General features: G+C 39.0%; 4 protein-coding genes and 1 non-coding gene across 13 annotated transcripts; 2 read left to right on the top strand and 3 right to left on the bottom strand.

The window, feature by feature from the left end:
• Positions 1 to 18,955: 18,955 nt before the first annotated feature.
• Positions 18,956 to 65,039, top strand: RSBN1L (round spermatid basic protein 1 like). Of its 2 annotated transcripts, XM_065658448.1 has the most exons (9): positions 18,956 to 19,574; positions 32,174 to 32,287; positions 40,600 to 40,860; positions 41,179 to 41,243; positions 52,644 to 52,781; positions 52,979 to 53,121; positions 56,900 to 57,067; positions 61,570 to 61,678; positions 61,772 to 65,039. In XM_065658448.1, exons 1-9 carry the CDS (start codon positions 18,974 to 18,976, stop codon positions 62,426 to 62,428), a joined length of 2,256 nt encoding a protein of 751 aa, XP_065514520.1. In that variant the 5' UTR covers positions 18,956 to 18,973; the 3' UTR covers positions 62,429 to 65,039. The 2 variants fall into 2 exon arrangements, with proteins under 2 accessions (XP_065514520.1, XP_065514519.1); XM_065658447.1 differs by having other exon boundaries at positions 40,600 to 41,243.
• A 6,480-nt stretch (positions 65,040 to 71,519) lies between these two features.
• On the bottom strand, positions 71,520 to 76,211 carry TMEM60 (transmembrane protein 60). Its single transcript, XM_065657905.1, has 2 exons — positions 76,051 to 76,211; positions 71,520 to 72,370 (listed from the first exon to the last, which is right to left on the bottom strand). The coding sequence occupies exon 2, from the start codon at positions 72,326 to 72,328 to the stop codon at positions 71,924 to 71,926; it is 405 nt and encodes a 134-aa protein (XP_065513977.1). The 5' UTR covers positions 72,329 to 72,370; positions 76,051 to 76,211; the 3' UTR covers positions 71,520 to 71,923.
• Positions 76,212 to 76,728: 517 nt separating this feature from the next.
• PHTF2 (putative homeodomain transcription factor 2) lies at positions 76,729 to 146,567 on the top strand. 4 transcript variants are annotated; one of them, XM_065658449.1, is made up of 19 exons: positions 76,729 to 76,808; positions 91,390 to 91,466; positions 104,194 to 104,250; positions 104,659 to 104,670; positions 107,728 to 107,797; positions 110,391 to 110,549; positions 115,131 to 115,296; positions 115,981 to 116,145; positions 121,202 to 121,403; positions 123,521 to 123,679; positions 126,029 to 126,247; positions 128,790 to 128,918; positions 130,027 to 130,299; positions 131,336 to 131,467; positions 134,205 to 134,291; positions 135,222 to 135,377; positions 139,014 to 139,109; positions 143,146 to 143,271; positions 144,045 to 146,567. In XM_065658449.1, exons 2-19 carry the CDS (start codon positions 91,422 to 91,424, stop codon positions 144,063 to 144,065), a joined length of 2,274 nt encoding a protein of 757 aa, XP_065514521.1. In that variant the 5' UTR covers positions 76,729 to 76,808; positions 91,390 to 91,421; the 3' UTR covers positions 144,066 to 146,567. The 4 variants fall into 4 exon arrangements, with proteins under 4 accessions (XP_065514521.1, XP_065514524.1, XP_065514525.1 ...); XM_065658451.1 differs by lacking the exon at positions 76,729 to 76,808 and adding an exon at positions 77,344 to 77,502; XM_065658452.1 differs by lacking the exon at positions 104,659 to 104,670.
• A 26,087-nt stretch (positions 146,568 to 172,654) lies between these two features.
• Positions 172,655 to 931,353, bottom strand: MAGI2 (membrane associated guanylate kinase, WW and PDZ domain containing 2). Of its 5 annotated transcripts, XM_065629412.1 has the most exons (24): positions 931,016 to 931,353; positions 699,920 to 700,036; positions 474,265 to 474,384; positions 425,707 to 425,922; positions 414,908 to 415,121; positions 403,261 to 403,340; positions 332,275 to 332,332; positions 325,196 to 325,317; positions 324,448 to 324,567; positions 323,571 to 323,753; positions 291,726 to 292,361; positions 265,277 to 265,308; positions 260,457 to 260,646; positions 251,519 to 251,560; positions 245,931 to 246,022; positions 240,107 to 240,299; positions 239,044 to 239,130; positions 236,767 to 237,015; positions 221,901 to 222,086; positions 219,037 to 219,211; positions 215,794 to 216,034; positions 213,869 to 214,012; positions 194,158 to 194,296; positions 172,655 to 173,993 (listed from the first exon to the last, which is right to left on the bottom strand). In XM_065629412.1, the coding sequence occupies exons 1-24, from the start codon at positions 931,314 to 931,316 to the stop codon at positions 173,197 to 173,199; spliced, it is 4,734 nt and encodes a 1,577-aa protein (XP_065485484.1). In that variant the 5' UTR covers positions 931,317 to 931,353; the 3' UTR covers positions 172,655 to 173,196. The 5 variants fall into 5 exon arrangements, with proteins under 5 accessions (XP_065485484.1, XP_065485500.1, XP_065485517.1 ...); XM_065629428.1 differs by lacking the exon at positions 324,448 to 324,567; XM_065629445.1 differs by lacking the exons at positions 239,044 to 239,130; positions 324,448 to 324,567.
• LOC135984658 (U6atac minor spliceosomal RNA) lies at positions 688,201 to 688,331 on the bottom strand. The gene has a single exon (XR_010605703.1). It is a non-coding gene; the product is annotated as a U6atac minor spliceosomal RNA (small nuclear RNA).
• Positions 931,354 to 1,141,913: the final 210,560 nt, after the last annotated feature.

Here is a 1,141,913-nt window from a genome sequence, read left to right as displayed (position 1 = left end):
TCTTTGACTGTGGATTGACCGCTGGGCATTTGGGCCACATAGACCCATTCCGGTTGGAAGAGACCCTCAAGATAATCAAGTCCAACCACAACCTAACTCTGGCACTAACCCATGTCCCTGTGAGAGACTGCTGAGCTCAGCAGCTCTTTCAAAGAACTATATGCCCTATAAATACTTAACTACACACAGTTTTGCAATTATTCATTTAAAAATAATTCAATTATATATGCCATCTTGGATAATCTAATCAACTAGATTCTTGCTTTGTAGACAGTTGAGACAGCTGGAACGTCTCGCAGTTGGCAGAATAAAGTTGGCCTGAACTTGCTCCTCTCCGCCTGCACTGGAGATGGTCAGTTTAGACTCACTCTCATGGGCCTCCTGTGGGTCTGTAATGCACAATGGGCTGTCAGTGCCACTTTTTGAAACAACTGCTAAATAAGAGAATTTCCGATTATGTTTTGGATGTACTTTTTAAGGATCATTTCCATATTTTTCTACCAAGACAATATAGAACCGTGCGGATTGTAGATTTTCCGTGTTCCGTGTTTGCTGTGGGTGATGGTGGCTCCTCCTGCATTATCTGGTGGATTTGGAGGGAGGGTTGTGCAGCAAGTAAAGCCACTTTTGTCCAAGTTGAGCAGAGGGTTTGGGTTGCAAAGGAGTTGCTGGGCAAGGGCTGTATCTTAGAGCATCTGCTCTTCGTGCCTGAGGATCAAGGAGGGGGTGAGAGGATGGATGGTGGGGAGGCAGAGCTGAGATGGAGGAAGCTCCATGTAGCCTGGACATGTCTGGGACTCTTTGGCCCTGGGCCAGGCAGACTGCTCACAATCCAGCTGTAGCCATTTGTAATTTATTCAATAAACTCCTGATTAGCGTATCTGTTTAACGTAAGACTTTCCAATGATAATCTGTCAGAACAATTATGATGATTGAAGCAAGGGAATAACCTGGTAAAAAGTCAAGATCGTGAGTGGCATCCAGGAAAGAAAATATAAAAGTTGATTTTTTTGTTATTATAATTTGCAATCTGAAAATATTTTTCCAGTGCTGGATTGCAGAAGAAATGAGAACTAAGACTTCCTGGCTGGAAGGAGGAGGGAATGGATTGTCAGCATTAAGCAGGTGATAAGCCTTGGACAACACTGAGCACACTGCAAACAAGCCCGTGTTTCTGCCAGTCTGATTTGGCACTTCAGCTAGTTAAGAAAAGCTTGCAAACACTGGCAAGGATATCCAAAGGTATAATGACTCAGACATATAAAGGCTTTTCTGTTATTTTTGTCTCTGCTGATTTGTACGTAGAGCAAGGGAATGAGAGACTGAAGAACTTTGCAAGTGTAATTTGAGTTTAGGAACTGACTCGCTGCTTTCAGAGCACTGGGGTGAAAGGGCTGATGTGCCGCAGGGGCAGCTGTGAGGGTGGGGAGTGAAGCAGAGTGCTTCTGAGATCTTGTCCCAGTAGCTGGATGATGCCTTTGAGTGGGAAGGAGAAAAAGCCAGGACCGCTGCCTGGGAGGTGTGCTCAGGAGAACACAAGGGGAACTGAAGATCAGTTTTAACCTTTAGAAAAAAAAGTTTGAACAAGTCACAGTAAGTAGTTATGAATACAAACTGGCTTTAGAATACACCAAGTTTCTTGAAATTTATGAACTCAAGATTTAACACAGAATATGTCCGCGGTGAATATTACCCAGAGGCAAACCAGTGTGTTTTAGGCAATAATAAATGCACAGCTATAACTGGATTTTGTTGCAGTCAGACTGAATTTGTCTGACTAGTTGAATAACTATGTATTTATTTTGAAAGTATTTTCTTCTTCCTCTCCCATAATAGGAATATGTGCAGGTTAATAGCCTGAACTGGTAACAATCACACCTCTTAAGCATATGGTGCCTGGTGGAATACTAACTTGATTTGCTGGCCCTGTTAACGGGAGCTTATGAAGCCAAGTAGCCCAGTCATCCTGTCCGGGAGGTGGGTAATGTGGGCAGATGCTGGCTGCGCACACGGCCGCACCAGGAGCTGCTGGTTCTCCTATGGGTGCTCCTGGCTCTGCTCCTCCTACCTTCTCTCTTGACTCAAATTTTTCTTTGAATTCACTTATTTTCTAGCTACCATGAGAGCAGTACCTTTTTTCTAATACTTGTCTCGATTTTAGCTGTTTGGTATTTTGCTGTGCCAGATTTTATTTTGCTAAATCTGGCATCTGCATTTGTGTTCTCTTCCTTTTAGCCACCTTGGTACCATGTCTTTGTGGCCAGGTTAGTTACTCTTATTTAGGCAGATATAATACCTGATATAATGTGTGAGAATGGACCTGAATTCAAAAGTTCAGGTGCTTTATTCTACACAAATCTTACTTCGTGGACTCTGCCATAAACACATAATCCCACATGGGATACTTTCTTCCACTGGCCTCATAGGCTCGGTCACTGGGTTATAATTGGTATGGGAGCAAGACTCAGATTTATGGGGGTTTGACATTTAGGTCATGGTGAGAATAGTGTTGTGTATAGTGTAACATCAAGTCAACAGAGAAACACCATGATACAAGTTAAATAGAAAACTGACACTGTATCCTAACAGCTGTTATTGTATCCTCTTTTTTTTTTTTCCTGTTATTTTTCACTCATGCAGCCCTAAACTGGAGAGAGCAGAGATAGCCCACTCCTAAACAAAGTTTAAGTACAAAGTGTAAATACCTGAAATGACCATGCAGTGACTTTTTTCTTTGTTTTTCCAGGGTATCAAAATACCTAAAAACGAATTTCCTTAGCCTTGCAGGAGCTTGTGCGCTCGGAAGTTGGACATGAATCCTGCCTAGAAAGGCAGCTGATAGAAAGCTGCATACTTGCCCAAAACAACTGGTTTTGGTTTGAACACACTTCTCTTTTTTCAGCTGGGATGTAAATGTGGGGTGATTTAACTTGGGTTAGATGATAGTCTGCTGTTGCTCATCTCCCATCTGGCAAAATGATTTTTCTTATTCAGCTGTAGTAAGGAGGAATCCTCCGCCCTTGCTAGTAAATCAGTAAAGCAGTCATGGGCAGGAAGGTCAAGTGCAAGCAGGGGAGTACAGTGGAGGAGTGTTGGACATTTAGAAACCAGCCGTCTTGCAGCAGGGGAGAGAACTGTATCGAAGTAAATTTACTTTAGCAATGACAAGATAACTATTTGACACATGTGTGAGGAATACACCTTCAGTCCAGACCTGGCACTTCCAAATTGAGAGCGTGACTCTTGGTGCCAGGCAGGCGCCTTGCCTTGGCCAGCAGCCGGCTTCTGGGCCCAGCGCTTCAGAGAAAACAGCATTTTAGCATTTTGGCTGCCAAGCTGCTGGCCAGGCTTGCTTTAAACATCCCTAATCCCCTGCACAAGTCAGTTATTAATTTCCTCAAGCTGAGGTATCTTTGTGCTAATCACTCCTTGGTATATCTTCTCTCTGAAAATATTTGTCCCGCAGTTGCGTACTTTGTACTTGCCCTTCTCATATAGGACCTGGCAAGTGTACGAGGTGCTTGCAGATGGTGTTGGTGACACCTGGGGTTATGGGACTGCACTGAAGGCTCTGTCAGGCTTCTAAACAGGACCTGCTGTGCTAGAGGCTGTACAGAGCAAAAAGATGTGGGTTCTCCCCACCCCGAGTCTCAGACAGAAGTGCAGGGAACATGTAAGAGCGCTCAGAGATAGGAGACCAGAATGATGTGCTATCTAAACAAGATTGTGTTGTGTCTCAGTCAAGGTAAATTCTTAGAGGAGGAACATAAACAGTGAAGTGGCTTTGGAAGGATAGAAGGAAACTTGCAAGATTGAAGGGCAGCATGGAAGAAATTACAAGGCAGGCCTTAAAGCTTGGAGAGGACCGTGAAGGCTGGTGTAACAGGTTGGTCGTGTAAAAGCTGATCGCTTAGAACAGCATGGAGGGCAAAAGTAAAGGTATGGAGAACACTGAAGCTGAAAACAAGTAGTTAAGTGTGATGGAAAACAGCAGAGCAAGAGGTAAGATAAGGTTAAATTCTGTACTTAGTGAAAGCCGGGAGGGCAGCTGTTCTCTCATGGGTATAATCAAGACATTTCATTTGTGAAGGTGAAATGAGATGTGAGATGGACAAGAACTCCAGGAAGATAAGATCTTACATGTTCAGTAGGAAAGACCTGCAAGATCTGACTGGCCTAAGAGCACCTGGAGAGAAGTTCAGGTGGAAGGGAACAGGTGTCAGTGACAGCTGGGGTGGTGGCAGCAAAGCAAGATGATGGGAGAAGTGGGAAGAAGAAGGAAAACAGGAGAAAAGGCCTGACGAAGCCAAATGGAGTTCAGCTAAGGGCGAGGTGTCTATAAAAAGAGAGAGTAGAAATTGTGCAGCACCTTTGTGCAGGAGGACACAAATCTGGATTATAAGAGCACACCTGTGTGATATTAGTTTGTTAGGGACTGCTCAGAGTGCCCATGCTGCTAGAAGGCTTGGGACAGGAGTCTCCTGAATTACAGTGAAAGGGTTAAGAAGATAGAAAAGAATCCCATGCACAAATACAGGCTGGGTGAAGAATGGATTGAGAGCAGTCCTGAGAAGGAGCTCAACATGAGCTGGCAATGTGCGCTTGCAGCCCAGAAAGCCAATTGTATCTTAGGCTGCATCAGAAGTGAGACCAGCAGGTCAGGGAGGTGATTCTGCTCCTCTGGTGAGACCCCACCTGCAGTCCTACGTGGACCTGTTGGAGAGGGTCCAGAGGGGGCCACAGAGATGAAGAACAGCTCTCCTATGAGGACAGGCTGAGAGAGTTGTGGTTGTTCATCCTGGAGAAGAGAAGGCTCCAGGGAGACCTTACAGACCTTCCAGTACCTAAAGGGGATCTACAAGAAAGCTGGAGAGGGACTTTTTACAAGGGCATGTAGTGATAGGACAAGGGGAATGGCTATAAATGGATAGAGGGCTGATTTAGATTAGATATAAGGAAGAAGTTCTTCCCCATGAGGGTGGTGATGCACTGGCACAGGCTGCCCAGAGCAGCTGTGGCTGCCCCATCCCTGGCAGTGTTCAAGGCCAGGCTGGACGGGGCTGTGAGCAACCTGGTCTAGTGGAAGGTGTCCCTGCCCATGGCAGGGGGTTGGACTAGATGAGCTTTAAGGTCTCTTCCAACCCAAACCATTCTGTGACAAGTCAGAAAAAGCAGGACAGTGCAAGGAGGAAAAGGATCCTGCATTTGATGTGTCTGAAATAAAAAAGCCTTTGGAAACTGTTTTGAGAGAGAAGTCGGACTGGACATAGTTCAAAAAGAAACTTCAGGAGATGAATGCAAGGAGTGAACATGGAGGTGAAAAGGTAAAATGCTAAATGTTCAAGTATTACATTCATGTGTATGCACCCACACAGAGACTAAAGAGTGCACTGTGAGGGAAAAGGATAGCTTCAGGGGAAGAGGAAAAGACAACAGCAAGATGGAGACCAAGGTTAGGATGGAACTGAGGGCAAGCAGAACAACTTGAGGAGAAAAGACAAAAAAATATATGCATTGGGTGGTAGAAAGGTGAGATGTGAAAGAGGTAAATCAGTGGGAGAAAATGGTGCAGTTCGAGGTTCCCCACAGTCAAGGGAAAGGCAGAAGTTGAGAATTTGAGCTCAATCAGGGGTGTTTCAGTGCAAAGCTCACTTCCATGTTATCCCTTAAAGCTGTGCATGTGAAGATTTAAGACAGTTATTGAAACAGTTTACTTCCCTTTTGTTGAGGGTGAACTTTGTGGCGTATGTATAGATGTGCAGTGAAAATCTCTCAAACCCAGATAAAGAAACATCCTCTAGCTCAAAGCTGCTTCACCTGCGCTCCCAATTGAACTACAAAACACAACTGATTTTGAGCTCTGAGCCTTGTCTGGGGTGTTACCATTAAGATAAGTGTGTGGAAGCTCTGGCTCACTCTTTCTGAAAGGATTATCGTAATCTTTGCTGTCAACAACATGGAAACAATGTGCAATTTTGTGTACATATTCATTGCAGCCGTTAGCTCTCTTTACATATAGAATTGGAAAACAACATTAACCTCGTTGGCTCAGATGGAAAGGAAGGGTAATGTGAAATCAGAGGGGATGAACGTGATGTGACACCGATGTAACCAGGCTCAAAGACAAGAAAATTTACGATCTGAGGGCTTTTTGAAGCAACATAAGTAGAAATCACTTCAAAATGATCTAACTTGATAAAGCATAAGCTGACATTTTTTAATAAGCTGTATAGAAGTGAATTCCCTACATTGTAGGGTTCTCTGTAGGTACAGGCTGGAAATAAGGGCATGGCTTTTCTCAAAGTCAAGTGCTGAGCATCATCAGGGTTCCACTAATTCAGTCTGAAGGTCTTTAAAGCTGCACTTGACACTGAATGTGAGATCAGTATGCGTCTAGACATACCGTGAAATCACTGGTGTTCCTACTGCAGCTGTGTTTGAAAATACACGCCTGCTTGCACAGCTTTTTACCAGACTGCTCCTGCCCTGTGCTCTGTGCCAGACTGCAAAAGCAGCCTCACCCAGCTGCAGGTTCTAGGCCGTGCTGTTTCTTCTGATTTGGAGCCTTTTCTTGCTTTCAGAGTATCTTTTTACCTCCAAGCACGGCAAGCAGCGCTGAAGAGGCCATGCTCAGACTCTGCTTCTAGGGGTTTTATTGCTGCTGCTGCCGTGGGCGTGATGTGGCACTGAAAGCTCAAACCCAGCTGGGTGATGTGGATGCGAGTGCTCGGGGCGCAGGCTGAGCCCCGGCAGCCGGCCGGGCCGGTGCAGCCCCCGCTGCCTTCCTGCTCCGCTGGGCTTTGCCCACAGCACTGGGGAGCCCCGACCTGCAAAGCTCCTGCCTGCAGCATAACCCCAGCTCGCTGCAGCCGGAGAGAGAAAACTGAGCAAGAGAGGGGTGGTTTAGAGGTAGACTAAAAATTTAAATCACCTTGAAAAGGGGTGTTTGAGGAGGAACAAAGTGTTAAGGACTTTAGACAATGCAGGCTTCATCTAACTGAGCAATAAGTAAATGTATACAGTTGCGTGCAACTACCACTAAGAGAGTTTTCTCAGTGCTTGAGGGAGAAGTAACATCTCAGCAGTATAAACAAGTTGCAATTACCGCAGCCCTTCACCAAAGATAGGCCTTTGACGTGATCTCAACATGCTCTTCACATGTTACCTGAGGAGTTAGAACAGCTTCCAGGGAAGGATATGCTGTATGGGCTAAAAAGCAGGGCTGAACGCAAAGAGCACGTTGCACTAGGACACAGGGCAGTTGGGGCAAGTCTGTGCAATGCACTGGCCTCCTGGAACCCTCAGCACATGTTATGCCTGGTAAGATAGTAAGAAAGTCTGCAAAGCCGCTGGTAACAATCTTAGTAGCATCCAGTAACAGCCAGGATGTCTCTGATGTGACTTTTTCTGACCATTTTGATGCATGCACTTAAACAAAACACGGGTTTGTTGAGTGTTGGGTGATCAGCTAGAGCTAGAAAATACTGGTTTATCTGCAGCAATACCATGCTATCCCCAGTCACTCTCATTATCTCTACCAAATGCTGAACTTCATCACCTCTACGGCTGTATGTGGCAAGAGCTTAGTATTCATGGTCTTAAAACAGTGAGTGAATAAAATGTTTCCCTGTGTGCTCACATCTCACAGTCTGAACTTCTGAGGTGAATGGTCTTTCCTTGAAGAGACTTAGCTGAAAACATCTTCTGTTTTGATCTATTCAGTCATCGTGGCTGTAACATTTGCTTTCCTTAAGCACTTGACTCTCTCCTCTGGAAACATATGGTGTCTGTATGAAGAACTTACTGTGGTGAAGCCAAGGCAAGAAATTAGTTTTGCATTTTGGCTTAAATCCTGCAAACAGTTAGGTGAGTAACTGCATGTATGCATGTAAACAGCCGTAGTGGGCTCAATGGGGCTGTTCATCCGCAGAGCGAGTGTTTGCAGTCCTGGGGCTCTCGGAAGGAGAGTGGCGGCTCTGTCTTTGGCAGCGCGACTGAACTCCACGGATTTCAGCTGGTGAAGTGGAAGTTCTCTCTCACATCTACAGTTCCCCCTTTGATCCACGGAGTTGCAGTCCTTAGTGTAAAAGATCACAGGCATGTGAGAAAATCGATCTTTTGGGTAGGTAGGGCCAAAAATCTCATGGAGAGCTTAACTGTCAAGTCAAATGAAGAGCTGGACTTGGCTCAAAAGGATCCATCCCCTTGTTGAAACACGGAGCATCAAAGACCGCGCTGAGCTTTTCTGCTCACTGACTCTGCTCACTTCAGCAGAAGATGTCTGGTGTGGTTCCATCCCAGCACGGACTCCACCTGCTGCATCTCTGGCCTGATGTCAGAAGGACAAAAAAAAAAAAAAAATCAGGTTCAGGAATCGAAAAGTTTTAAATCTCTTGCTATACTTGTTTAAATTTTTATTAGCTCTCTTGCTGTTTTGTTTGTTTGTTTGTTTTTAAAAAAAGCAATGTAGTCATTGTTCAGGCGAGCCTGGCGAATGTGGCAGGAAGAAGACACAAATCTGACAAGGAAACACGATGCCCGTTGGCAGTAGCTGCTCTCCTTTTACTTACTGCATCTCCAAAATAGTTTCATCATTCACTGCATATGCTTTGTGGTTAATATAACTTTGTAATATCACTTACACATTTCATCAGCACTGCCCAGTACACTTCTCTTTTTGGGATTTCACTCTTATGAAATGTTTGTCTTGCCTGTACTGAACACAATTATTTTGCTGTAAGTGAAGGAAGGTTGGGTCTGGTACAGTCTAATGCCACATGTTACTCTGATATCTGAACACAGTTGAACTCACTGGTAATCACCACTATGATGGCGATTTTGTTAAAAAATAGTAATGGAGCTTCTGATCTGTATTTTATTAGACACAATTAAAAACTAAAATAGCCATCACTGTGAACTCCAATGAGGAATCCAGGGTTACATTTGCCATTGATGTGAACAGTCCACACCATCAGGCTTTTATGAAAAAGAACTTGTATGTTGTTTTTTTTATAAAAGTTAATTTAAAAATGACTCATAATTCAGCTCATGAGATTCTGTGGGGAGTCATTTGTGAGCACTTCAAAAGTGAAGCAAGTTGCCTGGATAGAGAACCTCATCCAAAATACGTTCATGAAGTATCATGGTCTCTGCTTGGTGTGTGGCAAGAAGCGAGTGCAGCAGAGCTGGGAAGATCCAGGAGCACGTAGCTGAGGAGGAGAGAGGTGGGAAGAGCTGAACTGCAGCAACTCCAAGGAGGAAACTGTCTTTGCCTGTGGGTAATAAAAGGCTGAAGTGAACTTGTTAGGCAGGTTCCCAGTTTAGTAAGATCCTCAGAAGGGCAGAAGAGGTGTGGCTGGGTAATAGGAATGCAGCACAAGGAAGACGCTTCTTTAAACAAATTGTTGGGGTTTGAGTTTCTGCAAAATGTGCAATTGTGTACCAGCCTTTTTGGTTTTGCTCTATCAGGCCCTGGGAAAGACTACTCCCCAGGGTGGGAGAAAAATTAGTGGTGGACTTAATAAGGATAACCCGATCCTTGAACCGTCCTGGGGGAGTGGGAGGTGGAAAAGTGAAGAATGACAAGTTTAGAAAGCACCTGTTGTCACTTGTAGATTTTGAGACTGTGAAGTGACACCTGAACAGTGGCACTTTATGATATCACTGCCATATAATGAATACACATATTTATCTAAATGTCTGCTGATATGTAATCCACTGATAAGAATGAAGCAATACAAGTAATTATTTTGGTAATATAAATCAATCTTTATTGTACTTTATGACTAGTGGGACAACTAACAGTTCAGAAAAGTGTTGCTGAGCAGCTCTTTCTCCTTCTGTGTCTTCAGACGGCAAATTGATACAAGTTAAGTGATGCTGGAAAGAACACTCCAGTGGATTTTTTTTTTTAATCCAGCCTTTTTGGAAATACATTTTCAGACCCTACAAAAATATTTCTACAGAAAAATAAGTTCTTTACAGTGTGGTGGTCAAGGTTGTCTTGAATTTACCTCTCCATCATTTCTGCCTTTCACTTTTTCAGTTTAGAAAAACCGAACTCCCACTCAGGCAGCAATTCCACAACGGGGAGGGTGGTCTCAAACGCTTTGATTCATAAGATAGGGTTTCTATTCTAATCAAAAAAATGAAAGAAGTCAGACCTCTTTTGCACCTCAGGCAACTGCCAGCCTTCCCTGGGTGACAAAGTTGGAATGCAGGGAGCCAAAAAGGTCTCTTTTATAGATCTTCTAGAGCTCTTCTCTTGGGCCTGTCCGCACCGCCGAGATCAGGCGGGAAGTATTTTGGAAGGGACTGGCATTTGTCACTAAACTGAATCTTTTGATTTGGCAGTTCTGGGCTCCTCTCCTCACCACTTCTGGAGCATCTGACACACTCTAGGGGCTTCCTCATAACTCACAAATGTACAGAAGCTCTTCCAGAGCCCCATGTGCCTATCTGATTTTATAACAATGAAGCAAATCCTCACTTTGCTGCAGACCAAAATATATGTAATGGTAAGATCCAGACACAGGACACTATGGGATGTGACTTTTGTAAACTCACTGCACACTTCAGTTACATGATTCAGAAAGCTGGCTGCAGTAGATTTTTATCTCAGTGGTATTTCTGTAGATATATCAAGCAAATACTTTTCAATGTCTCTTCCCTCAGGGATTACGATGCATTTTACGTATGAAGAATTTTTCCATCTATTTCTCCTTCTCCCTCCCCTCCTCCTCCTCCCTCCCCATTACCTCTGAGCATCCGAAACAAGCAGCACAAGGGAGCTCACTTGGAGCAGCCTCTGGGCCAGAGTCTGTGGAGAGATGACAAATCCTTTCTACATGTTTACTGGAATTTGGGTTATTCGTCACGTACGCTTCACATTCCTGCCTCTAAGCCAGGGCAAGACTGTACAAATACAACTGCAATTTTACGTAAACAGGCTGGGAGGAGACGGGTTATCTCCTCTGTTCAAGATAGTGATCCAAGGCTGATAGTGATGTGTTACATGTATGTTAATGATATTAATTCCATCCTGAATGGATCCTGAAGCCCCTAACTGCCATCTAGTAGATAAACATTTTTGGATGACTTATTTAACGTAAATATGTTCTAATGAGAAGTAGGTACAGCATCTTCCACTTAAACCCAGCCTGCAGTCTCTGTGAGATGCTTTCCTAATCCTGTGGTCTAGAAACTTCAGGTATTAATATAATTACGTTCCAGTTACATGGATTCATCTGAGAAAATCCAAGGATGTTATGGGAAATGTGGTTTTACTTGCAGCAGTTTGTCTTGAATTAACTGTTTCCCAGAACCACCAAGGCCACTGATCTGAAGAGCTGCTGCCTCTAATGTGGAATAAAAATTGTGAACAGACAGAAAGCTCTTTATCGTGGATTTTTCCATGTAGAAAATGGTTCAAAAGTTTTACAAGAGGGGAAGCTAACAGCAACGCCTCCTCTCCAGAGAGTTTGGACGTGTGTGATAGAGATGGCAGCTTTATGCTAGAATTCTGGCTTTCTCTGTAAAATCTTTCTAAGTAAATGAGATAAAGTTTTTTATGGTCTAGACATTTTTAGTATAAAACTTCTGTTTCCTTTTACTTGCTGACAGCTGCTGGATTGTGCTTTATTCTCCTTGGGGTATAATGACTATATGAAAAGATGCTTCCAAGATTCATGATAAAGCCTTTCAGATGTCACTTGCTTTTACTTAACACCATCAGAGGCCAAATAAGATAAAGTTGCAGTTTGCATTAATCACGCTATCATTTAAACAGGTTTGCTGGGTGTTGTTTGTAACCAGACAGCAGTTGGATCAGCTCTGACTTCTCTGTTCATGACACAGTGCACGAAGTGTTTGAGGTTATGTGGAATCCCAGGACCTCAGCTGCTGCAAAGACTCCAGCTTTGAATTTGACACTAAGTATAACCCAAATACTTCCTCAGAAGGGACAATGCATTTTGGAAAAATTCCAGTTACTGTACCTGTCATCTTTCAGAGAGATAATTATCCTTTTGCCCATCAAGCTCTACCTGTGCATCTGTTATGGAATCACAGAGTGGGTGAGGTTGGAAGGTACCTCTGGAGGTTGTCTGGTCCAACCCTCCCGCTCAAGCCAGCCCATCTAGAGCTGGTTGCTCAGGACCATGTCCAGACGGCTTTTGAATATCTCTAAGGATGGAGACTCCACAACTTCCCTGGGCAAACTGTGCCACTGCTTGTCACCCTCATGGTGAAAAAGCGTTTCCTGGTGTTCAGAGGGAACCTCCTGCATTCCAGTGTGTGTCCGTTGTCTCTGGTCCTGTCACCGGGCACCACTGGACAGAGCCTGGCTCCATCTCCTTTGCACCTGCCCTTCAGGTATTTATAGACATTAATGAGATCCCTCTGAGCCTTCTCTTCTCCAGGCTGAACAGTCCCAGCTCTCTCAGCCTTTCCTCGCAGGAGAGATGCTTCAGTCCCTTCATCATCTTTGGGCCCTTTGTTGGACTCTCTCCAAAGAGACTTCACTGGACTTTCTCACCAAAGTTTAAATTCAGCTGAGCTGTAACTGAGGAGAAGTTACAAATAGTAAGAAGGAGCAGGAAAATATCTTTAGCATCAAATAAACTAATTTCATGAACTTGTAACTTTGTCCCCGCATTGTTCGTGAAGGGACGGAAATTTAGGAACAATCAAAAGAGCTGTTGAGGGTATATGATGAGAGACTGGTAATTGAAGAAATGTGTCCTATATTATGCGTTAATTTTACCCTTTACATGCAAAGATTTGAAAATCTACATTCACAGTTTAAACACAACTAAGGAAGGGCTGGTAGGTTATGTAGGCATGTGCAACTGATTGTAAGTAACAGGGACTGTAACTGACTGTAGGCTTGTAGGCTGATCGGGAAGAACTTGACTAAAATCTAAGTAATATTCAACTTCTAAAAAAGATCTTGTGAATACATCCTAATCGTCAAAATTATCTTGGTATTTTCACTGTGTCAGTACAACAACAAATTATTAGACTGAAGGACATGGTCCTATGAGGACATTTGGTTAAACTAGGATTTATAGAATTATTCAGCATCGCTGTAACAAGACTATGTTAAAACTTAAACCAAAAAAAAGCCCTTAGTCAAAAACAAACTAGATCCACAATGAGTTGTCAAGCCCCCAGATTCTCCTGATGCAAGACTCCTGTAGAATTTCCAAGCTGATATGAAAGAAAGGATGGGTTATGGTGCTATTTTAAGCCCAGGAAAATACAGTTCAGTTTATTTGTTCCTGGAAACGTGGCCACTGTAACTCCTTGTCATAGCAAATAGATATTGATTCCTGTGCCTGCTTAAGCAAAGGAGATGACTCGCAGGACCTTCTGTCTGTGCCATTTGGAGGGGGTCACAGCCAGAGCAGCAGCCCGAGGAAAAGACGGTGATTTCCAGCCCCAGCCTCCCTTCTCCTGCAGCCCCTGGTCACCAAGGAACGGGTTGCCCAGAGAGGTGGTAGATGCCCCATCCCTGGACACATCCCAGGCCAGGCTGGATGGGGCTCTGAGCAACCTGATCTGGCTGAAGATGTCCCTGCTTATTGCAGGGGGTTGGACTAGATGAGCTTTGAAGGTCCCTTCCGACCCAAACTATTCTATGATTCTATAATAGGGCCAACTGTGATCTTCCTCTAGCAGCTGTGGTATATAGACTGCAAGAAAGTTTAGGCTCCACATTGTATTTTTAAAAATGCAGATAGGATATGGTGAATAAATCTTAAGTTAGACTCTAAAGGAATTTAAGTTAAGGTAGATATAGTGGCAGTGGATACTAAGGGAAATGAAAAAAATGATAGATCTGTGCAGACCAGAAAAAAACCCAGGTATCTCAAACGGTAGTGAAGGTGTTAATCTGTAAAACCTCCAGAGTCGCAAACCAGCAGCTTCATTTGAAGAAAATTAATTTATAAATTAATATTTACTGAAATAAGAAAATGAGTAAGACTTTTACCCAATTCCCCCTACCCTACACGCAAGAAAATAGAGTTTTGCTTGACTTGCATCCTCTTGCTTCCATACTCAAGTTTTAGTTATTAATGATGTTCCTTTTGTATTGAAAAATCCTAAGGACCTTTCAAATGGTCTAAATTTTTTGGATGCTATGAAGACAACAACAAAGCAAGTTATCTTTTCCACTGCAAGAAGATATAATTTGAAATTGTGTATATCAATACTTTCCCAGTTTGCTCCATTGCTGTAATTGTTATTATACTTCAAATAAGAAATACAGGAATTAAGGCATTTCACATTAAACACAAGTGAGAAAAAAAATGTTAAAAAATGTTATAAAGACTGAAGAGCTGTTGCAACAGTAATATGTAGCTATTTGAAAAAACATTAAACAAGAATCATTGTACATTCTCTCTGAAGCATAAACTCCCTTTTGTGGTTTTTATGTATTCTACAAAGTGTTGGCAGATGAACAGTGTAATAAAAACCATTGCCGTCCCCTGTTGTTTGCTCTGCCCCTCTTCCAGATGTCTATCCCACTACTCCTGAGCGGTCAGAAAAGACACATCAGCTGCTTCTGTGGAAAAAAAAAAAAAAGGCGTTTTAGCATAAACCCAGCTTTGTCACCTGTTTAACAGAAGATGCTGGGCTGCACATCTGTGTCGTTTAGGCATGGGGACACTGTCCCCTGCAGAGGACAATGGGGCTGGAAATTCTTACCCCCTGCCACAAGGCTTGTCAGACTGTCAGCAGCTCCCGGTTACGCACCAAGTTAGTCCCAACTCTCTCATTTAGTTCAATTGTTTGGGGGGTAATTACAAAAGAATTTGGATACACCACTGGCTGTTCTGAAAACTTTGACTATGGAAAATGAGGCTTTTCCAGGCTTTTCTAAAATAAATCACATTTTTACATGATGAAGCTACCTTTGTAAGTATACTCTGTGCACATAAGAAGGTTGGTTTTCACCTCCGTTTCCAAAAGCGAATAAATTTGCTTTTAATAAATTATAAGAAAAAAAATGAACAGCATTAAAAATTACATTTAGCTAATTTTGCAGACAAAAACCAGCATAAAGATGTCTGATTTTATTGAATGTTTTCAATTTACTCTTGGCAAAATTATTTCCATGCTTGAATTAGGAACTGAGCAGATGCCAAACCAAGGAAGTAAGTGCATGGAACACAAACTGTTGAAACAATAAAGAGTTTAAATAACATTTCTGAAAATTGTATTTCTATTTGGAGACCTGAGCAAGGTTCTGGAGCATCACTTTGGTCGGTAGCTAAAAGCATAAAGCCAAAACAACGTAACTCAAGCTGTGTACAGCACTTCTAGTTTTTTATTTTATAGGGGATGACTGAAATTTGACAAAGTTTAGGTGAGCATATACACTAACTTCTTCAGCTTCCTTAGTTAATGAAACAAGATAGGTATTTAAACAAATATTTTGATTAATAAGCAATTATATCAGCATTTCATAATTATTCTAATCAAAATGACAACATGTTTGTAATAAGCAGGTCAATACTCTGGTAAGCCTATCCTTAGTGCATGTTGGACACTGGACTGATACATGCTCGGCATTTTTACTGTTGTGGTTTTGCCTCTTTGGAGTTTTCATGGTCTAGAATATCTTCACAGATTTCCCTAAGTGCATATAAAATTATAGAGAAAAGCACATTGATACCATTTTCACAGTCAGTTTAAAGTTTCCTACAAACCCAGATAAGCTTCTCTGGTCTCTGTGTTTCTGGATGGTACATACTATATGCTATATTCTATGCTGCAGTCACTCCACCACAGACCGATCCCCACAAATACTGAGTTCATAAATCTCCACGGTCACTGTGGGGGACTGGAGTTGTGACACGAGATGCTACTATATTTCTCTATAATAGTTTCGTTTTGGGGGCAATTTTTTGGACAATGTTTCTCAAGATTGTGTCATTTTATTATAAGCATACTATTCTGCTCTTTCCAATTAACAGCAGAACAAATTTGTGATTCTAACTTGCATTTTATGCAAGGTATATTGCTTGTATTTATCTCCTTTTTTTCAAAGATACTTTTTATTCTGAAGCATTTTTGGTGTTTCTCATTTTGTCTGTGTCTTGCTCACAAGCGTCTGTCTGTGGTTCTCACGCCAGCATCCAGGCATTTAATTAAAGTAAAAAGCAGTAGAAAGAAAGATGCACTGAAATTTGGCTTGAATATCTTGGAATGCATGCTCACCGTAGGTACAGTGTGGCACTTTAATGCATCCATGTGATCGGTGACAAAAGAGCCACCAGGGCCACCGCCTGTTCCTCCATTCGCACACCGCTGCAGGACGGTGGGACCTGCAACACGGGGCCGGCTTCCAAATTTCAAGTGCCCTATAATTTCCCTTGCTGACAAACTGGTATGAGATGGCAGCAGCAAACCTCTCAAACATTAGTCACGCTGCTTTCCAACAAGCAACAATTACACCTAATAGGTACTCAGTCATCTTGGTCCAGTTGAATTTTCTAAAGAATTCACTAATAAAAACTTGACTTATGCTTACAAGCATGATATACTACTTCAAAAAGCAAAGGAAACCATAGCTTGACTGAAGTTCAGTAGCATAGACAGACCTGTCTGTTAAAGTTTGCTGCACATTTATTAGTTTAGATGTCAGTTTTTACATCTAGTTTTGGGCTATGATTCCTCTTCCCACCAGTTTTATCTTCATATCTATTTTCACATTAACATGTTGCATTATGATCCAATGCATTTTTTTTTACATCCAGCACGCCCAGTAAGAAGTTCAGAAATATGAAGAGTTGTCTTAATTATTAACAGTATTAATGTAAGTGCATTTTTGAAGATATTCAGCTATTTATATAGCTATCTAGCCTAATTAGTGTAATAAATATTGGAAGGCCTGCCGCATGGAGAAAAGTGCTGTTGTACTCCCAGGAGACTTTGGCATTTCACAGAGGTTGTGGTCAAGCTTCTTGGACCAGAAGCATGCCCCAGAATTCACTCTAGTTGAGGACCAATGCCCTCAGGAAACACTGTTCTGTTTTTCAAAGCCCCCAAAAGTGAGAGTGTGAAAATATAGTTGCAGCTTATCTGAAGTATAAGTTTATTGAGTGAACTTAGTATACTGTTGATTTGGTATCAATACCAGCATAGAAGATGAACTGGGTTGTAAAGCCTGAGAGGTTGAGACGGTGGCATGAGGTGCCTAAAATTTTGAATTCTAAAGGTATTAAAACACACAGGTTTTTCTCATCTATTAATACAAGTAATAAATTTCTAAGGGAGCTGAAAATAACCTTTGAACTCATAGGCCTGTTCTAGTTATACCAGTACATCCAGGTAGATTTGTACCTGGATTTCAGCCTGGGATTGGACTGACCACTGCTCCAGTACGTGCTGTGAAATGTTCTTCCCGTGCTTTGACACAGATCGCATTTCCCCCTCATGCCCAGAAATGCGGTTTGGGGACACATGCTCACAGTAGTGAAACTTGAATCATCTGAGCAAAAATAGTTTAAATGCAGTTGGCTGGATACAGAACATTTTTTCTTTGCTGCTGTTGAGATGAACATCGAACTGAATTCAGCCTGCTTTAAAATTTGCAAAATCCGAAATAGATGAGGAGACAGACCGCTAGGAGCAAGCCGATTCTGGGGGTGACTGGTTGTGGCTCAAATGAAAAGCGACGCTAAAAAAATCTAATCTAAAAACTTGGTCTGTCTGCTAATACATAATACACAAGACTTGACAGAGCAATGTGACTCGGCGGCAGCCTGCCAGATCGAGTTTAACGCGGCAGCTTCTCTGTTCTTTCCGCTGCAACGAGGAGATTTTCCGGTACGACTGAGGGCAGCAGGAGACCAGCAACGCAAACGCTGCAGGAAACGCGGGCTCACCTGCTCTTCACCTGCTCTTCACCTGCTCTTCTCTCCTGCGGCCGCTTCCCGCTCACACCGAGTCTTGGGAGAACCAGTCGGCACCCGAACAGCAGCTACGGCAGCCGTGGATGCCACAGGCTCGGCTGGGGGCTCCTGTTCGTGCCCATAAACTCCACCGCACAGCCCCTGGAGGCAGCAGCAGCGCAGCGATGGGACCGACACCCGGCTGTTCGCTGGGACGGCATCTCAGCGCAGAAGCCTCGGCAGCCCCTGGCGCTGTCCCCGCAGGAGCCCCCCGGCCTTCAGCCGCCTGTGCGAGGGCGCGGAAGCCCCGGGTTCGGCCAGAGCCGCCGCCGCCCGCTCAGCCCTGTCCCCGCAGCGCCCGCCCGGGCGAAGCCCGGCAGCCCCGGGACGCGGCCCGGCAGCCCCGGGACGCGGCCCGTCCCCTCAGGGCCCCTGTCCCCGCACCGCCCGGGAAAGGCGCCATTCCGAGCTTCCGTTTCTGAACAAAACTCCTCCTCAGCGCACAGCCCGCGGGGCTGCAGGGACCCCCTCAGCCGCCGCCGCGGTCCGCAGTGCCAGGAGGCAGCGGGGAGGCCCCAGCCCTGAAGAATTAAAAGAAAAAGCAGCTCCCGGCTCGCTAGCGCCTCCAGGACCCGCCGCAACCTGACCGCCCGGGGCCCGGAGAAGCGGCCCCTCGGGCCAGGGCCTCCCTCTCCGGCTGCGGCGGCCCAGCCCCGCCCGCCATCGCTCGGGGTGACGGCTTGCCCTGTCCCCGCTCCCTACCACACCCGCCGGGCCCCAGCCCAGCCCAGCCCACCCCAGCCCAGCGCCGCCTCCCCGCCCCCGAGCAGCTGCGCCCGCCCAGACAGCGGCGCCCCCATCCTCTCGCCCCCGCTCTCCGACTGCGCACTCAGCCGAGCCCGCCGCCCCCAATCCCCTGAGAACCCGCCCCCCACTCGCACTGCGATTGGTCGATCCTGCTGTCTCTCCGGTGCCTCCCCTGCCCATTGGGCGAGGCGGGGACACCACCCCGCCCCTCCCGGTTCTGTCGGTTGAGGCGAGCCGAGAGTAAATAGAAGCAGGAGCCCAAAATGGCGGAGCTGCCGAGCTCCGTTCGTGGCGCGGCGTCGCCCGAGCAGGAGCCGTTCGGCGCCAGGCCGGCCCCGGACGCGAAGGTTTCGCGTGGGTCCCAGCCAGCCGCCAAGAAGATGAAGGGAGCTGACGAGAGGAGCCTGAAGGGCACTAAGCGCGTTAACGGTGAAGGGGGCGGCGGCGGCGGGAGCGGCAAGCAGTCGCTGCCGCTGCCAGCGGTCGTGCCGACCTACAGCAGCCCCGCGGCGTGGGGCTTCCCCGCGCTCCCCTCCGGCAGCACCGGCGGCTTCGCCTTCCCTGCTCAGCTGCCCCGGAAGCTGCTGTCGCCCGCCGTTTTGCTGCCGTCGTCCGCCTCCTCCTCCTCCTCCTACCAGCAGCACCAGCACCGCCACCACCGGCACCGCCTGGCCCTGGCGGTCGAGGTGGGCGGCAGCGGCGCGGCCGGCGGCGGGAGCGCCAAGCCGAAGAGGCCCAAGGAGAAGCGGGACAAGGAGAGGAGGAAGCACGGGGCGCTGCCCGCGGCAGCGGGAGATGGCGGCGGGGGCCTGAGCGCGGCGGGCCGGGAGGAGAACGGGGAGGTGAAGCTGCTGCTGCCGAAAGGTGAGGGGCGGGCGCCGGGGCCGAGCGCGGCCCGCGGGGGATCGCCCGGTGCCCGGGGGGAGGCCTGGAGGGGGCAGCCGTGCGGTGCTGTGCGGGAAGGTGCTGGGAGCTGCCGTGAGGGAGCAGGAAATGGGCGCGATGCGCGGGTCGAGCCGCTAGAATGGCCGCCCGGCCCCGCCGCGGGTCGGCGCCGCTCCCCGGGGGCCCCACCTGCTGCCCCCGCTCGGCCCGGCCCGCCGGACCCTGCCCGGAGGCGGCTGGCGCGGCGTGCGCTGGTGAAGGCAGCGGCGGCTCGTTCTGCCGTCAACCCTGTCAAAAAAGGGGGTGTGGAGTTGGCGATGGCGTCAGCTCGAAGCTGCCAGAGGCCTTAGGTTTTCTTACCTATTAGGGAAATATGGGTGCCTAGTAATTTGCTAGAGATCTGCGAACGCAACTGAATTTCTGTCATTGCTCTTAGTTTTTACAAGCCGAGTCATCGAGTACTAGAGAGCATGCGGTTCAAATTTAGGTACTTAGACTTTCGACATCTCATTTGGTGGCTGTTGTTTCAGGTTTGCTTTATTTCCTGAAGATAACTAGGCTAAAATCTTCCAAGAAATGCTTGAGGCCTTCAAGAGAAAGGGAGGAGTGCTGGGCTAGTTTATTAATGGGGCTGGACAGAAATGGCCATACCAGGTAAAACAAGAGATTAGGCTAGGTTCTTGCTTAGATTCTTGCTGACTGTGATCAACAGTAGATGCTTGGGAAGTAGAAGACAATGTAAGAATATATGAAGACACTACGAGAATATGTGCTTTTGTTTCCAGTGTATGCTTTGCCAGTCTGCAGTGACCTTAAAACAGATGTGGATGCTTTTGCATTTACCTTGAAATACGAAGAACTTAAAACATTCACTGCATTTTCTTTCTTTCAAAGGAAAGATAAATTATAGCTGTTGTGTAGGCTTAGGTAACTTTAATTGTGGTCTATATCTGTATTTATGAGATGAGCCAAGCTTGTAGAGAACAATTATTAATATCAGTATCCCTTTTTGTCTATTGACTATGTTCTCTGGCTGCCTTATTTCCTTTTCCACTGGTATCTTAGTCTCTGATTCGCTTACCTTTGATTTTTTTTTTTTTTTAAATTACTTGTTCTTTTTGGTCAGTATGTTGCAGGCATCTTTTTGTTTTTGGAATCTCAATAGCTGCTGTACAAGTGGACTTTAAGTATGCCATTTCAGTGCTTCCAAGTATTTCATACTAGGGTCTTTTTTCTTGTTCCTGTCCAAAAGATGACTTAGGAAAACTCTTCAGAAATAATACTCAGTACACGTTCGATATTGGTGAAGCCTTCTTGTTTTCAAGGATCGCTGCTAAGAAACTCCCCCAAAGTCTTTCTAGCAAAGCTATGGAAATAATAACCCTATTCACTCAGGTTGCTAGTGTTACACAATCATGTTAATAAATGTCAGAGAACAGTATTATGATAACAGGATGAAATAATTTTTGCACATTGGTAAAAGAAATGTTGACAGGGATGGTGTCAACTGAACGATTGCTAATTGAACCCTCCTGGAAGCAGTGATTTGTTTTTTAAAGAGGAGATTCTGCACCTTGTATCTGGAAAGGATATTTTCTCAGAATTTATATGCTGACAGGCACAAGTACTTGACATTTTCATTCTTGTTTGCTCAGAACAGATCTTTTAACCTTTCTTTCCTTTATTGCTTGAAAACCTAAGTGCAGGCAACAAATAATATTTTCCAAGGTAAATGGTACCTGTATGGCATCTGAGTCTCCAGATTTCTGTTTAGAGGAAGTGGTTTCTTTAACTAAAATTTTGTGGCGTAGTTTCCCATATAAATGAAAAACTTTATGTTCATTAAACTGTATATTTTTGCAGAGAAGCCTGTGAGAAAGTGAGGGATGCTCCGAGTCTTCTGCTGAGAGCAGTCAGCCTTTTAAAAGTGGTTCTGTATTTGACTGTTGATTAAAGGACGTTTTTGTGCTGTTAATCCTGTGAATAATTTACTTTTCAGAGAGGAAAGGAGGAATGCAGTTATGATGCAGGGAGAAAAGAATGTTGGGGGGAGCATGCAGAATCTTAAGTACAGAGGAAAACTAAGAATGATATATTGGGGTGGGAGAGTGGAAGAGGCAGAACTTGTGCATTGAGATTGCTGGGCAATGGCATAGACTAGAAATAGATGCTGTAGGGATTCTAGTTGCAGCAGTGAATATGGAATGAGTGAGTTGGAGATACTGACATGAAGCAGGGAGGAAATAGCATGCAAAAGCTGTGTCAGAGGGAGGTGATTCTGATCTTGTTTGGGGGCAAAAATCATATATGTAGGTGCTGTAAAAAAACCAAGGAAGGTTAGAGGAAGGGTAAGATAGAAGGAGACTGAAAAATTTAGGCAGCCTACAAATATGACATCAGAGAATCCAGAGGGTTTTATATAATAAAAAAACCAGAGGCTTGCACATGCAGAATATATGGGGGGAAAGCAGGAATAAAATGTGCCTGTAGGTGTGATGAGATGAGTTCATAGAAGCTGTCATATGTGCAGCTGGTAGTACTTTCTAAAAATCAACCTGATGCAGGCAAATGCGGTCTCCTTTCCCTGGAGTCTGCAGTTAGACAAGGATTTTGCTTTTGATGCTGTGGGAAATGAGCAGCAACATGGAATTGACAGTATTGATTGTTTTGCTTTCATAGCAGTCAGAACTGATACATATATCGGTGTTGCACCTGCCAGAAAGAAAATTGTGCAGATAAGGAGACTAAAGGTGCAGAAGTCTCTAAAAGAGGCAAAATATAAAAAGATAAGCAGGTGGGACAGTTGAGATTTTCCTGGTTGTTTGTGTGTTTGGTTTTGTTTGTTTGTTTGTTTTGGTTTGGTTTTTTTGAGGCTCTGAAGATGGAAAAACTTCATCCTTCTCTTGGCAGCTGAAGTAGAGATGCATTGCATGTGGGTACATGGGGTGGAGTGGAATTCCTGACTGAACTTCGTACTGATAAGGGTTCCAGTGTCTGTGAACTGGGAGGAGTCACGTTTCTAATTAGTGAGCTGTGCATAACTCTGCTACATACAGCACTTGTGATGCGAGGAGAGAAAGCTATACCCTGGTGAGGGAGAGAGGGAGGGAAGGAGGGCCTGTGCAGACCTTAGTACAGGAGAAACTGAGGAATGCAGCAGCTAGAGGGGTTGGGAGAGAAATGGCAAGATTTGTCTCACGGGATTGCTGGGATTGCAGTGCAGACATAGAGGGAATCGGGATGTGAACTGGTGCAGAGTGAATGAACGTGAGACCTGGACTTGGAAAACTGTCGTCATAGGACTTTGAGTACTACTAAGAGCATTTACCTAATTCTAGTTTAATTACTGCGATGATAATAAGGGATGTTGACACTGAGGAGGAAATGGTGAGAATTTTTTTTCACCTACCATTCAGAAGAGCTGATTATAGGAGCTGATGTGTGTCCTTTGCTTGCAATACTGATTGCTAGGTAAAAGAGCCTGGTTTTGAGGCACCTTTCTTTCCTAAGTTATAGGAAGATGTTAAGCGTGGTTATAGCCAAGATGGATGATGTGTTTAAAGCCCTTTAAAATTTTTGTATTTTCTTCCTTGTACAAGGCTTCATTTATGGATTTCTCTGGTCTTTTAATTCATTGGAAGGACCTTTAAGTTGCAGAGTCATAACCAGGCCTTACAGCATGTGTTTCAATTAAATGAGTGGAGTTGTAGCATGCAGAGAACCTGGAAGACCATTTCGCCATATGCACGATTTATCCTGCAGATCCAAGGTTTAGGCTGTTTAAAATAAGCTTAAATTTCACTTGTCAAGTACATTCTGATAGTAGAACTAAAAGTTGTATATCTATTTTTGTTTTAAAACATGATGTGAATCTGACAGAAATTATTACTGTTCCAGTTTATGACTGTACTGATTCAGTTAGTCATTTAACTGATACTCTGCTCTAGCACTTCATAGTTGAAATTGTTTTCTCAGCAGTGCAAAGCTCAGCTCAGCCACTCGCCACTCCATCAGATGATGCCTGACCAAAGTTTTTGTTTTGGTCCATAGACTTGCTGCAAGGTGCGATCCAGATGCACGAACCATCTTTTTTTAAATTTCTGTGTACAGTTTCCCTTTCTCTCCATTTTTTTCAGTGATGCATTTGCTGATAAGATTACTTTAGTGTGCAAGCAATTACAAAATGAGAATGGTATTTTTAACTTGCAGACGGGAGTTCCCCGTATGAGCAAGAAAGCTGAATATGTTACTACTGTAAATCTTGTTTTTACTTCTAGTCTTTTTTTTTTGGGCTTTGTTATTTTTTTCCCCATTCTTTCTCCTGCTGTCTTTGAAGGATAGATTAGATTTCAGGTGGGCATTTTCCAGTGATTGTTCCGATAACTTTGTTGCTTTGAGTTGCATGACACTTCTGGGTTTTAAGGTTTCAAGAAATTGCACTTCATGGCTTGTCAAATTTGGTTTGCATCTGGTAGGATGCTCATTTTGTAGTCTGATGTGCTGAAGTAGGTTGGAGGAAGTTTTGGATCTTCTTTTCCCCTTCTTTAGAGCTGGGAACGTGCATCTTGCTAGTGAGGTTGTCTTTTTTTCTGCTAAACATTTCATTCTTCTGCTTACTTCTATTTCCTTTGCCTTTTTTTTTTTTTTTGTACTGTGTAGCTTGACTTACTTCCCACTCCCCCCTGCCAAACTCCTTAAATTCGGCGGTTATTTTCGTGCTTGTGAGGCCTCTTGATCACTTTCTTCTGAATGGTTTAATATATTTCTATTTAGATACCCCACTGTAACCAGCAATGTCTGGAACGTGTTTGGAGTTTTAATTGTGGTGTACAAGAGCAATAGGGGCTTCTCATTTCTTGTTGGAGATTTATATGTGATTTAGTTTTGAGAGCTGATAGTGACATTAAAGTGAGTGTCCAATGTTGAGATGAATTTGGAGGAGTGTACCTTTCTCCTGTGGGACCCTGTCCCCTTCTCGTTTATATGAAATAACTGTGAAGCTTTGCTAGACAGAACAAAATCTTTCATTTTTTAAGCTAGAGAATAAACAAAGCCCCTCTTGTACCTCAGAGTCCAGCTCCGTGTGTAATTTACACAGCAGAAACTTACTCTGGTTGTAGAATAATAAATAATTTTTCTTAGTTGAAACAAGATCAGTAAGCTGGAAATTCAGATCTGAAACCTCTTGTAGGAGCCTTGTTTGCAGCTGTCACGGTCTCCACTGCCGATTGCTGATGCAACTCCCCAGTGCTTGAGTTTAAACTTGGCTCACTCAGTTCTGCATGTAGAAGGTCGTCTTTAGAAGTGCAAAGATTAGAGCAATTGCAAAGATTAGATCTAAATTTCTTGGAAATGTTTTGATTCTGAAAGGGGTCTGTCTTCTTTCCCAGTCACTGGAGGGCTTGGGGAAATGTTATTGATTGGTAAGGGGATTTCTTTAGTCATATATTGATTTTTAAACTTTAATTACCGAAACGGATGTCAGCCAAATATTCCTGGTTATCGGAAGGAGAAAGCTATTGTGTGTGTTGTTGGTTGTGGGGGTTTTTTTGTGTGTCAGAAATACTGGATATTTTTTTTTTTTGGTGTTCATTAAGTCAGGAAGCCTGCTCTCCAGTGTACCTTGTATGACTTGATAAAAGTGCAGGTGTCAAAACCGTTAATGTAGTGGTGTTAAACGTACTTCATATATCTGCATAACCAGATAAACACGGCTTCTTGAGGTTTTATTTTTATGGGTGTTTGTATAAAGAGAGGAGAGTGGTGAAGGAAGGAACAGTGGCTGATGTTGTTGTCCTCCCCTCCTCCTCCTCCCCCTTCCCTTCAGTTACAATTCTGTTGGTGTTAACCATATTGATGGTGTCCGTTAGCAGTAGTTTGTAAATATTTTGCCTGATGTGCAGTGACAACCCTTAAATCAAAAGGAAGAGAGAGGGGCAGAATACTTCGAACGTAATCTATGACTGACTACTAATGTGGGTTACCATCTGGAAAACCGATGCAAAGCAGCTGTGCCTTTTGGCATCTGACAAAGCTGTAAAGCTTGACTCTTTTTGTGCTGAAATGGGTTTGCTTGAGCTCCTGCATTGGCTTCAAGGTGCCAATTTCACAATGTGACAGTGACCACGTTGCACATACAGAGCGTTTCCCACTTGTTCTCTATGCACTCCATTTCCCTTTTTGTCTGTAGAAAGCTTGCAGTAGAGGCAGAGATCTGGTTAAATTTCTGAAATCTGAATGATGTGGTCTTTGAATTTGTGTTCTTGTAGTTACTACTTATGAAATCACTTCAATCATTATGAAAAGGTATCTACCTAATTAGGAAATGGAGAACTTTTTTTATAGCCTGTAGTTGTAAATGTCTGTTTACCTTATACATACACTACTTATTCCATTTCTTTTATTTATGTATTTAACCCAACATCCAGATAAAGTAGGATAGAATCATAGAATCATTTTGGTTGGAAGACACCCTCAAAATCATTGAGCCCAACCATAACCGAGCTCTAGTACTAAACCATGTCCCTAAGAACCTCATCTACACATCTTTTAAACACCTCCAAGGATGGTGACCCCATCACTTCCCTGGGCAGCCTGTTCCAATGCCTGACAACCCTTTCCCTGAAGAGTTTTCTCCTAGTATCCTGTCTAAACCTTCCCTGGTGAAACTTGAGGCCATTTCCTCTTGTCCTATCACTTGTTACTTGGGAGAAGAGACCAACCTCCTCCATGCTACAACCTCCTTTCAGGTAGTTGTAGAGAGCAAGGAAGTCTCCCCTGATTTTGGGTTTGAGGAGGAAGTATGCATATCACTCTGAATTAATTCAGTTAATCATGTGGATTCATGGTAAAGTGAAAACATTCTTCAGGTGCCATTTAGGAAATTGAGGTGAAACACTTCCTAATGGAATTCTTCCTGTCTGTACATAGCACTTGAAAAAATAAACTTTATTGCTACATTCTGTTCATGAGTGTCCTGTTTCTGTGACATTAAAATCAAAGAACATGGATTTTATGGTGACACTCATTTTGTGAACTTGAATGAGACACCTAGAAATCTCTTCATTCCTTGGGTGTTGTATTTCCTCCAAACAGGGATAATTATTCCTACAGAACTCTGTATTTTAAAAAGTATACACATGGCATTGCCTTATTTAGTAGGGTAAAAAATAGCTCTATAACAATGGGGACTTTTCTTCTTCAGACAGTAGAGCTTGAAAGCTGAGGAGCAAGGCTAACGCTTACTTGGACCTTCTGTAGCTGATCCCACTGTGCCTGGATTTTTTTTTTTTTTAAATCCTAGTAGGGAGTATTTAAAAGCTCTGTTTTGTCTGTGACCAGTTATTTTCTGGGTAGTGTACTTCTCTGTCAAAAGTATAGAAAACAAAAGAGCATTTTGATAGGGGGAAAAAACTTCATGGAAACATCCAGGGTTCTTCCGTCTTTACTTTGGGATATGAATTACTTCAAACTTTTGGCTTTTAATTTTAGTGTATTTAGAGGTATGTATATGAATAGGAAGATGGCATGTGTGCAGAAGAGCACATAATACAATGAGTAATGATGTGAGAAGACTCTAAGGGTTACTATGCTACAGTAATGCTTGTATGTATGAAAAGTTTGTATGTAATGATTACTATATTTTAGTCATAATTGTCCCTAATGTAGTTAACAACAACAACAAAAAAAAACCAAAACCAAACAAACAAAAAGGAAAATATGGATTAATGTGGAGAGACCTGATTATATCATCTGTTCTTTGGGGCTAGCTGCTAAAATTCATCAAATGAACAATAAGATAATGTTCTGAGGACCAGTGACTTAGTGTTGAATTTCACAAGGAAGCTGTTGCAGCAGCAGCTTTGGGCTGAGGAGAAGCGGCTGTCGACTGCTTCGGTACAGTGTGGGTGAGTGGAAATGGAGACATCAGCCACCCAGCTGTGTTCTGGCCAAGGTGTTAATTTAAATCTGTAGTAGAGGAACTGGTATTTTCCCAGAGATATTTGTTTCATTGCACTTTTTGTTAGTATCTTATATGGCTATTAAGTATCTTTCCCATCATTTCAGTTGTGAGTCATGGCATCATGATAGACTTTCTCCCACTGGAAGAGTCAGGATACCAGCTTTTAAGATTTGCTAGACCAGACATAAGAGGATGTTTTTTGTCTGTTTTGATCCAATAATAATAATAATAAAAAAGCCACTCACAAAAAAAAAAACCTCCAACAAACAAGTGAAACGTTAGACAAATCCTAATATTTAGTACCTGACTAATCTTATGATTATCCTTTGCCAGAACAACTTTGTTAAAAGGGAGCAAGCAAATACCTGAGCTTGAACTGAAGTTTATATTGCTGGAATGCTATTTTAAAATATCTGCTAAAATGGAAAGATAGTTATTGAAATGTAAATATGCCTAGGTAGCTTCACTTAAAAATATTGTCTAATGTTGCTGAATTTTGAGAGGGGTATTGTAAATGTTTTTGTGATTTCCTGCAGAACATATGCTGTGCCGATTGCCTTTTTTTAAAATTTTTTTAAGTTAACCTTTTATTTAGACTAGAACTTTTTAAAAAATTCCCCACCCAACCTACCACCAACCAAACAGTCACACACCAAACCAAAATACCCACACCCTTGTGGAAAAAGTTCCAATAATTGACCACAACTATTTGGTAAGTTGTTCCTGTGACTAACATGTGCCTTTGTTTACAAAAAAAAAAAAAAGAAAAAAAAAAAACCTGTAATGTGATAATTTGTGGGCTAGGTATGTCAGACTTTAGCTTCTAGTCACTGGTACATCTATATATGTTGTTTGTTTTAGAATGAAGACCTTTTTATTAAAACTTGTCTTCCCTGGTTGAGTCAAATTACCCCTTCACTTTACTTTGAACTCAAATTATCTTCTTATTAGCATATGAAAATTAAATTTGTTAATTGCTTTACTGAAGCTTCAGTTTTACATCATTGTGAAAACTGAAACTATTCCAGTGGCAATTGCAATGCTGTGACACACAGAAGTAATAGCTCTTGGTACGTGGTGTTTGTATTCCGACCATTTGGGTTACATTATTTCCCTGGGGATTTATTTAATTCTGTTCCCTGTTCCAGCTCAAGCTACTTTTTTTTTTTTTTCCTTGATTTGCTAGCAGTAGTATTGGTGAAAGCTAATTGCAGAATAATCTGTGGACATGGAAAATTAATATAAACATCTTTCTACCTTTTACTCCTTTGAGATGCTGTTGCCCTACAAATGCAGTGGAAGACTAAGGTTTTGGATCAGTAGTAGCTGTCACTAGTAAACTTCAAAAAAAAGCTATGCAAGAGAGTTCCGAGTTTTCTTGTTCAAAAGAACAAGTTCTGCCTTTTTTTTCCCTTGCCAGCCTCACTTACTGGTTGTTTATTCTGCAACACGTAGATTTTAAATTGCATAATGTTGGAGGCATTTGTTTTAAAGCAGGATTTTTGTGAAGAATTTTCATGTTTCTTGGTTGAGAAAGATTTGGACTGAAATTATATATGGCTGGAGGGGATTGTTACCTTATATCAGAGAAGACACTTGGAGAGATACTGGTCTGTGGCATTTTGGGAAGTCCCCAAGAGCTCTTGCTTGTATTGAACTGTATCAGCCTTATGGGGCAGCATCATATGGTGGCAGCAGTTAATATGGAGACTGTACTTGGAGAATTGCACTTGCCTTTCCTTGTTAGATATCTGTGCCGTAGGCATATTTTAATCACTTTTATTGACTATGATGACTATTTGATGCTTCTAAATGTACTGACTTTGCAGAGCCAGCATAACTAAGTTGCAATAGGTTTTTGTGGTAAACTCAATCTTAAAATAATTTGGTTGTTTTTTAATCTCTGCGTGGCACTGAAAGCTGTGAAATGGAGTATCTATGACTGAGGAGAACAATCTGCAGAATTTTGTTTGAAAGCTGAGTTCTGCCAGCCAGACTAGAAAATACTTATTTTTACTCATAAACTGAAGACATTTGAGCTGAGAATGAAGACCAAGTGTTAATCCATGGAATTACTCTTTTAGACTTTTTTTTAATGATAGAATGTTTCGTTTTTATTTTAATATTTATTTATGCTTTTTTAAGGAGAATGCTACCATCTATTGCTTATTTATTCTGTGGGCTTTGAGGGAGGAAACTTGAGAATGTGTACATTTAAATTGGGATTCTCACATGTTCTCTATTTGCCTCAGGCTGTACACTGGTTTCGTTATTATATTGTGATTTCCAAAAGGGAAAGAGTTAAGTTTAATTTATTTCAAACCTCCCTCAGCTGTGGTTACATTGTATTTGCAATCCCTTCAGGTATGATTTGCTTGTAGCTGTTGCTGGAGGAGGTCCCAGGACGCTTCCATTGTTTCTTTTGTCTGGAAGGTCCTACCATTGACTCTGCCAGTGGCTTTCTAGATGTGAAATAAACTCGAGCCTCTTTAGAAGGTTTCAGTTTGTTCTCTGTCCTTATGTGTTGCTTCTGACAGAACTGGAGGATTCATTGGCTATTCATGAACCTGCAATAAAGGACTCTTTCAGTCATTCTGTCGTCCTCTTTCAACAAGGCTGGGCATTTGTATATGCTGTTCAATCTTTCTTTGATTCGTAAGTGATAGCAAAAGTCAAGTGTGCTTCTTAACAGTATGCAAATGTTGAGATAAAATCTAGGTCTTCCCATGATAATTACAATCCTGGCTGAGTTGAACATTCAGTGCAGGTTACAAGTCAAGCCTGGTGTTACTGTCTGCTTTCAGAGTGCTACTTAAAACTCCTGTTGTATAATTTATTTCCTACTCCAAACTTTTAAGTTGCAGGGAATTTAAAATTGGGGGGTTTCTTTTTGGGGAGAAGCAGGCTGGAGAGGAGGATTCATGTCTGCTTAACCTCTTCCTAGAAAGTACAGGTTTGTGTTGCTTAGGAAAACTTGTTTGGATTCCACGGTCTGCTACACAGATGAATCTGCTTTGTCATTCCTTGTCATTGAACCCTTAGAGGGCTGTTCTTGGACGGGACTGTTTCAGCTGCTTGGAACTAAAACTTCCAGACGATGTTAAGCACAGCTACCTTATTCCTAACTGTTTTTTGCCAGCATAGTTTCTGTTCTCTCCCCACTGCTTATCTGGATCTCTGGATAGAAAACAGATATATCTCAATTGCCATCTCTTATGGTTCTTATTTTCTTTCTTAGGCTCTTCCCAAAATACATTCTTCACCCTAACGACTGCTAGGGTCCGAGTTCTGTAGCCTTACTAGAAAACTCCTAAAAGGAAAGATGTGAATGTTGTGGAGTTATTGTTACAGTATTAATCCATGTGGATTACTGTTAACCCTTTGCACCTTTTGTTTAAGTATTAACATGCTTCATAAATAGTCAGTTGCGGTACACTCTATATTGGATTCTAGAATTGAAGGCTTTCTCTGGTTTTATTCAGATGAGTATTTTTATTTGTTAGTAGTGAAGATACTGCTGCGTCTATTTTATGTGAATGCTTGAGGAAAAGTAATTAGATTTCTTGTTGCTTCCACATGGGGTTTCTCATGCAAGTACCATAAATAAAACATCAGGATTTTCTTTCAGCTGTATTATTGAGACAGCATTCTGAAGCATAACATTATGTAGAAGCCTGAAATCAGATTTCCTATTTCCCTGCGGAGGTTAAAGAGCTCAGTAAACTCTTGGAGCAGGTACTTGGCTTCAGGCCAAGAAACTGGGCATGAAATGCTGGCTGCACTGTGTCTAAGCCCGGTTACATCTGACTTCTCTAAATGCCTGGCCTCAAGAGTACATCTAAACTCAGCTTGGAAAGATCACTTCTTGAAATAACAAATTCCTCTGGGTCTCGTATTTTACATGTAGAAAGCATACCTAAAGGCTCTGCTTTTGTATACAAAACAATGATTTAAAAACCTGGAGTGACTTGACAAGAAAGTAAATGAATAATGAGACTGCTCAGGTCAGCTGTTGCTGATTGTAGGTAAGCAAGGGAAGTGCCAGTGCATCTGCTGTGCAAACACAGCACATTTCATGTGTCTCTATTAATTACATCTAACTGCTATTAACGCATTAGTGCAGCCTGTGAACTTCATGTAAAAGATTTTGCAGCTGTCAAATTAAGCCACCATTCCAAGCTACCTGTAAAAACCTTGAAGTTATGTGAGCTTTTTAGTGTGTATGTGCACCCAGGAAAATACAAGCCTTACTGTTTTTCCCCATTTCTTCTCTAATGCCTGTATTTAGAATTTCAAGAAATAAGAGCTGATTTCAGATGCAAAATAAGAGCAGAGGGTAGTAGGAGTAAGCAGAAATTGTTAATCGTATATAGTTAACATGCTGAGTCATTGCATACAGTTCTAACATAATAGAAACAAAACTTGTCTGAGTTAAATAATGTTATGCTGGATTATGCAAGAGAGAAATATTAGCATGAAAAGCATATTATAAGTACTGGGATTTCCTTGTAACTCCTTTTATCCTCTTAATAGAGCTTACAGAAGAGTAATATGAAACGTGCATGCAACAATTTGTTTTCCATTCCTACTTAATTGTAAAATATTTGCATTTCAGCTCAACTCAAAGACAAAATTAAAGAAAGGGAAAAGAAGCAAAAAGAGAAGAAGAAGCACAAAATAATGAATGAAATCAAGAAAGAAAATGGAGAGGTTAAATTACTGCAGAAAGGTAGGTTCAAGCTATATAGTAGTATTTCATTCTAGTGCTTTAAAGTCTTTGTGATTGGATTGGTTGCTGAGTTTTAATACTGTGGTTTTAATTTAATTTAAATGCCATTTTCCCTGATCAGTTGGTATGCGGATTGTAAATTAAAAATTAACTATAAATATTATTTTTTGGTCAACTGTGTTATGTACTGGAGATTAAAAATATAACTATTCTCAGAATGCTGCTTATACAGTAGTAGTAAAGAGTAGTACTTCAAGGAATAATATTGGTGATACCTACATATCTCTGCAGTTACTGAAGAAGGTTATAATTTTATATATTGTGGAGAAGAAAAATGAATCCATGTCAAATTTTATATCTAACATTACATGCACAAAACTGAATAAATACAGAGTTATAATTCAGGATTTTTGTCAAATACTAAAAAATTTTGTGCAAGAGGCAGTCTTAGTTTTGGCTAATTTCTTCAGCTTCATTTACTGTAATGCAAAGTAATTAAGATCATGTTCTCACACTTGCTTGTACATCCATTGAATCTTAGAACTGTGCAATAGTTGAGGTTGGAAGGGACCTAGTCCAATGCTGCTGCTCAAAGTAGGGTCAACTAGAGCAGGTTGCCCGTGACTATCAGATGCTGTGTATTTCCAGTGGCGGAGGCTCCACAATCTCTCTGGAGAACTACTAATAATATTTGACCACTCTTGCAGTAAGAAAGTGTTGTCTTATGTTTAAAAGGAATTTCTTTTATTTCAATTTGTACCGTTAACCTCCTGTTCTGTCAGTGGATGTCTCTGAGAGTAATCCTACATGTTGGGGAGAATAACCCCAAGCGCTGGTCCGTACCGGGGCTGACCAGCTGGAAAGCAGCTTTGCTGAGAAGGACCTTGGGATTCTGGCAAACAAGAAGCTGACCATGAGCCAGAAATGCAGCTTCATGGCAAAAAAAAGGCCAACAGTGTCCTGGGCTGTACCGGGAAGAGCATCGCCAGCAGGTTGAGGGAGGTGATCCTTCTCAGCACTACCGAGGCTGCATCTGGAGTACTGTGTCCAGTTCTGGGCTACCCAGTACAAGAAAGATATGGACTCACTGGAGTGAATCCATCACACAGCCAAAGATGAAAGGACTGGAGTGTCTCTTGCGTGCAAAGGCTGAGAAAGCTGGGACTGATCATCCTGGAGAAGAGGTATTTCATCAATGTGTATGAACATCTGATAGAAGGGAATGAAGATGATAGAGCCAGACTCTTCTCAGCAGTGACAAGGCAGGAGGAATGGACACAAATTAAAACTTGTGAAATTCTGTCTGAATGTAACAAAAACCTTTCTTATTGTATGGGTGGTTGAGTACTGGCACAGGTTGCTACAGGCATTGTAAAACCTGACTGGATACAGTCCCAGACAGGTTGCTCTAGGTGACTGTGCTTGAGCAGGGGGATTGGACTAAATGATACCACGAAGTCCTTTCCAGCCTCAGTGCTTCTGTGAGTGTCGCTACATCTTTACGCCCTCTCACCAGGTATTCGTATACACTGATAAAATTCTTCTCCCTCCCTCACTTTCTTTCCTCCAGGGTGAACAATTCAATGTTCTCAGACTCTCCTGTGAGTGATGTTCTGCTCCCTTGATCATTTTTGGGGCCCTTTGCTAGACTTGCTCCAGTATGCCCATGTCTGTCTTGTACTGGTGAACACAGAACTGGACGTGATACTCAGATGTGTCTCACCAGTGATGAGCAGAGGGGAAGAACCACCTCCCTCAGCCTGCTGGCAGTGCTTTTCCTCATCCAGCCCAGGAGGCTACTGCCTTACTTTGCCACAAAGCCACATTGGTGGCTTATGGTCAACTCATCATCTACCAGGACCTTGTCCTTCTCTGTCAGGCTGCTCTCCAGCCTGTTGGTCCCCAGCCTGTGCTGGTGCACGGGGTTATTCCTCTCAGCTGCAGGACTTTGCACATCCCAGTGTTAACCTCATGAGTCCACTGAGTTGACCCATTTCCTACAACCACTCAACGCCCCTCTCACAGTCAGCAAAACCCTGTGGTGTGTCAGCCACTCCTCCCAGTTTTGTATCACCGACAAACTTGCTGTGCGTGCGCTCTGTCCCACGATGCCAGCCGTTGATGAAGATGTTGAACAGTACTGGCAATAGGTATCAATGTCTGGGTTATTCCAGTAGCGACCATCCTCCAGCTGGACTTTGTGCTGATCACAACTGTTGGAGCTCAGCAGTTAAGCCAGTTCTTGACCTATCTTGCTCTTCACTTATCTAGGTCATGCTGTATCAGTTTTTCTGTGAGGATATTGCTTATTTAAGTAGACCAAATATTTTTTCATTTATTATTTTTCGAACTGGGATTTCTGCGTTGACTATTTAAAGACTCAGCCTGAAGAGCTGTAGCAGACCTGAGTCATCATTAATTCCTAATATGTCAGCTTTAATTTGAATTACTGTGAGAATGCTAGAAAATACTTGAGCTGTGTGCCTGGCCATGTGGGACTATGGGAAGAAAGTGAAGATCATTAATTGGAGGCTACTTCTTATCTGTCCCGTTACTGGAGGGCACTAGGCACGACGTCTCGTAGTACTGCAGTAGGCGATAGTTGGTACAGGACCAAGCCAAACTTAAAAAATGTTTTGTAGCTGGTGACAGGAATAGCCAGGCTGCTCTGTTGCTGCAGAACGAGTAGCACACCTGCAGCTGGTTGATATTGTTGTGACTTTTCATCTGCCATAGAATGAGGAGCAAGATGCTGAGTTCCAGTCCTGTTCACTTGGAAAATCTAGGAGATGTGGTCCCTGTTTAGGCTTCTTTGCATTGATGTTCTTTCCTCTGGGCTCCTATCCCCCACCAACTGTTCCTCAGCTCTATTAAATATTGGTGACTGAGTTCTCCTAAAGCAGGGAAGTGAAAACTAGCTTTAATTACTGGCTGCAGTTAAAAATGTTTGTCCCTTCATATTACTAGCTGTCAGCTAGAAAACATCAGTTTAAATTACAAGTATGTATCATTTAGTAATAACAGATTTGGATTATTTGCATAAAATTTGAACTGTTCTGAATCTTAGTCCCTAGTAATAGGTCCTGTGCTGTGAGTGACAGGCATATTGTGACACTACAAGAAATAAATTTACTGAGTTACCTTGGAAGATCTATCCCGTAGATGTCTGTGGTGGCAGAAGTATTTGTGGTACGTATGGCTTGGCTTGCCTAGAAGATGGTTAAAAGCTGTTTAGAGGTAGTTCTGTTATTACTGAGTATATGCATGCATGAACAGAATAAACACAGATTTCCATTGTTCTAATTTCTTTAAAAATACGGTGCAAGTTTTGTAACTCCATCTGTGTGCAGATATTGCTAGCTAAATAAGAGCAGAAGCAAAATTAGAATTTTGTGGGGGTTTTTTTGTCTTTTACACTGCAGTAAAGTGTGAGCTCAATCTGCTTTTTAAAGTCAGATCAAAGGGAAAGGTCCTGTAAATGTCTATGGGTGCTGAGGTCCCCATCCCCTGCCCCTGTTATTCCTCATTCCTGGAGTCCCAAAGCAGTTCTCTGACTCACCTTAACTAAAAGACTTTTTTAATACAAGTGAAAGTTCTTACTTCTGTCTTGTATTTCTGAATCATGCAATGGAAGAAGTGTGTTGTTTTGTTTCTGGGTGTTTCAGTAGCTGTGCTTGTTTAAATCCCATCTCAGAACACAGAGACGGAAGATGCCATACATTTCAAACTGGCTACTGCCTTGGCTGGAATGAGATTCCAGAAGTTGTATGTATATAGGTGTATGTATGCACCTGTGTTGTGATTGCTAGGGGAGACTCTGAAACATCCATCTCAAAGGTTTTGAGTAACAATAGTAACAACTTGAGAGGGGAAATAAGTTGGCTTGCATCAAGCACTGCACTGCTGCTGCCAAGTCTTGCTAAAAACAAAGCGAGTTTGGATATCTCAGTTGTACAGTGTTTGGATCTTTATTTAGCCTTTTGGATTGCTGCCTCTTTCACCAAATTCTGTATGTCTGTCTGCTGTGAGGCAATGTAATGATTGCCCTGGGGAGACCCTGAAGGCATCTGTTCTTTTTAGGTGTATGTTAGCCAAGTGTTAAAGCAGTGTTACTGATTTTGGAAGAAGCAGCAGCACATTTTGCTTTAAAGTATTTTGATCTATCCAGCAGAGAAGTGACTGAACGAGTGTGTCTCTGCTCCTTTCTACAGCTAATGCAAAAGAAAATTAAGATGAAAGCACTTTATGGGGCACTGCTGATAGCAATCCCAGTATTTCAGCAAACTGATTCCTTTTGCTAGTGAATTCTGCAACTTCTGAGCAGCTTTAAACACCTACTTCAGAGTGGATCTTTGAAATTCAGCAAAACAGAAGCCTTAAGCTAAAAACGTACCTCCTCCTTGTTATGTGCAATGCTATTCAGGCTTTGCTGGGAAATTCTACTTCTAGAATCAGTTTTTCATTTTGTATTTGTATTCCTCAGGAAAACTTGGGCTGTATGCTAAAATAATTGAACACAAATATTCTAATGTTGGGTGTAGTTGTCAAAGCAGAATTTGGAACAGGCGCACTGTACAGTGAGTGTGTGTGGGTAGTAAATGACGGGGAAAGAAATTGTAGTCTGATCTGTATTACAGTTAAATATACTAGAATGTTTCCTTTAAAAAAGTAAGCTGAGAAGTTGTATAACTTTAATGTTAAATTTAAAAGTTCAAGATTTTGGATTAGGAAACTTCCTATTTGGGTTTGCTAGGAACTTGATCCTATCTCATCTCATATGTATTAAGGTAATATGTGTATGGGGAGGGATTTTTATTTATTTATTTATTTAATTTTTTTTACCCCTTAAAAATTCAGACTTGTTTGTGTGAGCAGGTGAAGGTGTGGTGGGCAGCGCAGCTGAGCAGATGGAGTGGTTTGCCACTGAGGGGTGGGTTCTGCTGCTCCTCATTGCCTGCTCCTGATGGTCTCCGTGCTCTAGTTCTGTTCACAATTCTGTTCACTTTTCTAGCAGCAAAGCGAATAGTTTTCTGCTGAGCCATTAAGTCAATTCAGATGAGCATGGGTCAGTATGAGGAAGGGTGGAGGAGTGTGCGCCACAAGCAGTGGCAGAGGAAAGCGGGGAGTTGGACTCTACCTGTCTGTGGCAATGAGACCTTAGATTGCGCAGCTCTATCCTATATCCACATTTGCAGGCCAAACAAATGATTATGAATTTGACATTTTTCCAGCCTTCCAGTATTCAGTTTAACATTATAATATAAATATGATTTTCTCTGTGAAACATGGTATCCAAAGTATCAAAAAAACCCTTTTGCTAAGTACATCATTTGCTGCCAGCATGAAAATGAAGTCGAGTTCTTGACAGGATTTGTCTTGTGTGTGCAGTAGCATAAGCTTGTGTGAATTTGAAAAAGGCTCATAATGACTAATCAGTTTTTGAAGTCATGTTATCTTTGAATTTCTGGTTGAAGTGCTTTTAGAGAACTAAGTTTTGCTCTTGTTGGTATGTAATTGTTTTTAAGTCTTCGATTCCAGTAATGTTTTGAAAAAATCCCATTTGGAATCCCCATTCTCTTCTGACTTCTGTGTTTTTACGCTTTTTTCCTCTTTAGTGGCATTAGTAATTCAGACCCTCTGTGTTCAGAGACGAAAGGCTGCCAGCAAATATTTATTTGGTTCCGAATTGTGTGCACCATTTTTGCAACTTCTTACCATCTGGGAAAGTGTATACTGATGAACTTTTAATACTTGATATATGTGTAAATACCATAACCCTTGTAGTATGTGATCGAAAGTAAAAACGGTCTATATTATTAAAATACTTGCATTTAAAGCGGAACAGGAAGTTTCTTTTCAAGCTGGAAAGAGGACTGTGTTGGATACCAGAGAAAGAATTATTTTCATTCTGTGGTTAAGAGCTTTTTTTTTCCCTTCCAAAGGTTTCGTGGAAATGGTGTGAAAACAAACAGGGAATGATAAATGTTCTTCATTTTAAAAATGTCTTAGTGTAATCCCTCTTAAGAAGGTTTTGAGCACTTGTGTAGGTGTATACCAAGTTAACGATAACGCGTTCTTACAACTGGTATTGAGTGCGAACCTTTTTGGATGTACTTATGTGAACTTTGAATAAGTTGATACTGATGTACGTTCTGCCTGTCTGATTTTAATAGTGTATGTTACATTTGTTGTTGTTTCTCTCTTAAAAGCACTGCTGCTTTTGAGACCATGGCTTTGCTCTTTTTGAGTGCTATTTACTGACTATTAGAATAGAACGGTATTTCAGTTGGAAGGGACCTACAATGATCATCTGGTCCAACTGCCTGACCACTTCAGGGCTGACCAAAAGTTAAACCATGTTATTAAGGGCATTGTCCAAATGTCTCTTAAACACTGACAGGCCTGGGGCCTCACCCACCTCTCCAGGAAGCCTGTTTTGTAGTTTAGTAGTTCTGTAACTTTGGAAGTGTGTTGATTTTTTTTTTTTTTTTTTTTTTTCTTTCCATACCTGCATCTGTGAAATATATTGATAGATTAAAAAAGCCAGCCACCACATACTACAGGAGGAGTTGAATGAAATTGATTGTTAATCAGTAAAACTTCTCAGAAGAAGTAATCAAAGGCAGGGAATGGGACAGATTGAAAGAGGAAATCACATAATCTTCCGTCTCATACTATAGAAACAGAAGTCAACAATTTCTGAGGTAGTTATGCACAGATACATGTTCACACCCATAGTTTATGTAAGTTCTTTACATTTCAACTGGTAATAATGGAACATAATCTAGTAGCTGGATGTTCAGCAAGGATGTATAGACACTGATCGTCAGTTGTAAGATTTTCTTTGGTGATTATAGACATGCTAAAGTACGAGAGAGCAATATGGCTGTTGCCATAGCAAATAACTTCTTGCTTTAAACTTAGAAGTTGTTGTATTTTGTTGCTGGTTGTATTACTGCTGATTGTGGCCCAACAAATATAAATTTCCATCCTTTTTCCTGCTATGCATGAAGTCCCAGGTCTGAGTGACCAGTCCACACAAAAATCGGAGCTCCATTTGAGAATAAGTGAAGTGGGTTGACAGGTAATCCTCGCTTCCCCTGCTTCACCTTGCTGCAGCATTCAGGGCTGGAATGCTGTATTTTCTATATTAGTCTAATATACTGTCTGGAGTTGTTTGACTTCTTTATGATACACATCAGCGTAGTGATGAATTTTTGTGTTTAGAGTGAAAAAAATTTAAAGTAGTAAGTTAAAGCATTTTTAAGAGCTTGAAATACCAGTAGACTCCTGGGTACTCTTTAATTGTGTATTCCTGCAGTTAGGAGGAGGGAAATATTGGCTATTCTCTAGTCCATATTTTGAGGTTTGGATTGAGATTTCTGAACCTATAATACAGAACTTCCCACTGTCATAAATAATTTCTTTGTTTTTATTTCCCCTGAAATGGAACTGCTGCGGTAATGACACCATTACAATACCCCAGAATGTGAGTAGTAAGTGGTTTTTGTCAGATGACGTTTCACCCAAGTACTCTGGCACTCTCAATGAACTATTTTCAGGACTCCTCTTAGGTTGAGGTAGTTGGTTGTTTACGTTGGGCATCACTTGAACATGTTACCCCCAAATGAGAACTTTTGGCTTTAGGCCATTACAGTTTTTCAGTTCAACTTGCATATTATATACACTTGAAGCTAGTTTCTGTTTTGTGAGGGTTTGGGTTTTGGTGATTGGTTGGTGTGTGGTGTTTTTGTTTTGTTATTTTTAAGAAGTACGGGGTCCATTTTTAGATGTTTCCACATGTATTTCAAACAAGTTTATTTGCTTCTCAAAGAATGACCATGTAAAGCCATTTGCCAAGGAAGATTCTGGCAGTGGCATCCTGTGAACAGCTTGCTGATGGTGGTTGATAATCACTGACTGTTTGTAAACCCTTTGTTTGGCAATGTTTGTTGACAGCTGTTGTATAATGTTTCTGAACTTTTCTGGAATAGTAATTGCTGATGACCAGTTAAGGGGTATGATTAAGGATTGTGACTCATCATGAAAGCAGCCTTGGGAAACTTGTTTTTCTTGTGATTTTTTTCTTCCCCTCCCCCTTTTCTTCCCCCCTGCTTATTTTTTAGTCAGAATGTGAACATGGCAGGTGTCTCTTACTATTCATTTTCAGTAGGATACACGTTGTGACCCTCAGTATTGATCTCTGGTCTTCGTAGGCCGTAATGAGAGTTTTGGTAACTTCAAATCCTCATCTTTAAATACATATTTTTGTATGTGAATATACTTAAGAGATCTTCTTTTCCTCGCAACAGGTGGGAAGGAGAAACCAAAAACCAATGCCGAAGAGCTACAGATTAAAAAAGTTAAGAAGAAAAAGAAAAAGAAACATAAAGAGAACGAGAAGAGGAAGCGTCCAAAAATGTACAGCAAATCCATTCAGACCATCTGCTCAGGATTGGTTTCTGATATTGAGGATCAGGAAACCAAAGGCATCATAGATGGTCATCTTAAGGATTTCAATGGGAAAAATATGGATCCCAAGAAGGACTGTGAGTCCAAGATACCAGAGAACAGTGAGTTTCCATTTGTCTCGTTAAAGGAGCCACGGGTTCAAAATAAACTCAAAAGGTTGGACACATTGGAGTTCAAACAGCTGATTCATATTGAGCACCAGCCTAACGGAGGTGCATCAGTTATCCATGCCTACAGTAATGAACTCTCCCACTTATCTCCTGTGGAGATGGAGAGATTTGCAGAAGAGTTTGTGGGTCTGGTTTTTAGTGAAAATGAAAACTGTGCAGCTTACTATGTTATGGGTATTGTTCATGGGGCAGCTACTTATTTACCTGACTTTTTAGACTACTTTTCATTTAATTTTCCCAATTCACCAGTGAAAATGGAGATTTTGGGAAAGAAAGATATAGAGACAACGACTATGTCAAATTTTCATGCTCAGGTAAGAGGTTATACATTTTACTTTCTAAAGTCATATAATAGTTTCAAACAACTGTGAATGGGTTGTGGTTTTTTTTTTTTTTTTTTAAGAATACAGTTACTATTAGCTGTGCTGTGTGGATGATACAGAAGACTGGAAGCAAGGGAACTCTAAGTTAGCTCTGCAATATTAAATATAAGGAGTCTAATAACGGAGACAAAGTTGGATTTTATGGGGGAGGGGAATTATTTGCATGTGTGTGTAGGTTTATTTGGATTTGTTTCTGTAGCTGAAGCTTAACCATGAGTTTTGGGGTGTTAAATGATTTAGCTGTGGCTGTCTGGGTGTCTGAGCTGTAGTTTATCTGTATGAACTTCTTTATAAAACTGAAATGCTTGAATACCTTAGTTATACATAAAACCTCTTATAGGGCACAGTTAATTAGTTTCATTTGTACTTTGATGCTTCTAAACCCATTCTTAAAGGAGAACTTAATGGTGGTTAACATACCTACTAATTTGATCCTTATCCCTTCGCATTTCACTCCAGTTGTATTCTCTTGAAAGGTGTTAAGTTACGTGGTAAAATGGCAGGTGTCTTTTGAATGTATTTTTTTTTTGATGTTTGTTTTCCAGAGAAAACTCTTAACAGATACTGATTAAATATCACCTCCGCTATTTATTAGCTTGCTGTGGAAGATACATTACTGTTCCATATAAATTATTTATATTTCAGGCCTTTTAAAGTTTTTCAAGGGGGGTGGGGGAATCTAAGATTGTCATCTTGGTGATGAGGGCATTATGTGAAGTCTGTACAGATATTCTGAAACTATTCATGAAGAAACTCAATCCTGGTTTTCATTGTATCCACTTCGGCTCACAATTGCCTGTTTAACTCCCTATTTGTGAACTTAGATGTTGTATGGAACACCTTTAAACTGTTTTAGTCTTCAGTTTTTAGACAATTATGAAGAGTTCAAGTGTAAGTTACACTGTCAGCTTTTGATGAAAAACATGCTTTTGTTTGGCTACATAAACATTTGCATGGAACGCTCTTGCCTTTAGAGACCAATTTCAGGTGTGTGTATCCACAAGGGTGTACAGAACTGAAATATTGCTGCAGGAGAACACTTGCATTGCCTGTTAAGAAAACATGCACTGCCACGGAATATGAATATTCTATGAAATATATTCACTTCTTTTTTTTTCAGTACATAAACTGAGTCACTAATAGTAAAAGTCACAGAATGTATTATGGGCAGCTGCTCTGTCCTAGGTCATTTTATATAAGAAAAGCTTGATCTGTCCTTGTAAGCGTGTTCTATAAGTTCAGCCTGTTATCTTGGGCAGCACTAATGGAAGTACAGCTGTGTGCTAGTTTCTGCCCTAAAGACATAGTTAAGAAAAGACCAAATTTTATTTTTTGTGAATTAAAACGGAATTATTTTACTGAAATGATGGATTAACTTGGTATTACAATGGTAGCATCAATACTTGTAGTTAAGTTGGTCCTGTGCTCATTGGTTTTGAGATCATAATTTCCCATTCTTCTGTAAGAGAAGCAGGAACAGAGAGACAACGTAGTAGATGAAAGAAGCCAAACTGTGTTTGATGGCATTCAAATGCTCAGCTTCATAATCTGACTTTTGATCTGTATTTTACTTGACTGGAGGTTTAGTTCTGGTATCTACCTTTGTTTTCTCTCAGTTTTTCAGTTGTTTTTTGTATCACTTGACAGAGTTTGGTTGCTTGATAGAAAATGGTTGGCTCCTTGTATTTTTGCTAACATCACGGGCATAGTGTGCATAAATAATGTATAGAAGCGTACACCAGACTTAACTTATACAGTCTTCTGTGCAGCATTGCTGCTTCCTGGAATATTTAAGTCAGTATCTTGGTTGCCTGGCTGCTGATTCTATTTTTCCTTATTATTTCATTATTTTTTTGTCTTATTCTGGCTGCTGCTTTTATCTTACTCAGGTGATCTGCTACAGTTGCAAGGTTTTGTTGGTATTATCCTTTCTGACTAGGGCCAGTATCAAAGATTTCTAGGAAGGAATATGAGAATCTCATCATCATAGTGTTCCTGTGTGAGAATGCTCATCCTCCAGGCATATGACAGGAGCTTTCAGAGTCTGAGAATTGTGAATTTTGTGGTTTTAACCTTCAACCGTATTTGTGTATGTGTGTGTAAATTTGATTGTAGATTTGATTCATCAGTACCAGTTACCTCTCTCTGTTTTCTGCCTCTACCTAACTTTATAAAAAGTACTAAGCGATTGTATAACTTGTTACATTTCGTGCAGATTGATAACATTTTCCTGTCTCACTGAGTTCTTTGTGAATCTGAAAAGGTGTTTTAATGTGCTGTTTCATTATATTTCAGTGAAATTTTTAATGTGGTTTTCTGTTCCTACATTGCAAAAGCTTTGTGCTGCTGTGTTCTCTGTTGTCCTGAGCAGCGTTTTGCAGTTGTTGTATAGTCCCAGTTGAGAGGTGAGTTGTTTTCTGATGTCTTAAGTAGGAACTTAGTTTTATCGAGTCTGCTTTGACGATCTCAACCTTCTTAAGCCTTAAACTTGGGTATTGCATTGCTAATTTTCATGAAAACACTGAAATGAGACTCACTTCAGGATATAAGCTTCTTTAGGTGTTTTTGAGCATTGTAGCACGTGCCATCAGTCTGACAAATATAAGTATTTAAAAAGATCTTTAAAAATATTGACAACAAAAACACCAAACCAAACAAACCAACCCCAAGTAAAAAGGACACATGAGCTATGCCTTAAATGGAAAGTATTACAGAGTATTTTATAAAAGTTTGTTTCTCAAGTCGATTCTTCCAGTATTAATCAATAGTCTTCCAAAACTTTGGAGTCCTCCTAAGTCTCCCTGGCAAGTCTGCATCGAGTAATATACTTAGATTTAACGATTGTAGGCTTGAAGATGAACTCCTCTCAGCGTTCCAGTATACCTGTGTCAGACCGAAGTAATAGTCTCACTTGTTAGGAGATTAGAAATGGGCAGAAGCTTGTAAGAATAGTTAGAGCAGATACAGGAGAGAGGAATTTGTGTTGTAACTGATTCTGTCTCATCAGAATAAGCTTTTAAATTTTGGAGGGAGAAGGACTGGGTTGTTTTTCATCACCTAGGTTGGGCTGGTGTTTTAAGTACTCCTTCATTCTCTTTTTTTTTTTAGGTTAGTGGAACAGCTCAGTTGCTGGGAACTCTCTGTAAGGCTTAGTCAAGTGTTTTTATAATTGAGTAAATTGGAATTAGTCTGGGTATCCTTGTAGCCGGTAAGTCACTCTTTCAGGTGGTGGAAAACTCTCCACTGTAGGTACATCCCTGGGCTCCAGCACTTGTGTAGATGGCAACAGCTGCATCAGTTACCCGATAGCTGTGAATCTTACTTGTCAGGCTCTTATGAGGATTTCAAAGAACGTAAATAATCATCGGCTTTTGCCACCTACTTGCAGCTTACATCACTTCAGTTAAGCTATTTAGTGCTGTTGAGGCAAATGCCTCTAATATTTTGAACCCATTACTGTGCCCTTATGCTGGGCAAATGTGAATTTGTATTGCTGAAACCCCAAAGCGCACACTTCGTGTTTAACCATAATAATGCTCAGTGGATCAGTTTACTGTGCTTCAGTCTCGTCCCAGAGGCAGCTTCTTAGTACAGTGAAGTAAAATGCTGAGCAGTACCCAACAATCCCTGTGCTTCAAGACAAGATTGACTATTTTTTAAAAGTATTCTGTGACAAATGCTTGTCTGATGTGTTTGCTGGAGATCTCTACTTGATTCCAGACTTCACAAAGAAATCTGTTGAACAATATTTTTTTTTCTTGTTTGTCTTCTTATCTTAATCATCCTGCCAGTCCTTTTATTTTGATCTTTAGTGAACAAGGCAGACAGTTTATCCTTTTCTTTCAGTGTTCCCTGTATTTGAAGATTGCTCCTTTTAGTCCCCTCCCTATATGAAGTAATTTGAGTAATTTCGGTCTACCATTACACATTATACTCTTATCGGTCTTACTGCTCCCCCCTGATGCTCTCTACAGTCATCATTTTTTATCTTAAAATACTGTACTGAAAATGGACAGTGTCTGCCTGGTGTATTGTGTCAAGTAGTATGAGAAGATTGCTTCAAGTGTCCTGCAAATTATTGCTCTTTGTTATCCATTCCTGCCCTTTCCAGAGCAGTTTGTGATCTGCTGTAGCTGCAGCTCCTGCTGAGTCACTCCCCTCTTTGTATTTATGCAGTTAATTATATATTAGTGTAGTTCTTTGCATTTATTCAAATTGAATTACATCCTGTGTATTCAAATCTGTTATCAAAGACCTTGTTAGTTTTGATCCTTCCCTGCAGTAGGCTTGCAGCTCTGTGTTACCTGCAGGTTTAAGAAGCATACATTGTGTTCAAAGGAAAGATCCTTGCTTTGTGCCACAAAAATTGGTCCTTTCAAATTGATAGTTATGTGAACACTGACAAATGAAAACTGCCCACCGTTTGCTGTTATTAGACCATGTTTCTGTAGTAGCTTTGAGAACATAATGCAAATGTCAAGTGTGTACTGGTCCTCTGAAAAACCCTATCCTGTCATAGAAAGAAAGGCTGGTTTGGCTTGATTGTTTGGGGTTTTTTTGGTGTGGTGTGTGTGTTTTTTTTTTTTTTTTTTTTTAGTAATATGTCCATATTTATTAGCTTTTACCATCTTATATACCAGGCAGTTAAGATAGGAGTATCTAGCTAACTGTTTGTTCTGGAAATTGAAACTCGCCTCTCTTGACATTTTTTTAAGATGGGATGTTTATTCTCTTCCAGTGTTGAAGAATCTGTTTTGTGTTTTGAGTTCTCATTGATATATTAAAGCTTCGTTTCTTTTTAGCTTACTGCCTTCATTTTGCAGGGTGTGTGAGGATACTCATCATTAAGCCCATTCAATTTAGGAACAGTCACTTGTGTTTTGCACTGCTCAGTGTACAGTTAAACAAATTGTCAGAGCCCATCTAGCACCTGTTGCTGCTAAAAGAGAGTGTCCTCCATGCTGCTTTCCTCCCAGTTGCATGTTCCTGTGCCAAGCTGTGGTGCTTCTTCGACTGCTGGGCCAGTTCGCTTGGTTAATCCAGCAGAAAACTTAACGTGCTCCCGAGTGATTTGGTTTATTGCTGAGTTAGCAATTTATATGAGTTTGCTATGCCCGAGGTAGCTCACGGGTGAGTGTGGGACTGCACAGTCAGCCCCAGAGAAATAATTTTTGGTGTGTGTGTGTGTGGTAGGGTTTTTTTCCCCTTCTCCTTCCCCAATAACTTATTCTGTGTTACCTGTGTTAACAATGATGGACACTGGATATTCAGATAAGTGTAAAGAATAACAGAAGTATTTTAGAGGAAGCAATACAGTAGTAATGATAGTTCATGTTTGTGTTGTGACTATTCAGACGGGTGATTGTCCTCACTTCTTAAAGTTCTGGACAGAGAGTTCTGCGTTCCAGTTCTTTTTTAGCCCCTTTTAATATCATCTTGTCTTTGCTGTCCTCCTTGTGTAGCTCTTAAATGTTTATCTCTTGCAAAGAGCTTTTTGCCATTTACTCCTTTCCTAATTTGTGAAATCCTGCTTGCTTGAAAATATTCATTCTTCTAGTATTTGAGGGGAATTACTGAAAACATTTTTCTTTAAAGGAAATCTGAAATAATTGGTTAGTGTTTCATTTTCTTATCATCAAAGATTTGTACGGTGTCTTATTTCCATATATTGTTTAATTTTTCTGTGTTCTGGAAAGAATTCTTTATACTGGAACTATGTGTCTTGTCATTTGTGTTTCAGTAGCTTTCAGCAGAATTTTCCTTTCAATGGAGTCTGCTCCATTTAAGCTCTTTGAGTCTTGGTTAGTTATTAAAATGTTTTAATGATTCTTAGCAACTGCTTGCTGTCACACAAGTTCCCCAAAGTATATCCTCTTTTTTTTCCCCCCCCCCCCCCCTTTTTGGATGATGAAAAAAGTTGAATTTTAGCTTTGTTAAAGCATATATGTTGGCCCCCCTTTTTTTAAAAGAAAAAAATCAAATAATCCATAAGACTACGTGTAAGAGACTTTTTTGATGGATGATTGCAGCCTATTGTCTTCCAAGCAAAAAAAAAATCACTTACTGAACAGCGTTGAACAAAGAATTGGTTCACATGGGCTGACACTACAAATCTGCAACCTATGCTTAATTATTTTCCACTTAGAAAACAGTTACCTTTCCAGATTCCTTCTTGACAGTTTCAGCTAATAAATATGAAATGATGTTCTGTGTTGCTCTCATTGGTCACATATTCTGTATTAAGAAAAAGCAAACCTAATCACAACCCTAGAGGTTCATACTGACAGCGTGGACAGGATCTGAGTCTGAACCTTGTCACAAATCTTCCTGAGTTATGAGAGCTTAGTAGCTGCTTTGCTTTTACAGTATTATTGTCCATGAAGATAACTAATTGATGCTATTCTTAAATTATTTTTTTTAATTCTTTATCAACTGCTTCACTGGTTTTGTGTCACTGGAATTCAGAGTAACAGGTCATCTTGCTTTCAAAAATGTCTGTCCATCCATCATGTTATTTGAGGAATTCAGCCGCAAGGTGAAACGTGTGAAGTGATACACAAACCGCAGGGGTAAGAGAACACTGGTGGAACTCTAATACAGTAAAAATACTTGGGGTTGCATTTCCAGAAACTTCCAATTGGGAAACGGTATATTTATTAGGATTAAAGCTTTAATGGTAATGGATTACATTTGAGTAATGCTAGAACTGTGAAGGCATCTTATTCTGATACCAAAACCCTGACTTAAGAAAAATAAGTAGTATGAAGTACTTGTGGTTTAAAATTGAAAAGTAGCCAAGTAGTAAGTATTTTTAAGCTCAGAGTAAGTTTGAATATTTGTTCAGTGAAATTTTGATGCTTCAGTGTTAGTTTGCATTTGGAGCTGAAAATACACATAAGCTTTTAAGGATTTCAAAAGAGCTGGCAAGGAACAGAAAGCCTTTTGGGCACTTTGTCAAAATGTACCAAATACGAAAGAATGCCACGTTTCCTCTTCATGGCTGTAGCGTTTGAGATAACAGATTAGAGCAATAACAGTGAATGTGAAGCTAAGATACAAATGTGTACGTGCATTGCTTGTGCACTTGTGTGGTGACATGGAAGCCCACTATTCCCTCTGATCTCTCAGCATATTTTTATGGTGATTAATGTTTTTGTTGGTCTTTGGTGGGGTTTTCTTTTGTGGGTTTCTTGAAATTATTTTTGGTTCAGTGGATTTGCATTTTTTTTTTATTCTGTGAGGACTGCTTTTCCAGACTTCCTTGTTTTAAAGCTCAAAAACCGAAAGAAATCTAAACCTTTAAAATTATTGTAGAAAAATGTTAGAACTTCAACTGAAAGAAACCCTCCTGCTATTAAAAATAGAAATTCAGTTGTGACTTGCCCCAGTTTACATTTTTAAAATTAATCTCCTGAAGTACTTGGTTTCTCTTTGCTGTTCCTTCCAATTTGTGTCTTTTTCAAACAGAAAATGGAAACATTTAAAATAGCATCTAAAATCTTTCCTATTTGTAGGATGTTGATGCTGAAGTGTCTTATTGTTAGTATTTTGTGTATTTTTTTGTTTAGGTGACATACTTCATATTTAAGCTATATGAGAATAATGAAGTTAGGCTATGTTGCATTTATTCAGTTATGTTTGTATCTATTTTACCTGTCCATTGTATTATACTGCATTTAATTGGTGATTTTTTGGTATGTGTGTGTGTTGACTCTGATCATGTTGACACCATGGTAGAAGAACTGCATGTCATCGATTCCTTCGTTTATTCTGGATTCAGGTTGTTCCAGCTATTTATTTAAGCAAATTTGTAACATTCTAAAAACATAATCAGACTGTAACCTGTAAAATTACGTTCAGGAAAATTACCTTATACAAGCTGTATAATATTCGATTTGTGGTCAGCGCATAATTTAATGTATAGAATTTGAGGAAGAAGTACTGGGTTTAGTACATCAGCATTGGTTTTTAGAGTTTAGAAATATAAAGAGGAATCTTTTCCTATGAAAAAAACAGCCAAAAGATACTGACAGTAAAAGGAAAGGAAAATGTTGCTGTTATCTAACATGCCACAGCATATATTTGTTTTGTTGTTGTCTTTAAGAGCATTAATTTTGGTTGTCACTGGTCAAACATTAATAGCAGGTTTTTGTATTTTCACACTATTACTCAATAGCAGTCTAATTTTGGAGTGAGTGAAAATTAACTTTGCTTGCTAGCTAGTTCTTCCCTCTGAGAATGACCTTACCTTTTTATATGTGTTTTTCTAATTCTTTACCCTAATCTAAGATAGTGTCATTTAAATAGCAACCCTTGACCTGAATCGAGGATTTAGGCTGCTGTAACTCAGTCTGTGGGCGAGATGAGACAGGAGTCCCTCTTCACTGCCACCTGACTCCCCTTCCAGGCTCCGTCTTGTTCTTTCTGGCCAAACATTAGTCTTTATGACCTATGTCAATTCAATTCTTATTTATATAAGTTAAAAAAAGAAAATTCTTCACGTAATCTGTGGATTAAAATCAGACCAGTTCCCTCAACTGGCTCCTTGTTCACCTTTGGAAGACCTAATACTAGCAGGAAAGAAGAGCATGGATTCAAATCACCAACATGGATTTCCTTTCTTTTTATACTGGGTCTGGATGGGTAAGAGTTAATTTTCTTCATGGCAGCCGATTATGGGGCTGTGTTTTGGATTTATGACTAAAACTGTTGATACCACACTGGTGTTTTGGCTCTTGCTGAGCAGCACTTGCCCACTGTCAAGGCTTCTCTTTTCCCCATTCTGGAGCCTTGGCGAGTAGGCTGGGGTGGGAGGGGACATGGCTGGGACAGTTGACCCAAATTGACTGCAGGGATATTCCACGTCATATAACATCACGCTTGGCAATAAAAAATTGAGTGGGCTAGAGGGGATGGTTTGGATCTGGAAAGTAGCTATTGCTCAGAGAATGGCTGGGGATCCACTTGATGTTTTTTCCTCTTCACTTACTAGACTGTGTTTGTCTCAGCCCATGTGTTTCCTTGCTTCTCCTGTTCTTTCCCATGTCTCTCACCGTTGCGGGGGTGGGTGAGAAAGGGGCTGTGAGGTATTTAGCTGCTGCCTGGGGTTAACCCCCCACAGAAATCTTAAACGCTTAAACATCTCGTACTGTGTGTTTCCAATGATGTGACTCTGAATACGGTCCTAGAAGAAACCACTCAACATGTTTAACTTTGACATTATCTTAGCATTATTTTTGATATTTCACCTCTCCCCAAGCAGGATCTTGAAAATGAATCTGTTCTACCTGGTGAATGAGGGGAACAGAACTGATCAGGAGAGGTAGGATTGAGTCGGGATGGACAAATAGTGCTGAAAAAAGTTGCATTGATCTTTCAGTTTTAACTTTCAGTGACATGGTGTTTTGGGGAGTATATAAGAAAGTTCTTAACTGAGCCACCTTAGGCAAGGATTATATTGCACTGGAACAGTTTGCTGACTTCATGCTTCACTACCAATGCCAAGTGGCACATGATAAGCCAGATGGGCGAGCAGATCAGCTGAAAGCTTCACAGCCTCTCCTAACTTCACTTCAGCCAGTATTTTTGGGGGAAGTTGTAGAGTTTTCAGTTGGAGTAGTTCCACAACTAGTTTATCATGTGCTGTGTGAGTGATAGTGGTAGCAGAAGGAAGCAAGGGAAAAGGCAGAAAAATGGTTCCTTTTTAATCAGGGGTGTGGATAAAAACAGCAGCTTAACATACTGGCCTGGAATGGTGGAATACTAAGCTATTTATGCCAGTGGAAGAACCATCCTTTTGCGTGTTAGGTTTGTCAATAAACTGTGAGTAACAGATTTATGACTATCTGTAGCTTCATAAAATGGTTTTAGGGTATTTTGGAATTGGTCTATCCAGTGAGCCAATAATGACAAGTGAGTCTTCCTTCCTTGTCCCAGTGCTTTAGTTGTCTGAGCTCCTGATGCTTTGTGCCAGTGCAGATACAGCTGAGGACCAAGCTGGCGCAGATTCAGCAGAAATCAATGTTTTCTGATGATTTCTACAAAATTACCAGCTGTCAGTGCAAAAAAGGTACATAAATGTATGATGAAGGATTTGGGGAATATGGGAATACTGCTGTCTAGCAGTACTGCTCTTTTCAGTATGGCTGTGGCAGCTTGCCACCACATTAGCTCAGACACTTTGTAAAATCCTACTTGTAGTCAGTCCTGCATTTCCTGGGTGTGTATAGTCTGAGATGATCTGAAGAAGGGTGTTTGGTTCTGCATTTCTGGAATGCATCTGGTTACATCAGTCTCTCTTCTCAGAAGGGCACAGCATTGTTCCATGTTGAATGATTTAGTTCTTTTTTCAGGAACTGCTGCTAATTCTTGTCTGCGCTGCCATCATTACTAGGAATTGTAATGGTCTGTTTGGGTGAGGACCATAGCTCAGCAGTACTTCATTAACTGTTTTCCTCTAGACTTTCTGCATGCAAAGCAAGAAAAGAAAAGGAAAAAAAGGTGCAAGAGCCTGTGCAGTAATCCATCTGCTCTCTCCTCTGTTCTGATCTGATCATGTCTCATCTACTAATACCACTACATCTTTCAGCCTGTTAAATAGGAGATCCAAAGTGATCCTCATAATTCTCATGCCTAAGTATTTTGTTGATGTAACATGATAGATCAAGTTATTGAAAAACACCTTATAACTGTATGTATTTTTGTTCAATTAAAAAAAAAATAATGAGAGTTGAATGTCACAGTCCTTAAAACGTTAAGGCAGCACAAAATGTGTTAGCACAGCAAAAATGGAGTAACTGTCATTCTCTCTCTCTCTCCCCCTCCATACTCACTCTTTGAGCCTCATCTTCACTGTCATAATTAGCTCCAGTTAATGTGCTCACGTAGAGGCCATAGTGGAGGGGATGATTAGCAGAGGAAATGCATAGAGTTTAATCAGTTGTAACTCAGGGCTCTGCCTGTTACAGGAAAAAGGTAAAAATTCAGCTATACTTGAGTAATCCAGGTAAGAATCCTTATTTACTGGTCGTTGAGTAGAATGTGTGTTAATAGCTTTTCACACTTCATACTTCAGAATGTTGTTTTCTTGAAAGGCAAAAAAGAGTTAATCTTACCTTCAGACTTCAAAACTAAAAATAGAAGGTTTTTTGTATCTTCAGTTAGAACTTCTGTCTTTGAGTTCATAATAATTGACTTCATAATAATCTGAAGTATACGTAGGACTAATATCATTCAGAAAACATAAGCATAGAAGTTAGAGGTGCTTACTGAACGTAGATTTCGAGCTGTAGTGGACCCAGGATAACTTTTGCTGTCATATTCTACTTGTAGGTAAAAAGAACATACTCTCACGGTACGTATAGAGCTGGCCCAATGAGACAGATCAGCCTGGTTGGAGCAGTTGATGAGGAAGTGGGGGATTACTTCCCTGAATTCCTTGATATGTTGGAAGAATCACCCTTCTTAAAAGTAAGGACAGAAGGGAATGGGTTGGGAGAAGGGGGGCAATGTACTGTCTAGTACTGTTATAATAAAGTGAGAGTAGGTGATACTTGCTTAGATAACTGAGTGGTCTAATAAATATTTTCTTTGTGACAGATAAAGGCTGATTTTAAAAAAATATTTAAATAACTCACTTCAAAATTGTGGCTTGTATTTCCCATTAGTGTACACTGCCATGGGGAACACTTTCTAGTTTAAAATTAGAGAGTCGTAAAGACAGTGATGATGGTCCCATTATGTGGGTACGTCCAGGAGAACAGATGATCCCTGTGGCTGACATGCCAAAGTCACCTTTCAAAAGGAAGAGGTATGTTGAATTATGTTGCTTGATGAATGCCTGGTTAAATGTTCTTTCTCTACAAGTTCACTTTATCCCAAACCTTTTAGTGGTTGATACTGTATTTTAATATACATTTTTGTATATCTTCATCTCATGATATAAATCTAAGTTGCTTTGTTTTGTAAAGATGTGGATGATTTTTTTTTTTTCTTTCTATCTGGCCAAGTAAGGTGCTGGTTCTTTTTGGAGCTTTAGTAGAATTTAAGGTGAAAACTGAAGGGAAATGTGAACAGGCATACAATTACTGGTGTATGTCAGGAGACTGGAATTAATACCCCTGTTCTTAAATGTGCATGGATGTTTAAAGACATCAAGGGACAAGGTTTTGTCTCTCATCTGAAAGGCAGCACCTCCAACGTTGAATGACTTCTTTAAGCTTTGCTGTGGTACTGAGTGTAAGTACCAGCTTAAGAGTAGAGATGCCCTCTGCAGAACTTGAATATTATGTATCATGGGAAATCATGTCTATTTGGAGTTCTTGTTCAAAATTCAAACATAAAAAGGGAGCTTACAAGAAGCGGAAGCAGGATCAGGTTCCTCAGAAGGAGAGTAGAGATGCTATTCAGCCATGAAGGGGATGCAGTTAAAGCCAAAGACCATCTGGAGCTGAATTTGGCATGTGAAGGGCAGCAAGAAGGACTTCTACAGGCATATGGACAGCAAAAGAAAGACTAGGGAAAAGGTAAGGCACCTGTTCAATGGGCAAAGGGCCTGGAAACAAAGGACAAGGAAGAGGCCAAGATACTCAATGCTTTCTTTGCTCTTGTATTTGCTGGTGAGATTTACCTTCAGGAATGCAAGGTCCTGGAGGCAGAAGGAATGTCTGGAGCAAGGGTTACTTGCCTTCAGTGGAGAAGGATCAGGTTAAGGGATAGATTAGACATATAGATTGGACAGACACAAGCCCATGGGACTTGATGGGGTGTACCCAGAAGTGCTGTGGGAGTGGCCAGTATCATTGCGAGGCCACTCTTGATTGTCTTTGAAAGGCTGTGGCAATTGGCAAAGGTTCCTGAGGACTGGAGGAAAGCAAATGTCACTCCAGTCATTTAGAAGGACAGGAAACAGGACCCAAGGAACTGCAGACCAGTCAGCCGTACCTTCATCCTGGGAAGGAAGCCATTTCAAACATGAGGGACAAGGTCATAGAATCATAAATCATTTTAGTAGGAAGAAACCCTCAAAATCAAATTCCAACCATTAATGTAACTCTGGCACTAAACTATGTCCCTAACAACCTCATCTATATGTCTTGTAAACACCTCCAGGGATGGTGACTCCACTACTTTCCTGGGCAGCCTGTTTCAGTTCTTCACAACCCTTTCCGTGAAGAATTTTTTCCTAACATCCACTGTAAACCTCCCCTGGCACAACTCGAGGCCAACCCGTTACTTGCTACTTGGGAGAACAGACCAACACCCTCCGTGCTACAACCTCCTTTCCGGCCGTTGTAAACAGTGATAAGGTATCTCCTCAGCCTCCTTTTCTTAAGGCTAAACAGCCCCAGTTCCCTCAGCTGCTCCTCATCACACTTGTGCTCCAGACCCTTCACCAGCTTCATTGTCCTTAACTGAACTCTCTCCAGTACATCGTTGGGAGTAGCTTGCATTGATTTACAAAAGGGAAATCATGCCGTATCCACCTGGTACCATTCTACAACCAAATGGCTGTTTCACAGGATGAGGGGAGTGCCAGGGGTGATGTTTAGCTTGACTTTAGCAAGCCTTTCCACACTGGACACCTATCTCCCATAAGATGTTAATAGACAAATTAATGAAGGACAAACTAGACTGATGAACAGTGAAGTGGTTCAAGAACTGGCTTAGCTGCTGTGCTCAAAGGGTTGTGATCAGCACAAAGTCCAGCTGGAGGATGGTCGCTACTGGAGTAACCCAGACATTGATACCTATTGCCAGTACTGTTCAACATCTTCATCAACGGCTGGCATCGTGGGACAGAGCGCACGCACAGCAAGTTTGTCGGTGATACAAAACTGGGAGGAGTGGCTGACACACCACAGGGTTTTGCTGACTGTGAGAGGGGCGTTGAGTGGTTGTAGGAAATGGGCCAACTTAGTGGACTCATGAGGTTAACACTGGGATGTGCAAAGTCCTGCAGCTGAGAGGAATAACCCCGTGCACCAGCACAGGCTGGGGACCAACAGGCTGGAGAGCAGCCTGACAGAGAAGGACAAGGTCCTGGTAGATGATGAGTTGACCATAAGCCACCAATGTGGCTTTGTGGCAAAGTAAGGCAGCAGCCTCCTGGGCTGGATGAGGAAAAGCACTGCCAGCAGGCTGAGGGAGGTGGTTCTTCCCCTCTGCTCATCACTGGTGAGACACATCTGAGTATCACGTCCAGTTCTGTGTTCACCAGTACAAGACAGACACGAGCATACTGGAGCAGGTCTGATGATACAAAAGGTGGGCATGGGACAACTGGGATTTACTCTTGAGAAAAGAAGGTTCAGTGGGATCATATCAATGTCTACAGGCAGCTGATAGGAGGCTGCAAGAAGGACTCTTCTCAACAGTGATCTCTCCCCTTTAAAAGAAGGGGATGAAAAGCTTACTGTATGGATGGACAGGTTACCCGAGAGCCTGTGAAGTCTCTGTGTCTGGAGTTGCTCAAAACTTGACTGGACACGGTCCTGAGCAACCTGTTCCAGTTGAGTGGAGGAAGTTGGACTACACAGTCTCCAGATGTCCTTTCCAACCTTGGCTACCCTATGATTATAAGCAGCTCATGGAAAAATGTGACACAGTATGTCGGCTCCAGGTGGCAAAGAAAAGGATCTTGTGGCTCTGCTCCTGCTCGGCAGTGTTTCTGTCACCTTCATTAAACCCTGAAGAAATAATCTTTGATGCTTCTCTTTCCCAGTTCTACAACATGGGACTAAATATATAAACACACTTCCCAGCTGTTTGGTAGAAAGAGGAATGGTGAAGAACAACGTCAGGGACAACTGAAACAGATATCTAACAGTCGGGAACAGTACAGGCGGGCAGTTCCCTGCCAGGGGCCGATCAGGGCAGGGCCCAGTCTCACAATGCCTGAGGGAGGCAGGTAGGGACACCTGGGCTTTGGGGACCAGATTCAGCCCGGACTGCAGCGCGTCAGGCACGTGTGTGGTGATGGGGCAGGTCCAAGGTCAAGCCAGGAGGTCAGTCTGCCAGTGAGGAGCAGGTCCAGTGGTTGCCAGGCAGGTCCATTGTGGCAAAGCAGTCCTGAGGTTCAAGTTGGGAAGCAAGTCTGTGGCCCAGCACATCTCTGGCTGAGGTGAAGACGGGTGCTCCTGCAGCATGGCTCAGGCCAGGACTGAAGGCTCAGCCTGAGCTTGAATAGAGCTCCTGGGCTCTTTGGGTTTGAGGGCGGAGACTGCAGGTGAGGCTGCTTCATTAGGGCCTCTCCGTGAACTCCTGGGCCCTGACACGGTGGTGTGGTGCCTTTTGCTGGCGTTTTGGTTTGTGTGGTTGCTTGGTTGTGTTTTGGTTTTTTTTTGTGGTGGTTTTTTTTGGTGTGTGTTTGGTTTTTTTGTTTTTTTTTTTTTAATCATTGCATAGGTGTTCTGATTTTTTTTTTTTTTTTTTTTAATAGCTCGCTGCATTTTTAATTTGTCTTAAGTGTTACTTTCTCATTTAACTATATGTTCTCCCTGAAGGGAGAAAAACAATGCTGTTCTCTGTGGTGAATATCAGGTAATTACAGAAATTTCTGTATCATTAATATTGTTTTTCTTATACAGAACTACCAATGAAATAAAAAACTTGCAGTACCTACCTCGAACCAGTGAACCACGTGAAATGCTATTTGAAGACCGGACACGAGCCCATGCAGATCACATCGGACAAGGTTTTGAACGACAGACCACAGCTGCTGTGGGAGTATTGAAGGCTGTGCACTGTGGAGAGTGGTATGTGTTGAGGGACTTATTCACCTAGGTGTTTGAAAAATATTTGCCTACATTTCTGTTTGTAATTGGTAGGAGGAGTGTGGAATAGGTTAATCTAGTTTTAGGTATTTAATGAAGATTTCGTAGATTGTGGAATTTTTTTCCCCTTCTGTGTCTGTGCACTAGATGTGTTTGTCCTCTGCTACATACTGCATACACTTGCTGTGTGGTTGAAACTGGAAAGGTGCCTTACAATAGCAGTTTAATAGCTATACTTGAGTTGCTGTAACTGAGTTAAAACTAAATGTAAAAACACTTCACACACTTTATTTTGCTTTAAATAGTGTGTATAGACTGACGTGACTTTCTGCCTCAGAGGTGCACATGAAGACCTTTTAGCAATTCTTTGTCTTATCTGGAGATAAGCAGAATTTTTATGCTTCTGCTTCAAAGTCATGGCAGTTACAACCCTGATTTATTTGTGGTCGATCACCCTTGAAGAATCCTGTTGGAGGTTGTGTGATATTCTGTGGTGTTTGTCTTTGGAATTCCCATATAAGATTCAAGAGATGAATATATCTCATTTGAAGTGGCTCACATTTTAGCCCAACAGAAAGCCCATAGTCGTATAGGCTTCCTGGCCCAGATCTAGGGAGCATTTTTCAGGATCTTCTGACCTTGGTTTAGGAGAATGACCTTAGTTTTGGAGGTTACCTTTGCATACATAAGCACTAAACCCACTTTTTGCTCTTTGTCTAGAAATTAGAAGAGTGAACTCCCTTTGGATGAAATGACATGGATTTGTGTTACAGTGCATGAGTTTAAGATAGAGAATGGAATAATTGGTAGTAATTTAAATGTCTGTGGGAACATCCCATTCTCATCCTATACCTTCATAAAAAGATTTTCTTCCCTTGGCAATCATTACATATTCATTTACATTCTAAAAATAAGTTTTCTTGCTTTTCAGATCTAAACTGTCATCTTCTCTCGTGTGTTGGAACTTGTGGAAAAGGGTGTCTATTCAGTCTGCATTAAAACTCCTATTAAACTTGAAAAATGAATGGAATTAGTCAACGTAGAAATTGTGTAAATTAAAAAGTGATCTGAAAATAGACACTAGGGAAAACTGCCCAAGAAACTTGAAAGTACTTCAGTTTGGGGAAAAAAAAGTAACAATATTTCACTTCAGTGTAAGGACTGAAAATGTAGTTTTTAATGCAGAATAAAAAAATTTGAGACTGGCATGTAGAGGAGGAAGGTGTATAACATAATCAACACAACAAAAATTATGTATTTCAAACTTGACCTCAATGATAATTGCTTCTTTCCCTTTCCATGTTTTTGTATAATTTTGACAAGCCACTTCACTGTAGTTACATGAAGAGAACTAATCAGGGCTTAATTAATGATGCTTCATTATCATAATGTAACACATTAAAATAATTTCAGGTATTAGCTTTACCATAATTTGTAAGCTGTGGGTAGATTTATTTATAGGAAACAACAGGCATGGAAGTGTTGAAAAATCTGGGGGTGTGTTTGTGTTGTGTTTTGTGTCTTTTTTTTTTAAATCTGTTTGAGTAGTTGAACAAAACTGAAAGTTGGAGATGTTCCAGGGGTGAGTAGGGCACTATGGCAGTAAAAACGCACATGTTTTGATGATGAGATACCATATAGAAAATTCATGTTTTCTGTGAGGAGAAAATAAAGCAATTCCTAGACTTGCTGAACTGAGTTGTTAATTTGTGTTTAGTATAAAAATGAATTGAGTGTGCAAAAAAAAAGCAAGCTTTGTAATCAAGAAGTTGCTGTAGACTTAAAGTGGGATTTATTTAGTAATTGATAGGCATGAATGTTAGTAATGTTAAGACAACCGGTGTCTTTCAGAAAAGACAGGAACAGAACAGTTGAAAGACAAAAAACAGCTCTTGGGGATAGAGGACAGAACTGGAAACAAAACATAGTACTTGGAACAACATAAAAATAATATTTGCCTTCTGAAATATGACAGGCGGTTGATTTGAGATGTTTTGTAAAATTACTGGGTTATGATCTGTTATTATTTCTGTGAATATTTACAAATTATAGCAGAGCTCTGGTTATTGCTAGCAACCGTTTTAAAGACTGCACCGCATTGAAGCCTGATGAACGGTGCTGTGGTCATGCTGATTGCTCAATGCCATTTTAGTAGGTGATACCAAGTGTGCCAGCAACATTTTAAATTATGGAAACTTTGAAGATTTTTATCTAGGAAAGTTGAGTGGGTTTTTACAGGGCCGGCAAAAGGCACTTCATGGCATTGTTGTTGGCCAAATAAATGCCTCTGTCCTGCGCTTCAGTGAGCAGCTTTCAAGTTTGTGTTCCAGAGCATGAAGTTGTTAATGCTCCTCTGTCTGATCATAGGAATTTGTGATATACTGCCATATTTGTTGCATTAGGTCAGAAATATTCACGGTAAAACCTGTAATCTCGGATCTATTTTGAAAAGTTATAGAAAAAAGAGTCCAGCTCTTTTGAAGAAGGAGGTTAAGGAAAAAAAAAATGCCAAAAATAGTTCTAGTGGTGCTCTAGGAGAGAGTTAAATGGATTTTCTCTGAAGTCATCTTACAGTTCTGTTGGATTTAACCTTTTTTTAGACATCTAACTAAACTATTCTGCTAACATTTTGCTTTGGGGGTAGAGACATCCCCTAAGCTTCAGGTTTTACAAAATATAATCTCAAAGCTGTGCTAAATATCAAATCCGCAAATGTAGAATTAAAAATTATCTGGCAATAATTTTTCTCAGTGTTTGCAAAAGGAGCGTCATGTTCTATGATAGAATTGCAGCACAGGGTTGGTGAAGCACGCTGTTGTGTGTATATATATATATATATATACACATATATATATAGGAACTGAGAAAAGGAGTGGTTTAAAAACATCATTAACTATACGTCGTCCTGTACAATGCATAAAACAGAGTAGACACTGCTGTGAAAACATCGCTTTGTATTGAAGTTCTTTTAGTATGCACATATTATTTCTATTTAATTCTTTATTTACAAATATTGTGAACTCCAGATGCATATTATGAAAAAAAAACCCAAACCAAAACAACAACAACATATCTGCATTATAAAAAGCAGACTAATGTAGCTAATATTTTTTTTATGCCACTGATTAGCTTCTAGAGAAGCTTTTTGTGTTCAGTGCTTAAATGTTCTTCAGGAATATATAGACCAAAATATAGAGTCATTTTAATGTCTGTAAAATGCTCTGAAAATTCTCCTTCACATACTTTCAGTAGTTGATCTGAAATTATTTTTTTTTCCCTGAAAACAGCCTCAAACTGTGGGTGGGTTGTTTGTTTGTTTGTTTTATTGTGAGCCTGACCTATATAAAATAAACACGTCTCCTCAGTTTAAAAAACCCGATAAACTGTACATCGTTGCCTACTTCTTAGAACGTTAGTAACAAAATATACATCTTGCTTTTAAAAAAGTGTATGTGAACATGGTTAAATAAACTCTGAAATGTACTGGGCCCTAGTACATCGGAGCTGGCAGAGGTAGGAGGGGGATCCTGGGGAAGGCGGCGAGGAAGGAAGATGATCATCAAACAGGCTCTTTCTGGCTGATAGATTTTCCTTGCCAAACCACTCTTGTGTGAGCTTTATCCTATGTAAATGAAATCTTTGTATCACCATGTTTTGAAAAAAACCTTTTAAAAACCAAACATCCTGCAAAAACAAACACGTGGAGCTTAGTTTGATATGTTTCCCTTGAAGAACTGAGTTTGGCTTTCAGATCAGAAAGTGATAAGGATTGTAGCTGGTTTAGCATTTTGTTGGCTAATTCTGGATAATGACTCTAAAGGAATTACAGAAGGGTGTGCATTTCTTCGAGGAGATATTGTGGGTTGAGAGGTGAATTCTCCTAACAGTTTGAATACAGAGATGAACCTTAATTCAGATTTTGCTCTTCTGTAGCTCTCTAGGGAGCACAGATAGGAATGCATTTTTTAGGAATGCATTTTTAAGGAATGTTTTGTGGAGGATGCCAGCATTTGCTCCTTATCAGCACTGTAGCAGCTTCATGTAGGTTCAGCTTTACTACTAAGATACTACATAATGTTTCCCATAATACTAGTCGGACTGCTGCGTGCTTTGAGGTACCTGATGGGCATATCATGTTAGTGTTGACAGAGTAAGCCCAACGGATCTGGGGCATGTGTCTTTCAGCATCAAGTAAGACAGAGGTCAATTAAAAATAAAAATTAAAAATACTGGGTTTTGTTGACCTTTCATTGCTGCTTTTACTGCCCCTATAAAGAAATTATGGTTAATTCATTTAACCAGTTTAATGAGGTTGTGTTTGAGAATTAACCATTTTAGTCAACCTTTTCTTCTTAACATAGGTTCTGCTAGAATTGGTGGGTTTTTTTAATCATTTGCTTTACTCTTGCTTGCAGGTTTTCTTTATTATTCTCCGTAGCATGTTAGTTTCAGCCTCTGACTGTTCAATTATTATTCTTCTGTAGGTCTGAGCAGCCTCGTATAACCAAAGATGTAATTTGTTTTCATGCTGAAGACTTCTTAGAGGTAGTTCAGCGAATGCAATTAGATTTGCATGAGCCTCCACTCTCACAGGTAAGTGTGCTATCAACTGTTGATCAGGTGTATTCTAGGTCCTAAATCAGAGTTTTCACCGCCCCCCCCCCCCCCTTTTTTTTTTTCCTCCAGTGTGTCCAGTGGGTTGATGATGCAAAACTTAATCAACTGCGAAGGGAAGGCATTCGATATGCCAGAATTCAGTTATTCGATAATGACATTTATTTTATCCCAAGGAATGTTGTGCACCAGTTCAAAACAGTTTCGGCTGTGTGCAGTTTGGCTTGGCACATCCGGCTCAAGCTGTATCATTCAGAGGAAGAAATTTCTCAAAATACAAATACTGTTGAAGCAGGGACCTCTGCAGACCCCAAGTCTTCGGTTATTGGACTTCAGACTGACAGCAGAATTTGTACGATAAGCAAAAATACCTCCGAAGACACCAAATTTTCAGATGCTCTGCAGACAAAGTATCTGCAGCAGGAATTTATGCCGATAAAACATGAACCTATTGCACCTCACCGAATAAAAGAAGAACCCATGAATGTTGATCTTGCTGAAAAGACAGTGGCACCTAATGACGTTGGGGGCCAGAATGTTCAGACTAGATTGGATCACATGGAATTAACGGCGTTTAAGTTGGAAATGGATTCTAAATTTGAACCTGGCAACAAAGACTTACAAGGCAAGTTATGCCCTGGAGGTCATGTACATCCAGATGATACAAGACAACATAGTTCGTCATACCCCAAACTGCATGGACAAAGAGAGGATGATTTTTTGTGCTGAATTTGTATATATGGTTTTAAATTCCTTTTTAAACTTAATGATGTAATAATGTAAAGATTCATAAACTCTGTGAGGTAAGTTTGTGACTTGCCTTCGCATCTGTTACAGAAAATAGTTATGTAGCTTTGTAACATTCCTCAGTGCCTGTCCATAACTGTGAAGTATCAAAGCACTTAGGGCCAGATGCACTGTAAACACTGCAGGTTTAACATACAGAAGTCTTTAAATAATTTTGAGTTGTAGGTTTTAGAGTAGAGCTGACATTTAACATATATATTTTTTGTAAGATGAGCCAGAATTCTTTTTGACAATTCCAGGCTTTTCCATAGAGCTTATTTATACCAATTTTTTCATTTTAAATGTGTCAGCACTGTAGTGTAAATATCTTTTTTAAAAATCTTTTTAGTGTGATTTATACTGAAATGTGAGCCACTTAATAAAGGTTCATAATAACAGATTGGTTTTATTTTTGGGTCTGCAAAAAATAATTCAGTTAAACTGCCTCTCTGCATGGTTCTGTTTCTACCTGCACTAAGGCATAGGATGCCCTTACGCCGTCGTGAGGCGAGATGTAGCAACCTGAGGTAGAGCTGAGGCATTCTTTGTAAATGGAGATTAGTCAGTGCAAAATCAGTCCTCCCTTGATAGGATCCCTTACAGTTGCTCGCTAAACACTCCCCAAACTGCTGTGGTCAGATGCTGGGGTGGAACTGAGCGGCAGCCCTGGCCCTGCTGCGAGCACAGTGGGACGGGCGGTGGGCTCGGCACGACCCCGCGCTTCTGCCCGGGGGCTGGGGTCCCCCCTGCGCTCACCTCTGCCCCTGCTCAAACCACAGCTGGAACGGCTCCATTTCACAGCAGAAAGAACAACCCCCCTCAACTTAAATCAGTTATCTGACTAAAATTAAAGAATGTTTAAATCTTTACTGATCGACCTGTAAAGGCCTCAGGTTTAGCAGTGGCCTGTGATTCCCAGGAATCGCTCCCTGCGCTGATAGCGCCAGGCAATAAAGATACTTGCCAGTATGTCTAGTAGGAAGATTCCTCCTCAGTTCAGTTTGTAAATGAGTTGTTTCATTACGATAATAACAGTGGTGTCCAAGTTAACTGCTCTCTCTCCCCACCTATGGAACGCTTGAATTCTCTTAAGCCATGTTCTGAAGGAAGAGGATTTCAAGGCTAGCTAGCATCTCATGTGGTAATGGCAAAAACTCCGGCATTTAACTAATTTGATTCTTTGTGTAACATATTACTGTATAGTTCAAACACATCTGAATGATATTTCTTTTTCAGGTAGCTACAAATAGCAGTAAACTGTCCTACAGCCTGTCTTTCAGCTAAATATTTCAAATTTAAGCTCCTTAGGCCTATTGTTATTTCCAAAGCCCTATCTATCTCAGATTTTTGTTTTATTTTTCCCTATAGCTTTCTGAAAGTATGTTCCCAGTGTGTACCCAGTTTATAACCTTTGATGCACTTAGTTGATCACTTTGGCTTCATTTGTAGCAATAGAACAATACAATTTCCAGGTGATGTCCAATTCAACTAGCTGAGGCCCTTTTGTTGCAAACGGTTTTTGCGTCTAGGTAGTTAAAATTCAAAATGTTACTGAGTACTTATGCCTGGCACTAAAATCTGCCATTTAACAGATGAGTGCCCTGATTTGTTTAAATCTAAAATAGGTCTGGCGAGGAATTATTAATTAAATCAATATTTGAATTGCTAAACATTACTCCTACATAGCCATAATTACATATTAGAGAAGCAATAGAAACATGGATCTTTTGGATGTGGCTAATATGTCCTTAAGTCTAACTGCTGGATTCTTGGATGCTGGCTAAGAGGTTACTACCAGTTTTGCAGCCTCAGGGATCTTGCTTTCCCCTCACACCAGGAGCAGATGATTCATATGTGACATGGTTATTCCTCTAGCAGATTCTGATTTGAAAACCTATTTGGTTTGTGTAACAATTTGAGCCTTTCTGATAAAAATGTGGTCTCAGCTCCCTTTGTGTTTTCTGAATTATCTGGAAACTTCCACCTGTAATCTCTGACTTTCTGAACATCCGTACACAATTACGGAGCCTTCCGTCCCTGTTCTCTCTGCCGGCCGTTGGAGAGCAGTGGAAGAGAAGAAAAAGCAGAGCTGCAGGTTGTAATTTGCACCATGCATGCAGCTTTCCAAGGGGGTTAGCAGAAGGCTCCACCTTTAGCAAAACCAGCCTTTCCAGATACTGGTTTTTTAAAAAAAAAAAAAAAAAAATTGTGTGCTAGTCATCCATATGCTGATTGTTCATTCAAGTTTTTTGTGGGGTTTTTTTTGGTGGTGGGTTTTTTTTGTTTGTTTGTTTTTCCAATTGGTCAGATTTTAGTAAAGTGTATGCATACATCCCCTTGGCAGCAAACATCTTCCTGCATCACAGGCCCTGTCTGGACTGAAAAAATAAATCTTTGAAAATGATTTAGCAAAAGCATGTCTTTATAGTTAAGAGTAGAACTTTGTTTCCCTTTGAAGACCTGCTCAGTGCCATTACGGCCTCAAACTTCTGCTCAGGTTATGTCATGGTTCTGAAATTGTGCTTCTGAACTGCCTACAGCTTCAACTCTTTTTTTTTTTTTTTTTTTTTTTTTTTTTTTTTTTTTCCCCATCACTTTCAGAATTTTAGGAGCTTGAAAGAGAGTGGCAGGTTTTGCAGTTATTATGTATCCTTTATTTTGATTTTTGAGACAGACTAGATTCTCATTTTTGGGCAGAATTCCTTATAGGCACGATATGAACAATACAGGGATTACCAATGGCTCTCAGAACTCCCGTCGCATTCAAAGGTGTGAACGGTTTGGGTTGACTGGCTATATTAGTGTGTAATTCTTACTTTGCTTTAAAAAGAAAAAAAAAAATTCTTTGTCCTCTACCTGTGCTGTACTCATTTTGATGCGGTTGCTCTTTAAGAGAGGAGTACGTTTTCTGAGAATTTCAGCTCCCAAATTGTTCATTAATCTGACAAGCTCTTGCTTTGGTTTCCAGTGGTCCTATGCTATAACCTTTACTCCTGCTGCATACGACTTTATATTCAGACTTTTGCTTCAGCAATAAATCTTTCATGTCTTCTGATGTACTGAAACTAGTCTTTGCTTATTGCTTTTCCCCCTTCCCTGGATTTCAGTTGTATGTAAATATTTCTGTTATTTTGGCTGAAATCTCTGGTGTTTTGTTGTCTCTCTTGGCCCTTGTTCTTCTGCAGATTGGAAAAACCTGCTTAAGGCCTCTTGCCTGTACTGCAGTGGTGTTGACATCTGTGTGTTTGCAGTGGTGTTCCAGTTAATGACATGATGTGCAGAAATTTAAACATGTTTTCCTAGATATTGGTACCGTATTTGTGGATAGCAAAGAATTGCATTGTTGCCGTCACTACCAATAGCTTTCAAGATGGTAGCTACTTTTTTTTTTTTAATTACTGGATCTTTTTGCATTTCACTGGCAACTGACTTCACGTGTTACGTACAAGTGTTACTCAGTGTTGTGTCATCCCCCAGCCCTCCAAATGCCTGCAAATTGACTCTGAAACAGCATTTTCATTACAGGTACTGCTGGCATGCAGATTTTCCCTTCCTTGTTACTCTAGTGAATATTTCAATACTTCTTTAACTGAAATATTAATTCTATCTAGTATTAGAAATAAAGTATTATTTGAGAGGGTGATGATTTAAGTATTCATCTGTGAAAGAATTCCTTGGTGATAAATAAAATTGATTTTTAAGCAGAAATACATGTGCACATTGGCATTGCAAATGGTGTAGAAAATGGAAACATGAAATAGCAGAATGCTGTGAAACAGATCCGAACGTTACAGATTGGGAAAATTGAGTAAGTCTTCCAAAAAACACAGGACAGGTATTCATTGATCAAAATGACTGTTTTCTAATATCTGCATGTGAATAAGGATGCTGAATTGATTGAAATAAATGCATTTTTTCTCCATGCTGCTTGGCAAAATAAACTATTGAAAGATGATAGACCTGACCCTGCTAGGATGAAAACTGTACTTGTTCTGATCAAAAGATAAAAGAACTTTTCAGGCTTCTCATGTGTAATTTTATTCGTGGGGTTTTTTTAGCGGTCAGATATTTAGAGAACATTTTCTATAGGCAGACCAGCGCCTTTTACCTTACTGTGAATGTGTACAAGTTGGAAATGGAAAACACAATTTTTCTTTGATCTGTGCTTTGCTGTGAATGATGCTGTTGAGAATGTTTTCTTAGATAGTAAGTCACTGTGTTCAACTGGTATTTTATTAATTTCTCAAATGGATGAAATGCACTTTAAAAGCTGTATAATAGGCAATACTGATATTTCATGCAGATTCCACTGCATTTGCAGCCCACATGGGAAAATCTGGGGAACTTCGATTCCCATTGTCACTTGTCTCATTTTTCTTAGAAATACAAATTGTGTTCTGTTCAGAAGCCGTGATTTAACTTAACAATATCTAGGTTGCTGTTTCTATTAGAATCATCAGGGACATTGACTTTGCAGATTTAGTGTATTATATTCTAACCACTGTTTTTCTCTGCTGCGATGCTGGTATTTCCTCTGCTCTGGAGCCGGGAGGTACCTGAGTGCCAGCTAAACACTGATCTTCTCACATTCTGGTCATGCTGGTAGATGAGCCTCCTGACGAGGGCATCAGTCCTAAGTAGTCCTGTGCTGCTTGGTTATGATACAGTTACGATAGTCCGATAACAAACATTGATTAAAACAGCAGTTTAAACTTCTAATTTTATCAGGTTTTATTTTTCAATTAGTATTTTGATATTATGCTGCCTTTTACCAATTAATTTCCAGCCCACCTGAATGAAAGTGCAGTGGTTGGTAGAGCGTAGGCGTGTGTTTAAGGTTTTTAATCTGGTTGTATTGGACAAAATAGGGCAATTACCTGAGAAAGCTGTTCCTTAAGTATCTCAAGAAGAAAACCTTGAGAATCAGACCTGTCGGTGGAAAACTAATGTAAAATAAATCAAGATTGCTAAAGCTGTATCCTAAACATGCAATAACCCTCAGGTCCTTGTCTGTCTGTTCAATGTAGTTGAGAGCTTTTAATCTCAGAAATCAAACTCTTAGCCATCTTTTAGCAGTGATTTCTTGATAAACTTCAAAAAGAACACTGATGTTAAAGCTAACACAGATAAACTAAGCTTGAGTGCTCATTTCTTCCCTGTTTCTTGCTATTACACTATCATTCTGCACTGTAGTAAGATTTTTCTTTCTTTTGCCTGCTTGTGATTTTGGTTTTGTCAGAAAAGGCAGATGGAAGGAAATAGCATGATTGAGTTGCAGATTTTTCTGGTCTTTATCCAACTTCAGTAGAAGGAGAAAATGTTGAATTAATATTAGTAGTACTGTAGTGGTCCCACTTGCAGTGATTCCTTTGTGGCCACAGAGCTTGATGCTTTCCAAGTTCAGCAGCCAGTTGATACCCAGGGCTGTGCAGGTTTAAAAGGCTCATATGGGAGACTAACTCCACCCAAACCTTAATAACGGTACAACAAAAAGGTACAAACACCCTTTTTCCAATTTGGTGTAGTTATTTTTACCTCAATTTAAAAAAAAAACCACAACCAAAACTGTGATGTGTTATGTAGTAATGCTATGCTTCCCATGATAATTAATTTAATACATTCAAAGAACTTATATCTGAGGATGCAGTTATTCAGGAGCTTTATTACTGAAAAGCAATGTTATTTGTTCCCAAAATATAGTGGTGTTAAAACAGGTCACACCTAATGTTGTTATAATGCGAGTCTCATCAATTTCACTTTTGTCAATACCTTTATGTCACCCAACTTTTAAACTGGGCAAATGTGAAAACTTCCATGAGGTTACTCTTAAGATTTTGTTTCTGTACCACTATGCATATACACCAGAAAATAATTCTGCTTTCATCTCTTAAACTGTTGTGTAACTTAGACCCTGTTTTTAACATTGTCACCCCTGCCTAGCAATGCATTTTGGATGTGTTTACACATGTTCTTAAGAGTACTTAAGTTAAAGTTTTTTGAGGGTGGGGATGTGTGGGGATGCAATTGTATTTTTCAAGTATAAAAAGAAGAGAAAACTGGATACTGGTCTAAAACGGTGACAAGTCAAGAAAGTCAATATGAATAGGAAAATTGGAAATTATCGTTTCATGACCTTTCACACATATGCATTGAGAATTTTCCTTAATCAGAGAAAAGTAAATACTCACCTACAATGCATGCTGAAGTGTTCAAGCTTGTATAAATGATCTGAAGAGAAATAAATGATGTAGAATATGTATCTCCATATATCTCTCTATATATTATGTATATAATATATATTATTAACAGATAAGTACTTTCAGTTTCATTTCAGAACAGCAATCTTTTGAAATGCATTTGAAAACAAAGCTATTGGAGGCAGAGTCCTCCCCTCCCGTCCCACACGCACTGCTGCAGGAACCGAGCGAAGGTGCCGCCGTGTTCCCCACCGCACTGGGGACTTGGATCCGCTTTCTCCTCTGCCCATTTCTTGCAAATCAGTGTGAGCTGTCTCAGCACCATCTCCCCCTTTTCCCTGCCAGCTTCATCAAATCTGCTTTTCACTCATTGTGTTCTATTTAGCAAAGATCAGTTGACCAGGCTGTAAATCTCAGAAAAGGTGTGAGTGGAGCTTGTTCCATGTTGAAGCTGCCAGCAGCACCTTTGAGAACCTGGGTAGTTACCAACAGCTGTAATTCCTGCAACGACCTGGGAAGGTCGTGGTGGGCTGCAGTGTACTTTGTGTCATAAATCCTTTTGAATGAAGTTCTGATATCACAAAAAAGCCCGACTGTGTGTACAAATGTGTCAGTATAGTTTAGGTCTGTTAAATCTGATATAAAATATTGTCAAAAGGGATATTTCTCTTATCGAAATATCTTTGCAAACAAAGCTGAGCATTTGCATGTGTTTGTGTCCTAAAAACACTTTGTGCCAAAGGAAATTAATTTGTGTGTGGCTCCTGTAGGACACCAGAAAGAAACATCTGCTTCAGCTTTCAAAACCATTGTGATTTATTTCAAGGTTTATAAACCTTTAAAAAACACCACCAAAAAGAAGAAAAACCCAAACAAACCCCCCAAAAACCCCAAACCAAACAAACCTGAAATACCAAACCAAATAACAGACAAGCCAAACCCACAAGCAAAACACTGCAATTGTTGGTCTTGTTCTCTTGAATTAGAGGCAGCAATTAAAAGGAGATTTGGAACAACTGTGTTCAATTCCAGTTAATTAGAGATGCCAAACTTTCAGATAATTGTTACATCTGTGGAATAGAAGGAGTTTATTAAGGGGGCAGATTTCACCATTCGTTGCCCATCTTGCTAATAATATACCAGGTCCTAATGAGGGTAGTTCTTATTCTCTCATCATTTGTTGTGATAAGTTGTTATGATCTGTTAAAAACATCAGCTTGACTGAGGAAAGCTGCCCTCCTCTTCTGAGCAGCATGGGGGGTTTTGGCATCATGTGAACAGGGCCTTTTTGCTTTTTATTCTGTGATAATCATCAGATGTGGGAAGACTGTGGGTACTTGGTTTTATACTTGGTTCCATAACATACCAGAAGGGTGTGTGTATGTGTATATTTGTCTTAAGTGCTTAAATGCTTGTTATGTATTTGCAGAGATGTTTAAGTGCTTCATAGAAGTTTACTTTAACTGGAGGTAACTCTTCAGACACTTCCTTCTCCATAAATTCTTAAAGCATCCAATAAAAGCCACACCTGAGGTCTAGCTTGCCTGCCAGGGGCTGTACCTGGACTATCGCATCCTTGGCAGCTCAGTGACCGCAGTTTCCATTTGACAGTGCTGATGAAGTGCTGAAGAGGGCTAAACTGGGCATACAGATTAAGCATATTCTCTATACCATATATATACACATATATACTTACATATAGCATATAAATGTGTGTGCTCACTCTCACATTTTCTGTATTCAGCAGGCCCAAGACCAGTTTGTCCCAAGAATCCTGTGTGAGTGGGCACAGAGCAAGGTCCTTCCATGAACTATTGTTCAGACCTAAGTAGGGCAGAGATACACACCTCCCAAAAAGAGCTGTTCCTCATAGGCACTGAAGGGAAAAGAACTTTTTCAATGGTAGTTTCAGCTCTCTATAAATTATGTGATGTTTATAAACTGGGGCTGAGTACATGGATTTGTTTAGTAAAAATTGACATGTTTTTATTATAATAAAGGGGATGTAAATATTTTGAATTTTTTTAACAGCTAATGATTAGAATTTTTTTTTGTCATTCCTTGGTTTCTCCTTTAGCAAGGTAGGACAGTTAACCACTCTGAGGCAAACATGATTTAAATTCTTTTTAAAGCTCATTTGTTACCTGATGTTCTGAATTGGGATCCATTGTCTTAGAAGGGAACAGGTTGGTTTCTTAAATAAAGCCCTTTAAGCAGTTTCCACCAATATGGTTCCCATGTATGTATGCCCACATCTGTGTAGCTGAAGAGCAAACAGAAAATCCAAACACTGTAGGAACTTTTTTTTTAAAGACAAGTACAGTTGAATGCACATAATTAAAATTTTATTTGAGAGACACTTTGACCTTATTACTTCCTGTTACCTTAGGGTGTTTTTTTCTGGGCTCTTTTCATTCACTAGACATTCTTTTGTACCTAAGACAATTTAAATGCTTCAGTATTTTCAGCATGCATGTTAATTATGTCCTAGACAACTTTTACATTTGACTTTGGTGTTACTGTAGCTCCTAGAAGTGCACTTTCAGTCCATAAAATATGCTTATGGTTCCAGCTCTACCCAGAAGTCCCATTCATTGCCTTTGTTACTTTAAATTTCAAGTTCATTTACTCACATCTGAGTTTGCCAATATTCCATAAAGCCAAGACTTCACCCCCAGAGATTTAATGTACTAGGGCATTAAAATACATCTTCCTAAAGTACTACTTCTGCATTCTGGATTCTCACTATCAGAAAGGCCAAGTAATTTCATTATTTTTTTGCTCTTACTTGGCAGCTATGAATTGTTACTGATCCAGCACATTATACAAATTACTGTTAACTGGTTACTCCTTGAGTGACAGCATCAAGTAGCAGAAGACTTAAGTCCTTATTTCAAGGATTACCCAATGTGCTGAATGCTCTGGGATAGAACACTTGTGGTTCCTTTGAGAAGATCTCCCTGTATGTGAAGAGCCAGTATGTTATTCTGTGTAACAACAGTAATAATCATATTAGAACATCTTTTATTGAACAAATACTTTTATTTACAAGAGCGTCAGTGACAGTTTTAAAATAAAAAATGGAACAAGTTTACTTCCACTCTTCAGCCTGGTTTAGGTGAAGTCTCCAGCTTGATCGATTTCTTATTTGGTGTTCTAGTTTGGAGATCAAGTTTGTGGCAAAACTGTAATAATCCAGTAATTGGTACCAATCTCATTGTTGAAAACCACATAGTATAGCTTAGTCTCTTCGTACATAGAAGATATTATATCCAAGTTCAATCATACCCCCAATAAGCAAGGCCCACAAGGGGATAAATACATAGGCCAGCTTCATTGTTGTAAATCGTTGCAGTTTAGCACAGAGGGCGAGGCAGAAAGCCAATTTAAGTAGCATTGCAATGAGATACCAGGTTTTTTTCTTGATGTTTTGGGAGCCATTGCGAGGGTCAAAGCCAGACTTGCAACGTCCAGCCATTTTTACAATTAACATAACTAGAAGAATAGTATCAAATATCCAGACTGGAATAAAAATGAGGAACCAGTTCCATGGTGCTTTCTCATCCAACTTTAGCACCAGCATGATGAGGAACAGTAATGTAAAAAGCCATGTCAGTAGTACTCTCTGCGCCAGGGACATTCTCATTTAAACAGCTTTCAGAGGAAGTCTTTCACTGTCAGCAACAACCTAACAAAACAAGAGGAGGGGGAAGCCATCAGAAGATGCCACTACACAACCATTAGGCATATTCCTTAAAGGAGCCTCATTTCTTGTTCTTGCTTTCCCAGCCCTCCTAACCTCACGTACACACTTAGTGTTTCTTTTGTAACCACCACCCTCAGTGAAGCACTCTTCTGGCCCTTAAGTCAGCTGTGTAACCTACCTTAATGTAAATTTGTTCTGTGAAACAAATGATGCTTTCATCCTGAACTAGCTCCTTTAGGGATTTTTGTATGCTAAGAATATGTTTAGATACATTTTCCTCCAGCACTAAGGCACTCATAATTAGCACTTGAAAATAAACTTAACAATTCTCTCTCTATAATGAAGAATCATAGTGAAACATAAACCAAATAACAAGCACGAGTAACCAACCACCTGAAAGATCCTGCAGCTGAAATGCCCCAGGCTGAAGCCAAGCCAGGCAGCACTGCCACTTGCTGTCAAGCAGCAGACTACTAAAAGCTACAGATAATGTTGGCATTCTGGCAGGTATCTGAAGTATGCAGACAGGAACACTATTGAGGTTTATTGGCTTGCTAGTGTATTTATATTTCTATGTAGTCATGGCAAAAGAAAAACAAGGAGGATATCTGGCACTACAGTCGTGAAAGGTAGTGTTGATATTCCTAACGGAAAGGCTTTTACTACTGCATCTGTCAAAAGCCTTTCACTGCAAGTGCAAAAAGCAGAGGAGAATAACTACAATCTTAAGACAACACACTACAAATATACAGATAATCTGTATCAGTGAAATAGTGCTGAAATAGGTTTAACTATTTTAAAAAATGATAATTCCCTTTGGAACACTGATATTCTTTCATTTGAAATAAGAAGCTGAGCTTTGATTTGTTCCAGGTTACAAAAATCCTTAAGTAACTGAAAGCGAGACAAGGTGTTCTGAAGCATCTAACCCTCCCCGCCAGACACCATGAGGGAAGGACAAGAGCTGCTTCTCCCTTCTCCTCGGTGCCCACAAGCTACTGCTGCTTCCTGTGTTCTTACTGATCCTCACAAGATCACCCCATTAACCCTGTTAAACTCACTGAACAAGCAGAAATCTATCGGCACCTTTTTATTTTTAACTGGGTTAGTTTTTTGCCAGATTGTCAAGTTGAACCAGCTTTGTACTCAGATAAGCACTGGAACCAGAAGGGAAGTAAAAGCTGCTGGCTTAGAGGATAACTACTTTGTACACCACTAAAATTATCCCACAATTTCAATCTGGGTCTTCTGACAGTTCAACAGACCTACTTTTTTTTTTTCAGTCTGGGCTTGAAGTTTCAATGCATTTGACTTGGTGGATAGTAGTGGGATTTCTCTCAAGGAAAAGATCCAGTTTAGCCTAAAATAATCTAAATTGGAGTTACTGTCAGTGCATCTCTTCCCTTGTGTTAGGGCTGACACTTGTGTGACCCAGACCAGGGCAGTTCCTTGAGCAGAACCAGCAAAAAAAAAAAAAAAGTTTAAAATAGGATTTTTGTAGTTTGCTTCTTGCTGTCTCAGTTCTGCTCAGATCATCAAAGGGTCTGGTGACAGCCAGTTACTGGCCGGGTAGATCCAAGACCCCCCTCCTTAGGGAAGGGGTGAAGGTGAGTAGAGACACTAATGTCAGAGGTAATTCCTAAGCAGACAAAACACTGGAGGAAGTTTAGACAGCATTGCTCTTTTTTTGTTAGAGAAACAGACCTAAAGCAGCCGGCAAGTGCAGAGGATTACAGAACAATTACTGTGACCTGCCTGAAGTTATTTCCAGTATTTTAAAAATATTCCCAATATTTTCAAGTGCCAGACTGCAGCTGAAGTGAAGCGGGTAGTGATCTGAAATGAAGTCTGGACATTCCTTTCATGAGAAATTTTTTGATAACTAGTTCTAGAAATCAATGCTACGGATACTACAGGAAGGAAAATCTCCTATTAGCAAACTGGAGAAAGTGGAAACCAAAGAAACAAGAGTGGAAACTTGGGTCTGAAAGGAAAAAAGGAATTCAACACTGTGATAAAGTATCTGGTTATCAGATACTCTAAAGAAGGTGCTATCAACTGTCTCAGAAAGAAACAGCTATTAAAGATACAGTAGATGAGGCTACTGAATTTGAACGCTGATCACTTGATGAAAAGATTTGCAGCTTTCCTAAGTGTTGAGAACCACTTTGTAACAATTTTGTAAAAAGCACAGGCAGAAAACTCAGTATGGGACATTATACTGCCTTTCTTTGACCTAACTGAAGAGATGTAACCACAAGATTGGACAGGACTGCAAGACTCCAACATTAGCAGCTATTTTTTATGAAAACTCAAGAAAATCCACATGTTCTACAGTCTGAGTAAAGGAAGCTACCAAATTCTGAAGACTAACAGCTGGGAATACAGCTGACATAAGGATGAAGGCTTTCATTACATGGAGCACTTGACCATCTCTTATTATGAAAGAAAGGAGTTTCTCAGCAGGTTCTCAGCTACAGACCAGCTATCACAAGATGCTTAACGCTGGAAAAAGGATGCAAATATGGTACAAGTCTAAACTAGCTCTTCTGTGAAAACACTGAAGAAATATCAGAGTGTAAAAATAAAAAAAGCTCTTGACTCCTTGTAGGACTCATATAATTAGTAGTAAGTGAAACATTTCAGAAATGAGAAACACCATTACTGACCTTGGTGAGATGATCTGCATAATTAGAATACTATGATAGCTAATTATATCCTATTTAGAAGGAAAAAAACAAAGAAGAGGGAAACTTACACATAACATTCAACTCGATATTAATGATAACACAGATCTATACATTTAAATTTAAACCTTGACCATTGCCTAATAAAGGCCAGAAAGTGATATTATACGGAAACCAAATTAAATAGAACTCTAGCTTAATTAAACGACATTTTAAAGACAATTCCAGTAGGTATGAGTAATTTAACACCTAGAGAAAAATATTCCTGTAGCCCCATTTTAAAACCACATTAAACTAGTCTGATAGGAATACAGGTCTGGTATTCACGAGTTGTCCTTGCAGTTGGTTCCTTCTTAGTCCGGCTCATCTGTGTAGATTTGAAAGCGTAAATAAAGTAAAACTACAACATCCCCTTAACTGGAGGAAAACCGTAATTTAAGAGTCTTTATGAGTCCCGGGTGCTGAATTTCGCTGAAAAAAGAAAAAATCTATAATTCAGAACCTACACCAAGAAAAAGGCTGAGGCAACCGGCGAACCAGGCGAGGGTTTCGGGCCCGGCGGAGCCTGCGGCAGCGCTGGAACCGCCCGCGGCGCCCCGAGCACCGGCCGCTGCCCCCGGCCCTGCCCGCCGGGACCGCCCAGCGCCCGCTGCCCTGGCGGCGGCAGCGGCTCGGGGAGCCCGGGCCGAGCCCCGCGGGGCTGCGGCTCCGGCAGCTGCCGGACCGGCAGGGCCGAGCCCGGAGCGCCCCGGGCGGGGGAACCGCCCGTCTGTGCCGCCCCCGCTCGCTAAGGGAGGTGCGGACCGGCTGACCCCCCCCGCCCCACGGCACCGCTGCTCCAGCTTTCCGCACCGGGCCGCCGCCCCGGCGGACCCGCTCCGCCAGCCGCGGCGGGGCCCTGCCCGCCTGCAGGAGGACGGGCCCGACGCGGGACCCTGAGGTGGAAGCTCTCGCCCTCCCTCCTCCGCCACCTACCGCACGGGCCCGGGCCGCCCTGCGCCGCTGCCGCCCTCGCACGGACCCGCCGCCACCCGCGCAGGGTCGCGGCGCATCCCCCTCCCGCCCGGCTACGCGGGGCCAGACGCGCAGCTGAGGGGGCGGCCGGGCTGTCCCGGCCCGTTCCGCCACAGGAAACCGAGCGCCTGCCTCAGCCCCCGCCCCCGGGCTGGCTATTGGGCAGCGGGGGCGCACGTGCTACTGCGCCCCGCTGTCACTGGGCAGCGGCGAGGTCGCTCAAGTTAAATCCCGCCTCCCCCTCGGCTACTCGTTCGTGGCGATGCCCATCAAGGTCTGCCCGCCCCTCACAGCCGGCGGCAGCTCAGCCTTGAGCCCACCTCCCTCCAGTGTCTTTGCCGTCAATTCGTGCAGAAGGCTGTCTGTCACACCGGCCCCGCCCATGCCCTCCGGAGAGGTCCGTCCCTAACAGCCCCACCTCCCTCCCGCTCTCATTGGGCAGCGCCACCGCCAGTCATATCTGGGGGAAGGGGAGGGGGCGGGGTTGGCTGCCGACCCGCTCCCGGCCCCGCCCCCGGCTCGGCGGCGCGCGCCGTCTCCGGTGGCGCGCTGTTGCTGCCGCCGCTGCCTCGCGGGCGCGCGCGCCTCCTCATCCTCCTTCCCGCGCCGCCCCCGGCTGCTGCCTCGCGCGCGCCCGCCGCCTCCCCGCCGTCTCGCGCTCCCCTCGCTGCCGTTGTCTGCGGCGCGCGCGGGCCCGCTCCGCGCGGCACCGGCGGCCGGTAAGGGCGGGACCCCCGGTCAGCGGGGAGAACGGGGCGGGGGGGGCGGCGGGGAGGCGTCCCCGCCCCGGCGGGAGCGGGAGAAGCGGGGCGGCAAGTTCCCCGCGCGGCTGGGGAAGGGGCCGGCCGGCTCGGCGGGAGCGGGGGGAGGCGGCCGGAGCGGCTTCGGCTGGGCAGCCGCGGCCGGGGCGAGGCGGGGGTGCCCGCTGGGTGAGGGGCGGCAGGGCGGGGGGCGCCCGGCCGTGCGGGGCGGGGGCGCAGCTGGGCGGTTCGCGCATCCCCGTTTGCCGCCGCTCCCCTCACCCGTGGCCGGGCGGCGAGAGCGGCTCCGCTGCCGGCCCGCCGGGGGCCTCCCCCCGGGGCAGCCTGGCCGAGGGGCGGGCAGGAGGCCCGTGGTCCCTCAGGCGGGAGGTTGCGCGGGTGTCCGCGCCCCCGGGCCCGGCCCGCCGGGCGGTGGGTCCGAGCGCGGCTGCCGAGGGGCCCTTCCCGCCGCGCCGCGGGCCGCTCCACCGCGGGGGGGCTGCGCCGTCCTGGGGAGCCCTCGGCAACCGGGCTCGTTGGCCTCCGGTGGCTGAGCTCATTGCGGGTGGCAGGCGGTCAGTTACGCGTTGAAGCCTTGAGCCTCTGACCGTTTCCGTCCCTGTTACTCCTGCTGGCTAAGTCTGACTTGTGCTGTTCCCGCAGCTTTTCCCTGGTAGGTTGCTGTAATGCATCTTGAGCTGCTTTAATGCCTGTGCCAGGTGACGGGACTTTTTTTCTCCTTTCCTTTAAAGGTCCTAAATTTCAGCATCTTCACCTTCATGTCTGACCTCATCTACTTTTGTGTTCTTGTATTTCACACACTCTCTTCTTCCTTGGGTGCTTTCTTTCTATTCCTTACCGCTTTTCTCCCCTTTGCACCCTAACCCAATGACAACCTGTCTACAGCTTGTATGTCGTTCGTGGTTCTCAATTTGGGAAACTAAATGTCAGGCTACTTCCTATGAGTTAAAATTTCTTTTGACAAATTCATTTTCCTGGTAAGTGCTGTATTTGCTGTCTTTTCTATCAGAAACCAAGTGACCAGTGGGGAAAAATGATCATGCAGTAGTAGAACTATCCAGGTGTCATCTTCTTTACTTTTGTTTTTCACACATACTCCCTGGATGCATGTGACTTGGGTGTATCAGATTCAGTGGCAGTTTTAGTCCATGTTCTCATGCTCTGTGCTTGGTATTTTGTCTCTTACTGCTTTTACATGTCATTGGTCACTTGAAAGGTAATGCTGCTGAGTCTTGCATTTTATTCCAAACTTGCCAATGTCTTAACCATCTGTCATATAATTAACTGGAAAAAGTAATTAATTGGAAAACCTGACTTGTTGAAAGTACTTTAATTAATGTTCTGAAATTCTTTGTGATGAAAGATTCCTACAGAAAATACAGCTGGTTTTACAATTTTGACACACGAGCTCTCTAATAGTAATGAGACTAAATATAGTGTGTCATCAGTAATTTGCCCACTTCTATCTTCCTGTTGATGCTGTTAAATAGATGGTGCTGTCTGTTTTGTCAGGGAGAAGTGCATCACTTGAAATAGCCTCTTAATCCTAGGAAATGAGTCCTAGTATCTTCAGCTGCACAAAGGGTAGTCAATAAGTGTCAGGATATATTTCTGTTATATACATTAGCGCTTGGCATGAGGCGTTTTTGTTTTCCTGGAGTTAGAGGCTAAGAGAGTTCTGTGAATAAATCTCTGGGTTATAAGTAGCTGTATGTATTTGGCTATTTCTGTAGCTCTGAAGGTTTTGATGATCATCTTTGATTTGCTTCTTTATTTGTGACTCCCTGGAAAAGATAATCCTTTCCTCAGAAGTCTTATTTTTGTTTCAGTAAGGTGTTTATGAGCTGATGTATGTACGCACACCATACTTCTGTCAGTTTTGACTTTTTTTTTTTTTTTTTTTTTTTCCCCCAGAGCTCTACTTTACAGTATTTACAAACAGTTTTCATTTCTGAAGGTGAAGGTTGAGAGCAATACTTAGAACTGGTGTGCTTAAGATCCTGATCCGCATTTGAAGTGGAATGTTTGTGCCGTTGAGTTTTCTGTTGCTATGTTTTGCTGCCAGTGTATGTTTTTATTCTGGATATAAATATTATAAAGGATAAAAATGAGCCTGAGTCATCTGAAAAATAATTTGGAAACCTAGTTGATTTAGTTCAATGTTTGTAGTAGAATTTTTTCCTCTTGTACGATGTGGAATGTGACAAACAAATAAATGGTCGGTAATTGCTGGGAACTCCACGGAGCGTTTCAAGTGTTCTGGTGGTACTGGATATCTCCCAAAGCAGAGTTAGCTTGGCTCAGGAAGTTGCTCCCAGCTGTATCTATAGCTTCTGAATGTCGGTGTGAGTTTTGGGCAAACTCAGAATCCTGTAGGCTCTGAAACAGGGACACAGGGTACTGATGTTGTATTGGAAGGGAGGCATAGATGCATTGAAAAGACTTCAGTCAGCTTTGCTTGAGGCGGTTAACCAGGCAGCCAAGGGTGGAGTGGCTCTTGGAGGTGAATAATGCTGTTCCTGTCGCAGCTGGCAGGGGTCACTGGAAAGCAGTGGACATTATTTTTTTTCCCCCAATTCTCCAAAGTTACATATACTGGATTTCCAGGCTTTTTCTAAATATCATACTTGTTTATGGTAGAAATTTTGTTAAAGAAATAAAAACATCATTTATTTTACTTTTCTCAGGACCACTGTGAGTGAGAGTGATGACAGTCACAGGGTTTATTTTTGTCTGTAAGGAAGTTCTTTTCATAATAAACAGCATGCTCTATGGATTCATCACCGACCAGTTTGTGTGAATTTTTCGCTAGGCTTACAAAGGGCAGAAAGCTTGTACAATTACTTTTTTTGTCCGTCTTCTCCTGTTTGAGTAACTTCTTCAGTCAGTCAGATGGTGAAGCCAAATTTAATGGCAGCTGAAAGACATTAAATACCTACACAGTGAGAGATTTTTAGAAAACTTTTGACAGGTAGTGAGTCAATATTTCCACCTGAAGAAAGGCAGTTATAATTGAGTCACTTCTTTCCTCAGATCAACTGCTGGCCAGTCTCTGTGCTGAGTTCTGAGCCATCGTGGTGCCCACTGCTGCTGGCCCAGCCAAACACTTGAGGCAGCTAGTCAGATAGGTGGGGGGCAGGAAAAAAGTGTTGAGTGAGGTGGAGAAGGGCGATAGGGAGCCACAGGACACTGGTAAATGTAGGCAGACTTAATTGCTTCTGCCCACAGAACAAGGCAGGTCTGTTTTTTCTGTGATTTTGTTGTTGGTTTTTTGTTTGTTTTGGTTTGGTTTTTTTTGTTTTATTTTACAAAGGAAACAAACCAGAAATCTTTTAGGATACCTCTACCAGAGGTAGCGCTCCTTCTGACCATTCAAGGGCTTTAAGATATGTACTTTATATACTACTTTAAGACATGTAGCGACATGAAAAACGAAAGACTTTGAAAGCTTTAGATACCATGTGTTCTCCCTTGAGTTTATTGTGCTGTTATTCATAAAAGTCCTTGCTGGTCACAGAGGAAGCAGTTAACTACTTGAAGAAATTATTTTCAAGTTCTTAAGGAGAATACAAAGAGCTTAATAAGTTGCCTATAGGGGAAAATAAGAGTTAATAGTAGTTAGGGATATAATGTATCACTGTGTAATGTTTGGGCATACTCTACATGTAATCATAGAATAATTTAGGTCGAAAGGGCTCACTGGAAGCCATCTATCTGGTCCAACCCCATCTCAAAGCAGGACCAGCTTCAAAGTTAGAGCAAACGTATGCATATATAGAGGTACCCTTTATGTTGTCAAGAAATGTGGAAATACAGCTTATGTTTGTGGGGTTTTTTTCAGTTGAGGGGAGGATATCAGACAGTTCATAGAGCTATTCTCTTGGCTCTTAATTTACATGTGTAAAGAGGATTTTTTTCCAAATTCACTTCTGCTGGGAATACTCTTTAAGTGAGACATGTAGTGTTCAGTATTTAATTCTTTGTTCATTTGAGGTGGTCTTGGTAGACGCACTCCAGAGAGACTAGATGGCTTCCTGGAATGACTCCAAGCATTGGATTGAACTCCTATTTGCAAATACATTTGTGGTTCTCGTTCTTAAAAATTAAAATACAATTGCAAAGTGAGAGAAGAAATTAAAGCAATGTAGCATCAAATGTGAAGTCATGCAAGCCTTGCATTTTGGAAGCTGGCCAGCGCCAGATGCTTTTGGGGGTTAGGTGGTTGGCAGATGCCAGTGTGGCGGCTAAACACTCTTCGTGTTCAGCTGTCTTAAGGGACAGTTTGTTCTTAGCTTGCTCTATTGCTCGTCCCCTTCCTTGGTATTAGTTACTGGCCATTGGGAGGTCAGGCTAGGCAGAGTATTCGTGTGGCCAAATCAGCCCGGCGATGTCTGTGGATGTTTTCTTGCATCCTCGGTCACAAAGCTTGAGATTCCCTCAGCTGTGGGTTTTTTTTTTTTTCTTCTTATTGTGTGTTTAAATAGCTGCTTTCTTTTTGACTCTGAGTAAAATCTTGGCTTCAGTGACTTCCTGTGGTACTGAGTTTAACAGTCTATTTATGTGTTGTGATATAATATTTCACTGTTAAAAGCTTGGCTTTGCTATGCTTTAAGCTCAATTAATGAATGAAATTCCCTTTATTATTGGAAGCTGTTGTTTTCTTGACTATATTTTCTTTATATTTATTGAAGTCTCATTTAATTTATAATTCCTTATTTTTCTGTTTGTACTTGCCTGTCTCAACAGGAGATTCTTTCGAGCAGCTCATAATTTATAGCCCTTCTCAAAACACCTCCCCCTTCCCCAGTATTTTAATATTCTTCTTCAAATAAAATACATGCATTTCAGATCAGATCACACAACTGATTTACAGAGCTGTACTGTGCTGTTTTCCTTGTTATTCCTCTTCTCTTCAGGTGTCTCTGTGTTTTTCCGACTGTGGTATATTGAATGGAAGAGCTCCCTGAACCACCAAATTCCCTTTTTTGGATTTGATATATCTGATTTTAAAGCCTTGTGTGGTATACATAGTTCACTCCCCTCCTCCCCGCATTATAGATATAATTTGCATTATTGATACTGAATTCTGGTTCTGTTGCTTGTTGTTAAAGTTGATCCAGTTCATGTTGATCAATACTCTTAAGCTTTGCTGATATTAGATTAATTGTCACATGGAAATGTTACTACTTCAGGTTTTCTTCTCTGATGTATAAAAGGTAAATATAGTACTGCTGAACTTATTTACAGAAGCTTGAAGTTTGGAATAATAGGGCAGGGCTCAGTTCACACCATGTAAGGACTTAATTTAGGCAGTACTTTGTAAAAACTTTACGCTACAGGTCTAAACAGGCCGAGGAAGAGAGGGGAAACGGTCTTAATTAGTCCAGATTGACTCCGTTAATGGTACTTCGGAAAGTTCGCAGGTAGAGATCCAGAGTGTTCAAGTTGGCTTCAGTCAGAGCTGCCTTACTACAGGCAGTGGCATCAGCACTTGCCTTATTCCGTGGTCCACAGATCTGTAGAGCTAATTCAGATGACAACTATTCATTTACTTAGTAATGGCAGTCATTTCCTTGGAAATGTCTCCTGTGCTCTGATGCTGGTAGAAGGGAAGGAAGCTGGTGACCGAGGAGGAGGGTGGTCTGTGGTAATATTGGTTTAGAGTGGTTAAAACAGTTGCAAAGCCTTACTAGGCCACCCTGACCTTCTCCATCGCTCTTTGTGGGCCTTACACATCTTTAGTGAGTGATTTCTTCTGCTGAAAGTTCCCTCTTAAGAGAGAACCAGCAGGAATGTGAAGCATCTCTATTTGTAAGCTAGCATTAGCTATCAGCACCCGATGAAGCAGTGGTATGATGAGCGTCTGTGCTCATCTTTCTCATAAAAGGCTAATGATTAGCGTACTTAGAAAATTGGAAGCTGTGATTTCTGGCTGCTGTGATCCTGAATGGCTTTAACAGGAAACCTCTGGAAGAAGCTTGCCACCAGGGCACGTGTATATTGAATGAGATCCCACATGTCTGCATCTGTCACTGCAGGGTGGTCAGATATGTGGCAGCTAGAGGAACATAGAGAATACAGACTAGCAAGATTCAGTCTGAGTTTAGTTTTGGGATTAAGATGCTTCTGTGTGAAGCAGAATGGCGTTTTGTGTGCACTTCACCTTGGACTGACACTAAATGGTAAAGCTATCAGGCTGGCAGTGTGTGATCCACCTGAGCAGGCAATAAATAGGCTGTTTTATTCAGAGCGGATGTTGCTATTAAGCTTTATTATCCGTTTAGCCTATTGTAATGGAGAATGTTGAACTCAAAATTTTGTTCAATTTTCTGGCTGGTATTTGATCCATAGCAATGTTTGCTTTTCACAAACAGCAGTCTGTTTAGAAGTCTTTGACATCTTTCCAAAGGCTTTTTGAAAGTCCACATATGTTTTATCACTTGCTCTTGTTTATCAGTTAGTTTGACACGTTCAGAAATGCTGATAGACCAAGACATGATCTTCCTTTGCAGAACCTGCCGATTAGACCCTATCAGATAGTCTTTCAGGTATAATGGTGTTCTATTTTTAATGATCGTTTTGAGGATCTTGCCAGATACACATGTAAGGCTTGTTACTCTGCAATTCCTTTTCTGGATCACTCCAGAGACTTTTAAAAAACTATAGGCTCAGCATTCGCTACTATGTTCCTATAGAACAGTGTCTGTTACAAGAGACTGCAGCTTTTTCTGACAGCTCAGCCACTTCATGCCTCAGCTGCTTCAAGAACTTGCTGGATAACTATTTGTAGAACATGATGCAAACTTGATTATTTAGGAGTGGTTTTCAGCTTCCTGACTGTACTCATCGAGAAGCCACAACTCTGCTGTGCATTGCCTGGTGACAGATAAACACATCTTCCTAAATACCAAGTCAGTATTTTCACTGAGCAAGATTTATTGTTGCAGGAAATTGCTGTTGTGTTTAGAATCACAAAGAGGAGAAAAGGAGCATAGCATTTTATTTCAAGGTGGCTGCTGTATATTTTTTTGACTGTTTGTTGAGAAGAGTGTGTATATAAATGAAAAAATGATATTTATAGAAATTCTATTCCTTAAAAAAATTGTTACAGTTCTAAGAGCAGATGTATACGTGCAGTATTTCTGGGATTTCTCATTATACGTTTGTAAATATGTTTAATGGGATATGTATTTATGTGTGTAGTATTCAGTATAAAGACCAGGAATTAAAAAGAGCAGAACTTGAGATTGACCATATACTGTGTTTTATTTGTCTTTTATAAGATGCAGCATTTTCAGAAATGTCTTGGCTTGTAGATCTAGCATGCTAGCAGCAATTACTGCATTTGGATTGATGGGAATCAACGTCCTTTAGATAAGATGCAAAATTAACTTGATTATAGTCCACTTTAAGGCCGTGAAATTTTTTCACTTCCTTAAACAGTACAATGTATTTAAATATTCGGGGCCTTTTGCTAGTTAGTAACCACTGCAGCAGACTCAGGAGTAAATTATGACAGGTGTAGAATCCTGGAATTCTCAGTACAGAGTTCTTCCCCCCCTATTTTTACAAGTAAGGTAACTAGGAAACTGTGATATTACTTCAAGTGGAGCCATGAACAGAAAACAGTTATGGAACAAAATTAGGAAATTTGCACAGACCTTAAAGCTGAGGGCATAGAATCCAGAAAAGGCTACAGCAGTTGCAACAACTGCACACAATGTTCTTTTCCCAGAGCTTGAAATAAATCTCAGAAATCCTGATACTCAACATTTTGCTACTATTTCAGACAGCTGCGTAATTGACTGGCAAAACAAGTATTCCTTGGGGACAGTAATTTTCTGTGATACCTCCTTGCTAGTTTGTCCTTCAGATATTTGTGTTTTTACAATGGAAGTGAAGATGGTTAAGTGGAGTCTGCTTTCCATCAGAATTTGAAAACTGATTCTTGCTGCATGCTCAATGCTGCAGCTGCAACTGTGGGAGCTTCCTGCTTGGGATGGTAAGTGATAAAGAGCATGAGCTTATAAGGAAGATAGTGTATGCAGTGGCAGAAATGGGATCAGATACTGTGGTTTGTGTGCAAAATACAGAGGCCTGAGAAAGTATCTGTTTTTCAGTAATTGACATCTTAACTGGAGGCACAGGTAGGTATGGACATGCTGCCAAATGTCTGTGTGTGTCATGATACATCACGTTTGGTATGTCTGTGTATATAAGAACAGGGCTTGATACACAGCAGCCAGCATAAGGTCTGATTAATACTTTATTGTTGCTGTTGTTGGCCTGATAAACTCCTCAAACAAACATCAAAACTCCTCAAACAGGTACCTAGGGATGTTCAATGTTTTTTTTCACCAGTTGTTTGGGGGTGGTTGTTTTCTAGTGGTGTTTTTTTGTTTGTTTGTTTGGGGGTTTTTTTGAGATAGAGTGAAGAACAAGGTTTGAAAATTCATTCTCTTTCATGAGCAGTCTTAGGAATGGTGGTATCCAAATTTAGCAGAGTTGTCAGTGTTCTTTGGGGAAAGCAAATATGGTAATTCCTTTTTATTTACAGAGTATCATGCTGTTCTTTGGGAAAGCAAGTATGTTAATTCCTCTTTATTTACAAACTGTCATGGCCTTGGATTGCAAAGCAACAACTTGGGAGGGCCTTGGCTGGCTAGGCAGCAAGAGTACTTTTCATGCTGGCTGCCGGACATGTTCCTTAGGTTATCAATGTCTGATATTTTAATTTTATTTTCTTTTCTGCCTTCCCTTTGGCCACTTCGGATTTTCTTAAGGCTAGCTGAAAGGAAGGTGATAAAACTTTCACTGAAAGGTGTGAACCTGGGAGTGACAAGTTTTTCATTTGCTTGTATACAATTTGCAATTCTGAAATGCTGCTTTGAGAACAGGGATGCATAGATAAAGTACTTAAACAGAACACTGAGCGCATTATATAGTGTTTGATGTTCCTTTTTAAAATGAAGTGTAAGTGGTTTATTTGTAATGCACGTGAAAAGAGTGTGTCTTTTGAAACACTGGTTCAAAGGTTTGATCCCGTTCTCAGTGACAGTGGCAGAGCTCCCGTAGATTTGAGCACAGGAAGGATGACTGAGTTTAGTGGTGTATCTGCATTGCATTCATATGTGTGTTGGTTTGTTTCGTCATGGCAGAAACAGCTTTTCAGTCAACAGCAGATGCCTAATATGACTAAGATGTTTATTGAGCTCATTTAAAATTAGCTTAAAATATCAAATAATGTCAACAATTTGACGATAATGTTAATTTCTATTTTTATGTTGAACCTGGAGAGTGAGGGGGTTTTTTCCCAGTTAAAGTTATTTTCTAGCTGTGTATGAGCAGGTATAATGTTTTACTTTTAAGTGAGTTTGTGTGTTACAAATGTTGCCACAAAATTAGGAGTTCAGGCCATAGGTTTTCCTATTTTGATTCATTGTCTCTTCTTACTCTTCATACCAGGAAATCTTAGTGAAATTATGCCTGTGATTGTGAAACTATAATATGGAGGATCTAACATAATGGTAAAAGAGTTCCATTGTGGAAAGCAGTTGAAACCAAGTTCTGATAGTCCCATGGCTTTATGCAGTAACATTTTTAAAACTGCCTTTAATTTGCTGCTAAGGGAAATTAAGCTTCTGGAGGTAATAAAAATCGATGGTGTTTTGAAAAACATTTGAGCCAAATGCCATAGCTCTGCAATTTTACTTCTAACGATGTCTAGTGAACATACCAAGTTCATCATTCTGTGATCATAATGAGCTGAGAAGGACATTCAAGCCTTGACTCAGCAGCTGGATGGTATCCTGACCATTCAGGTTAGGATTGTTACAAAGGAGGTTCCTTGAAATACTTAGTGATTCACATTGTTCACAGGCAAGGAAAGCAACTACTGGCCTATGTTTCCTTGCTTGTGTTATGTTTTTAATGATGTCCTTTTGCTAGTTGACACTGCTTAGACCTGTATATTCTTCTAAAAAATGTCTTTTTTTTTTCCCTTTGTCACTATGAGGAGCACAATTTTATTTTGAGCTTCTGTCAGTTCAGGATAGATTTTATTTTCTGTAGACTGTCATTTAGAAATGTCTGCATTTATGTCCGACTTGGGTCACCAAATCTCTGTGGATATGAATAAAATTTTTAAATATAGTTACTTTGAATTTATTAAAATCCGTGTTGTAGTGTCTAATCCTGTCTTATACAATAAGTGCTGCATTGCTTGGATGAGCATTTAACTACCTGAAGACATCTAAGTATAGATTTCTGTGGCTTTTGTGGAACTGCTCATTTGATTTTGAGGTGTAATGTGTACTTACTTAAAATGGAATGTGATTATGCTCTGAAATAGAAAAGAAATAGCTAAGAAACCCTGCTTCTAGATAGGGATCACTAAAACCAGGTAGTCATCTATTTTTAGTTTTAAAGAAGCACTGCAGTTTTGATTAAAAACAAATGTTGCTTGTTATTTGTAGTATTAACTGTGAGTTTGATGGAAATGTGATGAACAGCTCTGTTGATCACAACAACCCTGAGATATTCAAGCTTTTATATTTGGATGTCTAATCTCTGAAGTTGGGAGTGTTTTTTGTATTACTACTAAGTCTCCAACTAGTTAAGATTAAGTTAATCTTGCTGTAGTTACTCTGCACAGGACCTTGTACAACTGAGTGCAAAAGTCGGTCCCTGTCCCAGATGTGGGTATTTGACGGAGAACATGAAACAAATGGCTGGATCCGCAGAGGATGGGAGGAGAAAAAGGCAGAGCAAGAGGCCGTGCTCTATGGTGCTTGTGGGCGTGCATCAGCACTTTTGATTTGTTCACTTTACCCATGTGATACTGATGTGCCTTAGAGCCCAGCTTGTATAGTCTGACTTCAGGATCAACATCAGTACAAACTGTCAGCTGAATAACATATTAACTTGTAATGAATACGCAGAATTCTGAAATTGTTGTGGTGCTTAGTCTCCTCTCTAGGTGTTCAGTGAGCTGTGGGCAGATGCAGAGTCAGAGCCAGGGCTGCAGAGTTTAGTGCCTTGAATTAACAGAATCACAGAATGTTAGGGATTGGAAGGGACCTCGAAAGATCATCTAGTCCAATCCCCCTGCCAGAGCAGGAACACCTAGGTGAGGTTACACAGGAAGGCGTCCAGGCGGGTTTTGAATGTCTCCAGAGAAGGAGAATCCACAACCTCCCTGGGCAGCCTGTTCCAGTGTTCCGTCACCCTCACTGAGAAGAAGTTTCTTCTCAAATTTAAGTGGAACCTCTTGTGTTCCAGTTTGAACCCATTACCCCTTGTCTTACTGTTGGTTGTCACCGAGAAGAGCCTGGCTCCATCCTCGTGACACCCACCCTTTATATATTTATAAACATTGATGAGGTCACCCCTCAGTCTCCTCTTCTCCAAGCTAAAGAGCCCCAGCTGCCTCAGCCTTTCCTCATAAGGGAGATGCTCCACTCCCTTAATCATCTTTGTGGCCCTGCGCTGGAATTTGAATTGCTACCATCCATTTCTCATCAGATAAGTTACCTTCAGGCCAAGACGAACTCAGTATGCCGTCGCAGAAAAAAAAAAACCAAATTGACCAAAAAAATCAAACCACAGACAAATCCCAGGCCCTGTAAGCAGAAACACTGTCTGGAAATAATTAAATGAACCTTTTTACTAAATGAACCATTTTGTGCTGTCTCAGAAATTGCTGTATATCTTTTGAAGAAAGCATATGATATTTCCTTGTGGAAGTATTTTTACTTAGCACTCCAAACTCTGTTAAAGTCTTTTGAGACATGCATCCCACTATTCTGTCATATTTACTTTTGTAAGCATCATATTTGCATTTGTGTATGCAAATTTGCTTTAAACACCACCAAAGTAGACTCTGTGGAGGATTTAATGTAGAGAATTTTTTAAATATCTGAAAACCATGGGTAATTTAAATATCAGGTATGTTGACAGAAATCAAATAAATTAATAGTAAAAGTACTTCATTATAACTGGTTCATAGTTTTGTGATGTAATTGTTTCTTGAGGGGTTTTGAGTAAATTGGAGAACTGCAAAGGGTTTTTGAGTAAATTGGAGAACTACTGCAAAAAAAGGTGCTGCCTTTAAAAAGACTTGTCCAATTTTAGCCATATTTAACACAGTTGGAAGTCTTGGATTCACAAGTTAGTGTTCATTTCCTGAAAAATCATTGTCCTCGGAGAGAGGGAGAGAGAGATCAAGTTAATGTAGCTGTTGAGGGAAAGGTTTCTGTGCAGGTTGAACATTAAGTTCTGTACTTCTGATAATGAGTTTCTCCAACCCTTTTCTCATCCTATAATTATGGTGGTAGGAAGCAGAGTATGTTGTATATAAGAGGGGATGTTGGTTTAAGAGAAAGGGTGCCAGCGTGATCCAAATCTGGGTGGCATCCTTCCTGCATTGGCGCCTCCATGAGCAGTGGGGCTGCTCTCGCTGTGACTGTGCCATGTAGGTCACATTATATGTGGAGACTATGTATGGCTAAGGGTTTTATGTGGCTTCGAGTCTGTAGTTCGGTGTAGCAAATGATTTTAAATGTAAGTTCACTTCAACAAGTTTTCAAGCAAGAAAACATCCTATTTTGAGCTTTGTATGGGTGAGAAAGAAGGGTAGTCAGTCTATGGAATATGCCAAGTTACAATCAAAGTCTCTGTTGGGCTCCACGCTTTATGTGACAGAAATGTTTTTATATTTACTGTGCCAATGAATTCTTCATATCTGGTACTTGCTCTTAGAAAAACTGCTACTATTATCAGAAACAAATGGGTCAGAAACAATTACACATGTTGACACAGTCATGACTGCTGGCTTTAACTGACTTGATGTGACTTACACAATGATATTATCAACAGTGGAAAAATCGCACTGTTTGTTTACTCAGTTGTACCAAAAGTCAGTGTCCTGATATTTCTGAAATATGTTAATGACTGTTGAAGCTCTCTCAGAGACATTTCTTTCTATTGTGTTGTAATTTTGTCTGAACATGTATAGAGGGTATTTGAGTTACACTGTTAGAAATCTTAAATATGGCTCCTTTTGGGTATTTGATGTCTCTTTTTTGAAAAAGCTTTGTGAAACTTGAAAATGTATGGCATTATGTTTCTTAGAAATCCTTGGGATCTGGTATAAAATGTTTGTACTGTTGAAGGTTTGTACTATAGTCTATATGATACATATCTAAACTTGCTAAATACGGTGTCTTTAAAGGAATGAACTGTGTAAAATACAAGTACATCCATACATGAGTCAGAGAAGGCAATAAATAGGTGTCAGTGCAGAACCGAGTCTTTTGGGGGGTCATCTTTTCTTTCTGAGAAATGCCTCGAAAGATGGTAGTGTTGATAGGGTGTTTTTAGAGGGACTATTTGTGATTTTTGTACAAATAGCTGTTATGATCAGGTCATCCAGTATCTACTTTTTTTTTAAAAAGTGAAATTTTTGGTGATCAACAATGTATAATACATAAAGTGTCACAAGTTCTTCTAATGTTTAGGTATTTCATAAAGACACTTCTAATTTAATCTATTGCACAATTTCAGTTTCCATCCCATTTGTTGGACAGTGTATTGTTCTTTGCTTTTCTTATCTGTGCAAATGCTATAAACAAATGTCTTGTCTTTCCCTTTGTTTTAAAAGACAAGGATCACCTTTAATCTTTCACCATAAAAATTGCCTACAGGTGAATAACTTTTGTTTCCTTCTAATGAAGAAATATAAGGTGCAATATTGTTGTTGATATTGACAGTATTATGATAAGTGTGATATTTTTATCAGAAATCATAGAACCATAGAATAGTTTAGGCTGGAAGGGGCCTTCAAAGCTCATCTAGTCCAACCCCCTGCCATGAGCAGGGACATCTTCAACTAGATCAGGTTGCTCAGAGCCCCGTCTGGCCTGGCCTTGAATGTCTCCAGGGATGGGGCATCCACCACCTCTCTAGGCAACCTGGGTCAGTGTTTCACCACCCTCATCATAAGAAATGTCTTCCTTATATCCAGTCTCAATCTTCCGTCTTTTAGTTTAAAATCATTGCCTCTTGTCCTATTGCTACAGGCCCCACTACAGGGCTGATCTAGCACTGGTTTTTGTCTCCTCCAAAAATAAGTAATTGTCTGTATGAAGTTTTCTTGCATTTTATAGCGCAATTATTCTTGGACTTCAGAATACTGTGCTGTGGTAATAACTATAGGTTGCTTAACTTATTTTTAAAAAAATACTGCATGTAATATAACTCTCATGAGGTTCTTGTGAGGCAATTACAGATCGTCTCTGTGCCATCTGTGTTTTACTGAGAAGAGTGGCCAAAGCTGAGGCTTCTGATGTCCTGTAGCAGCAGTTTCATAGTTTTTTGTTTACTTACAGGAGAAAACCCTATTACTAAAATCGTAATTAGGCACAGTGTGAAGTAAGGATAGCTGTTCAGTGCATTGCAGGTAATGGGAGTGTTTCTACATTCCCTATGTTGGCCTTCATAGAGAAGGTGGAAGTAAAGTTCTGTCTTTTTCTGTTAACAGCCTAAAATGACTGTGTGAATTCAGTGGAATAAATGGCGTCCAAAGTAACTGATGCTATAGTTTGGTACCAGAAGAAGGTAAGCTTTCTATTTGTTTTTATGGTGGCTTAAAAAAAAAAAAGTTGGCCTGTTGTGTTTTATGTGTAAAGTATAATAACCATAAAATACTATTGCATTATTGATTAGCATTGTATGGGAGTGAGTACCTGGAAACTTTTCTTCCAAAAGTAAATGAATATTTAGTGACTATATCTAATGAAACAGAATAGCTTTTTGGTCTATGTTGAAAACTCCTCACTCCCTTGGCTACTTGTGCTATGGAAAAAAAAATAAAAGAAAATTTTCACTCATTAGAATGTTAACATACAGGTGAATGTTGTTTCTATAGCATATAAACGAATCCTTGTATTTAAGTAGAAAGTAAGAACTGAAATGTATTTTCTGTCAGTAACAAGGAACTGTGTAATCCGTACCCAAAAGAGATAGGCTAGGGCTTTTTGGAAGTTAATTAGGGAAAAAAAATCAGGGGTGAGGAAAAATATGTCATTTGGAGATACATAGTTACAGTACCACCAGATACTGTACCTTTTGATTCATGTGTGCACATAGAAATGTTGATGTCTCTTTCTAATTTATTATTTTGACAATTTCAAATCATCATATCCTCTTGACGTTAGTATGCCAGTTGCCTTATTTAGTTAAATTGCTTGTAAAAAAGCTGAAAAAATTGCTACGTTTTGAGGTATGCTTCCTTACTAAGACATAAATAAGGTGTGATGATTTTATTTTCTTGGCTCTCCATGATTTAGTAAGTTTCTATGAGTTATCGTTTTCCTTGGGCCTGTGGCCATGTTTTTAAGTGGATACATCTTGTCCTTAGGAGGATAATGGCAATACTCTTTGAAACAGAAATTCTGGTTAACTTCTAGCTAAGCAAGAGTTAATTTCTAGAATTAGACAATATGGGTATGCTTGGAGAGTTCTACAACTGTGAATTAAAGGTATAGTTGGAAAAGCATGAAAATGAATTTTGCTGACTTGATTTATACAGAACGTTCAATTACATACTTAAGAAATTGAAAACAATTCAGAATTTAATGAGGCTTTTGTTTGGTTTTGTACTGTGAACTCTCTCCCTTCTCTTATTCAAGCTTTACAAAAAGTATTTTTGTAAAAGTATCAGTGGAATTACACTGTGGTTTTGAACCATTTCTTGATTGCAGGTCCAGTCACATTTTTTTAAAGGTTTGAAGGATTACTTGTAGAAGATTTAGTGTAAACAGCATCCAGTGCAGGATCTTATGGAAGGGGAAAGTGATGCTGACTTTACCTGCTTCGTGCTGATAATACTTAAAAGCACAAAGTTGTGTGCGTATTTGGTCTGGCCAGGACCTCTTTTGTGCAATGCAAGAAATGCTGACTATCAGATTCTTATCACATTTCTGAGGTTGTTTTATTGATGATGATGAACTAATCTTTGGACAGATCTTTTATGGTATTCAGCTGTATTTATAAATGGTCCTTTGATGCAAGAAAGAGTCTGAAGTTTTCGTAAATCTTAGGTGAAGTTGATGCTTGTTATCTCCTTTTTTTTTTTTTTTTTTAAACTACATGTCTGTTTTCCTGTTGGTGATACAGGAAAAGGAATGGCCTATGTGATACTCTCCAGCTTCCCATCCTCCTGATGTTAGGAAGGCAGGATCTGCTGATGAGTCACTGTGCTCTGACCTTATGGAAGGCAGGCCTTCTGCTCTTCATATAAACAACCCATTCCTCAAGTTTACTTTTCCCAGGACACTTCTAACAGAATTGCTCATTATCGGTACAGGTCATTCCTTTAACCCTTGTTCTGTCATTTTTTTCCAGTTATTCCGCACACGTTTCCATTTATTTCATTCATACCAACAATATTTCTGCTACAAGTCTCTGCAGGCTTTTACAGAGGTCTGCTGAGCCAGAAATTGCATGCTGCCTTTATGGTGAGGAGCTCTGAGGAGGTGACTCCTGTTACTTCATGACAGACTGGGCTGTCTTCAGGAGGGATAAGATCTTGTGTAAACCAGATGTTGATGTTTTCCATGGCATGAACAAAATTTAATTGCAGTCCATATGTGGACTGGGCTCTGCCAAATCAGCAGGCTTTTCTTCTTTTGGTATGAGGAAGTGGAGTCTTTTTTAGGTGCAAATGGATGCACTGCAGAAGTATTGCATCTCATGAAAATCTTGGAGCTAATTGCATTATTTCTTAGGCCCCATTTATTGAAGGTTCTCTTGGATCAGACTGGTATCCCCAAGGGGTTTTTTTTTGACTTTGTAGTGCTGTATGTGACCCTTTCCTGGGAGCATCTAGGCTCTTTCACCCACGTCCTTGATTTTATCTATTTATTTAAATCTCTTACATGGCGTAGTATTTTTTCCTCATGGATTTGTTGTTTGCACCAAAGATTTCAAATTGAGGAACAGGAAGAGTTATGCTAGCAGTTACTGGATACCAGACATTTTTTTGTCCTTTCTGATACATTTCTGTTATGTGATCGGTTATGATGGCAAAATACTGAACTCTGTGAACTTTCAGTTCAGGTTGCTTTCAGTTTCACATTTTGATTTCTGAGTTGTCAAGTTGTCCTATTTACCATGCTTTTTGAATCTGTTTATTCCTCACAGAAGTAACTGAAATTGAAGGTAGGGAGGGATCAAAACTTAGCACAATCTGGCAGTAAAACTTTGTTTCTGGGGCAAGAGAGAACCAGGGTTGCAGTCAGTATTGATCAAATTGATATGACTTGCCTGTAAAGTGACAAAAATAAAGTGTTGTTTTGGGGAGAATTTTCAGATTAATAAATTGATGAATGAATGCCCTAAAAAAACCATGAAGAATTTCTGATGTTTATATTCATACATAAAGAAGAAAAATATATTTGAGTAGGTAGAGGTTGGGTAAGCAGAGAACTTGCTCCTTGTGTTTCTTTGTTTTTCATTTTAATGTATTTTTGGATGTATTCATTTTATGTCTCTGTCTACTGAATTTCAAAGGTCTTTTTGTTTCTCAAAAGTAAGTCATTTTTATATTTCTTTAATGGATAGAATTAAGCAATTGAGCTCTTCCAGCCCTACTTCAGGCAAGTTTACTAAATACTATATTTACTCATGTGACTCATTCTATTGTCTGAAATTGAGCTTCTCACACGAGGTTGATTTAGTAATGCACTTAATTGTTTAAAAGGTCAGACGCCTTATTATGTAAACTTGTAGTTTGTTGTTGCAATAGAGGTACTCTGCTTTTAGTGTATTGGAGCTCTCGATTGCTGTCTTATAAAAACACAATAATAAATTCTTAGTTATTTTAAGTTGGATTGTAAGATTTCAGACAGTGTATTACACCAGCTTGTTACTGGAGCTGTAAGATTGCATGGACAGAGCTTTACAACTTCCAGTGATAGCTTGTGTTTTCCAGATGCTACAAATACTTTTCCAAGGCATGAAATGTTAACGGATAAATCCTGCTAGACACAGATTGGCTCTGTAGAACGCAAAATAAATTAAACCTCTGCTGCCTTCCTGGGTGCACTGGGGAGTGCAATGCTGAGATTCAGATGTCAGACGCGGTTTGTCTGGCTTGTTTTCAACACTTTCTGCTGCACTGGCTCTTGCAATAAAAGGGTGTGGCGGGGTGTCTGAATTGTTCTCTACAATGGTTCGTTACATTGGTCTCAGGCAGCTACAGAGCTAATTCTTACATAAATGCACTTCGTTAATATCCTTAGGATTATGTGTATTTGCCAGAATACTGAACTTGCTTCAGATTTGGAATCGATGGATTTTTATGGAGAAGACCATCATAATGTTTCCTCTGAAAAAATCTGAGACCCCTCACAATTACTTTAAACAATTTCACTGTCTGATCACTCACCTCTCTGATACTGATAGTTTATGCATACTTGACATATTGCCTCAGTAACAGTAACTGACATTAAAAATCAAACATATTGCTTGTGAGTTAAGCTTTTGCATTAATTTCTTACAATACTTTCAAGTTTTACAGATAATAGATGTGCAGTTTTTGGTCTGGTTTCTAGTCTGGCGGCTGTGTATAAATTATTTCAATCCTTATAGAAGCCTTGCTGCTAAAATGGGGAACTTTATACAAATTAGTTAATAATATTGCAGGAGAGAATTATGTTCCTGCTTCTCTTGGGGATGGTTGTAGGGAAAGGCAGAATGGAACATAATGAATTGAACCTGAATCCTGCACCTGATTGCATATCAGTTAACTTTGCCAATGCAGCTTTCTGCTGTTTCAGGTGTCCCTTGGGTACAGCTGTTAAAGGGCACAATAAAACAAATGAGATTTTTTCTCTCTCATGGCTATAAAGGGTAAAATTAGAGTTCTAATTTCATTGCTTTAAGACATGTAATATTCAGTGTTTTACAGCTCATTAGTCCAAGATTATGCTTGTCAAGTTAATAAAGGAAGAAATAAACAAATTATATAATACCCTGAAACTACCCAGTTTCCTTCTTGGCACTGAATTTTTGTGATGTGCTGGTGACCCTGGCACCAAACCCCATTTTTGCCAGATGGTCGGGCTGTATGGCTCTGTTACCTAAAACTTTGGATGCTGAAACTGCATCAGTTCAAAAAGGTCTGCCTTCAGGTGCCAAAACTTGACAAGTGTCAGAGTTGGCTACTTGTGAAAGCACTGAGGAAACAAGGTATATTTAGAAGAGTTTCCTTCCACATAGTGCTGGGATTCAGTCATCTGACCAAATAGGAGGGATTGCTTTCAGCTCCTTGTTTCAGTGAGACAAAACTCAGGTTTCTGAATCTTATGCAAAAGATCACTCAGAAACTGGTGCTGTGGCTGAACAAAGCAAGCTTGCGTTTTGCCTGGCTCTTGGCTCCCATGCCTGCGTTGCCTTCCCACAGACTTCCATGCACTCATCTGGTGAATTTGGCCGGGGGACTAAGCCAGTTAAAACTTAAGACTGCAAATCTGTAAGCAAGCAGCTGAACCTGTCTAATGGAGGGATTGAAATTGCTCTGTCGGTTCTTGAAATGTTTCATTATGCCTTGTGAAACTGTAAACTAACATTTTCTTTTCCTGAGTGATCTGATTGATCTTTCAGCCACCCAGATGAGTGTTCTGGCACCAGGAAAGTGTGCTGTGGGAAGTAGAAGTGGTCAGCAGTGTAAGGACAGTGCTGTTTCAAAAGCCCAAGTGCAATGCTGGTAAAATTGCTGGATTTTCACTGGTCTTCAGGGAGTTATACCGAATAATGGAGCTGTCAGAGTGGTTTTCTTTTCACAGTTACGTCTTGAGGCTGCTTTGTTTTGTGTAAGTACATAATAGTAAGAAAAATAAAATGTTGCAGAGGTCTTAACTTCTTAAGACTGGGCGAGTAATTGGGCTGTATTAGCAATGGTGTAGGCAGCAGGTCAAGGGAAGGGATTATTCGCCTCTGTTCAACTCATGTGAGACTGCACCTTGGGTGCTGTGTCCAGCTTTGGGCAGTGACATTCCTCCAGCGGAGGGCCACCAATATTGTTATGGAGCTGAACCATGTGATGTACCAAGAATCTGAGAGATCTTGGTTTGCACAGTCTGAAGGAGAGAGGGCAAAGGGCAGAGCTTGCTGCTCTCAACTGCTGCTTTGGAGGCCGTGGAGAGGATGGAGCTGGGCCCTTCTCAGAGGTGGGCAGGGATTGCATGAGAGATAATTAACACAAGTTGAAATGTGGGAAATTCTGATTAGATATAAGGATAAAAATGTTTAACGTGAGGTTGGCCAAGCATCGAGACAGGACCCCAGAGAAGCTATGGAAAGCCCAGTCTTTGGAGATGTTGGGATCTCTACTGGATAAATCCTTGAGCAAGCTGCTGTAACTGGACCTGCTTTGCACAGGAGTTGGGCTAGATGACTGCCAGAGGTTCCAACCTGTGCGCTTCTGTGATGGCTTTAATTTGAAATCTGAAGATGAATAAATGTTATCCTAAGGGATTATGCTTAACTGTGATTAATGACAGAGATGGAATCTCAGTTTGTGCTGCTTTTTCGATTTCGCTCTATAGTCCATGAAGCCAAAGAAATGGTACCTAAATTTACCTCTAGTGTCCAGTTCATGTCAGTAGGAAACGGCTTAGAGTAGGTGTTGGTTACTCTTGTAATCTTATTTAGTTTAATATGCAAACTGTTTCTAACTATTCCGATGTATATAACTTTCCCTTATGCTTAATTGTGTGATGAAAAAAGATGTTTTGTGTTTTAAGTAGATATGCTAAAATCTGTAAACTGTTACTCAATGCAATAAGTAGGGCTGACTGTAGTTACCAAGAATTAATCTGTAATGAATGATACAGAAAAACTTTTAATATATAGTTGATAAATGTTTAATTACATATTATTGTACTCTGAAAGGGATGTTATCTTTGAAGTTAGCTTTGGTAAAATTATTGTACAGTGAAATGACTATAAGTCCAGTGTTGCAGAATTTTAGCAGGTCATTAGTTGGCAATTAAAACAGTTAAAAATAAATAAGCCTTAAGGTTTTAAATTACTTTGTTTTACTCTAAATAGTTGGTTTCAGCTCTGCCTCTGGGGCTGAACATGGAGAAGGGAGGGGAATCCCAGAATCTTTTAGTAATCAGAGGTAACAATTCAGCAATCATAAATCCAAAGCTCTGCACCTTAGGATATACAGTTTTAATCCCTTCTTTGTCCTTCTCCATTTGACTAAAAGTTACTAAACTGTTCACTGTTAGCAGACAGGGTACAACTATTATATACAGTGATTTCCATCTGCGGTCTATTAGCCAAGTTTGTCTTAGCTTAGCTTGTCTGGTCCACATATCCAGCATAAACCAAATTGAAAAATCCCCACCACCCTTGACATCCACCAAAAAACATCTTGAAAAATCCCATCCTAAAAGTAAAAATCTCCTCCAACAGAGATAATTATACTTATGAGCTACTAGATTATTGCCTTTGTTGCAATGGCGATCAGTTCATGTAAGGAATAAAATGGAGTTTAAAATAACTTTTAATAATCCCGTTCCCAGTTTTGAGAAAATAAGAAATTATTTGTCTAATATCTGAAACTCTATACTTAATCATAAACTAATTATTAAGCACTTTGAAAGATATCTTTAAGTGAATAATATTACATGTATAGAAATTATTTATATGTTGATATCCTAATATTAAAATTGATACATATAATCATATTTTAAGAATATGGGACTGTATATGTTAATAAAACACATTAGCTAATATTTTAACATTAAATATTTTAATAAGGTGTTAAAGTCTTAACTTCCTCAGTAGGCAGTCCAAGGAAGCAATTTTGTTTTTTATTTACCAAGCTCTGTCTCTGGTATCTTTTGGATTTGTAATACTATTGTGATGTTGCTTGTAATAGTGTTTAGAGGTTTTAAAGAGCAAAGCTAAGCATGCAGGTTTCATTATTGATAAACATTAAAGTTTTATGATCCAGCAGGAAATACGATGTATTTTTAGGATTATAATCTTTGCTAGTCTGCTTGGTCATAAATTATAAATGTCTCTTGAAATATTGATTGATTCCATTAGAATCAGAAGGCCTTGTGAGTATTGGGCTACATGTTGATACCATCACTACATTAGCTTAAAGTGAATATCAGTGTCATTCACAAAGCTCAAATTCAATCTTGATGCACACATGGCTTGTTATGAGAAAGACATTGGGAAGAAATATTAAGCGGTACAGAAACCCTTCGCACTGGCCTTTATTTGAAGTAAAAATTGGCTGTATTCTCAATAGCTTAACTTTTGACTTAGGCTAATTGCTGTTAATGTTATAAAACCAAGCTGTTTGGGTGCCAAACAAATTTGAGATATATAAAGAAATGTGATCCAATGCTTTCTGAGGTATTTGATTGGGAAGGAATAAGTGTAATTATTTTAGGTAATTTCAAGAGGTGCACGTATCTCTTAAACCAGGAAAAGTTATGAGGAGTGTGCACTTAAAAAGGATATCAAATTTATATAATCTTTCAGGAAAGAACTAGCTTTATCAGGTGTGTTTAGTTTTCTCAAATGTGTAGTTGCTTAATATCCCATGCCAATTCAAATAAAAGTTAATTTTTTTTTGACAATTACTTCTGAGGAAACTTTTTTTTTTCCTAGAAAACCTGTTTGAAAGTTTATTAGGCTCGGTTGATTTAGGATGCTAAACTCCCACTTTTCCATTGTGAAAGAAGACTGTCAGTTTTTGCATGTAATCTCTTGTATGCTGAAAATTTTAATAGCTGCTTGAAGAATAGTTGTTGATTCTACATACATAAAGGAATAGAATTCCTTTCATCTTCTTGGTGTTTATTGAGGCATGGTGTCTTGAGAACTGTATATTTTAGAAGTAACTGGTTTGGATAGACTGGATAGAATCTTGGCATTGTGGAAACCTGGGATGCATTATTTACACTAAATGTGTATAAAATAACATCTGGTAGTTCATCTAGTTCTGCTACAGGTATGTTATACCATGATTTTTTGTATCTGTAACATATTACTGGCAGGTTTCCTACAACAGGGTTGTGTTGCTGTTGATGCTTGGTGATGAAAGTTACACTTAAAAATGATAGGATAGGCTAATTATCTCACTTGAATTAACAAATAATTTGAAAAATATCAAGAGAGTTGGTTTTTTAACTTAATAAATAAATACTGTAGAATACAAATTTCAGATTGTCTTTGATTTGATATTTTATAAATTAAATTAGAAGACATTTATGTGATAAATCAGATTAAAATTGGGATAATGTGTTGTATAGTTTGCTAAAAAAGTCTGTTGCCAGTTGTAGACTGGACCGGTGGATTGAAAATACCAGTGACAAGCTATTAGAGAAACAGTCTTCCTCTAAAACTTGAACAGATTTTAAAAGCATTATTTATTGTTGTATACTTAAAATTTGGACAATTTTTGGACCCTTGTGTTTTGTACTTCAAATTTTCTTTGAAGGATACTGCAGGACCTGTAGCAACAATGGGTGAGACTCCAGGTAGAGTTGGTGGCTTCAGGAGTATGTAGGTACTTGAGTTGATGGGGACCTTCACACTGGCCCAAGGCTTGTTTTGATCAAGTTTTGTGTATATTTAAATTCTTTGGGTTGGAAGCATGAATGGTCTTATCTCTGGAAGGTTATTGCTTCATTTTATTTGCCTTTATAGCTTAATTTCTTTGGCATTGCTAGATGCTAGACTTCTTTTGAGTGTCCTGCGGGTATGCACAATTTTAAAGCATTGCATGAATAGCCAAGAGCTAGAGCCTACATGCAAACATTAGATAACTTAATATTTAGATTTAACATGAAACATAATTTAGATGCAAATACTTGTAAATCAAAACTCTTTGAAGGTGGAATTGGCTGGTGCTCTCAATAATTTAAAGCTGAGAAGGTTTGGTAGTATTAACTTACATTCTTGAATTCATTTAGGAATTACATCCTTGAACTGAATTCATACAGGTGTCCAGCATCTCTGGTAATCATTTTATGTTGTAATTTAGCTTATTGTTAATGAAAAACACTTTTCAATGAATTCTGCAAGTTATGTTTCACAAACTGTAAATGTGTTCTCCTGACATAAGGTAGAGAAGAAAAAAAAATTAATTCCTCTGGGTTTTTTGGCATTGTTTCAGTAGAAGTAGTTTTACCTATTGTTGTTTACTGTGGGAAATGCAGCGTGCCAGTACGCTACTGCATAACGATGTCTTTGCATGTGTTTCCTTTTGGTACGCGTGCAAGAGAAGTATAGAGGGATGTAGGAGGGAAGCTTGGTATAGATCTAAATTTGATGTGCTGAGCATGTACACCTGCTACCTAAGGTGCTTCTTAAACTTTCTTAAAACACAAAGAGGTGAAATTTGGTAAGTTAAAAAAATTAGAAATTGTGAGAGGTTGTAATGATAATTACTGTTAGTAATTATCCCTTTAACTCTTTTTAGTTTGCAGCAGTATGCCTTTACTTAATGGCCTTGTGCTCAGATTTTTAATAGTTAAAGTTGATCAGAGGCGACTGGCCAGATCCACTAGGCTAATAAAACAGTTGTAAAAGACTATCTCCCTTAAAGTTGTTTTGGCTCTCTCATTTTACATCCTGCTGGAAGAATTGCTTTAAGGGGCAACGTTAAGAGAAAAATGTGAGTGGCAAAATCACTACTACTTGTCTTTTTTTATGGAGACAGAAGCTTCTACGTAGCCTTGAGGGAGAATAAATGTTTGTAGGAGAATATAACAAAATCAAATTTTAAATCAGTCAACTTCCTTGCCTCGGATATCTTCTGGGATCTGTTTCCCAGAATTCCTTTAACAAGTGGTCTGCTATTCGTCTGGAAGAAGAATGCTTGTCTAAAGACTCTTTCAACTTTAAACCAGTCTCAGCTATGAATGGAATTAGGAATACAGTTTGCTTTTACAGCTTTATTGGCACAAAGGCTTCCGCATTTCTTTCTTGCATAATCGAGAAGGAGACAGACTTGCATCCCCGTTCTGTCTCTGTAGAAAGAAATCTGTTTTGGAAGTGAGGAGGGGAGTGCACAATATTACGCAGCACAAAAACCTCACTTGGGGCTCTTATCAGTAAATTTTATGAAAAACAGGAAGACCTGAAATTTCATTTAAACTGTATTTAGAGAAAAAGCCAGAACAATTAGATAGAAATGTCTGGGTGGAGCAGTTATTCAAGATACTGACTTTTTAATTGTTGGCTGTTATCCAGGTGGAGTTAGCTCTTAAACTTCCTTTGGTTTAATTACTTTAATCGTAGCAAATACTTAATTCTGCCCAGTACAGTGCCCAACTCCCTAACTATTTTCCACAGTCTACATTTTTTTTTTCCAAGCGAGAGGTGCAAAGCATATATTATTATTATTACCAAAAAGCCAGTAGATTTTTTTTTTTCAGAGTTCTAAGGTAGCAAAATAAAAATTGTTTGGGTGCTTAGCTCTTGTGAACGGGAAATTTTATTTGAATTTGAGAATGGGTAATTTGGTTCACTGTTCTCACTTTCAATTTTAGATATGCTTTCGACTTTACTGCTATAAATTAGATTTTTTTCTTTTTTCTCCTCCACCCCATCTCTCCCTGCTGGGTCAGGTTTAGAGGCACAGAAGATGCCTCTAGACTTTTTTTTCATGTCTCTTTGTATTTACGTTGGATCCTTGGTTAAAAGATCCTTTTTAACCAAGAATGAATTTTTTTTTTTTCCTAAAAAAAAAAAAAAAGTAACATCTTTTATTTGCCACTGAAGACTGAAATAGTAAAAGGCAAATCAGAGCAGTGTTCTAGTTTGAGGTGTATGTGCTTGTGCTTGGGCCTTTGATGCCTGATGCAGTTTGTGAACTGGCAAGGGAACTCATGCCCCTGCAGAAAGGTTGAATTGATGGGGGTTCCTCTTGCCTGCCTGTCAGGAGTGTGGAATAAACTGCTTGTGTCAGCGCTCTCTGCACAGCTGCTAAAGGACTTTTAATCTTGGAACATGCGTCTGTCTCTCTCTCGTGACCTAAAAATGATCTTGCACTTACCTGCTCAGAGTGTGCGATCTGAATCAAACTCCAGATACCCGTCAGTGTGTGAGTGCAGGCGTGTGTACATCTAGGTAAAACTGCTGGCAGGGAAAGGTTTTAAAATCAACACAGTAAAAGAGATGGTTACTGAATATCATCTGGAAACACCATTTGTGCAGAGTTCAAAGCAATCTGAAATTTGATACCTTCATCAAAAACTTGGATATATTGTCTCATATATTGACTTGTTCTTGTCACTTTATCTTTTATGTGAATTTCCTGAAGCTTAAGGATACCTTTCTTCAAAATATTTGTCAGTCATGGAGTGGCTTTCTTTTATAAACAAATGCACAGTAATATCTTAAGTTACCTTTAGCTACCTGTATTGATGGTTATTTAAAATGTCAGAACTCATCAAAACTGGTCTTAATGCTAGGATTCTAAGTGCTTGCGGAATCAATCCTTAGTCTTTCTATGGTTTTGCTTGTATAAATACACAAAGTTTTCTACAGTGCTGCGGTGAGGTTAGAGCCTAGGAGAAGACAATTCCTTTTTATTGCTTTTTTTTTTTTTTAATCAAATACTTGTTAGCATTTAGACAAAGCTAAGATATTTAGAGGAGTTTCATGAATAAATAGACCAGCAGCTTAATGAGAGTGGGCAAATTTTGCTGTAGGTCTACTAGAAACGTTATTTCATCAGAGCTTCAGTGGGAAAAGTGCCGTTTCCTGATATTCTTTGAGTTTTCCCTGGCCTGTAATCTGGTTGCTTACAAGCCTGACCATATATTTTGTTGCTGTGCAATCTTAAGAGAGAAAGCTAAAGACAATGTAGCTAAAAAAGTGGGTGGAATGGAGTGGGAAATACAGAGCTGGTTTAAAAATAATAAATTAAGGTGGGGGTTCAACGAGATGTGCATGATGTTTTCTCTGAAGTTAACAGCCTGTCAGTGTTGCTGCCATGGGTCAATTCTGTGCCAGTACACAGACTGGAATCCCAGCCTGGGCTTCCCCATCCTCTGAGCTGCACTGGCCATGCCATGGGCTGAGGCGTCTGCCCGCTCACCGCTCTCTCTGTCACCACTCACAGCTCAGCTTCACCTGCTCCTGCCCAGATGGAATGGAGAAGATAAAGATTTCTTTGTAAATAAGCCTCCCCAAGGAAACAACCTACTGTCTTCATGCTTGTCTTGTTGAAGATTGGTTTTGTTTAATCAAAGTGGTTTAAAACTTAATGTAGGTTTTTGTGTGTGTGTTTTCTTTTTAGATTGGAGCATATGATCAGCAAATATGGGAAAAATCAGTAGAGCAAAGAGAAATAAAGGTAATAATACAGCATTTCAACTTTTTTTTTTTTCCAGTTATCAGCAGTGGTGTCTGTCATTATGTACACTGATGTAATTTACAGTGTATGTGTTGGTATTTAATACTGGTAAAGTGAAACCAGGCTTCTGGAGTGTAACCAAATGTAACCGGCATATTATGCTCTATTTATTTTACATAATTAATAACTCTGCAGCTTTTAAAGCGCTGCACCTTTCTGTATCTCAGTACTTTTTTTTCTTTTCTGTTATCTTAAGCCAGGGCTTAGTTGTTGTAGTACCTCTATCTTTCACTTTTCTTTGTGATGAATTCTAATGTCAGTTATCTGAGCTCTCTTTACTTTCAGTTAGTTACCTTATACCTGCAGTTTACTTTCCCTCCTTTATGATGCTGTCATTGTTTTGTACAGTTTATTAGACTGGTAAGTACTTCAGGCTTTGTTTCCCCGAACAAGCAGTTTAACAGCATTCTTTGCATTTTGGTTTAACTAACAGTGCCATCAATGTCTGCCACATTGCTAAATTGTTTTGGAGAAAAAGAAATCAATCCTATATGTAAGAGTTTTATGGATTGTATATTATATCATACCATACTCCGTTATGTTAATTTAACTAACATTTCCTTGCAATTAACCTTTTTTCTTCAAATATTGCACACAAGAAATATGCTATTACTGCATGAGTTTCAAGGCGTTGCTAATTCTTAACATCAGCAAAGTGTACATGGCTTCTGTTTCCCTGTGGGTTGTTGTTTGTTTGTTTGTTTTTCTTTCCTCCCCAGCACTTAAATAATTAAACAAAATGTGCTGAGGGACTTGTTGGCACGATATGGAAACTTACTGACCTGATCCACAGAGTTACTTGATTTCTGTACAAAAATCTACAAATTAACTTCTAAGTGGGAGAGAAGCGCTTCTAAACCGTGTGCCTGGATCTTCGCGGTGCTGCTGGTCCCAAACTGGCTCTTGACACAGAGTGCCCCCCATAGCGCACCCCCCGGGACCCTGCCTGATCCCCTGGCAGCGACTTGTCCTGCTCGCGGCTGCACTGGGTTTGGGCCAGGCAGCTTATTAAAATAATAATTAAAATTATTCAAATGATGTATTGCAAATAATGCCTTGTGCTTATTAAAAATGCATCTCGTTTAGCTCAGTAGTCCAATAACTAACAAATTAATGATGCTCGCTATATGATTTTGTGCTGATGAATTTAGAGTAATGAACCAGACTACTAAATTCAGGCATTGCACGTTAGAGCTTTAATTTCCAGGCTACTACAGTACTGTTATAAATGAACTTTACTAAAAATCTAAAAAACCATTATTTTTTTAGTAGAAAATCTGTTTCTGATAGTATAAGTTTATAGTTTAGTTAGAACTATAATAGAATCTATTAAGATTAATTTTAAAATTTCTGCAAAAGAACTTTTACAATAATAGCAACTATTTTTAAGCTGCTTTTTTCTTTTTTTTGCTATGAGTTAGCTGAAATGTGTTCAGTGCAGAATAGAAATTGTATGAACTAACCAGATGGACCTGAACAGTATGAAACAGTATGTTTTTTTTTCTTAAAATTAACCCTACTTTGAAACACTGCTGTTTTCTACATATATTACAGGTATTTGTACATTTCTATGGACACTGAAAGTGTTTGAGATTTGACCAATGGAATTTTGAAAGATTATGTCACCACTTCTTTTCCTATGAAAGATGCTTCAAGTCATACTGTGGCAGAATTCTTTCTTTCCATTGAAAACATAATTTAGCCCCAGTGGTAAATTTTTCCTAGGATTGTGCATGTGTTTCCAGGGGGTTGGTTTTTCTAAGATACACACACCTCTTTATTTAGACTTTCAGGAAAAATCTTGAGGCCCATAAGCAGTAATACATTTGAAAATTATTGTATCATGCATTATTTTATTTTTAAGCTTTAGATCTTTTTATGAAATGGAGTGGCTCATTTATGCAAGATTTCACAAGAATCTGTAGCTGGTTCTACAATTATAATAATTTCTGATTCTAATCATGGTCTTGTTTTCTCATTCCACATAAAATTACTGCAGCTTTAAGACTGCTGTTCTGTAAAAAATCTTGCACATTAAGCTCTGTGCAGTGCTTAAGTCTACAGTACAACTGGGTTTCTCTGTTTGTCATCCTCAGAGCACATTTTGTCCTCTCCCTGTTTCAGTTCTATGTATTAATTTTGTTTCATTTCAAGCAATCTCTCATTTTTCTAAATGACACATCAAGTGATGACTATATGATCTAGTTCATTGTGAACAGTTTGGTGTCATGGCTTTGGTGTTTTTTTTTATTTCATCATGAAAAATAAATCCAATTGCATTTAGATGTGAGAAATATTATGAGCCGCGCTCTACCTACTTGAACAATTTGCTTGATATAATTCTTATGAGGATTAATATGACCAGATTTCACTGATATTTCTGTCATTGATAATAATTTCATTTTTATACTTTCACCTGAATTTAATGTTTACATTTAAGTAATACATGTTTTTACACATGGATGAAATACGACCATGGTGGAAATCTACAGTTCACCAGCGAATTTAACTGCTTTTGAATAAAAATAGTTAAACCACTTCCATCATAATTCCATTTGTACCCGAACTACTTTTTTCAAATGATGTATTTTCCACTGTATGAACTGTACTCTGTGGAATCATTATTGGCTGGTGTGACCAAGAGCCTGATCTAAAGGGATCAGAATAAACTCACAGCTGTCTCTGAGGCTTGAGAGTATGGCATCACATTTTAGCATTAAAAACAACATTGAAAGATTTGCAGGTTGTTTGGCTCTTCAGTGAAAGAAGATAACTTTTCTAAAAGACAAAATAAGCTTGCTTTTTATCCTGCCTTTTTCTGTTATGTGGGCTTTTTTCCTCTTTTTAATTGACTAATCTATATTTACTATTAAGAAAACGTCAATACTTTTCTATAACTTGGATTTCTGACAGTGGAACTTGCTGGTTAGTGGCTCTTGCATTACAACATGATTTGTTGTCTAGGTTTGGAATTAAGGAGTTGCAATGTAAGCGTTTTGTGAAGTTTAATTAGATGTCTAAGGAGAAAAGAGATTCAGGAGAGTAATTTGTTGCAAAAGTTCTGAAAACCTAATGTAAATGTATTACTAATTCTTGCAAGTGTGTGCATATGTTGTCTGCATAATCCCAAGCCATGGGAGATGAGTGCTCAGTGCTTAACTATGTTTGAAAAATTACCTAATGGGTCAGTAATTGGTTGGGTTTTGTTTAGATTGTAAAGTGTGTAAAAAGCATTTATTGTGCCTTGTTCCTTGGAATGTTGATTTTATAATACTTTAAATCTATGAAGTTGACATATTTGTCTGAATTTTCAACAACAGTATAGGTTAAATACAATTACTGACCACATCAATATTTTTTCTTTTGTAATGTCTGTCATTTGCATGAATGCATTTTGATAGCATTTGCATATTGCAGGGTTTGAGAAACAAACCAAAGAAAACAGGACATGTGAAACCAGACCTCATAGATGTTGATCTTGTAAGAGGTAGGTCCTGAGCTAGAAAAAGCTGAATTTCTCAGCATAAAGATAACTGTTATCCTGTGTCTTGTGACAAGTGTATTAGTAAGTATTTTAAAAAAAAAATAACCAATGCTACAGAACTCCTACCTAAAGAAAAAGGTTAAGAAATATTGTTAGGAGATGACTTCTAGATTACACTGAAGGCTTAAAAATTTGATTTAAATTTTGTTGTATAGATTTAGAAAAAAAGAAATATGTGACTGTGATGGATCAAAGTTTTAGAGTTATTAGTTCAGAAATCTCCTATTTCCATGTGTTCAGACTTGTTCCAAATCTTCTGACATCTAGAGGAAAGGTTATGTTGAAATTTCTGAAGAGTGAAAATTGCATAGGCCTTGAATATTTATTGCCTGTTTTAAATAACAAAATAGCAACAGAAGGTCAGATGATAAGAGACTATCTGAAAAGTCTTCATTTAGTTCTAGTTTATCTTTATTTGATTTCTCTTGTGCCTCATGAAGGCTAGGAAAAATACTATTTAGCTTTTTTTTTTTTTTTTCCATGAGCCCAGCAGACTGTATGGTCTCCTGATTCCGTTCCAGGTAGTGCTCTTTGAATTCAGATTCCAAATTAACCGAAGCACCCCACTGTCCTCTCGCCCTGGAGATACCCAGGCACCCTCGCACCCAGAGCCTGGCCCAGAGACCCGTGCACCCCTTGCTCCCAGCTTACCCCACCCTGTCACCAGCTGGTCTGGCTTTGTCTTTGCTGGCATTCGCAGGCTCGCTGGGGCTGCTGGCACCACGGACACACAGCCCCAACTTGTGCTCTGGGGTCTGGCTCCCAGAGCTGGCACTTAGTCCCCCGTATGCAGGTGTGCACAGGGAATAGACCCCACCTCACCTAGGAAAGAGTTAAAGGAATTTGGTTAGAAGGTAGGACAGGACAGACAGCACTGATGGTTTAGTGCTAGAGTTAGGTTAGGTTATGATTGGACTCGATGATCCTGAAGGTCTCTTCCAACTGCAATGATTCTATGATCAGGCACATGGTACAGCCAGACAAGCAGGGTACTGACCGGCAGCTATTATCATGCAACTGGCCTTTTTTATCCCCCGACTCCTCAATTGCGCCATGCTTGTTCCTTCCCAAATCACCTAAACACCTGTTTCCTCCCACTCTTGGTTCCTTCTCTAAACATCCCATAGTAAGTCCCGTGCAATCTGAGCTCCTTTTTCTTTGCATCCCATGAGTTCCACACCCTTGGGCAGCAATCCCCAATCCCCTTTCATCTGAAAGATGATCTGGGGACCTGCTCCCAATGGCTTATGGTGACGCCTTCACCCTGGGCAGCAGGGCTGATGGCTCTGCTGGGACCCCTGGGAAGGGCCTGCTCAAGGTCAAGGTCTTCCTTGATTTGGATTCCTGCCTGCCCTTGTGTGTCCTGCTCTGGCCTTGTGGAGATGGGCCTTCGAAGGGCTCATGGGTCTAGAAGAACTCTGGCAGGGTATTATTTGGGCTCCCCCTGCTGCCATTGCCTCTGAGCTCTTCTGTGGGCGTGCAGATGAGCTTTTCTCACATCACCTAACAATATCAGTTTTTAAAAATAGGAATGTGAGAGAAAGAAACAAAATCAAATAACATTTGAAGTTTAAAGAAACAGAACTGAAAACTAAATGTTTGTAGGAATTAAGGAACAGTAGTAGACCACTTCAGTATAGTGATATACATGAATAGCATTTAAATTACTCCTCTGCATGGATGTCTAAGTTGGCGTTGAAGTAGTTCCAGTACGGGCAGTGTTCTACCTGTGCCAGCAGAGAGCTCACTAATGCTAGTTCAGCTCGTAAAAAAGGTGGAGATGGCAAAGCAGCACACAGTAGCTGCCCTTTCCAAGCAGTAACCTTGGCACGACTTAAGTCATACCCTGATTAAGTAAATGTTACACAGTTTTTTAGCTGCCAGAAAAGTGGGAATGTGCAGGAAGAAAAAGAAATTGAAGGATATGAGAGAAAAAGGACATCTGAATGAGTGAAGTGCAAAATGCTGTAGGAGAAACAAAGATAAATTATGCTTTGGGTTGCTTCCCTGCTCCTGGGGCCAGTCCTCAGTTGAACAGATACTTACTCTATGCTTCTCAACCTCATTCCGTTTTCCTGAATGACACGGCTGGAGCAATTTAGAGATGTTGTTGTTTTAGATCCCTTTGCTGTGTCAGGAAAGGGCTCTGCTATGCCCGCACAGGCATGTGGAGTTCTCATCTGACTTCCTATTGCTGCATAGCAAGTTTCAGATACCTCAGTGAAACAGAATAATTTCTAATAATTTGTCTTTAAATAATAAGAAATGGCAATGTTTTATTATTCACACGCTCCAAAATCTAGGTATTTGTAGAAGTTTCTGATAATGGCAATCAACAGACCACTAACAATTTTCACAAATTTTGGATTGAGGAGATAGTCAAACAATAGAAGTACGAGGTTTATTCGAATAATTATGTTTAACAATTACTATTTTAAATAACTGTCTTAACTATTCTACTATTGAACAAGTAAGGTTATTATGAGCCCTAACAATGAAATATATTGAAATTTATTTTCTTTTTTTTTTTTTAAAGGATCTGCTTTTGCTAAAGCAAAGCCTGAAAGTCCTTGGACATCTCTGACCCGCAAAGGAATCGTGAGAGTTGTTTTCTTTCCGTTCTTCTACAGGTGGTGGCTACAAGTGACATCAAGGGTCATCTTTTTCTGGCTGCTTGTTCTTTACCTTCTTCAAGGTAGAGTTGGATTACAGGCACAGCTTCAACTGAATGTCTTATTTTAACCATATGGAAGCTGCTCTATTTTACGTGGTTCACTTTATGCTGTTAAGATAAATTCCAGTATTGGAATGACACAGTCCCAAGCGTGTGTCTTTTGGTTAACATTCCTTTTACATATGTAGAGGGGGCATATGTATTTTGTCTTGGGCTTTTAATCTTTCCAGTACTTGTGCAGATCAAGAGCTCTGATCAAGAAGAAAGCACAGCGAAACCTGCCAAGGTGCGTGCAGCTTGTGCGGCCTGGTAGGATGACCTGTTTGACCAGTTTCCCGTTGTCCTTATATTTGTTGTTTTGTCACATCAGAGGCACTGAACTTCTAGCTTATGCTTTAGTCAGAGCTCAGCTGTGCTTCTGAATGACTGGCAGATGGGGGCTTATTGCTCTGTGGGCTTCTGCTATTTTTTCCATTGCAATGGGGAGACTGTGCATCTGAATTTTATATTTCCTAGATTATAGAAGGACTTTTGGACAACTGTTAACAAACAGAAGGCAATTCACAGCTTTCAGGATGCTGAATTTTCAGTTCTAGTAGTCTGACTTTGTGCTTCTCTAATTATTTGTACTATATAAGAGGAAAATTAGAAAGGGTGTAGTGAGTCAGTATTTAACAGCATAAAAGTCCCCAAAAGAATAAGTGTATCAGATACGTGTACAACAGAAATGAAACAGAAGGTTAATGGTAGTTGGGAGCAATTTAAGTACCCTGAGAAGCTAAGTGACTGATAAGTTTCCCGCTGAAATCCAATTAAAATACAATATTACTTTTAAAATTTAGCCATCTGTCCTTGCAGTTGTGAATCAGTGTATCATTTGGAAATGGTATTTAAAACAAGAAATGGAATTAAAAGAAAAGATGACATTGTCTCTTGTGTGATGACGTTAGCAGCTATAAAATGAATTCCGTAGCGCCAGTGCCCCAAAACTGGAAATATTGACAAATATTAATGTGATCTCCTATAAAACTTCTCCTTATCCCCGTTTCTGAGATAGGTGCTTAAGAAATATTGTTCTGTACATTAGCTTTTCTGTGTACTATGATAAGTGATCCTATAGTGTTAGTAATTTTAATCTGAGTTATAGTAATATAGGTAGTAAAATACATAAGTTATAGTTCATTTGTTAACATGTCATAGGTGGCTTATTCTAAGAAACACAATTATAGTATTTTTTGTGTTCCTATTCTTAAATTTATTTTCAAAAATACTTTATTTGTGGAGCCTTCATAAGATTCTGAAAGCAGCAAAATAGTAAGACAGTGCAGATTCTGAGTGCAAGCAGGCTTTTTGGACATTAATTACAGAGCTATCTTGTAATTAACTTTTTTTTCCCCCTCAGATTTCTTGGGATCTATGATTTACTAAAGTTATGGTTGGACTGCATCATTTCCCTAATCCATATAGTCTGAAATGTGAAAAAATATTTTTGATATTTCTGAGGTTGTGAATTAACAAATAGTGGAAAAAATTAGTAGTATTCTATATTACATTATAATCCGACTATTCAAACGCTTGTCATTTGAATTGTGCCAAATTAACTGCAGAGTTTTGGATGCATTTTTGAATAAATTGAAAGGCTTATAATGTACGTGTAAGTGAAATTAAGTTGATGAAATTTTTGATTGGAAACTATTTAAAAGAACCCTCATCAAGCCTCTCCTTTAAAAGGATACTTGCTAGCATTTATGTAAGTCAACAGAAAAGGATTATTTCCTTGGCTGTGGATTTAAATTCCAGATTTTATTTGCCTTGGTTTCCTTTAGTATAAAGTATGATTAGCAAAATGTGTGATAAGAGAACTATAGAGAAATGTTTTCTTGTCCAAGGTCATGGAACAGGCTGATGAATTAAGACAGAAGTAACACCTTTTTCTTCTGACTCCTTATCCATTTAGTTTATAGCATTACGTCATTTTTAGTTTTAAAATGTTTCTATATTCTAATAGGAAAATTCTTAAGTTATAGTATGTATCTCTATTATGTATTTCTTAAGTATGAAACAAGAAACTTTAATAGCTATATAATGGTTTTTTATTGTGATGAGATACATATATATGTATGTATGCATTTTTAAACTTGATAATACAAATATTTCAAAGCTTTAAATGCTATAAAAATACATGTATGCTGGTCTTTGAAATGTACAGTTGCTTTCCTTGATGCAGCTTTTTGCTCTGTGTGAAATAATTTCATTTGTGTCCATTTCACAAAATAAACTGTCGTAATTTAGCAAAGTACCAGTCCAAATACTATAAATAAGTACAGAACTAATTAAAAGTGGTGTGAGAAATTCTGTTCCGTGACCTAGCTGTCAGAAGGAGCAATTCTAGGATAATCTGAACTGCAGTGTATTGATACACTGTGCAGAAAGAATTTATTTGTTTTCCCCTCTCCCCATCCCACTGAAAAGTTTGGTAACATTTTCTTAAATTTGTGTGAATCTTCATGGTGGGAATCTGCAATCTACAGATTTGTGTCTTCTGGAAGAAGATAATTTCTTCTAGATCACTCTGCTTTGCTAAATGGTTTTTTAAGTAGCAGAAGAAATCTTGTAGTGAAGTTTGAAATCATTTTGTGGAGACCTATTCCTGCAAATGATTTCACATGGATCTGTGGAGCTCCATGTACTCAGAATTATATGCTTATCCAAATTGTATGCTACAAGTCAAAATTGGCTACTTTATACCTTGTGAAGCCTATTATATATGTGAGAAACTCAGATAAGCTCATTTAGAAAGATGGAATATTATCTGTACCTTTTACTGTCTGTACTTTTAAAAATTTATTTTGTAGTAAGTTGGATTTCTGACTGATGCATACTGTCTTTCTGAGATCTCATACAGCAAAAATTTAGTCCACACATAGTAATAAACGATACCCTATGTGTTCTAAGTAAGACTGTTGTGCTTTAATTTAGGAAAAAGACCGATGGGAAATTAGTTTACCACAACAAAAAGTAATTCCATTGTTTTGTATGTTCATTATGTTTCTATTACTGGTTACCTTGCTAAAGATTATTTCATGATCAACACATCTAATCTCTTTTTAGTGGAAAACATCACAGCCAGATATCTGCTGTGTTAGGTGTGGCTTCATGTGGTATATTTTAGGTGTTTGAATATGGCACACAGATTTACATGTGGCTGGATTTTTTTCAGTTACTTTTAGTAGAGAAGTGGTGAAAGCCGTTGAACTTGTATGATGTATTTCTTGTGCTAGGAGTAGGTCTAAGTTATGGGACTTTCACTTCTTTAGTGGTACAAGGGTAAAACCAAGTTCTCATGGGATATGTGGATGTTAGAAGCAGAGAAATATTCCTCTGTTCTGTTTCTGACTTGTTTCTTGGAGTTTCTGTTTTTTTCCTTGGCAGCTTCTCTCAGCTGAGTTACGAAACACAGCACTTAAAGCCATAGAGGCAGTGCATCGAGAACATACAATAGCAGAGAAAAGAGAGAGATTGCCTTGTCTGTTTGCCCCATGCCTGTTGAATGTGTCCAGACTGACCTGAAGCCTGTAAAGACATTTCTGAGCTGTAGAAGTGGTTGGGCTCTGGGTACAGGAGCAAGGAGAGCTGCTGCATGTGTGTTGGCTATATATGAAAAGCTGGTTATAGGGTTACAAAATTAGTGGTTCACTATGGAATTGGAAGCTGCTCCTTTTCCAACCGCGAGTGCAAGTTGGAGTACTGGTCACTTCAGCTGGACTACCTCACAGTTTACATGGTTTGCCTTTGATCTTTTAGTATTTCAAGAAAATATACATACAAGTATATATGAAATGTATTCAGGGTTGCACTCTGTCTATCTGCATCTCTGTCTATCTATATGGGCAATTTTGTCCTTTTACTGGAATGTGGAGAAAATGCTTTAATCTGGAGAGTACAACGAGTTTCTAGTCTCTTAGTGCTTACAGTGTTGAAATAGATGTCTGGTTCCCCAGAGTAGCAGGTTAGTTGAGGTTGGCAAAGACCTCTGGAGATCAAAGCGGGGTCAGCTGGCACAGGGTGCTCAGGGCTGTGTCCAGCCTGGGTTAGAATATTTCCAAGGGCAGAGAGACTTTGACTTGTCTGGACACCCTGCTGCCGGTTTGATGGCTCCTGCGCCCACCAAACTTGTTGGGTTGTGCTGCATCATTATGGGTGATACGGAATTAGATTTATTTGGGCTGCTTTAAGAGTGACATTTGCTTTTCGGTTTTGTCTCTTACAGAAGTTTCACTTTAATTTAAAGTTGTTTCATGACAGAGCTTTCCAAATGCTTTCCCCCCTCTTAATTCTACCGCCTTTTTTTGAGCGATAGACATAATAACACGAGTGTAAAAGAAGAGATGGATATTAAGACAGGATTTAAACAGTTGCCTACTCTTACAACCTGTTTAATTGCAATTATAATTCCTTCCTCTCAGAATTACATGGGTTGGTTTAAAATGCAGGTAAAGGACTACATCTGACTGTTTCTCTTTCTGACAAAAGCTGTGTGATGAGCTGGCCGTTTCAGACATTTCAGATACTGAACTCAACTTCATTTCCCTTCTTTTCCAGTTGCTGCTGTAGTGTTATTCTATACAGCCCAAAGTCCACATAATATACCTCTGACTGAAGTAATTGGGCCAATATGGCTAATGTTGCTACTTGGAACTGTGCATTGTCAGATTGTTTCAACACGAACTCCTAAGCCACCTCCTAGCACAGGGGGTAAAAGAAGAAGGTATAGTCCATGTTAAAGTACTTATCGTTTAGGATTGTTAAACTGTTCTAAACAACACGCATGAAAAAATTTAGGGGTTTACAGTCTCTGCTCTGCAAGAGATGAGAAATTGGTGCTCTGTTTTTATCTGTAAGTTTAAAATGAGTACTTAATTGGTGCTCTTCAACTTTTATGCGTTGACTAATCTATGCATTGTTTTATTTTAATTTTAATGCGTTGAATCTGACACTTTGCCTCAAAACAGTTTATATCTGAGCAGTGGTGGAGTAACAGTGTTTATGTTACTGCAAATTTAGTTTTATGTGCAATACTGACTAATGATCTCTGTGGGTAACATACATTAAAAGAGATGCTATTGGAACCTAAGTCTTCTAGCACTTAAATGAATATGGTTTGCTACAGTGACTTGTCCCATTAAAATGGGAAAACCTGCAGCAGTGACTTCTTGCAGATCTAAGCCTCTGATGATGAGATGAAATAAATTTTGGGTTTAAGGGTTATGATAATGATTAAGTGTTATGCTTGGTTTTATTAAATGGAGTTTATTAAATTGATGTGATAAAGCTTTAGCAAAATATTTTAAAATCTTGCTTGGTTTTGCATGCTTAAACTGCTGAATGCATTATAGAACTAGTTGATTGCACTTATAAAGCTACCTTCCAATTTTAATCTCTTCTGATGAAGGAAATTAAGGAAAGCAGCACATTTGGAAGTACATAGGGAAGGAGATGGCTCTAGTACCACAGATAACACACAGGAGGGAACAGTGCAGAGCTACGGTACAAGCACCTCTTGCAGTATTGGCGCTGTCTTCAGAGATATCTGGCATGCTGCTTTCTTTTTACCAGGGTTTGTATTTATTCAAGGCTACATATGTGTTAGAGATGTGCTATCCCTTTTCTACATAAGTAAAAATTGATTAAACTTTAGTTGATCCAGTTTTTGGTTTTAATAGTAAACTCATCTTCATATTTGAACATGTAATAATTTGTTGTTTCTTGACTTTTGCAAATGCTGATGCAATTTTGAAAAGATACGGAATTAACTTTTAGTTAAATTATATTTTGTAGGAGTATTCTGTGTGGGCTATCAGGAACAAACCAACTCAGTTTCTCAATTTTAATCCGATGAGAAAATGTAACTCTTTAATTTTACTTTATTACATTAGCTGCTTATTACTCTGAGAGAATGCTTATTGAACTCTATCACTTTCATCAAATCACACTTTCTGAAGGAAAAGCCTTCAGGATTCAAATTAGCACAGCATTCAGTTTATAAATAAAAGATCAAAGATACTTTTTCTAATAATTGGAAGAAATGTCTAACCCTGTTAGATTCCAGTGCTGTTTTGCAAATGATCAATCTGTTAATGCAGTGCTCTGGGCAATTAAAAAGTTTTTTTTAAAAAAAACCCATTTCGTAGCAGGTTGTGTTCAAGATATGCTATATAAACAGTATTGTGAGTGCTATATGTGAGCATTTATTAGCATGAGAAAATATGCTCATAAAATAGTATGAAATTGAGAAAAGGGATACTGCAAGTTATTACATTGATGTTTCGTTGTGCATGCTGCATCGTTAACATGGCAACACTAACATGTCTGTCATACTCATGATGTGTGCTCTTAACCACTGGTAAAGCTTTTCTTATGTTACGTTCTGGGAATACCTAGTTGAAACTCGAAGTTATAAAAATGTTTAAAAATATTGTAAGAACAGAGTTCATTTGACTTTTCTCTGTATAGTCTGATCTATAATAGCTTTGAGAAGATGTCCTTTGAATCAGTATGCATTACTTTCTGGTGTGATTGGAGTGTGATCTTGTAAACTTTTGAATATTTCCATTCATTGAAGATACTGATCTGCAATAAGAGGAGGAGTGTTGGAAGATTTGGGTTTTTTTGTTTGTTGGTTTTTTCCTTCCTTACCTTCCATCATGTTGGGCTCAGTGTTTTCAGTTGAGAAGGGCTGTGTGGGACTTGCTCTAAAGACTTGTTTAAACCATTTAATGAGAGGTAGTGTGTATATCTATATATATATATATAGATATTAAGCCTCAGTGATGACTACTTAGTATATTCAATATCTTCAAAGGATAAAGAGTTCAGAGTAACTGAGAAAGCTGTAAGTAGCCCCTGGCCATTTGTTACCTCTTCAATTGCGGATTCCCAATTGTTTGTATACAAACCACACAAGGAACTCATCCAGCTGAAAAATAACCTTTTCTTTTTTCTTTTTTTCTTTTTTTTTTTTTTTTCCCCCAGGAGATCATGCAGATCAGTTTCTTCATGTACTTTTTTTCATGGCAATGTGAACAGTTTTGTCAGCACAGTGGGATGGCAGAGTGGGGCTGGGAATGAGTAAGCAGGAGTGCAGTGTGGGGTACACTGACTGCTTTACTTGGTGATGTTGCTGAAGAAAATTTTATGAAGCCTCAGTGCAAGGAAGCTGTACAGCGACATCTGTCCTGTTTCTTAAAACATATTTTGAAGCTCTTTAGATAAGCACATTAGAATGTCTCATTAGTGTTTGTTTATTTTTTCACATATACTAAGCCTTGAGATACCATTTTCTGGATCTTTAAAGATAGGTCTTAAACACATGGTTTCAAAATTAACCTTGGAAATGATGTTCTTTGCTTTAGAGCAGGCTCCTGTGTACGTAGACCATTTGCCTACACTCAGGACATTGGTAATCTGGAACTGTGTATTCAGTAAATATCCTTCTGAATGGCAGAACTCAGTCTCACTAATAAAATATAATTCTAAACTTTAATCCAGCACAGAGGCAATTTGGAAAATACTATGTATTAGCTTCAGTGGAAAGGAGCGCAATATCCAGATAAGTAATATATTCAGAATGTAGTACTGATTAGGGACTTTGCTCTCTGTGTCCTTATTCCAATTTTGGAAAATTGTAACTTTCTTAAACCTTTTGCAGCGTGGACAGGGAGAAGAGTTTTTTGACCAACCTAAATGGAAATACACGGGAATAAAATACTTGACAGTGAAAATCTACAGTCTTCCAGAAACTGGATTTAAATTTTCCTTAATATTTTCTCTAGCTAATGCGTGAATAGGACTGAAAGTAATTCTTGACTCAGCTTTTGCATATGTTCAGGCTTATTAAGACCTTCTTGGATTTATTCTTGATGTTGTCCTGTCTTGCGCTCAAATATTGTTAATTCTAATAGGATGTTGAGAAGTTGATTAATGATGTGTATATGTAGTAGTTCTAGGAAACTAAACATTTCTGTCAGCTAGGGAGTATTGTTCATGTTTGTTAGTGTTTTTTCTTTTAACACAGTGTAGTGCATGGTAGCCTAATTTCAAGCCCAAATTTATGCTTTTCTGGCATATGGCTTACACTTGAATTTAGGTATTCATACAAAAAATAACTTTGGTTTGGCATTGGAAACAAATGAAAGACTTCAGTCAAGTTACCTATTTTTTCAGAATGAGCTTTAGTTGATATCAGACTAGTGTTTGTCTTGCAGTTTTAGCACTTACACATTGCTTGAGTAGCAAAGTCCTATCTGAACAAATTGTGCATACACACATACTTTCTTTTTTACTCTTATCTCTTCCTACTTAGCTGTTTGAGGCTACTTCTTCCTAGTAGCTTTCAAGTTTCACATGAAATGTATAAGAGCTTCTCAAATCACACTTGGAAGAGTTGTCCTGTTACTCCACTCATACAGCTTAATAAATTGTGGAGCAGGTCTCTAACTGGACATATGCGTGTATGTATTTGAGGAGAACTGCATTCCCTTTTACACCGTTAAAAGGAAATATTTTAAAAGTGCACAAAGTATATTTAATGCATTAAAAATTGGCCTCTCTGGGCTCCTGCTTATTACAAATAATTTCATGTAAACACTACTTCCTTAGTGCTTACAACTGAGCTTACCGAAACTTATTATTTTACAGTGACTTGCTACTGCAATTCTGATACTTGCTTTATTCCTGAAACAGAATGGCTTTTTTTTTTCGTTAAATAATAAGCTAAGTTTTCTTCAGTTGTCTTATCTTTATTTAGTTGAACAACGACATTATTGAATGGCACAGAGATAACCTTCTAACATGTTTGCTGTTGATAGTTTGACCTTTTTGTCGAAAGCTTCAATCATGTTTTCGTGACCTTCTTAACGGACATAGAAAACTAAAACTCTGTATGTGAGCTAGCACATTGGTAACCTGCAAACAGGAGGAGGTTTACTAACTACTAACTGCTTCTCCAGCACAAACCACATGCTAAAGCACCTTGCTGGCTCTTAGTTTGTAAGCTTATAATAAAAATTAATCTGTGCAGACATATAACTACAAAAAAGTTTCTGTTGGTTTTTTACTCATTTAGAAATAAAACTGACTAAGAATTTTGTGAATAGATCAGCGAATAGTAGGTGAGTTCTATGGCTTCCTACAAGACAAGTGGAGCAGCAGTTACTTTAGTTTAAAAAAAAAATGTTGTTAGCATTTTTCCAAGGAGGAGTGAGGGAAGGTAGAATGAGACTAAAGATGGGAAAGGAGGATGAAACGCCTTAGTAACATTGTCTTGTGTCTTCATTATTTCATCTGCATTCCAACAGATGAATTATTCCTTTTTGGATTTTTCCATTTTATCCAGCTCTCCCTAGGTATTTTTTTGTGTTCAGGTCTCCCCTGTATACGTGGAATACCTTACCTTGAGAGGAATGTGAGGTGACTATCCTGATTCGTTTGATGTACATATTAAAGAGAAATTGAACCTTCTGCTGTGTAATCCAAGCTCTCACAGAATTCCTCGCTCCTTAAAGAGAAAGGCAACGCATATTCTCTCACAGAAGCACACGATCAATTGAACAGATTCTTGACAGTTTTGTGACCAATGTCCAGTGTTTGACTTTTAATAAAAATTAAAAATTCTGGAAACTTGATTTATAACACTTTTTTTCCCCCCCCGCTACAAGTGTTCTGGGAATCTAGCGAACAATATATAATAAATGCAAGATATTAATTGCTTTTCTGATATTTTCCTTGTCATTTATTTTGAGAATACAGAAGCTTAAGTGAAAACTTAAAGTATCCTTTATCGATAAGGTTGCAAGCTGCTACTCCTTTTCATTCCTTCATCGATTGTACTTTCTAATTTGGAAGTGTAATCATCGAAACATTTGCTTTGAGAAAGCCTTTTTCTGGCAGTAGATATTCTTGCTGCTACATCTTTCGACTAGATAAGAGCCCTGATGTCTAGAAAATGTTTTGGAAGACTATTCATCAGTATTAGTAGCCTTAACAATAATACTGAAGTATAATTCATGTGATTTGAAAACAAGCTTAATTAGTGCATTTGTAAGATATATCGGAATATATTGCCAGGAGTGTTACTGGATAATACGGAAAAGGGTAAATCACCATCTGTTTAGCAGAGTTCTCAATAAGCAAAATGTATTTAGAACAACATCATCAAAAATGTCGGTGTACAGAGTACTAAACAGAGCATGTTTGTTTGCAGCTTCACGAAATGGCCCACTAGCTTTGAATTAGTAACACTTTAAATAAACGTTTCTCATACCTAGTTTTTTCTTAAGATAGAATAGAGAAGTTTTTCATTTACATTTTAGGCTTGTGGTTTTTCTGTTGCCAAAGTTACTGGGAGGTTCTAGTTGTAAAACATGGATTTCCTTTTCTCTTCTCTCAGTAGCTAATGATATAATTTTCTTTCAGACTGACAGTTTCTTCTGTAACAATTTGTAACAAGTAGTGTATGAAATGTTAATATTGTTAGTTTGTGTCATCTTAATATTATTAGTGTGTGTTCCTTGTAATAGTAAAACTAAAACATGGGTTGAGAGAGAGAAACACAATTTAGACTGGGGAAAAAATTGAGATAATTAATTGAATATATATATTTGTTTCAAATATAGATCTAAAAAAGCAAAAAACTCAATAGATAAATCCACTGAGACTGATAATGGCTACGTGTCCCTTGATGGGAAAAAGACAGGTAAAAGCAGTGAAGAATGTGTGCAGGCCCATGAACGTCGATGTGAAGTGATCAAGCCAGAAGAGTCGGGCTGGAGCACAGCACCAGTGCGAGATGCCTTCACCAACCACAGTCATCACAAAGTAAGTGTGCTTATTGCTTTCAAAGCAGGATTATTCACTTGTCAAATGATATGTGAGGTGTATCTTTATGATGCTTTTCACGCGTTCTTATCTGCTTTATCCTTAAAAATGTTTTTAAAATCAGACTTTAGGTCGTGGGACCAAAAGTTATGTGAAGTCTTCTTATTTCATCCTTATATTCCTCTCCTTTCCTTTTTCTTGTTGGAAGTTCCTTACTGACATCTAAACATCCTTTGCCATTCTCTATTTCAATGCACAAATTCGTGTGCTGCCTTTTATCTGTGGGTTTTTCCAGACCAGCTGAACACACTGTACCTTTTCCTGCCTCTTTGGTACTCTGGGCACAGGTCTGTCTCCATGCTAAAATGGAACAAATTTTGGATTACTGACAGTTTATAATTTTGAGGTTATTCTGAGCATTCTCCTGTGAATCATCTTCCTTTTCCTTTTTTTTTTTTAATTGAGGAGCTGATCTTTGTAGAAGATGAGGAAAGCACCATTTCTCTCTCAATGAAACAGGCAGGACTCTGTATAGTGAGGAACAGGGATGAGATGGAAGCATGAGAAGTGCAGAACTTTTAATTTGGCTGAGTCTAATTATCTCCTGGATATCCTGTTTTCATCTTACTGTTCTATGCAATAACTTTTCCAAAACAATTTTTCTGGCTCTCTTATCAATGGCATTTGAACATATATTGACTGTCATTACAGCTCTTACACTTGACTCATCTCTCTAGGGTTGACCATCAATGATCAGTCATAGGCAGTGTTTTTCCATGATAACATCAGAGGGAAAGGTTATTCTACTGGAAGTCTACAGATACACATTTTTATAAAGGAAAGGCTTTCTTTGTGGATTTCCTAGCCAAATTATTTAACAGGCCCTTAAAGATCCATAGATTAAGTCAGAACAAAGGTGTCGAAGGTTCATTTTGGGGCAAAAACTTCATTTTGTTGCTCTGCAGGAGGTGCTTTCTCAGCCGTGATAGTAACTGAGGGTCATTTTTCTTTATCAATTCCAAGCATTTTACATTCTGGATGAAATTCAACAAATCAAGGATTTTTAAGAAAAAGTAATTTTAAGAGTTTTGAGTTTCTTTGATAGAATGGATGAGACGTTGCCTGTGTTGAACGTACTCAATGAGTATGCACCCACATTAAAGAGAAGTTGGCAGAGGCTGGAACAGGTTCCTCTCTTCTCTCCTCCTTCTCTTTTCTTCCCCCAAAGACAATCAATACATTTTGGTGCCACTACAAAAGGCAGTAGATAAGACACCCCAGACTGTTCTGTGTGTCCTTTTTCTGTGCAACTCTGGTGTTAAAACATGAAATTACCTGACCTTGAGGCATCTCAGAAAACAACATTCATCATGGAAGAGAGAATGATGTCTGAGCTGCAGAGAGGGAAAGGGTTTGTTGTATTTGTAGAGAAGAGCTTAACTATTTTTGTCCTTTTAGCATTTCAGTGATGACAGGAAGACTCCAAAGGCAACTTTGCAGGATACTCTCGGGTGATCTCATAATAAATGAGAATACACACACTAAAAAGTTTTTTGACAGCTGAGTGATCTTTTGCTGCCCTTTTTTCTTTCCGTTACTGGAAGGGCTACTTTAACTGTAGTTCAAAATCAGGAAAATGGAAAGTGGAATAAAATAATGATCTGAGTATTCTACATGTAATCTGTAGCACTTTATCATTGGAACAAGAGGTAAATGTTAACTTTGTATTGTATGTGTTGATAACTCCACGTTATAGTGTCTATTATCACAATTTTGGTGAGATTTGTTGGTTTGTTTTTTCAAATCTTCTGGCTATATTGTCTCTAAGCCTTTCTTGGTAGGTTTGCTTTAGACAAAATCACATTTAAAAGAAGAATGTCAGGTTCTTTGGTATAATATGAGCTAGCCCTTCATCATCTGAGAAATGTTTGATATTACAATTTCTGTTTTATAATTCCTTCTGTACCACTTAATTTTGACAATTGGAAATATATTAATATCTAATTTAACTGAGCATAGGTAACCATGTTGCAGAAATAAATTTGATTTCAGTAGTTGAGAACAAGACCTAGTAAGGCTAAGTGTATGTCTTAGAAATACTGTATTTCTTGCACTAGGATACTCACAGGACCGTGACAAATTTATCAGATGAAGTTTCTAGTGAGGAAGGGCCTGAAACTGGATATTCTTTACGTCGCAATGTAGAACGCGCTTCTAGTGATTGCACACTTCGAAACAGGAAATCTCACCATTATAAGAAACACTATCCTGTGGAGGTATGTTCTTTTCTATTGCTTCTTTTCTGTAAATTGTTAAAACCTCTCGGTTTCTTATTGAATTGTGTATATTTTCCTCAAACCTTTTTTCTCTTATATTGGATTTTAGGAGTCTGTTAATCGGAAGTCATGCTAGTGGGTGACAGGGATTTTTTTTTCTTTTAATGACAGTTTTGAAATTAGACATGTTTTTGTTTACTTGGTTTTTTCATTTTGTTGTAAAAAAATATTATCTGATAATCTTTCATTTATTTCTCACAGATGTTGGTTAGAAAGATCCAGAAGGCTAATTGATTTGACTGTTTAATGCCGTATGCGTGTTTGGTTTAGGGTAACTGAACAGGTCAATATTGGAACCATTTGTTTCATTTACAGAAGGTACCTCTTGACCGTATACTTGTGCAGCTTGTAGCGCTTGACAAGAGGAAGCAGAAAGACATGAGTACAGTCAATTTTTTTCATCTTAAATATGTTTTCTCTTGCATAGAGTGCTTCAGAGCGAGGGAAGACTGTGTAGGTATGTTCAGAAACTGAAGAGACTAAAGTTGGTGCGTGTAGCTTTGGCAGTAACGCTTTACCCTTGTTCCCCGTTTACTGGTCTGGCTAATGCCCTGAAAGAGGAAGCCTTTCTTTGCTGTTACCAACTCGCCTCCCCCACATGATTACAAAGGAAATGAAACAATAGTTTTCAAATCTGTGAAAGCTTTCTTTGTATTTAAAAAAAAAAATAAATCGTGAAGTCAGTGAATATACTGTCAACTTCTGTCCTACGTTTTCTTGATCTTTATGTTTACTTGTCAGCTTAATTGTTGTTTGAGCAAGCTTTTTAATGTTCTTGATTTATTAACTTTAGGACTCAGTGGTACCCAGTAGAGACTGCCTTCTGTATTTTTTTTAAAGAAAAAAATTATTTCAGACTCTTTCTGCATTGATGTTATCTCCCACTTTGTAAAATAAAGAGTTCAGACCAAGTTTTTTCTAAATATTTCTTTACAAAATTGCTGACATAAAACATATTAAGCATGATTTTAAGGAAGAACAAAATTTCTTCAGATAGTAATGCATTACAAATCATTGAATTAGGAGGTCTGCTTAAATATTGCTTAATTATTTTTTTTGATGTAAAAATTATGTATATTCTCAAGAAAAACTAGGAGAAATAAATAAATTTTGTGTTAAGAGGGAATGGAAATTGCCAGAAGGTGGTGATGAGTAGGATGGTACTACTTTTAAGACTACCTACATGTCTTGCAGGATGTGGATTCTGCTTACTGTAGAAAGTAGTCTAATGTGCTGCATTCCTGTTCTGAAGACAACATTGCATTGTTTTGTATGTATGCATGAGGAGATTTGAATGCCCCCAAACTTAATATTTTTGGTTTTTGTCTAAGATATAGGTCAAGTTCGAGCATAATCAGGCATATTTCTCAAGCACAGTTTGTTTAAAATAATTGAGATTTTATGTATGACTATGTAGATTACATATATACCTGACATAAGCTGTGTATACTTTTGCTTATTTTTCCTCTTTAGACCTGATGCATAACTGCCTTCAAACAAGTTCACTCTCTCTTTGCCTTTGAGAAGCTGCGTTAGTAGTAACAATGGGGAAATGTGATTTACAGGGGACTTTGAGAGACAATTCCTCTCTTACATTTAGAAATGTACTTCTGGAACATACCAAGCTTTCTTTTACAACTCGTTAAATTGTGTCCACACTGTTTGAAAGGCTATTTGAGTGCCTCAGGTCTCAGATGACTGGAAATACCTGTCCCTTCTTCCTCCAGGATCTTGCCTTTTCTAGAGAAAGATTTCCGTACTGTATGCAGAAGTTAATAAATAGCTAAAGTACTTCAGCTCAAACAACTAGACACAGAAAATGAAAATGTCAAATTAATTTAAAATGCTTTGTGAATGATACTTTTTTCAGTCACATTTCTGAATTACAATTTCAGTCCAGTGTATATGGCTTTAAGCCTCACTTGTGTTTTTCACATTTTCACTAAAATAATGAAGCTGTAAAGTGTTTTAGAAGAGGTTTAATCTATAGCTTATAAAATCAGAACTTTGAGACATAATTGGAGTCTGTGGCTTCATAACTGCTGCTAAAGTCTAAAAATCTGTAAAATAGCTATTTCCTTTTAATAGTTAATATGATTTGATTCATCATTATGTGATTCCCTCCCCAGCAAAGCAGGACCATGGACTGTTGTTTGTACAGCGTCAGCAGGCTGGAACATAAAAAACAGATAAACATGGATTCTCTAATTTCAACTTTCTAACTCTTCTGCCAGGAGACAGTGTAGAATACAAAAGCTGCATTAATTCCAATGCATATTTTTATTTCAGGATATACCTAAATCAGGTACTAGCTGCAGTTCTCGGTGTTCAAGCTCCAGACAAGATTCTGAGAGCGCGAGACCCGAATCGGAAACTGAAGACGTGTTGTGGGAAGATCTCTTACACTGTGCGGAGTGCCACTCCTCCTGTACCAGTGAGACAGATGTGGAAAGCCCTCCAGTGAACCCATGTGTGAAGAAAGAATACAGAGATGACCCATTTCATCAGGTTGATATCTACCAATTTTGATTTTTTTTTTTTTTTTTTTACGCTGCACGCAAGTTCAGTATTATCAGCTATATTGTATGACTGAAAGCCTGGGAGAAAGAACTCTATATTAAATGAAAGTAACAAAGCGAACGCGATTTGATAGAATTAAAACAAGGAAAATTTGATTTCTGCTATTTGGTCATTAATTTGTCAAATGAAGAGGATACAACAATATACCAAAATAGTCTACAGAATATTTGAGTGTTTGAATCTTAGTTCTAGTTCAGGTCAAGTACCAATTGATTTAAGTTTCCTCTGTGGTAGATGGTTCTGTGTGGGTTTTTTGTTTGTTTGCTTTTCCCTAGCGGAATTACTTTTTTTTGAACACAGACATCTTTCTGTTTGCTTGTATATAGATGCATATATAAAAAAGCAAACAGCAAGATAACATACATAGTATTTAATGTTTTATATATATGTATATATAATGTGTATATTTGATGTTACATGTGTATTGTATGTCTAAATTCTATTTGGATGTATTTTTATTTTTACCTTAAAGCTAATAGTTTTATTTCCCTTATTTAATGCTGTTCTGTAGCAACATATAGGCAGTTGGGTTAATGTTGAACAGAATCCATTGATAATACTTGATCATTAACAATCAAGTATTCATCTTTATTTGATAAGATCCATTCAGATGTCACAGTGTCAGTTATATTTTATATTTGTAGTACAAGTCTTATCTTTAAATTGCATGTTAATTGCATTGCTAATTTGAACCATTTAAGTAAAGTGAAGAGAGAGAATGTGAAACATTCCCCTGGATAAACATGTCCTGTGTTGGTAGCGTGTACCCCAGCACTAAGGAATGTCATGCAAGAGATGGTGCTAATAAGGAAAAACATTTCAAAAGATAGGCTTTTCACTCATAACCATTGAAAATCATGTATTTGTTGATTTTAAAAAACAACCCGCCAACTCCCTTCTCCACACCCCCTCAAAAAAAAGGGGATAGAAAACCCCAAAAAACAAAAAGAGACAGCAATTTGAATTTAATGCAGTGTTTGCTTTTTTGATTTATTTTTAGTTCTTCTTGCTTCCATTTCGTATAAACACTAAAACAGGAGCCTTGCAATGGGGACTTAAATTGCAGTATTTGCATTGACTTTGTTTTTCTGCAGTTGAGTGTTTTTCTGTTTGACTGTGGATTGTGAGGTTTTGAGTGTCAGCTCCTGGTGTTAATACTCCCTCTAGAGGTAGACCCTGGCAATCTGTGATTAAGAAAATCCTGCAACTAATATTTGCATTGTTTTAATTTTTTTTTTCATCCAATAGAAAAAAAAAAAGGAGATAATGGAGTACTTAGCAGAATACAAAGTTGTCAGATAAATACTGATAAAGCAAGTAATACAATAAAAAGCTTTACTTTTAGACAATGATAAATTAAGCTTTTAAAAATAATATTACGCTCCCCTTCCCCAGCAGCATCGCTTCCAGTAATTTCAGTAATTTGATGTACATAGTGCTAGGTGATCAGGCAGAATTGAGAGCAATTTTATTCACCTAAATGGGAGATGAGTGAGATTGGACTGAGGGAACTCAAGAAATGGCCACAGCAGAACTTGTTGCCTCAATGTTTTTCCAGATCCTTCACTTCTTACCTGCTTGTTTCGAGTAAAGGTGCCTCAGCCACAAGTGCATTCAGTAGATGAGGCTGGGATCGCTTGGCTCTTGGAGCAGTGTGGATTGATTAGACCCTGACCATTCTCACTGAGTGTTGCCAGATCTGGTTAGCAAAGGGGGGGCCTTCAGCCGTGACAGGGATTGGGAAGTACACAAATACAGAATCAGAGAGTCTTAGGATAGTTTAGGTTGGAAAGGACCTTCAAAGCTCATCTAGTCCAACCCCCTGCCATGAGCAGGGACATCTTCAACTAGATCAGGTTGCTTGGAGCCCCATCCAGCCTGGCCTTGAATGTCTCCAGGGATGAGGCATCTACCACCTCTCTGGACAACCTGGGCCAGTGTTTCACCACCCAGGCTGCACAACCAGGCTGAACAACCCGAACTCTCTTATCCTTTTCTAATAGGAGAGGTGTTCCATCCTTCTGATCATTTTTGTGGCCATATCATTAAAAGCAAGTTAAAAAAATTTTCAGCTTTAGGCTCAACCTGAGAAGACTACTTTTCAGAATGTTAAGGGGGGAAAAAATCAGAAAAATAAAATATTCCATTAAACACGTGGCAAAATTAAAGGTGGCTTATAAATAGACCTTTGTTTTCATACCTGTATCTTCTTTGACTTGTTTGAGCAAAAATAGAAGCCAATTAATCCTCAACCACAATAACTGAACACTATTAGAAAATGAAGTATGGGGAGGGAGAGATCTCTGTACTCATAGCTCTTTCTTGGAGACGAAGTGGGTGATTGCGAGGAATGTGGTTAACATATAGTAGAATAAAATGCTATATAACAATATTTATGTCAGTCTAAAGCAGTGTTTGTCAGCGACAATAGATTTTTATCCTGATGGAATATATTCCTTGTCTTCCTCAGAGTCATCTGCCTTGGATCCACAGTTTGAATCCAGGACTAGAAAAAATAAGTGCAATTGTATGGGAGGGTAATGACTGCAAGAAAGCAGATATGTCTGTGCTTGAAATCAGTGGTATGATAATGAACAGAGTGAGTATTCTTTTTACTTTATGCAAATGTGTTTACAAGTCTAAGCTCGTTTTATGGGTTTTGTTTTGGTTAAGTATCTTTTATTGACATTATTCCATGTCTTACAGTAGTGTGATTTACTTGTTACTAACAGATAGAAGAGCAACCAAATCTTAAGTGTTGGGACAATAAAATGTATTTGCTTCATGGGTGCTTACTAAGATAGCCAACCTCTGGTTTATTCTTCTGAAGTGATATATTCTTTGAATATTCTTATTTATCTCCTTGATTCTGATGAACCACTAGTGTGTTGGGTTAAGAATATACAGACATGAGTATCTGGATGCTAAAGTTAAGACTGGAAAGGGAGCTTTCCTCTTTAGGAAATAAACGTCTAAGAGGATGAGTGGGATGTCTCACTAGTCCTCCCTTCTTCTTCCTAGTACTCCTCTCAGAAAACAGTTGGAACAGCATTTAATTGACGTCATGCTCTCTTTCAGTATAGACATTGTAGGCATTTTGTAGAGTTGAACATAGAACCTTAGCATAGCTTAAGAAAACTATTGCTAATCCTGAGAACTTGATACTTACCATCTCCAGCTTGTTAAAAAGCATTGTATTCACAAACTTAGTTCAGATCTCTGTACATGACTCGGAGACGATACAGTTTTGAATGTAATTCACAGTAGGAATAAAATTAACAAAGCCACAGCCAGCACAATAGAACTCCAGTCCTGTCTGCCCTGCGAACACTTCGATTCCTTTAAAAAAACAAATGATCTAAAAGGAAAACACAAATAGGAATAACATACAGGATGTAAGCAACACAACTCAATTGGCGCACTTTGCTAATTCAGCACTGAATTAATTTTTAATACAAGAATGTGCACCAGAGTCTTTTAACTGCAATGTTATGTTGTTGGTTTTTAAATAATTTGTCATATTTGGTTCCCGTGCATTAAGTGCTCTTTGAGGACTTCCTTTTTCTTAACAGTAAGTTGTGAAGCTGCTTAGTTGAAGGTTTCATATAACTTATCAGGTTATAAAGTGTGCTTTGTGATACTAACATTAATAATTTATTGATTTAATTCCAAAATTAAAATCAGACCCTATTTTCTTTTGTTTCTAGGTGAACAGCTATATACCAGGAATTGGTTATCAGATTTTTGGACATATCATATCTTTAATCTTGGGTTTAATGCCATTTGTCTTTCGACTTTCCCAAGCTAAAGATTTGGAACAACTAGCTACACATTCTGCCACTGAACTTTGTGTGACTGCATTTGGATCAAATGGAGACATTCTGGTTATCTCAATGGTTACTATCAGTTTTGTGGTCCGAGTGTCTCTAGTGTGGATTTTCTTTTTTCTGCTATGTGTAGCAGAGAGGACGTATAAACAGGTATGAACAGCAAACCAAGAGGCTTCATGCAAAGCAAAACAAGGTTTAGTATTTGGGGTTTTTTCTACTTTGTGGATATTTTAGACTTTTCTTCAGTGCACTGTGATTAATGTACCAATGATGAGAAATACTTCAGTGGGCTTACAGTTTATGAGATGACTCAGTTGCAATGGACTGAAGTCTCTGTACAGTCTCTGTACTTAAACCTTTTTTCCTGGAGAGCATTTCTGAAGGAAAACTTTAATCTTTTATTTCAGATTTCAGGCTCAATGCATTAACCCAGCTTTTAGTCGTGTCCCAGTTTGTCTCAATTTTCCCCAAAGAGAAAGAATTTAAAAAAAAGAACTCTATAAACCTTGTTCTACGCATGTGTTTTGTTCAAAACCTTCAGTTTAATTCAAAACAGTTCAGTCCAGACCCCAGCCAAGAGCCCTGCCTGCTTTGCTGGTAGATCAGTTCCATGGCTGGAGACCATGAAAGCTGCCATCTGAAATAATACACCTCTTAATTTATTGCTTGTTATTGCAATAAAACTTTTAAGAGAGTATCAATATCCCTTACTAATTGCAGAGTATAGATACTTGCTGGTCTGCAGGAAAGAAAAAAAAAATATAGTTTCTTTCCTCAAATGATAACCAAAATATGTGATTTAATACAGCAGAATAGAATTAACCTGCTTCTAATAACAATTTCTGTTGGAAGAACTTCTGTGATACAGGCACTTTCTAATGCAAATGATTGGCAGGTTTGATTCTCTCCCAGATTTTAAACAGCATAGCAGATCTGTTGCCTGAATTTCAAGAAAGGGAGTCAAAGTGTAGCTTAATTTTGGTTTTCGTTAGAATAAGAAGACTTTAAAAACTCTTTAGTTTGTCTCCTCTAATAGGAACTTCCTACTCTTATCTCTGCACTAACATATTTTAATTTACATTGATACATTGTACATTACTTTGACATATTAAGTGATAGCTTTTTTCCGTTTTCTTTTTACTGCCCTTGAAATTAAATCATCAGTTATTTTATTTCTTCTCTGCAGAGGTTACTGTTTGCCAAACTGTTTGGTCATTTAACATCTGCCAGAAGGGCAAGAAAATCAGAGGTTCCTCACTTCCGTTTGAAGAAAGTACAGAATATAAAAATGTGGCTTTCTCTCAGGTCCTATCTAAAGGTAAAATACATTTTTGCTGCCACTTTAATATAAAATAGCTCATATGCTGTTGATGGAAGGTTGCTACTCTAGTCTGAATTTTTCCTTCTGTGCACTTATTCCTGTTGGTGCATATGTGCCCCATACACTTCATTTTGGTGTCTCTGGGCCAGCAGTGTCTGCAGGCAGCCAGATTGTGAGGAAGTAAATGTCTAGTTTTTACCTTGGAGTAAAGTACGAGTGTGTTCAGAGTTGGAGTCTGGTGTTACTAATGCTAGCAGAAAAGTCTCTCAGGTTAATATGTTGAGTAAAAATGACCACTTGTAGTATAATACAGACAACACTTTATTGTAAGAGCCCTACCAGTTAGCATCATTAGTGCAGAAGGAATTTATGAAGCAAGACAAGTTTACATGCGTATTTGTGCTGTGAGAAATTAGCCCAAGCGTTATTGTAAGACATTCCGATCTCTCTAGTGTACGTTCAACTCATATTTTAGTAATCTCCTTATGTCTCTCTAATGATCTTTTCAAACCAGAACAGTTTGATGATTCTTTGTGAAAAGGATCATATTATCTAACTCAGGGTTGGTATTTTGTTTTGTTTTCGTTTTTTTTTCTACCCTAGTGTTTTTCCATTTTTCTCTCTCTTTTAGGTAATTAAAGTCAGACGAAGCTGGATTTTTTTCCTGTTTGATTTCTATAAAACCAGTTTTTTTGGTGAACAGCAACTGACAATCTCTTGTTAGTGGTGGTAATCGCCTTATTTGCATCTATGCTTTCAAAAGCCATTAAGAAGGGTTAGATGAAATCTGCGATCAATAGTGTTTAGAATTAGGTAAAGGATTATGAAAGCATAAAGAAGTTATGGGGTGCAGACTGGAGTGTGGAAAGCAGGACCTGAAAGCAGGCAAAGTTTTTAATGTAAAACACAATCTTAAATTTGAAAGATTTCAAGAGAAATTGAGGCAATTGATTTATGATAACCGTTATGTTATGGAAGTATCTGTTGGGGAGGTTTTAAAAAGAGATGCCCGTTGAGCTTTACGCTTGAGACACTTGTATTTTTTTCCTTGTAGTCTGTAATGTGTTGCTGGATGGGAAGAAAGGAGGATAACACCACTAGGACAATAAAAAGTAGTTCTGATGCTTTAAAGGCTACGTGTGGTAGCACTGTTGTGGAGTGTCATGCCTCCTTTCCTCACAAACACATCTGTTTTCCTCACAAACACACCTTTTCTTATGCCACAAGAAACATTTGTGTAATTATGTGGCAAAGAAAAAAGCAATCAGACCATGGTCAGAGGCAGGTGCATAGGGAACTGACCCAACTGAAAAATCACCAGTCAAGAACAGTAATTTTCACCTCCATCTGTTACTTGACTTGCTTCACTGCGCAGCTCCATGATGCCTGTGCTGGCACAAAGAAAGGCAAGGACAGCAGCAGCTAAGGAACAGGGCTGCCTTGCAGTGGTGCTGCTGCCATATACTGGCATAGCATTTGTCCAAAATACACTTGCATATTACCTGTCTGTTTATCATAGAATCATTTTGGTTGGAAGAGACCCTTAAGATCATCGAGTCCAACCATAACCTAACTAGCACTAAACCATGTCCCTAACAACCTCATCTATATGTCTTGTAAACACCTCCAGGGATGGTGACTCCACCATTTCCCTGGGCAGCCTGTTCCAATGCCTGACAACCCTTTCTGTGAATAATTTTTTTCCTAATATCCAATTTGAACCTTCTCTGGTGCAACCTGAGGCCATTTCCTCTTGTCCTATCACTTGTTACTTGGGAGGAGAGACCAACACCCTCCATGCTACAACCTCCTTATTATGTGTCCACATACACGTCAGGTCTTGCACAGGCAAAACACTCTGTCTCAGTATTGAAGTAGTGCATATGTACCTGCGGTACCAATTTGCACTTTTTTCTTCAGTAGTCAAGCTTCCCATCTCTTTGTCCGAGTTCCAAGGTTATATCTTGCGCATGGACACTTCCCATTCTTCTCATGTTTATACAATTAGTAGCATGTGTGAAGAACAAATTCGAGACATGTCTGTTATAACTCATACGTGCTTCAATGCAGCAGCAGATGTTTAATTCCTTAATTAATAAAAAAAAAGTGGGGAAAAAGGTCAGTGGGTAAAAACATTTCATGGTACCAGTAAGCACAAAAAAAATGCTTGATAACAGTGAGGTTGCCCATTTCAAGACAAGTGTGTTTGTTACCCAGTTTTCTTTCCTGTTCTGTGGGAATTATTACATGTGAGATAATGACATTATTGCACACTGCAATGAGACAGCCATTTACAGCTACAATTTTTTTGCCAAAAAGGTACAGCTAGTGGAAAACACAAACCATGTGAAATCCTATCTTGATATCTCATTGCAATCTGGTGTCCAAAAATATTTTGTTTGCACTGGATTGATACAGGGGTTAAAGCCTAGTGCTGCATCGAATTTGTTGCATCAGGGAATGCTGCCCAAATGGGAGGAGCTGACTGAACAAGTGGTGAATATTTTCTCATAGTTGTGTTTAAATGCTTGCATCTGAATTAATCTCACATGGCTTTAAGGTGTATTCAAATATAGCGATATCATTAGGTTCAAATGTGGTGCTTGGAACTTCAATTGCTGAATTGTGAGCCATGATGAAACAGATTCAAGGTGTGAATCTAGCGGGATGTGCTAGATATCAGGGCTGGCTGGGTAGGTTTTTGCTCACATATATACTTCTCCCTTATTTTCAGCGTCGAGGTCCTCAACGCTCTGTTGATGTAATAGTTTCATCTGCCTTTCTACTGACTATCTCAGTTGTGTTTATCTGTTGTGCACAGGTGAGGAAATCTTGCATGTCTAAAATCAGCCATGACTTAAACAGTTTTTAAAATAGTTTAGTACTGTTGCATGGTGATTCCTATTAGTTAAAAGACCAGAGTGAAAAATCAATAACAGCTGTTAACAGTTTTTCAGAAGATTAAGCTCCATTTATATTGTACATTTTTATAATATTATTCTAAAGCTAAAGAAACTTATTGATAGCATAATTCCTAACATGATATTATTTTTTAAATCTGCATCCTCTTTCATTTTGCGTAATGGATTTTGGAGCACTGTTTTTTCTAACATTTTGCATCAAAACACTTGTGCGAAGCCACTTGAGACTGACCTTGATTGATGGTTTTTGTGCGAACCAAAGCTGTTGGCTGTATTAGCCTGCCCTCTAGTGGACTGTCTTTTAGTGAGCAAATCTATGTTTCAGGATGATTTTTACTGCTGAAGTGTTTTCTTTGAGCTTCTGTTTCAGAATACAGAGAAGCTTCTGAATGGCTTCTGATTGCATTCTTTTTTTCCACTTTTCTTCCCTAGTTAATACTATGTGTCTTTCTGGTAACTAGCTATAAATATTTTAATAAGATTATAATTTAGCAGTAACTGCCTATTTTGTTTTTCATCCCATGTAGTGTCTTTGCAAGTTTGAATGCAAGTTTAAAATTGTCTTAAAGTGTATATTTTTCATATTGCTTTAGGGATACAAAAAAAAGATGTCTAAATTCTGATTTAGCCTTTCAGAGCATATATTTTTCTCAAACATCATATCTTTTAAATTATGATTAAAAAATCTTTTATGCCTAAAACCTATCTATATACTTAATATTGGGACATTTTTCTTGGAGTTTGGGAGATACGGAGTTATTTTCTTTTGTTGTAATATAATTATTGCTTTGCCTTCAATTTTTAATATTTTTTTCCTCTTTTGTTTTCAGCTGCTTCACATGCATGAGATCTTCCTTGATTGTCACTACAATTGGGAACTTGTCATTTGGTGCATTTCATTGACTCTTTTTCTCTTAAGATTTGTTACTCTTGGATCTGAAACCAGTAAAAAGTACAGCAATACCTCAATTTTACTTACTGAGCAGGTGAGAATTTGTTATAGACCTGTGTTTTTATATCTAAACAAGTCATTCATCTGGTAGGGTTCAGGCATGCATTTTAGATGTATTAAAATAGTCTGAATTAGGGAGTTAATTATGATGTAGTAAAACAACACTTCCCAATGAAACCAAACTTCAGGTTGTAAAGTGTGGTGACTGTTTAAAAGTTGTATGGAACATTGAGATGGCCATAGCCCAATTTCTCTTAAGTGAGCATGCTTAGAGGTGTCAGTATATGTCATTTGATATAATTAAAAGGTCTAACAGAATGCAAACATTGTAAGTAACTTTTACATAGGAAGAAGAAACTTGAACTCTCAAAGTGTTCGATGGGAGAGTAAAAGATTTGAAAACAATCTTACCCTCTGCAGAGTGGGTCACCGTTTCCAGTCTGATAATTTTGACTGCTAGGTTACGTGCATTACGTATAGTCTCCTCTAGATTCCTTGGAAACCTTTTCTTTCAAGCTTGGCTTTGAGTCTACATACTTCTCAGGAATGTTCTGGTCAGCATTTGTCCTTCGAACTTCTCTCTCTGCTCTGCCTGGTCCTGCTGATAGTTTTCCAAGCTAAGCAGGTGCAGTTGGTGTCAGGTTAGCAGCAATCCCTTTCTGCTTGGAGAAGTTTCTTGCTGTGCAGAGCACAGCATTCCGGACAGGTAAATAGGCAGTTCAAGAAATCTTCACAGGTTTCCTACAGGAAATGCATTTAAGTTGGAGAATAAAATGTCCCAAACTGAGTCTCCCAAAGTCAGGAGGTGAAGCTTTTGGCAGATGGTATAAATGACTGCTTACATATTTTGCTCAATGAGAATTCATTCTGTCTTCACTAAAGATGATGAGGTTAGACCAGCGGTGTCAAAATCCTTTTCACTGGGAGGAATAAATAAATAATAAATAAATGTAGTAAATACTACATGTAGTATTTACATTTATGCAGTCCTAAAATTACATTTGGCCCTTTGAAGGCGACCACGAGGCTGATGTAGCCCCCGGTGAAAAGGAGTTTGACACCGCTGGGCTAAGCACTGAGAAGTCAGACTGCCTGTTGACCTTGTCCTGAATGCTGTGTTTTGCACCAGTGTGAATCATGTCAGAATTCCTGAGCCTGGAGAGCTTTGCATTGTTTTGCTGATCCTCAGAGTACGGTCAGCCTGATGTCCCAGTGAGGTTCATGTCCTCTGTTTCTGGAATAAAAATGAAGTGTTTGGAGTAAGGAATGGGAAAAAATTGCAGAGAGCAAGGCAAGAGAGAGAGAGACAGAGAATGTCAAGCCTTTGTTTTGCTTTCATAGGTTTCTAGACTATGCTTTTCATGAGAGTCAGTGTTTGAACATTGTGAGCCAGCGTGGACATTGAAAGAAGCACTTTCTATGTCCCCAGAACTTAAAAAACCCCAAACAAACAAAACAAACAAAAATTCAGAAAGTACGATACCTTCAGACACTTGGTTTTGTATTTAGTCCGGCTTATCCTGTTATAAGTAATTTCCCTCAAAAACACCTGAGAGCTTCATGAAATGAAAACCAAGATAGAATTCACAATTGTTTCTCAGAAAATAAAAAGGATACTCATCACCCTGGGTAAAACTCATTTTGGACTGTTTTCACATACCAGCTAGATACCACAGCATATTGACAGTGTTCTTGAGACAGACTCATTGAAGTGTGATATTTTGGCCTTTCATGAGAGGTAAAGCCCAAACAGTTGACTGACACTCGCTTGATCTAAAAATGCACACCTTGAACTGATGTTCTTGAAAATCACACACTAGTGCTATTAGGCTTACTGAGAAGAGAATGAAGCTTTAAAACAAACAAAAACCCACAACAACAAGCAAACAGAACCAAACCAAAAAAAAAAAAAAAAAAAACACAAAAGGAAAAACAAGCCTCAACCCCCAGATTCAATTTAAATAAGATAAGAGGCAATTGCAAATTCTACTTTCTGTCATCAAAGTTTCAGCCACTTCTGTGTGCTTTATGTTCAACTTGTGAATTTCATGATTAGGAGTCCTGGTGTGAAACTGAAAGATCAATCCTGTTACATCAAGGGATTTTTTGACTATATGCTGTTTGCCGGTACTTTTTCAAGTCCTTCTGACAGTGTTTTGAATTGGTTTTGTAAATATTTCAGTTCCTTGTTGGGTAAAACACAAAGCATGGTCTGATCGAAGTTGTGGTCTTGCCAGTTTCAAGTCTCAGAATAGGTATGGTAGATGGCTGTGTGTATACACATTTGAACTCCCCTCCCGATTCAAAGTTTGTTATTAAATGTTGTTTTTTTCATGAGTTAATGACATCATAGTAACATTTTAAAGAGATTCGAACCCTCCTAGGGTTTGTTACCTACCATTTTTTTTCCAAGTTGCTAAATAAAGCCTTTATTCTTAGTTTATTCCTGTTTATAAACACTTGAATTGTTGAAAGTAGTAATTATATATTTAAAGACTGGATTTTCTTTTCCTCTAAAAGCATAATTTGCTTTAAAATAAAATTATTAGTCAGGAGCTTAATATGCCTTGTGATATATTAGGCATAGTTTTGATTTTTAACTTAAGAAACTTACGGTGACCTTTTTAGGGAGATCTGATAATATTCAGTTACTTTGCTTAGATGTCTGTGGCCCTCGTTTCAATAACCACCTCACAACAACGTGTTTAAATATATCATAGCATCATATAGCATCAGTTCCTTTCTGCAACTTTGCTTCTGTAGCTTGGCAAGAGTCTCTGTCGTCTGAAGGAATGTCTTGACATACTGGTAAATTGTTCATTTTTTATTTTGTTGAAGGTCATCATCCTAAAATAAACAGTTCACGGCTTTTCAAGATAATATTTCCTTTGATTTGCTTCTGTTAGGTGATAAAAAAGGAAAACTAACCTTTGCCTGGTCTAGGATATCAAAGATGGGTCATTTGAGAATGAAGCTGATGTTTCAGAATTGCTGGAAGGCCAAGAGATCTAATTTGTACTCTCAACTAAACTTTCTCAGAAACAATGACCTCAAAAAGCCTGGATCACAAGTGTTGAAATGATCAGTATACTGCTCTTCTACAGCAACGAAGACTTTAATAATTTTTCAAATATTTGAAGGCACTGGAAAGATTGATTTTCTGCACTCAAGTTGTACATGAAGTACTCAATTACGCTAAAATATGTTAAAAGAAATTACACTTTAGCAGAATTATGTTTTATCATTTCAGTCTATTCAATAATTTTGGGGGATATTAAGCCCTGTAAGGTCTGTATACTAATATAAAACCTTTTGGAAATTAATTGACAAACCTCAGACAACGATCGGAGGGGGAAAAAGAAATTATGCAAACCTTACATACATGGTGTTTTTTTCTTGCCTAATTTGTAGATTACACTAAACTTTAAAATTTTTGCTATAATAGTGTCGAAAGTATTTTTTTGTATCATAAAACTTTGTATTTTCCTATGATACTGAGTATTTGTTCTTAAATATTAAAAAAGAAGAAAAAGAAATTGCTTGCTTGCAGGATCACTGCTGTTCTATCATATGGCTGCTGAGTAATCACTTCATTTTATTATTAAATATTTCCAAGTGAATTCCTTTAAATTCTGAATAAGTGCTGATACTTATATTTTATTTAACTCAGATAAACTTGTACTTGAAAATGGAGAAAAAGCCCAATAAGAAGGAGGAGCTGACACTAGTGAACAATGTTTTAAAACTTGCTACTAAGTTGTTGAAGGTAAGAATTAAATCAGTAATGTCATATTATATATAACAGAAGCGGAATAGATTGCTTAATGAGTCACTTATGCGACTTCTGCAAGCAGTACAGTGCACTTCGGTTTAACTCTGCTCTGTGACTGTCACAGCGATGCTACCTGTTAGTACACTACAGTCTGTTATGTTGCTATAATTGTGGATTACAAATTATTATTATATGCAGTAAGTTTTATTCTTTAGCATGAGCAGTGTGAGCAAAGGTACTTAGGGATGGACAGGGAAATAAATGGGAAATTATGCAATGTTATTGTCTGTTTTGAGTCTTGGTAATCTGTTTCTAGTACTGCTAGTGGAGGATTTGTATTCTTCCAGAAAAATCATTCCCTTAAAAACTGGCAGTGGTTAGTGTTTCAAATCAAAACTATATTATGTTTGATGTCTTCTTCGCTTACTGTCATAAGAAGAATCCTTTTGGAAGACAGAGAGAAGTTACATAGATCCATTTTGAAGTGAATTAAAGATATAGAGTTCATGTAATGTAATTCAAATATCAAGTCAGCTGTGCCCTGGAACTATCTGGCTTTTTTTTTTTTTTTTTTGCATGGAGATTTACTGATTAGTAGGAAAGATTTTTGTTTATGCAATATTATATTATCCTGTTTGCCAACCAACTATATTTGATGGGTAGAAGATACTTCTTCACAGTGAGAGAACATGGGGTTTTTTAAAATTACTTCCCCTTTCTAGATTTTGCCGAAGAAAAATCGTCTTACTTTTGCTCATCTGAAGCTACACCCTGGACATGCTGAGGGCTATTTTAAACTTGTTTTTGTTTTTATAATTATTAACAAAGCAGTGGATGAGGTTCTCAGGAAGACACATTTGATCCTAAATTGCCTCTGCCAAGTTCTTCTGTTCTTTCAGACTCACAGATCTGTCATAATTTGGGAAGCAAGCTGCTTCATTCTTTCAGTTGTCTGGGAGCTTAATTCTTGCTCCAGTCTCATTCTCCTTCAAACTAAACTTTTCCCTAATGCAAAACTTACTTAAGGATTTACCTGAATGCCAAGTAAGAGTGATAAATTTAACACTTGAAAAACTTTTTTTATTTTAGGTTTGACTTTTTTGAACAAATAAGATCAATTAGATCTAGTATTTCTTATGTGGTTTTAGACTAAAATTAACGGTATATAACTTTTAATTGACGATACTGGTCTTTCGTGGCAGGAATCCCAAACTCTGGCCATCAGTTACTGTGAGAATGTGCCCAAAAGTGAGGTGGGATTTCTAAGCCACCTAGTGTGAGCTCTATGGGAATTCATAGAATCATAGAATCGTTTAGGTTGGAAAACACTTTTAAGATCATCAAGTCCACCACTAAACCATGTCCCTAAGAACCTCATCTGCACCTCTTTTAAATACCTTCAGGGATGGTGACTCCACCACTTCCCTGGGCAGCCTGTTCCAATGCCCGACAGCCCTTTCCATGAAGAAAATTTTCCTAATATCCAATCTAAAATACCCCTGGTGCAACTTGAGGCCGTTTCCTCTTGTCCTGTCACTGGCTACTTGGGAGAAGAGACCAACCCCCTCCATGCTACAGCCTCCTTTCAGGTAGTTGCAGCCAGTGATAAGGTCTCCCCTCAGCCTCCTGTTCTCCAGGCTGAACAGCCCCAGGTCCCTCAGCCGCTCCTCATCAGACTTGTGCTCCAGGCCCCTCAGCAGCTGCGCTGCCCTTCTCTGCACTCTCTCCAGCACCTCAATGTCTTTCCTGCAGTGAGGGGCCCAAAACTGACCCCAGGATTCCAGGTGGGGGCTCACCAGTGCCCAGTATAGTGGGACAATCACTTTCCAGGTCCTGCTGGCCACACCATTCCTGATACAAGCCAGGATGCTGTTGGCCTTTTTGGCCACCCGGGCACACTGCTGGCTCATGTTCAACCGCTGTCAATCAACATCCCCAGGTCCTTTTCCTCCAGGCACTTTCCAGCCACTCTTCCCCAGCCTGTAGCGCTGCCTGGGGTTGTTGTGACCCAAGTGCAGGACCTGGCACTTGGCCTTGGTGAACCTCAGACAATTGGCCTCAGCCCATCGATCCAGCCAGTCCAGATCCCTCTGTATGGCCTTCCTACCCTCCAGCAGATCAACACTCACCCAGCTTGATGCCATCTGCAAACTTACTGAGGGTCCACTTGATCTCCTCATCCAGATGGTTGATAAATATATTAAAGATAACTGGCCCCAATACCGAGCCCTCTGGAACACCTCTTGTGACTGGCCACCAACTCTTCGGGCCTAGCCATCCAACCAGTTTTTTACTCAGGGAAAAGTCTGCCTGTCCAAGCCACAAGCAGCCAGTTGCTCCAGGAGAATGTTGTGGGAAACGGTGTCAAAGACTCTATTTACTGAAGTCCAGGTAGACAACCTCCATGGCCTTTCCCTCATCCACTAAATGGGTCACCTTGTCATAGAAAGACATCACGTTGGTCAAGCAGGACTTTCTTTTCAAATACCCATTCTGACTGGGCATGATCACCTGGTTGTTCTGTATGTGCTGTGTGGTGGCACTTGAGATGATCTGCTCCATTACTTTCCCTGGCACTAAGGTCAGTCTGACAGACCTGTAGATCCCCAGATCTTCCTTCCAGCCCTTCTTCTAGACGGGTGTCACATTTGTCAAGTTCCAGTCAACTGGGACCTTCCCAGTTAGCCAGGGCGGCTGATAAATGATAGAAAATGGCTTGGAGAGCATCCTCCACCAGCTCTCTCAGTACCCTTGGCAGGATCCCATCTGGCCCCATAGACTTGTGTGGTAGTTAGTGAGATTGGTAGTTAGCGATCAATGCAATTATGTATTTTATGCCCAATAGCTAAATGGAGGTGTGGGGTTTGGACTTTTTTTTTTTTTTAATTTGGTTTTGGATGGTTTTCATCCTTAAGATTTTACCAAAGACTATATTATGTTGAATATTCTTGCTATTTTCTTACTCTCAAAATTGATGAGTCCAAAAGCTGAAAACTTTTTCCTTAAAGAATTTCTCTACTGTTCTTCTCAGTCATGTCTTTCATATCTTTTGTATTTGCAGCAGAGTTTTATACCACATTACATCTAAATGAAAAGGTTGTTCATTCTTATTTCACTTCTTTTGAAAGGAGAGTCAGAACTCTCAAATTCTTCTTTATTAGGAAGGGGTTTATAAGGCCTCATTCAAGGCCCAGGACATAATGCAGGAGAGGAATAAAGATTAAATTAAAGCTAGAAAATATGAACGACCCAAGCAGTGATAGTTGTTATACTTTTGTATAATCCACTCTTACATTTTAAAACTCTTTTTTTCTTCCATTATTTGATATTTCTAGGTCAGAAAAGTTTGGGTGACTTTATTCACACACCAAGAATTGAAAATTGGTGAAATAGCCTTTTTGTTGAAGTTTGTTGAAGATTGATTTTGGCTAAATTTTTTATCCTTCCAATTAAAAAAAAAAAAAGTAAAATACTCTCAGTTAAATGGTTGTTATTTTTTTTTCCATTATCTTCCTTTTCTGGCTATGTTCACTGGTAATTATTCTTAAAGTTAATGTAAAAGGAGGTGAATTGCATTAGGAAAGACTTTTTTTAATTTTTTTCATAGTAGTGAGGTAGCCTTCTATTACTGCAGAAAGCTGTTCTTCTCTTGTTTCTTTGTAGTGCTGCTGTCTGTTTAGCTCTTTTAACATGGAAAGTGATTTCTGGAAGATTATAAGGAATTCTAAAATGATGGCAACTTGGTGCGAGGAAAACCAGCACTCTCTTTTCCTCACTCCGTGAGCAAATCGATAGATGGGCAGCCTCCAATTTTTTGAAGGGTTATTTAAAAACCATCAGTCAAAAGTCAGTTAATGTAGTGGTTATTTTCTTGTGCGTTGTTTTTATATACAGAAGAACAGGAGAAAGTTCTACTCCACTGTGACGTGAAGACTTCCTTAACTATTTAATATTGCTCAATACGTATGGGAACAAAACCTCCTTTGTGTGTTTTGTGCTTTTTAATGATGTCATTGTTTTGCATTACTAGGAACTGGACAGTCCCTTTAGGTTATATGGGCTCACAATGAATCCACTGCTTTATAACATCACTCAAGTTGTCATCCTGTCAGCTGTTTCTGGTGTCATCAGTGACTTGCTTGGATTTAATCTAAAGGTAACTCCTCACTAAGCATCCTTTTTTTCACCATGGCATTCAGAAGGTTGTGATAGATGGATCATTTATTGTAGCCTAATGAATTGTTAAATGTATTAATTAGAAGATTTATTATTTGAAAATTGTTATGAAATTTAAGCTATATCAGAAGAAGAGTGATGGATTTGTCAAAGCAACCCTTTTAATATTTTTTCATTCTTGTGGCTTTCTAACTTTGTTTAGGACAGATAATTACTAAGAATTCTTAGAAATAAATACAGAGACATATGTACACATAAGTACAAGACGTTATTAAAATTTTCTTCATATCTCAGATCTGATTTCTCTCTTGGATTTCTCATTGTTGACTTTAAGAGGTGCTGAAAGCTGCAAGCTATCCTTGTCTTGCACTGCAGGAAAGCGTTGCAGTAGATAAGCCATTACCGTGACCAATCTTACACAGTGTCATTTTGTCGTGGCTGAAGGACTCTCTTGTTAGGTCCTACTCTTGGTGACTTCTGGACTACAAACTCTGGAAACTATTTCAAGGTTCAGGTTATGAGGCATGTGAGTTTCCACAAGCTTGTAGCACAAAGCCCTTAAGTGGCTGTTAAGTTTGCTTACATCTACACTTTTTTTTCCTGTTAGAAGTAAATGAATGTAAAATATATTTTGTGTATCACAGAATATGCAGCAAATACAATAAGAAAAAAAAAGCATAGTGATATCAGAGTTCTGGTAAACAGAAAACTGAGATGGGAAATAATTTTGTTTTACTGCTCTAACTTTTCCAGCTCTGGAAGATCAAATCTTGACAGTATATAAAGAAGATGCGATAACACAGTGTTATAGAAAAGCTCATTGATTGACAAAACTGCCTCAAAGCAGCCACTGAACCTGTATTTCAAATGCTACAACCTCTTCAAGGATGTCGTTTGGAAAATTGAAGTGTTTACATCTGACTGTCTTGTGCAATCTTTGTATTTATTTCATCTTCTCACTGTTTTATGTTCAGTTTAGTAGACATTTATATTTTATTTTCAAACTTACTTGTTTAGTTTTGGAAATGGTCAGATTTGGGAAGCATCAAAAACTGTATCTCTGAGAACTTGATATCCTGGAAATTGATTACGCTAAATTACTACATCTGTTGTTAAAGCTGAAGCCAATGCTGAACATTTTTATTTATAGTAATACTGTATGGAAGTCATTGGATTTTTGACAGCGTGGTAAAATTGCTTAGGATATTTCATTTGCACCAGTCATTTATGAAGACAACAAAACATCAATAGATGTTTGGTTCCAATAGAAAAGTGAGATGTGTACAAATAATAAAGTACTGACAATACAGTATGACAGGTAGCAGAAATATTTTATATTACTTTTAGAAGCAGGTGGGAATTTTCAATATTTTGAGTAATTCCAGGATCAGGTAGGCTGCAGTTTAAGTATCCTGAGATATTAATAAGGTATTATATAACAAGTCAACAAGTGCTCTTTGATAACACTTTTATTAGAGCAATAATTGTAAATGGTTACCATGCTGTATGATATTTTGATAAAATTAAATATTGTATTTATTTGAAATACTGGGCTGTTCTGCGCAGCTCTGACTGTGCATGCTCAATATGTGCACTTTTTATTGTTACTTTTAATGAGAAACTTTATCTATATACATATAAATGTATATTAATTGGAATATATTATGGTGAACTATGGAGCAGTATATATTATATGTTGAAGTTGAATATTTAAACAAGTGAAAGATTTACTAGTGGAAGGAATGCTATGAATGACAGAGCATAAGCCAGGTAGATGCTCTCCTCTTGTACACTATAGTATATGCCGTTCATACCACATTGAAGTTTAAGAACAGTTGAAAACAGAAAATGAGTTTGTCTGGTGAGCAGCGGAGCTCCTGAGCCTGGTGTTGTGAGATTTGTGTCTCCAGATACCCCCGTCCCACCTCCCTCCCCAGCAGGGCTCAGGCCCTGGACGGGATTCCCCACCATTCCCGCTGCTCTCCGTACATGGACCATATTGATCCGTGGTTCTTCTGTGTGACAAACAGATGTTCAGTCCCTGTAGAATTAGGTTACCTGGAACAACATTTCCATCTACAAATTATATTGGGAGGATTAATATCACCAGGCTCAAGTATTCTTGTATTTTGTGTTTCTAAAATAATGGCTTCATATTGAAAAATGATAAGTAATTAGGTGGCAAGAGTCTGGACATTGCACTATGTTTGCTAATCTTCAGAATCTTGAAAGATTTGAAGTCATGTCTCTTAAACTTATGTGGTAAAAAAATATTTTTATATATAAAGCAACACAAACAAGCATTTTGTATTTTATTTGCCTCTGTACTAATGTTTAATAATGACCAAAGTGCATTCTGGTTTTTGAAAGAATGTATTACTGGAGCTTTAAGAACATACTGTATTTAGTTTCTCATGTGAAAACTTCAGCTGCATCTGATCTGTTTCTTATTTCTCTGTTGTTTGATGTTGGGATTGTTTTTAAAAATTAAGTACATTTTATACAGTTTTTTCCAAGTTATGGTACAGACCTACACAGAACTTAATTTTGCACAAAATATATTTTAAGAAAAAAAGTACAGCAGGAGTTCTATGGGTGATAAAATATAAGGCTGTTGCTTTTTACAGCCTGTCACTATTGCAAAACCATTCTTTACTCTATAATGAAATTATTTTTAAAAATCTGAAATAGTGAATATAGAGCTTTCATTAGCTTTTTTTAAAAAAAAAAAAAAAAGAAAAAGGAAAGGAGGGAGGGAAAACATTGTGATTTCAGTTGAAGGTGAAATTAGTTTAACCATGTATACCTCAGCAACTAGCACTGTGCTGGATTGGTACACTAACAAATGGTGGCTTGGGGAGAGTAAAAGATTTGTGAAATGAAATTAAAAATAATAAAAACCTTTATTTGCTACCATTAGGTATATCCATTATGTTAAAAATGGGAGAGGTTTATTCTCCATCCCTCGATATGGAAAATCCAGTATGAGAATAGAGGCAAGTAGAAATATGGCAGATCTTGCGTGTTGACTGTTATTTTTTTTGCCACGTTTTGTAACTGAAAGTGTCATGAGGCTTGGAATAAAGGTTTCTATGGTTGATGGAAAAAAGAAACAAACTAATGCAGTGAGCTATATCTTTTTAGTAACATCCAACATATTTCTGAGTCTGCCTGTTTTGATTTAAATCCATATATTTATTTAAAGTAAAGCATATTTGGGAGAAAAATCCTGCACATGGAATGTGAATGATGGTTGTCAAAATCTCACTTTATTAAAAGAACACAAATTTTCAGACACTTTTAGTTATGAAAGCAGTTTAATTTTATTGACAGTACTAGACACCCTTCTCTTGAGTGCCACGTCGGAAATCTGAAGGGATGTGAGACCTGTCAGGAGACCACAGAATTGAGTTCTAAGAGGTTTTACCTGCGTGCTGCTTGCTTAATATACAGTTGCAAACCTGCTGTCTCTGGTAGGCTCCAGTGAGCCAGCCAGTGTGTAGATTAGATGTATCGCTAAAGAAAAAAAGTAATTTTACAACACTTTCCTTTCAGTGTTACAAAGTTGCCTCAGCCTGATAGATGCTAGAATAGAACAGCAAAAGTTAAAACGAAGTACAGGTGAAATGCAGAAAGATACTTTAATAGTTTGGTTCATCCTTCACATTATCTTCCTTTGGTAGATATCAAATCTAGTAACTTCCAAAAGCTTCTCTGGATTGCAAGCACATTTCATTCCAGGTGGTGCTTAGGAATATTAGTGGTTCAAATGTCAAAGATCCATCCAGCAGTGTGCAGTAGAGACTTATTTCTCTGCTTTCCACGGGTGGTGATAGCGGGCTGCTGCTGCTGCTCTCTCCCTGGATGCTTCAAACCCAAAGGCATCCAGCCGGTCTGGTAGAGGGAAAAGGGGGAAAAAGGCTGTTGGTGCTGCTGGTTTGCCCACTGCTGCCTCCTGAGGTAAACTTTGGTTACCACTTGCTCCAAAGTGAATTTGCTGCAGCGTAAGGTTGGAGGAGAAGAAATGCGTTGATTCTTTTTTTTCTTAGTCCATAGAGCAATCTGGTTTTCATTGCATGACTGCGCAAAATAGGTCTGTGTTGGTACAGGAGGTGGGGAGGCAAAACTTTTAGTCATAAATAGCAACCAATAAACTGTACGGGGAAAGCAGTCGTCTTTTCCTCCAATACCACTACTTACAAGGTATCATAGGAAATAGTTTTGAGCAGAAGCTCATGTTTGTTTTGTTTAAAAACCAAACCAAACCAACAACAAAACAACCTACAACAGTCTTCACTTCTACTGTGGCTCCTCTGAAGTGCTGCCTTCTTACCTTGTCAAGTCTTAGGAAAAATAATCAGTCCTTGCCGGGCTGTTAGATTCTACTTTGCTGACACTTTCTTTTCCTGAAAATCAACATCTTGTCATCTGTGATGGATGGAGCCTGGAGATGTCCTTTGAAGTTCCTCTGTGAGGTGTGTTCAGCCGGGGGGTGATTTTGGCAATTCTGCTGGGCCTTGGGGAGTGTCTGGCCCAGGAGTCAAAAAGAGTTCTGCGAAACATCTGGCAGGTGTCTGTACTGCCAGCGTGCGTGACTTGGCTGATAGAGGTGTTTGCGGTAATACCTGTCAGCTCTGCTCATCGTATCTGCTCATGTGGCCTATTGAGTTGCTAATTGAGCAGTTGGACCCCACTTGTGACAGCAACGGAACAATTCTGGGAAGGGGGAAGCGACCAAGGCTGCCATGGGCAGTTTGTGACAGCTCAGGAAAGGTAGCACGATTCCTCTGATATCTGGACCTACTGCATCCTGACCCACTTCTGCTGGCAATTCTACTGTCAGGGTTGAATATCTGCATTATTACATATAAACTGTGAGTCCAGCATTGCCTGGGGCTTGGCAGAGAGAATTTCCCCTTTATTGCCTCAAGCAGTCCATCACTTCTAACCTTGAATCTGGCGTGTGGTGCGTGTTCTCTGGACATACAGGCAGCCTTGAGAAGGACCTTCTTGTGCAGCCTGTTCTATTAGGGACTCCAAGATCTTCCCCAGAGTGTGCTTCTAGTTCCCTTGGCTGGGATTGAGACAGAACTTGCAGTGGATGGTGATGGACAATTCAGTGATAATAACAGAAAACTACAGAAATCACTGAGAAGGCTGCAGCTGGGAGTCCGATCCCTTGGCACTTGGTCTTGCTGTGGATGCAAGATGGTCATGTTGCAGGCTGGACACTGCTCTTGACTCATGGCTGTAGATACTGTGGCTTACCCAAGTCATCCTGGGGAGGTTAAATCATGTGGAGAGGTTGGTTTTAAATGTAGAAGATCCACATGTCCTGCAACCAGTCTCAAAGCTAATCAGCTGCTGGCAATGAGCATTTGTCCTCTTCGGTCATTTTGATCCTTACAAATACTGTACCTCATGGACTTTAGTAGGTATGGGCAACTACAGCAGTCCTGAGGATGCTGTAGACTATTGCTTAATGGATGTTTGGTGTAGGGTTTGCTCCACTTGGAAGAAAACTTGTCAACCGTCTTCTGGCCGTGTCAGCAGTTGGATCTGCTTCTCCAGCCTGAGAGCAGCCCCACGCAGGGAGCTCCATGTGGGGCCGGAGCTGGAGCACACCATGACCCCCACCGCAGCCTGGGCGCTTCCCCCGGTGCTCTGCGCTTCAGCCGGTGTTGGTTCAGGTATAAGGCAGTTGGGGCTTTCTGGCAACAAGTGTCAGAAGGTCTTGCTTTAGTGCTGCCATACCAAAGATGCAATGAAGTTTTATCTAAGCAGGTGTGTAAGACCATGGAATCTAATTGTTGTATATTAATGTAGAAGCTCAGGCCAGAATCTAAGTTCCATCTTGGTTTCACCAGTGAAAATTTGTGGTGTGGCAACATGAATAAATGTGAAAGGGCAAAGAAAACCATTTGGTTGATGCTGGCTGCATTAACACTCAGGTTGACAGTTTGGGCTCTTCATTTGAGACCTTCCTGCTGTTACCCTGGTACACGTCCTTGTGGAATGTCTTAATTACACAAGTGTAAAATTTCATATAGAGTTAGTTTAGATGAAACGCTGGAGAGTCAATATGTAACCTCAACATGTTAAAAATAATTCCCCCAAAGTATTCTTATGAAAGACTATAAAAATGAATTTTAAAATTTGATATTTTTACCTATTCCACTCTTTAATCATTTTACACTTGAGCTGACACTTGCCATCTTTAAACAAAATTTCAGAAATCTGAAACTGCTGCAGATTGGGTTTCCTGATAGAAAGTCAGTTCTCTGAGCTGCCAGCAATGCCATATCTCCTGCTATCAGTAACAGGATTCTCCAGAGACAGAAATCAGAGAGATTTTATCTTCCTTTCTAACTCTTGAGAGATGAAGCTACAACCTCCAGTATGGACACAAGCACCTGTGATAAAATAAGCAGCACTTGTTGCTATTTTTCCAGTACAATTTTGTATAAGTTCATTATCTAGAGTAAGACACAAGGTCACGATGGAGAAAGATTTGTCCTTTTTGCTTTCTTTGTTTCCTACATTTGATCAATAAATTTGAGCAAAAGAAAGCAAATGAATTTTAGGGACAAGCTTCCAAAATTATTTAATTTGTTACTCATTTCATTTATTACTTCAGTCCTTATGTTTAAAAATGATTGTACTTTACATTTAGGCACACTTGCATTCTTAGGCACCCACCCACTCCTCTTTTTGTTTCTAGCCCTTCCTTACACACAGCTCCTGCCCCTTGAGCATCATTGTATTGGTGATGGAATTTATCAAGGATTAGGTGTCTGCCTCCCGACAGCATCACTGTCCAAGCCCCTTTCTACACATGTGGTTGTAAATTAAATGAAATCTTTTGGTTTTGCTCATGTGTGTGAATGGATGGAAAGGGAATTACCTGGCTAATTGAAAAATGCTGTTAAACAAATGGACCTAAGTGGCAGATGGCCACCAAAACAGTGCGTTTCTGTCTAAATGTTTTACTTTGGCATGTCAAGGAGCGCCCTAATATTTAATTAAACCATCTCTACAATAGTGCTGACTGGAATCAAAGTCAAATCAGCCAGTCGAGGGATAGGAGTTTGACCCTGATGAAAGCTCTGCACGCTCTGTTTACCATACCTATAGCCATGGTCACACGTTTTACGTAGGGTTCATTGTCCTGAGCATCAGATGTCTAAATGTTAGATGCTGAATTGACCCAAGGCTTCCTTTGCAGTCACTGGAAACACACATTGACCTTCACAGGGGGATTCATTGACATGAATTTTAGTGATACTCTGGGGTATTTCTCTCTTGACTGTAAAAGCAAAATAGTGCGGATAACATAGGATCAGATGTGAAACTTTTAGCCACCTAAAGTAGGGCACATTAATCCTACTTTGCTGTTTTGTTCTGCAGTGAAGCCTGCAGTGTTTGCAGCTGTGTAATTAGTTCAGCTGCCACTGGAAGACTTTTAAAAATTTTTTCTTTTTTATAATTTTATTTTATTAGTTTGCTCTTAGAAAAAAAAAGAAATTCCAAATGCACATTCCATAATCCTGCACTAGCGCTCAGAAAGTCTCTCCCAGCGCTCCGGTACTGCAGCTGGTGAGCTGCCCACCTCTGTGCCGGAGACAGCACCCAAACCACTCACAGCCAGCACCAGAATAACCCGCAGGTGCACCTGGAGAGATCTCTTTCTTACTAAAATGAGTAACTTGAAGGCCAGATAAGATCAGCTCTAAGCTTGACCCACTCCTGGGGAAACGCTGCTCCTGTTGTTTGCAGGGAATTGTAGGGATAACGCCGCTTTCATTCTTCGCCTGTTACGTTGAAAATCCCTTACGGCAACGCTGCTGCCAGACATGCAGATGTGACGCCATCGAGCTGTCAAACCCTTCCAGAAACACAGAGCCCTCCCTGCTTGGCCAAGATCCTCTGTGCAGAGCAGACACTGCCATGTGCGTCCTCCCGGCAGCTGCAATCAAGGGTACCCTTGTTCAAGGGGGGCAGAAGTGACAAACACAAGGCTTTCCATATGTCTGTGATGTTATCTTCAGGCTGTAGTTTCGCAGCTAAGTCAAAGATATTCCTAGCAGGCCTTAACTAGGTGACTAAATGATGTTTGCAGGGCAGATAAAAACAGTACAAAAAAATCTCTGGCTTGCAAAGTGGGAAGCTCTGACATTTTACCCCATCTTCCATCCACGAATCCTGGCTCCAGTCTTTGTAAACCCACGCTGTGAAGATAGACTGTTTCCAAGTGTATTTGGTAATTTATTTGTTCATCTGGCCTATGTGGATGGCAGAAGTAGCTCTACGATGACAAGCGGAGGCTGCACAGGAGCCCTGTTTGTGTAACCACCTGTGGCTCCCGGCACATGTGCTGTTACTGTGCAGGCAAACGCAGCAGGAGGGGTGAATTTAAGCTGCATTTCTCACTTGTCCCTTGTTCATCGCTTTTTAACCTAATAGCTCTTGATAGCAGATAACCAGCACCTAATATAATGAGGCGAGCCTGTCCCTGGTCTTATGAATGTGAATGTTACCCTGGGACGAGGTCTCTGGTCAGTCTTTCCACTTCTGGGCTGTCGAGGGGTCTGACTGTTCACAGCTCTTGCTTGTTTGTGCTACAGCTCGTTTCCACGGCTCGAGAAGCTGGCTTAAACAATTCCTTCCTCTCCTGAGCGCAGCTGCACATTTTGCTGCTGTACTGTTTGCTCCTCCAACCCAGATGTGGTTTGCTTTTAACATGAGTTATTAATATTTCAGTGGTGTTTATACCATGAGCATTGGTACCGATACAGCACAAGCAATGCACTGTGGTAAGGGGGTAGAAACTTGAAGCTGGCTTTTTGGCTGCAGAAAGTGTATTGTGCAGCTACACACAACAGTGATCACTGGCATCGACTTTGAAATAAATGGGAGCCATCGAAGCTATTGAAATGAAATTAATTCCCATTGTCTACAGAGTGGAATTTATACAGTGAATGCAAATAATGTAGATGGGCAACAATTTTGGCCTCAAGGTGACATAACGCCACAGTTAGAGACTGCCATTATTTCCGATTCTTCTTTCCCACACATATGGGCACATTGTGCATTTCAATTGCACCACAAACACTGCTTTCTAGATTAAAAAAACTCCAGAAGTTCAAAGTATGCAAAAGAATAATTGTGAAATAATTGTTATAACTTGGAGGAAGCAACAGATGTTTCACTTGTTGCTGAAACTCTCTGAAGGACAACTAATTTTCCAAGCGTATCGAGTACATGCTAATCAGAAACATTTTTCTCTATGCAGCAGCATAATAGTATTCCTCAAAATGCTCTTTGTGTTAGCTTAATAATAGACAGCTGAAGGATGCACTACTGGGATTATTGTAGCAGGTTTTGCCACTACATTTATATTTTGTTTCTTTCAAATTCTCTTAACTGGGCCAGTAAACTTTCTTGTAATAGAAGACAAAATCAGTTATTAATGCTTAAAAATAACATTAAAAAAATTCCAAGACCCGGTTGTTAAAAAAAATTAAAAAATAAAAAATTAAACAATTTAGTTTTACTGAAGATAAGGTTGATGTCTTATGGAAGTTACTACTGATAATGCAAATTTAATACCTGGAGCTCGCAGCTGGGGAATATACTGAGAACTGCCATGTTTTTTTGCGTCAGATCTGATCTTTTGAACCAGCTCTTTCTATCAACAGCTGTGACTTCTACTCATCAAGATACCAGCCTGGCTGCCATTGCAGTGCAAGAAAATGATGCAGATTAGATAGCTTAGATAGTGGTTGTGGTATCACCAAGATCATTAAAAAAATCCACTGACCTTAGACGTGGACAGACTGGGGAGGGTCCAAAGGACGGTCATGAGGATGATCAAGCCACGATCCGAACTTGCCCTATGAGGAAAGACTGAAGGAGTTTGGTCGTTTGTCCCTGGAGAAGACAAGGCTCAGGGAGACCTCATCAAGTGTCCCAGTAACTAAAGGGCAGCTCCAAAGAGGGTGGAGGTTCGCTCTTCACAGGGAGCCACACAGAGAGGACAAGGGGCAACAGGTACGAGTTGCCTGTTTCAGCCACAGATTTCCTTGCATACACAGACCTACGTTTTAAAAACGCAAAGACTTTCGTTGTATCAGAATGCAAAGTAAACCAAGAGATAAAAGACAACAAAGATCAACAAGCAAGACTGTGGGACTGTTATTTCCCCGTGATGCTCTTTATGAAATGCAATTATTATTTGAGAAAACATTTCCAAAGCCTCCAGGACACGGCTGCGTGTGAGCCCAGCCAGCGCGCTCCTCTGGCTGGGGCTGCCCCTGGCCCTGCGCACCCGTTCAGAGACTGTGCGGACTCCGCAGAATTATCACCTGGGAGCACCATTTCTGGTTATTCTTGAGGATTGTCATGTTCTGTACCGATGTATTTCATTTAATACCAGCAGCAGGATTATCCGGTCAACATGCCTGTGGTGCTACAGTTTTCAGTTGACATGGCAGAGGGAAAAATCTGAATATTACGTTTAGGTTGGAGTGTTTATAGAAAATTTTCACTTGAATGTACGTTGAAGTCCTGCCTTTTTTGGCTTAAGACATCAGTTAGATTTAAGCAGCAGTAAACTACTGAATGTTTGTGTACAGGCAAACACTGTAAGTGTCCCAAAACCTTAGTGGCTGTGATTTTGCAAATGGTTTTAAGCACCAATATAATCAAGCTCAAAGGACCAGAGATAACCCTGTGTGGGGGTGTGCACAGCCTGATTTAAACCACGATACCCTGAGGTTTGAGAACCATTAGGTGAATTTTATATCAGACAAAAATAACAGTGGTAGGCATATGAGGTTATACAGACTATTTAGATGCTCTACTCAATAATATGAGGATTTTTTCAATATGTTTTAAAATTTTGAGATTCCTCACACTGCTTTGAATTAGCCATCACCAGCTGACAGTTTCTTTTAAGATTTGCAGGAGATGTTGGTTTTATGACAGAGCAATATCTTGTTCATGTGTGAATGAACCGGGTGAGAGAAGAAAGAAGAATCGTGACGTGGTGGGAAGGAGCAGACAGACGGGTTGCTGAGATGAGGAGCAAAAGCAGCATGTGCTGGGTGCATGGGGGAGAAGAAAGACTTAGGAAAAGACCAAGAATTACGAGCTAGGATCTTGAGGAGAACACATCTTCCCCACAGAAATATGTCATTGCCTCATTAAGGGTGAATACAAGGAAAATTGGTGTTATTTACAAAAACGATAGAAACTGGGAGTAAGATTGCACAAAAGCACAGGTCTGCCCACACTGCATGTAACTCCTGTGTGGTGTAGGGAAGCAGAGAGGTAGGAGAGGAAACGTGTCAAGCTGAATGGAGCACAGGTGTTTTCCTTTGAGTCCTGGTGCCCAGGATTTCCTCCCATGTTTCACAGGGGGTGGGAGAAGAAGGGATGTCTGTCCCTGGGTCTTTTCTCCATGCGAGGCTGAGGCAGCTGTGGGGCACACCTGGACCTGGATAGTAGGAAATCATAGAGTCATAAAATATCTCAAGTTGGAAGGGACCTGTAACAGTCATCAAGTCCAACTCCATGGTCCTTGCAGGAATACCCCAAACTAAACCATATGATTAAGAGTGTCGTTCAGATGCTCCTTGAACTCTGACAGGGTTGGGGCTGTGACCACATTCCTGGGGAGCCTGTTCCAGTGACCGACCACCCTCTCAGTGAAGAACCTTTTCCTTATGTCCAATCTGAACTTCCCCAGACATGGTTTCACATTCCACTTCCTCATGTCCTGTCGCTGGTCACCAGAGAGCGGAGATCAATCTCTGCTCCCTCTGCTGCCCCCGTGAGGAAGGTGAAGGCTGTGATGAGGTCACACCTCAGTGATGAGACGATCTCCGAGCCTTCTCTTCTCCAAGCTGAACAAGCCAAGTGACCTCAGCCACTCCTCGTAAGTCTTGCCCACAAGACTTTTCACCGATTCGATTGCTCTCCTCTGGACATATATCGAGGTGCCCAAACCTGCACACAGTGCTCAAGGTGGGGCCACAGCAGTGTGGTGTAGAGTGGGACAATCACCTCCCTGCCCGGCTGGCAACGCTGTGCTTGATGCACCCAGGACATGGCTGGTCCTCTTGGCTGCCAGGGCCACTGTCGGCTTATGTTCAACATGTTTCCAGCATGGAAAAGAAGATACCTTGTAGAAGGGTGGTATTTGTTTTAAAAATAACCCTGGAACGCTCCAGCCTCTTGTTAGTGTATCAGAGAGATGCAGGCGGCATTTCTTGCTTTTTTCTGTTTGCAGAGTTAGCAGCAGTTCATCTCTGGGTACTCATGCCATGTACTAAAACATATGGCAAATTACTTGCCCATATGGGTTCGAAGAGTGATGTGTGTTCGACAGATTAAACCCCAGAACAATCAGAAGACGAGCTTTGCCTTCCAAGCTGGAGAGCATGGCAATCATCTCACATTGTCTAGACTTTCCTCTCTCTGTCATTTTTGCATATTTTGCAGCAATTACACTCATTTCCTCCGGCTTCCTTTCTGCCAAGATCCATCTGCAACTTAGAATCGGTTAAGATAGCTTTTCATGGTATTAGTCACTGTGAGCACATTTGGAGCGAGTACTTCTGATGCTCCCATCCATTTTTGTTGTAGTAAATTAATCCCATTCTAAGAGTGTAGTGGAAACTGTGGTGTTTGTTTTTTATTTTTTTGTTTATCTATGCAGATATCGTAATTTTTTTTTTTAAAAGACAAACTTATTACAGAGTAATTTTCATTAGAAACTAGTGTAAGTGCAGTTCTTGGCTGACTGGACTAAGGGGCTAATATTTCCCTTTTCAGTTTTCTGATGTTGATGGGATTTTAAATGACTTTTGACAAGTTTGAATAATATTGCATATATCAGCAAGCTGTCTGTCAGCAGGCAAAGGAGAGTGCTTAGATAACGGTGAAATCTCTGAACACAAGGAAGGGCTAGAACGTGGACTTTAATCAAAACCTCTGTATTCCTCATGTTTCCTCAGCTGAAGGGAATATTCTCTTGCCTGAAAGTACTGATTGAGTTGTACTTTCCTTTTGCCGTGGGCTGACGTTAAAAGCCTTGTTCTCAACCACTGCTTTCCAAAGAGGGAGCAAGGAAAATTTGCCTTTAAGATTTTAGTGCCTTAGGGTTTGGACACTAATTTATCAAGCAGACAAAATTTTTGGTATAGGCAGGAGCTTGATGTTTATTCATGTCTGAGGGAGCAGTGAGGTGCTGTACAGATGCTGTGGACCTCACAGCTCAACTGCGTGCACCCCTCTCCCCGAATTCTTCATGTGTGTTGCCCTTCAGCTGGAAACCCGGGAAAAGATCTGTTTTGCTCATGCAATTGAGATGTATGTTGTTGTCTGAGCAGGTAGTTCACTTTCTTCTTTCAGCTGGCGTGAAATCCCAGCGTGGCGTGAGACTTGGGAAGCTGCTGCGGTTTGGGGGGTGGTTTGGGTCACCGGTGCCAGCAAGGTGCCAGCCTGAGTGCTCGCCAGACCGCCGGTCCAGCTGCCGTGTTTCTGCAGGGCTGGGTGCTGCTCTGCCCTGCGCCCCTGCTGTTGCCCCGGAGCGTCATGTGCTGCCACCCACACACCCCCTCTGCCTCATGTGCACAAATGCAATATCTGTCTGTGTATAGCTTTTTCCTCCTTAATTTTAAAATCATTGCTTTGTGCTTTTTTACCAAAACAGGTGTGTATGCATGTTGCAAACTTGTACTTAACCCCCAGCCTGACTCTCTGGGCAGAACCGCAGAACAACTCCCCATTTACAGGCAGGCAAGGAGACCAGACCCTGAAAGTGTTGGCTGGTAGGTGATTAAGTGATGAACGGTAGATGAGATTTTGTCTGCAGATCACTGCCACGACTCGCACAGCAGGGCTGTTCTTCATCCTGCATTGCAGTGCTGTGGCTCTAACCCAGCTCAGCCCAGCTGGGGTGCTGAGCTGCTCTGCTCCATCCTGCCTGCAGATGGGGACCGAAAACTACGTTTTGAAGGCACAGCTACGCCGAGTGCTGCAGCTCGCTTCCACAAGGCCATTACTCATCCCCCGCAAGCCAGGCTCTGCCTCCTCCCGAGACCCGCATTTCTCGAAGAGGGGAGCGCAGTGTTTAAAGAGCAGCAGTTCTTCCCCTTGAGCTGACTTCCCAGGTCCTCTGCTGAAAAACAGAAAGAAGCTGAAGGACCAGCAATAGAGATAATTTATCAGTGTGAACCTCTGGGATAAATTTGCTCCAACACGTGTAACTGCATACATATATACACACACGCACATATATGCTTTTAGTATGCTCTGTTTTATACATCAAATAGAAAATGCTAGATAAACAAAACCATAGCCAGACTGTCCTTTGTGTTACCTGTACTGGGGCACAAAGCAGCGGAGAAAGGCAGCTTGGGCATTCTGCATTTGATGTCCTGGGAATGGGTTATTTGGACTGCAGGTGACCCAGCTTGCATTTGTTACACTGATAATCAGAGGTGACTGCTGTGCATAGTGCTCTTAGCTGAGCTGTAGTGCCGTCTGACTGTGGTTATTCATATTCCCAGGACAGCTCAGCTTTGCAGGTGACTTGGAAATGCACGACCAAGCCACCTCGGTAGCTCTGCCTGGAGGTGTCCGGGCCTCACCAGGGCAGGTCCGAGCGATGGTGCCGCACTTGGTACCCCTGCAGTGAGCATTTCACTTTGGATGAAGCAAATCTAGATATTTGCTTTCCAGAATGTGCTGAAATCTCCCATGACATGTACAAATTACTTTTCATTTTGGAGAGAGCCAAAGACAGGGGACTCAGCACGAGGTCTCTGGCTTTTATCTTCCTCATAAAAGGCTTGAAATGCTCAAGTAGCCTGGTACTCAGCTGGGGGTTCTTCTCCCTGTGCTGTAATAAGCTGGGCATAACAACCAATTTCTCTTCCAGGTGTTATATGAAATTCTGTCCACCCTGAAATCAGATGTTTGTGTTTGATTTCAGTGGAGCCAAGCTTTCATTTTTATTTCATAGGAAGTTTACTCTGATTTATATGATTAAGAATTTTATAAAACTTATTCTTGTAAGGATACGGTTTTTTCCCCCTTTAGCTTCCTAAGCATGGAGGGACAGGCATACCCACAAATTATGTCTCTAAGGTGAGGGTGTTTTTGTGACTGTAAGCAGTAAACCCAATAAACAGGGAGAAACCCACGATGGTCTTATGCTGCCTTGCACCCCACTAGGCAGAGCCTAGAGACTGAATGCATCAATGAGGACGTGCTCAGAAAAGCACAAAACATGAACACCTCCAATTTAGCAGCCCAGTACAACTGCCATGTGGGGATGGAGGTGTGTGAAGCAGGTAATGTCACTCTGACTTTTCTTCGCTGCCTTGAATTGGCCCTTATGAGTTTCTTCTCCTAGATTTTCAGATTGAAGGTGTATAAACTCTGAGTGTTTACCTTTGCATATCTTTTGTATAAAGATTTTTTTTTTTTTTAAATCAAATGCTCTTTTTGTGTTCATGTTAAAGAAGACCACAGAATGAGCGACATTGGACCTCTGCCTCAGCTTCCACAAAGAGCTGCTGCAGGACGGCGGCATTAGGATGCTGGTGCTGCAGCTGCCCTCAGGCTCCTTAGGGGGACAGAAACCTCATACTTGTCATTGGTTCTCTAAGGTTTGCGAGCCCTGGCTTTGCACTACACCGTGTGTGCTTGTGTTGCAGGACGTAGATCTCTGAACTCTGGCGGTGTCAACCATTCTGCTCCCCAGGGACCAGCATTGCAGAAGAGCCCGGCTGGGACACAGGATGCCGCAGCTCATCCCACACACTTGTGCTCGTGAACATCCATCTTGCGCCTCACACAAAGTCTCTTCCTTCCCTTTCTATCTCCTTGGCGTTCCTGAGTTCCCATCTGCATCACCCATGCTGGCCTTTACAAGCTTTACAATGTCTTTTGTTAAATATTTAAACCTTTTCCATCATTTTGTTAGGTTTTACAGGTTCCTGAGAGACTGAATTTCCAAAGCATTTTTTGTTGAACAGCCCAAACTTTAAGTCCCAGCTGTCTCTCCAACTTGTACTCTCACTCTGCCAGCAGTTACAGCCTTTGATCATCAAAATTTCTATTAAGCTACTTGATTAAAGGTATTCAGAATTCAAGGTGAGAGCAGAGATAGATTTACATTTCAAGTGATTTATTAACCTGCCATAATTTAAGGTCATGATAGTTTCAGAATATTGTTAGTCCTTAATTTCTGTCTCTCTTTGTGCTATCCAGTAATAGACAACTAACGCTACTTTAATTCAAAGGCTTTTTGCTTCCTTGGAGGAAATATTAGAAGGAAATAAAAATTCTGTAGTTGGTAAAAGGGACTAGGAAAAAAAAAAAGTCCTTTTGAATTCTTGTTCTCAAAATCCCTAGGCTACAAACACAACTGATTAAGATATCACCTAGGTAAGAAATTAAAAATTACCTCTGGTGCATCCCAACTCGCACAGTACCCTTTATGTCACCTACTCAGTAGCAACCAAGTGTCAAACTGAACTGTGAATGGTGCACATACACTGTAATTACAGAGTTTGCTTGGTAGTGATACAATCTCCTTCTTATGATGTGAAAAGTCCTGGATGGGTTAATTCTTGAACAGACAAATGCAGTTCAACTGAGATGCTCAACGTATCATGACTGTGATATTGGCTCATCTGCCAATGTCGCTCCATCATACAGGGTGGGGATAACAGTTTTAATCACTTTGTGTGTTAACCACTCCCTAACCATCCTTCCAAAAACTGGGGAAGTGAAAGAGTATCTTGGGATTCAGGCACGGTACAGCTGGTGCTCACTAAGCACTCCCTGTTCGTTGTCTTCATACGATACACCTTTTGTTTCCTTGAGAACAGAATAATAATTTGATGTGCATAAATACAAGTACATGGTTAACTTAAGAAAAATAATGTCAAAGGCAAAATTCAGGTTTCATGATAGAGAGCCAAAATGATCCCAATATGAGAGAGCTTCAGGCCTGAATATACAGACATAGACTTTACTGGCAGAACTCTGACTGAGCAGGGCTGCTTGTGTGACTGGTGAGACATGTTTTCGTGAGTGTGCATGTATGTGTGTGCAGGTATAGATTCTCTTTGCCATGCTCTGTTTGGGCAGGAAAGTTCTGCTTCATTTTCTGTTCCTCACCAATCATACCACAGGCGCAATGAAACAGAAAAAATGTCTGTGTCCCCAAAGAAAGAAGAGAGTACCCGGGTATTGATTTCCTCCATGTTCTATAAGGACCTGCTTCTATTTCTTCAAGAGACCCAGGCTTAGATTTTTAAAATATCCAGTATTCTTTTAAAATAGAGAAAAATATCACAAGGGCAATTTATGGAGGAAAAAAGCAGACCAAACAAGTCAAATAATTCAGGAGCTCTGCAAAAAGGAAAGGAAAACAAGCCTGGGGCAGTTAGAGTTGGGACGGTGGGCTGTGTGTCAGGGACAGGTGTGTTGCTGGGTTCTAGGCAAAAGCACCCGAAAGGACGGACCTGTGATGACCCACGCAGGAATTGCACCCTGAGGGAAACCATGTGCGCGGTCTGTTAGAAACAAGCATTTTTGTCTCACAGCTGTACACCAAACCCTGAACTGCTGCCTCTAGACAGTTGAATGCACATCACGGTGAAAAGCAGCGTCATCTCATTGCGAAGAGGATGCAGGTTCTGCGATGCAAACGTGAACTTCAGAAAGAGACACTTTACGTTAACAACATGACACCTTTGCAAACACATTAGTAATTACCTGTTAGTTAGATGCACTGCAAAATATTCGTTCTTATAAACCTGTGACATCCACAGTTATTCACTTTTGTGTTACTTTCTGAGCATTGCACGTGTATTCTGCTTCAGAGGACTCAGGGCAGGAGCCGGGAGGGCAGTAACAGAAGCTGGGAGCTGTGGTTTCAGCAGGACTCCCTGGGTGGGAAGGTCCTGGCTCTCAGGAGAGCCTGGCCACCCTTCTGCCCTGTCAGTGGTTGTGGCAATCCTCTTGGTTGCCCCAGATCATCAGAGCTGGAGCTGAGCTACCCCCTGATTGCCGGACGTCTGAGTGGAGATGCACACAGACAATATAACTAATAGCTCTGACTGAACCCTTACAGTTTTCCTGCTTATCTCCTTCACACAGCCCGATCCTATAGATACGTCTCAAAGGCATTTGGGAACATTTTAGTAGAGACTTTTCTATCCTGACTTCAGGAACTGGGACATCAGATGTGACCCAGAGCTGGTAACCCCGCACGCACTTTCCAGTGGATGGAAAGATTTAGATGCTTCTGCAGGACAATTAATTTTATCCTAAAGGTATTGGACAAATCTCTTTCTAAACGTGCCTATTGGTCTCCTTTGTAAAAAGCCTAGAATGAGTTACAGTAGTGTGGATATCTAAACTTGGATGAGATGAATCCTGCTCTGCATTCATATCCCATTAGCCTCTGGAGCAGGGACTGAACTTGGGGCACTAACATTCATCTTCCTAATTGTTGGGCTACTGAATATTCTCAGTTCCGCTTGGTCTATATTGCATAGACGTTTACAGGGAGTGAGGACTTGCCTTGAATCCATAATGACTGGTGGTGCATCTGAGCATTGCAGCAGCACCTTGTCATGGAGGAAAGCCGGAGCAGAAAGCACACGTACACACACACACACACACACACATATTGCTCTTAAAATCCTGGTTTTCTTTACTCAGTGATGTAGTAAAAGATAAACTTATAGAGACGACTGCTGCGCTGCAGTGTCAGAATGTGGCAAATGGGAAATCCAACAGCAGAGCTCTTTCTGGAGGTGATGGGGGAACCACTGCAGATATGCAGCAGTGTTGACCATGTGTAGTGTCCTTAACCAAGGGAGAAGGAGATGGAGCAATTCCTTTCTCTCTTCTCCCTCTGATCCCATTCTTGTAGGGTCCATAACTGTCTTTTGTACCCTCTTCCCTGTTTGTACTGTCAATCTATGCAGTATATTTCACGCTATGTTGTCTGCAGTGCCCTAAAAACTGGTTCCTCCCAGCTTTTGAGGTCACACTCCTTTTGGGCCCACTAATTGGAAATTTGCGCTTTGTGTTTGTGACCTTGGGACCCAGATGTCATCCTGTTCCTCTAATGCATCCTTTGGGGAGTTCCTCTGCTGCCTTCCTACGTTCATGCTTTCAGAGCTCCTTGCTATACAGCACAGACTGAGCCATTGATTATCAATTCCTGATATTGATTAAGGCTCTGTGTCCTTCAGGTTCTTGAATGTGACCCACTACAAAACAGTTAACTGTCATGCTAGAAGAAATAGAAAAACTCAAAAAAGTCTGTTTCAAGCTGGAAAACTAACTAAAAAGTCATTGCATAATGAACACACAGAGAAGAAATTACAGAACTTCTTGGCTGAAAGATCTTTTTCTTGTGAAGCTGACCCCAGTTGGTATTAGGCTGACCAGATTCCAGATATATACCAGCCTAGGGAAAGATGTTTCTTTGCCAAAGACTCAAAGTTTAAGGCTTTTTTTTTTTCTTTTCTTTATTTTCTAATGCTATTTTAATAGATTTACGTAGTTGTAGTTTACTGTTTATGGATTGCATCCATTGGGTTGCTTAGGCTGTAGGTCAGACTGTGTAACTGTGTTGCTGTGATTTGAGTTCTTATGACTTGGTAGTTTCTCCTGTGTCAGTTTTATACTGTGTTTTCGTGCCTTGATTCCATTAGACGTCCTAAAATATCTGGTAGTTCCCTAAGGTTACATGCTTACAAGGTAATTTACAATAATTTCTTAAAATGGTGGGATATTAGCTAACTATAGGAATTCTATGACTATGTATATTATTTATGACTTAAAGGACAAAATTGTTTCCTCTTAAAATATCATGTTTTTCACTTTTCTACTGAAAGACTTTAGTAGAAAACATGATGTTTGCGTTTTCTACTAATGCTTACTGATAAAGCTCGGAAGATCAGCGCTGGGTCATAGAGTCTATTTTCTCTTGCCTATAAATACCTCTGTATGTAGAGAAGAAGAGCTTTAGCAGGGTCACGCCTGCATGGCTGGCCCCCCCTGCCTGCCAGTGGCACGGTCCCAAGTAAGCCTGCCTTGGGCTGGAGTCATCATGAAGATCACACATCTGAGTTGTCCTTTCCAAGCAGCGAGGCTGGGAGGGAGAGTCAGCACCAGCACCAGAGCTGCCTCCTTCTCCGCTTCTGACGTGTGTATGGGCGCCTGCGCTGTGATCAAGGACACAAAGCAACATCAGCAGCAGCCCACAACATCGAACTTTCCCCCCTTCCCCACAGAGCAGCTCCCACCATTCCTGTGTCCTATAGAAGATGGCCATGCATGGCTTTTTGACATACAAAGGCTGTCTCTAACTGCAAGAAAAGGGAGTAAGAGATGCCATTAAAATGAACAGCTCAATTTATACTTCATATTTCACATGCTACAACTGCCTTTTTGCTATTTTATCTTACTTCCATACAATCTTTTATTAAAAAAAAAGATGTAATAGTTCCTTGCTATCCCTCAGGCTATGCTGGCTGAGATTCCTACTTAGCTTGATGCGAGAGTAATTGCTAGTGTTGTATAGCAACAGCGTATACCACCCTGCTTTGACTCATGTGGACCGTTTATTCCATCTGAGCCTCCAATGTTTACATGACCAGCCCTGGATCAGAGCTCCCAAGCGCTTTTCTATGTTGGCCGGGTCACCAGGAAGCAATCCAGACCTGGGTGGTAAAAATCAACATCTGATTCTTCAGGGCAGTTCGTCCCAGCCAGCCTGCTCTTGGGCTGATGGTGACAGAGCGATATGCTGCTGTGCCCCTTATTTACTGGGTCCTCCTGGTGTGATGAGGAAAATGCCTGAAATGAATGGGGAAATCAGGGGGGGATTCGCCACTAGGCTGGTCCATCATTTACTCCCTTTGGACTTCTGCAGCTGCTTAAGCAATGGGGATTGCAGAGCAGAGCATGGACACCTCAGTGGGAAGGTCTGACTAAGAGCAGAGAACTCTGGTGGCATCCAGGCCAAGCACACTTGGCACCTTGTCACCTCCAGCCCCACTGCTGCTGTGCTTGCTGGCATTTTGCTGTAGCTAACGAAGCTCGGCTTGCTAGTGCTTATAAGTGGGGCTGAAGTATGAATAAGTTCTATGTAATGTGCAAAACACATTAACAATCAATCTTAAAACCACCAGATATCAAACCTTCTGAATTTATTTCAAAGCCATTTAGCCTGGGAAGGAGCTGCTAATCAAAGAACATAATGGACTTATAAAACTGTGAAGTAAAGACCTACTTGTTAACTTCAGGGGACTGAAGGTATGGAAGGGATCAATTCAGGCTGCATTTACATTTGTATGGCAGAATGAAAAATGTTCCATATAAAGAGAACAAGATGAGAGGAAAAGAGAGAAGGGAACTGGGCAGAGGCTGCTTGAGGAATCTGCTCACAGGGAGAGAAGCTGCTGATCCTCCGGAGTTGGTTTCTGAGCAGAGCCTGGGGCTGGGCTCTTTCAGCTTTGTTAAAGGTGAAGCCTACCTTGTATTTTGCGATGCGAGGTCAGGGCAGAAGCATTGCTGAAGCTGCCATCTCTCAGGAAAACTGCCTCTCTATCAATCGATCTGGCAAATGAATTAGCAGCCAGGTTAATGGGGATATACGCCCCAAGACAGGATCACAGGATAAACTGTTGCAGTGAGGGGAAAAGCTTTTGCTCCTTGGCACAAGGCTAGTTTGGGGGCTTGTGCTGTCGGGTACAAATTGTTTGGGAGGTGTCACAGCACAGGACTTAGTGCCACGTGCCCGGGGATGCAGACCTGCTTGTGCCACCCCATGGCCAGGTTTGCGACCCCCTTTCAATGGGATGCCGTGCGGGACGGCTCTCCGTGCTGCTGGGTGCAGGGGGATGCTGTGGGGCTGGTGTGCGAGTCAGGTAGGAAGGTGCCTCCAAGAAGCTTTGTGACCTGCTGCAGCTGCATGGCATGGTGGCACTCAGGACATGTGTCTATCAGCAACCACCCCGAAAAGCTGTGCTGTGCCAGGGATGCCGGAGACAGGAGTCATTCAGGAGGAGGCACGTGCTCTCATTCTTCTTTCCTGGGATGATATAAAAGAGTAATCAGTTGGTATTGTTTGTGATGTTGGAGGTTTGAGAAGTACTCTGAAATATTCTGTACTAACATGTCACAGTGCTCTGTATTGCCTGCTGGGCTTATTTTTTATAAACTTCTGGAGTGACTGAAGTGCTAATTGGAATATGTGTTTTGTACATGGAGAGCTTTGTGGACTATGCAGGAAAAGGTCTGATTTTCTTCCTGAATTAAACAGGTACCTAAATGCAGCTCTAAGTACTTGCTGGTTTAGAGACAGGATGAACAATTTTCTGGTTTGTGGACTGCAATTCTTTACATACTTTAGTTGAAGCTCTTGGCATAGTTTTTAATCACTCTGGGAAAGTACAAACAGCAAAATTCATTAATTTCATACATATGTATGGATAGAAACTTCAGAGCCATGGGCAGCCCTACCACCTGGTGATGGCAGAGGAGGGTGTTTTGGCCTGGTTTGGTTGCCTTCACTATTTACAAGCAAACAGCAATCCAGGAAGTAAAATCTTAATTTTTTTAGAGTGTTAGAAAAGCAATGTAAACATTCAGGTGGCTTCAGTGACAGCAAGGCTCAAATTTACTGGGATGGGAGGTCTAGAAGAACACCAGTGCCTTGGCCTTATTCCTGATGGGTCTCCTGTTGTAGCTGTGGTTCTGTGGTTGCTCAGATCACAGAATCACAGAAAGGCTGGGGTTGGAAGGGACCTCTGGAGATCATCTAGTCCAACCCACCTGCTAAAGCAGGTTCACCTAGAGTAGATTGCACAGGAATGTGGGTCTTGAATGTCTCCAGAGAAGAAGACTCAACGACCTCTCCGGGCAGCCTGTTCCAGTGCTCTGGCAACCTCAAAGTAAACAAGTTTCTCCTCATATTCAGATGGAACCTTCTGTGCTTCAGTCTGTGCCCATTGCCCCATATCCTATGGTTGGGCACCACTGTAAGGAGTCTGGTCCCATCCTCTCAGCATCTACCCTTGAGATATTTATAAGTGTTGATAAGATCCCCTCTCAGCCTTCTCTTCTCCAGGCTGAACAGATCCAGCTCTATCAGTCTCTCCTCATAAGAAAAATGCTCCAGCCCCCCAATCATCTTTGTAGCCTGCTGCTCGGCTCCCTCCAGCAGTGCCTTGTCATTCTTGAACCAGGGAGCCCAGAACTGGACACAGTACTCCAGATGCGGCCTCACCAGGGCAGAATAGAGGGGGAGGAGAACCTGTCTCCACCTTCTTAATACACCCCAGGACACCATTGGCCTCTCGGCCACAAGGTCACATTGCTGGCTCATGGTCAACCTGCTGTCGACCAGAACTCCCAAGTCCTTCTCTGCAGTGCTGCTTTCCAGCAGGCCAGCCCCTAACCTGTACTGGTGCCTGGGGTTATTCCTCCCCAGGTGCAGGACCCTACACTTGCCTTTTTTGAATTTCATCAGGTTCTTCTCTGCCCAGTCCTTCAGCTACAGCACAGCCTACTGCTGTGTCAACCACTTCTCCTGGTTTCATATCATCAGCAAATTTGTTGAGAGTACACGCAGTCTCTTCATACAGGATCCTTTCCTCTAACTTGCAGCTGCACCGGGGCTCTCACCATAGGTCTGGATTTGACCTTCATGTTTTTGTTAGTCCCTCCACTACTTCCACATCTACGGCATCTTTGGGTGGGCAACAAGGCTGTCCTTTGGTGGTACGCAGCAGTTCTGGGGCACAGAGATAAAGAGAAGCGTCACAGGGGTTGGATTCTTGACCTTTCTACATTGCAGGGAAGTAGCTGCTGCTGCCAGCCCGTCACTGCAGAGCCAGCACACTGCTGGGGCGGCTCAGCGTGCTGCAACTTCTGGAGAAACGGAGGGATCAGTCTGTGTGGAAGAGCCCATCAGTACCTTGGAGTTGCGCTGGAAGGCAGAGGACAGTGTGTTCCCCTCTCCTCTGGTACCATCCCTCTCCTTGTGTTTAACCAGGCATTTTACTTACATAATTTTTTTTTTTTTGGAAATGTAATCACGGAATATCTTTTCTTGCCGCCACCAAAACTTGCAGTGCTTTATTGCAACATTTGTTGTGTTCGATAGGTCATCTTTTTTCATTTTTAAGCGTGAAGAATTTGAAAATAGAGCAGGTCAGCAAGTGGCCACATCACAAAAAGCCCTGTCACTCCTCTTTGTCACCACTCCCTTTCTTTCTTCCTTTTTCCGTTTGAATATTTCCGACATTTAAAACACTTACAGCAGTTCATTTGTGGAAGACCAATAGCTTTCTCTATCAGTCAGCATCCTTATGTGGTTTTGTTGTTGGGGTTTTTTTTGTTTTTCTCAGAAAGACAGCCACCCATATCAGACACAGATATTTGGGAAGTTCCTGAGTGGAAATGGAAGGTGGTGCTCCAGGACTCTGTGTGGGTATTTGGGCAGTGGTGTTCCCCCAGCTGTTTAAAAGATATATATTTGTACCTCGTAAGCTAAACTCTCCTTATTGATTAATTGAACTGGCACAGTAACTTATGGCCATACAGGCACTAAAGGCAGGAAAGGACAGAACATCTTTTTTAGATTGGCTATAATTCAGAGGTATTGGTTAGGTTGCTGTGTCTTGAAGATATATTTTTTAAAAAATTACTCTAAGCTTAGGAGCCAGCTATGGAGATAAATGTGCGATCACGTCATTTTACCAAGAAAAATATTTGGGGACTGGGAAGACTGGACTGAGCGTGCCTGTGCTGGCTGCGGGAGGGTGAGGGTCTACACAGAGCTTCTGGATACTTATTTGGGCAGCTGGAAGAGGCTGTTGCTCCAGGGGAGAGGCCATTCCAGGGGACCTGCAGGGTGGCCAGCGAGGGGTTCGGGGCATAGGTGACATTTGAGTCCTGGCCCCTCCCGAAGCACAGCTGTTTCTGTCCAGATGGTGCACTGGATTTACCTTTGGGAGTAGCGGCTAATTAAAAGTGTCTCGCTGTTTTGATGACAGCTGTGAAGGTAAACGTGATGTTCAGCTCTGATGTGATAGATGGAGACACAGCCTTGGGAGTCCTTGAGTCTAACAGACGTGGGGGTGGGAGCCCTGCATGACACAGCCAGGGAAATTCTCTCCAAGGCCTCGTTAGTCATGAGCGCAGGCAGCCTGCCTTGCCTCTGTGGCCTTTATAGCAACAATTATGGAAAATATCCTAGGCGTCAAGGGGACAAAAGAGGGAAAGGACTCTTTTAGAGACTTACAGAACTGAACTGTGAAGTAAACCTCTAATGAGATCCGTCATCCCTGGGCAAGTCAAAGCCCTCTCTAACTTTGAGCTCCATGGCAGTGTACCAAGAAACTTTTCCCCGTCACACCAAAGCTTCCCTCCAAGCAAGGAGAAGCATGGAGGGTGACAGCCTCATTAGCTGAGCTGTGCTCTTCTGCTTAGGCCTCTGCAGTTCTGGCCCCGTGTTTCTGCTGCAGCAGCGGTGTACAAAAAGAATGTGGTGGCTGAGACAGAAATGTGCCCATGGCTTTGCTTGTCCTTGCCTTTGTAAAATGAGTTTGGAGACTTCCAGTAGAGACCATAGCATGTTCCAGCCACAAAACCTGGCCTGAATGCTTGGATCATTATCAGTACAGACATTTAGCTATAATAGCATCGAAGAAAAAAACGTTATTTGTACTTGCAAAGGGAGTTAGTGACTTCACATAGAATTAGTATGTCTAATCAGTAACCAACCGCTTACTGATTTCTGTGTGCAAAGTAGACGATTTGCATTGGGCTTCAATACAAGGTGTTGGGTGTGTCTATATGTTTATATGACATGTAGGAGTATGTTAATGACTTGGCCAGTGTCAGTAACTGGTCACGCCACCTCTTAACAGAGGTGTCTAAGGTGGAGCTGCTGAGAGTTTGAGGTAAGGTACAGGTTGAGAGTGTAAGGTAAAAAGGTAAGGTAGAGGCTGAGAGTGGCAACTGATGTCAGCTGGCGAGAGCAGGCTGGAAGGAAAGAGGGAAAAAGAGGAAGCCCAAGTTCTGAGGGATGGAAGAGGAAAATGGAGAATAGAAGAATCAATACACTGAAAGACAGCAGGACTCAGAGATAGGATTAAGAGCACAAGCAGTGGGGAGCTGTGAAAGAGAAGAGATTCAGGAGAGATATGGTGGTGCTGAGGGCAGCTGGGATGTAGAGGAGGCTAGGCGCGAGATGTTCATATTCAGCAGAGATTATGCAAATCAGGCTGAAGCTGATCTTTGATGGAGATGAGAAATTCTTGGCAATGGTGGTCGGCTGCACATTCAGACGGGAAATGAAAAATATCAGGTAAGAAACAGAGCCGTTCTTGAACTTCTGCATCAATTCCTAGCAGACAGCTGTCCATACCAGTGCTGAATTGTTGGCAGTCTTACCACCGAGGCCACGGAGTAGGTAGATATAGGGGCTACAAATGTCTCTCCTGTTTAGGGGAGGGCAAGTGTAGTGAAACCAGTGCAACCTATGCTGTGTTGCACCTAAATGAAGAGTGCTATCAGTCCAGCACCTTTCTGGAAGAAAGGATGGCATATTTGGCAAGACCTTGGAGGAGTGCAGATACGGTACTACTACGTTTAACAGAGAAAATATATGTTACAAACAGAAGTTAGACCAGGTGAGGCTATACAGCTTCAACACCCTTCCCCATCATACCACGTTGTCTGAATCAGGCCCATACTCAGGTTTCTGACCATGAAAATGATGGCTGTTTAAAGAGCAGCAACTATTTTTGCAATATTAAAGATGCTTTAAATTTCTTATGTGTTTATTGTAATGAAAAATGATGTTATTAGTTCAGCTGGTTGAAATTTTTATGTGGAACATTAATCTTCTGAAAAACAAGGCTCTGCAGAAACTGACTTAGGGTGCATGAAGTAAAATTAGTATTCTATGAAGAAAATTATATTTTAAGGAAAAAGGAAGTATTTATTTAAAATAATGTCACATTCATATGAAAAATACTGGTAGTTTTCCAGCCAGCACATCTTAGGATGTCTACAGACTGTAAACTGGTGATTTATTTTGCCTAACTGAAAGGAAGGAGCATTTTTCTGTTCTGTTTGATGGGGGACGCTTTAGGCTCCAGAAGAGGCTGTCCGGATACAATTATTTTTACACCTTTAGGATGTTTTCTGAGACATTGTTTCTGTAAAGTAAACTGGAAATCATATTATGCCCCCTTCACTCAGCTCATAAACAAACCTTTCTAGGGCTAGTTAGAGCTGCCAAATTCAGTTGTATATATGGTGCATGCCCAGAAGTTGTCTGTCAGTGCTGGGAGTCTGGCCACCCTGGTCCTGTGTCTCCTGGGGCTGGAAGGAGAATAAGAGGTCAGGCTTCTCCACCAAGGGAGAGATTTCTCAGCATCTGTGTAACCTCATAACTTGCCTGTACAGAATTTGTTTGGTCACCTACATGTAAATTCGTAATTTTTACCCCTTTTCGGAGTAAGAAATCAAAATGGGCCATTCTATTTTTTATAATGTAGTAGTTATTTAATTCTACTCATATGCTTGTAGAGATTTTTTCTTGGTGTAACACCGAAACCTGTCGCTCAAAATTAACAAAAACTATGTACAATTGAAAAAAAAAAAAGATTTTTGGATATATATTTTATTTGACAGTGGTTTAGAATATCATACAGTAAACAAGATTTCTGTAAAAGTTAATTTATCCATAGTGGTGCGTTTCATAAAAATAGTTGCTCACTTACAGCCTTTCTGTGACTATTAATACATGGAATTATATTTATAGAGATAGAGCTGTACAGGGTAAATTCACAGCTAACACTACACAGAAATATTATTTGGAATGGGGTTTAGATGATGTGCTGTCTTCACAGGTTATCGATTACAGCCGCATAAAGCAATTACTGCACAAGGAGTAGCTGTGAACTGTGCAAATTAGAGTTTATGCAAGCATAATCTCAACTGTTTTTCAGATTTCATTGTTTGCTTTCTTTATACATAAAAATAAGATACTGGGACGTGCATTTACACTACAGAAGCATTGTCCAAAATCAGATTCAATAAATTAATGGCAAATTATATTGGATTCTAGTTCAGGGGATAAAGATTTTTTTTCATTAAATAAGAGTTTTATAAACAGCTACATGGACTTGTGCTTTTTTAGAAATTATAAATGGATTTTTGTTTCTAAAAAAATTGTTCGAAAGCTGCAAAATCCTTGACTTGAGGCTTTTCAAATAACTGGACAGGAAGAAACATGCCTATAAATTTCTCAGTTCAGTGCAATGTTTGAGACATACAGTAATGTGCTAATTTCTTGGAACAAAGCCAATCTCAATCTAAGTTTTCAGCAGAGCATGTGAGGAACTAAGATTGCTAGAGAGCAATAGTTTTTAAATATGAATTTTTGACAGTACTTAGCTTTATGATTTTTTTTTAAATCACCAATGCATTATTGCCCAGGATTTTGTTTTAATTTTGACAGACAAATAAGCATATGCACACTTACACAGGCACACACACGTCTTTTTGAAACAGGATAATGACTGATTGACTGAACTTGGAGTTATTTCCTGTGAAGGCAGACTGGAATGTTTACCTGGCACTTAAGGCTTGAAATTCAAAAGAGACAAGCAAGAAAGATGAAAACAAAAAGACCAAAAAAAAAAAAAAAAAAAAAGGAGGTAGGGAAAAAATGATAAAATGGAAACATATCGAATTCACTGAATGAGGACACTGACAACTGTATTTCAGAAACCAGTCTAATCATTGTTAATGCGTGCCATAGAGGCACCTGCTCTGCCAAACTGAGGGGATGAAAGGTGAGAGTGTCCTAACTAAATGCAGATGGGTATGAAACATAGCACTGTTGATAAGTGAAGCTCTCGTGTTCTGCAGGAGGGAAAGGCCTTTCCTTAAGGAAACTGCAGCTTTTTCTCTGTAGCACTCTTCCTTTCCTTGCAAGGGCCTTGCAGATGTCTGTGTTTTGAGCCTGACCAATTGGCTTGTGTGCTACCTCGCAGGACTTGGGGAACCTGTAGTAAATCACTTTTGAGAATAATTTGCAAATACAACTCCACTCTAACTCCTTTCCAATGTACAGAAACGTGGTTTGTTCACAAAAATGGCAGTAGAAATGGTATCACAGAAACTAATCCACTGGATTCCCCACTCCTCCCGTAGCTCCCAGTGAACCATGCTACAGGGTATCATGTGGATTATCCCAAAGCGTTAACAGTGGAGACGTGTCATGGGTGTACAGTTCCGAACGATGCTTCAAAGAAACCCTTTAACCCCTGTCTAGATATGTCGAGAACAATTTATTTACAACATTTTAGCTCCATGAAAAGATCCTCTCTCGGTTTCAGCTTGCTCCGTGCAGTTTTATTTAAGGCGATGTTCCAGTTTGTGATTGCTCTATCTTGTTCCAGTTTCTTGATACAAAGTTTGAATGAAATCCAAGTCCTTCATGCAGTGGGAAAAAAAATGCTAAAGCTACACTGCACTATTCTTCTCTGATGTACTGTCCTTCGTAGTGTTTTGGTTTCTTCCATAGCTGCCAAAGTCCCTAAAATGGAACTGGGACTTTAGGGTCGATTTTAAATCTCCGTGTTGACTATATGCTTTTGAACTTATTAGATACTGTGCACATTGTCATGGAATTACACACTAATGTTTTCATCCCTCAATGCTTTGTGTATATGTGTGATAGTTAAAAATAAATTAAAACAAATCAATGTGAGACAAAAACTAAGAAGAATGTTCTGCGTCAGTTTGAGACAGTTAGAGGGCAACAGTCCCTTGCTTATCTGCTCATGGCAGAAGTACCAGACTTCAGGACGCTAGGTAGCTTATCCGAGCCAGGGATTTTCCACGGCCCCGGGGAGACGGTTGCCTTTCGAACTGTGGTGTTGGTGCTGCGAGTGCTGATGGAGTGGAGATGTCCCTTCCTGGGGAACTCGCTGGGTTTCCCATCAGGGTCCCTCTGGCTGTGGTCCATATCACTTCCAGGCGAGCTGCAGCGGTTGCTACTATACGTCTTGGTAACACCTGGATCAAGCTTGACATGGTCGGATGCTGCAGCTGACTTCTCACTGGTATTTGTGGATTTGTGATCTTCTCTTTTGCCAAGAGATCCTCCTCTCTTGCTTTCCGGCTTCCTCAGCCTCCCAAACTGTTCATCACTGGTTCCAGCACACACGTGCTCTCTTGCGCCAGCCTCGATCATAACGCTGTGTCCCACCACTTTGCTTTCTGAGGTGGGCCTGCCACCATCAGCGGTCTTATTTTTGCCTTCTGAATATCCTTTCCAAGAAGCCTCTTCATGCTTTGACCTGTCTACCTTTTTAGGACTTGCTGACCTTTCTCTTTGCTCTCCTAACCTTTTCTTTTTGTGACCGTTCACCGAAAGCTCCTTTGGTTTCCTTACATCGTGTTCCCTCTTGATATCCCATGTTGGCTCTGGGCTTATCTGGTGAGAAGGGTCAGAGGGTGGGGCTATGTGTGATGAAGATAATGGTGAGATTATGTCGTCGAGGGAAAGCGCTACTTCCGGCAGACCTGGGGAGGTGGCAGAGGGAGCACTCCAGGAGTTTGGTTCGTCTGTTGTAACAACAAAGAGAAGGGAGTCAAGGGCATATTCGACAGCACAGGCGTATGTATTCTGAGCAACATCAACACCCAAACCACACACCAGACTTAAACTCCGCTGTTTTAGAAACACAGAACTTAAATTCCTCTGTCTTAGACAAGGCGAAACTCCCAGGGGAGCCAATGGGGAGGAAAACAAAAATAACATCCCTCCCCCCCAAAAACAAGTCCAAGAGAAGCAAGAACCACAGGGCTAGTAACTTCAAATGCTGAAAACCTTGATCTTTTTTTCATATAGATTCTACCTTACTCTGCCTTCGTCAAATTATTCTTAAAATAATAAAAGCACATGCTCATGAAATCAAATTGCCTCTTTTGCAGCCTCATAAAGGATTTCTTAGCTGGGCAATATCAGTGCTGTCTCTGAGGACAAATGAGAAGGACTTCTTGCCATCTCTTAAACATGTCCCTACAAGCGTATAATAATTGACAAGAATTTGTAGCTAAGATAAGGTCATCATTGAATTCTGTCTCATATCTTTTCTAAACAGATGTAATATTACAGTGTTTATAGCCCCACAATTCTTACAGGGTACTTACAAAGCTCTGCCTTTATATCACAGCATCAGCCTCTGAGTGTCTTGCCTGTGCATTTTGAATTTCTCCTGGTAACTTAGTCAGAACACGATATGGTTGGATTGTGCAGAACCTGTTTAATTTAGCTAAATAGACATCTCCTTTGCTGAATCATGATGATTTTCCTAATCCATTGGTACAAACCAGAATATTCTGAGATGCCTTTTCTCTTGCATATGCGATCCTCGTTTCTTTTGATTAACGTTCCCGCAGACAACAAATCCCTCATGACTAATGACAGCATGGGTCCTATTCTTGCCCATCTACATGGAGCTTAGAGAAATCACTGAACTTAGCTAATGTCATTCCCTATTTAGCACCATTGCCTGGCACTGAAAGGTATGAGCAATCATCTGTCAGAGATGAAGGGCTATCTCAGGGATCCATGGAAACGAGGTGGGACTCATGGCAAGAGCCGCATATTTCATGGGGGGAGAAAATGTAACCTCCTAGCTGAAAGACAAGCATGGACTTCTGCAGGTCAGGACCAGTATCTCTCAGTGATATCAACTGTCCTTTAAAAGATACATTTATTTTTCTCAGTGCTATGGCTGCCTTCAAATTATCATGAAGATGCACATCATCTCGAAAAATGGAATGGGTTTTAGTGCCCAGCCTGAGATCTGCAGCTTGCTTGACTCAGATGACACTTTTAAGTTAATAGCTTGATTGAGTGATTGCTGTCTTGCAGATAAAAATAGGAGAGACAATAGTGAGGTGGGTGACGTAAAGGGAGAGAGCAGTGTGGTTAGCTGAGGAACTATTTATTTTCCCAGATGGTGTTTGTCATATGCTTTTGCATAATGAGCATATGTGTAGAGAGGATTAGCATTTGAGAGGGGAGAAAGTATAAGTTCTGTGTAAGACAAATAAACTTTGAGCTGGGAATCTAAATGGGCTGAGGATCTTGATTTTCTCTTTTTTTTTTTAAATCACACTTTCTTACCCTCCAGTTAAGGCTGAGTAATGTACCATCTGCTGCCTGCTTGGCACTTGAGCGAGAAAAAATAAAAGGAAGGCTCATGAATGTAGAGTGATCAGCTCTTAGGAGATTTCCAACAAAAAGGATGTTCTTAATTCTGGTCTTCATCGCCACTCCCCTGGTGCAGGACCGCAGGCTGTGCCCAACAAGGGGGATGCAGATCCCACCATGGCTCTTTTAGGATCTGAAATCCAGTGGATCCCCTTTTGGCTAACACTTGAATCAGGGACCGTGCCTGGGGTCCAAGTCACTTTGCCTGGTTCTCTCAAACTATGCCTGACTTCGCGAAGCAGCAGTAAGCTGCCTGTGTACACCAGCGAGGTACCCGAGCCAGCACTAAACCAGCCACTTTGGGCCTTAGAAAATCAAGTTTGTGCTTTTTATGGCATTGTCACACCTCCCCAGGGTAGAGGTGGAGCCGAGCATCACCCTGATCAACGTATTTGACTTAACTACAGTCTTCTTTTCCAGTTGTCCATGGGACGGTGCTTTTCACTGAGTAGCAGTGAAGAGCAGTGGGCCATCACCAGGTCTTGTGTGGGGCCATCACCAGATCTTGTGCGAGGCCCTGGCAGCATCCCAAGTTACAGAAGTATCAGCTACACACCAGTAAAAACATAAAATGGCCTGGAGCAGCAAGATGCTTTCAGGTAGCAAGACTGCCTCTGTGCAAAAGGTGCCACTATGCTCAACTCAGCTGTTTCTCATCCAGGAGCACAAGCCAGGTAGCCACTATTCAAAACCAGGGTGGCAAACACCTCTCATGGCTCCTCTGAGGCATGAAGGGCAATATTGTGCCAGTTATTCGTGAGACACTCAGGGAAGGAGACCCAGGGGTGAGTGGTTTGCTGTTTTATTCCCTGGAGATGACAGAACTGATTTATTAATGGTCTGTCCCCCTAGACAATTTAAATTTAAAAAAAAAATCTCCTTTGAATGGGAGGGAAAACCCACCAATTTTTGCAGTGAGAAATTGTAGCAGTTTAGAAACTATTTCAACAGAAGTGAATCAACATATTTGTTACATGGAATGATATATAAATATACGTATCTGTAAACTTGAACATGCATTGTTATATACATTACTGGATTACCGCCTCTCCCTCAGAAAACCTTAAGAAAAAGAAAACTTGGCCAGCTACACAAGAAGACTTGCAGCCACAGTTAAAGGGAAGTTTGGCTGTGGGAGAACCCCAGGGTTGGCTGCAGTTTGCTTAAAACACTGGGCCTGGTCTTCTTGCCAGGGAGACACCTCCAGAGGCTGTAGTTCTGGTGGCCGGGGGAAAAAGCTGCCAGGAAATAAAAGTACCATTCCTATTCTGTGGCAATATTGTACTTGTAAGTAAGAACTTGAAAAATGACTTTCCATAAGGTTTAAGTACCATCAATCTGAGACAGCCAAAACCCAGCCTAACCTGCTTTTTCTTTCAAATGAAATGAAATTATGTAGAAAGCCATCCACAGCCTTGGTAGATGTTAATGTCAACAAGCCATTGTTGCCATATGTCACTGGCTAGTGCAGAGAATACTGATGGGAGGGTATTGTAACCGACTTTCCTCTAATGTTTGAACATTATGGGAAAATATCAAAATTACTAAGGTAGAGCGAAGTGCAGTAATGTGAGTAATCTGTTGCTTGAAAGAGAAGCCTTTTAAAGGGCTGTGTTCAAGCCATAAGGGTTCATTTGGACTTGTTCAACCAGCACTAAAGTGATTGCTTTTCCATGACAAATATAAACATGAGAAAAAGGCAAAATTTTATTCTGCAGAGGAACTAAACTAATGATTTCTCTTTATGGTTATTCTGGGGTTATAGCTGCATTTTGGAGAGAGTTATTAATAATTCTGAATATTTTTTCCTGTAATTTTTAAGCTTTATATAATACCTATGTGTTAAGTGTGAGCATAACCTATTTTTACTGTTATTCCAAAGTTACTCAAAACATTTTGCAAACATAGTAAGCCAGAGAGAGAGCAGTGATATTATTTTTTTCCTCCTTCACCTCTTGTAGGAACTGAAGACAGTATTTGTTTAATAGAGCATGAACTACTAATGCCCAAACAACTTACAAGCAGAAGCGAAGGTTATTGCATTCAGTTGAAACTGCAGGAGACATTTAGAGATGATGTAGTTTTAAATTTGTTTCTGACTTTGTCACTATGGATATCATCCTTACTCTGGGAGAAATTGTTTTTCAAAGGTATAGATCTCACTGAAGGCTAATAGATGCCTTCCTTTCTTTTTTGAAGGGAGAAAATCTCGCTTGACCTACTAATTTAGACAAGATAAATGAGCTGGGAGCAGCACTACAATCTGTCACTGTGATGGCATTTGATTTGGGGTAATTTAGTAGGTGTTTTCTGGGTGGCTTTTAGTTTCCATGAGCTACTGACATGCAGGTTGGCGGTACTTCTCCATGGGATGTGTAAGAATGACTCAACCTACGACCTGTTTCGCATAACTCCCAGGCGAGGGGTAAATTGCTAACTGAGTAAGAGACACCACAGACACAAGATCTTGAGTGCGTAGGAGGACAAGTAGGAGATGAACACAGCCACTTTGGAGGATGAGTGACAAGGGGAAAACATCAGGAGCAGAAGTTTTCTGTCTAAAGACTTTTTTGTTTGAGGTAGAACTGCCACATACACAAATTGTTTGCTTTGCTATGTCAGCTTACATGTACTGGAACTGACGGTACTACTCTCATGAGTCTACTTGCTCCTCAACTAAAGCCCAGTCCTCTGTTTGGATCCTGTACTTGCTGATGGCTTATGTCTGAACCCCTAGCAAAAGAAACCTGGCTTTATTGCTAACAGAGAAGAGAGGACTGCCTGTCTTACTTTCTGAGCATTGCCTAGGTACTGTCAGAGGAAAGAGCTCAGCCTACTGATAAGTTTATTTAATTTTCTGCAATACTTATGTTTTCTTTACAGATTGCCATTCTAAGATTCTCTCAAGTCTAGTCTTGCTGTGCTTATCTGCTGTGCCAAGATCTCAGGTCCAGAGAGGTTAGTCTCAGATTTGTGACGAGGTTCTCCTTTTGCATCAAAATATTTTAAATAATTGCTTGATAGTTTATCAAGAATGTGGGATTTTTCATCAGATAAAATTAACTATAAAGTACTAATATTTATTTAGTAGTAACGTTAAGAGTGAAAATTTTATTACTGAAGTACAATAAAATCTCAATGCCTTTTAAATTTCCAAATTATATGGATAACAAACAATATATTAAAGCTTTGAATGCTTTAGGTAGTCTGAATGAACCATTTCCTGAAATGTCTAAGCTAATGTTTTTAGATCTTCCCAGAATTATTTCCCTAGGGAATCAAAGAGTTTTTGATTAAAAAAAAACCCAACACGGTACTTTATTTTTTTCCCCCACTTTTTGTGTGAAATTATGTATTGCCAGAAGGTGGGAAACAGTTCTTACAGATGCTGCTAATAAAGAAAAATGTCCCCTGGTGAGTATCCACTAATGTTGGCAGTGTTACATCAGGAATGCATTTGTCTCTTTCTCATCATAGCTTGACATGTCTGTGATGTTCCTGATTGCATTGGTCTCCTGCAGCTTGTTTTTAACACTCACTAAGGAAGGATATTTCAGAATATTTGAAGAATCTTTAATCTTTCATCCTGGAGCTTCCACAGCCCAGACATACAGCACCCTTTGTCTCCTGAAAGAAATGATTCTCTGGGGTTTTGATGGCTAGAAAAGCTCTTGGTACCTTCTGTGCAGCTGTCAGCCTCATGAAAACACGACACGACATGCCACCCCTTCTCCCAGCCTCTCCAGAGAGCGAGTGGCAATGGGCTCTGGCCTCACTTCACAGGCCCCCTGTACTTCTGGCTACAAACTTGCACTTCTTGTTAATTATTCAAGAGTTCTATGCGAATGTTTTCTCACAAATTTCACTTTTCTTGGCTCCCCTTCCACTGCTTTTATCCATGTTAAAAACACTCAACACCGATAGCTCTGGAATAAACATCAGTGGATTCGTGGCCTTTGTTTGGTCAGTCACCACGGGCACACCCAGGCGGGACAGCCTTGTCATCATTAGCATTGCCCTTACATGTTTTTTTAATGCTGTGGTGGCAGTGTGCTATGGGTGCAAAATGTTGATCCTGTGTACAAAAATGACATACATGCCATATACATTTATAAAAATAAATCCAGGTTATGCTTAGTTATTTTGATATAGAACTACTTTGCCTTCCCTACACGTGCAGTTAAGTGATCTGTTTGGTATTGTAAAGTGCTGTTGCTGACGCAATGAAAACCTAATCTAATTTCTTGCTATCTTAATGTTACCACATTCATTATACTGCTCACCTGTTTATACTCAGTAATGTCATGGTGACTTGGACTGTTTATAGTAGCCTGTAAATGTAACTTTGCTAAAATTGGAATCTTTCTGCTTTCTAGTAGGTTGGCGGGTTTTCTTTGTTTGTTTGTTTTTTCTTTTTTTTTTTTTACTTTGCACATTTGTTTTTGCAAAGGTTGAGTCAGGGCAACGAGAGTGAGTTAACAAAGTAATGAAGGATTACAGGAAAATGAACATGCATCTGAGTTCCTGCATCTTTTACTTCTGAATTTTGTGCTCAGTGTTTTCAGGAAAGAAGAATGATTTGTTATGAAAGACTGATGTTTGGAGTATGACACAATGCCATGCCTTGTATCTCTGTGACCTGAGTCGTCGTAGATTTTTATTTTCACTGCTGGTCTAACACTGGAAGCGGGGGGCACTACTACTTCTGCAGGTGTCCACAAGAAATGAAGAGATGTGACTGTAAAGGTAGGGTAGATGAGGAATAGTTTTATCTCCTCTGTAAACTTCAAATGCTTAATTTTACATGCAAAAAATTCAGAAAATTCAGTCATTGACCTATCCCAACACCGGGAAGCATAGCTCTACTCCTGCTTTACTCCCTGCTTTATTCCCTTCCCAGTGCCATTCATACTCTGAAGCCCTACTTGATGCTACTAATTGTTATTGATGAGCAACAATTTAGTTCATTTGGGTTCATTATATCCATCTTCCATTGTATACTTTACCTAGACACTAAACGGGAGATGCTCCAAGTATTTTTACAGCAGAGGTGGTGTTCATAAAGTCCTCGCAAGGGCCATCTGATGAGACTTTGAATGATCTCAACTCAGGTAAAATTCACTTTTGTCACCATTTCTGTGCTCTGCATGGAGGTTTGTTAGAAAATGTGCTTTCTTGTTAAGAGATCTAACTGGAGAACTATTGAAACACTTCAGAAAGAGCAGATTGTTAGTTATGCTTGGAAGACTAAATCTGCAGAAGCTCTTGCTTTGGGGGAAATAGGGGAACACAGTGAAAGGGAAAATTTGAACATGGTCAGAGAGGGCAAAACAGCATATTGCGAGGAAAAAAAGTTAAAAAAAACCTTTAGAAAAATGCTGAATGTTTTCTTGAAACAAGAAAGTCACACACCTTGATTTGTGTTGGCTTTAATCTTTAGAAAGTGCTATAGATAAAAGCACTCTTCAGATTTTTATGTAACCTATTCTTTAAAGACGGTTAGCAAAGAAACATGGGAAGTGATTGATCTGACTTGGAGAGTTCCTTTTCTTATTCTGCATTGTTTCTGATCCTACACTATACTCAGTGCATCCTCAGTAAATCCCTTTCCCTGAGTTAGTTCTTTAATTATGGGACGGCTTCACCAGTATTTTACTGTTCTAATCACTTGAGATAATAATTTAATTGCCTTGAAGAGTCAGAGAGAGAGAGGTGTCTCCAAAGACCTCTGGAAATAGATGTCTGCTCTTCTGTTGAACGTGTACGCACCGATGTTGAGGAGCTCCTTCTGGGAAGCCCTTGCAGAGGCTGTGGGTCAAAGCTGAGTGGAGGGACACGAAGATCCACACCCCTTGCCCCACCTCAGGTCCCTTTTAGCAGACATGGGCCACTGCAGGTAAGTGGCCTGAGACCTTTCAGGCTAATACAGGAGATGACTAATGAGTTCAGAAAACTCAGGGTTTCTGCCCTGGATGGACTGGATTGTCTCCAGGACTTGAATGAACTTGGGGTGCTGTATCTAATTTTAGCTCTCTCCTGGTTACCCTGCAGTTCTCCACTTAAATAAAAATCATATCTGTAAGCAATTCACAGTGATTTTGTAAATAATGCCTAGGCACTTCATCATTTGGCTCTCTCCAACATCAGTCACATCTTACAGCAGGAGCAAGGTAATTTTAACACCGCTTTTACAATAGCAAGAATAAAAAATAGTAATTGTTTTATGCAGAAAAAAATACCTAAAGCGCAGAATGGGAGAGGGAAAAATAACCAAGAGCCACACTTAGAAACAGGCTCTAATTCAGACCTGAAACAGGTAAGTAAATTGAGCTAATTTACTCTAATAGTCTCCTGGCTGTGAATCTTATGGCCAGATGATTGATTATGAGTACACAGTTTATCATTCATACCGAGACCCATTTTAGCCTCTTCAACAGATATAGATCTAGTAAACAGTCCTATCCATTAAATATTTAAACCAATGATCATGATCACTAATCTGAGTGAACTTGGTAAATTTGATTTTCCCTTGCATCAAGTTAATGTATCTGCATAAATGTTACAGGATTACTCACTAATGCTGTGAACAGCTGAAATGAAAAGTTGCAGCCTGTACAGTCCTTTTGTTCTCCACAGCAAACTCCTCACCGGTCCATCATTGCTAAATCTATGGACAGCCTAAGTGCTAGTCTTGAGTGATGTTGCTCTAACCATGCATTATCATTCACTAGGTCCTTCGGGTGGTCTGGAATCCTTTTTGAAATGCTGAGCACGTCACGTATCTATCAGATCAGAGCTACTGAGGCAAAAAGACCACATCCCTTCAGTAAAGAAGGATTTTGTAGAAGCTGCAGAAACCTCAGTAGTTCTCTTCCATGTTGAAGCTGGAGAATCTACATTGCAAGTTACTGTATAATTAAAAAAGATAATGACTTTTAAATTAGTTTTTATTAATAGAATTAAGCCACATTAAGTCATAAAAGGTGTTCATAAATATGTTAATAGAATGTGTGGTATTAATGAAAAACATTCTGCAGAGACTGAATAATTTAAGAGTTGGATATTACACACTTAATTAAACTTAAATATTAAAATTATTAATTATCACCACTAAAATGGATGTTAACAGTAGGCTTCACATCCTGTCTGGTCAATAAATAGCTGCCATTATTAAAAGTACGTAAATAGTGTATAACATTTATTTAATAAGTGAGGAATTCAGAGCATTTTGACTGTGTACGAAATGCCCCTAGAAAGTTGTTCCTGGCAGGTGCTGAGTGTTGGCAGCTCTCACTTAAGATCTCAGCAGGATCTTAAGCAAAACATGTAACTTGGTTTGAACACATCCTTATTTACAAAGCTGATTAATAAGTATTCCCATCCTGCTTAGGGCAGAGGCTGCAGAAGTAGTTTAGTCTCTCTTTAGCAAACTCTTTTCAGACTTGTGGCCACTGGGCACTGAAGGTGCAGAGCTGGCCCTGGGACCGCGCTCGCTGCTGGGGATGTTGTGGTATCTGATATCTTTTGGATGCTGAAACAATTTTCTCTGTAAACTCTATAATGAGATGGAAGTGCTTGAATAAATGAATGTCACATTGTAGTATTCAGATCCTAATGAGTAAACACAAACTACATGTTAGAAAACCCAGATGTTTAAAATCCTGAGTTGCATGTGTGTTGCTGTAGCTCAACAAAATATAACATGCTCTGTGGTCACATTCATTATTTGTCTGTTGGAGAGTGACAGTTATCTCATATTGTCAAAGTGAAAAAAAAAAAAAGTGTTTAATTTTCTCAGGGTTTTTTCCCCAGCTAGGAGTAAGAAGCCATAAGGAATATGACAGAGGCCAGGAGCTTTTCTAACCTCTCTCTGTTGGTCAGGCCACAAAGCACCAGCCAGGAATTGCACCACAGGATGGCAGAGTGAGAAGAGCCGAGGCAGGACCAGCTGCAGGTCCCCATGTGGGCAAATCTTACCCTGCTCCTCTCTAACGGTTGGAATTACATTTTTTTTATGTCACTCTCTATGTGACCATTTAGACTCATCGAATTTCAGATGTCAAAGGCTAGAGTCATAAGAGGCCCTGTTAGTCTGATTTAGTCCTGGGTAACACAACGCCAGGCTGCTGGCAAGGCTTTTCAGATGCAGCTTGATTGCCCCTTCTTGTACTTTTATATAACTCTTCATACTTTCATGGCTGTGCTTTTGTCCCTAAAAGAGCTGATGGCTCTTTTTGAATTCTTTAAAGCAGGCTAAAAAGCCAGACTTTTTACACTTGGATGACCACAGATCAATTAAAAAAATCACGTAAATGAGTTCAAAGCTATTGTATCCGAAGCTCAGCTGATATTCTTAGAGCTGGTGCCTTTGTTGGGTGGTACAAAGAAAAAATACTCTTGTTTCTGTCAAGTCAGAGGACACACGATAGTTTCTGGATCCTTCTAAAGAGTATGAAGTTTGGCCCCTCCAAATCACTATTTACTTAAAAATGTAGATGAGTGTCTCTGCTCTCCTTTGGGGAAATGCATGCCATTGCAGAAAACTGACTGTGCTGAAGAGATGTGGAACTCCTTTCAGATCCCCTGAAGTCTGGCCATTGAAGCGGTTAACTGCACAACCTTTGTGATGAGAATTATTGGGCCAGGCCACCAGAGCAATGGTTTGTGTTTTCGCACCGTCTCCTTCGATGCAGAGCTCTGTATGGTGAGGATACCATCACAGACATGTAGGGAAGCTGACTCTGGTTAAGAACAAGTTGGAGTGATGCAGTCTTGCTATTAACTGGGGGCACATTGCAAATTTACAAGTGAGAGGAACTGCAAAATGAACAGCAGGAGAGGGATTTTACGGGACGTTACCCTGCAAGAGCAGAATCCCGGACTGAATCCTATGGCAAACTGCAAAGACACAGTAAATACCACTGAATTCCTGTTTTCCCTATTTCTCTGGATTACATGAAGAAAGGAAAAACGGATGCTGTGGAGTTGGGGGATGACTGTGTTCTTTCAGGCCCTGTATTTCAGGTGCTTATTTTCCAATATTGTCAACTGGGTGGAAATACAGGAAGCCACAAAAAAATGTTAGAAAAACATTTGTGGGTGGGACTTTTCCCTTCTTTGGCTGGGAAGTCTGCTTGCCAGTTCATGTGAACAAAACCAGGGATAATGTTTGTTCATCTGTTTTATTCACTGTAGTTTAGCTGTAATTATCTACACTTTACACCATATTAGTAAATCTACTCCAGAATATTACATTATAATAATTAAGCCTTAGTAAAAAGAGAACTTGCTCAACAGCCTTATTATTAAATCTTTGCTCAGATGTGAGGGGACACTGCCAATTTTGGTGTGGATTATGTGTGTGGATTAGCAAGGTTCTGCTTTAATAATAATACTGAGTAGTCAACTAGGAATTTTAATCTTTAAAGTGCTTTTCAAGCATTAAATAACTAATCCCCATAACACTTCCATGAGATAGGTAAGTAAATATTACTATCCCTGTTACACAGATGGAGGAAATGTGGGTTAGAGAATTCAGCTGGACTGGCCAAAGCTACTGGGAGTGTAATTGCCAAAGCAATGTTAGCATTTTTGCATTTAAAAAGTAGGGAAAAGGTATCACTTCCCTGGAAGCTCAACATTGCCACAGAACTGAAAATGCCTTCCCATGTGTCCCTCTTTCTTTCAAAACCATGTTTTCTATTTCTACATCAAGGGATACCTATGTAAAAGGTCTACATATATTTTAAAATAAAAATTTGCTGTAAGACAAAAATAACTACGCACACCCAGATATACATACACAGACACTGTTATTTAACAGAAGGTTGTTCTACTTGCATGCCAGCTGCTACATATTTATTAAATACTAAAGACATGTTCATAAAGCAAATTTTAATATTCAGTTTTGTCCTTGAATAGTTTTTACCCATAGCAATAAAGCAGCTAGAACCTTTGGGAGCGCATATTCAAATTGCCTGATGCTTTTAGACCAACTCTGTTAACTAGTATATTGATTCATTTAGTTAGTCCCTTTTTTTTTTTTTTACACACCACAGGTTCCTGAAATTAGGTTGGTATTGCTAGAAAGAAGAAGGTGGTATTAGAAATGCAGCAGGAATATGAATGAACGTTTGCAGTTCCACCAAGGTGGTCACAGACGGAAAGGGCACTTTTCCAAAATGACTATTGATTTTTGCACTCACATCAGATGAATGATATGTAGGGTAGTTCAAGTTTCGAATAACACTCAACCTCAGCTCTAGTGATTTATAAAATGAGCATTAAAAATAGCATGAATTAGATGATCTGATCAGTACTCTGAACAGGTAGGAGTATCTGGCTTGAATGTACAGGCCAAGAGGCTTTAGCCATTTATTAGACAAACATAAAAGCTTCAGACATACTAACAGAATTGAAGAACTAGAAAAATGCACTTTGCAGCTGAGTGGAGATTTTGGAGGGATTTAACTGTGTTCAAACAATAAAAACACACTACAAGATCCCAATTGTTCACTAGTAAGAGCTAACAAACCCGTGGTGCAAGAAAGCACAGGCACATATCACTTGATGTCTGGCACCTGCATCTCTGCCGTGCTAGATCTAACTTCAAGTCAGCCTATGGATCTTCCATAAGTGAATAATTCCAGTGGGAGACATGTGGACTCATAACAGACCACACTGTGATGTTATGGGAGCGGGCCCTCTTAAGGCATGCTAGAATGGTCAATATATCTGTTCTACATCAGGAAATTTGACTTACAACCTTGAACAGTGCTCTTATGAATGGTAGCACAGCCACAATTTTGGTTGGGAAAAGCCCCATTGCAAAACTAGCTCTTTAGGAAAAACCATCCCCTCAAAACACCTGAAATGGAAACATTTTATAACACACCTATTTTCATTTGACCTGGTATTACTTTTTTATCGATCAACTATTTCAGTTTTAGTGTTGACCTAAACTAAATGGCTTTGGATTTTCTGGTTATATTTTACTGGAAAAATAATTCTGTCCTAACGCGTCCTGCCAAATAAATAATCAGAACTATTCACAGCTGAGTGACTGTGCAAAACTAACTTTAGCTGTATTTATAAAGGATTTATGTTTCTACTTATTTCAGGGAAAAAAAAATACTCATTTCCTGTGTCCTTTATGCTATAGGAGGAAAAATAAAGATAACGCATAGAAAGCTGTGGTTATAAATAGTTGTAGTGGAACTGCAGTTCACTGAACTTGCTATGCTTGACAACTGGAACTTGCAAAATGGCCCTAATGTCAGCCTGGATTTTTAACCTTGTGACATCGCTGAACTACTTTTGGTGAAGAACAAAGCATAAGTAAGGTGGGAATGATTGCAAGGAGTGGCACAATTCAGATTTCTACAGAATGCAGAAACTTCTTTGTTGCAAGGAGGTCTCGGATGGTGACATAAATGCTTAAACTACATGGGTACAATTTTCAAATGGCCTCTAGATGTGTCCAGCTCTGCACTAGCAAAGTATAGGGACACGTCTGTGTTAAGAAAATTCTTACTTATAGACACAAATTGGAAATAAGCTGTAACTGGCAACACATGCAAGCAATCGATTAGGTTACCCGAATTTGCATGCACAGGACTGATACCTTAAGCACATCTTAGTGCCTGGGTGCTGGGGCAGGAATTCTGTGGCTGTCACACTGGAGGAGCTGCTCAAAGCCCAAAGGCTAGGAGATACCTTTGGGTATAAATCTCTTTCTATTTCCAGTCTACTTCAATAGTGTGATACTGGCCTTCTAATTTTAGGAAATATACAACATTGTGCAAAGTCAACAGCAGACAGACTGAGTGCATCTGAACACTTTTGCATTCTCTGTGGTGACAGCAATCAATAACCAAATAGGAAAAATAAGTTTTTCTTTTCCTTTGCTTTCCAGGTATCATTTCTGGGCCATGACTCTGCATTACGAATTTGCTGTATCTGAACAAGCTGTGCAGTTGGATCTGATTTATGATGAAAATAGCTTGAAATCAAGTGCAAAGTGCTGTGTGTAAATTTAGCATAGCCACTGGGTTTAAAAAACAGGTATTGCCTTACAGCATGTTCCAAAAAGTCTTCAATTTTACATTAGCTATTTCTTCAAGAGGATGCATATAAATATTGTTTGAGATCAGCGTCTAACTTCCTCCTTCACATTACTAATATTTTTGCGAGCCAAATACCATAATAAGGGGGAAAATTATGGCTTTGGTTCCCAAAAGTTCAAGATTTTCTAACTGAAAAGTCATATCCAGAGTATAAATTTTTGTCATGAGAAAAAGCAGATATATAGCAGACCTATGGCTGTGTTTCTTGCACTAGAAGCAGTGTAACATGATAAACTAGTTATCTAGGCTATTAAAAGACATTTGTAAAATGCATAGCTGCTTTGATATCTAAGATAATTTATTACAAAAGAAATGTTGAATACTGTAGAGACTAATAAGCAAGCTAGCTTGTAAGAAGAAGTTGGAAAAGAGTCTATTAACAGTTGTGAGAAACAAAGTCATATTAGAGAAAGATAATACACATGCAGAGTTTACAAACCGTGTCTTTAGGGTGGCCCAATAAGTAGAAATATGGGGACCCATGCTTGTCACTTTTCATGCACATGGAGAGACTGGAAGGTACCATTCCTAAAGGAAGGGGAGGAACAGCCTAGGACCAATCATTAGAATTAACAGAACCAGTGACATACAGATATTTCACTATTGTTAGAGCAGAGAATTCTTAGTAAGTTTAGAACAACTGAGTAAAAGGCTTATATGTAACAGGACAGAAGTATTTCTGTAAAGCTAAGACAAACAAGCATGCTGTAAGTCTAAATATTAGTGGATGACTGGAACTACTGTGCATATATATTCAGGACATAGATTCGCCTGGACTACAGATGTGGAGTACATCCTGAGGTGCTTTCTGAAGGAGTCATAACAAATCAAAAGCAAAGAGTTTAATGCATTTCAGAACTGTGCCAAATTACTTGTATGAAAAATCTTTGTATTGGTATCAACTCTGACATTTTTTGGTTTTGTTAGTGGTGCAGTGTTGAATTATGAGCTGAGAATTTCTTCAAGGTCCTGACTTACTGCTAAATAACTTGTAGCTTTTATCTGTTAACCAGCAATGATTTTGTGTATACTGAAACTTTACTGTTGCATACAGAACTCTTCCTCCCTTAAGCAGCCAAAACTGAATCTAAACTCTAGTTCTACAAAATCACTTGAATGTCATGAACCCATGGGATGAGTTTTGTACATAATTCAGCATCGTGTGAAGCAACAGAGATTCCAAAAATGCACAATGCGACCCCAGGACATGTCTTTTAATTAAGTCAAACAAGGCTGGGGATGAAGGGAAAGAACCACCGTTGCGTAAATCCATACAGCATTAACCAGCCCGCGAGACACAGATTTCTTTGTTCAGCAAGTCTCACTGATTCTGGTTCTAGCAGCTCTGTGTGTGTTATTGTTGTACCATGACCCAGCACGCTCAGGGCCAGATCCAGATTTCCAAGGCAGAGCAATGGAAAACTTTTCCAAAATCTCAGTGTGAATGGGCTGGAGTCTCTAAAAGTTTCTGCAGGAGCTCTCAAGCAACTTAAAACTAAGTGAAAAAACTACCAAACTTGATAGAAAGTATGATTTTGAAGTACCGCTGAGAAAGCAGGAATTAGCTTTTTTCTAGATATTCCTTATGGGTGAAACTCAGTGTTTCTGCTCCCTCTGCAGTGCCAGACAGAAAGTATCTGGGGAAGGAGGTTGTGCCTGGAGTCAACCTGCAAGTGTTAACTGTGCTTCAGCCTCCACCACCTTCATGCTCTGTTTGCAGTTATTTGGTTATGACTCATTGCTTTCACATACTTCTAGGAACTTATATATTTTAATGTAGCTTTGAGTAATGAAAGCTCCAGCTGGGAAACGCTAGAAGAAGTAAACCAGAAGAAGCAAGCTGCCAGGACTGCTGGGACTGAGAATGAAACGTCCCTGGCTTTCCTGGGGACCATCTTCCATAGATATTTAGAGACAACAGTGGTTGTTCTCAGAGAAAACTGTAGCTTCCTGGGGCTGATCTGTCATTAGAATTAACTTGCCTCTTGCTGAGCTCATTGCTGGATGGAAAGGCTTTGATTTGTTAGTTTTATTTGATCTTTAATGTTACTATTTTGGGATTTTGTGAACCGTTTTCCCACGTTTTTGCCTTTAGGGACGTCTCTTCATTCCAGTGTTTGGCTGCACAATGTACATGTCCTTCTCACAGTGTTTATACAGCTATGGCTAAGGCTTGAAAAATATGAGGATCTGTAATTAGACTCCCACAGTGCGAGCAGTCAGATTTTTAGAAGTGCTGCATACCCAGTAGCTCCTGCTGAAGTCAATAAGCTCTTAGGTGGAGGCCCACACAGGGAATTAGGCAGCTATTGCAAGAAAAATCTTGATCTGTCATTTTATGCAAATTGTATTCAATGCCAGGGTGAGAAGTGTTCAGTGCTACAGTGATGACCATGAATTTCGTGTCCTGTGACATCTATGAAACCTCGTACTCCCTCCAGCTGGACTCCCCGGGCATTAAGTACCTTTTGAGGTCAGGATTTCCAACAATACTTCTAGTCTTTGTTGCACAGTAATGTGATTTCTTACTATGACTTGGTTCTTCAGAAAACATGGCTGGCAGACTATTTCCTATGAAACATGATGCTGATGTTCTTCGGGTTTGGACGAGCTGTGATAATTCACCTTCAGTGGAAGCTCAGTTCCTCTGGCTATCCTTATCCTCAGCAAACATGTTCTGAGATGCTGAGTGATAAAACATCTGCTTTCTAAGCTTCTTTTCTTGCACCCTGCTGTGAAATCAGCTACCGTTTTGGAGCATTAATCATATCCGTGCTCCTTCCCATATAGTCTGATGGTACCATGCACGCTACAAGGGGATTTCTCCCTCTGAAAAAGGATTGCTGGAATTTGTTTTCAAGCAAAATCAGCAGCTGGAGTTGAAGTAAATGATGCGTTTGCAACACACTTTATTTCTTGCCCTAGGTTTAAGTAGTGCTTCAGCTCATCCAGAATTTTCTGAGATGTACTTGTAGGGACAGATTTCCTGGCAGCATAAGCTGACATAACTCATTCAGGAGATTTACACCCTCCCAGAAGCTTGTTCTTAGTTTCTTTACTCAGTGTTTTCCTCTTTTCAATACACATTCTTTTCTTTCACAGATCACTTTCTTACCATTGATGATTTTTTTCTTAACGCTGCTTTTAATGATGTCAATCACATCATCATTCAAACACTTCGCACTTAAATATGTGAGTTCATATTTTGTACTAACAGAAATATGACTCTAAAATTATAAAAAGCACTGATTATATTGCACGAGGAAAATCAAAAAGCTGAAGACTGAGAGACAATAATGTGGTGGTTTTTGGCTGGTTGGTTGAAGTTGTTCTCAGTAACCTTTCTTCTTTTTAATGCTGTAAATCTGAATGGCACCGCTGTTGGAAAGGTCTTTAAACACAGACTTGAGAAGACTGACCATTTCACTTGTCAGAGACTGAGAATATCCAGGAAAGGACCCTGGTATACTTGCTCTGCTTTTATGTTCCTCCCCAGGCTTCTCCTGCACACCACTGTTGAAATCTGGATACCAGCTCAGTCCTCCAGCCCTGCGTTGTTATAATCATCTAAGTCTTATTTCTCACTGATGGTCTCCAGAGCTGGAGCCTGATGAGAATAAGAACTATTTCCGACAGGTACTTGCTAAGAAAACAAAAAAAAGGCAAATTCTTTCAGTAAAAACACCCTCCACTTAGTTTTGTCACATCTCAACCATGTAATTGTGGTGGGAAGAAGAGGGAACTACTAAATATTGGCTAGTTTGTCTACTGTCCTCAGGGCCACTTTGTCCTCGAGCTTTCTGTCGCAATCTTCTCTGTGTTCAGTCTTCCATTACTTGGAAAGGACATTCTTTTCTGGGAGTCTTTGTCATTAATACTCTGGCAGATGTTCTTTGCAGCACAATTACTTCCCCTTGAGATTCTGGCCTTCTAGAGATGTGCCCTCCAGTTTTAATAATTTCTGTTTGTTAATTTCTGTTTTAACTTCTAAAGCAGGTTGCTGTTGATTTTTATGTGCACCTTCTGTTTGTTCTTAGAGTATTTCTCATAGCTTTGGGAAATGACCTAGAGAGGACTTTAACATCTCAGTTAATTTCAACAGGCTTCTTCTTATTTTGCTTCCGTTCTGCCTGCACACTGGGTACAGCACTGATATTTCTCTGCCTGTGCAATGCACATATTAAGAACTGCAGACATGTGGATGTTATCCTTTGCTGTGATGCTTTCTCTAGGTTGTGTGTACCTTGCAAAGTAAATCCTGAACACTTTTACTGCTTTTTCAGTGCAGTAGGACAACACAGCTGTCAAGCACAGCTACTTAGTTCTCCTCCCGTAGAGAGCTGTAGGCTGGGGATGCAGCTACAAAAATGCTCTGATTAGACAGCACTAATTTGCAGCAACTTTTATATCACAGTAATCTGCATTTTTACACAGCCTTTCTGCTGAAAATTCCAAATGCATTTTGAACGGTGAGCATGGCCTTAAACAGTCCTGTGAAGTTGTCTTGTTTCTTTCTGTTATCATTGTAAACTGTGCCCAGATTTGTCGTGGTTTATCAGTATTTTCTACTCAGGTTCTTCTGGGGAAGGGAAGGCTCGTGCACATTTATACCTTCTGGGAGATTTTTTTCCCCAAAACAATGCTGTTTACGCTGAACTTTTTTTACATCTATTTACATTTTCTCGTGATTCTGGAATAAAGTACAGATTTAGAAGACTATATAAATATGGACATTTATTTTGAATCTCTTGTTAGCCTAGCTTTAAGTGCCATCCAGAACTGGGATCTTAACAAAGTCAGATTTGAAATGGGTCTGAACTGCAATCGATTCTTTGCTCATAACAACCTCCTGTGACCCTCCTTAGATTAAATCATTTGCTGACAAACCAGAGAACTGCCGATACATGGTTCTGCTATTTGAGCTTTACTACTGCTGTATCAGTCCCAGAGGTTGGTTTGTTCTTTCATTAAAACTGATGCACCTTTCCCTGCAAAAGAGTTCTGGATGTGGTCTGAATCTCCATTCGTGGTCGCCCTGAAAGGATTATACATTGGTTAAAGTTGATATTAAATGTCCTAATAGCAATTTATCAATAATCCCTGAAAGCCGTTTTGACTTTGTTCCTACTCACTAGAAGTATAACTCACTAACTTTATCACCAGATGGATGAGCTATGGCCCATCCTTGCTCTTCTTATTCAGGAGCTCCTGAAAGCTGGAAAAATTTCAACAAGCACTGTCCCAAGCATTGCTCCAGCCACAGAACTGCCTCTAGTTTAGAGAAGAAAATGTTGCAATTACCACGTATACTGACAGTTGGCAAAGCACTGACTTTTGTGGAGTTGACTTTAATGTCTTCGACAGAGGTAATGAATTTATGTTGGTAACAAAGACTGACCTGAACCTACAGTTAAGCCTAAGCGTTACTTTGATTTTTTCATATGCTACTGCAATTTCTGATTCTCATGGGAAATGATGCTGGAACTTCAAAAATAACGTTAGAGAAGCTTAATAGAGTTTTGGACCTCCTAGCATAAGGAAGTCAAGGAATTAAAAAAAAAGCCTTTTCCTGTGAGATTTCAGGCCCAGCTGTGCACATCACAGAACTTATGTAAATATATGACACTGTCACACCACATTTTAGAATAAGTCCTGATTTCAATTTTAAAAAGAGCTTTTTGTCTTTGAATTACCTTTGGATAATTTATTTCTACTTCTTGTCATTTCAGTAGTGAAATAAGGTTTCTAAGTGATGGATACTTTTTAAAATACTTGAAAAAAAAGTCCTAGAAGTCACCCTGAAAAAAAACCATGAGCAGAGTGGATCCTGCTTTCTCACCACAATGAGCAAAGTCTCCTTTTTATTTCAGAGTTGGCTTCTACTTGATTATCCATGTATATTGTCAGAGATAATATAATGAGTGAGGCTGTCAAAGAAGTACATTCCTGTTAATGCTTTGAGTTTAAACCTGAGCCACTGAATTGCACGGCAACAAGATCATCTGCTGTGATTCAAAATGTGCAGAGAAGTACCAACAGAGGAAGAAAGGACAGTTTTTTGGCAAATCAGCAACTCCCAGCACACTCAGAGATGTCCCCTAAAGAGTTCAAAGTGCTTCCTCCAATGCACATCTTATAGGCCATTGCCTGTGTCAAGAAGGCAACAGATGACAGTGATGTACACACATATACGGTCTTGAGCCAAGGAAGCACTTAAACACACAAATAAGTCCACCTCTACTCAGATAAGCACTTAGGCCCATAATTAATGAGCCTCAGGACATTACAATATAAATATCTGCAACTGCTACTTAACTCAAAAGCAATGTAATTAATTTACATAGGTTCATGCACATACAAAAATGTAAAGATGAAAACCCACCATATTCTGGGACCTGGCCTGTTCCACGTTTCAACAACAGTCGCACTCTCCTGCCACCAGACTTGATTAGCTCTATTGCTCTGGCATGTGTCATGTCCCTTGTGCTTTCTCCATTGATTTCAATTATTTGATCTCCTACCTGTCGGGCAAGAAGAATATTGAGTCAGACAGAATTGCAGTAAAATGAGCATTTCAGAAAAAGACATATTCAATGGATCACAGGTTACCTGAATGACAGACAGACACATCAAGGTAAATTTGTTCCTGTCTGTCTGAAGGATATTACTGGCAGACTGAATAACCTCCAAAGTGGATTCTGAATGTGGTATATCAAATGCTGCTCTTCCTCTGCCAAAATCAGTGCAATGAGTTTGCAACTTGTCTCATGTCTTCTACACATAACAGTTTGGTGGGTTTTTTTAATTGCTTGTATGTTGGAATCACTGGAAATTTTATCTGTGCTATCATTTAATTTGCAGTATTTTATGAGCCCAAGAAAACTGTTGCTGCATTTGACTTGCTGTTTTCATAGAGAAAAAAGAGGTTCAAAGTACAAAGATCCACCATTTGAATATAGAAATCTTGGTAGCAAAGTTTCACACCAAATTAAGGATTGCTACGAAGCAAACTATTAAACAAAGAAAGGTTAGTGGCCATGGAGCAGATCACACAGATTTGCTGGAGTTCTTACGAGAGCATGCTTTGAAATATTTATCCATAGAAGGTTTTTGCTTGGAGTAAGCACAGCCTCTGTCTGAGCCTTCTACTCAGAATAGCTGACTCCAAGGTTCTGATTACAGATTTCTGCCACTCATCTCCACGCTGTTTTTCCAGGCAGAGTTAGCTTCATTATTATTTTTCCACCTCGGTTTCTACAGCTGTAAAAGGCGGTACTGATGTCTGCATCTCCCATCCACCCTGATCTCCCTCCTGGCTTTGCCTCCCACTGAGATGTTTTGGTTCTGCTCTTCTTTCCGTGAGAAGAGATGACTTGCAAAGCTGGAAACCTTCTCCACGAGCAGGGGAGCAGACACTTTCTGCCATGCTTGGTTGACATTGCAGACAGTACATGTAGCACGCAGCAGCTGTACAGCTTGTTTGGTGCTGCAGTACCACAGCCACCCACTCTTTTTTTTTTGTGAGAAAGTTAAACAAGCAACACAGTGAGGCAATGTGTGAGCCTCGTATTAGCAGTACCACAGCCTTTGAAGTTCATGTTTTGCAGCTGTGTTGCAGAAGCCTCCCAGCTCCATCACAGGGTGGCCCAGGTGAAGCCCAGAAGGAGGGCTGATCTCCTGGCACTGGTAGAAGTGAGAATCCAGGTGATGGGCAGCCAGGAGGGGTATGTGAGGGTCTCAGGTGAGTGGGTTCAGCAAACTTGTTTATCAGAGCCAGAGGAGCACATCTGGTCAGGAGGGTCACACCTGCCTCAGTCTGCATCTACGGCTTCCCCACTGTGCATATCTACTGCACTACAATAGCAACGCCGCGTGCATCCTAGAGAGGGTTTTAAGGAGACTATACAGATGTCAGGATGACAGGCACTTCCTTTTCCTCTCACAAGCCTGTCTTGACAAAACCAGCTCTTTGCTGGCCTTGGACATTGAAATATTTTCTGTTTTGTATGTTTTCTTTGCCGTTATTGTATTTCTGTCAACTAAAAGTGTAATCCTTCAGAGGCTTTCCTTCCTTCCCAAGTTTGAGATATAGTATTTACCAAATAAATGTGCAGAATATCAAGTGTCAACAAGACTCCTAACATCAAAGAAAACTGGAAGGGATGTCAAGAAGTTGTCTAGTCCCTACTTTTGTTCAGAGACAGAAAGGATGCTACTAAAATCACTATGACAGTGTTTCTCAATAGGAATTCATACTTTGTGAAAAGGGGTTGCAGCCTATTTTAAGGAGTCTCTCAGGATCCTGTACACAATCTATGCCAGTACTGAAATAAAAAGCCATTGATCCAAATAAAACCTCTCAGTCTTGCTATCACACACGGTAAATACTGCAGACTGAACACTGGAGGAAAATAATCAGGATTATTTTGTGCAAAAAGGCCTCATTTTTGCAGCGCAAATTTCTTCCTTAGCAGATTTTCTCTGTTAGGTAGAATGCGTCTGGTTGTATCATGCAGTACACACGTTCAGACACTTCTGACGACCTCCAAGCCACAGTGACACACAGTGTAGGTCCTCTCTGGATCTTGGAGAGATCTACCCCAGGTTTGGCCACGCAGGGCTGTTTGCATCACCCTGACTTTTGGGGTGGGCAGTAGGATGTAGCTGCTGCACACAGAGCAAAAAAATGGAAAATCTCTTTTACCACTTCTGTAACACAGACAGAAGATGAATTTGTAACATCCCCACAAGGATACTAGTCAGGCCAAATACAGACAAAATTCAACTGGTTTGGGAAAACCTGTTTCTAAATGTCATGAAACAAATTAACCCTGGTACGAATCCTATAAAGGTAAATTCAGATTTTCCCAAAGCTTAAAGACAGCTCCTTTTTGTGTCATGTTGCCTGGATAGACAATGTTTTGCAGAAGGTATTTAAAATGATCTTGTTATCATGCTTTGAGAGAAGAAGTGCCAGATTAGATCAAATGAAGGAGGTGTTTTTCACACTCCTTGATAAATAGCCTTTAAAATGAGTGCTGATGAAAGCTGTGCAGAGCACGTACAGTCCTTCAAATAAAACTCCCTGCACTTCAGAGCAGAAACACATAGATTTTAATACAGTTTAATATGTAAAAAGGTTAAGTTAATGTTACATTTTTTCCTTACTGTTTGTGTTTCTTCTGTTCTCATTGGTCAATATAGAGGAACTATCTTGTATTAATGTAACCTTTACTGTATTTCAGTGGATTAAAATATTTTTTTTTCTCTGTAGGCAGCACGTAGTTGATCTGATAGTTCCCACTTTTAATATAAAACTCTACATGCAAACAACCTTGGAAAGGTTAGAAAAGGCCAGCATCTTGCTTATGTGACTGAAGGAGGGGAGAGAAACAAACTTGCAAAAATTAGGAACTCTGAATTTTACAGCAGGTGTGAGACCAGAGTTAAAATGAATAGTTGCAGGAGCAGAGGGTTAATTATATTCCATGCATTTGTGTCTCGTGGCTGACTGACGTAAAACTGAATTGTATCGCCTTTGCAGCACAAGACCAGCTCTGATTAGATAAGAAAAACAACACAGAAAAGTTACCAACACGCTTACGCTGAGAAAAACTTCAATTAGACTTTACATTCATATCTGGGGAATTCATACAAAAGAGAAAACCTCAGCTGAGGAGTGGTTCCTCATGTGTCTAATAAGGTACAAAATTATATTATTAATTTTTTCTGCAGTTAAACATATATAAACTTCCCTTCCTTCCCCTTGCCAATGTAGATTCTCTGATGTCTGATATGGGAGGAAACCATGCAGTGTGCTTTCTCTCTGTCCAGGCATTCAGACATACTCTGTCCTCTTTTCTATTGTGGAACAGATTTTTAGAAACTGTGAGGCTATATATGTCTTTTTAAAATCCAGTGATTATCTAAAAGAAACTTAGATATATCCACATATTGAATATGCATGAGGGTGAGGCCAAAGGTAATGGTCAGCGTAGGAATACGTCTGAAAAGAACCTAGTGCTTTTTATATGGGATCCTCATTACTCTCTTTTCAGGATCAAAAGTCAGTTCCTGCAGTTTTATACCACACACAACATTTCCCTGTACTTCTCTTCTGGATCCTTCCAAGTCTGTCTACAGTCTCCAAACTGGAGATAATACTAAGCTGAGGGTAGGCAGAACAGACCAAATGCTAACATTCTTCCCATGTGGGAGAAACACTTATTAATAATGTCCCCAGAATTACACCTTTGCCTTTTGTAACGCACCAGATTTGCAACTTGCGAATTTACCCCCCGCAGTACTGTCCAGGCAGTTATCCCCCACTTCACATTGTGCATCTGATTTCTCTGCCCTAAACCGAGCGCAGGGCACCTCAGTGACTTCTATCAAATTGACTGCATTAATATGAATCTTCCGTTTTGAAATCTAAGTCTGTTCCTCAAAGTTCTTTTAAACCCTCTATGAATACTGACATCTTGGAATCAGCAAATTTTATTTTAGTATTTATCAATAGCTCTCCAGTTATTAATGAAATTATTGAATAGAGATAGTTTCATCTTGGACCCATCAGAAGCACACTTGTAACTTCACACTTGGAATTTCTAGGCAGGAGTAAACCCTTTGAGAGGGTTTATTTTCAGTAACCACATGACAGTGATTCTACCTAAAGTCCTCTTTCTGTGAATTCCATACAAGCTGGTGTTGAAAGGTCAAAAGAAGATGCCTCATACATTCTCCTTCTCCCTTTTTTCACAAAGGAATTAAAATGAAAATCAGAAATGAAAATTAGACTGATATTATGAGATTTGCTTTCCACTCTTTAGATGTTGGTGGATTTTTTCAACTTTTTGATAACTTGTCACAGATGATTTCTGAGAATGAAAGTTAAAGGAACTTTTCTCATTTATTTGACTTTAAAAGTAGGGAGTATGTTTTCCTTTCTCTGGTCCGCTACTAACTTTCTTGTCCTCCATTAATTCTTGGACATAATTTATAATAGTCTATAAATTACTTTTTCTTAGTCATGGAGCATACATGAACATTAGCAGGTTCAGTTGACTTGAATCTAAGTACGCTTTAAGTAGTTGTCTCCTTACACTGATTTATACTAATTTCTCTTTCCTGAAGTTGATGTAGTGAGTTTATGGTCCTGAACCTCTCAAAGAGACTAATACAAAGAAAGCACTGAATATTTCATTCTCCACATTCTCAGCAAGCAATGGACCTTTTCTTTCCCATTCTTTGTATTTCTTTTAATATATTTATGTTACTTTTTCTTGTTACCTTTTATACTTTCCTTGGGGGCTGCTTGGATATCATTCAGACACATTTAATCTTCTCTCTGAATCTCGAGGGACACCAGCCACCTAACAGGTGTTGCAGCATCAAGCTTTGAGTGTCTAAATCTTTTATTGGATATGATCCTGTGGCTTTAGCTCCTTTCATGGAAAGTGACACATTTGAATATCAGACCATTACTTTTAAGAGGCATTTCAACAAGCTGCCTGCTGTGGAGTTATAAAGCTTTTCAGATGAAACACCAGAATATTATAAAAGGTAAACTTCAATGGAACGACATTACTGTTTTGCACGGCATTTAGGTCCTCTGTCATTTTACATTTTATGGATTTCATTTTTGTCAAGAAATTAACAGAAAAACCAATTCCCTAAATCTGGAGAGTTAGCCATCACTAAAAATGATACGTTCAGCTCCCATGCCACTCAGGTACAATTTTTGCATGACAGGACAGCCTGACAGGGCGCATGTATCCGAATCACCAAGTTTTAAATCCATGAGTAGCAGGGAAAGCGTTTGAGAGCACATAACTTGAAAACTAGTATTTTAATTTCACAAAGCCACAGACTGCCTTCGGCCCTTTGGAATAAACTTTAATCTGAAGGTGTCGTTACACGGGATCAGCGCATGGGGCAGTGACGGACGCGTCCCTTGGCAAGGCTGGCAGCTGTCTGGTGGCCAGTCATGCAAAATGAACCGACGGACCCTTTCCCGCTCCCAACAGGCAGGACACCCCCCAAACTGGCATCAGCTCTGATTTGTAACATTCCTGGCAGCCTTCAGCAAAGACTACTTAGCCGGACTGACTGGCCTCCACACCCTCCAGACATTCCCAGCAGCTTCAGGTTGAAGTGCGTTGGCAAGCTGGCCAGGGAAGCTTGGATGGCTGCTGCCTGAGCTGCAATTATTCTGAAGAAACATGCTCTTTGCAGTTACGAATCTAGCAATTTTACACACTTTGATTTTGCATTATGTTTCTTTCTTCTGACAGAATGTGCCCTGGCTGAATTTCCGTGCTGTTTGGGATAAATGCCTACCCAAACCCACCGGTTCTCCTCCTGACCCGATGACATTTGATAAAGAGAATGCTCCTCTATTATATCCTTACGATGTGCAAGCACAAAGTAAACACCAAATGCCTCCCCCCTCTTAATGTTTTTAAAGTTGAATATTAATGATTTAAGTGTAATTATGAAAGTAATTTGTGTGTATGGGAAACGTCTCTTAAAAAATCTGTTTCAGCTCAAGTTAATTCAGATGCTCCATCCATGTGTAAGATCAAGTGAGCTATAAAATTGGGCAGCATGTTTTCTGGCATTAATGAGAAGATAATATTCCTAAGGAGTGTTTAAGTGACATCACTATTGATAGGTTAATTAGAAAGACTATTGTAAAGCTTCTCCGAATCATTAGAATTAAATGCCTCTAGTAAACGTGAGTTTAGCTGCAGAGTCTTCGTTCTGGACATATTTTATAGTAATTATCACCTGTCTTGTTAAAAAAGCCCAACCATACATATAAGCAGAATTTCAGGAACAGGCTAAATTGGAAGGAAATACATATGGCTTTAATGTAGTAAAAAGGTTTTTCCTTGCTCAAATGTACTTTTAAACTACTGATGATAGCCTTGTGTACGTTTGTCTCTGTCAGTGCATAAGGAACGGTCTCTAAGCAGGTGTACAGTTCTCAGTTGCAGGAAATAAAATTAATTGTGTATGAATATTTTCTTTCTATGTTAAATGAGGAAATCAAATGATAAAAGCAGCCTCAAATGATTTGTACAGAGGGCATCACTATCTATCTGTCATTTTATTAATGGATTTTCTAATTAAACCTCAGGAAAGAGACTAATTACACTTAATTCCTTTTATAAAGGTGTTCTATTTTTATAGCTGAAACATTTTTTTGCATATTATTTGTTGCTGTTGTTATTGTTAATGAGTCCAAAAGGCTGAGAGATTGTCTGCACTTGGAGACTGAATAGCAACTCCAGAATATCTATTTTGGTGAATTTCCAAGTACTGTCCAGTCCCGATATCATTGCCTGGAGTCAGGCACAGACTGGATATCTGCTGTGCAAATTTCCTCACAGCAGAGATCTGTACTGCTTGGAAATCCCAGGTGTAACGTGTGGCCTGAGCAAAGCTATGGGATATTTCTAGCCTTGGACTCAGTCCAGTGCATTTTAGGTATGTGAGCTTGGGTGTCTCAGTAAGACACGTGGCGTTTCTCTTTGCAAGAATTACATTAACATGTCCCATGCCTCTTTTGAAGCAACCACCCACAAAGGTGTTTTCTGTGGCCAATCAGCTGTTTAAGCAGCTGAGGCTTCTTAGCCCTGGAGATGCCGGGCTCCTTGTTCCTGCAGGGAGCTGCTCTTGCCTCCTGCCCAAAACGGGGGGACACGCTGCGGGGAAGAGAGGGGCCATGGGACATGGACTGACCCCTCAGCAGGTGCTCTAGCTTTTTTATTTTCACCTTTTCCTGAGAGAGGGAGAAACGTTACAAGTGCTGTTACAGAAAGAGAGCTTGGGAAGTGGAAAGTGTGCGTGACCAAGTGTCTGTGGGGAGTGCAGGAGAGAGAAATGGAGTTTGCAGCGGTAGGTGGCTCACAAGACAGCAAAGTGGACTTCTGGTACTACAGTAGACTTGATGCCTTCTGCATCATTGCTGCAAAATAATACATATATATGTGAATTAAAGATGTCAAAGATAAAAAGATAATTTGTTATCTTACTGGAGTTAATCGATATACCATCTTTTTTTTTTTTTTTTTATATAGAGCTAGGATTACTTATTGTAGCATAATGTAACATTAATAGCATGTACTGCCTATTTCACCACCACAATCATTGATAGAAACAAGTAAAGACTGCTAAAAAGGAAGAATAAAATTTTCTAGTATCTTCTTGATGGTGTCTTCAGCCAGTTCCCATTAGGCAAAAGCAAAGCAAATTCAAGACTTGACAATTCGATTTTATAGATCCTATATAGAAGCCTAGGCATAAGTGTTCATGGAGACTGCTTTGCCCAAAGTTGCATCCACACAGAAAAGTAGAAGAGAACATAAACTCTGACAAGTTACATATAAAACTGCAAAAAGATTTTGAGGAGGAAAAATGCTGAAAGGTAGGAGCTAAGAATATACTTTCAAACACACCAGAGTTATGGAGGCTGTCAGAGAACCAAGATCTCAAGAGATAGTTTGGGCACAAGGTAGAAAAGACCACAGAAAACATTTAGGTGAATTCTTTGCATCAATATTCGGTAAAGAGCAGGGAGGCAAAACTCCTGCAGAGGGTTTGCTCACCACAGGGGTGAGTCTGAGGAACTGACTCCAACGGCAGGGTCGGTGGCAACGATTTTTTAACAAACTGATGAAATGGATTGTAAGAAACCAACAGAAATAGATGGCTTTCCTCCTCAACTCTAATGGAATTTGGATATGAAGCTGCTGAACTAGTAGCTACAGGACATAATATACTGCCTAAATCAGTAAATTGCTCAGTAGCAGAGGAATGGGAAGTGGCAAGTGTGACACCAGTCTTTAAAGATGGTCCTGGAAAGTAACCAAGTGAGTCTCATGTTCAATTGAGCAGGTGGAAGGAAGCAGTAAGGATGGTGAGGGATAGTTGGCACATGGATAATAATGATATAGTGGGGAAGGGTCAGTGTGGCTTTTGTAGAGGGAAGCCATTCCTCACAGATCTATTTCAGGTCACTGGAGCTGTCAATGACTATATAGATAAATGTGATCTGGTTAGTACACTGACATTTTCAGAAAGCTTTTAACAGTAAAGCCTTCAGTAAAGGCACTGCTGTGGGATGAGAAAGAACAGAGTCTTCTAGATAAGAGATTAAATTCGAGGAAAACATGCTTTAAATAAGTGGTCAATTTTCACAATCAAAAGACCTTACCATAGTGATTATTCTGTTCTGCGTATTTGTGAATGGCATGGTGAAGAGGTTGAAGTTGAGAGTTGAGCAGTGATGAGATTTGCAGGCAACACAAGACCATGCAGGATTATCAAATCTAAATTTGAAGTTAAAAGCTGTAAAAGGATAGTGCAATACTGCATGGTAAAGCAGCAAGTGAAATTCAGTAATGCTGAGTGCTAAACACTAAGTACAGTACAGGTGGAAAATTACATACACAATCAGTCTAAATTAACCATTACTCCTGAAGAGGCAGATCTCACAGTCCCTGTGGTTAGCTCGCTGAAAATGTCAGCCCAGTCAAAGAAGCAATCAGAACATTAACCGTTAGGGAAAGAATAGAGAAAAAAGGAGAAACCATCATTATGCTATATAGGAGCACCAATATCTTGAAAACTGCAGATTGTTGTGGTGCTTTCACCTCCAAATGAATGTCATAGACTGAGAAATGTTTCACAGGAGGTCAAAGAGTCTGGTCAGGCAAGATGAAATAGACTGGTAAGCTCCAGTGGGAAAAAGGTGGATATAATACAGGTCAATAGAATAAGGACTGATACGGAGAATGAGGAAGCAATCACAAGATTATTATTTTGTTACATATTATGTTGCTACAAATGAAAAAAGAGCTTTTTTTCAAACAACGCAAGCATTTATCTTTGGAATCCATTGACACAGTATATTAGGAATGTCAAAAGCATGAGCAAATTCAAATAAATGGTTAAGAGATATTATGTATGAAAATTCTAGCATAAAAAAACTCTGTAAACTGCTGATTGCCAGTGTCTTGGATCTTTTTATACTCAGTGAATAATCAATTCATACTTATCCTACTTATCCCACTTTTCCTAAGCATCCTCTACTTGTCCTTGTTGGAGTGAGGATAATGGCCTGGGTGGGCCATAGGAATGGGTCTAGTATCTGTATCCTTTTACCTTCATAGGTGATCTCTCCCAATTTCTACTTGTTACGGTTTGGGAAAACACAGAAGAGAGGCTGCCTCTGTCATTCCTATTGCTGGACAAAATGTTTCTGTTATCAGAGTGGCATCATTTGATGTGTTCATTTTTTTCTAACACTCTTGATTCTTATTTTCATAGAATCATCGAATGTCCTGAGTTGGAAGGGACCCACAAGGATCATCGAGTCCAACTCCTGTCCCTGCACAGGACAACCCCACAGTTCACACCATGTGTCTGAGGGCCTTGTCCAGTCTCTTCTTGAACACTGTCAGGCCTGGGGCCGGGACACCTCCCTGGGGAGCCTGTTCCAGTGTCCAGCACCCTCTGGGGGAAGAACCTTTTCCTGATGTCCAACCTAAACCTCCCCTGGCACATCTTCCTGCCATTCCCTTGGGTTCTGTCACTGGTTGCCAGAGAGAAGAGTTTGGCATCTGCCCTTCCTCCTCCCCTTGTGATGAAGCTGGAGACCTCTTGTCCAGGCTGAACAAACCAAGTGACTTTAGCCACTCCTCATACGGCTTCCCCTCCAAACCCTTCACCAACTTCGTAGCCTCTTCTGGACACTCTCCAGTAGCTTTATATCTTTTTTATCCTGTGGTGCCCAGAACTGCACACGGTGCTCCAGGTGAGGCCACACCAGTGCAGAGCAGAGCAGGACAATCACCTCCTTCACCTCGCTGGCAATGCTGTCCTTGATGCACCCAGGACATGGTTGGTCCTCTTGGCTGCCAGGGCCACTGTTGGCTCATGTTCAACTTGCTGTTGACCAGAACCCCCAGATCCTTCTCCACAGAGCTGTTTTCCAGCATCTCGTCCCCCAGTCTGTATGTACAGCGAGGGTTGCCGTGTCCCAGGTGCAAAATCCGGCACTTGTCCTTGTTGAACTTCATGGGGTTGGTGATTACCCAGTTCTATAGTTTGTCCAGACACCTCTGCAGGGCCTTTCTGTCCTCGAGAGTGTCGACAGTTCCCCCCAATTTTGTGTCATCAGCAAACTTACTAAGCAATCCCTCGAGTCCTGAGTCTAAGTAATTTATAAAGACATTGAAGAGTGCTGGCCCTAAGATGGATCCCTGCGGAACCCCTCTAGTGACTGGTCACCAGCCTGTCATATCCCCATTTACTAGAACTAGAACTTTTTTTAAAGTTATTTTTTAGACCTGAAAACCATTATAAACCTTCCATAGAATATAGATTGAAATATGGTGCCTGCTTGCCACCTATTTTAGTCTTAAAATTTCATAGTAAGCTATTTTTAGTAAGATTATTAACTAGTTGGTGTTTCTTCTTTTTTTTTTTCTTCACACCTGGCTTGAAGGATTTTGTTATTAGTCATAGAGTTACCAGGATGCTTTGAATGTGTCAAATTGAGTACATTTTTGCAAGACTGATGTTAATTACATGTGTGAAAGGAATATTCTCTCTCCTTACCTTTCTGTAAACAAATTCTAAAAAAACACACACAGCTTTTTGGAGAAATGCTGAATAATAGTTCACCTACGGTTAATTCATTCTTGATTTATTAAGCTTTTACACTGTCAAAATATTCTGGATCCCTGAGGACTTCAGTTTACACTTCTTTGTTGTGCAAACAGAAGAATGCTGATCAGCTTTATGTCTGCTTGTCAATATATTCTTCCTTTTCTGGCAGTTACACTGACCCAGCACTGAGCTCCTCTTGCCACAGGCTGGCATACAGCTCATACACTTGAGTATCCCAGTTGAATTCCTGGAGTTCAGATCAATCACATCCACTCTCACCACAAGTGAGGTTGGACAGTGATGTATGTAGTAGGGAATTGGTGTGTGAATGAGATTACCCCAAAGGGACGTGCAATTAGGTGGGAAAGCATAGCTAACATCTTCCCGTGCTGTTCAGATGGATCACAAATCACGGAATAAATGGATGAGACTAAGAATATCTTTGCGCTCCATTGTAATGACAGTATTGACATTCACTGAACACTTACTATGCAGGTAAGATTTATATTACAGCATAAAGTAAGCCAGGTATGCCGGAAGTTTTAAGAGTAAGTGCTACTTAGGTAGAAAAGATTGGCTACTTAACTGTCAGGAATCACTCAGTAGGCATTTGTCTTCCAGATGTCTGCACAAGACCTCAGTCAGGGGCTGGTGGAGCACTGTGTGCTCCTGGAGTATACTTCTGTCCCTTATCTGCACACATAACGTCAATATTGTATATCTAAATATTAATGACTTTTTAGTGGAGTTTCTGACAGCCTTCTCAAGCCCACACTCATGTCAAGTGCTCAGCAGCTGCCTCCCAGCACACCACCCTGCAAAGACTCTTTTGTCTCTTAGGACCTGCCACTGCTCCTTCCACCTTCATGCTGCTTGTGACTAGTGTAAACTTGTGAGAGGCTTTCCAACAACCCTATCCACTTTTCTTCAATGTTCCGAACATCTAGGAGAGGCTCCATATCAGTGAGGAGCCAGTGCAAATGGTGGGGTCCGCATGGCAACTTGCTCTTAAAGATTTCCATTTACTGTAGAGGGTTGAAGAAATAGTAGTAATGTGTGGAGAGCAGAATCACAAAGATTAGGGGGACGTCCCTGTGTGTAAAGCTACAGGAACTGTATGTGATTTCTGGTGCAAAATTTGGCTGTGGAATGGGAATCTCATAAAACAGTATACATGGCAGCCCAGCCATTTCTTCTTGGATTTTCTCTTCTCTGAGATGCAAGAAAACAACTACTAAAAATACATCTTAAAAAGAATGATGAAACTTTATACATGATGATATAGGCTTAAAAGAAGTGTCTGTGGAAGCTGTATTATGTTAAAGACTCAGATGGGGAATGATTCCTTAATTGGTGGAAATGGATGACTTTGATCTTTTAAAAACCTAGAAATCAAGGTCTGCTAAAAATTGATACAGTGATAAAGTGACTAGATGAACTTCAAACTAAATGTGTACAACAACAAGAAATCAAGAAAGCTGAAATGGAAAAAACCCATAATGAAGACAAAAGAGAAAGACTTCTGCTTTGCATGGTATAAAAGCTGTTTCAAACACGGCAGGGACATAACAAGCTATAGCTGCTCTAAACTTTGCCTCCTTTTCAGCTCTGCCTATCTGTCCAATGAACCCACAATATCTCAAGTGATTTCTGGGTGCCTGACTTGGGACATTCGCGAGTGTCCTGCTCTGGGGAGACAGTTTTATGTTCCTTTGTTAAACTCAACTGCTATACAGTGTTTACAGAGCCCAGATAGATAATTGCCTACATACTGCCTAGTCCTTTGAGAAGCCTGAAGAGTTAGTCTTGATCCTAATTAATTTCTTCCAGGAGACATAGTTAGTAAAAGCCAGCTATTACATGACAACCTCCTGTTCAGAAGCCTGGCCTCCAGGATTTTCAAAGAGGATTTAAAATTATGTCTCCTATGGCTCAAGAGAAGGCTTTAATATCAGGTTATGAGTTTCATATATGCTCTGTCCCTCTTATTGCAAACATAAATGCACAAGTCACGTTGTCAGAAGTTGGCTGACCTTGTATTTAGGACACTTAGAGGGAAATGTCAGTTTTGAATGCTGTTGAATGTTTACGCATGGGTTTTGACAGTAGTTCCATGATTTGAAACTTTAGTTCTGTTTCCTTCCAGATAGTAATAAGAGACAGGGTCCCTCTTGTCTGCTTGCCTTTTTTGATGCTTGGCTCTTGAATACTGAGTTCTTCATTTCTGCTAAGGCTCTTGGTGTAGGTGGATAAAGTTTCCTGAACAACCACAAATAAGATTGGTGTGGACTCTGTTATCATGGGACAGGATGAAATACACAAACTGCAAGTTTGTAGAATGCTGTGAACCTGTCCACAGCACAGGTCGCTTACTGTTGTGAGTCTCACTGCACTGCTCACTCTGCAAGCTACAACAGACCAAGCAAGGCCACGCAGACTCCTATGCAACAACACCACAAAAGCTCAAAATTGACACTGCAGGAACTTCCTGTCCTTTGTGTCTATTAACTCCAACTGTGTACAACTGAAACAAAGAGAGGGGCACAGATTGCAGGAAAAACAACAAACAGGAATAAGTATTGGAGTCAAAGGAGGAAGGCAAAGCATGAAAGATATAAAATGCTGCAGTGCCTGTATTTCAGATGTCTGTTCTGCAAATATATAAGAAAACTCTACAAAGGAATGAGAAAAATCAGGTAGTATTAGGAGATATGAGGAAGCTAGAGATAGGGCTAGCTGGTGTACGTGGCCTGAGAATAATGAGTTGACAAGGCAATGAAACTAGAAATGTCAGAGTTGAGAAGTATGACTTTTATGGAAGATGTGGAAAAAAGATTGTAACTCACGAAGTAACAAAATGACACAGATGCACATTGTGTATAAAAAAGCATATTTCGCCTTCATTCTTCATGAATTTGGCATCACTAAACCCATTTGTGCAAGGTACTCTGTAACTTTGCACTCCTCAGCCACAGGCTCTTTGCTTGACGCCGGTTTCAATAAACACACTGGCTGCAAGGAGATATCATTCAAGGCAATAAGAGATCTGTTGATCATATCTCACACGTCTAGCAAGTGCTACAACCATCCTTAACAATTCTCCTGAGAGAAGTGAGTAGTTCCCCATCTCTAAGGCAGGAAGGGATAGAGATCTGCAGGCAGAGCTCTGCAGATCCTTGTCCTCAATGTGAGACAAGAATAAAATATGAATTATCGTCAGCCTTATGTAAATAGGCCTAAAACTGTTGCCAGTAGTGTTTGAATCTTCAAAGGCTGTGTGGACTGTGCTCCACATTGGCTGTGTTGTCTCCTTCATCTCTGATGACTGATTCAACCCAATACTGCAATCACTGACAGTGTGTGCCATATTTTTGCCCTTCTCTGAGACCAGGCCTTGCAGCTTTATTTTCCAATATTGCCATTGCCAAGTAGTTTTAATTTTTTTTCCCTGATATTAGGATTACTTGAGAAATGGAGTCCTGATGTGCTCAGACCTCAGCCAGTTCAGGATAAGATATCAAAGGCACTAGTAATTCTCCAGAATTTTCTCATGGTTCTTTTAATACTTCCTTGTCTTATGGAACACAGACATGGTCCTATTCAGTCCTTTTTTGCCATTATGTGAATAGAATCTTATATTTCTGGTACTCCCTTGTCCTTTAGAAAAAAGGAAGGTGGAGATGAATTTTTAGAACTCTGAGATCTCAGCGAGTCTATCTGCCGTTTAAAGTTTTGGATAGTCATGTTTTCATTCGCAGTATTTTCTTTAGATCTAATGAAGCTTCTCTTCGTTACTCCTAATTTGTAAAATATCTTGCTCTTTGTGAAAATTCACTCAGTTTTCTGGAAGTATTTTGAGTCACATGTTTCAAGTTCTGTAAACCTTTGCTGGAGTAGGCCTTTCGCAATTAACCATTGTAGCTTGCTCTCTGCTCAGCTGTCAGAATTAAGAGGGATCTGTATTTAGTTCCAGTGTAGCAACGAGGTTCCCCACTACAGAGGTCTTCTGCGATGAATCTCCGTATGTCTTATCCATGAATTACATTAAAATCCTGTCAAAGTTAATTGTGGTGTATGACCTGACCTATGGTTTTATATGAAGTTACACTATTATGGCTGTGGCTCTCCAACACTGGTTGAAAATAATTTACCAGCTATGCAGGCAGAGGATGTATGTGAAGAAACACTTCTTCCTGTAGACTTCTGGGTCCTTTGATGGACATCTCCTTCCCATGTCTAGTGACAGATGAATCCAAGTTAAACTAGGAAGCATGCTTGGGCTTTCTGCAGAAGCAGAGTCTGTGAGCCCAAATAAAAGTATCAGTGCATGTAAAAGTGCCATGACTAAGAACAGTGTAATAAAACTGTAAGAGTTTTTAAATTGTTTTTAACAGAATAATTTGCCAAACCTTAAGATATAATGCAGTGTCTATATAGCCTGGCAGAAAGAGAACATTGAACAGAAAAGCCATATGATGGTGAGACTAATGAACTCTGTATGACATTGACTCAGTCTTCCACCTTTCTGGTTCCCAGAACAATTCCACAGAAAATCAAAGTAGAAAGTTCCATCAGTCACAAAGGGCAATGAAAGACTGTTTAAGATCTTGTAATCCTAAAATGGGGTGTTCCTCAGTGGATTTGTTTCCAAAACCACAAAATGCCCAGCTTGTCATTCCCAGTGGAAAGGAAGACCAAGACTTCTGATTGGAAAGGGCGATGTGATAACAAACGTCATTAAACCTTTTTCCCCCTTCCCTTAGTCTTTTCAAATCCAGAAAGTTCTTGCAAGGCCACTGGAAAACCATCACATCCAGTACTTGCTCTATGAGTCTGTGTCTCTCATCTGCTCCCAATGTTTACTGGAGTTCATAAAAGCCTGAAGATCAAACTGAAAGTGCCATAAGGATGCCCTTCTGTCTTCATGTCATTCCATCATTGCCTTTTTGTTCAATTTCTCTCTGCTCCTTGTATAGGTACATCGTATTCCTTTCCTACTTACCTTCCTCAGCAATGGATCTACTGTTTTCTTTTACAAGAGGTAGTTTCATGCTGGTTCTTTATTTACATCTGATTTCCTATAATCTTAGTTTTGCTTCTTTAAATATATACATTTCTGAATGTATTTAGACCTCAGAAACTTTTGAATGTGTGCTGATAGATTGTCACACTTTTTAGCACCTGTCCAGGTGGAATATAGCTGCTGGGCTCATCCCATGTCTAAGGGTTTGCAGTAACACAACTTGCAGATTTTGATTTGCCTGCTTGGAGCTGTCTTCAGTTACAGGTTGCATTGCTTCAATTATACAAAATTATAAACCCGCTAGTATAGATGTAGCTCTGCTACCTTAAAGTACTTCATATTATTTTATTTATTTCTGTATGAATGTGGGGCTTTTATCGGGGCTTTTATCAGGGCTTTTGCTGGCTATACTACATTGTGAAGAAGATGTTATTTGTGAAATACATTTATTTAGTACACCTAAATGCTTTACAGGTAACATGCTTCATTATATGATCTGTTATTTTCAACAGCTTGGCTATTTTTTTCTTTTCTTGGCTTGTTGAGTGGGAATGATGTTGGAGTTCTATACATTATTTCTTTCTGTAAGCATGACCTGTACCTTTTGTTATCTGCTTCATGTTTTTCTGTAAGGCTTCAGTTAAGTCAAAGAAGGCTGTTGAAGGAGTAGGAAACAGGAAGCAAAACAATAATGGAGATAAGTAGATCCTGAGGACTATTAGCTGGAAAGTGCTCCTGATAAGATCCTACTCTGTAAGCACGGTTTACTATCCCCAGTGCTGAAAGCCTAGGATCAGAGAATCTGATCTTTAAAGATGATGGTACGCGAAATGAGAAGTCACGAACAGATTTTTGCATATTTTGTGACAGAGATGCATCTGTGAAACAGAGAGATGCAGAACTGCAGCAAGCAGACTGGCAGTCGCAGCCAAGAAATGGGAATGAACCTGCATTTTTGACAGCAGATGTAAATTTAGGAAAGGAGATATGGGTACAGAATTCTGCTTCCTTTGCTCATCTTCCCATATACTCTATTCCTTTCAGCAATTACTTTTGTTGTTGTTGTTGTTTTGGTTTGGTTTTCTATTTTTGTTTAGAAAAAGGTCTTTCTTAAGCTTCTGCTGTCCATCAGTTACAGGTCACTGGAGATAAAAGTCTTGCAAGTTCCAAACCCATTTGTGACTGTCAGGTTAAAATGGCTGTTAAACAAGAGGATACAACACAAGATTCAGTGACAAGGCTGGAGGGTAAAACTGATTCCAGAGAAGGATGCTTTTAAGGGGGAGAAAAAATCCAGTTACCGCTGTCTGGCCAGAATAACATTTGGCTGTATATTGTGGCCACATCACCAAAAAGATTTAAAATAACTTATTTTAGAAAATATATTAACATTTTTCATGATAAGATACAGTATTTTTCCTAATGAACCTGAAAAAAGCTGTGTACTTGTGTTACACACTTGGTATACTTAGAGTGGATAGTCTAAATTTATTCTCTGGTACTAGTTTATTCAAATGATGCACACATTTTAATAGGTTATTTTTTTGCCTGATGCAGGTTGTTATTTGAAATGAACCCTCTCTAAAGGCATTGTTCTATCATTTTAGCTCTATGTTTCCAAAAACATGATTCCAGAGCTCACTAAAAGCACAACTTTTTCCTCAACTTTAATCGCGTTAAGGCTGATAATATACATCTCGCTTACGGTTTTTCACCAAGAACAATTGACTGTGATAGTGCTACAGTAAAGAATGAAAACACTCATCAGATAAGATATTCTTGGGTTGGAGTTCTAGCTGCAGCATTAATTCACCTTATTTCACAGAACAAATATTGTGGGAGTAGTTCTCAGATCCCAGTTGCCTGCCTGGCTTCCTCAGCACAGGGACTGTTTATGCCGTTGCTCCCCTGTGCAAGCTCCCAGTGCCAGGGTTTTGCACTCCGTGGTATGACTGAGAACTACCTGACATCTAAAATTCTACAAAGCAGGCAAGTTAAGGGTGATTTGAAGCATACTAAAACTCCTGAGTTATATACAGGAAGTCTCTGACTGTATATTTAGACGGATAACAATGCTCTTTCACCATGAAGTCAAACTTGGTGAGATTGTTAGTATCACAAACCAGCTTATTTTTCCTAAACAGAACATGTATGTGATAGATCCACTTCCTCCCCACTGCCCAAAAACTGCTCGACCAATAGACCACTGTGGTCATGTATATGGTCCTTGGTCAACAGACAGGGCCCTTGACCAATGAGATGCCTTGGTTGAGAGAAGTTTCTGGACAACTAGCATAAATGACCACAGCTCAGATTCAACTAGGGTATAAATGGAGCTGATGGAGACCTCCCTTGAGTTGGTCTTCCTTGGAGCAGTGCGTCTGCAGTCGAAGACTCTCCTCCTTAGACTGGCCAACTAAGGAACATTCCTTGAGGACTGAGACACCTTGCCAAACTGGTAAGCGATCTTCCGGGTATCTTTGAGAGTCCTCACTTTGTAGAAGTGGGAAGATGCACATTTTGAATCATCACTCTAGAGTTTTGGGATCTGACCTTTTGAGTCTGAATCACCTATGTAGTAACTGAACTCCTAATTGGTATCTGAACCTGTGTTTTATAACATTGTCAATGGTTTTAATAATTTTGATAAACCCCATTTCTAGTTGGTTTTCTGTTAAACAGTTCTGGTTGGAATAAAGTCTGTTTGGAGCTTATTGCCTTCCTAAATTGACTTTTGGGGTGCCTCCGTGACAATGTGTTTTTTTTTAAATAAAGGAATTTCTTAGGTGAATGCTTTTACATTTAGTATTTGGATGTGGTATTATGATGATTTCTACCAATAGAGGACTCAAATGCACTAAGACCTATATAGACAAATAGTTAAAACTGATCCCTACAAAAAAGATTCAATAATATCAATAAACAAACTTAGCAAATACTATGAAAGCAACTTCATTAAATTAGTAAAATAACACAGACCAAGTCTTAGGTTTTTTAGCTATCCAATAAATGCCGTATAGCTACCACTTCGCTTTTGTGATTTGAGACATAAGTGTTATTTTAGCTGATATTATAAAAGAAATACCGAACTCTTTGTCAGAGACTTTTAAGTTGCTTAGATATGAGTGAAAGAATAATGAGAAAAATGTATAAAACAGTAAAAGGTACTAACAACAAGAAGTAATACAATTATTCCACAAAGAAACTACACAGGCCTACTATATGTTTCAAGTAATTTCTTCAGCTCTTCCAGGACAAGTTTATAATATTAAAGGTGTTTCACATTGGTTCTTTAAAATCTAATCAGAGATTAAAAAACTGCTTCTCTTTGACCCCATCAGCAAACATATCTGTAAAGGCCAAAAAAAATGTTACAGTACATTTTACTTACCCTCATCCTTCCATTTCTTATTGCTGGTCCATCTTCTGCTAACCTCAACACATACAAATCCATTTTGTACTCTCTTCCTCCTCGAATACTAAACCCAAAACCTTTGGCTCCTTTCTCCAAATCAACAGTGAAATAATCAAAGTCCTGTATAGAGAAACACAAAATGAAAGACAATCATATGAATGCCATGGTATACATTCAAGAAAACTTAAAATACACGTCTTCAAAAATGCATCTATCCAACTGATCCAAGCAAACGGACTTTCAAAGTATGCTTCTGCACTGATACTGGCCATTTCTGAAAAGACTTTAGTAAAATGTAAATGCCAAAGTCTAAACCACCCTGAGAGTGTGTCATCCAGCAGTTGCCTGGTACCAAAAGCTCTCTAGATGGCTTCTGGATTCACCCTCAATACATTCATGGTACCTAAGTGTGTTTATGCAAGAAGTGCTGATTTGACAAGTGAGGTAGCAGGCAGTTCTTGTATAAATACCATCACAACTAAAAAGTAGTAGGAGAGACATCTAGATGCCTATCCCTGGAAACATTCAAGGTCAGGCTGGACAGGGCTCTGAGTAAACTGATCTAGTTGAAGATGTCCCTGCTTATTCCAGGGGAGATGGACCAGATGACCTCTGAAGGTCTCTTCCAACCCAAAGTATTCTATGATTCTACCTCCTAAATTTCCAGCAAAACTTAACATGATCAGCAGGCATGGAGTCACAGTGACTCTCATCACTTCAGTTAAAACGTGTTTGAGGAGGAAGTGGGAAGTAGGAGATCCGAGTTTCACCCTTTCTGTGTCCTGCAGGGCCTGAGATTAGTCTTTCCAGTTTTTCCTTGGTGAACCCTAACTACCACCCCATGGAGAGCTCTGGGTAGGAACTTGCTTTGTTGCTTCTGATCCATTGGCAGCCAGGAATGCAAGAGCTATGGGAGCATGAGGAAAATGAGAGTAACCCTGTGGTTAGAGAATTAAACTGGAAATGGTGAGAAACAGGCAATCTAAGCATCTCTGTAGATGCCAAGAAGTATCTTATAGGGTATGTATATGGGGATGGGGATTTGCTATTTAGCTACTGAAATGCATAACATTTTCAGAGGCTTCTCTGGGGTTCTCTGGGTCCCATTAAAGAATTTGGATATTTTCATTGATATGATTTATGTGTCTGGCTTTGAAAATATGGACAGAAAGACTACATGTGGTTCTGGCATATAGTGTCCAGAAGTTTACAATCCCTTATTTAATATTTTTTTGGAAAGTCTGAACTTTGGGCTAAATCCTCAGATCTTCTCAGCTGTCAGTAAATATTGGTCATCAGCAGACTCATGTCCAAAGTAACATAACTGTTCATCTAAGCTTTCTTTATTCTTTCTTTATTCTTGGAATTTGTAAGGTCATGGCTGATGTCAAAGAAACTAGTTGCACAAGGTAGTTTGTCCTCATCCAGACTACCACCAACAGAAATGTAACTTTCTCAGTTTGGATTAACTTCTATTTATTTCCTTGTTTATTAATATTAGATAAAAATCTTCAACAATGCTGTAGAAATGCAGTCTGACCTTAGTACATCCACTGTTTGATGACAGTGTTATGTTCCTAGGAAAAAAAAATCTCTGCTGATGCAAGGGCAGCTTACTTTAGCACTTCTATTTTAACTCTCCAGTACCTTAAAAATAGCATTTGTTTAACATTATAGTTGCACAATTATAAATATAGTGTTATTTGTCAGATCACATAGTTCTTTACTAATATTAATGGTTGTGAATTCATTTCCTCTACAGAAAGATAGTTACCAGGAGTAAAAACAATTAAGGTGCCTTTTTCTTCTGTAATGTCAGCTTTTCAACCAATATATATGACCACTCCCAACAAAACCTAAAGCTTTCTGTTTAGGAGTGCTCTAAGTGTTTCAGGTTGTACCTGGGGCTGCCTGTACTCTGACAGAGGGTACTGCCTGGTGTCAGGCGAATGCTGCCTGTAATCTATCAAGGGTGGCTGCCTGTAGTCGAGCGGTGGTGGCTGCTGGTAATCCATCACCGGAGGATGCCTGTAGTCCAGCGGAGGCTGTCGGTAGTCCTGGGAGGACTGCCTGTAGTCTGTAAATGGAGGTTGCCGGATGTCAGGTTTCACATCCTGCCTGGCTTTTACTTCTGACCTATAACTGAGAAAGACAAAATGACTAAGTTTCAGAAAGTGGCAAAACATTAAAAATATGTATCGCGTGCAATATTGAGGAGTGAAAGCAAACTGCCTGAGTGTAAAATTGCATAAAACAAATTTTCACAGAGAAGCAAAACTTTCAAGAGTAAATTGTCGAGGCATCCAAAAACAGTGAGTGCTTTTGAAACATGGACATAAGCAATTTTCCCTTGGGTCATACTGTGTGATTTTCCAGCTCGTAGCAGTGAGATCAGGATTAGGTTCAAAGGGGCAAGAACAGGAAAAGCATCCTGATTCCCACTTATCTTGCCTGCTTGGAAGATGAAACTACATGTGAAAACACCCACAATACTCGCTACAAAATAATGCACCGAGTTTATAAAGATTTCTATAGAGTAAATGAAACATCAGTGCAGACATTTATAATCCCTCTTTCATTGACGTAAACTGTTTTTATTGTGAGCTTCTGAAGATTAAATAAGGATATATTATTTGTACCAGCTGTTATCTTTTTGATGGAAGGTATGCTTTGATATGTGCATTGTTCGTATTATTTCTACACACTCCCTGTAACACTGTCTGTCTACAAGCCCATAGCAGGTCATATCAGGAGTTATACACAGAAGTAACACAGAGTGAAACAAAAACAAATTTGGCTATGAGGAATTAGTAAGGAATAAAATTTTCTTTTAATTGGCAACTGGTTACGGGAAGATGAGTTCTAACATTTCAAAGAAAAGTGACTTTCTGTAGTACAGCAACTAGTTCATTAATTTACTCATGGGAATGAGTGGCTCCCTTACCACACCGAAATCAGTGCATAATGGCATTTCACACTTCAGGGTGAATTATGGAGTATTTCTTAATGCAACCCTCTGTGCCTCAGCCGTGTAACATGCTGAAAGGGCACAAAGGAAGTTCTGAACATTTTTAGCAAGGTAATTCTGTAACAGTGGTTTGAGTTAGATTTAACAAAATTTTTCACATAGTGGATGTTTTTACAGCATCCCCTAAGTGACGAAGGAAATATTTTTTTCCTGTACGAGAAATGCAGACTTCGAACTCTGCTTTAGTATCGATCTGGAAGTTTTCAGTCAACCAAGTGACCATGTATGTACATGTACACATACAGATACACGAACTCATATAAACTATGAAAGGGATTTTGAAATGTACTTACTGATTTTTAAAAATTACATTTTGAATAAATGAAAGCATTGCTTTTGATCATGTTAATTTATCTATGAAAAGATAACCTAAATAATCTAAAAGTTTCAAAACATTTCAGATATATTTCACAACTTCATTACTTTATTAGTACAGTTACAGTAACATTATGGCAAATCTTCCTACACACTAGCTTTAATTAGCTAAATGTCTAATCAGACACCAGAATATCACAACTATTTCCCTTTGGCTTTTCTGAGAAGATGAAAATAGTCTACTGCCACAAGTTCTTTTAAAACCTGTACATGGCATCTATAATAAGACCTGCATGTATACATGCAATCCTCTTACTTTCTTTACTCAATATCATCATCCTATAAAAAGAAGATAGAGAATGAACAGGATTACAGTGATACTGAATCTTATTAATATTGGAAGTAGAAATTCTAGTTTTTAAACATCTTATTGTATTTTGATTATGAAACAATGTATGTGACTATAGAAACAAGCTGTAATCTGACGTATAAAATCTAATGAAAAATGATACTGTATGAACTAGCAATAGTGGAGCTTTTTCTGGAATAAGAGTCATCCTTAGGCAGGTTCCCAATACATGGACATCTACAGCTGTATCTCAGAAGATGGCATTTTTATTTACAGTTGGAGGCACTGTAATTTTTGGTGAATATGTAAATGGTGACATGATGGATTATAACTTATGCTTTTCAGTAAAACTGTCACAGAATTTCTTTTTGGAACTTTAATTAATAGAATTTAGTGGTCCCCTCTGAAAATTTCAAATTCAACAGACATTTAATACTGACTGACAACTGCACAGAGAGACTTCTGTGAAAGCTTTGCATTGGATTTTGTCATAAACATATGTCTCCCAGGAGATGATCGCTTTTGGATAAAGTACTCAAAGAAATATAAGACAAAGAAATTTGCCAAGTGTGACTAATTGAGAGAAAATAATTTCAGGCAAGTGAAAGTGCTGCATCTGTTGAGCAAGGAGAGTTAGAGAGCAGAGTGCCTAAATCACAACTGAACTCAAGCACCTCCAGAAGCAAAAAGTTCCAATGTAACCAGCATCTCCTATCTGGGGAAGAGGGTCTTGATGTGGTATGTTGGTTACTGAACATTAGCATAAAGACAGTCAGTGTAATCAGCCTCATCTAGCATCCCAAGAATTTATCCAAAGACTAAATAGTGTTGATTGAGGATCACAGAAACTCGTATCCTCTCACAGCCTGAGTGTGCTTTTTATATATACAGCTTTCAATACAGCTGGTCACAAAATTTCTATCTGTCTGCCATTTAATTGCCATCACAAAGTTTGTTAATGCATATGCATAAATTACGCAAGAGAAATTTACTGGAAAGTGATACAACAAAGACTAAGCCTGTTATGAAAATATCTTCCTGAGTCCAGAACTCTAATAAACCAAAAAGAAAAAAAAGTAAGATAATGAAAAAAAAAAAGGACACTTCATGATCAGACACTGAGATACCCATACTTTGTAAGTTGTAGTGACATAAGAAAGCATGTTAGCAATGAAATTATTAGTGAGGAATACTTCAGTGTTTAGTTCCTTGACAAACGTGTGATCCTGACGGACGCTTGAGGAAATTTAGCTAGACGTATTTCACACCCGAGTAAGACTTTCAGATCATCCTGGCACGCACAATTTATGCTCTGCAAGGGCAATCACGGGGCTGTGGGGCGCCAGAGCCCCACAGGCGGTGGCTCACAGCTGCTGGGAACGTCATGAAGACCCAGCAGGAGGCTGTCCCGTGGTCCTGGCAGGAGGCAGAGCCTGGAGGAGCCGCTCTTACCTGTTCTCGTGTCCCTGCAGCTGGAGGGGCTGCGGAGGCGGTGGCTGGGCCACGGGGCTGTGCTGGGCCACGGGGCTGTGCTGGGCCAGGGGGCTCTGCTGGGCCAGGGGGCTGTGCTGCTGGGCCATGGGGCTCTGCTTCTCCGAGCCGGGGGCCGAGGCCGGGCTGTTCAGCTCTGCGTATTGGGAAGCTGGAGATTAAAGACCTGTCACAGCACGGCATTTAATAAAGGGCAAAGGTAGACAATAATCGTTTTGGGTCACACGCTACCTCTGAAAAATTTATGCTTTGTTGCTTTACTTGCTTGGGTTATAATTAGATTTTAAGACATCTGAACCTAACGGGCTCATTTTGATAGTCAGTGGGATCTGAAATCTTGGTCACTTCTATAGCTCCCACCACCATTATTTAAAAGCGAATTGAACAAGGCAAATGGCTTCCATGTTTCGCGTTTTCTTTTAAAGAGTAGAAATACTGATATTTGAAAACTTGCCATTTTGAGAGAATGAAAAATTTTATTGCTTTCACCACTGTTGTAGGATGACAGACTGTTGTCACAAAAGCTAAAACTCTGCGATGCTTGTGTTAACTCCTGCTGGCTTTGAGCTCAACAAGAGTTTTGTATCTTTTTTAAATCTTTGGGGACGGTGAACAGTAAAACCAATCTCAATAAATTCTGAATAACCAGCTAAACCAGTGTTTTATTTCACTGTATTGTGCCAAATGACCAGGGTTTCACATTGGAACACTGTAGAAAACCAGAATCCTTCTTTCAAAAAACAACATAAATTCCAAAAAGACAGAGAGGCTGGAAATGTGGCCTGTGGCCTTGATGCAAATAAGGAATGTCAATCTTCCTTCAGGCTTCCTGCTGTATTTGGGGGAAGACACATTTAGCACTGAGCTCATATCAAATAAATTTCTCCCGAGGCACTAGAACAGTTATGTTGCTCATCATTTACCTATTAAGAAGCATAAATGAGGGAGGCTCCACCCACAAGCCGACAGAGCACTGCAGAAGCAGTTGCTCACGCACTATCAACCGCAAAGGTACACTTCATATTTTTCTTATTTCTGCTTGCAACAGAACAAGTGAGGCCAGCATGATGTGGTGCAAAGTGTCCCAAATGGACATGTGTATGGCTGAGCGTTCCTAATAGCAATAGCTATGCATCATCCTGGTGTTGCCTAGTTTTATATTTGAATCTGGTTTGAATTTTGAATGATTTTATTTTTTATTTTTAACATGTGATTTTGTCCCCCATGGCTGCACATTTCTCATGGCTCTCTACTTATTTATGCTTGTAATTATTTTAAAAATCCTGTCTACTTTATTAAAAATCTTTCCAATTTAGGCTTAATTGTCAAGAACCTTGTATATTTGCACTTAAAACACTCCTCATGCAGGCACAAACAATAGTTGTCTGTGTAATTACTACGCTTAAAGCTTTAATTGCCCATTTTGCGTCTATGAGTCTCTTTTGTACTGCAAAGTTTCAGAGATGAAGATGGGGAATATTGTCCCTCATTTCTACATTACTCTCATAACTATGGATGAACTAGATAAATCATAAGCTGCTTCTAAAACTGCTTTGCATTTATATGGTATTTTTCACCTGAAAGTACATTACAGAGGTATTAGATTTTTTCCCAATTTTAGAAGCTGGCAAGCTAATATCAGGAGGTAAATGAGGTATCCAGTGTCACACAGGGAAGCCATGACTTGGACACATAATTTCTCACCATCCGAGAACATCTTGTAGCACTGCATCTCAGACGCACCTCTGCTTTCTTTCTAATTTAAAGTATCCATCTCTAACACTGAAGTATTAGCAGTTTGCTATTATGAATTTATCTGGATACCAGGGTGGCCTAAATAAGCTGCACGGACTGCACATCACACTTTTTCGCAGATCCTTGCAAAGCTGACCTCCAGTGATTATACAGCAGCTCTTTGGTGCGAATTCTGAACTTGTGTATGTTTGTATTTTTCCCTTCACTGAACTCATTTAACAAAGCAGATAACTTCCCCCAGCTGCAATCCATGGTCAGTGTCAGACTGTCTCCTTGTCCCGTTGCTGGATGCAGCAGTAGGTGAAGGTCGTCTAACTGGAGCATGGATCATTAAGCAATTACGCAACTTGCTGTGTGACATTCCTAGCTCTAATGGTATTTCTGAGATATAGAGCCACAGTCTCATTAATATAGTATAATTCATACACCGGTACAGCACATCACTAAACTAAAAAAAGCCCTGAAACCCATGAAGCCAACATCAAAAGATCTTCACTGATGAGCTGTGGAGTAATGACCAAACTAATGAGTCTTTCCCCTTACCCTCACCTTACAAATGAGATAATACAGGGTTTAGATCTTTTCTGCTTCGTGCATTTATAGTGATATATGTGGAAGAAACTACTAAATCTGAACTCTTCCTTCACATAACTTTGTCACAGGTATCTGGTGGCTGAAGATGCCTGGCGATGACAATTGCAGTCTCCTGTAAGTCAGACTTTAGTTTGGTTTATAGTAGGATATAAGGGAATGAACTCAAAACCTGGCTCTCTTGTAGGGTGCTTTTCCATGTAGAAAACAATTCTTCCAAAAGACATTAACACTGACTCTCTAGTACTTGGCTCTCACTCAGGTTTATCCAAGTTTGCTTTAGATATCCTGTTCATAACTAGAAGCCTTTTCAAGAATTCAGTTATTATTCCAGTTAGTCGTAAGGCTGTAATTTTGGTGTGCTGTACATTACAGCTGAGAAAGTGAAACAAAAGATGTTCTTTCAAGCGGTGACATAATTCAAGCTAATTGGAGGCTACTTAAAATTTTCTTCCTGTTTTTAAAGGCTACTGACTTACCCTCCTGAGGAATGATGCGAAGAGTTACACTGAGACCTGCATCTTTAATTAGCTTCACAATATCTGCATGAGGCATGTTGATAATAGACTGGCCATTCACAGCTAAGATCCGGTCTCCAACTTTAAGTTTTGCACAGCGATCTGCAGGACTTCCATCAATTATCCGTCCTATTTTATGGGGTACAGCTAGACAAGGAAAAATAGTCACAGTTAACATATGCTGCAACAAATGGTGATGTCCACAAGCAAAAGAAAACTAGTTCATTTGGAAGAAAGTTCTATATGAATTAAAAACCCGCTTGTGTATAAACACTTAAGACTATAAATTCTTATACAACATGATTTGCTTTAACACAGTACAGATTTCGCTAAGAATTCAGAATCCAGATGTGCATGTACATTACATATGAAGTCCAAAATCAGATTATGGTTCAGCTAGTTTGCAAACCTGGCATGTAACAAGATAATAAACAGATCAGGAGAACAATAAGGCTTTTAAACCATGAAGGGGATAAATTTGCGCAATAAGTAGTAGTCATAAATTGCCTCCCACCTCCCAGCTTACAGAATTTCTTTATTTGTATGTTGCAATAGAGGCTCTGCAAACATGATTTATTTTATATACAAATAGATGCTATTACTGACAATTCCCAGGGTTCACTAAATTGTTCTCCTCCTCCATTCAAATAAGTTAATTGATAAACAGAAATCATACTGAAGATTTATAGAGATGTGCGGCTTTCTAATTAGATACACACCAGCATGAATTTACACATTTACTACATCAATTAGACATGCACACACGCGCATTCTCAAAACATCAAAGATAAACTTTTCTTCCCTTTTTGTTCTTCTCTGTGGTTCTCAGTCTTTCTGTGTACTCCATCCATTCTCTTGGTTTGTCTTTTCCCTCATTTCCCAATGAATTTTCTAAATATTACTCTTGATCTTTCTCCCAGTACATCTCTATTTTCCTGTGTTTTTTAACTACATGCATATACTATAGCTGACTCTTCTCTCTACTTAGGCTGCCCAAAGAGCATGCTATTTTTCTTTCACTCTGCTATTCATAAATACACTTATCACAGTTTAATTTGACAATATTTTTTATTAGTATCATAATGGTGTTTGAGTATTCCTCACCAATCGCACATTTCAGTCTTGGCAAACTTAGCACAAAGCTGCTTGGCCTCACTATCCTCCTCCAACTGGTGTTTAAAACCAGTTGGCTTATTTAACTCCCCCCCTCCTTTTTTTTTTCCTTTGAAATAATATAACCTTTAAAATTCTCACATCTAAAGAGAACTTGGAAAAGGTGAAATAAAATATTAATCAAACATTTTTTTGGGAAATATATAGGCTATCAATGCTCGTATAGAACAAAGCTCTAACAGGAGACGTGTTCGGAACACTCCATCACCACAGAACAAATTTCTCAGCCCTCTGATAAACATTCCCTGAAGGTCATGGTGACAAACGCAGATTGCACATCTCATACAAAGTCACAATACACACACCTCAAAGTGACTTTTGTTTCTAGTATGGACGCAAGTGTTGTTTACAGTGTTAAAAATTAATTTTCCGAGAACTAAAAATGTGAGTACTCTGAAGTGCAAGCCATAATCAAACTGCATGTTTATTTACCACTATACTTCAGGCAAGAATACAGATTAAATTACAGCTTTAGTAATATGGACACAGCTAGGTATACTTCAGAAATGTCTTGCTGCTTAGGCACCCAATTTATGTCACCTTTCTATTTTAAAAAAAAATATATATTAAGTATGAATAGCCACACTTCATACAAAATTTGCATTTATTTTGACCATGATGCAAATATATAACTACCACGCATGCATATCAGTAAGGAAACAAGTAAAAGAGGAACTCGACAGTGAAAGAGTTCACATTCACACAGAGCCTTCTACTGAATCTTAAAGCATCACCAAGTATCATTTAAGTTAAGACTAAAACTTGCCTGTTTCCAGTATACGTAATGCAAGAAATTATCATGCCTATAGTATACATCAGAGGAGATGTGAAAACGAGACTGCCATATTTGAAAGAGCAAGAAATTTAGCAGGAAGAAACAAGGGGATGTATTATGGCCGATATGTCATAGTAAAAATTCCCATGATTGCCATTTCTAACCCTGAAGAAGATGTTTTTGCTAGCCTAAATAATTGAGTAGGAACATACTTTCAGTAGCGAGGTGAGGGGGGTGGGAAATTCTATTAATTTTCCAGCACAGTTTCTGTTGGGGCTGACGAGAAGGCGCAGATGTCTGCATGTTTGAGATACCTGCTAACTCAGAGGTGGAGGTGGGAGAGCCATGAGAGTCTGACCCAGCTCCAAATCCTGAGAAAAGGGAAGAGGGGAGAAAGACGAGGAATGTTTTAGGCCTTCATCTTCCTGATAAAGGTAACTACTCTAAATGTTTTGGTATCACCGCACTCCCTTCATCCTGCCATGCTACGAAAGGATTAACAGTGTGACCTTCAGAACAAAGCTCATGTGTGTCAAGGTACCTTTTCCACTGCACTTGTTTTTTTGAGGACTTAATGGTCCTCTTCTGAGGCTGTGTTGATGCAATGTGTTGCTGTATGATCTTGTTGCAGAGCGGCGTGTGGAAAGCTTCTGCAAAAGGAACTCTATCAGAGTCTGCAAAAGAGACCACTGGTATACCATATCAGGTTTTTATTGGCAAATCCAGTGAATTACTAATGAAACTCACAGCAATTCAGCAGAAGCTGGTTTCTCTGCGTTTCTAGATGATATGAGAAGTTTACCTCCTGGCTCCTTCTCTCCCAGTAATATCCCAAGGAGCGCCTGGTCTCTGCTTGCTCTCCCCAGTGGAGTTCCACCTGAGTCTCCTCCTAAGCCACAACACCCTGGCCACCATGGTCCCTGCTGCTCCTTTGGGAGGGGAGGATTTCTTTAAAGATTTATTTACAAGCATGAGTGCTTCTAAGGGATGTAGTTTATCTCATATGCAGGTTGCTCATGGAAAGATGAACATGTCAGAATATGTTAGAAAGCTTTTAATTTTTAAGAGTCTTTGGTGGTGAAATACTGTGAAAGGACAAGGAGGTACTTTCAGAGGGAATTAATTAGGTAAAAGCTAAGGAGAAAAGGTAGAAATGAACTGTGAGTTTTCATAATGGAGAAACTTTCAGAATGGCCACATCTAAAATAGGCATGGAAGAGCTGTAAAACTGTCGGTATTGAGTGGGCTGAGTGAAGTGGCAGACAAGATCTCATGAAAAGAAATGCAAGATGATGCACGTAGGGAAAAAATAACCCTGGCTAAGCTTAAGCAGGAATGGACCCTAAATTAATTATTACCACTTAGGAGATCTTGAAATATGTTTGCCTACTTTTCTAAAAACATAAACTTAGTAAAACAGTAAAGAGAATTTAAAGATTTAGGAAAGCAATATCAAACGAAACATACCATTGTTAGTTACTACTCTGCACCTGAGTATTGCTGACAGTTCCATTATCCCCACTCAAAAATCACAGCACTGACCCAGCAAAGGTTCAGTGAAAGGCGGCGTGGCAGTCAGAAGCACAGGACAGCCTCTGCGCAAAGTAGTCCGTGAGCTCGCCATCTGCAGCTTGGAGAAGGTGGGACAGCCTTCAAGGAATGGTCAGGGCTGGAGGGACCTCTGGAGATCATCCAGTCCAACCCACCTGCTAAAGCGGGTTCACCCAGAGCAGATCACACAGGAACGTGTCCAGGTGGGTTTGAATGTCTCCAGAGAAGGAGACTCCACAACCTCTCTGGGCAGCCTGTTCCAGGGCTCTGGCATCTCAAAGTAAAGAAGTTTCTCCTCATGTTCAGATGGAACCTCCTGTGCTTCAGTCTCTGCCCATTGCCCCTCATCCTATCGTTGGGCACCTCTGAAAGGGGTCTGGTCCCTTCTGGAGGGCCAGAAGAATGAAAGGATTCCAAAAGGAATTACACAAATTGACAGGGGTGGATCTACTGCTGGTCGTTATGAAAGCTGAGGAGATGCCTGGAGAAGGTCTCTGTCTGCTGTAGGTGCTGTCCTCTTCTGCTGGTCATGACCAGGGACAGCGTGGAGCTCCACAGCTCTTTCATCTCTCATGGCATCACAGACATCTCCTCAGGAAGAAACCTTCCATGTTTGGCATTTAATTACGGCTTTGTTAGCACATCGTATTTTTTCTTAAATTGCATCTTCAGTATTTCATTTTTATCTAACCAGAGCAATTAATAATGGAGCCTTTTAAAGGAAGTCCCAGATCACTTGACTGCTGATAAATGATTCCATTCGCCCTTAAAAAATTTTTACTAATCTAGTCACACCTCTTTTAAGAATTCGCCACAAGCTGTTCTCTGAACATATGCACATCTTGAAAAGTGGCAGCACGTGCCCAGATTAGACTCTGCAGAGAATTTAATCCACTTATTTCAAAACACAGAGTTGCCTGAGCAGCATTTAATATTAGCAGGCTATACAGAAACACTTGGATTTTTTTTTTTAATTTTTAATTTTAATTTTTTTCCCTAGGAATCCCTTTATTCACACTAAGAATGAACACAGAAAACAAACTGTCCCTTTGCAGGACAATTCATTTCTTAGTTCTCTCAGACTACACAAGGGATGAGACTGCAAGGGAAAAATATTTTGGTAAACAGGGATTTATAAAGATTTTTTTTAACTGTTGAAAATATGGGAAATTAGTGAGATACACTTTATATATATATATATGAAACATACAGTCCTTCAAAACAGATATATAGATTTTTTTTTCCTAATACCATCAAGTCATCCAAAATGTGATAGCTAAGAGTGGTATATACGGATATCTACCTTCAGAAAAAAAGTCCTTCCAAGGCAGAAGTCATAATCCTAGATCCAAAAAAACCTAGCCAAGAACATCAATGCTGCAGAAGCATTTTGTAACAACAGATCTTATGATGGAATCTAATTTTTCTGCAGTGTGTTTTATTAAACTTTTACTCTACATGGTCCAAATTAACATCCTTCCCACACCTTCTTGTCATAGAAAAGAAAGAGTAAACTCTGTGACTTTACAACTGAGGGCCCACATGCTTGGGTCAGCTGTACACAAAGCCAGAGCAGTTGCTGAATACAGATACTGCATACACACTGTATATTTCTATAACAGCCTCTTGCTTTTTGGAAATAAAAATGATTTTTCCTCACTTGGGAGACCCATAAGATGGAAATAGCTGTTTCTAAGAAGATGTTGCCAACAAATAATGCTTTTCTGGTTTACATCAATAATTTTTTTACATGCATTCAGTTTTTCTAGTCATAGCTGTTGAGTGTGTATTTTGTAAAAAGTACCTTTCCTGTTTTTTCCATTTATAGCAGCTGAATGTCAAAAAGGATCAGTTAAGGGGAAAAAAAAATCAAACCTCTACTTTATCTATTAAACCCTCTGGCAGATAAATTCTTCCAATCTTTTCTAATGTTAATGGATATAGATAGTAAACCAAGCAAATGAACCTTCCTGAGCCAGCTGTCCTTTTCAATGTTACGCAGCTGATCACATGAATATTTATTATATATTCAACTCTCAAAAGGTGCAAGAGTTTTCATTCAACCAGCAGACTCCAGCATGACAGATTTTAATTGGGAGAATATATTAAACGTAAACATCTGTAATTTCACTGTTACTGAATAATCTATAATTTGGGAAACTTGTGTACAGTGGACTTTCTGTCAGGGCTAATATTAGAATTAAGGTAAAACATTTTCCTGAAATTGATGAGTTTTTTATGTGACACCCATTTGGAAAATATAAATCTGTGTCATGCTGCATAGTTGCAGATGACAATAATTCCTTTTGTTTATAAGGTTAATGAACCTATGAATGGAAACATCCCATCCTATGCCAATATAGAGCATATTTACTTGCAGAGCATGATTTTGTCACAGGCATAAGAAGACAGGTGGGAAGGAATGCGTATCACTTAGAAATCTAAAGATCTAAGAAAAAATCATCGAAACTTTGGTACCTTAATTCAGGCTTCTCCTGAAAGCAAAATGGGCCCTGTGGAATCACTAGAAAAACTTTGATTCCCTTCCCACGTTTGTGCTAAGAAAACTCTCAGAGCTTGATCTCAGAAAACGCAAGAGTAGCCCCACTAGATCCAAACAACCTATTCAGGAACAAGCTGGAGGACACAAGTCGCCTAGAGAGACGAGTGATGTGGCCGAGATCCTCCATGCTTTATTCCTCAAAAATATCAAGTAGCAGATTGAATAATTCATGCCTGCAACCTGCAGCAATGTATTTTCAGTGATATAAAAAAATCTCTTTCACTTCTTAAGATTATTTAATTATTCTTAATTTTATATATAGATTTGAAACACTAATCAGGTAACAATTTCTTTTAGCTCCAAATTATACTATCAGTTAAACATGCTTAGAAAGTGCATTTTTGCAGCTGAGGAGGCAGGAGAACAGCTCAAACCTGAATATTGAAGCAAAGCAGAAATGAGAAACCAGATCCTTTGCCCGCAAGTACCTGCCACAGGGGACTCATGCTGCAGGTGGGTTTTCACTGCTCTGTTCCAAAGACCTCCAAGCTGGGGTAGGTGGACATCCTGATTCCTAAAGCTCTTTTTTTCTTTAGCATTTGCAGGTTGGTCACAGAAAATTGTGTCCCCAGGCACCTTCTTACCCAGGAAGCAGCATGGGTGAAATTGCAGCACAAATAACTGTCTTAGATCACATGGTTATCATTGATCAATAAGCTGGTTTTTATCTCTAAACTGCAAGGAGTTCAAAGAACCCTGGGACTGAATGGGACTTATTTCAGAATGCTGTTTTCTGCAGTCAGCAGAGGCTTATCTTGGATTTATGGTTTTTAGTTAAGACTGCATGTTTTGAGAAGTGAGAGAAACTTCTTTCATTAGACTCCGTTTTACAATTTTTTGAAAATCCAGCAGTCACTGACATATGCAGTGTAGGGGTAAATTGAATTTAAAACTCCTCTTTTGATAAACAGAAAGAAGATCATAACAAGTATGCACAGTCTTGTGCCTTTAATTTTTAAAAAATTGTTTTTTGATTATGCCTGTATTTTCAGTTTGTTTACGCTTTATAACTGTGGTAATTGACACTACTTGCTACAATAAAATTCATGGAAATATTGTCAGTTTTCTAGTTTCACTGGAAGTTGCCAGTTAATGAGACCTGTTTGCAACACTTTTTTTTTTTTCTCTACAGAAATTAGGGTGTTAAAGAGATTTAAAGGGGACAACAAGTTGTCCTAGAGGAAGCTGCATCCCAAACACACAAAGAAAAAGCAGCAGGAAGAGATGAAGTAGGCAGGGACAAGTGTACTCCATAAACCTCTGGGACAAATTAATGCAGAAGTCTCCTTTTGGCCATTTCCAGCTGTCTGGAAGCACATTTCCATTGGATGCAGATAGTGAACTTATCTTGATACCCTAAAGTCTCCACAAGAATGGAGTTTTACACTATTGGACACACACTATTGAGTATTATCCTGAACGTAATGCAATGAGTAGATTAATTAGTTCAGTGTTTTAGCTGTAATGTGACACTCAGTATTGTCATGTGAGGCAACGTCACCCCAGGACAGCTGCACCTCCATAGCCTCCCGTGTGGCTTCAGGACACTGGGGACTCAGAGGTGACAGTCTCAGGAGGAGCCCTTCCTTGCAGAATCACATATGCTGCAAGTATTTTTACTAGAGGAATCATGAAGATATTCCTTGGGACAGGATTTCAGAAACAGGCTGTAGTTTGCTCAGTTTAGACACTTAACTCTGCCACCGAACCACGGCATCTAAAAGATGTTAATAATTTGGAGGGCAAAGGCAGTTGCCTGGGAAGGTCTCCACAGAGCCATGAGGTTAAAGCATTCCAGATCTACTCCAAATAAAAGTGAAAAAATAGAGTTTGTAGCTTCCAATCATTCAGCTGGGAATATGACACTGAATCCATTTAAGAAATACCACTGGAGATTATAACATGTTGATAATTTATGTGTAGCCCAAACAGCTAAAGAAAACACAGAGTAAGGTCAAATTTAGGTGGCCTGTCAGGATGAGAGACAAAGCACCTTTAACGCTGGGATGGGGTCTGGGGAAAGTATGATAATATGTTTTATGGGCAATGGAAGTTGATCCTTTCATTAGGAACAGGTTAGGAACCAGGTCAGGTGAATTTTCTTTTATTTTAATCTCTTAGCACTCTAAGGTCCTCTGGATTCTGTATTAGCCAAAACGACTTGCTCCTGGATATACAACTCAAATACAGTTTTTCATTTGTACACTTTATCTTCTTTTACTGATATAATTTTGAAGCATGGTTGACCTTGTCCTACACCCCTGCTTTGCCCTGTGAAATTTTTTCATTCAAACCTTGTCACTCATTTTCCACTCCTGATGTGTCCCACATCAGAACTGTAGTTTGGTGCAAGATAATAATCTATGCTGGATTAGAGAATGTCTTGAGCAATGCTTTGACAAAGGGGAGAAAAAATTTCTTCCATTATAAAACACAGGAAAAAAATGTGCCACAAGTATTGAATGTTTAAGTGAGTACCAGTAAGTCAAAATCACATCCAGATCTAAAGGCTGGCTCCTAACTAACAGTAATTTACTTAAATGACAGCTACTACAGTGATGCCTATAACAAAATGTGAAAAAATAGTCTATTCCCTGATTATGGCTGTAGTCTGCCCTCACTCTTAGTATTGTGAAAATTTCTGCAAGGCAAAGGCAGGTCTGTAAATCGACGGTGATGATGAACCCATTGCAAGCATGTCAAGAGAAAAGTTGACCAAGACCATAAACCTTGGAACAAGAACAACATTCTCCACTCTGGGAGCTCCTGAGGGTTTCATGGCTCCTTGCCAGGTCAGGGGGAGCATGAAGCACCCCTAAGGGGCTACGTGGGAGCAGCACAGCGAACACCCCATCACAAAGGGTGGGAGACTCAACTGGAGCTCTGCTCCTCTGACTTAATGGGGTGGTCCTACAGCTTCACAGCCACAGCTGGTTTTATCTTCCCTGGCAAACACCCACAGGCTGAGCTTTTGTGCAACCCCTTGAGCTTCAGGCCAACTGCAAAGCAGCAAACACACGAACCTGCAGCTCTGAGGCTGGTAGCCGCTGTTTTTGAACTACTGCCTCACTTTTTAACAGTGCTTGAAGCACAAGCGCCTACTGACACAAGGTTCATGCTTCTGTACTGAGCAAAAACTGTTGTAATTTGTTGGGTTGTAAAACACAGTTTATAAGTGTGATTTCAAGAACAAGGAAAATACTTCCAGTAAATACAGTGCACAATTAATTGCCTTCTTAAGAAAAAGCAATTATGATACTTAACTTCCAAGTCCTCAAGTCTTTTGCTTTTACAAGAAAGTAAAGGGGGGAACAGAGTTATCAAAATAAACATTCTTAAATCAAAGGAACTTTTCTTCACTTTGCCCTGAGGATGCTCCCAGTGAGCAGACTTCTTAGGTTATGCTGTTCTTAGTAGTGTCTGGCACTACAAGATATTACCTTTTCTGACCTCTTTTGCCCATTTTCACAGAATCACAGAATCACAGAATGTTAGGGATTGGAAGGGACCTCGAAAGATCATCTAGTCCAATCCCCCTGCCGGAGCAGGAACACCTAGGTGAGGTTACACAGGAAGGCGTCCAGGCGGGTTTTGAATGTCTCCAGAGAAGGAGACTCCACAACCTCCCTGGGCAGCCTGTTCCAGTGTTCCGTCACCCTCACTGACAAGAAGTTTCTTCTCAAATTTAAGTGGAACCTCTTGTGTTCCAGCTTGAACCCATTACCCCTTGTCTTACTGTTGGTTGTCACCGAGAAGAGCCTGGCTCCATCCGTGTGACACCCACCCTTTATATATTTATAAACATTGATGAGGTCACCCCTCAGTCTCCTCTTCTCCAAGCTAAAGAGACCCAGCTCCCTCAGCCTTTCCCCATAAGGGAGATGCTCCACTCCCTTCATCATCTTTGTGGCCCTGCGCTGGACTCTCTCCAGCAGTTCCCTGTCCTTCTTGAACTGAGGGGCCCAGAACTGGACACAATATTCCAGATGAGGTCTCACCAGGGCAGAGTAGAGGGGAAGGAGAACCTCTCTCGACCTACTAACCACCCCCCTTCTAATACACCCCAGGATGCCATTGGCCTTCTTGGCCACAAGGGCACAGTGCTGGCTCATGGTCATCCTGCTGTCCACCAGGACCCCCAGGTCCCTTTCCCCTACACTGCTCTCTAATAGGTCATTCCCCAACCTATACTGGAACCTGGGGTTGTTCCTGCCCAGATGTAAGACTCTACATTTTCCCTTGTTATATTTCATTAAATTTTTCCCTGCCCAACTCTCTAGCCTGTCCAGATCTCGCTGGATGGCAGCACAGCCTTCTGGCATGTCAGACACTCCTCCCAGCTTGGTGTCACCAGCAAACTTGCTGATAGTACACTCAATTCCCTCATCCAAGTCATCGATGAATATATTGAATAGTATTGGTCCCAGAACTGACCCTTGAGGCACTCCACTAGATACAGGCCTCCAACCAGACTCTGCCCCATTGACCACGACTCTCTGGCTTCTCTCCTTCAGCCAGTTTGCAGTCCACCTCACTACCCGATCATCCAGTCCACACTTCCTCAGTTTTGCCGTGAGGATGCTGTGGGAGATGGTGTCAAATGCTTTGCTGAAGTCAAGGTAGACCACATCCACTGCTCTGCCATCGTCAATCCACCTTGTTACATCTTCATAAAAGGCTATGAGGTTGGTCAAGCACGACTTCCCCTTGGTGAAGCCATGTTGACTGTCCCTGATGACCCTCTTATCCTTGATATGTCTTAAGATGGCACCAAGGATAAGGTGTTCCATCACTTTCCCAGGGATGGAGGTGAGGCTGACCGGTCTATAGTCGCCCGGGTCCTCCTTCTTGCCCTTTTTGAAGACCGGAGTGACATTTGCTTTCCTCCAGTCCTCAGGCACCTCTCCCGTTTCCCAAGACTTGGCAAAGATGATGGAGAGCGGTCCAGCAATGACCTCAGCCAGCTTCCTCAGCACCCGCGGGTGCATCCCATCTGGACCCATGGATTTATGGATGTCCGGATTGCTTAACTGGTCCCTAATCCAGTCCTCATCAACTGAGGCAAACTCCTCCATTGCCCTGCCTTCCTCTGGGGCCCCAGGGGTACGGGGCTCCTCAGGACAGCCTCCGGCAGAGTAGACAGAGACAAAGAAGGCATTCAGTAACTCTGCCTTCTCTGTATCTTCTGTCACCAGGGCACCCACCCCCCTCATCAGTGGGCCTACATTGCCTCTGGTGTTAGTTTTATCTGCCATGTATTTGAAGAAGCTCTTCCTGTTGTCCTTGACCCCTCTCGCCAGGTTTAACTCTAAGGAGGCCTTAGCTTTCCTAGTTGCCTCCCTACATCCTCTGACAACAGCCTTATATTCTTCCCAAGTGGCCAGCCCCTCCTTCCATGATTTGTTAAACCCTCCTCTTCCACTTGAGTTTGCCCAGCAGTTCCCTGTTTAACCACGCAGGTCTCCTGGCTCCCTTCCTGATTCTTTCAGTGTTGCCTTGCAATTACTACATCAACATTTAACTGTGTATGTTTATGGTATGTCTGCACAGCATCATTCTGTGCCATGCTGGGATGCATGAGCTGGAGATAATCACACTGGCTTTGAAGCCAGAAACACTTGAACTATTGTACAACATTTCACGAAATTAACATACTGCTGTTATGAGAAGTGACTACCAAGGTACTTGGTGCCATGCAGATCCCTATTTCTGTATTGATGGAAGCTATATTTTGGACATTACACCTCCTACATCCAGTTGATACTTTCTTCTTGTTGTATGCTTTCTATCCCTTATTGTGCATTTTAATTAAAGGGTTTTAGGCTAATTCAAGCTGGAAGGGACCTCAGGTGGTCTCAGTGGATGCTGCTGAACTTTTTCTTGTCTTTCTTGTACTGAAGGGCCTAAAACTCAGATGATGTATTCTAGATGGGTGCTAATGAATACTGTCAAAAAGGAGGTAGTAATTTCCCTGCAATCTATCATCTATACTCCTGTTAATATAGCCCAAATACATATTAAGTGAAGAAAATGAACCACCCTTAAACTACAAATGGCCAATGATTTTTAGGCTGTTTTTATCACTGATGACAGATTATGTCATTTTAAGCTTATTTTTCCTACTACATTTTTGAAACAGAATTCACATAGAAACAGTATTTTATTCTCTGTGCCGTCACTGTCTACAGCAAATGTCATTTTTTGGTTCACTGCTGTTCTTCTAAACTTAGGATTTGGGTGCTCTTTGGGATGACTGAAAATCAGTGCAGTTATTATTTGAATAAATTCGCTTGTCACTTCTGCATCAGACTGTCATTTTCCTTTACTACTGGAGGTGTTCAACAGTGGCTCCCTATGTAGTTTCTTGGGGAGGAAGAAAAGTACCACAAGAACACGTTGGAGGGCAGGAGGCAAAGCAGGATCTTGAACCTGGGTCTGTTCTCCTCAGCAGGATACTCCAGCCACAGAACTTTTGGTTGCTTAGGCATTTTCTCTTTCTACTTCCTCTCCTCTTTCCCTCTACATCTTCCCCAACCACTAAGCCTATCTGTGAAATAATTTTCTTGAAAAATTCATGACTGACATAACTGATTAATATGTATGTCTCGATGTCCTCTATGGATTATTCTTTTCCCTGTCTGATCTGCAAAGAACTTCCAATTGGCTATTATATTCAATAAAGTGAAAACTCAGAGTCCCAAGAGGCTAATTATCCATGGTTTTGTTACAATATTAATTTTGGCAATCATGGAATTTTAAAACTCAGCTGAGCTGACATGAAAAGCAACTCTTCTAATAACTGCATGATCATGAAATACTGCAAAGAGGTTTTCTGAGATCATTTGCTGTCGTGTGGTATGGCTTTCCCAGTACGCTCTTAGTTGTTTTTCTGTAATGAATTTAGAAGAGCGAAGTTTGGCCCTAAAAGTTGAAATAGCTATTTCCTCGGGAAGCAGTTTTGGGCAAAACAACAGTTCCTTCAAAACATGTTTTGAATGCAGGGAAAGGACCACATTAGGCCGTGATTTACAAAATGACAAACATTATCACAGAATCACAGAATGTTAGGGATTGGAAGGGACCTCAAAAGATCATCTAGTCCAATCTCCCTGCCAGGGCAGGAACACCTGGATGAGGTTACACAGGAAGGTGTCCAGGCGGGTTTTGAATGTCTCCAGAGAAGAAGATTCCACAACCTCCCTGGGCAGCCTGTTCCAGTGTCTGTCACCCTCACTGACAAGAAGTTTCTTCTCAAATTTAAGTGGAACCTCTTGTGTTCCAGCTTGAACCCATTACCCCTTGTCTTACTGTTGGTTGTCACCGAGAAGAGCCTGGCTCCATCCGTGTGACACTCCACTCACCCTTTATATATTTATAAACATTGATGAGGTCACCCCTCAGTCTCCTCTTCTCCAAGCTAAAGAGACCCAGCTCCCTCAGCCTTTCCCCATAAGGGAGATGCTCCACTCCCTTCATCATCTTTGTTGCCCTACGCTGGACTCTCTCCAGCAGTTCCCTGTCCTTCTTGAACTGAGGGGCCCAGAACTGGACACAATATTCCAGATGAGGTCTCACCAGGGCAGAGTAGAGGGGAAGGAGAACCTCTCTCGACCTACTAATCACCCCCCTTCTAATACACCCCAGGATGCCATTGGCCTTCTTGGCCACAAGGGCACAGTGCTGGCTCATGGTCATCCTGCTGTCCACCAGGACCCCCAGGTCCCTTTCCCCTACACTGCTCTCTAATAGGTCATTCCCCAACCTGTACTGGAACCTGGGGTTGTTCCTGCCCAGATGCAAGACTCTACATTTTCCCTTCTTGTATTTCATTAAATTTTTCCCCGCCCAACTCTCCAGCCTTGTCTTTTTTTTGAGCTGTAGTTACCATTCACAACTTCAGATGGGTTTGGTGGGAGATGTTGATGTCTCTCAACAAAAAGCCTTTCATTCTTCCTCCTTCCAGGGGGCTCAGCTCTCAGTTAGTTAAATGCCGCTTGAAACACCCAAGGGTGCCCCTGTGGCTGCAGCTGCCACTACCAAAGGGTCAGAGTCTCCTGTAGGTCCTGTGTCACATCTGCCTGACTTCTCCCTAGATGTACCTAGAACGTCCTTTGAGATGGCACCAGATGACTGAAGTTGAGCCCCAATAAACATTAGTTTTCTGGACATAAACTAGGCTATAATCATTAAGGGCAGATTCTGCCACTATACTTACTATCTCTCTGTACACAGTCATAACTTTTATACTGTGTATAGTCCAGGCAGCTAAAAAGTCAAGCTCCCTGCATCTCCATGTAACCAGTTTTCCCATTTTTCAGTAGCTTCTGTAGTGCCCTAATTGGACAGCTGCTGTCATGGGGTTTGCTGTGATCTCAGCTTTTATTTCAAGTTCCTGAACTTCATCTTGATTAAAAAAAAGTGTAATTCAATTGCCTGCGGGGCAATCATTTATTCACGTAACCCTGGTGGTTACCTGCAGCGTGTCTCCTTGGGATAGAGGAACAGAGAAAATCTACTTTGTGGGTGAATCCTGCAGTAGTCTGACAGCCAAATGAGTGTGTGAAGCACAGAGCCTCAGAGGCCAGAATAACCTGTGTCCAAGGCACAACGGACAGAAAAATGGTGCCCTTGGAAGAAACCTTGAGAGTCCTTTCAGTTTTGATCTCTGCAGCAATTATTAGCAGTTTTTTGTTTTTTGGTGTTTTTTTTTTTTTAATTTGGGGTGCACTTGGAAAAATATACTCTGAAAAATGTGGTTTACTTACTTATTGTGGACCCAGATTCGGGCCTGTTCAGGGAACTGATGATAACAAAGCCAAAGCCTTCGTTCTCCTTGCGGTGGATCACAACGTCACTGGTTTGCAGGCTGTGAGCAGTGAAGCCCTCGGGCGGTGTAGCATTGCTACTAGAGACAGCGTGATTACTGTTAGCATAAGTAGTGTAGTCACTTCTTGGAGAACTGTGGTGTGTAGACACTGAGCCTGGGCTTCTGCCATTCTCTGGGCACGGTTCTCCTACAACATAAATCACACCAGTATTACAGTCTGACTAGCTCAGCGGCTCTATGACTTACACTACATTTGCTAATGCAATATGAATACAGTTGACTGCCTATAGCTCAAACTACCGTGAGTATTAAACTTGGAGCTGTAATAGATGCAGAGAGACAGGGATCTACACAATTATGCAAAACATTCAAGGGCAATCAGATAAAGCAAGCATGAACACTCACTGCTAAGCTATCCACAAGAGAGGAAAGGAAAGTAAGAAACAGTGGCTATCTGGATTGCAAAAACATTAGCAAGAACTGTTCCCTTGTCTGCCGGTTGATCTGTCATCAAGAGGAAAATGTGACTGTCTAATCCAATATAAAATTATTTGTGTTTGGATTAGAAGAATTTAAGCAGTCAGCTAACATAGAGTAATTAGGATTAGCTGCATAATGTTCTTCTTACAAGTTGATTAGCATGCTCAAAAGACATTCATGATACAGATAGTTATACAATGAAAAATATTCACAAATAGGTTTTCTGTGGGTGTCATGACAGAAGCAGTACTCATTTAAAGGTTTTGAAGATGCTCTTGTGTGGTGAGTTGGAAAGAGCAGAAGTGAAAATGGAGTCCATCCACACTTCACTATTGCTTTGTAGTAGTAACAAGAATGGGGAACAAGTTAAATCTTGTGGGATTACACACTTTTTTAGTACAAGCATTCTGGCAATTGAAAATAGTAAGGTTACACTTCCAGATAGGAAAAAAGATTTATATTCATCACAGATCTCAGTTGTTTACACAAATCAGTATTTATTGACAGTTTTAATACAGAACTTTCAGATGAATCTAAGTAATATGTTTTCCATTTGGAGTGATGAGAGCGGCAGAGTCATTCTACTGAACATGTGAAGAGCTTACGCATACACACATAGATCCTAGGAAGAGAGCCTGCAAATTAGACCTTCAGTATGTATATATTAATAAAATAAACATCATCCAAGGACAAGCTGTTGTTTCCTCAGTCAGGTGTGTCCTTTAGTAGTCCTTCTGCAACTATGAAATAAAGTGATTAGAGAGAATAAAGAGGAAGAAAAACAAACAATTATTATACTCCTGCACCAGAACTGAAAATCTCCAGGAGTTATTGAACCAAATCTGCAACTAAATGCTATAGTCAGTGACAAGAGAAATCTCATTTTCTGGCTGTCATGTTTCAGAAAACTGAATACTGTTTACGTCAGTGTGGCTGCAACAGAAAGGAAATTATCTTACCCTGCAGAATGACCAAGAGCTGGCTTGGCCATAAATGAGTGCAACTGAACGCCATTAAGCACAGAAAAAGAAAGATAAAGGAGGAAATGTTTAAATGGCTATTCAGTTGTCAGCTGTGCAATAGATATTCATCAGAAAAAATATGTTTTGCTTCTGCCTGTGAAAAAATGGCATTTTAATCTGCATTGTTCTGAATATCACATTTTCCTAATCAAATTGTTTTCCAGAGCTTGTGAATGGTGATTTTCTGTTCCAGATCTGGGTAAATATCTGTGCGAAATGGTGATTCCAGGTGAGGGCTAAGATACGTGCATCAGCTGTCAGGCAGGTAAGGAAAACCCCAGATCCCTCTGCTGTATACATTCACACTAGTGAGAAATTCACAGGAAATCAATTGACCTGATGAATTAGTAGTGCATTTTTCAGTCATGCCCAGCATCAGTCATTTAATTTTTTTTCCACAAAGCTTATGTTGTAACACACCAAATTAAAATCCTGTTCAGCTCTTGAAATGCTTAAACATTAATGAGTTACGCACTCTACTCCCCGGTGTGGCACTCTCGAGGCCCAAGAATGACTCCAGGTGTTTTACCAGCTTGCCTCATTTTCTGTGCCAGGAGACCAGAGTGTCTAATAGACCCTTTTATTTAATATTTAACAAGCAGCAGCAAAGGCTGGCATCCACTCTGTGCTACCCCTCGTGCTAATTTTGCCTGCAGCCTGTACAGCCGCCTGACCCGGGAAAGGTGCTAAATCGCAAGCGCTCGGCGGATTACCTTGGTTATTGGCCATTTTCCTAGCGCTGGGGGAGCTGCGAGGGGGCGTCGCGCCGGGCGGAGGGGGACCTTTCTGGCTGGAGGACTCTGGAGTCAGTAACAGAAGAAAGTCAGTCCCGCGAGAGCGCGGCTGGCAGGGAGCTGCGGTGCCGCAGTGGGAGGGGGACTGGGAAGACGAAGGTGAGTGGGAGGGCGGCTTTTTTGGCAGGGGAGCGAAGGAGAACGGCGCAGGCAGCGACAGCAGATCTGGGGCGCGGGGAGGCAGAAGACACGGCAGGCTGGGAAGGTGGTTTTGCTCATTTCTGGTGCCTCAGTGAAGTGTACTCACCACAAAGGTCTTAAAAGTTCTGAAATTAACTCTTTTCCTTGTGTAAGTAAAGGTTGCAATGTAAAGGCAGCAGATTCTCCCTTTAAAGCTTTAAGAGATGCCGCCACGCGTTTTTCCAGGTTCCAGTGTTTTTCAATAATTGAGGTTGAGCTAGTCTAAACATTTAATTTACTTCAGATACTTCACATTGTCTTAGGCTTATTTTCTGACCGTGTCTGTTTGAAGAGAGGATCCGGCCCTGTTCCTAGGAGCTGCTTGTGCCATACAAATGGTTTTCAGGCAGCTGTCATTGCAGTCAGGGGGAAATCTCCAAGTGACATCAGTGAGACCAGAAATGGGCTTTTAACACATACGAGAGTGAAATGAGTTCTTGCCCTAAATGGTCAATAGTCTTTGAGCCTTTCTCTGATTGCTTATTGACATGGTCAGCATTAACACCTTAGACTTAGGTGAACGTTTTGTCCCAAAAATGGACAAGAGGAGACAGCACAGACCAAGACAGCATGGAACAAATCCAGAGCACTCATGATCACGACACCAGGCTTGCCAAAATTGTTTCCACTTCTGAAGGAAACAACACTCAGCTGTAGTGTTTTTCTCACGGAGACAAGCAATACATATTTACAATTATTCTCTCTTCAAAATGACACAAACATTCAGTTTGATTTTATGTATCTCTAGTTTTTAAAGCATTGAGATCTGTTTCTCCTTTCACCTTCCCCAGCCTTCACTTACCCGTGGGTAGCACCTTTCTCCTCACAGTAAGATTCACTTGCCCGTTTCGGGCAGCGTTATGCATAAGATCAATCACATATCGGTGGGTTTTGCCAGCCACTGGAATCCCATCTACATACACCAGCTCATCACCAGGATGGAGACGACCATCTCGGTCTGCTGAGCCCATGGCAATCACAGCTCCGATGAGAATCTAGGCAGCAAAGAAACAAAATCCCATCACATATACACTGAGCCTCCAATTTAGAATGTTGCAGTGATTGTCCCTTTCTTTCAAAATGAAGCTAGTGATTTAGCGCAGGTGAAGACACCTGTGTGCGTGTCTGAAAGCTTTGCTCCTTCTCTGTGGGTATGACTGGAGATGCTTCCTTGCCTTTGGTAAGAAGGTAAGATGCTTCCTACCCGCGTAGGAGTGATACACCTGAGAATGGATGATCTACCTGATCTACCTGATATCTTCAAATCAAGATTGTCTATTAAGGAGTGTTGAGTTTATGTAGACTACATTATGCGGAAGATCTAAACAGATTAATTCCATGTACAGGTCTTTTTGACTCAAAATTAGTTAGTCTGAGTATTTTTTATTCAAGGTTCCTCACTGCTGTGTGATTTAAGCACCTTCACTTGAAGTCAGTAGTGGAAGTGACCCCACTACACAGAGTTTGCTTTGGGACTCTTTAGGGGAAAAGAGGTGCTATATCAAATGCTGTTGCTCATAATAAGTAATTGCTCAGCTAGTGGTTGATTAACAAAATGGAAAAAGGGGAAAATGTCAGCTTACTCTGGGCAGATGTTGTTTTCTCAAATTGACATTTTAATGTAATTTCTATGGGCCATATAAACTGGTAAAAAATCTGTTCAAAACCTTTTAATGACTTTCTCCACTTTCTATGCACATAAATTCACATAATTTATTAGAAGACGACATATATATTTTCCCTGAGGAATAAGTGATAGAACAGTTGAGATTGATTCAAACAGAACCTGCTTTCTTTGAAAGAATATTAAAGCATTCACAGAGTGTGTTCCAAAGTTTCCTTTTTCTTGTTCAGTGTGAGAGTAAGTACAGAATGATGGATATGACATGCCGTGTGACAATCCACTTTAAATAATAAAAGATAAAAGCTATCAAGTATTGCTTTTCATGATGAACTGCAAAGGCTAGATGTGGTAGTCACGCAGGTAGTCTTACGGTTTTTCATGGTCTTAGCAACTATCCCAGCAGTGTGTTTAAATGAAACTCCACATGGAACCTGGAGAATTTTCCCCAGTTTCTAGTCTCCCTTTGGCTCACTTTTGCTGTCCAAACTTAGCAAAGAGAGAACACGATGTGGCAGTTTCCTGCTTCCTGGTATTCCTGGGATCCTGTTAAACAGTGCCAGGCTGAGTTGCCAGAGACACTCTTTCGGGTTCTCCATTCTGTTCTTCAAACAGTGAAAGAATATATCTCAAGGCTTTGCAAAATACTTTGTGCAAAATCAAACTATGAAATACGTATTTATGCTCCTTTACTAGACAAGAAAAAAAAGCTGTCCAAAGCTACATTTATCCAGATCTCCACAAAGTGTTCTCAAAACCATTACATTTGTGCATCTTAAATGAGTAAGAATTTTTTCCTAGTTATCTTGGGAAGAGATGGGTGATAACCCTCTGCAGGTTGGAAGACTGTAGGGAATGACTTCCTTCTTTGGTTTTACTGATAATTTGCAGTTTCTTTATAATTGGCTGCCGAAGGATTGAACGATTTGTGCATCCTTACCATTTGGGGAAACAGAAATGCAGCTCATAGCAAGGTAGGTCATCAGTATGTCCAGCAAAGCGCAAAAACTCTTTCTAGTTTTGACTAATTAAGTAATTGTTGCTGATATTTCACATGTCCACAGTGGAATGTAATGGTGTTACTCATCTCAGTGGTGGAACAGACTCCTAACATAAGCAGCACAGTCCTACTTGAAATGCTTCAGGTAGGTGTGTTTGTCAAGATGATGGCTACCATATCTGTTATGTTATTGGTTATATTTAATAGCAAGAATAACTTAATTTTCCTTCTTTTTAATTTTCTGTGCCTGAACTTGTTTCTTATCCAGTATCTGCTCTCATTTCATGGTTGAGTAGTTTCCGTAATAGTTACAAATTCTATAAGCAAAACACAAACGGAAAAATATTTATCAAGATTGTATTTCTTCTGTAATGCAGTTTCATCCTGCCATGAGATTGCTTTGAATGCGTGAGGAAAAGGAAGACGACGTGTAGGCCATAAAGAGTGTGTTGTAGAGAAAAGGGAAAGTTTCACCTATTGCTTGAAATTAATAATGAGAAATACTGGGATTAGGAAGACTGTGACAGACCATAATCTGAAATTGAAGCCTGGGTCTATTAATTCATACATGTTAATCTGTTTTGATACCGAGTTTCTTTGTGATGCTTGGTAATTATTTGACTTTGAGTTTCAGTTTCTCTGAATATAATACAGTAACTTCACAGGCACATAGTAAAATTTCAATAATACACAGAAAATGTGTGATTCATCTCACCTAATTTTAAATGTCTGTGATGTCTGAATCCAAGCTAATAATCTGAAATCTGTCTAATCACTGCTAAAACTAGGAGCCCCTAAGTAGTGGCCCACATTACCCTAGCGTTTTACTCTATGGATATCTGTTATGTCTTAGCACTCTCTGTTTCTTGTCACTGATCATAAAAGGAATATAGAAATACATCTTGCAGGCATTTTGGAGAAGAATCCCAGACAATCTGTGTTGAAAAGGTGAAACCGTGTAATTATATATCCCATGATTTTGAGTTTGAGCTGCACAAATGTATCTGAAATACTTCTCCGCTTTGCAACAGCAATTTGCAACTTCAGTAAAATTCCAGTTTATGTATATTGCAACCTTTCAGTGATATTATAAGTCACTGTAATAGAGTCAGATTATCCCTAACTCCTCAAGTAACTGGGAGATGTGATAAATACCTGTGGTGGTATGATCTCACGAGATTTGAGAGATGATTAGATGTGGTACAACCCAGAGTCTTGATATTTGAAATTTCTTAATAAATGTAAGTCCTTGGGGAAGTATCTTTATGCTTACAAATACGGAAACTGCAGTAGCCCAGCAGCACTTTCTCCTTCTAAGGTGCCAGGTAGATGATATAACTAGAAGGAAACTTAAGCTACATTCCCTCTGCAGTGTCAGTATTACCCTTCTAAAAAAAACTTCATGTGGATTCTGCTTCTTTGAAAAACTTATTGCCTTATTCTGAAGGAACCATATTCCTTTTTAGAAACCAAACCACAAAGACAAAAGGCAAGGAAAGCTTCCTTTTGTTCTGTGTTACCTGACTGCACAGCAGGAGAGCTGAAACAAATATTTCAAAGCGTTTCAGTTCTTGTTTCACAGGAAATGTGGGGGTTTGGAGGACAGGCAGAAACTGCCTCTCCTTTTCCAGGGGTGAAAGAAATAGGAGGCTGCAGGTGGGCTGTCCATGGGGGAGCAGGGAAGCAGTGGAGTAGAGAAAACAGAGTTAAGAAATCTTGTGTTTTGAATACAAAATAGATAGAAACTAAAAAGAGTGGAGTGCATCTATTGTCTTTATTAATGATGAATCTGAGCAGTGAACACAAGTACAAGGACAACAAAGAGGGAGCGAGAATTGAGAGGTTCCGCACTGCGACACCTTGCTCTAAGGTGTCTTTTTGCCTCGTAGGATCCTCAACCTCGAGCTAGGATCTCATTCATTTTGAGGACCTTGAGACATGGCTTGTGGGGAGACATAAAGCCTGTTAGATTGATATGTCTGGGGAAAAACGCTTTTGTATTTGCAAGACCTGAAATAGAGATAGCAACCCTGAGGCCAAGTACAGGCTGAGAGCAATTGTTCAGCAGGACACTGAAGCATCTTAGAAGGTGGTTCACAGAAGGCAGAATTTTTGGTCACGCTCTCCAAAAATAGCAAGGTGCTTATCTCTGCACTTGGTATCCAGCTGTGACTCTCTGACTTTGGACAGTAAAGCCAGGTCAGTCCTTTGCTGAAAAGAAACCAGAAAGAGCTGCTTTCTCTGTAACAGTTCAGTGCATAATGCATGTAGCTGGGAGGCAAGGAACTCGTTTCCAAATTCCCACTCTACTGTATTGTTGAGCAGAAACGTAAATTCAGGTCTTTCACAACTCCAGCATGTATTCTTAACCATCAGAATATTAGATATTGTAAACCAGTTTTCTCACAGTCCTTTAGGTTGAAATAATTCTGTTTTATAGAAATAATCTTCTTTTAGATGAGGCATTTGAGCTGCACTTTTCCCCATGAGAATGTCATAAACCCCCAAACTGCAGAGCCAGTCAAACACCAGGTCTATGACTAGTTAATTATTCATTTATAATTAAAAAAAACACTAGAGAAGACACCAAGACACACATTCCCAGAATACTGAGCAGCCCTGTAGCCAGGGACACTCTCCTGGGAGATGGGAAATATCACTAGACAGTACTGTCCAAAGAAGGTAAAGGGAGTTTTCCAAATCTTCCACTAGTGCCAATTCTTTGCAGGGTAAAATATTAAAACGGGACATTTCCTCTAGCTCCTAACAGATTTCCTCTCTGATTTCACACAGTAGGTGAGCTTTGAGAACCTGTACTGGCTGGGCCATCCAGAAATGACAGGAAAAATGCTCGGGTGGAGAATTTGAAGGTGGTGGCCCAGTGGCCTCATTTTATGCGCGCTGGGATGCGCTCCATAGAAGACAGATGCCAGAGGGGCTTCAGCCACACTGCAAGTGTAGATGATGAAACAATGTTGTTTTGAAGTTCACCTGTACAGCTTCACCTTATTTAGCTTTGAAAATCCATTCAAAACACTTATTCTAAAATAGAGTCTCTACATTTAAACCAGCACTTGAAGCACCTTTGTTAGAATACATTGCATTTGTTTCTTTTTACAGGAGGCATCGATAAACAATATTTACCAGTACTTTGACAGATGTTGACAACGTGTTGGTTAACATTAATGCTTGAAAGACAACTATATTATTCTGTATGAACTTGAATATGGAATAAATAAATCTACCAACTAGTTATACATTATCTCAGAAATGTGATAACACAGGACTTGCACTATGCATAAGGTTGTGATAATAAAATGTTATCTTTATCCACTTGGGATTAGTCCTCGCTGACAAACCATAGTTGCATCATCATAGTTATTTTGAAGGAGTACTAATTCTGCCTGCTTTCTCAAAACTATAGTATTTATACATATCACTAATTTACCAAAATATGTACAAATTTATTTTTAAAATTGTGTATATGTTTTATTTTATATTTTATTTCACCTGCAATGCATTTGTGTTGGTTTTGTTACCTGTTATTTGGTTATGGGGATGTCTCCCTCTTAATGGTATAAAGCTACCATTTTTATGCCCAATGCATTATGTGATGTTGTCATCTAACCTAGAATATGGACTACTGTTCCCTGGTGGGGCCTTCTCTGTTTCTGGAAATAAATTGCACTGTCAACAGTACCTTATAACATGATACATATATATAGTCTGCCTATATTGAACACAGTTATGCATAGTTTTACGTAATCTGATTTTTAAAACCTTCTGCTTAAACTTGGTTTTGGAAAGTAAGGATTAAAAGATGCCAGGTCACACTCTGCAGCAAAGGGCTGAGAGTCCTGTCTTTTTCTATGGATGAATAAAAAAGCCATTTTACTCATAGCCTTAAAATTGCGTTCACTTGGGCTCAGCTATGTAGCAATATTTTTCTGAACTTTACACAGCTTATAAAGTTATGAAAAGGAAAGTCAGGAAGAAACAACTCACAGGCTGTCCAGGCTCATCTCCTCCCAGGATTCTGAAGCCAAACCCAGACTCCATCCTCCGAAGGTGAACATCCAGCTCCTTGTAATCGGGACCTGGTTTAAAGGGAAATCCCACTGAGCAAAGCATTCTGGCTTTGTCTTGAGAATTTGCACCATCTTCCCTCCCACCTTGTTTTCATTGCACGTGACTAATGGCATCCTGGTTAGAGCTGGTGGAAACAAATGGGACACGATGTGTTGTACACAGACAAGGAGGAGACTTGAAAATGTAGCTGTCTTGGAGGATGATTATGCTCAGTAGAATATACTAAACCAAGCTAGAACACATTCACAGGAGAACAGTACTGGAAACATCTGTTCAAAACAGAGGTTATAAAGGTGCCTTCTTCCTACAACTGACTTCACAATATACTGCTGTTCATCCACCTTTGGCATTTAATTTGTGTTTTCCTTGAAGTCTGTTAAAACCTAAAGAGAATAAACTGAAATGGGAGATAAATATGAATTGAAAAGTTATTAGTCCAACTTGGAAAAGATGAATAATCATTACAAGTTGCTTTAGTTTCACATACAGATGAAAACCAGTATGTCTTTTTATGTAATGTAACTTTTAAGTACTCCAGTTGCAGGTAGTACCTTCAATAAAGAGTTTTGATGAAAGCTATCATTATAAGCCTCTGACTCCTAGGGTTTAAATTGAAAGCTAACATCATTAACTTGAACTCCTTAATGCTACTCAATTTAAGTCTCAACAGCTTTATGAATCATTAAAATTGTGCTTCTATATGCCTGTGTAACTTGCCTGTAAACATACATTCTACCCTGGAATATATCTGTTCAGTAATGTACTGCTCTTTAAAAGTCAGTTTCTTATAAAAGTGTCTTTAAGTTCATTTGAAAGAGACCATTGTTTTGGATCTTGATACTCTCAAAATACAAAAGAGACATTTTGAATAAAATTTCAAATCATATAAAGCGAAACAGTAAGGAGCTAAAGGACTAAGAAGTGGTCTATTTTGACTATTGCTTTGTCTGCATGTTCAGAGATGCTTTAGACTCATCACCCAAAGCAGGACAGTGATTAACAAGAATGACCTTTGGTACAGCTTGCACTCTGGCCTACAAATTGTGACAGCTTTTGGCCAATGTCAGCTGGTTGCTAAACCCAAAAGACAGAACGGAATGAGCTTACTCAGCAAACTGTTTGTAGTGTCTCCTGTTGTGCCTTCTTTACTCAGGAGGGAAGGGACTACCGATGGCTGCAACACAGTATTTCAGTGACTGATTTACAGACACCTCTCAGAACCATCAGTGGACACCTCACAAACCGCAGAGTTGGGCAGATCCCAGGTTTAATCTGGGATTAAAGCTGATTCAGTTTTAGTCAGGTCTTCCAAAGGCAGACACAGAACTACATGCAATGTCAATATACCATGACTGTGCAATAAAAATCCTCTCTGGACAGAAGCACAGTGATGCTCTTGTGTTTTAATGCTTGTTGGGTTGCCCCCTTATCTGGCACTAGAAAGTGCATTGTTTCAGCAATGTATATCGGTATGAGTGAGACTGAATCACAAATATTTCAGTTGGAAAAATAAAAGTATTACTTTTCCCTACCAACTTGCTTCTCATATATTTAGAAGACAAATGCAAAAAAATTTCTAACGGCTTATTACCCTGAGTTTTTTCCAATTTATTTGATAAGTGTCCCAACAGCGCATAGAAGAACAAGTTTGTGCAGGTACAGTGTGTTAACTTAATGTAAAGATTGTTTCAAAGTTGTGAGAGGCAAAGGAATTTTAAGGTGAGAGCAATACTTTATCTTTACATGATTTGCTGTGCCAAGGTGTAACAAGGATGGAGCTCAGTACTAGGGAGAGGGCTTTGTAGACAGACACGGTAGGATCATCATTTATAGCCCAGGTCTAACACTCGAAGGCGCTGCTTCCAGCAGTGTGTCACAAACCAAGCACTACCTCTATTTGCACACACATGAATTAATATACACAGTTGGGAACACATTAAGAAAGTATGAGAATATTAAGATGTGAAGAATACATACTCTGGCACACTGAGATGAAAACTTCCCACATGTACATGCATTGACAAAGCTGATCCAAACCAACATTGGCAACAAACACCAAAATAAGAGGTACCATTTTTTTAAAAAGAGGTTGATTTCTACATGGAAAAGAACAGGTAAGCTCTGTTGACCATGAAAAGGTTTAGGCTAAAAATACTGAATGTAGGCATACTTTTTAATCAGCTCTAACACAGTTTGGAAACCTTTGGAAAAACCGATTACACCATCACGCTTGTTCAGAAGGGCCTTCTTTCCCAAAGAGCTGGAAGACTATGGAGTCCATTTTCTGCCAACTCTTATCAGGCCATCGAAAACTGCTTTTAAAAAAAAATGTTATTTTCTGTCCCACCTAGCAAACAAAACATAGAACTGGAAAGAATCCCTGAGTCATCTAGTCTAGCTCCCTGTTAATGTGTCTGCCAGCAAACAGCACACAGACCTGTCCAGCAAAGACACGGGCAAAGAAGACGTTGTTTGTGGCCTTTGTCACTAGGTCACCTGCCTCATTCAGAATTTTCACTGATGGATTGCACACCATGATTTACTTACTTTTTGACAGTAATACTGCACTATCTCCAGTGACTGACTAGTACACTTAAGAGTGTTTCCTCCAGTGCTGTTGCTGGTTGTTTCAGCTTTCGTGCTGGGTATGATGCGACTCCATTGGCTGCACTGACCAGCTCTCCATTGGTCTGGAGGAAACTATACCATAGATACCTGAAGTCATATGTCTGAGTGCAGACCTGACTTCTACCCTTAGATTTTGTGCTTAGGACATTAACAAAAAGGCAAAGGCTCTCCACTAATATTACCCTTTCAGTCCAGAAACTGTTCTTTTGGTAGAATTGCTTATCTTCTTTCTAGCCATTCTTCTTTACATGTCTTCTCAAGGCTAGCATGGAAGTCCATCAACTATAACTGGAATTTTGTAAAATGTCAAGTTGAAGTCTAGATTGACTAACCATGCATCACTTTTTTGGTGCAAAAAACCTGTTACCAGTTTAGTTGATTTTTGGTAGACTTCTTTTGCATTAGGTCTCAGCTTATCTCTATATCAGTAGTTAGTCTTTACGCAAAAATATGTTTTAAAGCCTCGCTGATGATGAACTATCTTTTTTTTCCTGTTTCTTAAAGACACACAAGTTGTTCACTACCATGTGTTTTTACTTCAGAAGCTCATGCTTGGTAGATTTAGTAAAAGTCCCCACTAGTATGTGGCAGCAGTTTCAATATTCCTGAATGTACATCAATCAAGTATTCTCATTCATATAAATAATGACATTTCCTCTGATATTTCTTCAGTTCTTGCTTCTCTATGATTCTGATGCCTTTTTTTTTCCCTCACAAAGGTTTGTTAGGTAAACTAAACCTTTTCTTGCCAGAACAGATTTTCCATTGACCATACAAAGAAAATGCTAACCTATACTAACAGGAAAATGACACTCTTGTGCTTTGCAATATACTGCAAACTGTTAGTTAGTATAACTTCATTATGAAAGATATATATATATATTTAATTATTATTTTTTTTTCCTGTTTGTAAGCTAGATTAGCACCTTGTAATTCATGCCAAGCAAGAAGAAATGAATAGGTTTGCAGACATGGGAGTCAAGCAAAGACTAGAGTTAGTATAGTCTTTTGGACAGTTTGCTCTTCCATGAGTCAGCTTAATACACCTGGATGTCTCATCTCCTACAAGTTTCATTGAAAGGAGAGTTTCAGCTTAAAAGTCAACATTTCTGATCATATAATATGGGTATCCTGTGCAAGAATAACAATGTTCCCTGTTCTCCCTTGCCTACCTGTACATTTATACTAGTAAAAGAATTTTAGATTTGCCTGCTAGTAACTTCATTGTCTTTTTTATAGTTATAGCATTTTGTTTCTTCTTTTTTTGGTAAAGGAAAACTTTCTTAACTGATCATTTGGTCTAGAAGAGAAAAAGAAAATACAACCTTTTGCTATGTTACAAAACCAGCTGGCTCCTCCATGAATTTGGGAATGGCATTGGATAAGTTGTGATCTGACCGTTGTTGCACAGTGAGGATGGTAAAGGGCATTGGGAAATTCTGTTTTCTGTTTCCTGAATTGTGAGGAATGTGCTTTAAATATAAAAGTACCAGAATAGATTGTTACTGAACAATAGTGAGATCTCATAGGTAAAGACGTGATTATCCACTCTTAGCTACATTTCTGTACTGTATTCATCTTGATTCCTAGGTGAATTATGCAATGATAAGTGTACATGCAGTTGTTTCTTAAAAGTATGCAGAGAAAATATATCCCTGAAGATGATTAATTCATTTCCTGTATGAGTCAAGTTGCACAAGTGCTATGTGATTTTTATAGTGATGAACCTGGTATTTGGCGTGATGCTGTAAATTCTGATATTTTTTATTATTATGAAATCTTTCTATATTGCAATTAAAACAAGGATGAAGAGCTTTATTGTAGTAATTTTACAGTTTTTCTGGGTGTACTCTACTTTCCTGCTAAAAATAAAAATTAATTTGGACTTCTTTCCTGAAGATGATGAAGATTTTTGTTCCATATAAATTATTACTGTGAATTGTGAATTGTGGTTGACATAAATCTACAATAACTTTTAATCTGAGATTCAGTTGCTCCTGAAAGATGTGAAAAGCTTGAAAACAGTGATGGGTCTGCTGCTCTCTGACGTGAGTAGCTTTTTAAAAAAACATTTCCTCTTGGTATTCATAGAGAGGGAAAACTGGTAAATAAAGACTTCGGCATAAAATTCAGAAAAAAAAAAAAGAATTGGCGCGATAACAGAGTTATTCAACATATAAACCCTACTGGGATGTGCAAAACCAGCCCAATATCATATTCAAGTTGGGATGTCTGTCCAACCTGTGTAGGACTAGGAAAAACTTTAACAGGATTGTCAAAACAGCCTGTTTTAAATGTTCGCTTAACATGATCAGATCGGGAAATCAGGTACTGCTGGATTTTAAACAGGTCCATTGCCACTTTACAAGACCAATCTTGATTCAAACACCCCAAAAGCTTCTATTTTTGAAAGTTTTTGCTTTTAGGTGTTTACAGAACAAGATACAGCTATGGGAGCAAGGAATGGCTGGGTCTGCATAATACATGAATTCTGTTCTTTTACAAATAAAGACTGAAGTAATTTCAGTTTTACACAAAATATTACTTAAGTTTAAATTTGGGTATGAAGTATAGATATATTTTTATGTTAAAAAAGTGAAGACTAAGGTATGAAAGCACACATAAAACATTGTAAAACATACACAAAGACTGGCTGAAGAAAAAGAAATACTTTTCCTTGCTCAAAATGCAAATCTATGATAAAAAGATTTATAGTTATTATTCTATACCCCACAAAGTTCATACAAAAATAAAATGGTGACCGAGCAGTCATGACTGGCAATTATCTAGAAAAATGATTAAATACAGAAGAATAACTAAAACATAAAATGAAGGACAATTAGTTTACAGAACAATGAAGGCTGAAGAATACTTGCCAGAGGAATCCACTCGAAAACCAGTCCTGGGCAGCACTTGTTCTGAATAGGAAAATGGGGAATTAAAGATGAAATACATTTCTCAAGTTATTTAAAGATGCAGCATCATTTTCTCTCCCGTGTTTTGAATTACTGAAGTGCAATTTCTACTTTTTATTGCCTTTTTTTTTTTTTTCTGCTCCCCTCCTTCCTGACTTCCTCGGTGGTACATGTATGTGTTTTGGCTAGACATAGACCTCCTGTCCATTTCTATGTGAAGGGAAACAGATGGTGAGATGGCAACATTCCTTTAACATGACATAGGTTATGATGAAGTTAAAACTGTTAGCGTGTTTAAAATTGTGTAAGTTAAATACAATATTTGTTCTTATTGAAGTAAAGCAATAAAAGGGAAAATTTAATGGCTGTGTTTAGATGACTTGATGACTGCTTTTACTCAATTCAAATGCAAAATGTCTTTTATTATCAAGAAGAGCAAGATTTTGCTAGAAGGATGTACGTTGCCAATAACAACAACTGCTTGTAAGTGAAGGCAAATGCAGGTAAACCCATTTAACCTACTTTTCACCTGCTGTGTTAGGTGTGGTGTCATATGGGCTATGGTGTTTTACTTTGTAGGTGGCTGCACATCTTTGCTTTGGTGGTTAAAAGAGTTAATTTCTTCACACACTACAGATCTTGCAAAGCGATTTAAGATCCTTCAAGATGAGAGGTGATATCTAAATGTAAATTATTGCACCAGCACAACTCTTGAAAACCAGAGCCTTTGAAACTGATGCTGCTCCACTGGAAACTTGGAGAAATGATTTTTTTACTCACATCCTTTCATGATTTTAGTGGGATCCTTAAAAGAGACAGAATTATTTTAATGTACAGAAAGCAATTCATTTTGATAGTCTCAATTAGCTTTTATGTTTGAAAGGACCCAAGCCTTTTCTGTTGGTCATCCAACTGGAATGACTCTTTTGAGCTGCTGTAAGATTGGTTCATTCTGTGTTCCCATTTCTGCTTGCATTCACAGAATCACAGCATCACAGGATGGTTGGGGTTGGAAGAGACCTCTGGAGATCATCTAGTCCAACCCCCCTGCTAAAGCAGGTTCACCAGAGCAGATCGCACAGGAATGTGTCCAGGTGGGTTTGAATGTCTCCAGAGAAGGAGACTCCACAACCTCTCTGGGCAGCCTGTTCCAGGGCTCTGGCACCCTCAAAGTAAAGAAGTTTCTCTTCATATTCAGATGGAATCTCCTGTGGTTCAGTCTGTGCCCGTTGCCCCTCACTCTAACATCCTTCAGAACTGACCTCAAGCAGCAAAGTGAAAGAAGCACAAGTACGCTCAAACTGTGACAAATCGAGGAACAACTTCCTGTGTTAAGATAGCCACATATCTTAAGTGAGTTAGCAGTATCTTTTTTGTAAACTGTTTTTTGTGGTCAAGCAGAAGTGCCTGTCAATGAGGTAGTTTCCTTCAAAGCTAATCTCATTAAGCTTGATCTGGCTTTTGCTCTTGAAGAGATGTCTTTTCTTTGCCTTGCAGAACTTCATGTAGTGTCTCATGGTGTTACTTATCAACTCATAATCAACCATTACGAAATCTACCATTTTTTTTCATTGCAGTTTAAAAATTCACACATACGGAGCTTGGAACTTTGCTATGCTGAAGATGTTGAATCAAGCCTTAAAGTTCTTAAACATAAAATCCAAGTGCAGACCTGTATTTTTGGTAAATACAGCAAAGCAATGTTCATTTTAGGAAGAATCTACTATCAGCAGTCTGGGTCTGTGTGCAGTACATGATATTTGTAATTATGTCACTGGCACTTTGAAAAACAGAATATAATCTCTAAATTGCTGGCTCACTTAATAGGCAAACTGTAAGCAGCTAGTTGAAAACTTCAAAAGTGGAAAGATCAGTGAAGAACATTTAACATACAAAAAGGGGCTTTTTTAGCAATATATTCCTATATGAAATACTGAGATATAGGTAGTTATTTTCAAAACTGACATAGTTCTGGGCTGAAAGACCCTACGGAACAGCAACTTCCAAGTGAAGAGGAAGGACCCCTTGGAATGGTCCTCAACCAAGCAGAATGCGCATCATTTGTGCACACCCTGGTGCCTTGTATCTGCTGAGAACAAACTGATTGAACTGGTGACTTTACCAAAATACTGAGACACTCCAGCAAAATCTGTTTTATAAAAAACCTGTCAATTAGGTTTTGTAGGAAACTAACCTTTACACAAGACAATTTGAAACTTTCCATTTACTTATTATTAAATTCATGTTGGCATCTTCTAAACTTTGACTAAGTTACACCTCATCTCTCAGGAAATGAGGCAGCAGAAGGCATGTTTGGAGAGACCCAGGCTACCCAACACTGTCACCATGAACAGGCACTAGAAGTGCAGAAGTCTTTAAAATGTTGACATAAGGTTTTTGTAATCTCCAAATAAAGCCTTTTCAGTTGAACTTCTGTGGCGGCATTGTCATGAGTAGTTGTAGTCTTTTTTGTGAAATAGGAATGAAATAATTGCAAAGTAGAGCTTGAATAAATGACAAAATATCTGGTAAAATGGCTGCATTAATTTTTCTAGTTCAGCTAACCTGTTCTAGAAACAAGAATCAGGAAAGTAAAACTGAGAAGCCTTCTTCTGAACTGCTACTTGTATATAACTGTAACTGAAATTAACCATGGAGATTGCTGTCTGTGCTCTGAAGAATGAGGATGCAGCTGTGGATTTCAAAGGTTCTTTCTATACATCAAGATTTCTTCCATATCAGATGAATACAAAGTCAAGGTTAATTTTGCCATTAGAAGACAGAATAGTAAAAAGCTTGCACATTTGGCTTCATGCTTAATCTACAATAAATTACACTCATGGTTTTGAAACGGAAAGCTGCAAAATATTTGTGAAAACAGATAAACAATAAACAAGACCTGGGATACAATCCTGACAACTGAAACCAATGGTGAAAATATCAGACTTCTTAGCTGGCAGATACAGCCCTAGGAGCACAGTTCACCTACAACATGACACAAGGGTATTCTTATTTGCAAAATGGAGTCACTGGTATTCTCTGGAGGAACAAAACCAGTACTAGGAAGCATTTATTTTTCAGTATCTCAGTCCTAGCCGTGCTTAGGTAAATAGGAGTTTTACAAATGAGCAGAATGAATACGATCATACTGCAACGTCATTTCCAAACCTGGGCAAGCAGCAGTTTGAAACAGCACACAGGCAATGAATTTTCCATTGGTCTCATGCACTTGTGACCAATTCCCCAATGCTTGCACGTTAGTTTTCTTAAATCGTTATTTTGACTTCTTAAGTACACCCTATCGCTTTGCAGACGAAAATCTATTTGTATACATTGTAGTAAAGCGTAAATTGTTTAAGAGAAAGGAATACTGCATCTTTAATACCTCCATGAGTTGTAAAACTGACACTTCATATTAGTGTAGGCTGTTTGAGACCTACTTTGCAATCCAGCAATCAAAATCACTTTACATCCACAGTACTGTGATGATGATATTCTCATGATTTCATTTGAAAATGCTTTCGGTTTCCCTGTCAGTTCTTATAACCAACAAAACCATTTTGTCATGGCGAGTAACTCTTTCTGCAGTGAACAGTACAAAATTATTTGATGGTGGTCTGTTAAAATTTCTCTCCTTTTGTTATGTATCATACCTTATTAAAAAAAAAGGTTACATTAATTTAGTAATGTAAGTTCTTAGACCTTCTCTATGCTATTGCTTGGGATAGCAATAGATGCAAGGCAAACAACAACTCGTACTGTCTGGAAATTACTTTGAGAAATTACCTTCGTATAATTCAATTGCTCATGGTCAAGGGGCAGTTTGATGATAATATGTAATAATTAGTAATTTCCCAATACTCTTTTATTTACTAAGTGAAGACAGGCATGTCTTTATTGGTACAAAGGGCAGTAACTGCTGAACAGAAGTATTGAAAGTATGGCAAACTGAGCTCAAGGAATATTTGAAACTAGAACCTAATTTTCTAAATTTGTAGTCCCGAACCCTTTACCCATTCAAATAAATACTTTCTACCTCTATAATACTTCAGAATACTGTGTATTTAACACTAGCATATATAGCTACATATACATACATATGCACACATATGTATATACATTTTTAAAGCACCATAACCAAAATGTGAAATTTTTTTAGACTAGAGATGAGCAAAAATGGGAAAAATTGTTACAGGCAAAATTTCTGTCAGGAAAATACTGTCTGAAAAAAATGCATTAACAGTTACGTGAAAAATTCCCTTCAATTTTTAAGACTGTAACTGTGTAGAAGTTCAGCCAACGGGCATTGACAAGAAAATCCTGCTTAGCTGTAGACCATGCTATAGAACCTCTCAGGTGATAATTCATTCAGTGCTAGCATTTTTTTTATGTTCCATGAGTATCATGTTTAGGAAACCCTGATGGTCTTAGTATTCTTCTGCAAGAATGGTATTTTCAGAGTTACAGATTATGAGTAAGTATAATGCTGTCTGACAAATCTTTCCTATTTTTGATACTTTAATACCTGATCTGAATACTCACAGTGGTATTTCCTATGAAAGGTATCCTGTGAATATGTATTGAAATACTTGTCTATGACCCTTAGAGAAAGTTATTCATAAGTCTGCATAAGAAAACACCCTTATTTTATGAAGGCTAATAACGCATTATGCTAATACATGGGCTATTAACATGTCTCGCAGTTGTTGGTGGACTGTGGTTTTGGTTCTTTTCCAATTTGTCTAACTATCTGGCAGAAAAAAATGTACAGAGCATAAGACAGATGATGGATTAGAAAGGAATTTGGGGAATTCGTGATACCATGGTCAGAGGAGAAAATAACATGGGAGATTTTGAAGGAAGGAACCTTTGTTATTCCAGTAAAAGGTGGAACTGTAATTATTCAGTTTTTGCTTTTAATGAGAGCTTATCACTGGCTTAACTCATTCTTCCTACTGGCATTTCTGTGTCACATCACCAGTCTTGGTCTACTACACTCACTGAAGGACAAATGTAAGCTTTTATTTTATTGCCTTCTTTGGAGGAATATAAACCTGAATTTATATTATACATTTTATAACTAGAGAAATATTATAGCATTATGATTCCCAACAGCTTTGTGTCCCTGTTTGCCTAATGTCTTCCTACACAGGCCCCTGAACAAAGTTTGTTATAAACTGTGTATTTACAACAAACAGTATTCAATATAAAATATAGGACAGGATAAAGAAAATGTTAAATTCAGGAGAATGAGTTCTGCCAATGGCAACTGTGGAGCTCCAGTTACAGCTGTAACAACTGGTGCATATCAAGTCTCATAATTTTTTTTTGCTAATACGAAATTCCTGGTCTGATGTTCCATCTTCTAGCTCTTGTACCTAGCTTCCATGGATACCGGCAGAGTCACACTGTCAATTACAGCCCAAGAGTTGTCATAAGGAGAAAGAAGTTAAAGGATTGCCTTTAAGACATCTAAAATTTACAGTTGAATGGAAAAAGGAAAAATAATTCAGTTGTTCGAGCAGGTCTCCTCCTCTATTTCTGAGTTTTGCAAAATAATGTAACAGCAGAAAGCTTGGTAGGTTCTCTTTACCAAAGAGAAGAGATAAGTGAAGGGAAAAAACCAACCAACCAACCAAAAAGAATCAGAGAGAGGGAGAGATGTAGGTCCGGAAAAGAAAGAGAACAATATAATTTCCCTTCTTTTAGGCAACTGGTTTGGATTATGTGATGTTCTTCAACAGTCTTTGGAAACACCTTATGCTCCTTTTTGGCTACTTGGAGCTATTGAGCATAGTTGATGGGTGACAGCAGGGGCAGGTGAGAGCTAACAGGTAGGAGCTGACAGGTGATAGCTAACTGGTGACAAATAATTTTCCAAGGAGCTACGACTTACAAAATACAGTTGCACTCCATTTCTGTACTAATGGATCATTTGATTTGTCTCAAATCTGTATCGGTAGAACTGCCTCTATGGAACTGTTTCCAGTGAGGAAGCGATAGTCCTTTTTAATTCCTATGTGATCATTAAAAATTAAAATTTCTCTATTGGACAGGGTCAGGCAGGTCCTTGACATGCCTGAGGTGGAAACACATTCCTGTACAATTAAAATCTTCCCTTTCCATGGAGACTTTGTGCTTGAAGCCCCTTTCTAGCTATCATTAGGTAGGGATGAGCATACCTAGTGGCAAGAGCAAAAGCTTGTGAATCAGGCTCCTAGGGCTTCTTGCTCTGCTTTGAGTCGTGTGGCTTGTGCTCCTCACAGAACTATGCTATGATGCATAACTGACTCATCTCCCTGACACAGAAGCAGGAGGATTTGATAAGGTCCTGGTGAGTGCTGTGGTGAGATCCTCTGATAAAAGGATCTATAGAAATTCAGAGGACTAGCAGTATGAAAAGGAACTGTTTAGTAACAGTCTCACTGTGAAAGAAACAAAAAAATCTAGCACTATGTCTTTCTTTTTCAGTTTTCCAGGTCATAATTGTTCACTTCTTTGCACTATTTTTAAAAGATGAACCTCTTTCTTTTCTGGTCTTGCCAGGAGATAAGCAAACTTGCTTTGAGATAAGAAGTACTTAAAAAAATCCGAAAGTAGCTGAACTTTTTCTGTACACATTAAGAGTATGTCTTTACTGAAGATAACAAACCTGACACAGCCATATGGTCGGAAACTGTGTATTATCTTGAAACTCTCCCTCCCATATACTTAATTTAGATGACAATTTCTTGACTCAGTAATGGATTTTCTGCCTGTTGTTCCTCTCACTTCAGGAAACACTAGCACAAAGTAGAGAATAAAAGCAATCAAAGGCTTGACAAATTGAATTTTTTAAAATGTGTGGTTATGGCATTCAAGAAACAAAAATCTCAGGGAGAAAAGAGATGTTTGGAGGCAGTTATTTAAGACCAAGGGATATGAATAAGTGCAGAAGAGATCTGGTTGGAATTGAGAATTAGAGAAAATGTTCAAAGGATACCAGTGTCAGAAGACAATAAATTAAAGCTTTCAGGATTAGCTGAAAGATCAGGACACTGCTGGAAATCTAGGAGGAGTGGATACCATACTCTTGTTTTTCATCTCTCACTTTCTTTTTTTGGGCCTAACAGCTTCATGATTTTTAATTCTTATTTTGTCTGGATAGTTGGCTGAAAAAGGCTTGTGTACTATTTCCAGTTGCCTCTTGAACAGAACTCAAATGCAATTAAACCATTTAAACACAGCCTGTAGCATAACTCCAACCTACAAGTTAACAGCTCTTCCCTTGGTGTAGCATATGGTCCTCAACACAGCAGATTATATCAGTAAAAGACTGGAGTTTGTGTTGGTCAAGGAAGAGATGCAATTCAGGGACTACATTAGAATTAACTTAGAGGTGATGAGAACAAAACTTGGTGTTCCTCTAGCCTATCCATCCTGCTGGGGACTGGAAATACCAAAAACAATCAGGAGATGCTGATGCTGTAGTTAAAGAGCCAAGGGAAGTAGCAGCATCACCAACCCCATATCTGGGACAATAACATAGAATCACAGAATCATGGAACCATTTTGGTTGGAAAAGACATTTAAGATCACTGAGTCCAACCGTAAACTTAATACTGCCAAGTCCCATGAAACCATGTCCCTAAGTGCCACATTGTCATGTCTTCTAAACATCTCCAGGGATGGTGACTCAGCCACTTCCCTGGGCAGCCTGTCCCAATGCTTGATTAGCCTTTTGATGAATAAATTTTTCCTAATATCCAATCTAAACCACTTCTGGCACAACTTGAGACCATTTCCTCTTGTCCTATCACTTGTTACTTGGGAGAACAGACTGATACCCACCTCACTACAACCTCCTTTCAGGCAGTTGCAGACAGCGATAAGGTCTCCCCTCAGCCTCCTTTTCTCCAGGCTGAACAGCCCCAGTTCCCTCAGCCGCTCCTCGTCAGACTTGTGCTCTAGACCCTTTGCCAGCTTTGCCTACCCCTTTGCACATTCAAGAAATTTGTACCTTGCAGATCATGGATTATGATAGTTTAGGTCTCAGGGACCAACTAACATTAATGGGCTAATCTGGATCAGCTGCAGTGCTATATTTTATGTATAATTTATAAAGTAATTTGGTCTATAGGCTGAAGTAATTTATGAAATGAATTGAAAGGTGGTATATCCAAGTAATAACTGCTATGAGAAAGTTTTAATTAAACAAACAAACAAACAAACAATTTTGAGGCTTTGATCTTAATAAGTGTAAAATCTCTGGACAATTTAGAATAACATTTTCAGCTAAAATGTTATTTATGATAAGGAGTAGATAAGCTTAACCCCTTTTACACTTGTGGAAGATATATGGTACGCCCCTCAAAAACAAGAAAAATAAAATCAAGATGGTAATCTTGATGGCTCAGAACCGTTTTGTATAGATCTTCAAATAGTACTTATTAGTGCTATGGGTTTCCTTCTAACTACTGAAGACAATGTGAAAACTTGCCAAAGTAATTTTCATAAAAACAAAAAAATCTGTAATTTCTTTAATAAATCTCACTTTAAAGTGAAAGTAAGAGAAGGAATTCTGTATTGATAAATTCACATCCTCCTATTGGTTAACTATGAAGAAAAATAGCACAAGAAAACGTGGTGGCATATGTACTGTTCTTCACTAAGGATTTAACAATCAAAATGAGGAGAGTAAAAATATAAGGGAAAATACCTTTGGAATCTAGGCAAGATCTAGGAAAATGTATAAGTGTAGAATTTTTGAATAATTTATAATGGCCTCTATTACTGGGATTATAGTTGCTTTCTTTAAATTACAAAAGATAATGACAGAAATTATGTCAGCAGTGACACATTCATAGGCAAAAACTTAAAGCATTAAATGGTCAGCAGGGTGAACAGTGCTTTCACTTACGCCTACTTTCATAAATAGCTCTTGATTTCTCATACAGCTCATATGGGTCAGGTTTTCGTGGATCAAAGGCCTCTGTTGAATCGGGAAATGAACTCCTATGAAGAGCAGGTGGATAGGGAATATTCTGTGGCATAGCTGGAGCCGATAGGCTTGTTTGAGGGCTGCCTTGATTCTCCCATCGTTCCATCACCTGGAATAAAAACATACAGGGAATAAAAATAAAGTTTTGCCAAAACTGTGACTCCCACAGTGACAGCCAAGACACTGATTTAAGTTAAAGATATATTTTGTAAAATTAGCAAATCCCTTTGCTGCCTTTTGAGATGAAAGGTGTGTGTTGTGCTGTTTATAAAATGATGTAGTTAAATTTGTCGCTCATGAGAAGATGTGGTCTTTCTCAGATAGTATGATCCCATATGGATTAGGGTCGAGCGTTACCCTTGAGGCATGTTTAATGCCTCTACCAGCATGTGCTGAGCTATTGGAAGTTATTGTGCTAATGGCAGAATCTATGGGTCTGTGAAGATATAATTATCAGATTCATCAAAATACATAACTGAAATTAGTGTTTAACAAAGAAATGGCCAGATTGGGTAGCAACTGAATGATCTTAATGCTATATCTTTTGAGAATACACACACAAAAAGCTAGCTGCCCAGGGAGAAACAGATTATTGTAACTGTGAGCAGAATTCACAGCTTCAGTTGAAGAAAAAGAAAAAAAGGAAAATTATTACAGCAGGTATTTGAGCATGTAGTGATAGTTGAAAATTCAATGGTAAAACACAGAACATGATGAGAAAAAAGTGAGCATTAATCTGATGAAATCTTTTTCATTTCTTACTGTTTCTTTCTTATACAAAAAATGACATTGGCGCCATCCAACTAAACTCCCAAGCATGGGACAAGCTTTTCAACTCTTTCAGACCATTTAGAGTAGAGAAGTACGCAGCAGTTTATTATCTATGCATGAAAGCCACTTCAGTCCATGTTTTCTCCAAGAATGCACTTAGTGGTCTCACAAGTACGTCAAGGCAGAAAAGACATAATACAATAGATTACACAAAAGATGACTTGGGGATCTGCATTTTTCTTTCTGAAGGAGTTGGCTGCTAATTAAATTGCATTAGCAAATATATTTGAAGAGGCTAAGTTAAACAAAACACAAATGTTTATCCCATGAAAAGAAGATTTGCCTTTTGCTGTGATCCCTCCAGAAGCAAAGCATGGTAAAGGCTTCAGAACAGTATGTGCTTGCACGTAACCCAACAATCAGTTAATTATACAAAAAATGACCCTTGGAAACAAAGTGAACTGTAATTAAGTACCACAAACCTCTAGTGTTTTATCAGCAGTGCCTTATCAAAGATGATTGCAGGTTTACAGTAAGTTTGCTCCACAAATTCTGTGATTAACCTTTGCCTTTAGTTCCTGGGTTTCAGAAGATGTTTGGCTCAGCGGGCAGGCTTTGCTCTCTGTTCTGATGATTAACAGCACCAGGCTTTTTGCATACCGAATATGTGTGGACTACAGATGTTTTAGAGTCCTCCTGGTGAACATGCTGAGTAACTATCACTCTGTACATAACAGGTGATCTGACACCCTTGGCTTCATACTTCAAAATAAATAGAATATGGATATTGACCATTTTTAATTGTTGAGGACCTCATTCTTTATAGAGATTAGTGTTATAAATCAATCTGTGCTTCTGTCAGAGTTTCAGCAGTAAGTAGGGCTGGTTCATTAGAAACAATGAAGAAAGATCTCGGTATCTCAGTCAATCATAGGATGACTCTCATGCAATAGTATGCATTGGGTATGATATTTAAGTTGAGAAAGTATTAGTGTTATGAAGTGCTAATGATGAAGATACGGAATACTGTATTCAATATTCACCAATGTTGTTCGAGAAAGACACATTTATTTTGAATCAGATACACAAGATGGCAACTAGGATGTGATATAAGAGGGAACTATAGATATGCGGATCCTGTGTGATACAGTGATATATGGACATACCTGAGTTATCAAAATAGTTTAGGTACAGGAAAGTACCTAGGGTACCTTCAGGTACCCTTTATACCAAGATAAACTCATCCTCTTTGTTGGGCAAAGTAGCCTATGTTGCAAATCACTTGAATGTCACTATAATACTTCTGATAGCTCTTCTGGATCTAAAGGAATTATCTCAGGTATATATACAAATATATCATTGTATATATACAAGTATATCATTGTATCGTGGAAGTGTAAACTCAAAGGTCTACAGAAACAAACCTGATTATGACACCTATGTCTAAATAGGAAAGGAGAACTGGGCTCAATATATGCTCCTTATGATCAAGGAAAATAATGGAGAATTATGTTTAGGTTTTACCTTTGGAAGAATCTAAAAAATAATACAAGTCAGTGAAACCAAACTATCTATCTTATTGCTATGAAGCAGAAAGACATGTGGGGTCCTGTCTATCTAGAAGTGAAGTTTTTCTAATTTCTTGGACAGTGCCAGAGAAATAGAACACTTACCTCTTTCAAAATGTGAAACCGAATAAAATTAAAATATTTAAAGAATGCTTTAAAAAGAGAAAGGAAAATATAATTATCTTTGATGAGCAAACTTTTCCCTAGAGGAAGAACAAGAAACTGGAGATCAATTGGCAAAACCCTACTGGGTCCCATATGTCTAACTCTTGCTTGCTGGTTAGCTCTGCATCTTCAAGAGTGAAATTAAAAAGCAAGGAAAACATTCTTACTTGTGGGTAATACTGCTAGCATAGATAGTTATATGAACAGATAAACACAAATTGAATTATATATTCCCAAACTCGTATCAAATAGTTAAATAGTCACTTAGTAGTGTTTTGCATTATGATTTATCATAATGTCAGCTCACAGAGGAAGGTGCTCTTGGAAATGAGTAAGCATGGTATTGAGTGCTGGGCATCAATTCTAAGTCAGGGTAATGGTTTGGTGACATTGCTCAAGTTCATTTTGTACTAATCAAATCGTATTACGTGTGATATATATAATATATGCACTATATACATAGAAAACACAGAAAATTTCTGTCAATCCAGGTTATTCTGGGATGTTGAACACACTAGAATGCAGTCAACACCATCCTTGAGCCTCTGCCTCAGGGGGAGGAGCTTGTCTCTTCTCCTCTTCCAGCCAATGGCCCGTGGTCCCATTTTTGCTATAAAGAATGGTGGGTGCTTCTCCTCTGTGTAGCCAGAGAAGTGAGGGGGCAGCAATAGTCACCCATGCAGAAAAGAAACCTGCGTTTGGGCTATCTACAGTTTTTCTTTCCCATTACACACCTACAGGGCTGTTCTGGGGTGCTGGGAATGCTTTCTGAACCTGCCAGTGCTGGCCTGATTACTTCAGACTATCTGCAGACACTCAGTGCTTCAGGGGCACCTCGTTTCCATCTTATCTTCACATCTTGGGCACTAGAGGTTTATGTCTGATCGTTTCTCTAGTTAAAGTGGTGACAGAGGAATTGCATACTACCTTTGTAAACTCCCCTGCTGAGACTACCCCAAATAAACTAGCTGCGAATGGTTAGCCTGCATGCAGGTACGGTATCTGCAAATGATGGTGTTATGTTATTCTGTGGGCCCTGGTTTCCTCAGACTATTGCATGAAAAACTGCATCACTTGGGTTGTTTCTCCAGATTCTGATTATTGGCAAGTGCTACTTGAATATGAACTACTATACTGTTTATATAACAAAACTGTGCAAAAAATCATCAACAATATGCTGATGTTTATATATTTGATGCATATATAAAGAAGGTGAGCATTGACAGTTGTGTCAGCTGATTAATTAGTTGCTATTCATATCTGACAGGCTACACAAATTATTTTGGTATGCATTAAATGTGTTATGATCCAATATGAGAGAATGTGAAGTTGTCCAGATTCAACATACCACTCCACTCCCCCTCCAAAATATAAGAAAGGTATAAATCCTGTAAAAAATATTGCTGTTATTCCTATTCTTCTTAGAAGCCTTTAGGCAGAGACAGGGCTTTTTTTGTCCTTTACGTACCTCTGATGAGAGACAAGAACTGCTTTAAGATCTTTACATTTAAATAAAAAAGCCAAATTAAAAAACCCAAAACAAACCAGACAACCAGAAAAAATAGACTATGATTTCTTTTTACACTGTGAATGTTGTCACAACTTCAAAAATGATATAATGTGGCATCAACAAAATACATACAGTCATTGCTTACAGTTCTTACAGTAGGAAAGGTCTTCATAGCTTGGGATTTAATGTCAAAATCATAGAAACATAGAAATATTGCTTAGAAGGCACCTCAGTAAGTTACCTAGTCCAAGCTCTCACCTGAAGTGTGACTATTTCCAGCTCTAAAACTACTAACACAGGAAAGAGTAACAATCACTTTAAGGACGTTAAGCTCAATCCACTCGTAAACCAGAAAAAGGCAGGTTGTCCATTGCAAAGAGGTTGCCAATGAGAAGGCCAGCTAGACTAGCCTCACTGCTGGGGCCTTCTGCTGCCTTCTCCTCCAGACCCCTCACTTTTGATCCACTGCATTTCTGGTTCTTGACGCCCATCTTAACAGCGAGATGTTCCTTTCTCCAGACTGCTGCTGGCAGATTCCAAGTCAATAGATTTGCAGAGCTTGTTAGTGAGGCCACCCCTGATGCTGTCTCACCTAGAGCTGGAGCATTGCTGAGAGGTATCTCATGAGCTGGGAACAGGAGGGTTATATGAAAGTCTACAGAAATTTGCTTTGAATGACACTCATCATATTATGCCGATGTGTATAATTTTGAAAGGGAACTTACAGGCTTTGGAGTTTTCCATGGAGAAAAGAAACCTGAAACAAACAAAAAATAACATTAGCAGGTTTTTCTGATGCATAAAGAGTGAAGGCTAAGTGGTGCCTATACTCCCATTATCATTCAGGTCTACAGATAATATTGATATATATGAAAATTCTCTACACACAAAAGGTGAAAACGAAAAACACAGGGGATAATTTCTAAGAAAATATATGAATATATATATATTTGTATATATATACACATATATATGCAAGTGGAGCTATTGAGATCATTGCCATACTTTACAAACAGCATGGAATTAGGCTGAAATTAAAATAACTAAAAAAAAGGACTTCCAATTGTCTTGGTGGACATTGGATAAGACACCAAATGACCTGGTATTGATGTGTCAAATGCAGTTGCACCTTTAAGAAGAAGCAATTCAGATCATCCCATCAAGAAAACCTAATAATACAAGAGAGTTTTTTTAGAAGAAAAACGTGGAAAAAAACCCCACCTGTTTCATCAGTCTAGATAAGGTAGTCAAGTCTTGGGAGGGTTGCTTGTTTTGATACTGTCCTGGTTTTTTTGTCATAGTTAGCAAGTGGTCAGACATGACTACCTCTACACAACTGGTTATCTCCTATTCCTTGGTCATTGAGTGACTGATAACTTACTTTAGTGACTTTCATGAATTTCAACTATTGTAGCGTACAAATGTTTAGAACTCTCCTTTTCGTAAAAGGGGATAATTTAAACAGTCATTGTAAACACTGCTCTTGTGCAGCATAATGTTAAAAAACTTAGAACATATTAAATAAAAAGAAGCATTTCAAAGGATATTGGGTCACATTTTTTAAAATATCAGCTTTCAGCATAGCTTTCATTAAACAACTCATTCTCAGTTTAATAGCAGGTAAAAAAAAAAAAAAGGTCTGTGGACCTTCCTAAGTAAGATAAAAAGCTAATAACAAAGAGCTCATTTTTTTGGTTAGAAACAGAAATGGGGCTTAAATTGAGACATCTACCAGGAAGGCTACTTTTTCATTAAAAAAATGAATGAAGCTGTAAGAGTAGTACTGGCTTCATTACTTCTTTTTCTAAGGTGAGTCTAGAAAAAAATTAAAATCACAAGAACACTAAAGAAGTTTTTTTCTACAGACAAATCACAATAGGAATTATATTCGTACATAGTATGTAAGGTTCCTAGAATTGGGTGATAATGAGGTATTTTTTTCTGTCATGATAGCAAATTGATTTAGATTGAAAAAATCTTGTAGTGAAAAAGCACTTGAGCTGTCTGCAGAGAAACACTGGCTGTTTTCTAATGCTGATGTATAAGCTATTAGTGCTTTTAAATGAAAAGTATATTGGGAAAAGTAATCCTGGAAAGGTTTATGTTTACTGACTCTACAGTATCTGGATAAAAATGGCTATATTAGAAAGTAGACAGATTTCATCTACAAATTCAAGCTGAGATAATAGACATCAAGGCTTGTAAATCATCTTTAGTATTAAAGCTTCTGTAGTAGAAACTTATTAGATAACTTCTTGGATGGCAGATGGCTACCTTTATATTACCTGCTGTTGTTATGTACAGCTAATAAGAGCGAAAGTTAAAAAGTATTTTCCCTCTCTAAGCTAAAGATAAGATTTGAAACTTGCAAGGTTTGCTGAAAGGTATCTGAAATCAACGTACTACACTGATTTGGTGTTTGGGAAAAACTGGTAGAGGTAACACTCCCTCCTCACTGGTTCTGGTGTGCCTCCCATAACTCATAGTCAGCAAAAATTACTCAAGGTCAAATTGAACTACCATTTTTTCCTGTTGATTTACTGTCTCCACCTAAAAATATGTTTTCCTGGAGTTATCAGAATTTTTTGCCATCAATTAAAAATATGATGTATATTCATAAATCAAATACATAATGAGATATATATCAAGATTTTTTTTAAAACCCTCTCAATTTAAAAAGTTCAGTTATTCACCCAAATAAGGAGAATATGGACTTATATTTAGCTTGGAGGTTATGGGCACAGACTGCAACATATAAATGACAACATCTACACTCAAAACAAATAAAAGACCATATTTATTCACACAGCATGAAATTATGTTAAGAAAGCTAATAGGTATAGGATGCCACAGAAGTAAAAGATCCAAAGCAAATTTTTTAAAAAAGTATTGGATATCCATATGTGTACAAAAGCATGTTAGAAGCTAAAATTGCTAAAGGTAACAAACCTTGAAGTTGATATTGAAATCCATTCTTCAGATTTAAATTCAGCTGTTAGACCAAGACCTCACATAAGATGAGATGGTCTCTCACCTCTGTCAAAGACATGGTGCTAGACTAAATAGATGAAGGACTAGTTCCATTAAGCAAACTCTATCTTATGTCTTTCATGTATTTCACAGCAATTTTAATTTTGCCTTACATCTCTATTCTCAGTCAAACTAAACACCCTTTTTCCCAATATAAACAAAACTGACCTTTAGACAATGTATGGTGTTATCATTCAACATGTCCAAAATAATCCCTAGTATTTAAATACATGCAACCATTGCTGCAAATTCAAGAATTTAACAGCATAATGCATAGGTAGTACATTGTAAGTGTAACAGAAACATCATATGAAAAAGCATAAAAGCAAAATGCACTTTCCTCTGTATTCTGCATGCTCCCTTCAAACTTTCACCTTTAAATATTGTTCTGCGTTCTGTACGGGATCAAATCTGCTACATGTAGAAAATTAAGGCTCGGAAACGCACCCGTAGAATATATCTTAATAATGTGTATGTAGAGCATACTCAACAGTGTTGGCCACCTGCAGCCACATCTACAGCTGGCAACAAGAAGCAGTGGACTTTCACTTAGTTTGACCTCACTTCACAACACCACGTTTTCCCTTGACTTTCTGGCACTGGTTCATTACGTGCTGTGAGAATTCCCGGCCGGAGACAGAAAGACCACATCTGAACGACAGCCGCCAGCAGACTGGCAGCAATTCAGTACTGACTTAGAGGCAAGACTGGAGTTTGTGCTCCGAAGGGTGCAGTTTTCAACTTCTGCCGGGTATTAATCCAGTACTAATACTGCTCAACCTTCTAATCAATTCACATCTAACCAGGCACACATACTGGATAAGCTCTTATAACCTCCTTATCCCACTTCCAGACCTCCACTTTTCCCTCCCCAGACTCCCAACCCCCTACTGTTCGACTTCTGATGTCTTCTATAAGAGCATGAGTAGCCGAGAATATTATATACATGTACATATAAACAATCCTCGCCTCCTTATTCACATACACTTTTAAAATTTGAAATAATAAAAGCCAACTTAGATCCACCTGAAAATACTTCATGCAGCCTGTTCTTCCCATGAGTGGCTTTCTGCTCAGCCATGTGCCTGACAGCCACTCCTTCTCGTAGCAGCTTCACCACATAAGTCGTGGCTCACTTTCTGAAGACTCCCATATCTTTCTATTTGTTTTAAATAATTTTCTATTAACACTCTGTGTAAAAGCAGCAGTACAGGTCTGAATTCATTTTGGAGAGTGGGGTCACTGGCTTCTGTCAAAGAGTGACCACCACCACTCACCAAGATGCCAGCAGGAAAATACTATAGTTACAATCTAGTGTATTGTAATATTACGTGTAAGCATGTGAGGATAAAATACATAACCTCATATGCTTCTCCAAAGTTAGTTTTGAGAATGCAATGATTTATTTTTCAGTGTTGACCACTTGAACTGTAATGCGGTACAGCAGTTGGTGGCCGACACCTTTATTGAAATTTTAATATTTCATTTTAAATAAATAAGATGAGGTGCAGTAACAACTCTATGCTTTTTAAAAATCAGAATGACATTTTCTCATAAAGAAGTGTTAGAAAAATTATTTTTGACATTGCTTTTTACATTATATTCACCACCTTCCAAAATGAGCTTCCCTGGAAATCAGAGATGTGATGGTTTCAATGTTGTAACTTGACTAAAAACCACCAGTAAAAGAAAACAGATTTTGGATTCAAGTGTATTTGGGGGAAAAAAAATCTTTTTTTTCACATCAAGGCAAATTCCAACTTCAGTTTACTGTACTTCTCCTTTTTGATGAAGATATCCTATAACAAAAGACAAATGACATCACATTCATTTTGCCTGTTTCTTCTTATACACAAATTTAAGTATGCTTTTGTCATAAAATATGCTTACAGATTTCACATGCCTTACACATCAGTCAGTATTTATTGTTGGAAAGTTTAGCTTTCTAAAAGCAGCTTATCAGACAGGACTTAGAGCATTCGCAAGATAGAGTCCTGATTGGTTTGGTTTTGGTTTTTTTTTTCAGTAACAATCTGAATTTGGCATATTATGCAATATCAGTAATACGAAACCAGCATTTGGTTATTAGTCTGCTGCCATGTACATGCTTTTCATTACATTTTCATCTCCTTTATTCTTTACCACTAGATAAACCAATATCCTTGCTGTTTTGTATTGATTCCTGGAAAAGTTCTTATGACATTGTAAAATCACAAGTAACTAACGTAGGTGTTGCTCAACCACAGGACCTTTAATGATGTTCACCTCTGTGGCAGATGTGTATGTATAATTAAACTGAAGCCCAGGAACAGTTTGATTTCTGCAGAGACGGCGTGTGGTAGTGCTGCAGGGAGGAACTCAACATCGTCAAAGATAAAGCCCTTTCATCCAAAGCAATGTTCAGTGCACACCAACTTCCCTGCACACCACTTGTCACACTGATGATACAGCAAGTGTTTTGCCCATTAGCTTTTGCTGGGCTTCTTATTTTGCGTGTGTGGGCTATAAAAGCTTTGCTGCATATGGCTTCCCGAGCAAAGCTGTCCCAAGCACTGCACAGACCTTTCTCACATAGATGCTTGGAAGTCAATGAACAGATGGCTGACGAGCACTCCCAAAGCATTAACTGACTCCATGGGCATCTTATCAATGTCCATGTGACAACGCTTCAACAAAAGTTTTCCTTCCTGGAAAAGTTCCTGTATAAATATAATGTCACAGTACTTTGGCTTTTTTTTTCCTGTATTTTTTCTTTCCCTTACTGGGATTCCTGAGATGTCTATCAATTGCCTACACTGGGGCCTCAGTTCCAGAGGTGTCAAATACCCATTAACTTCAAATGGATGTGACAATGGAGAACTTCTTTGAGAGTTCAGACTCACGGTGTACACCACTAGCAGGATGCAGGGAACTGTTTCTTACCATTCGTGTTATATCTGGCTTCTCCTCCTGTGTGTTTTGCTTCTGTTGAGCTATGCTAGGTGTGGCTGGATTAGGTGCACAGAACTCAAGCTAAAATTGGGCTCACTCATTAGGATGTAAAATATCCTCCAGCTAAAATTAAAAAAATACTGGTGGGAGAGATAATTTTTTTTTTGCATGCATAGAACAAATATATAGCATTAATTCAATTATTCTTCAAATATTTTCCCCTTTTCAGGAAAACAATGAGAACAAGTAAATTCAATTAATTTATATACTGTAATAAAGAAAATCTAAAAGGAAACAATGATTCAAAATAGATGGAAAGAAAACAGTAGGTGATAAAAAGTTTGAATTGGTCATGCCATATTTAAAATATCAGATGATGTATAGGGAATGGCAATTAGTAGCTCCATTTCTAATAAAATCAATTATTACCAAATAATATATTTTCAAAGGTCTGTATTTTCAAACACCTTTAAGTATTGAGCTCTTACTCTAGCAACAACAAAAGTTGATTTACCTTGAAATAAAGAGAAGGTGTAAGAAGACTGGGAGTCTAACTCTTCAAGCATAGTTAGCTAGTCCTGTTGTCAGCTGTCCTTCAGAATGACGATGCCATGCTGCGGAGGATCCATTGGTCTTTGGTTGGGATGGCACCCGATGCAATGGGTCAAAAATCAACACAGCCCACATCAGGGTGATACGAATGAGCCGTCACATTTGATCAGGCCCACAACACTATAAAAGGTCAGACTCAGCATCTTTCCCTTGCAGTAGGCTACACGCTGGCAGTGTGGCAAGTAACTGATGTAGCGCTGCACTGCACTGGGATGAAAGCTGGTCACAGACAACAGCTATATCAAATACAGGTTCAGATTAATAAAGCTGTGAAATATGCCTGTCTTCTTTAGGCCTATAACACAGGCCCAGAAGTTATTAGCCAGTTTTGCCTGAAAGAGACTCGCAACGGTACAAACTGATCCTCACCAGTTGCTTGTGGTGGCATTTTGCTTTATGCTTCACTATTCCATTGCTCCTGATCTCAATCCACGTGAGACTGCCACAGAAGTAGTGCTCCAGTCCAAATCAGCACTAATTTTCATTATCTTCGGCCTACTACACCTGTGAAAATTGACTCCAAAGAACAACTCCTTTCCTGCCCACAGACAATGACTCTATGAAGGTGCAAGGCAAAGAGAAGACACACTTCACAGGAAGGTCAGCTGGAGCTTTAGACCCCACTGGGGTAGCACCTTCTCTGGCTCACCTGTTCTCCAGATGACCTCGGGGCATCATGAGTCCAAACCTATATTTCTTCCCTTCAAACTTTCAGATTTCTTGATGACTAACATAAAGTGAGAGGAGAAGTTTATCAGAAATTGTGTGGAAGGAGAGGAGTACCTTGGGAAACTAAACTGATTTTGTCTCACTGAAGTCTATAGAACTGATACAAAAACTTATTTGACTGTGAGATCAGGTACTAAATCAATATTCATCTTTTTATACATAGGAGCACTTTTTATGCAGTTCATGAAGTTTCACTGACCTAGCCTTCTTAAGCAACAGTTTTTCAGTAATATTCAGATCTTCATGAATAATTAGAAAAAGGATAGCTATTCAAAGTTAGGAATGACAGAAGTACTTGCTGTTCAAACTGGGACCCTCACTGGTCACCTACATTGATGAGAATATCCTCTAAAATACACCAGAGAATCTCAAGCTACCATGAAGTTTTCACTTTCATGAATAGCAAAGAGTCTTTGTTAGCAAGAATACCACTATCAGAAAAGGTCAAAAGCTGGAATAGTAATGAGTTAATTTACATTCTAATGGATATACAGCTATTTATTTTGCTTGACTGCTACAGCTCTGTGAATTGCTTATCAGTCAGAGATTTAAAATAATGTATGAAACTAGAAAAAAGCAACAAATTAAATATCCTCTCTTGATTAATCTGCATGTGAATCAGAGAATTTCTGGATCATAGCTAAAATAGTGCAGAGGTAGATGCAACATTATCAGTGACACTTTTTGGATACTTAAACATACTAGAGTTGAGAAAAATAATAAAAATCTATAACAATTTCTGGAAATTAGAAATATATTTTTGGAACAAGCAGCTTTTTATGCGGTCAACAAGAACAGATTATTTTCCACAGATGAATTTTGATACTAAACACTTATACAATATCTCATTGGGTGCCAATTTAAACAAACTTTTTTCTCTTTTCTGGCACCTATTACCAGAACAGTGGCACAGTGCTACAGATTTATCTCCTTGCTGGTAGCAAACTGTATTATCTGAAGGACAACCATGTCTTGGAATAGATAAAATGCTGTTACAGTACAATTTGGAATAGATTTTCCTGGAATAACTTGACCTGGAGTAAAAAAAGATATGTTATAGAATGGAAGAAGACACTTGTCTTTTGCCTTTTATTACAGAAGCTCCTACTAAAAGTTCAAGTCATTAGGTCTATGTCCTGGTTTACGATTTGCAACTGCAAGTAGTACTGGATGAACCATCGTTTTCCTCAGTGAGGTCTCTAATACATGCGTTTTATGTGAATACTAACCCAACTACCAAAAGTCTGCATGCCCAGGTACTAACACACAATGAATGGAGAAAGAGAGCTCAGAAGTTTGCTCACAGATTGTAAACTCTACCAACACCTTGGAAAGGTCAAGGTTATTTTTCTGTACATACAAGAAAAAGAACCTTTTCTTTGGCAGAAGGAAGATTTCCCTGAAGAATCTCCAGTTTTGCTAATGTGTGTTCTCCAATCACTGCTGCTAAAATCGGTGTTGCTAGTTCACGTGCCCAGGTGAGGGATTACGCTCTCTACTGTACTGCTCTGATACTGCAAGAGTTAGTAATACAAATAATGCACTGTCTTGGGCAAACTAATCGTCACATGCAACTCTTCCTGAGCAGAGCAGACAAAGCAAGGTGAAAAGACTGGTATATGTCACACACACTGAATCAGCAGCATAATTTAGAATAGAAATCGAGTCTTCAGAGTCCTGACAGCTCATGACTGTCACTTCTACAAGGGCCAGTGAGTGCCTCCATACCCATAAAGACTTTGTATACTTACCAAGAACATGTTTGACAACTCAGCCTGACTTTACCAAAAGCTAACTTAAGCTTCAAAACTAACTTTTTAGGAATACTGCATCATATTTTCAGAGCTCTCAGACAGTCTAACTATGCCAGTGTTTGCTCTTTCCTGTGTTTAGAATTCACTCCCATTTAAGCTTTTACAGTTTCTAAGCACATTAGAGAAATCTCAGTTTACATTATGGCATGTCACTTTGATGAATATCGAGGCATGTTCCCAATATTTTCTGTTAAAATGCAGATGGAGCATAAGCTGTTTGTACACAGTGTCCTAAAGTCCTTTTAATGAAAATACATTCACAAAAAGTCTTCAGCAAGTGTGTATGGGAAATATTCAGTAATAAATGCATTGATGTGCTTACATGTGAGCTTCATATTAAGGCATGGATGAAAAGGGGTCACCAGATGTTTAGTATTGACATCTGTGCTACCAGTTTCTCCTCTTATAAATTCATTCATCACATCCATGCATTCTCGCAGCTCCCTGTTCTTTAGATGTCTGTTCCTGGACTCTCACAGGCTTTTCCTCCTTGTTCCCAGGATTTCTCTCTCTGTGTCCTCATCTCAATTTGAAAACCAGCTAATCCTATCCCTGAAACAGTGATCAGAAGAATCCCTAATAAAAGAATAAGAACAGATAAATGTAGGGAAACGCCCTTGGTGTCCGTGACTGTTTCTAAGTGGGAGACAGAAAACCAGCACATTGGAAGTAGTGGTGAATCATGCAATTGAGGTAGGACAGTCAAGAACTGAGTCTAGAAAGATTTCAGACAACAAAATAGAGATGACAATCTCACAGTGAGCTGAAAAACTGTCCAGACTCTGATGTTCGTACTGAATAGATTTTCAGATGTCAGCTCAATTGTGTCACTATCTAGTGTCTCTTGGGTTGGAAGATGTATCCTCATGGCATTGCCAGCAGTGACAGAGGACCCATAGGTGGGAGGTGAGGTGGAATACCCAAGGGCATCTCAATTAGCATAGAATGCCAAAGTTTATGCTGTCTACTGAAGCTCCCATCAATTGTAATGGACACATAGACAATTGCACCAAACTTAGACACCTATATGCAGACATCTAAATTTCAGTGTCATAGTCTGTGAATTTGGAACTTTACACAGATTCATAACCATAGGTTTAATATCAAGGGTCTAGTATCACGGGCGCTATGCCTTCTGTTACACAGAAGTCCATGCTGGATTGGAAGATATGACACAGGATATATGGCAGAGTTCAGAGCTTAAGTTTTCAACCTGGGCAATCTCAAATCTCCCACTGTCTCTGCCATTCCAGTGAAGATTTCTCGATAACCTAGTGCATCTCAGATAGTCCTGGATGTCTGTTACTGAGCTCAGAGCTGAGCTTGGAATTTCACTCCTCTTGATTCCTTTGAGGTTTGAGAGGACTAGACAAAAGTTCATCATAAAGCAACAACTAAATTAAATTACAGAGACTGAGAGAGCCTGGTGGTTTCACCTGCCTGCCTTTCTGTCATTATTAAATTACACTGTAGTAACTTCAGAATTTTGTGTTCAATATGCACTAAGAAGTCAGTGTGGTTCTGAATTTTATTGATTTGCCTTTGAAATCTCTTCTGTGACAATGGGAAGTGTCAGGAGCTCAGGTGTGTTAACTATAATTGGCTCATTTTCATACCACATGGCAAAATCATAAATGCTTGATGGCAACATAATGACAAGGTAATCATGCCACTTAGCCACAGTGGTGGAAACTGGAATAAGCAATAGCATGCTTAGTTCATTCTTCAGATCCAGATGTTATTCAAAATAATAATTTCTTTCCAATTTACTGTTCCTTCACACCAACTTGACGGACCAGTTCATTCCTGGTAATAAGGACTCAGACAAAACAGAAAGGTTGACAAACACTAGGAGAAAAGACTAACAGTAGAAAGAAAACTTATCACAAGATTCCAGTTTTACATGGTTGAGTCTTAGCTGGGAAGGTTTATTGTTTAGTGCAGGAAAGCAGAATATTTGGCAAGGGATGTTAGTGGGAGGCCAGTGTCCAAGGAGTAACAAAACTGTGAAGAAAAGAGTGAATTTCTAAACTCTCACTTCCGTGGTGGAACCTCTAAGTAATTCACTTTGCTTTGAACTGCTGAAGATTTGATACTGTCCACACTGACATGTACCTAGTAGAAATAAACCTTTACTTTCTTGTTCACTCAGTCAGGGGGTAATTCTCAGTATTTGACTTACTTATCAAGAAGAACAAAGCTGAATTAGTAAAAGCTTTGCAGCGATCTAAATTATAACAGTGAAATGACATGAAGTTCAGAAGATTTAGCATAAGACCATAGAAGCCTGAAAGAAAAAAATGAGAGAGAAATAATGATTGATGGATGTGATACTATTGCAGTAGAGAACGCTAAAGAGTATGAAGCATGATAAATGGATCAAGATGACCTGGTTTGCAAGAAAAAGGTTGAGAAATGTCACATTTTTCTGAATTCCTTAAGATTCAAAGATGAGAAATTAACATAAAAAAGGACTGAGTCCTTAAATCTGATGAGAGAGGAACAGTATTGATGTGAATTTTATAATGTTTAGATTGTGTGCTGGTCACATGTAGTCCTGTGCGGTACTTTAAAAAGTTAATGAACAGAACACTGAAAAATGATGCTGAGAAAGGATCCTGACAAGATAGTTGGGAAATGATAAGTATTAAATCAATGTATTACAAGGAGAAGCAAGAAAAACCGTGAATATGTATTTCTTTTTCCTGTGACAGTGCTCTGTCTCTCAGAGGAACATAAATTGATTTCAGACTGTTGAGTTTTAGACGACATGCCTAACATAATGGAAATAACCCCTCAATACTGAGAAAATTGGAACAATACATAAACATGACAAGTTAAACAGGGAAGATTATCGTGCTGACAACCGTGAAGCACCTTGTGGACCTCACAGCTGGCCTAAACTTAAAAGTTAGCATTTTAAGAAAGACTTGCTAGGGTACCTAGCATGTATGCCACTCCTTTTTTAAAACCAGAGTTTACTGCGTAAGAAAGCAAACAGTACAATTAATCAGTGATGGTCCTCAAATCAGACGGGATACATATTTTTTCCTTGTAGTTCCCCCAAGAACAAATAAATAAAAAGACACTAAAGGTAGATCGGTATCCTCTTTAACCAGTCACCATACAGTTTTGCTGGCTTATAAACCAAATCAGCTAGGATAGGAAATAGTTTGTAAGGGGTTATGCCCCTGGCTTTGTTTGTTTGATTTTAACTCTTACAAGCTAATTTTGAAAGTATAACTCAGGTCACAGGGATCAGCAACAAAATGTCTACTTCAGGGGAAGGAAAAGGCTGATTTAAATTACAGCTTGTTTTCATTGGTGGATGGTGATTCACTAAAGCCATTTTTGTGAAAAGTAGCTGCATTTCCAGAATACACAAAACATTTAATTGGTAAAAATAAAAAAATATCAGCTCTTAGATTAATTTCCAGTTAAATTCTAGATAAAATACCTAGCAGTCATCTAATATTTAGCAGGACCACCTAATATATAGCGAGCACTAAATATTAGATGCTCTTGATAACATGGAGCCTGAACTAATTTACCATATTATTAAAAGGCCTTTGTTTCTTATAACATAAGAAAGTTCTTGATCTATCTGGCAATTGGCTGTTGTAGACTAAATTGCTCGCTTTCACAGTGGGTGTTCTTTTTGGTGAAATTTTTTAAAAGGTCTGGGACTCAATCTTGCTAGGAGGTGTTTTAAGCTTAATAATATTTCATAGGCTAGAGGAAACTAATTACAATTACATACTAGTTTCAACAAAATTATACATCCAGCTACTCAGAATTTAATAATTCAGAAATTATTGCTTAAATTTGAAAATATTAGCTAATATAAAACAGAAAGCAAGTAAAAATATCTTCAGATCCTCCATTGAACAGCATTTCCATGAAGAATGTTCTGAAAGTTATGTAAGTGTTCTGCTATACAAAGAAAGACCCTAAATGGGAGACATAATGAACACCTTTAATCTGGTAAAGATTATTTACTGTTAATGAGAACTGGAAAAAACAGTGTGCAAGTAGCTATCACATATTAATGAATAAAAGTGGGTACCTCTGTGCACAAATGCAAGTAATGAATTTTCATTCATCCCTTTCCTAGTATGAATGAGTTAGAAATGCATCTGAATTACAACTTTTACACCAGCACTCTGCACTAGATGCATTTTGATTTAATGTCAAAAATACGTATCTCGTTACACTGCAGTTCTTTATCTCTCAGACAACACAGGGGAGCAGAAAAAAAGCTTGTGAATACTTCAGAATTAATCCTCACTCTCAGATTAGTTTTAATTCTCCATCCACAGAAATTCAGAAGCATTAATTTTTCTCTCTACAATTTGTTTAATTTGCAACATTATTTCCCATACAGAATTGGAAAAAAAAATCTTATTTATTGTATTGCTCTCTAAATTGCTTTTACTTATTTTTATATCCACTATTATTTAAGATTTGTGTATATTTCCAAATATAACCTTCGTAGTTGTAAATAGCAAAAGGGAGAATTTTAGAAAAGTAGTAGTAGTAAATTTCCATTTATGGCTCTTTTTCTGACTTCATCATTACAATGATGCGTGTGGTCTTTGTGTTTTATCACCACAAATTATAAAACTGGTGTAACGGTACTTTGCTCCTTTGTAAAAATCTCTGAAACCCCTAGAATTTCTCTGTAATTTTGTGTCTTTATTACTAAATCTTATTTAAATAGCCACAGAAATTATGTCAGAGTTACTGCTCAGGAGGAGAAACATAATCACTTCTTAGTTCCAGCATTCCAGCCTTTGATCTGCAATGTGCAGAGTATGCCAACCTGGGATGTTGATGAAGAAATTACTTTTTATTTTGTGGCAATGTAGCAAGTTTTGATTTGGTGTTTCCTTTCTGCTTGAGAAGGAATCACAGTTTAGCCAAAGCTTTAAGCTGGATCTGCCTAGACTCCTTCTTCCAGACAGCTCCAAAGGCTCTCCAAACCAAACCAAACCCCAAATCACCAGACTTTACTATAACAAAACTAAAATACGTAACTTTTTTCAAATAAATAAACTGTAAAATGATTAGCTGGAATATAGAAGCAAAAGAGTTTTGTGAACAGCTTTTCTTGCTCACTATTTCCCTACATTACAGATTCTTGTTTCCAGTCAAATCGACGACTTGTTAAAACAAGCTCTGTATCATTCCTGCCAGCTCCCAGAAGATTTTTGTCCCATTCCCTCTGAGGTCTGTGTGTCTCCTCCCTGCTGATTTCAGCTGGTTCCTGGATTAGGCTGCAGATGTCCAGCTCTTTTTCCTGAGTCTCCTTCCACTTGCTCAGATCCCACAACCATTGGAAATGTCTCTCCATGAGGAGGACATCAGGGAGGAGTGATCTGCCTTCACTGCAGGAGGACCTGCCTGAACCAGGTACTTCTCAGAGGAAGGAAGGTAGCATACACACTTGGAAGAAACCAAATAGATTCTCCGAATCAGACTGTTATTCTGTCCTTGGCACAGAGGATGGTAGTAGCTCTTTTAAGTAAACAGATTCTCATGTTAACCATAAATGTCTATCAAAAAATTTTATATTTAGCAGACTCATATACCCAGAGTGTTGTAGGTCAGGGACTGTGCCTCCTCTTGCTGAAAAAAAAAAATCCTCCAACATGAGTCCTTAGAGAACCGATTACTTGAGTTTTGAATCCCTAATTCTTCACTATTTGCTTTCTATCTTACCAGCTCTGTTTTAGACCAGATTTCTCAAGCCAGGTTTTTCTCCCAGTTCTATAAGTATTTAATGAACAACTGCTTGCAAGATTGCTCACAGAAAGTAAATTTTGAAATTACATGCTTCATAGTGTCTCCAGGAAATGAGACATATTATAGGATCTGAGTATTAAGGAAACACCTTTCCATCTACCTTGCACATGGACAATTGAATCAGCCATTACTTTTGTTAATAAAGAACTCTGTGCTGTCTACAACTACCTGAAAGGAGGCTGTAGTATGGAGGGTGTTGGTCTCTTCTCCCAAGTAGCAAGTGACAGGACAAGGGGACATGGCCTCAGGTTGTGCCAGGGGAGGTTCAGATTGGGTATTAGGAAAAAATTCTTCACGGAAAGGGTTGTCAGGCATTGGAATAGGCTGCCCAGGGAAGTGGTGGAGTCACTGTCCCTGGAGGTGTTTAAAAGGTGTTTAGACAAGGTTCTTAGGGACATGGTTTAGTGCCAGAGTTAGGTTATGGTTGGACTTGATGATCCTGAGGGTCTCTTCCAACTCAAATAATTCTGATTCTATGATTCTAAAATCCTAGAGAAATCCCAAATTTCAGGTCATTGCTAACAATAACAGAAACTTTAGTTCAAGATAAGACTCCCACAAGAGTCTTGATCATTGCATCGTGTATGGAAGTGTCATGCAATAATTATGAAATAAATGTGGAAAACGGGAAAAAAGATGGAAAAACAAATACTAATTTAAGAAGCAAGAGAAATGATCTGGAACAGGATCTCATTGATTTTGTTAACATTCATAATAAATGCAATAAAATAGTTTACCAATGATATCTTACTGAGAAAAAATAAACAATGTTTTATTTTAAGAAGTTGTGCTGAATTTTCTTTTTTATGGTGATGTTACGCTCAGTTGATTATATGTAATGATTCAAAAGCACTTTGGCAAATTTGGACTGCATTCTTTTCTCTCTGTTTCAGGAATTAATTTACAATGACTGCATAAATATGGTCCCTGTCTGCTGATGCTTAATTTATGAAGTATTCTAAATTGCTCTTTATCAGTAATGTGTCATCTGTCCAATGACAGGGACCAATCTCTCTGCCTTCTACAAACTTCATCAGTATTGATTTTTTGTTTTCTACAGGATCTTCACAGAAGTATAATATATAGGCAAAAGCCAAGAACTTATCCTAGGGGAACCTCATTAAAAATATATTCCCTCACTAATTTCCTACTTATAATTATGTTAAAAGATCAATCAGTTAACTAATTTTTCAATTCAATGTCAGCCATACTAATTTTACTTCTTTCCATTTTTAAATAAAGAGTGGGGTTGTCACGTATAAAGCTTTACAAATTCCATTATATAAAAACAACTAAAATTTATAATCAAACTTGTAATATTAATAAAGATATTAATATGTATTTAATCAGAACTAATCTATTTTTTGCAAGCCCACATTAATAACTTCCCTTGTTATAAAGAAACCCAGATTACTTTCTAAAGTAGCATAAATGGGATTCCAGATTTAGGTATAGTGCACAAGGCAGATTCCAACTTCTGTGATAATACTTTTTTTTTTTTTTTTAAATTCTTTCAGTTCTATGCTTGCCTCTGGTGTGTGTGCAGGACTCATCTTATGCACCCTTGTCTGGCTGGTCAGCTAAACTATGGTCCTTGGCCAGACTTCTCTGCAATAAGTGGAGTGTGATGGGCAAACTCAGAGAAGAAGCTGCTTAAGCAACGACTGAATAAAATGACATAACCCATCTTCTTCAGGTGCCTATTTTCCACTACTAACTGCAGGGGGGACTATTTCGACTAGTGTAGACTACAAATCTGACTTTTTTACAGTTAAGTTGGGATTCATCTGAGCAAATGTGAGTAGAAATTCAAATATGAAACTTTGGTGGGTGAGCTTTTAAAAACTATAATAATCAACAGGGAAGAATAGGCTCTTTTGGAATACTATTCATTTTAGCTACTTCAGATGTTTGCAGTAGCTGAATGGCACCTGAGATGTGCCTATTTTCTTCACCAGACAGGGATCCCTGCTTGCTGCCCAGCTCAGGTGAAGAAGGATGCCCTGTAGCTCTGCACAGGATCCCTGATAACAACATCTGAGCTGAACGTACCTGTATGCACTGCAGGGCAAGCCTGGGAAGACAGGCTGAAGTATGTAGCATGTAAAACAGTTCCAGCCTCTTTGCCTTTAAGGACCTATAAAAATGTACATTCACAGTTAATTATCCTGACTATTTAAAAAGGGCCATTTTGACTGAAACTGTTTATAGCTGGTTCTTCTTTTAGTACAATGCATACTACTGTGCTTCTATTAGGATAAAGAGCTTGATAAAGTTGGAAGTCTGGTATACAATGAACATGTTACAAGATAAACCTCTTCCTTAATGAAGGTGAACCTTAGTAGAAATAATCATTATAGTTGATGTCCATGTAGTGAATGTTAGCTGGCTCAGATTATCTAGCTGCTCCTATTTTAGACCCAACCTCATAAGCCATTGAGATCTCTAAGGAATATTATATAATTAAAAAAAAATGAACACTGTGTGATTTTTCAGTTATAGTGTGAGAATAATTTGCTCTGTATGTAATGTCGATGAACACATCTGGCATGCTGAAATCAAAAAGTATATCTTCATTCTTTCTGTTTGCATCGATTTCTAAAGAACTTTCATATATAAAGTCATATCTATATGTGTTATATAAAATAGATATATATACAAAATTAAATAACTTCTTTTTCTCTCTGAGAAGTATTGTGAAAGAAATTTAAAATGATCTAGATAGTGATTTATTACATCCAGTCAGAGACCCTCTCTTTTAGCAGGTTGGGCCCCCAAACATGAGAAAGATGGAGAACCATAGAATAATAGAAGTGTTTAGATTGGAAGGGACAGTTGGAATTCATCTAGTCCAATCCCCTGCTCAAAGGTAGGCTGAGTTCAAAGACTGAGCTGACATCCAAGAATGACAGCTTCTCTGAATTGCTGAAATGAAGGAAAATGGAGCCAGAATGACAAGCAGTAAACATACAGACTGAGTAAAACCTGGAAAAAGCTTGTGAAAAAGGGTAGAAATTGGATGGAGATGACTGTCTTTGGCTTTATCACTACTTCACAGATATGATAGTGTTTATACTACTATAGGGAGGCACTGCTTGGCCCCAGGTGCCTAAGATAATCACACTATTGAGAACAAGTATTTTAAAATACAGAAACTATTTCACATGAACAGTAAAAAAAGATCTAGCCTTTGTATTGACAAATACGTTTAGTTAAGCTATTAAAATATTTGCAGATCATACTATGTTTTTTCCCATAATTGACAATTTGTCTATGATGCTAACTAATCCCTGAAGTCTTACACAATGATTTTAAAAAATTCTTTAAGGAAAAGTGTACTATTATTATTGCTATCATCATCATCATTTATCCTTTAAAAATATTAGCAAGCTTTCTGCTGGGGAAAAAACAACTCATTGTGGAAATGGAAATTAATTGATGAAATGAATCTAAAGATCATTAAACTATTTTCTCATTCAGACGTTTTGAGTCTGTGCTTTTATTCATGCATATACTGTCTTTTTCTAATTATCACAGGATCTTTAGAAGTTCTCTATCTAGAACACATGAAATGCAATAAAAATGCTTACAATAGAAAAAAAATATTCTGAAAAGTCCATTAAATATAACTTGCGCCTAACTGAAATATACACTAAAAATAAGGTGACGCTAGGAGTGTGTGCACAAAAAGCTTGCCTATTTTTGGCTCATGGTAATAAAAAATACAAAAAAAATAAAAGTCAAAGTTTTTCTCATTTACCAAACAAGAAAACTGCATGGTATGTTTCTTATACACTGAAATACTGTTCCGAGTTATGACAAATCTGGCTTTGGAAAGAAATTTACTTTTTTGAAATCTGCTTTGACACACTTGGGAGTCAGCTTTCAGAGTTTGTGCCTGACAGCTTTGGCTTCCATGTCCTTTTTTATACTGTATTCTGAAGGTGACACGCAAAGATGTATGTATCCTGGTGTTTGTTTGGATTGTGTTTGAATTATGAGTCACCCAAAGGCTTCCTGGGAAGGGCAGTGCTGTATTTAACAAATGCACGCTCTTGGTTTATAAAAAAATTAAAAAGTTGAGCGTTACTCACAGAGGGTAAGCGTGGCCATTGCAAAGCCTTCCTTCCCCTTTTAAGAACGTGAAATAAAATCGCTTAAGGAATTGTACAGGTATAAATACTTCATCTAGAAGACTAATTTAGTTTCTGAATTTTTAATTCACAGGCAAACTGTAGAAGCCAAGAGAGTTTTGTGGCTGTTGAAAGTGGCTTGGGAAGTGCCTGAAAATCACACCTTCCCATCTCCCCAGTGCTGTATCTCATGTCTGTAGCACAATAGATAATGTACTCACTTGTTTCATAGTGTATTAGCTTACTTTATTACTATAAAATATTGCACTATATTACAAATCACCACGTCACAACGTCTACACAATGTACTTTGACAACAGATTTGGAAACCCAACAAATGTTGTTTAATAGGACATTACATTATACTGAACCAACAGAAACATTGTTCAACACATTCAGACTAAACTTTAGACATGCCTCAGTACACAAGCACAGTTTATGTTGTACTTTTTTAGAGTCCAGCTCTGTAGTTCTCCTTCCTTAGGCTGGGATCTCCCAAACCTCCTCTGAGGAAGGCTAGGCTCACCCAGAGGCTAGACTATGGGCAATTAGGAAAAAAAATTAGTTTCTTCATGACGTAGGTTCTCCCATGTACTGCACTTGGGAGGTATTTGGCTTCAAAAGGTGCCATTTTTTCGCTGAGATACACAGTTCAAAATAATCTGGTTAGTTTTCTGATAATACTGCTTGCAAGAACAGAGGAGAAACCTCTCTGGTCTGGCCAGATTCCAGTGTAGGCAAGCCAAAAGGTCTGTTTCCTCAAATAAACTGTTCTTCAACTAGTATTAATTCATTCTCTAATATCAGTAAGACTGAAATCAGCCTGCAATGCTGCCAGTGGAGCTCCTGGGTTCTAGCAGTGACATGGGCTGCAGCTGCCAGACACAAACGTGCCCTGGACTCCTCGGCAGAGACAAGTAGTTGCCTGTCCCACAGGCAGAGTTCCTGCAGCTCTGCACAAAGCCTACGTGCATGGCAAGTCTCTGCGTAGACCTAATGATGATAACGTCTGACGGCTTACTGTGTGTACCCTCATCTTGGGCAGAGGAACTTAATGGCAAAATAGCCATTGGAGCAATGGTAGTTACCTCTTCACGCCATGCAATGATGAGAATCTGTGTGTACACACTTGTATTTCTTTTTGCTAAAAGGTCTTCTACAGCAATCTATTTCTCCAGTGTGCAAACTAACTCCTCTTAATGTCAACAAGAGTTAGGCACACACATCCCTAGGAGAAGTGTCCTCATAAGTTTTAATAGAAGCACTGTTCAAATTTAATACAGACCATATAAGCCTACATTAGAAAACGGTTGCACCAATAATAAAAGTACTTTCAAAACAAAATGCTTGCTAATAGTCATTAAAAACCTTCTATGCAATACACATAAAAAAGATTTATCTAATGCTTTGCAAAATTATCCACAAATGTACCACACAGTGCACAAACATTAATAAGAAAGAAGCAGCAAAACCGTAACACTACCGCTTTGAAATGCAATGCAATTAATACTACTTCCAATAACACAGTGTAATAGCTACTAACTATTATTGATGTCTATTTTTTCAGGAATCCATATTCATTAACGAGGTCTATGGTTTCCTTTCCTTTTATTCAGAAATATGGAAGCAATTGCACACTGTTTCACTGCTAATCAGAGCCATACAAGAAAAGATATGAAAGTCTCATCAGTGTGAATTTTCGGATAACCAGTCTCCTGCCATGACTCCCTCTGTTCAAATTTGTCATTTCCTGCACTACTGAGAGGTTACGATTTCTCTTACTAACAAGATTTAGATTGAATCCCTTAATAAACTAGGCTACATATGCAACTTATTTTTTAGTTTACCTGCTGTAACATGTAAAATATTTATTAAAATAGATTTTATACCAGATGATTACAACAAGATGCTTAAAAAATATTTCAAGTTGATCCAAAGCATAAAATAGTCTCAATGTGTGGGACAAAAAGGATGTAAATAATTTGAAAGTTACTAGGAAGGTACATATCTAACAGCTAAAAATATGATACTCCATAAGGTGAGAAACGCCTTGTAAAAATGAATCTGGAAAGCCATGCTTCCAGAAGTTATGTTAATATAACAGCACTATTTCTTGCATGGTAACAGTATTTCTAAAAATCTTTCAGAGATTTTATGATTTTATTTCTGGAATTAACATAGGAAAGGCCTTTCTCACAAGGCTGTAATGAAACTATCTGGCACAAAATAATGATTTCTGTGTAGGGAAGGCAGACAGGGGCAAGTGGCCAAGGCTGGGGGTGGGGAAAGGGCAACATGACAGCTAACAGCAAAGTCAATGAAGTGGACAATGTACCATGACTCACAATATTTTTGATGACTAAATACTTCTGGCATTACTAGCTAAGAACAGCAACAAAAATGGGAAAAAAAATGAAACAACTCAAAAGCCAGCATGAGAAGGATGTGTTTACAGAGAACTCATGCTGAGGAAACTGTAGAATTCATGATATCGTATAAAAGCTTGTAATTTTGAGATGGAAAGGAAAAAGGTCAGCTATGAACCTTTGTTTTCCATCGGTTTTAAAGCAGACAGACCCAGGAACAACAAAGCACTTCATAGAGGGAGGGCAAGGCAAAATGATGTGGTAAATCAGAAAGAGAAAATCAAAAGAGGATGTTTTAGCAGCATGTTGGACAGAAGAAGTTTATGTTGTTGACTAGGGTTCAATGGTTCACGTGGTTCACTTCAAATGGGTCAGTGGTTCACTACTAGGTTCATGTGCACATTCCCTTTTTGGGTTTAATGTCCCTTAGACTCACAAACGAGATATATGTGCAGGGCTAAAAATGCAGATGTTGCCAAATGGATCTAAGTTGCTGTCAACATTAGAATACTGTCAAGAATGGGAGAAAAGGGATCAGGAGCAAATATACAGTTGGAGTAACTGTCTGGAAAGGAGAAAGTACAGCAGGAAGCAGGAAAGCTGGCAGACCTTGTATCTCCCAATATCTCTTGTCAGAGACAACAGAAAGAAGCACACCTTTGTGAACAAAGTAAGCATGAATAGACTGCTATTACTTCACAGTACCCATAAGAAGCAACTATACCAAGACTGGGTCCTTTTAGGAAATGACTGGAAGGAAAAAAATCACCAATGACTCAGGGATGTAAAAGAATAGACAGTACAATGATAGAAAACCTCCATAAATCTCACATCAAAAACCTACACCATTCTCCTAACAATTTTATTTCTTCAAATCCTCAGCAATGTTGACTAGAAAGTCAAAAGTCCTGAACTGGAGATGAGCAAGCAATGAGATGTAGGGTCTGCAGTTTGCACCAGGTACTGTCTTAATATTTCGAATGAAGAACTTCAGAAGCAGAGTCAAAGCTCTAGAGACCTCAGTGGTGGACTGAGGCCATGGAACCAGGAGATCGGAACTGCCTGGGCCAGACTTGTGTTAGCAGGGTGATGGTGCTGCCTGCAGCTTTATCTTGTGCAGCTTTCCCGAGAGAGAGGACAACTTGGAGAAAGAGAAGTATGAGCTTTCCTGACCAGAGGAATTGAAAGACATCTTATAAGACATCTTATAGCAAGCCTGGACAAAAAAAATAAAACAAAAAGAAATCCGAGATCAGTTCATGGAAATGGCACCGAGGATGTAGCATTCCTTCCATTCAAGTCTGCTTATTTTAAGGGGCTAGGCTTATTCACTAGAATACGCAGACATGGTTTTTGTGAAATTTCTGGCTGTTTTGGAAATTGCTGATGCTTTGTGTGAGGTACTGGTATCTGTTAGCAGTCTTAAAGAGTTACAAACTTCTACTGGGTTTAATGTAAAATCTGAGCAAGATACTTCACCATCCTTTTATTCTAACAGTTTACATCTACACAGTTAAATTCTCTGCCTTGATCTTGACTGTTAGAGCATTGCATGTGGCCCACACTATCTCCCATATTGTGTCAGGGTGAAACTGGCTGCTGGCTTATTCCAGTCCCATGCCAGGACTGGGCTAACAATTAACCAGTATGGACAATGCATCAGTTTTCTGGCTCCATTTCATACCAAGTGTCCCTGAGCTTGCTTGGATTCCACCAATATAAAATAGCCACCTGAGGTAAGAACTTTGTCAGGCTCCCTCCCACTTTTTGCATTTAATGTTTCACTCACAGCACTTGTTTAGGGGTCGCCATAGCTTCATGAATCAATCCTAAGCTGTCTTCAGTTTTCCTTAACAACAGTGTTTCAGATGGCTCTACATTTGAATGTGTCAGTTCTTTTTTAGACAGGAATACTTCTGGGGCTGGGCTGCTGTCTATAGGTTCATATATTTCAAAGGTATTTTCCAAAAGAGATGGCATGTGTCAGGTACTTGGATAATTCTTTTAGTAGAACATGCCAAAGCCAATTTTTGATGTCCTAATTAGTGAATATTTTGATCTACATAAATTTGGTACACACTGATTCAATCACTTAGTGCTGTTTTTCAGTAGTTCTGGACTAATGAAGAATTTCTGCTCTATCCACATTCAGAAAGACTGATTTTTGAGAGCTCTTCCACACTATTTCAGCAGTCCATACTCAGTGCAGGCTGTTGCAGAAGCTGGGGATGAAGTATGAAGGCTGAAGCAAAGCTGGAAAGGGGTAAATCTGGGTAACAAACACTTTCATATATTTCTATTAATTTTTTTCCTATTCATTTTTCCTTTTTTTTTTTTTTCACTATGTATATTCTGTCAGCTTACAGTAATCGATGGAAACTATATGGCTGGTCAGCAAAAACAGATGCAAAGAAATCAAACTAAGGAGTGCATCTGTGTTTAGCAAAGACCCTGACTAACAAACAGAAAGTTTGCAAGATCTCTAGCCTTGCCATCTAAACAAATGCTGCTCAGTATTTTCTTAGATATACAATTATATTATTTCCATGATTTTTTTTTTGAGGAGAAATTTTAAAATTAGTACTTCCTCCATCTAGATTGTACCTCATGACAAGTCTCTGCTGTTGTTTTAGGTTGTTTTCTTCAGTGGCCTCTTCAAATTTGAGTACTGCTATTCCCTCCACCTTTCTGAAATATGCAGAACTTTCCTCCCAATGCATACTCTGGCTCTTGATCTAAGATTGAGGGACAATGGCTTTTTAAATGCTGCAGCATGCACACTATATGCATATGAGAGAGCGCTCTTTCCTGTATAAGATGCTCTTTAGCTATAGTGAGAATATATCTCAGCCAATGCTGATCTGTTTCTTGTCTGCAATGTAGATAAGATTGCTGGATGAAAGAGAGGAATTTAGTCATTTACAAAAATGGATTTGCCACAGTGAACTATGCAGTCAGGCTGTATTCATATCAGAGACAGAATAAATTACAAGGCAAAACACAACTTTATGCAAAACATAGCCTTCGTCTTCCAAAGGCAGGAACAGTACTTTGATCTTAATCTTAAAAATGAGACGCTAAAGACAGGATGCATAGGGTAGTGATGGAAAAGGATGGTATTATTCAATAAACATCAAATATAATAAAATAAAAATTGGATCCATGAGTAAGGAGAAAGTCTGCCTTGCTTCACCAGTGTCACAGATTAAATATTTTAGAATCATAGCAGGTTTCCCTAAGTACTAGAATTTTGTTTTGTATTCAGATTATCTCACATGACCAAATCTCATAATCTGTTTCTTATTCATATTGTGTGGGATAGACACGTACATCCGAACCAGTCATCCTGAATTCCCTTTATAGTCCGTCAAGCAGAATATGTACTTTTAGGGTATATCTGACTTATTTGGATTGCACCCTAGAAAGGCCTATTTCTTCCCAGGGACTATAAAAGGAAACATGATGACTAGTACAGATAAAATTACCTGCATTATAGGTGTATATTCCCTTTTCCTATAAACTTATGAAAATAACCAAGGTTGTCACCTTAAAACAGTCTTCATATTTCTGCTAAGCTATGAATTAGCCATCTCAGATAGAGTAGGTTTGTCTCATACATTGAATTTTTTCACTTATTTTGAATAACTCAAACAAATGAGCCTTTTCTTTAATTTCACAGCCTAACAAACTTCCATTAAGGTATATTCCTTATTTCTGATGTACAGAATTTTCTGATAGTAAACTTTCATTTGTTCTGTATCATCCCATTGAGCTTAATCACTCTGTAGTACTTCCAAAGAGTTGCTTAAGTCTTAGTCATTGTTTTACCATGAACAAAACATGTTTTTGTTCCCTTCTCTGCATTCTCTAAAGCAACCAACCATCCCCTTCCCCAGCAACAGAGGGATAAGACTCAGGAACACGTCACTGCATTTGGACCTAGTATTTTGTGTCAGCTGAGCTAGGGTAACTATATGGACCTCCATGCTTGTTCTGACAAAATTCAAGATGGTGTAAATTTATACTGCTTTTATTGAGGGTTGAGTTTAGTGTAGTGCAGTATCTCCTATTTCCATGTGCAGAAAATAACCACGGCTTGGTTAATGTATCAGAACTTGTTAAATCATCATGTTGATCAACATGTTTTGATCATGAATCGATGCTCCAAGAAGAAATTTTCATGAGAGGAATTATCCTCATGAGCTTGAGTAAGTTGCTGCTTCAGTTTGGTTTTGTTGGGTTTTTTTTTTGCTACTGTCCTGCACTGATTGCAGAAATATCTATTTTCTTGTCTATTGTCACTCAGGCTTGTTCAGCACACCGGATTTCACACTCCACTTCTCTCTGAAGATTGGTGTTCTGAATTGTTTTCCTCTAGAGGAGGATTAGCTTGCATTTTTCAAAATAAAATCCCACAATTTGGGGTTACATTAACCCTTCTAATCCCCTTTATACTCTTCTTTTTGCTACACAATTTTTCCCAATTCGTCAGCATCTTCAGAAAAAAATGTTGCATACTCCACTGTTCCAGATGTTTAATGGATGTTACATAAAACCAGATTTAATACCAACTAATATAGCACCTCTGGAAAAATTAACTTTCTCCAAGTTCATATACTATAGTGACACCAATTAGCCTTTACTTATCACTCTTAATCTGGTTTCATTCCAAATAAATGTCAGATTCTGTCTCTTATAAAACTTTCTTTTAAATATAGATACAAAAAAATACTTTATGTGAATCTGCAGATAAACACCTTGTGTTTATTTCTGCAATTTGATAAAATGATTCTGTGTTCTAAGGCTTTGTAGGTTTTCTTATAACAAATGTGGCACAGACAAATACTGAAGGTTATTTTTCCAACCTCTGCTCTTCAGAAGGAAAGTAATTAGAAATTTTGTATAGAATCCTTTTTTTTTCTTTTGAAGCACAGAGTAATGTACATTCAGTGACATATGAATGCCTTTAGAGGAATGAAGATATTTAATTAAGGATATTCAATCATTATTCACTTCAGGTAATAATAAATTGTGATGGATGCTTATTTCAAAACATTGAAGAAAATTTGTTTGGCTAAAATATTAAAAGCTATAAAATTACTTATCACTGTCAAGGTATTAAGACTTCTTCTGTTGTTATGGCTTTCTTACAGGCAAGTCTTGACTTCCGGTGGTGTATATTCAAGCTTACTGTGTCAGGCTGGTCAGAAAAAACAAGTTGCTAGAAGCTATTTTTTCAAAACAGAGAAACATGTACTATGGATCGTTGTTGTCAAGAAACAAGCAAAACAACTGTTGTACAATACTTTTACAATGAAGGAAATGGAGGCAAAATGGCTTATCAAAACTACTAACCTTGTAAAGCGATGATAGATTGCTCTGATTTTGATTCTACCTTAATGAGTCAATATATACATTCATATCTAAAGCTTGTAGCACTGCTTTGAGACTATAAGAATCTGCTGCAGACACCATACAAACGATTATGGGGTGAAAGGCCTAAAACTGCTTTAGTTTTATCCTTACACAGAGGTGGGACCATTGACACTCAAAACACAAAAAGGAATGTACAATAAATTGTTAGATTTTGCCTAGGATTGCAGATACACTTTTTCAGAACCACCGGTTTTACCTCCCGGAACATGGAAATTAATTTCCAATCTAGCACAAAAGGATGTAGTGAGTATATGTATGTCTTACGGTTTAGAACCTTTTACACACATTTTCGTAATTGTACAGACTTTCCAAACTTACCTCCTCTATGGATAATCAAAGAAGTTTCACTTCCAACAGGACATTCTTTAAGTATATCCACTACTTCTGCATGGCTCAGGTTCTGTACATTCTGCTGGTTGATCTCAACAATGAGGTCACCTTCACACAAACCAGGACATCCCTGAATGTCTAGAATTTGCTTCACCCTCTGTCCTGTAGGACTGTCTGCTATAGTGAAGCCAAAGCCCTGGGCCCCTTTCACAATGGTTAAGGTCATGAGTTCAGCTTGGGTGGCCCCAGAAGAAGCCATTGATACATTATCATCATGGGCAGGTGGTGGGAATGTGCTATCAAGCTGACTATCTGCTGGAATGGAGTGCAAGGAGTGTGGTGGTCGATCTGTTACGTCTGGAACAGACTGAGAAGTCCTAGAAATGTATTCCAAATAAGTTTCATAGTTATGTCTTCCATTTACCACTACCGGAGGCCTCTCCATTACTGCAAGGGGTGGCACCATGCTGTTGGCAGGATCTTCAGGATCAAAGGGCAAAGGGTATCCACGACATAGCACCAAGTTGACACTCTGACCAATAGGAACAGACTGGAAGAGTTTGACTACATCTGCGTGAGTATGTCCAAGGACACAAACTTCATTAATATAGACAATGACATCACCTAGAAAGAGAAGAAAAAATAGTGTCAACATGGACAACTTCAGCTACTATATATGCAGTGCAATTTTTTTTATTAGATAGAACTCTACTAAAAAAAAAAAAATTAGATTAGCATGCCAACTCAAATAGCGGAGACAAAAAATTAAAGTTTGTCTTCCAGTAAATGCAATACAAATAGACAATGACAGTACTTTTTCTTTTCTGGGGAAACTCACAAATGGAGAATTAAGCTGGATCCAGACATACACCTTTTCTTAACTATCAATGTAGTCCACAGATCATTTTTTATAAGATACAATGGAAGTATATTTGGAAGATTAGTTATCAAGAAATACCATTGTTTTGTGAAGAGTACAAGGAAAAATAAAACGAAATAGTAAATACTCAAGGACTTAATCAATGAACAGGATGCAAGACAGTGTATGCATGTGTATGAGGAAATACTTTTTGCATTGATCATGGTATTGACATTTTCTTATTAAATGTCATTACTTGCCATCAGACATCCAGGATTACTACAGTCATTTCCTATTCTAGGCATGAACTAAACTGTATCCTGGTTCAAGGACAATGACAGGACAGATTTTGTTGGGAGGTATAGTAGGTTTTCACTAGAAAAATCTAGGCAAATGTCTGAAAATCAGTTTAATATTTCCGACTAAACCAGCTGGTTAAACAAAAATAAAGATACTACCTTTACCTCCAAATCTTGTCTCATGTATAGTACAGAGCTGCCAGTCAGAGCATATATGAAAGTAGAATACTTTAGTCAACAGGCTATTTATGGGTCTCCATATTGCTAATGCACTAACCAGCTTCTGTTACTGAAAAGTTCAGAAATAAGTTCCTTCTTGTCATTAGAATGGATCTATATATTTATAACCATAAATTATTTTTATGGTACTGTCAAGGTGCCTATTAAAATAAAAATGAGTAATCAGTACAAATGATATTCAAAATAGTTTGATGACCCACAGTCAGTTTCCACTTCAATAAAAGTTTGCATCTTTATAACAAAGGAGAAGGATGTTTCATTAGAGAACTCCACAATTTCAAGTATTTTTCTAAGTGAAGAACATCTTATTATCCAACCATTAATTAGGAAGAATAAATCATTTATACAGACAACACTGTTAGGTGTCTACAAAGTACACAGTTCAATAATTAACCTATCATAACATAATGTTTTTTAATGGTATTTCAAAATTCAGCAATAAAATGAGAATGATTTAGGGAGGATGAGGTGCTTTCTGTGGAATTGCTTTCAGTGTATTTATGAAATTACGTCTTTCAAGTACTTCAGTCAAAAGATCTAATCAAGCAAACTAAGGAAAAAAGAACATCATCAAGATGCCAGTGCAAGGGCTGTATCTAGATGACAATGAAAGGCAAAGGCTGTTTCTATGTGAAAATGAAATGGTCAGTTCCCACATGATCTGCCTGTCTAACAGCCTGACAGTAATTAATGGCATATGCACAAATTGTGATTCAGAAAAAAATTTCTTCAGAGGGCATCTACAGAAAAAAAGCTGAGAGAGTTTGTTTAAATGTTTGTGCATATTATTCACAGAAACCTTAAGAGCTGCAAATACTGTGTTAAATTGCATAATAAATAGATTTCAAACTATAAGCAAAAGCAGAAAGGTCACTTCACAGGCAGTGCTGAAAGAACTCCAGTGTTTCTGTTTCAAGCAGCTGAGAGCACAACAGTTTTCAAAAATCAAGATTTAAAAGAGAGAAAGAATGTACTGTACTAAATTATCATTGTGATTTGCTCATGCCCTGGTATAGAAGATCTTACCTGCATTCTCATCCCTGGCTTCCTCATTAGCAGTGAGGCTGACATTGCTCATAATAGGACTGAACTCTTGAACTGAGATCTCTTCAATGCATGCTCCTGTTTCAGTAGCTTATGCCTTAATAGTACCCTTGCAACTTTTTAATCCATGCAGTCTTTATTTCCCTGAGTGCTGGCAATGCAGATATGTGGTGGGAGGAGACCAATCTGCTCGTTCATCCTCTCTTGCAATACTTAAGCAGCGTGCAAAAGGAACAATGTATTTGTTGTGGTGGGCAAGTAAATCATTGTCTGTTTTCACCGCTTCACTTTATACATTTCTACAGCATTAGCTGTGATCTCAAACTTAATATGTTTTTCATAAATCGGAAATCATATAAACTAGTTGTCATTACATAGGTGTCCAGTGAAAAGAAATTAGCTTGTGCACAAGGAGTAGTCAGGAAACATATAGGCCAAGTAGCGCCTCTCCCAGTCACTAACCAGGCAAAACTGAGCATTAGAAGGTCTTGGGTAAGAAATCCTTCAAATAATGACCCTGCATTATCCCTCACAATAACAGAAAAAAAAAATCAACATTTTCCAAGGTCTTTGTGGTTTCTGAGGTACAACATGAACATCTAGGCTCACAGCTGAACTGTTTGGGACCCATAATGCTGTACTGTCATATGGAGAACACACAGCTGAAAGTTAAGGGGGTAGGGAAAGTGGCATGACTTAGTAAGTTCAACTCAAAGAAATAGCTACAGTGGCGTTAAACTGGGAAGAAACAGTTTCAGATCATGAGACATGAAAGAGGAATAAAAGGGGTTAATTTCAGAAGTCCTTCAAATAAATCACTGGATTGTAGGTGTTTCTCTCAATGTAACTCATTTTCCAGACTGAGAGTTCCTCATTGCTGACACAGAGAGAAGTACCCAGCATTTGATTGGAAGAGAGAGGTAAGAGCATTACAGAGCCAGTGCCACGCCAATGCAAAGTTCAAACCCTCTCTACTTCAGGAAAACTCTCGGAAAGGTTCCTTTAGCATCTTTTCTGCCCATTCTCTCCTGCTAATTCTAATAAAAATGGGTGTATATGGATGAGCATAATAGCCATCCCTTCTATAATTTTTGCCTGTTTTTCTGAGTAAGCCGTGGTCTGCCTCCAGAAATCACAGTTTCACAGTGAGTGGGTATCTTTGAAGTTATGTAGAACATTTATATTAAGCATCAAACTTTTCTTGGCTTTTAGAATTAAACCTACTAAAAGACCAGAACTTGCTTACAGAATCACAGAATGATTGAGGTTGGCAAGGAACTCTGGAGGTCATCTTGTCCAACCCCCCTGCTCAAGCAGGGTCACCTAGAACCAGTTGCCCAGGATCATGTCCAAGTGCCTTTTGAATATCTCCAAGGAGGGGGACTCCACAACCTCTCTGGACAACCTGTTCCAGTGCTCAGTCAACCTCACAGTGACAAAGTGCTTCCTGATGGCACCTCCTGTGTTTCACTGTGTGCTCATTGACTCTTGTCCTATCACTGTACATCACTGGAAAGACCCTGTTTCTGTCTTCTTTGTACACTCTTTTCAGATATTTACATATATTGATAAGATTGCCCTGAGCCTTCTCTTCTCCAGGTTGAACAGGTACTTCAACGTTCTCACTATCAGGTGTTCTCCCCAGTTTCATCTTCCTCACTAGCCTGTACAAACTCTGCACATGCCCTGCCAACCTTATCTTACTTGAGACAGTTCAGGGATGACTGAGACCAGGAGGGCTGGTCTATGGAGAAGGCATCTGAATGAGAGTCTCAAGATGAAGTGGCAGGTTTGATAGATACGCAGTAGAGCAGACAATAAATATTCTGTCCTACATCTCAAACATCTACATCGTCACAAGAACAGATTCTGCTGTCTAGCAGCTGACGTCCACAATCAGCATTGAGTCAAAGAATGTCAGAGAATATCAACAGTGAACAAATTTGTCAAACTGTCTTACAACTAACTGCTTTATTTAAGGCTCTTGCCATGAATTCCCAGAATATTTAACTTCTTTAACTAGTTATTTTGCTTATTAAAGTTTGCTGATCGTTACTTATTTTGTCATGTTATCTAAATGGAATCAGCACCTGAATGCTTGGTTAAAGGTTATGTTTTGTTATCTACATATTTCAAAGAAAGAAAACAGATCTAAACCATTATTATCTTTTGTTCGTTTAGTTACTGGTGAAGAAATTAGTGAGATTCAACATCTTCTCATGACAGATTCTTACTTGCATTCCTCTCTACAATAAGGTTACAGAATCAAGTCTGACAGCTTGGAGATTTTTTGCTGGCATTAATTCTGGAAAAATATCTTTTTTTTTTTCCCCCCTTTCTTTCCATGCTTGAAGTGCTTGATCCAAACATAAACTTTTTTATTGACATAACTCATTTCATTCCAAACTATCCTAATGTATCATATCATGCTACCAGCAATATTTCCCTCCTTTCTGAAGAAGCTATATGATTCAGTGACTCCAGTTATTGTTTCTGCTTTGTTTTTATTACCCCTAGGATGTCTGTATATACATTTTGCACTAGTACATAAAGTTCTTCCATTTTCTTATGCATGTTCCCACCACTTGTATACAAACACTTTGCTTATTTCTTCTTATTATTGTTTCTTGTTCACTTGGTTTCCTGGCTGGAATTTTTTATAGTATCTCAGTGAACTGAATTGCGTATTGGGCAGTCCTTCTTGTTTAGAATCCTTGAAACTTTGAAGTCTGTATGCAGAGGAAAAAATGCAGATTAGATCTGTTTTGTTAATTTATGATAACACTCAAAGTTTAGCAGAAATGTCTCCATTATTTCTGATGGGTTTAGGATCAAGCTCTTAGTGCTCATGTGCTTAAAAGATGACAGAACACTGTGATTTGGTGGGGGGCAGAGACAGCTGCTATCCCCCTGCAGCCAGCAAAAGGCAGCAGCAATGGAACCAACAACAGCCCAGGCTTTGTCAAGTCGTAGAATCATAGAATGTCCTGAGTTGGAAGGGACCCACAAGGATCATCGAGTCCAGCTCCTGTCCCTGCACAGGACAACCCCACAGTTCACACCATGTGTCTGAGGGATTGTCCAGTCTCTTCTTGAACACTGTCAGGCTTGGGGCCGGGACACCTCCCTGGGGAGCCTGTTCCAGTGTCCAGCACCCTCTGGGGGAAGAATCTTTTCCTAATGTCCAACCTGAACCTCCCCTGGCACATCTTCCTGCCATTCCCTCGGGTTCTGTCATTGGTCACCAAAGAGAAGAGTTCGGCGCCTGCCCCTCGTCCTCCCCTCATGATGAAGCTGTGGCCACCATGAGCTCTCCCCTCAGTCTCCTCTTCTCCAGGCTGAACAAACCAAGTGACTTTAGCCGCTCCTCATACGGCTTCCCCTCCAAACCCTTCACCAAATTCGTAGCCCCCATAAGGACAAGGGCAGATGATTTGGAGGTTTCACTTAGTTCCTTAAAGAATAACTCATCAGTGTCGTCACCCTGGCTAGGTGGCCTGTAGTAGACTTCGTAGCCCTCTTCTCAACACTCTCTAGTCAGTGCAGGAAGCTCCAGCTCTGTAAGACTCAGGCTGCATTGTTTTTTTTTTCCTTTCTGCATTTACAGCCCAGGTAAACTCTACTATAGTAACTTCTCTAGCATTACTTATTCCCACTCGCATTTCTCAACCACATACTCTCAATTCTTGCGTGAGCGTCAGACGTAGCAGCACCTGATTATTGTTCAAGTTTTCCTTTCCCCTGCCCACCCACACTATCTACTGTCATTACCAGCTATTTCTGTCACTTCTCAGCAGTGACCTTGTCTTCTCTTTCTGCAAAGTGCTGCAACATTGCTGACACTGTAGCCTATTAATAACAAATTCAGAGGTGTTAGCATGTTTCCAGTACTGAGATATGAAACATGGGGGTAATTCTAATAACAGAGGCACATGACTGTTGGTCATGGAAGAAGCAAAGATTGTTTAGAAATGAGGTATTTTTATAGGTGAGGAACTTTATACAGTTACCAGTAGCAGCACAGAGAACTAGTGTGCGAAGAATCATTTATTTAAACAGTAGCGGACAAATTATATTCTGAAACTTTGTATCTCAACTTTGTTCTGTCTGCCATAGGTGTTAATCCAGTGTATGAATAAATCATTTTTGTTATGGGTGGGTAGAGGCAATTGTTTGGTTCTGCATAAACAGAATTTCTCTGTTTTCTTGTAGTCTGACCTGCCACAGAACCTTGTGAAAGCAATTTGGCTCTAGCTGTTAACATCTGCATGGTATAACTTTTATAGACAAAAGATAAGCCCTAGGATCTTGTGGTTCATGGTAGCCTGATTTATCTTTTTTTTTCTTTCTTTTTTTTTTTTTTTTAATTTGCCCCTGCCTTTTGTTAATACTCTTTATGTAATTACTCCTATTCTTTCAAATAAGAATTACTGAATTATAATAACTTCTTAAAGGAGATTGCAGTGTAAGATGACTATTGCATATTAATACTGTAATACTTAAAACACCTGCCAAGAAAATTCTAACTTTTTCCTTTTAAAAATGAACATTAAATTAACTGCTAAAAAGTATCAAGAATGTAATCTGGGGAGAAGTACATGTATGATAACCACAGATACTGACTGGAAGAGCTAAATTCAAAACTGACCACTTTATTATTAGCTTTATCACAACTTTATCTGATAGATAGCACAGCAGCAGCCACAGTGAAGTGAAAAGAGCTGCTGAGAGACATAACGCTCGGCTGCCTCCACACTCAGAAATAATTTCAGGACCACTTACTGGTATGTGAGAACACTGAACAACCCAATAAAACAAGTCTGTTCAGACTGGCATGGAAGAATGTGTCTGCAACTTTACCAAGAACCAGATCTGTTGATTAAGCAGGTGCCATTTTTATATGATCAGTTTTTTAGAACCCATTTTAATTCTGCTGTGACCCAAGGCACATGCTTAATTAAAAAGCTGTTTATTCAAAATTTTTGTGCTTAACCAGCATGTATCATGTAATTACATCCAGGCAGATGTGGATTAGTAGAAGAAACTATTTCCATTTTATTTGTGTTTTGCATAGAGTGGTAAAAGCTATTTAAATAGAGGCATTTAACTTTTTTTGGGGGGAGAGGAATAAAATACATTCCAAAAAAATCTAAAGACCTTGATTATCTGCTGATCTAGTACACATGAAACATTGCAGATTAAAAAAGTAAGTAAAGCAATAGCAAAAGAACATTTAAATGAATGCTGCTTAGAAAGTGCCAAAGAGCAGGCAAATTTTCTTCTTAGCCAGACAGTTTTTCACTTCTTCAAGCATCTGAAAGCATAGCATGGATGTTAAAACTGACACTTTACAAAGAAGTAATTATTTAAAAGATAAGTAATTTGGAGGCAAGACCACCTACAAAGAAAAAGGTCCAATTTTCAAGGCAGCCTTTAATTTACAAATTATGTAAACCTGTTCTGTCTGGTTTTTGCTTGCAGGAGCTACTTGCACATCCTGAAATGCCTGGTGTGAATGAACTGTGTGACAAAACATCAGTGGACCTGAAGAGCAAGATAAAAAATGTATGCTGTGTTTGCACAGCTATTTGGGATCACTTTGAAAGGTGTCGCTGTGTGCAGAGGCTCATGTAGAAAGGAAACAGTTTCCTTCTTCAGAAAAAGGAGGTCAAAATTTACAACACATTTGCTTTTGTACGCACAACATTTTATTTCTGTATGCAGAGCATCACATTTATCTAGGCAATGTCTCCCAGGAGGAGGAAAGTAGCCCAGCCAGCCTCCCGGCAGCCTAAAGGCATAAGGGTATGGCAAAGCATGATGTAAATGCTGAGCAGCCCCTGTCCCCACCTGGGAAGTCTGGCCATGTGCCACCTGTCCCCAGTGGAAGACATTTTCAGCAGCATTGTCAACTACACAGCTTTGCAGCTGCGAATTCCTGACCTAAACTGCTGGGAAGAAAAGAGGGAGATGAATGAGGTGAGGAACTAGATGGAGCATTTACAAAGAGGCTGCAGCAAAAAGGGAAAAGCCTTTATATGTTGAAATATATATCTGTAATGGGGATTTTTTAGTAATAGGCAGGCATGTTTTACTTGTGAACCAAAATGGTTAATAGAACTTTTTTCTTTCTTTGAGTTATGCTAGCACCATGAGGACAAACAATAACTAGTCACACACTAAATTAGTACTTAGTGAAAGTAACAGCAGTTAGTTGGACACTTAAAAGCGTGTGCAAAAAAAAAAAGAGTAGGGTTAGTCTCCATTTTAAATCCATAGACGTATAACTTGAAAGTTCATTTTGATTTTAGAGATGTTATGGTTTCTGATGACTTTTCCTGTAATTGTAGTGGGCATTACTGCCCGAACAGGGACAGTTTTATAACTCTGTTATCTCTTCACTAAGACTGTGATTCTTGTCATTCCTTGATCAATACTCTTTTTCTTGCTCTACTCAGAAAGAGTGCTCATCCAGGTGCCTAAGTTCAGCTGCTGACTCTCTGAGACAGGTGCAAAACTGATTTCACTACCAGTCAGGTCATTAATTTAATTTAAAGCTAAGACTAAAAGCTTTGATTTGTGGATTTTTTTGTGTACTCATTGCTCAGGTCCACGGTCTGCTGACCAAGCTCAATGGGAGCTGCAAGCACTCAGCACCTCTGAAAATCAACAGCTTATTTCAGAGCCAAAGACGGATGTGGAGCCAAATGCCAAGCACCAAATCTGAAGATGTTGCTGTGATGTATTGTTTAGCAATTTAGCAGTTCAATCTGTTCCTATAATATGCATCCAAATGCTTCCTGTGAGAAACGTTTGCAATTGCTGTTGTCCCAGATACTGCTGTTAACACTATTAATTCACTCCCAAACTTTATGCTGAAGAATCTGATTCTGGCTAAACATTTTGTGTCCATAATACTGCCAGTTGTAACTAACAACGTGCCTATTCACTGCTTCATCCCCGTTATTAGAGCATCCACTGTCTTGCCAAATGAGAAATTCAGAATATCTATAGGAGCATTCCTATTTGTACATACATATAAATCCACAAATCTGACTGTATCTTGAAAGCAGCCAAGTGGATTTACAAGGTCAGTACCTTCCAAAGAAATCTGGATTACTGCAGGTTAATGCTTTTATGCAAAATTAAAGACAGGAAGCATTATAATTTTATCAAGTAGAATTTAAATGTATCAAAGCAGTGAAATAATTTCCAGGTAAATAAGTAGATTTTTATTATACTAAGTATATATAAATACTTCAGTGCATTTAAGATGGAGTCACCTTTGATTACCAATTCATGAACAAATATCTTATACAAATGTATGGCTAGTATATGAGTCATTTTCTATTTAAGAGCTTTATAAAGGTGTTCAGCCTTTAGGTTGATACATGCTTATCTTATGTATTAGCTCTATTTTGTATTTTTTGGTAGTAAAATCATCAACATAGAACTTGCATCTACTTCAGAAAGCTTCTCACATAATTTCTATACTTAAAGAACTACTCAATAGTTTCTCAGGAATGTATAAGTGTATTACTTGCTTTAAAATTGTACAGCAAAGAGAAATAGTGGAGTTCCTTTTGGTACTCTCAGATTTTACTGTATTTTTCCAGGTTAATAGAGGGTAATGTATTATCAAACTGACCTTCCTTCCAAGTAAATGTTATCTTAATATCTCCAGAGCCTCTTTCACTGCCAAGCACTCATTTTCAAGGACAATATATTTTCATTCTTTGCAAAACAATTTAACACCTTCACCACTGAATAATTTACGCTTTCTTTTCCAGCCCATTCCTGAATCCTACTCTGAGTCTAAGCTACAAAATTCAGTTTACATAATAATTTTTTTCTGAGATAAAGGAGGCAAAATTATTAACAACAGTCCCATCAAGCCCCTTTTTTAAGACTGCCTTGTAATACATGGGAAAATTCAGTCTTATGGTGGTTTGGTAAAGGTCACTTGTCACCCTTACAGCTGCATGGCTATGAATCACATTCTCCTTGTAGGAGGATTATCCAATCTCCCACTACCTGTTCTGCCTCCTTGTATGTCTCATGCACCTTCTCTGTTTTCTGTTTTGGTTTATAAGCTCCCTGAAAGAGAGACAAGAATTTGCAGTACTCTTGTACAGTCTATAACACTGTTAAGTCACAATTTCATTGTGACTTCATTTCCACTACAGTAAATATTTGAACAATAATAACACCACTGCAGTGTAAATACTCTATCATTTTCCAGGGCAGTGTAGGGATTCAGCTTAATGCTTGGATCCTAACCATTGCAAAAAACTAAGGTGCATTATGGATGCACCAATTACTGCTCAACAGTCAAATCTCAGATTTTATATATAAAGGGATGTTAATCCTCTGTTGTGTATGAAAACACACCATATCTTCCTCTTTAGGAAATAATTAATTTTCTGGATGCTTGAATTTATTAATTTGTTAATTAGATAATGAATAAAAGTACATTAAAATGGGTTATTATGAACAACTGTGATCCTGTATCAGACTATTTGTTCAGACTGAAAAAGCAGTCTCACAGCATGCCTGCCATCTCCTAATGTTGTCACTGTGAATCATCCCATGGGTGGCTGGCAGTTAAAAAGCCCTTCACAAATTGATCATTATGTCTAATTTTTCTTCAAAAGGCTACCATTATTGTCATTTTCTCCCATACAATATTTCTATCCTGCTCTTGAAAAAGTAGGTGGTACCATCTCTCTTTCGAGTGTATTCCTTCTACGTCCATCAAAAATTGAGAGCAAGCTGTGGTCTCCCATATGACTGGAAATAGTAACCAGAGTGACAGAAGACAATTAATGGAAAATTAATCTCAAGTATATTTTATGCACAACTTATCCACATTTGGTAAGCCTGTGAAAATATTGGGAAATGAGACAGCCATTTCACAAACTTCCAAGATCTACTGCAAAGAAATGCACGAAGAAGAGTAAAAGTAAGATACGTGCAGGGATGCAGCATGTTAGAGACAGGAGATAACTAAGGATGAGCAATGGATGAGCGTATGTGCTGTGGGATACACGAACGAAGGAGCAGGAGGAATTTGGGATGCGAACACCAGCAGCAGAGAGCTAGAGAAAGCAGAAAGAAAACTGATGTGTGCTGAGTGCTTTGTTCTTCCCTGTCTTCAAAAATATCCTAACTGGCTGCGTGTCTAAGAGCCCTGTCCTACTTCAGGCAGGCACAAAAAGCCTGGAGTCTATTGGTGAATCCTCCTCCAAAATTAATGTTTTAAAAATGGATGGCAATTTGTATTAAAACTGATTTTATTCTTTTTGCTTCTTATGACAGTTCAAGTATGAAATTATTAATTTTTCAGTCTTGCGTGCACACAATGCTCACATATACGCCCTGCCAGAAAGCAATTTCCAGACAAAAAAACACAATAAGGTGTCAACTGTATATATGAGTGATTTTTTGAAATAAAGTGAAATGACAGAGTCATTAATTCCAACGGGGGTTACAATCAAAAGAAATTCACCTAAGGTTAAACTAAAAAAAATCAAACAACCCGAGGTATAAAAATGAAAGCAAGGCTCCTTGTCTATTTTAATTCTTTCTGCATTTAATATTATATAATCGAGAAGATACAGGTGCATGAAAACAAACCCAAATTTGTCTTTATGAATCACTCAAAACGAATCTAGGGCTGCTGACACTAACGAGGGGGACATCATTATAATTAATATTGTTCTACCAGCGAAGTTAAGCATGGTTGGGTGAATGAGTTCAGGGTTTACTAACTTTGCATGTTGTGATTTCATGGATTTTACAATGGATATAGCAGGGAGAACATGTACCTGTTCATAGGATGATAAACCAAACTGTAAAATACAACAAACATTTACTATAATTGAAAACAATGTACTAGATATTATAATTACAAAATATAATTATGTATTTTTTTCTTATTTTATACTAGTGAAAGTTTATATGTCATGTTCCCAGTTAACCTTTAGAATAATGAATTACAGCATTTCCAAACTGGCAGTCCTTTAGCTTTTCTCAGCAAGGAATCGCAAAACTGTTTAGCCCTGACAAATTTTACATACATAAAGATGAACCAATCAATTGATGAATTTAATGTCTAGTGAACCTGGAATATTGTAAAGTACTACTGAAACATTGTCAAGACTGGATCTTCAGGGTCAATTAATAACTGGAATTACAGTTAGACACTGTGAAGAAATAAATTCTGAAAAGTTCTGTAATTTTATTTCCATTGAGAATGAAACTCTTCAGTCTTTCCCTGTTACTCCATAAATACGTATATTATTATCCCACATGAGAGAACTATGGTAAAAGCACTGTTACTATTCTCATGGCAAAGAGTAATCTGAAAGTTTGAAACCATGCTGTTAATGTCAGTATAGTACAATTACTAACACTATTTCTAAGAATGACTTAATATATGCTAGGGATAACTAATGCGAAATGCTTCTCAGCCTGCTTATATGATGTTATACGATGAAGATAATAAAAAGAGAGGACATGAACTCTGCTATTTGTGGTAGCCATACCCATTTTCTTTCTCAGACTTCACTGTCCTCCAGGATTTATTGTAATGACCTGAGGATTAAATGCTGAATACCATAAAGCGCTCCTAGTAGAACTCATATACATGGTACTTTTGGAAAACAGAGGTATGCATTTTTTCACATTCATAAAGCTTCAGCCAGCTTCAAAAGGAGTAGTGATTTAGAAGGAGAATCAATGGTCCATCTAGTCTAAAAACTGGAGTGTATTTTGGATTCTGAGGCAATCCTGAATTTATATAACAGCAAGCATAAAAGCTTCTCTGGTGCAGTGTTGCTGATAAACACAGGTGGCACATTCTCTTCCAGCTGTGCTCACTTGGACCGGAAGGCACAGGGCAGCATTTACTCTGCAGGAGCTGAGACCGTCTGCCTCCATGTCCAGCTTTAGGCTGTTGCTATCAGAAAGAGTTCCATAGCACCAGAGATCCCTGGAAGCCAGCCTAGCACAAGAGGGCTGGGAATATTGGAACTGATAATGTTACATAAGTGACACAGAAATAAAGAAAAAACCAAATACTGGCAGCAATGGAGGAAGAAACATTATCATGTGGGTAAAGTGTAGGATAAATCCCTGCAACATTAGGCTAGTGTCCCACACGTTGGCCAAAGAAGCTGAAAGGCATTTCTGTATTTGCACTATCAGTAGATAATGTTACAAACAGCATGTCCCCCAAATCTATCAACAACTGTGTCTTAGCACTCAAAAATGATACCATCATTAAAATAAGTAATGTCAAAGATGAGGTTTAGGTCCAATTGCAAGTCTTCTGCAAGCAGAGGGAAGAACTGTTTGCACATAACAGATGTGCTTTTCCTCCACTGGAGTCTAGTCAGGTTCTACTTAGCATTCTAATTACATATTTTCCCAATTTGGTTCTTACCCACTTTCTACATTTCTTCTGCTGAAGGATTCTCCCACTCCCTTGAACTATGAAAAGAAGTAGAACAAGTGTACTTGTCTGCATGGTTATTTTTGTGTAGTTAAAGAGAATGTGCAAAAGCAAGACTGTTTAAGATGACTGATAATATATTCTTCTTTTTCATTTGCACAAATAGAATCCATTTGGGAGGGATGCTCTCGAGGCATAACAAAGATTTTGAATACCTAAGTAAGACACAGATGTGCTCAGATACCAACAAGACGTGAAAGAGATTAAAAGCTGTCGTCATTAAAAGACAAATTAGTTACGTGAGTTTTCTGCAATTTCCTCAAATCCCTCACTCTCCCAAATTAAAAAAACAGACATGCTACCTAATTCATACACAAAAATACGAGATGTGCCTTCATCTAATGGTAAATTAATATCGTTGCAACAAATTGACTGAAACGTAAAGAGGTGAAAGAAAAAGGAATAAAAATTGTATGAGCTTAATGTGATTTCTCTGTTTTCCAGCTAAATGAAGGTTTAAAGGAACATCTAATTCCACCACTGATCGCAATATAATAGTAAGGCTACAGTGCATGAAAAATTTAAATTACCCTGAAGGAGCAGGTTCAATATATAGCCCGTCCCTAAAAACTACTATTGCAAGACACAGAGGTCACAAAGAAGTCATGGTAGCCCATGTCACTTGTAAGACTTGGAAGAAGAACTTGCTGACACTGCAATGAGTAGAAACCTTGCTGAAATCTGTTGGAGCAGATGCAGCTACACTGTACAAGAGATTATGCACCACTGTGCTGGACAATGGGATGGGGCCACTTCCATGGTATCTACAGGCAGATTATCACGCACTGACTAAACACACTGACTTTCCCCTTCCAGTCTTGACTCAGAGAGAGATTGTTTCAAGTCTCTTATGATATCTACTATATACCCCAAAAGAAAATTTTTGAATTTGGAAAATGATGGATTAAAGGTTGTCTACATGCATTTGATGTGTTTGCATTGATTTTGACACGGTCTTTATTGAGATACTTCATATTTTATCCTGTGCTTTAGTGTCTTTGTTCCAGTCCCTTCTTTTTCCTGCACTTGGTCTGGCTTTTCCCCTCAGCTGCATTCCAGTTATGTCTGTGTGTGAGAGAGAGAAAGAGTCTTGGTGTTGATTTCTGTGGCCAGTGTCCCTCCTGCACTTAACTGGTAGGAGACCCAAATCAGGGAAAGCTTGTTTTTTTCTGTAAGCCCAAGATAAAGTCATACAAAAGTCATACTGAAAGAAAATTAGCTCCCAATTCTAATACACACATGTAAAATGAGTTAATATCTACACGTGGATGTATTTCTACATGAGAAAGTCAAAATTCATATCCCTGTAAAAGTGACTGATCCATGGCATGGAGCCCCTCAGTGATATGTCTATAAGAATATCTGATATGATGAAACAATATCATAGTTCCTCTCTCTCCCCTGGTTCCTAGAAACAACTGCATTTTTTTTCTGAAATTGACTCAATTTTACATTTACTTTATATATATATATAAATGTATATATATTCACACATGCACTTGTGCATTTTTAGAGATACACCTTCAACACACCTACCCAGAGGCATACATATATAAAAGCACTTTATCATAAACATTCAACATTTCCTAGTATTATAACCAATTTTATATTACTATCTAACACTTCTATATACATCCAGATACTTGTACGACATATGCATACCATTGTTTTATAATGGATTTCCTCTAACAGAATGTGATTAGAAAAAGTATACATTTGGAAGTGCGACCGAGAATTAAACTACTGAGGTGAAACTTCAGCTGAGATTATATCTTTGAAAATGGTTATACAGGATGTTGCTGTAAAAACACCTGGGGTGCTAACATATACATTGTTAACAAACTACAAGAAAATTCTTATCATTAGGAGCCTTGAAGAACAGATAAGATATAGTTTGCAAAAAGAGGCTGAACAAAGAACTATGTGTTTTCTAAGAATCTTTTTCTAGATTGGGGTCAGGTAGAAGAAATTGCCAGCTTGTGCCAATTTTGCTGAAATAGTTAAATTTAAAAGACTAAAAACTAGAAACATTGTGGTTTTGTTTCTGCACTGAATTTTCTTAAACTTGTGTTATTTTCAGTTCAAACTTGTTTTAAAAAAAATTATTTGCCAACATTTTTTGAAAATTACTTCCAGTTGACTTGAAATTACATATGGTATACTCTAGAAAAGCAGAACTAATATTTTTGTAGCAAATGAAATGTTTAAAATATCACCATCCTGCACTCAGACCTGAACATGCTATTGAACGATAATATTTACAACACTGTACATTTTAAAATAAAAATCCATCAGCTTGGCACCTTGGATAGATGAACAATTGTTCAAGTGCAATTCTTATCATTATCCCTATTTCCCAAAACAATTCAGAGCTATTTTTTAAATAAGTAGGAACTGCACTAGAAACACTCAAATCTCTTATATAATAGTCAACTGCATTTCCTTTTGATGCAATCAAGTTTGGCCTAAAAAGCATACTCTGTCTGATATACTAAAAATAATTGGAATAAGACAGGCTAAACAGATTGCTGAAAACAATCTACCAAAAACCATAAAGCTTTTTTGAACTCTGAGTAATGATGCTGCCATTCTAACCGGTCTGGAAAATGACCAGAGGTAAAAAGATGGTATTTTTAACTTCTCTTGTCTATATTAGAACAAAATCTCCTTAAAATAAAGCAACCTTCTAAAATGATACAAAAAGTATGAACACATGGAGGTGATAAATATTTTAGTACCCTGTGTAGTATTGCAGTATCGCATGAATTTCTTGTGGACTTTTACAGAGGAATCTAAGCCCAAACCCACCTATTAATTAAACGAGGTTAAATAAATGTGTGATTTCTAGTGCCAGTGACAAGGTCTGATGGGGGGCAGTGTCTGTGCTTCCTCTCCAGTTGCCTGAGGACAACCTGTCCGAGCCTTGAGGAGCATGGACTTTTCTAAAGGTTTCAGTGTACGAAAGTCAACCAGGCTACATTGAAAGAGATGCGTAACGAGAGCCCTGGCTGGGGCTCTGGCCAATATCAGGGGAATAATCCCAGTAACACACTAGTGACAGAGGTACGATTAATGCCACCCTGCACATCTAGAATGGCTTTCCTTCCCATACAATCACAATGATGTTTCTGTTAAATTATGACCTGCATCTCTCCTTTTCAAGATACGAAAGCACTGTCAGATATGCCTACCTCAATTTCCTCATTTTTCCAGTTTCCCACCTCCTTCTGCTGCCTGCTTTCTCTGAATTGCCCCAAGGCAAAACCACCAATTTTTTCTGTGCTCTTTCCATCCTTCACCATGTTACAGGTACTCCCAGCTCGGCCCTGCCAGCTTCTGCAGAGCTGATGGGTGTGCAGGATTCAGCAGTGTGATTTCAGGTCAATAATCATCAACTGCGGATAGCCTTTGCTTATTGAGACTTGTTATTTTGTGTACGTAGAGTTGGAATAGAAAAGATCACGAATAACAGAGCAGCAGCGTAACCCAGCATGCTTCATGACCCACTATTAGCCTATGAATAAATTCTCAAGGAACGAACCCATCAAGAAAAGATGAGTTGTTCAGTATTATCTGACTTTTTCTCAGCAGTACCACAGGTGATGCGCAGTATGGCAAAGAAAGTCCCAGTAAATACTGCATACAACGATGCTGATTTTAATGCAGAAGAAATTAGTTGAATACAAAGAATTTTAATTTACTTTCATTAGGAGCTGAAGAAGAAACAATACAAAAGGAGTGAAAGTGCCAGTGTTTAAAAGATCTATACTCACATCACTACTCTCAGACCTTTCTCACAGAGCTCCTCTCTTCTTTAGTGCCTTGCTCTCCCCTCTCCCACCTCCTTCTACATGCACACACATGCATAGAAACAACACCCACTCTCCAGCCACCTCTGAGCATAAAATTACTGCCTTTTCTCCCTGCCTCCCTGCAGAAGAAAAACAAATTGTCACATCTTCGGCTCCAGCAAATCCTAGTCCAGTCCGTTTTCTCCCATCCCAGTACTGCACCCAGGCTCTGGAGATGGGACCCTCTTCTCCTGCCCCCACCTAGTCATCCCCTGAGACCCATAGCTGAGACCTGGCAAAACCCCCGAGCTCCAGTCACCAAGTATTTGTCTAGCTCCTGTACACAGTCTCTGTGTCCTGGCTTACGCGGCAAGAGGGAGTAGCGGCATTTAGGGGAGCCTGGCTCTGCTCTCCCACCACCGCTCCCCTGGGGTACCTCCTGGAAGGGGAGATGAGCAGAAGCGAGTGCTGCCCTGGGCAGGTCTGGGCTGCCACATGCACAGAGCACATGTAGTAGCATTGCAGCTCAAGCTCCACTGACCCTCCACCTCCATTTCACCAGCTCAGAATAAATATCCCACTTATGTGACTGCTGGAGGGGAGAAGACTTTTGTGGGGTGGAGAGAGGAAAGGCTGGATGAAATTTTCCAGGGGCTTCTCACTTTTCATCAGGATTAGCTTCATGCTCACCTGCCAGTTTGAAAAGTGCTCCTTGTGTTATTGAGAAAATTTCATCACAGGTTTTTAAACAAACAAACCATTTTTTAAAATGTCAGAATCATCAGTTATGGAGAGGCAGTTGCATAAGTGCTGGAATAAACTTTGCTCTTCTGACAAAGGCTATGTGAAGAGCTAAACTGGGTGAGATGAGAGGTGCAGTCATGCTAATATCCTGACTCCAGCCATAGACAGTGAAAGATGCTTTAGAAGCAAAATCATAACAAAATTGCCTGAAATGTCTCTGTAACCTCAATTAGTTAAAGGTTCACAAAGCTCCTGGAATATGATTTATACGCCTGGAAATGTTTCTTCATCTCTAATGCAACTCTGGATGTTTTTACTTTATGCCATGCATAAAGTAAGTGAGAAACTCAGAATACAAACAAAAAATTGATCTACATGCAACTGAGCACAGATTTCTGTTTTAGTGTATACCACACAATGGGACATACACAGTAGTCAGCCTAAGTATCTTAAGCTCAACTTCACTAACATTCGTAGTAGTTATAACGAGAGTTGCTAACTGCAGTAACTGTTGGACTTTACAAAGTCCTAAAATTACTATTTCTCCTTTTGGATAGGGAAATTCAGGTACAGGGATGTTAACTAATTTTTTCAAGTAAAATATTTGCTAACTGTCAGGAAAAATATTTCCCGTTCTAAATATACGGCAGAACTTGTATCTTAAAAGTCATTACTTAGGTTTTTTCTTAAATTTTCAAAGGGTTTAAAATTTGCTTCAAATTTTAGCTTTAAAATTTGTGCTCAAAAATAGTTAAAGGCAAATGAAGAGCTGAATTTCTGAACTCTCAAATTTTACTAAACATAGAGACTGTATTTGGTTGCACAAATGTGGAGGCAGAGAGGAGATTATGCTTTCTTAATGTACTTAATTTTTAATATAAAATGAACAAAAATCTGAAACAGCTAAATGTTTGCTTTTTATTTTGATAATTGAATTGTGTAATAAAGTCCTATATGTCAAACAACAAAATTAAAAGAAGATCAAAGTTGGCATGGATGATATTGAAAAGTACACTTCTAGATTATTTCACTAGTGCAATATGAAGTACTCACTTTCCTGTCATTTCTTTACATAGAAAGAAGCTCTTTCCCCTCTCCCAGATCATTCTTGTTAAGCAATAAGATGTCATTCTTTATTTTATGAAATGGTACATGAGAAGATGATGACTATTATTTTCAATGTATATTCTTGTCTGTTCATACAAATACTCAAATCATGCAAGACAGATGTTAATTACATTTGTCAGGAGAAAAGTTATTTCTGCAGCTGCAGCATTTTCGGCAGCCACTGAGTTCATTGCACACTGCTTACTCAACTAGCAACTTGCAAACCTTACAAACATTGTTTTAAAAAATGTGAGGATTATGACAATATATTTATAATTTCCTGGCCTATGCTAAATATCCTAATAACAGAATCTGCAGATTTTGTATGATGGAGTTTAGATCGAAGAATGAATTTATGGGCTTCTGAGACTTGTCATACACACCGGTTTGGTGTTGAACAATATGAACAGTAAAATGGGATAAAAGTATCTTAGTATGTGGTAGTAGACAGAAAAATCAGTTAATATTTCAACTGCCTTTGTATTTTGCATACTGCAATATGTATGACATAGTTTTAGTACCCTTGTCTATGCTCTTGGCCTTTGTGGCCATGTTTTCCATAGAGTCAGACCTTGAATTAATAGGAAAGTGAGGCTGCACATATTTGAATAATTAGTGTTTCAAATACTCTCTCTTCTTTTTCACCTTTCCTCTTTTATATTTTCCTTTACCATGTTTCTTGATTTCTGTATGACCTCATTCTCTGCTAAAAATACAGCTCCTTTGAGCACCAGGAGATCTCCATTTACTCTTGCTACAGAGACCTAGACTGGTGGCTTATGTTAAACAGAGTGTGTACATCTGGTGTGTATGGTTTGTGTTGTATTTGTCCACAAGAGGCAGGATTGATTATATTATCATAGATTGCATTTGTCTTATGCCCTCTCTTCCCATCAAATTGCTTCACCTTTGCTTTCTGGGTTAAATAAAAACATAACTGCAGTGAAAATCTGGTCAAAGGTGAACCAGCTGGTTAAAAAGACATTAAGTGCTGTACATGTGGAATCTGGTCTGGCTGGACATGGTCAGACCTCAGCCACAGAATCACAGAATCACAGAATCACAGAATGTCAGGGATAGGAAGGGACCTCAAAAGATCATCCAGTCCAATCCCCCTGCCGGAGCAGGAACACCTAGGTGAGGTTACACAGGAAGGCGTCCAGGCGGGTTTTGAATGTCTCCAGAGAAGGAGACTCCACAACCCCCCCGGGCAGCCTGTTCCAGTGTTCTGTCACCCTCACTGACAAGAAGTTTCTTCTCAAATTTAAGTGGAACCTCTTGTGTTCCAGCTTGAACCCATTACCCCTTGTCTTACTGTTGGTTGTCACCGAGAAGAGCCTGGCTCCATCCTCGTGACGCCCACCCTTTATATATTTATAAACATTAATGAGAACTCCCCTCAGTGTCCTCTTCTCCAAGCTAAAGAGCCCCAGCTCCCTCAGCCTTTCCTCATAAGGGAGATGCTCCACTCCCTTAATCATCTTCGTGGCCCTGCGCTGGACTCTCTCCAGCAGTTCCCTGTCCTTCTTGAACTGAGGGGCCCAGAACTGGACACAATATTCCAGATGAGGTCTCACCAGGGCAGAGGAGAGGGGAAGGAGAACCTCTAATCAAATGTGTTCAGCTTTCTATGGTGAGTGCTGGAAGAGCTGCTCTAATGGCTTAGCCATCAGAATTAACTAACTTAATAATGTAGACAGATTAGTTTATATATTCTCTCCTGCAGAAGACTATGTGGCACACTTATATAACCCTGGATTTCACCTATTTACATGTCCAATGTTTTGCTGTTGCTAGTAGCAAGCTAATATAATTCTTAGGACTGATAAATGTAGTTCAAAATATTGTGTCAACGAATGTGAATTTATTTCAAAATGAAATAAGTGCCACAAACCATTTACACTATGAGTTGTCTCCTATGTATATATATTTTATCAAAGCAAAATGAAAGTCTTTTGAAGAAGAGTCACTATAGGAAAGAGAACAAGTGACATATGTTATTCAGTCCTAATATTTGTATGTATTTTACGGGCACCAATAATATCTGAACAAAAATATTATAAGTGTTGGAGATGAAAAAGAATTTATAATCACCAGTATATGTTTGAACTCAACCATCAGACTTTGTATAATGTTGTTGTTTGAATGCTTAAATGAGAGAAAATTAAGACTAGTAAGTTTAAAAGGGTTTTTGCTGTTTCTTTTAAGTGTTCACAAAACCACAAGCATGAGCTTTGAGTTAGGCTAGGGGAAACAAATATCCTTAAAATTGTCAGAAAAGGGTTATTATTAGAGTCATGAATCAGTCACTGCTTGCTGTAATGGAGGATGAGGAAAATAAAAGGAGTCTGTTAGCACACAATTCTTGTAAGGCATTGAAGGACAAATGTGGTTGTTTAAATAGGCATCTAATGTCATTTACAATAGCCTTGGGCATTTGAGATGTTCAGATGGGACTTGCAGACACAGGACTTAGAAAAGTCTACTGCCTGGAAGGGCAGGAGGAGGCTGGGTGGGATCTCTGGCACTTTTATTGGCGCTGGACACCTATGTTTGTGCAACTGAATTACAGCCCAAACCTTGATAGACTCAGTTTTGTGCTGTAGGCAATTTTTTCCTCCCTATTGACACCATACTTGGCGATCTATTCCTTGATGTGATGCTTTGAAACACCATGAATTAAGCTACTAACCGTAAAGTTTCCCAAAATTTCTAAATTATGGCAAACTTCAGGGCTAAAATCCAAGATATGGAGTCAGAAAGCACTGAGTCACATTTGTACCAGTAATGCAGAAACAGAATCATCCCACGAAGTAAGACAGAGTGTGAGGTGAAAACAAGATATTCCTAAGAATTTTTTTCTAATTATTCTTGTGACTTAAAGAACATAGTGTTCATTTTCAGAAGTATTTTGAAATCCAAGTTAGATGCTCTGCTGTAATTGCTCTTCCAGTTTACGTAAATAATTTTAATTCAAGACTGCAAGGGAATAGCCAAGTGACAGGGCTATAAAGAATCAATAGCTCTCTTCGTACCTCAAGGAATATTCATGCAAAGTGGAATGGTTTTAACAGGAAAGATTTGTATGCAGTGCTTAATGAATGCTCAGTAGCTTGATAGATAGGCAACATGGACTCAAGTTCTAACTCCATATCAGGCAGAACAGATAGCAACATAAGGATTTTCTGCACCTCGGGGAGAACACAAGGCTATTGAATATCACACCAGCCAACCAAGAAATCTGACAAAATGAACAGAAAGACCTCAGATGCAGACAGCAACAGAGTGTGGTATACAAAATATCCATACGAATTTTTTAGTCTAGGCTCGTCTCTGTCCTGGTTATCACTCAATGAGTACCTAACAATCTAGTGAGTACCAAAAGAATAAAAATATGAAGAAAACACTAAAATAGGAATCTCATTAAGATTAGAATTCAGTACCTTTTTGACAGAAGTGGACACTTTTCCCAGGTCTTTGGTTAATGTAAAAAGCAATTTACAGATATTACTGTGACCACTGTAGCAAGTTTGTTTTATGTGAAAGCAATAGAAACAAATGAACAAACAAAATGATATATTAATATTAGAAAAAATAACAAAAGTAATAAACATTTCTAGCAACTTAAGTGCTATCTTCTGGTTTATATATTTACATGCAGAATTCAATAAATTGCATACTTTAAAATAGGAAAGGGAGACTGAAAAATAATATCTTTGTGTTACCATGTTCTTCATTGCTATTAATATTCCTAAAATGCAAGTATTATTTTTACTGTCACCATCAAGCATTCAAAACCACAAGCCACATCACTTCCCCCAGCTAAAGTGACAGTCACAATACATGATAAAAAATAAACAGTAAAATTGGCATTTTTAATTTGCTTTCTGTTTGAAACCTCTTAAGTATAATATGGTGATACTTCAGAGCTTTCCCCTGTAATGAGGGGAATATAAACTTTCACCTTGTAAAATTTAACCCAAGATTCACACCTAGTCACCCTTAAAAAAAGTTGAGCTCTAAAGAATCCTGATATTCAGGATAAAATTGTGAGGACTAGCAACACTGCATCAGTCTACCTTGGGGAGATTCTCAATCTCAGGGTTAATTTTACCCATACACCTCTTAAACAGTTCTCGCGTTAGTTACGTGAGATATGGAGGCTTTTATGGTGAGAAATATAAAGTGGATTGAATGAAGCAGGATGCTCTGTACTGGACCAAAAAAACAAACAAAAAAAGTCAAGTGCAGCTCCTAGATGGCCATTCATCTCAGCTATGAACTAGCAGGGCATTCATTAGCTCCATCGTCATGTAGGGTATAAAGACCACAGCATTCACACTGCAACTCCAGTCTCAATGCCCTCTCAATCTCCTCTCCTTGGAAAGCTAAATTAAATTGTGAAATGAAAGAAGACTGGTTTTAGAAATCCAGGTTGAGGTTTTTACCTGATGGTTACTCCTGGTTTGGCTCACAAAAAGGAAAATGTAACCAGTGTCACTGGTGAAAGGAACTTGTAGGTGTCATGGCTGACCAGAGAATGCAATGATTTTGGTTGTACATAATGCAAATATACTGTTTCTGCTGTGTTTTGCACAGCTGCCTGTACTGGGGAGAGTAGGAACACAAGCAGTAAACATAACACAATTCCACACTGACTAGGCTAATACTGACGGGAGAAATTCTCCCTCTCCATGATGATTGAAATACTTTTTGTTATTTGTGTTAGTTATTTTCCAAACAGTTAATTTTCTTTCTCTTTACTCTGTGGGATTAATAGCAACACCTGAAGAGAGACCAAAGACCACTGCGGGTTCAGATCACAGAATCACAGTATGGTTTGGGTTGGTAGGGACCTCTGGAGATCATCCAGTCCAACCCACCTGCTAAAGCAGGTTCACCCAGAGGACATCACACAGGAATGTGTCCAGGTGGGTTTGAATGTCTCCAGAGAAGGAGACTCCACAACCTCTCTGGGCAGCCTGTTCCAGGGCTCTGGCACCCTCAAAGTGAAGAAGTTTCTCCTCATATTCAGCTGGAACCTCCTGTGCTTCAGTCTGTGCCCGTTGCCCCTCATCCTATCGTTGTGCACCACTGAAAGGAGGCTGGTCCCATCTTCTTGACATCCACAATAGAAATATTTATAAACATGGATAAGATCCCCTATCAGCCTTCTCCAGGCTGAACAGACCCAGCTCTCTTAGTCTTTCCTCATAAGAAAGATGCTCCAGACCTGTGATCATCTTTGTAGCCTGCTGCTGGACTCCCTCCAGTAATTCCTTGTCCTTCTTAAACTGGGGAGCCCAGAGCTGGATGCAGAACTCCAGATGCGGCTTCACCAGGGCAGAGTAGAGGGGGAGGAGAACCTCTCTCGACCTGCTGGTCACACTTTTCTTAATGCACCCCATGATACCTTTGGCCTTCTTCGCCACAAGGGCACATTGTTGACTTATGGTCAACCTGTTGTGACCAGAACTCCCAGGTTCTTCTCTGCAGTGAAACATCCTTGCTTCCAAACAAAGCAACTGTATTAAGGGAGGTCGATAACACAAGCTGGTTTTAAAGTATGTTGCTCCACTCTCACAGACCTGCCATGTAGCATAAGCTTGCAGCTGCAAGATTGATACTTGTTGAAACCTTGGCATATATTAAAAGAGTGTTTTAGCCTGAAGATGCATAAGGATAATGAAAAGATACTCCTTTCTCAGCAGTCCAACCAGTGGCATTATCGTAGAATCATAGATGACCTTCAAAGGTCATCTAGTCCAACCCCCCTGCAATAAGCAGGGACACCTTCAACTAGATCAGGTTGCTCAGAGCCCCGTCCAGCTTGGCCTTGGATGTCTTCAGGGATGAGGCATCTACCACCTTACAGGGCAACCTGTTTAAGTGTTTCACCATCTTCTTTGTAAAAAATTTATTCCTCACGTCTAGCCCGAATCTCCCCTCCTTTAGTTTAAAATCATCTCCCCTTGTCCTATTGCAACAGGCCCTGCTAAAAAGTCTGCCTCTGTCTTTCTATAGGCCCCTTGTAAGTACTTAAAGTCCACAATAAGGTCTCCCCAGAGCCTTCTAGTCTCCAGGCTGAACAACGCCAACTCTATCAGCCTGTCCTCATAGGAGAGCTGTTCAGCCCTCTGATCATTTCTGTGGCCTCCTCTGGACCCTCCAACAGGCCCATGTCTTTCCTGTACTAAGGGCTCCAGAGCTGGATGCAGGACTCCAGGTGGGGTCTCACCAGAGCAGAGTAGAAGGGCAGAATCACCTCCCTCGACCTGCTGGCCACACTCCTTTTGATGCAGCTCAAGACATGATTTGCCTTCTGGGCTGCAAGCGCACATTGCCGAGTCATATCCAGTCTTTCATCCACCAGCACCCCCAAGTCCTTTTCCTCAGGCCTGCTCTCAATCCGTTGATCCTCCAGCCTATATTGACACTGGGGGTTGCCCCGACCCATGTGCATGACCTTGCAATCGGCCTTGTTGAACCTCATGAGGTTCACATGGGCCCACTTCTCGCGCATGTCCAGGTCCCTCTGGAGGGCATCCTATCTCTCACGTGTGTCAACTGCACCACTCAGCTTGATGTCATCCATGAACTTGCTGAGGGTGCACTCAATCCCACTGTCTGTGTCACTGATGAAGATGTTAAACAATACAATCTCCTATGTTCCTAATGAAATGCCTTAACTTTGGGAGGCCAGTCTTCCTGGTGCCACTGGATAAAGTCTGGATAAAGAGGTAATAGGCTGTTGGGGAGGTGAGCTAACTAAATTTCAGCCAGCTTCTGATATTGTGGAAATGAAATCCTATGTACGTGTGTGACCAGTTCCTCACTGAGCTCCTGGTCAGTGAACTTCTTGAGATGACAACTGTGGTAAACAGTCAGCTACCATGGAGGCAGATACTGTAAAAGGGAAAACTGTCAGATCAATCTTAACTGATTGCATGCGAGAGAGACTTGAGCTGTTTGAAAAACAAAGATAGGTACAGTGGCGTGTGGTCATGATACGCTGAGACCTATAGTGATATTCTGATAGTATTCACATTCTCAGATGACTGCCAAAATATTTTTTGTTTTTAAATTTTAACATGTTTGCTTTCTTCAGATTGAAGGCATTCCTTGTGCATACAGAGTTCACTTTTTCTGGTGTTGCTGAAACTGGACAGCTTGCATCTCATCTGGTCTGACATTAGGTGAGATAATGGTTTGTTCATCTGAACTGACTGGGAAGACAGTAAACAAACTACTAATAAGAATCTAACTGAACTTGTAAAAATGCATCCTTTTGCAGATGTCCTCAGTTCCTTCTGTCTTGAGTACTCTTTTTACAGAGGTTGTGAGATATTAGCCTTACTGTGCAAAATATGCAGGAATGATGACTAGATAATTATTCCCTAAGCTTAGTGACATTCTAGGGTCAGCTACCTGATAAATGGCTTTAGTTTTTTTCTTATTCAAGTGAATAACAACATTTATGACTTTGTAGATCAATAAGTGTGCAGTCTCTCCATTTTGCTTACATTTAGAGTAACAGCTTCATGAAAAATTCATCATTCATAGAAGATTGTTATGGGTCCTGATGGTAGGCCAACAGAGAGTAGCAAGGCCACGGGTCACTCCTTGCAGTATTTCTAACAGCTGGCTCACTCCCCTTGGAGATCTCTCAGGTGGTAGATGCGGGACTGATCTGTAGATTCTAGATCTCTAGTCTCTAGGCTTCACCCTAATACAGTCATCTAGAAGTGGTAGATGTCTACTCATATAGTAGGTGTAGAGCTCTGTCTTGTGGACATCTATATTTGTTAGTGGAACCTTATCCTACATTTATGAATTTTTATCTCTAGAATAGGTTAACTAATATAGTGAAGCTACTATTCCTAAGACAATAGAATCTAAAAAAGCTCAAGTCTGCATTGTTTACAGATGATTTAGCATCTTGGAGCTGGTCAAATATATGCTTGGCTGATTAAATGAAAGAGCATTTTCCTCATTTCTTGATTCACACTGTTGAGCTATGACAGTTTACCACAGACGGATACATTTCTGGAAAGTTCAGCCTGCAATGACCACAGCTATTCATCAGTCAGACGGTCATCAACAGACTCCATTAATCACTTGTACACCATGTCTTCGAGCTGTTTCCTGGAAACTTTCACCAAAGGAACTGGAACTTGCTGAAATGCAGAGAGTGAGAATCTTTCCCAAGCTTGATTATGTGGGAGTGTTTCAGGTTTATCTAGTCCATTGAATAACCTTGAGAACTGTAGGAAAGTTTTTCCCTTCACAGCTTGAGCTTTTATCTAACTCAGCCGCAGGCCTAAATCTTTGTTTGCCTTAGAACAGCAGTCATTCACAATCACTCACTGTATAAAAATCTTTTCATGTAGATGCAGTCTTTTACCAGTGACGTTCACTCCGCATTTTAATGGGATACAGGGGCCTCTTAAACGCAGACAGTGTGTGAGACTTCAGACAAGACTAAGCAATGTAACCTCTCAGGAAGGAATGTGGTATCAGTTCCTAGGCTGTCTTGAGGTAGACAGAGATGCTGTGGAGTGTAATGTTCATATCCAGCAGCTAGATTGAGCTCCAAATGCTAAAACACATCCTAGAAAGGCATTTGCAGTATTATTAACAGCCATTAGCTCACAGATGCTAGATTTACACGCGGGCATAATAACCCTTACGAATTCTGAAACATCTGGCAAATGGGATCGGGAATGTAATTTTGGCTGTTTTTGACTCATCCACTGAGATGTGGTTCCTCTGAGTCTGCTTGTGAGGTTTGCTGTGGGTCTGGGACAATTATAGCTACCTCTTAAGGCCCAGCACTTGGCTCTGAGTGGTGGTGTTAGATCAGCAGGACTTGAGATATCTCTTGTTGCATCTCAGTGTACTACTCAGTTTGCTTCACTGCTTTAATTGTTTCACAGCATCACAGTGATACCAAGTCACTGTTGGGCAGCTGCTTCCATGTTCCAAGGGATGAAATCCAAAATTGTTTCATTTTGAAACCTGCAAGTGAAATCACTGTGTTTTGATCATGTTAAAGGGTGACAATAACATCTTACATAGATTCACCCTTCTCTTTGAATAGCATTTGTACCTGACCCCTAAATTAGATTTTGGGTGGAGAAGTAAACCCAAGTTACACTATTAGTTCTCTATGAGCTTGTTTCTTTAACAGTTAGGATAAAATACAGCATTGGTCTCTTCAGCCTGTGGCCAAGATCACGTGAGATGAAGGTGATGATGCCTGTTCTTCCTTTTTTCCTCATATCTGTTGCAGGTCTGAAACAATAGGATTTTGTTTACCACTTGGCCAAAAACAAGTACCAGCCTTGCGAAGGAAAGACTCCAGAGTTGTATTACAGCTGGGAGCACCAGTACCTGTGGTGATCTGTTACACCCAGGTTGCTTCACAGATCACAGTGCCATTGTCCTCAAGCTTTCTACTGTGATGCCCTACTGCCACCATATTTTTTTTATCATTTGTCAAAGCCTCCTATGACTGTGATCAGAGCTGGAGTGCACATAAATTGCACAACACCACACAATTTGTGTCAAAAGAATACATAAACTCTATTTTAAAAGCCCTATTCATCATCCAGTGATGCCTACCCAACAGACAAAAGCTATATATGTAATTTCAAATAATTTTAAAACATAAGATTTTAACAGCTTTATGAAAAAACGCCATTGATGGAACCTAGGAGACTTTTGTATCTCCAGTTGATTAGATCGTAATATGGCTGAATAGGGAGAGAAATCTTGCTTCAGGAAGTGTCAAAAGTCTTGAAATCAGGAAGTACTAGCACTTTGCTGAACAATACTTTGATGAATATTCTGACCTTAATTATCTTTTTTCAGTTTACCATTATCATTTTTAGAAATCACTTCAAATAATCATAGAAACCATGTCAGATGCCACAATAATGAGCTTCAGATTCTCCAATTACTTTACATCAGAACTCTGCCACGTTTCTCAAAAATGAAGACATTTGAGGCCAGAATTTATTCTGAGATGTAATTTTGTACATATCAGGCTCACATAATTATAGAGTGATTACATATTTGAATGTACATTTCTGTCTTGCATTCTTAATATAGTTGAATTAATTACCTCAGAAAAAAACCCCAGTTATTTCTGTGCATTTTAAACCACATTTCTCCTATATATTCTCATCACAACCCATGCCTACAATAATCACCACCAATAGTATTATGACACCCATATTCGATTTCAACATCAAAGTATAAGTAAGTTGCAAGGATATTCTCTTTCTGAGATAAAATAACTGCATATGAACAAGTTCACCAATAACCAGCCCACACTTTAGATGGATTAGCAGGTAACTATATTTGAGTGCTGGATCTGAGAATGCTAAACCATGACAAACAAGGAACATTTCTCATACACTGTATTATGTAATACAAAATTACAAGGAGAATTGAAGTTCATGTTACTAAAATCTCCTGAACTTCAGGAAGTCTGTTGTATCCTTTGTCCACTTAATCAGCTAATTTAATTTTGCCTTTGGGAACCAAATTACATTAAGTTAAAACGGCAGCAAGAACTGAGAATTAAAAAGCTTTTTTTTTCTTATAAAACCAATGCCAACAATCTATATTCTATTTATTTATTACATTTTACTTCTTCATATAGATTATCTCTTTGATATCAGACATATCATGCTGGCTGTAATATAAGACTTGAGGCAAACTGCTTGTTTGTTTGTTTGTTTTAAATAATGATTCTCACAACCTTCACACTTCCTACATCTGAAGTCCTGGAGAGTCCTACACAATAAACTACTGTTCAGGGTGATTTATTCTGACATAACGATAGTCCAGGTCATTCCTTTGCTGCAATAAAAGAAGGATGAAAGGAAATTTCCAGAAGAATCACTTGGCACTATTCCATCCACATTATTTGTACCCATGTGTCTTTATGTGTCTGCCTCCTGTACTGTGACACACTAAAAGGATCCTGCTCTGCTGCTGTGGTCCATCCACAGTGATCTGTCACAGGCCAGGAAATCTTTTTACTGTCACAGTGAATCTGGCCACCATGAGCTTGGTTTTCTGCAGAGACAACATAAACCTCAAACTAGCATTTCTTCTGTAAAGTCTTGATGTGAAAAGGAAGGAAAAATGGTGCACATGTCCCGGTATTAATGTGCAGCCTTGCTGTTATCTGAGGAACAAGGACTGCTGGGGTGAGATGGTACACAGTGATAGAGCTTCAAGAATACACAGCTACACTCACTAGTAACCACTTGCACCAGTGGAAATCCCAGTCGAATTTAAAGAACAAAAAACTTCACCATGAGAGTGGTTAAGTATTGGGACAGAAGCCCACAGAGGCTGTGGGATCTCTGTCCTATAAAATTTTCTAAAGCCCCACGGATGAAGCCCTGAGCAATCTGATCCAATGACAAAGTGAGCCCTGCTTTGAACAGGAGGTCAGTGACTGGAGGTCCCTGCCAACTGAGATTATTTTGTTATTCTCTGATTTTCTTATCCTACAGGAGATGATAGCTGGCTTGGAAACTGGGTTCTTCTTCATCCAAAAATGTTTCATCCATATGTAGACCTGATGTGACCCTGCAAACCTTTAAGAAGGTGGTTTGCAATCTTTATCAATCTGTGGATGTGAAAATATTTCCAGTGGTGGTCCAGATCTTTAGAGCAGCTTTAAATCTCTTCAGAGGAAGTTTCTTTTATTTAGTTAGTTCTCACAGATTCTTTATTAGTAGGCCACAAATGTCTATGTGTCCATATGCCACACTGAAAACTCTTGTCTTGATGGTTCTAATGAGAACGATGTTGTAGCAGACTCCACTGATTATTTTGCAAAAACATTCTTTCTAAAAAAATAAATTTGCACTTAGTGGTCTGTGCCTTCTCTGCCTGTCTCTTCTTTCTGCACAGACTCTTCTTGAGTAAACAGCCTACAAACTAAAGAACATTCAATCCCATTTTCTTGTAGGAGAATGCAGATAACTTTTTCCCTTAAAATATTCTGAAAATAACCTACTTGGCATTATTAAAAAGAAAAATTACAAGAAATTGCTATCTGAGAAGCTTTTCTTACAGACCAGCTGTTTTACACATTATCACGAAAAGTCATATGGAAAAATGTATGTATTTATGCAGAGAATGAGACTCAGAAATCTATGCATCATTCTGCTTCTCATATAAAAGAACAAAGGGAACCATCTTAATTACCTGTTTCCATTTTCCCATCTTGTGCTGCAGGCCCATCAGGAATTACACTCTTCACCTGGAGAAACTCATCCGGCTCATCCCCACCAATGATGGTAAATCCAAAGCCCATGTTGCTTTTTTTAAGTGTTGTGCTGAGGAAAGTCCCCTTCAGCTGTGATGCATCACGGGTGAAGAGTGGTTTTTCTACATCAGTCAACACAAACAAGAAAGACAAAAGTTCTGATCTAGTTACAACACAGCAGGGACAGCAGATAACAGTATTGGCTGACAGCAGGTGACAGTGTATGAAAACCAAGGAAATAAAGAGTGCAGGCATTCCAGAGAAATATATTTGTGAGTTCTTGTATTAATACAAAGCTTAGAATGTATTTCTTATCTATGGCAGATCAGCCATAAGTGGGGAGTTAAAAATATTCTTTCATATTAGAAATACATTTAAAAGTGGATATTGTGTGGCTAAAATAATTACAACAATAAAAATGATCTGTGAGGTAATTTTAAAACCTCTTTCCTAACCTATAAATTCAGCTTTGTCTACAAAGTCATACATTCTCCATAATTTCCCCCCCAACCGCAACAAGGAAAATATCCCCTGAATATCTCATTCCATTTGTTAACAAGCAGTGCTAAATATAAGGTGAGCTTTGTGAGCTTTTCTCTCCAAACACTTGGGGTTTTGGCATCCAGCAAGTGACAGACGTAACGGCTGTGCAACCTCCGCGTCCCCTCTCTGCGTGCCCCGGTGTGGGGTGTGGGTGGCAGGGGCTCCCCGCGTGTCTCTCCCGTGCTGTGCTCGGTGAGGAAGGGTGGGAGGAAGGTGCACGGGTTGTGGTTTCCCCCGCAGCGGGGCTGGGCTGGCGGGCAGCGCAGGACGTACCGTGCAGCCTGCGCGTCCCGGCGGGGCGCTGGGACAGGTCACTCACGCTGCGGGATCTCTTGGGAACAGGGCGCAGGTGGGCGAATTTGGGTCTAGGTAAGGTTGATGAGGAGCTTTGTACTGTTACAAAGGAGAAAAAGCCTCATTCTCTGGCTAGAACCTTACGTTAAAGTTTATTCGTCTCTACCAATACTGTTTGCTGCTTATACAGCTCATTTTAAGCATATTAATTTTTATGTTACTGAGAGGCTGTATTCTTGTAAACCCCTACAACACAGTGCTTGAGGCTTTTAACTTAATTGATGCTTGCTAGATGAGCTAGCTTAGAAACACACCAAACATCAATTAATGGTAATTTAGAGAAAGTACAATTAATTATTTCAGTGTTGCCAACCTCGGGTGCTCAAGAAAGAGTCGTACATTCCCAAGAATGGAATTTATGATTTTATTTAGAAAATTACCTTGGGGCTCTTATTGTGCTTTCTGTTTCTCAGCCTTTAGGAAACATTAGGGTCAACTTTTCTGTGTTTTCTCTGTGCCTCTGAAGGTTACAGTATTTTAGGTGGCTCATGAGTCCCGCAACTCTGGGAGCTCGGACATTTAGGGGAGAAAATTCTAGGAGACTGGTGATAACATTGTAAGAATTGGCAACAATACTCTCTTAATCAGACTATGACAAAATCATTGTCACATAAACAGGAGAACAGGATCCTTCATCTTAACTAAGACAGCTGACATGGTACTGTACCTCGGAAACCTTGGGCCTGCATAGGCTTTGTTCCAAGTTCTGCGTTGGGCATGTTATGCTGTTGTAGCTTCCTTTTTGCTTCTAGGACAGGGTTTTCAAATTGTGTTCTTCTATTTATGTGGCTGGAAAAAATTTGGTTTTGATTAAAAACTGGGTTCAGTTGGGGAAAATTATCATTTTCACAGTAGGATGCTGTATGTGACTTAGGTATGTGGTTTGAGAGCAAAACTCTTACGAATCCCCAATGGGCCTGAGCATGTCCCTTATACTCCACACGGTTTTGTTGGGGATGAGAAATGGACAGTCTAGCACATTGCGTAATGAACAGCACTGAGAAGTGTCCTATCGTGTCAATATGCTGAACTCTGCTACAGACAAATGGTTTTGATCTTTGGGACTATATATTAAATAGCAGTACTGCCGAAGCATGCTACAGCAGCAGTTTTTCATGTCTTTAGCACAAGTGTTGTTCTGTGCTTGATTCAGAGGTTCTGCACCAATTTTGTGCATCATTATCCATCAGCTGTTAAGTGAAATTACTTAATCACTTACAGAAAAGTTAAAGTCTAGAACACAGAGTGGTTTCATGATCACAGCTTAGAAATACATCTAACGTAGGAAATAAAATGAACATGATTTCATTTTAGTTCTATGTTATATATCTGCTCAACTGTAGAGAAAAATTGGATGTTGTGTAAACTAAGTCAGATGGTAGATTAGAACTACATAGATAAATATATGAAATATAAGAAAAGTTAATGTACACATTTTTTTCTTGATGCTTTACATTTCCTGCAACAGATCAGTAAGTACATCTGTCACCACACGATCAGTTTTCTGTATTGTGTTTGGAACTATCTGAACTACACAGTATCATAATATCCTTGATTTTAAATCTTTAATTTAAAGCATACATTTTATCATCAATGAGTAATCCTACAATCCTGTCCTGTGATATGTTTCATATATTTTCTGAAGAAGGCAAAACAGTTTAAAAAGCTGCATTGAACAACTCCTCAAAATAGGATCATGATAAGACCACAACTGAGAAAAGGAGCTCGTGCTGCAAACGTTACTCTGGGGAAATAAACACATGTACAAAAGGGCAGGTTTTCAAATGTGACTTTTTATTTGTTCTCACTGAGCTACTATGTATTGAGTTCTTCTGAAATCCAATCCCAGTCATGGAGAGGTGACCTGGGAACTTTTGAAACTCTGAGATCCCAAAAAGTGTTGAACACCTTCAGTTGATATGGAAATGACCTTTTATGCCACGTCAAGCACTTTTCAGGTCCCCTGGGATTCAGATCCTACCACTGCTTCAAAGAAAGTAAGTGGAATTGCCATTGAGAAATCGGGTAGAGGAAAGGCAGCAAGTCCTATGGGAGTGCAATACACTTGGAAAATCAGGATTTAGTGGACAGAGCTAATGTAATGAAAAGATTTCCAGTCATATAAAAGAATATTTGTTTTAATGAGAGGAAGTATATGCGATAAATCCTAGAGTTGCTACTTTGTTAACATGGCTATAACTCATTAAAGTGTCTGCTAATTTACTCTGGTACCCTAAAAGTTTCATTAATAGTTTTCTTGTAAATTTTAATCTATGGTGCAGACAGAGAAAGCCCTTTTTGTTTCTTTCTTTCTTTGGACAGGCCGTTTAAGATTGTAGGCCTTCCTTTCCTAGACTTTTGTTTTCTAGTTACATCACGGGTCTTCAGCACCTTAGTCTATTGTAAACCTGGAAATGTATGATGGAGGGGAGACAAACTTCACTGATTAAACATGGAGAAAGACAAGACTTACAGGCATTAAATAGCCTAATTATGAATCACTAATGTAAGCATGAAAAAGCTAATTTTCATGCTACCACCTATCATGTGATGTATTTCAGTACTGTAATGGCAATGCTACTTTTGCTATTACAAAAGACGGTGATGAAACATCATGTGAAATACTATCGAAGGTCCTGATCCCCTACAGCCAAATAAAATGAATCCATAGAAAAGGTTTTAGAGAAAGACCACTGACAGGGAGAGTCTTCTATGACAGAAGACCAAAGGAGTTTTAGCTTTTTATTCAAGCAGAATTAATTCTGATATATAATTACATTCCATTAATACATTTGGAAAGAAATACTATAATGTATTAAAGATGTCAGGATTTCAGACTTGGAATCTGTAGTCTTCTGACAAGCAGAAATGTGAAATTATGAAGCAGGTTCAATAGCAAATACAGGGTAAAGTATCTAGCTTGTTTTATGTTAGCATTTGATAAGGTTAAAGACAGGATTGCCACACAGTGGTTAGAATCAATTGCTTCAAGATACATATCAGGTTTTCTTTTAGAGGCTCTAAAGTATCCTGCCCTGGTCTTCAGCTGCCCTTCAAGAAGAGCACAGGTTTCCCATAGCCTTTGTGTCATCTCACACAGATATAATGGATACCCAAGTTCACACCACACATTTGCATTTAGGACCTTGAACTGCGCTCATTGTCATGCTATAATTGCAGGGCACATCTCAGTGCCACAGGAGGCTTCTTGCAAACCTAAGTTACAACTTCTAATAGATGTGGTTCTGTGATAATAAAAAAGATGGGATTTTAGCTAATATAGGACGTGTCCATGGCTCATGGAACATCAGCTCCTGTGGTACTGAAATCACAGCTAGAATCTGTTATGCACTGCCTCTCTACAGTTTCCAGGCAGAGTTTAAGTTGTGGTTTAGTCCATTTACATATAAATGTCTTCAGTAGTGGCTGTCTTGAAAATGACTTTTGTCCTAGCAGATCAGACAGGAAGACTAGCAGAGGTACTCAGGTTGTTGGTGTAACTTTAATAATTCTTATCTCCAACTTATTAATGTATTTTGACTGTCTTATGGTAGTGTGCAGTCCTGAAAGCACAATGTGAGAATTCCAACCATTTCAAGCAACTACATTAAATATCGTGTCCAAGAGGAGTCAAAGAAAAGAAAATTACACTGATAATCAGTTGTTTTTATCAGTCAGTAACACTGGATTTATGCTCCCAGACTGATGAGACATGAAACACCTCCCTTTCATGCAATTTTAAGTGCTATACAGCTTCATGGCTAAATCAGAAAAATTGCTACCTGAAAAAGAAGTTATTAAGCTAAGTAGTTCCCTTGAAAGGACATTCTAGCCTTTCATCTAGCTACTTCAACTGCATATAAACTAGATATTACTAACCGAGCCTTAATAAGGCAAGCCAAATGTGAGTTTTAGAGATGGTTGCAAATAAGTGCTTTTGTGGTTAAAATAGATTTTGGATGTGATCCAAAAATGTATTGCTAATTGCTTGTAGTATCTAATTCAGTGAGCATTTTTATCTTCACTTTTCTTCCTTTATTTTATGCAATGCATATGAAATATAAAAGCCTAATCCAAAGATGAGAATCCAGCTAATTTGTTCTCATGCCATTGTGGCTGTACAGAAGAATCATGCTGCCTTTTGTTTGCTTTCTCATGTTAGGAACCCTGAATTTCCCCCTGCAGAGAAGAAGGGGTAGTTGCTGCTGTTGTCCTCTGTTAGCTCACCATATACTAACTGGGGACAACCCTTCGAGGCAGGATTTGGTTCTGGGCTGCATTTAGCTGTGAAGTCGAAATACTGTCTCTTGTGTTATGACTAGGTGCCGTCACCACCAGCCAGCCTGTAAGACATTGGCACCGTTCTGCAATCTCACCAGTGAGTGTGGCCAGGCTAAGTTGTTTCTGTGACGGAGTTTCACATTAGACGTGCTTAAGACAACTGAAACACATTCTTAGGAGATTTATGGGCAGCAATGCCTAGTATGCAAATTTTAGTTGATGAGCAAGATAACGAGCTCTGATACAATGGTGCATCAGCAGAAGGAGCTTAATCTATCTCCTTAGCTACATTAACATACTGGGTTTTTTCTAGGTTGTGGCTCTAACTTTTGAAATTGTTGCTTATAATGCACCGAAGTAAATCTGAGGATCAGGATGCCTAAAAGATGCACATTCTGATGCATAACTTGTTAGTGCCTAACTCCTCTTTACATTCACATTTTTCAGTTACTAATATATTATAATGACAAAAAGACCTGAAATAACTTTTTCTATTTGCGTAATAAGAGAGTGTTGTCAGAAATGGTATGTGAAGGGGGTATATTTTTCAGAACAATACCTGTACTGCTAACATACCTGTTCTATTTAAGGGCACCATGTCTGGAAATTGAGCTCTGTGTTGTAGTTAATCATCCCTAAAGGGGAAAATAATCTTTTGGCAATTAGAATGCCGAAAGACCCAGTGCACTCTAACAACCACATTCTTTCCATAGCCCTGCACAGCTAAATGCTGCTAGTTCTTGGTTTATAAATTAAGAGAAAATCGCATGTATAGCAAACACTTCTCATTTATATCAAATGTCTACACCTTACAAATGAAGCCTGGACCTGCATAAAAAGGCAAATGAAAATTTTAATAATGTCTCACACCTACATTCATGCATGATTAAGAGAGGAAGTTATACTGAAGACCTTATTTTTTAATAGAATTTGCAACATAGATTTGCAACAACATAGATTAGTCTTTATTAACTTCACTAGAAAGACCTTTGAGGTTTTTCTTTGCTTCTTTTTTAGCTTTTCCTCTCATCTCAGAATATTGGAGCTCAGCATGGCTGTCCTTGTAAGGTGAACCTGACTCTGTCTCACTGCTCATCCTTAGAAACTTCCCATGGGATACAAATATTTCAGTGAACTGAGTACAAACCCTTCTTTCACTGACAGTTTTAAAGGCCTGCATGTAAAGTTGGACTGGACTTGAGTGTGTGAAAGTTCATAACCTAACTTTTCATGATTTACTCACTTTTATGACATAATTAAAAGAGTTTATTGTAATCTGATGTTATCTAGTTAAAAGTGAACTTGGCTGTTGAATACTGGTAATAAAAAAGGTGCGACTGACACTTTTTAGCATGAAAAATGGAAAGCAATCTTTATTTCAAACTTATTGAGCTCAGACAGCAAATTAAAGTACAGCTACATTTTACTGACTATAAAACTCCTTATGAATTTAGCATGGCTGCTGTTTTAATGCCATCCTATGAACATCCATTCTACTTCTAAAAACCTCTGAGCCTGCAGTAGGTTTGATATATCTTTTCAAAACTCTTAGCTGTGGTAGGATTAATAAATTTGGCACTAACAGCCTTAAAGTATGTAATTGCATAATAACATCTGGGCTCGGTGCCTTGTGTCTGTTTACCTGTGGATGGACATTAAATGGAGACAAATACTTGTTCCTTTTCTGACTGCAGTGAAGCGTGAACCTCACTGGTGCCAGAATGCCTTGGGCTATGCTAACAACAAAGTGGGGTCTCAGTAAGAGATTAACACACAGAAATTGCACAACACCTGTTACTCACCAAAATACACTAAAAACCACCGGGGCAGAAGACTTATTCACACCCAGCAGCTGCATAATTGCACATGCAGAAATATTCAGGGAGGGTTAAGTACAAAGAGATACAAGAACTCCAGCCTCTAGCTACTTGGGGACATCATAGAAGAACTCTGGCATAAAGACAGAGGGGAAATTAATAGTATTACATAGGGACTTCAAAAACTTATATTTTTGCTTGAATCTGGACTGACTAAGCTGATTTGGGCTGAGAAGCAAAGCAGATGGGGCTGCTGGCTCTTTCACCTGAGGGCAGGGAACAAGCTGGGGACAAAGTAGCAGAGCAGGTGCTTCTGCATTTGGAGAATGGGACAGAAGGACTCAGCAGGGCAGTGGCCAAACACTGTTTTCATTTGTTTATTTGTTTTGCAGGAGGGCTAGGGAAGGTGCATGAGCATCCACAGGTGCTGCTGTTACAGCAGTAAGGGAAAATGAATCTTAATCTTCCAGCCCTCCAGAAATCAGATCTTTTTTTGAGCTGTATGTCCAGCTCTACCCTCTGTGTATTAATAGTAGCATATCCTGAGGTTTGGAAAAACTATAGCCCCAGTATCTATCCAGAGTGACCCTGCAGTCAAAGTGTTGGCACAGATTTGAGTGACAAAGTGAATTACGTGATGCACAAATTAAAATCTTCTATATGAAGCAACTAGAATAAATTTTCTGCTTGAATGCCAGGATTTGAAATGAAGAAGGGGCCATCATCTCTGAAGATCTCTCTTCTTTAATAAAAGGAACTAATGGGTAAATACTTCTCAGTCTTTCAAAGCGCTGTCTGCACAGTGATGGGGAGAGGCTTTCTCGCTCCTTTGCCATATACTTAGTGCAGAGAGTGAGAATGGACCACTCTAAACAGGTATCAGAATTTTGCATCTAGATTCACTTTGCATAAGTCTCATTTACTGTGTTAAGCTAAAAAGCAGAGAAAATATTATTTCTGATTTACTTATTTTATGTAGGAACTGGCCAGAACAGGTTCTACCTAGTACTTCAAACAAAAGCTTTCTGTTGCCCTTTATACAGAATCTTTTTTTCTTGTTTCATGACTAAAAAAAATCTGAAAAAAATGAGAGCAAGAATTGTGCTGTGAAACTAGAAATTTATATTTTATTCTTTTCAGCTGCACTTTTAAGTAAAAAATAAAACACAACATCCCTAAGATTTTATATAAAAATATAAATAACCTGCCTTCTGGTACAAACAGTGTGAACATCAGATTTGCAGCAAGGAATGACTACCCAGAAAAGGATCTTAGCTGCGCTAAAAGTATTATGTTTTGCTCTGTTTATTGATTAATAATATCTTTACCTTACTGGATATCCAAACCTTACACAGAAAACAAAATATTTCTTTAATGAATATGATCTTTGTACAAGTATCATTGGAATGACACCATGAAATCAGACCCTGGAGAAAGAGAATGACTGAATGCTTGAGTCACTGATTTGAGACATACTGAATATTCTTGGACACATTAGCTGTATTGATGAGTGAAAATTACTTGTATACCTTCAGTTTAACATGCCAAGTGATCATACCCATGCCTTGCCAGGCTAAGCACTGCAGAGAATGCTACTATCAGGTTATGACATATTAACAGCAACTTAATATTGAACTTGGGAACTTACTCAACATAATAAGTGCCATAAATGGGATCATCAATTTTCTCCCAGCCATACGGAAGCTCTGAAAAACAAAGAGTTATCCCTCTCAGTAAATGCAGTACAGAATGCTATGATTTCTAGTAACAAAATTGTGGATCTTTGCTGGGCGTTGAGGGAAACAACTTGATAGCGAAATTAGATACAGTGACCAAAACAAATGCCAAATCTTGAACATGTACTATGGCAGCCACAAGTAGCAGTAACTTGAAAATTGGCATGCAAACACAGATCTCAGTCTCTACAACAACACATTTTCATTGAACTATTTCATTGTTCCAACAGCTGTGCCAGCTGTCAACTGTAGCCCATCTTGTGTGACATCACTGCCGGAGGAAGTGAGCGCACTCTGTTTTCCCAGATAGGTACACACAAAAAAGTACTTTGCTTTTTGAGCTTTTTTCTTTGCTAGGAAACCTGGAAAAATTTGCCTTGAAGGAACACAGAGTTTGCCTTCTGCCATGTAAGTACAGTAAGTATACTTAAATGTTACTGAAAAGTTTGTACTATTTATCTTACTGTGATGGCAATTCCACAGCCTCCAAAGGCATTCTGTTCCAAAGCTGAGTTAAATATCAGGGACATCAGACTACATAGTACATAGTACATAGTACTATACATCAAAAAAAGATATGACAGCAACTTCTGGCCTTAAAACTAATTACATTTTGCAGAAATAGAGAAGACATCTAATTGATAATACCTAAACCATTCAGGTATGAACAATTAAAATGTTAAATACATTCATTTAATGATCTTGAAAATTAATCTGTGTTCATGTACAAGCAAACTCTCATATATATATCCATCTACATCCATAAACGTATATTTTATTATCACTCACACTGAACACTTAACACATTATTATACTGCCAACAGAACTTCGTCTTGTGTTTAAAACGCACCAGGTGGATGTTGACAGTGAGTAAATACCTCAGTGCCAGATGTGATGACTTGGAGCGAGGAGACTCACAAAAGGATGGGCATTACCATCATGCACAGGTATTGATTTTTGTGCAGTTAAATACTATGGCACAACACACAGGGAGCGGTACTGAGATTCTATAAGGAAATTTGATTCTGGAATTCCTTAGCTCAGATTTTTTTTTCCTTTTCAAACTCAGTTGCACTTTTAAAGTAACTTTTTTGAGACAGAAGAATACTGAACTAGACAGAGCATAACTGATATAACTCATACTGAACACATTAAACTGGCCATAAAGAAGTATTCCTGGATGATTTGAGCTTTTTTTTTTTTATCCAGTGACAATGTGAATAGACAATTATTTGTGTGCTGTAAAAGGCACATAGAAAGTAGAGCCTGACTGGCAACGGGGAGATCAAAGAGTTAAAAAACAATGTTGAGAAATTGCTTCACCTCTGCTTGTTACTTCCCCTTTAAACACATCTGTAATATCTTATCCTTTCTTGAGCGAACCTGCTTGGACTGCTGCAGTCTTCATGTCACATTGCCCCCAGAGGGTGTTCCTGCTCAGCCCTTTCCAGTACTGCAATGAAGGATACAACCCAGAACTGACCCAGAACTCCAGCTGTGTCTCACCAATGCTGAGTACAGGGGAAGGATCATCTCCCTTGATCTGCTGGCAATTCTCTACCAAATACAGCCCAGGAGGCTGCAGCCCTGCTTTGTTGCAAGGACATGTCACTGGGTCATTGTCAATCCACCAAGCACTAGAAAGCCCTGGTGCTGCTCTTTCCAGACCTGCCCAGAACTTCAGTAAAATCTGTAGGAGATTGACCCTACAATGGTTCCCACAAAGTCCTGTATATCCTGAGACAAGACTATGGAATGTAATCCATAAATAGTCCAAAAGAAAACAGCTGATGCACAAATCCTGCACTGCCATGCAGGAAGTTTCATTCCCAATGCATAAATGATAAATAAGGCAATAATATGAAAAAATGATGCTTTCACCTCACCCTATGACAGAGAATAAATATAAAGTATTAGTCTAAATCCTATGGGTACACAGTTTTTTTCCAACTTAATGTTGCTTTCATATCTGGTCATCTAAAATTACACTCCCTTAGAGAAAAGGGAGGAAGGTACCCGTAAAATTTGTATGTACTTCAAAATAGACACACACATGCATGCACACAGTGATGTGTGCATAGGTCCTTTTCCTGAAATGTATTAGTAGATGAAGTTTTTTCCAACTATGAAATTAAATAAAGTAAGTAGATGTTTTACCCAAATTTAAAAGTAGGTATCTTTCTGTAAATATATACACTTTAAAGTGTATAGATGCAGAGGACATATTTTATTTTACAAATTGATGAGAATCTGAAATAATCTAAGGATTTACTATTAACCTATTGGCCTATTTTTTCCTAAAGTAATGATGCATAACTGTGGTTATGAACTGGCACAACTATTGAAAAGGCAAATGGCAAATCCCATTTTATGGTGTAAAATTCTGTAAAAATTTAATGAACTGGACATATTACGTAGAACACACTTTTAAATGCATGGATTAAACCACTGATTATCTAACATCATAAAATAGTCATGGGTTCAGAAGAAAGGAAATAAAAAATTACCTTCGTGCACCACAATAGATATAAACTCCATGTAAGCCCATGCTCTAATTTCATTTTTCCATTTGAGATGCAGCCTATAAGCTATGTTTAATTAAAATTCTGTATTGACCAGTAAAATGGAATTGCTAGAGCACAAACCCTCATCCCCCTGAATCCCCATAAAGTATGGCAGATAAGGTTAGTGAAGTGTAGTTTACTACAGAGCTTCTGTTAGAAGAATCTTCTGCTACATTTGCTTTCAGGAGAACTGTGATTATTTTTCATTACATTAAATAATGGCATCTCTTCCATTTTTCACTACTGAAGTGAAAGATTACAGGACAGAAATACTTTAGCGCTTCATAAAATAGGGAGCAAAGCATTTGCCAAATTAGTGGTGAATGCATTACAGTTTGTCTTTTTTGTTTCACTGTGCCCAGGGATAATCATTAGGGATGAGCGTGAACAGTAAATATTTATAAAAGAATATTGCTATAACACACTTGTGAAGAGTACTGTTGGCCGCCATGATTTGAATTGGGAAAGGAGCTATAAATCATAGCAATCTCTGAGATTCATTTGGTATCGCTAGCATGCTAGTTCATGTATAATTTCTGCAACCAATCAATTCATGGTTACTATGCTATATATGAAATCTTTATTTTCATGAGCTCCACACTTCTGTCATCCATGTCTTTCAATTCTATTGACTCCAGGAGAATTTCTCTGTATAGAAGGAAAAAAAAACCCAAACTATCCTTTATTTTCAGTCTTCAATATCTAACATTGCATTCCCACAGATCTTCTTGTGGGAGGGCCTCTTCAGGAACATTTGTAAAATCACCATTTAAAAATCAGTAATTGTGCAGCATTTGGCAATGCTGATACCACGAGTGGATAGAATGGTGCTGGATAATCTGTATAATATGTATATATGCTCTAGTTTTCACATTTTGTGCTTTATTCCTTACCAGAGAAACAGCATCTAGCTAACACTGCAGCAGTTTTATATATATGTAAAGATCTAAAAGGTACAGCCAATACTAAGACATTTTGCTAGTGTGCATCTGGGTAAGCTTTTAAACACAGAAGGAGCTGCATTTCTAAAAGTTAAATGTCCAATGGTAACAAAAGGCCTTTTATTTTGAAAGAAAGAAGGAAAGAAAGAAAGAAAGAAAGAAAGAAAGAAGGAAGGAAAGAAAGAAAGAAAGAAAGAAAGAAAGAAAGAAAGAAAGAAAGAAAGAAAGAAAGAAAGAAAGAAAGAAGGAAGGAAAGAAAGAAAGAAAGAAGGAAAGAAAGAGAGAAAGAAGGAAAGAAAGAGAGAAAGAAGGAAAGAAAGAAAGAAAGAAGGAAAGAAACAAAGAAAGAAGGAAAGAAAGAAAGAAGGAAAGAAATGAAAGACTAATATGAATTTAAGCAAGTCACTTTAATAATCAATATTAGTGTCTTTTCATCACAGCCTGCTTATGCTAATGGTCCAGATGCTCTTAATCTGTGTTGTGAAAGCTGTTGGGTTTCAGAATGATTTTTGATAGTGCCACTTAACCTTCCCTGGGGATGAAGGAAGGAATACATTTTGGATCTCAATGTGCCAAGATAAAAAAGCATAATACCAAACCCCAAAATTAATATTTCTGAAGTTTATGAAGTACTGTGTTAAAGAGAGTCATAAAAACCTCTCAAGATTTCAGAACAACAGCCAGCATTGTGTCACTACCCTACTGACAGGCTGGAAAGAAAGACGAGAGTATGTTTCTTGAATTGGCTGCAATCACAATATTTGTATAGTACAAAAGAATATAGTATGAGAGAGAAAAAGAAAATATAATGCCTACTGTTATTGAAAATGCTGTCAATAGGGATGTGTAAGCTCTGGAAGTCAGCATGAGTGTGGTTCACTTGCTCTGTTAACACCCAGGCACAGGTCAGGAATCCTTTTCTAAGCTATATACGAAACTTTTCAGAAAAATATTGCATCCTTCCACTCAACAGCCAGTGTTTGTTTTATCTCTCGCTTTCTCTCTTTCTCCCTGTTTCAAATTCAGTTTTGCTTTTTCAAGTCAGTTACCTACCACAGAGTGTATCAAAAGAGCTGGGTTAAGAGATACAAAATACCACGGAGCTCCACAAGCCAATGCAGTTGCACGCTATTGCAGTTTCTTTGAGAGGTATAGTCTTTGCAAATATTTACCTGCAAGTCTAAACCAGTGTTCCTCACTGCTTAGCCTACACAAAAAATCTTGCCTACAATACCCTGAAGCATGGTGCACAGATTAGCAGGGAGAGGATGCTACCCATGGCATGTTGTGCTGCTCTCCCAGGAGCAGAGGGCTGGAGATGACTGGTTGTAATTCTTTCAAAGCCAGCACTGTGCCCTTGTGGCCAAGAAGGCCAATGGCATCCTGGGGTGTATTAGAGGGGGGTGGTTAGTAGGTCGAGAGAGGTTCTCCTTCCCCTCTACTCTGCCCTGGTGAGACCTCATCTGGAATATTGTGTCCAGTTCCGGGCCCCTCAGTTCCAGAAGGACAGGGAACTGCTGGAGAGAGTCCAGCGCAGGGCCACAAAGATGATGAAGGGAGTGGAGCATCTCCCTTATGAGGAAAGGCTGAGGGAGCTGGGGCTCTTTAGCTTGGAGAAGAGGAGACTGAGGGGTGACCTCATCAATGTTTATAAATATGTAAAGGGTGGGTGTCACGAGGATGGGGCCAGGCTCTTCTCGGTGACAACCAACAGTAAGACAAGGGGTAATGGGTTCAAGCTGGAACACAAGAGGTTCCACTTAAATTTGAGAATAAATTTCTTCTCAGTGAGGGTGACAGAACACTGGAACAGGCTGCCCAGGGAGGTTGTGGAGTCTCCTTCTCTGGAGACATTCAAAACCCACCTGGACACATTCCTGTGTAACCTCACCTAGGTGTTCCTGCTCCGGCAGGGGGATTGGACTAGATGATCTTTCGAGGTCCCTTCCAATCCCTAACATTCTGTGATTCTGTGATTAGCATCTGACCACATCACACAGCTGATACATAAAACAGATACAGTAGTTGCCTTACTGCTCCTGAAACCTTCTGTTACAGGTCACCACAAGAAAAGAGAGGACAACATTACTCACTGAAAGTCAGTATTTAACCTACTATTCATATACCTTCTGCTAGGTCACCTATCTGCAGAACATCTGGGAGCTCCAAAAAACAATAAAAAAATCAACAGGTATTAGCTATGGTAAAATCCTTTATTCTACCCTCAACAGGTTCTTCCACTTAGCCATGTTTCAAGTGTCACTGCCTAAGCTGGAAAATGCAGTTACTAACATGGACTTCTCTATGTTAGTGTACAAATTAAAAGCTGAGGGAATAATAAATAAGATTTAAAAAAACCCGCACATTGAATTTTTCACTGTCTGAGTGAAAATAACAACAAAGGCATGAAGGACGACCCCAACAAAAAAAAAAGATCACTCTTCCTATCACGGAAGACCAGGAAAACTTAGGGAATGTACCAACTCCAAGGCAAGCCATGTTAGCTCAGTTTCAATTAAACTTGTTGTTTTCCAACTGCCATTCTCATACCAGCAAATTTCAGAAAGTCATGAGCGTTTATGTTCTGTCTGTAATCACAAACCATTCATGTGCAATTTATTCCTATGAATAAAATGACATTATGGATAATTTCTTCTTGCACAATAGAAACAAATGTCTAAGTAACATTCACATCTGATAAATGCATCATCTTCCTTCTGGGCAGCTTATTGTGACATTTGATGTGCTGTGATGTGATGTGACATTCTTAATTGTGCAGAATGTAGATTACTAAAAATTACTATCAATTCAATCGTTATCAAGTGAAATATTGCCAACAGTAGGAATATTTTTAACATTAGGTGTACTTGATCCCTCTGACATGGAGAACTGTGTAACATCTGTCAAGATTTGTATTAATACAGTGAAAAAGTACTGACTGAATTACTGAGTTTTAACTATCAAAAAAGTTTACGAAGGGCTTGTTAGCTATTAATTCAAACAAAAATAATAAAAAAATCTCACTAACAATTAAAAAGAAATTAGGGGAACAAATATCTTAAATATTGAGAATTTAGTTAGGTTAGGCAGTGCCTGAGCTAGTTTTCTTAATAAAGCATTAACAACGAACTCAGTTCTCCAGAGTTTATTGGGCAACAACCTAAGTTAGTCTGAGTACCCTCCATGGAACTTTTCTAGAGAAAGCTTAGAGTTTCTGTTATAATATTAAAAAAAACCCCAACAAAATCCTCTTTTCAGTGTATTTAGAAATATATAGACTTAAGGAAAGCAGAAATGCTGATTTACAGAATCACAGAATGTTAGGGATTAGAAGGGACCTCAAAAGATGACCCAGTCCAATCCCCCCACCAGAGCAGGAACACCCAGATGGGGTTACACAGGAAGGCGTCCAGGCGGGTTTTGAATGTCTCCAGAGAAGGAGACTCCACAATTACACAAAACAATTACTATTAAAACTAAACATTTTTTATTTCTTTTTTTCATCAAATCATGTTATTCTTCTGTCTTGTTCTCTGTCCTTACTCCTGTGTTTTTTGTGCTGAGTACTCGGTTTGTATTACAGAATGTTTGGGGAGAAAGAAGCTTAAACCAGCTCCTTGTTGGTCTCATAATTTCAACTAAAGTGGCTTGTGTTTTGCTGGGGAAATAGACCACTAGGAAACACTGAAAAATCTCATTTTTTAGCCACAAGTTCTTGCCCAGGAGGCTGGATATGAATGCTTCCAGGCCTCCATGGAAAATTAAACAGTTCCATTCCTCAGCTTCCAAGAATAATTTCAGATATTTTTCTGAATTCTGTGTTAATGACACATTATCTCATTTTTAATATACCAAAGGGTATGTCTAAACAGAGTCACTGCGATCCTTGTCGTCACAGATGCTGCCTTTCGAGTAGCTAACGTGGGCTCTCCGAGGAGTGAAGTCACTGCAGGGTGAACCTCGGTGCAGAACGCGGACCTGCTGGAGCTCAGCCCAGACCCCAGCAGCTCCTCACACACATGGCGAGGAGATGCGATGGCTTTGCCGCCTGGTTTGAAGCTCAGACACGCACGTAAAAGGGGCTGCCACCGGCACACTCGTTTTACCAGTGGAAAAGGAGCCCCAAGTACATCGACTGCAAGCTGCATTATCTATTTGTATTCCTGATAGTCAGCAGATTTGCCGTACGCCGTGTATACCTCCAATGAGGGAGATTCTGCCTTTGAAACTGATTTTATTAACACAGCTTTTTTATGCTATATGCTTTAGACTTTGAAGAAAACAGGCTGAAAAGAAACATTCTTTTTGATCTTTTTGATCTTTTGGATGTTCAAATCTTTCAGTGCTTGTACCTCATTACTGACTGTATCAATTCAGCCTTGTTACAAACCAGTGTTTTTGACCTAATAACTGCCTGATCTTATGAAGTTAGGCTTTTCTTCTTCTATTTGCTTTTCAGTCTCTTAATTTATTTATATTATTTCCTTTGCTGTTAATTGTTTAACAACATAAGCCGTGAATTTATGGAGTTATTCAATTTACTGTTATTATATAACCTAAAATCTAAAGTTCGGCTACTGACCTAAAAAGAGCTATAAAAGTATGTAGCTACTAATACTGCAGGCTAGACCCTATGGGAGGCAGCTAGGTATTCTGTAACTAGTGCCTCAAATTCATATATAAGCTTCAACATACTTTAGCTAGCTGTTCAGCTCTTAACCTCTGGTATGGATGAAAAAAAGCCTATTATTCTATGACAAACCCAAACGACACATTTTAATGCTGTTTTCAGTGCCAAACTTTGCAAAGGGGGAAACAGGATTACCCTCAGCCTTTCCTCACAGAGCAAGTGTCCCTGACCACCTTGGTGGCCCCCTCTGCTGAACTTGCTCCCCTCCATCAACCCAGTTTATCATGTATTGGGGGTCTCAAAGCTGGATGCAGTATTACAGATGTAGTCTACGGAGTCAGATCCCAACCTGTAGAGTTGCAAGATTTTCTTCCTTCTTGGGTGCAGGATATTGCATTTGTCCTTGAATTCTGCAAGGTTTCTGTTGGCCTGTTCCTCCAGCCTGGCTAGGTCCCTCAGTGGCAGTCCTGCCCTTGGCCATGTTGACTTGTCACGCCTGGCATCATCTGCAAAGTTGACTTTGTTGCCTTCAGGCCATACATAAAGATGTCTAACATGACAGATTCCACTCTAAACCCTTGTAGTACTCCTCTTGCATAGGCCTTCTGGTATAGTAAAGCCAATTAACCACTACCTTCTGAGCCTCACCACCCAACCAGTTATTTACTTGTACAGTTCTCCAGCTATGCAGATTTTTAATGCCCTACACATGAATCATAAATTTTGTGGGAGACAGTGCAAAAATCTTACAAAAGTCAAGGTAAACGACAACTACTGCTTTTGCTTCATCCACAAATCCAGTCCTTTTAGCATATCAATCAAGTTGGTCAGGCATGATTTTCACTGAGTAAATACACACTGGCTGTTGCCATTCACCACCCTCTCCCTTGGGTGTCCAGAAATGTGTTCTTAGAGGACTTGCTTCATTATTTCATCAGGGACATTGTCAGGACCTGAGACCTTCCAGTATCCTGAGATCCTCTGACATAGTATCTTGAACTTCACTGTTCATGGTCACTAGAGCCAAATCTGCCATTGATTATCACATCTTCTGGTAGTTCCTGCTGTTAGTTCATGTCAGTCCAGCTGTGCATCACTCCCCATTGGCTCATCTGGTACCTGTATCAAGAAATTATCCCCCAAAACTGCTATAAATCTTGTTGCCTGCTTGTCTTCTGGCTTGCTGCCCACCTAGTAGATGTCAGGGAGGTTAAAGTCCCCCATGAAAACCAGAATCTGTGATCAGAGACTTCTTTGAGTTGTTTAAAGAAGGCCTCCTCACCCTGATCAAGGGGTCTGTAACAACAACCCACCACAGTCTCCCTCACTGGCCTCTCTGATCCTGAGCCACAGACACCTCACCAGTCAGCCATCCACCCCATAGGAAAGCTCTGTACATCTAAGCTGTTCCTCTGCATAGAGGACAACACCTTTTCCTCATTTTCCCTTCTCCTCTATTGATCTTTCCTGATCAAACAGGTTATTTTACCTTGTTTCTGACTTATTTTTAAAATAACAACACTAATTAAAATTTCTGTCAACATTAGAAATCATTTGTTTCATGACTTCATTCGTCTCACTGGGCCTTGAGAGTCTCAAGTAAATGTTTCAAAGTAAAGCATACACTATAATGCTTTCTGATTTTTTGTTGTTTTTCTGCTTTTTTGTAATGCCAAATGGCAATTGCTTTATTTTATGTGACAGGCCAGTGAGGCAAATGGATAGATACATTATGAAAAGAGATAGGAAAATGTAGCATCTATAGTGATAATGAAAAACAAAAAAAACCAGCCAAGAAATACTTTGTATGCTTACAATGCACTGATTGTCTGTGGGTGGTCTGCAAACAAAAAGCTCTCCTGCCCAGACTGTAAAATTGCACAGGTACATTACTCATTTGTGATGAGCTGCAACTGCCTCAGAAGCATCAGCTACTGGCCTTGGATGGAAATATCAGAGCAGATTAAATAAACTAGTGCTCTGATCAAGTACAAGACATCTTACATTTTTATATTTTATTTCCAAGTGGCCAATGAAGTTGTATGTAATCAGACAGAAGAATCCTCCCCAAGGTACTTCCTACATGATCTGTTTCCATGACTACCACGCTTTTTAATAACGTGTTTTCACAGTTCTGAACAGTAGCTGGATATATGTAATGCAGACACATTAGTTGTTTCAATAGTATTTGATGAAATAGATAAATCAATAAAATTGATGAGGGAGATTACATCGCACTGTGGAAAATTCAGTTTAACACTGCAGCTGCTGAGGCAGCAATTATTGATTTGTACTAGTGAAGTAAGATTAGAATCTGATTTTGTCTCCTCAGTGGCTTCATTGCCTTCTCAAAGGTTAGAATTTTAGAAGTCACATATTTTACTACTTTTTACTTTGTTGCACAACAGATAAAAAGCTGCTTTAGTTGCATGTAACTGCTTTCGAAAACTTCTTGTCATAAGTTATTCATCATTATGCATTAGTTATATTTATAAGGACACTCAAATTGAGTCACTCCATACTTTAACCATTGTGTTAAAAATCCCTTGGCATTTGAATGAAAAAGCAATATATGAATTCAGTAGCTTATTTTTCTGTATTTGAATCGTAATGCCATCTGCCAAAACTCTCAGTTTGGTTCTGTAACAGCATCAGAAAGGAACTTTGCGTGAGAAATAGGTGTGTCATCCTTTCTTAAGCTACTAGACACATTTTGTTTGCATTCATAAAGGGAACTTTGCAAATGTAGTGTCCAATTAAAACACCAATTTGTGACAATGACAAAATCAGGTTTCTAAGTCACTTTTCCTTCAAGAATTTTAACTGTGTGGGATAATAATAAAACAATTAAGATCTACCGATGTTTTCTTCATGTTTTAATGTTCAGTAACAGTTGTACCTTCGTGTGCATTTTGGTGCTCTGCAATGTCATGAAAAGTGACAACACACATATTTTTCACTCCCCTTTTCCCTCCTCTCTTCCTTCTAAGTGTAAAACTTTCATGAAGGTGAACAGAGTAGTAACCCAAACACTAGAGAGGGGACTATGAAGGTTCTTACTGTGTTAGAGGGATAGGACGGAGATGAAGATGGGACAGAGAGATGGAAAAAAACCCAAAGAGCAGGCTGTGGTTCTTCGTGTTTCTTCTTTATTACTAAGCAACTCCAAACCCTTTCAGGTTCTCTTCACAAGGAAAAGAGCCTTTTCTCCCAAGAAAAGCCAAATCTCATTCAAAGACAACCTGCAGTCTATTCCTAGTTCTCCCCAAACCTAGTAGTTTTTTTACCAAAAGAATTTGTTATTCCACCTGCCTCCTTGAGGGTCCTTCCTTACAGCCCCACCAGTGACACAGCCGCCCCAAACTGTGCTGGACGGGAGCACGTCCTTTGCCATATGCAAGCTCAAACCTTGCCCATTCCCAGAACTTCTGAGGAGAATAAGATTACAAAGATAACCAAAAGACTGCTGTAGCTACCTCAGAAAAAGCATATCTACGACAGATAATGGAAGAAGAGAGTGTTTGCTCATTTATCTTTTGTCATTTAAGTGCAGCAATAGCCTATTTGCCTTAGTCAGGGGACTTTCAGCTTACTCAGTCATATTGACCGCCTTTATCGTAAGCATCAACCCAGAGAAATGAGGTGTCTGACTTCCATGATACTGCTGTACAAACTTTTGGAATCATCAACTGATCTACTTGAGTTATTCCTGCAGAAAGTAATTTTTTCCTCAGTGTATGCCCTTGCACAGGTATTACATTGATCAATAACTTCAATTAAATTAATTACTTTTAATTGTGTTTGTACTTAATAGCTGAAGGTAGGTCTCCAAATTGAATCTGTACCAAGTAGCATAATAAACAAATCTTGAAATTTCAACTCCTCTTTTTCTGTTAGTCTTTTAATATTTGCTCTTTACTGTTCTCCAGTCTCTTCAGCTCCTTAAATATCAAGGTCACTACAAGTTCTTTACAAAAAAGAGACCCTGCAAACTGCTTCCCCTACAACTTATCTCAAAAGATGGATGGTCTGTACAAAGTTTGTACAGAATAAGTCCTACAGGGAGCCTACAGGAACACCAAACGTGAAGCTTGAAAAGATCTCTCACTGCAGTATCTCATTTCAGCCCACCTTTGCCTGAGTCTATTTTATACCTTTCTAATTGCTCTGTAAGCCACCTTAGAAGTAATCAGATACAGGTGTGCAAAACCTTTTACAGACTGACCTAGTGATACGTGTTTGAAATTATTTGAGGATTTCTCCTTCTGGCCCATGAGAACAATTCAGATGGAGTGGTGAGGCTGGGCCACATGAGTGTCAGCACACCCTGGTCAGAAGGCTCAGTAAGAAGGGCAGCAGCATGACCCTACTGACTAGAGCCTCAGTTACTTCAAAAATACAGGTATGAAGGCCTAAAAGAAAATATAAAAACTACTGTTCAACCAAAGCTGTCCCTAAATTAGTAGAAAGGAGCCTGAAGATACCAGACACATAAACTGTAGAAATTGCAAGCAGGAGAAATGGAGCAATTAGGCTGTGGCAATCTGGATTTTAGGACCGACTTTGTTGACATTGTCTGTAGATAAGTATAGTTTTAATATATATCAGGGAAGAGCAAATAAGCACAGAACAGAACAACTTTTAGTGGCTGGTTAGATTTCTTTTCATTCATCTGCAGTCTTCACATAATTTAATAAGCTCTACTGGCCATCTACAGACAGAATTCAGAGGATGAGAATTTTATTGGGACTTCTTTACTGGACAGGTGTTGAGACTATAATTGTCTAAAGTCAAGCAGAACTGGAAGGGATTGATTTTACATCTCTCTTGATGGACGCTCCTGACATTGTTACAGTAATTCTTGCTATGACTGCTGTAAAATGTAATGTTTGGATTATCTTCCATAACTTTCAGGTGCAGCACAACAGGCTAAATTAATTTAATTTATTATATATTCACTGTGTGCACGAATCAATAGCTAGTTATGTTTTGCCTTGGTGAACCTTAATTATTTGGAAGAATATGTTAAACGCTTACAGAATATGTGTGCTCAGTTCCTGAGTTTGCCTTTTGTGCTGAGCTGCAGTCAGGATTTGTGGATTTAAACAAGTGTCTATTTTCTTCTTTGATATGTAATTAGATGCTTGCATTTCACAGGCCCGGTTTACATCTGGTTCATTGGTCTGTTCTCACCGAGAAAGATTATTTCTGTATCGTGGGAAAAAAGCAGCTCTAATCTTTTATAAAAAGTCTTACGAATGTGAAGAATTGAATGCTACATGCATTTCAGGTGCATATTTTTCTCTGCTTCACTGACAAATTCAGTTGTGCAACTGTTTGTAGAACAGTTGGCTCTGAGCACTTGCAGCACCTGTGGCAGAGGCAGCCTCTCCCAGCCTCTTAGTACACAGTGAAATGATAAAAATGTATTAGTTTTCCACTTCGCAGTTGCAGTCCTTATAACACAATACAGCTGGTGCTCCAGGAAAATCCACAACGTTTAAAAGGAAAGGAATTTAAGTGGAAGGAGTGAAGATGATTTGCAACTGTGTCTTTTTTCTCTTTAATCTCTTCTTTCTGCCATTTTAAAATGAGTGGATGATGAGAAAGGGCAAACAGACAAGAAGAGTACAACAGATGGGTGGAAATGAGTGAGAGAATGCATCAGTGTGACAGCGAGGGGAGGAAGATACGTTGCTGTTATTGGCACGATAGCTGGGCAAGTCTTGCGTGGACTGGCCCTGAAGTTGCTCATTTCCCTCCACATCTTATTCTCTCATCCTTTCTTTGTCAATCTCTTCTCTTTTGCCAGTTCTATTTCCTCCATTTTTCTCCCCCTTTTTTAAAAAATTATTTTTAGCATCTTCCCCCTCCCTCCCCCATTGTTTTTTTTTTTTATTATTCGAGTCAGTAACAAACAGGATACCTTTTGGTTTCCTGGAAGTGATGTACAACAATGGTATCATCTGCAAGTTAAAACAGGAAAAATGCTCATGCGATTTGTACCACACAGCCTAAAAAACGGAGAATGTTTGTGTTCATAACCTCTGAGTTTGCAAAAGCTGAGTCTGGATATCGGTACCAAGTCTAAAAGAGAGTGGGGATTTTATAACATGGTTTTAAGATCATGAGGTGGCTGCTCTTTAAAAAACAGAAAACCCTGTGATATATAACTCACTAGTGAGTACTTAGGATTCTATAAAATTAAAACTCATTCACATGCCAGTCTAAGGTTCTCCTGAGAATATTTGCATTTCCTTGTCTTCCTTTTATAAAGGTAGTTAATGCCACTCAGTTGTTTTAGGACAATAACTATGAACAGGATAATTATGGGCTGTATCAGGTCTGTCAATTTTACATTGTGCTAAAGAGTCTGAAGTTCACAATTCTCTTATGATAAGTATGACAATATTTGTTTGCCTCAGAAAAACGGGGACCTCGTGAGCAGCTGCAGTCCTGCAAGCATCAAGGTCATTGCCATGTCCCTTCAGAACAGGGCTGCTAAAAGCAATTGGTGCCAGATAGTATCTCTGAGCTAAACTCTGCCCACTGTTCGATTTGCAGGTCAGACTTCTGCCGTGCAGACATTACCAAGGTTCTGAAATAATTTAATAAAGTGAATCGAGGCACCAGCTATTCATAGGAATCAATCAGTAGCATCCTCATCCACAGTTAGTTGTGACAGCAAGCGGGAAAACATATTGAAATAGCCAATGAAAGTAACGAAGAATATTGTATTGGTATCAAGGTACTGGTAATTTTGAAACATTCTTAATCAATTATCAATCCTGTCTGTTCACACAACAAAATCTGGAGTCTGGAGTCTGTTTTGACCTAAAAATGACCAGCAACAGCACCTTCTTTGCTGTAGCAAAAGTAATTCACTGCAACCAGACAAAAATTGACACCATTTCACAGCTCCAACTATCCTTGAATGATGGGACTTGTACTCAGCCCTGCTCATGTTTCTGCTCTGTTCTCTTTAACTATTATTTTAATGAAAGTTTTGCTATCTCCTTTCAGGGTCTTTCTTTTAACTGTTAATAGCAAGAAGATTATTTATTTTCATTCCAACAGAAAACATCCAAAAAAATCTTCAAAAGACTGGAAATTTTGCTCTGGCTATATTGATGACTGTGCTATTTTCTGTAATCACACTTGCCCTTCATGAGAAGAAGCTCTCAGTAATGGGCTCCAACTGTGATGCAGAGCACACGACTTTGGTACAGATATTGTTAAGTTTTCTGCAAGTCAAGGTTACACTAACAGAAGGAATATTTAAAAGGGCAGAACGACCAAGGAAATACAGACATGCATCACGTGGAAGTCGCCACAGTAGAAACACTCCTGTGTGTGGACACAGGAATCTGCAACTCCCGCTCGCAATGGCTTTCTGGCCCTGAGTGGTCTTTGCACCCACACGTTGCCCAGCCCTGGTGGGATCCAGCTCTGCAGAGGCAACAGGGCAACCCCTGCCCCACAGCATCATCTGCTGCTCTCCCAAAGAACCTCCACCAGTTTCACTGCTTCAGGGAAGCAGCAGTGTTTAACCCACGGTAATCATTCATTATCCACTATCTTATCTAAAGAAAATGAGGACTCTTGATGAAGGGGTTTTTCTGTCTTATTTTAGCTACTCTAATGGTCAGAAGGAGTCAAATCCTTCAGAGAAACTATTGCTGTTGCCTCATAAGTAGACTTCTCCATTTATCTTTTCAATTTTTGATGAATTGATAAACATTTCTGTTATTAAGGATAATTAAAGACTGTGACAATAAAAGGAAAAAATATAATAAAAAAAACAAAATCAAGGACATCAGCACTCGATCTTGTGAGAGTAAAATATTGGATTAAAGAAAGGGAAAACTCATTCAATTACTGCAATATGAATGGTCTTGAGATGTCAAATATGAATAGAAAATTCAATTTTTCATCTATCTAAAAGTGTATGTCTGCATTTTTTGATTTAGCCTCATGTCTAATACAAATCTTATTAAGTAGAATAAAGTGTTTGGAAAAAAGAAAAGAGAGTAGAATAAAATGTATAACCTTCTTCCTTCCCTCCTAAAATAAGATGATGATCTATTAAGGATAGCACACAAAGGCCCTTAATATTTTCCCTAAATATTTTTTTACCTCTGTGTCACTTTTGTTTTGTTTTGTTTTGTTCAATCTTAATGGACATTTATGCTAACCTTAGAGTTATCTAGAGGCCAGAAAATGGGAATCTCTGACAGAAGTTCTAATTCTAGCATGTCCTGTTGCCTTTCAAAGAGATATAAGCTAATAAAATGAACAATAGAAATGAAACAAATGGGCATAAGCAGACTTCGAAAACAAAAAAGTGTAATTTTCAATTAGGATAGTCTCTGTTGTCCATTCCAAACCATACAGTAGACTGACAACACCTACAGATTATTTTTCACATTTGTCAAAGAAAATACCTTGTAACCCCATTTGTATGCAGTTGATGAAAGATGAAAATGATCAAAATAACAAAGCCAGACAGTGTGGCCATATGTTCCAGTACAGAACCAAATTATAGTACATTAACACCCCATCACTATCATATAAAAAGGCTGCAAAGATAAATGTTCCCTAAAAAAATATCTGCTAAAGAAAAAAAGATGGGTAAGGTAATAGTTTTAAATTAAAATTTACAAAATAGTATTTTTTTCCCATTTTCCTTTAAGATTCCTCTACTTTTTTCACTCTTCCCATTATTCCTGTTGGTACAGATTGTCTCATTAGTTCCTTTTACTATTGTTAGACATCTTGATGTTATCTTTGACCAGTAGCTCCAAGTTTATTTTTCTTACAGTTAAATCTTCCAGGAGCTGTAGTTTGGAGAGCCCAAGAATGTCTAAGCTTCTTATGTCTGATAGACCAAAAAATCCCAGCCCACATGTTAGTGGTCCTCAGAGCCTCAAACTGTAGTGTTATATATGCTGGTCTGTCAAAATTCCCTTTTTTTTGTCAATATGAAACATGCAACTTGTCTAATTTAGCATTTTAATAAAAGCCTAGATTTTCTCATTTCAACTCCATTTCTTTTTCCCATCAGAATTTATTTCCATTTGAAAGCAGTCTGGGATTAAGGTAGGCTGTGCTTTGCTTTTCTATAGCTCTCACTATGCATGGGTATTATTCTGGAATAAGAGTATCTTTTACTAGGTTAACCTTCAGCTGAATACTGAACACTTCTACACATACACAAGGATGGAATGTTAAAAATGAGCTAGAAATATGAAAAGGATGAAAAGTCCTTGCATTCAATGTTCTGCTTCCAAAGTATATAGATGTATTGGATACTTCAGTTTCCCTTTTATCTTCAGAAGAAGAAGGAATAATTACCTATACGTTAATAACTACATGACAAACTCCAATGGAATTGCAATCTTCACTTGAAATGAAGAAGAAGGTCTTTGAGCAACTTGATCTAGTGAAAGATGTCCCTGCCCAATGGCAGGAGTGTTGGACTAGATGATCTTTCAAGGCCCCTTCCAACCCAAACCATTTTATGATTCTAAGGATAACTGGTAACGTGAATGATTATGGAATGTAGGAATGTGGATAACTCGTCTCAAGTAATTCCCATTTCTCTACTTCTTTTATTGCTTCTCCCCATGCCCTCTTTTCTCTCTGAAGTTTCCAACCAGTCACAGTTAAGAGGTACTTTTTCCAAATTACCCACTCCATTCTCATATGACTTCCACAAGTGTGCTCCCTCTTTTTTTAATAAAAATTCTTTACATGCTATCTCTAATAATTTTGGAAATGAATCAGAAACCTTCAGAAGTGTTGATTTCCACAAAATTTGTCAAAGAGAGGTTTTTCTCAGGACTGCTGGTTCTTGATGATGGTGTAGGTGCGCTTCTCAGCCCAGCAAGGTGTGATTGTCACTGATTTTTGAAGCAGACATAAGACAAATATATTAGTCATAGAACCATAGAATCATAGAAACACAGAATCACAGATTGTCCTGAGTTGGAAGGAACCCACAAGGATCATTGAGTCCAACTCCTGTCCCTGCATAGGACAACCCCAAAATTCATACCAGGTGTTTGGGCCTTGTCCAGTCTCTTCTTGAACACTGTCAGGCTTGGGGTCATGACATCTCCCTGTTCCAGTGTTCCACTATCCTCTGCATGAAGAATCTCTTCCTATTATCCAATCTAAATTTCACCCTGGCACATCTTCCTGACATTCCCTTGGGTCCTATCATTGGTTGCCAGAGAGATGAGTGCCTATCCCTCCACCTCCCCTTGTGAGGAAGCTGTAGACAGCGATGAAGTTTCCTCTCAGTTTCCTCTTCTCCAGGCGAGTCATTTATATGGCATTCTTCCACCAAAGTAATGACGTTAGAGCCCCCCCCAGGCCTGTGAACTGATCTGGCGTGCAGTGTGCCAAACCTGACTGTGCTGACCACACCAATTTTCTAGTCAGGGAAGCAGGGCTGTTTGTCCTTAGGAAGGACAAACTGGGAAGACAAGGATGTAGAGTTGCCTTTTATATGAGAGAACAACTGGAATGCACAGAGCTCTGCCTGTGGATGGATGAGGAGCCAACTGAGAGTTTACAGGTGAGGATTAAAGAGAAGACAGGTATGAGTGACACTGTAGTTGGTATCTGCTGTAGGCTGCCTGACTAGGAAGAACAAGTAGATGAGACACTTTACAGGAAGACAGGAGAAGCCTCACAGTTTCAGGCCCTGGTCCTCATGGGGTACGTCAACTACCCCAGTATCTGCTGGAGGGACAACACAGCAGAGGTTCCTGGAGTGCATCAACAACTTTCTCACTCAAGTGACAGTGGAGCAAAGGAGAAGAGGTGGCTTGCTGGACATCATATGCACAAACAAGGAGGGACTCGTTGGGGATGTGAAGGTCAAAGGCAGCTTTGGCTGCAGTGACCATGAGATAGTGGAGTTCAGAGGCAGGAACACCTTCCACTAGACCAGGTTGCTCAAAGCCCCATCCAGCCTGGCCTTGAACATTTCCAGGGATGGGGCATCCAAAACTTCTTTGAGCAATCTTCCAGTGCCTCATCACTCTCATGGTGAAGAATTTCATCCTTATATCTAATCTAAATCTACCCTCTTCCAGTTTAAAGCCATTTCCCTTTGTCCTATCACTACATACCCTTGTAAAAAGTCCCTCTCTGGCTTTCTTGTAGGTCCCCTTTAGGCACTGGAAGGCTGCTACAGGGTCTCCCTGGAGCCTTCTCTTCTCCAGGCTGAACAACTCCCATCTCTCTCAGCCTGTCTTAATAGGAGAGGTGCTCCAGCCCTCTGATCATCTTCATGGTCCTCCTGTAGGCTTGCTCCAACAGGTCCATGACCCTCTTATGTTGGGAGCTCCAGAGATGAACAGAGTACTGCAGGTGGGATCTCACGAGAACAGAGTAGAGGGGGAGAATCACCTCCCTGGACCCACTAGCCATGCTTCTTTTGATGCAGCCCAGGTATGGTTGGCTTTCTGGGCTGCAAGCTCACATTCCTGGGTCATGGTGAGCTTCTCATCAACCGACAGCCCCAAGTCCTTCTCCTCATGCTCACTTTCAATCCATATTCTGCCCAGGCTGTATTTTGCTTGGGATTGCCCCAACCCATGTGCAGGACCTTGCACTTGGCCTTGTTGAACTTCATGAGGTCTGCCTGGGCCCGCCTCTCGATCCTGTCATGGTCCCTGTGGATGGCATTCCTTCCCTCCAGCATGTCGACCACACCATACAGCTTGGTGTTGTTGGCAGACTTCCTGAGAGTGCACTCAGTCTCACTGTCCATGTTGCCGACAACGATGCTAAACAGCGCCGGTCCCAATACTGACCCCTGCGGAGCAACACTCATCACTAGTCTCCATTTGGATATCCAGTCATTGACCTCATAGACTTGGCAGCACAAAGTTGCATGCAAACTAAATTTATCCTGCTGCTTCTGATGCAGAATAAGACCCTTAAGACCTAGTCAGGCATCCCCTCAACATGTTTTGCAAAGCTGATTTTAGTCCGTTCACTGCATTGGAGTTGTCAAGAGATTTCTTAGACTGGAAGTTCTTCTGGGCAGAGATCAGCTAATACTAGTTTGTTTGGTAACTACAAAAAAAGGCTGTCTTTCATGCTCTGTGACAGTACAAATTAAGAATCATAAAGCAATAGTAGCAACAGGTCAAGTAGTGACAAAACATGGTTTCCTAAAACCCCACAGTAATTTAAAATTACTTATTCTGGAAAACTTCTAAGCAAACACAATAAAGAAACACAGGAAGGATGTCGTAAAAGTTTTTATCTGATATATATAATGAAAAGAGCTTTAGCTACTATAAACAGCAAACCAGAAAACAATGCTATATTCTTATCAGCAGGCTGGGATTGAAGCAGATGGAGAAAATGATATAAAATGGGATGGATGGCATTTTAGCTTCTGAGCCATACTGCTCAACATTTTTACTTTTCTGAGATTTCCAGGACATGGAGATATGTTTCTATTCAATTAAGGCCGACTTTGCCTCTAGTTACAACTCAGCATTTATTGAATTGCAAGGATTCTTATATTCAAGAGTTTATGTGCTGACTTCAGGTAAATCATATTTCTCTACAGTATCATCCTCACTACTGAGGTATTTTATGTTTGTTCTTTAAATTACTTGCCCAAAGCAATACTTGTTTTTCAAATGTGTAGCTGAATAACTAATTTCTCTGACAGCTTTGCAGAGTATTTTCTATATGAAGTGCTAAATCTGGTTACTGTGTTCAGCTTTCCTTTTCCACATGGCTACAGATATGTGTTTACAGATTACTCCAAAATATCTACAAAATACAATAACATTATGTTAAGAAGTATTTAGATATGATAGGCTAAACTGTGCTTTTGATTCATGATATTAAACTCAACAGATTAACTGATTAAATCTGAAGAAATGACTGCACCTGGTTTTGAATGTGGAGCTGTTATTACTGGTGGCATCATTAAAGCTGCTTCGAGATTGGTAGCTACAGCTTGTACTAAATCCCTTGGATCTGGGCCAGCTCACATTAAAGTCAATGGAAAGGAGATTTGCTTGCACTGAAATTCATCAGAAATGAACTCATGACATTTAGAGCTGGCAAAATTGTATATATTGGCTACTTAGTTTTCTCAAAGCACAGATGCTTTACCTGCAGAAGCTATGATTATCATAAGAACTGCAGGAATGCAAAAATAGGGATACTTTCAAAGGCACAAATGGCATTCATGTCCTTTGCTCCTATTAAAATTCTCTTTGTAAGTATTCCCTTTAATAATATTTTGGTCATATGGGGGGGCAGCCATGCTCAACCAAAAAAATGGAATATTTTTCCATTTTATTTAATGGGAAAATCAGCAGCTTTATAGTGTCTTTTCTTCAGAATAAACCAATGTTTTTAAATCTCAAAGGAAGTAAGCAAATATTATTATGCTTATTTTTGCAAATGGGAATATTCAAGTGTGATAAGATGGAGTTTCTCATAATCACATATTAAATTACTGGCAACGCATGAGACAGAGTCAGTCCAGGACTCCTGACTCTCTGTGAACCACTAGACTACGCTATGTCTCACCATGATTGAAAGAGCCACCCTCAATCTCAGAAGATAGATTTGGAAAATATAATTTTGCAACAGATTCTCAGCAGGGTTTCAGATGCAGTAGTTGTAATTCCAATTTTTTCTAGTCATCCTATTTCCCAGTTTTTTGACTTAGCAATATGCTTTGGTATTAGCTCCTGAGAACCCTGAGTTTCAGTCAAAAATGAATTATGGATCAGATAATGCTAATTACAATTAATAATGTGGACAATAATATTGTACATTGAGAACTTACTAAGGCATTAATTTTAATTTTGTCACTGAAAGTTGTAATAATGCTATAAGAAAACAAAATCCATAACCAGGGACCAAAATATGAAAAAGATAGGATTTAAGATTGACCATATTTGTTCTGAATAGAGCTGGATGAAAAGTAAATTTGCCTAAATATCATAAATTGGTCACTCCATAACTATTCAGAAAATGAGAATAAGATTTGGGATAGATTTGGCTGCTGATAATTTTTCTGGATGAGATTCATAAGGGATAATATTTGTTTAATTTAAATGCAGAGTACAAGTACTCCCCACCATGATGTGGCCTTCATGTCAGAGAGGATTTGAAGGAAATTTACCACTTTCCAGAAGTATAGCCTTACCAGTGTGCTTTTTCTCCTTCACTTATTATGACTATTTATTTAACAGGGTAGAACCTGGAGTATACGCATTTTCCTATAAAGGGGGCATCCTTTTCACTAGGCTACAAACTTGCACATAATCTGTATTTTTGCTGGTTGACTGTGTAAAAAATATCAGGGATTAAGCACAGGAGGGATTAAGAAAGCAATTATGTACAAGGGCCTGGTGCTTAAACATGTAACTGAGTAAAGCTGTGCCCACACTGAGACTTGATGATTATGACGCACGTGGTTGACAAAATGTCTGTTCAGTGTCTCAAAATACCACACTCAGGATTTATTGGAACAGGTGGATATGTAAACATGTGTAATTTCTATGTTCACATCAGCTTTTTCTTTGTTTTTGCCAGTGTAGGAGTTGGTGGTCAGGAACATCTATACGAATGATAAGGTCAGGTTAGAATATATGCAAAGAGGTAATTAAGACAATTTAGTGATTTACTGCGCTGTTTCTGAAAGCTATTCTTCCCGATCACAGAGTAGAAATTTTATGTGTAAAATTTTGGAAAAAGGATAAATTTTTATGCTATGTCAAAATTTCAAAATTGACCTCTAACATGCAATGTTGGAAACAAACATCCTCCCAGAACATGTGAGTTTCTAAGTGCTGAATCACAATATTTTAAAAAGTACTTTTTGACATATTTAATTTCATGAAAAATTATAAACTACTTACAGACATTGTGCAAGCAGCAAAATATAACTTCTAAATTAGGTGCTCAATTATTTTCACTACTATCATTAGAGAACTGCTGACTATGTGGTATTATCTTCTGAGCCCTAGTTACGTATACTGTTTAAAATTATTACACTGGAATCTGTTTGTCCAAGTGAAAATCAAAAGCAAGTAATGAAACCAGAAGTTACCACAATGATATTCTTTATAATAGACCTTTGAAACACAGCAAGACATATATTGGGCTGATTCTGTCATTAGAATAGCTGAAAACTTCCAATGTTTATGAACAGACACTTCAAAAATATGAATTCTGATATATATTTTTTATTCTCCTAATTTAAAGCAGAAAATGGTAGATAAAATCATTACTGCAGAAATGTTTCAACCCAGCTTTACACTTGTTCACGTCTTTGACTTTATCTTCACCCTTTCCCCAACCTATTATGGCAATTACGTTACATTCTAAAGTCCTTGTAAAATATAATATGATTCACTTTTAATCATTTGCAGTGAAATATTGACATGCATCTAAATCTTTTATTGATACTATTACACATTTACTGCAGTTATACTAAAGTGCTTGGTGGAAATAAAAAGCACTGTGTATGTGCTGGATATAAAAATTGTAAATTCAAACAACAGTATCCCAGCATTTTAATAAACTCTTGCACATCAATATCTGAAAACAATGAGTGATGCAACGGACAGCAATGCCTTTGTGGCAATTGTTTTAGTTCGTCTGGAATCCTTAACTATTGAAATATTTTATTCGTGGTGCACAGGCATCATCAGCACACAGTATCGCAGAATGCTTAAAACTAGCAATCCCTGGTGGGTGCTTTGAAAGTATAATACAAATATGGTATTTCATTTAGTTTCAGTATCAGCCTGACATACTGAAGCACCAGTCACAAAACGGTGGAGATTTTGGAGAGTGGCAGGTGACCCATGAAACTATGACAACAGTATTATAATAAATTAATCTCTTGAAGGGCTTCTGAAACTGTACAGGCACTTGAATTGCTAGTGTAGCACATAAAATATGGAAAAAATGATAAACATTTTCAAACCAAAGTTAGAATGTATTAAGCTGGGCTCAGGGTCCCAGTAATGCCATTAACCAGCTCCAGGAGCAGAGCTGACTGTAGAGCAGCCTGACTGGAGTCTGAACAGAGCAGGCACCCAAATAAATATGCCTCTGATTTTGTGGATCTAAAGGCACTCAATACTTTCCAGGTCTCACTCTTGAACCTTTGGACATATGATGCCTGATTTCATAATTCAATGGATCTTTCCACAGTATTATCTTTTTAACACTGACATTTTTTCCTCCTCCAAGCTAGCACAGAACAGCTCTAAATCAAATGGAAAACCAAACCAAAATGTCAAAAAGATATCTTAGCGCGGGAGCGACTGAGTCTTAACTATTTTAGTGTAGAATATATTAAGTTTAAAGTTACAACATAGCATTTTCATCTTTAAATTCTTAAATAACCTCAGCTAAAAACAGCACTTGAGTTTTTGCAGCCATTTTTTAATGCAAAGCCATGCTGGAAAACAATGTTATTTAAAGACTTAGTAGTTTCAAACTTTGATATAACCACATGGAATAAGCCAACAAAAGAAATAAAATCCTGCCATGGTATCTGATGCTAACATCTCCATAATATATTTTCTTAGAAGACAGAAATCTACCTGGTTCGCCCCTTTAAACTAAATTCAGAAGGATTTCCTACTTATGGTCTGCAGTGTGACCCACCTCAATTTAGGATCTAGAAAGAAAGAAATAATTGGTCTTGCAAACAAAATGATCAGCATAGGAAAAAAAAAATGCAACACAGAACCATCAGTAATAAAATGAGAGTTTCAGCCAAAGACATTCTGGAGCGGAGGTAGGACAAACTTTACGCGAATGAAAACAGGGATGTTTCCTGCTGCTTGCAGTGGGGTGAGATAGAGCTCAACAGATCTAATTAATTCTTGTGGCATCACTCTCCAGTCAAGCAATGAAAAAGAGAAACTGTCCAGGAAACTTGTCATACAAAGAGATTTGTCTGTCCTATGAGGGCCATATTCGCCCTCAAACAGATGGCAACTGTATTTTAAAGAAACTAGCCCACGATTCTGTGGCAATTCTGATGATAAAAATATGTGCCCAGACCTAGGTGGTTCTCCTGGCAGTTTTGCAGGTGAACAGAACATTCCTGGGTAGGACATCAGTCTGGAAGATCAGGTGTCCATGGAGCTGCTTTGTCGTGGTTTGGGAGCAGTTCCCGCACGCTGTCGGCAGCACTGGCCACAACTGCCACCTGTCATCAGGCTGCCAGAAACCTCCCGTAACAACCTTCTACTCGCTTGGATTTTCTGATAGAAAATTGAAGTCAAAGCGGTCCAGCTCTTTCCTAGAATAAGGTCAGAGAAAAATATTTCTGACAACAATAAAAAAATCACTATATCTTGACTTTGAAATGTTCCAAGGAGATATCTGCTTAGGAACCGAACTTAAACCTACAACGAGAATGTCTTTATGTCAAGAAGGGCCTTTTGTAGCCTCAAAAAATCACTTAACTTTTCAAAACCTGCACTTTGCACGTGGCTGTTGTCCTGTCCAGGTAAAATTTCTGCAGATTCTGTCCATGTTGAGCACAGAAAAATCTGTCATCTGATGAGACAGATCAAACTGCTCCACTTTGCCTTTTCTTCCTGCAATTCCTTGCATTGAGCACTTTGCAAAAAAAGCAAAACCATCACACAGCCTCAAGTCTGATCTTCTACAGAACTTTGACTCATGCCAGACTATACAAAGGGTTGTCCTCTGCACTCAGTGAAATTAGAGTCTAAGTGAAAAACACTCATACCCATGTAACAAAAAGACAATGTCACAGTCTATATGAACAAAAGACCCAAACTAAAATTGCACAAGAAACCCAAATTCTAATGCATTCAGATTTTCAGGAGTACGTTTCTGCCATCTTAACAGGATTATTTTACAGTTGGTTGTTTGATGTCTTCTTTTTTTTTTTTTTTCTTTAGTGTTCATGTGTTGAATTATATCATCTAGGCTGAAGTTCTGTTCTGTCTCCAGTTGTATAATAAGCTTCAGGAAGACAATTATCAGATGGCAATTTCTTCATACCAGAGATTCCTTTCAACATATATTTCACACTGATATGCCCACAGAAAAGCCAATCTACTTATAAAAACACTGTTTCTCCTAAAAGCTCAAATGGAATGCAGAGAGTGAGATTTGCTGCGGTTTAACCCAGCAGGCAGCTAAACACCACATACAACCATTTGCTCACTCCCCTGCCCCAGTGGGATGGGGAGAGAATGGGGAAAAACAGGTAAACCTCATGTGCTAAGATAAAGACATTTTAATAGGACAGAAAGGGGAAATAATAATAATAATAATAATAATAATAATAATAATAATGATACTAATACTACTAATACTACTAATAATAGTAATAATAGTAATAATAATAATAATAATAATAATAATAATAATAATAATAATAATAATAATAATAATAATAATAATAATATAGAATATACAAAATCACCGATGCACAGTGCAGCTGCTTACTATCTGCTGATCGACGCCCAGCCAGCTCCCGATCAGCAGTCCCCCACCTAACTTTTCCCTAGTTTATACACTGAGCATACATCATATGGTATGAAATACCCCTTTGGCCAGTTGGGGTCAGCTGTCCTGGCTGTTCCCTCTTCCAGCTTCTTGTGCATCTGCAGCCTCCTCCCTGAGAAGTCCTTGACTTGGTGTAAACATTGCTTAATGACAACCAAATAATCAGTGTACTATCAACATTCTTTCTATACTAAATCCAAAACACAGAACTATAACAGCAATTAGGAAGAAAATTAACTCTATCCCAGCCAAATCAGGACAGATTACCATTGTGGTTTCTGTTTTTGATTACTTGGTGGCATAAAGATACTTTAGTAAGTAAGTTAACATACACAGCAACATGGAAATAATGGTATTCTGAGCAAGAACACAAGTTCTTAAAGCACCTAGAAGACAGAGTATGCATCTCTGAAGGGACCAGAATATGGAGTCATGAAAGCTGGAAAAGGGAAGAAATAGCTGTATATTTATACGCACAGTGACAGAAAAGGACGCTGGACAACTATTAATAGATCACTTGTATATGTATATTAAAATCAGCAACTGGGTTTTAACCAAGTTTAAACTCATTTAAATACCACACTACTACAGAGTAGTTGAAACAGGTAAATAAAAGGAAAAAGGAGATAGTGGACTAAAACTCTTTAGAGATTCCATCTGATAATTAAATCCAACAGCTAAATAATAAGGTTTTACTGATTCTACTTCCTGAGATCCAAATAAGGTGATCTGACCTCTGAATAGAAATATTGTTAATTAATCTCATTCAGCAACATGATTAGCAGGTAAGTAGCACCAAACCACCAACAATATAAATGTAGTTAGCACATTTATTACAGAAGTAATTACATAAGTAGCCCCAGGCATTAATTATTTTAATGCTTAGTACCATTCTAGCTTCTTTTCTGATACTGGAGAAGTATGTGTAGGCTGCAATAGTGATTTCACAGTACAGTTAGCTAAAAAAAATGTCTTCTTGATATTGGATATTTACTTCTCAGCTGAATAGGTGCAAAGGCACACAGTTGTTACAGCAGTTTCACTAGCACTAATGAGGCAGTTTCCCTTGAGCTCCTGCAATAATATTACTGGTTAATTTGGTTTTAGAACTTTGTAGAAATAGTTCTAGTTTGTGTGTTTGTAAAGTTTGGGAAAAATCACTGCAAATAAAATCCTATAACAAATGCTTTGGACAACAAAATGTTTTTTCCCACCATCTTATCTGGATACATAAAAATGATCTTACTCCAAGTGCAATGGAACTTATGGCCACTGGCATTTTTACTTGCTTTGGAATTTGGACAGAATTTCAGTGAAAGCATCATAGGATTTTTCTGTAACAAAAAAGATCTCCATCTTATGCAAAATGTAATATTCCCAAATCCACACCACTTGTACTTACAATGCAGTGTAAGAGCATGTGTGAGGCAATGTTTGGGATCAAATTCACCAGCCACCCATCTCTTTTGCCTTTAGAAATGCTTTAAATCAGGGGTGTCAAACTCATTTTCACCGGGGGCTGCCTTCAAAGGGCCGAACGTAATTTTAGGACTGTATAAATGTAACTACTCCTACATTTGACAACCCTGCTCTACATGACTGCTCTGAGGCAACTCAGGTGTTACTGTTCTGAGTGGGAGCTTTGGATGTATCTTGTGCTTTTGAGTATTGCTGATGTTGTCACAGTTACAAACAAGCCTTAAGGACAGGTCCAGGAGCAACTGCTTCAGGAGCCTCCAACCAAGCCATTGGCCTGTAAAGCAACAGTTGCCAGTTTGGGTAGGCTAGACTGCATACCATCCATCCTAGGAAGATCCTGGCATCACCTGTCGGAGGGATGCATGTATTAAAGTCTTCCTCCTTTCTTTCCATTATTCCTGCCTTTCTTCTGCACATACGTGAAACTGGGAGCCCAGCACCATGTCATCCACTCTCACATTTCATCTGGACGCAAGCTCTCCCGGGAACCACTCACTGCCAGTCAGCTGCTCTGCGGTACATCGAGCTACTGCCCATCAGCTCTCACGAGTACAGGTATCCTCAAGGGTGCATCACTGCTGCAGATGCTTCCAACCTTTCTAGCATCGGCACTATTGTCTCCTATCTCCTCCTATGAGGTCTGGAAATATTTCTAGAAATATCCTGAGAAGTTGGACTGCGACCCCCTCTTGGAATCCTTTCCCTGAAACATCCAAGCCCAACAATAGGGCTAGATCCACCACAAAACCCAGCCGGCAGGGAGAGGAGAGAAAAAGCTTTCATAGCTGTCTCTTCCAACTTCTGCGTGCTGAAAGAGGTTAAATGGACAAATACTTCTGCCTACACAATGCAATGGGTGTAGAAATAGCTTGGAAGACTGTCTGTGGTCCAGGGCTCTCGGTAATGCAGGCCAGATGTTGACAAGGCCATTGATCCTCAGCATCACACTGGGGAATTTTACCAATGTTAAATAAAAAGGTAAAGGCAAATGAATTCTATATAAAGGGAGGCTGTAAAGACTGGAACTGTTTTAAATGGGGATTGTTTTACAAATGGGTGTATAGAAAATAAATTGGACATGGCTATCTTTCCTCTGCCCTTCTAAACAGGAAATTTAAAGGCAGTAAATTTAAAAGTGACAGAGACAAATTCTTTTCATAAGACCTGGGGAACTCACCATCACCAGAGTATCACTGAGACTTATCAGGATTTAAAACAGGTTTAGCAATTTATAAGCATAATTAATATTTGTGATAATAACTGAAGGAAAAACGTCCTTCAGACTGAGGTCATATCATCAGCTAATGAAGGTTAAGAGGAAACTTCCTCTCATTCAAATTAATCTTTAATTGTTGCTCCCGCGTTTCATGTACTTTTCTCTGAAGCATCTGACACTGCCAGTGTTGATCGGCAGCAGGAGTGTCTATGCTCACAATGTATCATTCTGCAAAGCAAGACCACTAACATAAAAAAAACCAAACGAAAACAAAAAACCACTGCAATTTCTATTGTAAGCCACTAAGAAAAAGAGTATTCACCTGTAACACTCTGCCAGTTACAGCAAAATGTGGAATACAGAAAAGGGAGCATGCAGGGATGCAGGATGGAGAGAAAAAGAAAACTTCGTGGGCCTGACTTTCTTTGGTATGATTTCGTCAGGCTGTCCCAAATGATTGTCTTTAACAGCAACAGGGCAATGGAAAACATCCTTTCACTTTTTGAATAAATTACATACAAACCAGGACATGCAGTTTAAAGGGTTCTATATCTGAGTATTTGCTGCGTATTCAGTTTTTAAATAATCATGTTGACGTTGCTCTCTGATGGCTGTCCTTTGTGAGTTACAGAAACAATATTCCAGAATCTTTCTCTTCACACAAAATTTATATATAATATTTCAACCAGTGGAGCTTGGCTACTTGTGTTCTTATGACAATGTGAATGCGGCTTATTCAGTGAAATTCCTACCTTGGTAAAGGGAGGACAAACTGTCACCCCAAGTTTCTCCTGCCAGTTCAGCAGATTAGCAATATTCTCTACACTTCTTGTTCTAAAATGTTTATTTACTAACGTTATATTTCAGTAAAATGTTCTAATGTACCTTTCAGTATTATCCCAGACTGGAAAACTATTCTATTTTGTTAATCAGTGGGAGAATACAGAAAACACTCAGATTCTCAAAAAACTGGTAGAACAAAACTACAAAAATACTACTAATTAGGACTAATAAAATGCTTCCTAAGTCAGTTTATAGCTATGACAATTAACAAATTAACAAACCATTTACATTAAAAACCAAGTTTGTGTGTGTCCATTTACTTTCTCCTTTACAATGCTTTTCCAAAACTAGAATTTTGAAGATTAAAATATTTTTTCCTAAAGTCAAACAATTTCAGAAACTCCACTGTAAGTGTTTTTTCAGACAGCTCATCAGAGGCTTACATTAGTGGTTCCAGGATGTCACAGCTTTTTTTTTCTTTCTTACTGACAGTTTTACTTCCTGATAAATAAATAAATTTTAATACTAAATACGTGTATTTCAGTCTACTGCAAAACACGTATCACATATTGACTCTAATCTGAAAGTTAAAAAAGAACATCAGGTTCTTGGGAAAGCAGGTCTCATGCATTTTAGGATACTTTTAGCCAAACATTTTACAAGCAAGCCCTTTGAGCTTGACCTATTACATACTGAACTACTTTATAGGATTTGACTGGAAAGTCCAGAGACAGCCACTAATCTATTAGTGTACACACACATCTTCTCCCACAAACTTTTACACAATTAGGCCAGGGTATAAATTTAAATATAAGTGCTCATTATCTTAGCTACACAAATCTTTAGTTAATTTTCACACACTATTATGGAATATGGGTCAACCTCATTATTTCCTATCTACTGAGGATAATTCCTCCTTCCTGTTCATAAAAGCTGAATGTCATAACCTACGAATTAAAAACTTGCCTTGTATTCTAGCTATTATTATTACCACTACACAAGTTCCTCTAGAAACAGGACTTTTTGTTCTCTGTCTAGTTCAAAGCCCAAGGTGAAACTTCAGACTAAAAATTACACATGATTAAACTGGAACCTGGCAGAGACACAAACCCAACACGAAGAGTTCAACTCATTAAAAAAACATCAGGCAAGCAGGTGCTCGGCAGTTTTGGTATGATTGAGTCACACAGCAGATGGGGGTGAATACTAAGGGGCAGATCTTAGCTGGCAGATATTGTCCGAGCTCTGCTGGCTTCAACAGAGCTGCTACAGTTTATATCAGCAGAGATATGCTCTCGAATATTGAATACAAAAAAGCAGGTAGCCATGTATTTAACTTAGAAGCAATGGCAAGAGGTACAATACTGTAACACGAGGCACAAAATTCCACCTTAAAATCTTAATATTTCACGAGGAAAATTGCTAACTAATTCCAGATTTCTTCTATTTTCTTTGTTTTTCTTTTTTGATGTGCACCTTTTAATTAATAACTCTCTTTGATTGAATGGAAAAAGTAAGGAGTTTAGGATATAAACGTTTTAGAAACAGTATAACTCCTCCACTATTAACAAAGTTTTATTAACAATAAGAAAACTGCTTTCTAAACAAGGATGAGTGAGAATGCTCCAAGCTCTGCTATTTTTCAGTGGAGAGTACTGCTGTGTACAGACATTTACAAAATGAGCCTTTTAACTGTTTTACAAAAGTAAGACCCAAATTTCAAAGCTTATTTTCTGCAGTTTTAGGGGCAAATCCTTATTTCAGAGGATTTTCTTCCATTTTTGTAGACGTCTGTTAGTTATAACAATCTTATATATCCTCTGAGAGGGCTATTCATTTTAAGCTTTTGTCATCCTAGTAACAGCATGCACGCTTCATCTTTGCCAAAACTCAAATGTTTGGGATGCCATGTGTCAAATCCTGTGAATTGTCTAGGCTCCTGTGAACTGACGTTAGATAACGGGGCATATGGGTACACCAGTAGTAGTCATAGGAGTGGTATGTCGTGTTAAGGGAACGGGATGCAGCTGCAGCTGGTCAACAAGGTGTTGCCCAGGAGGACTCATTGCAGCACAGGGGTGTGTATGACCATGAACCCCTGGCTGCAATGCATCTCCTCATAGAATCATAGAATATCAAGTTGGAAGGGACCACAACAATCATCTGGTCCAGTCTTTCTTGGCAAAACCACAGCTCTGCAGCCTTGTCCTGCACTGGAATGTTCTGTATCCCAGATCCAGCAGCTGGATGGTTTTCCCACCTAGACATGGTGAGGCTGTGCTGAAGAAATCTGAGAGAGCAGCTATGGGGCAATGGGAGGTGAGAGCTAGTAAATGTATCGCAAGAACATGTGAGACTCAGCTCAGCACATCTAAACTGGTTCACAGAAGAGAAATTCATGCCCCAACCTGGGCTCTGCTGTACTAATTGGCGTTGGAGGGTGTCTGACAGCTAGGGACTCCTGCAGCTAATGGGACTTGTGGCTGAAATGTGATGATTCAACTGTAAAATTTCAGCACTGCATATGATCTTGCACCATACCAATCTGAATGAAAAACTCTGGAAAGTGAGTAAAAGTCTTGGAATCTATCAACTTTTCTTCTCAACAGGGTAAATTGGCACTGCTCCTGATCACAGCAAGCCAAGAGCTCTCTGGTCAGAATTATCTAAAGGCAGACACAGCTCACGATCACATAATGAGCCTGTGGCTGCTGTCAGATTGACCTGACCTGCAGCAATTTTTTATTTGCGTAATGATCCTGTTCTACAAATTCTTAATATTACAAGGATAAATACAAACCTGGAATAATTGTAAACAGTGTTATGCAGGATTTGGCACACCATTTGGGCTAACAGAACCTCTTCACACTGACTTTACTGTGCTTCTTAATTAACATGACCTTGTAGGTCATAATTTTCATTTAACGGAAATGCTTAATGAGCACTCCACTTAGTTGTTCAAAAATAATCAGAGACACTTAAAAGTACAAGAGTCCTTACAGAAGTACCTGTCTCACCATGCTCCCACAGGCTTGACACTAATACCTGTTCTGCAGGAGCAGGGATTTATTTTTTTTTGCTGACAAGAAAAGGAAGACAATTTGAAGCTTCAGATATTATCTGAGGGTACTAATTCCTCCCATCCCCCCTCCAACATTGTTAAGGAAACATCACTTAATCAGATGCTGAGAGATCTAAAGCATTAAAGATTCCATGCTCATTCCCTCCACCTTTCCAGTTACTTTTCTAGAGTCAGTCTAGGTTATTTTGTCGACAAGGAGCAGAACCATGACATCACTAAGTCCAACGCAAGACAGCCCTTGGCATCCATGGGGAATGAGTTTTGCCTCACCTACCAAACCTCAGAAAAGCCACACCAGCCATTTGGGCATGGGGTCTGCAGAGGGGCTGGCCTGGTACCACTGCCAACAACCCCCAGTTTCTGGAATTTCAATGGCAATGTCACTCCACATGCTTAGCTTGATTTTCCCATCCTGACTTATAGACTACTTCAGTAATTCTTAATCTCTGTATATTTTGAGCTCCATTCAGCCTCCAGCTTTCACCTGACTATTGCCCTTCCTGGGAACTGTTGGTGGCCCTGACAAGAAAATGCCCAAGAAATTATGAAAAGGGGCATTGCTTTACCTTTCCAATTCACTTAGTCCTTGGTGTGAGGAACCCCAGAGGGCAGACTGTGGTCTGCTCTGAGCGACTTCTTCCTTTGTGGCAAACACAAGCACCAGCACCCCTCATCCCTTCATCACAGCTGAGAACCCTGAGAGGAGTCAGGAGAGAGCTGGGTGGTAGTGATGTGACAAATCATTACTTGACATCTTCCTTTTTTGCTGCCCAAGCAGTTTATTCTGTCACCAAATACACTGTATTCTTTAGGTCTACCACCAAATTCATCCCATGGTTGTCCCTGTCTCTGACCCAGCTTTGCTTCTCCTGTTACTCCTAAAATTCTTGTTGAACAGGACAGAAAATGCAACAAGGTCACCATCTTGGCTTCCTCTGAGAACACAGTCCTAACCTTAAATTACGCCTCCCAAGAGTGCAAAGGTCAGGAAAGGACTATACTCGTCAGTTTGTGAGGAATTTCCCCTTCCCAAAAATGTTCCTGTTCAGACAGTCCCACTCAATGGCAAGACATTTAAATTTCCCAGTTTGCAACAGGGAAACCTGTTGGCATCCATCCCCCTATGCACCCATGTTGATGACTCCTCATGATCTCAGCCAGAAGATTCAGGCAGTGCATCTTGATCCCTCTCCATTCCAACATACTACTGAGGCTGAGAGATCAAAATATTATTTCCCATAGATAATGCTTTCATTCTTCATAGTCCCATGAATCAAAGATGAGGCCATGCTAATAGCCTGTGTTGCGACTGTAAGATTGAAATCAGACTGCCTGTGGGAGGAAAGGTTGCAGGATCAAGTATATTACTCTCAGATGACTCCAAAATGGCTCCACCATGTCAATTATTGCAAGCTATTATGGTATCTGTCTCCTGCATTCATACAGACCAAGTGCAAAGCCTCACTTAAATTATAGGTTCAAATGGAAAAGCGGTTACAGCCTCTACATAGAATTAATGACATACCACAATTCTTAAGTATACGAATTGTTTTATGTTCATTTATAAAGAGAGAAGAAATAAGTTATCACTTAAGAATGAAGCTACTTGGCACCCTTAGCAAACAGATACTCCTCTTCTGCATCTTATATTACTATGTACTTTTGACAGTCGTAAACTGGACAGTATACACAATTCAACACTTAAAATTTATTTTAATCCTTAATGAAAAAGTATTGCAGCCAATCCGACAAAAATTTTTTAAAAATGATCATTACTTCCTGATAGCTTATTAAATGATGAACACAAGATTGTAAAGGAACTCCCCGGTACGACATAAACAACAGTTCTGACCAATTAAAAATGTGTATCACCGAGACACAGGCTTTCATGTTGTGGAGTAACTTCAGTCGGTTTCTATCAAAGGCTGTCTCAATAGAGAACTGATGAGAGACAGAAATCTGATGAAGCTAGACACAGACATACCATGAGCATCCAGTGACAAGATAGATATTATTAACATCAAGAACAACAAATATTAATTAGATGTCTGTAATGAAGTTTCAGCATTTCCGCAGCCTTATATAGGTTGAACTTCAATAGTGTACACGCCAAATTGCATTTCTCGCATCATCTTTTTCACTTGCAGTCTTTTGATGACGTCCCTAACTTTCAAGCATGGTGATTTTTCTCAAATGTCCTTTCCAGCTAGCCAGGGAGGAAGACATCAGATCAGAGACAGAGAATTTGGGTGATATATTTTAAGGTATATATTTAAAAGTAGTAGCTGATTTTGCTCTGTGGGTCAGCATTTCCCATCTGATGATACCTTTCTCTTAAAAAATACTATGAACTGAAAGAATAATAAAAAAGACATGGCAAAAGAACTAATTGTGACCTTGCCTTCAGCTTGACCTTGGGTTCAGGGCAAGGTACCCAATCTCTCCTGCCGCCCCACACCCTCCAGCCTCCCTCTGCCAAGTGCTCTGCTCTCGCTGGTCGTACCACTTTCCTCTGCTTTCTTGGCAAGCAGACGTGATTCTGCTTTCCTTCCTCACTCAGACACACTCTCAGAAGCGACACAAGCCTCCTGCGGAGTACTGGGTTTCTAGATGGCAGATAATTATTGATGTTTCAGTGAGATCTGTGTGGGGAAGGTTACTAATGCATTACTGGAGTGATGCGAGGCTGTCTGAAGGACAAAGAGATGAGACTTTATTGCTATAAAGGATCATAGACTTTGGAAGAATGTTTCCTTTTGAGAGGTAACCAGAATTGTACAATCACTGGCATTACTTTCAAAGAAAACCTGTCCTTTGCTTTTGTTATAAACTAAGTCAAATCTACAATTTTTAGATCAATAATGTAATTTTCCCTTAAAATCTAACAGCTCCATGGGAAGGACTATGGATCATGGCTAATCAATATGTGTTTTCAAATCTGGAATACAAAATATGTGACAAAGAAACAGCTTCTGGTTATGTTGGACTTACTGAGAAATTTACTGCAAATATTTCTAACCAGGAAGAATCTGATGGATGAGCTTGGAAAGCATGGGACAGAGGTTACCCAGGGGATCGGGATAGTGTGGGATAGGGATGCCCAGGGGAATCTGACGCTCATAAGTGTTTTTTAACTCTTTCTGGATACGTATTGAATGGAAAAAAAAAAAAAAGGATCAAGTAAGTTTCTCTGTCATTTTGGAAGTTACATAATTTTTGGGGGCTTTCCAAATTCAGCAGATAAAGAGTTGCATAACTTGCTCCTTTTCTCCATTTCAATATCTCGTGTGTTTTACATAAGTGCTTCTGATGTGGCTTTGTTAAAGCTGTAAATATGGAGATGGAGGCACTTTTTCTCAAGCTATATTTATGAAATCTCAACTGACACTTTCTCAAAAGATCAGATGAAACTCTACAGCTGTGGAGACTTGACCCTGCCAGAGCTGGAAGTCAGCAGAGAGACTCGCTGGGGGGCTGGGGAAGTCCCAGGTGCACCCAATTAAAATTCATCCACGTATCTGAAGGGAAAGCTGACATGAACTTATCTCTGAAGGGAATTATCCTCTCCTGGGATCCTGCATCCTTAGTTTTAGGGCTCAGAAAAATAATTCTGAAGAAATAAATGTTGCCTTTGCGATATACCAGAGATTTGCTGAGCATTTCACGAATATTGCTAATTCTGCCTTATCAAAATCAGTACTTCAGAATATCATGCAAGTTGTCCAGCTCACATCAGTCAGACTATCAATGAGTAATGACAGCCTGGAGGAGTAAAACCTGAAAATTAAGGACCTAACACTGCCTAATTTTTGTGTGTGTGTGTTTGTTTGTTTTACTTCTCTTATGGTTTTGAAACTGTCATTGACTCCAAAAGGAAAAAAAAATTGTTTTGCAATTACATGTTTACATATTAAAGTTTTATTTTACTCACTCGCAGAATACATTTTTACTGAAGATATTCCTTTTCCTTCTTTGTATTACCATTTCTTCCTGTGCAAGGCTGAAAATGGAAGCAGTTGGCATACGAAGAGAAAATACCAGTAAAGGTACCTCAGTTCTATGACAAACCGCAATAAAGTGTTTTGAAAAATACCGTGCTTCCCAATGGCACCAGAAAGAGATGGGACACACAGTACCTGAGAAACCGCACCTCAGTTGCTAGAACACCATTTTACTGAGCGCTTTGAGTTTCTGACAGGCTGAAGTTAAAGAATTTAATATTATCTTTCAATATAATTGCAGCTATGCAAGTTTTGTTAAATGGTAAAGAAAAAGTACTTTCCTTTGACCATAACTTAGCTGTCAATTAACTCAAAGTCTATGATCTTCCTTTCAAAATATCTTGCAATATTTATCTGCTGTTCTTCACGATGAACATTTTTTCTTGTCAGTAAAATGAGTGAAACTTGCTAGCACTTAAGAGAAAATACTGAAATACTAAGTCTTCATTTTCTCCCAAAGAACTTGGACATGTTAAAATGCATATACAAGGATGTATATGTTAGTGTCATTTAATAAGGTAAAGCTCAACTTCAGTAATTAGGCTAAGACAGCAGGACTTCAGTTTGAAGGAAGAGCATGGGTAAAGAAGTGGAACGAATAAATGACAGCAAAAAGAAAAGCACAGCTATTGATGGCTTAAGATGCCTGATACATGCCATTCTAAAATAATTTTTAGTTACTTAAAGATTTTGTAAATCTTAAAGCCATTTAACCTAAAATTTTAAGTGCTGGGTGTCTACCATAATAACCGAGACCAGGAATCCTGTTTAATAAAAACATGGAATTAACATGTATCTCAATTCACACAAAAAGTATTGGACTAGAGTTGGTAATGCAGCCTAAGTTTTGATGTTTTCTTACCTTGGGAGTTAAATGTTTATTATTTTTATGTATTCATATTGGATGTAATTGTAAATTTAAGAGCTGTATAAATTCAGTAAGAGCTTTCAGAGACACATCTACTGCCTGAATCGTACAAGGAACTGAAACTAATCTTGGGATTGGTGGTGTGCACAACCCGCACTAGGACTTTACTGCAAAAGAGACAGCACGGGGCCCAGGGTGCAGCCTGGAGAACAAAACTAGTCCATCGAACTTAAAGAAAACTGGCTTATGAAAACCGGCTTCCCATGAAAGAAGAATTTCCCAGGAAGTGTGCAAGCTGGCAGGTGTCCCCAGCTGTGGACTCAGGGGCCGCTGGGAGCTCCCGGCTCCTCAGCTCCGATGCTGCAGCTCTCAGCTCCTTAGGAATGCACAAGGTGATCCCTCAGTGTGAAAACAAAACTGAAATATTTTTCTAGAATCACAATATTTGAAAAGCTACTCTTAGTAGATTTTTTTGAAGACTTCTAATATTCTTAAACGCACCATAAATAATGGAAAAAAATACATCTGGAGGTAAGAGGAAAATATTGCACTGCTAAAAGCCTGCAAGCATCGGATAATTACAAGGCATTAAAATAGCACTGAAACGAGAGTGAAAGGTAAACTATTGAATGTCCAAAAGCATCAGCCTTTAAGTGATCACCCTTTCTAAACCCTTGGCAGGTGCCATAGAAAATGGTTTTAATGGCCTCGAAGAGCATACAAGAAAGGTCTGAACACACTAAAAAAAATCTACGGAAATCTTGCTTCATTGTAAAATCACAAATTTTACATTACCTTCTAACACCTATAGACTGTTTCACTCCTGTTTTCCAGTTTTACAAAAGGTATTTGTTGCTGTTCATAGAAATACAATTGTAGAAAAGGAATGTTAATGCAGTAAGGAAGATGCAGTTCATGCCACAGGTGAGCTGATGCTAAAATTGTCTCTTTTTCAAGAGCACAGTGCTACAGAGTACCTGGGAACTTGTGCTGACCTTCTGCACCTGCGATTCTGTCTTTTGGAAGATGGAAAAGGATTTTCTTTTTTTAAACATAAGAAGTACTAGAGTGTTTTTTGTTCTATAGCTTGTAGATTTACTAGAGCAAAAGAAATGAGAGTTTTAGTCAAATGTGAAGGCAGGCCTCCCTCATGAGATTACAAAATCAATCAGCTCTTGTTTACTGTACATTGACAGAGTCTCCTGCTGTGGCTAAGTTGCAGAGACTGTTAAAACACTAAAGAACATTACCAAAAACCTTATCTAGTAGGTTGAGTGCATTCAGTTGTCCCCTGACAGACACGTAGCTTTCTCATTGGCGTAAAATTGAGCCAACAACATTTCAGTCTGGGGTGAGAAGGTGTGTAGGAGAGGATGGGAAGAGGTCCAGAAAAGCAAATGTGGATCCTTATGGCAGAGCACCGCTTTCCTCAGGTGTTTCAAATACGCTCCTTGGAGTCTGGAGGAATGATGACCAAACACAGACAAGGAGCTGGTGATGTGCCTTGGTCAGTTATTCCACTCTCTTCACAGTTGGTCCTGAAGAAATCGTGATTTTCGGTCAGGAACTGGAGTACTGAAGATGCTATAAGAGATGAAGCTCTTTCACACTTATCACTTCAGCCTGTGCGCTGGGATGAACGGGATTTAAATACACCGGTGTGCCTTTACCCTTGCCATAAATGCTATGGGACTCTTAAAGGCCAGTCTCACGTCTCTGACAATTTCAGCAGAAAGTATCCCCATAATTAAGCTGGGCACTGGGTCAGGAGTGTCTAAAAAACACGTGCCCTCTAACAAACCATCAGGACCTCTTTCTGCACTGAGATTAGAAAACACCCATGGATCTTATTTATATGGCAAGAGTGGGAATCCCAGCCTGGCATGTTACAGATTCCTAAGGTTGCACAGCCAAACAGCTTTACACCTTGATTCAAGATGCATGTATTTCGTAAGATACTTACTATTCTTCACCCCATTTTAAACTCAAATTTAAACAAAGATTCCACAGAACATTTTTCTTGGTTTAATATTCACTATTTGGAATAGTAAATCACTAATATTTCCTCAAAGTTGAGAGGTATGCTTCTATGGGCAACAATGCAGAAACTTCGGCATATTTGAGTCAGTGTAAATCTGCTCTCTTATCTGTGGCTTTAGTCTCCTAAATGACAAGTTCAGACAACACATTAACATTATCCTTTGTGCAGTGTATTAATAAAGACTGCAGGACACAATACAGCAAGTTCACCAGAGCAGAAAAGCAAGTTGCTTGTAATGTACTTAATTTTTTTTTTTCTGTATTAATGACAGCATGGCATACTACCTATAGTTAACAATCACAGCGAAGAACTACATATGTTTTGTTTTCCATTTCCAGTTATTTATTTCTCAAAGAAGATTATTCCTCCAGTGTTTTTAAAAAATACACAGTTTTCTTAAGCACACTGAATTCTTCTCTAAGTCATCTACTGTGTGTGCTTTAAAATCTATTCATTCAGACCTATCCAAAGCACAAATTCACATGGAAAACTTCCTGGTTTTGATGTCTGCATACGACAGAGCTGTTATTAATGCTGCATGCAAATGACAAATGAATTCTGTTTTGTGGTGATGGATGACTCATCTAGAACCATTGGTTATTAAATTTCCCATATGTATAGGCATGAAGAGCTAGGTCCACATAGCAGAATTTAAGAAAACGGGTAGTTCAAGGCTACGGTATTGAATATTGTGTGTATCGTGCTCAGAGCAGAATGCACAGTGTGATTCAAATACCTTGCATTATCAATATATTCTTACTGAAAGTTCACTGAAATTTCCAAGGTGCTCTGCTCCAGAGAGAAAATGCAAACAGCATGAACTACGGGCTCTCTGCTTTCTCTGTACAGCTCAGGACAACAGAACTATAACAGTATCCGACAAACTGAATTTCCACACAGAATCAAATCAGCTCGCTCACCAAAAAAAGATTTATTATGCCACTTCCAATTAAACATAAAAATATTAGAACCACTACTTTTCAATCCCCCAGCAAAAGGTAAATGATAATATATTTTGAATAAAATCAGCATTTGTAATGATAAAATCAGGAACAAAAATTAAGCTGATCAGTGTACTGCCTTGGTTTTGCAAACCTACAATAACTGGTTTTTAACTTTTACAACATCTTGAAAAAAGCAGAAAATATTTTTTTCTGCTCTTTTATCCAAACCTTTTCCTGCATAAATGGACAAACAGGTTTATCTTTTGTTTGGTATACATAAACAGAAATGTTCTGCATGTGTTTCTGTATAATTTTTTAAGTTTTTTTTTTGTTTGTTTTACTGTGTTAAAGTTCTTTGCATTGCTGATTTTTTTTTTTTAAAAACAACAAAAGTCCAATGGATTAAAAAACTCCTATTGAATTAGTCATTGAATTATTAGTACTTTCTTGCCATTAGATAGATACATTTTTTTCTTCTACATCAAACCAATTCTGTAGAAGAAAATTTAAGATGAATATGTGAAGCTGCTAAAAAATCCTGAGCATTCATTGTTCAGTCATCAATTCTCATTGTCCTTTAACAGTGTGAATCACTACATTTTTGAACTGACCTACAGAAAAGTTATAAAGGTGAAGTGATTTCTTCTACTTTGCAGGCTGTGCAGATTTCAAATTTCAAAATCTAAAATAAGCACTAGGAGAATCATAGCAGAAAGTCTACTTTAATTTTTTGAACTGGAGTAAGTTCTTCAATTTTTTTTTTGCTCTACATTTTCTTTTAGCAAGTATTAACAGTTAATACAATGAATACAAGTGAGCATTTTAACTAATAAACCGTCCTTTATACAATTCCTGTCCATCATCTTTCTTAGTGCTACTGGATCCTGGTTTTTCCCCTAGGACTCTAGCAACTTGATTAGATTTGGGGTTCTGAGACTGCAGAGGAAAAGGACATATATCACTTCCAGACAGCCTATGTAACATGTATTCTAATGTTAACAGAGCTGAATGTGGTAATGCTATCCATAGCTTATGTTTAACAGCAGCTACACAGAGTAGTGGATTAATACTTTAGGTAGAAGAAACAGAAAGAGCACTAAACCAGAGAAAATTAATTTTAAGAATAATGTTACTTTCCTTATTTTAAAAGCATTGACAGTACTAGCATTTAGAAACACTTAAAAAAAATTTTGTGCTATTGTCTTTTATTATGAACTGCATTTTGTTTCACCTAGGTGAAAGAACATAGAGGAAACTACAAAGGGGTACCTTATACTCATCAAGACTTCCTTGATGAAGATGAAATCTAGAGCAGGAATATAAGTTATGATTCTAAATACCAGAAATCTTCAAAGAAGTCTAGGGATTACTTAAAAGTTCTAGGAAATGAACTGACAAGAATATGAGTACATTATGCATTAGTATATTTTTTTCCTAAATCTAGTCGCAAGTAACTGTATTTATGACATAGAATCATTATGGTGACTGTCTTGATTTTTGTTAGTTATAATTTTGGTATGAATTAGTGGGTACATATTAGGAGTGAATGAGATACAAATCATATTGTTCTAATGCCCATGTTCCTATCTGAAAGGAGATTGTTTCCATGAAGTTTGTCTTTCATAGAGTGGTAAAAGCTAATGGCAGCAACTTAGAGCCACTCCAGGTGTTGGGTGACTATACAGTAGAAAGTATTAACCGGTCAAGGGGTCATTTAGAAGAAGTTGACATATACTGACATGATCTTGCTGGATCAAGTGTCTTTAATTAACTCTCAAGGATCAGAGGAAAAATTTACTCATCTCCCTTGAAAAGTCAACTTTTAATTGTTCATACTGTTCAGTAGCAGAAGATGGAGGTTAACTCCCTGTAGGGTGCTAGCAAGAGGGTTAGGGTTAAACAGGTGTAGTAAAATCTTACGGTTATGATTTTCTGTGATTCTGTGATTCTAAACTGCATATGCATATCAGACAGCTTCATGGCATATTCCATACACCAAGCAAACATTTGGGCATATTGGGACACCGCTTAAGGAGGAGGGAGTTAAAATATATGGCCATGATCCCTTTTCCCAGATGTTTGGAGATTTGCAGTGAGAGGTACTTCAGCTGAATTATAAGCTTATTTTTTGTCAATGAATTTCCCAGGATTCATCTGCCACTAAATATCCAGCATTTTAGAAGTCATCAGAGCAACAACAGCAAGAAAAAGTTCATTGCAACCAACTCTCCACAGAAAAGTTTCATGCCTCCTTGTCTGTAGATGTGGGTATTTCCCAAACCAAGGCCTCAGCTCCCACTGTTGTGCTCTGCTTATCTGGATTCCCTTCCTTCCTTTGGACAGACCCCTCTATATTTGTTTATCTATCTCTCCATCCCTTTTTTCTTCTGTTCCGTTTTGCTTAATGGTGGGATGAAATCATGTGTCTTGTGTATGAGGAATCATATGTTAATCTAGATTCATTCATTATCAATGTTTTTCAACTGTATCAGCATCAGGATTCCTTGATCTTTACTGTGATAAGGGATGGAGAGAAACCCACCATATTTTTTGTCTTAGGACTTTCTTTGCAGTCCACGAAAAGGAAAAAGGCAGGATCCATTTAGATTACCAAAGCTCTGCAGTTGCTATTTCCTGTGCAAAAGCAAGATGTCAAGCCATGAAAAATTCGAGTTAACAGAACAGAGCAGAGAGATGGGTTCATGCGCATCCAGTTGGGACAGGGTGAAGAGTGAGGTTCATAGCTACTCCCTCTGTTGACAACTTCAAATTGCTTTACTAGAGATGCGATGGGTGCCATATAATGAGGTGAATGCTGCATGTTGTAGACCATTTGAGGCATACTGAAAACCATCAATGAGCATCTATGTTTCCAAGAAAACAACTACCAGACATATTCTTTCTTGGGAAATATTAAATTCGGTGGCAATAAATCTGCAATACTAATTCCACCTTATACCTCCAGTAGAAATAACAAAAGTCTAGGAAATGCAGAGGTGAGGATTCCTGAGCACTAAGAGAAGATAGCATTTAAAGAGAAATAGCTTCTAAATGTAACTGTAGTGAAGCTCATTTTTGTAGCTCATTGGGGAAAAAAATGGATACAAGGTAAAAGAATATTCAGTATTTCTGGTAAGCAAAAATTGCCTCCTGAATGTGCTGCAGCTGGATTACACAGGGCTTCTGCTGACGATTTCAGCAAGAGCAGAGTGGCTCTTTCTCTGGAATGCTGCCAGGCCCTAGAAATATTTGGTGTCTGAAAAAACCTAACAAGGTGAAGGACAACAGTTTTGAGAGCACAGTTACAGAACCAGAAGTGGGAACAGTCCCCATCTGTGTCAGTGAAAGGAATAATCACATTTCAACAGAAACTTCCTTGCTAGGCTTTGTTGAAAGAATAAAAGCTGTCAGTATTACGACATACTAGTAACAAAAAGAAAAAACTGACATAAAAATCACAAAGCTGACAGAAACAGTATGTCTATGGTTACTACAGACAGCACTTGCCTCTGTTTTCAATGAGAAAACTGAAAAGTTTCCATTTCATTTAAAAAGGCCAAAATCATATAAACGCATGATGAGAAAGTTCTGATAATAAAACAGGTCTCCCTCCTCAGCATAAGCTTTATCTATCTACTCTTGAATGAGCTTGTAATACAAACCTAATGAGTTGGGCTTTTACGTATCTTCCTGGGAATTCCCCCCAAGACCCAGCCACCTCTTGTGCAGGTGTCTGCCTAATTAAATGCCTCTCATTTATGCCCCCCTCTAGCACCTGCAGCTTGCGGGGTCTCTCCAGCCTCAGCCAACACGGAAAGTCTGTATTTTAGGTTAATAACATGTCTGCAAATTGCCTATATCTGACCTCTACACAAGTCTGCTATTACCGGGAATTTGGGAGAGTCACAAGACTATGGAGAACTGTGATACAAAATTATGAATGCATTTATGTATTACATTCTGATTTTGATTTCTGATTCTAGACTAAGCAAAACGGCTGGTTTCACATCACTCACTTTTTACTATCTTAAAAGAGCTCTGGACTGTCATTCTGTATTTTCTCTTCATTTTTTATAAATTGCACTAGATAGAATAAGGCAGCACAGCTTCTAGTTCCCTGTATTTGAAAGGTAGTAGTTCTGTCTGGCTAAGACTAATCAAGTGAAAGGCCATGGCACACATTCATGGTTTTGGATTGTCTGTGATTGTCACAGCGTAAATGTGCATCAAGGCCATACTAATTAATTCTGGGCCATAAAAACTCTGTTGCTTTTCTTTGTTCTAATCCTAAAGGCAAATTGTTCATAAATATTATTTGAGGTTAATACAACTATATGAATATCTATACAAATATTTAATCAACCAACAATTCAACTACCAGATAGTGGTAGTTTAACTACCACTACTTAGGCATTATTGGAGACTTTCCCTTGGAAGTTAAATTTTCATCAGCCTTTAATACATAGATATAATTAATGGATAGCTGTCACAGCTGCTCTATCTGGTGATTCACTAAAAGATGTCTGAAAAATAAAATGTATTGCAGAAGTGCCAGCTGCAAGTGGCAAACTGGAAAAACGACATGCTAAATTATTAAATGAAAAATGATTGACTATGCATTGCAATATGCATTCAGATGAATAATAAGTTACTAAATTAGCATTTCATTATAATAAAGAAGAAACTGGTACAAAAGATCTGGTCCTCAAAACTCTCTGTACTTCCCTGTCACAATATTGGAAGTCTAGGTCAGAGTAGACAAAATATCCACTCTCTGTCCATTTAATAAAACCCTTTGCTTTTGCCAGGATGCCTTTTTCAATTATTTGATGAAGTCCTTTCTCTCGGGAAGGTGAAACTCTGTCCAACTCAGAGAGAGTGTGAGCTGTATATTTAGACACTCTGTAGAGAATAAAGCACTGGGCAATGCTGGTGAGGGAAGCAGCAACTCAAGGTACAGTCAGATGTTTGCTTGTGAACCAGCTTCAGACATGATTCTGCTGGGTGACAGTTTCCCCCATATAGGAGTAAATTTCACCAAGTTAACTGTCATCATCTTTAGTGGAGAGTAGGACTGATTGCACCATCAAGAACAGATGAATAACTTAGCTGCTTATCTCTGCCTTCCATCCACTTAAGTAAAATAATGTGGTAGAAACATCCAAAATGGCTGTGCAAGCACTTAGAGTGAAATTTCAATGCTGATCATTTAATGAGTAATACAAGCTTAAGAGACAATTAAAATTGGAATTGCTGAAGAGCGGTATTTGCAGTACCATGAATATTTTGGAGCTGCTTTCTAGTGCTATGTCACCCCAAAAACTATGTCTGACAATAGCCACAAAATGCATTTAGCAATTGCAACCACAGAAGAATTTGTGGGCTCAGGCCATTCCTTCAGCTGCAAGGATGTTCATGTAGGAGACTCTCAACTGCTGATGTAAATGAGCTTGAGGTAGGACTAGATGGTTAGGACTGGTCAAAGATGATAGTGCTCACAGAATTAAATTGATGCAAAATGTGAATATAAAACAAAAATATAATACATGGATATTTTTTCCACCTTAGATCACACAGCAAACTTTCACAAAGATTACTACATTCATTATCAACATCCTAACAGAAAATGTCTAAACGAACAGCTTAATAGCTTTGGACATGTCATTGCATAACAGCCAAATAGGTGACTCTCTTATGCCAATTCCCAACCTCTGAATGAAAATTTATGTTAATTGCCAAGACCTAAATTTAAATTTATATTATTATTTTATATAATAATACCTGCTCTGCAGCTGACAGCTTTTATTTTGGCCTTCAGTGCCTGAACAGTAGATTCTAAAATGATGGTAGATGTCTAAAATGGTTTTTCAAACTTGTAAACTGATCACAGAATCATAGAATACCAGGTTGGAAGGAACTGCAAGGATCATTTGGTCCAACCTTTATTGAAAAAGCATGGTCTAGATAAGATGGCCCAGCACCCTTCACAGCTGAATCTTAAAAGTGTGATATGTGCCTTTTTGATAGTGACGATTTTAAATAGCTATTTTAAATAAATGAAATGAGCTGGTGAGGTTTATCTTCACATACCAGTGTACTAATATCAGTCTTGTTAGAACAAGAGCAAAAATAGTCTGTAGGTTTTCATTTCTCGTAGGGTGATAATACTGAATTTAGAGATGTTAAGCTGATAAGCAATGGTAACATTTTTGTTAGACGACCTAAACCCAGATGATGGAATTGGAAGCCAGGAGAGCTAAGAGCATCCTTTGGGTTTTACTTCAGTCCATTGAGTGGAAGTCAGGTCTAGATGCCCGACACCACGAGCACGCAGCCTCCTCCCCTACAGAAGGGCTTTACAGATGTCTGTCTGCAGGAGACATCCTGTCTCTGAGGAACTTGACAAGAAAAACAACAGGATCTAGGGAAAAAAGTAACCGCAGAGAGAACAGAACAACTTCCGTACAGACGGAAGTACAGAAGGCAGACTAACGACATCCCCAACACCTTGTAGCTCACTGGGTCTGTCCCTGGGCACAGGCACCTGCCTGCAGAGACCCAAGGGCAGGCTACAGAATTAGGGGCTTGAGTTCAGATGAACTCCAGGAGTGATGATGGGCAAATGCCTAACTAAAGGACACATGGGCAGAAAAGAGGAGTTCAATAAAAAAAAAGAAAAATCAAGAAAGCAAATAGGCAGAAGTCATAAAAAGGAAAAACACAGGAGAAAATAGGAAGGGTTTATGCAACGCAGCAAAAGAAAAATATGTAAAGGTTAAACCACTATAAAAAGAGGGATTTAGAGCAGAATTTAATAAACTATTAAAAAAAATTGCACTGTTTCCTTCTTTTCTCATTCTGTTTAGGATTTTATTCTAACAAGCTCAGTGTTTGAAGCCTTCAGTTTTGCATTTTTCGTGCTTTTATTTGGGATATTATGTGGTACAAATACTAAACAAGCATGATTGTAAGTGGCTAGTAGCCCAAATGCCAGCAAACATGGAGCCTCTGACACAATGACATTATGCAAATTAACATACACCTATTACCTATTAATTCATCATCAGTGGTCAATCTGCAAATATTTCAGCAGCCACCACTGAAGAAGATAAAGCACGTGTTGTATAGATTTTCCTTCTCTTAACAGGGGCCTGGGTAAAGTCCATGACAGATAATCTGTGAGCTAGGACTGTCATTGCCTACTCCTGTATCTGCAGAGCTATCAGGCTGATGTCTTTAGCATGTGCTAAGGTCACATAAAGGATGAGGAAGGAGAGAGAGATGGAAAAGGAAATAGAATGACTAGAAATGAGGCAAAGCAGGGTTATGAGGCTGATAAACAGTTTAACAACTTTTGAAGTAGCCCTCTAGTCAAGAGGAAGGAGAGTTGGGCTTTTTATATGTGCTAAATTATCTCAATAAAGACAGGTTTAAACCTCATCTCTGAAGATATATCTAATAAGACTTAAAGAGAAAAAATATCCAAATAAATCTGTGACTAAGAGTATCTGTACGCACATAAAACTCTTAAAGCTGCACAATCCTCTTAGAATGGTCGGAACACAGACGTATTAATAGCATGATGGAGTGCCCTCATTGTTCCTGTAACCTTATGATTGCAGTGACATTGCCAGAGCGTAAGCAAGGGCAGCCATAAACTTCTCCATGTTGAATAAGTTTTATGGTCTCAGCTACTATGGGGATTTTCTGGTCTGAAATCTGAAGGATACAGGTGATCCTGTTTTTACCGCAGGGCGGCTGAGCCTGCCCAGCTCTGCACGGCCGTGCTGGCAGCAACACAAACCTGGCTGCTGCTGCTTCCGCACTGCAGCGAGTGCCTGAAATGATGGATCACTCCAGGGAAACACGGGTCCCTCTTGAGCCAGGCAGCCCACATCTACGATCCCAGTAGGAGCTCTGCTCTTCCATCTCTTCAGTACTGGTGTAGTGAAGGTTACTGAGGCTGGAGTCTAGAGTAGAACCTTATGAAAAGACCCATTCAAGGACAGCTGAGTGGTGAGACAAAAAGGACAGTTGGGATTAATCAAGAGGTACTTCTCAAAAGACAGCCAGGATGGAATGAGAGTTGTCCCCCATACAGCTAAAGTGGGAATGGGGACTTTTAAGTACAAAAATAGCTGAGTTGTGTCCTTTAGGCTTGGAGAAAACCAGCCATGCTAAATGGAAAACATGGAAAATCTACCTGTTTTTCCTATTTTAAATAGACTTCCTCTTCAGCAGCCAGTACTTCTACCTTGGAAGAGCACCAGCACCTCTTTGCCAGCTTTCAATCTGTTATACATTAAACCAAAGGAGATAGGCATCTCCAGGAAATTGATTTTATAATGAAAGTAGCGCCGCGCTAACTGTAGTGGAACTCTAGAATGGCATTCCAATTGATAATAAATAACTCCATTTTCAGGCCAGTAGTGATAACATATTTAACACTAATAATTCCAGTACTCATCAGGGACTGAATTCTATCTTTGTTTTGCCTTCCCTTGCCAGGTGTGAGAGTGGGAATCAGGGAGTACTTATCCTCAGAATCCAGTTTAAAGGCAAAAGAGGTGGAACCAGACAACATTTGTGGGATCCAGGAGAAAAACAAAACAGGTAAAGGCTCCTTAAACAGCAACCACTGCAGCAGTTCTCTGTAGAAAAAACAGCATTCACTAACAGAGGTGTTGCAGAACAATTTACCGATCTCACCTTCCGCAAAAGGGAAGTTAGATGAGTGCTTTGTGTTTCTCAGGGCAATATGTTTGAAGCTCCTGTGAAAGTATTTTCTCAAAGGGCTTTATTGACACTTACCCATCTATGATGACTATTAATTTCAGAAATTAACTTGAGAATTTCAGTGAGGGTTTTGGTGCCAGAATGTGCTACTCATGGCTAGCAGATGTAAGCTGTCTGAAAGGGTTAAATGGAGGAGATTCACAATGCTAAATGAAAACTCTGGTTTTTCATCACAGATTCAGCAATTTAACTATAATAATTAAAAATCTGACATTCTATGAAATCACGATACTATAGGTCTCGCTACAAATATCTGTGTTCCTGTAATTGTCCAAAAACTGTAGGACAGATTAGATTTTGTAAGAAATTGGTTTTGCTCTCTTCATTTTGGCTCAGTGAACCTTCATGACATGCAAAGTAAAAAGACAGAAAAGAATAAAATGCCTAATTCAGCATGTAAATATTGTAAATTGCTTTTATGAATTGAAGTTTTTTTATTTTATCTTTCTGCATTAACTTGTAAATAAGCTGATGTACTGATGATGCAAATCTCTGTACATATATGTGCAAGAGATCATTTCACATTTAAGGTCACATTACCATGTTTACATTACAGTTATAGCAGACTGTATTAAAATGGATAACAGCAGGTCTTTGAATTTGGATAACTAAAGAGCGTACTTTGTCATTCTTAATGTCTGTCAAAGGGCACTGTCAGTTTGAAAAGCAAGATTTTTATAAAATATCTTCGCATCAAAAGAAACAAATGCATTGGCTGGATGTACATAATACTTTTCCAGTTATTTTTAAAATTTAAGAACGTCATTACTTTATGCTAGTATATAATATTAGAGACATGTTATGCAGTGCACCACTTTCAAATTCCGATGTAATAGAATAATGCTACAATGGTCACATTTCATGCACTTTCATAGAATACTTTTCTTGCTTTCATACACTACAGAAATGCACCCAAATATGTCAAAAAATTATGTCTGTCTCTCTAAACTGCTAGAGCCTTTTTCGGTTTTGTATCATATTTGAATTAGCACACTTCAAACCTGTTATTGAAAATAAAAGCCTTCTGTTTTATTTCCTTCAAACAACAAGTGTGATTTAAGGTGAACATCACAAGATAATGCATCCTTTCGGGAGCTCCCCACTACATTGCCGAGTTTTGCTAAGATCAGACAGGCTGTGCCCTTGGCCATTTGGGAATCCCCGACCGGCAATTTAGCTTACAAGCCATTCTATTCATGCCTCTAATCAATGGCCTCTTTTTTTCCCAGGCTAATGACAACCTTTTGAAGAAGTATTTCTCTCATGTCTATAAGGAAAAAAAAACCCCAAACAATTAGCCATAGCTACAAAAGCCATTGATACAAATATATCATCGGATTGGTTCTGTAGTCTTAAATGGTGGATCCAAAAGTTGTCATAAATGACTTCATTGTCAAACCATTCAGATTTTAGACTTAATAGGAGACAGCCTAGTAAAGGCAGTTATAATGTTTAAGCAGGACTTGATCCTGAGAGATGCAGAACAGCTGCAGCATCCATTGACTCTGCTGAAAATTCTGTCCTTCTCTCTCAGTTCTGCACTTCATGGCGCTGCGCTCCTAGTCAGTGTTGCGTGGTGGGCACAAATGGCACTTTAAATATACCTGCCTCAAAAAAGCACTAATCTAATACTTAACAGAGCTGTGCATTTTCCCTTAGCAAATGTTTTTTGTCAGCCTCTCCTAGATCTTGTTTTTGAAGCATCTACTTTTATTGAGACCATATAAAGCCTTTTGGGAAACTCAAACCAAAAGCTTCTCTGGGTCATTAAATGAGTTCCTTTTAGATTCTGAGCAAATAAATACAAGTGTCTCATGAAGCTGACATAGAAAAATAAGCACTCCTAGTACTCATCTCATACTTATGTATTTGTATGTCAATATTGTATAAATGGATGTGTGTATGTAGACAAGCATTTCTCTTATAATGCCAGCAAACTTTGTAAATAATGATCTTCCACAGATTTCACACTAATCAAATTACTTCTCCCTAATAGGTATCCATGGAGGCTGCTCCCCAGGTTTTCTAATTTTGCTCATTATGTTGCCTAATTTTTCCAGAGAGACAACTCAAGCAACTATTTGATATACAACGGCTGTACCCAGCTGGCTTTCACTCGAGCAGTTGCTTTGATACAGCATCACATGATGATACTCATTACTTCAGATAAATTATTCAGAAACTCCCAGATGCAGTGTCCTGCAGTTTACTAAGCTATAGGAGAGTTTTGCTAAAGTGTGATGCTTTTATATCACAAACAGATCTGAATTTGTGAGCATTATATACCCCTAATAAGTCAAAAGAACCCATGTACTGGGTCACCAAGTTGCAATTAAACATTAGCATTACCTCTTGAAAAGTTCCTTAGTTCCTTTAATACAGTTTTCTGTATTTCCTTTTGTCATTGTTGTTTAAGTTTACCCAGGAGATATAACACAGTAGCAAAAATTTCTAAACGGTGCAAGTTTTATTTCTTGGAATTCTTAAAGTTTTTAATCTTGAAGAACAGTTTAACATTTTCAATATTACTACAGCATTCACACTTCACATTTCAAAACACATCACAAGATGAAGTTGGCTTAAATTCAATCCCAAATTTTTATATTTTCATTGAAATGTCTTCAAAGTTATTGGATAAATAGATAATATCTATTCACATTATTTTAAGAGCTAATATATATATATATACATGTAACAAATTTTCCCCTTTACCTGCAGGGTTTAAAACCATCAAACACAGCAATGAATCTAGAGCCTCCATAATACCCAATAGATTCTAGAAAATCCTCTCAAAGCAACAAAGTGAAGGCAGCAGCCTATTTCCTAACAAATTTCACTATTGTCCACCTCATACAGCGCTCTTTAGTAGCACAGCATCCACAAGAGGTTACAGGGGAGTGGAGATAATGTACATGTGTAAAAGTCTTGTGAAAGGAAAAGAAAGTAATGGCTGTTGTTGCTGCTGCATCAGGCCAATTTTGCAGGACTAAACTAACTAAATTAACTGCAGTAAACCAGTTTCTCTGGTAATGCCCTGCCCTGGTTAGACGCCTCAGGACCTATCAATGGGAAAGCTTTCCATGGAGCTTGCCAAGAGTGAAGTGGGAAGCACCTCACCTACTTCAAAGACCTCCATGTCATTCTCACTCAGGGTCAATCCCCACTGACTCTCTTCACAGCTGCCTTGGAGGACAGGGCTGTCAGAAGGAAAATCCATCTGATTTAGCATAAAAGCCAAGGTTGAGATGAAACACGCTTTGGAGGTGCCTACAGCTACAAAGAGCCCATGATGTCCAGCTCTGGATTTCAACATCCCACTTTTCCATTGTTAAGTTGGGCCAGCTGGTTTCATTTCTGTGGAGTAATTAAATTTAGCTAATTAAACTGAGCTGCTGTTACCATGCATTCCTAAAGCCTCCATTTCAGAAACGAGATGACTGTATTAACTCTCTTTCTGGCTTTTTTAGCATGGTTTTAGTCCATTTCACCAGTGGATAAAAGTAGGCAAATAGTCATCTTAAAGTATCAAGCAAAACGAAGGTAAATAAAAATTGCCACACATTCCTTCTCAAGATCATGTGATTCTAAAGTCACCTTCTTAATTCTGAGATATTGATTAAAGACTCTGAAAGCTTATTATGGATAATCAAATTAAAGCTGTCTGTGTGAACGTGAAGAACAGTCTCATAATACTGAGTGATAAAATGGTAGATGAATTTTAATCTCCATAAATGCAAAGAAATGCACAAAGGGAAAAATAACCCTAATCATGCATACACATACATACTTAGTGATGGACTCTAAAGTACTTATTACCACTCAGGGAAAAGATCTTCAAGATACCAGTTTAAGCCCAGCGGTATTCAAAAAGAAAACAGAATGTTAGCAATCTTAAGAAAGGAATTAAGGCTAAAACAGAAAACACCATTATGCCATCAACAGTGCACTCACATCCCAAGTACTGCGTGTAGTTCTGGTCATTCAGCCCAAACAGCGGAACTAGCAGAGGTGCAGAGGGGCACAGACACTGTCGTCAGAGGCTTGGAAGACCTAATTGCCCAGGGAGGTGGTTGAGCCACCATCCCTGGAGGTGTTTCAGAGAAGTGTAATGAGGTTCTTAGGGACATGGTTTAGAGGTGAACTTGGCAGTGTTTGGTTAACAGTTGGACTTGATTTTGGAGGTCTTTTCCAACCAAAATGATCCTATGATTTGCAAAAGGGAGATTTAGTAGACTAGGATTCTCCTGCTGAACAGATATCACGTAAAGGGATATGATAATGGTATATGAAATTAGTAATGGTATGGATAAAGTGCAAAGGGAATTATTATTTAGCACATTTCATAACAAAAAACCCCCCACATGATTACCTAGTGAATATATCGGCAAACAGGTACCCAACAAAGAATTTTTTTCTTCTTATTTTGTTCCTTCCCCCTCAAGAACACATAACTGAACTCTGGATCTCATTGATCCAGGAGGCGAGGAAAGGGGAAAGCTGAAATGGCCCTAAAAAGGAATTAGATGCATTTATAAAGGATAGTTAAGCCAAATGATCCTTAGGCAGTCTCCAGCTTAGAGATTCTTTAAGATATTGAGAGATAGGAAGTAGGAAGGTGTGAGATGGAGAAGATTACATTTGCTTTGTTTCTTGTAGTCTTTCCCCAGCCATCTGCTCCAAGCGGTACTTAGAGACAGGATACAGGTTAGGCAGAGAGCTATTCTGAGCCAGTAAAGCAGACCTTATGTTCTTACTAGGTTTTCTTCACTACGTGTAAATTAGAAACTTACATTTTTTTCAGCACAAGATCTCACTTTCTTTCAGCTACAGAATCATAATAAAAACCTCCAAAATTCTAATTCTAATTTCCCAATAGAAACAAATAACACTTAATAATGTATTATTTTTAGAAACAGTTTGAATAGTTGTTAAAAAAGAATTAAAAATAAGTTTCATTTGTCCAGGAATAAAAGCAGTTTATAAACTATGGATATTTCTGTTTTTTCTAGTCAATATCACACGTAAGTTTAGACCAAAAAGACTTCTACAGCTAATCATCTAGATATGTAATAAAAGTTTTGTAGGACTATACTTTCCCAGTTCTGACTGAAGTCCATAAAAACTACCAACATTGAATATGCGTGGAAGAACTGCAATATATAGAGTTGCTTTTATACAACCCTGGTGCATTATTCTGCTGCTGAAGGTTTGAGCAAGTCATCTTTATCTTCCAAGAAAAGAAATATTTATGCCAAAGCACTTTACAAAGAAAAATACAAGTTAAAACTATGATAAAGCCCATCACACTAGCAACATTTTAAAAAGTCCAAGCTGAGCTAGGCATTCCATACTCATTTCAATTGAGTGTTAGCCATATATGATTTTCATTTTAAAAGTAGCAAGGAATTTGGCATCTCTCATCAGGGATTCTCATCACAGCAGGACAAACATCCACATTGCATGAGATATGCAGCCTAGGAACACCTGATCACAGTTATCCTTTCAGTTCAACTCCTTTGACAAGCAATTCCCAAAGGCAATGTTTTAAGTTTGTGAAGAAAATATATCTCTGGCATTAAACTCAAAGATTTACAGTGATGGGAATACATTACATAGAAAGAGAAACTCCAAGAAGAAATCCACAATTCTTTCAACTAGTTTAAAAGCTTATCTTGCTTTGCTTGGTGGTGCAAAATTATGTGTGCATGAATATATGCAAAGCTGAACTAGAGCTTAAAATAAGAGCTGGGACTCACCCTCGGAAGGATCGAATCCATGGTAGCACTATTTCAACCTCAAATTCAGCACAAGTCTGTACAAAATCTCAGCTGATGGGCACTGAGTCATATGAAAGGCAATGTACAACAGCAAAAGCTGAAGGGCAATATTCCCAGTTCAAACATCCCTTCTCAGTTGCACATGGTAGTAATGAATTTCGATATTCTGCTTTCCTTATATAGCTCCCTACAGCAACATCAGTGGGAAATCTGCATACATAAGGAAAGCAGAATGGCAAAACAGGGAACCAGCAGCTCAGAAGTTATGGTGATTAGGATGGTAGACACAGGTAGATTAGGTCAATAGGACATGGGATAAGTGTGGCCTCCCTACTGCTCAAAGTATAGGCATTAAATTGGCCATACTACCAACAGCAAATACAATCTGAAATATGTGCAAAGTCCTTATCTCTGTAAGACATTGCACATGCAACAGGAACATAAAACACAATTAACTTTTTAATGCAAGTTGTCTTTTTGGGAACACAGGTACTTGTTTTGCAAAGCAGGACATTATACAAATATCGGTTCCACCTTTCCCCCAGGCAAACATTTTAAAAGTTTTCTTATTGATTTTTCAAAGTCTACTGTATTTGTAATGGCAATGCCTACGTAATTACTATGGCAATAACGGAGCACATTTTCTATCCCAGGAAAGGAATAAGAATCTCCCATTAAGCCTCTTTCTCAGATTAAAAGCTAAGCAACAAAAAAAAATATCCTGAACACACTACCTATTCTAGCTGGACTTTCTACCAAACTGGTCACTACTAAAAAATATTCCAAGGGGAGAAAAAGTTATTACATTTATGTGAATCTCCTCGAAAAAAGTGAAGAAAACATGAACTGAACAGTAACTCAGAGATGATGGTTGGCAGAGAAATGTATGGGGGGGTTGATTTTTCTTTTAAGTGTGCTAGTAATCATGGGGAGAAAGCCAGCACACAAGCAATTTGCCCATAATCCATTAAATTGTTAGGGACCACTGCCACAGTCACTCAAAAGCCATTAGGAGTGAGAGAAGGAAAACATATCACAAAAGCATACACAATCCAGAATAAACATTGTTTGCTCACAAATTTTAAATGTGGATTGCATTGCCACCAGAGTACACATTTTTTCTCTCTGGAAAGAATATTAATGAAGACATAATTACAATATTTGGTGTTGCATAAACAAAATCTCAAAAAGCACACTCCTCATCTGAAATAGGAAATCATAGAATAGAATCACAGAATCACGGAATGGTTTGGGTTGGAAGCGGCCTTAAAGATCATCTAGTTTCAACCCGTCTGCCATGAGGGTCAATCAATAATGGAAGCGTACACTGAGAAAAAGACAAACCTCCTTCTTACAGATGACATATCTTTCCACCTAATCCAATGCTCTTCAGTGGATTTCAACAGAAGCCATTCAGTGGGTCACCTTTCACTAATTCAGAGTTTATTTGGGCATCTTCAAAAAAAATAATAAATCTGTAGGGTTCTTTCAACATTAACCTAAAAAAACTCTAGCAACAACACAATTTGCTAGCTTGCTTCTTCTCTTGTATGAGTGTAACTCATAATCTTACTGATTCTTAAGAGATGAAAGCATATTTATTACCTTCCTTTATCCATAACAATTAATTCTAATTCTGCTTTTGCCCACCTAGTGATAGTACAAATAGAATAAATACTTCAGTTCTTTACTAAAGGAAATGTTCCTTACACTAACAACTTTGTTTCTTGCAGAATTAAGATCAGAGGAAAAAAGATTGAATTGTACTCTTTTTAACCATGAATTAGGTTCCATTTCAGTCAGCAAAACAACAGAGAATTCAAGCCGAGCATAACAAAATTTTAATGCAATACCATTTACCGAAATGGATAACCTGTTTAGTTTATTCACAGACATTTACATGTTAATAGATATATTCTGGCTATGATCAAGATTTTTCTTAACAAAAAGGTGTTGAGCAAATTCCAGCAAACAGTGTAGCAAGCAACAAGTAGCCAATATTGTTCTACCTACCACGACCATTTCATTTGTCCAACAAAAGTCCAAAACCACACTTTAGCTTCTCAAAAATTAACATCCACATTTAACAAATAATCTAAGCTACTCATCAGATGTCAAATATGGCACTAGGACACCAGCTGTCATAGGGAAGCACGAGAACAGAAGGATGGAGAGAAGAAACTAAAGGTGATAAAATTCTTCAAGAACTTGAAAAACAAAGACATGAAGAGAATAAACCACAGAAAGTTCAAACGACTTTGAAAATCCTCTATGTAGTGAACAGGTATTAGATAGCATGCCTTTGAATAGTTGGGAAGCCATACAATTTAAGGTCTTTCCAGTACGCATCAGAGCAACAGTGTATAGTCTTGTATACCTATGTACAGGTTGCAAACATTCTTCAAGTTGTTAAGTGGCAGGAAAAGCCAAATATTGGTAGGGACAGAATGCCCAAGCAGAACTACCATGGCATAGAAAGTGCCCACAGAGAACCGAGGGGTAGAAAAGTACATGGAAGCATCTGTCTCTTTGAATAAAGTGGACCACCAGAAGGAAAATGGCAGCTTTAATGAATACCAATAGAGGCTACATCCTGCAATAGCCTAATGACCCCCATCGAGCCTACTGAAAAAAACAATAATGAGACTGAAAAGTCTACAAAATCACCTGCCCCTTGAACCACCAGTGATGGCAGAGCTTTCCCACTTCCACAGCTGTACCAAGAAGAAATTAAATGATTCGTCTAGTCCAATTGAAGAAACCATGGGACCAATTCCAGACAGAAACCCTTAAAAGATTAATGCTTGAGTATACAAAATATATCAGTCCCAGAAAAACAAAAGCTGACTTAGTTCATCTTTTTCATAATGGTGAAAATTTTTAAAAAACTGACATAAGTTGACGATAAATTGGTGGTGAAGCAAAAGACACAGTATGAAGAGCATGAGCATCTTGTGAGAGCAGTGGCAGACACTTTCAGATTCAGTAGCTGCACGTGGTCATGTTGAATCTCTCAGAGGTTCCTGTAGTATCTCTGTTTAATTATCAAAGTGATATACAATTATTCCGTATGCTTTTTGGATGGAGGACCCAGGACTTGCAGATAGGGTTAGAATGTTTGGATTTCTGTAATAAGAAAACTGGGATCATCACATTTTTTTTAAGGAGTAAAAAAGGATCCAGTGGAAGAACCAGGAATTACTCCTTTGTACAGGGAAGCTCCCTGGGCAGCCTCCCAGTCTCAGGATTTATCAGAATCTGGCCTGTGTGGCTACAGAAATCTGCACATATATAGATACTTAAGTACAGCTCATTTGTGTTTGTTTATAGCAAATGACTACATTTATCTGGAATCTCTCTGCATTTCTATGGCCTTTTCATTTTTACAGTTGCATAGACAACAAAGACCAAACACTTCACCAGAATGTGTAATCGGAAGTTATTATTTTGACGAAACATTAGACTATATTCTGTAGAATTTAATTACATATAAAGATCTGATGGTTAAAACAAATAAATTCTAACATTTCCTATCACGATTCCATAGTACTGCCCATTTGCCTCACGAGTCCTTTGTTCCTCTCTTTACTAGGTGCAGAGTTCTCTCATATCCAGAAAGATTTTTCCCTCTTTATCTTTCTGTGCTGAAATAATTCTAATGTTTCGAGGCATCACAAATCCAAATCTCTTTTTCTATAGCCTGCAATGCATTCACCACATCTCTGCTTTTTATGCTTTCCACCTTTTATAAGCCACTTATTCTGTCCCAAAACCTTCCGCTATGAATTCTGTAAATGCAGTGCTGCCCTTCCCAACTGTTCTGTGGCAGCCACCATCCACATACTAAATACCTATATATTCCTCCCACTTGAGCAGATACTCTTCTTAAAAAGCATGAAATTTTACCACATTTTTTTTTTCTCTCTCCCACAAACAGTGCTTATCTGCCACTGGGTCTGCAAAGGCATTAGTCACGAAAGACAGTGGCTTTTTAAAGTGCTGCGTTACCTGTCAAATCTTAAATACAGGACATCTGTGCTCAGGCAGGATTTTCCAGCTCTATTTAACAGGGACTCCACCACCCACTTTGAGGAGGCTAGGCTAGAATCAAAGCTTGGGTCTCACAAAGGGAAAATTACTGAGACCTTTTTTAGAGCACATTACAAAATAAAAAAAAAAAATGGAAGCCAGGAAGTTGTAAGTATAAGGAATTCAGTTAATACTAAGAAGAAACTCTGAGGTAGCTGTATTTGTGAAGCTCAGCTGCTAAAGGTACAGAAAAGTTTGGATTCATCTTCACTTGCCTATAAATGTTATTGCATTATAAGCAAAGAACAATCAAGTAACGTTGAAAAAACCTCCTAATAATCTACTTTTAAAAATATTTGAAAAATAGTGAGCGTTACTAGAGATTTTAGCAAGTTACTATATTTCTTACCTGGTAGCAATGTACTTCGAAATGCCCAACAGGTCTGCAGAACAAGGCAAACTTTCCACCAAAAACCAGTAATTTGTTTTTAACTTCTAAATTTTAAGAAATTGCTGACCTTCTAGATGAAATTTTAAATGAGGCCGTTATGAAGATTAATTTTGAAAAAGGAGAAGATTGCCATTCCTTTTTCATTAATGATCTCTGCCAAAAACAAGAGACTTCATAAAGAAGTCAGAGGGAGGAGAAATAATAAAAATGAAGGTAACTGCATATATTGCAATGACTATAATCCCACAAGCCCCTCTTCGTTAAATGCATCATGCTTCATTGCCATTTAGAAGTCAAGGATTGAAGGATTAAGGCTATAGAGAGAATGGAATTAAAATAATGTATTCTGATTTCTACTTATGATTAAAAAATATTTCAGAAGGAATTTCAATCTTTTGTTCTTTATTGGCATCAAGGCGTTGTGTATGATCTTTGCTAAATATTGTGGTGTGAAAAGATTTTATTTCAGAATTTTTGACATTGGAGCATTCTTTTCAATGGTCCTTGTAGGAATATTTCAGGCTCTCTCTATTCTCTTACTGCACAATGCTTGCATTTTAGTGGCAAAAATCGACCTCGTGCAGCCAGTGAGAATTCTGCTACTCGCTTCAGTGGTGAGTGGAATCCAATTTATAACTCATTAAAGAAGTGAATTGTTAAAACTCTCACCCTGTTTCTCCTGATGAGTTTAAAAACATCTCTTTCCCTCTCTTTCTAAATTTCATTACACATTCCAGCTGAAAATGACTTAGGCTTAGCCAGTTAACTTGGTAGCAAAATGAAATGGATGCTATCAGAAACTGGACGTGAGGAGCTCCAGCAGCGCCAGCACAAACTCAAGCTACAATAGCCGTCTTGTGGTGGTCATGTAGCCTTGGACCATCTTTCAGTTGCAATGTGGTTTAAACCATACCATCATGTTAGCTCCAGTTTGCTGGCTCTGCTTTAAGGTACATCACAGGTGTGTTCATTCCAAAATTAAATTATAATTTGAAAAAGTGTCACAAAATAACGGTCAGCCTTAATTCCCGTTTTAAAACATATTATTCATTATATCTTACATTACTGACGAACATGCTGCATTCCTTACTGTATTTAAAAGTTACAGTAAAGACTTAAACTATAAAGGGCCACATATCAAAAATACTCCATATTTCTGTGGACTTTGTCAGCTGAGAACCTCAAAGCATTTGACAAGCAAGTAAGTTTCACAGCCACACGAAAGGTGTGTTTGCACGAGCCCCTTTCGTAAAACACTGAAACTTAAGCGATCTGTTTTCTTAACATCGTGAACTAATTAGAATAAAAGCCTGCGATTTTCCTCATCAAGGACCATGGGGGGAGTTAGGAGCTTCTTCAGCCTGCATTTAGCAACCTTTAATATCCTGGGGTCGCTGGAAGAGTTGCTATCAAGCTGACAGTGCCTGCGCAGGCAGGGATCCTCGCAGCCCACGTGCTGTGTCAGCAGACAGAGGATGCTGCCGGGTCCTGGGCATCTCCCCATTTAAACACAACCTGGGTGAGCAGGGAGTGCAAGACAGCCAAGTGCTACGTGAACAATCAAGTAAAACAGACATTTTTTTCTAGATTTTTATTCATTCTTGTCCTTGCAATTACCAACTCTATTTAAGGTTATTACTCTTCAGGGATTTGTATGTCTGAGACTCTGAGAAACCGTAATGGTTCTGAAAGCAAAGTAATACTTAATAGTCCATTACAGCTTAAAAGATTTATCTGTCACACTGACAAGTATGCTCCAAGGAAATGCCCCCTGCACCCAAGAGTTCCCCTCGGGACATACCAGCAGGTTGCCCACGGCTGGCCTCAAGACATAGGCAGCCAAGGTACATACATGTGGACAGCTATTTTGTCCTAAATCTTATCCAAGGATGAAGAAGAATTACTCTTACAAGCTGTGTCACTGCAGCCAGGTTGTCCAAAGAAATGTGTTCTGAACTCCTAGGAAGAAACATTGATGAGGTGCCCCCTTTCTTATTATGATTTCTGTGACTTGGGCATCGAAGGGTTTTTTGGTCAATTAATGCCCAGCTGGTGTTGCCAGCACAAAGTGACCTTCCGAAGGTCATGACAGTTCAAGAGATTTTGTTCTTTAATTAGTCCAAAACTGAAAATGCAAGCTGAAAAAAGCATGCCCAATATGTACTTAAATGACAGAAAAAAATAATTGCGATCAACATTATTACAAGTAATGCCAGCTCCATTACAAAACTGGTGGCATTAAACACTACTTAAAAATGAGGTTAATAATTTGCAAAAGTGAGTTCTAAGTAAAAACCCTGTAGTTTAAAGGTGCAGTATTCTTATCATCTGGAAACACCTGGATTTGAGTCAAAACTAGAAATGAATTTGGTAGTCTGTCAATCGATTTCCTAATTCCTAGTCATTTGTTCATATCACAAAGCCACCAGGCAGGAGTGCGCGATGGGCAGTCCCTACTCAGAAGCGACTCAGGCCTGGCACAGGGAGGGTTTTGATGTGTGAATTGAAAAGCGTTTGCAGAGCAGTATCAAAAGTTTGCAGCAAAATTACTCATGTGTGCCTGGCGCTCTCAGCTGAACTCTGTAAGCATTGCTTACTTGCCCTTGGGAAAAAAACCACAACAGCCCTTGGCACAGCAACTCAAACCATCCCAGCGGAGCTGGTTTAAAATGTCTAGGGACAATGCAATGCTCTATGTTGCTCTCGTATTTTACCTCTGGATTGATTAATCTGACATTATATTCTGCACTCCACCTGGCAGAAGAGCTTACTCAACATGTTTTTCTCAGTTGCAGGACAGTATCTTTTCCAGGCTGTAAGAGAGAAAGTTGCTGTGTTTTAAAATAAAAGAAATGAGTCCCAACATGTTTGGGTTTTTCTTTGTTGTTGTTGTTGTTTAAAATACAAACACATATAAGCCCCATCCCCAAGACAGGATGCAGAAGAGGCCAGACTCTGGCTCTTAGATGGATGCGATACTTCAGAGCCTTGAATATTTTGCTAAGCTCTGGAGAGGATCAAGATTCAAGATGCAAGCTTGTGACTAACCTTTCCTCTTTTCTCTCTTCACCTATCTCCCCCTTCACTTTGCAGTCTTTCTGGCTTGTTGTTTGTACTCGGTTCCCTACCCACAAATAAATTCACAACATGGAGACGCGGATTCCGTTTTGGACGCTGACTGACCACATATCAGATGGTGCAGCAGGTACCCATCAGGTGCCCACATCAGCTATGATGGGGTTTTCTTAGCACCTTCTCAGCCATATCCAAACCATCATAATCATACACTATGCTTCCTCTCCTAGTTGAAATGGCTCAGCATTCCACATGGAGACATAATGATTCTATATTTTTCATAGAAAATATTAACTAGCATTTAGACTCCACACTCCAAATGGCTTCAGTGAAGAAGAGTTAAGCTCACTTTAAATGGTTCTGAAATTTAATGTGAGATGGACTGGTACACAGAAAGTTTTTCCAATGTGGTTGGCAGTTGGTTTTTATTAACTGAGGCCAACAGAAATAATAAATAGAATTGCATGGCTGCCATGGACTGAAAACTGTATTAGAGACAGATACTTCTGTGGCCTTTATTTATCTGTGGCTTACTCATATGTTATAAATTAACATTAAGCTAAAATTATCCAGGACAGCTTTCCTGAAAAAATGCATATATGAACTGCTAATAAAATAAGCAAAGGTCTCTTTATATATAGCCATGTCTTATTCTATATAAAAAGCATTATTTTATATGGTGATCTATTTAGTAACCAACAACATTCTAGCATTTGAGGAAAATAATTAAGCTATGCTGTTATGAAATCTAAAAAAGAGGCTCTCCTCAACATTTTTTCCAACATAATCGCCTGGAAACAAAGTTTAAAATAGTAATGCTGGTAGACACTTAACTAAAGTGGAACAAGTGGTACCATTTAATATATAAAGTAACTAGCACTCAGCATTCGATATCAATCATGACAGGTGTAAGTTATAGGAGTTCTTGTTTTGATGAAGAGAAAAACTCCTTTCCTGAAAATGTTCTGTCTTTCTACTTTGGTTCCCTGTGGAAATGAACTTTATGGTTTTATACTGCTTGTCTGTTCACCATTTCCCTCTGTTAAAGTCTGAATCTATTCTTAGTTTTCAACTAAGTTTAGTTGAGACATAGCCATGTCAAAGATAAGTACATTGCCCCTGGATCAGATGATCTTATATCCTGAGCTCAGCAGGTACTTGTCTGGCCTGCACAAGCTAATCTGGTTTGCAGAGACAACTTAAAAAGGAAAAAAAAAAAAAGCCTTTTACAAGCCACTGAGAGAAAAACTTGTAGGAAGCAATGAGCAGAATATCATCTTGAGAGACATAGTGCTCAGGGTCACGCAGCACTAGACAAAACCCAAAAGCTAGGCTTCTCTCCCAGTTCATACTGGGATCCATTCATTCAACAGAAACGGGATTGTTCTGAAGCTGCAAGAATGTCCTGCTAATGGTTTGTCCACTCAACAGTGGAGGGCACTTCCTCCTCATTCCATGTCCTCCTCTAACCATGTACAGCACTGCTCCATCCAAGCTTCACATGTGAGTCTCTGATACGGATTCACCCTAATCAGTCAAAACACTCCCAAACCCCTTCGTACTCTACAATGCTGAAAGATTTGGTTTCAAACTTTACTACTCTACTATACTACTTCAGTAAAATGAAAACCTATTTGTAGGTAAGTATTCATCTGCTACAAGTTGCCACTAATGGACATTGCCACACATAAATGGTATCCGTGTAAGATCAAAGTTCAGTACTTGGTTTCCAGTTAAAATATGCATAAGGGAATCAAGAAGTAATGCTTTACCCATAAAACCAGCAGGCCTATGTCCAAATGCACCTACAAAACATATGAAGAGTTGATACGTCTTACTACAGCATAGCGAAGAATCAAGTAAACTATGACAAATTATTTCTTATTGGGTTTGTGATTTACTTTAAGTTGCAATGTTGGATAGAAGTTGCACATATGCTTAACTATAGAGCAGCTTGCACTTACTAAAAGGAAGGAGGTGTACAACACAGACAGACATTCTATAGTCTGATCGTGACAGAAATGCTCAAAAATTCTGTGCAAATAAGAAAAAAAGTTTAGCTAAAAGTACTGAAAAAAATGCTTGTGTCATAAAGCGGTCTGAGTCACATCTATTTTTTCGATGAAAAAATATTGATAGGTATTCAGTATGGAATAAAAAAAGAAACCAAGTGCTCCAGTTTTGAGACCATTTCTTACTCATATGTTCATTTGCAAAATCTTTTCAAGGGAAAAGAAAAAATTTTTATAAATCAAACAAAGTTTCAAACACAAACAGATTTTTAGGATGCTCATAATGAAATGGGTATTATGGAGATTAATGATAATGCCAATTATTTATTCTTTCTTTTCATTATTTCTTTTTATTCTGTATAAATAATCATCTCAAAGAAACAAATTAGCAAAGAACAATGAATGTAAAATCTTTTTAAAAGCAGTAGAGTAGATGGAATTTTATGCCTTATAAGAATAATACCTCATAAATCCACATGATCTGTCTTATTTGCTGGCAGCTGAAGTCAAAATGCATTATGCAATGGTTCATTGTGCGATTTGAACTCTTAACGAGAAATTTAAAATATATCAAATGTAAGCAAGATGAAAACGACTGTCCTAGATTTTATTTCTTTCATGCTAATGGTCAGACTAATGATGCTATGAAAAACTTAATTTTAACAAAGTTTGGTGAAATTTGAGAAAATATTTGTTTGGGATTCCTGCTTACATTTGTGCAAATATAACAACAGAGGTGCCCATATAAACTTTCCTCCCTCACTGGAAGCCTGAGTTTAATTTTTACCAGAGGTAGGGAGGAGGAACATCTGCTGGAAACAAGAAAAATAGTCAAGATTGCAGACGAATTGCTTGGCTTCAGTCATTTCAGGATTAGTACAGGGAATGTAAAAATGGTGAAACAGTAGCTTTGAGCAGGAACATGAAGAGAGACTGTATGTTAAATGGTGAAGTTTTGAGAAAGAAGCATTTTTCAGCATTAAGGGACTCATATAATGCAGAACGGTTTGAAAACATTTTTTCTTAAATCTCAGCAACATTTTAAAAAGTTTCCAAACTCAACATGCAGTGAACAAAGGTGACCCTGTGTCTCACAAGAGAAGTGTCCAGCTAAAAATGCACTAAATGAAGTTTCAGAAAAAAGGAAAAGGGGGCTTATTTACTCATGTGAAAGACTAATGGTTTCTTGAGATAGTTATACCCTTGAGATTACTGATAGCCTAATCAATGATCATCCTTACAATTCTGAATTTAACATTTGTCTTCTGTTTTGTTTGGTTGGTTTTTAGCAAGAATCACATCAAATATATAAATATATATATTTAAAAATTAAGTTATAGCAATAAATTTACAGTTTCCTTTTTTTTTTTTTGAGAAATTATGAAATGTGTAGAGATGATTGGTCAAGATCACAACCATGTTCTCAAATAAGGAAAGGGAGCTGAATTCTTGAATTTGTGACTGCATGTGCACACTGCCTGTGACATGCAAAGCCCTGAGGAAGAACTCTGCTGTCTGGGTAACAAGGAAAAGGGAAAAGTCCTATATGCCATGAAGAGACAGAACAAGGATACATGGAGGTGGAAAGTACTGCTGTTAGCAAAAGGGAATTTTCTTGGAGGGCTCAAGATGGGAGATGTTCAATGGGCGCTGGCTCAAGAAGAGCATGGAAGCTGTGTGTGCCAGCAAGCTCACCAGAAGTTATCACCTGTGACTACAGGAATGGGGAAAAAGATAATCCAACAAAACGTGACAGGAGGGTGGGGTTCCGTTAAGATGAGGACACCTAAATGTAGCAGTCTGTCTGTGCGTTTACATGTGAACCAGATATCTGTGCCCTCTAATTGTCAAAATAGACCTGATCTTCACAGTCAATGAAGTTTAAAGGCAACTTATCTTACCCTAGACAGACATCTATATTTTGCAGTCAAATTGGTGGGTGTAGAGGAGATAGAAAGGCAGATGACAGATTAATGCTAGGTGAAATCAAAGCTTTATTTATAGTCGTAAGCCCCCTTGTATTTGAAAACTAAGAGACAGGAGAAAGGAGCTTGACAAAAAAAGAAAGAGAGGGTTAAGAGTGATGGAGATTGCTGATTGGGATGGATTAGTAAATAAGTGAAATTTGTAGTAATGAAATCAATGAAATTTGACATATCTGATCCCTGGAAATTTCAACAGCTGTTTAATCACCAAATCGGATAAAAAAGTAAATGTTTATTTTTCTCCAGAATGGAAAGTTTAACAAAAAGTGAACTTTCTAAAACCTGAGATATTAATGCCATTAAGGCTGAACTGCCTTTCAATATTAAACTACATTTTTTACTGCCTTATGAGACTTGTCATTCTTTTTCATATTCTCTCCAAAAGAATGGACTCTGTGAGCAGACCAGTCACAGAATATGCCTGTAATCATGCAAATCGTGTGTGTCTGCTATGTAATATGACTTTACAGAAAACGTAGCAACCAGGAAATCTAGCTCACAGAAACCAAGGGGGCAGAAATATAACTTCTATAGTACTCTATGGACAAAAATTGGTTAACCCATTTTGATGAGAAAAAAAAAAAAAAAGAAAGATAATGATTTAAGAGAAGTATTCCAATTCAGAAAACCCAAATATTAATTCATATTTTCAGGAGACAAAACACAATTAATTTTAATGAAGTTGAGATTTTCTGGAGGAAATCAGAAATGCACAAAAAATTCTAGTTCTTATTGAAAAATTGCCAGCTAATTCTGCCTATTGCTATTATGAAACATACATAGGCACCATACAAAGAGACAGTAAAAGGTATCCTTGCTTCAAAGACCTACCATCTAAGTATATCTGACAGAGCAAAAGTCAAAGTAATTTACAGAATCTCACACAGAATTTCAATGACAGAGACAGAACTAAAGATCAGCCCTTGAAACCTCCTGACCTACAAAGGGTTTTGGAGCAGTGGATGTCATTAAAGGAAAACAGAAAGAGTCCACAGCACGGAGGCAACAAAAGCTTGACTTGGTAGAGCTTGTCAATCTCTTGGCAAAGGCATGTGAAATTTTTTCCAAGAGGAGGGTTGTGCTGGAAGATTGGTTCAGATTTTGCAAAGAGAAATGAGCAAGCACTGGGATTTGCAGACACAGAAGCCAGAGAAAATTAAGAAATCATATTTGGCAAAGGAGTATGGTATGAAGAGCTGAAAGTGGAAGAGAAGAAACGCCTAGAGCAGAGGGGGCCCTCAATATCGCTAGCCCAGAACATCAGGACTCAAATACTGTATGCTGCTTGGACGTTGTCTGGTGTGGAAACTGCGTGCCGGTGGCAGAATGAAGAAGGAGGATTTGGCAGGATTTGCACTGAAAGGAGAACACAAAATTTGGGTTGTTCAGAACGAAAACCTGATAGCAGAATCTGATAGGTGATAAGGACATCATAAGGTATCTCAGAGAATCAATACAAGTTTCAGATGTGACAAAATGAATGTCAATGACAAACACAAGTTATGCAGGTAGCGATAAAGAAGCAAGGTAAGTATCATTTCCTATCTAAACATTGATATCTTTCTAAAGTTTTGTATCTCTGAGTGACATGTGCCAGAATAAATCATAAAGTGTAACAGAAAAGATGTTTGGTATTAAAAAGACCATCTACCAAGCCATAGCTGAAAGGCATGTGAAATTAATCCTTGTTCTGACATTAAAGAAAAATTCCAAATCCCCATGTCCTATAACAAAGTCCCTGGTGTTGGACCTCAATGGCAAGGTACAGTCATTTTAAGGCATATCAGTGATTTTTAAGAACTTTTCTTCTGCAGGTATTGGATTAAAAAACAAAACAAAACAAAGCCATAATTTTGAACAACCGAAGAACCTTAGGAAAAGATAGGATGTTGCAAGAAAAATGTCTGTAAGAATAGAACTCTCCCTGTAGTATTTTATGCTTCGCTTCAGGTACTTTGCATTAATGAGATGGGAAACTCCTAAAAGAACAATATGACCCAGCATATTATAGTAATTCAATAATCTGGTAGTCAAATAACTACAAAATAATGCTATTTCTTTTATGCACTGATCTTCATTTTTAATTGTTTCAGATACTTTGGCTTTTTTTATTCATATTTCAGTGTTTTTTTGTGATCTTGGTATACAACAGTTAACAGAAAAAGAAAAAAAAAAAGGCAACATGTATTTATTCCAAGTAACTCTGTGATACGTTACTCCTTAGATACTGGTGGATTTTTCTTCTGCTTTTCCCCCTGGTATTCCTTAAGCAGCAGGCAAAGATATAGCTTCATATAAGTGATGTGAGAGATTTATAATGCAAAACTCATGTGCCCTTGTTTTGTTTCAGTAACACTTCTGTGGTATACACTGTAGAATTTACTCTGAGAGCTAGAGTTGCCAGTGCTAGAATAAGCTTCACAAAATCATTCAGACATGTAATTTCTGATGTCAGAAGAGAACGTCAGAATTACTGCTGAAATAATGAAGGGATTTTTGGAATATAGCAATCTTTCAGAATGAAGTCATTCACAAAAAAACCAGGAACACTCTTAACCAAACCAGTGACCCTGCATTTCATACAGCCAGCAACTCCTCAGTGACCTCTTTATCAGCCCAAAACGGCACTGAGTTTTATTTCTGTTAATAGTATTTCCATTAACTGAAATAATGTATTTTGGAAAATTTAAAATAAACGAGATGCAGTATATGAAAATCCATTAACACATTTAAAATATTCAGAAATGCTTTTAATTAAAGCACATAGCATGCATGCATTTAATCCTCTATATTTCACAATAATAAAATAAGTAGCAGTCTTTAGAAATCATTACTTCTTAACTGGCTAATTGAACTGACACTGAACTAAAAAACAATGGAAAAAACCCCTCCACAGAAAAAGATCTATTACGATATATTTTTACTTTGGCTTTGTTAAATGATTTTGACAACTGAAACTTTACCAGAGAAAATAGAAATTATACTAAATGCATATAAGCTAGTTCAATAAGATCTGTATCATTTCATATCTCTGTATCTACCAATATAGTCATATCTCCTGCACAACAGCTACAGCTCCTTTAAGCATCCTCAATAGCATTTATGATTTAAAATTCTAAACCATTAACAGTGCAGTACCCCCCAAATCCAGTCTTGAACTCTGACAGACACTGATCTCTTTTCTCCCTCCCAAACCCGGTTTTATCAGACACTATTTTGTGTAAATTGGCTACTAAATAGCATAGCACTGTACCTTTAAATACAAATCAAACAATATTCATATTCCCACGGTGCTGCTAGTTTCCCTTATGCATTGAATCGCCTGTAGATTAAAAGCTCAGAATCTGAAAAGGGATTCTGTTCTGCAGACCAAAGTTCTCTGTAGGAGATGAGGGAGAGGGTCAGTCCCGGAGTCACACACACAACAGGCAGAAAACACACTTGTGATCCTCAGCTTTGGATAGCATCAGAAAGGGGAATAAAAAGCAGAAACACATGGCACACTGAGAACTGGTATCACTCATGGCTTCTAACCAAAGCAGCAATTAAACACCTTTCATCCTTCCCCAAATGCCTGATTTTGAAAGAACCGAGAGAGACACGCACACACACAAAGGCAAATCCCCTCTGAGCAGCAAGGAAAACTTAATAACCTACCATTTTCTTTGCACTCTTCTGGAGGTTTAGCCTTTTTCGCAAGTCGTGGATCCAGCCATGATGTTGTCTTTGTGTTATGGCTGAAAAGAAAAGAGATCACTCTGAGCAGACACATACTGAAAGGAATCAAGTTTATTCCTTAAGAAAAAAGGGTTAGTCCAACAAAATTGCAATCGATACACTTAATTTGCTTACTGGTTCTAAGTAGCCCTGAAGGAGGTGTAAGAGTAATTGTGCAAGGCAGCTGTAAATTTGGCAACCTCAGCTCCCTGTCCTCAAAGCAGCTATTTTTATTAAAATCAACTAGAATGTTGCCAAGTTAACCTCATTGAAAATGCAGAACTCATCCAGAGCAAAAGGAATTTATTACAAATACAGTGTTCTCTCGTTGAACGAGTGCAGGCGACAGGATTCTGTAGCATTCTCACAGTTTTCAGATAGAATTATTTTCATCTTAAATCTGTCCTTTTCATAAATACAGGTTTGTTATTTCTCACCAGCAGCACTGGCTAGGCATAGCAAAAGTGATGCAAATTACAGCATGCTCCTGCAAAGTCTACATCTCTGGACAGAGTGATTAATGATACTTTGTTTAACAAACCTTTATCTCTCCATATATAATCTATCGAGATAAAATAGATATGCACAAGCTGAATGAATCATGTGGCTCCTTTCTACACTCAGAATAGATCTTAAAGGAATCAGCCATGAAATAGAGTTGAACTGGCACAAAGTGTTTTCTGGGAGAATATTTTGCCAAATGAATTGATACTTAGCAGAGCTAATGAGATCTTTTCAATGTATACTTTTCCCATAAGCATTTGAATTTGGAGCAAAATTCTTTAAATATATTAAGAAAGGAAGGCTATAAACCAGAAAAGGATATGATCATTACTGCTTTATATTTTGAGATGCCTCGCCTACAATACCATCATTCAGAGTCACTTCTAACCCATGTTTTATTTATCTGATACATCCTAGGAGGATGCTTGTTCCATACAATTTATATGGTACTGAATTATTTATTTTATTATTAATTTGCTATGTCATCGTAAAGTGTGCTTAAGTCTTCTCTTCTAAACATTAGTATAAGGTGTACAAAAACAGGGGACCTGACACACAATGGATTAGGATGCAATTGGTAATTAGTGAGTTACTAATTAACTGATACAGTCCATGTGGTCCAAACACCACTGGTTCACCTAGGGAAAAATAAACATATAGAGCCAATTCCTTCTCCCACCTTGACTCCCTGTTTAGTCCGTGGCAGATAACTTTGCCTCGATTTCTCTCTCTCTTTAAAAACTGAGTGATACTACCCACTTCTCTACTACCTACTTCTCAGTATTGTCATAATATTAAAGCTTCCTCCACATTTTGGATGAGGAAAAAGGCAGATAAGAATTATGTATGGATAAAGTGGCAACTAAAATGAAAATCAAGGCATTGAAATTCCTATTTTAAGCATGCCCCAGTCTAGAATATCATTCACGACAGGTGAAGAGGATAAACAAAACCTTCCCCTACTTTGAGAAAAAGGCTATATTTGCAGAGTATGAAGAATGATAAGTCAAAGGTAAGGTAAATTTGAAATGATGCCAGCAGCTCGTGCCTGATTGCAAATGTAACTAAGAGGCTTTTTCTGAAGCTCCGGCTGCTTGTGGTCTCCTGTAGGGTTTATTTTTATACCACAGTCACAGCCTAACTGCAGCTTGTGCAGACATACTTGAGCTAGCTTTAAATTAACCAGGGGAGATACTGGCAACCATGTCACTGCAGCAGCACGCAGCTCAGCGGGGCTCATCACCCCGGCATCTACTGAGCTACTTGGGTGTATCCAGCAGCCCACACTGAGCTTCACACTACCGTGGGTTCCCCCTTAGCAGTGCCAGAGCTCAGGGTGAGCTTGGACGAACCTGTGGAAGCTGCTGCCGCGTCTCTGGAGCGTGGGCATGTCTGCACAACAGCCACTTTCTCCCAGCTACTAATTCAGAATTATTTTAAGGACCCCCGCTGGTTGCAGGGACTAGGTCAGATTCACAAATAGTTTCTGATGGCTTTAAAGGAGCGATATATGTATGACTACTATTAGTAATGTTTGCTGTAGTATAAAGTGCATCTCAAATCATTTTACAAAGGAAACGAAAATCATCACCCGTATTTTTAAGGTGGGAACACGGAGTCACAGAGTTGTCAAGTCACTGTCCACAAACACCAAACAAGCCAGCGGCAGAGCCAGCACTAGAAGCCAGCTCTGTTGCAAGTTACCGATCGGTGTTTTCCTTGCAATACCACACAACATCAGACCAGACCAATTCACCAGCCCTGAGAAATCTCTATGACACTTCTAGAATATGACTGAGAAATGAGTTGTCAGGCATCTGTAAAGATAGGTGCCAAGCTGAAAATAAGCCAAATTCAGTATTACTGTTTAAAAATGTGAATTATTTGAATTACACCTTCCAAGGCTTTTGCTGAAACAGAATAACAACAAGCAAATGGTTATGCTTCCCTTTAGTACAAATGAGTCTTCCATAAACCCAGAACTGATGTCTGCCAGTTTTGTGCACTGTGGCCATTCTAAACAAAACCATAAACAAATTAAGAAGTCAACAGCTTTTCCAACAGAAGAGTGATCCTTCAGTCTACAGTGAAATTTCAAAGTATGAAGAGGGTTTCTCCTCTGTATCAGCTCTTCTAGCACTCATTCTCGTTTTCTAGTTACTGTCTCTCAAACCCATCCAGCTACTTAGTAAAAGCAAAACTCATCCACAAGAACTTTTATCCATAACAAATAACTGAAGAAAAAAAGTACCTTTTGAAAACCACCTCTTTCCTCCTTACCCATTGCTCTGCCTGCTCCCTTGCCCTGACGCTCCACTTTATTATCTGTACTAAACATGCATACTACCTCTTGCAACGGGACTTTAAATGCTTCTAGACAGGTGCTCCAGTGGGTAAAAAATCTTTTCCTGTTCTGAAGACAAACCCTGTTTGAAAGAAGGAAGAATCAACCCTATCTGTCTTCTAACACCTCTATAGTACCATCAATATCTTCTTTAGTGCTGCATAGTGCTGATTGCTTCAATCACCTTAGCAGCCAGGTACACAACACACAAACACTCCTACAATGAAGACAGACACAACTACTCTTGTGCTGTTCTCGGTAAAAGAGGGAAATAAGTAGCCCCGGATTACAGTGTAGTGGTTTTTTAATATGACTACTTCTGTTGTAGGCAGGAGGTTTATTTGGCAGGGTACTCTTCCAGCCTCTTGTGTGTTGTTTGCAAGGTGTGGGTTTTGGAGAGATGCTGCTCTTGCCATAGCTGGTGCCAGGCTAGCACTATCCTTTGTTGTTCAGAATAAGCCTCTGTTAACTATCTTCCAGCAAGGACTAGAATTTGGGTTAGCCAACCATAGAAACAAAAGAGGGGCAGATTCTTTCCCACACAGATAGGACATGTAGGGAACGAGAGGAATCACAAAAGCACGGTGGTGCCAGCTTGCTGGATGTCCCAGCGCAGGCTGCAGGGACATCTCAGGACAGATGTCCTGTGTCTCAGGGCTCTGGCTGTTCCCTCTTCAGCTCTGCAATGGACTGGAATCTGTAAAAGCTAAAGGGGATCAATATTTACCTCATAAACAGGTTTTAATATAATTGAGAAGCAGCCTTGACATGAAAACTTTAACTATGGGAAAGAGGACAGATGAAACAGTAAAATAGCCAAATTAACACCAATGGCAAAAGTAACATTAACACGTATCTGCTGCATAAGCACTGCACGTTAATGCTTCTTAAGCACTAAAAACTTTCTAAAACGTACAGTATATAACCTGCCTGCTTTACATTAGGTGTAATCATGTGTGTCCATTTGGGAAGTCTTACAGACAGACCAGAAGAAAAAGGGGCTGGGAATTTACAGATTAATTATGAATGAATTTCAGATGAATAGCAGAGGCAGTTGTGAAATAAATGCACAAACAGGCAGTTGGAGCAGTTGTCACTGACTGAATGAGAGTGAAGTCATGCAACAAAAGCATTCTGTTAGAAATACAGCTGTGGCTCCACCAGCATTTTCCACTGGCCACTGTTTCATTACTCAGCAATAATCATACTTCATCACAAAAGGGCAGGTTTAGAATGTCCATCCTTACACAAGTTCAATGATCTTGGCAAACTAGCCATGCATGCCTTAGAATCTGTCTTAGAAAATTCCTAATTTTGGAAAGTCTGAAGGCAGTCAAGGAAAGATCCCTTTTGTTTTGCTTCAAGCAGGTGGAACGTAGGAATAGCATAACATTTTAAAATTCATCCTAATTTGTTACCCACTAAACAAAATAGAAACCACTTACAGGCCTGAAGTGCATTGCAAATTTGAAAAATAATTAAAAAGAAGTTACCCAGTAAAGCAGTGGAGCCTAATATTGTAGCAAAAAGTCAATAAAATAATTATTGCTGAGTTAACAAATCCTCCCTCTTTACCAAGTATTTGCATTCAGCGGAAATAATTTATTATAATCAGAGTTCTCCAGTACCAACTATAGACAATTTTAAACATACGTAAAAAAAAAAAAAAAAATCAGCCAGTTTAAGGAGAGTGAAATAAAGCTCAGAATATTTCCCAGAAACCCTGACTCAACTCTGTTCTTCTGCAGCTTTTCTTTGTAGCTCTGCTTTTAAGACTTTGCAGAGACTGTTTATGCCCCAGTTCCTCGTTATCACCACTGGAACCTGGTACCAGAACCAGAGCCTCTCCAGAAATCTCACTGTACACTTATCCACACCTTTAGGAAGGAAAAACAACAGGACTGTGGCCTAATTTAACCGTGTATTATCTTTTTATTATAATATTTGCTAGACAGTGTATTATTTTACCTAAGGTTTGCATATAAAGGATTTGTGTTAATAATCTGTCAGTTTAAAGCACTTCGAGAGATAAAGTTTCTTGTACTAACAAAGCCTTCCGACGATCTCTTGAAACATTTTTGAAGGAAATATAGAAAGTAGTTACTGACAGTAATAGCCTTAATGTCTTTTGAAAACACTGCAAACCTATTCTAAAATGTGACTCTTGCAAGATATGTAATTTGCATGTTATTGTGAAAGGCATTTCCAAATGGGTATTTATCAATTTGCTGCTTCAGTGTATTTGGGGATAGCACATTTGGGTTTGTTTGGGTTTTTATTGTGAGTACATTACATTCAAGATGGTCCTCAATATAACAGCTTGAGCAAAGGGAGTACATGAGACGAAGTGCACTATAGGCCACCTCACTTTGAAAATGCTCACTGCTCCCTCCTTTTCGTATGCCTAAGATTTGTAGATCTGCAGAGCTTTTCAGATAACACAGTAATTATTTTCGAGTAATTTATGTGCAGGGGGACACTGACATGAAAACAGAGCATTAAAATGGCAATTTTGCAATGCTTCCTTCATGGGGTGCTACCCAAACTTCTTGCACACATGTAGGGCCAGATACAAAAGGGAGTTGTCCTCTGGCTGTGTTTTGGATGGCAGCAGCTATGACTGGTAGTTTGTGCTGCATTTCACACTGCCAGTGTGTTTGTTAGATGTGCCTGGAATACAGGGTCCTTAAGAGACGCAGGTTTGGAGGTGCCTGTCCTGTGAATCCCAGATGGCCTTGGGCACTGCTCAGCCAAAATACAGTGGTGATGCCTCTAGGTACCTATATATGATTTTTTGGGGAATATATAAATGCCTAAAGCCTTCTATGGTAATTTCTGCTGCTTAGATTACTCTCCTTTAGGGAGTTAACTTCTGATAAAAAATGGGCTTCATTTCATGTGACTTCAGCCATCTAGAAATTACACAGATAATTGTGTAGAATTCCTGTCTATTCAAGGGAGGGGCACCTATACAGAATAATTTATCTTGCCTATCTTCTGGTGGGATTGGGGACCTAACCATATGCTCTTAGTGACATACTAGGTGCTATGGCATGTCCCAAGTGACTTCTGGCTGAAACTCCAGAAGGGCGCTGTTTTTGACAGGATCTGTGTCATATCTGCCATGTTCATGGAGATGTCTTGGTCTATCGGTATACCTCTACAATACTGCTTTGGCTCAGATAAGGAGGTCACTTTCAAAGTGAATCTCTCAGTTATCTTCATTTACACACTGAATATTCTCCCAACTTGTAAGATTCTCACGCTCGAATTTAAACGAGATGATACACAGCAAGAGCTCACCTAATGCACTATGAACCATTCACAGGCATGAAGCCCATGGCAACTGAAAAGATCTAGTAGCTGTGGATGCTGGGTCATCAGCACCAAATGTTTCACTCTGCAGTCTACTGATGTTGCAAATGTATTAGTAGATATGGACACGGTTTAGATCAGAAGGAATTCAGGCTGGTTTTAGCTAAAATCTGGTCTCACGGACTGAGTTCAAGGGTTCAGGGGTTGGAGACAATTAAGTGCACTCCTAGAGATGAATTTTCTTTTTAGTTTCATCTGAAAGGAATCCAGTTCATGTACTCTGAAATGTGAACCAAATCACAGTGCATGGAGACAAAAGATTTGCTTCAAAAGTGTGTTCCTGACACAAATTACATACTACTGCAGAGGTACCCATGGATATCCAAGGGCATCTTTACTGGTAGAAGCACCTACATTAAGGCAAACTAATTCTGCCCTTATCTTCAGGCAGGATGAATCAGCCTCTGAAGGTAATTATCTCTCTCCATTGACCATAGGAGTCTTGGCAACTGCTTTATACTAGATACTAATGCTATATGGCAAGCCAGGTGAGCTGAATCTTCTAGTTCAGTAAATACAAAGGAGAAAAATTATAATACCACTGCAAACATCAGAGGAAAGGTGTTGGAAGAGAAATTCTGCAGAGCAGAGCAGCAGAGACCTTTGGGGAGAAGAACTAAGAAAGTGAGGAAAGACAACAGGTGTTGAGCTGGCAGTTTGACCTGGATGTCAGCATTGATAAAAACGAGTGAGAGCAAGGGACAATGCACCACTAGTACAGACTGAGAACGTCTATATAACATCAAAAGGTGAGGGAAGAAAAAAATTCAGCATTGTCCAAGTTCTTTCCAGTTCTACCATCTCCTCATTCCTAATTAATTTGTCATGAGGCAAGGAAATGGTCTTAGGATAAAGAAACCAAGAGAGGTCTTTTCTGTTGCCTGTCCCACCCTAAATCATATCGAAGTTTAAAGAGCATCAGAAATCTGATCATCGTTATGCTGACCAAAACTGGAAAATCCAATACAATATATAAGCAAGGAAAAAGAACGATGGACATCTACGATCAAATTCACATGAGCCCTGATGATTTAGAATTGTCCACACAATAAAGTCATACTGATGCAAGATGGCTTGTTTCCCAAGGAAGAAGAAAACCCATCAGACGTGAATATTAAAACTGCATGTGAAACAAAAACCACAATCCTTCATCTTAATTGCTACTTAATTAAAGTAGCAGAAATAACCATAGAACCAAAACATGGTGAATTTCAGTATTGTGCACTGATACGCTGATCATGGAACATACTTGCAAAAGTGCCAGGCTAGCTCATAAGAGACTGAGCAATCACTGCAGGATATGGAAGTAATATTGAGCAGACAGAAGGGTGTATTTCCACCTCAGTACTTTTTGTATCTTCTAGTAGAGAAGATAAAGTTATTAAACGTAATGGTGTAACCAGGCTTAACTAATATATCCTGCTTTCTGATGCTGAACGAATGGAGCAACCAGGAACAGCTAAAACTATCATGATTCTTCAAGTAAGCAAGATGTTAGGATAAATATGTTATTCCTGCAATCAAAAGACGTTCCTACCTTAAAAACTACTAAGAAGAAATACTGATCCCATTGAAGTCTGCAGCAATATCCTTAGAAACAAACTAGGTCAGGATTTTACTTTTCCAATTTGTAGCTGTACTTTTCAGGTAACACCTGAAATAGCACCAGCTGTATTCAAAAACTTAATGGCTGTTTTTTACTGCGAAAAGGAGAGTCCTTGGCAGAGACCCATTTTATAGCTGTTTTGTAGTCTTTTACAGTGCTCTCATAAAAAAAGCAGCTTTAACAACTAGAAAAGATACTGCAACAGGTCTAGAAAGCAATGCTGACTGTGCTGCTCAGAGTAGGAAGAGACTGAATGTCTGTGAGATGTAGTGGAAATTGGTTTTTTTAAACCTCATGTGGCTAAATTCTCCTAAAAATCACCACAAGTCAAAGATGCTCCTTTAAAGATGTATTACAGAGGTTTGTGTTTATTCTATATTTTTCCACATTAACAAAATAAGTATTAATGTAGTATAAGCAAAAGAAACCATATGTACTTTTGAACAGTATAAATAGCTTTTGTTATGGGCTATGTAATGTCCTTGAGACTATTCATCAAGGCTCAGCTGTAGCTCAGCTTAATGAATTGCAGCTCTTCCTAGTTTAATCACTTACTCTCCCCGCACACCTTCCAGAGAGCTCTGCTACCTACAGGTGGAGAGAAGGCTGGAAAGAGAGGCAAAGTCAATTCTGCCTTTTATAAATAAGTATCGTAATGTGTAACCTTCCCTACAGAGGAGTCTATAATGTCATGGTGAATGTGATGGAGTTGGAGAATTGGGTGAGAGCCACATTTAAGGCTTATTGCATGTGATAGCAGATGCACCAAGAGTATCGGTCCTTTTTGTATTCCCTTCAACACTGCAGTGGACCCACACAGCAAACATCGATTGCCCAGGATCCAACACAGCTAACATCTGCTGACTTTGCGAGGAAAACACACTCACATCTCTAGTACGTGGTTTGAGAGCAGCTGCCAAGGTGAAGTCTGAAGCTATGGGGAACTGCAACCTTTTCTGAGCCCTGGGAGAGGGAAAAACTGAAAGCCAGTGATGGCTACAGTTTATTTAGGCACGCCAAAATAGGTCACTCTTATCACACAATTTAAAGCAGGAAAGAAGGAGCAGAACTGGAGGGGTTTTTTGGTGGTATTCCAATTTATATACAGTGTTTTAATTATTACATGTTCTCATTAGCATATGTTCTCAATGAAAGCAGATGTAGAAGATGGACTCTTATTTGTGTGGGGTGCGCCTGTATTTTAAAATTTGGATTTGTATGTAAGGGAGGCTGGAAACAGTCCAATAAATGTACTTAAGTAGCTCTTCCTGAAAAACAATGGTAAGTTTTATGCAGTAAGAAGGGTTCTCTTGCTGTTCTGTCTGTGAATGCTAATATAGGTAAACACTTAGGTCATGCACCTATGTCAAACAAGGGGAAGAAAGGAAGAAACAGATCAAGCCATGCTCTAAAACACAACCGTCCTCTGAATCATCCAGTGAATCTCGTACACATTTTTTTCTTCTTTTCAGACCTTGAGGCACAGGAAATTCCTTCTGGTGTGATTTACAAAATGCTAACTGGGCCATTAATGATTAACAAATAATTAATACTGTCTACAGACAATTATCTTTCTTCTTGCAAAGTCACTCTCTCACTGTAAATCTGCCACGTTACTGCTGATGGCAGTTTTGACAAATGAGCTCACATACAAATTTTAAAGGTTAGTTTGAGGTGAATGAATGAAAATACTGCCATGAAATCTAAGACCTTTGGATATACCTGTGATAACCTGGAACTTGATTGAGATCACTCACTGCTTAAAGTCCTTAGGGTTTAAAGGCACAATTCACAGGAGCCTTGAATAAAGCAATAAAAGATGCTGCTTAGTATGACTTTTCTTTTCACCCATTGTGATGTACACTTTAAAAATGTTTGGTTTTCATCTATTATTTAATAATCTAGTACACTCTTTACTACTGTTCGGGGAGATGTTGTTAGACAAATAGGCTTTTGTTATCTTTTTATCTTTCTGGTTTTTGCGACAGCAAATGGAGTCTCTTCATGCCATTAACCAAAGTGACTTGTAAACAAAGAGGCAATTTAACAGCATCCCCACAGCATTACATTCCTACTTAACCCTGTGAAGACTGTGCAATGTGAAAACTCAAATGATCAAAGAGTTGTTCCTATGCTAAGATTCTAGTAAATAACTGGTATTTTTACAAATGTGTAATTGCACTTTTTTGCAACTACATTATTTAATAATACAATCTCAAAGGCAAGGAGCTCTTATAACAGTCTTTCTATCCAGCCTGCACCTCTGATTGATTTCTCTGCTTTACATAACATTCACTTAGTGGAAGTGAATGATGATCATTGTCAGAACTGCAGTGTAAACCAGAGCATTTCCAGGAGAGGAAGTAAGTTGTAACATCAAACGAATTTGTGGAGTGGAATGGCTGCTCTGTAGAGCAGCAGGGCTATTTGCATTCACTGTGTTTGTTACAAAATACACACTTATTTCCTATTAAAATGCCTGCTGCATTATTTACCGCTGTCAGTTTGGTGTGTAAGTGACCTACCCACCATCACGTTCTTCACCCTCCAAACATATCACAGGTTTTTGTCACAAGTAAAATAAAACTACCACATAATTCAGTCTGCTTTCTGTCAGAGCATTCAATTTGCACAGAAAAATTAAATTTGGGAGTGAGGTAAGAAGGAAACGAGTTTTTGAGCTAGCCCCGAGGTCATCCTAGTTCTTCTCCGCTTGCTTGGGCAAAGTTACTATAATTACCCTTTTTCTAGAACAAGCATATTTTTGTCCTTTTCAGCAAAGACACTTATGTTTTAATAGTTACTGATCTTTTCAGCCTTGTATATGCCAGAAGCTATAGGTGGTAACGCCAATGTTCATGAAAAATCACGTGCACAAACTTTTTTCTTATAATTTGTTTACACTTCATTAATAGTCATAAAATTTTACACGAAATAAAGGACTTAAAGCAGAAGTGCCCCAGCCAAATATTATTTTTACCTGCTAATAAACAGAATAATGACTAACACTCCAAATTGTTTGAGACAGTTCCTTAAAGCAAACATTAATGCTACTGCTACCTCTGTAGTAGTGTTCTGCTGATGAAGATGTTAATTTTTCCTTTTTCAGGGTTTTTTTTTTGTGGAACATGACCTTATATGAACCCACTCATTTTTGTTCTTATTCTGGTAACGTGTATTAATGACAGCACTTAGAAAAGAAAGAACTTTCACATCCATTTGTTCAATGAGTTGGCTAATTAGCAACAGTAGCAATAGGTATGTATAGCCTATCAACAGGAAACATTTTCTACACATAATTAATTCTCCTTCTTGTCCATTTATCTCTTTTATTATTTCTAAATATAGCGTGGCCTCTGTTTGCTGTTCACTAGTTAGTTTTTAGCCAATCTTTCCTTAAATTGGCAAAAAGTTCAACATTCTCCACCTCTGTCCACAAAAGGAAGGAAGAAATCGGCAATTCTGCTACTTTTTCATAAACACCAGAACAGCTGAAAAACCTTGCTTTCAACAGAAAGAACAACAGCTTTAATTACTTTCATCAAAGTGCTAAGCAGTCCAGTCACCTATCTTAAAACCCGGCATGCTTCAATGTAAGTCAGTAACGTAGGTATTGCCACCAGCTCTCAGGAGCCTTGAGAGCCAGAACATTCCTGTCGTTTTAACGAGGAGTGCAATGCTTCACGCCACCACACAAACCATTTCCCCACCCAGTTAAATACAACATAGCTATTAAAAAGTGAAGAAATAAGACTCACTCAATAAAGTAGACTTCCCCTTTTTCTGTATAAGCCATTTCCCAGTTATCAGGCAGTGGGCCCAAGTCATCATTCTCTTCAGGTTTAGTCTGCTTTGTTACATCCATATCCTCCTTTGCATCTTCAGGCTGAGTATATCCTGGCGCAGGACAAGGCTGGGTGGAAGATACCTCACCTGAGACACCTGTGCTCTTCTCTTCATGTTCACTTGATTCTACAAGAGAAGAGAAATTACAGGTTTTGGATATCCCAAGTTAATGGTGGATAATTTACTGGGTGCAAGTCTCCAAGCAATACTCTATGAACTGCAACTCTTGAAATAAAGAGAAAAATTCTGTTGGGTTTACACAAGGGTACCTCTGATGATGCATTTTATCTGGAACACAATAAAAGAAAATAAAGCAATAAACCCAAACTGAAACAAGAAACTAATAAAGAGCTAAGAAACAAGCCAAAGAGTTCTGGCTTGTTCTGTCCCAGGAGTCCTTCCAGAACAGCAATTAGCACTGAGCAGAAGGCAGCCTCATATCCAGCAACACTACTGTCTTGTGTCTTAACTTTTCAAACTATACACCCATAAAACATGTACTCAGCTGTTTTACTACAGACAACAGGTCCTTTTCAACTAAAAAAAACCCACACTAATTGCTTTACCTATATCCATACATCAAAGAAATCAATATGACACCCATAACTTGTAACAATATATTAACTGTATAGAAAGTGGTTGTGATTTCATCACTGATATAATCTGTGGAAACCAAATGCTTCCTGTACTCCATGTGATTGTGTCTCACTTTCACCAATAAAATATTCAGAAAGGAGTCTTCTTTTCCTATTTCTTCTTCAGTACTTGATCTTTCACTTTTTATTGATTTTACTTTCCATAAAGTCACAATTAAAGTATGTGGTGTCCAAGAGTCTCTCTACCACTATCAGTTCCCACAGTCCAGTCCAGACACTTTTAGCTAAGTGTGGTAGAATTTAGAGAAATTTGTTAAAACATCTGCTGAACACAAACATAAGACCAAACCACAAAGATACCTCAGAAAGACCCAGCTAACTAAGGACGAGGTGTGCAATATTAGGAGTCTAAATGTGCTTTGTCCACGTTGTTGAACACTTAACTCCACGCATCAGAGTCTACATGTTCTTCTACATGAATGAGTATCACGTAGCATGGCTTCCATGCACACAACTATAGACAGTGGAGAAAACACAATATTTCTTGACTACTACTAGCTCAAACACAGGATGCTCCAGAGAACTTGTCCAATTAAAGAGAGTCCTTCATCCTTGATGTGAATAAATGTGGTTGACCAGTCTATTAGGTATGCATTTGTAAGCTGTGTTTTATCATATGGTCTATGTAGGAATTATTTCTTGAAAACATGTGGCAGGAATCTTTTGCCTCAGTGGACAACAGAAGCTCTCATCCTTGGATCCTCTTGTTCTGTTGCACTCTGATGAAGCCTGATCTCACTGAAAAACTAATCAGACCCCTACTTTCGGCCAAATGAACTGCAATTAAAATAATTTCACAATTTTAATATATTGACTGAATCTCTACAACTAGTCAGATGGCTGAAACAACCCTACATGTTAAGGCAGGTAAACCAAATTCAGTCCTCCTTAGGCTAGTTGCTCAGTTTCTAGATAGTTAAAATGAGGGGAGATGAATCTCAGACCTAGTGAGCATGGCTTTACATTAGCTTACATGAAGGCTAATGACATAAGCTCACCGACAGATAAAATTCGTAGGGACACAGACAATGAATATCAGAGGAGAACTGAGAACAAACTGTGAACTTGTATACCTGTATTTAATCAAAAGGATAAGTATTTGCCATAATAAAGACTATATTGAGACTACTATAGCTTTTTCATAAAGATACATAAAAAATGAAGTACATGTGGCTTTGTATCATCAAAAATGTATATACACTTGCTCTGAGTAACACTATATGGACTGTATTGAAGTCTGTCAATAATTATAAAAAAAAGAAAGGAGAAAATATGTTTTTAAAAGAAGTCAACAACATAGTCTACAATAAAGCTCAAAAAGATGACAATTTCTTAAATGAACTAACAGTGCATCCAGAGCACAGAGCTATGCAGGTATTTTTATGACACATGTTGGAGGTAGAAGACAACTTGGGTTAAAGGATCTAATTTGTGATGCTTAGGACAGCAAGAACAAAGAACAACAAAAAATTAAGAACAACGGTGTTAAAACCCCCCAGATTTTAATAAACTTACAGAATTAACTAATTTGTTGTTCTGGCAAGGAATGGTGAGGGAAAAGGAGTTCAGGAGAATTCGTAAAGATTAAACGAACAATACTAAGAGTGCAAGCACAAATTGTTCTAATGAAAAAGAAAAATAGTAATTATAATCAGAGATCATTTTGATTAAGCCATGACTTTTCGATGGTTTACTACTTGATATAGAATTGTACAAAAAGTGAAAACCAGATTAAATTGTTAAGGATGAACACAGAAAAACAATATGGGCATGTAACAGCAAAGCAGAACAGTCAGTCTAGAAAGTGGGATGCAGTCAGGGACATTAGAGGTGACAAGAAAAACTTCTGTAAGTGCATCAATAAGAAGACCAAAATCAGACTCATTCCACTCTGTGGGAAGGAAGGAAAGCTAATAATATCTGACACATAAAAATACCAAGACAGTTAGTGTTTCTTTTGCCTCAGTCACTACAGCAAAACAATTACCTGTGTTTAAATGACTAACATAATTAGCGTCAGCAATAGGGCTAAAGAACTTGGAGTGGGCAGAGAACAGGTCAGGTACAGTTAAGATGATGCAGCTAATCTCAATTAGCAGAGCCCGGTTAAATGAAACCTGGGCTACAGAGGGAACCAATGAAGCCGACTCATTGCTAGTAATGGCTACACCTGTGAGATGATGCAGAAAAGAAACTTAGAAAAAAATCGACACAGTCCTGGTTTCAGCGAAGTATCTATGATTTAGGTTTTCAGATAGTTTTATATTCCCAATTTTTGAGCATCTAAGTTCCCTTTGAAATAATTTGCTCAATTAGACTATTATATTATGTCTTTTTTTAAAAAAAAGAAGGATCCAAAAAACTGTAAGTTCATTTCTTTCTATTTTTAATTCCTAGGTGGACATTGGTACCAGCAATCAAACCACTTAATGTAAGCTCTTCAAAGGTGATAAATAATTGTCAAGGTTTTTCAGGAAGAAACCGTGCCAAACCAATCTTATTTCTTTTCATGACAGAGCAACAGGTGCTGTTCCTTGGGGAGAAATAGTAGATATAGCTTTCATGATCTTACAAAAAAACTTTTGACACTGACACATATAGCCTTTTAGAATAATGTGACAAAAAATAGGTCCAGCCTTGAAGAGGGTGATGGTCTACAGCTCTACAGCCATATGCAGCTCATGCTGCTAAATCTTAACTCATACTTGAACTATGTGGTATTACAATCATATTATGATGTTTGGAAATGTGAATCTGCCTGTGGGAAGAAATAAAATAGTAAGACAGGCAAATGCAAATTTTGCCTCGTTGCACCCCACAGCAGTGCTGTATGATCCCAGGGGAGCTGAAGTAACCTCCTCCTTATCTACTACTCCTTAAATCCCCCACCCCGCCCTGTCTTTCCAAAATATGTAGCACCTGTCTTGTGCAAAGTGCCACATTCAGCTGTAAAAGTACAAGATAGGGAGCAAATGCCTAGGCAGAATTCCTACTGAAAATACAATGAAGGTATGGGGATGTGTAAGGGATGTCTAACCATTACTCTTGGTCAATAATAATATTATTGCAAAAGAAAAACAAGGATCATAATAGGGAAGAAGAGCAGGCATATGAAATACAGGTCCTTCCACCTTCAGCTACAGTAATGTTTAATCAGGAGTACTGTGACCAGTTTCAAGAATTTCATTTCAAGGAAGATGGGAAACAGTCTAGAAGATAGAAAAGGAAAAACAAACAAACGAACAAACAAAACCAACAACAACAACAAAAAACCCAAACAAACAAAACACTCCCCCCCCCCCCAACAAACAAAAAACTACAAGAAACCCACAAAAACTCAGAACAAAACCAAAAAGAAAAAGTTGGAAGTATGAAAGATTGCAAACCAGATATTTTCAGTTTTGAGGAAAAAAGACTGATGGAGAGGGGAAGCATTTTCAAATATGTAAAAGCTTTCTGCAAAGCAGAGAATATATATGGTCTCCACTTCGCCTGAGAACAGCACAATGTAATTGCTATAAATTCTTTGGGTTTTTTGCTCTTATCTCTGCAAAGCAAAAGTAAGGTCTCATCTGTCTCAAGCATCATTGACAGATCTATAAGTTGCATACCTGAGGATACATTCAGTCTTGACCACATTTCTGCTATAGGAAGGATACTGTACACTGAAGACAAGACATAAGGCCGCACAGCACATATGACTGCAGTAGAACAAGTAAATTTGGAGCACAGGTGCATCACACACAATGGCTAATGATCAGTCAATTGGGCTGAGAGAACACAGACGTGGTGACATTTCTGTGTCTTGGGATTCCACCATGATATTTGCAATATGTCTTCTTTCTCAAGACCTTATTTTCAACAGGTGTCATGCGGTCAGATTCTTGATTTTCAGTAACTATATTAACAAATCTGAGCCATCATGATGGAAGAAAAAAATTGAAAATTAAGCCTTGAGGATTAGAAAAAATATTCTGAGCTTGAAGAGATAGAGATTGTTATCAAAATATAGTGGGGGAAAAAAGAAACCTAATGCTTATTTAACAACTTTAAAATATAATTATTTTAAAGCCAATCTCATGAATTATTAATTCCTGGATCATTATCTTTTAATAGCTTACTTTGATAATAGAGAAGGCATCATGATGACTAAAGCCCAAGTAATTGAGGTAGAATTGCCTAACACCATTTAATAAGATTAAGAACAGCCTAGTCACATTTATCTGGAATACAGATGTAAGGTATCGTCTTATTTTTTGTTATATGTATCTGCCATTCACATACTCCAGGCAAGGTAGATTCACCTTACTGCTAATATATGTTCCTATATAATGCTTGATTTGAAAAAAAAAATAAAATAAAAAAAAAATAGGAGTTCTGGTTAAAAACTAGCAGTGTCTTAAACGTATAAATAAAGTTTGAAATATCACAGTAATACACTTTGAGCACAAATATTTATCTTCAGACAATATGATATAAAAGAGATCCTAAAACTGTACCATAATATGTGTCCAGAAGTATTTTAGCCACTAAAAAGACCTAATCAATTGACTTTATGGCAAGTGAAATAGTCTAGTAGAGCTGCCATCTCACCACAAAACAAATTACATGGTCGAGTTTTCAAAAGCAGTTTAGCACAGTATTTCAAGAGCGTCCTGGGAAGTGACAGAATAGACACCAGTAAAGCATCATCAAGTTATTGCATATGTGGAATACAAAGAACTTTGAGAACAAGATAATGTGTATGTTAAAAATACCTACTTATCATTAAATATGGTAAGTTCATTTCTGTAGAAAAATACCAGCAGTTAAAATATTACTGGTTGATATGACATATTCTCTATACAGTTCTAAGCCAATATGGCGACCATTTTAAAAAAACCCAAAAAACCAAAAAAAACCCAAAAAACCCTCCAGTAGTTATGTCATGATAGCGTCCTGTTTTCAGCTGGGATAGACTTAATTTTCTTTCTAGTAGCTGTGTTTTGGATTTAGTATGAGAAGAATACCAACAATACACCAATGGTTTGGTAGTTGCAGGGTAGTCAAGAACATTTGAGCTTCTCATGCTCTGACAGATGCACAAGAAGCTGTGAGGGAGCAAAGCCAGGACAGCTGATCCAAGCTGGCCAAAGTTGTATTCCTTAACTTACGATGTTGTGCTCAGTATATAAACTGGAGTTGCCCAAGGGGGCAAATACTAGCACTCCAGATCAAACAGCCTATCCTTGTCGTGAGTGGTGAGCAATTGCATTGTGCATCACTGTTTTGTGTATTCCATCATTATTATTATTATTATTATTATTATTATCTTATTTTGTTGTCCTATTAAACTGTTCTTGTCTTAACCCATGAGGTTTATTTTCCTTTCTGATTCTCTCCCTCATCCCACTTGGCAAGGGAATGAGACATTGGCTGTGTCGTCCTAGCTGCTGGCTGGGGTTAAACCATGACAAATAATGTCAGAATTTGAGCTCTCATCAATGCTGTTGTTTGCACTTTAAAATGTTTCTATTATTCACAGCATAACTCTTGAAATTTGCCATCTAAACATGTAATAAGACCTTGTCACTTTATTCCTTTATTTTAATGCTGCAGATTAGTCATGCAGTAAAGTTTAAAAATTTATTCTTTTCCTCCAAAACTCAGATGACCTAAGCAATATCATCAGAGAACAAATTAAAGGAAATATTATTAAATATTAATTTATGGAGTGGTTTAAGCAGCTCTGAAGGAAAATATTGCAGCTCTTTCTACCCTTATTGTATCTAAATGACTAATTTGTTAAATTCTCCACAGGAAACAGCCCATCCATTTTAAATAACTGTTGGATACAAGAGTAATTTAACTCATGTTTGCCAAGCTATGTGCATCTATTTTCTTGTGAAAATATCATGCTACAGCCTTGGAGCTTCTCCCTTTCCACAGTGCTGTAGCCACACTTGCGTTTTTGTGCTTTGCATGGAGACATGGTTCCCCTGACTACTAACAATAAGAACTAGGAGCTGATGTAGGGGAAGAAAATCAGGAGACATGGAGACTGTTTGAGCATGGGGTATTCTGTAGGTCATAGATTGTGACTTAGCTGTGATAAATGGAGAATACAGCTACAACAGAAACATGAATGGATACCAACTTTTGTATTTCGTAAAATCTCAAGGCTCTTGGATGCCTTGTGTGTTTTTTTCATGCTTCTGGCTCTTTGCTGTGTAAAAATAAAATAATAAGCTCAACTTGTTGCCTGGGACGACTGCACCTTGTGTGGTGATTGACGGCATTGGGACTCTAGCCTTTTGCTTCATTATCAACCTAAGGCATGGAACGATCATTTTGAAACTCTATGTCATATCTTATCCTCCAATTAATTTGAGCCTGCCAGAAATTTCATTCTCTGCGTGCAAGTTATCATTGCTCAAGTAATGTCAGATTAATGCACATACGTAAGCATTCTTTGGTTCTTCTGGAGTTTGGATGATAAATACTTAATCAGTCAGAAGTGTGAAGCAAATGTGACATGACCAACACAGTGTCAAATAATGATTCTGGTTGCGAAGGAGACTGACTTAATTCTTTGCAGACACAAACTGCAACTGCAGTGAAAACTGAATGTCTGACAAGTAGGTTGCAGTTTAACCAAGAGTCTTTCTACCTCTTTTGTTAAAGCTTGGGATTTACAGAAATGGTTCCGTTCAATGCAGTGTCCATCAGGAAAGGCTTCTCAGATACAAGATATCTCAGTGAATGGCAGAGATCCAACCCAGAGCAGCCACAAGTCCAGTAATGTGGGCAATTGCACTGGGTGTGGGAAACCCAGTGCTAACTCTAGACTTGGCCATCTTAACAGCCAATCTAGAAATTGTCTCTCTCATATACTGCTTGGGAAATAGTATGATTCTTCATTCAAATTTAACAATCTAGGCTCCTGTGCATCTGTAGCATTCTATATTGCAGAGGTGATACTCTCAAATGGGTATATAAAACAGGTATGCTCTCTTACTCTTTGGAATTGCCTCTTTCTCCTTACTTTACATAGAGCAGAGACAAGTAGCTCAAACAAAAAGTAAGTAATTCAGGCATATAATACTGAAATTGAATGAGATATATCCCATCACTCAACTAATACCATTGTGTCCTGAGAAAACTTGATCCAGGATGAAGGACTGAGTGTGGTTCATTCTAAAATGGCCAAAAGCCTCATCCTAAAGAAGTGAGAAGGCTTCTTGTTGGGTTTTGGGATGAGAACAGGTGACAATCATAAAAAATAAAAACATTAGGCAGCACAAATTAACAAGAAGACAATTATGGAGCGCAGATGAAGATCTCCAGGCTGTCCAAATACAACTGTCCGAGAGAAATCCGATGGCCGACGAAGCAAGGCATGTGGAAGTGAATTAATGAAAAATTGATTCCTACTAATAAAGCTCAACAGATGCACAGATTTTCTCGACACTAAAAAGTGGCCTGAAAAATAAGACCAAACCACAAAGATCTCTGCAACTACAAATGTCACTAATTGGCTTGACAAAGACAGGTTTATTTTATTCAGATTCATCTTAGATCTGTTACTATTTCAACCTAGCAGTCCTAGGTGTTACAGCAGTCCTTTGCCTTGCAAGCACTCTGATGCCTTTGGTAATTAATAAGTCATTACGTTGCTGAGCATCTATAAAAATGTATCAATGTTTCAGATGTCCCAAGAGTCCTATATTTAATAAAAGACTCCCATTAAAAGTGAAACATTTAACATAGAATACACTTTCTAAAAGAATTGGAAATAACAAAAATCCTGCCTTGGTTGGTTCTTTATAAAAACCAGATTGCTCCCTCCACCAGGAGTTACACAAAAATAAAGAAAAAAAAGAAAAAAAAGAAAAGAATTAACATGGTATGGTTTTCTTGATTGCTGAAAGACACAAACTACAAAGGAACACACATTTTAGAGGCAGTTAAGACTCTGTCAGCTCACAGAGAAAATGACTGCAGAAACAGGGTCCGTGGGAGCTTCGCCGCCCAACAAAGGCAACACAGCATGTATGTACAGAGCTGCTTTGCTACAATCCCCGAAGTCCTCAATCAGTGTAAGTGAACAACAAAACCCTGCTTATGAAACCATGAGAGCCAACACAGGCGCTGCTTGTTCTGCTGGCCACACCTACAGGAATTACTTTGTGGGGACAAGAAGGGGGAGGAGGGGGGGCTCTCTTACACCGATGCTCATCTATTTCATTTTTTAACACAGCACATGCCAGTTACTGTTTCTTGGGTGCTGCCTAGTCATCGTTCACATAGAATTTGCCTGGGAGAAATGAATTAGAGGTGTACAGTGCAAGGAGAAAAGCAGGTAAACATTGCCATTTGATCCAGTTTGAGATGAAACATATTGCCCTGGAAATCGCTTCTCAGTAATGGTCTGTTATGTGGCACATTTCGAATAACTGCAAAGAACGATCTTTCTAATGATTTCTACAATACATATCAAAGAGCAAATCCTGCCTTTGCCTCTTTCGCTGTGGAAGTATCCTGGCAACAGAGCCAGTGCTGATGCTTTATGTAAGGATTTCTGGGCTCCAGCCTTTTCTGCTTAGCTGTATAGGAAAGGTTTAAAGCACCAGGGCATTGCCGACAGATGCAATGTTGCGTGGAAGGGATGAGCAAGGCTCGTACAGCCTGTGATGGCAATGGCCAGGGAGTGATGCTGCAGACCTTTGATGAGCTGAGAGGGGAGAACGAGATCCACCCCACCTTCCCTGCTACCCTCCTTGTACACGGGGATGGATTCTGCACAGGGATTTGCCCTTACATGTAATGTTAGGCAACAACTACAGAAAAAACATGTTGCAAATACATCCTTGATGGGGAGATATTCAATCTGATGTACTTTCTAATGCAGTGGGAGAAAAAAAAAGTATATATAGAACCTGCAGTATGAAAATCCTTTTTACAGTGCTTAGAGGATTAGGTAATAGATGTTTTGTTCCACATTAACCTATACATTTAAAGAACTTGCAATATTCCTTTTTATCTTCTCAACCGTATGATTGTCACTACAGACTTCAATAATTTGTTTGAGAATTTCGAAGTTCATGAAAAAGATTCACAGAGTTTTTTTCTCAGAGATATAGAAAAGTCTGGATTCTGTAATTTCCTACTTGAACAAGTGGTATTTCAGAATAAAAATTATTAAATACTGTAAAATGATGAAGGAGAAGATGATTCCCTGCTTTGAAAAAGGCTGGAGTGTTCTTATGCAGGGTACCAGTCAGTATCTTTATTAATGGTTGGACTCGATGATCTTGAGGGTCTCTTCCAATGAAAATGATTCTGTCATTCTATGATTCTATGATTCTGTTTCAAGCCTCTTTTTTTCTGAAGTGCTGTGATCCAAGGGATAAAGCAACAGCTGCCTTTTAGGACTAGACATCTGAAATCTTTATCAGCTTTCTGCAAGGTCTGGAACATTGCTGAAAAGAGTCTTTCCTGATAGTACGGCCAGCTGAGTTTCATTGGCAGTGCCACAAATTCATTAATATGACGATAACTTTATTCTTCCACAATACTGCTAAATTTCATAACAATTTACAAAAGTCCACTTTATAATGTAGTGAATTCTCTTGTGAGTATTAGCACTTGAGAAAAAGGAGATCTGAAACACAGAGACTGCATTCAATTGACCAAATTACAGTTCTCTAGACTCCCTCTCCAGTCAATGGAGAGAAGCAGGCACTCATGATTGATTTCCTAACTTAGAAATCTCAAACAGATCACATGAACTGTGTTCAGAAAGCAGATATTTTTCTCTTTGGCCTATAAATAGGGCTCAAAGTGACCAGTTCAGAGACAGATATCTTTATGGTATTTGACATGAGATGACTCCCCAAAATGGAGGTTAAGTAATTTGTTTAAGGCTTGAGAGAAATCCTGGTATCCAAGATTCCCGTCTTTCACTTCTGCAAGAACATCCTTACCTGGACATGCATATTCTCACTGCAGAAAGAGGTAACCGAGGACTCTGTGAATAACAGAAATGCATTGCAAAGTAAGAAGGAAGAACAGACCTGGTGTTACTGTCACGTCATTTCCATTGACCACAGGTCTTTCTTCCTCTTCTTCCTCCGGTGGTTCAATACCTGTCTTCTCCATATTGCTCACAGACTTATTCCTCTTGCGTTTGCCTTCAGCCCCGGGAGTGGCTCCTGGGAGGATCTGATCTGTCACATTTAACAGCAATGGAGCTGGTTCTGCTGGAGGCTTTGGAGTGCCGTAGTAGTTGTCTGGAAAGGAAACAAAAGGAACGACACGTAAACTTGCAGAAATACATATACTTCTGGTTCTTCTTTTGTCTCAAATTATTTGGATTATTTAAGGTAGGATCTGGTTAATCAGCTAATATGAAGATTAGTTCAAAACGTTTTGTGCAACATTAGATATTCACCTTTCATAAAATGGTAATCGATTTTCTTAGTGGTAGCACTAGTGATCAAATTATGCCCACAAGGCTATACCATACTAACACTTCCTGAAAATTTAACAAGGTAAGTCAACATTTCTCTCATCCAAATACCTGACAAATAGGCCACATACCAGAGCTCTTTTCTTATTTCAGACCATTAGTTAGGACAAATTAGTTTTGTAATATTTATGCCACAATACAAGGGCTTCTCAAGGATCAGAAGGACCATAAAAGTATTGGCTATTGACAATATTATGTCATTTTCACCACCCTCCAAATTCTCTCAACTGCTTAGAAAGTAAATACTCTTTCATTGATTCAGAGATTTGCAGTTTTCAGTAAAGCTTTCACTTTCTCATTTTCATATTTGTCAGATTTTTGCTGTTCATGAGCTCTCAATTTATAATAGTTAATGCTAATGTATTTTCAAAGAAAGTTGAAACCTTATGCTTTAGGGCTTAAAATTATCTCAAAGTATGAGGAGGAGTTCTGAGAAGACTTAAGGTGGCTGACAGATTACCCTCTGTTTGTCTCTCAGGAAATTTCTGGCAACCTCCTCTGTCAGAAGGATTATTAGATTAGATGGACCATGGTCTGGACTTACCAATCAATGTTTGCACTTGTAGCATATCTAATCTCAAAACTGGTTTCTTACTGATACCTCAACTTTATCTTTAAAAATAATGTTAAAAATAAAATATTAAAATCATTAAATAAAAGAATACATTAAAAAAATAGCAATTCCTTTCTAGTAGCAAACATTAAGAGTAATATAAGACATAAAGACAAAACCACGATATTTATGCAGAGTTATCATTTTTTCATTTGCAAGTTGAATTGAAGGGCAGCGAACACATTGCCTTACAAGTAGACTTGCAGCAGGTAGGATGGGAAACTAAAAATACTGTCCAGCTCTGAGAAACTTTTCCAAATAAAAAAGAACCTATGTAAGGATATTAAGTTCCTGAAGGTCTTTGTAGACCATATGACCATTTTTAAAATTTTTATCCCACAAGAGCTTCTGAGCGATCAAGTAATACTAGCAACTGTCAAAAAATAATTTAGCCTCATATGAGTGTGACACAGATAAAGAATTATGTTATATCTGCACAGTAAACCATCATAAGATGCATTTTGCAGGCACAGTAAAAATTATTTGTGTTACTAATATTCCTGTGTCACACAAACCACCCCAATACAGGCAAGTAGTTGAGCAGTCTTGCAACTACTGAATACTCAATTATTTCTTTCCAGTGGTTTGGCAAAATGATATTCATAACAGGTGTTTCTGTAATTGTAATACGCTAGAAAAATTTGCTGTGTTAAATGGCCCTTGTACTCACTCTGGGCTTAGGGATGGCACAATGAAAAACTGACTTGCTGAAGATCTTTGGATTTTACGAGATGGCAGCAGGTTTACCACAGAGCCCCAGTGCCAGTACAGCAATGAGCTGTGACTTTGTATGGCTGCTTGTGACCATCCCTCCTGAAGCCTGCAGCTCTCTCTGACTCCCAGGTTAAAGCAGGGAGCAGGATTTAGGATCTAAGGCGGGGAAGGGAAATCTGCATCAATCCACTCACAAACTGTACTTCTAAAATAGGTAAAAATCAGATCTGGTCACAGTCAAGCTTCTAAGCTCTGACACTGCAGGGTATTTTGAGAGTACCTGAAAACCAACAGTACTGAAGGCAGTGCTCAGTTGGAAGTCTACTTTTGTATTTCCTTAAGAGCATGTTACTTTTACTGGTGAGATTGGATGTCTGAAATATTACATATTTTGAAAAAAAGGATTCCTCAATTTAAAAAATTCCCCCCTGACCTAAGCCATTTTACTGGTCTGAAAGTTAATCAGTGTCACAGATGCCACAAGCTTCACAAAACTTGTGAAGAGGGCACTGTTTTCCACTGATTTCGTAAATATCAGCACACAAATCCCAGGGTTATAGGACCAGTGTGATCCAAACTGTGAAACTAAAAGTGCAGTACCTTGGCTTTTTTTCTCTGTTCTTAGTTTTGCCATTGTCACACAGAATTGAGTGCCGTAGTACTTAGCAGTAATGCTAATATCCTGAAGATATGAAGATACAATGTTTTAAATGAAGGACATATTCATTCTATTTTTGGATATTAAACAGTTTTTCATTTTGACTGTCTGCATGCATTAGTGGGAGACAGAGACAAAATTCATAACAAAAAATTGCTATGAATATCACATATATAAAAATGTAAGACGCAAAATGTGCATTTAAGATTAGGAGACAAAGTATTTAACTCTTTCACTTTCCAACTGAAAATGCAGTATAATTCCCCACTTCTGTCCTCTAAGATAGCATGTTATTTGCTTTATGATCCAGTAACCATTGATTTAAAAGTGATTTTTGCATTATTAATTGCTATATATGTACCTATCTATCCCTCCTTAGTTCAAATATATGCATAAGCAGTGCAAAGAAAAATAAGGAACTGGTCCATAGATATTGACATAATCGGTGCATCATAAAAATGATGAAAAGAATCTATACAGTTCCAAAGGAAAAAATGCATAGGATGAGACCCAGCCAGTTCAATGAAGGAGCAATGCCCCATTAAATAAAAATTAGAATCGATATAAACTTTCTATCAAAGAGTTTCTCAGTGTCTCAAAATTCCTTACCTAAGCCTTAGAAATTAGCATTAAAGCTAATGGCAGACACTCGTAAAGCCTCAGCAATTGTCATATCTAAGCATAATGCAGAGACTAAATGTTTAAACACCATAACTTTTGTTGTGATGATGTTTGGAAAATTTCTGACAAAAACAGCTCTTTTTCATCTTGTTCAGCAAAGGACAGGGCTGGTTCAAGATGCTACTGTTGAAACACTAATCATAAAGTACTGAAATTCAGCTTCCTGTAGGTACACAAAGCATAACAAATAAATAATTTCAATTGTGTTTAATTTAAAAAACAAACAAGCAAACTAAACCAAACTAACAACCAAACAAAACCAAACTAGCAACCAAACAAAACCAAACCGCAACTAATTAAAAAAAAAAAAAAAAAATCTTAGTAATAGAAAAAATAAATCCTATGCTCATTGGCAGTCAAAAAATCAGCAGTTGAGAGCTTTAAAAAAAGGAATGGAGCACAAAACAGAAAACACCTTTGTAGCACTATACAAATCCACATAGTACCCTCCCTTTTGTATACTGCCTGCTGTTCTGGTACTTGCCTCTCAAAAATTACATGGGGGATGAAAGAAGGGCAATTAGAGCTTGGAACTGCTTAAATTGATTTGGAGTTTTCAGCTTGGAAATGGGACAACTGAAAGGGGATATGGCAGATATGTATAAAATCAGGAGAGCCCTGGGAAAATGCCTAGAAAATAAATGAATGGATGCTTGGCTTCTCACTACATGAGAACAAGAGGATGCCCAATGAAATTAGCAGGTTTAAAACAAGCAAAAGAAGTGGGGTTTTTTCACACAGTACAGGAGAATAGTGGCATTCACTGTCAGATACTGCCAGTATCACATACACAGTCAAAAAGCAATTATACAAAGTCATAGAAGAAAAAACCCATGAAAGCTTATTAAATGTGAAATACAAATTCTGAATCAAGAGTTCCATACAATATAGATAGGTGGAATGGGGAACATATTTCTGCATGCCTTCCCTGTTCTTATATATTTTTTTTCTTAACATCTACCGAGGGGCAGTAGTAGAGACAGAGTACAGGGCTACACTTTCCCTTGGTTTGACTCAGTGCAGTCACTCTCTTACTCAGCTGCCACCTCATTGTACTTAAAAAAATATCTGCACACTTCTCCGCCACCCCAGCACAAAGTCAGAAGGGCAGTTTAAGTCAGCAAAGGTTAAGCTAAGCTCTTTGCGCTGGATCTGACTAAAAGCCTTCACGCAGACAGGCGGTGCAGAACGAGTATTTAATTGCAGGAAAATCACCACAGCTTAATCCATCTTGCTGCTGTGCCCGATTGCCCCAGTGCTCCCAGCCTGTTTCTGAATGCAGCTGAACACTGGAGAGTTGGCCTAACCCAATCTCTTTGCTGCCGAAACAGCCTGGAAGCCATTGCACAGTTACAATTACCAAGTATTCCTTGCCAGCACTAAGCTGCATGAAAAAGTCTACTGGATTCTGCAAAGAGGTCAAGGAAAATTACTGGGGAGGTTAGCCCTGATGACAGAGACCAGATCAGGAAGTTAGAAACTCAGAAGAAGGAGGAAATGAGGAAGACGAAAGAGCTAATTTTTTTTTTCTTAACCTGAGTTCACCTATGTCAGGAAGTAGTAAAACTTCTGTTTTATCGGTGAAGTGTTTGATGATGGAGCAACAGATCCTACATTGCTTCCTGAGAAAAGGTAAGCCCTTACGGAAGAAAAAAAAAGACAAAGCATTTGGGTGGTAGTAAGGAAGAAGAAGAATCATCATGCTGAGATGATAACAAGACTCAGATCTACTGACGGTCACTATACGATTACTGGAAGCAGTTACACCTGTGTGTCCCATGTTGTTGGGCTCCACCTTGCACCACATTGTAGGGACTGACCTACACACACTTTGCTCTGCTTGGCCTTGCTGCTCACCTTTGCTGTCAGCCCCCCAGCCCTTCTCCCCTTCTACGAGGAAAGAACCCAAAATGCAGCACAGAGCTGACATCTCCACTTTCCACCGTTCTGCATGGGGAAGGGCAAGGAAGGGCTTTTTGCCAGGTCTGCATCCCTGGCTGTGGAGGGGAACGTGCTCCCGTAGCTCCTGGCACCAGCCAGCCTGAACCAGCGGATTGTGGAGGACGGTGGTGATCGTGGGGAGAGTCCTTGGCTCCTTAAGCTTCGCTGATCTCCTCCAAGAAATGAAAAAGTCTACTTTAAAAATGTAAGTCTTATGAAAAGTTAAAAGTGGTGCTAAGAAATTAGGAAATCATAGTAAGAATGAATAATCGGAAAATGAGAGGTGTGCCAGAACCAAAAGCTTTTAATGTGAATACTTCCAACTACGGTGTGACTCAGATTCTGAGCCCAGAATGAGATGCACATTCCTTTTCACACTTATTTTTAGAGTGGGATGAAACAATACCCAGCAACAAACACACCCCTGCTTCTGCTTATTCAGCACCCTCATTTAGATTGATCTGTCTGTACTGTTTATACAACTTTGAATTGCTGAATTATCAGTCAAAATTGCGTGAGTCAGCCACAACTCTAGGAAATGAAAGACAAACCTTATTTTTCAGTTATTAGAACAATAACTGCAAATGTTATGATGAATGCTAAATCTCTACATAATGCTTTTGTGATCACTCAGTAGCGATAATAAATTAAGGGCAAAGTAACTCTGAAGTCTAATTGTTGTCTCGCTATAAGAGTTCCATTCGGTATTTTAACAGCTCACAAAAAAATACATATGGAAAAATAACAGATTGCAATGGTATATAGTGTTAGGTAGGCAGAAATTAGCTTAATTTTTAATTAAAATAATAATGTGAATAAATGTGTATATTTTATTATTCGATTCAAAGATGATAGCTGCATTTGTTTATGACTACAGGCCTGTCACATATAACGAAGGTGTCTGAACATCATCTAAATTATATTAAAAAAAAAAAACAACAAAGAAACAGATTTGGAACCAGCAATGAAGGGAGATCTAAAAACAATATCTCCATCCGCAGTGGCCGACAGCCTTCAGGCCCTGGGATGTCAGGCTCAAATCTGCTGCAGTCCAGAGCCCACACATTTGGATGCAAATTTAAGTGTAGGTTTCTGGCAGCTCCCAGGAGACAGCAGGAAAGAAAGCCCATGTTTTTGGTGTTGCTTAGGGCAGGCCCAACACAGAGGCAGTATAACCAGCAGGGTAAGACCATACGTGGTTGGTGATCTCTCAAACCTTGCAGTACGCTTCCACGGCCGACATAGACCAGCTGAATGGGTCATAAGCATCTTCTTTGAAGGATTTGCTATAGTGTGCAATGGATGTTGAAGACAAGAAGGATTCCTAAGTGCAGGCTCCATGGACCTCCTAAACTCTGTGTCCATCTCCGAGAGCCAACCATGTGGCATCTCCATGCTTTCACTTCATGGTCCTATCAGATCCACAACCACTTTGCTGTGGAAGTAGGTCCAAACAATTACCATCTTCTTATGAAATTATTTTATTCTAACATTTCTGGACACCTGTACATGTCATTTAGAGCACTCTTTCATATGTCATGAAACATGTTCTGCAGTACAAATACACAAATATAGAATATTTTAAAACTCAAAAAGACCTCTTGCAAAATTCTTACAACCATTATATGAAATTCTCAAAGAGGAAAGCAGTACATAGATATTGCTAAATATAATTAATGATGTATTTTAACGAAATTCAAGACAATTACCACCTCCTTAAGGAAGCCTAGAGAACTTATTTTCACCCATTCACCCTGAGTGAGTAATTTATTTTGACGGGTGACTATACTAAAATTAGGGCTTTTAAAATCACTGCTGTAGGGTTGGGTGAGTAGATTTTGTTCTTGGGTTCACACATTTTCATGATGGTTTTGCAATGCTGCTTGATGAATCAAAGTTGCAGAACTCTCAGTGTGGTGCCAAAATTTGTGGAATTAAAAAACGAAGTCTTCTAAAGCTTTTAGATTTTAGATTTACATTGGTATTATTTTTACTTATGATCTCGTGTCATTAAGATGGCAAAGAGGCCAGGAAAGGTCATACTACAGATCTCTCAGGATTTAGGGGAAAAAAATTTGTAGATTTTTGGTTGTGTTTTTCAACAACAGTTCTTAACTTCTATTGTGTTTTCTGAAATATTTATGAGCAAACTTACACTTTTACTAAGATCTTTGCTGCTACTTTTAGTTTCTCTATGGTCAGCCAGATACTGAAGAACCCAGAGAAGTCTTTGCCCTTCTTTTTCTAACTAAGCCTTTGAATCCAGATTGCTTAGTTGTCTGAGCCTCACTCTTACGTTAACGTCTGAACTGAAAATATGAATTAAAATTTATTTACTTTGGGAGTGCTGTCAGAATGAGTTACACATGATATACAGAACTAATTCCATACTTCTTGGATCTAGAGATCCCCAGGGCTACTAGTTATAAAGTCTGTTTTTCACCCTTGCTATTTTCTAACTGTATTGGGCTTTACCTATGGCTAAAGCTACTCAAAAGGAATATCTTCCAGAGATCTCAGGGTTCTGCTAGAAAAGAGAGGTCAGAGTTATTGCCTGTGTATTCCCAAGAAACACTTGAGCATTTTCTGGCAGGGGCTGTCCAGCTGTTTCCCAGAGGCAGGGAGATTTTTGATGCCTTGTGTTGCCTCGGCTCTTCCCCAGGCAGAATTCTCATTTGGGTTGGTCTCTGTAGCTTCTGCTAACACACATTAGGCAGATATTCTAACTTCTGTGTCAACCAATGACATTTTAATAACTGGCTTCAGGATTGTCTATTCATCTACATTAAAATTAAATCACTAATTATAGCTGTGGATTTTTGCCCAGGAGTATTCCGGCCCCCAATGAATGCAATAGCAGAGGAATTCTCTAAATTCACAAATACAGGAATGGAGACAGACTGTCAAACCTTCCAAAATGACAGACCTGCTCTTCTCTTACTATTGAAGTTCAGCTGCCCCCCATAACAACATCTCTTTTCCAGGCAGACTGTGAAAGACTGCAAAAGGAAGGATCTATGAGTTGCTTTTGAGTTCTTAAATAGTATTTTTCAAGATAAATATCAATAGCAAACCATTTTTTGTAACCTTAAGATACTGATATGGTATTTCAGGTCTGCATAGGTGATGACCTAAACCAATTCTGATTTTCAGAAAATTTGAAGACCCTAAAATTAAGGCATACAAAGTTAATTCTCAGGTAAAAAAAAACCCCAAACATTTCCACAGAGATGTCACTTCATGCTTTAGTGCATTTCAGAGAGTTCCAACTTCTAAGTTTTCTTCATCTCTGTTTCCATAGTTCCATTTTACATAGCTGCTTATTCTTTTAACTATTTTTTTAAAGTACTAGGGTGGTTTTATCTTAAAAGTATTCTTAATTCCTTAGATTTTGTTAATTAATCTTTTAGCTATTTGCAGTAGCCCATTTGCAAATTTAGGCATATAAGTAAGACAAACACACACCAAAAAAAATCTGTGTAAAAGTACAAGAAGCAAATAGAAAGAACAATTTCACCTTTACAGAATCAGATACTGCCTGAACAGTTTTCATCATCCCTTTAATTCCTACCAAGACCAAACCATGTGAATAGATACAACCCTCTTGAGCCCTTAATCTCTCACAGCTGGGAAATAACAGTTTTCCTGTCAGACCTGGGAATCCCATGGGCTGAAGGTGTAAATACGTTTCAGATAAAGTAACTATAAACTGCTCTGCGCTAAGTCCAGGTGGAGGTGGCTATGGAGAGGGAACTGTCTTGCTTTAGGATTCCTCAAAGATTAAGGTCCTGACCTTATTTCTCCCAAATATTCTTCAAGTTTGTATTTCTCTCTGAGAAGCAGAACAAATCAATTGTGGATAATGTGCTGGAAGAGAGAAGACTGCTTATCAGATGCACATCTCCACAGATCTCCCAACCACCAGCAAATACGTAATGACCTTTAACTTCCATGTTTTGATCTTACACTGACCACAGCACACTAAAATGAAAAATCCAGATAAAGCCCTTTAATGGGCTACTCATACTTAGATAAGGAAAATAATGGACAAAGGGATGGGAATTAATAACTAAGACAAGAGGGCATTTGTACTTCACAAGCAATAGTCACAGGAATGAATGCAGTTTATTGGAACAAGACTGTGCAACAACACAGCTTGATAAATACATTAGTCACTAATTTATAGTGTTTTGTACATTTTAAAGCAATCCTGTCATCTGACCTCATCTTCTAAAAAGCAGTGGTACAGTTAGTCTGAAACCTCTGCTTTCCCGTGAGAGAGACATGGTTCAATTCCTAAACAGTATACTCTCTGCTGCAGTTACACAGAGATACTGAGATATTTCTTCCCACAGCACTTACATTTTTTCTCATTGTGAACTGACTGTTGTCTGGATTTAACTCTTGAGTAATCACTTGCCATTGTGTCTGGTCCCTGAATGGTAATAGAAGGTAGCTTTTTAACTCATTTCACTTTTGCTGCTTAAAAAAAGTAACCAACTGCCTCTACCCACCTGCTCTGGGTAGTGATCTTATTAATAGATAGGATAAACTGGTCTCTGGAAATGTACATATTTTGCGTTGTGACCTTACAAGAAGGTCCAGACACCTTATAGATGGCTAATGACAGGTGACATGATTCAGACCTTTAATAAGCAAGGTCCCAACACATTGAATCATGCTATTGCTTTCTGCCGTCACTTAAAGATTCAAGCTTAGCAAACTATGAGATTGCCTACTTCCCTTCAACTCTGATTTTGTATAATTTATACATTATTGCTGAGGTGGTTGTAGAAGTCCTTTGCCATATTAGAGAACAGCTTGCAGCAGAGTCCCGCCCTTTTGACAGTAGTGCTTATATGGTTTGACACCCTTACAGATTTTATTGGAAGGAAATATGAGAAAATACTAGGAGCATTTCTAGACAAAATTTTATCTAGTTTAGTCTGGGCCACAGAAGTGGATGCTTCTGAAGCTTCAGAAGGAGTAAAGAAAAAGAAAAAATATAAGTGTATGGGAAGACATCAGGTTAGATTAAATTTATTATTGATAAATGCAAATCAGGGAACCATCGGGCTGTAAAACACCTACCTTTTCTAGAGAGATACTAGCATTACCAAAGACAGCCCACTATACAGTGGCAGCTTTTACCTGATAAATAATAAGCAAAGCTAGAACTGTAAACTAGAAGGCAGCTTATGGAAGGAATGGAATGATGTGGAATGCAAATGCTCAATCACGTGTTTAAGAACTTTATTGCATAGAGCGTTGGCCCAGAGTTTTTTAGCGAAAAAAGTTACAGAAATAAAAGGTGTTCTGAGTAAAGCAAAGAAAATTATAAACTCCCTATAATAAAAATCAAATGTCTTTCAGTTGTAAAAATGAAATTCATTAAATTAATTAAATTACTTAAACTGTAGAACTTCTGAAGTGTTTCAGATCAAGTTTTGAGTCAAAAACGAGAATGAGTTTCAAGAACACACAGTTACTATACAAAAAAATTTTAATTTTTACCTGCATGTTAAATCAATCCATAGATGCTACAGATCTGAAAATGCTACATATAGGGGAAAAGGGACACAGTGAAGGTTATTGAAAAATGTGTATCGTAGAGGTCTTATCATCCTGAGAACTGTCTGATCTGTTTTTTGCCCAAGACAAGATTCTGGATTAATGCCCCTCACCTCCGGTTTGATTAGTCCCGTGTTTCCTTCTTTTTCATAGGAATTCAGTCTTATTTTAAAGGCTGTGTTTATAGACACCTTTTACAATTTTACAGTGGCATTTTCTCTGGGTTACAGTTGGAAACCTGTTGTCTCCAACTTCCTCGACAACCTCAAGACGGCACTCTAGACTGTTAATCTCATCTGACATTTTATTCAACTTGCTTTTTGAGAAAAAAAAGAGATCCTTGTAGTCAATCAGTTTTGTATTCAGTTATTCAAGTTGCTACCAGAGAAAGCTATCTATCTTGCCAATCGGAGAGGTATGAAGGGAATCCTTGCCTTATGTGCCTAAAAAGGCATCTGCAGATTGTCCTGGATAGTCATCTTACACAACGTGAATAAATCATATGTTCCCTATTGGTTCTTCCCTTGTCAAAATAAATAAAAATGCTTCCCAGTGAATCCCATTAATTCCAGGTAAAAAAATAAACAATGAAACTTTAAAAAAAAAAAAAAAAACAGAGAAAAAAACTATATAAATTCTCTTTTCATCAACAGAAAATTATTATTTTGCCACATTACTGTAAATCATCAGGTTTTTATTAGGGTAATTTGTTATTATAAATCCTAAATACTAAACAATAACTAAACATTTAATGGAGACTCTATGTTCTTGTTTTCCCTTAAAGCCAGTATGTTATCTCTTTCTAATACAGTAATTTTTACTCAATTTGCTGTCTACCACCTTAGTCCCAATACGACAGAGACATAGAGCTTTACTTTTCTCATGTGAGTTTTGATCTGTAACTTTATGCCCAATGAGTTCTTCTGCTACAACAACGAATTTTAGCTCCTTCAGAACTCAGTTACTACATAAAGATGCATGATGAGGTAATCCTCAGTCCTAAAAATCCATCCTAAAACCTCACAATTTACCTGTGTTGTAACACAAATTTCAGCCAAGAGGGGAAAAAAAAAAAAAAAAAGGCTTAAAAACTAATTATTCTTGAGTCATTCAGAAAAATTCAAATTAGAAACAAATTAATAGATAGTAGAGAATTATGTTATCAGCATTTCCTGGGGTAAATTCATTGCATGTTTGCAGAAGAACAGAGTAGAGAAGGAGAAAGTCCTGGAGTCTCTAACAAATTAACTTGGCCTCACTTGATGAGTCTTCTTGCTCCTCAGCTATATAAGCAGGCCCCTTCTGGCTTGCTTTTCTTCAGACACCACAAATTACAAGCTTCACAGTGTCATTCTTTCAAAAGAAGGCATGGAGAGTCGCCTTCATCCTGTAGCTAGGACACTCTGGGAGCACAAGGTGAGACAGAAAATAAACCCTGACCTTCCACTGCCTCTTTGCTTTGACCACGAGGCTACCAAGAAAGTGGCCATGAGGCTACCAAGAAAGTGTCACAACCACCATGAGAGCCTGGGCATTTTGCCATGTGTCCAGCTCATATTATGCATTCTCTGAGCAGGGATAGGACTGCTGTAGAGGTGTGTAGGATATAGGTGATTCCCACTCATTTCTTGACTATAACAGAATTTAGTCACAGGTAGACACTTTGGTCCCAAGGTCTGCATGCACAGAACCAGAGAAAGGCAGCAGCTGTCAGTGCTGATTGAACTGTTATTGCATCTGATGGTTCAAATTTTGCCCTTAATTTATGTTGGAAAAAACCAACACAAATGGAGTTTACACCAGTCAGAGCTTCAGATCTAGCTGATCAACAGTGGAAAGGGTGGTTTTTAAAAGATGAAAACAGCTTTCACTTTGTCTCTAAGATGACATCTCATAATTGCCTGAAGGCAGTGAGACAAATAACAAAAAACAGAGTTAGAGTGAATGAATTGTTATTCATCAGGTCGACCGTTTAAATAATTTCCACAGGAAGAAAAAATAGCAATAGCTGAAAATCTGGGCTTGTTTTGTTCTTGGTCAAGGACAGCCAAATGTTTTTGATGTGTGGTCTGCACGGTCATTACAGATTGAAGCCAACATGCACAACTGTCCAAGTGTTTCTTATCTCTCTCGTTCTCATTGACACATTGTGTGGCCTCAGGCTACTTTTTGTTGGCTGTCCTTGTTTTCCTTGGCTGTTTCATTTCTGATCCTAAAATCCCATTCTGCGGTAAAAGACTTTTCTACTTTGTCATTGATACCTCTTGACTCTGCCCTGTGAGCTAGTGGAAGCAACAAAGGGAATAAATGCACAAACATCTGTCTCTGTGGCTTTATTTTTTGAACATTGAGACTGATAAAATTCTCTGGCAATGTTAAGCACTGGCCAGGTCCTAAGGAAAAACTAGAGGGTTAGTCTCTAATCAACACTGCTCTATGGGAAAAACAAAAACCAAACCAAACCAAAAACCAAACCAAACAACCAAAACCAAATCAAAACCCAAACCAAACAAAAAAATCCCAACAACAACAACAACCAAAACCAACAAAAGAGTTTAGTACATGTAAATTCTTTTGGTAGAATATGCACCTCTGAATGAAAGAATCTTCCAATCTCACTAATAGTGTGCTTTAAAGACTTGTACAATTATACATGTTCCTCCTGTGAAAAAAAGAAGTCATAATCTCAAATTCTAAATGTATCAAATGGCCCTGTGTTTTAACGGTACCAAAACCTTGATAGAAGACATGTATTTTCCAGGACCTTTATTCAGCCATGAAAGTACCCTCTCACAGCCACAGATATCAAAGATCTGATTCTCCATTCGCATGAGCATAAATCAAACACTTCCAGTGAACTTAATAGATTTACTGTGTTATGAAGGAGATGCAAAGTTCAAGCACTTAAAAAGTGCAATTCTGTGAAAAAAGGGGGTTTTTTTTGGTGATTCCTGAGTGATTACTTATGACAGGATTCACCATATTTATTCTTGTAAATGGCAAATAATTTCCCTTTCATTTTCATCCTGGAAAGAAAATGGTTGGGAAGAGTCACAAAGTAATAACAACCTTGAAGAATTATGCAACACTTCACATTTCAAACTGCTTCAGAAATATAAACCAATTAAGCTGTCGTTATGATTTATGCTCAGGGAGACAAGAAATATATAAACAAAGTCAAACAGAGATGCAGGGCTTCGAACTACAGTTCTGTGAATTACAAATCACAGAAGTGGTTTAAGGATGTAGAGCACAGGGGACTGGGCTAATCCTGGGAACTGGAAGATAAAACCATGGAGCAGACTAACAGCTAATACATTATTACCTAGTTACTAGTGAATGGTCACTTCTCTCCATACGCAAGACAAAACTCTTATGTACACCACTTGGCTAAATAAGCATTATCAGCTGTGCCATTCATTACTGCAAACATCTACCCTTCATTAGCTCATTAATGACTTTCTTGAGATATCTGATTTACAATGCAATCACCCCTAGTAGATCTGTCTAAACTGATAACCAAAGGGCAATTAAAATCAGTACCCACGCCAGGCTATTAGATGGTTTAAGGAGGAATATCTATGCTACTGGTTCCTTTTAAAAGTACATTGTTAACATTAGGAGCATAAATGTTAATTAGAATAATGACTTCATTCAGCAATTTCTTTTCTACAAGGCCATTTGGATCAGAATCCAGCTCCACTGTTTGAAAGGGCAAGTTCTTTATAATTAGGACAGCTACTCCATTGCCACTAGTAAAAAATGAGAGAAGAGATAAAGGTCTCACCCACCAGGATTTTTCCATTTTTTCTTTCTGTGCAGCATTCAGTATTTCAGAAAAAAAAAAAAGTTTTATTCAGAAAAAAAATTTAGTCCTTGCTCTTTTATTGTTAATGGACGTCTTTTACAAACATTTATTTGCAGCCCAAATATTCTCATATGGCCACTTTTGAGATAAATTCTCATTCTTGCATGCTTGAGTGGGCAGAGCAGTAGCTTTAGGTCATTGCTATTCCACTGGATCATCCCCCTAAGGCAGGGGTCTGTGCCAGAGTGAGACTAGTTAAGAAAAAGCTTCAAAGACTATTTAATTTCAAGCCTTCTCTGCTTTTGTGCATCTCTCACCCTTCAATCACACTCTGACCCTGTCAACGCACAAGAATGCAACTGGGAGAGGACGGGCTGCTCTTAGCAACGGTAATGCTCAAAGCCTTGCCTAGTGCTGACCTGAGCTCCCAAGCAAAGGGGTTTTGATTTGAACCTGGAGAAGTCAGAACAGGGACAGACAGAAGTAGCAAGAAAAAGTGTGGAGTGAGGAGAAGGAGCAAGGAACACTCCACTGCACTGGAAAGGCAGGAAACCTTTTTCCTCATCTTTCTTGCAAGACTGGAAAAGCCTTATGAACTTTCAAAAGGCCACTGCTGCTTTTCCTTCTTAAAAGTCGGGATGTGATATTATGGAGAAGGTTGGATTCTTACCAATGCAGTTCCTAGAAATATTTTTTAACTGCGTGCTTTTAACTGCTGGGCACATGTATGCACTGGGCATACAGCTATTAGTGTCAGAGGATGGTCTTGAGTTGTCACTAAGTTAAAGGTGTCAGACAAGCAGTGATGCGACAAGAAAGGATGTACCCACCAAGGCATAACAGGAGTTGCCTATAAAGGTACCGCTTTTAATTTCTACCCATAACTCTGGGGCAAAAGGTAAAGAAGAGCCTCTGTTGCATGACAGAGAGCAGTGAGGAGGTTGCAGTTACAGTTACTTCACCTGCCAGAGCAGCTGGGTGCAAAGGCTGGCCTTGATACTCTCAGAGGCTCTGAAGTACCATGAGTCTCACTCCTGTCCCCGAAAGAGCAAAGGATAAGAAGGACTAGACATGACTGAGACTGGAAATGGGAGTCAGTCTTCAGCTGGCTGATAGGTACAAATTCCTCCTGGACTCTAGTGTTGCTCTGTGAGCTTGTGGGCAAATCACATGTGCAAAAGCATGGCATATAGTCCTCTACAGAAAGTAATAATTAGCCCATAAGATAAGAATACTTTATGGAGCAACCTATGTCTCCTGTTAGCATCAGAAATGATGGCAACTCATGCAGCCAGATGTGTGCAGATGTATATATTAATACATATGTTTATACACACACATAGTAGTAACATCATGCTTGGGAAAGATTTCTCAGGCACTTCTGAAAGCGCTTCTAGGCTTGTCTCTAACTTGGTCACCATGAGCTGCCAAGGGGAATATGCAGAGGCCCTTGAAGAACATTTATTTGGGCAATACTAACAATCCCTTCCTAAGACAAAACACAGCATGGAACTCTCTTACTCAGATATAGATCCAGAACAGCATTACTGGAACCAATATCTTTATTCCTATAAATGACAACAAAACTGGGTTCCTTATTTCTAAAACCAATATATTCCTTGTTCATATTTACGGCCAGCTAGCACTTGGTTCAACATGTACTAAACACAGTTATGGCAGGCCAAAATTGCAAAATCAATCATTTATTATGAAGTGTGCCAAATTCTTCTCAGTTCTAAAGAGCTTTGATGGTATTTTGGTCAGTTGTTACACCAGGACGTCCAAACAGCAAAATTTACAGAATTACAGATTTGCCGGGTTGAAGTTACTACAAGCATCAGTGTAATGACAAAGTGATGCAGACATGGCCCCTGCTAGGGGGTATATTCTGGGTATAGATATAGGTATATTCTAACCAAAATTTGTAGTAAATCAAAGGAATATGCAGTTACTACTATAAAATAAGTCAATGGTATAAGCCTTGCTATTAACGGTTCACAGTGTCAGAAGATCAAAGGTGACACGGAGAATGCACAAGAACGAGATCCTCAGACAGAAGGCAAGATCAGATCATTACTGGGCAAGCTGCAAAGAAAAACTTACAGAGCTACTGTCAGTTCTGATTTTTAAGCTGGATGTCCCGCATTAAAAGCATCATTCAGAATGATCCTAAAAGTTGCTGCTGTGTGCCATTAAAGTGCTGTGCTAGCATATACCTCATTGGTGCCTCCCTGGTACGAAGTTTTTGTGTTTGGAGATGTGGAATTTCTACATACATTTTCTCTCCAGAAGAATGACATTTACTGCTTTTACAGATCTCATTGTCACTATATTCACTAGCCTTGCTGAGCAAAACCTATTTTTGTGTAAAGTTCCCAGAATAGCTTTGGGACTGCAGCAGTGTTGCTGGTTTGGAGAAAAACCTAAGGTGTGTGGAATGTGTACCTGGCCCCCCATCCCTCATTGTTGCCATGTTCCTGGACCATCATCCTCATTGATGGTTCACAGGAGTGCTCCTAGCTTATTTTTCTGAAGCAGCCAGAGAGCTGTCAAGTACAAACTACTCTGCTGGCAGACAAATGGGAACTATGGGAAAGAGCGAGGTGGGAGAAAGCAGCAATGAGCAGCCAGCGTGGCCAGTTGTCCATTGGGTCAGCTGGTACCAGGGAGGATGTCTGTCTGTGCCCCAATGGAGGAGTGAAATCCAGCTGTCATGCTGATGTAATTAATTCAACTCAAACACTGCAAAATAAAGGATGTGAGTGTATTTTAACCTATTACGTCTTCTTTGGCTGTACTATAACCTTGACATCCAACTCTTTTGTACTCTATCTCTAAACCTCCTTTAGTCTCTTGCAAGCCTGGATTATACAGACATTTCAGGTTAGTAGTCAAAAAAGCTTCCTAAATGCAGAACTAAATGTCCTTCAGATGACTGTAAAACAAAGAATGTTGTACATTAGTTGCATTGCAAAAATGAATAACTGGAAATCCAGAAACCTGGTAGGAAGTGGATGTAAAAGTTGTATTGGGTAGAGGGGAAAGCAAAAAAAAACCCAAAATCAGGAGTGCTTGATTCTGCTAGTACCTCCTGTAACTCAGAATGACGTTTAGGACAGGTAACTTGACTGCTCATATATCAGTTTGTCTGTTCACTAAACAGCAAGACTACAGGAGAGAAAGCTTTTTAACAGAATTAACTGCTCAAACAGTGGTTAGATGCCCTTGGTCAAAATCCATGCAGAGATTTTATTTGAATAAAGTGAAGTATGGATTGCCATGAATATGGATGTTTTTCTCACCCAAGTGACATGTTTTATAAATTGCTATGCTTATTAATCACTTGACTGTATTTTTAAGGAAAAGTGAAGATATCTAATTCCTTTAAAAATATTTTTCCTTGCATTTACATTTTTGCAAAAGGACTTTATCATGGAAGCTTTTGAGCTAAATTTAACTTATCTACTACCAGTGTAGATGTCAGTCACCAACCGAATAGCAGGCTAAACACACTAATAGCCATGTTATTTTACTTTTTCTTATGTCTCCAGACATAACATTTCATTAGATGAAACTGAGAAGTTAACAGGCAGAACTATTTTCTATGAGAAAAGCTAGAAGGTATTTATCATTCAGCTGATTACAATTTAATATAAGTAAAAATTGTTGAACTGAGAACATCTTTTGAAGGAGCAGAAAAATAATCAGATGCAAATTGTTTTAGCAAATCTGTTCCTAAGATTTCACATACTTGCATCCTGATATTGTGTCTTTCTAACTGGGATTATAGCTTCCTACTGAACACATTATAAAATAAGACATTTGAGGTTAAGAACCGTATTTTTAAAGAACTGATTTGCCCACTCATGCTTTGCAACTTACAATTGTTTGCTATACACATTGAGAATCTTTCTTTTTAAAAACATGGATACTTATTTAAGCTGACTGAAAATGAAGCAATTTCCTGGGCAGTGATGCTCTCTACAAAGTGGAGTGACTCAGGAAGAAAACCAGAGGGAGCTTTTCACTGGTTGAGGAGGTCAATGCATTGCACAGCTACCGTCTACCAGAAACCTCTGGCGCTGCTGTTGTGTTGGGAAGGTGCTGCACTGATAATGCCAAATACCTCTGGCATTATAAAAGCAGAGAGCGGTCCAATGTCTTTTGGGTTGTACAATGCAGATTTTAAATGTGCATTTTACATTTACAGACTAAAAGACGGCATGTCCTTCTGGGACAGCCCTATTATGCAGTTGCTAAGCAGCCAGAATCTCACGTGCACATGCCCCATGTGCTGTGCAATACCCAAGCAGAGCGCCTGCATCAGAGCTGGGTGTAGGCTGCTGGCACACGGCCGTGCCCCCAAAAGCTGTTTGTGGCAGCATGGGACATGCCTGCACCTCACACAGTGGCTCTGGCAATGTCCATGAACCATTCCAGCCCCTAACCATACTCAGGGTAGCTCTTCAGGTGCAAAACTGCCTGCCCCACACTGTCACACCGGCAGCAGCACACTGGGAATGCCAAAACTATTAGATGGCCCCATCTGCTGTGAAAGCAGAGAATGCCAGAAATAGATTCACTTGTGATGTGATGCAACAGCACTGCACCAGGCAAGTCACGACTTCTGACCTGCACTTGGAGAGAAGGACTCCTGCCACGGGACGACTCCAACTCTGACCTCGTCCAGGCTGTTGTCATTTGTCACTGTTGGGGATGTACCAATGCAATGAAATACTCCTTGTAGCAGGGCTCTGCAGGAGCCAGTGTGATCCAAAACAAGCCACCTCTCTTCTTCCCTATAGGAATCTTATCAATTGGCGAGAGGGAATCATATCTAGGTTCTCAGACTGCAAAATAGCATGGTACCTTTGTGGTGACATCCTTTTGTGAACTTCCCTGATTTAATTGCCATTTGAATTGTTGCTTGCCTTTTAGGAAAAGTCCAATCTTAGCTCTAAAAATTTAATACACGGTAACCCTGGGTATCTCATTAATTGCCTCCATTGCTAAAAGCGTGTATTTTATGCCTAATCTGATCAGGTTCAAGTTACAGCCAGGGGATCAGGTTATGCTCTGGCTGCAAGACTGAAGAGCTGTCAGTTACCTGATACCTGTTTCTACAAACACTGCAGAAGTATTTGCAAAGTGTGACAAAGTCACCCTCTTCAGCTTTATTTTGCTAAGCCAGACAGATTCAGGTCTCAGTATCCCACATAAATAATGTTTTTCAGTATTTCTGACATTTCTCCAAGTTGTCATCTTCCTGCTCGAACTGCGTGAACCACAACTGGACAGAGTCAGACAGGAAAGCTTCACGCAGCTTCAGACACAAGGTCATGTCACCTCCCAGGTCCTACTGGCCTAGTCCTTCACTCTACAGTCATATTATCTCTTTGCCCTAACATCATAGTGGGGGATCAAACTGTTAATGTGGTTTGCTGTGCTCTTATACCTTTTAACTGCCACTAATTATGAGAAAACAAAACCAAAACACACATGACGTGTATAAATATGCCATGGACTGGTTGTTCCTTCACAAAAAAACCCTTTATTTTTACAACTTATTGTCATTTACTTAGATCATCTAATGCAGGTGTTTCTGAAACAGTCATCTATCATTTAGCACCCACCCCCCCGCTCAGTAAAACATCTGTTTACAAATATTTGCATTCTGGTTTCTAAGACTGTGTAGTGCTTGATTCAGTTTAACACATGTTAAAATCACAGTGGAAGCACTGAAAGTTATGGCCTTTGCCTATCAGAAAAACACATTTTTAATGTACTTTTTTTTACTGATTTATAAGTAAGATGTCTGTGGGGCTGTGTTGCACAGAAAGAGCTGTGAGAATAAAATGAATTAAGCTTAACAGTGTCAAGCTAACACAGACAGACAAATACTTTTTTTGAAATATTTTGCTTCCTACTAAGTCATTACTGCTGAGAAACCTTCAGAGCACAGGATGTACAAAAGTTTACATAACAGGAAGACCTATGTCAAAACCTTAGAAAACAATGAAATATCTCTATATAAGCATGGATTCTATCCTGTTATTGACAGCAGCTGCATGACAAACTACTACACCAGAGGATATTATCTACCTCTACAGTTTTTTAACTGAAGAATAAATGATATACAATATATTGAATGCATCACAGACTACTGAAACACTGTAACCTTGACCAAGCTAGCACAAAGTCAAATTTCAACTAATCTGACTTTTACCTGATGTAAATATAATTCTTTACACTCACTTTAAGAAAGTCTTTCCAAATGCTCAAGCAATTTAATATGCTCAAACATATTCATACTGAATATGCTTGAGCATATTCTTATTAAGGCTTTTATCAACATTCCATGTTACAGAAGCTCCCTATTTTGGGTCCTTGTTAGTCTACCAAAATAATTAGCTGTTTATCCCCTATGATTTATTGAAATAAATATTTTAATACAAATATTTACATTTATAAAAAATTATATCACAAATTATATCCAATCAGTTTTCATTCATCTAGTTGTACACCCACCCAGGCCATAACATACTTGCACACTATAGTATGTGCTATAGTGGAAGAAAGACTGGAATTGGACATTTAATCCCCTTGACCTGCTGCAAGTTATGCTGATGTCCAGTTTATAACTGTTTAATGTGACTTGTTAAGGAAGACACCTTCATAGATTATACTGAGTACCTGCTGTGTCAATGACACATTAATAAATGTAGCTGAAAACTACAGTTTTCACAAAATGACTGAAAAAGCCTTAGCATGTACATTTGTCTCAGACTGTAACCGGATTCTGATACCTGTTCATGAAAAATTGGCTTCCCCTTCTCATGTTTATTTTGAGCAGGCAACGGAAAGAAGAAATATAAGAAGGATACACAACCAATGTGAAGACAGTAGGCTTTGATGTTAGGAACCTATTTGGTTTTATTTAGGAATAATTGCAATCCCCACTCACTCTAAAAAGTTTTATGCTTTTCAGTGTTCCAAAGGATTGCTCAAAACTTATTATTTATTTAGTACCATTCATCTTCCAGGAGCTTTAATGACTAGAACATCACAAACAAGAGGCAGAAAAAAACCCCATAGTATTATCTAGTTCAGCCCCTACCAGTACAGAGTTTTGTTCTTGCACTGCAGTTATAGTGCTTTCCCGAGTCTATTTTAAATATAATTAAGGTATAAAATCAGTCTTAATTAATCTTTTTTGTAACCAAACCCCACAAAAGAAAGAAAAGTTTATAGTTGAGATGAATTCTATTGAGAAACAAGAAATCAGAATCTAACAAGTATCATTATTTGAATGGAGCACTTTACACATTATTTATCCAGTCACTGGCTGAATATTCCTACTCCTCAGAGTGAGAGGTGGGGGGAATTATTGCACTGGAAGAGATAAAACCATCTAGGTTGCTTTACTGCAGTTGTTCTTTGCTGCCAAGGTTTCCTCTCCTTAAAGAATGAATTAAAAAAATTATTTTTAGAATGATTTTACTGATGCTGCTTCAACTTCCTTTTATGTATAGTTTAATTCTCAAGATCTGATCAGTATGAGAATAGCAAATAAGCTTTAACTGACATAAGGCAATCCAGTGGTGAAATCTCTCATGTATTATATGACTTCGTAGCTTTAGACTGGATTTGCATCTGTTCTGGTTTTCAATTCTAAATTCACTGTTATTGCTCTTCACAAAATACATAGAAAGGTTCTCTTAAAGGAAATGTGGTTTATAAAGGGTTTTAAAGGACAGAAACTTTGAAGACTGATTAGATTAAGTCAGGAAACCCTTCCAGGCATGCAAGAGTACAAGTAACATTGGACAGATAGCTGCGAGCAGAGGAGGACACTGGAGGACAGTTCTGGCGAGAGTGAAATACTCCTTGTCATTCCATCCAGATATTCTCCATTCTGCTTAAATGGTGATGCAGCGCAATGGTGCATGTACAGAAAAATGCATGGAAGATTATCTAAGACATGTCTGGAGAGACCCTCAAGTATCTCATATCTGTTGTCTTTAACATTCCCTTCAAAATTCTAGTCAGATTTAAAGAAAAATAAATTAAACTCTCAAGTAATTCAGACTGCTTTTGAAATATCTTGTAGAGCTTCTTTCAGTTTATAATGGCAGTTTAGGATTTAATTAATTCATTTTTTCATCCCTGATACCTTCCTCTGAAGTTGTCTTTCTGCAAGTCAGACTCAAAGTGACACCAGCATCCAATGCACTGAAACAAAAAGAAAGTGGTTTCCCTAGCAACAATATTGACACAAAAGCTCTCATGATTTTTTCTCCCACTGCTGTGCCTTCTTAATGGCTTGAATAATCCAAATAGCAGAAAAAAGCAACATGCATCTGATCTTAATGAACTGTAATGGCTAGAGACAGCATGAAAGCCTGCAAAGGTATCTGCGCTATTTATAAACTAGTGAATCAGATGACTCAGGTTCGCCAGCATTTGGAATTATTCATATTATTTTCAGTGAGTCATTTAAGGAGATACTTTATTGTGTCAGGCTGTGTGCAATATATTCTTACATGTCATTTTTACCAGCAGTTTGATCTGATAACTATAATCTATAGGAGATTAAGAGAAGCATGGGTTATACCTTCAATACCACCAAGAGATGGAGAAAAAAGCTGCAGTGAATTAATGGACCATAGAATGCAGTGGCCATTTGGGTCCAATGCTCTGAAGAAGGCTTGGACCAGTTTGTGGCTGGCTGGCTGAATTCTCCCCAGACCTTACATCCAGGCACCAATTTAGACAACTTGGGGTTTCTCTTAACACTTCGGCTCATTCTGCAGTAGTTGTCCTGTCTGCAGATGGATTATTCCTGTGGCTATGAATGTTGTGGAAAATATAAGGGAAACAAGATGAGAAAAACGAATTGTGATGTTTTGGATGGAGTGTTATCAGTATGTTTTTGTCATTTAGCATTCATACCATCTTTTCAGCATTTATGGTTACAGAGTAGTTTCACCTTTTATAAGATGGCTCATGCTGTACAGCTATATGCATCTTTGATATAAGTATAGGTGATGAAGACTGTTTCTTCCTCATATCACTGTGGGAACATGTACCATACCGGGCATGTTAATGGTAAATGTGGTCTCCACAGCTAGTTTTACATCAACCTGTTTTTCAGCATTGTGTCTGAAAAGGTCTATCTAAAGAACAAAAAAAATAGTATAATTTGTGTAAAGGAAACCCTCTCAAACTCCAGCCATGACTAACTACCAAAGCTCCCTCCAGAGCCTGGCTAGTAGCCAGATGTTGGATAAAACAAAGACCACAAGCTCACCAGCTATAGAAACAGGAAACCTTGGTCTACAATAAAGCAGAAAACAGAGCACTCCCAAGTCTTCCATAGTTTAATTCTACAATGGCATGCTAGAGGCATTTGACACGCAGCCAAATACTTGTCTGAGATTTTATGTGATAAGCAATGTGTAATTAACAAAAGTCTTTGCTGGTTCTTCTGGGACTGAGAGAACATCTAACTATCATTAGCATTCACTGGATGCCAAGACCAAATGTATAAATATTACATTACTCAAACATGAATATAAATGAAAAATGAAGTATGTGAAACTAGAGCACAAAGTGAACCTAGAAACAATTGCGAATATCAGAAACAGGGGAAAAAAATCAGTTTCTGCAATAGAAAGTTCACTGTTAACAATAGCAAAGGCTGACACTGAATTTTTTACCTTTGGTCCATTTTGTTGGGTGGGATTGGGCAATCAATAACATCTGAATTCAGGTGTCTACCTTTAACACATAATCTCCCAGGATATACAGTAGAGATTGGGATTGCAATCCAGTTGACCAAGAGCAAGTGGCCTTTGCAGCTTTGGACTCAGTAAGATACCTTGGACATTCATACAGGACTGGAAGATTTGAAACATGACCTACAGGAGACATGTGTCCTTCCCGAAGAGCAGCTGAAAGTCCAGTGAGGTACACCAGGCCTGCATACACATTAGCATTTAAGTTTGGATCAGAAGTGCACATTTGATGCAATTCCCCCCTTGCTCCTATTTACCATGCATTGTTGTGCATGTGAAGCCATCTCACAGCACACAATCTGTACTTCCTGACGAAACCAACACAGAAGGTGTCCTTTGGCCACCAAAGCGTGTTCAATCTGCAGAGCTGGGATAGACTATAACCCACAGAATGTATTATACACAGTGCAGGCACTTGGACTACAGCACACGTGCATTTCTCTTACAGATCTGCTCCTACATTACCCTACTGCCTGCCAGTGCAAAGACAGTCTATGTTTTTCCAAATTATACTAAACACCTTTGTTTAAGCAACTGAAATTCCCTGGCCTGACGCTCTCTGTGGAGTCAAGGGAATGATTCCATTCAGCCCAAAGCTGGCTAATTAACTGGATCTCATTAACTGACAGCAGCGAGACATCCGACTCCAAGACACGTGGTCTGTCGGCAATGGTTGAAGTGGTGTGGGTGATCTTGGGTATCTGGTAGGTAAGCAGGGCCTTTTGATGTTCTTGTCTATACATCCAATATCCTTCAAAAGCTCTACACTAAATATCAAAAGAAACCTAAACAAAACATCAAGTACTGCTGAAACGTTTAATTAACAGAGAACGCATTGCAGCTAACAGACAGAAATAAGAGACACAGGGGCAGGTTAGTGCCTACAAACCCCAAATTTCTGTTATTTGTAGCCAATGTTAGTTTCTGCTGATTTTTCGTTTTAGCTTAAAATAGTTTTAATTCATAACACTGAAAAAAAGGTGCTCAAATCTTGTATAACATGTAAATAAAAAACACTTGTTCACCATGTGATACTAAGATAAGTCTTGTAAAATAAACAATTAGAAATCAGTTAGCTTTTTGGATCAAAATTACAGATGCAAAAGATTTACTTTGCTCTTAAAGCTGGGTTCCAGAGACATGTAGGATAATAATTTCCCAAAAAGATTGTCTCAGTCTATGCTTTAGCTTACTTTCAGTTTCCTAAATGAGAAATTTTCTGCTGCTTCTTTTCAAAAACACTCTACACTCCAAAGGATTTTGCTGTCAGAAATTAACCCTAAGAGCTGTAAGAAATCCTTCCTTATTAAATTTAATCTGGCTATTCTACTAATGCTCCTCACAACATCTTAAATAACCGCTCTTCCTTGTGGACATTTACACATTTCAAATATTTGAGAGTGTGTTTTGCAATCACTTTTTCATTGTATGTATATAGATAATTTAATCTTTTCAGTATGCTGGTCTCTCTGGACTTGATTAAAAATTAAATTGATTAAATACATAAATACTCTGAGTAATCAGGTAAAATTCCCAATCTATTTTATTCACACTGCTTAAAGCTTACTCCTTTCTCTGGATTTATTTCCAAAATAATATTGTAAACGTTAAATTGAATGCAAACTTTAAACAGGATTCAACAGAAAATCTTCTAACTCACCTTGGCACTTCTAAGATTTTTGCTACAAGTATTTTCAATCATCTTAAGTGCTGGTCATTTTAACCTAAAGTAACTGGATTCAAAAGTTAGGATAAATCTTCAGAAATTCTATAATTATTTTAGTTAGTGCTGAAATAATTGATAACAAAACGGCTTAACACCAGAGACGTGACTCCCAATACAGGATCTTGAGTTTTGAAAGGCTCCTGTAATGATTAAAAAACTCTGAGGATATGAAAGTATATGAGAAAATTTATGAGCACCATTAAATGTTTTCTGTAGACAGCAAAGACTTTCTCCTGAGCACCTGTGGAAAGACTTTTTTCCTCCACTATACTAAGAGTGTGGACTCATGGGAAGTAAAAGAAACCAAACAATATGTTTATAAAGATATGTCTTGTATTTTCATGTGGGTAACTAGTTTGTGGATGAGTTCATTTCAAGGATTATTAACATTCCGAACTATGATTAGTGATTTGATTTGAACAGAGAGGTCACGTATTCTGGCTTATAACAGAAATAATAATATGCAAAATCCTAAATGGAAAACAATCATGAAACAGCATGGAAATACTGCAACAAATATTCGCATTGATTGTCGATGTATCTGCTGAGATACAAATACCCAGAACACAGAATAAACCATAAGAAAATCAGTAAAATGATGCGTACAAACTAGTAGTGTATTAGATTGAAGGGATATTTCAATTCCCAAATAACCACTGAAATAGATGTCATATTATTTACTGTATTTTCATTCTTAACACCATTTATTTCAAACCCACAGACTAAATAGCATGCATTAAGGTAACTTTTATAACTATCAGTGAAATATAATTTTAACAACTAATTTTTATAACTATCAGTGAAATATAATTTTAACAACTATCAGTGAAAATATAATTTTAAATGATAATGGAACACAAATCAGCACCTACTGATTTAGGCTTTTCCAGGTTCATTAACTGACCTGGATAAGTACATCATAACTTTACATTTGGATAACATGGTGATTTTGTAAGTGACTTAAAATGGGAAAATAAAAGCTATAATATCCAAACCCTGAATATCTAAATCCATCTCATGAGTAATTTTCAAGTTGAACTACTTTCTTAGCCTTATGATAGCCATTTCTCACTGGCAATAAGATGCTTCTAGTAATATATTTTTCACATTATTTCATGCAGACTGCATTCAGGTTTATTTCTCAAACCTGTAAGTTATGTTATATGCTACAAATTTTACGTTTATAGTGTCATTATACGTTCAGCAAATACATACTACATGATTTGATTTCGAAACACTCAACCCATTCCTTGTTAAAATGTGCATCTTAAGTGTAGGGTACTGTGAAAACATAAGTATTGATTTTGGAATTAATATTTTAAACATGCATAGAATAAATCTGAATTACCTCATGACGCTTTTAACATTTTTTCATAGAAAATATTAGCTAAAGATATGTGACAACTTGCCCCAGTAATAAGATGACTAGAGAAGGACACCTTCCATTAATGACTGTAGCTTCTCCAGTACAAGGCACACTTAGAAAGCTTTAGGATACTGGCGATGCAATTGCACCTTATGATTCAAATGTTAAGCTATGGATATGAATCTCCTGAATTATACTCCTGTGAATCTCCTGAGAACCAAATCCCACTTCCTCCCTCAGTTGTCCAGTTGTTTCCACTAACATAAATTCATTTCATTTGCAGACTTATAAAATGTATTGTTTAAAAATAGGCCTTTGGTTCTTTAGCTATGGTATATATAATTAATTATTAGCCAGAACTTTAACCATCTTATTGGTTTAAGAAACAGTGACTATGAAATTATGAAAGGCAATATACAAATTTTTCTAGCTTTAGATGCTTTACTCTAGATGATAAAATATTCAAGAACTACTTTTCTTAATTATCCAAAACAGAGCAGATGCTCCTTATATCTTCTGCAGAACAGGCAGAGGAAGATCACCTAGATTTCTTAGTTTTTTCCTTAATTGTGAAATGACTGAGGACTAATTGAATTCTTGTCACAGTAACTTGATTGAGAGTGTGAAAAAATATCCCATCTAGCCCCCTCAACTAACATGACTGCATTGGGAAAATCCCCAGACTGGACATATTTATATAGCAAAGAATGCTTTTCATTGGGATAGTTTACCATATTCAAGGAACCAGTGGGAGTTCTGTCCTTATAAAACCTCTCTTGCTAACATAGGCTACATCTTTTTAAGAATCTTTTGCTGATTTGAACATATCAGCAAATATGTTTTAGTGTAAGAAGTCTTTAAGTCAAAAAATAATTAATACAATTCAAGCCTTAATGCTTTTACTCTAAAATTAATTAAGACTAACATATCATAGTTATGATTAATGATAGCAAAATATTACCGCATATTCAACCACAATTTTAATCCAACTCCTGACATTTTCAAAGATATATGTATCTCAGAATTAAGTGTTTTGTGTCCTTCAGATACACTGGTTTTTATCTTGTCTCTTTTAGAAGGAGGTTTTTCTAATATTGAAAGTCCTCTCTAGACCATGTTGGAACCTTCCAGCTTGTGTCTGTATATCCTTCCTTCTGTATCTTCCTTTCTTTAGTCCCTTGTTTGCCTTTCCTTCCGCTGTTGTCATTTCAGCTATTTAAAAATTATGCTGTTTGGGGGAAAAAGGAAGCCTGTTTTCCTACTAGGGCAAGTTTTATTTGCCTGGAACCTAAATGAATTGCCTTGGGTAGCAGGAGACAAAGTGCTCAGATATAGTTCCCTTTTTACATGTGTTTGAAATCTCATTTTATTGCTGTGCTTCAGAAGCAATATTTCAGCCTCACTGATGTCTTTACCGAACTTACTGCAATTGCAATCCTTGCTCTCCAAATATAGGTCGAAAGACACTGATTTTCAGTTAGTTTCTCATGGTTCATCTGGGATCGTTCAGGAATATATCTGTTGTGTAAAAATATATCTTAAACACAGATCTTCAAAAAAGCTTATAAGTTATCTAGAGCAAAAGATATCACTGCCAGGTATACCACACAAGTACCAGAACAGAAAACTGCAGAGTCTAGAAAGCACAAATAATAACTAAATCAAGAGAAAATATAGGTCTCATTAAAAGATATGAAATAATGAACTGGTAAAAATTGGAATATTTCATGAAATAAATGATAACAATATTAAAAAGTGTGAAATAAATGATTGCATTTATTAATTGAAAACATTAACTTATGTGACATAAGTTCTCTGGGGATTTAAGATATTTAGTCCTTATGGTTCTTCATAAGGCACGATTGAAACCCTTTCCTTGGAAGAAGGCTGGAGAAGCTTGAAAGGTGCAAAGGGATACTTGGCACAAGCAAGAATCACCCCTGAGGAACCAATAAAATAAAGATGGGTAAGAAAGCTCCTCCAGGAATGACTTAGATTTGCTGCAATGAAAACAAGAACAAGGACCCACAAGTCAGTGAAGGTGTGCAGGAAAATGATAGTGTCAGCAAAGGACAAAATGAACTAATTCTATCTGAGAGAAAGGACATATGCTGTACTTGATTTGACTTGCAAATACAATATATCAGGGGAAAATTTCCGGCATAAAGCAAAGTTATTAATAAGTAATGATAGCTGGTACTGAAGCCCTGCTGAGGTACGAGGAGGGCCCAGTGCGGAGTGCGGAGCTCCAGCTGCCGCTGTGGGCAGGGAGGCCTTTTCCTGGCCCTATGGAGGGGGACAGGCAGCCCTGCTGTCAGGCCACATCCCGCTGAGCAGCAGGCCCGGGCGAAGAGGCCGGGGGGGCCCAAGCGCCATTCGCCTGATCTTCCTCTGTGCCACAGAACACAGGACTTTTCTAAATCAATTCTAACATGAAATAAAACATGGATGGGATCGCTTTCTATGTATTTGTTTTCGGAAAAAAAACCCCAACATTATAATTACTTGCTGCTGTAACATGCATAGTCCAGATTCACTTTTTTCCCACCTTATATTATCTACTTAATTTCCCGTCATCCTACATAAATTTGTGGTGCCTCGAAGTTTTGGTTTCTTCCAGATTAAATATCCTGCAATTTCCCATCACTCTCAAATGATACTTAATTTTAATACCGCCTTACTCTCTTTAATTTAATCAGCAAATCCTAATTTTCTTTTAGTCCTTCCATTTACTTTTTCAGCTTTGTTCCTCTTCTCCCTTCCTGTAATGCTTTGTGAGGATGTCCTAGGTTACATACAGCAAACCCATCCACATGCTAGTGAAGAGAATGTTAAAGTAGTGAAGCTGGTGGAGAAAAGAGAGTGAGAACTGACTGGGAGAGCTGCAGTGAAGTGACATGTTGATAATTTACACCTAGGGTCCAGAATTCGAAGCATCTAAGTGCCAAAAACGAGTCAAAAAAAAAAAAAAAGCATAGCAGGAAAGTATAACATCAGAATACATGCACTGATTCTAGGAATACTTAGTAAGTATTTAGGAATAGTTTAGTAATGGTTAGACTGAAATAATTACAAGTTAGACTGCAGGGTGGGAGAAATCAGGGAGGAATGTGATCATTACCTCTTTTAGGAGGGTCAAACCAAGATTAAGAAGAAAAATGATTTAAGATGACCCCAGTGGATACAAATAGGAACAGTGGATTGACACTGCACAAAAGGAAATCTCCAGTCAAGTATCAGGAAGCATTTTCTCACCATTAGGATGTCAGATTACAGAGCTGGCTCCCAAGGGAGGTGGTGCAAGGAGCTTCACTGTATGAGTCATTTAAAATTAGACTGAAACAAAGCACCTGCATATACCGCAGGCAATGTAGCTTTGTTGGCAGGCAGACAACCTCAATGACCTGACAAGTCTTAACTAGCTCTCCTTTCTATCATTCAATTTAATTTTAGTCTGTTCGTATTAAGGAAAATGAGAAAAAAATAGCATTCTGTGAAGCACTCATGTATTTGTTTCCTCAAGTGACTGATTACAAATGAAAAATACATAAACTATCATAAATATTCAGACATCTGAGAGGTAAAACTAATGATTAACTCAACTATTCTCCGGTTTGTGTTATTATTTAGGAAGTTGTTTTAAAGTATTCGCCTTTTCCACCTACCAAAATGATGAATTTTCCTTGCCAGAAGGTGAACCAGTCAGGGGTAATCAAAAACATAAACAAGATTTAGTTATACCCGGAATGATTATGGTTAGAGCATTTATTTTTGGACTCCTACTGCTTGAAATATCTAACTTTGCAAGACTCTCCTTGAGCAATGCCAAAGAAAAAATGGTAGCAGCAGAAAGGAAGATAGTGCCAGTAGAAACCATTCATATCTGAGCAGCAAGACATCTTAAATTTGCTCCCCTGAGTTCTTCAGCATGTAATTCAGAGGAATGAATACCTCATTTGCTTTTCCTTCAATTCCAGCCATCGTGGACTCAACAGAGTAAGAAGTTTTAGCATTAAGTTTTGAGAGAGTTTACACGGAAAGAACACAGAGAACAAGTTGGTAATTGATTCTTAATTCACTTCTGCTATTGAAATTCACTCTTCTCTTTATTATTCTTTACAGTTATGTTCAATGATTGGAAAGGAATTAACATATCTGTAATTATATGTTGCACAATGTGGGGGTGAAGAATTAGAATGCCAAAGAAGAGTTCAGTGTTCTTGAAACAGGGGTAACAGGTAACCTCCAATGCAGAAAACCAGCACATGACCTCTTGGACTAGTGGTGTATTTAATACTATTTAATGTATTTATCAAATCATATGTTTGAAGAATAGCAAACGAAATATCAATATTTAAGAAAGAGGGAGAAATAGCCAAGAACACACTGACCCATTATTCTGACCTCAAAACTATGCAAGGCTTTAAACACACTTTGAAGAAGTGACACAGTAACCTGATCTCTCTTCAGTTTGAGAGTTTTACTTGGATCCTTTTACAGGAAGAGACTAAAATAACAAGGTTCATTCAGCTTAGCAGAACAAGGATGATGTGGAAGACAAAGATGGTACATTTGTAAGGAGTGAGGTAAGAGTGAAATGAAAAATTCATTGGTACTTAAACATAATTTTTAATGCTGTTTCAGACATTGTAGGCTATGCTGTGTAGCCTCTAGAAACTGTTCCAGAAAAGTGCAAATCTTACAGGTCACATGTAAAATCTTCCAGTCCCACATGAGAACTATCTTGGATATCATTCATATCTGAGGGTATCTCAAAAATGCAAAGAAAAATTAAGTTTAGGCCTTTGATTTTCTACCAAAATAAAGTCATGTACAGGAAATCCAGTACTGACATAAAAGTGAATGGCGTGGGCTTATAACAAAGGCCCGAAATTAGAGATCATTTTCTATGTAGATGGGGAGTGATGTTCTAGAGCAGTATTTCCATATGAAATAAGGACAAGATATTCTATGATTGTGAAATAGATCTTGTTAAGTTCACAACAGCAGAAAGCTGGAATCCATTTCTCAGTAAGAACCTACTGATGCAGAATGAGAGAGGAGGCTACTGTGGCCATAGCATGCAACCAGAAGCATACTGTGTCTACCAACAAGATGGCCAGACCAAGAGCTTTAAACTAGGAATTACAGGAGAGGCAGTGATTTCTTAACAAGCACGTGAGCAAGTTGTGGATGGGATAGGCAAGGTAAGAGCCAGGGGAGATGGGAACAGATGGGACACAGCAATCAACAAAACAATGCTGAAGTCGAATAATTTCAGGCATGGATGTATAAAGAATGAAGTGCCTGTGGAACAATCTTGTGGGGAAAGCTCTTGAGACTGTTCCGGTGAAGGAGTGCGCTTGAGTGCCTCTCCAAAATACTTTCATGCTAATGGACGTAGGAAGAATTAGAACTCTATGTGCAGTTACAGTCATTGAGCCAATGGACACAACATGGCATAACTCACACAACTGCAATGGTTGGACAGAGTCTTTTTTGGAAAGACAGGCTGAGAAAGTGAGGGGAGCACATTGACCTTTTTGTAAGACTACAGCTGGAATGCCTGGAGCTCTGCCTGGGCACCACAATGTTCTGGTGCTTTGGGATATTCTTCCGCAAGTGTGAGACTCTGCATGTCCTTTTGCTGAACTTCATGAGTTTCCTATCAGCCTAATTCTCCAGCCTGTCCAGGTCCATTTGAATGGCAGCACAACCATCTGGTGTTTCAGTCACTCCCAGTTTTCTATCATCTGCAAACTTCTGAGGGTGCACTGACTCATCGTCTACATCATTAATGAAGATGTTTGAGAAATAGTGTTGGGGCCAGTATCAGCCCCTGGGATACATCGCTAGTGGCTCACCGCCAACTTGACTTTGTGTCAATGATCATAATCCTCTGGACCTGACTGTTTAGCCAGTTTTCAATCCACCATACTGTTCACTTACTCATATTTCATAAGCTTGTCTATAGTTGGAAACAGTGTCAAAAGTCTTACTAAAGCCTAGGTAGAAAACATTCGCTGCCCTCTTCTCATTCACAAAGCTATTATAGTTGCTAGATGATCTGAAGAGGCCCCTTGTAACCTAAGTAATTCTGTGAGTCTGTGATCTTGAAGATGACCATTTCATAGTCTGTGCCAGACAAGAAGAGTAGACAGATTGTGGCAATCTGTCTGTCAAAGAGCAGATAGCCACTGTAACATCAAAGTGGTTGGCACTGAGTAATATCAGGTTTACTGATATGAGTAAACCTGGAACTTGACCCCTACCTGTCAGGCTTCTTCTGCAATCCTAGGGAATTTTAGAGCTGACTTCCTCTAAATTGATGCTCATCAGGGCTACCGATGAAAATAATAGCTCGTCTCTGTATCTGTACCCAATAGACTAAAACCCTGATGTATTTCACTGTCCTCTGTTTGATCATCAGCCCTGAAACACAGTCCCTGTTCTGCTAAGGGCCTCTTCTGGCATCTTAAACAGGTCTTTAGCTGTATAAGAGTGTTCACCTTATCTACTTAGCTCCTTCAGCATGTGCCCTGTAATTTAGCGCACCCAAAGTTAAGAATTGAAATTCTCAATATAGAGAATAGAATTGAATGCCTGTAGGGGGTGATTAAGAGCATTAAGCTAAACACTTAACACGACATAGTGTAAGTAACCTCGCAATCACATGCTGTTTTTCCTGGTAAATTCCTGATTAATTCACAAAATGAAAATGTACAAGGAAAAAGTTCAGTGAGAAAGATGGGTATTTAATATTTATTTTTATCTGAATGCTATGTGTCTTCATAACACATATCATGCAAATATTTTCAGTTGATGAAGCAGAGGTGCAGTGCAGAATTTTTTCATCCCCTAATAAAAAACCACAAATAAATCATTGAAAGTAGCTGGTTTATTTTACCTTTTTTGCTTTGATAACTTACATGGACTGGCACGTCTGAAAGTAAATGCTGTCTCACAAACCAATGTATTACTGAGCACCCTCAGAATGAAGATTGAAAAGAATGAGATAAATCAACAAAATAAAGTAATTATTCTGCAAATTGCAGTTCAGCTGCATGAAGATCACTGTAAAAATATATCACTACACTTTGCCCAACTCGTTTTTACAAAGATAGATTATACTGACAAGCTGAAAAGTTATGGCAGTGCTGAAAACAGTGGAAACTGCGACCCGTAACTAAAATAACAGAACAAAACAGACACCACTCCTGAGTTTTTATATATAAATTAAAAGCATTCTGTAAGAACAATGCACTTCTAAGGCGAAAAACCTGTTGCAAAAAATGTACTGTCTATGTAATGCAGGTTTCTTCCTGAATCGTGCTTATCTAATTGGATTGCCACACTTAAAAAAAAAAAGTTCATACTTGCTATCACTGTTGGAAGACACTACACAAAATTTAGGCTCTGTACAAGCCATATGCCACTAAGGTAAACACTCCAAACACACACTCTGTGTACATAAGATGAGGAGCTGATGAAACATTCAAAAATCAGACTTACTTTCCTAAGACCCTTATGCCTAGAGTGACTCTTTTTTCCCCCATGTGACTTTCACTGACAAAATCACTAGTACCAAGAGTCAAAACCAGTTTAGGATACTTTACTCATAACCAATAAAAACAAAATAGCACACAGAATTTAGGTAGAGACTTCTTAAATCCCCAAAAAAATCACAGATGCAGGCTCTGCTTCAGCTGATTCAACCTAAGCTTCCACTTTTCACCTCACAGCCCCTAAAGAAATCTTCCTCCTTGCTTCTCTGAGCTTGCACTAAAGATTGAGGCAAGAGGGTTACTGAGCCATAGTCAGCTTAGCCTCCTCGTGACACAAAGCACCTCCTGTTGACTGTGTTCCTGTTAGAGGAAGTATAATCCCAGTAGGGAGAAGGCATGAGCCTCATCCGTCCTATGGATGGCAAAACAATATATTTGCTTTACCCTAATGAACGAAGCGTACTCACTTCATCTCTAGGTTCTTCCATTAGCAATAAGAACCCACCCCGACATGGACAGTAACCCCTCAATGTGGGAGTTCCAACAAGGTAGCAAAGGCTGGGAGCTGAGACGGCAAAGGCACTGTCAGGTGAAGTTCTGAAGAGAATTTGTCAAATAGTGTTATAGAGGGAATTCCTTCATTTCCATCACTTTTATTTACTTCCTTTCTCTTTCCAGCTAAATTTTACCACTGAGCATATAATCATGCACATCTTCATACCATCTGTCCCCTTTCATATTTTTTACAGCTGAATCAATCAGAGTTTCAATTTGAATTTCCATCAATCAAGAGATTTTTATCCTCTCTCAGACAGAGGAGCAGAGGTTTTCCAAAGATAATAACAATTTCGGTAGCCTATAGGAGATTTTATTTCTATTTCTTTTATCTACTGAGTTTTTATACTCAGCAGACTGGTACCCAAATACAGCTGAGAAAAATATGACAATGAAAGGTGTACTAGGAATTACCAACACAACTACTTGCAACCAAAATCTCCACAGGGAGGTTAGGCAGAATTCTTCTCAAAGGACTCTCAGTTACGAAGTTACAACAGCCAGCAGCTTTTGGTTAGGTCTAACTCACAGAGCAAACTTCTGTCTGGCATATGGCGCACGTCAGCTTGGTGAGGAGGACCCTGCTTCTCTTGGCACACTCTGTCCATCTGTAGCAAGTAAAGAGCTCCTCCAAACAATGGTGGTGCGGGATCTGCTCCACAGCTGCTGTGGGGTCCCTAACAGGCCTTGCACATATTGGGCAAGGGAGGAGGAAATACTTGCACCTTCCTCCTTGTCTCTGTATAAAAGTCTTTCAAAACCTCATCATAGAAAACTGTTAATGGGATATTTTGTGATAGTAAACAGCCTGGAGAGCCTACTGTAATATAAAAAAAATAAACTAGCTTGGTTTAGAATATTCCTTTTGCGGTTATTATGAACCAAACTGAATTTAATTCTCCTTAACAAAATGTGTTAAAAATGCTGACGATAACATTGTTAAATACCAGAAGCTGTGCTTTAAAGTTTTTCAGATGGGCATTAACTCTCCTAGTAAAGCCTTAAGCTGTGAAACCATTCATCTTCTCCATTTGCAAGTGTTTAAATAATATAGCATATTTCTTGTTAAACTGGGCAAGAAGGCAGCTGTGAGCTACACTATGCCCAGATCTTCCCAGAGATGGGACCTTCCACCTTCATAGAGTGAGGGGACACTGTACTCCCCATTGTAAGAGCCATGCAATCATCACTGTATTTGCCTACCTTTTAAACACTCATTCCACCACTTCTGGCTAATTTACCAGCACCATTTTATTAATCACAGCATCCACCTCTTCTCCCTTCCTCACTTATTTTCTATCCTGGCTCCATCTTCCCACCTGCATAACTCCTAACTCAACTCAGCATTTGCTTTCACCTTTCTTGTTCTTGCTAGCATCAGCTCTTACAAAATCTCGTTGTATCTCCCTGTTGCTACTGACATGCCCTAAGAAAGAACTATTTATATCCACAATATAATGTCACCACGTTTATGATTTCACAGAATCACAGAACTGTTGAAGGTGGAAGGAACCACCAGAGGTCATCTCATCCAACTTCCCTGCTCAAGGAGGGTCACCTGGAGCAGGTTGCTCAGGACCATGTCCAGACAGAGTCTCCATGTCCAGATGGAGACTCTACAACCTCTCTGGGCAACCTGCGCCACTGCTTGGTCACTCTCACAGTAAAAATGTGTTTTCTGATACTCAGATGGAACCTGTGCTTCTGTCTGTGCCCATAGCCTCTTTATCTCTTTTTCACCTCTTTCATATCTTTCTCTAAGTGTTCCTATGCACAGCTGTGACAGCAATCCAATCATTGGTCCCTGGAGACTGACTGCTTGACTTTCAGCTGCTTTCACTAGTGTCTGCTTTCATCTATTGTCCTTCATCTCATGCTGCAATCATAAATTCCCAAGGGAAAGGGCTCTCTGTTTTTTTCTCTGCTTCTGCAGCACCCAGCCAACGGTTTCTGGTCTATGCCTGAGACTCTCTGACACCATGTAAATAAAAATAGCAACAAGATATTGGATCAGTTTGGTTCTTTCATTTAAAGCTCCTATAACTTCTAGACTTATTAAGGGAGAGCATTCATATGCACAGAACACAAATAACTGTATCATTCCCCTACAATCAACCTCAATGTCTGTGGAAGACCTTGCAAATGTGTCTATCCATGGACAGAAAAGGTATTTGATTCATTATTCTTATCAGGCACCTCATTATGCAACTCAAAAGAACTTAGACACACACACACACTCTCTCTCTCTCTCTCTATATATATATATGTATGTATTTTATTGTAGATTTTCTCCTGGAGTCCTGAATTCAGTGATGGAGTACGTAACATAATTTGGGGGTGAACAAAGATCAAAGCAAGATTTTTTTTTTTCTTTGCATTCCTCTGATCCTCAGCAGCCTTGAGGAAGCTCTAAACTAGGTCAGATATCAACATGCCGTGGTCATGGCTAAGTCGCATCCTATCTCTTCCTGGTGACGATTGAAGAAGCTTAGACTTACACTTAAATGAGTCTGGAAAGATAAATTTAAATCCTGAAAAGCCACTCAGTTTCCAGATGCTGTGGCACCTCTCCTCACCACATTCAGTGCTGGTGCACTGAATATATTGTGTTTTCCTTAGGCTAGTGTAGATTTCTTCTGCATCAGTAGGATCTTTTAAAGCTTATTCTATATTCCTGGCTATTTTTTTCTGTATGCGTGGCATAAAATAACTCTGTATGTAGGTCATCAACTGGGCTACTATGTTTCATTCTTTACCAGCATATTTGACCTTGATTTCTGATTTTATTTCCATTACTTTTACTGGAAATGCAAGAGGAGCCTTCCATTGGCCAAAAAAACCCTGTAGATCTATTTAGTCTTTCATTCACACAAGGCAGAACAGAAAGGAATTATTTTTTGAAAACAGCGTAAACCAAATATATGGATTTTCCTACACTTGAAAGATTTTGTTAGTTTGTTTTTTGTAACTTTACAGTTTTTGGTTTTGTTTTTAATCAGAAACTGCCTTGCTTTGAAACACAAACACTTATTTTAGTGCTTGGGTTTTGTTGGTCTTTTATCTTGTTTTAATTAGCTCACTTGGGAAGTAATGTAACTCTATTGCAGAAAAAGCTGTTATCAGTAGCTGAATCCTTCTTTTCAATTAACCATACAAATCCAGGCCCTCTTCCCACACTTACACTGCATTGTTCCACACTTGGCACAACCTGCTTCTCTCAGTGTCCTTCATTATTTTAAGGTCATCCTGCCAAGAAGCAGCCCATTGCCTTGATTTGTGCCAGCAGGCAGCGAGATGCACACTTTTGTTCACCCGTCCGTAGTCCACCAGAGCAGCCGTGGCCAGGGCTGCGTGTGGTACTGCAAAGTCCTGCAATACCTTGCTGTTGAAACAAAGTAATCAAAGTGAGATTTCAAACCCCACCACTCCTCCCAAGGCCATAATAAAGGAATTTTTTGTGTCTTGCTGCAAAGCGATTTCTACTGAAAGAACAGGAATACAGAAAATATGATCCAATCCTTGCTAGTGTAGACATGGCTTATCCTGGAACATTGCATAAACTAGGAAATGCTCTAAGGGTCAAATTTGCTTCCATCACTGTAGATGTCTCAGGAAGGCAGAAGCAATGATGGGCAACCAAGGAGAAACAGCAAAATGTTTCCCAGGTACATGGGGTAGAATTAGGAAGGCCAAAGAAGAGCTAGAGTTGAAATTGCTGAAAGACATCAAGGGCAACAGGAAAAGTTTCTACAGCCACAACAGCACCAAAAGGAAGATCGGGGAGAATGTGGGCCTGGTGCCCAATGTGGTAGGTGACCAAATGAGGGACAGCATGGAAAAGGACAACTCAGCAAAAGACTCAATGTCTTCACTCCCTCAGCCTTTACCGGCAAATTCTGCTGCTCGCTCCCAGGTCTATCAGGTCTTGCTTAGTAGTAGTAGTCGTAGTAGTAAAAAAGACAGGTACTGCTCACAGTACAGAAGGACCAAATTAGGTACTAATTAGGTCATCTGGACATATGTAAGTCCATAGGACTGGATAGGATGCATCTGAAGGTGCTGCGAAGCTGGTTTAATGTTATTTTGGGACCATTCTCAATCATGTTTGAAAAGCTGTGGTGATTAAGGGAGCAAAGACTAGAGAAGGCAGTTGTTAAAACTATTTTCAAGAAAGTCAAGAGAGATTTAGGGAACATACTCAGAAAAAAAAAATCATTTGATTCATAGGAAGATCATAGAATTGTTTTGGTTGCAAAAGACTTTTAAGATCATCAAGTCCAACCATTAACCTAGCACTGCCAAGTCCACCTCTAAACGATGTCCCTAAGAACTCTGTCTACATGTCTTTTAAACATCTCCAGGGATGGTGACTCAACCACTTCCCTGGGCAGCCTGTTCCAATGCCTGACAAGATGTTAATAGGAAGGTATCATGGAAGCTTGTCTTTAGAAAATGAAACTGCTTTAATATTTTTGGAAAATTCTGAGATTGACAAAATGAAAAGACGTCTGGCAATGGCGATTTCTCCATGTATTTTAGGCAGAACCTTCCAAACACTTTTTGGATTGCTGTTTATGGTATTTAGCAGAACACTATTTGCTACAAGAAGGTGATGGTTTCTCATCTGAAGCTGAATAAAGAGGAATATAACCAACACGAATGTCTAGTATCCAAGAGGATATAAAATCCAGAGGAACTTCATACAGACAAAATAACATGATAATTGCATGTAAACTGGAGATAATATAACAAACATTGTGTCTTTCTAGTAATGTATTAAAAAAAGGATATCTGTGTAACTGAGCAATGTAGCTAAACATTTCTCCAGAGCAATGACACGTCATTATGATTTGTAATTTGAGATGTTAAATTCTTTATTGTGTTTTGTAATAGCTACAAATAAATGTGCCTAACAGCGTAATGGCCTGATAGCTCAGGCTGTACAGGGTTTGACAATGTTTTTCTAATATAGCCTGCATTTAAACAAAACCAGCACAATCTATATAGCGGCCAAAGCTCAGTTACAAATGTATCTGAAACATGCATATGCACTGGTTGTGATCTGTTTTATAAAAAAGCCCCACAGTCAAAACCTAATGTGTCACGGACACAGAATTAATAAATACTATACTGAAGCAGACAATACTATACTACAGTCTTTAATTAATCCCTCTACTACTGCAGGAATATTTCTACTAATAGCTACTTTTAAACTTCCTAAGAGATTAAACTTGGATTTCCACCTCTGGAGGTCATTCTAACATTTAAACCACATTAGTATGAGAAAATTTGTTCCCAATATTAAATCCAAATGTTCATCTTTTCCAGATTCATCACATCGGCACTGGTTACTTATTTGACCAACTTTAAATTATTCATACATTGGGTTCACACATTTTAAATTCTCTGAGCTTCTCAGTCATTACTCAACAAAGCTCTGTCTGATAAGTTCTCTAAATTTATTCCCTACAGCTCTCCCATTAATTTGCATTACTTTTGTCTGGACACTTCGGTTTGTTAATACCTTTCTGGTAGTGATTGCATGGAATTGTAAAGAATAGGACAGGTCTTGGGCTGAGCTGACGCACGGTCAACCCAGCTCAGAAAAAAGCATGAAGGCAAAGGTCATTTCATGATTTCTCTGCAGCAAAGATCCTCTTGGTTTTGACACAAAATAAAGTACATTGACAGTTGTTTCAGCAAGCCTGTTTGAGCAGAAAGGGTTTGTGGAGCACACAGACCCATATTATAGATGCTCTGTGGCGCCTGGTCTGGCTCTACGTCCTGGCAACACACATGAGCAAATAAAAGTACTGCGTGACTGGTGAACACACATCCATCTGATTTTCTTAGGTAAATTGCCAGCTGATGTAATTTAAAGGACCCCTGACCTGGCAACAAGTTGCTGCTTGTGGTAGCCACAGAATCTCAAGAGAATACAAATTAGATGAATGGAATTTCCATGCACACTCCTGCTGAGCTACTCAGTACCAGCCAGCAGAGTTATGGGTTCTACCACACCAAATGGGACAGTGCCTGGTCTCTGACCTTGTGCATGACACAACTGACTGAGAGAAGCACTGTACTTTGACTCAGGGACAGCACCAGCTGCACCCTGGGATGGTCAGGAACACTGTTCTGGTCACCTAGCAGCCCCTACTCAGGCAGCAGAGCTGTCTCGACAGGCCAGGCAGAGAGTTCAGTCTGGCACCTGACTGCACAGAGCTCAGTCAGGTGCATCCCAATCAGCCCACTCAGCCCATGCACAGATCACGTCCATCCATGGCCATGCTTGGTACAACCATCTACTGGGTGGGGGATATGACCAGAAAGATGCTTGTGGAAACAGAGACAATGTCAATGGTTGTTGGGTTTCTTTCAGCTGAACCCTGTTAGAAACCATGGAGAAGCTGTCAATCTCCAGTTTCTCTGGAAGTGCACAGGATGAAGGAGCCATCATGCTTTTGCATCATGGTGCTGTTTGTTTAAAGGAATAACAGTCCCATTCTTCTAATTTCATGCATAAAATATAGTCACATAACCTACTGTTTCCTGGACGCCTGTGGGAGTGGGTTTGACCTATACTGACACACATGGCCCAGGTGCCACTTTTTCATCCTACATTATGACGAACATCTGGATGACATCTTTTCTTATTGCTTGCATCCTCACAGTAGGCCAAAACTGAGCATACTTTCAATATTTCTGAAAGAATAGAATTTGTCTATTGATATGGCTTGCAGCCTCGGGTATCTGTAAGCTTTCCCCAGCCAGCAGCCTGGTTGAAGTGTCACCAGTCTGCTATGGAGGATGGTGACCTGCTGCAGGACCCACATGGGGGAGAGAACCCTCTAACCACAAGCCTTGCAGGAATACCAGTTATTAAAATAATGAGCATTTATACAGCCTCCAATTCAGAACAGAGGTGAAGGATACACTCCGTTGCACAAATCCTATATTTCACAAATTTTAAAAAGGCACTGTAAAAGTTATGAAAGTTGCCCTTGATATTGAAATAGTATAATTTTTAAAAAGCAGCTTTTATCATACAAAAAGGAAATAATATTTATTAAATTTTGATTCCTGACTTATTACTTCCCTGAGAAAATGATAGAATACTTAAATAAACTTCAAAAAAAGAAGTAAATGTGATGTTTTATGCCTTAAAATGCATTAACATATGTTGACAAGATTCCTTATACATGATGATATATCCACTGGCACTACATTTTTGAGCTTCTGAGCATTTACCTTTTTGAGACCTATGCTTCCCACTTTATTTTTTAAGAAAAAAAATCATTAGTTCTTTGCACTACATATTTAATGAGATTCAATTTCCTCCTCTGCCCCAAGGGTAAGGAGGGAAACAAAACAAAGCCCATAAAATCTTACTAATATAGAACAGGTAGAAGAACTCAATTGGATAATGAAGTCACTGACTATGTTTAAGATTTCTTCTCATATTTTTTAACCTAAATGTTAACATATCCACATTTCCATGTTCTCTGAATACAGTGGTGAGAAATCGACATTGTATTGATATGGGATCTACCACTTCAAGAGGCACTTTCAACAGGAATGTGATCTTTACTATAAAGTACCTCATTTCATTTGTCTATGCCCTTGAAAACATTTCTACTGTCAAAAGACATGGCTTTTGAAAGACTACTTCTAGTTTTATCTATATACATCTACCCTCACGATCCCTTTTCCATTTTAAATTGGAACCTTTCATTGACTACTGTGTTTAGGTCTTAGGAGGGTAGTATTTTATTATATTTATTTTTATTCATTTCCTTTGTATCCCTCTGCTGTAGAGTCTTCAGTCCTACTCATAAGGGAATGCTCCATACAGTAAGCAGGAAGAGTTTTGAATTCCTTACAATTTTTTACATGGAAAAATGGAATAAAAACTACTGGAATGAAACACTGCCTTTTATAAAACCATTGTTACCACAATGCAGTAGTTTAAAAACTCCTTTGCCTATGTGGAGCAGCCCTTAGCTCACATTTTAAATTTACAGAGAGTAAAATGAATCGTTAATTGAAAATGCATTAGCTGAACAGAAGGGTTTAGGTCATTTAGAAGGTTTTAGGCTAAATTTGGTTTGAGAGACGGAATGAAAACCTATGCAAAACTTAATGTCTTATTTGGTATAAGGACTGTCTGCAGGTGAATGGAATCAGAGCACCTCCCGGTGTTGCTTATGTGCTGGTGTGTGGGAAGAGTCACCAGCAAGACCTCAGCTTCAACCCACATTCACTTTCCCATGGGAGCTCATCATAGCAGTGACAGAACAGTGTAAGCTCACCTGTTAAAGCTGTTCTTAAAACAACTGTAAGTTTTGTGTCCTCAAATAACCAAGTAACAGAGAACACTGAAGTTTTACCAGTGGGATGTATTCAACCTTTTTAAAAAAGATTTAATAATTATGGAGTTCTGGAATAATAACGAAATTCCAGCTAACATTCAGCCTTCTGCCAAATAACACTCTGTCAGTAAAAAAGAGAATGGATGAAATTCTGTCTCCATTTAAGCCAGCTGGAATTTTACCACAGACTTCAGTGAGTCCAAGGGAAATCCATGATCACGTAAGTCATTAAATAGCTTGTGTGAGCTTTGAATTTTAAACAGTGAGTGAATTTGAGATAATTCCAAACAGGCAAACGCTAAAAAGTGGACTTTTGACAAAATTAACGGCACAATAACTAAAATGATTGTTTTTCATGGGATAAAATTAAGGACTATTCTTACATTAATAGTAAATCAGATGTCTTTCATAAAATAACTGTTATGGTGCATTTCTGAGGCAAACAAAAATTTGATAGAAAAAAGAGAGTTCTATTTAGTGTATTATTCATAGGTATACTTGTTGAATTCACAGATTTTCATAATTTTGCTTCATCTTTAACAGTTATGAACAAGCTTTTTTATGTCTGCATTTCTTATAGAGTTCCACGTCACTAAAATCCCTCTTTCTTTTGTGTATTTGAAATGCATTTATGTCCTTATGGATTATCAACAAATATGTTTCTTTTTCTTTATACACGGGACGATTCTTGTTATTTCTGGTACTGCAACTGCATATGTTACTTTTAAAAGGCAAGTCTACACATTGCATGCATTACTCTTACACTCTTACATTATTAATACTATCTGGATTTTGGAAATAGTATTAAAGCTCTTACATTTCTGGTTATGAACATTGGCATTCTTAACCAATATACATTTCCAGTACATTTTCAGTCTACTGATATGCTGCACTGGCTAAGAAATTTTGCTGATCTAATACAGAGATGGTAACAGCCTTTGAAGTCAGTGATCCGTGAAGTCTCCATACAAGTTTTGACTTATCAGAGAGATGACAATATACTGAGCCAACCCTCTCATTGGAGAAGTCGTAAAAGACAGCACACACATACACACAGTTTGTCTGTTCATCACAGCTTTGTCATTCCTCGTTTTATAGGTTTGCACATATTATGCCAATTCAAAGACCATCTATTAACTTCATTTCAGAAACTGGAAAAGCAACATAGATTATTTTACTGGGGCACGTTGTCCTGTGCCACTTGAGTCTTCTTAGCAGAGGCAGGTGGCTTTCTCTCTGCCCCGGAACACTTGCTCCTCTGATACAGAACTAGGGTTATTTTACCTTACCCTAAGTGCTGGAAATAAGTTTTATCTCCAATGAAGTTATCATTCTAGGCCAAATCAGAATTCCTTTAATCATTGCAGTAAACTGGAATTCTGCTAAAAAGAAGCAAAGTGAAACTTTTAGGATTTGGCTGACCTATTACACAAAGACCTCCAAATAAATGAGTTTGGTGTGCTTCAGGCAAACACTTCCTGCAGTAATAGCAGTAAGTTGGTGGAATTCACTGAAATTTTATTACAAATCCAGAACTCAATGATAATTTCACTGAAGTTAATGTGACTTGGACTGATAATTTGAGTGAGAGTGGAAGTGAGCCTTGTATTCTTTCTCTCAATCTGCACTGAATAGTGTCACCTAAATTGCCATGAAACTCTACCACAGGCGAGCTTCAAAATGTGCAGCAACTGTTTATGTACCATTATGTATGTAAAATAATTGATATGTGTAAAGATGGCTTGGTCTTTCCAGCGGTTTCTCAAAAAGCCATAAATAAAAATGGTCAAAATACTAATGTATTTGGTCCTTGTGAAACGAAATATTTTTTTATTTGCAAAATTTGTAGAAAATAAATTTGTAGAGTTTTTATCATGAACATACTGTTGCTTTTCTACAGCACTTTGGAATACTACAGTCATTCACAGTTGTCACAAAAGTGGTAGACAAAGAAAGGTGTATTCAAAGCCTAAGTAGTAAAGAGGTCACAGAGCATCCTATTTTTAATTCTGAAGCTTTTACAACTTAAAAATCTATTTTAAAACTCAAAAAATAATGTGTGCTTCAAAAGCAAAAAATAATTATAGAACTTTTCTAAGAACGCATATTGGTTTCACTTTTAGATTATGTCCTGTCCAGGTTGGAATCATGACTTATTTTGTTGCACCAGAACAAAAGGTTTTGGATTGTTTTCACTGATTTTCTCAGAAAATAACCCCCCTTCCAACAATACTGAATACTATAATGAACACTATAAACACCCAGTGTCAGGTAAATCTCCACTTGGCCTCCTTCTTCTCTGGTTTACCTGGATATTTCTGATTCTCTTTGGAATTCATACAGTAGAAGGTAAATTGACTGAATCAACCCTCTAGTCAAGAAGTGGTGAAAAACAACACACAAACACAGAATTTGTATTTTTACCTCAACTAAATGAGAATTCCCTTATTTAAAACTTTTTTTCTGGTAGAGACAAACTTGTACATAGTGACCGTGGTTAGACAATCAGCATTGACCGACTCAGCTAAATGTAGAAATGTAACTAAATACAGAATGGTGATTGGAGACAAAAACCAAACAATAATCTGCAAACCAATCTATGAACATTGAGAATCACTAAAACGAAGGCTGATTCGTGTCAGAGGCCGGAACATGTGTGCTTACATAAGTTGCTTGATCTATGGAAGGATTCAAAAATCATTTTCTCTTAGTAGGGGGAATTGAAAATTTATTTGCTTTGATTGGTATAATTGTCACCAGTAAACTTAATCACTGCAGACTTAATGTGCTCAGGAAAACCTTGTGATGGAATGGTTAGCAAAATCCTTCCCCCAGGAAGGTACCACAGTCACGAGGAATTAATCAGGAAGTGGGGGCTGTAACTTTCTGCGGTCATGTCCAAAAGCCCTTGCATGGGAACATAAGAAACAGTGTCTGTGAACAAGGTGTATTTTCTCACGTGTTACCTATTATTTTCCATAATACATAGACAGATAATATATTATCTATTATTTGTCGGAATGCACATCTGGTGATTGGGAAACCTGGGAATCAAAGAGAGGATTTATGCAGAATTTGGTATGTTGAGCTCCTTTTGTTTTGCCTTCAGTTTCTGACTCCCTGGCTCTGGCGAACTTGTCACCTGTGATCAGCGAATGACATGACAGACATTGCAGTCACGTCTTTGGACCTCTCTTCAGCAAGGTCCTCAGCCGGTTTAAGGAGCTATTCAGTCTTCCCAAACCAATATTTCACCTTGCTGTCCACTCAGCTCTGGTAGCTGGTATTAAATGACACCTCTCAGAATACCTCGAGGGACAGAAGAGCGCTGTGAATTAATTTAACCTAGCAGTTCAATCTCTGCAAACTTGCTACAAACTAATGAAATTACATGGTCAAGCAATGACAGACGTGTGCTACACTTAAGCTCCTTTAGCTTCAAACACTTAAGGTAACAAAAAGGAACTTCAAGAAAGGCTTGTTTTTTAATGAGTATCTGATAAATGTGAAATGGTGGTGCTGTACTTAATAGTAATGTTTAGGTAACTTCTACCATTAGGTATCAGACAGTGGGGAAAAAACTAGGAAAGGAAAAGAAGACATACATTCCTTTATTTGACCTTCTTTAATGGAAATCTTTGTTACAATTTCTATATTGATAAATCTCTTTATGAAAATTTATTTACTTTCCAATGGGTACTTCATGCTGATTAGATGAGAAAGAATTACCTTCTTTCCTGCTATTTATAACACAGCTAATGATCTTCTTTGGGATGAATAGCTTCTTATTTGTCTTCAGATGCTTTCTTTGACAGGGACAAAGTCAGGACAAAAAGGTCTTCATTGCTGCTTTTGCTACAGGGTAAAAATGTGTGGCTGCTTCTTTGTAAATGGTTCTACTCACCCACATATTCCTATAAGTATGGGTCAATTTTTTCATATAAAGGGTGTTTCCTGCCATTTTATTTTCAAGATTGAAGATTACAGTAAAAAGACCTATCCATTACTCAGTTACTTTAATTACTAGTGTATCTCTAAGAAGCATCTGGTTTAAAATAGTATAGCATTATTCTGGTGTTACTAAAATGCACTACTATGTAACTGCCCCTCCGTTTATAGTAGTTTCACTTTCAGGATCACTTTATTTTGAATAAGTTTAAAATCAAATGAATCATCAGTTCTCCTGAGAAATACTGTTCTGCAATAAGCTGCTGGCTCTTTGCCCCATATACAGACATTTTCTAATACAGTCATTAGGACAGTTCCTATCCCTCTGTCATATTACAAAATTAATGAGTTCTTTTCAATAACTTTACAAAGCCCACAAGACCTGACATAGCAAATCCTTCTTGTTTTAATTACATAGTGAGGTTTTAACCTCTGACATAGATTGATATTTGCAGGATCACACATGCAAAGGAAAAGTGTCAGCTTTACAACTGACTTCTGTTTTAGTTTTTCTTTTTTGTCCTATGTTAGAAATGTAGTTGTTTGCTGAAGTTTTGTGGAAATCTCCTCAAGTATTTGGCACAAAGAATTAGTTTTTCGTTCCTATAAGTGCAATGCATTATCCTTTTTCCCTGAGCCAGTACAATATTCTAAAATTACAATGAACCCATCTACATTTAGCTTTTAAATATGAAAATACTTTTATAATTGCCACATGGCTCTTCACAGACTTCTGATAACAGTAGTAATGACATATTTGTAATGGGATGTCCCAGTGCAATTCCATCAAACTAGAAAAAAAGCATAGTGGAAACATGAGACAGATTTAGCAGTAAAAGCATGCTTACCTTCATATGTTCCACTTTCTAAGAGAGCACCACTTTTCTCCAATTCCATAAAATCTTCAACAGTGATGAAAATATAGTCCACACCAGGGACTTCCCCCTCCTTATGTGGCCTTGTGGTGCCTATTAATAAGACAAAAGACACACTGTCAAGCACATGACCTAAATGTTGACTGATCTTTTTTAAAGTTTCAGAAAATTCACAAAGTAAACCATTTACACAACACATTATATAGCACATGCTCCTTGTGAGGATGTCTTTCAAAACCATAGCTGCATTTGTTGAAGCTATCAGAGGTATACAAGATGCGTGTTTAAGATCATGCCAGACGTTCTTTGAATCCATATAATTTATTCTCACTAATGAAAATGTATCATACTGCTTTTCTTTTTGTGTTGCTAGAAAGACCGTCAGTGACACGAGGCATTCAGAGGTAACACAAATCTTTGATGTGTATTTTCTATGGCTTCAAACAAAGTCTTGTCCACAATTAATCTGCTTCATGATCTTTTAAACACCTACTTAGTACACAAAACAATAAATCTGTAAGCAAATCTGTGAGGGTTGTATTCACATTGCTTGTTTCAATCCCTTAAACGGACTTGATAAATGGTTAGGCTTAAGGGACTGAGTGATTCAAATCACCTGCTAACCATGCTGTCAAACTACAAAGGTGCTTACATTTAGTTATGGCCTTTATTTTCATCTCTGGATTACAGAACTCCATAAATGCTAAAAGGCAGTATTTCCTACATGCTGAGAAGCAACTCGGCTTAGCTAGCAGAAGCCAAGGTGTTAGCAGGAAGCATCTGAATTTGACCTAGTTTTCTAATGGTCGATTTTATTGTGGTCAGGCTATCCCTACATTGACTGAAACCACTAAATACCTCTCAAAACTCCATTTGGAAATGGGAGAGCCTTAGGTCCTCCACAGTTTCAGAGTATTTGAAACATCTTAATTAATCAACTCTTTATCAATACTGTAGTGATTGCATCATACTCGCAAGGTTTGGTTTCAAGACTATTGACACCGGGACATCGCTAGAAACCAGGTCTTTCACTTCCTGGACAAAAGTTTAATATTATGATATTGTGCAGAAGATATTTTCTCTTCCTTAGTTATTAATCCACCACCTTAAACACTGTATTATGTCTCTCATATTACGCAATAGTGATTCAGACATCTCTTCAGGGCAGCTAACAAAAAATCTATTTCATCTACTTTTTGATGTATATTATTCAGACATCTGCATTTAAACCTCTTGAATAATTTTGTGTGAGATTCACCATGAGATTAAGAAGTAGTTGTCTACATTTCTGCCATCCGTATAAACCATTACAGTCAATACAGATCTCATCAATGGTGGAAGCCAGAGGGCTGTTCAGCTGCCTTTCATATTTGCAGAAATGGGTTCACTAGGATTGTTACTGTTGTGTTTCAGGGATGGTATGGTTAAAGCATTCAGACACTTAGAGTGTCCATAAATATGTTGAATTTACTCCCCATGGAATATGTGACCCTTGGGGATGCAGCAGCATCCTCGAAGATCTCCAACCCTTTGTGAGAACTGTGCAGAAGCACAGGGATTCTGGCAACCCCCTGAGCTCCAGGGAGCTCTGCTAACAGCACAGGCAGCAGATGTTTGATCTGCATGCTCTCTCCTGAGGAATTGTTTACTCCCAAAGTCCATTGACAGGAACTATCTCTTCCTCATAAAACGCAAGGGACAAGCAAGCTTTGGCAAATCAATGCCATGTTGTTCCTAGACATGGTATGGAGAAGAAGCTCGCACATTAGATGGGTACCTCTAATTTACTGCTTCTTCAATAATTTTTTATGTAGCCAAGAAGTTTATCAATTTATGTACAAGAAGTTTATCAATCGGACAAAAATACAAGTTGCATAAGATGTGGAGGTAAGACCTGCTTTGAGTAGAAAGTTGGACTAGGTGACCTACTGAGCTCCCTCTCAACCTAAATTTTCAATGACTCTGTGATATTGTGTTCATACACTGTAGTTTGCTATATTCAACAGTCATATTGAGCAGGAATGACTTCAAAGTCTCATAGGAGGTCCAACAACAGACTCAGATATCCCCATATATTTCTCTGCTTTTGTCACTGTCTTCTGTCAGCTTGCCTTGAAAAGTGTAACGGATTAAATTTCAGGTTCTGAATCCCTCTCTTAAATTGGAAGCTACATCCCAAACCTTTCTGCACTTATGTGACTTAGTCCTGTTCTTTCAGACATGGTACATCTATAAGAATGTTTGCATATGCCCTGTACTACGAATTGAATATTCTGTCTAATCTGCTTCCCCTATTTCAAATGAAATGCATGGTCTAATTCTAGACTAATTCTGTATCCTTAACACACAGCTTAACTCTAGCCTGTCTGTTCTCCAGCTGAATTGATCATCATCTATTCCTACGTGTAAGGTAATCATAAGATGCCCTGTATTTAGAGTAGCAGATGCATTAATTATCTTGTTCTTTAACACTCCAAGATTTCAAATTTCCTATTTTGCTTCAAGATGAAACTATTGGATTTGTGTGGCAAAACCAAAAGACCCAAAACTCCACTTTAGAATCAGCAGTGTGCTACTGCATACAGCAGCTTCTTAATTTAGTCTCCCTGAATCTCAGTTTCCCACTGATGTTCCTAGGTAACTAAATAGCTACTGGTACTTTTACGGCACATTTTCCTTTGTCCATTTGTCTTGCACCCCATGGTTTCACTAGATATCCCAGCACAGAAATGAGGAATTCTTTCTCATTAAGTTGAATTGAAATGGGTAAATTACATAAATTAACATTGTTAAGGAAAAGCGGATTTTCTAGAAAATTTCTTGCCATCTCTACCTATGCCTGCTATGTCTGTCCTACAATGCTGGAAGATAATACAGATGGTAACGTGGAAAGTTCCACTCTCTTTTCATATAATACCTAGGGAGTCTGCTCCAAGAGCTCTGCATTGTATTGTGTACTGAGAGTTGTACACCTGTAAGATATCAACTACTCACTTCCTTCGAAAAATGGAGAAAAGAGCAAAGCATGATCACTAGTTGCACATATTCAGGGCGACTCTTACCCCAGGTACAGCAGTTTTCATCCCCACTGGAACTTCATTGCCCTCGATAAAATCTTACTGAGTCCCATTTCCCTCCTGCATCTGTTCTTAATTCTTCAGCCTGGAGGACCTGAGACCTTAAAAATGGTTAATGCAATCCCCTGGCTAATGGAATAATCAATAGTTATTGCTTCTTTTACTCTTTCACCCTGGAGGAACTGAGTTGCTGTCCTTTATACCTTTCTGTAAGCACCATAGAGTTTGCAATGTGCAGGTTAACAGACTTGGAGGCAGTTACTGGAGAATCTTAAGCACTCATCAAGAGCTGAACATCAAGGTCTATATATAGGAATCTTTTAGACCATAGGCAATTTTTCTTTTTCCTTGCTTTTAAACAAATGTAGAATTACTCTTCTTAATAGATTTTGTCTTTAGCTACATTCATATAGACAGATAAGCAGCCCATAAAGCTATAGTGATTCAAGACTTAGAACAAAGGATTAATTCCAAGCATCATATTTTTACAGAAACATGCCTCCTGCTTTACAGCATCAAGGCTTAATAGGGCACACTTGCTACTGCTTACAACAGTTAGCCTTTTATTAATGTAAAATGAAAATAGGAACCCAGTTACCATTTTGTTACCATGGTAACATGAAAAAATAATCTTTGAATTCAATAATGAAAGAACATTATACTTTTAGATCTTGCAGGATCAAAACCAACAAAGGATATCTGCACTATGCATATTTATGACAAATGCAATCTATTGTTGCTATTGAACAGAAGAAACACAAGGAGTAGCTTGTAAGTAACCATGACCGACCCATACAAGTGAGCGCTGTCATGCAATGTGCAGGTACCTTAGAAACTACAGCAGATTGATCTGGACTGATACTGACTTTCTTTGATATAACTTACTTCAGTGCAGGCTTTCCATGCTCAATGTTAGGTTATATGATGTTGCTATGTTTCTGGAGAGGAATTAAGTGCTGTTTACAAAAACAGCCTTTGAAAGAACGTTTTTCTTTTAACTGAGTAAAAGGCACCTGAGAGTATACATTTAGACACCTAAGAAATCTTCACAATGAATGAGAAAAGGCGTGTGTTAATTTAATAGCAATAAACTATTTTTGAAATACTGCTTGTATGAGCTTAGGGAACAATAAATAACCTCTAATATGGAAGATTTATGTTCACTGCTAGTGCAGATTGGAAAAATGATCAGTTCATGTAGTGTTCAGTCCAGATTCCCATTATTAGTAAAAAACTATGGAATTATTAACTCTGGAAGAACTCCAGGGTTGGAAAGCTCCACATCAGTTTGTATAGGTAGGAGAACAACTAGGAATTTATGTCTCTTTCTTAACCTCAGCATCCAAGTGTATAATTATAACACAATAGTGCTTATTTGGGAACATGGCGCTCAGTTTGACTTTGAAAAGATTTCCACTTCTTAGAAGCGCTGACTCTTCACAGCCTCTATCCAGCTCTGCTACTTTCAAGTGCAGGAAAGATGCTCTCTCAATATTTCCTTTATTGCTAACTCCATGTAGTTATGCATGATAGAAAAAGAGGCAAATTTATTTACGTGTCAGTGTAGGAATATGAATATTAGTTAAAAACCCCAGAACTATGACGGGAAAGACTTAGAAAGGTGTTCTCTGCTCAATATCACAGACACATTTCCAAGAACACTTCAACCTTGCCCAGTAAATAATTTGTGTTTTACAGTCTCTGGCAGCATTACAAGGATAATATCACATGAGTAGTGTTCCTCTACACTCTGTATGATGATCAGGAGGAGAGCAGAAGTAAAGGCCTTAGTCCCTGCAGGTCTGATACCTACTCACAGACTTTGTGCACAGGTTTCAATGCTCCGAGCTTATAGGCATATTTTAAATATTCACATTATTACATTTTTTAATTGCAAGTTAAGGGCAAACATGGCACATCTCTTTGCTCCCCAAACAACTTCACTGTTATTTAGTTCATTTGCATTTGGATTCCCAGATTGGTTCCTATTGCATGAGACAAACACAAAAGCAAAGGTGTGTCTTTGTCACAAGAATTTACAGTGTGAATGAAAGACACAGTAAATACCTAGCCCTTTTTGCATAATAACCACTCCTAGATTCATTTTGCAAATGAATGGAAGAAAATAGGGCCTTATTGTGCTTATTTGTTCCAAAGACAATGAAACATAAGAAGATCTTTTTTATATAAAGTCCTTTTATTAGACATTCTACTGAAAATTTGTTCTGTGATTCTGCATTGTACAACAGCTTGTTGTGCAAAGCGGTGTGCCAGGCTGTCGTACACCACAGTAGCTGGAGGGATCCCTCCTGCAGAAACAGACTGCTAATCTTTAATAAACTTCAGCCAAGCCCTTGGTATGACCTTGTATACACTTTGCCTTGGAAAAATTCAACAATGTTTAATTAGCTCTTTTGTTTGTTTGCCAAATTACTCTGGGACACTGTTACTGTGAGGAACTGAAATGTATGGGAAATTATACCTATCTTGTCAAATTACTAACTGCATTAAGCAGAGGAACGCCACATTCATCTTGATCTACTGAATTCCCTGCTGAAGAGAATAATAAACATCATTTGCAACTAAAGTGATTTTAGATGTACTACAATGCAGGAAGCTCTTAAGTGTTTATAACACTTCTCATAACAACAACATAAAACACAATGCCACAAGCCCCTTCTTGGCAAGGGTCATGAAGAGGAAGTTTTTTCCACTTTCTAAGTGTGTGATACCAGCAATGCCTCTGATGCATGCCTATAAAAATGCAGAAGCAAAAGGAAGCAATCCTAGATTCTGGAAAATTTTTTTTCAGGGGTAACAGTATAAAAACTGAAAGAACCTGCCCCGTGTTGCGCGCCACTGCCACTATTAAGTGGGGCCGCCCAGCGCTGTCTTTGCTTATTGCAGCCTGCTTCTATTTGGCAATAAAACCTTAATTGTTTAAGTTAATTGGAGTCGAAATTTATTACAATTTGGTGCCGTGACTCGGATAAAGGAATTTCTAGTGGCAACTCCTATGAGGGGGGCGCCCCACTTTTCCTTCTAAGCGGCCCTTGCAGGAGCCTTCCACTGAATCCTTTACCGATGAACACTTCAAATTTGCAATAAGCAAAGACCGGTAATTTCATTAATGAGCGGTAGTCTCATTAATGAAGGACGTCCCGTAAACTTTGTCCACGAAGACCCGAGTGAAGACGCAGGAAGCGTGAGTATAGGCCGGTTATCCACTCGGGGCTGGGATTCCTGAGATACAGAGACTGAGACGTCCAATTGCGGACGAAGCGAGTGCGGACCCTCCAGTAGTGCAGTTCTCTAGCCCGCGAGGGAGCGAGGCACGAACGAGGGGAGCGTTTGTGTGTGTGTGTGAGGGTATCTCAGAGGATGGGACAGAAGAAGAGCAGGCCTTCTGTTTCCATGGCGGGGGAGCCACAGGGAAAGCTGCCCTCGATTCCCCCAGATAGTCTGTTAGGATTAATGATTAAGCATTGGGAAGATTACCCTTCTAGGCAGGGTAAGAACAAAACAAAAGTGATATATTATTGTATGGAAGTTTGGGGTGGTAAGGAGATTCACAGAGATCATCTTTATTGGCCAGTTTTTGGGTCATTTGAAGACTGGGTTTGTCAGGCCCTGAACATTTATGTTAATTCAAAAGAACCATTCAGCCAGGAAGAAAGCGAATATGCACTACTATGGATAAGATCAGAAACTAGGACTAACTTATATCTGTTAAAAGAAAAGGGGGGTGAAGTGTATGACCGCCAAAAAGAGAAAAAGAAAGAAAGGCGGCAAGTGGAGATTCCAATAACACCTCCACCTTATGTGCCGCCACCACCACCTCTCGTACCAGTTCCCGATATACCCCCTTCAGCACCGATCCTAGAAAGTTCAGGAGATAATCAACCCACAGGACCAATCACCCGTAGTAAAGTAAAACAATCACAAAGTCAGCTTTACCCGCTGCAAGAAATCGCGATGGGAGGACCACAGGCTGGAATGGGATACGTGGCAGTTCCCCTTAATTCCGGAGATGTCAGGGACTTTAAAAAAGAAATGGGAAGCTTGTTAGAGGACCCATTAGGGGTGGCAGAGTGAGTTGACCAATTCTTGGGGCCCAATATCTATACGTGGGATGAACTGCAGTCAATAATAGGAATACTATTTACTGTAGAAGAGAGGGGGATGATTCGAAGGGCCGGTATGCAAATTTGGGACGCGCAGCACCAGCAAGGTCCTGCAGCCGATATAAAACGGCCACTGCAAAGACCTGAGTGGAACAATCAAGATCCAATACATAGGGGTCATATGGAGGATTTGCGAACTATAGTGGCCCAAGGTATTAGAGAGTCCGTTCCAAGAGGTCAAAATATTGGTAAAGTGTTTAGCGAATACCAAAAGAAAGAAGAAACACCCACGGAATGGTTAGAGAGGCTCAGGAAAAGCTTACAATTATATTCAGGAGTAGATCCTAGTACCCCCGTGGGGGAAGCGTTATTAAAAACGCAATTTGTAGGTAAGTCTTGGACAGATATTAGAAGGAAGCTAGAAAAATTGGAAGATTGGCAAAATTGGGGTTTAGATGAGCTACTGAGAGAAGCTCAGAAAGCGTACGTTAGAAGGGAGGATGAGAGAGAGCGAAGAACCACACGAATGATGGTTGCGGCAGTTAGAGAGGGTACAGCTCAGCAGGGGTGGAAACCCGCAAGATGGGGAGCACCCCCGAGGAAAGAGTTTAATCCAAAACCAGGAGATCCTAGTGATGGGGTTGTAGTAAAACGAGGTGAACCAGTGGAATGTTTCTATTGTGGGAAGAAGGGACATATAAAGCAAAATTGCAGGAAAAAGAAAGTGGATGAGCGAATGTTCAAAGCAGAATAGAGGTGTCCGGGACTCTTCTTGCTGGGGACCCAAAAAGGAACAGAGCCCTTAATAAAATTAAAAGTGGGACCCCAGCAACAAGAAATTGAATTGTAATTGGGGAAAAAGGGGAGCCATTTTGGGTCCCTGTTATAAAAGACGTAATCATTGAAATAGACATTAAGATGGGAGTGGGAGATTTGCTTTTAGTTCCTGAGGCCGAAAATAATCTTTTGGGGAGAGATTTAATAATTGAATTAGGCATTAGTCTAGAAGTAATAGGAGGAGAAATTCGAATAAAACTATGCCCTCTCAGAGTAGAGGATGAGGATAAAATCAATCCTGAAGTGTGGCACCCTTTAAGGTAAAAATCTCTAGTCCGGATGTACCTATTCGTGTAAAGCAATATCCAATATCTGAGGAAGGTCAAAGGGGACTAAAACCAGAAATAGAAAGATTATTAGAAAAAAGGGTTACTTGCATCATGCATGTCTCCCTTTAATACCCCCATTTTACCTGTAAGGAAAAGATGGGAAATGGAGGTTAGTACACGATCTAAGAGAGACAAATAAGAGGACAGTTAGCCGATTCCCTGTGGTGGCAAACCCACATATTCTTCTAAATCGATTAGGTCCGAATGATCAGTGGTATAGTGGTTAGCATAGCTGCCTTAGAAGAACTAAAAACAAAAGATGTCCTAGCCACGGACATGCAAGCCTGCACGTATGCAATAACACAGAAAAGGAAAAATTAATAAAATTGGGAGCAAAGCAACGGGGTGAGCAATGGAAACTAAAAGATGGAAGAGAAATAATGCCAAAAGTAACTGCAGCCAATATAATGAACAAGCTGCACAGTATTACACATAGGGGAACACAGGCACTAGCTGATCAATTTGCATACTAAATATGCTTGTATAGGGACATATAAAATAGCTAAAACTATTGTTGAAGGGTGTCTAATATGTCAGAAAGTGAATAAACAGCAGTTAAGAACATGGATTCCTGGCGGTAGAGAGCTAGCACACCGTCCCTTTTCAAAAATAAAAATTGATTTTACAAAGCTACCAAAAATCAGATGATATCGTCATTTGTTAGTATTAATAGAGACAGATTTTGGGCCATTTGATTTAGAAATGCCTCACGATCACCCAAAAATAAGTGATCCTAAGATGCAAAATTATTTAGTACAGTTATTAAAACGGAGAAAATATCTCTGGGAGAAAGGACTAGTAACACGACACCCGCCCTTAGATATGAAAATATATAATCTAGAGCCAGGAGATAAAGTGCTTATAAAAACATGGAAGGAAACATCACTAACCCCTCGATGGGAGGTACCTTATGTTTTCTTACTTACTACAGAACCGCCGAAAGGGGATGGACACATGCCAGCCGAGTTAAAGGCCCGGTCAAGACCGGTGCATGGACCGCGGAACCTACAGAAGATCCCTTAAAAATTAAATTACGAAGGCAGTAGATGGCTTATCAAATTGTATCGTGCAAGTACAGAATAACAATAATCAGCCTGTTATCTGTGCATATCCCCCTTTTGCAAAGACTTCAGGGTCAAATGCATAAATACAAATTGTAATTGTTATCCTTTGTATGTTCCAAATGTATATTGTGCCATAAAGACTGACGGTTGCATTGTGCAGGAAGTATTTCCCCTAGAGGAAAATGTAATTGATGTTATGATAAGGAACAAAAGATCACAGACCAAATACTAAAACTTGAAGTACGCATGCTGCAGAACCACTATAAGGGGAGTACCGTATCACTCTCCGATAATCAAAAACCTTAACTGGGAAGCATATAAACAGAGGTGTAAAAAATAAAAACACTCAGGGTCTCTTGAAGACTATTCGTGCTGTCGAGAAGATGGTTTACCCCGTGGCTCGAAGCAACCGAGTCGACGGGCGAGACAGAAGAATAAAAAGCAGTAGAGACAAAAACCTGAGTGAGATTACACCAAAGTGCTGGCCGAGCTACCACGATGTTAAGCAGCAAGCCCAAAAATTGACAGAAATAAAAAAAGGAATAAGGGAAAGCCGAAAACAATGCAACCCAATCTGGTACACTTCTTTAACGTTATTATTGTTGTTAGGTTATGGAGAAACTGCACATAGACCATATAGATGGAGCTTAATAAGGTTTGAAGATCAGCAAATTATAGCCCAAGAAACTGTAGTGGGGAACCCCAGCTTTAAGGCAACACTGTGCCAACTGGTACCCATAAACCCATGTTTAGATTACACAGATTTTTACTTTTGCCCTAGTTCAAACCCAGGAAAAGGGTACTGTAACCATCCTAGCTCGTATTACTGTGCTTATTGGGGATGCGAAACGATAGCGTCAGGGTGGTCCCCAGGGGGAGGAAAAGATAAGTTTCTATCTGTAGAAAGGGGACCCTATAAATGTGTTCCTCCTAAAAAGGATTGGAGCGGCGGGATTATATCACTTGGAAATTGCCAATATATATATATATATATTAATGTATCTAATCCTACAGATCCTGCCTGGTTATTAGGAAAAATGTGGGGAATAAGATACTGGGAACCTGGGAAAGATAGAGGAGGTCTTATCTTTATAAAGAAAGAAATAGCAGAACAAACTCCTCAAGCAATAGGTCCCAATGTAGTGATTACAGGGGATTTGAAAGCAAGAGAAACATCTGAGACCCCCAATATAACCGCAAGTCAAATAATTGCCAATAACTCTAATACAGATGCGTTTACTCAGGTAGATGAATCAATTCCAACTCTTTATGGACTTTATTAGATATGAGTTACTGGGTAATTAATAAAACATCCCCGAATCTAACAACAGAATGTTGGTTATGCTTTAATGCCAAACCATATTTTGAAGCTATCGGAATTGTTAACAGACCACAATTTGCCAATGGGTTAAACCCTGAAGCCTGTAAATGGGAAAAAAACACTCAAGGGATATCGCTGCAACAAGTACGAGGGCAGGGAAGATGTATAGGTCGAATACCCCCTGAAAAACGGCATTTGTGCGTAAATAATGAGACTCTTAGATCTAAGAAACTTAGAGGATGGGTGATACCAGTTGACAATGCTAAATGGATATGTTCAAAAACAGGACTTACCTCCTGTGTGTCTGTGAATTATCTAGAGACTGTAAAAGAATTTTGTATACAAGTAGTAATAATTCCCCAAATCACGTACCATCCAAAGGAATATGGATATCAATTAGAGACTATCCTTTCACATCGACTAATAAAAAGAGAACCCATAACTGCCTTGACTTTAGGAGCCATAATAGCTCAGCACAGCAGGTGCAGGAGTCGGAATTGCTTCTTTGGTAAGACAAAATCAGGAATTTACTGCATTAAGACTAGCTGTTGATGAGGACCTTTTAAAGATAGAACAATCCATTACCGCCTTAGAGAAATCGGTCAGATCATTGTCAGAAGTGGTATTGCAAAATCAACAGGGATTAGACTTATTATTCCTTAAAGAAGGGGGCCTTTGTGCAGCTGTAAAAGAAGAGTGTTGTGTATATGCAGATCATACGGGTTTAGTAAGAGACACTATGAGTAAATTGCGGGAAAATATAGAAAAACGAAAGAAAGAATATGAGTCTCATCAAAGTTGGTATGAAGCCTGGTTCAAACAATCACCTTGGCTCACAACTCTTCTACCATAGCAGGACCATTAATTCTTTTAACATTAGTTTTAATGTTTGGGCCGTGTACTTTTAATAAAGTTATAGCCGTTGTTAAGAGCAGGTTAGAGGCGGCACATTTATTACTGATTAAAGCAAAATGTGAACAATTGACGGGTCAAGATAATACTAAGTTACTTGTTCTGAGTAGCCAAGAATTACAACACTTTAATGAACAAATTAAGTAAGAAAAAGAAAAAGGGGGGAGTTGTGATAAATACAAGGAATTTGTTCATTAAAGTCCCTTTGTTGAAATGTTTTGTTATTTGTCGTACTTGATGAGCAGTTTGGAAAGTTGTTTTAAAACTAAGGGTGGTGGGTCGTTTGGCGGGAGAGGCGTGTCGAGGTTATTGCAAAGTCACAACCACGACCACCTAGCAACAGAAGACACATGCGCAGGAGGGACGGCCGGAGGATATAAAAACTGAAAGAACCCGCCCCGTGTTGCGCGCCACTGCCACTATTAAGGGGGCCGCCCAGCGCTGTCTTTGCTTATTGCAGCCTGCTTCTATTTGGCAATAAAACCTTAATTGTTTAAGTTAATTGGAGTCGAAATTTATTACAGTTTTGAACTGCTTTAGTAAGCAGGATGATGGCAAATGTGATCCTGAAGAAGATCTCCAGGTTAATCAGTTCGAACACCACTAGCAAGGTGCAAAATGCTTTACAGTGAGGAAAAGCCAGGCATTTAGCAATTGCTGAGTCCTGAGACCGAAGCAGTATTTGCAATGTTACCTGCACACAGAAAGAAACCTCAGAGACTATTTGGAAGAAGCAGAGGGTTTTTACTGACTCCAGGAATTTCTGACTAAGTTTTAGTAGAAAAGGAAAAACACTTAGCCATACTTCATCATAGAACTAATAGTTTCATTACTGGGTGTTTAATTCCTGTGAATTAAAAGGAAGTTTTCCAGTCTCTGTACACCACCAGAATCCACTGATATTAGCAGAAATGATAGATGAACTATATGGCTCAATCCACTATCCACTAAAATTAGGTGGAGAATTTGGATCATACAAAAAAAAAAACTAAAACCCTTAAAAAAACAAAAAAAAGTATACTTTGGGATTAATGACATTGTTTGTTAAATTTTGACTTTTCCTGAAGAAATAAAAGATTGTGAAAAGCAGTCTTAAAGGACTGTGTACGTGATTATAGTGCCCACATTCTATAGTACCTCATAATTCTTAGGACAATATATTTTATATTTTATATTTCTTTTAAAACAGAGGCAGTGACTTCCTGGATTGGGGATCTACAATGCACAGAGTAACAGATAACCATGACCTTTATGGAAAGAATACGGATTCAGCCCGTGCTTCTGTAGATTTTCACTTCTTTTAAACTTGAGACCAATGCATTAGGTAAGCTAGATAAACTCCTGCCCAATGGTTTGCAGGATTATTACACTCCAGATGCATACATCCTTTCAAATACTTTTTTAAAAAAATATTCAATATTTATTCAGTAGTTTCCGATTAAACACAGCCTAGGTTTTCTATTTGTTCTTGTTCAGCGTACAATGCACATAAAAATAGCTCAAAGATAATCTATGCATTTAAAAAAATTAAGTCATATTGGAGCTGAATAGCAAAGTAAAATCAGCAGATGGGAATGACAGTAGTTTTAGCTGAGGACTGCTGGTAGGAAGATTATTTATTTGTTTATTTATTTGGTTAATTATGAGAGGACCACTGGAACCAGCACAACACACAGAGAAGAAACGCAGCACGAGGGCTGTAGGCTGAGACAGATACTTGAAGACTTTTCTTTAAAATAAACTGTGACATATCCGGAGCTACTCATCACACCATGCAAAGATCTGATCATTGCGCTTCCATGCTGTTATCCTGTGGCAGGCACTGATATACTGGATGTTTCCTCTACAAAGACAGACTCATTGCCAGGTAATCACAGCACGAATTGGGTCACTTTCCTGCTGTTGGTGAATTCCTCATTAAGTTTGCAAAGCACTTTCTTTTAAGAACAACTCTGACCCAGCATTAAGCCCAGCTATACAAGTTTCATTGCCAGCACAGCATTGGAGCAAATAAACCATCCTTTTTTCAGTATCTTTGCCAAGAGTATCTTTTAAGATGTAAACAATAGATTTCAGAGGTAAAAGCTAGTAACAGAGAAGTGCGAATATTTTGTCTCAAGTTAGGTATGGGATATTGCAGAAAGTACTGGTAAAAACAATCAAAGAAGCTTTTTGTAATGCAGGTATCAACAATGCTTAAAATAAATTCTACGTAATTCCTGGAAAATACCAAATTGGGAAATTATGGGTATTCTGGCAATTGGAAGTGTAGACCTTACAGGGATCAGCCACATGCCTAATGGAATCTGATTTTCAGTGCTCAAATATTGAACAGATGAAAAGAAGGAAAATAAGTTATGAGTCACTCTGCATTTCACATTATTGCCTCAAAAGTTTTTTTTCTTAAAAAAACCAAAAAACCCACAAAAAACCAACCAAAACCAAAACCAAACCAAAACGAAACAACAACAAAACCAGAACAAAAAAAAAAAACACAAAAGAAAAAAACCACAAACAAACCAACAAAACAAACCAAAACCAACTGAGAATTAGTACCAACCCTGAAGCTCTAGAAGACACTGCGATTTTCTTCATAAAACATGTTATGTCTTAGCAAACACCCCTGCAATATATCCCAATATATTTCATTCTTATTATAAACTAAAGCACCATATCAGCTTCACAAACAGACAAGAAAGAAAGCAGTGAAGTACTATAAAGAAACATTTCAGAACGAAAATTTGAAAATCTAACACACAGATGGTAGGTTGTGGTGGTAGGAAGTTGGAGGTTTTATTTTGGTTAATTGGGAATTTGTAGAGCTAATAAATACAGTCCAAGATTCTTTTTTTTGTGCATGCTCTACACATTAAGTGTAGCTCTTTCAGGGATTTCCACTCCTTCAAGCAAAGATATAAACTGAGAAAGTATTATAAATCTTTACCCCTTTTGGAACTTGAGGCTTTATTCCCACTGCACAAAGTTGTTTACACCCCCATAAACCTTTATTCCAACTACAAACAGCAATTTTTTACATGAAAGTGAATATAAGTGCACTATCAGAAGAATCAAGCCATGCATTAGGGCATTTTGATGAGAAAATCATGTATGCATGAGCATTTATGTTTCCATATATTCCTTCAGATTTATAAAAGTCTTCTGCTAATGAGATCTAGACAGAGACTTTTGATGTTACTAATAAAATAAAGGTACGCCTAATTACATGCAAAATGCTTTCTACTGCCAGAAAAGATTAATTAGAACATGGTTTCTTAAGGACTTTCAAAGCCTTTTCTGGTAAATGTCTGATTTTTTTGCAGCTCTCCAAGAAGTTAGATGACGTAGTTAAAGAACTACTTGCATAGTAGTCTGCTGGCATGTGTAGGTCTGCTAAACAGTCAGGTATTACAGATGAATTTTTGCCCAGTGTTAGTAATTCTATTATTTCTACTGATGGTCCAAATGATTGGAGCATCAAAGGAAATATTAAGTGAGATTTGGGATAGTTTTTTCAACTGTGATGTCAAAACATCTACTTGTACTGCACATTAATATAATTTCAGAAATCCTGGGAACACACCATATCTGGACTAAGGGACAACATTTCTGCTATCAAAACCAGAACATGCTTTTATACCAGTTGGTTTTATTAACATTATGAATAAATTGTTGTGGATGTCGTTTGTTAGGCAGCTTGTACACATTACCACAGAGAAGTGAAGAACCTGCTTAAATCATACCTAAACCACAGTGTACCTTGAAAGATTCTGCAATACCTTCAATAAAAGCTTCTAAACTGAAAAAATACTGATATTCTTATTCATTCTATGTATTTTTTCCAACTTAGGGAGCCAGCCACCCTGTATAATGTCTATTTAATAGCATATTTTAAAAGGATTTGCGAAGTTGTTAGCTGTTGCTACTAAATCTCTGAAAATATTTATAAATGGATTTTCTAAATCTACAGTCTTACTTTGAGAGGCATTAAGAGAGGGACTGTGGAATAGGCTGCCATAGAAACCATCCACAGATGTATTCCTAATCAAACTCACTTCAGCTGTTTTGGAAGTTTATGTCTATAATATAGAACAGTTAATTAATGAATTCATAGCATGAAACAATAACAGGACTTTAAGGTTTATTTACCGATTAGGGCAAGTGATGTACAGAAAAATGAGGGGAGTTTATGCTTAAAATAGGGCACATAGTTAATATGTGTGAATGAAAAAAAAAAATCTCTACTTAAACCAGGGCAGCCTTCAGACACAAGTCTAAAATTCTCCCTCCCTAGTCTTCATAGTTGTGTTCTGCTGCATCTTTGAACAATACCTATCCAACAAGGGAGGAAGAGCCAATCCAGAGCACATCTCTTCTGAATTAAAAAGTACTTTAGAAAACTGCAATGGATGGCGTCTGAATGGTAGAAGAGAGTTACATGTTACTTGGTTTTCTCTATCGCCCTGTCCGTAGCTTGTTTTGATGATTTTATTCCTTGGCTTTCACCTCCAAAGCTGATATATTCAGCCAAATCTCTGTACCATTCACCAGACAGCTGGACAAGACCTTGGTTTGGTGGAAAAACACGCTCATATGTAATAGTAGTTACTGTTGCACTCATTTTTAATGAACAAGAGTTCAAAGAAATGAATGAGTGGCTGTGCAATACTGTGTGCAACACCTCCAGCAGATTCCCAGCTGAGATGCCGGGTGGCCAGCTGCTATGCAGACAGCAGAGCAAAAGCTGAACTGAGACACAGGGAACTGCATTCCCTCAGTAGGGATCCCGTCAGCGCCAGACAGGGTTTCGTACTGTGGGATGCCACCACATGCTGCGGGAAGGCTTTGAGCAGCAGCAGAAGTCGCGCTGTGGGACTGCTGCCCAGGGCAGGGCTGCTCTGCCCCTGCAGATGCTCGTTTCTCATGGGAAGGGTGCAGGCCAGCAAAAGCTGCACCTCTTGGGCACACTGGCAAAGCAAGCACGTTTTCTGGTTTGCTTCTAGAGTAAGAGAAAGTACCTTGTTCCCTTTTTCCTCCTCTTACTTTTCACTGCAAATAGCAAAAGTAGGACATATATACACAATAATGATGTGGACTCCTTGGTAAAAACTTTTCTGTTGCTCTTCTTCATCCACGGCTTCTCATAGGCAATAAAGTTTTGATTGAACTATGAACTTCTGCAGTAAATTCCATGTTACAAAATGTTTGATTTTTCTGCTCTAAAAAGTCCAGTTTAAAACTGTGTGATAGAAAATGTATTCTCCTTCTTTCCGATAAATGAATGTATCATGGAACACTTCTACTATGCTATTCAGAAGAGAAATGTATTATTTTGAAACCATCTTTGTTTTTATATTAAATTATTTTCCTAAAAACATGATTGCCCATTAAAAAACCCATCTATTTGAAATAGATTTCTTCCCATCTGTTTTCAGTAAATAACTATTTTCAGCTTAACTCAAATTAATTAAAAATAAAATCACTCCTCAGTAACAAGTTAGATAAATTATTTACACAGAAGTCATTATTTTACAGCATACTCTCAAACTTACAAGTGCCTGCTGCAGATTTAGATACTGTGACTATCTTCAAGTTTTTAAAAGAAATTTTAAAACCTTGATCATTCTTCTGAAGGCAGAAAAAAAAAAAGCTTAGATTTAACTTCAAAGGAGTGAAATACAGTGAAGGTGAAGAAATAAATGTCATGTAATTCTGAATGCAGGGAAGCCCACTTCTATTCTTATCTCCGACATGAATTATTTCTGAGGTGTAACTACAGCACTGGTGAAGGTGATTTAATGAAGAATACACACTTCAACTGATGGACAATTTCCTTATTCCAAGAGGAACATAAGTGGTATGTGGAAAGTTATGTCTGAATAAAGAAGGGCTTGGAACAACCTGAAAGATTTCAGTTGCAGGTGTGACCTTGATATTCTTCTAGTATTGAGCAGTGTTGAAAGAAAAGTTGTTGGTGAGTGGCAAGTGTTACTCTGCTTGGCTAATTAAAATTGCTGCTTCTCATGTACAGTGAGGCTTCATTTTCTGATATGATGTAATAATTGACCTTGCAACATTCAATTCAGTAGTCACTAGAGATGAGTTAATTCCACTTATTTTAGCTCCAAACAGATAGCAAGTACTGGCATCTCTTGCTACTGATCATAACAGAACAAATTAAATGTACCTATATCAAATCAAAACATATCTAATTATACTACTTTTATTTTTATAGATGTGATTAACTACTCTTTAAGAATTTGCACCTCTAATAATTAGTATCAGGAAACTGAATTCCCTGAAGAGAGTGGGTCAATCATTCTAGCTTCTCAGCTATCAGAGAATGTGAATATTCCTTATTTTATAATTATGCCCTTTCTTTCCTTTCAAGTATCTTTGCCTTTCTGCTTCTTCAAAGTCCTGTTCATGAGCTCTATATAGCATTGCTATTACTTTTTTGCAATAATCATTTCTCTGATCCAAATCCCATGATCTTTTTTTTCTGACACCACATTATTAGTGCAGTGGTCCCTTCATGCCAATATGTAGAAGTAAAATCTGTGATGAATTTATAACTTGTAGATTTACTGAAAGTGGTGTACATGACATAAATACATTGCCTGCTAAATAGCTCATTCTGTGAACTCAAATATGTGCTCGTCACGTTCAGACCCTACAGTTTAGAAAACTTCATGCCAGCCTTAGCTTCACCTTATTTGAGCAGTGGGTGATCTCTCCAGCTGAACATATCTTCATGAAACAAATACAGTATAATCTTTGTATTTTTACTTATTTCTCTTACATCTAGTAGACCTAGAAGACTTAAATCACTGTTTGGGGGCTGTTATCCTTTTAGTCTAATCCCCTATCTTGTGATTTCTGGACACACTTGACGGCTGCTCAGTTTCTCAGGGTAGGGGGAAAAAACACAGTTGTAACTAGTTGTAAGTGTTTATATTGGTGAAGCAGTTTCTGACAACTGTTGAAGGTAGTCCTCTGCCTTGACTAACAAAACTGTATGTTCTTACCCCTACTCATGAGGGAATTCTGGTTATATGATGGAATTGTGGTGGTTTGTCTAGCAGGATGTCATGGACTTTCAGGGGATACTGTTACCAACAGTATGGGAAAAACTGTGTTAAATCAACATCTATATGTATGTGTGACCCAAGTCTACACAACTGATTCAAATGATACTGGACCAAACACCCTGATTTTCCTCTCTGAATTGTCCAGAGCAGAAAGCTGGCTTAATTTTCAGTGATAATATTTCAGATGTGCATAAAGATTGCAGATGTTAGAGTGAAAATCTACACTTAGAACTACAAAGACGCTAGCAGAGAATCTGTGAGAAGTGCTTATTCCCACACCCTTGTAAACTGATTCTGTAGCTTCTACTTAAGCTTGTCTGCTTAGTTCATTATGTGTACTGTCATGGAAATGCTGATAGTAACATTGGGAAAACTTTGCTTTGTTACTTGCCCTTGAGTTTCTCTAACTATTCTCCTATCTGCCTTGGACAAAGTATCTTTTCGGTTTGGTTTGGTTTTGTGGGGTTTTTTTGGCCCAAGAAAGGAGAAGGGTGGAAAAGAAAAAAAAAAAAAGAGGGAAAAAAGGGAAGTCCCATTCCTGATTATTTGCTGTGTTTTTCTTTACATGCACAATATTGCTCTGCTGCTCCATTTTAATTTTAAGCTCCTAAAAGGAATGACTAATATCCACTGACAGATTCACGAGTGTGCTGATCCAATTCAGTGCAGGCCTGTGCTGCAGAACCAAACCTTCAAGGCTTCCTCTGCATTCAGCAGAGGATGATTTCAATCAGACTGACACTTCCAGCTTCTCCATTGTCTTCAGAAGACACTTAGGTTCAGTAGTCTCCTGAATCATTAGCTTCCAGTATGTGATTAAAGTTAGGTGAGATGAACCTAATCTAAAGGGTTTTTTTGCACAAGGTGCCTGCTAAGGGGCTTTGATTAGATAAATCCAGCCAAGACCAGACCCTTCAGATCCATGGTGTTTTCTCCCAACAGATAATCAAGAAGTCCACCAAGAGGCTTCTCAAATTGTCTAAACATCACTTTTCTGGAAAGTATTTATCTGAAATATGGCCCCAGCTACTAGGAAGGGACAGTTCATACTTTGGATGAGCTGTAGATGAGTTCAAATACATCATTGCAGCAACTAGTCTGCTGGCTTAGAAATGAAAACTTCAATCAGTTCTGCTTGTTTCAAACTATCTCTGAAGTTCCAGAAAGTGAGAAAGCTTCCTCACTCTTATCTGAAAGCCAGATGGCTAACAAACCTGGCAAATTTCCAGGCAGTGCCCAATCCAACAAGTAGACCTTGTTATTGATAGACTCAGATGATAATAGCTCATTTGCAGATCTTCCCATTAACAAGAGTCTGAATCAAAGCATATAAATAGGATACCAACAATAAGCCACAAGAACATGAATTATCTTCTAAAATCTGAAAGCAAATTCTAACCAGGGTAGGAATTGATGTAATAACCCGAAATGTCCTCAGCAGGCATATCTTTTCGATTTTACCCACAAGAAGGGATGCACACTGAGTGTTTGGCCTCGCACTTTTTCTCAGTGATGCCCATTACTTACCTCAAGAGCTATACGTTGATACATGGTTAATGTTGTGGAGTGGCTGCTTATGAGCATCCGAGAAGAGTTAAAGACCAAGAGAACATCAGCTGTATCTGATCGTGTAAATGATCTGTCAAGGTTTTTTTTCACTCTTTTAGCAAAAGAGGTTTTTGCCTCTGGACAGCAGAGGAGGCATTAGACACAATATTTTGCAATCGGTAATCTGAAAACTGATAATTTGGAAGTGACTTCCCTAAAGTCAACAACTGAAATAATAGGCCTCTCCTTTCTAACTCCTTCGGTCAATAGCAAAACTGCAAGTTGCTCAAATGAGAGCATGATTGGGACCAAAAATTAATAAATGAGAGCTACATCATAAACATCAATACAGAGTGCTGTATCTACCAAATCATGAGCTCTCTGTGTGATGAAGAAAAAGTCATGGATGTGCATGCCATTTACATAACAACTGAGCATTTCTTCTCTTCAGTGAAACTGAAGTAGAAACCTCATTTTAGTGTTATTAATGAAAGCAATACAGTATACCTTAAAGATGCATCTCCACCAAAACCCATGGAATGCTGGCCCATTACTTAGAAATAATTTAGGAGTTTTAATTTTGGCTTAAGTTTTAGTAATATGAAAATCGAAATGTACTTCAGAGAAGCAAGAAAAAAAATAAAAATGTCTCAGATCACTTTTAAGCCCAACAATTAATAATGTCCAGACATACAGCATGAATATAGTTGAAAGATTTGCACTCACAAAAAATAATGATGAAAATCCGCAGAACAAAAAATAAAAATGAAATGAAATGTTTTTAATTTGAAGAATGTGTACAGGACAATTGTCTCCTTTGGGACAACTTTTCAACGTTGTGATCCTTTCTAGGAAAAGGTGGTGTCCCTACACTTACACTGCAAGGCTGACTTGCTACCATTGGTATCGTTGTGATGGAGAACAGGAAGACGGGCAGTTTATTTTGCCTCAGGCTCCCTCCTTGTGTTTTTGCGGCACACGACATTTGTCACGAAGCTGTTTAAACATGAATACTGCTGTGCTCACTCAATGCTAGCCAGGATATACTGCTGTATGCAGACTTGCCAAACCTCAGCTAGTACCGCTGTTACAATTATTTCTGCAGGGGAGAACAACAACGAGTTCTGGAAGGACGAGGCACTGCTGCAGTCTTTACTGGAACAGCAACACATCAACACTACAAGCATCAACTCTTGGGCCACTATGCTCAGCAGAAGGTACAAGACATCTACACCTTGGGAAGTGACTTCTCTGCTCAGCTACCAACAAGCCTCAGGTTTGCCACACAGCAGGACTTCTTTCTTTCAGCTGCTGAACCAGCTCACACGGAGTAACATTCAAATCATGTACCTTCTCTGCCAGGTTACCAGACTGAATTTCAACTTTAACTCTCACTTTGTAGAACTACTTTACCACAGACAGGCATGGAAATGAAGAAATCCTCCAGAAAGAACTATCAACCCAGGGACAACATAGGTGTATCACTGGTGGAGCATCCTTGTCAATCATTTCACAAAAATATCTCTTCAGTGACTAAGTAACTAGCTCTCACATCAAGCTGTGACTTTAACTTCTAATCTGCACAGTTTAATACTAAGTCCATTGATTTATTAGCTATGTTTATTGTTTTCAAGAAGTTTGCTTGTTGGTTTTTGTTTGGTTTGTTGTGTTGTTTTGTTTCAGTTCTGTTTTTTCCTTGTTTGTTTAAAAGAATGTACTTCAAGGAATTTAATTTGAATTCCAGCATAAAAAGCTTCCTGAAGAAAGAAATATTAAATCTAATAACAATTTTTTAGGTTTTGAAAACCTAGTCAAGAACACTAGTTGCTGAATCAGCTGACCTTGAGGAAGGGAACCGACTAGAAACAAGGCCTTTTTTTGTTTTAGCTAGGGTAAATAGTTTCCTGAAAGCAGAATAAAACAATGGCAGCAACAACAAAGCTTTGTGTTTGCTGAACACCACAAAAAGAAAGTATGATGAAGTAGAGCTTTCAATACATTGGGTTTGTTTAAGGCATGAAGCTGTCAAGGGTAGCAAGCATATTTTTATTAAAGTAGCAGATGCATGTGTGTATCTAAATTATACTGGTTGGTTGAATTACATTTAATAAAAATAATAATTACAAATGAAGTAATGCTATAATTACTGCATAAACTCACCTCTTACATATCCATTGAATTTACCTTTTGCAATATCAATTGCTTGTGCATCATTCTGTATAAGGAACAGTGAATTTTAATGACACTTTAGGAAGATTTAAGGATGTAAGAATTATGAGTCCAAATTGGTCTATTTATTATTTAACTCACAGTTGTCCTTATTGTGAATTTTTTTATCTGAGTAGAGAAAATTAATTTACCACTGATACATTCTGTGATTCACAGAATCGTCCCAGAAAAAGGAACTAATGATGGTGGTATATGTCCAGAAATCTTGCATTCAAGTACATCTAATGAAACATTTCAACCTCTTGTTGAGATATTATTCAAAATACATATGCAATAAAGCATATTGCATACCATGGACCACTGGAATGTAAAACATTGCTTCCTAGTTTTACTAGTCAACAACATTTTGAATAAGTCACATCATAAACTTCTGAAGAGTTTGGAAGTTGCCAGTTCATCACTAGAGGGAGTATGTTATATTCGTATCTGAAACAATCTAAATTCTGTAGCACTTTCACTTTTTTTTTTTTCCCTGAGATTTATTCAAAATTTTAAATAAATATACACGCGTCTATTATCTCTTCAAAGAAGTCCCAAACTGTCACTATGTAAGAAGGTAAAGGCATAATATAGCCTGTTGGATTTTTGGTCAGCTACAAGTAAAGAATGACCAAGTTAAATGGGCTCAGCTGAAACAAATGTCCCATGGGAATCGGTTCTACAGTTCCTGATGTTCTGGAGTGTGACTGTGGGGCTTTTCTTTTGAAATAGCTGAAGAAAAGAATACAGTTACGAAGAAACTAAAAATACGTAATCATATCTGCAACAAGCATAAATTAAAGCAATTTTATTGATTTATACCAGCCAAGAAGTCGACCTGTGGCTTTAAACATTTCCAAGCAATTGAAATCAAGCTCATAAATCACACAGCACAATTTCCTCATACTTTAATACTAATTTCAGTCTAAAATTATAAAATAAATAACACTCTCTGTCTTACCGCAAATTTATCAATCTTATAATCCAGTAAATTCAAGGAAATCACTGCAGCTGAATTAATTCAGTAATATCAGAAAGCATAACTATATCACCTGCTAAACCTTCATGGATTCTTGTGTAGAGTATTGGGGAGGAGATGTGTCCTTATTTTTTTAAAAAATCTGTAAATAGTATGAGATTCATAAATTTGACCTCGATCTAAAATGTAGACAAGTCCAAGTGTTTCGCACAAAGCAACAGACTTCACAATGAAAATGTTAGGAAGATAGAGCAATCAGTATTACAAAATGAATTGTTTTTTTATGGTAGCCATCTTAACAAGAAATACATTTCAGTAAATGAAATAAAACACTTTTCTCCCAAGAAAGAAAAAAAAGTAAAAGAAGATATCTTAAGGTAAAACATAATGGGTCCTAAACTTATTCAAAAGTATCCTCAGTAGGAAGAAACAACAACAGGAAAAAAATCTACAAGACAACCCCAAATTATTTGCCATTATCCTAAGCAGCACTACCCTAGAAGGCCTTATTTTATACCAATGTGGATGTATCTTCATTCTTTGGTTCTCTGACCTTGGATGTTGCTGACTGCATAGATGTGTTAATTTTTTATGACAGTGTCACCTGAGTTTATACTGTTAGACATTGCAATAGCAATTATAACTGTCCTCCTAACAAAGAAAACCTGAGCAGTGCCATAAATGTTCTCTTATTGTTGCTCTTTTTTGAAAAAGTTGAAAGTCAAAATGTAACAAAGGCTGAAACATATGTCAATCTTACTTATATTCACTAACTCTCTTTATAATGGTAATGACAACAGAGGTACAGGAAAACCTGGTATATAGAGTTATGTACTAGAACTAAATGTACTAGACACCAGAAAACAGAAGGAAAATTATGAGAATCACATACACATTCTTTATCCAAATGATCCTGGAGTCTCCAAAGATTTTGTGCTATTATAGGAACACATTTAAACACATGTAAAGTAAATGAACTCATAATATGTTGACTCTGCTACAGCAAGTAGTGTATAAATAGATAACAGGAAAATGGAAGGTGGAAGAGTAAAGATGAGCATTAAGTGAAATCAGAGGCAGGACCAGGGCATGTATGTTCTAGGATCTCACAATGGAGGGCTTTAATTACTATTTCAAATTTTACATTACGGAAAAGTGACTGATGTCTCCCATTATAAAATATTTTTAAAGCAAACATTTAGTTTAATGAATAATTATGCACTTCATAAAATGTCTAGTACCAAGATCAATCTAGTAGCTAGAAGCTGAGCATTGATGCATGTTTTTAATATAGAGGCTAATTAACTATTTGAATTATTATCAGGTAGTAGATTCTCTGTATCTTTAAGGTTTTGTTTTCACAGGAATTGGTCTTAATCATTAAAAATGGTTGAAGAACTCTATCATTTATGTAACACAGGAGGTCAGACAAGGTGAACATAAGGATCCCCTCTGGCTGTAGGACTTATGACTCTATGAATTCAGCATGTTGTTAGTGATATATTTAGCTACAGAAGTATTAGCATGCTCATTTTTGGGTAGAGTACTCCTACTCTTCCTCAAGCTGCCTCTCAGCAAAGGCAGGTAAATGGGTGAGACTGACACAGAAGCAGCAGGTTCCAATCATATGAATAGCTTACCTCAATCCATCCAGGGATAAATTATAGTCTATGGAGGACAAATGACACTTACCTTGCATAATTTAGTTCAGAGGTGTCACATCCCTTGGTCCAGTGAAGGATCAAGTTGACTAAAAAGCAATGCTCCTAGTCTGCCAGGACCCAGAGATTAAAACCTTCTAAATGCTGCTCAAGAATCGGCGACCAATCTCAAATATTTTATGCAAGCCAACTGCTAACCATCACTGTCTGGTCTGTCTTTTTCTTCATTAAAAAAAAAAAAAAAAGCCTACTGCTTCCAACTGAAACTGGATCTGCCAATACAGTAGTTTTGCCAGAGACATTCAAGAATAACAGGGGAACTAATTTCCTCAGCCTAAACTCTCCCCTAATCATGGCAAATATGCAGAAAGAAGCAGTATCAAACACTATCAATAAAGATATTACGAGTGGAAAAAAAAGACATTAGGAGTAATCAAACACTGGTTGCCCAGAGAGACTAGTATCCTTGTAGGTGCTCGCAGTCAGCTTGACAGTCATATGCAAAATTATCTACCATCCAAGATGGATATAACTTTTAAGTCGGTCCTGCTGCAAATGGATTGTTGGACCAAATGATCTCCAGAGGTCCTTTCTAGACCAATTATTTGATGATCCTGTGATAATGCAGTTTATCAATACAAGACGTGGCTGCTGGTAGTCAATCACAAATGCCCAGCAGGGTGCTACCTTTCTGCAAGTGAAGTTTAAATGCATCAGCAGCGTCAGCCTTTGCTTGAGATCTGTTTTATGCTTTTGAATCTAGAATCAAAACTTGCCTTTAGGAGGGACCATTCCTATTCCCTTCCAGTTAAAATACTTGAGAGTGTCTAATACAACTTCCAAAACATGTAGCATACTTTTTACTAACAATGCCATGTCCGTCTTGAATGCTCATTTACACTTATGCTTTCTTCTCCCCAGTTGCTGGCAAATGGGAAGACATTCAATAAAATGTTATCTGATGTAAAAATGGAGCCAAGGAATATGTTATAATTTGGTTACAGTAAGCCAATCACTGGGAGTGAAAACAGGAAGAGAAATTCATTGTATTTTAAAGAATGATCTGTTACTTTATGAAAAATGACACCTATTTGCCTTCTGCTGAGAGATACAGTGCTATAATAAAAAGTGAAATGTTACATAAAAGTAACCATAGTAATGTTTATTGAACAAAGAAACCTAAGATCTTTAGCACTTTTCTAAAGCCCCGCAGGAGCCCTGCAGGAACTCATCCTTGTTAGTTGGTATTAACAGAAGAGATACTACCAACAAAACGGATTGTACACAAATGTATAGATATATGTTTTCTGATGCAAGGACATGTTACATGATATTCATAATTAGGAACAGGACACAGATGACAGATGAACCTAAAATCTCATCCTGTAAAGCCATCTCCCTTGTGCTGGGACATAATGATTCAGTTTTGTTGATCAGGGAATACAGAACTAATATAAACAGGTTTACTGGAATACCATTTTTTTACTATCAAATTATTTCTCGCTGTCAAAGAGAATAAGGACTGGATTTGCATTTACCTTATGTGGCTCTATAACACATTAAGATGAAGGGGATATGTAATTTCCGCTTTTTTTTTTAAGCTACATGTAAAGCCATGATGGTACAGATGTGAAGGAGTCACTTTTTCCCAAAGGCAACACACTTTTTAATTTTCTTTAATTAACGGGTTTGAAATTAACTTTTCATTCTGCGTGGAATTCTTGATTCCACAGCCTATTTAGCAAGATACTTTGATGATGAACTTAAGAAGGTTTGTAGAAGATCATTACTGAGAATTTTACCTTTCTGTTGAAAAGGTTTTGATGAGTTACCCATTATTCTGTTGGCTGTAACACATTTCTAAAAAGCAGCAGTTTTCGTATAAAAATATATCCAATATATGAAGAGATAATTTTCAAGTGCACAACTTACTTTGCTTTTTTAATGAAATGCTTATGCACAGCTATTTTGTTTTTGGAAGAGATAATATTTTTGCTGACATTTTGTACTGAGGTAAAATAAATATAATGTAGCTGAGCCTGTAAAACTTACGATTATGTCATATTTATTTATGGAATGATTTCTACAGATTGGCTACTAGAAAGAGTACTATTCCGCTCCTGCTTGGAAATTAGGTCCTACTTGGAAAAAGAAGAATCTCCTTGTAATTTCATCCTTCTTTCCAATTCATTTCCTACAGTTTTCAGCTGCAGTCCCCAAAGTGCTCCAAGATGATTTTAGTTCACATTGTTTCATCACACAAAATATAAACAGCAGGAAAAATATGTAATTAATCATAAAATAGGTTGATGTTTCACCAAAACTTAGATTAAGATACCTAATTATTTCATATAGGCCCTATTTGTAACTTTTGCAGTTAAGTAAAAAAAGTAATCAGAGAAAAGAAAGAATGCAAACTACACAGCGTAAAGCTACAAGCAAAACATATTGCAAAAAATGAGAGAAAGTAGAAAATGACACAAAGTTGGCAACAGAAGCCCCAGTGCAGACATTCGTTCATATAAAACATGGACAATACAACTAATAAAACTGCGTACTCAGCAATATAGTATTTAATGTAAGAATGAAATTATTTTAAATTTGTTACCTAAAACATTTGAACTGCAGCACTCAGAGGACATCAGTTAAAGTATAGGACACTTCAGCCTTGAAAGGTGAACAAGAAAATAGCATCTTACGCCTGAAGAAGAAACATTCCCTGTACTGTGTTTAGAGGCACAACTGATTACCCAGTGTCCTTCCTTGATATACTGTTTTTTTCTTATCAAGAGTATTTTTTTCCCCATAACATTCGTTCCTTCAGAAACATAACCACTATTCATTGTATAAATTTTCTACACCAGCTGCAATATTATCTTCTATATTTGACTCACAGCATGAAGGGAAATCATTTCACCTTCATGCAATAAAATGAATTATTATACCATTTTATGTCATGTCATCAGGAATATTCCAGACTTCAGACTGGTTAGCAATGTACCAAAAGATGCAAAAATGAAACCCAAAACCTGTTGCTCTAGTTTATTTGGAGATAATTAAAGGGAAAATGAAAACTAAAATTGAAATATGAAAACTATACTATGTAGGTAACAGTAGCAAAATTATTAACTCAGTACTTCTTTCCACAGAATGAAAATGCCAGGATGGACAGAAAAATTATTCGGGCTAAAAATTAATAACAGAAAAGTGCAGTCCATTTTTTGTATATTCATGCTATCGCGCAGTGTTAGAGAAATAATGGGTAAGAGGTAGCGAATATAGGAGCTGGTGCTTCATTGTGAAGATCACCTAAAACACCATTTCAACCCCAGAAGCATTTGTCATGTGATTATACACATTGTGATGTCCAGCATGCACCCAGCATTTAAGAACTGCATCTTTTAAAGTGCCTATAGTTACTCTGTTCATGTTATGTGCGACAGATCAAGCAAGTAGCACCTATTGTCTAACTGTGCAAATAAATTTGGGCTGACAGTGCTCAACACACTTTTGTTCAGATTATTTTCACCAAGAATATATGTTGGGAGAGAAAATGAGCTCAGAATCTAGCTAACCACGAGGTTTGAGAGCAGAGAAAAAGATGTGTATTGACAGCAAATGCAATGTCCACAAGAGAGGCTGGCAAAGGAGAGGTGGAAAGGGTGGAGCTGTTCTTCTTGGGCAGGCTTTTGCAGAAAAAACCAAAAAAAACCAGAAGCTCCATCTCATTTTTAGTAAACCTCAACACTTGGACTATACATCTCATCTCCAAGATATCTTAGCCCTGTCTTCTCACTCTGCAGTTGCATATTAATTCATTATGGATAATTTAAAGTGAAAGTCTGGAAGAACATTGCTGCTTTTATCACCCTTTGCAAAGATATATACAGATTTTTCCATTCATGATCATCTGGCAGAACTCCACAAGGTCTGGTGAAAGAGGTATTTTTTGCATATTACATATTATTGATGAGTTTTACATGACAGATTTGTCTGCAATATAGATATGCATGTTGCATACACACACAAACCTGTAAGTATGTATGTTATAAAAATATGCCTGTAACACATAATAACATTTCCTTATTCTTGATTTAGTTTAAAACATACATCCTGCTGTCCTTTTCTGAACTTTTTCCACTGCGTACAAGATTGTCTGCTTTCATCAGGTTGGATTTTAAATATGGAATCAATTGGAACATACGTGAATCCCCCTGAAGGCAATTCCATTTAAGGACTCTGCGTTGGCCACGTAAAAATATTTCTCCTGAGACTTTAAAAGACTTTGACTGCTCTGAAAATAATTTCTGAAAATAATCTCTGAAAATAATTTCTGAAAATACTTCCACCTACTCAGGAGGAGAAGGAGGACTAATTTCAGATTCCGTGTCTATGGCCAGCTGAAGGAGCTATAAATATGCCTTTTGGTGTGGTCCAATTTATAAGCCTGAATAACTCACACTCCTGAGGATGGAGGTCTGGAGCACAGTGTGAGGAGGAAAAAGTTCTTTCTCCCCCAGATATTTGCTGTCATTGCTGTAATCCTTGAGGCAGCACTGTTCCACCTCCTGTCCGTGACCCCCTTCTTCTGAAGGGATCATGTATCTATGTGCTTGTACGTACTCTAGCATAGACAAACGGGAAATTTAGAACACTGACATTCCTTCTGCTGCTGAAAATGTGCTGAGTCCAAAATCATAAACATTTCCAGCTACAGATGGTGGATAACCATCAGATAGTAAAAATAACAATAGCAAGACTGACCGTGTGTATTTACAGTGTTCTTATTTTCTATTATCGCTCAGATCACTGACTGATTTCTAGGTAGGAAACCGCTCCAAAGGTGCAACTTTGGCAAAACCTTGACTGATACTACTTTCAGTCTGTTTGCACAAAATATTTAAGAGTTTGAGAAGTCTGCAGGTATCCGTAGACACAACTGCCTTGCTTCTAAACACTTGTGTTACCTGTGTTACCTGTCCAACCTACCTTATGCAAACCTCACTAAAGAAATCGAAAAATTAAAAAAAAAATCTCTAAATACTGATGGACAATTAAGTCCCTGTAAATCATGCTGTCTGGATTAGACTCCTGTAGATCACACTTTCTCATCCAAAATCACAACTGAAAATACTGTTCACCACTACTTACCCCATTTCTTTCCAACTCCCCCTACTCCCTCTTCTTTATCATTTAATTCTTATGGATTTATTATTTTAATATGTAAACCATCTGGGGAAATAGCATGCAAGAAAGATTACCAAGAACTTTGTTTTGTTTTACACCTACATGAGCACAGTTCTTTTTAAAAAGCACATGCTCATTTCGAAAAACCCATTCTGTAAATCTAGAAGTGCATAAACACTTCATAAAAAGTCTTCAGGGGATTAATAATTACAAAACATTGACAGATTACCGTAGAATAACCACATAGTAAAGGCTAAAATGATACTGCTAAGAGAAATACTTAGCACATTTACAATAGCAAAATTAATTGATCAGCCACATATTCAGCTGCATCATCTCCATCACAATCTCTTCTCCCTTGGCAGAGACTCTAAGATGTACAAATATCGCCCACTCTGGTTCCGAGTTCTGGGTGAGCATCAGCTACATTGGCAGTCTTACTGTCATTGTGGAGACTTGCAGAACCTCAGATGTTTATCTGTTTTCCTGGTCTCTGATGCTATTTCCATTTATGTACTATTAACTCTGAGAAATTTACAAATCTACTTAAACTATTTGCTAAAAAGAATAAGACTATGATAATGCCATTCCTTGCCAGAAACCAACAGTCAGACATTTTTCTAGATGTACTGATGTACTGCTTAATGTTTTCATATGTTGGCTTTATCCTATATACCAGACATCAGGTTTTTATTTCCTGGAGAAGCAGGAAATCAAATCCACAGTCTGGCATGAAAGAGATTGCACAGTTTATGGGAATTTATTGCTTTGTAAGAACACAAGAGCTGTGGCAGCTTCTAAACAATAACATATAAGTGGCCAAATCCACTCCTAATGTAAATCCATTGGATTCAAACCAACAAAAATTACTTAGTTCATGAATCCTGCTTTCCTTAAATAGAAATTACATTTCATATTTCAAAAAACTGCAGCAAGTCCTCCTGTGTGTTCGAAAGCATTTGCCTTTCACTAAGATTCAGGGCAGGTCTGATTTTCAGAGATAGAAATGTATGGTTGCAAACACCTGACAAGACTATGTTACATTAATTACAGACTGCATTTATAGACCACGCAGGGAGACAAGACAACAAGAACCTCCAAAACCACTTTTTCTTCCCAAACAGGTGCATGTGCATATTTAGTTTTTATTTTCAAGTAAGCCCATGGCTTTTTTTGTTCAGAAAATGTCATGTATAAACCACTGCAGAACTGAGAGAGATCCGTACCACAGATCCGGCCATGTCCAGGGTGCAAGATGGGTGCTAAAGAAAGGTAGAAATCCTCCAGCTTTTCCTCTGTATTTTCCTGCAGAGAACATGGCTAGACCTATAATCATCCTTGTTAGCTCCTACTTTTAAAATTTGTTTTCTTTTATCTAATTGTTTTCTCATTTGTTCTCTACTTCACTGTTTTCTTTCTCCCTTATCCCATATAGACTGAAGTCAACGATGATGTTCCTGTACCTTCAGGAGAGTAATTTAAATACTCAGGAGAGTAATTTAAAATAAAATCTGCCATTGCTGATTGCATCATAGGTAACTCGCTTTTAATACACAATTTTTAACATGCTCTTGACATCAGAGAGCTCAGAAACACAAATGCTCACAGCCTGTGCACACATTTCTCTTTACTTTAAGACCTAATTTGCTTTTTGTCCAAAAATAAGTAACAGCAATTCAAGTTTTGTACATAATTGACTCTCTAAAGCAAACAGCAGGGCATTTCTGTTACTGCATTTTATATTTTTGGAAGTTAACAATATCACACTATACCACCTGCAAAGCAGACAAAGGAAAATAACAAACCATCAGGCACCAAATACTTTTATTTTAAGAATATTTTAAAAAAATACAAATACTATTAGTCAGTCAAAATAGCACTGAAAACAGTTCTACACAAAGTATTATATTATTTTAAACAGGTTATACCCATTATTGCATTTCATTTCAGTGCTTAATTTATGGTCATTTTATATGTAATCTATAGAATAAATACCTCTCCATGTTATTTCATGGGCTTATTTAAATCTTTTATTAGTACAGCATTTTCAAAGCTATCTACTGCAGACAACTGTATATATTTTTAAAAACCCTGCAACAAACAGCACAGCCAGAGCTATGTCTAGAGCTCATCAACACTGAAACTGAACTCTCTTCCTAAAGTAAGCAAGAAAAAAAAAAAAAGATACATCGCACAATCATAAAGTAACCTGGCAAAACCAAAGACTTAACTTTTGTTTCTTTTTCAAAGTCCCCAAAGTAATGGATGTCCGGAGGGAGCAGACAGGACTTCACTATGCGTACACGTCTATTGATTTCAAACAAAAGGGAAATTAGAACTCAGGATGCACAAAGACAACTCAAATTATCTCATCCGACCAGACAGGATGTCAGATCATGGCTCAGTCTAGATTACTCACAGATATAGACAAATATTTGAATGTTTTCAATGTTTTCTTTTTTTTTTTTTTTTTAATTATTATAATTATTATTGTTGCATGTTTGAAATACAGGGTCATCCCCCACTCCTAAGATTACAAGACAGTAAAATCCATATACTATATTAACTGAGGCTGCAACTGGAGAATTACCATCAATTCTCTCTCCAAAGAGTAAGGGTGCATTTGTCAAAAACTTTTGCCACTAATCATTTAAAGAGATTAAATGTGTACACTTGCACTTCTATGATTTACTCTTCACTATCCACTTTTGGAGAAGATTGTACAGATAATATAATATAAATAGGAGAAGTTTGTAAAAAGTCTTTACAGACATGCACAGAACACTTGATATTAATAATAACAGATCCCTCAAAGACAATCATACCATTTATCAGCTGGTTTCAATCTCCAAAATCTCTTGCACTTGTATGAACATTTTCTTAGGATCAAATTTAAATACATTTCCCAATATTTTTACCTGTTTATGTTTAAATCCCATTTAGACTTGATTATTATTCATAGTAGTGTTAAAATAGACCTCACAATTGATCTTATAAGTAGATGGAAAAGAGAAATTCCCTAACCATAACCTACCGTGATACGGTTCATATAATGTGCATGCAGGAAGACCTATAATATGGGCAAATATTTTATTAAATTACTATATATGATTATTTCTGAGTATCCATAACATCCATCACAAATTATGCTCCTACTGCATACCTCATTCAGAAATCTCAGAGACAGGTTAAGAACTATTCCTTCTATTCACAGAACTGCTATATAAAGACACAGACAGATGAAATGAGCTGCCCAGTGTTATTCATTATCTGAGTAGATAGAAATAGTCTGAAGCCTGTGGCAGAAATAAAGAGAGAATTTGTGCTTCTTGATGAGCAGGTTTTGGAAGCACACACTTCAACAGTTATTTCTCAAATATCATCAGAAAGAGGAGAAAGGTAGGAGGTAATAGTTACTTTATTGATGGGTGAAGTCTTCGATTTAATTTAGAAAAAGTTGCTATTTGTTGCAGTGGAATATTTCTGAAAGATTGTGGTGGATGGCTGGGTTTTTTTACAGGAAATGATTCCTACACCAGTAGGACAAGGCAGACTCTAATGCATTAGTGAACTCAGCATGACATGTAAGACAATTAAAATCACATCACAGATTCTACTTGCTCAAAACAAGAGCGCACAGCTGTAATAAATCTAATTAGAATGTGATGATGTAATAGGCAAAGGCTATTGTTTATACAAGAGGCCAGAGTCTCTCTTTTTTAATTCTCTCAATTTCACTTAGGCAACTGTCATTTTGATAGTTTTGTTCATAAAACAGAATCTGAGTATTTCACACTGAGGTCTCTTCTCACACGGTGTATTTCTCTTGTGGAAGCAAATAGGTAACAAGAATAAAAGAACCTTTTACTTTATAAGGTAGCTCATGTATCTTTCTCGTATTCTCTCTTATAAACAGGTTAGTCTTTTAAAAGCCAAATGATGGTCCCTCAAATGAAACTTCCAATGATGTACACTAGATTTCCCACAAAGGTCACAGCTAGCACTGGGACACAGCACTGGCTGGTAATATTGCAGAAAACAATATTTTAATCTCCTTCGTGATTTTTTTTTTCAAGAATATCAGAAAGTGGTTCGTATTGTCTCTTGAAGTTTCATTTGGAGAACTAAGAGTACAAAATGGGTTAATCCAGTGAAGTTTAATGACAAGATTTGTTTTCTTTGGTTTAAATGATGGTACTGAGTTTCATGTATTTTCAGTATTTCTACTTTTCTGCTACATAAAGAAATATTATTAGAAAAGGAAAAGGGATGAATTGCAAGTCAGGATTTTACAGTTCACAAATTTTCACAGCTGCATCAACCAGCAAGTGAATGGAAACTTTTTTTATAGCTAGATGACTGAGTAAAGTATAAAAAGGATTTAAGATGATATTTAAAGTTTAGTTAAAAAAACCTCCAAACAAAAACCCAATCAAACAAAAAACCAAACCACAAACCAAACTGTCACCAGTCTCACTTTTCTCATATGCTCCTATAATATTTATGGAAGGATTTTAATAAGGTAAGAATAGTTTGTTGTGTTGTGGTTTGTTGGTTTGTTTGTTTGTTTGTTTGATTGGTTTTGTTTTGTTGCGGGCTTTTTGTTTGTTTTAATTTATTTTGTTTGTTTGGGTTTTGTTGTTTTTGTTGTTTTGTTGTTGTTTTCCTTACTAAGAAATGTTAAGAAGGGTCCTGATTTCATCAGAGTTACTTATCCCAAGTTAGATTTAACAGACACAAACCTTTTTGAAAGAACTGATTTTTTATTTTCTTTGGAAAGAAACACTGAAAGAATAAGTAATTCTCTAGAGTACTTTATCTGGAAAACGAAGAGAATCTTAATTACCACAGTGGAATATTCTTCAGCTGGAAAGACAGCTTCATTAAAATCAAAGTGTATTGTCAGAACATGTCAATTTAAAAAGTTGTAACAGATGTGTGGAAATGAGACATTCGGATTTTACTGTTTCATCCTTATTATTTACTTTGACTTATGTATTATCATATTATTTTCTGTATTTAATACTGACATATTCCCAAATACAGCCCACAAAAACATCAACTTTGACTTTTCAGTCCAACTAGAATGAATGAAAATAGCAAAATCCTTGGGTTTACTTACGAAAACTTCTGTGACTTGCTGTAATAGATAGGAGTGACAAATAATTAGTTTTCAATTTTAATTAATAAGTTTTTGTCTCCAACCTATATGTGATTGTATAAAATCATGATCCATTGACTTGTCTAATTCATTTAACTGAACAACGAATCACCCGCAGATTGCTACCAGCAGACGGGATGCTGCTTTCTGTGCATTTGATGTTTGCACAAATTTTGTTTCAGGCCACTGCTCTGAGTCCAGCTGGACTCTAAGTCCTGCTCAGGCTTCCTAAGGCATTTTCAGTGCATTGTCAGAGAACCTCTGAGAAGAGAGCAATAAAATATAATACATGGCAACTAAGTGGTAACACCGTGTCCTAGAAGGAAGCTTTCTGTTGTCCCAATGTATTAACTACTGCTTCTTTCTTTTAAAAATAACAAGATGCTGAGTGTTGCTCTGGGACAACTTTTAGTATAGTTTAAGTAAGACTTCTGAAACAAATCTCTTTATTTACATACAATGCTCACCTTTAGTTCTTCAAAACATAGTTCTTCCAGCACAACATTGCATTGTGCCCTTATATCTCTTAGTTTATAGGGCATATAACAATTGCTTTATGATAACAAACTCTGTCTACTCTTTCTGTGTCTTCCTCCCCAGGGCTATTTATCTACGTTGTCCTCCATCATCGGATACTTACTTAGATATGTCTAAGATTATTGAGGCATTTATATTCAGTTTAGATGCTACAGAAGTTAACATTGTTTCTCTGTTATGGAATAAAAATGAGCTAATTAGTGACCTTCAGAGTTTGGATTAATTTTTTTTTTGGGGGGGGTAATTGGAAACATAACAGAGCGCACAGAGCCAGCAACAAAAGTGTTTAAAGATAAACTGACATATGACAAACATGTAGCATGTTTTTCTGTGAGGAAGCAGAGACGGATGGGAAGCAGAGAAAGGAAGCACAGAGAGTCAGACTTCTGATTAGAGTTGAGCAAAGAATTGACTTTTTATGGATGAATTGGAAAAAAATAAGTAAAATATCCATTTTTACATTGTGTGGATTAAGTACTTATTGTTAATCAAAGTGAAATATGTCATTTTGCTTTCCAGGTTTACAACAGGTTTAAAAAAAGCCACCCTGCTTAAAATCTGTGGACTTTTTTTTTTCTAACTATAAGCTGAATTTTGAAATAGAATCCTTCCAATATTTCAGTTAATATTTTTTAAAAATTTTTCTTCCCTTTAGGCTAAAAGCATTCCATGTGATTTCATAAATAGTTATCGTTTCAAAGTAAAATTAATGTTTCTATCCATAACTAAGCCATAGGACAGTTAAGCAAGCAAACAAAAAAAACCATCATAGAGAAAGAGGGAAAGAATGAGAGAAGGAAAGAAAAACAAAAGATGAAAGAAAAAGAAGAAAAATGGGAAAGAAGAGGGATCTGCCGGAGCTGTTGCCTTCTTACAGCTTGTTGTTTCACTTTATTTTGTGGGTTGTTGGTTCTCTCATTACTTCGCTCTGGGTGAGGCTGCAGGGGAGCAGGGCTGAAGGAGGGAAGTAGACACATTTTTGGGGACAATCATTTGCTTAATCTGTAGATCTGAGTAAATACGTGATGGGGTGGTACTGCCATCTGGAAGTGCCATTCCAGTGGTCCCTTCTGTGGTGACCGAGCAGCCTCAGGGACCGCGAGCCAGGCAAGGATGCAGCTCTACTGTGGGATGCTGAAAGCTCAACCAAGTGCTAATAAGAGGCAACTGCCCAGGCAGGACCAGTCCAGTCTGTGCATGTCCAGGGTACATCTCTCCAAATCTGCAAGCTTATGAGCTCTTGCTTCAGGGCTTCATCTAATAACTCAGAACTTCATTCAAATATTTATCACCTTTACATTGATTTCAGTACACTTGAACAAAAATTTAAACAGTCTGATATCGTAAGAGGCAGCTGGTCTCACCTAACTAATTTCTATCTTTTCAATAGTCTCTTAACAGACCTTTTCCTGCAAGGAACAACTTTGCAGAATTGCTTCATTAAAGGCATTTCAGTGATAAATTTGCTTAGTATACTTGTTTCAATGGAAATGGGCAAAAACCAGTAAACATGCAGCATAGGTTTAAATGCACTTCAAGCGTGAAGAGTCAAGAATCCAGGGAAGAGAGAGCAAGTTTTATGTTGGAGGGTTTCCCTCATATGAAGCCTTTAAAATGAAAGCAGAGTGTAATACTCACAGAAGCTACAAGGTTCAAGCAAGAACCATTTGTGACAGTCTGAGGTTTGTGTAATGCAGTTGGTCACAACAGATGACTGAAATGACCACTTCTAGTTTACAAATCAAGTGTGGGGCTATGAACATTTCAAGCAAATGGACTTGAGCTCATTAAAAGATCCAACAGAGGATCCAGCAAGTATGCATGACAAGCCGTGCCATTGCCTGTCCACATGTCTTCAGTATCAGATATGCCAAATGTTTCAGACTACGAAAAAAAATAAACAATAAAAACACAAGGAAAAACCACCCAAACAAACAAACAAACAAAACCACAATCGCCCACGAGATTTTCCTATGCTTTCAAATTATTTTTGTCCTATTCCATAGCAACGTTAAGCTACTTTGTTTTAAAATTGACTTAACGTTACATGCTCACTTCTGTTACTTATTTCCAAAATACAATCGTTTCTCCTTGAGTAACAAGATTACAAACATATCCTTGTGTGCAATTTATCAGACAGGTTATGTTTTCACGGTTTCAAGCAATGGAGTTGGCTCTTCTTAAGAAATCAACAGCTTTCAGATGAAAACTGCCAGGATTTGGATGACATGGAATAGCTGAACACGTGTGTGTTCTCAGCCTGTTGCAATGCAAAGAAAATGGGTTAGCTTAAGCCACCGTTGTTCTCAGCACTGATGAGTGACATCTATTTCTTCCTCACAGATGAGACCAGAATTCTCGTACCCTTGCATCAGGATTAAATTCTGATAGTAACGCATTTCATTCCCATGAATACGCTTTAAACTAACTTTAATATCCCGGTTCCCTTAATTATCACAGCAAAGTACAATCTCCTCTCTAGCTAGGACTGAGAATCATTTTCTGCTTAAAGGTCAACCATTCTAAGTAGTCTAAAATCTGCACAATTATTAGACTTCACTGTGGTTTGGAGAAGGGAGAAAGAGAATTACTGATCCAGATGTGATATCATTTAAGAAAGTCAAACTGAATGAATACACCCTAAGAACCATTGTTCTTGCACCCATCTTCAATCTGACCTTAGAAAGTAAAAAGAGAGCTTATATGGCAAAGAAATATCAAAAGTTTTATTAAAAGAAGAGATAGCTTTTCTGGACTGCTATAGGAAATCTCCATCCCATCCTCCAAAGAAAAAGTATACATGTATTTCCAGAAAAGCTGATTTAATGTAATCTTTGGAAAACTAGGACCTTAAAATTCTGCTACATCCAGTCACACACTAAGTTTGAATGTCAGTCCTGGCAGGTGTCAGAAAAAACTCTGTGCATGTTGTTACTGTTCACCTCAGTCAGGGGAGACAAGAGAGAATCACGCTGGGAGGTGTGGAAAGAAAGAGACCTTCGCTGTATACTTTAATTGAGTTGGTTCTTTTAGATGTCAGAATAGCCACATAAAAATTGGGAAAATGGATACAGAAGAGTGAAATTAGATATATGTTTCAATATCTTGATTTTGTTTAGAAGTATCTTTCCATGTAACCAGTGGTTCAAGAGCCCTATGTGAGTAAACAAGCAAGTAAAGTAGAAAGTATGAATCCTAATACAATATTTAGATGAATCTCTTCTTTCTCAAGAGCTATTACAAATAACCTGAACAGTTATTTCAATTATCCTATTTCTCTTTTTTAAAAAGAGAAACTAGTTTTGTTTAGGTGTGCTGTGAATGGAATCTGAAAGTAAACAAAGAAAGAAATGAAGAGTTAAAGGAACTGACCCAGAACAGAACTTAAAACTCCATTGTAAGGCTAATCTCCTCTTCTGAACAGGGCTCTAAGGGAAGTTTAACTCTGCAAATAAATTACATGTGGTCTAAAATATTTACTTACACCCTTGGTGGCAAATATGAATTCATATTCCAATGTATTCCACACTGAAAGACTCACAAAGGTACAAAGGCAAAACTTTCCACTCTACGAGCATTTAAAATGCGGTTATGAGTTCTGCAGAGTGAGTAACTCTCACGACTTACTCTCGGGCATGGTTCTCTCTCCCAGGAGAATCACTACCCAAATGAGTCTGTAAGGTGAGGTGTCGCACAGAGAAGCAAAGAACTTTGCTCACCTGGGGACCTCACGCCATAAGACACTACTCTGCCTCTCCTCAGACTCCACCAGTCCCAACTAACAAAATAGTAAGAGTTCGTAAGTTATACAAATGATTTTTAAAATTAGATTTTAAAATAAATACACGATCCTTCTACTTGCCTTTTGGACTTTGAAATTTCAAAATCTTTGGTTTTGTTATGTAAGGAGAATTAGCAACCTTTACTCATAACGTATAATTATGAATAGTAATGACTAATAGGTTTCATTCATGTTTCCCCAACTCACAGGACCTAGGATTTGGGGGAAAAGGAATGTTATTTTGCATATTCTTTGACTTTAAATTTGGGGGAAGTATATATTTGAGCATGGGTTTAGTGTGGAAACATTCATGTGAAATAACAGAGTAAAATCCATTATTCACCACAGTCCATGAAATTAATGCTGCAGCATTTTTAGAATTATCAACTTGTATAGATTAGTGGTTTTGTCCAGCCCATCCTTTCAGAAGAACCAGACTCTATACTGCTTTTAATTTTTTTTGCTGCTGATTATACATCATTCCCCATTTTGAAATTAGCCATTTTTATTTTTAGATTCTGAAACAGGATCCAAAAATCACTTGGGGCTTAACAGAAGAATCCTGGATGTGAAACCCTGGGACAGACAAAGTGGTAAAGTTCCATTTTTACGAGATAGTAACCTTTTGTTGAAATAAAGTTAGGATAGTCTTCTCACTCCCATAACCAGAAGAATATCAACCTCAGATGGAAGCTAGAACAGAAACATTGCTTCAGGAGATGCTACCCAGGCATGGGTCAGCTTCCAAATTAATATCCTCTGGTGTAAATTTCAAGTAGCTCCATTGACTTGTGCAAACTCCACTGGAGCTCCTGCTGGAGTGAAACCAGAGTGAGGTCAGTATCTGGCAGCTCATTATTGAATGCTGTCCATATCACGTGCCTACTGCTTTCTAAAAATAATCCTACTGTAAGAAGGTTGGCTGTGTTTAGTCCAAAATACACACTGTCTGTCTACTGTTAGCTTTGTGATGGAGGCAGTTTGTAACTTCATACTTAAAATTTGAAGTGAGGCTTAAAGGTGATTTTGGACATTTGACACCCAGAATACTAATTCCAAATATGCGCTGCAACATTACTTTCACTCTCCAGTCCAAAACAAACTAAGAAATATGTTTCCAAGTCTTTTTTTTTTTTTTACATTATACCTGATGTCTCACTAATTTTTACCGTGAACCAGCTCTCCACCTTCACCTGCCTTTGCTAGAAGAAGATCATATTACAGCAATAGGGCAAGCTGGTTCCAAAACATCTATTTGCTATCATGATTTACACTGACTGAAAACCAAATTGACCTTAGTGTAAAGCAATGTAGTTTAAAGAATGACATAAAATCAGCTAATCTGAAAGGACTACAGGCATTGTTCTGCTGGTTAGGGACTGCCAGCTGGTCTGTTTTGCCTTGTGCCAAACCCCCACAGGAGACTTCTTTAAAACTGGTAACTGAAGGAGAGGAGTAGCAGAAGGGAAGGAAGCATAGAAAGATTTACACCTGACATTTCTATCCTACATGCTAGATTTTTTTTTTTTTCCTGTAAAAGTGCTATTGAGGGTGATCTCCAGGCCAGGGTTAGCCAGTGTGCCTAGGAAACGAAGTCAGAGCAAGAACTTGGGCCATTCCTAAATACCCAATTTTTCAGTAATACTAATAACTGGAAATGAGTGCTAAACACTGCCTCTGCACTGTTAGAAGTCAATAAGTGTTCATAAAAAAAACCACAATGGAAATGATATCTGCTTTCTCCCCTGGAGCACTCCACAGAATAACACCATGCACACTAAACAGTGTGTGAATAACACTTTATAGTGTTTATTTCCTATTTCATCTGATTCGCTGCCTTCAAGAGTGGAGATGCATATACCCTTTTATTGTTTCTTTTAATAGAAAGGGTTAAATTCAAACAAACACCTGGTTGTGCCTTGCTCTTACATATACGATAGAAACTGATTCAGAGGCAATACTTGATCCTACAACAGACATTCTAATCCACTCATTCTTTTCACCAGTAGGCTTTATCAGTCTCCACTGATTCCATTCTGAGCATGTTTTTCACAGAAAAGACCAAAAAACCCCCAAACAAACAACCAAACCAAACCACCAAGCCTGAATGCATTGTTGTAGGGGGACTGTGAACAAGCTGTAGGGCACAAGTTACATAAAAGACACAGTCTTTGGGGAGAGATAGGCAGGACGTTTTCCAACACTGAAACATTCTGATAGTTACACTAAGATATTAATTATGCAAGATCTGTGACAGTGATAAAGGGATGCTCAAAGTAGCCACTTTTTCTAATACTGCACTATTATCTGTGTAAGGACAACAGATGGATCTCTAAAGCCAACACGAAGGGTCTTTCTGCACCGCACTGCCCAGATTCTGCCCAGATCAAATTCAAATCCTTCTGGCATGGTTCCCACTACCAAAGCATGATAGAAACTGATAAAAGGAGATCAATGGATACTGACTAAACAAGAAGTCTCCTATTGATCTGTAATTACCCATAAGTCCTTTTAATATTCTATAGATGGACTGTTCAGTGAATATACTTTCACTTGCATACATTTACAGAGGTACAAAGCCTCTGAAAAGCTGCAAACATGTTAAATGTGAAATTGTGATTCTGCACATCATATAAAGTTCGACATTTTCTACTGAATCTTTGCACAAAAGGTAACAATTCCATACATATTCATTAATTTGGAAGCATCCAAAGTACATCTATTTAGAAATTGTGATTTCAATACAAATACTTCAACAGATTGTATTTTATGTATATATCTTTTTATGACATAAGGAACTACATTCAAATGTGGAAAAACTCTGCTCTGGGTAATTTGCATCCTTCTGTTCTATTATAGATTTTCTTATTTGGATTTCCATCTGGTCTTCAATATCCTTCTGAGTTTATTACTTTAACGAGGTCATCTTGGGTTTACATACCTAAATTTTATTACTATTTGGAATTAGCATTACCTGCTTACCTATACATAAACTCTTTAGTTTTTCCTTCTCAGCATAACAATGAACAATGTCTGGGTAATGCTGATACAGAATGAACAAAAGGACTAGAGGTGAAATAATCTCGTTCTGGAGAACCCCTAATCAGGAAAACAGAGCTCATGCCAGCTTCTTTCTTAACCATTCATACCCCGATCTTGAAAAAAAAAAAAAAAAAAGTAGTTTAGATAGTAGTAGTTTAGTAGTTTAGAACCGAAGATAGTGATCCACGTCTGATGGATGCGCAATTTAATCGTTGCCACGCACTTGTAATATCACCTTCAGCAAGCTAATGTCTTTGTGTCTTTGGCAAACTAAAAACAATATATGCCCACCTGTAGGGATGTCAGAATGTCAAATATGTTAACAGAATACTTTGAACACTTAAGCATTATACAGCTACTATGCATAAATATTGGTAGGAATAATGCTTCTGCTTTGTGAAGTTCATCAGAATTTGGGATAAAAACCCTGGAAAGGCATACAGTAAGACACATAATGTTTTTCTGCATTTATGGTTGCATATGTAATGCAAGAAAGATGACTGAGTTACCAAATGCAGTCCACTCTTCCTGTAGACAGGTCCTATTTGCACTTGCATAAGGCTACCAGCTTCATCTAAAACTAAGGTTTTACCCTTACGCTTTCCCTGAAAAAGTGGTCTAGCACCTTTGAGTAATAAAGCATGTCTTCCAATTTCCAACCAACATCTGTTCATGGCCAAATTATTCCCATTTACTCTTGTGCCAAGATTGTGCTTTCAGTAAAGTATCTCTTTTACCACCTTTGTGTTTGCACCTTGGAACAAAGTGATCATTTATCAATGCATATTTTGCTTTGTACCAAGCTCTTTCATTTCTTTCAAAATAGTCTCTTAATACAACTGGAAGAACAATATTCTTCTCTGTTCCTAACACAATTCCAATTATTCTTCTTAAATAGTAATTACCACCACAGTGCATAAAATTCCAGACATGGTCACACTGGTTTAGTTAGTCTATGCTGTTTTATCTCTGTCAACATTTCATGTTGATGAGTCTCCAAAATATTTAGTGCAAAGCTATGTGATCTTTTTGTCAGATAATCTTAGGTTTCATGTTGTTTGTGCTCTTTTATGGTATTCCATTCACCATTTGTACTGAAAATTCATCAGTCTTCTGTGTTTTACACTAACACCACTAAAGACATCATTAAATACAATTTGTCCTAATAACGATCCTTGTTAGTTCTATTAATAAAATTCCTTTCAGACTAATAGTGCACTTTTAGCAAAGCCTGCTATTGTTAGCGGGATTCCTTTATGGTCCACTACCCCTTAATTCTTTTATTAATCCTCATTTTCTAAGGTTTACCTAATAATTTCCTATGTGACACCATATTAAATGCTTTTCTGAAATCCTGACAGATTAAATTTAGCTTTGTTTGTAGAAACTTATTTGCTTTCTTTTTTGCAGAAAATAAGTTATCTTATAAAGAGAGAGACAACCTTAGCACAATCGACCTTAGTAAACCCTGGTGCATTTCTCATTTAACCACTATATCCCTAATTATTCTTCCTTTCAAAATTTTTTCATAGTTTTTACATGCACTCTAGGTCAGCCTCCTCTATATTTCAAGCCTTGCCTGTATTAAAATCCTCTAGCTCTTCATTCCAGTTGACTTCACTAATTAGTTTTCTTAATCTCTCAGTCTTCCTGTTTCGAAATTAAAGTCTTTAACTACAGGCCTTTTTTTGTTTATTCTTCCATTTAATTTAAACCGAATAAACTCATGAACATTTAGTCTGTTTTCATTCACTCTGTTTTCTAGACCAGCTTCTATAATATTTTGCTGAAATTAAGTTGAAAATACAATCGCCTCTTCTTGGTCTGTTGACTATCTGGTGACAAAAGGAGTGTAACTGGAAATTACTGCTATTGGTAAGGACAGGCTATAGCTGGATGTTTACAACATTCCATTGTGACCCAACTTACTGGAGTTTTCATACCCCTCATTACATGGCAGAAATTCTGCTCTATGTCCCAAAAAAGCCTACAGAAGAGTCGTAATATAATCCAAACAGAACCGTTTATTATACTTCCAGCAATAGTTTTAACAGAACCATATTCTCTGTCCTGTTTTCTATTATTTCTCCGATGTGTCATGCTATTTCACAACCCTTGTCCCTTTATGTCTACTAATCTCAGCGTAATTTCTTTCCCTGCCCATTCCATAATTTTCTAGTATTTCTTTATCCATTAATGCTATTTCTTACATATTACATTAAAATCAGCTCTGAAAATTTTTTTCTTCAAATATATTTCCTGGTGTGAAGCAACAAATTCTGAGCCCTCTGTTTATTTTCATGTGCTTATAATGCTTTCAACCTTCTTCCCCAGGAACTAGAGGGATTTAACAAACTGGGAAAAAAATGAGGTTTCCATTGCTGCTTTTCCTAGCCCAGCATGGTAAAGTGTTGTTTTCTTGTAGTGCAATGGCATTGTTACATCATTTATATAAAGGTAAATGAAGAACCAAAGAAAATAGCATAGTAAAACTAAAGTGTGTATTTTTTAGAGTCACAAATCCATTTCTCATTTAACGGTCATGGTTTTATCATCAATTTGTACTCTTTTGTATCAAAAGGATTCATTTCTTGCAGAACTACAGATGAGGTGGTGTTTAAAATAAGGCAGGGTTAGTTGCAGGCACAGAAAAATATCTAACTTAAAACTTATTCCCTTGATGCAAAGACAAATCTTAGTAAACAGAACTTATAGGTCATGTCCACAACAGATCTTTTCCATCAATAATACAGATAAATACCTGGCATATTATGAGGTGCTTATGTCATATATTATGTCTGTTATCCTTTCCATAAGATGGAGCTAATTTTTTTTCTTGATTTTTTCTCTGTCTGATTGGGCTCATTTTGTCTCCTAGAACAAGCTAGGAATTTTCTCTTCAAATACATGTACATTTCAGAGCAATTACTATCAATATAATAACAATCTGATTTGTGTGGGCATCGCTAAAGAATACTGACATAGGAGAAAACAGACAATGTCTGCAATAACTGTATTTTTCAAAGAATGTTATAAAGAAACAAATATGAAATTAATGGCACAGATTTTGACTACGAAGTACCATGGGCTTCACATGAAACCTGATTTCTGTCTTTCTATTTTTCAAAAACACCGATTTCTTATTAAACCATTGTTGAAGTCAGTGAAGGCTGCTGTTTGATAAGGATAACTTATCCTTGCTAATAAGTTCATTTCAACTGAAGAAGTAAGCACGTGACACTTAGACTTCACCTTATTTTTATTGATAGCGTAGTGTCATTTCACTAGATTCTTCTCTAACAAAATACATTAAAATGTGGACTGTTATAACTGGGCATACTAAATTACTGTTTTGAATCACATTCTTACTCAACCACTTCACTTTCAATGAATGTATTTTTGAAAAAGTAGATTGCCACTGCAAATGCACTGCTTTTGGCTCAGAAAGCCTTCTGTGCCCTAAACTTGCGGCAGTCACACTGACCCATGATGCCTCCCACGATACATCAGCTTGAAAGGGACCCATCCAGTCAACGTGACTCCAAGATGTCCTTGGTTTCAGCAGACAGCTATCGTGACCCTCTGCATATGTCCTTCAAAGATACTTTAGAAGTTGTTTCTTAACAAATAAAAACCCAAACTTTCCTGAATTGGATAGGACTTATTATAGATTATAGTGAAAAACAAATATGAGATTTCTCTTGTAATGCTGCTGAACCTTACAACTATAAAGAATCCTAAAACTATATTGAATCTTTGGCAGGTAAATGAGCTGACAAAGGGTTTATGGAGGAGGAAAAAGGTGCTTGTGTCTGTACTTCCCTCCCAGCTGGGCTGTTTACATAGTCTGTCAGCGACAGCTGATCTCCCCCAGAATAGTCATGAAATGTTGTATTTAATCTCTGCTCTCTTGAAGGGCCTCTAACTTTATCCCCATGTTGATGGCCTTCTGTTAGGGAACTGAGGTGTGATGTTTCCCCCTCACTGCAGTGCAAACAGCAGCTCGAGGAAGGTGCAGTGCCAGCTGTGTCCTCCAGCTGTGTCCTCCAGCTGTGTCCTGCAGCTCTGGCTGTGGAGGATCAAGGAGCACTTCCTGAAGAGAGCCAGTGGTCAACCACAGCACCTTGGTGCCAGGATTCAGGATGTCTTTTTGAAAAATGCTTCACAAAAGCCCATCCAGAAAGAGGTTCAGTTTCAGGCCTTCTTGGGCAATCTGTGCCCTCAGTGCCGTAAACCCCAAGGACCTGTCCTTCTACCCACCACTCCAGAGACATGGAGAATACTTGGTTCCAAAACCTACCCTCAGAAATCCTGAGGTTTTACTGATCCACATCGTAGACAAATGAAGGGAAACCTGCAAGGAACGGAAGGGGCTTGGAAATGTTTAGTCTATCACTTCTAAATTTTCTAGGCAGAAGTAACACTCCCATACAGGCTTTTCACTCCAGTCCTCAGCTCCATTACCATGATCATCAGAGGCGAATCTTCCTGTTCCCATTTTTCCCAGTTTCAAACAAACAATAAAACCCAGTCCCTGTGCAGACTGCACCGGTGCCTATTACTGCAGTTAGTACTTCAGCTTTTCCAGAGAGGCTTGGGTACATTTTCGCAGTTTACCATGCAGTTTAATTATTAAATCTAAATAAGTGAATACAGAATCTAAATTTTAAGGATGATAAGGAAGTCAGAGAAATGGCAGGTTTTCAGGAACATTTCTTGAGGCAGCTAAGGTTTATTTTGGGGGATTGTCATACAGTAAATATATTCATAATGTCTTACATTGTCTCAGACAGTGCAAATGCACGGGGATAAAAATGAATCCATGGATTCACATAATTCAGCTTTACAATGTGAATTGCAAATAGTATGTTATTTGTTACCAGACACAGGACCAATTAACTGTGTGGGCTTGGCAAGGAGCCAAGTTTATAAACTAGGGATAATATCTACTTTAAACCGACTTCAGAAAGCCTTCCTGGGTAACATTTAAGAAACAAATCCAAAAATAGCTGAAAAATACTGTGTTAGGATAACTGCTTTAAGTGTGTTTCAAAGCTAATAATAAATTCTTAGCATGATCTATTAAAATATCTTTGAAAAGCATACTGCTATTATTAAAAACATAAAGGAATTACAAAGCAATGTACCTTACAAATAAGATATAAATTCATTTTCATCTGGATATATAATATGGAAGTGCCCAAACTTTTTCAGAAGATGCCTACTTCTGAATATAGCTTGATAAAAAGCAAATCCTCTCAGTAAAGAGCTGAAAGCTAAAATAAGAGAAAAACAATATGCAAAACAGTAACAGAATAGAGTAGTGGATAGCATAAGCGTGCAGAGTACAGTATGAAAGATGGTATGAGTGAGATAAACTTTCTACTATGTATCTACCATAATGCTGTATTTTATTTAAGATAATTAGATTATTGAATGTGCAAATTAGTGTTGATAAAATAACTAGATACAGAATAAATATCTGAGAATTTACTAAAAACCTAAAGCATCAAGGTCTGAGATACTACTTACACCAAGTAAAATAAACAATTAGTATTATGTGGCATATGATAATCTTTGTATTTGTACTAAATGTTACTCTTGTCTTCAGTGTACTGCCTTATCCTTTGTAAATGTCACCAAGGACACAAGATTATTCTCATGAGGAAAGTCTGTAGCAGTAAGTAATTGATTACCAGCACAACAATATCATAATTGCTACGACATTTATCTAGGCAATCAAAACAGATCAGTAATCCTGCATTTAAAACCTGTTGCTAGCATTACCCCTTCACATCAGAAAAATAAATATTTGCTGCTAAAAACCACTAGAAATATCTCCCAGGTACATTACTGCTATATTATATTCTAAATAATAATGACCTCCTCTGCACTACCCCACCCCCACCTTCCCCCCGCCCTTTTTTCCCCAAAACTCATAACACCCAAACCACAATAAAACAAAAATCCCCTAATCCAACATTTTGGCTACTTAAAGAACACATCTTTCCCTGCAAGACAACTATGTAAGAACAAGAGTCTCAGGGCAGAATTAGATCTTCCTAAACCAGTATAAATGAAGTGTCACTTTCTTGACCCCAGCAGATTTACAGTTAACTGAGATCAGAGTAAGACCTAAACCACTTCTAGTTTGGGCTGGGATGACCAGCCGGATGCTGCAGTTCTCCATGCAATGTTTGAGATTGCCCAGGGAGGTGAGGAGTCTCCATTCTTGGGGATATTTGAAGTCATCTCAATATGGTCCTGGGCAGCTTGGGTGGCCTTGCTTGAGCAGGGGGGTTGGACCAGATGACGTCCAGAGGTTCCTTCCAAACTCAACTGTTCTGTGATTCTTTAATGACTGCCTGTGGATTTTCTGCTCAGTCAATGCTATCCAGTCATTACAGACAGACCTAAAAAGATTCCACTTCTTAGCCCTAATAACTATGGAAATGCTACAAAGAGAAAGCCTCGTATTGCTTTCCCATCATTGGGAAAGGAAAGAGACCTCTACCCCTACCATCCCGATCAAATCTTTTCTTGAGTTACTATTCCAACTGATGATGTTGTCCCACCAGTCAAAATAAGTGTTTTCACTTCCAAAGGCAGAAAACCCCACAAGCAAATATTCTGTTTCTGTGTCCTTCTGCTGCGGGGCTGCCACCTGTGTATGCAAAGTATTTGGTCTGGTTTCCTAAGGAAGTCAGGCTTGTGCTATCTGCCTGCTAACACCTCCTCAACCAAAAAATAGGTTTTATGGGCATGTGTAATTTTACCAACGTTAAACGGAGATAACTAGATGGCAGTAATAATGTTTAAACACTGGCAGCTGGGCAGCCAGACCAAACAGGTAGGGCTAAAGTGAGACATCAACATTTGCGATACCTTTGATCTGCTTGCTAGTCCATCGGCTCCATTTACTGACTGGTGCACAGCTGTCCCTAACCAGCCCCAACACCGGGCGTTTTTCATCCACAGATCTGAATGTACTGGGAGTCAAGGCCTGGAAGAACTAACGGCATTGAAAGAGTAAATATGGAATAAGGGGGACAGGGGTGTCTGCTTCTGGGGTAGACAGAGTGGGAATGCAGGATACACATTCAGAGAAAATCAGACCTTCTGTACTCCATTGCTCTGAGGAACAACTTATTTACTTCTTATCTCCCAGGCAGCAGAGATATGTACTGACCCATGCTTATTCCTCGTAAGGACCTAATATTTTCTGAATGCTGTGCCTTAAAATGAAGGACAGCTGTCAACGATAGTACCTATTAGCCAATACTGCAGTATAGGCTGCTGTATTGAGAAAACTGAAGAAAAAGGGAGACTTTAGAGATCATTCATTTCCTGAACACTTGCTCCCCTTGCTCCATGTTCTGCCACTTAGCCTAGAAGCTCTTTGCTGCAGGTCAGGTATATTTAAGCATTACGAGGAATTAAGGCATTTGGGGTGATGGGAAAAGGTCAAGCAAATCCAGTCCTACTCTTTTAATGGGCAAGTCAAATGTGGCGTTGGTCATTATTCTCCTTGTTAGCATGAGGTATTAAGGAATCATTACACAGAATGAAATGTTCAGCTTATTTTGAGGGAGAATGGCAGAAACTAGGGATCTAAAGACTAGGATTTTAGGTGATTAAGGTATGTTCATAGATGGATAAAGCAAGATAATGCTGATAAACGTAAATCTAAATCCCAGAGAAAAAGACACATGCCAGAAAAGGTTTTTAAAATGCTATGTCTACCATATTGAAAGGAAGGAAAAAGGAGGAATATCTAAATATTAAAGTTCCCAAGACTTATCTCACCCTGTCACACTTCCTTCCCTTGGTCCAATTAAAACAGCTGTGTAGAGGAGAAAAGAAGAACAAAAGAAGGGAGAGAATTAATCAAAGAAAGTCAAAAAAGTGAGAACATTCCCATCAGCTTTTGCTTTTATCCCTGGAGACACCCTCTCACCCATTCACCAGTCCAAGTGTTAAAAGAATTTGCTTTAATACTTTGTTATCACAATCAGCTTTTCCATCATAACCTGTTGGGGTTTTTTTACTGTTTGTTTTCTCAGTGTGAAGACAGAGCAAGGTTTTTGCTTAGTTTACTATTGACTTACCCTCTTTGAACATGCCCAGACAACAAGAAACCAGTTTCTCTGGAAACAGGAGCTACGTTAAATCTTTTAGTACTTGTTTTCATTTAAAGCTGTTCACACATATGCAACAATAAGGCACCAGACCTTCAGCACGTGATTCAACTTTACCAGGCAAGGTAATGAAGAACACTGCCAGCGACACACCAGGCTGCTAAGATGAATTGGTGTAATTTGAATGTGAACAAAAGAAAAATCCCAGCATCTAAACAGCTTCGTCTGTGTATAAACTCTTTTAGTGGTCATAATAATAAAGAAAGCAGCAGGAACAATCTTGGAAACATTTATACTGTGCGTCATGGAGATGTAACGTGATCTTTTTGACGATATGGAGGCAGCATGGCCACATATACTGAAAGCCCCTTTATGCAGAACAACACATTAGTCCCTGATGGTACTACTAGAACTGGTTAAAAATATTCAATACAAGCTGAAGGCTTCTTAATTTCCCATTTTAAAGAGACCGACAGTGTATCTTGGATTCAGGAGACTTGGGTGAAGGTGAAACCAATACTTGCAGTCCACTTTGTGCTTTCAAGGCAGTTAGTAGTCCCCAAATAGGCATGTCAGAAGTAAAACACCTACCACATTCACAGGGTGGTATTAACATCAACCTCTGCTTAAGGTCCTTTAGGATAAAACACAAGACTGCAAGTAGCTGTGGCTGAGGAATCAGCACAAGAATATTGCTTTTGCTTCCATTGCCGTTGGAACAATAACCTTCAACAAAGTTGTGGCAAGAAAGCAAAGATGGTAATATCTTCATTTATGTCTGCTAAATTAAAAAAAAAAACGAAACAAAAAATAAAAATCGTGTCAGAGCTCAGTTTCCTCACTTCCTCAGCATTTTTCAGCAGATAGCATGTTTCCTGACATTGCTGATGACATTTCCCATAAAATTCCACCACATTTGGATGTGCTTAAATCTCATTTTTCCTAAATTGTTTATGATCAAGAATGCTTAGAGATCTTTATGGTGCTTTCACACTTAAATTAGAACAGCAGGACAGTGCACGGCAGGGACAAAGAGGTAATGAAGCCCTTCCCCACGCTTTCCCATGGAGACATTTCAGGAGAGAAGGAAAGTTACAGATTTTGAATAGACTGGGCAGGAATAATCCTATTTCAATCAGTGAAGACAAAACAAAAGTATTCAGTGATGAGATATTTTAATTATGATGATGGAAACGGATTTTGTGGTTTTAGGAGGAAGCAAAGATTAGTGTAGGAATTGGGAAACAAAGGTAGAGGGGGATGACAACTAAGGAGAAAAGAGGAAAACAATCAAGAGTTATGTCCATCATCCGGCACAGAGAAACAGAGGAAAAGCCCATTATTCAGACACACACATAATACACGCAAACACATACATACGGACACACTTTCATACAGATATTTGTATATAAAATGGTAAACAAGCATGGTTCCAAAGTCTCAGGTGAACACTGCTTAAGAAGAAAGATCTTTCTCTAGTAGTAATGGCTTGTTTTATACTTCAAGAGGGAAAGCTATCATAACAATACCATGAAAGCTTCCAACAAACAGGATGAAGTCGAGGAACAATGAAATGAGAATGTCTGGTAAGAGACAACAACCACTCAACCCAACTTTTGCAGAATCTATTTGAGAAGAGATAACAGAATCAGCTCAGTTTAGCTTTGTCTGCCAGATCCTTTCAGCATATTAACATCTCTTGATGATTTGAATTCTTTTTGATTTGATGGTTGAATTCTGCTGATAGACCTAAAAGTGTGAATACTTGTCCTTAGTTGTTATAAGAACATGCATCAATCTAACGAAAATATATTCAAAAGGTTCTTGGGTTTTTGGGGTAAGAGTAAGGCAAATACCTTACTTAAGTAGAAAAGATTAGAAATAGGATAGCTGTTGGCAAGACAGACTAGTTTAGAGTGATATTTTCTTGAGCCAGGGCCAGATTATAGACTGTTTTAGCAGTGCTAGTAGATTGCCAACACTGAGGGAGGTGTTGACAATCACAGCTGATCAGAGTCTGAGTTACTTTTCACTATTTTTTCACTAACTGAGGAAGCCATGTAATTACTGGCAGTTTCTTCTTTCAGGGTGCATGTTTGCAAAATGGTCTCAATGTAGTCGAAGCACAGGTACAAATCTGAAATGAGGCAGTGGCTTGGAAACTCAAAAAAGCCAGTGTCAGTTGTCTTCCCCACTGTGGGCAAGAAAGTCAGGTGGAATTCCCAGATACGTCCACTAAAACATGCACTGCTCTGCAAAGCTACCTGAACCCTGAAATGAGCTACTATGGAAGTATTAAAAGCTACCAGATGGTGCAGAGCTCTGCCAGTCTGTCTGTCTGTTCCTGGAGACAGAGTTTATTTGTCCATCTACTACATTACATCCTAAAAAAAAAAAAAAAAAAAGCTCTTTGCCTCATTTCCTCCACTGTGAAACATGGAAAATTTTGCTGCCTCAAAGGAGCATTGGGAGGACCCAGGAAAGATTTTGATATGTCCAAAATCAGTTGTGATACGTGTTTGAGAGAGAGATAAACCACAGTCATAAATATAACTCCATGAGGGATGCAGGATTTTTCTACTGAAATGTGTCTATAGCCTGAGGCTTTATATTGCCAGTATAACTACCTCTAGGGAGGCTTTCTTAGGCAGCCACAGGCAAAAGGATTCTGAGAGTGTTGTTTTACCAGATCTTCCCTCTAGAATTTGTTCAAGAGAGATGGGCTTTCGGCAGACCAATTCCCACCAGAAGCAAAGGAAGTCTAGGAGGAATTGCTTGGATCCTCAAATCCAGTTGCCTCCTGCTGGAGTTCACCACGTCAAATAACCCTGAACATCAACCGATCAAGCCTTCAGATGGAAGCCAGCAAGTTCTTGATCCTTACATTGGAAGTTCATTTGAGATCCTCATTCTGAATAATTACAAAAATCCCTCTAATCTTTCTAATCCTCTGACTAAATTTTATTCTTCAGAAGTGTCTGCAGCAACTCCTGCTCAGTCCTTAGATGAGCCAAGAATTCAAGGAGCATGATGCCTACCAACACAATTACCTGAAAAAAAGAATCTTGATGAGAGCAAAGCTAAAGTGTTTCCTCTCCTTTAAGGACATACTCATTAGTTTGGGATAATCTATGCTATACCATAGGTGTCTACAGAATAACATACTACGCATCTAACTCCCTGGTCCATTCTCTACCGCTTATAAAGCCTGTCTTCCCTAACTCAGTCTTCTCCTTTACAGCCTGTTAATCTCATAAGCATGTTTTTATCAATATACTCCCATCAATGTATACTCCCATCAATAAACTGGAAGGCTGACCTGTCTTTGGACAATTGTGACTTGACATTAGTAAGTATTTTTTTTTTCTTTTTTTCTTTTTTTTTTTTTTTAAGATGGCACTATAGTTTACCATCATGTCCAGGCAATTCTGAAGATTATACCTATTACTAATGAATTCTCACTTTTCAGAGAATTTAGGAGCTAAATTCAGCAAGACATTAATCTGAGACAAAGCCAAAGAGGAGCAGAGGAAGAAAAGCTCAGAATTGCTGAGCCGCTTTCATATGGCAAAGGTGATTGGGGTCTTGATTTATGGTAGACTGCCATGGATAGAAGGTCATTCTCATTGTTTTAGACAAACAATGATAAGATAGCAAAGGGAACTGAAAAGATCTTGATTGAGTTACATTTACAAAGAAATGTAATCATCAAATTTTCAACCTCTGTGTGACAAAATTTTAAAAGTCCTCAAAAACTAATGAAGAAGAAATAATTAGATTCTAATAACACATTCAGTAGTTAAATATGGTGTGATGGCAATACCTCTTGTGTGAAAGTCTACATCACAGCACACACAGATTCTGCTCATTGAAGATGTTTTGTGAATGGAACTTGAAGAAAGATCACTATTAAAAATCGTAAGGCTCTGAAGAAAGCAGAATATCAGTTTTGCTTTATTGACAGTTGTTTATATTTTCTGAAATAAAAATATTCATGCATGTCCAAAGAGATATGGAACTGGATTATTTAATTTCTCTTAAAGTATCATCCTTGAATTTGTTCTATAAGGAGGAACAAACAAGCTTTTGTTGTTGTTGTTGTATTGTATAGTAAACTGAAAAATCTTTAGTTCATCTGGTACATATTGTATTATATTCTTCTATGTTATATGACAAACTTGAAGAGCACACAAAGTCTTTGAAATTCTTTAGTGGAATGGATATAATTTAAAAAATGTGTCCTTAAAGTGTGTTCAGGAGGTATTAATAGAAATGGAATATTTTAAAAAGCAAATATTCTATATCTTTCTACCACATTGCTTCTCATAAAAATTAAGATTGAATTGTTTTTGCAGTATAAACTATGCTTGATGTTTTCAGTCCTACTTGTTCTCGGCTGAGTTTTTGAGATTTTAATAAACCACAAGAGAGATGTTTTTACTAGACACCCAAGAACTCCACAAGCAAAACAAAAGAACTAAAAAATAAGACAATTTTTTTAACTTAAAAAACAGAATGAGATTTGCCACATCCTAGTTTTCATGATAAATTTTTGATGAGAAGTTTATATTTGTCCTGAGAAATGCAGTTGTGCTTTGGAACACAAGCTTTCCACTGATGCCTGGAGTGACCACGACAGAGAAAAGACAAGCAATTTGGCTACCTTAGAAATAAGACTGAGTGTTTTAATAGCCACAGTTAACATTTATGGCTCAATGCATTCAAATGAGCCATGAAGCTCATGTTGGAAGGTGAGAAGTGATCAGTGAAGAAAACCTTTATTCCTGTACTCGTATTCCAGCCCTGTCAAAACACAGGCAGTATTTGTGACACATCCCGTCATCTGGCATCTCCCAGGTTTGCCATGCAGTTGTATGGCCCCTCTCCTGTTATGAGATCCCACCACCCTGCTGAGGAGCTGTACATGAGGCTGTGGAGGCAGAAAAGGCTGGAGGACAACACTGCTGGTGGAGGCTGCCCTGCGGCATCACCTGCTCTCCAAAACAAGCCTCACTGAAGAGCACAGCATGTCCTGCACTTTCGCCTTTACCATGCAAGTTGATTTATAGTGGTTTCTCAAGCAGTTAAGGTTGACAGAAATGCTAGAGACTGGCTAAATGTCAAAGGCTCTCACATATCCATTGCATTCTTCCATGCCTGATCCTGACGCAAATGCTTAATTCTGCAGCCCTTGCATAGCCTCAGTACTTTAATGGTGTATGCAGAGTTGAGCTCCTGGATGGGTCCTTGTGGGATTGCAGATTTTTGCGCTATTGATATTTCATCTCAAACATGGGAGATGCTAATTGCCAGCTTTGCAGTGTTGCCCTGGTGGCCATACTACAGCAAAAAAATCTTACAGCAAACCATCCCAGCAAGGAATCAAAATTTCAGTCCTGTACAGCAAACATTTTTACAACAGCTCTATAAATTTTAGTCTGTGTAACAGAAAAACCTTCTATTTATTAAATTTCTACATAACAGTACAACATACTTGTGCTTGCTTGCTTTCTTTTCCTCTTCCCCTCATTTGTCATTATATATCAGAACTCCCTGGAAAGCTTAAAAGCAAACAATATGGCTTTCTTAATCAAGAGAAATGCTGCAAAGCAGCTATTCACAGACATAAATGTAAGTAGAAATTCATAAGATTAAAGAAAAATAGCTTTAATAACCATCCACAATAATAAAATCAGATAATTAAGGTTCAAAATCAATTAAAATATAGTGTAAATATGGCGTAACAGCTAACAGATTCAAATTATTTCCATTATTAATATTTTCCTTTTTTATTTATGGCTGCCTTGGCTGGCTTTTTCTCAGAAGCCTGCATTAGCACCTTGTTGGCAGTTCTAGAAGAAGATTCATGAACTCTCCAGTCGAGGTCCGAGCAGGTCACCAGGAGTCATTCAGTTCACCTTTAAAGTCCGAGGCACGTACAGCAAAACCACACAAAGCGCAGAGGATATCTGGAGGCCAGAAAGCTAAATACACACGCTGCCAGGCTGATTTCCAGTGGAGAACAGAGCTGGTACCGTTTTTGTAATTCTCCTCCTACCCTCGCAGCGCTGACGCCGCTGCGCAGCGCTACCTCTCTGAAGTGAATGAGCACCATTCCTGGTAATTATGCAGCCCTTCAATCCACTTACTCTTAGCTTTCCTTTCCACTGTGCTATATTTGACACAAAATGTTTAATCAGGTTCATTTATCCCGACTGGAACAGCCTGACTCATTCCCCATTTATAATTAGAAAGGATTTCATCTAATAAATGCTGAGCGCTCTCAGCGACCAAAGTCATTGAAGGAAGAGTTTGCTCAGCACCATGAAAGGCTGAGGGTACATAAACCTATTTTACACAGAATTAGAAGACCAGCAGATTTCTACAGAAAATTTCCAACATTTAGGGCAGTTAAATGTTACTTAGGTCTTGTGTACGAGGCTTCAGCCTGGAAATATGGAGGCAGCATGGAAATCATTCACCTTTCTGCCTTAGTCACCCTGCACATGAAATGGTGGCAGTGACGGTTTTCTTTCTTTCTTAAGTACTTCTGGGGGAACCTAATTACACATCTTCTATCTGTTGAATATTAAATAACAAGCTATTTCCCAAGCAGCTAATATCTTGAACATTTAAGAAGAAAATCACAATTGTAAATTTAATGAAAACCGAACCTACAAAGAACAAGTTACAACAAACAAACCAAACCAACAAACAAACAACTGGTCCAAAGGTCAAAATAAAACAATGAGAGATTGAAATGTTCAAAGATATCTGAATGGAGACATAGAAAGCTGCCCGTGTTCATGTCTGCAGTCTAAAGCCATCCTGCATTTTTTGTATTTTCTCTTGCAATTATGATGCTGTGTTTGCCCTCTATAATAACCCTGAGCAGTGCAGACTGCTTTAACCCAACTGAGAAAAGGCAGATCATCAACAATTGCCAAATAATTTAAACACTGGATGGTCAGCCCTGAAAAAATTATGCCATGATTTCCTATAACGGAGAGTCCTCATCAGTTCCTATTGTAAAATGAGAGAAAGAGAACTACAGGGAAAAAGAAAAGCATAAAAGAATAACACAAGGAACAACAGGCGAATAATAATGAACGAAATGTCACCACTGCTGTTTTCTCTCTGCCTGAAGGTCTTTACTGGGGAGGAAAACTTGAATTGCATGTGCTAAATTTTGAAGTTCTATAAATTGGAATTTGGCAGCTGATGATTGCTACATTATCTGAATATGTTCTATGCTAGTAGACATTTAACACAGAAGGGGCCATAGCTTTAGCAATTAATCTTATAAAATAGGAAACACTGTAGTTTATACACAAGTTTATATAATATGAATACCTACGATGACAATAAAATGAAGTACATACGCTGTGAAGCAGAATTCTTCCTGCTAAGGTTTTTATTTCTTGGATACTTTTAAGGTGTTTTGGTACTTCCTGGAGGATTACTGCTTTGCTACATACCAATTAATTACCTAAATTTGGTATTTGATCTAACCTAATGCACCGGTTCAATGCTTAAAGCCAGGTAGGGTGACTATAGGCCTATTTGTAGACTGCAAAGCAGGCTAAGTTAAAAAGTAAGTATCTTGTTATGAAGAGACCATTGATTTTAAGGTATTCTTTCTTAAGTCTGCTATTCGATCTGTTTATTTTAGAAATTAAATGCAGTTTTATATAGTCACTGACTGATATTCCGTCAAGTCAATTATACCCTGCTTTTAACTTGTTACAGTTACGTCCCCTTCTTTAACTGACTCTCTGACCATAATAACTTCTTCCCCACCTACGGCTACTTACAGATTCCTGATCTTCATTTCAAAAGATCAGTGTTTCATTATTGCCTCCACCCAGGACAATTATCCATCCACTTCTGTCTTCATTTCTCCCACTTTATCTTCCCTTTGCTTTTTTCCAACTATTATGCATTGAACACATCTCCCGCCTTCCCTCACTGCTGGCCCTTTGCCTCACCAAAGTCAGACAAATCTCTCTTTCCTAATTCTCATCACAAATCTTTCATGTCTATTGCATTGACTTCAGGAGGTAAAGAACAGAATTAAAACCCAGCAGCTGGAAAGGTTAAGGTGTCTGCCAACCACTGTGCTACTTCCCAGCTCAGTGCTGTCCTGTGTTTGAGCAGCTGATTTCCATCAGCGACACCACCCTGAAAGGTCAATCTAATGCAACTCATCCCATCCTAGGGAATGCAATGCTGTTCGCACACTCTGCAGTGGTACCCGGCCTCACCCGCACATCCTGGGAGGGTCAGGAAAATCGGGGGCCACAAGAGCTTCTTTCTGCAATTCCAAGTCTTTCACCCGAAGTAAAACACAATGAAAACTTGCCTCTATATACAGCATATACTTGATGCAAAGCAAATTATTCAAAAAGAGTTACGGTTAGCTAAAAGAGAACGGTTAGCTAAATTTTTCATTTTAGTAGAATTTTTAAAAATGTGCAATTCATAATTAATATAACAAATGTGAATTATATACTGTAGGTCATTCCAGTTGACAAAGAAGAAGATTTTAAATAATTTATGATGACAAATCTATGTATAGCCATTAAAACGCACAAATTACTTCATTTGAATTCATTGCTCAGCCTTATCAAGCTGTACAAAACATTCATAAAGAAATGGAAATATAAAACCTTGCAGATTTTCCCTTGCAATGAGCACCAAACAAGCAGGGACTTGAATTATAAGTGAGAGCAGTGACATATGCTAATGGATTTGTCATCAGGAGATAATGCAATGCCATTAACTATCTCATTTCAGATTCTAGCAACTGCATGTCATGGTAGGTAACACAAGCTGCCTCACAGTCCTAGAAAAAGAATCCAGAAAGAGAACAAGAATTTTGCAATACTATGGCTCATGGGCATATCTCACCTCTGGTCAGCAATGTCTATTTTAACTTTGTTGGATTTCATGTTTAATGAGCATCATATTCAAGGATGAGTAACTTGACTCACTAAGTCCTCTTAACTCTATTGAGAATGAATACAATTAGTTGCATCCCATTATTTTTGTATAATAATACGCACAGGGAGAAAAGAAGGCTAATTTCTAAGTGTAAAAACTCAAAATTGTCAGAATTACAAGAGAATTTGAGATAAAAAATTTATTTTCATACAGCCTACACAAACTCTCCTTTAGGTTGCATCTAAAACCCAGTTCTGACAAGTATTTAAGGAAAAGAATAAGTGAATTCATATATATTTTCACTAAAATCAATACTATTATGCACAGGTAGAGAGCTGCTCTTCACATAATAAAATTAAAGATAATTTCCTCTTTAGTATTTTCCTTAATAGCATTATTTTTTACTTAATGTAAATATTAGAATAATCTAGACCATATATACATGAATAATATTGATTAAAACTTAAACTACTATAAATGTACTCTAAAAGAATCTGTAACAATTTACAGCAGCTAATGATCTTCCTCACTAACACCTCTACTATATGTTTATCTCTATCTCTTAAATATGTAATTATGTACTTATCCAACGGACTGAAATGACTTGGGAACAACTCTAGTCTATTGGATAAATAGGAGTTCAATTTAATATAAACTAAATACAGTTTCTATAAATTTCTTTACTTACTGTGTAAATGTGTTTACATCAGCTATCAGAAAACAAAAGCTGGTGGTATTATAAGAAGCAAAAAAACCCCAAATACCAGTGTCTTTGTCTTGGCCTTCAAATAGAATAGAAAACTCCCACTTGTATGGTCCTGCTGGCTCCCAGATAAGACTCCGTGATAAAGCAAATCCAGCTTTACGGCTCCTAGTACCAGATCAAAATGCTATAACCGTAAGACACAACGCGCTGATCCTCTATTAACACACATTGTCATTTCAAATGTGTCAAAGTGTTTCTGACAGGTTAAATTCTAATGGAAGGCCTTTTTTTTTTCCTCAGGCATTGGCTGCCCAGGTATCTTTCCGCAAGTCTAACCTGTTTTAAAACCATCATAAACTCAGTAGTGTTTCCTCTTGCTAGATCAGCAGAAATGCAGTTGTGTACCTGCTCAGGATCAAATATCAGCTGCTGGATGACCTCAGAATGCACAAATCTGGCAGGTGGGAGCAAATAACCCTTCACCAAAACCCATCTTGGACAAGCTTAAATTGTGCACTTGAGCCATCCCAGTCATCTCCACTGAGCTACTGACACGAAGTACCAGCAGGCTCCGGTCTCACTGCAAATACAATGTCCAGCCTTAAAAGAATCCCATAAATAAAAAACGTTTTCCAGTAATTACTTTAAGCCATCATTTTCAAAAATTGTTACCGATTCTGCATAATTGGCAAAACATGGGAGTTACAAGCTTTATCAGTTTATAACATATTTGGCTGTATTTAAACAAAAACCTACATTTTAAGACACCTTAGCCTGTATGCAGGAATATTAAATGAGGCCCTGATTTTAGGTGTATTTATCACTGTTCAAACTCTGTTTTTCCAGTGTCTCAAAATTTTGGCACTAGTGGTTTCAAAATAATAAAATGAAGTTTATTAATATAAACAACTCTTAGAGCTTCCATTCCCATTCCAGATTTTACTCATTTGGTACCAATATATTAAGAAGAATATTGCCAAAAGTCAATATAAATAATCACATTCATTTTTAATTAATTAATACTTGGTTAAACACAGATATCTGAAGGCACATAGATCTGTATATTTGCTGCTAATTATTGAAATCAGTCATTAGTGAAAGCCAAAGGGCAGAAACCTTTTCAGCATATTTTTTTTGACTGCAATTTACCACCTTTATTTGCAAATGTCTTTTTAGATTCAGTACAAAGAAAAGCAACTTGATACCAATGTCCAGCTCCAATAACAGCATGACAAAGAGTTATCTCCTACCTCACTCTTCTACACAGTTAATGCCAATCTTCCAAGAACTTATTTGGGCAACAGAAACTACCTGTTCATCTTTGGAAGTGGTCTGTCAGGTCCGACATACAGAATGATGTATTAAAACCTAGCAAGGCTGTATCTAAAATCTGGGTAGGGATATAATTCTTAACTGTGCACATCAACACAGATGCAGGAAGCTTTGGAGGAATTCAGATGGCTGGAACCTGTGCGACACAAGCTCCACAGCTGCCCATGCCACCAATAGCCTATTACTAGGTGACCAGAGCCACTCCGAGTGTCAAATCTTGATCTTGCCCAACCAACCATCCAGTTGCTTCCAGATGAAGATTCAAGGTTTGTAATGGATTTAGAGGTAGTGTGGGCTTCCACAGTCTACTGATACACTCCGCTCCAGCAACATCAGGTACCTGATCTTTTCATGAATGTCTCAGAGCACACCACAAGGGGAAGGAGCCTAGGAGGTTGGTGTGCCCAATCCAAGGAGAAATGGAGGGGCAGATGTTCCTACAGGTCATGATTACAGCTGCTGAAGAGAAAGCAGCTGTGGGATAAAAGAAACTAAAGGAGTTAAACTTCCTTTTCAGTCTGACACAAGCAGCTAACATAAGAAAGAAAACACCAAAGTCTTATTTTATAGGCACCTGAGAAACAGGACAGTAGAGTTTGGAGCATGCAATGGGATGTGGGAAAAGGTTTCTGCTGGAAAGCTGAAGGACAATTGGTAAAAGGGCCCAGAGAAACTTTATGTCACTGGTTTGTTTGAAGCCTCCTGTTTTCTGTACATACTTACATGAATCTTCCTTTAATTCTAACCCACACAACTGACACAAAAAGTGTCAGTGTCCTCCAAACCCTGTCTGCCTACCAATCAGCTACTGTTATATGGAAATAATATTGGTGGTAAGTGGAACCTCTTTCATACCCTGTGCCTGAGGATTTTTAAAGTCACTTAATGCATTATAACATGCTGTTTCAACTGAAATAGGAAAAGGAAAAAGTTTTTTTTTGTTTTGTTTTGGTTTTGTCCTTTTTTGTCGTTGTTGTTTGTTTTTGTTTTGTGTTGTTTTGTTTTTAACTAGTTGATATACAGCTAGTATATACAAGTCAGAATATCTTGCATATTAAGTTATGGTATAGGACTTAAGACCCTGGAGTAATCCAGCCTATTTTTTTTATAATGCCACACAGAATCCTCTGGGTGGTCATAGGATTTTGTTGCCTGCTCACATTCTAGTTGCTCCCTCTAATAAAAGCCCAAGTTCCCTAAATAACTCAGGAGGACCAATGAGTAGCTCCTTACATAGCAGTGATAAGAAGACATAAGTAATAGGTCTCCAAGTAGATCTTGTCTAGCAACCTTGGGCAGACAATAATCAACAAAATGTGAGTCCTTTAATGCTGGCATTACCGAAGTGCTTATATTGGTCGTTAGAATTTCCATATCTTACAAGTTATGGAGAAAATGCTTCTGATGCCACAAGGACTTGACAACTGCTGCAGTATTGTTTTCCAGCTCACCTTGAATTTGTTTTTTAACAGAGCTATAAATACAAGGTACTGGAAAAATGAAAAGTTGATCATCTTTTGAAGGTCAGGTCAACAATAGGTAATATTCTAGAAAAAAAAGAAAAAAAGCTTGCTAAAAATAGGGAATGAAGATTATATACCAAACCAACTATAAATGAGAATTGTGTGCAGCAAAACAAGGATGACCTCCTCTTTAGCCTCTTCATCTCTGGGTGCCACAAATGTACGCAGTTTTAAAATTCTCAGTTTGTTAAAGTGAATACAGTATTTTATAAAAGAAGTGCTCAGCTGAAAAACCTTGTTCATTTAAGTCCTTGGTTTGTTCAATAAGGCCCTGGTTCTGCAGTTGCCTTCTGGACCTGTAAGGACGTCTTAAGTCTTCAAACAGGGATCTGATTAGGTGTAAGTGTCCTTCCAAATATCCATCATGTGAAGGACTGGAGCCAGGATGGGAATGAAACAGGATCACTGAAAATAACGTGAATGTCACAATGTTGTAACATCAGTCTGTCAGAACTTGCATTGCTGTTGCACAAAAATACACTTTAAAAACAAGACGCTATTTTATCACACAAGTCCTTCAGTCACAGCCTTCTTGAGACTGCTACAGATGATTTTATGCTATAGGCACCTGAGCACTAACAGACTGATAGAACTTACATTAAATAAGCAGTAGATACGTGGCGTAGAAATAAGCACTGAAATCTGTTGGGATTGATTAGACCTTAGGATCCCACAGAAATTGTTCACTTGTCTCACATAAGATACTGAACATCTGTGTGGCACTACTAAATGTGCTATTGCATGTTATAAGTGTATAACCACTTTTCATCATTAGCTTCTGCTGGCCTACTTTAGAAATGTTGACCAAATGACAAATTATTTCTCAGTTTGTCTTCATAAAAGTTATCAGGTTCCTTCATTAAGCAGCATTTTCATTTAATAATGATGTGCTGTAACAGATCTCCCTTTAAGAACCAAAGTTATTGAAAAAGAAACCGGAAATTATGAGAATGGGTCAACACATCTGTTGTTATTAATTACGCATTTTCTTCAAGGAACTGAATAAAAATTATTCTAAATAAAACAGAGAACATCATGGGAATACAGTAAGCAAAAATTGCCTAAAAGGTATCACACAATTCCAACTTGCTAATGACAGCACCATAAAAGACCCTAATGGGTCGCACATAGCTATGAATACATTCAATAATGACAGCACACAATTTAAATAATTAGACAGAAAATGAAAGAAAATCTAGTTTTAAAGCACACATCACGTACACTGGAGGAAAACAGAAACACTTCACTGAAGAAAAAGTTGAATGAAGTCAGAGAATTTTTAATGCAGCTTTTCCTTTCGCAGCTGAATTGAATGTCTCAACAAATCTTTCAAAAATCCACTCAAATGTTTTTGTCATGAAAAGGAATGATACATCATGCATCTGTTAACTTATCTTTCAGAAAGAAAAGGAACAAAAGTTTTATTTATGACAGCTATGGTGAACGTTTTTCTTGAGACACTGTACCATTAGGAAGCTGTTAGTGTTTCTGTGCTTTCAAAACCATTCTATTTAGAGAAAACAATGTCTCTGAGTAATTTTTTCCATGCATCTGCATTTCTTGCCTCACCTAGTACATTACTGGGGACATTTTAATCTCCAAGAACATTCAGTAAAAACAGGTTTAATTCTGGAGGAGTCTCCTTCCTTCCTGTAGCTTGCCTGTTCATTTGCCATCTGATAATATTCCCTTTCTAAAGAAAATGCTAAACCTTATTCTACATAATGTGACGGTTTGAACATTGCCATGATATTAGGTGAGGAGGAAGATTTATTATCAGAAACATTATCATTATAGAGAAAAAAGAGCTATTGAGAAAGGAAGATAATACCAGTGCTTTTTCCCACTCCTCAAAAGATAAGGAATATATTTTGCCTGTATTTACAGAGTTTTGGCCATACAGCTGGTGACCCAGACCACAAAGAGACATTAGCTATTATGATCAGACACATAATACAGGCAGATACACTCAACACTTCTCTGCCCACTTTTTTCCTCAAAGCACTATCTGTTCTGCTGTTAATGGCCTCCCATGGATATCAGGTCTGTGGACCAGACAGTATGACTTTGTTGACAGGAGTTCTTTCAATCCAACCCTGTCATCCCTGCTCCACAGTCTTTTGTAGCGGACGTGGTCTTAAGCACAAGAAACAGCATTTCCACCTTTAAAAGACTGCAATCTCATAGAGTACCATTCCCCTCCACTCTGTCCTGTTAACAGTGGATGAATCAGAAAGGAAGAGACATAACAAGCTATCGAGTTTTAAAGGAAACTATTTTTTAACAAGGCACTTTCCAAGTTTTCCACATGGTGTCAGTGGCTCCTCTTGCTCTTTTCAAAACAAGAAGTTAGATTAACACATTTGAAAACTCATCTATGTTAAGTCACATTTTGGTTGTACATTGAGTCTGTAAACACTACGACAGATAATACTTTTATCACTGATAACTTGCAGTCTATAAAATTGTTGTTTGCACTTTAAATGAAGAATTTATTAGTCATTCTCTTTAAAAAACGTATTTGAGTGAACACTTTTGTGCCTAGCTTCCCCCTCTTAACAAGATATCTTTATTTCTTAAGATAGGCAAGCATGCAAAAAAAATAATCCTTCTTTAACATAACCACACTAGTACTGAACAAACTGTACATCCAAAATACAAACCATTGACAAAAGTGCTACCCTTTTCACACACACAAGTCCAAAATAGGTGTTTTACTTTAACTGCACTAAATCAATAGGCTGTCCTGCAGAACATTCTTATTGATTTCTGACTCATGACCTACATTACAGCCACAGCTATTTTTAGTGTCTCTCTAAAAAGGAAGTTTGACTATGTAAAGAACACCGGCAGTACAATTATCTGTGCATCTCAAAGATTAAGCATGGATTTTAGACTTACTTCTTATTGAACATAAATTGCAGTAGGTTTCTTTATATTAGAAAAAAAGCAAGTTGTCTTTTAAAAATAGCATATGGCACTGTGCTCTGGCAGCACATTTAGCCACCTAAACTGTGTCCTGGTGTTCCCACTGGTGATGTCCACCCACACAGACGTACCTGTGTCAAGGGCCTACCTGTCTATCTGGATGGACAGGTGTCCATCAGGAGACAGGAGACAGGACCTGTCTCAACCATGGCCTTAGGATTCCCTTCAAAAAGCAATTTAGATACATGAACTGTTACCTACAAGCTATTAGGCCTTACTTCCCTCCATAATCTTTATATAGTCCTTACTACTATAAAAAGTAGAGATATTACTGTAATGCTCTTTATTCCTGTCTTTAGCCATAGACAGTAGTGACCTAAGAGCAAGAGTCACCAGACAGCAGGAGAGGGAGAACCTTGTTTCCCACAGATAAACTCGTACCTTTAACAGACTCCAGAGAATCCTGTGGAGAAAGATTACAGATATGCTTGCTAATGTTTTCATTTCCAGTCTCACTTTTTTCTGTTCTGTCTAAGCTAATTTCCAGTGAAATCTCTGAAATCAAGCAGGTATGGTGACACTTGCCTAGATTTACAAGAATGACCTTTTCTTCACCACAAAGCCCTTCAGTTGGGAATGTCCTGCCCAGGCAGTCATCGCCACAAATCACAACAAATATTTATCCTCTCAGGTATCTTAAGACACAGAAAATCTGGGCAGCGTATGGCAGGAGGCGGGAGTCAAGCTGGCACCCTTCTCCTAAGTCTTGACATTGTGCTTCCAGGAACAGGCCCACTGGCCGTGAGGAACATTTTCTTGGTATTTGCTCTTACATACAGTCCTCATGTCAGACTGCTTCTGGTCCCTTCAGGCGACCAAATACTTCTAAAACTGACCGTCGCACACATACCATAACCATGCATACGTACTTCTGTCCTCCAGCACGCCCAATGGTAGCGCCCAGCTCAAACAGACACAGTCAGCTCCAGCTGCACAAAAATACTAAAATAAACCACAGGCTGACCCTGTACCATCGGAGACGCTGACAGGAGAATCAAATATTTCAGACCACTGTAGTACCACTAATTTTGATTTTTAAAAGGCAAATGCACTACGATTAGAGTCTTCTTGTGTGCGTAACAGGTTTAAGATAAAACATAACTTTGCAATTCCTGTAGCTGGAAATTACAACAGGGGAATCATTACTACTACTTTTAGTGTACTGAAAGTGCTATTATGAAGTATAAATATAATCTACATCGTTGATTCTGTATGCAGTACATATTTTTTTTCTTTTTTTTTTTCTTTAAATAGACTATCAGTCACTTTTCAAGAAATACAAGACATAGATTTATGAATTGATAAGAGATCACAGCCTGTTTTTCTTCTAGGTTAGTGTCAGAAAAACTATTTCTATTCATAGCCTGCATGAAAGGAATTAGTGACCTCAATAAGTTACTGAAAAATTTATCCAGTCCTGAGAAACCACTATTGCATCTATTATTATAATTAGTCTTACCATTACAACTCACTGTCAGGCTGCACATGAAGAGAAATGCAGGGCCTGATCTAAAGCCAGCAAAGGAAACAGAGTGATAGTGATACATTTTCCATACCATATCTATGACCCATATTTATACTTGGTGGCCACGTTTTTCAAAAGTAAGTGGTTAAAGGAAGGCACCTTAGTCTGTTTCTACATTTTCTAAAATTCTGAGCATTTCTAACTTGAGAATCTAAGGGAATTTAGCACATGTAAAAATCAGGCGTTCATTCAGGAATGACTACTGATATTTAATTTGAAATAACTATTATTGAATAGTCAGAACGTTTCACTGTCTTAATTTAGATTATTTTAAAGGCAATTCCTGAAAAGAAAAATGAAATATAGTACAAACTAACATCTGCAATAAACCAGAAGTACGGAAGGTGATCTGTACCCCACTGCTGTATTCCATAGCAGTGTCACCCACTTTGCATATCGATCTGAGGCTTAATTTTGCTCGGTCTCTCTGGGATATAGCTTGACTTATATCTCCTAACAGAAAAGAATTACAAAGCAAAATCCAAAAGTTATAGACTGATGAGAGGAATAACTTTGATTCCACAACACAGATCAATTGGCCAAAAGGCAGATAGCACTATCAGCAGAGCTTTCCAATGAAAACTGCCTTCAGAGACTGAAATGCAAAATGAAGGTATAAGGACAAGTTAACTGTAAAAAGTCTAAAGTGACTCTCTCATGAAATTTCTATACAGCTCTATATATTTCATCATGTATATGATGGTGATAACCTCGAAGAAAGGTATCAAAGCAGGGATAAGACAAGCCAAGAAGTCACTGCCTTGGAGTACTGTCAGTTATGAACCCTGAGTGAGTAGACTAAAGAAAAGGACAACTTGTAGAGGAAGAAAGTGCGAGGTTACTACTGCTCAGAGGAAACCACAGGCAGTCAACACATGGTCAGTGGCAGGGAGTGAAAGCTGGAAAGGACACATCGGACAGGTCAGAGCTCCAGGAAAAAGAAAGCAAACATATGTGGTCAACACTGTTTCCAGTTTGCTCTGTGCAGCAAGAATGGAGCAATCTGAGAAATTCCTGATCCCAGGAATCAGAAATGGCTGTGGAACTACAGTGTACAATACCTAGATCATTCCCTTTAACCAGAAATTTCCATGTAAAGAAAAAGAAAATCTAAAGCTCTTTACAGGCCACTTAGATGATGTTGGGGTATTTCTATAGTTTTCTATCTTTTCTGGGAGTGAATATATGAAAACTCATTTGAATTAAGATAAAATAATACATAATATTTTTTTCAGCTCACTACATAGTCACGACCTAAAGTACACTAGCATAATAAAGAAGAACCCTCAGCGGTTTTTTGGTTTTTTTTTTTTTGGTGCAGATTTGTACACTCACTGTGTACAGCAGGAAAAACATTAATCTTGAGTGCATCCTAAACCAGTATCAATTTAAAATAGTACATACACAGGATCTACAATTTTACATTCCTCACATGTTTGTGAATGGAAGTAAAAGAAACACACCAAGGGAGAAAATATGATTCACTAAAACAAGATCCCCATCTTTAAAAGCCCACAACTTACATAGTAGATCTTGCAGGCAGTGAAGCCTATAGCCTACCTTAGGATCTTAGGAAGGGAATAAAACCAAAGTCTCTGGAGTTTTTCATATCTTTGGAATGTATTTTCCAGTTTTAACAGGCACAGCTCAGATTAACTGCAGAAAATAGACCAGGACAGCACAAGTTTTCACACACAGTGAAAATAGGAGCAAAATAGAAAAACTACTATCCTAGATTATTGACATAGTTTGGTGTGCATTAAAAAATAATTTCTCTGAAGCTAGACGGAAAAAAAGGAGGTATGCTTCAGTTCATTTGTGCGATAAAACAGACTACTCAGGACCTAATAATACAATGTGCCACTGCAGATCTTACAGTCGGATTATGACTTCCCCTTACGCGTGGCTGAGCTGTTTCTCTCACAACTAGTTCTCCACAAACAAAGACAGATGAGTTGGAAAGACACTGGGCTTTGTATTTATCTCATGAGTGTAAATCAGGAAAAACTACAGTGAAGTCAATGAGATTACTGTACTATAAAATGGATGGGAGAGCAGGACGCAGCCTCCTGCATGCAGCAGACAAGGTGGCATTTTAAAGCCACACTTTTAATTTACCAGTTTCTTTTGCTAATTTGAAATAATTTAATGATTTTTTTTTTCCTCCCCTCCCCCAAGCATGACTGCACATCACCTTCCTTCCTTACTTTAAATGCCCCAAAGTCTAATTTGGCATCACTGAAGCTTGGTTAGCTCATCATCTGCCGCTAACCAACCTCTGCATGCAAGTGCCCCCAGCGTGGCCCTGGGGGCCACACGCTCCCCCTGCCACTCCAGATGTGGCCCAACGCAGCAGCAGCAGCGCAGGAAAATGTTTCTGTGCCTGGCCGCCTGCACAGCAACAAGGCCTGAGAGTGGCAGAGGACTCTGGCATTACCTGAGCATAACTACCCTGCTGCAGTGGGTTTACAGGGGCCATGGGAAGCCGCGCTGGAGGAATGATGGAAGGATTTGAGTGATGTGCACGGAGTGGCAACAGGGCTATGACACAACGGGCATTTCAAGTGCAGCGAGCAAAGGAAAATTGCATTTTCATACCAATGACATTTTAGAGAAAGGAAACAGGCAAGAGAAACAAAGAAAAGAGGGTGTGTTTTTGCCTGGTTCTGAGCTTCAGAAGAGGCCCCTCCATTTAAAGATGTGGTGCATATGGGAAAGCAGCACTGCATTTTTCTGCTAATTACCGTACAGTGTGCATTGCGCTGCTGCCTGCTCGCCTGGAGCAGTGTGACGGGCTGGCACCAGGGAAGCAAGTCTCATCTTTAAATCATCTTTAAATTGAGATGCAAAGTCTTTCCTAAAGATATGCACAAATTCTACCAGAGGTTCTTAGGCCTAATACTGTTTGCTAATATACTACGGAAAATAATTCCTTCTACTTTAGGGATTATCAGATAAAGTTCTGTGCTTAGAGATATGCATAAAGTTGGACTACTCAAGCAGAACCATCCTTCCTATATTTAAATATCTATGCAGATAGCTCTCATCATCTATCTAGAGTATATAAACTAAAAAATGCATTTTCCTAAATTAAGATTCATTGATAAAACTTCTCAAACAGAAATTATTTAGAATCTTTGAAAAATAATAAATATGTTGGAAATCATCTGATTTTAATATCAGTAGGACAATGGATATGGAAATTTTTTTTTTAAATATCTCAAAGAAGAGAAGAAATGTAAAAGTACACCAAAACTATAGAGAACAATAAATACAATAAATTATTTAGCTGGCATTATAAGTTATTTACATGCTAACGTGCATGAGTGTGTATTCTTATATTTCCTATAACATGAGATTTAATGTGTCTTTAGTTTTGCAGGGAATTAGAGGCACTTCAAGGCAGTGATAGGCTTCCCATCACATCCTGCCTTCATCTCCTCTCCCTTTGCAACCAGAAGCGTATTTGCAGGCAGGGTGTGCAGCAAGCTTGAACTCACATCCCAGGCTCTGTGCTAGGACAGACAAATGACTCCTTCACTGCGAATCCCATTTTGGCAGTCACGGCACAGGCTTCTCAAGGAATTTAAACCATAAGTTTAAAGCAATTGTACCTTCACAGCGCTAGACACCGTGTAATGCTTACTGATAGTGAACTGCACATTGACATATTCAGTCATGTGAAAAGGAAGGACGGCTTTGCAATTAGGGTGGTGTGGGACTGGATAAGATAGGACAGGATAGAATACGAATGGAACTGATAAGAGCTGCTCCCAAGTTGTGCCCATTCCTGTAACATGGTTGCAGAGCACTCACAGAAGGTTCAGCAGTATCATCATTCTAATTTAAAAATTAAAATTATTAAGATTGGAACTTATTCCTGGTTGGGCAGAAAATGTGGGCAATTCTGAAGACTGAGCTAAGCCCTCCAACTCCTGCATCTGTATCCTTACCATCAACAAGTTGATTTCTAGAAGTACATTGTAGTGGAACAATCTTCTGCACTAAATATAATTTTGAATTTTGCATAAGACTTCAGAAATCTTAGCGTTTCTGCTAAGGTTTTGTGGTAGCATAGTGGTATGGTCTTCTTTGAAATGTGTATGTATTGAGAGGTTTTGTGGATTCTTTCTGGCCTCATAGGAAAGTACATGTGTCTCTTTGCAAATGAATGAACAATAAAATCTCAGCTGTACAAAGCAGTGGAGAGGAACAATACCACCATTTCTCCCTAGAGAAGGACTACATGCTCGCTCTTTTCTTTCTTTCTTTCTTTCTTTCTTTTTCTTTCTTTCTTTCTTTCTTTCTTTCTTTCTTTCTTTCTTTCTTTCTTTCTTTCTTTCTTTCTTTTCTTTCTTTTCTTTCTTTTCTTTCTTTCTTTCTTTTTCTCTTTCTTTCTTTTTTCTTTCTTTCTTTCTTTCTCTCTTTCTTTCTTTCTTTTTCTCTTTCTCTTTCTTTCCTTCTTTCTCCTTCCTTCCTTCCTTCTTTCCTTCCTTCCTTCCTTCTTTCCTCCTTTCCTTCTTTCTTTCCATCTTTCCTTCTTTCTTTCCTTCATTCCTTCTTTCCTTCTTTCTCTCTCTCTTTTCTCTCTCTTTCTTTCTCTCTTTTCTCTCTCTCTTTCTCTCTCTCTTTTTCTCTTTCTTTCTGTCTTTCTTTCTGTCTTTCTGTCTTTCTGTCTTTATGTCTTTCTCTAATTTCTATACATTTGCAAATGCCTGTACACCCCATGAGTTCCTACTACTGCTTTTCTCAGCAACTGGCTTACCACTGGAGGAATCCATGGGAGGAAGTGTTAGCTGAGTTGTAATGAATCCCCAAAGGCACAAATGACATGTGCCACCATTTTCAGCATGTTTCTTTACACCGGGGAGAAAACAGTTGTCAAAAGCACTTCTGAAAAGTAACTCTTCATCTGAGATTCTTGGGTCATAGCTAGCTGGTCAAAATAGTTTCCAGGTAAAAAAATTTCTTTGCATGATACACACACTCTGCCTGTCTCCTGAGACTCATCCACAGTTTACTGAACTCCCTACACACAAAGTATTGACAAAACTACCATGACATTTCTCTTATTAGCAACATATGGTCCCTAAAGCTCAACACACAGCAGAACTAAAGCCATTTTCACCTGTTGGGTTACTCCAGACTACAGGCCAGTTTGTCTTCCCCTTTAACCATCGCTATAACATTTCAATACTTAGCACGTGAACTGCGCCCTGGGACCTCAGGATGTAGAGACACACGCAGTGTGCTACCTTTGATGGCCACACTTTCCTACTTCCCTTTCCCTGCGTTACAGGCCATGGCCCATGTGGCACCTCGCCCCGGGAGCTGGACGCGCACGGAGCCTGCCGTGCCTGCCGAGCCCCGGAACGCGTTTGAAAGGCACACGGCAGGGCTGGGCAGCACGTGGGGGGCTCAGGCAGAGGTGGGCAAAGCTGCAGGGGAAACGACAGCCGGTGTGAGGCTGGGCTGTGTTCCTGGGAAGGAGCACGTGAGAGTGCAGGAGCTGTGTTATAAAAAAACGTTTCTGTTTGTGTTAGGAAGAGGACAACATATGGCTTGGTAATTGCCTTCAAATCAACTCTTGACTTGGCAGGGTTTAGCTAAACCAAATCAGTCTTTCGGAGGTTAGGCCAAGAGCTGCTTAAATTTCACAGGCCATGCTGCATTTCACATGACACCTATTTATAAAATCCTAGCTACGTTTGTGAAGTTAGCATAGAAACAAAACTTCTGGAGAACAACCAACTTTACAGGAGCCATCTGTGTCCCTCCCCGCCTTTAAACTCAGACCACAATTCAGCGAGTTTCTCAGTTCAGTATGAACCCAAAATAAAACTCCAAAGTTGAAGGCTTCCAAACTTTTGTTGGTGCATCCTCACATCCAGGCTGACACTTGCAGAACCTTGTCTAATGAGAGAAGACAGATTCTGAAATTTTTACCAAGAAGATGTAGGATTTCTGAAGTGACGCTATCTCCTTTCAGCCTACTGGGCTGCAGAGTTTGCTCTATAATTATTCAATTCAAACTTGCTCTTCTGTACCTGGTATAAAAGAGAGAAACATTGATTCATCCAAACCCATCCTCACCTACAGGCTAGAAGTTGTGTGCAGAGATGAATGCTGTTACCAGAGATACCAAGCTGAAGTCATTGCTCTCAAAAGATCCAACTGAGCAGTTACGTTTTAGGCTGGAGTTTACGTACACACCATGCTTTTCCCAGCCACATTTTTCTGCTCTGTTTTCTTACTATAGTAGAGATATGAAATGTACAAGCATTTTGCCTTTGTGAGTACTTCACAGAACAAGAGAGTAGGATTTTTGCATATCCCACCTAGCTGTCCGCCTGCAGGAACAAAAGCACAGGGAAGTGAGCGAGGAAAACTGCTTGTGCAGGTGCACTTGCCGTCATGGAGAAGGTCAAGTGATGGTTTCCTGCAGTAACTAGAACCTGAAAAAACAAATAAAATGTAAATCTGCTTAAAAATCAGCCCTGCAAGCTCATGCTCTTTCTACAAACTACTCGTTAGATCTGTGATGAACCCACTCGAGCGGCTTTTGGATTTTATGTACTGCGGCCCCTCTTCTAGGAAAAGGCAACCGAGGCGACTATAGCTTGTCAGATGGCTGCGTGATTTTCTCTTAAATAGACACAATGCCTATCCCAGCTTCAGCATGCCACCTCTATGATGCCATCAGCATGTGCATCTGATCTTTTTGAAGTCTCTATGAGTTTTATTACTCAAATTCTCCACTGAAGTGATCATCTGTCTCAAGAACAAGAAACTAGATGGGGAATAGATTGCCTTCTCAATTCACAGTAAAAAACAACAGGAAATGATTAGCTCCTGACAGCTTTGAACAGTTCAATAACTAGGCTGATTTGTTATTACTGCTGCTGTTCCTCCAAAAAGAGCATTTTGCCTCTTGGACCTTTTGTCTTTCATTTCTGTAGTTGAGTAAGTAAGCAAATGAGGACAATAAGCCTTAAGTATGAATGCCTGAACTTCAGTGTCAATAGCACTGGTATCACATATTTATCTACTGCGCTGTGTTGGCATTTATCCATTAGAGAGCATTAAGGAAGGGAACCATGCAAGCCCGGGGAATACCAACCCCACAGGCAGCCAGACCTGTTCAGCCACGAGACAGGCAAAGGCAATTACGGAGCTGCCCCAGGTAAGGAGCGCTCATTTAACTGAGCTCCCCGTGCCGCGCGTGCTGCTTCGCACGGACCTCCAGACATTTGGCGTCTCTTTGTCATGCCTCTGCAGCTGGCAAATGTTAAAACAGGGATGCAATGGCCTTTCTTTCTGTGACCTTTTGGTCATCCTGTCCCCCAGCTCCTCTTCTCCTTGATTATGTCTGAAACGGAAAGCTAAGCTGCCCATGATATCTCCAAAGCACCTCTTATGTGGTCAGCTGATGTTCAGTGGAAGGACTGTATCAATATCTCCAGCAGAGAGGGAACATGAGTGTGCATAATGGAAAGAATACCAACCAATTTCTGAGGTTTTGCAGCAATTTGCACTGGCTAATGCAAATTTCCTCTAGCCCAGCGCCCCACCTGCCCGATAGATCTCAATGCCTATGAATAGCTAATGTATTCCAAAGGAGCAATCACAGGAAAATAAAATACTTTAAACACTAGCAAGGACTACAAAGAAAGAAATACAAGCCAACAAGGCAGCAACTCAGACTTCATTCTTCTGTTCTCCAGCATTGCAGGTTCACTCCCGCATCTACCCCACCATCCCACATGCACCTCATAAGGCCAGAAGGGATGTGACTTTTTCCAGTTCTCCTTTTATTTTAACTTAGTATGAACGGTTTTCACTCTTTTTTTTTTTTTTTTTCTCTAGCATAATTTTGCCATATATAAATCTATATCTTGCTACTTAAAGTTTTTATTTAGGGAAGAGTGTGTGGAAATATTCACTATTGCTCCACAATCACAATTTTTAAGTTAGCTTTTTATTACAAGTTCGGAGAACAGGGTACCTTTAAAAAACATTTTGCATTTCCCGATTTTGCTGACTTGCTGAGCTTTCCAGCATGAGATCTGATGAATCAATATTACATTATTATTACTAGCACCTACAAAAACATAGTTAGAGTGCTAAATATTATTTCAATGCTTTGAAAACCTTATATCAGTTTCAATCATCTGCCAGCTCATGAGAAGGAGGTGGTGACTTATGGGGAGAGCAGAAACAGCAGCAAATTTCTCAGAGTAGTTTGGAATGATTCATGGGAGAGCAATAGTGGGAATTGCAGGGCTCACAATTGATGATCAATAGACAACCCAGAGAACAAAGTCTTTTGTGAGATATCTACACCAGCTGTGGGAGTGCTCTGTGTGTGAGGCCATGAAGCAGAGTGTGAAGATTGCATCATGGGCTGAAAATGGTGCAAAGCCTGTTGGATGGATCCTGTGGACAGACTGTACCAGTAAGCAGCAAGGCTGGACAGTGTAGGGCTTGCTGTGTTCAGAAACCAGCCTGGAGTTGCTGGTGTGAGAAGGCTAGGCTAGATTTGAGGCACACAGAGAAAGGATGCTAATGGCTCAGTGTGCTTTTGCAGCCGTATCTGGCCAGCCTGCCTTGCTGAAAGATTTGTAAGGGCTACAGACCTATTTCCTCAGACATTTGTCCCTCTCAAATGTTTGAATACCTGTAAAAATGCCATCATTTAGTTCTGATTTGCGACTCACCGCAGTCTGTTGGAGTCACTGCAGCCAATATGTTGGAGGAAGTGTTTGCTTTGGATATTATAATCTCTGACTTGCACACATGAAACAGTGTGAGCTGTTCGTGAGTTTAATTTCCCCCACTGTTTCCACATGCCTGCCAATGAGTAGGATGGTGGCCTCCTTTCCACATTGCTGGGAAGGAGATGGCAATCCTTCTTCCCTTGACTGAACGTAAACTGACACTGCATGAAAAGCCTCCCCCCCAGCATGAAGCATCCCTCAGTGCGTTAAATTAAGAGACTGGCCCTAAACAGGCAGTGCTGACCTTTCTATGCTGTCATACAGCCTTGCCTCTAAAAAACATGCCTCTTCCCATTTCTCTGCCATTTTTTCCTAATCTTTGTACTTTCTTCCTCCCTGTGCAGCTTTTTACATGTGGGCTGGGGTGGTAAGTGCTACTGTCAAATCTAGTCAGGCACAGGAGCTTCAGGCAAAGGTTCAGCTTCCTATAAAAAACTTACATCCTAGGAGAAGTGCTGCATTAGGAATTGTGGAAAAATAAGTGTGTATATATATATTTTTTTTAATATATATATATATATATTTTTTTCTTTTTTCCAGCTAGCTTTGGAGAGAAAATGCCCAGGAAGTTCTGGTTTTGGCTCTGGAGCCTGAATCTTCCTAATCGTACACCACAGGTCCTCAAATATGTCGTTAAGCTTAAATGTTCATTTCAGATACCAGCAAACATGTGAATCCCTGAGCATGGGACTATCTGACTTAAGAGACTTTACAGAGAGGAAAGAAGTATCCCAATCACCGAGACCAGACCAGCGGATTGGAGCTGCCTCGCGAACGGCTGGCTGCAGGATGGAAACGTTTTCTAGAAGCAGTATATAAATGTTACAATAATAGAGCTCGGCCAAAAGTTATCGACTGTTTATGAAAGCTGAAGGAAATTTCCATGCCAAAACCCATGAATTAGCAATCAGAGACCCCAAAGTCAGCCTGGGAGTTTTTGAGAGCATCAAGGAGGGAAAGCTGAGAACCTGCTTGTAGCACATGCGATCAACAAGAGGCGATCTCAGCCAGCAGCATTGCTCTGCCCAGGAGCCAGCAAGGGCAGGCTTCACATGCCAGCACACTCAAACTAGGGATTTCTGTGCATGTTTGGCTAGTGGCAACGCTGAAGTGAATACACTGACTTATCTCTGCAGTACGGATGTATTCTAAATTACCACCCAATTTGAAGCAGCATCCCTAGAAATAAATGGACTCTCTGGCTCATGAACAGTGCTTCAAGTGATCCCCTGCTTGCTGCAATTTTAAAATGTCTAGTCTTTGAAATGTTGGCTATTACTGTAGTATTTTTACATGGGAAAAAATTGTAGGGTTGGCTTGCTTGTTTTTAGGAAAGTTCAGATTTCTGGTCTGTCACCTTTGTAAGAGTCCCCTTAATAAACTAAAAACATCATTATCTACACAAGTTTTTTCTTTTTCTTTTTTTTTTTTTTTTTTTTTTCCACAGGATGGGTAGAACACAAACAAAACATTTTCAGGGTTCCTCCAGAACTGCTGTTTCTATAGCCTGTGGTTGTTACTTTAATAGGCACCCTATCTTTATTATCTTTTTAAACAGACCTTTTCCTTCTCTTAACAAATAGATCCTGTCAAACACTAATACAGACGCTTCTGAGAACTCAGATGATGACTCGTATTAATGACTAGGCACTTCTGACTGCATCCTAGTGCTTTGTTCCTCATAGGATCTTTTCCCAAGCTGTAAAATGTGATGCCAGATTTAGTTTCTAAAGCCAGAAGAATAACGCTAATAGACAGTAAATTGGTGTTAGTTGTCACATATACCAGCATTACAGAGTTAGTGTTATGTTTCAATTAGCACTGGGCTTGAAAATCAGTGGGAACAGACAGCACTCTTCCTGTTTGCTGTTGCAGTTCTTGAGCTGTACAGAAAATTTTAAAAGAGTTTATGTTTACTGGTGAGCACAGAAACCTGGGACTGAACTGCAGCCGTGTCCCTGCCTTGCCCGCTCGGTGTTTCTGGACACTGCTGTGCCTCAGTTTATCCCCATGCACGCAGCCAAACACTAACACTGAGGCACTTCACGGAGGCGAAACCCTGCCTGGCTCCTGATGGGAAAAGCCAGTGCAATTCTCTGGACCACAGCTGTTAGGTATGTGCAAAGCACAACTGTTTATGAGTGTTGTTAAAATTAACTAATGGTCCAGCTTCTGCTGGCCCACTTTCGCACGTGTAGGTGTATATAAGCCAAAATGCTTCAGAAGTCAGCTGGAGTTTTACCACACTTTCCGGGGGACAGAATTACATTTTCTCAGTTATGATCTGTTTTGCAAAGTACACAACGATCCCACTCACATTCACCTGCTGTCTAAGGTGATGCAATGGTTACCAGAGGTTAAAGAGAAAGTGAAATTAAGTCAACAGTTCATCAGTTCGCCCTCATACGTCGCATTGGCAAAGACCTTCAGAAGGGGGAGGATGCTCTAAGTCACGTGGTGCTGTTCTTTAAAGTACCTGAAGCACACTCCCACGCAGTTTACACAGAGAAACTGCTACACATCAAGTTGACATAACCTGCTCTATACCTGAATCATCTGATGTCATTTAATACTGGTACAAGAATTGAAGACAGGAAAGTCATCAGGTGCTAAGGAAATCCGTACTTCATCTGAGAAAAATATTTGTTTCCATTCAAGCAAGGTTCATAGATTTTTTTTAAACATTTCAATATTTAGTCACTTTTAATCACAGACATACTTCAAAAACTTTTATCACCCATGTAGCTTTTCCATCAACTAAATTCCAACTATATCAGTTAGGGCATTAATAGTAACTCTGTACAATGCATTTAACAGTTTCTACACTTCCCTTTTATTCTCTAAGTGTTGAATAGGCCACAGACTATAGGTCTTTCCTTTGAGAGGCTCCTGCTTGTCACTGGCAAAGCTGGGCCTCTAACACCTGAAAAGTTCACTTACATCATTTGAGAACAAAAGCTCAATGGCTGAAGTTAATAGTGGTGCAAATAAAGTTAATCCCCCAAAATACATTTAATTATGTCATATTTAGGTCTGCTTACGTTTGTTTATTTGACCCTTAACCGGAGTATTAAGGATGTATTTGTCAGAACATAAAGCAATAAATAGGGAGTTGCTATGCATTGCCTATACAAATGTATCCTCTTTTATGCACTTTAAAATGCATTGATAAACCTAAAGGTAAGCAAAGTAAGCATTAGTGTACATCTTTCATATCTGACATGCTAACAATATCACCCCAGGATCAAGAGAAGCAGTCATATTAATAGAAATAAGGATCATGGACTAGTGATCTGTGGTTAAGTGGAGCAGTCACTCTGAAGTCTAACAGTCTGGATTTGTCCTCATTTAACCCAGTTCTAATTAAGCACACTAGAAATAACTGCTCAAATTATTCTTAAGCTTATCCACTCTACAGCTTTGTGTAAAAACTGATACCAACACCAAGTCAAAAAATAGCATATTTTCAGTTTTTCAGTGCTAAACCGAGAGCTGAACAGACCTCACACAAAAAAATTCTTTTAGCAGAGAAGGTTTCATCCACAACTCAAAATGTCAAAGGAAAGGCATCCAGAGCCTTTGCTACATTCTTTGTACAATGTCTTCGAACTGTGTATATTTACAACACCACTGTAAGTATATAGCATACTGGTAGCGTCAGTAGAAGCCGAGGAGTAACGTGACATTTGTGTCTGGTGAATATATGTTGTACCTGAGGATGGGAGGGAGGTGCGAAAGCATCCCTGGTGGCTTTGCACAGCTGCTTTCATTTACCAGCTGGAGCACATGAGGGCACCAAGCATCTCCCAGCGCAGCACTGAGCCTGCCCAGCACCAGCACACACCCATTTTGGTGCGTAACCGTGATAAGCCCAACAGGGTCCTGCTCTGATGCTGCACCCAGTCACGGGGGTATCGCTGCACAGAAATCACCAAACTCCTGGTGATGCCACGGAGATGCAGCGGCACTGCACTGGTGCAGGGGGTCCTAGCTGGTCGTTAGCGCAGCTGTAGCCAGTGCTGTTCCAGAAGCAGTGCAGCTCTGGACTGGCCCTGGAAAGAGATTTCGCTGGATTCCTGCCGCACTGTAGCCAAGATAAACCTTGCTAAGCACGATTTGGCTCTGTAAAGAACTATTTCAGTGTCTCTTTTGCTGTTGTACAGTTAATCCACATGGGAGATAAATCAGCTCTGCCTGAAATTTGACCATATGCACAAATTAGAAAAACTGGCAGAAAGTATCATTTTCCAACTATTTTAGCACATGACACATAACTGATCTTCGCTGAAATTTTTCAACTGATATCAATATCATTACTATGTCACTCCAGTTGGTAAATAGTCCAGTTAAGTGGTCAGCTGGGACATATATGTACCTCCACTTACCATACTAAAGACCTGTGCTTTACTGCTGTTTGGAAAAATGAAATTACATTTTAGGGGAAAATAAAACGGTTACATTTCCCTCAGTTTTCTTTGTAACTATCTCTCATCGTATTATCGCCTCTTTTTACAACCTATTCGTGTCAGCTTGCACAGCACGAAGAAAGCAAATGAGTACTGCCAATAAAATACACCAGCTTATCTGGTCTAGTCCTAAATCTTCCTCAGGTTTGAGAGCAGTTCATCTTCCAGCTCATAAGGAAAAGGAAAAATAACTCTTTTCTTGTATGAGAGGCCCAATGTATGCCCTTCTCTTACACCGAAAAATCGCAAACTCATTTCTATCTCACTGTTTTCTTACTGTTGGTGCCTGTACTTTCAGGCTACTGAAACACAAAATGATAGCTTTGTCCTTTGTACAGCTACATTAACAACACCCCAATAATCCCAGAGAAAACAAGGCATTCATATGCAACATGAAAAGTAACATTAAGGTAGAGATTTAGGGTTTAAAGAGATTGGAAAGTTAGCTAAGAGTAGTAATTCATATTTTTATCTTTAAACATAAATGCATTGAAAAAAAGACCTTAAATGAGCATCATTATCCACAGCGTTACTGATATATAGACAAAGATATGCAATGACTTTCCCCAAGGTCACAAAACAAGTTAATTGGAGTCAAGGAAAGAGTGCTAGAGAATTCTGATCCATTAATCCAGCACTTGGTTAGTACTCTTCAGCCCTTTTGAAAAGCAATGAGTACATTCGAGATACTGAATTCGGCTATTTTGATTTAAATTTTTGAGGGCAATATCTTGAAAGAAGAAAGATGCTGCGAGGAAATGAACACCTTGGTACAATGCTTTACAAACATATGTTAGGTAATTCCTTGCTTTGAATATGAATTCAGATACATCAATTAGATTTAAGTTCTCAACACACTGAGTTTAGGCATAATTGGATTTTTACCCCTGAAACACTTAATCAAGGCTAAATCAAAGAAAAAAATTCCCTTTCAGAAAAATCCTGTAAAATACAAAGAGAATACTTCTCTATTTGAAAAAGATCTGCCAGCTTTATTAAGTTTCCTTCATTTAGAGACTTACTTGTTTTTTTCTTTTATCCAATGCATTAAATCACTTTGATGTGTTGCTTTTTAGATACACAATATCTGCACTTACATAAAGTACCAGACACATCAGCACCATCCATTTTCCCAAACTGAGATAACACTGTGCTCATCTCAACAAGACAGATGATTTTAAGGTGAGTTGATTATTTTCCCAGTGTTAAAATAAACCTTTCATCAGTTTTAGAGTTACATTGCTGAAGTTTTTTCTTCCCTATAGAGCAATGATTCCTGACATCAAGCTAGCATGAGTCAAAGAGACCCTCAGTAAAAATGAGTGGAGAGCAAGTCTTGTAAGATGAGCATATTTCAGAACTGTAATCCTTTTCTTCCATCTTACACATCTTTTCCAATAGAAAAAGTATGTGAGGTATGTGAAAACTGAGTGCAGTCTTGTTATCAGTAAGCCTGCTTCCCCCTACCCTTGCACACCCCAAAGTGGGTATTTTTGGAAGTTGCTGTGCACCTCATAGAAGTGGCAGCATTCTTATGAAAACCCTAGACAAAAATAAGATGTGAGTAGAGTGTTCTGCAATAAGCCCACAAAAAATGAGCTGATCAGTATTTATTCAAGATATCCAACAAATCTTACCCACGAAAAGCCATAATTCTTATTATTGCTAATAAAAAATCTGGTCATTTTGGAAAAACGAATATTCATGTGTTTTATTTATAATTTTTAAGCATGTTGCACAGAAGGACTGGCATCACTACCAACGTATGTATTTGATGGGCAAAAGATCAAAGGCATTATAGACTTAGGTATGATTATAGACTAGACCACTAGCAAAAATAAACCCAAACAAATCCAGAACATGCTTCAATCCCAGTTCAATCTCCAGTGCTGTCATTGCCTCTAAAAACCCAAGTGACTGGTTGTTCAGGCCAACAGAGTAAAGTTGAGTCATATCTCTGAGGGAGGCAACACAAAGGAATTATCTCAAAGAAAAAACTTTGCCACAAACATTAATCTCTGTATCTGTATTGATATATTTGTGATCACTCTAATTCCCAGATTTATGTGGATGCACTTAAGACAGTGTAACTTATTCATACAAAAAGCTGGTGAGTTTTATTGTTATACAGAATCTATGTAAATACATGCTAATTCTGATTTTACCTGATACAACTACACAGGACACACACACACACAGACTCCACGACCCATCTTTACCAAACGTGGTTATAAAAATTCAAAAATCGGAAGCACTGCTCAACCTGCGCATGCCACCTATTGGGAGCTGCTGTTCCATCGAGGTGGTACAGCTCAGAGAAATTGTTGTATGTCATTGTCATGGCAACGCGGGATGCAGCTTCCAAGCATGACGCAATCTGATAGCCCAACTGCTCCGTGAACTCCTGTTCTGCCTGGAACTAAAAGCCATGCTGAGAAGGATTAGTACTTTCATTTCTTCAACTGCATGGTTGAAGAAATGAAATGGGAAAAGCTGGGACAGTCTTAATACTTCATGAGAGGCTTTAGCCTTAAGTAAAACCTCTAGCTAAGGTTATATGAAAGGTTTGAGCAGAAATATTGGACATTTCCCAATGACTCTGAAAAAGATGTATGTCTAGAGTTATACAATTTCTGTCAGAGGCTATGAGTAAGTCTTTAAGAAAAAAAATATGTATATAAAACCCAGCATCTTTTTAGGCTAATAAAATGTATTTTGAAATATTTTTCTGTCTGTCTGAGATATGCTTCCCTCTTTTGTAAGCTCTTTTGTGTATTCTGTACTTGATGTATTTGAAAAATAAACTTGCTTTATGAGTGGCTCTCAGCTTGTATCAGCACTTTCAGAGTGTAAACACAGAAAGCTTTACATTAATGTAGTTTACAGTTAAAATAAAAGTGTCTTTCTCAAACTCCCAAGTATGCCTTTTTTCATTAACTACATGAATCTTAATGAGAGCAGAATCACCATGTAAAACAACAATAAGAACGAGTTGAGCCATCCCAGTGACTTCCATTGCTTCCCACCCTCTTTTTGGATTGAACCTTGTTTCAATTGATGAGGTCTTACGGTTGAGCAATTCAAAACCAGTGCCTCATTATGGACTTGGCAGTTACACAAAGTTAGCACTGTATCCCTCCCTCATAATTTCTAAATTACTGAGTTAATCTTTAGGGATTTTTGTGATTTCGGCTTGTCCAGAAATTTCTGTCAACAGCAGGAGCAGTTTCCGTGCATCCCTCCAGTTGCTTATTGACCTTTATGGATTTTGTTCTTACAATAACATTTTCTTTTCAGAAACAGTTTCTGTACTAAAGCTATCATCAGTTTAAGTGGAAAAAATAATAATATCCTTCCTTTAGCAATTACACAGCTTCCTACTATGTCAATCCCTTTGTTATTTTCTAAACAAATGCACAACACTTTTCTTCGTTATTTGTCCATTTACCGCAATCTGTATCACAGGTCCTAACACTTTCCGTGGCGTGATTTTCTCCCTCTTTCATTTCTGCAAATTTTGAATCAGCACTTGTAAATATAGGTGTACAATCCTTGGATGATTATCTTTTGGTTTCTTGTCATTCCATCACATTTATTTACTGTGATTCATTCTGAACCAAAATGAATAAGTAATTCATTCCTGGGACGTCAATGTTGTGAACATTAACACATGCAAAGCCCCCTGAACACCCACCTTTGCCAGTATAAGATAGTTCAGCTCAACCTGGGAGTTACATGGTGCTATTGGTAGAACAACTCCTGTGCAGGGCTGGCCACAACCTGTTCTACATGATCAGGGCAGAGGCCAAAGTCTCTTTGAGATGTGAAAATGCTGGTCTGCTGGACAGTAAGCTACAAGGGATGAAAAGCATGGTAAATGCTCCTCCTACATCATGTTACATGTGTGAAGAGTATGTAAACTTCTTTTTTAATTTACATCTCTAATGTCGCATATAGAAAACTCCCAGTAATTTCTTGTGGTGTTTACCAAAATGGCAGCTTTTGCAGAGCTTATCTGGTTACACCGTTTTGAAAATCTTATGTGAAAATATATTTCTCATTAAGAATTCACTGGTCACTGTGGTATTTCTTGTACCCCTCAGTTGTCCCTTCATAGCATATAAAACATTTCTCACTGGAAAAGAGAAAAAAAAAAATAGCGTTTCAGGAATGTAAATACCTTCTCCAAGCAAGTGTGGAATAAATGGATTTTCACTTTGACTGTCTTCCGTGCTGTGGCCATAAAAACTTGGCAGCAGCTTTCATATATAAATTCTAAATCACTCACCTCTTTCATCAAAGGCTAGAGCACCCAGTTGTCCGTATGTGCCCATTTCTTACTTCTCTTGTACCTGATTTTAGCCCACTCTCCCTTCTATCACTCTCCCCTTGTCACTTCAAAAGCAGCATCTCAAAGCATTTGGGAATGTGGCTCGTTCTGAAGTGACATCTCAGAGTTGAGAGACACTTGTGAATATAGCTGAAAGTTACCACTTCACTACTGAGTTCAGCCTCTAATTTCTCTGCAGGCGATGCTGGCTGTAAACCGACAAGTGGTTTGAATTCTCCTTGACAGAAGGGTCTAGAGATGAAACAGCCCAGAGTCACAGCAGCTCTTTAATGGCCAAAGAAACACTATTTTAAAGATCCAGATAAAACAAATATTCAAGAAACAAAAGCTACCTCACCTACATGGCATAGTTTGTTTATATTACACAATTTATGACATGAATTGCAATTTTAAGAACAGGAAATACTTTTTTTTTTTTTTTTCCATAGGACTGTCTTAGCACAGTACCTAAACTGCTGTTAAAAATCCAGCTTTCGTTTTCTTCTTGTCTGGATCTTTAACTGGGCAAGTCCCACACTGATGTAAAACACACTTTTGCAATTAATCTCGTATTTTTTGGTTTTGTTTTTATTAAGAAAAAACCCTGAAAATTACCATTTGCTTCGTATCTTGTCAACTCCAGGAGGAAATCAAAAGATGAAGAGCTGGGTGCTCTATAAACAAAAATTATTTCTTCATTGTTGTTTTCCAATACTCAAGAAACTATTCTAATAGTCTCATGAAACATTCATTTCAGTTGTTGAATACAGGTTTTTGGGATCCCTACAATGAAACATTGTAGAAGGAATGGCCTGTATTAACTCTATAAGAAAATCCTTTAATGAAAGTTTGGATCAACCAAGGTTACAGGAAGATTAATTTAAGATAATGCTGAAATGTGAAAGCACAAAAAGGAAAAAAAAAAACGTGATCAAAGTCCTCTTAAGTTAAAATTATGTGAGACTAAAAGGTGAACACAGCAAACGTCACAGCTAAAGGGGCTACACCTAATGAAATGTCATACATCCAGAAGTGAGAGCACGGAAAATACAGCAATCCTGTTTATACATGAAGGTTGTTTTATTGATTCATCAGCACCACAGATAGAACCAAGAGTTCAGAAGAGTATTTGGCATAATGGCTGTCTCGCCATCAGGCATTTTTAACAGTTTAATAATCTACTCTCTTCTGCGGTACCTGCCTTGATTCAAGCACCAAGGATGATACTTGTTTGCATTACCAAAATGGATTTGTTTCACACAAACTGGGTGTGTACTTGGGCAAAATTAAACCAACTTCTGTTGCGAACATAATTACTAAATTAAATTTCCTTTTTAAAGATAATATAGAAATTATTCTCCCTTGTATTGACTGATTCATCCAAAAATTACCTGTTACTTAATATATTATGACTATGATTTTAAAACAACAAATAAAAATGAAAATAATTCAGTGGAGAGAAATTATGATCACGATGCAGCTAGACAGGTGGAAGAGTATAAAGCAGGAAATCTGGCTGCTGGATGAGAGATTATTCTGCAAAGTGTCTGTATTCAGGTCAGCAAAGGTGATATGCCTAGTTAATTAGTGAATAGAGCACAGCACTTAGATAAATGAAAAGCATTGATAACAGACGAGAACGTAGTTGGTGCTTCACGTATTTAGTGTAGCAAAACTGCCATACTTATGTAAGAGGATTATACGATACAGTCGCCAGCGATTGTAGGGGGACTGAATTCAATGGCCCAGAGGTCTCTTCCAGTTCTGCACTCCTAAAAAATGGTACCAGTATTTTAACTGAAGAGATGTTACCTGTGATACAGCATTAGGACTCTGGTCATTTTGACAGGTGGTCAATATTTTGCTTCTCATTAACAGGAAATTGTCAAAAAATTTAATTTTTTGTCCCTAGCATGCCAGCAAGTCTTCAGGTTCGGTCGCTATTATGCAAAAATAAACAGAAAACTATAATTTTGTACGTGAACCTCTTACGAGTCTTTCCATTATGGATGGATATGTTCTTTAAAATGCTTTAATACTGCGTAGTTTATAATTCTAAAAAATAACCCCTGAACAATCTGCTTTTATGTTAAGAATCCTGAATTCCTGGAACAGTAGAAAATTTTGTACAGCTACAGAATATGCCAAATGCCCTTTTAAGGTAGACACTGAATTTCTCCTTATAAATGTGTACAAAGGATACTGATCAAGATCTGTAGGACTTATTGCATTGTAGATAATAAATAATAACTTAATAGTTATCTTAGCGAGGGGAAAAATGAAATTGTCTGGGAAGGGCAGAACAGAAAAGGGAACAACTTTCATTACAAATAGCACACGACATTACCGTAAAAATATAAGGATGATGAGAGATTAGGACTAACGGTCCTAGAAACGAACTCTTGTGATTATTTCCTGGAATATCCTCTCAGTTTGACACCACCACCTGGGATGCAGAAGAACAGTGTCTAAGAAAATAAAATTATACACGTCTCTCATGCATATTCACTCCTAGCCTCTTGCAAGGCCACCTGCATCTGTAAGACGTGGTCAGGTCGGCATCTCTGCAATGGGCTGGCAGGAAGTTTCTGAGAGCTGCATTATCACCCTCCTGACACACAGGCTCCTTCTCACCCTTCTTGCCCTAAAGTCTTACCTGTTGCTGTCCCAAACATTCACTTTAATATAAACAACAACACCGACCCTTCATTAACCACCATCTCCACCTCTCCTCTGATAAACCCAGCAATTCAGTCATTATTCTAAACTGACAAAAAGCCTTGCACCATCCTGCAAGTTACTGCATCTCTAAATGCGAAAGCTGAGGAAAAAATGGTAGCAGCATTACAGAGACAAGTAGCTCTGCGTGTTTTTGATATGCATTTTCATGTTTTGGGAGCTATTCCTGAGCATGGAATTTTACAGTAAAATAAAAGGGTAAGTTTTATCTACCGTAAGTTTTCTACAGTGTAGCAGAAGGTAGAAGACATAATGATTTCACTTAATTTAGTATAACCGCAAAAGGAAGATGATGCTTAATTCTAATCATCCAGATGAAAGTAAGTGCCAGCACCACACCAGAAGAAGTTTACAGTGCCAACAACGTGCAACAAATTCATCCGTCTGCTTGGGATGAAGGAGTGAACCTGCTCTCTTCCACTGCTGGGATAATACCACTGATTTTGAGTGAGTAGAAGCAGATTTACGCTGCTGTGCCTGAGATCAGAATCTGGCTCGTAATAAAGCTTCCGTGTGTTTCAGGAGAGAAGACATTTCTTCTTCAGGGACTTTAAGATAAAGCACGTTTTAGAGCTTTCTTCAGGCAGGTTTCGTTCAGGCTGAGTTTCAAAGAACCTGCATGACAGAGTGCTAGAAAGTGACTTTCTATCAAAAAGCACAGTTATCTCTTAGTCTCATATAATAATAAGCCATAAAGCAGCAGAGATTATGGACCATTTCCCTCACAGTTTCCTCTCTGCTTTTTCTCATGAGAAGGGATGCCAGGTGGAGGCCATGAAGATTGGGTCTTTCTTCACTCTCCCACCCTTTCCTCCTTTGGCAGCCCAGGGTTCACCAGGATGCTGAAAACCCTAAGACCACCTTTTGGCACAGAAAGCGCTTTGGCACTGACCCATCCCAAAACAGCCTCGATGGAGAGGAGCCTGGTACAACACACCAGCCCCAGGGTCTCTTCTGATGAAGCAAAGTCATGGGTGTGGGATATGGAAGTTTGAGAGGAAGAGGGGAATGACGTGAGGAGCATGGGCAAGGAGCAGTTCCTTCATTGGAAGGGAAGGGTCCTGCTGCCCTGAAACATCTCCCACTCGGGGAAGGAAACTTCAATGCTGGTTTAACTCTCCATGAGCAGACCAAAGGACACAATCCAGCTCACAACTGTTTCTCTTTTGCTTCTGAAGATATTTTTCTCCTTACCTTTCAGCTCCCACAATGCAACACTATCCATTTATGTTAAGGTAGCACGGTGGCATCTGGGTGTCAGCTTTCTGGCATTTATGTTAAACAGTACCCATAAAGAAAGGCTTGTGAGAGACACTAACTGTTCTTTATGTCAAGTCTTCCCACAATGGGGAACTGCTTTTAAATCATTTCTCTGAAGAATAAAACAGAATTGTTTCATGATAATTGTTTTATTTCCATGGAGAAGTGAAGGAAAAGCTGTAGGTCTTACAGTCTCTACCGTGACAGCTTGAGGATGCACATGAGGATTCCTGTTTCTGCTTTCACTCATTTTAATTTCTCTTTCTCGATTCTCTCTCTCTTTTTTTTTTTTTTCCTTCCTGTGTCTCTGTAAGTTCTTGAATTTCTCTTCCTTCTTGGAGCTTTACTCCAAGCTCTCTGCTCACAGCTTGTCTCTGTGCTCCTCATTCACAGCTTGTTAAACACGCTCTCTCCCATTGACCTCTCTGGTTCAGCAATAGCCAGTCACAATCCTTTGTAGACAATGGCCAATTCTCTCTTTCAGTGTGAAGGGTTCAAGCCAAGACTCAAGGATAACCATTTTCAGAGAGGGTCAGCAATTCTAAGGAAAATCAGAAGCTGTCTCTTAGAGAAAACTGTACTGCACCCAAAGACAAAAAGCATTTGTTCATCAGGGTCTCTCTCTTTCTATCCAATCTCTCCTCACACCTTTGGGGAAGTGTGGAAGAATCCTAACAAGGATGAGCAAATAGGCAAACCAAAATCATATCCACACTGATAAGATGAACTGCTATTTGAAAGGCATGCCTGAGAAAATGAGGGATAAATGTTCTTGTAACAGAAAGGGTAATTGGTAGAAGCCCTACTACCATCCCAGCAGAGAAGGCTACGATCCCATAGAGAGGGCACATTTGCTGTTCTATGTCAAACACTCTACCAGATTTTTTAATAACTTCCCAAAAAAAGGACTACAGCAGTACTTTGTCTCTGCCAGGCATGACTTACATGCACAAAAATGTTTTTATCACAAATGAAACACATTTTCAGATTTATATGCTGAAGTAGCCAAAGCATAAAGCTTTTGACTTTCAAAGTTTTAAAGTATTTGTAATGATGGCAGAAAGGTCTGATGTGCTCATCACCAAGACAGCAGTAAGCTCAGGTGAAGGCATAACAAACCAATTTTCCTCCGTGACTGGGTCACCCTGTACTGGGGTGCGGAGGTCTGGTTACATACACACCGGTGAGCATGTATCCATAGGACCAATGCTGGAAATGACATTTCTTCTGCTTTGTGTGGCCACATAAACATCAATTTATGCTTTAGAAGAAGAATGTCATATCACTTGGAAAACACCATAGTATCTTGGCAACTTATACTGGAAACTGGAAGGTATAAAAGCAAAATATTACCCTATACTGCCCTGCTGCATCTACTTTTCCCAGCATTAAAAGCAGGATGTTAAGCCAAATACCCTGATGTTACTTCAGCTGGGGAAGTAAAATTAATATCAAACATTTATGACATTTTCACAATAATTCTTGTATTTCCTGGTCAAATGCAGTCTGGGCTGCATAATTACACGTTCTCATCATAGTGGAGAATTCAAATATACTAAGCTTTACACAGAGAAGTGATTATCAAACACACTGTACAATGAAAAATAATGTCTGGTAGGAGAGTAAGATGCTGTCTTCCACCTTCGTGAGCTACCACGCCTGTGTTTGGTGCACCAGCATTTCCAGCCATGCTCACTCACTGGGTGGGAGCAGAGACAAACTGAGAACCTTGGCAATTAAGACCCATGGTCAGTCCCATGAAAGACCATGGGAGCACATGGGACTTTCTATTTAAAATGAAAGTGAGAAGAAGAAATTAACAGGAGAAGAAAATGTTCAAGGCCTCATCGCTGTGCACTGTGCCCTGGCAAAGGACAATCTGCACATTATCTCCTGGAGGCACATGGCAACAAAAACTTTATCTTTCCTTTTAGAGCATCTATAGGTAACACAGCATCTTATGCTGTGGACTGCCGTGGCTATTGCCAAGAGTCTTGGCAAAGGAAGCACACTTGTATCTAGTACTGTAGTGCTGAACTAGCAGATTACACCAAAATAGCTAAATTTTCTTGGGATGTCTCTCCTTTTATTTATTTCTTTCCTGCTTGTTATCACAACTATGCCATAGAGAGTTTTCTTTGGAACATTCTTCTAAACACAATAAGACAGCATACATTCTTTATCCGAAGGGAATAGTGCGCGGGGTACCCACCGTATCTCCCTTCCTCTGAATAACTTCAGGAGGGAACACGTTGAGATAAAAACAGGCTACATTTTTTCTAGTCAGAAACTGGTGAAACCTCACCAAAGGCAACACATGTGGATGAGGCTACAAAAGTAGGAGCTGCAGGAACTAGAAAACCCAACTTTTCTTCTGTGCTTCTGAGTCATTGTGGCAACAGGTACTTAAAGATCAATCCATATACAAATTCAAGAGCAATGAGCAATTAAGGCCACTTATTAGGAAGGGCTGTGAGATCCTGACTATCTCTACAGAGATGATTTAAAGTTACCTCTGCATAAAAATGTTCATGTACTTGTTCTATCTCAGCCTCCCAGTTTATTTTTACACTTATGAATGAGTGTAAACCCCCATGACTTTTCAGTAAAAGGAACCACATAAATCTAAAATATTATTTGTGGAAGAGAACTGCCACCACTTAGAAACTGACTTCTTTACATATCAGCAACAAGGTATTTTTATGTAGGTTCCACCATATAAGGAGCAGAAAGCATTTACTGCTGTGAATTAACACTACCATTATTTTGTTGGTATGAAAGCAGCAGCAAACATGCTTCTTCTGTTTAGTTGTGAATACCAAGCAGAGCGCATATTTCACACAGTAATAGGCAGTAACTTCCACAGACGGGGAACATAATTACAATGTCCTAGCTCCCGATGGCTGAAGGTTGTAAAGGATAATATACAGCACCTGCTGAATCTGCAGAAGGAAAAAAAAAAAACCAAACCACAACACAATAAAGAGCTCCCTATCGGCACACTCCTCCTTTTCCAGAAAGACTTTCCAATAGGCATACATGCAGGCGTTTTAGGATGGTTATGTCACTGCAGCTGGTTTGAGACTGGTATTTGATGTCTGTGGTGATGAATGAGAGGTGATGGGAACAGACTATCCCCTCAGTTATACCAGGTTTTAAAATGCAACAATGCAAAAGCCAGGAAAGTTCTGAGTTACCCCTTCCTTTTGTGCAGCATAGCCCTCTTACTGCTGTCTCAGGGATAGCTACCACCCATCCCATAAAGATTTCTGAATCTCTGGGGTGCAAGACTATAACAGCAAATGATGCAGAGATACCCACACTTCCACAAACTACCCACTTATGTTTCCCAGGACCTCTTTCTATTGAATCTTCTGAACAAGAAACTCCAAGACAGAAATGTCTTTTCTGTCATTCAGGAGCTGCAGAGCTCTGAAGACAGAGGCACGTGCACTTCCAGTTGCCCCAGTCACAGACAGTGCATAATTATGAACTGACCAAGATCCTGTATTCAGCCTTCTGCAAACCTCCACAGATGTTCTTGATTTGCAGAGTACTCCAGAAAGCTGATGTCATATTTAAGCTTTGCTTTTGGATGCATTTGATCCCAACCATGTAATGGTGAACCTTAATTAGTGAGAAAAGCAGTGTTCCTCACTGCTCTTTAGGTTATGTGCTAGATCACATCATTGCTAAAATACAAAACGCTGGATTGTATCTAACTGCATAGCACTACAGGGTGATGTCAATTTATCTTTTGGAGTTTCTGTCAAGAAGCAGGCTTCTGAGGGTGAAAAATCCTTGGACAGAAGGGAACTCTGCCCTGAAGGTCCTGCATAGGCTCTGTTCACCAACATTTCACTATGATCACTGTCACCTTCTGGACTCATGGCTTCTGCCATCATGGTTCACAGAGATGGGCACAGTCACTCCAACAATTTTGGCCAACCTTATGAGCATTCCTGAAGATTTAAGCCAGGATCTTGTGAGCAGGGTCACACAGAGAGCACGTGCAGCACAGGAGTTCCATGGCTCTGTGCTACCCTTGGTGTGGGTTTCTCAGCAGATGACCAAGTCAGGAGTGAAGCAATCCATATCCCATTAGTATGCTTGAATCAGTTCAGACCCCAAGAGTTTCTAAATTTTTACTAACTTCCAGAAATCTTTACTTTCTATTATCTAGGACAGGCTTTTATAACTTATGTCATCTCTGCCATCAGAGAAGCAGTCTAGCTGCAATAATTTTTCACACTGTACATCACTGCAATTTATTTATTTGACTGGAAAGGAAAGGATAACTGAGAAAGAGAGCTTTTATTGTGATGTGCTCTCTATTGCAATGCTTCCCACATCCATGCCCATTTGTATTCCATCACCTCTGGGTTATGAGCATTTCTGTCAATGGGGATTGTCATGGCTGTAAAGACTTAGCTCCTAATACCTTCAGATTAAAGAATTTTTCCCAGGCACTTCTTTTTTTTTTTTTTGGTACACATTTTTATGAGGCATAACTGTTAGAGGGTTAAGTAATCACCCACTGTCAATTGTATTTGCTTGCTTTATTTGCCAGGAAGGCACTAAAATGTATTTAACCTGAGCCCATCTGCAAGATCAGCCTTCATTTCTCTACTAAATGTTCTCTTGTCTCATCTCTAGAGTGAAACTTGGCACCATTTTCATCAGATGCAGAGCTGAGCCCTAAACCCCACTCTCCTTTAGGACCGTTCATAGGAGGATATAAGTATTCAGGGTACAGATTCGGATGATCTAAGTGTCCTCAGAAAGCCACCAGCTCTCACTGCTTCCTTCAGCAGATTTAAAAATGGGAATATTGGCTAAGTTCTTTACGGTAGATTTGTCTAATGTTGAGATGAAAAATAGTTTTCTTTTTGTAGTAGGGAGACCGATGAGATCAAGAGTATCTCATTCCATAGGCATCTAGATATGCACTTCTGTACAATCTACTTCCCCAGCATCAGACCCTGACTTTGCCTGGACCAAAGAAAGGCCAGATGGCACAAAGTGAATCTCACTGTCACAGAACGTGGAGCTGGGGCAGGAAGGGAAAGTCACAGATGGTTGGCAAGTTTAAATCAAAGATTTACATAAATAAAGAAATCTGTGGATGCTTAGGAAAAAAGTATGAGAGGTGAAAACCAAAGAAATTAGAAGGGTGACAGGGAAAAGACGGTAAGGTCAGGTTAGAAATATCATTCATCTTTCTGGATGAGAATGGTTTTCTTTCTTTAGCTGAAAAAGTCAAGCTAACCTTCCATGCTCAAAAAAGAGCAAACCCAGGCAGTGCAGTTTTCAGATAACCCTACCATTGATGTTTCATTTTCTATAAAATAATGTACAGTTACTATTACTTGGGTATGCTCTGTATATAAACACCAAAGGCCACCACAAGAATCAGCTCCCTCTTAATACTACAGTATAATATAGTCAGAAGACTGTTGCAACAGTGACAAGAGATACAAGAGATAGATCCATCCCTGAAATTTTCATCTGGTGCTAGAAAGGAAGACACCTGGATCTAGAATGTGCCATATAAATGTGGAAGCAGTGACAGAGGACCAGCTGGGATATTCTTATCAAAAAAAAAGAAAAAAAAAAAAAGTAAATTCTGCTGACCATACACTTTGCTTGACTCTATGGGCTACAATCAGCTCTGTTATAGTAATACCATTTACAACAAACTTGATTTAAACTGGTTGCATTACAGCAACCAGGAATACTATATGGCCTTTAATGTTCTTAAGCTTATTTTGCAGTAAGAGCCTGATAGTTTCTGTACAGGCATTTGCTGCTGAAATGGGAAATAGGTGGGCTGTTTGCTGAGTCTGTCGGCTGGAACACTGACAATCGCTACTTGGACTGCTTCAATGTAAATATAATTTTCTCAGACTTCAATACTCTGGATCTGATTCTTCTTCAATGTTAGTATACATTAATCTACTTCATTCTTCTTATATTTTATTTACATCACAACAAGAAAACAACTCTGTCCTTTATATTTAACCATAGGATGTAATTACGTAGCTTGTAGGAAGTGATGGTGAGAAATTTTCAAAGAGCCACCATTTTATTTCTATCTTTGTTTTCCTCTCCCCCTTTACAGAGGTGCAATGTGTCAGTGCTAGCCTCTGAGAAAATGGCTATTTGCAAGCAAAACCTCTGGGCAGTTTCCATTTCATAGTGAGAATAAATGTCAGAAGTCTTGTTTCATTTCTTAAGTCAGATTGTCACTGTTAAAGCCCACTTTAAATGATGTTGTACTTAATAATCACATAATAAACAGACAATGGTACTAGTTGGATGTGCATGTTTTATTTGGGTTAAGTTTGCTCATTTTATTTCTTCTAGAAACTTTTCTGCCTGATCTTCAATCCAATTTCTCTAAATATGTCCAGTTCTGAAATCTAATTTGTTCCTGTTCAGTATTAGAGTCCCATACTTTCTGATTATGCACATACACATCTGGAAATCAGTCTGATTTGGTTTAGTTTCTAAAACTGCAGCTTCATTCTCTTGTTTTTTAACTACAGTCAATATGAATTAGATATCTGGAATCTTTCTGTCACTCAAACCATTTTAACTCTATTTATTTCAAACATCTCTTGTTGACATTTCCGCTTGTCTGATGGTTTGCAAGATGTTTGTTTTCTTTTTCACATTCCCAGAGTGCAATTGTGTCACTTTCCATGAAGCAAACTGTTTACTACTGACAAATTATCTACCTGTACAAAAGCAGTAATGGGATCTGCACGTGGTGTTAAAGTTCCATTTTCACTCCTCTCCAGTGGCAGTGGAACTTTATACCATAACTCCAAGCATTTAGGTCTATGAAAATTAATCTAAAAAGCCTGTAGCAAGTCTGGTAAGTAATATTTGGGGTTTTTATTAGAGCTCCACACAACATGCTTTCTAAGCACCAACTAAAATGTAATGCCTCTTGCAATGGGGAAATGGCATAATATTGATACTATTTGTTTTCTACAAGGGAAGCTTTCAGAGTTATTCTTTTCTTGCTGAAAATCATATTTGTAATACAGAGAAACTATTACCTTGAATTGGAGAGAAAGTGCAGGAGTTCAGTAAACAGAGTGATTTTTCAAAAGCATCCATAGGCGCTATTAAGCAGCCAAAAAAATAACACCGGCTACATTTTCTGGAGAGAATCCACACTATTCACAACTTCTCGCAGCCATCCTCCTACTTGCCCTACTTTCATGCCATGGAGCCACCTTATCTCAGGGAACATTTAAAGCAGTGGTTTCCAGTGGAGTGAACTCCCCTGCCACCCCACGAATCACCCGGCACAGGTCACTGTGGCGAAACATGGGTCCCTCCCTCGCACACCCCACACGTCCCCAGCCGGAGGCTTCTCCCACCCCCGAGCTGCAAGTTCTGCTGAGGATCGTTCCAGCAGAGCTGCGGTGCCCGACTGAACGGCCGTTCCATACACGGCTCTTCCCAACCAGCACGCTTGGAGTACAATTAAAGGAGTGCCGTCCTCCCTCCTCCTCCTCCACTTGCTCTTGTAGTAGCTGATTGTGAACTTCTCCCTTGGATAAACAAACACTCGTACTGACAGGTATATTTCTGGCCTTTAAGGAATTTATTCTCATGCATTTTTTTAGGATTTTCAGTTTTACCTGTCAATTGCACTCACTACCGGCTGACATTTCTTTTTCACCTGTACCGTTAGTGACACATTATCCAAGTCACGTTTTTCCAACACACTTATCTAATTCCAGCAGTACGGGCAGAAACTGCTTTATTAGCAGTATTTATACAACTCATTTGGAACAAATACTTCTTTTTTTTTTTTTTTTTTGGTCAGCAGCAGTATTGACATGAGGTTCTGCTTTCAGGTACAACAACCACTGCCCACTACAGCCCCTCAGCTAGTCAAACAGTCAGAGCAAGCAAAGCAAAACAAGCTAGTCAGACATTATCAGAGAGAATGGTGATTAGAACAAACAACAATACAGGGGGGGAAATGCATGGCTATTCAGAAACCATCTTTTGGGGACTGAAGAAGAGAAATGGAGCCATTTTTTACTAGGTTCACGAGAAAATGTCAGCACACAGATGCTACTGCACTGTCAAATTGCATCTTAATTTGGCCAAAGGGGACCCAGGCAGTCACCCCTCACAGACGAATTTTAAAGGCCCATTACAAATCTGATTTATTGGTTGCTAAGAATCTCCCTGCTAAGGTCTGCAAATTTTGCATGACATGGAGCTGAAATCCAGCTACAGATAAATGTATGCTTCTCTGTATGATTTTAATCCATCTGAATGCAATATTTCTTGGATGTCGTTCAAGCCTCCCCCCTGTTTGCCCACCCCCTTTCCTCCTAATACCTTAAGGCAGTTTACTTTAGGATGAAGCAGAGCATTAACCTCCACAAAATTGCTAATTTGTATATAACTCTCTTGCTGCCATTAAAAAAACAAAACAAAACAAAACAAAAAAATGGCAAGTGCCTTTTTTCTAAAAAGGCAGGGAAAAATTTTCAGAACAAAAGAAATGTATCTGTTCAGCAAGAGAAATGAGAAATTCCTGGAATTTCTTTTAGATGTTTAGGCATGCTGGTGTTAACAACAACCCTTCAAATAAAAACATTAATTTGCTTCTGTCTTTCAACCTTTTTAAAAATTCTGTTGGCTTTTTCTTCCAAATAAAAAGAAAATCACATTCTTTGCCTTCAGTGAAAAGCTAAAGATTGTAAGAGTGAAATGCATTTGGAATTGCTGAAGAAACACCATTCAAACTTGCTCTACTTGAACTGCCCATTGTTACAATTCAGACAATGTACAACAATCACAGCTCAACTTCTAACCATGCCCGCATCACAAGAAATTCAAAGTCAACAGCTCTTTTTCTTCCCATAAACATCATAATCAAAGCCTTCATTCACAGTTTCCCCGGCAAAATCCTAACAGCATCTGAACAGTCATCTGACAATTCCTGAAAGAAGCATGCACTTCATTTTAAAGCATGGTATTTCCTACAGGAACTATTCTAAACAAAGACAACATCAAAAGCAACACAAGAATCGTGCGAAGCAAGTCTGACTCAGCCCAAGTTTGGGTTCAACATCTGGCTGAACGTGGTAGTGCCTTTCATTTCTATTTTCTTTTGTGGGATTAAACCCCATCTAATCCCTTTAACTGACCCTGTCTCAGGTCCCAGCTATACTGCTTTACAAATTAAGAGGAAAAGAAAAAGCGGGGGGGGGGGCAAGAAAGAGAGTCTTATCCCACCTTTCCATGGCTCTCAGTCCGTCTGTCTTCGCATGATCCGCAAACCACCTGTACTGATCCAGCCCATTCTTGGGGGGGTGAGGGGGAGGGCAGAAAATATCTTCCCGGCAGATGTAGCCTCAGCTGTGCTTTGATTTTTCGGCACGAATGTCTAGAATCTTCTGCTTAAGCCAGACACAGCAACACAAAACTGCAGCCGAGCTCTTCTTTTGTTTTCCCTCCTCTCCGGGGCTGAGGCAGCGGCGCTCCCGGCGCCCCCGCTCCTGTGCCCACCCCCGGCCCCGCCGCCGCCCCCCGGCCCCGCCGCCCCCCGGCCCCGCCGCCGCCCCCCGGCCCCGCCGCCCCCCGGCCCTGCCCAGCACCTGCCGGGGCTCCTGGGGAACAGGGGCAGCTTTAGGTGTCGGTCAGGTGATCTTCCCGTTAAACACAGAAAGGATGCTCGGGGGATGGAGCGCATGAATCCGTGGTGGTTTTCAAACTAGCCGTTTACATTACAAAGCAGGGAGAAAAATATAGCTCTGGGGAGATGGTTTGGCGTTCTTCTGCTCTCCAGTGCTCCGCTAGCAACCCACAAAAGCAGGCACAGTGGAAAGATATGTAATTAAACTTTTCAGTGGTAATAACCACACGTAGTTTGTATGCCATGGCACTCCTAAATATTTTAAAGTAGGGGCTTATTCCTAAATAAACATAGTTACTTTTCATATTGGGAAACAGATGCTATGCTGGTTCTGTAAGCCCCTTCAAAGCTTCTTCCCAATTGTATTTTTTTTTACAATACAATCTTTAAATATTTATGCTGAAGCCATATTTAACATCTTAACAGCAAATGGACCATACGTAACTAAACCAAATCATTAGTTTTTTATTCACATTATTACATTGTAAATCAAAACATCTTTGACATAAGGGCCACTACGTGTAAACCTGACTTTCTGAATTGTATCTTATCCAGTGGCCCCGTTCCCTGGGATTACCCTGATTAAAGCTACCATACTGTGCAGGGCTTTGGAGCTCAAACTCTGAAAGAATGACACTGTAGCCCCAGGTTTTATGAGAGTCCTAGTTATTGCCAAGTTTTCAGAAATACCCAAATAGTGAATTTTTAACCTCAGTTGCCATTAAAACTTTTCTATTGGGTTTAATGAGAGAAGAATTTCAACCAATGTATCTCCTTTGCATTCCTTACAAAATCTTACCAAACAGGAAATATTTGCAAAAAATAAGCATAAAGGGTAAAGTAGGTATTCAAATTTAATCAGTCTTTCTGAGAAAATTTAAATGTGTAGATTTAATATATCACCTGTTCCAGAACAAATCTAAGCCCACCCTCCTGCAACAAAATTCTTAAAGACTCGAATTAAAGCCAGAAACCCTATTCATCCATCCATCATCCAGCACAGACCCTTCCAATGCTTCCCAATGTTTCCAACAATATCATAGATAAACATTTACCCATCTCATAGTAACTGCAGATCTGTCCACAGATCACATTTCAGTTCCTCTGGCACTATGCATAGAATGCAGATTTCCACTTTTTGCTTTCCAAACTATCACTCTTCTAATGTAATTCTCTTACTAAGTGTACAAAAGAGCAACCTGAATTTGTTTTAGGATACAGGGGAAAAAGAGATGTCAGGGGTTATCTGTACCATATTGCCAGGTGATCTCTGTGAGATCCATATTACCAACTCTCTTCATCTTGCTCTGACTTTCAGAGACTTAAGGTTTTTAACGCTGACACATCGTTGTTAGTGGTGCTGCAGCACTAGGGCTTCACACTAGTCCTATCATAGCCATAGTTTCTGCCATAGTCCATGAGCTTCCAGCAGAAGCCAATACCGACTCCAAGGGGATGATGAAATTCTCATAACTATAATACATGAAGTTCTTTCAAACCAGTCTTCCTAGTGAAAGAAAAAAAAAAAAAAGGAAAAAAAAATCACTGGAGTTCTGCTTGTGCTAGATTTCATTTAATTATATTTGAAAAAAATTCAGAGGCAGGACTCTTGCCATGCCAAGGCAAGCATATCCTTGTAGAAAAACATTTAATGCCTTGCACATTTCACACTTGAACACCTTTATGATAATCCCAAGAACGAAGGCCATAGGAACCAACAGAAGTCAGAAGAACCAGACAATTCCACCTCAATCATCTAAGTTTCTGGATGTAAGTGGAATTCTGCAGTTTTTTGGGACTCTGTATATCCACTCTATTAATAGATTTTCCTTTCACACTCCTGAAGCAGCAATAGTAAAGGAAGGATAATGACATATATTGTCCAGAGTGGGTCAAATAGAAGAGAGTCAGCTGAGAAAGTAATCAGAAGAGGCCAGCAGGGACAGCCAAATCATATTTCTTACTCTTATTTCTTTAGAACTCATAACACAGAATTGCATACTTATCAGTGTTTTCTAACTTGGCTATCAGCAACAGTCTTTTATTGTTATAAAGTCAACATAAAACTTGTTTTTAGGAAAGAAATGGGCCTAAACTATAACTGCTGAAAAGGCAGATATACACCATTATCCTGCCAGCCACTTATAGTAGTTAACAACATTGTGCAAATCATGGGGCTGCTTGACAACATTTCCAGCCTAAAGTCAACTACTTGCATGGAGTTGTGTTACTCTTTACACAGGACTCTCATTGAACGTGATGGGTTTCTTGATGAGCAAGAGGATCACATCTTACTTATTACAGCCACCAAAAATGTTCAGTTTAGCAAAGCAGAGCATACTCCAGATTTTCAACAATGAAATGCTGTGGTCGCCCACCTAGTGCCAAATATAGTTTATGGCTCTCCAAAGACAGTCATTTAATTTCTGAGAAATAAAGCAATGATTTTAGACTTCCGATAAAGTCTTTTATAATGTCCAGGCTGCCATACAAATTGACAGGAACCAGACGTTCTGAATTTATGTGTTGATGCAATAAGTTGAGGTCTAACACACTGGAAGAAACTGGAAGATTATCTTCCATCTAAAGGGTATATATACATACACACAGATATATAGATATATATACACATACATGTATACATAATTAACCAAAACGATGTAATAAATACAGATGAAAACCTCTCTCAACCATGTAGATAACAATTATGTTTTGGAAACGGTGTGCAGTAATACTTATCAAAGTAAAAATCTGCACAAACTGATGCTTTACTCAAGAGTAAATACAGTATTTTTAATCATTAAGTTTATCACCTGTAATCCTTTGAGAGGAATCTGAAAGTTTCCTAGCAGAATCACTGTTTTGAAATTACACTCTTTAAAAAATTAGAGCTTTAATTTGAACAACAATACTTAGATAATCAAATTATTGAGGCATGACAAAAGTAAATTAATGGTCTACTTTGTTGTAGAAATAGTCTCAATATTTGCAATGTTAATTTCAAAACAGTAAAAAACACGCATACATCAACATAAAGTAACAATAAAAATCCCTGTTTTCTTTGTAATACATATCAGCCTTAAGGTTGGATTTATTCCTAAAAGAAGTCATAGAAGTAGGTTGCATTTTTTTCAGTTCATTTATATGCAAGTCAAAAAGGTACATGCTTAAAAATGAAACTATGTCCAATCAGTAAGAAAAAGAAAATGTCTTGTAAGTGTAGTTATGAAGTCTTTTTGAATCTGTGCACCAAACAGGCATGAATGTTCTCCTTTTCCATTACTCTTCAGATGCAGAATTTGCAAGTCTATGTTTCAAAAGTAATGCTAAAGGAGATAAAACAATATTAACTTCAAATCCTTTTCATCTGTATTACTGATGAGGGAAAATATCCAAGCGCATATGAGTTGCATGTATAATTTATACAATGGAGAAAACCATTACAAAATTAGCACTGACGGTATTTTAAGTGTCTTGCACCTTCAGAAATACTGTAAGTTACAGTCACTAAGGTTAACAATTTTGGGATAGATTTGGTTTGGTTTTCAGATGTATCTACAGTCCTTCATGCTCATAGGAGAAAAGTCGCCAGGAGGAAACAAAGAAGGAAGGCTGAGGTGGAGATGTGGTCCTATTCCAGTGACATTCGAAATAAGCCATTTCAACTGTGTAGGCTATGACCCATGCTAGAGATAGCATTTAATGCAGGCCTCTCTGCGGAATGAATTGGTCATTATCTTTGACTTTAAAACAGACATAAAGAACGGAGAGATGATGAGCAGGGTTAATACAAATATCATTTGAAGCTTCTGGCATTTTCTAGTCAAATTGTGGGAAGCTGCAGGAAGAGATTATGGAAACTTTCCCTTCTTCAAAAAACAGATGAAAGACAAAAATAGAAGAAACAAAATTCCTTTGAGAGTGAGGAGGAAAATTAGCATCCAACCTGCTAGAATGTCCAAGCTGTTTTTTTCCTTATGGGAGTGATACTGGAGTGACATCAGCTCTTGGACACTACTAAACAAACTGCTTGAGTAAAATGGAAATTGGGTGGGTAGATACCATTGCACACTGATGTCAACAGGAGACCCTTATTTACTGCTCCAGAAGATTCTTACAGGAAACCTCTTAACAATACAAAAATGAGGGATTGGACTGTGTGTAGCCACTGAAATAACCCATAGCTATTTTTGTGAAGCAGGAATTCCATGCCAACATCGCGGCTAGAAACTAGAGCCAGGATAAAAGTTTTGCTGACCCAGACTGAAGAGAGAAATATTTTATTTCTTACTTTGCCATATATACACATGTGTACACGTACGTATATGCATGTCTGTAATCATTGCTCTGGGTAATTCCTATCAGTCTCAAAAAAAGAAAATAGGATGTATCCCTCAGAGTAAGACAATGCAGTTAAATATATATATATTTTTATATAAAATAAATAAATATATAAAAATATACAAAAAGATGTAATATTTGTGTTTTATATATATAAATAATTTGACTTATATATATTATATATATATTTGACTTATATATAAATACATAATATTTATATATTATATATATAAATAATTTGACTTCAGTATCTAAGCTGCCTTCAGTGCTGCTGTTTATCTCTACATATGCACGGCATTCCATCCATGAAATGGCAAAGTCTTAACCTTGTACAAAATTTGTAGAGGATTCAATTAAATATAATTCAATTTGTAGAGGGTTTGGGGAATGGAATGTGTAACTTTCAGCCAAACTTTCAAAATAATTCTTGCCAGCTCATATGCCAACCAATTCTGAGGTGCGGCTTTTCAGAGCAGACCGAATGTCTTGAGCTAACTGGTAAGCACACGAGTCCTAATAACTTTGGCGGAAACAGGTGGGTAGTGACAGAAAATAAACAAACAAACAAAACAAACTGGTTATTTTTTTGCAGGATATTAATCTAACCTTCTTGGAATAGTTCAACTGTTTCTCCCTGAGAGTGTACTAATGCCAATACAGGCCCACGAGAAGAAGGAGAAGATAATTACAGTCCTCTCCAGACAGTGTGTTCATTAAGTGTGCTATTTTGGATAAGTAAGTTTTTAATTGGTTTCCAGTGCCTGTAAGGAGGTTGGCCTATGGTAGTATGGCAGTGAGGATCTCCACCCCTACCGCTTTTCCCTGTTGGAATTCAATAAAGTTTAATTGGATTACAATGGAGGTAGCCACAAGATGTCAATTACTGGTATATTCACAGTGTGGACCTCTTCTTCCAATGGCACCTGATTGACTCACTCTGCACACTTCTCTTATTACAAGACCTCTTCCCCTTCTTTCCAGAGAATAAGTATTGTACAAAGATGCCATATTCTTTATTAAACAGCAGCATAATCACACAACTCTTGTGGCACTGCCTACAAAAATTAAAGTTCTCCCTGGTCTGTGTTTACAGCATGTGACCTACTTTATTTAAAGCTAGTTCTGGAATGTCCTTCTGCATCTGGGACTTTGCCCATGTGTTGATACTCTCCCTCCTCAGAACTGGGAGAAGATACCATTTTATGAACCATGCAAAACTATTCTTTGTCCAAGGAGCAGGGGGGAAATTGTTTGTTCATATGAGAAAACAGAATAGTTTGGAAAGGGTCTTCCTAGATTTTGAATGTTTAAGGTATGTGAAAGAAACAAAAATTGTCCCTTAACCTGTCTTTTTGAGTGCTTTCAAGTCCTCTTTTGTCCGATTTAAGATCTGAAACTGTAAAGACACCAAATGTTTTTGTTAAAAGCACTTAGTATGTTGCAAACCAAATTAACTAAATCCATTCAAACTGGCCAAAGAATTTGTCAATTCTCCTTTTACAGAAATGGTATTTTGATGAAATATAATTTTAAATAAAAATTACTATTTTTTTATGTTTGTTCTTTCCTCTGTTAAATAATCAAGCATAATAAGTTTTGTTTTGTAAAACTTTTCCATGAAGGTATATGATTTCCTGACCTGTAAAGCACAACTAAGGTGTATTTGAAAAATCACTGTGATTGTATCAAGATTAATAATGATATGTGATTTTACTCCAATGCTATTTCACCCTGATTTAAGAAGAGCTACATTACATGTTAGCAAACATTCCTTAATCCTGTATGCAATAGTGATCCTACCACTAGTGGGAATGAAAACAGAAAGAATAATAATTAAAAAAAAATTTGCAGGAGAGATAGATATAATAATACAAAATAACAAAACTCTTGACTGAGCCTTCTTACATTTGTATTGCTGCATTGTGCTTTCAAGTTATTACATCTTTGCTCATCTGCATGTTTGCTTAGCACTCATTAGTCCCCATATATGATACAAATGCCATTGAAAACAGTTATCAAAATTTTAGTTACAAATTTTGGATTAATATCATGCTAATAACAAAATAAATAATCAAATCATTAAGCACTAAGTCTATTCATTTGTTATATTTTCATTCATTGTTACTATCAAAATACTATTTATGTATTAAATGTCATAATAAAATAAAGGAACTTACAAAAGAATGCAAAAACCATTTTGCTATTTTATTTGTATATACTTTATCAATGTACCTTGTTTAAAATGAATTATGTTTATATGGGGAAGCTATCGTACATTTGCAAAAGAAAAGTCCTATATTATCTGCACAAATAGTGCAACTCCACAGTTTGCTACTTACAGAATAGTGGCACATTCACTATTGTAACTCTTCTGGTTACTTACCAAAGACTATAATTTTCCACTGAAGCCAAAAAACATTTTACTGAGAAGTGACTAATTTAAAATTTCCAATGTAATCATTCTGGAACAACCCAAAGATTGGAAATTACTACACATTCTTTCTTTTTTTTTTTTTTCAATGTCATATCAAAGAAGAGGTAAGCATTTTCCATACCATTGCTCTTCTACTCTAAAACTCCTTATGTGAGGAACTCATTGAGAACTCCCCAGGCTAGAAGTTTAAACTGAAATTATGGATTTTTTTTTTATTATTCAGTAGTTCCTACTAACAAAAAGTCATCGTGAAATTACTCGAAGTATATTAAAAAATTGTATCTATTTTTAAGTATGGGGTATGATAGGCACTAGACGGATCAGATACTATTTTAATTATTTTACTTCATCTTTCTTGTTGTATTTTCAGCATTTTAGCTATGTGTGGTAACATTTTCCAGTTAATAGCATTATTATTAATAGTATCCATCTTTGTATTCATATGCTGTTTTAAAATACATCCCTTTGCATATTATCTACATTTTAAAACATTCTGAAGAAATAGATAACTTATTTCCTATATGCACACATAAAAATGATAATTTTAATTTCGCATTCAAATTAATTATTGGATAGTTGCGTAAGACACTGTCAGACTTTTCTGGTACCATTTTGATTTTTTATTTCTAGAAGAGTTTGCCTAAAATAAAAGCCTTGTGTTCATAGTGTACATAGTAATATTCCATCTAGTCATTAATAGTCAAACATGCACACAATGGCACATCTGACATAGGCAGCTGAGCTGGGAATTGAAACCACAATAATTAACAATAGATTTCCTGATCACACCGTGACAAGTAAATGAAACACTCTGCGGTGTGCCTGCCCACTGGAAGAGGGAATTAACTCAGTATGAAAGGCAGAATGGAAGCATATCACTGATTAGATCTAATGCACAAGGAATGCAACAATGGGAAGCCTGTGTCAGCAGAACACATCAAATTCTTTTCTAAATATTGTGCATGAGCATGCAAAAACCACACACATACACATTCCCTGTAAGAACCAATAGCAAAATAGCACAAGATGCACAAAACAACCCCAACACCAATAAATAAATAAGTAAAATGAATTATTGTATCTTCTTGCTTCACATAAATAATGTCATCCGATGTTTAAATGTCTTGGGTGATTCTGGCCTCGGTCACTCCGGGTTTCCTGCCCCCAGGACCCCCCTCTCTGTCGCGCCCCGGTTGAAGGTCGCGGCTCTGCGTTCAGCACCTAGGACAGCAGCCGCGGCCTCGGCCCTGGGGCTGCGGAGACGGAATCACCTCACTTCATTTTACACAAATTATCATCCGTTCTTCTTCGGTACATCTCCAGCCACTGCTCCATCTTTCCTTTCCTCATCCACAAATTGTTTTTTTCTTTCATAGTGGCATTTAGTGTTGCAGCAACTTTTCCATTCGTCAGAAGCTGCCTTATGTTTAATGGTGACAATATCATCATGGAACATGCAACAGAAGTATTGTATTGTATCAAGCATTACAGTTTTGTGTTTTGATATATATCTGAACCAGATATACTGCATTCTTTTACACTTTGTACTCTGAATCAGAAATTATTGTGATTGCAGTCATATAAATTAATTCACTACAGCCATAACAATACAGTTGTAGTTACTAATCTTCCTTCATGTATTAAAAACATTTGAATGACTCAGATTCTCTTCAAAGCTTGAAAGAACAGTTAAAATTTGAAATTATAACTAAAACCCTCATTCTGCAAAAACTTACAAGGGTGAATAATCCCAGTCAGTTCACTGGAACTGTTCACCTGTACAAAGCCACATTCTATGTCCTTGCAGGGTCTGTACCTAAACGATCTCATTAGGGCTCAGAGTTTAATTAACTCTCAGACAGATATAAATCAAGAATGATTCCCAACAGTCAGTAAAGATCCATTGGTGTAACTCAATGAATTTTTTTATGTTTGTTTCTTAAGGAAAATTAGGTTTCTGTGATGATATTACGAGAGGGAAGCAACATGGGAGGAGAGGAGGATGTGGGTATGATATATACACATATATGCATTTGTCTGTGCATCCTTCAGTCTCCCTACTAAGCTTGAGTACAATGGACAATTTCAAATGATTTTTATAGTGCAATTGGCATCTTCGAGATATCAAGCTTTTACAAGTTTTGTGAAGATACAAAGGGGTAGGGAGAGGCTGAATGAAGAACTCATTCTGGAGCTCAACTATAAGATTAATAAGAGGCCTGTTTTGTGGATTGGGCAGCATGCAAGCATTCTTTTTTCGAAAAAGCTCAGAGAGTTCTGAAAATATACTTCACATTTCTCTTTTAATACTGTGGCTTTTGTAGGTCTACTATGCTACATGGAATTCAGAATGCATCCTCAGCCACGGCCTCCCCATCAGAATCAGCGGTAGCATTTCTTTCCTCACAACAAACAAAACACCCATGCAATGCGCTTTAGAAGATTCAGACACGGAAAAAAAATCCTCAAATGAAAACAGACAAATTGTTCAAATGTTATGAAGAGCTGCTTATATTGAAATGCTGTGAAGAACTGCTTATACTGGATCCGAAGCACCTTCTACTAGACATCCACTTCCAGTCATAGCACTTCTCAATACGCAGTAGGAAAATCAGCATTATAAAGTGGGAGGTCGGAAGAGTAAAGCTCACACATTTTGAAAAAAAACAAAGAACATGTACCCTGTAGACAAGAAGGGGGAAGTCAAAGTCCCAAACAAATGTCACATTCAAACACCATCAACAAATTATAGCCTTAGTATAGATCACTCAGAACTCAATTTGGGCTCACATATAGGTGTGCTGGTTTGACTGAAAATGAGTTAATTTTCCTTCATGCAGTCAGAAACCTTTCTTTTTCATAGCTAGCACAGTCATTGTTTGGATTTAGTTTGATATCAAGAAGATAAGATCCTGGGACAGAGTTAATGCTTTTAACTGCTGTAGTCTGAGAGCCAAGGCCTCTGAGCTCTGCCCACAGGTGCAAAGCGGCTAGGAAGGGGGCATAGATGGGGCAGAGCTTGACTGACATCCAATCTGATCAATAAGAATAATTCATGTCATTAGCATCATGCTTCATATTTAAGGAGAGCTGGGATCTTCTGGCTAGGTTTCGAGTTGGGACGAGAGTTGAGATGGACAGGGACGAAGACCTGTTCTAGTTTGGCCTTTTGCCATCCTCCATTTCTCAGTGGCCTCTGGGCCTTTCTGCCTTTTTCTCCCTTCTCTCTCCGGAATCGGCTGTTCAGGACCAGGGTGCTGCTTCCTGGGACTGGCTGCTCGGTACAGACGGAGTTTGTGAGGAATTGCATTGAGAATCTTTTATGTTATATTCTATTTCCATTTTATACATAGTAGTAGTGGTAGTAGTATATTAGTGTTATTTTATTAAACTGTGTTTATCTCAGTCCACGAGTTTCTCCCTTCCCTTTTGATTCTCTCCCCTATTCAGGGTGTGAGAGAGATGGAGTGAGTGAGTGGCTATTGTGGTTATATTGCTAGCTCGGGTGAAACCACGACAATAGGCGTGGGACAACCTGGCAACTGCGGATGAAGAACAGTCTGCCTCTAGCCCCTCCCTGAAGAAAAGCTTCTTAGGTTTGAGGTGGATGTTAGACTAGAAAGCACATTGGGCTGAAGAAGAAGGTCTTTTTTGGGGAGATCTCACAAAGACAAAAAATCGTAGGTCCTAGTTCCAAATGCAGTGAAAGAGGAAAGCAAGCCATCCTGTGCCATTACTAAGATCTCATGCCTTCAAAATTCAAAAGCAGACCAAATAATGCCACTCACTCTATAAGCTCTGAGAGTGAATGTCACATGGAAACCAAATCTGATACAGTATGCTACTAATATTAATAAATAATATATCATCTCTAATGCCTTTATTTTTTTCCTAGCACAAACAAAAATCTTTTCTCTATAAGCATTTCTGATGACCTGATCATGATGGAGATCACAACTTATTCATAACCCACCAGAAGTGTTATTTTGTAGAAGAATTCTAGAATTAAGCAACCCCACATTTGGCAGAAGAAACTTGACATGTATGCAAATCTGTGAATTCAAATGTGATCATGTTTGGCTGCAATACAAGATACAAAAGATCTTCTGTAAATAACACCCCCTCCCTTTTTTTTGTTTGTTTTGGGCATATTACCAAAAAAAATTATCTGCTTTTCTGCTAATCTTAGCTAAAAGTTATGACTAGTAATGGGTAGTTAATAGTATCAATAAGACCTAGTGTAGAACTAGAGAGAGTTACAATTTCCTAGGTCTTACATCCTATGCAATGGGAACCTTAGAAATGGTTAAAACATAGATGAACAGTTGTAGTTGCTATATGGAAATATCAAAATAATGCTAAAAGCTTGACATTTAATGATACTTCAGGTAAAAATTCTATGTGATTTACACTTATGAGTTGGCATCCTAAGCACACAGCTTACAGTCTCCTCCCAAGGTAGGTAGCTGCAGCTGCTGATTTTGGGTGTCGGGCCTTTATCCAGTTGTCACACTTAACACCAAAAGCCTAATCTTGCTTTTTCTTCTACTGTACTTTTCTTTATTCTGTGGAACACCTTCACACATGAAGAGAAATCCATTTTTGACAGACATGTCAAGATTTCTAATATCACAGTTTACCTCACTGCACCTGTTCTCCACTGAAAAGAAAAATTATTGTGAACAAAGGTTACATATACCAAAATTCAGTGCATATTCATTCAACCCCTCCAGTATTGAATGTTAGCTTACTTTCTGATACAAAATTTGATCAAATAATTTTTGAACACTAACTTTTGAGTATTGTTGCTAAAACCCCTTTATAGCCTAGCAAGCACAAAATACAAACAGAATATTGTATTGCAAATCTTTCTAGCTTCCTACTCCATTAAAATGTGATACAGAAGGACTTTTCATTGTAACAAAAGAGTAGGACAAGAGTAACTTATCTATGGCTACCACTAAATGAGAGCTGAAACCTTGGCTAGATTATGGATCTTGACTGCTGGTATCATGTTCGCTGAAGGATTCGTAAGGGGAATTGTGATTTTCATCTGGCAAATAAGTCTCATCTGATTCCAGTGATGGTACAGGCAGCAGTTTTCATATATAGAACATGAAGGGTGTTTTTAACTGTGAATACAGAACAATAGTTATTCAGCAGTACTCAGATGTACTGCAGATGCTACATTGAGCTTTTGGTGGTTTTTTTCCTGCTAGTCAACTTTTTAATATCATAGCAAAATATTCTAGTTTACAGAGTCTTATATAAGGAAGAGGAAGACTTGCTTAAACAATGCAATGATTTTATTGCCAGCAGAGTAGCCTGTTGAATACTATTGGCATTTCATCACAACAGGAAAACCAAATGATTGACAAGTGGAGAACTCATTTATTTGAAATCAGGCTACAGTCAGATAAAGTGTATTCTGAATTGAAGACTAGATAATGAATGGCTGGATTGCTTCTGTCTGCTCTTTCAGAAGGTCAAGCAGGATATATTGGTAGGAACATCTTTCCTATTTAGGGCATGGTTAAAACTGTCATCTATGCAGCTCATTTCATGAGATAAGTATCCCAGAGGGAAGGAAAAGAATGATCAGAGATGAGTAATGATCTGGACCATTGCTTTGAGGAGCAGTGACTGAAAGTAGCGCAATGACTCCTTTTTGAAAATTATGGACCTGTGTGTAGAAGATATGCACCTGTCTCATGACTCTGTGGCTACAATTTTCAAGGAATACATATATCTCACTGAATTGCAATGGAAAATCCATGAGACAAATCATAAGAAAAAAGCTCTTCAGCTGTCTGCTAAGAGTATAAAATCATGTTATATAATTCTTGTTCACATTCTGAACGCGTTTTCATTTCCTATCTTCAGAACCCTCTTTTCATTCAAATCTCATCACCATGCATATTTCTATTGTAAAATGTATTGATATTAAAAACTTAACTTTAGCTGAGCTGCACAATGTCTTTTGCATTTGGGGGGCAGATGTTATTTTACTAGACTGAGAAATGAAAGAATAAAAAAAGTATGACATGACTCAGTAAGAAGGCCTTGCTACTCCTCGACCCATATATTCTAATGACTAACACCATGGTATCATTCTTCCCTGAGAAAAATAAATAAATAGATAAATATTTCAAATGGGCAGAATCATTCCTCAGGCCCTGGCACAATTTCCAGACACAGTTCTCTTGGCATAATTGCTTTTACTTGTTTTCACTCCCTGACCCTGAAGTCCAGCTTTCTCTCTTTCTGGAGTATTACCAATGGATTAACAATTTTGAAAGCCAGCCAAGCTAATACTGGTGGTGCTGACAGTAGATTTTGGTCTTTCCTTGGAACACTGAATTGTGCAGTTAGTTAAACTAATTTGAGAGATGATGAGATAATCTAATGATCTGCAGAGTCTAGCATAGTTTCTCATTCAGTCACTGAGACGAGCAGCTCCAGTGCTGGCAGGATCCACAGCGGAGAGCTCCAGTGCCATACACAGCAGGGTGTCCCAATCTGGAGGAACCTTGGGGGGAGCTGACAGAGCTGACAGGAGCCCACAGCTTGTGGGGCCAGGAGCAACGGTGGCCAAGCCCCTCCACGTGCAGAAGAAGACTTTCAGAGGCGCCGCGACCAGAATGGGCAAACATGGCATGGCAGGTCTTCAAGGGCATGGACATGGCCGTTCACATGGCAGGGTGCGCTGGAGGGGCGCTGAAGCTCTGCCAGCTTGACCAGGGAAGAATGGCATCCACCTGGCAAAAAGCCATGGCCTCTCTAAGCTCTGCGTCCACCACAACTGATGCAGCTGCCCAGACAGAGCTCTGGTGGGAACGTGTTACACGCAGGTGTCAAGGTGTGGGATGTGCCCTGCTCTTACACCAGTACGGGACGGCAGCAGCGAGCACCCTGTGGGAGGTGCACCCAGGCAGAGGAACTGACAGAGCTCCGGGAGGAGGTGAGCAGGTTGGGGAGTACCAGGGAGTGCAAAAGGGAGAGAGACACTGGAATCACACCCTGCCTGCCCCGAGACAGGCCTGACAGGCAGACAGGACACACGATATGGAGGATTCCTTGCCCTCTCTCTGTCTGTCTGAACACAGTGACCTAAGGGACAGGAGGCGATGGTGACCAGCTCCTGCCCGGTGCAGCAGGTGTGTCTCCTCTGTGACTGCCCCACCTCCCCGGGTGCCCCTGCACGAGGGGCATGAGGCTCTGCAAGTGTAACCGAACACTGATGAGCACGAGGGTTCATCTGGCTTGGAGGTGTCGCCGATACACCCTGCGTCAAAATTGCTTCAAAAAAAAAAAAGTGAATCATTGCCATTGGAGCCTCCTTTCTGAAGGGAACAGAAGGCCTGATTTGCAGACCAGACCCACTTCTTAGGGAAGTCTTCTCACTCCCTGGGGCCAGAGACAAAGATGTGAGGACAAAGCTTCCTGCCCTGGTACGGCCCTCAGATTATGATCTGTTATTGATTTTTCAGGTAGGCAGTGATAAAGTTGACTGGAAGTTGGCTAACGTGATGCCCATCTACAAGAAGGGCTGGATGGAGGATGCAGGGAACCTATCAGTCTAACCTCAGTGCCGGGGAAGGTCATGGAGCAGATCATCCTGAGTGACATCACACGGCACATACAAGAGAACCATATGATCAGGCCCAGTCAGCATGGGTTTATGAAAGGCAGGTCCTGTTTGACCAACCTGATCTCCTTCTATGACAAGGTGACCCACCTAGTAGATGAGGGTAAGGCTGTGGATGTTGTGTACTTAGACTTCAGTAAAGCCTTTGACACCGTATCCCACAGCATTCTCTTGGATAAACTGGCAGCTCATGGCCTGGATGGGTGTGCTCTGTGATGGATACAGAACTGGCTGGAGGGCTGGGCCCAAAGAGTTGCGGTGAACGGAGCCAAATCCAGTTGGCGGCCGGTCACGAGTAGTGTTCCCCAGGGCTCAGTATTGGGAGCAGTTCTGTTTAATCTCTTTATCAACGATCTAGATGAGGGGATTGAGTGCACCCTTAGTAAGTTTGCAGATGACACCAAATTGGGTGGGAGTGTTGATCTGCTGGAGGGTAAGAAGGCCATACAGAGGCATCTGGACCGGCTGGATTGTTGGGCTGAGGCCAATTGTCTGAGGTTCACCAAGGCCGAGTGCCGGGTCCTGCACTTGGGTCACAACAACCCCAGGCAGCGCTACAGGCTGGGGAAGAGCGGCTGGAAAGTGCCTGGGGGGAAAGGATCTGGGGGTGTTGATTGACAGGAGCTGAATATGAGCCAGCAGCGTGCCCAGGTGGCCAAGAAGGCCAACAGCATCCTGGCTTGTGTCAGGAATGGTGTGGCCAGCAGGACCAGGGAAGTGATTGTCCCACTATACTCGGCATTGATGAGGCCACATCTTGAATCCTGTGTTCAGTTTTGGGCCCCTCACTACAAGAAAGACATTGAGGTGCTGGAGCATGTCCGAAGAAGGGCAATGAAGCTGATGAAGGGTCTGGAGCACAAGTCTGATGAGGAGCGGCTGAGGGAACTGGGGCTGTCTTCATGGAAAAGGTTGTTGGGCATTGGAATGGGCTACCCAGGGAAGTGTTTGAGTCTTCATCTCTGGAGATGTTTAAAAGATGTGTAGATGAGGTGCTTAGAGACACGGTTTAGTGGTGGACTTGGCAGCGTTAGGCTAACAGCTGGGCTTGATGATCTTAAAGGTCTTTTCCAACCTTAATGATTCTATGATTCTATAGCAATAGCTGCCCTGGAAAGCTAAGGGAAATAAAAAATTGTGCCATTAGAAGTACAGGAAATTCCTGCCTCAGGAAATTATGAAAAATCTGTGCATACAAAAAAAAAAAAATCTATGAAGGTAGGAGGACTATAAGTTTAGATATCTACATCAGAGTAGAACATCTAAACATCAACACCCTTAATTACTGATAGTAAAAAAAAGAGCAACATTCCTCCACAAAAAAATAAATTCACATGCTGGGATTACGATCACTATGCCAATATTAAACAAATAAAAATTAAAATAGACATTTGGACCTTGGTTAGGAATTGCACAGCAGAACAGACAACAGAATTAAGCGTGCCTAGAAGTAGCATAGCTGACAGAATTACAGGGGGAAAAAAAACCCAACCCAAACCAAAACAAAACAAAAAACCCAAAGAAATAAAAAACGTTCATGTACCATGAAACTTGCACTTCAGCAAATATGAGATCGATGGATTATATGGCTTTCTAAGGCTTTCATTTACAGTTAAATCCAAACTGAAACACCAGAGCATTAAAGTCAGAAAAATCTGAAGGTTAGCATTTTTTTCAATGAAACAAAGTATTAAAACTACTCCCTAAGTGAGCACTTCTTTTGTTATATAAATCCCTGTTCACTGAACCGATTTCCTGTTAGTAGCCTGAACCATGGATTAGGTACATTTGATTTGAAGAATGTCACTAATGAAACAAATCATCAGGAAAGAAAATTTTAAAATGAGCATAGTGCATTGCAGGGTCGTAGTGACGAGGTTTTGTAGAGCAGGGTAGAAACTCAATGGAAAAAATGAGGGAAAAATGTGAGTGTATAAAAAGGGATTTATGATGTGGGTTTGAAAAGCTGAGCCCTCTGAAAGAGGCACTTGGAATTGAGGTAGCTGATGAAATATAAATGTCAACAACCCTTATAGCTTAATGCAAGTGAAACATTTGTAATACAAAGTTATAAAGAAGCGTGGCTGTAGTTGAAGTCAGTCTGGGTTAATGGAGGCCGCACGTTCTTACAATTCAAATCAAACAATTGGTAGTCAGAGCCGCCAGCTTCCACCGCTAATGTTGTCATTAAATTGGTGTAATTTTAAGCAAGTTGTGACTGCAATGCCTCAGTTTACCCATTTATGAAACCAGAATGCCATTTAACTGTGCTGCAGGGCTTAATTATGCTCGTAAAGTGCATGGGATCATTGTAGGAAACATTATATGCATGTGAATTTTTATGAGCATAACATCTGTATCAACAGTTCTTTGAATAATAAGAAAAGACAAGAATTCTGCAGGATTGCAGGTGGAAAGAAGAAGGCTTTTTTCCATCATTGTATAGTAAATTACACGTAATTAGAAAAAGCAAATATGAGATAAAATAGGACAACTTTGAAACTGTGCCGAGAATCCAACACTCATCAACCCAAATGTAATAATCTGTAGCCTTAGGACATTTTCCTGATATTTGTCTGGAAGACAGTCAAGGTTATGCACTGAAATCTAGAAGTCCATTGTTCATACTGTTACAAATTACATTGCTTATCACTTTGTGGCACAGACACAAACCATGATCGGATCCTTTTTTCTATGCCAAATGATAGCTTTAATTATAACATTTGCATTATCACCAGGACAAAAAATTTCAGCAAATTATTTTACCATTTCGCATGAAGCCTTTTCTGTGTTTCAAAACACTGTTATATGTTCTTCTCTGGAGACAGTTACACTGAAGAAGCAGCTGCATCCTCAGCACCTTTCTAAAGTGTCCTTCTTGCCTTCTTTACAGAGTGAGATATCTGTATGAGTGGTGCCTTTTGACTTGCCCAATGGTCTCAATTAAGTTTTAATGTCTCTTCTTGTTTTGTCTTTTGTTTGTTTGTTGATGTTGTAGGGGGGGATTCTGTGGTTTAGTTAGGTTTTCGGACTATCTCTGCGTGACAGAAAGCATATATAAATCTATATCCTTCTACATTAAGAAATCGCATTCTTTGACAAAAATTTTTCTTAATGCACATTTAAGACCCTCACTAGTATCTCTTATGGAGTATCAATTCAGAAAAATTAAACCTTCTGAACAGCATAAAATAAAGAATTACAGTACATGACAGCTCAGTTTAACTCACTCCAGTTCTACCTCTGAAGCTTGCAAAAGCCACTGGGAATAACCGTGACAGCCCATCTCCAAAAACAGCTCATGACAGAGCAGAGTGGTAAAAAGATATAGTAACGGGGAAAAAATAGTGTTTCTGTGGAGTAGGTGTTTTTTCCACCATTCTTTTCTATTATCTGCAAAAACACAAGGCAACGTATATATGGCAGGCCACTGCTAAGCAAGGGCAGAGCTAAGGTGAAATTTATATTTCCTCATTTCCCACAGTTTGAATTTGACAGGTCAAGACATTGGTGATTAGCTTGTGAAACAGGCTACAGAGGGAAATTTATAGAACTGTAGGTAACTTCTGTAGATTTCAATTCATTTGTTGGACTATTTTCTATAAGCTATGATTTCACTTCTATGAAGTTTTGTGAGTGCTAAAATATAAGAGCAAAAATATTTTTAGACTTGAAGTTGATTTAGGTGCCTATAGCTATTGCAAAAGTTGAAAGCTTAAATGCTGCTGCAATAAGACAAAGGGAAATATTTTTTTACGCTCTTGACCACATTAGCACAGTGAAAGGGTAATAATCATTCCCATCATTGGATGCTGGTGTTACTAAGCTACTAAGAGAGATGGATTATGAGTTTTTCTCAAATCTAAATAGTGTTAGTCTCTGTGGATTACAACTACTTCTAAGTACAAAAAAAAAAAAAAAAGGCAGATGTTTCACAGATCTCTGCTCTTGGAAGAATATGTAGAGGGTTCTTGCAGGCTTCTTGCAGGAGTTTCTTAATGATCAGCTGAGACCCTGACTGGTAAAAGAACCAGTGGAAAAAAAACAAAAACCAAAAAACAAAAACCACCATCAGACATAATATAGACAAAGATTGGGTGAGAAAGTTACGGTCACAATTAAAAATAAATCAGCAAAATGTATAGCATCTAAGTAGCAGACAATTGCTATTCATATGAAAGCTATCTAAAAATGATTCATCCTAGAAGTTTTTCCTAAAGACAGGTAGTACAGAAGTACTGTAGTCTTGAAAGGAGAGAGGAAAACTACAGAAAAACATGTTGCAGGGAACAGAGCAAAAGATGCGTTCTCACCATTGTCACTTTCTGCTGTCAGATTAAAGGACATGTGGCAGACTCGGGAGGAGACAGTTTTTCTAAGAAAAGAGCAGGCAATTTTGAAAATTGGTTTTGTCATAATAACAACTTGCCAAGTGTTAGTCTTCTGGAAAGTCAGCTCCAAGTTCATTTTTCCTGACTTCTGCTGGATTTTGCAGAAAGATTATTTAGAATAAATAACATCCTGAAAATTGAAACACACTGTCTGAGCTTTAAACCACATTCAACTTAAGGTGGAGAACTGCAAATCATTGTGGTCTTTCTGAATTATAGACAAATTTAGATAAGTCTATACATACTCAAGAGATATGCATACTGTTAGAAGAAGTACCTAGTCCACAAGAATTTTAGAAGAAGAAATTAAATTACTTGAGTTTATCTAACGAGGTCTTCAAGCAGAGTATTCGGGTTACTATATTCAGCAAACTGCAAGTTGATTTGAAATGGAAATATATATCTTTAGAGTAAAAGGAATGTGCAGATGGTCTTGGATGACTGAGAAACAAAATGAGTACTAGCACGAAGTGAGCACAAACTGTTCATTTTTTGAGTTGTCATGGAGAGAATTATGAATGGAAAATATTCTTATGCACTAGTGAAGGCAGGAGAGCCCGGAAAGCTGCATTAATTATACTGTAACTGCATTATTCCAGTATGGACAATTTGTTGTACAGTATTTCTTATTTCAAGTGCTGACAAACTACCTTGTAAAATTTGATGCAAACACATCAGTTTCTTGAAGAGCAAAACAAAACATTTAGATTGGAAGGAAGAAACTAGGTATTTGAAAAAAGTTTGCTCATTCACAGAAAATTACTTCAGCAAACATGAACATGCCAAACCTGAGAAAAGGTCAGAAAGGACAGGAGCGCTGCATTTCATATTCATTTCAAGGCAGGAGACTAAAGCAGAAGCAGAAATCATTGTGTTTCTCTCTGTAAACCCAGAGCTGAATTGGTGATGCAGAGTATGGTAACAAATGCAAGTACTGGTGAGAATGAACAGCTGATCACAGTTTGGGAGATAAAGCGAACCAGTAGTTCAGGTATGATATCAGTATGAAATTACTGGTTGATGAGAATTCAGTGACTGAATAAGTTGGTAAAGTTACCATAAAGTAAACTCCTTCATTTAACAGCTTATCCAATAGAAAGGAAGACTGTGAAATCAATATAATGTGTCACATTTTCAAAAATATCACTAGGGGAACTGCAGCATCCGTGAAGAGGGAAAAGACAAAGCCATCAACATTGGGCATAGGATTTCCAAACATACCTATAGAACCGGCAAAGAAAATGCCACAGGAAACAACCAACCCTGTTACCCATCCACAGCAACGGAAAGTGAACAATCATTTACCTATTTAAGTATGTAAATCCATGAAATACCATTTAAAATCAAATACCTTCAGGACTCATTAAAATCAGTATGAAATGATGATGTAAAATTGAGTTTCGCAGCTTATGTTTGAGAAGTTGCTAAAATTAGGGAAAATTTTAAATCACTGCATTCCAGTCACCAGTTGAGAGTACCAAAATCTCACTTTTGGTGGTCATGTAGATTTGAAGACGTTCTTCACCTCCTGACAAAGCAGTGACTATGCCGGCAGGACAGTAAGAAACAGAGGCAACCCCCCTCCCTCCTCCCCTGATTTTCACTTGATGGCTAAAACACACCAGTTTGGAAGTGGCATAATGCTGGTTCCAGAGGCAGTTCCTCCATGTAAAGTGGTTTTACAAATTTTGAGATCAACTCAGTTTAAGGCAAAGTCCCTGCAGACTGCCGCAGCCTCTAGTCATAATTTTTTGACCGCATTGAGGGATACACAAAGAAAAACCTAGCATCTATTTTAATTAATGATGATCTGATAATATCATTAATAATGGTGTGAAAACAGATCTGTATCCCAGGGGCATGCTATTTTTGTTTAATAGGATCAATTCACTGAAAGATTTGGTCATTCAAGACTAGTGTAATATGCAATACAGTGTTATTTCTGAATAAGGAGAAATGCTTGATTTTCTTACTCTTCAAGAATCTCCAAAGGCAGTTTATTTCTCAAGTTAAAGTCTATCAAAGTCACATATATAATAAAATTAATACTCATGACTAGTGCTTGCCTCTTTCTGCATCATTTTCTTCAGCTATTTTATTCAGTCTGAAGATTCAGCATTTGCTTTTTTCCTCACCTTGTGTATAAGTTAGTTATGTTCAGTGCATCAAAAGAGAGGTGAGAGATGTTAGATGCATGCATATGGTACACAGACAATATGGCATGAATTTAGTCTCAATATTTGTAAAACATTTATTGTTCATAAAAGAAAACTTTTTTTTTTCTTTTACTTTTAGGAGCCTCTACTTTTCATGGCAAGGCAGCTAGCAACAAGTACTGGGTGTTACCGGATGAACTCCGCAGGACCAGCTGCCTTATTTATGTTTGTATTTGCAATAAGTCCTTGTTCTGTAATATGAAAAAATGAAAATTTCTTTTCTTCTATTTTCTGTTTCTATTTCACACAACAAAATTCTTTCTCTTTTGTGTAAGTTTTTTTTGCAATAATTCTTTGTAGAAATGTACACTGCCTTGTGCTAGGCAGGTACACATTTAAGTGGAAAAAAAATGTGCTGTTACAATTTTATTCCTTAACTTAAAGACTTGTGTAACTTTTCCCCAAAAATACACAAATTAAAAAAATCTGTATTTTAAGACATACTCAAATTGTAAAAATACATATTTTAAAAACTCAAACTTCTAAATTATAACATTTGAAAATCTGTAAGCAAAAGTAATACCTAACTGCTGTGAACTGCTCTCTTCCATCAAGTATTTGTTTCATTTTGTTCACAAAATCCATTGTTTCTGAGAAGTGCTCTAATTAACAGCTTAGCTACAGTTATAAAATATTTTCCATGCGACTTATTTTTCTCTGGTACAAGATAGATAAGGAAATAAATAGATTTGCTCTCCCAGAATTGCAGTTAACCCTTTGAAGTCAGCAGATTCATTCCAAAGCAATTTCCCTTAATACACTTAGTACTTTATCCAACAAAAGAAAAACAGAACAACTTCATTTGAACATTAATAAAGGTTTTCCTTCTAGCTACCATTCTAATTAATCACACAATCAATAATGAAATATTTCTAACCTCATTTGTAACACAATATAGATCTAGTTACTTCAAAGACAATATTTCTCATCTCAGTGAAATTTACAACAGATATCCATCAAGTCAATCTAATGGGAGCATTTCAAAGCAGTCCTGTTTCCATGTGAGAAGCACGACTTTGCCTAAACTGCTATTCCTTTCAACATTATTGTATGGTGTCAAGTGATTTATACAGTGAAAGGTACTAATTTTATAAATAATTGAAAGGTAATGGAGGATATATTTGCAGCAGGAAAAAATCTTCTGATTTGCAGCTATATAGTTGTGCCCACACACTTGGCTTGTTCCTGAAATCTTGTTCTTTGATTTATACCTACGGGCTCATACTGAGAGAGATACAGCTGTTTATGCCAATGTAGAGGAAATTTGCCATAGAATGGTTTGGGTTGAAAAGGGCCTTTAATGACCATCTAGCCTATCTCCATTAATTATGCCAGTTCAATATGTTGATCTGGACAAAAACTGAACAAGATACTTTTACAGGAATAATTATGGGCCAGATCCACTTCCCGAACTTGCTCACAAGTCACACAAGTCTCCATGCCAGCAGAAAGGTGCAAGCTCTCCTTAAGATATGACTACCCTAAACTTAAACTTAGCTGCTTAAGCTACCTGAAAAATAATTCCATTCTGTATTGCACCAGCATGTCTATGCAAGTGCGGTATAAATTTCACAGCATTCTGCTAAGCAAGATGTTTTTGTTTTGCTTTGCTATTACACTGCACATTACAGATTTAACTCAAAGGCTGGACTTTGAGCAGCTTATGACCTTTGAGCCAGTAGTTCAACTAGTTTTCAGTCCATCTCACTGTCCATTTATCTAGCCCATTCTTCATCAGTTAGCCCATGAGGATACTATGGGAGACAGTGTTGAAAGCCTTACTAAAGTCAAGATAAACATCATCTCCTGCCCTTTTTTCATCCACTAAGCTGGTTATTTCATTGTATAAAGGCATGATTAGGCATAATTTTTGCTTCATAAAACCATGCTGACTGTTCCAAATCACCTCCTTGAGTAATGGCTTCCAAAATTATTCACTCCATCACCTTCCCAAGGACTGAGGTGAGGCTGACCAGCCTGCATTTCCCTGAATCTTCCTCCTTGCCCTTCTTAGAATTAATGTTTGCTTTCTTCCAGTACCTAGGAACCTTTCCTGGGTACCATGACCTTTCAAATCCAACCAGGAGTGGCCTCACAGTGGCAGTAGTCAACTCGCTCAGCACTTGTGGTGCATCCCATTAGGTCCCATGGACTTTCCTATGTCTGATCTGTTTAAATGTTCCCTTACCTGATCCTCCTTCACAAAGGGTAAGTCTTTCTTTCTCCAGACCTTCCTACTGGTCTGGACGAATACCTTCCTGGAATTGCTGAAAGTCAGTCTTACCAGTAAAGACCAAGGCATTGAGTAATTCAGCCTTTTCCACATCCTCCCTCATCAGGTACACTGCACCATTCAGCAGCAGGAACACATTTTCTTTAGTTTTGTTTTAGCTACTGATGTACCTGTAGAAGCCTTCTTGTTGCTTTTCGTGTCCCTCACCAGATTCAACTTCAGGTGGACTTTGACATTTCTAACCTTGTTTCTGCATGGTTGGATGGTGTTTTGATATTTTCCCTAGGTCACATGTCCCTGCTTTCACTGGCAAATACTAAGTTTTCTGTGCATACTAAGCTTACTTGGAGAGTTACAGTAACATTTTGTATGTATGTATACTTTAACTCTATTTAGTAATTTGGAGTTTAGTACATTTTTTTCTGATGTTGCAAACACTGTCATTTTGAAACCCACTGTCTTGGACAGTTGCATATTTCTAAAAAATAATAATTGCAAAATTCATAATTTGTTATAATTACCAAGTTAATTCTAACTACAAAGGAAAATGCCTCATTGCCAAATCATAGTTTTCCCTTCATCCAGTATAATCATTTGATTAGGCATTTTATTTCATATTTCCCTAATGATTTTAATTTTTTCTCTGGAGATTTAATTTTTAGTCTTGTTTTTGAGATGGATGCCATAGCTTGTAAAGAATCAACTTACTTCTAGCTTGTTCATAGATACTGAAAATAAAACGAGGGATACATCAAGGATGATTTATTATACCACATCAAGCAGTGAAGAAAGAAAAAAATATCTTGTCGGTTGTGCTCGCTTATTTTTATTTAAATGAATGTGATAATGTCCTCCTTCTCCATCTCTTTCAAAGTAATGTTTATTTGCAGCTGATTTCCCAACAATACGGCATCACACAAAGGAATGAAATGGAATTTCTGAATGCAGAGTTGATAGACTAAATATGCGCTGGTGTCTGCAACTTGTTTAACTGGTCTTAAAACACCTGCATGCTATATTTCTAGACACCACTGATAGCCCTCTTTAAGCATCTTTTCAAATGTGATGTACACTGTTAGGAGAAGGTAAATTGTTGGGGACTGATAGGCAGTAACAGTACATGTCAGCGGGAGAGATGCAGCTCTGTGGGGAGCAGTGCACCACAGCACATCTCCCTCTCTACAGCGTGTTGCTTTGGGCACCAGCCTCTGCTGTGATTCTCCGTGGTTTTCAGAGCAGATGTGCTCAGCATTTCCAGGATTTCCACTGACCCCAGCGGGGTGTGACTGCACCCATCCTTTGCTGGACTGGCCCAGGCTTCACTGGCTCATGGACTAGTTGCTCTTGCACAAAAAGGGAAGAGGATCCAGCTCCCTTTTTCATATCTGCAACATCTCTGTAGGTCTTGGAATAGTTTTTAGAAAAGCCAAAGCAAAACTTCAAAATGGACATTGTTTTCCTTACTAAATTCAGCCAATGTGAATTAGCAGTAGTTATCAAAATACTTCCATAATAGATTTACACTTCAAGAACAGAATGCATTTATTTCTGTTCTCACACATTATAGTCAAAACCAAACAAAATATTGAGTGATTTTTTTTTTTTTTTTTTTCTGGAAAACTTCATTTCCAGTGACATATGGGACTCACTTCTATTTTTGATGGTTTGCAAGATAATGCAGTGACCTCTAAGAGCAAAGCATAACCATTGCCTGTTTAGCAGAAACCTCCTCTTTCAGAAAGTGAAGGAGGCCATTCCTGTCCTGTCATCCAGAAATATCCATCTTGGAAGGAAACTGATTGCGTCAGCCCTTGGAAATTCCCTGATAATGAACAAAGGATTGATGGTACATGGGAGGAAAGGGGACATCTGGGAAGGTTATAGCTCTGTCCTTTGAAGTGCGGCCAGTGTGTTGTTGCAGATCTCCTGCCACGCGACATGGTGCCAGCTACAAATGCTTCTCACATTTCTAAATGAGCTGCATCCCTCCTTTCTCATGCTTCTAACAGACTTCTGGAGAATGAATAGGAAGAAGGAGAGGAGACTGTAGCCTTTGCCAAGCTTGGAAGATCTCTGCCTGAATTGTCATTGGTGTAATAGGACATCAAGTGCCTACAATGAAGACAACAGTCTATTGTCTGATTTTAGAGATGAAGTGGCAGAAACTGCCAAGAGCGAGTCCCTTGTGTGCCTGCATGTAAGGTGAGAAAAAAGAGAGCCTGGAAGAGAAGCTTTATTTAGAAGCAGCACGTATGCTGCTTGCAGGCTTATTGATACTGGAATCCTTGTACTGAGAGATTTTAAAAGGAAAATTAATACCTTTAAAAAAAAAAATCCTTCTACATTCTCAAGGCTGACAGTACTTTATGAACGGAGACAATGAACTGCACGCTTCCCAGTAGAGGGCATATAGCCTTGCTTTGCATTAGGGGAACAATACAAACTCACAAACAATATAAGCCATTAAATAGATACAGGACTGAATTCTTCCTAGCAGAATTTCAGAATAAATTTACAGAGGACATAGATAAATTTCAATCTTCAGCATTCCTCAAGTAGTACATTGCAAAGATTTTTAGCTCAATTTTCATGCAGAAATGGCACTGTTTATCTATCAACGACAAAGATAAATACTTCGGAGACTCTGAGATCTGACGAAAATGATATTAGACTGGTCAAGGCAAGTAGTTCTCAATTAATGTAATTTCCACCGCAAACAATGGGAAATCACTAGGGAAAATGCTTGCAAGATCAAGATCAGTCTCGTGATCCAAATCAGATTAAGGAAGATTTGAAGTTGCTTTAGGGTCTGAAAAGATAAGGACTCAGAACCTATACTTAAGTACTCATTTTTGAATATTGGCCTTAATTTTTTAAGTATGAGGACAAAACTATATTGATGAATTGCATATGAAAAAGAGCAGACAATGTAAAGGAATTTTAAGAGGCAGATCTTGCCTGTTTTACATTGAGGAATACTTTACTTCACATGGAATCTGACAGAAATTGATATGTCAATTTGCCAAATAGATGAGGGATTCATTTTGTCTAATTTTAGCAACAAAACCAGCTAGATGTCAAATCTAAGCTAATCACATAGACTGCCTTACGGAAAGAGACAGAAACGTCCATAGAGCAACGTGTTCCATTTACCTTTAATATTTGTCTTAGGGTAGATGAATTAGCCTCTGGCAGCCGACTGTTAGGAAAGCCTAGGCAGCTATCTCAGATTTATATGGTTAATTCATTATCGCACCTTATTTGTGAAGTATTTTTAATGTACCTAAGGAAAGAAAGATGTCTCCAGATAGTTGACTCAGAAATCTGAGAATTTTTTTTTTATTGTCCTTATGTTTATTTGCAGGAAATCAGAGAGGAATTTGGTACTCACAGCTTCAGTGTGTCCTCAAAATGAGAACATCACTGAGGTCAAAAGACATCTTTGCTGCTTATACTTACTCACAAAAGCACAACAATATTCTCATTCAACTTCCAAATTATACATGTGCTTGAAAGGACACACTGACTCACACAGACTTTTGAAAATGTTTAGCCATTTAACACCCAAGGTTTTTATACACAAAAGCCTGTCAGGTATGTACACTTCACTGGGTGCTCCAATATCAACACAATTGCTCTTAAAGATGCTTGAAAATCTGGACTGTTCAAAAGTCATAGATCGCACAGCGATCTAAATCTATTGTGTGTGTATATATATCCTCTAGCACCAAAGTAATTGAATGATCATGAAAGTCAACAGTAAGTTCTGACATCACTGGAACTAATAAAACATGATTTCTTACAGAAGTGTCTTGTGACTGATTGACCTTGATGTCCAACTGGAACATTTATAAAGCTGTGGAAATCTAATTATTTAATTAACTTGAGTCCTTTGCTTTTGTCACATTCAGTTAAAATACATGAAGCTCAAAAGCTTTTAGAGGGAACACAAAAACAGACATGCACAGGCAGTGGGGATCTGTGATCTTTGCCTGCTGTGCAAATGATGCTACAAAGGAAAAGCTCTGCTATGCTGGCAAAAACTTTGAGCCATTCAACCTAAAACTCCAACTGATCATCACAATTAGAACAATGAGCATACAGTAAACACATCTGAAACAGGTCTTTTCACCTTCCTTTGCACAGGTAAAGGTTATAACAGAAAAGAGTAGAGCTCCAGGCAAATGTCAGGGGATACAAATGTAACTGGAAAAGCAAAAATAAGACCACAGCTGCAGAAGTGGTCTGCTCTGGGACTCCTATAAATAATGGCATTATTTACCCCGTCTGTAGCAGTTATGTCAACCAATAGTAGAAGAAGGAATTCACCAGAAGGCAAAGAAATGTAAACACATGGGTAAAAAAAATATATATATTTATCCTATTGGGGAAAAATATTTTTCAGTGTTTTTACAGACAAAGTCAAAAAAAGACTCTTCCATGTATAATGCCAGTTTAAATGACAAATTTCTTGTTTGTCCTTACATCTGCAGAATTATCTGTGCTTGCCCATATAAACTGAAGAAAGGTGATGTCAAGTTCAAATGAACTTAGAAGTGGCTGATAAAAGGGGTGTCTAAATCCATTGTCAGAGCCAGGCTTGTGGGAGCATCTCTAAAGACGCCTTCATAGCAGTGTATGGGTAACTGAGTATGTGAGAAGTGTCCTCACTCAGCTTCCCCAAATAGGGCATTTTCAGGTGCTAAAGCTGCCTCTGAGGTACACAGCATCATAATGTCACAGCCTACTCATCTGCTCTTTTAAGACAATGGCAAAAGTTCCACCAGTAGGTCTTAAAGGAACAAAGATTTTCTCTGCATTTCTCAGGTCAAGCACTAAACCCAGTCACTAGTAATCCATGGGGTATCATTTTGTGTCTTTTTCAAATAGACATAACAGGTAATATCTGGCCAGAAAAATTCCCAAAGTAGAATTGTGTAGGAGTAACTGATGTGAAAGTGATGGACAGTCACTAAACTGCATAGGAAAGCTCCTCAGTATCCTCTGTGTCTGCATCCTACTGTCATAACTGGGGCCAATGCATCTATCTCAATTGCAACATCAGCTGTGGCAAGCTCATAAAGTTTTACACTAATGGGTAAGATGGAATTCTGATAGAAAGGTCATGAGAAGGCTACAAATCTCTGGGTGAATGCAGGCATTAAGGACTGGTCATGAAATCCAAGCATTGTTGAGATCTTCACCAATAAACAGAATAAACATCAGAAATCTGTGCACTGAAAAAAGGGTATCAGAAATGAGGCTTAAGGATGAATAAAATAAATTCCATTCTCTATCTCTCCTTTAAAATTTTTTTTTGTATTTATTTTTTTAAAAAATAAACTTCAAAAGAGAGACTTAAGGTTTCCCGGACTAATTCTTTGGCAAAGGCCAGTGAGTCTCTATTGTGGTCTAGCAACTCTGTCCTTTGCTGGTGAGCCCTGATCACCAGGACATCTAGACAAGCACAGCCACAAGGATTTCTGATTTGTACCAGGGCACCAACAAAATCGTATCCGACACACATGAGATTTTTGCTCCATTTTCCCTTCTGTCCTCCTGACTACCTTCTTATTTTTCCTCTCTTTACCGATCTCTCTCTAAATTTCACAGTGACCCTGAGCCTCACTACACTTCTCAGCACTGGCAAAACAGGCTGCGGGAGCTCCTGCAGAGAAGGAAAGCAACTTGCCTGGATGGTGTCTCAAGCCGTGAAATAATCAAAAATAAAGAGAGATGGCTGTGGAGGACAGATTGCAGTAGCTGTTGACTACAACCGCGGACACCACATTAGAGTGCCTGTTTGTGATCGTCATAGCCATTTACACTGAGAATATGTTCTGCTCTTTCTACTGTGGTTTGCTTTGACAGATTTAGAAAAATAGCCATTATTCATGCTTGTCCACTCAAAATCCAGTGACAGGACTATTCTATTCTGGCTTATATTTGTGCGTGGGTAAGAAAGCAACTCTAACCAATGTCTTCAGCCTGAAAAATCCATTTTAATAATTTTTGCATGTATTAATTTTGCGTATGCATTCTGATTTCAGCTTATTTTTTATTTTTTTCATCCTATATAGCTTTATCATGGTGTTGTGGTTCAACCCCAGTGGCAACTATTACCATGCAGGTGCTCACTCAGTTCCCTCTCCGAAATGGGATGGGGGAGAGAATCAGACATGGAAAAATAAATTTGTGGACTGAGATGAGAACAGCTTAATTGGACAGCAAAAGGTGAGAAAATAATAATAATAGTAATAATAATAATATAATATACAAAACAAGTGATGCACAATGCAATTGCTCACAGCCCGCAACACCGATAATCTGTTCCTTCCCGAGCACTGGTATTTTTCCCCCAGCCAATTCCAGTTTATATACTGAGCATGATGTCATATGGCAAGGAACAGCCCTTTGAACAGCTTGGGTCAGCTGTCCTGGCTGTGCTCCCCCCCAGCTTCTTGTGCATCTGGCAGAGCACGAGAAGCAGGAAGAGCCCTTGACTGCCCAGCAACAACCAAAACATCTGTGTATTATCGGCATTCTTCTCATACTAAATCCAAAACACAGCTACTCCACCCCAGCCAAAACAGGACACTTAGGACCAATTGACTAAGGTATCTGTACTAAAACTCAGAAGCTATTTAAATGTTGAATTTTGTATGTGGTCAGGTCAAACTCTTTGTTAGAGTATTTCTATTATCTTCAGTGAAATTATATTACAGATATGGTCAATTCATTCTATCATATTGTCTTGCTTCTGTATTCAAATACATTCAAATAAATTCAACCATCAGCAAGAAAACTGGTCAGCATTATATAAAAATACGCCATCTCAACTTTCAGGAGCCATTCAGTGCAATGCTCTTTAAAAATAAAATCTGTATATCCCTCAATCATCAGACAAGTTTTATTTTTTACTAAGATTCATGCAATCACTGATGACTTTCACACTGGCTTGTGGAGTGTAAACGATAGCAAAGTAGGATAAGAAGAGTGCAAAAAAGTGCAGAAAGTTAAGGATCAAATTATCTGGTAGCAAATCCCTGCTTGACTCCATGGGCTTTGCTGCCAGACAGCTTTGCTGCATACACAGTTTGAAATATAACTCTGTAGGAAACGGGATCAGCATAGAATCAAATTACAGCTGGATGCTGATGGATACCTCTCCTATAATCAGGTAATGTTGAAATGGGCTATTATGCCAAAAATATACAAAATCACAAATACATGCCCATGAACACATTTCAGAACATTTTGTGTCTCTTCCTTTTATGACTCCAGACAGACAATGCAGAATAAATAGAAACTAGCTGAAAAAAGATGGCCTCACTGTTTAAATATGAGAGTTCATTAATTGAAAGTGATTACTGATCAAACTTCCAGCTGAAAACTCTGCACAAGTATTTGCACAAAAGACAATCTTAATATTAGATTACTGCCGTAACTTCTGTTATCTCAAAGCCTTATATAGATTTTTACCCTTTTAAAATTTTTTTTAGTCATACAACATCAAGTAGGCTTTTGAATAAAAATTACTGAAGTTCAACATAATGCCTATTCAACAAGAAGTCTGTTCACTACCACTGAAAGAAATCCAGGTTTAAAAGAGAGATTGAAACCAGCTGTTTTTCCCAATTTATAAAAAGCACAAGTGGAGATTAAATTTGGTGAGTGCTCACAGTAAGATTTGTTTGGGCTGTTTAAGTAAATTAGATTTAAAATATCATTCAGTTTTTCATTTAAAACTCGGGAATGCTAACTAAACTAACAACCACTTTTTAGAGATATTTAATTGTACTCCACGGGGTCAAATAATTAAGGACTTAATGTTGTAATACAGTTTATTCTCAACTTAAACCATGAACCTATTATCTGTTCACTCAGAAAGAAAATAGAACAGACAAAATCACTCCACCAGCCTGCTATACATTAGAAACTGCAGCACTTACACTAGTTTTGTATCTTAATTACCAAAGATATCATTAGCTTTGCAGACTGGGACACTCCTCTTTTATTGCTGCTGTAATTTTATTTGTCAGGCACTGCCTTTCATTGCAGGATAATCTGCTGTGTATTTTAAAATTTTGCCTTTAGTAACTTGCTTGATTAAATATCTTTTTTTTTTCTACTTATAAAATTAAAAGCAGTTAGAGCTCACAGGAATGTGTGATGAGACTTTGTGGAGGTCAGACACAGCTGTGTCGCAGGACAGTGGGTGGCAGAAGCAGTCTCAGAGTGGTGGGTTTTGGCAAGACCGAGATGTTTCCCTATGTTTCTCTCAGGCCTATTTTTAGGATACTAACTATGGAGGTCATAAAGAAATATTATGCAAAGTGCTCCTTTCTGTCTCTGCCTGGGAGAAAACCATAGGGCCAATTATACTGGTATACTAATGGCTTCCCAGAAATGAAATTGTTCAAATTATAGCCTCCCTCTATAATCCAGGATTATAGAAAAAGAGAAAAGAAGGAAAAACACTAGAGGAGAGTAGTAAGGACTGTGGAAACTCTGCAAAAGATGTCAATTCACCTTTACGGCCATCACCAAAGACAGTGTCTGAAGTAGAGTCCCAGGAGAGAGACCCTTTCGAGTCAGTTTGTCTTTTCCTTCAGCCAGATGACACATGTGGACAAACCTTGTTAAAATGATTTCCTCCGTGTTTCAGACAGGGACATTTTCTTTAAAAGCAGAAGCCAAAACAACCTTGCCTCTATATTCATCATATGGGAAGAAGGCTGTCTACAATGAATAAATCCCATCCATCCACATAAAAAGGTACTTTCTCCCAGGATGAGATTTATTCATCTAATTTCTTTAAGCCCTTGAAAAGATTAGCTCCCGAGCCTACAGATCTACAATGGTGCCTCAACCTTGATTGTGTGATAATGACGGCTTTAGCATTCTGTATGTTCATGTTTAATACAAGCAGAGAAAACTGCAGGCAGTTTACCAACTTCTCCTCCTGGCTTCAATCTTTTTAAATATATGTCTAGATATATAAATCTAAATTCATATATGTGAGTACTCAAGGAAAGGAAAAGAGAAATGAAGAATTCCCCAACTCTGTCTATTACATTACGGACATGGCTGTGACCCTAAAAAAATTAATATAGATAGGGTACACGTAGTATTTCAAAGCTTACATAAACTGAGGAAAATAAAGAGAAAAACAACGCTGACCGAGCTCTTCCTCTACTCAAGCCTCTTTTATTCATAGTTGGTAACCAGTGCAGTTGCAGTGACATCCCCTTCGACTCCTTAGCACCACCTTCCAGACTGAGTTTCAGTCATGGATCAACTCATCTATTTATCACTTGCTCAACCTTGTCATCAGTTTGCCTTGTTTCTTGTTCTGTCCCACTGGATGCATTTTGTCTCCTTCAGCATCATTCATCTTCTCCATGTCTATCCGCTCAGTACCTTGTAAGCCCATGATCTATCAGTTTCTATTACTTTACCACTTCCAAACTCATTTTTGCCATTTTCTCCTTTAGCAGCTCAGGTTTCTTTGCTCACCTACCACAAAACAACCTTTACTCCATTATTTTCTACTATGACCCTTCTTCCACATTCAGATTCTCTCGATATTTCTAAAATTAGAACAGTGCTAAAGCTCCTGTAATCTTTTGAAACAAGACCATAAACAAAACAAAAAAGAACATTTTAGGCTGTTTTTGTTGCAGATGATTGAAGAATGATGTCTGAATGCTGTGCACGGACATATTGTAGGTAAGCCTAAAAACTTGGATTATGGAGAGATATATTGGAAGCAGGTATTCTCTCCAGCTTCCTTATCCAGTCTATGCAGTTGTTGTCTGACTGAGGCATTTAATCATTGAGAAGGATTTTTTCTTTTAGGAAAAGCCTAATAAAGCAAGAACACAAAACTGCGTAGCCTGAAAGGCTGCATTACTGGTAAGCCTGCACTTGTCCAGGATTACTCATTACTGTCTGCCACATGAAACTCTTTACTTCATGTTTTGGTCCATAGTGTAAGCAGCATCATATTTGTGCAGTGTGAATCAGTCAACCTTAATATCAGCATTTGTAACCAAGGATAATGAAAAATACAGAATCTGGTTGTACCTTTTCCTAAAAAAGCAAGAAATATGTGCTATGTTAAGTTGAAAAAATGACCTGTTAAGCACATTGACAACTTTTTTTTTTTTCTTTTACAATCAGAGTAACCTTTGGAAGATTAAATACAGTTTATTTGTTTAGGATAAATCTAAATTTTGTCACATTAGGGCTTTATGATCTCAGTGCATTCTGGAGCAGCATCCTATTTAATGTCTCATCCTATTTAATGACTCAAACGCAAAATGTACCTATACACATATATGTAAAATAGGTAGGTAATTCAGTCTATACATGAAATGAAATCTTGAGTCCCCCAATGGGTCTTCTCTTATGTTCGCGCCATCTCTGCAGTCGGACACATAGAGGAGTTTGTGGAACTACTACATTTAACATATTCTTTCATGTGAAAAGTAGATTTCATCTGGTTGCTGTATGGGTGAGGCTGTAATACTAACCTGGGGATGCAGTATGTTCTTTTAAGTAGCACACCTTTGCATTGCAATTTTCTCTTCCTTGAATTTGTGCCAGACACAGCTGGTCACCCATGCATGATCAGTCAACCAGCTGCTTCTCAAACATGGGACCACACAATGCAAAAAAGGCTACAGTGCTGAGCTGTAAATGCATGAGAAAAGACTTAATTACAGAACTGTGGAAATCAGCTGTTCACTCAGTGCTTGACATTTGAAGATGCCACTTTCAGCTGCATGAACTGAGCAGCCTCCCGTACCATTGGGACTCCTGGTCAGAGTTTCCCAGAAAAATCCAGTCAAGTCAGCAGGAAGATTTGTTTCCATCACTAGGTCTCTGATGTCAGATAATACTAAAAATAAAGGCACTGGCAAATGAATGCATTAGGCAATTCCATGATAAGTCTAAAAAAATCATCTTGATTCCTGGCTAAAGTACTGTCCTTTCCTCTCCAAAATACTTGTGTGTGGAGAGCTACCGGTATACTCAAAATCTGGCAGTACATACATTTCTCCTTGGCATTGTCTGTATTTTGGGTATGGGAAAATAACTTGAGAAAAGCTACTTCTTGAGCTAGGTGAAGCAGGATGCTGCCATCTTCTTGCTTAGAGGACTCACTGCGATTCCATGCTTTGTAGGTAAACTATCTAGCTAAAGATATAACATAACAAACAACTAACCAAATTGTTAGGATAACAAATAATAGCAGACATGACATAAAAATGATGGAAAGCCCAATGTATGAAATTTACTCCATCCCTCATGCCATACCATGTAGTATTCTGAGACTTGGGCTATTCATCCAGTACAAGAGAATTCATCTAATGTGTTTCTGATTTGACTGGTCATCCAGTAAGGACTGTTACTGGTCACCTGACCAATGAAGAGATGAATCAGTGCACCCTGTCTGACAGCCTGGATGATTTGTATGGCTTAGATGAAGTTTAGAGATGCTTCAGGTGCCCCCATGGCCCCAAGAAGCATAGGGCTGTAAGGGCCACCATACAGCCATCTACAGAAATGCACACAAGAGATTTTTTACTAGCTCAAGACTAGCTCAAGACAAGCTACGTGTCTGGCATCAGAGATTAGGAGCTCAGTGCTACTCTAAATGCTACTGATGTAAATCCAGAGTGGTCAAGACCATTTGACCTCATATTTCTAAACTCCCACTCCTCTCCTTTTGCCCCTTGACAAGGGGCCTATCAAGATTTTTGTTCGTTTGTTTTGTTTTTCCATAGCAGGCTGTTATTAACTGAATTATACTGGGATTTTTAGAAGTGGTCTAAAGTAGATAATCAACTCCTATCAAAAGCTAACACTAGAGGAGTGCAGAACTCAGTGTTGCTAGATCCACACAATATTAGTCATTACAGAAAATATGAGAGAGACATTGTTCTGAGAATAATGAATCTTGGCATTTTCCTTTTTTATCCATATATTCCCTTTCCTCCCAGAAACATTGTATCTTTTTCTCTCTCTAAGCTTCCCTTCCTCTTGTGATCAGCGTTTTGTCCTTCCAGTGATCACAGCTGTCCAAAACAGTGCAAAAACAGGCACAAAAAAGCAACACAACACGGATGAAAAACACAATGTTCTCTGTGTCCTGATGTACTTGTTAAGCAGTAGAGATTGCACGGAAGAAAGTTTATTGTTGCATTAGTTAAATATAACCCAGGGCTGTCTGTGCATACTCTCCTTGAAAGCCAAAAGTAAGCCAAGAAGGAAGGAAAGGACTCTTCTTTTTTCAAGCACTCTTCAGAATAAAAAGAACTCCTCCTGCTATTTCTCTAATGAACTGATGACTTCGTTATACAGATCTGGTAATCTTGTAGATGCTGAAAGGTATCTATATCTATTTTTATCTTCTTTGTCAGCCTAATGGACCAAAAATGCTTAAAATGTTGTAACCAGTCTAAGTGGCTGGACCACTCACTACTGGATGTTTGTTCCACAACGATAAGCACATGCAGCAGAATATGGTATCACAAACATGTATTTAACTGGTCAAATACAAACTGGCTTGGCTATCAGAATGTACATTACCATACCTACTGGTGGATTTTGCCGGGGTGAACAGGGCTTGCAGCGTGGCCAAGTGTAGTAGCACAGGTGAAAGGTCATGCTCATATGGATTTATACCTTCTCCGGCACTTAGATTAGCACAGCTATTTCTACAGTAGATTGCATTTTGGGAAAATCTCCAGAAATTCTCACTTCAGGATTATTACGGTGTAGCAGAAATTCTTGGAAGAATGTTTTCCCTGAAAAAAACACCACACTATACAGTTGCTTTCCTCTTCAGCAAAATGTATGAGTTTGATTTTCTTCTCCTTTACTTTGATTTTATACGGAATTATTTGAGCTGTCATAAGGAATCAGACGAATTATCCATCTAATCCACTACCACATCTTTGACAGAGGCCACCACCCCACACTTCAAACGAAGGCGAAAGGAACTCTTCAGTTGACAATTATGAAACAACCAACCCATAGGCAAAAAAAAATTGCCACTAGTTAATGGTCTGCCCTAAACCCAGAAAGCTATGGGTTTGTATCCCTTTCAAAAGAACAAGTTTTATCTGATATGACTGTGGATATTCTTCATAGTCACTTGTATCGGTTAGTTGCTTTTTTAATACTTTAAAAGTCTGAGTTTCAATTTATTCCAAGACAAATTAAACATTATTCAAAGGATAGGACAATAGAAAATTATTAAGCACATTACCATTCAATATTAGTGATTATTTTCAATTTTAGTAACTATTCCCTTTATTTGGTATAAGGATAAAAGATACAATAGGGACCATGATTACATTACCAGTACTTCTCATGTATTACATTTTACTATTAAGTGTTATTTGTCTTGTATACAAGTTAGCTTCAGACTTCTCAAGCTCTCTTCATGCCTTTCAAGGTCTGTTCTGCTCCCATTTATTTTGCTCTCCAAATTATTTCCATTTATTTTCTTAAATGAGGTCATCAAAATTTAGCACATGAAATTTAAACTGATAAGATGATACTGAATACTCTCCATATTATTTTCTACTTGGTCATTGATCTATTTGAAAGCTCCTGTGCTCTGCAGAGTTATTAAAAAACTCCCCGAAATGGTACCTTGGTTCCAAAATCTTTAGCTCCAGTGAGGTATATAGATAATTCAAGTACATATTTTAATATTCTTTATTTTGCATCTCCATCTTCAAATTTCTTCTGTTACCATGTCATCAACTATATAATGAAGATTCATTAAGTCTCTCAGAAGCTATGTCTAACCCTTAACTATTGTGATTTAATTTCTAAACCCCTGTGCTCTGCTGCTCTTTCTCTTTCCTGGAGACTTTTTGAAAAACTCTGCTCAAAGAGTGTGACAGACATTGTCAAATCAAACAAATGAACTGTCAAATCAAACAAAATCACTGTTTCTATAACCTCCTGATCCAGAAGCTCTGTGGTTTTGAAATAGGTATATAACCTCAGGCTCAGCAATCTAACAGAGCTCCGTGCCACCTGGACCACAGCTGACTGGCAGGCAGGACCACGGGCAGAGTGAATAGATGATTGATTCTATTTACTCGTGTAAAGATACTCGAATCAGTCTGATTTTAGTGGAATTATTTCTGATTTACAGTATACCAATGTAACTATCAGAGTTTCTACTAGAATTTAAGCATCTGATCGTAGAGCTTGTATTAAAAATATATATATATTTTTTTTCTTTCTGTCAATCAGATTTCTGCCACAAAATGTCAATGAACTTCTTTTGGCTTGAAAGAGAAGGAAAAACTCAAAGCTCATGAAAATTGCAAGTTAAATGAAAGCAGTAACACACTTCTGGCTACATATTGTGATTTCATGGCCTGATCCAAAATCCACTGATGTTTTGAACAGTCTCCCTGTGACTCCTGTGAGTTTTCCATGACCTTCCAGGCATGCCTCTTTTTGGGCATGCTATATTTCTCTTTCATCATATTTTTGCAACATTGAACATATAGTACTTATTTAAAGACAGGTATGTTTACATTTGCTCAGTAGAATATAAGGATTCAGTTACATTCTACCATCCTTCAAGATTGAAAGGTGATTGATTCAATAATCACCTTTCAATATTAGAAAGTCACATTAAGACTACTTAAAATTACAATCGCAAAAAAAGGAGAAACAAACCAGGGAAGAATATCACCTCTGAGTTGCCAGGCCCAGTGTGACTTAGGGTTTGCAAAACCACTTCTGATGTAATTCCAAGGCAACAAGGTCTATCGAAACCTAAAGGCACAGATATTCTAAGAGGAAGGTAAAGCTTTGTTTTGCTTGAAAAGACAGCTGGTGCAGAAATTCCGAGAGCAGTTAGGAAATACTGAACAAACATTACTTTCTTATAATGGCCAAAATGTATTTTCATTTCCACTTCATTTTGTGTGTTTAATACACTATGATTTTTAATCTACTGTTCATGCGTTCTAATCATGTCAGATGTGTGGGCGTCCTGTAATTCTTTATGAATAATAAGGAATGCAAATAGTGCTATCTTCACACTCACAGTTGACTGCACTCTGTTGGCTCCCCATCAGCACCTCATTTATCAGCTACTAATTTTCAGAGAGATAATGTTTAATGCTAGAGGAATATTTTCATGCACGTAACATTACATTTGGAGGGAGACTGTTAGAAACATCCGACCAATTACACGTGCTCCAAGACAGTCTTATTTGGTGGAGTTAATTTAGTAAATTTCACTCACCTTATTTATGAAGACTATTTATTAAATGTCAACTGGATCTAACAATGAGTTTTGCAATCTCAAAAATAATCATTTATCTTTCAGCTAATAGAGAAATTCTGTCACTGAAGCAATTATATATTGAAGTGTGAATGGCAATGGACCACTGTAAATGAAGATCACAAAAGAAATGCTTAATATAATCTGAAATTATTATTAACCTATGCATCAGTCTCATACGAAAGCAATTCATAAAACTACTAGTAGCATCATCAAGCATTTTAAATGACCGAGATGTATTGCATGTGTCACTATTTTCCATTTCCTTCCCTACATCACATATACATTTCTGCAGAGTTAAATTCGAATCTAAGGTTACCTTGTTTGAAAAAATTGATTTAAAACTTTTGGTGAAATAAACAAATGTTTATGTTTACAGTTTTTAAAATTTTAAAATAGATGAAGAGTAACATAATTAAATATAAGTTTCATATTGTCAATAAGCTTCCACCTCTGTTCATAAGAGCTTTGCCATCTGGCTTGTTTCTTATATAAATAGCACTTCCTCACAGAAAATAAATTTTGAAAAAACTTAGGGAGTTATACAACCTAATCATTCAGGTTGCATTAGCAAGTTTCCGTGTTCATAGATGTGAGCCCTGGAGGAAATCTGATTCAGATCTACATTTGTTTGTTTTGATGTCATATTCTAAGTCACTTCTCTCATTTTATCATATGTCTTATTAGAAATCAGCTTTTCAGGTTATGAATTTACTATGCTTGGATAGCAAACAGCAAAATAGATATTTAAATCTTTGAAATAACTGTCACTCTTCAAATGTCCAGTTATTAATACTTCTGCTGACACTAACTGCACTATCAAAAATGAAAACTAAAATTTTTCAGTCCACGAACTGTAGAAAGTCTGTCTAATATTTAGATTATTTTAAACTGCTGGTAGAGGCATATGCAAACTCTTTTAACCTTGACCTTATAAGATCTTAATGTTTCTGTGATGTGGCAAAAAAAATGTTCATTTCTTATAAAAAGGAATGAAACTTCTTGAAAGGCATAAATTGCATTGAAATTGTTTTCTTATATACACAGGGAATCTGTTCTGTCAAAAGCATTGGGGAAAATCCTACATTTAATGAATATAAAATCCATTTCAGGGGGCAAGGGGTTTTAAATCATGAGCATTCCTGTCTTGCACTAGCTTTTTGTGTGACCTCAAGAAATTTATGTGACTTATTACATTATCAGGTTCACATCTCCACAAAGACATCCTGATTACCATCTTTTCACAGTGTTTTGAGTTGTGCAGAAGAAAGTATTCTATAAATATTAAAAAAATATATTTAACCTTATCTTTAGAGATGAAGAAACTCTTGGGTAAAAGAAACTTTCTGATACTAAGTATAGCTCCTAATTTATAACTTTTGCTATTTTTGTTCTTGTAGAAGTTTGTTTTGCTTTGTTTTGTTTTGTTTTCTTCAATAGAACAGCAAAGGATCAACATGTACAGCATATTATTTGAAGATTCACTCTAGCCGTCTCATGAATAGATACCAAAAGAAAAATTAACTAAAAAGTTTTAGGATAAACATACAATAGTATTCTGTGATGTATCTTTTCCACTATTGAAAACCATCGCAGTGATGCTTTGCACTCTAGTGAAAATTGTTGGCTACTGGTTTGTTTTGACATAAGAATCTTTTATCAAACCCAGCTTGTTCATCATGTCAACTTTTCTATTAAGGTCAAGGGAGGATGATATTTCCCATACTCTCTTTGATGTCAGGACTCCATTAAGCACTTGTCTGAACTCTGCCTGGATGCAGCCAATCCATGGACTGTTAGTCCTGAGGTTTTTGCAAGAATCACATACTACATGAAGACCATCCTTCCAGTAACTGATCCGCAGAGAAATTATGCAATGCCTATAATACCTTTTTTCCTAATTAATCCAATCTTACTCTTTTCCTGAGTAAAGCATGCTATTTCTGTCTAGTGTGTAATGGTTTTGTTACATCAACCAAGTGACTGAAAAAATTTCATGTCAAATTCTATTCGGTGGGGATTTTTTATAGTCAAAAGATCAGAATGACTTTCAACCAGTTTTGTCAGGACTGAGTGTCTGGCCTCCCTTACAGAGTTATGCTAGGTTCACTACCACTTCTTCACGTTATTATAATTCCAAAATATTTACTGTTGAGCTTTCTTTCAAAAAAGAGTATGAACAGCATTGGCTTTTAAATTTCATTCTTTGTACTACAAACATAAACAGATACTTTAATACAGGATCACTAAAAATGAGTATATGTTGTTCCACATTTCAGCTGATTTCAAATCATACACTTGCAAGTATTTTTAGTTCTTTATTTAGCCATTACAGAAAGCCATTATTTTTTTCTGAGTAACTTCAAGTTTATAGTACTGAAGTGACGTTGCATCAATTCACGTTGCTTCTTGATAATTTGTAAAAATCTCTTATGCCAAGGAATACATTATATATTAATTAAATTGTAAGAAAGAGTGAAGAGAGAGGTTTTTGGGGGTATTTTCTGTCTGCATACCCTGTCTGTGGAACGCACTAATTAAACAGATCAAACTGCTGAGCAGAATGTTGTTAATCTTTGAAAAAAAAGCTATTGTTTACTCCCCACTTAGAAATAAAGATATAATAAAATGCAAACAGTAAAAACTCTACCATTATAATTTAATGATGCATACAGATATTTTTAAAACATCATTGTCTTGGCTTTTCAGCTCCACTTATTTGTTTACCTGGTTTTGCTTCAGTGGAAGACACTTAATGGATTATTCAAGTATTAGAGACACAAATTCATCACTTCAGGGATGAATAGAAGTCATAAATTTCAGTGGATCAACTTGGACTTTTGTTAAAGTGCAAATTTTCAGACATTTTAAAATGTGTGCTCAAGCTTCAGTAACTAAAAAGTACATCTCCTTATAACTCTGGGGAAAAATGTCTTGATTGTATAACATAGATCTTGGTTTATTTAAAGGCCCAGTTGTTTCTTCTCACAGGTACATTTTTAGAGTGCCATTTTAATCTGAAAGCTACTTTAAAAAGTTGTAGCTCCTTCTATCCCCAGTGACAGAATTCAATATACCATGCATACTAGCAATCTTACCTGATTTTCTAAGTGACTAACCTATGTATTTGGTCATTGTGTTTCTATTAACCATGAACAGCTGATTTAGTTAAAGAAGACACAGACGGAGGTGGTCAACCTACGGAATTTTCACCTAAGCAAAAACCAGTTGGATGAGTTTGTAAGTGTATAAAGTGGATAATTATGACCAAAAAAAAAGCTATAAATTTAGCTCTGATCTTTAAGTTATATATACGGCATTCCAAATTTTCATCCTTATAATTACTTTAAAAATAGATATGCCTGTCTCATTTCTTAGATTGCTAGAAGGTATGAAATTTGGTTATGTAGAAAAAAAAATTAATGACAATTTAGGCAGAACTGGAATAGCTAGGAGGCCTCTGGCAGATCTACTTTAGAAGAGATTTTTGAGTGAGCAGGTATCAGCCACTTTTGTTTTGCTATCATTTCATGTCGGAATGGCTCCACAGAGCGAACTCCTGCAGGCAGATCCCCTTGGACAGTAGCACAGACACAGACACTGGTGTTTGGCCAATGGTTTTGCTGTCCTCCACTTTGATTTCTGACTCTGTATACCACAGCTAATGGTCAGAATTTACACTAATTTCAGAGATCTCCAAAAACCACAGCTAGCACTTTCATCCAGTTTTGATGTTATATTGACAAGTGGGAGAGTAATTTCACCCAGATGTCTTTTTAGGAAGCTCGTGCACACAGCTGCACGTGCAAATATAAATATATGTACGTGTCGCAGCTTAACCCGAGCTAGCAATCTAACCACGACAATCGCTCACTCAACCCCCAGCCTGCTGCCTCCCAAATAGGGGAGAGAATCAAAAGGGAAGGGAGAAACTCATGGATTGAGATATACACAGTTTAATAGAATAATACTAAAATACCACTACTACTACTACTACTATATAAATGGCAATAGAATATAAAATAATAAAATACTCAATGTGACTTTTTAATGGTTGGACTCAATGGTCCTGATGGTCTCTTCCAATCAAAATGATTCTATGATTCTATGAATTCTTTGCAAACTCCATGTGGACCAAGCAGTCATTCCCAGGAGCAGCACCCTGGTCCCAAAAAGCCGATTCCAGGAAGACAGAGAAAAAGGCAGAAAGGCCCAGAGTCCTCTGCAAAGGGCAGGATGGCCAGAGCCAAACTGAAAGAACTCCCAAATGGAACTCAGCCCAAATAGAGAAGAACCAGAATGGGTCCCCATCTCTATCTCAGCTTAGCTGAAAAAATCCTACTCTCCTTAAACATGAAGCATGTTGCTAATGGCATGGAATATTCTCATTGATCAGTCTGGATGTCAGTCAAGCTCTGCCCCATCTGTGTCCCCCTTCCCAGCTGCCTCATACCTGGAAGCAGAGAGCTCAGAAAGACTTTGGCTCACAGGCAACAACTAAGATAACAGTAAGGGTCAGTTCTGGGACCAGTATTATTTAATATATTCATCAACGGCTTGGATGAGGGAATTGAGTGCACTATCAACAAGTTTGCTGATGACACCAAGCTGGGAGGAGTGGCTGACACACCAGAGGGCTGTGCTGCCATCCAGCGAGATCTGGACAGGCTGGAGAGTTGGGCGGGGAAAAATTTAATGAAATATAACAAGGGAAAATGTAGAGTCTTCCATCTGGGCAGGAACAACCCCAGGTTCCAGTATAGGTTGGGGAATGACCTATTAGAGAGCAGTGTAGGGGAAAGGGACCTGGGGGTCCTGGTGGACAGCAGGATGACCATGAGCCAGCACTGTGCCCTTGTGGCCAAGAAGGCCAATGGCATCCTGGGGTGTATTAGAAGGGGGGTGGTTTGTAGGTCGAGAGAGGTTCTCCTTCCCCTCTACTCTGCCCTGGTGAGACCTCATCTGGAATATTGTGTCCAGTTCTGGGCCCCTCAGTTCAAGAAGGACACAGAACTGCTGGAGAGAGTCCAGCGCAGGGCCACAAAGATGATGAAGGGAGTGGAGCATCTCCCTTATGAGGAAAGGCTGAGGGAGCTGGGGCTCTTTAGCTTGGAGAAGAGGAGACTGAGGGGTGACCTCATCAATGTTTATAAATATATAAAGGGTGGGTGTCACGAGGATGGAGCCAGGCTCTTCTCAGTGACAACCAACAGTAAGACAAGGGGTAACAGGTTCAAGCTGGAACACAAGAGGTTCCACTCAAATTTGAGAAGAAACTTCTTCTCAGTGAGTGTGACAGAACACTGGAACAGGCTGCCCAGGGAGGTTGTGGAGTCTCCTTCTCTGCAGACATTCAAAACCTGCCTGGACACATTCCTGTGTAACCTCATCTGGGTGTTCCTGCTCCAGCAGGGTGATTGGACTGGATGATCTTTTGAGGTCCCTTCCAATCCCTAACATTCTGTGATTCTGTGATTCTGTGAAGCTCGTACAGTCTTCTTTGTTCCAACTCAAAGACACTGGAAAGTCACTTGAAGAAAAACACTAACTCTGTCCTCAGGTGTTATCTTCTGTTTCTTAAACTAAATCCAAACAACAGCTGTGGTAGCTACAAAAAATGAAAGTTTCTAACTGCACGAGGAAAATTAACTCGCTTTCAGTCAAACCAGCACAGTATCTATCTGCACAAACAGGCTGATGGAGTCTAGTCATTCAAGGAAAATACCAGACTTTTGAATAGAGTTATTCTTATGTATACTACAGTTTTTCAAGACTTACAGGAGTAGAAGTTATACTTTACATGAACTTTTCTGGTCTTTATTGAAAGAAAAACTGAGTTATGAATATGCAACTCTAATGGAATGTACTCATCCATTTTAAAGGGTTTTAAAAATTTTATTCTAAAATGTTGGAATACCTAATGAAAAACTTATGGGAAATAGATGGTTCCTTCGTGTTAGGTTCCATACTAAATTCCAGACTTCTTCACAACCTAATTAATTATTGACATGATATGAAATTACATTTCTTATTGACTCCCAATTAATTTACTAAATTTTCTTCAGCAGTAATTTTCTGCTTGGAAAATTTACTGCTTTCTGTGTACCTTGGCTAGTGAACGAGCTTGAATTTTAGCAAAGAACAGAGTTCATATCATTTATTAATACTGAAAAATATGGAAATATATAACCTTATATCACACGAGTGGGAAACTTATTTTATTTTCTACTCATGTTGCAACTAATTTCATTCTGGGAGATAAAAAATGTAAGGTTTCCTACTCTCCTACCCTTAGAAAAGTGTAAGTCAGAAAATGGAAAACACTTTTGGGTGATATGCTTGTTTATCCTAACAATGGGGAGTAATTCCTTTAGTACAACTAGCTATGGTTGACTCAAAACCTGCTGAAATTCAAGGGACAGGCTTCTGATGACTTCAAAAGATTTCAAAGGTTTTTGAACAGGCCCCCTAGTGTCTCATCCACTCCAATTTTTAAAACCCCAAGCAATAAAACTCCCTCTAGTCTTCTTTAATTAGCTCACACAGTAATTTTGTGAATTATTTTAAATACAGAATCGATTTTACATCCTTGCTTATTTCATAGTTACTTGTATAGAACTCTCCTATTAGTGCATTGTCAGAGAATTTAATCTTTTTTTTTAATCAATTCAGAATGCATTTTCTTCCAGATTTAATCTCAATTTCCACAATCACAAGGATAGCGCTTTTATAACTTAGGAAGCCCTTTGATGCATGTTTGTGTGACTGTATTATGCCAGTAGATATCTAGATGATTAATATTTCATTTGACTTGGATATATTGTGCTTTACAGCATCTTGGAAATATTTTTTTTCCCTCTTTTTCCAGCAGAGCTGATGGTTTGCAGTAGACGTTTCTAGTGTTTCTATATAAAACCAAACCAAAACAAACCAACCTAATTTGTCAAAACATAGTTTGCTGGAGTTGTGATTACTTTTTGTATGCTGTTGACATACCATTGCTACTTCCTTGTGTGGAATACTGTAATACATTGACAATATGTTCTCATTGACATTCCAGCAAAAAGAGACATCATGTAAAATTTATATTTGGCCATTTAGTCTCCCTACAGTGTAACTGATGTTATCTTTGAATTAATATTCAGAGGTACTGATTAAAACAATACATTGTAAACATCTTAACCTTCCTAGCATTTTGCACGTTCAGTAATGGTATCCTACCTTTTATATTGAGTCCTATAAATATGTCAAATTGTCCAAAAATATTTTCTCGGTACAAAACCATATATAAGATTTTTTTTCTTTTTTACTAGGTACATGGGTATGGAGTATGTTAATGAAAACACTGCAAAGGCATTTTATCATCTTAGACTGATAGGAAGGATAACTCTTTTATGGCCATTTAATGACAATGTCTTTACTAGAGTCAATCACAAATTCAACACCAACTAAACCGAACTGACAATCTGTACTTTAAAGATGACTAGATTCTTCCTGACTATGAATGACAAATTTTCTTACACAAGTAAGCAGTATTTCTTCAACATCCATGTTCAAAGGTAGCAAAAAATGCTAGAAAGAGTTCTACCTCGCAGACTCTCGCACCCTTAGTGGACCAATATAAAGGGTGGCTCACAGAGGCACACCTTTTCATGTTTGATGTATTTACTCCTTCACTCGTCTCATGATTTGCTTTCAGATTTTAGACACATGACACCTATCACATGTAATATCATGCCAAGGTTTACTAAGACTTCTATGGTATAGCTGTTGGTGTTCAAGAGTTGTAGTTTTCTTATTGTAATATCTGACTTGCAGAGCCACTTTTGATTCACTTAAAAAGCATGGCCATGCCTTAAAATCTTCAACGGTGTCTATTCAAGAACAAAATTATATTTTAATTATACAAAATAAGTTAGAAATCACAGGATATTTTTTTCTAGATTTCCTTAAGAAAAATAGATCACAGTTTAAAAATACAGGGAAATATTATTATCCCTTTTGTATCTTATTTTTTGAAATAATGATTTATTTCTTAAGAACATTTTAAAAAAAGTTAATATGCTGAAAAAGAATCCTCAACCTTCTTCTTCTTCCTGTATGACTGAGATGATATGACTGAGATAACGTATCCATCTTCCAATAGCTCTGGTAGTATTTACACATCTATATCATGCAATATACATAAGAATACATAACCCTGAATTAGAAATTTTTCTATTGACACTCCTTTCCTCATTCACTTTAAATGTCTCTAAGATTCAAGTTCCCATCAAGTCTGGAGGAAGCTTGTGGTGATTCAGACAAGTTCCTTTCCCTTCATGAATGTTCCTTTCCCTTTTCATTTCTTTTCATTAAGATACCATCAAATACCTGCTGTAAACTCACTGCTTAGAAAGAAAGAAATCACAGTTGTTTTCACTGTTGAATATATAATCTATAAGAGCTGTTACACACATACAAGGGATGGTGGTTTACAGAAAATGATCCACTTTTTAGCCATCAAAACTTCTCAAGAACTTCCTGACTGCCACCTTTTTTGACACTATTGACTTTTCCCCAGATGACTGACACATAGAGTCCAATGAGAGGCTGAGAACATATGCTCTTAATCAGTGCTCTTAATGACTACAGAAAACTGAAGTTGTTCATGTGTTCTTTATTGACAGATCTCTTATGTCAGGTGTTCCATTTATAAATCTATTTTAAATGCAGGTCTGGCTCAACTTCAGAATAAGATATTATCTGAAATCTTGTTTAAAACAAAGAAGTTAAAAACATGAGTTCAAAATTGCTGTAATACCAGGTGTTCTACACAAACTATGACTGCCTTCAGAGTGAAATAGTCAATATACTGTGGCACTGTTCTCTGATCAGTAACTGTAAATTCTTATTAATGATTTTTTTTCTTTCTTTTTTTGGGGGCTGGGGGATGGGGAGGTGTGCATATTTGTTGCCTTTTTTTTTTTCTGTCAGGACAGAGAAATCGTTGTTCCTCATCTCCTACCCTCATCCTAAAGCAGAAATGGGGAATATGGCTTGCACAATTTCACAGGCATATACCATCCTTTGAAAACATCCTCTCAGCTTTGATATTCTTTGCTTTCACTGCACCAGCTTATCACTTATGTTGTGCCAATACACACTCTGGAGCGTGCTGCCTCCACACCAGCCACTCGTGATTCCTGTCACCTGTGGAGATTCCAATGTATGTGGCACAGCATTTTTACCCATCTTTATCATCCTCAAAACATTTTGTTAAAATCCAGCGTGCTGGGTCTGGGTACTGGGTCTGGTACAAGAGGCCAGCAAGTCCCAGGGTACTTGAAAATTGTGAACACTTATCCAAGAAGGTAGCTTGTCTCATGAGCTAACCTACTTTGAGGAAGTTTAACTTACTTTGGAAAAGGTAAGAGTTTCACTTTGTTGTTGTTTTACCAGGGAAGAGATTGGAGTCTGGGGACCCAAAATAAACATGGTTGCTTACCCAGTGTGTTGGGTTTGTGTGGCAAGGTTTTGGTAGTAGGGGGGACTACAGCAGTGGCTTCTGTGAGAAGCTGCTAGAAGCTTCTCCTATGTCTGACAGAGCCAAGGCCAGCTGGTTCCAAGACAGACCCGCTGCTGGCCAAGGCTGAGCCCATCAGCAATGGTGGTAGCACCTCTGGGATAACATATTCAAAAAGGGAAAAAAACCCAAACAAACTGTGCAACACCAGTAGCAGTCAGAAGAGAGGAGTGAGAATAGGTTAGAGCAACAACTCTGCAGCCACCAAGGCCAGTGAAGAAGGAGGGGAGAAGGTGCTCCAGGCTGTGCAGCAGGGATTCCCCTGCAGCCCGCGGTGCAGCCCATGGTGAGGCCGGCTGTCCCCCTGCAGCCCATGGTGAGGCCGGCTGTCCCCCTGCAGCCCTTGGAGGTCCACGGCGGAGCAGATTTCCACCTGCAGTCTGGGGAGGACCCCACGCTAGAGCAGATACATGCCCAAAAGAGTCTGCGACCCCATGGGAAGCCCGTGCAGGAGCAGGCTCCTGGCAGGACCTATGGCCCCAGGAAGAAAGGAGCCCGGGCTGGAGCAGGTTTGCTGGCAGGACTTGTGACCCCAGGGGGACCCAGGCTGGAGCAGTCTGCTCCTGAAGGGCTGCACCCCATGGAAGGGGCCCACACTGTAGCAGTTCGTGAAGAACTGTAGCCCATGGGAAGGACCCATGTTGAATAAATCAATGGAAGACTGTCTCCCATGGGAGGGACCCCACGCTGGAGCAGGGGAAGAGTGTGAGGAGCGCTGCACCTGAGGAGGAAGGAACAGCAGAGGCAACGTGTGATGAACTGACCACAGACCCCATTCCCCGTCTCCCTGCTCTGCTCGGGGGAGGAGGCAGATAATTTAGCAGTAAAGTTAAGCCTGGGAAGAAGGAAGGGTTTGGGGCAAAGTGTTTTAAGGTTTGGTTTTGTTTCTCATTACCCTGCTCTGATTTTGACTGGTAATAAATTAAATTAACCTTCCACAAGTCACATCTCTTCTGCCTGTGATGGTAATTGCTGAGTGACCTCTCGCTGTCCTTATCTCAACCCGCGAGCCTTTCACTGTATTTTCTCTCTCCTGTCCAGTTGAGGAGTGGGGTGACAGAGCAGTTTTGGTGGGCACCTGGCGTCCAGCCCTGGTCAGCCCACCACACCTAGAAGCAAACCTTTTGAGAAGCTATGTTCTGCCAAAAAACGTGTGTGAGGATATAGCTAAACATTATGTGCCAACCTCCTATACGGTCTTTTACTGAAAACCATGTAGCTAATGAGTTACCTCTACTGACACTTGGCTTGCAAACCTCAGTCTCAAAACTACAGCACAGTCACTTGTACTCAGTCAAAATGTTATGATGCTATTTCGTGTCCTTGACAGCTTTAACATCACAATGATATACTACAGTAGCTCTGCTAAGAGTGGTTCCTATTTTTAAAGCCTTTATAGTAAACAGTAAAATGAAATCCTGAAGAAATTAATAATAAAGCAAGCAGTCTACTTAGCAGGAATCTGTGATTTCAAAATGGTACAAAATAAGATTAATATCATAAGACAAACTGATGACATACAAATGACAAAAGCAGCTTTTCGATTTCTGCAGTGAATTACACGCAGTTGCGTGTATTAGAACCACAGCTGTATATGCCCCGCACTGCAGCCTATTGGCAGCCTGTAAAAAGGCCACTTGCCACACAGGAAGAGATCTGCTCAGAGGGAACCCCAAATATCTATCTAAAACAACTGGGCTGATGACAATAAGCATTTCACAAAAGTAAACTTTCAAAGGAAAACAGATCATTGTGTATATTTTATGGAAACACCGTATTTTGATCCACGTACAAGACCTCTCCCACATAACACTGGGAAAATGTCCAGAAGATGAGCACAACATCATCTGTAGTGTGGTAGTGTGAGGAGTACACAACTCGGATACAGATACAAAAGCTCAGGACAGCTCTTGGGGAACTGCTGGCTAAGGATGCACCCTAACATACTCAAACCTAGTCATCGGGTGAAAGCAAAGAATAAGCATCTAGCAAAACAAGCTGCATTCCTATGTGCTGTTCTACATTTGTTTCTTTTTTCCTTCTATTTTTATATAATTTTCAAAAACATCTAAAGACATTTTGTTTGTTAAAAAATTCATATCGGAGGATATTTTTAACTTTACTATGCTGTTCAGTGGAGCATATAAAATATGGAAATATAAAGCCTCCACAAAATATTCCTGTACTTTAAAAATAAAACATCATATTGAGATTCTTCATAAATTCTGCTAAGTTAGCCTTTGAAACATAGACCAGCCAGACCTGAAGATAACGGTAAGAAAACAAAGGCAGAATAAGGCAAATGATTCTTGAATTACTCCATGTCTGAATTACTAACAGGCAATAACTCATGTTTTCTGAAAAAAGCCTGAAAACACTACTTGTCGGGAGAACAATATTTTACACTTTGACCCTCCTTCATGTAACAAAGGACACAACTGATTCGCCATAATTTAGGGATCTAAAAGTTAAATCTGTTACTCTGAGCCAGTCATTGCAGGTTCTCTTCATTGTTGTCAAAGAGAAACAAGCACCTCCAAAAGATAATACCATTCGTCCTAAAATAGCTTCTAAAGTAGGCCAGATTATTTATCTTTCAGCTATGCCTATTTATTCCATTTACTGGAAAGGAAGCCTGTGTGACTAGCATGAAATTAGACAACTCACTTTGAGAGGACTGAAGTTACATAAAATTAAACCTGTTCAAATGATCTGTCACTTTAGGATTGACATGAGAATATGTGCATTTACCGCCGTATTTGTTTTATGTACGGATTTTTTAGATAGTAGCTAAACATTAATTTGATACCTCGTTGCTCTCTATACAGTAACACATAGATTCCTTACCTGGGTTAAATAACATTGATCTAGTTAATGTTGAGCCTGCGTGCAAGGTTTATTAAAAGAACTTTTCATTGGATCAACGCCCATGACTTTTAGTTAAACATTCATTGCCATCATGTTGGTTATTCACCTAGCTTAAGTTTTTCCTTGTCTCTCAGCAAGGAAAATTTTGAAGTCTCTCCACTAAAAACTTTAAGAGTGCTCTACATTTCTCAAGGGCCCATGGGAAGAGAGATCAAACTCCATCTAAAGAAAAATCTATGGCACACTAATTGAGTCTGAGATACCAGGTGAATATAGTCTTCCTACCGTGGCTCTGCAAAAGTGGTCATAAAACCCAAATACATTGACAGATGTCAGGTACTGTAGTTTTCTGCACTATGTCAAACTGTTTATTCAATTTTTTTTTTTAAAAGCTAACATTCCTATATTGATTTTCTGCAACACTCAAACTCTCTTCATTATTTTTCTCCATCTATCTTTTCCTTCTTTCTGTAATTTCTCTATAAAATTTTTCTTCCTTCTCTTGCATTTAATAGTATTTTGGTTTGGAATTTTCTTCAAACTTTCTGCTTATTCTCTTTGCCCAGTCTTTTCTAAGAGTGGGTCATTCCCATCATTCTGAACACAGTATATAACCTATTCACCATCCAGGCCAACAGCACCAGGCAGAAACAAGCCATATTTTAAAAGTCACAGGTTTTCAGGTCCTGGAGGTTACCTACAGTGCCCTCCTATCCTCACCTCTTATTCTCTTGTCTTTTAGTAATTAAGCCTGTCTCTTATATAGACTTATAGACTAACTATCTTGTATCTGGGAGTTTTCCACACCATAATTGAATTTACTGACTACTTAAGCTGTATTTCAAAAGTCTATTCAGGCACCCATCATCTTCAGTACAATCCAGTCCAATTGCAGGCAGGGTGTAATTTCTGAAGATTTATTCTGGTGATATTTTCTGCAGCAGCTAGAAGTGTCGTAGCAGCAGAGAAATAGGCCTGGGAAGCATTTATAGGGCTTGGCAGTTTCCAAAGGACAACCGAATATGCATCTAAAGCAGCTTCCAACCCTCTGAGCTTGGCCAGTCATACAGGATTTTAATCTCTCTCCGTTTCCACCCACGATTAAGTTTTCTATGGGCAGAATAATTTCTACAATGAATGGAAGTATTTAACTGATTTTCATCTGATGTTCCTGTCTTCCGGGCTGATATGGTTTCCTGCCTCTCATGTAAAAAATCTAAACCCACTGAGACTGGAAGAAAATTACACAGGCAGTTGGATTTCAGTTGTTTCAACTGTATGATGGACTCTGAGTATTTGTGGAGTTGAAACACTTTTCTGATGCTCAAAATTATTTACATTTATGGTCAAATAAAGAAAACAACCTTAGGCAAGAAGTGATTTCTTTCAGCCTGGTTTTGAAAAGGGCAAAAATCTTAGTTTTCTAAGTTTTTCTGCAGGAGAAAACAAGCTGGGTTTTTTTAAGATTCTGCTGTGCAACATTTCAAAGGGCGATCATGTTTATCATATTGGTATTAATCATTTAAGGCTAATTGTACCTTTAAAATGTACAGCACAAGACTAGATTGACATCTAAATGAAAACATAGATCACTGGACTTGCAGCAAGATGATTCCTCTGGTGAATGGGTTAAACTGTCGCTGTCAGTTTGAATACAATTAGTACAACTGATATGCAAAGAATTGCTCTGTCAGGAAATGTCACTGTCACTGAGCACTGTTCCCAGACTGCCTTCAATTTTTTGTCTGGCTCAGAAAATTTTAATAATGGGTCAGAATTCAAATGCAAAAATTTATCCAAAGTACATAGCTCCTCCCCACCTTCTATTTCAATTTTCATTTTCTGCTTCATGCTTCATGTAATTTTTTTGGTTACCAGGAAACTATTCTTAGCTGCCCATTTTCTGGCTTCCTTAACTCTTCCCTTCTTGTTCTCTTTGACTGAAACTAACAGTTTTTGTTGACATTTATAACAGAACTTGGTCCTTTGATTATTTTTTTAAATAACCCACTAAAAAAACTCACAGACAACCAAAGATAAGTACATAGGCAGAAATAATTAGTGTTTATAGAGCACCAACGAATACCTATTCACTGTAATGCCCACCCACACCCTGCAATCATGTATTTTCCCACCCTTTCCTTACTGTGGTTCCCTGAAGGTTGCTTTTGGTGCTAATCTTTTTTTCATCTACATTTTCCTGTTCAGTGCCTGATACATTTTAGGATGTTGTACCTCTGTGCTAACTCCTCCAGATCATCCTCTTTATTTCGAAGGAAACTTTCACGTTTTCAATGCCTTCCTGATATTTCCCCAGCAGGTCTCAAATTCCTGCTGGCCCAATGCATGATGCTCTGTGCAAAACCTGTGAGTTAGTTTGCACACTTGCAAGGAATAGGCAACTACGCAAATGTTTCAGATTAGTTCTGCAAGGCTGGTGCTCAGGGAATAATCCTCAGGGGAGCAAAATTGCTTCTAGGAAACTGGGGTGGGCATGGATCAAGGGGAAGGTGGAAGCACCTGTTCCCGGAGTCAGGCTCTTTTATGACCTGGTGAAGAAGGCAGGGAGAAATGCTGTTATGATGGCAGGTAAATCATAGAATCATTGAGCTGGAAGGGATCTTCAATGATTATGTAGTCCAACCCTCCTGCCATGAGCAGGGACATCTTCTCCCAGATCAGGTTGCTCAGAGCCCTGTCCAGCCTGGCCTGGGATGTCTCCAGGGATGGGGCATCTACCACCTCTCTGGGCAAACTGGGCCAGTATTTTACCACCCTCATTGTAAAAAATTCCTTCCTCATGTCTAACCTGATTCTCCTCTCTTCTAGTTTAAAGCGATTACCCCTTGTCCTGTCATAATACGTCCTTCTAAAAAGTCTGTCCCCATCCTTCTTACAGGCTCCTTTTAAGTACTGGAAGGCAACAATAAGGTCTCCCCAGAGCCTAAATGACTACTGGGATAAGGAAACGAGTCATCAATATGGCCTCTCAGCTTGACCTGTCCGGGAACTTCCCGTTGGAAGGACTGCCATTGAGTGGCTCATGGATGGCAGTGCCATGAGCTTCTCTGAGTCCCTTTCTCCGCTAGCCTGCCTTTGCCAAAAACCATATTTTTCTATACGTGGTACTGTCCCTCATCACTCCGATCCCACAGGACGCTCATAAAGGGGCTGATTTGCAGCTTCTTCAGTGTTTGCCACCCAGCTGCCCTTGCAGATGGGAAGAGCAATTGCCACCTTTCCTGTCAGCCTCATGGGGGGTTTGCTGACCTATCTGGGCTCAGAGTGCAGCCGAGCTGCCCATCCGCCAGGATGCCAACCCGCGGCAGCCTTGTCTCTCCTCCTGCCTTCAGCCTGCTTACACAACCATTGAAAAACCCGAACTTGTCACTTCCCATCTCCTCCCTCTTCCTACCACTGCCAGCAAAGAAATTTCTTCTGATCTGACTCAAGCACACACATTTACCAGTGTCTTTAAATCCATGCTATCGTCAGATCATTGCTAAATTACAGACTCTCATCCTTCAGCCAGAATCCTGCTCCAGGTGTGGACTAAATTCCCTCTCTTTAGGGAACAACGTCACAGAGTGATGACTAACCCCACTTTAACTCGCCTCCTGGTATGCTGAGGCAAGTCTATGGGCAAGTGCTTTTAGCGGAAGATAAATTACCTTTCTTATATTCGACTTAACTCAGTCTCGTAATAATGAATGGATTTTTTTAACACTGACTTCTACCAAAAAATGTGATGAAAACTAACTTTATTTGAGCACATGCCCCTGCATGCAGAAGTTCTGAGAATTATGCCTTTTCTGTCTCCACTTGCCAAAACTCTTCTCATTCTCATCTACTCAAATCTCTTCAATCTGCCTTTACTCAGGAAATTTAAAGTTCACTTAAAGTTCCCTGTGACCACTAGCTGCTTTTCGTTTGAAAGCTTTTTACATCCAGTAAACCACACAGTGAGCTGAGGGAGTGATTATTGCAGTGCAATTGCCATCTAGTTTAAAAATACGCTTCATAAGCAGAGTCTAAAATTTCAACTTGAATTCACTAAAATATGTATCTCCAAACCTTTTGGCTGTAAAGGTAACACTAAACATGGGAACACAATGTCTTTCTAGAAGGACTGACTTCTTGAAACAATATGACTCAGGTGCAAGCAAACTGTGCTAATCATTTCAGGGAAAACTTAGCTCAAAACATTTTAGTGGAACGATACAACTGATCCTTTGTCAGTGGATGTAACGGCACATAATGGGGCATGACCAAGGAAAACTAGCTGCAGTCAAAATCCTCAGAAGCTGTGGAATGAGATAATCCTTCTTCCCAGAATAAAAAAAATTTTTAAAAAATAAAAAAAGTTTCCTCTTTCTCAAGATGGGATAGAAAATTCATCCTTTCCTCAATATTAAATGCTTCAGTAACCTCTAGATGTGTGAAATACACATAATTCATGTCAAAAGTCCCAGATGTCCACTAACCACTTGCCAGTATCTCCTTTTTAAATATGCTGCTATACTCATAAAGAAAGTGCTAAAAAGTACCGTATGATATATACATACTATATATAATTATGTGCTGTAGGTTAATTTAATGACACAGTTAAGTGCTTACCTCTCCTTTTTTTTTCATTTCTACCACCCTTTTTTCTACATTTCACCAGATCAGTGAAATTTTAGATAAATCAGATATCTAACTATGCAAAATGCTAAAAGAAATACAGAGAAGCCAGTCATTCCTATACAATATTTAATCCAAATATTTTATTCATGAAGCATCGTGAAATTTGATGAGAAGAGGGTGAAATTTTCAAATTCAGTTTTCTTGTTCAGATAAAGGACTCCAAAGTAGTCATCAACAGAGAAAAAAGTATCACAAATATTTTTTCTAAAATTGTGTATTTTTCTTCCGCTTTGAGTGTAATGTTAGGTAAGAAAACCTTCTAGTTCTACCCTATTCATCATTCAGCCAGTGGCAGGTGAGTAAATTACAAGCAAAGTCATATCCATAAAGTGATTTTCTCAATAAAATTATAGGCCTTGATGCCTTTTCAGCATGTTGGGTCCTTGGAGTGAGTAAAAAGTGCTAACGTTGTTCCATGAAGTAGTTTTGAGACATTTATTATTACAAATACTAAAGAAACATAATAAAAGGTAATTGAGTTTATGGAAGTTGTATCTCCAGTTTTCGAATAACTTCACTAATTAACATAATTAATTCTGCATGTTCTGAATGTTGTCTTATTTTTGTATAATCCATTTTTATGTAGTAAGGTGCCCAGAGGTTTTTGCTAGTGGATTGCTGTGAATCAAACCATCTTATTAACAATGTTCTTATTTTCAGGACAATCACCTACGATCATAAACAAATTTTTATTTCTTTTCAAAAAAGAATATAATTACTTCATAAACAAATTCTCAATCCTTTTGTTAGACTTGGAATTTGCATGCTAATTTTCTTGTAGATAATTCAAAACCCGCAGATCGATTTGTTTAAGTGCAACAACCACTTCAGCCTAGGACAAAGAAAATATGATTGCTTTAAATCTCATATATGCAGCTTCCCATGGGAGTGGAATACAGATGAGCTGCAAATGAAACACACTCACCACCACACTGCCCAAAGCAATTTTCCAGTATGCCCCCTCCCCTCAGGACATATTTTACTCCACCTTTACTATGTTTATAACATGATTTACATGTTAATGAGAAGTGACAGGGACTAAGTAATTAGGAAGCAAGACTGTAGCTTGTCATGCATTTTAAATACTGTACACTGCAATTCTGGAATAAATATTCAGCCTCTTTCCTCATTTTCTTCTTAGTTAGAAAACACAATCGATTTAGTCTTTATAACTCCAATATAGCTTCCATAGGTAACTAATCAAAAATAAATGAATTGTTACAATAAGCATGTTTGATCAGCCCTAGTTCTTTTTTATGTGACCATTCTTCTTATTATATTCTGTTTATTAAGGTTGGGCAATACAGTGAGAGCAACATAAAACCTGGAATAAAAACAGCCCTTTCGCTGAGGCTATGACCATGACTATGCAAAGCAACAATGGTTTTCACTGGATGGGTTTGCATGGATGCGCGGCTGGATGTCTTGGATAATTTAGTGGGCAAGAACTTTGTGTTATGACTCTGATCTCTCTACCATGGGGCTACCGATGGCCGACGAAAAGCTCTGGAGGCATCTGTGTTTGGACAGAATGGAGTTCTGATGGCTTTTAGGGAGAAAAGTGAAGAAATGCAGGACTGCCAACAACCTGGGTGTGCAGAACGCAGGGAGTGGGAACTGCCTAAGAGTATGGCCATTTCCATGGCAGGGTTGTAAGTAGTGCCAGGCAACCACAGGATCTTTCCTCCATCTCCTTCCACACCCCTCCTCTGCATGCACTGAGTTTGCTCTTTCCAAGTTCTTTTTCACATGGTTCTCTTTGTAAGATCTGGACCTCAGTAAATAATGCTTACTATTTCAATACTAATTGTCTATGATGCTGAGTGAATTAAGTTTCAGAATACACTTCTGAAGTATGAACACATTACCATGCTAATTATTCAGGTCAGGAAAAAAATCAGAGCAAGAAAAGTAACTTGCTTCAAAGTATTTTAATTGGAAAAAAAAATTCATTCTCCTTGCAGAACTTCATAGTATTTGTGCCAAATATATAACAGAACTTATAGACGTCCAAAGCTGTACCTGTTGGGCTTACATAAACCATTTTATGCATTTGACTTTCAAATATTGTGTTTACAATATGTCATACCTCTGTGGTGCTTTTTCAGTAAGATACGCTGAAGTAAAGGGGATGCATTTTTACAAAGCCTTATTTCATTCCTGAAAACAATCGTAATTGAGGCACAGAAAATGGAGATTTTTTTGTTAAAGTGACCGAAATGGAGCCTGTAACTATTAGTTATGTGGTAATAGGTATAGTACCTCTTCTCTGAACAAGAAACACTTTCTATCAGTCCCTTTACACTCTATGACTGCCTGGTAAACCCTGTTTGTCCCCAAGGACTTTTAGACTTTCAGGTGCTTACATAGTACTAAGAAATCTAAGTACTCTCTAGGGGCACATTATGCTATAATTGGTACATATGCGAGGTCTTTACGACCATTACCATGAAAAGAATCTTGTTAATACAAGATTTGAGAACTAATCATGCATATACCATAAAGGTTGAAGTGTAAATAGATTTTACCCAAGTTGAAGAGCTAAGAGACTACAATGATATATGAAAACAAAAAAAAGTGTAAAAAGCTTACTTACATCTATCTTTCCAAATAAATATGTTCACATCTTTTCTCTCAGTAAGACAACTTACACGCTAGTTATAATCATACATTTGAAATCCCATCATTACAATATTTAAAGATGAACATAATGTCAATCTGAGAGCTACTCAAAGGTAAACATAATATGGCAGTGACTAATTGGGGTTTTTTTTGTTAGCAATTTTCATGGGAATACAATCTAAGTATCTCAGCTTGAGATACTTGTCTCACTCTTGTTTACAAAATATGCAAAATAATTAATTAAAAAGGGTCAGTCAAGCTATTTCCAGTTCCACATTACATATACCAAATATATATGGAAAAAAAGACCCAGAACTCAACAGTGAAAGGTAAGTGGCCAGTACAGAATTTTCCTGTAACACCTTCTGAACTCAGCTAGCCAGATAAGCATAAATTGTGGGCTGTCTAGACATTGAATAAGGGAAGAGAAAAGATGAGTTATTCCTTTCAACTCATCTTTGACAGGTGAAGCGCTGGCAGTATTGTGAGACAGACTTTCTCATCGTATTAAAAAAAAAATTAATAACCCAACTTGACCATATTTTTACATATCGTATTTTTACTACTGTATTTGGAGTGTAAATATGTCATAGAAAAATGCCCTTCATAATAATCTGTTTAGTAAATTAGGGGTTTTTCACAAATGAAGAAAGAAGAGTTTGAAATGCAGAGCTTGTAACGGGGCAAAATAAGATAGTTTTGGAAGCTGATGTAAGTATACTCAACAAAGAAAGGTGAATTTACTCAGCATAGGTGAAGGAGCATTTCTATAAATTAAACCAAGGCCTGTCTCATAATTCATTTGACAGTTTATCAGCCCTGAAAATGAATTCAGGCAATTTAGATGAAGGATGGAGGCAGTGGCTTCAGAGCACTATGAGGCAGCTCAGAAATATTCCTTGAGCTTAAGCTTTTCATGTTCTAAAGGTTAATGGTCCCCAATCATGCCTTCCACTGGGTTTTATTAGTGTAAAAACCAGCCTGCGAGAATACTTGGGGTGCAGCATGAGGAAGGTAAACAGCATGAAAGATAGTTGTTTTCAAATCAAGTTATCTTGTTATGTTTGGTTAAGGGAGGACGGGTTTATGAGTTTTCAAAGCCACCCTGAGGAACAACCAGGGCAATGGGAAAAATCATTCATTTTAGATGAGCTTTTACTAGTTTGCTGGGTCCTGGCAGTATCTAAAAAATATTCTATTTGGAACAAGACTTTTAAAACATGCAGTAGATATGAATGTGTCTTCTAACCACTCCTTAAGTATATTTAATAATGAGATCTAGCATATGGTCGTTTAAAACTAATTAAAAGTATTTTCAAATATTATGCTTAAGCTTGATCCTCTCTGCAGACATTTGCGGGTTTGGAGTCAGAGATCATAAACATATCTTTTGCAAACTGAGCAGCTATGTGCACAACGAGCTCTTTTGTTGTCAATGTAGTTTTTCATATACACAAAAACTAAAAAATCCTGATAGGATTATTTAATTTATATCTTCCCAGAGTTAAAGGGACAGATCTCACTTTTGTGAGACAAAATTATGTCTGTAAAAACCAGGTTTACTAACTGGTAGAACGTTTCTGTTATCTTTTTTCTTTAGTACTCATCATGTTATGAAGACGACTGTCTCCAACAGGAAGCACAGAATGAATAGCCTGATAAACATGAGAACGATAGTAAGCAACATGACTTTGGTTGACACATAAAAGTCTTAAATATTTATAGTAATGACCTGGATTTTCCTCTTCTATTTTTACTTTTTATTTCTGGCTATCATGAAGTGGTGGTCTTTTTGCATAAGTTTCTACTCTATAGCAAAATTCTGTTCAGAATTTCACATGGTTAGGGTAGTCTTTACTCCTGCTCCAAATGGGTTTACAGTATTTCTATGCCCTATTAAACTGCCTTATGCCATGCTGAGAGAGTGCATGAAACAATTCCTAGATGTGCTGTGGGTTAAGAGATGTAATACTGAAATCATATTGCATCGTGAGTGTCACCACATGGTTCTGTCATACGAGTCATAAAAGTTACTGGATTTAATCTGATTAGTTATTCTTCCTGGCTCAGTAGCTCTCTCCAATTTTTCCCCAAAGTTCCCCATCTTCATTGCTGTGCAGAAAACTGTACTGGAGGGAGCTGTTGCAAACATCAAAGATGATCACCCGTTCGTTGCCTTGGTGTTCCAGCTCCAGTGAATTCATGAAGAGGAAACTCAGTTTGAGAGTCAGGTTGGACCGAAAGGGAAAATTTACCTGTCCTGGGCTTGCAAGAGCCTGTATTGAAGGACTGGTAGGGCGAGAATGAACCTACAGAAATCTCAGCAAATTAGAATTATGCCTAGGCTCACCACGAGTTTTTTACTGCAGTAAAATGATTTACAGGGTCTTTTACTTTTCTTCAGAAGGCCAGTAGTAGCACTGCCAGTGCCATTATAAGCTCTTAGCTTTCAGTTCAGCATCACATTGCCTATTGTATAAAAAACCACAAAGAATACCAAGGAAATGGCAGGTTTTCCATGTATTTTAGACAGCTGACAAAGTTTACGTACTTTAACCTTTTTTAAGATGTACCTATACTTAGTATTGCTGTAATGGGGGGAAAAAAAAATTGAATTCTTTTAATTAGGGTCTCTATTCTAAACCAGCTCTCCAGGAAGCTCACTGATAACAAAATCAACCAACAAAATCAACACTGTGAAGTAGCATTAAAATATACCATCGTTCTTCGTGTAAAGTTAAACTCCTGATCTAGGTCCTTGAGCTTGCACATTTAATCAGAGGGAAGGGCTGAACACTTCTTCAGCTAAGTAATAGGTCTGACACTTCTAAATTTTTAATCCAGTTAAATTTTCATCTTCCTCTGATAATCTCCATACTGTCTTGTGATAAGAATTTTGTCTATATTTTTCAGACTTCATACCCTAAATAAATACTAGTAATTTCACAGTAGACAACAGAGGTTATTGCTTGAGGATGTTTTTCTTCCTGCTGTAAAAACATGTTATGTAAATGATTAGAGAGCATTAAAATAGTTCTATTTTCTTTACAAATGAGAAGGAACATATTGAAGTAACACAAAACTGACGAAATGATTCACTTAGTCTCCTAAAACAGGATAAACAAAATTCAAAGAGATTAATACATACGATATGTCATAAGTGAAAAGAGAGGTGCATTTTCTCTACCTTTATTAGAAATAAAAAACCCATGCAGTACTTTCCCAGCACTAAAATAGTCCGTATCTTTTCACTTCTTCACAGAAACTGCTCCTAGTTATTTAGTCACAGATTTTTATATGGCCCAAGGGAACCATTGTGATCAGCTAGTCTGACCTCCTCTATAATCTTTTCAACAAATTTTCCATCTGAGGAAATGTGTGCACAGAATTTCACAGGATAGAATATATATATTATTTTTTTCAAGTTCCTTTCATACTCAAGTTATTTCAAAGCATTTTACATAGTAATAAATCAAAAGCTGATCAAGCAAGCACTTTGCAGAAAAAAACCCACGACTGCTCCAATGGACTACCAACCTTTAGTGTTCCATTGGAAGTGATTACAAATCTCAGAGATAGAGATGATTCAGAATTTTAAAAAGAGAGGGGAACTTAACCAACTGCAAAATTTCACATTAATTTACTCTCTGACATATTTTAAAGCCTTGCAAAAAACACATTTAATGCACATTTTTCCCTAATTTGACTTTTTAGAATATTCCATACTTTTTACAGAACACTACGTTTTATTTCAGTGACTGAAACAGAAGAAATTTTAACTTTTTAATACAGCAAAGAATGTAAATGCATACTGAGATGACCAAACCAGAAGAAAAGCTAAAATTTTGAAATTTATTTCTAATCAGCTAGAAGAAAATAATATTGCATTTAATCCAGATATAGTTAAAATGGCATATCACTGCATTAACATGAAAGAATATGCAGTGTTATTTCTAAAGTACTATAAAATGTTTAGATATGTAATTCTGTGATTTCTTGGCATATTGAAATAAATCAATGCATTGCATTTTTCACATAGAACTTTAACATTTGTATAGTACAAAAATATATAAATTCAGTGGCTTCTTTATTATTAGTTATTACTTTTTAACCTTTTAAAAAAGGATGCTTTTCTAGTTAGAACAGTAGATATGAATTATGAGATACATATTTTATGCCAAAGTGTCTTACAAACTCTTCGTTTTTCTTAAATCAGAAGTATTCTAGACATTAACCCCTACCAGCCAAAAAACCTCTAACACTTCCGCTTGGCGTACACACTCTGTTATTGTGTTTGACTTGGCCCCCATCATCCAGGAACGTAAACGGGACGTCAGACCGGCATACGGCTTTTCCATCATCTCACTTGATGCATCAGGAGCTCCAGCCAGTCCTGAATGTTCCCCTGCGCATTCCCAGTCCTGGGCAGCACACACGAGCGAGCTGCCTCTGTGCTCATTTGGAGATGTCGGAATCAAGTGCAAGGCTCAGTACTTATCCACAGGATAAGCCACGATTTTCCTTTCTTTACTGTGAGTGCAAAAAAGTATGTTTTTTAGCAAAAACATCCAGACATACACAGAACAATGTGAAAGCTCAGCTGATATATTGGACAACGTGTCTAGAAAATTCTTTATTATTTCTACTACTTACGTAGGCACAACTGCCTTTAAAAAACGCCCCATGCTGTAAGGAAATACATGCCTTTCATATGACTATATGACAGATTAATCTGACCTTTTCAACAGCCTATACAGGATTTCATACAGTGAATACTGTATCAATTGTACATCTCCTTGACCTAGAGAATATTCCATAGAAAAACACGAAAGAAATAATTTGCTTTGAGATAAAGAAACCTGAACACAGGTGTCTACACTTAAGACAGGTATTTTAACTACCATTAGATTCAGCAGAAATTGATACAACACAGTAAAAGACTCTATAAAGAGTCTGAAAAATCAGCTGAACAATCTGCTGTCCTTCAGAGGGAGCTGGAGAGCTATCTACTCTCCTTCATTTTCCTTTGGGTCTGTCCAGTCCCCAAATATAGCTTTTCTTATGTCTTTGTCTTTTCAAGTAAAAAGGTTTCTGCCCTCAGAAACTACTTTTTCCATAAGTACCTCTTCCTTAAGTACTTACTTGCATTATCAATTCAGCTTGTCATTTCTCTTTTTTTACACTAAATATGTTCAGATTGTTTGCATTTTGTGGCAGGTTTTCTAAAATTTGAATCAGTCTTACAGTTATTTTCTGAATACTTACCACATATGCAGGTTTTACTTAACAGAATGTATCTTTTACTTCTGTCATGAAACATCGTTTCTCTTAGACTAGTGAAAATTCAAAATGATGGATGCTTTCCAAGTAACTGCAGCTGACAACCATCACAGGTTTTAAAAAAAGGGGAATGGTATAAAGAAGCACAGCTAAGTCTTCAATCTTGTTTCAGCAGTTTACAAACCTCATGAAACTTTTTTTCCCTTTCAGATTAAAGGCATAAACTGAGACAGCAAATGTATATACGTATGTTTAACTTTATGCATATAGTTAATTTCAGCAATTTCAAAAGGACCTCAGCAGGTACACAAACTTAGGGTAAGGTTATAATTTGAACCACTACAGCAAAATAAAATCGAAACTCAACTGCATTCTCAGTGTTTAGTACTTCGTTGCTTACACATATGTTTAGGAGTGTAAAGTCTATCCTAAAACCTTCTGGCACTCAAAATTTAGGCTAAAAAATTTCAATTATCTCCTTCTATAAAAGACAGGAGCTTTAAAATCCCCACATGACCACCAGTCAATTACAAACAGTATGGACTACTGCTCAGATTGAGTGAACTAGGTCAGATGGGCTCTGCTGGCAGGTTTCTTACCACTACTGAATATTCATGAAGAAACAAGGCAGGACAAAAAGAAAGCTGGAAAAGAGATTTTCATTGATAGAGCTTAAGCTGTAAATTTTAAAAAGTTTCACTCCTTATAGCCGAAGAATGAAAATAAGATCTAAATATCTAATAGAATTATTCAGTTAGTATGGAAAAGAAATAATTCATGCAATCTGTTCTTTTGGCTCGAACACAGAAACATGAAAGGTAATAAATTATAATAGTTGAAGAGGTTACCAAGAGAAACCCATGAAACAATATTAAATCAAGTTAGGTCAAAATAGCACAAATCTTATGAATCATGCCTTTTGTAAATGTGGCCAATATTTTAAGGAAAGCTCTTTAAAGTTCTTGTGGGTTGGCTGATTAAATTTTTTGTTAGAAGAAGAAATGCAAAGTTCAAGATCAGAAATAATGTTCATGCTCGAATGCATATAAGATGCATTTATGTTTTCCAGCAATTTTTAGTCCGAGAGTTTGCAATTGAAAGCTAAAAGGCACAAAGTTATAAACAACTTGTAAATACATATTTCCTTTAAAGTAAAGCATCAATTGATGAAATAAATATCCATGCTATCTCTGCTTAAGATCTGGTGAAGTGATCTGCCATGAATATTATCACTTTGTAAGTGAAGTCATCAAAAGTAGGAGTCCAGCAGTAGTTCAGAAGAGTATATGCTATGTATATTTCCCTTGGTCTAGTTATAACAGATCTGCTTAACCACTACACATTTTAAGGACCTGCTTCTGTTAGTGCCTTGAATACTTGCAGGGATGAGACATCAGCTTCTCTGGGCAGCCTGTTCCAGTGCCTCACCACCCTCACGGTGAGGAATTTCTTCCTTATATCTAATGTAAATCTACCATGTTTCCGTTTAAAGCCATTCCCCCTTGTCCTATCACTACATGCCCTTGTAAAAAGTCCCTCTCCAGCTTTCTTGTACTGGAAGGCTGCTACAAGGTCTGCCTGGAGCCGTCTGTTCTCCAGGATGAACAACCCCAACTCTCTCAGCCTGTCTTCATAGAAGAGGTGCTCCAGCATTCTGATCATCTTTGTGGTCTCCTCTGGACTCGCTCCAACAGGTTCATGTTCTTCTTATGTTGGGGGCCCCAGAGTTGAATGCCATACTCCAGGTGGGCTCTCATGAGAGTGGAGTAGAGGGTCAGAATCACCTTCCTAGACCTGCTGGTCATGTGTCTTTGGATGCAGCCCAGGATAAAATTGGCTTTCTAGGTTGCAAGTGCAAATTGCTGGGTTATGTTGAAATGAAGACCTGGGGAACAAAAGGCCAGTCAGTCTCACCATTGTGCCCAGCAAGATCATGGAGCAGATCCCCCTGGAAACTATGCTAAGACATATGGAAAATAAGGAGGTGACTGGTGACAACCGACACAGCTTCACTAAGGGCAACTTGTGCCTGATAAATTTGGTAGCCTTCTATGATGGGGTTACAGCGTTGGTGGATAAGGGAAGAGGAACTGACATCATCTACCTAGACTTGTGCAAAGCATCTGAAACTGTCCCACAAGACATCCTTGTCTCTAAATTGGAGAGAAATGGATTTGATGGATGGGCCAGTTGGTGGATAAGGAATTGGCCGGATGGTCACACGTGAAGAGTTGCAGTCAATGGCTTGATGTCCAAATAGAGACCAGTGGTGAGTGTTGTTCCTTCAGGGGTCAGTGCTGGGACCGGTGCTGTTTAACATCTTTGTCAATGACATGGACAGTGAGACTGAGTGCACCCTCAGCAAGTTTGCTGACAACACCAAGCTGTGTGGTGTGGTTGACATGCTGGAGGGAAGTGATGCCATCCAGAGGAACCTTGACAGGCTTGAGAGGTAAGCCTGTCCAAACCTCATGAAGTTCAACAAGACCAAGTGCAAGGTCCTGCACATGGGTCAGGGCAATCTCAGGCACAAATACAGGCTGGGCGGATAATGAGCAGCCTGAGGAGAAGGACTTGGGGCTGTTGGTTCATGAGAAGCTCAACATGACCTGGCAATGTGCACTTCAGTCATTTTCTGAGAATGTTTCAATAAGGACATGCTATGTAGATACTGAAAAATATCCCCTCTAAAACTGTGAAAGTAGAAAACTATAAGTCTGAGAAAAAATGAACATTCACATGAATGTCTGCTAGCTCACAAGAAATGAAGAATGTTGCTGTGGACATTTTCATCCTCCTTATCCGTCAAATGTACCAAGTATGTCTAATCAGATCTCTTTGCTTTCTGATGGTAGAGTGACTATATAATGTTTCACTAAATATATGTCATTGAGATGTCCTGACTAGTCTTTTTGTCTAAGTTCAACTGAGCAATTTTGCTCATGGAACTTCCATCACCTGATCACATAAAGTATTGCTATTTTATTATCCTACCAGATCAGTGGGCACAGATAATTTGACAGCTCTAACAAGTTACACATACACAGTCCTGAAAATTCTGTTGAATTTCTATTCTAATTCATTTGAAGAAAAGGTCAGTTTACATATTCTGTCACATTGCTGTATAAGAAGTGTATAGTACGTAATGACTAAAGGCCAGTTCCTTCAGTCATTAAACAGACAACACCTGTAGTGTTGTAGATTCCATAGTTAAAATATATATATTTATGAACATTGTTCTCTGGTATCTGGTTCCTAAGAACCACCTTCTCAATGCAAATATTAAACAGTTTCTTAAAATTTTCCTCCAAGCACTTGTTATTTAAAGTTAATATGCCTTGCTTTGATAGAAACAGATTTTGTGTTCATTAGGACACCAACATAATTCTTGGGGAGTTGAAGGCACAGAATTCTCAGAGACAGAGAATATACTGATATCCAGACAAAAAATATATATCCCAATATATTTTCTCATTCTATAAATCTATGCTTTTGAAGAAGTGCAATATTTCTTCTTTAGTATTTAGATAATGTATTTGAAAAACCATTCTTTTTTGTCAAAAAATATATCAGAGAGAAAGCACCAGAATTTTCTTATTTTGAAAATATGAAAAAATGGTTGGTGACATATTCTCGTTCATAAATAGACTTTCATCCTGCAAACGCTAAATTACTCCATGGCATCATTGACAGAAGCTCTGACTGTGTTGTAAAGTATTGAAGCATGTTACTGGACATTTTCTAATTAATTTGGTGCACTTCAAAGCATTACAGAACACAGTGGCAGACGGAAATGACCCAGCGGTGGGTTGGGAAAAAAAAAGTTTGTACAGCTGACCAGGAGCGAATATGGCACAATGACAGAGGTATGTAGGGAGACCTTTGCAGGAGCTATTTCACTGCATTTGGATCTAAGTCAGTAATATTAATACTCTAGCCCTATGTTTCTAAACATCCTATTCTTGTATAAAAAACTCCAAGCAGTGAAATATTTTTCTAGTTAACACTGCGGAAGGAAGATATTCAGAACATGTATGAAAAGAGCTTCCTAGTGAATGGTGAGAGCAACAGTTTGAAAACAAAACAAGATCGTGAAAAACAAGTGTTCTGAAGCACAGTAAGAGAAGACTTGTTTTTACATCCACAATGGCTTATCACGTAAACCTGTATTCAGTGCCCTCTCCACAGGTTTTTGAAAAGGGAAAATGTCACTATAAGCTGACCTTTTCCTGAAGCATTTGCTAAAACTCTACAAATGTCAAAACAGCAGTTCAAAATGATGACAGCATCATCAGGAAGGGAAACTCCAAGGGTAGTTGTGCATGTAATTTAACAAGGTAACTGAAGGCATAAACTTTGGTTTTACTTCCACTTGTAAGACCCCCTTCAAACTAATAGTCTTCTAGCTGTATATGACGGTAAAATGTAGCCAATACATTTTTCCAGCCTGCAATGTTCACAGCTTTCCTGGTATTAAATGCTCTTCAAAAAATAATGAGAAGAGCAAACTAATAAGATTTAATTGTTGCTGCATAACATGCAGCACCAAATAACATGATGGACTTTCAGGGCAATCAGACAAGAGTACACATTGTGCAAGGTTTTTTTTATCCTTTTTCATCTTTTATTGCAAAACCTTTTGCCTTTTGTATCACAGTCAGTATTAATACATTTCTCTGTCACCACAGTAAGTGAATCCTCATTTCGTTTTTGAATGGGTATTCACTATGCATCAGGAAGACCTGTCAATTGAAGTGGAAGGCTGAGAGAAACAAAAATGTGTAGAAGTACTACATAATTTTTTATCCAACCTTGTTTTCTCAAAATTGCATGACCCTAAGATGATGACTAAGATTACAGGTTTCTCCTATTTAACTATCAAAATGTCAGCGAGCTAGAATGGAGAGTAATATAACTGTATTTGAACCTAACAAAAATGTCATTGCCTTTGGGATTACTTGGTAACTTTGAAAAGGAATTGTCATGAGCGATTCTTACAAATTTATTCAATTGAATGAATCAAACAAAAAAAGTCAGTGTTAATCCTAACCTCATTCTTTTGGATATTTGTCCATCTCCTGCTTTTCACATTCACTGTCATGTGCCTCACCAGACATTACAACCACATGTTCTTCAGAGCTATTGCAGAAAATAAACCCATCTGACCTCATTCATGAAAGCCTCTAAAATCACTGAAGTTTATCCATTCACTTATGATGCAAGAATAAGCAATATGAATGAAAGCCAAGCAACCAGAAAGTCACAGTGACTGAAGCTGTCAGGGCAGCAGACAGCACAGTAGTCTCAGAATTATTGACTCTAATACTACTAAGTAGAAGCACACACATACAAATGTTTTTGTGCAATGAGTATGAGGAAGATACTATTAAAGACAATTTATCCCAATATAATTCCAAAATATTCATTTACTAGAGACGTGTAACTAATAAAGTAAAATTAGAATTGCTTTATCGGTACAGATTTTTGAGGATGATTGGAGGCAAAATTATGTTTACATGGGACATCAGTGAGGATTGTGTGACTCTGCTGGATGCATAGGTTTGACTGCTGAGTTTTTTCTGGGAATTGTAAAAAAGAAAATACTTTAAAGAAAATGTTTATACACCTCATAATTTTCATCATCCAGCCTTTTACTTTGGCCTAGTCCTTTAGTGACCTGCAGCCAAACTTCCTGAAGTTGCTGGGTTGCAAAAATGTTGGAGAAAGCCAAATATGACCTCCAAGTAAATGGAGATCATGAAATAAAATCATTTCTTGTTATGGAAATTTAGAGGGTAGGTTGATAAAATACAGACTGATAAATCCTCACAGTATAACATAAAGATATCCAAGCCAGTAAATGAATGCATTCTATTAGAAATATATCTTACACAAAAGTGTGAGGCACTGGAAATCTGTAGAAAATCAGACCGAGTTGGATAATCAAGAAACACACTAGATGTTATATCCTGTTTGAAGAATTATGCCTGCTGCACAGCTTTACGGCTGTCTAGAAGCCATTAAAGTGCATTTAACTGGAAATGAAACAATATTTTTCAGTGTTCAAATGTGGCAGTTTTGAGTGTGAGACAGAAGACAATTTAGGAACCTCTGAAACACTCGTCGGCATAATAGCAGCGATCCATCCTCCCTAAAGCAGCAGCTGATGTTTTCTTTTTCTCCTCCATTTAACTAGCAAAGTGCTCAGATGAGCTTTTGTTAAGCCTTGGTTTTGCAATGCTTGGGTTTGCAGGTCTGGAGTCCTAGCATTTTTTTGAGGCTCACCTGTTCTGCATATTGCTTCACCCCCTTAATTCATGCATTATAAGGCATTTCCTCTGCCTTGTAAATAAAGTGGGAGTTTGTTTCCATAGAAACAATAAAAAACCTGGAGCTGTTCCTGTTTCCACTAGTGCGAGGCACCGTTTGCTTCCTTAGGAAAAGTGTAAGGACCACACGTTGTTCCCTCTGCGGAGGGGATGCAAGTTCAGTTCTTGTCCAGATCAAGTTTAATTCTCTTAACATTTATTTGAATCATAAACTGCTCTTGCTACTCCTCTGTAAGCCACAAATTCAAATTTCGTAATTACATTGTTACTACCCCATCACCATAATACAGCTTTTGGCTCAAACTAATGTTTTAATATCTTTGCACTTCATTCAGAACTAGACCCTTTTACATTATATCTTTGGAAACAAAACTATTCAATAATGCCAAAATTCAGCACAAAAAACACATCAAAACAATCAGGTTATCATATTCTGTAGAAGCTGACCTAAATGGAAGGAACAGTCATTTTTGTTTCATGGTTTACTTTTCATTTTCTTTTCCTTTTCTCTGCCTGTATTTTTTATATATATATATAAAATATTATACACACGAAACATGAATTTCTGTTTGCGCAGCTTCACCAGTATTGCAGTACAGCCAACTCTGAATACTTCAACTCCTCTGAGTCCTCAGCACTCAGCCTTTGCTTCACACAGTGATTTCCTAAGACTACAGGATTGACTCAAGCTCTTAATTCAAGTCCCTGATAGGTAAGATATTTAACAACTAGTAAAACTTTTTTTTTAAATGGTCATATGTTTGCATTTCCTTATTTTGCAGCTTCTACTTATGACCCAACCTCTGGATTCTGCCCTGCCCCTTCCCATATGCACTCAACGTGTGCATCTTGTCTCATAACATGGACATAAAACAATTCGTACAACTGCACAATAATCTGATAGCTGTATTCATTAGAAACACAGGTACTATGTGTCTTCATCAGCAAGTGACACATGAAAAAGTACAAAGAAACTGAATAAAGAATATCCTTAAGGGTCTGAATTTGGAATATTATGGTACAATTTGCAAATTCCATATTTTTCTTTGATTTTCATAAAATAGCTGTTTTCATAATGAGCATTAAGCTTATTCTCAAAATGTGCCAATGGAGCATCATTCCCAATCATGTTAACTCTTCTGTTGTTTCTAATATCATGCTCCCTTTAGTTTTCCTTGCAATCAACACTCATTCATTTCTACAGGTACTATAACTTACCTGAAGTCATAAGAATGTCTGTCCTGTTCAGATCTGTTTTTCTGAAAGTTTATACTATTAGTCAGCTGAGTGGTTTCATTGACTTCAGAGAGCAAAGAGAGTACTGGTGATTAATAAGTACTCAACACAAATCCCAGGTGCAGAAAATCACTCCACTTATCACTATGTTCTGCCTTATCCCTCTTCACACTTTAAAAAAATTTCCTGAACTTTCATGTGCTGTCATTGTTATGCTCTTTACAGAGGGGAATAAAAAAAAGGATACTCTGAAATAAAAAGCAGGTCATAGCTCAACAATTCTAAGCCTCAGAACTTGAACTGAGACTCAGGGATAGAAATAGGATGCAGAGGAAGAATTCTGCTCTTTTCAGGGCTCACATGAATGAAAAGGATACTCGAATCAAAATCTCTTTGTTGATTCACGTGTTCCTTGAGACACTGTGCAAGACTGGCTTTAACTATGTTATAAATCTTGGCAACCAGAGGCTTCTCAGAGATACTCCTGGTCAGACAATTCATCACCTTGGTTGACTTAAGGGCCCTCATGAAATACAACAAAATCTCCTGTCTCAAGACTTCACATATCATCTGTAAAACCACAGGAAAAAAGCTGGCATCACCTTCAGCGGATTCCCTAACTAGACAGGAGCATGAAAAATGTAAAATCTACCTGCCTATCAGGGTGACATAGCTTTTACTTTCAAACAACAAAGCACAAAATAAAACAAAACCTTCTACTCCAGAAAACAGAAAACACTCTGTGTGCTACAGATTCTACTTTTACTTGATAAATTAGGATAATCTTGTCAAGAGTATGCAAAACTCTACTTCTTTCAAAATTACATCGTGAATATGGGTCCTGTTGTGAATTACTTCATCACAGTGCTTCATCTACAGATAAGAATTGAGCTTGTGACACCTAATAGATTTATAATAGAGTGTAGTTTGAAAGTATATCATGATGTGAAAGTATATCATGTTGTAACATCCATACACAAATGCTTCCTCACAGAAACTGCTGTTCTCATGAATAACGAATGTGATCAAACCATGAACGGCAGTATCACCAATAAAATACTGAAAAAAACTCATGGTAAGAGTTTCCTGTTCAATTTTTCTGTATCTTGGAAAAGTCAAATAGTGGGCTTTTTGTTTGTTTTGTTGTGTTTTGGTTTGTGTTTTGGTTTGGGAGTTTGTTTTGGTTTTGTTTTTGTTTTTTTCAAAATATCTGTTTTCTCAGTTGCTTTCATCTGATCTGTTTTAAATGAACTCCTCATGGTTACAAAAGCTACCACTATTTGTCAGTGAGACCGTGTCAACATTCACTTTTCAGATAATTCTCTGGTCTCCACTGATAGTCAATGGAATAAGTATCTCTACAATACATTTAATAAGTGGAGCCTAAAGTGACTAGTGCTTGTGTTGGTGCCCACATCATCAGTGTTGGAAGTTCAATGGGATGAACTTCACCCTATAATTTATGGCCATACTGTGACAGATATTAAGATCAGGAGATAAAATGTAATTGAGGTCATGGATGGACAGGATGCTTTAGTGTTTAGAACACAGACCTCGGAATGGGGACATATTACTTCAGCTTCCCATTTTGCTCTTTGTGGTCTTGGGCAAATTATCTAATTGCTTTGAGTGAGATTTGGCTTGATTAATCATCTTCTCTGTAGATATCTCAGCTACTTATTCAGGCTACCTTTGTGGTTAATAGGATGAGATGACTCATGCCCTCAACACCCACTTCTCTCTAAGGGCTACAACAGGAGCCTAGCAACTAGTTCAAATGCAAAATTTGCATTATAAATGCGCAAAGGTAGGTGAGAGGCCAGTTCTGGGTAGACTAAACACACTGGATAGAAAAGCCCTTCTATTTTATCTGAATTTGAAAGCAAAACTTAAAAGTGTCTTCAAAACATACCGGAAAACTGAAAAAACCCCACTTTGAAACATGCTAGACCCCCTAACCATTAATTCCTTAACCATTTCCTAATGGTGTGCCTAAGTTCCTAATGGAGTTATAGGCCCAAATACATTCTCCTACTTGCAAAGGTGCTGTAAATTTACAAAACAAAAATTGTAGAGTACCGAGAGAACATGATAATGGGATCATACAAGTACCTAGGAGAGATGTTGTATACAGCACTAACTGTATATGATCTTGTAAAGGTGCTGAATGGCCTCAAAATTGAATGAAATAAAGCTCCTGTACCGCATCATTATGCTGAGGCTGAAAATAATACAAATTTAAGGCCAGAAATGAAAATTTTAAATATTTTATATTCATGTTTTTGCTTCCTGCCAAGGCATGAGTGTCCCCTATATAGTTTGCATATACATGTCTAGAAAATTCATTGTGTGTTTATCACCTTTCACGAAGCAAACATTTGGGAACAAGCAGACTGGCAAGCAGATACAGTGAATGGAATAACAGCTATTTTTACAAATGACCTTTTGACCTTCATGATTCATTGATCAAATGCTGATTTTCTTCTTCCTATTTTATACAGAAAAAAATTTGTACACCTCTTCATGCTGCTTGGTTGAACCAGTTAGCAGAGGTTAAGGATTACTGAAATCTTGCTCATCTGTTATTCAAAAGAGTAATCCCGTTTCATATTGGGGGAAAAAAAAATATATTAATGCTTAAAGACATATACTTAACATCATAACACCAGCTTGAGCTTCTGAAACATCTTTCTAATGCATTCCCCATTGGTGATACTTACAAGAGTTCTAGACCCACAGATCCATGAGGCTATGGTGGCTCCATCAATTTTATTTATTTAAGGGCTTGTAGGGAGCAGATATGCATTCTGGATTTTCTACTTGAGCTGGTACATTGCTCAAGGCATCAGAAGAACTACAAAACTATCATGCAGTTTTCGTGCATCTTGCTGGCTCAGATTGTGTAGGGCAGTACTCTCAGAAGGAAGGGAAGATTAAGCATGGCTGGGAATGGATGCCAAACACCAAGAGCTGCTTCTGAGCTACTGGTTGGAACATCCAGTCTAAACTCTCTAAGTGAGGTCGGCAGATCACAGGCCAAACTGTTACTTAATCAGGAAATGAGCACAGTTACATCTATGAACCACAATCACTAAGGTTTATATGCTGTGCCAGATAAACAATTGATTTCTGTCTCATTTTGGACTTCAGAAAGAGAAGAATTCAGGGCCTCTTCTTTGTTCAGCATGTCAGTTATCTTCTGATGCAGAACATCCAATGACTATTATGTTACAAATATACATGTAGAAAACAAACACCCTTGGAGTTAGTAATCATATATTTAATATAAAACTATAATGTTGATTAATACATTGGATTAAGTCTCTGCTTCAGTGACAAATCAGATCACTTGCTAAGAGTAGCGGCTTTAAAAAAGCATATTTTCCAATAAACCAGATTCAGCCATCTGTATCAGTCTGTATCAACAGCATTTACAGCATATTAGGTATAGCATAATCTACTAATTAGTAACATTCCAAACAACTCAGGATAGTAATAATTTTAAAAACACCTCAATGTTTTCTTCAAATATTGCATACTGATGTAGTGACAAAATTAATTAAGGAAATCAATCATTCTTGAGATTCAGTCCTAACACTGTATATCGAGAAGTAATAACCAAAAAAATGAGTCTATTATTTTAGTGTCTGTCCTTTTATGCCTGTCCTGTTGTACATGTTTCTCGTGGAAACATAAACACCAACTCTCATTTCAACATGCGGAATATAAAATGCTCCATATACAGGAGAGACCCTTTGAGCTTGCTGAACTGTAAGCAACCATATGAAATCTTTAGTACAAACGCATAAATCAATGTACAAAGCCTCACCTGGTAGATTATCATTAGTTCCTACTTAAAATGGAAATGTGCTCTAAATAATTTAACAGAGATCAAGATACCTTCTTGTTTTGTACATGTGGCCCTCTACACATTTTCTTTAATACTGTATGATGTGCCCTGCATTTACTTCAGGGAATTATTATCCATTCCATCACTTGGAATAACACAATAACAACCCAAATCAATTTCTAACATGCTAAATGAGACATATTTGAGATGCCAGCAGTAGTAGGAAAACTAGAACATAAACTGGTGATTTATTTGCACAGACTTAACTTGCACTGTATATAAAGAAAAGTGTTTACCACAAAAAATGTAAAAGATGCTTATGCAGTTGGTGGAAATGCCAACAAAAGGGAAATGTTCTCTAGAAAATGCAGGGGCCATACAACCAATTTTGCATCATTACAGCACTCTTCCCACAAAGAACAATCAATTTATGAACAATTAATGAAATTAAGTCCTTACACCTTCTCTGGTCTATTTTGTCCCTGTCAGCCTGCTCACTACATACTGCTTTCTTATCTCTGTCAATAGCAATTAGAACTGATACTGCATAGCATCTTGGAGGAGGTGCTGAATTCAATACTGGATTAAGTCCTTTTCTTGCAGAACAAACCTGCATGTTTGATCAAAAAGATGCAGTGGGAATGCTTGGTGCTTGTTAATTGTTTCCAGACATAGATGAGAAAATACAAACAAACAACATCAGCAAAAAGTATCCTGAAACAATCAACAAAAGTAAATACATACAAGACATAGTGTGTCAAGGCTCTACAAGTATTATCATTTAGCATTTGTCCTTCAGCAGCTGGAGATATCTGTGAAGACTGATACTTTCAAAATATTTAGGTAGATAAATATGCATTTAAAGTTTTCTATTTTTGAAAGTTTTGTTGTTGTTGTTGTTCTCTTGTTCTGTTTTTTTTCACGCAAAGGAAGCTATTCTGCTTTGCCATCCTTTGCCATCCTGAATGACCAGAGAACAGAAAACCCAACTCGAGATTAACATGTCATGGCACAAGTTTGCAGAAGAAAAGTCATATTCTGACTGTCCACTTTAAGGCTAATTTAGATATGTAATACGTAAAATGAAATAGCTGGCATAAATGTAATCTTTCAGGGAGAATAAGTGATGTTCTCGAGTCTGAGACCACCACAGAGTTCTGGTGAAGTGTATTTAACACATTTAACGCATGATACATTGAATAGGAGGATACTCTACACATAGCTAATACAAAATTTATGAACAGGCACACAGACTGGTGCCTCAGAGAGATCTTCTGATTACAATTCAGAAGAGCAGGGTACTTAACAGAAATATTTTACAACATGGTTATTACTAACCATAGCTGCAAATCTCACCTGACTCTGTATCTGGAAATCAGCACATATTCTGAGTGCCCATGAAATAAAGTGTAAACATGAAGTTCATTCCTCCTTATTTTTTGTCAGGTTCAGCTATGGCATCGTCGGGACATACTGAATTGCCTGGACTCTGGAATGCATGGCTTCATTTTCTCCTAGGCTTTGTGCTACATCTTAGATTTAGCGTCTTGGAGCAATTCCTCAGGAAGCAGGATTTGCTTCATCCAAACTCACCAAACGATTTAAGGAAAGACTATGTTTCACATCTATACTCCATTTGGTTCAAATGTTTGACAAAAGTTATGCTCCATTGCAATTACAAAACGTTACTGGGAAAAACTGTATGAATACCTGCACCTTTTTGCCTCTTGGTTCTGCAGATGCCAAATAGCTTTGCATTGACTTTAATGGCATTAAAGACCAGGCTTTACATAAGTATGTAATCAAAATAAACCCAGTTCCCTGCAACGTCCTTTATTAACAATAATTTCTAGATAATCCATAATGATTTCCTTTCAATAATAATAATAATAATAATAAAGCTACTACCTAATTATAATGGAAAACTAAGTTGAGTTTCATCTGTGTTGTGGTTTAACCCAAGCGAGCAATACAACCACGATAGCCGCTCACTCACCCTTTCCCCCACTCCCCCAACAGGGGAGAGAATCAAAAGGGAAGGGAGAAACTTGGATTGAGTTTAATAAAATAAAATAACAAAATACTAATAGACTACTAGAAAAAAAAAATACTAGAAATAAAAGATACTCAAGGCAATTCCTCACGAACACGCTGAGCAACCAATCCTTGGGAACAGCACCTGGTTCCCAATGGCGAAAAAAGAGGAAAAAGGCAGAAAAGCCCAGAGGCCTCTGCAAAATGGCAAAAGGCCAGGCTAAACGTCCTGACTGAAACTCCAGTGACTGTGCCCCAGAGCAAGCTGGAGAGAGAGAGAGGGAAGAGAAGATCCCACCGGGAGGTCCTGACTCTCTTCATATACGAAGCATGACACTAATGGGACAAAATACTCTCTGGATGTCAGTCAAGCTCTGCCCCATCCATGCCCCCCTTCCTTGATGCCTCACACCTGTGGGCAAAGAGCTCAGAATGTCCTTGCCTCACAGTCCAGAGCAATTAAAAACATTAACTCTGTGCTGGGATGTTATCTCTTGTTCTTAAACTAGGTTCAAATAATGAGCATGCTAGCTATGGAAAAGAAAGGTTTCTAACTGCACAAAGAAAATTAACTCCTTTTCAGTCAAACCAGCAGAATCTGAAAAAGACAATACTGTATGGCACTTCATGAAGAAGGTGGATTACCTAGTGAATATGCCAGTCATTCCGGAACTTTCATTCTAGGAGTACACATAAGCAGAGCAGAGGCTACTGCACTGTGCTTCAACAGGCCCGGCCAAGGCACTTGTCAAGTCCACTTTGGATGCTGGTTTAGACTTTTCCTCTATTTCACAGCTGTGCACTAAGTCTGAAACGCTGCCACTGGAAATACTAACATATTATATATGCAGGTATATTTGTCCTTTCTCTGAGAATAAATACTCCTTAAAACAATACTATTGAATCCATTTTCATGTTAGACCTTCTTACTGAATAACCCAACCTATGCACATATATTTTGAAAAAGCTTTAAAAAATCTTCAGTAATGTCAGCAGGCTTTCCATTTTTTAAATGTATATTTATATTTTAGAGAAGCCCACAGAACACCTCGATGTATACAAATAACAAAATGCCTCAATGCAGTATAAGAGCAGAACTAAGGCTTTTTGATGAAGACAGACCCAGGAAGAATCTTAAGTTCGAGCTGCAACAGAGAAATGTTACATCTATTTCAAACACTCACTGACTTTTAACGGTTCAGAAGAAACAAGAAACAATTTCTGTAAGAAATCTATTTAGTGATCAACCTACATGGTGACATTCTATCCCTAAGGACAACAAAAAAAGGAAAGCAGTAAATAACAGAATGATGACTGAGGCATCCAGCCTTAAAAATAATGAAACACTGATACACCAACTAAAAGTATATTTAGGTGACTAAAGGTCAAAAAACCCACACCATAGAATAGAATCAGAGAATAATTTTGGCTGGAAAAGACATTTGAGATGATCGAGTCCAACCGTTAACCTAACACTGCCAAGTTCACCGCAAAACCATGTCCCTAAGTGCCACATCTGCACATCTTTTAAAAACCTCCAGAGATGGTGACTCCACCACTTCCCTGGGCAGCCTGTTCCAATGCTTGACAATCCTTTCCGTGAAGAAATTTTTCCCAATATCCAATTTAAACCTCCCCTGGCACAACTTGAGGCCATTTCCTCTCATCCAATTGGTTACTACTCAGGAAAAGAGACTGACACCCACCTCGCTACAACCTCCTTTCAAGTAGTTGTAGGGAGCTATAAGGTCTCCCCTCAGCCTCCTTTTCTCGAGGTTAAACAACCCCTGTTCCCTCAGCCGCTCCAGACTTGTGCTCCAGACGCTTCACCAGCTTCATTGCTCTTCTTCAGACATGGTCCAGCACCTCAATGTCTTTCTTGTAGTGAGGGGCCCAAAACTGAACACAGGATTCAAGGTGGGGCCTCACCAGTGCCCAGTACAGGGGCATGATCGCTTCTCTAGTCCTGCTGGCCACACTATTCCTGATACAAGCCAGGATGCTGTTGGCCTTCTTGGCCACCTGGGCACACTGCTGGCTCATGTTCAGCTGGCGTCAATCAACACCCCCAGGTCCTTTTCCACCAGGTAGCTTTCCAGCCACTCTTTCCCGAGCCTGTCTAAGTAGTGTAGCAGGTCACTAAGCATTTCCCCTTGGATTATGGGGGCTTCATTCTGCTCCCTGTCCCTGTCTTCCAGCTCAGAGGGCTGGGTACCTAGAGAACAACTGGTCTTACTATTAAAGACTGAGGCAAAGAGGGCATTAAGTACCTCAGCCTTGTCCTCTGTCACTATGCTTCCCCCTCACATCCACTAAAGGTTGGAGATTCTCCGTAGCCCTCCTTTTGTTGCTAATGTAGTTATAGAAACATGTTTTGTTGCCTTTTACAGCAGCAGCCAGATTCTAGTCTTGTTGGGCTTTTCTCCTTGCAAAAGTTCATGACATCCTTCTAGATCTCCTGAGTCACCTGCCCCTTCTTCCAGAGGTCATAAATTCTCCTTTTATTCCTGAGTTCCAGACAAAGCTCTCTGTTGAACCAGGCTGGTCTTCTTCCCCACCAGATCATCTTTTGTCACATGGGGACAGCCTGTTCCTGCACCGAGAAGTTTTCCTTCTTGAAGAATGATGAGCCTTCCTGGACTCCTATACCCTTCAGAGCTGCCTCTCAAGGGACTTCGTCAATCAGCCTCCTAAACAGGTCAAAGTCTGCCCTTTGGAAGTCTGAGGTAGCAGTTCTGCTGACTCTCCTCCTTACTTCTCCAAGAATCAAAAACTCATTCATTTCATGATGCTGTGCCTAAGACAGCCTCTAACCATCACATCACCCACAAGTCCTTCCCTATTCACAAACGACAGGTCCGGCGGGTGCCTTCCCTCACTGACCAGCTGTGTCAGGAAGGTCTCTTCCACACACTCCAGGAACCTCTTAGACTGTTTCTTCTCCACTAGATTGTATTTCCAGCAGACCTCTGGTAAGTTGAGGTCCCCAAAGAGAACAAGGGCTAGTGATCATGAGACTTCTCCCAGCTACTTACAGAATGTTTCATCTGCCTCTTCATCCTAATTGAGTGGTTTGTAACAGAATTCCACCAGGATATCTGCCTTGTTGTCCTTCCCACTGATTCTTACCCATAAACATGCAACCCTATCATCACCATCATTAAGCTCTAGACAATCAAAACAGTCCCCGACATACCCCACCTCCTTTTCCTTCCTTGCCTGTCCCTTCTGAAGAGTTTATAGCCATGTATTGCAGCACTCCAGTTGTGTGCATCATCCCACCATGTTTCCGTGATGGTAACTATATCATAGTTTTTCTGCTGCACAATGGCTTCCAGCTCCTCCTGTTGGTTTGTTGCCCATGCTGCGTATATTGGTAAGGAAAGTGAGTTCCTTCCTTTTTGGGACCTTACATAGAAAGGCAGTATCATACATTTTTTTTTTTTTTTTTACTGCTGTGTCTTAAAGTTATAAACTGTTCCACTCTGCTCCAAAGGACATATGACAGTCATTCTAAAAGGGGTGACTATCTGACATTATGTCACATAATTTTGACATCTTACAAGATTCACAAAATAAATACAAAATTCTAATTTTTTTATTCTGGCCACACTTCAAATAAATGGCCAATGGTACATGATCTTCAATATTTATGACCTATTAGAACTGTGACATTGTTATTGGCAATCCATCACTTAAATTTGGCAGATGTTTCATGTGAATTATTACCACAGGATATAAGAAAAATAAAAGGAAATAAGCCAACAGGTATAAACTCATTAAATAATAAATGGGACATGTGATGTAGGTACTTTGCTTTACACATGATATATGCCATAAATACATTTTACACTTTGTCTTGTATTTGTGATGCCACTCTTCTGCAAACCCAGGTCACCTGCCATGTACTGTATTAGAGTTCCCTCTACTGGCTGAGTTACTGAATCTGTTCCTTAAGAATTCGTGAACTTTACTTTTACTCACTCTGTTTACTGACTTGAAGTTCTTACACTGAAAAATGAAAGTCTTCTTTTGGTGAGATATTGAACCAGAAGACCAACTCACATACACAAAGCAACAGATTTCCCTGATCAATTGTCTTGGAAGGAATATATTGTTCAGTTTGCTAATTATGCAGTGTTCAATACAGGAAGTATTGAACAGAGAACTTATTTATTCCACAACAGAAGTTTACGAAGATTCCATAAACTTAAAGCCTCAGGGAAACGTGGGGATTTGAAATGTAAATAGTATTTTAATGTCAATGATATATTCACATTATATATATATGTTCACATATACAAAGATCATTGCTTAGTCAACAATTTAGAAAGTTATATTGGTTTTACTTGTTGCACAAGAATTCATTGAGGTAAGGAGGATTCAAAATCTGTCTTCCTTAAAGAACTCTTTAAAATTTAATTAGGATTAGTCAAGACCTTCGCTGCAGTCTAATAAGAAGAGTAATTTCTTGGCCATGGTACTTTGCAGCTGCTGATTAATGTTTAAGATCCTCTGCTACCACTCATCTCTTTCATCTTTAGTCACACTTTCAGAACACATTGTGACAACTGTTTTTCTGGAACTCAAAACAAATAGTCAGCTAGATGTCACTCACAAAGTTTGTGGGGTTCATAATTTTCAGCATCACAGTTGATTAGGTCTGAAGATAGTGGATGACTGACTAAAATTCTTGGAATTTCACCTGGTCCCTGAATGTTCACAGCACAGGAATTACATGAACATGCTTATAATTTTCAAAGGCATATGGGGACCACTGCCACACCAGCGGGAAAAATCCACGTACTAAACTGTGACAAAGGAAATATCCTGCCTTGAATATCAACTACGTGAAAATTGCAAAATGTCAAGCAGCCAGAAGGTTCTTTCTATTTTCATTCTGATGTTAACTTATCATACAGCACTGAAATCTACAATGAAGTCTAACCTAGGCTCAACTTCTATTTCATATACTAGTTGAGACCTACTGCCTGGTCTTTGGGAGCATTACTATCATTGCTTAATGTTAGGATTTTGTGTACTTTCATGTCCAGATCCTCCCTGGGAGGACATTCACACAGTTCGAATGTCAAGTATTTATGTGAAGGAGCAGAGGTGAGAAGGAACGGCATACAAATTACAGATCGGCTAGAAAACAGTTGCACAGCATCAATGAGGCTGTGTATTTCCTACAGTGCTAAGGAAGAAAGATTAGATCACCAAAATTGCTTATATTCAGACCTTGCCCCGGCCAGAACTTGCTTTTAAAAGAAACACTTCCTCTTAGGACCTGAGGGAAGGTGTGCCAGGGGAGGTTCAGGTTGGACATTAGGAAAAGGTTCTTCCCCCAGAGGGTGCTGGACACTGGAACAGGCTCCCCAGGGAGGTGTCCCGGCCCCAACCTGACAGTGTTCAAGAAGAGACTGGACAAGGCCCTCAGACACATGGTGTGAACTGTGGGGTTGTCCTGTGCAGGGACAGGAGTTGGACTCGATGATCCTTGTGGGTCCCTTCCAACTCAGGACATTCTATGATTCTATGATCTTGAGAATTTTAGCAAAGATAAAGTATTAACTGGGTTTTATACAGTGAAATTACATGCTGCAACAGATTCCCAAATCCATTTTATTTGTGTGTTTGAACAATGCCAATGTAAGAAATATGCTGGTGTTTGCAACTGAGTCATTCTCTCCTGATTAGGTCACAGATGAGAGGCCACATCTTAATAATATTTAATGATGATATTATGTAGGGCTTTGCTTTTTTAAGATCTTAAATCCAGTCCTTGCTGATACCATGGTGGCTCTATACCATAGACTATGCCTGTGTTATGAGAATGCAGTCCTTCATGAGCTGAGGTGACAGAACACAGAGACAGCATGAGTGTTTGAAACATATTATGAAATAGAGGTAAAAAGGAATAAAGAAAAAAAAAAAAAAAAAAAAAAGAGGTTGGAAGTATAGGAGCCAGGAGCCAGGCCAGGGCCCAGTTTAGCAAACCTGCCTGTAAAGCACTGATTCTGCATACAAGCCATCTTCTATTGAGATTATGACACCAAATGATCCAGTTAATCTACGAAGAAAATGGATAGCCCAGAAGAATGGAATGATCTACATGTAAGTTAAACTTTTTGTTTTCATCTCAAAAATGGAAATCATGGAGATTCTCTATAATTTTTTTTTTTTAAAAAGGTATGGATAAACTTATTAATAAACCTGCCTGCCCCTCTTAAACTCATTTGTATTTCAGAAAGTCCCTGAAACGGATTTAAAATGTAACAGAATGTTTCTGTCATTTAGGAGGTCAGTATACAATAGAATTCTGCACTCTTGGATTCCTGCTCCTTGTCAACTGTAAATGTAAAAAATGCAAGGTTTTAGCTAAACAAGCAGAAAAAGTGAAGAGACAGGCAGCCAGATGACAGCATCAAGCAACTGACTTTGCTGTGGAACTGCTGACCTGGGCCTCCAATAACATGACAGTAGTAAAAACAAAAAGATGCTAAATGCTATGTAGTATCAAGGATAATAGTAGGAAGCTCATGATACCGAAGCATGCGGAATGAAGGGCAGGAAAGGTTTTACAGTAGTACTAACAAAATATTAGAAGCCTGGTTTTGATTGACCTTAACATTAGTATAGCATGATTAACATCATATGAATTAAACAACCCAATGTTAACCTTAACTGTTGAATTAATTTTGTTCAGATATTACTATCCTTCCAGGTGGATTTAAATTCACATTGTACTCTGAGGAAACACTTTTTTCAACACTAAAACAAAAATGCCTTACGCCTGATTCACACTGATGTTTAGGTTTCTCAAATGAAACCATTGCCTGAAGCTAATGTTTGCTGTATGTGATAATGGAAAAAAAAAAGTACCAGAGAAAAAGCAAAGAGGTACATGTAAGCTGAGTTTTTATATACATGTATTCAGATATATTAGTCTAAACATTTAGACAGTGGAACATTTGAAAAAGTATGAAATTCAATGGCTGCAGAAAACACCCAGCTTCATTGCAGTTGCTCCTGACCTGCAGTGGAGAGTCCCAAAACATTTGGCATTCCATATGTGCTTTGGTTTTGATGCCAATGGCTTTGGGATTACACCTGCTTTGAAATCCCTTCCTCTTCTGGCAAATCTATTTTGAATATAACCACAAAGGGTAAAAAATAATTACATGAAATTTTTAGTGTTCTAAGAAATATGAATATTTTTAAGATCCATTCAAAATAGGTGGAGATATATGGCCTTCTGCAGTATCAGCATGACTTTCCACCTCCTAAATTAAATACAATACTTCACAGTCCTCAAAAAGCTATTCTTTTTCAGTATGCATTTCTAGAGAACCATTATGATGCGTGATATACTGGGTTTCAATTAGATAGAGATGTGGTAATAAAGTACTGTATTAACATTTCATAGAACAACCAGGTTTTGCTGATTTGTTTCAGACCAAACTCCCTAGCTTTAATTAGCAAGAGGAAAATATCCATTCAATCTGATTAAAGATCCCCAGGTACTCCACGTCCGTCTGAGGAGGTTCTTGTGAAGATTATGATAATGAGTAATTACCTTAGGCTAAAAGCTGTTTTTATTCCATTGTCTGGAATGAGGAACTTGAACTGATTCCTCTCAGGAAAGAAAAAAGGGAGAAATATTAAATTAGATTCAAAATCTAATTGAACGTAATATTTACCGCTGCATTTTCTCTCTATTGATATTTTTTTGAAAAAACTCTTTTCCATGAGATATGCTCATACCATGTATATGGTATGGTGGATGGCAGAATCTCTCTCCTGCTTAAGACTGACAGTGGTGGTCTCATTGGAAAGTATTCACACACTCCGTAGTATTTGATTTTTTCTTTCTTTCTTTCTTTCTTTCTTTCTTTCTTTCTTTCTTTCTTTCTTTCTTTCTTTCTTTCTTTCTTTCTTTCTTTCTTTCTTTCTTTCTTTCTTTCTTTCTTTCTTTCTTTCTTTCCTTCTTTCTTCCTTCCTTCCTTTCTTTCTTCCTTTCCTTTTCTTTCTTTCTCTTCTTCCTCCTCCTCTCCTCTCTCTCCTCTCCTCTCCTCTCCTCTCCTCTCCTCTCCTCTCCTCTCCTTTTTTTTTTTTCCCTTTCTCTTTTACAGCCTGCACCTCTTTGATAGGTACTGACATTTTTGACCTAGATCTAAAAGGAAAGAAATTACAACTTCACCCTTAACTGCTTAGGAAACATGAATAAATTTGTAATATGTTAATTTTAGCAGCATTGAGCTCTCATGTCACATCAGATGCTTGATTTAAGGTTTTGTACAATTGAGAAGTACCATTATAAAAAGGCCCTTTCAGCTGACCTTTTTTTTTTTTTTTCTCAAACACTTTTAATCCATCATTACTAAGGATGAGCAGATGAAAGAAGCCCTCACAGAAGCAAGGGTACACCCGAGGCAGGATTGCCACCTACCACATCCCACAGAAGAAAGGACGGCCTGGGCAGCACACAGATTTGCCACACACAGGCTGAAAGAAAGATGCCCATGGTGCTGAGCCTGGTGTCAGGTCTATCCAGGCTGCAGATCAACAGTTCCCTTCTTGGGCCTCCTTCCCACATGGAGGGCAGGGACATGCGCTTGCCTGGGCCTCACCCTATTGTGGCATTTTGACAACCTACCTAGATTTAAGAATGCCAAACTTGTCACTGGTCCACTGGTCCAGACAGAATCTGTCACTCATAATCCTGGTGTTTTGTATTAACCAAACCACCCTTCTCACAGACATTCACTCTGGTGGGATGAAGAGTTACTCCCTAGCTCTTGCACGCCTTGTTTGGATTAACCATGATTTCTTATTACCATAGAAAAATGGATCATGATTAATCCTTAAGGAAAATACCTAACTAATGCTTTAAGAAAAAACAAGATCTGCAGAAAACATTGCCCTATTAATTTTTAATGATTTTTGCATATCCTCACGATTGAAATTATGCCTGGGTGCACAGCACATGTTAGGTAGGATAGCAGTGGGGAAAGAGTTGTGTAAAAGGAAGAGGGGAGAGAGTTGGTTCTTTAATTGCTTCCAGACACTTCAGCTCTTTGAAACTGTAAAATATATCTAAAGTGGTTGAGGAACCATTAAAGACATATGCCTAATCTCCTTCCATTGCAGTGTGAAAGCACTATATACAAACAGCATATTTTTTAGGCAATCTGTTATCTATAGGACAGATAGAAACAAATTTCCTATGGACAGATTCACCTTCTCTTTGTATTGGTTCTGCATTTACTTCTCCTTCAAAGGGCAAGCTTGTATTTCAATGTTATCAGGTCACTATTTAATGCCATCTAACTTTGTGTCAGAATAAAAAAAGTTCATTATCGAAACCGCTGTTTCTCCAAATGAAAATGCCCCCTGTAGAGGCATCCTGCTGTATTTAGTTTTCTCAAGAGCAGAGAGGATGCTGAAAAGGCTCCTCTATCCACAAAGGCAGTTTCTGAGCATCCACAGCCCCATTCATGGTGCTGAGTTGTTTGATCACAAATAAGTGTCCACAACAACCTCGTTGCAGGTGCGAGATGGCTGCGAGAGTCAATATCAGAATCCCTCCATTTTTAATGACTTTCTATTACTAAAGGATTTTAATTTTCCTGAGGTGGAATGCTGGTGTATTAGCTTCAACGAAGCTGACATCTGTGGTTATTCTGATTCATTTGGAGTGGACTCATGTCTGTGTTTGCCAAAATCCACAGCTGTTTGATCCAAAGTAAAACCTCCTGTGGAAGACTGGCATTCGCAGGTCCAGTTATTCAGTCAAGTGGAGATAGGCCTTTTCAAAGTCTTTCAGGCAGATCTCTATAAACGCAGAACACCAAAAAGCTACACTGTCACTGACACAGAGAAAGCTGATTTATGGCACAACAAACATGTCCACAGAATCGCGCTTTCTACCCCCAAAAAATCTTGTGCTGATTGGTTTGCTTCTGATGTAAAGGCCTCCCATTGTGCATTGACATCTCTTATCAATTTGATGTTCTTTCCAAATAAAAATAATGCAGTGAAAGTTCTGGACACTCAGATAAAACAATTTCTTTGAAAGAAACAAAGCTTTTGCACCTAAGGTGGTGAAGAAGAGGGAAGAGAAAAGATCTGAGTGACGGCATTATATCAAAAGCATTATATCCAAAGAACTATGCAAGAAGTCCCACTTTGTTCTCTGAAGTGACCTTCACTGCCTACTGGTACCTGACGATAACAAAACAGCATCTCACTTGGGAAAAATAAATGGTGATTGCCATGGCAATAAACTCCTTGCAATCAAGGTGTGAGGAACTACAAGATATTTAGCAACATCCTGGCTTCCAGGAAGGACACTTCTCCATTGGGAGGAGTCATTTGTTGTTGCTGAATTTTAAGGCTCTTTTAAGGAACTCTATCTCTAAATGCCTTATCTTTACTGAGTTAAAGTGGTTCCTTGGACAGAGAATGGTGATAGTTTCACCAAGCCAGTTCTCTCCAACTCACTGGAGGTAATTGGAAATCTACTGAGATACACTGGGTACCTGCCACGTAAGATGGAATGGGAACCTCATTAAAAAACCTTCTTGTAAAATAAACAGTCTAATTTTAACCATTCAATAAAGACAATACGGAAAAAAAAAGTATTAGGTAACCATCCAGAGACTTCTCATAATCTCTTTGCACCTGTGGTTTTGTAGCTCTTTTGGATTAGGGATTTTTACTGTACAGACTATGCACATGTACAGAAAACAAAGCCCAACCAACAGCCCAACTTGGACTGTTGTTCTAATTTATCATTACCTTGACTGAAATACAGCTTTAGCAGAGGAGTTTTGGCTTTTTTTTTGTTTGGTTTGTTTGGGTTTTTTGTTTGGTTTTTTTGGTTAGGTTTTTTACAGAAATATTGAACACTTCCTTAGCGATTTTCTAAAAAGGGCCAGTATGCAAAGTTGTTCCAGATGCAAGAGAAGAGATGGAGAAGAGCAGAAAGCCTTCGCTATCCCGAATAGACCATTAGCGGTTATTAGATGGCATGTTAAGCAAGTTCATGTCCTCCATACACTTCATGGGTCAGGTAGCAAATTGGCTTTGAGTGCAGGCTGGGCTGTGCAGGTCACTTTGAACTAAAATTTCTGGGATTCAATAGTCTCAGCTGGCATGTCAAATGGCCAATGCATCACCTCATATAGGAAAAGGAAAGCATGTAGACATCACTGAAAAGTTTTTAGGATATTTCATTCAATATACACAGAGTGAAACACAAAAGGAGAGAAATGATGAGTGTAATAAGTACTTGGAAGACACAGTATCACACATAAATATATTTTCACCAAATAGACTTTTTAACCATACTAAAAATTACATTGTTCTTTACTCTTTTACATTAATAAAGACCAAATGACAAGCAATCTTTGTGAATGAATTCCCAGAAGATACTGTGGTAGTCATGAAGCAATGTGCTCTGCAGGAGACGAGTAGTTCTAAGGACGTCTAGCAGACCAATTGGGTATGCAAAAAACTTAATTAAAATTAGCAATAATTCCTTAGGCCATTTCCTCTTAAGTAAATATTCCACATCTTTCAAATTCCTACATGATCTACTCTGACAGTTTTGGAAGGGTTGTTCTTTTTAACAGATTGCAGTCTAACCCCAAAATAAACATTTAATAAAAGAACATTTTTAATGGAACAGTTCATTTCATCTTCTAGTGGAGCCTATTAAACACATATTCAGTTTAAAAACAAATAAAAGTGACATTTTTGAAGGCTTCACTTTAGGAATTAAGATTTTCCATTAATTTTTCTTCCAAAAAAGCTCTGTAGTTATTCCAGCGACTGTAATAAAGGTATTGTTGGTACAAACTTGATTTTTTTTCCCATAGGCTCATAAGTTTTATTCTTCTCTTTATTGCTTCCCCCCTCTCCCCCTCCATCCCCCGGCATCACTTTATGCACAGCAATTATGGTAGTATTGGATCTGGTGTTTTCTTAAAGATGGTAGGCACCAGCCTGCAGCACTTATTTTACTATTTGGATACAAAAAGCTGGAGATGGCACTGCTATTCACTTTAACTATGGAGGAACCATTAATCTCACATCTCTCTAGCTAAGTCTGAACAAGGTAATCAAGGGGGCACTTTCACAACTGAAACACTTTAACTTAGGAGACATTTAAAATGGAAAAATATAAAAAGCATTACATTCTACAATTCTGTACTCCAGAAATTTCTAGAAAACAGCGGCCTTAAACACAATTTTAATAAAAATAATGTTGGAACAAGTGTTATTTGTATGCATTGCTTTCAGGTTTTGTTACACAGGCTATTGAAGAATTACTGAGAAAAGGAAGAGACAGTTGCCACACATGTAATTGCACCTCTGAACAGGGCTTTCTCAGAGACAGCTGAAAGGAGAATTCAAGCTGTTAAAAAGCTCTCTAGAAATGTCAGAGGCACATAAAAAAAAGAAGAAAAAAAGGCAAAGTATTCTCTAAAGGGTACCATGTCTTTCTAGGGAGAAAAAGCATCTAAAATTGTACGAGTACATCTGGAGAGGATGCAGACACCGCAACCTCCCTTCAGGGTGGCACTGAGGGCAGACCAAAGACTGAGTCTGTATATTTTTGGAAAGAATCTTACCCTACCCAGCAGACTATTCAGTGCTCCTGATTATCTTCTCCCCTGATAATACCACTGCTTCTGTGATCCCATTTCCCTTAAATGCAGCTTCATGCTATTTTTGATGAAGAGCAAGATACAGTTTTATAATTAGTAGACATCTTGGTAATACTTGTGAGTTGAGACAAAAATGACCAGAAACCCTTGAAAATGTGATTCAATGCCAAGTCCCACTGCTGGAAACATGGGAAATTACAAACAAAAGACTTCACTATACATTTTTTTTTCAAGTAGGCTATAACTTTGCAGAAATGCAGGAACAAAAACCAATGTCAACAATGTCAGACAACCAGACATTTTAACATCTCAAAGATTTCAACTATTTTGTTCGACATTTCTCTAAGGGCAGCAACTCAAAATGATAAATGACTCAGTAGAGCTATTCTTAGAGCTTAAGTTCTCCTAAGTTAAGAGAAAATAAATAGTGTCTCCACCCAAAACAGTGTCTTCCTTTCCACAATGGTATGATTCTGTTCTTGCTTTCCTGGCCATTTGTTTAGGACCTTGTTCACTTTTGACATTTCTGTCACTATAATTAACTAAACTCTTGAGTTCTCATTTTCACTTCTTCCCTCACTTCCTTGACATCCCTGTTTTTAAAAATGAGGTGACAGGAAGGAAGTTTTCCTTGTGATTCATCAGAAAGAGAAGTTCATTATTTTATGGAAACTATTCCTCACATTCAATTTTTGTTATTTAATAGGCTAAGGCCTGCATTTTTACTAGGAATAAGTCAATAATATTTTTTTCTTCTGGCGTAAGAAATCAGACGCTCTCAGTCACTTAAGGCATGACAGAATTGCTTTTTTACTTTGTGGATGCTCTGACATGGAGAACTGAAATGCAAGGTAGCACCCTTGATATCCTTCCTCTGACTACTGCGCTGCTGGGGTACAAGGGAACACGTGTCCTTCTGATTTGGGATTTTTATACATATAGGCACACCTCCCTCTGAACATAAGGAAACACCTTTTTACTGTGAGGGTGACTGAGCAATGACTCAGGTTGCCCAAGGAAGTCTCCACCCTTGGGAGATATTCAAAAGGTATCTGGACATGGTCCTGGACAATTGGTCCTAGGTGGCTCTCCTTGAGCAGGAGGGTTGGACCAGATCACCTCCAGAGGTCACTTCCAACCTCAGCCATTCTGTGATTCTGCAATTACTGATTGCAAGTAAAGATGAATTTCTCATTTTCTCTGATCAATTGTTCTAAGAGTAAATTTTCAGTGGAAAACTGCCCACATTGTTAGGAGGTAGCATCTTATTTCCATCTGAATATTTCAAATATCTATTTCCAGCAGTTGGATCTTAAACTATTTTTTTTTTCTACAGACACAAAGATGGGTTACTCAGGTTTCTCTCCAGGAAAAGAGAAAACTAATTAGGGTTATTACTGATTCTGATATGCTCACATAATAAATCTGTTCCCTGTGTTCACTAGCACACAGATGCCAGCCATCACACTGAACAGATGAATGACCAATCATTTTTTTTTTTTTTTTTCCTTGGAAATGGTGAAAATTACTGAGAAAAGTGAATGTTGCTAAGTTTTTTTTTCAAAGAGATTATTTTGAAATTACTCCTAAATTGAAATCATGAGCAGAAGTAATTTGAGATTGCTTCCGTTGTGCTATAAAAGTTTCCAAATAGGGGTAATTTTACATCTTTCAGGTTCAGAGATCTAAAGAACAGGCCTCCCAGTGTGGTGACATTTTCCACACAATACATGAGGACTGGGGGTAACAATGAAGTGATTCCTTCCCCACTGTTATTACACTGCAACTTGTCAAGCAATTATCTCTGGCAGATGTAACGAGCAGAAAGATAGTACCCTTCCATCCTCCTAGTACTGAGGTTATGATGAACAACAAAATATAAAATACATGAAGACAAGACAGACAACATGACACCAGGTTGTAATTCACACATGAACATTTTTTAGCTGGCTCTAACTCACATTTTTTAAGGCCCACTGAAACACTGTTGAATTAAAAGCATTCTCAATAGATTCCTTTGCCATGATAACAGCTTGGAGGAGGTTTCAGAACAATTTTACGATACAATTTTTGTGCTGTGCCATATTATTTTCACACAATTGTGGAGCGTGCTGCAAGAAAAATATTGAAGTGCCTGCATCTTTAGGGTATAGTGTGTGGCAGTAACAATCACCTGTTTTTGTGTTGGTCTCTGCTACATGCTAGAAGTGACCTTGATTCTGCTCTATAGTCTTTGATTTCTGATGTGTAACTCACAGCATGGCCATTTAGCCAACAGTAAAAAGTTCAAAGCAGACCTAATTGCCGAAACGCCCTCAAAAACAAATGGGTTCTTTTATACAAAAAGCCACTGTATTTAAATGCAAGCTGACAAAAAGCATGGAACTTCTTAGCTGTGAAATGTATGAACAATTTTCATACATGGCAACACAGAAGCAATTGGACCATTGTGTTTGTCTTCTGTATTTGAAAGGACAAATCATAGAATAATTGAATGGTTTGGGTTGGAAGGTACCTTGAAAATCTAGTTCCAACCCCCCTGCCATGGGCAGGGACACCTTCCACTAGAACAAGTTGCTCACAGCCCCGTCCAGCCTGGTCTTGACCAATTCCGGGGGTGGGGAATCCACAGCTTCTCTGGGCAGCCCGTTCCAGTGCCCCACCACCCTCATGGAGAAGAATTTCTTCCTTATATCTAATGTAAATCTGTCCTCTTTCAGTTTAAAGCCATTCCCCCTTGTCCTATCACTACATGCCCTTGTAAAAAGTCCCTCTTCCAGCTTTCTTGTAGGTCCCCTTTAGGCATTGGAAGGTGCTATAAGGTGTCCCCAGAGATTTCTCATCTGAACATACAGACACATGTTACATATATTTGTCCTGTGCCTGTACAACAATACATCTTCAGCACATTCTTGAAGAAATCATATAAACTTACTGACAGGAAACTCTGTGGGCATCCTGCCTCACACTCCTGCAAGAGGAAGGGGTGTTCCACACACATCAGAAAGTGATCTATAACTTGAAGACCTAGTCTTTTGTGTGTTTAGTAATTAAATAATCCAGTTCATACCAGGATGTTATTTTTAATCATTGAGAAAATTAGGAAAAGTAAGCAGAGTAGTTTGTTTTTGTCTAAATAAACAAGCATCTTGAGGTAAAGCTGTGTTTTCTTTTTCTGTGTGCTGAGGTCTTCTTCTGCACCTGCACATTTGATAAATGGATGAGACGTCAGATAATTTACTCCCTAGTCCAAGAGAAATTTTGCATACTACCTTTTTTTTTTTTTACTACTGACTCTACCCAATGATATAGATTAACAGGATATCACCATGTTTGACAGTCAAGGAAAAATTATGTTCTAAGATTTTTTATTATGAACATATTTCATCAATATTTGTGGCTTACAGCAAACTAATTCTGAGTTACAGTATGTGCTCTTTTAAAATTATCAGAAATACTATGAAGCTGTCAAGCTTCAGCTGCTTGATTTGAGGGAAGTGATAAGCTATTATTTTAACTGTACTGTCCGTATAAAGCTCTTGCATGGGACAAAAAAAAAAGTAAAGAAAAACTTAATCAGATTGCAAGAGTCCATAAAACTACGAAATCAAAGCTTTAGAACTGCATCTTCAGAAACAGCAGCATCCACTGTGACATATACAATTTTTAAGACTTCTCATAAAAAATGTGTAAATTATACATACATTTCTGGCTTGCATCTAAAATCAAAGATATGAACCACATATATCAAATCCAAAAGGTAGAGAAACCACCTAAAAATCAACCCCAGCCCTCTTCAAAACTAGAGTTCAGATACTGAAATGTCAAACGTTCTCTTGTCCATCAAGGCTCAGTTCTCAAATGTGTTCAGACCACTTAGGATCTGACCCATTCCTTACACAACATCTGTCCCCAGTCAGTACATGAGAACAAGGGGGCATCTGTGGGGTGTTTGCATGGCCAACACTTGGCAAAAAGGCTTGTGTAATCAGCGCTGTTAAGAACATCTGAGCAGGTGTTTTCCAAAAATTACACTAAAGAGGAAGATGATCATTAGCTGGATTAAACAGTCATGGGGAGTTATAAGAAGACTTTTGAAACAAAGAAGGCATCAGGTTTGAAGAAGTATAAAAGAAACATGGAAATTCATAACACAGGGGAGAAACCTGAGAGTAGGGACAGCAGCAGCTGAAACCAGGTTTGTCATTATCAGCAGTTGCCCCACAGCATCACAAACTGCCTCTCCAAGCGGTGCCATGGTGAACCCGCATCCCAGAGGAATGACGGTGTGGGGCACAGTGCCTGGGGACCCACGCCTGGGACTTCATGGGGGTGGTCATCGGTTGATCCTGTACAGTTCACTGATTGTCAGAAAATTGCTGCTAATCAGTTAATAAACTGATTTGATCCTGACTTGCTTTGAACTACATCAACTGACCCCATCTGATCCCATCTCAGCCGTCTCAACTTTGCCTAAATTTTCAGCACTTAGTGAACTGTTTTTCCTGGGTACATTCATGAGCTATGTAGTGAACAGAAAGAGGTAGGTGCATTTAAAGGTTTTCCTTTCAAAATTAGGTGCAGGTACCCAAGTGGATTTGATCTTTCTCCGGGGTTCTTTGAAGACATATACAACTTACCTTTGTCTATATGTGGTACTTTGACCCTATGTCGTGACAAGGTGCCCATATGACTGAGATTAAATGTTAGGTAAATGTGAAACTGGACTGGGTTTTAACCTAAGGTCGGGTGAGATGAATGAAGGTTTCAGTGTAGAGAACTATAATAACTAAAAACTCCTGCAATTTTATCCAACTGGAAGTTGCTCAGTATCTTCAACAGTTACTGATTTCAGTGCAATCTATGGCTTGAATTTGAAATGAAGACTTTATTTTTGATGCATTTGCTTCCTGAGAGCAACTGAGAAGACAACAAAAAAGGCATCAACAAATATAAAAACTGTATACATAGTTTGCTGACAAACACCTTCACAGACGAAGACAAGTGCAGTAGAGTTGATGTAGTACTTGCTCTCTTACCTCTTACATTGCAGTCTGTACATTAGAATTTTACAAGGATATTGTTAAGTCCCAAGACACTGGAGATCTTTTTCAGAAAACCTGACAGGCCTTTAATTATACATGTCCTGGAGGACACTGGTACAATACCAATTTTGTTTCCTTGGTTACTTACTCATGTAATCATCATGTATATATTCTACCACAGCATTATTATGACATGCCAAAGAAATCATGTCATTATTCAGGCTGGCAAACACTTAATAAAAACCAGCTGTACATGACTCTAGATTATTTAAATTATATCAAGCATTCTCCTTTCATTTGACTTAAAGAAAACGGCAGTAGTAAGTCAGAGAACGCATTCAAACTAAATTAGGATTATATTTCTTACATTTTTTGGCAGTGTTACCTTTATAATCAGCTACATACGGTGGTATTTCAGAAGCGCTGATAAGTGTCAATGTCTTGTCATGAGTATTGTATGAACACAAAAAAGATTCAGTTGGCCAGAAGTACCTTGATAGATCCTTGACCTCTTCACTAGGAAAGGAAAAAATGTCTCATGGTCGCAATAGAAATTTTTGCAACCTCGAGCTTTCATTATAATACAGTAAAATACTTCACTTACCTCGCCTTTTTTCCCTGTTCATTTCTACCTCATGGTAAAAGGATGATAACTGTTTTTTTACTCACATGTGACAAGTAGACTTTGTCAATGTCTGTTTAGCTATATGGTCTTTTCTGAGGTCCAGAATGGATGTCTGCAAAGATCACACCTCAGAAAAGTCCGACTTAAAAGGAAAGGTTTTATAACCTTGTAACTTGATCGCATTTTGAGAGCTATGTAGAAACGTAAAATAAAGGATGGGGATAAGTATGACCTGTAGCATTTTAATGGATGCATGCCAGAGCAGAAAAACTCTGTTAATTCCTACTGCAGGAAGAGTTTTGCTTTCCACGTGAAATGCACTACTCATGACAGAATATTCAAGGTGTTTACACCTTTGGGGATGGGGAAGTGGTGGGGAGTTGTTCACCTGCTGAGGAGTCAGCCACAAAATAGCTCCACCCGCTCTCTCACTGCATTTGGTAGTGGTGAACACAGTTCAGTATTTTTTTTAATGACTTCTGTTCATTTTCCAAACATTTTCCTTTAGCCTTCTTTGAAATTACCTTAGAACCAGTTGAAGATAATTTATTTACTTATAAAATACACAAAAGATTTTCTGCAAAATGTTGGATGCAAAAATCACAAGTGAGGCACCGCTGGGATCGCAGTGCTGCAGGGTTTCTTCTGCCTGTCCAAACTCACCTTAGAGAAAAAAGTCCTGAAGAAGAATCAATTGTAATTCTTTCATATATACTTCAAAGTGAATTAAGCCTTCTTGATAATTCAGTGGATAAAAGATTTTAAGTTTTGAAAAAACTGTCTTTGCCAAGGGCTTTTTGACAGCCAAAGAACTTAAAAAACCTGCCAAAGGAAAAGTGGAAAAATTTACCAAGTAAAAGCAAAATTGGCACCATGAATGCAAAGGCTGAATTCATAGAACAGTGACACTCGGGGGAATTCATGCCCTCCGACCTTATATACGTAGACATCTGTATCTAAGAAACTTATTTAGCCTACGTATATAATTGGTGAAAAATGAGCATTGTTTTCAAAGATAGATGTCAAAATAGATCAAATGCATTGTTTGGAAAACACTCAGAAATAAAACAAGAGCAAACCACCACTGTACAGTGGTGCAGCCTTGCTGCCTAAAAGTGAGACCAGGGCAACAGGAGTGTTCTCATCACTACTTATTGCAATGTGACCAAAGAAATATTTTGGTACTGTAGGAAGCAGTGTCTACTGATAGATTTGGAATCCCAAAATGATGTTTTTGGGGAAAGGCCCAGTAGTTTCTGGAATTTAAAGCTAATGACTCTAAGATGACAGGCTGTGAACATGGTATCCATGCCAAGTTCAAAGCTGGTGATAAATAAATTCCACATATATTAGCACTTATATAGAAGAGAGAGCCTTGTAAGGAAATCTGCTCATTAAACATTTGCAATTATCTTAGTTATATGATCTGGAACGGATTTTTCATTACTTAAACCTGCACCACGGGGAGAATACAACAACAACTTTTAGCTTTGCCTGTGTCAAGATGATTACGCTATGGCGTAGACTAGATGCTCTTCAAAGTGATGAAGGGATGATTTTGGGCTCCTGCATGAATAGGAGAAGGTCTGTGAGGGAGAGGGAGAAGAGCACAAGGGAAATAGGAAGATAATAGTATGTAGGTTCCAGCTTGGAAAGTGAGAAGGGAAATTACACTTCTCTTTCTGTGCATAAATGTAGATCTGCAGTGACAGCAGCTGTCACTGCCATTGATGGGTGGCAACGGAGCCAACTAGTCTAGAAATTCCTGCCTAACTCATTGAGTAGCTTTCTGAATCTATATGAAAGACACACAGAATTTAAAGCCCATTAAAACACTCCCTGGATAGCTTTTTAAGTATTTTTAAATGTTTTCCTTTGAAAGACTTTCACAAATCAAGATATTATTTTTATTATTGAGAGTGTTCTGTAATCACTGAGCAATTCTCAAGTCTCAAGACAGGGAAACATAAAAAGTCAGTCAATAAGAAAGTTAAAATGAGGATTAAAGCATAAATAGATGCAGCATTGCTGATTTTCTAGAGTGATTTTCTTAGTAAAAATCCATGATGCAACAATCCTTTAAAAACTTTCTATTCAAAGATACAGAAATTTAGCAGAATGGTTTAATGTCCACAATTGAAATTCACAAGCAATGCTGCCGCTCTCTCGTAAGAGAGAATGTAAAATTTCCTGTGAATAGATCCTGCAATCAAGCCCCTTTCTTGATGGGTCAGCTTTTTTTTTTGCACTTAGGGAGGACGTTAGCAACGACTTTGTGCCAAGAGAAAGTCTTCCCAAAAGTACTAACGAAAAATCAGTGGGTTTGATGGCAGAAGTGTATATAAATGCAGTCAAAAATGTAACCAATATAGAAATGATTGTTTTACAGATAATAAACACAACATTTAATTTTCAATAACCAGAAACACAGTTATAGAGATGGAAATGAACAAGTTTTACTAGTGACCATTCCCTATACTCAAGAAAATGAATTATATTGGATTATATACCCTCCATGGATGACTGCTACACGATGACCTACATTTCCTTAAAATACTAAGTCACCCTAACAGTAACTCAAGAATATCACTACTTTAAACTCTGTGTTGAGACTTTTGCATCTGAAACTCTAGGAGTAAATATCTAAGTCAATATTGTGAAAGAAATATTACTTAATTTTTTGAGTTCTGGTTAAAAAGGTTTCTACTCCCAACAAAAATTTCATGCTGTTAACCAGCAAGGCACTTGTCTCCTTCTGTATCATTACATTGTTATATTTTCCTTTTTTGGCAATGACAATGTTCATGCAAACAACCTTTTGGAGGTCTGAGCATATTAATGCAATTTATTTGATGACTGCAGCTACATTCCTATCACCATATATGATTCATTTTAACAGAATCTGTGTTTGAAGTTACTTCTATTTTGTAAAATGCCTCTTTCCTCCAGGAGACTTGGTGCATTAGGTGGGTGACCATCTGCACTTCTGGACTGACAAGATAACATTAAATAGTAGAAGTGCTGTGTTTTATCTGCTTTGTAGAGCTCATTTCTCATAAAAAGGTTATTTAATTAACAATTAATTTGTACAGTTATGTTCTAAATCAATTTATACACACACATTAGAAGGAGTGGGAGGGGAACAAGATAAACCAAATTTCTCCTCTGGCATCAGGGAAAGTTTCACTTATCACTTTTTTTTTTTTTTCTGGGAACCAAACTGTGCTATACAAACTACCCTTTAATTTTGTGTTGATGCATTTTTATCTTCATATGTAAAGGCCCTTCTTCATAAGAAACAGTTGATAAGCGGAAGAAAAGACATTAGTGCTTATGAATACACACTCATTCTGCAACATGCCCGCCACTCCATTCACTAGATTGGTTATACTTTTATTTTACTTATGATACTTTTAAATAAACAACTGCTTTTAAATAACTGCTTGCATGGTGCTTTGTACATGGAGATCCTTTAGGCTATGATTAAATAAACAAACTAATAAAAATCTAATAGATAGAAAACTAAAATTGTCACCATGCTCTGAAATGATTTAAAAAGTGAAATTAAAGAAATAAATTAACTGTTATTATAACAGTTTTTAACTTTAAGAAGTTGCTTCACCTGCAAGATGTTTATTATAATATTATTTTTTCTAGCTCTCCTCTAGCTTCACCAAAAATAAAGTCACATTTATCCTTTTACTTCTCACTAATGAGTACCGCATTGATTATCCCGACCTGAAGACGTACCTGTTTTTAATAGAAGCTGCCAAAACATGCAAGTACATACATCTGTCTAATGCTTCCTCTATTTCCCACTTGTATTACCACACACACAAAATTACAGTAGTGACTACATTTAAGATAACTGACCATAATTCTGCATACATATAATCTCAGCATGTAAACATCCAACTCGGAGAGCAACTTACACTTATGATAAGATAATACTAGCTTTATATAATGGATTAACATCAGCACTGTTTTGTTGTCTGGTATGAACTGATGACAATCAAAAAACTGTGAATTAGATTTGAGGTAAAGCTTCCACTGTCTCTCAGAGTTTGTAAAGTTCCATATTTACGGAGTTAAAATATCAACGGAATGGTCTATATCCAGGTTTAAACAAAATAATGACATAGTTCCTTTCTTTAAGTATTTCTTATGCAAAGATGTATGTTTTAGTAATTAAATTCAATAAGCCATGACTTCACTGGGAATTAAGCACATACTGAAATGTTTTGCTAATCTGGACTACACCTTAAACTCATATCAAGAAGAATCCCAGTCCTGTTGATGGGGCTGTGGCATACGAACACATAATTGAAGATGAACGGCTGGATCTGGATCAAAACTGGTATAGAAATGAACAGCTAGAAAGGAGTTCCCTCTGTATTCAATTTCAGTCTAGATTCACAAGGAAAACACAAAGTCGCCTTTTTCATAAATTTAAAATGAGTTTCTTTTTACTCCCGGAAAACCAAAACCCATCAGATTTTTCTAAAGTGTCAATTTCCAGCTTTAATGGATTCATATTCAGTTTTTACCCATTTCTTTAGCCTCTTTTGTCTTAAAAACTTTTTTTTTTCACTTTGGTATTCATTCCTGAATCTATCTATACAGAGTGAATAAAACCCCTTTTATGTATCGACCTTTACTTTGCTAAAGTAATTAAGCGAAGTTATTTCAGCAAGACAGGCACTTTGCTCTGCTGAGGAGCTTTGTGTGTCTTCTGAGCGCTTCTTCCAATTTACATCTTTCTTGAATACGAGCATGCAAAATATTACAAAGAATATCAGATGAGGTTTCACCCATCTCCTATACAGCAGTTTTGCTCCTTCCCATCTCTCCATACCAAACATGACAATGAATTACAGGCAGATTAGATACAGTGCACTTTCTCAGCTGATAAAAACAATAATGCCATCAAAGAAATATCAGATTAGTCTGACATTTTTAACCCTTTAACAAACTACTGTATTTTATTTCATTTTCCATTCATCTCTATGACTTTGCTATGTAACCACTTCAAAATTATTTTAATTTTTTGCTTTCTATAGAGTTCAGCAAATAGATATGTAGTTATCTGAAAGGTGATTTTCTCCTAAAATGAGCTATATTTGCTATTTGTAGTAGATTTTGTGATGTTACAAATGTATCAAACATCCTTTATGTCAAACTTACATTTTCATATTTAAATGCTTCAGATATTCTTATATGGAGATAAGCTGTTTCCATACATCCCAAGTCATGTTCTTGGTTTCACTTCTACTTCAGATGCAATAAATTTCTTTTTAAAAAACAAACAAATGAACAAAACCCCCCAAACCATAAATTTACACACTTCCTTATTAGTCATTCTTTCTCAAATCTGGATTCTAAAAGATCCTTGCTGAACATTTTTTTTTTTACTTCAGAGTATGGCTAATCCTTACATCCCCCTGCCTAATGAAAACCTTGTCTTCTTTCCCTATTTCATTTATATTTCTGTGGTCAAAAAAATTACTATTTTGTTTAGTTCTCTGGAGGTCTAATTCTTTATTTTTTTCAACCTTACTTTCCAACCTCTAGAACAGAGCTTACTGTCTTGGGTGACAAATGTCTTCTCTGTTCTTTGTAGACTCTTCACTTACTCCTAAAATTTTTAGGGTAGTTAAAGATCAAATCTTTCTCTGTTTTTTTTTTTTTCTTTTGTCTGGAAGAAAATTCTGAATAGTTTTATGTTCTCATCTTCCAGAATCTCCAACCCCCTGGCTATGAAATTTCTCAGATTAACTGACTTAGTATAGCTCCTTACTTTTCCAGAAAGAATATGTTTGAATAAAATACATAAATAATACAAGTATACACTTTAATATGTGAACATAGAATCATAGAATTGTTTTGATTGGAAAAGACCTTTAAGATCATTGAGTCCAATGTTTAACGTAGCACTGCCAAGTCCACCTCCAAACCATGTCCTTAAGAACCTCATCTACGCACATACTTGTTTTTGTGCTCATTTTTCAAAGCATCGTTCATCCTGGTTTTGCTTTCTTCATGTTCAACTGAGTCATGTGCTACTTATCTTTTATTATCAAATGGGAAAATAAAATGGAAAAAATGAAAGGCAAACTTTCTTTGTGGAAGTGAAAAACATTTTTCTCAGCCCATTGATCAAAACACTGAGTAAACACTGAGTGAAAAGCTATGAGACATTATCTGATAATGGATGTTTGGAACTTAATTCACATATATGTGGTCCACCATTGAAACGATACTTCACATTCTTCTTAGATGTTACTTTCTCCTATAAAAATGGCCGTGCTATAAATGTGTAACTGAGGGCCTTGATATCTGTGATAACTGTGTTAGCTATCATGCTTTTTGTGCCCAACTGGAGATGTTCCTATCCACAGAATAACCATTATTTTTCAACATGAATTACCATAAAGAAATAGAACTGTTTCTCATCCAGAGAAGGGGTACTTGAATATGAAAGTGGCAATAAGCAAATACTAAACAAAACAGTTCTCAGGGTGATGAACATAAAACTTCTAACAGTTTTATCAACCTCTGGTAACATATTTAAAAATATAAATAAGAAATTTGATGAATAATAATCAGATATATGCTCAGCTGCAGTAGAAATGTACTAAGGCCTATAAGAAACTTATGATCAGCAAATTTAATTGCAAATCTTTAACTCAGAATTGAGTAATAGATAAGAACTGGACTTCTACCTCAGTCAAAGGTACTGCAGAATTTCCATTTAACTGAACTTCTTTTAGCTGAAACTAATATTGATGTACAGATTATTCATGGACCTAGATCTGTATTTGAAGTCCCATATCTGGAGAGGAAGTTTAACAACTTTGATTTTTCTTTTAATCTTTTTTTCACTATCCTTACATGAGAAATAATAAAATCAATTAACTCATACAGGCCTAACATACCTACTCTGCAAAGACTGTCTTAATGACATAAGGATACCATGAACTTAAAGAGATTACTCATATAAAGAATGTTTTAGCATTTTTCTCAATAAATGCTCTCTTTCCTGAAAGGTATGAAATAATTTATTAACCATAACCATGAAAATAAACAAAATGTTCTTAGACCAAAAAGAATAAAAACCCCAGTGCTCCCACAATATTATGAAGTTTTACAAAGTTAGGGTTTAACAAAAACACCCTGTTCGAGGATTCCAGTGCATGTGCCTTATACTAAAAGGCATCAAGAGGAATTATTATAGACGGAGGGTGGGAACAAAACCGAAAAGGACTGCGTGTAGTAATATATCATTATTTGAAATCTACCTGAGGATTTTTTTTTTCTGGTTTGAGTAATTCTTTAGAGTTTGATTTTGACAATACTAACTAACTATATTTAACTTGATAGCACGTTTCACTTCACATTACACCTTGTGAAATGAAATCAGGTTATGAATCTTCATTAATCTGCCTTCACAAGAAACCTATAAAGGCTATTATTTCTCTTGGCTTATATATGAATAAAATTAATTTGCAGCAAGTTTAGTGACCTTCTTTTTCACCCTAAATAACTTTCACTTCTAAGCACAGGTTGACATTAATTTCTTACAGCAGATATGGCCAGATCCAGCATAAAATCCTGTGAAGCCTGATCAAGTTCGTATTTCACTTTGGGCATTTGAGATCAGCATATCTCAATCTGCTCCTGTTTTAATTATCTTTCTTGCAAGTAAACTGATGTTTGCATCTTGCCAATAACAGAAATCATCAGAATAATGTTCACCTATTCGAACATAATTAAATTAAATTAAATATGTTTAAATCATTTCACTGTCCATTAATTTGCAAACCCTTGGTGCAGCAGGGTTATTCTGTGACTAAAAAACACATAAAAATACCTTTTCAAAAACATTCTCCTACTGGGTCTTCTGACGTGTTATTAACAGGAAGGCATTACAGCTCCTGGCTCTCACTTGTGAATGTGAGATTAAGAATTACTTATTGAAAAAAATCTCAGTAATTAACCAAGAAACTATTAACATGTACTGTCTTTTATTTTGCTCAAATGCTAATATACTGAGGCAAGAAAAAAAGAGACACACACAATAAGACCAAAGGTGAATGCCAAGTAATAAATACAATTCGACACCAACTTTATTGTAAATATTCAGGTAATCTAGAAAGCTTTAAATCTCTGAAGATAAAATAAACTAAATATAGATTTTTTTCTCTGTAGCAGCAATGTGTTTCTCCTTTACTGCATGTCTGAGCACCTCTGACTGTACGACAGCCCACGGAAATTTCTTGGTAAGACACACTGCGTAGCACTGCTGTGTGGAGAAAATGCCTTGAGAGTTCAGTTCACACTATAATTTAGACAAAAACATTTCTCATCTTAAACAGTATATCGTTGCAGTGTATTTCTGAGGCCCCACAGCACTCACAATGCATTTCAGGTGCTTCTGATTTTGCCACAAATCCTGGAGAAATATTTGAGATTAAAAGAGCATAATCTGCATTAACTGAGAGCAGAAAATATTCATTATTGTTCTTTTCCTTTCCCATAGCTCCACTGCATTTTTCTAAAAAATGCTGCTGGCTTCCCCATCTGGTATATGACTGCCTGCTTGGCACAAAGATGATGAACTAGTTTTCTCATATTTTATAAATTATTTCATAGCTCACATAAGCATTATGCAGCTACTACAAATAAACAACATAATCTCAGTTTTATGAGCATTGGGCTGGACATGCTCTAAGCAAGCTTCTGGTTTTTCAGAATTTTCCTTACCTTTGTTTTCTGTATCATTCCAGACTGTTAGCTGCAACTACCAACAAGTATTTTTATTATTGTTCTTTCCTTCAACAATGCCAGAATAACTGCATAAAACTAATAAGAGATTTGAAAAAAGTGTAAAACTATGTGCAGAAAGTCTATGTGATAGGGTCAGCTAAAATTTTTATTTTAATATTTTAAGTGATACTGTCTTTTCTACTAAGAAAATTTTTCAGTGTTCACACTTAGTGAGAGCTGTAGTTACTTTACATTAAAACAAGCATGATTTTTTTTTTCCAGAGTATTGTTTAGTGCTGCCAGCACTATTAAGCAGGAACAAAGCAAGTTAAAAATCTAAATTTCTTCATTATTTTTTTCTTCACAAAAATCTTGTTGTTTACTCCAAGAAAAAAAAAAAAAAATTCATGACTATCTCCACTCTGTAAGTTATGACAGAAGAACATTATTACACTTGTAAACCATTGTACTCAAAAAATTAGAAAATGTCATAGTTGAGCAGTTGTTTTAATTCATCTCCTTTTGGATTTCTATTATAATGCAATCGTTCATGATCCTGTCACACACTATTTTCCCCATAGGTTTGCCACTTCAATCAGTCTAGTGACAATTACACCCTCTTCTTTTCCTTTGCCTTACAGAACCTCGTGCCCACCTCCTCCACCCTCCCACCTGCCGTCTCTGAACCCATCATCACAAGCCCCCCCAGCCTTGTCTCTCCCTCCTCTGATTCTTAATTCTCATGCAGAAAACCAATATAAATGAGTGCAAGTGTACACAAGCTTAACTTGTCTGCAGGAATCTGAAGAGCAACGTTAATACGGCACCATAGCTCCCTCAGCAGTTGAGGGCTGCACTGCCTCTGGCTGAGGCCTATGACGGGGCTGCAACCCCTCAGACCATGTCCAACCGGCCCTTCTGTTCCTCATGTTTATCAACATACTTGCATGTGTCAGGCACTGTTTGGGCAGCTGCCTTCTCACAAAAAGCCTTCTAATTTTGCTGCAATCCCTGCCCTGAATTGGTCCAGGCCGGGGATGTCTGTCACTTTCTCTGCTCTTTCTGTTTTGAGGTCTTTGTCCTGCATAAAAAGATAGTAAACTGCTAGAGAGTGTCCAGAAGAGGGCTATGAGTTTGGTGAAGGGTTTGGAGAGGAAGCTGTATGAGGAGCGGCTAAAGTCACTTGGTTTATTCAGCCTGGAGAAGAGAAGACTAAGAGGAGATCTCATTACGGTCTCCAGCTTCCTCACAAGGGGAGGACAAGGGGCAGGTGCCAAACTCTTCTCTTTGGCAACCAATGACAGAACCTGAGGGAAAGGCAGGAAGATCTGCCAGGGGAGGTTCAGGTTGGACATTACCCAGGGAGGTGTCCCGGCCCCAAGCCTGACAGTGTTCAAGAAGAGACTGGCCAAGGCCCTCAGACACATGGTGTGAACTGTGGGGTTGTCCTGTGCAGGGACAGGAGTTGGACTCGATGATCCTTGTGGGTCCCTTCCAACTTAGGACATTCTATGATTCTATGATCTGCCCTAGTCCTTCTGAGTGTTCAACACCATGTTCTCTCCTCCGCCTGTTTACTCATTGCTGTCATCTGTGGCCAAGCTGTAGACCAACTCCATTAGCCATCCTCCTGGATTGCTCCTCCTGCTTCTCTCTTCTGTGCTTCTCAATCTGTCACATTCATCCTGAAAACTACAACATCCATGCTGCAACATATTTTCTACCTCTCATGTCCTTTTTCATCTGAAAGATGTAATTCAAGCTTTCAACTGACCAATAGAATGTTTAAGCACCTTCTGACTTTGTAGAAGGAGGTCAGATCCCAATGGTTGGGCCTTCTCTCCACCATCTCATCATCCATCATGGCCAACTCTTTCTATATATTTGATTCCCTTTTTCCCTGCCTCTGTCCCTAGTTAGGTCTTCTTTACCAAACTGTTGTCCTGGCTCACTTGAACCTGTTTCTTTTAACCTTGCTTGTACTGTGGTGAAAATTCCTGGAACAGCCTGAATTCCTGCTCTGCAGAAGTCACTCCTAGTTCAAAAATCATCACAGAAGTAATTGAATCCTATGACTGACATTTGCTCCCCATAACTTCTTGGTTTATCACCGATTTCTTCAGAAGAATTATATGATAAAACATCATCTTTCTCCTCTTGTCATAAAAATATACTGTCTCCCTCCAACATCTACCATGCTCTTCTTTCTTTCAAGGAAACTTGTACCTTTTACCTATGTGAACAGCCCTAGCCCATGAAGAGGAAGATGATGATCTCTTCTCCCTGGTGTGCAGGGACAGGACACGTGGGAATGGTTCAAAGCTGTGCTAGGCAACGTTTAGACTGAACATTAGGAAGCATTCCATTACAGAGAGGGTCAAACACTGGAACAGGCTTCCTAGAGAGGTGGTCGAGGCCTCAGGCCTGTCAGTGTTTAAGAGGCATTTGGACAATGCCCTTAATAACGTGCTCTAAATAAGTCAGCCCTGAATTGGTCAAGAAGTTGGACTAGATGATAATCATTGTAGGTCTCTTCCAACTTAAATATAATATTCTATTCTATTCTATTCTACTCTATTTCTTCTCAATAGGGTATGCTTTGAAATCATAAACTGTAAGGTCACTCTGTAAGTCTCATCATTTTCGTAGTCATACTGTTCTGCCTCTGTTCACAGAGGCACATGTGGGCTAAACCAGTCCCAATCAAAATCACATTTATGCAAATGAGACCAGGCAGAATTGCAGCTTTTCACCCTGCCTTTGATTGAGATTGGTGCACCTGGGATTAGCAGTGAAGCCTGCACCAATTTTGTAAAAGGAAGAGTAGGTAGATCCTCAATTACAGCTGCATTCAGGCATGCTATTGTTTATAACAGTGTTTAAGCTACAACATGACATTTATTTTCAGAGGTAAGATTAAAGAAAAAAATGTGAAGAAGTGACAGAAATACTTTTGTAAAATATCCCTTCCCAGGCAGCAATTATGACAATTGGCACTTCACTGTGCTGCAAAACTAGCCTGCAAAAATGAATTCTGTCAAACACAGAAAAATAAGCAAATACAGTTTCTTAATTTGAACTTGAGGGTTTGTTTTGTTTAGTTTTTAAAACTATGGAATTGACAATAACAACATATTATTCAAAGAAAACAATAAAATTCTTGCTTTTCACATTTGCAACCTTTTACAGCTCAATGATTAAACTTTTATGTAATTTATTTTGTAATTCTAGAGAACAAAGCAATTTACAAGTCTCTGTGGAAAAATGCTAAAAAACTACCAATTTAAGGAGCATATTTAGCTCAGCAATGATCAGAGCTATTTGTGCCAATCTATATCAGTAAAAAGACGAGAGCTGTTAGTATTCAGTAATCATTTGGAAATGGACCTTCGTGTTTGCTGGCCATCATAACAAAGTTATAGCCTGAGAGAGTGTTAATCTCTAAAATACCCCAAGAGTAATGAAGTTACACTGACTGACATCAGCTGAGAATCGTTTGCTGGTATATATTCAGAATAATGGAAACTCTTAAGCGTACTCACTTAAAATTCATGGTACAGGAAAAGTTCCAAAACAGGATGAGAAGACTTCTGGCTGCAGACCTAATTCAGCTATTAAATCAGTAAGGTACACACTCCAAGTCCCCTGTTCCACCCAAGTCCTTGTGAGCACTACACTTGAGACCCTGATCTCACAGAATGATGTGTGGCTCACCAAGGACGTACGGACCCCTTCACATCTGCCGTCAGCGTAGGCATTGCGTTCTCTCTACGTGTATGAATACAATAACTGCAGGCAGTATGAACAGACAACATATACCATAATGAATATAGCACTTATATAGATTCAAACACTTTCAGCCTTTTTAGAAAGAAACAGAATTGTGATGCAGAATGCTTCGGTTGTCATGCACTGAATTTTCATCTGAATAATACAATAAAGGAAAAAAAAAGATGAAACTGAAAATAAAATTAAGAAGTTATGAAGTGGTTTATTTAGTTGCCAACTCCTTTTCTTTGCATTTATGTAAAATAGGCTGTTTTCTCAAATCACCAAACACCTCTAGTAATAATTATTTTTACTTTTATGGCATTGCTCATCTGAAATACATTGCAAAATGCTAACCAATCATTCAAGTATTCTGTATGAACACTACACAATAGCAGCATTATATCCAATCAACAGCATTACTGCAGCACTTCTGTATTCACGGACAGAGTGAAACACAGAGAACCAAAACTTTGCCCCTGTCAATGGGAAACAAGCCCAAATTCTTAGCAGAGTGATACTGGTGCTCGTTCCACCTGCAGAGAATGAAGACACAAGTTATGCTCATGTATTTCTGCCTTAACGAGTGAACCTATGTAATTAGACTCTGATTATCTATACTCATCACTTCCGTATGCTATTGCAGAACTCATTTGCGGAGCTGGAGGGTGACAGGAAAAGGAGGTTGAAGTCTCTTTGCCATTAGTCACTCCCATGCTATAGGACTGTGGCTGTTTTTCTCTGCTCAAGCTTTTTAGTGACACAGAAAGATGAGTAGTAGATGGCCCAGGTTTAACAAAGCAGCTGGCCAGAATCATGCATCTGACCAAGGACAATAAGAACATAACTGAGACTCTGACTCGCAATCTTTTAAATAATCCTACACAGAACAAGTAAAAAGACCAAACCAAACCAAACCATACCATACACGTGTTCTAAGGGACATATTTCAAAACTACTACTGAATGCTTTGATATAATAGCTTCAGAATAATATTTGCCAAGATGATGTGATACTCTTCAGCTCCCAGAAGTGAAAATTGGGCTATATCATTCAGAATCAGTTTTCTCATCTCAAACTTGGCAGCACCTGTTACTGGAAAATAATCCTGGAAGTACACTTCTGTGAGAGATTCATGAAGCAGAGGAGACAAAACTAATGCAACATTTAAAAATGTCATATGTTTTTATAAGTGGAGATGAAGGGAAAGAAATCCCTTCCCACCATAGAGTCACTATTTTCTATTCATCTCTATGTGTTTTTTTCTAGCACAGATACAGCCATCACCTTGAAATGGGTAGGACTGTGTTGTTGGCACTGGCCACCCCATATTTGCCAAGGAAATTGCTCTTTAAGTGTTCCCATGTTTTCTGTGGTCTCTCTTTGGGGTATGAAAGGAGAACTGGGGTATGAAGGGAGACTACAACACCACATGGAGTACTGTATGGATGCACATTTCTCTGCCACACGCTGCAGTTCTGTACAATTCTGTCTGAACACGGACAGCACACAACTCACAGGGAACAGAGCAGCTGTGCACAGGGATGTACATACATGGTATGAACCAAAACACAGGCCGGGGCATTTTAAATGTTCCTCTCTTCCTCTCTCTAGCAAATTCTCCTCTCTCATCCTCCCCCTTTGTTGTTACGGCACAAAATTAGAAGCAGTTTCTATAAGTATATATTTAAATACTACAATGGAGTACCTAACAGGAAAAAAGACATTTTCAACCTCGTGCCATGATCCTCCACCAGAACAGAAATGCAGAAGGAAGCACTGGAGCACTGCAGAGCCTCCTGGGAATGATTTCTGTAATAATAAGGTTGAGAATCTACTTTCTATAACCACTCATAGTTTTATTATTTCTATGTAACTCTTAAACATTTATTAATCCTTCTGGCCAGCAGCGTGAAGTGCATTGTGCTTTGTGTTTAATGGACCTGATGACATCGATCTGTTTAAGCTCTAACTTTGAAGGATTGTTAGCGTTGCACTGATCACATCTTTACAGGTGCTACATGGAATCACATAATGAAAGAAAATTAAGCTGCTATAAACATCACTGTATTGTCTGGGGAAGTGGTGTGTCATTTTACACCATGCAGAAAGTTAAGGCCTGTAGTAATTCAACAACAGGGACACAGAGAACTAAATTAATTCTCACTTCAATTCCATGAAAGTTCACGATGATACTTCACTTGAGCAGTAAAAACTGCGCTCCAAGTTATGACTGTGCCTCTGCACATTTCCTATGTAACTTTGCTTATGTTCTTACCTGGTAAGTTAAAATCACCCCTCAAGCAAAACTTTTTTTTTTTTCTTTCAATGCCTAAGCCAGCCTAAGGTGGTAGTGTTCTAGCTCCTTTTTAGATCAGTCACAGCAGAACTGAGGAAACAAATAGTAATCACTTCAGAAGAGGCTTCATGAAATGAAACAAAAAGTGTTCTGCCTTTTTTCCTTTAAGCGAATAAACAGCATACCCTGGTTTTAAGGTGATCTTCAGTATAAACAATGGTCTGTTTTCAGATTATTAAAAAAAAAAATCATGATACTGTAGAAAATTTTCATTGTATCACACAATTCTGAAAATTTATCTTCAGAAGGTATCAATGTGTTCCTTCCAGCACCCAAAAGGCTTCACAGGTTGCCACATGGTCTAATCCTGTATCGTGTACACCTGGGAGGTGACTCGATGGGAGGATAAGAGGCGCATTTTCTGTTTAGAGCTCACTGTCTCTCCAAAACCACAATTTTCCTCTTAAAATTCAGCTTCTGTCTAGTCCTTGGTAACTGTTTATGAGCACAGACATTTCCGAAGCAGAGTAAAAGACCAGTTACTGTACTTCAAATTGCAGTCCATACTATAACATGTCCTTAAAGATGACAGTAACACGGGCAGCCTCGGGAAGTTCTCTCCCAAGTCAGGAAGATTTTTGCCTTTCTAGGAGAGCACAGTCTGGCCTCTGGCCATAATCCATTTACACGCCCTCAGCAACCCCTCCATGTTTTCAAACTCAATGAAAAATACCACTAGAAGGTTACAGTGAACAATGAGCTGTAAGGAATTTATGAGGGGAGCTTTGCTTTTTAAAAATAAAAGTGATATACGTGGTACATGAATGTTTAACATCTTTTTGCTGAGCTTTATCCACGACCTTGAAAGGCAATTCTTTAGTTCCTTCAGAACAAAATATTCCAACCTTATTTCTGGAATTTCAGTTAGAATCTTTACGTTTTGAAGTCATTATTAGATGCTCTTCTTCTAAAGTTACCAAAAGAAGATATATCATTGTCACAGTGTTACAAAAACATTGGTATATGTGCACACTGCTCACTGCATGAAATCCTTATAGAAAAATGACAACGTCACTTCCAAGGTCTGTGCTGAGCTAAAGGACAAAGCTGCACTTCAGCTTCCTCCATGACGTGTCTGCATTTCAGGCCACTCCACTGTCTGATGAACAAAAACTATCATGTGGAAGATGCAAAGAGATTTGGTTTTATAACAAACATTTCTACTTCATCTTTTCCATTTTCTTTTATGCTCATCTGCTTTTAAGGTTCCTTCCTTTGTAGAATAGATAACTTAAATGTGTAACCTTTAAAAAGAAAAAAAAACACAACAAAAAACCCTTTAATATTTATTCAGAATTCTCTTTTATGATGCTAATGGAGGATTATACAAGAACTAACATTTTCTTATGTTTATTATTGTTGCCTAAGACTTCCACATTTAATAGAGACAATATAATTGCATCTTGCAGAAGCCTCCTCTTTTCTTTCACAATCTACTGCTTTTTTCAGAACTTTTAAAAGAATTTCAATAAAATAGGAACTACTTAATGGAAATAAATTCTTATAAGCATAGAGCTTGGATATTTTCCTCAACTTAGTAGGCAAAAAAAAAGCTCTTAGAAACACTGGACTTCATACATATTCTGGAAAAAATGGAGACTAGTGGAAGCATGAAGCATGGTCACCACTGAATCCCTCTGATAGCTGGGCTTTTCTTCCACTTCGTTTTTTCTAGTTCAGAATGAGCAGCTCTGATCCAGACCAAAAATAATCTTTCATCTTACTCAGAAGAGTCTGAAAAGTAAAAATCCCTACAAAAGCCGACCAGACACATCAAGAGTTGGGAGATGCAAACTGAGGATAATGACAGGAAAGAATAGGAGTAATTAAATGCTATCTTTTTGTGAAGATGATGAAAGGAAGGATTTTCTCCAAAATTCATCGCTCTCTTCCAGGACATGGCATCATAAAGTACAAAACCAGAATGAAAACTATTATCTGACAGCTTTAAAATCTAGATTACTAAATTGTTTCTGGCTCTAATTGCCATGTTTCTGAGTCAGTACAATTTTAACTGTGTATTTAAATAGTGATGAGTTGGTGCCCAAATCTTGATACAAGTACAGATGCATTTGCACTGTAGAGAAAAGTGACTGATTACCTCACGGTAAGTTTTGAAGCACTGTAGGAAATTATCGTTTTTTCTGAAGTACACAATGATAAACTAAAGATTAAATAGTATATATTATTGATAACCTCATCCTATGTGATGCACAGAGCTAAAAATACACAACAAATCCTGCCTCATAGCCTTTGGTAATCAATGGGGAACTCTATTATTCCATCTATTTCTTGAATGAAACCCTGAATAGTAGGATGACTCACTACTCAGCTGTACATTTCACCATCTCCTCACAGGACTTAGAAGGAAAGAAGCAAAAGACGGAAATGTAACACCAGCCTGAATTTATTCTATCCTTGAGAAGTTCGCTGCACTAGATTACCTAGAGGACATAAACCTCAAGGTATACTTGGGAAAAGAGCCTTGCTTATTGTATGGACTACACAAAGTTTCATCACCTAAGCATTAGATTTGATGTGAGCCACTTTCTCCAGCTTGTGTAAAACCTACAGCCTCAAGTCATAAGCTTCCTCACCCTGCCCAGTTGCTGGAGGCTTGGAGTCAAACACCAACCACCCGCCTGCTGAGCAGGGTCAGCCAGGGTTTCACAGAATCACAGAATCACAGAATGTTAGGGATTGGAAGGGACCTCAAAAGATCATCTAGTCCAATCCCCCTGCCAGAGCAGGAACACCTAGGTGAGGTTACACAGGAAGGCGTCCAGGCGGGTTTTGAATGCCTCCAGAGAAGGAGAATCCACAACCTCCCTGGGCAGCCTGTTCCAGTGTTCCGTCACCCTCACTGAGAAGAAGTTTCTTCTCACATTTAAGTGGAACCTCTTGTGTTCCAGCTTGAACCCATTACCCCTTGTCTTACTGTTGGTTGTCACCGAGAAGAGCCTGGCTCCATCCTCGTGACACCCACCCTTTATATATTTATAAACATCAACGAGGTCACCCCTCAGTCTCCTCTCCTCCAAGCTAAAGAGCCCCAGCTCCCTCAGCCTTTCCTCATAAGGGAGATGCTCCACTCCCTTAATCATCTTTGTGGCCCTACACTGGACTCTCTCCAGCAGTTCCCTGTCCTTCTTGAACTGAGGGGGTCAAAAACATGGGGTGTTTCTTCTCTCCACCAGCAGTATTTTCAAACAAAAGCAATGACTTCTACCGTGCTTTGTATGGTACCTGATGAACATCTAGAGAACATACTCCTCGAGAGACCCGAATGTTTGCCTTAATAGACTCAATCCTGACCTGAGCTAGGACATTCACATGCCTGCCTAGACCAATGTCATAGGTGCTTAAGTACTTGTACTGATGAAAACTTAAGCAACTAAGAATTTTATCTCTTTGTAAAGTTAGACAACAAAAGAATATGGATTTGAATAACCACAGGTCTAGATACTAGCCAAAAGTCTAGGAATCTACTTATGTCCCTTTGTGGTTCTAACCCTGAGGTCCTTTATATTGCTATGGAAATATGAAGTAACTGAAGTACGAATAAGAATGATGGCTTTAGGCATGTATCACAGTTTTTGACATAATTCATTTTCTTCAGACACATGAAAACCTGGCACTGTAAGCTACATATACTACACAAATAATGTTTTAGCTGCAACAATGCTAGCTTCTTCACAGCAGTATTCTGGTAGTGTTGGCCACTAAGCGAATTTGGTGTGCTCAGACACCATTGAAGAATTTGAATGCTTTTAACCTATTTTTAATTTACTCTATGTCCTGGTTTTGGCTAGGATAGAGTTAATTTTCCTCCTAGTAGCTGGTACAGTGCTATTTGGATTTAGTATGAGAAGAACACTGATAATAAACAGATACTTTGGTTGCTTCTAAGCAATGTTTATACCAAGTAAAGAACTTTTCAGCCAGGAGGCTGGAGATGCACAAGAAGCTGGGAGGGAACACAGCCAGGACAGCTGATCCCAACTGGCCAAAAGGATATTCCATACCATAACATGTCTTGCTCAGTATATAAACTAGGGAAAAGTTAGCTGGGGGATCACTACTCGGGAACTGGCGGGGTATCAGTTGATGGGGGTGAGCAATTGCAGCATGCATCACTTGTTTTATATATTGGTTTTTTACTATTATTATTTTCCCTTTCTGTCCTATTAAACTGTCTTTATGTTAACCTATGAGCTTTACCTTTTCTTCTGATTCTCTCTCCCATCCCACCATGGGAGCCGCGATGTGAGCGAACAGCTGTGTGTGGTGTTTAGCTGCCTGCCAGGTTAAAGCACAACAGTCCTTTTGGCACCCAACATGGGGCAAAAACATGGTTAGACGCCATGAAGTAGGTGGCAGTGCCTTAACTGCATGTGTGTTGTACAGGCCACTGGGGCCTCTTCCACCCTTATGAAGGGGAGCGCTAACCTTTTCTCCTTCTTTCATACAACATGCATATGGTTAAGGCAGCAAAATACCAGCTACTAGGAAGAAAATTAACTCTATCCCAGCTAAAAACAGGACACTCTGGCACCTCCCAAATTTCAGTAGTGTATTTGCATCTTCTTCTTTAATCAAAGATTGTATTTTTTGCCTCCAGTTCAAAAATATTTTTGATTTTTTAAATTTTCATCTGAAAAATGTAATTGCAAACCATATTATTCTAAGTTATTCTGATTAGATAACACTATGAGATGAAATTAACATACAAAATATAATCTTCTGCTTTACACTTCTTAAATTATATAAAGGTATCCTTAACAAGAAAAAAGAATGATTAGGTACTGGTATTGACAATATATAGATACACGGGCTTAATGAGGAATGATAAAATGTGCACTCCACAGACCTGGCATAACTATGTACATTCCAATTAGTGTGAGATTAATTCTTTGCCAAAAGCTGTAAAATAAGTGGAGGAGCCTCAGTCTGCCCATAATGCTTTAGGGTACCTGCACTCATATACGTGAAATGATTTTGCCACTTTTTGCATATAAATTGTTTGTATTTAGGCACGAAAAATGGAAACAAAGTATGCAGCCAGCTGGGCCTCATCAGCTGCAATTGAGCAAAGCATGGGGCAACCAGGAGGAGCTGCACCATGTTGGCAGACTGAGGGGCTTTGCACCAAATTGTGCTAACTTCTGTATATTGCAACTATTAGCAAAAAATGTCAACTGTATAAGCACTGTACAGGGATGCATTCCTGATAGCCTCTTTTTGTCCCAGTCACTCCCTCTGGCAGAACAAAAGAAGGAAAGCCTTTTTATTACATGAGACTGCAGCGAGCAGAAGATTTACAGAGGATTTGCAGGGATAGAATGAAAAGGCAGTAGCCCAGCTCTTCACTGCATGTGGTATTCAAAATGGTGAAGAGCTGCTGCACCATCACTGCAAACCCAGTCAGGAAACATGTTGACGACCTTCCACAAGCAAACAGAACCTGCACAGGCTCAGAATCACTCACTTCATTTTAGTGGAAGACAATGCAGAAAAATCTCTAAAGGAAAAAGTGTTGTGGTTTTGTGTGTGTGTGTGATTGTGTGTGTGTTTTTTTCATTTTTTGCCAAATAACTACTTCGAATGCCATCGTAGTTTACGTTTTCCAATGAACTAAGGTCATTAAGTGATAGGCTTTTCTAGAGATTCTAAAAGCTCTTTGAGAAGGAGCACAGTGCCGTGTGCATTTGCCAATTAAATTAAATTAAATTAAATATCCTGTGAAATGAATGAATCATAGCAGGACAGAGCCCTACTGCCTGATTCCTGACACACCTGTGCTCAAACTTTCCAGGCAGGGCTCCACAATGTCTTCTGCAGAAAACAACAAACAAACAAACCCCAAATTCTATTCTTTCAAAAAGAGACAGGGTGTTTTCAATTTAAAACTTGGGGAAAAAAAAAAAGATGGTTCTGTGTTTCTCTAAGATTAACAAATGCCAATAGACAGGTCAAGCATCCAGTCAAGTCAGTACCAATATGAGTTGAAGAACTCAGATCACTACCAATATAAGTTAAAAAGGAAACCTTATCAGTCAATCAAAACCAAAAATAGTAATTAGAAAATACAGATGACTTGTAATGAGTACGGTGTACATTTTGTCATTAGCTAAAGGCCACTAGAATACAGGTAGAGACTGCACCAGTCAGCAGTCTGGATTGAATTTTATTCTTTACTACATCTAAAGTGATCTACTATTTTATTGAAAAATGTGAAAATATCTTACTGATATATCAGGTGTATTACTGATTATTTTCCACTAAAATACAAAAAAAACAAGTTGATAAAATAATTACACATGTAATTTATTATTGTAAAATCTAATATTAAAAAAAATCTAATTTCTAACTGGAAAGCATATTTTTTTGCTAGAGCCTTTTATATATGTCCATACCAACCTTCTAAAATTTAAAGACAAGAATTTGAAGCTGAAATTTTAACACTGTTCTGCATTGAAATCCAGATTGCTGCTTTCATTTGAAATACTATCTTGAACCTCTGCTTTATTATAATTTGTATTAAACCCAAGTATATTTCTGCCATCTCCACAGTAAGAACATTTCCCTATTCAGAATCATTGAAATAAATTTGACAGAACGATTTGAATAATCCATATTAGATTGATAGCTAGTCAAGAGATTGATGTGTTAATAACAGTAATATATTGGAAAAGGAAAGTGCATTGGGTAGAATCAAAACCTGGAGATACAGGAGAAATATAAAGTTGTGGCAAAGTGTCATGGGACAAAAAAAAGGACAGTGGTTCCCACAGGATAAAGGGAAATTAAAAGGAAAGGACTTGCAGAAAAGAGTTTTTCTCCATAACAGTTTCCACCAGTAAATTATAAATTAATCTCACCCATACTGGTGAAACCAAAGCTTTATTCACTCTTCAGGTGTTAAATAGCACCTCTTTAATCTTCATTCTCTATTTGCTTTCCTCAAAAGGATTTATTCCAGCCAGGATACTTTTGACTCCAAAACACGGTGCCACTAGAGGTACTCGTCCATTGACCCTGGCTTACCACACACACAAGGTTTGACATTCTTTTTTCATAAGACCCAGAAAAAGTGCGGGTCTCAAAGCTTGAAAAAAACTTTAAAGTAGTCTCAGTTGTATAATCTCATTAATGCAACGTAGACATGACATTTTTAAAGGAAGGGAGCAGTGGCACAGCGCGTGGTGTGCAAACAAACCAGCGAGGACCTGGGCTCCAGCTGGAGTGAGGAAGCTTCCAAACTGCAGGTGCACTTCAGAGATATAGATGTGAGCAAGCTGCTTATTTAGTGAACCTGAACTTGACCAGCTGCTTAACAGTTCAAACAAATTTTCTCAATATGCACCAGATGATCTGTTCACAAGGACATCCATCCTCATTACCACTGATTTGCTTTTGTTGTGATTGTAAACAAAAGTCTCAGAAGAGAAAACCAAAAGAAGCACATCCTGCCAAAATTGATAGTGGATCTTTTTGGTCAATGATGCAAACATGGATTGAATAGCTTAATTTGGGAATCCAATTCTGAATATCGATTATTTTACACAACCCTTTTTCTTTTGTTGCTGTTGTTCTGAATTTCTAATAGCTGCTGTTGATGTTCTATGTTCACTGTTCAGTTGTTCTGATGAAAATCACCAAGTCAAGATTATCCACTGTCTCTGACAGTTTATCTTCAACACACTGAGAGAAGACAGAGAGGGTTAAAAAAAATAAAAAGGCTTTAAAATTATACTTAAAAAAGACAACAAATCCAAAGGTCATCCAAAGACATGAAAAGTTCCAAAATGAAAAAGCTTTTTGAGGCAACTTCAGTCTAAGCAGTTCTGATGTTCTCAGGTGAATGGCATTACCCATGCCTTATCATAAAACTTGTATAACCTGGCATGCCCTTCTGCCTTCATGTAAAGTACCTCAGGTTCTCTCGCGAAAAAAACCCAACAATTCTTTACCTATTTGACTGTAGGTGAAGACTAAACTCATCTAGAGGATATATTTTAAATTATTTTCATATCAAGAAAGCAATTAAAGATCATATAGTAAATAAAAAATGGTTCATAAACCATAGGAATGTTTATGTTCCATAATGCTGCAACTTCAATTAATCATATTTGTAATTCTCATAATTTCAAAGATAGTTTTGTTATTTCAGGAAAAAGGTCAATAGTACATCTAAGACCTTCAGGCTGGAAAAGCCAACTGTCATAGGGAGATACAGTCTCCACCCAAAACTTCAAGCTGCTTTGGGCAAGTCAAGAGCTATGACTTTTACTTGTAAAATAAGTCAATTATGGCCTCTTCTATTATTTGCTGTGATTGTTCAGCAGAGACAAGGTACTTTATCAGATTTATGCTATTGCCCCTCTAGTTTCCTGCTAGTTCTCAAGTTACTCAATCAGATTAGTGCTATCATGAAAATTCATTTAAAACTGCTACTATCCTTTATCCTTTCGGTATCATGTGAATTAGAGAACTCTTTCGCAACACTAGAAAGCCGCCTCAAAGTTTAAAGCAGAAGGGGTCAATTCTTGGGGGCAATCAGCACAAATATTTTAACTAAACTTCTCAGCTGGCATCATGCATGTGTTATATCACATATATATAATTACAGACAGATAAGATTAGCAACTCAAACTGCTAGCCAGATATGTTAGTCTTTAAATCACATGCCAGTTAACGTCACTTGAAGAAGATACATTATATTCTTTTTTAGGAAAAATGCTTTAAAAAAAGTCAGGTTTGCAATTTCAGAACTTTTTCCTGCCTTTTTTTTCACTGCAAAAACTTCTAGTGATTTCGGTGGTACTATATCAACTCTCCAGTTGGCAGTGCATCTGATTACCCGTTATATTGGCACTGCAGTATAAAAAAATGACTGATTTTGGATGATTTGATTTTGAAAATGGGAGAGAAAAACACAGTGTTTAAGGGAGCAGAAGAGAAGGAATGAAGGCGTGGAAAGAATGGGAGTAGGGGGCAGAACTGGCAGTCTCACTTTCTTACAGGTGTGATCTGGGTGCAAGGATCTCAGAGAAGCACAAGCTGTTGTAACTGTACAGTCAATCAAATCACCCTGATGTCTTCATACAATCTTTTATGGGACGTTCCAGCTGTAATATCATAACTAGTAAACAACTACTGCTCCTTATTTTGTTACACCTCTTCTCACTTCATACTACAGTTATACCACATCAGATACTTCCCATCTCCTCTTTGTCTTGAACAGCATTTATTTTTTTTTAATACTTGTTATTTTAAGATGAGTATTTAAAACAGATGTATTAGTCACTGAATAGCTGAGAATTGATGTCCTCAATATGTACAGCTGTGAAATTTCTGAGAAAAGCTGACAGAAATTGTGTGTGTTCTCTCTCATCTAACAAACAGTACAGTATTTTCTATCATCAGCCTTGCTATTAGTAGACAAAGTTTGGGCATCTCTTTACCCTAGATCTCAATTAAGATAAAATCATAATTCACTTTGATAAATAAATAAGTCGGAATTGGGTTTTGCTTGGTTGTCTTTTCTCTGACGGAGAGGCAGCGCAGTGCCGACTGTAACATTTAGCACCCTGCTCTGAAACACACAACCCATAAAATCACACGGAAAAGTCAATGCAAAGATGCATAGGCCAATCTCTTTTAACCAGACATTCCCAGGGTCTTCAGAGAAACAGGTCAGTGTACTGTTTGCATTTCTAGGATGTCATTAGGAACACTACATGTAGCAGTGGAAAATAAAGCAAGGACCGTGGGCACCAGTTTAACCGCTACTCCACCTCTTGCAAGTCAACTCTGGCACTCTTTGTGCTATGGGCTTATTTGTCAGCTGTTCTTTGCCTCTTCTATTTAGGCTGTCAGTTATTTGAAGCAGTGACCTCCTCCTCATCTTCTGGTACATGTGGCTGTACTTCACATAGCACAGTGGGGCCCTCATCTCAGGTAATTACCTGATTTGGTTTAATTTTGTTTGAGATATAAAAAAGGCTGAATACACTTGCCAGTGGTTCTGCTTTAAATATACCTTGGAGGTGTGCTCCGTTAGATACACAACAAGAAGAACATTTCCCTAGAGCTCTGCATTGCTCTATTCTGAGCCATAAAAGTCAAGTCTAAGCAATAACTCACACTTGTCTGAAAGAATAAAGTAGTCATTAAAGTTAGGTACTGTTATTTCCAGTGATGCAGACATTTCTTGGTGGCACAGTGTGCTAAGCACAGGTTATTTTATCCTAAGAATAGTTCCAAATGACATCAAACTGGCAGATCTCTTAACTGACAATATCTGGACTTCCTAATTTGTTTATTTTAAGAACAAAGCTGTGCACTGAATTTCCATCCTTGAAATATACTTTTGACACAAACAGTAGAAAAACACATGAAACCACTGGCAAGTCTGTTGCACACATGCCCCTTTGAATGGTCTTGGATATATACTTTTTAGAAGAGAAAAATGTATGTTACAAATTAAATTTGAAAGGCCTCATTTTTGTCCAAATATAGATTAGTCGAGTATATCTTGCATCCTTATTCAGAGCAGAACTCCACACACAGAGCTTCTAAGTGGGATATACCCTCAGCCACTTGACCCCTCTTACCCACTTGACTTCTGCCACTCTTTCCTCACCTTTAAATTCAGAAATGTCAGGTGAAAAACTGCATATGTAATTCGGATTTCCTTCAGTATTTATTCAATTTGTCACTTCCTTGTTACAGCGATTAATATAAAAAGTATTAGAATTAATATAAACTACTGTTTTATGATAATACCTATTAGCTCCAACCCCAGGGAGGAGGCAAAGGAGAGGAAACCCTCATCATAACTCAGTATATACATACCCAGAGGTGCCTTACTTCTCATTGGTACCCATGAAGAAGACTAGGAATGACTATGGTCTTCTAATGTAATACACCTTTCTGCCAGAGGGAGAGACCCTGATTGTTTTGGAGACAGAGATTTCCTCAGGTCTGAAAGTGTGAATTCCCCTGAGGCTGTGTCCTCACCACCCTGAAGCAAGTCCAGGAAAGAAAAAAGACAATAAAAATAAAAAATAAAATTAAAACCAAACAAAAAACAACCAAAAAAACCCCAACACTGCACACGCTTTCTCTTCTGGGAAGAGGATTAGACAAAAACCAGAAATATTTTGTAATATGTAAGACTTTAGCAGACAACACTGCAGCATGTGGGTTAAATATTTTTATACATAGACCAGATTATACTAGAATAGAACAAAACCATGTTTGAAAATGAGGGTCTTATTTAAAGTCACCCAAAATGACCCAAGAATCTAACTATTCACAGAGATGGGTAAAAATAAGAAATTGCAGCAAAAGATGTTATTAAGTATTCATAGGCTTCATATTTGCAGTTCAGTGTGTTACCTCTATTTACCTAACACAGAGCAATCATAACATCAATAGGAAAATTAAGAAAAAGAAGGGAGTATTATTACTATATCGAATGCGGGGAACTACAGCACACAATGACTGCATTTCTTGCCTGTGGTCACTCACATATAGCACGTGGCTGACTCACAAGCTGAAACTTTTTTTCCTATGTTGCTGACAACTGTCTTAAATAAACCATCCTTCCTCCAAGACTTCTGAGTTAATTGTAGCACTGCATTATCCAGTGCAATAAGCCTGAGCCACACACTCAGTCCTCTCCATTCTTTCATCATTGTTTTTCTAAATGCAAACACTAGGTAAGGAACTTCCTCACCCCGACGACTTTCTTTTTTCCCCCTCTTTTTTTTTTTTTTTTAAATTACTTCACAGTATCACTTCCAACACGTGACCAGTGTAAATCAGTGCAGCATGACAGAGTAATTCACCTGAGCTACTGTTGGTGTGAGATTATGTCCTGAAGGATATCAATGGGAATCTCTTCAAATTCATAAATGTTTTTTCACTTTTGTGTATCAGCTTGTCAGTGTTTTAGTTTTCCCAGTGCTGTTTAACCAGAATGTCTTCCACCATCATTTCACATTCCCTGTCTGGTAAGGAAGCATACAGACTTTATTTTCAACCACAGCTCCACTGTTTTGCCAGCTCTTAACAAAATAGAATTTGCAGTTTCTTGGAAGGACATATCAAAGGAGACAGGCCTGAGCATGACTGCCACTGCCAAAACTACTTTCCTGTCATGTACTCTCCCCAAGGTTTTATTCTTGTGATGACACAAAATTAGAGCTATCTCTTCTTGCATTAGTGAGGACTAGAAAGTTGCTTGCCCACATGGCAACTGCAGCTTGCTGACAGCACTACCAAGCACAAGGTGTAACATGACTAATTTGTTGTTTGCCCAAAGCATTCTCAGTCCTAGATGTACTTCCTGGCCTATCTCCAGATCCCTGGACTTGGACAGGGAGTGTCAGATACTGCTCACCTGTATTTAACAATTACCATTTCTTGCCATGGCTATTTTTCCGTGTTATTGGACAACCTCAATGGTCAATGCTTCTAAATAACTTCAGGAATAAGTTTGGGGTATGAAAACTATGCTAAAAACTCACAAAACAGAAAAAGGGGAAGAAAATACACGAGACAGCATATTTCAGCATATTTCAGCATATTTCTCACCTGTATTACTTTTGGTTTCCCAACACCAGAATTTCAGTTCTCCTGTTTGCATCGAAACAAGACCTGTACCCTGACAGAAGAACACTGCCCAGTCTTCCTTCTAAAGAGCATGTATTTTCCTTTATATTATTTGCAATACTATATCTTTAAAAAAGTTTCAGTTTCTTGACCTTGTTGGTTGAAAGCTTTATTGCTTTTCTAACTCAGCTTCAAATTAACAGAATTTTTTTTTCATTTTCTTGTTTATGTATCGGCTTCATTACTTCTGTCACACAGCTCTGGGGACGGAGCTAGTTAACGGCTGCATCTCGACTGCTGCAAATACAATCGTGTGTTCTGCCCTGGGATATATGCGTGTAATTCCTGTTGGCAATGCAGTGAAAATCAATTTCATGTGGCACTAAGAATTGCATCCACTTCTGGAAGGCAGCATTTGACTTTTAGGGTTACACGGTCATTTTTAATTTGGCAGAAAGTGGCACTGCTTTATTAAAAATAAAGAAATGCAAGGATCACAAACCCAGTGAATTCATCCCACCCACAGGGGCCACAGTTTTCCAAGGGCAGAACAGATCCATGCCATGCATTTCTGGCCCACCCATCCTTCGGTGCACACAGGGTAAAATATAATGTACAATTCAAATTCTTATGGAATAAATACTGGTTTACCTGTTCTAAGTGCATTTTGCTTATCCTGATTTAAAACAGGTATGGATTTAGTCCTCCGCTTCCTAATTTCACAGAGAATGCTCACTCATCTCACATAGGTAAAAGATGTCTCAGTCTGATGTGCAAGGATGAGAAACCAGTGGTCAAGCCCACAGCACTGCCAGGGCTGTCAGTCCACACAACAAGCAAAGAACACTAAAAACTCAAGGTCAAGGACTCTCTTGTAAACATCCTCCCGGTTTCACTGGCAATTATACCTCTATAACTGAGGAAAGATTGTAGGTGCATTTTTAAAGAGAAGAGGTTGACAGCTATTTTTCAACTTTTTTTTTTCCTTATGTTATAACCTTGTCTTTGGAAATAAAGGGTATGTGGCCTGCAGCTGGCTTTCACTCTCTATTTTTCTGCGCAGGAATTTGACCAAATTGAGTGCTGCTTTTGCTGTGTTGGCATCTGTTGCAAAATTTGTAATAAGTACATGGTTAGTCCGTAGTCATTAAACAAACTCAAGGGCAATGGCATAGTCAGTTAAATATTACTTTTGCATACTAAAGAAATCTCCCTACCAGTTGTAAATTGCACTTTTTGGATGGCTAACCATTACTCTTAACCTATGTACAGGGCTCCAAAAAAAACGACTGCCCAAAGCAGAAAATTTTGAATACCAGCACCCTCGAAAAGTTAAGTTCATGATTCAAAAATTTCTTAAGTTACTTGAAAAAAAAAGAAAAAAGAAAACAGTTGAGAACATTTTCCCTCCTAAACACGAATGCTGGAGATAGAATAAAACTGCATTAAAAAAAGATTTACCTCAATTATGATTGAAGGGAAATCTTGGTTGCAATCTACGCAATGGTGTCTATTTCTTTTACCTGATTATGGAAACTTCTTTAGCTAATCATGATCACTCTGCCTGCATTTGCTAATTTCTTTATTTTAAAATACCCACATTTCAGGAAGGCTACTTTCATAGGATTTTCAAGAAAATTTCAAAGAAAATGTGCCACTCAGGCACTATTTTTTTTTTTCCTACCACCACTATTGAAAAAGAGTCTTCTGGTCCATCCAGGAACACGCCTGCTTACCTAGCAATTCAGCAGCCGTTGTCTGCAGCACTATAATATTTTTGAAAATCTGATTCTTACTTAGCAAAAGATGCCCAATATGTAATACAATAACAGCCTAAGAATCCAACCACATAAAATGACACAGAAATGGATAAGTCACAGCAGAAATGAATGGTAATGCTAAGTGTTTATAGGTTCCAAATTGTGGTCTTTGTGGTTGTAGTGCTACCTTTCAAATGATAGATTTGCTTCTGTGAGTACTGTATTTCACTTGGCAAATGCGAACACTATTATTGCCTTAATTAAAACCAAAACAAACCCCAAAACTACCCGTCATGCTCGTATCGCCAACAGACAGAATCTGTTACACATGTATAGTAGCTGCAATATTGTTGGGTTTTCCTTCTTTTTAATCTGGATCTGTGACATTAATATGCATGTGCTGGGGCCATAATAAGTAAACTCCTATGCTAATGACCTCCCAGACATCCTAAAAAGTGGGATTTAATCTCAAAATATATTTGTACTTGCATTTGCACTTCAGCTGTGATGTTTCTCAGCACCTTCAGACAAACCTAATTCATCATAAATCTCACATAGATGTAAAGGTTTTGGTTTTCTGCATACAGGTAATAATTTTTAATCTTTTTCTCCAATTTCATTTCTAACCAGGGACAAACTGAACTCCTGAATTACGACTTAATATTTATCTTCAGCTTCCAAAAGAAAAGAGAAATGCTTGAGTATCTTCTTTTTGGTGGAGCTTTTCAAAGTTCCATTCTTTAATGTAATGAAAGAAAAAACATACAGTAGATTCACAACAACACAGGCTTCAAAGAGCATCCACTCACTACCATAGAAATAGCACAGTCACTCAGTGCACCTTCCTCTGACTGTAATTCCAGTGTCAAGCCTACAAGTTCAAAGGTGCACTTTTTTTTGCCAAGAAACAGAAGACCTATTTTTTGTCTACTAAGCTATTATTTTGTGAGGGAAGAATAATGGAACTTCAGTCCAATTTAAATGACACATTGTCTGTCAGCCAAGTAGATCCATTCTGAACAGCGTGCCCTTGATGGCTGGACATGGCTTACATCCTCAGCCTAATTTCATGTCTACTGCAGAAATAGGTGAATAATGTCAATAGCTACAAAAATGATTTTAGAAGTTTCAGAATATTTCAGATATAGATACCATTGACTTATGCAGCAACAAAAGACCATGTATGCGAGACAATACAAACTTTCATTGCCATGCCTGCTGCGCCTAAACAACATTTCCTAGTTTACACGTTTTTTTCTGTTGCCCTATTGTATTCTAAACCCCATGGTATTATTATGTAAAGCATAATACCGTGAAATACGAGGCAGATCAAGCTCTCTCTGTTGGACATCAATTTAACCAGCCCAGAAAAATGCTTTTTTCTTCATATTTGTGCTTTCTAAAACTGCAGAAGAAAAAGATTATTACTCTGGAGCCACAGTTGATGAGAACTGCAACTTTGAAAACACCATGTGTGTTCAGAAATTCATTTGGCATCAGACAGTTTAGTTCCTCAGCAATAACTTAGAAGACATGAACCAAGCCACTAATTCATTTACAGAAAGACTGTTTCATCTACAGTCCACCCCTTCACACCTTGCAAATGGCCTCAGCAGTATTAATTCAGACAGTGTGTTGCCAGTAAGAAAACAGATTTGTTCATCTCCATCCTACTCACATGGCACTGTGCGGAGGTAGAGATTGTCTCTTATGATCTGCTGGAGCTCATGGTCTACTGAACCTTTCTGGAACCGTAAATTGAGGTAGTGACGAAGGTCCTTATCAACAATGCCTCCTGTCAAGGAAAAGACAAATGAAAGGGTGATTTAAAAATATATTGCTTGACGGAAGCAATGAATCACTTGTAAAGTCTCAGTGGCTCATTTTCCTTCATTTTTCTCTCACAACGGATGACAGAAGCACAAGGATATTTCTGGTTAAGGCATGCAGTTAATATAATATTATTTAGCATTGATAATTGTAAAGACTAAAACCAGCTAATGACAACTAACTGGCTAAATCTGTAGAGTTCAGGAAATACATATAGGATTACAGACGGAGGTGTCAATTTTTTTCTGCACAAAACTGCAACATCTTGCTGGTGTATCACTACCAACATGTATAACTAAATAATACATTCTTGGGTGTTATGTTCCCTGTGATCTTGTATCAATTTTCCACCTGCTTATTAAACCAAGGACTCAGTTCAAAATGTCTCTGTAATGTTTGGTGTTTTCAATCCAAGTGTGATCAGAATAAAAGGCAGCAGTACTTAATGATCATATAAATACGATATAGTCTTTCATGTTATTTATTTCTAACAGCACTCAGATCTGGAAAAGACATTACATGAAACAAGGGTATGTATTTTATTTCCACCACTGATAAGAGTCATTAGTAATACAACATCTGAGCATAAGATTGCAATGTGGAAAAAAAATGAGTTAGAAAAACCTGTATTTGCCACTTTTAATATAATTTTAGGACAAAACAACCTAAAGTACTGTTTAGTCACTGACTGGTGTATCGTGTTCCACTATTAAAGGCATACCTATAAATCTAATCCGACATGATTAATCAGCATTTCCCGATATAGTTCCTCTCTATTTCTTTTAACCTGGAGTATGGATCATGTTTATAATTATGGAAAAAAGGTCTATAAATAACTGCATTTCTTCCTTCTCTGAAATTATGACATAAGAAAAATACAGAAAATCATTACTACACTGAGTTCTGACATATGTTCCCGAGATGAAAAATTGCAAGCAGATAGATCCCTAACTTGTTGCTTTATACATTCAACCTTAAAACATTTTTTCAAATGGCATTTGCTATTGAACCCTCTGCCAAAAGTCTTATTGACTTGGACTATACAAAGATTTTCCCGTAAAAAGGAACAAATAACATTCCTACCTCATTATTTGAAAGGCACTGCAGAGCGTAAATGGCTATAAATTACAATATAGTTCTCCTTACAGCTATTCCTATTTATCTGCCAGTTACAAATACATAATCTTATTATTGCTGCTCTTTGTCAATAGCTTAAAAACCTTTTTTTCCAGGTTTATAAAAAGCTTATAAATATTTTCTGTGATCTTTAGCTAAAGGCAAAAATCCAGCAGACTTTCATAATAAAAAGAAAAAAAAAAAGCCCTAACTCATAACAGACACAACGAAATACCTGTGTGCCCGGTTCCCAGAGGCTGAGAACTTACATCCAGATTGCTGTTATTCCAGGATCCCAGCTGAGCCACTCAGTCTATGACTTGGGTACCACTAACCCTGTTTCTAATGATGGGCTCAGTCTGCAGACCAGACCATCCTTAATTCTGCTAATTTCTGACAAGATTTCGGCGAAGGCGAGGGCTAGAGAGGGCTGCAGAGAGACGCCCTGCTCTTGGTCGGAATCAGCTGTCCTTTCTGATCGGCTGCAGAGAGTAAAGGTCCTGCAGCTCTTGCTCTTCTCGCTCTAATATACAGAACATGCCCAGTGATGCAGATGCTTTCTGGCAGTCTGAGGAAATGCCAGCTCGAGAACAACAGCTGTAGCCTGCCCACTGACATAAACCTGAATCATTCAGCTCCTGACATAAGTAAGTTTAGGAACCTACACAGATTTCTGACCCTCGAAGAGCATTTTTTATTTACAGCCTTTTGCTTCAAACAGCCATTTACTTCACCATGTGTTAATGAATGCACTAAAACCTCCCAAGCACTTCATAAAAAGAGTCACCTGATATTTTTGGCAAATTGCATATTCCAGACTGGAGTATAAAAATGTACATTTACATGAGGAGATATCCAGAGCTTTGTATTTGTTAGAGATTCAAAAGCAAAAGTTTGTAATAGAAATAAAACCTGTACATGGTGCAGAGGAAAAAACTTGTCAGCCTTCAAGTACAAGGGAAAAATACGATTTTTTTCTTAATATATGAGTATATACTGTAAGATTAGCAAAGTCTATTTTAAAGAGCAGCCAGATGAACTAAAGACAGCACATGTACAACTGGCAAATTTCCCTCTTCGAAAGTCATTCTGTTTTCTGACCTGACATTTTTCAGTTCTTTGGGCATAAGCTATATTTTGTTTGAATCCAGTATAACAATGAATTTTGCATCCTGGAAAGTGTAAAAAATGAAATAGTTCAGGAGTCTGGAAGGGCAGATGCAATATTTTCAATTCATCCTTCCAATTGTCATTCTTCTGCTTTTCTCCCCTAAAAAGCTTTGTCATTTTGCCTGATGCTTGTCAAAAGCATACTTGACACCAGCTGTGCTTTCCAGGTATGTATAGTACCTGGGCTTTTGAGCAGCCTGAGCCTTTTAAAGTACAACCAGAACAAAATCTTGAGTGTGCTAGTATGGGGCCATAAGACTTTTTCCAAGAAACTGTAGTGATTTGAAGGTATGTAAACCAGCCTTGATATAGCAGCAGTGAATTATATCTTGAGTTACAGACTATATAAATCAAGAATAACATGAGTAAAAATAATAGGACTATGTCCTCCAAAAGAGTGAAATAAGAGATAGAAATTAGTAACATTCGATTTAATTTGGAGGGAAAAAAGAAACTTAGTGACGTTTTCAGTAAGTTCATAGAAAGACAAGCAATCAGAAATTGTTTTTACAGGCAGTAACAACACTCCGCTATTTAGTGGTCCCATCCAACCCAGTTAGACAAGTGTCCAGTACCCATGACTGACTTGGTTTCTATAAAATACAACTTTCCATTATTTTCTCTTTTTTTGCAGTACAGTGAAAGCCACGGAGATGTTGAAAAATTCCTGCCATGAACCTAATCCCCTAGTTTTCTATCATTCCCAGCCAGCCCGCAGTGCAGGACCTTGGGATGATGCTCAGGGGCCGCCTGGTACCACCAACCCCACCGAGGCCACACATGGCTCCCGAGGAGGAGCTCGGGGAGAAGGAGCTCACAGAGGCCACGTCCCGCTCACCGTGCATGTGAAAGGAAGAGCTGGTGTGTGTCAGGGGTATTGTACAGCACAAGCTTTACAAACCCAACCCAGAGACCATCATTAAAACGGTTCTTTGGCCCCTGCCGCAGGAAGAGGCTGACAGCTGTGCGATGGAGCATGCACGGGCTTGCAGCCATGCAGGGCTTTTTTTTTTATTTCTTTTTCCTGGCTTGAGGCCTATACTCTGTTTCAGTTTCATTTCACTCCAATGAATCCCATTGCTTTGCTAGCTGCGAAATATAGGACGTGTATTAAATACTTCCAGTAACGATCTCTTGCATAATGTATGTCTGGTTTAGGTACAGCTACCAATCATGATGGCAAACTCATAACCGTGACTGAATTTGATTCCAGAGATTATAAAATTAGATACACTTGGCTGAACTAAAAAAATGCTCTGTTTGCATGTTTTACTTATGAATCTAATGAGGAAAGTATATCATTTTTCAGTGTTTTAATACATTTCTGTCAGGTTTCCTTTCCTTCTTAAAATCTAGTAGCAAAGTCCAATCGGAAAAGAAATACAGTAAGAATACACAGACAAAGAGGTATTGAATAGTTTATAGCTCATTAAAAGATTCAAAACTGAAAAAGATAATTGCCATTTCTGAGAAAATGACAGGAATAAAGGTTTATAATTTTCTCTATACCCTCAATATTGTCACATTTGTTTAAAGCTTCCCATTTGGTAATCCATCGATGCTGCAGCTGGAATCTAGTCTTGTATTTTATTTTTCAGTGAAGGACTTGTAAACATGATAACCCCTCTGCTTTTCCCACAATGTTAGCTCTAAATAATTTATTTCTTACTCTTAATATATTTTTCTATGGTTAAAACTTCTCAGCAAACATTTCTGAGTATTCACCTGTTAGTATTTTCTCATCTTGCATCATAACCTTTCAGTGAATTGACTTCCCAAAACCTGGTTTGGTTAATTAATCATTTTTTAAGAGTACAATCAATTGCATCACAGTCAATAAAAAATGCCTTAGATATTTTATTTGCTGTGATTAATATTTAAAAGATTTCAGGTTCTCTGGGTTCTATAAATACTCCTGGTTAGAAATATCTATAAGTAAGCAAGACTCTTACATCTAGATTTGCATTTGTACATGACCTGTGTCTGAGGAAAACAAAGGAAGTATCTCAGGATCTGTACCCTCTGAAAGCAGAAAAGTTCATAAACTTCTAGCTCAAACTACCTCCCCTCTTCCACTGCGCTACTTGAGTCAATCTGTGTCTCCCCTTGTTTTCAACAAGCTCTCACTTCTGACTGCAAATATAAGACATATATTTGGCCAAGTCAAATGCCTTTGCTGAACCAGCTTCAGTAGGACTTTCACCAGCTTCAGTAGGACTGTTCCACTGGAGAGTCTCACCCCAAATATTGACTCAGGTGCTACCTGGAGCTTTATGTTAATACTGTGTTATGCTTCCATGGACATCTGACAATACCTCTAGTTTCTTCTGCATCTCTTCAGTAGAAGACATGCAATGTGGTGCAGGTGAGACCAACTCATCTTTCATCATTCACAGATGATCTAACTGACCTTTCAATCAGTAGCCTAAATGACAGCCTGAGTTCTTTAAACTAGATACCAGGAAGGTCTGATTTATTAGTCCTTTTCTCTACTGATCAGATGAAAAAAGTATTTTGGCCATGAAAGTGGCTCCAAGATTATTATTTTTTTTTGCTACTCTCTCCAGAATATATCAAGTAAATCATAGCCATCATAAATAAAAAGCTGTGTACATAGTTTAATTGCTCATTTCTGAATATTTTTAAACGGTCCTGTAAGAATTCAGGATACCCAAAATTATCATATACAACCTCCTTCAGTCATCCACATCAGTTTAGTGACACCATGCCCACTCACCTATAAAAATCTCGATGATTTTTTCATTCCAGCATATATGACCTAGCCAGAGGTGACCCATAATTTACTCCTCCAGTCCTGTTCTCCTGACCCACACAGCTCCAGGCTGGTGTATGCACAAAAACCAGCAACACAAGCTTGAGCAGCATTGAGGGACTGGTGCTACCGAAAGAGAGCCCATGTCAGTCAGGGCTCCAAGAGACTCCCGCCAACACACACTTCTGACTGTGAGCTCCCTAAAGCAATTGAAAAGATTTTAAACATTAAAAAAATATTAAAACTGCCACATCCTCTTTTTTTCTCAAAGTTTTTTTCCTCAGATGGTCCTCTCAGAAGAGCATCAGACTTTTTTCTTTTTTTTCCCCACAAGTCCAGTGATATTTTACTGTAATAAACTTAAAAAAAAACCCTTAAGAAAACATTCATCAAAGAGGAATTGATGATTATCATTACACATATTAATTGCTAGTGTTGGTAGTGCAAACAATACTTTTTAAACAACTGAAGTATGTCTTATTTTAGTACTTGATTAATAAAGATGTAATGCATTTAACATTTCTGAACCAGTATGAGATGATATGCTTTAACAATTTCTTTAACTAGCGAGAGTAACCAAAAAATAACTTTTAAGATAGAATATGAAAATTCCAAATAATATCAATACCGATTGGATTTTAAAAGCATTCATTATGAAAATACAGCCTGCAGCTAAGCCTATTATATAAAGGAAATGATTCTCAACAAACCTATCTAGTGCTCAGAGGAGTATAAAGATGTATGCTGGCATTTCACTAATCATTGTATATTGGGCATATTCAACCCTAGAAATTCCTTCAGGTTTCCATGTAAAATACGTAATCACTGTTACAGTACTCTGAAAACAATGCAACAAAACTTCGGTAAATTATAAGAAGCAAGTATTACATTCCAGTCATCAGATGAAGATTACAGATTTTATATCCCTAGATTAAACTTGGTGGGTCGTCTTTGAACTTCTGCCTACCATCCAGCACTGCCTTCAGCCAAGTCTGCCATCAGACTTATCTGCAAAGTCTCAAACCATCAGGGTTGAGCTATCATCTCTGTGGAATGCGTGATAAGATAAAGTGTGATGGAGAAACAAGAGAGAATTATGCAAGAAAAGTAGAGTCCTCAGGAAGAAAATTAATTTCTTTCATACTTGAGAATACTACAATAAATTCTATTTTGTGGTCCTTTACTGGAGATCTAAAGGAATTTCAATAGTAAAGGCTTTGGAAAAATGTACATCTTGTATGTGTCACATATGATGAAAAACATTTTAAGATTTAGTTTATTCACAGTGAAATGACCTACTCTTTTATAGCCTAGTATTTTGTAGTTTTTCCTTTTCTCTGTGTATGGATTAGATTACTAACCTTTTTGCTTATTGCATCTTTTATATTATATCTCATACACATGTAAGTTGTATTTCTCACACACGCACTTCCATCCTTAGATATATCCTTCGATTTCTCCCCCCTAGAGTTTTAATATCAAAGCTGTAAAATGCAGGAGTGTAGGGCTTACAGGATAAATTGCATAAGGATAGTAGTATATACGGACTATAGACTGTATTAAAAACCAAACAAAACCAACAAAATCTAGCCAAGCAACAAATAATTTTCCCCACGACGAGCATTCATATTTGGATGTTGTCTCAGTTCAAATAGGTAATTCCCTAATTTCTGTGGGTGATGTCTTTCATCTGCTCTCCTCAGACCAGGAGACAGTCTGAGGTTTGTAGCATCTTTGGTTCTCACTTTCTCTGTTGTTGGGAATGGAAGAATCCTCACTGCCTAAGGACAACCTGGGTTACATCTGCCCTTGCGGTACCTTCTACTGGGGCAGTCTGAGGAAGGACCAGATCAACAGGACACTCTGCAGAAGCAACAAGATGAGACCAGCAGCACTGGGGGTAGACTCATCCTTGGACTATTGTGAAAGCATATCATGCCCTGGATTTATTTTTCCTAGTTTTGTGGCTAACCTTAATCCTCTGTTTAAAATATAAGACCTAAATGTGCGCTGTGTCGGAAGCAAAAATGTGGTTTGTAATGATATGGGAGACTGTATCAGCAGGAGACTCAGCTGAGCCGAACACATCTGTGTCTGGTACCTTGTCTCAGATTACTGAACTTCAGCTCTCATTAAAACACTAGATCTCCAGCCCTCATGGCTACAGAAAGAGCCTTCCATTGTGAAGCCAGTTGCAGCACATTCTAGAGTCCACTGGCAGCGTCAACATGGAGTTCGAGGCAGCCACCCCTGGGTCAACCTCAGAGAACTGCCATTTAACACGTAAAACCATTTTGTAGCTCTGTTATTTAGAGGTACTTTGCTTTGTTCTCTTCAGTTAATTGACTGCCCAGCACAGCTGTTTTAGTTTCTGGGAAATACCATGATTTAATTGGCTGGTAAAAAAAAAAAAAAGTGAAGCTGTACTTCATGTAACAGAAAGGGCACTTTACTTTCAGAATACTTAGGTTTTATTTGGTGTTCTACTTAGAAGGTATATAAATAAAGCAAAAATGATGTTCAAATACTGCTGCTGCATCTACACAAAGGCTGTCTGGAAATGAACTGCCTTTTATTCTAGTTCGGAAACTCACTAAAGTAACATTTCCTAATTATGAAGAAGAGCTGTTTGTAGGTGCCTCCTGTAAATCATTGATTTGACTGATAACTTACAAATAAACATTAATGTTTGCTACTCAGATATTTAAAAAGATTGTAGTTGTTCCTAAAATACTTACTGCAAGGGAAATAATTACCTTTACAGATGTTTTTGACAAACACTAAATTGTAAGGGATTATACATTCACTTACCAAGTGAGAATGTCAAAAGTGACACTCGGCCTGCACAGTCATATAGAGCCCAGGCACATCTGCAAGGACAGACTTCTTCTCTTGAGACTCGAACATATTTACAGAACGCTTACTTCAAATACTGCCTGGCATTTGGATGCTCCCACTCATAGAAGTCTCCTTTTGTTTGGACAAAGAGCATCACAGCAGAGCTTAAAACTTGTTAAGGCCACTGTTTGTTATGTGACCTACCTCCCAGATACAGCTCCCAAAGGAAACGATGGAAAGGTCCCAACTGACTTCAACAAGAACAGTTCAAAAAGGGAGATCGACCATCTTATTGGTGTTCTTCTAAAGACAAAACTTATTTGAAAATTGATGGCACATAATGCTGAAAACTCACAGAATAAGCTTATACCAGAGATTGACTGTAGCATACTAAAAATATTTGAACAGAACTAATAAGGCTTGTTTTAGCTTCAGAAGAAAAAAAAACATTTTTATTGCTATTTGGGCTGGATATATTGCCAGGAAGCTGTTTTGAATTCTAGGAAAATCCATATTAGCCACAAATGTCCAATAGAAAAGTTAACCAAAGGGGGAAAAAAGTCATAAAGATGTCAGAATTTTATGTTTTAATCAAAATATAGCAGAATATTTATTCGTGTATATACTCAGAAAAAAAAAGTCATGTTTCTCTCTGTGTGCTGCTTACTGACATGCTCATTAGAAAAAACACGCTTACAAATTGACTTCTCTGGAAAAGCTCAAATGCAGCATTAATCTCTGATTCACAGTAATGGTGATAATGTGGGACTCATTCATTCTGGCCGGGTACAAATTATGTCTCTTTGCGTCAGTTTAATTCTCTCTGCCGTGAGTCACCCAGCACTGAAACTCTGCAACCTCTCTTGGGGTCATCTGGCAGAGCAGCAACCTTAATGCCCAGAATACCTGCAAGAAGGGCATGTTCAGACAGTATTCATCAGGAACCAACCATATGCATCTTAGTTGTACCCAAAGCCATCCCTTGTCTCCAAATCTGGAGCCTCCACGGTCTTCCATGGGCTCCCCTCCAGGCTGCTGGCTCTGTGCTGAGAGCTACATAGATAGATTGCTGGTCTTCAAGAAGAATCTGTTACAAGTTTTATAATTGAAACAAAGGTAGAACTTAGAAAAGTATATTCAAAATTGTCTTACTGTGGACAAATATTCTGCTACTGTTCTGTTTAATAATCCTTTTTTCTATGAATGCAGCAATGTGACTGTTCATCTACTAGGGACACAAATGTTCTTTTTCTCTAATGCTCTTTTAGTTTTATCTTCTTTGTGGAAGACAAATGTGATGAAAGTTTGAGGTTTGACAAGAGTTTGAATAAAATATGAAAGACTGGATCGGAATAGTGGCATAGTTTTACCAGACTTGAATTATTTGAAAGGTATTCTACTTAAATCATAGCTGCACAATTTTAATTGCTGGAGATAGAGACTTATTTTCCTTACTTCTGGAAATAATATTGCCATATTATAATAATAGGCTGTGAATTGTGTGCTGACATTTTGTAAAAAGAGAGAGATTAATCTGGGTAAAAAAAATCCCAGTAACACACAATTTATGAGGGAAGTGAGCTCACAGAGACTACCATTGTATGAGTCCTAATAATAGTTACAAAACAAGATTTAAGTTGCTATCTGAATCATGAGAGCCCAGTTTTTTAGTTTTTACAGCATCTCAGTCTGCACCCATAATGTACCATGAAAAGTCACTACCATAATACATTACTTCCTGGCTTTCTAATAGCTTATTGCATAAATAACAGAACACAATTTTGCAGATTTTATACTCATGAAACTTAGCAAGTGCAAACTCAACTTGCAAAAGATAAACTGCACTTTGAAAGCAAAGGTCACAAAGCTGTTGCTGATGTCTGAGACTGAATTGCAAATATGTTTTAAAATGCATATCCTTCACCCAAAAAACCTATTTTCCTGAATCAACTGTCATGGCATTCCTATCAAGTCAAAGCAAGAATAGAACACTAAGAAAAATTAAAATGGGACGTGTTTTACAGCTATTTCTCAGTAATGGGAAATTAAGACAACACAAAATATGCCAATAAGCCTGAGGTCAAGAAGCTGTCCCCCAGCTTTATACACAACACAGTATTCAGAATACTTAACTGACATGGTCCCCTCTGTTTCTTCTCTGTGTGATGTGCCTTTCAGCTTGAAGTCACAGTGATACCACCTTGCAGCTACTACAGAAGTTAAACAGGGTTGTGCCCGGTCAGTAACTGAGCAGAAAATTTCTCAGCCCGTGAAACCAAAATGAAAGTCATGGTGGAGATTGAGCAAGTGATGCTCTTTCTTCTGAGCCAAGAGATGGCGAGTGCCTCAGCGTGTTGAGGCCACAGGACCAGCGGATGCATTATATAGTCCATGCAGGACAGTGTTGGAGTCGAGTGAAAGTTGCAGTACTAATTGAACAGGTCATTATCAGGCTTAAAAATAAATGAATGAAGAAATAATTAGACTAGCAGTAGACATGATATTTAGAGCTTTACAAAAAGACTGCACTGTTAATCCCCCAAGAAGTATAGCCAACATTATTCAGGTTTTCATTTTGGGAATTAGAGCCTTTCACCAAAAAGTGGTTTTCTTTCCCTGTCTGAGGGGTCCATTCTCTCCAAGGCCCCAGGATGGTTAAATGCTTCATAGGTAATTACCGTTAGGAAAAAAACAAAACAAAACAAAACAAAACAAAAACAAACAAATAACAAACTCTCTGATTGAAAGTATATAAAAAGTTGGAAATAGTTCACAACTTCAGTATAAAAGTAGTTTATTTTAAAAAAATAGATATAACTAGAAAAATCTATTAAAAAGTAAGCATTTACTGTTTAAAACGACTACATAACAAGGCATAAGTAATCCTATTCTCTTTCTTGAAGACATTTAAAAGTTCATCATTCTTTGTTTATGCAGTCTTATAAACCGATTAATAACCTGACAAGAATAATTAATAATTCATACAAATAATTAAAGGACTGCATAAAGAATAAATTTTGGTATGGGAAAGAAAAGTGAAGGTACAAACAAACCAAGGCATTTGCTTGGCTTTGACATAAGGTTGAAAGAAGTACTAATTTGTCAGTGAAACATCATGACAAACTTATTCACCATTGTAGCACAACAGCATTACAGATAGTATCTGTTACCTTAATATAAAACCCATTCAAAGTATTTTCTGGCCCAATCCATCACATTAAGCAAGCCTCAAAAAAGTACATATAAGTACAATCAAAGCAGTTTAAATTTTGGTAAAAGATTGAATCATACTTCCATATGAAAAATTAAAATGAAGTTGTTGAGGCCTCAGTAGCACTGTGCAGGATCATGCATTGGGTTTGCCACTGAGTGCCTCTAGAACAACTTTGACATTTTCCCTTATTTATGTGTGAATTAAATCCAGCAAGATTTGCCACGCTCTGGGCCATCTCAGAGAATCACAGAATCACAGAAAGCTAGGGATTGGAAGGGACCTCAAAAGCTCATCTAGTCCAATCCCCCTGCCGGAGCAGGAACACCTAGGTGAGGTTACACAGGAAGGCGTCCAGGTGGGTTTTGAATGTCTGCAGAGAAGGTGACTCCACAACCTCCCTGGGCAGCCTGTTCCAGTGTTGTGAAGTTTCTTGTCATATGTAAGTGGAACCTCCAAGTATTTTGCCAAAGCCAAGGAAGAACCAAAGTGCCCATCAGAGCCCGGGTGCTCTGGCTGCTGCAGCGGGACAGCCAGCCAGCCTCTCGAATGCTGTCTCTGAGTCGCTCTCACTTAGTTACAATTTCTATAGTCCCTCTATTTTTCACATGTAAAAAGGAAAATCTTGCTTCAGAGAGAAGCTAGCAGGATAAAACACAAGCAAACAAATAACTAAGCACCAAATACAACAGAGAGATTTGTAGATGACCAAGCAAATGGTTTCCATGCACTTACTGCTGGCAGCGTTTTCTATGCAGTGACAATATCGCTCTTCACTTCCAGGCAGGGACACAGACTGCATTGACCTATGTCTCTCTATCAGTCGAAAATAGCAGATCCCCAGCCCGTAAAGACAAGGGAGTTGCAAATTAGCTTGTTCTCAAAAAGCCACAAAAATAGGTTTGATTTTTAAATAAAAAAATTAAGGTCTTTGTAATGTCACTCAATCAGCACTTTCAAATTACTGTATGTCGCTAGGCTCAGCCAACAAAGCAACAATTTTAGGCAATCAGAGGTACTTTTTGTGTAGCATGGTGCTTTAGCATAAAAGACAGCACTTGGTTTTGGAGCACTGAACCAGCTGCTCGGTGCATGAAGAAGCTGTTACATTCTGGGACAGTCTCGGTTGGTTAGTTGAGTCCCCTTGTGTTGATTTAATTAGCACTGCTGGAAAATGCAGATGACCGAAAGAGACACTGTGCATTGTGCAAAATTACATTGTGCAAAATATGTGCGCTTACGTAATGTGTTGCAACAGAGAAATAAAACGCTCCTGTTCCCAGGAGCTCCAGGCAGGCAGATGGTGGGTACTCCAGCAAGATCATACACTTTGCCTGCAGAGAAGCGATGCCCTCAACCTCTGGGGAACGGGCTGCTGCTCCACTTCTGTAATACCCCAGTTTGCTGATCCACAGAACAAAACACAGGATTGCAGCTGGGCTAAAACTGCTCACTCTGCATCCCCAGAAGCAGGAAGGTGTCACAACAGGGGACAAAAATGAGATGACAGAATTATTTTTTTTACCCTTCAGGCGCATTGTCCCCATGGCAATGATCTACTGGACTGAAATCAATATAGTCTGGAGTTCAGAAGAATGCTTAGTTGTTTCATACAGAATTTATTACATTTTCACAGTTGTTACTTAATTAAAAGAGAAAACGAGTGGGCTAAAATCATGGGACAATAAAGGGTTTGGCAAGCCACTGAGGTGTGGATTAATAGCTACACATTTCCAGCTGTATCTGTGCACGTTAAGGTCAGTATCAGTGTGCATTCGGTACAAAGCCGTCAGAGTGCCTCTGACAGAATATTGTTAAGGAGGATGTGCCTGTAATTTCACCTGCCTTTCTCTGTTGAGATTTTGAGGCACATCTCATAAAATATTAAATCTTTACTGTCCCAATGCTGTTTCCTTCTGCTAGTGCTACACACCAAATATACTATAAGTAAGCTTTATACCATATAAGAAATAACAGCAATTTGCCTTTTTTTCTTTCTCCTTTTTTTTTTCTTTTTACAGCTTTACAATATTAAACTAGCATGCAGAGATAATAGAGAGATTTATGGTTTTAAATCAGGAAGTTAGTAAAAATATTCTGTTTTTATAAGACTGCAATAAAAAAAAGAAAATTAAATAAAGGGCCCGATTCATGGATCCTTATGCAGCTTAATGGAATGAAATGCTTAAAGAGACCCTGTCTAAAACTGCGTTTTCTTCCTTTGCTCTTTAATCTTTCCCTCTTTTCAATATATATCCTTTTATTTTGAATTCTAGTTTCCTTCTAGCCTTTCCTTCTATACTTTTTCCTCTCCTGTTGCACTCTTATCTTGCCTTTCCCACCTCTCCTCTCTTTTTTTGATGCTCTCAATACCTGTTCATTTCTAGCATGGTAACTGAAGACTGCCATAAGGTGGCAAGTGCCATCGTAAGCACCAGGTGTGCCAGTATTAAACATGTCTGTGTATATCTGCATGAATCTCATGCATCTATGTCCTTATACCTGTTTCATGCAATAGTTGTCAGAACTAAGGAAATAGCTTGCAAAACAGGAAAGATCCATATATGTCTGTATCAGTATTTGTGATGGGTGTGCTCGACCTCCACTAATGAAACCAGCAGCAGCTTGGTACAGGCTCCAAAGGAGGTAAAAGCCTGAGCTGCAGTTGGACCAAGAACTAAGCACAACAAACACGGATAAGTTGTGAGTGCCAGGAGTCTTGTGCATTCAATCAAAATAACACCTTCACGGGCAGAATCACAGAATCACAGAATGTTAGGGATTGGAAGGGACCTCAAAAGATCGTCTAGTTCAATCCCACTGCCGGAGCAGGAACACCTAGGTGAGGTTACACAGGAAGGCGTCCAGGCGGGTTTTGAATATCTCCAGAGAAGAAGACTCCACGACCTCCCTGGGCAGCCTGTTCCAGTGTTCCGTCACCCTCATTGAGAAGTTTCTTCTCAAATTTAAGTGGAACTTCTTGTGTTCCAGCTTGAACCCATTACCCTTTGTCTTACTGTTGGTTGTCACTGAGAAGAGCCTGGTTCCATCCTCGTGACACCCACCCTTTATATATTTATAAACATTGATGAGGTCACTCCTCAGTCTCCTCTTCTCCAAGCTAAAGAGCCCCAGCTCCCTCAGCCTTTCCTCATATGGGAGATGCTCCACTCCCTTCATCACCTTTGTGGCCCTGCGCTGGACTCTCTCCAGCAGTTCCCTGTCCTTCTTGAACTGAGGGGCCCAGAACTGGACACAATATTCCAGATGAGGTCTCACCAGGGCAGAGTAGAGGGGAAGGAGAACCTCTCTTGACCTGCTAACCACCCCCCTTCTAATACAGCCCAGGATGCCACTGGCCTTCCTGGCCACAAGGGCACAGTGCTGGCTCATGGTCATCCTGCTGTCCACCAGGACCCCCAGCATGAAGCAGAAACACGTGCAACTAAACTGGGCCTGTCTGAAGACAGTGAAAGAATCCAATGAGTCCAACCCCAGACTCAACTATTACTATTGGACTGAATCATCGCGTGAGTGGCGGGTAAATAGTCTGTAAGGGTATAATTACCCAGGAACTTCTATGCTTGGTTGGGCACCTCTTCAAAGGCACTAAGGTCGAGCCGACTCTGCGGCTGTACTACTCCACTAGATTATTTACTTCTATGAACTTTGGTGCCTGAGAGTTTGCTTCAAAAGACCTAAGATCCAGACTTCGGAGCAAGCTGGCACCAGACTCCTAGAGGGGAGGTAAAGAGGTTGAGATGCAGAATGATGAAACTGAAATCCTAGCCAAGCGATAGAAAGAATCAGGTGTGCATATTTAATCCTTTGGCCACGAATACATATAGTCCCCTACCTCTTTTCTGTTACCCTCTGTGTCTCTTAGACATGAACCGCTCATCAAGTCTGGACTAAGTTTGGATCCAGCTGCACCTAGACTTCTCCCTCAGAAGGAGTTTGGAAAGCAAGAGGATCCATTCTGAACTTCGTCACTCAACTGGAGGGCCTCCCTTTACCTTTTCTCATCTCTTGTCCCTATATAAATCACTCTAAACCAACTCTCACCTGATTCTCCCTGGCATATTACCTTCATGCAGTAATGGAGTGAACCTTGTCAATGAACTCTATTAAGTTGCACTCTTCTTTAAGCGATCTAAACATTGCTCTGTGGCAAGTAGGACCCTAAATCGCTCATCCACAACAGTATATCACAGGCAGACCAGCATAAAGACTTCCAGACTATAACACTGGGAAAAAATGTTTTTGCTTGCAAATAAAGAACATAATAAATGAAATACCATTTAGAGCCCCTGTTAATAATAACTTTTTTTTTTTTCAGAAATATCTAAAGCAAGTTGCAATAGTGTTGGCATGTCAGTTAAACTCCAAACCCAGATGCAGGACTAGGCTTTCGATATGAAAATAGTCAGCTCCTAAGAGGGAATTATTAGAGCCTCTCTTGTTTTAACTGAGAAGATGAGGGAAGTGCAAATCACATTTGCCTCTGAAAAAGCAAGCAAACAAACAAAAAACACCCAAAACATTTCAAGATGTTTCCAAATGTGTAATGTTGGTTGAAGGTTGGAGCAAGTAATCAGAAAGACTGGCTGGCTGTTTCAAGACAGACTTCAGTTGAAGCTGTGATCTTATTCATGAGGTGAATTCAGAGGTGTTCCACAAAGACCTCTGGGTTTTGGTATTTTAATTAAACAAATGGAGGGGAGACATTTTAAAGAAAATTAAGTAGTGTAGTCTCTACAGTCATCTTTCTAATCAGCAAAACACCGAAGACACCACGAAAAAAAGGATATGACTTTTGTTCTTAAAGAACACATAAAAGATGTACTAATTCACCAGTTGTCAAGGAAGAGCTGGCAGATACAGTAATTCAGAAAAGGAACAGTCAATGTATGGAGTTAATAGGGTTTTTTTGGTTGGAGATATTTCAATGATAAAGGGAAAGCTGCACATCAAGGAAAACCAAGAGGAAAGCTAACATCTGAGGATAGTCAGCATTGTAGTATCTCCTAAAAATGATTGACTAATATGACATGCTTTTGTGAATGTATAAAGAGAGGATATATCTATATTAGCAAACAGTGCGGTTCAGTGGCAGCAGACTGGTAGAGCAACTGGTTGAGGACCTGACATCCAGACTGGATGTGCTCCATGGGTGTCATGTAGCGCTTGTTCTGATCCCATGGACTCTGTGACCACTCATTGCTGGGCACTTCCTGGGTTATCCTCATCCAAAATGAACCCAGTCTGCAGCCTGGGAGACCCATCCTCAGGATGAACTAAAATGTGACAAAGCAGGGACCATCAGGATATTGATTTCAGCAGAACATTCCTGATCTCAACTGAAATGCTGATGCACGTGCATCCACCTTTGCTTTCTTGCTGATTGTCATCAATACACTGAACTCCAACGAAAAAACTTTGCTATGACTGCAGGTTTCAGCTCCTCGTCCAACAGCTGTGGAGATGTATAATGTGTGTATAGATTTTCCACTGAGTGTTTTGATGAAAGGAGTGACTACAGCAGGTTTTGATTATAACTTTTTCAGTAACAGTTGAGAGGAATTCAGACTATGGTCATTATACAAATTTGATTAATTTCTGCTGGGAATAAGTCACTATCCATTAATAAATTAAATTTGGCCTGATAATATAAAATTAATTTTCATTGCAAGAAGTTTTCTCCTGTTTTTCTAAATTCTTTCTTTTTCTGCTATACTAATGTGTGCTCTGCCTCTTGCTTTTCCTTCTCTTCTACAGGCAACACATAAAGGTTGTCCATGGCCTTAACAAGTATTTGAAGAGATACTTGATACTACTGCTACTTTTGGTTTTTATTATTATCAATCCATGTATTAATTAATGCCAAAAATTGAACACCACGAGAGGAAAAAGGATGTATTTTGGGACAGCAGCCAACTATTGCACTGCACACAAGAAAAATGTTACAAAAAACTACTGGATATTATAAATAATTTATTCAGATTTTCAGATTCAAAGTAGTCAGGCTGCCAAAGGCTAGTGAAACAATGATTGGGTTAGAAAAATGTCACTGAGCAATTTGTATGTCTGTAAACATGGAACTGAACATGAGACAGACTTAGTATGACTTTTTGAAAAAAAATTATGTTTTAAGGCAAATTACATTTTCTGAATCTCTGCATGACCAATGTGGGAATTTAAAAGCATTGTACCAAGAAGTCAGATCTATCATTTGATGGCTGCAGACTTGGAAAGATCAAAAACCTGTTCAAAGACAGGCAAAGGCATACAGTTATATTTTAAGATTACACTTATTAATGCTCGATGTTCAAGGTCAGAAAAAAAACATTAGATCATTTAGTGTGACGTCCCATACCTGGCAGGACATGCTATTTCAGCCACCTGTATTAAGCTTATTAATTTATGTTTGCTATAGCACTTTCCAGAAAAGTCTATAGGCTTGAAGGTGGGAAAAAGTGGAGACTCCCCTCTTTCTTTTTGTAGTTCAGTTGGCCTCAGTCTTAAAAATTTATGCCTTAATTTTAATTTGAATGTCTCTGACTTCAGTTTCCAGTCCTGGGCTGGAGTATCTCTCTTTCCCTGCAACGATGAAATACTTGGAATAGTTCCATGAAGAAATGTGTGCATTGTAAATGAAACCACTTCCTTCCTTTCCTTCCCTTCCCTTTCCTTTCCTTTCCTTTCCTTTCCTTCCCTTCCCTTCCCTTCCCTTCCCTTCCCTTTCCTTCCCTTCCCTTCCCTTCCCTTCCCTTCCCTTCCCTTCCCTTCCCTTCCCTTCCCTTCCCTTCCCTTCCCTTCCCTTCCCTTCCCTTCCCTTCCCTTCCCTTCCCTTCCCTTCCCTTCCCTTCCCTTCCCTTCCCTTTCCTTTCCTTTCCTTTCCTTTCCTTTCCTTTCCTTTCCTTTCCTTCTTTTTCTTTCCCCTATCATTGTTGAACTCAACAAACTGAGCGACTGAATTTCTCTCTTTTTACATCTCTTGGATGTTTTTCCCTGCAGTTGATTTCTAATTTGCCTACATCACATCTAAAGAACAGAGAGTGGAGCTTCACACAAACTCCCCCCTGCCTCACCAGGAGCCCCCACGTGCCCATGACTGCACCACCACCGAAATCACGGAGAGTTTAATGTCTCTTCACAGGAAAGAACTGAAACTAACTCTTAGCTCTTCTGAAAATCACCCTATTTTTCTCACTGCCTGTAGAATGCTGTATATTTAAGTGCATTTCAATAGCAGAACAAGAAAGCTTTCAATGGTGATGCTCTTTCAACTGGCAGTCACAGGACAACTATTTAGGGAAAGGAAAATGTTGAACAATTACAAAACAAAGCAGGAAATAATTTAGCGATAGTGTCAATCACACTGTTCAATGGCGCAGATGACCAGTATGATAGATGCTCTAAGGAGCTCTTTGAAAAGATAAAGGTATTTACTGTGATTTCAAAGTCAGGCACTAAAATAAGCAGTGGATGTCTATATATTTGTGCTGATCTGGGCCTAGAAAACTTTGGCTTCGCAAGATAAAAATGAAGGGGAAAAGCTGAAGACAAACAGAAAAATGTTTGCAAGAAGAACAAAGACTTAAACATTATTTCCTCTCTGAAAACTTGACTTGCACCTTTTTGCACAAATATCTCTAAAAATCTAGTTTCCTTTTACACATATATCTCAATAATTTTCACCTACTTGCCTAAAGTTTATAGGTACTGATATGGTGAGCTGTTTATGATACAGAACAAGCTGCATTTTACAACACACAGATACTATGGCAGAATCACATTTCTTGTTATTACTGAAAAAGAATCTCTTAAATCTTTTAAATCTAGGAAAATAAAAACTGCAAGTTGATGAGAAAATTGGTGCTTTGGGATGTGCTTATAATCACTGATATTTCCCACCCCTTCATTTCTAGTAGATATTTGCACAAATTTAAAATCAGTATAAAACTATGATTCTTATCCAAAGTACATTTAAAACCTTACTCACTTTAAAATTGTAAACATAATGGGAAGGCCAACAGAAAATAAGCTCCTTTTCATCTTTAACAGTTCTGCTATTATTAGCCATACGTAATAACAGAGACAGATCTGAGGTCGTGTGACATTATACAGTATTAAGTAAGCAATCATATCATTAAGGAATATCAGAATATATATGTGCACAGGGGACAGAGGTAACACTATTTATTCAACCTTAACTGGCATTTCACAGCTTCTGAAGGCTTAATCATCTAACAGTAACATTCTTCTTACACTCTAAGGATGTACTTTACACCACACTTTTTTCTAAGGCAAATGCTGTTGTATATAGGTGGTTTCACCCCCCCATCTTGCAAAGCACTCAGTAGATCGTTCAATAGCTGCTACACTTAGAAAGGGAAAGATGTATTGATGATTAGTTGAACAAAATAATGAGAAAATTATTCTAATGAACGCAAGATACTTGAAATTGCCAAACTCCTTTTGGCACACCCAGAAGACAGGTCATCACCCTGCTTGACAAGATCATATTAGACCTTCTACTTAACATGTACTTCTTCTAAATAAAAACACAAACTAATTTTCATATCTGTTTTTCTGCAGCTCTAAGTTCATCAAAAAAGGAATATATAGCAGTCAATGGCCACAGAAGCAGATAAGTGATTATCTAGCATGATATTTCTTATTTTTTAATCAGTTTCTCTCAGCATACATTAACGATAAGATTTTTCAGCTTTTCCTAGACCATGCTCTAAATTATGGCACATCCCTGTAATGAGGGGTATGGTACATCACTCACACCTTTTCCATAACCAAGACATCTCTTCTAGGAGCAACGGGAACTCTGGTGTCTTCCCGCATCTGAAAGACTGATGACCTGGTCAACTAAAGTGCCACGTTTCTGAATTTCTCCAATGGCATAACGGGACATGTAAAATGAAAGATATTCTAGCCTGGGCAGATTTCTTTTCCTACAGTATCATTATTATCATGTTTGCCAGCACTGCAGTTAAAAGTTTTCATCACTCAAGGCCTTAAGACACCTTCTTTCAGCATCCAGAAGTCGCAGTGCTTTCAAAATGAATCGATATTGCCTTGGCCTCCATTAACAGGTACAATCCTTTCTGGCTGGTATGTTAATTTTCACATTCCAAGCCAGACCCTACACAAAATACTCTTTGCTGCAAATTATTTTCTGCATTTTAAAGAAAGGCATTTGGGCTGGTACTTCCTCCAAGAAATATAAACTATCATTCCTCTAGAAGAAGCTTATAAGAGAGAGCGGCTTTTTGACTTTTTAGGCCTGTTTCGCAACAAAGTTGTTTTTTTTTTTTTAATTCAAAAGTCTCAAGATGTAAAGTAGTAAATAAGGCTTGCTTGCTTTAATTATGTAAAAATTTTAGAGGCTTTATTTTAAAAGCAATCTAAGTCTGGATGTAAATGGTATTATTCAGTAACAGTTTTCCTTTATACTGATGTCATATATTCCTTCAAAAATTACTTTGGAAGATCCTTCTCTTGAAACAAAACATTCTTTTGCAACATATTTTCATTAAAAGACACAGAACATCAGTGAAATGTGTAAACATCTTCCTAAAAATAGGATTTTACATATTGCGGTCCTGTAGCTAGCACTGGGCTTTGAAAACACTTGTTTGAGCAGGGATTCCTGGAATGGAGCCGGATTGCTTAGAAGCACCATGTCCAATGCTGGTGCATCAGAAATAAAACAGATATGCTGAAAATCATTGGGACTTCCGTTATCTCACAGTAGTATGAATGACTCTTCTCTCCAAGAATTAACAGCTAACAAGTGATAAAAGCCTATAAAAAGGCTACCTTTAAATGTTAGATGCACCACAAAGCTGAACAATCTTGTAAAGGATATACACATTTAAAATAAAACCTTGTTCTCTTTGTCTTGTATATTAGGTGGTCAAAATACTACTTGCATTTTATGTGCTGAAGGTCAATTAGACTAATGCTGTCCTCCCATCCATAGAACAAAATCAGTTTGAGTACACACCTCCTGGGCTGTCTAATAAGTTCCTGCTGAGGTGCTATCTGAGAAGATCATTCGCCAGCCTTTGTATTTGAAACCACCATTTAAAAGCAATTTGTAAAACCAGCATGTTTATGAAGTGGCATTCTGGACCATGCAGCTACTAAATTTACTGTGTTGGAAATTCTAATTCTACACAAACCTACAGAAAATGGGTAAGATCAAATTTCACAGATAATCTCCTGCTCTGCTTCATAACCTGTGATTTGCACATGAAAATCTTTGCAGCAAAATATCTCAATGGTGTTTTTACATCAGTAGGTTTCAGCCACAGCATGCTATACTTTAACAAAAAGAAAATTGTTGTGTTATTGCAGAAAGACTTTTTAAAATGTTTTGATGAGTCTCAGAAAAGTCTTAGAGATTCCTTGCTACAGTATTTTTACCATACCTACAGAAATACATTCTTTGGTTTTCTTTAAGGCAATCACTTTACAATCTCATAGATTCAACTGGATAAAAGTAGAGGTATTAGGCTGTTACCACTTATTCTCAGCAATCGGTTTGCTTCTCCCCATACTCTTTTCTCCCAATGTAAGCCAGCATTGTAGCTCTTACACTGCATAATCCTGAATACAAATAGCACATTTATAAAACAGGGGAATGACAGTTACAGAGAAAAAGGCACTAAATCAGTTCTTTTTATTCTACTTGCTATCCATTTGATTTTGTCGCCACTGCCTATAGTTCTCATCTTTCACTTCTGTATTAATAGTAAAAAACCAGAACTCTGTGGCTCTATTATCTTTGAGGGTATAAATTTCAGATTTCCCCTCAAAATGTCTTTAGGACAGTTACCAAACTGAAGGCAGATATATTGTTCATGCAAAAGAAGATACTCGTGTCTAATCTTCTGAAGTTACAGACTCCGAACACGCCAGGGAGGCAGAGGGATGGCCGGTGCCTGCTGCTCTCCCCGGCCACGGCGCAGCACCCAGGCTGTTCACAGTTCTTACAGAGGCTCTTATCCCCCTGCCTTTTTTCACTGTCATACACTACTTGCTTTCATTTCCTTTCAGCTTTTAATTTCTTGAAGGTGTCTCTGATGGCATTTTGACTTGTCAAGGAATTAATGCTGCAGATATTGGAAAAGGAAAATTAAAATTGAAAACGACCCAAACCACCGAAGCTGAGGGATTCATGACTCTCACAACCCCACGCATCTTCCATTTTTCACTTACTAGGGTTAAATTAAAGGCTCCTGGAACAAATGCGATTCATCTTTAGCTATCTAAGAGTCAGACATCCAGTCTGAACTAGTCATTTGGTCTCCCTCTGCAGTTAATACAGCGACACAGGTACCATGAGCCAATACTGAAATAGATGTCTGAGCTGGGAGAATGACTGTTTTGGACAGCCTGTTAATTTCCAATGTCAACAGAGGGGCTGAAAGTTATACACCTAACTTTTACACACTTAAACTGAGAGGCCGCATCCTGCCCAGCACCTCCACAGCGCACAGTGGAGCACACGGAGACCGAAGCTCGATGCAGCTGCAGCAGCACGAAGCTCCTGTTGCAAGTCCTGCTCCCCGACAAGGCTGATCCGCTGGAGCCCAACACGGTGCTGTGACAGTGGTGTCACCTCCACCACCTGGGCTGGGCTAACTGCAGCTACACAGGCTGAGTTACAAGACCTGGCTGTAGACATGGCTTTAGGAAGGGTGAAAGAGAAGTAGGATCAGTGAGGAGAAATTTAAAAAAAAAAAAAAAAATCCTAGGCTAACACAGAAAAATGCAACACTGGTATCCAGAAACCAAAGTGTCTCATAAGATGGCCCACGGTGAAATTTTTGTTCTCACCACTTCCAGACTTTCTACCAACAGCTTCACCAGTCCTTCCAAAGCACTTCCCCCCACACCCAACTTTTTTGGCATAATTCCTACTTAGATTTCATGATGGGACAGTTAGTTTCCTAGCCAAACTATGAACTAAAAATTTGCCAAAGTGTCCATCAAGCTTCATTTTATATTTCTTTTTAGAATACCATATGGAAAGTAAATAAGCTGTGAAAGCTTTTCTTGTGTTGTACTGGGAATATCACTTTGATGCCTTATCTGACTTGGGACACAACAGAGATGAAGTGACATAGCAACTGGGATCTTTCAATTCATTATTTTCAGGCATCTGGTGAAATGAAACCTGCTTATACCACATTATATAGCAGAGCGACCAAAACCAGAATTTGATCCTAAATCTGTATGGATTAGTCTTCCAAAGGTTTAATTGAAGAAAATGAAAGCAAAACAGTATTGCTGTCAACAGAAGTGCTATTTTCCAGAAAGCATTAGGAACATTCAATAACGCAGACATATGGATGCACTTTATCCTATCAAAAAATAATGTTAAAAATCGTCTCTAGAGTAAAGACTCAAGGGTCACTTCATAATCCATTAGAAGCTCTTTTTGAGGGGTGGAAAGTGAGGGATTAAAATAAATAAAATATGTATGAGTTCTAGTAAGTCATCTTTCCAGTTCCTTAACTTCTAACCTCTTCTGCAAACCTTAAACCCTGTTATTTTTCTACAGAAGTTTCTGGCAAAAAGATTGACTTTCAAATTGACATGTTCTGCACTGCAACCTTTAGCTGGTAACTTTTTTTTTTTAATGTTTCCGTAGTGACCCATGTATGACTCAACCACTGTTCTTTGTCTTTTACTGCAAAACTGTTTTTGCAGTGTGCCTCTGGCAGGACTATGGCGATTTAGATGACACAGTACAAGTTAATATTATGAACTTCAGTTCATGGTCTGTTGCACCAAGAAGACCTATTAAGATTACTGTACATATCAGCACAGGGAAAATAACTTGTTGAAGGCTTACTAAAATCCTTGGCTGATTTGTTGCTTTCTGAATAGTCAAACACAACAGCCATATACTTGGATTTGAACCATTTATGGCCATGACCTGTCCAGTGCTTTAACTACATTATAATCCTTTCTTTCAGCAAGTATTTACCATGAGAAACACCTTAAACTGAATGCCTTCTAAAAAAATCATTTCTGAATCATAAACACAAACCACTCATAAATGAAAGACCTTCCTTAAATTGCCAAAAAAGGAGTGACTACTTGTACAGAATTTCCAAGTTAGACAGAAATATGTGTGACTGTTTTACTGCATAAAAACACAGGCTCCTGTGAACAAAACTGAAACATACCCATTCCATATCTGACTGATCCATACTAATATCACTTAACCTATCCCCTGATGTCCATTTTTCTAACTGGTGAAGGAGAACACGTATATCTCACACTATATCTCACACTATTGAAGAACTATGGTAAATTGTGCACAGGTCCTTACTCACTTTGCAACTGCCTATGATGTGCTTTGAGCCCAATCTGAAAAAAAGATTTAACTTTATTTCTTTGTACCTGAAGTATGTTGAGATGCCCAAAACAAAGCAGTACCCTGAGCCCAGAAGCATTTCCTTCATGGTTTGAAAATTTCTGGGGCACATACATTTGGTTCACAACCAGTGTAGCTAAGGCTGAGCAGAAGGAGCCTGAGATCCTAACCGAACTGCGTCTGGATCTAGAAACTAGAGGAGAATAAAAATCCCTTGCTCAGGTGTACCTAATACACTCGCTCATTTTCCACATTTTAGAGATTAAAATAATAACTGCTTGAAGTTGCTCTCTATCCTTATACTTCAAGGAGACAATTTGGTTGCTCAACTGTCTTCAGATTCCCCTCTTGGGATTAGGGGCCTAGAATGTGACTACTGTTCTTAAACTTCTAGTATTTAAATCTTTTAATGAATTTGACTCTAAACAAGTCTAATCAAGCTTCCTCTTGCAAAAGGAAGACAGACCTACTGAGATTTTTCAGTAACTTCTCATGTTGCCTGTATTAAGTCCTTCTACTTGAACCATCTGTATGAATGACTCCTCTTCCTCCCTCTGTCCCCAACACATTGCCAGCAGGCTAATTTTATTCCAGTGTTCCATTTCCACAACTAATTGCCTCCCAACACAAAGTAACAGACATTTTTCACCGTCATCCCATCATTAAGAGCAAAGGTTTCTACTTCTGTTGCTTGCTTAAATTTCTACCAGTCATTTTTCCTGGAAGGAAGGTCCACGTGATAGGATTCCTCCGTCCCCCCAGAAGATATTCAGCTGACAATATTTTTTTTTCAAAAGTTTGCACAGAGCCAGAAAGGTCTCATTTGAATTCCAGCACAAAGAGCCATGAACTCAAACAATGGGATGTTTGCATCCAGGACAACCACTTTGTTCACTCTTTATCAAAAATCATTCCACTGAAATCAACCGAATTGTACAGATGCTGCACATAATAAGAATTGGCAAATATGGGTACTGCTCGAGGGTCTGTACCATTTGAAAAGAAAACCTCAGATAGGTACTGTGGGCTGCTCCCACATTGGTAACATAACTGGGCAATGCAACATGAAGCCCCCAAGAGGAGGACTTTTGCCCAGACATTTTCACAACAAATTAGGTCAGGATAGACTAGCCAATTTTTTAAGATGTAAGAAAATTGATGTGAATTTTCTTGGTAGCAGTATGTGCAGAAGCAGGTAACTTTCAAGCCGGTATTTTAAATCACAATCTTTAACCACTAGATAAGCTGTCATCTAAAAGTAGGAATTTGTGGGTTTTTTTTTCTTCTGAACCAGATATTTTAAATGACAATGCTGAAACACATATGAAGACTGATCTAGGATTTTTTTTATCATTTAAAATAAATGTTGGAACTAAAAGTAAACAAAATGACCTATTAAAAAAAAAAAAGAATAAAAATATTAATTCATCTTGTGCATAAATAAAACTATACCTAGAGGGAGCATTCAGAATTAAAAACCAGGTGGTATTGAAATGCAATTAAGAAACCATAATTGTACATTAAACAGAGACAGAAAGACAAGGGACAGCTTAGTATCTCAGCTGTGGACTAGCCATTGAGGGTAAATGAACTGAATTTAGACTCCTCCTTAGAACAGATTGAAGCCACAGTCTTTTGCAGAGGTATATAATTACTGAAGAGTTAAGCAGCTGCTCAGAAAAACTAAAAAGCTGATATTGGCTAAACAGCTTATTCACAGTTCTGGATGACAGTCCTTTAACTTTTCTCAAGGGATGGTTTCAGTTTTATCTGTATATCTGAGTCAAAAGCCTTCCGAGGTGGGTGTAAGAGTCAATTCTAAAGACTGTTCATGAGAGCCAATAAACTGGAATCAGTCTGGATGTTGCAAAAGCCAACTCACGTCCCCCTTCTTCCTCGGCCACCACCAGCGCCCACACCGGTGACCGTGGGGCACTGAGTGGCCCATGTGCCCTGCCTGGGCACAGAGCCCACGACAGAAAAGGAAAATTTGTGCAAGAAGAGCTCTGACCCACAGGAACAGCTCTTTGCTGTCTTCCTACAAACAAACGGGATTTGCATCTGGATCTATTTTGGGAACAACCACATACAAATTGTGAAGTAACAGTTATTCCACATGCCACCAATTGCTGCTGCAGTGCAAAATGGTGGGTTCAGTTTATTTTAATAATTCTCCACCTGCTTGGGTTGGTTTTTTGTTGTTGTTTGTTTGTTTGTTTGCTTGTTTTGGGGGGTTTTGTTTGTTTTGTTCTGTTCTGGTTTTTGTTTTGATTTTGTTGGTGGTGGTGGCGGTTTTTTCTTTTTAATGTATTGGCTTGATTTTAGGAAGCATAAGAACAGCAAAATCTTGAATGAACATGTCTGAGCTATTTTGAAGTTCCAAGAGAGAGGCATACTTCCCCTGTGAAAAAAAATATACTCTCTTTAAAATGTTTGAATACCAGTATAAACATATTTCTGCTGGAGATGGGTCCACCAAACTGAGAGATGTTTGTGTATTTATGCACATTAATAAACCCTCATGATCACTGATAAGAATATTTATACTTTTCACATTATACATGTTGTTAAGCCACTTGCTTACCTAATAATCTGGTAATTTCTTCTTTACTCATAGATTTGTTTAGAACCCAGTGATGTCTCTCACCACAACAGAAGTTCAGGTAAGACAAAAAACTACTGTGGGAACTGTTATAACAAAATAGAATGGCAGCTTATTTTCTCTTTGTTTTGTAAATAAAGTTTTGACCTTATTGTCTAAAGTCCAATGTAAAATAATTACTTGTACTTTAACAAGTCTGCTAACACAAATGATAAATTCGATTTGACAACTGGATATTCTCCTGGCATGTTGTTGACTCATGTGTCCTCTAATCTGAGTCACAGGCCAACATTTTGTCATGGTCTTTACACAGAAAAAATAAAGAGTTGCACAGAGCAAACGTTCAAGTCGTAACTATACATACATTACTTAGAATTAAGTTTAATCAGATTCATATTTTTAAATTTTCCACTGGAATAAAATATGTTTAGAGTGAAAAAGAGTAATTTTTGTCAGTGTAGAAAAAGAGTCTTAGGAAGAGCTATTCCAGAAGGCAATAAAGCTTAACATCGTTAAAACCCACCAGACAACCAATGGTGTCTTTCAGTATGGCTCAGTAAGATATGTGATCTGTGTTATGAATACTAAAAATGTTTGCCCTAATAGGTCCCAAAGCAGTAAGAAAAATTGTCTTTTTTCTGCGGAGCTTTGTAACACTCACTAGCAAAATATGATGGTTCAGTGATGGTTTGTTGTAAACTACGGTTACAAAGATCTGTGCAGCCTGAAATGAGTGCCAAGTAATGAAGGCCTGCTCTCTGTGGCCTCACAAAGTGAGATGCTTGAGCTTCAGGAGGATAAAGCCCTGAGCGTGCTGTGCGCTGAGCTTGTGCGTCAAGGTCAAGAGGCCTCATGCTGAAGGTAGAAAAGCCCTTGCAGACCCACCAGTGCACACAGAGGGTGTTGGTCTCCTCTCCCGAGTAGCGAGTGATGGGATGAGAGGAAATGACCTCAAGTTGCTCCAGGGAAGGTTCAGATTGGACATTAGGAAATGTTTATTCACAGAAAGGGCTGCCGGGCATTGGAACAGGCTGCCCAGGGAAGTGGTGGAGTCACCATCCCTGGAGGGGTTTAGAAGGCGTTTAGATGAGGTTCTTAGGGACATGGTTTAGTGCCAGTGTTAGGTTAATGATTGGATTCAATGATCTTAAAGGTCTTTTCCAACCAAAATGGTTCTATGATCTATTCTTATGTGAGCAGCTGGAAGTGTTGAGACACCATTCAGCTCCTCTGCTGAGAGCTGCCCATGGGTCTCGCTTGGCCCTTGGCCATTTAACAGGACACCGGCAAAGATGTTCTCTTGGGACAAAGCACCTTTCATGACCGATTTAACAAGAGTTAAAGAAGTTTGTACATTCAGACATTACAATCGATCCATAATGAGCATCCCAAGTAAGAAATGCAATCATCTCCCCCACACCCTCACATCCTCCTCTTTAGTTTATGTTTTAACGCATGTAATTACAATCATTTCTCATAAAAAGACAAAATCACAGAAGATCACAAATTGTAAATGGTTCTAGGCAGAAAAATGCTTCTAGACAGAATCCATTTTCTTTTTTAAATTTTTTTTTGTATGGACGCTATATAAAAACTACAAAGAAGCTCTACCAAGGATCTCTAAAGAGTGTTTTTTTTTTCTTATTGTGTATATATTTTTGCAGCTCATATTCAACAAAAAAATAAAAGAAAACAAAGAATTCATTTCAGAAATCAACAAAAGGGGTTGCTTTTGGGGTCCATTTAGTCCAGTGAACTTCTGGCTGTAGCTAATCTAGGTGCTTCAAAGCCAAGTGCAATAAAGACAGCATAAACATTATGAGATTACCTAAATTTATGTATGCATAGTTGCATACTAAGTGGTAATTGCATAGTTCACACACTGAAGTATGAGAGGTTGAAATTCCTTTTGAAATACATTAAAATTAATAGGATAATTCTGCATTTCTGCCCGAAAAGAAGCCTACTAATTTTTAAAAAATATAGCTTAAAATTTACATCATCCACTTACTGATTAATCTAGTTCTAGCTTTATCTTCAGTGTTACCTTTGATTCTACCTGGGTTTCTGTACTGCTGTTTGGTTCTTTCCACCCATGGATGAAAACACCTAATTTAACACTTCTGTGGCAATAACATGCACATTTTTATTATGATAAATATTAGCATTAAAAAATTCAATGGTAATGTCTGCTTCTGAAAGCACACTCATTCACATGGCAAACTGGGTAATAAAAAAAGACCAGTGACACCACTTAAAACTGATGCACTACTTCATTAGTCCATTCATTCAGATTAAATAAAGGTCAAAAACCAGCAAGAAGTAATAAGTAAAGAATTATTTCCAGTGTCTGGCCAAATTCTGTTTTCGATTAGGGGATTCCTACTCATTCCCTGCTCTCCTGTATAGCCTCAATCACTGCTCATCGGCTGCTTGTTCTCAGGTGGCACATGAACTCATCTTTTCTTTACAGAGTACATACAGATTGTTCAAAACAAAAATGAAAAGTTCTATATAATTGTAAGGTCTATCTATCAATCATATTCTAGACTGAACCCAGCAAAATTATGCTATTGTTTGGTCAAGGTGCCTTGGAAGTGCCTTTTTTTTTTTTTTTAATAAGATATAGCATCAGCGCTCTTCTATAGAATATAGTGTCCTTTTTTATTTACCTTGAGGGTAGACTATATCTCTGAGAGATGAACCCGATCTCACAGAGGCAACATATTAAGTAATGAAAAGAATATAAGGAAGGAGCAGATGCTGAGCTGTCTTGCTTCTTGAAAAAGTAATTTGCCCATATGTATATTCTGTTTCCACTTATTTTAATAACTGTCAGACTTTCAGCTGAGATTGAAATGGTTCCCTGAGCTGACAGAAGGTATGTCCTCTGTGGTTCAAGAGGTGTAGTCATAGGAAAAAATGCCAGAAAAGTTCAGTGCAATCCAGCCCTAAAGGAATGAAAGAACACACAGATTTTTCCCTTTTCCCATTTAGAATCCACAGTACTGGGTCAGGCTGATGCTATGGGCAATCCTGAGAAGAGTTGGATGCCACAAAAAAAGGGGATTTGCAGCAGATATGCTGCATGTGAAATTGCAGAAAGTAAGGAACAGGAAACCCCAACCTTGAACTCCAACCTGTAACAACAGAGGAACCTCATCCAGACATGGAGGCACCTGGTCCAACTTTTGCAGCCCTGTGCTTGAGCCCTGTCTTTCAGAAGCCATGCAGAAATCAACACTCTCCTTCAAAACATGGCTGAAGGAAATGGTGATTGCTGTTCCGGTCATGCTCCTCTGCCTTTCAGCTTTTAAAATGTGCTCAGAAACATGTTAGGAGACCTACATTCAAACCCCTCTTCCACAAAAAAGTGATTCAAACACATCCAGGTCCAGCCCGGCTCGCACGGCATGCCAAGCAGAAGCCCGCAGGGTATTCCAGAGGGGGCTGCAGGCAACTTCAAATCATTCCTGCTTTCCCTTTTGCATAAATATTTGCTGGGTAAAAGACAGACTCAGCACAAGGCTTAGTTTTAGGGCATTTATCTGTGATGGTAGTTCTGGCTTCCAGTCCTTGTTGTACCTTTTCATTCAGCATTTCCTGAAACCAGAACTCATGTGCTCCTCAGCGGTATGGCTAATTAACTACGACAACCACATTCTTCTTCTCTTTTTTGCTAACATTCATTAATGCTCCTTCTTTTTAGCTAGCGCATCTTAATTGTTTAGGCCAAGTGGAGCAGCCCTTATGAAAGAAATTTAGAATAAATCCCTCATCAAAGAATTGCTGATGGCCTAATTATTCTACTACACAGAAAATAGAGACATTTACTTATGAGGTAGTTATACAGACTTCCCTTACACTAAATGGGGAGAAATGAGCATTTTTAGACATGATTCATCTCGTCCTAAAGCAGCTGTTTAGTATACGCCACACAAGCCACACTCTACAAATGCCTGCAGATATCTAAAATTAGGTGAACCTAATCACACTGTAATTACTGTAAACTGCCTCTACAATCAACAAAAGAAATAGGCAACTTCAGCAGGCGAATCAGTAAGATCTCAATTTCCATCTGGAATTGCTCTGTTTCAACTGACATACCAGGGACGTAATGCACTTCAGAAGCACCTGTTGGTAGGTGAGATCAAATGAGCTACAACCCTCTAAGGGCAGGAATCCTCAAAAGTCAGTTTTCTGCCCAGACATGTCAAGTAGGCGATATATGGACCTTGACCGTTTACTTCTTTTGCCAATGTAGTCCCCAGCATGTGAGCAAGGGTGAAATAGCAGCTTCAAAATGAAAAAGGTTGAGAGTTTCAGTTTTCTCTTTTCTAGAGAACTACAATTCACTAATATTATTTCTTACTAGAACACAAAGCACATAAGGCATCTTACAATGGAAATTTAAAACAAAGTACCCACTAATCTCACCGCTGAAGAACTTAACATCAACAGTAACAAAGTCTTGAAAATACTCATGGCCATTGCTACATTTCAACTAGACTGTGTTGAGTTGCTCAATAAAAAAAAAGAAAACCAATCAGCTCATTTCTAACGGGATCCTTTGGAATTGTCAGGCTCCAGGACAGCAAGATGAATTCCTTGGAGATGAACCAGGAAGACTGAAACTAAAATTATCCAACTGAACAGATTTATTTTTATGAAGAAGGGATGCAAACTGTAGATACTGAAAACTGCTCACAGATTGATAGCTTTGGTTTGGACGCAGCAGTGAGACACTGATTGATCTGAGCTTATTAAAAACAGAAGGAAATTCAAAGCTGTTTCTACACAAATTTCTAGTTGGCTCTGCATCTTGTTCCTAACAGTAACAGATGCTTCAGAAAAAGGTGCAAGAATCCCATATCATACATATGTGCAGCGACCTACTGTCTACATTTGATCAATATCTATTTCTAACAGTGGGGATTAGTATGAGCCTTGAGGTGTACATCTTCACAGCCTTTTAAAAATGTTGAAACTAATTATGATTAAATATTCTAAAGATCAATACATATTTTTTCACCCTATTAGATCTTCAGTTCCAACATGCATTTATTATTAATTCCCTTTCTAAAATATTAAATCTCAGTATTTTTCACATTTGTTGTCTATCAGAATTTCTTCCTAAAAGTCCCTGATCATTTACATTGCTTTTCTCTGAAACCCCTCTTGTTTAGTAACACTCTTTTGGAGAGGTGATCAGAACCAAGTCAATTTTCTTCATAGTATTAACCATTCTCTTCCTTATTATATCTAATTTTGTTTGGTTTGCTGTCATCTGCAGGTCATGCAGAGGTCTTCACTTGCCTATGAACAATGCCATTTTGGGGTGGATTTGGGCAGACTATTTAAAACTATGTAAAGTATATTAAGTGTGTAAGTAATTCAGAAGTTGTCCTAGTGAAAGATACTGTAATCCATGGTTTGCTTAAAAAATAAGAAAGGAAACGAATAAATGGTATTTAGTTTGTAATTTTCTATTGCTTTTCTAAGTATACCTTTTTAATATATTTACTATTACCAACTCTTTTTGTCTTTGCAAAGAGGCATGACAATTGTTTTCCTGTCAAAGTACACATTTCAAACATATTTCTGATACTGTGATGGCAACGTAACTATCAGTTTGTTTAATAATTTGTTTGACTTTTAAAGAAACCGTCAATTTTTTCATAACAAAGTATTTCTGAGAGGCAGAGAAAGTGGATTGTCTTGCTGTGATTTACTTAAATATTTTTTCTAGTAAAATTTTTTATTACCTTATTCTTATTACTACAGAAAAAAATAAGTGAAATATTGTCTTGCTGCATTACTTAATTAGTAAGGGCATGAAATTTTGCTTATCATAGTTACAGTGTTCTGTCTTGCTCAATAAATTTTTTCATCAGTCATATTCAGTATAAATTGTCTGAGCACAGTCATAAAAACTTTTAATAATACAGTTTGCAAAATTTCATCTAGTTTACTATTATTTGAACTGCTGTGAACACAGAAATAAAGACAAATTCACAATGTGGCTTTTTAAGAGAGGACTTCGGCTGTTCCTGTAGCTCAGTTCAGCTTCATTATTTTCATATTTTATATTGTCCACATATGTTTAAACTGGGGCTTATGTATGTACTCAGCAACACAGCTGTGAAAAAGCAAAGCTGACACACCTGATGTCAAAGAATACTGCAAAATTGATAAAGAAGTTGCTGCCCAACAAACTACGTGGATACCATGTGATGAAATATTTGTCTGTAAGAGTAACTGGCTTTAGCCCTGAGGTTTGCTGAACTGCTTTGTCAGGATAATTTTAAGTGCATTTTGCCATTTCTCAGTAACAACCTGCACATCTGCTTGAGCTGGTGCTGATAACAAGGGTTATCAGGTCACATCTGTAAGTGACTGGGATCTATAAACCTGCGGATCTCCTCGCTGAGCGTTGTTAAAACCTCCACCTCCTCCAGCTGAAAAGCTTTCCCGATGCGCATCAGGCCAACCAGCCCCTGGGGCTTTTTCCAAAGGCTCTTGGCTGCTGTGTCCAAGCAGTGTTACGACGAAGAGTGTGGTAGAATTATACATCTGTTTCTGAATTCAAAGAGGCCAAGATTCAAACAGCAAAACTGTTGCTTTTCTTGTTCAGAGCCAACAATTTCCCATTTACGACAGCACATCCATCTCTCTGAACAGGAGAGTGCACAGCCTGACCTACCTAGTCCTGGTGGAAGGCAGTCCAGTATTGTTTTATAAATTAGATACAGTGCCTTGCAATGGCAAGAGTATCAAGTCTTTCAAGATTTTCTTATATATATAATTAATGAGGTAGAGAGATACCTCAGCAAACAGTTTGTGTTCCTATTTACATTTCTACACTGGGATTAAGATTTAAAAGATTTGTCCCTCAAAAAATAGTCTTAAATCTTTCTTTTTCATTATCTTGCAGCACCTCTGGTTTAACAAATCCTTCTTTTTGTATTATCTCTCTCCCAGACTTACTACTTCACATTCATCAGTGCTGCACAGCTTTCCATGGGTACTAACACACATCCTTGAAAGAGCTGAAGTTTTTTCTGTTTGATTGCATCGTTTGTGGGGTTTTTTGTTTGTTTGCTTGGGATTTTTATTTTTATTTTTTCTTTTTTCAGAAGTGACCACCTAATGTTGCTGTGGAACAAGAAATGAACTCTCTTTTAGACAGAAAATTAAAAAATACGCTGAACAGTTGTAAGGACTGCAAGCGTCACAGTGAGTAACATGACCAACAAGTAAATTAAATGTCACTTGAAAAGGAGGAGCTGTAAGTGGTAATTTTCTGCACACAGATTTTTATTTTTTCAGCATGAACACAAAATCTTGAAAGTATATTTAATAATATTAGCCAAATTAAAAGAGAAAATCCTTCATCTGTTTGAAGGGGAGTTTCTTGGTTTTGTCCTAGTTGGCCTTTTGGTAAGTGACTGGTGGCTTAAAACTATGTTATAATACAGCAAAATCTTTGCTATTTTTCCCTCCAATAAAATATAGATGGATTTTCCAAATTTGATTAAGGCATTCTCACGTCCTTCTTGCTGCTGGCATATCTCCTATATTAAAGATATCAACCTACTTGTCAAACCTCCTTCAGTTTTTACACCCTCTAAGCCCTCTGCAGAGAAGCACTAACAACATGCAGCAGGTGTGGTTTGAAGGACAAACACTATTACACGGGGGAAAGGTTCTCAAAGATCTGTTATTTGGAGCGTTTTCTTTCACTGTGCGTGTCCAGCACACCGCACAAAACACGGGCGGCACTCGTCCAGGTGTGAAGGCAGAAGGCACCACGTCCTCCCCGCGTGCTGCCAGGGCCTGTCAGCGGCAGCCCGGGAGCGCTCGGGGCGACACCGGCGTCACCGCGTCCTCAGGTGGCATTGCCACAAAGGGACATATTTGCTGATTGGGAAATCCTGGCATGCTGAACTCAGCCAGGTTTTTAACACCAGCTGGATGGATCTAAGATTTTACCTTACACTTTTCAATTGTTAATGATATTTAAGTATATGATTTGTGATGAATATATGTGGATGTATGATTTTAGTCTTAAATTAAATTTTGGCTTAAACATAGTAGTGCTATATTACACATATTGAAAAATTTTAAGTAAAATAGAGTATGCTTAAGAAACGGGTTTTATTTTTATCCATTTAAACAGTACCTTCAATCGTCTACAGTGAAAGCTACAGCCTACCTAACAAAAAATTTTTGCACGTTTGTAAAGTTGGTATATAGTTTCTGAACAGGAAGCCACCTACTAATTGTTGCAATACTGCTACAGATTATAATTTAGATAAAATAAATTCCAAATACCAAAAGGCAGCCTTCAAAGAATAGGAAACCTGACATCTGGATTTTCATAAGGCTTCTGTAAAGCATGCCATAGAATCAGGAAAGCAATTTTCTTATAAATCTAGTACTTGAGATCTCTCCATATATTTCATACTGGATGCCACCTCCTAAACTGTTGAGAATTGAAGGATATACCATATTAAATTTGAAAGTAATTTCTTACAAATATATATTAAAGTCTAGAATTTGACCTAAAGCCTGTATGCAAAGCTCATTTAGGCATTCACAGATAACCTGTTTCCCAGACCAATACCTTGGCTGGTAGTTACCTAAGGAAATAGATACAATGAAAATATAAAAATAATCATTCTAAGTCATCTCCAAAAAGTGAATAGAATTTAAATGATATAGAAATGCATTATAGATGAATGCAAACAAACACAAACCAAGCAATATTTTATTCATACTTCTGTATTCTGTTGACTAAGGAAAAACATCCTGCTGTGGTTCAAAGGTGAAGCCACAATTTGGTTATCATGTTTTTTCCTACTGGAATATTTTAGCAGTCTCTACAGCTGAATACCACAGAAGTATTGAACACGTTTGCTTATAGGGCACTGCCAAACAGCGGCTATCACTGATCTATTCAAACAGCTGCCGAAAATATACTGATGGGTAAATAAGTACAAAACTTTAAAAATACCTGGTCTCCCATACTAGACAGCAGTTACTGGAGGGTAATTTTTCCAGTACTGCAGGAATGCTTATCCAGTTTTGGAATCTCGCTGGACAAGCCGAGCATCAAGTGCCCTTCACAGTCGGACATCACTGCTTTCTCTAATAATAATAATAATAATAATAATAATAATAATAATAATAATTCAGAGATGTTTAGGCTTTCCTTGTGACCACTGCCTTAGAAGAAAGAGCTCAAAGTTCACTTGCGTATAAACCAGAATCCCCTTGTCATTTTTTATAGATTTTACTGACAACAGGAAAGTTCAAATAGCTAAGAGCAAGGCAAGAAACAGATTCCATAAGACAGCTTTAAATGTTAGTCAAGTATGAGAGACTGCTTATGTACTTCAAGAATTGATTGCTGCCCTTCCATGAAAACAGTTTTTCACTAAACCGCAGCATAAACAGAGAAATAAGAATTTTAGCTGTATTCTTCTAAGGTGACTAAAGCCTTATTTATATAAATGTGCAGGTTTTTAAATCAGTTGGGCTGGATGATCAAAAGAAAACATAACTTGTTAGATTAGTTTCACATTTCACGCAGCTGTTTGACAAGTTGCAAAGTAACAGACTTTATTTCATTATGCTGCACTCGGCACGTCAAATACTGGAATATTGCCCTGCTGTTTTGTACCACGAACCGAGAGGTGTTGCAGCAATGACGAACAGGGTCTTAATCACTCTTTTTGTTAGAATACTTACACGCCTCAGTAAATGAACTTTCACATTTTCCCATTTATTATCACTTCTAAGCTCTACATAATTGCCATGGTATTTATCAGTGCCAAGCAATTTCATTTGTTTTATAGGTGACTTCCCTCAAAGTGTTTTTCCTATACAAGTGCTAGGTGGAGCTGGGTAGCCTTGTCCCTCCTGGCACACCAGACTTTTGTCTTGCCTCTGCTTGCAAGCTTTTAATCTTGAAAATAATAAAAGTTATGCCAGAGAAGACTCAGACATTTTTATTTCTGTGGCAACTAATATATATCAGACACACTGAACACCAACTGCGAGAACATGAATAAAATTTCTCCACAGAGAGACTGGTCCATAGCAATGAAGAGCAAGGAATCATATCCTGGGTTTACTACACAGAAAATACTAAGGATTCCTCCCTGCACTGCAGGATCCTTAGGGCAAAAGACTGTTAAATCAATATAGCTCCAGTCCTAAGGTGTCTGAGATCTCTTCAGTGGTTGTAAAGAGAGAAATAATGTGCAAAGCTCCGGAAGAGATTAAATGGAGGAGAGAGTAGTTATTTCTGCACTACAGGTGACTTTCCCACGGGCAGTGATTCCCACCCCACGTTGGCACTGGTGAGGCTCCAGCTGCAGCCCTGGAGCAGGTCCTGGCTTGGGCTCCCCAGCACGAGACCGATGTTCACATAGCGGGGCAGGTCCAGCGAGGGCCACCACGGCGATCTGAGACCTGCAGCACACAATGGCTGCATCGAGAACCCTGACAAAGCACCGCACATCTCGCATTTTTCTTCTCCCCTTGCGAGAACATATAATAGATGCTGTTCATTATTAGCTACTTGGAAGGTGCATTTCCCTGAAACACATGTGATTTTTATGCTTTTTTTTTTTTTATACCATTTGCTTTTAAAATACGACTAATAAAGTATCTTTCCTTTGCCATACTGCCTTCTATTTGTGGATTATCCAGCAGAAGTTTTGCCTTCCAGCACACCATGAGATACCAAAGTATGCGTTATTATGCACAGTTTTCAGAGAAGAAACTTAAAGTGACTTGCTGAGGGGCAGTGAAGAAGCTGTTAGAGAGTGAAGGACAGAACACAGACCTTGTTATTTTAACCCATAACCAATCTTCTATTATAAAAAACAGTCCTGCTACACTGAACCAAGATCTCATGTTAACAGGCCACTGAGTTTTTTTTAAAATAATAATGTACTGTTGTTGTTCTTGTAGCAAGAACCAACCAATTCATAACAAAGAACAGAGAGACTATTAAACCCACATAGCAGAAAGAACATAACCACAGAGAAAACTCTGTTTGTTTTGAATGACTTTTTATGAAGATGATGTAGGGATCAGAGCTGACCTCCCTTGGTGGCAGAGAATAACACAGCAAAGCTTTTGAAAGTCGTGGGTCTGGTCTGTTTGGTCTGCTTGAAGCATTTACTCCAAAGTTCCAGAGCACATCTAAATAGATTATTGATTACTTAGAATACAAAAATTAATTGAAATAAAGAGTTTAATGTCTGTTTATACCAGGCTTCAAACTCAAGAGTCATGGGTAGACTGTGAGTAACAGTCTAAGAATCACAGAAAAATAAAAATTTACGCATCGCTTCGAGGCGATGTACCCCACAACCTTTCTGCATAGATGTAAAAATACAACAAAACAAAATAAAACTGTATTAAAAAAAAAATACAAATCAGCATTCCAGTCCAAAGGACAAGGCACTGGATCATTACCTGTGACAGGACATGAAGAACTGACACTTGGGAAGTGGGCTACCTAGACCATGATCTCTTCCAAAACGCAATGTTCTCATGCTTTTCTGCTGCTGATGTCATAACATTATTATATTTATCAAATTGTGCTTTTTGTACAAGACTGTATATATCAGCATGAGATACAGAGAAAAATGGGAGTTCTGCTCTCCTACAATAGGAAAAAGTACTAGTGCTGGCAATTATTAAAATTCAATTTTGGTGATCCTCCTAACTCATCTGAATAAAGGTAGCAAGAAGAACGGAAAGAGAGAGAAAAAAGCTAATGTAGTTTCTTCAGTGTAATGTGTTCCTCTTATTTGAAACAATTTTCAGATTAGGTTCCTTTCTGAGATACCCAGTAAGAGCAGTAAGTGGTGAAGATACTCACTTTGCCCAAGGGATCCATTAAGAAATGCTATAAGATTATACCAAGAGACCGAAGATATTCACTGTATTGTAATCCTTTATTTTCGAGATACCTTTCTTTTTTTATTCCCAGAGTTATTGACTGCTGCTCTCCCACTGTTGTGCTACAGAAGGATGAAACAACGCAAACAGCTTTGAAAACCAGCACAGTAGGTGTAATATTCTCTCATCTTTTTTAATTCTATCCTGACTCTATTTTCTTATAAGTCTCATTAAATACAGTAAAAGACAGGGGACTTCCATGGAAGATAAGAGGGTTTAAGATACTGAGAAGAGGACTAGAAATATCAAGACACAAATATCAAAGACTGCGCAAACTCTACGTGATTGAAGATGTAGCCAAATGATCAAACAAGGTCAAGTCACAGCGGTGAACGACGTCACCTCTGAGCAGCCAAGAAAGTAACATCGGTTGCAAGGACTCTCCTGCCTTTCCAGCGAAGGATGATGAAGCAAATTAATACAACCTCATGACTGAACAGGCTAAAAATACATGCATTGTTCTGCAGCTGCTCAGCATTAATTTGTTATACAACTGTGACTCGTTTGCTTTCAAACATCAGCCCTCATCTTTAGTTCCCACCACCAATCTTTTCCTGCCTTATGGAGACTGCAAGGTCTTCTGGGAAGAACTGACTCCTCCTGTGCACTTTTGCAATGCACGGGAAAATGTGGTGTCTGGTTACTTTGTGGAATTCTAGCTGCTGGTGAAATAAAAAAAAATAAAGGGAAAAAATAAAAAAGGATAATACTGCTTCATATTTACTAATATTTTTCCTGCCTGAATTTTTCACACATATTCTGTTGTGTTTTCATGGAGTGGCAAAAAAACTTTCTCTCAAAGACAGCTTTCCTGTTTGCAAATACTACTCTTGGATTCATATTTTCTGGTTAGTTCGTAAAAGCAAACATCTATTTTGCACAGGACTCATCGTTATCCATCATTTTATATGTGCAAGTGACAGCATTCAGACACAAAAAATAGCTCTAATGCATTTGTATCCGTACTTCTGGTGAGTTCTGCATTCATGGCACATCTCTACTGCAATTCATTGCTTCGTAAAACACTTTGAGCTATAGTACATGAAAAGCACTAAATAATCTGTAACAGAATACAAACTGAACGATCTTATGTTTAAAGATTAATGTTTCTTCCAGTTGAATAACTGTCTTATGGAACTATCTGTGTTCCTGTGCAGTGGCTGTGTTTAGATTGAATTAAAAATAGGGAGAAAAGGTTAATATGGCAACATTCTGCTTTGCAACTATTTGCCTGCGCTCTACACATGCTCAGTGGGGAAGTAACACATGAATTTTAAAAGCCTTTAATTTCACTGATCCTCTGCTAGAACTGGTTTTAATCTGGATGCTGTTTTTTCTCCAACTGCTTAATATTTCCTGTTTATTACAATTTTCTTATACTAGATTTCTCACACATTATTATCTTAAGAGAGGCCTTGTAGGTTTGCGCACACAGTGAAAAAAACTGTAAAGGTTAAAAGCAAGTCTGGGATAGGAACATCTGTGATGGACAGAGCTGAGGAGCACGTTCACTTTTTTTCCAGCCCTATAAGAAGCTCGGGCAGTTTTATGAAAATTCGTAACTATGTGAATGACAATTGCTGAAAGAAGCACTGAGCCAAACCTCCCATTGAAATTGCAAAAACTGTCAGATCTGGGTAGGGAAAAATTCTAACACTCTTGCCACCAAAGTGCCAACAGAAGCAATACCTTCTCCTTTGCTCTTTTACTTTACAATATCAAAGAAACATTAAATCCAAATGAACAATAACCTTGCAAATTGTTAGACCTCACAATCTGCAGCCCTTGTGCATTGATATACAGGAAACGCTGATGGCAGAAAGGATTAGCGACTTCTGGGGGTTGCAATGGGCAACTCCAAAACGTTCTCCATCCAGCACAAACATGGAAGGAGTGCTAACATCATCAACACTCTCTGGAAACCCCAGCTCTCCCATGTTCAGCGGCAATGGCAGGAAGAACATGTCCCAAGGTTAAAGCAAGGAGATGCACGAGACACATTCTATGAACCAGCTCCTGTTTGACGGCGACATCTATTGCTATGAAGTCGTTTCTATTATATGAATGCCCACTAACTCTAAAATGGTTGCTATTCTAATCACATACACACAAGTTGGTGCCCAGTAATATTAAGGGCAATTTAGTAAACATTGCTCAGCAGCCTGACACTACCAATGGAATCACAGAGGCAAAATGCAAGCCATCCATACCACACAGCTTCTAACATTAGCAGTGATTTCAGGCTTTGTTTTCAACTCAAATTATATTAAGAATGAGTATTGTCTTCCCAGTTTCCAAATAACAAAATATTTTGATTTTTCTATTAAGTTCCAAATGCACTGAATAGGCAGATGCAACCTGCATTATTATTCTCTACTACTGCAGCAGCAGCTATTGTGGCGAGTGAGAGGAGTACAGCATTATGCTATGCAGTGTAGGATGACTGCGTCAGAAAAAGGCTCTGAAAAGCTTAAAAGCGTCACAAAACTGCAAGAGGGACACCAAAGAAGGTGAAATGAGCAGCACAGAGCCTTGGGATCATAAGAAGCATCTGTCCAAGGATGTGACTGTGGGACAGCAGTACTTCTGACATTTCCAGACAGTGCACTGAGTAATCAGCTGGGTCTCCTTTTCTTACATTATTCAATACCATAGTTCACTATTGAATGTCCATTATCAACTGCTTTTGCTTCTGGTCATAAGGAATTTTCACTGACAATGATGTATAGGGATGCAGAAAATTCATTCCCATTCAGGCCTTTTACTCAGATGTTGCTGCTTTAAGTACCTATGAATGATTTTAATGTATTTGTGCTAGAGGGATTTAAAGAAAGGCATTTACCAAGATCTGTATTTGTCCTATACACATTGCACTACAAGTAGAAATGATCTATGGCAGTATTCAGACTCAGAGCCCTGTGGCTTACCAGTTTTATGTTACTGAGAACTTTGCCTATGGCTTTCTGAGCTTAAAAATCAATTCACTACTTTAAACTTTATGCTGCTGATGTCAGTTTTTATTGTTGAACTCAACACACTGAAAACTTCAGAGAACAAGATCATGAAAAATTGCTTCCCATTTCCCACAATTTAAAGCAAAAGGTCACCAGAGTCTTTAGTTTATCTCTGCACTTGTACAGTCTAATTTCTTGTAAGGATCTTGTCACTGCAGGATCTCAACGTCGTGATGAGCAGAACCACATTTGAATCTCCGGATAAAGTGTTTGGCTCTCACATGGTCTGTTCATATCCTTTTCCACTTTAACAAACTCCTAATAGCTCTATTTTCAGTTTTATGACTGATTTTTATAGATCAATTTCTGCTCTTAGTTATGCTTACTACTGAAGTTAGTGGTTTATAGAATATAATCAAGATCAGATTTTACTTCAATACCTGTGAAGCCATTGCCCTACACGATAACAATAAAATACGTATATACTTCTGCATCTATGTTTCCTAAATAATTCTTGGTAACATCTCGATACTGGATCTGATTTTCTTAATGTCTCACTCTCCTTTGCACCTCAGAATCAAGGCGCAGATTGTATATATCCGCCTGACATGTTAAACATGTAATGAAAAATCATTCACCTCCACCTGGGATCTGCTGCCTCCTTTTCCTTCTCCTTCCAGCAGAAGGGATGACTTAGCTGCATCACCCAGTGATATAAATAAGGAGGAAAACAACGTTTTCCACACCTCAGGCTCACGCTGTTCTCCTCAGACATCGTCACTTCACCCGCACTCAGCCAGGCCATGGCTGCAGCTCATGACCCCCTCCAAGCCACCCACAGCGTTTTCTGATTCGCATAGGCCTTTTCCAATCAGTAGGATTGCCTTCCCTCCTGCTAACGCTGCCAGGCAATCAAAGGGCACATTATCACTGGTTTGGTGCAAGAGCACAAAGAACATTTTTGCTAATTGACAGTGTTTTCACCATTTGCTGACAATCAGTAGACTAGATCTGGCCTGAAGCCCTCGATGTTGAAAAGGCCTGGCTGATACTTTTCAGTCTTCATGGTAATAAACTGAAATTACTATGCATTATAAACAGATATTTGGTTAGATCCTTTCCATTACTCTGTTTTTATTTGTTTTCTTCTATAGGCAGGCTTTTTTATTTAAGTTTCCTTCCATTAGCAAACTTATCTCTTCCCTTCCCTCACCCCATATCTGTACTTAAGCAATAGATGACACTGTTTATCTAAATATTTCCTGTCATTCTAAATTGATTGTCTCGATGACTGTGCCATTTGTTGTCCAAAACTAAAGCTCTGAACATATCAGTGTGTAAGCTACAATGTGTTGGTTTTACTTATATCAGCCCACAGAGTGTCTCCTCAGATTCTTGTTTTCTTAAATGTGTTTGAATGGAACTATAAAACAAGCCCCCTGCAAGAACTGGTAGGTCAGCAAATGGTTATTGCTTCAGCGGGAGCAATCACACAGTATCACTGAATCTGTCAGATGGACAATGTTAATTCTTTGGTGTTTGGCTGGTAATTACAGAGCACAGGAAAATGCCTCTTAACCTAGAGGCAGAAATGGAAAGGGCAGTAACTACAATCATTGACACAGTATAATAGCAACTCACTAGTACCCTGAACAACTTGGCGGTGAGATTAGTGTTCCCAAAGTCAATACTTGCCAGCAGTTATAAGCATGTGTTGTGAGATCCTGTGGAAAGTTACAATAAGGAGTAGCTGCATTTGTTCAGATATTGCAGCTCTATTTATTGAATTGTAACTCCTCTTGTTCCAGGAGGCACAAAACCCTGTTTCCCTCTGTGCAGGCTCTGCAGCAGGAATGGCTCTGCAACCCTGATCTTGAAGAATCCATTTGAGGACTCCTAACTGTGGTTTTGCACTCAAGAACAGGACTCTTTGGCAATTAAATTATTCTGTTTCTACCACAGTTCCTAAGCCAGGGAGGAGAGGCAGAAGCAACAATCCTTCTGCAGGTGGGGAACTGCTTCACGCATTTAATGGCAGTTTATCTCCAAGAGAAGCTTTCAGATCAACTTCTCCTCCCCTTTTAACTGTAAGGCTTAGAAAAATGAGCATAATTTCTGTCTATCCAATTGTTTCAACTTACAATAGGAAGAGATACACCTGTGGGAATGGGATCAGCACCGCCAGTGCCTGGGCTGGTGGGCCAGCTTTGGGGCAAGCCAAGACAAGAGCTGGGTGGGCTCTGGTTGGGATCACAGCACAAACACACAGATGAGTCAGTGGCCAGTTCAATTCTCAGTGTAAGGCTGTTATGTGTATTCAAAAAACATATGCTTTTTTTCTTATTTTTCTAAGTAACAACCCTTTTCCTCCCCACTCCCAGCAACTACATCGCCAGGAATTTCATTCATGTCTTAAAGAGCTTTCAGGACAGTGTTATTTGATAAGGTGCATGTAAAGCACATCTGGTTATAATCTGCAGCAAAGTCAGAAGCTACCAGAAATCTGTGACGTAATTGCAATGTCATATACAATTAATTGTTTCAATTGTAATTCTACTGCTTTTGTGATAGTGCTGAAAAATTTATTTTGAACTAGTATGACAGAAGATGTTTCTCACATTACTACCAGCTGTTCTTATGGCAAATTTTGAACTCTGCTTAAAATGAAACTGAAAATGAAATATTCTTGTTTTCCCTTGTAACATATTGCTGAAGTTGGTTAAAGAAACGGATGGTTGACATTGGGATTAAGAACTGGAGAAAACCAGCAAGAAGGATGGGAAAGAAAGAATGTCACTTCCTAACTAACCTTGGATAGGTTATTTAGGTAAAAATTCTCGGCACATATTAGAGTCAGATTTTTTTAAATCCTCCCTTCTTGAGATTTACACAGTTGAGATTCCTTAGATAAATTCAGCAGTATGGATGCTTGATCTTCAGCCTCCCAGTTGAAACAGCTGGTCTAACAAATGCGTAAGAAGCTTTACATCTCTAAGCTCCTGACCGAGTTAGGCAATGATCACAGACTTACCATATGGTAGTAGTTACTGGTTCAGTGGTCATCACTTATCCTGTGCTCTGACCGAGACAAGAATTTTGTGGAGAAAACCAGGGTTTGGGGAGCATTGGAGAATAAAAAAGGAGGTAGCAAACTGTAAGCAATTTTCGGCCTTATTCCAATCCCACTTCTTCAGAACTTACTCTGTTTTGCCTCCTGTTTTTTCTTTTCCACCTCTGTGGAACCTTTCATCCTATCTTGCAGAAATTCTTCCAATTTCCATTGTGTCTTCTGCCATGTCTTCTCCTGCCTTTACTGCTCTCTGACAAATCCCAGCTACTACTTCCCCACAGACTCTGAGCTCCCAAATGGCTTCAGTCTGAAAAGATTAAGTTTTCAGCAACTAAACACAGTTCTCTAAGAGGCACTACTAGGCCAAACCTGACCCATGTGCATCTGAAACCAAAGCACAGCCAACTAACATTTTGCTGCTTCTTAATTTCTAATGTAACTCAGAAAAATATTTTGTCTAAACTTCAGTAGCCTGTAGCCCCTTCTTCCTTTATGTCAAACAATCCCTTTACTCCCCTCAGAGCCTATTGAATAAATATCTCTCAAGCTTATTTGAACTTCCAGACAGTAATCTTCTGAACTTTCACCAATAATTGCAGGATACTGTAACAAATGACATATCAATGACTTAGAATTTTTGAGAATACTTCCTTGAAATATGTTGTGGAAGGGAGAATATCACCAGGTTTCCAGTCTTGCAAAACAGGCATACTTGTGGCTGCTGTTTTAAATTTTCTTCTTAATTTTAATTGACTATCGTTCAATTTACAATTCCAAATATTTTTTATATATATATATATATATATATATATATGTATAAAAGCTATATGTCAAAAGCTGCAGCTCAAATAATCCATGTGACAGGCATCATGTTCTTTTCTGGGTGCCAAAACTATCTGATGGTCAGAGATATCCTGTGAAGAAACCTAACACGTAGATTTTACTACCAAAACAAAATAATTGGTGTTCAAATGAATAGCCACCTTTCGTCCTTACTGCTAACTCCTAAATTCTATTAATGCTAATGAGTTCCATGCATTTATTAAAGAGCGAATATATCTACCTCTATAAATAGATTTACATAATGAGACTATACTTTGGCTTTAAGTACTTCACTGGAATGGAGCCAAAGTCATAAACCCCATCACCTTCTCTAGCACAATACAAAATTCAAGCTTGTTTTCACCTTGAAGACCTCACTGACCGCTACAGCTCCTTACATATTTGTTCTCAGTGTTGCCTTCTTATGCTGCTGATTTGTAAGTACAAAACCAGAGCATGCCCGACAATAGTTCCTGCACTAAGCTTACTCGGTTCAACTATTTGGTTGCCTCGTACAGTAGAAAGCACTCAGAGATGACTAGGGTGTTCATAAAAAATATTAGATGGAGCTCATGGTGACATTTAGAAAACCATGCACAGCTCTGATCTTTAAATAGCAGACTAACATCTTGGGAACAAAGTGGATTACAAAGTAAACCAGAATGGAAATTCAACTGAAAATTCTCACAGGGAGTTGTACAAACTGCTTTTAAAGCTGCCTGCAAACACGATGTTTCAGAAGGTGGACGTGACTGACTTAAAAAATCTTCTGAAGTCCAAAATAAGGATTTAATTGATGACAAACATACCTAAAGTGAAGAGATTTTTCAGTGGATAAAGTGGACAGGATAATCAAGTTTCCAGCACTACGGCTACTACCACTGTCTTTGACTGGGAAGGACTATGGCAATGGGGTTGTGAGCCAGACCACACCACCTGCTCCAGGGGCCACAGACTTAACTTTATGTCCTTGACTGTAACAGAAATAGTCTTTGAGCTTTACTCTCTCAATATCGCGCAGGACTTCTTCAACTTGTAATCAATTAATCAATTGAAATTATTTCTATTCTACTGAGAAGAATCAGGTTCAACACTATTAGGAAAGTGGCTTTACCAAAGAAATTGATTAATAGCAGAGAAGGTTTTTACAGCTTTAGTCCTATATTTTAGTATTGTGGATACCATCTCATTAAGCCCCACAAATTCAATAATTTACTCTGAAGTTAAGGAGTATATAGATGTCCCATGTATTATATTTAATACTAGCTTTTTCCTTCTTTGATCCTCACAGCTGGATAGTATGAGATTTTTTTATAAAGCTGTGCAAGTATTGTAAAGATGTAATCTCAGTACAATCAAACCACCTGATGTTTCTAATTCTTTGACTCCAGTCTCAAGTTGGCAGTAAGCTGCTCTGACACTGCGCTGAGTTGCTTTTTCAACAAGCTTTTGCACAGTACAAAATATCGCACAACACATACAAAGACACAGTAAAGAAACATCAAAATATGTCATTTAGACTCAATGACACTATCTGATCTAACAAAAAAAATGAATAGATATTGTTAAACTCCTGATTTTTTTAGATAATGAGATACCTTCCAGCAATAGGAAAGATGACTGATCCCAAAGAGCTCTGTGGAGTGCACATATCACCAGTATCACTTACATCTTTAAAATGGATTAGAGTCGATTATAGAACTCATAAAAGAAAAGAAGCTGGTGGCTTATTCACTTCTATAAGTTATTCGGTACTGGAACAGCTTGTCAGTCTTAACAAGAGAGATGAAATTGTGATGTGTACTTCTGTTGTGCTGAAAAACTGCAGTGAAATACAGTCTCTGATTATGAATGGGGTTTATGCAATTCATCTTTTCAGATTCTGAAGTTTAAATTGAAATGACCAAGAGGCAACACGGCTATCAGTTCCAGAATATCCTTTCTCACTGCCAATGGCACCGCAAGCCCATTAAAATTTCATGGACTCTCACCATTTACTTCAGTAGCAGTGGATCACATCTTTAACAGAACAAAACCAGATTTTTCAGGATTAACAGAGACACTGAGTAGAAAACAACATGCAATTACAGGTATCTTGTATTTCTCTTAAAGCATTTAGATTGTGTCTTCAAAAAACCAAAAATCTCATTTTTAAATATAGCTTTGGTTTTATCACACATGTAACAAATGTGACTGTCATGTCACATTGTGATTGAATTCAGCATGGCCACAGAAAAGACATGTAACAGAAGACAAAGGTTAGCTCCTAAAAAGGGAAAGAACATGTTGTTCATTTGTGGTCACAGGAAATATTTTTTTTCCAAAGGCAGTGATTCCAGTCATCTGAAAACATTACAAAAATATGTCACATATTATTCCAAATAGTGGCACCTTTATCCTGAAAATTAATCCATCAGGAACAATTTTGATGTGCATAAGACTTTGCCTAGCATATCAACAATGCATTGATTTTCTCATTCAAAGATAATGTACGTATCTAACAAAATAATTAAGGGGGTTTAGTCCAGTCTAATGCTGCTATATTTTTCTACTTAAAATTGAAAATAAATTTGTGAATGGGACCTGCCTTTTCTTTTACAAGTTTGCTACTCAATGCTTTGATCCACTTTTCCCCAAATTTTCCTCCAAACATGTTCATTATCTCTACCTCTGCCTTCACATGCCCCATGCTGAAGCTCTAGAGAAGATCAGGTGAAAGGAACAATCAGTCTTGACCAGTGCATCCCAATTCTATTCCTTTAGTCTTGCAGACATTTTCGACTTGCATTCAATCTCTGAATTTGTTCGGTCAGCACCCACAGTGTCAAAAATTCCTAATATTTTAACTCTTTATTGTCACTGTCGTTTAAAGAAAAATATAATATACGTATACATATAGCAGTTGACTTATTCAAGCTGCTCTCCCAGATACTTGGAACAACATGAAGGCAAAAATTATTTTTATGAGAAAGGATTATCTTCCACCATTTGTGCTGTCCCTATTTACAAAGAATCTCCAAGGGAATAGGGTCAAAAGAAAATTGTAATTAAGTGGAGTGGTAGATTCATAATAAAAACCTATTCCTCGATTAAGCGATCCCATTTTTTACATTTCATGGAGTTAACTTAAAGGTAAGAGTGCAGTTGTAATCTCAGTTGAGGAATTCCAACTGTTAGGTGTACTGTAGCTGGTTTACTGAACGAGATGTCAGGCAGAGCTTTGCACTTAAAAACTAGTTTTACTCAGAATGCCCAGAAGCATTTCCTTGCTACCAACTATCCACAGGATTATTTTTTTCCCCACCCCATGCATATTTGAGTACTTGCAGATCACGTTCTCTTCGTCCCTCAGGCTTCCAGGTAGCGATGACGAATCTTGCCAAAGTATTGGCAGTTTCTCTCTTTTGTTGATTGGGAAGGTTTTCTACAGTACAAGTGCTGAACCCCCAGGAAGTCAGAGCAGCATCAATTCACATTCGGAAGACTATCTTTATAGCAATAAATATGTAGCAATTTATTTCTGAAGCTTCAAATCACTCAGGGCAATCTTTACACTTGAAAGTGCAAACAACTCCTAAGCCCTGGCGGTTTGAATAGGGCATAAAAAGCCCCGAATAAGGATATTCTGCAAGCTTCAATAACCAAATTAATCTCAAGACCTTTTAAATTCAAGGAGTTAATTTAATGGATATCAACAGGGTGGGTTTTTTCTTTTTTTTAATATATTTTTGACAGAAACGAGATGGCAAAAAAACCACAGGCATTTCATCGAAGGCTAATGATGTTTTATTATGGAAAGATCTTTGCCCTCCAAAGGCAGAAGAACATTCCTGTATCCATTATTAATTTTAGGCAATGCCACCGTGTCTGACCATTGCTGGCAGCGCTGGAGCCGGCAGCTCCTGGGCATTGGCCACCGCGACACAGCTCCTCTGCACCCGTGTCAAAACAGTCCCCACTTCCACAGCAAGATTTTATAGATAAATCAATTAATTAACTACCGGCAGAGGAAGTTTTTGAATTGACAACATTAATTCGGCCACATTCGGGTCATTTTCCAACTTCAGTTGCCCCAGTTCTGTTTCAACCAAGCTCGGAAGGAGCCTTCACTGCTGAGGGGTTTTATGTATGTACGTGTGGTCCAAACAGAATGTCCCATGAACAGGAAGGTGGAAGAGCATGTGATACCACGTAGGGCACCTAGGTACTAAAACAACTCCCCACCTTTCTTTATGCAAGTCTGACAGACCCGAGGAGAACTTAGATATTAAAATAATAATGCAGCAAACCTTAAGATGGGCAGATAATACAAAAAGAAACTTTCCTTTTCCTCTCTGATGCAGGTGCATGCTGTTGCAAAGCACTAATAAGCATTTTCTGTTTCCCCTACAAGTTGGCAGGTGGCTGCAACAAACACCTGCAGTTATGCAGATCTGTGTTTCAACCTGCAGAGTTGTCTGGGATGTGTTACGATGGAGGATACAATATCTTTATTATTATAAACAGATACATCCACAAAATACTGTCCTTGTCTTACAGATCTTTTAAACAAACTGCTGTAAGTCACTCTCCAGGGAAACGCTGTCGAATGCCAAGAGGATGCACGCACTCATAACCACCCATTGCCTTTCTCTAATTGAAATGAAAAATATTAATACAGCACCTCTAGCATTAAAAACTCGTATTAAGACCCACATGCTTGTTCCTAGAACAACTTTCAATCTGTTCAGAGCTGCTGTTTGAACAAATTTCTCTCACTGTGATTTTATTGCAGCACATGCATGGACTCGGTTACACTTCACCGAGTTCCTTTTTTCTTCCCCCCACCTTTCCCCCCCCCCCCCCAGATAATGGAACTGTCTCAAATTAATAGGCTGGTTTCAATAGCCTATAAATTTTGTCTGCCCTTTAAATACAGAAGCACGTTTGTTGCAGTTTAAATTTGTTTGCTCCAAGTATACACATACTTCTGAAAACTCATGTACAAATAGAAATAGTACACTTGTATTCCAAATAGCACTTGAAGTTAATGGCCTTTTGCTGCTGCGCCCATTCACAATGTCAAAAACAATACTCCCAATCTGATTAACAAGCTGTGCTTGCAGCACTCCACTTGGGTGTTCAATACAACTTCTATTCTTATTAAACCTAGCAGCATTTGCTCTTCATTCCAGTTCATTCATAGTCAATGTAAATGAAGGAAGAAGTAAAAATTTTAATTAAGAAGCAGTGATTATGTTTGCTTAAGAATAACAAGAGATGGTCACAGTCCATTTGTTTTGCACATTCTTGATGTCTACAGACTTAAACATGCATGATTCAACATTATATGTAAAAATATCCACATTTCATTTAACAACGAGATGATGAAGGTTTATCAAAAATTATGTAGGAAAAATGTTCATGAGATTGTTCCAAACATAAAAACATACAAAGAAAAGAAATACGTAAGCTAAACATAACATATAAATACTATATATAAAAATATAAATTAAACTAAAACAAATTTATCTAGATGGTAAAGCCAACTGCAATGGACTTGTATTATATATGAGCACTAAATTCTGAAATGTGCTGAAGGTAAGAAGTATTCTGCATTTACACCATCAGGTATGCACACAAATGTTCACTATATACAAGTACTAAGCCAGACCATGTCTAAAGCACTGAGCAGCTACATATTTGAATGAGAGGTGGTAAGAGGTGACAGACCTTGTAAACTGTAAACTGGCAATAGTTCCAAATGTAAATGGACATGTAAAGATTTGGGTATTAAAAAAGAAAAAAAAAAAAAGAGCAGCTAACTTTGAGCAAAAAGAGCTAGGCAGCTTCATTCTCCCTTAAAACAAACTCCCCCAGGCCAAAACACAAGCTAGCAACTATAGACTCACAAGAACATCTGCTGGTCTCTCTAGGTATGTCTACAGGTTTAATAGATATGCGTGACTAAGGATGAGCAGAATAAAAAATTACATTGTAATTAATGCAAACCTGCTATCACACTTAGATACAAAGCACCTTGACGATACAGGCCAGGATCACAGCCTCCCTCATGAAATGGATAGAACAAGAGAGCAGGAAAAATCAGCAGGGCCCTACACATCACACCTGAAGCTGACACGAGGAGCTGCTGGGTGACGGCTTGCAGCACGTCTTGTAAAATTACCTACATAAAGGTAAACATATGTGTAAAAAAAAAAAAAAATCCCTGGTTATTGTGGTTATTGGAGCATTACAAGAAGCATTAAATTGTTTTAATGGTTCCTCCAAGTGACCAGCACACTTTTGGGAGCTGTAAAAATAATAAGCAATAATAATATTGGCAAGAGCAGGTGAAATATTGCTCATTTCTCACTGCTACTAACCTCCCCACTAACGACATCTGAGTTTATCAGACAGAAATTTGCCATCTAATGACAATGACCTACTGTGCAACCATTGGATAAAATAAAGGAGAAAAAAGATCCAGGCATGCCTCAAGTCAGAAAATTATTTGCTGGATAAACTGCAATGCCAAAGGTCATCAAGTGCTACAAATCTGCACTTCACAGGCATTGTGCTTCCTTACAGAAATGCAAATTATAGGTTTTGCAAGAAACACATACCTTGTGTGTTAGAACTATATAGGGCCTGTATAATTTCAATCACGTCCCACATATAGTAGGATGTCTATATATATTTTGTGCAATTAGGAACATCTTGTTCATATACCTATTGATCTTCAGTTTCCATGAGTCAGAAATCCAAAAGATGCTATTCCTTCAAAGGTGGTGGCTTATGAAATCCCAATTACCTTGCACAGCTTCTCTTTCATCTATAGCACTCACCTACGTAACAGTTGCTTCCATGGGTGAAACACAAAACAACAAAAAAGCCCTATTTTGCTACGAGTCAGTTGTCAACATTTGTGGAAAACAAGCATGAACATTTGTTTTGTTTGGCTTTTTTTCTCTTTCTTTTTTTTTTTTTTTAATATAGCTACTCAAAAACAAAAGAAAGTAAAACCTGTAATTTTGAGTTTTTGAAGTCCTGCAAATCGGAGCAACTCTAGTGGAATATGGCATAGAATAGGAGCATTTCACGTCATTTGCTGAAATGTCAGCAATGGATGCCTATGTCATTTGCTGAAAAGTGAAAGCATTACCTTGCTTCAATTACTAGTTGTAAAAGTAGGAAATAAGTAAATGGCCGTGCTTACGCTTTCTTTAACTGAACATGAAAATCTTGTGGATAGGTACCAAAGTCACACACCAACTATGAATGATACAATTTAGCCTCAAATATGAGTCTCATAGCATGAGCTTGGCTGTTTCATCAGCTCCCAACAGCTTCCAGAGATGGAAGAGGAACGAGACCTGCTGAGAAATCTCTGAGCTGTCTTACGCATGTTGAAGCACTGACTTGACAACACACTCACTTTATTTGAACACTGAAATCTCCAGGACTTTCTCTTGAGATTTCTGTTACTAATGTAGTAATGAAAGATCTTTTGTGCCTCATTTGAGTGAAGTCGGTAATTATCTAGCAATGAAAGCACAATGTCTTCTGTGGGCTCTCTTTTCATACGACCAGTAGATCTGCCGCCTCTGAAGCTGACCATAGCATTGGCACAATATTCAGCTGAAGCAAGAAAAGATCTCTGGTGTGTGTATCAGAAGGCAGGTGTTCAACTCTTGCCTTACTCCATGAAGTATGCATTTGTATGCGCCCTACATGAATATGTCTATGTGAAAGTAGCCTGAAGTAACGTAACAGTTCCCTAGACAGAGGTATGATTTGATGTTTGAGGATTAAAGCACATGAAGTATAAAGGTATGCATCAGCATTTTTTGAGATAAACACACCATCATAATGGACTCTATTGACTGAAAATGCAATTACGGTTTCGAATAATTTCAGATAGATATTCCCTATGACAAATCTTCAATAGCTATAAGCCATTTGCTTAGTTACCACTTTGAAAAGACATTCAAATTTGTAATGAATAATACTAGAAATCATCTGACCTTAGGAAAAACACACCAGAATACGCAATTAATTCTGTGTTTTGCAGTTCAAGACACTGTAGCTGTAACAGAACATATGCAATTCCATAAGCACATGCCTATGAAGACAGTTTGAGGAACTGAGTATTTTAGCTCCAAGGAGAGAAGGCTTCAGGGGTAACTACCACAGCCTGCCAACACCTAACAAAAGGGTCACCAAGAAGACAGACCCAGGCTCTCTACTGAAGTGCAGAAGAAAGAGAGATGATGGGCATAACTTGAAACAGAGGGATCTCACTGGGTATAAGAAAAATATTAAATCACTGTGAGGATAATTAAGCACTGGAACAAGTTTCCCTGAGGCTGCATAATCTCCCTCCTTGGAGGTTTCCAAGACCCATTTGGACAAAGCCCTGAGCAACCTGCTCTGAATTCAGTGTTTCTTCTGCTTTGAGACAATGGCCTCCTGAGGGCCTTCCCACCTGGGTGAATATAAGCTACTGCAATTACCTGATGAAGTCAAAGTTTCCAGTTAAGAATCATAACCTGTAACCTGTTCACGGGCTGACCAAAAAATATACTTACACGAGAAAAGTGCAGGTATGTTTTTTCTCTTGCGCCTTTAATGAAAGCAAAATAAAATAACATGTATTTTATTTTACATATATGAGAAAGCAATGTGGTATAAAGACTTCTTCCACCAGAGACATTCAAAATTCTTTAAAGAAAGGAGGCAAGGATTTAAACAAATGGCTGAAAAAAACAGAGACATGCAGCAAACTGTAGTTCAGAATAAAGATTGGCATTCAGTCCCTGGGAATTTTTGTTCATCAGGATCACATTATGGAAAGATAGCTGTCATGAGTGATGGTGTTCCTATTGCCACACAATGTGGCAATAAGTCTCTGCTTAATTCAGGCCCAGCCTGATCTAGCTTGGTTTCCATTCCCTGCAAAAAGGAACTGCAACCTCACATTTGCTGTGGGTTTGAACCAGGAATGGATACATTCAGGACTTGTGTCTGCTTAACCACAGGCAGAATCAGAAAGTCCTCAGCCCACAGTTCCTTTCCTTCCAAGGCTCCTGTAGAGATAAAAGGTACTTGCCAGGAGGTGGGAGATGTTTTAGGAGGCCTGAGCTTATAAAGACAAATTTAGAGGCCACCTTCCAAGTCCGACAGAATTTGGAACTAGCATTGATTTGGCAAAATTGTGCAAAACTATTTTTGCTGCCAAAACCCACCAGTCTTCTTTCTCACTGCTTATTTTGAGAAATTAGCAGCCCAATTCAGATCAAAATCAGCTCAGAATTTGTGTCATCACATCCATTGCTTTCAAGTTTTACAGATTATGTTAACAGCGTTTAGGTACATATTATGGAACTGGTTTTGTTTGAAAATGCAAAGGTTATAGACTAATAGTATTGGTTCACATGTACCCTGAAAATAATTTTAATGAAAATCTTATCCTTTCTGTTCTTCCCCCTGCCTCAAAATTTTAAAGATTCCTATTCCCATTATATTTTCCTTTTATCTTTCCATAATGGTAAAAACATACTTACTGCATGAGATGGCTTTTGTAACTCCAGCTGCACTTCAGCATTTAATCAACTATAAAAGCCATTTATTGCTTCATAGACTCAATCCTCAGGAACATTAACACTTAACTATATGGTTACCCAAAGCAACAAAAAGAAAGCTGTCTATATAGTACATATACACCCCATTCATCTTGTTGTGTAGTTCTAATATCCAAGAGTAAATTATGGCTATTTTGTATCACCAATAATGTACCTTTACAAAATCAGTGAAAGGGAATGTACATACTACGCTCACATTAAAACTATTTTTAGGGAAAACCACCAGCTGGTAACTCGACTACCAAATTATTAAAAAAAGCAGCTTGGATGTTTTACAAAGCACAGAAACCAGAACGATGCTACTGCAGTGCTCACTGCTGAGCCAGAAGTAGGGAATGTTTCTCTCTCATCTGCATCAGTTTGCAATTTTCAGTACTGAACATCCTGTCCTCTGCCATTGGGTTTCTCAGTTATTCAGTGAAGCTCCTCAAGTTGGCCTTTGTTTTTGCTACACAGAATAATTTACTATCATCAGCAAGTTTTACCATAATTTTCCAGATGATTCATGACAAAGTTTAAAAACACAAATTCTTTTAAAACTCTACCAATTAACACCTTCTAATATGAAAATCATTATTTCTATCCTGTTTCCTGACTGTTTTTAACCAATGCAAGCATGTTCTCTCTTATCTTATTCTTCTGCAACCCTGCCTACTGCTACCTCAACTCGAGACAGATCCTCTGCTTCTATAAAGAACAGTCCCAGCATAACAACCTCCCTAAGGCTCCTTCCAAGTGAAGGCAGCTAGAAAAAAACCCCAATTAATTACCCCATTAGTCTTATCACCCTTGAATACTCCTTCAAATCATACAGAAGGAGGCCTCTAGAATACAAAGGATATATCCTGTACCCCTTCCCCATTCACATCTTCTCTGAGAACCTCGGAAATTCATTCTTACAGCATATTCCAGATATCGCACGTCCCCACACGAGACAAGCATAGCCTTTGCTTCTCTGCCCTGTGTACTTTCCTTCCTCATGTATACTATGAGTTATAAGCCTTTTTATACTAACAAAATAGCCTGACTTATACTAAATAATGAATTCCTTGATCCTTCTGGGACCTCTAAATCTTAACATAAAATTTCAGTTCTCTTGAATGTTAAAAAAGGAAAGTTTCTGTCTAAAGAAATCAGAAGAAAGTCCTATAACAATCTAAATCAGTTTTGGCTTACCCAAATCTGATCATATTCCTGTTGGTAACTTTTCAGAAGCTGTTAGCTAAAGTTTTCACTAATCACCCACTGAATCTTAGTGATCCAAATAAAAGCTCTTCAGCTTTTGACAAAAGAGTGAAGGAGATCTAAACCATCCACTTGACGTGTGACACCTTCACGTCATTTGATCTTTTCTCTGAAGCATTCTCCTTTTCTTTCTAAAGCTGATTAAATGCAATGCAGCCTTGACCCTTTGTGGAAAACCATGAATAGCCTTATAAATCTAATTACTTATTTTTATCTTTTAGAATTCCATAAATCTAGTATTTATAATAATATTTTTCAGAATAATCAAGTAATCACCCCTCAGATCAAAACACTCAAAAGAAGAAACACGTTATATTTCACTTATTGTTATAGACAGCAATAGTGTGGTTTGGTTGGTAGTTTCGTTTGTTTTGGTTTGGTGTTTTGTTTTGGTTTAGTATTTGTACAGCATTTCAGTCTTGCTCCTTCCATAACTGCACTAAAAATGATATATAAACTGAAGGGAATCACTCTGCCTATTGCTTAAATTCACTGTGATAAAAGGCAACAGATGTTGAATAACACAAATCAGCAGCTGAGGACAGGACAAAAAAAAAAGGAAGCAAAATTAATTTACAAAGGCATCCCAGGACACGGGATGTTTGTTTGTCTACATCGGTAAAGACTATGAATTCAGTGCACATGTTATTCCTCATCTAAACAATATTATAGTAACCAGAAGTAGAAAGTGTGCCCATGTGCACTAACTTGTTCATCTCCAAGAGAACAGAGATTCCTACCGAGAAACTAGAGAGCACATTTTCACAAGCTTCACAATGAATCAGGTTTCTGTTCCTCGCTGCTGGACTCACCCTTTGGTGTCACTGCTCTGCTGAGCGAGGCTGGGTGCAGGTCAGCGACTGCTCCCCGTCCACCTCTCCTGACTGCCACAAGATGGCACAGGACCCAGGCCCACCTCCAAGCTCTGGGGCTTTCCTGTGTTTATTTCAAAGTAAGTTCAAATTTGATAAACTCAGCGTGCCCTTCCTCATGTAAGGCAGAGTGCTCTATGTACCAGCTGACCATCTCGGTTCAACACCATCTTTTCTTCAGGTAAGGTACATAGTGTTAGCACAGTCTCCCCAAAAATAATACCTCTTCAAAACTGGAGAAGACAAGACTCAATGTAGTACAGTAAAGCAAGAAATTAGCAAAAAACCCAGGTTATGCATCGATGTGTTAAATAGCTACTTATGTCTATGAACTAATGGAGTGTAAGAAGCAACGACTACTTCAGGACCAGGTAAAGTCACATTTCCAAGCCATGAAAGCAGGTTGGGAGAGCCGTAGTTGGAACTCTTGCTAAGGCCATTCCGCATAAACCTGTAACTAGTGTGTTGCACATAACAGAGAATATTACCTCTAGTACAGACAGTGAGGTTTTCAAACTACTTGAGGGATTATGCTCAGAAGATCTAAGTTCTTTTAGTATCCTTACAAACTCTCACAGTCTACACCTAGTGAATGAAGCCAAAAATAATAACGGACATGATCCAACTGCTACTACAAAGGGAGTATTTCATGGGTTTTATGGACGCAGGTTTGAATTAGGACTACTGTGGATTTTTTGGAGCAAACATTACAGCCAGTCTTTCTTCAGTTTCCTGCAGTGATTTGCAGCATGTAAGTTTGACCAGTGAGTAGGAAGCAGCAGAAAAAAGGATTTTCCCATTGATACTAACAGATATTCACCAGTCGTTTGAGCTTTCCTGACCGTACTGCACCAAAGTGGGGCAGAAAGAGTTGTAGCAAAGAAAAAGCAATTGGAAGGGATAAACATCTGACATACACGTAGGGCTGGGCCACTGAAAGGCATACGCATCATCAAAGCAAGGCGGAGATTGGAGCATGAGCGAGGTTACTGTATATTCTGGATCTAGGATAAGGGGATTTGAGAGGGAATAGATAAGGGGATGTGGGGAGATAAAAACATGTGCATGAAAGTAGGAAAGATTATGAAGAACACAAAGCTTGCTGGGCACAGGCAAAAATGTGGAGCTGGAATGTGAAAATCAGGACTGTGAAATGATTCAGGGGATTACAAAGCCAAGGAAGTGAAATATAATGATAAAAATAACAATGGGGAAAGAGAAAGGAAGGGAGAAACTGAGATTTTGTGTGCTTAATTTGTGCACGCAATTAATTTAGAGTTAATTTCAAGGTAAGCAGGGAAGAATTTTGCTCTATTTTCTGCAGCCCTTGTCCACAGCCAGAAGCACTGATACCTCACGATTTTATGAGGAATAGCAAAGATTTGTTTTAAATTTTCAAAATATATCAGGTGAATTACTTGATATTTAAAGATACCAGATTAACCATGTCAACAACCGATCAGCTCCATTAACGTGTTTGCAAAATCTTAAAGAATGTTGCTGAACACTCAGTAAGCAACAAAATCTTCAGTGGGAGTTAGAGATGACAATATTCTTACTACCTATCTTGTTGCACCTATACAAGCTATGCCAAATATGGCTTTCGACTATGATTTGCATGTCCCTTGAAATTTAAATGCAAACAAGAGTAAGTGTGGAGGTCCCTGTGTAAGTCACATGTTGGACACACATTTCTAACTTCATGAATTATGAGTTGTCTCTGGCATGTAACTCAGTGCAGGTTAACTAGTGAGGTTCATATCTTCTGCAGTATATTAGGTAATGGGATGAGTAATGGGAGTCCAGGCTAGGTCATTTTCTCTGAGAATTAATAATTTTAAAGACCAGAACTTAAGTGAAGGCACAGCTCCAAGTTTAACTTTTGCACTAGAACGTGTATATGGTATTATCACAATAGAGACATGGCTGAGGTCAAATTACATGTTCTACTTTCATTTGAGCAAACTTCTGTGAATATTTTCTTTGCATTTTTCCCAGAACTGTTCTGAATAAAAGGAAACCTGCAGATAGCTGTATTTTAAAACTTGTGGATAGATGCCAAATTTCTACTATTATAACTGCAGCCAGTAATTAAAAATAATTTTTAAAAAAAGCCAGCTACTGCAAATGCTTAACAATACTTCCTCATGCAAATAGAAATCATGAAATAGTGGACTTTTAAAAAGGTGTTTGACCGAAGTACTGAATAAAGTAAGTCTAAGTGGGGAAAAAAGGACAAAATTGTTAGCATTAGGGCACATACATGCTTTTCTCATGAAAATGTCTTTATATTTCTAACCTCCTACACAAAAATGTATTTGAAAAATACAGGGTTTTCAAAAGCTGTGACAATCCTCTACAACTTCTGGGAAGAAAGGTGGTGATAATGTCTTCACAGAAAATAGAATTCCATCACAGGAACAAACTCCAGTATGTATGTCCTAAGTTAATCTCACTCACAGATATGAACATATTTAGTTGAGCAGAAGCAGGTAGCTCATGCAAATAGATTTAATCATCTTATATAAGAGACTAGAAGAGAAAAAAAGGTAAGTGGTAGTAAAAACAGACTTCAAGACCATATTACTAGTTTTATTAGACAATGTATTTTGATTTTCATTACATTTCTCTGAGCTTACTGCAAGATCTTTCAGTTCTAGGCTTCACCAACAACACATCCTGGCATTTCCATTGCTGATGCTGAAAACTGAAATCTTTACTGAGGCTTTTAGTGATTTTTCAGATTGTGAGGACCACGAGAGATCTTGGGTGCACAGAGACTTTGGCTGGGAACCAACACACTGGGGTTGTACGTCAGGCTGTCCCGCAGGCTCCCGCAGCTCGCCCCGCAGCACAGCACGATGAAAGCCACATTCTTGTCCCTGGGCTAAAAAGTCCAGCACCTAGTTACTGAGATTAACCAAGCTACTGTCTGTCAGCACGTGTGTTTATGGCCAGCTGTGAACAGAAGATTTCCCTAAGGTTTCAACTAACATACTGTATCTTCCTCTAGCCATGAAAGCAGATTAGCCAATGTGTCTTGCTACTTATTTCAAGACGACAAGAAGAGCACACGCAGTGACCATTTCTTAGATGACGAGGGAGACGCTACCTTGATCATTTGTCATTTCATGAACATACCCTTATTATATGGACACAGAGCCTCAAATAACAGTTACTTCACACCTGATCCCCAGAACAATAATATTTTAGCCTTTCTGCCATGCTGTTCCTTTATAGAACGAGAACTGCCTTCTCTCAAGGGGATTAGAGCTGACACTCACTAAAATGGCTGCAGTGATGAGTTGGATAGTTCTGTCCAGGAATAACGAAAAATAAGTTGTACATGACATTTTCAACTTTCCTTGATCTTCCTGGAATTCAAAACATTAACATTTTAAATTCTAATCTTTTCACAGCCGCATAGGGATCTACTTCGCACTGCGAGAAAATCCTGGTGCTCTGCAAGGAGTGAGTGCCAGTATTTGCTGTGTTCCCATCCAGAATCAAAAGGACCTTCCAAATGGGTTCAAAAGGTACACTTAAAAAGAATACTGCATATTTGTCTCCCTTGTGTTTGCAGCCTTTCCCTGGCCACTCAAAGCAGTTCTGCCACCCAGATGTTATGTACTAGTCACAAGCCTTTCCGTGTCTTCTTCTTAGTACAAAAGGCAGAAAAGAGACCATCATGCAGTGTGGTTTCGTGACCTTAATTCCTCATCTAGACCCTGAGAATAAGTTCTGGATTTTTTTTTTTTTTGGGGGGGAGGTGGTATTTTTTATCCAAAACCTTTGAAATGTATGTACTTAAGCCTGGTTGAGAAGAAGATTTCATCTGACGGAGATTTGAAGGAAATATGGCATAGCTCCTTTAGATACTGAATACAGCTTATACCACAGTAATCCTCTGAATTAATGAGCTGGAGATGAGTTTGGTTCTCCTGATACCTCAGTTCCCTGTGCTGGACCCGCCTGCATAGAACAGCACAACATCTCTGCGGGAGGAATGGTGTGGGCACAAGATTCAAGTTGCGGGTTTAAGAGCCCCTATTTAGGCTCATAAAATTTATTATAATCTAGATATAAACACATACAGAAATCTAGCCTAAATTTCACATGGTCAGAAAGTATTCCCTTCCAAATGGCTTCTAGAAGGTCAGTGAGGAAAAAAGCCCTAAACAAAACCCCACCAAACGAACAAGTAAACAAAACGCACCCAAAAAGGGGTGGTATGATGCAGGGAGAATGAAATAAAGACAGCAAAGCATCTGAGACCCACCTCTTGCCACAAGACTGCTGTGCTAACTTAGAGCGCAGGGACGGGTTTTTATTGCCTACCAAAAAGAAGACATCTGGGGCTTTTTTTAGATGGTTCTTGGACACCTGGCCACCGAGCTGCCCATCCAGAACATCACAGGTCTCCAATAGCTCCTGTGCCACATCATTGTACCTTCTCAGATGCCTCAGATATCTCAGGCATCTAAAATGGCACTAGGTGTCCATATTCACACAATAGAGTCCTGGTCCAGATGTCATGTCCTCGCTATTTACTGATCTCTTAGTCTGCAGAATTATTTGGGTTTTAACTCCTCTCCCCAAATATCAATCTGTCTCAACATAAGCTACTCCTGTGTGTCATCGTTTCCTTCAAACAAATACAATAAACTCCTTTTATAGTCGCAGCAATCTGTCTCAACTCAGCAACAGAAAAAATAACCAGCATATTAGCACACATCTACTCCTAAAAAGCAACAACACTGAGTCAGCCTGAACAGTGAGTTTATAAAACAGAACTATCGTAGTAGTTGGTAAGAAAAGACAATATATTGTATGCAAGACAATACAATAAGATATGCTTTGTGTAAGTTATTTATCCCACTCAGCTTATTCCAATTCTATTTTAACTGTATTTCCATATATGTAAACTCCCTGATAACCTGAAACAACAAAAATGTGAACAAATCTGTACAGGAAAACATCCCAAGATTTTATTGAGCCCAATGCTGATTTAAATGTAACGAGACACTTCTCAGAAGAAAACAAAGTCTGATTTAAGAAAAACATTAAGTAAATGAGGGAATAGACCAATGAGAGCAACACCTCTGATAGAGCAATATTATGATTTCCTGACTGGTCAAAACCATATCAAAACGATAAAATGGAAGACTATGGTTAATTTGAGAAATGGACAGTTGTTGTTACTACTCCACAGGGATCTGCACTAGTATTAAATTCCATTGCAGCTCTAGCTTACATTTCTGCTGCCTGAGAACAAGAAAGGCAGAATAAACTCAGACAACACTTTATCTGCATTGCAGCTCGCTCCAAGTCAGGCCCTTTGTTATGCTCAAATGAGCAATGGGCAGGCTATCACTGCTCTCTGACAGCACTTCCCCAGGCTGGTCTAATAATTAAAAACAAATCCAGCCATACCATGGCAGTATTTGCACAACATCAGCCACTGGAAAAGCTTTTGTGATCGTCTTCTTTCCTTTTAATATTATATTTTAAAACGCATGCTTGTGACTTTTGTAGAATCCCATCAAGAGGGGAAAAAAATGTAATTAAGATGTTGTAGGAAGCACCTATGTGCAGAACCATCCAGAGTACAAACCAGGGGTACTAGAGATGTATTTGAAGGCCAAGGAAGCATAGTTGGCTCCAAATCTGTAGGTACTAAACTTAGACAGGGACTAGCTTTTTCTTGTTGTGTCCTCAGGGCATATTCTCCCCTCTACACTTTCTTACTACGTGCATTTTCACCAGTCCTTGACTGCCTACCAGTCCTAAAGCCTACAGGGAGATTTAATGGTACTTTGTGCAGCATTAAACAAGGCAGTTAAAAAAAAAAAAAGTTTTATCTAAGATTGAAGCAATGCTTATTTCATTAATGTCTGTTCCTCTGTAGTTCCTTAGCTGTTTCTTGGTCATACTCTTTTTTCCTCCTGCTCATCACAAGGGTCAAAGCAATTTTTTGAGGGCGTCTAGAGGCCACATGAAAAATAGTATTCAATCGAAACACAGAGCATACAAAGTTATCTTTCTCTAAGGCCTCAGTTTCTTCTGGAACTCTTTATCTTCAACTCATTTTTCTTCTGCATGGTAAGAATAAGCATACAGGAGGTAAGAATAAGCACACAGGAAGGTTTGGGTTCGCTTTCTTAATACAGTGTTTCACTCTGTAATTATTTCTTTTAAGCATACATCAGGTGTTCGAATTCATTAAATTTGAGTTATTTTCAAACAAACTAAAACAAACACAGGGAACTGTGAATAGCTAAAATTTAAACACCGCTTTGAACACAAACAAAACCACTGATACTTGCAAACCTAACCCACTCATTTCCTGACTTGTCTCCGGTTTTCAGATTAACAACATAACATTACAATGAAGAGCTTGAATTTTGCTCCCAGGTTGGTGTTTAAAGGTTTCCTTTTAAGGTTTATTATCCATCGCCTAGTTCTCTCTCTCTCCTAATCTATTTACTCCTGTATCTCAGGACTGGAGCTAATGAGATCAGGCTGACCTGGCTGCCCAGGGAGGCAGCAGATTTGCCCCTTCTCTTCCATCCTTCCCCTCCAGAAACCAGACACGCCATCGCAACAACAATACAGGCACTTACGTGTCTCTACAGATCAAGAAGACGTGTAAAACCTTTCGTATCGTGTAATGGTGGATATACCCACCATCTTTCATATTAGAAATTTCCACTTCCAGTAATAGATTTTAATGTAAATAAGAGGCTCACAATGATAATATTCAGGTATTTAAGATGAAAACACAGATGAAGAAGAAGAGACAACTACACAGATAGTAGATGGTTTCCATCACTATGCACTTTCCATAGATAAAAAATTATGGATGAGTGTATATTCTTCATTCAGTGTTACTCCTCTTCAGCACCTACAAATAGCAATTGTCAGAAGCAGCAAGGACCTGGGTAATAGAACAGAAAGCAAATTTTCAGAAGGACACCAAGCTGGGAGGAACTGGCCGTACCCTGAGGAGCATAATTAGATTTTGACAAATTGGAAATGCACTTAAAAAAATACACTGCTACTCAAGATGATCACAGGGGATGGGGACAGAGGACTCTAAGCAGGAAAATGAACTCTAATGAGGAACAGAATTTCTTATATATTTTCCGAAGGATGAGAAACAGCTGGCTTGATAGTACAAAAGGACTCATGGATTTCAATGGATCCACCATCCACCAGTTAAAATGTCAACCATCTCAGGCTGTGATAGAAAGGGCAAACATCCTACTAGGAGGCTCGCATCAGACATATCTGCTGTCAGTCCATTCAGCCCAGGTAAATTGTCACAACTGGACTGCTGTGATCAGCATTAGACAGTACCTGAAACAGGACATGAACTCCTTAGGGACTCAACAGAGTAGCTTTTCCTCCCTACCAAATCAATATGTGCACCTCAAGGGCCAGGCTCTGATTTCCAGCTGAAAAGGCTGGAAAATGTTCCAAGTTAGGAAGGCTCAGATAGGGAGCAGCTCTTAGGAAAGCCTGCTCTGAAAAATTTCCATCTACTTCAAAACTGCAGCTCTAAATTGTGGTAGCAGTCTCTCTGCTAGCTGGAAGAAAGTATGACTGGTGTGTGTCCATAGATCATGAGAGATGTTCGCCACTGGACAGAGTCCACATGGCAGCAGTAAGGATAAACAGAAGGATGGGGGGGTGGAAAAACCCAAACCAACAATCAATCAGGACAGTTTAGTCTAAAAATAAGATGACTAATAAAGAGATAGAACATGAAAACAGTCTTCAATTACTCAAAAGTCTGCTGCCAAGAGTAAGAAAGTAATGTTTGCTACAGCTTATTAGCAAATGATAGACCCAACATCTAAGAATGATTAATATTAGATTACTAAAGAGCTCACTTGAAAATTTCCTCTGACTCAAGCCAAACAGCATTGTGTAGCTGTTGCAGAATTGGTTTTGCTCCTTTCTGCCAGACATTATTTGAATGTTCAATGCAACTTCAGGTGTTTTTTTGATTAGTTGGTTCGTTTTTTCAATTATTATTTTTGGCATTGTTTCATGACTAGGAAAGCGCTCACACAACAGCACTGAGGCTGTAACAGTGATGTGAGAACTTCATGCATTGACTTTCAGGAACGTCCAGTTGAGACTACCAAAAATACAGCCGTTACTTTTCCACAGTTAGGTAAAAACTGTATTTTATTTCTTAGTTGAACTGTTACAACATTTATAAAACAAAGAGAGTAAGAAAAAGTGTGCCCATTTTCTTTACATTTTTGACAGATTTCTACCATGATTCATATTTTATTTTTGCTCAAGACTTTCAAATGACATTTCAAATGCAAAAACTGTATGATGGAATGAAGATTATCAAATGGAATATTTAAAGTGAATTTATACAGTATTGTAGACATTAGAAAAAAATCTTTATGCAAATCAGACAGCAGGATAAGGAGATCATCTTTTAAACAGATAATGTACTACATCTTTATTAAATATTGTATTAATTTGTTGAGACTATTAGGGAAAATAAATTAAAAGAACTGGTAATTTTTATATTTAAATAAACATTTTATGCACCTTTTACTGGATTTGCATAACCATTGATTGTTTTCAAGCAGGTTATGATAAAAAGATCTGGGTGGGGAATCACAGATTGGTGGAGGTTGGGCAGGGACCTCCAGAGATCATCCCATCCAGTCCCCAGGCTCAAAGCAGGGTCACCTAGAGCTGGTTGCTCTGGGTTGTGTCCCGCTTTTGGGTATTTCCAAGAACAGTGATTCTAAAAACTCTCTGAATTATCCCTGTCAAGTGTCCATACACCTCAAGAGTTCAAACAACAAAACCCCCCTTAATTCTTATGTATGAATGGATTTTCCTACACTTGAATTTGTGCCCATTGCCTCTTGCTCTGTCACTGAACAGAGTCTGATTGTCTTCTTTAGACCCCCATCAGATATTTATATATATAGTTAACATCCCACTGATCACCCTCTCTCAGTGAATTTCCACTGAGAAGAGGATATAAATTCCTGTTTTCAAGAGGGGTGTTATGGAAATCAATTCTAGTCAATGCATGAGGTCAGGGTCAGCACTTAGCCTGTTCCATCTGCACTAAAGAATCAAAGAACATGAGTGGCAAGCACACTACAGTAAAAATAAAACACTTTTTAGGTCCCAGAAAATGAGAAAAATACAACTGGTATAGACCTGTGGCTCGTTTAGGCTGGCAGGCATAGTTACACATCACAAAGTGCACAAGCTGGTGATCAGAGGCAGATGTGAACGTGACACATTGCAACAGTGCTGTAGATTAGCACACTGGAACACAAGAAATTCAGTAATGATGTTTCTGCTAATCTCAAACGCTAGCCTTAGTGAAATTAGTGGTAAAATTCCCTCTAACATCACTTGGGACCAAAATCTGGACTTAAGTCAGGCAGCTGGGAATAATGAACAGCGCGAGGGAAAGTTCAGATGTTGTGAGAGTCTGGACTTCAGGGTAGTGTCCTACTGTTCTTACATCTCTGCTCCAAAGGAGTCAGCTCCACTGAATCCATTGGAAAGGGGACTGGTACTCACCTTCTGTCTCCTCTTTCCTTCATGTTGGGATGTTTATGGATTTGCCCTCCAGATATCTCATAGCCCACCTTCCTTCCTTCACTTTGCAAAAGACCCCTCACCTCTGCCATTAGTATATCAGCCTCCTGCAATATCTGTGTATGAGGGATTTGCTTTCAATGAGTAATGAAAGCAGTGAATATCAGTTTAATGTCTCCTAAGTCTGTCTGGGGTAAGCATCCAGACTCCTCTTTCAAGGCAACGGATTTGACAATGAATAGGTTTCCAGAGGTTTAATAAAAATCCTGTCTCTAATATCTTAAATTACCTGGAGGCACTGAGACTGATAAACCGAGCTTAGGTTGTGATTATGAGCCTTTGCCTTGATCTGGTCACATCCTTTGCTTGTGGTCAAGTTGTTAATTCTGACTATCCCGTCTCATAACTTAAAGCTACCCACAAAAAACCTGTCATTATACTTGGAGTCAGAAAACTGAGGAACACTCTGAAAATACTTTAATGATGTTATTTTAAAGCTATTATCAAAGACAAACCAGACATTGCAGGTTACCTGCTGCAGAGGTTTTAAACTGAAGCTCTTTGCTGCCCTCTGTAGATACACGCAAAAACTGAAAATTCAGGACACTGACAATTGCATTTATTTTCTAACTTTTACACCCTGACTTAAAGGGCATGCAATATTACATTGTTTTCAGTACATTAAATAATCTCAAGCACTAGATTTCACTCTCTCCTCCCCAAAAGACACATTTACCTAGGTCTAGTTGTTTAAGACTGATACTGAGGTCAGACGGGAGAGAATCAAATCCCTGTGCAATGAGCCATAGAAGGTGAGAAGTCTACGAATAAATCCAAACTTGAGACCTTTTCTCTTAGTTTTGTTCTGATGCTGTCAGCATTTCAGTAGAAAAAATGTACAGTTTGGAAAAGGCAAAGGAAAAAGAGGAGTTTGCATGAAATAAAGGACAGTTGTAAAGTTTTCCTGAAAACATTCCTCTCCCTACATACTCTTCTCCGTTTTACTTTAATCCTAGTACTGACAGCAACTCCTTTCATTGCCTTGGGCAAATAAAATACTCACTGTATCATTGGGGTGTTGTGGAATTATCATTTGTAAGGCACTTTGAAGCTGGGAAGTGCTTAAGTATTATTATTATTACAGATGAAAGGCCTGTTGAAGCAAATATGCAAGACTACTCTTATCTCAAAACTTAATAAAAATTCTAAAATCCTGTAGGAATAAGTAGTTTATAGACAGCCTTTCACTGCAACTCTTCTAGTCTTTGTGAAAACTGCTGTGGAAACAGCCACTTTTCTACAACTCAAACTGGATGCAAATGACTATTGAATGGATCAAATGGTGACTTAAAACATATTTTTCCTAAATCACACACAGTTCCTGGACAGAAAAATACATCTCCCATACTTCTAAGTACACCTGCCATAGCAAGTACAGTCATTGTAAGTATTAGTGAATATTTAACTGCATCACAGAGAATTTACTGTTATGTAGAAATACCAACCAAGTGGACACAGAAGCACTATGGCCACTTTCTGTTGGACTGTCTGCTAGATCAGCCTCTCTGCATGGTGAGAACCGGTATTACATGAGGAACAGCACGCAATCCGATTTCTGTTCCCAGCTCAGCTGCAATCATCCCTGGAAGCCTTGACCATGTTACCTCAGGTTCTGTAATTCCGCCTCCCACTGCTAATGTGACACAGTGACAGCAGAATATTTCTAGAGATGCTAAATGGTGTACAGCAGAACAAGGTGCACCTCCTTACATCAACTGATAGAGTTGGGGGTGAGGACAACCCCTTAAGGCTGTGACTCAAGAGGGACACAAGGATGGCCAGTTCTTCACCTCTGGCTACACAGCTGGCTACATTTCCTGGTCTGGCAAGCCAAATAATATCCCCAAGCAAGGGATTATTTTGCCAATGATTGGTAAAGTTTCATCTTTTTTTTTTGTATCTCAGAAATTAAAACTTTCCTACTCATACCAGTTAATTCCAGATACATTATGAAGGTAACAAATCCTACAGTCAATGGATGTAAGCAACTGTTCTTGGTGACACTAATTCACATGACATTGAAACTGCCTGTGGCTCCAATGTCTCTTATTTAAGACTCCAAATATTGCTAAAATAGTAAAGTTTCAGTCACAGGAAACTTAAGCTTTTCTAATGGAGAGCAGGCCATCAGGCTAAATATTATCAACCAATAATTTCACTTGCACGAATTCAGTCTGGTGGCACTGACAAAAAAAACCCCAACTTGAATTTGGACATGCACTTACACAGTCAGCTAGATGTTTTCTGACAACAGGGCTTTTAATGATAATTAACTGCTTTTTGTACATGTCACCCCCTGCCCCCCAGTCATCACTTAATAACCCATGACCAGATGGAGAAGAAAGAAGGAGGAACTATCAGAATGTGGGGCACTCTGAAGGTGGTGAGAACAAATGACTGTTAAATCTATTTCTGGAACAACCATGCTTTTTCAAGAAAATATCAGATTCTTGTAGCCTTTCACATAGCTCCAGCAAACCAGCCCCTACAGCCACAAAGTGCCAACACACAAACTTTTCATAAGGTGCATGTAACCTACATGCAACAGGTATGTTGGCAGGAAGCCTGTTTGATCACAAGTCCATTTGAAGAAGAAAATATAGGTGTTAGAGCCATTTAGTGCAACACTGAACAATGGGGGTGACCTTAGGAAAGAGTGACATATTATTTGACACTTGAATTTTTCTTCGGTTTCTGAGGGGCAGAATTTCCAAATTCTTAACCTCATGCAAGTCTATTGCTATGATATGTGCTCTTAAAACTTATTCCAACGCACAAGACTGAAGCCTGCAGAATTCAGCAGACTTTTCCTTAAACTTTGAACCACGTTGCTTCTGGCAGTTGTACAGGAAAAAACAAAGAGCTTTTCACCCCGTCTCACCAGTGGGCTAATTACTCACTGCACATACCACAGGGCTCGGTCCTCTTTACAAACCTATCTCAAATAGAGTAGTTACACAATCCCCCTATTATAAATATTTTAAGAGGATAAATTTATGCATTCGGTGTATAAAAATACCTTCTATAACATATTTTTCTTAAGAAACATTCTTGCTAGCACTGAGGCAGGGAGCTGTAGTGCTAATTAACACGATTCACTCACTATTGCCTACAAGATTAAAATATCAAACACTCCTGTCAAAGACTTAACAGAGACTCAATGCACCATTTTCTAAACTTCAGGAATACCACTGAACAAGAATGTAAGCTTGAAGGAAAACTACAATTAGAGCTTTCTAAACCTGTATCTTAACCACATCACACTGTTTCTCCACGGTGCCTCATGCTCATTGCCTTTCCACAGAAAACCACTGCAAGAAATGGGTAAAGCCTTTTAAAAAATATGTATTCTCATCTGCGAAGTGAGCTGAACTGGGCTATCAGATGTTTTTCAGTACTGGGTTTGATCTTATTTTGAAATCAACACAGGAGTACTTATATCATCATGATGAAACTGTGTACTCGCACAGACACACAGAGAAATCTAATTTGTAAAATTCTTGTGGGAATCAGATAAACCAGTCCGAGTTGAAAATACAGTCTTTCAGACTTTCACTTTCTATTAATTTCAAACTTTTCAGGGCTGATTACTCAAACAAGAAAAGGAAATGGAAGAATGTTCTTTCTTGCTTTAATTTTATAACATTTCCAGGGCAAAATACTCAATGTATCTTGCAATTTTTTTATAGTTTTTTTTTTTTTTTTTTAGGAGATAATAGTATATTATATTATAACAGCATAAAGCTCCCTCTGAAAAACAAACAAACAAAACAACGCTCAGAAAAGACAGTGTTTACATCCTCAGCATATGCCTGGCACAGCCATGGAATACATTATGAGGTGAGATGAAACAGGACACTTTGAAACTCCCTGTCAAATGATCAGATATGCTGAGCTGCATCCATAGTGATTTGGTGAATAACTAGCCATTAATGCAAAGTTTAATACATCACTTTAAATACCTGGAAATTTCAATCAGCAGATGCCAATTGGTCAAGGATGCCCACTACAAAAGCAGGCCAGACTTACCTCTCTAATGTCACTTTTCCATTCACTCTAACAAAGCCACACCAGGCAGTGCTCATGGAGGCTGTGACACTACAGTCTCCCCTGAATCGGAGTTAAAGAATCATAGAATGTCCTGAGTTGGAAGAGACCCACAAGGATCATCGAGTCCAACTCCTGTCCCTGCACAGGACAACCCCACAGTTCACACCGTGTGTCTGAGGGATTGTCCAGTCTCTTCTTGAACACTGTCAGGCTTGGGGCCGGGACACCACCCTGGGGAGCCTGTTCCAGTGTCCAGCACCCTCTGGGGGAAGAACCTTTTCCTAATGTCCAACCTGAACCTCCCCAGCACATCTTCCTGCCATTCCCTCGGGTTCTGTCATTGGTCACTAAAGAGAAGAGTTCGGCGCCTGCCCCTCGTCCTCCCCTTGTGAGGAAACTGTAACCGCCATGAGGTCTCCCCTCAGTCTCCTCTTCATCAGGCTGAACAAACCAAGTGACTTTAGCCACTCCTCATACAGCTTCCTCTCAACCTTTCACCAACTTTGTAGCCTCTTCAGGACACTCTCCAGTAGCTTAATATCTTTTTATCCTGTGGCACCCAGAGCTGCACCCAGTGCTCCAGCTGAGGCCGCACCGGTGCAGAGCAGAGCGGGACAATCCCCTCCCTGCCCGGCTGGCCATGCTGTGCTTGGTGCACCCAGGGCCCCTTGGCTGCCAGGGCACGCTGTTAGTCATTTCTATTCCACACTCATTTCCTGAAAGCTCCAAGCTCCATATATGTTACACATGCCCGCAGCGGCTGCTGGAGATGCAGGTGCCACCCGTTGCTGTGGCGCGGCTTCTCCAAAGCACAGGCCTCCAGCTCAGCACAGAGCCACACTGCTCACTTTGCACTCCTGATCCTCGTGCCCACCTGGATCCAAGTTCTGGGTCTCCTTCAGTGTTGTTCTTTGCCATGTTCGAAGCTGTCCCTACTCTTCCTCCCTGACTCCACTTGCTGCCGGGATGTTTTGGTTGCCTGACCCTTGGTTCTAACCCCACCTCACCTTCAGCAAATCTTTCTGATCTCTCTGCTACTTCACTGAGGAAGAAATTTTTTACAATGAGGGTGGTAAAATGCTAGAACAGGTTTTCCAGAGAGGTGGTAGATGCCTCAGCCGTGGAAACATCTAAGGCCAGGCTGGACGGGGCTTTGAGCAACCTGATCTGGTTGAAGATGTCCCTGCTCATTGCAGGGGGTTGGACTAGATGAGCTTTGAAGGTCCCTCCCGAACCATTCTATGATTCTATGATGATTATCCTGGGTACGTGCCCAAAGCCTAAGCCTTAGGTTTGACTGTAAGTAGCCCAGTCATTAGAGTTTCACTGGCTAAGAGCAAGTGGCTTGAAAAATCTTCAATATATAGCAAGAACACTAATAAATGCAGTCTACAAAGAATTTTGATACAGTTAAATCCAGTTTGATGCAATGGGATATTTTTTACTTAGTAAGCACTAGCAAAGTTATGATTGCTAGGACAGACAAAAACTATGAACTATTTCTCTGGAAACAGACTCTGTCTAAGAAGTGCTGGCTTTAAAGGAACTGACCTTTGAAATGTTCCTTCCTACAAAAGTTTCAATAGGGAACAGCCAGAACAGCAGTTTCCTCTCTGTTTTTCAAAAAGATGCCTCTGCTTGTTTTAGGACAACATGACAAAGGGGTAGTTTTAGATCTGAGGGAATCCCAACGGTTTAGAAACTTCCTGGCCTTTCTCTGGCAGCTATAAGACAGAATTAAGAAAAATGATCTCCTTTTTGTGCATGTGTCCTATAACTCACCCAGAGGGAAACAGCATTCCCTAAGCATTTCCCAAGCCTTATTATTTGTCCTCTCAGTGTTATTTCTTATCTTTCTTTGCAGAGAATTAAAGAAGAAAATCCTAAATTATTTTGGATCTGATTTTCTGAAATTCTGAGCCCAATGTAGCCATTGAAGCCTGCTTCTTATATCTGCTCACACTGGTGTGAGTGATTACACAAGGTTCACGTGGAGAATCATCATGATCTTACAGGCTGCTCCTATAACCCATACACAGGCTGCCATGAGGTAAAACCTATTTCTTAGACATTTATTTCTTAGACATTATTTCTTAAGCCAATGAAGTCATTAAGATCTGAAATTATAGTGCAGTACTTTAACCAGCAAAATCCTACAGATGCTTTTGAAAGTTAATTTTTAAAGCAATTATTCCTGTTAAAAATGACTCCAAACCAAGGCTTCATCTAAAAAATGCACATTGAGCATCACTTTACCCATTGCATACACTCCGTAGGGCTGTGTTGATTGTTAAAGAACTAACTGTAGTCTCTCTCTCTGATAAAGCAAACTTGGAAAATAAATCTCCATTAGTCTCCACTTCTGCATCAGCAGAGTGCCCTTACAAAAATGTGCATTTGGGGGGTCAGTGTGAGCTAGAACCCAGTGACTTTAGGCTAAGATTTTTTCCAAGACATTAGTGTTATTACAAATGTAAATAAAATCATGCACCTGTGTAAAAATATCAGAAAGACGGTGTAATGTATTAAGAATGGACTTAAAACTTGATTAGAGTAAATGCTCAGAAAATAACATCATGGCATTGACTTCTAAGAGGAAATCAATAGAATACTTTGCATAGTTAAATATCTTCTCCAATTTGAATTTTATGTTGTGGCTTCAAAGCCAATTAGGCAACGTTACAGTTTGAAGATGTGCCGAATTATCCTTCCTAAAACAAAAGTAGTTTTTGACTAAGAGAGGTAAAGGAAAATTACAACTACAGCATTTAGCTCCTTTTTTATAGTCTAGTATATCCAGGGCCCCATCTCAGTAAAACCATTTAGGCATATTTGTAAATTCGTAGATGTGAGAAGCCCCTACCAAATTACTATTTCAACATAATGGCTTTTCCATTGACTTACCTGAGACTGGAAAGTCACTTCATGGGTGTAATTGTGTGTGACAAGTAACATATATGTTCAAGTGTTTGTTGCCCTGCTACAAAACTCCCTAAATTAAAACAAACATCCACTCCGAATTCCCAGGAGAAGAAAACAGCAGAGCCAGAACATCAGAATATAGTGGAAATAAGCCAACAGAGGTCAGCAGTACATAACAGAAAGATCTTTTCAACACCAGTCATGTCATCTACACTTTACCTACAGTCATAAAAAATTTTTAACTGATATTTGGTGAAAATTTTTGTGCCAAAAACACGGCATTTTTTCATAATGAAAAGTATTTTCCTATTTTGAAAACCATCAGTATTTCATCACTCACAACACACACAGCAGAGCTTCAAAATTTTGCTAACCTCACTTTGCTAAGCTCTTGTACTGTGCCATTCCCTGGATGTTGGCCATGTCATGGTTAAATTAATAGTTACATATCTGAGAATTTCATTGCAAGAGGGCTTACTGGAATAAATAGCTAGTAACTCAGACACTCCAGGCTTTGATCTCCTTTACTTTAGGAAGTAATGTTTTTCAACCAGAAAACTTTGGGTTTTGCTTCTTCGATAAAGGTATGCATTTATCTATATTGCTAATTACACCAGTGTTATAAATGGGAACATTTTTTAAAATGAAGTTCAGCACATCTGTATTCTTCATCTCAGTTCCTATTAGGCATGATTGCCTCTTGTGGATAAGGTCTTGGATACACATCTGAACTCTGACTTACACAGGTTTGTAGATTTTTTTAAAAAATGATTTTAAAATATTTTTGAGGAAAAATACAACTTCAAAATAATAGGAGATTGTTATGAACAACAAGCATTCTGCTTTAATTCAACTGTAATGTTTATTTATGTCCTATAAAGAACAAAATTTAGATAGACAAATCCCTTGTAATGGATATCTACTTGAAAAATATTACATTCTAGTTGTCCAAAGAAGTGGCTGCATGCAGTCTGGCAATCATGGATCACAGTTAACTAAAGGAGCATTAAGTTTGGAAAGTAACAAAGGCAGAATGAAAAGCAACAGCTTAAAACAAAGCACAGAGCTAATTACTTTTTTCAGCAGGCAAGACCGTTAAAAACTAATTTGCTACCTGCTGTCACAGAACAAGTCTTGATCATCTTAGTAATGAAGTAGTCAGCTATTTGACTCTACAAGCTAGATTACATTTGAACTTGATGAGGGATAAGACTACGTAATGAAGTAACTGCAGAAAGAAAGCTTATTGCTTTGTCATTTATTAAATACAAGCTCTTTGTACCTATTAATGTTCTGGAAATAAACTAGGGCATGTTTGTTTAAAAAGCAGAATCTAAGAAGTACTGTAACACTTTCTTACTTTTTTTCTTCCTTTTAAAGCAATGAGTTTTGTTAATCTTTCCTGCATTTATCAGCTTATATGTACCTTCAGAATAATGAAATCCTACAGGTTTCAGCGGATGCCATTATGTGCTTCCACAGAAACAATGGCTGAGGTTTCCAAAGCAACCCAGGGAATTAATGGAATTTCTTCCATTAATTTTCAGTGCACATACTCTAGGGGGTTTTGAAATTCAAACATTTCTCTCTTTAACTTTCCAAGTGCGAAGACATAGTTGGAGAGATTATCGTCATGCTGTGTGTACACTCCTCTCATCTCCAAGGATTTTACTCACTAATAAACCAGCTCTGCAGTGTTTGGCCTAGCGTAAACCACAGACCTGACAGAGGACTATGAATTAAGATCAAAGTGACATTAGGCCTTGATCATTAATGCTTGTCTTCCATTTTACATAAAATATACTGTCACAACTGAGTCATGAGATGGATCATTTCTCAGTTGATTCTCCCCAGCTCAGAGATGGCAGGACAGGCTTTACTCCCATATCTTACGCACCTGTAACTTCATTGACCTCATGCCTAATTTACCCTATTGTCTGATGAGAATCGGAGCCACAGAGTACAGTAGAGCTATAATGACAGCGATTTATGAATACATTAATAATTATGAACTGAAACCTGCAGCCCTTATCCAGATGAAAACTTGCACTAACTTCAGGGACCGATTTCACTCATAGTTTTAGTGAAGTGAAGATGCAAGTTTGGGTGTTACAGTACAAAACTTTTCATTTAAAAATTGTATATGGTAAAAAAAAATTGTCTGTACATAAAAACATCCAAGATTTTTCACACACGAACATGCTTTGCTTATTAATAGCAATCCTGGTTCTCTGTGTTTATAGTGGTAAGTACCATAGCCATGTAATCTAGGCTATATTAATTCAAATAGATGCTAAAAATAATGGCATTTAGTTGTAACACTGAACTTGAACTAGACAGTTATTCTCTAGCTCTAGCAATTAAATTATATTACTCCTCATTTCTTTCAGATTTGGAGAACAACTTCATTTGCTGGGGAGGAAGAAAAGAATTTTTTAAAAAGCTTATAACTTCCCCTGATAGTCAGCACAGTAAGGTTTCTGGGGTTTTTGCTGTTTGTTTGTCTTCTTTCTTTCCGGAAAATGTTTCACTGCTGTTAAATTTCATCAGCTCATCAGTAGGAAAGTGAGATTTAATATTCTATCTTTTTTCCAGATTGTTTAATTTATCTAATCGTTTTATTAAATATTAAAACATTATTGAGGTACTGGCTTCTCATTTACAAGGTACAGTCTCCTCTCAAAAAAGCTATTACATGTCTAAACTGTTTATAGACAAATGTAATTTCTGACAACTCAAAAATGGAAGTTGTTCTGGGAGAAAAGCGACTGTTAGAGGCAGTTACACTGCTGAGGCTGAGTACATGAGTATGAAAATAATCTGCATCATTATTTATAATAAAGATGTAGCAATATGTACTGGATTTTTGACTAAGGCATTCCAGTTCAGATTCCCAGATGATTTTGCATCATGAAGGTGTATCTACCAACCCAGATACTCGAAAACCAGAAATACAGTATATTTGGGTTTTGTAAGAGTTCAGACCCAAATTCTGTGTTTCCTCAAAAAAATAAATTTTCAGTGATATTACAGTGCTTCAGTACAACATTTTTCCATGTGGAATCTGTATCCAAACAGCCTCAGCCAGATTAGTTCAAAATAACCCCTATAAAGAAACGTCCTTTGAAAATATTCTCATAGCCAGTTAGAATACATGCAGCTCGTTAGCTATCAAGAAACCAACAAGTTTTATATTACATTGTTTGCACACCTGGAACTCTATTTTTGTTTTTATTAATTAAGTAATTTTATTAAAAACTATTGTAATGAGCTGCAAACATCTTACTTCATGATAAAAAGAAGCAACAGAACATACCAAGTCATTATTTGGTTACAAATTATATCATGTATACTCTGCTTTTCATTGTCTGCATTTTCTCCCCTGTAATATAGTCAGAGAAAGAGATTCAATGTTGAGGAAAAAAAAATAATGTGAGTTTGCTGTTGGGACTTTTTAAAAGTTAAATATAAGGGAGAGGCCAACTTTATAAATTGACAAAAGCTGTTGGGAAGTTACACAGACAGCTTGGTTTTGTTTGCAATTAATTTTCCATAACTGTCCTTAAAGGATGCATCAAAAGCATTTTTAAAATTCAAACTCAAGCTTTAGTGTTTCACAGTTAAAACACATCATAAACAACATAGCATATGCTCCTGACTTCATATTCACTGACTAATCACAGGAAAGAAACTCTGTTTTAGTTTTGCCAAAAAATATACTTCTTAGGCATGTTGCTACCTACTTCATCAGTGCTTTAAAAGTTTATATTGGAAGTTTCATTTAAAAAATCTCCAACAATCTATATAGGGGTCCTTCTATTTCAAAACATTCAGTGAAAGCCAGTGTTTTCCAAAAGTTAGGCTTGTCAATAGGAACAGCTACCCAAATTGTCCAAACAAGTGACCTAGTTTTCCAAATTGCCAGGGCCTCATGCTTTCCAACAAAATTAAGAAAAACTAATTTAGAACCTGTCTTACTCTGTTGTGTTCTTTAGTGGTCTAATTTAAGCACCTTAATTACATTAAAATTTCTGCCAGAAGAGTCTATGAACTGAAACTATTAGAAAACTATAGGAATTTTTCTTGTCCTGTGCTAAATTTTTACATCCAAAAGCATTCAGATAAATCTTTCAGCCCAGTTTCTGCTTCATTCTATGACCACAAACTGCAAGCTGTGGTTATAAAACCTTCTTATTTCTTGCACGTAGGTCGGCTGCTTCCTTTCAGTTTATCCCTTATTTCTCTCTCAAACATACATCCCCACTTACCCACCAGGCCCCCTGACAGGCTCAGCTAATTAAGAAGCTCATCAGCAGGATCCCAGTGAACTAAGGTCTGCGTCACAAATTCACCTGAGTGTGTAATACTTTCAGTCTCGGTCTAAGGAAGAACCAGTTGGAACTCTAAGCAAACAAACTATCAGGGCACAGTAATACACCTTCGTCAGAAAATGTAGAATAGGATGCTCTGTTTGATGCTGCTGAAGATACAGTTCAGGGGATTGCCTGGACTTGGCAAAGGGAAGATTGCATCCAACCGTTCTCCAGTAGAACAACTGGTCTGACTGGGCAGCAGACACTGCTGCTGGAAAAGGAGCAGTAAATGCACAACCCCGTGTCCCTTATAACTTGGTTCCATTGTGGAACTCCCAAAGGAAAATTAGCTCTCTCAAGGGAAAGCTTTGAAAGTCTTTAGTGCAGAAAGATTTAACTTTGTGTCATGAATAATCAGAAATGAAAAGAGAACAGATATCCCACTAATTGGATACATTCACCTGTTCGGATCTGCTGCTTATTTTCACTGCTTCATATATAGTCTTTTATCCTATGAAATCAGACAAAGGTTTATTAAATTTGTTGGTACTGTCCAAGGATTTGTGTGGCTTTAGCTTCAACCAGTACAGAACTTAAGCTGGAAAGACCACAGAACCAGGAGTCTGAAACACCACCAAAGACATCCTCAAAATTATTTCTCATAAACCACTCCACAAAGATCTAGATTAATTTCAAAAATACAGACATGCAACAAGGCCATCAGAAAATGTAGATGAAAACATCTCTATTGCATCAGCATCTTTTATCTGATAGTGGCAATTAAGAACAGAGCGAATACACAGCAATACTGCCTTCACGTACCTTCCAGAGTCTGGCAACACACTGCTTGGGGACTTTGTAAACTGGAAATTGCATTTGAGAGATGGTAATAGGTCTTTTTGTTTCTTTTAATGAACCTGTCCAATCAGATTGCAGCTCATTTCTACTCTCGATGTGCACAACATCCCATGGCAGCAAGTTCTACAATTTAATTCTACAGAACTTGATTTTGAAGTTCTACATTAAGTGCTGCATGAAGTACTTAATGTGTTTTCTTGTATTAAATGCCTGCTAATTTAAAACTGTTACTCTATACCAATTTTTATGAGGGAGTTTTTTTTTCTTTCTATCTGTTCATTCTTTTGTAAACCTCTACTGTACCTTACCTTAACCATCTCTTTGTTAAACTGATGGAAAAAAAAACCCCAAAAAACCAAAAAACCAAAAAAACCCACTTCACAAATCAGGAGATACAATAGCCGTATGGGTCTCAAAGATCTTTGTGTTCTGCCTGAGAATGTCTCTTGCCCAGGATGCTGTTATAGCTTCCTTCAAGAAAAGCCCCTGTCATCGTTGTCTGCCTTTCCTCTTCATTTTAGACCATAGAATTAGTGGACAATTTCAGACCATTCAGGAAGAGTTCCCAAAAGATGTATCAGAGCCTGATACAGACGACTTTGTACCACTGCTCTGTGAAACATGCTCTGGAATGCACATTTGATTTTATTTGCATTACCTACAATATATAAGTGCCGACACTCTTTACAAGACAGGGATCCAGCTGTTGGCACAGTGACAGGCAGAGGAGATGGAGGAAAACATGGAAGAGAAAACAGGCTGAAAACACTAAAGGCAGAAAGATGAAATTAGGGATTTTTGAGGAAGAATGTTTATAGAGGATCAGAGAACCAGAAGCTCTTTGTGCACATAAATATGCAGATACAGTGAAACACGTCAAACTGCTGTATTAAATGTAGTATCTTGAGACAATCTTGACTACAAGAGCCAAGTTTTCAGGAAGAGGTAATATCTGTTACCAGACATGGTTGGAAAAGTTGAGTGCCCAAAAGCACGTACATCACCTCTAACTATGTAAGGTGGTCTTGATTCACAAAGTGCTCCCAGACAAACACCAAACCCCTATGTTGGGAAGTCCCTCCTATATGCTCAGAGCCACAGGAACATTGTGGCAGTGATGCGTATTCCCTTCTTACACCCCAGGCTCTTTTTAGCCATGGCTGTTCACACCTCCAGTCCTTCCAGCCTTATGCCACTTGTCCACAAACCTTCCTTTTCCAATAGCAAGGAGTGAGCCTTTGATATACAGGGTGTTTCAAAAAGATGGACCTAATTTCAAAGCAGTATATTTCTATTATGGCAACATGTTACAATTAGTTACGCTGGGAGAGGAATATAGAGGTCATCATTTGAAACTCTGTGCCCCATCCCTTCCAAGTGGTAAGAGTTTCATTCATGGGTGGTTTGTGGTTGCAGAAATAGGTGATTTCAAATTGGGTCTATCGTTTAAATTGGGACCATCTTTTTAAAACACCCTGTATTTTCTCCATTTACTCCGTTTCCTCACAAGGGTGTTCTTACTGGGGATGCCCTGTAACCAACTGCGCCTCATGTGGCACTGCATGCTGACCAGTAAAGAACAAGCAGGAAACCCAATCTGGAAATATAAGCCAAGCAAAGTTTAGCAGGAACATAAAAAAATGTTCCAAAAGACATTTTCCTGGAAATGTGATACTTTGTGTACAGTAACGATTCTGACAGAGCTTTGTTTAAATCCTTTTATGGCTCACCCTTAAACAAGGAGCCCTAGTCTTTAAATACCAGACTTTTTGATGTGAGAACTTGATAAAGGTAGTAAAGTTTGAGTATAATAAACTGCAGAGACTAAACTCCTGGAAATATTCAAGGCCAGGCTGGACGGGACTCTGAACAACCTGATCTGGTTGAAGATGTCCCTGCTCATTGCAGGGGGTTGGACTAGATGATGTTTGAAGGTCCCTTCCAGCCCAAACCACTCCATGATTCTATAAACACCGTTCATAAAACACAGTTACAAATTTGCTAAGTTCAGGCCTTCTCCCCACTGTTCTATCTACTTGCTAATATTTAGCTGCTATTTGCAACTAAGCAGTTAACTGCTCAACTAATTGCTTAATTAACTTAGCATTTTGGAAGCCACAGCTTCCTTAGTAACACCCAATAATGCCAGCTAAAATCCCATATGTATTAAACCAAGGTCACTTCTTACAATGCGGTGCACAGCCCATAGGACTTTTTTGACTCAACAGCATGGAATAATTATTATTTTGCTATAAACGCCTCTATGGAAGCATAAAGACTTAAAGACACAAAATATGTCACAAAACGTACTTAGAAACATCAACTATGTCACAAATACTGGAACAAATGTTTAGTAGTGGGAAGGTGAGAGTTGGATGGGGGAGGTTTAGGAGGAACTGAACTCCAGCTCTCATACTGGTGACCACTGGCAAGAGCCTTCAGGCCAGAGCTACAAAACTACAGAGACTCTGAACCAATTTATGTAGTGAACATTTTGCAACTTGGCACTTCTGAACACACGACCTGCTGAAGAAGATGATACCCTTCTTCCAGCCCCGGTGGAGAGGATCTCTCTTTTTGTAGCACAGACCTGCAACATGAGCCCAGGTCATGAGCTGGGCCAAGGAGCTTTACTGGGCCTGAGAATCCAGTATCTACTTACAGAGCCGTGTCCTGGATTTTAATTGCCCAGAGCATATACGTTTACATGGTTTGGATCTCTGCAAAACAGCTGGTCACAAAGCATAGTAAATAAAAGGCCTGAGAAATAGCATTTATCTCCTCTTCCTCCTCCTCTACAAATAAATTACAAGTAATAAAACTCGATATTATTTTACTTAGATTTCTTCCTCTTCCCCTGCACTGCTGCAGCGATGTTTTTCAGACACCTACAGGAACGTATATCCGCGCTTGGATTTTAGCAAATCCCATAATCTCAAAGGTGAATGAAACCTAATGGAGTGGAAAGATCTACATAATCCTTCCTTGCAGAACAGCATCATTTATATCACAGAAAATTCCTATTCTAATTTTCTTCTTGACATGTTATACTCTAACTTCAAATTTCATGAATTCACAGAGGGCTTTTGTTTTGTTTTTACCATAACTACTCATTTTTACTTTGGCTATTTTTTTTTCGTAACATTTACTCTACTATGTCATGCTCTGTTTGAGACGAGTAATTGGTTCATTCCTTCAGGGGAAAAGCAAAACACGAGCAAACACAATATTTGCACATAACGTTCACACACATTTTTGCTTTAAAGCAAAAACAAATAGTCTTTACATCCTCTGCATATTAAAACCACAATGTCTTTGCTCTGGTGAATAGATTGTTAGTTGTTTTAGATTTATGGCATTATTATACCATAGTTTAATAGTGTTTCTTGCCAACCAAGGGAGAAAGCTTAGCTACGCTAAGTAAATAATACTAACTACTGTAAGGAAAGAAAATGCTGTTCTGGTTAAGGCAATGGACTAAGATTAATATGGTCTTAAATGCCAGATTCTGTCACAGTCTTCCTATGTGACATTGGAAAAGATATATCTTCATGTCCTGCCCCTAACTCCCTTCTATAAAACAGAAAAGAAAGAACTATAAAGCTATCTGGCAGAGCAACATTCTGGTTTTGTGCTGAATCACTGCCTAGCATAATGGGGCCATAATTTTGGTTAGGGCTTATCTGCTATGCTAGAATAATTAATAAATTATAGTAGTCTATGCCTTCACAAATAAAAATATCTGGATGAAGACCAAAGGGCTCTACTGCATTATTAAAGAAACTGAATTAAAGTAGTGTCTCATTAACAAGAGGAAATGCAAAAAGCATGAGCACCAGCCCAACGACGAGGTAAGGTGGTGCCAAGAATTACTTGCCAAAAATGCAGAGAATTTCAGCCGGGTCACTAAGACATCTGTATCCCTTTCTACTGTCACTGCTGGGTGAGAGGACGGGTTGTGCCGTGCAAGGACGGAGCGACTGCGCTGCCGAGGAGCAGTTACCTACCCAGTTACCCATCACCTGACTCCATCAAACCCCATTGCTCAGTGCTGCCTCCGTGTCCTGCATCATTGCTAAGTGGTTTCGACTAAATCAGATACTCTCATTCCTCAGTGGTGTACTTAAGAGTATGAAACATTATTTTCAAATGCACCAATCACTTGTAGTCTATAGGTACTGTGCAGAATCAGCATGAAGTGCAGTTGGCTTTGGTTTTAATGTAAAGGTGGAAAAACTAGTGGAATAAAATTAGTCTTGTACAAAATCCTGGGCATGGTATGCACTTTTTTTATTCTCCATAAAATGGTAAGTAAATCGCTGTACGTGTTTTCAATAGTAATATTTGCTTACGCTTTTAAATTTCCAGGTAGAATTGAACCCAGCTGCTGACACATATAAGACACCACATATACCATAAGGGAGAAAGACTGAGAGCCCTTTTTTTTTCTTTCCTATGTGATTTATTAGTCTCTCATAATCTAGGGGGAGAAAAGACTGTAATGGATTTGAGCGCCACAGATCATATTTGTTAAGTAATTTTTCAAAAGTGCTTAAATACTAACAAGAGTTCATAAAGACTTCAGAAAAGACAATAGCACTCCAAAGAATTAAAAAGAGCAAGAGAGATAGCACTGGAATGTATACAAAGCAATTAATTAATTGCTGTGTGCTTTTTTTTTTGCTATTCCTTCCAGCAGAATCTCCAACAGAAGCCAAGATGAGTACAGTAATTAATCTTTTTTACTGTCTGAGATCAGCATGATTACTGGGAACACCTTTTAAATGAAAATCTAGTCTGACATCCTGCTTTTAATTATTCAGGGTCATTATTAAAGTTTATGATAAAAACAGGAAAAAAAGGAAAATAATGGTTTTGCAATACATTTTTGCAAATTATGCTCAGTGAAGGACAAACCCCAAAGACCATCTGCAAGACTTTAGTCACAACATCCTCTGTGTAATGTCAGCCAAAAGGGGAAAGGAACTTAAAGTTAGATGTCAAAGTATTCAAGGCACTACTGGAGAAACAAGACTCACCAGATGTTGTTTCTAGCCATACAGAAAGTAGCAAACATCTCACTCACACACGGCAGAAACTGAGAGGCTAAAATGAAAACATTTTAGAATTTAGTTGACTGAAAGACACTTGACATGACTACATTTTAATGAGTCATTTTTAAAGTCAGGTGGTTTGACAGGCCATCATGTAATTGCATGAGTGAATCATCAGCAAATGACTTTTTAAAATCACTGAAAAACATAGTCAAAATCTAATTTACTAGTTGTGTCATTTATTTGGATTATTGCATCATTTATTTTGACAATTGTAAATTCATTTCCAATATGAACGTAAAGAAAACTATCATACAGAATGCTTGATGGCTTATTTTCCAAGATGAGCATAGCTGTGTCACGGCAGCCTTGGCTATCCCATTTTTACTAGTGCTTAAAAGAGTAGGGTTCAATGAAATTTCAAACTACTTCAATTTAAAACCGGTAACTTGTGAAAAGCCATTCACTGTTCAACAACTGTTAAATACCTCCCATAGTCTTCTCTAAGTTTTCTTCTAGGAATGCAAACAGTATTTTACACTGAATAAGAAGCAAGCGAGCCAGGTTTCTGCAAAACAACTGAAACGTAAGCAGCTTAAGACAACTCTAAGAGGTGTTGCCTTAGATTTTCTGATTTACTTGTCACAGTATAATAAGATAGTTTATAATTTAAAGCGATAAAAGCAAAACGGAAAACTGAGAGCTTGATTCTGCAACTTATTCATGTGATTTAAACAGAATGACTTGCAGGTATAGGCACGTGGAAAAGACTTCTAAGCCTGGGCAAGCTCTCTTGGTAAATACTAAACGTTATGATGATACATTGAGATTGGTCAACAGACAAAATGTACTTCTGTTTATTAAATTTATTAATTGCCAGAAACTGATAGTCAGGTGACAAAGTCTCAGTAAGTTAACTTTTAAATTCTGACTGTCTTAGTAATATGGATCTGAATTTGAACGCAGCACTGACCGCCCACCTTGTACTGACAGTTCCCCACTCTTGAACTGCTGTGCTCATTTCTATCATCTAAATATAATTTTTTAAAAAAATCCTATTATGTCCCAACTGTTACAGAGTTCTCCACACAATCCACAATACTTTAAAGCAAATAAAAAAAAAAAAAAAAAAGGCAGAGCAAATCCAGACACAAACCACTACCTCACCTCCCTTAAAAATGTGGAAACAAGAATTCACAAACACTACAGTTCATGCATACCAAGCCAAAATTAGAACTTACTATTCTGACCAAGAAGTAACACCAAATTAATTTTGCAGACAAGCTCAGATGATTTGTGCAATACCAGACAAAGTAAGATTGGAAAAGTAGACTGTTTTTTGTTAAAAGCCATGAATACAAAATGATACATTTGGCTTCTTATAATGCCATCTTTTGAACAAGTATTAATAATAATATCAGATACTATACCATACAAGTCCTAGCAAAAAGATTTTGAATATACGTGAAGCTAAGGGTAAAAAATGGATCTTTACAGCTATTAGGAAACATTTTCAGGAAACCATCCTTAACAGTGCTATTAAGGGGTGTTCTGGTATGCTACAGTGATACACTCTCCCACTCATCTAGAATATGTATGGAAGCATTTGTACTTCAGCAGTGCAAGGATTCCCTACTTAGAATTGAAAATCATTGTGATAGGTAGTAAGTGTACAAAGTGAAAGATGTTGGGCTGGTAAAATGTGCATTTTGTTCCAAATCAGCTCTTTAGCCCCATAATAAAAGACAAGAAAGAGGGGGAAAGCAAAGGAAAACAGAAAGGATGCTATAGGTCTATAATTAACCCTTCCACAGTGCACTGTAGTTATTTCATATATATGATGATTTGAAACAAATCAGAGCACCGTGATCCTATGGCTTAACTTAGAAGGCATGAATGTGTCAGCAAAGGATCTGGTAACAGGTAAGGACAGTTGATAAAGCAAAGAAATACATGTAGCAAGCCAAAAGAACTTTTTTTTTATTTATCACTTCAATAACAAGGTAGTGAGAAATTAGCAATGTACAAAACATACATGAGAGTACAAAACCACTTCATGTTGACTGTTGGTTCTGTGACAAAGTACAAGGACAACTCCACCTGTCCCCTTCTGAAATTATCAGCCATTCTCCCTTGCTTTCCAATGGCTACTTGGCCTCTAGTTCATGGTCCCTGGTTTAACTCAAACAGCTGGCTCTGCAGAATCAATCGAATAAATCAGAGTGCACGTTCACCCATCTGTGAAGACAGTTCACTCTGTTCTCCCTGCTTGGAACAATGTTTGGATGACTGTATAAGGAAACCAAGTGAATTTTTTTACGATGGCTCTGGGAACACGCAGCCAATGCTGGTTTGTGCTGGGTTAGATCTAATAAGCTGAGGCTGTGACAGAAGCATCTCCCAGCACACTTAAGACAGACACTGTTGCTCTTCCTAGTTGCTCAGGCAGGTGCTGTAAGTACATCCCTCATTGGGAAGGTGAGTGCCTTTTACATTTTCTGGTGAAATAAACGAAAAAAGAAAGTTGCAAATGAAGTACTGCATTTAAGCTGCATTTAGGATAAATCCTTTTAAATGTAACCACCGTTTTGAAAATATCTCATATCTGTTCACATAGGTATGTGAATTACCTCATTTTAAAAGTCAACACTTTTCAAATATATTTTATCTTACTTATTTGTTGAGCTCAGGTTAAACTACTCCCACAAAAATCCATTTAGGAAAAAAAAAAATCCCATTTTCCAAACAAGATTAAAAAAAAATAACCCACACAATTTGAAACGGCAATTCTTCATCCTTCAAAACTGTGTTAGTAGTCATTGCTGGTAGTCTATCCATTATGCTTTAGGAAAATCTTACAAAACTAAGATGCCAGCTTGATTTACATGTGTCACCCTTAAATTTGCCTTTCTTTTGACTAACAACTGATCTCTAAGTTTCATTCCTTATTATCAGAACCCAAGGCAATGTTTTCTGTTTCATTACAGGGGTATCAAACATTTTATATGAAATACAAAAACCTAAATCTGCTAATGAAGATTTCAGTGAAAACTCTGAATCAGTATTTAGGCCTGAATTTGTGCTGTACATTCTTTTATCCATCTGTTAGAAAAACTGAGAGGCCAAGAGCTTTATCGGGCATTCACATGCTTCAGTGAGTCAACAACCATAGCTGCATTTCTGCAGATTCGGTTACAATTTGACATAACTTTGTTTACTGAAATAAAAATACGGTAGCCTATTATTTGACTGAATTTTATGAGAAATGAAGTATTTATTTTTCCCGCTCAGGGCAGTTAATGTTTTGAGCCTGGAGAAGCAGTTCAGCATCGGGGTGTTTCCTCCTGCCCGCCAGCACGTGGCCTGGGAAGAAGCTGCAAGAGCAACTCCCCGGCTGCCTTCAGACACCCAGGGATGTGTCCTCAGTCTGCCCAACGCTATCCCTGCAGTGAACTACTGCTCCATCTTCCCCTTTCCCTGTTCCCTTGGTGGCCTCATCTGCTTCTCCCTGCCTGGCTTGCCCTGTTCCCCATGCACAACGTGGCGAAGGAGCAATTGCCAAGCGCGATTGCACAGTTCTGTGGCCATCTCCGGCCACAGAAAACCCTGTCCCTGCCAAATGCATATTCAATATTTCCACTTGGTTCTGAGCCTGATAACTGAGCCAAGCAGTCCTGTCTGTGCCATCAAAAGATTTCACCAAAGTGAAGAAGTGGAAAAAGTAGGTGAGGATTTGGACAAGCTGGTTCTGGGAGGAAAAAGGGGAAGACAAAGCAGAGAGGCAAGGAAGGGTTGTTGGATTAGAGTTTTACCTTCCTAAAAGTACTGTTTTCATGCAATAATCAGGCAAATGAGCAGATATTTTATCTATGTAGCCAAACACAATCATACAAGGTTATAAACTTCTGGGCTAAGAAATTCTCCTGATTAGTCAACGTAATAAAAAGGAAAAAGACTAATCTATGCAAATTAAAACTCTCCGCGGAGCCTCTGTAATATCCAAAGCTGCTTAGTCAGTCTTCAGGAAGACAATACACGTTTTATGGTTCACACACGAAGCAGCGCAGTTGGGAATTGGCTGTTGGGAGCTAAATGCCACCTGCAGGATTTGGTGCCCCTGCTGCATGTCGCCTGGTGCAAAGCCGATGTCAATGGCATATTCTGTTAATGCACTTGGCTGCTGCCAGCGGTCCTAGCAAACTCTTATGAGTCTTTGTTAGGAAAATTGGGTATTTGCTCACTTCTGGTTTTAGAAGACACAGCTGCAACAAGAGCAAGATTTTGGCCCTTAAAAACTGAAGATATTGTTATTAGACAGTTGAATGTATTATTCATAAAGGCACGGAATAAGACAGATACACTCCATTTTGAAGAATGACTAAATACTGGAAAATCTACAGGAACACCAAGCAAATGCTATTAAATACTCCACTGTGGAAGCTGAACTACTGCCCTGGTTAAGGAGCCCAAATACTCTCACGTCTATTGAGGCACATAGTATTATCTAACAGGTTTTATTTTAAATGTTTTCCTGGAGTTTTCTTAGGTTATTAACTTGTGTAATCAATGATGTCACGATATTCTGGTTTTTTCATATTCCTAGGATTATTGCTAATGGTAAAAAAGTAGCTGGCAGAGTTTGGGAACCAGGAATGCCCAGATTCTAGCAGAAGAAAGCAACAATGTTAAACAGAACCACCTGGATTTGACAGAAAAAGATTATCAGAATAGTTTGAACAACAAGGGATCCTGACCTGTTAGACCCTAAGGCTTTGTGACACACAAGTATGGGATGTCTGCACCAAAATGAAACCCTGGTAATTTTATTTTACTTAAACTTACTAAGCATTCTTTTTCAGATTAAATTGGTTTTGAGTAGCTTACGTAAAAACAAAACAAAGAAACAAACCCAAAAAACCCAACATACAAAACATTGACCTTGAGTGGAGATGTAATATGTTCTACGTTGTTTTCCCATGATAACAATACTTTCAATTATAGATAAAGTACAGCTGCTACACTTGATGACAGATCCTTCTTATATTGTCAGCTAAGTCAATCCACTGCAGTTTGCATATTCCAAGTTATCACAGTGTTTGGCTTCCTTTGGGATAGCATGATAGGGATCTTTACGGATTTTTTTTTTTTCATTTGGTCAAATATAACAAATTAAAACTCTGTAACAAAGGATGGGCTGCAGAATAAATAACAGTTACTAAAGTAGATTATGTATTATTGATTATTTCAGATGGAAGTAACAGAACTTCATCTCACTCAGAGTGAACACTTAATTGTTCAATGATTAATCAGTATGTTAGCTGTTAAACCAAACATGGCTTTAAATGGTTATTTTACTTCAGTAGAAATAATCATCCTGCTGGTCCTTTAGAAAAGTAAACCACATAAATAATATCTGGGCTAGAAGTATTCAGTTGCTCTTTGTGAATGTGAAACACGTACGGGAAACAAGTATATGAAAACTTCTGGTTCCAGTGAAATGGATCATTTCTTTTTTGAAACCATTCCTCCCAGTACACAATGTCCATTTGGTGAGCTAGCTGCAACCAGTAGAGCTACTTGTAATATTTCTTTGAAATGCGCATTTGTGGCTATTTCATTAAGACAGAAAACAAACCTGTAGGGTGTGAGCACTAATTTAATACCAGAAGGATGTATGTTGAATGACAAAATATATAGGAGTTGTATTGCCACAGATGTGTTTAATGAGCTGGACCTAGAGTCTGAAAGCGGGAAAAAAGAGCAAATGCCATGACATACAATGTTAACACGTTAGTCATATCTTTCGAGTGGTTGTAAAAGATCAAGTTTAAGATGTTTAATACACATAATAATTTCCTCTAAAAATATTGGGGACTTAGCAACAAATTTACAGACACTAATCTATAAACTATCAGTTAATGTGAAGTAACTTGTTAGAAACACTTGCTATTCCTTGTAACTCAACTATCGCTATCATAGATCAGCAGAAAAAGCCACGGCATCTGCATCCTCTGAGCTCCTGAACCAAAACCTTGCAAAGACATATTGTAAAAACTGGTATAACTGTCAGTTCAGCAAAAGGTGGAGGAAAAACCAGGGTTGACCGAGGTGCTGTTATCCTGGCTGCCCCTTCCCTGCTCCTCTCGGCCTCTGCTGGTAAGTTTGCAGTATCTGCCTCTTCTGTGCTTTCTGATGTTATAATAGTATCTCCCCTGCTAATTTCCTTCGCAGTATCTCCTCTTGTCTTTGCTGTGTCTCGTTTAGGCAGATAATTTCTCTTTGGCAGGCAGGTGGAACAGCCTGTCAGTGATAGGAGAAGGTAAAGCTGGTATCTCTAGAGCTGTCAAGGTTTAGCCACAGGCTTGAGTCAAATTTGCATGAAGCTTTAGGATGCCTGCTCAAGACTGAAGAGAGATCTCAATTTTACTTTCTCTTGCATATCTACTGCTAGATCAGCAAAGAAAAAAAAACCAAAAACCAAAAACCAACCAAACAAAACCTCATGAAGGGGGAAAGTTCTATCTGGATGAGGGAATGAACAATGTGGCGGGGAATATAAACTATTCCATGGAGAAAATTCGCAATGTTGCAGAACTTCAAGACACTACATGATAAGAAAGACATAACCAAATATAAACAAAAGTGAAGTGATACATGCGAGGAAAATAATTGTATGCTGTGGTTGACTCCGAAATACTTATTGCCACCGAGGAATGAGATCTTGAGGATAGGATTTCAGACAAAGAAACCCAACAAACACATAAACTGTTGAGAAGTACTGGCAGACTGAAATAAAGCAAAATAGCAAATACTAAAGAAGATGACACAGACCGTACATACTGGGACTTTTGAACCTGGAAAAGATAAAACTGGAGTGGGATGGGAAAGAAATCTAAGAAATCTGGAATGATGAATGAATAGGTAATGCTTATTCACTGCCTTCCTATACAAGGATTAAGGGGCATCAAAAGATAATATCACACGACATGTTTGAACAGAAGATTTCTCTCCACACATCTTGCTGCTAATCTCTGTTAGTCCTTCCCAAAGGACTCGAAACACTTACCTTGGTTCACAAAATGAATGGACAAGTTTATGGAAAAAAAAAATCTATTGACAGCTATGGAATATCAAGTAATCTCCTATAATTTATGAAATCTGTGAGTCGTGATGTGCTGGAAGCTGTCAAAGTATTCTAGAGAAGTATCATAACCTGACTATCCTATCCTAAGACACCTTCTTAAACAGCTGTGGCAGCCACCAGCAAGAACAGGGACGGATCTTACATGTGGGCTTAGAACAGCCAAAATCAGGTTACTCAGGTAGGAATGGCCTTCTTGTGTTCCTTGTTCAACAGACTTGGTAATTCAGTCGCTTTTTAGACCACAGCAAGACTGGAGCTGAACTTGCATTGGAAAGAACAAGGAGCCTTTCTACCTCTGGAATACTGAAGAATTGGAACTGATATTAGGGAAGACTTGCATGGTCACACAAACCAAATCCAAAATCACCATGGGAAGCCATGCAACACTGTCCAGTACAGGACTCTTGGCAACATACAAAAATCCAACTGAACAAAATTAATTGTAAGCCTGAGGTAACTAAGGTTTAGTTACTGCAGTAAACTCGGTAAAATATTTGATAGCTGTCCACAAATGAGGTCTGCTGTCCAACAATTCCCATTTATTTATAGTGAATTGCTTCAACTACCTGCCAACTTCTTTTCCATGGATAGAATTGCAGCACCATACCTGGACATGCATGCTGGACATGCCTGTAATTAAATTATAACAGTTCAGCATAGCAAACTGCATCTAGCTCGGGGCATGGAGGGGATCTCAGATCTTTAACTGTATGAGCTGCAGTTTTTTAAAAAAGAAATTAAAATATCCATTTACCTAATTAAGCTCTTGATCTGTCCTTGCCTTCTGCCTCATTCCTGCCTTTTCGGGCCCTCCCTGCCCACAGCCTGGAAGCAGAGGGCTGAGGAGCTGCCAGATCCTGGGGGTCAGGGTGCTGGGACCCACACGTCCCCTCTCCCCACCCGGTCTGATGGGGCCCAATGCACAGCCAGCCCTGGGGCCTGCTGACGCCACTGCCTGAGCGGATTCCACGTGCAAATGTTTAAATCATCCATCGGCAGGGTGCGACACAACCCTCGCTCACCTCCAAGCCAGCGGAAGCACTGGAGCAGCACAGAGCCTGCTGCGACAGCCCGACAGCTCGTCCGTCTGGCTGCAAGCACTGGAGGCCTACGCGAACAAATCTGGGGGCTGCGTCCTCCGTTTTGGCAGTGCTGCCGTAAGGAAATGTCCAAGAACTTATTTTCTTTCAGGGAAAATGCTTCTATTGCATCAGAGAATGAAAACAAAACCAAACAAACACAAAACCAGCCAACAAAACCCCAAACAACAACAACCACCAACAAACCTGTAATGGGGGGGAAAAAAAAAAAATAATCAAAAAGAACCCCGGATCAGATCACATCTTGATTACGCCTGCATATTTCTGACTTTCGCATTAAATATCACAAGTTAGAGACAACACAGATAAAGGTACAACAGCAGTTGTTTCTGTTGCAGTAACACACCATGGTGTCCACACAAAATCAATCGTCTCAGTTCTGCATAGTGTAGAGGAAAGAAAGAACAACTGCGGAGAGGCCAGAAAAGAACCACAGGAGAGCCACAAGATGACTTGGGGAGTGAAAGAAATAGTTAAAAAGACTGTTTCAAATACATCTGCAATTCAGCTAACCAACAGCTTATGAAGGGTCTTGGAAACAGTTTTGTAAGGGACAAAAGCTAATACTGAAAGAGTTGCTTTACATCAGCTCACAAATGTGCATTTAACTGAGTAAAAGACGAAGGCTGAAGCTGAGTTCTGAAGTGATCTTCACAGCTTTCTTAAATTGTGAAATAATTGCTTGAGGCAAGTTATGGGAACTCTACCAGTTCTGCGATCTTTAAAAAACTACAGGGGCTGTAATCCTAGAAACAGCATTTTAAGAGGAATTTTTACCAGCAACTACTTAACGGAGAATTTCCATTAATTGATTTTAACCTTCTATTTATTAAAACTCTAAATTGCTAGGGTAGTCCAGAACGTTACTTTTTGTGGTGCCTCCCCCGAAAGCAAAAATTTTTGCAAGCTTATTAGTGCCACAACATTACCAGTTTATTTGAGAAAATTTACATGCATTGTCCAACATTTCTTAAACATCAACTGCCAAAGACACCAGTTTATTACAACTCTGGATTTTATTTTCTTATTGTTTTAATTCCTCACTTAGCCTCTTAAAGCTCAATTTTGTCTTATTTCAAATTTTATATTGTTTTTATCTTCATCCTTCTGTTAATCTTTTATTCCAGTTTTTCTATTGTTCCCTCAATCTCTGACTATTACTTTCTCTTTTCTTGTCCTCTCCTGCACACACTGCTCCATTTTGTACTTTTTCATCATTATTGTCACACATGCCCCACCAGAATCCACCTTTAAGATTCTCTGCTGGTTTTTTCCCCATCTGCCCTTTCTTTTTTTCCGTTATTTTCCAGTCTTCGTAGCTCTCTTTAGCATTTTTCTTTAAATAAAATATTTGCATTTGGTTACACAGTGCAAAGCAGCATCATAGCTCAAATAACAACACAAACACACTTCTTATGGCTGCCCTTTCTTGTAGCTTCTGTTCAGATAGTATACACGTTCTGTTCAGTTTTGTTTAAATGCCACAAGGACAGGGCTAGGAATAGCTTTGTCATTTTAAGACTCCAGAAGGCAAATTAAAAGGGAATAAAATGTTTCAGTAGGAAATAAGATGGCTTTTTAACTGTCACCTGTCAGAAAATAAAAATGAATAAAAATAGAATCTAAAAATAGGCTTAGAGGTCAGCTACCAAGGATATTTTTTTAAGAAATCGTTATCTCTTTACTTCTAACAGATTAGCTATGTACAGAAGACATTTCCTCTCACCCATTCCATCTTTCCACCACACAAATTTTTTATTTTTATCTTGACTGGAGATATATCGATAGAAAAACCCATGCTTCTTCAAAAAGCAGTTTCTTTCTCCGAACATTTTGGTCATTAATCCTCCATAATCAGAGAATTCTGAGGTATCACACATTTTTTTCTCCCCTACTCAACTGTTCAACATTGTCTCTTAACCCACCAGATCTTTTGTTGTCTTGCAGTCATTGCATGTACCTGAGAATTTAATACAGATGATAAGCAAAAAACATAGTCAACTTTTTTTTTTTTTTCATTCCCCCTGCCCCCCCAGAATGGGATCAACACATTTCTGTCTCTTTTTGAGCACCAAAATGATATTACAAATGCTTGCAACAGAGGGAGGTTAGAATGTCATCAGACTACAAAATAAGTGAAACTCTCCTTGGCACATGGAGCAACTCTTTCTGTTCCGATGGCTTTAGATGCATCTGCACAGAGAGATGCTGGGAGAAGCTCAGGTGGCCCTGGCTGGATGCAAGAGGCCACCAGGGCTTGGACTTAGTGTGTCACGACATTGTCCTTCAGCTGCTGCAGCCTTTGCTCGTGTTACCCTTGCACAGGTGAACACCAGTTTAGCCTTTTCATTTAGTTTCCCTGCTCACAATAAAGACAATGAGAAGGGAGGCTGCTGGTTCCTCTTTCTTTCAAACGCTCAATCAAGATTACTCAACAGCCCATCTCTGATCAGCCAGAATAGCATAAACTGTGCAACTTTAAAAATCATAGCACATTACAAATACTTGATATTTTTAATGCATAGAGGGATAGCTAAAATAACGGCATACTAAAAAGAGAAGAGAAGTAACAAAAGTAAAATGAGGAAAGACTAGTTAGTTCCTCTTCAAAAGAAAACAGAGGAAAACAAGAATCCCGTAGTAACACTGATTTTCACACACTGATTTTCAGTCTCATTTCTATGCCCTTCTCTGATTAGTAACAGAAACAGCGTAATATTTCAAACACATCCAGATACATTTACTGAGTCACTGTGCTTTAGAGGGCTCTTCATTTAAATAAGAAACTGGCCTGAGGCAAGTGCCTCACAAGAAATACTTTCTAATAGATGCTCAGCCCTATATCTTAGCTCGTAAAATTAAGTAGCTGTCGAAACAGATTAACCAACTGTCATGCAGAAAAGAAATACATACACAGTGGCACTGTGAAGACAAATCACTAAACAAATTTGATGCCTAGATAACTCTCCATTTTTAATTGAATTATTTATTCAGTTCAGTGCCTTTATTTAAATAGCAAATACCAATTCCTACTTTCTTAGCACTAGCTGCAAATAAGCATTTTGTGTAAAACCCATCTTCTCCAGCACAGCCAAAGGTAGAAGATATGAAGGGGCATGTTGTAAAGAAAAATGCCATAAGCTTTTATGGTGTCTGGAATAAAAATAGACAACTACTATAACAGATTACTTAAAAGCATCTTTGTACAAGATCCAAGCACTTATGACAGACTTGAATTCTTACTGTTGTCCTTGCCCATTGTATCTACTGAGCAGCAGCAATTACAGCAGGGCAGATACCACAAAACGTTTTCCTGCTATAATGCCAGGAGCTCAGTGGTCCTGACCTGTGACACAAGTGCTGTGAAGCTCATGTGTCTGAGAAGGGAACTTTTCATTCACCATTTTCTGTGTGCTGCAATATTGTGTCATAATCACATCTTGCACCATTCTTGATGGATTTGCAGGCCACGGATGAATGAGATCTCTTTGTTTTAACTGGAACAGTGGAAGAAAAGATGTTGCTCATGTTCAGTGAAGCTAGGGACTTAGTACGTAACATTTTTGCAGACATAATTACATCAAAGCTGGATCCAATTAAGAACTAAGGCCTTTAAATAGAGCTTTTAAGGCTCTAAAAGTCCTATTAATGGTTTACTTAGTTTTTCATAACAAGCTCTTTAGAAAATGCATACAAAGTGTTCAGCAAAATCTGAAGATACGATGTGTTTTCACAAAGGAATAGAATTCTTTCAAAATATATAGTTTCAAAACCAGACTAGGATGACCTAATGCTTCTGGGATCATAAAAGAGACAGCAGCAGTACCATCTTCACTTGCCTCCACGCCTAATCTTTATGAAATTTTTATTCTCTCCTCCAAATCTGTGTCTCAAATAATGCATTTCTGTCTTTTATGCAAGGAAGAGTCACTGATTCATCTTATGTCCAGGAGGCTTCATGACCTTTTCTTCTAAACTTCATGTAAATTGGAAATGCACAGATGATGCTGGAGCTGGAAGTGCCATTGATGAGAAATGCACTCAAAGTGAGAGAGAAGCTGGTGGAGACTGTACTGCTTTCTGCATTCGACTTACCAACCTTCTATGTTATCAAGGAAATATAAGTTCCTTTGTTTAATATCTCTAGTATGGGAGCATTCTGATGGATTCTGAAAATATCTTCCAGGTTGAGGTCAACAGCAGCCCCTGAAGAACATGATTTTTTTTGTTGCCCACTGTAAATGTCAGTCTAATGAAATAGAAATCAATATTGACATCCAATGAAATTACTCTAGGTAGCAATATGTAATATGACTAGCTGGCTCTGTGCTTATTTGCCTATATATCTGAACTGTTTCTACTTTTAAAGAATAGAGACAGAAATGGTAAAGGCTTTTTTCTTTTGTGTTCTGCTGAACAACTGAAATCACTCAAGGTTAATACAATTAGTTGATGGATAAAGTTCTTGATGGATGGGACTGCAGTGACACTGAAAAATCTGGTGCTCATTCTATTAAGAGATATTTCTGCATCCAATGCAATTAAGGGAGGTACAGAAGTGAATATGGTAGTAGCTGCAAGAAGAAATGGCTTCATACATTTGTAATCCATTACAAAAGATATTTGAATTAAGACAAATACTGGTAGAGAGATCATCTTTCTTCTTGTGATGAAGAAGGTCAAGTCAAGGGACAGCATTCACAGACTATGTCAGAGCTGCGAAACCCAGGAATGTTCCTGGGGTTGGATTTGCCTGTGAATTTCTTCCCCATTGAAAGGAATTAAGAGGTGTGGAGCATGGGACAGTGCGGTCTGTGGGACCAGCCCCCACCTACTCACAGGGTGGAACAAGATGCTGTGGAAACACCTTTTTAAGAACTTTTAAAGACCATATGAAGTTTGTATCAGGAATAGTGTGGCACTGGTGCTGGTGAGGCCCTACCTTGAATACTGTGCTCAGTTTTGGGCCCCTCATCATAAGAAGGACATTGAGGTACTAGAGAGAGTGCAGAGAAGGGCAGCGCAGCTGCTGAGGGGCCTGGAGCACAAGTCTGATGAGGAGCGGCTGAGGGACCTGGGGCTGTTCAGCCTGGAGAACAGGAGGCTGAGGGGAGAGCTCATCGCTGTCTGCAACTGCCTGAGAGGAGGTTGTAGCGTGGAGGGGGTTGGTCTCTTCTCCCAAGTAGCAAGTGATAGGACAAGAAGAAATGGCCTCAAGTTGTGCCAGGGAAGTTTTAGATTGGATATTAGGAAAAATTTCTTCATGGAAGGGGTTGTCAGGCATTGGAACAGGCTGCCCATGAAGGCGGTGGAGTCACCGTCCCTGGAGGTGTTTAAAAGGCGTTTAGACAAAGTTCTTAGGGACATGGTTTCGTGCTAAAGTTAGGTTAGGTTATGGTTGGACTCAATGATCCTGAGGGTCTCTTCCAACCGAAATGATTCTATGTTTCTATGATTCTAAGGTAAAAGCTGCCTTTTGGCTTAAATTGATTACACGAGCTATAAGTCAAATAAGCATTTTTAAAACTAAGCTCTTTTTTTTTTTTTCCTCAAAAATCTACGAACAATAGGAGTGATGCTTACACACATCAGGAGCAATGTCAAAAACAACATCATGTTCCAAAAGAAACCGCAGAACACTATGCTGCTTGCAGCTCTATTGTGGGCTCCCTGTGCGAGTGTGAATTTTCCTAGAACCAGACCAGACACAGAAACAAAACAGTAGAAGCTGATGAGGTTGTTTTGGTCTATATTTGCTAACCTTTTATTTACAAACACCAGAACAATAAAAATATTGGCAAATGTACCAATCCATGGGGCATTTGTACCAGCTCTTTCACATGTGAATTCTCCACTGTCTAATGTTACCACGTTCAAAGTGAAGCTTTGTATTTGACTCTCCCTTGTCCAAAGCTCACAGTATCACAGTCACTGGAAACTCATCTTTCTTTCAAACCTGGCTTAAGTTGGACAACTGATTTTGAAGTTATCACCTGCATCCTGCTACCTGCATTCAGAGACAGCATAACTCAGGGGAGATGAACGGAGATGAGCTACTAATGCTCATTAACATTTTAGCACAAAAAATGCCGAATTTTCAGGAAACCTCTGAAGCCCTGAGGGAAAAACATGTGTTTTCTCATGCAAATAGTGCTGGCAAATCGACAGTACTACCTGCTTTCTGCTTGGAAGTCTTTGTCAGCAGTTGTAGCTTCACAAAATAACACACTAAGACACCCACCCTACCACAATGTAAACTACATATATTTTTACTGTTTCATTGTTTGTTTGTTTTCCTTTTTATGTCCTTTAATCATGTGTGCAGATCCATTAAAATGGAAGGAAACTTTCCATCATAACAATAATTGTCACATTCTTCTGCTAATATCAAGCAGCTCTGGATATTTAATCTGCTGATGCAACTTCTACAACCAGAACTCCACTCTTCTTTCCTAAACTATAGAAACATTATGCCTACTTGGTGTTTTTTCCTTAGTGTCTCTTATCACAGATCACAGGCATGACAAGTCTCCAATTTAATACAATGATAAGTTCTGATAGAAATTTGCATTTATAAACCTGTAAATATTCTCTAGGTTCACCAGGCAAAATATCTTGGTAGATCAAAGAAGAAAAAAAAAAAGAAAAGGATTATTTTAAGTAAGCAGAGTTTTCTTATTCTTTAGTGTAATGATATAAGGAGAATTATCAAAAGAGGATTTTCATAGCATCATCAACTCCAGTATGTGAAAAATAATTACTCTTTAAATCTCAGCAACTCAGAAGTAACAATTACATGCTCTTATTTACCTCTGGCCATTGAAAAAGACACCTGCTCAAATTTGTTACCAGGTGACCATTATAAATAATTTGGCAAATGCACATATTAATGTTTTCAGAACACTATGGCATTTTAAAAATGAGCTTCCTTTACAGAGCATGATTTCCCCACTTTGATTTTGTAAGAGCACTGATGATCTTAATGTTTATCCTTGAAATGAAAAATAAACATTTATCACATTTACTGAGGAAATTTGTGGTTATGGCTACTAGGAGGACTTTTCCAAAGTACCAGTATTATTCTGGGTCTCATCCAAGAAGGCTTCCAACTCAGCTACTGATCATAATCAATGCTTTACTCTAGGACAAATCAGAAAGCATTAGCTATAAATCCACACAGGTAACACTGCCAGAAGGGCTTCTAAGGGGAATGTGCTAACTTCTAAAGCAGATTCTTTTCCCTTAATAGGCTAAACATAGGCCTGTTTAAAGGGACCATTTTAATGGATGTAAGAAAAAACACATTTAATGCAGCAGTAGGACCAAGATATCCAAGAACAAAGATACTCGACATAATATATTCACATTTTTTGCTTTGACTCCAACAGGAGAATAAGCCAGGTTTGTTAACTTCACTATAAAGTTCGTGAAAGCGACCACCGTGCCTGCTTTGAGTTGCTGTGAACAGAGAGGTGAATTTGATAACTTAAATCTCCTTAATGAAGAAAGGAGCATGTTGAAAATCCTACTCTCATGCTAATCAGCACAGCAAGCCAGAGCCTTCTCAGCAAAAAGCCACGAATATTACTGCTGCTGCTTCTTTCCGGCACTTTATCTGGCTCTGGAGAGCTATATGAAGATATATAGCGGCAACCTTTCCAGTCTGCGATACATCATTTATCACCCGTTCAGACGAGTTTCAACACTTGAAGAGACCACAACGTGTTTTATAAGTGGTACCAACTTGACTTACAATGCACAAGGATATTCTGGGGGCAGGTTTTCTCTACCCAGTTGGCCCTGCAAGCCTTGGTGCTGATTCTCTCCCTGGTACTGCTACCTAGTGCAAGAAAGATGCTGATTTTTTTCAGTTGCAATGGGCTACTATTTATCTGCCAATTTCTTCTTGCAAAGCCTGCCACGCACACTGGCTATCATAGCAGGAGCAACGCAGTTATTCATGAGAAATGACAATGGTCTTTTCAGATTCAGGGGATATTACCTTCTGTATTAGATGCCCAGTTCCCAAATTATGTCATTTCACTATTCCTGATAACATGTGGCTAAGGATCATTTGTCCAATAAATGGGTAAATCCCTTAAAAATGGATGAAATTTCAGATCTTGACTTCTGCCAGCAGGGTAATATGATGCAGTATGGAGGAATTACTGGAGAGGATCGGTGTGAACACCAGTTCACTGAAGCCTACCTATAAAGGAAATTACAATTCCCAGATGGTTTCTCTAAGAGCTTGTGCTGGTTTTGGCTGGGATAGAGTTAATTTTCTTCATAGTAGCTACAGTGGGGCTGTGTTTTGGATTTGTGCTGGAAACAGTGTTGATAACACAGGGATGTTTTCTTTACTGCTGAGTAGTGCTCACACAGGATCAAGGCTTTTTCTGCTCCCCACCCCACCTGTGAGTGGGCTGGGGGTGGAAAAGAAGTTGGGAAGGGACACACCTGGGACAGCTGACCTCAACTGAGCAAAGGGACACTCCATAGCATATAAGATCATGCTCAGCATATAAAATGGGAAGGAGAAGAAGGAAAGGGGGTTGGAAGGACAGTCAGAGTGATGGCTTTTGTCTTCCCAAGTAACCCTCACATGTGATGGAGCCCTGCTGTCCTGGAGATGGCTGAACACCTGCCTGCCCATGGGCAGTAGAGAATGAATTCCTTGTTTTGCTTTGTTTGCATGTGTGGCTTTTGTTTTACCTGTTAAACTGTCTCTATCTCAATCCACAAGTTTTCTCACTTTTACCCTTCCGATTGTCTCCCTCATCCCACCATGGGGGGAGTGAGAGAGCAGCTGTGTGGGACTTAGTTGTTGGCTGGCGTTAAACCACAACAGAGCTATAGTTTTGTTTCTGACACAGACGTGTCTTTAATGAATATCTTCAGTTTCTTTAATTACTATCTTCTGCTTCTTTAATGACTATCTTCACTTAACATCCTTCCAAGATCAGCTTCTACTAAAACAGGCTGCATATTCCATCCAGGCTTCCCAGCATAGCACTTACTACACCAGGTCTGTTTTTTATCACAAGTTATATTACATTAAAGAGCACGTAGTTATTTTTCTGTCTCTGCAGCAAATGATGATCAGCAGAACATGTTTCTATCTCCTATATTTTTAAACACTGATTTTAATATTCCTATAACCTGAAGAGACTTTTGCCTATTTAGAAATATTCAGATCAAATTAAGATTGTTTATATTGGACAAAGAAAATGTAACGCCCTAAATTAATAAAACCACCTGTGTACTGCAGGAGATGTGGACAGTGAGTAGGGATTTAACAACAGGTATTTATAGATGGAATCCTGGTTTGCTTTTCATGCTTTATTCAAAGACTTTCAAAGATCCTACGCCGTTGTGATCCAACATCCATATTGCATGGCTTGTACTCCTCTGGCATCTTTGTTGCAAGATTCTTGTACAGCTCCACGAGTCTCCTACTCTGGACAATGCCTCCTTCCCTCCTTTTGTCTGAAGCTACATTCAGCTGTGGGTTCCCAGACTGAAAGCTCCTGGCTAATGGCAAGGACTGACTCCAGGAAGGGCGGGTTTGGAGCTGTACAGCTTGCTCTAAGGTCTGGAGTTATTCCAGAAACCGCTTGCAAAGTGATACTCCCCATTGGTTTGCTTTGGGGACATCTTCAGACTTGCCACTCACCATACCAACCATAATTGATTCTGGTTAGCCTCAAGCTTTCTGCAAAATTTTCTGCACTGGAACTAAGAGCTGGGATTTGCCAGAACATCTAATTTCAGTGTCTATATATCACTTTCAAAGATAAACCTCTGTAACAGAAGAGGGGAAGTGGAAGACTATGCACAACATGCTGACACAGCTGTATCTCACTCCTATTGAAGAAGTGTTGTGTTGGGGTTTTTTTGTGGTTTTGTTTGTTTGTTTAATATATATAAAACAGTAGAAATCATAAATTGAGCACCAGTGTTGGATCACTTGTGAAAGCAAGGTCACAATGTTACATGGTATTTCAGGTTTTTATCCTCATTGGTATTAGGCTGATGCCAAAAGTTTGGGTTTGAGGTGGTTTGTTTTTTTTAATGCACAGACATGGGAGCTGAAGTTACGTCTTTGATTTGCAGTCTGGGAAGGATTAACACGAAAAAGAACAATCACCTCCAAGTCAAAAACAAGAAAGCAAATCTTTTCAGACAATCATGTATATCATGAGTACAGATATTGGGACTGCTAAATTTCAGAGCCTCACAAAACATAGAGAGGACTATGTGTATCTCAGAGATGGAGCAAATAAGATGTGGCACACTAGTAAATGCATTGTAAGCAAGAGACCACTTCTTTTTCTATATCAGGTCTTCTCCCCTTAGTCATGGGAAGAGAGGAGCAGAAATAAAAAATTTTCATCTGTAGCAGCAGCTGTGCTACTGATAGACATAAGTGCACAGAAACTCACAGTGGCACTGGTACTTTGTGGAAACAGACAGATACTGTTTTAGTTTTTCACGAGTGGCAAGAAAGCCTTTTTCCCTCAGTTTCAGCTTCCTAAGCAACGTGAAAAACAGAAGTGGCTATAACTTTGCTGGGGCAGGTATACTTTTATCCCTTTAAAGTCTACATTCTCCGTACTTGAAATTCCACTCAGAAGAATAACTACTTATACATAAATTGCCATTTAATCTTCCAATTCACATAAGGTGTCTTTTCTCCCTGAAGGGAAGTAAAAAAAAAAAAAAAAATCAAAAACGGTACCTTTGAGTATATACCTCTTGGGTAATCGGCTTAGATCTGTGCCTTGTTCTTTCTTCTTTAGTCTCCATCATTTGTTGGAAGGGAAGAAGGGGAACTGAAGGCCAAAAGGTTATCCCTCCCTACTGAATTGCAAAAGTAAGAATAAGCAGTGCCAAGAGATTATCTTTTAGACCACATGCTCTCTTTACATACTTTGGGGAATCTGTCCCTATGATTCCCTTGTGGAAAGATCAGCAAAACTGAACTCAGACATTTCCAGGTGTCTACAGATGTCTCAGTTTTCCAGCAAACAGGACTTCATTTTCCTCTGAATTCTTTTTGATCCCAGGAAATGGTTCAAAATCAAGACCCAAAAGCTCTGATCAGTGCTGCCCCTGAGGCACTGAGGTATCAGGACAGATCTCCCGAGAAGCCTGGTGTGAAAAAGGAGGGCAGCCCTCAACTCCGCATGCTCAATCTCCAGTAGAGAAAGTTTAGCTTTTCATCCAGATGAGTGACAGCCAGGACAGCTGTAAGGACACCAGTGTCCCGTGGCTGTTCCACTGGCACCAACCTGTTTAGGGAAAGGAAGCAGGGAATGTGGAACCTTTCACACCTGGGCCAAGAGCTACAAGACCGTGTGCTGCTTCTCCTGACCAAGGCAACTCTGTGTGGTATGAAAAGCTATTTGGCAACACAAGGAAGAATGACTGAAGTAGATATTTCTGCTTTCTCTTCTGGCTTTCTTCTCCATTTGAAACCCGTGCTGCCAGCATCAAGGCAGAAAGACTCAGCAAAAAGCAAAAGCCAGACTTGGATGAATAATCTAAATTATTATTCAAAAGCATTAAATGAGAAGCTTTTGGAGCTGATCCATTGGGTGTTTATGAAGCACAGAGAGAGCCTTCATCAACACTTTGCTAATGATAGTGATTGATGGTTCTGATCCATCTTTCTCTTTGCTGTCACTCCAACCACGAAGTACACCACAGTGTTCCTTTTAAACAGAAGGTAAACCTTTGTGCACCAAAGAACAGCACATATTACTTAAGATTACCAGTTTTATACAAATACTAAGCAAAATATACACTATATGCATGAAGCTATGCTGAAATGACCCAGTGCGGTTCAACTACAGTAATTACCTCTCCAATGGCCATGAGGCCAAAAGGTCAACTACTTTTACACCACTTAAACACTCTCTGAACTTCCACAAAAGTGACACTAATCACCTTCAATGAATTCAAATATTGTAGGAAAGAATGCCTACTTCACCATGAGATGATTTTACAGGAAACTTTGTTAACTTATTCAGAATTGGGAATATCATTTTGCCTATCATATACCTCTACCCTGAATATCATAAAATCATAACATAAAAAGCGGGCTGGCTCAGTACAGACATTGTTAGAAAGATCCATCTAGCCCCAAATCCTGTCTCCAACAGGTGCCAAGATGGGATATAGAAAGAAGGGGGAGAAAATAGTGTAACACTGTACTTGTCTACCATACACTGTATTTCAAAACGGTTTGCAGCTGAGGGAATTCCTGACCCACAGCTTATATCCCTTTGAAGCCTTGTAAATTAGCACCCACAACATCCTGTGATTCGGGTGCTATCTCTTAGCAAACATGCACTATGAACAGCAAGTTAAAAAAAAAAACAAACCTAAAAACTAACACCAGCTAATATGTGAAGTCAATGTACAGAACACTTACATCAGGCTCTCTGGAGCACCATAAATGCTTTGTAATTGTGTTCCTCAGTGTAGGGTGGAAGACAGGAACAGCACAATTATTTCCATATGTTAAATTTAAGGTATCCTCTACATATCACATTTCCAGAGCCAAAACAAACATAGGTGAGAGGAGTGATGAAATTTTATCTACCAACTCATAAAATTAGAACATCAAATTACATTACTCAAGCTTGGAACAAATAATTTATCTCTTTCCCGAGAACTGCCATGTGTTACAACAATGAAGGCTGACAAACTACAGTGATGAAAAACCAGAAGCGAGCTGTGTGTACAAATTGAGATCCATCCACTGCCATGCTGGAAATGCTCATTCTATTATCAGCACCAAAGACTGGAAGTGTAAGAGTCGATCATCCCGCTCATGACTCACACTCCTCTGGGAAAAACAAAACACTGCCCTTAGTGCTCGCAGCCATATTATGGAGCTTTTGCATAGGTCTGCTCTAAGAAACAAAGCAGATCAGGAAAGCATCCCTGTCCTGGGGGCTGACAGGGATTCTGCAGAGGTAGAAAGCCCTTGAACAAGCAGCAGACTAGGATGGACAGGCAGATGAAATAATACCTTCCCCCCAACCCACCATCTAATCTTTTCACGGGCTTTTATAATGTTACGGTTTTCTTTGAGATATAAAATCTCCTTAGGATGAAGGAATGAGGGCTGAGAACTCCGGGAACAAGCAGAGGCCACTTGGGGCATTTGTCTCAAAAAGAGAGAAGTGGATTTGGGCACTCGACTGCCTGGCAGGGAGCAGGAGAGCACGGCTGCTCGGGGCGGCGGGAGGGCCAGGGGCCATGGGGGCAGCATCTCCCATGAGCTGAGGGAGCAGCTCGGGGTCCCCCATTACCCTGCCCGGGGCCACTCGGGGCCATTGTCCACGCGGGGCTCTAAGACATTTTGAGGCAAGAATAGGGTACTCGAGTCATTCCACAAGACAAACTCACCCTCAACTGCTCTTTTCACATGTGAGGGGGAAACTGGGCTTGAGCTCATGAAGGACGGGGAGGTAAACTGCATGGTCTCTGAATAAACACGAAACCTAAGAAATTCTCAGCCAGCAGGACAGCCCTCTATCAATGCTACCGATGCAAAAGGACTGCACACTGCCACACCTCAGATCAACGGCTATTCTGTAATCAGAATATTTTAGCCAAACAATGCAGTTCTTAAGCTCTGTTCCTGATGGGATTCAAAAGGCAATTGTGCCCATTATTTCAGTACGGAGGCAATGAGGAATAAATCAACAAACTTTACTATCACACACACAGTTTAGGGCCACAATACAGTGGAGTGAGATGGGATACAAGAATAAGCAGACAAAAAAGGACACATCATAGAGCGACACCTAGAATAATTTGAAGAACACTGAATGAAGATGCAGAGGTAATGAGCGCGATGATCTCTCCAGTGATGAGGCTTCAGTAAGAGAATAACATTAACAAAGTTATTCTTTTTAGGAGTCGAACTAGTAACAAAGTATATTTGGAACACACTTAGAAATAGGAAATTTTGATATCTTTTAAAACCAGCTACTGATATTTTTATACTAGAACTATTAGACATAGTTTATTTTTTTAAATCTAGTTCATTTATTTTCACTATCCTCATTTTACATTTTGCACAATAATGCAATTTATGGACTGGTTCTTTTTTGTTAGACGGCCTGAGAGGCATAAAGCAGACTTCCATTAAGTGCACTGGGATGCTCCTGCCCTTCACAGCACAGAATTTATCTCTTAGGTCAAATTCCCCCAGCCAGTTTCTGCCTTGCAGTCCAGTGAGACCGTTCAACTCTTTCCAAAACCAGAATTTCAGACACTACCAGTTTGTTTTGCTGTTGCTCAGGAAGAAGTATAAACTGTGTCTGATGTCCCATTCAGCAATAAATGCTGGACAAGATACCATTCCACTTAAGCACAACAATTAAGGAAGAGACTAACCAGGGCTTTTCATAGTACAAGCTCTTTGAGTCTGAGATAAATCACAGAGTTCAATAAAGTGAGACAGAATGCTTCCAATAATTCCATATCTTATTTTTAGGAGACACTATGGAGCTCATCATAGGAACAGGCACTAATTAAAAATAGCTAGATTAAGGGGTTTTCTTCCCATTGTTTTGGTCAGTGTTTCTATGTTTAGAAATTAGTGATGTATACAGACTAAAATGGTGCTATTAAGAGAAATACACAGAGTAAGTAGCTTGCAGAAATTATCAAAAGGTTGCAATTGAACCTTTTGAAATAAACATCCATACCTAAAAAGATGCTGTGGCATATTCTTCAACTTGCAATGCAAGCTGAAGTGAACACATTTAGCATTCCGCTTTTCTGAGAGAGCAAGAGCCCATAAACTATTTCTATCCAAACTCAGCACAGCTGGAATCCAGCTGTGCACTCTGTTACTTGAGCAGCAAAAAGAAAATCTCCAATCCACCAAGAGCATAGTCATTCCCAGAGCTAGCAAAGGGACTACGGCCACGTATCCACACAAAATGGCTCATTTAGATGTTTGCTAAAGTCTGCTCTTCTTTGAAACTTTACTGCACAATGTTACGAGAGTCTATAATTGCTTCAGTGAAAAGAGTCAGTTACACGATTGTGCTTATTTGTAAGCCAGCGATCAAGTTTCCTGTCAATAATTTCCATAATGAGTAAAATGATATAGTGCAGAGTCAGCCCCAGTTCCTAAAACTCATCTTAAGCTTTTGTGGTGCACGGCTTGCAAGAGCTGGGACAGCTAAACGCTCTGTTTTTTCCAGAGTTAATACTGCCTGATACATTTCATTTCTGTTAGCGCTGGCAGAAATCAAGATGTCAGTTTGTAAATGTAGCACCTGAGGGCGCTCCAGGGACCCCAATGTCACTGCCTGCCCCCAGGGCTCCCCCCACCCTGCTCACGGCCCCATTCCAGCCCCTGGGATCATTAGCACCTGCCCGAGCGAGGCTTTGGGACACCATCTCCAGCCCTGCCTGACCATGGGTCTCACAAACCAGGTACCCCTGTTCTGGCCCATCCTTGTCCCCACAACCTTGCCCACCAACCCCCCTCACCGGGCCTGATCCTGACCCTGACCCACAGCTCCTGACCCCAGCGAACCCCCCGACAGTAAATGCGGGTTTTTTATACACTACATTTTGAAAGTGCGTTACGTACTCCACATGTGAAGAACACCACGTAGGAACACGGGGGCCCAGAACCACAAGCCCACATCTAAAACTGGGACCATCCAATTTCTCTCATTTTTGTTTCCCCCATGGATGAAAAAGAAATGGCAATGGCTTCCTACTTGCCAGAAAGAGCATGGGGCAATGACCTGATCTGCTTCCAAACACTTTTGTTTGCCAGCAAGCTAGAATGCTCCAAACCAACCGCTAAATTTAAGAATTATATGTCATAGGAGTGATTACTTGACCTTTTCTGTGGTCATCTCACCAATAAGCAAACCCCATGTTGTCTCTTATTTTACTGGTTTAGTATAGTATTCCACTTGTAAAAAAAAAAAAAAAAAAAAAAAAATCAGTAGTTGATTATTTTTCAATCAATACTTTAATAAAAAAATAAATCTTGCAACATGTATTAAAAAGAGCATTCATGAGAACTCACCAGCAAGACAGAAACTGCCCAGATGCTTTACCAAGACTACTCCAAAAACAGCTACTCCCGAAACAGCCACGCATAAAACAAAGTTTTTAAGTGAAGAGGGTAGTTAATAGAGTAGAATAACAAGTGTTACTCAGTTCTTTTATCCTAAAGGTATTTTAATTACATTTGAATAAAACACTTTCCAGACCAAAACAATTACTCGCAATATCACCTCCTTCTACACACTATGCAGACAGTTACAGTGGGAACAGCCCCACTATTATTCTGGCGGAGAACAGTAAGGAAATCTTGAGTATAACAAAAGATTAACATGCTTATTTCTGTCTTTACATGTACAGTAATATTTTTTTAAATGAGGTTTCCAAAAGGTACTTTCATCTACTTTTTAAAATTTACATTTGCTCATTTAAAATGCAGCATTAAGCTCCTGAAGGGGGGAAAAAAAAAAAAAAACAACAAACCACTAACCCGAGCACGATCACAGAGAGGGAAGGATTTGAACAGGAGTCTTAAAATGTTGCTTAAGAAAAATCCCCGCACTGGCAAAGCCATTGCTGTTTCATGGCCAGGACTCTGCTGACTAGACGTTGCCAAAACCACCCAGCAGCAAGCTGGTCTTCTAAGGAAAACAAACACTTAAAAAATACCAGGTCCACTGAGCACATTTTCTCTTTTGATATGTTTGGGATTTTAGCTCGAGTTCTCATAAACGAAGTGTAATGCAGTCTCTTCTGCTTTCTCTCTTCCCCCAGATTTTTTTTTTTTTCCCAGTGAAAAATCAATGCTCATGAAAGCTGCAGGATGGAACTTTGGAGACGAAAAGCCTCTAATTATCTAGAAAAGCACAAAAATCTATCCTCTCCCAATCAACTCCAGGAACGCCTCAACCCCTCTTGCAGGGATCACCTCCCTAGGAAAGGAAAAAAGAAACCAGTTCAAGGAAACACTCTGACCTTGAGCTTCCTGCTAAGCCTCTCCCAGTGATGCTAATTGTCACCAAACTTGACAAATCTTCTCATGGCAGTGTCACCTTGCTGTTAGAAAATACGCTAAGAGCCAAGTCACAGGTAAGTGGTTACTACAATGAACAGCTCATTCACCAGGGGGCTGGGTACAGTATAGTCTGAAAGTCATTAAAACAACAACAAAATATTTTAAAGCTTACATTGATCTTTTCCTCCTCCATCCAACCAGCACAAGTGATTTCTATTGACTAAGAAAGAAAAATTGCTTACGAAGAAGCAAGGAAGCATTCTACAGCAAAAGGCTCCCCAACCAGAAGTCCAGAAATGTTATCAAGTTTTATTCCCTTGTGGTGTCAGAAATTCGAATGTAGAGCCTTTAAAGTTCATACTGAACATACTAAAATGAAACACCAGACCTGGGCTTTTTGATCTTAAATTATTTCACTCAAGTTAGACCAGAATAGAAATCATCTGAGAAAGCGGTATTGAAAAAGCACATGCACTGACTCTGGCTGCTGCTAACTCAATTCCAAATTCGTAAATATGTGTATCTATTATAACAACTTAAAATTGACAGTTTCAAGGATTTTCTCACACTTCAGACAAATGTCTGCTGTTTAAATGTGCAGCCAGACTAAGTCTGGCTAAGAAGCTTTCTCAGGACAGAAGCAGAAGGGAGGTAAATTATAGTACTGATATTTAGATGTGCCGAATAGATTTCTACCACTGTTATAATTTAACAAAGCTATAATTTAGATGCACAAACTGATGCAAAATCATACATTACTGTGATGTACTTGGTTAATATACTGGTTGGCAAAGTACCTTCAACATAATTAGAGTAAAAATGACGTAAGTTTCCAGTTCTACCTGTCTGGCTTACACGCCATCATGAAAATGAAGCACAGAAGTTTGTATGGAAACACCGAAAGGTAAGTCTGATAATACGGCATAGATGAGGCTTTTCATTACCAACAAGGAGTGGTTGAATTCCAAACAGGTAAACAATGCAAAACGTTTTAAAACAAAACAGCAAACCTGAACTTTGCTCAGAGGCAAAGCAGCGCTGTTGGGTTGGCAGCTGGTGAGCTGCACCTTCAGTTTTACCGCTCCTTTAACAATACTTCGCTTTAACCTGGATTTGTGCCAAAGTTTTAACCTTCACAGAGACTTCTGCCCCTGACCCATCCAGGTTTAGAGATGCTATCAAATCATCAAGTCATGTGTTAGAAATCACTTCTCACTTCAATCAAGGCTGGGAGCATCTTTGAAGGGAAGATGCTGGCACAAATCATTAGTGTTCAGAGTCTGTACAATCTTCCTAAAACTCTGTTCATCTCCCCAGGGACAAACAAGTACTTCTGCAGCAGACAATAAACCAACTGATCCTAAAACATTAATATACACACAAACCCCAAAACAAAACAAACAAAACGCAAACAAACAAACCAAAACCCAACAACACACACACAAAAAACCTCAGAACCCACACAACCAAAAAACCACCCCCAAAACCCTCACCAAAAAAAGCAGAAGCCCGTCCCCGCACACAGATCAGCGCTGTGCCTTTACACCACCACGGCTTCGTAACAGTGCTGCTGCATTAATCTAATGCTAACAAAAATTGAATAGCTAATGCGAACAACCTTCAAACAAAAACCATAAAAGTACAGCACAGAAGAGGTTTTTTTGCAATGTATACTAAAAATAACACATACACAACAGAAAGATAAATCCAGTAGTTTTATCTGCAGCAACAAAATCCTAAACGGGAGTTAATAAGGCTGTGAAAAACCTTGAAAAGTATCAGGAAGATAACACAACACTCTTATTCAGATTTTACACAGAGGTGAAAATATATTTAATACTCAATATCTTAAGCAGTCTAGACCTTGGATGGGCTGACCAATTTCGCAGTCGAGAGCCATCTATGCAGTGATTTGTACTCCTGGCACAGACTCTACCATCTCTGATCATCAATTACCTGGATAAGGAAAACATATTTAGAATAAGTTGTTTCTTTTTTTTCCCCTAGGTTTGCCTTGAGTCATTTTAAGGCATAATTTCACAGTCTATATGCACTGATATATACTGAATCACTATTGAATCATCAGTTTAACACAGAACAGAGTGTGGAATGGAGCTGCAAGATAGAACATATACAAATTAAGTGGGTATGAGGCTGCAAAAGCAGGAGAGCTTAATACGTTAGAAAAAACACAGTAGCTTACAGCACCTTCAGCTATATCTTAACACAAATTCAAAATCTTCTAGATGCCATAATCGATATCTTTCCACATGTATGCGCTATGATGTCATTCTTCACTGTACAGCCATATACAAACTCTTCTGCAAGACCTTTGCCTATTTTAATGCAAAAGATAGAGGGTAAACTTCATTCCATGAACAGATACTTAAAATCTGGCTTTCTCCTCAGTGTTCAGGGTGTGACCATATGCTTTGTTTAACATGGTCCATTCGAACACGCTCTGCAAACCGAATGATTAATTTTCTTGTGGAATTTTTCTAGTGTTCCTTCATATAGCATGTAACAACCAAAAAACTACCAGTTTATTTTTGAAGGGACCCATATTATCTGCACTTTTCAGGTGAAGAAATGCAAGATAGAAAGAGCTTAAAATAGGTGTCCAAAAAAAGAGCAACGAAGCTGGTGAAGGGTCTGGAGCACAAGTCTGATGAGGAGCGGCTGAGGGAACTGGGGCTGTTCAGCCTGGAGAACAGGAGGCTGAGGGGAGAGCTCATCGCTGGCTGCAACTGCCTGAAAGGAGGTTGTAGCATGGAAGGGTTTGGTCTCTTCTCCCAAGTAACAAGTGATAGGACAAGGAGAAATGGCCTCAAGTTGTACCAGGGGAGCTTCTGATTGGATATTAGGAAAAAAATTTTCACGGAAAGGGTTTTCAGGCATTGGAACAGGCTGCCCAGGGAAGTGGTTGAGTCACCATCCCTGGAGGTGTTTAAAAAACGTATAGATGTGGCGCTTAAGGACATGGTTCAGTGGTGGACTTGGCAGTGTTAGGTTAACGGTTGGACTTGATAATCTTGAAGTCCTTTTCAAACCAAAATGGTTCTATGATTCTGTATTTATTGATTCAGTGCCCAGTTAGCAAAGAAATCAATCTGCTATTTTCCAGAACTCTTCACATTACTTAGGCTTTACGTATCCAACGCATTCAACTTCTCTATCAGTTCTGAGTGCCCAGCTTCCCCTTTCTGTGAAAAAACAGATTTAAACAAGTTGATTAACACAATAAAGGAGTTCTGTGGTACAGGCATTGCTATAATCCAGTCCTTCAAAGCAGCACTGAACTGCTTCAAACACAAGACAGTCTCTTCCTTCTCTTCCTACCGTCCTGCTTAATTCATTCAATACTTTCCAGTTTCTGCATTAAATGAAGCAGGGTTATAAAAATCATCCATGGTGAATCACAAGAAGCCTGAATTTCACAGTTTTCTGGATGGCTATGTCCTTTTCAGGAAAGACAGGCCAGCCAAGCGTGGTGGTGGAGTTGCTCTTTACGTGAGAGAGCAACTACAATGCATAGAGTACTGTCCAGGTGCGGTTGAGGAGCAAGTTGAGAGTCTGTGGGTGAGAATTAAGGGGCAGGCTGGCAGGGGTGACACTGTTGTGGGAGTCTATTACAGGCCACCAGATCAGGGTGAGGATGTTGATGAGGCCTTCTATGGGCAGCTGAGCGTGGCCTCACAGTCACAGGCTCTGGTTGTTATGGGGGATTTTAACTTCCCTGATGTTTGCTGGAAGGACTACTCAGCCAGCCAGCCTCAGTCTAGGAGGTTCCTCCAGTGCATTGACGATAACTTTCTGATGCAAATGGTGGAGGAGTCGACTAGGAGAGGTGCACTGCTGGATCTCGTCCTCGCTAACAAGGAGGGTCTGGTTGAAGCAGTAAAGGTGGGTGGCTGCCTTGGTTGCAGCGACCATGAGATGGTGGAGTTCAGAATCTCCTGTGGTGGGAGCAGAATACCGAGCAGAATTGCAACCCTGGACTTCAGCAGGGCCGACTTTGGCCTTTTCAAACAATTGCTCGAGGAAATCCCGTGGACAAGGCTGCTTGAAGGTAAAGGGGCCCAAGATAGTTGGTTAACATTCAGGGACTGCTTCTACCAAGCTCAAGATCAGTGCATCCCGACGTGCAGGAAGTCAAGGAGGGGAGCCAGGAGACCTGCGTGGTTAAACAGGGAACTGCTGGGCAAACTCAAGTGGAAGAGGAGGGTTTACAAATCATGGAAGGAGGGGCTGGCCACTTGGGAAGAATATAAGGCTGTTGTCAGAGGATGTACGGAGGCAACCAGGAAAGCTAAGGCCTCCTTAGAGTTAAACCTGGCGAGAGGGGTCAAGGACAACAGAAAGAGCTTCTTCAAATACATGGCAGATAAAACTAACACCAGAGGCAATGTAGGCCCACTGATGAATGGGGTGGGTGCCCTGGTGACAGAAGATACAGAGAAGGCAGAATTACTGAATGCCTTCTTTGTCTCTGTCTACTCTGCCGGAGGCTGTCCTGAGGAGCCCCGTACCCCTGAGGCCCCAGAGGAAGGCAGGGCAATGGAGGAGTCTGCCTCAGTTGATGAGGACTGGGTTAGGGACCAGTTAAGGAATCTGGACATCCATAAATCCATGGGTCCAGATGGGATGCACCCGCGGGTGCTGAGGGAGCTGGCTGGAGTCATTGCTGGACCGCTGTCCATCATCTTTGCCAAGTCTTGGGAAACGGGAGAGGTGCCTGAGGACTGGAGGAAAGCAAATGTCACTCCGGTCTTCAAAAAGGGCAAGAAGGAGGACCCAGGCGACTATAGACCGGTCAGCCTCACCTCCATCCCTGGGAAAGTGATGGAACACCTTATCCTTGGTGCCATCTTAAGACATATCAAGGATAAGAGGGTCATCAGGGACAGTCAACATGGCTTCACCAAGGGGAAGTCGTGTTTGACCAACCTCATAGCCTTTTATGAAGACGTAACAAGGTGGATTGACGATGGCAGAGCAGTGGATGTGGTCTACCTTGACTTCAGCAAAGCATTTGACACCGTCTCCCACAGCATCCTCACGGCAAAACTGAGGAAGTGTGGACTGGATGATCGGGTAGTGAGGTGGACTGCAAACTGGCTGAAGGAGAGAAGCCAGAGAGTCGTGGTCAATGGGGCGGAGTCTGGTTGGAGGCCTGTATCTAGTGGAGTGCCTCAAGGGTCAATTCTGGGACCAATACTATTCAATATATTCATCAATGACTTGGATGAGGGAATTGAGTGTACTATCAGCAAGTTTGCTGATGACACCAAGCTGGGAGGAGTGGCTGACACACCAGAGGGCTGTGCTGCCATCCGGCGAGACCTGGACAGGCTGGAGAGTTGGGCGGGGAAAAATTTAATGAAATATAACAAGGGAAAATGTAGAGTCTTGCATCTGGGCAGGAACAACCCCAGGTTCCAGTATAGGTTGGGGAATGACCTATTAGAGAGCAGTGTAGGGGAAAGGGACCTGGGGGTCCTGGTGGACAGCAGGATGACCATGAGCCAGCACTGTGCCCTTGTGGCCAGGAAGGCCAATGGCATCCTGGGGTGTATTAGAAGGGGGGTGGTTTGTAGGTCGAGAGAGGTTCTCCTTCCCCTCTACTCTGCCCTGGTGAGACCTCATCTGGAATATTGTGTCCAGTTCTGGGCCCCTCAGTTCCAGAAGGACAGGGAACTGCTGGAGAGAGTCCAGCGCAGGGCCACAAAGATGCTGAAGGGAGTGGAGCATCTCCCTTATGAGGAAAGGCTGAGGGAGCTGGGGCTCTTTAGCTTGGAGAAGAGGCGACTGAGGGGTGACCTCATCAATGTTTATAAATATATAAAGGGTGGGTGTCACGAGGATGGAGCCAGGCTCTTCTCGGTGACAACCAACAGTAAGACAAGGGGTAATGGGTTCAAGCTGGAACACAAGAGGTTCCACTTAAATGTGAGAAGAAACTTCTTCTCAGTGAGGGTGACAGAACACTGGAACAGGCTGCCCAGCGAGGTTGTGGATTCTCCTTCTCTGGAGACATTCAAAACCCACCTGGACGCCTTCCTGTGTAACCTCACCTAGGTGTTCCTGCCCTGGCAGGGGGATTGGACCAGATGATCTTTCGAGGTCTCTTCCAATCCCTAACATTCTGTGATTCTGTGAATCTCTTCTGCCTAAATCCCTTCCACCCTGTCCACTGATGCATCTAGTGCCATCACAGAAAATAAGCAAGTGGTAAAACCTGTTTGTGGCATTTTGGGCAGAAGGAGATGATTAACTCTGTTCTGCGTATGTTAGAAGAAAGATGATCATGAAGGTTTTATTGCAAGTGTACCAACACCTACACATACCCAGGCTTCTGCTAGCAGACAAGCACAGCTTGCTGTGTCACCACCACCTTGACAGCAGGTCACTCTGCAGCCAGAAACGCCAGGTTCACTCCCCCAGAAGACAACACAAGACCACCTGGACTTGTCTTAGTGGCCAGCAGCACCGTGTGGGGCTGGACTCCCTGCTCCAGAGCAGGGGTGGGGTTGGTAATCAAGTGGCTGTATAATGTGAAGTGCCTAAGTAGTCTGGGGACTTCAGGACAGGTGTCCCCTTCCTCACCAGAATGCCTTCACCTTGCACCTTGAGCTATGTAGCAGCCAACTTCAACAGGCAACTGGTGAAAAAGTAGAGTGATGTTCCTCGCCCTGACACGGTAATCCACAGCTTTGCAGTCAGAAGCACTGGTTGGGATCCCTTTATATCGGAAACTTCGATCAATCAAGTGCTATAAACACTTAAGGACACTGGCACCTCATGCTCCTCTGTACCATTTCTAACCACATTCATCGTGTCAACCTTGAGGAGTCAGCTTGGAGATCTGCAGCCCACAGTGATCTCCTGCTGTCCGCTTTGGAGATGAGCAGGGATTTCAAACATTCCCTCAGGCCTGGGAGCCAGTGAACACAGAACAAGTTCCTTAGCTCTGGACGCAGCTTTCTAGACCAGCAACCAAAGCTGCTTCATTCTCCTCCAGGATCACCAAGGGAGCCCAGGGTAAAGATCATGTTTGGGATTCTGCTTTGTTGGGGAGGTGTCCAGAATTTAAGCCATGTATGAACTATAGAAACATTTAGGTTGGAAAAAACCTTCACGGTCATCAAGGCCAACTGTTAACCTGACACTGCCAAGTACAACATGTCCCTAAGCACCACATCTACATGTCACATCCAGGGATGGTGACTCCACCACTTCCCTGGGCAGCCTGTTCCAAGGCCTGAAAACCCTTTCCGTGAAGAAATTTTTCCCAATATCCAATCTGAACCTTCCCTGGTGCAACTTGAGGCCATTTCCCCTTGTCCTATCACTTACTACTTGGGAGAAGAGACCAACCCCCTCCATGCTACAACCTCCTTTCAGGCAGTTGCAGCCAGTGATAAGGTCTCCCCTCAGCCTCCTGTTCTCCAGGCTGAACAGCCCCAGGTCCCTCAGCCGCTCCTCATCAGACTTGTGCTCCAGGCCTCTCAGCAGCTGCGCTGCCCTTCTCTGCACTCTCTCCAGCACCTCAATGTCTTTCTTGTCCTGAGGGGCCCAAAACTGACCCCAGGATTCCAGGTGGGGCCTCACCAGTGCCCAGTACAGTTGCACAATCACTTCCCTGGTCCTGCTGGCCACACCATTCCTGACACAAGCCAGGATGCTGTTGGCCTTTTGGCCACCTGGGCACACTGCTGGCTCATGTTCAGCTGCTGTCAACCAACACCCCCAGGTCCTTTTCCCCCAGGCACTTTCCAGCCGCTCTTCCCCAGCCTGTATCGCTGCCTGGGGTTGTTGTGACCCAAGTGCAGGACCCGGCACTTGGCCTTGGTGAACCTCAGACAATTGGACTCAGCCCAACGATCCAGCTGGTCCAGATCCCTCTGTATGGCCTTCCTACCCTCCAGCAGATTGGTGCCCATGTTTTGTTTGACTTTTTTTCCTGAAATAGACTTAAATCTTTATAGTCCTCTTAAAATAAACCTGATATATTACCTGTGTGTTTCTGTACATTTATTTCACCGGTGATGTTTAAATTCCTCTTGAGTTTTACAGGCAAGCTCCCAGCAGCATGAAGAAACTAAATTGGACCTTTGAAATTATATTTCAATCTCGCTGCTGAAAGAGTGTCACCTCTTTGACCTTGAACTTTAAATTAAATCCTAGTCACATTAAGAAAATCATCTAAATGGTTAAAAAATATGCTGTGAAAGAACAAAAGCTTATGCTCCAGGGCATGGTTCTACCCAGGAGATGGACCTGGAAGCAAGTTTCATATTTCAGGGTAACCTACAGGTGAAACCCTACCTTGACTGAAGTAATCAAGACCTTTGCCATCGATTTCAATGAACCAGGGTGTAGCTGTAACATGAAAAAAACCCACCCAAACCAGACTGTAATGAGAGAGACGAGATGTCCAGCAGCAGAGCCCTCAAAGCTCTCTGCAATACACAGACAAATATTTTGTGCTTGGTCGTCACTGCTTCAAGCTCACTTGACCAACCCAAGCAGTTGAATTTCTTAAATTCCTTAAGTATTTTCTTATGCTGAGAGATTTTGTTCTTTATTTTTTTTTCCTTAAAAACTTAATTTATTCCTATTGCAGTCATGCTTTTGATCTATGTTACTCCTGATGATGTTGTTCAAACTACTCCAAAATTTATCTGCTTTCTTAGAAGCCAAAGAAGGAAATTTGTTTCTGTCAAGTTAAAAAAAAAAAAAAAAAAAGAGCATTCCTCACAGTCGTGTTTTAGTATGAGATTTCAACACTTAGATTACTTGAACAACACCTGTTTGTACAAGCTGAAGAACTGATCCCATAAGATTTAAAAATAAAGAAAAACAGGATAAAGTTATCAAGACAAACTCCAGTCCCAAAATAGCTGAATTACACATATCCGGTCCTGGCTTTCCTCTGAACAATCACCGAGTTTGAGGGATTTAAAAAAGCCTCAGCAAGTTCCAAACATTGTTTCAATTATTTCCAACTTTTTCATTGGTAAGAACTCAGAAACATGATAAAATTATATGATCTTCCCATCACGTTTTTCTTCAGTTTGATATTAAGGAAGGAAATTATATCAACTTCTCTTTTCCAATTCTTGTTTCCACTGCTCGGCTTGGCTATTTCTGTCATCTCTATTTTCCCAACAGTAGATGGCAGCAGGAATTTCTATATTCATTATCATTCCGAAGGGTCTTGTTGTTGGTTTTAAAATTCACGGTTATGTTTTCCTGACCATATCCCTTAGGTTTCTTTAATAAGTCACCATTACAAAATTTTGCCTGTGAAAGTGACTTAATTTGTCAGCATGTGCTTCATGTAAGTATCTGCTAATTATTCAAGTGTTTGGGATAACACTTCCTAAACCTATAGCTTGATACAATGCCAAAACAGTAGCGTTCTCCTTTAACTTTAATTGCCTCGTGGAAATTGCATTAATTCAATAACTGCAACTTGGATTTTTAATTACTTTCCTGAAATTGCATTAATTTAATAACTGCAACTTGGATTTCTGCTTGCAATATTCTTGTTTTCAAAGAAGAAATTATTTTTACCATATAACTCACTTTAAATTGTTTCACAGCCATCTTAGTTCAGGGAACACATTTAAAATGCAGAAACTGCTTGTCTATGGCAGCAGATCTGCTGATGTTTACATCTATGCTATATTTTACCATTATGCTCGTCCACAGGTTCATACTTTTTTGTGCTACTCAGTACTAAGCTTAATTAACCAAATACCATTGCACCAGATTTTTTTAATATATATATAAATATATATACACACAAGTACATATACACACACACTTTTACACAAGAAAACAATTGCACTGAGAATCCAGCTCTGATTGCCAGATGTAGGACACATTCGTTTGTTTCTCAAGCTCAAACCCCAGCACCACTATCCTCCCCAAAATGCCCCATAACAAACTGACCTTAAAATCTCTTTCGTGGATACACATATTTAGATGACCACTACAAGTTATTTTCATATTCTATGGGGATGTATAAACACTTTTAGGATGTATTTTAGTTAACTACATTTGGTCAGATGAATCCCACCTTTAATTTTATACTATTAAAAAGAAATTCATGATTAAATTAGCAAATATTTTACTAATTTTGAAAATACTTTCACTTTACTGGAAACAAATTGTAATTTGGGTTACTACATACATACATATATATATTCCAACATAAATTGCAAGCGACTCTTAAGACAATGACCATGAACAGCAGGTTGAAGAGACAAGATTCTCTGGAATCACAGTTTCAAAATTCACCATGATAAACCACTCCTGTGCACTGTATAAATGCATCACTAATCTGAAAGGAAAGACCATCGCTCATGACCTACACTCCATATGGATTGCTGACCTATTGAGTTCAGAGATCAATTTGCTTCCTGCATCTCAAGAACATGTACAGCAGGCACTTACAGCGCTCTGATCAATGGGTTTCCGTTCTCTATGAGCTGCAACATCTGATATGTGTACAAAGCTAAAGCTCATTCCCACTCCCATCCTAACCTAACGATCCTCAAGTTCCTGTTGGTGCAAGAATGACCCAAGTCCAGGTCTTCATGTCAAGAATCTGCCACCATCACAGAGAAAAGAAAAATGTGTTTGCAAACAGTCGTGGCCACTGAGATACCACAAAAATAAGTATGACAGGGAAATAGATAAAAATAAGCTGAATGCCACAGTTGTGAAGCTCATAAGGTTTTTCAAAGCTTGAGCAGATCAGAAGTTACAGTAGATGTTTTGTTTGTTATTGGCCAATGCCTTCTAGGGAAAAGAAGAAGAAGGAAAAAAAAATTATTGTAAAACATTAAGGATGAGGAGAACACACGGACAGTGTGTAACAAGTTATTGGATATTACCGATGAGTACTTCTGAACTTGTATTTCAGCTCACTCCAACATGCTGACCTGAAAGTCAGGAGAGCACATTGCACCCGCTTGTGGCTGTGCTGCTCTTAGAACTAAATTAACAGAAATCCATCTTAGAGCAAGAAAAAGACTGCTTCAAACACTGAGTGACTGGCAGTGAATCTAAAAGATAATCAGAGGTGTTAATGTCTGGTCTCTATTCAAGTGGTGTTTCAGGTGCTGTGGGCAGCCTCCTTCCCCCTCCTCCCCTCTCTTCTGTTACCACCACGGCCACCCCCAGCCCTGCCTTTGGCTCATCATGAATATGTTGGCGTTTTCACATTTCCCACTTGAAAAGGCTAAGGTGGGGTTTTTTTGTTTGTTTTGGTGGTTGTTGTTGCTTTGGTTTTGTTTTGGTTTTAATACAATTGGACTTTCAAGCAAATCAAGTCTCAATTGTTAAAACCCCTTATGGGATACTCTGCAAAACAGTATTGCTGAAGATTTTCTGTTTCCATCCTATACTCTATTTGTAGTCCCTTATTTCAACAATATAATTTTTTAGGATCATTCTGCTTTTATTCCCACATGAAAACAAAAAGAAAACAAAACCAATCAAGCAGCCAAGCACAAATGCAAATTCAATGCATTCAATATAACTCAGTACATGTAACTTCAAGCTGCAGTTTCCTCTGAATTTTAAAAAAGGGAACATGAATTTTTCTGGCTTTTAGAATTGCAACATTATAAAAAGAAAGGAAATCAAGATCAGTAAAAGCTGCAATGATCTGCCTAATACTTGCAACTCATTACAAATGAATTGTAATGTTTGCTGCAATCTTATAATTGAATCCCCTTCAACCTCTTAATAAATAGGTTCCTTATAATTTTACACATTGTTGTGGTTTGATTGCGGGGTGACAATAAAACCGTGGCAGATGTATTGTCAACCTCCTCTTCCCTCCCTTTCCCCTTCAGCCCCTTCCTCTCCCCTCTTCCCACTAAGGACAGGCAATTGGGAGGAAAAGAAGAACAGAGAGAAGAGAGTTGGAAAAAATTAAAAATGTTTTACTAATGCTACTAATAGAAATAGAGAAAATAATACAAAATATACAAAACAAATCTTGAAAGTCCCGGCAACTGCTCCGGCAGATGTAGGGCCAGCACCCGAAGTCCTGGACTGGACTCTGCAGCCAACCGGAGCTGGATTCAGTCTGTCACTCGGCCTCAGTTCGCAGGGACAACTCACAAGGTCCTCTCCCAATGTTGGCCGTAAGGAAAAGGGACGAGATCCTCGTGATCCCCCACTTTTATATGAAGTATGACGTGAATGGGATGGGATACTTTAGTTGGTCAATTTTCAGTTCACCTCCTGCCTGCACATCTCGCGGGATGCATCATTATCAATGACCTTGCATTCCTTTGCTATGTCTACCAAAACATGTATCTAACTTTCAGGAAAACTGCAGTTAGTAAGAAGACTTTAGCTGACAGGGAAATTCACTAAAAGAGATACCTGTTTTTAACAAAACCAGGACACACATAAAACTATAATCTCCCTATCTCACACTGTTTCTGTAACAAAATCACCCAAATCAATACAAATTTGAGCATTACAATCTCTACTTCGTTTCAATATTATCATACACAAAACTTGCAACAAACATATGTTATGTACTTGGGAGCAGTACAGAAATGCTATATTATTAAAACAGTACATTCACCACCTTCACAAAGTTAAAAGCTCTTAATATTCTACATGCCTTCTCTTTTCCCATCCTGGCGTAACAGTCATTGGTGACATTACAAGTGTCTGTTAGAATAAGCAGCTATAATTAAGAGCTACAATTAAAGTACTCCAAATCAATCTCACTCTAAGTGCAGATATATCCCCCACACTACAGTTTCTAGATTTTAGTACAATCCTGGATTAAATGTTAAGTGAAGAACGAGTAGTATTTAACCAACAGAAGACTTGGGTGGATATTTGAAACCCTTTAAATGAATACATGGAAGTTGATGCTACAAATAAAAGAATTCTCTTGTTCTACAAAATGACCTTGAAGTGCAGTAATGCAGATTCAGGTTAGGGACTTGGAAAAAAACACTTCTGTTATAAGAGAAGTGTTATAAGGCACCAGAACGGACTGCCTGGCTACAACTACTATGGAATTTCCATTCCTGAAAATCTTTAAAAAAGAGCCAGATAAACATCTGTCAGGAAATACGTAGTTTTAGTCGATCCTGCCTCCAGATAAGAAAGGAGCTAGATGAACTCCCAAGTTCCCAGGCAACCTTCTCCTTATTTTATTTCTAGGTAACAGAGATACTACTTTTATGTTTTTATTAGATACTGTAATGATAATGTAACTCTATTTCTAATATCTAAATTATTTTGGCAGAAACTTCTGATATGCTCTCACCAAAGAATTCAAAAGTCACCCAATTCGTTTGGCTTCCCCCAAAAGAAAAAAAACCTCAAATCCCCCATAAACTCTTCTAATTAATTCTTGTACAATAATTATTACCAGTTAACATTTGAAGTAATAAATACTATTTTTTAGAAGATAACTACTATACTTCAAGTCAAAATTAAGTACATAAATCAATCACACTTCCTTTTATAGATTTTTTTATGTTAACATAACACTCCTCTTCAATGGCAAAAAGCTAGCGAGAGATCTATTTTACAGTTAATTTTACCCAACAAACCAGAGCTTTGTAGCTTGAATGATCTAATACATGTCAAAATAAGGTACATTTTTTCCTCTTCCTTTGCCAAACAACATAGACACGTGCACACGCACTCATATAGCTACACAGTTCAGACTATGTCTCCTAACTGAGATGCTGCTAGCTGCTAAATGTTAGTCCTGGCACTGAATTTTGGGGGGGTACACACATTGCTGGTTTCTCCCTGGTGCTATTTACCTTATGACCAATGTGAGTGGAAATAAAGCATCTGCTTCCTACTAATAACATTACAGCATGTTAACAAGTTCAAGCATATGAAAAGTCCCATTAAGTAAACACTACTTGTGTTTACATAAATTAAGCACACACACACGTGTCTCCGTGGATCACAACCTCTGTGAAATATGTTTGAGAGCGTATCTTCCTACATTTGTCTACAGCAAAAGTGTAAGCCTAAGGAATGAAATCCTTCTATTATTTACACATTTAAATTATTTCTCTTTGGTCACCTGACAATATCCTAGAGCTTTATCATCCTCTCTCTGCACAAGTGAACAATATCACTTTATTTACAAATTTACATTTTATCACGCAGCTGTCATCTGCATTTATGTAGGAAATCTGCCATTTTTACTCCCAACGTATAATTTAGAGCATCGACAAAAATGTCACCTAGGAACAAAAGCTGTTTACTGATGTGGAAAGTCTGTGGGGTTTGTGGATTTGGACTCTTCCCAACATTCCTTTCCTTTTTTTTTTTTCCCCCTCATCTGATTTCACCGATTTCAAGTAGGTTTTTTTTTGGTTGGTTGGTTTTCTGTTTGTTTGGTTTTTACAACGAATATTTGCACCATTTACCAAACCATACATCCTTGATAACATTAAAATCTTTATTCCCCTTCCACTCCTCCAAAAAGCAGAAAACCAGCCACAGCTGTGCCAAATTGCAGAGGAATCTGGAGACTTTTGAAAATTTAATTTCACAGACATTTGCTTAAAATCAACTGTCCAAGCCAGGTGTAGATTGGAGCCAATCACCAGAAGTGCTTAGATGCAGTTGAACTTCTATTCTGCAGTCAAAATCTTTTATTTAATTGGGAGTGGGGGAATGGGAAGAAGTCTCATCAACAGCTAATCCTTTTACTTCAGGGGACCTAGTTACCTGTTTAATATAACATACGCTGATAAGTTTGTGAAGTGTGTTCTTCTCTTACGCCAATGTCAGTTTTTAAGATTTGTAGCAGCAAGTTACCCCAGAGCCAGGGAAGGCACTTTTGCTTCCAGCTTCCTGCTCTCTAAGACCCAAGACCTTCTACAAAGACCTTCAGCAAAGTTTTCACCTGACCCCAGGTAACTCCTTCGTGCTCTTGGTCACAACAGAATTCATCCAGCCAGGCTGAAGCTTTTTCTGCCTGGCAAAAATAACCTACAGAAACCATCTGAGAAACTATGAGGGCAACAATAGCAGCAGTGGTTCTTCTCATCCTATTGTAACACACATTAGATGCAGCATTAGTCCTGACACTGAATTAATTCTTCAGTAAAATTATTAAATCTTAAAGCACATAGAAATAACAAAATCCATCATGCATCCTATTGATCATTGTGTAGCGCCAAAATTGAGATTTTCAAATCATTTTATGCACTGCAACACCTTTGCTCGCATGGTAAGAGTGGACCTTAGAGCTACTCTGATTCAGGAATCTGTTTCAAGCCCTTGCTGTGTACTACATTTAAAAGAAATTTCTTTGAGTGATCACGCAAATGACAAGCTAGTGCTTGTATTTAAGCAAGTAGTTATGAACGCTTAAAAAGATTTACATAATAATTTTGACTAGGCTCTACTGGTTTTGTTACCACAGTATAGTTAATGCAACTCTGAAATATCCTAAATATATTGTCATATTTTTGCCAAATTTTTGGGAAATCTACCCAGTGAAAAGCTGTATCTGTATTTGACACCACGGAAGATGTTCATTTGATTGTTCTCAGCAATTTCCATTGAATTTAACAGCCTTTCATTCATTTATTGCACTTCTGCAGGCTTGCAGAAAGGAATGACCCAGGATTATGACCTTTCTGCTTGCACAGAAGTCACTTTTTAATTTCTAGATCAAGACGTGAGATATCTCGGTTGTGACTTTGCATTCAAGGGTATCGCACATTTTGACTAAGCTGTGTGCGCCGTCTCAGCCAGACGAACCTCTTGCTGTGCAGCAGGTTCAGAGCCCCTGACACTCGAGCAGCGCGCGGTTGGGATCGGTGCCCACAACAACCTGCTGCTGTGTCTTCCCCTGAACCACACAAAACACTTTACATACCAGATAATACTTCCCTGGCTCACCACCCGGCTTCCTTGGGATGAGGAAGATTCAGTCGGTTTGGTCCTACAACTCTTACTCAAAGGGAAATCGTTCCTGAGGCAGTGGGAGCCACGTTTGATTTGGATTCCAGGATTTTAACCAAACAATACATTTGTATTCAGTGCACAAAGGGAATCTGGAGTGAATTAAATCTGTAAAACAAAAATGGACCAACACTGAGGAAGATCCAACAGCTCAGTCATGCCTGGCACTTTCCCCCTCCAGAAGCATGTGACCTAATTACTATTCTAATAAAATAAAACATGAATATTTCATTATGAAGCATTAAAAAAAAAAAGCGCACGCATATTCTTGTTGAAAGAAGTTGTGATCCTCCAGCCTCCCTTGTTTTATATGTAATGTCTCTCAACCCAACTTCCTTGAGAAAGGGCAAGATCAGAATTGGAGAGACCAGGGTAACACTGTCAGACTGACACCTTCATTTCATTAGAAAGCTCACATGCAGATTTTATTTCTGGAAAGCAGCTTGGGCCAATTAAAACTTATAATAAGAAAATATATATTACTTTCTTTAAATTTTGACTGTGAATAAACAGTTCGAATGAAAACCATTTTCTGAAGCACTGGGCGGTCAAATAATGAACAATTTTACTGACTTAAAGGGTTAGCAGAAAGCAGGGAAAAAATAGATTTGCTTATTTACACTCTTCTCAGTGAGCAAAATCCAGCTGTTAACTAACATCATGACTGTTTACAGTTATTCTCACAGAATTCCTTCATTCTTCATCTTTTCTTGTTAGACATGGCAAGTGTAAAGCAATCCCTCAATCAGAATAGCGTACTTTCAAATTTTCCATGAAGAAGTATTTTTAAAAGAAATTTATTCTACATTTATATGCCGAGTTCTTCAAAACAACTTCAGGTTATGTATCGGCAGACCTTAACTCATCAGAAGAGAATTGCTCAGCGGCACCGTTGCAGCTTTTGGTTAATCAGAAACACCGCTGGGAGGAGGAACGAGCCTGATGAATGTTAATGTCTCGGCCCCGGAGGAATGTGCAGCCCCTCGCCAGAAACCTTTGCTATGTGGGGCTGAGCTCGCTGCCTCGGCGGAGAAATAAGGACTGAAACAACAATACCAAGGATGTTCAGCGCTCCACATGTACACATAACATTTTGCAGTGTGTTTCACTGCAAACGGCCGAGCATCCGCCAGCAATCAGCACGCAGACAGCTGTGGGAAGCAAAAGAAGCGGCGGCTTTATTTCCCGGACTGGGGCACCTGGAAATGTCAGACGAGACCTCCGTCAACACATCGCACTCCTGCGCTCTCGCCAGCCGATGAGACAAGGGCAAAGGAGCACAAATCAGACAGAGCTGACAAAACAGACCAGGCGGGATCCCGATGCGCACACCCCGATGTGCTCAGACCGGGGGAAGTCGCCCAGCAAAGCCAACCCGACTGCTGGAGAAGGATGAACAGCTCCGCTCGTGAGGGCAAAGTGGATTTTAAAAAAGCCAGAAGTACTCGATCCAGCATGGCACAGAAGAGACTGTGGTACAGAGTGACAGACTGTAGAGTTTGGTGCTGCTTGTTATTCATTCAGAAAGATGTTAGCCAAAACAGAAGAAGGATAATAATATCTGAAGAGCAACATTTTGGTTTAGACCTATCCAAGCATGGCAGACTTTTCCTCTTATATTACAGAATTCAGAAACAGACGAGAAGTCAAATAAATCTATTTCCCTAACTAGTTTTCATTAAAAGCAAAGAAATAAAATTTTGATGAAGTATTAAAAAGCTTTTGTCACTGTCCTCTTCTTTCTGCTTGTCTGATGTGCAAGTTCATTAAAGCTTCAGTGACAACTGTTCCAACCCAGTTATAGAATGGTTCAGAAATAGGCCCAGCAATAAAACCAGCCTTTACAGATAAGGATGCACCGAAAGGACTATTTCTTACAAAACTGACGTTTTCCCACTGTTATTGGGGTAATCAGCTTCCACCCACCATTAATGGATAAAAGTTGTGGTGATTCTAATGTCCTTTACCATTAGCATTAGTCAGCAAGTAAAAAAAAAATTGCTTTTCCTTTCAGAAAAAAAGGTAAAAGCAAGAACCTGCATTGTGATATCATCTTACTCTCACTTCAAAAATGTGTAAATCATCCATAAAACAGTAAGTAGTGGAACACTTGACCCATGTTTCTTCTCCAGGGAGTAACAATAATGTGCTAGTTTAAGGTAAGTGGTATTAGAAATGGCTATTTAGTGTATGAACAAAGTTGCACATTGAATAATTACAGAGTTGAAAAATCAAATCCGTCATGTTCACTCCAGAAAGTATTCATTACTATAGAGATGTTTGGTTTGGGGTTTTGGGGTTTTTTTTCCATCTCTTCTCCCCTGCTATGTGTTTAAGGTCTTAATGTTCCCTGCATTTGTACTGTCAAATTGGAGCTCTTTAAGCATACTAGAATTGTACCCATACAGCATATACGTGCATATAGACACGTGGACACATGTACGTGCCAAAATAAGGCTTTTTCTAGATGTCATCACACCCCCTGGAAAAGGCCCTGCTCCAGACACTGCAGCAGGACGAGGTACCTTGAGATCTACAGCCCAAGGTCTCGGGCAGGAGCGCGGTGAGGATGGGAGGGTTGGCACGCAGACCCAACCGCCGTGCGCATCTCCAGCAGCCTCCATCTCCAACAGCCTCCCTCAAACGTGTAATCCTGTGACTCCTGGCTGCCCCTTCTGCGTCCTGAGACCTGCCTGTTCGAATCTGTTTACAAGCCTGGAAGCAAGTTGGCTTTTTCTTAAAAAGCAGTCACAGAAACATATACACACACAGACGTATTCTCCTCAGGGAATCATTTATTTACCGGTGGGTTCAAAATTGATTCTGTGGACAATCATAATCTCTTCATCCCAGCCAAGACCAGTATTCTTAGTAAGAATAAAGAACAGAAGACATGTGAGACACACTTTCACTTTCCTCATAGCTAAAATAATTTTTCTTCTAGATTAAAAATTTGCAATATTTCACAAGCTGCTATAGGGTATGTACAAACTTTGGTCACTAAGGAGTCCTATCCAGTTATGAATTTTGTGTAGAAGGCTCAGCAGATGCACTTAAAAATAATCTTGATTATTATCTTTGTACCTAACCACCATATTTGCTAAATAACACCATTTGTAGCATCTCTGGTGTGAATCATGCAGCCAAATGAAATTGCAGATGACTTATTTCAGTTTCTGCAGCAGTTCACTGAAACCCCAGTCCTGCTCAAGGGTGTCTTTAAACTAATTTTGCTCATCATCTGCTATTAAAAGAGTCCTCCAAATCCATAGAGTTTGATCACACTCCAGTGTGACTTATGAAGGGAAAGACACTATTCGATCTATTGTTCTAACGTTACCTCTAGTTTTAAATATCTTCAAACAACCCATTGGAATCAGGCAAACATTGCCGGGGCAATCAGCACACAGCAAAGCCCGGAAAAGCCCTGAAGGATCAGGGCTCTGATGCACTTCTTTTTTAAATCCACTGTTTGGTAAGAGAGGATAGTAAAATAGCTCCAAGTCTCCAATTACCTACATTATCTTCTTACCTGCATCTTCAACCTTAGTGACTTGTCCTCTCCTCACTGACCTCACAGTATCTCCAAGTCAAATTATTGTGTGCGGATGTCAGATTTCTCCCCAACCCCCTTCTTTATTTCTTGCATTTTCTTCTCCTCAACTTCAATGATCTACTAGTGGTAACAGAAGACATCGCCACTCTCTATTGCAGCCTTTCTTTAAATGGCCTTAAAATGCTGGCCTCTAAACTTCTTGTATCAGAAAAGCTGGAGATTTGTAGGTTTTTGGCTTTGTCCCTTGTGCAGACACTCAAAGAATACTCGCCATACATTAACGTTTCCACAAAGCAGCCTCTACACACTGCTACCTATATATCAAAAAAACTGACACTCACTGTCCAAAATTTAAGTCTCTGGAAAGGACACCTCAGAGGCAATGATTCGTAAATACTGTTAAAAAAAAGAAAAAAAAAGAAGTGGGGAGCCCAAAAGGTCTATTAGGGAGTCTTATTTAAGGAAGCAAAATACCTACCAGAACACTAAAATTGGTACTGGGCGAAAGTATTCTAATTCAAGCTACCTAGGGTTTGCTGAGAAGAAACTAAAAAAACTCACTGAATCTTTGTTCATGTTTGTTGCACATCCCTTTCATCTAATTATGCTGTTCACTCTTTTATAAGAAATAGAAAAACAAGGGAAAAAAATAAACAAAAAACCCCAGGAAAAAGCAGGGGGCTCTTAATCTGTTATTTGAAGTGCACCACAGCCAAACTTCAAATTACGCACTTAATATACGCTAAATAGCCATTTCTAATACCACTTACCTTAAACTAGCACATTATCATTACTCGCTGGAGAAGAAAAGTGGGTCAAGTGTTCCACTACTTACTGTCTTATGGATGATTTACACATTTTTGAAGTGAGAGTAAGATGACATCACAACGATCTGGTCTCATTTCATGCCGTAAACGACTGCACAAGGTTCAAGTTAGCAAAGTGCCAGTTACTTTCACTTTGGGATCAAAAGATTCACAAACCCAGATGTTATAAGGTCATCCATGAAGTTTTTCTGTCCTAGATGATTTTACTTTAATGGTAGCAGACTCAATCAGGGTTAATGCCTCCAAAATAAAGGTGACCTGGAAGCACTAAATCCACAGGTAATTCACAAATGACAAGTTTCTTTTCACTTCATTTTTATAAGGCTGAAAATTGGATAATAGGGAAATTATTTTATATGTCTCCTTGTTTTCTCCCTCCTTTGCCATTTTTGATAACTAGATTGTGACGCAAGACTTCACAGGACAGGAATAGGAAAACTGGTGGAAATTACTCATTTTTTCTATTTGGCTGTGCATTTATTGCGTGGGATTAACAGCAATGGTTTTCTTCTTGAATTTACTATTGAAAAAGTAGGTAAAGTCTAAGATGAAAGGGAGTGGTAGGAGGAGAGACTCACTTGGAATGTCTTAATCACGGAAAAATCCAGTTTTAGTTATTAAGTGGGCTCAACACTGGGCATGACAGCTTTCATAGTCCTTCCCAGACACCTCTACAGAGGAACAGAAGCCGCGGTTTATAACATATTCCATGCATTGAGCTCCTTCTCATCTAATTGGCTGGGGTCACCAGCCACTGAGCAAGACCTTCAATGAGGAAAACCAGTATGGACAGCAGTGCACGTCCTCAGGATTCCCTGTTCTCATCAGAACCTACCCAGAGCCATTCCCTAGAACAGTACAAGTGAGGGTGGCATCTTAGGAAAGGGGCTGCCATATAACCTTCACCACCTCCCGAAACTTGTAACTGGTCCAGGCACATATGGATCCCTCAGGGACTTGCGAGGATACGACCTTCCTGGGACTGTGACACATCCATCCATTCTATTGTCAGATGAACGATGTTCTCTTCGCTGAGCTCAATGCTGGCACATGTAGGGGACACAGTGACATTAAAGACCTATAAACTGAACTCTTCCTTTCAATGATAATGTTGCTGACTTGAACTGGGACTGGAAAGACCACTCTGACCTCTATAAAGTTTCCCCACAAAAAGGGGTTCAGAAACATGGAAAAGACGATTGATTTGTAAAGACTTTTTGGCTGCTCTCATCCTGTTTTCACCACCTTGTCAAATTTGCAACCACACAAGCCACAGTCAGCCACATCCAGCACCTTTCCTCTGGTCATATCCTTTGTTTTACTAAGTATTTCAAGAGAAAAATGCACATTAATTGTTTCTTTTTTAATACTTTTCTCTCAATGACCATTTCTGCCCATGTCTTTCGCATCTTTCTACACCCGGAATTGTCCTCTTCTTCATATACTCTACTTGCTCCAGTCTTCCTCTCTTCCCACCCTCTCACAATAAAGCCCCTTCTGAAGCTAAGGTCTTTCAAAAAGTTGAAAATGGACACTTTTCTTATTTTATAATTTCTTCTCATACTTCTCCTTATCACTACATCAGCTCAAACTTGCATCATATCTAAACGTGAGAGTTCTCCGTGATAACTTCTGACCATCCGCACTACGACTGTTTAAGAGGTTACCCTCCATCCCCCCGCTTACTTCCACAACCATTTGCATTTACCACAGAATCTTACAAAGTGCAACCTGTTGACCAGTAAAATCCCTCATCTTTTCCTGTACAGGTAGTAGCCAACACCATGGAATATAAGGGGTCGAACTCATATTAAAAAAAACCAAACAAACACACAAAAAAAATTTCAAACTAGTTTTCATAACTGCTTATTTTGGCTGAGGTCTCAACAGTATGAAAAATATCGCACTGACACTGTAATACTCAGATGACAGCCTGGACAGCCGCATCATTATCATTTTGTGCAATGGAATAGAATTGATAAATAGTTCAGGGGAAAAAAATAATTTCAGCCTTGGATGAAATTGGGTTTATTTTTCCAGACAGATTTACATAGGCATTACCCACAGTGGTAAAATAAAAATCCACATCCCAGAGGAGTTTCATAAAAATGTCAGCAGCAAACTACTGAAATCGAACTTTCATGGCAGGTTTCAGGATTACAGAGATTGTAGAAGAATATGAGTGAACATAAGTTTTGCCCTTAACAGGTCATGTAAACACAGTGAAGAACTGTTAAAGTGCACTGGTTGTAAATACCATGTTTAAAGCACGAATTCCTGGACAGCTGATATTTCTTTCACAAATGAGTGAAAGGCCTTGCCAAGCAGTGCTCTGAATTCCTGATTGATTTAAAGTGAATTTTAACATTTACCATTCTGGAAGAACAGAACAAAATTCACTCTTTAGCTGAAGATCATTTTAGCTGCTATATCTTACAGAACAAAAAAATCTACAAGTAAAAATTTTAAAAAGGCCCAAAACAAACAGAAAAGAAAAACAAACAAACAAACAAAGCAAGCCACTCCAACAATCTGTAGAACCATCTGAATTCATGCAGAGACTGGCCCATAATCCTTAAAACATAAGACATTTGCTGGAGTTTGGCAGGCAAACAAAATGAACACAAGTCTGGCAGAAATAGCTCGCTTGGGAGAATAAGGAATAAAATATGATTGCTGATTCTGCTAGACATGGGGAGAGGAAGAGTTATAGCATGTGAATTCTGGAACTGACACACAGAGCTGGGTAAAAATGAAAACATTTGGAGATATTAAATGAAATGCATTAAAATAAATAAGAGAAATATGCTCAAATCAAATTGGATTCTGTTAAGTGAGAAAGCTACTTACATCTGGCCCAATGATGGAAAGATGTCTATGTATCTATTTGAGATTCATAGTTCAAAATAATCAAGAAAGAGTCAAATGATTGCACTATGCATCACTAAAGTCCCTTTCTTCTGCTTAATCTGTTTGAAAGGGATAACGTAAGAAAGCTTCTACCCAAGTAGTGTCCATAGCATAAATCTACATGTATTTTGAAACCTGAGAAAGGTCAATATTTTATAACATCTGAATTTGCTAAAGATCAATATTATTAGACTCTTCAAAAATCTGTGCTGGATATCCCATAAATACTGTCTCCATCACATTGTTTCAAAAAAAAAAATAGGTAGAGAAGAAAAAAAAAAATCCAGTTCAGCAAGGTGTTTGAGTACATCACTAAGCAAAAGTCACTGTTTCTCATTTGATAGAAGCATAGGCAGAAAAAACAATTAACATAACCTAGATTTATTCAAAAACATCACAGTTTCCCCTGTAGTTTCCTCTTAGCCCCATCAGTGGTTATTTCTCCCCACTATCAGCATTTGAATAGATGACTGTGGGTAGTATGAACTACAAAACTGTCAATTCATGAACTTTCTATACTCCCGGTCTATTTGTAAAATTATTATTGGCTCCAATACTAGAAAGTCTGAAGGATGTGATGTATTCTCAAAGATCAAGGTGATTGACGAAGATGCTATTGATCATTCTCTTATATAGGAGCCTAAAGGCAAAAAGGGTGCTTAATCTGGGAAAAAAACCCCACACGTTAGTACTAATGTAATAATGGAAAAGGGTTACAGGAATGTCTGTAAAATTTAATACAGGTGCCTTTACAGCCATGAGTTGTATTAGATCCTACAGCACATACTAGATCTTTAATCTGCACTAGAGAGTGCTTGTTCACCAACTCATTAAAAAAAAAGTTTAAGTGAAAAATATAAATGAAAACCATCATCCAAACTGCAAATGAGCTGGAAAAGAATAATTACGATGTTTGAGCAAATAGGAATGAAAATAATTTCATTAAGTATAAAACTATGTAAATCACAGTTTTCCTTAAGAATAGCTCTCCCTCTGATCATATTTCTTAAGGAGATTTTAAGTAAATTTCTTTCCAAGCAAGAATTCTAATTGCTCAGTTCACACAAGCTTTTGGATACCATCTCTCAAGAGACTTATACCTTTACTAAGTAAATATTCTCAGCCTTCAGTATGCTGGCTCATTTATTCTGTTTATGCCTCTCTTATCAATTCAGGCTATTGTAAATGAAATAATATGAAACAAAGCAAAACTGCACACATGTTGCTCTGAAATCCAGTCCTGAAGGAAAAAAAAGATTAAAAAGAGCGACATTTTTTTGAATGCTACATGGAACAGAGCAGTGAAACATTTCAGCAGTGGAAAAAGAGGTATTTTTAATTGAAACAAAATTAGCAGCCACTGAGCAATTTAGAAAACATTGGCAGAAAAGATAATCAAAGGAGGTGCATAAAAGGTGCTTTAACAAAGTGTTACAAGCCATGCAGTGCTGCTCTGTGGCCAAACAAATAATCCTGAATATTTGGCATATATTACCACGAAAAGTGCCAACCCGGACAGACGAAGCTAGTAAGATGATGAAAGAAAAGGCTGGTTATCTCCCCTGGTCTCCTGTGTGCCTTGTTTTGTCACACAACTGGCAGGTCCATTATAATGATTATTGGTACAGTAACTATATTTAAAAACAAAACCACCAACAAACAAAACAAAAATCCCAGTGTTCCTTCTACCTCACCAGGGCCTGGAAGAAATCAGGTCTCCAGATATTTGAGGAAAAAAAGCCCTAAAAGAAATACCTTTCTTAGGATCTTCTGGTCTTACTGACCCCCCCCCCCAATCACTAGCTTATTTCAAGAAAAAAGAAAATTGTGCATGTGCATCTCCTCACTTTTTTTAATAGTTTTTTTTTTTTAAATTACTTCATGCTCATAGCAGGTAGTAGAAATACTACTACCAACAGTGTTGTTTGCTGTTATTAGAGTGATACGTAACTGTACTAATTTAATGTTGCTTCCAAGAGAGAGTTTTTATATTCTGTATTTAATGAAACATCAACACTAAACTATTTTAGCCCTTTTATACTACATACTACAGCAAAGTCACTGCATGCAAACATCAGTTCTCCTCTCTGGAAACATTAGATACAAACCCTTGCAAGGGAAACAAAGGCAGAAATTCAGTCTACACTCTGCCTATGATTACCTGGAAGCTACAGTAATGTACATTTTGGCTTGAAATAATAAGCTGATCAGAAATGAAGCATTAGAATAGCTGGTGGTTCATGGCATTGCTCTGTAAAGAAACCCGTGTTCTGCAGAAGCATAAGGGTGGTTTCAGTTAATGCACAAAGTTAGACTGAGCAAATGAAATCAGAAATCATACATCTCTGAAGTAAAATTTGGTGTTAAACAACCCTCAAGGGACAAATTTTTATTTTTTTATATATATATATATATATATTTTTGAGTATTTAATCCCATGGAAACTGCTAAGAAAATGAGGGACACACAACATTTGGTGACGGGGCCAGGAAACGTTCTCTCTCACCCTGCCAATGGACGCACCAGCGAACGCTCAGCACAAAACAAGGCAGCAGGTGCCTCCTCTCGTGACCCTGGCAGATCCTCTGCTGGTTTGGACTGATGCTAAACCAGCAATTTTGCAATCTGCATCTCTTATCCCTCCATGCCCAACCTCCAAGTTCTTCATGGATATCAAACAAAATCCTCGTGTGGCACCAGATGAGACCTGGACAGAGTTGATTAAGCTCCAACAGCGTAAGACCTTGGTACGGGCTGAAGAGTAGCAATAGAGCTGGGAATGGTCGCCATAAAAAAACACCCACAAGCATTGCAGAGATATGGTAAGAGGAAAGCAGTTCCCATGCTGTAACACAGCCCTCTTCCATCTCCTTATTTATAAACTATCGCCCTTTCAGAAATTGGAATTTGCTTTCCGTAAAGAAGATAGGTCAAATCCATTGAAGAAAAGTCAGTATACATGAACCACATTCTTCAAGAAACCTGACTATAATGTCATATGGTGATATCACAGGTTCCTAACAGAGAAAACATTTATTCTGCACTAAGAGGGTGTACAAGTACTAGATAATATGAGTGGATTTTTGTATATTTTTTTAAATGTTTAATATTTTTTAAATCACTAGCTCATTCTGTTATTTGTCTAGATGAAAGTACATCAACTTAAATATTTAAGCTTTTTTATGCTAAATGTTTGGTATATTTTGGGTTTATATGTACATTTATAATTTACAACATAAAAGAGCATTCAAGAAAGCAAGCTGCTGTGTGACCCAGCAAAGGCTGCAGAGAGGAAAGGATGGTATTCCATTACGAGATCCCTTCACAGAACTTTTGATTTGATGATAAATATATGTAAATGCTAAAGTAAAAAAATTTAAAATTAATAATCCAATCTTCTTTGAACATTTAGGAGGAGATATAAACCTCAGTGGCGAAACTAAGGTTTTATAAGTACTTAGTTTCATGCCTAGTTAATGGGACACTCCGTAAACTGAGGCTCTATTGTATTTTCATATGAAAGGCAATTTTCACGTACATTTATGGGACCATACTTAAAATTAATGTCTTTGTGAAATTATCTGATTTCTTCCATGTCTGAGAGATGACATAGAAGCTTAAGAAACTTGTGTTGTCCTATCTCACTTCAGGGCCACCTCATGTCAGCACTGAATCAGAAAAGAACTGCAAATTTTAATTTGTATCATATTTTAGCACTTCACAATCCTGTGTTTGCACAGTCTAAAGTATGAGTAAAGTGAGAAAAAAAGTAAATTTCAAGTAGATTTTAGATTTGTTAAAAAAAAAAAAGCCCCAAACTTTTCTGATTATCTAATCAATACTGTCTTTCCATTTCTATATACATGGCAATGACATCGTCAGAACACCATCTAGATACAGTTTACCTAACTTTTGAATGTGTTTGCTGATTGATTTCAGTACAGAAATGCAAAATAGAGCCTTTAAAAGAAAAGTAATCCAGAAATATACCAATCATCAAGTAGCCAAAAAAAAGTAAGCTTCAGAAAGGCATTACCTGTAATGCACAATGCAGCATCATCCAGATGCATTTAATCTGGCTTCAAACAAGCCAGCTCTAAATTTGAAAATAAAAGCTACCCAGTTGAGAGCCAGATCCTGTATACTGGGGAACGTGGGAATCCACATCTCGAGCTGGGAACTATTGCAAATTTGTTCAAACATTTCAGGGGAAAAGCTGGGCTGGCAGAGTCTACCAAGGTCATCTTTCTTTCCTGGAGAGGTTAGCAGAGCAGAACGAAAAAACAAAACAAAAAAACCCACAGCACGGTCTGTAGGCAGCATATTAGCTGTGCCATTCGATGTCCTGCAAAGTAAACCAAGTCCTGAGCTTAGACAGGGCCACCAGTATAAATCCGTCCTGCCACAGCCCAGCATTGACACCACCACCTTATCTCCACCTTTGGAGGTCCTGTCCCTGTGCTGCGCTGCTCTGCAGCGTTCAGACACACCATTCACAGGGAAAACAAGCAGACAGCTCCGTATTTCTCCTACCAGGATGAAAAGTTTTTCTCTAGTTTCTCCAGAAAATGTTTGATATCAAGGTTTCATAGCTACTTTATTTGGACTTTTCGTTGCTATTTCACTTGCAGTTGGAGCTGAGGTGCTGTTTCATGACATGTTTTCCATACTCACATTTATTTTTCCTTTACCCACCCCACCTCTTTCTGGAACACAGCGGTATCCATTAAAACTAAGGAATGCACCTCCCCTTTGAGCTTTTGTGGTTTTAGCTCTTCATCCACAAAAAAATTCAAGCAGGCAATAATCTCTTCTCCTTCCATGCCATTCGTCACAATAGTAATCTGTTCAAGAAATTGTCTGCTACTGTGGAAATCACAGTAATCGGATCATTTGCAGCAAGGCAGTCATATTCAAATATAAAATGCAGTAGAATCCAACCTCTTGAGATCGTACTATATTGAAGTCACTAATAAAGGTCCCAACTCATTTTCTATTAAAAGTACAGTGACTCCACTCAATTCAATGTAATTTGGATTGGACCTAACCTAGTCCTTTTATACACAAGGTCAAACTTTCATCATGTGCTCTGGGAAAAGCCTAGCAACTCTGCCCTGGGTCTCTTTTCTGCTGGGCATTAACTGATTTACTTTCTATTAATCTCAAAAGAATTTAGTTGTATGGTTATGAAAAAGCATTTCTCTTTAGAAAGGTAAAGAATACATTATCATCAGAAAAAAATAAGTGACTACAAAAAGCTATATAGCTTTGAATCTTTACTTGAAATACTTGTCTTGGTCAGGATAAAGTAAATCAAAAACTGTATGTAAGTTCAGCAATTTATGGCTCTTTCTTTCCTTTTTGCTTCAAAGCAAAAAAAAGAATGCTATTAGAAAAGCAAAAAAATACACAATTCAATATCAAAATTTTTGCTGAAGTGCTGCATTGTCATCCTATTTTTCTTCATAAATTTTCTTTCAAAGCCATAAAGTCATCGCTTTGTGTGGAAATCATGCATTGCTATGCTTTGGCTATTCTGCCTTCCAGAATGGTATTGTTCAATTGACATTCAGAAGGCAAATAATGAGTAAAAAGCCAGACATTCTTGCTTCAGACCTTGAACTCCTACACGAGGTGTAAATCAACTGCACAGAACAGCAGGGCAAAGAAGAAAACTTCTGCCTTGAGTTAGAGAAGCTACCTATGACTTGTGACCTACCCAACTCCGCATGGGCCAAAACTACAATGATGTTGATGCATAAAGGGAAAAGCATACTTCCTAAAAATCACAAAATTTTCTTTCTTTCATAAGCTAAGAGGCCAGTTGCAAAGCAGCTATTTGTTAAATGCTCACTTTGATTCTTCATGTTTTCACTTCAAACAGTCATGCTGAGCTGTGTCAACCAGCTTCAACCCAGTGGGTCAGGACACAGAAGTTACCTTGGCAGGTTCAGGTTCTGCTGACACACCCTCTGATTTTTACATCCGCCAGAAAATTGTCTTTTCTTTATGCAAAGAATATTTGCAAGAAGGGAAAAAAAAAACCAGAAAGCAAATTTATCTCCTTTCTGGGTTAAATCGAAAGACAGAAAATGCCAAACTTATCAAGGTCTATGAAAGTGCTTCTACATTACAGCAAACGAAAATGTTTAGATACAAGTAGAAATGTAAATTATGAGTATGAAGATACAGGGTATTAGTGACAATGCATTGTGGGGGGGTGTGGGGAAAAAAAACAACCACACACACACAAGAACCACCCATGTTTTTACAGAGAGAGAAAAATAAATTATTAAAGAAAAAAGGGAGATGACAATTTTTCCTTGCTGGTTGACTACAGAAAGAATGCTAAATTTACGTGAAAGTAATTCCTGTCTTATAGAGGATACCAACAGGCCAAGAAAGCACTGAACAACTGTAGCAGCATTCCAAATAAAACTGGAAATATAGAAGGTTCCCACGCCTTGGACTTCAGGCAACAGAATGAAGGTAGATGTGTAGTATCCACTTATAGTAGACATAATGCAGGACCCCCTAAGAGAACTAAATCAGTAGATACACAACTTCTCCTCTCTTCTTTTTTAAACCTTGGAAACTGCTAAATTCTGCTGCAAAAAGCTCCAAGTTTCTCCACTGACACCAAGGACAACCTGCTAGCTATTCTCTAATTGCAGCTGGGAAGTTTATTTAGTAGTTATAGAAAAATGATTGCAGGAAAGTGTTTTTATAGGTCCTTCCACTATGCAAAACAAAAGGGAATGTAGTCTAGCCAAAAAGTATGCAGGCAAAGTTATCACAAGAATCTTGGCTTTAAGGGGTAGCCAGTATAACCGAAACATTGCAAGTGTTCTTGAGGGACACCAGATGCATCTATATTAGCAATTTAATGCACTGAAGGTATTCATCAAATAGCAAGAAGTTTGTCTTGCATCTGCACTCGGTGTCACGTAGTTTGTGCTCAAGCACACCTCCAGCGTACCTGAAGTACTTTATCTCCTGGCAGAACTCGGGTTGAAGCCACACAGAAGACAGCACCCACAAGACCCAGGCTGAGTCTCTACTATACGAAGGCCGCCCCACCCTGTCTCTCTACCCTTTCACATTTTTTTTGAGCTGCAGGGCGCTCTCTTCATGCAATCCAGCTCCCCACTGGATCTCTCTGCTTTGTCATGCATTTCCTCCAAGGCCACCAGTGCAGCCCCAGTCCTTTGCTCAGCCAGAGCTCCCTTGATGATCCTTGTCTTATCTCAGTCTCCCACTCCTGGTTGGCCACACAGATAAGCACAAGCAGATACTCCATCAACATCCTAGTCTTGCCACTACTTCACTTACCTATTAATAACAACCACTCTCACCCACCTGCCCAGTTCCTGTCTCTTCTGAAGTTTAATCCTCAATGTTTAATTCATACTGATGTGCTGACTGATCTCAACAGGATGCTCACTGGAAAACATGACAAGCAAATTCCTTGATCTCACTTTGTCTGGTTGTACTGGTTTGACCTGCAGCAATTTCAAGGAAAGTCCTATCTTGAGGGAGGCAAACATCCAAAACATACGTAACCTTTTTGAAATGTAGCCGCTAACAAAATCTAATAAGACTGGAGCAAGAATGTGTGAAATGCAATTTTTTCAAATGTTTATAACTTTGCCAAATGAGGGTGAATTTTTACAGGCATAGTAAAAGCGCGTATCCATGCTATAAGCTTCAAATCCCTCCACTGCACCAAGAAAACCTAGATATTCTGAAAGAAAACGTATCTAGGCTTTTAATGTCAGCAAATCAAACTAGTATTGCAAAGATGTTCACTGGAAGTTTGCCAGTTCCATCCAAACAGTAAGCTGACAACCTAATACTTCCAAATATTAATCCAAAAATAAGCACCAACCCTACAGAACAGGAAACTTTTGTTTATCTTTAGCCATAAACTTGAGAAAATAAAAACTCGTGAAAAAAAAAAATCGAATGACCTGAAGCCTTTCAGTGTTTCTTTGAAAATAGTATTTATGTCAAAATTCAAAATCAAGAAGCATTTGAACAGGGTATCTTTCAAGATTGCCATAAAGCACTTTTCTAGACTTTAGTAACATTAATCAAGTGAATAGTATAGATTGCTAAATGCTCCAGGGGAGTGTGAAGTCCTTGAAAAATATCAGAATTAAAACAAAAAAGCCCAATATTTGGGGGTCAAGTGAAATTAATATGGGTGTTATAACCAATTTTCTTTATTAAAAAATTAATTCTGTATCAGTTCTTATAAATACAACAGATGGAAGTATTTCAAAAGTATTATTTGAAAAGTTTCACTGTTTATACAGATAAAATAACTAAATTTTAGGTGCTATGCTCCTAAAAACTCCTACCAGAATTTTTATTAAGCTCTTTAATCATATTATATGCTTTGTAAACGCTGGTTCTCCATCAGTTAAAATATTTTCCCTAGGAGTGGTATCACAGAATCACAGAATGTCAGGGATTGGAAGGGACCTCAAAAGATCATCCAGTCCAATCCCCCTGCCGGAGCAGGAACACCTAGGTGAGGTTACACAGGAAGGCGTCCAGGTGGGTTTTGAATGTCTCCAGAGAAGGAGAATCCACAACCTCCCTGGGCAGCCTGTTCCAGTGTTCTGTCACCCTCACTGACAAGAAGTTCCTTCTCAAATTTAAGTGGAACCTCCTGTGTTCCAGCTTGAACCCATTGCCCCTTATCATTGGTTGTCACCGAGAAGAGCCTGGCTCCATCCTCGTGACACTCACCCTTTACATATTTATAAACATTGATGAGGTCACCCCTCAGTCTCCTCCAAGCTAAAGAGACCCAGCTCCCTCAGCCTTTCCTCATACGGGAGATGCTCCACTCCCTTCATCATCTTTGTGGCCCTGCGCTGGACTCTCTCCAGCAGTTCCCTGTCCTTCTTGAACTGAGGGGCCCAGAACTGGACACAATATTCCAGATGAGGTCTCACCAGGGCAGAGTAGAGGGGAAGGAGAACCTCTCTCGACCTACTAACCACCCCCCTTCTAATACACCCCAGGATGCCATTGGCCTTCTTGGCCACAAGGGCACAGTGCTGGCTCATGGTCATCCTGCTGTCCACCAGGACCCCCAGGTCCCTTTCCCCTACACTGCTCTCCAATAGGTCATTCCCCAACCTGTACTGGAACCTGGGGTTGTTCCTGCCCAGATGCAAGACTCTACATTTGCTCTTGTTATATTTCATTAAATTTTTCCCTGCCCAACTCTCCAGTCTGTCCAGGTCTCTGGATGGCAGCACAGCTCTCTGGCATGTCAGCCACTCCTCCCAGCTTGGTGTCATCAGCAAACTTGTTGACAGTGCACTCAATTCCCTCATCCAAGTCATTGATGAATATATTGAATAGTATTGGTATAACACTAATCCAGTCAAAAGTAACTGTTACCGTGCAAGTGCCACGGAAAACTGCAGGAGTATGACACTTACCAGAGTACGTTTTCAAGACAATGTGTTTCATGTGTAACATGTGTAACAAGGGTAATTAGTTTCATACCATATTGTGTTCTCTACTCAAGGTTCTACAAAAGGCTTTTGCAATGTTTTTTACCCCAAAGAAAGAATATTTTAATGTCAAACACAAACCTCACCAGCTCCATCACACCATCTGGTGCCTTGAAAATTACACGTCTGGCTTTAAGAAAGGCTTGGGATTTTACCTTCTCTTTTTCACCCATTGGTGCACATTATTGTTACATTTACATGTTTTTTCCCCACCATCACAGGGACCACCATCTTACCATTTTCACATTACACCCGAAATTTTCCCAGTAAATATTTGTTTCATAGAGCTGGGTCTTTAACTAAGCAACAAATATTTATAACAACCAAAAAAGAAAAAACGTAAAGGTGGGTGGTTTCATACTATCTTATGAGGTTGCTGCTCTGGTGGACCAAAAAGTATGTAATTTGAAGGCACTTGTCTAGTGAATGCTAAAATCTGGAGACTAGATGAAAATTGTAGAGCAAATGAAGCTCAAGAGGGAAAGCGATCACACCATAATAAGGCCTTCAGGACAGACTACAGTAGTTTAATGGTTTAGAATGCCTTGCTAGATAGTGAAAAAAGGTGTTTGAAGTTATCTGTGCCATGGATCATGTGGGGAATGTTAGTTCAGAGGAACAAAGGAAATTTAAGACACAGTGCAGCCACAGCGTGGCATAGATACTGTGGCATCAAATAACTTTGCAAAAATATACAGCACCTAATGCAAAGCTAAAGAAGAAGAAATGAAAGAAGAGCCACAGACATTTGAAGAGACAAGCAATATAGCTACACTGAGGTCTAACTTCAGCATTTCACACTTAAAAGCAGCCACAAGTCCTGCAGTGAGAGCACAAGTGGCTTTTCTACAAGTCCTCTGAGCTCCCCTTTGGGCAACAGGAGTCACAAAGGCTGTGTGCCCTCCCTGAATGGAAAACCCCATATACAAGGACCACGCTATTTTTTCAGTAAGTTGTCCTTGTTGTAAAAGCTATTGCTATTAATTAATGAATCCTACTGGAGGTCATCATTTGTAGAAGAAACAGGCTCTAGAGGGTGTAACTCTAAATAATCAAGACTTGTTGATGTGTAAGTGACAGATGATGTCTATTGCATCATTGATGATGTTTTTGCTGCTTAGTGGTTTCATTAATAAATGTCCACCAGAAAAGACAACTCCTTACATGAAGTCCATCTCTCCAGCCTAAGCGGTGCTGTATAGCACAATCCCTGGATGGAAAGAGCAAGCCCAAACATGCCAACAGAATGAGTTGCCATTTGAGCAATATTACAAACACATTGACTATGCTAAAGGTCAAACAGGCCCACTGTGTAAATAAGATTGACTGATTATCTTGTTGGTTTCATGTTTTCTAATTAGATAATCCCAATGATTTATGCATTCCTATTAATTTCAGTACATTTTTACTGGGCGAACTACTTCCACAGATGCAAAGCAAGCTTATAGCTTTGCAAGCAACAGGCATCCTTCCTGAGCATCACCCCTCACTGAAGCTGCTACTTCCCATAAGAAGGAACAACCAAAATTCACATCACTCCTTTTCTCATATATACAGTTCCTATGACTGCTAGCCAAGCTCATAGGCCATTTCCTGCAATTATTTTCTAGCTATTGAACGCATAAATTCTATTTTGGTCATTATTGTACTCCCAAAGGCCCCTCTGAATTGAAATCTCTTTCTTATTTAAAAAATAAAAGTCAAGCTTATTTCAAGCTTATGGAATAGATTTATCTGATCTTCAGTACGTACTGCCCATGTAAAAAACAACAGATCTTAAAAATATTTCTGGAAAAAAGGGCATGCAAGATCTATGGAAATAATCTGGACAAGCTCAGGTCTCTACAGACCGACATTAAGCCAACGATATGCCAAATTTAGGAGAGAGATCAGTGAGAATAGTTGTTAGTAAACAACTGAAAAGGTTCAGTTGAGCTTTGATGGCAAAAGATTTATTATGATCAACTATAGTGAAAACTAGAGGCATTTATGCTAAGGTTTATAACCATAACAGCAGCAGCTAGCTAGGGATCAATTAGTTAAGTAGCAGCAAATGCTCTCTCTAGTGCAGTATTTTGTACGGTGTTGTACAACAACAATTTTAATGGACAAATCCAACTTATCTGTTTATGAATTAGACTCCTGTCTTAGTTAGTCTTTCACTCCATGTGCTGCTGATCTTATATTCACCGCTACTGAGCACAGCCCGCATCAGAGGAGAGCTGGCTGCATTCCTAGCACATTGTACCGATAAATACTAACTCCTCTAAGTCCCACAAAATAACTCTGCATGAATTGTTTATAAGTCAATATGTTTACAACTAGCATTTATGACAAATTAGGCTTTATAGAATAAAGTCCTGCTATCAGACTAGAAAAATTATGATGAAGTAACACTCTGCCAAATAGAGCAACCAGTTAATTTAATTTAAAGGGAACTTTTGGCATTTTTTTTGGTCAAGATCTACAAGATTACTGTCATAAGCAGGTGTATTTTCTGACATTATCTGCTTCCACACATATTATATTATCTGTAGCTACAGAACTATGCTGTTAGGTAACGAAGCAGGCAAACTTTAACCTTCATCTGTCTACAAGAAGACCTTTCTTCCCTTTAATAGGTTTCTTTGGTATGCTAGATTTCCCTCCAAGCACTTCTACACAAGTTGAGATTTGAAGTAAATCCTTTGCCTGACATTAAATAAGAAAAAAAAAAAAAAAACAACTAAAAAATATCACCAGCTAGTATTGACATTGAAATCAGTGTATCATATTAGGAAGGAAGTGCCATTTGCTCAGCTGACAGGCACGAACAAGTGACCAGGTCACTGTGAAGAGGGAATGCATCCTCCTAGTTACTTGCTGCTTGCCAAGCAAAGGTTATCACTGCAAAATAAACCTACTCTTTAAAACTGTAGCTTTTAGGAGAACTAGTGCTCAAGCAACTGCTTTCTACACGCGGATAAAGCACGAGAGAGTGTGCAGAGGCTGAGCACAGCTCACACAGATCGGAAGGCAGCCCGAATTTGTGATTCTGTGTATTGACTTGCCATTGCCAAGGCCACTGGTGGAAGCAACGATAAAATAATATGATTATTTATAACTAAACGTTCTGTTTAAATGGTGGAAACAGAGGCAGAAGAGTACGAGATGGACAAAGTTACTACTAGCGAGCATTTGATGGCGAGGTTCTTCCTTAGCTATTTGGCACTGTAAGGCTCCATCAAGAATTGTCCTGTCTTGGAGCTTGCCCTGGATACACATCTGCTTTGGTCACCAGAGATGGCTACCAGGCCCCTCAAAGCAGCTGCTCCAGGGAAATTCCTTCTTTTACAGAAGGACATGATGGCTGTTGGCTTCCCTCTCAGAGATTGTTTCTTCATCCTCTGTAATGAAATTTTGGGAAATTATTGGAGAAGACTACAACTGCAGCTATGTTTAACTTCAAAGAGGCTGAAAATTCTACACTAGACTTCTTCCTCACTCATTTTGCCTCACACAGTCCCTCCTGTTAACACAAGGCAGAACCTGCTCCTTTCTGCAACTCAGTTTCTATGAATCCTTCATAATTTACCCATGAAGTACATCATAACATGTGAAAAAAACCCAAATCTTCATTACAACAATTACCAACGATGAACAGATTCTTATCTTACAGTCTGTTGTGCTGAAAGTCTCAGAACATGACAATGACAGACTCAACTGGGCAAAGCAGAAAGTTTCACCTAATAAATCAAATGCCAGTCAAGTCTAAAAGAAAAGGAACTGTTACTTTGTAAGGAGACGACGACAATGAGATTATAAATCCAGGGGAATTTTATCGAGTAAACCCTTCCAAGAAAACCACTTGTCACTATTAGTTATATAATACAGGGTCATCCATCAGAAAGAGAATGTTTGGCCAATTCCTTGTCCCTATACTCTAGTTAAACTACTTAGAGTAAGATGTACAATAGCTCTTTATATCAGGCAATAATAAACAGCAAGCTAACCCCCCCCCCCACACACACACAAAAGTATCAATGAAAATATTATGTGGCTTACAGTGTATTCAGAACTACAGTATTTAACAGTACCATTAGACAGTAGTTGATAATTCTGGCCAGCTGTGCCCCAGAAAAGCAAAAGTTAACAGTACAATTAATTGTCTTTAAACTAGCATAATGTAAGATTCACACAAGACCTTTAAAAGAGTGAAAATACTACGAATTGTATTGGTAAGTAAAAAAGAAAAGGTCATTCACTTACGGTGAGACATTTAAGCAACTTGGCTTCCTTTTAGTAGCAAAAGATGAGATTCATCTTTTTCAACTCTAGAAAGCTAAAATTCAGGTATCTAAATCAAAGCTGGTCACTGAGTTCACCTACTCATCTGCGGAGAGAATCAGGTACTTCTAAAGAGTTATCTATCAGATCTGCCTTAGATTCTTATATTAGCGTGGTCAAGGGCTGAGGCAGAGAAAAGACAAAACAGGTTGAACAGAGACACCCAATTCAGTCAGTACCAACATGGAGAGGACTTAGGTGCACCTTTATTATTATTATTCAGAACATCTTAGGCATTCTCTTCTATAGTCTTCATACATCAGTACCTGCTCTAAAAACAGACACTTAAAAGTCTCCTTTCAGGGAAGTCCAGGAGTTATCATTGTGTGTTAAATTAGTTGCCCCAGTTTTATCCAACAGCTTCTCAGAGCATCACCTGGGCAAGAACTACAGCTAATTTCAAATGTAATCATTTCCTCATTTGGAGGGATACAAATCTCTCTTTTACAGGCATTACCTAAATGTTGTGGTACAGAAAAGTCTGGTCCAGGAATTCTCTCAGTTTTAAGTCCTCCTCCAGAGTGGGCATACTTTGTGAACTGCTAGGCCAAGAAGAAAGGAGCAAGCTTTGGTCTGAGTCTGTGGCCATCTGCATAGGACACTTGGGTGAAAATGAGAAGGTCAGGTTTGCAGTCTCCCTAATGGCTGTTTGATGCACCAGTAACTAAAAACCCTAAGCAAGAAATATAACTGGACTCTATGACTCCCAAGTCACACATGGACAACCTGCTATCTTAATTGCTCTTTTTCTGATTCACTTTGATTTCTCCACAAGCCTATAACAAATTAATCCCATTGAACAAGATACTGTAGAAGTGCCCGTCCACCTTTCCCCCTTCCTAATCCACTCTCTACTTTACAGACAGTCAAGTAGGTATTTGAATCTCCTCCATCTGAAACATGAGTACTGAAGAAGTGTTCCAAACCTTGAATTACTATGTGAAAATGTCTCCACATACCCTTCAGTGGAAACGAATCTGGTGGAAATCTCCAAAAGCCTATACTGAACAAAGGCTGTCAGACAAGGAGTTGCTAAGGGCTCATAACCAGTTCTAATGGAAAGTTGAGACACCTCTCGTGTGAATAGCAATGGAAGAAGCCTGGAAAATGACATCTTAATGTCATAAAGATGTGCCAGGGGAGGTTCAGGTTGGACATGAGGAAAAGGTTCTTCCCCCAGAGGGTGCTGGACACTGGAACAGGCTCCCCAGGGAGGTGTCCCGGCCCCAGGCCTGACAGTGTTCAAGAAGAGACTGGACAAGGCCCTCAGACACACGGTGTGAACTGTGGGGTTGTCCTGTGCAGGGACAGGAGTTGGACTCCATGATCCTTGTGGGTCCCTTCCAACTCACGACATTCTATGATCTTTGTAGTTACATTTCTGTAACATTATTCACGTAGCCGTTTTGTTCTCCTGCTCTTGAACGGCTTTATTTGTAGAGTTTCATCAACTGTTGGTTGCATCCCTACATGAAACTGGACGGTTTGGTATGTATAGCTTGCATTTCAGGTTTAAAGAGAAACCATTTCAGCTGTGATCTAGAGTAGAACTTCACACGCATCTGGCCATGTTTTTAAGTACAATATTCTACTGTGAAAAAGAAAACAGTGGAACAACAAAGTATTTCCAGCTTAAATAAAGAATATATTGCTGTAGATTAACAGGTATTGCAAACTGAGATGATATAATAAGCAGCCAGGTATTAAATAATCCATCTTGTAATAACCATGAAGATATTTACAATCTAAGGCTGAACTCTATTTAGCGCTGTTCCACATTTCTGTGAAACAAAAATTTTATTACCTTCTTCAGAAAAAAGCCTGTTCTCATTGAAGATAACTGTAGACTATTTTTCATTAAATCAGATCCCAAGAGTCAAGGAACAGTCTTACAAGATTTGTAGCAGATATTAAAGCTCAGGATGGTGGTTGTGAAGACACCGGGATTATGTATCTCAGTACTTGCCAGCAGCTCAGCTATCAAACACCTTGGTAGCACAGGGCTTCAAGGTTACAGCAGCAGTTTTGGGTGCAGAGCCGCTCAACTTCAGAAATCTTTACCTACCCGTGTACTTCACTTCAGAGTACAGGTGGTTCCCACAAGTGTCTAGGACTTGCCATGTGAGTATCGTGTTATCTTCAAGAAAAGGAAATAACGTGACCTAATGCACATGTAGCCTTCAGTACCTTTTAGGTTAGCCAACAACTACAAAAATCAGAGTTCGTCTAGTGGTAATTTTTTGGAATAAAAAAATCTCACGGGTGCACAGTCTGCCACAAGCCTTTGAGAAGGTCTGCACCATGACTAATGCCAAAGGACACAAAACTAAAGATCGAGTCTCTGGAACATTATGAAAATAAATTCTAAAAGAACAAAGCAAACCAAACAGTCATCTAAAAAGAGGTAAATAATTTCAATCAATGTGTTTCCACCTTCTCCTGTTTACTTCCTCCATAACAATTAAAGTTCAAGATTTTGAAGACACAGCAACAGCCCCGGCTTTACCACCATGTCAGCCTAGGACTTGGTCCAAAGGCAGCTTTGACAAGAATCCTTTCCAAGTGCATTGGAAGTGTTTGCCTTAGTGAAACAGATTTTCTTCCCCGCAGTCTCCCAAAGCATTGCATTTTTGACCATGAAAATTCTCTTCATAACAAAAAGAACCATGATACTTGTAAGATGAAAACCATATACCTCCCAGTCCTCCGTGAAATGCAGAGTGACTACAAATCCTCACAGACTTTCCAGAGTACCATGAATTCTGACTCACAGGTTTCAGTTTTATGCATTATCCTTGGTCAGCTAAAAAAAAGCAAGAAATGAAAGCAAAAGCAGAAATCAAGGGGAATGCTATGCCAAAATAAAAATAAAAAATAAACAACACCACCACACACAAAAAAATCCCAAACAACACAGAAAAAGCACCAACCAAAACAAACCACCACATGCCCAAAAACAGTGGCTTAAAAAAAAAAAAAAAAAAAAATCTGTTCAACCAGCATGAGAAGAGACAACCTTGGAGAGCTGACAGGTTGCAAAGCAGATTGCCGGCACCGTGTTTTGGCTTGACAGACGATAGGAATGACAATTATGACACAACAGTGTCTCTGCAAAGGTAAGTGACTTTAAAACAGACTTCAGCAGGTCTCAAGATGTGGTCAAGTCAGGCAGCAAGGCAGGGATATGCTCAATATATTTTGAAGACTCAAGCCGCCAAAAATAATTTTATTTTACTTTTCAAAAGCATGTTTCCCCTAGATGCTTGCAGAAAGGTGGGCTTCTCTATGAGAAGATGGTTGTCTCACAGAGTAGTAATTTATTTGAAAATTTCAGTCATAAAGAACTTCACTTCACCCTCTCTCTTCCATTTCATGCACAGTGCATTCTCCCTCTAATCACCAAAATTGTACAATGCTTAAAACTGGAATAATCACCTGACATTTTAGCCAATCATGACGACAAAATTAAGCAGCTGGAATTAAGCTGTTGCAGCACACACTTATTATCTTAATAACATGCTCTTAACGTGTTTGCATGTCATTCAAATGCCATGTTAATGAACAAAAGTCAAAAATTCATTGTGTCCACTTAATCAGCCCCGACATGTAAAGCAGCTGTGACAGAGTGCACAGGCTGTCATGTTATTGCAGTCTGAACCTGGTAAGTGTGATGGCTTTAAAGCACGTTCCTTCAGTAAAGTACATCCATGGAATGAGAAGAGGACCGGGGCACCCCATACTTCCAAATGAAGTTTTATGGCAGCGCAAGCTACAATGCCTTCATGATCACAGGCTCTCATCGCAGTGACTCTACAGCCATAGTCTGTGCTCCCAATTCTGCTCCCAGCTCCTTTCTCGAGCCCCAAGTGCTGGTCTCCACCCTGCTCACACCATCTGCTTCCATTGCAGCAGAACTACCTGGCCCCACAGCCTGAGGGACGTATCTTCAGTGTTCCTTCCAAAGAATCCCATTTCAGTTTAGAATAGTCACATTTCAGATACAAATTAACCTTTTTAATCAGGATTTGTTCCACTTCCACCAAAAAGTAAAAGCTGATACAAGTCACCTCACTGTAGCATTTTAAGTATTTCCACAGCCAACTCTGGATTCTTTCCAGGATGAAATGAAAGACAAATTTGTTACTATCCTAGAAGAGTTTGATTTTCTACATGAAGAAGAATAAAGCCAAATTTTAAAAGGGAGGAGAAAAAAATCCAGTAGATAGCAAGTGACAAACACATAAACTGACATTAATGAAAATTCCCATATGTCCCTAAATTCATACACAAAATAGGTGGCAGTAATATATTTTATTATGCTAGTTTATGCTCACAAATTTGTGCACTCCTTATCACCTTAATCTTTAAGATATTTACATCCAAGTTATAGTTGCAGGACCACAGTGCTTTCACAGAAGAATCAAATGCCATTTTACAATATTCCCCCCCAGGTACATCACATAATTGAAGTTCAGTGAAGACATTCTTGAGGCCCCTCAAATAAAAGCAGATCCTCTATGAAATACACAAAGACAACATGGAAAGCAAATTAAGATGTGATATAACTACACAGAGAGATGTAATAAAAGCAATGACAGATAATGCTCTCTACCAACTGCCAAAGATGATAAAGCAGAAGTTAACAGTGGGAATCCCTTGCCGGATCCAAATATTAAGACACTTAAAAGGAACAGTAATGCCTCAGGGTGAAAAATCATGATTACACATGCATATTTCAGGAGGGAAAAAAAAAGGCAAGCAAAATAAAATGAGCTCAGAAAACAAGAAACATATCCAGCAACAAACTGCTTCTCACCCAGCGCACTAATAGCTGTGCTGCAGCTGAGATCATGAAAGTGCTGGCAAGAGAACACAGCCCCAAATTTTTATTGTAGAAAACACCGACTTGAGCATTGTGGACATACAATATGCTTGAGACCCTCATGACCTCAGAAGAAAGTCTGTGGCCAGTTTAAAGAGATGAAAATGCTGTTTTTCTTTTCTCACCCTCTCTGTCAAGGTAAATGCTTTCAATAGAGTGAAGACTGCATTAAAATCAGAAGAACACTTGAAATGACAGGTTTGTAAGAGACATATTAAGGAGAGAGACTGACACGGGTACAGCACTGAATTAACACCCTGAGAGCAGCAGTGACGACACTGAGGAAGGCAATGCGCAGCCACGCTACACAGAATATTTCTTTAGATATAAAGAAATTTCTGTGAGATGTATGAGAACCAACTGCCTTCACAATGGGCTTTCAAGGAACTCACTACAGAAAGCAGCTTTTCAATAACCCACTCGAAAAGTGCAGGTTTTCTAGATAATAATGGATAAAAAGTATTATAGAGAGCTAAGTATCATTTATATTAAAGTATATCTAAACTGAACCATTTTACATGGGACGGGGCAGCTCCGCATGTGAAAGCGAGTCCAATCAAGAAAAGTAACAATTTAAGACTAGAGCCAGTGTATGGCGAGTATAAATCTGAATGTCTAGATTATTTTGAGTAAAGATAATACTACTGAGATTTATTTGATAAAAGAATCTGTGCATGCTGTAGGGCCTACTGCTGATCAGTTTTAGAGATTTCCTTGGAGCCTGCATTACTGGCCTGATGAGCCTACCTGCTTTCTTCAGAGGCCTAATCTGTCACTTACAGAGATAATGAGGGGATTGCAAATGGGAATTTTATTGACCTAATTACTAATAAAAGTCTCTTAGTGCTGCAAATGTACATCGTACTTTAAAAACAACATAAGATATGTTCCAGTCTAATGGCACTGAAAGATATAAATACATTTAGAAGACTTTTTTCTAAAAGTTGAATTATTTGTTAGATATGTAGTCATGTTTGTGCAGAAGACCCAGTCAATCTTTCCTAGTTATTAGATCATTGCTTCAGTACAAAAAGCTACAAACAAAGCAGCCATTTTCTGTTGCATACTTGCAGTCTGTTTTCTTAAATTATTCTATAAACTCTCTGTTGCGGCAAAAAATAGTTTAAAGAATTTATTTGAACTGATTTGTGAGCAGAATAACCTAATTACTTACACAGCATAAATTCCATTCCTATTTCATTCCTATTGTTTGCATTTCCAGTTCTTTAAATAAAGGATCATGATCAAGTTTGTTATTCCTAAGGGACTGTAGTAAATTCAGTCTGACATACTCCACAGAAGCCTTTTATTTACCCTTAAAGTTTTATTTGCTGTAATGTTATGAGCACTACACAATAGCGTTGTTTGTCATCTGGCACAAACTTAAAACAGAATAATAAGATGTTATGTTGCTGCTAACACAATTATTTACACTGAATATGTATATCATATTATAATAATGAAAATGTATCAAAAAAATGAATTACAGTGAGATGAGAAAATTTTAATTAAAGTTGTAACCCTTTACTAGCATGTTCTATGTGAAAATAAAAACAAATTAAAAGTAGCCAGTTTGATCTGGTTACCAAAGTACTCAGATTCACAGGAAAATTCTGTAGTTATCTCTAAACTACACAATTAAACGATTTCTTGTAATGGGGACATTGATTCCAGGATACTGGCAGCAGCACGAGGACTAATCTACAGAAGTCCAATTGCTGATTTTTAGTCCAATTCTAGTGCATAAACATTGGGTAAATAGAACATACAGATTTACATCACTGTAATTGGAAGGTGAAATAACTATTTGCAGATAGATAAATAAATGTGTGCTTTACACAGACACTTGACATCTCAAAGCCAGACCTACCATACCCTGCCTCCAGAGCAGCAGCCTGGGTTGCTGAGAAAACTAGTAATAGTAAGACCAATGCAGAATCCTACCATTCAATTTAATTTCAGCCGCTAGCCACATTCTTCACTTTGACTAGTGCTGAAAACACACACACCACACACATTCATCTCTTTAAAATTTCAAGATTATACTACTGGACAGATGTTCCAGGAGCATTATCAATGACCTCAAAACAAACAGAGCCACCTGCATCGGGCAATCATCTTAAATCACCTGAACCAGTTAATTTCTGAAAGATGATGAAAGTGCTATGATTGAAAAGTTGCAGCCAACACAAGCACTCCAAACTATTGTTAACAGTTCATCTTCAGGCTTTGAAAAATCCTCTGTTTAGCACACTTAAAGGACACTTGGGTATGATGCAGTCAGAAATTCTCTGTATTAACATTTAACAAGTTCTATATTTTCATATGCATTTATTAAATAAATTAACGAAACTTAATTTCAACTTTTCAGTAGGCTTCTCCAAGTGCAGTTGAATTTTATCTTGCTTATATTCTCAAGTTATTGAATGTATGCATTGCCTTAAATTGAGAAATCACCATCAATAAAGAGTTAAAGTTAAAAATACTTTGCTTATAAAATACTTGGTAATTTTCACCCTTTAAAAATATCTACTTAAGTAGTTTATATCATTGAATCTCAACTCTATTTGCAATTTAAGACCTTATCAAGCATTGCATACCAAAAGACAGAGGATGGAGAAGCAGCAAAGCAGTAGTAAGAGATGCAGCTTTGGCTTGAGAAACACTAAAATCTCCAACTCTGGCAAAACAAAGTTCCAAATATTCGATTTTTTTTTAATCGTGCTGTGTTCTATGTAAACTGTACTGAAATAAGCAAAAGCAGTGGATTAAACTGCCACATGATATGTAGGGATGTTGAGGTTTATGCTGCTCTTCAAGTGGTGATATATTGTGGGAAGAAATTAAATGGTATTCCAAACCATACGTTTCTCAGCCAAGGAGTATTATGCATTCAACAAGGGCAGCAATAATTTATAAGTACACACTCCATTCTTTATGAGATGTCACACAACAGGTTTAAGAGTGAACAGGTTTTACAGGAAGACCAAAGCAATTAAGTTTGTTTGTTGTTTTTTTTTTTTTATTTTATTTGTTGCATGTAATGTCCTTAGGCATCAGGAGACTTTCAGTACAAGACTTTCTTACAAGATAAAAACTTTTTCCTGCTCTGAAGAACTTTTAGTTCAACTGAACAAAAATGGATAAGAACATTTAAGGACAGTGAATAAAGGAAAAACTTCCCCATTCTTTAAGCACAGCAAATTTGTCAGCACACATTACACAAAAACGCCATGAAACGGAGATGGATTTCTCCTCGTCTGTCAGGTACCACAATAACAGAACTGTCTTTCCCATTTGTAAGCAAAAATTGCATATAATTAAAAATACGATGCCTCCAAGAAAGAAAAAGGGGAGAATAAGGGAAAACAACAAAAACAAACAACCCACACCACACACAGGGACACTAACACCAGGTCTTCGCAAAAAGGGAATTACTGCATCCTAGAATGATGCCAGGAGCCTGATTCCCCTGGCACTGACTTCAGCAAGATGAATCCCTTTCCATTCAGAGCTCTGGTACAGAGAGACGGGTGTATGCATGCGAAGGAGTCTGTGTAGAGTAAATCAATCTGTCAGGCAGTATCAAAGTACATATTTAAGAATTCATGGGCTTTTCATGATCGGAGTTACATAACACAGACTACATTTCAACTCCTCAAGTGGCCCAGATGTGACTTGAGTTTTAACTAGCTGCAGAGTTTTCTAGCCCATCCTTCAACACACAAAAGTAATGATTTAAAGTCTTTTCACCAATCAAATCTTCACATTACATTAAAAATTCTCTTAAAAAACCCAAGAAACAGTAACCTCAAAAAAAAAAAAAACCACCACCCACAACTGTATAGAAGATATCATGCTTAGTTCTTTGCAATGCTTTTAATTATATTCCAGTTCTTGAAATACACGCCGAATGCAGAAAAAAAATCTTAACCCAATAACAACTAACTAATCCTTTTATTGGAAATGGAGCTATGCAGAGTTTGAATATTACAGATTCATAACCACATCTGCCTCCAAGCTGATGGGAGCACTTCCAAGTGAGGTACCAAAAGGTACTTGTATCTTCTGCTGCTTCCCCACCACAGACCAGATCAGACACTGAAGTCCTCTTCGAATGTTCTTCTGACACCAAGAGCACCTCCAGGATGTACAGACTCTATACGACTATTAATCAAATTTACTTATCGGAAGAGCAGCTTCTCTTTCAAGTCCTACTGTGACTCAACATGGAGAGAGGCATTTCCCTGGCTGGGAAGCACCAAGGAAACCATGAGAGGGATCACGAGCACTTCTGCAGAGTTACCTGGTGAAGAAGAGTCCAACCAGTTACAAGCCAATAGGATGTACATTATGATCTCAGGTAACTAATCTAAAAGCAGCTTGTAGCAGTAGGGATAAGAGAAATAGAAGCAGAAAGCCCTCCAAAAAGATTCCTTTGCAAATGTTAAAATCCATGCAACCTATAAATCAAAATTATGATCCTTCAACTAAAATCAGGCCCTTACAAAGAGAGAAATGTAATGATTACAGCACTTGTGCCTTAGTATTGGTTTTGTACACCTGGTAAAAAACAGAATGTGAATTTACTTGCAACGTGTGCTTAAAACAATTTAACTTAGATATACTTATAATCCAAATAGGAATAACTGACTTATGAACTATTCAAGACAATTTCTTCTTGATGTAGATTGCATATGTCTCCAAAAAAACAAGGCTCCTGACTACCATGGAAAAAAAGAACAAAATTTTCTCTTCATGACAGACAGTAACGTAGAAGAGGATATTCCCTTTTTTGCTAAAGTTCAAGATGTTTCTGATTTTTTGTTTCAATATTTATACTACTTTTAAATAAGCAGTAAAGACAATTTTTATTACCTTACCCATTCCAATTAATCTTCCCTAAACAGAGTAATGCTCAGACACTCTTGGCAAACTTTTACATGCATTTCATCAAATATATACGGGTAACTACTTGAGCATTTGATCCTACCCCAGAAGCAATACAAACATAATTGCACTGTGGCAAGTACCAGCAATCTCATCTGCCAGCAGACTGCAACAAAAAATAAGATTTTTTTTCAATTTGCATGAAATTACACACCTTTCCAAAACAACATGCCTCCTGGCGCAAGTTTTGCATCTCCTCTCCTCCCCAAAATATAAGTTAATCAATTCCACACCCTCCAGCCCTAAGTTCTCCCTTAGTTCCACAAATTAACTCCACCACTACCAACCCCACAAGAACACACTGTGCAACCTCTGGTCTTTCACAGACATCCACACACACCTCTTCCTCCATCAGCCCCAGGATGCTCCCTCATTACCTATGTTAACTGAGACCCTTCACCTCCTACCAGGCAAGTTTCAAGAGCGCTTCATGTTCCTCAGCTTCTACGCGAGGCAGGAGAGATAGAAAGTCAGAAGGGCTGGATAATGAGTGATAAAGCCAACAAAGTATTCAGCTGTTAAGCCAAGTTCACTAAGGGAGGGTTGAGTGCTTAATTAGCTACCTACACCTTTGTGCGTACTGACTGAGAGAGGAAACTCCCTTTGAGCAGCAGCTGCCTCCTGATCAGCCTCCTGCCCTGCAAGTATGATAATAGAAAGGCCAACCATCAGCCAGGGTGTTTGCTTTACACCTCAGTTAAGGTGTTAATGAAGTTAAGTAATTCCCCAGGCTTGCTTTCTACCATCTCCTCACCTTCTTATATACTAAGGTCAGAAGGCCAGCTTAAAACTTATACTGCTGTTTGCAAAAATCTATTTGTATTAAAGGGAAAACCACGAAGAGGTTTCTATCTGAGCAGGGAGGTGAGCCTATAAAGTCTCTTGAAGTCACGGAATCACAGGATGGTTGGGGTTGGAAGGGACCTCTGGAGATCATCTAGTCCAACCCACCTGCTAAAGCAGGTTCACCAGAGCAGATCAACAGGAATGTGTCCAGGTGGGTTTGAATGTCTCCAGAGAAGGAGACTCCACAACCTCTCCGGGCAGCCTGTTCCAGGGCTCTGGCACCTCGAAGTGAAGAAGTTTCTCCTCATATTCAGCTGGAACCTCCTGTGCTTCAGTCTGTGCCCGTTGCCCCTCATCCTATCTCTGGGCACCACTGAAAGGAGGCTGGTCCCATCCTCTTGACACCCACAATAGAGGTATTTATAAACATTGATAAGATCCCCTATCAGCCTTCTCCAGGCTGAACAGCCCCAGCTCTCTCAGTCTCTCCTCATAAGAAAGGTGCTCTAGGCCCCTAACCATCTTCATAGCCTGCCACTGGACTCCCTCCCAGACAGTGATCCACTGTCTGCTTTCCAGAAAAACCTAAAGTCATTAGGTACTTCCCCACTTAGTCTGAAAATTCCTTGCATGCTTAAATTTAATCACCCAAGTATACCTGAGTGTGATGATTTAACGACACTGGCATTCCTAAATTTCCAAACTGGCGCAGCGTTTCACGCTGTTAGATATTTTCGGAACAGCCACTCTCGGGCTCACCAGAGCACACCGTGAAGCAGAACAGCTGCCCCGGGCAGCCCGAGGCGAGGGGGGCAGCCCGAGGCGAGGGGTGCAGCCCCGAGGGAAAGCCCAGGCAGGAGCGACTCTGCTTTAGCCTCTTACTTTGGGTATGAAGCATCAGTGAAAAGGGGGAAGTCTAGGCTTTGCTGCTTGAACCAGCTTGAGGTTTTTGGACAATAATAATGCAATGTAAAACACACAAAAGTTCCAGGGAGCAATGCCTATAGCCTTAATTCATACAGAAGTGCAGGGCTCTGTATAGTGATTTTAAGATTACTGACAATTAGCTGTCTTCCTTGTTCCTTTTCATGGGTTCCTTAAAAGTCCATAAAACCCTATGGTTTGAAAAGCATCCCTATTAATATGCACAAGGTGGTTGCTGGCACACTACAACCCAGCACTGAAAAGGGTTGGGCAGACTGGATGCCAAATGCATTTCTCTAACATTTGCTGCTGTTTCCCTCTATTTTCAGGGAAGATGCTTGGCACTGATTGAGAAAGTGTCTCAAGGTGCTGAAAACCCCCATGCAGTCAAAGGAGAGTAATGAGTATTTAAATGAGGCAGGCTGGATCCTCCAGATCTTCAGAAGTGCCTCTGTTGAATGCATAGGGGAAAAAACAAAATTATGGCAGGCAGACTGAACTGAGTGCTGTGAAACCAGGCATTTATGCTCCTTGTGAAGCAGCTGGTTATTTAAAATAGCAGACTGGATTCTGAATTGCGTTAGGGAATTTACAGGTTCATCAATGACTCATTTCAAAGAACAAATCTTCCAAATGAAAATGAAGTATAATTATTTTGAATTATCTCTTAAGGTAAGAAAGTATCAAAATGTAAAAAATCTGAACACAAAGTGATCTACTGTAATAAAAAATATTATTCACATCAGATCCATCAGGCTCTTTGGGCAAGTGAGGTATCTATGATGAAATCATTATACAGGAAAATCAAATCATTGTATCTGCTAAGCGAAAAAAAATCATTCAAACATTGTATAAATTAATCATTACTTTAGTGCTGAAGACGGCTTGGTTTTTTTATGCATCACAGGAACAGGGCTTGACTGATTAATTGTCAGAGGAGACACAAAACATTTCCTGCCTGAGATGATCTGGAAAATACTGAAAGTCATTTTATCAAGATCTTTATATTAATGAAACAGGAAAAGGCACATGTGTGACAACCAAAAATATCCTTCTGGCCTAGGAGAAAAAAAAATGTCTAAAAGACAAGTAGATGCTATGATGCCTGGGGCTAAAGAGAAATTTCCCCTCTAAGGATTGTAGTTGTGTAACTTGTGTACTGAGGGAGAGTAACACATTTTTGTGAAGCATTTGGAAGTGGTTGTTGCAAGATGCCGAACGAGATGAATGGCTGAGCTGATGCACTGTGGCAGTGGCTGTTCATCTCGGAGCTGTGAACGAGCGTCAGGCAGTTTCAGCCACTGTCCTGCTTCCACAAAGCTAAATAGAAGGGAGGTCTGGCTATCGAAAGGTTGTGCATACATGTGTGTGAAGAGAGAAGGGAGGATGAAGAGGAGGTATTCTGATAGGTAATCAGTGGAAAACCATTATACTAATGATAAATCAGCTGATTTTATCAGCTACCCAGAATCCGCCCAGTTGCCTGGACACTTTGCCATTACCGGTGGCCTCGTTTCCTTCAGGCATCCCAGGACAGATCCAGCTGGGAAGGGATGTGAGCAGGGAAGGACGGTGCAGTGGTCCTGCAGGTCCACAGGGGAGGATGTGCCATGTGCCAGCATGAGAACGGGAATCAGTACAAGGCAGAGAAAGCAAAGCGCTCGTCGAGTCTGACCTCGCTGGCAGCGTGGACCAGGTGGGTGGATGAGTCAGCCTGACAGCTTTGTGTAAGCTGAACATCGCAGCTTTCCATCTGCTGGTACTCCTTTCACATTCACAAATTTTCCAGGTACCTCGTGGAAGATGATGCCCTCAGGAGTCTGTGTGCTATAAAATGAATTTTATGAGCACGGAGAAAAAGCTATCAGTTTATTTATGAGAATTTCTGTTCCTTCTCTCCCTTTAATTGAAGGCTTTGCATGTATTTTTGTCCTTTGGGCGCAGCTGTTCAGTTTCCCAGCGAAATCGGTTCCTTCAGTTGCTCGCTGGGCTCTCCAAGGGCACGTCGAACCAGCCTGCCCTGAGTTTTGCTCTGCCACGGAGAGACGGAGCTAGCTCATTGAAAGATAATGCCAAAATCTCTACAAAAGCAGTCTCTGCAGTGCTGATGTATAGGGGGTGGCCCCACAGCAGGTCCACACAGTTCATCATGCGACACAGTTACGGCTTTGCAACTCCCCACAGCACACCACGTCGATCCACCTTTGGACCCTGCACCTAGCAAAGGCAATGGCAATGCTGCCTGTCACAGCAATGAATCATAGAATCATTTTGGTTGGAAGAGACCCTCAAGATCATCGAGTCCATCCGTGAGTGCATAAGTGAATGATCAAACGCTAGCACAGTGCAAGAGAAGAGGGAAAAATAATCTTAAAAAGAAACAGGAAAACTGGTAGGGAGGTTGTTAGCAGGTGTGGTAATTTATTCTCCTGTTTTTAAAATGGATTTGGTTTCCATCTGATGACATTCCTTTAACCCAAATTGGCAAAATAGACCACCAGCTGTGGGAAAACATACAAGTAGAAAACATCTAAAATATTTATAATGACATTTTTCTATTTAATGACCAACAAAATAATATGAATAAAATGTAAAAAGTACGTGAATCCATTACCATAAAACATTCAGCTTTTTGCACTAAAATAAGAGTAGTGTATGTTTTTCTGTCTAAAATTTACAAAACGCCATTTCCCTATCATTATGAATTTACTCACAGAAGCTACTAAATAATAATAGCGTATTATTCAAGTATAGGTCAGATCCAGAAAGGGCTGAAGAGATGCGATCCAGGCTGGTTTTCTCAGTTGCCAGCAGATGCTTTTTCTAGAAGCCCGTGCCGGACTGCACGCTGCCCGTGCCCAGAGCTGCCCGGTTGCCCAGGCAGATGCTGTGCCCTCTGCGCTGCGTCCTGAGCTGAACGGCCACGCCGAAGTTCTCTGTAAGACCCATACAAGAATGCTCTTCAGTGTTGGATTCAGGCAGCGTAAGAAATGTCCCAAATCATGGAGCATCATAATCTCCGTTAGGGGTCACAAGTGTGGAAATTTGTGTTACTTCACCAGCTGATTAAAAAAAAAAATCTGTTCGCTTCTAGTCCGTGCAAGAGAACCCTCTCCTGGGATAAAGATGACTTTGGACTGAACTCTCTCCTTACCCTGAGGTGAACGAAAGCCACGTTTCCCAAGACAGTGTGCGAACTGGCAGGCTGCAGGTGGACAAACACCCTTGTGCTGTTGAAATAGAGGCATCGTGTGGGCAGGAAGCCAAGCGTTGTGGGGACACAGAAACCTAAGGCAGGGAGGAACAGGCTCTACTTGAGCAATTAGGGCAATCACCAAGAAGGGGTAGACTTGATCCATGGTGCCTGGTCTGAGGATAGTTTCTATGTTTTCATCAGTGACTGTTTCATGTGAAATGCTTAGGTCTGCACAGGTCACCAAGGGATGCTGGGGCACCAAACTGCAGGGTCAGGCTCTGTTTTGCGCCCTCAGTTCTGTCCCATTCCTGCGACACTGTTTGTGGGCTGAGCAGAGCATGCACACGAGTGGGAGCTCAACCACACCAGCCTGGCACATGGTCGTTTAAGTTCTCACCTGGGAGACATGTGAGTGGAGGCTGCAGAAGGCAGCTCTCCTACTTCCCAGGAGTTGTTCGCCCACTTATGGTAGCCTATGAAAGGCAGGTACTGTCATGCTACTCATTTTCCTTACAATGATGGCAGTAGGTTCTGTTGAGTTGTTCCAAAAAAATCGAGAAGTGGTTAGTACGGGGAGAGGACTCTCAGCTCTGCTCTCTGTGGATGGAGGCATCCCACTGCTGGATCAAACAGTGGAGATCAGCTCCTGCCATGGACCTGCTGAGGGGCCTGGAGCACAAGTCTGATGAGGAGCAGCTGAGGGACCTGGGGCTGTTCAGCCTGGAGAACAGGAGGCTGAGGGGAGAGCTCATCGCTGTCTGCAACTGCCTGAAAGGAGGTTGGAGCGTGGAGGGGGTTGGTCTCTTCTCCCAAGTAGCAAGTGATAGGGACAAGGGGAAATGGCCTCAAGTTGCACCAGGGGAGGTTTAGATTGGATATTAGGAAAAAATTCTTAATAGAAAGGGTTTTCGGGCATTGGAACAGGCTGCCCAGGGCAGTGGTTGAGTGACCATCCCTGGAGGTGTTTAAAAGCCGTTTAGACGAGGTTCTTAGGGACATGGTTCAGTGCTAGAGTTAGGTTGTGGTTGGACTTGGTGATCCTAAGGGTCTCTTCCAACCGAAATGATTCTATGATTGTATGGGGTAGGAGTTCAGATATCCTTCTTGTACCCTCTCTAACAGCTAATTTGTGGTGACTTCCCACTCAGCCTCAGGTTTTCAAGTTGCCTCTTTGAGCTTCCAGTTCTCCCCATTCTGTTTCCTGGAGCTCAGGCGCCCAGTTCTCACTGCAGCATTCTCAGTGGGTTATTATGTCTATAGCAACCACTGACGTACCAGCTTACAGATGAGTCTTTTATAAGCCCTAGCCTTAACTCTGTTCAGTATCAACTTTTTGAAATATATGATGTTTTCATCGAACTGTTTTAATGTGGTTATGCCCTTCATGTAAATAAAATACTTTTTTGTTCCTTTCCTCTATGGAACAAATCAGATTTTTTTATCATCTCATTACAACATCTGTTCAGCAGAGTCAAGTCCAATACAGTTCTGAGGTCAGTTCCTGCAGCCTGAGGAAACACAAAATGTTATTATCCTAATTTAGCAGTGATAAAGTGCTGAGGCCAGCAGTTTACGTTCAGAATTCCCTGACGTGCTCAAAATTCTTTGATTTTGTGTAATTCCAGAGCCAAGGAACAATGTCATTCTGTAGAGGGGAACTCAAACAGGGTGGAAATAATCTTTGGAGGACTTTTGCTAACACAAAGGCAACTGAGGGGCTTAGTGCAGGATCACTTTCATCTCCAAACTTAAGACATCATTTAGGCTCTTATCTTGATAATAATAATGTATGTGCTGAACTTTAATTATGCAACTGTTAAAAAATCCATATAAACAATACACTGGAAGCCTGGTAACATTCAATATTTAAAAATTGATACTGATTTGAGGATAAAGCTATGCATTCCTGAGCACCATCTACTGGCGTAATCCCTATTAGCTTATTATTTACTTATGAGCAAACACCACACAGAATCGCAGATGGACTGAGGCTGGAAGGGATTGAGATGTTTCTGGATATCCTGCCTGTGCTCCCAGGAGTGCAGGAGCTCCGTCGCCCTGTGTTCTACCGTCCTTCTCTCCTGGATGTGCTGTGACACAGACTGCGCTACCTCTCACATAGCTCTAGGGGTAAATGTGTAGTCAAATTTGTGAGTACTCAAGATAGAATTCCCATACATGAAGAAGAATTTCTCTTTAATACATTAGAAACTGCAGAAGCACTAATTTCAACTCTCAAAAACATCTCCATAGGCCACAACATTCCTGTCTCAGAAAAAACAACTAGTAATAAACAACACTAATAAGTTTTCAAGGTGAAACCAACGTACAGCAGAAAACTGGATCCATTAAAGCCAGTGGCAAAATTCCCTTTGAGTTAAAGAGTGCTAGGTCTTTTCTGGTCTAAGTGTTTAAAGTCCCATGTTATAAGAATGCATTGACATTCTATGCCATATTGAGGTATATGTCCTATAAAACCGGCCTACCTCTACCCAGAAGGCTTAATAAAGTCCTAACACTGAAAATAATGCCGTTCTTTGTGTTTGAATGTTGAAGGACATTAGTGCACGCAATTACAAATTTGACTGAGCATTCAGCAGCACGCTCAGGCAAACAGCTCTGCTTTAGAGCACTGATACCTTCGCTTCCTACAGGCAGAATAACTCTACTGACAGCACAGAAATTACCCTGAAACAATTACAGGCACTTTGGCATATATGGTTATCTGAAACATTTTCTTTCTCATGTTTATAACAGCTAATACATCGACAAAATCAAACAGAGCTATGCACTGGTTAAAATACTGGACTAACACATTAACAATTTCTTGCCTTTCTACATACAATTTTAAGATGTTACAGTTCCTAAAACTCGTGTGATTTCACCAAACTACAGCAGGGATGTATCTCAAGTATTCAGAGGTACATTTATCGTGTACCCAAGTTCCTACCAATTTCAACTAGAATACAAATATGTACTTGCTAAGGTTCACACTGCTTTACATAGAACCTCATTACTTTGTTAAAATGGTCTTGTTAATTCATCCATATTTTCATAAATCCTTAATCAAATAAATTAATACTGCATAATAAACAATACCTTTGCAATCTAATTTCTGGTCAAAATTCTGTACAACGTAAAAATCAAATATGGCCAAAGCGGGTACAAGTTATGAGCAACTTATGAAAAGACATTTATCCGTCTCTCAAGTCCTCAGTTTTGTATCATTTTTTTATGAATTGTATTTTCAGTGCCTTGTGTTCTACTGTAACAAAAAACCAAAGAAAGTGAAGAACAATCTTAAAAAAGAATACAGATATTCTTCAGTGTTTGAAAGCTCTTTATGGAAAGGCAAAAGCAGAATGTTAATCTAAAATATCCTGCCAAGAAGAAAACATAACTCAGAAAAAATAGAATCACAAGTTTAATTAATATATCATTATACTGGCTTCTCAAAAATCAAGATCAAGCATATATATGACATTTTTGTGCAATTAAAATTTTGAAATTTATCGTAATTTTTTTTTAATACATATGCAAGCTACATACGTATGAAAGGTTCAACAAAGGTTTTGCTTTATTGTTTCACTGTGGAAAACCATGAGGGGTTTTTTTTGGTTGGTTGTTTTAAATCTGCAGTAGCAGCTGTATTATTTCCAAATACATCACCTCATAACTGGACAAGGAATTGTTCTTCCCAGAAGACCATAAGCGCCACAATGGATGTGATATCGCATGAGTAAGTGTGGAAAAGGCCTGGTGGCTCTTCTTATCTGAACGTCAAGAAACTGAACAAAGATTAAGTTCCCAAAGAGAAAAGTCATTCATCACTTTCAGCCAACTTTAAGCTTTGATTCCTATATTTATACAGTTCATTACTTTTTCACAAGAAGCAAAATGTTCTTGTTCCATAGCTGAATCAAGCTTTTGAGAATTTAGCAGCATATGTATTAATCATGGCATTCTCTTCATTTTTTAAAAGAGAATATGTAATACAAAGGAAGACAACAAGTTTTATTCTTCAAGAAAAAGCAACAGCTCAGCTTCACAACATTAACTTTGACAAATATTCAGGAAACCATAACTTACCGGGTCCAAAAAAGGAAATAGCTCATATTTAAATAAATTCATTTTCACAACTATTCTCATTAATCTCTTCTCATGTAGGCTCATATTTTAAACATAAAAGAATTCCTTGCTTCCATTTCCTACACTATTTTAGCTTCATGCTTTCTCAGAACAGCTGTGCCGAACTTCATATTTATGCAAACATTTTCTTCACACTATTTTCCAGCTACTCATCTGTTAGTTTACAGAAATGCGTGTTCTTAGACCTATAGGGTGCACTTTTCATAAGCTCTTGTGAGAGTCAGGATCTTGGTTTTCATTGAATTTCAGATGGGATTTCACTTTCTTAGATCACTTCAAACCCAGTTATTTTACAGAACAGGAGAAAATCTGTTGTCTACAATGTCACTTAATCTGCAGTTAATTAATTTTAACTTCTGATAGATTTAATAATCAGAATTTACTTATTACAAAACCTATTGTATAACACAATGTAATTTGCAATTAATGCAATGGAATCTTATGTCAGAGGCTAGAAATTAGACCTTCTAGATAGGTTTCTATTTCTGTGTATGCCACTACTTTGCCGCATTGTTTCCTTATTTTCTCTGTAGCTCAATTTACTCAACTGTAAAATAAATATGAAAAGTATAATTATAAAAAAATACTTTATTCAAAGTTTTTGGGTATATTTGTACACAGTTTTGAGCATCTGGACAGAATAATGCAGGCTACCATTCTGCAGACGTTTAACCCGAACTAACATTATGTAGCCTTTCAAGAACACCTCTCTTTATCCAAATGAAAGCCTGTTTTTTTCCTCCCTTTGCAAGATATTTTCTTCTTTGCAAATATTGTATGGTCCTTCAGAACCACTTAGCCTAGAGAAAAGCAAGGACATTTTTATTTGTACATAATCTATGGATCTGACCATGAAAAAGGTGTTTCTCCTAGCAGCATATGCAAATCTGAACATCTATAAAATTAATCTTGCCTTGCAGAAGCTGGAGAAAATCTGAGCTCCCAGAAAACAAATTATGACAATAAGAAAGCTGTCCAATGTGACAGAACTACACCATTCGAGTAAGGACAAGGTTGGCAAACGCTCTGGAGAAGATCTAGCCCAAGCCCTTTCCTCAGAGAAGACTGAGCCAGCGCAGGTTGCCCTGGGCTGTGTCCAGGTGGGTTTTGGGTATCTCCAGAGATGGAGTCTCCACAAGCTCTCCGGGAAACCTGCTCTGGGCTTTCTCCACCCTCACAGTAAAAGTGTTTTTTCGGATGTTTACATGGAATTTCCTGTGTTTTGGTCTGTGCCCATCGCCTCTTGTCCTGTCACTGGGCACCACTGGGAAGAGTCCAGCTCTGTCATCCCTTCAGGCAGCACTAAGATCCACCCAACCACTCTCTTCTCCAGCCTAACAGTCCCAGCTCCCTCAGCCTCTCCTCACATAAAATATGCTCTAAGTTCTTCTGTGTTTCAGTGGCCCTTCCCTGGACCTGCTGTGCTCAGTCTGTGTCCTTCTTGGACTGGGCAGCCCAGCTCTGGACATGGCACATGCCAAATAATGTGCCTGTTCCTAAAAAGCAGATCTTATTAAGTCATTTGAAATAGTATGGTTATACCTTCATTTATCCTCATCAAATGAATTTTCATTAAAAGCTTTATCTGTTACCACCCTTCTACAGATGAAATGCCTTGTAAAAATCAATGAGCGTTTAAGGTGTGGATCAATGGTATAATATGGCATTTAGTCTTTATGTGAGGACAAATTGCTCTAATTGGCAACTCATTTAGTCTTAGGATCTCTTCCTGGCAGGCTTGGTTAATGTAGATTCTCTGTCCTTCATATTTGTACAGCTCAAACCAGGACAATATTCTTTGACTTTTTGAACAGTTTTTTCTCTGCTGCATCCTCAGCTTTGCTCATTGCATCTAATTCAACAACACTTCAAGGCAATAAAGAAAAATATTATTGTGGATTTAATATTCAACACTTTATCTTAAAATTGTTCTATATGGAAAACTCAGATGGAGTCAATGGGTATTGTGGGATCAGACTGACAGCAGGCTGTTTAGCCTTCTGGTAAGGAAAATATTGCTAGGGAAGTATTTAGATAAGAAAGAAATCGCGAAGTAAAAAAAAATGTTTAACTCAAAATGTAAAAAAGAATGCACAATAAATGCAAAAGACCTTCTGAAAATCTGTAACTGCATTCTCAACAATGATGGTTAACACTGTAGAGAAAGGAACACAAGTTTCAATCAGTTTAGAGTAAACACTTCTTACATTGTCTTTCGTCGTGCTCTATGTTCCTTATATATAACACCATGCTGGTCTCACAGACAATAACTGGTAATTTTTTTTTTTTTTTTTGCATGCAAACGTTCTTCTTTCTAAGTAAATCCCCATTTCTCTACCAAGTTAGTGGTGAAAACACCAAAATGAAAAACAGTTTATATTTCGTTGAAGAATCTTAGGAAAAACAGACACATTTAAAAAAATACTTCCAAACAACTGCTAACTGAAAATCAAAGACCAGTTTGTTTTATTTTTGACTCGTGCAGAAGGGATAATGAGGCCATAAAACTAGCAGAAGATCCTAACTAAAACTGGAGAGACAGCAGGTCCATGGGAATTCTTCAGGCAGACAATGATCTGCGTGTCATCTCAAGGTAGAGGAAAATCCCGAGTTTACTTGCACAGAGGCTGCTCTCTTATCTAACATATATCTCCTGCATAGCCCGAGGGGATGGATAAGTAAATATTTCCTGCAAATGAAATCAGCAGCTCTCCAACAGAAGTGATTAAATCCTCTTGCAGCAAGCTGGAAATTTACTATTTACTTCAATTATGGATGCACCTGTATATATTAGGTACTGTGGACTCATATAGGAAAAAAGATAAAACCTAATGATTTTACAAGCACATTAACTATATGACTGGGAAAAAATGCTTGTGAGAAGAGTACAACAGGAGAAAGTCATGATTAGCTTCTTAAGCAGCTGCTTAACTTCGATGCTCGCAGATGCTTAACTCTCTGAATGTGTGGTAGCATGCTGGGAAATCTCAAGGAAGGATTTAAATGAGGACAACATAGCGGCTAGGCCGACACTTGTCAATGAAACAGTGCTTTCAGTAAAAGTTATTCAATTTATTTCTTTTCTTCCCTCAGGCAGTGGAGTTTTGGGTGTGCAGCAAAGGGATCCTTAATAAGTCTCTGATTGAATCAGCAACATTTGCTTCTGTAACTAAGAACAGGTGCCGCATGTTACCTTCTGTGAAGTGTGCTGGAGTATTGGACAAACACCGGGCATATGTTTCATAAATAAGCAATAGGCAGATAGCAAATATATTTGCAATATGCTGTAGTCACCAGGTACTGAGGATATCATGAGATTTCACGATAAAAGCGTTTTGACAGGACAGGAAAATAAAAGCATTAAAATTTTAAGCTTGAAAATAAAAAGAAATCAAATATGACATAACAGAAAAATTTATATGGTTTGGGAATTGATGTAGTACACAGTAGGAATTTCTGTAAAAAACACTCATCCAAATTCCAAGAACTCAAATGATGCAGGTATAAACAACAGCAAGTTTGTATGAAATTGAGTTTCAAATGCTACCAGATACCCAGCACCACTATCAAGTCAGAAAATTCAAATTAGTTATAAGCATCCAGAGTTGGGCTGTTTAAATCTGTTTCCTTTAAAAGTCTTCCTGTTATTATCAATATCTATTTACAGAAAGACAGCTACAGCAGGCTATGAAACAGTTGGATAGATCCTTCTTCAGTTCAGTGCTCAACACGAAGCATCTTTTTTGAAAACATGTGTAGGCAACACGGAAAATATTTACCTCAGTTCTCCAAAAAACAGAAGTGTACGAAATGAGCTATGAAAAATATATATTTTTAATATCCTTTCCAGTTTCTATTACTGGAAATCAGTCTAGCTGGAGATTGCAGTAAAAAGAGATATGAAATCATACAATATTTGGAAGTCTACTTTTTAAACTAGGATTAAGACAGAAAAAGCCAGAAAAAATAAAACTGGCTTGTGATGTACAGCAGGTCATACAACGTGATCAAATGGTCCACATTAGCTCCAAACCTCTTATCACGGTTAGTGTAAGTATCATTCCTGACTTGTCTCAAGCATTTTTCCTAAGATGTAAAGCATCCATTTGGGCAATGTGTCTTCTCTTAGATCTCCTAGTGAAGTTGCCCATCAGCAAAATCTGATCCTGTCCTCACTTTTTCTCCTGTAACCAGCAAGGTGGATGAGCTAGAGAAGCAAGAGTTGCTCTTATGGTGGACTCTGCTGTAGACTCACATGGAGATGAGACGACACATCAGTAGTCACAGAATGACAAGTGACGCAGGAATTGTTTACAGCAAGAGGTATGTAGGCATCCATATCCAACATCAAACAAGTGGAGAGTGAATGGCAAAGTCAACAGTCTGAAATTCAATGGGATATGGTCATAAAACGTGTTCCAGGTGTTGAACGGTCTTGGCGCAGGAATGGAAAATAACCAAACAGGATCAGCGGGCAACAAGACTCTGCAATTGGATAAGGTCAAAGGCTCAGGAATAAGTAAGATAAGCTGAGTCAATCAGCAGGTCTGACCCAGGAGAGTCAGAAGAATATGTATGAACAGCACGGACAGATCAGTGGGTACCTACTCAACCAAATGAAAGATGCGTCAGGGCAGAAGCAAAAAGCAGCACACAGCAAAAACAGGAGAAACCACAAAGGACTATTAGGCCACTTAATACGAAATGGGAGATGAAGACCTCATTCCTAGAGCAGGCTATTTACTATGGTCACACAGAATCAGCTTATTTTCATAAATAGCACAATAATTGAAATGATTGCTAACAGGGAATAAGTAGTAACCTATGTGAAAATCAACAGAGGAGACTCAGGGTAAGAAATCAGAAGAGCTATGAAAAGGAACTACGAAGTCCCAGTCTCTCACCAAATGAAAACAATGGTAGTGGAAACTGCAGCCTCTCTGTGAGTAGCACCACTTAACTAAACACAGTTTGCCCTTCCAGACACAGAAACTGCCCATGTTGTCACCTAGCATGCTTACAGGGAACATCTTACCTAGCCAAAACAACACAGACAAATGAAACTCCATCAATAGCATTTTTTTCCACATGATAAATGGAATATTGGAAGGCAAACTCAATAGAAACACTGATGTCAAAGAAAACACTGTACTTCCTGATTATACCCTTATGTGTGAGTTTAGGATGAAATAATACCTTTCATTAAAATGATTAAAACCTCAAATCAGGGTTGTGGTGTTGCATAAATGAACATTGCAATTAGAGTTAGTGAAGAGTTGCCAATATCTAAAAGCATCAGAAGTCTGATAAGCATTTTTTTTCCTTGAGAATTAGCCTACTCCAGTGCACACAGCTACAACCCAAAACACCCATACAGTAGCGCATCATTAAAAACTGTTACAATAGACCTCAATATTTACATTAGCACGGGCAGTGCTGAGCAATTAAAACTGCTGTGTATTTCTGTTATACTTCAGCTGGCTGTGAGTTGAAAAAGCACCATCTCATGGCACACCCGGCCTGCCAGAATGAATGCAGAGCTTTATTCATGTTGGATGTGTCCCCACCAGATGCCAATGGAGGAGGATTTCCTCACCTGTACCTTTCTGTACTCCTCAAGTCTTTTGAGTATTTTCCAGATACTTTCTTTTACCCAATACCTTTCCGTTACCCAACACAGTTATCAACACCACTGCAGTCTCACTGCAGTTCTCTTCAATAGGTTGGTACAGACAGATATTTGCTTTGTACCTGTCTTGCAGGGAAATCGATGAGATCCTGGCACCAGTGTTTAGAGAAGAACTCCAACTGAGTCAGCTGAAGGCAGGATTTTACCTAAGGTGTCTAATGGCTGCCAATTTATTAAGTTCTTATAGTTAAGAAAATCAACTGGATGAAGTATATCACATATCCTTAATATATCTTATATATCACTGAGAAAAAGCCTGTTCGCTGTTTACAAAGGAAACATTAAGAGATGCAATAGCTGCGCAAGACCGGCCCTGTAATAACTGGACTGCAGCTGAGCCGTGCAACCGTTTCCTTTGTAATGCTGAGAGTACAAATGGAGAAATTAAGAGGGCTGGAAACAGTCTGCAAGCCCTAAAATTTAGAAAGTCATTGATCATGCCAGTAGGTTGCACAGAGCCAGTCTACATTCATAAGCTGCCATTGGTTTAATTTAGATGTCCATATTTTGCTTACTGGTCATTTCTGCAATACCCAAAATGTCAGGAGTAATAACAGGATAAGTTCTCTGTTTGCGATGTAATTCTATTAAAATAACAGCAATAGTTTATTTGGCCAAAAATATTATTTTAGGATTTACCATAACCAATTCTGAGATCTGCTGAAATATCTTTTTCATTTCATAACAACTTCTGAAAAATCAGGAGTGTGTAACAGAAGGTAGAACATTATTATATTAGTAAATGAAAATATTTAATATGTATTTTAATATATTAGCCATCTTTGTGGACTTACAGTAAATCTCCCATAGTGGAAAAGAAATGGAACTCTCAAAACCACACATGAGAGGTACCCAAGTGCCATCAAACAAATGAAATAAGCCATAGATGTCTGCCTCAGATATGACTCTGGTTTTCACTCAGCAGCTTATGCTCAGTGTTTCTTGAAATATTGTTACTATAAAAGAAATTTAGAGATGGGCTGTGTGTTTGTTTTAGCACGATTTTTAAAAAATGTCTCCCAACACCTCATTTACAGACTATCATTCAGTCAGCGGATTGTTCCCTTCCGTCTACATTCTGGTTCAACTCTGACAACACAAACAAGCTTTAAAATTTATTTTTTATTTTCTCTTGCTTCGAAGAAAGAAAGAAAAAGTGAAGAATAGAAGAAGACAAAAAATAACAGCACAGGGTATGATGCAACACAATAACTAACCAGACTTAAATGTCATTAGCATTCTGGAAATATTTGTGGCCTTTCACACATAAAAAAATGAATCTACATAAGCAATATTTCATGTCTAGAACAATACCAACAGCCTTTGATTTAGCAGGGAAATGGATGCAAATGTGACATTAAAGTGGAATAAACTTTTTTTGGATCAAGATTCATGTCCAAAACTTGTAGTTCAATATCATAAGCATATTCCTCCCTTACATAACAAATAATACAATTTTTTGGTGATGCCACTGAAAACTGTTGATCAACCAGAATGTTTACTCCATAATCTCAAAGCATGTCTGAAGGTCACACAGTTGTTCACTGCCACAGATTTAAACAAATTAGCTCAAATATCATTAACAGAAAGTCAGGCAGAGTCAGAGCAACAGATGCACTATAAATTCTTGGAGAACCAATACAAAAGGAATTTACAATGCAAAGGAAAGGTAAAGAGCAGGATTACCCAGGGGACAATAAGAATCTAACAAATGAAGGAATAAATAGTGCTTATTGCCAAAGGTGTAAATCTGAAGATCTTACACAAAAAGTGATTATTCAGAAACAACTGAGAAAATAGGAGACGATATAAATCTTTTATAAATAGGGGAGTTTCTTTTGTGGTAGGAGATAACATGCAAAACCAGAGTGAGACGAGAAATGTTTGGTATAGAGAAGCAACACAAATTAACTGAAAGAAAGAATATAATAAGGAATAGTGAGGGTCATAAGTGGCACAGTTGGCATGAGTAGTGATGGGAAAAAAAATAATGGAAATAGAAGCAAGAGAAGTAAATAAATAGTTTAATAAAACTGAGAGAAAGCTTATTAGATATTTTTTGTCCTGCAACAATTTTTCCAGAATACAGCGTTTCATTTTCACTAGATCATTCAATGAAAAATACTGACTTTTTGTCACAGAAAACAGAGTTTTCCTTTAAACAGCATTTCCCCACAATTTTCTGAGGGTCTTTATGAAAGGCTGTTGCCAACCTCTTGATACATCTATTCTACTATCTTGCTGACAAAGATATACACATATAAACTTTAAGTCAACTTAGGTACCAGCAATGGCTGTGGGACTGTGATTCAGTGGAGACCACCAAACCCACCTGAAATACTGTGCGTCACGACGGCTTCACGCACCATTCTGGTCTGCATTACCAGAAATATCCTCACTAATTCAGCATTTACTTGTGTAGGACAAGTCAGGCCATACACTGTGGCTGCATTTTGGTTTGCAGTTTGACTTGAGTGATTTGCTCCACGTTTCTAAGAGCTTGAAAAGCTGCACCATTTCTTTGCGTCCTGCTGACTGACTTAAACTCCTTCCTACCCGGTTTTGTCAGGAGGACCTGAGTCGTCATGACCGGCAGGACAAATGAGTAAGAGGTGCTAGTGAAACAAGGAAAGTTTGAGCTATGAGATTTTCCAAATATGAAGCAAGCAAAAGGATAAGCCAGTGGATGAGAGTCCACCAGAGCTCAGCCAAGGACCAGGAGTGTCTAAGGCTGGGACAGTGGCTTTACAGAAACAAAGCCACAGAGCAGGGAGGGAGGGCATGGGAGGCTCTTGCCAGATCCTGCAAACATTGCCTTTAAAGATGTTCCTAAGAAATCCTTTACAAAAGGATAAAAAATATTCAGATCAATTGGGATTTATCACAAGTATTAAACTCATTTTACATACAATAATCAGTAGATTGGAATGGTTTTCTGCCAAGCTCCTCTACTGGAAAAAGCTAATGAATAACCTACTGTGTTACAAATACCTTATCCTCCAGAATGTTTTACATCAGGAATCACTGCTAATAAAGTGAGAAGAAATAACATCTCTTTTCAGAGAAGCTATTATCAAAGCAGAATTACTCAGTATAATTTAAATGTTAAAACAACAAAAAAAATAGAAAAGGACTTAAAAATAAAGGAATCTGAGCCAAATGTCTCCAACCTGAGACAAATATTAATCTCAAGAGTAGATGTATTGTCAGTCTCTTGAATTCTTCCCCAGTCTGCTTTTACTCTACATCGAGTAGCATAAAAAGAAAGAAATTGAAACCTCTGCCTTCTGGGATGAATAGATCTGTACAAAATGCATTGCCTCCTAAAGCATTAAGTAACCTCAACATTCAAGAAGCACATCAGTGAAATAATACAAATGAAAGAGCCCAACCAGTTACTCAGTAGGAAGAGGACTAAGTCTTCATGCTTGGGTCTGGAAGCTTTTAGTCAACACAGTGCTACAAAGTAAATATAAAACTCCTCTAATAATCCAGTGATGATTCTCCAGACCCCAAAAAACATTAGAAATTCCTGTTATTTTTATTTGATTGGTATTTTGGGATAGCAACTGAGATCAAGGCCTCTTTGTGCTAGGCATTGAGTAAGAAACTAATGAAAAAGTCACCTGCTCTCTTGTTCTCTGTAAGAAGGATTTTCAAGCCAGCAATACCTGCAGGTAGGGTTGTTGAGTTTCCCTGTGGGAAGGTGGAGCCTTCATAGTCTCCACAAGGAGACTATGCTATGATACTTCAACACCAAGAAACTAATGACTGTAGCTAAGTCAAAACAGTCACTAATTTCTGTGCCTTGCTAGTATAGGATCAAGAGCATGGGAAACTGAGTATTAAACCCGGAACTGAAGATTAAGCCCAGAACTGAGGATTGAGCCCCCAAAAGTCAAGCATTGATATTGTGATTTCTCTGCATCCAAAGAAATTCCCATAACAAGCCTGTGTAATGTTGACTACACCCCCAGTAACTAAATCCAGAGAACATTTTCAGGTATTAGCGACACTGCCCGAGGTCATTCATATGATCTAGAGGACTCCTTTGGAATTAGAAATCTAGCAGCCAGGCTTGTTTAGCAATTCAAACAGTGTGAAATAGCCAGAAGGTGTGATTTCTTTAGATTAATAAAGAATAACCCAAAGGACTCTGAAGTCAAAGCACAACTAAAGAATCAGTCAAAGCTTCAGCACTTCATCTCATCAGACTTCTGACAGTGTGTCCTGAGAGAGACTATTTTATCTTCAAAGTGACACAGACTCAAGTTTTGTTCACTGAACCAGGAATCTGGTGCTGAACCAACTGCAGTCACATTACCAATACTGAAATCCATTTTAAATACTGACAGGATTATACTGACCCTCAAAGGGCACAATATCTTTCAAGTATGTGGGGGTTTTTTTTTGCTTTCCATCAGAGAAGACATTTCCGAATAACCAAAACTCTCTGTGACAAAGCTCTGTTTTTATTCCCCTGACTTAAATAAGCTCTGACTAGTTATAGAACTGACCCTAGAGAATTACTTCCCTCCCACAAATGGTTTATTTACAATTACAGGTAAAACAATATCAAGGGAGCTTTTTGCCAATAAAAAAAGCAAAAAAAAATCATGTCACATCCCGCTTCTACAACTGTCTTTTCCTCCCCTATCTGTGAACACTTTCTCCCTCATTTTATAGCCTATATCTCCCTCTCTCACTATTGTGGTTATAGCACAGCCCTGTGTCCTAGTGACGGTGGAAAATGCTGCTGCAGAAAAATGCCCCAAACCTTCATTTCCTCCTTGGCTGGTACATAGTGGAATAACTGCAAAGCAAAGCATGTTCTGCTTCTCGTACAGAGGCTTTTACCCTGTGCTTGTCAGTGAATAATGTATAAATTAACAATAGGTACTGCCTGATGCCATAATAAGTGATTTACAAATTTTAATTGAATGGTATAACATCTCCATGAACTCAATTCATGACATCTTTTTTAACGACTCTGGCTTTAATTCAGTAATGTAATTAAACAAATTAAAGCTTTAAAGCTTAAAAGTTTAAGCTAAACTCAGTGAGTGTCCTCAGACATAAAACTATGCACACGCGTAAGTAACTTGTTGAACCACAGTCTTTGCAAGGGAGAAATAAGGGCCTTTGCTAAAAGCCACGGATGCCCTATACTTCAGAAAACAAGATCTGTGTTATTCAAAATTCAACAATCAGCAGCATGATTCACTACTTATAGAGCACAAATTCTAAATATTTCTTTGAAAATGATGCATTTATCACTCTTGACTGAGGTACGTGATTAATCAAAAATAAAGTATCTTGCTTTCTTAAATTTTGGAAAGTGAATAAAGTGCTGACTCCCATCCCTCATTCCATTTGTTTGTCTGAGAGATGCTTAGTATGGCAGAAGGAATGTCCTTCTTCTGCTGTTTTCTAAAATGTCTGTTAAAAGGATGTTCAAGTACAAAACAGAGACATCAGAATAACATCAATAATTGTAGAAAACGCATTTTCATCTCTTTCACGTTATCATTTCAGCTGCCTTTAATATTTGGTTTTTAATATTTTTTCACTACTCTTCACATCACAATCATCATCATCATCATCACAAATAATCCATCTGATTTTATTGCAAGATTTGTCCAAAAGGCACGTCCTCCCTCCTTGCCAATCCAGAGCCACCTGAGCCTCTTCCCTGGTGATGCCAGCACGACCTTCTGGGGCTCTGCCCTCCACCCGAGAGCCAAGAGCAATGTCACTGCAGGGCCACCTCTGGCATTGCCTTGGTGCTCAGGTGGAGTGAGCAGCAGCAGGTGAGCATCTGCCTGCTGGGGACACGGCTCAGCTTGTGTTCTGTCACTTAGGCTTATTCTGCCTAACACTGACTTCTCATTCTAAAACAAGGCCTTTCATTTTTTAAGTCACATTCTCGCTTTTTATTTTAGACAAGCTGCCCTTCAATTCCTGAAAACTCAGTCTGTGTCTAATCAGCAGAAAAGAGAACAAGGGATGAGGAGTAAAGCCGCACATCAGATGAGACTACCCTAAAAACACTGTAAAGATTGTCTCCTTTAATGAATAATGAATCACAAGTCTATTTGGAAATTCTCCAGCAAGTCATTCCCGTACCCTCAATGACAATACTACTGGGATAAGAAGTTACAGCCAACAATGTCATGGAGATCAAAACAGCTTTAAATAATGTTGACGTCTGTATTTTCTGCTCAGATATTGGCTTTTGGATACAATGAATTGGCACTGAGCAAGAAATAGACCTGTTTTAGGATACTGCATTTTTTGTGGGCAAACAACTTCTTCAACAAAAAAACTCAAATGACACTTCTTTAGACAAAGTCTGTAAGAAATAGCTCAAAACTATGAGGCCATAACAAAAATCGCACCCTATAAATGCACAGCCCTTGTTCTTATTGTCTGTAACACAGCGACAAATGTACCTCATACAAGACATTTCATACAGGACAAGAAAACAAGTCTGAGAGGTTAGCAACAATTTTAGGGGAGTATTAAAATTCACGCAATCATGCCGAGTCTTAAAAGATGACCTGAGCATCTGCTTGCTTGGATAATCCTTCCATGGGAACCTTTGAAAAAGAATTGCACCTTTTCTAGGCTTTAGTAAACAAAATCCCCCTGGCATCCTCTTTTTCCTCAGTCAGTATCCAAAGAGTTTCCTGCTCCGTGTCAACTGACCCGAACCATCAGTACACCTTTTCATGAAACAACTTAAGCAGTCATGTTCTACCTAATGTGGATAAGACTATCAGTACATTACTCTGGTAATGAGAAGTTGGGATTCCCTGAGAAACAGGATTTCCTGTCCATCAAAACCGAGGTGTTTTGTACAATGTCCATTCAGACCCTCTCCACCAGTTTGACCAGTCTGTGCTGGGAGGTCTGAGCTCTCAAGATCTAGAGGATATCTACTGGGGTTGCAGCCTTGGGAATGGATAAAGATTGAATCACTGATCATTTGGTGCTATTGTGACATCCACTGAACAGTTACTTGGACTGCTTTTTTTTTTAAAGCGGTTTTGTTTAGGATATATAACATCACCTTTTCCTATGTGGATACCTATCTCTGGCTTGCTGGCATTGCTGACACACATATTAGTCTACGTGAGCTAAGGAAGACAGCAATTTATACAAAGTAGGCTGAAAAAGTTGCTGGCAAAATAAACAGTTGGTAGGAATTTAAATTACAAAGTCGTTCTCTTTATATATCATCACGACATCCCATGACCAATGGCTGATTTCTCAGCTTCAAATTAATGGTTTTAAATATCTTCCTTTCAAATAAAAAAAGCTTTAAAGTCTGTAGGCTTTTTCTCCCTTCACGTTCAGAGGTTAGATAATAAGCAGAGATCTAAATAAGGCCATCTCTGTCTTTTAGCCAGCTAATGCCTTTTAAAGCTTGTGTGGCATAAAAAACACTGGCAATGGAGCTGCATTATATTAAATCATCCATTGACAACATACAGAATACATTTGAAGATAATGAATCCTATCTTACGATCCAACAGAGTAGCTGTGCTTTCACATCATTTTCTATTTAGACAAGATCTTTCATGCCATCGAAATAAATAAATTTACTTACATACATGAATTATGTATTAAACTTCTTAGGCTGATTTGCACATAAAGAAAGAAAATTATGGTTGAAGTCAACAGTATAAATTGCCTTTTTTTGAGGTTTTATGCTAAGCTCTAGAGATTTATCACTTGAAAAGTGGCTATTTGGTCATATTTATTGACCCTAAACTAGAAAAAATAACTTTCTTTTAAAGAGTTTTTGCCTCTTAGTAATTTAAGCAACCACATAAAATGGCGAAGTTCCTTCCCTTTGTCCTCATCTTGTGTAATGCCAGCTATCTTTGTCTTGTGCTGCAGTGAGGTAAGGAAGTATTTATCAGTTCTGATTACCCATTGTTGAATAAAAGTTCAGTCTGGTGCTGGAAATTTACTAGGGGGCTTATCAAGGAGCTGCATATTTTACACTATGCAGCTGATGTAAGCACGTTTAGAAGGAATAATTTCCATCCGTATTTAAAGGATTCTACATGTACAGTGTCAAAGCACAAAGTCAGTTGTCTCTGTGGTTCTGTGCCCCTTTCCCACAACACCTAGAGACACCACGCCAAGGTCACCGAAAAGTGAAAGAGGATGGAAATACGGACTTGAAGATCATTTTTTTTCTCATCTATAACTTTGCAAAAACCCTTTCAAAAAATTGTAAGCAGTTATATGTGCAAATCTTCTTGCAGTCTTGGAGTCACAGCTGCTACATTTTAAATGGCATAAGTATGGAAATAAACTGAAGCCCCCTGCTGACCGTGTGGCACCAGCAGCTGTGGTGCATGACACATGGTGAAACACCTCTGGATCTTGAATCATTTTCCCATCGGCAGAGGCAAGAGCAACCCAGCCTCTTAGGAACAATTTGAAGAAAACCTACTGAAAACCGCTCCTTCCTCTCTCTCGCTCCATCACCATATCCGCTCTTCTCTCTCTGCTGATACTTAATCACACAAAGCCAACTGAGGCTACATTGTACCAAGACGTCATTATTTTATTTAAAATCTCAACAGTATGTTTTCTGGTGCTGTCAGCTGACATTGCGCTGTCCCAGCTAGTTATTCATCTTTTACACATCATTGTTCTCTGTCAGTTTATTGCCTGTCCGTTATACTGCTCAGTCACGCAAGGTAGTGATCACTCTAGGACAACCAAACCAAAGCTAAAGTCCATATTCTATTTTCAGAATCCAGTCAATCTTAACAAGTCTTGGGCTGGATTTGTGTAAAATCTAGTGTTTCACATTTTCTCACAGTCATAGGATAAACTCTTGAGTTAGAGTTTTTTGAGTTTCAATAAAAAAGGATGATTTCTTCACAATGTGTTCATAAAACAGAAAGTTCTGCTTTCCACCAAGTTATCCTTATTAAGATGCAAATGGGAACAATGTATTGACTTATTTTTGGACACCAGTCTAGGTCTCTGGCAGTTTCTGCATCCCTTTATACAGACTCTGTTGCAAAGATGTAACTCAGACATCTGAATACTTAATTCTTTCCATGTATGTGGTATATTATTTCTACAAATACTAACCAGTTGCAATTCATGAACCATAGAAGTATTCTGGAGTTCATATGGATTCACAAATGTAACTAAGAGAGACTGCAAGCTGCTAGATATTTAAATCCAATATAAAGAATAGAAAAGCTTATTCCAAAAAGCTTCTGCCCTTCACAGCTGAATATTATGCATTACTTTTTCAGAACACAAACACTAATGAATCACACAAGTTTACCACTGTTAGTATTTCTGCCTTTTTTCTTCTTACTTTAATACTAAAACAAGAGGAGTGTGAAAAGTCTTTGAATAGAGGTCACTGAGCTGAAAAGGTTAAGATCTAAAGTACAAGATGAGACAGACACAATCTACTTGGCCAGATTCCACTGCTACATTCTGATGATGCTGTATTTCTTCACATAAATTTAAATTATGTGTAAAATTTCTAATGATGACAACTCCATAAGGTGCCCAATCCAAAATTCCTTTAAGTCAATGAAGGTCTTTCAGATTACAAATCAAAATACGTATTATCAAATTAGAAAATAATGTACATATTGAAACAGCCTTTTAAAATCCTTTTTAATACTGAAAGTTGTTTGCATTAGTGAGTTTCATAAAATAAAAGATGAAAGCAAACAGAATTTAAAAGTTTTTAATCATAAACAATTTCTATCTTTTTCACAAACAGGCCACGGCAGTTTGCTTTCAAATTTCATCTTCCAAATAAACTATTTTCAGTTGTTCAAAATGCAAGATGCAACCGGTTTTAATTTTATATGTCATATTATGTATGTAACAAGATATTACATCTGGTCAAGTTAAATCAAATAATGTAAGGTAAATATCAAAAATAAAAAATAATTATGTCACCTATGGCTGTTTGCAATTATATTCTGTACAAGGTGCTCTATTTCCCAAGTGTTCCAAATAGTCTTTCCCAGCAAAATTTGTACATTTGTATTTCTCTGCCCATATCCCTCAAAATCAAGTCAGGAGTTTACTGCTTCATTTTCTAAGTACATCAAGCATGACTAGAAAAGTATGAAGAGTGAAAACTCCACAAGTTCAGAACACTGTCGTAGATTTTCAGTTTTGCAGTAGGGAAGTGTGAGAACTGCAGTCAGGCTTTTCATGGGGTTTTGAATCTGAGAGATCAAAGTGTCAAAAATAACTGTTAGAAGAGTTCTATATACCTTAAGTATACAGGAACGTATTTCCCTTAATCTTCCCTTAAACTCATATCACCAGTTTAGCAACCGAGAATCTCATATAACTTAAGAGTAAATTCTAGATTGCTAAAGAAAACCACTGTTTAAGCTAAATTAAGCAAGAAATCAATGAGGGCAAATCTGGAAGACGCATTTTTGGAATTTGATTTTTTTTACATGGGAGCAAATTGAATCAGGATATTAAATGGCAAAAAGACCATAAAACACACCTCCTATCTGTATGATTCTTTTGATGGCAAGAAATTTCTGTGCATTGTTATATTCTACCCACTGCTGTTCACTGCATTGTAATATGACCAATACTTTCTCTCTATCCTAGTGAGGCTTCCATTCTCTTCCATTCTATGCTTGTAAAGCTCTGTGGCTTCTAAAGTGCTTTGAGCTGCAATGTATTATACTAATGCAATCATCATTCTTATAATGATGGACATTCTCAGAGTACTTCCTTTTATCTAGATTAACACAGTGTGACAGCCAAATTGAGTTCAGTAATGATAGAAATATCTTTTTTTTTTCATTTGTTAGACATCAGTTGATGCCAATGTATAATATTGAACTAAAGTGGGCATAGACAAAACTTTCCGTCTTCCTCTTGCAGTAGAGTCCCCATTCACCTTGGAGGCGTCCTTCAACACTTCCCTCAGGAGCCCTGTGCAAGCCCCCAGGCTACAAAATAAAAGATGACACCAGCCTGAGTCCAGATCCGGCTTACAACCAACCATCTGCTGAACCATTCTGTTCTTGTAAACGAGACTGCAATTCAATCTTGGGAGATGCAGAACATGGAAAGTTGCAGGCTTTTAATGCACTGACTGCTTGAGCAAGGTAACTTCTTCCTGCTCTGGGGTTTTTGACCAAATGGTGAAGCTAAATGGAAGCTCCCTGTCCTTTCCATAAGGTCTCTAAAGCAGAAGAACCACAAGCCCATGGACCTGAGTCTTTCACCATTTTCAAGTTCCACAGAGTGGTAGGAAGAAGTAGGATGAAGTGGTTTATCCCCATCCATTGTGACGCTGCCTCCATCGGCTTCCACTTCCTGCTGTGCTTGTATCCAAGGAGCAAGGAAGACCAAGGAACTTCACGCTGCTCCAAATTTTTCATTAAAAAATTTAAACTGCATGTTTTCCAAATTTAGAGTAGATTCTACCGAGCACTAGAGGAATTAACTCTTTGTCATATACCTGACTGATGAAATGAAACCTAAGCAGCCATGTTGCTTGTCCAATTAAGCATCAAGCCTTTTCAAATACCTTTCAGCCTACAAGTTGATTTTAATCAAATTCAAAGAAGAGAGGTCTTTGAGATACTGTATTTCTGAAAGCCTTGGTCACAAAGCATAGAAAACATAACCCATATTAGTTACTTTCTCAGACAACAAGAAAAACATGAGAGAAAGCCATTATGAACACCTGAACTACCAAAAAAAATCCCCAAACAAAATCAAACAATAAAATAAAATAAATAAAAAATAAAACCAACACCCCCCCCACACACTTCCACTTTATTAAATATGTAATATTTGAAATATAAAAGAAAACTTCATGGTACACCAGGCAGTTTTCCCACACTTTTAAAGACTGTTCTGTGGGTTTTTTCTGCCCTCATTCAGATAAACCTGAACTCTCCTATCGAATGAGTAGAAGAACAAGGAAGATGATGAAAAGAGAAGCAAAATTTCCATATATTGTGTGGGTTCAGCCTCTGTAAATGTTCACCTATGGCCACTGACTAAGTGAGGGAGCAATAGGTCACCAGTCTCTCTCCCTCAGTAACTGTTAGATAAGGTTAAGGAAGAAGGGCAAGGATCTGGGAGTCTACTGAGGCTACAAAATAAAAGATGACACCAACCTGAGTCCAGATCCAGCTTACAACCAACCCATCTGCTGAACCGTTCTGTTCCTGTAAACAAGACTGGGATTCAATCAACAACTAACAGGAAAATCAAGATAAGAGAGAAACTATGCTACAGGTGGGGAAGACAGAAATACAGATTTAAGCTTATATGAAAATAATGCTATTAATTTGAAATTAATAGGTTTTAGAATAATTGCATAAAACAGAGGTGCTTTGTTTACATACAAGCAGAAAACTTCCACAGGGATGTGTGACAATACTTACCTGTATACACTTCATACTCTGAAAACTCCAGAGTGAAACATGATTAGCTGGTAGCTTTCTGTTTAAAATAAAAAACAAAACAAAACAAAACAAAAACACAAAAAACAAAATGATGACAGAAAAAAAGGCAGCTGAAGAAACCAATCCTCTCAGCCTTAAAAAAATACAAACGCAAAATAAAAAGACAAGCCAAGAAAGATCCTTTAAACAAAAACCTCATGTGCAAAGGCTGTTAAGCCAATTCCAGACCATCAATTCCTAATCCCAAAACAGGAGGAGCTTTGTACCAGTGGCAAAATAACTCAAGTGCTATTATTGTTGAACTGTTTGATGGTACAGCATAGGGAACAATTCTGCTGGCTACTTGCAAAGACGTGAGTGCCCCGATAGCTGGAGGGCTTTTACCAGAGCTTAATGAACTGTAGATGTAGGAAAAAAGCAAAAAATAGAATTCCTTTCTTTTTTGTCCTAATTCCTACAATTTTCACTGTTAAACTCTTATAAACTAATTTTCCTGAGGAATTTAACCATGTCTTCTATCTTAACTATTTTCTTTATGTCTTCATTTTCTCCTAGCGTTTACAGAAAGGGTCTGCTGAGGCCTAGATCCAAGGAGAATATCAGTCTATGTGCCTTCATACCCTGGTTGTCTTCAGCCATTATTCCTTTGGGTATGCACTATGCCAGAAAAAAAGGTGAAAACGGGGAAAAGAGCAGAGTTCTGAGACAGCTTCCTTTATTTGTATCCAATAACAAATATTGAGTTTTATCTCATCTTAGATCTGTGATCTGTTTTCAGATCTAACAAGTCGGCGAAATGTTCACTGGCAATCACTGAACTTCATAAAGACAGTGAGGACTTGGGGTGTACTTTGTGTAGGCATTCACTGGGCGTTCTGCCGTCTCTTTTTGAATTTTCCAGACGAATTTCCCAAGAGGAAAGAAAAGCCCAACTAAACCCTGCCTTTTTTGGTACTGTTTTCCACTATCTCCGTGTCTCTCTGTCGAGCCTTGGAAGAAGGGCTGATGAATGAAGAATCGGAGCTGAGCCTAGACACGTAACACCACAGCTGAGTCCTGCAAGTGATGGTGGGAATGGGCTAAGACACTGTTCAGGCACCGCACGTGCTGCTTTGGAGATAAGCCATCCGTGACAGATGACTGCCCTGGGAAGATCTACAGCATCGTTGTGTCTGTGTGGTACCTTTGTTCAGCACTGCAGTGACACCGTGACTGCTGCAGCGACTGCGGTGGCACCAGTGGGTGACAGAATGGCTATCTCTGGTCAGAAGAAAAGTCACGAAACTACTTCTGGAATTTTTGTAGCTACAGGCTTTGTAATAATGGGTTTGTATCGTAAGAGACATTGTGAACTGACAATGGCATAGCAGTGATAATGAAATTATGTCTTGTAGACAAAGCTTCAGAGGCAAGAAGCCAGATTCATGATCATCATACAGACTGAACAACAGAAAATCTAGTAAAACATCACTGCCAGTCTCTGCATTTCTGAGAAAAGGTGTAAAAGGTAAAGTGCCCCAACCTGCAGAGTCTTGAGGGCATAACAGACTTCTGGAGTTTCGTGTTCCCTGAGAGAATTTTGATGAAGATAAAGCACAGCCTTCAGAGCAGCAGCCTGAACTGTGAGCTGCTATTGCAAGAACTTAGCTTCCAATCCCAGTAATAAAGCAAACTGAAAAGTTTCCCCTAGTCTTGGAGGAAGAGAAACTGACTGCCCAGTCAAGGCTCATTGCCTCTTGTTGTTGTTTTTCCCTGATTTTTTCTTTTTCCTTTTACACTGCAGAACTCCCCAAAGGCACACAAACTCCCAGAAGACTCAGCTGCAGGATCAGGTTAATTTTTAACACCCGGTGAAGGCACATCTGGTGGACATGACAAGAAATGTCAATAGGTTCTGCTGCTTGTGATGCAGTGAGTTAGGTTCATGTCATCCATTTTTTATAGCTAGTGTGACTTCTGCAAGACACTATCTAACAACAGAACCTGAAAGTATGTAGGGAGACATTACCAGTAGTTTCTGCTCTTTTTTCTGGTATGTGAAAAGACATTAGGCTCTAATATTAGTTTCAGAAGCAGCATTCTTCAGTAGGTGAAATGCAGTCTCCTCAATAACCCTGCAAACATTAGAAGCAATAGGTGCAATGCATCTCCTCTTGACATATTTTATGATGAATAAATTTAAATGAATTATGGAATTGACCATAATCAGATAATTTTCCTGTTCAGTCACCAAAAATACTTGTCTCACGGGGGAAAGCATGGACTAAATATGCAAACCACCCTAAATCCTCATTTTTCTTTAAAAATACATTCCTTTTTTTCAACTGAGTTTTACACTCCTGTTTCTAAGTGCTTTCATTAATAGTACACAGTACAGAAGTCAGTAGTTTTAGGCATCACCTTAAAATATTGCTTCACTGAGCTTCTGATATGTTAAATGATATAATTTATCATTGTCCAGCATGCAGAATTTTGGACATACTATCTCCAATGTAATCTCCATTTTTACATGATTCTTCTTTTAATAAGAATTTATAATCTCTTTGCCCATAAAAAAACCACAGGTCAACAAAATTATGCCAAAGATTATTCAGCTTTGTGGCTCAGCAAAGCTTCCAAAGAGACAAATTGGTTTGCCTGTTGCAGGTACAGTTCTAACTCCTTAGGAACGGATGGAAAACTCAGGGAACCAATCCAAAAACTGAACATTTCCTCTTAAAGTCCCTGGCTTTGCCTATACAGCTGCAAACAAGCAGCCACGGAGAGTGGCTCCTGCCTGTTAACTCCTGGGTGTCTTGGGACCATTAGGGATTTTATGCTCCAAGCACATATGGCCACATGCTGCGTATCTGCCTGGCAGGTTGGCCAGCTGGAAGGAAGCCCTGGGTAGACCCCAAGCCATGGTTACTGCTTCAAGAGCTGCTGCCTACACCCGACAACACACATGAGCTGCAGGAAGGTGGGGGGAGCAGGCAGGAGTCTGAGCTGCTCTGACACACGGAGCCTGCACAGGCTTCTGCATATGTCTGTGTTTACGCCTAAGTGAAAAGCTTGTATCATCCAAATGCTAACCCACGTTTTCATTGATGAAGCAGGTACGTAAATGGTGAACAAAATTATAAAGCAGTATGACTTCCACAAGAGAAAAAAAAAAAAAATCCTGATCTAGGCTGTACATTATCATGCATATGGAGTATCAAACACACACAGGAGTATAATTCTGTTAAAAATGTGTATCCTAATCCTAAAGTCAGATGGGCTTCTGGGATGCAGTTCTAAAGCCCAAGACCTATTGCAGAAGATGTTCCAGCCCTTCTCCTGCCCTGTCTGGACTGATGCAACCTCACTATAACACAGCTTTCAAAGTGCCTGCAGCACATTGATAATAGTGGGCTTGAGCTACAATGGCAATTTTTTTACTGGCATGAGTGCAGGTGTGGGCATACGTAATTCATCTGACATTTCTATTATAGGGCTGATCGCACCTTAAAGTGCAGCAGCTATTTCCTACATAATCATGAGTCAGCTCTCATTGACTCGGTGAGTACAGATCATCGTTTTCTCAGAAAGAAATCATCTTCTTCCAACAGCTGCAGAATTCTCACAGTAGCCTCTGACCTGAAAAGGTGTATTTGTCCTTATCTTCCCATGCTAGAGTGCACATGGCAATGATGAACAGGATATATATTTCTTTCCAACATGCTTTTCAAACTACTGTAATTACTATCCATTAAAAGGACTAAAGTAGCAATTAACTAAATAATGCATGTTGCTCATCAAAAAAATATAAGTTTTCTAAAAGAGACTCAAATTAAAGCCTTTTTCACTACTTATTTCATCATTCTACAGCTTTCCTGTTTAGAGTTAGAGGACTATCTTATACAGTGATATCTGACCACTCAACTACTGCTCAGTTTTACTCTACTAAATGGCTTATGGGGTGTCTTGATTAATTCATGCCAGGTCAATCTAGTTAATTCAGTGCTTTCAATGTCATTAAAGTTCCTGGAAGCTAAGAGTGCTCAGCACCTTGAGAACATTGCTCAGCTGGATCAAGCCTTTCTAATTTTCTACTAAAGTAACAAAGCTGGAGTCACTGAGTTTTATTAAGAACATTTGGAGGCAGCCTGATGAAAGCAAGCTCTTCTTCTCCATCTCTTGTAGGAGAGGTGTATCTGATAACACTTCTTATGTTAAAGAGCAGTGGATGTGGTCTACCTTGACTTCAGCAAAGCATTTGACACCGTCTCCCACAGCATCCTCACGGCAAAACTGAGGAAGTGTGGACTGGATGATCGGGTAGTGAGGTGGACTGTGAACTGCCTGAAGGAGAGAAGCCAGAGAGTTGTGGTCAATGGGGCAGAGTCTGGTTGGAGGCCTGTATCTAGTGGAGTGCCTCAAGGGTCAGTTCTGGGACCAATACTATTCAATATATTCATCAGTGACTTGGATGAGGGAATTGAGTGCACTATCAACAAGTTTGCTGGTGACACCAAGCTGGAAGGAGTGGCTGACATGCCAGAAGGCTGTGCTGCCATCCAGCAAGATCTGGACAGGCTGGAGAGTTGGGCAGGGAAAAATTTAATGAAATATAACAAGGGAAAATGTAGAGTCTTACATCTGGGCAGGAACAACCCCAGGTTCCAGTATAGGTTGGGGAATGACCTATTAGAGAGCAGTGTAGGGGAAAGGGACCTGGGGGTCCTGGTGGACAGCAGGATGACCATGAGCCAGCACTGTGCCCTTGTGGCCAAGAAGGCCAATGGCATCCTGGGGTGTATTAGAAGGGGGGTGGTTAGTAGGTCGAGAGAGGTTCTCCTTCCCCTCTGCTCTGCCCTGGTGAGACCTCATCTGGAATATTGTGTCCAGTTCTGGGCCCCTCAGTTCAAGAAGGACAGGGAACTGCTGGAGAGAGTCCAGCACAGAGCAACGAAGATGATGAAGGGAGTGGAGCATCTCCCTTATGAGGAAAGGCTGAGGGAGCTGGGGCTCTTTAGCTTGGAGAAGAGGAGACTGAGGGGTGACCTCATCAATGTTTATAAATATATAAAGGGTGGGTGTCACGAGGATGGAGCCAGGCTCTTCTCGGTGACAAACAACAGTAAGACAAGGGGTAATGGGTTCAAGCTGGAACACAAGAGGTTCCACTTAAATGTGAGAAGAAACTTCTTCTCAGTGAGGGTGACGGAATACTGGAACAGGCTGCCCAGGGAGGTTGTGGATTCTTCTTCTCTGGAGACATTCAAAACCCGCCTGGACGCCTTCCTGTGTAACCTCACCTAGGTGTTCCTACCCTGGCAGGGGGATTGGACTAGATGATCTTTTGAGGTCCCTTCCAATCCTTAACATTCTGTGATTCTGTGAAATATAAATTAAAGGGCTTTACGTTGCTAATTAATAGATGGGATGTTTTGAATTTATCTGGTCACTAAAGATGAAGCACAATCCTTGGTATCAAATTGCTGAGGCACTGTAGACTATTTCCAACACTTGAGGAACTGGTTCAATGCTTACAGTCATGCCAACAATTGAATACTCCTACTGCAGGAGGTGAAGTACTAGGAAACCACAAAATTCAGCCGAATTACAAGGAGAATGTTGTATGTTCTACAAAAAGATTAATCGTCAATAACACCACTAGCAGCATCAAAAAGGAAAAGATGCTTGGTGTAGAGTATCTCTTTTTAAAGCACTATGACATGATGACTCCTATGGGCAAGGGTGTGCTGCACCATGGACTGAGAGCTACAGGGAATAGAGTATTAATCCACTGGTTTGTTAATGCTGTGATTTTGCACAGATGCTAAAGGATACTGCTGAATAACAAAAGAAAGGCGAAAATGGCTCTGGTCCACATTGCCCACTCTCTCAACAGGACAACCCAAACTCAAAGGATCAACACCTGACCCTGAATGTCCATCCTGACTCTGGCAACACTCTCTGTCCTTGTTTCATGCCTGGTGAAACCTCATCCATGAACAGCAGCATGGAGAGTGAGGAATTCCCTTCATGGATAATACTATTCCATCAAGACCTATATTTAGGGATGCACTACAAGAAATGCTGATCGATTGTGGCATCAGCCTTGGTACAGCCCTTACCCTTATGTGTCACCAGAGCTGAGTGCTTTGGGTGCTGTTTAGAGACCACGGAAGGATGGACGGGCATTCAGCCTGAAAGAGTCATTTAAATTCTTGACTGTCTGAGGCTTCTCAAGGGACCCAGCTGAGGAATAAATGATTCCCTCCTTAAATCCAATTGCAAATACAGTCCAGGCAGGAGGTAAGTGCTTATCTACTCATGACAGGAACCCAGGAAGCTTTCAGGCTAGGAAAGAAGCAGCTTACTAGGTTGAGCAGTCCTGGAAAGTAAATTTGCTGAATTGCTATTTGGGTTGGTGGGTTTTTAGTCATCAAGAATTCCAGTGCACAGGATTTTACTTCGGGTCTCATCACCTGAACCCCAGCCAGTTTTAAGGTCCAGGAAATCAAATTCCCTTACAGAGGGAAGGGGTGACCTCAATCAAATGCAGATTCAGTAAACCTGAGATGAGTTTTTCCATTTAAACTTACAGTTCAGACAGTTCTATTTATGTTTATTAATTCCAATTTAATTTCTAGACCAGAAAAGGTCTAGCTCATCACAACCAGCACACAAAATAAGTATTTCTGATAGTGATATTCTCTTTCATATTCTGCAATTCTTATACAAATCCATAGTTCTATACTATAATTCTAAGGACAGAAACAGGTCTTCCAGCAAATCTTTCCAATTTCATATAGCAATCTGTTCTCCTGTTACAAAATAATTATATTTACAACTTCTCCCACTGAAAAATTTTCAGCATTATAAATACATCAAGTTCCATTGCTCAGTTAGAAAAAATAATCTCTGTGCAGGGCGTTTTACACAACTACGAGTTAAAGAACAGTAGCCTTTATATAATAAGCTTAATTCTGCTCCCTTATAAAATGTAAAAAGTACTAAAGGAACACATACCAGAAGGTAAGAAGTTTCATAACTGAAAAGAAATCAAACATCATGTGCACAACAAGGCACTGCCTCCATATGGAAAGGCATTAAGGCTCCCTGAAAGGCTGTCTTCTCCATTTAATTCTGAAAGGCCATGCACACACTAATGCAAGTAACATTCTTGTTCGAGTTCAAGACACATTAAAACATGGCATACAGACTTCCACACTTAACCAATAAAACTACGATCATGCTAGTTACAGTCCAGATGTACTATGTGTTTCCAGTAACAGAATTTGTAATGGATTAAAAAAAAAAAACACACACACAAAAAAATAAACCGGAAATTTAACAAAAATACATTTAATACAGGCTCTGTGATTACATAAATGCATACATAAAGGAATACTCAGCAAAGAAAATACCAAAGGGGAAAAAAAGTATGCCATTTATCTTTTTCAGTGTTCGGGTACTCCCGCCCTTGAGAAATGTCTCATTAGTTGCCTGGTATTTGTTTAAAGTCACTGAATTAGTAATAGGAATTGCCATACTTACTAACTAGCCCTTCGAAGAGGAAAATACATTAGAACAGAAATCTTGAGCAGATTAGTGTTGAGAACATTGACTCAATACAGCAACCAGCCCCTGTAGTCCCTGTTTTGGACACCCTGGGCGTGCTGCAGAGCTTGTGCCCACCGGGAGCGGCTGGGGGGCTCTGCTGGGCAGGGTGGGGGGCTGAGACCCACGGGTCGCCCCAGCAGCACAGGAGGCTCTGGGGGAGCGGGGGCACCGAAGGGGATCACAGCACCTGGGGTGACTGGAGGCTACGAATTCTCTTTGAGGGCAGAAGAGTTGGAGGGAGGAGTCTCCATTCTCCAAGAGACAACTAGCACCAGTGACTCAGCTGTAAGATAGAAAATGTTAAGCACAGAAAGAAACAGAAAGCCGTGATTATTATTATGATATCTCAAAAGGAAATACCAGAGAAGCTTTCCCCACCCTCTAAACAAAGCAAAAGCTCCTTCAGCCTCTGTCACGAGTATTTCCAGGATACCAGCAGTGCCTTTTGGCACCAACATAAGCATCCATCCCATTGCACATGTAGTGACAGCACGAGCGTGCAAATACTGAAGACCAAAGGCCTGATCTTGAGAAGTCTTTTCACACTGCCAGCAGAGGAACTTGAAGGCACTTGGCACTTGATAGCGTCAGGGTCACTGAGCACTGAGATTGAAGTTTTGTCTCTCAGGGTACCCCAGGTAAGATGTCCCACAGAGCCTTAACTTCAGACTGCTTTTCCTTTTTAGCACAAATGAAGGATCTTCTGTGGTGCTCTTTATAGATGCTTTTTAAAAGTAAATATAACTCAGTACCTGAGGCAGCTCCCATTTCATGCTGTGCCTTGAGGCTGCCTAAGGTGGGTTTAGTTGGGGCATCTAAGGAAAATCTTTCTCAGCCTTAAGCATTCTGACTTGTAGCGTCTGATAAAGATTCTATGAAATAGATTAGAGTTCATAAACTTCTTACAAACTAGAGGTATAAACTCCTTGCTCTCTAATTCCTGATGGTTGCAGCTAAACTAGACTGTATGGAAATTTGCAGACACAGAATATTTACCCAGCAAACTATCAGAACTTGCAGTAAATTATCTGAACCATATTTAGGTACTTTCCAAAGGGCACTTACAAACCCGTGGAAAACCAGCAGGTCCAGACTATTGTATTACTAAGTACAACGAAACTGTAGGAATTTTAGCCTTCAAGTTATTTTTTAGTTTGCACGTGCCAGTGTCCAGGCCTGGTTTTTGTCCCTTTGTTCCCCGAGTCTAGATTTTTATTAGGTAAATCAGCTATAAAGAACAGTCATTAGCTTTATGAAATATCACTAGCTCTTATTTGGGCCCAAGATTTTTTTGCTATTTTCATGGTAGTTATACAAATTTGGCCAGTTTTTTCCTTCTCTTCTTAAAAAAAACTACTGGTCTGATACTAAAGCCACAAGGTACAAAGATCGCAGAGTTGGTCCCCTAGCAATGTTTTCTGTAAGTACATTGTTATAATCATGCATAAAAACCAAGCAAGGATCTGGACACTCTTACATTTAAAAAGACATTAATAAAGAAGGCTTTACATAAACAGTCAACAGTTATTAATAGTCTGTACTCAAAACTCCCTTTGTCAAGTACAAGAGTCCTACTACCCACTCTCTACAGACATGCAATTTAATAAATTCAAGTAAACAAGCCACGGAAACCCTATTTAACTGCACGGCCTGCTGAGATCTCGCAGGCATCTTACTTTTCACCAGGCAATCAAAGCAGCATCTACAGGTCTCTGACTGCACACATCTAAAGTCACCACCACCTCAGCAGAATTAGCCAGTGCCTGTGCTGGCAATAATTCAGACTCATACGCTTACGTCCCTATAGGGGTGTAATTTGTTCGCTTACTCTAAGGTTACCTGCTATGCCCCAAAGGTACCATGTTCAGTCCAGTTGAAAAGACAGAGCCACTTTCTTACCAAGAAAGAAAAGACTCGGCTACTACCCATCTTTAATATATAGGCAGACATTAAATATTTAACATAAAGTAATGTTTAAGGCATTCAACCAGAAACTGGAAGAGTTGGGTCTAACAGAACACTTTGAGAACATTAGGCTGACATCCTCCCGCCCCCATCCAGCTGAAGCTCTTTAGGCTTCTTTTTGGCCCTATGCACCCCATGATTATTCTCAAAACATAAAGACTCATGACTGTAAACTGCATACCGAATCCCTAGTGAAAACTGACAACTCCCTTCTCCCTCCCAGGGCAGCACAGGTGTTCATTTATTCTCCCCAGCCACATGGCCCATGCACAACTCCAACAGGAGGGGTGCGTGTTTTGCTCAGCACTCAAAAGCACGAGCGAGGCCGTGCTCTGTGTGATCTTTCCTAAGTCACTTTGCCTTACGAAATCTGCCACAGAAAAGGTAATGAAACCTACTATCTACCTACTTCTTTACAATTCCTGTGACTCTTACTAAACCTGAATTATTAAAGCGTCCAGTAAAACACCAGGGGTGAACTGCCTGGACCTGCACTGCGCTGGTAGGTCAAGGTCCCCAAGGACCTTGAGGTGCAGGTTACAATTGCCCACTTGTGTCTACATTACTGACCTTGTGTTCTGCATCTCAGTACGCCATCAGAGATGGGAGACTTTCAGGATCCCCAGATACTCCACAACTCAACGTGCTCCACCCAGCTCTCTGAAACATCAACTGTTTTCCTGGGTAATCAGATTATCCACCAAGAAGGGCTCGGTTTTTTGGTGCTCTCCTGCCTTCACACGATCTTGCTGCATTACCATGCTAAGACAGATTAATACTTGCAAGGTTCAGTAAAAGCAGGAGGGAGATAAAGGCTCCAAGGAGGGCCAAACAAATGGAAAAAAAACAATCATCAGCATTGCAGTGACAGGCCCTGGGTTTATTTTAAGGGCTTCTAGACTCTTCCATTGTCAGCAGATCTGTCAGGCTTGCAAGGCCATTGCTGTACTGATTGCCATTCCCTGCTGAAGATGTGCAAAGCCAAGAGATGTAGTAATGATGAAGGGTCCAAACGTGATATATTTTCTCCTTCAAGGCTGCTGGAGGAAATACATGATTATTACAATGATAAGGGATATAATCGCACCACAGAGTCAGGCTTCAGCAATCTCCATGGTGCTGTAAGAGCTTCACAGTCAAAACCATGTATTCCTCACACGTGTTCAGAGCTCACTTGCTTCCCGGGACACACTGGTACCTTGTTCCTCTAACAGAACAGGAACTCCCACTATGTGAGAGCTGAAGTACTTGTCTTCATCACTGGCAAAGTTATCTGTTCTCTGATGCCACAAGCAGCATGTATGATCCTCTCCAGTTACCACAGTGCCCAGGAGTTTCAAACAATCCTCAGCTTATGCTGAATGACAGTGCCTACGAGATGGGCTTGATGTAAATATCTGCAAAGACAATGGGGAGCCCTTAAAAATCATGTTGGGGCTGTCTGAGGATGAGGTTCTCCAGTCCTGGCCCAGCAGCAACCCTGGAAACAGCCCTAGTTAAGACAACACCTGCAGACAACTGTGATCTGCAAAGCCTCTTGTCCACCACCAAGATCCCCCTACGCCAGCATGGTGCATCAGCTTTATTTTGGAACTTCAGGATCATCTCTTTTTCCAGTCCTTTCAAACTGTATTGGTCTTTTAAACAGTTCTTCCCCTGTTTTTTTTATTTTTCACATTTGGCTTTCTGATACAGCCAGATACAGACTATCATTGCCTGGAGAAGACTTGGAGACAATAGACTGTTCTTCCTTTAAGGGCCATGAAAATAGCAGCTTTGTTAAGAGTTAACCAATGTCAAAGTTCCCTATGTCTGCTCATCCAAAGCATTTTTTTAAATGTAGGAAAATAACTTATTCTTGTTTAAATGCTGTAGCTACAACTTAGGGAAGCTTGGTCCATCCCAAGGGTTGTGGGGAACGACAAAATTGCTCAGCACTCAACATAAGGAGCGGCAGCAAATGTCCCAGATGCCTGCCAAGTCCACGGGTTTGCCCAGAAAATACCAGTCACGCATTTGCCAACATTTGCCTCTCTCCTCAGTGCAGCAGCTTTGCTGCAGAGTCAGGTCCTCCACGTCCATAACAAATTCCCCATTTGTCTTTTTAAGAAGCTAACAGTCCATCCCCAAACTGTCCCCCAACCCTGTGACACATGGCATTTAAGCTCCATAGGATAGCCGAGGCAGTCATAAAGCTAAGAATCTTCCCAAAGAACACTGAGCACAGAGAACAGTCACATACTGTAAAGTGCAAAAAAACTTTATTTGTTATCACACTTGTTTTCCGGTATGACAAGTGCAGGGCAACTGTATTAACCTTACACAGAAAAGTGCTGGCAAGGAGTAGACCTGAAAGCCAACCAATACTTAACTCCATGGATTACCTACCACAACGGGACAGTGATAAGCAAAAAGAGAGGTCATTTCAAAATGGGGCAGCTGTTCTTGTTGCAGCCAGCACATTCAGAGTCCACAAGTAGAATTGCTCCCCACACAAATTTTCATACAGGCTGCCCTTGTTCACTAGGACCAGATGAGATCAGGCACAGTCCTGTCACACAAGACTGGGAAACTGGCCATCCTTAGTGAGCAAGGCCTTGAGTTCACACAAATTACAGGCACCGAGGGGCTCTCTTTGGGCTTTACCCTCTGGCTGATGACAGAGAGAAAGAGAACAAAAATATCCCATGTTCTTATGGGTAACCTGATAAAAAAAAAAAGTATAATTATAGCACCCTCATGTCTGTTGAAATGTGCTCAATGAAGTATGAAGCTTTCTAGTCTTCTGTGTCCTACAATAATGGTCCATGGGTCTGTCCACTTCCTCGTTACATTAGAACACGTCTAGACTTAATTAGAATTACCAGTCTGTGACAAGGAATCTCTTCCAATTGCCAAAGGCAACAACAACAACAAACACTAAAAAAGAGAGAATACCGTGACCTTCAGTCACACCAAAGGCTATGAACATCCCACTGCTGGTATCGAGTTCGTAGGTGTCCCTGCCAAAGCTGCATTACACGTCGCTGCAGACATCTGAGTGGACTTCCTGGGCTTGAGAATACAAAAGCTCACAAAGTCAGCCGCAGACCAGGCACCATAAACACTTTTTCTGCTTGGAATGGTGTGGGATGCCTGGCTGTCTCCACATGACAGGTGGTTATGGAGCTCCCCAGGAAACTGGCAGTTGAGTTCTCATGTCTGGAGTGACAAGTGCCAGGAACTCCTCAGCCTCACCAGCTTGTTCTACCTCAGGGACTCCCAGCTGCACCAAACCTCTGCTCTGCACGGTCCTGCTGCACCTGTGCTTCTTGCTTATCCTTCCTCTTGGTGAGCTTTGCTATAGCCCCATGGCAATCACACAGGCCTACTGGAGCCTGGATCTCTGCAATGTTCCATGGTTCGTGAGCCCTTTGCAACCTGGACTTCTGCTGGAGAGGTAGTGGGACACAGAAAAACACATAGCACCAAGCCACTTTGACTGATGACTCTGTGAAGAAAGCAAGGGACAAGGCTGTCACTTAACTGACTGTTCTGACCAGACGTGGATCAGACTCTCACACAGGCAGTAGTTGAGCGGATACTTTTTATTTTTTCAGTCTGAACAACCTGCTCTTCCTCTGAGGAAAGAAACTCATAAGGTGCAAGGTTCAGATCACACACAAGACTCAGTTCTCAGAGCTCGGCTTGTCCCTATCACCGACTTGCTTTACTACACATACTAAAGCCTTAGAGCTGATCCCTTTCAAATTAGCTAGAGGTACCTCAACTTATCTTCTCTCATACACAAGATCCCAAAACAGACTCACCAATGTCTGAATCCTGCTTGCTGCCCAGTGGGAGGAAGGAAGAACTTTCCTGTAGGATGTGGGCCGAGTGCTTGGAACAAGCCCTCTTCCACATCAGCTGTCAGATGTGTATGATTCAGTCAGAGGGCTCACAGCCAGCTGTCAAGTGTTGATGGCCTGAAGATGAATAGTTGAGTCTTGTCTGTGAGGTGGGGCCTGCTGGCAGCCCGCTTGGCTTTCCCAAGGCAAAGACTACAGCCTGGAGCATTTAAGGCATAAGCGGGGCCTGTTTCAGGATGAGGATCATGCCAAGAAAGATCTGGCAATGTTTCTGGTTAGAGGCTGGTCCCTCACCCTGGTGACATGATCTTGACTCGTGCGTGCCTCAGTGCACTGCAAGCTTACCAGAGGTGAGAGGAGGCCTGAACCTATGTGGACATATCAGACATTTCACTTCTGTCCTCTCCAGAGAGCTGAGGGTTGTTCTTCATGCCACAGACAGCTTGACATAAAAGCATGAACTGAATGGCAAAACCAGTGAGCTCTATAAAACCTTATACTCAATGTAGAAGCCCATGAGCAAGGGCAGGTGTACTTGACCATGTTGTAATCTCCTCCAGCTTTCCTGCCTTAATGTAGCACTGGTGACCAATCTATTGGAATGTTCCCAGGCAATGAGTTCATTACACAAGTGAGGCTTTGGAGAAGTTGTGGTACCAGGTGTACTCTTCCCATGTGAAGAAGAGACACAGGTGTCCTTTGGGATCTGTTGACACTGAGTTGCCTGTGCCAAGCGAGGGCTTGAAGAAGACCAGCACAAGATGCAAGGACAGAAAGGGAGAGTGATGGCACCCGTCTTCCAGACTCATAGAAATCAAGCTCTTCCAGGCAATTCTGGTCATTGAAACTGCCTATTTGGTCCTCAGAGATCACTCGTGGCACTCCAGCTGGGACTTCCAATGGCTCAGAGAGTTTGGATCATCAGTATTTTTGAGTTGCAGAGGCAAATCTGCAGCTTTCTTGCAGAACAGGGTAGAGAGAGCCAATGCTCTATGCTCTGTAGAAACCGACACCAGAAGCATGTCCCATCCCTGCAGTGCTTGTACCTTTCGAATTCATGTATAAAGGTGCCAGAATCTGAGACTGTTTTTGTGAATTTCTGCTTCTGTTTCTAAATTATTTAAATGGCTAATCGCAGCTGTCTTTGTTGCTGAATTAACATTTACTGTCTTGCCGTAGCCTTTAGAAATAGATTTATCATGCAAACGCTGGTAGAATGTTGAGTATAGCTGAGATAATGGGTAGTACTGTAACAGCCTTCCTTAATGGGTATTGTATGATAGCTGGTCACAACAGTCCAAAAATAGAATGATTGTTCTCAAAATAAGTAGCACACCCAATACGCATTGCTCATCTGTCATCACAAGGGACACTTCTGTTTCGTACAGCTGGACTCTTTCTTGCCTAGATTTGACTGGTCACATGCTATGTTTAGTTAGTTATTTATTAGGAATTTTGTTTGTTTCTTCATATCATTCAATTCCTCATATTTTAGCACTATTTGTATTTACCTAAGAGTAAAACACCTATCACACCAATTTATATCAATTGCCTGTACCACCTGGAATCTTGGTTTCGCTAGTGACCAAAGGGGATTTTTAAAGGAAAGCCATTAAAAAATATGTGTCTAGGTACTACCGCAATGCAGGTGCAGACAGAGCAGTGGGAATTCTGTCCAGACACCATCCACATAGTCGGCTTACACAGCAACTAATTGGCTGCTCTTTCATTACCCTGAATTGCTCAATATTTTCTTCATACTTTAAGAATACAAAACCCTGCCTCTTGAAGCACAAACACAATGCCTCTTTGGATGATTTCATACTGCAATGAGTTTCACTATATGAGGCTGAAAGCCGCCAAACCTTATACAGCTCTGAGAAATGGAGAATTCTCAGGACCTTCAGGGATGTGAATCTTAGAGAGGGAAAGGTGGGCATATTTGTTCACACACTGGCTTGCTTTCCTTTTAATGAGTGTGAAGTTGTTCTCATTTCACAAGAAGAAAAAAGAAGAAACAGAAAACTTCAGTTTATACCAGAAGACTTCACAGTTTTTGTTTCCATGCTAAATGTATGTGTATATATATATATAAAAAAAAAATCAGACTTGAGGAAGAATCTGTGTGCCCAAAGTATGACCAACACTTTTTTTTTAAATAGGTATAATAATTGTCTGACAATCTCCCCTAAAAATCTCGCCTCTTGTATAACTTCGGATAATCACAAACAACAATTCCTCTGTTACAAAAGGCTTTTTTTTTTTCCTTTCACAGAAAAAGTGTATGCCAATTCTTTCACCATCAGAGCCTCTTTCCCCTCAGAGGCACCAGTACAATGGCACAGATGCTGCCCATTAATTTCTTGGTAATTTGAACTCTTTCTTGACGTATCAAATTTAGCCGTTAGGTCTGACAGTGTATTTTAACTTTTTAACCTGGCAGATGGAAATACCTAACTAATTCTCAGAAGAATTTAAAAAAGTGGGGTTTTTTTTGTGATTACTATTTCCAAAGTTTGTTTGCTTGTCTCAAAAAAAAAAAAAAAGAGGAAAACAAAACACAAACAAACAAACAAAAAACCATGAGGAGCTAAAAGTTAGGAACAGCCAAACACACTCTGCCTGAAGTTAAGTGAGTGACACCACTTTGATGGAAACAGAAAAGGTCCCTAGAGATAAGAGAAGTGAGAACGAGGTTCTAACTCTACCAAATTTCCCATGTGTGGCCCCAAAACTAGACACCACTTACCAGAGGTGAGATACCTGCTGTAGAGCAGAACATTAATAGAACTTTTTACTCTCTAAAGGTGCTGAACTATGCAGCTGTGATTGCTGAAACGCAGATTACACCATGTAAGACTTATCGATTGAAAGAGAAGCCACAGAGGGTGACTAAGTAGAAATAAATTAATTTAATCTGCCTCATTATTTTTATATCTAAAACAACATCAACAGATTTAAAAGAAACTACGCAGTTCTTATTTTTAAATTATTTTCAATCTCTTAGAGTACAATAAAGATTGTGTACAAATAAATTGCCATGTGTTAAAAACAAAACATCAGCTAACTTTCACAGAAATGCAGTATATCCAAGAGAAAAACTTTGGATATAAAACCTCTAATTAAGGACCAGTTCGCAAATACTATATGTACCCTTAGCTCCCATGACTTCCCTAAAATGCTGGGTTTTCAGATTAGGAGTATATTCTTTTGATTCACTGACATACCAAATTTAAATTTGATAGGCATATTTGGCTGGAAACAGCTTTCAAGAGCAGATTTATTTTTTCTTTCAAAAAGAATGCCTTGAAGTGGTGCTAATAAATTAGGTATTTAGAAAACTGCCTTTTAGAAATAGCGTAGATAATTAGCCATCCCTTTTAGCATCCTACCACTGTAACTTCTGATATATAGTCAAGAATAAACTACTGCACTACAAACTGTAATTAAAGGGATATATTAACTTTCCAAAATGAATACATGTTACGAAAAGTAGATTCAGTCACAGGAAAAAATGCCTAAATCAACCAGGGCTAAACCAACCAGGTGCCTTCCAGCTGAAAATAAAATAAATGGGCACACTCCACACCCACACAGGGCAGCTTCTGAGCTCATTTTTAAACACTTCACACTTCTACATATAGAAGACTTTCCAGCAAAAAGTATTTTATGGTGTCATGGAAGGAAGGAGTTTTACTAAGTAGTCCTGCTACCAAGACATCATTACAGACTGTACCATAGCGCTTGCACAAAACCCCCTGAGATCAAGGCCCCATAATAGTAGCTGGTGTGTGAAGAAAAAGCCAGTATCTTAACGAGCTTATTGTCTAAGCGTACAGACTATGGTGTGAACTCAGTCTGCACAGCATTTAAGCTATTTATTTTTTTTTATATATATATATATATATATTTTTTTTTTTTAAAGCTAAGCTACCCACAAAAAAGACTCAGAAATGAAACTGGACCTGAATCTCAGCGTCTGGTCAATTATTCACGTGCTGTCTTTCAGTTCACAGTGTGCAGTATAAAACATTAACCTGTAAGCCTCGGTTTTCCTGAAATTCTAAGTTCCTTCTGTACTGCTTATTTCCCACAGCGAAAGACACTATATTGCAAAATCTGACCTAATATAAGCCTGTGCACTAAGCAGTACAGGGCAGACTTACAAAAGAACTCACAGTTGCTGAAAACGAAGAAAATTCAGAACTACTCATATCCATAATTCTTTGTGCCACAGGGGAGTAATTCGGTGCTTAAACAGTAATTACAATTTTGGAGTAAGAACTTAATTACTTGCTATAACCTTATTTACATAAGTATGGCATGCGTGGTAAACTGTGTAACTGTGTGTTGCAAGATGGCCAGCTGCTCCAGGGAGGGGATTGTCCCGCTCTGCTCTGCACCGGTGCGGCCTCAGCTGGAGCACTGAGTGCAGCCCTGGGCGCCACAGGATAAAAAGATATTAAACTACTGGAGAGTGTCCAGAAGAGGCTACAAAGTTGGTGAAAGGTTGAGAGGAAGCTGTATGAGGAGTGGCTAAAGTCACTTGGTTTGTTCAGCCTGGAGAAGAGGAGACTGAGGGGAGAGCTCATGGCGGTTACAGTTTCCTCACAAGGGGAGGACGAGGGGCAGGTGCTGAACTCTTCTCTTTGGTGACCAATGACAGAACCCGAGGGAACGGCAGGAAGATGTGCTGGGGAGGTTCAGGTTGGACATTAGGAAAAGGTTCTTCCCCCAGAGGGTGCTGGACACTGGAACAGGCTCCCCAGGGAGGTGTCCCGGCCCCAGGCCTGACAGTGTTCAATAAGAGACTGGACAAGGCCCTCAGACACACGGTGTGAACCCTTCCAACTCAGGACATTCTATGTTTCTACGATTTCTCCACCCAAAAAGCTCACCTAGCAGCCAGGCCAGTGGTTTTTGTGCCATTTCTAGAGCTTTGTTTACATAAAAACCCAACTATGGCAAATGTACAGCATGCTCAACGTGCTTACTGTAAACCTTAATCCAGGTATGGAATGCTAATCAAAGTCATCTGCTGGCCCCAGGCTGATTATTTACCATATTCCAGAGATATCAGTCATAGACCAAGACTAATCCACCACTCTGGCCAGATCCCCAGCATTCTTCTTTTGAGGCCCCTTCCAATCCCTAACACTCTGTGATTCTGTGATTCTTACCAGACCACATTAAATGTCAACAGATTATGGTTCATCATAGCTTCATTCAGTAATGACCCTCCATGTAAAACCAGAAGAATGTGAAATATTACTAATACATCTGGCTGCCAATGGCCACGGTTCTGCGCAACTCTTCATCTGACCTTAAATTCAGAGAGCAAGTCACCATAGTGAATGGTGGCGTGACCTCAGTTCACATGGAAATCATAGAACGAAAGGAACAGAGCCAACTGCAATTTCGACATTTCTCAAAGGAAAAAGGGTTGTTGAATGTTTTAACTTCAATTGCCTAAGGCACAATAAATTCACTAATCAGAATTAAATTTTGCACTCCTGGCTAAAACTAGAAGCAGCTTCACATTAAACATATTACAGCAAGATGCTTCATTGGTGATATGCTGAAAAAAATAATAATATATTAAAAAAAAACCCCACACGCACACAAAAAAGAAGACAAGAACCCCAGGTCTAGGTTTCCCAGAGATATTGTGTTAATTCTGTCTGCATAATCCATGACAAATTCGGTTCAGCAAATTCAGACCTATTCCCAAATCTCAAAAGAGCAACCACCTACCATGCACGATTTAGTAAAACACTCTTCCTATGTTGATTTATACATAGAACAGTGGGTTGGATGGTCTTAAACATTTAATTTTAGGCTTTTGATAAGTACATATATTGAACGAATTATTTAACTGCCTGAAAAAAATTATTCAGAACTAAAAGGTCTCAACTGGGATGACACCCCCACTGTATGTGATAAGCAGCTGCAGAAGACAATTTAAACTGCAAAGACTTCACTCTTTAAAGGCAAAACTGAAGAAAAGCACACAATGTGAAAGCAGACCAGCCTGTATGCAGTTCTTGCCACTCTTATAATTGCAAAATAATATAGAGTGTTTTCTCACTGTATAAGTGAGCCTGGCATCTTGGCAGAGGGCATCTACCTAGAAGGGAGAGAGAGGAGAGGAGAGGGGAGGAGAGGAGAGGAGAGGAGAGGAGAGGAGAGGAGAGGAGAGGAGAGGAGAGAGGATTTGCAACTTGGGGCTTTCACTTCCTGGGCAAGGCATGTAGTTACTAGGCTATGACAGAGGCTAGTGTGTATATATGTTTCTACATGCACACAAACACATACACATATATGTAAATGCCACCTTTCTTTAGGTACCTTTTAAAGGACAGAGCATCCCACCTGTATCCCAAGCAGCTCTGCACAGAGGTGTCCCCTGCCTCCAGTCTGTCTGTTGGCACCAAACAGGTTTCAGCAGCAGTACAACCTGAGAATAGCAGAGCCATCTCCCACCCTGCACCACACAGGCTGCCCTGAGTTCTACTGGAGCTTCCTAACTCTCTACCTTCACAATGTACATGGTAAATTTAGGGCTGTAAACTTCACTCTCAAGGACCCGTAGACCCAAGACAATAAAACAGAGTACTGCCAAACTCTTTTCAAAAGAAGAAAGCAGGGAAATAAGAACAATCAACCACTTTCCAGCTGGGCTCTGCTGAGGCAATTTTGCATCTTATCTGAAAAGTCAGGGAAAAAAACACATATCATCTGGAGCTCTAGTTATTTATAGTTTGTTTACTCTTTGCTCAGTAGAATAAATGTGCAGAGTAGTACTGTGATAAGACAGAAAAATGTTACTTGTTACACTGACATATATGCTAGTAAAAACTTTACAAATGGAAATAATGTGGCTAAACTTCCCTTATTTATGTTTCTAGGCCACTGTATTCCTATTTACCACATCATTCTTCATGCCATAAGCACCTTCTTGATAGTCTGCTTCTTAAATTGCTTTTTATAGATTAAATAACTTTTCCCAGCAAATCACATTTGTTCGTTGTGTAAGCCACACAAATGAAGCCAAATGGCAGCGGTGGGCAAATCAGATGAAGGAGCAGATTAGAGAGCTTTGCAACACCAAGGTTCATGCTCCCATCTCCTGGCACTACCCTGTGTCTGACCAACCCCTTCCCACCTCTCCTCCTGGCATATCTTTTTGTCCACACATCCTCTTTGCCCTCTGCAAATCCTCACTATTCTTCGCATCTCTCTCCCCACTACCACCTGTCTCCCCGGTATATTCTTACCGCTAATAGTATCATCGGAGCCCATTTTCTCTTCTCCAGCCCTACCTTATTGTCTCCACTTGCCCATTCTTACTGCCCATGAGTGACAGACCCACCCACTTGTTCCCTGAACCACTACCCTCCCTCATGTCCCCTTCTGCATTATCTGACTGAGATGTGCTTGCCATGGGGAGATGATCTGGACTTGCTCTCTGCGTGGTTGACCATCCAGCTGGCCGGCCAGAAGGTGCACCTGTACCAGCTAGCAGATCAGATCACGCATTGTCTCCCAGGCGCTCATGGCTAAAAGCCTGTCATATGCTTTTATGTTGTACAAAGCTGCCCTAGATGATCGGATGTGAGCTATTGTCTTACCCTAGGCAAAAAGGCAGCTCAAAGCATCCTGCATTATCCAGCTAAGACCAAGCTTGACCTGCTGAGGCTGAAGTCTCAGACACCACCTGCACAATGCAAGAGCTGCCGTGTGGATTTCCCAAGTGGTCTGGCAGCTCTCTTCCGTTCACCTGGACAAGTGGTTATGGCCAGACCAAAACTGTCCTTTTGGGAAGAAGATGTACCTTGTCTTTTTTTTTTTTTTTTTTTTTTTTTCCCCCCTCTAACAGCTGTGGTATTTGAGTGGAATATGGCAAACTGAAAGCTTTACTACCCTCTCAAAATTGTGACAGGGAAACTCTGATTAGGAGCCCTACCTAAGCTTGTTGACCCATTAATTATTTAATCTCTTAATATCATTTTGTCTTACTTTCCTACCACACCTCACAAAATTGCCTTTGCCTAAGAGTGGCATAAATCACCAGTAATGGCTGGGTTACTAATAAAGGGCACCACTTCGTAATGATATAATTCTGTTTTCTAAGTTTCTGGATGAGGATAGAGTACTACAACTATGGAATTATTTTTTTTCGCTGCAAAGAAATGTTAGATATTTGACTTCTGCCTTTTTTCCCACTGCAATTGTCAGAATGGTGACTTTTACACAAAATACTTATGACTTTAAAGTAACGCTGTATGATACACACACATTCTGGAGCATGTAAGTAAGGAGACAAGGTCCAGTTTCACAATTCACAGCTCTGCTCACGCAGAATGTATTGCCTAATTAGGCATAAATCCTATCGTTCCCCGTGTCTTAGAAAAAGAAGCTATATAGTTACACTAAGCGGTGGATAACGCATGGCGATCCAGTGCATCATCACTGCATGGATAACAAGGTGAATATTCAAACAGTGCTCAGATTTGTTATTAGCATTCTGGCTTTCTAAGATCATTAATGGAATACTGGGCTCGACTTTGGTGTCTGTATTTTAAACAGATGTTGATAAATTAGAAAGAGTTCAAAAGGATCTACAGAAACAAGTGGAATCTCATCTAGATGTTCCTGCTCCAGCGGGGGGATTGGACTAGATGATCTTTTGAGGTCCCTTCCAATCCCTAACACTCTGTGATTCTGTGATCTGGAAAATTGATATTACTGAACAAAGTTCAGGTGTGGAGTTTGTACATAGAAGGTTAAGAAGTATTTTAGTCTTCCTCTCCAAAGATAAGTATGACGATATTTTTGATAGAGATTTCTTTAATTTTCATTTAAACCCCTAAAAAAGTTCAAGAATTAGAAGTTAAAGCTAGAAACATAAACTAGAAATACATTTCTGTAAGAGTTTGAATAGTTAACTGTGGAACAGTTCACCGATCATGAATTTCTCATCCCTTAAGGACATTAAACCAAGACGGTACATATTTCTAAAAGATAAGCTTGACCTAAAAACCAAAAAAACCCAACAACAACAAAAAAAACAACACCAAAAAACAAAACACCACCTTACAGCTCTCATGAAAAAACCCCACATTTGTTACAGTTACATGGCGAGTATGAGGTAGAGTCAATCAATTGTGTGACAGTAATAGTCCTGCCTATGCTAAAAAACATTATAAATCCTACAATGAGACATGCTACAAGATGTTATCCAAGAAAGGCCAGACTCAGCTGAACCTTTGCTGATAAATCCGCAAGTCTAGAATTAGTACCTCTGCAACTCTGAGTGTGATATTGCACAATTACCTAAAGCATTATTCAGTAAAAGGAACCTTCGCACAAAAATTAATACTATTACAGTACATCCTATACAGTCCTGGAAAAAACATGCAAAGAAAATGAGAAAGTAATTTAAATGTAGCTCTAAAATCATGTGATTGTTCAGAAAAATAAAAGTTGTTTCTGTTAAAGGAGGACTATACATTTTCTGTACATTTTTTAAGGGAAAAGGGAAAAGAATCGCCCACTCCGGTAGCTTCTTCATCCCAGACTCAAGCAACTATTTAATCTCTTCCAAGACAATCAAGAGCAGTTGGCTAGAACTGAACAAGCAGGTTTTGCAGCAGCTTTCTCCAAAGCCCAGGTGCAGTGATCTCTCTGCCAGTCAATGTCACTTTGCAGCCTGTCACTGTAGCAGAGACATGCAGGCAACTCCTAACACCATACCCTGTTGTGTACAGTTCGCAGAGGTCATGATTATCTCCCTTTCCTCAGCTAGACGTTCCTGTAAAACAGACCACCGCCACCGTGAAGGCTCATACTTCAACACAGTGCTCAGGATGTCCGACCCTATCTGCAGATGGTACCTGCCTGTCACCTCTGAGGGGACGGGGGTTCTCCAAGAGACTTTTGGAACAAGCTGGAAGTGGATCACAAACACAAACCAGAATGACCACTGACTTTACCACATGCTGAACCAAAAGCTTTAGCTTTCCCACAAATCTCTTAGCACACCTCAGAAAACACCACAAAAATATCAGCAAATATTGAAAGGAGAGAGCAAGTGGCTGAGTATTGCCACCCCTTCCCATATTTTTGCGGGAGACATGCAGATAATAACTCACAACCTTCACCTCCTTCTCCTCCAAGTACAAACGATTCCCTTTGAGCCATCCTGCTCTAACATAAAGTTACAACAACATGTACATAGCATAAAAAACCCCCAAACCAACAACGAAAGTCTTACAAAAATACAGCACTGCAGGCATGATTCTTCCCTGGGGAGAGGATAAAAGAGCAACATGTGACAGATGTTTGTCATGGCATTTTATATAGTATTCAAATGCACTCAGAAACAATAGAGATGAGAGTGGTATAAAAACCTAAACAGACCAGACTGAAACAAAGTGTTACGAAAGCAACACTCAAATAAGAACAAAAGGAATTAAATATAGAAAGACCAAGAAAGTGTTTTTAGGAAGCTCAGTTTGGATTTTTATGTCAATTAAAAAAAAAATAAAGTCTCTTTTAAGGACTCTCTCAAATCCCAAATTTGTCTCCATTATCTGCTGACTCGGAGACTTCACAAGACACTGTGGCTGGGAAACTGCAGGGGTTGCTTCCGACATCATATAGTATTGATGTACCACTGAAGGAGTAACAACACCATGAAACAGAGCATCCTCTTAGCCTGCAGGGTTTCCAGCTGTTTTCTTACGCTCCATATTTCCTCCTTGCAGCCAAAACCTCATTTTCCCTTATGTAAAACTCCCTTCTATACTAGTTTGATAAACAAGTAGATAAAAAGAATAAATAAATTATCCTCTGGGAAAGTGGCTGAGCAGTGAAATGTCAGGGTGTAATGGATACCTGATGATATAGGCATAAATTTCAACTACAAAGTGTAAAGACAAGTGAGACACTCTAGTAATTCACATTCACTCATATAAATATGTATGAAGGCAACTTAAAAAATTGTTCACCCAGTTTGGGCAGTATGTATTTTAACATGCAAACTAGTGCACAGTGGTTGCACATGCTCCTATGGGGAAGATAGCACAGATGCTTTGATTCTTCACGATGCTGCTATTCACTAAAAGAAAGCAAAAGCTTCATTCTTCAGTCTGAACTGGGTATTGGTATTCCATTCTAGACCCGAGATGCTGAAATCATTCTTCAAACATAAGCTGTTAAGCAGCCAGAGCAAAGAAAAATCCTGTATAGCTTTTTTATTTGTGTTCAGGTATTTGGATTCTGCAATAATTAGCTTAGCAGCTATCTCCAAACAGTTCCAGATACTCCTACTGCAGATGGTAATAAAACAAAATTAAAATGCAGTTCACCTGCAGTTGCTAGGGAAAAACAAACAACCAACCAGCAAAAAAACCCAACTGTCATCTGCCACCATAAACTTTAATTCCTCACAGAGGCTCAACATCCATCAAAGTCCCCTCTCTTCCGTAGCTTGTACTTTTGATCTCAACATAAGAAGTATTTTCTACAACCTGTTCCCAAGTTTAAGAAGGTACTTCCACTCATTCCTCCATTTCTGCAAATGTAACCAAAGTTTTGCAACATAAGTAAAAGTCTTATACACAGCATTAAAGAGATGTCCCTTCCTAAGGTGCTGGCACATAGGACGGGGAAGAACAGGACAGAAAAACATGTAGCTAGCTGAAGAACTGAGGTGGATTCAGGGCCTGACCAACATGTGCGGAGGCAGAAATACCAGATAGCCCAAACCCACTCCCTGTGCACCCGTCGTCTTGTTCAGAGAGTCTGGAGAGAGGAAGGTGCTGTGAGGGCCACCACATTCCCAGGGTTGGTGAACTCCTGAACATCACACCAACTACAAACCCTGCCGCAACAGTTTTACAGGACGGAAAATAGGCATTCTTCCTTTAGTAAGAGATTCACAGATCAGGAAACAAAATAAACAAACAAACCAACCGAAAAACCCCAAAGACTCTTCAGTGATCTTTAAGGGACAGTGCTGTTCCAACCAACTAATCCAAAAGTTTGGAGCCAGCCGGGTAACAACTTTTTCCTCTCTCCTGCATTCACACATCCTCAGTGAACAAGCTGAAGAAAGGAGAAGACCCTCGGTCAAACCACTGAAGAAAACATCCCCTCTGTTTTTAAAAGAGGACATCAACTCCACTTTTCTTTAATCCACTTAGGAATTAGAACGGGTTGATTCACATTCTTACATTTAATCGTGAACATATTTAGGTTAGAACAAAATACAGGCTTCTCATTTGTAATCCCATATTAACACACACTGGGGAATATCCAGAAAAAAAATCTGGGAGTGTATAAAGATGCGGCTGTCAAGTAAAGGTTTCCTAAGTGCCTAAAGCACCTGAAAATCTCACTGGCTGCTTTCACACCTTTCAGCACCAATCATTAGAAATAGGGCTGATGGTCCTTGGCCAAGTAATCAAGGATCAAAAGATCATACCCTGATTGAGGAGCACTTCCTTAAGCTCCAAGGGGATTATCTGTTCCAGTTACTACCAAAAGTGATTAAATCACATGATTCTGAGCACATCACAAATAAGAGACCAAATCTGCTTTTCTTCTGTACAAAATGTTTTCACAACAATACGACACGTAAATGAGGTAAATTTTATCTTTAGTGGTCAGAGAAAGGAAGACTAGTTTATTCTTTTATCATGCAGTAAAAAGACATCAAAACCAAGACACATATTCACTCTTCGCTTCTGTGTTCTCATTATTGAAACTCATTTGAAAAATACTTTCTAAAAAGTGCCCTTTAAAATTGATTTAGATTTTTTAAATTCAAGTAATTTTAACATAGTCAAACAGAATTCTTCTGGGCAAAAATTCTGCAGATGAAGTTTGAATTTCTTGCTAAATTCCACCATGGAATTATAAACCTAAATAATAATTTGGACTCTGAAAGGCCTTTGGCAAGGCTTCCCTATTTTATTCTCATGGATTAAAATCTAGATATTTATTTATTGCAGTTAGATGTCCATATTTCCAAATGACATTAATGATGATTCAGAGAAGCTGTGAAAATCATCTCAGTTTCACCTCAGTTTCAGCACTCCACTCTAACAAATGGATTTAGGCCTTTGATACTAAGGCTTACCATCCAAAAATGTCAAGTACCTGTAATTCTAACATCAGCACAGAGTAGAATTGCTCAACATTTAATAAAAAGAAATATTAAAACAATAAGAAAAAAAATCTAAATACTCCCAATTTCTCTGGTGAGTCTCAGGTAGGACTGTCAAAAAGTATTTTCAGCTTCAAATGACTTTTGATTAATTTGCTTAGATACAAGTCTTAATTATTGCATAGGTTGCTCTTGCATTTATTATATATAGAAAAAATATTCGTCTTTCATTCTAGGTAAACTTGATACTAATTTTAACTACTCTATGAATTAATCTGTAGTAGAACTTCTTATTACTGCTAAACTTGAGTTTATATTAAAACATATTTATGAGAAATTATAAAAATGTTCTCAAATCTTATACAGCTGTTTGGCAAAATCTACTTGTTTACCTGCATAACACCTGATGGGGAATTTTTAAATAGCAAATCTGACAAGAGCTTGAACTTTGCTCAGAATGCAAAAAAAAAATATGCATTACTGCTTTTTTCCCAGATACTGTGATCACAATATCAACCTTAAGCAAATGCTTCCCCTACAAACTGTTTTTTCAGCCACTGCGACACAGCCACCTGAATCTGACCTTTTTTCTTTTTTTCTGGTCCTTACATCAGCTGTGGTGCAGTATTGATCCCTTCTAAATACAGGTTTGCCATAGTAATTTACCATACAGTGTTTAACAAAATAAAAAAATGCTTTTCTATAATTTATGTATTGGCTAAGAGCTTGAGCTGAGGAAGTGCAACTGGACTTCATAGTGTCATCCCTCTCAATTGCTTTGTGAGCAGCAGATTACACAAAAGATGATGAAAACCTACAATACTGGTTCTTGATTTATATGTGAATGACATGAATATTAGATGGATTAAGATATTTACAGTTATGTAGAAAGATGGAATCAAAGATCACTTCAAGCTAGAGTTCAGCTTTCATGCTCCAGAAGACTGAACAACAAATCCTTCCCCCACAACTCCTCATACTGGACATTATGATAAATAATAAAACAGAAATATGGAACAGAAATATGGAGTGCCTGAAAGTTAATGTTCTGGTGGATAACAGTTTGCTATGCATCCAAGCCAAATATTTTGGTCCTTTCTACTCAATATAGAGAATTCAACCTAACTTCAGGGGGATAAATGAAAAAAAATATAGAAAATACCTATCTTCAGTAAACTCAGATATTGCCCCTGTAAATAGAGTAATGACAGTCTCTGGTACATTAAAATAAGAACAATAAAGTGGAGCATATTATGTTTTCAGTTTTGTCCATGCATCCAGAGCAATTCCGCAGCAGATTTAATCAGGATTTCCAATGTTTTAACTGACAGCAGATTTTGTCCCCTAACTGTGGGTAAAAATCTCCAAATATAAATAATCAATTTCAGCCTTTTTAAATCTTGTATTTTTTCAGGCAGGTGAATTATTTTCCTTTTAAAGAACTGTTCTTTCATGACTGTGCAAATAAACTAACCATAGTTTTGAAAAATCACTTTGAGGCAAAACAAAAGAAGATGGCACCCTATCTTATCTGACATCGGAGAACAATAAACAACCCCGGTCCTGGAATTTAATATTCTTAACAAGCTACCTAACAAATCTCAAACAGTTTGAAAGTGCATAAAAGAATCAATATCTTCACCAAAAAATGCTGAAAGTCAATATCTTTAATATCAAACAGAAAGATCAAAGGAGTAACTTGAACTTTTCTTCTCTCAAAACCACCTTCATTTGGAACCAAGTTTAAAACTTGGTTGTGAAGTGGGGCCTTGTATTTTTCTTGCCTTATCCTGTATGCATCTAGTTCTCCTAACTTTACTGAAATATTGCAATCAGCTTATAGGATCAGGGCACTTAAAATCCAGCAAACACATATTATGAGTCAAATCTAGTTACCTTCAGTATTGACTCTGAGACCAGGATTTTTATAACTCTCTTCCCTTTCTCTGCTGCCTCTTCAACAAACAGGAGAATGCCCAAAAGTATGAATTTGGATGACAATGAAGTGCAACAGCTCAGAAAGGAAAAGAAATAAAATTCAGAAGGTAGATTCTTTATATAAAGAAATAAAAAAGATGAATCGCAGAATGAGAAAAATGTAGAAGAATAACAACACAGGGATGTATTTTTGGCCAGATATCTTCCACAGTGTTCACATACCCTCAGGAGAAAAATCTAGTGCAAAGATAACAATCACAAACAACATTAACTTCTACTACTACAGTTCTGTTGGAAAGTACAGAATTAAATTGTCTGGAACTACCCCAGAGTCCAAACACTTGGCCATAGGTATTAAAGAAATGCTTAAATAAAACCTTCAGCACACGTTCTACCCTGGTGAAAGGAGAAGGATAATGCACTCAGTGAGCATCCTCCTTACGCCTCCCAGCTAGCAAAGACAAACTATCCCTCTGGAAAAACTATAGTAGCACAAAAGACACTTCTCAGCTGTGGGAAAAGCCCATTTTTGCCATGCAGTTAGGGAAAAAAAAAAAAAAAAAAGGAAGAAAGACATAGTAAAAAAGATCACTGACTTCATTCTGTGATTGTCTCAAAACTGATATGGAAAACATCTTAAGCCACTGAACAAAACAAATACATCCTCGAACTGAAAAAAAAAAAAATACGTATCATTTATCTCTTATTTACACAAGATAAGATTCAGCTTTCTGAGTTTAGTTTTCAAGGATCAGGTCAATATTGAATAATTATCAATTACATGTCTCCACATCATATTAGTATGCGACTGTTATTACTATGCAGACAAATGCACCACAACTATTAATGAAGTTACCCTTAGAACATCCTTCTGAGGAACAGATCTACTATTAGTTTAATACTCTATATGATTTTATTATCATTGGAGATTGTATTATCATTGGGGAAGTAAGGCAGAGACGCTAAGAAATTTATTTAAGGTTTCTAGAGAACCAGACAGAGCCCAGATCTCCTGACTACTTGCCCATTGCCTAATCTACTTATATATCTTAAAATCTACATCACCGAAAATACTGAAACTACCTGTAGATTTGCCACTTTAAAAAAGGTAACAAACCCAATACCGATATTATCGTATCTCGACGCTGCATCAAACGGGAAATATTACAGACCGCAGTTCTTTTGCCATGGCTATGGTATGTCTCTATACTGCGTACATACACAGCTGCATATAAATAACTATGAAAGTGAGCTTTCAAAAAGGGACGTACTGGGCGGTCTTCGCACAGTGAGGAGTGGCCGTGCAGCCCATCTCCAGCCCTTCCTCCATCCGCCCCATATCACCACCACAGCCCCCGGCAGCACCGGCTCTGCTCCCCCATCCCAGGAGCAGCCCCCCCTGCCCAGCCCACGCTGACCCCCCGGCAGATGAAACACGGTGAGGCGATGCACGTAACTCCTTGCAAATCACAGGACCAAAGACTGTGATACGGGAGAGTGTTTATCTGCTCGATGCTGAACATACCCAAGACACCAGTAAGGACCCAACACACAGGATCGCAGAGTAGCTCTGGATCTGTTTTGATGTAGTAGAGGAAAACTGAGCCTCTTCCACTAATAAAATTTAAAAAGCATTCCCTAAATGAGAAAAAAATTACAAAAAGAGGACATTTTACACACATAACATGCTTTACAAAACTTGGATGAAAAGACAGATTTTTTTTTTAGTTGGAAATCCTTGGTTCTATTGGTTTAAATCGAATTCTTAAGGCTACTTAGCCACTTCTGCATTAAACGTACAGTTTCTCCACACAGATTCACAAAAATGGGGAGGCACATAAAACTTTTTTAGACAAAGTGGATTTATTTCCTTTGCCCAGCTGAACTGTATTGTACGATGAAGGACAACAAACAGCTTTAACGAGCTGTTAAGATGAGGCTTTTCAACGCATATCTGCGTGTCGGTTCTGGCTCGCGAGGCACCGTGGAGGAGCCGGCCAAGAGCACTGGCCTCTGTCCCGCTCCCAAAGCCCGTGGGACAAGGAGCCAAGCAGGGGGACGTGGGACAGCCAAGAGATCATTGGTGGGTGACCCTTCGGGCCAGCACGGCGGTGACTCCACACGGAGCCAGAGCCTCAGCACTGGGCTCCTGCGGTGGTGGGGACATGCGACAGAGCCAGGACAGGGCAGCACTTCTCTGCAATACTCAGTGTGAAGCCCTTGGCAGATTGTCTCTCTTGAGGTGCCAATCTGGCTGGAAGGGGTGTCGGAGGAAACAGGAGAGAAGCAAAGTTCCTCTTGAGACGGGCAGCAAGAAGGGAAGGGGGGCAGCTGTCCCAGGGCTAGAAGCACAACTGCCCTCTGTCTTCCATGGTTTTCACAAGCAAAACGGGCTGGAATCACCTCCCTGGGGAGAGCAACCTCCCTCTCTTCTCGTACAGGACGAAAGGCTCGAATCTTCCCCTCCATGGTCAGGGTGAGGGCACCAGCTCCAGGCCTCTGACATCTCCCACTCCCAGTGAAACTTCCCAGCTCTTACATTAGATGCTGGACTTCTCAAAAAACAAATGAAGCATCCTGTGCTAGGATCCGTATTCTGAAAAGATGTCACAGCGGTGGAAATTCTCAAGCAGTAGCACCAGCACTGCAGACTGACAAATCTTTGTAGCCTGTTAAGCAACTGAATGGAATTGCTCAGCACTGTCTTCCACTCCTACCTCTCCTTTTCCTCTTTCCTCACTTTTCTTTGCTGGCCAGATTATTCTTTATATTTTCAATAAGCAATTACAGAAATATTTTGCAAACCTTTCTGAAAAACAAGACAATCTAAAATTTCCTTGTTTCATAAACAGTTCTAAGACAGAAACAAATCACAGGCATTGCTTGTGGACAACTTTAGTAAGCAAAACTCAGTTATAAACCTTTAAAACACAGCTCTAACGCGCAGAAATGCAAGATCTACAAACAGCCAATTGGCAATTCTCCTAGAAGAGAAACACAAAATATTCCACACAGTGCTGTGAACTCCATAATACTGATATGAAACTGCCCCGAGTAGTTGATATTGGCACACAAAAATAAAGCACAGCTCAGCAAGACACATGAAATTCATGCATTTCCAATGTAATTCCAACCAGTATAGCATAAATCAGCATGGGCATGTAGTTCTTGGCTGTCTTGTTTGACATAAGCGAAGCAGAAATTATGTGTTGTTGCAGGTGTTTTGCAAGCAAACATGACACCCAGCTGACTGCCAACAGTCGAACGTTTTTCAGAGGAAAATGAGCTAAAGGAAGATCTCCAAGCCGACTAATAAGAACCCCAGGTGGAAGTAGTCATGACTATCCCTGGGCTGGGGCAGGCAGAAGCTGTGGCGTTAGACAGGATGGCGCTGGGAACAGGCCGCTCCTTGGGGAACGAGGAGCTCCAGCAGCTCCTGAAGCGTTGCTGGGGACGTCAGCCGCGTCCAGCTGTGGGATCTCGGCACAGGCTGGGGATCTCAGCACGGGCAGCTCCGTGGGCTCAGACGTTGTAGGAAACGTCTGTCTCACCCTGAAAGCTACAGAACACCTGCAATTCATGGTCTGAGAACACGGCAGTTTCTAGCCCCTCAAAGCCAAATTCTGAACTTATACGACCTATAATATTGTTAATCAAATTGATTATTCTGTTTTCCAAATGCAGCGGTTTCTTGTTTCTTATACAAAGCCCCAAATGTGTAAAATACCCTACAGGACTCAAAGATGGAGCCTCTCTGCTACAAGTCCCTTCTACTTTTGAAGATATGTTTTACATAAAATTCAAAGTATTCAGGGCAGTCAAACAGCCCTTGCAGTGTGTGGGTTAGAGCAGCAAAGGGCGAAAAAAGGGGTCAGGAAAAAAAATGTGGTATTTGTAAAGCCATCTATAATTTATAATAAAATTTAACTATTTGATTTAGAAAATAATTACTGCAAATTCAACAGATATGCTCCTCATAACAGGAGAATATTAAGAAATCAATTTAAAATATAAAGAGGGTTCTTTGACTTGGAGACTTGGGTGAATTGTCTTGTTGGTGTGGTTTTTTGCCCTGTCTATTCTGCTTCCCGTCTGAAAAATTCCTGTGTAAATCAAGCACTGCAGGTCCACCCTCCCTAACTGCAGGCTGTCTTCAGGAGACAGCAGTTATCTGTAGCTGCCAGCCCAAGGGGGAAAAAAAAATTAAAAAATAAGACTATAGAGACACAGAGGCTAGGCTGTTCCTGGATTTGGTCAGAAATTGCCTCTCGGCTGTGACACACAACACTGTTTTCAGGCAAAACATGAATAAACGTGCAGAAACTTTTGACTTGGAGCAATGCCACACTGGTTCTGTGATCCATCAGCTCTTAGAAGATAAACATGATGAGATGTGGTCGGCTATTGCTAGGAAGGCTTCTGAACAGGAACTTAAAAGCCGCAAGTAGTTGGTGATTGAGCAGCTGGCACTCTTCTTGCTGTGCATGACCCGTGTCCAGCAATGGGGCAGCAAGCACTTGCTCTCAAGTTGGACAGATAAAACTATGCCGAGAAACACTGGTCAGAAAACACAGATTCTGCTTCAAAAAAATATTTTCGAAGGGTTGGCATCTGGTTTCATTTTGTGCTTTTAAAAAACAAAATGGAGGAGAAAGAAGGAAATCTTTCAAATAGTAGCTGAGGACTTCTTACCCAAGAGCAGTTCTGCACCAAGGGTCACCAGAGGTTACTGTACAGACCTGCTCCACAGGATGGTCTATGAGTCGGTTCAGGAGCCCATTCAGGTTACCTGCTTGCAAGTCTGTGTTCGGAGACAGCTTTATGGTGCCCCATCCAACATTCCCAGAGGGAAAGCTCAGGTTCATCACCACCTACCTAGCTATCCCCTGTTCACTCGTCTATTTTGGGATATAGTTGCCCCCAGCACTCTGTGCAGCTCTGGCTGTCCCATCCTTCTGATGACAGTGAGAGACACACACATGCACAAGAAAAAAGTCAGTACTCTCCAGGGCAGGATGACCCCAGTACCCTTCAAACACAGCTATTTTCATCCCCTGCTACAAGGACACCCAGCATGCGTGAACAGCCCAAAGGCTGGCTGAATTCAGGACAGCAAAGAGCTAACGATGGTCCTGGGAGTGGAATGATCCCAGTCTTGTTCCATCAAGTTCAGTTTGGACTTTTTCTCTACAGTAGTATGGATTGTTAACTCTGGTGCCCGAGCCAGAAGTCCCACTCATCTCACCTATTGCCTGAGTATATTGGCTGCCGAGAACATTATCTATTTTCTGTACCAAATTCTTGTGCAGTGAACTGCGAACTGCCTGCACTTTCTCAGGCTGGAGACATCTGCTTTTCACCGTTTCCACTGTCCTTAGTCCTACAAATGACTGCACCTGTATAAAGTCTTGGCAAATTAAGAATGCAAATGCAGGGTAACAGTGCATTCATGATCAACTTCAGGATCAAAGTCCTATCGCACTAACTACACAACAAAGGGTGCGAACAGTAGTACATGGTTGTCAAAAGGAGATACGAGTTTTTTCATCAGTTCAGGTGTCCATAATGCACTGCACTGGCTTGTGCCAGTTTTATTTAAAGCACCTAGAGGTATTGTGGTACATAAAAAGGGATTAAAATAAGGATTGCAGAACCTCAGCTGGATGTCACTGTTAATGTTACGCAACTCCTTTTTCCTGAAAAAGGAAGGTGGATTCAGCAAGACCTAAGTCTCACTGCTCGTTACAAGGCAAAATCCTATTCTGATCTCTCACTGATTGTCACTTAAACTCTGCACAGGCCCCAGGCACTGAAAGAGGACGACACAGAGACCTTCTAGAAGATCCTCACAGTGAAACATACTCCAGCAGCTAAAGTAGACTTTCCTCACACCAGATAAGTGCTGGGGAGCCCCCCTCCCTGTCCTTCATCCCAGCATCTCCAAGGGAGCGGGAGTGAAGAGTTTCCAGTGAGAAATGAGAAAACGATGCCAAAGCGAAGGGGGTGAAAGCACAAAGAGGGACCAACAGCTCTCCACAGAGGGACAAAAGTACAGAGCCACAAAGTATAACCTTTGGTGTAACTGCAACTGAAATGGCTTTAATGGAGCCCTGCCTAGCACTACTGCATGTCCTCAAAATGCCAACATAGTCCCACTCCTCTGCAACTCCTCAGTAATTTGGAGGGATGACAACTCTAAACCCTATACTTGACTTTTTACAAGTTGGGCTTAATCTAGGATTCTCCCTAATTTTTTGCAAGTTGGGCTAAATCTACGATTTTGACAATAACGCCACCCTATCAGTGTCAAAAGATGGCAATATCAGGGCTCTGGAAGTTGCCACCATCCACCGAAGCCAATCTGAAGTCCCCCAGCACTCTGAAAAGTGAGAGGCTCCCACGGGGTTTTTAATTCGTATTTTGTACATGTCACTTGGCAAGTCAAACTTTGCCTGTGGTAAGATTTTTAGGACTTCTCATATTTCCAAAGCAAATGAGGAGTTTTCTTAAAACAAAAATTAAATCAAATTTTTTAAAAAATCCCCCAAACCCCCACACAAATTACTTATAATGAGCCACTCATCAGGCAGCAGCTTTAACAGGCCAGAAAAATTTTCATAAATATATAGTGTGGTTGGTGTACCTACATGTCCACTTAGCACTGGGAACAAACAAATATCTCATTAAAATATATAAATGTGTATCGCTTCAGTTTCCTACACTTTGCCACCTCCAATATATTTCTGAAAGGCACTTTATTGCAGGAGACAACACTCCATCACACTCCTCTGCGCAGATCTTTCCACACTTATGATTCTTTGTTATTGACAGTGTTTCTGCTTTACACATGATTTGTCATGGAATATAGAATAAATGCCTATAAAAATATTTTACTCAAGCAATCAATAGAAATCCTCACTGAACAGGAGCGCAAGGTTTTTCACAGTTTGCGTGCCTTTACTTGGACACAGTACTGCTTGCATAGACTTTTAAACTGCATTGCAGGGTTCTTCACTCTGTTATTGATTGATCTGAGATTTTTGGCAAGTCATTTCACCACCGTGCTGTTCTGCCTCTTCCTACCTATCCGCTATGTCTAATTAGCCTTTATAAACCCTCTGGGGCAGCGACTGTTTCTCACTGCCAGCTTGTAGTAATATACCCGTCTCCATGAGATCTGATTTCACTTGTCTTGATACACTAATAATAACATTCATGTTTTAAGGAATCACTTTTTAAAGTATAATAATAAAAACCTAAGCAATTACACTGGAGAGATACAGTGCCAGTTCTATTGGTAGATGTTTTCTCTCTAAAAAGCTAGACAGGCTGTAAACATTAAAAACAAACAAACGAACAAACAAACATAAAACCACAGCACACATAATGAAAGTATAATCACTGCCACTGTGAAACTCAATGATTTCCTAGGAGATTTTAAGAATAATATCTCATAGCCTAGATCGGGAAACCAAAGCTGCGAGGAAGTTTTATGCCACCCCAGCTTCCCTCCCTGCACTGAAATTCACGGAGGTTGGTGAGGAGTCTGAATAAACTCTTTATATAAAGGAGTTTTAAGAATCTGGAAGCTATTCAGATAGTTTGATAACAAGAGTAATATTAGTGTCTAGAGGGACACATGTGAAGACTTCTGTTCTAATGTCTCAGCTGCAAATCTCTTTCCCAGCAGCGTCCTCCTCACTACCTGGCCAACAACGTGCAGATAGAGAGGGATGAAATCTGTAGCTCACTGCAACCAGTTCCTACAGCAAGAGGTGAGAAAGACGCTTACTACCTAGTAGAAAACTACCTAATATTGACCCTAAAGAACACTATTGGATCTGCTACATTTACTAAGAGAAACCGATACTGCCCTCTTCACATGCACGAAGTGAATTCTCAGGTAAGCAAAAAAAATAATCTTCAGTTTCTCCAACTTTTACAGTTAGAAAAATCAATTTTATTAGCCTTAAAACACACACATGAACGTGAATCCCTATCAAGGCAATGCAGCTGTAACACTTCTTCAAGTCAGATTAAATGTATGCAAACCCCTACAATATTTCACACACATTTAAAGGAGACATTTTTAAATTTTATGGGTTCATCTGTTCAGAAGTGTATTTCAGTACACAGGCGTGACATCAAAACACAATATAAACATGAATCCAGAAGGCTTTTTAATTAATATTTTAATCACTGACTTTTAATTTTAATTAAGAAAATGCAACATCTTGATTTTACTTTAGTTTCTCAACAAAACCTCCAGTGCTGTGATGCATTCTTTTCCTGAAATCTTTTATGCTATTTTTACTGGAAAATGACCAAAGAGAGTGAGTGTTGAAAAAGCTTTTTACTGGCTTATCAGAAATTCCAGTAATTCTTCTACAAGTTTACAGGGGGAAAATGTTCTTCTACAAGTAAATGGAGTAGATAAAAAGAAAAAACCTAAATTGTTCAGGAAATATATCCTTTGTATTTAGAATAGCTAAGGTTTTGTAAACAGACTTCACTAACAGTAGCTGTAATGGAAAGACCATGAGACAACAGACCAGTGGTACCAATAATAGATGCTCCACATTAGTCACAACTGGGTATTTTCTCGTAAATCCTATTGCTCAACTTTTATCCACTTCACAGCTTCTATCACCAAGACTGAAATATTGTCAATTTGAGTTACAGATCCTGTGTTAAAATGATACAGGGTATTTTCAATAACTGTTACCAAGAAAGTCATTATGGCTAACTCTGAATTTAATGTGAATACTTACTTACATTGCCATAGAAACTACAGACTCACAACTTGAAATTGTCATGCTAGTTGCTATAACAAAAGGCAGTTCCTCTCACCAAAAGGTTTCAGACTTTATGCATGAGGCAACAGGCAGATATAACAAACCCACACGGAAAGAGAAATCAGAAATACCAGCAAAAACAATCACTGTCAACATAATGAACAGGAGTCACAGCACATCACCTCATGTTGTCAAGTGCAGAGTTGGCATCTCAGCCCAACTGAGCTTCGAGGAGAGTTTTACAAAAGAATAGCATAGTGGGTGTGCAGGAAATCTGGGGGGTAATTACACTTTACCTAAGCAGAGCACACAAGAGTTTAAATGGAAAAGATGTTCACCTCCTGCCCCAATCTGCTAAAAGAGTTTGGCAGCTGTTGCCTTTCCCACTCCATGAGAATTGGGCTGCCACGATGGGAGCACCCGGTCTGCAACAGGACTCTGCAACACATTGAAGTATAAAATGCTGTTCCTATAAAAATACAAGGACAGAGAATTAAAATATAATGGGATTAATTCTTGTTATATACTAACATACCATTTTGGAAGCATAAGAGAGGCTTATGTGACATTTATTAATGCAGTTTTAGCACAAAGAAGGACTTCGTAAGGAAATAATAGAAACTAACACAGCCATTTCATTTCATACTAGTTAAAGAACCAGCCATGGGAATGCAACTGTTCAGGGTAACTCATACAGGGCACAAATAGGACTGTTCCTCAGTTTTCAATCTGAGTTTAAAATCAAGCAAACAAAAAGAGTGTGTTGTAACAACTTACATGTTAAACAGATATCCTGGAATGTGACTGATGCCCTAATTTTGTTTCCTTTCAGCTTCTGCAGCAGGAGTTAGGTGTGGCTTTATGAAATGGATATATTTTATCAGAAATATGCAGATTAATTGATGATTGCCATGAAGGAAACAAAGCTAGAAGATTTTTTTTAATTATAAAAAACCCACATAAAATGTGCAATTTAACAAATCATATTCCATATTTCGTTTTGACAAATGCAAGGACAATGTGAGATACGAAGACACCAAGATTAAATAGGTAAGTAATAAAAGATGACTTGTACCAGTTTCCAGGAAGGATTTCCACTCTGGAATACTAATGTTGCATTAACACAGCTACACAATTTACTTGCTAGTATACAGTGTAGAAAATTTTGCTCATTATATTCCTACTATTATTCACCAGTTGTTCTGCTATTCATCAGAAATCTATCAGCACTACTCATAATTATAAAATGTCTGGTGTTTTTTTTCTGCATACTGAAGACACAATATTTCTTCTATTTTGTTCTCAGTGTCTGACCTAACAGACTCCCAAAGGAAAACCCTGGCCCCCAGTGTGATAATCTGGGGACTCTGTGAACAATTTAATAATTCTGGATAATTCAATAAAATTACTGCACCAATGGCTATAGAGACTACCATATGTTGTCAAGGCTGTGTCACGTATCTTCCAGACCGGGGACAATGGGAGATTGTTATACCAGGCTTGCTCCTCTCAGAACAGGAATGATCTGGAATCACGGAATGCCAAAATTCTGGGTCAAAACAAGTTTCTGCATGCTTTCTAAAGTAAATTCAAGCATAGAGGGCAGAAACATCTTACTACTCCAAATAAACTAGTTGGTGCTAATGCCAGACCTGAAAGACACAGTACTTGAAAGGGTCAAGGTGAATTCCAGGGACACAAGAAGGCCTGAACAAAGATGCTTCAGCAGCAAAGCTGTGGGAGCAGGCAAGAAATAAGGACATTGGTGGCAGGTAGGGCTCCACGGTCTGCAAGAAATAAAAGGTATATGGGGAGCTCCTTGAAAGACACGGATCTGAATGAAGAATGATTCAAGAGAGTCAACAAACTGTGATATAGACATGTAAGCAGCTGTTATTTCACCTATGGATTTTTTCTGCTAGTGGACATAGCCCCTCTGCTTCATCTGCAGACCATAAAACACAGGCATGCTTGGGTTTTTCTTCCATTTTCACATGGTCTTGAACATCTGACCTGTAACCCTTGCTTCCCAAGGTCAGAGGTCTGAAAAGAGAAAGGCGCAGAAGTTACTCAGGGTTTATGGGCCAGCACTACTTCTGAAGGTCAACGGCACCACAACCATTTCAGTTCCAGAGAAGGAGGATGCAGAAAGCGAGCCAGGGAGGTCAAGGTGCCACCACAGCAGCAAGGAACCCGCATGAAGTTCTGGCGTGATGGTAACTAAACACTACCCAGTAAATCTCTGTTTTGTAGGACTGTCACAAACATATGAAAGTCACGCTACACAAATATGTGTCATCCATCACAAATGTTTCCCCCCCATTTCTCAGGAAGCACCATTGCTTCACCCTACTTTGGTGGGAACTTGGGACAGAAACATATTAACAGGTGCATTAAGAGCAACTCATTATTTCAGCTAATGAAGAATAAAAACAATTTTTTCATTGGAATGAATCAATTGCGGGTATTTTAGAGGGCGAGCTTTTGCTCAGCATGAGATTTCAACATATTTTGAGGAACTAAGACAGACCTGGGAAATGCCTGTTCCCTGTGTTGATTTTCCCTGTGCTGACGAACCTCCTCAGGGCTGTACAGTCTCTCTTGAATATGACAGAATATGTGATTTCTAAAACCAGTAATATTTTAGTTTAAGAACCTTTGAATTTTTTTTCCTGGGATTTTCTCTCCCACATTTAACTTTCTCCATTATGTTCCTTGTCTTTTCTTCATCTTTTGTCCATGCATTGTGGAAATAATCAAAGACATCCAGGAGAAAGATCTGAAGCTGATAAGCAGACTGAAAAAGCATTATTTATATATTACTAATCATAACATATATGAATGAGAAGACACTGGCAAGTGCTGTGTTGACAGCAACACACCTTTTGATTAAGCTGTCTGGATCCCAGCAATCTGCCTGTGCTCACTGAGAATGCAGAAATACAGCATTTGTGGTTCATTTACATATTGTAAAATGGGGAAATATATGGCAGATATAAACAAACAACAGCTTTCTGTCAACTTCTAGTGAAGAGTCCAAATTATGGATAGGAGGTTTTAATAAATGAGACTTTTTAGGCTACTGTTGAAAGAACATTAAAACCATAAGTATTGTTTTAGAGATAATCAATTACCAGTGAGAATTTTTGTCCACTTTTGGAATGCTAGGTAAAGTTCCTTTTTGTTAAAGCCCTTCGCTCTCTTCCTTTTGTCTTGCTTCCATCTGCTTTTTCACTTTTCCACTGTGGTAGCTTCAGCCTACAGTGAGAAAGCTTTACAAGTGGTCATCAAGACTATTACATTTTCTTACTGGGTAGATTTCCATGAGGTTGAAAGCAAGCTGATTTGTAATAAATTAGGTGTGCTGAAGAGATACTGTTGCAATCACAGCCCCTGTGATTTTAGAAAATTCAGTTAAAGCCAGCATTGCAATGAAATTCAGTGACAAAACCCGAAGATAGATAAGCACTTTGCTACTGAAATCAAAACCTCCAAACTCTGTGCTATAGATTGCACGCGCTTGGGTAGGCAGCTGGTCAATCTTATTCCAAAGTTTATGACAATTTTATTTCCTACTGCGGAAAACTGTACCATACTGCACATACTGTTCATTGTAACTATCTTACATATATGCATCAAAACTTCTATGAAAAACATTCTAGAGTAGTGTTGTGGCCTATAAATATAGTTATATATTATAGTATAGCATATATACTATCCTATACTGTAGGGTAGCAATACTACACAAAGTCTTACACACTCTCAACCTACAGATAAAAAGCCCTAACCACAGCTCTCAAAAAAAACCCCAACAAAACAAACCAGAGATGTATATGTATACTCATATATTTGTAAACATGTATTATAAGCATGGAATTCAAACAAATGCTTCCAGAATGTTAACACAGTCAAGCAATAGCACTATGTTCTTCAACCCTTGCCTTGGTGCTCTCTAGCAAAAAAAGTTTCCCGTTTTTTAAATTTGTTGACACCTCTATGAGGAAGAACAAGAAACATCTGCTTCTACAACCACTGCAGCACTTTTCTATCCATCACTCTTTCTAAATCACAGTTATGACCACCTCCTCACATAAATCCCTTCTGAAGGAGCACTTTTTCCATATATACACCACTTCTTGTATACAAAAAAAATGTAGATGAATAATTTATCAATTCTTTCACATTATGAAAGGAGGTCCTAACCTATAAGGAGCAAGAAATCATGAACACTGAAAGCAAAAGCTCAGAATCCATATCTTTCATGAAGTGCTGAATTAATGCAGGTGAGGGTACAGGATGCATAAAAGTAAGTCAGATGTAATTTTACCCCCTCATGCCAGTACTTGCCTTTGATGTCAACAGTATCAACAGATGGACAGGTGTTAGTGTGAAATGAACTTTACCATATGTGACTCAACAGAAATAAGCCAAGCACTCTCAATTATTTCATTTCTTCAAGAAAATGATGTATTAACAAAGTCACGGCCCCATCCTTTAATGACACATTCGTAATTCTCAGAGAAGGAAAATGACCAATGAATATAATTCTACCACCAGCGAACAGAGTTCCTGACATGAAACATAACAATCTCTGTAGAAGAGCTGAAGAATAAATCACCAGCTACATGAGTCAGAAGTCAGCCTCAATGGCCTTTAAATTAAGACAGGCAAGCATAAGAGTGACATAAAGTAATGGTAAAAAGAAAACTCTGAATTTGATTTCTGGAGTTAGTAAAATTCTAATGAGCACAAGTTAGGAAAAAGGAGTAGGTATGAAGGACAGTTTATTTTCAAATACTGTCTTTGCATTATATACCAGAAGTGCAACCATGCAGGTTTTCATAGTTGAGTTTTGTTTTTGCAAGATGCTTGTAATTTAAAAAAAAAAAATAAGAAAATCATGCAGCTTTCTAGTATAAAATATTGTTCTTCATATTAGTGAAGAAAACTTTATCCAACATTCACATCTTGGAAGACAGTATATGTTGATACCCAGGAAGAAAAAACACAAAAAGACAATCTGTATGCACGGAGTATTTTAATGAACATAGAAGAGAATTACTGATGAACTTAAACACCCAAAACATTTCTTAAAAACATAACTATCCATACGCAAACATGTATGAAAAAGTCTGTAGGAAAATATCAACATTTTAACCATCTGACATGGTATTTACATGTGCAGGGAAAAATGTCGTAAAACCAAAACATTCCTCTACTTCTCTGTTGAAAGGCTTGACACAGAGTTTTAAATAAAAAAAATATATATATACATATATATATATATATATATATATATATATATAAAACGAAGGCCAACTGCAAACCAGGTTTTAATTGCAAAACTAACAGATGAACTCATTAAAAAAGAAAAAAAACAATACACAACACTACGAAGTTACTAAATCCCTGAGCCACAATTCACTGGGTGGTGGGACAGTACTGTCCTGTCCCTTTACTCCTTGCTGGGAAACCAGTGTCGCCAGTTCCAGGACTGGGATGCGGCGGATGCAGATCTCCAGTCTGCCCAGACACCGGCACTCTTGTCTCCAGCCTAAAGAGGGTCCAAATCTTCTGACTGAGAAACTACTTGCAAATATGCTTAAGTCCATCTATAGTCAGGAAAACATTTCAGCGTACAGTTACTCCTAAGTAAATGATTAGGCTGAGAAAATAAAACTGGTTTTAAGTCCCTGCTTACATCATGTGTACTAAATACCTTTTTGCATAAGGAGCTAAAGCATTATGGGTTGAAGCTTAGCAAGTCTGGTGATTTGGAATCAAATCTGAGACATGAGAAAGTGACATGAGAATGCTCCTGAGTTCTGAAATCCACGTTTCAGACCGTTCACTGGGATTCTGCTCAGTGCATCTGTGGAAGTTTATAACTCTATGCAAAGAATAAAGACCGTGGTTTATTCAGTATAACTGAGTGGGCTGTTCCTACAACTCTTCAAACTAAAACCAAAGCTGTGTGGGAGTCTGTGCACATCATGGACTTGAGCCACCTACTGATGGGAATTACTGGAGAAAGATGCTGTGGATCTGAGACAGCAGTGATGAAGAAAGCATGGAACTGGAGACAACATTGCTCCTCACATGACTCTTCCCCGTGTGATTACTTATCCAAATTAGGATTTCTTTCCTCAACACATTGCTACTTTTACAACTACGCATCTGTGCATCTGTGGGAAGAAGACAGTACTTAGTCTGAACTGCTCTGCATATAAAAACAATCACGTTTGAAATTCAGAAGTATTTTTTCCAGAAACAGTAAGGCTCTTTTCTTCACCAGAGACAGTAGAAGGTCAGAATGCGTAACATCTGCAAATATGCCAAACTAATTTGACTGCTGTGCAAAATTATCCCACTGAAAGGTATATATTCAAAAAAGCATTGGACTTTACAGAGGAAATCCTGTCTTCTTCATCTGATGTGAAGGACAACTTTGCCATTGACTTCATCTGAGCCAAGATTTTGCCCCATGTGTTTTAAGAGAATCTCCGTGATTCTGCCAACAGTAGCACAATAAGTGGCTTGCAAGAAAAAAATAACAAAAAAAAACCCCAAACAGGAAATAGTCTCTAAGGAATACTTCTCTGTGAATTCTTAGAATTAGGTTTAATAATAATAATAATAATGGCTCTTACAATCTTTTCTCCCCATGCAAAACCAGGCAATAATTTCCTGCATTAAAACCTTGTTTATTTGGAGTCATACTTAGGAGAGTTGTATGTCAGATCATAATGTGGAAGTGCTAATTAGTTTCTCATGATGTTTACTTCTCCTGATGATATACAGCAACTCCTACATTATATGATTGTTATTTCTAAGTTAATATTTTTAGCTCGAGATGTTCAGCTCACATAAAACAGCAATATTCCATTGGACTTATTTTAAAGAAGTACCTAACCTCGTAATGTTATAAGGGTTTCATTATTTTGAAGAGGGGGGTGTTTAATCAAACACAACGTAATGAAAAAGCATGAAAGCACCTTTATTTTCCACACTTCAAAACAGCCAAGCTAACTCCTGTAAACTGAATTAGCCACTCCCTGATTTCATCTACAAGTGAATTTTCAAAACTTTCTAATAAGATAAATACTCACAGTCTCTTAAGCACCACATTATAAATAGTTGTGCCCTACCTCCATATTTCTCTCTCTGACTTTATTCCTAGGCAGCACTGAAGAAGCAGCTACGGTCACATGGTGCATTCAAGGTCATACTATTCTAATTTACAGAGATATCATTGATAAATTATGCAGAAACAATTATAATGGACTCATTAACCTTGTTCCAGCACGCTAAAGGTGTTTTATAATTAAAAGGAGAACAAAAGTTACAAAAACATACAAAGATTTTATTGCCCAGTTTTTTCTCTCCTACACTCTGCTGCAAAGTACAGTTGGGGAATAATAATTTGTTCCTGTAAAGAGACGCCTGCTGTCTGTGCTTTGTAATCCAGGGGTGCAGAGATTAGACTGAGTGACACTGAAGGAGGAGTCAGGTGGTAAAACACACAAACCATTGACATTTTTCTAAAAAAATAGGAAGCTGGATCCAGAAGGCCTCTCCCTTTGGCAAAGTAAAGGATGAAAGATCATTCCAGCCAGCAACTCTCAGTCCAAGAATCTCTGCAGAACTGTCATTTCCAAACACGCAGTCATCTGGCCAGTGCTTTGAGGACTCACATCAAAAGCGTAGTGTGTTAACATACCAAAGTAGAACTCCTCAGAGATATATATAAACTAGGCAGAATTTAGAACGCATCCTCCATGTCTCATTCAAGAAACTTGCAGTAATCCACGGACTAAAAGCCTGACTAATGTCCCTAATTCATGTATGACAGATATCTTTATTAAGGCTGCAGACGTTAATGAATCACTGGTAATTGCTTTAAGAGAAAAATTACAAAAACAGTGAAGAGGTGGGACAGAGACTGTTTCACATAGTAAATGAACGTAACCTTAAACTGGCATTACTGTAAGGCATCTATAGGATTTCTGCAAAGAAAAAAGAATTCAAGTAACTTCACAGACAATGTACCCTTATCTTCTTGACACTTCCACTGCTGCTTCTTTTTGAATCCTGTCACACAGTAAGACCAGTCACACTAAAATTATTGATAAAAAGAGGAAAGTACAAAGCAGGTTTCCTGGAGTTCAGGTGACCAGAGATGACACTATACTGCAAGACAGAATCCATTATACTCCTTTCTAATTTTCACTTATCACATAAACTATTTTGTCTCCCTGCATTGCCTGACTACCAAGATAGGATCTACAACATATTGCTCAACTTACCCAAGAGGACAAATAGAAAAATCCCAGATTGTATCTTCAGTTAGACGTCTGACCTTACGTAGATAGCTGAATATATCATAAAGTACATTCTGAAGGCCTGAGTGAAAGTCAAATTCTTTCTACTGATTCTGCCATGTTTGGATAAACTTATAATTGGGATCTCTTTCAAGCATTCAGAAGTATCACAAATTTAAACAATAAACCACCAGTTTCAGTGAGGAAGTTAAATTACAAAATTATACCAAATGTCAGAAGAACTCTCCTGTATGTCCTCTGAGCGAAGGCTGCCAGCTGTAGTTAGAGCACAAACGTCTCTGATGCACGGCATCTAAAGTCTGCCCACTGCAGAAATCCCCAAGTTTTCAAGGGCTGCGCTTGCTGCCCAGCTGAAATGCGCACTCCAGCAGTGCGTGTGCAGCCGCTGCACCATCCGTGTCCAAGGTGCACCTACAGACTCACGGCTCCTCTGCTTCAGAAACGCTGCTGGGGTACCAGAAACCTCCTGCAAGCGTTCAGCTGATGACAGCCCAGCTCAGCATAGTTTAAAGAGGACAGAAACAAACATGGAAACAGCATCTGTGGCATCTCTTCTCGACTGACTTTCCTGGAAATGCATTAACCTATTAAAGTACTACAAAAATAAATACGAGTAACCGAGGAGAGGCAAAAGCAGACCGTTCTCTTCCGAAAGTTTCTCCTTGCTTCTCCCTCCCACTTTTTCAGAGCTCCCCGCTCCCTGGGATTAGGCGATCGTTTTCACCGGGGATCAAATGAATGACTTTTCCGCTAATGACACTTAGGAGATGCTAAAGCCGCCCTTGATGCCACAGGGGCCCGGCGCACAGCAGCAGCAAGCCCCTGCCCCCAAGCCCAGGAGCCAGGCAGAGCCCAGGGCGAGCGCCGCTCCGCAGCCGGCCCCGGCCGCTCCTCCGGCCCCGCCGCCAGCAGCAGCAGCGGCGGCCGCAGCGGCGGCCGGGGGCTGCAGGGGGGCTGCGGGGGGGCTGCGGGGGGGCTGCCCGGCGCCGCCCCGCGCCCCCGTCCCCTCCCGCGGCATGGCGAAGCGCTGCCACTGACGCACATTTAATTCGCCCGGCTGCGGGCACCGCGCAGCGCCGCTCGCATCCTCCCCCCCGCCGGCGGGGAGGGGGCGGCTCCGGCGGGGAGGGGGAAAGTCAAACTGCAGCAACAAAGTTGCTCCCCCCCGGCTCCCCCCACAGACCTGCCCCGGCCCCCGGAGCGGGGGGTGGGGGAGTGGATGTGGGGGCCGTGCCCGCCTTACCTTGCTTGACGCACTTGAGCCGGATGGGGTCCTTGCAGTGCTTGATCACGGCCAGCACATCCCTGATGGTGAGCCCGGCCACGGGGGTCTCGTTCACCTCCAGCAGCAGCTCCTCCGGCACTAACTTGCTGCCGCCCTCATAGGCCACCTTGCCGGGCTTCACCTCCCCCAGGTAGGGGAACTGCCCGTTCTCGGCGCCCCCCTTCAGCTCGAAGCCCAGCTGCCCCTCCGGGTTCCTCACGATCACGATCTCGTGGACTCGGCTCGTCCAGTGGCTTTTCTTCTTCAAGCCCTTGGACATTGCCGTGGGGATGCTCTGCCCGACTCCCTCCCTGTATTCCGTGCTTCTTCCGTCCCTCCCTCTCGTCCCCCGCCCTCCCCGGGGCAGCCGGGCTCCTCCGGGGCAGGCTCGGGGCGGGGAGCGCCCGCCGCTGCTGCGGGCCGGCGGGAGGGGGGCGCGGCGGCCCCGCGGGGCTGGGGAGCTGGGCCGGGGAGCGCCGCTCTGCCCTCTCCGTCCGGCTTTAGCTGATATCCATGGCAGCCGCGGCGGCCGGGACCCTGCCTGTGCGTGGATGTACTAGTTGTAGAGAAACTGGCAGCGGAGAGAGAGGGAGGGAGGAGGGAGGGGACGGACGCGGCGGGGGGAGGAGGAGGAGGAGGAGCAGGGGTGTCGGTGTCGGTGCCGGAGCGAGGCGGGCGCTGCCTCGCCGCTCCCGCCTCGCCTGACCCGGTAGTGAAGGCCGAGAGAGAGGCTGCCTGGCACGGCCGGCAAAGGCGGAGAGCAGCCCGGGCGGGGGCAGCAGCACCCGGCGAGCAGCGGGGAGCGCGGCGACCCCCGGCCCGGCTCCCCGGCCCGGCCGGGAGGGGGCGCCCCGGGACAAGATGGCGCGGGGTGGCGGCCGCCGCTCGGGGCTGCGCGGCTGCTCGGGCGCCTCCCGGGCGGCCTCGACCCTCGCCGGGCGGGCCGAGCGCCGCCGGGCCGCAGCGAGGGGGTCCGGCCGCGTCCCCAGCGTGCTGCCGGTGGCACCCGCGGTGAGCGGGAGCCCGCGGAGGCTGCCCGAGGTGGAGGAGAATGGGGATGCTGTGGGCCGGTGGTTCTGCTCATGGCAGGGAGGGACCCGGCGAGAGACGGGCTTCGAGTTGTGGCCAGGAAAACCACCGGCGGCCGCTTACTTGGAGGATCTCAGTGTTATGGGCGTTTGCAGAGTGTTTTCCCTCCGTTTGGAGGTGTCACGCTTCAGTTTATTGAGCGGTACGTGGGCATAATTTTTAATGCCCGTTACTGTGGCCACAGGAGCTGGTAGCTCAGGTGGGTGTTAACACCAGAAGAGGGTATAACAAAGAGAGGGGTGGCAGTTTTTACTATATAAAATCTACTTCCGTCACCTGCCAAGCGCTTCACCACCCTCACTCAGGTTGCCATCTGCTCCTTGGCCCCAAACCCCAAATGACCTTGGCGGCCAAAGACCAACATTTCCAACCTCTAGGTCTGCGCTCTGCCCAAGCGCTCAGGTGCTTTTTGTGCAGCAGGCGATACCGTAACCCGCTCCTTGTGCGGGCTCTCCCTGTCGTTAGCTCTGCCGTGTGCCCAACGCGTGTGCCGGCAGTGGAGTGTAGTAGTTGGCATGTCTTTCTGAGCACCTTGTAGTTTCCATCTGAAGGGGAGATTGACAAAATACAGGCAGAGCAATCTCCTGACTTTAAGAAGCGTAGTTTTTGTGCCTGCAGGTCATGGGAGAGCAGGATATGTGAAAGCAGAGGTCTGCAGACAGGGTACTGAACGGAGGAAGGCAAGAGAAATGTAGCGTGTGTTATGGCACGTGATTTAAAGCTGGTCAAATATTTTTAAAATTTCAATTAAAGTGGCTCCGCAATGAAATTTTTCACAAATTGTATTGCTGTTTTCCCTCTAGGTTCCTATGGAAACAGGCTTTTATGTGATCATGCTTGGCTGTGTCTCCTTTACTTCTCCAATAACTTTTGAAGCTGTTGGGCAGTTTCACCCAAATCTGTCTCAAATATAATTAAGTTATTTCATGAAAACAGGCAGCTGGGTAGGGCTGAGAGATCCTGTAAGTGTCCCAAAGGCTATAACATGAACTTGCCTCTTATTAAACAGTGATTCACATGGTTGAGAGACCATATAAATGTCTTGGTAATGAGAAAAGTTTCAATTACAGCTCATTATCAGCCTCAGTATAAGTCTCTGGGAAATGAGGGTTCTTCAGTTCATGTTCTTCCAGAATTACTTGTTTAATGTCCTCGTGCACTCAGAGGTGGAATAGGCACAAGCCAGGGGAAGAAAACAATGAGAAATTATTAAAGTCTGTATCCTGCAGGTCATTTCACCTGCTTCGCTGGGTGGGCCTGGCCAGTGGTGCAAAGCTCTGCATGTAAGGGGCTTCACAAAAGTCAGATTAAAGAATAAAAATTAAAAAAAAAAAAAAAAGGAAAAAAGAAAGACCCCACAAAACTGGAAATAAGAGATCCATAAGCATGGACAGCTGAAGATGGGAGGGGAACTGGAAATGTGCTTTGACTGGAAGGTACTAAAAGGTTTTCACTGGTGGGACAAGGATTATAGTAATGGTCTCCTTTTCCAAAGACCATCAGGAGTGTCCTGCTGCCAGTAGGAGCAGAGTCTCTGCTCTGGACAGAAATGGGCTAAGACACTTGGAAAGAGCAAGAGAGTCAGTAGGTTTGTTTCTTTCTGTAGCCCTGCCCTTACATTTTGTCTTGCTTTTTAGTTCAAAAGTGGAGTAAGACATAATGGCTGGAAAGAGGAATTGCAAGACATAATCTTGTTATCCTTCAGTTTCCCAAGTCGCTTCTTCGCTGAGTCCTCTGCTCTACTAACGCCTACTCTACTGAGGCGGTCACCATTTCTTAATATTGAGTTTGTAGTCATTCTGATGGTATAGTATTGCACTTGTTGATTTGCCTGGTAATTAAAAGTAAGTTTCTAAATAACTGTGTTCACAGTGTATGTATACACCAGGACATCTGCCATAAATGCAGCTTTTAAAAATATATCAGGAAATATATGTTATTAATATTTGAAGTATTCCTAGGAGATGGAGGAAGGGAATCCTATGGGTGCTATTTTCCTATTTCTTGGGGGTTTCCAATAATTAATTGATCAGCTTTTTTTAAGTTCCCATTACCGTTTTAAGCCAGATGACATTAGCACTAGGTAGTGGTGGCACAAGCTCCCATTTTAAAGGGCCTACAGGTGAGAGCATTTCTGATTTGACATGTGTTGTGAACAAGTGAAGATGAAAAAGCTCTTCATTTCTAACTGCTTTAGATAAATAACGCCATGTAGAAGTGGTGGTCTAGTTGCGTTAACTTTGCCGTCTGCAGGTGGGCAGCAATGTGAGACCCCAGCACGGGCCTCCGCAGTTTGGCAGGGAGCTGGGGTGTAGATGGAAGGAGCCTTAGCAGATTTCCCAAACCAGACCTGTGTGTCAGTGGATCTTCATCCCAGGAAAGGGTGGCAGTTTTCAGGTTCAGAGACGAACAAAAGTTGGTGAGTGGAATGGCAAGGTCATACCTGTTAAGGTGAAGATATAGTGAAGGATGTTGCAACTGAAGGATGATGGAGGGATATGATATTTCTCTGCAGCATTCTCTTACAGGGGCATAAGTTTTTTAGAGTTTTGGGTCGACTGTGTATGGATAAAGTCTTGCCATCACATCGTCTCTGGTTTATGTTCTTGAGGTCTAGGGCAGTAATGACACTAATAGAAATGTATGGTTTGCTTTGGTTTTCTATTGGAAAATATATTCTGAGGAAATTAAACCTCATATAAGGTCTTTTTGCAGCAGCTACACTCTTTCAGATAACTTTGTTTCATTTTTACAGTGATGGAGGGCTAGCTGTAAAACAAGATTATCCTTGTCACTGACAGAACAAGTGTCCCAGCCCGTGGCTGAGGAAACAAGTTTGCAGATTTTCTGCCTGGCCTCTGAAGAGCCCGAAAAGGACTTTGTGACTTCCCAAAGTCTTTCTGTCAGTCCCTTCCACTCGGTTTCATCTCAGGAGGGCATGAACTGGTCCTGAGTGTGAATGTAAGGATATCTAACAAGGGATTTCCTATGGGTAAAACTAACAACAGCTCATGATGAAACACGTTCACCAAATACAACGCAGATGACTTTTATTATTCCTTAAAATCTGAGCCTGTAAACACAGGAACAAGTAAGTCACTGTACTTTTGGGAGTAAAGTTGAGCACATGAGTAAGGCGAAACATGAGACTTCAGTAAATGAATGTATTTTGTAGCTGGAAAGTAATTCTTCCTACTGTAACACTACAGATTCAGTAAAAAAAGTAACTGCATTCTGTCTGTGTTTTCAATATGCTACATTTTTTGGATAAGTGAATTCCTCAAGTAGAAAATGATGTATTGCATGTGCCAAAGGGAGGAAAAAGAAAATACATCCATTACCTGCTATTATTTCGGCAGGAATGGAGTTCTCTACCTTGTAATTGTGTTTCTAACATTGGACTTGAACTCAGAAGATGTTAAATTTCCTTCTTCAGCACTTGCTTCCTGTGTGACTGGCTGCTAACTACATGACATTGCCATCTTATTTTTTCCATTTCAGCATGGGTATAATTCCCCTTTTCTCTCACATTTTTCTATTTAGTGTGTCAGCTACCTGACAGCCCTATTCGTAAGTGAGGCGTCTCAACATTATAACCTAGCTTCACCACAGGACATACGTTCATCTGACACTTGGGAAGAATTCAGATGTTTAAATCCAAATTCAAAAAGATTTTGCCTCTGCTAAAACTGCAAGCTATTTATCTAAAGATTCTTTTCCCAACTCCTCCACATTCTGAAAGCTTTGATAAAAGGACACATTTTATTTTACTACAAAGTTGGATTTTTAAATTATTTTTTTAAGTCTTAGACCCAAACCTTCCATTGTTTTGGCCATCAGTGCTTCAAAATAAGCTGTTACTTACTTGTCCACTTCAAAACTTTGTAAAACATGTATCTGGTTAGAACGGAAATTAATAGGAAATACTCGGCTTTCTCAACCCATCAGGGGATAGCTGTTGTGACAATACCTCTTGCAGAGGGCAAATCCGACCACTTCTTGATGTGAAGAAAATAGTCTTCATTTCTGTACTGAAAAATAAATGCAGCATTTGGGAGTGAAGGAAAAGTTAGAGAGAGGAGTTCATCTAAACAGTATAGTTTGCAATGGGTTTCTAAGATTGCAGGAGACATTTGCTCTCTCCTGATCATCTCTGTATTGGTGTTTGTTTTAAATGTGATCTTTTCCAGTTTCCTTTCTCTCTTTTCTTACCAGACCTCAGTATTATATATTTCCTGTGGTCCTCTTGCCAGCTGCTCACGAGTTGATTAAGGTGAGCTGTAGAAAACTTGGAGGTCAAAAACTTCCCCAGGGACAAAGTTCTGGGAGACAGGCTGTCAAAATAAGTTGGGTAAGAGCCATTAAAATAAACAAATGATGGCCTCTTTCCACAGAAATGCAAGTTTAAATTGCATTCCAGTAAATACCCATGCTAGGAGACAGAATAAGACAGAAACAAAACCGCACAGAGTACCCTTTCAGAAAAGAATCCTTTACATTTGGCCTGACACTAAAAAGATAGCAAACCTACAAATATCTGTTACTGCGAATGGAGAGAGAAGCGTGAAGCTCGCACAGTTAATTACCGCTGCTGAGATCCTCACGGCACACAGGGCCACGATGGCTGGGATTCTGATAAATACTAAATGCAGTGACCGCGTAGGTGCCTGGGTTTGGAATGATGACTTCTCTGCTGCTGTGGCACCGATTTGTCACTCACTAGCTTAAATTACCCCATACCCACTAGTAAGCTGCATTGTATGGCACTCGGGTATTACTGCATTGAATGACGTGGATTAGCCCGTTTCTTTCACTGAATTTGAATTTCTGGTATCTCCCTTTCCCACTATCATATATAGTATTCAATGATTTATTTCACAATTAAAATATCTATAAAAATTAGTTATCACTCTTAATATGATGACATCTTAGATTAACAAACTACAAAAGACCTATTTTCTGAATTCTTTTTTCCTTCCGCATTTTCATTTCCCTTGGATTAGACCAAAATGAGGCTTTCCTCTTTCATGTCTATAATCAGTTTCATTTCCCATTTCATGTGAACTAACAGTGCTGCTGAGATTGATCTCACAGCCTAACTGGGAAAGAAAATGAATATTTTATGAACTTATAAAAGATAAAATGAAAGCATATTATTCTAGGGACGTATTGTTCATGTTCCACGTAAAATTGTGACAGCATGTCCATTCAGAACCTTATGTGCACATCTCTCTCATCTCTTTGAGAGGAATCACCTTTCCCTGTCGAAATTCTTGCACTTAATGTGATTGCAAAGACTTTTTGTCATGAAAATTAACAAATACTTCTGAAGTTAGAAGTAGTGTATTTTCACACAGACATCACCATGGACCTTTATAAGAGGTTAGACATATTTTAGATACATTTACATAAATATTAAAGCATGGTGTAGTAAGGAGTTTAGAGAAAAGGGGTCTAAAATAATACCTGCACAAACTCACCCCTTGCTTGTGCCTGCTCAGAGGCTGAGCATGAGCAAAACCATAGGAAAGACTTACACCTCTGGCGATTTAGCGCTTCAGTGCAAGTGGTGCCAAAGCACTGAACTGGACAAATTCTCAGCTTTTTAACCTTAGTAAGCCTGAAGCTTTAGATCCCTTAGCTGGGTGAGGATAATGTCTTATTTCCATTGCTCTGGCAAGCTTTTAAATTCAACAGAGTTGCTGACCTGTGCTGCTCCATGACAGCTGGAGGGACAGGACATCCCTTGCCCGGGCAGAGGCCGCTGAGGACCAGGATCCAGGTGCTCTCGACTCCCTGCTGCGGGTGCTTCTCACAACTGCAAAAACATTGATTGCTTCCAAAAGCTGCTTGCACTGAAAAATTATCTAGTGCTGGATGGATGTTTAGCTGAAGGTATCATCACACTGAGATAAGTGGTAAAAATGTTTTTGAATTACCAAGGCTTCGTTCCAGAGCGATATGTAAATACTCCCAAAACATGAATACTAGGGTGAACTTAAAGGCTGATAACCCCTTCTCTCTACCCTACACCCAAAGCATTCTCCAAAATAATGTGACATAAAGACATTTGCACCACCATACATATGCATAGCGTCCTCATAAAAAATCATCACTGAGGTTTTGTTCAGTTTTGTTTATGTAGTTCTGGAATTGGTGTACACATGCTTAACGGCACGTGGCAGGCTTTGCTTTGGATTTGAGATGGTAAACAAAAGTGCATTCAAGGAGTCTGAATTACATTGTTGTGCATTTTTGGTGCACGACCAATCTCAGGTTATGGCTTCATGCTCAGTCATGCTACTGGTTGTACATGAGGCTCAGTAAGAACATTTCTGCACAGGTGCTTCCATCACTAGTAGCTCACAGAGTAGGACTGCACTGTGTTGCCAGGTCACTAATGCTGAAGGTCTGTTCTCAGATGACTTTTCAGAAAAAAGAAGAAGGCTAAGCCTTACCTAAATCTAATTATGTGAAGACAGAAGACTAAAGCAAGATTTCAATTCAAGATTCTTACTCGTGTAAATTGTAGGTCAAGTCCACTGTCTCCAGGAATATTTATGGTTCAACCACAGAACCCCAGGTCATCCAGGGCAAAACTCTCAGATAGGCACTTGCACTGAATTTGAAGAAAGAAGTGTGTTCACCCTCATGAAGCAAGACAGGCACAATTTAGTTCTCTCTGCATTCAGCTGAAAGATTTGTGTTGAACACTTAGAATATAAAAACAGATTAAAAAAAATTTCAAAAGTCAAATTATTCTGGTTTACTCTTTGGTAATGTATTTGCTTGTGCTGGGAGGAAAAGATACTGTACTTTATCATTGCCTTGCTATACGATAGCTTGAAATGAAAGAAATACTGTGTTTGCTAGACTGGCATAGGTGTTGAATTTTTTATCACTGTTCAAAGGGAAAAAGGTTCTTACTAACTGACTATGTAGGTAGAAACACACCTGAAAAAGAAAGACTGCATGAGCAATTAGATTAGTTTGGAAATTTCCTGCAGATTATTTTATTAATCTGAGATACTTCAAGGATAAGAATAATGGTTTTCTTCTACCTAAATAACGTTGGAGCTCTCATAACTTTCATGCCATCATGGTATTTTGTTTTCATAAGGATTCTTTATTTGGAAGCCTTGTTCTTTCTTGTCATCGCCACGGTCTGGGTTGCTGTATCTGAAGACAGTAACACTTATTCATTTGTCACTTTCAGCTAATGATGTATGAACTGGTGTCTCCAATCCACAGTTCCACTGCTGCAATGTGATGTCCTTCACTCCGTTGTTTTTCACCCGAAAGTTTATAATGAGGTAGTGGAATAAGCACGAACATACCACCTGGTAAATAAAGAGACTAACAGCATGTGTTGAGATTTTAAAATGAGTTATTTAATAGGGTGGAGAGGAAGAAGGAAGAACTACTGTCATCAGAACTTTTGAAAGGATCAAATTACTTCCTCAAGACATCGTGATACATATTGATTTGGGATGTGTCTTGTTTTCACTTTATCCTTCAAACTGAACAATCTTCTAAGCAAATACTGTTACTTGCATTTCTTGTAGGACTGCTGCTATCACTATGCCTTTGTGCTGTGCAGTTACATCATAAGAGATGGTTTATGCTCTGAACAGTTTATAACCCAGATGTCATGGGTAATATGGGTAAAAGCAGGCAGGATCACATACCTCCAAGGTCACTTTCTGAGCATATAACAGAGGTTGAGGATATTTGAACACTAGAACAGGTTGCGTAGAGAGGCTGTGGAGTCTCCATCTTTGCAGGTACTGAAAACCCAACAGGACTTGGCTCTGAGCAACCTGCTGTACTTGGCCCTGCTCTGAGCACAGTTTTGGACTAGGTGATCTCCAAAGGTCCTGTCCAACCTCAAAAATTCAGTGATGCTGTGCGATTGTGTTAGGTGAAGAGTCAACTGGGCGTAAGTCTCTGGAGTCTTACAACATAACTGTTCATTGAACTGAATCGTAGAATCATTCCAGTTGGAAGAGACCCTCAAAATCATCAAGTCCAACGATAACCTAACTCTAGCACTAAACCATGTCCCTAGAACCCCCTCTAAATGCCTTTTAAACACCTCCAGGGATGCTGGCTCAACCACTTCCCTGGGCAGCCTGTTCCAATGCCTGACAACCCTTTCCGTGAAGAATTTTCCCCTAATATCCAATCTGAACCTCCCCTGGTACAACTTGTGGCCATTTCATCTTGTCCTATCTGTGGAGGACTACAGTGGGTCCGTGGATTCTCTGACGGAGGGCATGGGAACAGAGATCAGCCTTGAAGATATTAAGGCCTACCCGTGAGAAAGATGGGAGTAAAGGAGTATCCAGAGATATTAAGGTGTACCCATGAGAGAGAAGGGATGTACTCGTGAGAGAGAAGGGAGTAGAAGAGTAACATTGATGATAGCAAAATTAGCCAATGAGATGTTACTCTTGTAACTTGTAACCAATAGTGAAGAGACACATGAATTGGTAAAACTCTATAAAAACGCGCTCGTGGCAATAAATGGCATCTACTGCTTTCATCCTGGAAGAACTTGGTCTATGTCGTTTGTCCGTCTCAACCACGACACCTATCACTTGCTACTTGGGAGAAGAGACCAACCCACTCCGTGCTCCAACCTCCTTTCAGGCAGTTGCAGCCAGCCATAAGGTCTCCCCTCAGCCTCCTGTTCTCCAGACTGAACAGCCCCAGGTCCCTCAGCCGCTCCTCATCAGACTTGTGCTCCAGGCCCCTCAGCAGCTGCGCTGCCCTTCTCTGCACTCTCCCCAGCACCTCAATGTCTGTCTTGCAGTGAGGGGCCCAAAACTGACCCCAGGATTCCAGGTGGGGCCTCACCAGTGCCGAGTACAGTGGGACAATCACCAGGTCCTGCTGGCCACACCATTCCTGATACAAGCCAGGATGCTGTTGGCCTTCCTGGCCACCTGGGCACACTGCTGGCTCATGTTCAGCCAGCTGTCGATCAGCGCCCCCAGATCCTTTTCCGCCATTGTCTTTGCCATGAAGTTCTATGAAACCAACATTCTTATGGATGTAGACCAGTTCTGCAATCATTAGATTGAGTAGTACTTCTTCATACCAGTTATCTCATTGACTTATATATTAAATTGACTTCTGAGCACCTCTTGACCTGAAGGTTAAGCTGTTAATATGCAATTCTATTTAAAAATTAATTGGCACTATTAAGACACTTCTTCCAAATCCAGATTAATATCCCTCTTAATTTCTAGACCTGGGAGCCCTGAATGAATTAATAATGTATTAACTGGGCTAATATATTGGCATTCTTGGAGAAGTAAATGGGTGCAACTGGTATTAGTTCAGATGCTCTCAGGTTTCTCTCATCTCAGTGATCAGAGAAAATGACAAATTATTCATTTGACAGGATTTTGTCTCTGTGAGATACACTTTAGAAAGAAGTGCTGGAAATAGACTAAAATGTTGCATCATCCTACGCAGATAAACTACTAATGAATTATTTTTTTACTTCTTTACAAGAGGTCTCAGTCGGTGAGACCAAAGTTTCAGTGGTGCCCACTCACTGCTGCATTTACTGTCTGACTTAAATGTCATGTGCATTTTTACATGTGAATGGAAAAAATATTCTGCCCTTACCACTTGTGCTTAGAAAATGAGCGCTTCGCTGGCAGCTGTTTCACACACTACTGGTATGAGGAAAAGTGGGACCTACTTGATTAACAATATTGTTTTCTCAAGTGTTTCCGTGTTTTCCTGATATTGCTCTTTCAGTTTGGGTATTTAGTAACCTCAGGATGCTCTTCTCTCAAAAAGTACACTGGTTTCCACCTGCAGATTTTGTATATTCACTGATCTTTCTAAAGCAGAACTGAACACTCTTGTACCTTGGCTCACACTGAAGTCCATCAGTCTTAACATTGTCTTCAAAAGAAATAAAGGTGGTCAGATTTTTTTAAAATCCTTTTTGTATATCAAAAAATACTGAAAGTTACTGCTTTTGCATTGTACTGTTGCAAAATCTAAAAGAAATTAATTTTAAAACTAATATCTTCTGATGTTAGCCTGCTTATTTTTAAAAAAATTAAATCTACAGCAAACAAAGAATCAGACTAGATCTTTCACCATGTTTTTATTACAGGAAGACTTTCTGAAGAACACGCTTTCGGTCATTGCAAAAGAGTAAGAAGGCACCTTGTTTCTCAGCAGTAACCCAACTGATAAGAAATAGGTCAAAGTCGAACGTGTTCAAGGCTTGTGTGTTTTTTATACATTTAAGGAAAATAAGTGTATTTTGGGATTTAGGAACAGCAAGTCTATTCCAGCCAAAAAGAGCAACTAAAGTAATTTACACTCTTCTGTGTGTAAATATGATAGTATTTAACTCCATCAAATTGATTTGTGTAGCATGTATGTTATAATTGATTATGAAAACAAAGTCTGTGTTAGTATTAACGGACTCACTTTAATCCTAGTGGGAAAAAGAGATAAAAATTAAAATTGAGTTTTTATTCTTAATGATTTATTTTTAATTTCAGTTTTCTACTATGTGTGCATGCATCCCTCAGTTTACCTTTGGTTTGACACTTATGTGTTATCTTTGAGTAGTTCTGAGATTAGTTTGTCATTTTAAAAGCAGGTGATTTTCTAGGATAATTGCTGGAGATGTAGCAGGCAACATTTTTTTTTTACTTTCATCTGACAAAGAATGTAACTGCTTATATTTTTTTATTCTGAATCACGAAGGTTTTTTTTTTAAGATTCTGGAAATTATGATTCAAGCAGCGATTTTAACTGTTATGAGTGCTTACTCTTTATGTGCTCACTCCTTTTTGCAAAACCATGGCACTTGACAGTATTTGTTACTACTAACACTTGGCTTTCTGCAGTGATCAGCGGTCGGCAGTAGGCAGGTGTTACGCTGTGACTACTACTTACCAGGAAAAACTTGCTCCTTACCCCAGCCCTGATTCTTCCATCTGCTTACTTCACTCACTGTTGTGTCTGGCTATAAACCAGGTTTGTAAACTCCTTTGGGGACTTGGATTTTTTTATATTCCATGCTTCTAGATGACTTAACAGAGAGGGCGCCATGATTGGCTGTGCTTGTAAGACTGAGGGCAAATGTTTTACTCTGCAGTATTCCTTCACGACCATCAAAACTTAACAAACTATAGGACCACATTGTGGCTCCATCCCTGACCATGCAGCTCATTTTTCTTGTAACAGGAATAAACCTCCTTAAAGTGTCCTTATTTAGGTTAACATAATACATTAGTAACGAAATGCAACCATTTATCATCATGGTGTCTTGGTGCTGATGAATTGAATTTAATAAACTCTTTTTAGTTAAATAAGAATATTGCGACTATTAACTTAAACTTCTCTTCTAAATTAACAAGTGAGTTAATCTTTGAGTAAAATCAAAATCGAGTTAGTACTTTTCAAAATAACCTGCATTTTTCCAGGTTTGTTTCATTGTTTCACTTTTGGGGTTTGGATGTTTTTTCCTGGAAGTTTTAACAGTTACTGTAGCCAGTTGTAAACCTGTGATTTATGGTGATGTAAAACAATACAAATGGATTTAGATTCTGAATGCAAATGTTTTTAAGTATGAATTTGAACTTTAAATAAATAAGTGCTTTCTTTACTTTGAGGGGATAACTCATTAAAGGAGCACAAAATTCCTGCAGGTGTTTCTAAGACCAGTGATCTAAATGCTTACATTGACATAGAAAATGGGCTTGATATGGCCTTTCAGAAGCAAAAGAGGAGAGAATTTGCAATTGTGTTTGATGTGTACAAAATGAATTAAAAGATACTTTATCTACAGAGTCCACAAACTTTTCTCAGAGTCTCGCTTATTTTCTTTAGATGAGCTCTAAAATAATTCTATACTTAAATTTCCTCACGTGATTCTTAGGTTTCAATTAGTGCCATGAATTATGAGTCCATTATTCTATTTTATTAGCACAGTAATGAAAGTCTGATGCTCAAATGTTTAAACTTAAACAAATGAAATCTTTCTGAATCTACGGACCACACACTTGGGAAAGAATCGGCTGGACAGAATGCTGCCCCCATGCAATGCCCTTTGCAGAATGCCTTTCTCTATTATGTTATTTATTATACTTTTAATGCATTGTTGCACTCAAACAAGATGTACTAATATGACAGGACAGAAAAATGATTTATGGAGTAGTAGATGGAAGTTAAAACACACTGCTTTCTATGTTAGAGAATATTTAGTTAGAACCTAACATCATGAAAGATGTAACTTTCCCTATTTTTTCCTTGTCCTAATCTTTTCTATTTCTTCTGTCTCCATGGCATATTTAATCAGATCCATCAGCCTGAAGATACCTGCATCTTTAGATATCCCTTGTTGGAAGAAATGAATGTAAATCTAACCAAGCTCTGATTTGAGCAGGGAATTACCTTAAAGCTGGCTTTGAATGACAGTCATGTTTGACTTTTTTATGACTTAGAAATATTAATATATCTGTCATACTAAAAAGCTTTTGATAGTGAATTAGGAATCATCCTGTCTCTTAAGGAAGCACTTTAATTACCTATATACACAAAAGTGAAAAACAATAACGTAATTATTTAGAAAAAAATATTACTATTGTGTCCAAATTAAAGTTAGTATAATACCTAAATTGTGTATGATTATTTCCAAGATCTATTAACAAATGTGTATGTGCAAACATGATCAAATCCATACTGCGACATATGGTGCAATGTTTTTAATGGAACATGATAGATGACAGAAAGATATGCAGACTGATACCTGATAACATTATTAGGAAGCGGATGAGCTTTCCTTACTATGTGCCTTCTGTCTTCTCTGAAGGGTTGGATACAAGATTCAGGATCATTTCTGTAAGGTGCTGCTGTTCATTCTTCCTGCTCAAATGAATAGGTGTTAAATTTAGTTTTGTTGTCTGGAGTTTTATTTGATAACCAGCTAAAAAATTGGGTCCACCCAGCAAAGTCCACCATATCCAGACTCCTCTCAAGCACTTTTGGCAAGTCTCAGAGACATAACTGAGCTGTTAACAGATGAGAGGTGGGTGGAATCCCCTGACTATGGGGCTTTAAATCCATTCTCAATGTCTAGTGTTAGGTCGGAGAGGTGAGATCTTCCTCTGTCCAGTAGCCCTCATGCAGGGAGGTCCTCCCAGCACCCTCCATTGCACAGTTTAGCCCAGGCTGTCTCAGGAGCACCAGCAGAAACTCTGGTCTCCAGGAGCTGGATGGAGACCTGCTGCGGGAGAAGGGTGTCCACTTGGGGAACAACCACAGCACTGCACAAGGTCCCAGGAGATACGGAAAGAACGAGGAGGCAATATTGAGAAATAATATTGTGAGGATCTATATTGTGTGACTCATAAAACTGTATTGAGGTTTTGCAGGCCAGGCATTTCCTTTTACCTCTTTTTTCATATATTCTCGAGTCCCAGTTCCCACATGGGGGTAACTGGTGGGAAAATGGAGCTGCAAAATCATACACAGCCTCTACCTTTGCAAAAGCAAGCATGGTGTTATACTACCGCTTGGTAGTCCAGGCAAGTGCGTTAAAAGTTGTAAAATGCCTTGCAAATTAAATTTACTAGATTTTATTCCTTTATTATTGTGCTATATTCCTGCCCAGATAGATACATGTGGGTGAAGTATGGATATATATTTGCCTCCTTGTTTGTGTAGGAACTCTGAATCTTAAAATTAGTGTGTATAAGAGGTTATGTTCAGAGAAATTAACATTAGTGGCTGCAAGAAGCATATAGGTAATTCTTTATAAATATAAGTTCTGCTTTTCTTAATACCCTTAAAACTTTGCTGTACTGTGGGCAAGACTCCAAATGCTATATTTCTGTAGAGTAGCTACCAAAATAGTTATTGTTCATTTAAAGTATCCTTTGGAAACAAGGTTTTCATGGAAATAAGAAAACTTAATTGGGAAAAAAAAATTAAATCCATATACTTTGTAAAATATTGTAGCAAATCCAGGTCCTGCAGATAGCAGATGCCATAGCTGTGGTGAAATTTTTCAAGCAGGACTAAAAAAATGAAGTCCAAAATCCCCACTTAGAATTTTAAATAATCACCTTAATTTCTAAACGCTCCTGCAGAAGAAAATAATTGATTGATACTAGACCTGGGTAAGCATCTTTCAAAGATACGTTACACTTATTTCACATGTGGAACTCAAGAGGGACTTGGGTCTTGCAGCCTTATAGCGTTGCAAGAGTCAAGTTTGGGCAGTAATGGGAATCTTGGAACTGCATTTGTTGAGATGTATTCATCGTACAAACACTGTGCTAGGTAAGAGGCAAGTGTTTTTATCAGCTTCGTAATCATAGAATTATAGAATCATAGACTCATAAAGTGGTTTGGGTTGGAAGAGACCTTAAAGATCATCGAGTTCCAAACCCCCGGCCATGGGCAGGGACACCTCCCACTAGACCAGGTTGCTCAAAGCCCCGTCCAGCCTGGCCTTGAACACTGCCAGGGATGGGGCAGCCACAGCTGCTCTGGGCAGCCTGTGCCAGTGCCTCACCACCCTCATGGGGAAGAATTTCTTCCTTATATCTAAGCTAAATCTACCCTCTTTCAGTTTAAAGCCATTACTCCTTGTCCTGTCGCTAGATGCCCTTGTAAAAAGTCCCTCTCCAGCTTTCTTGTAGGTCTCTCTTAGGTACTGGAAGGTACTATAAGGTCTCCCTGGAGCCTTCTCCAGGCTGAACAACCCCAACTCTCTGAGCCTGTCTTCATAGGAGAGGTGCTCCAGCCCTCTGGTCATCTTCATGGCCTCCCCTGGACTTGCTCCAACAGGTTCATTAATTCTGGGGACCAAATGCTGGATGCGCTTTGCTATTAGACCTGATTGTAGGAAAGAGATGATGGAAGACCTAATATATGACTTTCAACAGGGGCTAGACATGGATCTGGAAAGGGGACCACGAGAAGAAACAAATATACCCTGCATAGACTTGTTCATAGTTAGACAAACAGTTGAGATCAAATCGAGTTTAATAGCAGCTGCACAGCCTTTCCAGCTGGTTTCGTATGGCATGTACATAGAGAGACAGATCAGGGCACTGTTCGAAGGAAGACCTGGAGGAGGGCTAAAGGCGTAGGAATGAAAGAAGAAATCCTCACAGAACAAAAGCTGGGTGAGTGGGTTTGAGACAGGAGGGGAAATTATGTTCATTTTTTCATCTTTGTTTTGCAACTAGACAGACTTTTTTTTTTTTTTTTTTTTTAGAACAGTCAGTCTAATTTTCACTTATGATAGGAGGACATGTGTGAAATCATTTAAATGAGCAGTTGCTTAAAGGAAACATAATCAGGCAGATGAGGGGTTTCTGTACTTTTACAGCTTTTTATGTCTATATCTACCTGTGCAAGAATTTTCAAGAATTAATCATTTAGTTTCAAAAATACTTTGGGCTTTTCAAGTAATTATTTTTTTAAGCACTGATGTAGCTGCATATTTTTCCATTCATGGTTAAGAAATAGGATTTGCTTCCTTGTTTTTTGTCTGTCAAAGTCAGTAGAAATCATAAGGTGTTTATGACATAGTAACCAACTTATTGCTCTGTGAAACACAGTGTAAAAAGGTTCAGTTTCCTGATGTTCTGGAGCTCTCTGCATGGAACACATCCGGGTAGTATTTTGGTCTTTATCTCTTTAGGTCTATATACTTTATATATATATATATATATATATATATATATATATATATACACTTTAGGTCTATATCTCTATTTACCCTAATGGAGAGATATTTAAGTAAAAGTTATTAAAATTACTAATGTCTCTAAGCCTAATGATGGTTTTGGTCATTGTTATAGTGACTGAAGGACTGATTTGAGGGGTCTAAACATGAGTCTGGAACTTGTACAAAAATTGTAATCTGAAATGTAATATTTTGAAGAGCAGGTTTTCATTCTTAAAATAATTAAATTGATGTTTGGAATAGATCAGAATTTTTTCACGTGTTTTTTTCATTGTCATCTATAGTTTCAACTTAGCCAAATCAGCCATTCCTAATAAACAGCAAAGGCACATAGTAAACTCCTGACCAAGAACACGAACTTCTGCTACTCAGTTGCAAGAACATCAGGCTGACGTGGAGGACGAAATGCTGGAAATAGGGAGTAAGCATCCGGAACCTGCTGTTATGAACAAAGATAATTAAAAGACCATATGAAATTGCTGTGGACAAGAGGATATACTGGAAATTAAGAATAAAGCCTAGTGCAAAAATACTTAATAAAATCAAATTTTTCTTTTCAGTCTTTCCCAGAAAGTGTCAAACAGTTATTTCAGCTATGTTTTACTCTTTCTGCTTTTATCCTCTTTTCCTTTTCTCACAAAAAAAATTCTTTAATAAGTACTGATAGAAGCAGAGAAGTCAAAGTTCATGCTTAGAAACAAGGGCATGTGGAGGAGTGTCCACTTTTCCCTGCTGCAAAGGCTTTTCAGAAAATGTCTCCCGTGCATGTGCTTGCTTACGCTGTGCAAATGGTGAGGCATCCCTCAGAGGAATGTGCCAAGCAGCGTTTTTAAAAGCAAATGGGAAATTCTTGCTGATGTGGGAGTCGCCGACACTCTCCTAAGCTAAGGAAAAACTTGAGATCAGGATTAAATACAAAAGAAAAGTGCCTGCTAAATGATTTTTGTTATGTGTGGAAGAGGAAGAGCTCGAGGCAGAGGTGTGGATCCCTCCTGACAGGCTGGACACTGCTGCTGCTCGGGCTGTTGGGGCATTATTTTCATCTCGCAGCTGCAGGGAACCATCTTTGGGCTTCCTTGCACTAATCACTGTTCTGGTGTCTCCTGCACTCACAATTTGCTGCTTATTCTGCTCGTTCAGTCCTTGATTTTCTTTTCAGCTTCTGCTCAGGTGGCTTGATGTAGCTTTGCACACCCAGTGGTGGTCGCTTTGGATTAAACCCAGCGGGGGTAGGCGTGCGCGGGCTCTCGGCTGCTGCTGCGGGCACGCTGGGTGCTGCGGCGCACGGAACGAGGGCTTTCCAGACCGCAGGCGTAGCTGCGAAAGCTTTATGCCTGCAAAGGGGATGTCGCTACCCATACCCTACGCACATTTCTGCTTGGGAGTATTTCTAGTAATTTAGTTATGAGCCTCTGGTTCGCTGGGACGGAGGTACCTTGGCTGCCAGCAGCACGAGCTGGGATGATGCTGAGTATTCTGGAGTGCCATCTGCTGGCTCTGTGTCCTCTTGCTGTCTGCAGGAGGAGTGACATCCCTGTGACAAGAGATGTGCAGGGGGTAAGTACCACTCCGTGAGAACCATCAGTGAACACTGTAAAGTGCTCCGCCCAAGGCAGGGACTGAATTATCACAATAATCAATGATCCATAATTGCCTTCCAGTCCTCCTCCTTCCCGTGACAGCAAGAGTGAGCAAGGCGGACTTGAGACACTGGGGCCTGCATTTTGCCTGGCTTTATATCGTAAACATTAGTTACATTAGCATTATAAGCATTACAAGTCATTACTTTTACGAGACGTTTCTGTTTGACATGACGCATTTACAAACGGTGTAGTTTTTCCTGCTTCGTTCAGAGCGCTGATTTGAAGGAATTGAATCTATATTTCCTTTCCATTTCTATGGAAACAGCTAACCTTCTTCTAATATATCTGTTTTGTAACTGCTGGGCCTGATTCCCTTCTCCTGGGGGCTGTTTTTAAGCCCGTATTGCACTGTTGATCCAACCTGAGTTACTTGAAGCTGGCAATTATAATTGAGAGCATTCAGATCTGCTGCACATCCCAGCACATTGCAAAAGGGAGTCACATGCAAAATGAAAGCAAGTTTGGAGCAGATATTGTAAAATATCTCTTACCATCCATCATTTTATTTTGATAGCCCTAGTTCTAACTCCAGAGCTAGAACAGCCACAAACTTCCATTATATGTCTCACGTGACCTGCCAACTGTGAAGAATCAGCTTTTTTATATTCATTAGGAGTATAGAATCACAGAATCACAGAATCACAGAATGTTAGGGATTGGAAGGGACCTCGAAAGATCATCCAGTCCAATCCCGCTGCCAGAGCAGGAACACCTAGGTGAGGTTACACAGGAAGGCGTCCAGGCGGGTTTTGAATGTCTCCAGAGAAGGAGAATCCACAACCTCCCTGGGCAGCCTGTTCCAGTGCTCTGTTACCCTCACTGAGAAGAAGTTTCTTCTCAAATTTAAGTGGAACCTCCTGTGTTCCAGCTTGAACCCATTACCCCTTGTCTTACTGTTGGTTGTCACCGAGAAGAGCCTGGCTCCATCCTCGTGACACCCACCCTTTATATATTTATAAACATTGATGAGGTCACCCCTCAGTCTCCTCTTCTCCAAGCTAAAGAGACCCAGCTCCCTCAGCCTTTCCTCATACGGGAGATGCTCCACTCCCTTCATCATCTTTGTGGCCTTGCGCTGGACTCTCTCCAGCAGTTCCCTGTCCTTCTTGAACTGAGGGGCCCAGAACTGGACACAATATTCCAGATGAGGTCTCACCAGGGCAGAGTAGAGGGGAAGGAGAACCTCTCTCGACCTACTAACCACTCCCCTTCTAATACACCCCAGGATGCCATTGGCCTTCTTGGCCACAAGGGCACAGTGCTGGCTCATGGTCATCCTGCTGTCCACCAGGACCCCCAGGTCCCTTTCCCCTACACTGCTCTCTAATAGGTCATTCCCCAACCTGTACTGGAACCTGGGGTTGTTCCTGCCCAGATGCAAGACTCTACATTTTCCCTTGTTATATTTCATTAAATTTTTCCCCGCCCAACTCTCCAGCCTGTCCAGATCTCGCTGGATGGCAGCACAGCCCTCTGCCGTGTCAGCCACTCCTCCCAGCTTGGTGTCATCAGCAAACTTGCTGATAGTACACTCAATTCCCTCATCCAAGCCGTTGATGAATACATTGAATAGTATTGGTCCCAGAACTGACCCTTGAGGCACTCCACTAGATACAGGCCTCCAACCAGACTCTGCCCCATTGACCACGACTCTCTGGCTTCTCTCCTTCAGCCAGTTTGCAGTCCACCTCACTACCCGATCATCCAGTCCACAGTTCCTCAGTTTTGCCGTGAGGATGCTGTGGGAGACGGTGTCAAATGCTTTAGAGTTAGAATCAGAGTTGTATTTGGCTTTCTGTTTTTTTCCCACTTGCCCTAAAACACAGAATTTTATGTGTTTCAAAATTAAAAGTTGTTAATGATTGTTCACCCTCATGTCCTGGAACAGAAGGAGGAGACACCATAGGTATGAACGCCTGACTGTGGGAGACTTTAATTGTTCTTTGGTTTAATACTATGTGCGTTCCTTGGGAAAACACAGTATCTTCTCTTGGGGCTTACTATCTTTATTACATATGATGCTGAAATGAGGCTGATGTCAAATGGGTTTGATCCTCATTATCAGGTGTTTGTGGCCCCCAGAGAAATCGTGAATGATGCATGGAGAGCTGGCAGGTCATGGCACCTTTCGTCTTTCTAACGAGTGAAACCATGTGAAAAGTTAGGTGAAGCTGAGTACTCTCCTAAAGTTGATTTTCTGTATTACTTGGTCATTCAGAGACTCGGTAGAAAGATATCCCACACAGCTGTATAATAGGGCAGGAGTGACCAATGCCTCCGTAGGCTTCTTACAGCTCGTGCTCATCATCTCCTGCTCTCCCTGGTTCAGAGGACTTCTGCTCACTTCTCCTGAGCTGGCAACAGCAGCTAGCAAGGCTGCCGGCATTTAGCCCTTGGGAATACTCCCCCTCCTCTTGTTGTGGCTGTGAAGAGCTGAAACGTGTGCACATGAGGCAGGCTTTGTATTTCACTGTGGCCGACACCATGGGGCAAAACTGTTTTTGAGTCATATTTGCACAGTTCCCTGGTGGGTTAAGTAGACTCTTTGGTTCTTAGTGATTCATGGGCTCCTCAATTGAATCAGCCCATGGGCTGGTTCTTCTCTGTGCTACTTTAATTTTATGGTAGTAAATATATATGCTAATTTACCAGTCACAGTAGCTTAAAAACAGAGTAGTATTATGGAAAATCTGTTTTTTGACCTGCAGCTTATATTTTGTCTGAAGAGCTAAAATACACAGAACACTAAAAAGAAGCTGTTTATATGCTAAATAAACCAAAGGGAAAAAATAAGAACAAAATATTTAAACATCTGATGAAGTATATAAAAAAATATATATCATTTCACATTTTCAGCTAACCTTTACCATAGAAATACTGACAAATCCTTTGCTAGAGGGTAAAAGTTGCGGTTGTGGTAATATGACCAAAGAAGAAAATGTGATAGGTGGCAATCTATGCATTATCCAGCTTGGGGAAGGGAGCTGGTGGTGTTTGGTGGTGTTGCTTAGGGGGTTGGTTTGTTTTTTTCTTGATTTACTTATTTATTATCTAATTATTTATTATGTTGTCCCTGGAGTACTGTCATATTCACTTTCTTTTTGTGGATATATTTGTGGAGAGATCTGACAAGGTTGATATTTGCATTGGGCAGTTTTGAAACTCTCAGCATAAACCCATTTATTAATGAAATAAATGTGCCCGGTGTTATGCTCTCTCTTGTAATCCACATAGAGGTTTTGGGTCTGAATGAGCTCATCTTCCTAGCTGAGGGGTACTCTCTAAACAGGCATTTGCCTGGGAAAATATGCAGAGGAGCTTTCAGACCATCTGCTTTTCTGATTAAATTGACATGGGAGATTCATGCCGTGGGCCAGGTAGGAGGGGCACAGTTTATATCATATATTGTGATGCATATGGAGGCCACAGGATGAGGAAGAAAGTTGCTGTGCATCCACCCTAGTAGAAAATGGCATTCAGCAGGACTTCTTTGAGTGCAGGGGTGTCTCAGTCCCAGCTGCTGCCCAGGAATGCGAACTGTCCTGCTGTACCTCTCCGTGCTTATTCATACGGCATAAATGTCAGACATCAGCTTGGCGGGCGGCTCATGGTGCCAGCATCAGGAATGTGTCATGGTGATGTCCTGTGAGGGACTGTGTGGAAATGAGCAGGTGTAAACCAGGTTATTCTTTAAGTTAGTCACTGTTCCAGTATCATAGGGGCATGCCCCAATGCCAGTGCAGTTTTGGACTCTAGAAAGTGGGCAACCTTTTCCTTGGTGGTGGGAAAAAAAGATGATTCGGGCATTTGTGTGATACTGAATTTCTCTTGCAAAGGCTGGGTCAAACGCATGCATCAGGCTTGAATCCATGGCCAGATAGATCCCAGGCACACTTGTGTTGGTGTTACGATGATAAAATAGAAAAGCAGCACAAGACAGCTTCCAATAGAAGGTTATCACTGCCATTCAGAAAAATTGTGTTTAGAGATTTAGAAATCCATTTCTAAGGTCTATAAGTCTTTCTGCCTTGAGCCTATCTTTTCCATTTTATCTCAGTCTCTTAATTGTAGTTCAGTTTTAGTGCTAAGATGTTAACAGCATGTGGAGGGACCAGTAAAATCTCTCACAGTACTGACCAGCTATTTTTTTTAAGGTGTATAAGACTGCCTGTATTATTTAAATGCCTGTCCTTCGTTTTCACTTCACGGAAATGAAGAAAAACTTTTTCCTTTTAGGGTAGCATATATTTAGGTCATATGAGTTTTAGTGCCAGCAGTTTTCTGGCCATTGCAAGGGCCCACCCCATAGGTGAGAGTCTCAATTTCTCCTGCCATTGCACATTACCATTTTTGTAGGTATTTGGTTTCTTGTAGTGAAAGGTCTTAAGTCAAATACAGTGGGATGTTTAATGTGTAGTGGTACCTGGGGTGGAGGGGACATCCTTGTGCACCCTTCTGGCCTCAGTGGTGACACACTTACCTGAGATTTTGCAGGACTGGACTCATTGACCCATGTTGTCTTTTCCAGTGTTAGTTAAGATGTCACATAGTTCCACGAACTGAAAGATAATTTCGTGTGGCAACTCCCACTCTGCACCCGCAAGGCAAAGAAAATGCTTGGTGATATGGAGAGTTGTGACTGTGAATGTGGTCCTTCGCTTGAGATAGTCTGGAATTCCATGGCTGATTGACAGGGACCTTGGATAAATGCTCATTCTTTAGGCCAGATCCTGAGATCTCATAAATTGCCAACATCCTCAGGATGTGACCCTCTGTCATCTATATAAATAATGTGTAAATCTATGGAAGATATATCCATAGTTGGTCTTAAGCTGCCTACAACTTAACCTGATAATTGCCCAGTGTTCATGCATCACACAGCTTCAGAAATCAAACAATCAGTAGTCAGGAGACAGAGTTGAGCTTGAAAATACAATTACATGTCTTCTTCCTGTAGGGCCTTTCTGTTTAGCATTACGAATAATTGCTTACTATCAGTCAATATCTAATTTAATGCAAAATGCAACTTCTTATGCATGCTGGCATAGAACAACATTCAATGTGCCTCTGTGATTTCACAAGGTCGTAGGAGTAAAGGCATGACTTCAGCTTGTTTAGATAACAAAAGGTGATGTAGCTCAGTTATGATGGTGAAACCCCATCGCCCAGGGGAGGCTGCACCCTCTAAGCACCAGAGCCCAGAGCTGCAGTAATGAGCTGGTTTGATGCATGACATTTCAAGGAGATCTACAGGGTGTTTCAAAACGATGGACCCGATTTGAAATCACTGTATCTCTGCAACCATGAACCACCCAAGAATGAAAGTCTTACCACTTGAAAGGCTGGGGCATAGAGTTTTAAATGATTACTAAAGGTTACTGAAACTTAATAACTCATTAAAGCATTTGTAAATTTTTTGTGTAATTGTAACATGTTGCTATCATGTTGCTTTGAAATTGGCCCACCTTTTTGAAACACCCTGTAGTGCTCATCTGAAAATATTTGACTTTGAGACTGATCTCTCCAAGTTACATCCTTGTTTTCTTCCAAATATGTCCAGACTTTGGTGCATTCCCAGACTAGGGTCTTCACTGTGTCACTGTGGATCCATGTTAGGAATGTGTTTCTTATGTCTGCTTTCTTCCTTTCATACATTGCCAATTTTTTTTTTCTCTTCATAATTTGAACAAGAAAGACAGACCATTATGCAAAACTTACTTGGAAAAATAAAATGCCTTGAACTCGTACAGCTGCTTTGCTATAAATAAAGTTCAATGTACGGGGGTTTTAACCTAGCTGTTTCATTAGGTTAGATTTAGAATACCTTCACTAGCTGCAAGCCCAGTGCATAACATCCCTGAAGAACTTATGTTTTATGTGTATTTCAGTTCTCATGAGCAGAAGAAAGCAGGAACAGTTTGTTATGAACTGTTATTTATAAATTGCAACTTCAGGCACACAGAAGATAGGCACTCTTGCATATAAGCAGTGCATACACTGAGAAAACAGAGATGGACCTGCAGCAATGTGTCACATCTGAATATCCCAGAGATCTGAGAGATTGTGATCTTCTTAGATCTAAAATCTCGAAGGACTGTGTGATATGAAACAACAACTAGTTTTCACTTTTTAGTCACTTTTCAATATTAAATGTTTTCGATACATGATTTTTTCTTCTTTGTCTGTAACATATGAAATAATTCTGCATAAATAATGATGAGGTGGAACTGAAACGTTTGGCATTTTGAAGTGGATTCCGATTCCTGCCAAAGCATGAAATCATGAATAAAACAATTAATAAATGCCATTCCTCACTTTCTAGCACAATAAAATGAAAACAAATTAAGACAAACTGTATAAGCTTTCAAATGCCTGTATCCAAATGGCAAAATGTAGCACAAAGATAATTTCTGTTCTGTCTACGGTGTTTTAACTAAATGAGGAGCAACAACTTTTCTTTAGAGGAATAAGTACAGATTGCATAAAAATAAGATGAATACAGATGGCTTCATCTGTAGATTTTCTTGCTTCTTGATTTAAAGAGTGATAATAAGAGGTAATGAAAGCTTGTTGGAGATTTCCATTTAAACTGGGAGACTCTGAGACTGAGTCACAGTTTGAAGCTTGTCCAGCACTTGTAGCTGACCTGCTCCTGTCTGATGCACCAGGTGAAATTTAAAGGTTCCAACATTTGGGGACTGAGGGACTTGAAGGGGTGTGAGAAGACTGAGATCTAGAGCAGAGCTGTCGAGCTTTATTGCACATGCAGTCAGAACTATTCCTCAAAATTCAAGACAGCAGATGTTGCCCATGGGATTATGACCTTTACCCTGATGTTCAGGTTTTCTCTGTTTACACCAGGGATAAGCTAAAATAAATATATTTACTTCAGATTGCCTGTGGCTCAAATGGTCTAAAAATATTGAAGCTTACTGTAGCATCTCAGCAGAGTTCATTTGAACAGAATCAGCATTATTTTTATAGAACACAAAAATATTTTACATACTTATGAGTAACGGAGTTTGTTATTAAAAAGCCACCCTCAGCTCTCCTCCAAACTATGTAACCTCATGTGTAGAGAAGCAATTAATATCAACTAAAACCTTGAAACACTTTCTTTCCACCTCCTGAAACACTCTCTGAAAAGCTCTGAGGAAAGAAAAAAAAAACCCAGTTCCTAGCCAAGCATGGAGCAAAACTTTTATGAGTATCAGCGACATACGGTGTCAGTAGTCCCTGAGCTCTCATGATCAGGCATCTGGTACAGCAGACATTCCCACTCAATACTACATCATATTTTAAGTATTTTCCTTTAAGACCTGACCAAGGCCTTAAGAAAGTACAACGTCTCGAAGGCTCTCAGCACCTTTGCCTCTTGGCCTCCAGGTGTAGAGCATCAATTCCTGGAAAAGTCAGCCTGTCCTTAGCAGGAGGCTGACAGGCTGATGATCTCTCATCCAACTTTATTATTCATTCTCCAGAATATGTCCAATCTCCTTGTTGTTTTTTTTTTTTTTTTCATTCATTGTTTATTCCTCCTGAAGCCTCAAGGCATGACATTCAGAGAGCACTTTTTTTTTTTCTTTTTTTTTTTTTTTAATCACTGCTCACAGTCTCGGTGGCCACCTTCCCTACCAGCCTGTGAGGGCCTGGTATGGTTTTCAGAACATATCATGTTTCAGCAGTGTGTTTTTCTTTGTTTTTCTGACTCATTTCAGCCTGGTGCAGACGGATGAATAAATGTCCTCTAAGAAAGGAAAAGAAGTGTTGCATTGAAGCATAGGGAATTGGGTTATTAGGTTGGTCAATGTAGGAGGGTCCTTACAAAAATTCCTTATGCTCTGAATGACCTTCAAGTTCACACACTCATTTTGGAGGTCTCTGACTTGAGAAATCTTGGATATGGTGTCCAAGGAGGCCAAATGCTGTTTTCTTTAGCTAAAAGTTATGAAAGTTTCAAACACATAGCATTTTTTGATGAAGTAACAGGTAAATGAAATTGATTGCCCAGGTTTTATTACATTCAGATTAGACGAACAATTTTGACTTGACCTCTCTACCTGAGTTTTCCAATCAAAAAGGGAGAGATAATAATCTTTCTCCATCTTGCACAATCAATCTAAGGCTGAATGTGCTCATTTGTGTGAAATGAGGTTCAGCTGCACTGAGTTTGAAGCACCACGGAAAGGCCTGTGCCTACGGACAGTAAATGCATTTCTAAGCAGCTGCTTCTCAGAGACGGCATTTTTACTTCCCTGTGCCAACCCTTCAATATCTTCATAAACATGAAAGGAGGGTTGTGGTCTCCTTGTGTGGTATTGTTACTCATCTTGTTCATGTTGCATTTCAAGCGACATTGAACATAAACATTTTTTACGTATTTCTGTCAGTAATTTTTCCTTGTGGTGAATTCTTAGACTCTGACATATTTTGAGCTTGCCTTCAGCAATCTGTACACATGTTTCTTATTAGGATCTCCCTTGTTACATCATTTATTATAACACTGTTTTGCCAAATGTTTGAATTAGGAAAGGCATGCAATTTTGACGTTATTCAGGGATTCTTTCAGGAAAGTAAGTTAAGATATAGGTGATACTCTCTTTTGAGCCCGTAAGCACAAACAGCTCTGATTAGGGTTTTCAGCAGCTTGTAAAACCAAATGGGATTTGATAGGCGCTATCTGTAAAAGAAGTTCTGCAAAACTTCTTAGAAAGATTTGAATCCTTAATTTGTATGTATTCCCAGCTGAAGTTTTATTGTGTAGGGAAATGAATATGGGGAGCTGTTGCATAACCGGCAAACTCCAATTCTGATTTCAGAGAAACATAATAAAGTGAAAATAAATTACATGGTAATAATTGGTTTGGACTGCAGGGCTAGCGCAACTTCCAGGGAGAAAAACAAAAGCTCTGATTCACCACAGTATTATTCATTTTTTTACTGATTTATCTGTATTTCATTCAAGGAAAAACACTGGCAAAAAAATAGAATAAGGGTAAAGATAACTCAGGTCCCCACAGTGGTGGTTTATTTCTTATTAAAACAAAGCACATACAAGGAACCTATAAAAAATGAGTGCACCTCATTCACTAGACGTTTTCTAGTGATAAAGTCACCAACCATCTGAACATATTTTTAATATATGATGGATTGTTCAATTGTATCCATCAGCACAATATCTGGATAACAGTGTCCCACACCGAGGCGGGAAAATATTTTTACTCCATTACGAACTGAGGCAGAGAAAGACTTAGATACTTGCTCAAATTCAGGCAGGAAGACTAAGATGGAGGTGCGAATGGAAATGACATCTACTGTTTCCCAATCTAGCACCTTCACACAGGGTTTGCCTGGTTTCTTAAAGATGAGGTTTGCCTGTTTTTTTAAAGATGGCCTTCCCCCATAGTTACGGGACCAATGGACCACTGCTTCTCCCTGTTCATCCCAGCACATCACAGTTATTCATTCATTTTAATGTGTCTGTCTTCCATGAACTGTGTGCTGGTTCTTTGCGGTGCCCACCATGAAAAACTACCTGTGTTAATAAATTTCACCTTAATTTCAGAGTTGCTTATTCTGTATCTATGCTATAAGGAACACTCAGAAAGAATTAATAAAGATGAAAGGAGTTGAAAAGGCTTCTCAGTTTGCGCGCTTTGTGAATTGCCAGGGTTTTCTCTGCCATTTTCCCTCCTGTCCTGCCAGCCAGACTCAGTGATGGCTCAGGGACTGGGAGCAGAGCGGGACCCCTCACCCTGGAAGCTGTAGTGCTTGAAGCTGAATTTCGTAAGCATCTAAAGCTATTATTTTGTTAATCATGTCACTGTTCATTGAACATTTAGCACAGACAAGTTTTTGTTACTGTTTCTATGTTCCAGCTTCCACGTGCTTTATTTCTCATTCCAAACAAGAGGTATTTAGCCCCATTTCACTCTGCATATCCTCTCCAATGCCAGGTGCTACCTGCCAGTCACATTCAGGTGTCGCCCACCCAATAAAACAGATCCAGCTCTCCCAGCCTGAGGCAGACGTCTCAGCTGGTCCTGCTTCCATCCTTGTCTCTGTAGGTTTCCAGAGAAGTCTGCCAAGGGCAGCATCCCAGTACAGCAGCAGGGACACCCAGCAACGTGCCGAAGCAGCTCTGGGAAACTCTACCCAGAACAACTCCAGATGAGGTCCTCAAAATGAGAATATTTTAGAGGAAAGGCAGTGTGAAATATCAAACAAGGAAAGAAATACATAGGTTGGTCACTGGGAGAAATGACTTAGATATCTCCCTCTCATGGCTCATCTTTCTGTTGTCCTGTTGTTCTGCGTTCTCTTTATGGAGAGTCTGATATTGATATTGAAGATGAAACCAGTGCTGGTTTTGGAAAGGCTCAGATTTTCGGTCTCCTCACCCAACACTAATATTTATTTGCTCTGCTGAGAATATTGAAAAGAGATGCCTCTATTTTCAGACGTGTACAGATGATGTCCCCAAAACTTTGCTACATTATCAGGTTCCAGAACATACTTTCCTTTGTCTGTTTCTGTCCAGAGAATCACTTTGTGGTTACAGGCTATCACCATACTAGAAATACATTGATTTTTTTTGCCATTATTTCCATAAAGATGAATACAACTATATCATTAACTAAAAAAAAAAAAAAAAAAAAAAAAAAAAAAAAGTCATAATTCTTAAAGCTTCCCAGAACTTTGTGTCTAATCTGGTCCAGCTGTTGTCAAAACCTGTATGTTATGTGATATTGAGTGCTTTGTCAAATTATAAAAAGAAAAATAGCAGAAGGCTAGGGTACCATGGAGGCAGTCCCCAGGGGAGTCCAGTGGAAGGTCTGCCCTTGTGTCAGGGCAGTTGGGAGCCCCCAGCAACTTCTCAGCAGCAAAATCACTGTTAGTTCTCTTCACAGCAAAGTTAACAAAGGGCTTGGTTTCACTGAGCAGCTGCCACGTCTAGGGAGCTGCTGGTTTGGCATAAAGTTTGTACTGTTTCGCTGCTTCATTTGATTCAAACCAAAATCACATTTCTGGAAAAAATGAGTCTGAAAACTGGAAACTTGTTTTGTATCCAGGTTTACTCTGTATTTTTTTAAAATTTAGGCTTTTTAGATATTTAAGTAGGATTGAAAATATGCAATAATATAGGCAGGTAAATATGAAAACATACCTAAATAAATAATACTGTTGCAATAAATTTCTGTACTTTACAAGAAAAGCCAGTACTACAAATCTACAAAAATACACATAAAAATATTTGTGTATTAAAAATAATTATAGTTTGGGGGATTTCTGAGTCCCTTTTCCAAGCCTGTACATTTCCAACATTTCCACTAACAATGTAAGGATTAGGAAATTCCCATTAAAAAAAAAAGTAGGAAAAAAGTATATTTCCTGAGAATTTAGGAAAATGCCAAATGTTGTGAGGTTGTGAAAAAGGTATGGGTGTTAGCAACATCAAGAGCAAGAATAACGTTCTGCAAGCATTGCAAACACTGCTGCTCTGACAAAATAATGTGATATATTTTGAAGAATAGCCCCTTTACTATGTTAACATGCTGTTCTGACATGTCTAATATTTCCTGATTTGCATCGTGCCCACTGTTTTTACCCACTACTTGCTTTGTACTTCATTGTTTTCAATTGTGCAGTAAAATTATCCATGTGCAAAGTAAAACTATATGGTACAAACAAATGCTATATCATGTTGCTTATACATGTAAGTAGAAATTGCATTATCACTTTACAAACTGACGAATATGATAAAATATAACAAACAAATAATAACTGTGTATTGTGTGTTTCTCAGGTACCAGTGATCAGATGGAGAAACTGAACCACTGATGAAGATGTCTTACATCCAACCTAGGCTTTGCTATCTATGTTTTACAATACTAATGCTTAAAATGGGCATTCCTAATCTTCCAGCTCTGCTGGAAATATGGTGTCTGTATGTCGATGAGCAATCTCCTTTTGGTGTGGTGTCTGCATCTCGCTAGGTCCTTTTCCTGGAGCAACATATAATAACCAGGCAGAAAATAACCTTCACAAAAAGGTCCTGTACCCATGCCCAGAACATGGTGAAGTTCTTCATGGCTTTTCCGTTGTCTTCTCCAGCATTCTTGCTGAAGGCTAAACCAACAAGTATAATTATTCTGGAAGATCAACTATGGTTTAATTTGTTTTGAAGCAATTTAGCATTATAAACATTATTTCAGAAGAGTAAGGTCTGGAAATGGATGTTCACATAGAGAAGCTACTCTGAAATAGTTGTCACAGAGCAGCTTATTTCACAGTAGCAGCTGTGGCAGTCAGCCTCCCTGGTGAGCAAACACTCACTGAGAGCAACCATTCCCTGAACCTGTTGTATAGCAGCCAGGCAGTGCTTAACTGGGTACCTCATTCTGCCAGTCCCTAACGAAATCGTTTATTGGAATAGCCCATATTTTTTTTCTTTTTTCTTTTTCTTTTTTTTTTTTTTTTTTTTTTTGTGGAAGCTTTTGGGAAGAGGAACCTGACCCATTTGGATGCCCTTGCTTGGTTTTCTATGGAAGTCTCCAAACAATGCTGTATTGTATTTATGTGCCTACAGTTGGAGCCTGCACTTTCTCCTCAATGCAGCTCAGCAAGCATTATATGGTATATCTGGTAATGAGTCATTTCCTAGGCAAAATTATAAATCAGGCTCTGTTAGGTGGATCCCAGAATTCTATAGCTTTTTATTATCTAGAAAGCTAAACATGAAATGTATTGTGTGTTGCAGAACTTTGTATAAACCTGTTAATGCAATGGTATACTTACATTTCCCATATTCCAAAAATAAACTTCTTCAGGGCTGAACTTGGCTCATATACTTAAATAAGAATCTTCATGGAAGCAGTCTAATTCTCTTTCAATGCAACCTCATGTGGAAATCCCAGCTGAAATCAGTGGGAAAGAATCAGCCCATTGGCGGTATGATGATCCATCTCAGGGATGTGAGATGAATTCTAACCAGGCAAAGATTATCAAACTAAGCTGGTGGTTGTTTCAAATGAAGCACTAAAGGGTCAAATTTCATTTAATAAATACAATTTGTATTTTATTTCTCAAGTTTTTCTTCATTACTTGGCCATTTTAGTGTTGGACTTGATGCTAGAGACCATAATAATGTGTACAATGAAGGGAATAAAATCCTTTCACTTCTTTTGAAAATTTATCATACTTTCAAGTGTTTTTGATATTCTTTCCAAAAAAAGCAGTACTTGTGAATTTCACCCCTTGAAAATGACAGCACAGTTAAGCATTTCCTTGCTGAAATGTTCATATTCTTTAGCAACTAGGCAACTGGCATATCTTGGATCTCCAAGTAGGAATTTGTTTACTTTTTTAACAAGTAATGTAGTCATTAACAACAATCTTGGATATGCAATCAGCAGGAACATGTTTCTTCTGCTACCTTATTAATGCACATTATTATTCACAGCCTCCTGCAGAACTAAGATACGACTGGCTTCTGCAAACTTAAAAACTGTGGGGAAATATTACTGCACAGACTAAGAAATGAACATTGAGGTCTGAGGACCTAAGATTCTGCATTGCCCTGTATTTTGCACCAGTGTCATCTTATCCAGTGGACGTGTAGCACTAATGTTGAGATTCAGCAAAATTTCACAAGTATTCTGAGTTTACCTTTAGAAACCTTAATAGTAAATCCAAGTGCAAGTGGGAATCAGAGCCTTGAAACTTACGTTATAGGACCAAAGGACAAGTCACACACTCAGGGAGAAAATACTTTTCATTAGGACCATATGGGTGCAATTAAAGATAGAGTGTGTTAGTTTAATAGCTACTTTGAAACAATAGATACTTAATAATAGATGGTTTAAAATCTGTCGATGAAATGTGTACCTGCACAGATGACAGGCAAAACATATTCTGCCATTCAAGACTTCTCTCAACCAGAGGGAAAAAATTAACTTTAATTTGCTGCTTTCATAGGTGAGTGGTTTGTCTATTAGACTAATAAATAAACAAAGAGGGATGAGGAGAAGGTTAAAAAGATATTGGCAACTTTGCTGCATTTTTCTTTTTCTTTAGAAGAGGACAACCTGTTATTGTGTGTTGATGTGGTCTGAGAAAATTGTTGTGTTCAAGCTCCTATCTCTCGATCACAGTGTGACACACTGGAAACCATGTGCTGAGGTGCTCAGCAGACTGGTGGTAGTTCAAGACAGGCCCAGAGTAAACCAGCATCTGAAGAAATGTAAGGTACAATAATGAGGCAAGCCTGAATTGCAGCTGCCTCCTGGACTTCGTTCATCTCTTTTGTTACTTTCAAATTTACATTGTTTTGCATTGAACACCTCTGTTTTGCCTTTGTCGTGCTGAGGTGGCCAAGCCTTTCGCTGGCTTCGCACCTTGATTCTTCTTCCCTCCTAATAGCACACCGCGACCCCTCAATAACAAATGTTACGTGCCTCATTGTAGTTGACTGCAAGTCTTTTGTTGTGCATAGCAACTCTCTCAACCTGGGAGCGAGATATCTAGTGAACTTCAGAAACTTAAAAATTAGCTGATTGTTCTAAAATAGCTGCAGAGCATGGCAGACACCTTGAATCATAGAATGTCAGGGATTGCAAAGGACCTCAAAAGCTCATCTAGTCCAATCCCCCTGCCGGAGCAGGAACACCCAGATGAGGTTACACAGGAAGGTGTCCAGGCGGGTTTTGAATGTCTCCAGAGGAGACTCCACAACCTCTCTGGGCTTGAAGGGCTGTTTAATTCCTTTTAGACAAATAATGGAGGATGACATGGATGCTGACCTCCTTCTACCTACAAAGTGAATCCAGATGACCAGCTTAGGCTGGATACCTAACTTTAGATGGCTAAACATAACATAAATATCACCTCTATTTGGGAATCTTAACCCTTAAAGACAATATTTCCAATGGCTCAAGAGTCACTTCTCTTCAAACTCTAGAGGAAAAGATACTTCCTCAGGATTATCCATTTCTCCTAAATGCTTTTACTTTTATCTAAATGTAGCTCTAGCTTAGGGTTTTAGCTACATGCTGACATAACATCAGAGTCTGCAAATTATAATATTTTCTGAATTCTTTAAAGATTTAACCAAAGTAGAAGATTTACATGGCTTGTAATTCCAGTTTTCAAGTGCTTCCCAGAATTTCTCTGGAAAAAAGATCTTACCAGATTTTGGCCAATTCTTTCATCATCCAAGTATGAGCAAGTTCTAATTATTCTAAATCTTACATTAGAATTAGAAGTATCAGCAAATATAAAACCTTTCTCTTCCTTATCCCAGGTATCTATAGCATTTGATATTTGGAAAATGTAACTGACCATAGAAAGTGGAATAATTTATCGCTTTTTGGTTTTGGAAATCTGTAGATACCATTGTGAATCATTTTCAATAGATTAAGAGACTGAAGTTAAGTCCTCCACATACAGTTGGTAACAACTGCAGTAGTGATAATGGATTTTCTGCCTCTTTCTCCTCTCATCTGTCCGTCTCTCTCTACTCCCATAATGAACCAGCTGGTCATTAAAATAGAGGAGGAGTAAATTACTGCCCTCTGCTACGGGAAAGGCAAATATACCCGCAAGCTGGTTGATCAGCATGTGTGGCTGTCAATCAGTGTGTCCCAAACTCGGAAGCAGACAACATATGTGCTGCCACCTACCCTGAAAAGTCACTAGGGATGCTGAATGGGAACTTGGAAGATAATGTACTTGTTCAAAGATAAAGGGGCATGTGAGGTAATTATCTACAAGAACTAGCCCTCTACTGCTCACATTGTTTTCTTTCTTGCTAGTGAAAATGAGGGATGAGAAACAGAGCATCCAGAAATAACACAACTGTTGGTTCTCATGTACTTGAAGTTGTGATGGAAAGTGTGCATGAGCGCATAATGTCATACACTTGAGAACCAGTAATCAAAGGTGAAAATATGTCTTACATATTAAAATGCAATGTATCATATTAAGTAAAGCGAGGTGAGAATTTTTATTTAAGAAGTCTCTATTGTGTTTATCCTTACCATTTTGAAAAGAATCAGAATTGCTATGGCAGCAGAGCATAAATAAAAGCAGATAACATTACTCTACAAGAATGATCAAGAGTTCAGCTGCAGAGAGCAGACAAGACTGGCTTACCTCTGCCATCGATTTTAGTTTTATAGCAAAACAGGTCAGGAGATCTCAAACCTCATGTTTAACTGTTTGTCACTTTTGTGTCAAAATATCCTCATAACTGAGAGCCATGACACCTTACTTACCCCAGCTTCAGATATAGGCCATATTTTATATTCCTGGGGAGGAGTATACATGATTATTCAACAATAAGACAGAATGGTATGCATAATAATGTGTGCAGGTTTGCTAAAATATTTCATCTGGTTCTGCACTGGAGACATAGGCATTGATGGGGAATACTCATGAGTCACTATGGTCTTCAGGGTATCACAGGATCTGTGGCATGGATGAAATCCTGAACGTACCTGTAAACTATGCTCTGTTAAGCATTGCCATCTTCTTTCTAGAACAAAAGCTTTCAAGTTTCTCAAGGTTGGTCACTTATTCTTTTAAGTCCCCGTCTGCTGAAGTGGCTGCAGACTTGGAAGGTGAAGGAATCTTCAGAGGTTCTTCTCTGAAGAGTTTATCTTATAACTAGAATCCAGATTTGGAAAAGAAAGTAGAATAAACTGTCTGAACAAAAATCCTTCTAGCATCTGTAATCTTAACATTTTTAGAGACTAAATTTATGGCTGCTGGCCTCAGTCTGGCTAACCAGCAATTTTTTCATCGTCCTAGAGGTGAATGTCCTCTTCTACCAATGGAAAATACTGCTGTATTCCTTCACCCCAATTTAGAGAAAGACTATGATTTCAGTATTTTTTTTCCAGAAGTCATAATGTCACAAACCACATTCTTCTATCGATTCTGTATGTTTGAGCTTATAAGGATGAAAGTATCCTTGGCAATAAAGAAAAAAGTGCAAGGGAAATTTGACTTAATTGACAACATAATTTCCATAGTGATCATGCTCTGACAGGATCTAGAGGCACAAATATCAGAGACTCCATTATTTTGTTTACTGTATTTTTGTTAAATGAAGCCCAGAGGGAACAAAGGGAAGGAATAGAGATTTGAAAACTTAAATATGAATAATCATTTATTATCAATATATATTCTGAATAATACATGCTTTTGTGGAATACATCTGCAAAACTGTCTTCCAAATGTTAATCTATGAAACGGATTCTGTCACTGTAAGACTGGAACACTTGTGCGATGTGCTTTCTTTTTGTCTTTGTCCACTGTGAATCATGACTATTAAAGATGAACAAAGCCAATTGCAGTAATCTGCTTCATCCCAAGTCATATCAGGATTGTTTCTTGCGATGCTTTTTTTTTTTTTTTTGCTTTGGTTTTTTATTCTGTTTGTATCTTCTTGTTATTACCTTGTGACACATCTCCTTCCTTGTTATTTATGCACCTCAACTGTTTAGAGATAGTTATCATGTCTTCTCTTCTTGGTTTTCATTTAACACACATATGAATGTGATATATATTAAGTGCAAAAATTGTATCATAAAAAAACAGATTTTAAACTGAGAAGGAATCGTCTTAGCTCAGCTAGAGCTAAGAGACCTTTAGTACTTGTAGTGGGTGATAATTTAGCTCTTTTAAGTAATTAATGTGATGTTATTAGTGATTTTAGCCAACGCAGCTACATCATTAAGGTGTGGTATATACACAAACAATATTTAATATTATTTTTCTTGCATAGCACTTTCTCATGAAAGGAACAGCTTTGCTCAAAGGATTTGCTCTAAAGATTTATATACTTATAAACACTTTAGACTTAATGCTCAAAGTGTGTTTGCTGTAATTGTTCTTTATGATAAATCTTTCAGCATTTATTCAGTGTTCTTTTTCAAACATCTTTGTACAATTTATTTATCTTAATATATTAGGCCTGGAAACATTTTTCTCTGTGAGAACTTTAAAATTATTAGACTATGTCACAGGGGAAGATTCCACTGATAGAAAAGGGAGCCTGGGTCACAGGGGAGGAAACTATTTTCTCATAGGCACATATTGAGTCAGGGACAAATTTGGGATTGGAGCATAAAATGCTTGGATTAATGTTCATGAGTTTGTTCATATGTATGTCTTTTAATTTTCAAAACTACTTCTGAAATCACTGCTCCTCATTATTTTTAATACAAAGGGTGTAAGCTTTATATGTATTTATCTTAGATCTTTGCATAGTGAAAAAATGTTATTTCCTGGCACACTTCCAGAGTCCCAAACTTTTGAATTGCAATCCCGCCTTTGCTCATGATGCTCATTTGTGTAATTTCTCTCTTTGGGCCAAAGTAAAATCACTGTACATCAGGTGCCCCAGATGACAGCCGTGCTGTCCGGCTAGGACAATGCTGAGCAAACATTCAAGCCAGAATCTGCTCACCACCCAACCTTCCTATGGCTGGGACCTGCAGGCTCAGAGAAGGGACCCTCCAGCAACACAGGGACACGTGCAAATCGGCACTTTGCCCTTGCAAGCAGTGTGGACACAGTTAGTTCCAGTCACGTGGCAAAGAAATTTTGGGAACACAGTTGGGTTTGGCTAGCAAAGACTACTGTCTAGATGAAGTCTACTGCACTTACGTGCTTCCATAAATGCCAATGAGTAGGTACTTCCCAGTATCTTAAGGTGCTGAAATACCTCTGTGAATCCACCCCTTCGTGCAGCTTCTTCTGTAGTGTACTGTAAAAAACAAAGCTTTTTGTTGGTGGACACTCTCTGAAGATGGCCTATGAAAATTATAAACATTAGCAGGGCACAAAGACTACCTGACAGCACCAAAATGTTACTGATTCAAAACCAGGTAAGCAGTTTCTACTGTGAGAAACCTCAACAGATACGTTACAATTTCTAAATCATATTCTGACCACAACCTGCTATGTACAGTGGAGAGCTAATTAGCTTGCTAATGTTAACAATAATTATTATTATGGAAGTGTAGTGTTAAGCAAGAATCTGTTTGCTTTGTTGTCAGAAAGGTTATACCCCTGGCATTTTTAATGCAGAGCCTTTTCATCTTGCTATTTGCCTTTCCTCTCCTGCTCACAGCACAACATGCTAAGCTCAGTGTTTCTAACTTGCTAGGAGCACTCTGAGAATATTGAAAGTCCTTTGGCCTCTTGTTTTACCCCACAGTCCAAACCCCAGAAGTATATATTACCCCATGAGGGGTGTGTTACCACTCAATTTTAGTATAAAGCACAATGTTAAAGCATGTTCTAAATAATTCTAAAGAATAGCTGTTATCGGTGGACTCAGGTTAAGTAGTTTGTGTGTTATGTTCGTGCCAGATGGGATACAAAAACCTGTTGGATTACATCATTTTATTAAGTAAGATAGAAAAGATGCAGCGTATGTAAACAGGATTGGTGTCTGAAGGCATTGTGAGGCTTCACAGAATGTGTGTGGGTGGGATTGTTGATCAGGGATACAATGATGTCAAGTGAAAGATAATCAAAGGAATCTTTCCTAATGATAACGGCAGAAAGAACAGATAAATTTAGCTAAGTACACTCAAACACTACAGGAACAGGAAGGGGGTGAGATACAGTGTCTAGAAAATGAAAAACGTGTGGATTAAAGAGGAATAGGGTTTCTCCTGGAGTCAGTGCTGTGACTTTTGTGATGGAGTTCCAGGGTTTGAACACATGGGTCAGACATCAGTTCCAATACAATAACATCCATTTCTGGTATTAATTCATGCCCTGCGTACTCCACCTCAGCTCAGCTGGGGGACGGGGGAATGGGTGGGTCTGGGGGGTATGGAATAAGTTTTTCTTTTCCTTCAGGCATCAGAACTGCACCAGCACCACTCTATGGTGTGGGCATTTCCTCCTGTGCTCTCTCATCCTTGTTTCCAGGCTCGGTTAGGTACTAGCACAATTCTGTATGTAGAGGCTGGCTGGCTACCACCAGCATGCAGTCAGTCCTTGTCAATTCTAGTGCATCTGGGGGAGTGAGAGAAAAAGATTTTTGCTGGCACTGCATAGTGCATGTCTTCTTTACTTCAAGATATTCCTCACCTCACAGAGAGTTCAATTTAGAAATTTTAGTATGACCATTTCAGTTGCTTTGTAGGTTGAATGGGAAAGAGCTGTATCTATTAGAGTATAATTCTTCTTCCGATAAGAAGCCAGTAGAAAACAGATCTTAAAACTTTGTGACAATGCTGATATCAAAACTGAAGTAAAATTCTTGTGAAGGAAAAGAAAATAAAGAATACCATCTGCTTTCCTGGGACTAGTCACTGCTTCGATTATATAATATTACACATCGGACTTGCTTGTCTTTTAATCCACAAGCTGGAGGTAATGGAAAAATGGCATGCAGAAACTTGTGTCAAAAGGAGCAAGCACAAATAGTGCTAGAATAATACCAACCTCTCTCAAGGACCAGGGTCCTATTTTATTGTCACCATGCAAACTAAATTCAGCTAAGGGTGTGAGACTGGCGGCCCAGAGCAGTTGCAGGTAACTTTACACACCTCGCTCAGGAGCCTGCAGGAGAAGTACAGTTATTGCAGCATCTTTCTTCAGCCAGAGGAGAAGAATGGGCACCTCTGGGGAAACTCAACCCACCATGAATGAATGGCTCATGGGAGCTTCTCGTCTTTCTCCATTGGTTTTTCAGGAACTGAGGACAGGTACTCTCATATGAGGTGTCTAAAAATAGGTGAGATGAACCTGAGCTGAAGAGTCAAATGGTCAACTCAGACAAATAATCTAAAAGAATGAGGTAACAAAATGATCAGAACTAGCAGAAATACTTATCATTGTCTCCTTGCAGCCTGAGATGACCTGTAGGCTTTTTGAAAGGTTTGGTGAAGTGTGCTGGACAAAATCTTGGAGAGCGGATGTTCTCAGGGAGTCTGTGGAGTTCAGTGAATAGGAGCAAGATGTCATGATTTCAGGGACAGAATGCACATTCTGCATTTAGGAAGGGATTTTACTGTGGCAAAGATTTGAAACTAACAAGCACAAAAGAATTACAACAGCATTAAATCATGAATAGTTCTCTGCTGATTAATTAACATTTATCCCATTATGTTTTTTAGTTACCATGTTAACTGTCTCACAGCTACTGAACAGGAAAGATTTTTTTGTTTTGTTTTAACTACTCTACCTGTAACGCTTGCGAACCAGAGTGACTCTTTAATTTGCACAAAATAGGGCCAGTTCAGGGAGAGCTATGGCACAGTGGAAGTTCACAGAAAATGAAACTTAGTTTGGAGCTGTCTTCAGAAATACAGCACCAAGTTCTTGAGTTGCTAACACAACTGTATTCAATGGACTTGCTGAGTTCACCCAAATTAATTCTGATGTATTTTGTGATGAGATCAAACTCATGTCTCATGGGTCAGACAGAATTAAAATGTTTCCAGTTAGCTCAGTATCATTTTGAATCATTAACTCTGAGATGTAATAAAGACCAAATGATATCAGTCTTAACTGTTTCATTTTGGATTGTTTTAAAGTGAGAAAGAGCTACTGTTCATGGGTGGACTGGCAAGCAGTGAGTGAGTACCAGATGTGGTTAGAATAAAGATCACTGTCTGCTAAAGCAATAATGCTTGAAGTGCCATTTAAAAGTATTTCAAGACATAGCTGCCCAAAGGGGTGAAAATATTCCTTTTGCAGTTATAAATTTCTCATTCTTACTTCCCTGGAGTATCATAGGAGTGATGGAGAACATAATATAGCAATTAGGTTCTGCAGCTAAATTGCTCGGCAGAGATGCGTATTGTAGCAGGCAAAAAATGTGGTTTTTATAGTTGTAAAAAAAAAAAAAAAAAAAAAAGAGAAGTAGAAAATTACTGACAAAACCTCTTATAGACTTTGGATGACCCCCGTGATGTTTCATACAAGTAGTGGAAGAAATGCACATAAAACCAACCAGAATCACCTGCCAATTTCTGCTTACCTGGAACATCCTTCAGTATTTTACCTCAGCTCAGTGGATTTTGACGTGTCTTAATCTAGGGAGCCACGACTTCAGAGTAATATATTTTTAAATATTTTTTAAAATTATTGTCAAGTTTTTGTTGTTTTATGCAGGTGGCAAGAATAATTACATTGACTTATGTAAATCAAATGTTGCAATTTGGCTGATAAGGGAAGTACCTGATACAGCAACTGCTTTGAGAGTCTTGCCTAATGGTTGTGTCAACCTGACTTTTTTGTTGAGGCAGCCGACTTCATCCCACTAAGACATTCTGTATCTGTTTTCAGTTGTCAATTTCTTAGCTGTATCTCTTGGGGAAAAAAAAAAAGCGCCCTTTCTAAAACACGAACCACGTTCTGTGAGTTGATTAATTCAGATGAATGGCATTATGGAAGGTTAAGAAAAAACTAGCTCTGACTGACAAAAGTTAATAAGATTACTACTTCAACATACTAGCATTCTTCAGTTCTTTCTGATTTCTATTTCCTTTTGGAAGAAGAGTAGAGGAAAAAATGAAAAATATCAAAGGCAAGCAAACCCAGATTTGTCACAATGGATTATTTTGCTTTTATTTAGGACTTCAAAATTGTAGTTTTAATAACATAAAATTCTGGCTTTCCTTTCACCCAACCATTTCATTTCAAGGTTACACTGTAACACTTTCTGACTATCACAAAACACTGGCCAAGATTCTGTGAAGCAATTAACCTGAAGTAAAGTGAGAGAGGCTCTGAAACAGTGAAACCCTCATTTTCAAATAACTGGATGGTGAATATTCTTGACAGCAATGAGTTAAGATCCAGTAAAAATGTCTCTGGGTTTCTGGGCTTCTAGTTCAAGTTGAAAGCATAACAAAGTAGGAATTTGATCACTCTTTCATGTGTTCACTAAATGCTGTATTTCCTAGGTAGGCATTGCTTCCCCAACAGAATTTCCTCTTAGAAATGAGCTGCTGTTATGTCCTCTATTCTTAAACTGTTGACAGGTTCCTATAAAGTGCAGTGGCCATAAAATGTGTGCTCTGCTGCAATGGGAATACAGCATCATTCTGATGTAATGGTAGGAGTTATGGTAACTTTACCTAGAATTGATCCCAATAAAGAGATTTGATCCCAATAAAGAGATTTGATCCCAATAAAATCTCCAGCAGTATTTCTGCTGCACCTTTTCATTCATACAGAGAATAGAGTTTGCAAAGTATTCATTTAAGTCATCCTCCTCTTTGGAGATCTCAAAAAACATTATTTCCATAAAAAAGAACATGATAGGTTAATACCTCTGTGCTTCTCATATATTAAAGTGCTGTAAAAACATTCATCTTTAGAGCAACATACTGTGGGGTTTTTTCTGCCTTAGTGAAGTTATTCTCTTAAACCAATTTTCAGAAGGAAGGCACTAATCTTCTTTGCATTTTGAACAAATTGACTCATACATTTGTGTTCTTAGAAAAGGCTATTTTGTAATAGGCAGTCAGTGAACCCTAATATTCTTGAGACTGCCAGTTACATTGATGGTATGTGACCAGAAAACAGTGCTGCAGAGAAAGAAAATGAAAAGAAGGCAACATCTGAAAGTTGCATATTTCAGTTCAATAGTTCACTTTTATTAGCATTATACTTTAATATGTACTCGACTAGCCAGGTATTTATTTTCTGGTGGAAAGCTTGCATAAAGACAGAAATGGATGAAAGATTAGAGCTCATCTTCAAAGACACTGGCACAATATTAACATATGAATAGAAATCTAATCCATATTTCAGATCACTGAAAAAATAAGTAAATGTGAAGTGCTTGAATGGTAATGGGCTCTAAAAAATACATTAATGGGCCCAAGAAGAAACTGGAAATGGACAACAAATGTTTAGGATTTAAAGACGGTTGAAAAACAAAAAAATATTTTTTATTTCCAGAAGCATGAAATGTATATATTTAAATTTCCGTCTGTTCCTAGGGGGTCATGCTTAGGATAAGTCCAAACTGAAATCATGATTTTCTGGTTCTACTTTAGGCATAGGAAGGACATCATAAGAGCAAAATGTTACCAGTTTGGGGTGGCAGAGATCTTCCAAGGTAAGCCTGCAGATTCTGGCCATCATCAAAACCAAGGAAATATAACTTAGGTCTAAACTTTGAAGATTCACCTGAAACTTAAATCTGATCTGAACACAATCACTGTCCATCTATCTATAAGAAATATAATGAAAACAGACAGGAAACCTTTCTCCGACATAAACTGTCCGTACAGTTCAGCAGTGACCTACTACCACTGCAGAACAACAAAAATATCTAATAGGATTAGAGTCAACATTGTTGGCACTGAGAAAAGGTCATCTAGAACCTGAACATGGCTGATAAGCACCCTGACCCATCCATCCATTTACATGTTTTGTACTGTTGCCAATCGCTGCAGCATCTGAACAAATTCCTAGGAAAATACTAAAACAAAACCTACCATGGAGATGTTAGGTTTCGGGCTTTTTGCCTGCTCCACATTATTAAAAATTTTTCATGCAGTTGGATTTGGGGCAATTTAGGAAAGGGAAGGTTATAACTTCTTTTTAAGTATTTCTCTGGGGAAAAAATATTGTAGAAATTTTATGAAGCATTGTCTTTTGATTGTCAGATTCTGGTTTTATCCAAACCCAGGTCAGGACTTCTTTCCTAGCTAGAGAATGCTTCAGCATGCTTCATAAGCCATTTTTCCCCAGAGAAATAACGTAATAATAATTTATCTGCTACCCAGCTCTTCATTATGTAAAGAATAAATTAGCCATTAGGCAATGACTGAAAAATATTAGATTTTGGATTGTTTAGTGTTTATTTTTTCAAAGCATACTTGTTTAACCGAGAGCAAAAATAAGGTCTAAGTTAGGACTTTGTTCTGTGACAAAGGAATTAACTGGCAATTCTTCCAGTATCACTGAAAGCAGGGACTATTTTTTTCTGAGTTATTTCATTTGCAAGTCATAGACAATGTTACAGGAGTCAGTGAAAATCCTCTGGTTTTAAACCAAAAAAAATGGAGAAAAACCTGGTCCCAGATTTATATCAGCATTTCCAGACTACAAAGGAACCTACTATTGACACGGGAGACAGAATTAAGGTCTGAGAACTACAGTCTGTTCCTGCGCTGTTTATCTCAGGCTGACCAGAGCCACGATGTGTGTGGACGCGGCATCCCTGTGTCGCAGGGAAATGCTCAGCCACGTTGGCTGCTCCCATTGGGGAGAAGGTGATATCCCCCTTAGCTCTCTAGTTACTCAGTACTGAGTTATTAATGCCTACACAAAGATGAAGTGGTAATCCACTCTCAAATTTCCTTTTTCACATTTAAACAAAATGTTGTATTTGTTAGAAGAACCAGGCTGAAATGTTTATTCCTGAACCCGTAAGAGAAAGAAGCTGATGGAAAGATTTAAAATAGCATTTGAGGATTTATCCTGGCCATAGGTAGAAATATTGGCCTTACAAAGACTAACCCCACACAAGCTGATGATACGAAAAGCCTGGTTCGGAGTCCAGAGGTCACCACTCTGCTGAGCTGCCAGGATTTCAGTGGCTTTCCCTGCAGTAATGCTGGAGTAGCAGTGGAGAACGAAGCTCTCCAGGGGGGTCTTGCAGCACTACAATGAAGGGGATACCTACTTAGAAAGGTGTTGCAGTTTAAGCAACTATAAATATCAAAAGAAAGCAAACAAAAATATAACAGGAAGAAGTGGCGGGGGGGGCACTCAACCCTGGTCCTTGGCTGCCCGCTAAATGGCCAGTGTCTGCGCAGAGCTGCAGCAGCTTCTGCTGGGGCTGAGGATCAGCTTGGAGAAAACTCAGGACGAGGCCAAGGCCACAAATTCATATGCTTCATTTTAAGCATATAGCTAGCCCTAGGAAAGAAATAAGTAAAACCCTTGTAGGCTTGATTCAATGGCACTGCTCACATATTGAAGCCACTCATGTGCTTTTATGACTTCCATGTACCAGGGTCTAAACCTGACAGGTCATGAGGAAGTTAAATTTTTTATTCTGTGTTCCATAAGCACAAAGCCTAATAGTAGCTCAGAGACATTTACAGTGGACAGCTACCCTTCTCAGAAAGCTACCAACACATTGAGCCACCTTCACAGGATCACAGAACGGTTGAGGTTGGAAGGGACCTTGGGAGGTCACTTGTCTAAGTCCCCCGCTCAAGCAGGGCCACCTTATGGAAAGATCCATCACACTATCCAAAACCTGAGCAGGCAGGTCTCTTGGAGTAGTTCTCTTAGATCATGGCACAAAGGCATTTATGGGGCTGTGCAGGAAAAGCTGGTTTATAGCATTTTTTCTGGGTGTAGAAAAAGTTTGCTCATTTAACGTTTTCTCCAAACACTAAATTCAATTAAATGAATAAAACCAGAAACAGATAATTAAAGGCCAGTATTTGTTCCCTAAATTTGTGTTGTCTGCAATAAGAAGAATCAGCCTTTTAGTTTTCTATACAGTTTTCTTAAAATTTTTATAAAGCAATCTGGGCATACTCATAAGAATCTATCATCAGGCTCATTCCCTTGTTCATGTTATTGCTAGTTTATTTTCTGTCTTGCAAACGTTCAGAAATGTCAGTTTTCAAGAAAATCTTCTTAGCTGGAAATTGGAATTCAGTTATGGCAATACACTCCTAGGTCAAAAAGTGAACCCAAGTATTTTCACTGCACTCTCTACTCAGTTACAGTCTTACAATTTTGGAATTTAGCACCAAAAAACAACCAACCAACAAAACAAACAAAAATCCCACCCACAACAAACAAACAAACAGAAACAAAAAAACCTGTGAATAAGAGACCTTTGTCTGATGTTCATCTTCCAAATTATCTGGAACATTTAAATACAAAATTTCTTTTGTCCTCTTCCTCTAGTACAATATTCTTTGAGATTCAGTCACTGGAATACCTGAAATGTCCATATTTTCTGTTTGACATTTTTCTCTATGAATACTGGATAAGATTTTCTTATTATAAAGGTTTGAACTTTAGAGAAACAGTGATATATAAAAAATCTTCTGATTATTTTTCACAATTTCCAGTAGCATGAGAATGGAAATGTAAATGAGTTGGTCTCCCAGCTGCAAGAAGAGAACATTTACCACTGTGCCTCTTAGAACAGACCTGTGGGAACTTTCCTGTAGGAATTAGAAAAGACATTTCACATATATTAAAACAGAACAAATGAGGGAGACAGAAAAGACAAGGTTCAGAGAGATAAGAATAACAATCCTGCCAACCGTAGGTGATTTGCATTTACATCTCAGAGGCTAGAGTGAGCAAATAAGAAAAAAAAAAAATCATCCTCATTTTTTCCCCCATGGTTGGTGTCAGGCACTGTAAAAATAAATGATTAGATGGATTCTTAAAATCGTATGTACACAGGAGAAAATGCAGCAGTACAAGTAAGTATTCAAAAATTCCTTTACCTGGTATTGGATCATACACATACAGGTTGTAAACTCCTCTCTGGTCAAACACTCTGTTTATCTGAATTTATTCCATAGCCCTTATTCCAAATAAATTTTATGGAGAAATAATAGATTAATAGCCACAAAATACTAAAAAACTCGTTGATGCAAGGTTGAAAGCAACCATGTATTGTACAAGATATGTGTGTGAAAAAATAGAATTTGCATTCTGTCTTATTGAACATATATAAAAGCTTGTAAAATTACTAGATAAGGTACACACAGCTTTTTGAAGGTACATTTCCAATTCTTGGAAAGAGATTTCCCACCCTGACATTCTGACTTGCACTACTAATCCTTCCATTCATACATTATTTATCCTTGCATCTGTACAAAGCACAGAGCTTTTGGTCAATGCACTAAAGTTAATTGGGTCAGGAGTTTCCACAGGTCATTTGCTCCTCAGGCACAAGTTAGGATCATTTTGCCACTTTCTTAGAGTCTGATGCTTAACATGGGACAGTCAGTTTACCTGTGGAAGTATCTATTTACCATGTTTAATCAATCATATAAAGATATGTTAATGAGTTTGCTTCTCACAGCGGAATTGTGTTGATCACTTTGATCGCATAACAGTAACTAAACAAGCAGCTATTTTAGTGCTGGTTTGACTTAACAAAATGAAATGAAGCCTTCTCATTCTGATTTTGGGTAAAACTCAATGTATAGTAAAGTCTTTTACTGGACACCTTATAATTTCAAAGATTATTTTTTAACTTTTATCTAAACAGTTTGATGGGTAAATATTTCATCCATGAGACTGGAAATCATGCTGGTTTGGTTCCTGCCCTGTCTTCTGATCTGCTGAGTGACTTTGTGAGTCACTCAGGCCCCAAATTGCATCTCCTGTTGCTGACTGGAATGTTGTTTTGTCACGGAGTAAATCCTATTGAGTCCAAAAGAACTACAACTAGGTAATAGTAAACCCCTACTGAGACTACACAAGCAGGTATTTCAAATGGTTGAAATATAAAAGCTAATATCTAGCTTAGGTCAACTACAACAGCTTCTGACTATCTGCAAAGCAAATACAATAATGGATCAGGTACGAAGATTGAATTCTTATTGGTTAGCGGATTCCTTGGAATCGTGACTTTTTGTTTATTGTTTGTTTTAATTGAAAATAAGTGGGAGATCCTTGCATCAGAAATTTCTCTCTTATCTGATTCCATTTTCCACTATTCTCACATACGTTCACATAATCTCATAAATGTTCGCAATAGGAAATTTCCAATATTTCAGATGATCCCCAACTGAGGCTGAGATGGGTTACCCAGCTCATTGGTGTAAAGTAGAAATCTAATTCTCTCTGTGGCCTCACCTAAATTTGGATGAAGAGTCATAGTCTGAGCATATGAATCTGGAAAAACAATCTCTGCAGCTGAGGCAAAGACCCAACTGTTTTCTCCATGTGGTGCTGGTTACAGATTGAAACCTTTCCCGGCATATGTTAGAACAACAGACAGTTTACTTTAAAGAACATAAAGGAAAATGAGCTCTGGGATGCTTGGCTCTACCTTTCCCATTTTATTCTCACCTGTAACAAAGATTTCCCTCAGTAATGAACATCCTTTATTTGCCTAACAGAGAGGTTGGGGATCTGTGCAACAGACTTCAGTACAGGTGAGATTACGCGCATCTTCTTTTTTGTGAAGAACATCAGGATTTATTGTTACTCTAGGAGAATATTGATCTTGGCAACTCCTCAGTTAATATTTAACTCTTGGGTCAATAATTCTGGATATTCACTTATTCAGAAGTCAATATCAACTTAATCTTTATTGGCAGCACATACCGTAAAAATCTTCGGAGGCGGATAATTGAGTATTTTTTACTAAATACTATGAAGAACGTACATATCATAGTAAATACCTGATGGAGCGATGATAAAAATTATCTCATGGTCATAAAATTTTTGTATATGGAGCCACTGGTTGTGTTTGAGTAGAAAAAATGCCCAAAACCAGACACCAGTCAGCAGTACGTGTTTTGGGTTTGGTTCTTTCTTCTATTTGTTTAGATCAGTAGTAGCAGCAATTATTTCAGTGAATTAGGAAGAAAAACAAATTTCTAATTCCCACTAAAAATGATTACATGGTAATTAGTTGAGCACATAACCAATGTTTGAAGGAAGCACAAGTACTTCTTTTCTCTGTCTGTCTGGAAATCTGTTAAGCATAAGCGCATTCTGAAAGAGTTTTGGTTTTAACCTGTGTGTATTCATCACGTACGAAGCACACTAAGGGCACCGATCCACATCTGTAGATAACACAGGAAGGCATCTGATAATAACAATATCCTCTTCTCCTGGTGTAGCATGATGCCATGGTCCTAGCCACAGGGAAAGAAGTAGGATCTGAGCTCCAAGCTCTCGCTATTCCCACGCTCATCACCAGGAACTACGATCTCCTGGCTGATGAAGTGCTTCAGCTGTGCTGAATTTATATGAGATAGCTATAGTGCGTCATCTGCCCAGCTGCCTTCAGAAGTGGAGGAGAACTGGACTGTAATACAGAGATAATTTTTCACATCCAGCATTTCATTTTTTCCTTCAGACCCAGTATTGCATTTTTTCCTCCTCTTTAACACTGAGACGCTCCATGGGAATGACATAGACACCTTCATGATTAATGACTTGAATAAAAGGGGTATATTATATACTTTCCAATTTCTGCTCATCAATATAAATTCACTTAAAGTTCTGCTTCTTGGAAATGTCTTTCGGTTAGGCTGCTTTTAACATGCTGTAAGCATAGCCATGTCCACCATGAGATCAGCAGAGCTTTGGGTGCACCACTGTGACCAGCAACACCCCAATAAGATCTGCCTGGTTCTTCTAGAGACCTGCTCTGTACAGCAGTGACAGACTCATCCCTAATAAACAACAGAACCCAGCATTCCCATTGGGAGTAATAGGAACATCATTTGCCCTGCACAGAAACAGAGAAGGATGTCAATGATTGCATCTGTTTTTGTTTGGGGACTGATAAGTATCCTGTTGTTCGGCACCCTTTCTTTTAACTTATTGTGTAGTCCTGGGATGTATAGGAAATAAAAATGGAGAAAGAAGAACCTTTCTGGGTTAGAATCACCGCCTATGTGATGTTCAGATACCCAGCCTCAATGAGTATTTAGGGATAGTTCCAAATGAACAGCAAAGTGGGAATTAATCCTGATATTTAATATTAGTATAATAATCAGATAATAAACAGATAATAAACAGATAATAAATCAACAGTTCATGTGTAGCTTTTGTGCCAGGCTCATGAGTTAGCAGCACTCAGGATGAAGATACAAACAGTTAAATAGGTGGCAACAGGCTGATTTAAGAAAAAACAGAGGTTTAGTTATATATAGATAAACAAATATATATTGCTTTTATAAATAGAAATCAATTAGTCTTCTGGGATGGCGAGCTTTATTAATTAGTGTGGTGGATATACGAGTATGCATGCAAGTAATTTACTTTTGAGGTTGTTACATTTACATTTTCGAATTCAGACTGTGTCGAGGCCAAACATGTAATGATACTGGCTAAATCAAGTTCTGACAACACTGTGACCCTAATGATGTGGTTAATGCTGCAGTGATGTAAATGTAATGTCTAACAAATAAAATAAGATATTTCAAGGATCGTGCCAAAATTCACAGGTAGTAAAAACTGACAGGTGAAAATGTATATAATATGGCTATGGAGATAAAGGAACGTAACTGAGAGACAAATTTTCCTGCAGTTCTTTTTTTCAAAGATAAATTCTCTGCTATCTGTTGTTCCTACCCAGACAATAGGGCTTTCTGTATAAAGGAAATAATCTTTGAAACGGGTTGTTCAGTTGAATGGAGTAGTAGGAGTGGGATGAGCTCTCATATCCTGCCTGAGGGTGCTTTCTAGCCAGATGGGCACCCATCTCTGGCAAAATTCCCAGAGAAAGTGCCCACGTTCAAATGGTCAGCACTGCAGCTAGTAATGATGCTCCCCCCTATCCTGCCTTTTTGTTTTTTTGAAAACCAGTTTAATAATTAAGAGCCGTCCATCAAGAACTTGGGTGGACTTAAGCTTTGAACTTAGATTACAGGGTATCTAATATTTCATTTCTGTTGTGTAAAAATACAATATTCTTATAATAACTCTGACAGCTTTTTGTGGCTGTTTGCTGGGATGAACTTTAATTAAAGAATTGGTATTTACCTGGCTAATAGTCAACAGGAGTAAAAAGCTTATGCAGCCTGATAAAGAGAAAGCAAGGTAGCTTCTTTGAAGTACAAGGAAAAAAAACTTCCTCCATCGGCCTCTAAATAGCTCAGTGAATGTAGTGTGAGGACCCAACAGGCATTTTAAGACAAGGTAGAACAAGAAGCAATGGTTAAAATGGCATCACTCAGCTGATGGGGTTAAAAAATAGAATGGCACTGAATGTGTTAGTTACCAGATGTGGTGGTTCTTAGTGAAATTGCCATTGCACATCTGAAGCCGTGTTTCCAGTGCCTGATATGTAACACCTGGGATCACAGTGCCTCTGCCTTTCTCCCTCTCATTGCACTCACTTGCTCAGGAACGGTTGTGAGCAGAAACCTTTCCCTACCTGGCTAGCACTGTATTCCTGCAGATGGATGCAATTACATCCGCTCATTTTGGGCATGATTTCTAACAATGCTACGACGATATTTGTTTAAAACTGACATTTTAATTTTATGAGAGGAGAGTGTTCTTGCACTCCAGCTGGCAGCACGGTGTGTCCAGGGCATTTCTTCAGCTGGCTGAGGTGGGGATGGCGTGTTCTGCCAGTCCTGACACCGGAGCGAGTCTGTCTGCAGCAGCGGGGAAGCTCAGTTACCTGGGAGCTGAGCAACTCACACTGTGTTAAGATCTGCCACGGGGTTGTCATTTATGGTGCAAGACTTTCATTATACTTACGGGGCTGAATTCAGATTGCGTTCTACAAACAGAATTCCTGTTTTCAGCAAATTATTCAAATGGAAAGAGCAAGTACCCAAGTTGGCTGTCCTTCTAGACATTTAGGTCCTGCTTTCTTGACTGGCAGTGGTTTGGCTTTAACGGGAGAGGGACAAAGCAAACTGATGCAAGAGACTACCTGTGCTCCAGGAATAATATTCAGTGCTGTGGATTCAGGATTTTCATTACTTTAACTGGTGGACTAAAGTGCAAGAGACACAGAGCAGCAGTCCTGGTCTATTAGATTCCCAACCTTAGAAGAGTGCTGAGTAAGACTGGATGACAAATGGGTGAACAACCTTGACATTTCTTACTGATTTCTTGTACTCTGCGTGTGCACTTCACCTTAGGCCAAGTGACTTTGCAGGTTTTCAGCAGCACCAGTGAGAGCACAGAAATCTGAGGCAGATCTTTTTGGCATCATGGGCTGCCCCCATAGCCAAGTGTTTACCATTTTGGTGAGAAAATACTTATGTTAGGAACTTCCGTGGGCGAGCGGGTTTCTGCTTGGAAGAAGTGTGACCAGCGAGTTCATTTGTACACGTACCTCACAGAAAGCAAAGCCTTAACCAGATTTTAAGGAGGACATCCCGTTACAGGACCTTGATGATGAGACAGTCATGCAGCCACCATGTTGTGTCTCTGTGTTTCTCTCCTGACAGCATAGAAAACAGATAGGACTCAGAAAATAGTGTTTCCCAATCTTCATGATCACCTCGTCTGCTGAAGCTTTCTGGGAGCACTCAAGCATGAATGGTTGGGTACTGCTAGGATGGTTCTGTTTAAAACAACCATGTCAGCATTCTTCTCTGGTTTGCATATGGCTCTCACCACTTTATCATTTAAGCATTTGAAAGTGCTGTAAGCAATAGGATTATCTACGATCATGTGCAGTTCTTTTCCTTCCTGAAGGCGAAACTTTGCAAGAGTCTTTGAAGATTATTTAATAAGCAGTATGCATACTGTGCAATGTGTGCTCGGAAACAATGCTGAAGTTGTGTTTAGAGGGAAAAAATAGTGGTGTTTCTGATAGTGCCATTGAACAGTTGTGCTGTGGTCTGAGCTTGTCTCTGGAAGTCCTGCCTTCCCAAGCAGTGAGTGTGCACTGAGCAGCTCCAGCCAGTGCTCCCAGCAGTGGGGCCACATGGTGCGGACCCTCCCAAAGCTTGGGACGTGCTGGGACTAGGGATCATTTTGAATGCAAGGCTAATCTTGCTGTGCTGAGTACATTGGGAATAGCTTAAACAGGAGCCAAAAAACTGTGGAGGATGGACAAATGACAAAAAACGATGAAGCTATTACTAAACAAGATTCTCTCTCTTGGGTATTGAAGATGCCTGAATTCTGGAAACAGCCTTTCACAGCATGGTCTGTCAGAAATAATAACGCCTGGTGAAAGCTGAACTTCCCAAGGAGCAAAAGGTTGAAATGGCAGGTTTAACAACAGAGGAAGTGTTGAAATCACACATTGTTTCAACACCTTCCTCTCACCATCCTGAGTAATTGGCATGCAAAGGTAACAGCTGTTTCTTGAGACTTTTGTGAAGATCTTTGGTTGTAGTCTTCCCTTACGGAGGAGTGAGGAGTGTGACAGTGGCAGTTTTAAGATTTGTAGTGAAATCTGTTCTTGTGAAAAGCACCTGATCAGCAGAACAGGAGATGCACGTCTTTTTTAGGAAGACAGAGGGGTTTTGTTGCTGAGGCAACAGTTGTACATGGGAAAAAGTAGATTCAGCTTTTGACTCCAGCACAGAATTTCTGTGTACCCTTAGGATCGGTTAGGAATTGGTTCAGCAAAGCAGGGGTGTCAAACTCATTTTCACCGGGGGCCACATCAGCCTCATCACAGGCTGATGTGGCCCCCGGTGAAAATGATTTTGACACCCCTGCAGTAAAGCAACTTGATTTTCTGATTATGTGACTGATAGTAAGTATGTGCTTAAAGATGCGGTCAAACTGGGACCTTTTTTCTGTCCATCTACTTTGTCTATTTTATTTGTAAGCCATGTAAGCTCCTTGGGACCAGAACTGTCTCTCACTGTGTGTTTGTGCAAATGCCTAAAACAAACGCGGTCCATGGTCAGGTCCCAGAGTGCTATCATAGCACACAAATTAATAGTAGTGGTAAACACACATAAAGCTTATTCAAGATAGATGAAAAACTGCCTTGTCCTTTTCGGTGTATTTTGGTGGTGGTGGAGGTGGGGTGTTTTTTGTTTGTTTTTGTTTTGTTTTGTTTTGTTTTTCCTCTGAAAAGCTGAATTCTATTGTGAAAGCTCCACTGAATATAAGACAATTCAAAATTTAATGCCTGGATTGTCAGCAGATCTGTTGGAGCAGGCCCTCCTGCTGCCAGGACTTTGCCCGTCATGCCTTGGAGCAGTCATGTGCTTGAGGGGGTTGGAAGTTGTGTTTCCATGGTTATGTAGCTCCCGACTTTCTTTTAATAACCCAGACAAGAGATTTGTTAATGTTTGTTGCTGATAATGGGAAGTTATAGAGAAAAATAACTCCCATAGGCTTTGGATTTTGTTCTGTACCGTGCAAAAGAGAACCATAAGGTGAAAAAATAGCAACAATTCATCCACACAAGCTAGGAGCTACTTGAAAACAGCAAAATGTGGCTCTTCTGCCATTGCTTGTGAACAGCGCAAAAGTTACAGCATAATGTATCTGCTACTGTTTTAAATGAAACTATCCTAGCCTAAATTATTTACCTTTGGTGGCATATTTGTGAAGAGCATCATGATGTAGGAAGTGTTACTATTGCAGTCAATGGTCCATTCTTTGTCTGTGATTGTACCACAGTCCAGGGATCCTAATAAAAATAGACACTATACCTATGAATAACATGTTGAGAGAGGCTTTTATTCATCTTCTACATGAGGGCGTGTCAAGATCCTTATTTTCTGTGGTCAATTGAACAGTAATTGATGTTAATGATCAGAACATGAAGTTAACAATATGGCTTTCAGGGCTTTTAAAAGCAGTGCTGCAGGGTGAATGATTCAGTGTTAATATCAATTATCTTTTCTATGTTAAAAGAACAGTTATGAAGGAAAAAATTGATTCGAGCATACACTGAAATTTTCAGTTTGTTGAGGAAAAATGCATTCTCAATACCGGAAAATCTCTTTTAAAATAAGGGATTAGAATAAATTCATACAAATAAGTTAGCACCTTTTGTTATCCCAGATCAGAAATATTATTGGATGAGAAGATTTTAAGAGCAGGAAAATACCTTCTGAAAAAGCAACATTGAAAAAATGAATGATAGAATCACAGAATCATTTAGTTTGGAAAAGACCCTTGAGATCATTGAGTCCAACTGTTAACCTAACACTGCCAAGTCCACCACTAAACCATGTCCCTAAGTGCCACGTCTACATATATTTTAAATATGCCCAGTGATGGTGACTCAACAACTTCCCTGGGCAGTACCTGTCAAAGATCGTGACAGCTGATGGCAAAAACGTAACTGGGAAGATCTGGTTTGTACTAACAATGCTATTACATTCCCTGGTCATCTTCAGGATGTCACTTAGGTGAAAAGGTTCCCACTTTACGCCTTCATTTTTCAGAGGAATTGAAAAAAATTTAACTTAAGCTGGCATTATTCAGCAACCTTGAGAATCAAATCTCACATTTACATAGAGACAGAAATAATATTTGAAAATTATGCTTCGTGCATCTGATTTTAGACAGGCACATTTGATCTTATTACTTATATAGCTGAAGTTTCTCCAATAATGATGAATGATGATGGGCAATAATGGGTCATTTTCAAGTGTAACAAACTTTTTTCAGCAGTGCACTGCAGTGTTTGTATACAAGGAGTTACAGAAGGGCAAAATAGTATCTAACATCATAATAGTTTCAAATTATCTTAACATTAAAGAAATTCAGGAAATGCAGATCCAACAACTCTTTTAGGATTTGATTTGATTAGACACTTGAGGAAGAGACTAATTTATAACCTATAAGCTGTATCATTAAAATTAGTGGTTTTAATGACAGCCTTAAGTAGCAGTGACCATCCATAGCAATTACAAGAGTGGTGGAAATACCTGAAGGCAGGTTTTGGCTTGTAAAGAACATACTATATTAAATGCACATTTTATTAGTGAGATAAAATGACCATTATCAGACCCCAGTTTAAAAGTTGCTGAAACTGTTTTCAGTAGAATTGGAAATGTTTTCATTATATTGAGGAGATTAAAGAAGGTAGATTTCCAAATGCTAATAAATAGATGGCTACTTGTGGCTGATAATCTTGACTTAAAACTTTTAAAAATAAGACTATCCTTTCACTGAAAGACAAACTACACTTAAGTGTTCATGTGTGTTCATTGAAAATGTTTAGGAACTTTCTTAGAATGATTACAGTTTGTTAGTCTTTATTAGTCCTCAGTTACACACTGGTGTAACACACACCAGGATGACCATGAGCCAGCACTGTGCCCTTGTGGCCAACAAGGCCAATGGCATCCTGGGGTGTATTAGAAGTGGGGGGTTAGTAGGTCGAGAGAGGTTCTCCTTCCCCTCTACTCTGCCCTGGTGAGACCTCATCTGGAATATTGTGTCCAGTTCTGGGCCCCTCAGTTCAAGAAGGACAGGGAACTGCTGGAGAGAGTCCAGCGCAGGGCCACAAAGATGATTAAGGGAGTGGAGCTATATTTTAAATTAGTGAAGAAAAGAAAGAAGGAAAGCCGGAAAGAATGGAAGAAGCTAAAAGAAGTTCAACAGGTTATAACATTATCGTCTGTCAATTGTGAAAGACAAAATGAGACCATTTTAACTTGAAGTTGGCTTAGAGGCAGATACAACTGGAAAAGTTGTGATTTCACTTTAGAATTGAAACTCTGTATCTAAAAAAGTAGATGAGATTTTTTCCATTGGATCATTGGTCGAAGCTATTGCTAGGCCACTCTCCCTCATCTTTGCTAAGTCATGGGAAACGGAACAAGTGCCTGAGGACTGGAGGAAAGCAAATGTCACTCCAGTCTTCAAAAACGGCAAGAAGGAGGACCCACGTCAGCCTCACCTCCAACCCTGGAAAGTTGATGGAACGACTTACCCTTGGTGCCATCTCAAAGCATATCAAGGATAAGAGGGTTGTTAGGGGCAGTCAACATGGCTTCACCAAGGGGAAGTTGTACTTAACCAAACTCATAGCCTCTTATGAGGACCTAACGAGGTGGATAGATGATGGCAAATCAGTGGATGTGGTCTACCTTGACTTCAGTAAAGCATTTGACACCGTCTTCCACAACATCCCTGCTGCTCAACTGAGGAAGTGTGGTCTGGACGATCAGGTAGTGAGGAGGACTGTGAACTGGCTGAAGGAAAGAAGCCAGAGAGTTGCGGTCAATGGGGCAGAGTCTGGCTGGAGGCCTGTATCTAGTGGAGTGCCTCAAGGGTCAGTACTGGAGCCAGTATTATTCAATATATTCATCAATGACTTGGATGAGGGAATTGAGTGTACTATCAACAAGTTTGCTGATGACACCAAGCTGGGAGGAGTGGCTGACACGCCAGAAGGCTGTGCTGCCATCCAGAGACCTGGACAGGCTGGAGAGTTGGGCAGGGAAAAATTTCATGAAATATAACAAGAGCAAGTGTAGAGTTTTGCATCTGGGCAGGAACAACCCCAGGTTCCAGTACAGGTTGGGGAATGACCTATTAGAGAGCAGTGTAGGGGAAAGGGACCTGGGGGTCCTGGTGGACAGCAGGATGACCATGAGCCAGCACTGTGCCCTTGTGGCCAAGAAGGCCAATGGCATCCTGGGGTGTATTAGAAGGGGGGTGATTAGTAGGTCGAGAGAGGTTCTCCTTCCCCTCTACTCTGCCCTGGTGAGACCTCATCTGGAATATTGTGTCCAGTTCTGGGCCCCTCAGTTCAAGAAGGACAGGGAACTGCTGGAGAGAGTCCAGCGCAGGGCAACAAAGATGATGAAGGGAGTGGAGCATCTCCCTTATGAGGAAAGGCTGAGGGAGCTGGGTCTCTTTAGCTTGGAGGAGACTGAGGGGTGACCCCATCAATGTTTATAAATATATAAAGGGTGGGTGTCACACGGATGGAGCCAGGCTCTTCTCGGTGACAACCAACAGTAAGACAAGGGGTAATGGGTTCAAACTGGAACACAAGAGGTTCCACTTAAATTTGAGAAGAAACTTCTTCTCAGTGAGGGTGACAGAACACTGGAACAGGCTGCCCAGGGAGGTTGTGGATTCTCCTTCTCTGGAGACATTCAAAACCGGCCTGGATGCCTTCCTGTGTAACCTCATCTGGGTGTTCCTGCTCCGGCGGGGGGATTGGACTAGATGATCTTTCGAGGTCCCTTCCAATCCCTAACATTCTGTGATTCTGTGATTAGTCTAAAAAGAAATTAGTATTCTTATTTGTGTGGTACTGAGACATTACATGTTATGTGTAAATATCTCATTTGTCATTTTAGTACCTGCTACATCCAGACCTATATGCCATCTGACTCCACATCGTTTAAATACATTGTCTCAAAGTAGGACCTATACTCCTTTTCTATGATCCCGGGATACCAAATCAATAATCATGTGCTTAAAGTAGTCATATTTTAATCAATATGTCAGCTCTGCAGTTGTGAAACCTTAAGTGTGCTAAAACATCACCTCCCCAAGTGACAAAGTTCTGCTTGAAAGAGATTCTGAAGTTTCTGTTTCTGTTTGTGTTTGCTGGCTTTAAGGGAGGCAAAATGGTCATCTAAGGTGGAGAAGAAATGGTTACATGCCATGTTACATGACAAGATTGCTACCAAATTTTGCAACATCTTCTGAAGATAGAATGGGTCAAGAGTTAAGGAAAGGAACAAAGGCATCTCTAGGCTGCAGTTTTAGATAGATAAATAGATACACGTAGGAAAGTAATTGCTTTGGAGTTCAACCACTAATGTCCATTCCTGCTAGAAGAAAAGCCAGAAATTTTGGCTGGTGCAGGTGGACAGCTAGATTATACATGTGGAGATTTAAAATTTATCCCAGTCTGAGACCCTGAAAGAATGTTTACCCTAAAAAGTGAAGATGGCCTTGAAGACAAATAGACATGTGGGAGCTGCAGAGAAGTGTACTGGAGAGGAGACTCTTGAGCTGGTGTATTGGTCCCCAACAAGACTTACTAATGTGCTGGATGTGATAGATTTGATCCTAGAAGAAACTTTCCCTTCCCTTGTCTCTGAAAGTCAAGTTGGAGTTGGTGAATCTCACAAATAAAAACATATAATCTATTACAGTTTCAACAGGGAGAGCAGAATTTGTTCCTCACCTCAGACTATTTGCAGTCTTGAGTTTCTTGTAAGAGACAGAGCTTGCAGATGTGAGTCCTCTCATACTGTTGGTGGAGCTGGATGAACGGAAAAATAATCTTTATTTTTCATGGGTTCTCACACAGTTGCAAGGCTCAGTGCACACACACGAACATTTTCCCAGGAACAAGTTTGCAGAAAGAACAAGTGTCTGTGATGTGGGGATGACTGGGACTGCCCTGTTCAGAAGGGCAAAGCGTGGGAAGCCACTTCCATCCTTCGTGCTTTAAGAGAAGGTGGGAATGGCTCTGCCAGCTCAGACCTTAGTGCCACAAGTCTCAGTGCAGTATTTGAAGCAGTGGCTCATTCTTAATTTCTTGGGCATGCATTAGAGCTAGGACAGCATACATCCTCATGTTTCTAGAGATTTTTGATTTGGGTACTTATCGACTCCATGCTGAAGGGATACTGCTGGCACACCTCTGTTAGTACCAAGTAGAGGGTAGCTCTGGTTGGAGCTGAGTTAGCTGTCCAAGTAAGGAACTTGTGAGGTGTTCTGGGGTCAGGTGGGATTTACCAGGTACCACTGTCTCCTGTGGGTCTGTGCTGGTTTCTTCATAGTAGCTGGTATGGGGCTGTGTTTTGGATTTGTGCTGGAAACAGTGTTGATAACACAGGAATGTTTTTGGTATTGCTGAGCAGTGCTCACCCAGAGGCAAGCCCTTTACGGCTTCTCACACCATACACCAGCGAGTAGGCTGAGGGTGCACAAGAAGTTGGGAGGAGACACAGCTGGGACAGCTGATCCCAGCTCACCAAAGGGACATTTCATGCCACACGATGTCATGCTCAACAATAAAACTGGGAGGAAGGCTGGCAGAAGGAAGGCGGGACATTGCTCGGGGGCTGGCTGGGCTTCGGACGGTTAGTGGTGAGCAATTGTTTTCATTTGCATCACTTGTCTTTCTTGGATTTTATTTCTCTCTTTGTTATTTACCTTTTCATTAAAATTGATCATTTATTATGACAGCTATTATTATTACTATTACTATTATTTTATTTCAATTATTAAACTGTTCTTATCTCAACCCATGAGTTTTCTCACCTTTACACTTCAAATTCTCTTCCTCCATCCTGCTGTGGAAGGCAGTGAGCGAGTGGCTGTGTGGTGCTTACCTGCCTGCTGGGGTGAAACCACAACAACGTCCTAATAGATTTAGGTGGCTCTTTGCTGACACAGTTCTTATTATTCACACCATTTTGAATTCCTCTGAGGATAAGGAGCCAAAGAACACAAACATCAGGACATTATACTGCTCAGTGCTACAGTGACTATTTTATTTTATTTTATTTTATTTTATTTTAATTTTATTTTATTTTATTTTATTTTTCCTTGGAACAAGCTGTACCTATAATGAAACATCTTAAACCTGATCATAAATGTCCCATTTCATGACATACGCATTCATTACTTCTTCAAATGAACAGATTTTGAAGTCCAAGTACTGCGATCTAATTCTGAATCAAAAGATAAATCTCACTTCTTCAAAGAGGACCAGCAGTATATTAATGAGTGATGAGGACATAATTTTACTAAGACAGAAGTATTGCTTGAGCTGCTCTGAGAGATGAAACATTCTTTAAGGCCAAATTCAGCCAAGCTTCTAAGTACTGATCAACACTGAAGAATTGTGTTCAATGAGACATTTTACATGCTGAAACTGAGATTTTTTTTTTTTTAATTACCTAGTTGAGCTGGAGTCAAAAATACTTTGCAATCAATAACATAATGAAGAGTTTATGAGAAACATAAGAAATATTTCCTATTAGTCAAGGAGAATCTTCAATAAGAGATGCAGAAGTCAATGTGACGTCCTGAAATATAAAGAAAAGATGGTACAAATTACAGTTTGGGAGGAATTATATGAACTTGTCAAAGAAATTTATTTGTTTTAAATTGAAATAAATTTATGGAGATTTCAGAACTAATAAACATCAATTTGTAGAATAATGATTTACTCATCTCAGTCACAATAGACTTAATCAAGCTGTTCAGAGAGCTCATGCATTTCATGAAGCTCTGTTCTTTCTCTCCTGAAAGAGCTGATTCTGGGATGTTTACAAAAGAGAAGGTATTGAAAAATAATCAAGAATATATCTTGTAGAAAAATAATCAAATTAAATGATACACAATTTCACTTGTTTTTTTCTTTTTTTTTTAATCTTAAAAAATTACACAAGAAATTTCCCTATATAATGGAAAAATTCTGGTTCAACAAAAAATGAAGAAAAAATCTCTAGTGTTTTTAGTCTTTATTTTGTAAAAGATGGAAATCTAAATTTCATCTGAAGTTAATTGAAAATTGCAAATTTTTCTTGTGATGTTTTCCTGTTGAAAATGCTTCTCCTATGACAGGAGTTTATTCAATACCAAAGCAACTTAAGTATCTTCCTCCTCCCAGATATATAAAACTACTAGCAACACTTATATCTCTACATCATGTCCCTCTTATTTTACATATATGATATCTCACAGTGATTTTGGTTTTCATTATGGATAGCATCTCATTTAAAAAGAAGAGAGATACAAAGGTATTATTTCATGGCTAACACAAATAATTTCTTACATCTTCAACCTTTTGCTGGAGCACCTGGGACTGTTAAGTCTTCTCAGCTCTTTTCCAAAGCCAGAGCAGCACCTTTGGCTGTGGGTCCATTGGTAACAGAGCTGATTTAAGCAGTGCCCACCTCTGCTTGCCCTGTTCCTTTATCGTTCTTCTTTATGGCAGCACAACTTTTGTGGAGCATGTGGTGGACCAGATCAGGAACTGATAACCGAGACCTAATAAGTGGTTTTGGCTGGATGATTGCTGGGTTTTCTTTCTGAGTTGTTTTGACTGTGGCTGCACTCTGTCACCAGGGTCACTGCCCTGTTCATACAGCAGTTACTATTCACAAACTGGTAAACAAGTGCAACTGAGAAGGAGGTGGTATTACATTCAAAATCTTGTTTATGGGCAAAGAGAAAGTACACTGTATATATGTAAAGCCAAGAATTTATTGTTAGTATAATGGACATCTGAACAGCCTAACTGAAGTATCGTTACTCCTCTGGATCTATTTGTTACATAAAAAAGAAAATAAGAATGAAATTAAAGTACTTCTATATTGAAAAAGTCTCAATAATAGTAATAATACATTTAAAATGTTGACATGAAGTTACTAGTTTTCTCTGTTTTTCTTGGGGAATGTTCACCCCTGCATTTATCCTCTTAAGTTATAGTCAGTAGCTTTGTGCTGCTGGAGAGGATAAGACCACAAGTCATCAGCCTCCAGACTCCTTGGCTGGGAAGAATCCAATGTCAAAGTTGCTGTTTTCTTCCTCCTCACTCTGCCCATTTTTGTACATTTCCCAGCACACATTTGCATCTTTCCCTTTGTTCACTGTTCTGCAGCTCCATGTTACATCCAAACTCACTATCCATGATGCTCTTTATGTTGGATACTACTGGTTTCTTCTCTTTGTTACTGTGAAAACCAGCTTTGTCCAGCTCCAGGACTGCATTGCTTTAACTGCCTGCTGGTGAGCAGTTTATGGCTGTGGGCACCCCTGTGCCCCACCTCTTATCATCCCAGACTTGCATCGTTCTATGCTGCCTCCTACCTCTCCACTTCTCAAGGTCCCTGCTGTTGCAGCAGGCTTGTATTTCTTTACATGACATCATTGTGTTAGAGTTATTGGAGTTAGAAATATCTCACTCTACACAGAATAACTGCTTGTTACAGCTGTCCATATAAAACTATGAAACACAGAAATAAACAAAAATAGAACAAATTAGCCATAGACACCCTAGAGAGTCAATTAGAGAAATCGCTGTCACAGCTGAACCGAGTAAAACAAAGCTGCAAGCAGGTCAAGAAAAGTGCAGGCAGAGCAGACCTGGCAAGCCCCAGTCCTTATGGCCTCCACCTTAGCCATGGCAATCCTGCATTGCAGGGTTATGGGGTTATGGTGGTGAGGAGTGAGTGAATGAGAAACTGCTGGATTAGGGACGGTTGAAGACAGCTCTGTGTCAGAGAAAACTTCCACAGGAGTTTGGTTTTAAATCTAAGACTATCTGTTATGAAACAGTTGTTTTTTGAATCTATAGAGACTGAATATGTCCCAATTGCTAAGTAGAAAGGCATTTAAACAACATGGAAAAGGTGTGAATTCATTGACAAGGTGACTTGAGCAGCTTCTTTTAACGATGTCTCCCTCTGAGATGCACATTCCCACTCTCTCTTGTGACAGCACCAGCAGTCACCCAGCTAACAGAAGCAGGCACCTAATCCAGCTGATCTCACCAAGGCAAGGGACTCAACTGAATCGAGTCCCTGACCTTGCTTCCAGCTTGGTTTCAAAAGCTTGGGTGATTACAGAAGAGGTAGTTGGAGTAATTCACTAGGGACTGCTTGTTCTGGCAGGTTCTTAAATCGCTGTGGCATTCCACCCAAAGCTTAACAAGAAGCTATTCAGGATGGATGTTTGGCTACCACGATATCTACCTGGAAGCTTATGGGCATTTTTAGCTGAGTTTCTTTATCCTGTATGTGTTGTGCAGATATAAAGAATACACAGTGATGTCTTCTTTCTGCTGTTTCTCTCCTCTTTTTTTCAGGACACGACATACTAAAGCTGGCTTGAGGCTGGTTAGCAGCAGATCAAAATATAGTAGCTAGATGAGGGAATAATTAGTCTTGTCTAAAAATAGCAGGTCACTTAAGGAAAAAAAAAAAAAGGTTAGATGACCTTTCATTAACTAGGGCTTCTCCATAGCATGGATCAAAGACAAATGCCATATGAAGTGTGGGCATTCAAAAATGCTCTGGGCTGTATGCTAAAAATAAACTATCTTTTAAAGATATAACGGTGTATGGATGCTATTTTGAACCACAGTGTAAGTGCTATGGGAATATTACTCAAAACTCATGCTGTCATGTAGAGAATCAAATGTTCTTTAAATGGCTCTAGTGGTCTAAGCAAAGGACTAATGTGTGAGGAAGGCACATACATCTCCAGGCAAGGTGGTTCTGACTCAGCAGCTCACCGAGTCTTAAACACTAAGAAAAACACAGTCCTGCTCTCCATCTGTGACGACTGCTCAGTGTAATGTATAGCATATGGGAGAGGCTGAAATTCAAACAGAAGAATGCCATTAAGACTATTATTTCTTTTAGACTGGAAATGTGAAGTATAGCTATTAGCAAATGTAATGTGAGGTTGTGGTTTGCATCAAAACTGTTCTGTGGTAAAAGCACTTCAGTTCTCACTCTTTCATTAACAAACACAAGGAGCACAATTCAAACATACAGCATTAAAAAGATCTACTGTCTTTACAACCCTGGCAATGAAGCGTCAATGTACCAGTATTGTCCTCCTCTATCCAGTATCCAGTTTTAGGAGGCGGTTACTGGAGATGCAATTTTTGGTGGTGAAGCTGGCTTGCAAAGTTCCTGTTCCCCTCTGTCAAAGCCAGATTTGACTATTTATCATGCTGTCCTGGAACGATCAGCTGGGTTTTGTGTTGTGCCAGTTAACTATTTGTGGTGGTGTACTTTAGACAGGTAGCCAGAAATTTGGCTTAAAGAAATCCCAACAAACCTTTTATTCTTGGAATACTGTCTTTGACTGGATCCCTTTTATCAGCTCAGGCCGTGTGCAGTTGGCCTGACACAGCTGTGCTACAGTGCTCTGAAAATGGAGTATCCAATGGGAGGATTCCCATCACACTCAGCAAATGTGTCCTCCTTTCCTTTTAATTATTTCAGAAATACACATATTACACTTCAGCTAGGGTTTGTGTGTGCTTATTTTACCAGTAAATTTTGTGCAGTGGAAGAATTTTTAATATAATCAATAGCAACAATGAAATCAAGCCACTTCCGAAATACTCATGGATTAAATAAGTCCGGGCTTCCACTCAGAGTAGAGTTATCATCATCACCATCATCTATTCTAAATTTTTGAGTAATACATGCCATAAGCCTTTCCTGAATAAATTTTCTTGAATTAACTATTCCTTTTATAAAAGAAAGAAAAAAAAGCCAACAAAACCCAACAACCTAAAAATATAGCTAACAATAATCTTGGTAGGTTATCTCAGTGGTTAATTCTCTCCTTAAAATTCTCGCCTTCTTTTATTTTTGAATCTGAACTTTCCTTGCTTCAATTTGCAGTCACTGGGTCTTCTTTCATCTTTATCTACAAGGTTGATGAGTGTGGCAGTTGCACTTCCCCCCCACTGAGAACCGGAGCCCTCGATGGGGCACTTAATGGCTCTTCTTGTGGAGACCTGGAGTCGGTTGACAGGGTCGTTAGCAGAGGAGGGGCCCAGAGAAGCTGAGAAACTTCTGGAATGCCCACAGCCAGATCTGATCAGACTATAAACAGGGCTCCCGCCAAAGGCTCCCTTTGTGTGGTCTTCGCGGAGCTGCAGGTCTGCTGAGCCGGAGCCCTCCCCTTAGACTGGAACACTAAGGAAACTTCCCAGGATTGGGAGTGCCTCACCTCCTCGTTTGGGTGAGTGATAATTTACTGGATATATCCTTGAGTAAGTCCTTGCCGAAACAGACAAGTGTTTGTTTCTTGTGGGCAGAATGGGGCAGAGGGCTCTGGTTTTGTTTCTTGTGAGTGTGTACATGCACGCTGTGGATCCTCACTATTCTTATTTTGCTGCACCCCAATAATCTCCTCAACTGATACACAAACCTGCATTTTATGTTATCAGAGTGCTAACTAATTGTATAAACCCTGTTTCTAGTCTGTTTATTGGCTGTACTTTTCCAGCCAGAATAAAGTCTGTTTTGGACCTTGTTGTCTGCCTAAAACTGACTTTGGGGTGCCTCCGTGACAACGAGCCAGCTGCAATCAGATCATTACCCAAATTAGCATTTACAGCCCATAATCAAATCACCATTTTAAAAAAACTAAATGGATTCAGACCTTTGAAGTTTTCGTTGCACACAATATTTTCCAATCCTTCAATCATCCTGAACACTCTCCATTCTTTAGTTCTTCCTCAATCCTATATGGCAAGAATAAACATAACAGTCTAGTAATAGTGGTACTGCTGTTAAACCAGAGTTATTACTCTATATAAATCCAGTATTTTCTCCTTATATATCAGAGAATCACATTATTCCTTTCACCCAACGGAGCCTTGAAGGCAATCAGATAGTTGGCTAACAATGATTGCTCCTGTCTAACTTGCTGTTACTTGCATGGGCAGGAAGACACAATATCTTCTGACCCTGCACCTTGCTCTCTGCCTTCTCTGAGAATACAACAGCATCCCATGAACCAGATCCAAACTAGAGAATTCCTGAAGAGCCATCTTGCACTATATAAGTGCCATTATCTGAAAATCTTTTTTTTGAAAGTGTGATATCTTGAAGAAGAGAAAAAATGGTAGAGAGGACAGAGAAAAGAGGAGAGAAGGAAGAAATAAATCAAAGCAGTTGAACAGGAGTTATATATGTGCCACGTCATAAAGCCCCCAATCAGATTATTTACCTTCACTCTACCTTCCCTTTGATTCCTTTATACACTGTAGAATTCAGGTTGCTTAATATGTTCCAAGCCACAGTAAGCATGCCTGTCACTAGACTTCATTTCTACCCTTCTTTTGACTATTCGAAAACACAGACATGAACATAAACCTTTATCTTCTCAAACTCTTCTCAAATGTCTGAGAGGGAGTAACAATAGGAGTTATTACTTGCTTGTGGCACCTTCTCTTCCAGTCCAATGTGGAATAAATAGACCTCAACACTCGTATGCAGAGTAGGAGTGACATATTTTATAAATATCTGAAATCCAGTAGCACTTCAATTTCTAGACCTAAAACTACTAGGTTGAAATCCTGGCAAGTTGTTTTGATGTGCCCTTCTGCCTTGGAGACAAGTCAGTTTTTAATACCATGGCATATGACTGCCCAGCTCCTGGGAGTATCCTGCTTCAGCCACTGGGATCAAGCACTAGCTGTTTTGTTTTAGTGCCTCCCACTGCTAATGAGCCTGGCCTTGAGTTTGCAATAGATTGACAGACAGATATGCCTGAACAGGCTATGGAAGGCTTGCAGTTTCTATTTTGAAGACAGAGTTTTTCTTCTACAGTCAGCTACTGGTGTTGTATTACACATTATTTAGTGCAGTCATTCTGGGTTTCCCCATATGAGTTATTCCAGGCCTGATCTAGGCTCTACTCCTTGGACTGTTCGTATACTTGACATAATGCATTCACTGGATTAAAAATTAGAGGATGTCTGTGAAGTGGATTCATAGGTTTCTGCCTTTCCAAGTGAAAGCCCTAGCTATCAACCTGCCTTCTCTAGATTTATTCCTGACTGTACAACATCCTAGTTTCAACAGAACAGAGTATATCTTGACTTGGTGTAAGCAGCCTGGTGAGGCAAATAGAGCCTTAAAATTTGGTAAATTTTTATTTAACCCACTAGAGTAATTTTTTTAATGTTTATGTTAGCCCAGGTGACTTGGTCAGATTTTGAGAGTTTGCCCTGTTTAATCAGTTTTTTAGCTTGAATTTCAATTATTTCTCTCTGCCAAAATAAAGTCCAACATAGTATTCTTTTATACAGGGGTATAAGAAGCTCTGAATCGGGAAATGGCCATCTGTAAGAGAGATTCCAAGAGTGTGCATCCATCAACTGTGATGCAGCGTGCTGTGATAACCTGGTATTTTATCCTTATGTTCTTAGACAAAGTTATCTTTTCCCTTTTAGTATGGCAATCACAAGCAGAGACCAGTAAGTCTTACTAATCATGTGCTGCATGTGGTGTATTCGCATATCTTAGGCAGCAGAGGTCAAATTAGCAAAGAAAAGTGTCATCATGGAAATGAGCAGTAGCAGAGTTTCATGTGCTTGGGAACTTAAAAAGTAAAACCTGAGCGTTATGGAGCTTTGGCAGATGCAGAGTTAGGCAACATATAAGTGCAGAATTCTCAAAATCATGGATTTGAAGCTGTGCTCTTAAATCCTGTCGAAATCCATGTTCAGCCCTTACATCCATTGTGGAGCTAAGATCTTGGCTGTTAAAGCCTCACATAAAAATTACTGGGTCTTTGGTATAAGTCAAATGAGATTTTGGTCCCCAGCTCTAAAAGTGTAGGTCATCTTTGAAAACAGGATCTATTCTTTTCTGTGACTGCCACTTTGAAAAGAAACAATAAAAGAATTATTATAGTTGTACACATAAAACAATATTATTTCAAATTTTCCATAAATTCCTGTTAAAAATATATGAGGGGATTAAAAATCTGTCTAGCTCTGACAATGAAAAATATATGCTATGAGTACTGTCAAATTATGTGCAAAAATTACTAATAGCATGCTCTATTATGATTAGGTGTTAGAATTAGTACAATCCATGATCTAGTATGCATGGAGAGGGAAGTAATAGTAAATCAGGAGCATCAGTAACTTGGAAAATTTCAACTTGCTTTATTCAGTAGAATAAAATTTGTGCTGATTAACCAAGAAACTGAGAATTATGGAAAAAAGTTAATTCTAGAATTGCAGCGCACAAGCAGTGGGGGACAGTAAGTATTGCATAGTCAGCATGATTTTTCTTGAAGAAGACTCCTTCTAAGAAGTTAACAGAGGTTTTAGAAACTCTCAATATTATATAGGAACTGTGTTTTGGCAGGAAATCTTCAATAAGTTATATTTTAAGTGAGGGAAGTCAAAATATTTTGGAAGTGTTAGAAGAGATGAGTGCAGTAATGTATATTATAAATGAAGACGATGGAGAGAAAAGAAAGAACAAAGATGAGCGAATGAAAAATCCCACAGGCTGTGTTACCCATGAGTGCTGATCAGATGAGCACCACCTAGAACAGGTGCTAACTGGGCACCTACTGGAGTGAAGAGTAACCCAAGAAGGAGGATGGATACAAACAAACCCCAGAATCATGGAAGAGATGAAGAAAGACAAAAATAGAAGTGCAGAATTTCCAGGAATGATTGGGATCAGACAGAGCTGAAGAAAGGAAAAAAAGGGAATAGTCCTAAAAGAAAGGAAATTAGAACAACAGAAAACAAAAATGAAAGCACTGTTCTTGAGTGCTGTGAGGAATAGAAACAGTGAAAGATTGTTTATGTAGCTACCAGACTGGACATATACAGAGACACCGACACACACTGGTGTAATGCAAAAAAATGAAAAATTACCGGTAAATGAAGTGAAATGGGATATTAGAGGGCTGTCAGAAATATGGCAGAAAAGAAGTTTTACTATAATAAGAAACAGAGTAAGAACAGTTTGGGAAAGGTAGGAATAAAGATACACATAGTAGGTAGTTTTACATATTAACCATACAACAAACTGGAGGGATAATTGATAACACAGGTAAACCAGAATTCCTCTGGTCCAAATTGCTTTGGAGATGGCAATACTAGGAGTCTGCAATAGGCCTTCAGGGTAGGATCCATTAAGATAAAATTTCTGTAGAAGAAAGTGAAATACCAGGTGTAGGCTTGGCTCTCGGACTGTCAATGTAGTAATTTATGGCAACCCATAAGACAGAGAAGTATCTTTTCTGATAAAGAGACCAGATATGGGAAACTGGACTGAAATGGATAGTAATGAGAGGCCTGATTAATCAGCCTCCAGCTGAACTTTCACTTTCTGGAGAGCTGCATGTCCGTGGTTATTGTCTGCAAGAAGCCATTGACATTGTTCTTGACAAACTGCTTGAATAAAAGGGAGCCTGGTCACTGCTCAGTGTGGGCTGCGTTCATGTCTGGAGAAGTTAGAGAACAGGCTGGTAGGAGAAGCACAGCCTTGAAGGGAAGGTTGGCACCAGTATCTGTCATCTCCTCTGTAAGTTTTAGAAAACGAGTGATAAATGTGCCTGTCCATTTTGGGTGGAAGCAAAGTTCCTATGCTCAGTCTGGAGGGAAAGAATAATGTGTATTGCATAATACTGGAAAGAGATAGTACATAAAGTTTTGAAGTTGGCAGCAAGAAATTTTATTGAATCTGGCAAACTGGGGATGGTTCAGCAGCAAGAACAACATTAGAGTAATGGTATCTGAAAGAAGGAAAAATATAACCTTGAAAACCAGAGTTCTGCCAGTTTGACCTAAGTATAATGAAAAGCTATGAACAAATTTGGAAGAGAAGAATAAGTAAGACATGGCGATAAATGGAAAATGTGTTCAAATGCAATGTAGTTTTATGAAATCAGATCAGTCCAAACTAACTTTCCATAGTTCATCTAAGAGGTGACTGATTTTCTAGAAAAAGAAAATACTGTGAATCTCATCTGCTGGGATTTCAGTAGTATGTTCGAAATTTCTAGGTCAGCTAAGAAGTACATTACATGCCCAGCCTCCTATTTAAATATGTATTTGTGATCAGAATGAAACCCAAATCAGACTTGTTTAGGATTGTGCATAATATTTTAAAAGCTGACCATAGGTAAAAGTCAGTTTGAAATCCATTTTTTAACCAATTATCCACTTATCTTGGGTTATTACTTCTTATTCTTATTTCATTACATTAAGGAACATATGTTAGATAATGTCAGAAACCTTATTAAAATCAAGCTATATCACATATTTTTCTTCTCTTCTTATCTAATAAGCTATTTAATGAAACTAGAGTGGTTTCATATTAATTTGCTTGACAAAATCATGTTGGTTGTTATCGTCTAGTTATCTTTTGGACACTCACAAATTGAACCTTTAATAAGTTTTCCAGTATATTTCAAGATCTGAAACTAGGCTGATTAAATCTGTGTTTCACCAAGTCCTCTTTTCTCCCCATTAGTTTGGAGACAGAGAATTTGGTGGCCCTTTTCCAGTCCTCAAGATACCAGCTGTCTGTCACGACTTCTTAAATATAGTCATCAGAGCTTATTTTGTCTATTTCCTTCATCATCCAAGGATGAATTACATCTGGCCATTCCTGCTTCAATGCATCTATGTCAGCTAAATATTCTGTAAGCTGTTTTTCTTAGTCTGACTCGTATTCTGATTTCCTTGAAAAAATATTTAAGTTATGTCCATTAAAAGTTTGGGTTGTTTTGTTTTGTCTTTTTAAGGGCCGAAGCAGAAAAAGCACAGAAGTTTTACTCTTTTTTTGAATCATTTACATTCTTCCAATTTAATGTGTAATTCCAACGTAATGTGCAATTTCATATGTAATTTGCCATATCTATCTTTCGTGATCTAACTTTGAAAGCAACTGCTATGTTCTCCTGGGGCTCTCAATGGTTTCAATAATTACAATAAATCATGCACTCTGAAAATCTAACCTTATATGTGACTATTGTTTTTTATCTCCTCAAATTAGTCAGTTTGTTCTACAGCTATGCTACCTACCAAATATTATGTGGGTATTTGCATTTGAATTTAAGAAATGTTTCAGAAAAAAATATTTCCCCATGACAAATATGAACAGGCAGGAGCAAATTATTTGGCTCGTGCTTGTTGTTTTGTCAGTGGCATATCTTCTTTGGATTTGCTTGGCAGGTAGTGCAGCTTTTTTGATTGCTACATTAGTCTCCCTCACTCCAGCATCCTCTGGTGCAGTGTGAACTGGCTCCTTGCTCCATACAAATTTGCATTCCACTATTGTAGCCAGCTCCACAAGTACTGATTAAGGTTAAGGTAAATTAGATCAAAATAAGTTTTCTGAATACAATCCTTTTAACAAATCAGTGCCAACTCCATTTTTTCTGGGATTTATATTTTGAGCTTTCCTGCCTTTTTTTTTTTTGTGAATTTTCAATTGCATTATTTCTGTGCATAATGCCTTTTAGAAATTAATCTTGGCTTTCTCCCATGTGTTAAAATTCAGCATTATAGATCTTGATTTAGTCTAGGTGGCACTCATGAAGATTTTGGAGGCACTGCACAATCATGTAAAGTGTTAAGTTTCTGCAGCTGTGTGTTGTAGTTTGGTAGTTTACCATTTTCCACCATTTTACAGCCCGTATCTGTACTGTGAAACTTGTATTTTAACATTATTTGCAAACCACACTGTCACTTGCAAATGTTCAAAAATGCAGATGTGCTAACTCCTGTGTGTCTCTCCTATGTAGATGCTTTAGCCACATCTATGACAACTGTGGAAACGCTGTTTGTACTCTGATTTCTTAACAAAGATCTTTCACCAGCAGATAAAGCAGGCAATGCTTGTAATTTACGTTAATTTAGAACAGACATCTCCAAAACAGAGATGATAAAATAATATCAGACTTGCAAATGGAAATCTTCAACAGCTAACAATGGAACAGGAGTAGATTTGAACCTTTCTCAAATGAGATGTCATTTTCTGCATATGAAAACAGACTGTATATGCAATACATGCACCAGGATGGGTGATTTAAATCATACCATTTTTAACTATCATTTAAATCAACAAGCATTAATTTAAATAATGTTTATCCTTCTTCCTAGAATATATTGCAAAATAAAATCTGTTCCAGTTAGCTGATATAAATTGATAAATTTAGTGAAGCTATTTTTTCAGTGAAAGATGCATGTCTGCTATGTATTTGTCAATGCTGTTATTAAACTGCATGCATTTATTGTACTTCTTAGTACTTACAGTTTTATTATGCCATAAATCAATGAATAGTGAATTCAGTATTTAGTGGATAATTTATCTTTTTAATTATTATTTGTGTGAAGTTGCATTTGAATGGAAATTCAGTTTAACTGACACTTAATTTAAAATGAACCAAACCAGTATTTTGATATTGTTTATTGGGGAAATAAAACTATAGAAATTGGAAAAAAAAAGTTCTCAAAACAACTTTAATGCAAAATTAATTAATGTATTAAATGAAGAAAGCATTAACCATCCCTAGTCAATTGATTATTTTTGCTTACCATGTTCTTCAAGTTTTTAACGTCTGTCTCATCATTTCATACCTCATCATTATTCACAAACTGAAACTGGAAAATTAGCTTTCCTGCTTTTCCAACATGTTCTGGATCTCACAGCTTTGCATCAGCTCAGCATTAAACTAAATTAGTCAAATAAACTTAGATGACAAATAATTATGTGCATCTTCATGAAACACAACTATTGTCAAAAATTAGCTTAGCATCTTCAATAGATAATGGTTTTAGTTTAACCAATAAGTTCTAGCTCTTCATGCTCTGATTCTGTTTAAACTGTGGTGGAAAACTCGAACTGTTTAATTGGATGTAAATGGCGTTAAGGGGTCATTAAAGAGTCAGAATGTAAATTATATTTTCTTTTAAAGGAAAAAATATTTCATTTACGTTTGAGAACATGCATCTTATAAAATGGGTCTTTGTCTGTGGTGATCTAATATACAAACATGGGTACATACTGCACGTGTATGTACCTGTTTAAATAATCACTGGCTATTTATGCTTTTATGGTACAATTTAGAAGTTACTCTATTCGATAGCTACTACATTCCTTGAAAAGCAGCCTCTTCACTGGGTTTGCTTAACCAGCTGACAATATTTTAGGAATTTCTCCAGAATAACAGATGATCACAGAAAACCTGTGATGTTTGTTTGTTATACAGCCTGCCTTATCCCACAGAAGCCATTGGAAAGAGAATGAGAGACCTCACTGTAGGGAAGATCTAAGATGACTGATGGGACATGAAGGTACAGGAGGAGCAACTAATCCAGGCATGGAATGCAAGGGAGGAAATCAGTTGTAGTAAAGCAGAGGGCAAGACAGGTGCTTATTTGTGGAAAAGTGGACAGTCATGGGGTATAGAACTGTAGTTAGAAAAAGAAATTGAAATTTGCAACCAAAGGGATCAAAAGGAACATCAATGAGAAGGGGTAGAAAGGGAATGTGTATGTTGAGGTTTAGATGAACAAAAGGAGATCCTGCGGTAGGCAGGGGGCTTCATCTGTGGAATCGGTCGAGCAAGTGACAGTCATGCAAAATTATAGGTATGTTCAGGTAAGAAAAATAGTTCTGCTATTCAACACATAGGCACCGTCTTTTATAAACCATAAGCACATAAGAACATAGGTCACCATTTCTGTCCTGGCAGATGGTCCTTCTAGATCATTGATTCCATCAGTGGCCATAGACAGACCTCTAGGGAAGAGTAAGGGAAGAATCAGCTGTATGAGGACAAGGTGCTTCCTAATGCTTTCATCTCAGTGCACTTCCCAAGCCTGATAAAGTAGGTCTGTTTACTAACCCTGTATGGGATATCTCTTCAAGAATTTAATCCAGTCTCCCCTTGGACATCTAAACATTCTGCATGCAGAGCAGCCTTTGGAAAGTAGTAATACACCTCTGCTATCCATTGAGTAAATAACTACCTATTTTTTTTTTTTTTAATGTTTCCACTATCTTCATTTTATGGCCTCCAGTGTTGTTATCAATGTTGAACATTGAAGACTGATTATTTTTTGTTGATTGAATTATTGTTGAGCAGTCCATCCCTCTTCTTCTTCTCCATGATCATCATGATTTTGTAGATCTCTATCACACCTCTCACAACATATATTTTTCAAACTGAAGGGTGCAGCGTGGTTGAGTTGTGTATTTATACAGCAGTAAAGAGGTGCTTTCTTCTTTGTTTTCTATTGCTTGTCCAACGTGTTCCTAATATCTGTTGTGGTTTTTTGTTTTTTTAATTTAGTTTTTTAAATTGCTGCTGAGCCCAAAGCTGGTATTTTTGTAGAACTGACTATCATACCCCAAGTTCTCACTCCCAAGAAGTAAAAGACAGCTCAGAATAAACCACTTTGTCAGAAGCTACAACTGGTTTTCTGCATGGCTTTTGCTTTACATTTATCTACACTAAATTTTGTAGGACATTTTATTACCCAGTCAGTCTTGCCAATTCTTCTGCAACATTTCAAAACTGGCTCTCATCTTATTACCTTCAACAGTAGTATCATCAGCAAAACTTATCATCAATTACTATCTTTCCCAGGTCATTTATTCAGCATAGGTCCCAGAACAGATCCTTACAGAATCCACTACTGACATCCCTGATCTTTAAGAACTATTTATCTACTCCTTTCCTCAGTTTTCTATATTTTGTTGAATATTTTATACTTGCCAGGGCCTTCTGTCTAAACCGTTGCTTCTCAGTTCCCTTTAAAAACTCTTTGGAAATCAGGATAGATTAAAGCAATCAAATAATTATTTTTCATCTATTTGTTGACCCCTCCAGAACCCCCTGGGAACTTGTGAAGCAGGACCTCCTTATAAAGAAGCAGTGTTAATTTTTTTAATCAGGCGGTATTTATTATTTTATGTGGAATTATACAACAGTCTTTTCCACAGTTATTTTGGTTTCAAACAGATTCTGTGTGGACATCTTTACCCCATTTCTCCTTGCCCTCAAGAAAAGGCTTAAATCTAGGAATGCCCCCAGTTTCTTCCAAAGTGAATGCTCATGCAAGGAATCCATCTGCCTTCTTCAGGGGACTTGTCTTTCTTGAGCTGTCATCTATACTTTGGGCTCCAGCAAGTTTCTTCTTTGAAGTATCATCCTAAACACTGGAACTCAGCCACCATTATATTTTGAAAGCTCTCTCCCAACCTTCTTGATTTTAAATACCACCTGTTTTGTTCTCTTATGGTTCATCTCTCCTGTTCAGACCACCTCTCTGTACAATGAATATGGAGTAATTTCCTCTTTCCACCATCTTCTCACCAATCGTTTTCCTCTCCTTTGCCTTGTCCTATTGGGGTTGTAGGTGATTCAGGTTCCTTATGATGTCTACAACATTTGTGACGAGCAAAAAGAAAGTGATTATGTAATAATCTTCAAGGTGACAAACACATCTATCTTTTTTTCCTGATGATTACATCTTCTGTTCCTACCAACCTTTCCCTTTCCTCCAGTTTGGTTTCCTGATTTCAGAGGAGCGTCCTTAGCACTGGATGCTACATTGATATTATCTAATAGGGAAAACCTGTCATTGGGATTTTGTTTTACCTTTTCCAGTTTCTATGATATTTCTGAACCTCTCCTTAATGAACAGCTCCACCTCTCAGTTTGTTTTTTAGGTAGGACTTGTACCTATTTGAAGATTAGATGGCTCCAACAGGCCCCTGAAAGTGCTGTTGATTAGTTTTCCTGTCTCTCTCAGTTCCTGTAATTCAGCCTTCCAGGTCTCATGGGTTCTAATTCTCTCTCTGAAGCTTTCATGTTGCTAATCCTATTGCTGTGTGCCGCTTTCCAACAGGGAAGACGCTCATCATTTGATATGTCATAGAGTAAACCAGGAAACTGTTTCCTTTTTGGCTGAGGTTGTCTTTCATTTCTCCTCCACGTGAATGCAAAGGTGACTGCAAAGGTGAATGCAATCGTATCTCCTTAATACAAAATCTACAAAATATGAACAAGTATTGTAAGGGTAACTGCTGTAGTAAGTATTTCAGGTTTATGTTTATAAAGCAACAACTGGTAAAATAATTTCTTTGGCTTTATCTTCTTTTCTTTAATAATAAGAATGACATTTATGCCCTTTTGAGGATGGGGAAAAAAATTGCAATCTTATAGCATCTGAATTTTAAAATATGTCTTGAAAGTAAATTTCTGGGAAAACAAAATGTTTTAAAAGGGCTTCTCACCTCATATAAATTCTTAAAATTCCAAGAAAATTCAGTGTCACATGAGCATTATCCATATGTATTCCCCTCGAAAGAAAGATTGAAAAAATATTCTAGACAATCTGTATGCAGACCATAGAATAAGGTTGTTTTGTATGGTGTTTTTTAGGATTGACATTAAAACCAAATTCTTTCAGTGTTTCTCTCAACTTGTAACAACTAACAAAATACCAAACGAAGATAAGACTATCTTGAAAACTGCATCTGCAGACTGTCTTTCTTAAGACAGTGCATGGGAATATTAAAAAAATGCTACCGAGGGTGCAAGACAGTGTTGTTCAATACTGAAACTAAAGCATCTCTAGAAGTACAAAGCATAATCAATGTAAGGTGGCATGTATTGTCCAACTGTGAGGTTCTAGGTCTGTAGGCTAAAAATGTAAGGCAAAGACTAAACCCTAAAACTGTTGTTTTCTCTTTGGAAACTCAGTATTTCATGTGAGTTGGTGAATCACAAGTGAGACTCAGTGCTTATATTTGCAAAAAAAATGAAATTTTATAAACATAATTGTGCATCAAGATGCCATGCTTGGCATTCAGATCTTGGTTTTCACTTGACAGATCTTGATTTTGAAGGCTAAGCCAATCTGAAATATGGGCAAATATCCGAAACATGGTGAGATGTGTATTTTTAAAATATTACATGTGAAGAGAGTCAATCTAGCTTATATGTATAGTATTTGTGAAGAAAAAAAAGTTATCTGTTTTTCGTGCAGTTTTAGCACCTTGAAAATACTGCCCTGCTGTGTGCTGGCATCTTATGAATTTTGTTATTACACATGATTTTTCTCTAGACTGGTTAATTTGCAAACAACTGTGTGGTTTCCTACAACTGTTTATGAGCAGACTGAAGTAAGAGTAACTCAGACATCTGCTATGTAAGAATCATCTTAAAATCAATAAAAATGAAAGCTGTCGTTATGCAGTAAGATAGATAGATCTGTTGTATTCAAAACTGTACAGCAGAAATTGGTGCCTTGCTGTGAATCTGTGAAGTAGCTACTAAAGGGACCCATGAATAGAGCGGGACATATGACATTCCAATTACTTCATGTGGCAGAGATTAAGTCTGGATACTTGAACAAGAATCTCCAATAGCAGCAGCAGTGATACCCTTTCTCAGTGTGTATTTAAAGGTTGTTCCGTAAGTTGTTTTTGCAGAGACAGGTACAAAAGCATCAACACTGTTTCCTGTTGACCAGTCGTTTGTGAGAGTTTTCACGGAATTGCAGAACGGCCGAGTTTGGAAGGGGCCTCTGAGAGTCACCTTGTCCAAACCCCTGCTCAGGTAGGGCCACCTAGAGCCAGCTGCTCAGGACCTTGTCCAGGCAGCTTTGGAATATCTCCAAGGAGGGAGACTTCACGACCTCTCTAGGTGACCTGTTCTACCTGCAGTTTTCTACCTAGAGTTGTTTCCTGACTATCTGGAATATTAATCTATTTTGCTTTTGTTTATGAGCAAAGCATACCCCTTGAGATGTTAGCATGTTACTGTGATGATAGAAATGAAAATGAGAGAGAGAAGGAGTCCTAGACAGTGCCCTTCATGCCGTACAGCGGTTAGCTATCTTGCAGACCAGAACTATCTTGTACTAGATTGGCTTGAAGTTCGTGTGCAACTCTGTGCCCTTAGATCATCATGGATGGTTTGGTACCTGCAGTGGCAGTTGAAAGAGCACAAGATGAATGAGGACATCACTTAACTGCATGAGCGGTTGGCAGTGAGTGACAATACATCTCACAGAGCACGTGGGCTTTCTGGAATAACCTGATATCTGTAGCAAAAGGTGTCTGATTTCCACATAGTATTCATGAAAACTTTTTTACTTTACATCTCTTCATTAAAATGCTTTACTATAGGCCAGGTCACGGAGGACTAATATGCAATTAGGAGGCAGCTATACAATTTTGGACTGTTGAGCCATGGTAAGCAGCAAAGTGTTTGTCTAAGTGAGAGTCCGACACAGTGGCACAGACTTCCCTGCATGTGTGTTGGCAGGGAAGGTTTGTACAGAAAGACCTGCTTTCTAGATTGCACGTTAGTTGCCGAAAGCTCTGTTAAAAGAATGCTTCACTGAACAAATTGGATTTAAAATGTGTGTGATTTGTCAAAATTATAAACCGTGGGGGTGACACTCAGCTGACTCTCTGTAGCTGTCTATTGTAGAAGGCTATATTTGATCTGGTTGCTTCTGGCTCCCTTTGCAGCCAATAAAGAGAAATAGACACTTTTAGATCATGACTCATCTACACTTAAAGTAGATGCAATTTATGCCCTAATACAGAAATGGCTGTAACTGGCTATATGAAGAGTTAAAGTTGACTGCCTTAGATGTAGACGTGGAGGTGAGATGGTTCCCACTCCAAGGCACTGTTGTTCCAACATGACTGTTCCCACAATACAGTCACAAATAGGATATGCATAATTCAAGAGAGAAAATGTGTGATTGATACTTTCTCTGTCAGAGCTGCAAAGCTATGGATGTTATGAAGCATCCGTCATTTATTAAAGGAGGTCAGTTAATGACTAACCAGCAAAAAAAAATAACCAAGGAAAGATCTGTAAGAGTATAGTGAAAATGTAATTTGACAGAAACCATGCTGGGTAATGTGCATTATTTTTACATGACAGTTCACTGCAACACAGTAATACTAATACAGCTGAATTTCCCTTACTTTAAGTGTTATTCTGCTCTTACAGCACTCTCACACACATGTAACTGCACGGTTTTCAATGAAATTACTTCTTGCTTAGGCAGTTAACGTGACAGTGGTATTAGTCTTCTATTGCAATTTGGTTTTGTTTAATCTATTTGTTCTTAGTAAAAAACATTTCCTGTCAGTTCCTGCAATGGAGTTTTGTGCTGTGTTTTGCAAAGTGTTTTCTGCATTCATATTTCTAATGAAACATTGTCACTAATACTTCTTTGATTTATTACTGAAAATTTACATTCTCCTTTTGATGTCCTAAATATCTCTAAAATTTAAAAGTCCTACGCTTTTGCTCTCGAATCTTTATCTTCATCTGCTTTCCTTCTCTGCTGTTCTCCAGGCTGTGCTCTGCAGGTTGACACGACTGACTCAGATGTCTTGATTCTATGGAGACTTGGATATTATGGTAATGAGCATGATAGGTACATTAGACTCCAAGAAGGACTTCAGGGTCATCACAGATAATTACGTTAACGTGAGGTGTCTGCAATGCTGTGACTAAAAGGGATCATGTGAACCTCAGTATTACATTAAGGGAAAGATATATCAAGCAGAGGTAGGAAAATAATCTGAGGTTTGTGTGTGTGTGTGCATCTTTGTCTGAAATATTGCTTATGGGGCACAGCTGGAGGCAGATCACCAGCACAGCTCTGCCCGTGCTCTAGTGAGTTGCAGGGAACCCGTGTCCTTAGATGTGCTGCGTGTATAAAGCAATCACACATTCATGATCAAGGTGATTATCAGAGTTTTGAAGAACATTTTCGCTTGGATTTGACAAATTAGTTTGGACTGTGACTTGGATTTTTTTTTTTCTTAATTTAGCTTTTTCAGTGTGAGGTAAAGGATATTCAGTTCCATTTCATATACTCAGTGTCTTGACTCTAAACAGCTCTCAGACTGATGGTACATTCCTCTTTTTCTCTCCTCTTGTTCTTACAGTACTGAGCGGCTCGGATCTTACAATCCATACGAGGTGTCTGAAAAAAGCTGTTCCAAGTGATAATAGAAGTCAGCCTAGATGGCCTCATTGTTTCTTCTTCATGGATGTGTCCATGCTGGAGGCAGTTTTGCTCTGCATCGTGTCCCATCCCATAGCCTTAGTCCCTACACAGCAGTTTCCAGCATACACATTTTCCTCGGTTTTCTTTGGAAGCCAATCTTTTAGGTAGGCAGAAAGGCATCCTGTGCATTTTGATAGATTGTCTATATAAGCAACCTGGGAAGAAAGGCTGTGCAGCAGGGACTCATCTAGTTTCTAGGAAAATTTACATTTAGCCTGCTACCTGTAGTCTGTAAACTATCTGAGTAACTCCTAGGAGAGGATCTGTGAGAGTCTGACCTTCTGTTTGTGTAAGAGTGTGACAAGTGAAATGATGTCTCCAAGTAGTCTGACAGAATATTCTTTACTTTCTACCACTGATATATGTGCTCACCAAAAGGCCTAATTCTGAATACAGGCAGCGCCAGAAGAAGCCTGGGAGTTCAGGAAACTGTGTCTGAATTTGTGCTGCAATGTTGGATGATTCCCATTCACCCAACTAGCTTTTCTTGGCTGAAAAACAGTTTCGCACTCTCATTTCTTTAATTAAATGCTCAGTATTTGCCCCTTTAATACAGAGAGGATGATTGTGGTATTCGTTTTGCAGAACAGAGCACTGATCTAATGAGACCCATGAAATCAGTCAAAAACTTTCCCAAATTTTCCCAAGGTTATCAATCAGGGACAGAAAAAAACAGAAGGAGCATTCCTAGCCCCCGGTGTAAACACTTTGGGAAATTGTATATTTCTTTGAACTCAGGTCTGAACATCCTTAAAAGTAGTTTATATTAAGCTTGCAAATATGGGTTAGAGAGGCAATCCGCCTAGTATGCGACCTCAAAGATTAACACTACAACATTATCATGAGATCACAGAAAAGGAGAAAATCAGATAAATGTTTAAAATGGCAAGTCATTTCAGACTAACATCAAGGACTTTAACAAATGAAACTTTCTTGTTAACAAACTGACATTATTGTATTTAAAGGTCAGCTGACAGAAGGGTATGAGTCCCAGGCAATCTCTCCCAGACTGTGAGCTGTACCTCCCTGGGGAGACACTGACCTTTTCCAGGGGAGGAGCTATCAAGGCTGATAAAAGTCAGTCATTTCCAAAAGAAGTATAACAATTATGCACTGAACTTGGAGTGGACTTTTAATAGCTGCATGGTTATTCCAGGACAGAAGAGACACTACAGAGTCCCGGTTTCCTTCTTCTGCACATTTTCCATGGTGGCTGCATGCTGATGGGTGCACTGATGGTGTGGAAGCAGCTTGCTGGAGCCCAGATGAGAAATGTTCTTGCCACAGAAGCTGGGCAATAAGCCCTTTCCAGGTATTATTGCCATTTCAGGAGTTTTGGAAGATGACTTTATCCCCATCTGGTTACAATGGATTTTCTTGCAGCTTCCTTGACTTCAGAAAATTAAACCAATTCTGACTCAGCTGAGAACTGAGACTCCTTGCCTTGAAATAATATTAAGATGAAATACTTTTGCAGCCTCCATTTGAGCAGACCTGCTAATAGGAGTGTCAGCTGAATGACTGCAAGATCCGTACACCAAACAAATCATTTCTTGGACGCCAACACTGATCCTGACACAACTAAAGGCAGATAAACTGAATACCCACAGAAAACTGCCTGAGATCCATCTTGCATGTTCAGACATTCCTGTACAGAGATGCACAGCGATCACAAGTGCAGAGTGATCTGACAAAAGATCTGACCAAAGGGTAATAACACAGAGCAGAAGCTGAAGAAGGGCTCAGGTCAGGTACACCGTTCATTACAAATATACCCTCACTTCAGAAGTGCATCTGTGTTGTGCCACCTGTACATTACATCCCTTACTTGTCAGAGGTGATACTTGCACAAATTGTGAATGAATATCTCTCATAGCAGAGCTCAGTGAATACTCTAACAATGCATTTGCTTTTGAAAAACAAGTTCGGTTTAACTATATTCAAAAGAAGATATGGGAGAATGCTGAAAAATATTTTAAAATGAGGTTTTTTAAAAGTGTGAGGTTATTTGCATTTTCTCAGTGCTTTTCTAGCAAGAGAGCTGCTGTATTGCATTACAGAGCACACCGGGCTACACTACATCATTATTATGGAAAAAATCCCATCATTCTCAGGGTCTGTACTCTAGTTCAGCTGTAAATTATTGGATTTGACATTGGAATCACTTGTGGGAAATACTGTAACCTGAACTACGCAGGAAGGCATAAACGATCATAATAATCTTTATTTGGCCTTCAAATTTATGAATCTATGTTCATTGCAGACTGCTTTTTCCCTGCCAGGGACACATCTTTTACTCTGAGTCTGTAATTCTGCAGGGGAAAGCAGTACTGCAGTGAGATTTTATCCTGCTTTCTTCCTACTGTAGTCCAGTTCTTCCTGCAGTTAAATGAAAACAGAACTGAAATCCACTGAGCTACCTATGAGACAAAATAATCCCAGTGGTAACAAAATGAGGTCCTCTGTGTTTGAAAGAGCCTATAATTTGACCATTTAAATTGTCAAATTAGAATGTACACTGAAACACAAAAGCTTGAGAAGAGTTCTCCATGTACAGCTACCAGAAACTTATCACCTATATTCATTATGCTGCAGAGACTAAAGAGGGACCCTTAATTTCGCACATGAGCCACCGGTGAGGTTCTGTCCTGTCTGATAAATGGTGCTGCCTGTGTTTAGGGACTCTGGTTAAGACTGTTTTGGCATTTAGACTCATGGAACAACTTTGGTAATAAATGTGTGGCTGGAGGCCCTTGTGTTAGTCTGGAGTCACCAAGCAACTGAGCAGTATTAACAGTCACTGGGAAGACAGCTGCCTTCTGATGTCCTTAACTGAGCCAGACACATCTCTCTGATGGGGGAGGATTGCTGGAGATTTTATTCTAGGGTTGTCAGGTGGATGTTGAAGCCCATTGCCTCCCTGAGGCTGCTGACCATCCTATTATGAACACTGGGTATTATCCATGAGTGCTGTTTCCTGATACCTCCTCTGCTGAAACCTTCATCTTAGCTCAACCATCACAGCACTCATCTAGTCGAGATTCACCTTGCTAACCCAAGCATTTTGAAACCGCTAACTGCTGCTCTCATGCTATGTTGGGAATACAGGCTCTGTCATCCACCTCATTAGTCACTGCCAGTGACTTCACACGTAATTCAGGAATCCGGTGCAAATTACTCAAAGATCTTGTAGCTGCTATCTTCTACCTATCAGTAAAGCAAACCATCTGAAATTCCTGTCAAATTCAAAGGGAGCGAAAGTGTTCAGCAGCTACTAAAAATTACAGCTCTTGATTTTAAAGGCAGATTTCCTAGTTTTATTTCTCCACTGTCTTCACCCTTTTCTGCCATCTTTTCTGACCAACCCTATTTCCCTAAATCTTGAGCAGGACAATTCCTTTGTGGCACCCACCACATGAGAGAGACCTTCTTTTCCTTTAATTTCATAGTTTTTTTGCAAATATTAAATGTCACTTTTCTGTTTGAGTTTATATCTGCATTGTGCACACTCTAGAACATTTTGGAGATCCTGTTTGTGTCAATGGCAACGTTTATCTGAGCCTGATGTTAAACAAGGGGTCTACTTTGCAAGAAAAAAGGTCTACTTATAAAAACCGTCACAAGACATTTGCACATTGCACAGGCTACAGGCATGCATCGGTGCACTTGCAGTCGAGTTGAGTGGACTGTCATCCCCTCTGCTGCTAAAGCACAGGGTGCTGCCTGTGAGTGAGGCTGCATTTATTCTTTTCATTGGTAAACACAGAGTGATTTATATAAAGGTATCTGCAACATCATTATTCAGTGCTACTTGCTGTACAACATCTGTTGCATGACTATTCTCAATATCCAACTGGAGTACTCACACTCACAACAATTCCCACATTTTTGGTGAGCAATGGAAGATCAGTTTACTGTCATTTTTCTTCCTCTTGTACTCACCTACTTAGAAACAAATCCGCCTAGAGGTGTTACTGCAGGTGTAACACCTCTTTCCTTTTGCAGAACATCAGCGAATCACAGTTGCCTTGCAAACCTGCATGGTTTCAGGTGAGGCAGATTGAGGAGAGAACTGCAGGCAAAAATAAGTGTGTGGGTCTGTGCCACTAAAGTAAATACAAGTTTTACCATCGATTTCAGTAGATACGGAAATTCACTCCTAGATTCTTTTCATATCTGTAACTGAACTGACTCATCTCTGCTTTTATGCATTGCAGCTGTATCAGTGGTGCTTCAAATGTCACAATTGGTTTAAACAAATAGTATATAAATGTTGCTCCAAAAATCTGTATGCTTCACTGGAAGTTACTACTAATGCTGATGCCTTCACAACCCATGGCAAAACCCTGATGTGCATATATCTACTTTTAGATATACAAGGACAAAATAAGTCCATCATCCATACGTTCTTTTCAGCAATATAGGAAGCCCATATGAAATTGCATGTTTAAAAATTCATAACTTTTCAAGTTGTTGCTATCTTTCACATATCAGTAAAAGCAACAGAAAAGCCAAGATGTAAACTTCAAGGTTTTTTTTTTTTCTTTCTGTGGAGACCATTCTACTAAATGACATCAGCAAGCTGTGCCTGCATATTCAAAATGTTTATAGTAAGCTCAAATAATTTTGCTGAAGGGTCTGAAATCACTTCTCTTCAGGTTGAGAGCAAATCAGGGCACAACTTCAGAAAATTTTTTCGACATATATATGAAGTGAGCACTTAAAAGTATGGGTGATTCACAAAACAAGAGACTTTTCATACTTAGTTCATTGCTATTACCTTCTTTACAAATGTATATTCATTTTCTCTAGCTGTTGGAAACATAAAGCTATATGTGTAGAAAGAATTACCCCTTGTTTGGCAAAGGAGATTTTTTCAGTTGAGCTCCTAATTGGTTTCATTTGTGGAACCTGAATATTTTGACAAAGGCATGTGTTCTTTCTGTTCTGTTTCACTGTGTTCTGCTCCACCCTGCCCTACTCTACTATACTCTATCCCCACCACCATCATTCACAAATGCCTAATTCTGGAAACAATTAAATGCTAAAGTAAGAAACAAAAGATTTTTTTTTTCCCCTAAGTGTTTCCTCTGCTAGAGTGTTGAGCTTAGTTTTGGCTTGAACAGATGGCTCCAAAATAACTGTTAGAGTTGAGTGAATTAGTTTGATGAGGAATGGATCCAATTGGATTAGGATACTGCCCTGATATGAGTTCTCTCCTTATCAGGTTCTTTGAAACAACAAAGAGATATATCAGTAACACTGTTTCCCTCTTTCTGATTAGCCACTGTAAATCATCACTATTGCAGAGAGGGATAGCTCGTCAGGCTCAGCAAAAATACATTAGCTGTTCCTAAGTCTGAGACAAGTTGTCTATAATTTGGACAAAGGTGGGGCTCATCCACATCATACTCTTCTCTCAAATTTTACTAAGTTGGCACACAGCTCTTTTTTGAATACATAAGTCTTTAATTACTTCAGTTACTGGGCTGCAGTTGAATGATCTTGCTTATTACAGCACTCAGCGATTTCTTGCAAGGTTGTACTAGTTTTACAATTTAAGCAAGGGCAGGTGCAGGATTGCTTTAGATTACTTGAGGTTACAAAGACACTGATTTGCATAGCTTCAACGCTGTTGGAATCCTTTGGGAAGTGAAAGCAATTTTCTTTTATTTACTCTCAGATCCACAGTTTGTCCTGCCACTTATTCTCACTGGGTCAGCCTTTCCCTTTTCTGAAGTTTAGTTTATCTCAGCATTTTGCACCAGAACTACACAGATAGATTTCACTTGGGTTCTTGAAAAGATAGCATAAAAGTTTTTCTAATTCAAAATTTTCCTTCTGTTTCTGTCAGAAAGCAGTTGACAAATCTCCTTCTTTTATTTCTTCAGAAGAAAAATGAAATTTTCTTTTGATTTTCTGCCGTTGTCCTTGTCCACTTTTTGCCTCACTGTTCTTTGCATTTACCACCCTTATCCCATTCCACATAAACAACCCGCCCCTAGTTACTTTTTCCCCATTTCTCTCACTTTTGCTGCACCTGTACCCATATTTAGTACTTCTGATAGTTACCCACGTAACTAGGTCGCAACCTTACAGAGTATTACTATGTTTCTCAGGCAATGGTGGTGTTGTGAGTCTCTGCTTCCTAAAGGTTCCCCTTATTCCCCCACCAATTATCTGTGAAGTCTGTCTGATCCTCACACACCTCCTCCTTATCCTTTTCTAAAATCTAGCTATTCCTCCTGGTGCTTTTACTTTTGCCAGCTTCTCACATTGTTATTTGTTAAACCCAATGTTTTTCTCATGTCTTGTCCAGCAGTTTCTCTCGTCCTGTTCAGTTAGCTTAACCTCAGGCCAGCACGTGGTCAGCATCCCAGTCATCCACCTGTGACCCGAACACTCCCTTCCTTGCAGGTTGTGTCCCAAGGAGATGTCCTCATCCACCTCTGTGCCACTGGGCCCAAACAGGCCTCCTGTGGTGTCCCCAACACGGGCTGCACACGTTGGGGCAGGTGTCTGACTCCAAGGGGTTTAACCTGTGCTGGATGTCCTGGACTCCAGTGCGACTTCTCACCATTCCCAGCACCAACAGGAGCCTCCAGCATTTAGTGGGGCACTTCGACTCTGTAACACTCCTGTCAGAGAACCAGAGCATGCCAGGCATGTTTGCTCCTCTGGCTTCACTTCTTCCAACCTCTGCTTTGCTTCCATGGACTGAACACCCACTAGCTGGGTATCGCTTACTTTTGTTTGAAAATATTCTTGTTTGTGTGCTCTGAGAGCCTCTGGGAAATGAACCCAAGCACGGTAAATGAGGGTGATTAGATTTGCTACAGAAGTGCACTCCTGTTCCGAACTAAATGCTAATGCAGATACATTAGCATCATGATAACAAATAAGCTTAATAACCTATTTCTGCACCTGGTCTTGCTTGAATACGGGCAACGAGAACTACATATAGAATTTCACTTGATGTCTCACTTACCTTACAATGGCCTCAGGGATTTAGTATTTTTCCCCAAGAGAGGACATGTGTGTTTCAGGACGGGGACCACTCTTGTGGTCACATAGCACAGTGGTTGGACTGGCCAGATCCTTCTCTTTACTGTAGAAATGGGCCTAATTAGACACAACTGAGTACCCACATCAAAAGTTAAGACTTGAAGAAATGAGGCTGTGCAAATGATTGTGTCTATCTACAAAAGGAAGCTATACAGACAGTGATAAAATTAATATACCTGAGTAAGTGCCAAGGGGAATTAGGGGCAACAGGTTCCCAGTAATTAAACTGGGGTGCATGGGCTTGTGGTTTTCTAAATTATGTGTGTAGTAATCAGAACAGAAATATGTCAGAAACCTTTGGGCATGGCAAGGGCACGTAGCCAAGTCGCTGGTGTGTAATACTGTGCCTTATCAGGTATGCTGCATTTGCAGGAGCCTGTACTCTGCCTCTGAGTTGAGTTCCTCCAGCTGCTGGGCCAGTGATGTGCCAGTGTGAGACTTTTTGCTAGACTTCCTAAAAAAAGGAAAAACAAGGGGCAGTTCCGAGCATAACCTATGAACTAAGACGACAGAATTCTTGTCTGATGGGAAGAAAAAGGGAAGAGGAGTGGGAAAACCAGCTTTTATCATCTATAAGGCTGATGTTCTTTATTTCATTCTCTACTAATTTACATTGCAAATTTATGTTTATTGTCCCTAAATGCATTTTGCTGTACATTGTACTCTTGAATTTCACCCCATTTCTACTATTCATGAACTGTGGCTGTCTTGCTCTTTCCCTATGACATGCCAGTCCTTCTCTGTGCTGACCATGGCCCATTTCAGCAGCATACCACTCTCCCTAGCGCGTACATTGTTGAAAAATATTTTAAAAGATCAATGGTAGAGAACATTATCCAGATTGGTATTTCCCCCTCAAGCATGACCAGGTGACATTTTCTTTAAGTCATTTCCTTTTCCCATCAGAATTCATTTCCTAATTCCCACGCAGTCAGGCTTTACCAACTGTTTTCCATAAAGCACCGTATCTGATGATCAGATAGAAAAAAAAATCCTACTATATTTAAATTTTCCTATATAAATAGTTCATTACTAAGTTATCAGGCAAGCCTCGGACAATCTGTTGTTTGGTTTATGCAGATTATGTTTTATCCCATTTTTCATTTATCTGCATATTTGCAATTATTTTTTCTTCTAAAAATTTATTCTAAAGTCATGCATATATATTAAGGTCAGAAAAAGTGATTTTGTAGCTATTGATATATATTTTTCCTGTGGCATACTATTTCCATTTTCATTATTCATAAAGATGCATTTCTGACATTTATATTTTCTCAAAACTATTTTTATACTTTATCATGAATTTTGTCCAGATTTTTTTTAAATTTATTGTGCAGTGGAGATTGCCCAGTCCTCCTAAAATGCTAACCTTTTTACTTCTACCTCAGATGAAAAATTTGACATCCCGCTCTTAGATTTTCAATGACATTTTCAGCATTTATTTGACATATCTGTTCTAGTGAAATATTATTATTAAAAAATTCTTTTTTTCCCCATGTCTTTATATTTACATGGATAAAACCCATTCTTATTTTTTTCATCAGTTCTTATTTCCCATAATCCTTTTCAAGATTTCCCTGACTATTCCCTTTGACAAGTGACGCTTTATCACAGTATCACTTTATTTTTAAATATAGAACCAAAGTGCAGTAAAAGACCTTGAGAGGTCATTTAGTTCATCTTCCTGTCCTAAACCAAGAGCACCGAGACATGGTTGTCTAACCTCTTCTTTAAAGATCTCCAGTTACAGAGGTTATCCTACGTCCTCACGCCTAGTATTTCACTATTATTTCTATGAAAACACTTTCTGCTCTTTGATTTTAATGTTTCTTTTTGAATTTAAGCTTATTGCTGCTTGCATTTTTTGCCAATAACATGAATAATAGATTTTTTCCCACCTCTTTGCAGCAACCTTTTGCAATTTCAAGTAATTATTATGATGCCGCTCAGCTGTCTCTTCCTCTGGCCAGCCAGTGCCACTTTTTTTCTCCAGGGTGACCCTGTGTCCATGACTATAGCTTCATCTCGTTACCCTTCTCCAGACTCTGTCCAACTGATTCTTACCATGCTTGAGCCCAACGATCTCCATCGGCTGAGGCTTCTGGGGTGTTTCTTCATGCGCTTTGGAAACTGTATTCCTGCTCATAGGCCCTAGATGGTATTTCTCTTTTTTGCAACAACAATGCTTGATTGATTCAGGTTCAGGTTGCCATCCTCGCTAAGTCATATACCCTGGCAGAACTACCTCCTAAGCACTTGTCCCCTTCCTATATTTTTGTAGCCGATTACTCCTGCTCTATTTAAGTATCTTGCTCTTTTTCCTGTTTTGTAGGACAGCCTTATGCTGTCGTTACCTCATCTATCTCCCTCAGGTAATCTCTTGAATTAACAAGATTGTCTGAATTTTAGGTGAATGTACTTGTAGTTCCATCCAGGATAGTGTTATTAGCAAATGTAAGAAATATGCTTAATTCCATCATTCAAGTTATTCTTGAAAATATTAATTAGTTTCTATCCAAAGCAGACTTTTTCAGAACTGCATGCAATAAAGCCTCTCATTTTCACAATGAGCTTTTGATAACTGCTCTGCCAATCATTTGCTTTAATAAAAGATTTTTCTATTTTTATAGGCTCAGTTAGATGTGTAATCCTTTCCTACAGAATTATTGTCTTGGTTACTCTTAGCACTTTGAACTTTAAGCAATTCCAGGCTGAATGATCTGAATTCCTTCTTTCTAAGTAGTTTGTTGTTGTTTTTAGTTTTGCTTTTGTTTTGTTTTGGTTTTCACAGCATCACAGGACATTACAGCCAAGTAATTTGTGCTTGAAAGGCACTATATGTATATCTGTCAACCAACTGATTTGATCAGTACAACAGATTTTCTTTGGGACTCTTGAGAAAGTATTTAAAGGCAATTTGACCCTTATACACATCTAAGCTTTGAAAATATCATCCTTCAACCCTCCCAGTGTATGAGATGACAAAGAAAATTTCTTCAGGCTAAAACATAGTACAGAAGCTGGCATATAAAAACATATATTAAGGGCATATAAAGTAAACATCTTTTCCCTGAAGGTTTTATGTTGTTTTGTCCTTAAAGTTTGTTGGGATTTTGAATGCCATTATACAGATTGAAAAGACTGAATTACATTGTCTGATTAAAGTCATAGAAAATGCCAGCTCGAAATAGAAAATATACAGCAAATGGTGTTATAACCCCTACAGAAAAAAAAGTGTTGTTTTTTTTCTTTTTAATATAACAAGACCTACTTCTATGATATCTCTTAAATAAAAAAATCCAGCAGGTGTTTACAGATCTAATTTGAAATTGCAAAATGGAAACATTTGCAAATATCTCTTTCACATGATTGTAAGATGTCTTCTACTGTTGATTGACATGTATGAATTAATATAAAATACTTTTTTCTCCAATTTTAAATTCAGAATACTACAAAAAATAAACTAAAATTATTAAATAGAATCATGTTATTTTTCATGCATATAATATTTTATTTCAAACTATTATTTATTGGCAGGGTGAACTGAACTTCTCTCTGTGCAATGGAATTCCTTTATTTGTCTGAGATGGGTGAGTTGCTGAGTTTCACCATTTGCATATGTGAGCACTAGTCCTACCATTACTTAAGACACTAGCCATGATATCTTTTCTCTTCCCTAACTCCTGCTGCCTTGTAAATGTTGCTTTTTTCTGGAAGAAACTGTCTCTGACTGTAGAGCCCTTTGCATTCAATTTAAGTCCACCTCTGAGAAACTCTGTAATGGTGAACAGACTATAACGATGTAATCCATTGGCAACATGATGGTGTTTCTGCTCCCCTTTGTGCTTGAATCCCTCATATTTTTTTAAGATGAGAATTCTGTCAATAGCAGCAATAAATAGTTGCACATGATGTCTCCATGAGCCTCTCTAACGTGGCCCGTGGAAATTGAGGGGAAGCCTTCCTTCAACACAAGGGATGACAAGAAGACTGAATCAATAAGTTGTGTCTTCCCTTATCAGGAGATCATTTCTCACTGGAGGTCATTGTGGACAGAACTAATTCAGCCTAAGAAAGCAAATATGCTCATTGTCTTCAACTTAATTTTCTAATTAGTAAATCATAGGCTTTTTAGGACCGGGCACCGTATGTTGAAATATGAAGAGCCACTATCCTCAGACTGATTTGAGAGCTTTTTGTTCCCTGTGAATAATCCAAGGGGACAGTGATCTACAAACCAACTGTTGCCCAGACTCTCAACTCATGGGTGACATTGTCCACAGACACTTTGCTACTTGATTTGCTTCTTTCTTCCATCAAATTTCCGCCTTCATTTTTAAAGCTCACTAGACGTGAGCAATTTAAAATGGTGACCAGCAGGCAGATATTTCTAACCCACTCTGAATTTAAATGCCTCATATTAATGAAACCCAAAGCAATTAAAAAAGACAATTGTGCACTATCACAAATTCATGCTGGCAGGATGTAGGGTGTCACATTTGTAAGCAAAGGATAACAAGGTGATCTGGTTCTCTATGGTCGACTCTGGGCCTTGCTATAGAGGGTGGGTTGACATGCTTGTTAAAAAAAAAAAAACAAAAAAACCACAGTTATAGGCAAAGCTTTTGTTATGTTTTGTTTTGTTTTGTTTTATTATTTTGCAGGATGTGGTGTGCAAGAGGCTTTTCCAGGTTTTTTTTTTAAGTGATGCCAGATGTTAATAAAAGATGAGGTAGTTCGAGCTTGTGTCTCCTGGAAGGGCTTGACCTTGGCACTGGAAAGAACAATTTCTTGATGTTGGATATGTCTAATTTTAAGGACCTTTATTAAATATTTAGTTTGCATCAGACTTACAAATGCTGTGAGAAATCTACATTATTTGTGAAGAAGAGACTGATGGACAGATGCTTTACTTTCCATGCCATAAGAGAGACAGAATCTTTTTCTAAGCCCGGCACTCTGGTGTGTCACCTGTGCTGCAGGCCATCTGTAAACCAAAACATTTTCAGATAGTAAGACCAGCAGTAGAGATACCAAGGGACTTACAAATGCGTGACGATAACCAGAAATCCTACTAAAATTGTGATAGAAAGTTTTTTTGGTAGTTGAACAGTTTTATTCTGGCCATCTGGAAACATTCTATTTCTTTTAATATATAGATATCAAATAAACTTTTGTCTTCCAAGCATTATTAAAGGGAATGTAAATGAGACAAAAATAATAGTCCCACCATTACTAATGATAGCATTTGATAAAGAGACTCATTATTATCCAGAGCAGTAATTAAAGTAATATTAGAACTATCAAAACCAAACTCATAAAGGGATTAGTTTTGTTTGGTCTAAGAGATATATAAAAGGGAAATAATAATAATGCTATTGTGATTTGTCAAAGGTTACAATAGAGGAGAATAAGCTATTTTTCTACATAACTAAAGTAAGTAGGAAAGTAAATTAACTTCTGGCACAGAAGATTTTAAATTAAATTTTAGGAAACACTTTCTAATCATTGTGTAAGTGATCTATTTAAGGTCATAGAACAAGGTTGCAAAATCTCTTTACAGGCTTTTAAAAAAGTCAAACAAGGACTCATTCATGAGAACCACAAGGTACGGGATTAGATCACCTCTGGTGACTTCCTTTATATTTTCTGCCTAAATTTCCATTTCAAGATTGTTCCTTAGAAGAGTCTTTCTTTCATGTAGCAGTTGTGATCAGTGAATACTCTGTACAGAAGTGAATTCTTTAAGAAATGTACCATTTTTCTGTGTTGGCTGTTGAAAGTTGTATGCATCCAGTATGCTCCAAACCGTCCAACAGGAGGATGCTGGTTATATCATGTCTGTTGCACTTTCCATTTCAACAACTTGAAAGGCAAAAACCTTCAGGCTGTTGCTGACAGCAAATTTCTAATGAGGACCAAGTATTACAGTGTGTTGTGAAGAACGGTGTTTAAGGGCACAGAAAGGAATGAGCTCCTTGTTCACAAGTGGTCCACACCTTAATTTTTTTTCTGAAGTTTTGAGCATAGAAACCCAGGAGAATTTGGATTTTTTTTTTCTCTTCCTGAAAACACACATGTGTACTTCAAAGTTTGTGAGCAAGATTCCCAGCAAAAACCCAAAAGGTAACTGTCTTTTGTCTCAGACATTCTAGCATAGTCAGGAGTTAATTAATATTGAGAGAAAAAAATGTCCAAAAATAGATGTATTTTTTGAATTACTGTATGTTAATAAGCCTTGACGAGAACATGAGAATCTCAAGTATTCTTCAAAAATCAATACGATAGGAAGTATTTGCCAGGAGAGATTGTATAAAAAAGGTCCAAATGATCTGTATTGTAACCTCACAAAAGTGGTTCATATTACAGTGTAGCGATGTACTGCAACATTACTCCCAGAAAATGTCCCCTTCTAAATATCAAAACATTGGGCCATTAAGTCACGAACTGTTTTATGACTTATATACACTTTACTGCATATGCAAGCTACAATGAGAATAGCAGAAGGTTTTGTTGCAATTTAGTTTTTAAGGAATTCATTGATGTAGAATTACATGATATGGAAAACAGTAACACGCAGGTTTCTTTTTCTTTTTTTCTTCTAGCTGCAGTCTACGTTGTCTTTTTCAGATCTTATGTTCCATTCTGGAGATGCACAAAGTAAAAGCATAGGTAATTCCAATCTATAAGAGAAATTTATGTCTGCATATCACCCTCAAATAAGCTTTGATACGTAAACTATATTAATTTATTATTATTTTGTGATTACAGCAAGCAGCATCTCAATTCTCTTGAGACGTCCATATTATTTTACCCAAAGCACCAAAAATAGCTCTTGCTTTGTGAAGCTTTTCCATATGCAAAATCGGAGACAGAGCTGAGTATTCACGCTGCCGAAATGAAGACGCCCATCTAAGCAAATACAGAAACCCAGTCAACAATAAGCCCTTGAGGCTACTATACAGTGAATATAGAGTCTCTGCACAATAAGTGTCAGACCTGTTGTACATTTTGACTTGTAGCAGAGGATTAGTGATCCAGATGTTTTAAATAAACCACATTTGCTAGTAACACTACACACTGATGAAATATCTGGCCCCTAAGCACACCAGCCTCTGGTGATATTTCTTCAGTAATGTTAGGCCATTTACCAAGAATAAGGCCTAGAAACGTGAGATCCTCTAAACCCACTTGGACCTAGGGAAAGCCTGATAGGTAACTATATCAGCTCTGTACTTTCTGTTATCCCATGGGACTGTATTAATTGCTGCGCTACAGAGTTTTTTTCTCTGTACCTTCACTACAGTCAAATGTTTTGAATGATTTGCTGAAGAGCATCATCAGGAAGAGTGGAGAACACTCCCACCCCTGCCTGCTGACTTTGATCCCTCACTTCCAAAACAGGACCCTAGAGGCAAATGCCTCTTTCAGGTCTATTTTAAAGGCAAGAAGCTGGAGCTACAATTTTAGAGGAACAAAATCCTTGCAGAGTCTCTTGGGGAACTTGGCTCATGTTCCACTGAGCCTCCAGTCCTGCTCCCAGCTGGCTGGGAGGTTTGCACCCAGATTCTGGCACTGATGTGACCCTGAACATGCATAAAAATAGAAAACCAGGGGCCTGGGAACTTTCAGAGTGAGATGGACATGTATCTGCTGACTTAAGTGCTCCTACAGTGAGTGGTCAACATGTAAGATTACCTTCAATCACAGTTTTTGATTTAGACATCTCTATCCTACCCAACTTTGAGCAATTTGTCCAGTCTGGGAACTCAAGATTTTGCATGGTTTTTTATGTACACAGTTGACCCTGAGTGAAAATGAGTACACTGTATTTTCAGAATAGCATGCCTGAGCAAATGGCATAATCTTCTTTGCTGGTTCTGTGATAGGAATGGCCCTTATCAAGGGAGTGAGTTTTTTAAAGCAATACTTTCTACTGCGCATTTTATCAGTTTAGTAACTACTGAATCCCAGGACAGCCTAATGTCAGTTAGAAAGCTGAGGATTATCTCAAAAAATACTGTACAGTAGATACAAAGAAAATTCTTACATTCACCTCAATAAAAGGTTCCTATCATCCCTCCCATTTAACTTTATGTGCACTCATAGCTTTTCATTCATTTCATATACTGAATGATTCAATGAATATTATCTTTGTCTTCTCTTCCTCTATTCTCATTTCTCTGATAAGCATTTTCAGGTGTTGCTTATTTAGGTTATTAGAAATGTCCTATTAGAGATTCAAAACTATCAGCTGCCAGATAAATAGTTGTGTTGTGTGCTATGATACCACTTATTTTTCCCTCTCCAGATAACTTGCCTTCTCATAAGGTGGTCTATGCATCTTATATCTATGTAAATGGGAAAAGTGTCTGAAAGCTGAGTTGCTGAATACTGAACTAATTAGAAGAACTTCTGCGGTTAAAATTAGATATTAGTCAAGCCAGTTTGCAAAAATGTTCAACAAATTTCAGCTGAACATAAAGCTCTAGCACTTAGCTTTAATACTTCAGATTTAGATATATATTCTCAGATTATCATCTCTGTACTTGGTTGTATATACATCAAGGTCATCTAAACCCACTTTTGCAGTTGCTCCAGATAGAGGTCTGCCTGGAGCTAGTGAATTTTTAGAGCAAAAGATTAACCTATGCCGTTTGTTCATATCCAGTCACTTGTATGGAATGCACTACTGTAACCTCTTTGGGTGCAAGGGGATATAGCCTGTAGCAGATGGTATCTAAATCATTTGTTTTTTTCCTCCTATTTGGAAAGTAACAGTCTAGCACAATATTCACTAGTGGGCACTTCCTGAAGGTCTAGTTATATTAACTCTACTGATCTGTCAAATTTGTAGTTTGATTAATTTTGCCAATTTAAAATTCCCGTTGCAGCTCCACCTGGTATGTTTCATTTCCTCTGATAAAATATTGTTTAGAATTGATTCATGATGTGAAAAAAAGTCATATTTCACTCCAAAGTCATGTCATTAAGGGAGAAAGTGAATCTTTTAGTGTTTTTGGCTGGTTAAGTGCCTTGAAGTAATTTTGAAGCTTAAGCGTTAGGAGCTCAGGACTAGATCCAAAAGTTGATATATAAGAGGAGAACTTGAGCTAGATAGTATAAAGTTGGTAGGAAGTTACCATCCCCAGGCCTCAGACGCAGTATCTGTGCACACTCCCAGTTCAAAGCAGCATAAACCTCTACTGATGGCTTGTTGAACCTGAGCAATAGTGGGACTTCATTGCTTATTTACATGGATATATTTTCTTGTAGAAACAAACTGTTCTAGTATTGATGAACCTAGTTTTCTATAGCTTTGTGGCCTACATGATATACCTCCCAAAAGTGTCTAGCTCCTCTGTTTCCTATAGGCCTTCCCAACAGCCCCAGTTTCCTCCTCAGTACATCACCCATGACCTTCCCGAGAAGCAGTTGAGATAAGGCTGTGCCATCATCATTTGCCTCTGCAGTACTAGAATAGGAAAATACCTTGTTATGTGTCTTAAAATTTAGGAGGTAGAGCTGGCTTCCAGGCTAATAGTAAGAGTGGTAAAATGCAAACAATTACATTTAAAATTAAAATTAGCATGACTAAAGGATTTCATTTGCAGAACAGGATTTTAGCTGTAATTTGGCATTTGACATTGAGTGAAGATGACAGGTTACAGACTTGAGAATAATAAAAGCTGCCTCTGGAATTAATTTTCTTTTACATCTTGTTGCAACACATTAGACATATAAATTATTTATCATTGCATAGATCTCATCTCAACAAACTCCAAAGCCTTAACCTAGTCACAATCTCTACTCTGATTAGACTGCAGCAGAAGATAATTTTTCCAGGAACATCTCTGTGGTGGAGTTTCCGCAGCTGCTGCAATCTGCTAAAACAACTGAGTTGACATAAATATTGACAACAAATAAAACCAAGGGTTCTCTATGTTTTATCATTTCTTGCTAGCAGATACTCCAGAGAACTGAGAAAGGCAAGCACAGAGACTGCAGCCTACCTCTTCCTCCAAGTCCATTTCGCTATCTGGACAACCAAACTGACTCTAGTTTAGGACAAGAGGTAAGGAGGTCCCCTTGAGAAGAAATGCATCCTGTTTCCAGAACGTGCCTGTGTCAGGAACAAATTGGGTTCTGTTTAAACTCTCTAATAAAAGAGAGATTCAGGCTAGACATGAGGAAGAAATTATTTATGATGAGGGTAGTAAAACACTGGCCCAGGTTGCCCAGAGAGGTGGTAGATGCCCCATCCCTGGGAGACATCCCAGGCCAGGCTGGACGGGGCTCTGAGCAACCTGAGCTGGGTGAAGATGTCCCTGTTCATTGCAGGGGGTGTGGACTAGATGACCTTTGAAGGTCCTTTCCAACCCAAACTATTCTATGATTCAATTTACAACACTAGTGCTTAGTGGGAGCAGAACCATTACAGGTGCTGACGTAAGGTGTTTGGAATGGCCAAAAAAGGATACCACTGCCAAAGTTTGTAAAAATGGCTCTGGACTATCTCCACGAATGCTGAGAAAGGGTCTTGATTCTGAGACCCCTTCCCAGACAAACATCAAAGATCAAAAGCAGAGTTGACTTCTACAATGGAAACATAACAGTGCAGTATTCCATTTCAGCTTATCTTGAATTAGGAAAAAAGCAAGAGAAAGAATAATAATGCAGTCAGATTATAAACCCAAAGTCTTATTCCCAGCAAATATACATTTCTTAGAGGAATACAGAAGAAATGTGTACTTTTTTATCCAAAGAGACATGATGTGGATGATGAGAAGGGTTTTTTTCTTCACTCTGTTACATCAATTTTGCTCTGGAGTAGCTCCATGGAATCAGTAGCATAAAGCTGACAGACAGAATCAAGAATCATGCTTTGTGTTAACGACCTCTCATGGGCTTGCCTGGTGAGAAAGTAATTTTTGGAACAAGAACATGAGGGATCTGAATACACTCAATATTTCCTCCATTCTGCTGTTCCACTTGGAATTGGGTCTAAAGTACACAAGGTGAGAGACAGCAAAACTGTGTAAAGAGGCTTCAGGATATGAGTATCAAGAAAGCCAAGTGACTTATCTGGCTAAAAAATAATCACGGAATCATAGAAAAATTATTTTATTCTGCTGAACTACTGTTATCTCTATTGGTGACAAAGGTCTAAGATAGGTTGTATTCTAAAAAATGTAGTATGAGAATGAAATTTTTATTTTATTTTAAAAAGTGAATTTTCTAAATTCCCAGCTGAATCCAAGATGCCAGTTTTTACTCTCTTTCCCAGACTTTAAGGGTGGGGATTTGGGTAGTTATGACAATATAGTTTCTTTCTTCAGATGATAAGGAATCACAGTATAAATATTACACACTGAGCAATAGATGAAATTCGATATTTTGGTGATAGGTAAACAGTTCAGTGCAGAATGCTATCCTCCCTTTCTTTCTTCCTAGTATCTTCTGGATCAGTCCCCATGCTGTAAGGAAGGCAAAAAACTGTTGGAACAGGAGAAGGTCCATGAGGAGAGAAAGACTAGACTAAACTAGACTAGACTAGTCTAGACTAGAATACCTCAGTTGGAAGGGACATACAATGATTATCTAGTCCGACTGCCTGACCACTTCAGATCTGACCCAAAGTTAAAGCATGTTATTAAAGGCATCGTCCAAATGTCTCTTAAGCACTGATGAGCTTGGGGCATTGACCATTCCTCTAGGAAGCCTGTTCCAGTGTTTGACCTCCCTCTCGGTAAATAAATGTTTCCCAATGTACAGTCTAAACCTCCCCTGGCACAGCTTTGAGTTGTTCCCACACATCCTCTCACCAGATACCAGGGAGAAGAGATCATCACCTCCCTCCCCTCTTCCCCTCCTCAGGAACCTGAAGACAGCAATGATGTGCATCAGATCCTTGGCACTGGTCTTTCTGGTGTGGCTCAGACTGCCCATGAAGTTCTTTTCTCTGTTTCCATCACTGTTAATGCATGAGGAAGAGGAGCCTGTTGCTGTTTAACTCTCACTCCATCAAGACCTATCCCTGCTTCTTTCACAGCCAATGACAGAAGGTGCACATCTCATTTGCTCTCAAAGACGCTTTATACAGTTCTGTACATACAAAGAACCTGAAAACCCATGACATTTATGTACAAATCTCTTTTGCAGTCACCACCTCTGTGTTTTGTCTCAATAAAGTTTCTAAGAGTTTCTCATAAAGCAGTGTATGGGTGGACAATATTTTGACATATATCTTAATTAAAGAGAAGTAATTTCCTAATGGGGGAAAAAAGTAAAAAAGATAGCGCCAATAATTTCCATCTAAGAAGAATTTCACTGGGCTTAAATACACAATGGTTGTAAGAAGAGAAGCTTCCTTTGACAGTCTGTGTGTAAAAAAGCTTCTAATAGAGTGTCATAAAATTGTCCCAAACAGGAGATTACAAGACACTGACTTGCAAAAAACCTCATTAACTGCCTTTTTAAATTCTGCTTTTAATAGCTTAAATCTGGATATTGCAGACCTTTTTGATGCTTAGCTCTGTAAAATAGCCTAAAGGAACTGCTCTGTTTACTATTTCAAATAATAGAAAAAACGTTGGAAATTGTTAGTCACCACAAAATTTGTTATCAGTTCTGAAGGTTTGGTCTGCTGGATGTGATCCAAAATTTTAATGTCAATAAGAATTTTCTCACTGATTTTGCCAGCTTCTGAATCTGAATATTTGTGGTCTCCAAGTACGGGTTTTGCTAATCATGAAAATAGTTTTCTAACTTTTTTTTTTTTTTCCCCAAATGACTATGCTTAGTGCTGAACTTTTAAGGAGAAATAGATTATGAAGTAACTCAAATCCAGAAAATATTGTCTCAAAAATCTGATGTTCTGTGGAATGGTATCACACACAGTCCAATGTCCAAAATTACGCTAGCTTAACCTAAGCTATAGACCTAAATGGGGAACACTGAAATCTATATGTGAGCAAGAATTCCAGTCCAAGCTGTGTTCTGTTGGAAAAGGGCTGTGAACCTTTGCTGCATCTTCGTGCATCCCCTGCTAAACACACGTGAACATGGGTACAAAAGCATGAAATGCATCTGTGTGCTGTAGCACCAAGAACAATGATATTACTTCCAAAACTCCAAATCCTACCTACTGTTAGACTCAACAGGGCAACATAGGCCAGATTTGTGCTTGCAATATCACATAAATTACCAGGAAGGAAAAATAACAAAGATGATTTTGCCTCATCAGCACTACTCATCAGTTGATTGTTTTTTACCTGCTTGTCTTTTTTTGGTTGGTTGATTTTTAAGTCCAGAGGACTTAAAGTTTTATTCTGTGTTAAAGTTTTCTAATAGATTACTTTGGCCATATACCCTCTCTCTCATCACAATATCAAATTCATAAATTCTGAGTTTTAAGTGTATTCTGAACATCAAATGAACAGCTGTGCTCTGTTATACCAGGTTAACTGAAAAGGGGACCTAGACAAACCAGTGTCAGCCCTGAATCTGCATTAATGAGGCAACATCAGAATAATGTCATTCAGTATTTCATTCCAAGAAAAAAGTATTGTTACAAAGTAAGACACAAAAGGAGAAGTTAGTTTTGTTTTGTTGTTTTATTTTGTTCTGGTTTGTTGGTGGTGGGATTGTTTGTTTGTTTGTTTGTTTTCCAAATAACAACAATACCAGGCACTAACCCTGGCTTAGCAGAGTTGAATAAAATAGAACAAATACACCTGGAAGAAGAAACAAAAATATGTTAATAAGAAATGTACAAGCTGAGAACAAACCAGACCTGTCCATCCTCTATGAATGAGTACAATGTCCTTCTTTTTATATACAATTAAATAAAATAGCCAAAAAATACCAAACGAAATCCATTTTTATACTTGTGTCTATACGATGGTGCAATAGTAAACTAGTTTGCTAATTTGAATCCCAACTGGAGACTTCCACTTAATGCCTGGAGGAGTACACGGCTTATTGGAATGAGTGAGATACACACCAGTGACAGCAAAAGACTCCCAGGAGTTTATTACTCCTTCATCTCATGAAAGTTAGGAATTAAGATCACCGTCATCATCACTTTCCAACAGAGAATTAAAAAAATAGGTGATTGTCTGAAACCCCAGCCACCTTGAAAATTAACGATGTTATTGATTGTTTCAAGAGCTCTCCAGGTGGGAAATTCAGACCGTCCTAGGGATTCTGCTGCACGGGTCCTGCTGTTTCAAGTCCAATTTATTTACTTAAATCTATTGATTCATGTCATAGGTGGAGTGTGACAGAAATTCTTGCTGCAGGATCAATCAAATTGTACGTGGACAAAACATGTAAATAGTCCATAGGAAATGTTCCTACAGATGCAGAAATGGTCACGTAGGACAGTTCTTTGGTAAGTTATTTTGGAGAAGTTTTGTATATAGTTGAGACAATCAATAACAATTCATTGCACATGTCCTGAAGCCATCACGTACAACCGCAGGCCAGCTAGACTATATGAAATGAGCAGAACATCATATCAGGGAGTCTCACTCCATCCAGCTGAAGATGCTGTCATAAGAACCCTTGCAACGGAGACTCCTCTTGCCAGCAGACAGCCACAATTCCCTATGCTCTGTGCATGACTCTATGCCACAATATAAATATATAAGTTTCTACACAAAGAATTCTGTCTCTGAGTATCTGTGCAACACCAGAACACAGATGATGGAATCTGATGACAAGAAAGAAGGCAGATTTTTTGTAGTGAGTGGGTAGCAAAGAAAAGCAGCACTCTATCTGAGTACTCTTCTGGATGTTGAGACTGAGATTCACAAGAACAGTCCAGCACTAGAGCAGCCTGATCTGATTTCACGGCTGACCCTACTTTGAGCAGGAGGTTGGACTAGAGACCTCCTGATGTCCTCGCATCTGAATTTTCATATAGTCCTGCGATAAGAATATGACAGAAACACAAGATGAGGTTTACATCTGTATCGGAGGTGAAAGCTCCACACAGAAGTAAAATGCAGTCTCCTCAGAATAAACATGCTCTAAATGCTGTTGCTTGGTGAGAGTATGCAGAAGGGAAGGAGCAGTGGACAATGACTGAACCATCTGAGACACCTATAAACACCTGTATGACCAACATAATGCCAAAACCTAAAAATTAAGAGAGCAGCAACTCAAAAATATAAGACAAGCCAGTCCTCAGCAAGGAATGTTGGAGATGGAATATTTACTTTGTAGGAAGCAGTTATCCTACAATTTGACGTGAGCTTGTTTATTAGGGAGGCATGGGCAGATGTCTTTGAAAATGGTTTCTGACTGCAGAAAGAAAACACAGTGGCTGTAAATGATGCATATGCAGTATTTAGAAATGAAAAGGAGGAAAGGGAGTAAGTTTTCGGAGAGGCAAGAATGTGGGAGAGGCAAGAATGTGGGAGAGGCTCAGGTCACTTGGAAAACAAGACTCTGTGTAGATGGAAAGGACTGAGAGAGGGATAAAGGAGTGGAATGGGGGGTGGAAGGAAGAAAAACAGGAAACATTTTACTGTGTCCCTCACAAGAGTATCCAGGTGCCTAGTCAAGGTTATTTCACAGGAATAAGAGTCTTTGTAGACTTTTGTAGTTCTTTATAGAACATCATAAAAGTCCTTTGACTTCGTGCAGACTTTACATTCATATTAAGAAAGCTGATGATATTTAGGTATTGACTTGAAATACAAAAGAGTTCCCAACAGTGCCTGGGATAAATTTCAAGTCTGTTTTATAGCCTTAGCTGTACTAAAGCCAAAAGAGGATATTAGAAGAGAGCTAATTATAACTATTACTCTGAGAGACAATGATAATATCAAAGACATTTCAATGTTCATCCATTTCAAAGGACCTCATAAAGTTCAGGAAAGTCTGGCTCAGTTCATAATGGGAAACCTTTTCAAAAGTACCAAAGCGATTTTGGAGCCTGAATGACTTAGGTCCCCTGTATACTTAGAGGAAGAACTGGATGTAAGGACATGAGTCATCCTTATAGAGCATGGATGTGTGTATTAGAAGCTTGGGAATAAACATCTGTTATTATTTTACAGAGTGTTAATATTGTTATACCCATCACTTGCTTCAGTGAACAATATTTTAGAAAGACACAAAATCAATTTTTGCTGGCCTACGGTAATTTATTTTTTTAAGGAATACCATGTAACGCTCAACAAAACGCAGACTGTGGCACAATTCAGTGGTCTGCAAGTAGGAAATATATTGGACTTATGTTTCACGAGGTCTAGGGTACCAGGTTTAGTCCCTGAGGAGTATGACCCAAGATACACTCATTTTCAAAGTCTTTTCCTGTGCTTCCTTTTCTCCTTCCATGTTTTCCCACAGGTGTCTTCAAAGTCTACAGCTCCTTCAGTGGGAGATGGAGAAGAGAAAGATGGGTAGTGGTGGCAGATTTGTTGGAAGTACACAAAAAGAAGCTTGCTCCTTCTGCCAAATCCTCTGCTCTGTTCCCAGCCAAATCATTCCCCCATTATAGTTTTCATCTTCCCCTGAGGAAAGGGAAGGAGGGAGGATGGGAACCCTACACTGTTGAGAATCTGGTGAACTGGAGACTTATTATCTCAGAGCACAAATCAATGAGTCACCAAGACGTGCATGCTGCTTTGGTATATCTAGACTGACATGGGAAATAGAATATTTTCTGGTCAGGACCACCTGTGCAACAAATTTCTAGAGATCAATGTGTGTTCCAGACAAGTGTAAAAGCTTTCAGTAAAGTTGTGTTTTGTTTTGTTTTGGTTTTTTCCTCAGAAAAGATGCTCATAACAGCAACATTGCCTAGAATTGCACTGGTCTGTCCTGCTCAGATGGAGGACGGAGCAAGAGGAATCAATGAACCAACATAACAATTTCTCCTTCATGCTCTTTAATGTGAAATGTTTGAATGCAATGGAAATGGGAACAACATTAAATCATTGGAATCTGAATTCAGACAAACAACTAACACACAGGGAGCCCTGAGTCAAATCTTATTTGCATCATTTTTTTAGCTGTGAATTATTTTCAGCTTCAGTGGATTTTGTTCTGATTTACAGAATGAAAATTTTTAAAAGTGGGCATAAGCCATTTTTCTCTATTCTCGATTCTGAATTCATTTCAGCATTTCAGTCAAATACATCTGTGGTTTTTATAGACCCAAAGTCACAAATACTTGAAGAATTTGCTTCTCTGGATAAAACATTTTAAACTGTTTTCCACAAGCTACTTTCCACCTTGAAGGGGCACTGAACAAAGTAATGTAATTGACACCATAACAAACAATTACAGAATCACAGAATCACAGAATGTTAGGGATTGGAAGGGACCTCGAAAGATCATCTAGTCCAATCCCCCTGCCAGAGCAGGAATACCTAGGTGAGGTTACACAGGAAGGCATCCAGGCGGGTTTTGAATGTCTCCAGAGAAGGAGAATCCACAATCCCCCTGGGCAGCCTGTTCCAGTGTTCCGTCACCCTCACTGAGAAGAAGTTTCTTCTCACATTTAAGTGGAACCTCTTGTGTTCCAGCTTGAACCCATTACCCCTTGTCTTACTGTTGGTTGTCACCGAGAAGAGCCTGGCTCCATCCTCGTGACACCCACCCTTTATATATTTATAAACATTGATGAGGTCACCCCTCAGTCTCCTCTTCTCCAAGCTAAAGAGACCCAGCTCCCTCAGCCTTTCCTCATAAGGGAGATGCTCCACTCCCTTAATCATCTTTGTGGCCCTGCGCTGGACTCTCTCCAGCAGTTCCCTGTCCTTCTTGAACTGAGGGGCCCAGAACTGGACACAATATTCCAGATGAGGTCTCACCAGGGCAGAGCAGAGGGGAAGGAGAACCTCTCTGGACCTACTAACCACCCCCCTTCTAATACACCCCAGGATGCCATTGGCCTTCTTGGCCACAAGGGCACAGTGCTGGCTCATGGTCATCCTGCTGTCCAGCAGGACCCCCAGGTCCCTTTCCCCTACACTGCTCTCTAATAGGTCATTCCCCAACCTGTACTGGAACCTGGGGTTGTTCCTGCCCAGATGCAAGACTCTACATTTTCCCTTGTTATATTCCATTAAATTTTTCCCCACCCAACTCTCCAGCCTGTCCAGATCTCGCTGGATGGCAGCACAGCCCTCTGGCGTGTCAGCCACTCCTCCCAGCTTGGTGTCATCAGCAAACTTGCTGATAGTACACTCAATTCCCTCATCCAAGTCATTGATGAATATATTGAACAGTATTGGTCCCAGAACTGACCCTTGAGGCACTCCACCAGATACAGGCCTCCAACCAGACTCCGCCCCATTGATCACGACTCTCTGGCTTCTCTCCTTCAGCCAGTTTGCAGTCCACCTCACTACCCGATCATCCAGTCCACACTTCCTCAGTTTTGCCGTGAGGATGCTGTGGGAGACCGTCAATTATTGTGACTAGATCCATTAAGTGGTTTACATATACTACCTGTGTAGAAATTGTGGGGTTTTTTTAAACAATGGGGGTTGAAAAATATCCCTTTGTAAGTAGCATTTACCATGTATGAAAAATATTCTCTGGTGCTTCCAAATGCAAAGAAAAGCATTCTTCTGTAACAGCCAGACAGTAGTGTGGGATATAGGATAGCTTCAGAACATATTACGGAGAATCTGACAGAAGACATAATTAGGCTCATGGTTCTGTCAGTCTAATTTTGGACATCTTTTAATTAAGGTGATGATTATGACTAGGTTCCCAGAGACATTACCAGACAAGTATAGATACTGAAATTGTATATTATGTTCTCATGAGAAATCTTGAACAGTTTTACTGGCAATGTGTGTTTCGGTAATACAAGCCTGTTAGAATATCAAATAAAAAATTCATCTTTCTGATCTTCATTTGAATTTTCCAAGTGGGTTACATCTCAAGTAGACATGTGGGATTTTAGAAAATTCACACAAAAAATGTTATTCAAAAGCACTGTAATGGATTCGTTGGCATACATTGGTGCATGTGTATGGACACATGCTTGCACATGTTCCTGTGTGCGCATACCATTGGCATCTGCTGGGTGGCATCGAAACTGACCACATTTATATCAAAGATCGGCAAATAATCACTTTCCTGTAAAAAGAAAGAGGCTGACAGTCCAAATTCTCCTGTCATGAAGCATCTATCCAACATGGATGGGTGGCTTCTGTGCCAGAAGGTTTAAAGACTGTGGAAGATGAGTTCTCCTACAACTTAAGGAAAATTGTTCAGAGCTGTTGAGCAAGATCTTAATTATAAGTTTCAAGTAGGTGAACTAAATACAGTTCTGTGTGCAAATTTTGTTGCAAACCAAAATCTGAAAGGCTAGTGCAATCCTGCATAAAATAGTTTCCTTTTCTAGTCCTAAAATAAACTGTTCCTTTCCACAAATGTAACAGCATTACTTGCTTGATGGACAAGATACCCAGCTTCTCTGAATCTACATGTCTCTGTGGAGCTTAACAAGATGCAACCATGTATAAAAGCTGAAAATCTGTTCTGTGAACTGCAGTCTGGCAGAAATCTGTATTTGTATCTTCTTATCTTCTTAGCACAGACTGAATGAGGGAAAATTAAAAAACTCATGAAACGAGTCTTACACTTTGTGGTGACCAGATTGGTTGGGAATGCTCTTTGAGTTTTATAGGTTTTTATATGTATTTTATAGTTTTATAGATCATTTAAGACATAACCGGTTCAGCTGAATGGAGTTCTCACTCAGCTGCCAGAATAAAGTACAAGTTATTTCCCAAACTCCCTGTCTTCCTTTCAATTACTTTTACTTTTAATTAAATAAAAAAGGCTCTAAGAAGGGACTTCAGCCTTCACTGTCTTGAGAAGTGATGCCCTTTCCTCTGCAATGTGAAGAGTGAATCAATAGAATTTCTTGGTTTCTGTTGGGCTGTTCCTTGTTAAAAGCATACTTTTCATTTACCATTTAAGGTGACAAACATTGTTCTTTTTATGTATATCTGTTCACTTCTGTGATAAATGGCACTTAAGATTTTATTTTTTATCAATTAGTGACCTGATGTGTGCTTATTTTTAAGTCTTTTAGGCTTCATGACCGTTATTTTTTATTTAGACACATTTTCCCTTGTCCCTTTGTTTCACCTGCTGTTAGTAGACTGCTGTCATTGTCTTTAAATGGATGTCAGATGCGTTCCTCTCTACAGGAAAAGTGCTTTTAATCTTCATTGCACATTGCAACCTCTAGCTTTTTCCTATCCATCCTTCAAAGACAACAATACTGAATGGCTACAAGGCTCATGTTTCTTTTAAGGGCACTGATGGTCTCCGTAGCCTGTTAGGTTGGTTTTTTTGTCCTTGTATCATCCCTTCCAGCTGAAAGATTTACAAATTGACAAGATAAGAGTTCATAAGAACCATGGTGTTTTAACAGGCCCTTTACCTCTTATAATCAATAATTCCTGTGGAGTTTCAGAAATGGTTGGGCTGTGATAAAGCACGCCTAAGCAGAAACTAAATAACCAAATGTTCTGAGTTCTGTTCTAATATCCACTATGTAAAACTGTGCATCTTTTCATCCATATAAAATGAAATTTTTTTGACTGAAAGCTAGCTGATATTCTCTTGATCTAGAGAGCTCCACAAATATCACTGAATTTGAAGGGTTCTGACCTTTAAGTCCACTTCACAAGCACTTACTAAGCTAGGATGTGCAAATGTGTTCAGAAATCCAGTAAGTGCTAAAGGATGTGACCTGTAAGAAACGTTGTATTCCCCTTCAGTGTTACAATGCTTTATGCATTCAGGCCAAGCAATGGGATTAAATACAGGATTATTACAGAATTAAACCCTTGTCATGGTTTAACCCCAGCAGGAAGCTCAGCAACACTCAGCCACTCGCTCACTGCTTCCACAGTGGGATGAGGGGAGAATTAAAGGGCAAGAGTTAGAAAACTCGTGGGTTGAAGTAGGTAGTTTAATAGGTAAGGCAAAAGCGGTTTGCACGAGCAAGATAAGCAAGGAATTCATTCACTAGTTCTCATGGACATGCAGGTGTTCGGCCGTCTCCAGGAAAGCAGGGCTCCATCATGCGTAACAGTTAGTTGGGAAGACAAACACCTTCCCTCCCAATGCCCCCTACTCTCTCCTTTCCCCAGCTTTTATTGCTGCACGCAACACCATGTGGTATAGGGTAGCCCTCTGGTCAGTTGGGGTCAGCTCTCCTGCCGTGTCCCTTCCCAGCCTATAGTGCACCCCCAGCCCACTCGCTGGTGAGGTGGTGTGAAGAGCAGAAAAGGCCTTGACGCTGTGCAAGCACTGCTCAGCTGAAGTTGGAACATTAGTGTGTTTTGATAACGCTGTTTTCACTACAGATCCAAAACATAACACCATACAAGCTCCTATGCGGAAAATTAACTCTACCCCAGTCAAAACCACTGCATCCCTGAATCACTCAGGCATCCTCTGGTACTGAGTGCATTCAGACCAACAAGGACTTTCAAATGCACTGGCCAGGTGCCTGCGGGATCTGTGTTGGCTGGCCAGCGGTGCCAAACAGGCCATGCAGGTATGCGTGGGTGGCCATGGAGGGTGTGGGGGAATGCAAAGAGACAAGGGGTGCATGAGGGCTGCTGTGTGCGAGGCCACCTCTCTAACTCTGCCTTCATAACTGAGAAAGTGAGGTGGACTCTGTCTTTGGAAGAGTCTGTGTATGTAGCCTTCCCTTAGTCTTCGGTTCTTCGTACCAGTCACTTTTATGTCAGACCAGACTATGTGTAGATTGGTAAATGAGAAGGCTGAATGCTCTGCTGGTTTTGTGGAGATTTTTAAGATAGACTGTTGCACCTTCACCCTTCCTCCATGCTCTGATATCAATTATCATCTCATGTGGGAAGACTGGACCAGAAAGCACGCAGGCAGAGTCATTGCTCTTTAAAATCCCGATTTCCTTAACCCAATGGTGTGGTCCGAGATAACCCTTCACACAAGACTGCTGAATTGCAGTGGCAGAATGTGGCAACTGACAAATTAAACAACAGTGTTCTTTATCTGCTGGGGGTCATAGAGGAACCACCGTGGAGTTGATCAGGTGCAGCACCTTTAAGCAAGCAAGACAGGGCTGGAGCACTTTCTCTGTTTCTTCACTTACCTTGCTCTCATTCTGGAAGGAGGTATGACTGGTTTATATCATCTCATTACTGCCTTTGTTTCTTCATCCAAGATAGGGTATATTTCCTGTTGGAAATATGTTCATCATTCTCTTTGCTATGCTCTAAAACTGGTTCTATTCAACTCCCCACAAAACTTTTCTTTAGAGACCAGAGGCAAACCACCTGTCATTTGTGTTTATACCCTGGATGTCCCTGGTATCACCTTGTGCCTATGTTCTCAAGGATCACTGTGATCGCCTTGTACTTGTACTCTCATGGCTCTGTGCTGTGGTCTGATGGGCTGCAGCAGCACAGAATACAGCATGAGAACATGTGGCTGTGGGTCGCACGATGGTGGACCTCAGGTCTTCATACAAGTGTAGGACCTAATGCTAGGTCATCCAGAATATCCAAGTGGCAACATATGGAGTGACAACCCTAGGATTTCCCCCGCAGCATAGGTGCAATGACAAATTCTGGTGCTTACCAAGATTCCTTCAAAATCATGGCACAATTTGATGACCAAGGAATTTGGCCTGAAAACTGCAACACAAGCTGCTCTTTAGCACAGTGTTGAGAAGTCAGGAAGACCGTAACTGCATTAGTATAGGAAATAACCACAGCAGAGCAGCAAATTGACAATGCAATTAAAACATTGACCAACCTCATGCAGCTGGGAGTCACACCTAGCGCAGTGTTCACCATCAAGACTATGCTGAAGAAGTCAAACTACAGATAGAAACGATTCTCCTGCATTCTCTTCTCTGATTTCGTGTTTCCAGCCACGTTGCTCCTTCCCTGTGATTTCTACATTTCTCTAGTGCTTCAAAACTCCGACCTTTCCTTTGCAGGAACACATTTTAAAAATTCAATACCTGGTCTTACAATCATAGTGAATGAACTTTTCAGCTTGTTTTTACTTTAAAAGTACAATCTGCATTGTTGAGACATGACTTAGAAATTTTAACCTGGGCTCTCAAAGGCATAAATTAAGGTGGAAAAACATAAATTCTTTAATTATTTCAGTCTGGAAATCTGCCCAGCCTGCATTTTTCTGACTGGTTTTGCCTCGCTGTTAAATTAGTAAGATGATTATGTTATGATTTTATAAATCATGTGTGTTGAGAAAGGGATATAATTCAGGTGGAAAATGGAAGCTCATGGGGAGGCAGGAACTTCCTGGAGAATAATTGCATTGTAAACCTGGGAGGAGAAATCTCCTCTGAAAAGGCTGTTTGAAAAGGAGTAGATTAGATTTGGTATTCCTGGAGATTTGAAAGAACACAGGACTGCTGTAATCTACACTTCATTTCCATCTCACTCTGTGGCTTAGTTTACAAGAATACATCAAGCTCAGAAACGTGATTCTTGGTTCTCTCTCCACAAACATTTATCTTTTTCAGATATTATTTGATTCTGTGTCCCTAATAATAAATGTAAGGTTTTTTTCGAGCTAGAGAGCGAGCTTCAGTATCAGGTGTTTTCTGTGCTGCTTAGTAAGCAGTGAGACAGTGCATAAGTCTTAATTCCCTGCTGGGTGTCCTCCAAAATGGCACCATGATTACTTTTTTTTTTTTTTTTTAAATTTACTGGTAGGTACTGGGGAAGATATCATTATCCTCTTATAGTGGTGCCCTGCTGCATCTGTTCTTGTGGTTCCCATTGTTCCTATAACAAGCTATATTTTAAATTAGTGAAGAAAAGAAAGAAGGAAAGCCAGAAAGAATGGAAGAAGCTAAAAGAAGTTCAACAGGTTATAACATTATCATCTGTCAATTGTGAAAGACAAACTGAGACCATTTTAGCTTGAAGTTGGCTTAGAGGCAGATACAACTGGAAAAGTTGTGATTTCACTTTAGAATTGAAACTCTGTCTCTAAAGAAGTACATGAGATTTTTTCCATTGGATCATTGGTCGAAGCTATTGCTAGGCCACTTTCCATCATCTTTGCTAAGTCATGGGAAACGGAACAAGTGCCTGCGGACTGGAGGAAAGCAAATGTCACTCCAGTCTTCAAAAACGGCAAGAAGGAGGACGCACGTCAGCCTCACCTCCAACCCTGGAAAGTTGATGGAACGACTTACCCTTGGTGCCATCTCAAAGCATATCAAGGATAAGAGGGTTGTTAGGGGCAGTCAACATGGCTTCACCAAGGGGAAGTTGTACTTAACCAAACTCATAGCCTCTTATGAGGACCTAACGAGGTGGATAGATGATGGCAAATCAGTGGATGTGGTCTACCTTGACTTCAGCAAAGCATTTGACACAGTCTTCCACAACATCCTTGCTGCTAAACTGAGGAAGTGTGGTCTGGATGATCAGGTAGTGAGGAGGACTGTGAACTGACTGAAGGAAAGAAGCCAGAGAGTCATGGTCAATGGGGCAGAGTCTGGTTGAAGGCCTGTATCTAGTGGAGTGCCTCAAGGGTCAGTACTGGAGCCAGTATTATTCAATATATTCATCAATGACTTGGATGAGGGAATTGAGTGCACTGTCAACAAGTTTGCTGATGACACCAAGCTGGGAGGAGTGGCTGACACGCCAGAAGGCTGTGCTGCCATCCAGAGACCTGGACAGGCTGGAGAGTTGGGCAGGGAAAAATTTCATGAAATATAACAAGAGCAAATGTAGAGTCTTGCATCTGGGTAGGAACAACCCCAGGTTCCAGTACAGGTTGGGGAATGACCTGTTAGAGAGCAGTGTAGGGAAAAGGGACCTGGGGGTCCTGGTGGACAGCAGGATGACCATGAGCCAGCACTGTGCCCTTGTGGCCAAGAAGGCCAATGGCATCCTGGGGTGTATTAGAAGGGGGGTGGTTAGTAGGTCGAGAGAGGTTCTCCTTCCCCTCTCCTCTGCCCTGGTGAGACCTCATCTGGAATATTGTGTCCAGTTCTGGGCCCCTCAGTTCAAGAAGGACAGGGAACTGCTGGAGAGAGTCCAGCGCAGGGCCACAAAGATGATTAAGGGAGTGGAGCATCTCCCTTATGAGGAAAGGCTGAGGGAGCTGGGTCTCTTTAGCTTGGAGAAGAGGAGACTGAGGGGTCACCTCATGAATGATTATAAATATGTAAAGGGTGAGTGTCATAAGGATGGAGCCAGGCTCTACTCGGTGACAACTAATGATAGGACAAGGGGCAATGGGTACAAACTGGAACACAAGAGGTTCCACTTAAATATAAGAAGAAACTTCTTCATGAGGGTAACAGAACACTGGAACAGGCTGCCCAGGGAGGTTGTGGAGTCTCCTTCACTGGAGACATTCAAAACCCGCCTGGACGCCTTCCTGTGTAACCTCATCTGAGTGTCCCTGCTTTGGCGGGGGGATTGGACTAGATGATCTTTCGAGGTCCCTTCCAGTCCCTGACATTCTGTGATTCTGTGATTCATCCCAGTTCTTAGTGAAGGAAACAAACTACATCAAGCCTCTAAGGAGCAGTCTGGATACTGTGATGCCCAAATAATTCGGAACTTCTGAGGTCTAAGGGATATTTTACAAAGGTACTGCCTCCAGGCATTGCAGCTAATTTCAGTGCCTATCTGGAGGAGATGAAGAATCTGTTTCACTACTCTTGTGGCTCGAAAGTTTTTTTCTTAATATCCCACCTGAGGGACCATTTGTTGGTCAAGTGGTAAAAAAGACCATTTGTTGCCAATTAAGCTTATATGTTCTTGGCATCTTCCCAGTGGCCAAAGAGAACTGTTGAAAAATCATCTTCCAGTTTCTAACACACTGATGTGTACTGTAAAGCTGTTACCATGTCTCCTTTCAGTCTTTTCTTCCCCAGGTGACTTTCAGCAGCAAACTTTCTTGGACCCTAAATTATCAATCCCTTTATGCAGAGCATTTTCCCTACCATTTTATCTGCATACATTGTTTTTTCTATTCTATAAACGTTTTATCTTTTGTTGCCTTCCTCTAGTTTTCCTCCAAGTTATTAACATTATTCTTAAAAAGCAGGTGATGAACTAGATGCAGAATCCAAGTTACACTCATTAGTGCAAAACACAACTTGATAATTATTCCTGATAAATTATTACCAAGTGTGAGATGTGCTTTTGCAAGCAGCTCTAACTGCTAACTTGTATTTTATTCCATCTTCACTGAAACCCTTGGGTCATTTTATATTGTTGTTTAGACAGGGACTTACAATTTCATATTTTCATGTTTTCTTTCAGTTGGGATACTCTTTGGGGGCAGGGATAAAGCCTATATTTAGCTTTAGTTTTTCATAACTGAAGACATTAAGCTTTCCTGGACTTTCTCATGTAACGTCACCAGCAATACCAGCATGCAGCCCTTGAAAGAGGCTCTTTCAAACTTCGGTTATTAAATGGCAGAAAAAGCTCAGGCATAAGGTAATGCAAAACATTTCTGTCTTGAAATTCTATCCAGCAACAACATTGTTTGAGGCTTAATTTTATGGTTTAAAAAGCCACAAAATCTCTCATGTGAGTACAGACAGGTATTATGTAGTTGTTAATTTTATTTACATCTACTTAACCAAACAAAGGACCACTCCATTGGTTTACAAGAAAAACAGATTTGAACACATGAGAACACTAAGGATATGTGGCTGCAAAACTTAAAAAATACCGTTTGATGTTTTGCTTCCTTGAACTGGCTTTGGGAGACTTTTTAATCAATAAGTATCCCAGGACCTTAAAGAGGCAACAAGTAGGGAGGAATATGTAATTAACAGGTTCTTCCTCACAACTGATTTATCCTTCTTATCAGGGCCTAAAGCCTGATGGAAAGAAATGTAACTTCAGGGTTCACTTTATCATCAAAGAAAATTTTGCTGCTTCATTTATGATCCAGGAACAATCAAAAATTACACTTTTTTTTTTTCCTGAAACCAGAGAGGGCAAATGACTCAAATATATATCAAAACCTAAGCTAGACAAGATACATGTAAGAATATAAATTTTGTCCTCTAAGCTAGCAGAATAAAATTAGAAATTATACATTTAGTGCTTCTGTAAAGATATACACTGTCAGATTTACAGTGCAATACAAAAGTTCATAAAGATTACTCATCCAATTTTGAAATCCAGAAATAAAAATTAAATTAACCTAAAAATGAATATTGATTACAGAATTGGTTTTACCCCACTTAATTTACTCTGGTAAACCTAGAGTTCTTATGACAGGACTGATATTTCACAGCAAAAAGTTACCTCTTCAGTGCTACTTTGGAGTTGTGTGAAAGCCATAGTTCTGGAGGGCAGAGTGGGGGGTTCTTTAGTACTAAGACTTGTGCAGGGTAAACAGGACCCCAAAGACCTTTTTGCACACCTTAAAGTACTGGATGCACTGATGTCGGCAATGTTTAATGAATTGGGTCCCACCGTAATGTCTTCTTGTGGTGGCTTCATGTTCTAATAGCACATTCACTCTGCAGTTCAAAGGTGTCACAAGAGGTCATGCAGACCTGGAGGAATTATCTTAAATCAGCTTCCGTGTCAATGGTAGTATATCTCCAGCAGCACAGAGCTAAGTCTGGGCTAAGCTGGTCAGTAATGACCCAGAGTCCAGGCCCCGGCTGGTGCCCTGAACCCTGTTCCACAGCTACATCATTCACCTGAGCTTACTAAGTGAAACACAGGTGTGTACAATACAAAGACTCTGAAAGCTTAGGGTGTTCATGTGTACAGAAAATGAAAGGATTTGATGCATATCTCATATATGTTAGATTCATGTATCATTTACGGTTTCTTTTCTTAAAAGAGAAAAAAAAAAAAAAGGAAGAAAAACACATGCCAACTCCCCTGATTGTCAGGTATCAATGTTCGGGCAACTGAATTGAACAATGCTTCCCTTTCATTTTTCATTTTAGAATGAAGAGATGAACCTTTTGGCTTGTTAAAAAAAACTTTTTCTGCCATTAAAGTTTGCCTAATATTCTAAAGTGAGCTCAGGGAAAGAGGCTGAAGCGGAATTGATTTTACTTCTCTGGGGGCAGTGAATCCAAACAGAGCATTATTGCAATGTTTGTGCCAAAAATCCAAGAGAAGCTGGAGATCCCTGGGCATCACTTCCTATCACAGTGGAAGAAACAAATGTCAAATGAAGAGAGAGGGTAAAAATCTCTTCTGGATTCACATGATTCTGTACATCTCAGGTAAATGTTCAGAAGTGGAAGACAATGGTAAATTCCACCTCAGCATAACATGGTAACAAGAACTTCAGTCACATCTTTGGTGGCAGTTCAGATGTCCCTTTTGAGATACAGCACATAGTCTCATTATTAAATTACAAATGTGTATAGCCCTGTTGCCTTAAGCTCTTGTTTTATCAATTGCTTGAGTGGAAATCACTACTATTGTGATTTAAGACTTACATCCACATGATATGTCTTGCAAATCACTAAAAAATTTGGAGCAATGCAGAATTGGACCCAGGGATTTTGTTTATTTTTTTTTTCAGTGCACCACTTTTGTGACAATTATTTGGATGAATTAAAACAGAGCTTTCCCAAACCCAATTAAATGCTCAACGCAGCTGCCTGACAAGGTCATGCATAGAGTAATAATTTGGATGAAGCTGGAAGAAGTACAAGCCTTTCTAGGGCATAAACAAGCTTTGAGAATGCCAGAAATTATACGAGCAAAATAATTATAACTTGAATCAAACCAGCTTCCTTCTTTTAACCTTTCCCAACAGATTCAGCTAATTTATTAAACTCTGGGCACTGCAGTCAGAGCTCCAAAGAGCTTTTTTGCTCCATTTTGCTGCACTCTATTGCATGAACAGTTGGGGAATGAAGCAGTGCCTTTGATTCAGATGTTTACAAATCACAGGCCTGCAGTATTTGCCTATCTTGTCAGCACACATGATGTGGGTAGGAAGCTGTACACAGCCACGGTAGCACAGAGAGATACTGCCTGAATTACATCGCTGGAAGAATCGCAGGGCTGTCTTTCAAATGTCATGAGGTATTCCTCTTCTTAAAAAAGATCATCCACCTTATCAAGACTGTTAATGTGAAGTTAGTATTACTTCTGATCATAAGGGTACATTACCATTCTTAACATGAAAAAATAAACATAAACCAAATCTGAAACAGTTAAAGACTCTGAAAATATTTCATCTGTCCCTGGCATGATACTGCAGCAAATATTATCTGTGGGTGGAAATTAAAAAAAACGAAAAAAAAGAATTATATTTTATAGTAGAATATGATAATTAATTAGATGTTAGAGTGGTATTCTGATGACAATGAACCTATGGCTAACTCTGCCCTATGACCTATCCAATGAGTTTTTACATTTCTTTGTTTACTTATGCCTCTCTGACTCAAAAAAGATAAATCAAATTACAAGCTTGTTAAATCTATACCATAATTATAGCTGGCAATGTTATAGGTATATCCTTCACAGATAGTCCTGCCCAATGTAACTTTTACAACAACCTGTTGAAATATTGGCCAAACCTGTAACTAAAGTATTGTCCTTGAAGTATCATGGTAGATGAGACTTACTGGAACATGTTTCTGTGCTAGAGAAATCATGTCTGTCTTGGATCATTTCCTTCATATACAAACTGTTTGGGCTGGGGTGGCAGTGAACTACCGTATGATCTGACTCTACCCCAACATCTAGGGGTCCACGATGTCTGGGAGAAGGATTAACCTCAGATTCTTATGCAATTCTTAATGCCTTATATGATATATATAAAATTCTTGAAAATTTTGAGAGCCTAGAGCAGATAGTTTTCAGAATAGTGCCTCTAACCCTCCACCATGGAGCTAAAACTTGGAGAATCTAACAAGATCTTATGCCAAGGTTAGGCCTGGCAGATGGGCAAGGTGTTGCAAATACATCCTGACAGCAAAGAAAGTACGTGATGGTGCTAGATGAAATGCAGAATTTCAGACCTGAGCATAGACTTTATAGAGGTTTGTGTTTATTATTAATAAATGTATTTTCTTAAAAAATGTAAAGTTATTCCATTAAACTTATGGTGAAAATACTCTGTGTACACATGCAAGCAGAGGAGGGAAATTATGGAAGACAAAGCATGATTATCTCTACTACTCAGCAGAGACAAAGGCTGAAGCGTTCGCCCATTAAAATAATTCTATGGTATAAAGGAGACTAGTTCGAAATCTCTTGTCAATAGACATATACACGCAGGAAAGCAATTTAATGAGTCCTCATTTGTTAGCCTATTGAATTAGACAGATAATTTTGGCAATCGCTGAGAGCAAGTAAATACTTTTCATGGCCTGATTAGACTAGATTATTGATCAGTTAGACACATTTGTCTATAAAACAATGGTCCCAATCCTTTTGCTGAGAGAGATGATTTTAATGCGAACATGCAGAAACAAGTCAGAAATGTGACAATCTGTCAGTCTGACAGTGAATTATTTTTAGTTCAGGTTCTGATTGATAAAACAAGATTTATGGTGGCCAGAGAAAGAAAAATACACAGATCTCTTGTATACGAAAGGTCATCAAGGGTGCATTTACAGTGTGTTCTGCTAGGGAAGACAGAGAGATCTGTGAAACACAATGGTAGTGCTTTGCTCCAGAGCTGGCTGGGAACAGTGATTAAAATCCTTGTTATAAATAAAATAATGGTTTTAGACTTAGAAGTATTTCATTCATTGAACGCAAATACACATACCTGTGGCCAATGGTTTTCCTATAACTGTTTATGGATCTGAAAACGTCAAGAATTTTACCAAAAAAAAAAGAAAATTCACGTCAGAAAAACGTTGTTAATTTGAGCTTATTTTAACTCTCATTATTTTGAGTATTCTTGTTCAGAGAGATTGACATTAAGTAAAAATGACTTTTCACTTTTGGCCTCCTTTCCTAAAGATGGATTGATGACCTTTCCGACCAGCTACTTTAATTCTTCACAAATAAATATTCCCCTCTGCACATTGAAAACATACTGTACGTGCATAGATCTGAATTTTCTGGACAGACACATGTTTGCTAACACTCCTACCACGTTCCAGGCAACATTTGTGTGAGCAATTACCAAGCTTGAACTATGTGTTTAAAAGACAATCTGACTTCATATGCAAATATTTAATGGAGATTTTTGTCCTAACTGCGTATATATTTATATACTTTCAAGAATCCATTTATATGTATATATATTCCTGAAAGTCAGCATGAGTATGCAGGCTTGTGTGCATGCATCACTTTGATAAGCTGAACATATTGTATAGAGAACATAACTCTGCTGGTAGAGACACAATAATTGTAACAGAGGGTATTGTAGGTCAGTATAAGATTTAAGATTTTGTATGAGTCAGCTTCAGCTGCTGTTCTCCGAATAAAGGAGAGCTTGTAACCGCTCTGTCCTATTAGCAGTCTGGGACAATCCCTGTTACCCTTTTGCTTGATAAGTTATTGAATCTCCTGAAAGAGTGTGATTTACACTTCTCTTGTTGCCAGCTCATTATTCATGGCGGCCTGGATCCCACCCAGACAGGGGCCTGAGGAGCAAAAGCTCCCAGGCAGGGCAGGGCAAGCTGGGGAGCACCAGGTAGCCCGAGCCCTGGGGCATCAGGCGCCTCCTTGGGGTCATGGATGTGACATTGGCCACAGGTGGGCCTGGCTCAACATAGCCGTGGCTGGGAAGGACAGGGCTGTGGTGGGGCTGGAGACAAGTCCTATGGCCTTGCTGGGGTGGGGACTGATGGCCCCAGGGGCTGGAATGGGATCCTGGGCTGTGGGCAGGGTGGGGAGAGCCTCAGGGGTGGGCAGGGACATCAAGGCCCGTGTGTACAATCAGGCGCTGACAGAAAACACGGCAGACATTTTGGGGCAGCATCTGTCGCCCATTTTCTGTAGAAGTCCTAGACCACATGACAACACAAACAAAATTTCTCAAGTTCTTACGTGACCTGAAACAAGAAGCTTGTTCGAAGCAGGAACATCACTGGAGTAGGAGCAAAACCAGTGGGAAACATGCATTTCTATTTCTGCTATATAGCTGATAAAAAAACCCCAACCCGACCCAACCCAACCCAACGAACAAACAAAACCAACACACTCTCAAAATCTATCAGTCCCCTGTTACCTGATCAAGCTCTCCTTGAGCTTTCCCTGTTGCTCACTTGAAGGTGACTCTCTCAACATACCCTTTAAAATTTATTGACTTGATCTTATGATTCTTTGGCAGACAAAGCCCCTGCTAAATTCAGCTACTGTTACTTTATTGTTATCTACTGAAATGAGCCTCATCTCTTAGTCTAGCTGCATGTTCAATACATGCATATAACAAATACTCAAGAGGCTTTTAATATCATATTTTAAAAACACTTCTGTCCACTTACTGAGGCTTTCCACTTGGGAAAAACCTGAATTTTCAGTAAGCCGAACAGACTCGAAATTTCTTTGTGTGAGAAGTCTCCAAGTCACTAATCCAAATTAAAAATACAAATTTAAAGATGAATGTTATTGAATCTTTGATTTAGCATCCTTATTTCATTTATTTCAGTTTGGAAGTGAATTGAACTACTCACACAGGTTTACTGCCATTTGACTAACAAATGTTCAACCCAAGTTCACATTAACTTTTAGAGTGTCTGTGTGCCATTAAACTGTGGTTGCAGGTAATATTTTTCATAGATACGAGATGACTTTACTATATACAAGGGAAAAAGTTCTTGGTTGAATTAGCTCTTCTTGAGAACTGAATATATTTCCAGTAAGACTGATTTAATAACTGAATGCCTGAGTGAAAGAACATCTATGGGATTTTCCAAATAAAAGAAAGGAAATTCCAAATCATGTATATATGCTTAGAAACTGCTGTCCCAACCCCTGTTCTTCCATTCCTTCTCTTTTAGCCTGATTTTGAATATCTTTAGCTTTTTATTTTGTTTCACTCCCTGTAGTGTCATACAAGCAGATGGGAAGAAAGGGTACTTGCTGAATCCCTACTATTTAAAATGAGCTAGGTTCTGAGAAGCTCTGTGCAGTTCTTTACTCTTTTCAAGGGCTATTCCTATTTAAAGGATACAATAACTCAGGCATTATACATTTATATATATATAAATTTCACTCTTTTTCCTCAGCATAATGCATTTCTCTGTATGTCAAACTATATAATGTTGCCTTAGATATTCTGTGAAATTCAGCATAGATAAATTTCATATAATTTTAGTGGACCCAAAGTGTACATGGGGGGGTTGTTTTCTGCTGAAGCAGACAAGAAAGCTGAAATGAACTTGAAAGAGATATGGGCTCTTGGCTGCATGAAAGAAAATGAAACAAGATGTTTAGAATGTCCCCTCCTGAATTGCTGGGTGTCATGCTTGGGTTGATAGAACTCACAGCCTGAGTTTTTTACAGCAGTCATGAATTTATGATTAGGTCAGCAATGAAGTACGGAGTACGATTTTGTGGATCTGAGCAAAAGGGTTTTCGGTTTCAGATCCCTTCAGCCATCCATCCCCCTAGGCCCTGGAAGGAGACAGACCACCACTGTGGTGGTGTATCTTTGTCCTGATACTTTAATGACAAGGGCTCTTCCTCTGGATTTATTTTGGTAGTTTATTTGCTTTATATGGGTAGTGCATATTTCAGTTCTGCTTAGGAGACTGGTAAGAGCAAAGAGTGTTATGGAAGTAGCTCCTGCAAAGCACTTCCCTTCTTTGTATTTTAGCTGGCTTTCTCAAAGAAAACATTTTATGATCTCTGTAGCTTATTGATAACCAGTTTCAGGTGGATTCTCATGAGCGGGGCTGAATGTGCCTTGTCTGACCATAGAGCATCATCAGGAGCACAGGACTCAGAGTCCTTTGCCTCAGTCAACCTTGGAGTACACAGTCATGAAGATGCTTGGGATGGGCTCAGATTTGTGATTAACTGAGCATGTAGATACATGTGGACCGAGCTCAGAACTGTAACATGCTTGTGACGGAGCTCCCTTTCCCTCGGTAAAAGCTGGCATGGTGGGAGTTCACTGGGAAAAGCATACAGAAAAAAAGTTGAGTTTTGGCATGACCTTCAGCTCAAACTTTTATAGGCTCAGAACTCCTTGACCACAATATAAGTCATGTGGATCATCTGACATGTAACCCAAAAAGTGTAGTGAATTAACAGCCATGATTAGGGACCGAGGTTTTCACAGGTCTCACTGTCAAGTAAGTGTTAGATCCTATCTGAACATGAAAGAATCCACATACTTCACCTGTTCAGCCATCTAAGACAAGCATCTAAAAAAGGTAGGATGAGGCTAGGGGTTCATTTCAATTTGTTAAAAGAAGAAGTTTAGTGAAATATACAGTTGAGATGCATGTCCTGTACTTTCTTGTAGAACCGAATTATTACAGCATGGGACTTGATAAACTAAGATGAATCGAGACTGAGACCAAGTGGTGAAGTGACTGTCTAGCATAACGAACTAATAACAGCAACAGGTAGGAATTGACAAGCCAGCTTAACTCCATCAGTGGCCTGCAACTGGTACTCCACAGCTATAAAGATGGTATCTCACACCTCATCAGTTTATCAGCATAGCTTCTTTCTTTTTCCTTTGTGCAAATGTTGGGGACTAGGGCAAGGCTGCTGCACATAGCCAAGAAATAGATACTTCTGGACTAAAGACCTGTGCCACAGGTTTACTTCTGTCACACAAATGAAGGGGGACCAAGTATTTCAGTGTTACCCTTCTGTGTTTTGTAGTGAGGCTGATAGCCAGATTGGAGAGAGACCCAGAAGTAGAACCTCAGTTTTATCCCTTTTTTTTACAATCACTATACTGCTTCCCTCTGATAATCCATGTGGAGATCTCCCATTGAGTTTTTAATTTGTAAAATGGGGAGATTTTATGCCCTGCCTATTGTAGTTATTGTTGCTTACAATAGGGAAATAAAAGACAAAAACATCAGTGTGTTTCTGTGATCAGGATTCAAAGCACAAATGAAGATATATCATAAGCTTCATTACTAGTTTTTAATTATAGCACAGAAGAAATGTTTGCCCTACACAAACTGATTCCTGGAGCTTTACTTTAGAAAAGTCCAGGTAGAAGATATCCACAGCTCTTCCCTCGTCCACTGATGCAGCCACTCCATTGTAGAAGACCACTAGAAATGCTGATATCTATTTATCTCTTCCATTGTTCTACCCCTAATTAGCAATAAAGAAGGGTGCCAGAGCCCTGGAACAGGCTGCCCAGAGAGGTTGTGGAGTCTCCTTCTCTTAAGACATTCAAAACCCACCTGGACACATTCCTGTGTGATCTGCTCTGGGTGAACCTGCTTTAGGAGGTGGGTTCGACTAGATGATCACCAGAGGTCCCTTCCAATGCCAACCATTCTGTGATTCTGTGAAAATGAGGGAGAGTATCGCCTTCAGCGAACCCTCTTTTACAACACAGAGAAATGAGAGGTGTGATGGAGTGGCAGATGGTTAGACTATGATTTTTGTGACCCAATTTCTCTCTACAGCCAATGGGAGTTGAGTGCCTTAGTATGTCTTTGAAAATACCAGTATTAAACAAAAGCTGTCACTGAAAGTTACTTCTGTCTGATGGAAGTTCACTAATCTGTAGGAGAACAGTTCCAATTGTCTTTCTAGAGGTTTGTTTCTTTCGGCCATCAGAACACTTCCAGGGGAAATCATTGTGAAAGGGAGTAGTCTACTATACCTGTATATAAAGCCTTAACTTTATAACCACAGAGAAGAAGGGGTGATTTTTAAAATATCAGTATTCCAGTGAAAGAATTAGTGTAGACACTCTTACACCACCGTGAGGTGTTTTTTAGCAGTAGCATTCCATCAAATGAGAAAAGGTTATACTTTTGTTTTGGTATAATTCTATCTTTCCTAGAAGCCAGTTTTATCACTTTAAATGTATCAGAAGTGTTCAAAGCCCCCAAATGTCATTAATCAGAGTTATAAAGGAAGTGAAGGCAGAAATGCCTCTAAACATGTCTTCTTACGTGTGTGACTTTCTGCCTGATAGGTACGTTAGAACAGTTAGAAACTTCACTGCTTGTGCTCTGAGTTGTCTGGAAAACAGCGGCCTCCACTCTTGAAGCCAAAGAGCTAAATTATTCTGTCAGTATCCCATGGTACCTTCACCTTTTACCATGGCTAAATGCTTTCCATATCAGAGCTGATTTGCCTCTAGCCATGAGCCAAGCTTTCCCTGCATGAGCCCCATGCAAACATCCCACCATCATTCGTTAAAGTGTATCCACATTCAGCGCTGAAGTATCATCACCGCTTCATCTCAGCTTGAAAGACTGGTTTTGATCATGGTCACACAGGGAGTATAGAGAAGAAGTATGACCCAAGCTCATCCTTCCTCCCGGAGGTTCTCACACTACGATAAAACACAGCTGTGCTGCTTCTCCAGGCTGTGTGGGAAAATGTATTTGTGCTGTACCTGACCTGAGTGCTAGCAGACTATCCCATAGTGCCAGGCTGCCATCCTGCATAAGTTCAAGAAGTATTACAGAAATTTAACTTTAAAATACTACAAGAAATCCATGTGGTTTGCCGAACTGCTAATGACAGTCATTCCAGTTCTGGTGACAGAGCCCTGTGCATGTGACAAGGAAAAATTGGCTAAAGATGTGTGACAGATGCTTGCGAACTCATTCAAACTGACAAAGCTCTTGAAGTAACTGCCTGTGTACACAGTAGTAAAGAGATTCACTGCAAAAGCAATCACTTTTAATTGTAAGAATTCCAGTAGCTCATGATTTCATTTTGCAGTGAGTCAGATTTTCTTAAGTCAAGGACACGTTGCGGTTTAGGCTGCAATGGTATTTCAGGTCTACCCCGGTTTTTCAGCCAAAACATTTTCTTTTTTTGCAAAGTACTTTCTCCAGTTGCAATATTCTTCTAAAATGTAAAGAAAAAATATATAAAAATTGTAAATTATTTTATCTTTTGACGTGTCTTTTTACTCAGTCCATCTGCTTAAGCTTTGATAATGGAATTTTTACATGTATCTAAGGTGCCAGATGCACATGTCATGGAATTTTAATGGAAGTTTGATGCCTAGGAGTATTTCTACATTGCTTTCCCTTTATGCAACAAATTTTTTATTTGCTTTCTCCAAGACAGCAAGGACAGTTTTTGTCTCATTATGTCATTCGGCAATATTTGTCTGCTCTACTAGGTGGATTTAGCAGTTTGAACTCCATGTTCCCATGGTATGTGACCTACCTGAGTTTGCCAGAGTTAAGGTACAGGGTCAGTAGTCATGTCTTTAACCGTGGTACTGATAATGATAAGGTCTCTAGGACTTGTTTCAAAAACTTGGATGGGGGTTTAATTATTGATAAGAGACCGTGAAGTCTTCTTAGTGAAGTTCAGGAACTTTGAACTTGGAATCTCTGGAACAAAAATGTAAGATAGTATTACTTTGGGCTTTTCATTCAGATTTGTATAGAGCTGAATTATCTACAAATTAGGTGCAGAGATTCTCTGTAGAGCATCATACTCTGCATTTGTTTTTGTGATTAATCACAGTACAAGTGCCAGGGATTTTAGGAAATACACAGATGTACACATACAAACTCATAAGTGGAGAAAGTCTTGGGAACAGTAGAGACTGGCACATGCCTATCAATACATAAAACATCATAACTAGCAATAAAAAAGAAGCCAAATGCAATGGTGAGAAGCAACAAATGAATCATGGAAGTATTAGTGATTGTTCAAGATGCAGAAGAAAACCCATCTAAAATATTACAGATTTTTCTCGTTATTTTTTAAATAGTTGAATCAAAAACTGGATCAGACTAACAGCTACTGGGATGATGAATAGAACGGAGAGCATTTTTATGAAAAGTTACTAAAAAATCTTTCCTTGTTTAGTCTGTCAGATGAAGTCTCAGAGAGGATATGACTGCTCTGTAAAGATCCTTGATGGGTGAGCATCAGGAAGGGAAAAACTATTTATGGTAAAGGACAGTGCTGACACAAGAATAAATGCTTATAAACTAGCTGTGAATGCAATTAGGCTGAATATGAGGAGATTTTTAACCATGAGAGAAACAAAATTCTGGAACAGACTTCCAATTAGAAGTGTAAGAGTATAAAACCTAATTGACTTTAAGATAGAGCCATATTAGTTTACGAAAAGAATAATACAATATGTGCTATTAACAACTAGAATTCAGGAACCAGTCTTGTGTTCCCTTATTGTCATGCATAGACATATGTGCAGTTTACAAACTGTGTAGAGCACTAATGTTTCCTTCTGCCTTTCAAAAATTTGAAAGTCATTATCCAGATATAATTTTAATCCGTTACTACTATGCCTGTATGGTACCTTTCAAACTGAGTAGGATTCATTTTGATGCAGTAAAAGTGATTAGTCATCAAAACAGTTTTAGGAAGTAGCTAACCAAATGGGATGATGTGACTGGCACGTTATCACCTTCCATTTTAAGGTAAAGCTCAACTGTCAAAACAGAGGAAACTGTGAAACGCAGAGACAGGAAAATCTGAGCTGTAGAAACCATCGTCTGATCAATGTTATAGTGAAAGTCTAGATACTCATTTTCAATTAACATGTGACACCCCTTCCCCTCCACTAAAAATATTTTGTATGCTAAAAAATCATAGCGCAGCAATGCCTTGTAGAATTAATGATAATTTCCTGAATATTTATCAGGACGAGTAAATCAATAATACAATATTTTTTTCTGAAACCTGTGATAATTAGGTGGATAGTTGAGAAGGCGTGAAGGTTGAGACTACATTTAATGAACTACCTGATGTTCTTTTCTGTCAACAAGGGCACTGACTATGATGTGCGTCTTTGACCTTATAGAAATAGATTCTCATGTTCCTGTTTATTATGTATGTATTGAAATCTAGAGATTAATCAAGAATTCCATCTCTAAAGCTTTTAATTAATCTCTAAATTTTTCTGACAGAAAAAAAGCATGCCTCCAGTGTTGTTATCTGCGTTGTTCTTCATCCGATTCTCACCTCAGTAATCCTACTTCATTAAAGTAAGTAAAAAAAAAATTGTTATTGCGACTTAACTGGATTTCACACCTCACTGTCCACTTGAGAAAATTATGTAGATCTGCAGTTATTTTGAGTTAAATTACAATAAAAATGTTAATACAAAACCTCTATAGACTTAATTTAATAGACCTGTAGTTACACTTGTTGTTTACACGGACTCAAACAAACAAAAACCCCTGGTATAAGTCAAAGCTTCAGTCATCCAGCCAATAAGGAAAGGCAACAGAAGAAACTCTACTTTGCCGCTCCCTCTGACCAAAACTGCAAGCTTTACCACAGAGCTGTCAGATCAATAACTTCTGCATGCATGAGAAGATCTCATAGCAGCTCTGTGAAATTGGTTCCATGCTTCATTGGAAATGCCCTTCTGATGAGGCCCTTTCCCTTAAAATAAAAGTTGATCAGTTTGAGTCACTCAGCTAATCTGACCCCTGTAAGCACATCCAAAGGAAATAAAGTGTTCTTCAAATGAGTGTGTTCTGTATTATCAATAAATGTATGGCTTGCAGCTCCACACCTTGAAAACAGTTAGAAGATCATGAAGCATCTGGCATGTGCTTTGTAGGCAAAGGCACATTGGATGTTCTTTGAAAGCTCCAGTGCAGTTTTTCCATTTTTTTTGCAGGGTTTTTTTGGTATTTTGGTGAAGCCTCATATTTTGGTAGTCTAATTAGGTGTCCATGGCTGAGAGAAAGATAGCAAGGTCATATTAAAAGAAATGAGTACTTGCCTGTTATTTGTCTCAAAATACCAAAATCAACTCTGTACCCAGATCAATGAACGTCGTGTGCCAAGGGACAGTGTCTAAAAACATCCTTGGTATGCATCCTCTTGTATTTAAGAAGGGCCACAAGCTTTAAGTCACAGGGGCTGAGATGGCAGCTTCTCCCAATATACTCAGATGAGCTTCAGCTAGTTCTCTAAATGTTACCTATGTCTTGCACAGACTTTGGCTGAAGCCAGAACCACATCAATGAAATAGGATGGAATATACTATTTTATTGAACATAGACTTTATAGCAGATGCTGCACGCTAGTTCTGCTGCATGGCCCCCACATCTGTGATGAGTAAAGGAACAGCTGAGTTACCCACCTTCACTTCTCCTTGGTTGGGGAAGAGAGAACCGTTGGAGAATATGGTTTGAAACCTCAGTGTATTCACAAGCCTGTTGAGATCAAGAGTGATACTGTGATTAAGAGTTTTTAAAGAAACTGCAGTTTCAAAAAGCTTTAGTGCTTTGTACTCATGACTTCATTTTCCATAGTATCAGCTGTTTCTCAATTTCCTTTTTTTCCTGTAAATTATCTGAAAAAATTGAAGAAGAATGGTAGTAACCACCTCCATTGTGCGAAAGTCTAAAAGAACAACACGTTATACTTTAATTGTTGTCTTAGCTGAGCATTTGGCAGTATTGGCTTGCATTAACAGAATTTGTACATGGCATCATCTCACATAGTCTTGGTGTCTGAATGTATTTTTGTTTTTAATCAAAATAGACTTGTGATCAATGCTAATTTATTGATGAAATTAAGACTCAAAAAGCACTGTAGAGATAGATACAATAAATGAGAGCTGATTTTAAAGATGATTTAATCAAGATGGGTCCAATTTTAAGACTCTGTTAGCGTTACACAGTTCAAAGCTTCACTGATTGCATTAAAATGGCTTTAGACACGTGGTGTCATATCAGACAGAGTTGCAAATAGACCAGTTTTCTTGATCAGAAAAAGCATTTCATAAAATTTTCAGGACATCATTCATTATATATTTTCTTTTGGTTCCTCCTTGAAATGTTCTACTTCAGACACTGAAAACACAATCAATATCACATTTCTTCCTGCAAGTACAGCCCCCAATAATGAGCGTATTAGTTTTATTTATTCATGTAAGCTGTGCAAGTAAAGTTAGAAATGACACTGAAAACCACTGACATGAGCGAAGTTAGAAAACCATTGCTATTCTACAAACACTAAATTCTAAACATTTAAGTTGTCTTTCTGTGCCCCAGATTGAATACTTTTTTTTTTTTCCCATAATTTCTGTTTTGAGGAATTTAGTGAGTTGAAGCAGAGTAGCCGCTTGTGTAAAATATTGGAGGCAGTGGTTTATTTCAAGAGAAGAGTCTTTTTTCTGTTGTGTATAAATGCCACATGTTTCTGCTTCCCTGAAGAAGACATTGATCACGAATCAACATAACCAACATTTTATGTTATGGACTTCCAACACAGCAGATGAAATTCTAAGCACTTCTAGCTGCCTTTGATTAAACATGATTTCATATTTCTCAGCACTTTGTAGGGTCAAGAACACAGAGCATCAAAGCTGACTTTGGCATGAAGAGTCAGAAACAGCCATAATGTAAGATACTGTGGAAAGTTTTTCTGCCTCAAGACGCTTCTGGAATCTGCAGTCATTTGAATCTCTATAGCAGTGTGAGATTGAATTATGAGTTGGTTTTGCTGCATGTCAAGGACTTCTACTATCAAGGTGTGTAGCTAGCTGTTCTCCGATATGTAAAAGATCGAGTACATCCCCCTCCTCTTGAAAAACAACATCGGTTACAATATTGATTTTCATCTAGCACTGTTAAATTGCTAAAACACGTTTCCAAATGAGCTCTGATATGCTCTAATTGATATATGGGACTAAAATATTTGAATTAGAGTTCATTAAAGCCAGTCAGTTTTCTTCTGAACTGCAATAATGAATTTTTTTTTTTTTTTAAATATTTTTTAGAGACTATTTACACCATCTCAAACTCAATAGGGTAATAATCCCACACACATTGCAGCTTCCACATATTGAGCATCAGATTAATAAAATAGTAATGGCTTTATTCTAGTGCCAGATTACCTCTGCTAATATTCAGAAGTCTCAGTTTGTACTGTGCCACAACAGAGAGGCTTCACTGCTGTTCTGGATAAGGATCACTCTCTCCATAGATTTCATCACAGAAGACTGAAGATACTAGCTGATTCCCATACCTTACCTGGTATGGTATGATTTTTGTTGTGTATTGTTGTGGTTTAAGCCCCAGCTAACAATCAAAACCATGAGAACCGCTCCCTTACTCATCCCCAAGTAGAGGAGAGAATCAAAAGGGAAGGGACAGACTTGTGGATTAAGATAAAAACAGTTTAATAAAATAACAAAATAATACTAATACACTAGTACTAATACTATAAATCTAATAAAAATAAAATATAAAACAAGTGGTACTCGGTACAATTCCTCACGAGCTCCCTCCATGCCAAGCAGCCAGTCCTGGGAAGAGAGCACCCTGGTCCCAAACAGCCAGTACTGGGGGAAGAGAGAGAAAAGGCCAAAAAGGCAGAAAGGCCCAGAGGCCAACTGCAAAATGGCAGAACAGTAAAAGGTTGAACTAAAGGAACTCCCAAACAGAAATCAACTGGAAAAGAGTGGGACCAGAACAGGTCTCAAGAGCCAGAAAACCTGGCTCTCATTAAATACAAAGTACAATGCTGATACCGTGGAATTTTCTCATTGATCAGCCTGGATGTCAATCAAGGTCTGTCCCATCCATGGCCCCCTTCCCAGCTGCCTCACACCTGCAGATAGAAAACCCAGAAAAACCTTGGTCTCCCAAACAACAGTTAAGATATCAGTAAGTTCTTACATTCTGTTCATTCCAACTCAAAAACACTGGAGAGTTACTTGCAGGAAAACATTAATTCTATCCCAGAGTGCTATCTTATGGTTTTCAAATTAAACCCAAACAATGACAGTGCCAGCTGTGAAAAAGTTTCTAACTGCGTGAAGAAAATTAAATCAATTTTAGGCAAATGAGCACATATATCTATAAACTGACTATAGACACTGCTTTCCTTTAGAAGTGATTGTAAGTACTAGGTTGTAGGTTTACTTGTTGGTTTTTGGTTGTGTTTGGTTGTTTTTTTGTTGTTTTGTGTTTGGTTGGGGGTTTTTTTGTTGTTGTTTTAATTTTCTAAAGCCTTAAAAGCCTACATTGCTTTGGCATAAAAATTGTCACCACATAATGAGAAATCCTTAGGAAACAGTATTATATGACAATGATCAATGTGCTGCTTGTGCCAATCAAAACGATATGAATGAAATTCAGCTCTAAAACAAGACAAATCTAAGAGTATGGAAGTAGGTGTCTATACGATGGCGATGGCATGTAAGCTCCCTTATAACCATTAGATACCAACTGAGTTCTGAGAACAGAGCCTGTACAGCAAATCACCTTTGATGGACAGTGGTACCTAAGGCTTGATTCTGTTGTCCAAATACAGGCAGAAGGTGCTGGGTTCCTCTATGGTGTCTGCCACAGCTGAGTGGATGTCTCAGATACCCCAGAGTGTCACATCGCTAGGTATTGATGTTTAGGCAGCTGAATACCACTGACAGTAGCTGGTCTGCTTGTATAACCTTCCCAGTCACTAGTGCTCTCATAACTGCTGGAATTGTCCAGGTGAAACTGTTTGGAGCTGGAGTCTCTAGAAATCCGAGATAATATCTATGAAAAGTCATTATTGAACTATTTCGAATCATGCCATATTATTCAGCAGAAATGTGCTTTGTTAAAAAAAAGATACCCTTGTTATCTTCTTTTTAAGGGCAGAAGGATATTTACATTCTTCTGTAAGGATTAGGACTGGAGAAGGAGTGGGGGGAAGGAAAAAAGGGAAATCAGAACAGAATGACTCAAATAGCTCTACAGGTAAATGAAACCACTTTTCTTCTCCTTTTGCTCTTTAGACAGGTTGTGATTGTTGTTCACTAAATATTTTAAGTAGATTGATTTTGCTGGAATTTATTCCTGTTCTTCCAGCTCTAACCTGGAGTTACAAAAACAATATTAGGAGCCCTAAGAAAGTTTGCAAACAATCACATATACAGTGTTCACTGTGGACCATCAGGACTGTGTTATTCCAAGGACAATCAATTTCTGCTGGCATTTTCTGCAAATCTTTTTTTTTTTTAAATACACAAAATCTAAGCTCTGAGGAGAGAATCTGACGTTAAATGCAATATCCTGATCCCACCATAATCAGTTGTGAATCTCCCCTGGATTTCATTTGGAAAAGGATTTGACCTTTAGGAAATAGCTGTGTGTGAAAACAAGTCCATCACTTAATAAAGTGTTCTGGGATAATTTATTTAAAAATATGTGCTGTATTCATACCCCTCAAAAGAAAAGAATTTTTTTTTTTTTTTTTTTTTGCTTGGCATAGTGTTTCAAATGCCCATTCACATGGGAAAAAACACTTGGGAGCTGTGAAAGGCATTTTGAATCAAAGCCTTTAAAAGATGGGTGGAGACTGAGCTTTCCTGGACCTGCTGCTGGCAGTCATCATGTTTCTGTAAAGTGTCATCACTTGTGGCACTAGCAGCACGTGAGCCGGATGTCAGTGCTGGCAAAGGAGTTCCTGTTGTACCTTACGACTGGCTAAGCGTCTGAAGGGCACCAGGAATTGTTTTGCTTTAAATATCAAACAGTTATTTTATACTTTAAACACAGAAGCTGTTCTTCTGAGGAAGGTATTAAAACTGGTAGAAATACAGTTTATGGTTTGTCACTGGGGAACCATGTCACTTTCCTGTAGTACAGAATGGTCAGGCTAAATAAGAATGCGCTGCTATTTCAGTTCTTCGTGAAGCAATTTTTCAGAGCCATCAATTACTTTAGTGATACTTTGTTTGTGCTGTCTGTAGGAAAAAGTGTACCTTTGCATGAAATACTGAATTGCCAAAGGCAAACCACAAAAATAAATCAAGGGGCTGGAGTGGGATTCGAAGAAGGATTTAGAAAGGGAAATCTGTGTGTTTAACTTAAGAGGTGATGAAACATTAATCCAATATATACATCTTTTATGAGTGGACTTCTGAGGTCAGGAAGAAGTGTTCAGGACAGCACTGAGCAGAACAGCTGAGAACAGATAGAGTTGTACAGAGAAGGAAAGAAGTGTAAAAAAACACGAAAAAGGAAAACTTCCTTTGAGGGAAAAGCACTGTCTACAAAGACAGCGATAGAGATACTACTATTTTGAACTCTTTATTAACATTACTTTATATTACAGTACTGAGCAGACTCTAAATGAGATCAAGGTCTTTCACACTGAGCCGTAGCTGAGAGCAAAATACATCATGAGATAATCCCTGCCTTGAAAATCTAATGAGATTGATAAAGCAGATAAAAAATGAGAAGAAAAGTGAAGCTGGCAGAAACTTTGCTAAGGTTACAACCAAAGTCAGTGATGGATTGATTTATTTATTACTAATTTAGCTAATGAGATAAAATCATGACGCATGGACTGTAGAATTATAGTTGTGCACTGAGAAGAGATGAGCTGAGCATCCCTTGCACCTGAAAAACTCTGTCATTTGCTATAATTATCTCACATGAACAAGCAAAGCAATGCACTGGCATTTTGAGTGCATTGTAAATTATTAGCATTTACCTCATAATCAGAACTGTGTTAGACAATAACTCTGAATATTCTAAGCTCCTCTTACAACTTACAGCTGGTGAACACATTTTCCTCATCGCTTCTTATTTCTGAAAAATACATGAAATTGGAGTTAAAAGTCCCTCCAGTGGAGACTGCATCACTCCAGTCAAGGCACTTCCATAACCTCCAGTTTTATGTCGATTATCACACCTTTAATAAGCATACACTAATTTGGGAAGATCTTATGCTCCTTAAAAATTTCTAGGAAGTCTGGAAATCTGTAATAGTCCTGCAGATCTCTGTGGCTGCAGAGAGGAAGGCTCTCTCTGGCAATGATTTCACATTTGATAATCAGAATTACCAGAAAACAGAAAATTTACATGCTGACTCTGGGCTCTTAGAAAGGCAGTATTTATGTGAACAAATGTATTTTTCCACATATCAGCAAATGCTACAAGCATTCCTAGCTTTCTTTTAATGACAAAATGCTGGCTCACAGCCTTAGCAGTACCCAATAAATTGTATAAACACAGTTTTCACATGCTGGAAGAAGATGCATTAAGTAATACACCTCATATTTTGCTGACTTTTTTCACTCATTAGTGAGACAAGATAAAAAAATATTTAAGAAAAGATTTTCACGGAGGAGAAATAGTATTAGCAAGATTATATAGCCCCCTGGCAGAATAGTGCAATAGCAGGACACATTTTTATGCAGAAAAATATTGTGCAATTTATTTTAAAAAATTACTGTTTCTCAGAAAATAAAATTACACATATGCTTAACTTTACATAGGAAAGTAGTTTTTGTTCGGCTTGGTCTGAATTTCCTTTTCTTTATATTTTAACACCTTTTTATCTTTTTTCTCCTTTTTTTTTTTTTTTTTTTCTTTTTGTGTCTAATTTTTCATTTGCCCTTTTCTGTCCTTTCTAAGAGTATTTCTTCCCTGGACCTTCCTTCTGCTTTTCATGGTTGCCTCTGTCAGGGTCTTCCCAGGAAATCTGCACAACAGAAAATCAATAAGTTTTAAATGAAACAGGGTGCTGGTGTGGCATTCATCACAAATGTACATGCCTATAATACACTTCTACAAAATAATAAACATTAAAATCTGTGTTTCATAAAATCACATTTCAGGCTGTAAGACAGCTGAAGATACCCAGCAAACACATTGGAAAAATGAAAGCCTTAATTATAAGTAACTTTTCATTCAGTAGGTTGTCTTGAGTTTTTTGGGTCACAAAAAAATATGGTTTCGGGTTTCCTTTTCTCACTGTATTTCACAGATTCTGTTGCAATGTATGTGCAGTCTAAAGAAATGAGAGAGAGAAGCAACACTCCAGGTAAACCCTTGTCAATCTCTCCTTCTTTCTCCACAAGGATTTCTCCTGACTGTCCCTTCTCTCCAAGTGCAAAATGTCCCTGCACAGATATTTAAGGGTATTTTGGTTTCCTTCACCTCAGTTCACCATCTGGCAGATTCCTGTTCAGCCAGACTCCGGGAGACAACAGTCACATGGGAACTGGAATCACAGAATCACAGAATCACAGAATGTTAGGGATTGGAAGGGACCTCGAAAGATCATCTAGTCCAATCCCCCTGCCAGAGCAGGAACACCTAGGTGAGGTTACACAGGAAGGCGTCCAGGCGGGTTTTGAATGTCTCCAGAGAAGGAGAATCCACAACCTCCCTGGGCAGCCTGTTCCAGTGTTCCGTCACCCTCACCGAGAAGAAGTTTCTTCTCAAATTTAAGTGGAACCTCTTGTGTTCCAGCTTGAACCCATTACCCCTTGTCTTACTGTTGGTTGTCACTGAGAAGAGCCTGGCTCCATCCTCGTGACACCCACCCTTTATATATTTATAAACATTGATGAGGTCACCCCTCAGTCTCCTCTTCTCCAAGCTAAAGAGCCCCAGCTCCCTCAGCCTTTCCTCACACGGGAGATGCTCCACTCCCTTCATCATCTTTGTGGCCCTGCGCTGGACTCTCTCCAGCAGTTCCCTGTCCTTCTTGAACTGAGGGGCCCAGAACTGGACACAATATTCCAGATGAGGTCTCACCAGGGCAGAGTAGAGGGGAAGGAGAACCTCTCTCGACCTACTAACCACTCCCCTTCTAATACACCCCAGGATGCCATTGGCCTTCTTGGCCACAAGGGCACAGTGCTGGCTCATGGTCATCCTGCTGTCCACCAGGACCCCCAGGTCCCTTTCCCCTACACTGCTCTCCAATAGGTCATTCCCCAACCTATACTGGAACCTGGGGTTGTTCCTGCCCAGATGCAAGACTCTACATTTTCCCTTGTTATATTTCATTAAATTTTTCCCCAGCCTGTCCAGATCTCGCTGGATGGCAGCACAGCCCTCTGGTGTGTCAGCCACTCCTCCCAGCTTGGTGTCATCAGCAAACTTGCTGATAGTACACTCAATTCCCTAATCCAAGTTATTGATGAATATATTGAACAGTATTGGTCCCAGAACTGACCCTTGAGGCACTCCACTAGATACAGGCCTCCAACCAGACTCTGCCCCATTGACCACGACTCTCTGGCTTCTCTCCTTCAGCCAGTTTGCAGTCCACTAATGGACTAATGGACTAATGGACTAATGGAACACTAATGGTTCTGCCTAAAAGGCAGGGACTTACCCACCCTGGTCTCCTATACTCCTCTCTTACCCTCTCCCCTCCTTGCGACCACGTTTATTCATTGCTTACATTCTTCCATTTCTCGGAGCTGATTTGCCATTTTTCCCTTTCCTCCTTTTTTTTTAGTTTTCACACCTGAAATGAAGGCTTTTTTTTTTCCTTTTTTTGATCACTCTTTTTTTCCTTCTTTCTCTAGCTGCAGGATCCTGTGATGCTGGTGAATCCTGCAGCACCTCTTCTCAGAGGAGACCAGGATTCAGGGTGAGACACAGGCATCCCTGCAGTTTGACAGCTGACAGCAACTACAGCTCGTGCTGTCTGCCCAAGTTGTCTCCAGTTCTGATTTGGGGCTACATTTAGCAGTGGTCAATTTTTGGGAACTGTAATTCAGGCTTTTAAAAATCATGTGGCATTTTAAATCCGAAACACTAGTCTATTCTTTCCCTTCCAGTGCTTGTGGCTTTAGTTGTAACATCTTCTGCTCTGTGTGTGACAAATATTCACATAATGAAAAAGGTAAAGTCATAGGAGAGCCAGATCCTTCAGGAAAATCCCCAACGGCTACGAAAGTGCTTGATAAGACACAAGAAGCTGGTGACACAGAGCGGGATGCAGAAGAACTGGCAGCCAATACCAGCAGCTGCATGCACTTGAGGGCTCAGAGTTCAGGGAGGTTAATCCCTCGTGAGAAACACATGCACTTTACACCCCTCATGAACGGTTGCGCTTAATAAGGGATATTGACATCTCTGAAAAGACAGCAGGTATACAGAAAGCATGAGGGTTGCAGCTAATATGCCTGCAGTAGCTTAAGTCCAGCTGGCTTAGATATCAATAGCAGAAGACTCTCAGCAACACAATGTTTGGCTAATGGTTATATGGCTGCACTGAAGCCTCAAGCATCATTGCTTTTGGTACCTAAGACAGCTAACTTAGAGCTAGTTATCTCTCTGCTATAGTCACACTGTCTGAAAGAAGTTGTCTGTCAGAAGACACTCAGTATGTCACATAGATCTTCAGTGCACTATTCAAAATACCACCCGCTGTTCTGCCCGCCACCTGCTCCTCCTCGCTGATCTGAACTAGGATCCATAGGGATCAGGGAGCTGAGGTGAGACATCTTTCTCTCCCACCCCCGTCTGTGTTTAGGATGGAAATTCTGCTTTGCTGTTGGATGCTTCATGGGGCAGTGGTGTGCAACCCTGTGAGAGCGAGCAATGAGGGAGAATGGGTGGCAATTCCAGTACCGCATCCTTTGCACTGGAGCTGTGCAGAAATTCTCCTTTTGACGTGGTTCACCAAAATGCAGAAAACTTGTAAAATATGCTGCTACCTCAAGATGATTTGTGTGCAAACTCAGAAGGAATGTGATGAGCTCCACTGGGAAAGAGCAAAACTAGGTAAACAGGCAACACCACTGGAGATGAAGTTGGACTTTGACAAGTGCAATATAATGCACATTGAAAGGAATGATTTAAATTATAACTACACACAGATGGTCCCTGAATTAGCTGCAGTCGCATGTAATAAAGTATTGGATTTTGCAGCAAATATCTTCCAGTCTGCTCAGAGAATGGGAAAGCAAAAACATTTAGGTACATTAAGGAAGAAAGAAAATGATGTGTTCAAAATCAGTGCTTGTACATACATGTGGACATATGGCAATGATTTCCAAAGTGTTTAAATAACTTAGATCCATAATCAAACTATTTTTTGCGCTACCAAAAGCGAGACTAGAAAGCCTGCAGGTAATTAATTTTATGGGAATAAGGGAGAACTGCTACTTGCCAACAACTGTATGCACCAGCATGCTTGTTCCCAGCCCTCATCGGCTGAAAATGCATTGAAGACCAGATCACTTTTATGGGTAAGCTTTGCTACCTCTGTCTCTGATGTTCAGAGAAAGCCAATTTAAATTAATGGTCTGGTATTATAAGTCTAAACTTTGGGTTGCCCTACGCAGGGCTGTGGCTGTGTGTGGTTCAGACCATCCCCACCTTGGCGTCCCCTTTGTGCTGGTTCTAGGCAGCTCCTTGCTGGCTGTGTGGGAAGCTGAATTGCCCTGTTAGGAAATATGTGCTTTATACAGGCTAGAGAAACAGGTGCCATCTTAAAGCTTTCGGGAATTTCCTTTGGAGAGGTATCCTCCCATGTTTGGATAGGGATTCTGAGTATTTAAGGAAAGTCCAGTGAATCAGTCTTTTGGATCAAATGCTTGCTATTTATATACCTTTAGATAGTAATTTGAACCCTACAGAGTCCACCTGCTAATGAATCAGCAAGGGATTGTGGCTCAGTATCCCTGAGGATCTGAATCTCGTAAAAACCCTGAGTCACTAGTTTTAACAAAGTTATTTTTAGGATTAGAATTCTGCTAAAGGAAACACATTTCAGGTGGTCAGACCTACCGTGAAAGCAGAAAGTTTTGACCAGTGAATGGCTGCAGATACTTAAGCCCTAGATATAGCTGGAATATTAGCAGAAGACCATCATGGCTCAAGAACAAATGACAAACGTGACTCATTACAACTGAGAGATCAGCTTTAAGCAAAAATCCATTCAAATCAATAATTAGAAGTAAAGCCACAGCAGAGAATGCGTGAAAATAATTTCTACCATGCAGCAAAGGTATTACTAAAGATGTGTGCTCTCCTCCTGAAATCACAGGTTTATTTTTCTAAGTGTTTCAGATCTGCAAGGGTAATCTGTAACAAAGCACGACTAATAGTCTTCAAACTGGAATAATTAGACAAAATAATAGTAAGTTGCACCATAGGTCATTATTTGACAAAGAAATTAAAACTCCACCACATCTAAATTCCCCCACTAGTGCATTTACTACCCAGTAATTCTCAAGTAAGCTCAGTTAATGTTCCGGTAAAACATTCAGGCACAGGGAAGCTGAAAAGCATACACAGCACAAAGCAATTTTTAAATAGGCAAAACCAGTATTGCCTGCAGTTAAAAATAGGAGATGTAATTTATCTGTATAAACAGATATAGTATCTGGTAGCAGAAACCTGTATCTGTACAACTGAAGTCTAGGAAGCCCCAAAAACCATCAGTAATACCATTTAGGATGGCAGCTCCACTCTATTGTGCATGGAAATGAGCCTCATTGGCAAAGTGATGAAGTACTTTTCCAGTAATCTCACATTTTGATGGCATCATGATGTTGGTTCTCAGGACCCTCAGTGGTACTACTTTGATATTTTAATGAGATTATATACTAGGAGAGCTATCTGCTTACCTAGAAATAACTATCTATGCTGCTTTCTGCCCATCACAATAGTGTCTTCATTCCTTCACATTTGCAGGAAAACTTCTTTCCAATGCAATCTCAAGGAACAGTGATTTTATATTAACTTAAATGGGGACTACTAAATATATATGAATCCTGTGCTGCCTCCCCAGGACTGTGTGTTCATCACAGCATGACTGCAAATATATCTCAAGAAATAAAAATATAAAATTGTGTGTTATAAAATGGATGGGGAGAAAAACATTGCTATTCTTTTTTCATGTTTGATGCTGTATATCAGCTGGAAAAACTTGCATAAACCAGCTAGTTGAAAATTATAAAAGCCCAAATATTTAATTTCATTCATTAATTTACATACGCATCAAAAAAGGCATATGTCCAAAACAAAAACTTTAAAAAACACAAGATATTGCTAAAAAGACAGGAAAATGAAAACCAAATCACAGCAAAAGTTCAATTCAATTCAATGTAGTCTCTCTTACCTGCAAGGTCAGAACTCACAAGCTTAAATACAGCCCGAATTCCAACATTTCCCACCCTTCTAGTTTCCTGTTCTTCCCTTTCCTATTCAAAGAAGTCTCAGGACAGAAAATGAAATTTGCAGCCCTGCAGGTCACCAGGGCCAGGGTGAGCCAAAGGGGAGCAGGAGCTCCTGGGTGATGTGGCTCCTTCAGGGAATGTCTGAGCAGCCACTTCTCACCCATGCCAGGGAAATGATAAACACAGGCTAGTCTTCTGTTACTGACACAAAAAGGCACAGTCTTGCTCACAAAACTTGCTCCTTAGCTTGAGCAGTTGCAACTTGACTTTAGAAATACAGTTTTTGAGTGAATGAGTTCTGGTGGGCTTTGGAAGAAAACTTAAGTGAGAAGAACCTTTTTTGGAAGCCCTGTTCTTGGGAGGGTTTATCTTCTATAGCAGGTCAGCACCATAGCCACCCCATTGCAGGGGTTATACTGGGTGACTATATCCCAGTGTAATGCTGTCAATATGAAGCTGTAACTAATAAAGCAGCAGAGAAACACAGCCCATGCATTTGGTTGCTCTCACATTACTGACATGTCATGTGCAAACCAGCAGACTTTCATTTCCCTTGTGCTCAGAGCCAAATGTCAGCAGGGTTGCTCTGATCTGTTGGCAACAGGTTACATGGGTGTCCAGCTGTGGAGCAGAACTTGTTTGTGCAGCCCTTGGCAGTGAATGCAAACAACACTATCACGGTAGCATCAGTGCCCACCTCAGTCTCTCACTCCTTTTTACCAATACAGATGTGGAAAGGGCACAGCAGGCCAATGGTATCCTGGGCTGCATTAGGAAAAGTGTGGCCAGCAGGTCGAAGGAGGTTGTTCCTCCTCCTCTACTCTGCCCTGGTGAGGCCACATTGGAGTACTGTGTCCAGTTCTGGGCTCCCCAGTTTAATAAGGACAAAGAATTACTGGAGGGAGTCCATCAGAGAGCTACAAAGGTGATGAGGGGTCTGAAGCATCTTTCCTATGAGGAAAGACTGAGACAGGTGGGTCTGTTCAGCCTGGAGAAGAGGAGGCTGAGAAGGGATCTTATCAATGCTGATAACTATCTCAAGGGTGCTTGTCAAGAGGATGGACTAGACTCCTTTCAGTGGTGCCCAACAATAGGATGAGGGGCAATGGGCAGAGACTGAAGCACGGGAGGTTCCATCTGAATATGAGGAGAAACTTCTTTACTTTGAGGGTGCCAGAGCCCTGGAACAGGCTGCCCAGAGAGGTTGTGGGCTTTCCTTCTCTGGAGACATTCAAAACCCACCTGGACACATTTCTGTGCAATCTACTCCAGGTGAACCTGCTTTAGCAGGTGTGTTGGATGAGATGATCTACAGAGGCACCTTCCAACACCAACCATCCTGTGATTCTGTGATACTGAACCTTGGTCGCCAAATACTCTGTCATCTGAAGTTAGGTTTTCCTGGTTCACAGCCTTGCCTCACTGCTTTTTGGTTACCTTCATCCCTCTTAGAGAGAGAGTCAGTGATGATCCCAGTTGCTACCTTTGACAGTGCAGTGCTACAGGAAAGAGACAACCTCCAAGTGCTCCAGCCTTCCCGGGCTAGGGCCGTGCACAACCCAGTTCCAGAGGTTAATTCTGTTTATTGAATGAGGTGTTACAAAGGAACAATATGTATTTTTTAACATGGCAAAAAATAAAATGGGCCTTTCCAAAGTTAAATGATGTAAACTGGAGACTATATGCACTAAATACACAGAAAGGTCTATGAGGAGCTGCAGGACAGAGAGTTTTGACAATCTCTATAAAGGCTTTCATCTAGAAATGAGAATCCGTGACCGAATATAGTTAACTGAGCATAAAGCCTCAGCATCTGCAGCACTTGCAGTGGCACTTAAAAGGCAAAACATCGCATGTAAATGAGAAAACTGCCTAAACCACTGTTACCTATATAAACTAGAACATGGCACTCTGGGGGAAAAAATGAAACCCCAAATCCACTCGACACAATGCAGCAGAAATACAATTCAGTTCATGTTTTAGATTAATAAATGCAACAATTTCTGAATTGGTCCTTTGATGTGTATCGGCATTTAGAAAAAAAAATAATTCAAAATAATGCTGCAGTTAAATAGGCCTCTAACCTTTAAAATCCCATAACAATAAAGAAACGTACTTTATAACATGGAATAGGCCAAATTTATCCTTTAGCAAGCTTAAGGAAGTTACATCAAGGTTGGTGTGAGAATAGGAGATTGAGGTTCTTCTTTGGTGTGAGTGGTTTACATGATTACTGTTTTTTTCCCTGGATTATTTTTGAGGATGGATAGGTTTGCCTGAATCCCATGTCATGAAAACACTGTGTGAGATACAAAGCCGACCACTAGTATGTACCTGAGATACCTTTACTCATTTCTTTATATGCAGCCTTTGAAATATGCATTGCCAAGATTGTTCTGTTTACTGCCTTTCAACAGGGCTGTATGAGTCCTCCAAAAAAATTTTTTTTATAATAATAAGGGAGCCATATTCAGCTGTGTGATGTGGAGAAAAAAAAAATCTTCTCCTCCTCTCCTTCTCTTGGTAATCCTGGATTTTGTTCTCTGAATGTTCCCAGATTATTGCCTTTAGTACTGATGTCGTTTAATGTACTCAGGCTACCATCAGATCTTGGTTCTTTACATGCCAAGTCAAATGAATTCAGCTACTGTGCCCGAAAGATAAAACTATTTTTCATCAAATAGCACTTCTGGGATCCATTAATATGGAATACGATTGTCTTCTCCATTAATGCTGCAGGGCTTATTAGAAATTGAATTCATACAGTAGCAGACACCGGACTTTGCCTTTGAAAAAGAAAGTTTATCATTAAAATGCTCACATTAGAAGCTGAAAGTATTTATAATATACTTAGGACTTACTCTCTTATAAAGTTTTCTTGAAATGCTGACACAGAACATCTCAGCCAGAAAGACAATGTAGCTAATCAATATATAAAATAACATTCACTCTCTCTTTTATAGAAGTTGAGTTTTAATTGCTGATCACTTTTGGATTTCCTTTTTCACCTGATAGATATTTTTTATGTTTTGAATTTTCTTACATTTTTATAAAGTTGTTAGGGTTTTTTTCCCTGCTTTATTACACTGTTTGTGAGCTGGAATGTGAACTACTTAAAGACAAATATTTACTCTGGTTTTGAAAATTTTCTCAAGGAGAAAAAAGTGATACATAGTTGCTAGAAGAGAAAGGATTATTGAAAAAAAAGTAACAAAAGATAAGATCATATAAAAAATAAGTATTGTGTTACAGAAATAACTGTCAAATAATTTCAGGATTTATTTCTGATGTTAAAAATTGAACAATAAAAGTACAAATCACTAGCTTCAGGACAGGTTTTAACATTTGTATTATTTTTGAAATGTAATCAAGAAGTTTTTGTACATAAAAAAAGTGAAGAAAACCTCAGAATTTTACAGGGAGTTCATCAAAATGCTGAAACGAAAAGTCCCAACGCTATTGTATGTGACATACTATAGAGACACTGAAACAAAACAGTTGATATGCACTCATAAAAATGAGAGGACTTTTAACAAAGGTTATGGAAATCCCACAAAGAATAGAGAGTAAGCTCGAATGACAGTAATGATGACAAATTCCCAACAAAACCAGGACAGTAATCCAAGAGAGCAATGGCTTTTAAAGGTAATAGCATTTATGAGTTTAGCTGAATAGCCTGAATTTGAATATGTGGCATTGCCAATATTAGTTGAATTTGGCTTCTGGCAGTATTATCCCAGATCTGACTGATAGATACAGAAAAACCCATATTTGTCATGTGAAATAAAATTAATGAGGTAATTGACCTGAACAGCTGAGTTCGGGGGATTGGACTAGATAATTTTTTGAGGTCCCTTCCAATGCCTAACATTCTGTGATTCTGTGATTCTGCTGCAAGGTTCGAGAAGATGGTCCATGTAGAAATGTAATGACTCTGGGACTCCAGCTGACCAGAGACTGAGATGCTGCAGTTTCTTCCAAGGTGGTGGTTTAGAAGGGTCCAATGGGCTTTGTATGCTGTAACATCCGTGAGCAGCTTTTTAGTAGCTTTGTGAAGTTCTGCTATCTTAGGGAAACCAGTAAGAAACTCCTTCTATAGTACCTTACGCACATACGAACAAAATTTTTATTATCAAAGTACAGGAGTTAGAGTCCCTATGTGTAATGCTACACAATTTCCCTCGTTCTTTCTTGAATTTGTATTATTTTTCCATACACTATTTCACATGAAGCAGCTAGTGTTCTAAATATTCCATATATATGCCCACACTCTTGCATTTTTACCAAGTCTTTATATTGTTCACGTTATGTACTCTCATGTCTTGCAAAATGATTATTTACATGATCAGAATATTAGTAATAAAATATGCATCTTTTACAGGAAAAAATGTGTTGCCAAAGCTCTGAGATACTGAATACAGAGATAGATGTACTTACAGAAATTCCTTAAACAGGAATGAAGGCAATTGCTCTAGGAAGGATCCTCTATAGACAAATTTGCTGTGAAGGTGGGGTAGATGCAGTTTTCTGTTAGTAGGCAGTGAAATAAGACACAGCAGAAGTTATGATGGCGTTGGGGTTCTTGAACAAAACAGAAGTCTGTTGAGGAAGGAAATCCTCAAGACTGAGGCTGTCTGTCCAGCCCCTGCATTGTGAAGGCATCATTAAACTCTGAGAATTACTATTCAAATAAAATCTATATATCATACAAAGGAATATGAGCTAGTAGGTAGCTCTCTTAAGAAGATGATAGTTCAGGCACAAACTGTGCAAGTGCGGAGGATGGAAAGCAGTAAGAGACGGCTGAGGCCAGATCAAGAGCTGGCAATGCAGGAAGGAAATCTAGAGATGGGCAAATCAAACCAAGTTGCCAGGGACAGATAAGTAGAGATAAGGATCCATGGAGAACAGCAGAAAGCACCAAAAAAGTGCAAAATGAGGTACGGACTGTAAGGGGCATTAAGATGTACAAGAAAACATTCTCTAAGTGCCATAAGAGAGAAAGGAAGAACCCAGGAATGAGTTGGTCAGCTACGCAGTGAGTATGATAAACACATCGATATATGGAGGTGGCACAAGTGGTTTTTTTAACAGCAAACTTCACAAAACAAGGTCAACTGTGTTCAGACAGCTGACACAATTAGGACAGAAAAAAATGTAAAATCAAGCTGCACAAAAAAAATAGATTAAAAAGTACTTCCATTGAGTAGACATTTGAAATTGTTGAGTATTTGAAAAGTGAGACGTGATATGGGAGACAGCACAATCATTAAGGTTTCACACACAAGGTTTTAATTCTTCTCTTTCAAACACAGCGGAAGAAAAACCAAATATTATCTAACTGTTTGTTTAACTTCAGTACTGGGAAAAATACAGGATCACATTAAAAATCTACACATTTTCTGTAGAATATGGCCAGGCAAGTAGCAGCCAAGCATGACTTTATGAAGAAAAATCACATCTGGCCATGAATGTGTTGTGGACTCCTGGTCACTCCGTATCAGAGAGGATTTAGTAGAACAAAGTCGATCAAAAGTTCAAACAACTTGTATAAACGAAGACGATTAATCAAGCAGAACAATTAGACTAGAAAAGAGATGATTTAGACAGTTTGGATAAAAGTCTATAAATTCCTGAAGAAAGTGAATAGGAATTGATTATTCAGTGTTTCTCACGATCCAACAACAGCAGAGCGGACAAGCAAATAGTGTGTAATAGGTTTAAAACAATAACGCGAAAGCATTTTTCAGAGAGTACCTTGCTGAACTGTGGAACATATTGATATAACGCACCGTGGAGACCAAAAGGGATTGATTAAATTCGTGGAGGGTTTACCTATCAGTGACTGCTAAACATAATGAATAGCAAGGAAAGTTGTAGAGAGTCTAGAGAGGAAAAACAAATATGACCAGGGATCTTGAAAAATTGACCTAAGAAGAAAAATTGGGAAAATTAGTGTTGTTCATTCTGCTGTTCTTGTTATGCACTACAGATGAAATGCCTGGTAGGAGATACAATTATCTCAGATAATCCTCTTTAATATGGTATTTTTCAAATAGTTTCCGTGTCCTTCTTGTAGTTCACTGATAAGTACAATACTGGACTCAATACAGAGTCACAATGGACTTTTCCATGAATTTTTACAATTTATTTTCTGTTTCCTATCCAGTTCTTCATCCATGAAAAATTCTTTGCCTTTTGTTCTGAAGACATTTATCTGATCATGCAAATACATTATCTTGTTGAATCCTCTTTCTCCAACTCTTTGGTTACTTGTTATTAATTTGCTTCTCATTAAAAAACTTTTAATATTATCTTTTTGCAGCATTAATATAGTTTATCAGCTTCTTTTAACATGTGAGTAAGAAGTGCTCATAACTGTCTAGGACACACTACACATACACAAGGTAGCAAAACTGTGAGAGGAATAGATAGAAACGTAAGCAATCACAGATCCAGGACACATAACCTGCAAGGAGATGCTGAATAGAGTAAAACTGTTTAGCATAATGGAGATATAAAGGAGATGTAGTAAAAAATTGAGGGATTCTGGTAATGCTCTTTAAATATGTGAAAAGCTGCTGCAAAGAGCAGAGCTGCTGTCCATGTCCCTGAAGAACGAGAATAAAATATGGGTTGGGTGTTAAGGGAAGGCTTTTCATGGTAATACAGCAAAAGAGTGGAATATATTGCTTGCAGAGGTTCAGAGTTTTCTGCCATTGGAGTTGTTCTTGGGAGCAGGTTGGAATCATTGCTGCTGGGGGGGATCTCTCAGGGATTCTGTATGCAAAAGTCATTAAAGCTTCCCAGCTGCCTGCCCTCATTAAGCCCTAAGGGGAGTGCTGTGAACTCTTTTACTCTTCCTTCAGGAAAAAAAAAGAGACTTTTTTGCTAGCCTTCTGGCTATTCTCTTTTCTAGAGGAAAGAGGGAACACTGCTAAGTGATCACATGGGTCGTGACCCTCTTTCTGTAACAGTTAATAGGATTTTTGTTTCTTCAGAGGGAGTTGGAGCAGAAGATGAGGTAGCAAGCTTTGAACTCACAGATACAATGAGCAGTGAACACTATCTAAAAGAAAAGCTGGAATGAATGTAAAGGTCAAATAGACGGATTAAAATCAAATGCATTCCTCTTGATCTTTTTGTTTCTGGTGCTACAACATGTTCTGCTGTTCCCTTTGTTGTGCTGCCTCAACTTTCTTGAAAAACAGGGGAGATCAGAGTTCGGTGGTACCTTTGGCAGCAGGACACTTACTTTCCAGCCAGACCAACCTGAAAGCCCAAGCAGCAGCCCCTGGATGAAGAGAGCAGTAGATGCTGTTGGCCAGTACACTGTGCTTTGCATCGGATATACGAAATTCAAAGCTTTATCAGTTGATTTTGGAACTGGTTAAAAAGAAGAACTCATAAATCATAACCATTCCTTTTTTTTCTGACTCTAATTCATAAAATACTTTAAATAATGTGTCATGAATTAGTCAGTGTCCAGCCCTATGTATTATTGATAACCAAGAGGATTATTTTTGTAACAATGCACTCATTATCATGTTACTTGATACGAATTTCCAATGTAGTCTTGTCAGAAAGAGCAAGCAGTCCTGAAGATGTTTTCCTAAGTCATGGTTGTGAAGACACATTTCAGTTAAAATTTTATTATTTTATCAAGTACATTCTGCCAATTATTAAAGTAAGCAGTGACTGTGGCTGCTGTTCTGACAAGCTTTTGAACAACGGCAGCCAAATCACCTGGAAGAATATACTTTTCAGGATCATTTCCAGACTAAAATTCAAAATGCACAGCTTGAAAAGTCCAGAAAAGCTAAGACATTTTTAATAATTCTCAAGATTTGCTTTTGAAGATGCATAAGTTAGAGGTCTGAAGCATCCCAAGAAGCTGCAAGGAAGACTGTTGCAAATTTCTCAGGTGAGACCTGATTCTGTTGTTGCTGCAACAAACATTCAGAGATCTCAGAGATGAGATTTGTGAATTTGCCATTCCAAAAAGTAAGTCACACAGTATAATATTTGACAGTGACTTGGAGCATTTATTAAGGAAGGAACAGTAGAATCAATTTGCTGCAGCAAACCACTACGCAAACTATTGTGTATGCTTCATGCAGATGTATATTTCAAGCTGCAGTCAGTATTTAATTCCAATCTTGTGATTTTATTTTTTTTTTTTTTTAATTTGATAGTTGAATGAGCGCCTCCAGTGTCTTGGAAATCCACATTCTTGTAATACAGGAGATCCATGCATATGTATTTCCACATTGACAGAAGATATTAAATTGGTCACTTTCTGAGATATACATCACCTTTCCTATGTGCACCTGCAGCACTGATGTTCACAGACACCTACTCACCTAGGTTTCCTTCACAGAGGGTGGAGAGAAACAGGACAACTCATCAGCTGGGTCTTTGGACCTAAGCAGGATCACCTATGTCACATTAATCTAGTCTGTCCTCAGGAACAACCTGCAACGGAGCTTCCAAAACCTCCTTACCCAATGAGTGCTTCACCTGTTTTAGCATTAAATATTGTCATTACATCTAGCCTTACTATCTCCTGCTCCAGTTTATGCACATAATTTCTTGTCATGTATACCTTCTTTAGGGGCTAAAGACTAACACTCCAAAATACAAACCTACAGGCATGAGTAGAAATGGAAACTGCATCCAGAAGCAAGTGCAGTGGGTGCCAGAGGTACCCAAAGCTCTGTGTGGCAATGTAAACATTTCCAGTCTGCTTCTAGTATGTGTTTATATATGTAAGTGCTCTGACCGTATGCAAAGGTTTGCATAGAATACCAAAAAACCCCCAAGGTTTTTCTTCAGGTCTAATTCAGAGGCAGATTTACAAGCTGGGATAAATGCTTAATAGAATTCTCTGCAATATGAAATCTGTGCCCAGTCCTTGCATGTGCTGCTCACCTTGAGGAAAGGGACTGGGCAGAGATGACCAAAGAATTTTATAAATACATGGGCCTGTGCTACAGACCTCAATGTGGTGATGAGGTGCTCAGTGATGTGTAACTGTCCCACTTGTGCTGCTTGGTTCTTACTAATGCAAAATCAAGACCCCTCTCTTCTATGTCTCTTGTGCTCCAAAACTTTTATCTTGTGCTTGCATGCAGTGTTTTGATTCCTGCACTCTTCAGATAAAAACAAATGCTTTTATGGCTATAATGAATCACAATCACATGAGCGGCCTTATGAGAACAGACTTAAAATACAGCAGCATTATTATGAAAACATGCGGATGTTAATAAAAACCCCCCTAATTATCTGCAGTATGTTTACTAAGTGTTGACCAGAAATTTTGGCAAATAAATCACTCAAGACATAAGATGTGGTGTTTTTCACCGGTTGTCATAGTTTCCATTATATTTGCATCCCAAACAATAGCTTTTATTAATAAGCAGCCAAAATATTATTCTCCTTGAAAAATATGAAGAATGACTGTCAGGTAAGGCATGCCTCTCTTACTGGCTTGGTAAGCTCAAAGTCGAGGCCTTCAACAGCACTGTAAGACTCCCTCTTAACTTCACTGGATACCAGAAGAGGTGGACACAAATAAAGGCTTCTGCATCCTTTGAGTCAGCTTCAAACTAGATGTGCTGATATTGGAGAGCTGCCTACCAAAACAATGGTTGCAACTACAGCAGAGACAGTTAATAAACTCTGAAATCCTGTCTTGAAACACAAAGCGCTAAAAAAAAGTCTGAAAAGTAACTACTAGCAACAGTTTTTGAGACACTCTGCTGATTTTGTTCTGTTTTGCTTTGCTTTGGTTTGTTTGTTTTTGTTTGTTTTTAATGTAATGCATTACATCATTTTGCAAAAGTGAGGCAGAAAGTGCTAATTCTCAGAAGTGAACAGAGCTCAGCAACTGATCCAAGATAGCCATAAAGAAATAACGAAGAGGTGAAACACAAAGTTGCCCTACAACTTTGTTACATTCTTCCAAGCTCTGTAGGTTTTCCAGTCTATTAAATAAATGTGAGTTTGAGATAATGCGCTGCTGCCAGGACCTCTGCTGTCTCTGTCCTTCCTGGGGATGAGGGGGAGCAAAAACTTCCAAAATGCTGCCCAGTGTCTGCAGTGTGCCTGAGGCAAGGTACCAATCATACTGTTAACCAGCTCAGGAGTGCTTGTTTGACACCACTTCCCTGTTCTTTGTCAAATAACCTCCTGAAGGGCTAAGAGGAGCTAAAGTAGATGTTTCAAACTCTGCACAATGTACCCGATTTTATATCTTGAATGCTGATAAATAGGGATTGTTGCTTTCCAAAAGTATGCCCACATAATCTTACATCTGAAGGGGTGCATATAACACAGAATATCTTTTAGTTGCTAAGAGCATAAATATATGGTGGAAGCATGTCTGCAGTGAAGCCACAAGCATTTTGTTGCATTCTTGCAGTGATGTTAGTTGGAGCCAGAAAACAAAGCGGAGCTGTAAAGCCACTTGTGGTTGTGTGAGTGTAACAGCGGCCACAGTCTCTACCTGAGGCCATGCCATGAGTAGTGACAATGGGACAGTTCTGCAGCTGGTACCCACTGATGTGACATTAGTTGACTTCAGTGGAGCTAGACCAGTTTATATTAGCTAAGGATTTAGCATCACTTCAGCAACTGATATCAACCATGGGTTTTTGTTTCTGCTTTGCCTCTGAACTCTTTCATTGCACACATGGCAGCAATACGATCACTTTGCTCTCACCTCTAGGTAGGGCCGAGGTATAACTGATGACTGGTGACACCTTTTACTGTTGCTTTAATTGTCTAAGTGAGGAGCAGTAGTTGACCACAACCCACTGCAGAACACTGTAACTCATCATCTCTGAGAGTTAAATTGGCAAGCAGCCATCAACTAAGTTTGGGAATATGGTCAAGACTCTGAAGATAGGATTTTATATTTTCTTCAGGGAATACATTTTATTCTTCACCTCTTCAAGCTATTTTGCGCGAATAAGAAAAGATGTCAAGTCAGTAATAAAAGAAAAATAAGGTATTACTGAACACATGCTTATTCCTGGTAATGCTATGTCGTTTATTTTGAAAAACAGGGGACGCATTTGTAGTTGGTTTAAATTAGTAGAACCACGGACCAAGTCAGCCCTCATTGAAATCAGTGCAAGTCTTTCTATGAACTTCACTGGCAGATAGAGCAGACTATTAAGTGAAAGAATCAGGAAGAAAATGGTTCAAGTTCCTTTCACTGCATGTTCTTAAATGATTTACCTATTACTTTAATGCAAGGGGTCAATGCATCAAAGGAAGGTATTTTTGTGAAAGCACGAACAATTTGATTTTAAGGATTGCAGGTTATTAGATTAATTCAGTGGAAAATTACTATAGTAATCATAGTGATCTGAAACCAAACCTGGTAAGAAGACTCACATGCTATTTCTCATTTCTTATAGACTCATTTTTCAATGATGGTAAAGCTGTTCCTCATCTCCATTATATTGTCTGCGAAACACTGACAGTGGTAGCTAATAATTTACTTTAGAGATATAAAATTTAAAGTTTGTAGAAGGTTATGAAGATTTGTAAAGGAGTATTTCATCTTATGACAAAGACACTGTACTTAGCTGTGCTGATTTATTCCATCCATCGTTAGCACATAGGTGTGTGGACCAAGTTCAGAAAAGTCAATGCTCCGCAAGGCTGCCTTTCTACCTTTGTTCCACTTGTATTGCTCACACATTTCCAGGCTTATGGTGGTACTCAGAATTACTCTAAACAATTGTCTTTTACCTCTTCTTTATACTTGTTCAGAGGCTATTCCTTCTTGGGACTGAAACTAGGCGTCATATGTCAATGTTGTACATCATTAGGAGTCAAAATATCATATAGAAGTCCTTTATCTCAAGAGATTTACGGTCGAGAAGTCTCAAGAAAAATGAATGTTTCTAGGGCATGATTCATCCCTTCCTAAAATAGTTGTCCAAGATAGACATTCAAGCACCAATTCCTCTCCACTGACTAGCAAGGTGGGGCTGAAAAGTCCAGATTTAAGTATTGCAGAGGTCTAAACTTCAGCAAGATGAACCTTTCTGCACCCATGTGTTTCCAAGACGTCCTCACTGAACCTATAAGCTAGATGACTGTTAAGTTCTCTCTTTAAATTAAAAACTAATTGTTCAAGCAAAGGGAAGCTTCATTATCACTGAGTTAATTGAAAAAGACATTTCCCTTCACAACTGTGTGTTGATGCCTCAACAGCTTTCACTTGTGCCTTCTACATAACAGTCAATCATAGAATCAGAGAACCATTTTGGTTGGAAGAGACCCTCAGGATCATCAAGTCCAACCATAACCGAACTCTAGCACTAAACCAGGCCCCTAAGAACCTCATCTATGCACCTTTTAAACACCTCCAGGGATGGTGACTCCACCACTTCCCTGGGCAGTCTGTTTCAAGGCCTGACAACCCTTTCCATGAAGATTTTTTTCCTAATATCCAATCTGAACCTTCCCTGGCGCAACTTGAGGCCATTTCCTCTTGTCCTATCGCTTGTTACTTGGGAGAAGAGACCAACCCCCTCCACGCTACAGCCTCCTTTCAGGCAGTTGCAGACAGCGATGAGCTCTCCCCTCAGCCTCCTGTTCTCCAGGCTGAACAGCCCCGGGTCCCTCAGCCGCTCCTCATCAGACTTGTGCTCCAGGCCCCTCAGCAGCTTCATCACCTCCTCTGCCCTCTCTCTAGTATTTCAATGTCCTTCTTATAATGAGAGGCCCAAAACTGACCCCAGGATTCAAGGTGGGGCCTCACCAGCACTGAGTACAGTGGCACAGTCACTTGTCTAGTCCTGCTGGCCACACCACTCCTGATACAAGCCAGGATGCTGTTGCCCTTTTTGGCCACCTGGGCACACTGCTGGCTCGTGTTCAGCTGCTGTCAATCAACAACCCCAGATCGAGGCCTGTATCTAGTGGAGTGCCTCAAGGGTCAGTACTGGGACCGGTATTATTCAATATATTCATCAGTGATTTGGATGAGGGAATAGAGTGTACTATCAGCAAGTTTGCTGATGACACCAAGCTGGGAGGAGTGGCTGACACGCCAGAAGGCTGTGCTGCCATCCAGAGACCTGGACAGACTGGAGAGTTGGGCAGGGAAAAATTTCATGAAATATAACAAGGGAAAATGTAGAGTCTTGCATCTGGGCAGGAACAACCCCAGGTTCCAGTATAGGTTGGGGAATGGCCTGTTAGAGAGCAGTGTAGGGGAAAGGGACCTGGGGGTCCTGGTGGACAGCAGGATGACCATGAGCCAGCACTGGGCCCTTGTGGCCAACAAGGCCAATGGCATCCTGGGGTGTATTAGAAGGCGGGGGATTAGTAGGTCCAGAGAGGTTCTCCTTCCCCTCTACTCTGCCCTGGTGAGACCTCATCTGGAATATTGTGTCCAGTTCTGGGCCCCTCAGTTCAAGAAGGACAGGGAACTGCTGGAGAGAGTCCAGCGCAGGGCCACAAAGATGATTAAGGGAGTGGAGCATCTCCCGTGTGAGGAAAGGCTGAGGGAGCTGGGGCTCTTTAGCTTGGAGGAGACTGAGGGGTGACCTCATTAATGTTTATAAATATGTAAAGGGTGAGTGTCACGAGGATGAAGCCAGGCTCTTCTCAGTGACAACCAACAGTAAGACAAGGGGTAATGGGTTCAAATTGGAACACAAGAGGTTCCACTTAAATTTGAGAAGAAACTTCTTCTCAGTGAGGGTGACAGAACACTGGAACAGGCTGCCCAGGGGGGTTGTGGATTCTCCTTCTCTGGAGGCATTCAAAACCCGCCTGGACGCCTTCCTGTGTAACCTCATCTGGGTGTTCCTACTCCAGTGGGGGGATTGGACTGGATGAGCTTTTGAGGTCCCTTCCAATCCCTAACATTCTGTGATTCTGTGATTCTGTGATTCTGTGATTCTGTGATCCCTTTCCCCCAGGCAGCTTTCCAGCCACTCTACCCCGAGCCTGTAGCGCTGCCTGGGGTTGTTGTGAACCAGCCTGGGGTTGTTGCGACCTGTGTCTCACCTCGAACTGTTTAGGACTGGATTCTGCTCATAGTGCACCTTTTATGTGTGGTTTTAATAGCTGAGACTCTTCTGATGATCCTCAGAGAATGGTGCAGCTACTAATACCAGAAATATAGTAGTTTTCTTCTTTCCTAGTTTTATTGCTAAATTTAGGTTAGCAGATTTAGATTATTGTTCAAAGAATATTTAAAAAATCATCTTATGAGTAAACAAAAACAAAATACTTGAAAGGAGAGCATATTGATGTGGTTTTGGAACTTTATCAGAGTCTGTCATTGTTAATTTGCTCTTCTTTGTCCATTGCACTAGTAATTGTAGAAAAAGGCATTCTTATATCTTTCAGGGGTGTCTTTCTGCCTGGAATTTTGTCAGTCTTTCTGACATATTCTCATAGATATGCACATACACGAGCTCACACTCACTGCCTCTTGTGCTGCAGTCACTGAACCAGCAGCTCAGAGACATGGATCTTTCCCTCTCTGCCTTATTCCTGTTCTCAATTACAGTATTTTGTAACAGCTTAAATCTTTTTGTCTCATAGCCTTCTGCTGGAGGAAGCTGTAATTTCTTGATGGTCAGGGCTCTTATAATGTGTTATTGCTTAGTTTCCTGAGCTCAATGTTGCATCTGCAAAAATGAAATTCACAAAAAAACCCTTAAAACAATTTTTAAATAAATAATCGTTAAGAAATAATAAGCTTTGGAAAGTGTAATTCTGAGAAATGAATAGTTTGGTTTATGTATTCCAGATGTGTGATATAGATTGATCTAATCTGGCCTTCGGGACAGTAAAGGTTAAGAAAAAAATGAGCAGAGCTGTGTCAGAGAAAGCAAGTGCATGTTGAGACACATCATTAACGAAAATTTGTATCAAAGTATTGTGTTACTCTCTATGAATCTTTGTCCCTCATATTCTCTTCTCTAAAGCCAGTCATTTTATGTTGCTATAAAGGCATAAGGTCCAATAAATCCAAATTTGCTAATCTCTACATATTTCATTTTCTGTAGGGTTTTTTATTACTATTTTTCTTTGTTCTACACCAGCAAAGTATGCTGGAACAGCAGACAAGCATTTCCAGCTGTTCATCAAAATTCCTTTTGATTTCTGCCTCTTTCTTAGTGTCTTTTGGGAGGGACAGAAAAGAAATAAGCTTTCCATGAAAAAGCTGCATTTGATTGCAGCCGGGCTACAGCATGAGATATTTTTCATGAACAAATATCTCCTCTATGATAATTTTTTTAAACTTTGTTAAAGTCACATGCAACACACATCCTTCAGTAGATTTGAAATTCCTCGGTTGGGATTTAGGGATTCTAATTCCAGCTCTGTCACTAATCTTGACAAAGCCATTTGACAGCTTTGTACCTGTATTTATCTGGCCATTCGCTGTCTTTTCTGCTTAGATTGTAAGCCCTTCATAATGAAGACAGTTTTTACTATCTATTTTAATAAGTCAACAGATAGAACCTGCATATGTTCCTTTTGGACAAGTAATATGGCCTTTGTGATGACCGTACCACTTATTTCTTCTTGCATTAGCTTGAAATAGGCACTAGCTACATAAATTAAAAGAGATTTCCCAGTTTCCATGGGTATTGATTATGCTTCTGCTGCTGGTGGCTGCTGGTGTGGATTGACACAGGTATTCCTTGTCAGGGCTCATACCACACTGATTCCTCCTCAAAGACCTTTCCAAGAAGGCAGAAGCCCAGAGGTTTCTCAGGATCTTTTGGGTCTTAAAAATCCAGGTGAAGTGATGCTATGAAAATATACTTGAATATACACATGGATAAGCAAAGGCTCAATTCAGATTTTATAAGAGTTATCAAAAATATTTTCATTGAGTTTAGAGGATTTTAGGAGAGGGACATTGAGTGAAAAATCAGTACTGTGGTAAGATTCTTACATAAGTTAATCATCTAAGTTCTGTGGAAATGGTGGGAATGTGTCTGATAATGAAGCCTGATTTTGCTTCTTTGCCACAGCTTTTCACTTCCAGTATTAATTTCAAGAAAATTGTTAGTTTCACATTGCAATCATCCACATTGATCTGAAACTTAATGGCCTATTTGTCCGTTGTAAAAACTCCATGGCAATTGTTTTAAGTATTCATTTACTGAGCATATCACAGAGAAACAGAACAAGAAATGAAAATTCTCAGGAATAAATAGTTAGATGATCAATTACTGTTTGTTGATGGCGAATGAGAGAGAATCAAAATATTGTGTGAAAATCTTCTTTTCACTGCATGAGAAAGATGGGGTTTTTTAAATTATTTTCATGTGCCGTTCCCATGAGTACTGAATATATTTTCCAAAGGTAACAGAACTAAAAAAAAAAAGTAAATAGGCTGTAAGAGTGGAAGAATTTTAGGCCCCAGATATGAATATTGTTCACGGATGCTTAAGAACACCCAGTTCTTTGTTTGATCTTTGAGTCTTATGCCCTCTGGAACAAAACATTAAAACTGGTGGACTAATTTTCTCCTCAATGGGATTTTGACTCCTAAATCTTTTCTATGTTTTAAGAAATTCTAGCCTGTATTCTCCCTTATTTTAATTTTTTCATATATTTTTTATCTTGAAAAAAAAAAAGGAAATGAATTGACTTGAATGGTTTGTTTAACTACATTACTATTGTTTTTTGAATAGCTAGCAAATAGAAAAATGGAAAATTTCCATTCTCAGTTTACTGGCAGGAGACAATAAGCAAGACTTGTATTGCATATTTCAACTTTCTGCCCTCAGGAACTCCAGCTCACTTCATGGGCCATGCAGACAGCTGATTTGGTATAGCAGCTCTCTGTCCTGTTGGTAAAGACTATTTTCAGGATCTTAGTCCCCAGATCTTTCATGGAGAATTGGAATTTTAAGTTATTTATATGTAGTAAGTTTTGAAATACACTTAACAACAGATAAGATGAAAATTAGGCAAAATGAGACAGGATAAAATTATAACTCTGTGGGAGGATAGGAACTAGGATGGTAAAAAAAAATAAAAGAATTCAAAGAATCCACACTGAGCCTCTGATGTTGCTTAATATCATCTGCTTTGTCTGCTCTTTCTAGCAGTCTGTGATACATTTGTGGTCTTAACTTTTAGAGAATACCCCTCAATTTGAAAGCAAAGTTATTGTAACAGGAATGAAGAAATGGACAGTGAGGTCTCAATTCCTCAGGGAACTGACCTTTTCCATTCTAGAATATAAGAATATAGCTGCCTTGCTAAGATGTTCAGTAATGATGTACCAAATTTAAGTATTTCCTCTCAGTTTAAGAAACTCCTCCTCCATTACTGCACAAATCTGAGACTGCTCAAATGTTCTCTGAGCTTGACTTGCAAGGATATTTTGGTCCTGTCATTTTTTGTGCATAAAATGCAACAGTTTTTTAACAGAGGATGCACCTTTGAATTTGTTTGAGTAGCCTAAAGAAACACTTGAGTCAGTAGTCTTATATCATTCAATAACCATAAGAGCACAAGGCATATTGAAAACAATGTTCTCGGGTTAAATTTCTTGTTAAAAGATGTTATGAGGTATTTACCCAAGCTATAATGTTACCTTCCAAAGCTATTAATTCTGAGTAGGATGGAGGGAAGAGGCTGAATAAACAATTCCCTTATTTTCCTCTGATCTATCTGGTTGAAATCAATGTCTTTGAAGCTATTTCACAGACAAAACAAAACAAAGCAGCCTAGAAACCCAGAAAGAGTGTCTGACACCCACCCACTTCAGAGCCGCAGAAAGAAGGATTCCTGCTCAGACCTCGTCATAGCCTCCTTGGACATCTAAGGTTTCAGCCTAAGGTTCCTGCCTTCCCCTTCCCTGTTGTGGAGATGAGGCCTGAACCTCAATAACCTCAAAAATATTGTAGGGTGAGGCTCTTTTTTCCTGTGACTGATAAAGAGTTCCAGGGTGAAATCCAATAACTCTTCTCCGTGAAAGCTATATACAGGCTATAATGTTGTTTGCAAAGCTTTTTGGAAAAGCAGGACCAGCTCAATACTACACGCTCGTTCCACAATTGACATTAATAGACTGTCAATTCTGTTAAAAGGCATATTGAATTCAAAGAATATGTTTTCTCCATTCCACTGTACTCTGCTCATGTAACGGGCACAGTTTAGCCCAACTCTTATCAATTTTCATATTAATAGATTAGTTCACAATAGATTAGGTAGGTGAAGAACCTGCCTAAGAATTACATTAAAGCCATAGCAATCCAAATAATAGATGGAACATCTAATCAGTCACACAGTGCATGGGAAATCTGTTTAAATCAGAAACTAAACCGGAAAAGTGGTACAACCTTTTATTAAAAACTGCAGCAGAGCATAAATACTCTTTCAGATGAAAGAGAAAAAATGAGCATGTCATAAATAATTGATATCTTAATAATCATCAGGGAGCAACAAATAGTTCTTTATCATATACATATATTACACATCACTTTCTAAGAAATGTAGAATTCTCTTTAGGGCAGACCTCTGAGCTAAGAGGGTGTGTAACTGTTGACTACATTGGCTGCTCTTAATATGTCCAATTTCTTGAAATAATTGCAGTTTTGAAGACTTCGGTAGAGTTGATCATTTTTCAAATGCTTTATAGGCATAAAGGGGCACATTTTTTCCTCCTATAACTTTGTTCAGTCTGCCCTCGTTGCATATATAATTATTACTGTTGATAAATTGCAATATTACCAATGCTGAATATGAAGTGGAATCCATGATTCCATTGCCTTCAACAGCTGTGGACATGAATTTATCAACATGACGGGTTGTGGATGGTTTATTTTATTAAATGCTTCAATGAAAGGTAGAGCTGTTATGTACAAAACTTGTGGACAAACAGCAAAGATAATCCATAAGTGAAGTCTGAAATGTACTTTCAGTTGAGTTATTCTGAAAACAATCTTGTGGCATATATGATACAGAAAAGTAAAATGATAGTTTCATAAATAAACTTCTATATACTTAATTATGTAAAGGGATCATTATTATTTCCAGCAACCTCATACATTAGGAGATATTATGTTTCAAGGGAGGCAGATCTCAAAACTGATTTTTAAAGCATACCATTCTGCTTTGTCTGACTATTTTAGCATCCTCTAATTTTGAAAAAACCAGATGTTGAAATAAAAACATTTATGTGGAATGAAAATTCTCTTTTCTGGTTAGCCATAGGTTTTTTAACTATTGATAAGTTTTCTCACTATTTTAGGGAGTTCTGTGAAAATTGGGGTCATCATATCTTCCTCCATCATTAAATTACAAATTTATTTCTCATTACTTATATGTGACTGTATTATAGAATGTCTACAGTTTGGAAATTATCAAGTTCCTGCTTGACTATTGTAGGCAACTTGGTAATTAGTATATGTAATTGCTGAGGAACCCTCTAACTTCAGTATTTTATCCCTTTTCCTCAAAGTTGGCTTTCAAAAGTGTCACCGGGAAACTTAAGAGAAAAAAAAAAAAGCAATGAGGATTTTCCCAAGTATATTTCCACAAGAGTTTTGGAATTTTTTATCATAGCAAACGTGTTATTCTGTGAAACTCTTATTAATACTAATGAGGCCTCATTTCCAGCACATTTAATCTCACTATATAAACTTATGTAAGTTTCTATCATTATTCTTCCTGTGGTTGGTGTGTTAATAAAATGTAGTTTCTGGGTTGTCTCAAACAGGGATGAGCTCACACTGTACTTCATGTACTTTATATACTTTGCATATAGCCTGTTGTGGTGGTTTGACTGAAAGAGAGTTAATTTTCTTCATGCACTTAGAAACTTTTCTTTTTCATAGCTAGCACAGTCATTGTTTGGTTTTAGTTTGAGAACAAGAAGGTAACATCCTGGAGTGGAGTTAAAGTTCTTAATTGTTGTTACCTGTGTTGTCTCTATTCAGACCATTATCTCTTTTCTGTAGAATACCAGGATCACAACCAGCCAGATGGACCTTTCTCTGCAGAATGGTGATTCTGCATTCTTCCCCTCCTTTTCTTCAGGAGCTTTTACATCTAAATTATTCCACTAACACTAAACCAAAGGCAGCATCCTGCCTGACAGTCCTGGGAACAGGGCAGAAGTGGGATCTGTGTCAGCAGATCACAGCCTCATACCCTGCTCTTGTCCTTCTCCCTGTCCTGTAATAATAACTGGTTTATTTTGTGTGATTTCAAGCCAGTTGCCCTGTTCAGTGTACTGAGGGACAGTTTGTCATTCACACATGTGGGAGAAGGTTTAGTCCCATTTAATCCGTTATTGTCGTCAGAGAATCACCACCGCATGCTTCAGAAGAAGACCTAGTCCTGGTTTTGTGGCTGTCTCCTGTTACTGGTAGCACTATAGTACAGCTCATAGTAGTCAGCAAGATTCAAAGTGCATCGTAGAATGATCTAGCTTTTTTTCTTCAGCTATCTGTTATATTAACTAATAGACACAAAAATCAGTTTATAATTAATTTTATTTTTCAAAATATCTACCACACTAACCCTTTTTGTTAAGGTGTCTGTTTTCATGGCTCATTCTGACGTATGCCATTTTAACCTTCAAGATATTCTGTCACTTGACTATCGGAATAGAAATTATCAATTAGTCCCTTTGAATCTAGAGTGCATGCAGTTCTTTGATCCCTAATGGTGTGATTGTGGAAAGGCAGTAATCATCTGAATGTCCCTCTAACTAGTGAGAGGCACTTTATGGCAACCTGTGATGGATAAGGTAACAACAAACTTTTCAGCCTGGAATGAGTAGGGAGTCCTTTGTTGCAAATATTAACTTGTTTTTTCCTTCTTTCATAGTTGACGACTCTATTTCATATATTTTCTTATTAGGGAGTACATCAATGCTTCACATAAATAATTAATATGCCATTTTAATAATTCAATATAGAAAATTTAATACCAACATTTAGAATTAATGCAGCAATTTTTCAATGCAACACACACTTATGTATTGCAGAATATTGGGAAAACTTAATATTCCGGTGTTTACTTGAAGAAGGACTTTTGGTGTTTTATTATCTGTTAAAACTGAAAAAAATAAGATAGAAAAATTGCAGATGGTGTAATTGTGGCAATGTAATCCCAATGTTATCATGTTCCATCACAAGACTTTCAGAAGCACTTCATTAATTATAATTATCAAATGGAAGATGCACTTAAATCTAAAGAGCATTAAAAAAAAAGTTTTAGTGAGCTGTGGTTATGACACTGGGTTTCCAGCTTGGAAGTTCGGTTAGACCCAGCTGAAGGAACGAGAATGAAATGTCCCCCAGGTGAGTCACCAGGATACTTTCCACCTTTCGGGTAGTTTTTTGTATTGCAGCTACTGTGATGTGGATGCCAGGAAGGGTCTATATTTAGTTTATACTAGCCTGGGAGCTTGGCCATTGGTAAGCAGCCAGAAAAGCTGATGTGCTGCCCTTTGACTTATTTCACCATAAATAATAGAGAATATAAGCCCGGTACATGCTCATCCACAGCCACGAGGCTGGGAGGAATTCTGACAAGCTGATGGTGGCTGAACAGTTTTTCTGTCTTTGCCGTTAAAAATGAACCTTCAGAGCTATGCTGCATGACTGAGGATGCCAACAGGTACCAGTAAGGCTGTGTGATCACCCAAAGCACATGCCCAGGAATAAAAAGCAGAGGTGCAGGATGATGGGCAAGGGCCGGCCTTGCAGCAGTGTGTCTGGGGACATAGGTGCAAGAGATTCTGATTTTACCTAGACCAGGTTTTCCTCCCTCTATTTTGCCCCCAGTAAACCAAAACTGAATCAACACAAATTAGCATTGCCTGAATGTGAAATACAGTGTTTCTCAACACCCATGCACTGGACACAGGAATAAGACCTCAGGGTATGTGATTAGGAGTAAGGTGCGTGATTATGAGTAGAGTAGCCGGAAGATCAGTTAAGCTTTGGTGTTGATGTCAGCCTTTGCCCGTGTGCCCAAAGTAAAAACTTTCAATCCGTCTATAATATTTTATATGCAGTTGGAAAGCATAAGGAATATGGTCATCCGCAATAATAATAATAATAAAGCCTCACTTCATCCGTTACAAAAATTTGAATTAATGAAACCTGAATGTTAATAGGTTGAGTAATACTCCAAATCTTTAATGACTACAGCAATTGAATGACACTTAATTGTCCACTTTAATTGTATTACCTCTCAGGCAGCAAGCCTGCAGATACTAGGAACAGCAAATGGAACTATGAAAATCATAAACATTTTTCTCTGAATTTTTTCCACATCTAGCTTGCTTCAAAATTCAAGATCTAACACTTCATATACCTATATAAAACACAGTTTTATTTGCTACTTCTTTAGGCTGCATCACAATTTATTTAGCCGTGATCTTTCAGCACTTCTGGTTATTATGTGTTTGTGCTGTCCCCAGCCAGGGCAGGACACTGCAATACACCACTTTGGTAATTAGGAGAATAGCATTTTCTCCCTTTCAGTTGGCACTGATAATAAACAATTGCGTAGCATATGGTGGTAGTAGAAGTATCACCTTTTAGATCTGTCACAAACTATAAATCTTGACTTTATGATTACTTAGGAGACAAAACTCTTTCATGAGTTGAAAAACTCTGTAAGAACTTGACTTCTGGATTTGTGATTCAGCCTAGGTTCATCTGTTAGGCTTCTCTCTTTTTTGCCTTTATTTATTTCAACAAGTAATATGGGTTTTTTTTCTTCTTCTTGAACATTTTTTCTTTCTCAATAAATTTACGATTGCCTTCACCTAAGTTACTGCCTACTTGCTGTTTGAATCCTGCTTGTCTTTTAAGCAAAATTCTGGGAGATTTTAGGGGTGACCTAAGGTGGGAAGCAGGTTCTTCAGAAGTCTGAGGTTTGCAGAATGTATGATTTGAGCTATCTTATTGCCTGAGGAATGTGGTTAATAGCATATGTATAACAACAAAAAAAAAGGCATATCAGTGGAAAAGCTCATGAGTTAGTCTCTCTCAGATAAGAAATTACAGAAAATCCTGATGACTCTGGAGTAACATGGATAGCCTGAATATGAGAGGAAATAATATCTTATATGCAAAATCAGGCTTAATGAATCAGGGTATTTCATATGAGCAGATTGTTTGAAGGAAATTAGATACCACATATACCAAAAGGATCTGAAAAAGTAGAAAAATCACCTTCTAACCAGAACACTGAAGGAAGATTTGCAGGCATCAGCTGTATTTTGCTGTGAGAGTTTCATTCTCAAGATTAGACTGAAAATTAAAAATACTTAAATTCTTATTGAAAATTATTAGAATTCCATGGACAGAAAAAATCTAATAACTAGAGAAATTTGATGTGCCAATACTGAAGCAATTAAAAGAAGGAAGTCAGCATGGTTTGTACATGTAGTCAGACATGAAGGAAACTGAAAAATTCAATTATTTAAGCATATGTGGGGAAAAAGTGGATGTTTCTTAGCATAACATGGGGAAAGGACAAAGAAGACTGAATGGAATTGGAGATTAAGGATTAAGTTTAGAAGATTGATAATGAGCAGCTGTGGAGATGAATCTCCTCTTGAATCAAGAGTGTACAATTTGCATATTAATTGCAAAATACAAGTTTATAAGTGTTGGAATTTCCTATCATTTCTCATTTAACCTACTGTAGTTTTTATCCTATCTGTTCAAAAAATGCCAGTAAACTCAAAAAAAATAGATAAAAAGCAAGCACCGTAATATATGCCTTTGTTTTATGTCTTATAATGACATAGCACTCCAGTATTGTGCTTTCAGCTTTGACAAATATTTTTATTGCAACAAAGCTTACAGGAAAAATCAACTACATGTTATGGGAACTTCATCTTCAGTTTCATCTCACCATATCAAATATCTAAGCAAAGTCAATGAAGGAGAAAATTATTTCTCTACAGAAATATTTTGAAAATCCTTGTGGATGGAAGATGTTATGCACTTCTGTGATATATTAAAACACTTATTTAAATGACCAATTTTTAATCTTTTTGTCCTTCAATTTTCTTTTCAGGCACAAAGATATGTGAATCTGGACTTGAGTTATTTGATAGTCATGACCTCACCATGTGTTCAGAGTAAATCATGGGAACACTGCTTGGAATGTAAATGTTGTCCAGCTGGCCAGGCATCTCACCCAGCCTTCCTTTATGGTTTAATTCTTTGTTAAGCTTTGCTTTCATGTTCTTTTATTTCACTTCATTTTGTGCTAACAGACATTCTCCTGATGCTGTTTCTTTCCTGGACGGGAAACCAAAATTCTCATTTATTAACATCATTACTGCTGCCGTTCTTAACAACATCATAATTGTTATTTAATGACACCAGTAATTAATTCACACATAATCAAGGTGTACAGGACACTGTACAAATATCTGGACACAATAACATTTTTAACGTCAGGAAAACTTGTAAAATTCCCAGCTGCCTGGAACCTCAGAGTTTTTGAGGTGTTCTTTAGACAAGGAAAAAACCACAAACTATTGCCATAACAGTTTTTTTTTCCCTCCTTCTAGACCTGCGAAGAATGGTTGCCTGGTTAGTTGCACTGTACACAAAAGTTCAGCAAAAGCTTATTATTTCCCCATACAGTGTATACGGAGTCTTATTTATACTTTTCTTAGGCTATATAAAATTTTATAGTGGGATTGTGAGCTCTACTCCCCGCCATGTCACTGTCATGATGCCAATTGCCATTACCTACCAGAAAAGAGAAAAACAGCTTTCCCTCTCCTGCCAAACGTGGAAGTGAGAGGTTTTCTTATGTTTCATCTCAGCCACCCAGGGAGCGCAGCAAGTAGCTGGATGTATATAATGTGTTGGTACCGTTGTACTTTTACCATGCAGGTTTTCAGTCACTAAGGGATTTCTTCAGCTCGAAATAAACCAGAACTGGTATCAGGATTAGAAGGTATTACTTGAAGAAAGTAGAGAATAAAGTTTATGCATCTGTATAGCTAATGCAGTCCCTTTGTAGTTCTTTTTCTTCCTGTCCTCAGTATCATCAGCAGCACAGAATATTTGCAGTGATACTGCAAGGAGATCAAAAGTTTGGTTTAGTTAAACTTGGTCCCTCAGAGAACGTCTCTACTCAAACAAACAAACAAACAAACAAACAAACTCCCCCAAACCAACCAACCAACCAACCAAAAAAACAAGAGAGGGTGAAAGAGCTGGACCCCTCATCATCCAGCTTGTTAGCTTAATCCCCAGACATTTTGTAATATTTACTCCAACTCCATGAAATGATCTTTGTAGAAGCACTGAGTATTTTGACTATTTCCTGCTAAGTCTGAAAGACAATTACATTCTCCATTCCCAGTTCATCTCTATGAAAAACATGCAGGGCAGCTGATGCATTGTATGGAAATTTCAGCAACATCCTCCTGTGTGGCTGCATTGTCACGTCACAAACAAAAATGTGAATTCTCTTTGCTTCTGTCCAGGCAGCTCTATTACTTAAGCTAAAACAGATGTAGACCTTCACATTGCTGATCTCCTCTTCTTTAGATTGAGAACATGTTAAGGCATAAGAGAATATGAGTTCTTTTATGATTTAATTTAACAAGCACTTTTTATGAAGAATTAATACAAGTAACACTGTCATGTTCAGAAAAGAATGCTTTACAGCATTTTTTTGAGAAGATTCATCAGAGAAGGCTCCATGTAGTCAAAACGAAGAAGCTCCAGTGATTCACTGGACATAGAATTTTTGGAATTAACATTTAAGATAAGTTTTTCACCCCTCATACACTAGCCTGGACAGTATAAACTAGTACAGCAACATTACCCCCTCAGAAAATCCTGACAGTGTTAAAACTCTCAAAGAAATAAAGAGTTGTTAAAGGAGCGTTTGAAAAGAGTCACTACTAAATGCCAGCATCCATGCAGTGAGCAAATGGCATGTCACAGCATGAAGCAGAAAAGGCAGAGTGTGTACTTAATGTGTCACCTGCATGTATGGCCCAATGTTACCAGGTACAAAAGGGTAGGAATTTCAGCAAAATTCATATGAAGGAGTAATAACGGTACTAATTCATTTTTGTCTTGCTTCCATTTCTTATAAAGTTTGTGCTTAATCTTTGCCTTGCTTGCCAAATTCCTTTAATCAGCCTCATTCACCCCTTTGTTGGAGTCCTCTGGAAAGAGGGCAGGGAGTAGCCCAACATTTGTGCCATCATCTTGAGAGGGCTCCCCCTGAAGGCAATTTCCAATGGTTATGACAACCGCTTCCTCTGTTTCGCATTTTCTTGCCCTCACTGGTCATCTTCTGTGTTATGGACTAAACTGTCAATCTAGATAAACTCCATTCATTTCAGATCAGCAACATTAATTTACATCCTCTACAGACCTGCACCCAGGTTAGTACTAATACTTACCGACTTGGTGCAAAACCTCTTTCTTGTGTTACGGGACTGTTACCTTGTTTTTCTTTGCTTCTGGAGTTCTCTTGTTCAGTATTGAATGCTGGTAATCCATTATAGTTTAGTCTTGTCTGAGCATGTCTGTTATGGTAAATATGATGCACGATTACTCTGCTTTGTTTTTTCCAGGAGCTGATCTCATTATGAAGACGACAAGCTACTACTTCATGATGACATTATTAAATGAGAACATAATGGCAAGAGTAGTTAGTCATGTCACACTGTAAAGAGAAAACTAGAGGAAAAGTTGTGCTTAGCAGTGACAATGAATGATTAAATATTTACCATATCATGAGCAATAACACAATATTTCTGGTGCTGGGACTTACTGCTTAAAGTTAAAAAAAATATTTTTAGTACAGTAAAAATATTGTCCTGCCAAAGCACTTGTTTTGCTCTACTTGTGAAATAAATGTAACATTTAAAATTATCTCATAATGGAGTGTAAAAATAAAATAATCTTGCTTCGATCACAAGAATAATTACAATACCAAGAAAACATATTCTCTTTTCGAGCACTATATTTCTTCTATCATACATTGGAGCGTTATTGGAGCCAGCACTTTCTTGGTTGCAATCTGGTCAGAAATGTGTTGATTTGAAAAGGATCACCCTTATCATTGAGAAGAAAAATGCCAGGAATTCACTTAATAGTGAATTGATGTAATTTAAGCCAAAAAGTCAGAGCAATGCTGGTTTCAAAGTACATTAAAAAGTACATTAAAAATCATGAAAATAGGTTTAAACGTCAATGGACAAATAAAACAAATCTAAAATATGAAATATATGAAAAAAATGAAGCAAGTATACATTGTGCCTTTTTTGTTATTTTTTAAGCTTTCCAGAAATAAACAGTTGGATTGTTAAAAGGGATTAAAGTATATTTAAACTGGTCATCCACCAAAGCAAATCAAGGCACACTTCTTAAATGTAACCTTTGAGCCCACTGACACCTATACCAAGAACAAAAGACACTGCATTGCTACAGAGAACTTCGAAAACATAAAACACGAACTGTTCATGTTGAACAGCTTTTAGCCCTCCCAAGTAGAGAAAACTTCTCTTGATATATCCAATCCAAATGACCTTTCCACCTGCAAGATTTGTAGTTTTGATCCAGGATCTGCAGCACAGAAAGCAAAAGTGCTAATCAGGGCGGCTTTGCTGTGCCCCAGGCAGAGGTTAACACATGCTGCAGACATGCACGGTCTCTATCAATAAATATTCAAGGTATTTCCAGCACCTACAACATCCTTTTGTTAGAAATGTATGCACTTGGCCTCCCCCATAAGACTGAATGTCAGCAGGGGCTTGAGACAAAAAAGCTGGAAGCTCAGCAGCCCAGCCAGGCTCTGCTCCGTGCACAAGGCAAGGCCAGATAACCTGCCCTTTCCCCCCAGCCCTTAGATGGTGTCGCGGGGGAGCCACAGATGGCTGGCCGGAATATTTTTCAAAAACTTAAAACTTCAAATAACGATGATCCAACAATACTCATAAGAACCCTGCTGTGCTAAACTATTCTCGCTATTTTTTTTTTCTAGATTGTTAATTTGAATCTCCCTTGTCCTCATTTAAACCTGTTATTTCTTGCCCCACTGGCAGCAGGTATTTAGGATGGTTTGTTTCCTTCCCAGTTAAGGTCACTTTGATGTATTTGAAGACTCTTATTGTATAGATATACAACACTACATGACTTTTTTCTCTCTAGATTAAGTAACTCTAGTTCAGCCACTATTTGCCTGTGAGTTATATATCCCAGAGCTGTGAATACTCTCCTTGTTCCCCTCCAGTCTTTATCCAAGCAGTCTACACCTGAACTGTATGCCTCAAAATTAAGCACAGGACTTGAGCTAAACATATCACTTCATATGCCAGTGCTTTTTCAGATTCAAATATAAGGTTTGACTTCTTTTGCAACAGCAAAGATATCAGATTTCTCTCCAGCTTGGGATTCACTATTACACCTTGACCTGATACTGCAGTACTTCTACCTTGATTAATAATTTCACACCCTATATTCCCACTGTTGCTTGTTTTTCTCAAAGTATAGAACTTTGTTATTGAATTGCATCCCGTTTTTCCAAAATATTTATTCAATTTGTCGAAGTCATTTGAATTACCTTACTACATACTTGCAGTCCCTCTACACTGGATAATGTTTAAAAATTTAATAAACTTAATAAACTCCAAGTCATTAATGAAAACATCAAATAGTATTGGATCCATAACAGAACAGTGAGGAATTTCATTTGATATGTTTTCCTTTTTGTCAGTACACTGATTATTATTCATCAAGGGCTGTTACCTGACCCATTTGCACTGACCTTGTGTTAGTTTCCTCGACTCGACACCTTCCTATCTTGCTTAAGTGACGATATGTGACAAGATTTCTGACATCTTCTGCCTCTGCTTTAAACAGACTGAAAAATTTATTTATGACTGTAACAGACAGATGTGTTCTTGCTTTACTAATGAAAATACAGAAGCCTCATGAGCTATGGCTTGATGTAAAAACTAAACTACAAGATCTCTGTGTATCTGGGGCAGTGACAAAGACTTAAGATGTTAGTGTTACATGCCACATAGGTTTTCAACATCACCCTTACAGTCATCCAACTCAGCATGTAGAACAGGATTTCAAGCACACCAAAATCTTGTGAACCTTGAAGTGTTCATCAATCATGAACAACTTGCATTTTTTTAATATGTTGCACACTGGAGAAATCTGTTCCTCTACACAGAGACCTAAAAATGATTACAGACACTAGACCAAGCAGATGTCTTTCACTGACTTAGTTAAGAACTAGCCATTTCTCTCATCCAGAATTTATCTATAATTGTCAGTAAAATAATGAAAAACCAGTGCATCATGGATAAGCAAGTAAGTTCAAGAAAAAAAAAATCCTATATATTCATGTGCAGATCAATTCAAGTGGTATTGCTATAGACAACATTGTTTTCTAGGATTTTAATTTTAGCACTGGTGTGTTTGCAATAATGAGGTACTGTTAAGAATTTTTTTATTCACCAATACTAAATGTTTTTGAAAATATAAATAAATTTTGAAAATTAAAGAAAAAAAAAGGAAAATGGTAAAGAAAATAATAAATAACGAACACCTTAAGAACTTCTTGTAGTTCTGTCCAGAGAAATCTTAGCAATAGCTTTCCTTTTCGTGATGATGTTTATGCCATATTTAGATCAGATGGACTATTTTACAAACGAGTTCTGTTGGTTCCAAGTTACAAAACCAACGGCAGAAATTCAGGTCATTCATCATGTAGCACACATATATGACCACCCAAATAAAAGCATAAGTGACAGTTGTTTGTAGGATGTCAAAACAATGATCCGAACCTTTCCTGTAGTAGAAATACCACTAGACAGACACGCATACTTCTGATCCTAAAGTTGAAAGGCAGTAGTAAAGCATACTTTAGTTTTGCTCAATAGAGCTTTAAAAATGTGACTGTCCAACTGGGCACAGAATTCCCTTGTCAGAAACAAAGCAAAAGAAAACGAGAAGGTTTACCCGTAGAGACTGCAAAACATTTTTTCAGGGCTCTGAAGTCCTCCCAGTTAAGGTGAGAATACAGTCAGACACAGGTTTAGCACATTACCTGCCAGAATTCTTCAACAGGTGAACAGGATTAGCAAAGAGGAAAAATGGGACTGGATTAACAAAGGTGAGATTAGCAAGGCATATTCTCCTAGGTATAATTTTGCACTTATTACTATAATGACCAGTGCTGACACAGAGACTGTGACTTGTAATAAAAAGGGATGCTCAATAAATAGTTCAGCTTTGAAACATGAGAACACATTGAGAGTACATGACAACTAACTCAACGAATGCTCACGAGGATACTGAGTATCAGATACAGAATCTTATTTATCAGTTACTGGGTTTAGATAACTTGCATCCAATAACTTTAAGAGAGATGGCCAAGGAGGTCTCTGGTTCCTTCATGCTGATTTTCAGGAAGTCTTGGAGCACCAAGGCTTTCGAGCACTGAAAGAAGGCAAATGCTGCTGCACTGTAAACAGAGGGTTAGAGGCATGATCTCGACAGTCACTCCCAAACACAATAATGTCATAACTGTTAAAATACAATTAATAAACTACATAAAAGGGGGTGAGGTACAATTAAAAAAAAAAAAAAGTTACTTTTTTTTTGTTAGGGTTAACAAAAGGAACAGTTTGAAAACTTAGACTTCTGTGAAGTATTTAAACTGAGATTGATGGCAATTTCCCCTGGGAAGCCAGAATCTACGTAGAATAGTTTAAAAGCAAGGCAACTGCTATGTGTCAACTTGCCAGTGTAAGGTGGGTTTTTACCAGCGTCTCTTAGAGATTGGTCCAGAATTTGGGTATTCTACACTATGTTCCTAATCCAGAAAAAAATTCAAAATTTCACAGAATCACAGAATCACAGAATGTTAGGGATTGGAAGGGACCTCGAAAGATCATCTAGTCCAATCCCTCTGCCGGAGCAGGAACACTTAGGTGAGGTTACACAGGAAGGCGTCCAGGCAGGTTTTGAATGCCTCCAGAGAAGGAGACTCCACAACCTCCCTGGGCAGCCTGTTCCAGTGTTCTGTCACCCTCACTGAGAAGAAGTTTCTTCTCAAATTTAAGTGGAACCTCCTGTGTTCCAGCTTGAACCCATTACCCCTTGTCTTACTGTTGGTTGTCACCGAGAAGAGCCTGGCTCCATCCTCGTGATGCCCACCCTTTATATATTTATAAACGTTAATGAGGTCACCCCTCAGTCTCCTCTTCTCCAAGCTAAAGAGACCCAGCTCCCTCAGCCTTTCCTCATAAGGGAGATGCTCCACTCCCTTCATCATCTTTGTTGCCCTATGCTGGACTCTCTCCAGCAGTTCCCTGTCCTTCTTGAACTGAGGGGCCCAGAACTGGACACAATATTCCAGATGAGGTCTCACCAGGGCAGAGTAGAGGGGAAGGAGAACCTCTCTCGACCTACTAACCACCCCCCTTCTAATACACCCCAGGATGCCATTGGCCTTCTTGGCCACAAGGGCCCAGTGCTGGCTCATGGTCATCCTGCTGTCCACCAGGACCCCCAGGTCCCTTTCCCCTACACTGCTCTCTAACAGGTCATTCCCCCACCTATACTGGAACCTGGGGTTGTTCCTGCCCAGATGCAAGACTCTACATTTTCCCTTTTTATATTTCATTAAATTTTTCCCCGCCCAACTCTCCAGCCTGTCCAGATCTCGCTGGATGGCAGCACAGCCTTCTGGTGTGTCAGCCACTCCTCCCAGCTTGGTGTCATCAGCAAACTTGCTGATAGTACACTCAATTCCCTCATCCAAGTCGTTGATGAATATATTGAATAGTATTGGTCCCAGAACTGAACCTTGAGGCACTCCACTAGATACAGGCCTCCAACCAGACTCTGCCCCATTGATCACGACTCTCTGGCTTCTCTCCTTCAGCCAGTTTGCGGTCCAGCTCACTACCCGATCGTCCAGTCCACACTTCCTCAGTTTTGCCATGAGGATGCTGTGGGAGACTGTGTCAAATGCTTTACTGAAGTCAAGGTAGACCACATCCACTGCTCTGCCATCATCAATCCACCTTGTTACGTCTTCATAAAAGGCTATGAGGTTGGTCAAGCACGACTTCCTCTTGGTGAAGCCATGTTGACTGCCCCTGATGACCCTCTTATCCTTGATATGTCTTAAGATGGCACCAAGGATAAGGTGTTCCATCACTTTCCCAGGGATGGAGGTGAGGCTGACCAGTCTATAGTTGCCCAGGTCCTCCTTCTTGCCCTTTTTGAAGACCGGAGTGGCATTTGCTTTCTTCCAGTCCTCAGGTACCTTTCCCGTTTCCCAAGACTTGGCAAAGATGATGGAGAGTGGTCCAGCAATGACTTCAGCCAGCTCCCTCAGCACCCGCAGGTGCATCCCATCTGGACCCATGGATTTATGGATGTCCAGATTCCTTAACTGGTCCCTAACCCAGTCCTCATCAACTGAGGCAAACTCCTCCATTGCCCTGCCTTCCTCTGGGGCCTCAGGGGTACGGGGCTCCTCAGGACAGCCTCCGGCAGAATAGACAGAGACAAAGAAGGCATTCAGTAACTCTGCCTTCTCTGTATCTTCTGTCACCAGGGCACCCACCCCATTCATCAGTGGGCCTACATTGCCTCTGGTGTTAGTTTTATCTGCCATGTATTTGAAGAAGCTCTTTCTATTGTCCTTGACCCCTCTCGCCAGGTTTAACTCTAAGGAGGCCTTAGCTTTCCTAGTTGCCTCCCTACATTCTTTAACAACAGCCTTATATTCTTCCCAAGTGGCCAGCCCCTCCTTCCATGATCTGTAAACTCTCCTCTTCCACTTGAGTTTGCCCAGCAGTTCCCTGTTTAACCACGCAGGTCTCCTGGCTCCCCTCCTTGACTTCCTACGTGTCGGGATGCACTGATCTTGAGCTTGGTAGCAGCAGTCCCTGAATGTTAACCAACTATCTTGGGCCCCTTTACCTTCAAGCAGCCTTGCCCACGGGATTTCCCCCAGCAATAGTTTGAACAGGCCAAGGTTGGCCCTGCTGAAGTCCAGGGTTGCAATTCTGCTCGGTATTCTGCTCCCACCACAGGAGATTCTGAACTCCACCATCTCATGGTCGCTGCAACCAAGGCAGCCCCCCACGTTTACTGCTTCAACCAGACCCTCCTTGTTAGCGAGGACGAGATCCAGCAGCGCACCTCTCCTAGTCGGCTCCTCCACCATTTGCATCAGAAAGTTATCGTCAATGCACTGGAGGAACCTCCTAGACTGAGGCTGGCTGGCTGAGTAGTCCTTCCAGCAAACATCAGGGTAGTTAAAATTCCCCATAACAACCAGGGCCTGTGACTGTGAGGCCGCGCTCAGCTGCCCGTAGAAGGCCTCATCAACTTCCTCACCCTGATCTGGTGGCCTGTAATAGACTCCCACAACAGTGTCACCCCTGCCAGCCTGCCCCTTCATTCTCACCCACAGACTCTCAAAAAAATTTCTGCTGACAAAGTTCACAAAAGACACAAGTAATAAGAATGGTAAGTAATGGTGGGGATATGTTACAGAAGTGAACCAAACACAATCATTACTAGATAAATCAGGCTGCAAGCAATTAATTTAGGCTTCAATAAAATCAACTGTAAAGTTACTCATTTAGGAAGGAGGAACTGATTACAGAATGGGGAGTTCTATCAACATTAAAAATGGCTTTGAAAAAGGCATTCTGAGACTATAGTGGATAATCAGCTGAACAATGGCTCCAGTACAATTATTTGGCCAAAGGGCTGATGAAATCTTAGTTGTGTATATGGGAGCTGATCAAAAAGAAAGTTACAAGCAGTGATCCAATTTTCTTTTAAATACCTACATGTTGAACAGAAATCTGATAACAAAGGAGGCACCTCTGTCCCACAGAGACATGATAAGAAGATACAAATTCTTGAAATTAAGCCTGAAGAAGCCTAGTCCAGAGGTAAAGCACACACTATAAACAACAAAGGCCATTAACCAGTAGTACAGTTTACAAGAGCAGTGGTACATAGCTTCTCCGTCACTGGAAATCTAAAAATCACTGGCTACTCCCCTAGTTTCTGCTGCAAGCAGAAGTTAATCAGGAAAATTGAATTCTTTGCAAACCTAACTATGACTGAAGTATCTCTATTCTTAATGGGAAAAAGTGTGTCCCTATTGAAACACCAGAAAGTTCAGTTATGGCCTTTGCCCTTAAATTTATACATAAATGTACAGGCATCACACAAAATATTCAGAACGAGTCTTTGGAAACATCCATACAGATGTTTTAGTCAGAGTTGTGAACAATTGTGTCGTTCTTTTAAGGTTTTTTACATACAAGAGGAGCAGCTGGTAAAAATTCAGTGTATTGTCTTTCCTTTGCAAACATCTGTGATGTTTCTTGTTAATAACATTAATACTGTATTAAGCTATCATGTCCATTCAGAATATGATCCTGTTGTCAGCTAGCTAGTTATCTGTGGTAGGAACCTATAGTAAGCAACACTAGATCTGTGTTTCATCTGAGGCAACAATAAGAGTTGAGACAAACTAATTAAAATAATTGCACTATCAGCAGCACCACCCATTCATAAGTATATTTGTGGTAAATTTTAAAAAATCATCTCTGTTCTCAGGAAGTTTTATTGTAGGGCAGGCAGGTTCCAAACTCATGCTACTGATTATTGCTTTTATGGCTAAGAGATATTTTTACTCAATTGATGGGATTTGTATGTTTCTCCTATGTAAGACAAGTTGCTAATGGTATGCCATGAGAAGAAGAGAACCCATATGATGAACCTTTCAGAAAAGAAATGAGTGAACCGGTCCTCAAGAGTTTGCTTTCATGGTCCATGATGCTGGCAACCTCAATGGAAAACTCCTTTCATGGGACAAGCAACTTGCACCATTCAGTAATTGCCTTATGCTAATTCTAGCTCAAGCCTCAAAGAAAGCAAAGAGGCAATAAAACATGATTGCTTTGTCCCTGAATGCATTACAAAGAGACTGCTGTCATCTAGAATATATGTCACACAAATATCACCCAAAGTATACTACCTGGTTTCACCAAGTTACCTTTGTTATCACTTGAAACATGCATCTTATTCTAAACAGTAGAGGATATTTTGGAGTGTATCAGCAAATTAATGGTAGAAGATGTTTTTTAGTAAATTGAAAATTTATAAGACCTTTTAATTACGAAAGAAAAAGACAGCTACCATACTAACAGATAAATACTTGTGCAGTCTGCCAGAAGCTGCCTGAATATATGGAAATACATGCTAATTAGCCAGTGTTCATGGTACAACATTTTCAAGAGGTAGTAAGGCATTTTTTCTTCTGATTAAGCAGTGAATATGCACTAGTAAAAGGTCAATTCGATGTGAGTCTGTCACGTGATGTTCTAATAGCATGATGCCGATTTAAGTGGGTAGGCATCATTTAAAGCAGAAACTGCTTTTCTCAGTCATCATTTTTTGTAATGTCTCACAACATGAGGCACATTAAGGGAGTAGAAAGAAATGTAAGACATGACTTCAAGGCAGTTTTCATTTCAGCCATAGTGAAATACTGAGAGAAGTCTGATCAGACACTTGCAATCTCTGCTGACAGCCTGAGTGACCTTGGAATAGTGCAGGGTGAAGTGTAGGTAACAAAGGGCTATGAAATGTACTTGCCTTTGTATTTATATCTTGTAATTAAATACTATAATTTTAATTTTGTAGGTGAGGAAGCTCAGGCAAATAAACGACATGGCTACATTCATGCAATTCCTTAACAAGGCTAAAACACAATGAAAAATCTTAATTTCCAAACAACTGCCTAAGATTGCATTATTCTGATCTCCCTGTAGCTTCTGTGGTTTATCTGCAGCTTGCATAGAAAGTGCTTTATTTCTCACTGCCTGAAAGAGATATTTTCTATAGTGTAGCTGTTATATAGTATATAGCTGTAGTTTGAAACCAAGGGTGGATGAACAGGAGTCACACTTACATTAACCTCTATACCTTCCTTGACAAGGCTGGTGCTGATCCCAGTGACCAGCTTTACACCTTCCTCCTCTGTTTTCATTAGTGTTACACCAAATTTTACTTCTTGCTCTACTTCCTGTTTCCTTCCCCATCCCATTTCCCTGTTACCACTACTCATCCCTCTTTCTACTCCTATTTGCAAATATTGAAAGTGGCTCTGAGACTGCATCCAAGAGCTTCAGCAAGTCCTTTCAGTCTTCTGTACCAGTGGATACATTTCCCACTGTTGCCCCCCAGGAATTGCCTGGCTCACCTAAACTAATGTACCTTATCCCTACACATCCAGCTCCAGTTTGTTGTTGCCTTTAACATTTTAGCCAGATAGTCCCCACGGTGAGATATATATTGGAAAGTCATTGTTCATATCAGCAGTTCTCACAGCGGTGGGCTTAAACATGTAACTTCTGTCTTCTAGTATCAGGGTGTTAATAAAAAGAAAGCGCGTTTTACACATCGCACTCAAACTGGGTATAAAAGAGTTACAGTGAAGTGCTGTGCAGCTGGCTACACCGTTAAGCTGAGCTCTGTGTATATGTGCAGTGCAGTAGCACAGTTTTAATGAGAAACTCCCTGAAAGTTATTACTGAGAAGCAAAGTACTGCTATGCAGTTTTATTGCCAGATCATAGAATTCATCTTCTCTGCCTTGGCCTGAGCTAAGCACACAGCAGAAGCCAAAAAACCTCTTCTCATTCCAGCAGTGTCTTTGAAATGGCTTTCTTATCTTTAAGGTTTGCTGCTTTAACTCTTTTGATTTATTTCTACACCTATCTGATTTAGGGGGTCCACATGCATGGATCTGCCCCAGCTGCACAGAATTTTCTCCCCCCTGCCTCCCCCAGCACGGAACACACTGGCTGACTCTCAGCTCTGTTAGCTGACTTGGTCACTGTAGTGTGTGATTTGCATTGACAATTCTGCGGGATGAAGAAAATTTAAGAGCAGAACAGCAGCACTCATATAACTGCTGGGGGAGTCATGGAGGTTGCTCCAAAGATTTGGAGTTAGCCACTCAGGTTTTGTTACTTAAGATGCTGTCACACAGTGGAAATCAGCATCGTTGTCTGAAGTGTCAGCTGATGGAAGATGAGGGGGAGGCTGGCAGGAGATGCAGCTGATGAAGAGCCCAGAATGGAGAAGGAAAAATAAGGCAAAATTGATAGGGAAGAAAGGATGCAGATGCTGCCGTTTTGATTAATGAAGTAAAAACTGCTAGAGATACTCTAGTAAAAGATTGCTGAACAGTCTCCAACAAATCACATACTCAGCAACCTAGTAGATCTACTGTGAGTGCAACAGGCACAGCTTCCCTTATGTAGGCTTGCAGAAAAGGAATTGCAGAGCAAAAGGACAATAAACAGCCAAGGTGGCTCGGGTAACTGATCACTGACATATCACTCTCTGAATCATGCCTTCACCTTAGGATAGGGCTTGGGGGACTCAATGTCTATGTCTTCAGCAGTGCTGGTGCTGTGTCCTCCTATTGACTATGCATGGATACTCTGAACTCCTGTCCTCTTGACTCATTGTGTGTTCTGGAGCAAGAAATGAAATCTCAGTGTTTCAGTCTCCCCCACATCATTATCAATACCATGGTTATTGGAATGTATATGTCACTCAGAGAGGTACTGTGGCAAATCATTAAGTAATATTTGAGCAGAACTCTGGCAATATCAACATTGTCAAAATATTAAACATTTATTTGACCTTCCAACAGAAATAAGAGGGACAAATAACGTAAGGAATAACATAAGGAATTCTCTGTGGTAAGAATCTCCTTCATGAGCTAAGTCTCCCTTTTCATAAACACTGCATTTGCAGCCAGATAATCAACTACTGTAATTAAGTACATGGTGACTTATACCAGAAAAGAATCTGACCCAAATCCTTTTCTTTTGAGGATAATTTGCTAAGAAAAAATGCATCCTTTGTGCAACATTTAGTTTGCTCCATGTTCCCTAAACCCTTTACAATATCTCTGCTTTCCCAACATGTCCCCTAAAGCATCATCAGCTTCTGCCCATGATCTCTGTTTACCAGCTGTCAAACTTGAAGCTACAGATGTGTTGACCGATGAACTTGAAGCTACAGATGTGTTGACCGATGAACTGACACAAATGTCTATAACACTACTTAATAATACTGATTTTCCACTGTAGGGGTGCTGATTTGGATTTTTCTCCTCTGTAGAGCTACCACTTCCAATGAAATTTATGGGAATGTAGTATTTTTGGGCCATAGGCCCTAAAGTCAGATTTGGTTGAAATTGGCCAATTGGTTCAAAAATACTCAGGAACTGAAAGATGCATTGGCAAGACACAAAAAGACAGGCACTTTTCAGGAAAATCAATCCCTTATGGTATTTCTTGGTATAGCAGCTTTCCAGTACCTAAAGAAGACCTACAAGAAAGAGGGAGAGGGACTTTTTACAAGGGCGTGTGGTGATAGGACAAGGGGGAATGGCTTTAAACTGAAAGAGGGTAGATGTGGGTTAGATGTAAGGAAGAAATTCTTCCCCATGAGGTGGTGATGCACTGGAACAGGCTGCCCAGAGCAGCTGTGGCTGCCCCATCCCTGGCAGTGTTCAAGGCCAGGCTGGACGGGGCTTTGAGCAACCTGGTCTAGTGGAAAGTGTCCCTGCCCATGGCAGGGGGTTTGGAACTAGATGATCTTTAAGGTCCCTTCTAACCCAAACCTTTCTATGATTCTGTGATCATGGAAAAGGAATAAGGATTCTCATTTTTCTGGAAGTTATTTTTTATCAAGAATACTGCTAAATTCTCACATATGTAATTATTAATGGAACAAAGAGTATGACTAAGCATGCTTCCCACCTTAGACAGCACAATCTGAATTAGAGGTTTCTTGTTCAACAAGTAGTTCTCTGATTAATCCCAGAGCACTCCTGCAAAACAGGAAAGTGCACTTAACACAGGCACACACAACAGGGAGAATAATTTTAACAGAAACTTTCTGGTCTTTTTTTGTTCATCACATAAGAGCAAAGAAGAATCTAAGTTTTTTCTCTTTGTAGGTCACCTTTACATTTGCATCCATAAATTAGAAAAATGCTGTGATACAGCTAATAATCCATAGGGAATTCATGCACTGCTGGAGAACGTTTTCAGTCCTTGGGATGATAAATACTTTTGTTAATCCAAAGTAAGGAAAAAGTAAATTATTTTTTCTGTATCCATACAATTAGGTTGGCTGAGCTGCCTGGATTGGATCCATGTAGGAGTTAGCACAACACCCAAAAGAAAACAAAAAGAGGAAAATGTCCATAAAAGTGAACAAAAGCAGCTTAAATTTCTTCCAAAACAAGATGGTCAGCTCACAGTGTGATGGTAGATAAACTAAAGGGTACATCCTGTGATGTACTGCGTATTTCAAAGTAGTAGCATGCTGAAGACTCTGGAGAAAATATAGTTGAACTCTATGGTTGGGTATGGAAAATGATATTGCTGTGGATTCTTGGCTTGCAAATAAATTACTTAGTCACTCTAAACAGAATGGTCAGCGAAGCCTCTTCCTATGCAGAAATACAGGCTTTTTCAGCTGCACTTTGCTGCAGGAAAGGACCCTCACAACTTCTGTTGAGGTAATAAATGTACTTTTGGCAACTGACTGAAAGAAGTTTTGAAGCAAACTCTTTCAGCAACTAATAACAGGTCATCTTTAATTTGTGTGATATGGGCCTGTGTTTTCATATGATGATTCTGCTGATGCTGCCATAAGTCGCATACACACAACTGAACAAGGTTGCTAAATGCATCAATTGAACAAGTTTTGCGTTGCACCACCTGTTGTTCTTTTCACCCATTGATGCCACTGATGTTTGACTTCTGCTTTACGCAGCTATCTGGTGTTATTCCAGCAGGACTTGTCCACTGAAACCATCATCTGTATCACGCTAATCTCTCTATCCACAGTTTATACTATAAAGCCACGACTTCGGCACTTGGCAAATTTGGCAGCATCAACTCTATGTTGAGACCTTTGAAATGAGGGGTGACCTCATTAATGTTTATAAATATATAAAGGGTGGGCATCACGAGGATGGAGCCAGGCTCTTCTCGGTGACAACCAACAGTAAGACAAGGGGTAATGGGTTCAAGCTGGAACACAAGAGGTTCCACTTAAATTTGAGAAGAAACTTCTTCTCAGTGAGGGTGATGGAACACTGGAACAGGCTGCCCAGGGAGGTTGTGGAGTCTCCTTCTCTGGAGACATTCAAAACCCGCCTGGACGCCTTCCTGTGTAACCTCACCTAGGTGTTCCTGCTCTGGCAGGGGGATTGGACTAGATCATCTTTTGAGGTCCCTTCCAATCCCTAGCTTTCTGTGATTCTGTGATTCTGCGAAATGAAACCCAAAAAAGGTTAGGGCCTCAGTGTCACTGAGTGGTGCCCAGCAGGAGCCCTGGCTATGCAGGGCGGCACAGGTGGTGTGTCTGGGAGGGAGCAGCCTAGAGCAGCGCAGATGAGAGCAGCTGTGTTACTTGGCCAGAGACAACTTCTTGGCGAAAATGTCTTTAGCAGTAGGCAAAGCACAACGCTCCTTATCTGGAGTACAACTTCACTGCCTTTAGAGTAAAGCCTGATTATGGGTTTAATAATAGGTTTTTGGATGATCGGGTTGTGAAGAGTTATGTGAGCTTGAGGCAGGAGTTATCGCAACTGTGACAATGCAACTAAACGTAGTTTCAGAGAAGGAGGTTCTCTTAGCATAGTCAAGAACTTGTGTAAAGCTTGTGTAAGGCCAAGAAGATGAGGTTTCTCACCGTGTTCCTCAGTGCTCTGGTGACACCTGGTAGCAAGAACAGCGTAAAGAAGAAGGAAGCCTAGAGCCTTTTTCTGGAGCCTCCTGGAGCAAGTTGGAGACACATGAGCAGTGCCCTGATGCTTCTCCTCCTCCACTCTGTCAAGCCACATTTCATTAAGGCAGAGAGCTTCACCTTGTAGCCATGATTTTCTTTTGGCCCTGAAATTTGCTTCTTGTCTGAAACTTGTACTGTAGCCAAAGGAAGTTTTAGTATAGGGATAAGCTGCAGAGTATGGACCCAAGGCTACATATACGTATTTATTATCCATCCAAGATTTATAATTGAAGTGGACATTCTGGCAATGTGATAATGATCTGATTATAATTTTTATCACTGTTTCTCAGAGTATCCAAAAGGCCCAGAAATGTAAAATTTATCTCTTCCCTCCACATTCCACTGCAACGTCTGCCAAGGCACGTAAGCCCCCATGAGCCGTTTCTGAGGGCTTGTTGTGGGAAGATTCTTTGTTATCTCTGCTTATGCCTTGGCCAAGAGATCTCCTGGCTATCAGCCTAAAACAGACTCAGTGAATGGCAGATTTCTCTAAGCTTGCCAGGTACCCATTTAATGTCTGGTGCAGCCTTGTAGACTATCAAGACTTGCCTAAGGGTTCTGCTACTGATGTTTTTTTTCTGTGAAAAATGAAAAGACAATATTTTAACCATATTTTGTAAGTTGTCAGGGATGTCCTAAGTTACAAGATGAAGAGTGAAAGAGAATTAAATAGGGAAAACGTAAAAATAGTATGCATTAGTGCAAGAGGACTATGAATATGTGTATTCTACATTGACTGTATTACTATTTGATAGTTTTGATTGGTTAATGTGTCATTTCACTGGACACCAAATCTCCATTATTGATGGAAATTGTAAATTGGATTCCTCATAGTGTTATTTTACTTATTTTCAAGTTTTGTCTATTTGAAGTATCTGAATATAGCAGGATTTTTTTGCACTTCATTTTATGATTCTCATTGACTAAAATAAGTGTATTCAGTTTTCTCATCTTCCAAAAGGGGAAATAAGGGCAAAAATGCATTCAAATGAACTAGAAAAAAAAAATCTGAAAGGTCTTGGGGCACACTGAGGAATCTTATTATTTTGGACCTCTTATTTTTAATCGCAAGCTCAGCATTTTATAAATTTAAAATTATATTTTTCTTGGTTATCTGATAAAGTCAACTAAAAATGGTGGTGGGAGAGAACAGTAATTTGAGATAGAATTGGAATTTTCTGCTTTTGTCATCAGTGCAGTGCCAGAGGGAACACAAAATAGCTGATAATACATTTCCTCTTACAAAGAATTTTTGATGGCAGTGACGTTTTCATCTTTCTGCATATAGGTGATCAGATTTTCCTGTTATCTGTCTTGTATTTTAATGGGAGGTTATAGCACTCCGTGGGACAGGGATGCAGAGGTTCCAGTTTGGGTTTCCTCCCTGCCTCTGCTGCTGGCTCACTGCAAACAGGGATGGGGACGTCAGCCCTGGATTCAGAAATGTTGGGTAGTGCAGAAAGGGCTTAAATCTGTACAGCATGCCCTGCTCAGTACCGCTCCTCAGCTTTTCCTTGGCCAAACCCTACCAATGGCTGCACATAAATGAACTCTATTAATTCCTAATCCAAGTTGGTATATTTGTGAGGTTTTGTGCACTCTGCTTGTTACTAGCCTGGACCTGTGCTACCTTAAATCTCTGTACAGTCCTCCGCTGCATGAAATAGATCTGGCCTTAGTGATTGTGATTCATAAACTTCATTTCACATGTCTCAGGTCATTTGCCTCTGGAACTGGGATGAGACATATTTGCTTTGCAGGTGTGAGTCAAAGCACAAATGTCCATAAAATCGGGAGTTTCAAAGGGAGGCTGCAGCAAAGCTGTGCTCGCTGTTTGAACAGCCGGCATTCACACACCTGCAAACTCTTTCTCTACTCATGTGCTGAAATGTTCTGTCTCCATGATCACCTCTTGAAAACCAGTATTTTGGAAAGTCTGACGAAAACAAAATCTGAGGCCTCAGATTTAGACACAAAATCTAGATATTACAGAGATGGTGCCTATGTATGTGATGGGTTTAGACAATTATAGACAATAGAAATCTAATAAACACAGTGAATCCAGAGAGCTTTTCAGCTTCCCAATGTAGATATCTGTTCTCAGAGAAGAAAAATAACTCTCTAGTGGCAATGTTCAGTTGCCAAAACTGAACCATTAGTTAGACGCTGGGGGCTGCCCTGTGAGTCCTGCTGCTGCAGCAAGGCACTGAGCTCCTTCTGGGAGAAGGTCACATAGCCCAGCCCTGTGTAGATCTATCACATCCTCCAGGGCGTCTCAAACAGCATTAGATACCCATACTTAGGCAACCGAGTCCTGTCTCACTGAATACAACAACTAGATCTTCATATAGCTGTACTGAGGGCTGATAAATCTGACTGGTCTGTAAACCCCTATATTGTAGACACCTAAAAAATGTGGGTGGAGCTGGTTACCACCCTAATTTCATATGTGCTTCTCACGAGGGTATCAGCTGTAGTCAAAACGGCGCGGCAATCTTGTGTCCGACAGCTGCCCGGCAACATGAGTGATGCTGGCGGGGAGTTAGTGCTGGGACACCGTGTCTGAATCATTCATCTTCATCTCCACCAAGCTGAACAGAAGCCACAGAACGTGTCTGATATTTCACCAGATTTCTCTAATACTGTGTACAAGTGCAGTGAGGGTTGTTGTTTTCTTTTGTTTTGTTTTTTTCAAGACTTGTTTTCCTGTGGGTTTAAACCAGCACAGCCTAGGGCTGTGTCACTTCTCAGCAAGACTGATTAGTCTGCGTGGAGCACTGCCCTGAGGTAGACACGCTGCTCCCAGCCCTGAGTGATAGCTTGGACATGTCTTACTGGGTAGACAGCCCTACATGTCTGTGCATCCAAAGACTATATTAGCCACTACATCATGCTGAAAGCATATGCCTTATACATAATAAAAATGTTTTTCTGATTCACTGCCTTCTAAAATTCAACTCTTCCTCCTGGAGGTGTGATTGAAATGTGAGTTTGCAGGTGAACATGTCTTATGAATGAACTTATTTTGCTCTATGGAACAGCCCTGGCATTATTTATCAGGCTCTCATGTAGTGCTGATAAGGGCATCACTGGACTGAGGTCTGAAATATGAACACCACTTCCAGGAGCAGAGGGGTTTTCATTGGAGGCCTGATACCCATTTCTACAGTAGACATGACTCTGCTTAACTCACAAAAGCTGACAGCAGCTCTGAGTTGGAAAGATTGATTCTTCCTTCTTTATTCTTTAATTAACCTATCCTCTGCTGCACTGCCTAGTTAATATTAATGTGTTCTCCTTGAGCTCCATTACTTACCCGTCATACTATGTGATCTTCTAGTGTCAAACAATTAAAATATCCCTTTCTTTTTTTTTCTTTTAATTAACTTACTGACTACATTTTATGAGATTAGAAAATCTCAGTATTCAAAATTTTTAATGTAGTGAGAGTAAGCAAATATTTGGAATACAAAAAATGTCTTTTTGGTTGTTCACATAGAAAACCCAAATATTTGCTTAGCTCTAAAATGAATTAATAGAAATTGGATAGTTTGCCTACTGGTACTTACGCTAAATGTATCTGACAGATGAATGAAAATTGCAGAGAAATCATATGCTTTAGTTTAAAATGATAGTTTATGGAAAAGCATCCAACTTCATCAAAGTTCTGAGTCAATTTTTTTTCTATTTATTTCTAAAAAAATCCCCTAAAAATGGTGTCCTCATAATTTTTCATTTATGTTGAATGTTTTACTAAAAATGAATAAACATTTTTTTAAAAGTGCTACAGAAAGTTCAGAGAGAATAAAAAAATCAATTTCAATCCTCATAGAATGAAAAGGAGTTTCACATTTACAATTTTCCTGTATCCAAATAGGCTGTTTTTCCAAGGTATGCCTAAATATTTATTATTAGTTGTACCTTGCCTTTGCAGTGCACTACACTTAAACGGATGTGTTTAGTCATCGTAAATAAATTAAAAATTCAAATATTTCTTGTAACTGAATACACTTGACAATCTGTCTAGATAGACTGAAAAATCATTAAAGCTTCATGGGAAATAACATGAATTTTGAATGTGCAGATGCATAAAAATGCAAAAAGAATAAAACAAATCATCTAAACATTCTCTGTATATAATATGTTAGTAAAAATATTCTTAAGCACATACTCCAAGCGCATTGAATAATAGAGTCTGAAAGGACATGCATATAATAGTACATTCAATATCTGCTATTATTGTACTGTCAGACAATGCACTGTCTTTAGGCACTTGGAACTTGCAAAAGCACTCTACCTGAGCGCTAAGCCCCAGGGAAACGAATAACTGCATAACTTGTTCTTACTGTATTGTGTTAGACACATTGATGACAACCGCTTGCAGGAGTTAAATGAAGTTCAACCAGTGGTGGCTATGGTTTTAGCCTCAGCGTATAACAAATCCAGTTACTTTATAACAGAGATTTAATAAAAAGGTGATTTTGGAATTTTACATTTCATTTATTAATAAGCAGAATCTGAGGTGGAAGCTGAGGCCTGTTCACACAGGGTTTACCAACACCAGGTCACTGTATGAATGACAGATAAAGCTTACACACTATTTGTTTGCAAATTGATCAAGAAATAGAACTCCCCTTTCCAGACTAGTTCATTTTTAGTTTTGCCATCTCAGCATTTTGAGCTACATTATTATTTGTGCATCTTCACAAAGCCAGAGCAGTTACTCTAGGGATTCACCAGATCATCTCTTTCCATGTGATTGAGGAGGAAAAATGAAATATGAAATGTGAAATGTGCCTTTTCCCACTGATTTTTCAATGAATAGAATCAAGCTCCTGTTTTATGATACATGTCAATAATAACCAGGTAGTTGATTTCCAGCTGTGATACTCAGTAATCATCGAATACTGTCATGAAAAGTGCTTATTGCGGTATATTTTACTGCAATCTGGTAGGTATTTGCATTCAGCTTGGCTATCCTTTCCCTTTGCTCATAATTAATGGTCAGTGCACTGTAGTCCGTTAAAGATGTGTGAGATTTTGATACACAACTTAGATCTCATATTATATTAGCACTGGACAGGTTGTACCTTACAGGGCAAGGAAAGCAAGTGCTTGGTTTATAGATAATTGAGCTGCTTATCATCGTTATGACTGATTCATGTAAGTTGCTGCAGAAAGTAAATAGTGCAGTAATATGAAGGGTGTGATTTTGGATGAACTTTTAATTCTAGTTGGAAATGTCCTAAATCTGAATGAGGTTCTAGGGTTAGCTGTATCTTCCCACATTCATTCTCAAGCCACTCTTTCTAAGTGACAGACTCACCCCTAGATGTCTGTTGGGGTGGAAGTCTAGCATCTGTCCCACATTCAAACCCTGAAATCACAGGGCTTTCCCCCACTATTTGAGATTTCATGACAAGCATCAGCTGACTTGGCTCCTTGGCATTCATGTAACCATCAGGATAAAGGACAACTCTTTGGATCAAGGTATAACTCATGTATTTATACTACAGAAGGGAAAAAAATGAAGACAGAAGAAAACCTCTACATGGCTAAATTTCATCCTTCCCTTGAAAATCTTGGAAATCTCCCCTTTGACCCACTTGTTCCTCTGGAACTTGGGACAGAACATAGGAGACTTTCTTCAAGCTCTCAGTCTAATTCTCAGGTGTTGACCATGCACGGCCTAGTTTAATCCAGATTACATATCTTTTCTCAGGCTAGACAAATTGTATGGAGGCTATTGTAAAGCCTCTGGCTTCTTGAAAGCTGATTCTGGAACATGTAATAATATGAAATACTTTGGTACAAGCTTAACGTTAACTACCTGACGCTGTTTTAAGAGGGGACTTGCTTGTGCCAAGGTGATTAATATATTTACATGCACAACCAGAGACTTCAGCACTTACCAGAGCTGTCTAATTACAACAGCAAAAGCCATCCAAAACCAGACAAAAGGCAGAGACATGTAGACCTGAGAGCAAACTTATTCACAATCTTGAACAGACCAACAGGCTCATATGCCAGATGTTACCATCAATCCAATCAAGCACACTGATTGAATTGCTCAATTTTAATACGTGAAGTACTGTAGTAGATGTATTTGCCCAAAGCACATATACTCCGAATATATATATGATTTTATATAATATATAATTTTATTGTTCTTTACTAGTTTACTGTGGAAGTCACTAAATGGCAACTTTAAATTTAATTTACTCTAATCAATAACTTTGTTTTAAAGGTTGCCACTGTGAGAGCTGTTTTAACAATTTGCTGATGAGAAACAGGACAGCAAACTGATTACAAACTCAGATACATGTAAAATATTTTTATACAGGATTTCTTCTACTCCTTCCAACTATTTCTGCCCATTTTAATATGTAAGTTTTATTCCTGTCCCGCCTGGAGACTTTGGGAGGACACTTGCAAGTCATAACAAATGATTTCAAAGAAATCACCATTATCAGAAGATTAATTTGTTTGGAAGGAGGCCAGCACAGAGAAGACAAAGGGGAAAAAAATAATTTTTCATTGAATATTGTATCTCCAAGTATTTCGGAACTGTTACTAAAGATATGTTTTGTCTCTGTGAAATCTGTCCACACAAATTTTTCAGTGTTGTCTTGAATGTAGTGAAATCTGTTCATCTTCTTTCTTGTGATCTGTTTTTAAAACTTGAAGATATTTGCAATGGCTGTGCAATTGTATTGTTCCAATCTGTTGAAAACTGCCTTAAAAATTTAATCCAATTGTGCAAAAAGCATTGGCAAATCCTAAAACAGTGTCTGCTACTTTGGACTGTACTTCCCTTTGGACATGAAGCACTACCTCAGACCACCATAAATTTACTGAATGCAAACTGAAGATATAATCATTGATAGTCATGAGGTGTACCACAGGATAAGGCTATATTCTGTCTTGTAAACTCCCAAGACGTCTGGTAAACTCTCATTTGTATTCATTTGTATCCACGAGTCAGTATTTGCCTAGAATGCAGTAGATAGCGTATGGAGCTATCTACCAAATTCATGTGTATCATCCTTTGCATATAATGTCACAGTATCACAGTATTTGCACTAAACACTGTTCTTTGCAACTCAAGTACTCATCCAAATGTTGTGCTGAAGTTATCTGTGCGCAAAGCTTTGCAGTTTGCACTTGACTCCTTCTCCACTGTTGTTTGGAGGCATCTACAAGTGTTTGTGTTGTTTCTTGCAGCAGATAAGTGATTCTGGTAGTTTTTGTTTTAAAGACTGAAATGTTGCACCAGAGCCATATTGATTTGTTCATTTTAGATATGATCTGATAGTGCTTGGGAACTTAATCTCCTTTAGCTCTTTTCAAAGAGACATTTTGTGAACAGACTTACAAGAAAAAAAGAAGTTGCAGCGAGTAGTGGCTATGCTGAAATTCTGTTTCTGAAGGCATTGGAAACCAGCCTAAGCAACAAAACGCACAATTTGTTTATGAAGAACACTCACACTACGCATCTCTCACATGTTCTCCATAGGGCAATAGTTAGGATAAAAGGCAGATAAATGAAATATGTTGCTTTTGCCTTGCATCCTAGGAAGACTTCAAGTGTAGGTTATGAAAACAAGTTGGAATTTTGGGACAGAAGGTCTGCACTGAGACACATTGTTCTGAATCATAGCACACTAAGTTGTAACTACCAAGTTCAGTGGATCTTCTTCTAAGAATTTTAAGAAAATTCTGACAGAGGAGATATAGATGTAAAAGGGGGGATTATCTGTGATCACAGGAAAAATAAATTTATTAAAAACAGTTTTTGAGACTTGATAATGGTGGAAATAAATAAGGTTAAGATGCAAGCTAGTCTAAATTGGACTCAAATCAATGGTTCATCACTATGTGTGACAGTGAGATGTTTCAGAGCAAGACAAATCTCCCGACATCTCCTTTTGAAAAAAACATATACAGAGTATTTCTAAAAGATGGACCCAATTTCAAAGCATTCTTGTGAATGACTGAGGCTGAAGGTTGTTTGTGCACTGGGAAAGGTATCATTTGAAAGTCCATGGCCCACACTTTCAAGTGGTAAGAGTTTCAGTCATGAGCAGTTTATGGTTGCAGAGATATCGTGTTTTCAAATTGGGTCCATTGTTTTGAAACACCCTGTATAACTAGAAAAGATCTTCCTAACCCACTCATTTTGGAACACATTAGTCTGTGACTTTCTTCATAATGTTTGTAAACTGATGGAAGAAGCCAGGAACTGGTCCTCATGTTTCTGCCTTGGATTTCCTGGACTGAAAGACTAGCACACGTGTTGCACAGATTACTTCTGTGTGAGAGCAAGCCAACTGTGCTCCAGATCTGTTGAACTCACTGTGCGAAAGCAGTTCAATTGTAAATTCTTTACAAATGGCCCAAATCTTTTTCTCCTATTTAAAGAACACTTCCAAGGGAGAGAGGCTGTTTTGCCTGCTGTTCCTATCCAGGAGACAGGACTTCACTCAATCATCACTTCCCTTTGCATCTGCTCTGTCAAGATAATTGTTCTGTGTCTTTTGTGAGGCAGACTGGCACCCAGCTCTCTAACCGGGATCAAGCAGCGTGGAGTAAAGATTTCCTTACCTTCTCCTTAGACATGCTGGCAATGTGGCAGGGCTTTCAGGATTATCCCTACATTGTTCAAATTTAAGTTCTTCAATTCCTGCGTAGGAGCTGTAACACAAATGACTTTGTTTTCAAAGGAATTTATACAACTACCTTGGAATCTTTTTTGAGAAGGAGTCTACCCATGCTTATGTATGAGGTTTAGGTGGGTACCTCTGATGACTCTGATGAAAGCTTGTTTTGGTAGACTAACTTTGACCATAGAGATGCCATCCTTAAGACAGAAAAATGGTATCGTATCTAATGAGCTTCATGTCAAAACAGCAAAACCCATCCGTTTGCCTTCCTCTTCCTACAATGACACTAACAATAAATAGCACATCCTCACTCTGCCCACAACTCAGTACAAACTGTGAATATGGGACTCTGCTTCCCATGAATCAAGGAGAAGGGAAGAGACTTTTGTGAACAATTCACTTGCCTATGTTCCCTGGCACTTCCCAACCACGTAGCACACACCTGAAAATGAAGGTGACTGGTGTAGCATAGCCATGGTATACCTAGTGATTATTTTTCAGTGAAGATGGCTCTATTTCTCCTTGGAACCCAAAGGAATTCCTATGACATAAATTGCTGTGTACAACACTGAGGACCTTCTCCATACCGATCAATCTAAGTGCAATTTATGTGCAAGAACCATGAAATGAAGCTAAGTTATTCTGGCACCCAATAAGTGAATGAGATGACATTTTTCTCTGATTGAAAGCCCACAACTGTTTAATTATAGAGTATTGGGCCAAACCCATCTTCATTTAATGCATTTTTAGGTTGATGTCGTGGTTTGATTGCGGGGAGACAATCAAAAACCGCGGCAGATGTATTTTCCTTAACCCTCTTCCCCCCTCCCGTTTTCCGCTCCCCCTCTCCTCCCCCTTTTTCACTAAGGACAGGTGATTTTGAGAGGAAAGGAAAAGAAGAACAGAGAGAAGAAAGCTGGAAAATTTGAAAACATTTTACTAATGCTACTAAATAAACATACAGAAAAATAAAGCAGAACAAATATTATAGAACCAGTCTTGCAATTCCCAGCAGCTGCATCGGCAGGATCCTTCAGCCAGCCAGAACTAGATTCAGTTTGTCATGAGGTCTCAGCTTGCAGGGACAGCAGAAAAACACAGAGACGAAGCAAAGCGGCAGGAGACCCAGCAGAAGAGAGAGAGGGTCCTTCGGGTCCACCTTTTAAATCCCGGAAGGCGTGAACGGGATGGAATACTCCCATTGGTCAATTTGTGGTCACCTGACTCAGACCACCTCCTCTCGTTGCCCCCCCTCAATGACCCAGGACAGTTGACTGCAATGGTTTTTCTTGTTCTTATTTGGATTAAATTTTTGGCTTGCTTCTTCAGTCTGACACCCTTGCAAAGACTTTAACAACTGATCTGCCAGCACGAACATCACTCTCAGTAACCTCTTCAAAAATATGGCGGAAAACAGCCTAACATCCTTCTGATCAGAGGGGAGGGCTGATGCTACTAAGCAAAAGGGAGAGTAAATGATCTAAATTCCTTGTTATATCATATCAATTTCTAAACCTTAGATGCTAGCTATAGGCAGTTTGTTAAGGTATCATTATTGGTATTACTGCTTTTCTTCTCAAAAAATTTTTCAAATGCAAAGAACAGTCTGGGTCTTCAAACACAGGTCCTAATTTTTCACGTAATTTGTTGTTCTGCCAATTATCTTGGTATTTCCAGTAGTCCTTGCATAAATCAGTTAGTAAAAACACCCCCAAAATCAGTTTTTCTGTCACCCTTGGCAACACCATTCAATGAATTTCCTTGCTTATTTTGTCCACAGAATGTCTCTCCCTGACAAGCCGACAGTATCACAACAGCCATTTCACCATGTTGACAGCTCACTTCTGATGTACAAGGGACATTGAAGGAATCAAAACAACTGGAGACCCTGACAATGACATCACTCTGTCAAGATATAGTTTGGAGGGCATAACCAAAGTGATATGTTCTAGTCATGAGGGTAGCAACATGTTTCTTGACAAGAACATTTTATATTAACTAGGAAAACATATTCTTTACTGCAGGACAGATTATACTGAAGTGTGAAATGGTGCAAATTAAAGATGGACCACTCATCTTTAATAAGTAACATCCTAATTTAAAAGCAGGAGTTTGTTATAGTTCTAACGGCATATTCCTTTTCTTTTTAATTCTTTTTCCTTCTGGCATTGCAGTGTGCTTGTACAGTTCTTATTATTGGAAAGTACCTGGCTTCTCATGACCAATATTGACTGATGTTTTGTTCCCTTAGGAAGGTGCTAACATTTCATCCAGAAACAGTTTAGAAAGGAAGTAAATATTCCATTGGATTGTTGGATGGGTTTACTTACACAATTTAAAATAAATGAAAACATTCAGAATTCAATTTCATGTCTGGTCTCTCAATAAAACGCACAGAGATCCATGCCGGCAATTTCTATTAATACTAATGGAAGTTATTAGGTATGTCTTCCCCAGGTGCTGATGGGACAATTTCTTGCTCATTTGCAAAGTAGGTGGAAGTGAATTATCTTCCTGTGAAATAGCTTCTGGAAATGTGAATTAGGCATGGTTATGAAGGAAAATGAAAAAGTCTGTTTCCAGAGGATGCTCTGGAAAGGTGGTAGAAGTTAGAAAATCAAGGCATGTGGCAGCGTACTAGGTTAAAAGGTGACCTTGGCTGATATTTGTGTTCCAGCAGGTGTTGTCTCTGATAAATGGCTCTTGTAAATCAGGGGGAATGTTGTACCACCCCATCTGAGATAAAAAAGTTTAAGTGCTCCTGATGAACTTTATAAATGCCAGCTGGCAGATGCACTTGGGGGCTATTAACATTTGTACACTTTATTATACAAATGAAACATTGGTAGGACTTCTGATGCCCAGAGAGGAGCACCAGCCTCCACTGCCTGCTGAAGGAAGACATGTCTGACATATCATTAATAAGAACAAGTTTAAATAAATTGTACATCACCTGGCAGAGGAAGTTTGAAGACAATTTTGTATATTGTCTGTAAAGTTGAATGAATGATTTGTGTGTAGCTATTCAGTGAGTCTTGTTCCCTATTTTCTTACAGGTTTTCAGGCACTTGATTTGCTTTTTAGTAATTTATTCGTGCACAGGCTTACTCGTTTTACCAAAACAGAAGTGCATACGGGCTATGCTGTATTGCTACTATGATGTGATTTCCCAGATGATTCGGAGTGTATTATGTTTCTGTCCTGGCTAACTTGATATTGCTGTGGGAAAGAAATGCAGGTAATCTGCGCATTGCTTCTTCACAGATTGGTTCGTGTTTTCAGAACCTGAAGAAACAGAATGACATTTAAAATCTTTCCTCTTTGCTTATCCATGTCACTATGGCCAAAATATCACTGCTAGAAAATATATATAAATTTATATTGATTTTATGTAAAATTGTGGAACCATATTTTAAATCCTCTGTAGTTTACTGGAAAGATTTACACTTGCCCTGTATTCACACTATAGCTATACTGTTTAAGACTGATTGACTGCAATGTACTATAAAACATAAAAAAATAAGATTGTACTTGTCCATAAAGTCTTACAAGTTAGTTGGAAAATTCAGAGCTGCTATTAGTTGTTCTCATCTAGAAAGAACCAGCTTGCAGGGAAAGCATAATAAAAGACAATTTGATAAGTTTTTAATTGACATAACAGGAAGCTTCTATCTTAAAGATGAACTAGAATAATTTGTATAGAAATAGTTTCACAAATTAGGATTTCAAAGCATCTGAGATACTGTGGAACAAATATGATTAGTGTAATTGTTTAGGCATGCTGACAATGCAAACCATTCTGCAATTTTAAGGTATGGAGACAACAAAAGACATCAAATTTCATCCCAGCAAGAGACAGCACATGTATGATCTTGAGCCTCCTGACAGAGGTATCACAGGAGCAGTTTGCCTGGATACTTTCTATAATGACCTCTCCCCATCTTGTTGGAAATATTCCATCTCTTGAATTTTTAAAATTTACGATAGGTATTTGTAGTACTTTAAAAATATGGAAGCCAGAGCCTATTTTTCAGGTGATTCTACTCTTTTTTTGTCATGCCTTACAGACTTTCCTATTTTCTTGCAAATTGGAACAGGGTTGAAAATGTCCATTCGTATTACAGCCCTTGTATACAGACTTTTTCTGTGCAAATCCTCTTAAAACAAAATTCTGATTTGGAAATCTTTCAGGATTTTCCATTTCAGAGTCATAAAGACCCTTCACTTCCCACCTAGGCAGCAATGAAGCAATGAAAGATTTAGAAGAATAGGGAAATACCTGAGCACACTGAGAGCTTAAAGCTCTGTTTATCAAGAGTTGCTTCTACTTTTCATACAGCTTTACTGAATCTTACATCTATTTGAATCTCATTTCAAGCTCATGCTTATAAAGGAAGATGTGTAACACACATACATACATGATGGTATCAAGATATGTGGGTGTCATGGTTAAGGATTTCTTTTAGGAAAACTTGAGGATGAACTAGGATCATAGAGTTGGCAGAGAGATGAAGAAATTCAAATTATTTAACAACATGAGACTTCTAGTTAGGCCATAATGCTTGGGTTTTGGTCATATATGAAGTATTTTGTTTTTATTAAAGAACATAAGTCATACACTGAGCCTGAAGTATATTACTGGGTTAAGTCAAGCACAAATCAATATAGCAGAGCAAACCGATTCAAAATTTCCTGAGCACTGAAAGAAATTATGGCTGTGCAGTCCAACTAGATGAGAACATATTTGAGATTCTTAGATGTAATGCATGAGACAAATGAATATCCTTAGTCAAGGATGGACACAAACCCCCAAATTGAAAAATATCATGCTTGGGCACAGAGAAGTTCATGAAATTATTTTTCTCTTGTTCTGCTCATGTGTTCATCTTGTTAAATTTTAAGCTCTAACTATACCTACACCTCAATATCTGAAATTCACTTGAATCTGATTAGATTCACATGGGTTTTACATCAACATACATCTGTCCTGCATTTGTTGCAAGGACTGATCGTACTGGGCTATGTTCCAAGTAGGCAGTGAGACCCCCAGATGCTGGTTACCTGTTACCTGACACATCGTTTGTGCCACCTCTTCACTTCAACAAGCTTTTCCTCATGATCTTGTAGAAAAAAAGTATAGCTCAGCACAATAAATCAAATCAAATCAGGAGTTATAGCTCATCTTCATCAGATCACAATGCCAATGAGAACTAAACTGCTGCAGTGAAACAGTACTACTGCGTGTGCATACAGCACTGCAAAGCAAATAAATATGCTCTTTTTTTTTTTCTTTCAGTGATGAATATTGTAATATCTGTCTGGTCTGGGACCCTTTCTCTGATACTGGACAGCAGCAGTCATAAAATGCGTAAGAACAGGGCAAATAATTCCCAGTCTCTAGTAATTTGTACCTCAGGGATTTCCGGGTGCCCTTGTAATTGATAGTTCTCAGTGGGTTTCTTGCTTACCTTTGTCTGAAGTTTTTCTAAACATATGAAAATATTTAGTAGCCAACAACATCCTAGGTGAAAAATATTTAACTTGTTCATTTCATGAAGAAATAGTAGTACTGTAATACAGCAGCAATAAAGCTACTGCACTCATGAATGATGCTGGTTGCTAACTCTGGGCTATTTGCAACTGCATCCACTTTCTAACTCTTAAACAGCAAACTCAAGGCAAATTCTTTCATTGCTATGAAGAAAAAGAAAAAAAGAAAAAAGAGAAAACAGAGCCAAATTTACACTCAATACTCTGTGTCCCTGCTGTGGCCATATACACCTACAGTTCAAGTGAACAACTTCATATCATCTTGTATTTGGTCTGAATCCACTTCACTCATGTAACAGAAGTTTCCTTTGTTTTGGAGAACAAAAATAATGTTCCCTCTTGGCAGTGCAGTAGTCTGTACAAAACACATCAACATTCAGCTAAAGTAGACTCTGCAGTTCAGCTATGTCTAGCGAGGGATGTAAATGAGGGACTACAATATTTTTCTTGATTTTCCTGTCTTGGCCACCTGTTGGAAAGCAAGTGATACACGGCAACCACAGTTCATCAATAAATGCTCCCATGAACTGGCGTGGGGCATCCTGGGTTAGCCCACAGACAGACATGGCAGCTAAAGAGGAAAGCAACGCAACTGACAGCAGCAATTTCAGCAACTGGAATGTTGCTGGAACAATGAATTGAGGCAGATAGGTAATATTTGCAAAATAAAATTAAGCAAAATGAAGCTTTTAAAGCTTTAGGGAACTTTGTTGAGATGGCTGCATAATGGGAGTATATATTTTGCACTCCAAAGGTGCCGTATGGCGCAGCGGGAGCTCCGTCCCCTGCACACACAGCGGCTGCCATGCCCGACTGCCTGCAAATATGCATAAATATATATTTAATTTATATATACACACCTGCATATAAAGAAATATATTTAGAGATGCATATATATATAACACCTATATTTGAGCATATATAAACTAAATATATATATCTTTAAAGATGTAGGTAAGCAATGAAAAACAACTTCTTTAATAATAGCAAATTAAATGAGTAATTAAATTTTAATGTGAATAGAAAGTAATTAAACAAAATCAAAAGGCAGATGCAGGGATGCTCAATTCCAAAGTCTGCTGGAGAAGCCCTCACATCTCTGGGTTGTGGGAAGGTGACAAGGGTGGGGGGCATCAGAAGCAGGGGTGGGGATGGACACAAACATGACCAAAAATGACCAAAAATGACCCAGGCCTATGGATCTGTCCCAGGAGGCCACAGAGGAGCCCCACAAAACCCTGGGCCAGGGAAAGAGCAGAGCCCAGCCCTGAGAGGTCTCTGCCAGCCCCGGCCCCACAGGACCTTGTGGTGCTCCTGGGGCAACCTCAGGGCTGCCCAGCATGGGCAACATGGCCCGCCAAAGCGGAAATCCAGAATAAAATGTCAACAGCAGAAGAATGTGTGTGGGGACAGTAAGGAATAGCCCCAGGAAGATCTCCAGAAGAGACCATCTGAACCTGAAGCACTGTCTGATGGACCCATGAATCAGAAACTGCACTTCCAGGGAGGTTTCACACAGAGGGCGAGTGGTGGGATCTCATGGCTGAGAAGAGTTTATAGCACCTGTGAGGCCATTATGGGGTGCAGCCCTTGTGCCAATGATGACCCTGTAAAAGAGCTTCAAAACTTGGGGCCGGACTGACAGAAGAGGGAGAAGTTGTGTCACAGCAGGTGCCTGGTGGACAGAAACCATCAGAGGGGCTGGTGAAGGCCCTGATGAGGCAGCAGAGGCCAGAGTGCCTCCCCAGACTGATGGGGCTTTGCTGGTCCCTGTCTGTCCCACAGCACATCCTACTTCTGCCAAAACCCCCTCTTGTGCTGAGGGAGACCAGGAGCATCCATTTTTGATACCTCCCCCAGACCTACTGGGTTTTTCTCAGGAGCATGCTGGTTTTGGATATGTCTCATTGTACTCTTCAGGAGCTGGTGGTGATTGATCTTTCTACTTTGTCCCACTGCTGTGAGTCAGTAGCGTTTAGTCACTGTATCTGCTTCATACCTGTTTGTTCAGAGAAATTGCAGGTAGGCGTGCGCTAGGATCTTGAGGACCTGCTACTGGAGGCCTCAGCAACACACCTAATTTTTATAGCCCTTCTCCTGCTGGTGTTTTGCATCCATGTGTTCATATACTCTCTCCATTCAAATCAATATAAACATTTTTCCTACAATTTTCCACAGTCCTAGAAGATTCCCAAGCTTCTATTTCCTAATACATTGTAGGCACTTCAGTAGCTGCTGGCAAAAAATGATAGTTACTCATAATGATTCCTAAATTTTCTTAGAAGTCATCAGACCTGTGGTGTTGCCCCTCAATATACAGCAGTATATTATGGTAAACTTCCAATTTTTCTAGTGCAGAATTACAAATTTATATTGCAATTCATTTCCTTCTATGAAATTATTTTATCTATAAATTCTATTTGATCATGTGTTCATAAATATCTATTTTATTGGGTTCTCATGAGCTTTATGGTGTGCCTATCTGCTTTCTCATTTTACATTACCTTACATTATCCCTTCTTATCCAAGAAAAACTGGGGAAAAAGTTTGAGAGGAAAGGGAAGAGACAATTGCCATTGACAGGACAGAAAGAAATCTGTTGAGTAATGGAAAAAATATTTCTTTTACTTTTAAATAATATTTTAAATAATCTTCCTTTGAGCTGCAATACTCTTTCACCTTCTCTCCTGCTACATATTACTGAGGCCTACATCACTAGCTAATCAGAAATGTATTGGTTATAATGGAAATGTCGTTTGAATTCAGATGTAGATGTTGATTCAGGATCAAATGCCACATTTGTGGTTGGAAGCAGCAGCTGACTCTCTCCCAAGTTTAGCAGCATAATATTCAATGCCAGACAGATAACATAAAATTCAGTTCCACAAAACCGTTGTTATGAAAAAGTTGAGGAAAACTGAGCTGTGCAAGAACCAAGTATCCATTTTTAATGAGTTTGTATTAGTAATAAGAAAGTTATTTTCTGCACATGATTCCATCCAGGAGCTTGTCTCATACAATGTTAAACACTGAAACACAACTTTAAAAGCTGCACAAGGTTTGTGTCTTCAGTCTCACACTCTGTTAGTAACAGCTGGAGAAACAATATGAAAAAATGATTTTCATAATATGAAAAAAGAAACTGTTCCAATACTTTATCATCAGACTAAATAATTCGGAAAGCTGCTTCAAAGTCGTTAGTATGATCATGAAGTCCTGCTAATAAAAGTGTGTTCAAAGACTAAAGAGCAACCTGTGTAGTCCTTTATGTTGGCTAGGTTTGTCCTCCATAACGACTCTGGTGTTACATCCAGCTCCAGATACTGGGGTTCATACAAAGGTAAAACAAATAAATAATTAAAATGTGTTGCATATGACTCTACATGTCTCTACTACACCTCTTGCACTCTGACAGACTGGAAGAAAGCTTGAGAGCAGCAATATATGCCAAATCAATAAAAAACCTCCATTTTGCAGGATTGTGGCACCTCAGTATGATTTTATGAATCAGGTACACAGATAAAGGAAAATACTGCCCTGAGGCATCAATGACTAATGCAAAGTTTCTTTTTTCCTTACTGACCTCACACATTTTCTTCTGCTATTGACCTTCTGCCCTGGATTTCCCCTTTGCTGGGCCTGTGTTGCCCATGCAGGGAGCCCTGAGCAGGGCCCCAAGGCGGCCCCAGCAGCACCGCAGGTTGCTCTTTGTGCCTTATCATATATATATGCTATGATACACATATATCAGAATGTATATGTATATATATAAGGTGTATCACAGAATCACAGGATGGCTGGGGTTGGAAGGGACCTCTGTAGATCATCTAGTCCAACACACCTGCTAAAGCAGGTTCACCTGGAGTAGATCGCACAGGAACGTGTCCAGGTGGGTTTGAATGTCTCCAGAGAAGGAGACTCCACAACCTCTCTGGGCAGCCTGTTCCAGGGCTCTGGCATCTCAAAGTAAAGAAGTTTCTCCTCATGTTCAGATGGAACCTCCTGTGCTTCAGTCTGTGCCCGTTGCCCCTCATCCTGTCCCACCCTTGAGATATTTATAAACATTGATAAGATCCCTTGTCAGCTTCTCTTCTCCAGGCTGAACAGCCCCAGCTCTCTCAGTCTCTCCTCATAAGAAATGTGCTCTAGGCCCCTAGTCATCTTTGTAGCGCACCACATATTTATGCATATTTATACACTTTTTCTATATATATTTATATAGACAAAGACAAATAAATTTGAATGTCTAAACTGACATATCTTTAGAAAGAAGACAATCCCAAAGCAAAGGAAAGGTGCAGCCAACTAGAGGGTGCTCTTAGATCATACGAGTGTGTCAGTTCCAGAATCTAGCAACTAGCCATTCACAGAGCAATACAAGAACACGTGGGTTATGATGTCATAGAAGGCTTTCCCCTGAGCAGCCCAGAGGATGAGGTTGTCCTCCAGACAGCACGCTCTGCCAACCGCTCGCTCGAGTCACTGTGCAGAAAATCACTTGTTCAACTCAATTTTACTCGAGATGGAGAGTATCAGAGATCAAACTATTTCCAAGGTTCTCTATAACTTAATTTTCTTCTTTAGCAATTCCTGTTTAAAAGAATGTCTTGTAATGGGCTTAAGCACAGCCTATGTTCTTCTCAGAAGAAAAAAATACTGAATTTGGATGAGTAAATTCATTGCCAAGTGTAGTGTCCACCCTGCTGCCTTCACAAGATAAACTCTGTCCTCACATTGAGTGGAAAACACTCCTGTCCTACAGCTGCAAGAACACAGCTTCCCTTCTTCCATTGGAGCACAGGGTTTGCTGCCAGCTGGTACCGGGTCACCCAGGCACATTCACTCTTGGAGGTGACTCCTGTGGACCTGGTGCCATGTTCCGTGGGTGTCTCCATTCAGTCCCCAGTTGCCACCCGTTTTCTTCCCGTGTCATGGTTTTTGGAATGTTTTCAAGTCTTCGTAGCTTCTTGCTTTTTGTCTGCTGCACAAATGGCTTTATGCCAGGTAAAGATAGGAGAAGGTACTTCTTGCATCCCTGTGTTCATGAACTGCATATTTTGTCACTGGAAGGGAATAAATCTTGTTTCTCACACTCAGAACCATGAGCTGGAAATTCTCTTAATCCAGACTCTTCAAGTTGCCAGACCACACAAGATGACATTTCTTAAATAGTCAAAGATGTTTCTTGATTATGAAAACAAGTTTAGAGCTTCCTGCCTATCATGGTCCTCAGGGGTGATTTTAGGATGTCACTTAGGTGCTCTGTAACTTAGTTCTTCTTTTATAAATTGCGGATACAGCTTTCCCTTGACCATTAAGATTTTCAGCTTCAGCGGATTGGAATCTCTTACTAGGGGGCTATAAAACACCCTACAGAATGAATGCTCATAATCAACTGGGATTTCTCGATGCTGCAATAGATATAAAGAACTGCAGTACATAGTACTTTGGGATCAAATTGTATGAAGGAAAAGAATTATAGTACAATCCGTCTCTTGTAACTGTTCACATCTGTCTGTGCTCTGAAAGCAGAAAAATCTATGAATCATTGTCTGAGGTGAGCGAAGTCACCTATGTATGCTTTGTACAAAAAGAAAAATAAACCCCACACATTTGGGGACACACACGTAATTACTGTTTTGGGCTCCTGTAGAAATTATCAACTCCTGTTCTTAGCAGAACTCCACTGGTGTGCAAAACAGAAAGGTGGCAACATTTATTTTGCAATGGTGCTTGGCAGAAATGTTGCCGGCTTGCATGGCAACGTGCTCTAGAACACCTAAGGATGAAGATGGGCTATAAGAGATAAGAATCATCAATAAGAAAACTGCAAGGACTCAGAAAGAAGAATGAGTCTTGTCCTTACCCAAGACAATGTGTGTTAGCAGAAATTCACATCCTAGTGAAGACACAAAGATTTGTGGTGTTTACATACACTCACAAGATTAACATTGGGGCATAGCCTAAGGTTTACCCTACCCTCACATCAGAAGACTAGCAACATAACAAACAAGTACTGTTACTAACAGTATACAAGTACCTCAAGGCAGATGTGGCTTAAAAATTCAACGATGTGAATTATTCACCGTCTCTGGCTTTGAGTGACATAAACTGGAACAAAGAATTTCTTTGGCTTTTGAGACTGGGCTCTGTTCACCTTTTCAACCATCTGTAATTGGGACTAGTGTTAGAAAATGAGGTTATCCAGACTGAGGAATTCCTCGGCACTTTTACTTTTTTTTTTTTTTTTAAATAGGAAGAATGAGCGCTGCTGGGGATCAGCTGTGAATGTGCTATTGATTTCTCTCCTACTGTTACCATGAATGAGAAATGCCTTGTAAAGCATTCTCATTTACTTAGAAATCAGAGCTTTTCCAGCACAGTGCAAGAGCACCACCAGAATGCTTCCAGCACGAGGGAGTGTGTGATCTGCCAGGGATTGTTTTTGGTCAACCATACCAGTGAACCGACACAGAGCTTTGTACTTTTCAACCTTAGCAAGACTAAATCACTGGAGTTGTAGTCAATAATATTAATAATGCTCTGTGAATGCCACCATATGTGTGGAGTGAAGCCACGGATGAATCACATTTGTCTGCAGTGGCACGTGGCAGTTGTCCATGCCAGTCTTCTCATTTGGCAGCATCAGACGCCATCAGACGGGCTGAGCTTGCTTGGGAATTCCCACGAGGCAGCAAAGCAGATGGGGGAATAGTTAAACCTTGCAGCACTTCAGTTTGAGCTGTGCCTGTTATCAAGTATCTTGGAGTATTTCCAACTTGAAGTGCTCTTTTGGGAGATCTGAGGGAGGATGAGGTCGTGTTTTCCTTAAATAGTCAAAGATTTAATGAGGAATAAACAACCCGTTTTGTGACCTGTTCTACCTTTTCAGCCTCTTAGCAAAAAAGGTATAGGTGGCTGAAGTTTTGGACACTGCTCTAAATGATTTTATTATTTCAAGGGAATATGTTGAAATAGGAATAAAATTAGTCTTGTGCTATTCCAGCATGTTTTAAAATCAGAAATGTAACACGCTTTTAGTTTAAAGACAGAGCTCTACATCAAATTTGTATGACTGCTGAACAACATTTGTCAAGCTTCAGCATAATTTTTCCTCAGTACTCACTTTAATATACCATATGATGCTTTTCCAGTCTAAATGTACTAGACTGCTTAAAAAATCATTCATCTTGCCCTGTTACCTGTAACAGATCAAAGAAGGGCGATAACTTACCAGGTGTTGCTGCATAAATTTGTGTCTGTGAATCTGTTTACTTTAGGCTGTTTTAAAGAAACACTAAGTAAAATAGTGTCATTGTTGAAACAGGAAAATGGGAATAATACAGCGCTGTATTTTTATTGTTAAGAGATTTAAATAAACAACAGTGAGTAAATCTACTTTAAAAATACGCAGTCTGTATCTAAACCCCAAATGGTTTCTTATATCCTCTTCAAAGAGGAGGACATCAAAATTTATTCCCTGTACTGTTCCTACTTGTATACTCAGCTGTAATATTAGCTTAATGTTTAATAGCATGCATAGCTATGAAAGTGTTTCCAATTCCCATTTGAATGTGTTAAAGAAATCTAAAGGTTACAGTACAGTGCCCTGGGCCTCAATGTGCTTCAAAAAGTAATAGTGATAGGGTTTTAAATTCTACAGAGGAAATGATTCAGTAATCCCATTTTTGTTGCATTTCTTTAAATTACAGATTAAAATATATTATGGTTAAAATGTAGCAGTTTCAATAAAATGTAAAGTATATGAAAGTCTGTGTAATTATACACACGTGAATAGGAAGATACTTTACCTCCTTTGACTCCGCAATTCTAACAGAATTCAGAGTCTCGGAGAATATTTCCATGAAGATGAAAAAATGATGAACAGAAGTAGCTGCTTTTGAATGAAATCCTGTCTATTTACAGAAATTCCAGACAAAACCCTACTTCTGCCAACACAGCAGGAACAAACCCAAGAAGCCTCTCCCCTCTGTGTGGTTCTTAGGCTCTTTCCAGGCGGTGCCAAGGATGCTCTTTTCAACTCTCTCATGCCTGAAATGCCTATATAGTAGTATCATAGCTTTTCAGATTTGTTGTGATTTAGTTTTATAATTTTCCTGTTGGCTTTGTGTGTCTACCTCTAACAGAAACACACCCATAATCTAAGCAGTCCCCTCTCTCCATTAGCATAAACCATGAGGACACTTAATTACCTCCCTCCTTCAGATTGAACTAAAAAATGTTTCAGCAAAACAATGGATGATTATTCGTGCATGAATTCTGCCACGTTTTTTTCTCCTCACATTTCTGGTGGTTTTAAATGAATTAGCCCCTAACATTTTGCATTCTGGCTACTGCAGCCACATCTTCAGAGCTAGAAGAAAAGTCTTTATTGTCACCATACTGCCAGTGAACCTCAACACTGAATCTTATCATAATAAGCAGGTTTTGTTCTGCAGGACTTTAATTGGGACCACGTTTGTCACATTGTCATCTGTGCTCTTTGAAGTCTACCTGAAATCCGAATGACCCTCTGGAAGTGTCTTCCCCAAGAAATGCAAAATCTGAGAACTTCTTTCCTAGTGTGGGTCTCTCAGGTCATTGCCTGAAATAAAGAGGAATGACTCCAAGTTGGCATCAGATGAATCCAAGATGATATCTGCAACTGGAGATCTTACAGTTCTTAACTCTTATTTCAGGGATTCTGGAGGTCCATCTTTTTGTTGTTGCTGTTTGGGGTTTTTTTTGTTTGTTTGTTTGTTTTTGTTTTGTTTTTTTTCTTTTTGACCTATGTAATTTTAGATTTCAAGGAAATAAATGGAAATTGTTCTTTTTAGACAAAACTGTGTTATCCATTTGAATTTTATTTCCTTCTGATGCAGCTTGTCAGAACTGGGCAGGGCATGGATTTGGGAAATTATGAAGTTCCAGGTTAGTCTTCAATGTTTTTCCTGCTGTATCAGGATCACCGAGACCCACTTCGTGGGAATTACATGTCCCTGTTTGAAGTGCATGGGATCTGTAATTAAAATTGATAATATGGCATGACCGTATAGAACATATATCCTGCTGATAAAATGGGATCTAACTGCTGCGGATGAGCTTTGTAATGTTTAGAGTTGGCTGTAGCAAGCAGGAACTCTTCAGTTCTGCCCTCAAAAATCTGAAAGTATAACAAAATTTTTCCTATGAGAATGACTTGGCAGCCTTCATGACTAGAAAATTTCCTAAGTAAATTTCCTAAGAAAATTTGTTTTCCCCGTTACATCAAAGAATGGATTTACTTAGAAAGATTCTGCAGTGCGGAAGAATGTGGGAGGAATACGAAAAAAATTCTGCACCAGAAAGGAATAGAGTAACAGAATTAATCAGAAATGTTACAAGGGGTTTGTTTTGTTTGTTGATTTTTTTGTGGTATTTATTTTTAAAAATTTATGGAAAGTTTAAGCCACAATGCATTTTTCTCTCAAAATTTTACGGAATTATTTCAGCAACATTTCAAAGATGACAAAATTTCCCATTTTAAGATTGCAAAGGTAGATTCATCTTCTATGTGGTGGAGTGAAAAAAAAATAACCAACACTTAAATATTTAGAAACCAATGTAATCATAGAATCATAGAATATCCTGAGTTGGAAGGGACCCACAAGGATCTTTGAGTCCAACTCCTGTCCCTGCATATGACAATTAAAAATCTATCCAATTTTTATTTTTAATCTCTTTTGCAATAATTATTTTCTGATATCTTTAAAATTTGCATCAATGGGAAAGTTATTTCACACATTTCCTCATAAACTCAGTTATTCTTACTCTTTAATAATGAGTGGTTGTCTCATACATCTCAGCTGTGTCATATATGCAGGAGACAGTCAACTAATCCCATGAACCTAAAAAAAAAAAAATTAAAAAAGGATTAGAATATATTATAGTTAATTTATCATTAATTTTATATCGTAAAAGGGCTGTGCTTTACTTTTATGCAGTCTGATTCTCCATTGTATTGCATATGTACTAACTGTTGGTATCAGATAAAATACTCTGCTGTAATAAAGCTAATCCCCTGTTTCAAAGAGGAATGTTTGGGTTTTGGGAGATAATTTCTTTTTGCTAAACCACAAGCATACCGTGAAACCCCAAATATTTTTATGTACAAACAGTATTTATACCTATTCTATTCTCCTTTCCTGTTATTGCTAATCTGTGCTCCAGTGTTAATCTACGTTCCAGTCTATGTTGGAATTTACACATGTGCAATCATGTCGCAAAAAGCAAGCTCTGCCAATGAGTGCAGAAATGTTCCACCATTTGAAATATAATGTATATCAAAAATTACAATGCCAGAATCACGCTAAATGCACGTTCTACCACTTCTTAACTGTTGTGAGTCACTTTTGAATGGTTCATTGCAGAATTACACCTGTAATTTTCAGTAGATGGAAATACCACTGTCATGTTAAATAAACTAAAAATATTTCAGAATTCACATCTGAATAGGACTTGCTGGCTTCCCATACATTTAGTGATAGAATTTATGTTTTCCCGTAAGGCATATTGGAGTAACCAAGGAAGAGCTCTGAAAGTGCTAGGTATTTTTCATCCACACTATGTAAAGGAAGTAGCAGTGTAGCACAATAAAAAAGTCTTGAATCATAGGGCAGCAATGTAAAGGTTTCTTATATTAACATTGTGTCCGTATGTATATGCTTTCCAGATAGTTTCCAATTATGTTGTGGAACTAATAAGATACAGTATTTCTATGTTTACTTTATTGTAATGGAAATTCTTCATCAAGGCTTTATTCTGCTTAAATTCAGCTATTTTTCTAAAGTATTTTTCATAGGAAGTTTTACTCTCTTTCAACAGCATATTTTTTGAAGAGAACATACTAAGTAAAACCTTCAGTGCAAAATCACAAATAAAAAATGGAAGTGAATAAGCATGTAATTATGAATATTCATTTTATTGAGCCAAACTATATTCCTGTACAATAGTTCTTACATAATTAAACATATTTCCGTATATTTCCGTCCTTTAAATCTTTATTTTATTTTCCTAATTACTTAAAGTACTTTTTTGCAAAAGGGAAAAAATGTTAGACTACAGAAAGCCTAAGAGACTAATTGTGCATTGTCCACACATACTTAAGTGCCCATTCTTGCTTAGTCTCCTCAACATCAACAGAATAACTGACGTATATTATCTCAGCTGTTAATGTTAAATTATTCATAGACTTAAGTATTTTCAGGGTTGGGCCACGATCTGTTAAATGACATGAGTCTCTAGATACTTGGTCTTTTTTATTCTTTGAATTTGATAGTAATGTCCATGAATACAGTTCCCATGTTTCTTTAGTATATTATGGCACAGAGTTTTGCCAGAATGTCTCTTTACATTTTTCATCTTGTAATTCATATTAAATTGCACTGAATAATGCAAACATACAGACTTCTGTTGCAAAGTGACTAAAAGTCTATCAAAATCTGAACTGTCTAATGTAATCAAAATTTCCTTGCTAAATCTGGTTCCTTCCCAAAGCTATTTATACATTTGCTAATGCCTCACTTTGTCTTACACTAGATAAGTCACTTTACATTATGGTTGTGTAGTGTAACATGTCATAAATGGCATAAGCAGGTGTGACATAGTGGAAAGCAGTGACTGGACATGATATTCTAAAACATTATCCTAAAACACTATACAAGAAAATTCTTACTGTTTTTTTGGGTTTTTTTCACTTGTTTTTGTTTGTTGGTTTATTTGTCTGTTTTTTTCTTCAGTAGTATATATGTATATTCGATGTGCAGTACTTATGGAATCTGTTGAAAATTAATGAAGCAGCTCTCCTTTTAATTTACTGATATGAAGATTATCAGATACAATCAGAGTTTTGGGTCTGGCTTACAGGGTTAAAGCCATAAAACTGTCAGTTCTTGTATGATCTATTGGTCCATGTATGTTATTTTTACTGTTACAGGCCTGCTATTAAATGTATTGGCTCCTCCACTGGTTTAACTTATTTCATATCACGAACTGCAAGACACATGCCTGTATAAACCCTTGTATACTGGTGTAACAGAATTTCTCCTTACATGTAACATAACTCTTAAAGCAACAAAATTTCCTACTATGGACAAGTTTCATTTGAATATGATCTTTTATGTATATGTGACGTGTTACACGGCAAAGAAGTCCTCATAGATTTCTTTGCACAATCATTTGCATTGTCACAGAGTTGTAGATGAATTTCCATTTATTCTTATCGTAATTCACTTGATTAAAATTAATTCATCTGAAAAAAAGTTCTGAAAGTCATGGTATGGCCTGAAGCAGCGTAATTCCCCACACTAATGATACTGGGGCACCTCAAACCTAGCAGGAAGATGCCTGCGTGAAATACACTCCTCTGTAGTCCTTGACTCCTTGCCCTTCTTTGGTAGCTTGCCAAGGGTAGAATGCCATGCTCTTGTGACTGTGTCCTTTATGAACAGGGTGGTTTTCACTAGGAAAACAGATTGAGGTTATTAGGTAAACAACATCCTGGTTTTAGTAATAATTACTTTCAGACACTCTTAATTTAGGTAACATACAGAACAGAGCCATCCATTTTTACAAGATATTGCTAAATGAAAGGGTTTTCATGGCTGTATAAAATGCATTAGTATTACTTTAAAGATATGTTCTTATTGAATGGGACCATAGAAGAAATTTTAAAAGAGAGTTCTGCACTCTTTCATGAAATGCAGTTGATGTTCATAACTTAAAACTGAATACTTGAAAGATTTGGCTGTGTTAGAATGGAAAAGCAACTTAAGTGTTTCATGTGGAAGATGTTAATTACCAATCACAGACTAAGACAGAGACAGTAAATTATTTTTGGCATAACTGATACTAGATATGCAATTGGATCAATTGGGTAATACAATGTGATTGAAAAATGTGAGGAAAATGAAGGGTCATATCATCCTATAAATAAAATAAACTTTAAATGATGAAAAATAATAAATTATGCACCTGACTACTGTTTTCTCATTCCACTGATTATTACAACTAGATAAGACCATGACTAACACCTTTCTGTTGCTTAGAAATGAAATATTTTACATTGTTATTTAAAAGATCTAAATTGGAAGTGTTTAAACATAAATCATTTTGATACAACACAATAATACCCAGTTTTGAAGGTATCTGATATATTTTTTTTAATTTCAGAAAAGTTAGAGCAGCAGAAAATCTTAATTAGCCATAGGATTAGGAGTCGCTTTAAATAAGGTGATGTCGTGTCCTAGACATCACATCTAGTACTTCTCTTTGTACCACATTTTCCCTTGATAAACATTTTATCCCTCTGAACTGAGAAAGGAAGAGACACAAAAGATATGTTGCTTCCTGGAAGATACTGTTAATATAGATAAAACATAGTTAAACAGGCTATGTGAAATACGCAATGCTCTTCTTCTGCTGATAAAATAGCTGCTATATTTATCAGCATTCTCTAGTGTTTTAAGATTTCTTAGTTAAGTCAGTGCTTATAAAAAGTGCAAGACTGACAGCACAAGAATATGAAGTCCTTTGTCTGTCTCCTGGAAAAGTACTGAGTAGGCAGCAAAGTCCTGGTTCTCTTTTCCTTTAAAAATATTTGTCATTTGTGTCACTGTTGAATTTACTGCATGATTTGCCTTTGATTGACACCAATAATTCAAGGAGTATATGCCTCTCTGCACTGAGGTACTGTTATTTATCAAATGAGCATGGAAGGCAATATTAAAGGAGAAAAAGTATCTGGTTTCTGTAGCTATTCCATGTCTTCCAGAAGTGGACCATAGAAATAACTTGATGTTCTGGGGAATGCCCTGAGCAAGCACAAGCTCGTTCCCCATCCCATGGGCAGTGAGGGGATGCTGGTGCTTGAATGTGACACAGGGCCATGCACAGGGGCCCTGGGGCTGGGGTCTCTGGACAGGCAGCATGGCAGGTGGGCAGCTGGGTGTCTGGAAACCCAGCAGAACACCCACTAAATGGAGTGGAAGAGCTGGTGGCAGTACAGTAGCTAGAGATGCTTTTCAGTCCTTGGACTCTACGCAGATACTTCCTCTGGGTGCTACTGCACCCACAGTTTTGTCATGTGGATGTTTCTCTCTAAGGAAATGGACTGAAACTGCAAAGGGACCCCGTAGAGCAAAGAGAGATAACAGTCCCCATTCCCTATGCCAAAAGCTTAATAGGTGTCTTAAATGTTTCTGCGATAGATGCTGATCTCCTGCCAGCTGGTGCACAGAGTGCAGTGTGTGCCAGCTGGGCTGGGTGCAGCAGGCAGCTACATCGCAGCATATATATTTCTTACCCACTTCATGGTATTTTGTCTCAACTACCAGTGTCTCTGGAGTAGAGGATTTATCCGCCAGCGTCCCTGCTCCGCTGTGTGGTGTGAAGAAAAGATTCACGCTCTTGTTAATATTCTAATTTCACACTCCAGAAGCACATTCTTGGCACTAGTGATGCCCAAAAGCAAATGTGAGGAGGTGTGGAGGTTTTGTCTCAAACCTGTATAGAACGATGCCAAATTCAGGAAAAGGGGAGTCAAAAGTGTGCGGCTGTGGATTAGCCAATGCCAAAAGTGATGGGCTCCAGATGTCAACCAAAGCCTATAGATAGTTAGAGTGAAGCAGATGGCAAATTTCAATACATTCTGCACTACAAGGAATGTGCTTTTTTCAAATGAGTTGCTAAAATCTGCAGTGAAAATTCGCAATAAGCAAATAAATCATCTGCCTGGATTGTCTGTCACCAAAGTAGTAGGAATGATTTGGCTGCACAGTGAAGCAGCACAGTAGTTATTGCAAACCTGTTGATATTTATTTAAAGAGTTCAGAACTGACCATATATCTTAAAAGTTCAACTAAGCTTGAATGAAATCCCAAGACATAAACTACACTTAGAAATTTTTTGCCTGAGGGACTCCTCAAGATTCCGATTGTTCCTGCAGCCTCTGACACTATTCCATCTGCTCCATCTGTTCTCATCCAGTTAACACCAGGGGAGGTTAAAGCTGTGCTTTAGTCTAATAAAAGTGCTTTTCTAACCTGATTATAAGAACATTCGTAGAACTACATGCGGGAGAATGGTCCTGTATTGTGAGCAGCAGAAAAGCAATTCTCTCCTTTTTTTTCTTTTTTTTTCTTTTTTAATTACTTGCTTCCTCAACCTCTCTGCCTGTTGATGAAGATCATGACATCTGAAAGCATAAAGCTTTCTCTTGTTGCTGGCAGTAATACCAGCTGAGGTGGGGGCCACTCTTTAGTCAGGAGATTCTTCAACATAACCAAGCCACTCTCTAGCACTCTGTGCTTTTACTGGTGAAAGGGGGACGGAGAGGAAAAGTCTTGTTCTGCTTTCTCCTTTATAATGTTTCATTCAGATTTGGACTCAAGACAGGTGATTCAGATTCAGGGATTAACTTATCTGAAGGCAGAGTTAAGGCAGTGGCACCCTGGCCCTCTCTGTTTGGTCCGTGCTTATCACTGCTGACCCACTTCTGCAGGATTTACCTCCCCAGAATACCGGTTTAGCCCACGACAAGATGCTGCAAAACCACTGCAAAATAGTGCAAAAAATAAGGTCTTGACCTGCTGTTCCTGGAAGATCAGATTGAGCAGTGTGCTGAGATTGTTTAACCTCCTGGCACAGAAACAACCTCAGTGTTAAAAATACTACTTCTTTGTTGTTTTGGTTGTGTTGTTTTTTGTTTTTTGTTTGTTTTTTAATAGTAATCCTTAGAGCCTTTGGATCCCCAGCTCTGTACCAAAATGTCTGGACTGTCAGTACAACCATTACACAGACACATCCATGTAGCCCATCAGACCAATGCTATGTCCACCCATTGCAGGAACATAGGGAGGGGTGTGATTCAAACCAATACACTGTAAGCGTCTGATAATACTACAATACTATGATGTGCTTAAATATCCTTTTCACAGCTGATCCTAAATGCTTAAAACAACACTTCACTTCTGTAGTCTCTGATGTTTTAAGGCATAATTTCAGTATGCTTTTCTGAACCCACAGACAGTTCTGTGACTTATCTCCAGTTTCTTCTCTCCCTTAGCCAGCTATATCCTTTCTACCTGATAGTTTTCATTTCAGCTGCCAAAAGAAAAATAAACAAACAAACAAAGAAACCTCATTGTTTTTATCTGTCATATGTGTCCTAACCTGATTTTAAAGGCCCTGAAAGAACGAAGGGATGAGAGGGGAAAAAGTTAACTGAAGTGTGGGTTTTTAAAACACTGATTTAGTTGCCCCTTATCCTGCATGAAAGCATACTTGGGTCTCTTTTTAATGTCATTGCAAAAAATTAACTCCAGAAAGGAAAATGACTTTTAATTACTCCAGACTGGCATGGCTGTGATTGCAGTGAATTGGAAAATATGTGAGAAAGGACATTTTTCTCTTATACAAAATCTTACCTTTAAGAAATTTAGTGAGTGGCTGAAGGTTCACGCAAAGATACATTCAGGACCTTTGCATGAGTCTGCTGTCTTGGGAGCAGATAGCTGAGAAGGAGTAATCACAGATATGACTAGACGTTATATTAAGACTGACTTTGTGATGCCAAAAGTTTCAGTGAGGTTAGAATCAGTCCCTTTTACTTCGAAGCAGAGACCAGCATTTTTCTGAGGAGTTTTAGATCAGGCCATATAGACTTATAGCTTAATAAAAATCCACATATGTTATCTAACCCTTCGGGAGGAAGCACAGATATGTGATAAAACCAGAGCTACAGTATTACAGACTGCTAAATGCATTCCCTAAATCTGGAGGAGTTTAGTTCACAAGAAGTCTTTGCATTCCAAGTAAATGAGATCCTGCAGCTCTGTAGCAAATGGCTTTAATTGAAAAGTCGCATTCCTTGCCTCTCATGTAAATAAATCATGGTACTTGAATTTGGTCGTGGCCTTTGTCCAGCTTGAGGCCAACGACAGTCCAAGGTAATGCTGTGAAAGTTAGAAATAATGCGGTGGAGGCAACCCTCACATTAAC

This window comes from Caloenas nicobarica, chromosome 1 (assembly GCF_036013445.1).
Source record: "Caloenas nicobarica isolate bCalNic1 chromosome 1, bCalNic1.hap1, whole genome shotgun sequence".
Lineage (NCBI taxonomy): Eukaryota > Metazoa > Chordata > Aves > Columbiformes > Columbidae > Caloenas > Caloenas nicobarica.
This window is presented reverse-complemented; position numbering and strand designations above follow the sequence as displayed.

Bases quoted from the DNA above. Each gene is read 5' to 3' on its own strand.
- RSBN1L (XM_065658447.1), top strand. From the start codon at position 18,974: ATGGCGGAGCTGCCGAGCTCCGTTCGTGGCGCGGCGTCGCCCGAGCAG. The intron at 19,575-32,173 runs GTGAGGGGCGGG...TTTGCATTTCAG, and splicing joins GAAGCTGCTGCTGCCGAAAG to CTCAACTCAAAGACAAAATT. The intron at 57,068-61,569 runs GTATGTGTTGAG...ATTCTTCTGTAG, and splicing joins GCTGTGCACTGTGGAGAGTG to GTCTGAGCAGCCTCGTATAA.
- TMEM60 (XM_065657905.1), bottom strand. From the start codon at position 72,328: ATGAGAATGTCCCTGGCGCAGAGAGTACTACTGACATGGCTTTTTACA.
- PHTF2 (XM_065658449.1), top strand. From the start codon at position 91,422: ATGGCGTCCAAAGTAACTGATGCTATAGTTTGGTACCAGAAGAAG. The intron at 110,550-115,130 runs GTAGAGTTGGAT...CTTCTTTTCCAG, and splicing joins TGTTCTTTACCTTCTTCAAG to TTGCTGCTGTAGTGTTATTC. The intron at 139,110-143,145 runs GTAAGAATTAAA...TTGCATTACTAG, and splicing joins TTGCTACTAAGTTGTTGAAG to GAACTGGACAGTCCCTTTAG.
- MAGI2 (XM_065629412.1), bottom strand. From the start codon at position 931,316: ATGTCCAAGGGCTTGAAGAAGAAAAGCCACTGGACGAGCCGAGTCCAC. The intron at 415,122-425,706 runs GTCTGTTCTTCC...CTTCTCTTGTAG, and splicing joins TGACGTGACAGTAACACCAG to AATCAAGTGAACATGAAGAG. The intron at 260,647-265,276 runs GTAAGTTCCCTT...TTTTTATTCCAG, and splicing joins CATGGAAAACTCCAAAGCCT to GTGATGGAACGATGGGAGAA.